Source organism: Scyliorhinus torazame, chromosome 6, assembly GCF_047496885.1.
Source record: "Scyliorhinus torazame isolate Kashiwa2021f chromosome 6, sScyTor2.1, whole genome shotgun sequence".
Classification (NCBI taxonomy): domain Eukaryota; kingdom Metazoa; phylum Chordata; class Chondrichthyes; order Carcharhiniformes; family Scyliorhinidae; genus Scyliorhinus; species Scyliorhinus torazame.
In genome coordinates this window covers 239401102-240438613 of record NC_092712.1, presented here as the reverse complement: position 1 = coordinate 240438613, position 1037512 = coordinate 239401102, and the positions used below count along the sequence as shown (strand labels likewise).

Here is a 1037512-nt window from a genome sequence, read left to right as displayed (position 1 = left end):
TGCTGGCATGTGATTTATTGAGGTTGTGAATGCCAGTTCAGAGCCTGACAAGGTGCAGCTGCATGGAAGTACTCCACTCCCCACACACTGTCATTTCAGCCAAGAAAATGGCACTCGGAGAGTGGCCCTGAGGTTTATGGACGCAGAGCCCGAGATATTGCTGGACGTCGTAGAGGAGAGACACCCTGTTCCCCAGGGTGGGAAGGAGATTGCTACCTGCCAATGTCAACTGGGCCTGGGTGGAGGTGGTGGAGGTCGTTAGCGCCATGGGGCACACCACAGGAACCAACCAGCAGTGCAGAAAGAAGTTTGACAATGTCCTCGGGGCAACCAGGGTGAGTCACCAGCTCCATGCCCCAGGCGCCACCCCCATCCAAAACACCCCACACCCATCATCCAGCCCTCGTAGCCCCGATGTGGCCCCAACAGTGGGAGGCAGTGCTGAGTGAGAATGGGTGTCCTCCCCAGGCCAACCAGTGTGAGGTAACACCACCATGCCCCTGGCACCACCCCGTGCCACACTCCGGTAAAGCCTCCCCCCTCCTCCAGAGCACGGATGAACCTTACCCGCCGGTAGTCTGCAGGCAGCCCATCCTTCACCATGTGCCAACACACATACATTCGCCATGGCCGGGCACCCTGCACACACAGGCCACCTGCTGCGGACCCTCTGCACTGCCGTATCCAGGTGTTTCACACTGTGCATTACCTGTCCCCCCAGAAGAGGGCAGCGCAAAACCACCAGGAGCGGGAGAAGACCGGAGGGGGCAAGCCGGACCTGCAGCCCCTCTCCATCATGGAGCAGAGGGCGATGGACCTGGTCAGTGGGGTGTGACAGCAGGCAGTTGCAGAGGCGGAGGTCGGCATTGGAGATCCAAGTGAGCTCACATTGTGTTGCGAAGTCCTTATGCCATGTAAGTCACCCCTCCATCTCCATACCACTCTTACCAGCGATCGCACCATGCATCTTGTCTTATGTCTTGCAGAATCACTTCCCGACGAGGCCGGACCATCCGAGGTCCCTCACCCCAAGCTGCAACCCCACAAAATCCCGGAGCACCTGTCCGGGGACGACACCGACTTCTCATCACAGCTGTCACCAACACCCTCCACCACCCCAGAGAAACTCACCTCGGTTGGATACTTTAGTGAAGAGGCTCCTGGGCACTATCTTGTATGCACCACACATGTGTAGGGGTACATCAGGTGGAGGTAGGAAACCTCAAAAGATTGTCGGAGGCCAGCCCAACTCCAGGGACTAGCTGCCATCCAGACGGCCTCTTGCTTCTGGAAAGGGCAGTCCCATCAATGTTGGAGATGCAGATGCAGAGTCAGGGGATACAGGAGGAATGTCAACAACCTTCTAGAGCCTGCAGGTGCAGTTGGAGCAAGAGGCGGTGCCGACAATGCATGCCACACAGGCCAACACTGCGAGAATCACGGCCATGAGTCAGGATGTCCAAGGCCTAGGGTACAGTATGCAGGGCAGTGGCTGAGGTGGGACAGGGCAACCATGTAACAGGCAGCCATAGAACATAGACCATACAGTGCAGAAGGAGGCCATTCAGCCCATCGCATCTGCACCGACCCAGTTAAGCCCTCACTTCCACCCTATCCCCGTAACCCAATAACCCCTCCTAACCTTTTTGGACACTAAGGGTAATTTATCATGGCCAATCCACCTAACGTCTTTGGACTGTGGGAGGAAACTGGAGCATCCGAAGGAAACCCACGCAGACACGGGAAGAACGTGCAGACTCTGCACAGACAGTGACCCAGCAAGGAATCAAACCTGGGACCCTGGTGCTGTGAAGCCACAGTGCTAGCCACGTGTGCTACCGTGCTGCCCATGTACCAAGACCACAAAGTCATTGCTGCGGCGGTCCAGAGAGTGGCCCAGTTACAACGGGCCACGGCTTCTTCTCACCTCACAGCTGCCGCTATTGACGGCAACTATCTGAACCTCAGTCCTTTTAGTTTCAGCTGGTGGCCTCCTTAAATCAGTTTTACACCTCACCTGAACCATTTCTGGTCCTCTTTCCACTGACATGGAATACAGCTCCTTATCAATTAGCTGCTCACCCCCATGAATATCCATTTCCTAATGGAGGTGGTTTTCTAACCCAGAAGCAATACGCATGTATGCACGCACGCGCACACACGCACACACAATCCAATGAAGAATCTTTTCACAATGGAGTTTATATTCAGCTGGCTGGAGGCCAGAGTTGTGAAGTTCACTTTGTAGTTGGTGCTGATACTGCCAAATGAGTGAAGCACACAGAAACTGGGTCGATTCTGGGGGCCATGGTGGCAAATCACCTTTGAACAGCAGTCTTCTTTCTGCCTGGAGCTCTGCTTCTTGGAGGATTCACCGGTTGGATATTAAAAGCAGATTGACTAAGAGACCAAAGATGTACTGATAAAACTGACCAAAAGGCATAAGGCGTGCGTCATGTGATATGGCGCTCTAATGGTTAATTGCAGCTCAACAATCTATTTCTGTGCTTCTGGAGAGAGCTGAGGTGGATATTAGCATCTCTTCTGATATGAGTTTTGATCTCTCTTGTGATAATTCTGATTGGGGAGTCAGTTCATCTGCACTTCTGCTTTCAATGATTACAAGTGGTCTGTACAATGAGGTGTAAGATTTCACAGACTGAGCTTTTGTTCTTCTCACTCCTAGTGGCAGCTTCCAGAACAAAGGGCCAACCACGTGGTCATATGCCATGGAGCAACTATCATTTTTGGTTCAGCTGGAAGTCCATTTGTATTGTAAATGGCAAAATAATGAGATTCTGTATTTCTTTTTATGTCACAGGGAGCCCAACAGTACAGACATGCAAAAGAAGGACACATAAATCTACCCAAGTACTATTGCAGAGTCTACACCACTGTGAAGTACATCATTTCTCAAAATGTAAAGTGGACTGAGTGCCAGTTTTAGGAAAGAAGGAACTCTTTCTTGTAATTGGATGAGGTTTATACTTCACTGGAATTGGCATTTTTATTGTTTCTCCTTGAGGGTGATCAAAATTTTTTAAAGATTTGAATATAAAGGTTACACAAATTAAAAGTAACCACATAAACCCCAAAATAGCTGACTATGCACAGCACACAAACTGCTTGTTCAACATATTCAGAGCACAGTTGTGCAGCAGTATTATATTATATTCTAAAGTAGATTTTAAAATTTGTTATGAGATAGCCTTAGTGGCAAGTATACATTACAATGTCTGCTCGGTTAAGGCATTGAATACTGGGTGACAGAGAAATAAGAGTTTGATAACTGGAGGTGAAAATGTACAGTTTTATTGTGGGGACTCCTCATTTATGTGAATACCTTGTGGTAGTTTTCAGGGATAATTACTTTGAGGATCTACATATGTTTTGCTATTATTACATTACCATTGTTACAAAACATTTACAGTTTAGTCTGTGACCTGAGAATTGTTAAGTCAGCTTCTCTTAAGACAAATTTTAAATAACTTGAGCTGAGTTGTGTTATATTTTGCATCAAAAGAAACATGTATGTAAAGGGACATTTGCTATGTCGACAGAACTTTCTAGCTATAAATTTGAGAACATCTGTCATCACTGAGGGAGAAAAAGTTCTTTTAACAGATTTGCTCTTGTAGCTTTGCAGGCGGGCAATAGATTTTCAATTTTCTGCTCTTGTAATATGCGGATCAGCTGCCCCTTATTAGAAGCATATTATTGTTTTTTGTTCTAACTCAGTGAAATCAGGCATTCCTATAACGGGGGTTGATATGCAATGCTGCCTTTATGCCGTGATTTTTTTCCATTCCATTGCTTGATCTCAGAATGATTCTCAGTCCCTTTTCTCGTCAATAGTGTTAGCATCTTGCTGTTACATTCTTGTTGGAAAGGTTGCTCGCGTACTATGTTTTATCAAATGCTCATGTGTGCTTGCAGTTGCAAACTTACATTTTCACCATTATCTATTTAAGTATGCTTGGTTAAAAAAAAGTTCAGACATCATCCTCCATCCATTCCACTAGTCGTGTTGTCAGCATTTTACAGAGGGATGTAGACAGGTTAGGTGAGTGGGCAAAAACCTGGCAGATGGAATATAATGTAGGAAAACGTGAAGTGCACTTTGATAGGAAGAATAAAGAAGCTGAATATTATTTAAATGGAGAGATACTGCAGAAAGGTGCAGCACAGAGGGATTTGGTGGTCCTCGTGCATAAATCACAAAACACAAGCATATACGCTCAGTAGGTAATTGGGAAGGCAAATGGAATGTTGGACTTTATTTTAAAGAGAATGGACTATAAAAATAGGGAAGTGCTGCTAAAACTGTACAAGATACTAGTTAATCCAATCATGGAATACTGTGAACAGTTTGGGTCCCTTTATCTAAGGAAAGATGTACTGATATTGCAGACAGTTAGAAAAGATTCACGAGGTTGTTTCCGGGTATGGAGGGGTTTTCTTAAACGGAGAGAGTTGGTGAGTAGGTTATGCCTGAACTCATTGGAGTTTAGAAGAATGAGAAGCGACCTTATGAGACATATAGGATTCTCAGGGGGATTGACAGGGTAGATGCAAGTTTCCCCTTGTGGGAGAGCCTAGGACCGGAGGACATAAGCTCAGAGCAAGGGGTCGCCTTCAAGAAGAGATGAGGAGGAACCTCTTCTCCCAGAGGGTAGTGAATCTGTGAAATTCTTTACAGCAGAGAGGCTGGCTCATTAAGCATGTTGAAAGTTGAGATAGACAGATTTAAAAAATATTTTTATTAAAGGCATTTTCATATAGCTACAAGCCAGAGAGAGAAAACAGCTACATCAACACACTACATGTAATAACCATATCCGAATTCCCCAGCCCACGCCCCCCCTTTTCTCCTATCAGAACAAACCCCAAACAAATGAAAGGCAACCCCCTCCATACTTCCCCCCCCCCCCCCCCCCCCCCCCCCCCGCCCGCTGAGGTTTCACAACTCCTTAAAGTAATCGATGAAAAGCCTCCACCTCGAGAAGAATCCCTCATCCGTATCCCTAATAGCGAACTTTATTTTCTCTAGGTGCTGAAACTCTGCCAAATCCCTCACCCTCCACAACGCCTCACTCCATACCCCATACCCCAGGGACAAACCTGTGCTTGCCGCAAATCGGCACCCACAGGGACATACCTTCCATTTTGAAGTGGTGCCACACCCTTAGTACTGACACCAACACAGGGCTCGTGGAGTACCTGGACAGTGAGAACGGAAGAGGTGCCAACAATAATGTCCTCAAACTGGTACCCCTACATGAGGCCTCCTCCATCCTCCTCCATCTGCCTCCAAACCGACCTCTACCCCACCGCCCACTTCCTAATCTTTGCGATGTTCACTGCCCGAAGGTAATTCTGCAGATTTGGCAACGCTAGCCCCCTCTCTGCCTATCCCACTCTAAGAAAACCCTCCTAGTCCGAGGAACGTTGTCCTTCCAGATAAACTGTGAGATCCTAATACTGACCCTCCTAAAAAAGGACTTGGGCAAAAAGATTGGAAGGTTCTGGAAGACGAACAAAAACTTTGACAACACTGTCATCTTCTGGACCCTCCCAGCTAATGATAACGGCAAAACACACACCTCTTAAAATCCTCCTTTATTCTCTCAACCAAATTCGCCAAGTTCAACTGTGCAGCTGCATCCAGTTCTGCGCCACTCATATCCCCAGATACCGAAAGCTCGCCCCTACCAGCTGAAACAGCAGCTTCCCCAGACTTCTGCCCTGCCCCCACACTTTTATAGGGAACAGATCGCTCTTCCCCACATTGAACTTCTACCCGAGAACAGACTGAACTCCCTCAAAATCCCCATAAACCTATTGAAACTCTCCACTTGGTTTGAAATATACAACAGGGGATTGTCCGCATACAGAGAGGCTCAGTGTTCCAGCCCCCCCCCCCCCTCACAACACCCATCCACCACCCCGAGGCCCTGAGTGCCATAGCCAATGGCTCACGCGTGAGGGCAGACACTAAAGAGCAGACACCTGTGTCTCGTCTCCTGCTGTAATCTAAAGTACTCCAAACTGGCATTATTTGTCCAGACCTCGCCTTATGAGCCTTATACAGCAGCCTCACCCAATCTACAAACCATTCACCTAACCTAAACCGTCCAAATACCTCAAACAAATACGCCCATTCGACCTGATCAAATGCTGTCTCCGCGCTCATTGACACTACCACCTCCACTTCCTGCACACACACACACACATCCCTCCCCCGGAGGCATCATTACCACATTCAATAACCTCTGGACATTAGCCGACAGCTGCCATGCCGTCATGATCCTGATCTGGTTCTCCACGATAACCCCCGGCAAACAATCCTCTATATGTGTCACCAGCATCTTTGCCAATAGCGTAGCATCCACATTTAACAAGGAAATGGGGCAGCATGATCCACACTGCTCAGCGTCCTTGCCCTTTTTAAAAATAAGCGAGGTAGAACCCTGTGGTGGGGGGACCGCCCTCTCTCCAATGACTCATTGTACATCTCAACCAATAGTGGCCCCAATTTTGAAGCAAACATTTTATAAAACACTGCCGGGACCCCATCCGGGCCTGGGGCCTCCCCCGACTGCATGGACCCCACATAGTCCAGTACCTCCTACAGCCCCATTGGCACTGCCAATCCCTGCATCTTCCCCTCCTTCACCGTAGGGGAAGACCGTCCATAAACCGCCTCATATACTCATCCCACACCGAAGGCTCCAAGCTGTACAGTTTCCAGTAAAATGCCTCAAAAACTCCAGACACTCACCCGACTCTATGACCACCACACCCCCACTATCCCCCATCAGACCAATCTCCCTTGCCACCCCCTGCCTCTTCAGCTGATGCACCAGCATCCTGCTGGCTTTTCCCCCGTACTCATACATCACCTTCTTGGCCCTACGCAATTGCCACTGCCTTCCTTGGAGACATAAGCCCAAACTCCATTTGGAGCCTCTGCCTCTCCTTTAATAGCACCTCCTCCAGTGCTGTCAAGTACTTCCGATCCACAATCTGGATGGCCTCCACCAACCTGTGCCTCTCTAACCTCTCCACCCTCTCCTTGTGCACCCAAATCAAAATAAACTCCCCACTAATCACCGCATTCAGCGCCACATTGGACCCCACAAGTGTAGAAGATTTTAGTTTTGACGGGCAGCATGGTCGGCACAGGCCTGGAGGGCCGAAGGGCCTGTTCCTGTGCTGTACTTTTCTTTGTTCTTTGTTCTTTGTGGAGACGAAGACCTCACCCGTCTTGTTATGCTCCACATAATTCCAGATAGCCACCCCACATTTTCACAGATCTCCTTATCTGCCAGCAACCCCACATCTAATCTCCACTGCAGCTGCTGGGAACCCCCCCTTTCCACCTGCAAGTCCACCCAGTGCGGCGCACGGTCGGACACCACAATCGCGGAATATTCCAACCCAACCACCCCTGCCAACGATGCCTTATCCAATACGAAATATTAATCCGGGAGATTAAACGATCGAAAATTCCTTCGCACTCGGCCTCACAAACTTCCACAGGTCCACACCACTCATCTGCTCCATAAACCCCCGCAACTCGTTCACCATCACCGACACCTTCAGAAACCTGGGACTCGACCGGTCAAGCCTAGGACACCCCCCGCCCCCATAATCAGCCATTGCGTGTACACAGAGGGTGGTGAGTGTCTGGAACGAGCTGCCAGAGGCAGTAGTAGAGGCAGGTACAACTTTGTCTTTTAAAAAGCATTTAGACAGTCATATGGGAAAGCTGGGTATCGAGGGATATGGGCCAAATGCAGGCAATTGGGACTAGCTTAGTGGTAAAAACATGGCGGCATGGACATGTTGGGCTGAAGGGCCTGTTTTCAAGCTGTAAACTTCTATAACTCTATGACTAATAATAATAATCTTTAATAATAATCTTTATTGTCACAAGTAGGCTTACATTAACACTGCAATGAAGTTAGTGTGAATAGCCCCTAATCACCACATTCCAGTGCCTGTTTGGGTACACGGAGGGAGAATTCAGAATGTCCAAATTACCTAACAGCACGTCTTTCGGGACTTGTGGGAGGAAACCAGAGCACCCGGAGGCAACCCACGCAGACACAGGGAGAACGTCTAGACTCTGCACAGACAGTGACTGAAGCCGGGAATCAAACCTGGGACCCCGGCTCTGTGAAGCAACAGTGCTAGCCACTATGCTAACATGCCGCCCATTAAAAGGAATTCCACCTGATCCTGAAGTGGTGTTGAAAGGAATTGTGAAAGTCATGAATTCTATTAAACGCAGTGCACTCAATACCAGACTTTTTGAGGCTCTGTTTTCTGATTTGCGGCTGAGCACACCATTTATTGTTTCACACAGATGTAATTTGGCTGTAGGAGGGCTTGAATGCCTGGCAGAGTTTATGAACTGAGATATAAAACCCACACTTTCCTCCTTGAGAATTCATCTCTGCTCGCTGATTTGTTTGGTGATGAAAGTTAGATGGTAACTCTGTCTTACCGTGCAGACAGCTTTTCAATTCTAAATGAACTGAACCTAATAATAATAATCTTTATTATTGTCACAAGTAGGCCCACACCAACACCGCAACAAAACCACAGCGAAACTCCCCCAGTCGCCACATCCCGGCACCTGCTCAGGTACACAGAGGGACAACCCAGATGTCCAATTCACCTAACAGGGCAGACTCCGCACTGACAGCGACCCAAGCCAGGAACTGAATCCGAGACCCTGGTGCCACGAAGCAACAGTACCAACCACCGTGCTACCCAAAGAGCAAGGAAAGGATGAGGATTACTTTGGCACTTGGAGTAATAGATGCTTTCCAAAAGTCATTGAAAGTTTGGCAAGTGCAATTACAAAACTAAAACTATTACATGTTCCCCACACAGCTACGGCATGTCGAAGAAAACAGCATGTCAGGGCACTGTCATTAGACTGACCAGCCTTATTCAGTCACATCTGGCTGCACTGATCAACTATTTTTGTTGCTACTTTCCAGATACGTTTCAGATTTTGAATGAAAATAGGTGGGTGAAAAATCCCTTTGAGTTTATGACCCCAAAGTTAGTTATTAACTGACAACTGACTCCAAATGAGGAGACTGAGCTGCTGTACCTGACCTTTGACAGCGCATTAGAAACATGCCACACGTCCTTGAGGTGGTCAGCACTCTGGAGTAGCACCTCCCAGGAATGTCCAGTCATGAGTAAACCAAGGGTTTTATTGCTATTGCCCTTCACGACCCCCTAGATGTGTGAGGTTGTAATTTCCATTCTCAAAAAAAATGAAGACTGCACAAAGGAACTGGCTGAACTCTGAACCTGATGCGCATTGCCCTCTCCACCTGTGAACTTGATTGGATGAGATCTGGAACCTTTTTTAAAACCCACTTCATGAATTCCACATTGCCCCAATTTGGGTATATACGTTCGCCAGCACTACCGGCCTCCCGCTTACCATCACAAGACCTACCCCCAGGTTTCGCCACTATATTCCCCGCCGTAAAGGCCATCCTCTTATTCATCAACATTGCCGCCCCCTTGTCTTCATGTCCAACCCCAAGTGAGAAACCTGCCACACGGAACGCTTCCACAGCCTCGTCTGGTGAGTCTTCAAATGAGTCTTCTGCAGAAATGCAATGCCCGCTCTCAAACTCCTCAAATGCGCAAACATGCGTGACCTCTTAACCTATTAAGGGCCATTTAATCCCCAAACATTCCAAGAGATCAACTGGGTTGGGGAGGAGGGGGTGCCAAGCAACCCCCCTCTCCAATTAGTCATATGCCCCTTATAAGAGGCTCCTCCAGGCCCGCATCTCGCTCACCCCTAGGGCCTCACCAAGATGGCCGCTGCCATCTCCCCTTAACCAACTGCACCACGCCAACTCAACTCCGCCCACGTCCCACCAACCCCAAACCACCTGCCCTCCTAACCCTCACCCCATCCACAAATGAAAAAAACCACCTCCACCCAACCACCCCTCCTCATCTCCCTCCACACATCTACCTCCCACATCACTCCTGTTAACTAGCCTACCTGCTAGCATAGTGGCCCCACCCAAAGTAACCGCCTTCCCCTTCCATATTGTCCTTTCGCCCCCTGACACATCTAGCCACCTACCCTCTATGGTTCCTCCATCCCACCCACTCCCTCTCCCCCCATCTGCCCCATCCACCACATGTTCCCCAACAAAAGACCTACTGAACCCAAATCCCAACCGTGGGTGGGTAAACAGAGACACAACATAATCAATATAACACAGTGGATAAAACAGCAATAGCAAACAAACAACCATGCATAAGTGCAACCCCTTCCCTCACAGGTATCTCCCAAGTCCAATGTTCTCACAAATCCTTCAGTCAATGACCTCTCATAAACTTACTGGCCTCTTCCGACGTATCAAAATAAAACTCCTGATTCTGGATTGTGACCCACAAAAGAGCAGGATACAGCACACTGAACTTCATGCTTTTCCTGAAAAGGGACACTTTGACCCAATTAAACCCAACCTGTCGCTTGGCCAACTCCAATCCCAAGTCCAGATAAATAGGCACCGCATGGCCTTCCCAAGTGCACTCTCCCGTCTCCAAAGATTCTGCCTACTCGAGTTATTTTCCAAGTCATCCACCTTGTCTCTTAACTTCGTCAGGCCCTCCGCCACCAGAACGATTTCTGCCTCCAACGAGGCCAACCTCGTGGTCAGCCACAGACTCCTCAACCTTCTGGAACATAGATGCTTCGCCTCCAACCTTTGTTCCACTCTCTCTATGGCTGCCCGGATTGGCCCGGCCACCCTGGCCAGGTCCTCGGAGACCTCCTTTCTCTGCTGCTCAAACTTAGCTGTCAGGAACTCCACCAATTGTTCCATGGACCATTGAACGGGCAACAATGCCACAGAGTTCTCCGCCATCTTTCCCTCTGTCGCAATTTGAGAGATCTCCTGGTCTACTCTTGCTCCTCACTTGCTGCACTGCTCATTTGATAAGCCCAAACATGCCCTACCAAAGGACAATTCTTTGTCATTTATGCTTAAACACTTTCCACCTGCAGAAACCCTCCTGTAACGGGTGAAAAGACAAAACATAAGAACATAAGAACTAGGAGCAGGAGTAGGCCATCTGGCCCCTCGAGCCTGCTCCACCATTCAATGAGATCATGGCTGATCTTTTGTGGACTCAGCTCCACTTTCCGGCCCGAACACCATAACCCTTAATCCCTTTATTCTTCAAAAAAACTATCTATCTTTATCTTAAAAACATTTAATGAAGGAGCCTCTACTGCTTCACTGGGCAAGGAATTCCATAGATTCACAACCCTTTGGGCGAAGAAGTTCCTCCTAAACTCAGTCCTAAATATACTTCCCCTTATTTTGAAGCTATGCCCCCTAGTTCTGCTTTCACCCGCCAGTGGAAACAACCTGCCCGCATCTATCCTATCTATTCCCTTCATAATCTTATATGTTTCTATAAGATCCCCCTCATCCTTCTAAATTCCAACGAGTACAGTCCCAGTCTACTCAGCCTCTCCTCGTAATCCAACCCCTTCAGCTCTGGGATTAACCTAATGAATCTCCTCTGCACACCCTCCAGTGCCAGTACATCCTTTCTCAAGTAAGGAGACCAAAACTGAACACAATACTCCAGGTGTGGCCTCACTAACACCTTATACAATTGCAGCTCAGTCCTAAATCTAGGGCAGCACGGTAGCACAAGTGGCTAGTACTCTGGCTTCACAGCTCCAGGGTCCCAGGTTTGATCCCCCACTGGGTCACTGTCTGTGCGGAGTCGGCACTTTCTTCCCGTGTCTGCGTGGGTTTCCTCCGGGCGCTCCAGTTTCCTCCCACAGTCCAAAGATGTGCAGGTTAGGTGGATTGGCCATGCTAAATTGCCTTTGGTGTCCAAAAAGGGCAGGAGGGGTTACTGGGTTTGGGGACAGGGTGGAAGTGAGGGCTTAACTGGGTTGGTGCAGACTCGATGGGCCAACTGGCCTCCTTTTGCACTGTATGTTCTATGTACTTCCCCTTATTTTGAGGCTATGCCCCCTAGTTCTGCTTTCACCTGCCAGTGGAAACACAACCCGCATCTATCCTATCTATTCCCTTCATAATTTTATGTGTTTCTATAAGACCCCCCCCCCCCCCCACATCCTTCTAAATTCCAACAAGACAGTCCCAGTGTACTCAACCTCTCCTCCTAATCCAACCCCCTCAACTCTGGGATTAACCTAGTGAATCTGCTCTGCACACCCTCCAGCAACTTACCTTTCTCAGGTAAGTTCTCAGTCCTTTCCCAGTGAGTTCTCCCAGTGAGCCAAAGTAGACACAGTCAGAGTGAGACAGCACCAAGAGTGAGTTTGGGAATTTGAATCTAGGTGGGAATTCGAAGCTTGGGGGGGAGGAAGTGCTTTTTATCCCTGGTAAGTGACTGGTAAGTAGTGTTTCTGTTTTCTTTTTCGTTTCATTGGTATATTTATTTATTTTTTTCTTTGTTGTTTATTTATTTATTTATTTATTTAGGGGGGGAGGAATTGTAATTGTTGAAGTTAACCGAAGGTTTAAGACATGGCAGGAGATCTCAGACCCATGTCATGCTCCTCGTGTGCGATGTGGGAGCTCAGGGACACGTCCACTGTCCCTGGCTCCTTCACGTGCAAGAAGTGTGTCCAGTTGCAGCTCCTGTTAGACCGCTTGACGGCTCTGGAGCTGCGGATGGACTCACTTTGGAGCATCCGTGATGCTGAGGACGTTGTGGATAGCACGTTTAGCGAGTTGGTCACACCGCAGGTGAAAGGTACTGAGGGAGATAGAAAATGGGTGACCAAAAGACAGAGCATGAGTAGGAAGGCAGTGCAGGTGTCCTCTGCGGTCATCTCCCTGCAAAACAGATATACCGCTTTGGATACTATTGAGGGAGATGGCTCACCAGGGGAAGGCAGCAGCAGCCAGGTTCATGGCACCGTGGTTGGCTCTGCTGCGCAGCTGGGCAGGAAGAAGAATGGCAGGGCTATAGTGATAGGGGACTCAATTGTAAGGGGAATAGACAGGCGGTTCTGCGGACGCAATCGAGACTCCAGGATGGTATGTTGCCTCCCTGGTGCAAGAGTCAAGGATGTCTTGGAGCGGCTGCAGGACATTCTGGGGGGGAGGGTGAACAGCCAGCTGTCGTGGTGCGCATAGGCACCAACGATATAGGTAAAAAACGGGACGAGGTCCTACAAGCTGAATTCAGGGAGTTAGGAGTTAAACTAAAAAGTAGGACCTCAAAGGTAGTAATCTCAGGATTGCTACCAGTGCCACGAGCTAGTCAGAGTAGGAATGTCAGGATAGATAGGATGAATGCATGGCTCGAGAGATGGTGCAAGAGGGAGGGATTCAAATTCCTGGGTCATTAGAACCGGTTCTGGGGGAGGTGGGACCAGTACAAACCGGACGGTCTGCACCTGGGCAGGACTGGAACCGATGTTTTTGTGTTTGCTAGAGCTGTTGGGGAGAGTTTAAACTAATGTGGCAGGGGGATGGGAACCGATGCAGGAAGTTGGAAGTAAAACAGGGACAGAAACAAAAGGCAGTAAGGAGGAAAGTGTGAGGCAGAGAAGCCATAGTCAAAAATCAAAAAGGGCGACAGTACAAGGTACAGTGACTGAGGGGAGCTCAGTGAATAGGACCAGGAATACTAAAAGGAATAAAACGGGAAGTGAAAACATTAATGGTAAGCGACGCGGCAGGTTGTTACATGAAGATATGGGTTCAATGACAAGGAAAATTAGGAGAAAGGTTAAGAGGAAATATAACTTAGGAGAGGTAACTGATCGAGGTGTTAAGATTCAGAACAGAGGTAAAAAAGTCAACATAAGTGTACTTTATCTGAATGCTCGTAGTATTCGGAATAAGGTAAATGAGTTGATGACGCAAATCGTGAATGACTATGATTTAGTGGCCATTACTGAAATATGGTTAAAGGATGGTCACGACTGGGAGTTAAATATCCGAGGGTATCAAACTATTTGGAAGGACAGAGTGGATGGTAAGGGAGGTGGTGTAGGTCTGTTATTTAAGGATGACATCCGGGCAACAGTAAGGGATGACATCGGTGCTATGGAGGATAAGGTTGAATCCATTTGGGTGGAAATCAGGAATAGTAAGGCGAAAAAGTCACTGATAGGAGTAGTCTATAGGCCACCAAATAGTAACATTATGGTGGGGCAGGCAATAAACAAAGAAATAACCTATGCATGTAGAAATTCTGTACAGCAGTTATCATGGGGGATTTAAATCTACATGGCGATTGGTTTAACCAGGTCGGTCAAGGCAGCCTTGAGGAGGAGTTTATAGAATGTATCCGCGATAGTTTCCTAGAACAGTATGTAATGGAACCTACGAGGGAACAAGCGGTCCTCGATCTGGTCCTGTGTAATGAGACAGGATTGATTCAGGATCTCATAGTTCGGGATCCTCTCGGAAGGAGCGATCACAATATGGTGGAATTTAAAATACAGATGGAGGGTGAGAAGGTAAAATCAAGCACTAGTGTTTTGTGCTTAAACAAAGGAGATTACAATGGGATGAGAGAAGAACTAGCTAAGGTAGACTGGGAGCAAATACTTTGTGGTGAAACAGTTGAGGAACAGTGGAGAACCTTCCAAGCGATTTTTCACAGTGCTCAGCAAAGGTTTATACCAACAAAAAGGAAGGACGATAGAAAGAGGGAAAATCGACCATGGATATCTAAGGAAATAAGGGAGAGTATCAAATTGAAGGAAAAAGCATACAAAGTAGCAAAGATTAGTGGGAGACTAGAGGACTGGGAAATCTTTAGGGGGCAACAGAAAGCTACTAAAAAAGCTATAAAGAAGAGTAAGATAGATTATGAGAGTAAACTTCCTCAGAATATAAAAACAGATCGTAAAAGTTTCTACAAATATGTAAAACAAAAAAGAGAGGCTCAGGTAAATATTGTTCCTTTAGAGGATGAGAAGGGAGACTTAATAATAGGAGATGAGGACCAAGGGCAATGTGTCCAAGTTTGCAGACGACACTAAGATAAGTGGTAAAGCAAAAAGTGCAGAGGATACTGTAAGTCTGCAGAGGGATTTGGATAGGCTAAGTGAATGGGCTAGGTCTGGCAGATGGAATACAATGTTGACAAATGTGAGGTTATCCATTTTGGTAGGAATAACAGCAAAAGGGATTATTATTTAAATGATAAAATATTAAAACATGCTGCTGTGCAGAGAGACCTGGGTGTGCTAGTGCATGAGTCACAAAAAGTTGGGTTACAGGTGCAACAGGTGATTAAGAAGGCAAATGGAATTTTGTCCTTCATTGCTGGAGGGATGGAGTTTAAGACTAGGGAGGTTATGCTGCAATTGTCAAAGGTGTTAGTGAGGCCACACCTGGAGTATGGTAAAACAGGACTGAGTCAGCACGGCTTTGTCAAAGGGAGATCATGTCTGACAAAACTGTTAGAGTTCTTTGAGGACGTAACAAGCAAGTTAGACAAAGGAGAACCAGTGGACGTGATTTATTTAGATTTCCAGAAGGCGTTTGGCAAATTGCCGCATAGGAGACTGTTAAATAGGTTAAGAGCTCTTGGTGTTCAAGGTAAGATCCTGGCATGGATAGAAGATTGGCTGACTGGCAGAAGGCAGAGAGTGGGGATAAAGGGGTCTTTTTCTGGATGGCAGCCGGTGACTAGTGGTGTGCCTCAGGGATCTGTGCTGGGGCCACAACTTTTTACAATATACATTAATGATCTGGAAGAAGGTACTGAAGGCACTGTTGCTAAGTTTGCAGATGATACAAAGATCTGTAGAGGAACAGGTAGTATTGAGGAAGCAAGGGGGCTGCAGAAGGACTTGGACAAGCTAGGAGAGTTGGCAATGAAGTGGCAAATGAAATACAATGTGGAAAAGTGTGAGGTTCTGCACTTTGGAAGGAGGAATTTAGACATAGACTAATTTCTACATGGGGAAATGCTTCGGAAATGCTCACAAAGGGACTTGGGAGTCCTTGTTCACGATTCTTTTAAGGTTAATGTGCAGGTTCAGTTGGCAGTTACGAAGGCAAAGGCAATGTTATCATTCATGTCAAGAGGGAAACAAGACCAAGGATGTACTTCTGAGGCTGTAGAAGGCTCTGGTCAGACCCCATTTGGAGTATTGTGAGCAGTATTGGGCCGCGTATCTAAGGAAGGATGTGCTGGCCTTGGAGAGGGTCCAGAGGAGGTTCACAAGAATGATCCCTGGAATGAAGAACTTGTCGTGTGAGGAACGTTTCAGGACTTTGGGTCTGTATTCGTTGGAGATTAGAAGGATGAGAGTGGATCTTATTGAAACGTACAAGATACTGCGAGGCCTGGATAGAGTGGACGTGGAGAAGATGCTTCCATTTGTAGGAAAAACTAAAAGCAGAGGACACCATCTTAGACTAAAGGGTCGATCCTTTAGAACAGAGATGAGGACTTTCTTCAGCCAGATGGTGGTGAATCTGTGGAACTCTTTGCCGCAGAAGGCTGTGGAGGCCACATCACTGAGTGTCTTTAATACAGATATAGATAGGTTCTTCATTAATAAGGGGATCAGGGGTTATGGGGAGAAGGCAGGAAAATGGGGATGAGAAAATATCAGCCATGATTGAATTGCGGAGCAGACGAGATAGGCCAAGTGGTCTAATTCTGCTCCTATGCCTTATGGTCTGATAACCAATCAGATTCAAGCCATCTGGAATAAATCTCAAATAAAGCTTGATTGCTAATTGTCCGTCACCATCAACTGCTGCATTCTCCACAAATTAAAGTCCACTTGCAGCACTCTCTTCTCAGTAGAAAAATATTAATTTCCCTTAAATTGTATTCTTGTGAATTCCCTGATGAGTGTAAGACAAAAAGCTTCAACAGAAAATTCCTTTTTTCAGCAGTTATCATAATAGGAAACTGGAAAATATCAAGATATTAGTTATAACTATTCTCTTTATTTTCAATAAGAATGAAAACCAAATATTTCATGAGGCATTATAGTACCATTCTGAATATCTCCAAGATGTCACAGGAATTGCAAACGCATTAATTATATTCAACTGAACTCTTCCATTACTGGTAGCTGACTTCGATATGTAGCCCGGGGGAGCTGAAAAATCTACATTCTGTCTCTCTATGTGAGAAACCTTGGATATCTCAGACAGATTGAGGTGTTTTTACATTCTTCCTGCCACAGAGGGAAAGAGAAAACATGGAACCTGTAGGAGCAGTTTCAAGGTCTGTGTATTGAGTCGGCTTCCACGTGGGGTTTTCTCCTGTGGTGCAACTCAGTACAAAAAGCAGTAGACACAGCAACAATCTGAAGACGGTTTAATTTTCTACAAGCTTGCTTTCATGTACATGAGAGATAAGACCTGAAAAGCTGCCACGGTCCTTCTACAGAACAAAGACACAAACTCAGCACATATACAACATTCAGAAATCAATAGCCCTCCCCAGTTGGATGTGATCCAATCCCTGAAGCTGCTATGTTTAAACTCACCCAATAGAATTGCAAGCAATGTTTAAACTTCACCCAATAGAATTGCAAACAATGTTTAAACTTCACCCAATAGAATCGCAAGCAACCCATGATTGATGATAGGTTCCTCATCCTGACAGCTATGTACAATCTCAACATCCTGTGCTGTTTGTTTGTGAGAAACAGAACAACAGAACCAGCACCCTGGATTGTTTCACTATTGATTATTTATTACTGCTGTGTCCTAAAAATACATGTTTAATGGTTAATAATGATTACTCGGTACTCTTCCTATAATTCATCTGAATCCTTAAGAAAGTAACTTATGTAAACTACGCTAGTGGCATGTTATTTAGTTTTAAGAGGCGATTGGAAAATTCAGAGAGTAGGGATAAAGTGTCATCTTCAGGAATGCAGGATGGAGCTCATGGATTGCTGCAAGGATCAGTGGGCGGAATTCTCCCCCGCCCCCACGCCGGGTGGGAGAATCGCCGGGGCGCCGCGCGAGTCCCGCCACGCCGCCATGGCACCCGCACGCGATTCTCCCTCCCCCACCAAACCGGCGCAGCGAGAATCACGGCTGGCCGCTGGGAGAATCGCCGCTTGCCATTTGTAATGGGCGAGCGGCGATTCTCCAGCCGGCCTGGATGGGCCGAGCGGCCTGCCCAACACGACAGGTTCCCGCCGGCGCCGTCCACACCTGGTCACTGCCGACGGGAACAGTGCAGGAACGCTGGTCCTGTGGAGGGGGGGAGGGGGGTTCCTGCACCGGGGGGGCCTCAAAAGGGGTCTGGCCAGCAATTGGTGCCTACCGATCGGCGGGCCGGCCTCTCTGAAGGAGGACCTCCTTTCCTCCGCCGCCCCGCAATATCCATCCGACATCTTCTTGCGTGGCGGCTGCGGGGAGGACGGCAACCGCGCATGCACGGGTGGCGCCAGCCAACCTGCGCATGCGCGGGTGACGTCATTTACGTGACGCCGGCCACGTCCTTTACGCGGCGCCGCTTTTATGCGGTGCCAAGGCCCGCGGCGCACGTAAATGACGCAGCGCCGCTCCTAGCCCCCCGGGGGCGGGAGATTAGGGGGTTGGGAGCGGCCTCCAACGCCGGAGTGAAACACTCCGGTTTTCACTCCGGTGTCGGGACTTAGTGTCCCGATGGGAGAATTGCGGCCAGTGTTTAGGCCTCAGCTATTTATATTCAACATCAATGAATTAGATGAGGGGACTAAGTATAATATTTCCATGTTTGCTGATGATACAGAGCTAGGTGGAAACTAAACTGTGAGAAGGAAATAAAGAGGTTGCAAAGGGAAATCAATCTGCTAAATTATTGGGCAGGAATGTGCCAGATAAAGAAAACAAGGGTCCATGGGGGAGGTGCCGAGAGTTCCGTGGTGGGGGATGGGACGATTTCTGTGGTGAGGGGTTGGGGGGATGGAGGATGGAGTTTCATGGTCAGGGGAGTTCTGGGGGGTGGGGGGTGATTTTCATTTTTTTCACATTGGGGCGCCCTTTAAAAAGATTTTTTTAAAGCCAAAGTTGACATTGTGGGACCAGCCCCATGGGTTTGTTTTCACAGGGCATCTAAAAGAAGGTGGCTGCACAGCCGACAGGCTTCCCACCACCGTTCCCACACATTTTGATACTTAGTCAAAACAAAAATCAGTAAATTCAAACCCATAGTTTCAGAATAAGGGTTTTGACAATTAGGGACTGAGATTAGGCGAATTTCCTTCATGCACAGGGTTGTGAATCTCAGGAATTCTCTAGCCCAGAGGACTCTGTATTCTAACTCATTGACAACAGTCAAGACTGAGATGGATAGATTTTGGATAGGAAGGCAATGAAGGGTTATGGAGATAGGGTGGCAAAGTGGACTTGGTGTAAAAACTCAACCTGGTCTTATTGCATAGCAGAGCGGGCTCCATGGGCACACAACATACTTTTGCTCCTATTTCTTATATCCTTAATTCTATACATGTGCAGTTGGCAGCACCCTTGATTTAATTTTTGATTTTGATCTTGATTTGATTTATTGTCACATGTACCGAAGTACAGTGAAAAGTATTTTCTGCGGCCGAGGGAACGTACACAGTACATACATAGTAGACAAAAGAATAATCGACAGAGTACATTGACAAATGGTACATCGACAAACAGTGATTGGTTACAGTGTGGAACAAGGGGCCAACCGAAGCAAATACATGAGCAAGAGCAGCATAGGGCGACGTGAAAATTGTTCTGACAGGGATCAGATCAGTCCGAGGGGGAGTCATTGAGGAGTCTTGTAGCTGTGAGGAAGAAGCTGTTCCTATGTCTGGATGTACGGGTCTGCAGACTTAGAACATAGAACATAGAACGATACAGCGCAGTACAGGCCCTTCGGCCCACGATGTTGCACCAACATGGGAAGTCAAAAATCAAAAGCCATCTAACCTACACTATGCCATTATCATCCATATGCTTATCCAATAAACTTTTAAATGCCCTCAATGTTGGCGAGTTCACTACTATTGCAGGTAGGGCATTCCACGGCCTCACCACTCTTTGCGTAAAGAACCTACTTCTGACCTCTGTCCTATATCTATTACCCCTCAGTTTAAGGCTATGTCCCCTCGTGCTAGCCATTTCCATCCGCGGGAGAAGGCTCTCACTGTCCACCCTATCTAACCCTCTGATCATTTTGTATGCCTCTATTAAGTCTCCTCTTAGCCTTCTTCTCTCTAACGAAAACAACCTCAAGTCCATCAGCCTTTCCTCATAAGATCTTCCCTCCATACCAGGCAACATCCTGGTAAATCTCCCCTGAACCCGTTCCGAAGCTTCCACGTCCTTCCTATAATAAGGTGACCAGAACTGTACGCAATACTCCAAATGCAGCCGGAACCTGCAACAACCATTCCTGTCCCTGCTCTATCAATGACTCTGAAATGGCCACAACATCGAAGTCCCAGGTACCAACCCATGCTGCCAGTTCCCCTACCTTATTTCGTATACTCCTGGCATTGAAGTAGACACACTTCAAACCACCTACCTGAACACTGGCCCCCTCCTGCGAAGTCAAATCTGTGCTCCTGACCTCTATACTCTCCATCTCCCGTACCCTAAAACTACAATCCAGGTTCCCATGCCCCTGCTGCATTAGTTTAAACCCCCCCAAAGAGCACTAACAAATCTCCCCCCCAGGATATTTGTGCCCGCCAGGTTCAGATGTAGACCATCCTGTCTGTAGAGGTCCCACCTTCCCCAGAAAGAGCCCGTTATCCAGAAATCTGAATCCCTCCCGCCTGCACCATCCCTGTAGCCACATGTTTAATTGCTCGCTCTCCCTATTCCTCATCTCGTTATCACGTGGCACGAGCAACAACCCAGAGATAACAACTCTGTTTGTTCTCATTCTGAGCTTCCATCCTAGCTCCCTGAAAGCCTGCCTGACATCCTTGTCCCCTTTCCTACCTATGTCGGTAGTGCCAATGTGGACCACGACTTGGGGCTGCTCCCCCTCCCCCTTAAGGACCTGGAAAACACGATCCGAGACATCACGTACCTTTGCACCTGGGAGGCAACATACCAAACGTGAGTCTCTCTCGCTCCCACAAAATCTCCTATCTGTGCCCCTGACTATCGAGTCCCCAATTACTAATGCTCTGCTCCTCTCCCCCCTTCCTTTCAGAGCAACAGGGACAGACTCCGTGCCAGAGGCTTACCCCTGGTAAATCGTCCCCCCCACAAGTATCCAAAGCGGTATACTTGTTTCTCAGGGGAACGACGGCAGGGGATCCCTGCACTGACTGCTTCTTCCCAGTCCCTCTTACAGTTACCCATCTATCTCCAATCTTTGGTGTAACTAATTCCCTGAAGCTGCTATCTATGACCCCCTCTGCCTCCCGAATGATCCGAAGTTCATCCAACTCCAGCTCCAGTTCCCTAACTCGGTCTTGGAGGAGCTGGAGATGGCTGCACTTCCTGCAGGTAAAATCAGCAGGGACACTAACGGCATCCCTCACCTCAAACATCCTGCAGGAGGAACATTGCACTCCCTTCCCTGCCATCCCTCTAACTTCCAACCAAGATCTGGTTAATAAATAAATTTTTAAAAAATAATAATATAATATGGCACTTACCTCACACCAATGGGTCTTATTTTTAGGTTAGAGGAGGAGGGCGGGTGGGAGACACTACACGTGTAGTGTCTCGGGTTTCCTCTCCACCAGAATTTATTGGTTGGGGGGGGGAATCTTCTCAGAAGTCCGCGGGTCGAACTTCCGGTTCTGGGTCGAACTTCCGGTCCCCGCCTTATATTTAAAAAATTAATTAAAAAAATAAAACAGAAAAGAACAGAATCGGGACCAGGTAAGTGTTTTTTAAATCAAAAACGTACCTCCCGACAGGCCCCTGCACTCTGCTCCCGCCGAAATTCTAAGGACTGCTCCTGTAAGGCAAGTGCTTTTAAATCACAAACTTACCTCCCGACAGGCCCCTGCACTCTGCTCCCGCCGAAATTCTAAGGACTGCTCCTGTAAGGCAAGTGCTTTTAAATCACAAACTTTCCTCCCGACAGGCCCCTGCACTCTGCTCCCACCAAAATTCTAAGGACCGCTCCTGTAAGGCAAGTGCTTTTAAATCACAAACTTACCTCCCGACAGCCCCCTGCACTCTGCTCCCACCAAAATTCTAAGGACCGCTCCTGTAAGGCAAGTGCTTTTAAATCACAAACTTACCTCCCGACAGCCCCCTGCACTCTGCTCCCACCAAAATTCTAAGGACCGCTCCTGTAAGGCAAGTGCTTTTAAATCACAAACTTACCTCCCGACAGCCCCCTGCACTCTGCTCCCGCCGAAATTCTAAGGACCGCTCCTGTAAGGCAAGTGCTTTTAAATCACAAACTTACCTCCCGACAGGCCCCTGCACTCTGCTCCCGCTGAAATTCTGTACTTCGGTACTTCTGTACCTTCTGCCTGATGAAGGGTCTGGAAGAAGGCAATGTCTGGTTGGGAGGGGTCTCTGATAATGCTGTCTGCCTTCCTGAGGCAGCGGGAGGTGTATACAGAATCAATGTGGGGATGGCAAGCTTGTGTGATGTGTTGGGCTGAGTTCACCACATTCTGCAGTTTCTTGCGATCTTGGACCGAGCAGTTGCCATACCAAGCTGTGATGCAGCCAGATAGGATAATCTCTATCGCACATCTGTAGAAGTTTGTGAGAGTCGATGCAGACATACCGAATTTCTTTAGCTTCTGTAGGAAGTAGAGACGTTGTTGGGCTTTCTTGACTGTTGCATCAACGTGAGTGGACCAGGACAGACTGTTGGTGATGGTGACCCCAGGAACTTAAAGCTATCGACCATTTCCACTTTGGAGCCATTGATGCAGACGGGAGTGTATCGTGCTACGCTTTCTGAAGCCGATGATCAGTTCCTTGGTCTTTCCAACATTTAGAGAGAGTTTTTTTTCGGTACACCATGCAGCCAAGTGATTTATCTCCTTCTTGTAGTCTGATACGTCCATCACAAGATTGTTGGTTCAAATCTGACTCAAGGACTTGAAGACAAAATCTAGGCTGTTACTCCAGTGCAGTACCGAAGGACTGTTCCACTACTGAAGGTGCTGGCTTTTGAGTTAGATCTTAAACTGAGGCCCTGTCTGCTCTCTCTATAAATATCATTCATTCAGCTGTGTTCTGCCCAAAATCTGCCCTTTGGTTCATTGTCTGCTGATTCTTCATACTGATTCCTTGGCAGTTTTTGTCAGTGGTTGTTTGTTATTGCCATCCCCTCCCAGAGGCAGGGTGAAGAGGCAGTCTCAAGTCCACCTCAGCTGGAATGGGAACCATACCTGCTCTATAGCCATTTTCTAAACCATATTGTAGCTATTAACCAACAGAGCTAACATGGGATAAATAATATCCCATGGTATATTTCAAAGAAATGTTATGCACTTATCCCCATTGCCCTGGCCAATAACTTGTCCTTCAGTCAACATGATCTGGTAAGTTATGTGGGATCTCGTGGTCTGCAAATTGGCTGTGATGTTTCCGACAATACAACAGTGTGGTAATACCAGGTATTGCAGTACCTGAGAGGTGGATGACCATTGGCTAGACCTAGGAGTCTACCATTGGCTAATGTACATAGCTCCGCCCTGAGAGGCGGAGAATAAGAACCAATGCCATCCCAGCAGCCTTCACTTTCTGTATCGAAGCTGCTGGGAACAGTTCTAGCTGATTAAAGCCTATTAGTTATGACTCACCTTGTCTCGAGAGTAATTGATTGTGCATCAATTTAATCAGCTATTACTTCAGTTGAAAGGATGGGTCTCTGCATCAAGCCGTAGTGCCTTCAGCTCAGCCCCCACGCAGACAACTCCGCTGCTATCTTCAAGCATTGGCTGGCGTGTTTTAAGGGCTGCCTCGACACGGTCGCCGACACCCCCACAGAAAGGCAGAAAATGCACCTTCTACGCTCGCGGGTCAGCCCTGGGATCTACCCTCTGATCGAGGGGGCGGCGAACTAAGCTGCAGCTATCGAGCTGCTAGAAGGACATTACATCCATCCTGTGAACCAGGTCTACGCCCGTCACCTGCTGGCAACTAGAAGGCAAAGCCCTGAAGAAACACTGGAAGACTTCTTTCGGGCACTGCTAGTGCTGGGCCGAAACTGTGGCTGCCCACCAGTTTCGGGGAACGAGCACAGGGAACCTTTAATTAGGGATGCTTTCGTGGCAGGTATGACTTCCCCCGACATCCGCCGAAGGCTCCTTGAAATGGACACACTGAGGCACGGGCCCTGGCGGGGTCCATGGACGTTGCGTATAAAAACGCGCTGGCTTTTGCTCCCGGACGCGCGTGCCCCCCTGGGCTGCGTGGCACCCCGTCGCGGCAGCCCGCTAACCACGCAAGCCTGCGCGGCGAGACGGCCCGCTATCGCCGCCGGCCAACACTGTTTCTTCTGCGGGCAGGCGACTCATCCCCGCCCACGCTGCCCGGCCCGCACTGCCATCTGCAAAGGGTGTGGCAAGAAAGGCCACTATGTCGGGGTCTGCCAGGCCCGCGCCGTGGCCGCGATCTCCAGCGACTATCGGCAGCCTTTCTTTCAGGTCCCGGCCGTCCAAGGCCCACCACCGCCCTCCTATCCCCAGGCCGCGTGCGATCCACAGCCACGGCCATTTTGCCCCCCGGACACCACGCTGGACGAGTGGGCGCTGTCATTTTGTCCCTCGCCGCCACCATCTTCGGCATCCCCGGACTCCATGTGCGACCCGTGGCTGACACCATCTTGGATGGGGCCTCAGGCCCCCAGCACAGCCGACTACACGCTGCCCAACCAGAACTCTCCTTTACTGCAGCTGGCCTCCGTAACCCTGGACCAGAGTCGGCCCCAGATGCTAGCGAATGCCACTACAACGATCGCCATCAACGGCCACGTGACGTCGTGCCTGATCGACTCTGGGAGCACGGAAAGCTTTGTGCATCCCGACACGGTAAGGCGCTGTTCTTTTGTCACCCATCCCATAAACCAAAGGATCTCCCTGGCCTCCGGGTCACACACGGTGGAGATAAAGGGGTTCTGCTTAGCGAACCTCACTGTCCAAGGCAGGGAATTCCGCAATTTCTGCCTGTACGTTCTGCCGCACCTCTGCGCAGCTACCCTTCTTGGGCTGGATTTCCAGTGCCATCTGCAAAGCCTGACCTTTAAATTTGGCGGCCCTATACCCCCCCTTACTGTCTGCGGCCTCGCGACCCTTAAGGTCGACCCGCCTTCCCTGTTTGCGAACCTCACCGCGGATTGCAAACCCATCGCCACCAGGAGCAGACGGTACAGTGCCCAGGCCCGGACCTTTATCAGGTCAGAGGTCCAAAGACTGCTGAAGGAAGGGGTCATCGAAGCGAGCAACAGCCCCTGGTGAGCTCAAGTAGTGGTGGTAAAGACCGGGGAGAAACATAGGATGGGCATCGACGAGAGCCAGACCATCAACAGGTTTACGCAGCTGGATGCGTACCCTCTCCCCCGTATAGCCGACCTGGTAAACAGGATTGCGCAATACAAGGTTTTCTCCACGGTGGATCTCAAGTCTGCCTACCACCAGCTACCCCTCCGTAATGGTGACCGCCAGTACACTGCCTTTGAAACAGATGGGCGGCTCTATCACTTTTTAAGGGTTCCCTTCGGTGTCACGAACGGGGTCTCGGTCTTCCAACGTGAGATGGACCAAATGGTTGACCAATACGGCTTACGCGCAACGTTCCCGTATCTTGATAACGTCACTATCTGCGACCATGACCAGCAGGACCACGACACCAACCTCCGAAAATTTCTCCAGGCCGCAAATATCCTTAATCTGACCTACAATAAGGATAAATGCGTGTTTAGCACCAACCGTCTAGCCATCCTAGGCTACGTAGTGCGAAGTGGAGTCATAGGCCCTGACCCTGAACGCATGCCCCCCCTCATGGAGTTCCCCCTCCCTCACTGCCCCAAGGCCCTAAAGCGCTGCCTCGGCCTCTTCAGCTATTATGCACAATGGGTCCCCAATTACGCAGACAAGGCTCGACCACTGATCCAGTCCACAACCATCCCTCTGTCGACGGAGGCCCGCCAGGCCTTCTGCCGCATCAAAGCGGGCATCGCAAATGCCACGATGCGCGCCATCGATGAGTCCCTCCCCTTCCAGGTCGAGAGCGATGCGTCTGGCGTAGCTCTGGCGGCCACCCTCAACCAAGCGGGCAGGCCCATGGCTTTCTTCTCCCGGACCCTCCACGCTTCCAAAATCCGCCACTCCTTGGTCGAAAAGGAGGCCCAGGCCAGAGTAGAAGCTGTGCGACACTGGAGGCATTCCCAGCCCCGCAGGAGATTCACTCTCCTCACGGACCAACAGTCGGTTGCCTTCATGTTCGACAACGCACAGCGGGGCAAGATTAAGAACGACAAGATCTTGCGGTGGAGGATAGAACTCTCCACCTACAATTATGAGGTCTTGTACCGTCCCGGGAAGCTGAACGAGCCTCCTGATGCCCTGTCCCGCGATACTTGGGCCACCGCACAAGTGGACCGCCTCCGAGCCCTCCACGAGGACCTCTGCCACCCGGGGGTCACTCGTTTCTTTCATTTCATCAAGACCCGCAACCTGCCCTACTCCATCGAGGAGGTCAGGACAGTCACCAGGGACTGCCAAATCTGCGCGGAGTGCAAGCCGCACTTCTACCGGCCAGAGAGGGCGCACCTAATAAAGGCTTCCTGCCCCTTTGAACGCCTCAACATGGATTTCAAAGGACCCCTCCCCTCCACCGACCGCAACACGTACTTCCTGAACGTGATTGACGAATACTCCCGTTTCCCATTCGCCATCCCCTGCCCAGACATGACCACAACCACCGTCATCAAGGCCCTCCAGGGGATCTTTACACTGTTCGGTTTCCCCGCATACATTCACAGTGATAGGGGGTCCTCCTTTATGAGCGACAAACTGCGTCAATTCCTGCTCAGCAAAGGCATCGCCTCCAGCAGGACGACCAGTTACAACCCCCGGGGAAACGGGCAGGTAGAAAGGGAGAACGGAACTGTCTGGAAGACACCTCACGAACGTCTCCTTGTTTTCCCCAGGAAGTCCTCCTCCGGGACCTCGCTCCCAACCTGGCTAGCGACACCCGTACCCGTCCTGCTTCGGTGACATGTGAGGGCCCACAAGTCGGACCCGTTGGTCGAGAGGCTCCACCTGCTGCCTGCCAACCCCCAGTACGCCTACGTAGCGTTCCCCGACGGCCGCCAAGACACGGTCTCCCTTCGGGAACTGTCGCCCGCCGGAGCCCCACGCGCACCCACACCATTGCCCCCACCCTCCCCGCAGCACCTGACCAGAGGGTCAGTACTGCCGCCGCCCCTACTCAGCGCCAAACAAGCACCAACGCCCCCTACAGGCGCCCCTCCCCCTGCCCACTTTTCACCCCAACAGTGCCGCATAGGGGTGACAAAGCTGCCTGGGAGGAAGACACCACGTTCCCGGAGTCGCAACCGCTGGGGCCTCCACCAGGATCATCGCCGAAGCTCAGACGCTCCAGAAGGATGACCAGGCCACCCAATCGACTGATTGCTGCACCGTGAACACTTTTCTGTTACCCTCGACATCACGGTACCTCCATACCTGGTCCTACCATGCGAAAGGCGACATTAACGCTGGCCACCACCCCGCCGGGTTCTTTTTAACAGGGGGTGAATGTGGTAATACCAGGTATTGCAGTACCTGAGAGGTGGATGGCCATTGGCTAGAACAAACAAAGAACAAAGAAATGTACAGCACAGGAACAGGCTCTTCGGCCCTCCAAGCCCGTCGACCATGCTGCCCGACTAAACTACAATGTTCTACACTTCCTGGGTCCGTATCCCTCTATTCCCATCCTATTCATGTATTTGTCAAGATGCCCCTTCAATGTCACTATTGTCCCTGCTTCCACCACCTCCTCCGGTAGCGTGTTCCAGGCACCCCAACCCTCTGTGTAAAAAACTTGCCTCGTACATCTACTCTAAACCTTGCCCCTCTCACCTTAATCCTATGCCCCCGTGTAATTGACCCCTCTACCCGGGGGAAAAGCCTCTGACTATCCACTCTGTCTATGCCCCTCATAATTTTGTAGACCTCTATCAGGTCGCCCCTCAACCTCCTTCGTTCCAGTGAGAACAAACCGAGTTTATTCAACCGCTCCTCATAGCTAATGCCCTCCATACCAGGCAACATTCTGGTAAATCTCTTCAGCACCCTCTCTAAAGCCTCCACATCCTTCTGGTAGTGTGGCGACCAGAATTGAACACTATACTCCAAGTGTGGCCTAACTAAGGTTCTATACAGCTGCAACATGACTTGCCAATTCTTATACTCAATGCCCCGGCCAATGAAGGCAAGCATGCCGTATGCCTTCTTGACTACCTTCTCCACCTGTGTTGCCCCTTTCAATGACCTGTGGACCTGTACTCCTAGATCTCTTTGACTTTCAATACTCTTGAGGGCTCTACCATTCACTGTATATTCCCTACCTGCATTAGACATTCCAAAATGGATTACCTCACATTTGTCCGGATTAAACACCATCTGCCATCTCTCCGCCCAAGTCGCCAAACAATCTAAATCCTGCTGTATCCTCTGACAGTCCTCATCGCTATCCGCAATTCTACCAACCTTTGTGTCGTCTGCAAACTTACTAATCAGACCAGTTACATTTTCCTCCAAATCATTTATATATACTACAAACAGCAAAGGTCCCAGCACTGATCCCTGTGGAACACCACTGGTCACAGCCCTCCAATTAGAAAAGCATTCTTCCATTGCTACTCTCTGCCTTCTATGACCTAGCCAGTTCTGTATCCACCTTGCCAGCTCACCCCTGATCCCATGTGACTTCACCTTTTGTACCAGTCTACCATGAGGGACCTTGTCAACGGCCTTACTGAAGTCCAGAAGACAACATCCACTGCCCTACCTGCATCAATCATCTTTGTGACCTCCTCGAAAAACTCTATCAAGTTAGTGAGACACGACCTCCCCGTCACAAAACCATGCTGCCTCTCACTAATACGTCCATTTGCTTCCAAATGGGAGTAGATCCTGTCTCGAAGAATTCTCTCCAGTAATTTCCCTACCACTGAAGTACACCGGCCTGTAGTTCCCTGAATTATCCTTGCTACCCTTCTTAAACAGAGGAACAACATTGGCTATTCGCCAGTCCTCCGGGATATCACCTGAAGACAGTGAGGATCCAAAGATTTCTGTCAAGGCCTCAGCAATTTCCTCTCCAGCCTCCTTCAGTATTCTGGGGTAGATCCCATCAGGCCCTGGAGACGTATCTACCGTAATATTTTTTAAGACGCCCAACACCTCGTATTTTTGGATCTCAATGTGACCCAGGCTATCTACACACCCTTCTCGAGACTCATCATCTACCAATTCCTTCTCTTTGGTGAATACTGATGCAAAGTATTCATTTAGTACCTCGCCCATTTCCTCTGGCTCCAGATATAGATTCCCTTGCCTATCCTTCAGTGGGCCAACCCTTTCCCTGGCTACCCTCTTGCTTTTTATGTACGTGTAAAACGCCTTGGGATTTTCCTTAACCTTATTTGCCAATGACTTTTCGTGTCCTCTTCTAGCCCTCCTGACTCCTTGCTTAAGTTCCTTCCTACTTTCCTTATATTCCACACAGGCTTTGTCTGTTCCCAGCCTTTTAGCCGTGACAAATGCCTCCTTTTTCTTTTTGACGAGGCCTACAATATCTCTCGTTATCCAAGGTTCCCGAAAATTGCCGTAATTATCCTTCTTCCTCACAGGAACATGCCGGTCCTGAATTCCTTTCAACTGACACTTGAAAGCCTCCCACATGTCAGATGTTGATTTGCCCTCAAACACCCGCTCCCAATCTAGGTTCTTCAGTTCCCGCCTAATATTGTTATAGAACATAGAACATAAGCCATCTAACCTACACTATGCCATTATCATCCATATGTTTATCCAATAAACTTTTAAATGCCCTCAATGTTGGCGAGTTCACTACTGTTGCAGGTAGGGCATTCCACGGCCTCACCACTCTTTGCGTAAAGAACCTACCTCTGACCTCTGTCCTATATCTATTACCCCTCAGTTTAAAGCTATGTCCCCTCGTGCTAGCCATTTCCATCCGCGGGAGAAGGCTCTCACTGTCCACCCTATCTAACCCCCTGATCATTTTGTATGCCTCTATTAAGTCTCCTCTTAACCTTCTTCTCTCTAATGAAAACAACCTCAAGTCCATCAGCCTTTCCTCATAAGATTTTCCCTGTGTACCCGGCAACATCCTGGGAGTAAATCTCCTCTGCACCCGCTCCAAAGCTTCCACGTCCTTCCCATAATGCGGTGACCAGAACTGTACGCAATACTCCAAATGCGGCCGTACCAGAGTTTTGTACAGCTGCAACATGACCTCCTGACTCCGGAACTCAATCCCTCTACCAATAAAGGCCAACACTCCATAGGCCTTCTTCACAACCCTATCAACCTGGGTGGCAACTTTCAGGGATCTATGTACATGGACACCTAGATCCCTCTGCTCATCCACACTTCCAAGAACTTTACCATTAGCCAAATATTCCACATTCCTGTTATTCCTTCCAAAGTGAATCACCAAACACTTCTCTACATTAAACTCCATTTGCCACCCCTCAGCCCAGCTCTGCAGCTTATCTATATCCCTCTGTAACCTGCTACATCCTTCCGCACTGTCGACACCACCACCGACTTTAATGTCGTCTGCAAATTTACTCACCCACCCTTCTGCGCCCTCCTCTAGGTCATTGATAAAAATGACAAACAGCAACAGCCCCAGAACAGATCCTTGTGGTACGCCACTTTCTGTTGCTCGCTTCGATGACCCCTTCCTTTCAGCTAGCCAATTTCTGATCCATATCTCTAATTAGCCTTATAATTAGCCTTCCCCCAATTTAGCACATTCATCCTAGGACCACTCTTATCCTTGTCCACCAGCACTTTAAAACTTACTGAATTGTGGTCACTGTTCCCGAAATGCTCCCCTACTGAAAATTCTACCACCTGGCTCGGCTCATTCCCCAATACCAGGTCCAGTACCGCCCCTTCCCTAGTTGGACTGTCTACATATTGTTTTAAGAAGCCCTCCTGGATGCTCCTTACAAACTCTGCCCCGTCTAAGCCCCTGGCACTAAGTGAGTTCCAGTCAATATTGAGGAAGTTGAAGTCTCCCATCACCACAACCCTGTTGTTTTTACTCTTTTCCAAAATCTGTCTACCTAGCTGCTCCTCTATCTCCCGCTGGCTGTTGGGAGGCCTGTAGTAAACCCCCAACATTGTGACTGCACCCTTCTTATTCCTGATCTCTACCCATATAGCCTCACTGCCCTCTGAGGTGTCCTCCCGTAGTACAGTTGTGATATTCTCCCTAACCAGTCGTGCAACTCCGCCACCCCTTTTACATCCCCCTCTATCCCGCCTGAAACATCTAAATCCTGGAACGTTTAGCTGCCAATCCTGCCCTTCCCTCAACCAGGTCTCTGTAATGGCAACAACATCATAGTTCCAAGTACTAATCCAAGCTGTAAGTTCATCTGCCTTACCCGTAATACTTCTTGCATTAAAACATATGCACTTCAGGCCACCAGACCCGCTGTGTTCAGCAACGTCTCCCTGTCTGCTCTGCCTCAGAGCCCCACTGTCCCTATTCCCTAGTTCTCCCTCAATGCTCTCACCTTCTGACCTATTGCTCCCGTGCCCACCCCCCTGCCATACTAGTTTAAACCCTCCCGTGTGACACTAGCAAACCTCGCGGCCAGGATATTTATGCCTCTCCAGTTTAGATGCAACCCGTCCTTATGTAGGTCACACCTGCCCCGGAAGAGCTCCCAGTGGTCCAGATAACGGAAACCCTCCCTCCTACACCAGCTGTTTAGCCACTTGTTTAGCTGCTCTATCTTCCTATTTCCAGCCTCACTGGCACGCGGCACAGGGAGTAATCCCAAGATTACAACCCTAGAGGTCCTGTCTTTTAACTTTCTGCCTAGCTCCCTGAACTCCTGCTGCAGGACCTCATGCCCCTTCCTGCCTATGTCGTTAGTACCAATATGTACAACGACCTCTGCCTTTTGCCCTCCCCCTTCAGGATGCCTTCTACCCGTTGGGAGACATCCTGGACCCTGGCACCAGGGAGGCAACTTACCATCCTGGAGTCTCTTGCACGTCCACAGTAGCGCCTATCTGTGCCCCTGACTATAGAGACCCCTATTACTATTGCTCTCCTACGCTTTGACCCTCCCTTCTGAACATCAGAGCCAGCCGTGGTGCCACTGCTCTGGCTGCTGCTGTTTTCCCCTGATAGGCTATCCCCCCCCGATAGTATCCAAAGGGGTATACCTGTTCGAGAGGGGGACAACCACATGGGATTCCTGCACTGACTGCCTGCCCTTTCTGGTGGTCACCCATTTCTCTGCCTGCACCTTGGGTGTGACCACATTTACATAACTGCGATCTATGACGCTTTCCGCCACCTGCATGCTCCTAAGTGCATCCAATTGCTGCTCCAACCGAACCATGCGGTCTGTGAGGAGCTCCAGTTGGGTGCACTTTCTGCAGATCAAGCCATCCGGGACGCTGGAAGCCTCCCGGACCTGCCACATCTCACAGTCAGAGCACTGCACCCCTCTAACTGACATTGCGTCAATTAATTAGTAAATTAAAATTAAAAGTTAAAAAAATATATATTTTTTTTAATTTTCAAAGTTACTGTTAACTATCTGTTTACTAGCACTAGATTTCTACTATAAATGTGAAAGCTAAATATAGTACTCTCCGATCTCTGGCTTTGATACCCCTCTAAATTATAATTCAGTAATTATGCTTAATTAGTTACCGATGCTTAATTTTTTAAATTTAGTGTAGATTCCCAACCAGCCACTCAGGTCACAGCTTTTCTGTGATGTCACTTCAGTTCCCCCCCCCACACAGACACAATTTGAAAAGGTAATAAAAGTAAAAATGAGTAAAAATCACTTACTTACCTTCTGAGGGTCTTTGATGTTCTCAGGTTCTCTCCCTGACAGAGACTGCTCCTCCTCCGAACGACTCCCGAATCTAGGCCGCGATCTTTTTAAATCTCCGCTCCGACTCGCAGCTCCCGCGCTTTTTAAATCTCCGCTCCGACTCGCAGCTCCCGCGCTTTTTAAATCTCCGCTCCGAATCTCAGCTCCCGCGCTTTTTAACTCTCCGCTCCGACTCGCAGCTCCCGCGCTTTTTAAATCTCCGCTCCGACTCGCAGCTCTCGCTCTTTTTAAATCACCGCTCCGACTCGCAGCTCCCGCGCTTTTTAAATCTCCGTTCCGACTCGCAGCTCCCGCTCTTTTTAAATCTCTGCTCCGACTCGCAGCTCCCGCGCTTTTTAAATCTCCGCTCCGACTCGCAGCTCCCGCGCTTTTTAAATCTCCGCTCCGACTCACAGCTCCCGCGCTTTTTAAATCTCCGTTCCGACTCGCCACTCCCGCTCTTTTTAAATCTCCGCTCCGACTCGCAGCTCCCGCGCTTTTTAAATCTCCGCTCCGACTCGCAGCTCCCGTGCTTTTTAAATCTCCCGGGTCTCTCTCCTCTCGCGCTGTTTTCACTGTCCCGGCTCTCTCTCCTCCCACGCTGTTTTCACTGTCCGGGCTCTCTGTCCTCCTTCGCTGTTTTCACTGTCCCGGCTCTCTCTCCTCCCGCGCTGTTTTCAATGTCCCGGCTCTCTCTCCTTCCGCGCTGTTTTCAATGTCCCGGCTCTCTCTCCTCCCGCGCTGTTTTCAATGTCCCGGCTCTCTCTCCTCTCGCGCTGTTTTCAATGTCCCGGCTCTCTCTCCTCTCGTGCTGTTTTCACTGGAGTCTAGGAGTCTACCATTGGCTAATGTACATAGCTCTGCCCTGAGAGGCGGAGTATAAGAACCAATGCCGTCCCAGCAGCCTTCACTTTCTGTATCGAAGCTGCTGGGAACAATTCTAGCTGATTAAAGCCTATTGGTTATGACTCACATTGTCTCGAGAGTAATTGATTGCGCACCAAACAGTGACTATATTTCAAACATGTAATGAATTAACAGCAGATCACTTTGGGATCCTGTGATGATGAAAGGTGCTTTATATCTGTTCCTTGGTGTAATCAAACATCGCAACAAAGTACTTGATGTCTACCCTGCCCAGTGAAACATGATTAAGTGAAGCTGACCAGATAACTCATTAGTGAGCTTGTTGCTTATGAATGATTTATGATTGGCCTCATCAAAGAAGATATTTATCCTCTCCTTGTCCACCTGTGGCCTTCATGTAGTCATTATGACTTGGTTCATTAGCTGTCGGAATTAACTTCTGGTCCCTGTGAGCTGCTCAAGACAGCGTTCAACATATATCACATCCACCAGAAATGCATATTTTACCTCTCAGCACTCACTTACCTCGTCCCAATGCAATACTTTCAATCTCCATTACAACCTCTTTCTGTTGTGGTATCCCACAAGTAGAAATTCATTTCAGTAGGTAGCACAAGATGGTGATATCACATCGGCCTCCTATTTATACACCATGCCAGCAATTCAGTTCCACTGATTTCAACAGAACTAAATTTTGGACACGGTGAATAATGAGCAGCCATAGTGACACTACTAGTTGTACACCACTGACCAAAACTAATTGACTGGACAGAATCTTGTACTGGGCTGGTAACTAAATGTTCTTTCTTTCTGGGGTAAGGATCATAATGATTGCTGATTTCCCTTCTCTTGACTGAACATAAATCGAGGCTCTATGTGTGATGAATTACTGAAAAATAGAACTATCCAGCCAAATCCCCCTTTCCAGTCCTTGGTCCAGAGGTCTACACAATGCAGCATTCCAAGCGCATATCCGGATATTTTTATATGTGTCGAGGGTTTCTGCCTTGACAACTCATACACTGTGTGTTCTCGACATCCACCATTGTCTTGGTAAAAAAATTACTCCTCAAATTCCCTTGAATCATTATAACTATTACTTTACATTTATGCTCCTTTTCTGCTAACTGTAATAGTCCTTTCTAACCACTCTATCTAGGCCCTTCATAATTTTATAGAACTCAATTAAATCTCTTATCAGCCTCCAACCACAGCCTATCCAATCTTTCCTCATAACTTTAAGTTCTCCATTCCTGGTACCATCTTCATAAATCTCCTCCACACAGTCTCTTGTCCAACCACCTCCTTTCTGTAATGTGATGAATACAACCATAATAAAGCATCAAGTGCTGGAAATCCTCAGCTGGTCTGGCGGCATCTGTGGGGAGAGAAACAAAATTAATGTTTCGTTTCGAGTCAATATGACTTCTTTGGAACATAACTGTACACAGTCCTCTGGCTGTGGCCAACTGGTGTTTTACACTTAACCCCCTTGCTCTTATGCTCTGTGTTTAAGCTAATAGAGGAAAGCATCCTATATTCCTTGTTAACCACCTTATCTATCTGTCCTGCTACCTTCGAGATCTGTCAACATGCACTCTGATCCTGTACACTTTCCAGTATATCATGCATTGTGCGTTCCCCAGCCTTGTTAACCTTCTCCAAATACATTACCTTACACTTATTCCGATAGAAATCTTTTTGCCACTTTCCTGCCCACCTGAGCAGTCCATTGGCATCTTCCGACAATGCATTGCTTTCTCTCCACCATAGCCACATGGCCGATTTTTGTATTAATCGTCCCCCTATATTTTGATATACAGCATGTAAAGCAAGGGATCTAGTACTAAGCCCAGTGGAACCCTAATAGAAGCAACCTTTGAGCGAAAAAGAAATCTTGCCATTGAGTCAATTTTGGATCGAATGTACCACTTTCCCTTTTCTGTCCAATGTGCCATGTAGGATCTGCATTACTTCAGTGGCAAATCAGCCTGGACTTTTGTGTACAAGAACAGGAATGGGACTTGGACCTAAAACCTTCTTATTCAGGGGCAAAAGTGTTACCCCACTGAGGCACAGCTGACATTACAAATTAAATGAATATGTTCCTCTTAATTCTGATTCCTGCTTGAGGGCAGTTGATGAAGTTATTTATATTTCCACCAGGTGGCAGAATGATACCAGCAAATGGTAATATTCAACTACTTAAAAGACAATTGATGGAATTTGGCTTATACACTATCACTTCCATTTCTGAAATGATTTATCCCTTCGGATGAAGCAGTTTAGGTTGTCCAAAAGAGTCCACCATCTTCCCAAGTATAATGTTGTATGTTTCCCTCAGTGATCCATAATGAAAGAATGTCCTCCACTGATGCCAACTTTTCATTTGCTACTTCCTACTAAGCACTGTTACCCAATGAGATAGGCAGTCTTGATGGAATTTATTCTCAAAAGTGTTTTTTGGGGCACAGTAACTTTGTTCTTAAGCTACCCAAAAACAATGGGAAGAATTTTATAACATATTGTATTCTGATTGTACAACAGCATTTTTATTTTCAGAATGATTGATTCAGAATGAGAAGTGAGATTGATTGATTGATTGCTTTTAATTGGTTTCTGAACTTGATTCATTATCACAACCAAGTAACTTCTCAAAGCTCTTGTAACCTTGGTCCCTGAAGTGCACCTTAACTTGTTCTAACTGATAGCTTCAAGAATCCCATAAATTCTAATTTAAATAAAAATTATTAACCAGATTTGTTTTCAACGGTAAAACATTTCCCGTTTTCCGAGAGGACATCATTAATGTTGTTCGCTGATCTTTCTGTGGACCTAACCAGATTTGGTCTATATTGCCGTATAGCAATGAATGTATTATTTTTGTACTCTTGTTATGATATGCTTTTGTCTCTCCTTCAACATGTCAGTCTTTCCATAATTTTTCTTCACAATTGTTTCATAGTTTACTGATTGAGGAACAGGGCAACACAGTGGCACAGTGGTTAGCACTGTTGCCTCACAGTGGCCAGGCACCTAGGTTCGATTCCCGCCTTGGGTGACTGTCTGTGTGGAGTTTGTACTTTCTCCCCCTGTATGTGTGGGTTTCCTCCGGGTGCTTCGGTTTCCTCCCACAGTCCAAAGATGTTTAGGTTGGTGGATTGGCCATGATCAACAATTGGCCTTGAACAATTAGGTGGGGTTATAAAGTTACAAGGATATGGCAGGGAAGTAGACCTATGTAGGGTGTTATTCCAGAGGATCGATGCTGCCTTGATGGGTCAAATGGCCTCCTTCTGCTCCTATCAGGCCAAAGCATTACAACTGGATGAGCAAAGTTTTACTTGGTATTCTCCATACAAGTGTGATGTTAGCCATGGAAAAAGACTTTGATAGAAATTGCTAATTTTTCAAGCACTAGACAATTATTTAATCTTTGAGACATGTCATCACGTGATTTCAGTCAATATAATGGCAATTATACCTGCCTCTTTTGCAGCAAAAGAGCTTAAGTTCCAATGCATGGATCTTGTTTGGCTGCCAGTCTTAAATGTCTGAAAATAAATAATAGTAGGTTTTACACCTGCCTTGATACCTAATCGCATTTTACAAACAGACTTCATAATTGGTCCTTCTTGCAGACTGAGAGCAGCAGATGTGCTCTAATTCATTGGACCCACATTTTCAAAATATTGTGGGTGACAAATACTGATTTAGGAAGTAATAACAGTAATTAAGTTTTAAATCTGAAAGGATGTTAAGAGCAAATTACTTCTCAGTATTTATTTACATCTGCAAACAGGGTGGAGGATGTTGAGAGAATGGTGTATGAGTGAGCTCTGCCCAGTTTACCTTTGTTCCAGAAGACACCTGAGTTTCTGGTGTCAAAGCCAAATTAATCTCTGAAACAGTGACCAACATCAAGAATATCTGCAAATTAGAGGTCACACGACAGTGTTCAAAGGATGGTATGTTGCCTCCCTGGTGCCAGGGTCCAGGATGTCTCAGAACGGGTAGCGGGCATCCTGAAGGGGGAGGGTAAACAGGTAGAGGTTGTTGTACATATTGGTACTAATGACAAAGGCAGGAAGGGGCATGAGGTCCTGCAGCAGGAGTTCAGGGAGCTGGGCAGAAAGTTAAAAGACAGGGGGCGGGACTCTCCGACCCCAGCCGGCGATTCCCCGGCCCGCAATGGGACAAAGTCCTGCTGCTGTAATGCCGGTCCCGCTGCTGTAATGCCGGTCCCGCCGGCGTGAATTAAAGCACCTCCTTTACCGGCGGGACCAGGCATTGCGAGCGGGCTCCGGGGTCCTGGGGAGGGGGGGGGGGCGCCGGGCAATCTGGCCCCGGGGGGTGTCCCCATGGTGGCCTGGCCCACCGATCCACGGGCGGGCCTATGCCGTGGGGGCACGCTTTCCCCTCCGCGTCGGCCACAGCCTCCACGATGGCCGATGCGGAGGTGACCCCCCCCCTGCGCATGCGCGGGGATGACATCAGCAGCCGCTGACACTCCCGCGTATGCGCAGACTTCCGCCAGCCGGCGGAGTCCCTTCTGCCCCGGCTGGCGTGGCGCCAAAGGCCTTCCACGCCAGCCGGCGGAACGGCAACCACTCCGGCGCGGGCCTAACCCCTAAAGGTGAGGGCTTGGCCCCTAAAGGTGTGGAGAAATCCGCACCTTTGGGGGGGTCCGACGCCGGAGTGATTCACGCCACTCCATCCCGCCGGGGCCCCCCGACCCGCCGGGAAGGGGAGAATCCCGCCCAGGACCTCTAAGGTTATAATGTCGGGATTACTCCCTGTGCCACATGCCAGTGATGATGTGGAGATGCCGGCGTTGGACTGGGGTGAACATAGCAAGAAGTCTTACAACACCAGGTTAAAGTCCAACAGGATTGTTTCGATGTCACTAGCTTTCGGAGCGCTGCTCCTTCCTCAGGTGAAGGCCAGTGAGGCTAGAAATAGGAAGATAGAGCAGCTAAACATGTGGCTAATCAGCTGGTGTAGGAGGGAGGGTTTCCGTTATCTGGACCACTGGGAGATCTTCCGGGGCAGGTGTGACCTGTATAAGAAGGATTGGATTGGATTTGTTTATTGTCACGTGTACCGAGGTACAGTGAAAAGTATTTTTCTGCGAGCAGCTCAACAGATCAAGTCCATGAGAAGAAAAGGGAATAAAAGAAAATACATAATAGGGCAACACAACATATACAATGTAACTACATAAGCACTGGCATCGGATGAAGCATACAGGGTGTAGTGTGAATGAAATCAGTCCATAAGAGGGTCATTTAGGAGTCTGGTGACCGTGGAGAAGAAGCTGTTTTTGAGTCTGTTCGTGCGTGTTCTCAGACTTCTGTATCTCCTGCCCGATGGAAGAAGTTGGAAGAGTGAGTAAGCCGGGTGGGAGGGATCTTTGATTATACTGCCCGCTTTCCCCAGGCAGCGGGAGGTGTAGATGGAGTCAATGGATGGGAGGCAGGTTTGTGTGATGGGCTGGGCGGTGTTCACGACTCTCTGAAGTTTCTTGCGGTCTTGGGCCGAGCAGTTGCCATACCAGGCTGTGATGCAGCCCGATAGGATGCTTTCTATGGTGCATCTGTAAAAGTTGGTAAGAGTCAATGTGGATGGGTTGCAACTAAACTGGAGAGGCATAAATATCCTGGTCGCGAGGTTTGCTAGTGTCCCTCAGGAGGGTTGAAACTAGTGTGGCAGGGGGGTGGGCACGGGAGCAATAGGTCAGAAGGTGAAAGCATTGAGGGAGAACTAAGGAATAGGGACAGTGTGGCTCTGAGGCAGAGCAGATAGGGAGATGTTGCTAAAAACAGCAGGTCTGGTGGCCTGAAGTGCATATGTTTTAATGCAAGAAGTATTACGGGTAAGGCAGATGATCTTGGATTAGTACTTGGAACTATGACGTTGTTGCCATTACAGAGACCTGGTTGAGGAAAAGACAGGATTTGCAGCGAAACATTCCAGGATTTAGATGTTTCAGGCGGGATAGAGTGGGATGTAAAAGGGGTGACGCTACTGGTTAGGGAGAATATCACAGCTGTACTATGGGAGGACACCTCAGAGGGCAGCGAGGCTATATGGGTAGAGATCAGGATTAAGAAGGGTGCAGTCACAATATTGGGGGTTTACTACAGGCCTCCCAACAGCCAACAGGAGATAGAGGAGCAGATAGGTAGACAGATTTTGGAAAAGAGTAAAAACAACAGGGTTGTTGTGCTGGGAGACTTCAACTTCCCCAATATTGACTGGGACTCACTTAGTGCTCGGGACTTAGACGGGGCAGAGTTTGTAAGGAGCATCCAGGAGGGCTTCTTAAAACAATATGTAGATAATCCAACTAGGGAAGGGGCTGTACTGGACCTCGTATTGGGGAATGAGCCCGGCCAGGTGGTAGAAGATTGAGTAGAGGAGCATTTCGGGAACAGTGACCACAATTCAGTAAGTTTTAAAGTGCAGGTGGACAAGGATAAGAGTGGTCCTAGGGTGAATGTGCTAAACTGGGGGAAGGCTAATTATAACAATATTAGGCGGGAACTGAAGAACCTAGATTGGGAGCGGATGTTTGAGGGTAAATCAACATCTGACATGTGGGAGGCTTTCAAATGTCAGTTGAAAGGAATTCAGGACCGGCATGTTCCTGTGCGGAAGAAGGATAAATACGGCAAATTTCGGGAACCTTGGATAACGTGAAATATTGTAGGCCTCGTCAAAAAGAAAAAGGAGGCATTTGTCAGGGCTAGAAGGCTGGGAACAGACAAAGCCTGTGTGGAATATAAGGAAAGTAGGAAAGAACTTAAGCAAGGAGTATTGCGTACAGTTCTGGTCACCGCATTATAGGAAGGACGTGGAGGCTTTGGAGCGGGTGCAGAGGAGATTTACCAGGATGTTGCCTGGTATGGAGGGAAAATCTTATGAGGAAAGGCTGATGGACTTGAGGTTGTTTTCGTTGGAGAGAAGAAGGTTAAGAGGAGACTTAATAGAGGCATACAAAATGATCAGGGGGTTAGATAGGGTGGACAGTGAGAGCCTTCTCCCGCGGATGGAAATGGCTGGCACGAGGGGACATAGCTTTAAACTGAGGGGTAAAAGATATAGGACAGAGGTCAGAGGTAGGTTCTTTACGCAAAGAGTAGTGAGGCCGTGGAATGCCCTACCTGCTACAGTAGTGAACTCGCCAACATTGAGGGCATTTAAAAGTTTATTGGATAAACATATGGATGATAATGGCATAGTGTAGGTTAGATGGATTTTGTTTCGGTGCAACATCGTGGGCCGAAGGGCCTGTACTGCGCTGTATTGTTCTATGTTCTATGTTATAAGTCAGGAGGGCTAGAAGGGGTCACGAAAGGTCATTCGCAAATAGGGTTAAGGAAAATCCCAAGGCTTTCCACACGTACATAAAAAGCAAGAGAATAGCCAGGGAAAGGGTTGGCCCACTGAAGGATAGGCAAGGGAATCTATGTGTGGAGCCAGAGGAAATGGGCGAGGTACTAAATGAATACTTTGCATCAGTATTCACCAAAGAGAAGGGATTGGTGGTTGTTGAGTCTGGAAAAGGGTGTGTAGATAGCCTGGGTCACATTGAGATCCAAAAAGACGAGGTGTTGGGTGTCTTGAAAAATATTAAGGTAGATAAGTCCCCAGGGCCTGATGGGATCTACCCCAGAATACTGAAGGCTAGAGAAGAAATTGCTGAGGCCTTGATCGAAATCTTTGGATCCTCACTGTCTTCAGGTGATGTCCCGGAGGACTGGAGAATAGCCAATGTTGTTCCTTTGTTTAAGAAGGGTAGCAAGGATAATCCAGGGAACTACAGGCCGGTGAGCTTTACGTCAGTGGTAGGGAAATTACTGGAGAGAATTCTTCGAGACAGGATCTACTCCCATTTGGAAGCAAATGGACATATTAGCGAGAGACAGCATGGTTTTGTGAAGGGGAGGTCGTGTCTCACTAACTTGACAGAGTTTTTCGAAGAGGTCACAAAGATGATTGATGCAGGTAGGGTAGTGGATGTTGTCTATATGGACTTCAGTAAGGCCTTTGACAAGGTCCCTCATGGTAGACTGGTACAAAAGGTGAAGTCACACGGGATCAGGGGTGAGCTGGCAAGATGGATACAGAACTGGCTAGGTCATTGAAGGCAGGGAGTAGCAATGGAAGGGAGCTTTTCTAATTGGAGGGCTGTGACTCATGGTGTTCCGCAGGGATCAGTGCTGGGACCTTTGCTGTTCGTAGTATATATAAATGATTTGGAGGAAAATGTAACTGGTCTGATTAGTAAGTTTGCAGACGACACAAAGGTTGGTGGAATTGTGGATAGCGATGAGGACTGTCAGAGGATACAGCAAGATTTAGATTGTTTGGAGACTTGGGTGGAGAGATGGCAGATGGAGTTTAATCCGGACAAATGTGAGGTCATGCATTTTGGAAGGTCTAATGCAGATAGGGAATATACAGTGAATGGTAGAACCCTCAAGAGTATTGAAAGTCAGAGAGATCTAGGTCACTGAAAGGGGCAACACAGGTGGAGAAGATAGTCAAGAAGGCATATGGCATGCTTGCCTTCATTGGCCGGGGCATTGAGTATAAGAATTGGCAAGTCATGTTGCAGCTGTATAGAACCTTAGTTAGGCCACACTTGGAGTATAGTGTTCAATTCTGGTCGCCACACTACCAGAAGAATGTGGAGGCTTTAGAGAGGGTGCAGAAGAGATTTACCAGGATGTTGCCTGGTATGGAGGGCATTAGGTATGAGGAGCGGTTGAATAAACTCGGTTTGTTCTCACTGGAATGACGGAGGTTGAGGGGCAACCTGATAGAGCTCTACAAAATTATGAGGGGGATAGACAGAGTGGATAGTCAGAGGCTTTTTCCCAGAGTAGAGGGGCCATTTTTATCGGGCCTAGGTTTAAGGTACGAAGGACAAGGTTTAGAGGAGACGTACGAGGCAATTTTTTTACACAGAGGGTAGTGGGTGCCTGGAACTGGCTGCCGGAGGAGGTGGTGGAATCAGGGACGATAGTGACATGTAAGGGGCATCTTGACAAATACATGAATAGGATGGGAATAGAGGGATACGGACCCAGGAAGTGTAGAAGATTTTAGTTTAGAGGGGCAGCATGGTCAGCTCAGGCTTGGAGGGCCGAAGGGCCTGTTCCTGTGCTGTACTTTTCTTTGTTCTTTGTTCTATGACATGATTTCCTGAATTTACTGCCGAGCATACACAATTTCCCATTCCAGCTTGCAAACCTGGTGTCGTACAAGATGCTAAGCGGTGTATTAAAAGGTATTTATCGGAATTCCTGGATGTGCTTTGTGGTCGTGTGGCCCCTTTAAGGGGCGGGCCACATGACACCCGGAGCCTATGGGGACAGAGCACGCGGGTCTCAGCCTATCAAGTGGTTAGGCATGGACCTGACTGTTGGGGTATTATCAGAGTAAGCTTGGGAGTCGAGGAAACTGAAGTAGGAGTTGTACTGTTCTGTATATAAAGTTATTTTTTGTTGAATAAATCACCATTGTGACTGAACACTGCCTCGTTGTTTCGCTCGCACTATAACAGGCTTGTATTTTCATAGGGTTACCTGATCTCCCAGAATAAGTTCAGTGGAAGGTCAGTGCAATTCAGTAGAAATGGCAGAAATGGTCATTTTCATCCATTTTTAGTGTCATTTTCTTGCACTAGCTTGTTGGTAATTTGTCCTCTAGACAGTTGATAAATTATTTTTTGCCACTACCTTGTTCTCAACAGGATGTGGCAAGACTAGAGATTTGATTTCATTGTGGAATCACTTAGTTCTAATTATAGCAAACTGCTTCTGCTGCTTAACATGCAGGTAGTCTTGTAGCTTCACCAGGTCAGCATCGTCTTTGTTAGGTGATGTGCCTCGCATGCTCTTCTAGATTTGTTACTGAACCAGGTTTAATATCCTGGCTTGCTGGTCATGGTAAAATACGGGGTGTACTAGGCCATTGTGGTGGACTACAGTTCCGTTGCTTCTGATGATGTACAGCACCACATAAAACCTAGTTTTCAGCTACCATACCTGTACTCAATCTATTCCTTTAACCACATGTAACAGCACCCTGGACTAATGCATGGTCAGCCCCACTTGACCTAGTGTCACAACACAAGTGAGTAACCAATAATTCTTAGAAAAAATACCCAAGGCCTTTGGCTGGCCAATAATTACAGGCAGCAGGTTTGTAACTTGAATGGATCCCTAGGAATAGTGATGTTTTACTGCAGTTGTATAAGGCATTGGTGAGGCCACAACTGGAGCACTGTGTGCAGTTTTGGTGTCCTTATTTGAGGAAGGACGTTCTTGCTGTGGAGGGAGCGCAGCGCAGGTTTACCAGGCTGATTCCTGGGATGACGGGATTGTCATATGAGGAGACAGTAAGTCAGTTAGGGGACTAGTTTAGCTCAGTTGGCTGGACAGCTGGTTTGTGATGCAGAGCAAGGCCAGCAACTCGGGTTCATTGCCCGTACTGGCTGAGGTTATTCATGAAGGCCCCTTTCAACCTTGCCCTTGAGAGAGGGTGTGTGCTGATGCAGGAGCAATGTCTTCCTGGGAGCTTAACGGGGGTGCTCAGGGCCTCCAGCTGCTCCTGAAGATGGCACATCTGTGGAAGGAGGGGAAAAAATCAGTAAATTCAAACATCATTGTGTCTATGCGTGTTAGGTCGGCTGAGGAGGCAATGGAGACCATTTGCATTGGAGTTTCAATGGGCACTCTGGCTGTGATAGAAGTCTGTAATGTTTCCAATACCCGTGGCATACACATCTTACCTTCATCCGAGAACCCGCCTCACTACAACCAGAGGAGCGAGCTGGCCAGTGGCACTTCAGATCCAGTGCATAATTTTCATGTTTTCCGTCTCCCTGAAGATCCATTCCAGCTCCCCCAACCTGGGCATTAAGCGCCTATTTCATTGTAACACACCTCCCTCCTCCAATGCACTGCGGTCTGGTGTGCTGACAGTTCAGTCTTGGGAGGACAGGATTCAGTGGCAGAGGGCGTACACTCGGACCGCTGAATGCACAGAGAACGGATCCCCTACGACACTTCTCTGCACAGGTTCATGTTCATGCCATCTCTGCACATAACCTTGCTGACTGGAGAAGTACATTGAACTTTTACGGCACTGAACCCATGTGCGGGACACCACGTTGTGCCCAATAACCTGTGTAGCAACCTCTGCCCAGACCTTTCTGGTCAGGTGGGGTAGTCTTCCCTTGCTGTGCCTGGATATGAGAATTTGCCACCTGGCACTGACCTCCAACAGGACTCCAAAACACTCATCAGACAAACGGGGGGCAGAGTGCCCACCCAACCAGCCCTCCTGCCTTCCATGAGCACCAGGGGCTGAGGCCATGACTGCAGAATAGTATTGTTATTGGAATCCTTCCAGGCAGCTCCCTCAATCTTCTCCACAACTCCTTGCAGACTTCCCCAAGCTGTCCCTTCTATTTTTAAACCCTCTCCATCGGCTCCCCATCAGATCCGGAACCAAATGTGATTCTACCCCTCGCAAGGTGCAAACCCAACCGGCAGCCACAGTTCACACACTAGACAGGCCTTAATTGGCCACCCAACACCATATGTCATCACAATATGATCTTGGCTGGGATAGGGTTCCGCATCCACTTTTGGCTGTGCTGACTTGGGGCATATAGAAAGATGAGGAGTTCCTGCTCCTAAATAGTGACACAAAATAAGATGTAGAAATAAATGAATAAAAGCTGAGATAAAGAAGTAGCTTCAAGGGATGATTGAGAGATGGAGAGAGATAGAGAGGCAGAGAAATTATGGGAGAGAATTCCAAAGCTGAGGGCCTAATTGATTGAAGGTACAGTCCTCAATGGTGAAGTGGTCAAAATCAGGGATGTGTAAGATGCCAGTATTGGAGGAGTGCACAGATCTCAGAGGGTTGCAGGCTGGAGGAGGGCTACGGAGAGAGGGAGTGTACCAAGGGGTGGACAAGGATGATGATTTTAAAATCACAACACTGCCAGATCATGAGCCAATGTAAATCAGAGAACATAGGGGCGATGGGTGGACGAGTTAGGATATGGGCAGCAGGGATTTCTATGAGCTTGGGTTTATGTAGGGCGTAAGGTGGGAGGCCAGGCAAGAGAGCATTGGAATGGTCAAGACTCGAGATAAAGAGACATGGATAAGGTTTCCAATAGCAGGTGAGTTAAAAGAATGTAATGTTACTTACATGGAAGTCGGCAATTTTGGTGGAAGAGCAGATATGTGATCAGCAGCTCAGCCCTGAATCAAATACAATTCCAAAGTTTGAATCGTCTGATTCAGTTTGTGGCAGTGGCCAGGCAGATTGATGAGCTGGTGGAGTTTATGGTTGGGATTAAAAACATACTCTCAACACATCATCTACTGATAAAGGTGAGCTATCTGGAGGTGACCAAGATTTAATGCCAGGCAAATGACTGCTGACTTCTGTGCCCTAATTGCTCACACCTTGCAGCACTGGTCACCATACCATGTCAGTAGTCTTCAAAGCCAACATGGTCTTGAACATCTTTGCTTCTGACTCGAAGGATCTGCTGTGAACCTTGGTGGTATCTAGCAAATGGCTGCACACTATTGCAGCTTACTGGTCAATGATGACCTCTTTGAGTGCATTAATTTGACGATGGACATGCCTTGGAAGGACAAAGGGTATTAGGCTCCATTGCCATTTCTAATTCCTCAGGCAAAGGGAACATCAATTGTACCCATGTGGCCATCAAGGCACCCAGTGACTGGCCAATTAGATCCATCAAGAGGAATGGATTCCACTCTCTCAACATTCAACCTGTCTGCAAAAAGAACTAAAGCTTTCACCACTTGTACACTCACTTGCATGGCAGCTGCCAAGACCTCTTCATCCACCCTCTGTCCAGTTTGCCTAGGGTCTTCATTTCAACCCCAACGTGTGTGATTGGATCAGAGAGGACAAAGGATGGCTACTCCCCAATAGAAACACAAAGACAATGCTATCAATGTGTTGACGATGGTTTGTAGCTCGGCCTCTGAATGTGCGTGCACACAGGCATCGTCTGCGTACTGCAGCTCGATGACGAAGGTTGGTTGATCTTGGTTCTGACAGTGAAGCGTCGGAAGTTGAGCAGTTTCCCACTTGTCTAGTAGGTTAGCTCCACTCCAGTGGGGAGCTTCAAGGTGATGTTGCTGCAAGGAATATGGAGAAGAGCGTTGGTGCGATGATGCAGCCCTGTTTGACCCCAGTTGCACACGTTTTGGGTCTGTGCTGGTTCCGTTGGTGAGAATCGCGGCTTGCATACCATTGTGGAGCAGGTGGAGAATGGTGACAAATTTCTGCGGGCAGCCGAATTTGAGGAGGATGCTCCACAATCCCTCACGGTTGACAGAGTCAAAGGTCTTTGCGAGATGTACAGAGGTTGATGCTGCTCCCTGCTCCCTACACCTTTTTCCTGGACTTTATCGTTCAGTTCAACATTGGACACTCTCTTTAATATCTATATCATGGAGGAGGTCTACAGGAGGCTTGATGTCAAGTTTATTTGAACATTTTAACTGAATTAATTAATTTTAAACAATGATTCCAGGACTAATTTCAAATATTTTACAATTAAATTAAGCTATTCTGTGCAGAAATTAGCTCAAAATCCTTCTGCTTCATTCCTGTAGAGGTGAAATCATTCTTGTACAAAACAGAGTACCTTATCTTTTAATAACCCATTTTAACATATATTTCAGCCGTGCTTTTTAGCTTAGAGGCATTAGAAGTAATTTATCCCTTTCAGAACACTTGAATGCCATCAGATGTTGTTGCCTGTGATACATCTGATGTATAAGGATCTCATCCAAGTTCTTAACTATTAATTTGCAAACTTTTGGCAAATAATCATTAGACCGTACACATGATAAATGACAAATTCTTTGATTTATCTTTAAAATTCAGGGATTAAAGAAATGGGCTAAAATATATACTTTTTCAGTTCTGGCATCAGTCACATTAAGGAGGAACAAAGAACGAAAAGGACTAAATGAAATTTTGAATACAATTCCTAAACAATACAATATAAATGGCAAGGTTATCAGGCAATCAATACCATTAAAGGTCAGAACAAAATATTACTTTAAAAAAGCAAACTTCAAAAGACTGAGGGATAAATTACATCTTAATTGGGAAATATTGCTGAAGGATATTTCAGTCAAATAAAACTTGAACATTTATTAAAACAGCAATATTGTGTACAAGTAACCTAAGTGAAATTAATATAATCATGGATATTGTAGCCCAGTGGTTATGTCAGTGGATTAAAAATCTGGAGGCTATGCGTTAAAATTTCATTGTGGTCTTATTGTGAAAGTTTAATAAATCAATCTTTTGATCTAAGAGCATTGTTGTAAAAACTTGATTGGCTCGCTATTTGCCTTCAGGGAGAGGAACCTGCCTTACATATGACTCCAGTTCTATGATATGTGGCTGATTCGAATTCATTGAAATGTTAAGATATCTGAGGACCCATGGCATCAAATAAAATTAGATCACACAAACCTAGTTAACCTTCTTCGCAAACGCCTAAGAGCTGCCCCACAGACTAGTCAAGTGTCTATTTATTGACTACAGCTCTGCCTTCAACACCATAATCCCAGCCAAGCTCATATCAAAGCTCCAAAACCTAGGACTTGGCTCCCCACTCTGCAACTGGATCCTCGATTTTCTGACCAACAGACCACAATCAGTAAGAATGAACAACAACACCTCCTCCACAATAGTCCTCAACACCGGCGCCCCGCAAGGCTGCGTACTTAACCCCCTACTCTACTCCCTGTACACACACGACTGCGTGGCAAAACTTGGTTCCAACTCCATCTACAAGTTTGCTGACGATACGACCATAGTGGGCCGGATCTCGAATAACGATGAGTCCGAATACAGGAGGGAGATAGAGAACCTAGTGGAGTGGTGTAGCGACAACAATCTCTCCCTCAATGCCAGCAAAACTAAAGAGCTGATAATTGACTTCAGGAAGCAAAGTACTGTACACACCCCTGTCAGCATCAACGGGGCCGAGGTGGAGATGGTTAGCAGTTTCAAGTTCCTCGGGGTGCACATCTCCAAAAATCTGTCCTGGTCCACCCACGTCAACGCTACCACCAAGAAAGCACAACAGCGCCTATACTTCCTCAGGAAACTAAGGAAATTCGGCATGTCCACATGAACTCTTACCAACTTTTACAGATGCACCATAGAAAGCATCCTATCAGACGGCATCACAGCCTGGTATGGCAACTGCTCGGCCCAGGACCGCAAGAAACTTCAGAGAGTCGTGAACACCGCCCAGTCCATCACACGAACCTGCCTCCCATCCATTGACTCCATCTACACCTCCCGCTGCCTGGGGAAAGCGGGCAGTATAATCAAAGATCCCTCCCACCCAGCTTACTCACTCTTCCAACTTCTTCCATCGGGCAGGAGATACAGAAGTCTGAGAACACGCACAAACAGACTCAAAAACAGCTTCTTCCCCACTGTCACCAGACTCCTAAATGACCCTCTTATGGACTGATTTCATTAACATGACACCCTGTATGCTTCATCCGATGCCAGTGCTTTTGTAGTTACATTGTATATGTTGTGTTGCCCTATTATGTATTTTCTTTTATTCCCTTTTCTTCTCATGTACTTAATGATCTGTTGAGCTGCTCGCAGAAAAATACTTTTCACTGTACCTCGGTACACGTGACAATAAACAAATCCAATCCAATCCAATCCAATCCAAGTAACGGTCACCATTCCAGTCTCATCAAACTAAAAACAACCTATACAAAGAAAACTGGCCGGTACTATCATAGAACAATTATCACAGACCCAGGATATCACAGCTAGAGATTTTTAGGCTATCAACCTCGGTCCAACAATTTTCAGTTGAAGTCCCAAAATAAGTGGGTCTTTTTCAGGTTGCCAAGATATAACGAGTGTTGTGCCATAGGGATTAGTCCTGGGACCCCAACCGTATGTAATTTATATAAATGACTTGAATCATAGAATCATAGATTTTACAGTGCAGAAGGAGGCCATTCGGCCCATCGAGTCTGCACCGGCTCTTGGAAAGAGCACCCTACCCAAGGCCAACACCGCCACCCTATCCCCATAACCCAGTAACCCCAACCAACACTAAGGGCAATTTTGGACACTAAGGGCAATTTATCATGGCCAATCCACCTAACCTGCACATCTTTGGACTGTGGAAGGAAACCGGAGCACCCGGAGGAAACCCACGCACACGCGGGGAGGATGTGCAGACTCCGCACAGACAGTGACCCAAGCTGGAATCAAACCTGGGACCCTGGAGCTGTGAAGTAATTGTGCTATCCACAAGGCTACCGTGGTTGAAGGGCTAGATGGTATGGTTACCAAATTTGCTAATGACACAAAGATAGTGTGTGGAAACCAGACCAGACCCCAACATTTGATAGGATACTGGACAAGAACCCCAAGCATTTGTTTTTTAATTTGTAAAACTGTGAGGAAAGGATACTTCACCCCAGGAGTGATGACTCTGACCAAAGGGCCTCTTTATGTTAAAACAAGCTTTAATTAAACACAGAATTAACCACATTCACATCAAAGAAAATAGCGTTACAATTATCAGTTAAACAGTTCTTAAACACAAGGAAAAACTTACCATGTAAAGTTAACAAACAGATTACTTTCTTAGTTGTGGAGAGACCTTTGGAGAGAGAGATAGTTTTCGGAACAGAAACATTTCTGTTCAACCGAGCAGCATTTAGCAAAACTGTTTTTTAACCTAAAATTCTTCTGTCTTGACAGACTCAAATCCTATGGAAAACTCCAAAACTACAGACAGACCTGACTCCTCCCATTAATTACATCATCTGTATCTCACGACCTGTTTACCTGGAACTAAATGATCAACTCTCCAGGGAATCTCCAACAATAATAGCAGTATGCCATTCTCCCTTTATCTGCAGCCAAGTAAGTGGTTGGAATGAATCATGACCTCACCTTTTACAACTTCTTAATTACAGCTTTAGCAGACACACAGTCTGGATACCTTTACCAAGATTCTTTAATAATATCACTGCCACAAATTTGAAATATAATATATGACAATTTGTACATTCATCATAATAGGTAGGAAAGTAAATTGTGAAGAGGACATATGGAGGCTACAAAAGGATTATAGATAGGTTAGGTGAGTGGGCTAAGATCTGGTAAATGGAGTATAATGTGGGGAAATGTGAAATTGTCTATTTTGGCAGGAAGACTAACAAAGAAGCTTATTATCTAGGGTGAAAGATCGCAGAGCTCTGAGATATAGAAGGATCTGGGTGCCCTAGTGCATGAATTGCAAAAGACTTGTATGCAGGTACAGCAAGTTATTAAGGAAAGATAATAAAATGTTGTCATTTATTGTGAGAGGATTAGAATACAAAACTAGGTAGGTTATGCATCAATTATACAGAACACAGGTGAGACCACATCTGGAGTATTGTGTAAAATATTCGTCACCTTATTTAAGAAAGGATGTAAATGTTTTGTTAGCAGTTGAGGGAAGATTTACCAGACTAATAGCAGGAATGGACATGTTGTCTTATGAGGAAAGGTTGGACAGACTAGGCCTGTATCTGCTGAAGTTTAAAAGAGTAAGAGGTGAGTTTAAACACATAAGATAAGATCCTGTGGGGTCTTGACAGGGTGAATGTGGAGAGGATGGCTCCTCCTGTGGGAGAATTTAGAACTAAGAGTCATTGTTTAAACTTATGGAGCTGGATTCTCCGGTCGGCGATGCCAAAATCGTATTCGGTGACCAGCCTGAGAATCCAAGTTTCTGCCGAAATCAGGGGCGACCCCGCTTTCGCAATGCTCTGCTCCCTCCAAAGTGCCGTATCAATGGCCTCAGGGCATTGCCTGAGGCCCATCCCTCCGATGCTTCGCCCCCGACCGGCCGAGTTCCCGATGGTGTGGGTCTCTCATGGTCTCACCCGTCGGGAACTCGGCGTGCTGGCTGCGGACTCAGTCCAGCGCTGCCAGTCGGGGGAGGGCTGATCCATGGGCAGGGAGCAAATTATTCGGGGCTGGGGGCACTGTGGGGAGGTGGTCTGGGACGCACGAGCCGGCCGAAGGGGGGGCTATTTCGTGAGCCGAATCCGTGAATGGCTGCTGCCATGTAGCACGGCGCGGCCACTGCAGGCTGCCACCGTGCGCATGCGCGGCCACGAACCTGGCAATTCTCCGGGGCATATCAGCTGCTAGAGCCGAGTGCTCGATGCTGCCGTCCTGCTAGCCCCCAGCAAAACGGGGAATCGGTGGCCGTTTTTCTGGCGTAAAACGCCACCGTTCCCACACCAGCAAGGGAACATAGCCCCAGAAACGGAAAATCCAGCCCATTGGATCACACATTTAAAATGTAGGTAGGGCGAATTTTTCAGAGGGTTGTGAGTCTTTGGAACTCTTCCTGAAAAGGTGGTGGAAATAGAGGTTTTGAATATTTTTAACGCAGAGGTGGATAGATTCTTGATATGTAAGGGGTGATAGGATATTGGAAGTTGATAGGATGTAGATTTGAGGTTACTATTAGATTAATGATGACCTTATTAAATGGCGGAGCAGGCTCAAGGGGCTGACTGGCATTCTCCTGCTCCTTGTTCATATGTTAATATTTTACAAGAAGGATGCACCATCCATGGCTAACTGAGGCTGGTAAAGGTAGTACCAAATTGAAAGAGGATACATACAATGCTGTGTAGATTAGTGTCATACCAAAAGATTGGGTAAAGTTTAGAAACCAGTAAGATATATCTAAAAAAAAGGGAGACATTGGAGCTAGATAAAACTAGGTCTCAGGTGGAGTGGACCCTGGAGCCAGAGAGTGCAGACTTCTTTAGTAACTCTGTGCCTGTGTACAGTTTACCTTTATTGCTACCAATAAACCCTTGTTCCGTTGTACTAGAAGTCTCCCTAATGTTGCCTAGAGTTATGCCCTCATTTCCTGCAAGAAACAGGCATTATGTTCAGTCACTGTGAGTGGATGCACAAATATGCTGGCAACCTGTAGAACAAAGAACAAAGAAATGTACAGCACAGGAACAGGCCCTTCGGCCCTCCAAGCCCGTGCCGGCCATCCTGCCCGACTAAACTACAATCTTCTACACTTCCTGGGTCCGTATCCCTCTATTCATGTATTTGTCAAGATGCCCCTTAAATGTCACTATCGTCCCTGTTTCCACCACCTCCTCCGGTAGCGAGTTCCAGGCACCCACTACCCTCTGCGTAAAAAACTTGCCTCGTACATAAGAACATAAGAACTAGGAACAGGAATAGGCCATCTGGCGCCTCGAGCCTGCTCCGCCATTTAATGAGATCATGGCTGATCTTTGTGGACTCAGCTCCACTCTCCGGCCCGTACACCATATCCCCGAATCCCTTTATTCTTTAGAAAGGCATCTATCTTTTTCTTATAAATGTTTAAAGGAGCCTCAACTGCTTCACTGGGCAAGGAATTCCAGAGATTCACAACCCTTTGGGTGAAGATGTTCCTCCTACACTCCGTCCTAAATCTACCTCCCCTTATTTTGAGGCTATGCCCCCTAGTTCTGCTTTCCCCGACCAGTGGAAACAACCTGCCCGCATCTATCCTATCTATTCCCTTCATAATTTTATATGTCTCAATAAGATTTCCCGCATCCTTCTAAACTCCAATGAGTACAGTCCCAGTCTACTCAACCTCTCATCATAATCTAATCCCCTCAACTCTGGGATCAACCTAGTGAATCGCCTCTGCACTCCCTCCAGTGCCAATATGTCCTTTCTCAGGTAAGGAGACCAAAACTGAACACAATACTCCAGATGCGGCCTCACCAACACCCTATACAATTGCAGCATAACCTCACTAGTCTTGAACTCCATCCCTCTAGCAATGAAAGACAAAACTCGATTAGCCTTCTTAATCACCTGTTGCACCTGCACACCAACCTTTTGCGACTCGTGCACCAGCACACCCAGGTCCCTCTGCACAGCAGCATGTTTTAACATCTTACCGTTTAAATAATAATCCATTCTGCTGTTATTCCTCCCAAAATGGATAGCCTCACACTTGGCAACATTGAATTCCATCTGCCAGACCCTAGCCCATTCACCTAACCTATCCAAATCCTTCTGCAGACTTCCGGTATCCTCTGCACTTTTTGCTTTACCACTCATCTTAGTGTCGTCTGCAAACTTTGACACATTGCACTTGGTCCCCAACTCCAAATCGTCTATGTAAATTGTGAACAACTGCGGGCCCAACACTGATCCTTGAGGGACCCCACTAGTTACAGGTTGCCAACCAGACAAACACCCATTTATGCCCACTCTCTGCTTTCTGTTAGTTAACCAATCCTCTACCACTTTACCCTCAATGCCATGCATCTTTAGTTTATGCAGCAACCTTTTGTGTGGCACCTTGTCAAAAGCTTTCTGGAAATCCACGTACACCACATCCATTGGCTCCCCGTTATCGACTGCACTGGTAACGTCCTCAAAAAATTCTACCAAATTAGTCAGACACGACCTACCCTTTGTGAACCCATGCTGCGTCTGCCCAATGGGGCAATTTCCCTCCAGGTGCCCCGCTATTTCCTCCTTAATGATAGATTCCAGCACTTTCCCGACAACCAAAGTTAAGCTTACTGGCCTATAATTACCCGCTTTCTGCCGACCTCCTTTTTTAAACAGTGGTGTCACGTTTGCTACTTTCCAATCCTCTGGCACCACCCCAGAGTCTAGTGAATTTTGATAAATTATCACTAGTGCGTTTACAATTTCCCTAGCCATATCTTTTAACACTCTGGGATGCATCCCATCAGGGCCAGGAGACTCGTCTACCTTTAGCCCCATTAGCTTGCCCAATACTGCCTCCTTAGTGATTACAATCATCTCAAGGTCCTCACCTATCATATCCTTATTTCCATCAGTCACTGGCATGTTATTTGTGTCCTCCACTGTGAAGACTGACCCAAAAAACCTGTTCAGCTCCTCAGCCATTTCCCCGTCTCCTATTATTAAATCTCCCTTCTCATCTTCCAAAGGACCAATATTTACCTTAGCCACTCTTTTTTGTCTTATATATTTGTAGAAGCTTTTACTATCTGCTTTTATGTTCTGAGCCAGTTACTTTCATAGTCTACCTTACTCTTCTTTATGGCTTTTTTAGTAGCTTTCTGTTGTCCCCTAAAGACTTCCCAGTCCTCTAGTCTCCCACTAATTTTTGCCACTTTGTATGTTTTTTCCTTCAATTTGATACTCTCCCTCACCTACTTAGATATCCACGGTGGATTTTTCCCCTTTCTACCGTCTTTCTTTTTTGTCGGTATGAACCTTTTCTGAACACTGTGAAAGATCGCTCGGAAGGTTCTCCACTGTTCCTCAACTGCTTCACCATGAAGTCTTTGCTCCCAGTTTACCTTAGCTAGTTCTTCTCTCATCCCATTGTAATCACCTTTGTTTAAGCACAAAACACTAGTGTTTGATTTTACCTTGTCATCCTCCAACTGTATTTTAAATTCCACCATATTGTGGTCGCTCCTTCCAAGAGGATCCCGAACTATGAGATCATTAATCAATCCTGCCTCATTACACAGGACCAGATCTAGGACCTCTTGTTCCCTTGTAGGTTCCATTACATACTGTTCCAGGAAATTATCCCGGGCACATTCTATAAACTCCTCCTCAAGGCTGCCTTTACCAACCTGGTTAAACCAATCGATATGCAGATTAAAATCTCCCATGATAACTGCTGTACCATTTCTACATGCATCCGTTATTTCTTTGCTTATTGCCTGCCCTACCATCCTGTTACTATTTGGTGGCCTATAGACTACTCCCATCAGTGACCTTTTCGCCTTACTATTCCTGATTTCCACCCAAATTGATTCAACCTTGTCCTCCATAGCACCAACATCATCCCTTACTATTGCCCGGATGCCATCCTTAAACAACAAAGCTACACCACCGCCCTTACCGTCCATTCTATCCTTTCGTATAGTCTGATACCCTTGGATATTTAACTCCCAGTCGTGACCATCTTTTAACCATGTTTCAGTAATGGCCACTAAATCATAGTCATTCACGATGATTTGCGCCATCAACTCATTTACCTTATTTTGTATACTACGAGCATTCAGGTAAAGTACACTTATGCTGTTTTTTATGTCTTTGTTATGAATCCTAACACCTTGATCAGTAACTTTTCGCGATTTATTTTTCCTCTTACCCTTTCTCCTAATTTTCCTTGTCTTTGAACCCATATCTCCACATAATAACCTGTCACGTAACCTGCTGCCTTGATCTCCATTAACCATTATACTGTCCATAGCTTTACACTTCCCTTCCCCCCCAACTTGCTAGTTTAAATCTACTCCAAACCTTGCCCCTCTCACCTTAAACCTATGCCCCCTAGTAATTGACCCCTCTACCCCGGGGAAAAGCCTCTGACTATCCACTCTGTCTATGCCCCTCATAATTTTGTAGACCTCTATCAGGTCGCCCCTCAACCTCCTTCGTTCCAGTGAGAACAAACCGAGTTTATTCAACCGCTCCTCATAGCTAATGCCCTCCATACCAGGCAACATTCTGGTAAATCTCTTCTGCACCCCCTCTAAAGCCTCCACATTCTTCTGGTAGTGTGGCGACCAGAATTGAACACTATACTCCAAGTGTGGCCTAACTAAGGTTCTATACAGCTGCAACATGACTTGCCAATTCTTATATTCAATGCCCCGGCCAATGAAGGCAAGCATGCCGTATGCCTTCTTGACTACCTTCTCCACCTGTGTTGCCCCTTTCAGTGACCTGTGGACCTGTACTCCTCGATCTCTTTGACTTTCAATACTCTTGAGGGTTCTACCATTCACTGTATATTCCCTACCTGCATTAGACCTTCCAAAATGCATTACCTCACATTTGTCCGGATTAAACTCCATCTGCCATCTCTCCGCCCAAGTCTCCAAACAATCTAAATCCTGCTGTATCCTCTGACAGTCCTCATCGCTATCCGCAATTCCACCAACTTTTGTCGTCTGCAAACTTACTAATCAGACCAGTTACATTTTCCTCCAAATCATTTATATATACTACAAACAGCAAAGGACCCAGCACTGATCCCTGTGGAACACCACCGGTCACAGCCCTCCAATTAGAAAAGCATCCTTCCATTGCTACTCTCTGCCTTCTATGACCTAGCCAGTTCTGTATCCACCTTGCCAGCTCACCCCTGATCCCGTGTGACTTCAACTTTTGTACTAGTCTACCATGAGGGACTTTGTCAAAGGCCTTACTAAAGTCCATATAGATAACATCCACTGCCCTACCTGCATCAATCATCTTAGTGACCATCATCAAGTTAGTGAGACACGACCTCCCCTTCACACTTGGAGTATAGTGTTCAATTCTGGTCGCCACACTACCAGAAGGATGTGGAGGCTTCAGAGAGGGTGCAGAAGAGATTTACCAGAATGTTGCCTGGTATGGAGGGCATTAGCTATGAGGAGCGGTTGAATAAACTCGGTTTGTTCTCACTGGAACGAAGGAGGTTGAGGGGCGACCTGATAGAGGTCTACAAAATTATGAGGGGCATAGACAGAGTGGATAGTCAGAGGCTTTTCCCCAGGGTAGAGGGGTCAATTACTAGGGGGCATAGGTTTAAGGTGAGAGGGGCAAGGTTTAGAGTAGATGTACGAGGCAAGTTTTTTACGCAGAGGGTAGTGGGTGCCTGGAACTCGCTACCGGAGGAGGTGGTGGAAGCAGGGACGATAGTGACATTTAAGGAGCATCTTGACAAATACATGAATCGGATGGGAATAGAGGGATACTGACCCAGGAAGTGTAGAAGATCGTAGTTTAGTCGGGCAGCATGGTCGGCACGGGCTTGGAGGGCTGAAGGGCCTGTTCCTGTGCTGTACATTTCTTTGTTCTTTGTTCACAAAACCATGCTGCCTCTCACTAATACGTCCATTTGCTTCCAAATGGGAGTAGATCCTGTCTCGAAGAATTCTCTTCAGTAATTTCCCTACCACTGAAGTAGGGCTCACCGGCCTGTAGTTCCCTGGATTATCCTTGCTACCCTTCTTAAACAGAGGAACAACATTGGCTATTCTCCAGTCCTCCGGGATATCACCTGAAGACAGTGAGGATCCAAAGATTTCTGTCAAGGCCTCAGCAATTTTCTCTCCAGCCTCCTTCAGTATTCTGGGGTAGATCCCATCAGGCCCTGGGGACTTATCTACCTTAATATTTTTTAAGACACCCAACACCTCGTCTTTTTGGATCTCAATGTGACCCAGGCTATCTACACACCCTTCTCCAGACTCAACATCTACCAATTTCTTCCCTTTGGTGAATACTGATGCAAAGTATTCATTTAGTACCTCGCCCATTTCCTCTAGCTCCACACATAGATTCCCTTGCCTATCCTTCAGTGGGCCAACCCTTTCCCTGGCTACCCTCTTGCTTTTTATGTACGTGTAAAAAGCCTTGGGATTTTCCTAAACCCTATTTGCGAATGACTTTTCGTGACCTCTTCTAGCCCTCCTGACTCCTTGCTTAAGTTCCTTCCTACTTTCCTTATATTCCACACAGGCTTTGTCTGTTCCCAGCCTTTTAGCCCTGACAAATGCCTCCTTTTTCTTTTTGACGTGGCCTACAATATCTCTCGTTATCCAAGGTTCCCGAAAATTGCCGTATTTATCCTTCCTCCTCACAGGAACATGCCGGTCCTGAATTCCTTTCAACTGACACTTGAAAGCCTCCCACATGTCAGATGTTGATTTGCCCTCAAACATCCGCCCCCAATCTATGTTCTTCAGTTCCCGCCTAATATTGTTCTAATTAGCCTTCCCCCAATTTAGCACATTCATCCTAGGACCACTCTTATCCTTATCCACCAGCACTTTAAAACTTACTGAATTGTGGTCACTGTTCCCGAAATGCTCCCCTACTGAAACATCTACCACCTGGCCGGGCTCATTCCCCAATACCAGGTCCAGTACCGCCCCTTCCCTAGTTGGACTGTCCACATATTGTTTTAAGAAGCCCTCCTGGATGCTCCTTACAAACTCCGCCCCGTCTAAGCCCCTGGCACTAAGTGAGTCCCTGTCAATATTGGGGAAGTTGAAGTCTCCCATCACAACAACCCTGTTGTTTTTACTCTTTTCCAAAATCTGTCTACCTATCTGCTCCTCTATCTCCCGCTGGCTGTTGGGAGGCCTGTAGTAAACCCCCAACAGTGTGACTGCACCCTTCGTATTCCTGATCTCTACCCATATAGCCTCACTGCCCTCTGAGGTGTCATCCCGCAGTACAGCTGTGATATTCTCCCTAACCAGTAGCGCAACTCCGCCACCCCTTTTACATCCCCATCTATCCCGCCTGAAACATCTAAATCCTGGAACGTTTAGCTGCCAATCCTGCCCTTCCCTCAACCAGGTCTCTGTGATGGCAACAACATCATAGTTCCAAGTACTAATCTAAGCTCTACGTTCATCTGCCTTACCCGTAATACTTCTTGCATTAAACCATATGCCCTTCAGGCCAGCAGACCCGCTGTGTTCAGCAACTTCTCCCTGTCTGCTCTGCCTCAGAGCCCCACTGTCCCTATTCCCTAGTTCTCCCTCAATGCACTCACCTTCTGACCTATTGCTCCCGTGCCCACCCCCCTGCCATACTAGTTTAAACCCTCCCGTGTGACACTAGCAAACCTCGCGGCCAGGATATTTATGCCTCTCCAGTTGAGATGCAACCCGTCCTTCTTATATAGGTCACACCTGCCCCGGAAGAGCTCCCAGTGGTCCAGATAACGGAAACCCTCCCTCCTACACCAGCTGTTTAGCCACGTGTTTAGCTGCTCTATCTTCCTATTTCTAGCCTCACTGGCACGTGGCACAGGGAGTAATCCCGAGATTACAACCCTAGAGGTCCTGTCTTTTAACTTTCTGCCTAGCTCCCTGAGCTCCTGCTGCAGGACCTCATGCCCCTTCCTGCCTATGTCGTTAGTACCAATATGTACAATGACCTCTGCCTGTTTGCTCTCCCCCTTCAGGATGCCCTCTACCCGTTCGGAGACATCCTGGACCCTGGCACCAGGGAGGCAACATACCATCCTGGAGTCTCTTTCACGTCCACAGAAGCGCCTATCTGTGCCCCTGACTATAGAGTCCCCTATTACTATTGCTCTTCTGCGCTTTGATCCTCCCTTCTGAACATCAGAGCTAGCCGTGGTGCCACTGCTCTGGCTGCTGCTGTTTTCCCCTGATAGGCTATCCCCCCCGACAGTATCCAAAGGGGTATACCTGTTCGAGAGGGGGACAACCACAGGGGATTCCTGCACTGACTGCCTGCCCTTTCTGGTGGTCACCCATTTCTCTGCCTGCACCTTGGGTGTGACCACATTGATATAACTGCGATCTATGACGCTTTCCTCCACCTGCATGCTCCTAAGTGCATCCAATTGCTGCTCCAACCGAACCATGCGGTCTGTGAGGAGCTCCAGTTGGGTGCACCTTCTGCAGATGAAACCATCCGGGACGCTGGAAGCCTCCTGGACCTGCCACATCTCACAGTCAGAGCACTGCACCCCTCTAACTGACATTGCGTCAATTAATTAAAATTAAAAGTTTTTTTTAAAAAAATTTATATATATTTTTTTAATTTTCAAAGTTACTGTTAACGATCTGTTTCCTAGCACTAGATTTCTAATATAAATGCGAAAGCTAAATATAGTACTCTCCGATCTCTGGCTTAGATACCCCTCTAAATTATAATTAAGTAATTATGTTTAATTAGTTACCAATGCTTACTTTTTTAAATTTAGTGTAGATTCTCAACCAGCCACTCGGGTCACAGCTTTTCTGTGATGTCACTTCAGTTTCCCCCCGACACACACAATTTGAAAAAGGTATAAAAGTAAAAATGAGTAAAAATCACTTACTTACCTTCTTACCTTCTGAGTGTCTTAGATGTTCTCAGGTTCTCTCCCTGACAGAGACTGTTCCGCCTCCTCCGAACGGCTCCCGAAACTAGGCCGCGATCTTTATAAATCTCCGCTCTGACTCGCAGCTCCATGTAGGGAGAACATGGAGGAAGATCTGTACTACAGGAAGACACCTCATCAGAATAAGGAGCCATAAAAAAGGCGCAATTAATCAGAGTTTATTTACGGAGGTGAATGATATCTACAAGTGCCTAATACTCATGTCCATGCTGTTCAACTAGATCTTTTTAATCTTTCTAACTCTCGCCTTTAGTAATGATGGTATTATTTCTCCTACCACTGATGTTAAGCTGACTGGTCTATAATTCCCTGGATGTGAGGATGCTTTTGATGCGAGGAAGGCTCAGTTCAGTGTGCTTTTGTGGTTAGTGACCTACCCATGCAGAAGAGAAGCTCACAAAAGTCCCTAACATATGCATGTTATTAAAAACCTTAAATGTGAGTTGTCATTCCTGGTCAACATTACTCAATATATAAATGGTTGGAGTGAATTCTCACAACTATAGCAATACTGAACTCAGAGGAACAATACAGAATGGCACACAGACAATAGCGGCAGCATTTCTTCCCTGCCATTTACGAAATGGATAAAAGGTTCATTAAATGTGAATAAAAATGAAAAAAGATAAATGAAGAGGTGTGGAAACACTGAAGTAGAACACTTCGGGTCAATTGTAGAATAGAATAGAATAGAACATTACAGCACAGTACAGGCCCTTCGGCCCTCGATGTTGCGCCGACCTGTGAAACCAATCTAAAACCCATCTACACTGTTCCATTATCATCCATATGTCTATCCAATGACCATTTAAATGCCCTTAATGTTGGCAAGTTCACTACTGTTGCAGGCAGGGCATTCAATGCCCCTACTACTCTCGGAGTAAAGAACCTACCTCTGACATCTGTCCTATATCTATCTCCCCTCAGTTTAAAGCTATGTCCCCTCGTGCTAGTCTTCACCATCCAAGGAAAAAGGCTCTCACTATCCACCCTATCTAATCCTCTGATCATCTTGTATGCCTCTATTAAGTCACCTCTTAACCTTCTTCTCTCTAACGAAAACTGCCTCAAGTCCATCAGCCTTTCCTCATAAGATCTTCCCTCCATACCAGGAAACATCCTGGTAAATCTCCTCTGCACCCTTTCCAATGATTCCACATCCTTCCTATAATGCGGCGACCAGAACTGCATGCAATACTCCAAATGCGGCCGCACCAGAGTTTTGTGCAGCTGCAACATGACCTCATGGCTCCGAAACTCAATCCCTCTACCAATAAAAGCTAACACACCGTACACCTTCTTAATAACCCTATCAATCTGGGTGGCAACTTTCAGGGGTCTATGTACATGGACACCGAGATCTCTCTGCTCATCCACACTACCACGAATCTTACCATTAGCTCAGTACTCGGTATTCCTGTTACTCCTTCCAAAATGAATCACCTCACACTTTTCTGCATTAAACTTCATTTGCCACTACTCAGGCCAGCTCTGCAGCTTATAAAGAACAAAGAACAAAGAACAAAGAAATGTACAGCACAGGAACAGGCCCTTCGGCCCTCCAAGCCCGTGCCGACCATACTGCCCGACTAAACTACAATCTTCTACACTTCCTGGGTCCGTATCCTTCTATTCCCATCCTATTCATATATTTGTCAAGATGCCCCTTAAATGTCCCTATCGTCCCTGCCTCCACTACCTCCTCCGGTAGTGAGTTCCAGGCACCCACTACCCTCTGCGTAAAAAACTTGCCTCGTACATCTACTCTAAACTTTGCCCCTCTCACCTTAAACCTATGCCCCCTAGTAATTGACCCCTCTACCCTGGGGAAAAGCCTCTGACTATCCACTCTGTCTATGCCCCTCATAATTTTGTAGACCTCTATCAGGTCGCCCCTCAACCTCCTTCGTTCCAGTGAGAACAAACCGAGTTTATTCAATCGCTCCTCATAGCTTATGCCCTCCATACCAGGCAACATTCTGGCAAATCTCCTCTGCACCCTCTCCAAAGCCTCCACATCCCTCTGGTAGTGTGGCGACCAGAATTGAACACTATACTCCAAGTGTGGCCTAACTAAGGTTCTATACAGCTGCAACATGACTTGCCAATTCTTATACTCAATGCCCCGGCCAATGAAGGCAAGCATGCCGTATGCCTTCTTGACTACCTTCTCCACCTGTGTAGCCCCTTTCAGTGATCTGTGGACCTGTACTCCTAGATCTCTTTGACTTTCAATACTCTTGAGGGTTCTACCATTCACTGTATATTCCCTACCTGCATTAGCCCTTCCAAAATGCATTACCTCACATTTGTCCAAGTTAAACTCCATCTGCCATCTCTCCGCCCAAGTCTCCAGACAATCTAAATCCTGCTGTATCCTCAGACAGTCCTCATCGCTATCTGCAATTCCACCAACCTTTGTGTCGTCTGCAAACTTACTAATCAGACCAGTTACATTTTCCTCCAAATCATTTATATATACTACAAAGAGCAAAGGTCCCAGCACTGATCCCTGTGGAACACCACTGGTCACAGCCCTCCAATTAGAAAAGCATCCCTCCATTGCTACCCTCTGCCTTCTATGGCCTAGCCAGTTCTGTATCCACCTTGCCAGTTCACCCCTGATCCCGTGTGACTTCACCTTTTGTACTAGTCTACCATGAGGGACCTTGTCAAAGGCCTTACTGAAGTCCATATAGACAACATCTACTGCCCTACCTGCATCAATCATCTTAGTGACCTCCTCGAAAAACTCTATCAAGTTAGTGAGACACGACCTCCCCTTCACAAAACCGTGCTGCCTCTCACTAATACGTCCATTTGCTTCCAAATGGGAGTAGATCCTGTCTCGAAGAATTCTCTCCAGTAATTTCCCTACCACTGAAGTAAGGCTCACCGGCCTGTAGTTCCCGGGATTATCCCTGCCACCCTTCTTAAACAGAGGAACAACATTGGCTATTCTCCAGTCCTCCGGGACATCCCCTGAAGACAGCGAGGATCCAAAGATTTCTGTCAAGGCCTCAGCAATTTCCTCTCCAGCCTCCTTCAGTATTCTGGGGTAGATCCCATCCGGCCCTGGGGACTTATCTACCTTAATATTTTTTAAGACACCCAACACCTCGTCTTTTTGGATCACAATGTGACCCAGGCTATCTACACCCCCTTCTCCAGACTCAACATCTACCAATTTCTTCTCTTTGGTGAATACTGATGCAAAGTATTCATTTAGTACCTCGCCCATTTCCTCTGGCTCCACACATAGATTCCCTTGCCTATCCTTCAGTGGGCCAACCCTTTCCCTGGCTACCCTCTTGCTTTTTATGTAAGTGTAAAAAGCCTTGGGATTTTCCTTAACCCTATTTGCCAATGACTTTTCATGACCCCTTCTAGCCCTCCTGACTCCCTGCTTAAGTTCCTTCCTACTTTCCTTATATGCCACACAGGCTTCGTCTGTTCCCAGCCTTTTAGCCCTGACAAATGCCTCCTTTTTCTTTTTGACGAGGCCTACAATATCATTCGTCATCCAAGGTTCCCGAAAATTGCCGTATTTATCTTTCTTCCTCACAGGAACATGCCTGTCCTGTATTCCTATCAACTGACACTTGAAAGCCTCCCACATGTCAGATGTTGATTTGCCCTCAAACATCCGCCCCCAATCTATGTTCTTCAGTTCCCGCCTAATATTGTTATAATTAGCCTTCCCCCAATTTAGCACATTCATCCTCGGACCACTCTTATCCTTGTCCACCAGTACTTTAAAACTTACTGAATTGTGGTCACTGTTTCCGAAATGCTCCCCTACTGAAACATCTACCACCTGGCCGGGCTCATTCCCCAATACCAGGTCCAGTACCGCCTCTTCCCTAGTTGGACTGTTTACATATTGTTTTAAGAAGCCCTCCTGGATGCTCCTTACAAACTCTGCCCCGTCTAAGCCCCTGGCACTAAGTGAGTCCCAGTCAATATTGGGGAAGTTGAAGTCTCCCATCACCACAACCCTGTTGTTTTTACTCTTTTCCAAAATCTGTCTACCTATCTGCTCCTCTATCTCCCGCTGGCTGTTGGGAGGCCTGTAGTATACCCCCAACATTGTGACTGCACCCTTCTTGTTCCTGATCTCTACCCATATAGCCTCACTGCCCTCTGAGGTGTCCTCTCGCTGTATAGCTGTGATACTCTCCTGAACAAGTAGCGCAACTCCGCCTCCCCTTTTACATCCCCCTCTATCCCGCCTGAAACATCTAAATCCTGGAACGTTTAGCTGCCAATCCTGCCCTTCCCTCAACCAGGTCTCTGTAATGGCAACAACATCATAGTTCCAAGTAGTAATCCAAGCTCTAAGTTCATCTGCCTTACCCGTAATGCTCCTTGCATTAAAACATATGCACTTCAGGCCACCAGACCCGCTGTGTTCAGCAACTTCTCCCCGTCTGCTCTGCCTCAGAGCCACACTGTCCCTATTCCCTAGTTCTCCCTCAACGCTCTCACCTTCTGACCTATTGCTCCCGTGCCCACCCCCCTGCCATACTAGTTTAAACCCTCCCGTGTGACACTAGCAAATTATCTATGTCCCTCTGTAACCTGCAACATTCTTCTGCACTGTCCACAACTCCACCGACTTTAGTGTCATCCGCAGATTTACTCACCCATCCTTCTACGCCTATTATAAAAATGACAAACAGCAGTGGCCCCAAAACAGATCCTTGTGGTACACCATTAGTAACTGAACTCCAAGCTGAACATTTCCCATCAACCACCACCCTCTGTCTTCTTACAGTTAGCCAATTTCTGATCCAAACCGCTAAATCACCCTGAATCCCATGCCTCCGTATTTGCTGCAATAGCCTACCGTGGGGAACCTTATCAAACACTTTACTGAAATCCATATAGACCACATCAACTGCTTTACCCTCGTCCACCTGTTTGGTCACCTTCTCAAAGAACTCAATCAGGTTTGTGAGGCACGACCTACCCTTCACAAAACCGTGTTGACGATCCCTAATCAAATTATTCCTTTCTAGATGATTATAAATCCTATCTCTTATAATCATTTCCAAGAATTTGCCCACAACAGAAGTAAGGCTCACTGGTCTATAGTTACCGGGGTTGTCTCTACTCCCCTTCTTGAATAAGGCGACAACATTTGCTATCCTACAGTCTTCTGGCACTATTCGTGTAGACAATGACGACATAAAGATCAAAGCCAAAGGCTCTGCAATCTCCTCCCTAGCTTCCCACAGAATCCTAGGATAAATGCCATCCGGCCCAGGGGACTTGTCTATTTTCACACTTTCCAGAATTGCTAACACCTCCTCCTTATGAACCTCAATCCTGTCTAATCTAATAGCCTGAGTCTCAGTATTCTCCTCGACAACATTGTCTTTTTCCTGTGTGAATACTGATGAACAATATTCATTTAGCACCTCTCCTATCTCCTCGGACTCCACGCACAACTTCCCACTACTGTCCTTGACTGGCCCTACTCTTACCCTAGTCATTCTTTTATTCCTGACATACCTATAGAAAGCTTTAGGGTTTTCCTTGATCCTACCTGTCAAGGACTTCTCATTCCCCTCCTGGCTCTTCTTAGCTCTCTCTTTAGGTCCTTCCTGGCTAACTTGTAACTCTCAAGCATCTAACTGAACCTTCACGTCTCATCTTTACATAAGCCTCCTTCTTCCTCTTGACAAGTGATTCAACTACTTTAGTAAACCACGGTTCCCTCGCTCGACCACTTCCTCCCTGCCTAACAAGTACATACTTATCAAGGACACGCAGTAGCTGTTCCTTGAACAAGCTCCACATTTCAATTGTGCCCATCCCCTGCAGTTTCCTTCCCCATCCTATGCATCCTAAGTCTTGCCTAATCGCATCATTATTGCCTTTCCCCAAGCTATAACTCTTGCCCTGCGGTATATGCGGTATTTCCATCGCTAAAGTAAACATAACTGAATTGTGCTCACTATCACCTACCTCCAAATCTAACGCCTGGCCTGGTTCATTACCCAGTACCAAATCTAATGTGGCCTCGCCTCTTGTTGGCCTATCTACATACTGTGTCAGGAAACCCTCCTGCACACATTGGACAAAAACTGACCTATCTAAAGTACTCAAACTATAGCGTTTCCAGTCAATATTTGGAAAGTTAAAGTCCCCCATAACAACTACCTGGTCACTTTCACTCCTATCCAGAATCATCTTTGCAATCTTTTCCTCTACATCACTGGAAATTTTCTGAGGCCGATAAAAGACTCCCAACAGGGTGACCTCTCCTTTCCTGTTTCTAACCTCAGCCCATACTACCTCAGTAGACGAGTCCTCATCGAACGTCCTTTCTGTCACCATAATATTGTCCATGACTAACAATGCCACACCTCCCCCTCTTTTACCTCCTTCCCTGAGCTTACTGAAACATCTCCGAAATGGCCACAACATCGAAGTCCCAGGTACCAACCCATGGTGCAAGTTCACCCACCTTATTCCGGATGCTCCTAGACACACTTCAAACCACCTTCCTGCCTGCTAGTACATCCCTGCGACCTTGAAACCTTACTCATGACCTCACTACTCTCAACGTCCTGTACACTGGAGCTACAATTCAGGTTCCCATCCCCCTGCTGAATTAGTTTAAACCCGCCCGAAGAGCATTAGCAAATTTCCCCCCCAGGATATTGGTACCCCTCTGGTTCAGGTGTAGACCATCCCGTTTGTAGAGGTCCCACCTATCCCAGAATGCGCCCCAATTATCCAGGTATCTGAATCCCTCCTCCTGCACCATCCCTGTAGCCACATGTTCAACTGTTCTCTCGCCCTATTCCGCGTCTCGCCAGCATGTGGCACGGGTCACAACCCAGAGATAATAACTCTGCTTGTTCCAGCTCTAAGATTCCACCCTAGCTCCCTGAATACCTGCCTTACATCCCCATCCCTTTTCCTCCCTATGTCGTTGCTGCCTATGTGGACCTGGACTTGGGGCTGCTCCCCCTCCCCCTTAAGGATCCCGAAAACACGATCCGAGACATCACAGACCCTGGCATCTGGGAGGCAACACACCAACGAGTCTCTCTCGTTCCCACAGAATCTCCTATCTGTCCCCCAACTATGGAGTCCCCAATGACTAATGCTCTACTCCTCTCCCCCTTCCCTTCTGAGCAGCAGGGACAGACTCTGTGCCCGAGACCTGTACCCCATAGCTTACCCCTGGTAAGTCCCCCCCCCCACCACCACCAGTATCCAAAGTATCCACTTTGGTGGAAGTTCTCTCATTTGCCTCTTTTATTTTGGCAAAAGAGCCATAACACCAAAATTGCAATCAGCAGACATTCATCCCTAAAATTCTGATAACACGGGTTCATTAGAATAGAACTATAGAATCCCTACAGTGCAGAAGGAGGCCAATTGGCTCATTGAGGCTGCACCGACCCTCTGAAAGAGCACCCTATCTAGGCCCACTTCCCCACCCTATCCTTGTAACCCCACCTAACCTGCACATCCCTGGGCACTAAGGGACAATTTATAATGGCCCATCCACCTAATCTGTGCATCTTTGTACTGTGGGAGGAAACCGGAGCACCCGGAGAAAACCCATGCAGACACGGGGAAAATGTGAGAACTCCACACAGACTGTGACCCAAGTCTGGAATTGAACCCGGGTCCCTGGCGCTGTGAGGCAGCGGTGCTAACCACTGGGCCACCGTGCTGCCTTTATTTTGAGATGGAAAACCAAAATAAGAAAGAAACAATAAACGCAACATTGAAGCATTCATCCAGTATCATAACATTAAATGAGCAATCAGTGAGAAATTTAGAAATCTAAAAAATGAAAGTGTTAGAAAACTGAAGGCAAATAGTTATGATTGAAAATAATATTTTGAGGACACACTCAACATACAGGATGACATCAATTTCCACTCAGTTTCTATTATATTGCTTATACCATATATAATTTTAAGTGAATGTGTCAGAGGTTCTGAGTATGTTAAAAGGTGAGGCCAACATAACCCTGAGTCAAATACAGAACATATTTTAAGAATTCTCAAAGAAATTAGGGAAGAATGAAAGAGTTATTGGAAACTGATGAAGAGTAAATTTGCAGACGACACTAAAGTCGGTGGTGTTGTCGACAGTGAGGAAGGATGTAGCAGGTTACAGAGGGACATAGATAAGCTGCAGAGCTGGGCTGAGAGGTGGCAAATGGAGTTTAATGTAGAGAAGTGTGAGGTGATTCACTTTGGAAGGAATAACAGGAATGCGGAATATTTGGCTAATGGTAAAATTCTTGGAAGTGTGGATGAGCAGAGGGATCTAGGTGTCCATGTACATAGATCCCTGAAAGTTGCCACCCAGGTTGATAGGGTTGTGAAGAAGGCCTATGGAGGCCTTTATTGGTAGAGGGATTGAGTTCCGGAGTCAGGAGGTCATGTTGCAGCTGTACAAAACTCTGGTACGGCCGCATTTGGAGTATTGCGTACAGTTCTGGTCACCGCATTATAGGAAGGACGTGGAGGCTTTGGAGCGGGTGCAGAGGAGATTTACCAGGATGTTGCCTGGTATGGAGGGAAAATCTTATGAGGAAAGGCTGTTGGACTTGAGGTTGTTTTCGTTGGAGAGAAGAAGGTTAAGAGGATACTTAATAGAGGCATACAAAATGATCAGGGGGTTAGATAGGGTGGACAGTGAGAGCCTTCTCCCGCGGATGGAAATGGCTGGCACGAGGGGACATAGCTTTAAACTGAGGGGTAATAGATATAGGAGAGAGGTCAGAGGTAGGTTCTTTACGCAAAGAGTGGTGAGGCCGTGGAATGCCCTACCGGCAACAGTAGTGAACTCGCCAACATTGAGGGCATTTAAAAGTTTATTGGATAAGCATATGGATGATAATGGCATAGTGTAGGTTAGATGGCTTTTGTTTCGGTGTGATGAATGTGATATAAAATAGTTACTTTAGAGATATTAGTTAATGTAATGTAGAAATAAGCCACTTTGATTCTGGCAAGTAGAGACAAAGGATTTTAGACCGCATGGAAAAAAGCAGGAAGAGGTGTGTCTATGAGAGTGATGCTGAATTGATAGGGGCCGGAGAAAGGGATTGGAAGTGAGCCAATCAGAATAGATCAAACAGGTCAGGAGGGACATAGGATGACCTATGGGTGTCGAGTATGTGAAACTTGATGCCATTTGAATGTATCAGTACTGATCTCTTTGTCTGGGACATTCACTTAGTCCCGGAGCTGCAGAGAGCAACATGTTATCTGTATCACTGTGGACTAAGTTTAGCTTGCAAGCTGAATAAAATAACTAATGTTATACTTGCAAATCCATCTCGACTTTTATTGAGGCCAGACTGACGGATAAAGAAATTTGGGATTCAACAGGTGCAACATCGAGGGCCGAAGGGCCTGTACTGCGCTGTATCATTCTATGTTCTATGTTCTATCCAGAGGACTAGAAGCAAGCAAACATAATACTAATAATTATAAAGAATGGTAAGGAGAACCTAAGTAACTGTAGGCCTGTTAGCTTAAGAAAAAGCACATAAGACAAAATAATGTTAAGTATTCTGAGCGTATGCTGATGGACGACACGTAAAGTAATAATTTAACTTGAAATAGATTATCTGGATTTAGAAGAGGACAAGCTGGTTTGACAAATCTCCTTCGCTTCTTTGAGGATTTTGTAAATCGTGTAATTTAGCGATACATGTTATGATTTAGTTTATTGGACTTTCAGAAAGTTATGGCAAAATTCATCATGAGGGATGTCCAATTAACTAAAAGCTACAAGAGCCTAGGTTAAAATAAAGGAAGTGAATATAAAGTTGGTTAAAAATAGGAAGCAGGGAATACTCAGGAGTGCAATAACAAACCAAAAGGAAAGGCTGCGCAAAGTTTCATAGGCAGCTGTACTTGTTCTTCCTACCTTACATTAACAATCTGAATATCAAAGCTAAATATGAGCTCAAACTTGCTGCTAATATTGAAGTAATAAAAGCAATAGACCATGAAGATGTGACAAATGCTTTGCAGAAGGATTCACATCAGTACTGCAATGGCAAATATAATTTTACACTGCCATATGGAAAAAAATCTACATACAAAGAATACAATGTGTGAAATTACAGCAAGACTTTGGGACAGACCTGGGTGTAAAGATAAACTAATGTTTATTCAAAACTCTAAACACCATGGCAAAATAATTTGAAACAACAATACAGAGTTGGAATAGTCTAAATAGAATGAATGAAAAGGAAGTTAGAACTAATGTGAAGATTCACCTTCGGGCTCTCTTTCATTACTTTTTATAGATCATCTTAATTCGACTTATTTGTTCCGAATATTGCCAACTATTGTGTTAAAGAATGGCTCCACTGCACTTTCATTGAAAGAATCCTGGCAGTGTTAAGATTGATGTTTTTTGAGCCAACCCAAAAAAAAAAATCGAAGTATAAATAAAGAACTGGCTCTCATTTCCCATGACAATACGATGGGAATGGATTTCATTATTTACTATGCTATGTAAAATTTTATATGGCAATGAGTTCTCCAGAAAGCGTAATAACTCCTTTGGTGCTGGAATGTTAAGAATAAGGAATGAATTAACCCTGTAACCCATCCAGTGCAAGGAAATATTGATTTTTAAAAATTAATTTGTGGGTGTCGCTGGCTAGCATTTATTGTCCAACCTTAATTGCCCTTGAGAAGGGGGTGGTGAGCTGCTTTCTTGAACCGCTGAGTCCATGTGGTGCAGGTGCACCCACAATGCAGTTAGGAAGAGAGTTCCAGGATCTTGATTCAGCAACAGTAAAGGAACAGCGATATATTTCCAAGTCTGGATGGTGTGTGGCTTGGAGAGGAACATGGTATTCTCATGTGTCTGCTGCCCTTTTCCTTCTAGACAATATAATTTGTGGGTATGGGAGGTGCAATCGAAGGAGCCCTGGTGAGTTGCTGCAGTACACCCCATTCATACCACTGCCACTGCACTCTGCTGGTGGAGGGAGCGAATGTTGCAAGTGGTGGATGGGGTGCCAATCATGCAAGATGATTGTCCAGGATGCTGAGTTTCTTGAGCGTTGTTGGTGCTGCACTCAACCAAGTTGAGAGTATTCTGTCACACTCCTGACTTGTGCCTTATGGACGTTTTGAGGAGGTAGAGATCAGTTGCTCTCTGCAGAATTCCCAGCTTCTGGCCTGTCTCTGCAAATTCAGATATCTTTCATCGTGGTGACGATATTGAAGAATTTCATTTACTAAGAATTTTTTGCCATTCTAATCGGATTTACTAATCCTTTATTCTACGAAACAACTTGGGTCGTACTCAACTTCCTACTTGGCATTTAAATAATAATAGATTCACAGCCAACTTGGATCTTGTAAAGACCAAAGGCGAGGATTCTCCATCGGCTGTCGCCAGAATCGGGAAATGCGATTGGCCGGAGAATCGGTTTTGACACCAAAATCATGAAACAGGCGGCATGGCAGCTGAGGGGGAGAGAGGGTACGGAAAGTGGCATACATCGCCTTAGTTTGTTGACAGTCATGCTGCAGGCCGGTGGGGGGGCTTCTGCCAGGGCTGGGACAATATTGGGGAGTGGCCAGGAGTTGGGCTGTGGGGTCGGGGTGGTCAGGCATGGAACACCATTGCCGTGGCTTGCAAGGCAGTCATGAAGCTGCGCACGCTGCTGACTGCATACTGTGAACTTAGGGCCACAGGTCTTCGTTGTATCCCCCTCAGGGCACCCCCTCAGTGCCCTCTAGCCCTAAACGACCCATCAGCAAAATGGGCAGGCTCCAGTACAACCAGTGCCATCTTGCTGGCTGGGATGGTGTGTGTGGGGAGTGAAGTGCTAATATGCGGCTGCAGGTTGTCAGCCTCCTGAATGTTAATCACGGACCCAGCGAATCCCGCACTGTTTTTAATTGGAATCTATTGTGTTCCACTTGCCGTTGGTGCTAGCCCCTCAACAGTTGCTGAATCGGTCCAGGTGCTGTGCCAGTTTTGCTGTCATGGAACTCCACGAATCCTGTCAACACTTAGTACTGGGAACGAAGAATCCTGCCGCTGAAGTGAGAAGGTCTTCTTATTGGTCACTCAGTCCAATGTGTCACATGCTTTAGTCACTGTATTCAGTATTTAAACCCTCAATATTGTTTTCAATATGCTGTGAAGCGAGCTTTGGTGGATACAACATCAAGTACAAAGGGCGGTATAGAAAGCAAGGAAGTTGAATACAGTAAAAAAGAAATTCTTGGAAGTGCAGTGGCAGAGAATTAAACACTAATCATAAAGAATTCCGGAGGGAATTCTAAAGCTGAGGGCCTAGGCAACCAAAGGCATGGCTTCCAGTAGTGGAACAGTTAAAATCAGGAATTTAAAAGGAGACTTTTTTTTTCAAAATGAATACTGTGTAAAAGAAAAGAATAAAGTTGTCGTGTTAAGCACACTGACATAACACGGGCTGCAACTGGATGCAGCTTTAACTGAAAGATACTCCAGACCTTGAAGTTAGTTCAATCTGATTTATTGAACCTGACACACAGTTAGCACAGTTCTCTGAGTTCGACTCTCTGCTAACCTAAGTGTGATTACTCTGTCTGACTGAACCAGACTAGCTCTTAGCCACGTGCTGGAGGTGTTATGTGATACACCCTGACTCACTCTGTAGATGTCCCCAGTGGAAAGAGGTGGAGTGTGAGTCCCTCATGCCTGCTGATTGGTTATGTCATAGATTATCATAGAATTTACAGTGCAGAAGGAGGCCATTCGGCCCAGCGAGTCTGCATCGGCTCTTGGAAAGAGCACCCTACCCAAGGTCAACACCTCCACCCTATCCCCATAACCCAGTAACCCCACCCAACACTAAGGACAATTTTGGACACTAAGGGCAATTTATCAAGGCCAATCCACCTAACCTGCACATCTTTGGACTCCTGTTCTCGGTGTTCATTAGCTACCTGTCTGTATCTCATTATGTGCATGTCTGCATATCATGACCTTTTGAAATGTTTTTCTGTAGCATATGTGAAAGTATTTACATGTGTTGGCCGAAAAACTAACTTATTTACATACTATGGCAGATGGGAACATATGTACATGTGAAAACAGAACATAGCAAACAAAACAAATGTTCACAAGTCCAGTCTCTGGGGCTTGCGTCTGATCCTGGTCGACCGCAGGAGAGGTGGTGGTGGGGACGACGGCGTCTTAATAGGCGGGATTGAAGCCTGACTGGTGGCCTCATGGTTCGAGGTATCAGGAGGTGGCATAATAACAGATGGAAATAACGAAGAATGTGGTTGCGGGCAGGCAACTGTGCGCAGTGCCCGTCTGTTTCGCCGCACAACAGAGCCACCAGCCTCATCCGCAACATGCGATCGAGGAGCAGCCTGTCGAACAACAACAGCTGGAGCTGTTCAGATCAAGTAGCTTGATCTGAACAGCATCCGCCGGGGATAGCACAGGCAAATCGGTGGCATGAGCGTCATAGCCCTGCTTTTGCCGGTCCCTGAATTTCTGCACCTTTTGCAGCACCGGGAGGTGATCCAGATCAGGCAAGTGTTTGGCTGGAAGAGTCGTCAGGAGTTGAGCCGATGACATGCCGGTAGACATGCCCTGTATGCAAGCAGCGCAAGGTTGGCGTCAGAAGCAGAATCCGCGGCTTTGCAGATGAGCTGCTTCACTATGTGCACCCCTTTCTCAACCTTCCCGTTGGACTGTGGGTAATGTGGGCTGGAAGTGACGTGGTTAAACTGATATGACTGGGCAAATCTTGACCACTCTTGGCTGCTGAAGCATGGGCCATTGTCACTCATGACAGTGAGTGGAATACCATGCCTGGAGAATGTCTCCTTACAGACCTTGATGACGGTCTTGGATGTGAGGTCCAAGAGCTTCACGACTTCTGGGTAGATGGAAAAATAATCAATGATTAACACATAATCACGACCATTGGCATGAAAGAGGTCGATGCCCACCTTGGACATGGGGAGGTCACGATTTTGTGCTGCTGAAGCGTCTTCTTGCTCTGTGCTGGCTGGAAGCGTTGACAGGTCGGACAATTGAGGACCATATTCGAGATGTCCTGACTAATCCCAGGCCAGTAGACAGCTTGCCTGGCTCTGCGCCTGCACTTCTCGACACCCAGATGTCCCTCGCGGATTTGCCGGAACACCAAGCTCTGGAGACTGAGTGGAATGACAATGCGGTCCAGCTTGAGGAGGATACCATCAACCACCGTCAGGTCGTCCTTCACATTGAAGAATTGAGGGCACTGCCCTTTTTGCCAGCCATTGGCGAGGTGGCGCATGACACGCTGCAGAAGAAGGTCTTTGGCTGTCTCGTCGCGAATGTGTATCACCTTTTCATCCGACGCCGGGAGGATGCTGGCCCACAGCTGCACCTGTGATTCGATCTGTTGGATAAATGCCGGCAGTTCACTAGGCAAGGCTATGGAGCGGGACAAGGCATCCGCAATAATGAGCTCCTTGCCAGGCGTGTACACTAGTTCAAAGTCGTACCTTCTGAGTCTGAGGAGGATGCGCTGCAGCCGGGGCGTCATGTCGTTCAGGTCCTTGTGGATAATGTGGACCCGAGGCCTGTGGTCCGTCTCGACGGTGAACGTCGGCAGGCCGTAGGCATAATCTTGGAACTTGATAATTCCAGTGAGAAGGCTCAGGCATTCCTTTTCAATTTGGGCGTACCGCTGCTCGGCGGGTGTCATCGTCCGTGATGCGTAGGCAATCAGTGCCCAGGATGAGGGGTCATCGCGCTGGAGCAACACCGATGCTGTCCTGGCTCGCATCTGTCGAGATTTTTGTTTCTCTGTTAGGGTCAAAAAATGCCAATACAGGTGCAGTGGTGAGCTTGGCTTTCAGCTCCAATCACTCTGATTGATGAGCTGCCTGCCACTGAAAGACTTTTTCACCAGGTGTCTGAGCGCCGTGGTGTGCGAGGCCAGGTTTGGCATAAACTTGCCCAAAAAGTTTACCATGCCTAGAAAGCGCAGCACCGCCTTCTTGTCTTCAGGGGTCTTCATGGCTTCGATGGCCTTGACCTTGTCTGTGTCCGGGCGCACACCCTGCTGAGAGATCTGGTCACCTAAGAACTTAAGTGTCGACATGCCAAAGCAACACTTGGCCCTGGTCAGCTTCAGGCCATTGGCATGGACACGGCGGAATACCTGCTGGAGAAGAGAGATGTGCTCTTCGGGGGTCATGGACCATATGATAACGTCGTCCACATACACACGAACCCCTTCAATGCCCTCCATCATCTGCTCCATGATTCTATGGAAGATCTCCGAGGCCGAGACGATGCCGAACGGCAGACGATTATAGCAATCCCTGCCAAACGGTGTGTTGAAGGTGCAGAGCCTTCTGCTGGACTCATCCAGCTGGATTTGCCAGAATCCATGTGACACATCTAACTTTGTGAAAAACCGGGCATGTGCCATCTTACTAGTTTGTTTCTCCCACTTCGGGATGGTGTGTTCCCGCATCATATTCTGGTTGAGATCCTTGGGATCAATGCAGATGCGCAGCTCCCCCGAAGACTTTTTTTACATATAACATCGAGCTGACCCAGTCAGTCGGTTCTGTAACTTTGGAAATGATGCTCTGGTCCTGAGGATCCTTGAGCTGTGCCTTCAGGCGCTCCTTCAGTGGAGCCGGGACCCAGCATGGTGCGTGGACCACAGCCGTAGCAGGATCTTGTACCGATATGGCAGAGTGCCCATCCCATCAAACACATCCGGATACTGAGCGAGAAAGTCGTCAATGCCGGCTTGAAGATCCACGTTGGGGGAGGTCATTGTGTAGACCCACTGCACAAGGTTTAGCTGCTTGGATGCATGTGCGCCGAGCAGGGAGGCCCTGTCTGGCTTGACGATTTCAAACCTTAGCCTTGCGTGAATGCTCCTGTTGGAGACGAGCAGATGACAGGATCCCAGTGCTGTGATGCCATTGCCGTTATAGTCCAGGAGCTGGCAGGCTGCTGGAAGGAGCTTGGGTGGCTTCTTGATGCGGTTGAAATCTGCCTGTGAAAGGAGATTGGCAGAAGCACCTGTGTCCAGCTTTAACTGGATAGAGCATTGAGTAACTTGCATCACCGCACGCCATTCGTCCGCAGAATCCAGTGAGGATGGGCAGGCCCCGTGATGATGTCGGTGAGGCATGGTCAAGTGTGGTAATGGTGCCCACACGGTAGGGGGACTCCAGGCAATTGTCCTCTGGATTCGTTGTACTGCCAGGATCAGAATCCTGTAAACCTTGTTGGACACTCCGAACGCGCCTGCGTTGGAATTGGGAGCACTGGCCCTTGACTGGTGGTGCAGACCTGCACAAGCCTGCATAGTGTCCAGGCTTTCCGCAATTTAAACATTGCCTGTCCCTTGCAGGGCAGTGTTTCTTTAAGTAGGCGGTGCCGTAGTTCGGGCACGTCATGACGTTGTTACACTCCGTGCGTCGTCGCACATGCGCAGTGCGGTGGCAGACGTTCGCACCTGCGCAATGTGGTGATCGGCCGCTTAGTTATCCCATTCACATCGCGCATGCGTGGGGCTCCGGGAAGAGTGCACAAAATGGCCACTTTCATCAATGCTGAGGCGCTGCATCCGGGCGATGGCCTGCACACGCTCTGCCCCGTAGGAGGGACGTTTCTCATTTTCAGCCGATTTGTATTGGGAATACCGATTTTTGCCGTGCTCATGCACTGTACATGTTTCAATCGCGACTGACAGGGTCATATGCTTGATTTTTAAAAACAGCTCTCTCAAAGGATCAGAGTGCACTCCAAAAACGATTTTGTCTCTGATCATGGAGTCAGCAATATCACCAAAATTGCAGGATAGCGCTAGTAGACGGAGATTAGTTAAGGAGTTGAAAGTTGCATCTTTACCTTGTAGGCGTAGTTTGAATATATAGCGCTCGAATATTTCATTGGTGTCCACTTCACAATGACTATCAAACTTGTCCAGGATGGTCTGAAACTTTGTCTTGTCCTGGCCTTTGGTGAAATTAAACGAGTTGAAGAGTTGAATGGCTTGATCCCCCGCAGTTGAGAGGAGAAGCGCGATCTTTCTTGTACCAGACGCACCCTCGAGGTCTGATGCTTCAATGTACAGCAGAAACCTTTGCTTGAAAGTCCACCAGTTGGCACTGAATTGCCGGAGGTCCACAGCCGTTGAGGAGCCTGGATCTTCTCCATGGTGCCGGGATACATTTGCTGGTCGGCACGGCAGATTGAGGTAAAGCACCTCGGGATAGCAGTCTCCTGGTATCATGTTGTGTTAAGCACACTGAGATAACACGTGCTGCAACTGGATGCAGCTTTAACTGAAAGATACTCCAGACCTTGAAGTTAGTTCAATCTGATTTATTGAACCTGTCACACAGTTAGCACAGTTCTCTGTGAGTTCGACTCTCTGCTAACCTAAGTGTGATTACTCTGTCTGACTGAACCAGACTAGCTCTTAGTCACGTGCTGGAGGTGTTAGACCATAAGACTATAAGACATAGGAGCGGAAGTAAGGCCATTCGGCCCATCGAGTCGACTCCACCATTCAATCATGGCTGATTTCAACTCCATTTACCCGCTCTCTCTCCATAGCCCTTAATTCCTCGAGAAATCAAGAATTTATCAACTTCTGTCTTAAAGACACTCAACGTCCCGGCCTCCACCGCCCTCTGTGGCAATGAATTCCACAGACCCTCCACTCTCTGGCTGAAGAAATTTCTCCTCATCTCTGTTCTAAAGTGACTCCCTTTTATTCTAAGGCTGTGCCCCCGGGTCCTAGTCTCCCCTGCTAATGGAAACAACTTCCCTACATCCACCCTATCTAAGCCATTCATTATCTTGTAAGTTTCTATTAGATCTCCCCTCAACCTCCTAAACTCCAATGAATATAATCCCAGGATCCTCAGACGTTCATCATATGTTTGGCCTACCATTCCTGGGATCATCCGTGTGAATCTCCGCTGGACCCGCTCCAGTGCCAGTATGTCCTTCCTGAGGTGTGGGGCCCAAAATTGCTCACAGTATTCTAAATGGGGCCTAACTAGTGCTTTATAAAGCTTCAGAAGTACATCCCTGCTTTTATATTCCAAGCCTCTTGAGATAAATGACAACATTGCATTTGCTTTCTTAATTACGGACTCAACCTGCAAGTGTACCTTTAGAGAATCCTGGACGAGGACTCGAAGTCCATTTGCACTTCAGCATTATGAATTTTGTCACCGTTTAGAAAATAGTCCATGCCTCTATTCTTATTTCCAAAGTGTAAGACCTCGCACTTGCCCACTTTGATTTTCATCAGCCATTTCTTGGACCACTCTCCTAAACTGTCTAAATCTTTCTGCAGCCTCCCCACCTCCTCCATACTACCTGCCCCTCCACCTATCTTTGTATCATCGGTAAACTTAGCCAGAATGCCCCCAGTCCCGTCATCTAGATCGTTAATATATAAAGAGAACAGCTGTGGCCCCAACACTGCACCCTGCGGGACACCACTCGTCACCGGTTGCCATTCGAAAAAAGAACCTTTTATCCCAACTCTCTGCCTTCTGCCTGACAGCCAATCGTCAACCCATGTTAGTACCTTGCCTCGAATGCCATGGGCCCTTATTTTACTCAGCAGTCTCCCGTGAGGCACCTTATCAAAGGCCTTTTGGAAGTCAAGATAGATAACATCCATTGGCTCTCCTTGGTCTAACCTATTTGTTATCTCTTCAAAGAACTCTAACAGGTTTGTCAGGCACGACCTCCCCTTACTAAATCCATGCTGACTTGTCCTAATCCGACCCTGCACTTCCAAGAATTTAGAAATCTCATCCTTAACAATGGATTCTAGAATCTTGCCAACAACCGAGGTTAGGCTAATTGGCCTATAATTTTCCATCTTTTTCCTTGTTCCCTTCTTGAACAGGGGGGTTACAACAGTGATTTTCCAATCCTCTGGGACTTTCCCTGACTCCAGTGACTTTTGAAAGATCATAACTAACACTTCCACGATTTCTTCAGCTGTCTCCTTTAGAACTCTAGGATGTAGCCCATCTGGGCCCGGAGATTTATCAATTTTTAGACCTCTTAGTTTCTCTCGCACTTTCTCCTTTGTGATGGCTACCATATTCAACTCTGCCCCCTGACTCTCCTGAATTGTTGGGATATTTCTTAAGCCTTCTATAAGACCATAAGACATAGGAGTGGAAGTAAGGCCATTCGGCCCATTGAGTCCACTCCACCATTCAATCATGGCTGATTTCAACTCCTTTTCCCCGCTCTCTCTCCATAGCCCTTAATTCCTTGAGAAATCAAGAATTTATCAACTTCTGTCTTAAACACACTCAACGTCCCGGCCTCCACCGCCCTCTGTGGCAATGAATTCCAAAGACCCACCACTCTCTGGCTGAAGAGATTTCTCCTCATCTCTGTTCTAAAGTGATTCCCTTTTATTCTAAGGCTGTGCCCCCGGGTCCTAGTCTCTCCTGCTAATGGAAACAACTTCCCTACATCCACCCTATCTAAGCCATTCATTATCTTGTAAGTTTCTATTAGAACTCCCCTCAACCTCCTAAACTCCAATGAATATAAACCCAGGATCCTCAGACGTTCATCGTATGTTAGGCCTACCATTCCTGGGATCATCCGTGAGAATCTCCGCTGGACCCGCTCCAGTGCCAGTATGTCCTTCCTGAGGTGTGGGGCCCAAAATTGCTCACAGTATTCTAAATGGGGCCTAACTAATGCTTTATAAAGCTTCAGAAGTACATCCCTGCTTTTGTATTCCAAGCCTCTTGAGATGAATGACAACATTGCATTTGCTTCCTTAATTACGGACTCAACCTGCAAGTTTACCTTTAGGGAATCCTGGACTAGGACTCCCAAGTCCCTTTGCACTTCAGCATTATGAATTTTGTCACCGTTTAGAAAATAGTCCATGCCTCTATTCTTTTTTAGAAAGTGCAAGACCTCGCACTTGCCCACGTTGAATTTCATCAGCCATTTCTTGGACCACTCTCCTAAACTGCCTAAATCTTTCTGCAGCCTCCCCACCTCCTCCATACTACCTGCCCCTCCACCTATCTTTGTATCATCGGCAAACGTAGCCAGAATGCCCCCAGTCCCGTCATCTAGATCGTTAATATATAAAGAGAACAGCTGTGGCCCCAACACTGAACCCTGCGGGACACCACTCGTCACCGGTTGCCATTCCGAAAAAGAACCTTTTATCCCAACTCTCTGCCTTCTGCCTGACAGCCAATCGTCAATCCATGTTAGTACCTTGCCTCGAATACCATGGGCCCCTATTTTACTCAGCAGTCTCCCGTGAGGCACCTTATCAAAGGCCTTTTGGAAGTCAAGATAGATAACATCCATTGGCTCTCCTTGGTCTAACCTATTTGTTATCTCTTCAAAGAACTCTAACAGGTTTGTCAGGCACGACCTCCCCTTACTAAATCCATGCTGACTTGTCCTAATCCGACCCTGCACTTCCAAGAATTTAGAAATCTCATCCTTAACAATGGATTCTAGAATCTTGCCAACAACCGAGGTTAGGCTAATTGGCCTATAATTTTCCATCTTTTTCCTTGTTCCCTTCTTGAACAGGGGGGTTACAACAGCAATTTTCCAATCCTCTGGGACTTTCCCTGACTCCAGTGACTTTTGAAAGATCATAACTAATGCCTCCACTATTTCTTCAGCTATCTCCTTTAGAACTCTCGGATGAAGCCCATCTGGGCCCGGGGATTTATCAATTTTTAGACCTCTTAGTTTCTCTAGCACTTTCTCCTTTGTGATGGCTACCATATTCAACTCTGCCCCCGGACTCTCCTGAATTGTTGGGATATTACTCATGTCTTCTACTGTGAAGACTGACGCAAAGTACTTATTCAGTTCCTCAGCTATTTCCTTATCTCCCATCACTAGATTACCAGCATCATTTTGGAGCGGCCCAATGTCTACTTTTGCCTCCCGTTTGTTTTTAATGTATTTAAAGAAACTTTTACTATCATTCCTAATGTTACTGGCTAGCCTACCTTCATATTTGATCCTCTCTTTCCTTATTTCTCTCTTTGTTATCCTCTGTTTATTCTTGTAGCCTTCCCAATCTTCTGACTTCCCACTACTCTTTGCCACATTATCGGCTTTCTCTTTTGCTTTTTTTGCATTCCCTAACTTCCTTTGTCAGCCATGGCTGCCTAAACCCCCCTCTGATAACCTTTCTTTTCTTTGGGATGAATCTCTGTACTGTGTCCTCAATTACTCCCAGAAACTCCTGCCATTGTTGTTCTACTGTCTTTCCCACTAGGCTCTGCTCCCAGTCGATTTTCGTCAGTTCCTCCCTCATGCCCCTGTAGCTACCTTTATTTAACTGTGACACCTTTACATCTGATTCTACATTCTTTCTTTCAAATTGCAGATTGAATTCTACCACATTATGATCACTGCCTTCTAAGTGTTCCCTTACTTTAAGATCTTTAATCAAGTCTGGCTCATTACATAACACTAAGTCCAGAATGGCCTGTTCCCTCGTGGGCTCCATCACAAGCTGTTCCAAAAAGCCCTCCTGTAAACATTCAATGAATTCCCTTTCCTTGGGTCCACTGGCAGCATTATTTACCCAGTCCACTGCATATTGAAGTCCCCCATGATCACTGTGACCTTGCCTTTCTGACATGCACTTTCTATTTCGTGGTGCATTTTGTGCCCCTGGTCCTGACCACTGTTAGGAGGCCTGTACATAACTCCCATTATGGTTTCTCAACTCTACCCACACAGACTCCACATCATCTGACCCTATATCGTTTAGTGCTATTGATTTAATTTCATTCCTAATTAACAAGGCAACCCCGCCCCCTCTGCCCACCTCTCTGTCTTTTCGATAGGTTGTGAATCCCTGGATGTTTAAATGCCAGTCCTGAACCCCCTGCAACCACGTCTCTGTGATGCCTACCACATCATACCTGCCAGTCACAATCTGGGCCACAAGCTCATCTAACTTGTTCCGTACACTGCGCGCATTTAAATACAGCACCTTTAATTCTCTATTGACCGTCCCTTTTTGTTTTCTTAGTGTGGTGGAACTTGGTTTACCGAGCCTTTCCACACACTGTGTCATATTTTGTGGGATGGGGACTATCGTAACCTCTCCTGAGTTTTGTCTGTTCGTGCTTTTTTGTATTCCTAAGCAGCTACGCTTCCCACTGATTACTTCACCTCTTGGTTCCCTGACTTTCCCTTCCCACCCAATCTCTAGTTTAAAGACCTATTGACCACCCTATCTACTTTTTTCGCCAGAACACTGGTCCCAGCTCGGTTCAGGTGGAGACCATCCCAACGGTATAGGTCCCCCCTGTCCCAAAACTGATGCCAGTGTCCCATGAAAAGGAACCTCTCTTTCCCACACCACTCTTTCAGCCACGTGTTAACTTCCCTTATTCTTGCCTCCCTATGCCAATTTGCACGTGGCTCGGGCAGTAATCCGGAGATTATGACCCTTGAGGACCTGTTTTTTAATTTGAATCCTAGCTCTTTATAATCTCTAAACAGGTCCTCTTTACTAGACTTGCCTATGTTGTTGGTACCGACATGGACCACAACAACTGGATCCTCCCCCTCCCTCCCCAGTATCCTTTCAAGCCGGTCAGAGATGTCCCGCACCCTAGCACTGGGCAGGCAACATACCATGCAGGACTCTTTATCCTGCTCACAAAGGATACCATCTATCCCCCTGATAATAGAATCCCCTACAACTACAACTTGCCTATTTACTCCCTCCCTTTAAATGGCCTGCTGAACCATGGTGCCTTGGTCAGCTGACTCATCCTTCCCGCAGCTCTGTTCGCCATCCACACAGGGAGCAAGTGCCTCATACCTGTTGGACAGGGTCAAGGGCTGAGGCTCCTGAGTTCCTGACTGCTGGTTCCCTTTACCTGCCTGACTTGCAGTCACACCCTGCTGTCCCTGGCCACTGGCAGGATTTAAACTACTTACTCTGACAGGTGTGACTGCCTCCTGAAACACAGTGTCCAGGTAAGTCTCCCCCTCCCGGATGTGCCTCAGTGTTTGAAGCTCAGACTCCAGCTCATCAACTCTGAGCCGGAGCTCTTCGAGCAGCCAACTGCAATGCGATCTGCCAGCCCCCACATCAAACAGCTCAAGCACATCACCTGACCAGCCATCTCTAATTAATTAATTAGTTTAATTTATGTTTATGAGTTTAGCTGTGTTTTTTTTAAATTTCGGGCAGATTTGCTATCAACCAATCAGATCACAGCTTCCTTCTGACGTCACTTTTGGGAAAAAAACCTGGAAAACAGGAAGTTACCATTAGGTTTTTATACTCACAAAGACTGCTCCTCCTCCTCCGAACGGCTCCCGAAATTAGGCCCGAAGAAAGAGAGAGAACAAAACAGTAGGGAAAAAGCACCTTCTCCCACTCTGTACCGAATTACCTCACTGCACCAAATTACCAAGTTTCAAATTCTCACTCTGTCTGTGTCTCACTCACTCAGGCTGTGTCTCTTTGACCAGTGCAACCGGTTGGATCCCCTAGCTGAAGGGTGGTTCTTGGCACGTCAGACGCATTGATATCGCTTGGGTGTCATTCTTGAGGTGATCTACATGTTTCATTGGACTTTCACTTGGATCTTTACTGGATAGGAGACCAGACCCGTTCTCCAGTGAGCCAGAGTGTCCCATCTCCATAGTTGGCTGTCACCAAGACTTCAGGGATCCCATGGGTACTCAACGAGCACTTCAATTTTTCAATGGTGGTCCTTGACGTCATTGAGGCTATTTTATAAATGTCAAGCAATTTCGAGTGGGCATCCGCGATAATGAGAAACATGGGCCCATGAATGGGCCTGCGAAGTCGGCGTGCAGTCTCACTCACGGACGCCCTGGCCATTCCTAGGAATGAAGCGAGGCCCCGATGGGAGCCTTTGGTGCTCCTGACATGCTGGACAACAGCATACGCTTTGCTCTATGTCCATTGATGCCAGGCTACTAGACATAGCTCCGAGCCAGCATCTTCATCTTTCAGGCCTCCACCGTGGCCACGGTGTAGATCCTTCAGGAGGGATTCCTGACCCTGATGTGGGATGACCACACAAGTTCCCCACAGCACCCTCTATACTTAGTTCTTGAAGTTTCTGGGCATAAGGCTGTAGGGCTATTGGGGGGGGGGGGGGGGGGGGGGGGAGCGGGTAGTCCCCCGCAATCCACCATTTAAAAGCATGTGGCAGAGATTCGCTAGTTATGGATCCCGCTGAGACCATGTTCGAACCTGAACAGCCGTCACCAGCAGAGTATCCATAAAATTGAGGGTTGCTGCCGCTTCATCCACCATTGGTGAGGACGGAGGACTCACGGGTAGCAGGAGACAGGCACCAGCGTGTGTGCCGGGACGGTGTTGGAACGATTACTCATATGCAGTGAGCAGAAAAGCCCAACACTGAATCTGGGCTGAAACAATGGGGGGAATTCCCTTGGCCTCTTTACAGAGTCGCAGTCAGTCACAATGAAGTGCCGTAGACATAATGATGGCATTTCTTGACTCCATATACCGCCAATCTTTCCTTTGGGCATAATGTTGTTCCACGTCTTCCAGAGTCATTCAAACAAATGCAATAGAGCCATCGTCCCATCTGTGGGCCAACACCACCCTGTGGGCCATAGAAGGAGGTATCATATGTAAGGACTCATGGTCGAGCTGGGTCATAATGAGTGAGGAGCTGCGAGGACGATAGACGCTTTATCACCCTGGTGAATGCTTCATCCTGTAAGGCATCCCAAACCCACTTAGAGTCGTAGTCATAGAGCCATACAGCACAGAAAGGCCCTTCAGCCCATCAAGCTGCATTGGTCAAAAATAATCACCTAACTATAAACCCATTTCCCAGCTCTTGACCCATAGCCTTGTGTGCCTTTGAATCGCAAGTACACATCTAAATACTTCTTAAATGTTATGAGGGTCTCTGTCTCCACTAACCTTTCAGGCAGTGAATTCCAAACTCGCACCACCCTCTAGGTAAAACAATTTCCTCACATCCCCTCTAAACCTCCTGCCTCTTACCTTAAATATATGCCCCCTTGTCATTGATCCCTCCACCAATGGGAAATGTTTCTTCATGTCTACTCTATCTAGGCCCCTCATAATTTTATAAATCTCAATCGTGTCCCCCCCTCAGGTTTCTCTGCACCAAGGAAAACAACAACAATCTATCCAATCTCTCTTCATAACTAAAACTCTCCAGCCCAGGCAACATCCTAGTAAATCGCCTCTGCATCCTTTCTAGTGCTATCACATCCCTCCTATAATGTGTATTCCAGAACTGCTCACAATACTCTAGCTATGGTTTAACCAATGTTTTGTACAGTTCCAGCATAATCTCCCTGCTCTTAAGCTCTATGCCTAAGCTAAGGAATTGGAAATTATTGCCAGTGCCCCTGCTATTTTCTCCATTGCCTCACTCAACAGCCTGGGATTCATTTCATCTGGCCCTGGAGGTTTGTCTACTTTTAAGCCTGCCAGGCCACTCAGAACATCCTCTCTGCCTATGTTAATCTCTTTAATTTTATTATAGTCCTGCTCCCTGATTTCTATCCCTCTCACGAGTGAACACTGACGCAAGGGTGCGATTTTGTGGCCACGTTGCACTTGAGCGAAAGCACAACTCGGCTAGTAGATCCAGGGAGAGGTCTCTTGCAGGCTTCTTGGCAGCCTTCTCACCTTGCACCAGGGTGGCAGTATAAGGGTGCCTGGGTGACACTGTGGAACTGCCCATGGGTCAGGGCCCAAGGGGGACCATGCCCATGAAAGGAGGGTGGAGGGCGCATGGCAGGTAAGTAGGGGCTTCTGGGAGGCTGGGAGGGGGGGGGGGGTGACGGATTGGGGCCCTGGAAGGGAGGGACTGTAAGGGTGAATGGGGGCCTGAAGAGGGGGGGACTACCAAGGACCCCATAGCAGGTGTCCTCACTTGGGAACATGTGAGTTAGTGCCCATGTGTGTGGAGGGTGACATTGCCCATGGGTGAGGGGTGTGGGGGACTCACTTAGAGATCGGGGCCCCCTTTAAAAATGGCAGCCTGATCTTTGAGGTCAGCACCACAGTGTGGAAAAAAATTCTAAGTGGGAGAGGAGCTAGAGATTTAAAAGCAGGAGAGGAGCCGGAGCTTTAAAAGCGCGGGAGAGGAGCCAGAGATTTAACAGCGGGAAAGGAGCTGGAGATTTAAAAGCGCGGGAGAGGAGCCACCTCCTCTAACCTAAGGGGTTGAATGAATATCAGGTAAGCTCTTTCTTTCTTTTTCTTGTTTTATCCGCAAGTTATCTAGAGGGGATGGCAGGGAAGGCAGTGCAATGTTCCTCCTGCAGAATGTTTGAGGTGAGGAACACTGTTAGTGTCCCTGCTGATTTCACGGAAGTGCACCCATCTCCAGCTCCTCAAAAACCGCGTTAGGGAACTGGTGCTGGAGCTGGATGAACTTCGGATCATTTGGGAGGCAGAGTTGTTCATAGATAGAAGCTTCAGGGATGTAGTTACTCCGAAGAATAAAGATAGATGGGTGATGGTGAGAGGGGCTGGGAGGAAGCAGTCAGTACAGGGATCCCCTGTGGTCATTCCCCTTAGGAACAAGTATACCGCTTTGGATACTGGTGGGGGGGGGGGGGGACTTACCAGGGGTAATCCATGGGGTACAGGTCTCTGGCACAGAGTCTGTCCCTGTTGCTCAGAAGGGAAGGGGGGAGAGGAGTAGAGCATTAGTCATTGGGGACTCCATAGTTAGGGGGACAGATAGGAGATTCTGTGGGAACGAGAGAAACTCGCGGTTGCTGTGTTGCCTCCCAGGTGCAAGGGTCAGTGATATCTCGGATCGTGTTTTTGGGACCCTTAAGGGGAGGGGGAGCAGCCCCAAGACGTGGTCCACATAGGTACCAACGACATAGGTAGGAAAAGGGATGGGGATGTAAGGCAGGTATTCAGGGAGCAGAAAGGACGTTTGATGAGGACTCGTCTACTGAGGTAGTATGGGCTGAGGTTAGAAACAGGAAAGGAGAGGTCACCCTGTTGGGAGTTTTCTATAGGCCTCCGAAAAGTTCCTGAGGTGTAGAGGAAAGGATTGCAAAGGTGATTCTGGATCGGAGCGAAAGTAACAGGGTAGTTGTTATGGGGGACTTGAACTTTCCAAATATGGACTGGAAACGCTATAGGTCTTTAGATGGGTCAGTTTTTGTTCAATGTGTGCAGGAGGGTTTCCTGACACAGTATGTAGATAGGCCAACAAGAGGCGAGGCCACATTAGATTTGGTACTGGGTAATGAACCAGGACAGGTGTTAGATTTGGAGGTAGGTGAGCACTTTGGTGATAGTGACCACAATTCAGTTATGTTTACTTTAGTGATGGAAAGGGATAGGTATATACCGCAGGGCAAGAGTTATAGCTGGGAGAAAGGCAATTATGATGCGATTAGGCAAGACTTAGGATGCATAGGATGGGGAAGGAAACTGCAGGGGATGGGCACAATTGAAATGTGGAGCTTGTTCAAGGAACAGCTACTGCGTGTCCTTGATAACTATGTACATGTCAGGCAGGGAGGAAGTGGTCGAGCGAGGGAACCGTGGTTTACTAAAGTAGTTGAATCACTTGTCAAGAGGACGAAGGAGGCTTACATAAAGATGAGATGTGAAGATTCAGTTAGGGCGCTTGAGAGTTGCAAGTTAGCCAGGAAGGACCTAAAGAGAGAGCTAAGAAGAGCCAGGAGGGGACATGAGAAGTCCTTGACAGGTATTATCAAGGATAACCCTAAAGCTTTATATAGGTATGTCAGGAATAAAAGAATGACTAGGGTAAGAGTAGGGCCAGTCAAGGACAGTAGTGGGAAGTTGTGCGTGGAGTCCGAGGAGATAGGAGAGACGCTAAATGAATATTTTTCGTCAGTATTCACACAGGAAAAAGACAATTTTGTCGAGGAGAATACTGAGATACAGGCTACTAGACTAGACGGGATTGAGGTTCATCAGGAGGAGGTGTTAGCAATTCTGGAAAGTGTGAAAATAGATAAGTCCCCTGGGCCGGATGGGATTTATCCTAGGATTCTGTGGGAAGCTAGGGAGTAGATTGCAGAGCCTTTGGCTTTGATCTTTATGTCATCATTGTCTACACGAATACTGCCAGAAGACTGGATGTTAGCAAATGTTGTCCCCTTGTTCAAGAAGGGGAGTAGAGACAATCCCGGTAACTATAGTCCAGTGAGCCTTACTTCTGTTGTGGGCAAAGTCTTGGAGAGGATTATAAGAGATAGGATTTATAATCCTTATTGAGTTCTTTGAGAAGGTGACCAAACAGGTGGACAAGGGTAAAGCAGTTGATGTGGTGTATATGGATTTCAGTAAAGCATTTGATAAGGTTCCCCACGGTAGGCAGAAAATATGGAGGCATGGGATTGAGCGGTTTGGATCAGAAATTGGCTAGCTGTAAGAAGACAGAGGGTGGTGGTTGATGGGAAATGTTCATCCTGGAGTTCAGTTACTAGGGTGTACCACAAGGATCTGTTTTGGGGCCACCGCTGTTTGTTACTTTTATAAATGACCTGGAGGAGGGCGTAGAAGGATGGGTGAGTAAATTTGCGGATGATACTAAAGCCGGTGGAGTTGTGGACAGTGCGGAAGGATGTTGCAGGTTACAGAGGGACATAGATAAGCTGCAGAGCCGGGCTGAGAACATAGAACATAGAACGATACAGCGCAGTACAGGCCCTTCGGCCCACGATGTTGCACCGAAACAAAAGCCATCTAACCTACACTATGCCATTATCATCCATATGTTTATCCAATAAACTTTTAAATGCCCTCAATGTTGGCGAGTTCACTACTGTAGCAGGTAGGGCATTCCACGGCCTCACTACTCTTTGCGTAAAGAACCTACCTCTGACCTCTGTCCTATATCTATTACCCCTCAGTTTAAAGTTATGTCCCCTCGTGCCAGCCATATCCATCCGCGGGAGAAGGCTCTCACTGTCCACCCTATCCAACCCCCTGATCATTTTGTATGCCTCTATTAAGTCTCCTCTTAACCTTCTTCTCTCCAACGAAAACAACCTCAAGTCCGTCAGCCTTTCCTCATAAGATTTTCCCTCCATACCAGGCAACATCCTGGTAAATCTCCTCTGCACCCGCTCCAAAGCCTCCATGTCCTTCCTATAATGCGGTTACCAGAACTGTACGCAATACTCCAAATGCGGCCGTACCAGAGTTTTGTACAGCTGCAACATGACCCCCTGACTCCGGAACTCAATCCCTCTACCAATAAAGGCCAACACTCCATCGGCCTTCTTCACAACCCTATCAACCTGGGTGGCAACTTTCAGGGATCTATGTACATGGACACCTAGATCCCTCTGCTCATCCACACTTCCAAGAACTTTACCATTCGCCAAATATTCCGCATTCCTGTTATTCCTTACAAAGTGAATCACCTCACACTTCTCTACATTAAACTCCATTTGCCACCTCTCAGCCCAGCTCTGCGGCTTATCTATATCCCTCTGTAACCTGCTACATCCTTCCACACTGTCGACAACACCACCGACTTTAATATCGTCTGCAAATTTACTCACCCACCCTTCTGCGCCTTCCTCTAGGTCATTGATAAAAATGACAAACAGCAACGGCCCCAGAACAGATCCTTGTGGTACTCCACTTGTAACTGAACTCCATTCTGAACATTTCCCATCAACCACCACCCTCTGTCGTCTTTCAGCTAGCCAATTTCTGATCCACATCTCTAAATCACCCTCAATCCCCAGCCTCCGTATTTTCTGCAATAGCCTACCGTGGGGAACCTTATCAAATGCTTTGCTGAAATCCATATACACCACATCAACTGCTCTACCCTCGTCTACTTGTTCAATCACCTTCTCAAAGAACTCGATAAGGTTTGTGAGGCATGACCTACCCTTCACAAAGCCATGCTGACTATCCCTGGTCATATTATTCCTATCTAGATGATTATAAATCTTGTCTCTTATAATCCCCTCCAAGACTTTACCCACTACAGACGTGAGGCTCACCGGTCTATCTATAGTTGCCGGGGTTGTCTCTGCTCCCCTTTTTGAACAAAGGGACCACATTTGCTATCCTCCAGTCCTCTGGCACTATTCCTGTAGCCAATGATGACATAAAAATCAAAGCCAAAGGTCCAGCAATCTCTTCCCTGGCCTCCCAGAGAATCCTTAGATAAATCCCATCAGGCCCCGGGGACTTATCTATTTTCAGTCTGTCCAGAATTGCCAACACCTCTCCCCTACGTACCTCAATGCCATCTATTCTAATAGCCTGGGTCTCAGCATTCTCCTCCACAACATTATCTTTTTCCTGAATGAATACTGACAAAAAATATTCATTTAGTATCTCGCCTATCTCTTCAGACTCCACACACAACTTCCCATCCCTGTCCTTGACTGGTCCTACTCTTTCCCTAGTCATTCGCTTATTCCTGACATACCTATAGAAAGCTTTTGGGTTTTCCTTGATCCTACCTGCCAAATACTTCTCATGTCCCCTCCTTGCTCGTCTTAGCTCTCTCTTTAGATCCTTCCTCGCTACCGTGTAACTATCCATCGCCCCAACTGAAACTTCACACCTCATCTTCACATAGGCCTCCTTCTTCCTCTTAACAAGAGATTCCACTTCTTTGGTAAACCACGGTTCCCTCGCTCGGCGCCTTCCTCCCTGCCTGACCGGTACATACTTATCAAGAACACGCAGTAGCTGATCCTTGAACAAGCTCCACTTATCCAGTGTGCCCAACACTTGCAGCCTACTTCTCCACCTTATCACCCCCAAGTCACGTCTAATGGCATCATAATTGCCCTTCCCCCAGCTATAACTCTTGCCCTGCGGTGTATACTTATCCCTTTCCATCATTAACGTAAACGTCACCGAATTGTGGTCACTGTCCCCAAAATGCTCTCCTACCTCCAAATCCAACACCTGGCCTGGTTCATTACCCAAAACCAAATCCAACGTGGCCTCGCCTCTTGTTGGCCTGTCAACATATTGTGTCAGGAAACCCTCCTGCACACACTGTACAAAAAATGAACCATCTAATGTACTCAAACTATATCTTTTCCAGTCAATATTTGGAAAGTTAAGGTCTCCCATAATAACTACCCTGTTACTTTCGCTCTTATCCAGGATCATCCTCGCCATCCTTTCCTCTACATCCCTGTGGCAAATGGAGTTTAATTCAGAAAAGTGTGAGGTGATTCATTTACTCAGAGAGCAGTAGGGGCATGGAATGCCCTGCCTACAACAGTAGTGGAGTCGCCAACATTAAGGGCATTTAAATGGTCATTGGATAAATATATGGATGATAACGAAATAGTGTAGATGGGCTTTAGATTGGTTTCACTGGTCGGCGCAACATCGAGGGCCGAAGGACCTGTACTGCGCTGTAATGTTCTAATGTTCTAAGTGTGGGCTAAACCAGTGAGAAACTCCCCAGGATCCAAAAAAGTGACGAAAATGTTGTTTGATAGCAGTGTGAACGCCCCCCTTGAGCCGGCAGAAACCTCCTGAAAAACCCGCCACAAATGAACTTAGAAATCTTTCCATTAAATTCCCCCCAAAGTATTCATTCAGAACCCTACCTATATCCTCTGGCTCCACACACAAATTAGCACTGTGGTCCTTAATAGGCCCTATTCTTTCCCTAGTTATCCTTTTACCCTTAATGTGCTTGTTAAACAACTTAGGATTTTCCTTTATTTTACCTGTCATTGTCCTTTTTGTTCCCTTCATTTTATTTTTAAGTTCCCTCTTCCACATTCTATATGCCTCTCGGGCATCTGCTGTTTCGAGCTCTCGATATCTGCTATAAACCTCCACTTTTCTCCTTATCCAATGCTGTATATCGCTCGATATCCAGGGTCCACTGGACTAGTTGGTCCCACGCTTTTTTGTGACTGGAACATCCTTGTCCTTTTCCATAACAATCTTGAATCTAACGGAGTTATGATCACTGTCTGCATAATTCTCCCCCCCCCCCCCCGCCCCCCCCACCCCCCCGATACTTCACCCACTTGACCAGCTTCCATACTGAAAATTAAGTCCAAGACCCCTTTCTTGTAGATCCTTCTAAGTACTGGCTTACAAAGTTCTCCTGGATGCATTTTAAGAATTTCGCTCCCTCAAAATCTTTCACACTATTGATGTGTAGGGTTCTCTGGATCCGTGGAACACATACAGGCCACCAACACTTAAAATAGTGCAACACTGTTTTATTAAGTTATAAACTGTTGAACATACTTTCACTGTGGGTTAACACTATGTTAGATTAAACTAAAGCCCTATGCCTGTCCGAACCAGTCTATGCACTCAGCACATGGTGAGGACCTGTGCTGTAAGCTGTAAGCTCTGTCCTTGTAGGAGGCTGCATCCCGAATGAAGGAGAACTCTGATGCCCCCTGTCTTTATAGTGAGTGTGCTCTAACTGGTGATTGGCTGCGGTGTTGTGTGTGTTGATTGGTTTCGCTGTGCGTCCATCAGTGTGTGTGTATCTGCACCATGATATACTGGTGTATATCATGACAACTATGGCTACCTCAATAAATATTGGGGAAGTTGAAATACCCCACTTTCACTACCCTATTATTTTTACACTTCTCTGAAGATGTTGTACCTCCTTACTGCTGTAATTGGTTCCCTGATCAAAATAGCGATACCCCCTCCTCTTTTGCCTCCTCCCTATCTCACCTGAACATCCTGTACCCTGGACTATTGAGCTGCCAATCCTGCCCCTCTCTCAACCATGTCTCAGTGACAGCAATGACATCATATCCCCATGTTTTAATTTGTGCCCTCGACTCATCTGCCTTGTTCATCTGACTGCTCCTTCTTTAGCGGTATGTGACTGCTCCTTCTTTAGCAGTATGCGACTGGTCCTTCTTTAGCAGTATGCGACTGGTCCTTCTTTAGCAGTATGCGACTGGTCCTTCTTTAGCAGTATACGACTGGTCCTTCTTTAGCAGTATGTGACTGGTCCTTCTTTCGCAGTATGTGACTGGTCCTTCTTTAGCAGTATGCGACTGGTCCTTCTTTAGCAGTATGCGACTGGTCCTTCTTTAGCAGTATGCGACTGGTCCTTCTTTAGCAGTATGCGACTGGTCCTTCTTTAGCAGTATGTGACTGGTCCTTCTTTAGCAGTATGTGACTGGTCCTTCTTTAGCAGTATGTGACTGGTCCTTCTTTAGCAGTATGTGACTGGTCCTTCTTTAGCAGTATGTGGCTGGTCCTTCTTTAGCAGTATGTGACTGGTCCTTCTTTAGCAGTATGTGACTGGTCCTTCTTTAGCAGTATGTGACTGGTCCTTCTTTAGCAGTATGTGACTGGTCCTTCTTTAGCAGTATGTGGCTGGTCCTTCTTTAGCAGTATGTGACTGGTCCTTCTTTTGCAGTATGTGACTGGTCCTTCTTTAGCAGTATGTGACTGGTCCTTCTTTAGCAGTATGCGACTGGTCCTTCTTTAGCAGTATGTGACTGGTCCTTCTTTAGCAGTATGTGACTGGTCCTTCTTTAGCAGTATGTGACTGGTCCTTCTTTAGCAGTATGTGACTGGTCCTTCTTTAGCAGTATGTGACTGGTCCTTCTTTAGCAGTATGTGACTGGTCCTTCTTTAGCAGTATGTGACTGGTCCTTCTTTAACAGTATGTGACTGGTCCTTCTTTAGCAGTATGTGGCTGGTCCTTCTTTAGCAGTATGTGACTGGTCCTTCTTTAGCAGTATGTTACTGGTCCTTCTTTAGCAGTATGTGACTGGTCCTTCTTTAGCAGTATGTGACTGGTCCTTCTTTAACGGTATGTTACTGGTCCTTCTTTAGCGGCATGTGACTGGTCCTTCTTTAGCAGTATGTGACTGGTCCTTCTTTAGCAGTATGCGACTGGTCCTTCTTTAGCAGTATGTGACTGGTCCTTCTTTAGCAGTATGTGACTGGTCCTTCTTTAGCAGTATGTGACTGGTCCTTCTTTAGCAGTATGTGACTGGTCCTTCTTTAACAGTATGTGACTGGCCCTTCTTCAGCAGTATGTGACTGGTCCTTCTTTAGCAGTGTGTGAAGGGGTGCCAATAGGGTGGTCAGATTTTAGATGAATTTCCCATAATAATTCACCAGGCCTAAAAACGACTGGAGTTCAGTCATGTTCCTCGGCGCTGCCGCCCACTTGGGAGAACCGTCAGAGCACTTTCTGTAGGTTGACCATGTGCTCCTTATTGGTGGCACCCATGATTTTTTTTTTTAATTAAATATTTTATTGAAAATTTTTGGTCAACCAACACAGTACATTGTGCATCCTTTACACAATATTATAACAACACAAATAACAATGACCTATTTTATAAACAAAAAATGAATAAATAATAAATAACAAAAATGAAAACTAGCCCTAATTGGCAACTGCCTTGTCATAAGTAACACTCTCCAAAAATATAATTTAACAGTCCAATATATAATTATCTGTAGCAACGACCTATACATACTATACAGTATATATTAACAACCCTGAGAGTCCTTCTGGTTCCTCCTCACCCCCCCCCCCTCCCCCCCAATCCTGGGCTGCTGCTGCTGCCTTCTTTTTCCCATTCCGTCTATCTTTCTGCGAGGTATTCGACGAACGGTTGCCACCGCCTGGTGAACCCTTGAGCCGACCCCCTTAGGACGAACTTAATCCGCTCTAGCTTTATAAACCCCGCCATGTCATTTATCCAGGTCTCCACCCCCGGGGGCTTGGCTTCTTTCCACATTAGCAATATCCTGCGCCGGGCTACTAGGGACGCAAAGGCCAAAACATCGGCCTCTCTCCCCTCCTGCACTCCCGGCTCTTGTGCAACCCCAAATATAGCCAACCCCCAGCTTGGTTCGACCCGGACTCCTACTACTTTTGAAAGCACCTTTGTCACCCCCATCCAAAACCCCTGTAGTGCCGGGCATGACCAAAACATATGGGTATGATTCGCTGGGCTTCTCGAGCACCTCGCACACCTATCCTCCACCCCAAAAAATTTACTGAGCCGTGCTCCAGTCATATGTGCCCTGTGTAATACCTTAAACTGAATCAGGCTTAGCCTGGCACACAAGGACGACGAGTTTACCCTGCTTAGGGCATCTGCCCACAGCCCCTCCTCGATCTCCTCCCCCAGCTCTTCTTCCCATTTCCCTTTTAGTTCATCTACCATAGTCTCCCCTTCGTCCCTCATTTCCCTATATATATCTGACACCTTACCATCCCCACCCATGTCTTTGAGATCACTCTGTCCTGCACCTCTTGTGTCGGGAGCTGCGGGAATTCCCTCACCTGTTGCCTCGCAAAAGCCCTCAGTTGCATATACCTGAATGCATTCCCTTGGGGCAACCCATATTTCTCGGTCAGCGCTCCCAGACTCGCGAACTTCCCATCCACAAACAGATCTTTCAGTTGAGTTATTCGTGCTCTTTGCCACATTCCATATCCCCCATCCATTCCCCCCGGGGCAAACCTATGGTTGTTTCTTATCGGGGACCCCCCCAAGGCTCCAGTCTTTCCCCTATGCCGTCTCCACTGTCCCCAAATCTTCAGTGTAGCCACCACCACCGGGCTTGTGGTGTAGTTCCTCGGTGAGAACGGCAATGAGGCTGTCACCATAGCCTGTAGGCTAGTCCCCCTACAGGACGCCCTCTCTAATCTCTTCCACGCCGCTCCCTCCTCCTCTCCCATCCACTTACTCACCATTGAAATATTAGCGGCCCAATAATACTCACTTAGGCTCGGTAGTGCCAGCCCCCCCCTTTCCCTGCTCCGCTGTAAGAATCCCTTCCTCACTCTCGGGGTCTTCCCGGCCCACACAAAACCCATGATGCTCTTTTCAATCCTTTTAACAAAAGCCTTCGTGATCACCACCGGGAGGCACTGAAACACAAAGAGGAATCTCGGGAGGACCACCATCTTAACCGCCTGCACCCTCCCTGCCATTGACAGGGATACCATATCCCATCTCTTGAAATCCTCCTCCATCTGTTCCACCAACCACGTTAAATTTAACCGATGCAATGTGCCCCAATTCTTAGCTATCTGGATCCCCAGGTAACGAAAGTCCCTTGTTACCTTCCTCAACGGTAGGTCCTCTATTTCTCTACTCTGCTCCCCTGGATGCACCACAAACAACTCACTTTTCCCCATGTTCAATTTATACCCTGAAAAATCCCCAAACTCCCCAAGTATCCGCATTATTTCTGGCATCCCCTCCGCCGGGTCCGCCACGTATAGTAGCAAATCGTCCGCATACAAAGATACCCGGTGCTCTTCTCCTCCCCTAAGTACTCCCCTCCACTTCTTGGAACCCCTCAACGCTATCGCCAGGGGCTCAATCGCCAGTGCAAACAATAATGGGGACAGAGGGCATCCCTGCCTTGTCCCTCTATGGAGCCGAAAATATGCAGATCCCCGTCCATTCGTGACCACGCTCGCCACTGGGGCCCTATACAACAGCTGCACCCATCTAACATACCCCTCTCCAAAACCAAATCTCCTCAACACCTCCCACAAATAATCCCACTCCACTCTATCAAATGCTTTCTCGGCATCCATCGCCACTACTATCTCCGTTTCTCCCTCTGGTGGGGCCATCATCATTACCCCTAACAACCTCCGTATATTCGTGTTCAGCTGTCTCCCCTTCACAAACCCAGTTTGGTCCTCGTGGACCACCCCCGGGACACATTCCTCTATTCTCATTGCCATTACCTTGGCCAGGACCTTGGCATCTACATTTAGGAGGGAAATAGGTCTATAGGACCTGCATTGTAGCGGGTCCTTTTCCTTCTTTAAGAGAAGCGATATCGTTGCTTCAGACATAGTCGGGGGCAGTTGTCCCCTTTCCTTTGCCTCATTAAAGGTCCTCGTCAGTACCGGGGCGAGCAAGTCCACATATTTTCTATAGAATTCGACTGGGAATCCATCCGGTCCCGGGGCCTTTCCCGCCTGCATGCTCCTAATTCCTTTCACCACTTCTTCTACCTCGATCTGTGCTCCCAGTCCCACCCTTTCCTGCTCTTCCACCTTGGGAAATTCCAGCCGATCCAAGAAGCCCATCATTCTCTCCCTCCCATCCGGGGGTTGAGCTTCATATCATTTTTTATAAAATGTCTTGAACACTCCATTCACTCTCTCCGCTCCCCGCTCCATCTCTCCTTCCTCATCCCTCACTCCCCCTATTTCCCTCGCTGCTCCCCTTTTCCTCAATTGGTGTGCCAGCAACCTGCTCGCCTTCTCCCCATATTCGTACTGTACACCCTGTGCCTTCCTCCATTGTGCCTCTGCAGTGCCTGTAGTCAGCAAGTCAAATTCTACATGTAGCCTTTGCCTTTCCCTGTACAGTCCCTCCTCCGGTGCTTCCGCATATTGTCTGTCCACCCTCAAAAGTTCTTGCAGCAACCGCTCCCGTTCCTTACTCTCCTGCTTCCCTTTATGTGCCCTTATTGATATCAGCTCCCCTCTAACCACCGCCTTCAACGCCTCCCAGACCACTCCCACCTGGACCTCCCCATTATCATTGAGTTCCAAGTACTTTTCAATGCACCCCCTCACCCTTAGACACAACCCCTCATCTGCCATTAGTCCCATGTCCATTCTCCTGGGTGGGCGCCCTCCTGTTTCCTCCCCTATCTCCAAGTCCACCCAGTGTGGAGCGTGATCCGAAATGGCTATAGCCGTATACTCCGTTCCCCTCACCTTCGGGATCAATGCCCTACCCAGCACAAAAAAGTCTATTCGCGAGTAGACTTTATGGACATAGGAGAAAAACGAGAACTCCTTACTCCTAGGTCTGCTAAATCTCCACGGGTCTACACCCCCCATCTGCTCCATAAAATCTTTAAGTACCTTGGCTGCTGCCGGCCTCCTTCCAGTCCTGGACTTCGACCTATCCAGCCCTGGTTCCAACACCGTATTAAAATCTCCCCCCATTATCAGCTTTCCCATCTCTAGGTCCGGAATGCGTCCTAGCATCCGCCTCATAAAATTGGCATCATCCCAGTTCGGGGCATATACGTTTACCAAAACCACCGTCTCCCCCTGTAGTTTGCCACTCACCATCACGTATCTGCCCCCGTTATCCGCCACTATAGTCTTTGCCTCGAACATTACCCGCTTCCCCACTAATATAGCCACCCCCCTGTTTTTCGCATCTAGCCCCGAATGGAACACCTGCCCCACCCATCCTTTGCGTAGCCTAACCTGGTCTATCAGTTTCAGGTGCGTTTCCTGTAACATAACCACATCTGCCTTAAGTTTCTTAAGGTGTGCGAGTACCCGTGCCCTCTTTATCGGCCCGTTCAGCCCTCTCACGTTCCACGTGATCAGCCGAGTTGGGGGGCTTCCTACCCCCCCCCCCTTGTCGATTAGCCATCACCTTTTTCCAGCTCCTCACCCGGTTCCCACGCAGCTGTATCTCCCCCAGGCGGTGCCCCCCCGCCCATCCTCTCCCATACCAGCTCCCCCCTCTCCCCAGCAGCAGCAACCCAGTAATTCCCCCCTCCCACCCCCCCGCTAGATCCCCCGCTAGCGTAATTACTCCCCCCATGTTGCTCCCAGAAGTCAGCAAACTCTGGCTGACCTCGGCTTCCCCCCGTGACCTCGGCTCGCACCGTGCGACGCCCCCTCCTTCCTGCTTCTCTATTCCCGCCATGATTATCATAGCGCGGGAACCAAGCCCGCGCTTCTCCCTTGGCCCCGCCCCCAATGGCCAACGCCCCATCTCCTCCACCTCCCCTCCTCCCCCCATCACCACCTGTGGGAGAGAGAAAAGTTACCACATCGCAGGATTAGTACATAAAACCCCTCTTTGCCCCCCACATTCGCCCCACCACTTTGTTCGAACGTTCTTTTTAATAACCCGCTCATTCCAGTTTTTCTTCCACAATAAAAGTCCACGCTTCATCCGCCGTCTCAAAGTAGTGGTGCCTCCCTCGATATGTGACCCACAGTCTTGCCGGTTGCAGCATTCCAAATTTTATCTTCTTTTTATGAAGCACCGCCTTGGCCCGATTAAAGCTCGCCCTCCTTCTCGCCACCTCCGCACTCCAGTCTTGATAAACGCGGATCACCGCGTTCTCCCATTTACTGCTCCGAGTTTTCTTCGCCCATCTAAGGACCATTTCTCTATCCTTAAAACGGAGGAATCTCACCACTATGGCTCTGGGAATTTCTCCTGCTCTCGGTCCTCGCGCCATCACTCGGTATGCTCCCTCCACCTCCAACGGACCCGCCGGGGCCTCCGCTCCCATTAACGAGTGCAGCATCGTGCTCACATATGCCCCGACGTCCGCTCCCTCCACACCTTCAGGAAGACCAAGAATCCTCAGGTTGTTCCTCCTTGCGTTGTTTTCCAGTGCCTCCAACCTTTCCACACATCGTTTCTGATGTGCCTCCTGTGTCTCCGTCTTCACCACCAGGCCCTGTATATCGTCCTCATTCTCGGCTGCCTTTGCCTTCACGACCCGAAGCTCCCGCTCCTAGGTCTTTTGTTCCTCCTTTAGCCCTTCGATCGCCTGTAGTATCGGGGCCAACAGCTCTTTCTTCATTTCCTTTTTGATCTCTTCCACACAGCATTTCAAGAACTCTTGTTGTTCAGGGCCCCATGTTAAACTGCCACCTTCCGACGCCATCTTGGTTTTTGCTTGCCTTCCTTGCCGCTGTTCTAAAGGATGCACTGCAATCTGGCCACTCTCTCCTCCTTTTTCCATCCGTATCCAGGGGGATTCCCTTCTGGTTTATCGCACAGTGTTTTTAGCCGTCAAAATTGCCGTTGGGGCTCCTATCAAGAGCCCAAAAGTCCGTTTCACAGGGAGCTGCCGAAACGTGCGACTCAGCTGGTCATCGCCGCACCCGGAAGTCGGTGGCACCCATGATGAGCATGCCAATCAAGTGGACCTTCGGCTACCCTGAAGAATACCCTCCATCACTCATTGGAATATTGCTGGAGCAAACCGAACAGGATGTGGGTGTATTCAAATAACCCTCTATGAGTGTTTATAGTTGCATATTTCCTGGATGTAGGGTCCAGCTCCATTTGTAAATAGGCATTGCTCATATCAAACTTCATAAAGAAACACCCGCCAGCCGGCTTTACATATAATTTTTCCACCCTAGTCATCAGGTAACAGTCCTGGTGTGAAGCCATGTTTACCATGGGTTTGCAATTCCTGCAGAGCCGGACAAACTTGTCCAGCTTCATAACCGGTACTACAGATGTGGCCAACTCTGCAAATTGTACTGGGCATTTGATACCCAGATCCTTTAGACATTCTGCATCGACTTTGATGAGTAAGGCTTAGGGAACAGGCCTTGCCATAAAATATCTGGGTGAGCCTCTGGTCCATGTAAATACAAGTCTTGTTCCCTTTTATTCCGCCAGATCTTTCTGTAGCACTTACATAAGAACATAAGAACTAGGAGCAGGAGTAGGCCATCTGGCCCCACGAGCCTGCTCCACCATTCAATGAGATCATGGCTGATCTTTTGTGGACTCAGCTCCACTTTCCGGCCCGAACACCATAACCCTTAATTACTTCAGGGTATTTGCCCAGGACGTCGTATAAGTTTACGGTAACTAGTCTCACCCCAGCAGATTGGGATCCAGTCAAGGAAAGCCTGATCAATTGCTGTCTTTGTATCATTGGAGTCACGGTGGTCCCCATATTACTCAGCAATTTGTCAGTGTAGGTTGCAAACCTTGCCTTGGTGCCTTGCAATGTTAGTGGTAAGATCCCTGTGTGAAGCTGGTGAAAGGTCTGTTGGTCTCCAGTGGAGACATCAGCTCTCGTGTTCATCTCTGAAGTCTGCCCGTTCACTTGCAAAGTGACCCTGATTGGTACTACTATCAAGGCCATGACGCAGTTTAACTGCATCGTACTGTCTCCTTCTGGATGGACCACGTGCAAGGCCCTGGCTCATGGTGGCTTCATCCGGCAGCTCTGACCACCACGTGTTCTCTGTCCGCATGTCTGCCAGTGTGGTCGGCCCTCTCCATCGTCCTCAGGGGAGGTAACTCCCAGCTCTGCAGTGGTTCCTGAATACTGGGGCTGACTGTGGAATTGCGCCTTGGGTTGCCTCTTGGGGGGGTAATCTGGCCAGTTCAGTGATGAACAAAGAACAACACAGCACAGGAACAGGCCCTTCGGCCCTTCAAGCCTGTTCCGATCATTATACCAACCTTTGCCAAAACCCTCAGCACTTCCTTGTGCAGTATCCCTCTATACCCATCTTATCCAAATGTTTGTCAAGATGCCTTTTGAACACCGTTAATGTATCTGCTTCCACAACCTCCCCTGGCAACGCGTTCCAGGCACTCACCACCCTCTGCGTAAAAAACTTGCCTCGCTCATCTCTAAACTTTGCCCCCTGAACCTTAAACCTATGCCGCCTGGTGACTGACACCTCCTACCTGTGAAAGAGTGCCTGCCCATCCACTCTATCCATGCCCCTCATAATCTTATAGACTTCAATCAGGTCACCCCTCAACCTCCGTCTTTCTATTGAAAACAGTCCGAGACTATTCAGCCTCTCCACATAGCTAACACCCTCCAGACCAGGCAACATCCTGGTAAACCTCCTCTGCACCCACTCCAAAACCTCCAAATCCTTCTGGTAGTGTGGTGACCAGAATTGTGCGCAATATTCCAAGTGCGGCCTTACCAAGGTTCTACACAACTGTAGCATGACGTGCCAGTTTTTATACTCGAAGCCCCATCCAATGAAGGCAAGCAATCCATATGCTTTCTTGACTACCTTGTCCACTTGTGTTGCCACCTTCAAAGATCTGTGGACCTGCACGCCCAGATCCCTCTGACTCTCTATATTCCTAAGATTTTTATCATTTACGGTATATTTCCCCTCTATGTTAGACCTACCAAAATGCATTACCGCACATTTGTCCGGATTAAACTCCATTTGCCATTTCGATGCCCAAATCTCCAACCTATCTATGTCCTGCTGTATCTTCTGACAATCCTTAACACAGATCACCCCCACAAGAGATAACACAAGGCGCAATTCCGCAGTCCGCCCCAGTATTCAGGAACCACGGCAGAGTTGGGAGCCACCAACCTTGGTGTCATCCGCAAACTTACTAATCAGACCAGCTACATTTTCCTCCAAATCGTTTATGTACACCATTAGTTACAATCTTCCATTCAGAAAAACACCCTTCTACTACAACCTTTGCCTCCTGTGACCGAGCCAGTTCTGTATCCATCTTACCACCTCACCTCTGATCCCGTGTGACTTCACCTTTTGTACCAGTCTGCCATGAGGCACCTTATCAAAGGCTTTACTGAAGTCCATGTAAACAACATCCACTGCCCTCCCCTCATCAATGATCTTTGTCACATCCTCAAAAAAGTTGATCAAGTTAGTGAGGCACGACCTCCCCTTCACAAAGCCATGCTGTCTATCGCTTATGAGTCCATTTGTTTCCAAATGGGTATAAATCCTGTCCCTGAGAATTCACTCCAATAATTTACCTACTACCAACGTGAGGCTCACCTGCCTATAGTTTCCAGGAATATCAATGCTACCTTTCTTAAACAGCGTTACCACATTAGCTATTCTCCAGTCCTCTGGGATCTCACCTGTAGCCAATGAGGATACAAATATGTCAGTCAAGGCCCCATCAACTTCCTCCCTTGCTTCCCTCAGTATTTGGGGATAAATCCCATCGGGCCCAGGAGACTTATCTACCTTAATATTTTTTAAAAGACCCAATACCTCCTCCTTTTCGATGCTAACATGATCCAGACTGCCCACACATCCGACCCAAGAATCAACTTCCACAAAGTCCCTTTCTTTAGTGAACACTGATGCAAAGTATTCATTTAGTACCTTGTCCATTTCCTCTGGCTCAACACATAGATTACCCCCGCTGTCCATAAGTGGTCCAATCCTTTCCCTGGCCACCCTCTTGCTATTTACATATGAATAAAAAGCTTTGGGATTCACCTTAATCCTACTTGCCAAGGACTTTTCATGACTCCTCCTACCTCTCCTAATTTCCCACTTCAGTACCTTCCTATTTTCTTTATACTCCTTAAGGGTTTTGACTGTTCCCACCCTTCTCCTTTTTCTTTTTGACGAGGTTCACAATATCCCTTGATACCCAAGGCTCCCTAAACTTCCCATACTTATCCTTCGTTCTCTCACGAACGTGAATCTTAATCAACTGTTGCTTGAAAGACTCTCACATGTCCGATGGTGATTTATTATCCAACACCCGCACCCAATCCAAATTCTTCAATTCCTGTCTAATGTTATCGTAATTTGCCTTTCCCCAGTTCAGCACCTTTACGTGAGAGTTACCCTCATCCCTGTCCAAAAGTACCCTAAAACTTACAGAATTGTGGTCACGACTCCCAAAATTCAGGAATATTTAGTGCCTAGTCCCGACCTTTTTTGAGTTATGTCTCCATTATCACAACATAATATTCCCTTTTTCTGTGCTTGATACAAATACTTTGTCATCTGAAAATTGAACTGATTTTGTCATTCCCTCACCCTAACAATCTTCTGTGTCTTCAACCACTTCCTGAAAAACTGTTTCTGCATAGATATTGAATAAGGCTGGAGAAAAATAACACCCTTGACGATCCCCTTTTCCAATTATACATGGTTACATTTCCAACTCTTGCTGTTGCTGTTTGTCCCAGATTTCCTGTGGTTTATCTATCTCCATTCCATTCCAATGTCTTTCAGTACTGTCAAGAGTTTAACCCAGTGAACCCCATTGAATGCATTCGTGACAAGGACAGAAGAAGCATTACAAGAAGTAATTGGTAGTCTAGTTGTATCAGGCATGAACTTTGGAATGATAGTGTATATCGGCTAAAATTATGCAAATCTTAAATCACCAAAAATATTAATGTATTCTTAAAAGAAAAAAATCAGAACAGGTGAAAGAATTAAAATATTTGGGAAAACATAATATCTTCAGCTGGAGTATACACAAAGAAATGAATATAGCAATGGGAAAGGATGATTTTAGTAGAAGAGGCAGTTGTTAACCAGAAAGCTGAATAAACAACTCCGGAAGTGACTTGTAAAGAGTTTGATTTGGAGTGTTGTTTTGTATGGATGTGAGACTTGGACTTTTTGGAAAGAGGGGACCAACTTTCTAAATAGCTTTGAAATGTGGGTTGGAAGAGAATGGAAAGGATCAACTGGTCATAATCAGTAAGACATTCTGAAGAGCTGAGGAGTGTGGACGAACCAAGAGATTTACTGTATAAAATTAGGAAAAGACAGAAATACTGGACAGGGCACATCTTAAGAAGACATTAACTAGTAAGGAACATTATGGAGTGCAGATTTAAAGGAAGAAAAGGGAAGAGGAGAATATCCATGCTGGATAGTTTGAAAATGAAGGAAGTTATGGGAAAATTAAATAGACTGGCACAGGACAGAACATGGAGAATCTGCCTTCTGTCAGATCACATATGATGATCATCATCATTGAATTTCCATGTGGCTATCTGCACCTACAGCTCTCCAACCAGATTTACCCCATATCACATTTTACACATATGCACTGTAAATTTCATTTGGGCCTTATTGCATTTCCTTTTAGCTTGACTCCACCCCACTGTACTATTCCTTATTCTCGTATTATCTACCTTTCCCAGTCCTCTGTGCTCCGGCAATTGAACACCTTGAAAAAGTTTGATCGATCAGGGAAAGCCAGCATGGTTTAGTAAAGGGAAGGTCATGCCTGACTAATCTGGCTGAATTGTTTGAAGAGGTGACTATGGTAGTGGACAGAGGAATGTCTATGGATGTCATGTATATAGACTTCCAGGAAACATTTGGCAAAGTTCCATAAAGAGACTGTCAACTAAAGTGGAAGCCCACGGAGCTGAGGGAAAATTATTGACATGGTTCGGAAATTGGTTGAGGGCAGGTGACAGAGAGAAGGAATAATGGTTAATTACTCAAATTGGCAGGAGGTGACTAGTGGTGTACCACAGGGATCTGTGCTGGGACCTCAATTATTCACACTATTCATCAATGATTTGGATGATGACATAGAAAGACATATATCCAAATTGTCAGATGGTACAAAGTTAGGTGTCATTGTAGGCAGCCGAGAAGATAGCAGAAAACTGCAAGGAGATATTAATGAACTAGGTGAATGGCCAAAATTATGCCAGATTGAATTTAATGTAAGCAAGTATGAGGTTATCCATTTTGAACCAAAAAAATGATAGAGTAGAGTGCTTTCTAAATGGAAAGCAGTTAGGTACAGTGGATGTTCAAAGAGACTTGGAGATTCAGATTCTTAAAATGCCAGGAACAAATGCAAAAAAAAAATCAAAAACGCTAATGGAATGCTAGCCTTTATATCTAGAAGTGTTATGTTCTGTAGCACAGCGCATGATGTCAGTTTGATGGACTTGGCAAGCAGCCCAATCAGTGCATCTGAAATTCTGGAACATCATCTGTTCTCACTTGCAATTGGTGGGCTATTCAGAACCTTCTGGAAGAAAGGAGAATCAGGAGAAGAGCTCAATTTTACCTCCATGCTGGTGAGATATTAAGACAGCCAGTAGTTGATTTAAACAGGCCAAGGGTTTAAATCTCAGATTGAAGGTTAGGGAACTAAAACTGAGCTTCCCCTCTGCAGTCCATTTAACCTGCAGGAGTTCCCCTCGAAGTGAATCTTGATCTGCAAAAACGGCAGACGCAAGGTCGATGTCTGGAGTGGAATTCTAAAATTGTCTCAGTGAGACTGGAAGTCAATCTGGTGGGGACCTGTCAGGACTGAACTGACCTCAGAGAGGGAATTCTCAGTGTGAAGACCCCGATTGTTAAAAGTGAAAGTGACTTGCCAAGAGCATTCTCCAGCCTGCAGGTTTTGGTTGATAACACCATTAGAAGATTGCTGGCTACAAAGACCGCTATCTCGGCAGCAAAGAACCATCTCATACCTCTTAATCCCTTTTATGTTTGAACCTTTCACGCCCCCCCCCCTCCACCATGTGTCTGGCCTAAGTACGTCTGGGTGGAGGGTGGGACGGGGCTGTGGGAATAGTTAGATTAGCAGACCATCATTCCATTCTTCCATGGTATATTCATCTTTTTGCTTGTTATAAATAAACAGTTTTTTTGAATGTTTTACTTATAAATCTGGGGCGAGATTCTCCGACCCCCCGCCGGGTCGGAGAATTGCCGGGGGCTGGCGTGAATCCCGCCCCCGCCGGTTGCTGAATTCTCCGGCACCGGAGATTCGGCGGGGCCGGGAATCGCGGCGCGCCGGTTGGCAGCCCCCCCCCCCCCCCCCCCCCCCCCGCGATTCTCCGGCCTGAATGTGCCGAAGTCCCGCTGCTAGACTGCCTGTCCTGCCGGCGTGGATTAAACCACCTACCTTACCGTCGGGACAAGGCGGCGCGGGTGGGCTCCGGGGTCCTGGGGGGTGCCCCCACTGTGGACTGGCCCGCGATCGGGGCCCACCGATCCGCGGGCGGGCCTGTGCCGTGGGGGCACTCTTTTCCTTCCGCCTTCGCCACGGTCTCCACCATGGCGGAGGTGAAAGAGACTCCCTCCACAGCGCATGCGCGGGGATGCTGTGAGCGGCCGCTGTCGCTCCCGCGCATGCGCCGCCCGGCAATGTCATTTCCACGCCAGCTGGCGGGGCACTTCCGCCAGCTGGCGGGGTGGAAATCAGTCCGGCGCGGGCCTAGCCCCTCAAGGTTAGGGCTCGGCCCCCCAAGATGCAGAGGATTCCGCACCTTTGGGGCGGCGCGATGCCCGACTGATTTGCGCCGTTTTGGCGCCGGTCATCGCGCCGATACCGAAGAATTTCGCCCCTGGTGCCTGCAACTCATTGGAGCAATCAAGAGTTAAAGATCTCAGGAAAATACACAAATTATTGATTCGTTCAATTGTCTTGGGACTCTGGGGCTGGAATTTGACAGCGCACTCACCCAGGCTATCGTAACAATATGTATTGCAACCTATTACTTCTGTTCTATGACATCTATCTATATTATTGCTTCTGTGCAGAATAGCACAAATAACGTCTAGAAGTCGCTTTTGCTTGAATCAACTGTTTAGGACTTCCAACGTTGTGAGAAATATTGTTCAAATCCTAGATGAATGTAAATTATTACTGGCACACTGGACAATAGTTTTAACTACCATATAAAATAATCGCATAACTGCTTAATAGGATCAATACCAGCTCTGAGCTACGTGGGGAAGAGAGTGAAGGATGAGGTTTGAGAGCACAAGATTCACAGTCCATCTTTGGGAACTGTCATGCCAGTCTTAGAAAAAAAACTAGCAATCTTTAATAATGATTTTAGAAAAGGTACTATGATTCAGATTTGAATTGTCATTTTAATCTTGAAGCTGAATTACTGCTCTTAATTCCCAGAGAGGTTTGGTACTTAAAATGTATACAAAGCAGTAAATTTTCTTTACATTATAATTAATATCATGTTGCATTTTCATCCACAAATGCCCCTTCAGTATGAGTGCATGATGTGGTGCCTGCAGGGTTGTTAGGTTTATGACCAAGGACTCAAAGATATTTATATTACGAAACAGAATTTGCAGTATGACCAGGTTACTTGTTGGCAGTCAATCAGTTAGGTCTTAATTGTACATAACAATAGTTTGTTGTCTGCAATTTATGCTGTGGGCTGAACATCTGTACACTCAAAGAGCTGAAGAAAATTAAATATACTTTGGAACTCATCCTCCTACCAACCCTTGTAATATTAGGAAGATTTTTATATTTAGTTAAAACGTGTGATGGAACTGTCTTTGTGGTAATGTGCTGTGGTGTATGCATGCTCCTTTAATATCCAACTGCAGCAATACTGACCCTGAACTGTAAGAAACAGAGATTTGAACATACCTAGCACCTTTCAAGACCACAAGACATCCTAATGCCAGCTGAATTGGGCAGGATTGAACAGGACAAAAATAGAGTCCTATTTCGGGCACGTTTAGTGGGGTGATTCTCAGCGCCCTGTCGAGGCTGCACCTACATCATTTCCTGAACTGGCTAGCGGAATGGGGGCACCATTTTTAAATATCGCCCTGATCTTTCAACCCTCAGCCTCCCCCTACTGCATCAAACGTACCTCTTACGGGGTCCTCATGCCTCCCACCTCACGCTTTATGGGCAAGGCACTTGGCGCCTGGTCCCTGGCATGGGCAACCTGGCACTGGGGCACCTTGGCACTGCCAGCCTGGCACCCTGGCAGTCCCCCTGGCAGTCTGTCAGTGCCAGCCGGGCACCCTGGCAATGCCTGTTACGTGTGCTAAATGGTGCCATGGAAGATCTCCCAGTCACAACTGTTAGTTCCCAGGAGAATCCAACACAGACCTATTTAAATGAGCCTAGTGGCTCACTTAAATATGTTAATCTGGATCCCGCCCACCGAGGGAAAGATCCAGATCGCGATGTTTCATGAGATTCCATTAAATCTCATGAAACGTTTCGAGTGTCGCAAATCTTTGAGGCCTCTCGCGAGATTCCACGGCCTCATTGCATCACCAGGTCGGGCGGGACGAGGTCATTAAACATGGTTAGTTTTGTAATGTAGGAATGACCAGTTATTATCCCTAGATCTTCATGGCTTCACAATTTCCTCTTCATTATGTTGAAATTGATCAGTGTATATGATCAGTTTATTGTAATCAATACATGTTTGATGATCTCCTCAGCTGTTGCTGGTCATTTCTTCAGTTACCCATCAGCTGGTTTAGACAGTCGGAGAGCTGGCTGATATGACTTGCATTTCTGTGATGTTTGACCTGTACTCCTGGCTACGTGCAGAGCTGTCTGCTAAAATACTAACACTTTTTATGATGGCTTTCCAAATTAGTCAAAGTGCTGATTTGTAACCTCATTCAACATTATCTCCTTGCCAATACCATCAGGAGTAATTTAGGGGAAATGTCAGTCGGTTCATTAATTCAACCATTACAGAGTTGAGGGCTTTCTATTTGAAATTAGGAACCATTAGCAAACTTTTCTTCAACCTACTATTTGATTCTATCTGCAGCTTAAATTGAGCTGCTTCCCTCAAACTGTTATGATAGACGCAGTTCTTCTCTGCTTAACTGTAAAGAATATTCTTCAAGGATTACAGGGCACTTAACTATTGAGGAAAATATGAACTCATCATAATTTATGAGCCAACTATTTCATTTTCAGTTAATCAAGGAGTCTATAATAGAATCAGTACTGGGGCTAAATGACCAGATGCCTTGTTTAGCACAGTGGGAGGATATATGAATTATGATATATGACCTATGAATTTGTACTACCAGCGTAGAGCTTGATCTCCTCAAAACATATATGTGGAGGAGATCAGTACCAAGCACTTTTTGTACTAAATTCTTGCTGAACAGCACTTAATGGGCAATGTGAAAATTTGCTCCTGCGTTAGATGATTTGCCCATTGCATTAAGATTACAAATTTTAAACGCAAGGAAAAATTCCAGCCAAAGCTGCCAAATGTTTAAAGATAAACAGAACAGGAGATGGTTTACAGATATTGTCAATGAGAAATACTTGAGTTAAGATTTCACAGAACCACAGAATTCTTACAGCACAGACGGAGGTGGCACAGTGGTTAGCACTGCTGCTTCACAGCGCCAGGGACCCGGGTTCGATTCCCGGCTAGGGTCTGTGCGGAGTTTGCACTGTTTCCCCGTGTCTGTGTTGTTTTCTCTGTGTGCTCGTTTCCTCCCACAGTCCAAAGATGTACAGGTTAGGTGGATTGGCCATGCTAAATTGCCTCTCAGCATCCAGGGATGTGCAGATTAGGGTATGGAGATAGAGTGGGGGGTGGTCCGGGTGCTCTTACGGAGGGTCGGTGCAGACTCAATGTCCTTTAGGGATTCTATTCTATGGAGGCCATTTGGTCCATCATGTCTGCACCGGCCCTCCAAATGAGCAACTCACCGAGTACCATTCGCCGCATTCTCCTCATAACCATGCACATTCTTCCTTCTCAAATAACAGTCTTATTGCCTTTTGAATGCTTCAATTAAATCTGCCACCACCACACTCTCAAGCAGTGCATTCCGAACCCAAACCACTCACTGAAAAATGTTTCTCCTCATATCATTTTTGCTTCTTTTCTAATTACTTTAAATATGTGCCCTCTCATTCTTGATTCTTTCCTGATTGGGAACAGTGTCTCCCTATCTACCTATCTACGTGCAGCACGGTAGCATTGTGGATAGCACAATTGCTTCACAGCTCCAGGGTCCCAGGTTCGATTCCGGCTTGGGGTACTGTCTGTGCGGAGTCTGCACATCCTCCCCGTGTGTGCTTGGGTTTCCTCCGGGTGCTCCGGTTTCCTCCCACAGTCCAAAGATGTGCAGGTTAGGTGGATTGCCCATGATAAATTGCCCTTAGTGTCCAAAATTGCCCTTAGTGTTGGGTGGGGTTACTGGGTTATGGGGATAGGGTGGAGGTGTTGACTTGGGTACGGTGCTCTTTCCAAGAGCCGGTGCAGACTCGATGGGCCGAATGGCCTCCTTCTGCACTGTAAATTCTATGAAATCTATGAAAACCCTGTCCAGATCCCTCAGAATTTTGAATAGCTCTAGCAAATCTCCTCTCATAGAACATAGAACATAGAACATAGAACAATACAGCGCAGTACAGGCCCTTCGGCCCACGATGTTGCACCGAAACAAAAGCCATCCAACCTACACTATGCCATTATCATCCATATGTTTATCCAATAAACTTTTAAATGCCCTCAATGTTGGCGAGTTCACTACTGTAGCAGGTAGGGCATTCCACGGCCTCACTACTCTTTGCGTAAAGAACCTACCTCTGACCTCTGTCCTATATCTATTACCCCTCAATTTAAAGTTATGTCCCCTCGTGCCAGCCATATCCATCCGCGGGAGAAGGCTCTCACTGTCCACCCTATCCAACCCCCTGATCATTTTGTATGCCTCTATTAAGTCTCCTCTTAACCTTCTTCTCTCCAACGAAAACAACCTCAAGTCCATCAGCCTTTCCTCGTAAGATTTTCCCTCCATACCAGGCAACATCCTGGTAAATCTCCTCTGCACCCGCTCCAAAGCCTCCACGTCCTTCCTATAATGCGGTGACCAGAACTGTACGCAATACTCCAAATGCGGCCGTACCAGAGTTCTGTACAGCTGCAACATGACCTCCCGACTCCGGAACTCAATCCCTCTACCAATAAAGGCCAACACTCCATAGGCCTTCTTCACAACCCTATCAACCTGGGTGGCAACTTTCAGGGATCTATGTACATGGACACCTAGATCCCTCTGCTCATCCACACTTTCAAGAACTTTACCATTAGCCAAATATTCCGCATTCCTGTTATTCCTTCCAAAGTGAATCACCTCACACTTCTCTACATTAAACTCCATTTGCCACCTCTCGGCCCAGCTCTGCAGCTTATCTATATCCCTCTGTAATCTGCTACATCCTTCCACACTATCGACAACACCACCGACTTTAGTATCGTCTGCAAATTTACTCACCCACCCTTCTGCGCCTTCCTCTAGGTCATTGATAAAAATGACAAACAGCAACGGCCCCAGAACAGATCCTTGTGGTACTCCACTTGTGACTGTACTCCATTCTGAACATTTCCCATCAACCACCACCCTCTGTCTTCTTTCAGCTAGCCAATTTCTGATCCACATCTCTAAATCACCCTCAATCCCCAGCCTCCGTATTTTTTGCAATAGCCTACCGTGGGGAACCTTATCAAACGCTTTGCTGAAATCCATATACACCACATCAACTGCTCTACCCTCGTCTACCTGTTCAGTCACCTTCTCAAAGAACTCAATAAGGTTTGTGAGGCATGACCTACCCTTCACAAAGCCATGCTGACTATCCCTGATCATATTATTCCTATCTAGATGATTATAAATCTTGTCTCTTATAATCCCCTCCAAGACTTTACCCACTACAGACGTGAGGCTCACCGGCCTATAGTTGCCGGGGTTGTCTCTGCTCCCCTTTTTGAACAATCCTACTTTCTCGAAGGAAAACAGTCTTAACTTTGTTATAGAATCATAGGGTCATATAGTACTTCCGCCCATTGCATTGAGTCTGCACCGACAAAACTACACTAAATCTACACTAATCCCACTTTAAAGCACTCTGTCCATAGCCTTGGATGTTTTGACATTTCGAGTTTTCATCCACATCCCTTTTAAAGATTGTGATGTTTCCCACCCCAACTACTACTCTAAAGAAAACAACCCCAACCTATCCAGCCTCTCTTCATATCTCAAATGCTCCATCCACACAACATCCTGGTGAAACTGGTGGGGGGTTTAAACTAATGCAGCAGGGGCATGGGAACCTGGATTGTAGTTTTAGGGTAAGGGAGAATGAGAGTATAGAGGTCAGGAGCACAGATTTGACGTCGCAGGAGGCGGCCAGTGTTCAGGTAGGTGGTTTGAAGTGTGTCTACTTCAATGCCAGGAGTATACAAAATAAGGTAGGGGAACTGGCAGCATGGGTTGGTACCTGGGACTTCGATGTTGTGGCCATTTCGGAGACATGGATAGAGCAGGGACAGGAATGGATGTTGCAGGTTCCGGGGTTTAGGTGTTTTAGTAAGCTCAGAGAAGGAGGCAAAAGAGGGGGAGGTGTGGCGCTGCTAGTCAAGAGCAGTATTACGGTGGCGGAGAGGATGCTAGATGGGGACTCATCTTCCGAGGTAGTATGGGCTGAGGTTAGAAACATGAAAGTAGAGGTCACCCTGTGGGGAGTCTTCTATAGGCCTCCAAATAGTTCTAGGGATGTAGAGGAAAGGATGGCGAGGATGATCCTGGATAAGAGCGAAAGTAACAGGGTAGTTATTATGGGAGACCTTAACTTTCCAAATATTGACTGGAAAATATATAGTTCGAGTACATTAGATGGGTCGTGTTTTGTACAGTGTGTGCAGGAGGGTTTCCTGACACAATATGTTGACAGGCCAACAAGCGGCGAGGCCACGTTGGATTTGGTTTTGGGTAATGAACCAGGCCAGGTGTTGGATTTGGAGGTAGGAGAGCACTTTGGGGACAGTGACCACAATTCGGTGACGTTTACGTTAATGATGGAAAGGGATAAGTATACACCGCAGGGCAAGAGTTATAGCTGGGGGAAGGGCAATTATGATGCCATTAGACGTGACTTGGGGGGGATAAGGTGGAGAAGTAGGCTGCAAGTGTTGGGCACACTGGATAAGTGGAGCTTGTTCAAGGATCAGCTACTGCGTGTTCTTGATAAGTATGTACCGCGGTGTCAGGCAGGGAGGAAGGCGTCGAGCGAGGGAACCGTGGTTTACCAAAGAAGTGGAATCTCTTGTTAAGAGGAAGAAGGAGGCCTATGTGAAGATGAGGTGTGAAGTTTCAGTTGGGGCGATGGATAGTTACAAGGTAGCGAGGAAGGATCTAAAGAGAGAGCTAAGACGAGCAAGGAGGGGACATGAGAAGTATTTGGCAGGTAGGATCAAGGAAAACCCAAAAGCTTTCTATAGGTATGTCAGGAATAAGCAAATGACTAGGGAAAGAGTAGGACCAGTCAAGGACAGGGATGGGAAGTTGTGTGTGGAGTCTGAAGCGATAGGCGAGATACTAAATGAATATTTTTCGTCAGTATTCACTCAGGAAAAAAGATAATGTTGTGGAGGAGAATGCTGAGACCCAGGCTAATAGAATAGATGGCATTGAGGTACGTAGGGAAGAGGTGTTGGCAATTCTGGACAGGTTGAAAATAGATAAGTCCCCGGGTCCTGATGGGATTTATCCTAGGATTCTCTGGGAGGCCAGGGAAGAGATTGCTGGACCTGTGGCTTTGATTTTTATGTCATCATTGGCTACAGGAATAGTGCCAGAGGACTGGAGGATAGCAAATGTGGTCCCTTTGTTCAAAAAGGGGAGCAGAGACAACCCCGGCAACTATAGACCGGTGAGCCTCACGTCTGTAGTGGGTAAAGTCTTGGAGGGGATTATAAGAGACAAGATTTATAATCATCTAGATAGGAATAATATGATCAGGGATAGTCAGCATGGCTTTGTGAAGGGCTATGGGCTATGCCTCACAAACCTTATCGAGTTCTTTGAGAAGGTGACTGAACAGGTAGACGAGGGTAGAGCAGTTGATGTGGTGTATATGGATTTCAGCAAAGCGTTTGATAAGGTTCCCCACGGTAGGCTATTGCAGAAAATACGGAGGCTGGGGATTGAGGGTGATTTAGAGATGTGGATCAGAAATTGGCTAGCTGAAAGAAGACAGAGGGTGGTGGTTGATGGGAAATGTTCAGAATGGAGTGCAGTCACAAGTGGAGTACCACAAGGATCTGTTCTGGGGCCGTTGCTGTTTGTCATTTTTATCAATGACCTAGAGGAAGGCATAGAAGGGTGGGTGAGTAAATCTGCAGACGATACTAAAGTCGGTGGTGTTGTCGATAGTGTGGAAGGATGTCGCAGGTTCCAGAGGGATATAGATAAGCTGCAGAGCTGGGCTGAGAGGTGGCAAATTAAGTTTAATGTAGAGAAGTGTGAGGTGATTCACTTTGGAAGGAATAACAGGAATGCGGAATATTTGGCTATTGGTAAAGTTCTTGCAAGTGTGGATGAGCAGAGGGATCTAGGTGTCCATGTACATAGATCCCTGAAAGTTGCCACCCAGGTTGATAGGGTTGTGAAGAAGGCCTATGGAGTGTTGGCCTTTATTGGTAGAGGGATTGAGTTCCGTAGTCAGGCGGTCATATTGCAGCTGTACAGAACTCTGGTACGGCCGCATTTGGAGTATTGCGTACAGTTCTGGTCACCGCATTATAGGAAGGACGTGGAGGCTTTGGAGCGGGTGCAGAGGAGATTTACCAGGATGTTGCCTGGTATGGCGGGAAAATCTTATGAGGAAAGGCTGATGGACTTGAGGTTGTTTTCGTTGGAGAGAAGGAGGTTAAGAGGAGACTTAATAGAGGCATACAAAATGATCAGGGGGTTAGATAGGGTGGACAGTGAGAGCCTTCTCCTGTGGATGGAAATGGCTGGCACGAGGGGACATAGCTTTAAACTGAGGGGTAATAGATATAGGACAGGGGTCAGAGGTAGGTTCTTTACGCAAAGAGTAGTGAGGCCGTGGAATGCCCTACCTGCTACAGTAGTGAACTCGCCAACATTGAGGGCATTTAAAAGTTTATTGGATAAACATATGGATGATAATGGTATAGTGTAGGTTAGATGGCTTTTGTTTCGGTGCAACATCGTGGGCCGAAGGACCTGTACTGCGCTGTATTGTTCTATGTTCTATGTTCTATGAAACTACTTCTCCATAACTGAAATCCCTCAGCCCAGAATACTATGTGCTTTATTAACTGCTCTCTCCACCTGTCCTGCCACCTTCAATGTTTCATGTAAATATACACCCAGGTCTCCCTATTCCAGCAACCCCTTTAGAATTTTACCGCTTATTTTACATTATATCTCCATGTTCTCCCTACCAAAATGGCTAAGTATAGGTGCATGTGGGGAGTTAAATCCCTTGATGTATAATTGAGTTGGGATCCAGAAATCATCCCACTGGTTTCACCCAAGTGGGTTTGAAGGTTGGCTTCACCCTTGGAACGCCTCTGGTGTAGACGTTTGGTCGTGCCGAACTTCAGTATTTATGTCTTTCATTCATCAGGACCAGAATAACAATAGTAAAAGGAACAACAACTTATACTGCATTAAAAGAGTTATGATCCTTGGCCAGCCCTCTGGTTGTGGGGGAGATCAGGTTAGGATCATAGAATTTACAATGCAGAAGAAGGCCATTTGGCCCATCGAGTCTGCACCGGCCCTGGGAAAGAGCACCCTACTTAAGATCACGCCTCCACCCTATCCCCGTAACCCCACCAACCTTTTTTGGACACTAAGGGCAATTTATCATGGCCAATCCACCTAACCTGCGCATCTTTGGACTGTGGGAGGAAACCGGAGGAACCGGAGGAAACCCACGTTGACACGGGGAGAACGTGCAGACTCCGCACAGACAGTGACCCAAGCTGGGAATCGAACCTGGGACCCTGGAGCTGTGAAACAACTGTGCTAACCACTGTGCTACTGTGCTGCCCTAGGGACCAAACATTTTGTTTCAAATAGATAAAGTTTGAGATTCAAGACGCTTACTAAGTGAATAAAGCCACAGAATCCATGGGTTTTGAATAAATGAAAATGAACTTTACTATACAAGTTCAGAAAGATAAACAATTTACCATATCTGTCTTCAGGGGAAGAATGAGATACATGCGAATTAACAGGCAAACTGTGGTCAAACACCACACTATATAATAAATGACAGATTCCACCAAAACGAATTCCATGGATTTCACAATCACATACTTGACGTCAGTCACACTGAGTCAACCGATCTCACTGAAACTCTATCTCCCTCAAAACAGTTTCCAATCTTCACCATCGAAGATCTTACCTGGGAATTCTCTCCAAAAGTCACTCAAAACCAGCCGGCTTCAACTGCGGCCCACCTCACAGGATTTCAATGATGCCTTCTGAGATTATGTTGCCCCCAGATTCCCAAGTATCCTCCAAACACTAGCTCAGAAGCACAATTCCAGCATTTCGGCCATACCAAGAAGATCACCACTGCTGCAACGACCCAGAGGATTAAATCACCATGCTGCGTCTACCTTCAAGGATCCTCCAGGCTTCTCTTGGGCTTACTTCACTTAAAGTATGCTAACTGCAGCCTTTTCCATGCTTCCTAACTTAACTGGGGCCCCTTCCTGTCCCTATCTTTGTCCCTTACCTTTCACTCACTTCCTGGCTAACATTTCCTGGCAAGCAATGTGGTTGACTCTTAAATACCCTCTAAAATTACCAAAGTTCAAAGTCATTCAGTTCTCGGGCAATTAGGGCAACAAATGTTGGCCTTGCCAGTGACACCCACATTCCATGAAAGAATAAATGAAATTTAAAAACTGACTGTTTGTGAAGTGCTGTTCCATGATCCTTGAACTGGTTGGATGGCCTATCAAAACATTTCAAGAGAGCTCTGCCCTTGTTTCTAGGCAGAAACAAATGTAACAAGCATCGGAACATCCTGTAATTTTAATGTTACAATTTCCACAGACTGCTAATTTAAATAGCACATTTAGAGAGGTGTTGCCTCTAAAGGAGCATGTCCACCCATTGCCTCTTTTTCAACTCAACAAAATCTTGGGGGACAGCCATTCCCTGGGTCATTCCTCGTGATAATACCGTGACCAATCAGAGTCAAACTGCCTGGTTTGATTTGAACAAATGTTTGGCAGTTAACCGTTCCCTCGTGAATTCTCCATGGCAACACCTCTACCAATCAGAGTCCTCTTGCCACCAATCAATCCTCTCAAAGAACAATAAAGAACAAAGAAATGTACAGCACAGGAACAGGCCCTTCGGCCCTCCAAGCCCATGCCGACCATGCTGCCCGACTAAACTACAATCTTCTACACTTCCTGGGTCCGTATCCCTCTATTCCCATCCTATTCATGTATTTGTCAAGATGCCCCTTAAATGTCACTATCGTCCCTGCTTCCACCACCACCTCTGGTAGCGAGTTCCAAGCACCCACTACCCTCTGCGTAAAAAATTTGCCTCGTACATCTACTCTAAACCTTGCCCCTCTCACCTTAAACCTATGCCCCCTAGTAATTGACCCCTCTACCCCGGGGAAAAGCCTCTGACTATCCACTCTGTCTATGCCCCTCATAATTTTGTAGACCTCTATCAGGTCGCCCCTCAACCTCCTTCGTTCCAGTGAGAACAAACCGAGTTTATTCAACCGCTCCTCATAGCTAATGCCCTCCATACCAGGCAATATTCTGGTAAATCTCTTCTGCACCCTCTCTAAAGCCTCCACATCCTTCTGGTAGTGTGGCGACCAGAATTGAACACTATACTCCAAGTGTGGCCTAACTAAGGTTCTATACAGCTGCAACATGACTTGCCAATTCTTATACTCAATGCCCCGGCCAATGAAGGCAAGCATGCCGTATGCCTTCTTGACTACCTTCTCCACCTGTGTTGCCCCTTTCAGTGACCTGTGGACCTGTACTCCTAGATCTCTTTGACTTTCAATACTCTTGAGGGTTCTACCATTCACTGTATATTCCCTACCTGCATTAGACCTTCCAAAATGCATTAACTCACATTTGTCCAGATTAAACTCCATCTGCCATCTCTCCGCCCAAGTCTCCAAACAATCTAAATCCTGCTGTATCCTCTGACAGTCCTCATCGCTATCCGCAATTCCACCAACCTTTGTGTCGTCTACAAACTTACTAATCAGACCAGTTACATTTTCCTCCAAATCATTCATATATACCTCGAACAGCAAAGGTCCCAGCACTGATCCCTGTGGAACACCACTGGTCACTGCCCTCCAATTAGAAAAGCATCCTTCCATTGCTACTCTCTGCCTTCTATGACCTAGCCAGTTCTGTATCCACCGTGCCAGCTCACCCCTGATCCCGTGTGACTTCACCTTTTGTACTAGTCTACCATGAGGGACCTTGTCAAAGGCATTACTGAAGTCCATAGAGACAACATCCACTGCCCTACCTGCATCAATCATCTCAGTGACCTCCTCAAAAAACTCTATCAAGTTAGTGAGACACGACCTCCCCTTCACAAAACTATGCTGCCCCTCACTTGCTTCCAAATGGGAGTAGATCCTGTCTCGAAGAATTCTCCCCAGTAATTTCCCTACCACTGAAGTAAGGCTCACCGGCCTGTAGTTCCCTGGATTATCCTTGCTACCCTTCTTAAACAGAGGAACAACATTGGCTATTCTCCAGTCCTCCGGGACATCACCTGAAGACAGTGAGGATCCAAAGATTTCTGTCAAGGCCTCAGCAATTTCCTCTCCAGCCTCCTTCAGTATTCTGGGGTAGATCCCATCAGACCCTGGGGACCTATCTACCTTAATATTTTTTAAGACACCCAACACCTCGTCTTTTTGGATCTCAATGTGACCCTGGCTATCTACACACCCTTCTCCAGACTCAACATCTACCAATTTCTTCTCTTTGGTGAATACTGATGCAAAGTATTCATTTAGTACCTCGCCCATTTCCTCTGGCTTCACACATAGATTCCCTTGCCTATCCTTCAGTGGGCCAACCCTTTCCCTGGCTACCCTCTTGCTTTTTATGTACGTGTAAAAAGCCTTGGGATTTTCCTTAACCCTATTTGCCAATGACTTTTCGTGACCCCTTCTCGCCCTCCTGACTCCTTGCTTAAGTTCCTTCCTACTTTCCTTATATTCCACACAGGCTTCGTCTGTTCCCAGCCTTTTAGCCCTGACAAATGCCTCCTTTTTCTTTTTGCCGAGGCCTACAATATCTCTCGTTATCCAAGGTTCCTGAAAATTGCCGTATTCATCCTTCTTCCTCACAGGAACATGCCGGTCCTGAATTCCTTTCAACTGACACTTGAAAGCCTCCCACATGTCAGATGTTGATTTGCCCTCAAACATCCGCCCCCAATCTATGTTCTTCAGTTCCCGCCTAATATTGTTATAATTAGCCTTCCCCCAATTTAGCACATTCATCCTAGGCCCACTCTTATCCTTGTCCACCAGCACTTTAAAACTTACTGAATTGTGGTCACTGTTCCCGAAATGCTCCCCTACTGAAACATCTACCACCTGGCCGGGCTGATTCCCCAATACCAGGTCCAGTACCGCCCCTTCCCGAGTTGGACTGTCCACATATTGTTTTAAGAAGCCCTCCTGGATGCTCCTTACAAACTCTGCCCCGTCTAAGCCCCTGGCACTAAGTGAGTCCAGGTCAATATTGGGGAAGTTGAAGTCTCCCATCACCACAATCCTGTTGTTTTTACTCTTTTCCAAAATCTGTCTACCTATCTGCTCCTCTATCTCCCGCTGGCTGTTGGGAGGCCTGTAGTAAACCCGCAACATTGTGACTGCACCTTTCTTATTCCTGATCTCTACCCATATAGCCTCACTGCCCTCTAAGGTGTCCTCCCGCAGTACAGCTGTGATATTCTCCCTAACCAGTAGCGCAACTCCGCCACCCCTTTTACATCCCCCTCTATCCCGCCTGAAACATCTAAATCCTGGAACGTTTAGCTGCCAATCCTGCCCTTCCCTCAACCAGGTCTCTGTAATGGCAACAACATCATAGTTCCAAGTACTAATCTAAGCTCTAAGTTCATCTGCCTTACCCGTAATACTTCTTGCATTAAAACATATGCACTTCAGGCCACCAGACTCGCTGTGTTCAGCAACTTCTCCTTGTCTGCTCTGCCTCAGAACCCCACTGTCCCTATTCCCTAGTTCTCCCTCAATGCTCTCACCTTCTGACCTATTGCTCCCGTGCCCACCCCCCGCCATACTAGTTTAAACCCTCCCGTGTGACACTAGCAAACCTCGCGGCCAGGATATTTATGCCACTCCGGTTTAGATGCAACCCGTCCTTCTTATATAGGTCACACCTGCCCCGGAAGAGCTCCCAGTGGTCCAGATAACGGAAGCCCTCCCGCCTACACCAGCTGTTTACCCACGTGTTTATCTGCTCTATCTTCCTATTTCTAGCCTCACTGGCACGTGGCACAGGGAGTAATCCCGAGATTACAACCCTAGAGGTCCTGTCTTTTAACTTTCTGCCTAGCTCCCTGAACTCCTGCTGCAGGACCTCATGCCCCTTCCTGCCTATGTCGTTAGTACCAATATGTACAACGACCTCTGCCTGTTTGCCCTCCCCTTTCAGGATGCCCTCTACCCGTTCGGACCCTGGCACCAGGGAGGCAACATACCATCCTGGAGTCTCTTTCACGTCCACAGAAGCGCCTATCTGTGCCCCTGACTATAGTGTCCCCTATTACTATTGCTCTTCTGCGCTTTGACCCTCCCTTCTGAACATCAGAGCCAGCCGTGGTGCCACTGCTCTGGCTGCTGCTGTTTTCCCCTGATAGGCTATCCCCCCCGACAGTATCCAAAAGGGTATACCTGTTCGAGAGGGGGACAACCACAGGGGATTCCTGCACTGACTGCCTGCTTTTTCTGGTGGTCACCCATTTCTCTGCCTGCACCTTGGGTGTGACCACATTTATATAACTGCGATCTATGACACTTTCTGCCACCTGCAAGCTCCTCAGTGCATCCAATTGCTGCTCCAACCGAACCATGAGGTCTGTGAGGAGCTCCAGTTGGGTGCACTTTCTGCAGATGAAGCCATCCGGGACGCTGGAAGCCTCCCGGACCTGCCACATCTCACAGTCAGAGCACTGCACCCCTCTAACTGACATTGCGTCAATTAATTAAAATTAAAAGTTTAAAATTTTTTTTTTATATATATATTTTTTAAAAGTTACTGTTAACTACCTGTTTCCTAGCACTAGATTTCTAATATAAATGTGAAAGCTAAATATAGTACTCTCCGATCTCTGGCTTAGATACCCCTCTAAATTATAATTAAGCGATTTTGTTTAATTAGTTACCAATGCTTAATTTTTTTAATTTAGTGTAGATTCCCAACCAGCCACTCAGGTCACAGCTTTTCTGTGATGTCACTTCAGTTTCCCCCCGACACACACAATTTGAAAAAGGTATAAAAGTAAAAATGAGTAAAAATCACTTACTTACCTTCTTACCCTCTGAGTGTCTTAGATGTTCTCAGGTTCTCTCCCTGACAGAGACTGCTCCGCCTCTTCCGATCCTCCTTTTTGCAAATTGTCTTGATAAATATAAGATGGGATGCTTCAACAGAATGTCTCTTTTTTTCTCAGCAATACCTTTTGGAGTTTTTAGGAAAGTAATTAGATTATACAAACAGACAATTAACTACCTATTTAATCTTGTCTACTGGTTTTTACAACCAAAGGGCTTATTTACTGAGTTGTCAGTAACTTGTGAGGGTCTTGGATGCGAGTGGACAGTGGTGAGTGCTTCTTTAATACAACTTGAAGGTTGAGGAGACTTTGAGCAATGAAAGTGAAGAGTTTCAAACATGACCAGGTGAGAGGCTGCTATTCGTGGAGAGTGCTTGACATGTGATCACCACCTTCTTGAAAATCACTTCACCTTTCTTACACTTCACTCATGTTCAGCTGCAATTCCCTGCTTTTTAACATTTTTTTCTTTGTTCATGGGACGTGGATGCCGCTGCCTGAGTCAGTATTTATTGCCATACCTGAGTATTTGCTGTGGATCTGGAGTCACATGTAGGCCAGACTAGGTAATGATGACAAATTTCCTTCCCTAAAGGACATTAGTGACCAAATGGGGTTTTACGACAATTGGCAATGGTTTCATGGTTACCTTGAGACTTCTAATTCCAGATTTTTCTTTGGAATTCAAATGTCACCATCTGCCATGGTGGGATTTGAACCCGGCTCCCCAGAGCATTACCCTGGGTCTCAGGATTACTAGTCCACCGACAATACCACTACGCCACTGCGGCCCCCCCCCCCCGCCCCCCTACTGCCAGCCAGCACGGGAGCAGCTTCTGCCTATTTTCTGCCTCTGATGAAGAATAAGAGGAGCAGCATCACCAACATAAGTAGCAGAAACCAGCACCAATAGCTTTCTCTTCAGGCATGCGCTGCTCCACAGGGTTGAGGGGATGGTCACAGAGATCAGCCTGAAGGAGACAAAATCCCCAACAAAGAGTACAGAGTCTACAGGTACAGGATCAACTCTCTCAACATGTGTGAGCATCAGTGACCTGGGAGCCCCAGGTTTTCAGTAGACGTGATTGCTGACATCTGTTGCCTTCCGGAACAAGACTCTATTCCCAATCGACCAGTTAGGCCACCATTGCCAGTGGTCATGAAGATACCACACCATTGCACCACTGTTCATCCCCATCTTTCACTGGGTGTCTGCCTCTTACCAGGCATATTTGCTCTCTGCTCCTGCAAGGAGGGAGCAGAGAATTGAGAGTGTTGGAAATGGCTTGTGTGGATCAGAGGAAAGGATGACATTTGTGGGTAGTGACTGCGAGGCACAAAGATAAGGGTGAGTTTAAGTATTGACTGTTCAAATGAGGATGTGAGTGATGTACTATCAATTACGACGAGACGAGAGTAGAATGTAATCGAGGCTTTATTACATAGAGATGTGTGGCCTCCTACAGCAGCTTACGGCTGCTGTTCGGAGAGCACACATATAAAATATTATTTTCCACCTACTGGGCAGAGCCAACAGGCAGGGATCTACCCCCGTACATGTAGTACAGGGGCCTTACCGTAATACCCATATTTACAATATAATACAACAGTGGTGACTACCACATTCACCCCCTGTTAAAATGAGTCCAACGGGGGTGATTGAAAACTATATACATACAGATTGGTTTTAAAATTACAGAGAAGGTTACAAATTTAGATGATCGGGCGCCTTGATCTGTCGTCGAGAGTGCCGCAGTGCTGGTGGTGACTCAGGCGTCGGCTTGGTCTTCGGTGACGCTGGGAACATGTTGAAATCCTCTTCATCCCCGGGTGGGAGCAAGGGGAGGACAGATTGTACTGGAACGGGAGCTGCGGTGGGGTGCACCGGGGAGGGGAGGGTGGCGCCGGGGCAGGGGGGGTGGTGGGGAGCCAGCTGGTGCCAGATCCCTGAGGGAGACTGTGTCTTGGCGTCCGTCGGGGTACTCTACCTAGGCGTACTGTGGGTTCGCATGGAGTAGCTGTATTCTCTCACCAACGGGTTCGCCTTGTGAAGCCGCACGTGCATGCGGAGGAGAACAGGTCCTGGAGCTGCCAGCCACGTTGGGAGCGAAACCCCGGAGGTGGACTTCCTGGGGAAGGCAAAGAGACGTTCGTGGGGGATTTCGTTGGTCGCGGTGCACAGGAGCGACCGAATGGAGTGAAGTGCGTCGGGGAGGCGATCCTGCCAGCGGGAGGCTGGGGGATTTCTGGACCATAGGGCCAGCTGGAAAGCCCTCCAGACCGTCCCAATCTCCCGCTCCACCTGCCCGTTTCCCCATGGGTTGTAGCTGGTCGTTCTGCTCAAGCCAATGCCCCTGTTGAGCAGGTACTGGCGCAGCTCCTCGCTCATAAATGAGGATCCCCGGTCGCTGTGGACGTAGGTGGGGAAACCGAACAGAGCAAAGATGGCGTTGAGGGCTTTGATGATGGTGGCAGATGTCATATCGGGGCATGGGACGGCGAAAGAGAATCAGGAATACCCGTCGACCACATTAAGAAAGTACGTGTTGCGGTCGGTGGAGGGGAGGAGCCCTTTGAAGTCCACGCTGAGGCATTCAAAGGGGCGGGAGGCCTTCACCAGGCGCGCACGGTTTGGCCCGTAGAAGTGCGGTTTACACTCCACGCAGACCTGGCAGTGCAGAGGATACTGGGAGTCTGAAGAGGGATTTGGATAGGCTAAGTGAATGGGCTAGGGTCTGGCAGATGGAATACAATGTTGACAAATGTGAGGTTATCCATTTTGGTAGGAATAACAGCAAAAGGGATTATTATTTAAATGATAAAATATTAAAACATGCTGCTGTGCAGAGAGACCTGGGTGTGCTAGTGCATGAGCCGCAAAAAGTTGGTTTACAGGTGCAACAGGTGATTAAGAAGGCAAATGGAATTTTGTCCTTCATTGCTAGAGGGATGGAGTTTAAGACTAGGGAGGTTCTGCTGCAATTGTATAAGGTGTTAGTGAGGCCACACCTGGAGTATTGTGTTCAGTTTTGGTCTCCTTACTTGAGAAAGGACGTACTGGCACTGGAGGGTGTGCAGAGGAGATTCATTAGGTTAATCCCAGAGCTGAAGGGGTTGGATTACGAGGAGAGATTGAGTAGACTGGGACTGTACTCGTTGGAATTTAGAAGGATGAGGGGGGATCTTATAGAAACATATAAGATTATGAAGGGAATAGATAGGATAGATGCGGGCAGGTTGTTTCCACTGGCGGGTGAAAGCAGAACTAGGGGGCATAGCCTCAAAATAAGGGGATTTAGGACTGAGATTAGGAGGAACTTCTTCACCCAAAGGGTTGTGAATCTATGGAATTCCTTGCCCAGTGAAGCAGTAGAGGCTCCTTCATTTAATGTTTTTCAGATAAAGATAGATAGTTTTTTGAAGAATAAAGAGATTAAGGGTTATGGTGTTCGGGCCGGAAAGTGGAGCTGAGTCCACAAAAGATCAGCCATGATCGCATTGAATGGCGGAGCAGGCTCGAGGGGCCAGATGGCCTACTCCTGCTCCTAGTTCTTATGTTCTTATGTGTCCCGCCTTCTCTCAGAATGCCATCCAGCGAGCCAGTTGTGCTGGCAAATCTTGCTCTGCACACTCATCCCTGCCCACATCAGGAGCCCCTAGACCCAGACCCCAAACCTCTGCTGGGAACATTAGGGAGACCGTGCTCAGGTGCCCTTCGCTCATCCACACACTTACCCTTTGGTCACGAGAGGTTCCCCAATGCTGAAGCCCTGCTTTTTAGTGTTTGATTGTTGCCAGCTGCCTTATGGTGTTGACACTCCCAGAGTTCAGGCACAATGTTCAGGCATCAATATTTGCTTGCCATGCAATGCATTAATCATCCTCTAAGACATTGAAGTGTGCCCTCAAGGAGGCACTAGAGAGTCGAGGAGTGTGAACAACTAACAAGGCTAATTCCTCCCTTGAAAAAGCATCAGCTGTGAAGCTAGAGGCTGGTCACAGTTAAAGGGGGTGAAATTGACTTTCCTGAGATAAGCCACAGCTGGGCTCTGTCCTGGAAGTGTTTGGTAGGACAGACAGGCTGCAGCATGGTTGGCCCTGTTATGGGTCTGCACAATAATTAAAGATTGTTTGAAGGCCTCACAGATGCAAAGCCGCTCACCCCACCCCCCAGCACAGAGGTGACACCCAACCTAGAACGCTTCAGCCTCCTCACCATGCCCAATCCCCCTGAGGGATCCCTCCCACCTGCCCCCTCCAGGCACTGGAGCTCCGGTGCCCTTGAGCTGCATGCTGGAAAATGGAAATTGTTACTCACCTCCTCACTTTCCCATAGCAGCCATTATGGCAGCTTCACGTTTATGTAAAGGAGTTCTTACGACGCCCACATGATTTCTCGCTGGTAAGTCTGGGTAATTCCCGGGAGGCCCCTGCATATTGAAATTAATGCATTTTCTGTTTTTATTTCAGATTTCCAGCAGCCACAGTATTTTGCTTTTATTTTAGTGTAAGTCTTGATGCAGTTTTCTGCCAATGAGTGACGACAACTCCCTCCTTACAGTCTTCCTGTTCAACACAGAGTCATTGGCAGGAAATGTTATAAATTCATATTAATGAGGTTGAAAATTGTGGGAGCAGATATTTGAATGGCCCAGTCTATGTATACAAAGATGGTTGTAACATTCACTGCAATCAAGCCCGGAATTCTCCGGCCGTTGGGATTCACTCTGCCCTCCGGCAGCACATCCCCACGGATTTTCCGGTGCCGTGGGGTGTCTTCAATGAAAATCCCATTGACAGCGGAGAATCGCATCGTCAGCGCAGCCGAGAAACATACGACTGGAGACCAGAGCATCCAGCCCAACAAACACATTCCTGCAACTTGGAATTTCATTCTCTTTCAAGCGAACATATCAAATTGCATCTTCATGTGCAGTTAATTAAAAAATGGCACACGTGTGCCAAATATCTTGAATCCCACAAAACGTAAGAAAAAGGAATTAAAACCAAAAGTATAAGTTTATTCCATCGAAAAAACATTTTCTGCCAACCTAAATATAGTTTGTGCCAAGGAATTGGATGTCATGTGTATGCTTTGAGTTAACAGGCTGAAGCTCTGCACAAGGTCATGTATTTTAATTCTGAACTCAGTAGTTGAATCAGTTTGAATTTTCTAAAATGCTTCACTGGGACCCACAGCTTAAACACCCACTGAAGGCAACTTGGGGTTGATAAACACGAAGGCAGTGCAGTTCCGGCTGAATTAATTTACTCCGACTTTAACTAACAGTCCAGGAGTTTGGCCATTCCAGCACCCAAACCTTGTCTGAACAAACATGGTTTATCAAGTGCAATTTTATAGAAGTGATTCTGCAATATCAATGGGAGTGGGCAGAGATCAGCAGAACCCCTGGAAAAATGATGTACAAAACTGAAAACAGTCATTTACATTCGTTCTCCCCAATTTTCAAAAATCCTCTACCAAGGTTAATGTGGGACATTGGAAGAATCGGGAAAAATTCTCCTCCTGTAGAGTTTGATATTGAAGATAACACTGGTGATATACAGAAATGGCTTTAATCTAATTTCCCTCATACTAACAATTCAATCTAATTTATTAAATTCCAAGTCACCTGTCTTTATTTGGGGGGTTTTCTGCCTCACAAGATAATTACTCAACATAAACAAAAATTGAAAAAGAAAAACTTAATTCACTTTTATCTGCTCACAATAGAATATTGCCCTTGGCATCTCAAGAAGAGAGCTCACAAATAATTATTAAACAAAATAAAAGAATTAGAAGAATGGTTTATCAGTCCTCCTTTGTAAAATTTCTCCCCCTGTTTGTGAGCAGAATCACCACAAACCTGGTAGTAGAATTGGTCTGCTTCTAATTACCTGAGGAAAACATAGATGCAAAAACCCAAAATGGATTGAATTGCCCTGCAACAAAATAAGGTTCTCCTACTTTCTTTACTTTCACTTTTAGTAACAGTTTCAAAGTGATGACTCCTTGTCACTGAATCCTTTATCTTTGCCCATTCACCTCTATCAAAACCTTCATAATTTAAAATAATCTATCTTCTTAGCCTTACCTTTCCCATTGGAAATAATTCCAGACTCCTCACAATTTTAACTGACTGTTGGTAAGTTACGGCCTTCAAAGCTAAGCCCAATCTTGTCTTTATCCTTCAAACATAAATATATATGAGGAAGTTTACAAAAACCAATTGTAACTGGGGACCCCAGGTTTTCTTTTCAATTCCAGCATAGAAATGTTGAGTAAAGTAATAATCTCATCAGATGGCCCTGTGGCACAGTACCTGCCTCTGAGCCAGACGCTCTGGGTCTGAGTCTTACCCCAGGACTTGATGGCCGCCAAAGTGTGTCCGTAATGTGGCCAAACAGGTTGAGTATTAATCTGCAAGTCCTAAAGAGTGGGAGAGTTTCCTGGTCAGTTGTCTACAGAAGACAACAGCAAACAACTGCAGTACCTTGCCAACATGGACCAACACACAACTCCATGATTTCCAATGTTTTTACAGAGCATGGTACCTGAAGAAAGAGAGGGTGACTGATGCTACCTATTCGGTTAACTCAGCAAAGGCCATGGGACAAAGTTGAACATTTCTGCCTGTATGGGAAAGTTACCTTCAAGCTATAACCAAAACTGTTTTTTTTTCTTTTCCCTTTATTGTGTTTAAAATATTGAGTGAAACTGACCAATTGTTTGATTTATTACAGATCTTTATTTTCAAGTATTAGTGTGGGCAATGTCTGAAGTCATGCTCTACTAATGTTTATTGAACTTCAGCTTTGTGGCTACCTAAATATTCTGGAAGCTGCAAATGAAGTGGGGAGAAACTAACTGAAATAGATTGAGAGAGCATTACTGTGTAGAGTATGTTTGAGGACAGCCACCAAATCCTATAGAAATCTATGCCATGTTTTGCATAAGCCGGTTTCAGTCCAGCGTGTGCACATTCCTGGCTGTAAAAATGCTTCGCTTCAGAGGAATTCCAATACTTTATGGTTGATAGCCCCTGCATGTTGTTATTTCATCATCATTATTTCAACATCAAAACCCCTTACACTCAGAGTCTGTTTATTCAGATCCGGCTTAAATTAAATGTCAGGTCAAATTTAACTTCCCTGAGTTAACTCTAACTGAATCCTAATTTTAAGTTCATCCTTTATAATGCTGGTTTAGATCCAGTAATAGTGTGTGTTCCATCTGGGATCTTGCATGTATAATCCTTTCGTAGAAACTGAGGAGTATTTTATAGAATGAATCATAGGCACCTGGAATTTCCACAGGGATCCTTCAAACCCCTGGAGCAACCCTGGTGGAATTCCTGGAGAAATGGTGTAAATGGCTAAAAATAATTCTCTCTTATTTCTGTTACTGCACAGGCATAGGCACAGTGGACGGGATCCTGTTATCCTGAGGCTATATGTTGACGCCATCGGAAACGCCATCGCATTTCTCGACGGCATCAACGTGGCCTCAGGATCGGCAATTCTGGCCCCTACAGCGGGCCAGCACGGCACTGGAGCGATCCACGCCGCTCCAGCTGCTGATCCTGGTGTGAACTGGGTGCCGCGGTGTCTGCGGATGCGCAGTGGGGGCCGGCGCCAACGTGCGCATGCGCAATGGCTCCCTTCGCCGTGCCGGCCACGACGCAACATGGCGCAGGGCTACAGGGGCCAGTGCAGAAGAAAGGAAGCCCCCAGCCAGAGAGGCCGACCCGCCGATCGGTGGGCCACGATTGCGGGCCAGGCCACATCGGAGGCCCCCTCCGGGGTCGGACCCCCCCCCCTCCCCCACAGGCCGCCCCCGGACCCTTCCAGGCCGAGGTCCCACCGGCTGAGGGCAGGTGTGAATGGCGCTGGCGGGTCTCGGGTTTTTTCCGACGGCCGCTCAGCTCATCTCGGGCCGAGAATCGGCAGGGGGGGGCCGCGTAGAGTGGCCCCCGACCAGCGCCACACCAACCACGCTGGCGCCAAATGCGCCGATTCTCCACTCTGCGGGGAATCGCGTGCCGGCATCGGGGCGGCGTGCCGTGATTCGCGCCAGTCCGGCCCCGGGCTGAGAGAATCCCGCCCATTAAATCTGTGCTGGTGTTTTTCTGCATCATAGGCCACCTAGTTTAATTCTGCTCTCCTTATCTCATTCACCTGAGGAACGAGCAGTGCTCCGAAAGCTAGTGATTCAAAACAAGCCTGTTGGACTTTAACCTGGCATTGTAAGACTTCTTACTGTGCCTACCCCAGTCCAATGCCAGCATCTCCACATCATATCTTATTAATGTTCTTACATTTCAAAACATTATCTTGTAGAAATGAAAGAAAGGGAATCACGGAATATGAGCGCGGGAGAGGCTGTGTTTTCATGAGCTCTGACTCTGCTGATCTTTCAACCTTCATGTTTATCCTTGTGGATATCTCCTTTATGTCTTTTTTTGGTTTCCGTGGCTTTAACTATGTCCTGAAATTTGTTTCAGCACATCTGAGTCAAGTCAATCTGCTGTAATCCTCATTGATTTGTGGAGACTGGAGGGAGTTGGACCTTGTCTTTGGTAGCGCCGCTGCCTGAGAGGCTTCCCGCCCTGACGATATGGGGCACACTGACTGATGACTGCTGCTAGCGATGAAAGTGATCCATTTGATAGTCTTGGTGGTGCAGGATATTAAACTCAGTTTCAAGATGTGTGAGGTGTTTTATGGAGGTGGTAATGACACAAGAGAAGATGCTGGTTGAAGGGAGACCACTGTCTCTGGTGGAAGCCCACCTCCAAACAGTTGAGTTCCTGTTGCATCCTGGGGAATTTGGGTGAGGACGAACGGGAGCTGGTGAGGAGTCGGGTGGTGCCTGATGCCTGCGATGAGATGGTGGAGAGGTTCCCAGCCAATTTTGAGAACTGGCTGTGTCGGCACCCTGGGCTAGTATGTGGTCAATTCCAGGTCCACTTGACCCAGAGTTGCAACGCAAGTGAAATTAGATGTTATCTTAAAACACCTGAGGTCCTTGGCTGAGCCCAATAAATTGCAGTCACCAAGTTTGTAAATTTAACACAAATTACTTTTTATTATGTACAGTATTATAATTAAACTGACAGAAACATGTAACTGACTTACTAATACCCCTTTCCCAACCCCCCCACCCCTTCAAGATGGGGAGGGGTGAGGTCCACAGTAGGCATTGGGACATCTACAGTTATGAGTTCATGTGGGAGGTTTGGAAAATCGACCACAATTATTAAGGAATCCAGGATTATTGGGAGGGGCGGGGGGGGGGGAATGGAGCATAATAGAAAGCATAATGGAAACCTGAACACCATGGGGTTCCAGGAAGATTGGTTACAGTAACAGTCACGGTGGGAGTGTCAAAGCTGCTCTTGAAATCAGAAGTCAAAACTGGAAAATAATCTGGACAGGGAGGGGTTAGTCAGTGTGGGAGGGGCTAAAGGCTGCATTAAGGGCCCCATTTCACGGCCTCAACCTGCTTGTACACAAAAAACTGAAATGTAGTCCGAGTCGGGGTAAAGGTCCTTGAAAAGGTTCCATTGGGGCTTTTGCCATTGTTAGCACTGTACCAATAGACTGCAGGAGTCATGGACTTCAAAATACAGTTGCTCCATTTCAGCATTAACACACAGGAATGTGAAAATTGGGAATGCAGGAACTATTAAGGAGGCAGAGCTGCTGCAGATATCCCAAATTCTCAATGAAAGCCTCCTCCCAGCTATCCCTTCAGGCTGCTGACCACCTCTCACATGATGTTGTCTCACAAACAATAATTGTTCCAATATCATTAGACACACCCTTCCAGTAAAGATTCTGACACATCCCCAGGACATCACACAAGGTTCCGATAACTATTTTCAGTGAGGTTAACAGCACATGAATGAGAGGCTTATAAAGGGAGCTGATGATTGAGTGGGGGAATGGCTCACCCTTGCAATAAAAGGGCGCATAAATGTATACACATGAAGTCTTCAAGTGACCAAATCATTTTCAGGGACATCAAATGTATTTACAAAAGCACAAGATACAGCGACTGAGCACATGTGGCCCAGAAATAATGTTAATATTTCTTAATTTTCCTAACTCTAGTACAACGCATTGGTGCAGCCCCGACATCCACAGCAGAGGTGAAGTCAGGCTGCTTGCTGTTACCCTGTTGGCTGTGATGACCTTGGCGGACATCCTCTGGTGGCCGAGGCGTGGAGGGCACTGGTCTGATATGGGTCTCCTGTTCAGGGCTGATGCACTATCATTGGCCTGAGCAGTTGGAGTTGATGTGGTCACAGGCAGAGGTTCTCAGAGTATCTGGACACCCTTAGAGTGTCCTGAGTGGAGGGCCCCCGGGGGGCTGGCTGATTCTTATCCTCCATTGTTCCGGCACCCGGTTCTAGTGCGCGGTCAATTTCAGCCCCACGTGCCCCAGAGTCACAACACAAGTGAAAGAACTACCATGAAATATGCAGTAAATACAACTGGATAACAACAAGCTAATACCTACTACACACTTTAACTGTCCCACCTTCTACCCCCCCGCACAGAGGGGGGAAAAGGGGGAAAATATAATGAGGGTGAAAGTCAAAAGATAAGAGTCATTGCTTTGGATGCTTCAGATGGTGGTTATTCAGTACATTTTCCTCACAGCACACTGGCAGATTAGAGTCTCTGGTTTGCAGCAGGTAATTGTCTTCTGTGTAGAGTCATTCCTTTGGAGTCAATGGGAATCAAGGGGAAAACTCTTCGCTGGTTGGAGTCTTACCTGGCACAACGGAAGATGGTTGGGGTGGTTTGAGGTCAATCATCTCAGATCCAGGACATCACTGCAGAAGTTCCTCAGGGTAGTGTCCGAGGCCCAACAATCTTCAGCTGCTTCATCAATGACCTCCCTTCCATCATAATATCAGCCACGATTGAATGGCGGTGCAGACTCGATGGGCCGAATGGCCTAATTCTGCTCCTATGTCTTATGGTCTTATAAGGTCAGACGTGGGGATACTTGTGGATGACTACACAATGGTCAGCACCATTCGCAACTCCTCAGATAATAAAGCAGCCCAAGTCCAAATGCAGCATGACCTGGACAATATCCAGGCTTGGGCTGACAAGTGGCAAGTTACATTTGTGCCACAAAAGTGTCAGGCAATAACCATCTCCTACAAGAGAGGATCTAACCACCGCCCCTTGACAGTCAATGGCTTTACCATTGCTGAAGCCCCGCAATCAACATCTTGGGGTTACCACTGATCAGAAACTAAACTGGACTAGTTATATTAATGCTACCAGGGCAGGACAAAGGCTAGGAATCCTACCGTGAGTAATTCACCTCCTGACCACCCAAAGCCTGTCTGCCATTTACAAGATACAAGTGTAATGGAATACTCTCCACTTGCCTGGATGAGTGCAGGTCCAACAACACTCAAGAAGCTCAACACTATCCAGGACACTATCCGCTTGATTGCTCCCCCCCACTCCACCACCAACAAACAGTGGCAGCCGTGGTACCATCTGCAAGACTGCAGTAACTCACCAAGATTCCTTCGGGAGCACCTTCCAAACCCACGACCACTACCATTTAGAAGGATAAAAGCAGCAGATACCTAGGAACCCCACCACCTGGAGGTTCCCCTCCAAGTCACTCACCATCCTGACTTGGAACTATATCACCGTTCCTTCACTGTCACTGGGTCAAACTCCTGGAACAAAATCCACGTCCCCTAACAGCACAGTGGGTATACCTACACCTCAAGGACTGCAGCTGTTCAAGAAGGCAACTCACCACCACCTTCTGAAAGGCAACTAGGGATTGGCAATAAATGTTGGCTACCCACGTCCCACAAATGGATTTTTAAAAAAATTCAGACCCCGCAGGTTCAAACAAATTGCAATACGCACGGGCAGCAGGCTTCCGAGAGAGACACTTTATTTCTCACCAAACTGGGCCTTCACCTCAAGGTTCGCATTTAGGGCTTTATCTTTCAGGGCAGAGAGTTGTTCGGTTTTGGACTCTGCCTGTACATAGATTCATCCAAGCTCTCTGTCTTTTCAGAAACACAGCCATTCTGAAGAAAAATGGAGAGCAGAGGATAACAGGTCAAAACGGAAACCAAACACAACCCTTTGAGCTCTGAAAAACATTCCAGTGGGACCAGATCCAATTACTGGGCAGAGCGCAGCCTTTTGAGCCAATTCATTGACCACCAGCTAAATCAATCAAAACAATTCCCAGCAATCTCTGTCGTCGTTGCCAATCAGTCTACAACTTCGGTATGAACCAGCATAGAGATCTCTCCTGATGCTGTGAATTAAAGGCACAGGCCACTTGCCTCAAAGACACATGTCCATTAATCATCCATGAATCAAAAATGTAATGGCAAAAATAAAAGGGGAAATAAGGGAATATACAGGAGTCTATATTCTGTAGGAAGGACCCTAACAGTGTGGGTGCCTGTGAGACTCTCCCTGACTCTTTGAGAAGGGGCATCTTGAGGTAGGTCAAGGTGCCCCCCACACTGGAGTTTACGTTGCCCTCGTGGTCTGTCGGAAAAAGAGAGAAGACAGATTTAGTTCATGAGCAGCAGAATACAAGGTTGCATGTCACTCACTGTGAATGTCAGGATATGATCAACTCAAGGAGGCCTCACCCATACTAAGTTGATGAGAGCAGCCGATCCCACCTTCTACACTGGAGCAATCCCTGTCCTCCACAGCCATTTCACCAGCATCTTCCTCAAATCTGCAGATCTCTATGCTGTTAGCTGTCTCTCCTGATGTCTGGGATCTTTCCCTTCTGTTGTGGGCAAGCTTGGATTGCGTGAAGACAAAAGGAAGAATGTGATGAGAAGGGATGGAGCAGAGGCTGGGAACATGTATACTTCCTGTGTGTAGTGAGCCCTCCTCAGAAAGGGCTGAGGATGGAGCTTATTCAGCGTGATAGATGAGATATGGTGAGTATCCATGAGACAATCAGTGCTGATTTGTGTCCCCTTCTAATGTTGTGTGCGATCCTTGAAAAGTGTAACCCTTTGAACACATAATGCCATGATGGGAATGTGAGTTTGGAGTGAGCTGAAGGTTGACTTACCCTGGCGGAGGGGGTTAGATCATTCATCCTCTTCCTGCACTGGATGTCTTTGTGGGGCCAGCTGCCAGCTGGGTTTTCCTGACTGCTATGGCCTCCCAGGCCAGTGAGGTAGGCTGGTGGGCTCCCTGGAGCCATCCATCAGGTAAAGCACATCCTGGTGTTGGAGTAGTGCTCGTATCGAGGGCTCGAGTCAATCAGGGCTCACCGTCAGGGCAGCCTTCTGCTGCTGTTGTGCAGACATCTCAATACATCTCCTGAAAGGGAGCTGGGCTGGAGAGAGTGTAATGTGTGTGCTCATTGTGACACCTGGGCCTTCAACCTGATTAGCTAATGGTGGGGCAGACAAATCCGTTCCCAACCCACCAAATGATTTGGAGAGGTACCTGCCTACGCATAATTAATTAGCTTCTCACTAGCAGGAAACGCTCTGTGGTACCCACTCAGCAAGCATTTAGTTTCACAAATGGAAAATTCTGCCCATTGTTCCTATTAGAACCATTCCACTCTGATGCCTGGTACTCAACAGTTTGAATGGAGTGCTGGGAGCTCGGTTCGACCAATTCCCAAAAGGCAATTGGAGTTGGCATAGCGGATAGCACCTCTTGCTCTGATCCTGAAGCTCTGGGTTCGGATCCTATCCCAAGATTTGATGGCCAAGGATGGTGCATTGATAGTGTGGCCAAACAGATCGAGCACCAACCTGCAAATCCTTCCAACACAAACCAATGCAGACAGTAAGTGTGGGAGCGATTCCTGCTCACCCATGTGATAGAATGAAAGTTGTAGCTTCAACATCACTGTCACCAGCTCCACATGACAATATGGATGTAAAAGTACATGTTGCCACAGTAATGTGGACCCTTTGAATGAGCTTATGAAAACAGTACAGTTGAGGATAGAGTCACTCACACAAAAGCTTCCAGACTTGATTCCCCAAAGTTACTTCTCAACTTACATTTTCTTGTCTGTTTAAGGTATTCCAGTCAAAATAAATTAAAAGCATGCATCTTTGATTTAACGTTAATAAGCCCATCTTCCATCACTTTTACCTATTTCATGACATATAAGATCTGGACTTTGCAACCTTTAATAGAAATGAACTCTCAACATCCATTAATGTGTTCATGCACCTTGAAAATATTGATTCCTGTGATGGATTATAAACTCTGACATTGCCAAATTTTCATAATAATCTCAAGTTGCACGCCTTAGGACCCATTCATATAATTAGCAGTACCAGCTGCCTGTGATAACCATGCACTGAAAACTTGTTTCATAATTTGATAATTTGATCAAACATTCTTGTCAATTATTCCAAATCAGTTCAAAACCAGAAACAGAAAACAGCAGCAGTTTCTGCTGTAAAAACAGAAAATGCTGGAAATATTCAGCCGGCCTGGTCCATCGGTAGAGAGAGAAACAGAGCGTTGGGGGGGGGGGGGGGGGGGGGTGGATTTTGTTGTCCCGGAGTTATTGCTGATGGTGGAGTCAAAAGTAGGTGGTGCCACTTCCTGCAGTGGGAACAGCTGGCCCACCGCAATTATGTGGTGGTGGTGGTCAAAAAATGCATTGGAGGCATGAGGCCCGGCCAATTGTGAAACTGGGGAAAGCAGGAATTTGCCAAACCAACTATCAGCAGACAGGGTTGGAGGCCTGGGCACAAATTCTAAACAGCACCTGGACATACACCCATTACATAATCCAGCATCAGTGGTGTTAAAGGGGCTGCTAGGAACCAAGATCATCACCCTGACGTCTGGACTTAGCTGATGCATGGCTCAGACAGGATACCTTGGCCCACAGAGGCAGCACACTGGTTGTCGCTGCTGCCTCACAGCTCCAGGGTCCCAGGTTCAATTCCGGTCTCGGGTGACTGTCGAAGTGGAGTTTGCACTTTCTCCCCCTCTCTGTGTGGGATTCCTCCAGGTGCTCCGGTTTACTCCTACAGTCCAAATATGTGCAGGTTAGGAGGATTGGCCATGCTAAATTGCCCCATAGTGTCCAAAAAGGTTAGGTGGATGTTTTGTTACATGTACTACTCAATCCTTGGTTAGTGATGAGGTATTCTGAATCCCGATGAAGAAGATTCAAACTCTTCCAGTAGTAACAAAAGGTTTATTGAGTAACTACAAAACCCCTTTGGATTTCGGCGGCAGCGGTGCGCAGGGGCCCTCTGGGAGGTGAGTAGCGACTTTAAAACCACTTACCTTTACAGGAGCAGCCCTTTGGATTTCGGCGGCAGCGGTGCGCAGGGGCCCTCTGGGAGGTGAGTAGCGACTTTAAAACCACTTACCTTTACAGGAGCAGCCCTTTGGATTTCGACGGCAGCGGTGCGCAGGGGCCTTCTGGGAGGTGAGTACTTACTTTAAAAAGCCTTACCTGGTCCCGTGTCTGTTCTTCTTTTCTGTTTTATTTGTTTTTATATAAGGCGGGAACCGGAAGTTCGACCCGCGGACCTCTGGGAAGTCCCCCCCCCACCCCCAACCAATAGATTCTGGTGGAGAGGAAACCCGAGACACTACACGTGTAGTGTCTCCCACCCGCCCTCCTCCTCTAACCTAATAATAAGACCCATTGGTGTAAGGTAAGTGCCATATTATATTATTATTATATTATTAGCATTGTGCAGGTCAAGGTTCGGAGGTGGAGGAGCAGTCTCTGTCAGCGAGAGAACCTGAGAACATCTAAGACACTCAGAAGGTAAGAAGGTAAGTAAGTGATTTTTACTTATTTTTACTTTTATACCTTTTTTCAAATTGTGTGTGTCGGGGGGAAACTGAAGTGACATCACAGAAAAGCTGTGGCCAGAGTGGCTGGTTGGGATTCTACCCTAAATTTAAAAAAAATTTGAGTATTTGGTAACTAATTAAACATAATAACTTAATTATAATTTAGAGGGATATCTAAACCAGAGATCGGAGAGTACTATAGTTAGCTATCGCATTTCTATTAGAAATCTAGTGCTAGGAAACAGATAGTTGACAGTAACTTTGAAATTTTAAATAAAATATTTTTAAAAAAAGACAAATTTCAATTTTAATTTTAATTAATTGACGCAATGTCAGTTAGAGGGGTGCTGTGCTCTGACTGTGAGATGTGGCAGGTCCGGGAGGCTTCCAGCGTCCCGGATGGCTTCATCTGCAGAAAGTGCACCCAACTGGAGCTCCTCACAGACCGCATGGTTCGGTTGGAGCAGCAATTGGATGCACTTAGGAGCATGCAGGTGGCGGAAAGCGTCATAGATCGCAGTTATGTAAATGTGGTCACACCCAAGGTGCAGGCAGAGAAATGGGTGACCACCAGAAAGGGCAGGCAGTCAGTGCAGGAATCCCCTGTGGTTGTCCCCCTCTCGAACAGATATACCCCTTTGGATACTGTCGGAGAGGATAGCCTATCAGGGGAAAACAGCAGCAGCCAGAGCAGTGGCACCACGGCTGGCTCTGATGTTCAGAAGGGAGGGTCAAAGCGCAGAAGAGTAATAGTAATAGGGGACTCTATAGTCAGGGGCACAGATAGGCGCTTCTGTGGACGTGAAAGAGACTCCAGGATGGTATGTTGCCTCCCTGGTGCCAGGGTCCAGGATGTCTCCGAACGGGTAGAGGGCATCCTGAAGGGGGAGGGCAAACAGGCAGAGGTCGTTGTACATATTGGTACTAACGACATAGGCAGGAAGGGGCATGAGGTCCTGCAGCAGGAGTTCAGGGAGCGAGGCAGAAAGTTAAAAGACAGGACCTCGAGGGTTGTAATCTCGGGATTACTCCCTGTGCCACGTGCCAGTGAGGCTAGAAATAGGAAGATAGAGCAGATAAACACGTGGCTAAACAGCTGGTGTAGGAGGGAGGGTTTCCGTTATCTGGACCACTGGGAGCTCTTCCGGGGCAGGTGTGACCTATATAAGGACGGGTTGCATCTAAACTGGAGAGGCATAAATATCCTGGCCGCGAGGTTTGCTAGTGTCACACGGGAGGGTTTAAACTAGTATGGCAGGGGGGTGGGCACGGGAGCAATAGGTCAGAAGGTGAGAGCATTGAGGGAGAACTAGGGAATAGGGACAGTGTGGCTCTGAGGCAGAGCAGATGGGGAGAAGTTGCTGAACACAGCGGGTCTGGTGGCCTGAAGTGCATATGTTTTAATGCAAGGAGCATTACGGGTAAGGCAGATGAACTTAGAGCTTGGATTAGTACTTGGAACTATGATGTTGTTGCCATTACAGAGACCTGGTTGAGGGAAGGGCAGGATTGGCATCTAAACGTTCCAGGATTTAGATGTTTCAGGCGGGATAGAGGGGGATGTAAAAGGGGAGGTGGAGTTGCGCTACTTGTTCGGGAGAATATCACAGCTGTACTGCGAGAGGACACCTCAGAGGGCAGTGAGGCTATATGGGTAGAGATCAGGAATAAGAAGGATGCAGTCACAATGTTGGGGGTATACTACAGGCCTCCCAACAGCCAGCGGGAGATAGAGGAGCAGATAGGTAGACAGATTTTGGAAAAGAGTAAAAACAACAGGGTTGTGGTGATGGGAGACTTCAACTTCCCCAATATTGACTGGGACTCACTTAGTGCCAGGGGCTTAGACGGGGCGGAGTTTGTAAGGAGCATCCAGGAGGGCTTCTTAAAACAATATGTAGACAGTCCAACTAGGGAAGGGGCGGTACTGGACCTGGTATTGGGGAATGAGCCCGGCCAGGTGGTAGATGTTTCAGTAGGGAAGCATTTCGGTAACAGTGACCACAATTCAGTAAGTTTTAAAGTACTGGTGGACAAGGATAAGAGTGATCCGAGGATGAATGTGCTAAATTGGGGGAAGGCTAATTATAACAATATTAGGCGGGAACTGAAGAGCATAGATTGGGGGCGGATGTTTGAGGGCAAATCAACATCTGACATGTGGGAGGCTTTCAAGTGGCAGTTGAAAGGAATACAGGACCGGCATGTTCCTGTGAGGAAGAAAGATAAATACGGCAATTTTCGGGAACCTTGGATGACGAGTGATATTGTGGACCTCGTCAAAAAGAAAAAGGAGGCATTTGTCAGGGCCAAAAGGCTGGGAACAGACGAAGCCTGCGTGGAATATAAGGAAAGTAGGAAGGAACTTAAGCAAGGAGCCAGGAGGGCTAGAAGGGGTCACGAAAAGTCATTGGCAAATAGGGTTAAGGAAAATCCCAAGGCTTTTTACACGTACATAAAAAGCAAGAGGGTAGCCAGGGAAAGGGTTGGCCCACTGAAGGATAGGCAAGGGCATCTATGTGTGGAGCCAGAGGAAATGGGCGAGGTACTAAATGAATACTTTGCATCAGTATTCACCAAAGGGAAGAAATTGGTAGATGTTGAGTCTAGAGAAGGGGGTGTAGATAGCCTGGGTCACATTGTGATCCAAAAAGACGAGGTGTTGGGTGTCTTAAAAAATATTAAGGTAGATAAGTCCCCAGGGCCTGATGGGATCTACCCCAGAATACTGAAGGAGGCTGGAGAGGAAATTGCTGAGGCCTTGACAGAAATCTTTGGATCCTCGCTGTCTTCAGGGGATGTCCCGGAGGACTGGAGAATAGCCAATGTTGTTCCTCTGTTTAAGAAGGGTAGCAAGGATAATCCCGGGAACTACAGGCCGGTGAGCCTTACTTCAGTGGTAGGGAAATTACTGGAGAGAATTCTTCGAGACAGGATCTACTCCCATTTGGAAGCAAATGGACGTATTAGTGAGTGGCAGCACGGTTTTGTGAAGGGGAGGTCGTGTCTCACTAACTTGATAGAGTTTTTCGAGGAGGTCACTAAGATGATTGATGCAGGTAGGGCAGTAGATGTTGTCTATATGGACTTCAGTAAGGCCTTTGACAAGGTCCCTCATGGTAGACTAGTACAAAAGGTGAAGTCACACGGGATCAGGGGTGAGCTGGCAAGGTGGATACAGAACTGGCTAGGCCATAGAAGGCAGAGAGTAGCAATGGAGGGATGCTTTTCTAATTGGAGGGCTGTGACCAGTGGTGTTCCACAGGGATCAGTGCTGGGACCTTTGCTCTTTGTAGTATATATAAATGATTTGGAGGAAAATGTAACTGGTCTGATTAGTAAGTTTGCAGACGACACAACGGTTGGTGGAATTGCGGATAGCGATGAGGACTGTCGGAGGATACAGCAGGATTTAGATTGTCTGGAGACTTGGGCGGAGAGATGGCAGATGGAGTTTAATCCGGACAAATGTGAGGTAATGCATTTTGGAAGGGCTAATGCAGGTAGGGAATATACAGTGAATGGTAGAACCCTCAAGAGTATTGAAAGTCAAAGAGATCTAGGAGTACAGGTCCACAGGTCATTGAAAGGGGCAACACAGGTGGAGAAGGTAGTCAAGAAGGCATACGGCATGCTTGCCTTCATTGGCCGGGGCATTGAGTATAAGAATTGGCAAGTCATGTTGCAGCTGTATAGAACCTTAGTTAGGCCACACTTGGAGTATAGTGTTCAATTCTGGTCGCCACACTACCAGAAGGATGTGGAGGCTTTAGAGAGGGTGCAGAAGAGATTTACCAGAATGTTGCCTGGTATGGAGGGCATTAGCTATGAGGAGCGATTGAATAAACTCGGTTTGTTCTCACTGGAACGAAGGAGGTTGAGGGGAGACCTGATAGAGGTATACAAAATTATGAGGGGCATAGACAGAGTGGATAGTCAGAGGCTTTTCCCCAGGGTAGAGGGGTCAATTACTAGGGGGCATAGGTTTAAGGTGAGAGGGGCAAGGTTTAGAGTAGATGTATGAGGCAAGTTTTTTACGCAGAGGGTAGTGGGTGCCTGGAACTCGCTACCGGAGGAGGTAGTGGAAGCAGGGACGATCGGGACATTTAAGGGGCATCTTGACAAATATATGAATAGGATGGGAATAGAAGGATACGGACCCAGGAAGTGTAGAAGATTGTAGTTTAGTCGGGCAGCATGGTCGGCACGGGCGTGGAGGGCCGATGGGCCTGTTCCTGTGCTGTACATTTCTTTGTTCTTTGTTCTTTGTACAACAATATTTACATGAGTTCTTTACTTTAACTTTGATACGCGTGATCAGGTTAACAAGATCTAACTATGGTAACTAGACGTAACTCCACTGGTCATCTAAACTAGTCTGCTGTTGCTTTGACCACAGTGCAGCCAAGAGAGAGAGAGGGACCCAATGTGTCTGCCTTTTATACCCCTGTTGGTCTGGCCCTCTAGTGATCATGTGGTGTTACTGATTACACGTTAACCCCTTGAGTACATGTACACATAGAGATCACCACAGTGGGGTTACTGGGTTACGGGGATAGGGTGGAGGCGTGGGATTAAGTAGGGGGCTCTTTCCAAGGGCCGGTGCATGCTCAATGGGCCGAATGGCCTCCTTCTGCACTGTAAATTATATGATTCTATGATTCACAGCACTCTCACAATTTGGTCATCCACCTATGAACATCCTTCTATGTAAGCACCTTTCCAATGAGCCTCCCTCCTACCCCCTCTCACATAGAGGTCAATCGGCCACAAATACCCCTCTAGATTCCACCTGGTCAAAAGGGCTTTGACCCTTCAGAGCCTCAGCAGGCCACATGCACCCCTACTCACCCTAGGGTGCGGACTGAGGGCAGTTGACTGCGCTCAATCGGCCTACATTCCAAACTTATGGGTGAACGAGATGCTGCCACCTGTCATGTCCTGAATGGGGTGACAGATGAGCAGCTCTACTCTCCCCACCTGGCATTAGGGAGAGAGAGAGAGAGAGAGACCTGGCCGGGGGTTCAGCCTGAGGTTGGATTTAACAATTGCCTGTTTCTGCTTCATGTTTGGAAGGCATGTTAATGGCTGGTGTCTTTGTACGGTTGCATATTGTTGTTTAATGTTTGCCTATATGTTTGTTGTATTGGTGCTAGTTTTTTGTCTGGGCTGGTGTCTTCACTGTGTTTCTGCCCATTTTTTGTGTTTTCTTTTGTTGCACACTACTGGTGGGAGTGGGGATATTCCCTCTCCTTCTTCCACTCTACCCCGTGTCAGCGAGACCTTTTCTGGTGACTTGTGCTGCTCGTTTTCATGCACATGTACATGGACAGGCATGCACATGCAGTCATTCACGCATATACTCTTTATGCATGCAAACTCTTACACCGAAATGCATTCACTACTTTCATTGCATACTTTCCCACATGCTGAGCTTCCTTCTACCGAGGTGGGTCTCTGCAGCCGGGGGTGGGGGGGGGGCACTGCCTCGGCAGCTGGTGGCGATGTTCCTTGTCTTTTGATATGCTCTGTACGGTTCGGTTTATGATGTGCCGGGGTTATTCCAGACTGAATTATGCCCCTCTTGAGAGGGGTGGACTGTTCTTTCTCTCTCTCCTCCGCCGTGCTCTACGTTTGAGTGGCTATTCTGGTGTATTGCGCTGGTGTGCCTTTCTGCTGATGTAAGTTGGGGGGGGCGGGTGGTGGTATGTGTGTTCTGGGGTGCCATGTGTTTGGTGTTCTTGTTGTACAGTCTTCTGTATTTTAATAAACTAAAATAAACTCATGGGCTGCAGATTAAACGTGTCTCCCACCTTGAACAGCCAGCCACTCTGACTTTATTCCCTGATGGCCTTGCCTCCATAATAGGTGGCCTTTCCTGTCCAGACAACTCATGCCCTGAGGATGCAGTTTGCAGCCTGTGGGTTGGGAGTTCTTTCGGACTGCACTCATCCTCTCATCTGTGTGAGGCTCTTCTGCCTTCATGTAGGCTCAACATCTCTTGTCAGAATCTCCCACTCTGCCCATGCAGCCTGGTATTTCGGGGGACCCCACCCAGGGACCTCACAATCGCCCCCCCTGAACCGACGCAACGATCACACCCGCTTCCACCCACCTCTAGCAGCCATCCTAGAAAGACAATCCCACAGCGGAGAGATGGCCACAAGCCCAGCAAAGGGGATGCAAGAGGTGAGACCATGCACATGCACACCAGCTATCAGACGCTGTGATACCTGTAGGACCAAAGAAGTGAAGGACTGCTAAAATCTGCAAACAACCCCGCCCCCCAAATGCTGAGACACAACCAGACAGAGGGCAGTTGCCCCTTGCCACACCCGGGTTCCACTTATCTGGGTGCCACTGCATCCTCTCTGGTGCCCTCTCTCCTATTTTACACCCTGGAGGGTGATGGCTACCTGAGCGCTCACCTCCGATATCACCATCGAATTGAGGTCGCCTGTTCTCACTTTTATACAGCTATTGTAAATTGCACCGGTGTCATTGGCGAGGGGCAGTGCCCCAACTCTCACGGTATTTTGCACCCGCGTCACTTCCAACATTCATGTTTTAAACTGAAGCGTTAACTCTGTTTCTCTCCACGGATGCTGCCTGGCCTGCTGAGTATTTACCGCTTTTTCTGTTCGGATCTCAGATTTCCAGCATCTGCAGTACTTAGCATTAGATAAACTAGTACCCACAAAATTAATTTCAAAAATAAATTACCACAGCAACTGAAGAGTATCATTCCAATTCATGGTTCTATGTAATGAAAATATTCCTAGAAATCCTCATGGGGATGGGGGTTGGTGTAGTGCGGCTGTGGTGGGGGAGAGGGTGGCGGCTGAGGAGTGCGATAGCAGTGGAGTCGGCGGGGAGTGGAGTGCAAACTAAATTCTGAGCTTCACTTCACTAGGAGCTTTGCCATCAATCCTGCCAATATTCATGGGGTCAGAAGATTTCCCACTGGCAGGTATCCATGCCCCAGTGTGGGCATATCTCAGGCACATGACTTCGGAAACATGCCGGGAAATCCAGGAAAGTGGCTTCCTTTGTAACATCCCTTTGAGAATGGGAAAGCAGGAACTCCTGACTTCGAGAGTTTGTAGCCTTGTCCCCTACTCCCCCTTGCCACACTAATGACCTTATTTGGAATGATGTGAAGATGCCGGCATTGGACTGGGGACACAGTAAGAAGTCTTACAACACCAGGTTAAAGTCCAACAGGTTTGTTTGGAGTCATTAGCTTTCGGAGTGCAGCTCCTTCATCGGATGAGTGATGGGGTGGGTTCCACAAACTCATATATAGACAAAGTCAATGATGCAAGATGATGTTTGGAATGGACAGAGGTTCCAGGTAATTGTGACAAAGTTCTGAGCTCAGCCACATTCCCATAAGACAAGAGCATGATTTTTGGTCAAATCTTCCTTTAAAACGTTATAATGTTGTATCCAGCAATATATTAACAAAGTTTCTATCATCAGTCAGAATCTTTACACTGAAAATTGCTGAATTTCTGTTAAGAGGAGTGAAAGGATGGTGGTTTTGGCACTGGGCAGGGTGGAGATCGGTTGTGATATTTGGCTATGGATACAGAGAATAGACGGATGTCAGAAAGCACTAGACTGGATTGGTTCATTTTTATTCTAACTTTTAGAGAAACCTTTAGAGAAACCATCATGTACCGTTTACTCCTTAAATTAGAATCATGTCATGTGCCTTCTTTGCAAGCTCTTTGCAAATATTTTATTTAACCAAAATAATACCCTTTAATCAGAAACACATGGTGAAGAAAATGCACCACTTATGATTATTCATGGAAAAATAAACCATTTGTATCATTGACTGAAGCATTCAGTGACTATGTGCTCAGTCAGTTGTTCCTTTTTATTTTTGTCACTGATGCCTGTCATGCGTTCTCCGGGGTGTGGCACCCAAAAATGGTGGAGATCATGATATCTGTTCCATCTGACACAGGCAGCAAAAGTTTGTGCTGTCTGCTCATTGCCACGATTGAATTATGCAGCCAGCCCTAAATGTGTTGTCGAGTGGCTCCACATGCCAGCAGTGTTTAAGCACCACTTAAAACTAGTTGGCAATAGTTAGAGCCAGACTGCATCTCTTGAAGAAAGGTTACAGCAGGTACTAGAAGAGTATCGGAGCATGGCAACACTGAGTAACGACAGAACAGAGAAGAGGCATGTTTCTCTGACACAACATTGGGGAGGCAGTGGCTTAGTGGTATTGTCACTGTCCTAGTTAACCAGGGACCCAGAGTAATGCTACTGCACATGGTGACATTTTAATTCAATAAAACCTGGAATTAAAAGTCTAATGATGACTATGAAATCCTTGTTGATTTGTCCTAAAACCCCATCTGGTTCACAAATGCCCTTTAGGGAAGGAAATTTGTCGTCCTTACCTGGTCTGGCCTGTATGTGACTCCAGACCCACAGTAATGTGGTTGACTTTTAACTGCCTCCTCAGGCGCAATTAGGGATGGGCAGTAAATGCTGGCACAGCCTTCAACACCCCATGAACTAATTTTTAAAAATTGTGGAAATTGGTGCAGGCTCATATGATTCATGTTGCCATGGAAAAGGGTTTTGAGAGTTTCTAAGGTGTCGCTGAAAACTGGATCCAGGAGTGAGGGAGCAGCTAAAGGCTGTGGGCCAAGTGCTGCACTGTGGGTGGGAATTTGTGCTCACATTAAAAAAAAACAAATGAGGATTTGAAGCGAGGCTGGAAGATTCATCTTGCACTGGAGGGAGAACCTTCAGGAAAAGCTCTCATCGTGAAAGACAGTTCTGGGGTTTAAAGGAAAGGAACAGAAATAAATCCTCAGGAGTTAAGAATCACTTTGTGACGGGGTGCGGAGAATCAACTGACTCCTGAAGGGGCAGTTTAAAGTATACCTGTGAAGTAGGTTTTTTGGTTGTGTTAAAAATAAAAGGAGAAAGTTCTATTCTGTAGTCTTTTTTGTTTTTTGGCCCTTTTCGCCCAGTTTGGGGGGACGGTCTCCAGTAACAGGATGTCAAAAGCCCAACGGAAGAATACAGATCGAGAAGGAACAAATGCTAGTCCACCTGAGAGCTCGGGTTCGGTGCAGCGTGCTTTGGGAGGAAAGGTGGCGGGAGCAAGCTCGCCGGGTGGGGCTTCACCCATTACGGTGGGCTCATTGGCCGAGGTGATGGCGGTGGAGTTGGAGTGGCAGTTTGCTCAGTATTTTGAGCGGCATGGGAAGGGAATGGTGGGAATGCTCAAACAATCGGTACACAATATGTTGGCCCCGATAAAAGAGGCTCTTGGAAAGACGTTGATGGGAGCAAGGAGAGGTGTTGAAGGGGGTGGAGGAGGCATTATCATGGCACAGTGATCGTCTCGCCTCAGAATTAGAATCACAGAATATTACAGTGCAGAAGAGGCCCTTCGGCCCATCGAGTCTGCACCGACGCATGACCTGCCCACCTAATCCCACTTGCCAGCATTTGACCCATAGCCTTGAATGTTATAACGTGCCAAGCACTCATCCAGGTACGTTTTGAAGGATGTGAGGCATCCCGCCTCATCCACTCTCCCAGGCACTGCATTCCAGTCACCACTCTGGGTAAAAAAGAGTTTCCTCAAATCCCCCTTAAACCTCCCACCCCTCACTTTGAACTTGTGTCCCCTCGTAACTGACCCTTCAACTAAGGGGAACATCTCCCTATCCGCCCTGTCCATACCTCTCAAAATCTTGTACACCTCGATCAGGTCGCCCCTCCATCTTAACTGCTCCAGAGAAAATACCCCAACCCTATCCAACCTCTCTTTGTAACTTAAATGTCCCATCCCAGGCAACATCCTGATGAATCATCTCTGCACCCCCTCCAGTACAATCACATCCTTCCTACAATGTAGCGACCAGAATTACACACAGTGCTCCAGTTGTGGCCTCAGCAAAGTTCTATACAACTCAACATGAACTCCCAGCTTTTGTAATCTATGCTTCGATTGATAAAAGCAAGTGTTCCATATGCCTTTTTCACCGCCCTAATAACCTGTCCTTCTGCCTTCAGAGATCTATGGACAAAAACGCTAAGGCCCCTTTGTTCTTCGGAACTTCCCAGTGTCAGACCTTTCATAGAATACTTCCTTGTCAAATTACTCCTTCCAAAGGACCAGTGGAGTTACGTCTAGTTACCACAGTAAATTCCATCTGCCACTTATCCACCCATTTGACCACCCTCTCTATATCTTCCTGTAACTCAAGACACCCAACCTCACTGTTAACCACCCAGCTAATCTTTGTGTCATCCACAAACTTACTGATCCTACCCCCACATAGTCATCTGTGTCATTTATATAAATGCTGGGAGAGAAGCTGCGGAGTGTGGAGGAGAGCAACAAAGGCCTGAGGGCCAGGATGGATGACCTGGAGAACAGGTCGCGGTGGCAGAAAATGCAGATCCTGGGACTGCCTGAGGGGCTGAAGGGCCAGAGGCCAATGGAGTACTTCTCGGTGATATTAAATTGTTGCAGGAGGAGGAGAACACCTCCCTCTTTGAGCTGGACAGGGCTCATCAGTCGCTCCGGCAGAAGCCGAAGGTGAATGATCCACCGAGAGCTGTGATAGTCTGTTTTCACAGCTACCAGATGAAGGAGAAGGTGCGGAGATGGGCCTAGTTGAATCAAGAGGTGAGGTGGGAAGGCCATTCATATATACCAGGATGTCAGGGTGGAACTGGCAAGGTGGCCGCCGACCTTTAACAGGGTGACGGCAGCGCTTTACAAGAGTATGTGCGGTTTGGGGTGGTCTACCCGACAAAATCTGAGTTACGTATATCTCCAAGGACTCTTACTTTGAGACGGTGGAGGAGGTGGAGGCATTCATGGCGACTGAAGGATTGTGACTGAGTTGAGTTTGGACTTAGTTTTCTTAGGTTGTGGTTGGGAGGGTACGTTGTGGGGATGTTGGGGTAATGTGCTGGGGTTTTTCATGTGGGGTTGTTTAAAAGGGCTGGGTGTGGGGGGGGCGGTCTCTTGTTTTTTGTACAAGGCAGATGGGGGCCACCTCGCTAGCCAACTTGAGTTGGCTAGTGAACAGGAGCAAGGTGGGGGAGGGGACATGGCCGGCCGAGCCTGTGTGGACAGGTTTCGATGGGCATAGGAGGTGTGAATGGAGGGGGGATGGGGAGTGGGCAGAGAAGTTTTTAGAGGAAGTGGTTGGGGGTTTTCTGGGAAGGGGGAGGGGGTAAGGGTAGCTGGTTGGTGGTGACTAGGGGAAGGGCCTGGTCCCGCTCATGGGGTGGGGTTTGGGGAGGTGGTCCATGGTCATTACTGATAGGAGGGGTAGGAGGTATGAGAGCCCCCCAGTCCAAATGGTAACGTGGAACGTACCGAGGTTGGGTGGACCTGTGAAGCGCGAGTTTTCTTGCATTTGAAGAGCTTGAGAGCCAAGATGGTGCTGCTGCAGGAGACCCATTTGAGGGTGAAGGACCAGGTTAGGCTTTGGAATGATTGGGTGAGTCAGGATTTTCACTTGAGTTTTGATAGCAGGCCCCAGGGAGTAGCGGTGCTAATGGGTAAAAGAGTTAGGTTTCAGATGGGGAAGGTGGTGGCAGATCAGAGGTCAGATACGTTATAGTGAAGCGTGCTTTTGGAGGGGAGGTTGATGGTGTTGGCTAGTGTGTATGCCCCGAATTGGGATGATGTAGAGTTTATGAGGAGGATGTTGGCTGTCATACCAAGTCTAGACACACATCAGTTAATTTTAAATGGAGATTTTGCGGGGAGCAAAGGTGTTGACAGAGTTTATGAAGGAGAATGGGGGGAGCAGACCCATGTCAGTTCTTACATCCAGGGGTAGAGAGCATTCCTTTTTTCCGCCAGTGCAAATGTATATTCGAGGATTGCTTTCTTTATTATGGGGAGGTCATTGTTGTCGGGGGTGAGGAATGCGGAACACTTAACGATTGTCATTTTGGATCATGTCCACATTTGGTGGATGTGGTCCTTGAGCAGGGGCCTGCACAGAGATAGGCGTGGAGGTTGGATGTGGGGATGCTTGTGGCTCTGAGCTTTTGTGAAAGGATGGGGAAGATGATTTATGGTTATGTCGGGTTCAATAAGAATGGTTTGGGAGGCGCTGAAGGTGGTCGTGTGGGGTGAGACCATTTCATTAGAGGTGCAGGCGGATAGGGAAACGAGAGGAGCGGCAGTGGCTGGTGGATGAAATCTTGGAAGTTGATGGGAAGTATGTGGAAGATCCCGCTCTGGAACTTTTGGTCAGTAGAAAGGAACTACGGGCATGGTTTGACCTTTTGTCTGCAGGAAAAGTGGTATGTCAGATAAGGCAGGTGAAGGGCGTTGTATATGTATGCAGGAGAAGGCCAGTGATGAACAACAAAGAACAAAGAACAAAGAACAAAGCAATGTACAGCACAGGAACAGGCCCTTCGGCCCTCCAAGCCCGTGCCGACCATGCTGCCCGACTAAACTACAATCTTCTACACTTCCTGGGTCCGTATCCCTCTATTCCCATCCGATTCATGTATTTGTCAAGATGCCCCTTAAATGTCACTATCGTCCCTGCTTCCACCACCTCCTCCGGTAGCGAGTTCCAGGCACCCACTACCCTCTGCGTAAAAAACTTGCCTCGTACATCTACTATAAACCTTGCCCCTCTCACCTTAAACCTATGCCCCCTAGTAATTGACCCCTCTACCCCGGGGAAAAGCCTCTGACTATCCACTCTGTCTATGCCCCTCATAATTTTGTAGACAAATGCACAATCAATTAAACTCAAAGACGAGGTTGTAACATAACTGAAGACTTTAATAGACCAGATCTGTTCCCCAGCAGCTTCGGTACAGAATGAGGGCTGCTGGGACGGCACCGGTTCTTATACCCCGCCTGTCAGGGCGGAGCTACATACCAAACAGTCAATGGTAAACTCCTAGGTTTACCCAATGGTCTACAGCCTCTCGGGTATTGCAATACCTGATAATACCACATTCACCCCCTGTTAAAAAAGAGTCCGGTGGGGGTGATGGCCAGTGGTTATAATTGCATTTAACATGGTATGATCAGATATGGAGGTACCGTGATACCTCCTTACAGGGTTTTCGAGAATATTTACAAGCGTGGAAGATATATACAGTCAGTGTTCATTTACAGTTACAGTTACGTTGTAGCAATCAGCCGGTCGGGTGGCCTGGTCATCCTCCTGGATCGTCTGAGCCTCGGTGGTGATTCTGGTGGGGGTCCGGGCGTCTGCGACTCCGGGAGCGTGACCTCGGCGTCCATGGCAGCTTTATCACCCCTAGACGCCGCTGGTGGGGCAAACGGTTGACACGAGAGGGGGGAGCCTGTAGGGGGCATCAGTGGGTGGGATGGCCTAGGTAGGAGCGGCGAGAGAACCGACCCTCCAGTAAGGTGCTGTGAGGTGGGGGGGGGGGGGGGGGTGGGGGGGGGGGGAGGGGGTAATGGTTCGGGTGCGCGTGGGGTTCCGGCGGGCGCCAGGTCCTGGAGGGTGATTGTATCTTGCCTGCCGTCAGGGAACGCCACGTCGGCGTACTGGGGGTTAGCGTGCAGCAGGTGGACCCTCGCGACAAACGGGTCCGACTTGTGCGCCCGCACGTGCTTCCGAAGCAGGATGGGTCCGGGTGTCGCTAGCCAGGTTGGGAGCGAGGTCCCGGAGGAGGACTTCCTGGGGAAGACAAGGAGATGTTCATGAGGTGTCTGATTGGTAGTTGTACAGAGCAGCGACCGGATGGCGTGGAGGGCCTCCGGGATGACTTCCTGCCAGCGGGAGACGGGGAGAGTCCTGGACCGTCGGGCCAGTAGAACTGTCTTCCAGACCGTTCCGTTCTCCCTCTCTACCTGCCCGTTTCCCCGGGGGTTGTAACTGGTCGTCCTGCTTGAGGCGATGCCCTTGCTGAGCAGGAATTGATGCAGTTCGTCGCTCATAAAGGAGGACCCCCTATCACTCTGTATGTACGCAGGGAACCTGAACAGTGTAAGGATACCCTGGAGGGCCTTGATGACGGTGGTTGCGGTCATGTCGGGGCAGGGGATAGCGAATGGGAACCGGGAGTACTCGTCAATCACGTTCAGGAAATACATGTTGCGGTCGGTGGAGGGGAGGGGGCCTTTGAAGTCCATGCTGAGGCATTTAAAGGGACTCCTTTATCAGGTGCGCCCTCTCTGGCCGGTAGAAGTGCGGTTTGCACTCCGCGCAGATTTGGCAGTCCCTGGTGACTGTCCTGACCTCCTCGATGGAGTAGGGCAGGTTGCAGTCTTAATGAAGTGGAAACAACGAGTGACCCCCGGGTGGCAGAGGTCCTCGTGGAGGGCTCGGATGCGGTCCACTTGTGCGGTGGCACACGTGCCACGGGACAGGGCATCGGAAGGCTCGTTTAGCTTCCCAGGGCGGTACAAGATCTCGTAGTTGTAGGTGGAGAGTTCTATCCTCCACTGTAAGATCTTGTCGTTCTTTATCTTGCCCCGCTGTGCATTATCAAACATGAACGCCACCGACCGTTGGTCAGTGAGGAGAGTGAATCTCCTGCCGGCCAGGTAATGCCGCCAATGTCGCACAGCTTCTACTATGGCTTGTGCCTCTTTTTCGACCGAGGAATGGCGAATTTCTGAACCATGGAGGGTACGGGAGAAGAAGGCCACGGGTCTGCCTGCTTGGTTGAGGGTGGCGGCCAGAGCTATGTCGGGCGCATCGCTCTCAACCTGGAAGGGGAGGGTCTCGTCGATGGCGCGCATCGTGGCCTTTGCAATGTCTGCTTTGATGCGGCAGAAGGCCTGACGGGTCTTCGTCGACAGGGGGAAGGTTGTGGACTGGATCAGGGGACGGGCTTTGTCTGTGTAGTTGGGGACCCACTGTGCGTAATAACTGAAAAACCCGAGGCAGCGCTTCAGGGCCTTGGGGCAGTGAGGGAGGGGGAACTCCATAAGGGGGCGCATGCGTTCAGGGTCGGGGCCTATAACTCCATTGTGCACTACGTAGCCGAGAATGGCTAGGCGGTCGGTGCCACATACGCATTTATCCTTATTATACGTTAAGTTAAGGATTTTCGCGATCTGGATAAATTTCCGGAGGTTGGTGTCGTGGTCCTGCTGGTCATGGCCGCAGATGGTGACGTTATCAAGATACTGGAACGTTGCACGTAAGCCGTATCGGTCAACCATTCGGTCCATCTCGCGTTGGAAGATCGAGACCCCATTAGTGACACCAAAGGGAACCCTTAAAAATTGGTAGAGCCGCCCATCTGCTTTGAAGGCAGTGTATGTGCGGTCACTCGTGCGGAGGGGTAGCTGATGGTAAGCGGCCTTGAGATCCACCGTGGAGAAGACCTTGTATTGCGCGATCCTGTTCACCAGGTCGGATATGCGGGGGAGAGTGTACGCATCCAGCTGCGTAAACCTGTTGATGGTCTGACTGTAGTCAATGACCATCCTATGTTTCTCCCCGGTCTTCACCACCACTACTTGAGCTCTCCAGGGACTGTTGCTAGCTTCAATGACCCCTTCCCTCAGTAGCCTTTGGATCTCTGACCTGATGAAGGTCCGGGCCTGGGCACTGTACCGCCTGCTCCTGGTGGCGACGGGTTTGCAATCCGGGGTGAAGTTCGCAAACAGGGAAGGCGGGTCGACCTTAAGGGTCGCGAGGCCGCAGACAGTAAGGGGGGGTATCGGGCCGCCGAATTTAAAGGTCAGGCTGTGCAAGTTACATTGGAAGTCCAACCCCAGGAGCGTAGCCGCGCAGAGGTGCGGCAGGACATAAAGGCGGAAATTGCTGAATTTCCTGCCTTGTACAGTGAGGTTCGCTAGGCAGAACCCCTTTATCTCCACTGAGTGTGACCCGGAGGCCAGGGAGATTCTTTGGTTTACAGGGTGGGTAACAAGTGAACTGCGCTTTACTGTGTCGGGGTGCATAAAGCTCTCCGTGCTCCCAGAGTCGATCAGGCAAAACGTCTCGTGGCCGTTGATGAACACCGTCGTCGTTGCAGTCGCGAGTGTCCAAGGTCGATTTTGGTCCAGCGTCACCGAGGCCAGATGGAGCAGTTGCGGGTTGTGATCGAGCAGCGTGTAGTCGATGACCCCCGTGCTGGGGGCCTGGGGCCCCATCCAAGACCTTGTATTGCGCGGGCAGCACGGTAGCATAGTGGTTAGCACAATTGCTTCACAGCTCCAGGGTCCCAGGTTCGATTCCCGGCTTGGGTCGCTGTCTGTGCGGAGTCTGCACGTTCTCCCCGTGTGTGCGTGGGTTTCCTCCGGGTGCTCCGGTTTCCTCCCACAGTCCAAAGATGTGCGGGTTAGGTGGATTGGCCATGCTAAAAGAATTGCCCCTTAGTGTCCAAAATTGCCATTGGGGTGGGGTTACTGGGTTATGGGGATAGGGTGGAGGGTATGGGCTTGGGTAGGGTGTTCTTTCCAAGAGCCGGTGCAGACTCGATGGGCCAAATGGCCTCCTTCTGCACTGTAACTTCTATGATAATTCTATGATAAGATGGCGTCACCCATGGATCGCACATGGTGGTCGGGGATGGACAAAATGGCGGCGGGGATGGACAAAATGGCGGCGCCCATCCGTCCAGCGTGGTGTCCGAGGGGCAAGATGGCCGTGCCCGTGGGTCGGATGTGGCCCTAGGGTAGGGGGGTGGCGGTGAGTGCTGGCCGTCTGGGGCCCGAGGGTAAGAGTACCACAGCGGTCCGGAGTCGCTGGAGACCGCGGCCACAGCTCGTGCTTGGCAGACCCCCACAAAATGGCCCTTCTTGCCGCACCCTTTGCAGGTGGAGGTGCGGGCTGGGCAGCGCGTGCGGGGATGCTTCGCCTGCCCGCAGAAGAAACAGCGGGGCCCAACGGAGTTAGCGGGCCGTCGCACAGCGCAGGCCTGCAGGGACACGGGGAAGGTCAGTGGGGCTGCCGCTGCGGGATGCCACGCAGCCCAAGGGGGCCGCCGCGTGGTCGGGCGCATAGGACTGCGCGTTTCTGGAGGCAACATCCATGGACCCTGCCAGGGCCCGTGCCTCTCTCAGTCCCAGAGTGTCCTTTTCTAAGAGTCTTTGGCGGATCTCTGAGGAGCTCATACCTGCTACGAAGGCAACCCGGATTAGAAGTTCCGTGTGCTCGCTGCCCGAAACTTGCGGGCAGCCACAGATTCTGCCCAGCACCATTAGCGCACGGTAGAAGTCCTCCAGCGATTCCCCGGGGCTTTGCCGACAATTGCAAGCAGGTTACGTGCGTAGACCTGGTTTACAGGGCGTATATAATGTCCCTTTAACAGTTCGATCGCAGCGTCGTAGTCCTCTGCCTCCTCGATGAGGTTGAAGATTCCAGGGCTTAGTCTCGAGTGCAGGAGATGCAGTTTCTGTTCTCCTGAGGGGGTGCCTCCGGCCGTCTCGAGGTAGCCTTTAAAACACGCCAGCCAGTGCTTAAATATCGCCGCCTAGTTCTCCGCGTGGTGGCTGAGTTGTAGACATTCCGGCTTGATTCGGAGATCCATTCTTTCAGCTTAAGTCTAGTCTATTAAATTGATGCACGATCAATTAAACTCAAAGACGAGGTTGTAACATAACTGAAGGCTTTAATAGACTAGGTCTGTTCCCCAGCAGCTTCGGTACAGAATGAGGGCTGCTGGGACGGCACCGGTTCTTATACCCCGCCTGTCAGGGCGGAGCTACAAACAGCCAATGGTAAACTCCTAGGTTTACCCAATGGTCTACAGCCTCTTGGGTACTGCAATACCTGATAATACCACAGCTGGTAGGCGGGAGGTGTACCGGTCCAGGATGGGGCGAAGGGGCAGGTGGTGGCCCGGGAGCAGGTGAACAGGGCACTTCAGGAGTTTTATAAAAGGTTGTTTAGGTCGGAGGATGAGGGGACTCCAGGGGATGAATCGGATATGAGGGACTTTTTTCTGTGATCTGCAGTGTCCTAGAATAGGAGAGGAGGAGCGGGCAGGGTTGGAAGAGCCAATGGGGATTGAGGAGGTTTGGACTGCGATAGGGAAGATGCAAATGGGTAAAGTTCCGGGGCCAGATGTGTTCCCGGTGGAATTCTATAAAAGGTTTTTGGATAGGTTGGTGCTGTTGTTGCTGGAAATGTTTGAGGATACGGTGGCTAAGGGGGTGCTCCCGGAGACGATGGGACAGGTGTCTATTTCACTGTTGCTGGAAAAGGGTAAGGTCCCGGTGAAGTATGGATCGTACCGGCTAATCTCTCTGCTAATGTGGATGTCAAGATTCTTGCCAAGGAGTTGGTGCTTAGGTTGGAAGATTGCCTTCCACAGGTGATTGGGGAGGATCAGACTCCTGTAAAGGGTAGGCAGCTGTCCTTGAATGTGCGGCGTTTATTAAACTTGGTGCTCTCCCCATCTGAAGGGGGGGAGCCGGAGGGGGTGGTGGTGCTAGATGTGGAGAAGGCTTTTGATCGAGTAGAGTGGAGTTACGTGTTTGCCGTGTTGGAGTGTTTTGGGGTTGTGTTCATGTTTATGGTATGGTTAAGATTGTCATATAAGGAGGCAAAGGCGAGTGTGCATATGAATGAGGTAATCTCGGGATATTTTCTGTTGCATAGGGGAACAAGCCCAGACTGTCCCATATCTCCCCTCTTGTTTATCCAACTACACCCCCAGCCAATGCAACTACCCCCCCTGGCTTGGCCTTGACTTGACTATTGCCCCAGACTGGACCTGACTAAATCCCCATAACCTACTACCCGCTGACTCCCCGATACACCCTGGCACAACCTGACAGCCCCCTGACTACCACCCAACTAGGCCCACAGCCTGACCTGACTACACACTCACCCAAATCCCCACTTCACACACCTACCCACCTCACTCACCCACGCACTCACCCATCAACCTACTCACCCACTAATGTACCTCACCCATTCACACATTCATCCACTCACTAACCGACACTCGAATACTAGTCCTTTAAACTTACCTGAATATGGCAGCTGGTGCCGTGAAAAATGTCCTAATTTTCTGCCTCAACTGTGTTCCAGTAAGGTTTTTTGGCAGGCGCTGTGCTGCTCGTTTCTTTGACAGCGGAGATTGGAAGATCCTAGAAGAAATGCACAGAAGTCTCCAGCCTGGAGAATTTCCACAGCATTACCTCTCCTCAGAAGAATCAGGCTGAGGTTTCATTGAGCATCTTGCAACAGTTACCAATGGTGAATTTAAAGGTCAGAGCAGAAAAGTTAGAAATAGATTTAAGAAGGCAGATATAGTTACAGTATTGGCTCAACAATTTGGGTGGGATTCTCCGTTCCCCGCTGCTGGGTTCGGCAGTCCCAATCGGGCGCAGAATCCCGCTTTGGGCCAAAAGCTGGATCGATGTCGGGCAACAGACCCGGCCCCAGGCTCTGCTCGTGCCCTGCCGGCCATAGTGGGCAGGACATGCAAAGAGCTGATTTCTATAGATTAGAACACAATTAACGGCTGGGAACCCAAATCTCCACCCACACCCCGTTTGTTCTGGCTCCTAGAGCGGGAATTCCACCGGGCAGGCATTGGTGTGAGTATTGCCAAGTGCAGTCCTGGCACAATGGCCCCTGAAGGGGTTCAAGAGATCAACCCATTACTCATGTGCCACTCTGCTGCTGCTAGGCTGCAAAGGGATGATCCCCCAAAGGTCCTGGGGATTGGGTGGGCTCGGGCTGTGGATATGAGCTTGACTCCAGGACTCTTCCCCCGGGATGGGGGTCCCGTGTCTGGACCGCTCCTTCCAACCCTGGGCATCCTGAAGATCACTCTTGACACGGTGATCTCAGGCTGCCCTCTGTTCAAAATCATCATCCTTATCTGTGAGCAGCTGATGAGCAGATCAGACAGTTCCATGAAGAATCATGCCAGGAACACTTTCCCTTTCCTCACATCTGCCCCCTCAGCCCCATGTTTTTGAAACTACTGCTTTTTGAAGTGTCAGAGTCTTCCTGGGAAGCCCACAATCCACAATCCCCTGAGATCCTTTGAAATGCTAAGTGTTCCATCAATTTCATAGTGCAGTACTTTAACTTGTTTCTTTATTGACAGCTTAATTGTTTGAACATAGCTGCCAGGAGGTTTGTTTATGTATCTATCCCCTCACTTTTAAATGCATCTGAAGCATTGATCCTAACCACAATGTTTATAAACATTGTTGTTATCACTGACATCTCCTGACCACTTTAAAGCAGCTAAGTGGCTTAATTTCATAGTTTGATTAAAGATGGTCAGCATGGCTTTGTGAGGGGCAGGTCATGCCTCACAAGCCGCATTGAATTATTTGAGGATGTGATGAGACAGATTGATGAAGGTCGGGCAGTGGATGTGGTGTATATGGATTTCAGTAAGGCATTTGATAAGGTTCCCCATGGTAGGCTCATTCAGAAAGTTAGGGGGCATGGGATACAGGGAAATTTGGCTGTCTGGATACAGAATTGGCTGGCTGAAAGAAGATAGCGAGCGGTAGTGAATGGAAAGTATTGACCAGTGGTGTCCCGCAAGGATCTGTTCTGGGACCTCTGCTCTTTGTGGTTTTCATAAATGACTTGGATGAGGAAGTGGAAGGGTAGGTTAGTAAGTTTGCCAATGACACAAAGGTTGGTGGAGTTGTAGATAGTGTGCAGGGCTGTTGCAGGTTACAACAGGACATTGACAGGATGCAGAGCTGGGCTGAGAAGTGGCAGATGGAGTTCAACCAAGATAAATGTGAAGTGATTCATTTTGGAAGGTTGAATTTGAATGCTGAATACAGGGTAAAAGGCAGGATTCTTGGAAGTGTGGAGGAACAGAGGGATCTTGGGGTCCATGTACATAGATCCCTCAAAGTTGCCACCCAGGTTGATAGGGTTGTTAAGAAGGCGTATGGTGTATTGGCTTTCTTTAACAGGTGGATTGAGTTTAAAAGCCGTGAGGTTTTGCTGCAGCTTTCTAAAACCCTGATTAGATCACATTTGGAGTATGGGGCAGGATTCTCCGCCGGGTCGGAGAATTGCCGGGGGCGGCGTGAATCCCGCCCCCGCTGGCTGCCAAATTGTCCAGCGCCGGGGTTTTGGCGGGGGAGGGAATCGCACTGCGCCGGTTGGCGGCCACTGGCAGCTGGCCCCCCCCGGCGATTCTCCAGCCCGTGATGGGCCGAGTGGCCGCCCGTTTTTTGCCGGTTCCGCCAGGCGGCCTCCGGGGTTCTTGCGGGGGCGCGGGGGGATCTGGCCCCAGGAGGTGCCCCAATGGTGGCCTGGCCTGCAATCGAGGCCTAACGATCCGCAGGCGGGCCTGTGCCGTGGGGGCACTCTATTCTTCCGCACCGGCGGCTGTAGCGGTCCACCATGGCCGGTGCGGAGACGAAGCCCTCTGCGCATGCACTGGGATGACGCCAGCACACGCTGGCACTCCCGCGCATGCGCCAACTTGTGCCGGCCGGCGGAGGCCTTTCGGCGCCAGTTGGGTGGCGCCAAGCCCCTTCCCCGCCGGCCGGCGCGGCGCAAACCACTCCGGAGCCGGCCTAGCCCCTGAAGGTGCAGAGGATTCTGCATCTTTGGGGCGGCCCGACACCAGAGTGGGTCACGGCGCTCCTTCACGCTGAAGTTGCCCGTCCCGCCGATTACGGCAGAATCCCGCCCATTGTGTCCAGCTCTGGTCGCCTCATTATAGAGAGGATGTGGATGCTTTGGAGAGGGTGCAGAGGAGATTTACCAGGATGCTGCCTGGACTGGAGGGCATGTCTTATGAAGAAAGGTTGAGGGAGCTTGGGCTTTTCTCACTGGAGCGAAGAAGGAATGGAGGTGACATGATAGTGGTGTACAAGGTGATGAGAGGCAGGGATAGAGTGGATAGTCAGAGTCTTTTCCCCAGGTAGAAATGGCTGTCATGAGGGGACATAATTTTAAGGTGATTGGAGGAAGGTCTAGGGGAGATGCCAGAGGTAGGTTCTTTACACAGAGAGTGGTGGGTGTGTGGAATGCACTGGCAGCAGAGGTGGTGGAGTCAGAGTCATTAGGGACATTTAAGCGACTCTTAGACAGGCACATGGACAGCAGTAAATTGAAGGGGTGTAGGTTAGGTTGATCTTAGATTAGGATAAATGGTCGGCACAACATTGTGGGCCGAAGGGCCTGTACTGTGCTGCACTGTTCTATGTTCTATTTCCTCTTTTCTAACTGCATTGTTGAAGTAGTCAGCAGCTGTCAATCATAACAAGAATTTTGAGGTAAGAATCAATTGGTTGAAGGGGGTTTAGATGGGGGGAGGCTGGTACTTGGTATGGGGAGGGTCAGGTCACCCTCATGCATGCACAGTATGGGGAGAGGTTACCTGTTATTCCTTTGTTGTGGGAGGAGAATGCTGCTCCATGATGGAGTGTTGGGAGTGTTCCCCTTGCCAGTGCGGCATCAACATTTGCATTGTAGGGAGGGAGCGGGGCTTGCTGTTGAACGCTGGGATCGGGCGCTCATTCAGAATGGCTAATCAAGGCCAGAAAGTGAAGAGAAACCAGCACTATGCATTAATCTGCATGGCAAAGGTATGGGAATAGCTCCTATCACCCGCTGGGACAAATCCTGATTCTCCACTGGCGGGAGCAGTTAGACACCGAAACGAAGAATCCCACCCTTTAACTTTAAGGAAGAGAAAGGTAATCCAGATAAGATGCGGCTGGAGTTAGTTACAATTCAGTTGCAAATAAAGCAAGTGGATTTGATGTGGGGCATTAATGGGAATTGTTTACCTGTTCCATTGTGTAGAGTGAACTTAAACTGCGCTTTAATCAATAGTTCTGATATTGTGGGAGTGGTGTCTTAATTGCCTTTAAATTGCAAATGTTATTAATATTATCTTGGGAAATGATCCAGCAAGAGATCATGTGCTGCTTCCAGATGTTTCCATAAGGTCTAATGAAATGATTAAAGATATAGATGTATTCAAAAGTTCAATGTCGGTCTCTGAAACTGTTGGAAAAAGCAATGCTTTGATTCAAAAGGTGTCAAAAGAGTTAACGGCTCAGCCTTCTGAGATTACAGGGCCTCAAACTGACAGCAAAGAGTTAATAAACTAAAAGGAAACAAACTGACTGGCTGAATCAAACTTGTCTGCACATCCTGAACCTCATGAGTCAACTGTTGTGTTGGGTGTTCCGCTATACAAACGAACCAACACGGTTGTAGATGGTACAACTCTGTTTTATTACTCTTGATAACAACATCTGTTAACTCATGGCTGTGGTTCGTACTTTACCCGTTAACCTGTGGACCCAGCCCTAACACTATCTTAGAGAGGCACTCAGCACATAGTGCATGTCTGAGTGGCACGCTGTGAGCTCTGTGCCCTGAGCTATCTCCTGCTGGAATGAGCGGGAACTGTGGTGTTCCCTGTTTTATAGTGCGTGTGCTCTCACTGGTGATTGGCTGTGATGTTGCGTGTGTGGTGATTGGTCCGTTGATCTGTCCATCAGTGTGTGTGTGTGATTGCACCATGATATGTTTATATGAATATCATTGCATCAACGAAAAATCCAACAGCGTTCCAAGTTAATGGATAGACAAAGAGAAACCATGCTTTAAAACAGACGGACTTGGCTCTGGCTAATGCTGTTACTGTGGAACTCGACGTGACAAGGCCGTTAAATCTTGCGAGATTTGTGATGCTGGGAACACCTCGCGAGATCTAACGGGATCCATTAGGCTCATTTAAATATGTCTGCACCGGATTATCCCAGCGTCCAGAAATTAACGGTCTTCCCGGCGACAGACTGAGTGACATTTAGCGCTGGCCCATGCAAATGTGGACCAGGCGGATTGGCATCTGGGGCGGTTCCCAGGCCATCGGAGGCTCCCGGATGGTCAGGCTCTGGGCAGGGTGGTAACCCTGGCACTCCCATTGACATGCAGATACCCTGGCAATGTCAGCCTGACACCTTGGCAGTGCCACCTGGGTACCTTGGCAGTGCCACAAGTCAGTAAGTGCTGATGCAAGGACTGAATCAGTGATGTTGTACGACCATGGAAATGGCACTGGTCCCGGAGCAATTCAGGATCCGTTAATGGGCGAGCGGCGGCACCACGTGGAACTCGAGCGATTCCAATGAAAAACGGTGTCGGATTCACCGGGATTGGGATTGGCACTGAATAGGATGACAAGCTGCAGCGTATATAAGCACTCCACTCCCCACACACACTCATTCCAGCCAACAAGATGGCAACCTGAAGAGCGGCACCGCGGAGGAGAGACAGGGCACCCTGTACCCCGGGGTGGGGAGGAGGCTGCCACCTGCCGTCATACATCGGGCCTGGGCGCAGGTGCCAGAAGCTGTGAGAGTTATGAGCTCCACCGCCAGGACCGGTCAGCAGTGCTTGAAAAAGCTGCACGATCTCCACAGGGTGGTCAGGGTGAGTAGTCAGCATCATACCCCTGGTACCAACCCCCGTCCCACACACCTGTAACCCCGCCTCCCCCCTTCCCCCGAAGGGCGATCGCACCCCACACACCGGCAGTCTGCTCGCACCCCACTCTGCACCACATGCCAGCACCCATACCGCCCACCATGGCTGGGGTGCCTTGCTCACAAAGGCCACCAGCTCCTCACCCCCTTTCCTGTCTGCATCTGACTGCCTAACACTGTGCATTGTCTGTCTCCCCTCCCCCAGGAGAAGGTGGTGCACAACATCGGGGAGAGAGAATTGGAAGGGACACACCAGACCTGCAGCCCCTCACCAGCACCGAGTGGCGAGCACGAGCCCTGATCTGTGGGCCCAGAGAGAGGGCAGTCACTGAGGCGGAGGTCAGTATCAGGGAACCAAGTGAGCCCTCAGTGAGTTGCGGTACTCCTATGGCACGCATAGCACAGCCTCCACACCACCCAAACCCCAGAACCCCCCCCGCCCCCCCCCCCAACCTGGATCACCTGGCAATGAGGCGGGCCCTTCTGATGTCACCAGCCCTCAAATCCCAGGACACGTCCAGTGAGGAGGCGGCACCGGACAGCAATGCGAGCCCCCAAACACCAGCCCCTGATACCCTGGAGCACCAATCTGGGACGACGCTGCCTTTCCGTCACTGCTGTCACCAACACCCTCCACCATCCCAGAGACACTCACCTCGGTTGGGAACGTTGGTGAAGAGGCTGTTGGGGCTCTATCTGGCGTGCACCACACACATGCAGCAGTACATTGGGTGGAGGTAGGAACCACCGAGGGGGCGGTTGGTAGGAGGGCAGCCTGAACCCAGGGACTAGCTGAGTCCAGACAGGTCCAGCGTTTTCTGGAAAGGGCAGTCCCATCAATGCTGGATATGCAGACACAGAGTCAGGGACTACACGAGGGGCAATCAGCAATCATCCAGCGCCTGCAGGTGCACTTGGAGGAATCCAACCTCGTGCAGGGGCAGCAGGCGGTGCCGACCATGTGTGCCACCCAGGCCAACATCGGGTATCATCCACGGTGGAGGCCTTGGGGGCAAGGTTTCAGCCATGGGTCAGGGTGTCCAAGGCCTGGTGGCTAAGGCACAGGACAGGGCTGCCTGCTACAGGCAGCTATATACCAGGGCCATCTGGATATTGCAGCGGCACTCCAGACCTTGGCCCAGTCACAACAGGTCATGGCTCTGGGCGTCAAAGGCATTGCCTGGGTGCTGGCTGACCTAAGCCAGTCACAAAGGAACGTGGCATAGTCCCAGAGGGATGTGGCCCAGTCCCTGTGCTCCCATGGCCATGAGCACTGAGATCCTGGTCAAGGTGAGAGCAGGCCTCCAGGACTGGCAGCGCCAGGTGGTGGGGGAACCTCCATAGCTCGCTCCGGCGGCACCCCCATCCCAAGGAATAGCCCGGGAGCCATTGGTACCTTGAGCGAGGAGGAAGTGATGGAGCCTCAGACTCCCCCACTCCTGTCCCTGGTGCATCCGATGAGCAGTGGGCAGAACAGGGTGGCAACACGTTGGATACCCGAGAGACTGCCGGACCCATCCAGGCCCAGTCGCTCCAGAGGAAGGCCACCAATGGGGACGCATTTCATTGTCAGCAGGGGTACAGGTGGCTGGAGTACCCACGCCAGCGATATGCTCTGCAGCCCCAGTCCAGTGCCCTCCTGTAGGGGCTACCATGGGCATTGCCCTTCGGTGAGCTGCGTGATGCCCCGCCGGTGGGTGGCACTCGGTTGTGTGTAGGTGGGGGGGGGGGTATTGGTGGGGTGGAGGTGGGATGGAAGGAGCTGGGACACCCATATGGCTGGTGTCGCTGTACGTAATACGGGCCACAGTGCGCGGTCAGTGGGGAGCATAGCAGGATGGCTGCCTTGCAGGCTGCAGCAATGTTAGTCCTTGCCTGAACATCCCGGTCCCGGGGGGTGCACCCCAACATCACAACCCATCCCCATGTATCACCTCCTCTGGGAACATGCCTTACCTCCTCTCTCTCCCTCAGTTTCCCGATGTTTAAAATCACTGTTAAAATTCCTGTTCCCGATGTTTAAAATAACAAATTAACCTTGCCGTCTATAATTCCTCCTGGTGGAGGTGAAGCATCGCGCAAGCCCCGGAGGATACTGGGATAGCTGTTTACTGTACATGCGACATAGAAAGCATTCACGCCGCTGTTGTGGCACCAGAGGATTGCATTCCGTTGGGTGCCCAGGCAGGCCTCGAATCACATCTGATGTGCGATTCTCCATCCAATCGTGTTTCCTGATTTGTTATGTTGTAGGTGTAACATAAGCGGCTTCCTTGTGGTGCACTTGACAAAGGAAGGTTCAGACGTGGAGATAACTTCAACACGTTTATTAAACTATTTTCACTTCTATACTCGGGTTCAACACTACTGCAAATCCTACTATAGCTACCCAGACTGACTAACCAGCTGCTGCAATCCACGTGGTGGGTCTAATATTGAATCAACCCTGTGTCCGTTCTCACTGTCTCCACTGGAACGAGACAGATCACGTGTGTGGTGTCCTTTATATATGGGTTGGTGTAATGTCCCCCTCTGGTTGTGTCACCTCCTTGTGTATCGTGAATGTCCATTGGTTGTCTCCTATCTAACTTATTTATTGGTTGAGTGTGTGTGTGTGTGATGTTTCTGGTGCACCCTCTAGTGTCTAATTAGCCTACATGCATTTACATTGATGCACATCACCACATTCCCCCCTTTTTTATATGTTCATATTTTCAGTACACTTTAAGAAAATTGAACAAAGAACAGGTAGATAAGGTAAGGTATATACAAGTCATGGGAACAGTAATTAAACAATAAGTCCAAATCATTCGTGTGAGTCCAAAAACCATCAATCATCATGGTCAAATGTCTCCCTTGGTTATGAACGCCATCAACGTCCCTGTGCCACAGGAACCAAGAAGGGGTCAAATCACTTTGTTGTCTGATTTGGAGTCTTTTTCTTTTTTTCGATGTTTGTGATGGTGCTGTTGTAGCTGATAAGGTGTTGACGTTGAAGAGGTACCATCAACAGGATCATTCGAGGTCATGGATGTGCCATATGGTGAAGTTGGATAAGACTGTACATACTGGTTCTGGCCACGTGCTGTGCTGGAAGTGTGATCCTGCTGAGAACCATTGAAGCTTGTCAACTTGCAAACAGAATTGCTGCTGGCATAAATACCTGGTGATGGTGTGAAACTAGAACCTTGCATCTGATAGGAATATGCCATCTGGCCAGGCTGGGGTATAGCAAATCCTGGGCTGTAACTGAGGCATCCAGTCTGTAGTGCAGATTGCACTTGCGGTAGTCCTCCTTCAGTCTTGATTCCATTAGTGGGCAATCCGTAGTGCTGGCCTGTTTGAGAATATGCTGCATAGACTGCTGGCTGCTGCATGCCTGAATACTGGGTTTGTCCAGCATGAACTGTTATTGGCTGCACTGTTGGTGTGGAAAAAATGTGTGGATATAGCTATGGTGAATATCGGTGTATTCCTCTTGGACTGTAGCCGCTGCTTGTTATTACTGACCCAGTGTAATTGTTAAGTGATCCATCTCATGTCGTTGTGGCATCTGCTGTCACCCTGAGCGTGCCATCACTGAGGTTGCGGCACTCCCTGTCTGGAGTAAAGTCCGGCTTACGTGAATCAGAGTCGGCGTTTGGTTGCTCCCCATCTGGAGTCTGGTCTGTTTTAACTGAGTCAGTGTTGGTTTGTTGATGCTCCCCCGTCCGGAGTCTTAGCAGGTTCACTGGAGTCAGCTGAGATTTCTTGAAGCTGCACGTCTGGAACAAGCAGGAATGCATTGACTTGTGGAGAGGTTCGAATGAATGAGGGTGGAAGTATCATGGTGTCACCAGAGTCACCAGTGGTCTCACAGTGATCGTCGAGTGCCTCTGTACACACTAGCTGAGGTCTGTCACTTTGTACATCTTGCATGGGAAGTGGGATGCTGTCGTCACTCATCTCACATACCGTGGGTAGAGCCTCAGTAGCTGCTTGTTGTTCACTTGTGTTGGGTAAATTGTCAGAGTCTTCATCTGGTGGTGCAAACAATGTGGGTGGACTGTCATTGTCTTGCTGTTGTCCTTCATTTGGGCTTAGACTGTCATCGTCGCTTTGTTCTTCACTGTAGCATGATAGACCGTCATGGTCATCCTGCTGTGCACTGGAGCGTCGTAGACTGTCATAGTCTTCTTGCTGTTTACTTGAGCATGGCAGACTTGAATCATCTGCCACTAGTTGGTCAGAGGAGGTTGCTAGACCCTCATGGTCTTGTTCCTGCAAGGACTGCGCATCGGAGTCTTGCGTTGCTTCTATCGTGGAGGTTGTCCACGAACTCGCTGCGGAGGCTTGTGACACTGGAGTCACGTCTTGTATGTGCAAGGACTGTGCTCTGGAGTCTTGCATTTCTTCTATCGTGGAGTCTGTCCACGAGCTCGCTGTGGAGGCTTGTGATACTGGAGTCACTTCTTGTTCATGCAAGGACTGTGGTGTGGAGTCTTGCGTGTCTTCTTTCATAGAGTCAGGAACCCTGAGCGGTGTATGGAGCACGCTCTGTATGGCAGCAGGCCGCTGTATGTGGGCTTGTACCACTCTCTGTCTCTTGGTGTCAGGCTGCAGCATCATCCTACACTCACGAGTTGGGATGTCATATCTGCTGGGCTGAAGGTCCTCAAATCCGAAGAACGAATCCGCGTCTGGGTCGGATTCAATACAGTGGTCGCCATTTCTAATGAAAAATCCTTCGTCCGAGTCGTAGTCTTCTAGGACCATCTCATCACTGTTTGCGTCGGAGCTGGCATTGGGCTCGCGAGGTCCAGAGAAAATGTATCGAAGTATTCAAGGTCGGAATCATCGGTTTGGGCATAGGTAACTGCTTGTTGCAGGGTTCTTCAGAGGTTAATTTCATTTCCTGGTTCTATTTGAGGCATTGTGCTGTCATTCCAGGTGAAGGAAGGGTGTTTTACGGCTTTAAAAGATTTTTTCTTTGATTTGGGACGTTTCCCCTTTAAATGGGAGTGGTCCAGGGCCTCTGACGTCATGGCGCATGTGACGTAGCGCACAGGAAGCGATTGCGCATGCGCAGATCGCTGTTCTGTTACTTTGGGCCTTTTTCGTGATTGCGCATGCGCGGCTTCTCGCGCCTGCGCAAACAGACATTCCCGTTCTGTGCACTTCTCGCGCAACTGCGCAAGGGCAGTCCCTTTAGAAAGATGGCCGCCGATCAAAATCGTTCTCTGCTCTGGGATTTCGGCCTCGAGGTGAGTACTGGCGCTTCTCTGACCTTTTCATGCTGGTTGGAGTGTGTTTTCCTCACAGTATTTGCCGAATTTGTCCAGGACTGCCTGGAAGTCGCTCCTGTTTTTCCTCTTGGAGAACTTGTATTTTTAAAAGATTTCTTCTGCTCTGGCACCAGTGATGGTGAGCAGAAGCTCTGTTTTTTCAGGATCGGCTGCAACCAGGAAGACTTCAAACTTTTGCCGGAATGCCCACCAGTTTTCACGGAGATCGCTGTGGCACTGGAGCTGTTGCGGAACCCGGACCTCGAACATCTTGCCTGGGTATCGTTGCTGGTTGTCTCTGTACGCTGAGGTATTGCTATGTGGATTGAAACTGTTCACTGCTGGTACCATGATTTGTTGTGTTGTAGGTGTAGCATAAGCGGCTTCCTTGTGGTGCACTTGAAAAAGGAAGGTTCAGACGTGGAGATAACTTCAACATGTTTATTAAACTATTTACACTTCTATTACTCGGGTTCGACACTACTGCTAATCCTACTATAGCTACCCTGACTGACTAACCAGTTGCTGCAATCCACGTGGTGGGTCTAATATTGAATCAACCCTGTGTCTGTACTCACTGACTGTCTCCACTGGAAAGAGGCAGATCATGTGTGTGGTGTCCTTTATATATGGGTTGGTGTAATGCCCCCCTGTGGTCATGTCACCTCCTTGTGTATCGTGAATGTCTATTGGTCGTCTCCTATCTAACTTATCTATTGGTTGAGTGTGTGTGTGTGATGTTTCTGGTGCTCCCTCTAGTGTCTAGTTAGCCTACATGCAGCACAAATGTGGTGACGCACATCACCACATTTCCTAATTCCAGCGTTGGCCGACAGAGAATCCCACCCTTTGTACCTCAAGGTGGTCAAGTTCACAGTGAGGGAGTCGATTGATGGATTCTACCAAACATGGCATCTGTTCATATCGCACTTTAAACAATCGGTCACTATTAGCCATTTGTGGGAGGGGAGCGTGGGCTATATGGGTTGGGTTTTCGTAAAGGGGGGTTTCGTTAGTTGTTGGCTGTTTTTTTCCTGGTGCTGATACATGTAATAATTTTGTTTTACTTCGTAATCTATTTTAGAACATAGAACATAGAAAAATACAGCACAGAACAGGCCCTTCGGCCCACGATGTTGTGCCGAACCTTTGTCCTAGATTAATCATAGATTATCATAGAATTTACAGTGCAGAAGGCCCATCGAGTCCTTATATCTTTTGAAATAAAATGTTAACATTTTAATAGAAATATTTAAAAAAGAGGAATTGTGGAATTTCCTCTGTGGGGGTGATACAGTGGAGAGGACTGCTAAGTATATGTTCATGTATTATAAGGGGTTCCCACCATAGCATGGCGGGAAAGCCGATTTTTCACCGGTTGTGGGCAGGGACAATCGAGTGGGGAAATCCCACCAGCATGGAGACCATTTTGGGACTCTCCCTCAATCCTCTGCCCTGCAGCCACCCCTGTCTGCCGAAAACAGAGGCAGAAAATCCCCCCCTAAAATGTAAAAAAATTCAAGAACTGACTTCAATAAAGAATCAGGATTATTTTTGGAAAACCGACAGAGAGAGCAGTTAGAATCCCCCCGGCGATTCTCCGGCTAGAATGCCTGTCCCGCCGGCGTGGATTAAACCACCTCTCTTACCGGCGGGACAAGGTGCGCGGGGGTGCCCCCATGGTGGCCTGGCCCGCGATCGGGGCCCACCGATCCGCGGGCGGGCCTGTGCCGTTGGGGCACTCTTTTCCTTCCGTCTTCGCCACGGTCTCCACCACGGCGGAGGCGGAAGAGACTCCCTCCACTGCGCATGCGCGGAGATGCCGTGAGCGGCCGCTGATGCTCCCGCGCATGCGCCGTCCGGCAATGTCATTTTGGCGGCAGCTGGCGGGGCACCAAGGGCCTTTCCCGCCAGCTGGCGGGGCGGAAATCAGTCCGGCGCGGGCCTAGCCCCTCAAGGTTAGGACCCGGCCGGTCAAGATGCGGAGGATTCCGCACCTTTGGGGCGGCGCGATGCCGGACTGATTTGCACCGTTTTTGACGCCGGTCGGCGGACATCGCGCCGATTACGGAGAATTTCGCCGATGTGAGACAGGACGATTCTCTTAGCTTGCACTAAGGGACAATTTGAGGGTTACAAGTTACCAAGATGAGAAAGGAAATAATTAAAGTGAACACTCTGGAACTAAGAATCACTTTGGATTAGTTCTGGGAGAACTGAATGGCCACTTAAAAGCCAGTGTAATCTATCCATGTAAAGTGAGTTTTTCAGTTTTTAAAGCAAAAGTAGAAATTTCTGTTCTGTAGTTAACATGGGTAACCCACCTAAGCAGCACATCTTTGGACTGTGGGAGGAAACCGAAGCACCCGGAGGAAACCCACGCAGACCTGGAGAGAAAACACAAACTCCACACATTCACCCAAGGCTGGAATTGAAATCAGGTCCCTGGCACTGTAAAGCAGCAGTGCTAACCACTGTGCACCCGAGTGCTTTTAGTCTGGTTGTTACAGTAAATGTTTTAAAATGTGAACTTTTCACTATATTAGCTGGAAGTTCTAATTGCTTTTTAAAAGTTAACGGTTTTTATGGACATTATAAAAACATTACACTTTCCAAATAAATTGCTCATGGTTTCAATTTATATAAAGCATTCTGTGATTGTACAAAATGTTTAGTTTTTTTTACAAATTTACATTCACAAATGAAATGTACAAAGACATCCAGTTACATTACACTAACGCTATTTACTATGGGCAGTTGGTCAGGCATAAATATAAAAATACTTCTTTTTTGTCTTAAACAACTGATAGTTTCTTGTGCATAAAACCAAAATGGCCTTAAAAGAATACTTTAAATAGTTTCCATTCCATTGTGATTGCAGAAGCTTCTTAAAAACCATACAAAATAGTTAGTGTATGTGACAAACTACATAAAATGCATAGAGTTTTCCAATAGACAACTGAATAAAACGTTACATGGTACTTTAAAGTTTTAAAATGGTCATGAGCACCGAGCAAAGTAAAATAGATGCCCTCATCCAAAGCAACAATTAAAATTACGAACTTTGCAAAAACAGAGGGTAGGATTCTCCGGTCTGCCAGCCGCAGGTTTCTGGGAGGCGTTCACTGGTGGCAGGATTCTATACTCCCGCGCTTGTCAATATGATTTCCCACTGAACCCACCTCACGCCGTTGGGAAACCCGTGGGCGGAGGTGCACTACTGGGGGGAAAAGTGAAGTGCCACAACCGGAGAATTTCTGCCAGTATTTCAACCTCTAAACATGTGTTTTGAATCTATGTGGTTAACAGTTTTGATGGTGAATATAACAATTTTCAGCATGGTTACCAATTTTGCAAGCACTGTTGTAAGAAGTCTTACAACACCCAAGGTTAAAGTCCAACAGGTTTGTTTCAAATCACTAACTTTCAGAGTGCAGTTCCTTCCTCAGGTGAGTGATCATCGATTGATTAAAGTCCTTGCAATTCAAAGTTAGATCATACCAGCGGCTGTGTCATGCGTTATGGGAGGTGTTATTTTTTTAATTCACAAATTATATCTGTCAGTCATCACACTCGTCATGATCCATTTTCTAGTCATGTTAACATTTTGAATGCCAGATTTCAGCCATGACAGAAAACCTACTTCCTGAAGCTTTGTGTTATATTTATGGTGAATTGTATCCTTTTGCTGGTGTGTTTTTCTGCTCCAAATTCTGTAATATTTTCAAACGCCCTATTTTGCACAGTTGCAAGGATGTTGTGCCAGTTTTCGAGGGCAGCAAATTACAGGCACAGCCATTTTTACCGATATTATTTTTCTTGCTGGTGGTGCAAGCCTCTTGCTTGATTTAAAAACATTTAGAACATTAAATTACTTTTTTATTGATCATGTTTAATTTACTAATTACCACTGGTGAAGTTAAAGCTTACAAATTTTTGTTTTAAAGTAGTTCAAAGTTCATAATTAATTCATAAAATTAACTAATAATGACAAATTTATTGATTCCAATGATTGGTTCCAAGCAGAGACTTAACATATTTTTATAACATTTTAGATGGTTCCAAGCAGAGACTTAACATATTTTTATGACATTTTAGATAGGGTAATGGATTGCACATTTAAACTGTAACCCTGTTCGCCTCTTGATGAAGTTAATTAACCATCTCCTCCTGATATTCAATGATATTACTATTACTAGAGAAACTAAACTCGACCAATCATAAATACTGTGGCTACAACAGCAGGTCAGAGGCTGGGAATTCTGCAGTGAGTAACTCACCTCCTGACTCTCCACCTTCTACAATGTGCAAGTTGAGAGTATGATACCGTCAGAATACTGGCCACTTGCCTGGAGAGGTGCAGCTCCAAGAACACTCAAGACGTTCAACAACTTACATGCAAGACAAAGCAGCCCACTTGAATGGCATGTCCTCACCACCTGTGAGCCATGACTACAATACCTACCATCACGCAACTCACCAAGCTCCACCCCCCCCATCATCCATCAGGGTCGCCCCCACATATAAGGGAACCCCCCCCCCCCCCACCCCACCCCCCACAAATGGGGCTACACAGAAGACTTCCCCTGGCAGTTCCAATCTGACACTGAAAACCTGCAATGAGAGGGCGCCGGGGCAGTGCACTGCCATGTCCATCACCACCCTGGGGCTATACTCAACTTCGCACCCCCGGTGTGGTCATCGTGATTGGTTTTTGTTTTTGAAAATCGGTAGTGATTCCCATTGATGTTGAGAACGTCTAATGCTGCCGGAAACAACGTGTTCAGCCATAGAGTGACATTTAAATTAATTCAAATTCATGGAAATCAGAAAAGGGCATCCATCTGATTATATAGTTGGCGGAGGACAGGAAAATCTTAAACCGAGATCTCGCTGCCGCAAATCCCGCTATGGTCCTCTTGTGAGTTTTTACTGTTTTTACTCTTGCTGTGCCCGCTCTGTCACAGTGTTCCAATTAAGCTCAATGAAACGTCACTTCAACTTCGAATTTCTTCGCGGCCATCTGGACTCAAATTGTGTTCAACAATTTCAGACCATGGTCTCCACAATAATTAAAGATGGCTTGATGGCCTCACAGATGCAAAGCCCCTCACCCCCTGGTCGAGGGCAACCCCGAACTAGAACACTTCAGCCCCCTGACCAAGTCCAATCCCAATCCCCTCGAGGTGTCCACCCTCTTCACCCTTGCCCCCCCCAACTGGAGCAGTGGGGAAGCAGCTCCGGTGCCCTTGATCTGCATGCGGGAAAATGGAAAGAGCTACTCACCTCCTCAGTTGCCACTGCGTCAGCTTCACGTTTTCAAATATGAGTTTAAAAAGGGGCGGCACAGTGGTTAACACTGCTGTATGTAACCATATGTATCTATGTTTACATTTATTTGTCAAATATATACACTTTCTGAATGCTTATTCAAGTCTGGTTGTAATTTCTTGCCACCCATCTGAAGTTGATTATTCCCATCCACTTTCAGCGCCGGGGACCCGGACTCAATTCTAGCCCTGAGTGACTGTGTGGAGTTTGCACTTACTCCCTGTGTCTTCGTGTGTTTCCTCTGGGTGCTCTGGTTTCTTCCCACAGTCCAAAGATGTACAGGTTAGGTTGATTGGCCATGCTAAATTGCACCTTCGTGTCCAAAGATGTGCAGGTTTGATGGGGTCATGGGGATAGAGCGGCAGAGTGGGCCTAGGTAGGCTGTTCTTTCAGAGGGTTGGTGTAGATTCGATGAGCTGAATGGCCACTTTCAGCACAGTAGGAATTTTATGGTTCTAGTATTAAATAATGTCCACGTGACTTCCCGCTGGGGAGCCGGATAATTCCCAGGAGGCCACCGCATTTGAATTTAGTCTTGCTTATGAGTTGGAAATAAAGGTTAATGATATGCTCGCCATATTTGGGCATGATCCAGAACTCACCATTGGGAGTGGGCGGGTTAAATTGCAAACTGATGCGAATCTCGATTTTGGCCTTTACCCCGATTTATCCGGCGCACCCAAATTCACGCCCAGCGCAACATTGTGGTTAAATTGCGCCAATAATTTATGTCCCCACTTTGTTTTATTTCTCTTTGCAGTTTTTGGTTTTGTTTCATTTTAGTCTTGTTTTCCTTAGCTTTCTGTTGGCACCTGTTCATTATTCTGCCATTCATATTTCCTCCAGATTCACTTTTCTTTCTTTTCTTGCCCCATTGCCACTCCCTTTGTTCTTGTACCACTCACTCTCTTGTCATTCAAACTCTCCTCTTTTCCATTCCATCACTGATCTTCCCTTTTCTTCTTTGTCCATCCTCCTCCCTTTCACTTGCTTGAAACCTATTACATTTCAAATTGTTTCCCGCTCTGATGAAAAATCATTGACGTAAATATAGGTTGAGGTAAAAGGTGACTGCTCCATATCCTTCCCAACCAAAACACATTCACTTGGGTCATTACATACAGAGTGGACTCTTGGTGGAATTCATGCCATTGTGAAGAAGCGTATCACTGGAAAGTTGAAAGGTCCCAGGTGTGCTGCAGCACAAGAGGTGACGAGGGGTTTCAGAGTTTCACACTGAAGACAAGAGCAGAGGACATCTCTCTCCTTAAGGTCTTGGATGTCATGAAGAACTTCAGTGGGAAAGCCTCTGGGCTGCCTGGAGGGAATAGGTCACTGCAATGTCCTTTACTTTCACTGTGGGAACTCTGGGCCTTTACCTGTACCTCTCGAGAATCTAGGGCCATATTTTAATATGACGACGGTATAGTAGTTGAGGCAGAAATTAAGTATGATTTGCTGGAGACATAACTGCCCACTGGAAGAGGTAAGCAATCCCAATTGAAGCAGTGGGGAGGTGGTGGACCACATCACTCAAATCTTCTGACGTTCTCCATTTGTAATCACACCTCATTTTGAATAGCATCAAGAGGAGAAATCTCCCCATATTTTTATTTGCTAACAGAACCGGCTTTCTTAAATACATGTTACCTTGATTACAAAACGTCTGGCAAATTTTGTAAGCTTTGTGACATGATGATTACTAGTCTTAGGCTATGAAAACATCACTGGAATCTATGGTTGTTCTCCATTCCCATAATAAAGAGTCATTTGCTGAATGTCCAACAGATCCTTCTGAAATGACAGAAAAAGTGATTTGTTCCCTCTTGCACATTTGCACCCTATCCATTTTTTCCTGTAGGTTATTTGCCAAAAGTTAGGCAGCAAGTATTTGGGACTAGAACATAAGAACATAAGAACTAGGAGCAGGAGTAGGCCATCTGGCCCCTCGAGCCTGCTCCACTATTCAATGAGATCATGGCTGATCTTTTGTGGACTCAGCTCCACTTTCCGGCCCGAACAGCATAACCCTTAATCCCTTTATTCTTCAAAAAACTATCTATCTTTATCTTAAATACATTTAATGAAGGAGCCTCTACTGCTTCACTGGGCAAGGAATTCCATAGATTCTCAACCCTTTGGGTGAAGACGTTCCTCCTAAACTCAGTCCTAAATCTACTTCCCCTTATTTTGAGGCTATGCCCCCTAGTTCTGCTTTCACCCGCCAGTGGAAACAACCTGCCCGCATCTATCCTATCTATTCCCTTCATAATCTTATATGTTTCTATAAGATCCCCCCTCATCCTTCTAAATTCCAACGAGTACAGTCCCAGTCTACTCAACCTCTCCTCGTAATCCAACCCCTTCAGCTCTGGGATTAACCTAGTGAATCTCCTCTGCACACCCTCCAGCGCCAGTACGTCCTTTCTCAAGTAAGGAGACCAAAACTGAACACAATATTCCAGGTGTGGCCTCACTAACACCTTATACAATTGCAGCAGAACCTCCCTAGTCTGAAACTCCATCCCTCTAGCAGTGAAGGACAAAATTCCATTTGCCTTCTTAATCACCTGTTGCACCTGTAAACCAACTTTTTGCGACTTATGCACTAGCACACCCAGGTCTCTCTGCACCGCAGCATGTTTTAATATTTTATCATTTAAATAATAATCCCTTTTGCTGCTGTTCCTACCAAAATGGATAACCTCACATTTGTCAACATTGTATTCCATCTGCCAGACCCTAGCCCATTCACTTAGCCTATCAAAATCCCTCTGCAGACTTCCAGTATCCTCTGCACTTTTTGCTTTACCACTTATCTCAGTGTCGTCTGCAAACTTGGACACATTGCCCTTGGTCCCCAACTCCAAATCATCTATGTAAATTGTGAACAGTTGTGGGCCCAACACTGATCCCTGAGGGACACCACTAGCTACTGATTGCCAACCAGAGAAACACCCATTAATCCCCACTCTTTGCTTTCTATTAATTAACCAATCCTCTATCCATGCTACTACTTTCCCCTTAATGCCATGCATCTTTATCTTATGCAGCAACCTTTTGTGTGGCACCTTGTCAAAGGCTTTCCAGAAATCCAGATATACCACATCCATTGGCTCCCAGTTATCTACCGCACTGTTAACGACCTGCCCTTTATGAATCCATGCTGCGTCTGCTCAATGGGACAATTTCCATCCAGATGCCTCGCTATTTCTTCCTTGATGATAGATTCCAGCATCTTCCCTACTACCGAAGTTAAGCTAACTGGCCTATAATTACCCGCTTTCTGCCTACCTCCTTTTTTAAACAGTGGTGTCACATTTGCTAATTTCCAATCCGCCGGGACCACCCCACAGTCTAGTGAATTTTGGTAAATTATCACTAGTGCATTTGCAATTTCCCTAGCCATCTCTTTTAGCACTCTGGGATGCAATCCATCAGGTCCAGGAGACTTGTCTACCTTTAGCCCCATTAGCTTGCCCATCACTACCTCCTTGGTGATAACAATCCTCTCAAGGTCCTCACCTGTCATAGCCTCATTTCCATCAGTCACTGGCATGTTATTTGTGTCTTCCACTGTGAAGACCGACCCAAAAAACCTGTTCAGTTCCTCAGCCATTTCCTCATCTCCCATTATTAAATGTCCCTTCTCATCCTCTAAAGGACCAATATTTACCTTAGCCACTCTTTTTTGTTTTATGTATTTGTAGAAACTTTTACTATCTGTTTTTATATTCTGAGCAAGTTTACTCTCATACTCTATCTTACTCTTCTTTATAGCTTTTTTAGTAGCTTTCTGTTGCCCCCTATAGATTTCCCAGTCCTCTAGCCTCCCACTGATCTTTGCTACTTTGTATGTTTTTTCCTTCAATTTGATACTCTCCCTTATTTCCTTAGATATCCACGGTCGATTTTCCCTCTTTTTACCGTCCTTCCTTTTTGTTGGTATAAACCTTTGCTGAGCACTGTGAAAAATCACTTGGTAGGTTCTCCACTGTTTCTCAACTGTTTCACCATAAAGTCTTTGCTCCCGGTCTACCTTAGCTAGTTCTTCTCTCATCCCATTGTAATCTCCTTTGTTTAAGCACAAAACACTGGTGCTTGATTTTACCTTCTACCCTCCATCTGTATTTTAAATTGCACCATATTGTGATCGCTCCTTCCGAGAGGATCCCTAACTATGAGATCCTGAATCAATCCTGTCTCATTACACAGGACCAGATCTAGGACCGCTTGTTCCCTCGTAGGTTCTATTACATACTGTTCGAGGAAACTATCGCAGATACATTCTCAACTCCTCCTCAAGGCTGCCTTGACCGACCTGGTTAAACCAATCGACATGTAGATTAAAATCCCCCATGATAACTGCTGTACCATTTCTACATGCATCAGTTATTTCTTTGTTTATTGCCTGCCCCACCATAATGTTACTATTTGGTGGCCTATAGATTACTCCTATCAGTGACTTTTTCGCCTTACTATTCCTGATTTCCACCCAAATGGATTCAATCTTATCCTCCATAGCACCGATGTCATCCCTTACTGTTGCCCGGATGTCATCCTTAAATAACAGAGCTACACCACCTCCCTTACCATCCACTCTGTCCTTCCGAAAAGTTTGATACCCTCGGATATTTAACTCCCAGTCATGACCATCCTTGAACCATGTTTCAGTAATGGCCACTAAATCATAGTCATTCACGATGATTTGCGCCATCAACTCATTTACCTTATTCGAATACTACGAGCATTCAGGTAAAGTACACTTATGTTGGCTTTACCTCTGTTCTGAATCTTAACACCTCGGTCAGTAACCTCTCCTAAGTTATATTTCCTCTTAACCTTTCTCCTAATTTTCCTTGTCGTTGAACCCATATCTTAATGTAACAACCTGCCGCTTACCATTAATGGGCGAAATTCTCCGGAAACGGCGCGATGTCTGCCGACTGGCGCCCAAAATGGCGCAAATCAGTCAGGCATAGCACCGCCCCAAATGTGCGGAATGCTCCGCATCTTTGGGGGCCGAGCCCCAGGACCCCGGAGCCCACCCGCGCCGCCTTGTCCCGCCGGTAAGGTAGGTGGTTTAATCTACGCTGGCGGGACAGGCATTTTAGTGGCGGGACTTCGGCCCATCCGGGCCAGAGAATCGCGGGGGAATGCCCGCCAACCGGCGCGGCGTGATTCCCGCCCCCGCCGAATATCCGATGGTGGAGAATTCAGCAACCGGCGGGGGCGGGATTCACACCAGCCCCCGGCGATTCTCCGACCCGGCGGGGGGTCGGAGAATCTCGCCCAATGTTTTCACTTCCCGTTTTATTTCTTTTAGTCGTCCTGGTCCTATTCACTGAGCTCCCCTCAGTCACTGTACCTTGTACTGTCGCCCTTTTTGATTTTTGACTGTGGCTTCTCTGCCTTACGCTTTCCCCCTTACTGCCTTTTATTTCTGTCCCTGTTTTACTACCTTCCAACTTCCTGCATCGGTTCCCACCCCCCTGCCACATTAGTTTAAACTCTCCCCGACAGCTCATCGGTTGTCAACAGGACATCGGTTCCAGTCCTGCCCAGGTGCAGACCTTCCAGTTTGTACTGGTCCCACCTCCCCCAGAACCGGTTCCAATGTCCTAGGAATTTGAATCCCTCCCTCTTGCACCATCTCTCGAGCCACGCATTCATGCTATCTATCCTGACATTCCTACTCTGACTAGCTCGTGGCACTGGTAGCAATCCTGAGACTACTTTTAGATATCTGAAATCAAACCCCTTTTATTAACATCTCGAAATCCTCTAGGTTGGATGCACCATGACTATTGGGGTAGTGACCCTTTCAGCTGTGTGGTAATACCATTGCTTGTAATCCCATTAGAGTGATGATTGAGAATGCTGGTAATTGGACCACTTTCATTGTGAGGTACCTTGGGGTAATCTGCCAACTTTTTGCTTGCAAAGATCGAGGCCCCACCGGGACAAAGGTTGAATGTCAGCGAAAAATACTCCCAGTCCAAATAAAGTACAATCGCCTGCAGAGGAAAGCTGATTTTACTGTATATCAGAGTCATATATCAACCCCAAACACAGAAAAGCGTCTTTGCCAGTAGCATTTCACACACCAGCAACCCTTGCAGCATCTGAGTGAAAATGTAAACTACGGTGCCGAAATAGCTGCATTTTTGGGCCATGGGTCAAGGCCAACTTATTAATGGGGTCATAGAATTTACAGTGCTGAAGGCAGCCATTCGGCCCATCGGGTCTGCACCGGCCCTTGGAAAGAGCACCCTACCTAAACCCACACCCTATCCCCATAACACAGTAACCCCACCTAACTTTTTTGGACACGAACGGCAATTTAGTATGGCCAATCCACCTAACCCGCACATCTTTGGACTGTGGGAGGAAATCGGAGCACCCGAAAGAAACCCATGCAGACACGAGGAGAACGTGCAGACTCCGCACAGTGACCCAAGCCTGGAATTGAACCTGGGACCCTGGAGCTGTGAAGCAACTGTGAAGCAACTGTGAAGCAACTACCCACTGTGCTACCCTGCTGCCCAGGATGGAACCAATGTAAAGGAGAAGGACTTACAATCCTCCACTTAGGCACTATTCAAGCCCAGGTCTGAGGTGAAAGGGCAACTTGCATTAACCTGTTTCCCTCCCTCAACAGCACACCATGTAACAAAGTGGTGAATTATGGTGGATCAGAGTACAATAAGTGTACAGTCAATAAGCTCTTTAGTATTTTCGGATCATTACATTTCCTTTTATTAATTTAAAAAATGAAATAGCATGGAAATGCAATATTATTCAGAATCTTCCATGTTAAAACAAACAGAAAGTGACAGCATCTATCCACATAAGGATCTAATATGATGGGTTATGAAGTAAAACTTCATAAGTTAGTGCTCTATTTTAATAAAATTGAAAAATAGGTGGCAGGTGGTATACTGAATATTTCTGTTTTATATCCTGTGACGGATTCAAGGAATAATATGCAATCTGATCAATTCCTCCAGCAACTTAAAAAGTTTAAATATATTTAGTTTATGTCTCTGGACACTCGTTTTTGTCGGAGATTTGGCATTCAAAAATGTGCACATCATAGAGGAAAAAAGAAAAATATTTTCATTACCATGACTTTCAGTCATAATAGAGTAATAATCTTACAATGTGAAAATCAACTAAATATTTGAATTGAGGAGAAGAAATTAAGCAAATAAAATTTGAGTCTTTACAATCTATGGTCTGTTCTGTTTCACTGTTGAACATCCTGTCAGAAGAAGGCTGGATTGGTGTGTTCTATAATACATCTTTTGCAATGGCGTTTGACAAACCGCAGTGCCTCAACAGAGATGTCACAGTCCTGTACATTCAACATCTGAAGCTCAAAGCAGTTGGCAGCGACAATTTTTAAACCACGGCCAGTGATGCTCTCGCATGACTTAAGACTCAGTCGCTTCAGGTTGTAACAGTTCAATGCTAAAAACTCCATGCCTGCATCGGAAACTAACGGACACTTCCCAATATCGAGAGACTTCAGTTTTGTGCAATTTTTGGCAAGGTACTCAATCCCATGATCGGTTATTCCTTCGCAACCCCGAGCATTCAGATAGCGCAGTTTACTGCAATACTTGGCAATGTAGCGGATACCCACGTCTGTGATCCGGCTACAGTGAGCAATGCTGAGATATTTCAGGTTTGCTTCCAATTTCGCCACCTCCCGCATCCCAAAATCACTCACAGCACGGCAGTCACTAACACTCAGTTCTTTGATTGTTGTGCAATAAAGCATCAGATAGCGGAGGCCCTCATCTGTGACACGTATACACCTGCGTAGGTAGAGGTGGGTCAGCTGGGTGCAGTGAGCTGCTATCGTGTGCAAACCCTCATCTTCAAGTACAAAGCAATCGGTCATGTTCAGGTAGCGTATGGAGATTTGTTTTCCGTGAAGTGGAGAGAGCTTGATGGAAGCTTCCCTTGTCAGACTAATGCAGGTTATCTTGGAACAACCTAGGCAAGAAATTGGAAATGATGTGTTAAACTATTGACATGTAGGATTTATTAAAATGACAGTCCCTACATTGAAACTTAAAATGCAGAAAGAGCCTATTTGGACCATCGTGCCTAACCCAGCTCTTTCAAAGAGTTATCCAATTCTTTCTATCCCACATGCTCTTTTACTCTTTTTCTAGACTATTTAACCACATCATTTTTTAAAGATTAGTACGAAATTAGTTGCAGTACTGTTGCTGATCGGCCATTCTACATATAATTATTTATTACATTAATTAGTTACAGCAAAAAAGCTCAGCTGGTTGGGCAGCTGGTTCGTGATACAAAGGGAGGCCAACAGTACGGGTTCAATTCTCATCCCGTCTGAGGTTATTCATGAAGGCCCTGCCTTCTCAACCTTGCCCCTCGCCTGAGTTGTGGTTGTCCTCGGGTTAAATCACCACCAGTCAACTCTCCCTCTCAAAGGGTGTAGCAGTCTATGATCATCTGGGACTGTGGTGACTTTACTTTTACATACGAATTATTCTAAGTTAATCAAGTGAGTAATTAAATTAAATTACTTAAATAAAATAATTTACAATAGTAGGGCAGGTGTTATGTTAAAGCTGTGGAATGTGTCAGATTTTGGATGCTAAGGTGATCCTTTACAAACACGTTTTCAGAATGTGTAAGCAGCGAGAGGATCTCTGGATCAGGATTGTTGATCCAGGGTCATCATGTTGATCCATGTAGGTACCAATAGTACAGGCAGGACAAGGAAAGACATTCTGCAATGTCAGTATAAGCTAGGTAACAGAACTTCAAAGGTAATACTCTCTGGATAATCAACTGATCCACGTGCAAACTGGCATAGAGCAGATAAGATTAGAGAGATGATGGCTCAAAGACTGGTGTGAGAGAGAATTGTCGAGAGAACTGGTGTGGTTCTGGTTCATGGGTCACTGGCACCAGTATTGGGGGACCTGGGGGCTGTGTTGGGATACTGGACCAGACCCCAACATTTGTTAGGATACCAGACAAGAACCCAAACCAATTTTGTTTTAAATTGTAAAACTGTGAGGAAAGTACACTTCATCCCTGGAATGATGACTGATCAACTGGTGTCTTTTATGTTACAATAAACTTTAATTTAAACACAAAATTAACCACATTAACATTAAAGAAACTAGCTTTACAATTGTCAGTTAAACAGTTCTTAAACACAAGATAACATTTAAACTTACCATATACCTGCTAATAACTCCAATTAAGCAGCCCAATACAGTTCAAATGCCACTTATAAATAAAGTTAACAAACAGATTACTTGCTTAGCTGTGCAGAGACTTTTGGAGAGAGAGAGAGATCCATTCAGGAGCAGAACCTGTACACTTCTGCTCAACCTAACAGCATTTGGCAAAACTGCTGTTCAACTTAAAATCTTTCTGTCTTGTCAGACTCAAATCCAATGTCAAAATGAAAAACTATGACAACCTGGCTCCTCCCATTACTTATACCATCTGTATCCCACTAAGATGTCACACAACCTGCTTAGATTGGACTAAATAAAACCCTTCATAAATTATCTACTCTCCAGGGAATCTCCAGCAATCATAATACCCCATTTGCCCTCTATAATTAAACAAGTAAATGGTTAGAATCAATCATGGCCTCACCTTTTATGGCTTCTTATTTACAGCTTTGGCAGACCTTAAGGATACCTTAACCTAGGTTATTTATTAATATTACTGCAACAAATATATACCTCAATCCAGGCTTTTAATAACATTACTGCCATAAATATAAAATATAATATATAACAATTTCTACATTCATCACAGCTGTACCATTGAGACGGACTATACCTGAATTGTGTTGGGACAAGTTTTATTATGAATGTCATAACTAGCAAAGTAAAAAGGATTTAAAACTAAACAAAGGATCAAGCTTCAGTATATGTAACTAATCAAGGGGTTGATTCAAGGTAGGAGACCACGGGCAGGGTTTTCCATTTGGGAGACTATGTTCTCCCGCTGGAGATGAATCGTCTTTGATTTGCTCTTGCACTGGGAGTGGGACTCCAGAGGCAACTCACTATTGTTTGCCATGCAAATTTATGCATGGCGGGGTTTGCAAGGGATTCAGTCATGAATCCCGCTATTGGGCTGCCATATCGAGTGGGCAGCCCGATAGTGAGGACTGGCAGCTGCTCTCTCCCCACTATCATGTGAGAGTACCTTTAAGAAATAGGTGCTGAAGAACTATACCTTTAAGAAATGGGTGTTTATCAGTGATGTCAGGGTGCGGGTGGAGCTGGGCTGTTTGTCAGCCTTTTACTTTCGTTTTAGGCTGTTTGCGGCAGGGTGTGTTTTAGTTTCGTTTTCAGTGTTGGAGCTGAAGCCAGACCAAGCAGGTGTACTGCTGTTCTCTCTGCCATCAAAAGACTATTCCTTGATCATTTGGTGAATTCAGAATTATAAATGTTTTCAGTAGTGACTTTAACCTGATATGCTTCTGACAAAGGTTTTGTTTTTAAGTCGTATGGATTTTAAAAAGGAAAGCTTAAAGGTTTACTTAGTGTTGTAGTCTTTGGGGGTTGTATTTGAATTGATGGTTGCTAAGTTGTTCACTGTATGTTTCAAAAAGGTTAAGTTAAGTTCATAGAATAAACATTGTTTTGCTTTAAAAGATACTTTTCCATTTCTGCTGTACCACACCTGTAGAGTGGGCCATGTGCTCCCCATACCACAATCTATTAAAAGTTGTGGGTCAGGTGAACTCCATGATACACTTTGGGGTTCTCTAAACCCTGGCCCATAACACCACCACAATGCAAATCCTCCCCCCCCCCACCATCACGGGGTGTGCTGTGTCCCCCTCCCCTCCACAATATGAGGGTGACCCACACCCCCCATCAGAACCCCCCGTAAACGGAGAGATCCACTATAAACACCCTCATTACAGAGATCCCCACCTGAGACCCCCCATTACAGAGACCACTAATAAGAGAGATGCCCCCACCAGATATGCCCAATTTCAGAGACCCCCACCAGAAAACCCCCCATTACAGCGACCATCATCACCTCTCATTCTATATTTCAATTGTTCTACCTTCCCCCTGTCATTTGAGAGTACCTTTGAGAAATGGATGTTTATAAATGGGTGTGTATATAAATATTTGTAGTGAGAGTACGTTTAAGAAATGGGTGTTTACTACTGCAGTGATGTCAGAGAGTGGGTGGAGCTGGGGCTGTCTCAGCATTTTATTTTCGTTTTAGGCTGTTTGCTGCAGGGTGAGTTTTAGTTTCGTTTTCAGTGTTGGAACTGAAGCCAGACCAAGCAGGTGTACTGCTGTTCTCTCTGCCATCAAAAGACTATCTCTTGATCATTTGGTGAATTCAGAATTCTAAATGTTCTCAGTAGTGAATGTAAACCTAATGTGCTTCTAATGTGTTGAAAGGTGTTTCTTCTGTCTTCTGGATGCTGTTTGGGAAGTTATTAAGGATTACTTAGTGTTGTATTCTTTGGGGGTTGTATTTGAATTGATGGTTGCTAAGATGTTCACTGTATGTTTCAAAAAGGTTAACTTGAGTTCATAGAATAAACATTGTTTTGCTTTAAAAAATACTTTTCCATTTCTGCTGTACCACACCTGTAGAGTGGGCCGTGTACTCCCCATACCACAATCTATTAAAACTTGTGGGTCAGGTGAACTCCATGATACACTTTAGGGTTCTCTAAACCCTGGCCCATAACACCCCATAAGACAACACCTGCATCCCATAAATCAGTCAAGTGAACCTTCTCTTCACTGCTTCTAATGCAATTATATCCTTTAATAAATATGGAGTAGAAAACTGCGCACAGTACTCCAGATGTGGTCACATCAATGCCCTGTACACATGTAACAAAGCTTCCCTACTTTTATTTTCTATTTTCCTTGCAAAAAATTCCAAACATCCCACTGGGCTCCCTAATCACTCGCTGTAACTGCTGCTTTGTGATTCATGTACCCGACACCCAGATCCCTCTGCACAGCAGAATTCTGCAGTTTCTCTCTATATAAATAAGATGCAGTTTTTCCATTATTCCTGCTTGGGTGGACAAATTCACAGTTCCCCACAGTATAGACCATATGCCCAATTTTATGCTCCTTCACTGAACTATCCACATCCCTGCTGGCTTCACTGCCGGCTTTTCCTGCCATATTTTTTGACACTTGGTCAAAATAAATTTTGGAAGTGAGCTACATGATGGCACACATGCAGGGCGGGGACTGGCTAAGAATGAAAAAATTAAAATTTAAAAAAAGATCTCCCCCCCCCCCCCCCTCCCACTGACATGGGACCCACCCCTTTCCCACGCATGCCCCCCCCTTCCAGGGAACCTCTCCCGAGGGCCTGGGAATCCCTCCACCACACGCACCCCCTCCCCATCCCCAGGGAATTATTCTCTCCACAGACACGGGAGAACGCCAACCCCATACATTTACCCCTTCCCAAGGATTCCCCATCCATAGACATGGGAAACTGCCCCCCCCTCCCTCTCCGGATGCACATGCATCCACACCCCGCCCCCCACAGTGTTCCTCTTCATGCACACAACCCCTCCCCAGGAATTCCCTGCCTATGGACATGGGGAACCCTCCCCTTCCCATGTACATGTCCCCCCCCCCCCATCTCTCCATGAACACGGGAACCCCCACCCCCCCACATGCGCATGGACTCCCCCCAGGGAATCTCCCCCATGGACAGGGGAACCCCCCACACAGACAGGGAACCTCCTCCCCATCGACACACCTCCCCAGCAGAAACCCCCTCCTCGGCACTGGGGGCAGTGCCAGGGGGTACTCTGCCATGGTACAACCCGGGAATGACCCTCTCCTATCTGGGAGCTGTATCTACCTGTGCACCAGTCTCCATGTGTCAAAAGCTGATTAAAACCTCAATGATGAGGAAATTCTAACATGAGGGGATAATGGAGCTGGGAAACCGGCTAATGATGTTAAAATGCATGGTAATGGAGTTCCCTACCTTTCATGGTGGAAACCCCATTATGTCATTGGTGGGGGGCAGGGTCAATTGAAACAGGGAACTCTGATGGCCTAAAAGCCATTTGGGGACTCCCATTGGATTATTTGACTCGCCGCCATTCCCACTCGTCGTAAACGGTGGCAGAACTCCTTCCCCCTTTATGTCCTCTTCATAATTTAATCTCCTACCTAATTTTATGTCATCAGCAAATTTAGCATCCAAGTCATTGATGTAGATTGTAAATAGTTGAGACCCTAGAATTAATCCCTGTGCACTCCACTTGCCAACCTGAAAAGGGTCCATTTATCCATACCCTATTTCCTGTTAGGAAACTAACAGGAATTAGAATTTTTCTATTCTAATATGTTGCCCCTTCCACCATAACCTCTTATTTTGTGGTACTTGTGAAATGCATTTTCAAAAGTTAATTACATCACATCTACAGGTTCCTCTTTATCTGTGTTGCTTGTTGCTTTCTCAAAGAACTTTCTCTTTCGCAAAACCGTGTTGATTGCCTGATTGCATTAAGATTTTTAAATGTCCCTTCTTTAACCTTCTGAACAATAGGTTCTATCATTTTGCCTGTGACAGATGTTAGGCTAACTGGCTTAGTTTCCTGCCTTCTCTCTCACTCCTTTCTTGAATAGAGAAGTGACATTCGCTATCTTCCATTCTGGTGGGACTTTTCCAGAACCTACGAATTTTTGGCTGATTAAAACCAATGCATCTACTATCTCAGCAATTGTCCTTTTATGAACCTGGGATGAAGTCCATCAGGACCTGGGGACTTCTTCCAATTCTAGTTTCAGCCATTAGTTCTGATTATTTTCTCAGTACCCTTTTCCTGGTGATTGTAGTTGTTTTAAGTTCTTTCCTCCCTTTGACCTCTTGATTTACAATTATAACTGGGATGATATTTGTGTCTTCTACAGTGAAGAGAGGCAGAAACTATGGGCGGGATACTCCACCCCCACGCCGAAGTGGCCGCGCCGTCGTGAACGCCGTCGAGGTTCACGACGGCGCGGAACGGCCCCGGTCCCGACCGATTCAGGCCCTGACAATGGGCCAGTATCGGGGCCGCGTCATCTACCCGCGCCAGGCCTTGTCGCCCGCGTAAAAGCGGCGCCGAATAGATGACGCGGCCGGCGCCGCATAACGGACATCATCCGCGCATGCGTGGCTGCTGTCCTGTCCAAATCCGCCCCGCAAGAAGATGGGGGACAGATCTTGCGGGGCCGCGGAAGGAAGGAGGTCCTCCTTCAGAGAGGATGGCCCGACGATCGGTGGGCACCGATCGCGGGCCACCCCACATTCAAGGTGAAGCCCGATGCAGGATCCCCCCTCGCCCCCCCACAGGCCGCCTCCCCAGCGTTCACGCACCGCCCACGACTGTAGCGACCAGGTGTGGACGGCGCTGGGGAGAACCTGCCGTTTTGGCCTGGCCGCTCGGCCCATCCGGGCCTCAGAATAGTGGGGGTGCCGGAGAATCGCCATTTTGGGTGTCTCCGGCGATTCTCCGGCCTGCGAAACTCGACTGGCCCGTTCCCGCCGCTCGGGAGAATCGCGGGAGGGGGTCGGACCGGCGTCCCCGGAAACTTCGGCGGCCCAGGCGAATCGCGCCCTATGTGTTCAATGCATCAGCCACTTTATTTCCAATTATTATTTTTCCAAATTCACTCCCTAAAAGACCAATGCAAACTTTAGTTATTTTCCTTTTTAAGTACCTGTAGAAAATGTTGCTATCAATTTTTGTATTTCCAGCTAACTTTCTCACATATTCTAATTTCTTCCTCATTATTTTTAAAAAGATTGTTTTCTGGTTTTTATATTTTGGATTGGGTGCGGCTGTTGGAGGGTAAATCAACAGCGGACATGCAAGAGTTGATTAGGATTCAGGAAAGTTCAGTTCCTGAGAGAACGAAAAATAAGTATGGGAAGTTTAGGCAGCCTTGGATAACGAGGGATATTATGAACAAAAGAAAATGGATGCTTTTGTACGGTCTAGAAGGGTGGGGACAATCAAAATCCTTGAGGAGTTGTTATGGGCCAGGGTTTAGAAATCCCCAATGTGTATCATGGAGTTCACCTGACCCACAACTTTTAATAGATTGTGGTATGGGGAGCACCCGGCCCACTCTACAGGTGTGGTACAGCAGAAATGGAAAAAGTAATTTTGAAAGCCAAACAATGTTTATTCTATGAACTCTAGTTAACCTTTTTGAAACATACAGTGAACATCTTAGCAACCATCAATTTAAATACAACCCCCAAAGAATACAACACTAAGTAATCCTTCAAGCTTTCCTTTTTAACATCCATACAACTTAAAAATAAAATCTTTATCAGAAGCACATCAGGTTAAAGTCACTACTGTTATTTGTTTTAAATCACCAGGATCGATTTACAGTCTTTAGATTACAGAGAGAGATTCATTCCCCTTCTGGCTGTGACTGCAGCTATCCAGCTCTGAAAACGAAACTAAAACACGCCCTACAGCAATCAGCCTAAAACAAAAGTAAAAAGCTGACAGACAGCCCAGCTCCACCCACTCTCTTACATCACTGCAGTAGTAAACACCCATTTCTTAAAGGTACTCTCACTACAGATATTTATGTACACACCCATATATACACACCCATTTCTTAAAGGTACTCTTACATGACACCTCCCCTCAAGGAAAAAAACCCCATCAACTTCAAGATGGTTTCATTTTTCACCTTTTCACTATCCTTTGAGAAATGCACACAGCAAATATACTTTTTCATTAAAAAAAAACAACACACGCAAACAGGTATAATAATATAACAGAGAACAAAGAAATGTACAGCACAGGAACAGGCCCTTTGGCCCTCCAAGCCCGTGCCGACCATGCTGCCTGACTAAACTACAATCTTCTATACTTCCTGGGTCCGTATCCTTCTATTCCCATCCTATTCATATATTTGTCAAGATGCCCCTTAAATGTCCCTATCGTCCCTGCTTCCACTACCTCCTCCGGTAGCGAGTTCCAGGCACCCACTACCCTCTGCGTAAAAAACTTGCCTCGTACATCTACTCTAAACCTTGCCCCTCTCACCTTAAACCTATGACCCCTAGTAATTGACCCCTCTACCCTGGGGAAAAGCCTCTGACTATCCACTCTGTCTATGCCCCTCATAATTTTGTATACCTCTATCAGGTCTCCCCTCAACCTCCTTCGTTCCAGTGAGAACAAACCGAGTTTATTCAACCGCTCCTCATAGCTAATGCCCTCCATACCAGGCAACATTCTGGTAAATCTCTTCTGCACCCTCTCTAAAGCCTCCACATCCTTCTGGTAGTGTGGCGACCAGAATTGAACACTATACTCCAAGTGTGGCCTAACTAAGGTTCTATACAGCTGCAACATGACTTGCCAATTCTTATACTCAATGCCCCGGCCAATGAAGGCAAGCATGCCGTATGCCTTCTTGACTACCTTCTCCACCTGTGTTGCCCCTTTCAATGACCTGTGGACCTGTACTCCTAGATCTCTTTGACTTTCAATACTCTTGAGGGTTCTACCATTCACTGTATATTCCCTACCTGCATTAGACCTTCCAAAATGCATTACCTCACATTTGTCCGGATTAAACTCCATCTGCCATCTCTCCGCCCAAGTCTCCAGACAATCTAAATCCTGCTGTATCCTCCGACAGTCCTCATCGCTATCCGCAATTCCACCAACCTTTGTGTCGTCTGCAAACTTACTAATCAGACCAGTTACATTTTCCTCCAAATCATTTATATATACTACAAAGAGCAAAGGTCCCAGCACTGATCCCTGTGGAACACCACTGGTCACAGCCCTCCAATTAGAAAAGCATCCCTCCCTTGCTACTCTCTGCCTTCTATGGCCTAGCCAGTTCTGTATCCACCTTGCCAGCTCACCCCTGATCCCGTGTGACTTCACCTTTTGTACTAGTCTACCATGAGGGACCTTGTCAAAGGCCTTACTGAAGTCCATATAGACAACATCTACTGCCCTACCTGCATCAATCATCTTAGTGACCTCCTCGAAAAACTCTATCAAGTTAGTGAGACACGACCTCCCCTTCACAAAACCGTTGCTTTTCTGTTTTTTTTCCTCCAACTGAAATCTTTCTCGATTGACAATCTCTTTGAACAAGAAGGTCCTTGCACGATCCGTCTATTTCTCTACGCCTCGGCATTTCTCTTTAAAGTCAGATAGTTTAGTTAAATTCGATCGCAGAGTCCTTTGCAATTCTCCAACACAGGAGAATACATGGTTATCACAGCTTTCAGGCAGTCAAATGCCTGTTGAAAATCCGCTGTCCACTGAAATTTTCGACGTTTCTTCAGCAAGTCCATCAGTGGAGCCACCACGCTACAAAGATTTTGCACAAATGTTCGATCAAATCCACTCATGCCAGGAAATCGCATTATTTCCCTGCGTCTCAAGGGTATCGAAAACTCCTCAAGGAAAGTGACTTGGGCTTTTCCAAATTCACTTTTGGCTAGGTTTACCACCAAACCCGCCTCCTGAAGTCGATCAAATAACTCCATCAGATGTTTTATATGTTCTTTCCATATCTGGCTGAAAATTACCAGATCGTCGATGTATACCGCACAATTGGGTAACCCTGAAGCAACTTTGTTAGTTAACTGTTGAGATGTGGCTGGTGCATTTTTCCTGCCAAATGGCATAACTTTGAATTGGTATCTACCATCTGGAGTCAGAAAAGCTGAAATCTCCTTTAACCATTTCGGATAAAGGTACCTGCCAGTAACCTTAACCTTTAAGTAAATCCAGTTTGGAAATAAAAGCTGATTGTCCCACTTTCTCAATGCAATCCTCCAAACGTGGGATAGGATAAGAGTCCATTCTTGTAACTGCATTCTATAGTCCACACACAACCGTTGGGTACCGTCTGGTTTTTGTACCATCACCATGGGTGAGCTCCATTGGCTGCAACCCACTTCAATTATGCCATTTTTAAGCATACTTTCAATCTCTTCGTTAACCTGTGCCAAGTTTAAAGGGTTAAGTCTGTATGGATGTTGTTTGATTGGAAGAGCATTTCCCACATCTACATCGTGTATAGCCATTTTAGTACTTCCTAATTTATCTCCACAAACTTGCCCATGTGATATCAATAACTCTTTCAGGTCAGTCCGTTTTTCCTCTGGAAGGTAACTCAATAATTTATCCCAATTTTTAAGAACATCCTCGTTTTCCAACTTAATTTGAGGTATGTCAAATTCACAGTCATCTGGAGTTGGTTCGTCACTTTTAGTTAGAATCATTAAAACCTCCTCCTTTTTCTCTCCTTCCCTTTCAAAGTACCTTTTAAGCATATTCACATGACATGCTTCTATCTGGTGTTTTTACCACATAATTCACCTCACTTAATTTCCTTTCAATCTGATAAGGTCCACAAAACCTTGCTTTTAAAGGCTCACCTACCACTGGTAACAATACTAAAACTTTATCTCCACTGGCAAAACTACGAACTTTGGATTTCCTGTCCGCAACCCGTTTCATCACATTTTGTGCAACTTTCAAATGGTGTCTGGCCAATTCACCTGCTCTATTTAATCGTTCCCTAAAATTTGACACGTAATCCAATAATGTAATTTCCGATTTCTCACTCACCAATTTTTCCTTAATCAATTTAAGTGGTCCTCTTACCTCATGACCAAAAATTAGTTCAAAAGGACTGAATTTGGTTGACTCATTAGGTGCATCACTAAATCACTAATCACTAAACAGTACGAATGGAATTTCTTTATTCCAATCCTCTGGATAATTTTGACAATAAGCCCTCAACATTGTCTTTAATGTCTAATGCCACCTTTCTAACTCTCCCTGCGATTCTGGATGGTACGCAGTTGATTTAAATTGTTTTATTCCTGAGCTATCCATAACTTCTTTGAATAACCTTGAGGTAAAATTTGATCCGTGATCCGATTGTATTTCTGTGGGTAAATTTAAGTAACGCCTCCACAATCTTTTTAGCTGTAATATTACGTACTGGAATGGCCTCTGGAAACCTAGTAGACACGTCCATTATAGTCAAAAATATTGATTCCCACTTTTCATTTTAGGAAGCGGTCCTACGCAATCAATTAGGACTCCTGTAAAAGGTTCCTCAAATGCTGGAATGGGTATTAAGGGCACTGGTTTTATCTCTGCTTGAGGTTTCCCTATCACTTGACATGTGTGACATGATTGACAAAATTTAACTACATCTTTATGTAGTCCAGGCCAATAAAAATGTTTCTCGATTTTAGCTTGAGATTTCCTTATTCCCAAATGACCTCCCACTGGGATCTCATGTGCAACTCGCAACACCTCCTTTCTATACCCTACTGGCAATATTACTTGATGAACTTCTGCCCACTTTTCATCCGCCTGCATATGTAAAGGTCTCCATTTTCTCATCAAGACATCACTTTTGTGGTAATAACACTCTCTTATCCACTCAAGATTCCTCTTCCGTATATGCTTTCTGATATATCCGTTTTATTTCTATATCTTTCTGTTGTAACTCCGCCAATTTTCCTGAACTAAAAATATCCGCCTCATCCTCCATCTGTTCTTGTTCTTTTTCAACCATCTGATCAAAAATTGTTTCTGATAATTGCACTTCAACTTCACTCTTTGATTTCTCCTCTTGTCTTAACCTGTGACTTTGTGACCTTGTTACTACACAATCCGGAAAAATCCCAGGATATTCGTCCTTCAACACTTCAGTTGTCTGATTTTCCACTGGCTTATCAACCACAGTAGGCATCACTCCCACCTGCGATCCAGTTATATCATTACCCAAGATAAACTGTATTCCTGGACAAGATAGTCTCTCTATTTCTCCTAGTACCACTTCACCACTCTTCACTGGACTTTCCAACCTTACCTTATATAATTGAACACTACTCCTCTCACCCTGAATTCCACATATTACCACCTTTTCTGGCAACATTCTTCTGAAACTACATAACTCCTCATCTCTTACCATTAAAGATTAACTAGCTCCCATATCTCTTAAAATTGTGATTTCTTTACATGCTCCTCCTGATACACATGAGTAAACTTTACCCACACAAGTAAATTCTTTAAAGAGATCTGGCACCTTCTTATCAATCACCTCTTGATCAGGCTGTACAATCTTTTGCACCTCCCTCGCTTCACTTGGGCTTTCCTTTACCACTTTAACAAACCCCACTGTCTTATCTTGTTTTACCACATCAGCCTTCCCAGTGCTTGTCTTCAACCACCAACACTGTGACTTTACATGGCCTTGTTTATTACAGTGAAAACATTTGAAACTTTCCATTTCTTTTCCACCCTCCTGGATTTCGTTTTTAATCTGAGGTACACTCTCCTTATTATTTCCCATCAGATCACCCTTACCTTTACCACTTGAGTAGTTCTCATATCCCCAGTTTCTATCCCTCACAGGTTGAAACTGATGTCGGAAACCAAGCTTTGATTTATGAACTAATTCATAATCATCTGCCATTTCTCGCAGTTTTAACCCTCTGCTCTTCCACATGAGTTCTCACTACATCAGGAATTGAATTTTTAAACCCCTCCAAAAGTATAATTTCTCTGAGAGCTTCATACGTTTGGTCTATTTTCAAAGCCCTTATCCACCTATCAAAATTACTGTTTCATCCTTTCAAACTCCATTTATGTTTGACCAAATTCTTTCCTTAAATTTCTAAACCTATGTCTGTAGGCTTCAGGCACTAGTTCATATGCACCCAAGATGGATTTTTTCACCTCCTCATACGTCCCAGATACCTCCTCCTGTAGTGATGCAAACACTTAACTAGCCCTACCTACCAGCTTTGTTTGAATCAGTAATATCCACATGTCCTGTGGCCATTTCATTTGTTTAGCTACCTTCTTAAATGAAATTAAAAAGGCTTCCACCTCCTTCTCGTTAAACCTTGGCAATGCTTGGACATATTTAAATAGATCCCCATCAAGCCTTCGACTATGACACCCTTTCCCACTGTCCTAATCACTGTCATCCAACTTTACGTTTCCCTTTACGTCTGCCAATTTTAACTGACTGTCATGTTTCATAGTCATTTTCTGAAGTTCAAACTCTCTCTCTTTATCTTTTTCCCTGATCTGTATCTCCCTTTCTCTTTCTTTTTGTTTTCCGAGGGCTATTCTTTCTTTTCTCCTTTCTTCTCTCTCTCTTTTTTTTTCTCTCTCTCTCTTTCTCTTTCCGCTCTATCTCTGTCTCTTTCTTTCTCCGCTCTCTCTCTCTCTTTCTTTTTCCTCTCTTTCATATTCAAGCTGCTTTAATTCTTTCTCATGTTCCATTCGTTTAAGTTGTAATTGAATTTTTGCCATTTCCAATGAGTCAAACTATATCTCAGGCAACTTTTATGCTTAGCCACCGCCATAATGACCTCATCTTTTCACATTTTGTCAGGTAATGTTCACTACAATGTTTTTGCCAAATCGAACTGTCTGCTTTTAGTCTCTGTCCGTAAGGTACTGCGTGTGACCGTCTCCACCCTCAAAAACCTCAGAGCCTCTGAAAGAGGCATTGTCCACAACAGATTCCCTACTTTCACTAAAATACCACACCTGAAAAGCACCCACAATATGCTCAGTCCTCACTGTCTTTAGGTTCACGAAGCCAATCCAATAGATAGATTTTTATCCCGGACGAGCCCCTAATTTGTTATGGGCCAGGGTTTAGAGAACCCCAAAGTGTATCATGGAGTTCATCTGACCCACAACTTTTAATAAATTGTGGTATGGGGAGCACCCGGCCCACTGGTACAGCAGAAATGGAAAAGTAATTTTTAAAGCCAAACAATGTTTATTCTATGAACTCAAGTTAAGCTTTTTGAAACATACAGTGAACATCTTAGCAACCATCAATTCAAATACAACCCCCAAAGAATACAACACTAAGTAATCCTTTAAGCTTTCCTTTTTAACATCCATACAACTTAAAAATAAAACCTTTATCAGAAGCACATCAGGTTAAAGTCACTGCATTAGTTTTAAATCACCAGGATCGATTTAGTCTTTAGATTAGAGAGAGAGATTCATACATCTTCTGGCTGTGACTGCAGCTATCCAGCTCTGAAAACGAAACTAAAACACACCCTGCAGCAAACAGCCTAAAACAAAAGTAAAAAGCTGACAGACAGCCCAGCTCCACCCACTCTCTGACATCACTGCAGTAGTAAACACCCATTTCTGAAAGGTACTCTCACTACAGATATTTATCTACACACTTATTTATAAACATCCATTTCTTAAAGGTACTCTCACATGACAGAGTATAGAGAAAGTAGGAAGATACTTAAGTGGGAAATTCTGAGGGCTAGGAGCGGTCATGTAATGTCCTTGGCAAATAGGATTAAGGTGAATCCCAAAGCTTTTTATTCCTATGTAAAAAGCACGAGTGTGGCCAGGGAAAGGATTGGACCATTTAAGGACAGTGGTGGGAATCTATCTGTTGAGCTAGAGGAAATGGGTGAGATACTAAATGATTACTTTGCATCAGTGTTCACCAATGAAAAGGACTTTGTGGAAGATGCTTCTTGGGTAGGATGTGTGGACAGTCTAGGTCATATTGACATCAAAAAGGAAGAGATATTGGGGCTTTTAAAAAACATTATGGTGCTTACGTCTCCCGGGCCGAATGGGATTTACCCCAGAATACTGAGGGAAGCAAGGGAGGAAATTGCTGGGGTCTTCACTGACATCTTTTTACAAGCTACAGGTGAGAACCCAGAGGACTGCAGGATAGCTAATGTGGTACCGCTGTTTAAGGTAGCAGGGATAATCCAGGAAACTATAGGCTGGTGAGCCTGACATCGGTAGTAGGTACATTATTGGAGAGAATTCTCAGGGACAGGATTTATACCCATTTGGAAATAAATAATAATAATAATACTCTTTATTGTCACAAGTAGGCTTACATTAACACGGCAATGAAGTTATTGTGAAAAGCCCCTAGTTGCCACATTCCAGTGCCTGTTCGGGTACACAGAGGGAGAATTTAGAATGTCCAAATTACCTAACAGCATGTCTTTCAGGACTTGTGGGAGGAAACCAGAGCACCCGCAGGAAACTCACGCAGACACGGGCAGAACATGCAGACTCCGCGCAGACAGTGACCCAAGCCGCGAATCGTACCTGGGACCCTGGTGCTGTGAAGCCACATTGCCAATCAGTGTGCTATAAATGGCCTCATTAGCGATAGACAGCATGGTTTTGTGAAGGGGAGGTCGTACCTCACTAACTTGATTGCGTTTTTTGAAGAGGTGACAAAGATGTTTGATGAGTGGATGTTGTTTACATGGACTTCAGCGAAGGCTTTGACAAGGTGCATCATGGCAGACTGGTACAAATGGTGAAGTCACACGGGATCAGAGGTGAGGTAAGAGGTAAGATCAGAGGTAAGATGGATACAGAACTGGCGCGGTCACAGAAGGCAAAGGGTAGCAGTAGAAGGGTGTTTTTCTGGATGGAAGGTTGTAACTAGTGGTGTTCCACAGGGATCTGTGCTGGGGCCTCTGTTGTTTGTAGTGTACATAAATGATTTGGAGGAAAATGTAGCCTGTCTGATTAGTAAGTTCGCAGATGACACCAAGGTTGGTGGAGTGGCAGGTAGTGTTGAGGATTGTCAGAAGACACAGCAGGATATAGATAGGTTGGAGACTTGGGCAGAGAAATGGCAAATGGAGTAATCCAGACAAATGCGAGGTAATGCATTTTGATAGGTCTACCATAGAGGGAAATATACCGTTAATGGAAAAACTCTTAGGAATATCGAAGGTCAGAGAGATTTAGGCGCACAGGACCACAGATCTTTGAAAGTGGTAATACAAGGAGTCAAGAAAACATACGGAATGCTTGCATTTATTGGACAGGGCATCGAGTATAAAAACTGGCAAGTCATGTCACAGTTGTAAAGAACCTTGGTAAGGCCGCACTTGGAATATTGCGCACAATTCAGGTCGCCAGACTACCAGAAGGATGAGGAGGCTTTGGCGAGGGTGCAGAGGAGGTTTACCAGGATGTTGCCTGGGTCTGGAGGGTGTTGGCTAGGTGGAGAGGCTGAACAGACTAGGACGGTTTTCATTAGAAAGACGGAGGTTGAGGGGTGACCTGATGGAGGTCTAAAAAATTATGAGGGGCATGGATAGGGATGGGCAGGCACTCTTTCCCAGGGTGGAGGGGTCAGTCACCAGGGGGCATAGGTTTAAGGTCCCTGGGGCAAAGTTTAGAGGAGATGTGTGAGGCAGGTTTTTTTTACACAGAGGTGAGTGCTTGGAATGCATTGCCAGCGGAGATTACGGAAGCAGATACATTAACAGCATTCAAAAGGCATCTCGACAAATACATGGATAAGGTGGCTATAGAGGAATGCGGCACAAGGAAGTGCTGAGGGTTTTGGCCAAGGGTGATATTGTGACCAGTACAGGCTTGGCGGGCCGACATTCTGTGCTGTATTGGTTTTTGTTCTTTGTTCTTTGTACATGTAGCCTGGAAGATGAGTCTGTAAAATATTTTCATGACAGTTTCCTGAAACAATACCTTTTGGAACCAACTAAGAATAAAATATTTTAGATTTTTGTGTAATGAGGCAAACACACAGTACAAGACCCTCTGGGAAAAGGTGATCATAATCCCTATTGAATTCCATTTTAAATTTGAGAGCAACATACCAAACATGAACCTTAATGTCAAACAAATCCAATCATATAGGTATGAGAGAAGAGCTGGCTGGCTAAGGTTGATTGGGTAAAAGGACTTACAGGAATAGTGGTAAATAAACAGTGGAAAACATTTAAAGAAACAATTCAAAATGGTCAGCAAAATTGCACTCTGTTAAAAAACAAAATCCAGCAAGAAAGAGCCATCTGTGACTTGCTAAGGAAGTCAAGGATAATATTGGATTGAAAGAAGAGGCTAATAATTTCATAAAGAATAGTAGTAAGCCAGACGATTGGGAGTTTTACAAACTAGTAAAGGAATGTACAATTAGATTTCCTGATATACAGCTCAGTTCGGGAAGTGCCCATGTGACTTCAGGCTGCCATGGGCGAGAAATACAAATAGAAACTCATTGAGCTCTTGGATGCCGTTTTAGCACCTTCCACAGTATATTGCAAAAGAAATGACAACTGCTGCAGGGATTCAGACAGAAGAAGAATTGGAACTCTCCCAGAAACAGGTCTTTGCTGTTGTGTGAGAAATGATGGGAAGCAGAAGTAAAGTTCTCTCGGGAGAAAACAGAGTCAATAGAACATTGCAGAGGGGTCAGACAACAAAAGGTTTTGAAATTCTGGGCTATCAGGGTTGTTGTGTCCTGAGGAAGAGGGGTTTTCATCAAGCTCTTATCTGTTGGTGATAATCGTATCCGGGGAAACCAGGTGGAGTAGAAAGGTTTTTGAAGGACACTGGGAGTTTCGACCTGCCATAGTGGAGAGAGGTGAACATCATCTGGAAAGCTGTGAGGGGCTTTGTGACTGTCTCTTTAATACTGTCTCCCGGCCTGCCCCACTGGCCATAACAGGTTTCCTGACATCTCCAGTGAGCTTCCCCCCTGACTTGGCGGGAACATTAAAATAGGCTCAGTAAAGCTGTTTATTATCTAATTGATGGATAGGGTGCCTGAGTCATTGCCAGCTGGGGTGCCCCCAAATGAGAATCCTGATGGCATGAATTGGTGCAAGTCCTGAGGAACATGGACCTTATAGTCTGTGGGACGGCAAGGGGATAAGCATCCTCCCAAAAATTGCCTCCGGGGTGTTGAGGGGGAGGATCCTTCATGGGCAGTGATGGTCAGGGGGTTTGTGCTGGGCTGGTGGGGCTCAGGGCAGAGGTCTTCCTTCGGATGGGGGTCGTTTGGCTGCTCTCCCCATCTGCAGCCTTTAAACCCATTAGAAAGTCACTCAGTATGTAAAAGTTGGTTTTTCCATAATAATGTGAAAGAGATCCCGCCTGCACCCCTAAACCCATTGAAGTCACTCATTACCTCAGAAATATACATCTCTCATAATAAAGTGAAAGTGACACACCTGCACCCTTAAATCCTTCAAAAGGGCTGTCAGGGTGCCCAAGTTTAAAGGTCTGTGAGAGGAAGGTAAAAGTAATTCCTTTAAAGTTGTAGAAACCTTTGAAGTGGTTTTCTCACATTTAATTTCAATGCCCTTTAAAGTATAGAAATTTGTGTAAAGGTGCACTTAGATCTGCATGGTTTACATTCAGTTTCACACACCATTGCCTGCTAAAAGCTTTTTGACAGGTCAAAGCAATTTCAAAGGGGAGATTTAGATTGTTTATTTTTATAGTTCTGCACGGATCCATTAACTCAGGGGAGCAGGTGGTTTTCTAACCATAGTTTTCGCTATGAGGCTGTCTTTTTGTTCTCAAGTGCTTCCGAGAAAGAGCAGAGGCTTCCCCCACAGCTGAAGGGGGTTCTGGGGCGGGGGGGGGGGGGGGAGCAGGGGGAGCTTGCCAATGATTAGGTTGGGGAGGTGACCTGCCAGTGATCCGAGGGGGGCTACAGCTGCTTTTTGAGATCGGGGCACCTTTGAGAAATGGCTCTCCGATCACAGAGACGCAGAATCTGTTAGAGAGATTGGGTCCCGCCCCTCTCAGTTCCAGCAAGAACCGGGGGTGTGCCATGGACTGGTACAGAAAACCCAATTGAGCTGGCAATGTAAAGTCCAAAAGCTGAATGACAATGAGATTTCCTTTTTCAAATCTAAAGCTGCAACCTGCCCACCCGGAGTATTGTGTCCAGTTTTAGTCTCCTTATTTGATGAAAAATGTGGTGGCATTGGAGGAGGTTCACCAGATTGATTCCGAGGATGAAAGGGTTGATGTAGGAGGAAAGATTAAATAATTTGCGCTTATACTCGCTGAAGTTTAGAAGGATGGGAGGGGATCTGATCAAGGTATATAAAATACTAAAAGGGATTGAAAGAGTAAACGTGGACCAAATGTTCCCCCTTGTGGGGCAGGCTAGAATGATAGGTCACGGATATAGGTTGAGAGGCAGTAGATTTAGAACTGAGATAAGGAGGAACTACTTCTCGCAGAGGGTGGTGAATTTGTAGAACTCACTGCCCCCATAGTGCGGTGGAACTGAGTCATTAAATTGTTTCAAGAAGGAGATAGATATAGTTCTGCTTTTAAAAATGGGTTAGAGGGATATGGGGAACAGGTGGGGAGGTGGATTTGAGACCAGGAAGAGATCAGCCATGATCTGATTGAATGGAGGAGCAGGCTCGAAGGGCTGAATTGCCTACCTCTGCTCCTAATTCCTAAGTTCCACCTCAGCCTCGGTTAAGCTGGAAATGGGAAGATTGCAGGCAAGTTTGAATTGGGAAGTAAACTTTTCTAACTTTAAACCCCAAACCAAACCCCACCCATCTTCTGCACTAAAACTGCACCCCCCCGGCCGCACCAAATGTTTATATTTATTCCAGTTTGGCTAATTGGCACTACCTATTGGAAATTAGGACTGTGACAATATTTATTGGTGATGCCTGTCCAAACAGTGTCTATGATTTCAAAAGAGAAAATGCTGGAAAATCTCAGCAGGTCTGGCAGCGTCTGTAGGGAGAGAAAACAGCTCACGTTTCGAGTCCAGATGACCCTTTGTCAAAGCTCTTTTGTCTCCCTATAGATGCTGCCAGACTTGCTGAAATTTTCCAGCATTTTCTCTTTTGGTTTCAGATGCCAGCATCCGCAGTAATTTGCTTTTATCCAGTGTCTATGATTTACCAGCTGGAACATTTTTTGAGGGTAATTTTGTCATCAATGTATACTTATCCAACCCCTCCGAGCACATGCCCAACCCAAAATGGAATGCAGCACTGTTGTAATATTGCTCAGCTGAGCAAAATTTGGATGATATTCATCCAACTGATGTACAGACTTTGACAGACATTTCAATTTCTGCCTTATAGCTAAGAGCCAAATATTCAGGGACTTGGATTATTGCCAACTCTGGTCGATGGTACTGCATTTACTGTATAGTTACCTGAAACATCCAGGTACTCCAGGTTAGGACAGCGGGAAACAACATCATAGAGTGCTTCATTGGAGATATTGTAACAGCCTGGCACTTCTAGCTGTCGTAGCTCTGTACAGCATTGAGCAATGGTGTAGAGGCCCCTATCTGTAAGCCGCCTGCAGCTTTGAACGATGACTGTTTCCAACATGAGGCATACATTAGGTGTATCCTGACACAATCTTCGAGTGAGTACCCGCAGAGCTCTGTCCACATTCATTGTTTCACCTATCAGACGAATAGTTCTCCACAATCGTGGGTCCCAGCACAGGTTGTACCAGCGCCGGCAGACCCGTGCACAACGGCATAGCTGATTGGTAGGGAGGTGTGAAAACATCTGGATCAAGGTTTGGTCTGGTAGCCTGTCAATGGGAGCCTGTTCTTTCTGCTGCCTCGACGCTGGCCTGATGGCACATTGCGGTATAAGAAACAATGGTTGGGAGTGTATCATAGCAATGGTCTCTCCTGTGGCTGAAGAAGATGAAGTGGAGGATCCTTGGCCATTTTGAAAAGATTGCACATTCTGAGGACAGATCAATGCAGGGCTTGGTGTGCTCAATGTCCGCATACTCAAGTCTGAATCTGGAATACAGAGAGAAAATCTGCATTAGTGAACAATTAAGATTGGAATTATAACTAATATACAGTATCAAAACAAGACATTTTGCCCAGCACGCCCATGCTGGTGTTTCTGTTGCATACAAGCCTCCTCCCTTGCTATTTCATCTAACCCTATCAGCATAGCCTCCTGGAAAACATTGTCCTTTCACTCTAATGTAGAGGCATAGAGTTTTACAGCACAGATAGAGGTCCTATCAAGCACCTATCTATTTCTAATCCCATTTTCCAGCATTTGGTCCGTAGCCTTGTATGCTATGGTGTTTCAAGTACTCATCTAAATGCATCTTAAATGTTGTGAGGGTTCCCACCTCTACCACCCTTTCAGGCAGGGAGTTCCAGATTCCTACCACCTTCTGAATGAAAACATATTTCCTCAAATCCTCTCCAAATCTCCCACTTCTTACCTTAAATCTATGCCCCTTGATTCCTGATCTCCCTACTAAGGAGAAAAGTCTCTTCCTATCTACCCTATCAATGTCCCTTATAATGATGTACACCTCAATCAGGTCCCCCATCAGCCTTCTGTGCTTTAAGGAGAACAATCCCAGCCTAATGAGCCACTCTTCATAGCTGAAATGTTCCAGCCCAGGCAACATCCTGGTGAACCTTCTCGGCTCACTTTCTAGTGCAATCACATCCTTCCGAATTACGCTTTAGAACATAGTATTCTAGTTGTGGCTTAATAAGTGTTTTATACAGCTCCATCATAACCACCCTTTTCTTATATTCTATGCCTCAGTTAATAAAGGCAAGTATCCCATATGCCTTCTTTTAAAAAAAATGTTTTAATAAGCATTTTATTGAGGTATTTTTGGTATAGTAACAACAACAAAATAAACAATATACATGAAACCATAAACATGGTGCAAAAGCCATTTACCTCTCGTACAGGTCCCATCCTTATTGACCCCCTACTCCAATCTAAACTATTCTTTCCCCCCCCGCCCGCTGACGATCCCATATGCCTTCTTAACCACCTCATTTACCTGTCCTGCAGACTTCAGGGATCTTTGGACTTCCACCCCAAGATCCCGGGCTCACAGGTCCTTGAGGCAGAAGCTGAGAATGGGGGAGCCTCCGCAGACGGTGATCATGCGGTTGCACAAGTATGTGAAGAAGGAGAAGATTCTAAGGTAGGCCAGAGAGAAGCAAGACTGTGAATGGGAGGGGAATTGTGTCCGTATATAACAGGATATTGCGTGGAGTTGGCAAAAAGGCGTGCTGGATTCAGCAAGGCCAAGGCTGTGCTGTACCGAAGGAAGATTCGGTTTGGGGTGCTGTACCTGGCAAAACTTTGGGTTCCGTTCGATGGCCGGATGTACTACTTTGAGACGCCAGAAGAGGCTGATGACTTTATAAGGGACCATAAACTGGGAGAGAACAGAGAGTTGGTGTGAGATGGAGGAGCTAAATTCGCAAAGGTTGAATGTTATGGCTGTTTTGTGTTGCTGGAGGCTTTTCGGGGAGTTGTAAAGGGGTCCTGGGTTCTTGCACCTGAGGAGTTTGAAAGCGGAGGTGATTTTTCTACAGGAGATGCATCTCTGAGTGAAAGATCAGGTTAGTTTGAGGAAGGGATGGGTGGGGCAAGTATTTCACTCGGTTTTGATTCGAGTCGTGGGGGGTGGCCATTTTGTTGAACAAAAGGGCGGGTTTTGTGGGGGCCAGGGAAGTGTGGAACCTGGGGTAGCTATGTGATAGTGAGTGGGGTGCTGGAGGGGATGCCGGTGGTACTAGTCAATGTATATATGCCCAACTTGGACGACATGGGTTTGTAAAGGGGCTAGTGGGAGCGATCCTGGGCGTGGATATGCACCGACTGATTATGAGTGGAGATTTCAATTCTGTGATGGAGGCGAAGGTGGACAGGTCGAGCTCCAAGTCATGATGTGGAGATGCCAGCGTTGGACTGGGGTGAGCACAGTAAGAAGTCTTACAACACCAAGTCATGGCAAAGGAGTTGGGAGGGTTTATGGAAAATATGGCAATGGTTGATCCGTAGAGGTTCAGGAACCTGGTTGGCGGAGAGTTCTCGCACGTAGATAAGGTGTACTCTAGAATTGATTTCTTTGTGGTGAGAGGAGCGATGCTGATGGGGGTGGTGGGGTCGATTTTGCGGGAATTGCGATTTCGGATCATTTGCCACATTGGCTGGAGGTAAGCCTTTGCACAGGGCAGAGGCCAGGATGGAGGCTAGATTTGGGACTCTTGGCAGATAAGGGGTTTTGCGAAAAGGTGAGGCTGGCGATTGGGGATTACGTGGAGATTAATCAGAAAGGGGAGGTGTAGGTGGCCACATTCTGGGAGGCTTTAATGGCAGCGATTCGAGGGGAGATTATCTTGTTCAAAGCACACAGGGGTAGGAGGAGGTAGGAGGAGTATGGATGGTTGCTGGATGAGATAGTCGAGGTGGACAGGAGATACTCGGGGGGCTCCCACTAAGGAGTTGTTGGTGGAGAGGAAGAGGTTGCAGGGGCAGTTTGATAGGTTGACGATAGGAAAGGCAGTGGGGCAGTTATGAAGGACGAGGGAGATGCAGTACAAGTACGGAGAGAAAGCAAGCCGTATGCTGGTCCACCAGCTGCGGAGGGAAATACCATGGGTGCGGATAAAGAGGGGAAGGTGGTGTCAGAGCTGGGGAGAATAAACAAGGTGTTCATGGGGTATTATGAGAAGCTGTATAGGGCCGAGCTGGGTGGAGAGGAAGAGGATATGAAGCGGTTTTTCGGCGGGCTGGAATTTCCAAGGTTAGAGGGAGTGAAGAGGCAAGTGGTGGAGCAGCTGCTGGGGCTGAGGGAGGTGATTAATAATATTGGGGAATACAGTCGGGGAAGGCCCTTGGACCAGGCGGCTTCCCGGCGGAGTTTTATAAGGGCATTGTAGCAGAGCTGGCACCTCACTTGTTGGGGATGTTTAATGAGGCATTGGAGCAGAGACATTGACACAGGTGTTGATTCTGAAGAAGGGCGAGAATTGGTTGGAGTGTGGGTCATACAGACACATTTCATGGTTGAATATGGACATGAAAGTACTGGTTAAGTTGTTGGTGGGAGGATGGACGGATGTTGTGCCAGGAGTGATCTCTGAGGATCAAACGGGTTTCGTAAAAGGCTGGCAGCTCTCTAGCAACATCAGGAGGCTGTTAAATGTGGTTATGACTCCATGAGGTGTGGGCACCAGAGGTTATTGTTTCTATGGATGTGGAGAAGGCCTTCAATCGGGTGGAGTGGAGGTACTTATTTGAAATTTTGGGTAGGTTTAGGTTTGGCCTGAAAATTGTGGCGTGGATGCGTCTTTTGTATGTAGTCCTGGTGGCAATAGTACGTACGAATTAGATGACTTCACCAAGTTTTGGACTGCATAGGGAGATGAGACAGGGATGTCCATTGTCGCTGCTGTTGTTTGCGCTGGTGATTGAGCCCTTGGCGATGGCCTTCAGGGGTCAGTGGAGTGGCAGGGGATTGTGAGGGGGAGCACGGAGCACCGGGTGTCATTATACGTGGACGACCTGTTGCTGTTTGTGTCGGACCTGCTGGAGAGTATGTGTAGGATCATGGGGCTATTGGAGAGGTTAGGGGCCTTCTCCGGGTAGAAGTTAAATGTCGGGAATAGTGAGGTGTTTCTGGTCAATATGGTGGGGTGGGTGGCCAATTTGGAGGTGTTGCCGTTCAAGATAGCTAGGGAAAGGTACTTGGGGATTCAGATGACGAGGGGATGGGCTATGATGCACAGGTGGAATTTGACAACGTTGGTGGAGGAGATTAGGACAATTTTAAGAGGTGGGATATATTGCACCTGACACCAGCGGGGTGGGTGCAGGTGGTAAAGTTGAATGTGCTGCCACGGTTTCTGTTTGTTTTCCAGACCCTCTTGATTTTTTTCTATAGTAATAATAATTGCTTATTATCACAAATAGGCTTCAATGAAGGCCTTCTTCCAGAGGTTGGAGACAGTGATCTCAGAGTTCATATAGGCATGGAGGATGCCGAGGGTAAAGAGGGCTCGGAGATAGAAGGGGGGTTGGCGCTACCGAACCTGCTGCGCTGGTGGCGACATATGTGGAAAATGTGAGGCGATGGGGGTGGGGGGGGGGGGGGGTGGGTGCAGGAGTGGTTCAAGATGGAGGAGGAGTCCTGAAGGGGATTGGGTCTGAAGGCTATGGTGACACTCTGCTGCCTTTAGCTCCAGGGAAGTATATGGGGAGCCTGGTGGTGCAGTCAACAGTCAATGTGTGGAATCAGTTGAGGAGACATTTTAAGTTGGAGGGGATATCGGTGTTGATGCCACTGTGTGGGAACCACAGGTTCAAGCTGGGAACATGGATGGGATGAATGGGAAATGGAGGGAGGTGGGGCTGGAAAGGGTTAGGGACTTGTACTTGGAAGGGATGTTTGCGGGTCTGGATAAGTTACGGGAGAGATTTGAGTTACCGAGAGGTAATGAATTTAGAAAGATGCAGGTGCAGGACTTTGCGCGAAAAGGATGGAGGGCGTTTTCCAGATTACTCTTTATAGGAGCAACTGATGCTATTCCCAGAGGAGTTGGGGGAGGATAGGATTCGAAGCGGGGGGTGGGGGGGGGGGGGGGGGGCGGTGCAGGTGGTGAGTATGAAGAACAAATGTGAGGAGGAGTGGGGGGGGAGAATAGGCTGGGAACTGTAGTGCGAAGCGATGCGGAGGGTGAACTCAACCTCCCCCTGTGCGTGGATGAGCTTGATTCAGTTCAAGGTGGTGCATTGAGTACATATGACTCGGGCGAGGATGAGTGGGCTATTCCTTGGGGTTGTCTATGAGTGCGAGAAATGTGCTGGGGCCTGCGAATCATGCGCACATGTTCGGGGATTGCGAGAGGTTGGAGGAATATTGGGAAGCGGTGCTTGGGTCACAATCTAAGATAGTGGGGGTGGAGGTTAGGAGTCCCCAATGATGCCGATTTTTGGTGTATCAGAAGTGGCAGAACTTCTGGAAGGGAAGGGGACCGATGTTATGGCCTTCGTCTCTCTAATTGCCTGCTGAAGGATCTTGCTAAATTGGAGGTCGGATACGCCGTCGGGGGGGCGGCCTGGTTGGGGGTCTTGTACGACTTTCTCCGGTTGGAGAAGATTAATTTTGAGTTGAGGGTGTTAGTGGAGGGCTTTGAGATGTGTGAGAGTTCTGCATGATGCTCTTTGAGGAATTTTCCAATCGGAGGGTAGAGGGGGAAGGGGAGAGGATAAAAGGAGAAAATTGTACAAACTGTGCACTGTGATTTTGCAGAGCATGTATTTTACTTGTTGCTGTTTTACACATGTTTGGAATAAAGTACTTTTTTTAAAAAGTTGCATTTGCCACTGTTCTGCCTACCTGATAAGCCCATCTAGATGATCCTGTAATCTAAAGCTTTCAAAGAACAAAGAAAAGTACAGCACAGGAACAGGCCTGATCTCCACATTATTTACCCCACCACCAATTTTGGTGTTTTCTGCAAACTTACTGATCATATCAATCATTCACGTCTAGATCATTAATGTACACTACAAACAACAAGGGACCCAGCACCAATCCCTGCGGTAAACCACCCGACACAGGCTACCAGTCACAAAAACAATCTTCAAACATTACCCTCTACCTCCTGCCACTAAGCCAATTTTGGATCCAATTTGCCAAATTGCCCTCGATCTCATGGACTCTTACCGTCTCCAGTCTCATACATGAGACCTTGTCAAAAGCCTTACTGAAGTCCATGTAGGCCGCATCAACTGCACTTCCCTCAGCTACACACCTAGTTACTCCTCAAAAAATTAGATCAAATTTGTTGGACATGATCACCCCCCTCTACAAAGCCATGCTGACTATCCTTGATTAATCCTTGCCTCTCCAAGTGGAGATTAATTATGTCCCTCAGAATTTATTCCAGTAATTTCCCTACCACTCACGTTAAGACTCACTGGCCTGTAGTTTCCTGTTTTTTCCCTACTTCCCTTCTTTAATAGTGGTACCACGTTACCTGTCCTCCATTCCTCTGGCACCTCTCCTGTGGTTGGAGAGGATTTGATAATTAGCATCAGAGCCCCTGCAATCTCCTCCTTTGCCTCCCACAGCAGCCTACTTACCTAATTTCCCTTATGGATTAAATAATCGTATACTATATATGTAAATAATACATTTCATTCAACTATATCTGCAATAGTACTTTGTCCAAATAAATAGTGGCAGGTTTATCATAGTGAAAGGTGAAGTAAGTGTTGTTATTATTTCCTGTGCTGCTCATTCATGCTCCCCACCGAAACAATCATGCACCAGACCTACCAAGGACGGAACATGATATTATAATGACAACAGGTCTCAGGAAGGTAAAGTCATCTACCATGACATGGATGTGAACAACTTCAAATCACAACTGCTACATAAAATGGAAATGTGGTTGGTAGATTAATATTATTATAAATCGCAATCCAGGTCCCAACCTGATCATAGAGTCAGACAGTGCAGAAGAGGCCCTTCAGACCATCAGATCTACGCCAACAAAACTACGCTAAATCTATACTAACCCCACTTACCAGCACTTGGCCCATAGCCTAGGATGTTACGACATTTCAAGCTTGCATCTATGTACCTATTAAAGGTTTTGAGCTTTCCTGCCTATACTACCCTCCCAGGCAGTGCATTTCAGACTCCCACCAGCCTTTGGGTGAAAATATCTTTCCTCAAGTCCCCTCTAAACCTCCTCACCTTAAACTTATGTTCCCTCATTATGGATCCTTCAAGAGGATCAGCTGCTTCCTATCCACCCTGTCCATACCCCTCATAACCTTATCCAATCATGTCCTCCCCAGCCATTTCTGCTTTAAAGAAAACAACACAAACCTACCTAGCTAGCCTCTCTTCATAGTGCAAGGCTCCTTCCTGTTTATTTGCTTATGAGGAATTCAGAAGTAGTTTCTGCTAGTTTGAACAGGAGTTTCAGACTTATTGGCACCAGAGAGAGAGATGGGCTGGTACTCGGTTTGATTGATTGACTGGGGGCCAATGAATTGGCCAAAAAGGCCATACTCTACCCGGTAGCAGGTGGTGACTCGATCCTGCCCCAGTCCCAAGAAGTTTAATTTTGAATCCTGCACACAGAAAGATAAGGACCTGCTTTTTCTCCCTCCCGCGGGCCTGTGCCGTGGGGGCACTCTTTCCCTTCCGCCTCCGCCACGGTCTCCACCATGGCGGAGGCGGAAGAGACTCCCTCCACTGCGCATGCGCGGGAAACTTTCAGCGGCCGCTGACGTTCCCGCGCATGCGCCGCCCCGACATGTCATTTCCGCGCCAGCTGGCGGGGCAACAAAGGCCGTTTCCGCCAGCTGGCGGGGCGGAAATCCCTCCGGCGTCGGCCTAGCCCCTCAATGTTGGGGCTCGGCCCCCAAAGATGCGGAGCATTCCGCACCTTTGGAGCGGCGCGATGCCCGTCTGATTGGCGCCGTTTTGGGCGCCAGTCGGCGGACATCGCGCCGTTTCGGGAGAATTTCGCCCCAGGACTGGAACCAGTCCAAATTCCTGTTACCCGCCCTCAAAGTGAAAATTGAGCCTCTTCTGCTTGATCACTCCACAGATGCTACCAGACTTTTAAGTACGTGCAGCATTTTCAGTTTTTTCCCCCACTTCCAGCATCTGCAGTATTTGGCTTTCAGGATTGAAGATGGGAACCACTCCTATATACAAAAGGTGGTCAAAGTTTAGAACTCTTTTCTGCAAAGTTGGTCAGTTATTAACTTTAAATCTGACATTGCTAGGTTTTTTTTGTTGTCTAAAGGTATGAAGAGAGATAAGGGGCAGGATTCTCCTGCACTTGGCACAATGACCCAACGCCAGCGCCAAGAATGCCGCGAATCACTCCGGCGTCGGGCCACTCGGAAATTGTGGAATCCTCTGCACTTCCGGGGGCTAGGCCGGCGCCGGAGGGGTTGGCGCCGCACCAACCGGCGGCGAAGGGCCGCTGGCGTGTTCTGGCGCATGCACAGGGGGTTTCTTCTCCGCGCTGGCCATGGCGGAGCCTTCCAGAGGCCGGCGGCGATCGAATGAGTGCCCCCACGACACAGGCCCGCCCACAGATCGGTGGGCTCCGATCGCGGGCAAGGCCACCGTGGGGGTCCCCCCCGCTGCCGGATCCCCTAGCACCCCCCCCCAGAACTGCACTAGATGGCCTCCCAGCCAGGTCCCGCCGTGATGGACCATGTCCATTTCACGACGGCGGGACTGGCAGAACATGGGCGGCCGCTCGGCCCACCGGGGCCCGGAGAATTGCCGGGGGGGGGGCACTGCCAATGGCCCCCCCACCGGCGCGGCGTGATCCCCGCCCGAAAACCAGCGCCGGAGAATTCGGCAGCCAGCGTCAGAGCGTGATTCACGCCTCCCCCCAGCGATTCTCCGACCCGGCGGGGGGGTCGGAGAATCCCGCCCAAGAAGAAAGGTGGGCATGAAGTTAGACAGACCAGCCATGGTCTTATTAGCCGAACAGATTAGAGGGGTTAAATAGCCTGTTTGCATGTCCTGTAGGAAGAGGAATGGCAATTGCTACTCTGGGCGATTATTTCATTCACTGGCTCTCTGAATAAATACAAAAAGATACTACTTTCTTTCTTAGTATACATGTGCCCTGCAAGGCACTGCTTCAGACTGGAAAATTACCAGAACAAATAATAAATAAATTTAAAGAGTATATCATGAATTCTTTGCGCATATCATAGCTATTGCTTGTGGAGACAAGAAATTATGTGGAGTACATTTCGTAATTTTACTGGAGATTTTGAATAGGTTATGCATTTTCAATGCTTTAGGTATGTTTCTTGTTACTGTGTATAACGCTGTTGTGTACTCCTCCACCCTTCACTATTTTCTCAAAGTCCCCCGTCAGGAAGGGGAAAATGAGGTATGCCTGGTCTTATGATAAATAGGTAAAGTGAGTCATGTAATGAGGCTGGAATGAACTCCTGAACTGACAGCTGTCAAAATGCTCAACTACAATATGATATTATAGGGCCAAAGTGAGGTCTGCTGCTGCATTTACCTATGGCCCGACAATTATTTTTACATATGAGAGGAAATGTGCCAATGGTTGTGAGGAAGCCCTGCTTTACTACTGTAAACAGTATGAAACATGATACCAGTACTGCACATACTGCTGAGAAGAATCTGTCTTTCCTTCAGGGTGAGCAGCATGCTTTGTTGCAAAGGTTCAGATTGTTCCAATGTCATGCTATGTGTAGCTTTCAAAAATATGAACACATTGAATCCTTTTAGATACAATGACTGGAGCTTCTTACTTTGGATTGCGTCATCTACTGCGGTTTTCATAGAATCCCTACAGTGCACAAGGAGACCATTCGGCACATCGAGTCTGTACCGACCATCTGAGAGGCCCAGCCCCACTCTATCTCCATACCCAGTAAGCCCACCAAATCTTTTAGCACTAAGGGGGAATTTAGCATGGCCAATCCACCTAATCTTCACGTCTTTGGACTGTGGGAGGAAACCAGAGCACCCGGAGGAAACCCACGCACACATGGGGAGAAACTGCAAACTCCACACAGACAGTGACCTAAAGCTGAAATTGAGCCCAGGTCCCTGGTGCTCTGAGGCATCAATTGCTAACCACTGTGCCACCCTGCCACAGTTTTCAACTGTATATTCACTGGGCAATGAAGCTCAATATGGTTTTGTTATTCCATCTCTCCCTTAAAGACCGATAATAGTCTTTAGAGCATCTCCATGGGATATATATTAGATATAAGTACATAAGTATAGCTGTACATTCATTTAAAAGGGCATCAGCAGTATCTTTAATACTACTAATTAGAAAGCCATTCCAACTTATTGTCTGCAATGTCATTGCAACAGCAAGCAGCAGATATTAAGGGGTGGATTTACCTCTTCATTATACTGGAGATAGCTGCCTGTTATGCCAGGTCTCCAAAGCTTTCATGGAATTTCTGAAGCTGAATTTCTGAGTTAACTGGCCACTTAATCTGTTTCTCATTGTGTTGGTTGCATTGTTGAGCAGAACTCCCACGCTTTTCTTCAAAGAGTGTCCATTGACATGACTGCGTAAATGAGCAGACAGGGCACATACAGACCATGGTGAATGCTCACCCTCAGTCAGCAGTTTTGGGTCATTGATGAAAACCCAGCTCTGCGTGAGTACATCATACTAAATGGGACCAACATTTCAGTGCAGCAGAAGAATTAGTATTGTATTTCGATGCACCATAGCCAACATGTTTCTGCTTTATGTAATTTTTGTACTTATGCACTTTCACCGAGGTCACTGAATGGCAATCAGGATTTCATTTTATTTTAGCCTTCCGACTGTCTTACTGTCGTCAGACTCAAGACACAGCTCAGACATTTACCTGGTGTACTCCTGTGCTGGTATCACATTGGGTTAGTGTCACTATTCACAATTCAGCAATTGAAGCCTTTATCTTTGTTATATATTTACATGCATTACACAATACACAGTGTTACAATCACCTTGGGGGGAAGTGTAATAACCTGCACGGGAACACACGGCGCAGGGTCGTCTGTTTACCCCGTGTGGCTCGAGGAGTAGGAGCACCCCCCCCTAACTGTGGCTGATAATCACCTTGTACGAAAAGTCGGGCAGACAAGAACCGACAGACACAGAGAGAAGACCCGGTGACGGCACCCAGGTACATATGTTGTTCTTATAAATAAACGTCTTCTTTTGCTCACGCGCGGACTCCACTCGCCTTTATTAAAGGAACCATGAATCGAAATAACCAAATCCACCAAATGGTCCCCAAGTGAAGAAATTGGCAACAAGAGTCCACTTTGTGTAGATTTTACTTTAAAACGAATCCGAATCCATGTAAATTAAACATGAATTATTGGGAAAGTTAAGGTTGGTACAAATTATAAATTACATACAGAATACCACATATGACAAAGACTATCTCACAAGATTACATATCATTCCCTGTACAATGTGTCACAATGAGCAGTTTCAGTGAGAACAGCTTGTATTAATTACTTAGGTGGCAATAAAAGAGAGAACTCAATTAAAGAAAGAAATTAAAGGGGGTTTGTTTAATTACGGAAAAGAACAAGTGGCTGGATTGAAAAATATATATAACAGGTGCCAGACTTTGGGGGGATTAAAAACTCAAACCGATTGACGTATAAAAGCAGCCATTTCTTAGGCTTTGCTCCTGTACTGAGTTTTTCCTCTCATGAACGTAAGATCTGAGACAACATTCAGACTCTTAAAACATTATAAAAGCCACTGGTGAAAATACTTATGGTCAAGACCACTGAACAACTATGTGGAAATGGTCAGCAGTGATTTGAATGTGCAAATGTCTCTCCCATATATAGGGTGAGATCTTGCGCTGTTCATAAAACTTTCATAGAATCTACAGTGCGGAAGGAGGCCATTTGGCCCATCGAGTCTGTACCGGCCCTTGGAAAGAGCCTCCACCCTATCCCACTAATCCCACCTAACCTTTTTGGACACTAAGGGCAATTTAGCATTGCCAATCCACTTAACCTGCATATCTTTGGACTGTGGGAGGAAACCGGAGCACCCGGAGGAAACCCACGCAGACATAAGGAGAACGTGCAGACTCCGCACAGACAGTGACACAAGCCGGGAATCGAACTGGGGACCCTGGCGTTGTGAAGCAACTGTGATAACCACTATGCTACGCTGCTGCCCGGTGGGATTCCTGGCGGCACGGGGTGGATTTCAGCAGGAAATCCCATTGAGAGCGGCGGGACCAGACAACCCCTCCACCAGCCAACGGCAGGCTCCCTCCTACCGGCGAGAAACACGCCGCGGTGAGGCAGGAGAATCAGATAATGACCAATAAAAGCAGGCATATGTTAAAAGCAAGTTTCAAAGGGATGAAAACTAATTCATATCATCTCTCTTTAAAAGTAGGTTTGAGGGGATGGGAAGGTTTGAGTTTGAATATGAAAAACAATTAATATAGCTTTGCTGAGGATATTTCTGGTGACTGGAGGAGATCATCAAGGGAAATATAGCAGAAAGTACATCTCCTTTAGCACACCTCCAAAGTCATGGCCGGGATTCTCCGCGCCGAAATCGCGCTCGGCACCGAGGGGAGAATGGGGGGCGTGATTCTCCACTCCCGCGCCGGTTGGGAGAATCACCTGGGCCGCCATATTTTCCCGCGATGCCGGTCCGACACACTCGCGCAATTCTCCCAAGCGGCGAGAACGGACCCGTCGAGTTCCGCGCTGCGCAGGCCGGAGAATTGCCCGAGACACCCAAAGGGCCAAAATTCTCCGGAAATGGCGCGATGTCCGCCGACTGGCGCCCAAAATGGCGCAAATCAGTCGGGCATCGTGCCGCCCCAAAGGTGCGGAATGCTCCGCATCTTTGGGGGCCGAGCCTCAACCTTATGGGGCTCGGCCGGCGCTGGACGAATTTCCGCCCCGCCAGCTGGCGGAAAAGGCCTTTGGTGCCCCGCCAGCTGGCGCGGAAATGACATCTCCGGGCGGCGCGTGCGCGGGAGCGATAGCGGCCGCTGACGGCATTCCCGCGCATGGCATTGGAGGGAGTCTCTTCTGCCTCCGTCATGGTTCATAAAACCATGGAGACCGTGGCGGAGGCGGAAGGGAAAGAGTGTCCCCACGGCACAGGGCCGCCCGCGGATCGGTGGGCTCCGATCGCGGGCAAGGCCACAGTGGGGGCACCCCCCGGGGACAGATCACCCCACGCCCTCCCCAGGACCCCGGAGCCCGCCCGCGCCACCTTGTTCCGCCGGTAAGGTAGGTGGTGTAATCTACGCCAGCGGAACAGGCATTTTAGCGGCGGGACTTCGGCCCATTCGGGCCGGAAAATCGCGGGGGGGGGGGGGGGCGCCAACCGGCGCGGCACGATTCCCGCCCCCGCCGAATATCCGGTGCCGGAGAATTCGGCAACCGGCGGGGGCGGGATTCACGCCAGCCCCCGGCGATTCTCCGACCCGGCGGGGGGTCGGAGAATCTCGCCCAAAATGGCGTTTCTCCGGCACCCCTGCTATTCTCAGGCCCGGATGGGCTCAAGTCCCGACGGCGTGACCCCAGTTCACGCCGTTGCCGTTCACACCTGCTTTTTAATGTCGTCAGCCAGTCGTGCCGACTGACGCTGAGCAGGGAGGAGGTGAGCGGACTGTTCCGCAGCTCCTGGAGACCGGGTCGGCTTTCCCGAGAAGGCAGCGGCCAAAGGGACTGTGTGGGAGAGTGTGCAGGTGGGAGGGGGGGTGAGGGAGAGTGTGCAGGTGGGAGGGGGGGGGGATGAGGGAGAGTGTGCAGGTGGGAGGGGGGGATGAGGGAGAGTGTGCAGGTGGGAGGGGGGGGGGATGAGGGAGAGTGTGCAGGTGGGAGGGGGGGATGAGGGAGCGGCGTGCAGGTGGGAGGGGGGTGAGGGAGAGTGTGGATGGTATCGTGTGGATGCCACATGTCAGCCGCCCTGATATGGCAGGACGGTGACGAGGACACGGCCGCAGGTTGCTTGTGGCTCATGGGCACAGGCGAGTGGCGCACTGGTGAGCAGTACGGTGTGAACTGACCGTTGGGCGCAGACAGTGACCAGGTGTTAGGCTGGCTGCGTGTCTGCAGCGCGACCAGGCCACCGGGACACACAGGGATCCCATGCAACCCGGCTGGCGAGGTGTGGAAGAACCTTGGTGTAACATGTCATTTTTCTGTCCCCCACCACCCTCCTGCAGGTCATCATGTATGCCAACCAGACAGCGATGTTTACTGCCGTGGTTGGAGCCGCCACTCTGGGTTTGCCATCCGGCAGCGTAGAGTCAGACGGCCCACAGTGGCTGCAGATGCAGCGGTTGCCGGTGCAGCAGAGGGGATGGCCGCGGAGTGGCCCGTCGTCGACGCGCAGGCCACAGGTGCTCAGGACCCGAATGTACAGGGGGATGCCGAGGGGAACATTGACCGCCAGATGGCGAGGAATGCAGAGGAAGAGCTTGGGGGGGAGCAGGAGGAGGAGGAGCAGGAGGATCCACTGATGGTGGTGCCAGGGCGCCACAGGCGTCCAGCAAGGCCGAGGGTGTACCGTGACAGAATGTCGTTCGAGGCCCTACCGGACATCACATGCAGGAGGAGACTACGGTTCAGCAGGGAGACGGTCGCACATATATGCCAGCTCGTGGCGCACCTCGCACCATGTGAAATGGGAGGAGGACACGCGATACCAGTCTCCGTCAAGGTGACGGTGGCCCTAAACCTTTATGCGACCGATTCCTTCCAGGCGCCGAGCGGGGACCTCTCCGGGATATCACAGGCATCGGTCCACAGGTGCATCAGGGCCGTCACCGACGCCCTGTACGCCATCGCGGACAGGTACATTCAATTCCCCGAGGATTGAGCACAGCAGGAAGCACGGGCACGTGGATTCGCCAAGGTGGCCGGGATACCGATGGTCCAGGGTGTCATCGATGGTGTGCACGTCCCCATGCGCCCGCCTGCAGACAACAGGGAAGTGTTCATGAACAGAAAGGGCGCATACTCCATGAACATTCAGGTGGTGTGCGACCCCCACATGAAGATCATGCACATGTGTGCAAAGTACCCCGGCAGTGTGCTTGACGCCTACATTCTGGCACAGTCGTTCATCCCCGCAATGTTCGATGGATGCCCCCCCCCGGCTGAGGGGCTGGTTGCTGGGCGACAAGGGCTATCCATTGAGGTCATGGCTGCTGACGCCAAGACGGAGGCCTCACACCAACGCGGAGAGCCTATACAACGAGGCACATGCAGCAACCAGGGGTGTGGTGGAGCGGTGCTTCGGGCTGCTGAAGATGCGCTTCAGATGCCTGGACCGATCAGGAGGGGCCCTGCAGTACCAACCTGACAGGGTCAGTCGCATGGTTGTGGTCTGCTGTGCGCTGCACAACATTGCCATGCAGAGGGGAGATGCCCTGGTGGAGGAGTCGGAGGGAGGATCCGACGGCACCGGAGCCAACGCAAACGAGGGGGATGGGGAAGAGGAGGATGCGGAGAATGAGGATGATGGCGCGCATCAGGGTGGCGGGAGGGGCGCAGGACACAGACACTGCCCGGCTGCTCGTTGCGTCCAGGAGGCTGTGTGACGGCACCGCCGCGGACAGCAGGCACACAATACGTTGGTGGCCGCATAGTTCACGCACTGTGGGGGTGGGATTCGCTGAACACTGCCACTTGCACCGTCACTCCTGTACACGGGCACCACACAGCAGCCCCCCCCACCCCCCGCACCGCGTTCACGGCAACAATTCCACATCACCTTACCACTGCGGCACTACGGGATTGCTACATTGATGATTGGGTAAGCGGATGTGAACAGTGCCATGTTGAATGATGACAGCTCGCTCTGCGATGAGCTGTGTGCTCAGATTCACCAGCCGAGGTCTGACTCATGGCTATAGCTGAACCATGCACTCCGGTGGTCACAGCCTTCGTGACGGATATTTCACCACATGCCCGTGTGGGGTGGCTGGCGTCGGTGTACCGAGGACAACGGTGTCCGATTATGGGAGGCAGGGGGGAAAGGGTCAGCACATCCGGAACAGACCTTGAACCGCTCGTATACCACTACGCCACTCGGTCACCCTCACGAGCCCCCTGGCACCGGACATAGCACACAGTTTTACAAGTCAAATTCAATAGTGAGTTTATTCGTGTGGTTAACATAGAATTACCCACTACAACTAGACTGTGCCCTGCACCCGTGCCAATTTCTTACGTGCCTAACGTCTTTGCCTTACGAGCCCTACCACTACGTCTAGGTGTGTTCCCAGATGGTACAGCAGGAGTGGAGGTGGACTGCTGAGAATCACGCCCTTCGACATTGCTCCCCGTCGGCACACGTTTCCTGGGGCGGCTCGGCTTCGATGGGCCAGGCTGCTCGGCAGGCGTGCTGGATGGCATAGTGCCACCCTGACCTGCCCGCTCCCCACCAGATGCGCCAGGGACGGAACGGGGGGGAGGCCGAGTGTACCGGGACGTCCCTTGATGGAGCTACCGGGACGGGCCCCAGAACCTCCTCCTCCCTCGGGGAGCCCGGTGGCCCCCGGGCCTCACTGTGGGACGGAGATGCGCTTGGAGACATGCCCCGTCGCACCACCGACACCTGGCGCTGCCAGTCCTGGAGGCCTGCAGCGGTATCGACCACGGTCCGAATGTTCGCCGAGACGGAGCCCAGGGAGTGCCACATTCCTGCCAAGGACTGTCCGATCTCGACCTGTGAGTGCGCGACGCCATCCATCACGTGCGCCCGGTGGTCAATGCTCTCCGTGACCGACTGCTAGGACCGGGCCATGGCATGGTGAGACTGAGCCAGGGCCCCGAGAACAGCGGCAATGTCCTGTTGGCTCTGTGAGATGGCTGCCTGTGAGAGGGCAGCCCTCTCCTGGGCCATGGATGACGCGTGCACGTTAAGCCCAACGCCTTGCAGAACCTGACCCATGGCCGAAACCCTTTCACCCATTGCCTCCACCGCGGACGCCACCCGTGCGGTGTCGGCCTGGGTGGCTGCGATGAGCGGCACCACTCCCTGCTCCTGGACGCGGATAGACTCCTCCAACTGCATGTGCAGGTCCTGGAAGATGGTCCTCATCCCGTTATTCAGTCCCTGGGTGTCCACATGCATCGGTTGTCCGGGTGGGTCAATTAATCCAGGAACCGTCTGGGTGGCAGCTGGTTGCTGGGCCTGGGCTGCCCTCCGACCGTCCAGCCCCTCAGCTGCTCCAAACTCCACCTGCTGTACCGGCTCGACTGTGGGGTGCGCACCAGACAGTGACCCGGGAGCCTCATCACTTATATGCCCAACTGAGGTGCGTGTCTCTGTGATGGTGAATGGTGTGGGAGACAGCAGTGCCGCAAGCTCGAGGTCATCATCGTCAGGAAGTCTGGTGTGTACTGGTCCCTCTCATGGCCCGGTGCAAGCTCCATGCGGGCCATGTCGTCTTGCCCTCCAGGTGGATCCAGCAGGTGTGTGGCCGTGATGTGTGCTTCGACATGACTGTCCACCCTGTGCCCCTCACTAATGTCTGTCTCGGTGGTCTGAGCATCCTGGTCCTGCGTCCGAGACTGAGATGTCTGCCCTCCTGTCCGACTGACTGCCAACCTCTGGAGTGCGTCCTTGGGCGCAGTTGCGGTTGGCGATGTTGCGCTGTGGCCTGGGCGAGATGTCCCTGAAAGTTCGGTGGGTGGCCCAGGGGAACTGGAGAGCTGGGGAACCCTGGGGTTCGTTAGACACGGTGGCCCGGGTGTATGGTGGTGGTGGGTGCACAGTGTGAGGGGGGAGGGGATCGGGGGTGCAGTGGCCAGAGTGTGTGGGGGGCGATGACGGGTTGGGGGTGGGGAGGACATGCAGGGTTCTCTCACTTGCTTCCGCCATGGCTTCGCTCCAGGGGGGTCCTGGGGCTCATGTGGGTCGAGTAGATAGTTGGGCACCGTGACCCCCCCCAACCCCCCACCACCACCGCCCCTGATGCCCCAATCCCCCCCAACACTCCCAACCCACCCTGACCCCCCCCACCACCGCCCGATTCCCCAATCCCCCCCCAACACTCCCAACCCCCCGACCTCCCCCCATCACTGCCCCTGATGCCCCAATCCCCCCAACACTCCCAACCCCCCCTGACCCCCCCCACCACCGCCCGATTCCCCAATCCCCCCCAACACTCCCAACCCCCCGACCTCCCCCCATCACTGCCCCTGATGCCCCAATCCCCCCCAACACACCCAACCCCCCCTGACCCCCCCACCACCGCCCGATTCCCTAATCCCCCCCCAACACTCCCAACCCCCCGACCTCCCCCCATCACCGCCCCTGATTCCCCAATCCCCCCAACACTCCCAACCCCCCCTGACCCCCCACCACCACCGCCCCGATGCCTCAATCCCCCCCAACACTCCCAACCCCCCCTGACCCCCAACAGCGCCCCTGAGGCCCCAATCCCCCCCAACACTCCCACCCCCCCTGACCCCCCCACCACCGCCACTGATACCCCAATCCCCCCCAACATTCCGAACCCCCCTGACCTCCCCACCACTGCCCCTGATGCCCCCCCCAACACCGCCCCTGATGCCCCAATCCCCCCCAACATTCCCAACCCCCCCTGACCTTCCCCACCACTGCCCCTGGTGCCCCCCCAACACCGTCCCTGATGCCCCAATCCCCCCCAACACTCCCAACCCTCCTGACCCCCCCCACCACCGCCACTGATACCCCAATCCCCCCCAACATTCCGAACCCCCCCTGACCTCCCCCACCACTGCCCCTGATGCCCCCCCCAACACCGCCCCTGATGCCCCAATCCCCCCCAACATTCCCAACCCCCCCTGACCTTCCCCACCACTGCCCCTGGTGCCCCCCCAACACCGTCCCTGATGCCCCAATCGCCCCCAACACTCCCAACCCTCCTGACCCCCCACCACGGCCCCTGATGCCCCAACCCCCCTGACCCCCCCCAACACCGCCCCTGATGCCCCAATTTCCCCCCAACACTCCCAACCCCCCCTGACCCCCCCACCACCCTTGATGCCCCAATCCCCCCCAACAATTCCAGCCCCCCCTGACCCGCCCCAACACTGCCCCTGATGCCCCAATCCCCCCAACCCCCCTGACCCCCCAACACCGCCCCTGATGCCCCAATTTCCCCCAACACACCCAACCCCCCCTAACCCGCCCCACCACCGCCCGATTCCCCAATCCCCCCCAACACTCCCAACCCCCCGACCTCCCCCCATCACTGCCCGATGCCCCAATCCCCCCCAACACTCCCAACCCCCCGACCTCCCCCCATCACTGCCCCTGATGCCCCAATCCCCCCCAACACTCCCAACCCCCCCTGACCCCCCACCACCACCGCCCGATTCCCTAATCCCCCCCCAACACTCCCAACCCCCCGACCTCCCCCCCATCACCGCCCCTGATTCCTCAATCCCCCCAACACTCCCAACCCCCCCTGACCCCCCACCACCACCGCCCCGATGCCCCAATCCCCCCCAACACTCCCAACCCCCCCTGACCCCCAACAGCGCCCCTGAGGCCCCAATCCCCCCCAACACTCCCAACCCCTCGACCTCCCCCATCACTGCCCCCGATTCCCCAATCCCCCCCCAACACTCCCAACCCCTCGACCTCCCCCATCACTGCCCCTGATGCCCCAATCCCCCCCAACACTCCCAACTCCCCCTGACCCCCCCACCACCGCCCGATTCCCCAATTCCCCCCAACACTCCCAACCCCCCGACCTCCCCCCATCACTGCCCCTGATGCCCCAATCCCCCCCAACACTCCCAACCCCCCCTGACCCCCCACCACCACCGCCCGATTCCCTAATCCCCCCCCAACACTCCCAACCCCCCGACCTCCCCCCCATCACCGCCCCTGATTCCCCAATCCCCCCAACACTCCCAACCCCCCCTGACCCCCCACCACCACCGCCCCGATGCCCCAATCCCCCCCAACACTCCCAACCCCCCCTGACCCCCAACAGCGCCCCTGAGGCCCCAATCCCCCCCAACACTCCCAACCCCCCCTGACCCCCCCAACACCGCCCCTGATGCCCCAATCCCCCCCAACATTCCGAACCCCCCCTGACCTCCCCCACCACTGCCCCTGATGCCCCCCCCAACACCGCTCCTGATGCCCCAATCCCCCCAACACTCCCACCCCCCCTGATCCCCCCACCACCGCCCCTGATGCCCCAATCCCCCCCAACATTCCCAACCCCCCCTGACCTCCCCCACCACTGCCCCTGATGCCCCCCCCAACACCGCCCCTGATGCCCCAATCCCCCCCAACATTCCCAACCCCCCCTGACCTTCCCCACCACTGCCCCTGGTGCCCCCCCAACACCGTCCCTGATGCCCCAATCCCCCCCAACACTCCCAACCCTCCTGACCCCCCCACCACGGCCCCTGATGCCCCAACCCCCCCAACCCCCCCCAACACCGCCCCTGATGCCCCAATCCCCCCAACACTCCCAACACCCCCACCACCGCCACTGATACCCCAATTGCCCCCAACACTCCTAACCCCCCCTGACCCCCCCCACCACCGCCCCTGATGCCCCAATCCCCCCCAACACTCCCAACCCCCCCGACCCCCCCACCACACTTGATGCCCCAATCCCCCCCAACACTCCCAACCCCCCATAACCCCCAACATCACCCCTGATGACCCAATCCCCCCAACCGCCCTAACCCTCCCCCACCACCGCCCCTGATACCCCAATCGCCCCCAACATTCCCAAACCCCCCTGACCTCCCCCACCACTGCTCCTGATGCCCCAATCCCCCCAACACTCCCACCCCCCCCGAACCCCCACCACCGCCCCTGATGCCCCAACCCCCCCCAACACTCCCAACCCCCATGACCCCCCAACACCGGCCCTGATGCCCCAATTTCCCCCAACACTCCCAACCCCCCGACCCCCCCACCACCCTTGATGCCCCAATCCCCCCCAACACTCCCAACCCCCCATGACCCCCCCAACACCGCCCCTGATGCCCCAATCCCCCCCAGCATTCCCAACCCCCCCTGACCTCCCCACCACTGCCCCTGATGCCCCCCCAACACCGCCCCTGATGCCCCAATCCCCACCAACAGTCCCAACCCCCCCTGACCTCCCCCACCACTGCCCCTGGTGCCCCCCCAACACCGTCCCTGATGCCCCAATCCGCCCCAACACCCCCAACCCACCTGACCCCCCCCCACCACCGCCCCTGATGCCCCAACCCCCCCAACCCCCCTGACCCCCCCAACACCGCCCCTGATGCCCCAATTTCCCCCCAACCCCCCCTGACCCCCCCACCACCCTTGATGCCCCAATCCCCCCCAACACTCCCAGCCCCCCCGACCCGCCCCAACACCGCCCCAGATGCCCCAATCCCCCCAACACTCCCAACCCCCCCTGATCCCCCCCACCATCGCTCGATACCCCAATCCCCCCCCAACACTCCCAACCATCCCTGACCCCCCCACCACCGCCCCTGATGCCCCAATCCCCCCCATCACTCCCAACCCCCCCTGACCCCCCAACACCGCCTCTGATGCCCGAATCCCCCAAACACTCCCAACCCCCCCTGATCCCCCCAACACCGCCCCTGATGCCCCAATCGCCTCCAACACTCCCAACCCCCCCGAACCCCACCACCGCTCCTGATGCCCCAATCCCCCCCCAACACTCCCAACCCCCCCTGACCCCCAACACCGCCCCTGAGGCCCCAATCCCCCCCAGCATTCCCAACCTCCCCTGACCTCCCCCACCACTGCCCCGATGCCCCCCGAACACCGCCCCTGATGCCCCAATTCCCCCCAACAGTCCCAACCCCCCCTGACCTCCCCCACCACTGCCCCTGGTGCCCCCCCAACACCGCCCCTGATGCCCCAATCCGCCCCAACACCCCCAACCCACCTGACCCACCCACCACCGCCCCTGATGCCCCAACCCCCCCAACACTCCCAACCCCCCTGACCCCCCAACACCGCCCCTGATGCCCCAATTTCCCCCAACCCCCCCTGACCCCCCCACCACCCTTGATGCCCCAATCCCCCCAACACTCCCAGCCCCCCCGACCCGCCCCAACACCGCCCCTGATGCCCCAATCCCCCCAACACTCCCAAAACCCCCTGATCCCCCCCACCATCGCCCGATACCCCAATCCCCCCCCAACACTCCCAACCACCCCTGACCCCCCCACCACCGCCCCTGATGCCCCAATCCCCCCAACACTGCCAACCCCCCTGACCCCCCCACCACCACCGCCCCTGATGCCCCAATCCCCCCCAACGCTCCCAGCTCCTGACCCCCAACAGAGCCCCTGATGCCCCAATCCCCCCAACCCTCCCAACCCACCCTGACCCCCAACAGAGCCCCTGATGCCCCAATCCCCCCCATCACTCCCAACCCCCCTGACCCCCCCAACACTGCCTCTGATGCCCCAATCCCCCCAACACTCCCAACCCCCCCTGATCCCCCCAACATCGCCCCTGATGCCCCAATCGCCCCCAACACTCCCAACCCCCCCGACCCCCCACCACCGCCCCTGATGCCCCAATCCCCCCCCAACACTCCCAACCCCCCCTGACCCCCAACACCGCCCCTGAGGCCCCAATCCCCCCCAACACTCCCAACCCCCCCTGACCCCCAACATCGCCCCTGATGTCCCAATCCCCCCCAACACTCCCAACTCCCACACCACACTTTCTGCCCCAATCCCCCCCAACACTCCCAACCCCCCCTGAACCCCAACACCGCCGCTGATGCCCCAATCCCCCCCAACACTCCCAACCCCCCCTGACCCCCCCCCCACCACCGCCCCTGATGCCCCAATCCCCCCAACACTCCCAACCCCCAACAGCGCCCTTGATGCCCCAATCCCCAACACTCCAAACCCCCCTGACCCCCCCCAACACCGCCCCTGATGCCCCAATCCCCCCCAACACTCCCAACCCCCCTGAACCCCCTCCAACAGCGCCCCTGATGCCTCAATCCCCCCCAACACTCCCAACCCCCCTTGAGCCCCCCCCCAACACCGCCCCTGATGCCCCAATCCCCCCCAACACTCCCAAACCCCCCAACACTCCCAACACCCCCTCACCCCCACCAACACCGCCCCTGATGCCCCAATCCCCCCCCAACACTCCCAACCCCCCCTGATCCCCCCCCAACACCGCCCCTGATGCTCCAATCCCCCCCAACACTCCCAGCACCCCCTGACCCGCTCCAACACCGCCCCTGATGCCTCAATCCCCCCCAAAACTCCCAACCCCCCCTGACCCGGACGGGGGAGTAGTGTCGCAAGAAGCTGCACGACCTCACCCGGGCTGCCAGGGTAAGTGCCAAGAGGGTGCCCCCAGGCGCCCCCCCCCCCCCCGGCACGGGGGAGGGGAAGTGGGGTGGGAGGCCTGGGGGCCCCCTCATGGCACTTACCCTGGCAGCCCGGGTGAGGTCGTGCAGCTTCTTGCGACACTGCTCCCCGTCCGTGGCGTCTGCCCTACAGCACTGACTACGGTGCCAACCTCACGCCAACCGCGCCTCACCGCACTGGATGGCTGGCGATGCCCACGTGCTCGACCTCATCCACCAGGGTGTCCAGGTCCGTGTCCCGGAACCTCGGTGCGGCTCTTCGGTGCTCAGCCATCTCCTCTCTTCTCCTCCGGGTCCTCTGTGCGCGGATCGCGCCATTTATGACGCAGCGCCGCGTCATTCGGGCATCGTGCGGTGGCGACGCGGCCTTCGCGACACGCCCCCCCCGAGTTTCTCGCGGTCCTGATCCTAGCCCATTTTCGGGCCCTGAATCGGTCGGGATCGGGGCCGTTTCGCGCCGGTGTGAACCTCGACGGCGTTCACGACGGCGTGGGCACTTCGGCGCGGGAGTGGAGAATCGCGCCCGGGGTCTCAGACCCGCGGTCGGCTCCGACGCCGGGACACAATTCTCCGCACACCGGAAAATCACCGCCAGCCGCACGTGCACGGTCGATGCGATGCCGGTCGGGGGCCGTTGAAAGAGGCCCTCGCGGCAATTCTCTCCGATCGATAGGCCGAGTTCCGCCGGCGTGGTTCCCATATGGTTCCACCCACCGGGAGCCCGGCCTCACTGGTGTGAGGATCAGACTCCGGGGGGGGTGGGCCTCGGGGGGACTGCTCTTCTTCCGCGCCAGCCCGCTGTGTGGCTCCGTCATGCCAGCGCCACATGTGCGGACCCGCAGCCGGAAGTGCAGGGCCCCGTATCGGCAGCAGGAGCTGCGAGGCGCGCACCTGGTCCCTGCTATCCCTCTTAAAAATAGGAGAATCACTCCGGACTTTTTGAAAAAAGTCTGGAGTGATTCACGCCCGTTTTCCGGCAGGCATGGGGACATAGCCCCATTTTCGGAAAATCCCGGCCCATGTTGTAGCAAATTCTGGGACTCGTAGGTATACTTTTAATTCAAAGGTGATGATTATGCCATTATATTTGGCAGTCCCCTTGAAAAGCTGGGGCCGGATGGGCACAGATCACTTGATGAGCATCCCTGCTCTATAACATGTTACATGTTTGTGTAATCAGATAATAATTTAATGCAACCATTTTGTTCCAGAATGCTGACTGATACCACTGAGCAAAGCTGACTCAAGTTAGAAAATTACACTTTCTACCTCCTGCGCTCAGCTCTCTTTCTTACAGATGCAAAGGAATCAAAAAATATGAGTGAATGTAAGATCTGAGGGGCCTTGACAGTGTGGATGTGGAGAGGATGTTTCCCCTTGTGGGAGAACCTACAACTAGGGGTCACTGGTTAAAAATAAAGGGTCACTCATTGAAGACAGAGATGAGGGCTTGCATTTCGCACCCGTTGTGCGTGTGCAGTCAGTGGCCCAGAGGTGGGCGTGAAATACGCTTCCAGCCACAATTGGCCCTAGAATGTGATTCCAAACTGGCTGGCCAGTTAACAGACAGTCAGCATGAAACACACACTGAGAAAAGCTCAGCGCTGCTGGGGAGGGCGTGAAGAGGGCAAGTGTGGCTGGTGCTTCTAATGGACACCCTCGAGGGGACAGCCACCACAAGGCTGTCTCAGGGAGCTGCAGAACTGTACAAAATAAACCCTGATGGAAAAACGCAGCAAACAATGTCTAGGCAGCATAATCAAACATAAACCTCAGTTTCCAGACATCTTTTTAAAGTTTATTTCAGCCCTGACATTTTATCCTGCCTTGGATTGAGGTTACAGCTAAAACCAATCTGCCCACCCACCAACCGTAAAGGTAGACAGGACACCTAGAATTGCATTCAACTTGCCCCTTAATGGGCTAAATTGACTGCTGATTGTTGGAAAGCACACTTCCCACTTTCGCTCATGCCTGCCAACCGAAATACCGCAAGTGCAAGATTACACCGGGACATGTGCCCAGCATCTTTTTGCACAATTTCACATGCTTCCGGCCTGGGTGCCCGCCCACCCAAGCAACGTAAAAGTCTGGCCCAGAATAATTGTTTTCTCTCAGAGGGTTGTGTGTCTTTGGAACTCTCTTCCTCAAAAGGCAGTGGAAGCAGAGACTATGAATATTTTTAATGCAGTCCTAGATAAACTCTTGATAAACATGGGGGTTAAAAGTTATCCGGGGTAGACGGGAGGTTCCAACCAGCTCAGCCATGATCTTGTTGAATGGCGGAGCAGGCTCGATGGGCCGAGTGGCCGACTGCTGCTCCAAGTTCATATGTTTGTCTGAGTTTTCTTTCTCCAGGAACAGTCCGATTCCAAAACATTTCTAACTTCTTAACAGTGAATATAAATGCAAGTTATTATTTTGGTTTGGGGGAGGTGGGACCAGTACTAACCGGACGGTCTGCACCTGGGCAGGACTGGAACCGATGTCCTAGGGCGGGTGTTTGCTAGAGCTGTTGGGGAGAGTTTAAACTAATGTGGCAGGGGGATGGGAACCGATGCAGGAAGTTGGAAGGTAGTAAAACGGGGACAGAAATAAAAGGTAGTAAGGGGGAAAGTGTAAGGCAGAGAAGCCATAGTCAAAAATCAAAAAGGGCGACAGTACAAGGTACAGTGACTGAGGGGAGCTCAGTGAATAGGACCAGAAATACTAAAAGAAATAAAATGGGAAGTGAAAACATTAATGGTAAGCGACGCGGCAGGTTGTTACATGAAGATATGGGTTCAACGACAAGGAAAATTAGGAGAAAGGTTAAGAGGAAATATAACTTAAGAGAGGTTACTGATCGAGGTGTTAAGATTCAGAACAGAGGTAAGAAAGCCAACATAAGTCTACTTTACCTGAATGCTCGTAGTATTCGGAATAAGGTAAATGAGTTGATGGTGCAAATCATCGTGAATGACTATGATTTAGTGGCCATTACTGAAACATGGTTCAAGGATGATCACGACTGGGAGTTAAATATCCGAGGGTATCAAACTTTTCGGAAGGACAGAGTGGATGGTAAGGGAGGTGGTGTAGCTCTGTTATTTAAGGATTACATCCGGGCAACAGTAAGGGATGACATCGGTGCTATGGAGGATAAGGTTGAATCCATTTGGGTGGAAATCAGGAATAGTAAGGCAAAAAAAATCACTGATAGGAGTAATCTACAGGCCACCAAATAGTAACATTATGGTGGGGCAGGCAATAAACAAAGAAATATCAGATGCATGTAGAAATGGTACAGCAATTATCATGGGGGATTTTAATCTACATGTTGATTGGTTTAACCAGGTCGGTCAAGGCAGCCTTGAGGAGGAGTTTATAGAATGTATCCGTGATAGTTTCCTAGAACAGTATGTAATGGAACCTACGAGGGAACAAACGATCCTAGATCTGGTCCTGTGTAATGAGACAGGATTGATTCAGGATCTCATAGTTAGTGATCCTCTCGGAAGGAGCGATCACAATATGGTGCAATTTAAAATACAGATGGAGGGTGAGAAGGTAAAATCAAGCACCAGTGTTTTGTGCTTAAACAAAGGAGATTACAATGAGATGAGAGAAGAACCAGCTAAGGTAGACTGGGAGCAAAGACTTTATAGTGAAACAGTTGAGGAACAGTGGAGAACCTTCCAAGTGATTTTTCACAGTGCTCAGCAAAGGTTTATACCAACAAAAAGGAAGAACGGTAAAAAGAGGGAAAATCGACCGTGGATATCTAAGGAAATAAGGGAGAGTATCAAATTGAAGGAAAAAACATACAAAGTAGCAAAGATCAGTGGGAGACTAGAGGACTTGGAAATCTTTAGGGGGCAACAGAAAGCTACTAAAAAAAGCTATAAAGAAGAGTAAGATGGATTATGAGAGTAAACTTGCTCAGAATATAAAAACAGATAGAACATAGAACATAGAAAATACAGCACAGAACAGGCCCTTCGGCCCACGATGTTGTGCCGAACCTTTGTCCTAGATTAATCATAGATTATCATTGAATTTACAGTGCAGAAGGAGGCCATTCGGCCCTTTGAGTCTGCACCGGCTCTTAGAAAGAGCACCCTACCCAAACTCAACACCTCCACCCAACACCAAGGGCAATTTGGACATTAAGGGCAATTTATCATTGGTCAATTCACCTAACCCGCACATCTTTGGACTGTGGGAGGGAACCGGAGCACCCGGAGGAAACCCACGCAGACACGGGGAGGACGTGCAGACTCCGCACAGACAGTGACCCAAGCCGGAATTGAACCTGGGACCCTGGAGCTGTGAAGCAATTGTGCTATCCACAATGCTACCGTGCTGCCCTTAAGAACAAATAAATCTACACTATATCATTTTACCGTAATCCATGTACCTATCCAATAGCTGCTTGAAGGTCCCTAATGTTTCCGACTCAACTACTTCCACAGGCAGTGCATTCCATGCCCCCACTACTCTCTGGGTAAAGAACCGACCTCTGATATCCCTCCTATATCTTCCACCTTTCACCTTAAATTTATGTCCCCTTGTAATGGTTTGTTCCACCCGGGGAGAAAGTCTCTGACTGTCTACTCTATCTATTCCCCTGATCATCTTATAAACCTCTATCAAGTCGCCCCTCATCCTTCTCCGTTCTAATGAGAAAAGGCCTAGCACCCTCAACCTTTCCTCGTAAGACCTACTCTCCATTCCAGGTAACATCCTGGTAAATCTTCTTTGCACCTTTTCCAAAGCTTCCACATCCTTCCTAAAATGAGGTGACCAGAACTGTACACAGTACTCCAAATGTGGCCTTACCAAAGTTTTGTACAGCTGCATCATCACCTCACGGCTCTTAAATTCAATCCCTCTGTTAATGAACGCGAGCACACCATAGGCCTTCTTCACAGCTCTATCCACTTGAGTGGCAACTTTCAAAGATGTATGAACATAGACCCCAAGATCTCTCTGCTCCTCCACATTGCCAAGAACTCTACCGTTAACCCTGTATTCCGCATTCATATTTGTCCTTCCAAAATGGACAACCTCACACTTTTCAGGGTTAAACTCCATCTGCCACTTCTCAGCCCAGCTCTGCATCCTATCTATGTCTCTTTGCAGCCGACAACAGCCCTCCTTACTATCCACAACTCCACCAATCTTCGTATCGTCTGCAAATTTACTGACCCACCCTTCAACTCCCTCATCCAAGTCATTAATGAAAATCACAAACAGCAGAGGACCCAGAACTGATCCCTGCGGTACACCACTGGTAACTGGGATCCAGGCTGAATATTTGCCATCCACCACCACTCTCTGACTTCTATCGGTTAGCCAGTTCGCTATCCAACTGGCCAAATTTCCCACTATCCCATGCCTCCTTACTTTCTGCATAAGCCTACCATGGGGAACTTTATCAAATGCCTTACTAAAATCCATGTACACTACATCCACTGCTTTACCTTCATCCACATGCTTGGTCACCTCCTCAAAGAATTCAATAAGACTTGTAAGGCAAGACCTACCCCTCACAAATCCGTGCTGACTATCCCGAATCAAGCAGTGTCTTTCCAGATGCTCAGAAATCCTATCCTTCAGTACCCTTTCCATTACTTTGCCTACCACCGAAGTAAGACTAACTGGCCTATAATTCCCAGGGTTATCCCTAGTTCCTTTTTTGAATAGGGGCACGACATTCGCCACTCTACAATCCCCTGGTACCACCCCCGTTGACAGTGAGGACGAAAAGATCATTGCCAACGGCTCTGCAATTTCATCTCTTGCTTCCCATAGAATCCTTGGATATATCCCGTCAGGCCCGGGGGACTTGTCTATCCTCAAGTTTTTCAAAATGCCCAACACATCTTCCTTCCTAACAAGTATTTCCTCGAGCTTACCAATCTGTTTCACACTGTCCTCTCCAACAATATCGCCCCTCTCATTTGTAAATACAGAAGAAAAGTACTCGTTCAAGACCTCTCCTATCTCTTCAGACTCAAAACACAATCTCCCGCTACTGTCCTTGATCGGACCTACCCTCGCTCTAGTCATTCTCATATTTCTCACATATGTGTAAAAGGCCTTGGGGTTTTCCTTGATCCTACCCGCCAAAGATTGTTCATGCTCTCTCTTAGCTCTCCTAATCCCTTTCTTCAGTTCCCTCCTGGCTCTCTTGTATCCCTCCAATGCCCTGTCTGAACCTTGTTTCCTCAGCCTTACATAAGTCACCTTTTTCCTCTTAACAAGACATTCAACCTCTCTTGTCAACCATGGTTCCCTCACTTGACCATCTCTTCCCTGCCTGACAGGGACATACATATCAAGGACACGTAGCACCTGTTCCTTGAACAAGTTCCACATTTCACTTGTGTCCTTCCCTGCCAGCCTATGTTCCCAACTTATGCACTTCAATTATTGTCTGACAACATCGTATTTACCCTTCCCCCAATTGTAAACCTTGCCCTGTTGCACGTACCTATCCCTCTCCATTACTAAAGTGAAAGTCACAGAATTGTGGTCACACAATAAATAAAAGTTTCTACAAATACATAAAACAAAAAAGAGTGGCTAAGGTAAATATTGGTCCTTTAGAGGATGAGAAGGGAGATTTAATAATGGGAGATGAGGAAATGGCAGAGGAACTGAACAGGTTTTTTGTGTCGGTCTTCACAGTGGAAGACACAAATAACATGCCAGTGACTGATGGAAATGAGGCTATGACAGGTGAGGACCTTGAGAGGATTGTTATCACCAAGGAGGTAGTGATGGGCAAGCTAATGGGGCTAAAGGTAGACAAGTCTCCTGGACCTGATGGAATGCATCCCAGAGTGCTAAAAGAGATGTCTAGGGAAATTGCAAATGCACTAGTGATAATTTACCAAAATTGACTAGACTGTGGGGTGGTCCCGGCGGATTGGAAATTTGCAAACGTGACACCACTGTTTAAAAAAGGAGATAGGCAGAAAGCGGGTAATTATAGGCCAGTGAGCTTAACTTCAGTAGTAGGGAAGATGCTGGAATCTATCATCAAGGAAGAAATAGCGAGGCATCTGGATGGAAATTGTCCCATTGGGCAGACGCAGCATGGGTTCATAAAGGGCAGGTCGTGCCTAACTAATTTAGTGGAATTTTTTGAGGACATTAACAGTGCGGTAGATAACGGGGAGCCAATGGATGTGGTATATCTGGATTTCCAGAAAGCCTTTGACAAGGTGCCACACAAAAGGTTGTTGCATAAGATAAAGATGCATGGTATTAAGGGGAAAGTAGTAGCATGGATAGAGGATTGGTTAATTAATAGAAAGCAAAGAGTGGGGATTAATGGGTGATTCTCTGGTTGGCAATCAGTAGCTAGTGGTGTCCCTCAGTGATCAGTGTTGGGCCCACAACTGTTCACAATTTACATAGATGATTTGGAGTTGGGGACCAAGGGCAATGTGTCCAAGTTTGCAGATGACACTAAGATAAGTGGTAAAGCAAAAAGTGCAGAGGATACTGGAAGTCTGCAGAGGGATTTGGATAGTTTAAGTGAATGGGCTAGGGTCTGGCAGATGGAATACAATGTTGACAAATGTGAGGTTATCCATTTTGGTAGGAATAACAGCAAAAGGGATTATTATTTAAATGATAAAATATTAAAACATGCTGCTGTGCAGAGAGACCTGGGTGTGCTAGTACATGAGTCGCAATAAGTTAGTTTACAGGTGCAACAGGTGATTAAGAAGGCAAATGGAATCTTGTCCTTCATTGCTAGAGGGATGGAGTTTAAGACTAGGGAGGTTCTGCTGCAATTGTATAAGGTGTTAGTGAGGCCACACCTGGAGTATTGTGTTCAGCTTTGGTCTCCTTACTTGAGAAAGGACGTACTGGCACTGGAGGGCGTGCAGAGGAGATTCACTAGGTTAATCCCAGAGCTGAAGGGGTTGGATTACGAGGAGAGGTTGAGTAGACTGGGACTGTACTCGTTGGAATTTAGAAGGATGAGGGGGGATCTTATAGAAACATATAAGATTATGAAGGGAATAGATAGGATAGATGCGGGCAGGTTGTTTCCACTGGCGGGTGAAAGCAGAACTAAGGGGCATAGCCTCAAAATAAGGGGAAGTAGATTTAGGACTGAGTTCAGGAGGAACTTCTTCAGCCAAAGGGTTGTGAATCTATGGAATTCCTTGCCCAGTGAAGCAGTAGAGGCTCCTTCATTAAATATTTTTGAGATAAAGATAGATATTTTTTTGAAGAATAAAGGGATTAAGGGTTATGGTGTTCGGGCCGGAAAGTGGAGCTGAGTCCACAAAAGATCAGCCATGATCTAATTGAATGGTGGAGCAGGCTCGAGGGGCCAGATGGCCTACTCCTGCTCCTAGTTCTTATGTTCTTAATGGACCAAAATCAAACAGTAACATGACTCCAAGCGAACTCATGAGCTGGGATTTTCCAGCCCCACTGTGGCAGGACAGGCTGCAGGAAATGTGGCCAGCCAGCCAAACCTCCATTGACCTTCGGCTGGACTGGAACATCCCGGTGGTGGGAAGGGCTCCAAATTCCTGGCCATGATTTATTTCGAGAATATAATGCAATTACATCTTTTGTTCTCAAAAGGACATTCACCTCTCCTTTATTTTGTACAATGTGCCATATTCTTAAAAAAAGAGTTGCAAACATGCATTGAAGTGTATTTAAACAAATATATTTATTGTAAAGAACATGCCTGCCATTCTATATAAGTGCCACAATTTATGACATTAATCAGGCCTGGAAGGGTCCTAGCCAACCAGTCCTCTACACACCCACCTGCTCCACCCCAACACCATAGGGTGACACATCACACGCTAACTGTCGGGGGTGTCGTGTTATTCACCCTGGGGTAACATGGACTGCAACTGGATGCAGTTGTACTGGAAAGTAGACACCAAACTTAGACGTTAGTTCAATACGTTTTATTGAACTTCTGGAGCATTGCACACAGCTTGCTGTGGGTTGACACTCTACTAATCTAAGTGTGCTAACTATAACTAACTAGACCAGACTAGCTCTGAGCCACGTGTAGAAGGTACTAACTGATATATACACCCTGACTGTCACTACAGTTGTCACCAGTGGAAAGAGGCGGAGTGCTGATGCCTCGTGTGTTTTATAGTGGGAAACCTCCCTCTAGTGTTCTGCCTGGTGATTGGTTGTGTTCTGTCATGTGTGTTGATTGGCTGTACTGGGTGTCTGTCACTGCCCGTCTGTATCTTATTATGTGCATGAGTACATATCATGACAGGGGGTAGCTTTGAATCAAAATGTGTCAGGACTTCTGATTTAAGCAGTGCCTCCTTGGCTTGCACGAATGCTTTCTCACATTGATCCACCCTCTGACACCTTTTATTTTGACACAGTAGATTTTGCAAGGGTTTCAAAAGGGCAAAATTGGGGACAAACCTTCCGTAATAATTTGGTACGCCTAAGAAGGATTGAAGCTCATTAACATGAGGTGTGGATGCTTCAGTAATAGCTTTGACCTTCAAATGAGACTCATGAAGTCCTTTGGTGTCGGTGACATGTCCCAAATATTAGGGGCGCAATTTAATGGAAATGAAAGCGTGTTTGCAGCACCGAGAACAACCCCGCTATTAAACGAGACTCTGCTTAGTTTTTGAGCCTCGGCGAGGAAAGTCCCACCGAGGCTGCACTTAGGTTAATTTGTTACACTAATGAGTTGAGCTCGCCAGTGCAGGAAGAGATCGGGGCATCATTTAAAAATGGAGGAGTGAGATGGGTGTCTCAGCTATTGGGAATTGGGAATCGTAGTTAAGTGAGGGTAGGCGTGACATGTAGCATCTGGGAATTATTGCCGAGCATCCCAGTCAGACCATGATGCCAGTACACGGCACCTGAAAACTGAGGCAGGCAACACCACAGATGCAGCGGCCAACATCTGAGCACCCAGGGGCTGGGCCCCATCACTGGGAAAGGGACCATCGCTGTTTCAGGGAACGTTATGTGCAGGTGTCTGGGGTACATGGTGCGGAGTCCAGTGAGCAGGGGCCCCTATTGTGGCTGAGAATGCTTGGGCTGGACATGTCAGATGGCAGGAGATGGGGGGGGGGGGGGCTGAGACACCCATCTCACCCCTTTCAGCCGAGGCCACCCCCCTGCTCCGCATCCACCTCACCCGAAAGCGGTCCGCCCCGACCAAGGCTGGCCCCACGGTGGTCCTCCACCCCCCCCCCCAAACACCGGGTTAAGCAACCCCAGTGCCCCCGGGTTCATTGGCTGGAAGCAGACTTGGCTGCTCTCCTCCTCGGGTCCCAGCCATACTGAATGTACTGTACTGTAATATGTACTGTAATTATTTAATGACTTATATGTAGTAAATTATATTAATAACAGCATAAAATGCTCAGGATTACAAAAGACCTTTAGACATAATAATGTATTCCTTTTTCTATAGAATAAGTAGGGATTATAGTTTACAGGGATTTTCTGGGAAAGTTGAAGTTGATGTCTTTTGAACAGAGAAGGTTAAGATGGGATTTGATAGAACTTTTAAAATTAAGAAGGAATAAATAATAGTGTAAATAAAGCAAAACTGTTTCCAATGGCTGAAGGGTTGATAACCAATTTAAAACAATTGGCAAATGAACTAGAGGTGTGTCATGATATACATCAGCATATCATGGTGCAATCACACACACACTGACGGACATACAGTAGGACCAACCAGCATACACAACATTGCAGCCAATCACCAGTGAGAGCACACGAACTATAAAGACAGGGGACACCAGAGTTCCCGCTCATTCTAGCAGCAGCCAGCTCAGAGCACAGAGCTCACAGCCTGCATCACAGACATTCACCATGTGCTGAGTGCCTCACCTAGATAGTGATAGGACAGGGTCCACAGATAAGCTGGTAATGCACGTACCCAAAGTTACAGTATGTTATTACAGTTGAGTTGTTAATAAAATAAAGTTACACCATCTCCAGCCGTGTTGACCTGTTTGTAGACCAGAACACCCAACACGACAAGGTGACAGAAGAATTTATTTGTAGGTAACAAGTGGTGAGGATTTGGAATGCTGTGACCAATATGGTGGTGGAAACAGATTCATTAGGAGTCTTCCAAAGAAAATTGAACAAATAGTTGTAGGAACAAATGTTGCAGAGTTATGAGGAAACAGTGAGAGTGGAATTAACTGGATTGTTCTTTGAAAGAGCCAGCACAGACTCGATGGGCTGAATGGCCTCCTTTTGCACTGCACTATTCTATGATTCCCAATTCAGTACTTCCAAATTATTGGCAGGGGACAATATAGGTAGATGTTGTGAGGATCTCCAATTCCATCTAATTGCTGCCTGTTTAACCAGAGTTAGAACCCTGAATATTCTACAATTTAGTGCTTCACAACAAAATATTTCAAAGGAAATATTTATTTTATAATTTTCTTTGCCAGTTAACTTCTAACATGGCAGTCTTCCAGAATTAACTTAGCTTACATTAATGAGCTTGATGCCGCACTACTTTTCATCTCACATTTTCTTCTTAAAATAAAACGTATTCTTGATAAAACAATGGAACTGACACTGGAGCCAGAAGTGGAGACTGTGGGTGGTCTATGCATGGGAAAGCTCACACTGTAAGTGAAATCACCCACCAGGTCACCTCTGTGTCATGAGCAATCTTAACAGAAAGCCTGAGATTGGACATTTAAATGGTGATACGGTCCAACAAAAATACGATGTTTAACACTAACTTTCCTTGTATTATGATATAATCTGTAAAATTTATGGTATGGCAAGTCTGGTATGCAGCTCAGGGAGAGGCCCCTGCTATCTTTAGGTTATTGACTGGGACAATATTTAAAGGATAATGCATATAGCCTGTAGTGCATTTTATCTCTGTCGGTTTATTTAATAACTACTCAGAACTATCTGCTCAGAGGACTTCATTAAAAAATCAGGGGCGTCATTCTCCAACCCCCCGCCGGGTCGGAGAATGGCCGTTGGCCGCCGTGAATCCCGCCCCCGCCCCCGCCGAAGTCTCCGAAGGGAGAAAAGTCGGCGGGGCGTTAATGGCGCCGCTGCCGCGGAGAATGTCACGGGTCTGCGCAAGGCAGCCGATTTTCGGCCTGCCGATATTCTCCCTTCCGGATGGGCCGAAGTCCCGTCGACGTGATGACCGTTCACGTGATGACCGTGGACGGTTGGGGGGGGGGGGGTCCGTGCTGGGGTGGAGGTTGGGGGTTGGGGAGGGGGTCCGTGCCGGGGTGGAGGTTGGGGGGTGGGGTCCGTGCCGGGGTGGAGGTTGGGGGGGGGGGTCCATGCTGGGGTGGAGGTTGGGGGGGGGGTCCGTGCTGGGGTGGAGGTTGGGGGTTGGGGGGGGTCCATGCTGGGGTGGAGGTTGGGGGGGGGTCCGTGCTGGGGTGGAGGTTGGGGGGGGTGTCCGTGCTGGGGTGGAGGTTGGGGGTGGGGTCCGTGCCGGGGTGGAGGTTGGGGGGGGGGTCCGTGCTGGGGTGGAGGTTGGGGGGGGTCCGTGCTGGGGTGGAGGTTGGGGGTTGGGGGGGTCCGTGCTGGGGTGGAGGTTGGGGGTTGGGGAGGGGGTCCGTGCCGGGGTGGAGGTTGGGGGGTGGGGTCCGTGCCGGGGTGGAGGCTGGGGGGGGGGGTCCGTGCTGGGGTGGAGGTTGGGGGGGGGGTCCGTGCTGGGGTGGAGGTTGGGGGTTGGGGGGGCTCTGTGCTGGGGTGGAGGTTGGGGAGGGGGTCCGTGCCGGGGTGGAGGTTGGGGGATGGAGGTTGGGGGGTGGGGTCCGTGCCGGGGTGGAGGTTGGGGGGGTCCGTGCCGGGGTGGAGGTTGGGGGGGGGGCCGTGCTGGAGTGGAGGTTGGGGGTGGGGTCCGTGCCGGGGTGGAGGTTGGGGGGGGGTCCGTGCTGGGGTGGAGGTTGGGGGGGGGGTCCGTGCTGGGGTGGAGGTTGGGGGTTGGGGGGGGGTCCGTGCTGGGGTGGAGGTTGGGGGTTGGGGAGGGGGTCCGTGCCGGGGTGGAGGTTGGGGGGTGGAGGTTGGGGGGTGGGGTCCGTGCCGGGGTGGAGGTTGGGGGGGGGGGTCCGTGCTGGGGTGGAGGTTGGGGGTTGGGGAGGGGGTCCGTGCCGGGGTGGAGGTTGGGGGGTGGAGGTTGGGGGGTGGGGTCCGTGCCGGGGTGGAGGTTGGGGGGGGGTCCGTGCTGGGGTGGAGGTTGGGGGGGGGTCCGTGCCGGGGTGGAGGTTGGGGGGGGGTCTGTGCTGGGGTGGAGGTTGTGGGTTGGGGAGGGGGTCCGTGCCGGGGTGGAGGGTGGGGGGGGGGTCCGTGCTGGGGTTGCGGTTGGGGGTTGGGGAGGGGGTCCGTGCTGGGGTGGAGGTTGGGGGTTGGGGGGGTCTGTGCTGGGGTGGAGGTTGGGGGTTGGGGAGGGGGTCCATGCCGGGGTGGAGGTTGGGGGGGGGGTCCGTGCTGGGGTTGCGGTTGGGGGTTGGGGAGGGGGTCCGTGCTGGGGTGGAGGTTGGGGGTTGGGGGGGTCTGTGCTGGGGTGGAGGTTGGGGGTTGGGGAGGGGGTCCGTGCCGGGTTGGAGGTTGGGGGGGGTCCGTGCTGGGGTGGAGGTTGGGGGGGGGTCCGTGCCGGGGTGGGTGATGGGAGGGCAAATGAGTTGGTCCACCTGGCCAGGTGCCAGCCTCCAACAGTTGGACCCATGCGGTCCATGCCACCTGGCTGGGGGGAGGAGGGGATATGGGCAATGATGACATGTCGTCGTTCCCCTTCCCCCCACCAGGCCGTCATGCTTTCAGACCATCCTGCGATGTTGGCCGCCGTGGTGGCAGCCGCTCATGTCTATGTTGCCCTGGATGAGGAGGAGGAGGAGGAGGAGGAGCGTGCCAGAGAGGCGGCGCAGGCTGCCGCAGAGGGGCAGGCGGCAGCCGCCCAGGCTGGAGGGACACCTGACCGACAGGACGAGGAGGGGGAGGAGGACGTCGCGGCCCCACGGCAACGGAGGCACCCGAGGGCGCCCCGTGTGTACCGGCCCCGGCAGTCATACCAGGACCTCACGGGCCGGGAATGCAGGAGGAGACTCCGGATGAGCCGGGAAACCGTGGCACACATCTGCCACCTGCTGGCACACCTGTCACCGTGTGGCACTGGCGGGGGACACCCTCTCCCCGTGTCCGTCAAGGTTACGGTGGCCCTGAACTTTTATGCAACGGGGTCATTCCAGGCACCGAGTGGGGACCTGTCCGGCATATCGCAGACATCGGTGCATCGGTGCATCCGGGCAGTGACAGATGCCCTTTATGCCATGGCGCACCGCTACATCCGCTTCCCCGTGGACCGGGCCAGCCAAGATGCCCGGGCCGTGGGCTTCTCTGCCGTTGCCGGGTTCCCCATGTTCCAGGGCGCGATCGATGGGATGCACGTCGCGGTGCGGCCACCTGCAGAGAACAGGGCCGTGTTCACTAATAGGAAGGGGACCTATTCGATGAACGTACAGGTGGTCTGCGACCACCGCATGATGATCCTGCACGTCTGCGCCCGTCACCCAGGCAGTGTACACGACTCATTCGTGTTGTCGCGGTCATCCATCCCCGGCATGTACGAGGGGCGCCATCCCCGGCTGAGGGGCTGGTTGCTGGGCGACAGGGGCTACCCATTGCGATCGTGGCTGATGACGCCTATACGGAGGCCACGCAATGAGGCGGAGAACCGCTACAATGATGCCCATGTAGCGACAAGGGGAGTGATCGAGAGGTGCTTTGGCGTGCTGAAGATGCGTTTCAGGTGCCTGGACCTCTCTGGGGGCGCCCTCCAGTATCGGTCAGATAGGGTCGGCCGCATCATTGTGGTGTGCTGCGTCCTGCACAACATAGCCCAGCAGCGGGGCGATGTGCCGCAGGCAGAGGAGGGCGGAGTGGAGGAGCAGCAGGAAGAGGCGCAGTCCTCCCCAGATGAGGGGGATGGGGGCAATGGTCAGGGCAGACGGGGTAGACACAGGCAGGTGGCTGTCCACCGTTACCGGCTGGCCCAGCGGGCACGGGACAGACTGATAGACGCCCGCTTCACTGACTAGATGGGCGTGGGAATCGGGTAGTATGGCCACAGACCGCACACCATGGCAACAGCCGACCACCCACACCCCCCACCCATCCACCCACCCAGCACCCTCACCCCCCTCCCCAACCCCACACACCCCACCCGCATGCACACCACCCCCCCCCCCCAATTGCCGATCCACCGGCGGCACAACGGGCCGGGCTCACCCAGTTGCGGGTGGACGCGTGTCTATCGCAGGCCATGGAGGATGATGACAACCCGCCTCCGATGAGCTCCTGGCTCTACATCGTTGGACTATGTCTGACCCATGGCCACAGTACCACCATCCACCCGGACCATCCCTGCATGCGGCTGTGACACTGCAGCGCACGGTCCTGTCCTCTGCCCGGGGGATGTTGATGGCGGCCCAGGGGGAAGGGGGCAGACTCACCTGGGGCTGAGGTAAGACCACCCGTCACACACACACTTGCGCTCAACGTACATGACACGCCCGCACACTTTGGACAGAGCACAAAGGCAGCTTCGGTAGGTGTAACATTGATTTTAATAACCAAAGGAGTTCATGCACGTGCCCTAGCCCCTAAAACTCATCTGTGCCCTGCACCCGTGCCAACTTACTCAGTGTCTAATTGTTTGGCCTTACGGGCCCTTTGACTACGTCTACGTGGTTCCCCAGACGGTACAGCAGAACTGGAGGTGGACTCCTGTGATTCCTGCCCTCTGACGCTGGATCCCTTTGGCGGCCGTTTCCTGGGGCGTCCTGGCCTAGATGGGCCAGGCTGCGGCCCGGGCGACTGGGATGGCGAGCTGCCAGCCTGTCCTGCCCGTTGCCCACCCGATGCACCTGGGACGGAAGGGGGGGAGTCCGAGGTGTCGCGGTGTACCGGGACCTCCCCTACAGAGGGAGCCGGGACGGACCACACCACCTCCTCCTCCCTCGGGGTGCCCGATGGCCCCCAGGCCTCTACATGGGTGGAGGATGCGAACGGACTGGCCATCCGACGCGCCCCCGACATCTGGCGCTGCCAGTCCTGGAGGCCCGTGCTGGTATCGACAGGGGTCTGCAGGTTTGCAGCCATGGAGCCCAGGGGGTTGTCAAACCCTGTCTGTGACAGTGCGACGCCGGCTCGCACATGGCCACTGGCGCCGATGCCCTCAGCGATGGCCTGCTGAGACTGGGCCATGGCCTGCTGAGACTGGGCCATGGCCTGCAGAGGCTGGGCTATGGCCTGCTGAGACTGGGCCATGGCCTGCTGAGACTGGGCTATGGCGTTGAGCGCCTCTGCCATCTGGCGCTGGCACTGGCTCATGGCCTCCTGTGAGAGGGCAGCCATTTCCTGGGCCACAGACGCCGCCTGCACGGAAGGCCCCAGGCCTCGCAAACCGTTCCCCATGTCTGACACCGTCGCACCCATTGCCTCCACCGCGGACGCCACCCGTGCGGTGTCAGCCTGGGTGGCACGCATGACCGGGACCACTCCCAGCTCCTGCAGGTTTGCAGCCATGGAGCAAGCCACCCGTCACCCTATTCGCTCGTCTCCGTGTCGGTGGTTGCATCGGATCTATGTGTGGGTGTGGTAACTGCAGGAACCTGGGATCCATCTGGGCGGCAGATGTTCGCTTGGCCTGGGCTGCCCTCCGACCACCCGGTCCCTCTGCTGCTCCTACCTCCACCTGCTGTACCGGGACGGCTGTGTTGTGCGCACCAGTGAGTGTACCAGACGCCTCATCACTAAAGTGCCCAACCGTGATGAGTGTTCCTGCGATGGTGGAGGGTGTTGGTGACAGCAGCGGCGTTGTGTCGTGCTCTTCGTCCCACTCTGACTCCATGGCACTTTGGGGTGGGGGTTCGTCTCCACCCATCCACTCTGAGTCACTGTCCGGTATTTCGTCTTCCCGGGTAGGGGTGTCCTGGGTAGTGCTGTCCCGGGTAGGGGTGTCCTGGGTAGTGGTGTTCCGGGTAGGGGTGTCCTGGGTAGTGGTGTCCCGGGTAGGGGTGTCCTGGATAGTGGTGTCCTGGGTAGTGGTGTCCTGGCTCGGATGTGACGGGGGCCTGTGGCTGCCCCCCTCATCGCTGGGTGGTCGCTCCCGCACGTGACGGGGGTGACGTCTCCCTGTTGCTCCAGGTCTCTCCGTCTCCCGTGGTGTGCGAGGGGCATCCTGCGGGCGTCGCATGCTGGAGGGTGCGGGTCTCTCCGTCTCCTGTGGTCTCCGAGGGGCATCCTGCGGGCGTCGCATGCTGGAGGGTCCGGGTCTCTCCGTCTCCCGTGGTGTGCGAGGGGCATCCTGCGGGCGTCGCATGCTGGAGGGTGCGGGTCTCTCCATCTCCTGTGGTCTCCGAGGGGCATCCTGCGGGCGTCGCATGCTGGAGGGTCCGGGTCTCTCCGTCTCCCGTGGTGTGCGAGGGGCATCCTGCGGGCGTCGCATGCTGGAGGGTCCGGGTCTCTCCGTCTCCCGTGGTGTGCGAGGGGCATCCTGCGGGCGTCGCATGCTGGAGGGTGCGGGTCTCTCCGTCTCCTGTGGTCTCCGAGGGGCATCCTGCGGGCGTCGCATGCTGGAGGGTGCGGGTCTCTCCGTCTCCTGTGGTCTCCGAGGGGCATCCTGCGGGCGTCGCATGCTGGAGGGTCCGGGTCTCTCCGTCTCCCGTGGTCTCCGAGGGGCATCCTGCGGGCGTCGCATGCTGGAGGGTGCGGGTCTCTCCGTCTCCTGTGGTCTCCGAGGGGCATCCTGCGGGCGGTGTGCATCTGCGGGGATGGGTGCCTGGACGTTTGGTCTTGCGATACACAATGAAGCATGCATGGTTAGACATCAGGCAGTGATCAGGTGATACGGGGGAGGGGGATATAGGGGAGGGGGGATATGGGGACGGGCTGTTGATGGCTCACTTGCTCGTGGGCCCCCGACCTCTGCATCAGCAACCTCCCGGTCCTCAGGTCCGCCAGCCAGTTCCAGGGCCCTTTCCTCGTGTACGGTCAGTGGCCTCTCATCAGCGGGGCCTCCTCCAGTCCTCACATGCTCCCTATTGTTGTGTGCGCGCTTCTCCTGTGGGGGGGGGGGGGGTGGTGGCAGGGGTAAAAGGCAACAGTGTTAGGCAGGTATATGAATGCACGCCATCGGTTGCGCGTGCATTGCAGAGGTTAAGGTTAGGGCTGGATTCACTTGGGGATATGGGGGAGGGGGGGATATGGGGAAGGGGGGATATGGGGGAGGGGGATATGGGGGAGGGGGATATGGGGGAGGGGGGATATGGGGAAGGGGGGATATGGGGGAGGGGGGGATATGGGGGAGGGGGGATATGGGGGAGGGGGGATATGGGGGAGGGGGGATATGGGGGAGGGGGGATATGGGGGGGAAATGGGGGGGATATGGGGAGGGGGGATATGGGGGAGGGGGAGGGGGGGGATATGGGGGCTGGGGGGATATGGGGGAGGGGGGGATATGGGGAGGGGAGATATGGGGGAGGGGGGATATGGGGGAGGGGGGATATGGGGAGGGGGGATATGGGGGAGGGGGGATATGGGGGAGGGGGGATATGGGGGAGGGGGGGATATGGGGGAGGGGGGATATGGGGGAGGGGGGATTTGGGGGAGGGGGGATTTGGGGGAGGGGGGGATATGGGGAGGCTCACCCTGCCTGCTCTGACGAGGTCGTTCACCTTCTTGTGGCACTGGGTGCCTGTCCGTGGTGTCAGGGCCACAGCGGTGACGGCCTCTGCCACTTCCCTCCACAGACGCCGGCTGTGGCGTGGGGCAACTCTGCGGCAGTGCCCGGGATACAGGGCGTCCCTCCTCTGCTCCACCGCGTCCAGGAATGCCTCCACATCGCGTGACTCGAACCTCGGGGCTGAGCGACGGCCAGCCATCAAGTCGGGTGTTGCGGTCGGCTGTTCCGGTCGGGTGGGGGGGAGCTGCGCGGCCTTATGAGCCGTCACGCCGTGCAGCGCGTATGACGCTGCACGGCGTGAACCACTGCGCAAGCGCGGATCCCGTTACGTCGCTGCTAGCCCATTTCGGGCTGCAGACTATCGGCCCATTTTTATGACGTGATGCAAGTGGGATTTGCGCCGATCGGCGGACTTTCCGCCGATAATGGAGAATTTCGCCCCAGATTTCTTCTTCCGTACGCATTATTTATGATCAGAAACAACAAAATACTGGAATACTGCCTTATGGGGGTCAATGTCCCATATGTAGCTGGGCACTAAAGATTTTGTCATATGGACAGTCCAAAGATGTGCAGCTTAGGTGGATTGGCAGTGCTAAATTGCCCCTTAGTGCCCAGGCATAGAAACATAAAAAATAGGAGCAGGAGGAGGTCATTCAGCCTTTGAAGCCTGCTACGCTATTCATTATGATCATGGCTAATTATCTAACTCAATAGCCTAATCCCCTTTCCCCCCCATATCCTTTGATCCCTTTCACCCTAAGTGCTATATCTAACTGCTTCTTGAAAACATACAGGGGACGATTCTCCGATATGGAAGCCAAATGTTCACGCCGTTGTGAACACGACGGCGCGAACAGGGCCCGGGCACGACCTATTCTGCATGGCGCTGGAGCGGTTCACGCTGCTCCAGCGTCCTTACGCCGTGCCAACCTGCGCATGCGCAGTTGGGACAGCCCAATCCTGCGCATGCGCAGTTGGACCGTGCCATCCTGCGCATGCGCGGGGAACGTCTTACGCACGCCAGCCCCTCACCAGCATGTTCTGGGGCCGCGCGTGGAAGGAGGCCGGCCCGCCGATCGGTGGGCACCAATCGCGGGCCAGACCCCATCGGAGGCCACCCCGGTGAAGGAGCCCCCCTCCCGCCCACACAGGCCGCCCCCCCAGCTTTCCCGCAGAGTTCCCGCCGGCAGCGACCAGGGGTGGACGGCGCCGGCGGGAACCTGTCATGTTGTAGCGGCCACTCGGCCCATCTGGGCCGGAGAATCACCGCTCGCCGGTGCTCCGAGTGGCCCGGTGCGAATCGCGCGCCGCTGGTTTCTGGGGGGTGGGAGAATCGCATGCGGGGGTCGGGGCGGTGTGGCGTGATTCGCGCGGCGCCCCGGCGATTCTCCCACCCGGCGTGGGGGGGGGGGGAGAATAGCGCCCACAATGTTTCGGCCTCAACTACTTCCTGTGGTAATGAATTCCACAGCTCACATTCTCTTGGTGAAGAATATTTCTCCTCATCTCTATCCGAAGTGGTCTACCCCATATCCTCAAACTGTGACCTCTGGTTCTGGAACACCCACCATCGGGAACATCTTACTGCATCTACCCTGTCTAGTCCTGTTAGAATCTTATAGGTTTCTATGAGATCCCCCCCTCATTCTTCTGAAATCCAGTGAATACACTCTCTCCTCAAACCTCAGTCCCGCCATCCGAAGAATTAGTCTGGTAAACCTTCGCTGCATTCCCTCTAGAACAAGAACATCCTTCCTCAGATAAGGAGAATAAAACTGCACACACTGTCCGTGTGGCCTTCCCAATGCCCTGTATAATTGCAGTAAGACATCCTGCTCCTGTATTTGAATCCTCTTGCAATGAAGGCCAGCATACCATTTGCCTTCTTTATCGCATGCTGTACCTGCATGCTTACCTTCAGTGACTGGTTTCCGAGGACACCTAGATCTCGTTGCACAATCTCCTCTCCTAATTTATGGCCATTCAGATAATAATCTTCCTGCTCGTTTTTGATAGCAAAGTGGATAACCTCACATTTCTCCAAATTCTACTTCATCTGCCATTCATGTGCCCACTCACTCAACTTGTCCAAATCACACTGAAGGATCTCTGCATCCTCCTCACATCTCATCCTCCCACCCAACTTGGTGCCATCTGCAAATTTGGGGATATTGGGCTGGATTCTCTGATTGGCGATGCCAAAATCGTGTTTGGCAATTGGCCAGAGAATCCCCAATTACGCCGGAATCAGGGACGGCGCCATTTTTGTGATGTTCCGCCCCTCAAAAACGGCATGCTCGGAGAGTACGGCGCACGCCGAATGGACGGCCTCAGGACGTCACCTGAGCCCTCCTCAGATGCTCCGCCCCCAATGGGCTGAGTCCCTGACGGCGTGAGACACGTGTGTTCACACCGTTCGGGGATCTTGCGTGACGGCTGCGGACTGAGTCCAGCGCTGCCACAGTCGGGGGGGGGGGGAGTTGTTTCGCTGGCCGGGGGGAGGGGGCTTCAGCGTGGGCAGGGGTGAATAGTGGGGGGTGGTCCGGGGGTGGCGAGGCTAGTTATAGAGGGCAGTTTTTGGCAGGCCGGGTCCACGTGCAGTCAGCGCCACGTTGCACGGTGCGGCCGCCGCAGGCCGCCGCCATGTGCATGCGCAGCCACGGACCTGGCCATTCTCTGGCCATATCCGCAGGTAAAGCCGGGAGCTTTACACTGCGCGGCTGCTAGCCCTCCACTGGACAGAGGATCGGTGCGGGGGTGGAGGCGACTTTCTGGCCGCAGGATCGGAGAATCCAGCCCATTACATTTTGTTCCCTCATCTAAATTTTTATTATATACTGTGAAGAGCTGGGGTCCGAGCACCGATCCCTGCGGTACCCACTAGTCACTGCCTACCTATTTGAAAAAGACCTGTTAAATCCTATTCTTTGTTTCCTGTCTGCCAACAAGTTTTCTATCCATCTCAATACACTACCCCTAATCCCATGCACTTTAATATTACACACGAATATCTTAAGCAGGACTTTGTCAAAAGCCTTCTGAAAGTCCAAAAATATCACACCCACTGGCTCCCCCTCATCAACTTTACTCGTTACATCCTCGAGGAATTCCAGTAGATTTTTAAAGCATTGATTTCCCCTTCATAAATCCATTCTGACTCTGTCCAGTCCTGCCACTGCTTTCTAAGTGCTCTGCTATAAAATCTTTGATAATGAATTCTAGACTTTTTCCCACTACCAACGTCAGGCTTACTGGTCTATAATTCCCTACGTTCCCACTACCTCCCTTTTTAAATAGTGGAGTTCCATTAGCTACCCTCCAATCTGCAGTATTACTGTTTCATTCGCGACCCTACAATCTTTCAGAGTCTACAGAATCCGGGAAGATGACCAGAAGATACAGCTACTATTTCTTGAGCCACTTCCTAAAGTACTCTGGGATGTAGTTTATTAGGCCCTGGGAATTTATCAGCCTTCAATCCCATCAATTTCCCCAACACCATTTCTCTACTAATATTGATATCCTTCAGTTCCTCCCTCTCACTAAACCTGCATTCCCAAACATTTCTGGTGTTTGATTTGTGTCCTCATTTGTGAAGACAGAACCAAAGTATGTGTTTAGTTGCTCAGCGTTGTTCAATGCACAGGTTAGGTTATGGGGTTAGGACGGAGTGGGCAGAGGAGTTGACCTCGGTAGACTGCTCTTTCGGAGGGTCAATGCAGACTAGATGGGCCGAATTGTCTCCTCCTGCACTGTTGGATTTTGCCAGCCCAAATATTATCCCCATAGAGTATAAAAAAGTAAAATACAGGTTTCAACCAGATGTCAACCAGCCATGCCAAGTAAATATTGGCAGATGATCGCCTACGGAATGCGTCAAGGGACCAGTACCCTGGCATTGTGGAGGTGTTAGTTCAGCCATTCACATACCTGTTACCGCTATATGGTGAGTTACTGGAACAGGTTCTAAAACACAGTGCAGAAGCAACATGCATGTAAGTTTAAATAAATTACGTCAAATGATAAGCTATTGCCTGACCAGATAATCTGAAAACACAAAAGATCAATCTTATTTACATAAATGTGCTTTATCCATAATGGATTGATGCTAAATGTTCATTTGAACCCATTAAGAACCAATTTTCTCATGCTAAAGCTCAAGCAGCAAGAGCAAGGTTAATTTGAATAGTTTACACTAGAAACATTTTTTGAGCACAATTTTCTTGTGACACCGTAAATCCCAAAGTAATTTGTCTGCTCCAAAAATTCCAACATTATCATAGTGGCTACCAGTGGACTTGCATCCAGTTCCTAGAAATTGAAAGGTCCATATTCCTTATGAAAGAGTTAACTACAGGTCAATTCAGTCACTTTGTTTGTCCACTTGGTATGTACACTTTTGTTACGATGCCCTGGGTAAGTGTGCAGCCAATTCTTACACCACTCGTCCCGCAGTCACAACACAAGTGAATTGACCATTAATTCTCATAAAAATACCCAAAGTCTTTGGCCCTTGGCTACCCAATAATTACAATCACAAGGTTTGTAAGTTTAAATACAATTACTGTTTATTTATAATAAGGACTATCATGAAATTTGCAGTAAATGTAACTGGTTAATGACAAGATAATACCTACTATACCCTTTAACTGTCCCCCCTCTACCTACACACACAAGAGAAACAAACAGAGAGGTGGAAAAGGGGAAGAAACGTTAGTGAAAGAGAAAAGCATCTTTGCTTCAGATGATGTTCCTCACAGGCTTTCTTCACAGTAAACTTGTAAATCAGTCTTTCTTTTACAGCTCTTACTGACTTTCCTACAGTTTTTAAAAGCACCATACTTGTTATAACCTGCACAAGACCTATAGGGAGACTGATTGTTCCAATCCCGTCGGTCTTGTGCAGGTACTAACATCACGAGACCTATGGGGTTGAGCAAACTGTCTCCCAGTAGGTGTTGTGAGGGTATAACAGTACTCACACCTTTCCTGGAAAGACATAAGGGCGGAATTCTTCCCCCCACGCCGGGTGTGAGAATCGCCTGGGCGCCGCGCGGGTCCCGCCATGCCGCCCCGACGCCCGCACGCGATTCTCCCACCCTCCCCAAACCGACGCGGCGCGAATCACGGCTGGCCGCTGGGAAAATCGGCGCTTGCCGTTGGCAATGGGTGAGCGGCGATTCTCCGGCCCGGATGGGCCGAGCAGCCTGCCCAACACGACAGGTTCCCACCAGTGCCATCCACACTTGGTCGCTGCCGGCGGGAACAGCGCAGGAATGCTGTGGGGGGCGGCCTGTGGGGGGGCTCCTGCACCGGGAGGGGGGCTCAAAAGGGGTCTGGCCCGCGATCGGTGACCACCGATCGGCGGGCCGGCCTCTCTGAAGGAGGACTTCCTTTCCTCCGCTGCCCCGCAAGATCCATCCGACATTTTCTTACGGGGCAGCCGCGGGGAGGACGGCAACCACGCATGCACGGGTTGGCGCCGGCCAACCCACGCATGTGCAGGTGACGTCATTTACGCGGTGCCGGTCGCGTCATTTATGCGACGATGCTTTTACGCGGCGCCAAGGCCCGGCGCGCGTAAATGACACGGCGCTGCTCCTAGTCCCCCGGGGGCGGGAGAATAGGGGGCTGAAAACGGCCTCCGACGCTGGAGTGAAACACTCCGGTTTTCACTCTGGTGTCGGAACTTAGTTTCCCGATGGGAGAATTGCCCCCTGACTTTGTTTCCTCAAACCTTGCTTTCAGTTTGTGGTTCATCTTCAGTCCTCTGTAGTGTAGAAAAGGTAATAATCAGAGGCAGCAGGCCTTCTGGAGAGAGATACACACCAGCTTTTCTGGGGAGAGTTAATAGATTTGTGTCTTTGCCTGCACAGCCTGTAATGGTTTTCCTGTGACTAGATTGATCCAAGCTTTCTGCCAGTTCAGAAACACAGCCTTTCTGGAGAAATACAGAGGAGAGAGTGGGTCTTCTTTCTAAGTGGTCAGGAGTCAAACTGAAACCAAACTCAAGCCTTGGGACTCTGACAAACATTCCAGTGGCATCAGATCCAATCACCACCTGTTGCCGAGCATTGCAGTCTTTTGGGCCAATTCATTGGCCACCAGCCAAATCAATCAAACCGAGACCCAGCCAATCTCTGTCATTGGTATCGGTCAGTCCACAATTCCAGTCCAAACCAGCACAGGCTTCTGCTACTTGGATTATTGACACAGGCCACTGCTTCCTTCTGCTTGAATTAAAGATACAGGCTGCCTTAAAGATACATGTCTATGAATCATCCATGGATCAAAAATGTAACAGCAAAAATAAAAGAAAGGTGAAATAAGGGAATAAAAATGAAGGACCCTTACATCATGTACATGTCAAACCCTCCTGACAGCCTACAGTTCAGTATTTCTATTGGGGCAGGTGTTTGTCTTATATTAAGATGCTTTCATAGGACTACAAGGAACTGTCAGTCACTGTCATTTTCAACCACATAAATTTAATCTTCTACATCGATATAAAAAAAGAATTAAGAACTGATTTAAACCATCTGCAGCAGTTAAACAAAAACATAAATTCTCCCTTTAGCAATGTCGTCTTTCAAATCTTTGCACATTAGATCCACAGATCCAGTTATATCTGCAGGACAATGGAAATAGAATTTGCAATACCAATAGATTTATGCAGGTGGTAAGTTCTGGAGGATTCTCCCTCACGGCTTAATTGTAGCTCTTTGAAAGGAAGCAAAACACTTTTCATTTTCTGGCTGTTTTGTTTTATTCCTTACATCCTGGTCTAAAGTGCAGTGGATTATTTTCAGCTTGTTAAGCAGTAAGCTGGGAGTAATGATAATAATATTGCTTGTATGTCAAGGCTATTCATTTATTTTGTTACTATACAATGGAAATGAGTATTAAATAAAATTAATAAAGCAGATACTGTGGAATACTGGAAACATTCCAATTGGGATGTTGGAAATGTTATGACACCATTTAATAAAATAGTTCCACGAATGGGGGTAAGGTTGCCAACCCTCCTGGGACAGCTGGGAGTGTACCGGAATTGGCATCAATCTCCCGCCAGCCAAAGCAAGCATTGCTGGAGATGAAGTGGCTGCGTCCTTGTTTGCCAGTATACAGCCAGTCACAAGTAGGTGATACCGCCATGTATTGGACCTGCACTGTCAGCGTTCTGACCGGTGCCAGGAGGATAAAGCTTCAGACTGTCTCCAGACTCATTCATTGAGGCAACGGGGATTGTTTTTTGAAAGTAATCCCATTTTCCACTGCTCTGCCCACCTGACTGGTCCATTAATATCCTCCTGCAGACTCAGGCTATGCTCCTCACTACCACCTGACCAATTTTTTTTGTCGTCTGCAAACTTCTTGATCATATCCCCTACATTCAAGTCCAAATCATAAATGTTTTCCAGAAATAACAAGGGCCCCAGCACTGAGCTCTGCGGAACCCCACTGGAAACTTACCTAATAAAAACTTTTCAACTGTCACTAAAATGAATCAACTGAAAGTGGTTTTGTGAAGGATCATTACATGCAAACAAGAAATTTTATAAAGCCAGACACAAATATGGAACAAAAACACATTTAGATCACAGAGCTGTGGTGAACATGTTGGGAAGATCTAAACAATGATCAGCCACTCACATGATTTGGCCATTCCACAGCCATGACCGACTGCATGCTCAATATGGATTTACCCAAACGGTAAAAAAATCGAAGAGGAAGAAATCTTTTTCATAGAATTAATGAATCAGAGAATGGTTATCGCACAGAAGGCAGCCATTTGACACATCATGTCCATGCTGTCTCCCTGCAAGTGCAATCTAGAACCACCAACCACCCACCCCGCCTTTTCCCCAGAGCACTGCTGAATTTCCTTTTCAGATAATGATCTAATTCTCTTTTGAATGTCATGATTAAATCTCTTATGCATTCCGGACTCTAACAACTCATGTAAAACAGCTTTTCCTCATGTTGCCGTTATTTATTTTGCCAATCATCATAAATTTATGTCCTCTGGTCCTTTGTTCTTCTACCAATGGAAATTGTTTCTCCCTGTTTTCTCTGTCCAAACCCTTTATGATTTTGAATAACTCAATCAAATCCCTTCTCAACGTTCTCTGTCCCAGTATATCAGACCCGGCTTTTCCAATCTATCTACGCAACTCAAGTTCCTCATCCCCAGAACCATTCTCGTGAATCTTTTCTGCATCATTTCCAATGCTTTTGCATCCTTCCTGAAGTGTAGTGTCCAGAACTGGATGCAATAATTTAGTTGAGGAAGAACAAATGACTGTACAGGTTTATCATAATTTATTGTTTACAGTGGCTTGGAAAAACTGTGGGGAGTATGATCCCAACCGGAATTACTTGCAGAAGGGAACTCCTACTGATCCCATCGAATTTCACAGGGAACAAAGATTGTAGGGCTTTTAGCAGTGTGGTGTTGAGTGCTGGCCTCCTTTTTTCCTGGAGGATAGTATATTTTGAGAGGCTTGCAAAGGGGCTGCTTGAACTCTGCTCTCCATCTTCCATTTACAGATCCATTTGTGTAAAATAATTCCACCAAAATATTTTGTTTAGGAGGTTCCCTGGTGTGTAGATAATTGATGAGGGATTGTATTTAGTCCTAGCTAAGCAGGTCATGGAACATCTTAGTGGGAGGAGTCTGGAGAATGCCTCATGCTTGGGATTCAGATAATGTAATTAATGGGAGGAGCCAGGTATGTTTGTAGTTTTAGAATTTGCCAGAGAATTTTAGTCTGACAAGACAAGGATTTTCATGTTGTTCATGGAATGGTCTCTCTTCAAAGGGCTGCACAGGGATTGTTCACTTTATTTCTAAGTGACATCTGAACCATATTGGGTTGCTGAATTGGAATGCATAGTCACAGATGTAGATAGGGAGTTAAAGGTGCTTTTTTCCCCTTTATGTAAGAGCTGTTTTTACTGTTAACTGGAAAGCTATTATTGTGTTGCTAATGTGATTGATTCTGTTTTTAAATTAAAGTTTAACATAAAAGACACCTACTGGCCAGCATTATCACCCCTGTGGTTTTGCAGTCTTCTCTCACAGTCTTACAAATTGTTGGGATTCTCATATGGGAGTCCGAACACACTGACTATGCCAGAGGAGGACCAGGGCACCTTCACCTCCCCCCAAGTGCTCCTTATCCTCAAGGAGCCAGGGAGGGGCCCTCGGGCACCCAAAGATAGAGCATCGCCAGATGGACACCACGGGTTACCCATCCATGATTCTCCAAGAGCTTCCAAGCGTTCCCAATCCCCCCAACCTGTGACCAGCTCCAGCTGCTCAGGGCGAGGAGGGTGCACATGACCCTGGGCAGGAGACCTAAAGCTGGTCGGGCCCTCCAGGCCTCTGCCCTCCAGAGGATGCTCGCCAAAGTCACCACATACAACAGAGTCTAACAGTCTGCAGGCTGTCTCCAGCTCTGCTGTGGATGTTATGGAGCACTTAGAAGTAGTAGCAGTGTACATAAAGTTAAGAAGTATTGAATGAGCTTTAATACTACCTGTATGTTGTGTCTGTTATGTTGCACTACTTGGAAGCCTGCTGGATTCATTCCTGCTGCTAGTAGCTTCATTGGTTGCCGCACGTTACCTTGCAGACCAAGAATGGGTCTTCCTCCACCATTACATGGCTGCAAATGGAGCTATTGCAATTTGAATAGTACAATTAGAGCCATGTGCAAAAGGCCTCCCACTCAAATGATTGCGTTTGCACTCACTGCCTTCAAGGCTCTATGGAGAAACCTTGTCACAATGGAAAGGATAACCACATGAGCACTTGTTCAGTTGGTTCATACCCCCAAGAGGATGCAGGCCACAGTCACCACTTGGCTGCCATTCAGCTGCATGACCCTTGTAAGCATTCCGCCCCATTCCATCCCCCCATCTTTCTGGGGTTAATGTCCGATGACAGCTCTCCACGTTGCTGGGATCTTGCTGTTGTGATAACCCTCTGGACTAGACATGCTGCCATGTGGCCTTCACCAAATAGCAAATTAGAACGTTCTCATTATTTCTCCACATGTTTATTAGGGTTTCCCTTTAGTTGTCCAGTACACTTATCTTGAACTCCACCATCCTGAGATGACCCTCCTGCCAGCAATGTATTACAGTTCAACTGAAGCTGACTCTGTCTCAGGATGGTGCATGTTTCATTTCAAACTGTCTCCACTAATTTTACCCTCCCTCCGTCACCTACCAACTTCCCCTCCATCATCGCCGCCCTTCACACACCCCATCCCCCCCACCGCCGATATCACCTTCACTCTCCCTTCGCTTATCCTTGAGCCTCCTCCCATCACCCATCACTATGAATTTGCACATGCAATATCTTCCAAATGAGCCCACTCCAGTCATTGTTCCTATGTCCACCCTGACTCTCCCCACTCCAGTGATTGATGTTACCATTCTTATCCCCCTCAATGACATCCAGAATAAAAACTATATCCACCATAGCCATGCCCTGACCCTCCCACCCTTCTGTGCCCACCAACCCTCACAGTTGCCATTCCCTCCCATAACCAGTACCCCAGTTCTCTGCTCAGGATCCCAACATTGACTCAATTGGCCTTTCCTTCCCACCCCACCTCCCTTCTCTACCCATTCATACCCTACTTCCCTCCTCACTCGATCCAGACCCACTCCTTATACTCATCTAGACCACTTCACCTTTCTTCTCCTCTGACCCCACTTCATGTCTTGAACCCACCACACCCCCTTCTCTGTGTCTGCCCGTGCACAGTGCTTCAGCCAGCTTCGACGTCAGGTAAAAGCTTTAAAATTCTCCCTTGCTGGTTGCATGCGATGAATGTCAGAAGATTTGAAGCGGACACATGATTTTGGTCTATTGTGGTATAAATGAGTATACATGAGATGTAAATTGGGTACTCGCTGAGCTTCAGTGGGAGATGCAACCTGCTATAAACCTGCCATGAACATCAGGAGGGGAAAATCCTGTCTGGTTTCCTGAAGTTGGGAAACAGATTTTTCACTCCCCCACATATTTTATGCTCCCACTGGCCCGTAATACTGCAAATGTTAGGATAGTGAAGATTCCCAGAATGCCTAGATCCACTGCAATTTGCATACCAGTGCAACCTGTCCACAGAAGATGCCATCTTCCTGGTCCTACACTCATCCCTCGAGTATCTCGACAACAAGGACTCCTACATCAGACTCCTACTTATTGTCTACAGATTGTGGTATTGTCTTCAATACCACAATCCCAGCCAAAACCTAGGACTTGGCTCCTCACTCTTCAACTGGATCCTCAACTTTCTGACCCATAGACCACAATCAGTAGAAATAAACAACAACACCTCCTCCACGATTGTCTTCAATACCGGGCCCCGTAAAGCTGTGTACATAGCCCCCTACTTTTCTCGCTATACACACACGACTACGTAGCAACATTTGGCTCCAACTCCATCTACAAGTTTGCTGACGACACGACCGTAGTGGGTCAGATTTCGAACAATGATGAGTCAGAATACAGGAGGGCGATAGAGGACCTAGTGGAGTGGTGTAACAACCACAATCTCTCCCTCAATGTCAGCAAAACTAAAGAGCTGGTCATTGACGTCAGGAAGCAAAGTATCGTACACATCCCTCTCTGCATTAACGAGGCCGAGATGGAGATGGTTAACATCTTCAAATTCCTAGATGTGCATATCACCAACAATCTGTCCTGGTCCACCCATGCCGATGCTACCACCAAGTAAGCACAACAACGCCTATACTTTCTCAGGAAAGTAAGGAAATTTGGCATGTCCACATTGACTCTTACCATCTTTTACAGATGCACCATTGAAAGCATCCTATCTGGCTGCATCACAGCCTGGTATGGCAACTGCTCGGCCCAAGACAGTAAGAAACTACAGAGTCGTGAACACCGCCCAGTCCATCACACAAAGACCCCTCCCACCCGGCTTATTCACTCTTCCAACTTCTTCCATTGGGCAGGAGATACAAAAGTCTGAGAACACGCACTAACAGATTCAAAAACAGCTTCTTCCCCACTGTTACCAGATTCCTAAACGACGCTCTTATAGACTGAACTGATCTCTTCACATTTCTTCTCTACTTAGTACTACAGTCCTGTATGCTTCACCCTGTGTCGATGTACTTATATTGTGTATTTTATGTTTGCCCTATGTATTTTTTTTCATGTATGGAATGATCTGTCTGAACTGTACGCAGAACAATACTTTTCACTGTAGCCCGATGCACGTGGCAATAAACCAATCCAATTCAATTCCACCCAAAATCTGTAAGAACGACACACTTTCTCACTCATTATTGGCTGACTATTACATTGCGGATCCTAAAGCAACAAAACTTTAACCTTCTTGCTATTTTTAAACTGGACGTTTTGTGCTGAACAAAGAAAATTAAGATGGCTGCTACAAGTCACCTGACCCAGAGTTGATTCTCTGTCTGGGAGCTGTCCCCAGGAGTTTCAAGGACAAAATAATTGTTTTCTCAGTTTCTGAAATATCACATGTCGTGACACCTAGAAAAGCTACCAACAGGCTCACATTATAGCTGGGACTGTTCAGACCAATTACAAAGAGATCTACAGAGGTCCTTGTAGCGGAGTCAATGGGTCTGCTGAGACAGTGGCTTCCCAAACACCTCTTCAACATAAATGGCACCCCTTTCAACAACTAATGTCTGAGACATTATCACTTCTAAAACCAAAGCCAATTCCAGGTGTTGAAACATGCCTTTTAAAGTCAATGTGGAGAAGTAAAATCACATAACCCAAGCCTCTGGCCTTCTGACAGTTTAATAGTACATCTTTGGTTTTCACAGCCAGTCTGCATTTTAACATTCCACTGGTAAGAGGCAAAGAGGCAAGCTTCTGCAGGCAGAACAACCAACCTATCTAACCTGACTCTGCTAGAAGATTTCAGACTAATGCCTCGAGAACCACCTCAATTGCTGCATGCCAACCTCATCCTGCGACATCAGTCCGTACGGTCTCCAGCCAGCCTAACTCAAATGTTTAAATGAAAGGATTTCTCATTGGACTCTGACTTTGGAACTCATGTGAACCAATATTCATTTTTCTGTGGTTATAGTACTGTAAACCTCCTTTACTCCATCTCTCCCTTTACTGTGTGGACTGTGATATTTTGAAGACTCCATTCACGGGTATTGCATGTGTGAAATAAACTAACCTTCTGAGTTAATCCTAATTCGAGTTTGCTGTGGAACACAAAACGTGAGGGGTTGGGAAAACACACCACCACACATTCTTTAAAGATTATTTCAAACAGCTTCTGCTTATGGACTTAATGGTTTCTCTGACTCGATGAATCATGTCAGGTGGCCGTATCGCCCTATGGTATCTGCAAATAAAGCTTATCAGCAAAGTTTTCAGCGCCCGTTCATAGTGGGTGCAAATCCCGTTATGGCCGCTAACTCTCACCAGAAGGTCATGACAGAGATCTTCCTTACCCCCCACCAGAGATGTGGTCAGCTTCACGCTCAGGGAAGGTGTGAACCTGATTACCTTGAATTTGAATGCATTTTAATATTCAAAACAGGCTTAATGCAATTGCTTCTGGAGCCATCAGATAGCGCCCCCCCCCCCTCCCCCACTGGCGTGATGCAACTCTGGTGGTAATCACTCCTGCTCTCTCAAAACCGAAACCAGTCATGGTAACCATGCCGGGTGCATATCCCGCACGGGAGCTACGGGGTGGGAATGCTTGTCTTTCTCATGCTCCTTGCGGAGGATGAGCTCCCCTGCTAGGGGTGGAGTATCTCAAGTCCCAGTGTATATAAGGTTAGCCAGCAAGTCACCGAACAGGAACTTGGTAGGGGTCTACCGGGAGATGTACATATAGTTTGTGAATAAAACTTTGTTGTTATTTTTACTCAGTCTGGACTTCCAGTGTCCTTATTTAACCGGGGACATGGAGGTGAGCATACCCGGGTGGTGAGGGACATTGCCAGGCAATGCCCCGGCACAGCTCCCTGGCATGTTCCCCTGGCAGATTGACATTATCAGGCAGCAGGGGCACGGTTCTAGGAACCCCATTGGGAGGGTTCCCAATATTTAGGCGGGGTGATAGTGGAAGGGGGCAATGTAGACTTAGAATGGGAGGTGGTGCCCCGATGCCAGCTAGGATGGGGGTTTGATCCAACCATTGAGTGGTGGGGAGAAGGTTGGTCCTCTGTGTTGGAAGATGGGAGTGTTCCACTTGTCTTCCGGGAATCCCGATGTCTGGGATGAGGGTGGAAGGGGGCCTTTACCTTTAAAAAGGGCCCCGATCTCGGAATCGCAGCTTTGCCGGTAAGTCTAGATACCTGCATCCCTAGATGGCTGTGTAATCCATGCCAGCACTTTAAAACTGCACAGAATCTGCCAAAAAGCGGCACCTGTGAATCCAGCAAGTTTCACACAGCTTATCTCGCCTGAGCCAGCACTCTGTGAATTTTTGGGAAAATTCTGCCCTTTGTTTATCTAAAAGCTAGATGTACAAATGCATATCATGAATTTTTGCCACTTCTTTTAAGTAAATGGACTGGATTTTCCTGGTTCTGAGCGAAATGGAGGAGGAATTGGGAATAAAATGGCTGCGGGAATAAAAGAAGTCCTGCCTCCATTTCCGCCCTGAGCTATTTTCCCGAGGGCAGGAATGGAGCTGGCCCGAGAACAGGCTCTTTCCAGTTAAAAAACAAATTAAATGCTACGTTGTATCATAACAGCCTGTCCAAGGTAGGTTTTTTTCATTTTCAGGGAAGCGGACATAGGTAGCCATCATCTGGCTTCAGACTTACTGCATGGAGGTTAGTGGCGGGTAGAATTTAAAAGGTAAGTAAAAATGGTTGTTAAAGTTCAAACAGCTTATCTCTTTGTAATTAAATTTCCATTACAGATCAGTGGAGGAGGAAGAATTTAGAAAATTCTTAGTTCTGAAGGTCCCTACCATCCTGGCATTGCCTGGCACCATGTGAGTATCAGAGCAGGGGCACAGCTTTGGACTCCACCTAATAACGAGGAAGGATGAAGAGGCATATCGGTGCTACACTCTCAGATATCAAGGTCATTGTAGATGAGGAACAGTGACCAGTACGGGAAAAGCGGAGGGCCATGTACTGGGAAGCCAGAGAGGGATGAGGGGCATAAAGAAGAAGGAGACACTACCCTGAGAAAGGATCTACAAGCAGAGACAAAGATACATTTAGATGATCAAAAACCAGCGCCAAAGAGACAAGGGGTGCAATTCAGTGGCCTTGTCATGCCCGACTTCATTTTGGGACGAGGCCATTGAATCTTGCGAGAGGCCTGCATCGAGATTCGCAATGCTCAAAACGTCTTGTGAGATTCAATGAAATTTTGTGGTGTGTCGCAATCTGGATCTCACTCTCACTGGGCGAGATCCAGGCATGCATATTTAAATGGGCCATTAGACACATTTAAATACGTGCTCCCTCCATTCATTAGGTTCCCGTATTTCACCGGCCGTGTCAGCGAAGCTTCAACTGGGCACCGTTTGGTACCGGTTCACAAAGTCATGAACCAGTCCTGATGGCACCTCAGGGGGTCTCGCTGGGCAGTTGAGGCTCCCGGGTCATCGGGGACAGGGCAGATGGTAACCTGGCTCTCCACCTGGTACCTGAACACCTTGGCATGGCCATCCTGATACCTTGGCAGTGGCCATCCATGCACTCTGACAGTACCACCTAGATGGTAGTGTGTAATACTGCAAGTGGCTGGCATTAATTAAAGGCAACTGGCACCTATTAGGGGGCAAATACATTTTGGTTGCAGGGAAATAGGGGAATCGAGTGTGTGGATACTTAAAATTGCACTCAAAATAATGTTGGAAGGCATGAGGAGAAAGAGGAACGCCTTTTATCCACCAAGAGACAGACAGCCCTCCAGACATGTGCTCAGAAAGTACAGTAGTGGGAAGAAAGTGTGGCGAAGATCAATTCAAGAGTGCTGTTCCAAAAACATGGAAGTAGTGCAGAAATTAGTTATCAAGGTGAATGAGCAAATCTTCCAATGGTCCATCTTATCAACAATCCCCAGTCAATGCTCAATCCACTACACTCCATCACCCATCTATCAACAATCTCTTTATCTGACCCTCACATATTTAGTACTGTTGCAAGGCCTTCCATCACAACTCACAGACATTAGGGCGGCACGGTAGCACAGTGGTTAGCGCTGTTGCTTCACAGCACCAGGGACCCGGCTTGGGTCTCTGTCTGTGCAGAGTCTGCACGTTCTCCCAGTGTCTGCATGGGTTTCCTCCCGGTGCTCTGGTTTCCTCCCACAGTCCAAAGATGTGCGGATTAGATGGATTGGTCACGCTAAATTGCCCCGTAGCGTCCAAAAGTTAGGTGGGGTTGCTGGGTTATGGGGATAGGGTGCTCTTTCTGGGCTGGTATATACCCGATGGGCTGAATGGTCTCCTTCTGCATTGTACATTCTATGATTAAACATTAAGAGCTCTTCAAGCATGACAGCCAGAACACTTACTGACATGCACGCTTATCCTGTTCTTGCAGGTGTGCCAATAGGAGGCAGCAGTTGCAACAAAGAGGAAGAAGTCACATATGCCTGCATTTTTTAAACTCCATGGAGGAAACAGTGCTGACTATCATGGCAAGGGTCATCACCAAGGCTGTGTGGTCACTGCGAGGCTGAAGCGATAAATGATGAGGCCATCTGCATACCTAATTCTCTTCTCCCAAGCTATTTCGCCTGCATCCCTCAATCTTCTCTGACTTGAAAGCTGCAGAGGGATGGAAGCATAGATTTTTTAATTTTTCCTCTCCCTCACCACAGTCGACCATTTGTCCATTTCTCCTTCCAGATACCCGAGAACTGTAACCTCCCAAGCCAGTGAATAAAGTGACAGAAGAAAGTGAAGACAATGAGACAGTTTCATTCAATCTTACAACCACAAATAATGGCAAATAATTTAAGGCTAGGATAGAGGTGGATTTGCATGTGGTGAGATACCAGGGCAAGTGCACAAGAACAGGGCAGGGCGGAGAGGATCCTGCAGCTGCCAGCTCTCTGGAGGACATGGTCACTGCAGACTCAGATGAGGACTTCAGTGGGCCAGGCTACAAAAGAAAGGTGATGGGTGTACATAAACAACCACATGGTGCACTGGGAAGCCTGGCAGAAAGCCTACACTTAATCAAGGAGTTTTCATTGGAAAGGTGGAGGCTGAGGGGAGACCTGATTGAGGTCTACAAAATTGAGAGAGATATAGACATAGTGAATAATCAAAAGCTTTTCCCAGTGTGGAAGACTCGATTACAAGGGGGCACAGGTTCAAGATGAGAGGGGGAAGGTTTAGGGGAGATGTGCGGGAAGATTTTTCACGCAGAGGGTGATGGGTGCCTGGAGGGCATTGTCAGTGGAGGTGGTGAAGGCAGGCCTGTTAGCAACATTTAAATGTATCTTGATCATCACATGAATGGATGGGGAATGGAAGGATACAGAATCTGAATCGGCGCAGGCTTGGTGGAACGAAGGGCCTGTTCCTGTGCTGTAATATTCTTTGTTCTAAAGGTGTCTATTGCCAACTTGACACGGGTTTCCACAGTCCTTGGAGCCCATCTTACCAATATGAAAGTGATCACCATCAACAGCTCTGTGCAATCTTCTTAAGGGTGGCACAATGGCACAATGGCACATTGGTTAGTACTGCTGCCTCGCAGAGCCAGGGACCCGGTTTGATTCTGACCTTGGGCGACTGTCGATGTGGAGTTCTCCCCGTGTCTGCGTGTGTTTCCTCCGGGTGATCCGGTATCCTCCCACAGTCCAACCATGTGCAGATTAGGAGGATTGGCCAAAGGTTAGGTGGGGTTAGGGCATAGGAGAGGGGGACGGATTGGGCCTATGCACGGTGCTCCATCGGAGCAAGAGCCGGTGCAGACTCGATGAGCCAAATGGCCTCCTTCTGCACTGCAGGGGTTCTATGATTCTATGATTATGCAGTATCTTTTGGTGGATGACATTTCCACTGCAGCACATCCAGCTTCCAACAGTCCCAATGTTGTAGCAGAAGATCAGCCTGCTGCCATCTTAACTTCCCTGTTTTGCTGACAGCTCAACCACTGTACACCCCCCCCCCACCCCAGCACTGTCTCCAAGCCCATCAGCCAGGGCCAGTAAAAGTTTGCCTATCATGCTCCTACACTACACAATGCTATAGCTTGATTTGATATTGCAATTGTTCATGTTCTATATTTACAAAACAATAACTATCTGCGTGACTTCCTGCACTGAAATTCCCACAGCCCATTCTTTAGTGCTTTGACAAAGTGTGTATGAAACGCCCCAATTACAATGTAAACTTGGCCCACATGTCTGAAATACATACAATTCATATTGTGCTGTCATTAACAAACTACTTATAAATGGACTTTGTTTTCTTTCAAAGTTATTTTCAAAATGCCCTGATAAAATAGAAGTGCCTACTCTTTTTGCTCTTTACTTAATTTACTCCATATTTTTGGAATCAGTACAACTGGCAACGAGTTTATTATTTACACAATGAAGCATATTCATCTTGCTTTGTAGATTTCTCCTTGGAACATGCCAACCCACAACCAAGATCACCATTGTCAGTCTGCTCCATGGACTCTTCCAATGTTGATCTATAAAGGGTGTACCCAGCCTTTCATTTTCTCTAACAACATGATTTTCCCTATACTCTGCTTCTATACTCAGCAATTCCCCTCTGTTCAACATCTCTTTTCATAAGTTAAGTTAAGATGTGAAAAATGTTGAGTGGAAAACTGCAAATTATAACAGTTTCCACACTTCCAAAACACTGAGACTTTTCAACATGACAAGTACAATGAACTGCAGCTTTTAAAAATTATATGTTCATGCCCATCTTTCCCACACGAGACAATCTAAATCAAAGTTCGGAATGCTTCTCTGTGACCATGACCTCCTCAGCAACCCTGCAGCCTTTGGCACAGTCAATTGCATGATTCTCCTCCAAAAGTTTTTTTCTCTTCGTCATTGTCGAGAAATGAAGGAGTACGGGGTGTGATTCTCCCACAAAATTCCTAAGTTAATTTGTGGCGGGTTTTTCAGGGGGTTTCCCGCCGGCTCTGCCGGCGAGTTCCCCACCGCTATTCAATTACACTTAGTCATCTTTTTGGGCCTTGGGAAGATTCTTACCGGTTCAACTCACACTTCAAATTTTTTTTAGCACCGGGAGCTGAACTCAGAGATGGGCCGCCATTTTTAAAGGATGCCCCGACCTCTAAGTGAGTGTGTGGGTCACCCCCCACACACATGGACACTATCCCACAGCCCCCTAGTGGGGACAACCCGCTATGGGGTCCTTGAGAGTCCCCCTCTACAGGACCCCCCCAAATCCCCTTACAGCACCCTTCCAGTACTCCCACCCATCACCCCTCCAACCTATGGAGGCCGCTACTTGCCTGCCCTGCACTCCCCCACCCTTGAACCCCCCCACCACCCTCATTTCATGGGCATGCCCCCTTCCTTGCCCCCGACCCATAACAGTGCTACCGTGGCACTTGGGCACTCTTGCACTGCCACTCTGGCACCAGGCAGTGCTCCTTATGGCTTGGCAGTGCCATCCAGGCACATTGGCAATGCCAAGATGTCTGCTGGGCAGTGCCAAGGTGCCCGCAGGAGCAGAGGGACCTGGGTATACCTGTGCATAAATCATTGTAGGCAGCAGGACAGGTGGAGAGTGCAGTTAGTAAAGCATACGGTATCCTGGGCTTTATTATTAGGAGCATAGATCACAAGAGCAAGGAAGTTATACTGAACTTACTGACTATACCTCAACTGGAGTATTGTGTACAGTTCTGGGCGCCAGACTACAGGATGTGAATGCATTGGGGAGAGTGCAGAAGAGGTTTACGAGAATGGTTCCAGGGATGAGAAACGTCAGTTATGAGGATAGAATTGACAGGTTAGGACTGTTCTCCTTGGAGAGAAGAAGGCTAAGGGGATTTGATGGAGGAGATCAAAATCATGAGGGTGCTGACAGAGTGGGTAGGGAGAAACTATTCCTGCTCACGAAAGGACCGAGAAAGAGAAGGCAGTGATTTAAAGTGAGTTGCAAAAGAAGCAAATGTGATGTGAGAAAAATTATTTTTTGCACAATGAGTGGTTGCCATGGGCTGCCTGGAAGTGTGGTGGAGACAGGATCAGTCAAGGCATTCAAGAGAGCATTAGATGATTATTTGAATAGAAACAATGTGAAATGGTACGGGGAAAAGGCAGGTGAACGGCACTGCTCATTTGGGGAGCATTTGCAGCCATGATGGTCCGAATGGCCTCCTACTGCAATTCGGTGAATTTGTGATGTTGCCTCCCAATACTCACTCACTTTTCAAGTTTAATGAAAAATACTACATGGGAGGCAGTAACTTTGTGGCAATACCAGCGGACCTGTAATCAACAAGCCAGGCTAATGATTGGGGGGAACAAGGATTCAAATCCCACCATTACAGCTGATGGAATTTGAATTCAATTAATCAATAACCTGATCTGGTCTAGATGCATCTCCAGACCCACATAAATGTGGTTGACTCTGAAATGCCCTCTGAAATTGCTAACAAGTCCCTCAGTTGTACAAAACCATTACAACATCAAAAGGGAATGAAACTGGATGCATAATCCAGCATCATCCTTGGAACCAGAAATGATAAGGACACACCCAGCCTATCGAACCTGCAAAGCCCTCCTAGCTAACATTTGGGGGTTTGTGCCAAAATTAGCAGAGCTGTCTCACAGGCTAGCCAAACAACCCCCTGACATAGTCATACTCACTGAATCATACATTATAGAGAATGGGCGGAATTCTCCAGGCCCCACCCTGTGCGGATTTTCCCATGATTGAGGCAGCACGGCATCAACTGCCTGTGGGATCTTCCAGTCCCGCTAAAGTCAATAACGATTTACATTCCTCACCCCTGCTCCCATCGGGCAACCCAAGGTGGGGTCGACTTCGGTGTGACCGGAAGACTCACTGGTGGAAAGGACAAGAGAGTTTTGCCCAATATCTCCGACATCACCATCCTTGGTATGTCCTTTCCCACCAGCAGGACAGACCCACTAGAGGTGGTTGCACATAAAATCCCAACAGTGCAGAAAGAGGCCATTCAGCTGTTTGAGTCTGCATCGACATTCCAAAAGAGGACTCTATCTAGGCCCACTCCCCTGCCCTATCCCTGTTACCCCTCGCGTTGATCATGCAAATCCACCCAACCTGCACATCTTTGGACTGTGGGAGGAAACTGGAGCACCTGGAGAAAGAGTGAAGATGAAGTTGAAGTGCAATTATCAGAAACGATTTTTGATCAGATGGGTGAAAAAGAACAAGAACAGGTGGAGGATGAGGCAAATATATTTAGTTCAGGAAAATTGGCGGAGTTACAATGCAAAGATGTAGAAATAAAACGGATGTATCAGAAAGCGTACACGGAAGAGGAATCTGAGTGTATACCAGAGTGTTATTACCATAAAAGTGATGTCTTGATGAGAAAATGGAGACCTTTATATATGATTGAATTTAAGAGCCGTGAGGTGATGATGCAGCTGTACAAAACTTTGGTAAGGCCACATTTGGAGTACTGTGTACAGTTCTGGTCGCCTCATTTTAGGAAGGATGTGGAAGCTCTGGAAAAGGTGCAAAGAAGATTTACCAGGATGTTGCCTGGAATGGAGAGTAGGTCTTACGAGGAAAGGTTGATGGTGCTAGGCCTTTTCTCATTAGAACGGAGAAGGATGAGGGGCGACTTGATAGAGGTTTATAAGATGATCAGGGGAATAGATAGAGTAGACAGTCTATCTTTTTCCCCGGGTGGAACAAACCATTACAAGGGGACATAAATTTAAGGTGAAAGGTGGAAGATATAGGAGGGATATCAGCGGTAGGTTCTTTACCCAGAGAGTAGTGGGGGCATGGAATGCACTGCCTGTGGAAGTAGTTGAGTCGGAAACATTAGGGACCTTCAAGCAGCTATTGGATAGGTACATGGATTACGGTAAAATGATATAGTGTAGATTTATTTGTTCTTAAGGGCAGCACGGTAGCATTGTGCATAGCACAATTGCTTCACAGCTCCATGGTCCCAGGTTCGATTCCGGATTGGGTCATTGTCTGTGCGGAGTCTGCACGTCCTCCCCGTGTCTGCGTGGGTTTCCTCCGGGTGCTCCGGTTTCCTCCCACAGTCCAAAGATGTGCGGGTTAGGTGAATTGGCCAATGATAAATTGCCCTTAATGTCCAAATTGCCCTTGGTGTTGGGTGGAGGTGTTGAGTTTGGGTAGGGTGCTCTTTCCAAGACCCGGTGCAGACTCAAGGGGCCGAATGGCCTCCTTCTGCACTGTAAATTCAATGATAATCTATGATTAATCTAGGACAAAGGTTCGGCACAACATCGTGGGCCGAAGGGCCTGTTCTGTGCTGTATTTTCTATGTTCTATGTTCTATGTTCTATGCAGGCGGATGAAAAGTGGGTAGAAGTTCATCAAGTAGTATTGCCGGTAGGGTATAGAAAGAAGGTGTTGCGAGTTGCACATGAGGCACCAGTAGGAGGTCATTTGGGAATAAGGAAAACTCAAGCTAAAATCCAAAAACATTTTTATTGGCCTGGACTACATAAAGATGTAGTTAAATTTTGTCAATCATGTCACACATGTCAAGTGATAGAGAAACCTCAAGCAGTGATAAAACCAGCGCCCTTAAAACCCATTCCAGCATTTGAGGAACCTTTCACAAGGGTCCTAATTGATTGCGTAGGACCGCTTCCGAAAACAAAAAGTGGGAATCAATATCTTTTGACTATAATGGATGTGTCTGCTAGGTTTCCAGAGGCCATTTCAGTATGTAATATTACAGCTAAAAAGATTGTGGAGGAATTACTTAACTTCTTTACGAGATATGGACTACTCACAGAAATAGAATCGGATCAAGGAACAAATTTTACCTCAACATTATTCGAAGAAGTTATGGATGGCTTAGGAATAAAACAATTTCAATCAATTGCATACCATCCAGAATCGCAGGGAGCGTTAAAAAGGTGGCATCATACTTTAAAGACAATGTTGAGGGCTTATTGTCAAGATTATCCAGAGGATTGGGATAAAGGAATTCTATTTATCTAGTCGATTTCGGCGTGAGAACAGCTGGTGAGTCAGTTTCAGCGGGAGCATTGCGGAAGGAGGTTGCTGGGAGGTAAGTCAACCTTTAAAAGCACTTGTCTTTGCAAGGGCAGGCCAGTCGATTTGGGCGTGAGAACAGCTGGTGAGTCAGTTTCAGCGGGAGCATTGCGGAAGGAGGTTGCTGGGAGGTAAGTCAACCTTTAAAAGCACTTGTCTTTGCAGGGGCAGGCCAGTCGATTTCGGCGTGAGAACAGCTGGTGAGTCAGTTTCAGCGGGAGCATTGCGGAAGGAGGTTGCTGGGAGGTAAGTCAACCTTTAAAAGCACTTGTCTTTGCAGGGGCAGGCCAGTCGATTTCGGCGGGAGTGGAGCTGGCTGGTTAGTCAATTTCAGCAGGAGCTGAGAATTTTTCTTTTTTAAAAAAATTAATTTTTTAGGCGGGAACAGGAAGTCGACCCGCGGACGTCTGGGAAGACCCTCACCAATAAATTCTGGTGGAGAGGAAACCCGAGACACTACACGTGTAGTGTCTCCCACCCACCCTCCTCCTCTAACCTAATAATAAAACCCATTGGTCTGAGGTAAGTACCATATATTATTATATTATTATTATTTTTTATAAAAATTTAAGTTAGTTGTTAGCCAGATCTTGGTAGAAGGTTAGAGGAATGGCAGGGAAGGGAGTGCAATGTTCCTCCTGCAGGATGTTTGAGGTGAGGGATGCAGTTAGTGTCCCTGCTGATTTTACCTGCAGGAAGTGCTGCCATCTCCAGCTCCTCCAAGACCGAGTTAGGGAACTGGAGCTGGAGTTGGAAGAACTTCGGATCATTCGGGAGGCAGAAGGGGTCATAGATAGCAGCTTCAGGGAATTAGTTACACCAAAGATTGGAGATAGATGGGTAACTGTAAGAGGGACTGGGAAAAAGCAGTCAGTGCAGGGATCCCCTGCGGTCGTTCCCCTGAGAAACAAGTATACCGCTTTGGATACTTGTGGGGGGGACGACTTACCAGGGGTAAGCCATGGGGTACAGGCCTCTGGCACGGAGTCTGTCCCTGTTGCACAGAAGGGAAGGGGGGAGAGGAGCAGAGCATTAGTAATTGGGGACTCTATAGTCAGGGGCACAGATAGGAGATTTTGTGGGAGCGTGAGAGACTCGCGTTTGGTATGTTGCCTCCCAGGTGCAAGGGTACGTGATGTCTTGGATCGTGTTTTCCGGGTCCTTAGGGGGGAGGGGGGGCAGCCCCAAGTCGTGGTCCACATTGGCACTAACGACATAGGTAGGAAAGGGGACAAGGATGTCAGGCAGGCTTTCAAGGAGCTAGGATGGAAGCTCAGAACTAGAACAACTAGATAGAGTTGTTATCTCTGGGTTGTTGCCCGTGCCACGTGATAGTGAGATGAGGAATAGGGAGAGAGAGCATTTAAACACGTGGCTACAGGGATGGTGCAGGCGGGAGGGATTCAGATTTTTGAATAACTGGGGCTCTTTCTGGGGAAGGTGGGACCTCTACAGACAGGATGGTCTACATCTGAACCTGAGGGGCACAAATATCCTGGGGGGGGAGATTTGTTAGTGCTCTTTGGGGGGGTTTAAACTAATGCAGCAGGGGCATGGGAACCTGGATTGTAGTTTTAGGGTAAGGGAGAATGAGAGTATAGAGGTCAGGAGCTCAGATTTGACGTCGCAGGAGGGGGCCAGTGTTCAGGTAGGTGGTTTGAAGTGTGTCTACTTCAATGCCAGGAGTATACGAAACAAGGCAGGGGAACTGGCAGCATGGGTTGGTACTTGGGACTTCGATGTTGTGGCCATTTCGGAGACATGGATAGAGCAGGGACAGGAATGGATGTTGCAGGTTCTGGGGTTTAGGTGTTTTAGTAAGCTCAGAGAAGGAGGCAAAAGAAGGGGCGGTGTGGCGCTGCTAGTCAAGAGCAGTATTACGGTGGCGGAGAGGATGCTAGATGGGGACTCTTCTTCCGAGGTAGTATGGGCTGAAGTTAGAAACAGGAAAGGAGAGGTCACCCTGTTGGGAGTTTTTTATAGGCCTCCTAATAGTTCTAGGGATGTAGAGGAAAGGATGGCGAAGATGATTCTGGATATGAGCGAAAGTAACAGGGTAGTTATTATGGGAGACTTTAACTTTCCAAATATTGACTGGAAAAGATATAGTTCGAGTACAATAGATGGGTCGTTTTTTGTACAGTGTGTGCAGGAGGGTTTCCTGAAACAATATGTTGACAGGCCAACAAGAGGCGAGGCCACGTTGGATTTGGTTTTGGGTAATGAACCAGGCCAGGTGTTGGATTTGGAGGTAGGAGAGCACTTTGGGGACAGTGACCACAATTCGGTGATGTTTACGTTAATGATGGAAAGGGATGAGTATACACCGCAGGGCAAGAGTTATAGCTGGGGGAAGGGCAATTATGATGCCATTAGACGTGACTTGGGGGGGATAAGGTGGAGAAGTAGGCTGCAAGTGTTGGGCACACTGGATAAGTGGGGCTTGTTCAAGGATCAGCTACTGCGTGTTCTTGATAAGTATGTACCGGTCAGACAGGGAGGAAGGCGTCGAGCGAGGGAACCGTGGTTTACCAAGGAAGTGGAATCTCTTGTTAAGAGGAAGAAGGAGGCCTATGTGAAGATGAGGTGTGAAGATTCGGTTGGGGCGATGGATAGTTACAAGTTGGCGAGGAAGGATCTAAAGAGAGAGCTAAGACGAGCAAGGAGGGGACATGAGAAGTATTTGGCAGGAAGGATCAAGGAAAACCCAAAAGCTTTCTATAGGTATGTCAGGAATAAGCGAATGACTAGGGAAAGAGTAGGACCAGTCAAGGACAGGGATGGGAAATTGTGTGTGGAGTCTGAAGAGATAGGCGAGATACTAAATGAATATTTTTCGTCAGTATTCACTCAGGAAAAAGATAATGTTGTGGAGGAGAATGCTGAGCCCCAGGCTAATAGAATAGATGGCATTGAGGTACGTAGGGAAGAGGTGTTGGCAATTCTGGACAGGCTGAAAATAGATAAGTCCCCGGGACCTGATGGGATTTATCCTAGGATTCTCTGGGAGGCCAGGGAAGAGATTGCTGGGCCTTTGGCTTTGATTTATATGTCATCATTGGCTACAGGAATAGTGCCAGAGGACTGGAGGACAGCAAATGTGGTCTCTTTGTTCAAAAAGGGGAGCAGAGACAACCCCGGCAACTATAGACCGGTGAGCCTCACGTCTGTAGTGGGTAAAGTCTTGGAGGGGACTTTAAGAGACAAGATTTATAATCATCTAGATAGGAATAATATGATCAGGGATAGTCAGCATGGCTTTGTGAAGGGTAGGTCATGCCTCACAAACCTTATCGAGTTCTTTGAGAAGGTAACTGAACAGGTAGACGAGGGTAGAGCAGTTGATGTGGTGTATATGGATTTCAGCAAAGCGTTTGATAAGGTTCCCCACGGTAGGCTATTGCAAAAAATACGGAGGCTGGGGATTGAGGGTGATTTAGAGATGTGGATCAGAAATTGGCTAGCTGAAAGAAGACAGAGGGTGGTGGTTGATGGGAAATGTTCAGAATGGAGTACAGTCAAAGTGGAGTACCACAAGTATCTGTTCTGGGGCCGTTGCTGTTTGTCATTTTTATCAATGACCTAGAGGAAGGCGCAGAAGGGTGGGTGAGTAAATTTGCAGACGATACTAAAGTCGGTGGTGTTGTCGATAGTGTGGAAGGATGTAGCAGGTTACAGAGGGATATAGATAAGCTGCAGAGCTGGGCTGAGAGGTGGCAAATGGAGTTTAATGTAGAGAAGTGTGAGGTGATTCACTTTGGAAGGAATAACAGGAATGCGGAATATTTGGCTAATGGTAAAGTCCTTGAAAGTGTGGATGAGCAGAGGGATCGAGGTGTCCATGTACATAGATCCCTGTAAGTTGCCACCCAGGTTGATAGGGTTGTGAAGAAGGCCTATGGAGTGTTGGCCTTTATTGGTAGAGGGATTGAGTTCCGGAGTCGGGAGGTCATGTTGCAGCTGTACAGAACTCTGGTACGGCCGCATTTGGAGTATTTTTGTTTTTTTATTAAATATTTTATTGAAAATTTTTGGTCAACCAACACAGTACATTGTGCATCCTTTACACAATATTATAACAACACAAATAACAATGACCTATTTTATCAACAAAAAATGAATAAATAATAAATAACAAAAATGAAAACTAGCCCTAATTGGCAACTGCCTTGTCACAAGTAACACTCTCCAAAAATATAATTTAACAGTCCAATATATAATTATCTGTAGCAACGACCTATACATACTATACAGTATATATTAACAACCCTGAGAGTCCTTCTGGTTCCTCCTCCCCCACCCCCCCCCCCCCCCCCGATCCTGGGCTGCTGCTGCTGCCTTCTTTTTCCCATTCCGTCTATCTTTCTGCGAGGTATTCGACGAATGGTTGCCACCGCCTGGTGAACCCTTGAGCCGACCCCCTTAGGACGAACTTAATCCGCTCTAGCTTTATAAACCCCGCCATGTCATTTATCCAGGTCTCCACCCCCGGGGGCTTGGCTTCTTTCCACATTAGCAATATCCTGCGCCGGGCTACTAGGGACGCAAAGGCCAAAACATCGGCCTCTCTCGCCTCCTGCACTCCCGGCTCTTGTGCAACCCCAAATATAGCCAACCCCCAGCTTGGTTCGACCCGGACTCCTACTACTTTTGAAAGCACCTTTGTCACCCCCATCCAAAACCTCTGTAGTGCCGGGCATGACCAAAACATATGGGTATGATTCGCTGGGCTTCTCGAGCACCTCGCACACCTATCCTCCACCCCAAAAAATTTACTGAGCCGTGCTCCAGTCATATGTGCCCTGTGTAATACCTTAAACTGAATCAGGCTTAGCCTGGCACACGAGGACGACGAGTTTACCCTGCTTAGGGCATCTGCCCACAGCCCCTCCTCGATCTCCTCCCCCAGCTCTTCTTCCCATTTCCCTTTTAGTTCATCTACCATAGTCTCCCCTTCGTCCCTCATTTCCCTATATATATCTGACACCTTACCATCCCCCACCCATGTCTTTGAGATCACTCTGTCCTGCACCTCTTGTGTCGGGAGCTGCAGGAAATTCCCTCACCTGTTGCCTCGCAAAAGCCCTCAGTTGCATATACCTGAATGCATTCCCTTGGGGCAACCCATATTTCTCGGTCAGCGCTCCCAGACCAATCCACAAACTTCCCATCCACAAACAGATCTTTCAGTTGCGTTATTCCTGCTCTTTGCCACATTCCATATCCCCCATCCATTCCCCCCGGGGCAAACCTATGGTTGTTTCTTATCGGGGACCCCCCCAAGGCTCCAGTCTTTCCCCGATGCCGTCTCCACTGTCCCCAAATCTTCAGTGTAGCCACCACCACCGGGCTTGTGGTGTAGTTCCTCGGTGAGAACGGCAATGGGGCTGTCACCATAGCCTGTAGGCTAGTCCCCCTACAGGACGCCCTCTCTAATCTCTTCCACGCCGCTCCCTCCTCCTCTCCCATCCACTTACTCACCATTGAAATATTAGCGGCCCAATAATACTCACTTAGGCTCGGTAGTGCCAGCCCCCCCCCTATCCCTGCTACGCTGTAAGAATCCCTTCCTCACTCTCGGGGTCTTCCCGGCCCACACAAAACCCATGATGCTCTTTTCAATCCTTTTAAAAAAAGCCTTCGTGATCACCACCGGGAGGCACTGAAACACAAAGAGGAATCTCGGGAGGACCACCATCTTAACCGCCTGCACCCTCCCTGCCATTGACAGGGATACCATATCCCATCTCTTGAAATCCTCCTCCATCTGTTCCACCAACCGCGTTAAATTTAACCTGTGCAATGTGCCCCAATTCTTAGCTATCTGGATCCCCAGGTAACGAAAGTCCCTTGTTACCTTCTTCAGCGGTAGGTCCTCTATTTCTCTACTCTGCTCCCCTGGATGCACCACAAACAACTCACTTTTCCCCATGTTCAATTTATACCCTGAAAAATCCCCAAACTCCCCAAATATCCGCATTATTTCTGGCATCCCCTCCGCCGGGTCCGCCACGTATAGTAGCAAATCGTCCGCATACAAAGATACCCGGTGCTCTTCTCCTCCACTAAGTGCTCCCCTCCACTTCTTGGAACCCCTCAACGCTATCGCCAGGGGCTCAATCGCCAGTGCAAACAATAATGGGGACAGAGGGCATCCCTGCCTTGTCCCTCTATGGAGCCGAAAATATGCAGATCCCCGTCCATTCGTGACCACGCTCGCCACTGGGGCCCTATACAACAGCTGCACCCATCTAACATACCCCTCTCCAAAACCAAATCTCCTCAACACCTCCCACAAATAATCCCACTCCACTCTATCAAATGCTTTCTCGGCATCCATCGCCACTACTATCTCCGTTTCTCCCTCTGGTGGGGCCACCATCATTACCCCTAACAACCTCCGTATATTCGTGTTCAGCTGTCTCCCCTTCACAAACCCAGTTTGGTCCTCGTGGACCACCCCCGGGACACATTCCTCTATTCTCATTGCCATTACCTTGGCCAGGACCTTGGCATCTACATTTAGGAGGGAAATAGGTCTATAGGACCCGCATTGTAGCGGGTCCTTTTCCTTCTTTAAGAGAAGCGATATCGTTGCTTCAGACATAGTCGGGGGCAGTTGTCCCCTTCCCTTTGCCTCATTAAAGGTCCTCGTCAGTACCGGGGCGAGCAAGTCCACATATTTTCTATAGAATTTGACTGGGAATCCATCCGGTCCCGGGGCCTTTCCCGCCTGCATGCTCCTAATTCCTTTCACCACTTCTTCTACCTCGATCTGTGCTCCCAGTCCCACCTTTTCCTGCTCTTCCACCTTGGGAAATTTCAGCCGATCCAAGAAGCCCATCATTCTCTCCCCCCCATCCGGGGGTTGAGCTTCATATAATTTTTTATAAAATGTCTTGAACACTCCATTCACTCTCTCCGCTCCCCGCTCCATCTCTCCTTCCTCATCCCTCACTCCCCCTATTTCCCTCGCTGCTCCCCTTTTCCTCAATTGGTGTGCCAGCAACCTGCTCGCCTTCTCCCCATATTCGTACTGTACACCCTGTGCCTTCCTCCATTGTGCCTCTGCAGTGCCTGTAGTCAGCAAGTCAAATTCTACATGTAGCCTTTGCCTTTCCCTGTACAGTCCCTCCTCCGGTGCTTCCGCATATTGTCTGTCCACCCTCAAAAGTTCTTGCAGCAACCGCTCCCGTTCCTTACTCTCCTGCTTCCCTTTATGTGCCCTTATTGATATCAGCTCCCCTCTAACCACCGCCTTCAACGCCTCCCAGACCATTCCCACCTGGACCTCCCCATTATCATTGAGTTCCAAGTACTTTTCAATGCACCCCCTCAGCCTTAGACACACCCCCTCATCTGCCATTAATCCCATGTCCATTCTCCAGGGTGGGCGCCCTCCTGTTTCCTCCCCTATCTCCAAGTCCACCCAGTGTGGAGCGTGATCCGAAATGGCTATAGCCGTATACTCCGTTCCCCTCACCTTCGGGATCAATGCCCTACCCAGCACAAAAAAGTCTATTCGCGAGTAGACTTTATGGACATAGGAGAAAAACGAGAACTCCTTACTCCTAGGTCTGCTAAATCTCCACGGGTCTACACCTCCCATCTGCTCCATAAAATCTTTAAGCACCTTGGCTGCTGCCGGCCTCCTTCCAGTCCTGGACTTCGACCTATCCAGCCCTGGTTCCAACACCGTATTAAAATCTCCCCCCATTATCAGCTTTCCCATCTCTAGGTCCGGAATGCGTCCTAGCATCCGCCTCATAAAATTGGCATCATCCCAGTTCGGGGCATATACGTTTACCAAAACCACCGTCTCCCCCTGTAGTTTGCCACTCACCATCACGTATCTGCCCCCGTTATCCGCCACTATAGTCTTTGCCTCGAACATTACCCGCTTCCCCACTAATATAGCCACCCCCCTGTTTTTCGCATCTAGCCCCGAATGGAACACCTGCCCCACCCATCCTTTGCGTAGCCTAACCTGGTCTATCAGTTTCAGGTGCGTTTCCTGTAACATAACCACATCTGCCTTAAGTTTCTGAAGGTGTGCGAGTACCCATGCCCTCTTTATCGGCCCGTTCAGCCCTCTCACGTTCGACGTGATCAGCCGAGTTGGGGGGCTTCCTACCCCCCCCCCTTGTCGATTAGCCATCACCTTTTTCCAGCTCCTCACCCAGTTCCCACGCAGCTGTATCTCCCCCAGGCGGTGCCCCCCCGCCCATCCTCTCCCATACCAGCTCCCCCCTCTCCCCAGCAGCAGCAACCCAGTAATTCCCCCCTCCCACCCCCCCCCGCTAGATCCCCCGCTAGCGTAATTACTCCCCCCATGTTGCTCCCAGAAGTCAGCAAACTCTGGCTGACCTCGGCTTCCCCCCGTGACCTCGGCTCGCACCGTGCGACGCCCCCTCCTTCCTGCTTCTCTATTCCCGCCATGATTATCATTGCGCGGGAACCAAGCCCGCGCTTCTCCCTTGGCCCCGCCCCCAATGGCCAATGCCCCATCTCCTCCACCTCCCCTCCTCCCCCCATCACCACCTGTGGGAGAGAGAAAAGTTACCACATCGCAGGATTAGTACATAAAACCCCTCTTTGCCCCCCACATTCGCCCCACCACTTTGTTCGAACGTTCTTTTTAATAACCCGCTCATTCCAGTTTTTCTTCCACAATAAAAGTCCACGCTTCATCCGCCGTCTCAAAGTAGTGGTGCCTCCCTCGATATGTGACCCACAGTCTTGCCGGTTGCAGCGTTCCAAATTTTATCTTCTTTTTATGAAGCACCGCCTTGGCCCGATTATGGCTCGCCCTCCTTCTCGCCACCTCCGCACTCCAGTCTTGATAAACGCGGATCACCGCGTTCTCCCATTTACTGCTCCGAGTTTTCTTCGCCCATCTAAGGACCATTTCTCTATCCTTAAAACGGAGGAATCTCACCACTATGGCTCTGGGAATTTCTCCTGCTCTCGGTCCTCGCGCCATCACTCGGTATGCTCCCTCATCCTCCAACGGACCCGCCGGGGCCTCCGCTCCCATTAACGAGTGCAGCATCGTGCTCACATATGCCCCGACGTCCGCTCCCTCCACACCTTCAGGAAGACCAAGAATCCTCAGGTTGTTCCTCCTTGCGTTGTTTTCCAGTGCCTCCAACCTTTCCACACATCGTTTCTGATGTGCCTCCTGCGTCTCCGTCTTCACCACCAGGCCCTGTATATCGTCCTCATTCTCGGCTGCCTTTGCCTTCACGACCCGAAGCTCCCGCTCCTGGGTCTTTTGTTCCTCCTTTAGCCCTTCGATCGCCTGTAGTATCGGGGCCAACAGCTCTTTCTTCATTTCCTTTTTGATCTCTTCCACACAGCATTTCAAGAACTCTTGTTGTTCAGGGCCCCATGTTAAACTGCCACCTTCCGACGCCATCTTGGTTTTTGCTTGCCTTCCTTGCCGCTGTTCTAAAGGATCCACTGCAATCTGGCCACTCTCTCCTCCTTTTTCCATCCGTATCCAGGGGGGATTCCCTTCTGGTTTATCGCACAGTGTTTTTAGCCGTCAAAATTGCCGTTGGGGCTCCTATCAAGAGCCCAAAAGTCCGTTTCACAGGGAGCTGCCGAAACGTGCGACTCAGCTGGTCATCGCCGCACCCGGAAGTCCCGCATTTGGAGTATTGCGTACAGTTCTGGTCACCGCATTATAGGAAGGACGTGGAGGCTTTGGAGCGGGTGCAGAGGAGATTTACCAGGATGTTGCCTGGTATGGAGGGAAAATCTTATGAGGAAAGGCTGATGGACTTGAGGTTGTTTTCGTTGGAGAGAAGAAGGTTCTGAGGAGACTTAATAGAGGCATACAAAATGATCAGGGGGTTGGATAGGGTGGACAGTGAGAGCCTTCTCCCGCGGATGGATATGGCTGGCACGAGGGGACATAACTTTAAACTGAGGGGTAATAGATATAGGACAGAGGTCAGAGGTAGGTTCTTTACGCAAAGAGTAGTGAGGCCGTGGAATGCCCTACCTGCTACAGTAGTGAACTCGCCAACATTGAGGGCATTTAAAAGTTTATTGGATAAACATATGGATGATAATGGCATAGTGTAGGTTAGATGGCTTTTGTTTCGGTGCAACATCGTGGGCCGAAGGGCCTGTACTGCGCTGTATTGTTCTATGTTCTATGTTCTATTTGTTCTGTTTGAAATTAGGGATGCTCCTAATGAGTCAACCAAATTTAGTCCTTTTGATCTAATTTTGGTCATGAGGTAAGAGGACCACTTAAATTGATTAAGGAAAAATTGGTGAGTGAGAAATCGGAAATTACATTATTGGATTACGTGTCAAATTTTAGGGAACGATTAAATAGAGCAGGTGAATTGAACATTTAAAAGTTACATAAAATGTGATGAAACGGGTAGCGGACAAGAAATCCAAAGTTCGTAGTTTTACCAGTGGAGATAAAGTTTTAGTATTGTTACCAATGGTAGGTGAGCCTTTAAAATCTAGGTTTTGTGGACCTTATCTGATTGAAAGGAAATTAAGTGAGGTGAATTATGTGGTAAAAACACCAGATCGAAGGAAGACTCACCGAGTGTGTCATGTGAATATGCTTAAAGGTACTTTGAAAGGGAAGGAGAGAAAAAGGAGGAGGTTTTAATGATTCTAACTCAAAGTGCTGAACCAAATCCAGATGACTGTGAATTTGACATACCTCAAATTAAATTGGAAAATGAGGATGTTCTTAAAAATTGGGATAAATTATTGAGTTACCTTCCAGAGGCAAAACGGACTGACCTGAAAGAGTTATTGATATCACATGGGCAAGTTTGTGAAGATAAATTAGAAAGTACTAAAATGGTTATACCTGATGTAGATGTGGGAAATGCTCTTCCAATCAAACAACATCCATACAGACTTAACCCTTTAAAATTGGCACAGGTTAACAAAGAGATTGAGAGTATGCTTAACAATGACATAATTGAAGTGGGTTGCAGCCAATGGAGCTTACCCATAGTGATGGGACCTAAACTAGATGGTACCCAACGGTTGTGTGTGGACTATAGAAAGGTTAATGCAGTTACAAGAACGGACTCTTATCCGATCCCACGTTTGGAGAAAGTGGGACAGTCCGCTTTTATTTCCAAGTTGGACTTACTTAAAGGTTACAGGGAGGTACCTTTATCCGAAAGGGCGAAGGAGATTTCAGCTTTTGTGACTCCAGATGGTATATACCAATTCAAAGTTATGCCTTTTGGCATGAAAAATGCTCCAGCCACATTTCAATGGTTAACTAACAAAGTCGTTTCAGGATTACCCAATTGTGCGGTATACATCGACGATCTGCTAATTTTCAACCAGACATGGAAGGACCTCTTAAAACATCTGATGGAGTTATTCGATCATCTTCCGGAGGCGGGTTTGGTGATAAACCTAGCCAAAGTGAATTTGGAAAAGCCCGAATCACTTTCCTTGAGGAGTATTCGATACCCTCGAGACAAAGGGAAATAATGCAATTTCTTGGCATAAATGGATTTGATCGAACATTTGTGCAAACGTTTTGTAGCGTGATTGCTCCACTGATGGACTTGCTTAAGAAACATTGAAAATTTCAATGGACAGCGGACTTTCAACAGGCATTTGACTGCCTGAAAGCTGTGATAACCAATGCTCCTGTGTTGGAGAATTACAATGGACTCTGTGATCAAATTGAACTAATGTATCTGACTTTAAAGGGTCATGCCGAGGCGTAAAGAAATGGACGGATCGTGCAGAGACCTTCTTGTTCATAGAGACTGTTAATTGAACAGGATTTCAATTGGAGGAAGAACAAAAATAGACTATATTATTACACCTGTTTGCGTGTGTTGTCTTTTGGAACGATAAAGTACATGTACTGTGTGCATTTCTTAAAGGTGTCGATGGTAGCCATGATGTGGAGATGCCGGCGTTGGACTGGAGTGAGCACAGTAAGAAGTCTTACAACACCAGGTTAAAGTCCAACAGGTTTGTTTTGATGTCACTAGCTTTCGGAGCGCTGCTCCTTCCTCAGGTGAATGAACAGGTATGTTCCAGAAGCATATATATAGACAGATTCAAAGATGCCAGACAATGCTTGGAATGCAAGCATTAGCAGGTGATTAAATCTTTACAGATCCAGAGATGGGGTAACCCCAGGTTAAAGAGGTGTGAATTGTGTCAAGCCAGGACAGTTGGTAGGATTTCGCAGGCCAGATGGTGGGGGATGAATGTAATGCGACATGAATCCCAGGTCCCGGTTGAGGCCGCACTCATGTGTGCGGAACTTAGCTATAAGCTTCTGCTCGGCAATTCTGTGTTGTCGCGCATCCTGAAGGCCGCCTTGGAGAACGCTTACCCGGAGATCAGAGGCTGAATGCCCGTGACTGCTGAAGTGTTCCCCGACTGGAAGGGAACATTCTTGCCTGGTGATTGTCGCGCGATGCCTGTTCATTCGTTGTCGCAGCTTCTGCATGGTCTCGCCAATGTACCATGCTTCGGGACATCCTTTCCTGCAGTGTATGAGGTAGACAACGTTGGCCGAGTCGCACAAGTATGTACCGCGTACCTGGTGGGTGGTGTTCTCACGTGTAATGGTGGTATCCATGTTGATGAACTGGCACGTCTTGCAGAGATTGCCATGGCAGGGTTGTGTGGTGTTGTGGTCACTGTTCTGAAGACCAGTGACCACAACCTGGGTGGCAACTTTCAGGGACATGTACATGGACACCGAGATCTCTCTGTTCATCCACACTGCCAAGAATCTTACCATTAGCCCAGTACTCAGTCTTCCTGTTATTCCTTCCAAAATGAATCATCTCACACTTTTCTGCATTAAACTGCATTTGCCACCTCTCAGCCCAGTTCTGCAGCTTATCTATGTCCCTCTGTAACTTGTAACATCCTTCCGCACTGTTCACAACTCCACCGACTTTAGTGTCATCTGCAAATTTACTCACCCATCCTTCTACGCCCTCCTCCAGGTCATTTATAAAAATGACAAACAGCAGTGGCCCCAAAACAGATCCTTGTGGTACACCACTAGTAACTGGACTCCAGTCTGAACATTTCCCATCAACCACCACCCTTTGTCTTCTTCCAGCTAGCCAATTTCTGATCCAAACTGCTAAACCACCCTGAATCCCATGCCTCCGTATTTTCTGCAATAGCCTACCGTGGGGAACCTTATCAAACACAAAGATATTCACTGTTTGTTTTAAAAAGGTTAACTTGAGTTCATAGAATAAAAATTGTTTTGTTTTAAAAAACACTGGTCCATTTTCTGCTGTACCATATCTGTAGAGTGGGCTGTGTGCTCCCCGTACCACAATCAAGTAAATATTGTGGGTCAGGTGAACTCCATGATACTCTTTGGGATTCTTCAAACTCTGGCCCATAACAATTGGGGGCTCGGCCGGGATAAAAGTCTATCTTTTGGATTGGCTTAGTGAACTTAAAGACAGTGAGGGGTGAGCATATTGTAGTTGCTTTTCAGGTGTGGTATTTTAGTTTAAGTGGGGAGTGTGTAGGGCAGTACGGTGGTGCAGTGGGTTAGCCCTGCTGCCTCACGGCGCCGAGGTCCCAGGTTCGATCCTGGCTCTGGGTCACTGTCCTTGTGGAGTTTGCACATTCTCCCTGTGTTTGCGTGGGTTTCACCCCCACAACCCAAAGATGTGCAAGATAGGTGGATTGGTCACGCTAAATTGCCCATTAATTGGAAAAAATGAATTGGGTACTCTAAAATTTAAAAGGAAAAGTGGGGAGTGTGTTGTGGACAATGGCACTTTCAGAGGCTCAGAAGTTTTTGGGGGTGGAGACGGTCACATGCAGTACCTTACGGACAGAGACTAAAAGCAGACTGTTAGATTTGGCAAAACGTTGCAGTTAACATTACCGGACAAAATGCGGAAAGATGAGGTAATTATGGCGGTGGCTAAGCATTTAAGGTTGCCTAAGATACAGTTTGACACATTGGAAATGGCAAAAATTCAGTTGCAAATTAAACAAATGGAACATGAGAAAGAATTAAAGCAGCTTGAATATGAAAGAGCGGAAAAGAAAGAGAGAGAGAGGAAAAAGAAAAGGAGAGAGAAGAAAGGAGAAAAGAAAGAATAGCCCTAGCAGAACAAAAAGAAAGAGAAAGGGAGATACAGATCAGGGAAAAAGATAAAGAGAGAGAGTTTAATCTTCAGAAAATGGCCATGAAACATGACAGTCAGTTAAAATTGGCAGACGTAAAGGGAAACGTACAGTTGGATGATAGTGATGAGGAAGTGAGAAAGAGCGTCAAAGTCGAAGGTGGTGGGAATATATTTAAATATGCCCAAGCATTGCCACGGTTTGACAAGAAGGAGGTAGAAGCCTTTTTCATTTCATTTGAGAAGGTAGCTAAACAAATGAAATGGCCACAGGACATGTGGGTATTACTGATTCAAACAAAGCTGGTAGGTAGAGCTAGTGAAGTGTTTGCATCACTACCGGAGGAGGTATCTGGGACGTATGAGGAGGTAAAAAAATCCATCTTAGGTGCATATGAACTAGTGCCTGAAGCCTACAGACAAAGGTTTAGAAATTTAAGGAAAGAATTTGGTCAAATATGCATGGTTTTTGAAAGGCACAGCAGAGTAATTTCGATAGGTGGATAAGGGATTTGAAAATAGACCAAACGTATGAAGCTCTCAGAGAAATTATACTTTTGGAGGAGTTTGAAAATTCAATTCCTGATGTAATTTGTTAAAGTGGTAAAGGAAAGCCCAAGTGAAGCGAAGGAGGTACAAAAGATTGTACAGCCTGATCAAGAGGTGATTGACAAGAAGGTGCCAGATCTCTTTGAAGAATTTACTTGTGTGGGTAAAGTTTACTCATGTGTATCAGGAGGAGCAGGTAAAGAAGTCACAATTTTAAGAGATACGGGAGCTAGTCAATCTTTAATGGTAAGAGATGAGGAGTTATGTAGTTTGGGAAGAATGTTGCCAGAAAAGGTGGTGATATGTGGAATGCAGGGTGGGAGGAGTAACGTTCCATTATATAAGGTAAGGTTGGAAAGACCAGTGAAGAGTGGTGAAGTGGTAGGAGGAGTAATAGAGCAACTATCTTGCCAGGAATACAGTTTATCTTGGGTAATGATATAGCTGGATTGCAGGTGGGAGTGATGCCTACTGTGGTTGATAAACCAGTGGAAAATCAGACAACTGAAGTGTTGAAGGACAAATATCCTGGGATTTTTCCGGATTCTGTGGTAACAAGGTCGCAAAGTCACAGGTTAAGACAAGAGGAGAAATCATAGAGTGAAGATGAAGTTGAAGTGTAATTATCAGAAACGATTTTTGATCAGATAGTTGAAAAAGAACAAGAACAGGTGGAGGATGAGGCGAATATTTTTAGTTCAGGAAAATTGGCGGAGTTAAAGCACAAAGATGTAGAAATAAAACGGATGTATCAGAAAGCGTACACGGAGTGTATACAAGAGTGTTATTACCGTAAAAGTGATGTCTTGGATGATAAAATGGAGACCTTTATATATGCAGGCGGATGAAAAGTGGGCAGAAGTTCATCAAGTAGTATTGCCGGTAGGGTATAGAAAGGAGGTGTTGCGAGTTGCACATGAGGTACCAATGGGAGGTCATTTGGGAAGAAGGAAAACTCAAGCTAAAATACCAAAACATTTTTATTTGCCTGGACTACATAAAGATGTAGTTAAATTTTGTCAATCATGTCACACATGTCAAGTGATAGGGAAACCTCAAGCAGTGATACAACCAGTGCCCTTAATACGCATTCCAGCATTTGAGGAACCTTGTACAAGGATCCTAATTGATTGCGTAGGACCGCTTCCGAAAACAAAACGTAGGAATCAATATCTTTTGACTATAATGGATGTGTCTACTAGGTTTCCAGAGGCCATTTCAGTAAGTAATATTACAGCTAAAAAGATTGTGGAGGAATTACTCAACTTCTTTACGAGATATGGACTACCCCCAGAAATACAATCGGATCAAGGAACAAATTTTACCTCAACATTATTCAAAGAAGTTATGGATAGCTTAGGAATAAAACAATTTCAATCAATTGCATACCATCCAGAATCGCAGGGAGCGTTAGAAAGGTGCCATCAGATATTAAAGACAATGTTGAGGGCTTATTGTCAAGATTATCCAGAGGATTGGGATAAAGGAATTCCATTTGTTCTGTTTGCAATTAGGGATGCTCCTAATGAGTCAACCAAATTTAGTCCTTTTGAACTAATTTTTGGTCATGAGGTAAGAGGACCACTTAAATTGATTAAGGAAAATTTGGTGAGTGAGAAATCGGAACTTACATTATTGGATTACGTGTCAAATTTTAGGGAACGATTAAATAGAGCAGGTGAATTGGCCAGACACCATTTAAAAGTTGCACAAAATGTGATGAACCGGGTATCGGACAAGAAATCCAAAGTTCGTAAGTTTTGCCAGTGGAGATAAAGTTATAATATTGTTACCAGTGGTAGGTGAGCCTTTAAAAGCTAGGTTTTGTGGACCTTATCTGATTGAAAGAAAATTAAGTGAGGTGAATTATGTGGTTAAAAACACCAGATAGAAGGAAGACTTAACGAGTGTGTCATGTGAATATGCTTAAAAGGTACTTTGAAAGGGAAGGAGAGAAAAAGGAGGTTTTAATGATGCTAACTCAAAGTGCCGAACCAAATCCAGATGACTGTGAATTTGACATACATCAAATTAAATTGGAAAATGAGGATGTTCTTACAAATTGGGATAAATTTTTGAATTACCTTCCAGAGGAAAAACTAACTGACCTGAAAGAGTTATTGATATCACATGGGCAAGTTTGTGGAGATAAATTGGGAAGTACTAAAATGGCTAGACATGATGTAGATGTGGGAAATGTTGTTCCAATCAAACAACATCCCTTTAGACTTAACCCTTTAAAACTGGCACAGGTTAACAAAGAGATTGAGAGTATGCTTAACAATGGCATAATTGAAGTGGGTTGCAGCCAATGGAGCTCACCCATAGTGATGGTACCTAAACTAGACGGTACCCAACAGTTGTGTGTGGACTATAGAAAGGTTAATGCAGTTACAAGAACGGACTCTTATCCTATCCCACGTTTGGAGGATTGCATTGAGAAAGGGGGACCATCCGCTTTTATTTCCAAATTGGACTAACTTAAAGGTTACAGGCAGGTACCTTTATCCGAAAGGGCGAAGGAGATTTCAGCTTTTATGACTCCAGATGGTATATACCAATTCAAAGTTATGCCATTTGGCATGAAAAACACCTCAGCCACATTTCAACGGTTAACTAACAAAGTCGTTTCAGGATTACCCAATTGTGCGGTATACATCGACGATCTGCTAATTTTCAGCCAGACATGGAAAGGCCATTTTAAACATCTGATGGAGTTATTCGATCATCTTCCGGAGGCGGGTTTGGTGATAAACCTAGCCAAAGTGAATTTGGAAAAGCCCAAATCACTTTCCTTGAGGAGTTTTCGATACCCTCGAGACGAAAGGAAATCATGCGATTTCTTGGCATAAGTGGATTTGATCGAACATTTGTGCAAATGTTTTATAGTGTGGTTGCTCCACTGATGGACTTGCTTAAGAAACGTCGAAAATTTCAATGGACAGCGGACTTTCAACAGGCATTTGACTGCCTGAAAGCTGTGATAGCCAATGCTCCTGTGTTGGAGAATTACAAGGGATTCTGTGATCAAATTGAACTAATGTATCTGACTTTAAAGAGTCATGCCGAGGCGTAAAGAAATGGACGGATTGTGCAGAGACTTTCTTGTTCAAAGAGACTGTTAATTGAGCAGGATTTCAATTGGAGGAAGAACAAAAATGGACTATATTATTACACCTGTTTGCGTGTGTTGTCTTTTGAAACGATAAAGTACATGTACTGTGTGCATTTCTTAAAGGATGGTGAAAGTGTGAAAAACGAAACCATCTTGAAGTTGATGGGTTTTTTTTTCTTGGGGAGAGCTGTCATGTGAGAGTACCCTTTAAGAAATGGGTGTTTAAGAAATGTACCTTTAAGAAATAGAGCTGCTCATGTTACTGCAGTGGTGTCAGAGTGTGGGCGGAGCTGAGCTCCACTTCTGCTTTTTAGATTCAGTTTGAGAAAGCTTGGGTGTGTCTATTTTTTCAGTGAGCTGAATCTGAAGTTAAAAGTGAGCTGCACTGCTGTTGATCTCTGCCATCAAAAGACTATCTATGGATCATTTGGGTGAACTCAGAATTGTAAAAAGGTCTCAGTATTGAATATAAATCTAATGTGCTCCTGTTTGAAGGTTTGTTAAGTCTTTTGGATGTTAAAAGGACAACATACAAAGAACTAGAACAAAGAACATTACAGCACACCCACTCAGCCTGCGCCGATCCAGATCCTTTATCTAAACCTGTCGCCTATTTTCCAAGGATCTACTTTCCTCTGTTCCCCGCCCGTTCATATATCTGTCTAGATGCATCTTGAATGATGCTATCATGCCCGCCTCTACCAGCTCCGCTGGCAAAGCATTCCAGGCACCCACCACCCTCTGCGTAAAAAACTTTCCACGCACATCTTCCTTAAACGTTCCCCCTCTCACCTTGAAATCGTGACCCCTTGTAATTGACACCCGCACTCTTGGAAAAAGCTTGTTGCTATCCACCCTGTCCATACCTCTCAGAATTTTGTAGACTTCAATCAGGTCCCCCCTCAACCTCTGTCTTTCCAATGAAAACAATCCTAATCTACTCAACCTTTCTTCACAGCCTGCACCCTCCATACCAGGCAACATCCTGGTGAACTTCCTCTGCACCCTCTCTAAAGCATCCACATCCTTCTGGTAATGTGGCGACCAGAACTGCACGCAGTATTCCAAATGTGGCCTAACCAAAGTCCCATACAACTGTAACATGACCAGCCGACTCTTGTACTCAATACCCTGTGCGATGAAGGCAAGGATGCTGTATGCCTTCTTGAGCACTCTATCGAGCTGCGTTGCCACCTTCAGGGTACAATGGACCTGAACTCCCAGATCTCTTTGTACATCAATTTTCCCCAGGACTCTTCCATTGACCGTATAGTCCGCTCTTGAATTAGATCTTCCAAAATGCATCGCCTCGCATTTGCCTGGATTGAACTCCATCTGCCATTTCTCTGCCCAACTCTCCAATCTATCTATACTTTGCTGTATTCACTGACAGTCCTCCTTGCTATCTGCAACTCCACCAATCTTAGTATCATCTGCAAACTTGCTAATCAGACCACCTATACCTTTGTCCAGATCATTTATGTATATCACAAACAACAGTGGTCTGAGCATGGATCCCTGTGGAACACCACTAATCTCCTTTCTCCATTTTGAGACACTCCCTTCCACCACTACTCTCTGTCTCCTGTTGCCCAGCCAGTTATTTATCCATCTAGCTAGTACACCCTGAACCCCACGTGACTTCACTTTTTCCATCAACCTGCCATGGGAAATTTTATCAAAGGCCTTACTGAAGTCCATGTATATGACATCTACAGCCCTTCCCTCATCAATTAACTTTGTCACTTCCTCAAAGAATTCTATTTGGTTTGTAAGACATGACATTCCCTGCACAAAACCATACTGCCTATCACTGATAAGTCTATTTTCTTCCAAATGTGAATAGCTCCTATCCCTCAGTATCCTCTCCAACAGTTTGCCTACCACTGACGTCAAGTTCACAGGTCTATAAGTCCCTGGATTATCCCTGCTACCCTTCTTAAACAAAGGGACAACATTAGCAATTCTCCAGTCCTCCGGGACCTCACCCGTGCTCAAGGATGCTGCAAAGATATTTGTTAAGGCCCCAGTTATTTCGTCCCTCGCTTCCCTGCCAGTTATTTCGTCCCTCGCTTCCCTCAGTAACCTGGGATAGATTCCATCCAGACCTGGGGACTTGTCCACCTTAATGCCTTTTAGAATACCCAAAACTTCCCCCTTCCTTATGCCGACTTGACCTTTCTCTAGTTACCCTTTTGCTCCTTATATACGAATAAAAGGCTTTGGGATTTTCCTTAACCCTATTAGCCAAAAATATTTCATGACCCCTTTTTGCCTCTTTATTGCGCATTTGAGATTTGTCCTACTTTCCCGATATTCCTCCAAAGCTTCATCAGTTTTAAGTCGCCTAGATCTTATATATGCTTCCTTTTTCATCTTACCTAGTCTCACAATTCCATCCGTCATCCATGGTTCTCTAATCTTGCCATTTCTATCCCTCATTTTCACAGGGACTTGTCTGTCCTGCACTCCAATCAACCTTTCCTTAAAAGACTCCCACATTTCAAATGTGGATTTACCCTTAAACAGCTGCTCCCAATCCAGATTCCCTAGCTCCTGCCAAATTTTTTAATACTTGGCTTTTCCCCAATTTAGCACTCTTCCTTTAGGACCACTCTCGTCTTTGTCCATGAGTATTCTAAAACGTACGGAATTGTGATCGCTATTCCCAAAGTAATCACCGACTGAAACTTCAACCACCTGGCCGGGATCATTCGCCAATACCAGGTCCAGTATGGCCCCTTCCCGAGTTGGACTATTTACATACTGCCCTAAAAAACTCTCCTGGATGCTCCTTACAAATTCTGCTTCATCTACGCCTCCAATACTACATGAGTCCCATTCAATGTTGGGGAAGTTAAAATGTCCCATCACGACCACCCTATTGCTCCTACATTTTTCTATAATCTGTCTACATATTTGTACCTCTACTTCACGCTCGCTTTTGGGAGGCCTGTAGTAAAGTCCCAACAATGTTACTGCACCCTTCCTATTTCTTAGCTCTACCCATATTGCCTCAGTGCTCGAATCCTCCATCGTGCCCTCCTTAATCACAGATGTGATATCATCTCTGACCAGTAGTGCAACTCCTCCACCCCTTTTGCCTCCCTCTCTATCCCTCCTGAAGCGTTATAGAATACAGATTACTTAGTGTTGTATTCTTTGGAAGGTGCATTTGATTTACTGGTTGCTAAGATATTCACAGTTTGTTTTAAAACGGTTAACTTGAGTTCATAGAATAGACATTGTTTTGTTTTAAAAAACCATTGGTCCATTTTCTGCTGTACCATACCTGTAGAGTGAGCCGTGTGCTCCCCATACCACAATCTATTAAACGTTATGGGTCAGGTGAACATGACACACTTTGGGATTCCCTAAACTCTCGCCCATAACAAGGCATTGAAGTGTCAAGTGATTAATTCATCTTGACGTCCTCCTGAGGTTCCCAGCATCACAGATGCCAATCTTCAGCCAGTTCAATTCTCTGCACATGATATCAAGAAACAGGTTAATGCATTGCAAACATTCCTGAAAACATTCCAGCAGTACTCCTGGAAAAATGGCACATGCATGCCCTGCCACCCAAAGCAGGACAAATCCAATCTGGCCAATTACTGCCCCATCAGTCTACCCTCTGTTATCAGAAAATTAATGGAAGATGTCATCGACAGTGCTATCAAGTGGTACTTACACAGCAATCGCCTGCTCACTGACGCTCAGTTTGAGTTCTGCCAAAGTCACTCAGCTCCTGACCTCTTTGCAGCTTTTGTCCAAATATGGCCAAAAGGGCTGAACTTCAGAGGTGAAGTAAGAGCAACTACCCTTGACAGCAACACACATTTGACCCAGTATGGCATCAAGATGCTTGAGTAAAACTGAAGTTAATGGGAAAGAGAGGGGAAACTCCAGGGTGGTTGGAGTCATACCTGGCAGAAAGGAGGATAGTTGTATTTGTTGGAGGTCAATCATCTCAGTCCCAGAACATAATTGCAGGAGTTCGTCAGGGTAGGGATCTAGGCCCAAGCATCTTCAGCTGCTTCATCAATGACCTTGCCTCCATCCTAGGCAGAAGTGGGGATGTTGCTGATGGCTGCATAGTGCTCAGTACCTTTTGCAACTCCTCAGGTACTGAAGCAGTTTGTGACACATGCAGCAAGACCTGGACAATATTCAAATGAGTGGCAAATAACATTCACATAAGAACATAAGAACTTGCAGCAGGAGTAGGCCATCTGGCCCCTCGAACCTGCTCCGCCATTCAATAAGATCATGGCTAATCTTTTTGTGGACTCAGCTCCACTTACCCGCCCGCTCACCATAACCCTTAATTCCTTTACTGTTCAAAAATCTATCTATCTTTGCTATAAAAATATTCAACAAGGTAGCATCAACTGCTTCACTGGGCAGAGAATTCCACAGATTCGCAACTCTCTGGGTGAAGAAGCTCCTCCTTATCTCAGTCCTAAATCTGCTTCCCTTATTTTGAGTCGATGCCACATAAGTACCAGGCAGTGACTATCTCTTGATATTCCATGGCATTACCATCATTGAATCTCCCACTATCAACATCATTGTGCTTACCATTGAACAGAATCTCAACAAGTATTGTGTCTACAAGAACAGCCTGGGAATTCTGTGCAGAGTAACTCACCTCCCAACTCCAAAATAACATATTCACCATCTACAAGGCACAAGTCAGGAGTGTGATGGAATACTCTCCACTTGCCTGGGTGAGTGCAGCTCCAACAACACTCAAGAAACTCAACACCACCCAGGACAAAGCAGTCTGTTTGACTGATACTTCATCGACCACCTTCAACATTCACTCCCTCTACCACCAATGCAAAGTGGCTGCAGTATATACCATCTACAAGATGCAGTGCAGCAACTCACCATGGTCTTCGGCAGCCTCTTCCAAATTAATGACCTCTGCACCTAAAAGGAGGCTAGCAGATGCATGGGAACACCATCACCTGCAAGTTCCACTCCCATCATCCTGACTTGAAAATAAATCACCGTTTCTTCACTGTCACTGGGTCAAAATCCTGGAACTTCCTCTCTAACAGCACTATGGGTGTACTTACACCAGGTGAACTACAGCGGTTCAAGAAGGCAACTCACCAACAGCTTCTCAAGGGAATGTAGGGATGGGCAACAAATGCTGAATCCCACATCCCATATATTTGTTTAAAAGCTCAGTTAAGACTTTGTTATTTTTCTTTTGGTTGGTAGGCAACTTCAATATGGCCCTCCAAAGTAAAACCAGGAGAGCGAATGAAAACAGATGAAATGGCAGCCAAGCATTTCATGAACATCAAATCATTGGTGAATATTTACAAAGCATAATTCTTCAGCTCAAATACAGCCATTTATTTCCTTGGAAATAATTCAATTCAGTGTAACAAAGTAATTAAATCTAATACACATTAACATATTCATTTAATTACAAAGGAACTATTTTGTTTTAAAATTCGATTTATATGCAAGTTTAATTTGCTAAAACACCTTCATTCATTACTATACCTAAGTTAGTGAATGTACAGGTACCAGATTCTCGAAGCTCAGGACCAAATGTGTGCCAAAGATGGGGATTTTCTGGATTCTGGGTCCTCGGAGCAATGGTGGGGTGAATAGACTGGAGCCAAAGAGCAGGGGATCAACGCACCACAACCTCGATATGGAGCATGGCATGCTGATCTTTGTCCAACTTTCTCACCATTTAAGCCATTCAATTAAGTCCCATCATATTTTTGTTATAAATAATATATTTTTTTCCAGGTGGAAGTAGACTGCAAGTTTGGAGCTAGCAGTGGACATAATTTCCCGATGACATTCTGCTTTACATTGTATAAATGTCCTTATAAAATAACGAATACTCTGCCCATCACCAAGCTAAAAGAACTAGCTAATGTGGGGGTGGGAGGGGGGAAGAATAATTGTACTTGGGGTCATCACTGGAATTCTGTAAATCAATCATTCGTTAAATATTATGACGGAGAGCAATGCCTGACCCAGTTTTAGGGTTCTTTTGGATTTTGGGATGCCAGTAAGAAGTCCGGTACCTGTATTTGTTGGGATTGTAATGCTTTTTCTTACCAGGGTGTCGTCTACAATAATAGCTTGATGGCATAACCTCAACAACGCATTTCAATTATCAGGTGTGTCCTATTTCTCCTAAACTGCAGGAGCGACAATACATTTTGGCAATACGATCACCATAATTTCCACACATTCAAAATTATTTTTAATGGATTATTCAAATCTCTCTTCAGCTTTTTTTCCTGTATGTGCTTCTTTTGCCGACCTCTTCTGCTCTGTCGCATTTTGTTTCTTGTTTCTTTTATTTTGGTCTGCCTCTTGAAGTGAGGCCAAAACTGTATTGTACCGTGTTACAGATGTATCTAACATTGGAGATGTAGGGATTGTTAACTTAAGGCAGATACGAAAACTTGGGTAATTTGATCAGTTTAGGTTCTTCGGAGGAGGAAAGAACACACCCCATAAAGCTGCCGATTGGCATATGATTCCCAACAGAGCTGCTTAGTATGGAGGCCTTTGTACCAGAGAAAATAATTGAAAGGTCTAATATAATAGCAAGGGTTAAATAAAACCTTATGCCAATTGATACTATCAAACATGCAGCCATTTTGGAGACAAAAAGGAAACAACTCTCAGAGGCAAGCAGCCATTTCCTATTATTTAGCCTAATCACTGCGTTTTTTTCATTCAAAAGTAAACAGTGATTAAGACAATGCTTTGACAAAGGGTCATCTGGAATCTAAACATTAGGGGTGGGATTCTCCAGCCCCCCGCCGGGTAAGAGAATCGCTGGGGGGTGGCGTGAATCCCGCCCCTGCCGGCTGCTGAATTCTCCGGCGCCGGGGTTTGGCGGGGGCGGGAATCGCACCGTGCCGTTGGCAGCCGCTGGCAGCGGCCCCCCTGGCGATTCTCTGGCCCGCGATGGGCCGAGTGGCCACCCGTTTTCGGCGGGTCCTGGCCGTGGGGAGCTCTATTCCTCCGCGTCGGCTGCTGTCAGCCTCCGCGATGGCCGACGTGGAGATGAACTCCCTGCGCATGCGCTGGGATGATGCCAGCACAAGCTGGCGCTCCCGCGCATGGGGCAACTCGCGCTGGCCGGCAGAGGCCCTTTGGCGCCGGTTGGCATGGCACCAAGCCCCTTCCCTGCCGGCCGGCGCGGCACAAACGACTCTGGCGCTGGCCTAGCCCCTGAAGGTGCGGAGGATTCCACACCTTCGGGGCGGCCCGATGCCGGAGTGGTTCACGCCACTCCTTCGCGCTGGAGTGGCCCGCCCCGCCGATTCCCGCAGAATCCCGCCCTAGCTCCTTTCTCTCCCTACAGATGCTGCCAGACCTGCTGAGATTTTCCAGCATTTTCTCTTTGGTTTCAGATTCCAGCATCCGCAGTAATTTGCTTTTATTAAGACAATGTTATTCAGTCAAAAATTCAAATATAAATACATTTTGAATGTTTAATTATTACTTCGTGCTTTTGTATCAGCCCTGTCAAAGCCTTGTCATTGCCATTAACAGAAAATAAATTAATTAATATATTTCTGACTTTCCAACATGTTAACATTTGAGGTCACATTGTTTAAGATCTCCACAAATAGCTGAGAGTTTATTTATATTTTTCTCTTTGTTTCTCTAAATTGTTCTGGCAGATTATCTTTGAAACTCTTTTATATACAGATGAAAAATGTTTTGGTCTTTTCCATAAACAAATGTTAGAATAAAGATTAGGGACAGAGAGACGCCAGGACTTTTAAAAAGAGAGCGAATGCTCGAACAAATCAACATGGAAAGAGAATGTTGACAGAATATTGATTTAAGATTTAACACCAATCTTACTTTTTTTTTTAAACAAGATATGCATAGGATGCAAATTTTAACAAACAAAACCCTGGGTGCAGGGTTAAAAATCTTACAAATCAGATTCCAAAATTAAATCCATGTTCAAACCATCCACGTCTGTCTTTAAGTGAGGCTGCAAGCCTCATTGTCAATCAGCATTTCAACTTCATCTGCTGTCAGCTAGATTCCCCGGGCCTCGAGAAACCCGGCAGCTTTATCCAGGTGAAGGCTCGGTGGATCCAGGAGGTGAATGGACATTGAGGCTGCTGTCCCAGTGCTTGGGGCAGGTGGGGTAGCCCCCGGAAGCGACAGACCCAGTTGGGGAGGGGGGAGGCGTCGGCCACCATCAGTAGGAGGTTGCCGTTGGGCTGGAGGGTTGAGGGGCTAAGCACGTGCGGGTCCGACATGCCACCCCCCACCCCCTGTATACTCATACCAGGGGCACACTCCAGCACAATCAATGCCATCTTTTTGGCTTCAATACGTGTGTGTGTGGGGAGTGTGTGGCTGCAGCTTGTCAGCCTCCCAAGTGCCAATCACGGACCTGGCCAATCCCGTTTTTCATGGGAATCGACTGTGTTCCACACGGCGCCGGTGCAAGCCGCTTAATGGTAGCGGAATTGGTCCAGGTGTGGAGCTGACTTTTCTGTTGTAAAAGTCCACGGATTATCCGTTGGCATCACTTAGTCTCAGAAACAGAGAATTCCGCCTGTGATGTATCCGCAGGGCGACAACACTTTGGATCAGTCTGGCAACGATGAGAATTTACCGAAGGGAAATTTACTATGAGAGACAATGGTGAATCAAGGGAATAAGTAAACCCATGCTTGCTAAAGGATGAAACAGGGTATAAAAGGGGCCATTTTATTCTCTGAATGTTAATGCAGGGCCAGAATGCTTATATCAATTGTACCCTATCTGTTAACTCTGCTTAACTTGTAAATAAATGGCTTTGATGGCTTTGAGGATGAAATAAAGTTATTAAACATCACTGCATCGACTCAACTACTCATCTTCTTAACAATATTGGGGGAAAACTCATGTGGGACATCCATACTGGAGGCCCACAGTGTACAGACTTGCCAACTTAGCAGCACTTGCTTTGAAAAAAATTGTGAGACTTGAGCAGATGTTGGTGAGTGACAAGGAGAATATATGGAAGTCTGAGGGCCATCAATCAAGTTTTTGCTTCTTTAGTTAAAAAGGTCAACAATTCACATCAGATGCTCCTTCAATTCCATTTGAGTTCTCCAAGTCTCCCGCTATACCTTCAATGGGGAAAAGCAGATACGCCAGAAAGCAGGTGGCCCCTTTTAACTTATTTTGACATACGTGACTCTATACAAATAAGCCCAGCTCCATATAGTTCAATAGATTTTTGCAATGGCTTAGTCATGGAGCGTCATAGAGGTTTACAGCATGGAAACAGGCCCTTCGGCCCAACTTTTCCATGCCGCCCAGATATTACCACTGAGCTAGTCCCAATTTCCCACATTTGGCCCATATCCCTCTATACCCATCTTACCCATATAACTGTCTAAATGCTTTTTAAAAGACAAAATTGTACCCGCTCGTTCCAGACACTCACCCTCCTGCGTGTGAAAAAATTGCCTCTCTGGTCCCTTTTGTATCTCTCCCTTCTCACCTTAAACCTATGCCCTCTATTTTTAGACTCGCCTTTGGGAAAAGATGTTGACCATTGACCTTATCTATGCCCCTCATTATTTTAAAGACCTCTATAAGACCATCCCTAAGCCTCCTACCTCCAGGCAAAAAAGTCCCAGTCTATCCAGCTCTCCTTATAACTCAAACCATCATTGTCGTAAATCTCACTTCAAAATGTCTCTGATGTTCACACTCTGTGGGAGTTGGAAGTCAGTACAAATGACTTCATGGCTTGTAAGGTATGGAACCAATAATATTTATGTTCAAAAATATTAAGATATGAAGCATAACAGACCTGGACCAAAAATAATCCATTACATCCATCAAAGGGCATCACGGCAGCATTGTGGATAGCACAATTGCTTCACAGCTCCAGGGTCCCAGGTTCGATTCAGGCTTGGGTCACTGTCTGTGTGGAGTCTGCACATCCTCCCTGTGTGTGGGTGGGTTTCCTCCGGGTGCTCCGGTTTCCTCCCACAGTCTAAAGATGTGCGGGTTAGGTGGATTGGCCATGATAAATTGCCCTTAGTGTCCAAATTTGCCCTTAGTGTTGGGTGGGATTACTTGGTTATGGGGATAGGGTGGAGGTGTTGACCTTGGGTAGGGTGCTCTTTCCAAGGGCCGGTGCAGACTCGATGGGCCCAATGGCCTCCTTCTGCACTGTAAATTCTATGATAATCTATGAAAGTCAAAATATCATGTGCAATCTGCCTGATCATTGCTTCTATATCAAATACTTAATCGCAATGGGAAAAGTTTAATAATGTTCTGACTGCCAAAATACCTATATGTCTGAATGCATCTACTTCAAACAGATTAAAAAGTAGTTTCTAAACACAATTAACCACAAACAAACCTACAATTGATTGATATTTATTGTCACATGTACCGAAGTACAGTGAAAAGTATTTTTCTGCGGCCACGGGAATGTACACAGTACGTACATAGTAGACAAAAGAATAAGAAAAATCGACAGAGTACATTGACAATGGTACATAAAAAAGTTTTAATAGGTCAGAACAGTGATAAGAAATATAAGAAAGGGGTCTGGTTGAGAGAACTGGCAGAGAGTCGCCATGCTCCGGCACCACCTTGAGTATCTTTTGCGAGTGAAGACCTGGGGCGAGATTCTCCGACCCCCCGCCGGGTCGGAGAATCGCCGGGGGCTGGCGTGAATCCCGCCCCCGCCGGTTGCCGAAGTCTCCGGCACCGGATATTCGGCGGGGGCGGGAATCGCGGAGCGCCGGTTGGCGGGCCCCCCCGTTCGATTCTCCGGCCCGGATGGGCCGAAGTCCCGTCGCTAAAATGCCTGTCCCGCCGGCGTAAATTAAACCACCTACCTTACCGGCGGGACAAGGCGGCGCGGGCGGGCTCCGGGGTCCTGGGGGGGGGCACGGGGCGATCTGGCCCTGGGGGGTGCCCCCACGGTAGCCTGGCCCGCGATCAGGGCCCACCGATCCACGGGCGGGCCTGTGCTGTGGGGGCACTCTTTCCCTTCCACCTCCGCCACGGTCTCCACCATGGCGGAGGCCGAAGAGACTCCCTCCAATGCGGCTGCTGATGCTCCCGCGCATGCGCCGCCCGGAGATGTAATTTCCGCGTCAGCTGGCGGGGCACCAAAGGCCTTTTCCGCCAGCTGGCGAGGTGGAAATTCGTCCGGCGCCGACCTAGCCCCTCAAGGTTGGGGCTCGGCCCCCAAAGATGCGGAGCATTCCGCACCTGTGGGGCGGCGCAATGCCCGTCTGATTTGCGCCAGTCGGCGGACATCGCGCCGTTTCCTGAGAATTTTGCCCCTTAAATAAATATATTATATTGAATTTGAAAGTTCAAGATTAGGGTCAATTGTTTGGCTCACAAGCTTTATTCGTGTCTGTTGTACCCTCAATAACGATGTTAGAGAGTAAAACGGTAAAGAAGGCTTTAATAAGCTGAGAACTAGCCTGGTGCCGAGTCGCGTGCTTACTGGGTGCTGCCTGCTAGGCGGCCCCTTATATACAACTCCCAGGTGGGTGGAGCCGGAGGCGGAGTCCCCCAGGTTTCCAAGGCCGGTCTTAAAGGGGACATCACCTTACATGATGATAAGGGTACAGTAATGCAATAACCGTTCATCACAGTGTCTGATGGTATTAATATTAGTATCTGAAGGCACTTGAACTTGTGCAATACACCAGTCAACACTCTCAAGAAGAGTTCATTCTGACTGCTTTAAACCAGGCATTTTAAGTAATAGTTGGAATTCTAAACAGCCACATTTGGTAAAACAACCACATGAAGACATTTTTAATTCTACTGCAGAAAGGTGATGCTCAAATATCATTTGAACTGCATCCCACTGTTGTTGAATGACTTTCCGTTGGAAGGTTTCTCTTGGGCCCCGACGGCACACATTTCCCGAAGGAGCCTGTCCACTGATGACTGATCGCTGCCATTTCTTATGGTATGATTCATGCCTAGGTCAGCCTCAGCAGTTACTGTTTAACAGGTGGCTAACCAGACATCTGTAAACAAATCAGCTCCACATATCAAGTAGCAGCGAATAGTAAATCCAGGACATGGGGATGCCACAGCCCAGTGCCAGGAGTGAGCATTATAATTCACTTATGTTTTCCCTTGGCTGTCTCACAGAATCTTTCAACCAAGTGCTATTCTCAATTGCCAGTTCGGTTTACAAAATACTCGGCGGACAATATGAAATCATATTAAAAGATTGCATTTCTGGCACGGATCCTAGCCTGCTGAAAACATATACTGGGGATTCCCTCCCCCATTCCCCCGGCCCACTCCCATTCATTGTATTGGTCAGAAGATTTTGCGATGAACTCCAGTTATATATTCCTGGTGAATGATGCAATGTGAAGTGAAGACTGTCTGTATTTTCTATCTGGGACACACTAGAGTAAAACACGCATCCCAAACTGTGGGTGGAATTTTCTATTTATGAGACTAAGTGTGGTGTGGGCGGTTTCTGCTGGCCGGAATTGCAGAAACACGCGCCAAATTCTGCACTGGTGAGTATCGGCCGAATCACCTGGTGGGCTGGGAGCAGGTTCCTCCGCCCACTGTCAGTTTGCAGAGATGAAGGTCTGGGAGTCATATTTAAACACTAGTCCAACACATACTCTCTGCAGCCCACCTGTCTTCAGGATATGTGCAGAGATGTCTTCCAGTCACAAGAAGAAGGCTGAAAACCTCAAGAAGAAGGCAACAACACCCCGTTTCACCCTCTAGGCCCTAAAAGCCTTGATCAGGGGAGTGTAAGCATACAGGATTGTCCTGAATTCCAGGGATGGCTCCAGGAAGCACACAAGCCTCGCACACAAGCCTCACACCTCTGGCCTGCCGCAGCGCAGGTCAATACTGCTGGCAATCAAGCCCACAATGCCATCCAGTGCAGGAAAAAGATGAATGGTCTCATCCGCTCCACCTGGGTAAGTCATCCCTCAACTCCCTCCAGTATCAAACTTCATCCCGACATCTTACAGTCAAATGCTTACTCTTCAGGGATCGCATGTAACCATTAGTGAGGGACATATATTAACCCTCATTCTCTCGCAGATTTCTCACACTCCATCCTTTAGCCCTTACGTGGGGGGCTCACCCCACATGAGCCATGCATATACCCAGTCTCTACTCCATCCCTTCTCATCACATACCTTTGCTGCGTCTTCATATAGGGCAGTGTTTTTCAAACTTTTTTCCAGGTACCCATTTTTACCAACCGGCCAAACTTCGGGACCCACCCGGCCAATCTTCGCGACCCACGCCGGTCGACCTTCGTGCCCATGCCGGCTGACCTTCGCGACCCACCATTTTCTCTTATCTTCTTTGCTGCTGACAAAATGGAGGAATCGCAATCGTGCCCAAAGCACGTGATGTCGATGTTCGGGGGGCGTAACCTGCTCTCTGTCTCCCTTCACACAGGAAGATTACATAGAATTTTAAAAAAAATCTTCTGAGTCTCCGATTGCGCAAATCCACAGGCAACATCCGCAGCAGCCGGATTTTTTTTTACAAGTTCAGGGGAGGGAGGTTTATTTGATAAAGCTTAACAGGAAAAAAATGCAGAAACTGAAAATGTTTTCATCCTCTAGAAATTGGAGGTTCACCACATTTCACCTAAACATTACAATTAAAAATGTAAAAAAATAAAAGACACTTAAAAATCAATTAATTGATAAAGCTTCCAAATACGACCTGCAGGCACTTTGTTTTGGAATGTTTAAAAATCAAGATTAAAAAAGTTGACATCTTTTGATTGAAGTTACAGCTGCGGTGAAACAGCTGTTTCAGGTCTACAGAGGGCATTAGCTCTGAGGAGCGGTTGAATAAACTTGGTTTGTTCTCACTGGAATGACGGAGGTTGAGGGGCGACCTGATAGAGGTATACAAAATTATGAGGGGCATAGACAGAGTGGATAGTCAGAGGCTTATCCCCAGGATAGAGGGGTCAATTACAAGGGGGCATAGGTTTAAGGTGCGAGAGGCAAGGTTTAGAGTCGATGTACGAGGCAAGTATTTTACAAAGAGGGTAGTGGGTGCCTGGAACTCGCTGCCGGAGGAAGTGGTGGAAGCAGGGACGATATTTAAGAGGCATCTTGACAAATACATGAATAGGATGGGAATAGAGGGATACAGACCCAGGAAGTGTAGAAGATTGTAGTTTAGTCGGGCAGCATGGTCGGCACGAGCTTGGAGGGCCTGTTCCTGTGCTGTACATTTCTTTGTTCTTTGTTTGTTCTTTGAAACCATCGTTGGATCACTCACCATTCTTGGAGTAAGAGACTTCATCAGCATCAAAGTTCAGCATTATTAAAAGCCGGCTGCTGCAGCTGTTGCACGCAGATTTGCGCGATCAGGAGCACCGCAACGGACGGCTCCGCGACCCTCCCGACACCCGCCCCTGACCCACCCGTGGGTCGCTCCCTCGACTTTGACAATGCCTGATATAGGGCATGCTGGTACACAGCAGGTGCAAAACATCTCAGATGGTGGAGGGACAGCAGAGATCATTGGCCTCACTGAATTTGAGGAAGCTGCAGCGAAGCTGGATGTGGAGGACAGGAGTTGCTCTCGTAGGGAAGGGGAGATCGCCTCTCCCAGCAACCTAGAACGGATCACTGCTTCATAAAAAACCTGACAATCACAGTAAGTCACATGCAATCTTAAATGGCTCATGCTCATCAACTGAAACTCTATTCTCTATTTTCTAAGTACCAGCAGATCAAGGCATGCTGAGCACTAGTAGAAGGTCCCTGTCCATGTCTGAAGAGGAAGTTGTGAATGAAACCCTATAGCATTCACCCACACTCTCCACTGATGCAGAGACACACACCTTGGTAGATTAAACTCAGGTTCACTTTCTGGAGAACACCTTACTGACACATCCCCACAGCAGTGATAGCCCAGGTTTCCGGCACTTGGAGGGCTGCTGGAGACCAGCCACCTACTCAGTTCCAGTCAGATGATGAGCCTCTAGAAGTGGCTGCCCGCTCAATAGTGGAGGCAGTGGAACGTCAGGCTGAGATTCAACAGTCACTCAGCAGGTTTGCGCATATGACAAAGGGGTCTATCTGCTCTCTGGCATGGCTCTGACATGCGAGCACCTCGAGGCCACCATGGGAAGGTTGCCGACCACCATGGAGACCTTGGTCCAGCAAGTCCTGCTGGATTTGCACTCAGCACACACCCTGGTGGGCTTCATGTGGGTAATATGGGGATAAAGCACCTTGACCTCCTCGCTGGTGTTCCATCTCCTGCAGGAGTCAGGGCGCGGCTCTTGGAAACCCACAGGGAGGATGACCATTCATAGTCCCCTCAGCCTGCGACTCCACTCACTCCAGCTGCTCTTGTTGCCAAGAGCACTTTAGCCCCTGAGGGTGTCTGCCAAGGTCATTACGGACATGAGGATGTAGCAGTTCGCAGACAGCCTCCTCCTCTATGGTGGATGGCGACGCTGCACCCAGGCATAGTGGTAGGGTTAGGAAGTCAGAAATGTTTAATGTCTCTTTTGCGTCACGGGTGTGCTAGCACTGTAAAGAAGTAGCACTTTTGTGAATGTATTTGATTGTTACGTGAATGTTTTGGTCAAGTGAAGGTGTTGTGAATTTGTACATTGGAATCTTCTTATGGCAAGGTTTAGCCATCCTCCAGCAGGTGATAGTGTCCCATTGTGATTTAACACTCATGTGATGTTAATGAATGCAAACGGCATTCACGTCCTAGTCAGCAGGTTAGCAAACCCAACATTAACCTGCCATCAGGAGAATTACAAACTTTTCATGCTGAATTGTGACCTGCTGCCCACCATGAAACCCATCACAGGGGTAGGAAAATTCCAATTTATAATGCTTTCCATTCAGCAGTCTCCACTGCGAACGAAATCAAATATCTAGCTTTGCTATTTGTAAAAGTCTGCATATGTGAGTTATACACCACAATTTACTTGGCAGGCGGGATCCAGATTTGCATATGTAACTGAACAGTTAGGCTCACTTAAATATGTCAGCGCCAAATTCTCCCGGTGCCTGGGACCTAACAACCACACCTGGGAGATCTTGCCATGGCGCTGTTTAGCACTGGTCCACACAAATATGGACCAGCGTAATGGCATCTGGGGAGACGGGGGTCTCCCACCTGCCAGGCCACCGGAAGACCCTGCGTGGTCGGACTCTGGCACTGCCAGGCTGGCAGGGGCACTGCCAGGGTGCCAAGCTGGCAGTGCCCGGGTACCAGGTTGACACCGCCAGGGATCGGGCCCGGGGATGCCCTGCCTTTATGCGGTGGGGTGAGGGGGGGGGTTCATGGACCCCCTAACAGGTAAGTTGGGTCTTTGATGGGGTCCGGAGGCCCATGTGAGGGCCGTGAGATCGGGGAGATTGGGGCGGTGTTTAAAAATGGCGCCCTGATCTCATCCTGCACTGAGGAGCTGAGTACATCAGTGCAGGAAATGAAGACAAGTGTGGCTTCGATGGGCTTTCCTCACAGAGGTCAAAATAAACAGAGTCTCAATTGATAGCAGGGTCATTCTCGGCGACCCACTAAATGCGCCCAAAACGGGATTCTCCTCTTTTTTCCCCGTTCAATCGCACCCTACAAGTTCCTCACGGTTATTAGCTTTTCATCATCCTCCATTCCTGGCATGTAATTTGTTTCTTCTATTATGAAGACAGACACATAGGGCGCGATCTAACGGAAAAGTTTCTGGGCGCGATCTAACAGAAATGTTTTGAAGTGTGGTAGCGAGCAGGAAATGTCGGGTTTTTCCGCCAGCCAATCCGGCGAGGCTGTCACCAATATCTAATGTTAATTAGGGCACTTAATTATGCCCCACAGGCTTCATGCCGCAAATGGCTCTCCTGTCGGCTGATTCGGTGGGACTGTATAAAGGGCGCTCTCATTCAGGTGCGATGAGGCCGATAGATTGGGCGGCAGAGTAGCACAGTCGGTAGCACTGTTGCTTCACAGCGCCTGGCCCCAGGTTCGATTCCCGACTTGGGTCACACTCTGTGCGGAGTCTGCACATTCTCCCCATGTCTGCGTGGATTTCCTCTGGGTGCTCCCACAAGTCCCGAAAGACGTGCTGTTAGGTAATTTGGAAATTCTTAATTCTCCCTCTGTGTTACCCGAACAGGTCCGGAATGTGGCGACTGGGGGCTTTCACAGTAACTTAATTGCAGTGTTAATGTAAGCCAACTTGTGACAATAATAAAGATTATTGTATTTATAAAGATTGCGTCCATAATATTTGTTCAACATCTCTACCATTTCTTCATATCCAATGACAATTTCTCTTGTGTCTGCCTCTAAGACCAATGTTTATGTTAGCTACGTTCGTCCTTTGCACCTTTCCATATACTTGTAAAACCTCTTATAATCTTGATTTGATATGCCTGATTAGTTTACTCTCATATTCTATTTTCTGCCTCTTATCAACTTTTCAGTCATCCTTTGCTGATCTCTAAAATGCTTCTGACCATCAGGCTTACTATTCTTCACAAAATTATAAGCCACTTTTAATCGAATGCCAGCCTTAACTTCCTTGGTAAGCCAAGGATGGATCCTCTCAGTGAGTTTTGTTTTCTTATTGGAATGCATTTGTGTTGTACATTTTGAATTATTTATTTCAATGTTATCTTCTGCCATAACTTTTAGTCTATTTATCCAATCAACCTTATGCAGTTCTCTACTCGTATCTAAGTTATTGGTATTGTTCAAGTTTAAGATTCTTGTCTTGGATGCAGATATGTCACTCTCAAACTTAATATGGAATTCCCTAGAGGATCTTTTCCTATGAGATTAATAAAACCCTTCGTCATTACACAATGATTTAAAATTGCTTTGCCCCGAGTTGGTTCCATAAATTATTGTTCCATGTCCATATGTACATTCAGCCTCCATACAAGCATTTGTCAAGCAATTTGCCAAACCCCATCATTCTTTTTACATTTGTCCATTTATACAATCTACTCTTGAAAGTTGACCTGTTTCTGCCTCAGCCATTAAATCTGGAAGTGAATTCTGCACTCTCAAAAATCTCTAATATTTCTTGTTTTCTCTTCTAAGTCTCTCACATTTAATCTTGTCCTGGACCCCTCAGAAAGAACACAATGAATAATTTTAGAGATCAGCCTGCAGGCCTTCCCAAAGGTCAATCAAAGTGTTCCAAGGGAGGTATAACTATCCAAAGCTCCCAAACTAGTTCCAGAAGTGCAGAATTATATGTCGCTCAAAGCTGTGAATTTACCAGCAGTGCAAATTGTGACTATAAAAGTATTGTTACAGAAGTCAAGACATTGAAGGATCATAGAATTTCATAGAATTTACAGTGCAGAAGGAGGCCATTCGGCCCATCAAGTCTGCACCGGCTCTTGGAAAGAGCACCCTACCCAAGGACCACACCTCCACCCTATCCCCATAACCCAGTAACCCCACCCAACACTAAGGGCAATTTTGGACACTAAGGGCAATTTATCACGGCCAATCCACCTAACCTGCACATCTTTGGACTGTGGGAGGAAACCGGAGCACCCGGAGGAAACCCACGCACACACGGGGAGGATGTGCAGACTCCGCACTGACAGTGACCCAAGCCGGAATTGAACCTGGGACCCTGGAGCTGTGAAGCAATTGTGCTATCCACAATGCTACCGTGCTGCTTAAACTGTCATAGTTTAAGTCTGCAATGACCTTCTCTGCAAAACACTAACAAGCAACTACAAATGCAACAAAATTTGCTCCTGGGAAAGCAGTCAGTTGGCACATGTGATACCAGCAATGTCTTTGTTGGACTGTCCTGGCCCGGAAATTACGTAAATATGTATAATCACAAATCATTATTAGTACATTAAAAAAGCAGCAATTTTTGGAAAGGAACAGATATACTGTTAGATGCAAATCAACATAAATTGCTGCATTCTGTGCATTGCTCCACTGGTAGTCTTGCAAAAACAGAAGCTCACTGCTCTGAGCCCCCATGAATGCTAAAATATTGTTGGGTTTACACTGTAAATATGAATTATTGTTGCCGCAAATATTTAGACTTGGAGTTTCATTTGGTAAGGACCTTGTGCCTGACATGAATCATAGTTCTGTAGTAAAACTTAACCTTAATTCTTCTAACTCGCTTTCGAGTTGTACATTCTTTTATTAGCTCTCCATGTTTTCCTATCAAAATGAATCACTTCTGGGTGGCGTAGTGGGTAGCACGGCTGCCTCTTGGCGCCGAGGACCCGGGTTTGATCCCGGCCCCGGGTCACTGTCCATGTGGAGTTTGCACATTCCCCGTGTCTGCAGGGTCTCGCCCCCACAAACAAAGATGTGCAGGGTAGGTGGATTGGACTTGCTAAATTGCCCTTGATTGGGGAAAAAAAAAAATTGGGGACTCTAAATTTATTGAAAAAAAAATGAATTACTTCATACGCCTCCAAATTGAACTTCATCTGCCACTTTTCTGCCCATTCAAAGAACAAAGAACAAAGAAATGTACAGCACAGGAACAGGCCCTTTGGCCCTCCAAGCCCGTGCCGACCATGCTGCCCGACTAAACTACAATCTTCTACACTTCCTGGGTCCGTATCCCTCTATTCCCATCCTATTCATGTATTTGTCAAGATGCCCCTTAAATGTCACTATCGTCCCTGCTTCCACCACCTCCTCCGGTAGCGAGTTCCAGGCACCCACTACCCTCTGCGTAAAAAACTTGCCTCGTACATCTACTCTAAACCTTGCCCCTCTCACCTTAAACCTATGCCCCCTAGTAATTGACCCCTCTACCCTGGGGAAAAGCCTCTGACTATCCACTCTGTCTATGCCCCTCATAATTTTGTATACCTCTATCAGGTCTCCCCTCAACCTCCTTCGTTCCAGTGAGAACAAACCGAGTTTATTCAACCGCTCCTCATAGCTAATGCCCTCCATACCAGGCAACATTCTGGTAAATCTCTTCTGCACCCTCTCTAAAGCCTCCACATCCTTCTGGTAGTGTGGCGACCAGAATTGAACACTATACTCCAAGTGTGGCCTAACTAAGGTTCTATACAGCTGCAACATGACTTGCCAATTCTTATACTCAATGCCCCGGCCAATGAAGGCAAGCATGCCGTATGCCTTCTTGACTACCTTCTCCACCTGTGTTGCTCCTTTCAATGACCTGTGGACCTGTACTCCTAGATCTCTTTGACTTTCAATACTCTTGAGGGTTCTACCATTCACTGTATATTCCCTACCTGCATTAGACCTTCCAAAATGCATTACCTCACATTTGTCCGGATTAAACTCCATCTGCCATCTCTCCGCCCAAGTCTCCAAACAATCTAAATCCTGCTGTATCCTCCGACAGTCCTCATCGCTATCCGCAATTCCACCAACCTTTGTGTCGTCTGCAAACTTACTAAACAGACCAGTTACATTTTCCTCCAAATCATTTATATATACTACAAAGAGCAAAGGTCCCAGCACTGATCCCTGTGGAACACCACGGGTCACAGCCCTCCAATTAGAAAAGCATCCTTCCATTGCTACTCTCTGCCTTCTATGGCCTAGCCAGTTCTGTATCCACCTTGCCAGCTCACCCCTGATCCCGTGTGACTTCACCTTTTGTACTAGTCTACCATGAGGGACCTTGTCAAAGGCCTTACTGAAGTCCATATAGACAACATCCACTGCCCTACCTGCATCAATCATCTTAGTGACCTCCTCGAAAAATTCTATCAAGTTAGTGAGACACGACCTTCCCTTCACAACACCGTGCTGCCTCTCACTAATACGTCCATTTGCTTCCAAATGGGAGTAGATCCTGTCTCGAAGAATTCTCTCCAGTAATTTCCCTACCAATGAAGTAAGGCTCACCGGCCTGTAGTTCCCGGGATTATCCTTGCTACCCTTCTTAAACAGAGGAACAACATTGGCTATTCTCCAGTCCTCCGGGACATCCCCTGAAGACAGCGAGGATCCAAAGATTTCTGTCAAGGCCTCAGCAATTTCCTCTCCAGCCTCCTTCAGTATTCTGGGGTAGATCCCATCAGGCCCTGGGGACTTATCTACCTTAATATTTTTTAAGACACCCAACACCTCGTCTTTTTGGATCTCAATGTGACCCAGGCTATCTACACACCCTTCTCCAGACTCAACATCTACCAATTTCTTCTCTTTGGTGAATACTGATGCAAAGTATTCATTTAGTACCTCGCCCATTTCCCCTGGCTCCACACATAGATTCCCTTGCCTATCCTTCAGTGGGCCAACCCTTTCCCTGGCTACCCTTTTGCTTTTTATGTACGTGTAAAAAGCCTTGGGATTTTCCTTAACCCTATTTGCCAATGACTTTTCGTGACCCCTTCTAGCCCTCCTGACTCCTTGCTTAAGTTCCTTCCTACTTTCCTTATATTCCACGCGGGCTTCGTCTGTTCCCAGCCTTTTAGCCCTGACAAATGCCTCCTTTTTCTTTTTGACGAGGCCTACAATATCTCTCGTCATCCAAGGTTCCCGAAAATTGCCGTATTTATCCTTATTCCTCACAGGAACATGCCGGTCCTGAATTCCTTTCAACTGCCACTTGAAAGCCTCCCACATGTCAGATGTTGATTTGCCCTCAAACATCCGCCCCCAATCTATGTTCTTCAGTTCCCGCCTAATATTGTTATAATTAGCCTTCCCCCAATTTAGCACATTCATCCTAGGACCACTCTTATCCTTGTCCACCAGTACTTTAAAACTTACTGAATTGTGGTCACTGTTACCGAAATGCTCCCCTACTGAAACATCTACCACCTGGCTGGGCTCATTCCCCAATACCAGGTCCAGTACCGCCCCTTCCCTAGTTGGACTGTCTACATATTGTTTTAAGAAGCCTTCCTGGATGCTCCTAACAAACTCCGCCCCGTCTAATCCCCTGGCACTAAGTGAGTCCCTGTCAATATTGGGGAAGTTGAAGTCTCCCATCACCATAACCCTGTTGTTTTTACTCTTTTCCAAAATCTGTCTACCTATCTGCTCCTCTAGCTCCCGCTGGCTGTTGGGAGGCATGTAGTAAACCCCCAACATTGTGACTGCACCCTTCTTATTCCTGATCTCTACCCATATAGCCTCACTGCCCTCGGAGGTGTCCTCCCGCAGTACAGCTGTGATAGTCTCCCGAACCAGTAGCGCAGCTCCGCCTCCCCTTTTACATCCCCCTCTATCCCGCCTGAAACATCTAAATCCTGGAACGTTTAGCTGCCAATCCTGCCCTTCCCTCAACCAGGTCTCTGTAATGGCAACAACATCATAGTTCCAAGTACTAATCCAAGCTCTAAGTTCATCTGCCTTACCCGTAATACTTCTTGCATTAAAACATATGCACTTCAGGCCACCAGACCCGCTGTGTTCAGCAACTTCACCCAGTCTGCTCTGCCTCAGAGCCACACTGTCCCTATTCCCTAGTTCTCCCTCAATGCTCTCACCTTCTGACCTATTGCTCCCGTGCCCATCCCCCTGCCATACTAGTTTAAACCCTCCCGTATGACACTAGCAAACCTCGCGGCCAGGATATTTATGCCTCTCCGGTTTAGATGCAACCCGTCCTTCTTATACAGGTCACACCTGCCCCGGAAGAGCTCCCAGTGGTCCAGATAATGGAAACCCTCCCTCCTACACCAGCTGTTTAGCCACGTGTTTAGCTGCTCTATCTTCCTATTTCTAGCCTCACTGGCACGTGGCACAGGGAGTAATCCCGAGATTACAACCCTAGAGGGCCTGTCTTTTAACTTTCTGCCTAGCTCCCTGAACTCCTGCTGCAGGACCTCATGCCCCTTCCTGCCTATGTCGTTAGTACCAATATGTACAACGACCTCTGCCTGTTTGCCCTCCCCCTTCAGGATGCCCTCTACCCGTTCGGAGACATCCTGGACCCTGGCACCAGGGAGGCAACATACCAACCTGGAGTCTCTTTCACGTCCACAGAAGTGCCTATCTGTGCCCCTGACTATAGAGTCCCCTATTACTATTACTCTTCTGCGCTTTGACCCTCCCTTCTGAACATCAGAGCCAGCCGTGGTGCCACTGCTCTGGCTGCTGCTGTTTTCCCCTGATAGGCTATTCCCCCCGACAGTATCCAAAGGGGTATACCTGTTCGAGAGGGGGACAACCACAGGGGATTCCTGCACTGACTGCCTGCCCGTTCTGGTGGTCACCCATTTCTCTGCCTGCACCTTGGGTGTGACCACATTTACATAACTGCGATCTATGACGCTTTCTGCCACCTGCCTGCTCCTAAGTGCATCCAATTGCTGCTCCAACCGAACCATGCGGTCTGTGAGGAGCTCCAGTTGGGTGCACTTTCTGCAGATGAAGCCATCCGGGATGCTGGAAGCCTCCCGGACCTGCCACATCTCACAGTCAGAGCACTGCACCCCTCTAACTGACATTGCGTCAATTAATTAAAATTAAAATTAAAATTTTAAAAAAAAAATATATTTTTTTTAATTTCAAAGTTACTGTTAACTATCTGTTTCCTAGCACTAGATTTCTAATAGAAATGCGAAAGCTAAATATAGTACTCTCTGGCTTAGATAATCCTCTAAATTATAATTAAGTAATTATGTTTAATTAGTTACCAATGCTTAATTTTTTTAATTTAGTGTAGATTCCCAACCAGCCACTCAGGCCACAGCTTTTCTGTGATGTCACTTCAGTTTCCTCCCGACACACACAATTTGAAAAAGGTATAACAGTAAAAATGAGTAAAAATCACTTACTTACCTTCTTACCCTCTGAGTGTCTTAGATGTTCTCAGGTTCTCTCCCTGACAGAGACTGCTCCTCCTCCTCCGAACGGCTCCCGAAACTAGGCCGCGATCTTTTAAAATCTCCGCTCCGACTCGCAGCTCCCGCGCTTTTTAAATCTCCCGCGCTGTTTTCACTGTTCCGGCTCACTCAGCTCCCGCGCTGTTTTCACTCTCCCGGCTCTCTCTCCTCCCGCGCTGTTTTCACTGTCCCGGCTCACTCAGCTCCTGCGCTGTTTTCACCGTCCCGGCTCACTCACATCTCGCGCTGTTTTCACTGTCCCGGCTCACTCACCTCTCGCGCTGTTTTCACTGTCCCGGCTCACTCAGCTCCCGCGCTGTTTTCACTGTCCCGGCTCACTCAGCTCCCGCGCTTTTTTCACTGTCCCGGCTCACTTAGCTCCCGCTCTGTTTTCACTGTCCCGGCTCACTCTCCTCCCGCGCTGTTTTCACTGTCCCGGCTCACTCACCTCTCGCGCTTTTCACTGTCCCGGCTCTCTCTCCTCTCGCGCTGTTTTCACTGTCCCTTGTCTACATAATTCTGAAATTCAATCCTCTTGCAGTATGAGAGAGGTGAAAGGAATGGGATAGGAGTGGCGTGAGCTGGATTACGTGGGAAGGATGGATTAGGATGAGGATTAAATGATGTACTGTGCATTTTAAGATACTAGTTTCACTTTTGTGGTCTTTGTTAATTTGTCAATAAAAAGAGGACCATTATTTTGCACCCCTCATATAGACAACAAGTAAAGGAATAAAACTCCTAAACAAAGATTCTTTTTGCCCATGAGAGAAAATGCTGGAAAATCTCAGCAGGTCTGGCAGCATCTGTAGGGAGAGAAAAGAGCTGACGTTTCGAGTCCAAATGACCCTTTGTCAAAGCTTTGACAATGGGTCATTTGTAAGGGTCATCTGGACTCGAAACGTTAGCTCTTTTCACTCCCTACAGATGCTGCCAGACCTGCTGAGATTTTCCAGCATTTTCTCTTTGGTTTCAGATTCCAGCATCCGCAGTAATTTGCTTTTATACCTTTTGCCCATCCTTGCGTCACTGTGAATTTCAAACCTTAACTGAGTGAATTTTGAACGAGGTGGAGGACTAGACCCCTGGGGTGCACCTACACCATTCTTCATAAGCTGTTTTAAAAAAAAAGATGCACTAGAATGGTACCAGGGTTGTAGGATTACAGCTTTACAGAGAAACTGGAGAAGCTGTGGTGGTTGTTCTTCGAACTGAGATGTTTATGGGGAGATTTACGAGAGGTGTTGGAAATAATGAATGATTTTGATAGACCAAATAAGGGGAAACGGTTTCCGGAGCAGGAGGTCAGATGGCGAGTTTAAAGGAACTAGCGAAAGAACCAGGGGCAAAATGAGAATATATTTTCAATGCAGCAAGTTGTTGTGATCTGGATTGCTCTGGCAGAAAGGGTGGTGGGAGCAGAGTCAATAATTTCAATAATAGCAGAGAATTTCGATGTATACTTGAAAAGGTGACATTTGGGCTGTGGGGAAAGTGAGGGTCAGTGAGATTAATTTATGTCTCTATCAAAGAGCCAACACAAGAGTGATAGGCTGAATGGTGCTGTATCATTCTTCGTGTCTGCCTTTAGTAGCGACAAATTTGTGATATGCTTCCCCCAGCAATCAGAACAGCCAGCGGGAGCTAGAGGAGCAGATAGGTAGACAGATTTTGGAAAAGAGTAAAAACAACAGGGTTGTGGTGATGGGAGACTTCAACTTCCCCAATATTGACTGGGACTCACTTAGTGCCAGGGGCTTAGACGGGGCGGAGTTTGTAAGGAGCATCCAGGAGGGCTTCTTAAAACAATATGTAAACAATCCAACTAGGGAAGTGGCGGTACTGGACCTGGTATTGGGGAATGAGCCCGGCCAGGTGGTAGATGTTTCAGTAGGGGAGCATTTCGGTAACAGTGACCACAATTCAGTAAGTTTTAAAGTACTGGTGGACAAGGATAAGAGTGGTCCGAGGATGAATGTGCTAAATTGGGGGAAGGCTAATTATAACAATATTAGGCGGGAACTGAAGAACATAGATTGGGGGCGGATGTTTGAGGGCAAATCAACATCTGACATGTGGGAGGCTTTCAAGTGTCAGTTGAAAGGAATACAGGACCGGCATGTTCCTGTGAGGAAGAAAGATAAATACGGCAATTTTCGGGAACCTTGGATGACGAGAGATATTGTAGGCCTCGTCAAAAAGAAAAAGGAGGCATTTGTCAGGGCTAAAAGGCTGGGAACAGACGAAGCCTGTGTGGCATATAAGGAAAGTAGGAAGGAACTTAAGCAAGGAGTCAGGAGGGCTAGAAGGGGTCACGAAAAGTCATTAGCAAATAGGGTTAAGGAAAATCCCAAGGCTTTTTACACGTACATAAAAAGCAAGAGGGTAGCCAGGGAAAGGGTTGGCCCACTGAAGGATAGGCAAGGGAATCTATGTGTGGAGCCAGAGGAAATGGGCGAGGTACTAAATGAATACTTTGCATCAGTATTCACCAAAGAGAAGGAATTGGAAGATGTTGAGTCTGGAGAAGGGGGTGTAGATAGCCTGGGTCACATTGTGATCCAAAAAGACGAGGTGTTGGGTGTCTTAAAAAATATTAAGGTAGATAAGTCCCCAGGGCCTGATGGGATCTACCCCAGAATACTGAAGGAGGCTGGAGAGGAAATTGCTGAGGCCTTGACAGAAATCTTTGGATCCTCGCTGTCTTCAGGGGATGTCCCGGAGGACTGGAGAATAGCCAATGTTGTTCCTCTGTTTAAGAAGGGTAGCAAGGATAATCCCGGGAACTACAGGCCGGTGAGCCTTACGTCAGTGGTAGGGAAATTACTGGAGAGAATTCTTAGAGACAGGATCTACTCCCATTTGGAAGCAAATGGACGTATTAGTGAGAGGCAGCACGGTTTTGTGAAGGGGAGGTCGTGTCTCACTAACTTGATAGAGTTTTTCGAGGAGGTCACTAAGATGATTGATGCAGGTGGGGCAGTAGATGTTGTCTATATGGACTTCAGTAAGTCCTTTGACAAGGTCCCTCATGGTAGACTAGTACAAAAGGTGAAGTCACACGGGATCAGGGGTGAACTGGCAAGGTGGATACAGAACTGGCTAGGCCATAGAAGGCAGAGGGTAGCAATGGAGGGATGCTTTTCTAATTGGAGGGCTGTGACCAGTGGTGTTGCACAGGGATCAGTGCTGGGACCTTTGCTCTTTGTAGTATATATAAATTATTTGGAGGAAAATGTAACTGGTCTGATTAGTAAGTTTGCAGACGACACAAAGGTTGGTGGAATTGCGGATAGCGATGAGGACTGTCTGAGGATACAGCAGGATTTAGATTGTCTGGAGACTTGGGCAGAGAGATGGCAGATGGAGTTTAATCCGGACAAATGTGAGGTAATGCATTTTGGAAGGTCTAATGCAGATAGGGAATATACAGTGAATGGTAGAACCCTCAAGAGTATTGAAAGTCAAAGAGATCTAGGAGTACAGGTCCACAGGTCATTGAAAGGGGCAACACAGGTGGAGAAGGTAGTCAAGAAGGCATACGGCATGCTGGCCTTCATTGGCCGGGGCATTGAGTATAAGAATTGGCAAGTCATGTTGCAGCTGTATAGAACCTTAGTTAGGCCACACTTGGAGTATAGTGTTCAATTCTGGTCGCCACACTACCAGAAGGATGTGGAGGCTTTAGAGAGGGTGCAGAAGAGAGTTACCAGAATGTTGCCTGGTATGGAGGGCATAAGCTATGAGGAGCGGTTGAATAAACTCGGTTTGTTCTCACTGGAACGAAGGAGGTTGAGGGGCGACCTGATAGAGGTATACAAAATTATGAGGGGCATAGACAGAGTGGATAGTCAGAGGCTTTTCCCCAGGGTAGAGGGGTCAATTACTAGGGGGCATAGGTTTAAGGTGAGAGGGGCAAGGTTTAGAGTAGATGTACGAGGCAAGTTTTTTTACGCAGAGGGTAGTGGGTACCTGGAACTCGCTACCGGAGGAGGTAGTGGAAGCAGGGACGATAGGGACATTTAAGGGGCATCTTGACAAATATATGAATAGGATGGGAATAGAAGGATACGGACCCAGGAAGTGTAGAAGATTGTAGTTTAGTCGGGCAGTATGGTCGGCACGGGCTTGGAGAGCCGAAGGGCCTGTTCCTGTGCTGTACATTTCTTTGTTCTTTGTTCGTTTTTTGACTTGGAGCAGGGCAAATACTCTGCTGAGACAAGAAGTCATTAAAGCATTAACCATGAATTGAGTTCCAATGTCACTTTTTCCCAGGGTGGAAGAGTCAATTACTAGGCATAGGTTTGAGGTGTGAGGGCAAAGTTTAGAGGAGATGTGCGAGGGAGTTTTTTTTTAACACAGAGGGTAGTGGGTGCCTGGAACTCGCTGCCGGAGGAGGTGGTGAAAGCAGGGACGATAGTGATGTTTAAGGGGCGTCTTGACAAATATATGAATAGGATGGGAATAGAGGGATACGGATCCCGGAAGTGTAGAAGGTTTTAGTTTAGATGGGCAGCATGGTCGGCGGAGGCTTGGTAGGCCGAATGGCCTGTCCCTGTGCTTTACGTTTCTTTGTTCTTTGTTCTTGGAGGCCAGAAAGGAAGTAACTGAAACAACAGCTTCTCGTCCATGCAGCTAGGACGCTGTTTCTATCGGTCTTTAATTTGTTTCGTCTTACTTTTGTCTTTTTCTCTCTCTATTAATTTACTCTATTTCCCTCTCATTATTTATCTTCCTGTACCTAAATTGATCCTAATTTACCTTATATCCTTCTTCAACATTACTGTTTCTTTCATGGTCCTTTCACTGTCCTGTTGTTTCCTTGGTTGAGGAGATAAACTACTGGGGTCGATACTTTATAAGGACTCATAGATATAGAAGACATAGACATAGAACATACAGTGCAGAAGGAGGCCATTCGGCCCATCGAGTCTGCACCGACCCACTTAAGCCGTCACTTCCACCCTATCCCCCAAACCCAATTACCCCTCCTAACCTTTTTGGTCACTAAGGGCAATTTATCATGGCCAGTCCACCTAACCTGCACATCTTTGGACTGTGGGAGGAAACCGGAGCACCCGGACGAAACGCACGCAGACACGGGGAGAACATGCAGACTCCGCACAGACAGTGACCCAGCAGGCAATCGAACCTGGGACCCTGACCCTGACCCTGCTACCGTGCTGCACCCAAACATCTCATACATCTGTATGATACAACGGGTAGCACGGTAACAAAGTGGTTAGCACAGTTGCTTCACAGCTCTAGGGTCTCAGGGTCGATTCCCTGCTGGGTCACTGTCTGTGCGGAGTCTGCGCATTCTCCACGTGGCTGTGTGGGTTTCCTACGGGTGCTCCGGTTTCCTCCCACACTCCACAAAGATGTGCATGTTAGGTGGATTGGCCATGATAAATTGCCCTTAGGTGGGGTTACTGGGGATAGGGTGGAGATGTAGGGTTAGGTAAGGTGCCCTTTCCAAGGTCCGGTGCAGACTCGATGGGCCGAAGGGCCTCCTTCTGCACTGTAGATTCTATGATTCTTTGATGTTGCGACGCTATTGTCAATGACGCTATTGTCAACTCGCACTTCCAGCAATGGGCAATACAAAAATAATATGGTCTGAAAGGTAAGGTAATAAAAAATCCCCAAAACACATTACTCATGCAATTTCTGTTGAATATTGAATTGATTTATGTTAAAATTAGCGTAGTTCCTTCAGTTTGACCCTATTCTTCAAGATGAAAGCTTTCCACCATACTGAAGCTGTGTTTTCAAACAGCCTCATTGTTATGAACATTGGAATAGTATAATTCACTTATGGAAGGGGACAGGTCACAAGGCATACCATCAACCTTCGTAACAGAATAACACAGAGACCAATAGACATACAACTTGCAAGTGAACATTTCAGTCTTAAATTGAATCCGATGGAATTGGAAACTGAGATCAACAACAGTAGTTCATCAGATATAAATTTGATCACATACACTGATACGCATTGAAGTCAGCTAACTCCTGATATTTAGCTAGGCACGATACCAAAATCTTTTGTCACAGTTGTTTTATTAGACAGGACCTTTCTTCCTTAAACCCATATATTTATTTTCAATTCTGTCTGAGAGCCGCTTGCAAATGTGCCAATAACTGTGGGAGGCTTGGGAGCCTGGTGGATACAGTCAATAACGAGATTCTAATGGACTTCCACCATGGAGGGCGTTGGCAGCAACAAAATATTCTTCAAGTGCTGGATGCATGAGTTGAGAAACAATTTCAACCAATAACCTCAATAAAATAATTTGTGGGTTGAAATTAGTCTGGCAGTACGGTGGCGCAGTGGTTAGCATTGCTGCCTCACGGCACCGAGCTCCCAGGTTCGATCCCGGCTCTGGGTCACAGTCCGTGTGGAGTTTGCACATTCTCCCCGTGTTTGCTTGGGTTTTGCCCCCAGCCCAAAAGATGTGCAGGGTAGGTGGATTGGCCATGCTAATTTGCCCCTTAATTGGAAAAAATGAATTGGATACTCAAAATTATTTTTTTTAAATTAGTCTTCGGTGATTTCACAAAACTGGCAGTAGTGATTTGGCAGCTTGTTTAACATATCCCTCGATTTCCTTTTCCCCTAAAATCAATGATATTGAACATCATGACGCAGGTAATTTGGTACCCATTGTCTACCAACCATTTTTCACCACTGTCAAAGATTAATTTCAGCATTGTTATCTCTGAAAGTTTTCCCATGAATGTGCCAATGTGAAAATCTCACGAAAATATACACTCTGTTTTTGCAAAAGTTGCAATGTTGGGAAATTTTACTAAATTAATCACATTTTATTAAGGTAAAATCTATAAAATTAGGTAAATAATTAATGATTTCTGACAAGCTATCTGTTCTCATCTTTGCAAATAATCATTAATCAGATTTTCTTTCATCCAGTTGTCCCTCAATTTCAATTTTACTACATAGGAATGCTTTGACTTGCCCAAAATGTTCACAGGCCATCAGGTTTATCTCTGCTGTACAGCATGTGTAAATGTAGCAGAAGGCCTGGATCCTTTACACCAGAGGGATCCCAAGATTCACCCAGGCCTCACCCCAAAGGTCATCCATATCAAAGGGTCTAAGACCAGGCAAGTAATTTCCTCACCTCTAGCCTGGGTTCCACTGGATAGCCAGAATGGCAAGAGTAAAAGGCCGGCTAGGCATGCCCATGATGGAAGCGAGACCATCTTGAGTTGCATGTCTAGGGTTTGGTCATAGCAATCAATCTCTATCAATTAGTCTAAAGATCCTGATATGACACCAGGAAATCACAAGTGGTAGAAAGGTTTGAGTACCATAGGTCCGAAATTACCAGTACATCCCAAATATGCTATATTCATCATTTTTAAAGTCTTAAGTTATACACTGGGCGGGATTTTCCACCCCAACCCATGTTTTGCAGCAGCGGAGACAGCCCGGCATTGCCCGGTGGTGGGAATCTTCCGGTCCCGCTGCTCTCAATGGCCGTTCCCATGGTCTGTACCCTCTGCCATCGGGGAACCCACAGCAGGGGGTTGACGATGGCTGGTCTGGAAGATCCCGTTGGTGGGAAGGGCTGGAGCATTTTGGCCACCGTATTGCAAAGATTGCTGGATTTTATGGTGGAAGTTATGATGAAATATTCAACGTGCTCTCCATCACAATTGACCTCATCTTCTCAAATCCACACTTGCGCAGCCTAATGTGGAAATCCAGAAGTTTCTGTGAGTGATTCTGCACTCCTCTCCATTTGCTGGCACAGACATGATGGGCTAAATGGACATTTTCTGTATCATAACCTTTTTATGGTTCTAGAGTATACTGTTTAGATGTACAGATTAACTTACTTACCTTGCAGGTCAGCTGTTGAGTTCGGGAGTGAGAGCTGGGACCTTAGAATCAGCGCGGGAATTTGAAAAAGCGCGGGGGCTGCGAGGCAGAGGGGACCGTTTAAAAGGTCGCTGCCTGTGGTGAGGTAAGTACAGATTAACTTACTTACCTTGCAGGTCAGCTGTTGAGTTCGGGAGTGAGAGCTGGGACCTTAGAATCAGCGTGGGAATTTGAAAAAGCGCGGGGGCTGCGAGGCAGAGGGGACCATTTAAAAGGTCGCTGCCTATGGTGAGGTAAGTACAGATTAACAACTTACTTACCTTGCAGGCCAAGTCGATTTCAGCAGGAGCGGAGCAGGCTAGTCTATTTCAGCGGGGGCAGTGCGTAAGTGATTTCTGGGAGGTAAGTTTCTCCTTTAAATTTTTTTTAAAAATTCTAGTGTTTAAGGTGGGAACAGGAAGTCGGCCCGCGGACTTCTGGGAAGACCCTCACCAATAAATTCTGGTGGAAAGGAAACCCGAGACACTACACGTGTAGAATCAGCGCGGGAATTTGAAAAAGCGCGGGAGCTGCGAGGCAGAGGGGACCATTTAAAAGGTCGCTGCCTGTGGTGAGGTAAGTACAGATTAACTTACTTACCTTGCAGGCCAAGTCGATTTCAGCAGGAGCGGAGCAGGCTAGTCCATTTCAGCGGGGGCAGTGCGTAAGTGATTTCTGGGAGGTAAGTTTCTCCTTTAAATTTTTTTTAAAAATTCTAGTGTTTAAGGTGGGAACAGGAAGTCGACCCGCGGACTTCTGGGAAGACCCTCACCAATAAATTCTGGTGGCGAGGAAACCCGAGACACTACACATGTAGTGTCTCCCACCCGCCCTCCTCCTCTAACCTAATAATAAAACCCTTTGGTGTGAGGTAAGTACCATATTTTATTATTGTTATTAATATTTTTTTTTTATATAAAAAAATTTAATTTAGTTGTTAGCCAGATCTTGGTAGAAAGTTAGAGGAATGGCAGGGAAGGGAGTGCAATGTTCCTCCTGCAGGATGTTTGAGGTGAGGGATGCCGTTAGTGTCCCTGCTGATTTTACCTGCAGGAAGTGCTGCCATCTCCAGCTCCTCCAAGACCGAGTTAGGGAACTGGAGCTGGAGTTGGAAGAACTTCGGATCATTCGGGAGGCAGAGGGGGTCATAGATAGCAGCTTCAGGGAATTAGTTACACCAAAGATTGGAGATAGATGGGTAACTGTAAGAGGGACTGGGAAAAAACAGTCAGTGCAGGGATCCCCTGCGGTCGTTCCCCTGAGAAACAAGTATACCGCTTTGGATACTTGTGGGGGGGGGGACTTACCAGGGGTAAGCCATGGGGTACGGGCCTCTGGCACGGAGTCTGTCCCTGTTGCTCAGAAGGGAAGGGGGGAGAGGAGCAGAGCATTAGTAATTGGGGACTCTATAGTCAGGGGCACAGATAGGAGATTTTGTGGGAGCGTGAGAGACTCACGTTTGGTATGTTGCCTCCCAGGTGCAAGGGTACGTGATGTCTCGGATCGTGTTTTCCGGGTCCTTAAGGGGGAGGGGGAGCAGCCCCAAGTCGTGGTCCACATTGGCACTAACAACATAGGTAGGAAAGGGGATAAGGATGTCAGGCAGGCTTTCAGGGAGCTAGGATGGAAGCTCAGAACTAGAACAAACAGAGTTGTTATCTCTGGGTTGTTGCCCGTGCCACGTGATAGTGAGATGAGGAATAGGGAGAGAGAGCAATTAAACACGTGGCTACAGGGATGGTGCAGGCGGGAGGGATTCAGATTTCTAGATAACTGGGGTTCTTTCTGGGGAAGGTGGGACCTCTACAGACAGGATGGTCTACATCTGAACCTGCGGGGCACAAATATCCTGGGGGGGAGATTTGTTAGTGCTCTTTGGGGGGGTTTAAACTAATGCAGCAGGGGCATGGGAACCTGGATTGTAGTTTTAGGGTAAGGGAGAATGAGAGTATAGAGGTCAGGAGCTCAGATTTGACGTCGCAGGAGGGGGCCAGTGTTCAGGTAGGTGGTTTGAAGTGTGTCTACTTCAATGCCAGGAGTATACGAAATAAGGTAGGGGAACTGGCAGCATGGGTTGGTACCTGGGACTTCGATGTTGTGGCCATTTCGGAGACATGGATAGAGCAGGGACAGGAATGGATGTTGCAGGTTCCGGGGTTTAGGTGTTTTAGTAAACTCAGAGAAGGAGGCAAAAGAGGGGGAGGTGTGGCGCTGCTAGTCAAGAGCAGTATTACGGTGGCGGAGAGGATGCTAGATGGGGACTCATCTTCCGAGGTAGTACGGGCTGAGGTTAGAAACATGAAAGGAGAGGTCACACTGTTGGGAGTCTTCTATAGGCCTCCAAATAGTTCTAGGGATGTAGAGGAAAGGATGGCGAGGATGATCCTGGATAAGAGCGAAAGTAACAGGGTAGTTATTATGGGAGACTTTAACTTTCCAAATATTGACTGGAAAAGATATAGTTCGAGTACATTAGATGGGTCGTTTTTTGTACAGTGTGTGCAGGAGGGTTTCCTGACACAGTTTGTTGACAGGCCAACAAGAGGCGAGGCCACATTGGATTTGGTTTTGGGTAATGAACCAGGCCAGGTGTTGGATTTGGAGGTAGGTGAACACTTTGGGGACAGTGACCACAATTCGGTGACGTTTACGTTAAGGATGGAAAGGGATAAGTATGCACCGCAGGGCAAGAGTTATAGCTGGGGGAAGGGAAATTATGATGCCATTAGACGTGACTTGGGGGGGATAAGGTGGAGAAGTAGGCTGCAAGTGTTGGACACACTGGATAAGTGGAGCTTGTTCAAGGATCAGCTACTGCGTGTTCTTGATAAGTATGTACCGGTCAGGCAGGGAGGAAGGTGCCGAGCGAGGGAACCGTGGTTTACCAAAGAAGTGGAATCTCTTGTTAAGAGGAAGAAGGAGGCCTATGTGAAGATGAGGTGTGAAGTTTCAGTTGGGGCGATGGATAGTTACAAGGTAGCGAGGAAGGATCTAAAGAGAGAGCTAAGACGAGCAAGGAGGGGACATGAGAAGTATTTGGCAGGAAGGATCAAGGAAAACCCAAAAGCTTTCTACAGGTATGTCAGGAATAAGCGAATGACTAGGGAAAGAGTAGGACCAGTCAAGGACAGGGATGGGAAGTTGTGTGTAGAGTCTGAAGAGATAGGCGAGATACTAAATGAATATTTTTCGTCAGTATTCACTCAGGAAAAAGATAATGTTGTGGAGGAGAATGCTGAGCTCCAGGTAAATAGATTAGATGGCATTGAGGTACGTAGGGAAGAGGTGTTGGCAATTCTGGACAGGCTGAAAATAGATAAGTCCCCGGGACCTGATGGGATTTATCCTAGGATTCTCTGGGAGGCCAAGGAAGAGATTGCTGGACCATTGGCTTTGATTTTTATGTCATCATTGGCTACAGGAATAGTGCCAGAGGACTGGAGGATAGCAAATGTGGTCCCTTTGTTCAAAAAGGGGAGCAGAGACAACCCCGGCAACTATAGACCGGTGAGCCTCACGTCTGTAGTGGGTAAAGTCTTGGAGGGGATTATAAGAGACAAGATTTATAATCATCTAGATAGGAATAATATGATCAGGGATAGTCAGCATGGCTTTGTGAAGGGTAGGTCATGCCTCACAAACCTTATCGAGTTCTTTGAGAAGGTGACTGAACAGGTAGATGAGGGTAGAGCAGTTGATGTGGTGTATATGGATTTCAGCAAAGCGTTTGATAAGGTTCCCCACGGTAGGCTATTGCAGAAAATACGGAGGCTGGGGATTGAGGGTGATTTAGAGATGTGGATCAGAAATTGGCTAGCTGAAAGAAGACAGAGGGTGGTGGTTGATGGGAAATGTTCATAATGGAGTTCTGTCACAAGTGGAGTACCACAAGGATCTGTTCTGGGGCCGTTGCTGTTTGTCATTTTTATCAATGACCTAGAGGAAGGCGCAGAAGGGTGGGTGAGTAAATTTGCAGACGATACTAAAGTCGGTGGTGTTGTCGATAGTGTGGAAGGAAGTAGCAGGTTACAGAGGGATATAGAAAAGCTGCAGTGCTGGGCTGAGAGGTGGCAAATGGAGTTTAATGTAGAGAAGTGTGAGGTGATTCACTTTGGAAGGAATAACAGGAATGTGGAATATTTGGCTCATGGAAAAGTTCTTGAAAGTGTGGATGAGCAGAGGGATCTAGGTGTCCATGTACATAGATCCCTGAAAGTTGCCACCCAGGTTGATAGGGTGGTGAAGAAGGCCTGTGGAGTGTTGGCCTTTATTGGTAGAGGGATTGAGTTCCGGAGTCAGGAGGTCATGTTGCAGCTGTACAAAACTCTGGTACGGCCGCATTTGGAGTATTGCGTACAGTTCTGGTCACCGCATTATAGGAAGGACGTGGAGGCTTTGGAACGGGTGCAGAGTAGATTTACCAGGATGTTGCCTGGTATGGAGGGAAAATCTTATGAGGAAAGGCTGATGGACTGGAGGTTGTTTTCGTTAGAGAGAAGAAGGTTAAGAGGAGACTTAATAGAGGCATACAAAATGATCAGAGGGTTAGATAGGGTGGACAGTGAGAGCCTTCTCCCGCGGATGGAAATGGCTAGCACGAGGGGACATAGCCTTAAACTGAGGGGTAATAGATATAGGACAGAGGTCAGAGGTAGGTTCTTTACGCAAAAAGTAGTGAGGCCGTGGAATGCCCTACCTGCTACAGTAGTGAACTCGCCAACATTGGGGGCATTTAAAAGTTTATTGGATAAACATATGGATGATAATGGTTTAGTGTAGGTTAGATGGCTTTTGTTTCGGTGCAACATCGTGGGCCGAAGGGCCTGTACTGCGCTGTATTGTTCTATGTTCTATGTTCTATATTTAGGTATTCCTAGACTGCCATCAATAGAAGTCAATTGAACTGACAAAGACTTCCACTCTCACATCGCTGTAAAATCCCTTGAAAAAGCTACGTCTTGCCAAATGAGCTGTAGCTCAATTTGTAACAGTGTACTTTTAACCACCGTCACTAGCCCTGAAAATTTAACTTTATTCCTGAAAGGCTAGGTTTTCCACAATGATCAACATTTCTAATTTTATTTTTTAATAAATGAAATTTCCTTAACATGTTGTTCCATTTTTATTTTAGCTCTTTCTTAATCTAATCTTATTCATTTATTTTTGCTGAAAGGACAGGCACCGGAGATCCAGGATCACAGAGGGGATTTCACAGGATGATGGTCACGGAGTGAAAGGGGATTAGCAGCAAGAGCAGAGGGTTGGCTCGCAGCCATTTCCCCCCTTCTTGATGTTGAGTCACTCGATGGGTGCCTTTGATTGAGTGACTCCCTGCCCCAGGAAGTGACAAGCTGGCTGCAAGGTTTTAGCTGCCATGCACACCGCATGGTTAATATTAGCAGCAGTGGGGTGAGGCCTTTAAGTTGCCACTTAGGGACCACAAGTGATGTTGGGGTACCAGGGTTGGCCATAGGTCTACCCGCACATAGCTTAATTCTAGCGGAGGGAGGAAGGTGGCATGGTCCAGGTTCGACTCCACCCTGTCTAATTTACTGCCTTCCTTCAAGCTCACCACCAAAGAGAGCAAAGGATTTTGCCCATTGGCCTCTCCTGTAGCACTGCTGATTTCAAAAGATCCTAGCCTCTGACTGCCTGGTAGCTGGCGATAGGCGAGATCTCTGCCCCAGGGTTACTGATTCCAGGGGAAGGCCTTCTCGCAACCTCTGATTGGCACATGGTTGGCAGGCCTTTCCGAAAAGGGGCAGCCATGTTCTCACCAGCTCTCCAATCGGCAGGCAAGACTCCGGATGCCTCAACAAGATTCTGCTCACTGTTTCTGCCGATTAATTATAAATTTATCCCACTTCAAATTATCTGGTATTCTTCACAGGATTGAATAGCTTGTCTTGTTTTTATTTTTTTCATAGGATTTGATGGTAATGCCAGAGTTTTCTGCACGTCCCTATCTTGGCTGTTCTCTTTATAATCCTTTTAATAGCAACCACATAACCTCTTGACCTTCACTTTTCCAGTGAGAATATGCCCATTTTACATCATCATTCTTCATTATCCAATCTCTCCATCTTCTCAATCATTCCAGTTGTTGTCTGCAGTGTCCTTTAACTACCTGCAGTGTTCTTTTGTACTGTGGCAAGAGCACACAATATTTTCAGTGCAGCGGTACTGGTGATATACAAAAAAGTCAGAATTGCCTCATTATTTTGTCTGAACATTGACCTTTTAATAGATCATAACATCTGAATTGCATTAGTCATTGCCTCTGAGCATTGTTGTGATTTGGAAAATAGGACGTGATCTAACCATAAAGAATCAGAGTCCGTTCTGGGCGAGATTAGCGGCATCTGGAACGATCCCTCTATCTAATGGCACTCTGTTGATATTTCGGACTCTGGCAGGGAACGACAAAGAGTGGAGCTCCTCAGTGCAGTAAGAGATCAAGACATCATTTTTAAATGGCTCCCCAACATCTCGACCCCCTGACGCAACCCCCGGATCCCTCAACGCCCCAGCTCATCTGTTGGGGGGTCTTCGAGCCCACCGCACCACACCACATACTGGCAGGGCATCCCTGGGCCCATCCAAATGCCATCTTGGCTCTGCCAGCCTATTACACTGGCAGTGCCCCTGCCAGCCTAGCAGTGCCACCTGTGTACCCTGGCAGTGCACTCAGGTGGCACTGCCAGGATACCAAGGTGGCAGTGCCAAGGTGTATGGGTGGCATCAGCAGTGCCAGGATGCCAGCCTGGCCAGAGGGCAAACACCTGGGGGCTTCTGATGCCTGGGAGACCCCTCCCAAGTACCAGTGCACCTGATAACCGTTTGGGGGGACCAGTGCCAAACGGCACTCAGCTGGCGCCTCCTTAACAAGGACGATAGATGCCAGGTGGCTGTTCGATCCAGCTGTAGCACGGCTAAGTGGGCTTTTAAACTCACTCATCCATGCGAAACTGGAAAATGAATCCTGGTTGACTAATAAAACTGAACAAACTACGGTTCTGTTCTGGTATTTTGAAGATTTAGGGGTAATTTTATTTCCACAATAGGAGAAACAGATCGCGAGATCTGATTAGATATCACGAGGCACAATGGCCATCAGGAATCCTCTACCAGGACCTACCGGTCGCAGCCTGCTCCAATTCTGGTGGGAGGCGGACGGTAAATCACGCCCATAGAATCACAGGAACAGAAGTATGCCATTTAGCCTGATAGCATGGCTGATCTGCAACCAAACTCCATGTACCATCACAACCTCTCTTGCTCCAGACTTTCCAAATGAACTGTACCAATAATGGCATGGCTAAAAGCCCAAGTACAACACAAATCAGGCAAAATTCTCCGACTCACGGCGCTGCAAACTTGAATCGTGATCGGGCGGAAAATCAGGTGTCTGGCCAAAATCGAGGTCCACGCCTGGCACCGATTCAGACACCATGCTCTGGTCCATTGCTAGTGGCGATGCCGAGGTTTCCGCCCGTGCTGGCGGAGGCAAGCAAAACTTGCATTTGCATGCATTTAAATGTGATTAGGGTTGGACACAGTATGCTCCGCCCTTCTGCAATGCTCTGCTCCTCTCAGGCGGATGTCTCAAGGGCGTGAATTATTACAACTATTTACAAACATGGAATGGGCACCATGGGGGAGCGGGAGGCTAAACAAACACTGTAAAAATGTTGAGTTTTCTGGGGAATGGCTGCCCGGGCTGGGGGCAGTAGCAGGTAGTGACTAGTGGCCAACTCCCTGGACTTGGGATGTCCCCTTGGGATCAGGGTGGCTTTGCTAATTGGTAGAGTTGTTGCCATGTAGAATGCAGCATGCAGCAGTTATCTGCCCAGCTTCTGTTCAAATTGGATGCATTGTATTAAGAATCATCAAAGGAAGCCACAGTTCCTCCACACTCTCAAACCTTGCAGGACTACTTCAACAAGACTTTGGTCCACACTTTGGTCTGAATGATGAACTTCATTGCATGTATCTAACTACGTACATTTCTAAAGGTCTTGAATCCAGCATGTGTCATTATGTCAAGCCTTTCAAAGGTGTCATGCTGGAAAGACAGACATAAGGCCAACAACATAAACATTTTGTCAAACCTTAAAAGTATCGCAAACAGATTGAGCTGAGGAGTAGTTTCTTCACTCAAAGGGTTCTGAATCACTCCCTCAAAGCAGTGGAAGCTCGGTGAGGTCAGAGTGACTGTTTGCCAAGGTAGCATTTGATCGAGTGTGCATCAAGGAGCCCCAGCAAAACTGGAGTCAATAGAATCTGGGGGAAACTCTCCAGTGTTGGAGTCATACCTGGCACAAAGGAAGATGGATGTGATTGTTGGAGGTCAATCATTTCAGTCCTGGGACATCACTGCAGGAGCTCCTCAGGATTGCGTCCTAGGACGAACCATCTTCAGCTGCTGCATCAATGACCTTCCCTCCATCATAAGATCAGAAATAGGGATATTCACTGAAGATTGCACAATGCTCAGTACCATTCTCAAAGTCCCAAATATTGAAGCAATCCATCCCCATGGGCTGACAAGCGGCAAGTAACATTCACACCACACAAGTATCAGGCAATGACCATGCCCAACAAGAGAGAATCTAGCCATCGCCCCTTGACATTCAATGACTTTACCAATGATGAATCCCCCACTATCAATATCTTGAAGATTACCATTGACCAGAAACTGAATTGGACTAGCCATATAAATACTGTGATCATAAGAGCAGGTCAAAAGCTTGGACTTTTTGGGCGAGTAACTCACATCCTGACTCCCCAAAGCCTGTCCACCATCTAAAAGGCACAAGTCAGGAGTGTGATGAAATATTCTCCACTTGCCTGGATGAGTGCAGCTCCAACAACACTCAAGGAGCTCGACACCATCCAGGACAAAGCAGCCCGCTTGATTGGCATCCCTTCCACAAACACCACTGACCAACAGTGACAGCAGTGCGTAGTCTACAAGGTGCTCTGCAGGAATTCACCAATTATCCGGAGCACCTTCCAACCCCACAACCACTCCCATCTAGAATGACAAGAGCAGCTGATAGGAATTCTGAGAGGACATTGACGACTGGCAAAGGATAGAGAAATAGTGGAAGGCACTACTGTGAAGGGGCTTAGACCAGAGGATGAGAATTTTAAATTTGAATGTTTTTAAAAATAAATTTTGAGTTCCCAATTCATTTTTTCCAATTAAGGGACAATTTGGTGTGGCCAATCCACCTACCAATCCACATCTTTGGATTGTGGGGGGGCGAGGCCCACGCAGGCGCGGGGGGAGTGTGCGGGCTCCGCACGGACGGAGACCCGGGGCCGGGATCGAACCCGGGACCCTCGGTGCCGTGAGGCAGCAGGGCTAACCCACTGTGCCACCGTGCTGCCCTTTAATTTGAATGTTTAGGGAGCTGGGTTCAGGATGAGGTGGACGAATGGAGCTTTGGTGCGGGATAGCATGCAGATTTTGAGTGTTTAAATGGCTTTAGAGTGGTTTCACAGGTCGGCGCAACATGGAGGGCCGAAGGGCCTGTACTGCGCTGTAATGTTCTATGTTCTATACACTAGAACATCATCACCTGGAATTTCTCCTCCAAGTCACTCACCATCCTGACTTGGAAATATATCACCATTCCTTCACTGGCACTGGGTTCAAACTGGAACTCCCTCCCTAACAGCATTGTGGGTGTACCTACACCACAGAGTCTTTAGAGGTTCAGGAAGGTAGCTCACCACCACCTTCTCAAGGGCAATACATTCTAGCCTAGCCAGCCATGACCAAACCCGGTAAATGAATTTTTTAAAATGTAGCAAAACCTGGACAACATTCAGTCAGTAACAAGTAGCAGGGACATTCATGCTACAAAAGTGCCAAGCAATGACCACTGACCATCTCCAACAAGTGAGGAACTTATCTTCGATCCGAGATATTCAATGCCATTACCATTGCTGAATGCTCCACGATCAACATCCTGAGGGTTATCATTGGCCAGAACTAGCCACACCCTGAGCCATATAAATAATGTGACTGCAAAAGCAGGTAAGAGGTAGGCAATTCTGCAGCGAGTAATTCACCTCTTAGAATCATACAATTACTACTGTGCAGAAGGATGCTATTCGGCCAATTGAGTCTGCACTGACCCTCCAAAAGAGCGTCCCACCTAGGCACACTTTCCCATAAAGCCACCTAACCTACACATCCTTTGGACACTAAGGGGCAATTGATCATGGCCAATCCACCTGACCTGCACACCTTCGGACTGTGGGAGGAAATCGGAGCACCCGGAAGAAACCCACGCAGACACGGGGAGAACGTGTAAACTCCAGATAGACAGTCACCCAAGGTCGGAATTCAACCCAGGCCCTGGTACTGTGAGGCAGCAGTGCTAACCATATGCTGCCAACTGACTCCTAAAGCCTATCCAACATCCACAAGGCACAAGTCAGGAGTGTGATGGAATACTTCCCATTTGCCAGGATGAGTGCAACTCGAACACTCAAGAAGATCAACACCATCCAGGACAAAACAGCCCGCTTGATTGGCACCCCATCCACCACCTAAAGAATTAATTCCCTGAGGGGTGGGCTTGAAGAGAGTACATAGAACATAGAACATAGAAAAATACAGCACAGAACAGGCCCTTCGGCCCACGATGTTGTGCCGAACCTTTGTCCTAGATTAATCATAGATTATCATTGAATTTAAAGTGCAGAAGAAGGCCATTCGGCCCTTTGTGTCTGCACCGGCTCTTGGAAAGAGCACCCTACCCAAACTCAACACCTCCACCCAACACCAAGGGCAATTTTGGACACTAAGGGCAATTTATCATGGCCAATCCACCTAACCTGCACATCTTTGGACTGTGGGAGGTAACCGGAGCACCCGGAGGAAACCCACGCAGACACGGGGAGGATGTGCAGACTCCGCACAGACAGTGATCCAAGTCGGAATCTAACCTGGGACCCTGGAGCTGTGAAGCAATTGTGCTATCCACAATGCTACCGTGCTGCCCTTAAGAACAAATAAATCTACACTATATCATTTTACCGTAATCCATGTACCTATCCAATAGCTGCTTGAAGGTCCCTAATGTTTCCAACTCAACTACTTCCACAGGCAGTGCATTCCATGCCCCCTCTACTCTCTGGGTAAAGAACCTACCTCTGTTATCCCTCCTATATCTTCCACCTTTCACCTTGAATTTATGTCCCCTTGTAATGGTTTGTTCCACCCGGGGAAAAAGTCTCTGACTGTCTACTCTGTCTATTCCCCTGATCATCTTATAAACCTCTATCAAGTCGCCCCTCATCCTCCTCCGTTCTAATGAGAAAAGGCCTAGCACCCTCAACCTTTCCTCGTAAGACCTACTCTCCATTCCAGGCAACATCCTGGTAAATCTCCTTTGCACCTTTTCCAAAACTTCCACATCCTTCCTACAATGAGGCAACCAGAACTGTACACAGTACTCCAAATGTGGCCTGATCAAAGTTTTGTACAGCTGCATCATTACCTCACGGCTCTTAAATTCAATCCCTCTGTTAATGAACGCGAGCACACCAGAGGCCTTCTTCACAGCTCTATCCACTTGAGTGGCAACTTTCAAAGATGTATGAACATAGACCCCAAGATCTCTCTGCTCCTCCACATTGCCAAGAACTCTACCGTTAACCCTGTATTCCGCATTCATATTTGTCCTTCCAAAATGGACAACCTCACACTTTTCAGGGTTAAACTCCATCTGCCACTTCTCAGCCTAGCTCTGCATCCTATCTATGTCTCTTTGCAGCCGACAACAGCCCTCCTTACTATCCACAACTCCACCAATCTTCGTATCGTCTGCAAATTTACTGACCCACCCTTCAACTCCCTCATCCAAGTCATTAATGAAAATCACAAACAGCTGAGGACCCAGAACTGATCCCTATGGTACGCCACTGGTAACTGGGATCCAGGCTGAATATTTGCCATCCACCACCACTCTCTGACTTCTATCGGTTAGCCAGTTTGTTATCCAACTGGCCAAATTTCCCACTATCCCATGCCTCCTTACTTTCTGCAGAAGCCTACCATGGGGAACCTTATCAAATGCCTTACTAAAATCCATGTACACTACATCCACTGCTTTACCTTCATCCATGTGCTTGGTCACCTCCTCAAAGAATTCAATAAGACTTGTAAGGCAAGACCTACCCCTCACAAATCCGTGCTGACTATCCCTAATCAAGCAGTGTCTTTCCAGATGCTCAGAAATCCTATCCTTCAGTACCCTTTCCATTACTTTGCCTACCACCGAAGTAAGACTAACTGGCCTGTAATTCTCAGGGTTATCCCTAGTCCTTTTTTTGAATAGGGGCACGACATTCGCCACTCTCCAATCCCCTGGTACCATCCCTGTTGACAGTGAGGACGAAACGATCATTGCCAACGGCTCTGCAATTTCATCTCTTGCTTCCCATAGAATCCTTGGATATATCCCGTCAGGCCCGGGGGACTTGTCTGTCCTCAAGTTTTTCAAAATGCCCAACACATCTTCCTTCCTAACAAGTATTTCCTCGAGCTTACCAATCTGTTTCACACTGTCCTCTCCAACAATATCGCCCCTCTCATTTGTAAATACAGAAGAAAAGTACTCGTTCAAGACCTCTCCTATCTCTTCAGACTCAATGCACAATCTCCCGCTACTGTCCTTGATCGGACCTACCCTCGCTCTAGTCATTCTCATATTTCTCACATATGTGTAACAGGCCTTGGGGTTTTCCTTGATCCTACCCGCCAAAGATTGTTCATACCCTCTCTTAGCTCTCCTAATCCCTTTCTTCAGTTCCCTCCTGGCTATCCTGTATCCCTCCAATGCCCTGTCTGAACCTAGTTTCCTCAGCCTTACATAAGTCTCCTTTTTCCTCTTAACAAGACATTCAACCTCTCTTGTCAACCATGGTTCCCTCACTCGACCATCTCTTCCCTGCCTGACAGGGACATACATATCAAGGACACGTAGTACCTGTTCCTTGAACAAGTTCCACATTTCACTTGTGTCCTTCCCTGACAGCCTATGTTCCCAACTTATGCACTTCAATTCTTGCCTGACAACATCGTATTTACCCTTCCCCCAATTGTAAACCTTGCCCTGTTGCACGCACCTATCCCTCTCCATTAGTAAAGTGAAAGTCACAGAATTGTGGTCACTATCTCCAAAATGCTCCCCCACTAACAAATCTATCACTTGCCCTGGTTCATTACCAAGTACTAAATCCAATATTGCCCCTCCTCTGGTCGGACAATCTACATACTGTGTTAGAAAAGCTTCCTGGACACACTGCACAAACACCACCCCATCCAAACTATTTGATCTAAAGAGTTTCCACTCAATATTTGGGAAGTTAAAGTCACCCATGACTACTACCCTGTGACTTCTGCACCTTTCCAAAATCTGTTTCCCAATCTGTTCCTCCACATCTCTGCTACTATTGGGGGGCCTATAGAAAACTTCCAACAAGGTGACTGCTCCTTTTCTATTTCTGACTTCAACCCATACTACCTCAGTAGGGTGATACTCCTCGAACTGCCTTTCTGCAGCTGTTATACTATCTCTAATTAACAATGCCACCCCGCCCCCCCCACCTCTTTTACCACCCTCCCTAATCTTATTGAAACATCTATAACCAGGGACCTCCAACAACCATTTCTGCCCCTCTTCGATCCAAGTTTCCGTGATGGCCACCACGTCGTAGTCCCAAGTACCGATCCATGCCTTAAGTTCACCCACCTTATTCCTGATGCTTCTTGCGTTGAAGTATACACCCTTCAACCCATCTCCGTGCCTGCAAGTACTCTCCTTTGCCAGTGTTCCCTTCCCCACTGCCTCATTGCACGCTTTGGCATCCTGAATATCGTAATCTGGCTTCCAGCTGACTTTCCTTACTTTGGCAGTGTGGTGTGGATCCATCAGTGCATTAGTAAAACGCATCTCACTCACTAACTAACCACAGGAAGACCGGCTGCAGGGATGCAGAACTTTAGGGTGACAATTGACTTTCCACAGCAGCAGTGTCCCCACCATCACGGGTGACCAGAAGATCTGGGCCAATATGTATTTCTCATAGTATTACAATGTGGGACCTGACAATGTGGGCAGCACGGTAGCACAAGTGATTAGCACTGTGGCTTCACAGCGCCAGGGTCCCAGGTTCGATTCCCCGCTGGGTCACTGTCTGTGCGGAGTTTGCACGTTCTCCCCGTGTCTGCGTGGGTTTCCTCCGGGTGCTCTGGTTTCCTCCCACAGTCCAAAGACGTGCAGGTTAGGTGGATTGGCCATGCTAAATTACCCGTAGTGTCCATAAGGGTTGGGAGGGGTTATTGGGTGGAAGTGAGGGATTAATGTGGGTCGGTGCAGACTCGATGGGTCGAATGGCCTCCTTCTGCACTGTATGTACTATGTAATCTATGTAATCAGTAACATAGAACATGGAACTGTACAGCACAGTACAGGCCCTTCGGCCCACGATGTTGTGCCGAACTAGTCTGAAACTAAGATCAAATCAACCTACTCCCAATCATTCTAGTGCACTCCATATGCCTATCCAATAACCACTTGAAAGTTCCTAAAGTGTCCGACTCCACTACCATAGCTGGGAGTGCGTTCCACGCCCCAACCACTCTCTGAGTAAAGAACCTACCTCTGACATCCCTCCTATATCTTCCATCATGAACCTTATAGTTACGCCTCCTTGTAACAGCTAAATCCACCCGAGGAAAAAGTCGCTGAACGTCCACTCTATCTATCCCTCTCATCATCTTATTCACCTCAATTACGTCACCTCTCATCCTCCTTCGCTCCAATGAGAAAAGCCCTAGCTCCCTCAACCTTTCCTCATAAGACCCACCCACCAATCCAGCAAGCATCCTGGTAAATCTCCTTTGCACCCTTTCCAATGCTTCCACATCCTTCCTATAATGAGGTGACCAGAACTGCACACAATACTCCGAATGCGGTCTAACCAAGGTCCTGTACAGTTGCAGCATAACCTCACGGCTCTTAAACTCAATCACCTGTTAATAAATGCTAACACACTATAGGCTTTCCTCACGGCTCTATCCACTTGGGTGGCAACTTTCAGAGATCTATGGACATTAACTCCAAGATCTCTCTGCTCCTACACATTTTTCAGAACCCTGCCGTTGACCCTGTAATCCGCATTCAAATTTGTCCTACCAAAATGAATCACCTCACACTTATCACGGTTAAACTCCATCTGCCACTTTTCAGCCCAGCTCTGCATCCTATCAATGTCTCTTTGCAGCTTACAACAGCCCTCCACATTATCCAATACTCCACCAATCTTGGTGTCACCAGCAAATTTACTAACCCAACTTTCAACTCCAACATCCATGTCATTGATAAAAATCACAAATAGCAGAGGGCACAGCACTGATCCCTGTGGTACACCGCTGTGGTACACCGCTGGTGACTGGGCTCCAGGTTGAAAATTTACCATCTACCACCACTTCTATGTGATAGCCAGTTACTGATCCAACCGGCCAAATTTCCCTCTATGCCATGCCTCCTTACGTTCTGCATGAGCCAACCATGGGGCACCTTATCAAACGCCTTACTAAAATCCATGTATATGACATCAGCTGCTCTACCTTCATCTATGTACTTAGTTACCTCCTCAAAGAATACAATCAAACTTGTGAGGCAAGATTTACCCCTCATAAATCCGTGCTGACTATCCTGGATTAAGCTGTATCTTTCCAAATGATCAAAATCCTATCCCTCAGGACCCTTTCCAATAGTTTACTGATGACTGAAGTGAGACTAATCGGCCTATAATTCCCAGGGTTATATCTATTCCCTTTCTTGAACAAGGGGACAACATTCGCATCTCTCCAGTCTTCTGGCACGATTCCTGTAGACAGTGAGGACATAAAGATCAAAGCCAAAGGCTCTGCAATCTCATCCCTCACCTCCCAAAGAATCCTAGGATATATCCCATTAGGTCTAGGGGACTTATCTATCCTCAGGCTTCTCAAAATTTCTAACACATCTTCCTTTCGAATATCTACCTCCTCCAGCCTACCAGCCTGTATCGCACTATCCTCCTCAACAACATGGCCCCTCTCCGTTGTGAACACTGAAGAAAAGTATTCATTTAGGGCCTCGCCTATATCTTCAGAATCCATGCACACGTTCCCACTACTGTCCTTGACCGGCCCTAACTTCACCTTGGTCATCCTTTTATTCCTCGCATAAGTGTAAAAAGCCTTAGGGTTTTCCTGGATCCTACCCGCCAAGGACTTCTCATGTCCCCTCCGAGCTCTCTTAAGCCCTTTCTTGAGCTCCTTCCTAGCTATCTTGTATCCATCAAGTGCCCTAACTGAACCTTGTTTTCTCATCCTTACATAAGCGCCTTCTTCCTCTTGACAAGACATTCAACCTCTTTTGTAAACCATGGTTCCCTCACTCGACCATTTCCTCCCCGCCTGACAGGGACATACATATCAAGGACACGCAGTATTTGCTCCTTGAACAAGCTCAATTGTGTCTATCCCTGACAGTTCCTGTTTTCATCTTATGCTCCCCAATTCTTGCCTAATCGCATCGTAATTACCCTTCCCCAGTTATAAACCTTGCCCTGCCGTATGTTCCTATCCCTCTCCATTGCTATAGTGATGTCACCAAATTGTGGTCACTGTCTCCAAAGTGCTCACCAACAACCAAATCTAACACTTGGCCCGGTTCATTACCCAGTACCAAATCCAATGTGGCCCCGCCTCTTGTCGGTCTATCCACATATTGTGTGAGGAAACCCTCCTGCACACACTGGATAAAAACAGCCCCATCCAAACTATTCGAATTATAGTGATTCCAATCAATATTTGGAAAGTTAAAGTCACCCATGACAACTACCCTGTGACTACCGCACCTATCCAAAATCTGCATTGCAATCTTTTCCTCCACATCTCTGTTGCTGTTTGGGGGCCTATAGAAAACTCCTAACAATGTGACCGCTCTTTTCCTATTTCTAACTTCAGCTCACACTACCTCGGTAGACAGATCCTCCTCAAACTGCCTTTCTGCAGCCATTATACTATCCTTGATTAACAATGCCACTCCTCCACCTCTTTTACCACCTTCCCTAATCTTACTGAAACATCTAAACCCCGGAACCTCCAACAACCATTCCGGCCCCTGTTCTATCCACGTTTCCATATTGGCCACAACATCGTAGTCCCAGGTACCAATCCATGCTTCAAGCTCACCAACCTTATTCCTGATGCTCCTTGCATTGAAGTAGACACACTTCAAACCACCTTCATCACTGCAGGTCCACTCTTGTGACCTTGGTATCTTCCTCAGTACTGCTCTATCCTCAACTTCGTGAACTCCAGCAACGCTATCTCCTGGACTACAAATCAGTTTCCCATCCCCCTGCCAAATTAGTTTAAACCCCCCCGAAGAGCTGTAGCAAATTTCCCTCCCAGGATATTGGTGCCCCTCGGGTTCAGGTGTAACCCATCCTGTCTGTACAGGTCCTACCTTCCCCAGAATGTGCTCCAATTATCCAAGTAACTGAAACCCTCCATCCTACACCATCCCTGTAGCCACGTGTTTAACTGCACGCTTTCCCTGTTCCTCACCTCACCAGCACGTGGCACTGGCAGCAAACTAGAGATGACAACAAGGCCTGACCTGGCTGTCAGCTCCCACCTAGCTCCCTGAATTTCTATTTTACATCCCCGTCCCTTTTCCTACCTATGTCGTTGGTACCAATGTGCACCACGACTTGTGGCTGCACCCCCTCCCCCTGAAGGATCCTGAAAACACAATCAGAGACGTCACGGACCTTGTCACCCGGGAGGCAACACACAAACCGTGAGCCTCTATCGTTGCCACAGAACCGCCTATCTGTACCTCTAACGTTAGAGTCTCCAATAACTAATGCTCTCCTGCTCTCCCCCCTTCCCTTCTGAGCCACAGGGAGAGCCTCAGTGCCAGAGACCTGGTCACCGTGGCTTAGCTCTGGTAGGTCGTCCCACCCAACAGTATCCAAAATGGTACACCTGTTATTGAGGGGAACAACCGCAGGGGATCCCTGCACTGACTGCTTCTTCCCCCTCCTTTTAAACATCACCCAGCTACCTTCATTCTCAGGGGTAACTACATCCCTGTAGCTTCTATCTATAACCGACTCTGCCTCCTGAATGATCCTCAGTTCATCCAGCTCCAGCTCCAGTTCCCTAACACGGTCTTTGAGGAGCTGTAGATGGGTGCACTTCCCGCAGGTGAACTCAGCAGGGCCACTGATGGTGTCCCTCACCTCGAACATCCTGCAGGAGGAACATTGCACTGCCCTCTCTGCCATCCCTTCCATTTATCCACTTGACAATTACAGAGAGAAAAAAAAACTTACCTGATTTTCACACTCCCCGACAGTAGCTTTCAACTTGTCCCCGCAGTCTATCCTCACTGAGAGCTCCTTCTAGTCGCAGTGACTGCACCCGAGGCAAGTCACTTCCCGCAACAGCCAATCAGCGTTGTCGCTCTGCCGCCCTTGCAGTAACGACCCAGGCCAGAGGAGGGTTAGGGGGGGCGGGAGGGACGGATGTCGGCTCATTCCGCAGTCACAACATATTGTGAGTGGACTAAGCAGGAGCAGTGTGGGACCTCCGCCCCTCTGTGGGGGTGAAGTCCTGCCATTGGGAGTTGCTGGACAATCAGTCTTAGCAACGCCAAGAGTGCATTAGTGGGCACTGCCAGCACCGCAACCAGGATAAGGAAGAAGCCCCAGTGGATCCTGGGGATAGGCAAGTCTGTGGTCTTGAGCAGGGAGTGGGTTTGGGCAGCTGGGGCAGCATGGTAGCACAGTGGTTAGCACAGTTGCTTCACAGCGCCAAGGGCCCGGGTTCGATTCATACTTGGGTTACTGTCTGTGAGGAGTCTGCACGTTCTCCCCATGTCTGCGTGGGTATCCTCTGGCTGCTCCGGTTTCCTCTCACAAGTCCCGAAAAAGTGCTGTTAGGTAATTTGGACATTCTGAATTCTCCCTCAGTGTACCCGAACAGGCGCCGGAATGTGGCGACTAGGGGCTTTTCACAGTAACTTCATTGTAGTGTTAATGTATGCCTACTTGTGACAATAAAGATTATTATTATTCAGCAGATGGTTAGGAAGGTGGGGAGTTCTACTTTAGGAGCACCTCCCCCGCACCTGCAAAACCCTGCCCCAGAGATAGAAACCCCCTCTTCCTTTGAACAATTAATATCAGAAATTGGGCAGCTCACTCCCCTTCAAAACAACTGTTTTGTGGCATCGGCAGTGTATTATCGGGGTCTTGATTATCTATTTCTGTATGGCGGGTGGGCTGTCTAATAAATGTGCACGCCTACCACCCGTGTTATGCAGTTGAACTCGGGGGATGGTAAGGAAGGTGGTAGGGTGAGCACCTGACCTATTTACCCACCTGGAAGGGGCACGAGAAATGCAGCCACCAAATTCTTGACTTCTTCTCTAAGCAGTTTGCGACTGGAAGTTTTTAATAACAGGAGGAATTGGAGCAGGAATAATTTGTATCACCTCGTAAACGTTCTCTACCATTTAGTAGAGTAACTTGGTTAATCTTTGACCTCAATCCACTTTCTTGCCTAATCCTTATATCCCTTACATACCCTTTGGACAATAGACTCCAAATATCTATTGATCTCAGTCTTGATTGTTTTTTCATGGAATGTGGGCATCCGTGGCTTCCCCCGCATCTATTGCACATCACTAATTGCCCTTGAGAAGATGGTAGTGAGCCACCTTCTTGAATTGTATGCCATGCGGTGTAGGTACTCCCACAATGCTGTTATGGGTGGAGTTCCAGCAACAGTGAAGGGATGGTGATACAGTTCCAAATCGGGATGTTGTGTGGTTTTGGAGGGAAACGTGCAGGCAATGGTGTTCCCAAGCATAAGAACATAAGAACTAGGAGCAGGAGTAGGCCATCTGGCCCCTCGAACCTGCTCCGCCATTCAATGAAATCATGGCTGATCTGTTTTGGACTCAGCTCCACTTTCCAGCCCGAACATCATAACCCTTAATCCCTTTATTCTTCAAAAAACTATCTATCTTTATCTTTAAAATATTTAATGAAGGAGCCTCAACTGCTTCACTGGGCAAGGAATTCCATAGATTCACAACCCTTTGGGTGAAGAAGTTCCTCCTGAGCTCAGTCCTAAATCTACTTTCCCTTATTTTGAGGCTATGCCCCCTAGTTGTGCTTTCACACGCCAGTGGAAACAACCTGCCCGCATCTATCCTATCTATTCCCTTCATAATTTTATACGTTTCTATAAGACAAACCACCCCCCCCCCCCCCCCCCCCCCGGCCCCCGCATCCTTCTAAATTCCAATGTCCAATGAGTACAGTCCCAGTCTACTCAACCTCTCCTCGTAATCCTACCCCTTCAGCTCTGGGATTAACCTAGTGAATCTCCTCTGCAAACCCTCCTGCACCAGTACGTCCTTTCTCAGGTAAGGAGACCAAAACTGAACACAATACTCCAGGGTGTGGCCTCACTAACACCTTATACAATTGCAGCAAACCTCCCTAATCTTAAACTCCATCCCTCTAGCAATGAAGGACAAAACTCCATTTGCCTTCTTAATCACCTGTTGCACCTGTTTTTGCGACTCATGCACTAGCACACCCAGGTCTCTCTGCACAGCGGCATGTTTTAATATTTTATCATTTAAATAATAATCCCTTTTGCTATTATTCCTACCAAAATGGACAATCTCACATTTGTCAACATTGTATTCCATCTGCCAGACTCTAGCCCATTCACTTAACCTATCCAAATCCCTCTGCAGACTTCCGGTATCCTCTGCACTTTATGCTTTACCATTCATCTTAGTGTCGTCTGCAAACTTGGACACATTGCATTTGGTCCCCAACTCCAAATCATCTGTGTAAATTGTGAACAATTGTGGGCCCAACACTGAACCCTGAGGGGCACCACTAGCTACTGATTGCCAACCAGAGAAACATCCATTAATCCCCACTCTTTGTTTTCTATTAATTAACCAATCCTCTACCCATGCTACTACTTTCCCCTTAATGCCATGTGTCTTTATCTTATGCAGCAATCTTTTCTGTGGCACCTTGGCAAAAGCTTTCTGGAAATCCAGATATACCACATCCATTGGCTCCCCGTTATCTACCGCACTGGTAATGCCCTCAAAAAGTTCCACTAAATTAGTTAGGCACGACCTGCCCTTTATGAATCCATGCTGCGTCTGCTCAATGGGACAATTTCCATCCAGATGCCTCGCTATTTCTTCCTTGATGATAGATTCCAGCATCTTCCCTACTACCGAAGTTAAGCTAACTGGCCTATAATTACCCGCTTTCTGCCTACCTCCTTTTTTAAACAGTGGTGTCGCGTTTGCTAATTTCCAATTCGCCGGGACCACCCCAGAGTCTAGTGAATTTTGGTAAATTATCACTAGTGCATTTGCAATTTCCCTAGCCATCTCTTTTGGCACTCTTTAGCCCCATTAGTTTGCCCATCACTACCTCCTTAGTGATAACAATCATCTCAAGGTCCTCACCTGTCATAGCCTCATTTCCATCAGTCACTGGCGTGTTATTTGTGTCTTCCACTGTGAAGACCAACCCAAAAAACCTGTCCAGTTCCTCAGCCATTTCCTCATCTCCCATTATTAAATCTTCCTTCTCATCCTCTAAAGGACCAATATTTACCTTCGCCACTCTTTTTTGTTTTATGTATTTGTAGAATCCTTTACGATCTGTTTTTATATTCTGAGCAAGTATACTCTCATAATCTATCTTACTCTTCTTTATAGCTTTTTTAGTAGCTTTCTGTTGCCCCCCCCTAAAGATTTCCCAGTCCTCTAGTCTCCCACTAATCTTTACCACTTTGTATGCTTTTTCCTTCAATTTGATACTCTCCCTTATTTCCTTAGATATCCACAGTCGATTTTCCCTCTTTCTACCGTCCTTCCTTTTTGTTGGAATAAACCTTTGCTGAGCACTATGAAAAATCGCTTGGAAGGTTCTCCACTGTTCCTCAACTGTTTCACCATAAAGTCTTTGCTCCCAGTCAAAGAACAAGAACAAAGAAAAGTACAGCACAGGAACAGGCCCTTCGGCCCTCCAAGCCCGTGTCGACCATGCTGCCTGACTAAACTATAATCTTCTACACTTCCTGGGTCCGTATCCCTCTATTCCCATCCTATTCATGTATTTGTCAAGATGCCCCTTAAATGTCACTATCGTCCCTGCTTCCACCACCTCTCCGGCAGCGAGTTCCAGGCACCCACTACCCTCTGTGTAAAAAATTTGCCTCGTTCATCTACTCTAAACCTTGCCCCTCGCACCTTAAACCTATGCCCCCTAGTAATTGACCCCTCTACCCTGGGGAAAAGCCTCTGACTATCCACTCTGTCTATACCCCTCATAATTTTGTAGACCTCTATCAGGTCGCCCCTCAACCTCCGTTGTTCCAGTGAGAACAAACCGAGTTTATTCAACTGCTCCTCATAGCTAATGCCCTCCATACCAGGCAACATTCTGGTAAATCTCTTCTGCACCCTCTCTAAAGCCTCCACATCCTTCTGGTAGTGTGGCGACCAGAATTGAACACAATACTCCAAGTGTGGCCTCCAGTCTACCTTAGCTAACTCTTCTCTCATCCCATTGTAATTTCCTTTGTTTAAGCACAAAATGCTAGTGTTTGATTTTACCTTCTCACCCTCCATCTGTATTTTAAATTCCACCATATTATGATCGCTCCTTCCAAGAGGATCCCTAACTATGAGATCATTAATCAATCCTGTCTCATTACACAGGACCAGATCTAGGACCGCTTGTTCCCTCGTAGATGCCATTAAATATCGTTCTAGGAAACTATCGCGGATACATTCTATAAACTCCTCCTCAAGGCTGCCTTGACCGACCTGGTTAAACCAATCGACCTGTAGATTAAAATCCCCCATGATAATTGCTGTACCATTTTTACATGCATCAGTTATTTCTTTGCTTATTGCCTGCCCCACCATAATGTTACTATTTGGTGGCCTATAGACTACTCCTTCAGTGACTTTTTCGCCTTACTATTCCTGATTTCCACCCAAATGGATTCAACTTTATCCTCCATAGCACCGATGTCATCCCTCACTACTGCCCGGATGTCATCCTTAAATAACAGAGCTACACCACCTCCCTTACCGTCCACTCTGTCCTTTCGAATAGTTTGATACCCTTGGATATTTAACTCCCAGTCGTGACCATCCTTTAACCATGTTTCAGTAATGGCCACTAAATCATAGTCATTCACGATGATTTGCGCCATCAACTCATTTACCTTATTCCGAATACTCCGAGCATTCAGGTAAAGTACACTTATGTTGGCTTTTATACCTCTGTTTTGAATCTTAACACCTTGATCATTAACCTCTCCTAAGTTATTTTTCCTCTTAAAGTTTCTCCTAATTTTCCTTGTCGTTGAACCCATATCTTCATGTAGCAACCTGCCGCATCCATTTATGTTTTTACTTCCTGTTTTATTCCTTTTGGTATTACTAGGCCTATTCACTGAGCTCCCCTCAGTCACTGTACCTTGTACAATCTCCCTTTTCGATTTTTGACTATGGCTTCTCTGCCTTACACTTTCCCTTTTACTGCCTTTTGTTTCTGCCCTTGTTTTACTACCTTCCGACTTCCTGCATCTTTCCCATCCCCCTCCCAGATTAGTTTAAACACTCCCGATCTGCTCTAGCAAATAGCCCTCCTAGGACATCAGTTCCAGTACAGTTTGTACAGGTCCCACCTCCCCCAGAACTGGTCCCAATGCCCCAGGAATCTGAAACCCCCCACTGACACCATCCCTTCAGCCACGTATTCATCCTATATATCCTGTCATTTCTACTCTGACTAGCAAGTGGCACCGGTAGTATTCCTGAGATCACTACCTTCAAGGTCCGATTTCTTAACTTCCTTCCTAGCTCCCTGTATTCTGCTTTTAGGACCTCATCCCTTTTTTTACCTATGTTGTTTGTACCAATGTGTACCATGACCATTGGCTGTTCACCCTCCCCCTCCAGAATGTCCTGTACCCGCTCCGAGACATCCTTGACCCTAGCACCAGGGAGGCAACATACCATCCTGGAGTCTTGTTTGCGGCCACAGAAACGCCTGTCTATTCCCCTTACAATCGAATCCCCTATAACTATTGCACTGGCACACTTTCTACTCCTCCCGTCTGCAGCAGAACCAACCGTGGTGCCACGAGTTTGGCTGTTGCTTTTTTCTCCTGAGAGGCCATTCCCCTCAACAGTGTCCAAAGTGGTATATCTGTTCTGCAGGGGAATGGCCACAGGAGACTCCTGCACTACCTGCCTCGCTCTCTTGCTCTGTCTGGTGGTCACCCATTTCCTGCGGAGCCTGAGCCTGCGGTGTGACCACCTCTCGATACGGGTTATCCACGATGCATCTGTTGCCCTTCCCCTTCCAGGTGAGAGAGATCACGGGGTTGAAGGTACTGCTGAAGGAGCCTTGGTGAGTTGCTGCAGTGCACCTTGTAAATGGTACACACTGTTGCTGCTCTGCACCAGTGGAGGAGGAAGTGACTGTTGAAGGTGGTGGATGGAGCCAATCGAGCAGGCTGCTTTGTCCTGGATGGGGTTGAACCTCTTGAGTGCTGTCGGAACTGGGGAGTGGGGAGTATTCATCACAATCCTGACTGGTGCTTTGATGTTGGACAGGATTTGAGAAGTCAGAAGGTGAGTTACACACCGCAGAATTCCCAGCCTCTGACTTGCTCTTGTAATCACAGTATTTATATAGCTGGTTCTTTTCAGTTTCTGGTCAATGTTGATGACCAGGATGTTGATAGTGGGAAATTCACCAGTGGTAATACCATTGAGTGTCAAGAGGAGATAGTTAGGTTCTCTCTTGTTGGAGATGGTCATTGCCTTATGTGGTTGTAAGGGTCCTTCTTGTTGATTCCCTTTTTTCCCCTTTTTTTTGCCTTTATCATTTTGATCCATGGAATGCTAAATGGACATGTGTCTTTCAGTCAAGCATCAGACAGAATGGGGAATTCAAAAGTTACAACATAGTACACTCTGCTAGCTTTGGACAGCAGAATTTGACTCCCTAGATATGGGGTGGGTCTCGGCTCGATTGGTTGGGCAATGGTGGCCAATGAATTGACCAAAATGCAGTTTTCTGTCCGGTAGCATTGGTTATTGGATCCTGCCTGAGTGGGATGATTTCCAGAGACCTAAGGAAATCACAGTTTGAATCCTGGATGCTCAAGAAAGGGACCTGATCTCTCTCTCTCTCTCTCTCTCATGTTTTCTCTAGAAAAGCTGCTGTATTTCTGAAACGACAGAGACCTGAATGAATCTACAATGAAAACCATGACAGACTGAAAAGAAGAAATCTCGACCCGAAAAACTGGTTTGAAGGACAGTGTACTAGCAACAACCATCTGAAACAAAGACTCTTATATTTTACTTTTACTTATTATGTAACCTCTCTCTGTCCCTCTTGTGTTGATTTGTCTCTAGTGTGTGTGTAAAGGTGGGAGGCAAGTTAAAGTGAAGGATTGAGAATTAGTTTATAGTTAAATTTAAAGTACCCAATTATTTTTTTCCAATTAAGAGGCAATTTAGAGGGTATCTGGTCTCTCCAGCGCAAAGTTTAGTGCTTGCACCGTTTGTTTTTGTAGAAACGTGTTGTGAACTGTTTTAATAATCAGAGTATCCACCCCCCCTCCCCGTACATTGGTACTGAGGGGAGGGTACCCTGTTTCTCCAACACAAAATGAGTCTTTGTACCGTTTGGCCTCGTATATATTTTTTACTGTTTTAATAAAAAGATATGGCCAATGCACCTATCCTGCACATCTTTGGGTTGTGGGGGTGAAACCCTTGCAGACATGGGGACAATGTGCAAACTCCACACAGACAGTGACCCGGGGCCAGGATTAAACTCGGGTCCTCAGCGAGTTAACCAGTTGTATTTGCCGCAGATCTCATCATAGTCCTTGTTAAAAAGTTTTTGTGTTTAAATTTACAAACCTGGTGGCCTTAATTATTGGACAACTAAGGGCCAAAGATGTATTTTTCGAAGAATTATTTGTGAATTGTGTTGTGACTTCTGGTCAAGGGGGGGCTGGAATTGACCATGCCCTAGCCCAGGGTGTCGTCACATGGTGCAAATGTTACCTGCCGTTTATCAGCCCAAGCCTGAATGTTTTCCAGGTCTTGTTGCATTTGGATATGGACAGTCTTCATATACAAGTTGCAAATGGTGTTGAACATTATGCAATCATCAATGAAGATCTTCACTTCTGACCTTATGATGAATGAAGGTCATTGATGAAACAGCCAAAGGTGGTTGGGCTTGGGACACTACCCTGAAGATCCTGAGGGATATCTCAGAACCGAGATGATTGACCTCCACTAACCACAACCATCTTCCTTTAACATGCCTGGCACATTTCCCCCCATATTCTATTGACTCCAGTTTTGTTCAGGCCCCTTGATGCCATACTAGATCAAATGCTGCCTTGATGGTCAAGAGTAGTAACTCTCACTTCATCTCTGGTGTTCAGCTGTTTTGTCTACATTGGAAGGCTGTCATGAGGTCAGGACCTAAGTGGCATTGGCAGAAGCCAAACTGAGAGTCAGTGAACAGTTTATTGCTGAGTTAGTGCTCCTTGATAACATTATCGTGGCATCTTCCATCACCTTGCTGATGATCGAGGGTAGACTGATGGGGCACTAATTGACTGACTTGGATTTTCCTGCTTTTTGTGCACAGGACATACCTGGACAATTTTCCACATTGCCTGATAGGTGCCAGTGCTGTAGCTGTACTGGAACAGCTTTGCTACGTGGCTAGTTTTGGAGCACAAGTCTTCAGTATTATTGCTGGAATATTGCTCGGCCCCATAGCCTTTGCAGTATCCAGTGCCTTTAGCCAGTTCTTGATATCAGGAAAAGTGAATAAGGATTGGCATCTGTGAAGCCAGTGGCCTCCAGAGGAGGCTGATATGGATCATCCACTTAACATCTCTGGCTGAAGATGGCTGCAAATGCTTCAAACCTGTCCTTTGCACTGGACTCTGTCACCATTGAGGATGGGGATATTTGTGGAGCCTTCTCCTCCAGTGAGTTGTTTATTTGTCCACCACCATTCACGGTTGGATGTGGCAGGACTGCAGAGTTTAGATCTGATCAATTCATTGTAGGATCACTTAACTCTGTCTATCCTACGCTGCCTCGTTGTATGGCATACAAGTAATTATTTTTTTGTAGTGTCTCCAGGTTGACATCTCATTTTTAGGTATGTCTGATGCTACAATGGTATGCCCTCCTTGACCAGGGTTGAACCCCTAGTCTGATGGTAATCGTTGAGTGGATATGCCAGGCCATGAGGTTACAGATCGAGTACAATTCTACTGTTGCTGATGGACCAAACTTATGCCATCTTGAATTGTTAAATCTGTTCAAAGTCTACCTCATTTAGCACAGTGGTAGTACCACACAACATGATGGAGAGTATCCTCAATGTGAAAGTGGTGCTGTATCTCACTAAGACTGTCCGGTGGTCACTCCTACCAATACCGTCATGGACAGAAACATCTGCAATGGTAGGTTGGTGAGGATAAGGTCAAGTAGGTTTTTCCCTCTTGTTGGTTCTCTCACCACCTGCAACAGGCTTACTCTAGCCTTTTGGACTCAGTCAGAGGTGATTCTACTGAGCCAGTCTTGATGATGAGCATTGAAGGTCCCAAGCCAGAGTACATTGCCACGCTAAGTGCTTCTCCCAAATAGTGCTTAATGTGGAAGAGTACTGATTCACCAGTTGAATGGGGTGGGGCAGTAGGTGGGAATTACAGATTTCCTTGCCAATGTTTGAGTTGATCTCATGGGACTTCATTGGGTCTGGAGTCAATATTGAAAACTCCCCAGGCAACTCCTTCTTAACTGTATACCACTGTGCTGCCACCTCTGGTGAGCCTATTCTGTCCGTGGTACGGGACATACCAGGGATGGTGATGGCGGTTTCTGGGCACAGTCATACTCACCGAATCATACATTACAGACAATGTAAGGCTGTTGCTTTACTAGTGTCCTTCTTTGCAGGACACATTTATGTATCCTAGCGTTCTTCTTTCCCCCACCCCAACACAAACACATGATTAGTTTGTCTACTTTGGTGCAGAACACCTTGAAGATGAAGGTCGGGAGAGATCTGAATAGGAAGAGGAATTTTGGCAGCACATTTATTTTGATTGTCTGCACTCTCCCCACCAGGGAGAGCGGAACCCACCTACGCAGGTCCCTCTTAACCTCTTCCATTAGACTCGATAAGTTCCACTTGTCGATCCTTGTCCAATAGCAGCTCTCCTAGCTCTGATTCTCCCCGCCCCATGGGTTCATAAGGGAGATTTCCCTCTTGCTCAGGTTGAGTTTGTAACCTGAGAAGGCTCTGAATTCCCTTGGGAGTTCCATTATTCCTCCCATGCTGGCTAGGTGGTTTGATATGTAGAGGGCTGAGTAGTCCCACGCAGAGCGAGACTCTATGCTCCCCATCTCCCCTTTTGATGCCTCTTCACTGCTCTGAGGACAATAGCAAAATAATTCCTAGCTATTTACATGAGTTTTGTGGGATTTTTTTTAATGTTACATTCTTTTTAGAATGAGTTGAAGTGACAGATAAGGTACTTAAACTTTTAACAGTAGCCTGGCTTTAGGCCATCCTAACATGAAGATACCTTTCGGAAGTACTTCAGATCGTGCTCCAGACATTTTTGGGGTATAAATTACTTTTGATGCAATGTAATAATACTTGATTTTTGCCAAAGTCAACTGGTTTAATTATATTTGAATGCAGCAATTTGAGTTCAAAGCACGGAGTGTCTGAACTATTGCCAGGAATTCATCTTAATGATAACAAGGAACCATTCACCTCAGCACAGTAAGTAACGGATGGTTTATTACTCAATGTTACATTGCCATAAAATTATGGGAAAATTTTGTCAAGTCACAAAGATAAAACATAATACATTGTATCCATACTGATTAAAACCAATTTAAATGTAATATGACAAATACTGCTGGTACAAAGTAGAATTTATGTTCAATATACTTCAGAAAGTAGAAGACTATGACTCTATAAGATGCCAGGAGAGCCTAGTTTGTGCCTGACTGCAAATGTAGTTTGAAACAGATTTAGTTAAAAATGTGGTTGGGGGGAGGGGGGAGATTGTAATGTATGACCTGCCTACACCTTTTTGCGTTGAGGCAGGAAGCATTAAGACTTCATTTGAATGGTTTCAATATGCAGTCCAACACGAACCACGCTGCTGACTAGCTGCAGACTCAAAACAGGGCCAAACAGCATGTGAAACCTTCCTGTGTTTTAGCTACTCACCAACTCATAAAGATGGTATATCGCAGTGAGGCAGGAGGCTCTCAAGGAAAGGACCATCCTCCAAAGCAATAGCTGTTGGTAGGTAGGGAAGTAATCTCCCAGAATCTGGCCCTGGTGACTTGGCAATAGTACAAGATGATGTCTCAAGAGCGATCACTGCCTGGAAGGCCCCCCCCCCCCACCCTCCCCAATTACAGAGACTCCTCCCTCGAAGCCCCTCATTACATACACCCCAGTCTGGAAGCTAGAGAGCAGTCCAGACAGAGACAATGGCCATGATTTAATGCGTAAAAAAGAGTTCCATTTTGGGTGCATATAGTGGGGTCTTTCTCAAGTGGGATTCTGTCGTTTCTGGCCTCAGTGAGGAACGCCCTGACAAGGCTGCATTTACTTAATTTCCTGCAATGACGAGCTCAGTTCGTCAGTACAGGAAGAGATTGGTGTGCCATTTATCAATGCTGCTCTGATCTCTCGGTCTCCCCTTGAACCTCCCACTGCCCCAACTTACCTCTGAGGGGGTCCTCGAGCTCTCCCTTAACCCATCTGTTAAGGGAAGGACACCCCAGGGCTCGATCCCTGGCACAGACAACCTGGCACCCGGGAACCTTGGCACTGTCAGGGTGCCTGGATAGCACGGCCAAGATGCCCAAGTGCCAGTGGGAGTATCACCTACTACCCTTCCCAGGACCTGACCACCCTGGGGCCTCTCATGGCCTGGGAGAACTCCCTAGATGCCGTTATGCCTGGTCTATGTTTGTATGGACCAGTGCTAAATGGTGCCATTGCAAGGTCTCCCAGGTGTGGGGGTTAGTTCCTGGGTCTCAGGAGAATTGGGCACAGACATATTCAAATAAGCCTAATGACTCATTTAAATATGCTAATCTGGATCTTGCCCAGCAATTGCGAGATCCAGATTGTGATGTCTCGCGAGATCGAGAGGCCTCTCGTGAGATTTAATGCCACCCGCACGTCACTGAGTGAGGTGCAACAAGGCAATCAACTGCATCCAGTGAAAAAAATCACTGCTTTAAAACTCACCTGTGCAATACACCTGCTGGCTCAAGCAGAGAAAGCAGCACCTGTAAATTCCTATAAATGGAATACCACATCAGCTGGGTTTAAACCCCCTCAAATCTTTCATCGGCAATGCTTCATTTATATCAATGTGAAATTGATTTTACTAGGCTGTGATTGACAGCTTACACACAGCCAGCTATCTGGATTGCTTAATCTCATTTCCCTTCAGGCATGAGTGGATTTCAAGTCAACTGCTGTGAAACTAATCGCAATGTTTATGAACATCGAGCTATGATTGACAGCTTGAAAGGCAGTTGCTTTCACTTTCTCTTTTTCACTGCAGAAAGTACTTATCAGGCTTTCGGGGTCTCTGTAATGGGGGCTGGGCGGGGGGGGGGGGGGGGGGGGGGAGAGGGTTGGACCACCCTTATACTGTGATTTACCAACACGTTTGTGTCAAAAATCTTTGTCATTTGAGTGATTGCTTGTGGCACAAATGCCTTCCAGTCCTACAGCTCCTCTTTCCTTGGGCACTCTGGAGTCATTTCAAGAATGTGAACTTCACACTTGTGATGTCGCTGTTTTCCATGACTTGTTTTTGTGGTGTGCTGCACTGGGCTGCGTTTTTCTGTGTTGTGTTATATAGGCTGTGATTTGAGACTGTGTTCGCTGTGAACACTAACGCGATGTGGGCGCAAACAAATCTGAGGCTAGATAAACGAGAACTTCCCCAGCGAAGGTTAGGAACCTCATTCAATAAATCTGAATTTAATTAGCAGGCTTCCCTGCTGTACCAACCCCCACATTTGGAATTTTTACCAGATTTACAACTGTTTTTAAAAAATGTGAATCAGGTGAAGGAAAACAGCCAAGGGCGGACAGGTAAGTACAGCCCCCTGGAGCGAGGTGGGGGGCGAAAGAGGACGGGCGGGATTCTCCAATCCCGCGGCAGAGTGTCCACGCCATCGTAAACGCTGTCACGTTTTACGAAGGCGTGAACGGGCCACTCCCACGACTAATTCTGGCCCCTACAGGGGGCCAGCACGGCGCTGGAGCGGTTCGCGTGCTCCAGCTGCATATCCAAAGATGTGCAGGTTAGGTGGATTGGCCATGATAAATTGCCCTTAATGTCCAAAATTGCCCTTAGTGTTGGGTGGAGATCTTGACCTTGGGTAGGGTGCAATTTCCAAGAGCTGGTGCAGACTCAATGGGCCGAATGGCCTCCTTCTGCACTGTAAATTCTATGATAATCTATGATTAATCTAGGAAAAAGGTTCGGCACAACATCGTGGGCCGAAGGGCCTGTTCTGTGCTGTATTTTTCTATGTTCTATGTTCTATCCCGGCGCGAACTATGCGCTGTGGGATCCGCGCATGCGCAGTTGCGCTGGCGCCAACGAGGACATGCGCAGTGGCCTCCTTTAAGGCGCAAGCCCCGATGCAACATGGCGCAGGACTACAGGGGCCGGTGCGTAGGAAAGGAGGCCCCCAGCCACAGAGGCTGGCCCGCCGATCAGTGGGCCCCGATCGCGTGCCAGGCCACATCAGAGGCCCCCCCTGGGGTTGGACCCTCCCTACCCCCCAAAGGCCGCCACCCGACCCTTACTCGCCAAGGTCCCGCCGGCCCAGTGCAGGTTAGAACGGCGCCGACGGTACTCGGCTCTTTTCTTACGGCCGCCCGGCCCATCTGGGACGGAGAATCATGGGGGGGCCGCGTAGAGCAGCCCGCGACCGGCGCCGTGCCAACCACGCCGCCGCCAATTCTACGCTCTGCGGAGAATCACGTGCTGGCGTCGGGGCGGCGTGGCGCAATTCGTGCGACCCGCCGGCGATTCTCTAACCTGGCGCGGGGTCGAAGAATCCCGCCCAGAATGTCCAGACAGTACCCTAACTCTGCCTCCTTGCACCGAGCACTGCCCACTGGCACTTCCATCAGCACCCTGGCACTGCCCCCGACACCCTGGCACTGTCCCCTGATTTATATCATCAGTATGACAAAGCTATGTTGTTCAACTTTTTTCAAGTTCTTCTTTTCCTTTTATTTTTATCATTTGTAGATTAATGGGAAAGTAAAAATGAACTACTTTTGGTTGAAATGGAATGGGTTGATGTGACTGCTGAAGAATTAGACATTCTTGATTATATTTATAGCTTTATTTATAGGTCATCCATCATGGATAAAATGAAAACTTTAAATAAATGTTAATTGTTTTCTGTAGCCTATAGAAGATATAGATCAATGTGTAAAAAATGTTGAATATTTTCCACACTTTACATTCAACGATTATTATGGAAAGATTTCAGCCCCACAGATGGAGTTGTTTTTGAAAGATTCCCATTGCAAAGCTCATTAATGTGAGAGATTTTAAGTACTGTTACTAAAGCCTTGTTGTTTGTGCAAGATGTAAATTCTTCACAGCCATCAAAGGCTTCTCGTTCAGCCTGCAGCCATATTAGGAACATACAGAAACAGATTTTCATAGTTGCTGCTGAAGGAAAAAATCCATTCAGTATGAGAGTAGTCTTGCTGTCCGACCTACAGGAGCGTGGATGAACTTTATGCACCCCTTTGTAATCTGGTGCTTGTCACGAAGCTTGCAAATAGCTTTAATTGTGGAGTACAAGGCACAACTACTCAGCAAATAATCAAACTCGCTATGCTGCAGCTTTCAGTTATTTTAGCTCTTGACATTTTAATAAGCCAGTTGATATTGTGCAATATGAACAATGTGAACAGTGTAGACAATTTTGTTCAATACTATTTGAAGAGGAACTATTCAACCGTGTTCGTCATTAGTTGTTTTATATCAAAAAGATACAGTTGAAGCTAATCGTAGACTGGGTTACACTCCATCTTTGCATTTGACTGATGAAAAATGCAATGTCATTGGCATTTTGAGCATAATGAGGCTGATTTTTGTCTGTCACTACCTGAGTTCTTTGAGAAGGTGATCAAACAGGTGGATGCGGGTAAAGCAGTTGATGTGGTGTATATGGATTTCAGTAAAGCGTTTGATAAGGTTCCCCACGGTAGGCTACTGCAGAAAATACAGAGGCATGGGATTCAGAGTGATTTAGCAGTTTGGATCAGAAATTGGCTAGCTGGAAGAAGACAAAGGGTGGTGGTTGATGGGAAATGTTCAGACTGGAGTCCAGTGACTAGTGGTGTACCACAAGGATCTGTTTTGGGGCCACTGCTATTTGTCATTTTTATAAATGACCTGGAGGAGGGCGTAGAAGGATGGGTGAGTAAATTTGCAAATGACACTAAAGTCGGTGGAGTTGTGGACAGTGCGGAGGGATGTTACAAGTTACAGAGGGACATAGATAAGCTGCAGCGCTGGGCTGAGAGGTGGCAAATGGAGTTTAATGCAGAAAAGTGTGAGGTGATTCATTTTGGAAGGAATAACGGGAAGACAGAGTAATGGGCTAATGGTAAGTTTCTTGGCAGTGTGGATGAGCAGAGAGATCACGGTGTCCATGTACATAGATCCCTGAAAGTTGCCACCCAGGTTGAGAGGGTTGTTAAGAAGGCGTACGGTGTGTTAGCTTTTATTGGTAGAGGGATTGAGTTTCAGAGCCATGGGGTCATGTTGCAGCTGTACAAAACTCTGGTGCGGCCGCATTTGGAGTATTGCGTGCAATTCTGGTCGCCGCATTGGAGGAAGGATGTGGAAGCATTGGAAAGGGTACAGAGAAGATTTACCAGAATGTTGCCTGGTATGGAGGGAAGATCTTATGAGGAAAGGCTGAGGGACTTGAGGCTGTTTTCGTTAGAGAGAAGAAGGTTAAGAGGTGACTTAATTCAGGCATACAAGATTATCAGAGGATTGGATAGGGTGGACAGTGAGAGCCTTTTTCCTCAGATGGTGATGTCTAGCACGAGGGGACATAGCTTTAAATTGAGGGGAGATAGATATAGGACAGATGTCAGAGGTAGGTTCTTTACTCAGAGAGTAGTAAGGGCGTGGAATGCCCTGCCTGCAACAGTAGTGGACTCGCCAACACTAAGGGCATTCAAATGGTCATTGGATAGACATATGGACGATAAGGGAATAGTGTAGACGGGCTTTAGAGTGGTTTCACAGGTCGGCGCAACATCAAGGGCCAAAGGGCCTGTACTGCGCTGTAATGTTCTATGTTCTATGTTCACACTGTAAAACCAGGGGCGGGATTCTCCCCTACCCGGCGGCGCGTGGAGGTCCCGGCTGGATTGAGTGGCATGAACCACTCCGGGTCGGGCCGCCCCAAAGGTGCGGATTTCTCCGCAAGGGGCAAAGCCCTCACCTTTAGGGGCTAGGCCTGTGCCGGAGAGGTTACCGTCCCGCTGGCTGGCGTGGAAGGCCTTTGGCACCACGCCGGCCGGGGCCGAAGGGACTCCACCGGCCGGCGGAAATCCACGCATGTGCGGGAGCGTCAGCGGCTGATGACGCCATCCCCGCACATGCGCAGTGGAGGGTCACTTCCGCGTTGGCCATCGCGGAGGCTATGGCCGACGCGGAGGGGAAAGAGTGCCCCCACAGTACAGTCTCGCCCGCGGATCGGTGGGCCCCAATCACGGGCCAGGCCACCGTGGGGGCACGCCCGAGGCCAGATCGACCCCCCTTGGACCCTGGAGCCCGCTCGCGCCGCTTGGTCCCACCAATAAAGTAGGTGGTTTAATTCACACCGGTGGGACCAGCATTACAGCAGCGGGACTTCAGCCCATCGCGGGCTGGAGAATCGTCGGGGGGGGGGGCGGGGGGCCGACCGGCGCGATTCCCGGTGTAAGAGAATACGGCGGCCGGCGGGGGCAGGATTCATGGCGTCCCCCGACAATTCTCAGATCCAGCAATGGGTCGGAAAATCCCACCCCAGGTCAGTAAGTAGGCAACATTTTATTTTCAAACCTGCTGTCCACTGAGCCACCCTTGAGCAGGCAATAAAATGGGTAGCCACAGGTCCTGCACAAAACTGGCTCATTAATATAGATAATTTGGGTTCTCCATGTCATTTGCCGGACTCCAAAGTAAAATGCATGTGTTTCCCATTGGGACTGAGTGCTAAGTACCTAAGCAATGAAGTAAAATGTCCACTGCAGGACACTCTAAATTGCCCAGAAAGAAATCCTGTAGCGTTAAGGTTTGTGGGGCACGGATGCTACTCCTGATTTCACACAAATCTTCTCAACTGCTGTGGGTTGCAAAGGGCACCTTTAGGATTCAATGTTTAGATACTTACTCTCAGCTTTACTTTGTGGATGAGGACTTTTTTGCCACCCACTGTGATACCAACCAATCAGTGAGCTTCCTGACAGATTTGCCGGTTTAATCTTCCTGGGAGGGTTCCTTGCTTTTTTAAAAAAACTGGCAGTTGTTGGGGACTTTATTCTCCTTGCTGCATTTTGATAATTGAAGGCTAGAAATAATATAGAAGCAGAAAAAATCTTCTTCTCCAAGCAGAACAAGATGAGAGATACAAGTACTTCATTAATGTATTTTCACAACACAGCACAGATATTAAAAGTTACAAGTGTACAGAAGGTTGTGGAGTCCAAGTCACTGAATGTCTTTAAGACAGAGATAGATAGGTTCTTGATTAATAAGGGGAGAAGGCAGGAGAATGGGGATGAGAAACATATCAACCGTGATTGAATGGCGGAGCAGACCCGATGGGCTGAATGGCCTAATTCTGCTCCTATGTCTTATGGTCTTATAAAGAAAGCACTACTGAAGAATACATTTTAACCATTTGCAGATAAATTGTTGAAGTTGTACAAGACATCAGTAAGGCCACACTAGGAATACTGTGTACAGTTCTGGTCACCCAATTATAGAAAGGATATTATTAAACTAGAAAGAGTGCAGAAAAGATTTACTAGGATGCTACCGGGACTTGATGGTTTGAGTTGTAAGGAGAGATTGGATAGACTGAGACTTTTTTCCCTGGAGCGTAGGAGGTTTAGGAGTGATCTCATAGAGGTCTTTAAAATAATGAGGGGCATAGATCAGGTATACGTCAACATATTTTCCCAAAGGTAGGGGAGTCTAAAACTAGAGGGCATAGGTATAAGGTGAGAGGGGAAAGATACAAAAGGGTCCAGAGGGGCAATTTTTTTACACAGAGGGGTGAGTGTCTGGAACGAGCTGTCAGAGGCAGTAGTAGAGGTGCGTACAATTGTGTCTTTTGAAAAGCATTTTGACAGCTGTCTGGGTAAGATGGGTATGGAGGGATATGGGCCAAATGTGGGCAACTGGGACTAGCTTAGTGGTAAAAGGTGGGCGGCATAGAGACCTCTATGACACTATTGACATGTATGAAAAGGTTTTAAATTGGCTTAAAATTTCCAATTGACTTCATGGATCCATGAGCAAATTTGTTCATCTATCTACAGGCCCTTTCTCTTTTAAAAAGTAAACCGTACATAGTATTTCATAGAATATACAACACAGAAACAGGTCGCTGTGCCTAACCACTCCATGCTCCACTTAATATTTCCTTCCCCTTCATATGCTTATCCAACTTCTCCTTAAATGCATCTGAGCTGTTCGCTTCAATCAATCCAGAGGAGAGCAAGTTAATATCTTAGAACTCTTGGTATTTCCACTGAAATACCTTCTGGATTTCTTGGTGACTATCTAATTTTGCTCTTACTTACGCATAGGAAAATGGGATGGAATTTAATGTTGAGGCAATAACCCTGTCCCTTACTTTAAAAGCCTGGGACGAGTCCACCTCCACTTGGCTAGAAAGTTCCAATTTGATATTACAGCCTACCGACTATTAATTGTCTCTTGTGAGATTTCCGTAGCATCTGGGAGGATACCCCACCTCCAAGCTATTTTTCTCTGAAATTTGTGAGGTGTTCCTCTCCATTCATGTTGCCCAATCCACTATTTCCAGCACTTACTGCTTTTATTTGCTACTTCCAGTGACTTGTGTATTCATTCCTCAAAATTCCATCACTCCTTTACTCCACTTAAATTTTCAATTGTCCCAATTTGATGTCATCAGCAAATTGGACAATTGTCTTTCTGATTGTAGAATTTAAATCAGGAATATAAATTGTGAAAGAGAGGGGTCCCGACACAGATTCTTGTGTGACCCCATTTTCCATCGTCTATCACTTAGAACAGCCAACCATTACCTCTACTCTCTGGGTGCGATTCTCCCAAAAGGGACCAAAGACGCAAGTGCGTTTAGCCGCATGTTTCCCAGCACTCAGCCGAGGCCACACAAAGCCTGTTTTGTACAGTCGGGAGTTCCACTCTCCAGACCTCCCCACTCCGAGGCCCCAAAACAATCCCCGACCTTTCCCAAGCCTGAATGAAATATGAGAAGGTCCCCGCCTCCCCCCTCATCCCCTCGCACCCACACCAGGCAACCCCAGCCGGATTACTTGCGCGCAGAAAATGCCAGCTTGGCACCGCCACCCTCGCAGTGCCACATGGGTGCCTTGGCAGTTCCAGGCTGGCACCCAGGTGGCACTGCCAAGGTGCTGGGCTGGCACTAGCAGTGCCAGGGCACCACCGTGCCCAATCCCCTTGGAGACCCCCACAAGTGCCGTTCTGTCTGGTCCCGTTTGTGCACCAGTATAAAACAGCACTTCCCCGAAGTCTCTGAGGCAAAGGGGTTGAATCCCAAAGCCTCAGGTACCTCGGGAATCTCTACGTGAAAGCGAGGTTAGCTGCATCGCACGAATGTGCAGATTTGCTAAAAAGTAAAAATAGATTGTGCTGAATCTCGCGAGTCATTGTGAGCAGAGTAGATCCGGGGAATGAGGTCTCCTGTCTTTCAAAGGCCACATTGTGCCGTGGTGAGCTGCTTTTCCAGCGCAGCAGGGCCATAGGATCGTGCCCTCTGCCTTGCAACCAACTAGCTATCAATTCTGCCACATCTCCTGACTCTGCATGCTCTAACCTTATTCATTACTGTATTATATGGCTCTTCATGGAAGCCTTTTGGAAATCTAGGTAATTACATCCGCATTATCCTTTTATATTTTCTCAATTATCTCTTCAAATAATTTATTGAGGTTGGTCAAGCAAGGCTTTTCCTTTTGAAATCCATGCTGACTATTTATTATCATATTTAGATTTTTTGATGTTTTTCTATGTTCTCCTTTCGTAGAGATTCCTTACTTTTCCTACCACCAACGTTAAGCTGACTGGTTCATAATTTCCTTCTTAAATAGGCATAATATTAGCGGTCCATCATTCTCTGGTACTACACCTTTTTTGTAATAAATTATTAAATATGTGCCTCCCCACCTCTTCTCTAGATTCTTCGAAAATGTGTGGATGAAATTAGATTAGGGATTTTTTTCTTTGCTTGTTTAATTTGATTTGTTTAGTTAATATTTTACTTTGAATCTAGTTATATAATTTTAAATCTCAACTTCTGATGCGATACTCAATTGATCTGCCTCCCTGGTAAATGTTGAAGCAAAGTAATTATCAAAGTTTCTGTCATTTTGATATCGCCCATCTGTGTTTCTATCCTGTCCATCCCTTAGTAGTCCTAGTTCCATTCCTGTTTGTGTCATGAGTATTTTAGTTGGCAGAAGAGTCATGTTGGACTTGAACCATTGGCAAGGGTTTTCCACTCCACAGGCATCATGGCAGGCAGGAGCAGAAAATATTGGAGAGAGGCCAAAAAGCGGTTTTACATCATTGTAAAACCAAGTTGTGAATGTGCGCTCCAGTTGTCAATGGCGGGCCATGTTTTTTGCCGTTGCACGTCATGAACGCCATTTTAATTCATCGGCATCTCATTATAGCACCTGCTCGTTGGAATCATCTCCCCATGCTGGGTCATTGGGTGCATCGCCATGCAATTAGAACAACACGTTTCATAACGGTATATATGCAATGTGCATCTGGTGACCTGTACTTTGCCTGTGACTTAGAGGTCAGTTCACCTACCTTGCATTGCTCAGGATGGAGGCAGAGTATGTGACAGAAAGACATGTCACTTGGGAACAGAATGGGAGGAGCGCTGAGTGAAGAAGCGCTTCGGTTTACATTATTGAGCTTGCAAAGACTGTCCTTGTCCAGGGAGGGGAGGGGGTTGGCATGTCAGTCCAGTCTCAATCATGTCCAACTTGATCTGAACAGGGCATGGTTGTAACATCATGCACCAGTGCTCCTAGGGTTCCTGCAGCATAACGGTCACAGCTGTCGAACTCAATCATGGGAGGCATCTGCAGCCTAGAGATGGGGAAATGCATTGTGGAGGTATCCCAGTGTGTGGTGGGGGAATATATAACTGTATAAGTGGACTCAAGATGGTGAGAGGTGAGATCCAAACAGGTAATCGGCACATACACCTCAAGATGTTCAGTGACTAACAAATGGATATGCAGCACAAATACAATGAGATCAAGGAATACAGGAAAAGGATGGAGAGGTCTGTGAGGGAGGGAAACCTGAACATGAAGCTCCTCTGGGATGAGGGGAGGGGTTTCCATGCTCACACAGGGAGGGTCAAAGCTGGTCTAGCAGTGAGAGTACTGCACTACCATCTTCCAACCTGCAGCAGTGGCGCAATACAAAAATAAATGAGGAGAAGCTTTGCTGGTGAGACCTCTGCAGGAAGATTGGAGGGCAGCTGCACGAGTTCGGGGGTCCGATTAAAGGGGCACCAAAGTGAACTGTGCATCCCCAAATGTGGAGTGAGGCACTACTGAGCCATGTTATCAGACTTTCAATGGCAATGCAAGGCAGCACAGTGGGCAGCACTGCTGCCGATGGCGCTGAGGACCAGGTTTAAGCCCGGCGCCGGGTCAGTGTCTTCGTGGAGTTTGCACATTCTCCCCATGTCTGGGTGGGTTTCACCCCCACAACCCAAAGATATGTAGGGTAGGTGGATTGGCCACACTAAATTTCCCCTTAATTGTAACAAATTATTGGGTACTCTAAATTATTTTTTAAAATGACAATGCATGGGATCAGGAAAGCGAAGCAATGATGTGCATTCATGTGAAACTAATCCCACAAAGTATCCCTGATTGATCTCTTTGTTTTAACCCCTTGTTCGCACATTAATAATGAACTCAAGAGCACTGGGCAATAGGACAAGGGTGACCGCGCTGAATTGCGAGGCAGAGCCGGCAGGCAAGCTGCTACTCTGCGGGATCTGCGGGATCTGCGGGATCTGCGGGATCTGCGGGATCTGTGGGTCTGTGAGTCTGAGGGTCGGGCCTGCAATTTTGAGGGTTTGGACCTGGCCAGGCAAACCTCAGCAAAATGTCCTTTTTTTCCGCAGTCGCTGCAGTTCGCGTTCCGGGCCGGGCAGCGCTGCCTGGGGTGCTGATGCTGGCCACAGAAATAGCAGGGTAGCTCCCCGTGTTGGGCAGGCAGCCGTGCGGCACAGGCCTGGGGTACTCTTTGGTCAGGAGTCCACGAGGTGGTCGTGTGATCAGACGGGAACACGTTGAAGCTTTGGAACGCTACTTCTAGGGAGGGGGAGACGAGCTTTACCATCTCTTCCAGGTCTAGGGCACCGTTCTCGAGTAGGCGCTGTCTCACGTAGTTGGACCGGACTCCAGCCACGTAGGCGTCCCGGACTGTGAGGTCCATATATTGAGTAGCACTAACGGCCTGGTAGTTGCAACTTCACACAAGGATTTTGAGGTCGCGTAGGTACTCCTCCAGCGATTCCCCGGGGCGTTGGCAGCGCGTAGTGAGGAGATGCCGCGCGTACACCTTGTTCACTGGCCTTATATATAGGCGCTTTAACATCGCAAGTGCGTCTGCGTAGGTGGAAGCTTCCTTGAGTTGAACAGAGATTCGATGGCTCACCCGGGTGTGGAGGAGGCTCAGCTTCTGATCGTCGGAGACAGAAAGCGAGGAGGAGGCTGTGAGGTAGGCCTCGAAACAGCGAAGCTAGTGCGAAGAAATCCCTTTAGCTTCCGCGGCTTGCGGGTCGATTTGCAATCGGTCAGGTTTGAGGGCCGATTCCATTGTGGTGTTGTAGTCGATTAAATTGATGCGACCATCAATTCACACGAAACAAGGAGTAGATATAAACTGTGGCTTTAATCGACTAGAATAGTGCCTGCCTGTGACTGCTCTGCTACTGGGAGCCGCATACAGGGCTACTGCTCTTTATACCTCCCCTCAAGGGGAGGAGCCAGGGACGGAGCTCACAAAGGCACCAACATGATACATCACAGGTAATACCTTACAATGGTCCATGGGTGGAGCCCACATGGGCAACAGCGTGATACAGTTACATACATGGTGAATGGCTAATGCAATACCTTCACCACAATTCACAACAGAAAGCATTTGTCGGTGTGGTGGGAGAAGGATTTGAGTTGTGGAGGGGGAGGAAAACAGGGGCTTCGGATTAACTTTGGGGGGTCACCTCAGTTCTGCACTGTCCCCCTTGATCCACTTCGGGGTCCATCGTGTCAGGGCCACGCTTGGGCAAACTTGCACTAAAGCCTGCCCGGTGAATTTCCGGTGAATCCCGATCGCGGTGATGGGCAATGGAGAATTCACCCCATAGTGTTAGTGGTTGGTTCCGTTGTAGATGGAGGAAAAGGCTCCACGAGAGGCCAGGCTGATAGGGTACAACTCACTTTATTCCACCTAGTCACAATAATCACTTCACTCCCAGCAGGGTCTCCTTCCCCGAAATGCTTCCAGGTCGGGGTTTATATTCTGTGGAGAGCTCCTCCAATTTGGAGGAAGCTCCACCCCCTAGTCACCTGAGTAGTTCATTCTCAGGTGTGTAGGAGAGGAAGTGGATGCTGCACAGCTCTGTCCCTGTAGGTGGTCATAACAATTTCAGTCTCTGTGTGCTTGTTGCACAAGTAGCAAAACTGTGCGGTTCAAACCAAGTCTGACAATCAAAGAATTTAAAAACTGGGTTCTGGATCATCCTTGCTCATAGGACATGGGTATTTTGTGCACATCCCTGATTGTCCTCGAGAAGGATGTGGTGAGGCAATGGTAATATTGTTCCCAAGTCAGCCAATGACTTCAACCATATGCTCATCACTGGGAGTACTCAATAACGGAATCAACCAAAAATGTATCACATCTGACAATAAAGCTTGGGATTTGTTTTCTTCATTCAAAAGAAGTGGACAGGGAAGTAATTATCTGTTTGCTATAGGAAAGAGCGAATGCAGGGAAAGATTACTGTTTTAAATTAAAATTGGAAGTCATGTATTTTTCCTCTGTCATTCCATCAGTCGAATACAAATTCAAGTTTCACTTTGGCACTGTTTATTGTTAAAATAAAGACACATTTGGCCTAAAACAATGCCAAATATATCATTCATTGTAATAAGGAAAAAAATTGGTTGTGATATTTCCTGCGGTGGAAAGTAATGGAATTACCACCAATGGTGCTGTTGGAAACACTGCTGCTACCCAGATAGTACTCCCCTCCTCACATCTTTAAATCATCATCTTAATCATTTAAAAAATTCAGACATTTTCTGTAACATCTTCAGGTTTTCATACCTCTAGTCCAGCATTTGGGCACATTATGAAAACATTGGGCTGAATTCTCCGATTTGAAGACTAAGTGCTGACGCCGGCATGGGATCAGTGGCATTTTACACCAGAAAAAATGGCGCAAAAGCTGCACCGATCCTCCGTCTGATGGGGGGGCTAGCAGCCACGCAGCGTAAAGCCCCCGGCTTTACCTACAGATACGGTCGGAGAATTACCAGGTCCGAGGCCGAGCATGCAACATGGTGCCTGCAGCGCACGGACCTGGCCGGCCACATACTGTCCCCAGCAACCCCCCTTCACCACACCCAGACCACCCCCCAGCCCCCGTGAAAGCCCCCTAGAATGGCTTCCCCTCCCTCCCCACTCCGCGACTGTGGCGGCACTGGACTCAGTCCGCAGCCGCCACACCGGGTTCACGAAAAAAAAAGTTTCCACGCCGTTGGGAACTCAGCCCATCGAGGGCAGAGCATCAGGTGACGCAGTTTTTGAGGGGGCGGAGCATCACAAAAGCGGTGCCGCCCCTGATTTCGGCGCAAACGTGGATTCTCCGGCCGATTCCCGAACGCAATTTCGGGGTCAGTGAGGGAGAATCCATCCCAGCTTGTTTGAATGGTGAAACAGGAATTCAAGCCCAAAGTTCATCTGATAATTGTGATTGAGAAATCCTTAAACTGACCTCTGAACTCGGAATCCCAATCTAGCCAAGCCTCCATATTAGGAGCACAGATCTGTAAAGCTTACTGCAACATAGAAACTGGAAATAGAGGCTTGTGTTCCATTCTATTGAGACAAAGACCAACTATTCAATCAAGAAATTAGCAGAAGTGTGTTGAAAATGTATGCTGAGCAAATAAAGGAAAGATTCAGAGCAGCAGTCAAAAGCATGGTCGAAGAGGTAAGAGTTAATGGGTCTGAAAGGATCAGAGGGAGAAAAAGAGGAAGAGTGATTGAAGAATCACTTTGTCTCCTGCCCTGACAGGAATGATTGTTTATGTGTGCTTGATCTGCACAAGAGCTGCCCTTTTATGGGCAACTGGTCCTGATGCCTTTCTGCTCGTTTGGTCGCTTGTACTTTAAGATTAACTCATCAAACACTTTGATATGTCCAACTAAGATCCTTTTATGGTGTCTCACGTAGTAGGATGGCAATCTGATACAGAGCGCATTATCACGGAATCTTGCTACTCCTCTGGAACTTACGACTTCTGCTAACTCGTTACATGTACATCTTATTACACTCTACCTAGTGTTCTTCTGGAGATGGACGGATGAGCCTCTCTTTATATACAGGTCCCCAGGTCACATGACCGTGGTCTTGAGACCACATGTTGTGTCTGTACCGCCACCTGCTGGTTGGAGGTCTCACACCATCCAAATGTGATATGGCCCCGAGGCATATCATCACATTCGGCATCAGAGGAATTAGAGGTGTGGTGCTGAAGAACATAGAAATAGCATTGACAAATATTCTCCAGTTTGGTCTTTGGCCATCTCAATTTTCAAACTGTTCAGCTAATTTATCCATAATTATAGACTCCAGCAATTTCTCAGCAGTAGATTTCAGGCTGTCTGGTCTATAATTTATTTGTTTGCTTCTTTTATCTTCCTTAATTCACAGAGAGCAGTGTCTGAATCAAGGAACATTGGGATGATAGTTAGGCCACCTGCAAAATTCCCATCTAATTCCTTTAGTTCCCCAAGATGGAAACCATTTATCCTGAGGATCTGTCACATGTTAGTGCCATTATTCTATTCATTAAAATTGCTTTGCTTACATTAAGTTTGGTGAGCTCCTGTTCCTGATTTAATATGCTTCCTTTGAATGTTGTTCATGTTTCCCTCTTTGTTTATTGTAAATAGAGGTATTCATTGTAAATAAAGTAATTATTCAACATGCTCACCATTTCCATATTTTCTTTGACAGCATCACTAGTGTCAGTGTTGCGGGTGGTAGTCGGGGATGGGGGAGGAGTGGGGGTTTGGGGGGTGGGAATGTGGGGGAGTCAGGTAATCGGGGGGGGGGGGGGGGGGAAGTCAGGTGTCCAGTGTGGGATGAGTGGGGGGGGGGGGGGGGGGGAATGATAGTCAATAGCATTTTTACCAAGAAGTGAGAGGTGGTTTTAATCCCTCTAACCTGCCCCTCTAGCTATTCTGCTAAGAGAGATGGAACCATCTGGAGTCTCCGATTTAAATCACAGTTTTGGATGGTTCCAAGTGCAGGATAGTTGCCCAACAGAAGTTGAAACTTCCTGGCAATTCCCGTTCAGTCCTGCTGAGGGGATTCTGCAAATCCCCAACGTCTCTTAAAGGAGAACAGAACATCTGGGCCAACGTTGAACATGATCATATTATTATTGTTATATGGATCAATTTTAACTCAACATTAGGCTGTTAACTGAATCTGGTTCTTGTTTGTTCTAGGACATAGTTTGCAGAAATGTATCCCACATATACTCAAGAAATTGATTACTAACATGAGCTATTCTGCTTATCTTTTTTTTAAAAAATATTTTATTGAAAATTTTTGGTCAACCATCACAGTACATTGTGTATCCTTTACACAATAATAACAGTATAAGTAACAATGACCTGTTTTATAAACAAAGAATAAATAATATATAATATTCTGCTTATCTTAATGTACACGGAAGTTAATATCCTCGATTAAAATCACTGTGTCTCTTTTATATAATGTTCTGTCTGATGGCTTGATTTATATTACAAGTACACTTGTAGCTAAAGCTATAAACAACTTATTAACAGTAACTGCGGGTCAATTATATACAAAACAACAGATGAATAACAGTATGAACGTGCACACGCACCCTCTCTCCCAGTCTGAGGTCACCTGACTCTTACATTTACTTATATACAAATGAGACTCCTAGTGATCAGTCAGCGAATTACAACACAACCATGACATCACTACATCCCCTTTCCTTTGAAGTAATAAATCAATACATTATCATCAGTATATTTACATAGAACATACAGTGCAGAAGGAGGCCATTCGGCCCATCGAGTCTGCACCGACCCACTTAAGCCCTCACTTCCACCCTATCCCTGTAACCCAATAACCCTCCTAGACTTTTTGGTCACCAAGGGCAATTTAGCATGGCCAATCCACCTAATCTGCACGTCTTTGGATTGTGGGAGGAAACCGGAGCACACAGAGGAAACCCAAGCAGACACAGGGAGAACATGCAGACTCCACACAGACAGTGACCCAGCGGGGAATCAAACCTGGGACCCTGGCGCTGTGAAGCAACAGCGCTAACCACTTGTGCTACCATGCTGCCCATGTGATATCATTAGCATGTGGGTCTTACAGTATTAATTTTTTTCTTTAATATATGTATATATATATATATATATATATATACACACACACAAGAACAGCAAGCATAGTTTGTACAAATAGTCCAAATCTGCAAATTGAGTCAATCAGGTTTTCTTCTGACTCTGGTTGATCGTCTCAAAGTTTGACCTTGCTGCTCAGAACTTGTAGATTCAATGTTCTCCATGACATTCTCATGCTCAGGAATTGCTGAACCATCAGACATTGCAGCTGACATTGATTCTGATGTAGATTCATCATCCATCACCTTGTTGTGAAAGTCTTCTCTGGTTTTCAAGAGTGTGCATGACAATTTCTTCTTAAAACCAACCCTTCCTCTGTCTGTACATTGTAGGAATGAGGTGCTACTTCTTTGCTGGGCACTGCCTTAATCTGATTGATCTCCTAAACTTACTGCAGTAAGAAACAGAATAAACTTCTGTTTAAACATTCACCAGTTGCTGTCCACATTACCATGAAATCTGAGAGTCACTGGTGGCTGCAATGACTCCACGGTGTTAATTCTTGCAGTCTACAAAATCTTCAAATCTCAGTGGACCTCGTGGCAGGCTTACGTTTTCTGAGTGTTTAATACCATCCAACCCTGGTATCATGTAATGTTCTTGTTGGATGGCCTGATTTATATTACAAGAACACTTGTAGCTAAAGCTATAAACAAGTTATTAACATTAACTGTGGATCAACTATATACAAAACAACAGATGAATAACAGTATGAACATGCACAAGCAACCACTCTCTCAGCTCCCTAGTCAGACTGAGGTCACTTGACTCTAACATTCACTTATATACGAATGAGACTCCTTGTGGTCAGTCGATGAATTACAACTCAATCATGCTGTCACTATATTTTAGAGAAGGAATTCCAGAGGTCAGGGTGTTGGCAGCTGAAGTCATAGCCATCCGTGTTGGAGTGATTCAAAAAAGGATTCCTCAGAGGGTTGAATGAGGGCAGATAGCTGGATGTTTGTCTGGAGAGATTACAGAGAAAGGGAGAGGGAGATCGGTCACTGAGGGGTTTGAAAAACAATGAGAATTCTGAGGCCTGGTTTAATTGGGAGAAAATGCAGCCCAGCACACAAAGGTCAAGTCTTCTGTCTTTGTTCGCGGCTGATTTTCCGGCCGCTGAAAGTGAATGGAGTTTTGGCTGGAACACCAAATTTTCCGCTCTTGCTCGCAACAGAAGGAGACTGGAGGATCCGCCCAAAGCCGGTTTTGAATCTTGTTACAGCTTGTGGTAATACTGGACAAAGATTATCTGCGGCAGAGCAGAGTTTTTATTATATCCTCACTGAAGCGTGATACAACGGATACCGTACCAGGCGGCATTCACATGAGCTGCACTTGGGGGAAACTCTCCCTTGAACCTCTGCCAGAGTGTGGAAACAATCCAGTAAATGCAGTCTGTTCTTGCACTCAGAAAGACAAAACAACAGTGCAGCTGTATTAGCTCTTAACTACAGCACACTTATTATATTTGGGTGCTAGTGGAGTCTCCCCAGGTTTCGCAGCTGTAATCATAGGCAATCGCATCCTCAAATCCTGGATTCAACAATGAAACATTGTATACAGTGTGGAAGAAAAAAGGTGTATACTTTCATTGCAAAATTTCAGTTTTGAATTAAAATCTCCATATCATCCCATGTTGGTAACACCTCTAATAATGACTCGTTTAATTTGGACGTTGAACCTTTGGCATGTACCAAATACTCCAATGAGAAATGCTTTAATTCCAGCATTTCGTATCATATGTTTCAGGCCCAAGAATAAAGGTTTGTTGTGGGGGTGGGGGATTCTCCACAGCGGGTTTTCCAGCGGCAGAGGTGGCTTGCCATTGGTCGCCGGTGAGATCATCTGGTCCTGCGGAAGTTGATGCCGATTTACATTCCTCACCCGTGCCGCAGTGGGGGTCGATTTGGGTTGGACCGGTGGGAAGGGTTGGAGAATTCGGCATTTTGTCTCCCAAAAAAGTATTAAATTAAACATTTTTGTAATAATCACGGGTGGAATTCAACCAAAAGAATTCTAAGAGCATGATTCAACGAATAAGTTCAAAGTTTGGTTTTGGGCGCCTTAGGTAGGCTGTTTCTCTTTTTTTTTTGTTTGTGATTCACACCGCTATTCAACCACATTGAGTCACTTTTTTGGAGCCTTGGGGAGTTTCTCCCTGCTCAAGCCCACACTTGGGCATTTTTGGCAGTGGGGAGCGAAACTCGCTTGCAAGATGCCCCGGTCTCTGAGTGAGCTTGTAGGTCCACCCCCCCCGCGCACACGTGGGCATTACACCCCCCCCCCCCGCCGAAGTGAGGACACCCTGATATGGAGTCGCTGAGGGCCCACCTTTCAGGCCACCCTTATCAGGACCCTCACGCTTTATGAGGCTCTTCATAACCACTCTTCACCCACCCACCCTTCAAATTCCCTGACCCTAGGCAGTGCCAACCTGGCACCTGGGCACACTGGCACTGTTATCTGGCACCACCCATCAGCTTGGCAGTGCCAAGGTGCCAGAGGGAGAGCAAGGGTTCCATCCTACCCTGTCTCCAACCACCCAGGGTATCCAAAGGCCTGGGAGACCACCCAGGTGTCATTATGTCCATCCATGTTTGCCCAGCGAGGGCGAGATCCAGATTGCAACGTTTTGTGAGGTTCGGTTGAATCTCGCGAGACGTTTCGAATCTCGCAGGAGGCCTCTCGTGAGATTCAATGGCCTCGGCCCAATATTAGGTCAGACTCGACGAGGTCGTTAAATCGAATTCCACATCAGTTTTCTTCCCCACCATATTTATTTGAAACCTGTTACATCTTTCATTTTTTCCAATTGTGACAGAAGATCATTGACCTGTAAAATTATTATTTCTCTCTGCACAGATTACTGCTGAACCTGCGAAGCACGTCCAGCAGCTTTGTTTTTAATTACCATGAATCTGTATCTTCTTGTTAATAGCCCTTCAGCAACTGAAACAATTGCTCTATGGGCACGATTTACCGGCTTCATCGCGCCCGACTTGGTGTTGTGATGAGGCCGTTGAATTCACGAGATTTGCAACGCTCAAGACGTCTCACGAGATTCAACCGAATATCGTGAGACGTCACAATCTGGATGTCACGCTTATTGGGCGAGATCCAGATATGTGTATTAAAATAAGCAGTTCAGCTCATTTAAATATGTACGCGCCAGATTCCTCAACCAGGCACCATTTAGACCTGGTCCACACAAGCGTGGACCAGGTGTCAAGGCACCTGAGGGGACTCCCAGGCTATTGGAGACCCCTGGGTGGTCAGGACAGGGCAGTGTGGCAACCTGGCTCTCCCTCTGGCATCCGGGCACCTCGGCACTGACAGGCTCGGAGAGCCCAGGGTCTAGGGTGGCAATACCATGGTACCCAGGTGGCTGGGTGGCACTGCCAAAGGTTGGGACCTGAGGGGGGCATGACCATGAATGCAGGGATGAAGGGAGATATGAAGGGTGGGAGGTGGGGAGGGGGTGAAGGCAGGTATGAAGGAGCCTCATAAAGGTTGGCAGGGTGAAGGGTGGGAGGCCCAAATGGAGAGGTGCATAGGCCTCAAAAGGGGGCCTCCAGCAACCCCATAGTGGGGTGTCCTCTCTTATGGGTGTGTGTGGTAATGCCCGTGTGTGCAGGTGGTGGCATTGCCCATGGGTGGGGGTGTGGAGGACCTACAAGCTCACTTAACGATCGGGGCACATTTTCAAAATGGCGGCCCAATCTGAGGAGCAAGGCTAGCCAGAGATTTCAGCGCTCCAGTGATGAAAACATTTCTAAGTTTGGGGTAGACCGAGGAGAAACCCTCCAAGGCCCAAAATAATGACTAAGTTTGTGATTTAACTAAATGAGAACAAGGTCCCATAGCGAGTGCGTTTAGCCACCTGTTTCCCAGCGCTCATAGTGCAGAGAAACACAGCGCTATCCAACGGCACTTGGGTTAGATAGGCGACCTCAGCGGAGAACACGCGGCCGAGGCTGCATATAGCCCCGTTGTCAAGTCTGAGGAGCTCCACTTGCCGGCATACATCCAGAGACCTCCAATCCCCTGGGAGACCTGCGTCTGTGCCATTCTGTTTGGTCCCCGTTTGTGGAGACCAGTACTGAACGGCACTTGCCCAAGGTCTCCGAGGCGAAAGGGATAGATCTCAATGCCTCGGGAAACTTAATGTGAGACTAGCTGTCTCACTCTAATATACAAATTTGCCTAAAAGTATTCCGCCCACAATGAGCATTGCGATGTTAATCCCGCTCATTGTGGGTGGAATAATCGTTCAATCGTGCTCTTAGTGTGTATCTCATCCCAAAAGCTGGTGGGAAATACCATGCCAAACTCGCCCAAAATGACACTTTGAAATGTTTTGGTTGAATTCCGCCCTATGTATATTCTATTCCGCCCTATCTATACTCTATCTAAAGTAGTAATCATTTTAAGCACCTCTATTATTTCTCTTGCACATTCACTAACGACAGCTCCGCCTTCAACACCATGATCACAGCCAAGCTCATATCCAAACTCCAAAACCTAGGACATGGCTCCTCCCTCTGCAACTGGACCTCGACTTCCTGACTCACAGACCGCAATCGGTAAGGATGAACAACATCTCTCCATGATAGTCCTTGATACCAGGGCTCCGCAAGGATGCATACATAACCCCCTACTATACTCCCTATACACACATGACTGTGTGGCAGAATTCAGCTCCAACTCTATCTACAAGTTTGCTGATGACACGACCATAGTAGGTCAGATCTCAAACAGAATCTCAAAGTACAGGAGGGAGATAGAGAACTTAATGGCATGGTGCAATGACAACAAACTCTCTCAATGTCAGCAAAACTAAGGAGCTGGTCATCAGCTTCAGGAAGTAAAGTGTTGTACACACCCCTGTCTGTATCAATGGTGCCGAGGTGGGGATGGTGGCTTCCAATTCCTAGATGTAAAGATCACCAACAATCTGTCCTGGTCCACCTACGTCAACGCTATGACCAAGAAAGCATAACATCGCCTATACTTCCTCAGGAAATTAAGAAAATTCGGCATGTCCACAACGATTCTTACTCATTTCTATAGGTGTACCATGGAATGCATCCTATCTGGCTGCATCACAGCCTGGTACGGCAACTGCTCGGCCCAAGACCGTAAGAAACTACAGAGAGTGGAGAACACAGCCCAGTCTATCATGCAAGCCTGCCTCCCATCCATTGACCCTAGCTACACCTGCTGCTGCCTTGGGAAATCGGGCAGCATAATCAAAGACCCCTCCCATGGGTTATTCTCTCTTCCATCGGGCAGAAGATACAAACGTTTGAGAAGACGCAAAGAAATAGATTCTTCCCTGCTGTTACCAGATTCCTGAATGGCCCTTTTATGGACTGACTGATCCCATGGACTGAACTGACCTTTCTACGCATCTTCTATACAGTTGCAGCTACTGTCCATGTTTATGTATTTTCATTATGTATCCTCATGCATTTATCGTATGTTCCATATTTTCATTTCTGGAGTGATCTGCCTGGACTGTACACAGAACAATATTTTTCACTGTACCTCGGTACACCTGACAATAAATCTAAACCCTCTTAGCCTTCTATGTTCCAAGGAAAGAAAGTTTAACTTCTCTAGTCAATCTACATAACTGAAGTCCATCCTCCCCGGAACCTACAGCCTCCTCCAAAGACTTCACGTGTGATGCACAGAATTGGCCACAATACTCCAGCTTAAGATGAATTAGTATTTTGTAGAGGTTTAGTTTAACTTCCTGGCTTTCATATTCTATGCCTGTCTGTATAAAGCTCAGCTCCACATATGCTTTATTTAACTGTTTAGTTAACCTGTCCTGGCGGCTTCAAAGATTTGTGCAGAAAAGAACTCCAGGTCTCTCCGTTCCTGTATCCCATTTTCAAATCTACCATTGAGCTTGTGCTGTCTCTCTTCATTCTTCTGACCTAAAACCATCACCCCATACATCATATTGTATGGGGGGTGTTTGGTGACTGTGTGGAGTTTGCACATTCTCCCCTTGTTTGCGTGGGTTTCCTCCGGGTGTTCCGGTTTCCTCCCAAAGTCCGAAGAGGTGCAGGTCAGATGGATTGGCCATGCTAAATTGCCCCTTAGGGTGGGCTTGAGGAATAGGGCAGGGGATTGAGCCTAGGTAAGGTGGTTTTTTGAAGGGTTGGTGCAGACTCATAGACTCGATGGGTCGAATGACCTACTTCTGCACTGTAGCGATTTTATGATTCTATGATATTTTCTGCATTGAATTTTACCTGCCAAGTGTCCACTCGTTATCTATGTCTCACTATGTCCCAGTGTATTACCACCTTCTCATTGTTTACTACACCTCCAAGCTTTGTGTTATCTACAAATTTTCAAATTGTGCCTTGTATCCCAAATCCAAACCATTAATGTATATCAAAAATAACAATGGTCGTAATGCTATTGCAGAAAATATGGAGGCTGGGGATTGAGGGTGATTTAGAGATGTGGATCAGAAATTGGCTAGCTGAAAGACAGAGGGTGGTGGTTGATGGGAAATGTTCAGAATGGAGTTCAGTTACAAGTGGAGTACCACAAGGATCTGTTCTGGGGCCGTTGCTGTTTGTCATTTTTATCAATGACCTAGAGGAAGGCGCAGAAGGGTGGGTGAATAAATTTGCAGACGACACTAAAGTCGGTGGTGTTGCCGACAGTGTGGAAGGATGTAGCAGGTTACAGAGGGATATAGCTAAGTTGCAGAGCTGGGCTGAGAGGTGGCAAATGGAGTTTAATGTAGAGAAGTGTGAGGTGATTCACTTTGGAAGGAATAACTGGAATGCGGAATATTTGGCTAATGGTAAAGTTCTTGGAAGTGTGGATGAACAGAGGGATCTAGGTGTCCATGTACATAGATCCCTGAAAGTTGCCACCCAGGTTGATAGGGTTGTGAAGAAGGCCTATGGAGTGTTGGCCTTTATTGGTAGAGGGATTGAGTTCCGGAGTCAGGAGGTCATGTTGCAGCTGTACAAAACTCTGGTTCGGCCGCATTTGGAGTATTGCGTACAGTTCTGGTCACCGCATTATAGGAAGGACGTGGAGGCTTTGGAGCGGGTGCAGAGGAGATTTACCAGGATGTTGCCTGGTATGGAGGGAAAATCTTATGAGGAAAGGCTGATGGACTTGAGGTTGTTTTCGTTGGAGAGAAGAAGGTTAAGAGGAGACGTAATAGAGGCATACAAAATGATCAGGGGGTTAGATAGGGTGGACAGTGAGAGCCTTCTCCCGCGGATGGAAATGGCTGGCACGAGGCGACATAGCTTTAAACTGAGGGGTAATAGATATAGGACAGAGGTCAGAGATAGGTTCTTTACGCAAAGAGTAGTGAGGCCGTGGAATGCCCTACCTGCAACAGTAGTGAATTTGCCAACATTGAGGGCATTTAAAAGTTTATTGGATAAACATATGGATGATAATGGCATAGTGTAGGTTAGATGGCTTTTGTTTCGGTGCAACATCGTGGGCCGAAGGGCCTGTACTGCGCTGTATCGTTCTATGTCTATGTTCTAATGCTGAACCTTGGGAGACTCCACTATATACCTTTCTCCAACCTTAAAAACAGCCATTCACCACAACTCTGTTTTCTACCCATTAACTAATTTTATGTCTATGCTCCTACTGCCCTAATTCAATTTTCATCACACTGGAAACTTTGAGCCAGCAGTTACTTCCATCGTATCCATCTGAGTTTGATTTAAATTCAAAACTTTCATCCTATCAGCCTGGGATTGATATGAACTTGAGTCCTATCCATGATGGGTCTTATACACTCCACCACCCAGTCTCCTATTTGTATATTTTAAAAAACAAACATAGTAGTTTCCACAATAAATATGAACACAGAGTTATGTTTCGGACTGTTGCCAAATTGTTTGAATATCCATTCTTGTGCCTGACAAACTCATTGATGGAGGAATGTTCCTTTAGAGTTTACAATGCAATTTGAAAGTTCTCATGGATAATATTTTCATGAAGTACATTCTTTCTGCCAAAAAAGCATATTTAAATACACTACAGAATCTACTTTAAATTGAAAACGCAACTTCACTTACTGGAAACTGTCTGTAAACACAGACCCGCTGTCTGAGACTTCTGGCTAAATGAAGTGTGAGTATATTCAAATTGCATTGTCACATTGTAAGGCACTACAGCTTTCAAAATATCAAAGATCAATTTCCTAACCAGGCCAAGTATCATTCAACACTGTGGAACAAAGCTTCACTTTGGCAACACGTTACAAACAAATTAAGACTCTTGGCACCTATGGAAGTGGAGGTTTTCAAGTTACTTACCTACTGTGCTTTAGCTACATAACAAATGCTGGAGTAACTAAATTACATGTTAAGGATTGAAGTGAAATCTCTTTCAAACAAAAGTGCTTTATTGTTAATCCGCAATTGTACTTTCAAATTGCACGTTTGACCAGGCGACTATCTAAACTCTCGGCTTAGTGATATGATAAGTTGATAATCTATTAAATTGTGGGGAAACAATTTAATAGATCATCTGGCTATTAAAACAAATATGTTTCTAATAGGCTTATGTGCATGTGACTTAGAGGATCCTTAATGACCCAACCCAGAAGTCTATTTTACATCATTGATCTCTCTTCTTGTGAAGGAGGAAATCTGGATACCAATCCTAAATTTATCTTTTAACAGTTTTAACCTGTATCTCGCTGTATAACGAAAACAGCACACGGTCGATTTTCATGTCCAGCATAAATTGAAGGGTAGTAAATGGGGCCACAATGCAGTCTTCAGTAATAGAGAGTGGTAGGTGTGACAGTTCAATCAATCTTTGCGGCAGATCAAATTTAAATAGAGTTGACCAGTTGTCAATGTTATTTATGTTCCCTGTAGACAGTTCAATGGTAGGGTGGTGTGGCGCACAAAGACTCCGTGAGACGAATAGAGTGAAGTCGATGAGGCTTTATTAAGCGTGTCTGTTCCCCAGCAGCCCGATAGTAAACTGGCCTGCGGGGGAAGGCACCGGCTTCTTATACTTCGCCTTCAGGGCGGAGTATGAGGTCAACGGCCAACCAGGACCCGGGATCTGTCAGCCAATGACATTAGGGCTTCCAGTCCCACATGACCCCCAATACATACTACCACATTCACCCCTTGTCAAAAATGAACCCGGCGGGGTGATGCTTCGTATGGTGGTAAGGGTTTACAGGGCTGGTCCTGGGAGGATAGAACAGTTACATGGTAGTACAGTATTGGACAGTATCGTCCTGTTACAACTATTTACAGAGGGTATAGGAAAAACAAAATGTTCATTGGACAGTCCATCTTTGTTTTACATCGACGCCACGAGTCAGTCGGGCGGTCTGGTCGTCCGTGTCGATCGCCTCGGCCCCGGCGGTGGTGGTGGTGCTTGTACCAGCGTTGTCGCCTCCGGGAGCCGCACGGTTTCAGCTGTCGGTGCAAAGGGGAGGGGGACTGATCCTCCTGGGAAGAAGGCGGTCGCGGGGTGCGGCGGTGGCAGGAAGGGGGGCGGTTGGGTTGATGGTGTCGGGGGGGTGTGCGTGGTGCCGGCGGGCGCCAGATCCCGCAGGGAGACCGTGTCCTGTCGGCCGTCGGGGTACTCCACGTAGGCGTACTGGGGGTTTGCGTGGAGGAGGTGAACCCTTTCGACCAACGGGTCTGCCTTATGTGCCCGCACGTGCTTTCGGAGCAGGATGGGTCCTGGGGCCGCCAGCCAGGTCGGCAGCAACGTTCCAGAGGAGGACCTCCTAGGGAAGACAAGGAGACGCTCGTGAGGTGTTTGATTAGTGCTTGTACATAATAACGACCGGATGGAATGGAGAGTGTCCGGGAGGACCTCCTGCCACCGTGAAACTGGGAGATCCCTGGACCGTAGGGCCAGTAGGACGGCCTTCCAGACCGTGCCGTTCTCCCTTTCTACTTGCCCGTTCCCCCGGGGGTTGTAGCTGGTCGTCCTGCTTGAAGCTATGCCCTTGCTGAGCAGGAACTGGCGCAGCTCGTCACTCATGAAAGAGGACCCCCTGTCGCTGTGGACGTATGCGGGGTAACCGAACAGTGTGAAGATGCTGTTCAGGGCTTTAATGACTGTGGCCGCGGTCATGTCGGAGCAGGGAATGGCAAAAGGGAAGCGGGAGTATTCGTCCACTACATTAAGGAAATACGTGTTGCGGTCGGTGGAGGGGAGGGGCCCTTTGAAATCGAGACTGAGGCGTTCAAAGGGGCGGGAAGCCTTAATCAGGTGCGCTCCATCTGGCCTGAAAAAATGCGGTTTGCATTCTGCGCAGATGTGGCAGTCCCTTGTGACTGTACGGACCTCCTCTAAGGAGTATGGGAGATTGCGGGACTTGATGAAGTGGTAAAACCGAGTGACCCCCGGGTGGCAGAGGTCCTCGTGGAGGGCTTGGAGGCGGTCAATGTGTGCGTTGGCACATGTGCCGCGGGATAGGGCATCGGACGGCTCGTTCAGCTTTCCGGGCCGGTACAAGATCTCATAGTTGAAGGTGGAGAGTTCGATCCTCCACCGCAAGATCTTGTCGTTCTTGATCTTGCCCCGCTGTGCATTATCGAACATGAAGGCTACCGACCGTTGGTCAGTGAGGAGAGTGAATCTCCTGCCGGCTAGGTAATGCCTCCAATGTCGCACAGCTTCCACTATGGCTTGGGCTTCCTTTTCCACTGAGGAGTGGCGGATTTCTGAGGCGTGGAGGGTTCGGGAGAAGAAGGCCACGGGTCTGCCCGCTTGGGTAAGGGTAGCCGCTAGAGCTACGTCAGAGGCGTCGCTCTCGACCTGGAAGGGGAGGGACTCGTCGATGGCGCGCATCGTGGCCTTTGCGATGTCCGCTTTGATGCGGCTGAAAGCCTGGCAAGCCTCTGTCGACAGCGGGAAAGTCGTGGTCTGTATTAGGGGGCGGGCCTTGTCTGCGTACTGGGGGACCCACTGGGCGTAGTATGAAAAGAACCCCAGGCAGCGTTTCAGGGCTTTTGGGCAGTGCGGGAGGGGAAATTCCATGAGTGCGCGCATACGTTCGGGGTCGGGGCCTATTATCCCATTGCGCACTATGTAGCCCAGAATGGCTAGCCGATCGGTGCTAAAAACGCACTTGTCCTCGTTGTACGTGAGGTTCAAGGCTTTGGCAGTCTGGAGGAATTTTTGGAGGTTGGCGTCGTGGTCCTGCTGATCGTGGCCGCAGATGGTTACATTGTCGAGGTACGGGAACGTGGCCCGTAACCCATGTTGATCAACCATTCGGTCCATCTCCCGTTGGAAGACCGAGACCCCGTTTGTGACGCCAAAAGGGACCCGTAGGAAATGGTATAATCGCCCGTCTGCCTCGAAGGCTGTGTACTTGCGGTCACTTGGGCGGATGGGGAGCTGATGGTAGGCGGACTTGAGGTCCACGGTGGAGAAGACTTTATACTGGGCAATCCGATTGACCATGTCGGATATGCGGGGGAGAGGGTACGCGTCTAGTTGTGTGTACCTGTTGATGGTCTGGCTATAGTCAATGACCATCCTTTGTTTCTCCCCTGTCTTCACTACTACCACCTGCGCTCTCCAGGGACTATTGCTGGCCTGGATTATACCCTCCTTTAGTAGCCGCTGGACTTCGGAGCGAATGAAGGTCCAGTCCTGGGCGCTGTACCGTCTGCTCCTAGTGGCGCCGGGTTTGCAATCCGGGGTGAGGTTCGCAAACAAGGACGGGGGGTTGCACCTTGAGGGTGGCGAGGCCGCAGATAATGAGTGGGGGTATGGGGCCGCCGAATTTAAACGTAAGGCTCTGTAGGTTACATTGAAAATCTAAGCCCAGCAAGGTGGGGGCACAGAGTTGGGGAAGGACGTTAAGTTTGTAGTTTTTGAATTCTCTCCCCTGTACCGTTAGGGTAACTATGCAGAATCCCTGGATCTGTACGGAGTGGGATCCTGCAGCTAGGCAAATCTTTTGTGCGCTGGGGAAGGTAGTTAAGGAACAGCGTCTTACCGTGTCGGGATGTATAAAACTTTCCGTGCTCCCGGAGTCGACTAGGCATGGCGTCTCGTGGCCGTTAATTAGGACCATTGTCGTCGTCGTCTGGAGTGTCCGGGGCCGAGCCTGATCGAGTGTAACCGAAGCGAGCCGTGGTTGTAGTAGTGGGGTGGGGTCCGTTGTTGCCGTCCAAGATGGCGTCGGGGATGGACAAAATGGCCACCCCCATACATCGCACGTGGCTGAGGGGTCACAAGATGGCGTCGGGGTGGACAAAATGGCCGTCCCCATGCGTCGTACATGCGTCGCCCCTCCTCCCCTCGTGGTGGTTGGGACCCAAAATGGCGGCGTCTGCGGGTCGCACATGATGTGCTGGGGGGTCTGGGGAGCGCTAGGATCGCGCGGAGTTCCTTGATTGCGAGCGCCAGGGCCGCGGGCGCTAGGACCACGCGGAGCTCCCTCGACGGGGACAGCGGTGGTCGGGGCCCAGGCCGGCGGGTCAGTACCGCGAGCGCTGGGACCGTGCGGAGCTCCCTCGCCGGGGACAGCGGTGGTCGGGGTCCAGGTAGGTTGCGCCGGCGGGTCAGGCGTGGGGCGCGGGACGGGGGTGAGGGCCCAGGTCGGCGGCGCCGGCGGGTCAGTCGTGGGGCCGCGAGCGCTGGGACCGTGCGGAGCTCCCTCGCCGGGGACAGCGGTGGTCGGGGTCCAAGTAGGTGGCGCCGGCGGGTCAGGCGTGGGGCACGGGACGGGGGTGAGGGTGGCGTTCGGGACGCGAAAGACTCCTTCCTCTCCGTGGAGAGTGTTGGCCGGCACCCAAATCGGGAGCGCCGGCGGCGGGTCGTACGTGGACTGCGGGGAGGGGGGTTGGGGAGCGTAGGCGGCGTGCAGGGCTCCCAGTTCTCCCGGGACCGCGGTGGTCGGGACCCAAAATGGCGGCGCCTGCGGGTCGCACATGGCGTGCTGGGGGGGGGGGTGGGACGCATAGGCTGCCTGTAGGGCTCCCTGTGGCCCCGGGACAGCGGCGACCACGCGGGATCGGCACACCACCGCATAGTGGCCCTTTTTCCCGCAGCTTTTGCAGATGGCTGCGCGGGCCGGACAGCGTTGTCGGGGGTGCTTCGCCTGGCCGCAGAAATAACAGCGGGCGCCCCCGCTGCGACTTGGCGTTTGGACTGCGCAAGCCTGTGGGGTGTCCGGGGGGGGGGGTAGGGGGTTTGCCGCGGCGGGTACGTACGGGGCCCAATGGCCTGCCGCGCGGTCGGGGCCGTAGGCGCGGGTATTACGCGCGGCTACGTCCAGCGAGGCTGCCAGGGCCCGTGCCTCTGAGAGTCCTAGCGACTCTTTTTCTAGAAGTCTTTGGCGGATTTGGGAGGATTGCATACCTGCCACAAAAGCATCACGCATTAACATGTCCGTATGTTCGTTTGCATTCACCGACGGGCAGTTGCAGGCTTTTCCCAAAATCAGCAGCGCGGCGTAGAACTCGTCCATCGATTCTCCGGGAGCTTGCCGTCTTGTCGCGAGCTGGTAGCGAGCGTAGATTTGGTTAACTGGGCGAACGTAGAGACTTCTCAGTGCTGTGAACGCCGTCTGGAAATCGTGGGTGTCTTCAATGAGGGTGAAAATCTCCGTGCTCACCCTCGAGTGCAGGACCTGCAGTTTTTGTTCGTCTGAGACTCGGCCTGTGGTCGATCTGATGTAGGCCTCGAAGCAAGTCTGCCAGTGTTTGAAGGCTGCTGCCGTATTCACTGCGGGGGGCTGATCCTCAGGCATTCTGGAATGATCCTGAGCTCCATAGTCCTTTTTAGGCATGCTTAATAAATTGTGGCGCACAAAGACTCCGTGAGAAGAATAGAGTGAAGTCGATGAGGCTTTATTAAGCGTGTCTGTTCCCCAGCAGCCCGATAGTAAACTGGCCTGCGGGGGAAGGCACCGGCTTCTTATACTTCGCCTTCAGGGCGGAGTATGAGGTCAACGGCCAACCAGGACCCGGGATCTGTCAGCCAATGACATTAGGGCTTCCAGTCCCACATGACCCCCAATACATACTACCACAGGTGGGAACACTGATAAGGAGGCAAAAAGGTGCCATTTTCACTCATGCTGGAGGAGTAGGCAGCAAATATTCAAATATGGCCGTCAGACATTCTGATGGTGGAGATATTCAGAAAATAACAGCAGGAATAAGTCATATCCCCAGCAATGATCAGTGGGAGCCACAACTTATTTCTCAGCATGAAAATGAGTGGCAGAGCAATAAACACTACAATCAGTGTTGCTAGGAGTTGCCTGCAGTGCAGAAAGAAATGTAATGATCTCACCAGGATTATCAAGATATGATTCATATTTCTCATACTTAACTCAGGGTTTTGGAAACAATTCTGGTCAAAGGTCATCAACCTGAAACATTAGATGGAATAACCTGACCCCACAGGAGGCTTGGAAGGAGGTGGGAGAGCCTTAAAATTAGGTTCATAAGTTCCTAAGATATCGGAGCAGAATTAGGCCATTTGGCCCATCGAGTCTGCTCCACCATTCTATTATGGCTGATATGTTCCTTACCTGCTACCTACAATGTTACAGGCTAAGAGCTGGATTGCAAAATCAGCCTGAGCATCTCCTCCCCAGAACACATGGCCTAGGAGCGGGAGTAGGCAATTTAGCCTACCGAGCCTAACACCCTCATTGCTGATCCCATCCTGGCCTCAACTCCTCTGTCCTGCCTGTTCTCTATAACCCTTCAACCCATTACCAATTAAAAATCTGTCCAACTCATCTTTAAATTTACTCACTGTCCCAGCATCCACTGCAATCTGGGGTAGCGAATTCCACAGATTCACAACCCTTAAGGAGAAGTAGTTTTTCCTCAAATCGGTTTTAAATTTGCTACCTCTTATTCTAAGAATGCCCCACAAGAGGAAGCATCCGCTCCACGTCTACTTTATCCATACCTTTTAGCATCTTGTATACCTCAATTTGATGTCCCTTCATTCTTCTAAACTCTAGAGAGTATAGGCCTAAACTGTTCAATCTCTCTTCATACGACAAACCCCTCATCTCTGGAATCAGGTTTGTTGGCATTGGGGTAGATGCCTTCCCACTTAAGGTCATAGAAGTTTACAGCATGAAAACAGGCCCTTCGGCCCAAATTGTCCATGCCGCCCAGTTTTATCAGTAAGTTAGGTCCCAATTGCTGACATTAGGCCCATATCCCTCTATACCCGTCTTATCCATATAACTGTCTAAATGCTTTTTAAAAGTCAAAATTGTACCCGCCTAGCTTGTTCCAACCACTCACCACCCTCTGTGTGAAAAAACTGCCCCTCTGGACCCTTTTGTATCTCTCCCCTTAAACCTATGCCCTCTAGTTTGAGATACCCCTACCTTTGGGAAAAGATGTTGACTATCTACCTTATCTATGGCCCTCATTATTTTAAAGACCTCTCTAAGACCACCCCTAAGTCTCCTACGCTCCAGAGAAAAAAGTCCCAGTCTATCCAGCCTCTCCTTATAACTCAAACCATCAAGTCCCGGTAGCATCCTAGTAAATCTTTTCTGCACTTTTTCTAGTTTAATAATATCCTTTCTATATAGGGGCTGGTTTAGCACAGTGGGCTAAACAGCTGGTTTGTAATGCAGAACAATGCCAGCAGCGTGGGTTCAATTCCCTTACCGGCCTCCATGAACAGGCGCCGGAATGTGGCGACTAGGGGCTTTTCACAGTAACTTCATTGAAGCCTACTTGTGACAATAAGTGATTATTATTATTATAATAGGGTGACCAGAACTGTACACAGTATTCCAAATGTGGCCTTACTAATGTCTTGTACAACTTCAGCAAGATGTCCCAACTCCTGCATTCAATGTTCTGACCAATGAAATCAAGCATGCCAAATACTTTCTTCACCACCCTGTCCACTTGTGCCTCCACTTTCAGGGAGCTATGAGCCTGTCCCCCAAGATCTTTTTGTTCTATAACTCTCCCCAACTCCCTACCATTAACTGAGTAGGTCCTGCCCCGATGCGATCTACCAAAATGCATCACCTCACATTTATCTAAATTAAACTTCATCGGCCCACTGGCCCAATTGATCAAGATCCTGTTGCAATCCTAGATAACCTTCGTCACTATTCCTATGCCACCAATCTTGGTGATATCTACAAACTTACTAACCATGTGTCCTAAATGCTCATCCAAATCATTAATATAAATAGCAAATAACAGTGGACCCAGCACTGACCCTGAGGCACACCGCTGGTAACAGGCCTGCAGTTTGAAAACTACCCTTTCCAACCACTCTTCGTCTTCTGTTGTCAAGCCAATTTTGTATCCAATTGGCTACCTCACCCTGGACCCCGTGAAATTTAATCTTGTGCAACAACCTACCATGGGGTACCTTGTCAAAGGCCTTGCTAAAGTCCATGTAGACACGTCGGCTGCACTGCCCTCACCTGCATTCCTCGTTACTTCAACTAGTAAAAATTCTGGGCGGGAACACAGAACATAGAACATTACAGCGCAATACAGGCCCTTCGGCCCTCGATGTTGCGCCGACCTGTGAAACCACTCTAAAGCCCATCTACACTATTCCCTTATCGTCCATATGTTTATCCAATGACCATTTGAATGCCCTTAGTGTTGGCGAGTCCACTACTGTTGCAGGCAGGGCATTCCACACCCTTACTACTCTCTGAGTAAAGAACCTACCTCTGACATCTGTCTCATATCTATCTCCCCTCAATTTAAAGCTATGTTCCCTCGTGCTATACATCACCATCCGAGGAAAAATGCTCTCACTGTCCACCCTATCCAATCCTTTGATCATCTTGTATGCCTCAATTAAGTCACCTGTTAACCTTCTTCTCCCTAACGAAAACAGCCTCAAGCCCCTCAGCCTTTCCTCATAAGATCTTCCCTCCATGCCAGGCAACATTCTGGTAAATCTCCTCTGCACCCTTTCCAATGCTTCCACATCCTTCCTATAATGCGGCGACCAGAATTGCACGCAATACTCCAAATGCGGCCGCACAGAATTTTGTACAGCTGCAACATGACCTCATGGCTCCGAAACACAATCCCTCTACCAATAAACGCTAACACACCGTACGCCTTCTTAACAACCCTCTCAACCTGAGTGGCAACTTTCAGGGATCTATGCACATGGACACCGAGATCTCTCTGCTCATCCACACTGCCAAGAATCTTACCATTAGCCCAGTACTCTGTCTTCCTGTTATTCCTTCCAAAATGAATTACCTCACACTTTTCTGCATTAAACTCCATTTGCCACCTCTCAGCCCAGCGCTGCAGCTTATCTATATCCCTCTGTAACTTGTAACATTCTTCCGCACTGTCCACAACTCCACCGACTTTAGTGTCATCTGCAAATTTACTCACCCATCCTTCTACGCTCACCTCCAGGTCATTTATAAAAATGACAAACAGCAGTGGCCCCAAAACAGATCCTTGTGGTGCACCACTAGTAACTAGAGTCCAGTCTGAACATTTACCATCAACCACCACCCTTTGCCTTCTTCCAGCTTGCCAATTTCTGATCCAAACTGCTAAAATCACCCTCAATCCCATGCCTCCGTATTTTCTGTAGTAGCCTACCGCGGGGAACCTTGTCAAATGCTTTACTGAAATCCATATACACCACATCAACTGCTTTACCCTCATCCACCTGTTTGGTCACCTTCTCAAAGAACTCAATAAGGTTTGTGAGGCACGACCTACCCTTCACAAAACCGTGTTGGCTATCTCTAATCAAATTATTCCTTTCCAGATGATTATACATCCTATCTCCTATAAACCTTCCCAAGATTTTGCCCACAACAGAAGTAAGGCTCACGGGTCTATAGTTACCGGGGTTGTCTCTACTTCCCTTCTTGAACAAGGGGACAACATTTGCTATCCTCCAGTCTTCTGGCACTATTCCTATAGACAAAGATGACTTAAAGATCAAAGCTAAAGGCTCAGCAATCTCCTCCCTAGCTTCCCAGAGAATCCTAGTAAAAATCCCATCCGGCCCTGGGGACTTATCTATTTTCACCCTTTCCAGAATTGTTAACACCTCCTCCTTATGAACCTCAAGCCCTTCTAGTCTAGTAGCCTGAATCTCAGTATTCTCCTCGACAAAATTGTCTTTTTCCTGTGTGAATACTGACGAAAAATATTCATTTTGCACCTCTCCTATCTCCTCGGACTCCAAGCACAACTTCCCATGATTGACCTTGCCACCCCGCCTTCACTTGAGACCCTCAGTGGCCAGTGACCACTGAAGGATATCTTGCCACCTTTTGTGCAATTTTTGCCACTCCAGGTATGCCTGCAGGCCTATTTAAACTCTGTGGGCTGTCTGTCAGCTGGAGGGCAAGTTGGGGGGATCCTTGATCTGTACTAATCTGTGCATGACCAAGGACATGGGGCAGGGGTGTGTTCGTTGACAACCACCCAACTGTCCTTACTGCCGAACCCCTTGGACCCCCTGTCACTGCGACACCTGCACTGCGAGACCCCGCCCCCTCTCCCCCAACAACTGGGTTGCTCCATAATCTGGGATTGTACGGGGTGTTGTTCGAGCAGCAGACATGGCTTTTTCCATGGTGCTGCCGAGTGAAAAACCTGCTAGCCTCTGATTGACCAGCAGACCTAGGTGGGTCGGACATCATATATACGATTCTGAGTCGGGAAGAAGGTCCACTTCTGGCCTCTGAAGTGCCTGATGGGTGTGGTGATATGCATCACTGTAAATACACAAGGGGTTAATGTAGATACACTAAGTCTAAATAAACACTAGAGGGAGCACCAGAGACATCATGACACACAGACATTCAACCAATAGGTCAGTAAGATGGGACACGACCAATGGACAGTCAAGACACCCAGAGGTGACACTACCACAAGGGGGCTACCCATATAAAAGGACAGGGAACACATGCTCTTCCTCTTTCCACAGGCGACACTCAGAGAGACAGGAGCAGATCAGGAAGCATCGCATCCACACGTGGCTTAGAGCAGACTGGTTAGTTAGATTGAGTTACTATAGTAAGATCAGCAGGAGAGTCGAACTCAAGTAGGAGAATTGCCAACTGTTCGATAAATGGGTTAAACCTATCTCCAAGTCTGAACCTTTCTTTGTCAGAGTACACATCAAGGAAGCAGCTTATGCTACATGAAGAAGCATAACACAACATGGTACCAGTGAATGCTTGTTGAATCTCTATAGTTCAACTCAACAAATCCGTGACTACCAGCAACAGCACCTAGGCAAGATGTTCAAGATTCCAGTTCCGCAGCAGCTCAGGTACCACGGCAATCTCAGTGCAAACTGGCGTGCGTTCAGGCAGAGATTCGAGATCTACCTGGTAGCATCCGACCTAGATGGCGTGGCAGATGCAGAGAAAATAAAGATTCTGCTCACCATTGCGGGTGCAAAAGCAGCAGAAATCTTCAAGACCTTCAAGTACTCCAAAGGACAAGACAAGAGAGACTCCCAGACAGTCTTGGACAGGTTACAAACATACTGCGAGGAAAACACAAGAGAGAACGGTAAAAGAGGCGCCAGTACTCACCACGAGGGGAAGGTAGGCCTGCAAATGCAGAAAACGGCAGTTTTGATTGGCAGCCATCTTGACAAAGGAGCCGCACATGTGCAGTTCCCCAAAAGAAGAGAACCGGCAAAACAGTGTTTTGCGCATGCGCGAGAAGCCGCGCATGCGCAGTTGCGCAAACGGAGCAAAGTAAAGGGACAGCGATCTGCGCATGCGCAATCCATTCCTACGCTCTACGTCACAAGCGTCAGGATGTCAGATGGTGTCATGACTGTCATGATGACAGACTCCACAGCGAGACCACTGCACGACTCCGTTGAGAGCGCACAGATCGACTCCACAGCGCGACCACTGCATGACTCCAAAGGGAACGATGCCAGACTCCACAGAGAGAGCGATACAAGCCTCCACAGCAAGCTCGTTGACAAGACTCCACGATGGAAGCAACGCAAGACTCCAGAGCGCAGTCCTTGCATGAACAAGACCATGAAGGTCTGGCGCCCTTATCTGAGCAAACAGCAGCAGACGATGCAAGTCTGCCACGCTCAAGTGCACAGCAAGACGGCTATGACAGTCTACCATGCTCACGTGAACAAGAAAAAGACTATGACAGTCTACCCAGATCATTTGAGCCACCAGAAGAACACTGACAGTCTACCCAGCTCATCTAACCAACAAGACACTGAAGGTCTACCCACTGTATGTGCGACAAGTGACAAAGGCATCGCAATTTCCATACAGGATGTTCAACATGACAGCGAGACTGACTGTTCTCCGCTAGTATGTACAGAGGCACTCGACAATCAAAGTGAGGTTACTAGTGACTCCAGTGACACCACGTTAATTCAAACCTCATCCACTCGAGCCTCTCCACAAGAAAATGCATTCCTGAACATTTTGACTCCGGACGGGGAGCATCAAGGCACCTCAGATGATTCAAGTGACACCTCAGCTGATTCAAGTGAACCTGAAATGACTCCGGACGGGGAGCATCAAGGCACCTCAGATGATTCAAGTGACACCTCAGCTGATTCAAGTGAACCTGAAATGACTCCGGACGGGGAATGTCAGGAAACCGAAGCTGATTCAGGTGAACCAGAAAGGGCTCCAGACGGGGAGCATCGATAAGCCAAACATGATTCAAGTGAACCGGACACGACTCCAGACGAGGAGCGCCGAGGAATCAGAGACGGCACGCTCAATGAACCAGCAGATGCCACAAAGGACACTGACACAAGTAACTTTGTGAAGGACTTGAATTCTCCACTCGGTGTGGTCATTGAGCGCAACAAGCACAACAACAAAACCTACAAAATCAACAACACTGACAACACCAAGAAGCGTACCAAAGGCACCAACGTCAACAACAAGCATACCGAAACCAACAACGTTGGAACAACGAGTGGTATGACACGGTACAACTCTGCAAATGCAGGACAATGTAACAGCACAGCTCCTAACACTGGCAAGAGTACAGCCATACCATGGCATGACAGCAAATCCCACCGATCCAAGTTTGCTCCACTGCAACCCAGCTTTCAAAGCAGATGAGTTTGCTCCACTACGAACAAGCAAACCAGCTTTCAAGGCAGATGGCATACTGCATCAATATCGTAATCACAAGAAACAGTCCAGGTCAGACGACACAGATGACATATTGCATCGCTACCACAAGCATAGAAAAAAAAAAAAAAGAGTCCAAATCAGACAACAAAGTAATTTGACCACTTCTTGGTTCCATCTTGACAAATACATGAATAGGATGGGAATAGAAGGATACGGACCCAGGAAGTGTAGAAGATTGTAGTTTAGTCGGGCAGTATGGTCGGCACGGGCTTGGAGGGCCGAAGGGCCTGTTCCTGTGCTGTACATTTCTTTGTTCTTTGTTTGTTCTTTAAGCACGGGGACACTGATGGCGGTCACAAAGCAATGACGACATCAACATCGCCACTTCATCAACAAAAGAAGAAAGCCACTCGACCGTACCAATTCATAAACTTTGGACTCATACATATTATTTGGTATTGTACAATCATCACTGTCATCATGATTTATACATGTCAGCACGGTAGCAATGTGGATAGCACAATTGCTTCACAGCTCCAGGGTCCCAGGTTCGATTCCGGCTTGGGTCACTGTCTGTGCGGAGTCTGCACATCCTCCCCGTGTGTGCGTGGGTTTCCTCCGGGTGCTCCGGTTTCCTCCCACAGTCCAAAGATGTGCAGGTTAGGTGGATTGGCCATGATAAATTGCCCTTAGTGTCCAAAATTGTCCTTAGTGTTGGGTGGGGTTACTGGGTCATGGGGATAGGGTGGAGGGTGGAGGTATGGACCTTGGGTAGGGTGCTCTTTCCAAGAGCTGGTGCAAACTCGATGGGTCGAATGGCCTCCTTCTGCACTGTAAATTCTATGATAATCTACCTATTTTGTTCAATTTTCTTTAACACAAGACAGAAAATATGTAACACGAAAAAAGGGGGGATGTGGTGATATGCATCACTGTAAATACACAAGAGGTTATAATGTAGACACAAGGGGTTAACTAGAACTAAATAAACACTAGAGGGAGCACCAGAGACATCATGACACCAGCCATTCAACCAATAGGTCAGTAAGATAGGACACGACCAATGGGCAGTCAGGACACCCAGAGGTGACACTACCACAAGGGGCTACCCATATAAAAGGACAGGGCACACATGCTCTTCCACTTTCCACAGGCGACACTCAGACTGGGGCAGATCAGGAAGCATCACACCCACACGTGGCTTAGAGCAGACTGGTTAGTTAGATTGAGTTACTATAGTAAGATCAGCAGGAGAGTCGAACTCAAGTAGGAAAATTGTTAACTGTTTAAGCAATCCAGAACTAGGGGTCACAGCCTAAGAATAAGAGGTAAGCCATTCAGGACGAGATGAGGAAGAACTTCTTCTGTCAGAGAAATGTGAACTTGTGGAATTCTCTGCCACTGAAAGCTGTTGGGGCCAGTTTGTTAGGTATATTCAAGAGGGATCTGGAAATGGCACATGCAACGAAAGGGATCAATGGGAATGGAGAGAAAGCAGGAGTGGGATACTGAATTTGCATGATCAGCCATGATCAAATTGAAAGGCAGAATGGCCTATTCCTTCACCTATTTTCTATGTTTCTCTGCCCTCTTTCCTATGCCTCTCTTCCAACCATTGTTAAACTTTTAATTTTGCTGGGTGGCACAGTGGCTAACATAAGACCATAAGAACTAGGAACAGGAGTAGGCCATCTGGCCCCTCGAGCCTGCTCCGCCATTTAATGAGATCATGGCTGATCTTTGTGGACTCAGCTCCACTTTGCGGCCCGTACACCATATCCCCGAATCCCTTTATTCTTTAGAAAGGCATCTATCTTTTTCTTAAAAATGTTTAAAGAAGGAGCCTCAACTGCTTCACTGGGCAAGGAATTCCAGAGATTCACAACCCTTTGGGTGAAGAAATTCCTCCTACACTCCGTCCTAAATCTACCTCCCCTTATTTTGAGGCTATGCCCCCTAGTTCTGCTTTCCCCGACCAGTGGAAACAACCTGCCCGCATCTATCCTATCTATTTCCTTCATAATTTTATATGTCTCAATAAGATTCCCCCGCATCCTTCTAAACCCGATCCTTCTAACATTGATGCCTCACATTGCCAGGGACCTGGGTTCAATTCCAGCCTTGGGTCACTATCTATGTGGAGTTTGCACATTCTCCCAGTGTCTGCGTGGGTTTCTTCCAGGTGCTTCGGTTTCCTCTCACAGTCAAAAGATGTGCATGTTCGGTGAACTGGACATCTAAATTGGCCCTTAATGTCCAAAAGACTAGGCAGGGTTACTGCATTACGGAAATAGGATGGGGGTCTGGGCCTAGGTAGGGTGCTCTTTCAGAGGATTGGTGCAGACTCGATGGGCCAAATGGCCTTCTTCTGTACTGTAGTGATTCTATGATTGTGATTCTATGATTCACCTGCCTTTAGCTTGCATTCACCTCATCAAAACTTCTACTTCGTTCTTAACTACTATGTCCTCTTGGTTACACGTGATATTTCTTCCTTTCATCGTGCTGCTATGCTAAGCTGCCTCAGACATTTTCGAAATCCTTCAGCAGGCAATAGACTAACCACACTTCCACCATTCCTGCAGGATCAGCAGAAATATATCAGAAGGAGGAATACAGTAATTATGTGCAGCACGGTAGCACAGTGGTTAGCACTGTTGCTTCACAGCTCCAGCGTCCCAGGTTCGATTCCTGGTTTGGGTCACTGTCTGTGCGGAGTCTGCACATTCTCCCCGTATCTGCGTGGGTTTCCTCCCACAGTCCAAAGATGTGCAGGTTAGGTGGATTGGCCATGATAAATTGTCCTTAGTGTCCAAAAAGGTTACAGGGATAGGGTGGAGGTGTGGGGCTCAATTGGGGTGCTCTTTCCAAGGGCAGACTTGATGGGCCAAATGGCCTCCTTCGGTACTGTAAATTCTATCTTTTGTGTCATGTAAATCATTTGAGAGAGTGTTATCAAACAAAATTTGATATAGGGCCACACATGGACGTATTCAGACAAATGATCATAGTTTCATCAAACAGATGAAAGGAGGAAGAGAGCAGAGATGTTTATGGAGAGAATTCCAGTGTTGGGCCCTGCCACATCCACAAATGATAAGAGTGAGTAAAATCAGGGAAGTTCAAAATGCAAAATTGGAGGAGCAGAAATGTATTGGAGACTTCTGTAACTGGACGAGATTACAGAGATAAAGAGAGAGGGGCATGGCCATGGAGATATTTGAAAACAAAAATGAGAATTTTAAGGATAATGGGGTAGTATAACACAGCTGCAGGGACCTGGGTTCAATACCAGCCTTGTCTGTTTGGAGTTTGCACATTCGCCCTGAGTCTGCGTGGGTTTCCTCCGGTTGCTCCAATTTTCTCCCACAGTCCAAAAATGTATAGATTATGTGAATTGGCCTTGTGGACATGCTAAATTGTCCTTTAGTGTCCAAGGATGTGTGGATTAATGTGGTTACAGGATTGCAGGCAGAGAATGGGAGCCTGGTTAGAGTGCCCTTTCAGAGGATCAGTGCATACCCGATGGGCCGAATGGCCTCTGTAATAAGTCCATGTAGTCAGAAGTCCCTTCACTAGAATTCCTTTTATTAACAAAACCAACAGCCAATCAGGGACTTGCACTCTTTCTCATCAAACTTTGGCAGTGCTTGAATATATTTAGACATATCCCACTAGGCTTGGACACGAAAGGACAATTTAGCATATCCACAAGGCCAATTCACATAAGGGTTGCTCCTTCCTCTAGACTTTCCTCAACATCTGCATTGAACTGTAATCTTTTAAATTGATAATCCCCTTGCAGTTCAATTTTCGGAAGTTCAAACTCTCCTTGTCTTTTTCCTTCGCCATTGTTGCTCCGTCCTTTTCCGTTCTTCTGCCTTTGCCTTTTTCCTTTTCGTCGGCCATTGCCGCATTTTCCTTTTTGTCCCTTGCTAATCTTCCCATTTCCACATCAAGTTTCCTCATTTCAATTTCTTTTTGAGAAGCTCGTTCAGATATCACTTTAATAATCTCTACCTTCCTCACCCCTTCAAGTAAAGTTAACTGCAGTCCAAAACCAAAGGTTTTGTTTTAACCACACTCTGTAAACTACCCAGAGTGACCTCTTAAACACCCAGGAAAGTACTAGCCATTGAAAGAACCATTTCATCAGTTACTCCCTATTTAAACTGACAAGAGTATATCAACACCTGAAAGGAAGTGCCAGTTCCTCACACATGCTGTTTTTAAGTTCATGAATCCCACATCAAACAAGGAATTATGCTTTTATTCCTGGTAAGTACCCCCAATTTCATTAGGATGCCGGACCAGACCCCAAATTTTGGTAGGATACTGAACCAGACTCCAACTATTTTTTCATAAAACTGTGAGGAAAGGATACTTCACCCCAGAAGTGACGACTCTGACCAATCGGTATCTTTTATTTTAAAACAAATTTTAATTCAGACACAGAATTAACCACATTAACATCAAAAATTAGCTTTGTGATTAATAGTTAAACAGTTCTTCAGTAAAAGGAAAAACTTTAACTTACTATCTACACCTGCCACTAACTCCAATTAAGCAACCCAATTCAGTTCAAATGCCATTTAACAATAAAGTTAATAAAACATGTTACTTGCTTATCTGTGCAGACCTTTGGAGAGAGACCCTTTTCAGAACAACCTAAAAAGCCTTCGGTCTTGTCAGACTCTTCTGCTTAACTTAACAGCATTTGTCAAAATTGCAAGCTACAAATAGACCTAGCTCCTCCCATTAAGCACATCATCTGCATCCTACTAAGGTGTCTCATCATCTGCTTAGCTAGGACTAATTGAATCCCATATAAATTATCTACTCTCTAGGGATTCTCCAGCAATCAAGACAACTTCCCATTAGCCATTTCTCTGTAAACATGTAAATGGTTTAAATCAATCATCAACTCAACTTTTATGACTCCTTAATTACAGCTTTAGTGGAAACACTGCCTGTATGTATTTTAAACCAGGATTTTTAATAACATTACTGCTACAAATAAGAAATAAAATATATAACAATTTTGACATTTATCACAAGATTCACCAGCATATAAGCTGAGGTGGGGTGGCATTGGGCAGTATCATAGAGTTGGAAATAAAAGGCTTCAGCGATGATCTGGACATGTGGTTAGGTGCTCTTCTTTATCAAATATCTCACAAAGTCTGTGACCAGTCTGGATTGGCTTCAGGCAGTTTCTAGGGAGGGGGAAGGAATCGGAAATGAGACACCATAATTTGTGTCGGGCACCATCCTTGGAAAAGACATCAGGAGAAAAATGAGAGAGCATGGAAAAAATACAAGTTCAGGGCTAGGGCAGGGTTAGGGTTAGGGAGTGAGGCATAGCAGCAATTCATCAGATGATCTCAATCGTAGTGACAAAAGTCCATGAACTCCTCGCAATTTTTGTTGGAGGTGAAAGTGAAGGATACAGGAGAGTTGTTTAAAAGGATGGTTTGCATTAGAGAAAAGAAGCCTCATTACCTTTGCAATCCAGAATGCTCCTGAAATAGTGAACTGTTTTGGCAGGCAAGGGTAGCACCTGAAAACACTTTATGTCATACAGCCAGATGTGGCAGTGACTCACTAAACCAGTTGTATGACAGTTCATCATAACTTATTTGCATCCCTGCGGGAATAGAAAATCCCAGTGCTGGCGGGGGCATCATGGGAGGAGCTACGGTTTCAGGCATTTTTCAGAAAAGCAGTTTAGTCGAGTTTTAGATTGGGATGTGAGTAGACGTCAAGCATCTGGTCTCACTGCTGTTCAGTTAAAGATATGCCTGTAGACAGATTAGCAGTTTCTTTCTAAGCAGTTCGGAATTGTGTGATTGTAAGGTGATCTGAAACACGCTGAGAAGCAGTGTTCGAAGAAATACAGCCAGAGTTTCTGCATGGTTCTGACAGGATTAAGGTCTTTTCTTCAAACCAGTGTCAAAAAATCATTCTTTCTCAAAGTAGATGTATCTAATGAAAACCCAGCCCTAGATTTTCATATCCTATCAACAGCCAGAGGGGTATGACCTCTTGCTGGAATGATGTGCTTTTTCACTGGAACAGCTTTTAAAATGAAAACAGGGAATAACAGGGAAACATTTCTTTCTCCTTCTGCAGTCCAAAGCAGCAAAACCGAAACTGAAACCCAAACACTAAACCCCTCTCCTGATGTATTTTCCGAGGTTGGTGCCCGACACAAATTTTGGTCTCTCATTTCCAATTCCTTCCCCCTCCCCAGAAAATGCCTGACGCCAAACCAGACTGTTCACAGACTTTGTGAGATATTTGATAAAGAGTATCTAACCGCATGTCCAGATCATTACTAAAGCCATGTATTTACAACTCTATGATACTGTCCAATGCCACCCCACCTGACAGCCACAGCCCAGCTCCACCCACAAATGACACCACTGAAGCCATTCTGCAAGTCACATGATAAGAGACCAAACCTTTCTTAAAGGGACATTCCCATGACACATTCCATTAGTGTTTTTGATTATTTTCTGCACTTGTTCGTGGCAGTTTAAAGATCTGTGCACTGAACTCCTCAGTCACTTTAGACATCCACAAACTTTTTTCCATTTGGAAAGTACTCTGCTCTATTGTTTTTTGCTCCAAAGTGATCACCTCACACCTGCTTACATTGAATTCCATTTGTCACAATTTTGCCCATTCACCTGGTCTGTCAATATTTCCTTGCTGTCATCGATTTTATGCTGTCATCTAGACTGTTTACAATACCACCTACCTTTGTACCATCAGCAAATTTGGATATATGACTTTCCACACCATAATTAATGAATAATGTGAATAACTGAGACCCCAACACAGATCCCTGTGGTACATCACTAGTCACCTCCTGACAATTAGAGTAAGTACCCATTATCCCCACTCTCCGTCGCCTGGCTCTCAACCAATTTCCTAACCATGTCAATAACTTGCCTTGAACTCCATGGGCTTCCACCTTAGTTAACAGTTTCTTATGTGGGACTTTATGTGGGACCTTCAGGAAGTCCAAGTAAATAACATCCATAATCATTCCCTGTCCACTACCTTAGTCACCTCGTGAAGAAATTAAATGGATTTGTCAAGCATGACCTTCCATTCACTAATCCATGCTGGCTCTTCCTGATCGACCAAAATTTTTTGAGGTGTTCAGTTACCATATTCTTGATTATAGACTCCAGCAATTTCCCCACCACAGATTTTAGGCTAACCCGTCTGTAATTCCCTGGTTTCCCCCTTTCAATCTCCACTTAAGTGGAGTGACAAGTACAATTTTGCAATCCAGAAGGACTACTTCTGAACCAGGGAACTCTGAAAGATTCTAGTTAGGGCATCTACAGTGTGCTCCCCTACTTCTTCTAACACCCTTGGATGGAAACCGTCAGGTCCTGGGGACTTGTCACTCTTTAGTTCCATTAATTTCCTAGTTACTGATGCTAAACTCATTATAAATCCCTGTCCTCTATCAGCTATTTTTTGGGGACTTGCGGAATGTTATCCTCTTTTTCAACTGCAAATGGTGAGGCTAAGTTATTGTTCAACATGTCTACCATTTATCCCCATTTTCAGCTTTTAGTGGGCCTACATTGCTTTTGACTACCCACTTTTCCTTTATATGACGATAACATTTTGTCCCTTGAAATCTTCCTTTCATAATCCCGTTCAGTAGCTCTTGGAAGCTGCTTTGTGACACTTTCCTGGTCTTTGTATCGATTTAGAATCATAGAATTTGCAGTACAGAAGTAGGCCATTCGGCCCATTGAGTCTGCTCTGGCTCCTGGAAAGAGCACCCCATTTAAGCCCACACTTCCAACCTATCCCCGTAAACCTACCTTACCTTTTTTGGACACCAAGGGCAATTTAGTATGGCCAATCCACCTAACCTGCACATCTTTGGACCTGTGCTGTGTTTTGTATTTTTGTAAGCCCTTTCTTTTAGTTTTACGTTGTCCCTAACCTAACCTCTTTAGTTGTCCATGGCTGTTTTCGTGAAGTGGATCCTTATCCTCTCAGGGGTACATACTCACTCTGAATTTGGTTGAAAGTTTCATTAAATAGTCTCCACTATTCTTCAGTCATTTGACCCATTAACATATCTTGCCAGTTTACTGTGGACAGTCTGCACCTCATCCCGTTAAAGTCAGCCCTACCCAAGTCTAAAATTCTAGTAGCTGATTCATATTTTTCACTTTCAAATGCTACATTGAATTTAATCATGTTGTGTGTCGTGATCACTATTTTATAAGTGTTCACACACAGTTGGGCTACTAATTAAATTTGGCTCATTGCTCATAACTAAATTTAATGCCTGTCCCCTTCTTGCATCTAGAACATACTGCTGCAGGAAACTGTCCCGGACACAAATTAGCTACCTTTCTGAAAGGTGCTTGTCTGCCTCTCCCAATCTATGCCTAAGCTAAAATCCCCTATTAATACTACTCTGCCTTTGTTACACACACGTATCCAATTTCTGCATTTATACAATCAATCTCAGGGGGTCGATACACACCCATTACAGTTTTAGATCCTTTTTTCCCTCAGTTCCACCCATACGGTCTCCACTGGGTGTGTTCCCCTCTTTATACCCTCCCTCACCATCGCCAGAGGCAGCTCCATGTTACGAAGGGTAATTGAACTGCAGCATGATAATCGCTAACAATCAGCGGAATCTGGCTGGACTATAAAATTAATGTTACTGGAAAAATTTCATAAACTATTACAAAAGCAATTTCTGCCAAAAATTTCCCAATGATATACAAGGTGGAGGAGTGTGATAAGAAAGAAAACTTGTTGGTGTGGAGTCGAGGTTGGTGACAGGGATGGAGAGCAAAACAGAGCGCCGTTTGGGAATGTGCTGTTTCTAATCAGGGTGCCCTGCACTCTGTCACAAAGAAACAAATGACATTTTGTTCCCCCAAATTCACAAAAGAACACCCATGAATCGTCATGATATATCTGTTAGTAAGCTATGTAACATTTAAAATATTGAAATGATGCTGCAGTTCTCACAACTGTTTTAATTTCCTTTGCATTTACAAACCGGCTGTGACTAATGCTTCTAGTTGCCTTACAACAGAGGCGTGCTTCATGTTGTGCCAGCCAACCGATCATGATGCTCAGCAAACAATTCTCATGACCACACTCGATCCTGAGAAAAGTACAGCCTCCGACTCTATTACCCACCCATTCCTTTTTCCATTACCAGTTCTAGTCATTGGGTTTAAATTAGTGACTATTTGCAGAGCTCCAATGCAATTAGGTTTCCCCCTCAGGCTCCACAAAGCATTCTTTGGCTTTTGGCTGTTTGCACTGCACAGTCTCTCTGGAACAGATTTTCCAATAAAACTGGTGATGATTGTGGTTTATCTACAGTGCATGCTTTTCCAAAAAAAATTGTCTTTTTGTCTGCCATCATGAATTAAGTTATATTAATTCAATCCTCATTGCTCTCTGGCCAGGCATGAGTAAGCAGTCCACACATCTGGGCATATCATTACATTTTATGTCACAGCATTTTCATGCTTTTGCCTAAATAAAATTGTGCTGCTCACCTGTGTTGTGTACAGTAGTTTCATAGCCACTTTTGATTAGTTCAACAGTTGAGTTAACCCAGATTCAGGATACGTAATTGGGTCATCAGACATATGTCTTGGAATCCATCCAGGCATTACATTTATCCCATGGACAAATCACATGTCCACTATGCCTGTGGGATAAATGTAATACATGGAAGGAGCCGTTTCTAACCAATGTTCGAATAACATAAAAATCCCGCCCTATGCTTCTGTTGCAGTGTGAAGAATGGTTGCAAGAGCTGAAACATTGCTAGACCAACATTTTAATATCTGAATCTGTTTATTTCAACCAATACGGAAAATCTCTACACATTATTTGTAATAACCTGCCCCATTCAACAATCTCAAATGCATGCTTACCACTCTTGAGACCCAAGGACTCCCTCCCCTTCATACTGCTGTAGCCCAACACCCTTCAACCTTTTTAGCAGTCAGTTCCTGCACAAAAATGGGAATGAATTCAGCTCCCAATTAGTGCAGAAGACATCACTGCATCAGTGATGTGAAGCCATTGATTTAATCGGGTGAATTTTAATGTTTAGAACAAAGAACAATACAGAACAGGAACAGGCCCTTCAGCTCTCCAAGCCTGCCCCGGCCATGGTATCTGCCTAAACTAAAACCATATGCACTTACAGAGTCCAGATCCTTCCATTCCCACCCTATTCATATATTTGTCTAGATGCCCCTTAAATATCGCTATCGTACCTGCTCCCACCACCTCCCCAGGCAGCACGTTCCATATATTTAATGCCCTCTGTGTAAAAAATTTGCCTCGCACATCTGTTCTAAACTTTCCCCACACATTTTAAATCTACATCCCCCAGTACTTGACTCTGCGACCCTAGGAAAGAGCATTGTAGTGATCTGTACATCTGTACATACATCTGCACATACACCAGGGACTGCAGCACAGATGTGACAGCCACAGCATCACTAGAGGGAGCATCAGAGACGGGTATAAAGGGTTGAGCCCAAGGCAGGATCCGCCTCTTTTTAGAAGCACAGAGCTAGTGAGCAGTAGCACACAGGGATAGCTTAGCATAGGCAGTTTACCTTAGTTTCACTGGTGATACCTCTTGACTGTTTTACATCTAGTTGAGCTCTGGAAGCAGAACGAACCCTTTGAATAAAGTGTTTGTGTTAACTGTAAGTCTACAGTAGATATTCAGAATTAGAGAATAACATATAGTACCAGGAGTGGGTTCAGCAAGTCAGCTAGACACCAGCAAGAGAAGAGAACATAAACCAGACATTCGACCAAGGAAGGCCTCACAGCATTCGGACCCTTCAGATACCAATCGGCACGATGGACCCAATCCAACCTCCACGTCTGTTCAAGACCACTGGTAATATGCATTCCAATTGGAAACTTTTCATACAATAGTTCAAATATATCTAGAATCTAAGGATCTAACCTCAGCATCTGATGTCAGGAAGATAGCCTTGCTCTTATCCCTGGCAGGTCCACAGGCATTAGAAATATATAATTCCTTTACTTACCTGGAAGGGGAGGACAAGGGCAAGCTGGAAATAATCATCAAAAAATTTGAACCCCACTGTCAATCTGAAGTCAATGAGGTATTTGAAAGATTCAAGTTCACCAGGTGTTTGTAAAAACCGGGAGAATCTTTCAGCAGTTTTGTAACTGATTAAAATTACTAGCTCAATCCTGCAACTTTGAAAACCTCCGTGACTCCCTCATCAGAGACCAGAGAGTCAATGGTATATCTGATGAGGGACTTAGAAAATCCTTATTAAAACGAAAAGACCTAACCCTAGAAACAGCCACGCAAAGATGCTCTACTTCTGAAAAAAGTAAAGAAGAATATCAGGATTTACTTACCGGGACCAAGGCCTTCACCACGAGTTCGAGCCCATCAAAATAGTGAACCTGGATGCAGGCCACATGCATGCGCAGTTCTCCCGAAGATTTGACACGGAAGAAAGGCCTACTGCGCATGCGCGAGCGTGGGGGGACAGCGTCATGATGTGTCCCTGCTGCGGACACGCCCACTTAAAAGGGCAATGTCCAGCTTCTAGAAAACAATGTTTAAAGTGTGGCAAATATAACCACTTTGCCTCACAGTACAGAGCTGCACTGCAAATGAAGACAAGAAGACAGAAACGCATGAACTTCAACGTAAAAAGCATAGACCCAACGGAGCACAAAAAAACCAATGATGAGTATTCCTCGGATGAGGACAACCTCGCTTGCGACAACTCATTTGTCGTGGACACGATCGAAACAATTGAGGAACATGACGCAACAATCGCCACGCCTCACCCGGTCAACAGCATTGCTTCCAGCAGTGAGTGGACTGCGACTGTGCAAGTCAATGACTTTCCATTAGTCTTCAAGCTTGAAACTGGATCTTCAGCTAACCTCCTCACTAATAAGGATCTCCATTCGATTCCAGGAGTCCATAAAATAATACCCGCTGCATGTCAGCTGAAGGACTACAACGGCAATCAGTTCGCCTCAAAGGGATCGTGCCATCTCCGGGTGGACAACAAGACGATACGCAAGAAGCTACGATTCGAGATTGTAGACGACAATAAATCATCACTGTTAGGCGCTCAGGCCTGCAAAGACTTGCGGCTGGTGCAACTTATTTACATGCACACCCAGGATCCATCAAGCCTGGAAATTAAAATCCACAGCATGCTACAAGAATACCCCGACGTATTCAAAGGCATGGGCACCCTACCCTGCCAATACAAAATAAAGCTGAAGACAGACACCAAACCCATCAGTCAGCCGCCCAGGAGGGTTCCAACTCCACTGCGGGAGAAGTTGAAAGCGGAACTCAACAGACTGCAGTCACAAGGCGTAATATCGCGAGTCACACAGCCGACTGACTGGGTTAGCTCCATGGTCTGTGTTAAGAAACCTTCTGGAGATCGTCGCATTTGTATAGACCCGAAGGACCTGAACCAGAACATTCGCCGGGAACATTACCCCATCCCCAAGCGTGAAGATGTCACATCGGAGATGGCGAATGCTCGTATCTTCACCAAACTCAACGCCTCGCAGGGATTTTGGCAGATACAGCTCGATGACTCGAGCAGATTACTGTGTACGTTCAACACGCCATTCGGATGTTTCTGCTTCAATCGCATGCCCTTGGCATTATCTCTGCGTCAGAGATCTTCCACAGGATAATGGAGCAAATGACCGAGGGCATCGAGGGTGTCAGAGCCTATGTGGATGACATCATCGTATGGTCCACCACTGAAGAAGAACACCTCTGTCGTCTGAAGAAGGTGTTTCAGAGGATTCATAAATACGGTTTGAAACTGAACCAGGCAAAATGCACATTTGTGAAGGAGTCTGTAACCTTTTTGGGTGACACCATATCATGTCAGGGTGTCAGCCCTGATGAGGCGAAAATCGCTGCAATATGGACGATGAAGACGCCACACGACAAGAAGGCGGTGCTACGATTTCTGGGCTTCGTCAACTTCCTCGGCAGGTTCATCCCAAACATGTCCGCACGGACGGTAGCCTTACGCCATCTCCTACGAAAGAACACTGCGTTTGAGTGGACACAACGTCACCAAAATGAATGGGTGGATCTCAAACAGCAACCAACGAGGGCACCGACACTGGCTTTCTTTGACGCAACCAGACCAACCAAGATCTCCACTGACGCCAGCCAGGACGGGATTGGCGCCGTTCTCCTCCAACAGGTCGACCAGTCTGACTGGGTCCCGATGGCATACGCGTCCAGGGCCATGACAGCAACTGAGTGCAAATATGCACAAATCGAAAAAGAATGTCTCGGACTCCTCACTGGGATTCTGAAGTTCCATGACTATGTGTACGGCCTGCCCACGTTCATAGTGGAAACCGACCACAGACCGTTGGTCCATATCATAGGCAAGATCTAAATGACATGACTCCTCGTGTGCAGCGCATCATGATGAAGCTGCGAAGGTATGATTTCACCCTAGTATACACTCCGGGAAGAGATCTTTCCATTGCCGACGCACTGTCCCGATCAATTGGCACTAACAGCGCACCATCAGCCCCTATCAGCGAAATCGAGGCCCAAACACAGTTATACATGGAGAATTTGCCTGAATCGGATGAGAAGCTTTGCCTAATCCGACAGGAGACGCAGAAAGACGCAACCTTACGGAGGGTGCTGCACCTACTCCACCATGGTTGGACGAGGGGACAATGTCCACAATTTCAGAATGGTAAGCCAGAACTGATTGAAGTTGATGGCCTGCTGCTACGCAATGCTCAGATTGTGATTCCGGCCACACTCCGCGCTGAGATGCTACGTAAGATTCATGAAGGCCACCTAGGAATTGAGAAATGCAAAAGGCGAGCACGACAGGCTGTGTACTGGCCCGGCATGAATCAAGACATAACGGACATGGTCATTGCATGTGACACCTGTCAAAGACATCAACTCGCACAGTGTAAAGAACCACCGCAGCAACATGAACTCACAATGGCACCGTGGACAAAAGTGGGCATTGACCTATTTCATGCCACAGGGCGTGATTACATCTTGATCATGGACTATTACTCAAACTATCCGGAGGTACTGAAACTCCATGATCTCACGTCTTCATCTGTCATCAAGGCGTGCCAGGAGACATTCGCGCGACATGGAATCCCGCGTGTGGTGATGTCAGATAATGGTCGCTGCTTCGCGAGCTGGGAATGGAAAGAGTTCTCGGACCGCTACAGCTTTCGGCATGTCCGCGCTACCCAAAGTCAAATGGGAAAGTGGAAAAGGGTGTCCACGTTGTTAAACAACTTATTAGCAAGGCGACAGATTCACGCTCGGACATCAACCGAGCACTGTTGTCCTACCGAGCAACCCCATTGAGCTCAGGACTGTCTCCAGCACAGATGCTCTTCGGCAGGGACATCCGGATAACCCACCCGGCGATTCAATTCCGAGACCCCGATAACGCTTAGGTACTCGACAAAATGCGGTTACTACGGTCCAAACAAAAACAATACTACGATCAACATGTGATCCCACTCAAGCCACTGAACATGGGCGACATCGTCAGGATCAGGGACCCAGAAGGCGGATGGTCTGAACCAGCCACGGTGATCAGGCAGGAGGCACCGGTCCTACATTGTCAAGTCGTCAGCGGGAGTACTCTTTCGCCGTAAGCGCCGGGATCTGTCAATGCTTTGGCCTACAATGCCGGTGTTTCCCACACTGGACTTGACTAATTCCATTAGTCCACAGGACGTTCCTCGCCACACAACGCCAGACAGTACTCTTGATAACATCAAACCATCATCCCCACCACCACCGTTAAGACGCTCCAGCAGCACCCGTCCAGCTAGATTTGTAACGACACTTCAACACACCCACAAGACAAATATGAACGTTTCTCACGATGGACTCATAACACTGTTAATTGTTTCTGTATTACTTTATCATTTTCGCAGTGTGCAGATTTGCTTATTCTCAACACTTGTTATGGACAGTTTTCTTGAGGCCAGTCTGAAAACATATCAAGTCAAAAGGGGAGGATGTAGTGATCTGTACATACATCTGCACATACACCAGGGACTGCAGCACAGATGTGACAGCCACAGCATCACTAGAGGGAGCATCAGAGACGGGTATAAAGGATCGAGCCCAAGGCAGGATCCGCCTTTTTTAGAAGCACAGAGCTAGTGAGCAGCAGCACACAGGGATAGCTTAGCATAGGCAGTTTAGTTTCACTGGTGATACCTCTTGACTGTTTTACATCTAGTTGAGCTCTGGAAGCAGAACGAACCCTTTGAATAAAGTGTTTGTGTTAACTGTAAGTCTACAGTCGTTATTCAGAATTAGAGAATAACATAAGCATCTGACTATCCACTCTGTCCATGCCACTCATAATCTTGTAGACTTTTATCAGGTTGCCTCTCAACCTCCGTTGTTCCAGTGGGAACAGACCATGTTTATCTAACCTCTCCTCATAGCTAATGCCCTCCATACCAGGCAACATCCTAGTACACCATTTCTGTACCCTCTCCAAAGCATCCACATCTTCTGGTAGTGTGGTGACCAGAATTGTACACAATATTCCCAAAGAAGCCTAACTAAGGTCCTGTACAGGTGCAACATGACTTGCCAATTTTTATATTCAATGCCCCGACTGTGTGCCTTATTCACTACCTTATCCACATGTGTTGCCACTTTCAGTAATCGGTGGATCGCTCTGCCTGTCATCACTCGCAAGAGTTCTACCATTTATTGTGTAATTCCTACATGCATTGGACCTTCCAAAGTGTATTCCCTCACACTTGTCCTGATTAAACTCCATCTGCCAGTTCTTCGCCCAAGACCCGAACCAGTTTATATCCTGCTGTATCCTCTGACAATCCTCTTCAGTATTCGCAACTCCACCAATTTTTGTGTCGTCTGCGAACTTACTAATCAGACCAGCTACATTTTCTTCCAAATCATTTATATACACCACAAACAAGGAAGGCCCCAGAACTGATCCCTGTGGAACGCCACTAGTCACCGCCTTTCATTCAGAAAAGCACCCATCTACTGCTACCCTCTGTCTTCTGTGCCCAAGCCAGTTCTGAATCCAACTTGCCAGCTCTCCTCTGATCCCATGTGACTTCACCTTTTGTACTAGTCTACCATGAGGTACCTTGTAAAAGGCTTTACTGAAGTCCATGTATACAACATCTACTGCCTTTCCCTCATCTATCATCTTTGTCACTGCCTCGAAAAACTCGATCAAATTAGTGAGGCACAACCTCCTCTTCGCAAAACCATGCTGTCCATCACAAATAAGTCCATTTGTTTCCAAATGTGAGTAAATCCTATCTCTAAGAATCTTTTCCAATAATTTCCCACCACTGATGTAAGGCTCACCAGCCTATAATTTCCTGGATTATCCCTGCTGCCCTTCTTAAACAATGGAACATTGGCTACTCTCCAGTCCTCTGGAACTTCACCTGTAGCCAATGAGAATACAAAGATTACTGTCAAGGCCCCAGCAATTTCCTCCCTTGCCTCCCTCAGTATTCTGGGGTAGATCCTATCAGGCCCTGGGGACTTATCTAGTTTAATCCTTTTTATGATGCTTTTTAAGATGCCCAACACCTCCACTTTATTTATATCAACATGATATTGATCAGCTTACAGCAGGAGAGGTCAACTGCGTGATTGAAACCCATCGGCCGGAATTCCACCACCACCTCAGTCAGTGATGGGACGCATTTCCCAACATTGAATGTTGGGAACATTATACTAAATTAACATAATTAGCGACCTCTATGCTGGAATCCTCCATTCCATCAAAAAGTCCATCCATGGCGGCGTAACGGCAGAATGGAATTAATCACGGCAGAGAGGTCATGCCCGGGTACTGCTCTGGTATTGCCCAGGCATCCACTGACCTGGCCCGGGCACCTCTTGGCACTCTCCCCAGGTACCTCCAGGCATGAGCCAGGCAGCGCCTGAGCAGTGTCAGGGAGTGCCTAAGGGGGTTGCTAGTGGAATGTTCCAGGGTTAATTGGTTTGTTGCTGTGCATTAAGGTGGCCTTAAAAATTGGCGCTCCCATCCTTGTGTTTCTAAGTTGCTGATGGGCCGAGCGAATCAGAGGCCACTCTGCCGGCGATACATCGTGGGACCCAATCCTTTAAATTGTTTTTCCCACCGTGCTGCACTCTATGGTGGAGAAAGCTGCCATTGCCGCCAGCGGCTTCAATTACACTTTTCCCGTCCACCATCTGCCTTTGTAAATGTCCAGGAAAATCTCGCCAAATGGCTTCCCAACATTTAATTGGAAGAAATTTCTGTTTATCCAGTACAAGTTGTCAGATGAGCAGTGTAACAACTTAGCGAGTTTGCCAAAATATTATGTTCCCTTTTTTGAATAATGCCATATTAAATTTAATGATTTGTACCACTTCCATATTGTTTCCATTATTGCATCCGAATGGCTAGCTCGTCCTTTCACTTGCTTCACGATGATTCAAGCTGAAGTTAATAAGTCAGTATGTTCAGGGTAAATCAGAGCTTAGAGAACTGTAAAGAGTGGATGTTGATAGTTGGTGCTACAGATGATATTTTATTTACTATGTTTCACACAAGTGAACCTTTGCAATATTCGGTGTCTCGTGCAGCAATGCAAGTGATTGGTTGGCAATAGGGCCCCATATTCACGCTTATGCTCCTCCTATATATCATCCTGCGCTGATAAACATTCCTCCTGTGCATGTGCTGATCACATGTTATTGCTTTAATTGATGGTGATGGTCTTCTCTTCTGGTGTGCTGTCAAACACATCCAAAACACCTCCCCTCCCAATCATACCAATTTGAAAAACATTAAGGGTACGATTTTAAGGATGGCGAGCGATTGACGTTCATCATCCTGAGAGTCAGTGCCTAACACGCACCCGTTGACTCTTGCCAGCCACTGACTCGTGGACTCGGACTACGATCTAATGTTCGCTTGAGAGTTAATTGGCAGTGGGCAGGACCACTGTCCACCGGTGGAAGTAAATCCTGCTCATGAGCGATTAGATGACACTCTGCAACCAGGACAGGCTCAGTAATGTGGTTCTGTCTGGGACAAAGTCCTGGGAATTTTGAAAAGGTAAGTCCTGGGGGTGGATGGGTAGGAGACGCCAGGAGGGGTGGGGGGATGATTGTGGAATCGAGGGGTAAGCCAGGGGAGAGGGCGGCCCCGAGCTACAACGTCCTTGGGGGTGGGGAGCAACTCTGAGGGAATAGAACATAAGAATGTAACAACCAGGAGCAGGAGCAGACCATCTGGCCCCGCAAGACTGCTCCGCCATTCAATAAGATCATGGCTGATCGTTTTGTGGACTCAGCTCCACCTACCCACCTGCTCACCATAACCCTTAATTCCTTTACTGTTCAAAGGTCTATCTATCTTTATCTTAAAAACATCCAGTGAGGTAATCTCAAATGCTTCACCAGGCAGGGAATTCCAGAGATTTACAACCCTTTGGGTGAAGAAGTTCCTCCTTAATTCAGTCCTAAATCTGCACCCCTTATTTTGAGACTATGCCCCCTAGTTCTAGTTTCACCCGCCAGTGGAAACAACGTCCCTGCTTCTATCTTAACTAATCCCTTCATAATTTTATATGTGTCTATAAGATCCCCACACATTCTTCTAAATTCCAATAAGTATAGTCCCAGTCTACATAGTCTTGCCTCATAAGCCAATCCTCTCAACACTGGAATCAACCTAATGAATCTCCTTTCCACCCCTCCAGTGCCAGTACATCCTTTCTCAAGTAAGGAAATCAAAGTGAGGTGCCCTCCATCTCTTCCCACCTAGAATCATAGAATTGAATCCCTACAGTGCAGAAGAAGGCCGATCCAACCATAGAGTCTGCACCGACCATCTGAAAGAGCACCCTATCTATGTCCATTCCCCCACCAGAGCACTCGGAGGAAACCCACGCAGACAGGAAGAATGTGCAAACTCCACACAGACAATCACCCAAGGTCAGAATCGAACCTGGGTACCTGGCACTGTGGGGCAGCAGTCCTAACCACTGTGCCACCGTACAGCACTACCTGAGATCGGAGATGGGATAAAGTGTAAATGTCACTTTCCCACCCCGCCAGCCTAGTAATTGAGGCTGAGTGAGATAAGGCCCTTAAGTGCCACTTAAGAGCTTTAATAGGTGAATGAGTGGGTTTCTTGCCTGAAGTCCTCCATGCCCAAGCGTCTGGGTTTGGGTGGACAGGTTGGGCGGGTAATCCTTTCCAATAAATTTAATGTTCACCTTCCTCCGTCTTGGGGAGAGTACAAAGCTTTGATCTGGAAAAAAGGCTATATTCAGACAAGCACGTTTTGACAGATATTTGCCAAAAGGAACAGAAACAAGAGCTGCAATAAGCGAGCTTTTATTCAGATGATCAATAAGTTTAACTTGAACTGCACTCAGGCTCACTTCTGCTGCTTTGTTAGGTTCTCAAGTCAAATTTGGAGCCAAGTTAAAAACAATTAAAAAATACCTCACTAACATTTCCTAATTGCATCAACCATTACCAGCGTACTTCCAATTAGGAAATTCATAACTTCAGTGAGTTGGATTCTCGCTGGTCTCCAAATGCACCTCTGTTAAAACCAGAAGTAGATGCATTGCATTGTGCACCCACTTGAAAAATCAATAGTTTTAACTCACCACCTGCTCCCATCCCCACCTTTTCTTTGGGGTTTAAGTTTCCTCCAGCACTCAATGCTAGGATCCCAGATGAGAACCCAACTATTTTCAATTTATAAAACTGTGAGGAAATCTCACTGCACACAGGAGTGATAACACTGACCAACAGGTATATTTTATGTTAAAATAAACTTTATTTCAAACATGGAATTAACCACATTAACAATATAAAGCTAACAGTTTCAACAGTTCTTAAGTACAAGAGGAACTTTAGTTACTTTCTAAACCTGCCATTATATTCCAATTAAGCAAGCCAATACAACTCATGATTAAAGTTAACAACCAGGCTTCTACTTGCTTTTGTTTGTGCAGAATCTTTGGAGAGAACCTTTCAAGACTATACATAGATACATAGAAGATAGGAGCAAGAGGAGGCCTTTTGGCCCTTTGAGCCTGCTCCACCATTTATCTCGATCATGGCTGATCATCCAACTCAATAGCCTAATCCTGCTTTCTCCCCATAGCCTTTGATCCCATTCTCCCCAAGTGCAATATCTAGCCGCCTCTTGAATATATTCAAAGTTTTAGCATCAACTACTTCCTGTGGTAATGAATTCCACAGGCTCACCACTCTTTGTGTGAAGAAGTGTCTCCCCATCTCTGTCCAAAATGGTTTACCCTGAATCCTCAGGCTGTGGCCCCTGGTTCTGGACACACACATCATTGGTAGCATCTTCCCTGCATCTACCCGGTCTAGTCCGGTTAGAATTTTATAAGTCTCATGAGATACCCCCTCATTCTTCTGAACTCCAGCAAGAACAATCCCAACCTAGTCAATCTCTCCCACCATCCCTGGAATCAGTCTGGTAAACCTTCGCTGCACTCCCTCGAGAGCAAGAACATCCTTCCTCAGAGAAGTCATTGGCAAATAGGGTTAAGGAAAATCCCAAGGCTTTTTACACGTACATAAAAAGCAAGAGGGTAGCCAGGGAAAGGGTTGGCCCACTGAAGGATAAGCAAGGGAACCTATGTGTGGAGCCAGAGGAAATGGGCGAGGTACTAAATGAATACTTTGCATCAGTATTCACCAAAGAGAAGGAATTGGTAGATGTTGAGTCTGGAGAAGGGGGTGTAGATAGCCTGGGTCACATTGTGATCCAAAAAGACGAGGTGTTGGGTGCCTTAAAAAATATTAAGGTAGATAAGTCCCCAGGGCCTGATGGGATCTACCCCAGAATACTGAAGGAGGCTGGAGAGGAAATTGCTGAGGCCTTGACAGAAATCTTTGGATCCTCGCTGTCTTCAGGGGATGTCCCGGAGGACTGGAGAATAGCCAATGTTGTTCCTCTGTTTAAGAAGGGTAGCAAGGATAATCCCGGGAACTACAGGCCGGTGAGCCTTACTTCAGTGGTAGGGAAATTACTGGAGAGAATTCTTCGAGACAGGATCTACTCCCATTTGGAAGCAAATGGACGTATTAGTGAGAGGCAGCACGGTTTTGTGAAGGGAAGGTCGTGTCTCACTAACTTGATAGAGTTTTTCGAGGAGGTCACTAAGATGATTGATGCAGGTAGGGCAGTGGATGTTGTCTATATGGACTTCAGTAAGGCCTTTGACAAGGTCCCTCATGGTAGACTAGTACAAAAGGTGAAGTCACACGGGATCAGGGGTGAGCTGGCAAGATGGATACAGAACTGGCAAGATGGATATAGAAGGCAGAGAGTAGCAATGGAGGGATGCTTTTCTAATTGGAGGGCTGTGACCAGTGGTGTTCCACAGGGATCAGTGCTGGGACCTTTGCTCTTTGTAGTATATATAAATGATTTGGAGGAAAATGTAACTGGTCTGATTAGTAAGTTTGCAGACGACACAAAGGTTGGTGGAATTGCGGATAGCGATGAGGACTGTCGGAGGATACAGCAGGATTTAGATTGTCTGGCGACTTGGGCGGAGAGATGGCAGATGGAGTTTAATCCGGACAAATGTGAGGTAATGCATTTTGGAAGGTCTAATGCAGGTAGGGAATATACAGTGAATGGTAGAACCCTCAAGAGTATTGAAAGTCAAAGAGATCTAGGAGTACAGGTCCACAGGTCATTGAAAGGGGCAACACAGGTGGAGAAGGTAGTCAAGAAGGCATACGGCATGCTTGCCTTCATTGGCCGGGGCATTGAGTATAAGAATTGGCAAGTCATGTTGCAGCTGTATAGAACCTTAGTTAGGCCACACTTGGAGTATAGTGTTCAATTCTGGTCGCCACACTACCAGAAGGATGTGGAGGCTTTAGAGAGGGTGCAGAAGAGATTTACCAGAATGTTGCCTGGTATGGAGGGCATTAGCTATGAGGAGCGATTGAATAAACTCGGTTTGTTCTCACTGGAACGAAGGAGGTTGAGGGGAGACCTGATAGAGGTATACAAAATTATGAGGGGCATAGACAGAGTGGATAGTCAGAGGCTTTTCCCCAGGGTAGAGGGGTCAATTACTAGGGGGCATAGGTTTAAGGTGAGAGGGGCAAGGTTTAGAGTAGATGTACGAGGCAAGTTTTTTACGCATAGGGTAGTGGGTGCCTGGAACTCGCTACCGGAGGAGGTAGTGGAAGCAGGGACGATAGGGACATTTAAGGGGCATCTTGACAAATATATGAATAGGATGGGAATAGAAGGATACGGACCCAGGAAGTGTAGAAGATTGTAGTTTAGTCGGGCAGCATGGTCGGCACGGGCTTGGAGGGCCAAAGGGCCTGTTCGTGTGCTGTACATTTCTTTGTTCTTTGTTCTTTGAGAAAGAGACCAAAACTGCACACAATACTCCAAGTGTGGCCTCACCAAGGCATTGTACAATTGCAGCAAGATATTCCTGCTTCTATACTCGAAATCTCTCGCAATGAAGGTTAACATACCATTAGCCTTCTTTACTGCCTGCTGCACCTGCATGCTTACCTTCAGCGAATGGTGCACAAGGACACCCAGGTCCCGCTGCACACTCACCTCTCCCAATTTACAACCATTCAGGTAGTAATCTGCCTTGCTGTTTTTGCTTCCAAAATGAATAACCTCACACTTATCCAAATTATACTGCATCTGCCATTGGTTTGCCCACTCGCCCATCCTTTCCAGATCTTGCTGCATGATCTCTGCATCTCGTCACAATTCACCCTCCCACCTAATTTGGTATCATCTGCAAACTTTGAGATGTTACATTTTGTTCCCTCATCCAAATCATTAATATATATTGTGAATAGCTGGGGTCCCAGCACCGATCCCTGTGGTATTCCACTGGTTACTGCCTGCCAATTTGAAAAGGACCCATTAATCCCTACTCTTTGTTTCCTCTCTGCCAACCAGTTTTCTATCCACCTCAATACACTTCCCCGAATCCCATGTGCTTTAATTTTGCACAATAATCTCTTATGCGGGACTTTGTCAAACGCCTTCTGAAAGTCCAAATATACCACATCGACTGGCTCCCCCTTGTCCACTGTACTGGTTACCTCTTCAAAGAATTCCAACAGATTTGTCAAGCATGATTTTCCCTTCATAAATCCATGCTGACTCTGACTGATCCTGCCTCTGCTTTCTAAATGTTCCGCTATAAAATTCTTGATAATGGATTCAAGCATTTTACCCACTACCGATGTTAGGCTTACTGGTCTATAATTTCCTGCTTTCTCCCTACCTCCCTTTTTGAATATCGGAGTGACGTGAACAACCGTCCAATCTACAGGGACAGTTCCAGAGTCTATAGAATCCCGGAAGATGACCACCAATGCATCCTCTATTTCCAGAGCCACCTCCTTAAGCACTCTGGGATGCAGATTCTCAGGCCCTGGGGATTTATCCGCCTTCAATCCCATCAGTTTTCCCAGCACTATTTCTCTATTAATGTTGATCTCCCTCAGTTCTTCCCTCTCACTAAACCTTTCATTCTCCAACATTTCTGGGACCTGATTTGTGTCCTCATTTGTGAAGACAGAACCAAAGTATGTATTTAATTGCTCAGCCATTTCTTTGTCCCTTATTATGCATTCCCCTGTTTCTGTCTGCAGTGGGCCTACATTTCTCTTTCCCAATCTCTTTCTCTTCACATATCTGAAGAAACTCTTAGTGTCAGTCTTTATGTTCCCTGCAAGCTTATTTTTGTACTGTACTTTCCCCTTCTTAATCATCCCTTCGTCCTCCTTTGCTGAATTCTAAACTGCTCCCAATCCTCAGACCTATTATTTTTCTTGGCAAAATCTGTATGCTTCTTCCTTGGATCGGATACTATTTCTAATTTCCTTTGTAAGCCATTGATTGGCCCTCTTACCCCCTTTGCTTTTGTGCCAGACAGGAATGAACAGTTGCTGTAGTTCCTCCATGCTTTCCTTGAATGTTTGTCATTGTCTATCCACTATCATCCCTTTAAGTAACTTTCCCCAATCTATCAAGGCCAACTCACGCCTCATATCCTCATAGTTCCCTTTATTAAGATTCAGCACCCTAGTCTCTGAATCAACTACTTCACTCTCCATCTTGATAAAAAATTCTATCATGTTATGGTCACTCATCCCCAAGGGGTCTCGTACAGCCAGATTGGCAATAATTCCCTTCTCATTACACAGTACCCAGTCTAAGATGGCCTGCTCTCTAGTTGGTTCCTCCACATATTGGTCAAGAAAACCATCCCGTATACACTCCAGGAATTCCTCCTCTACGGCATTGTGGCGAATTTGATTTGCCCAATCTATGTGAAGATTAAAATCCCCCATGATCACCGATATTCCCTTATTACATGCATCACTAATTTCTTGTTTAATGCCATTCCCAACCTCACCACTGCAGTTTGGGGGTCTATATATGACACCCACTAATGTTTTTGGTCCCTTGGTATTTCTCAACTCTACCCATAACGATTCCACATTGTCAGAGTTAATTTCCTTTCTCACTATTGTGTTAATTTCCTCTTTAACCAGCAGTGCCACACCACCACCTTTTCTTTTATGCCTGTCCTTTCTAAATACTGAGAACCCTGGGACATTCAGTTCCCATCCCTGTTCACCCTGCAGCCTTGTCTCCGTAATCCCAATTATATCATACCCATTTATATCTATCTGCGCGATTAGTTCATCCACTTTATTGCAAATGTTCCGTGCATTAAGGCACAGGGCCTTTAAGTTTGTCTTTTTCACAATGCTTGTCTTGCTCCCAATATTTTTCTCTACTGCCCTGCTTGAATTTTGTCCTTGGTTACTCCACCTATCACTTTTCTTATTCACTTTTCCACCTTTTACTTTTGTCCTTTCTCTGACTCCTTGCGTAGGTTCCCAACCCCTGGCATATTAGTTTAAACCCTCCCCAACCGATCTAGCAAATAGTTCCAGTTTTGCCCAGGTGTAACCCGTCCAGTTTGTACAGGTCCCACCTCCCCCAGAACTGGTCCCAATGCCCCAGGAATCTGAAATAGAGGTCAGGAGCACAGATTTGACATCGCAGGAGGGGGCCAGTGTGCAGGGAGGTGGTTTGAAGTGTGTCTACTTCAATACCAGGAGTATACGAAATAAGGTAGGGGAACTGGCAGCATGGGTTGGTACCTGGGACTTCGATGTTGTGGCCATTTCGGAGACATGGATAGAGCAGGGACAGGAATGGATGTTGCAGGTTCCGGGGTTTAGGTGTTTTAGTAAGCTCAGAGAAGGAGGCAAAAGAGGGGGAGGTGTGGCGCTGCTAGTCAAGAGCAGTATTACGGTGGCGGAGAGGATGCTAGATGGGGGACTCATCTTCCGAGGTAGTATGGGCTGAGGTTAGAAACAGGAAAGGAGAGGTCACCCTGTTGGGAGTTTTCTATAGGCCTCCAAATAGTTCTAGGGATGTAGAGGAAAGGATGGCGAGGATGATCCTGGATAAGAGTGAAAGTAACAGGGTAGTTATTATGGGAGTCTTTAACTTTCCAAATATTGACTGGAAAAGATATAGTTTGAGTACATTAGATGGGTCATTTTTTGTACAGTGTGTGCAGGAGGGTTTCCTGACACAATATGTTGACAGGCCAACAAGAGGCGAGGCCACGTTGGATTTGGTTTTGGGTAATGAACCTGGCCAGGTGTTGGATTTGGAGGTAGGAGAGCACTTTGGGGACAGTGACCACAATTGGTGACGTTTACGCTAGTGATGGAAAGGGATAAGTATACACCGCAGGGCAAGAGTTATAGCTGGGGGAAGGGCAATTATGATGCCATTAGACGTGACTTGGGGGGATAGGTTGGAGAAGTAGACTGCAAGTGTTGGGCACACTGGATAAGTGGAGCTTGTTCAAGGATCAGCTACTGCGTGTTCTTGATAAGTACGTACCGGTCAGGCAGGGAGAAAGGCTTAGAGCGAGGGAACCGTGGTTTACCAAAGAAGTGGAATCTCTTGTTAAGAGGAAGAAGGAGGCCTATGTGAAGATGAGGTGTGAAGTTTCAGTTGGGGCGATGGATAGTTACAAGGCAGCTAGGAAGGATCTTAAAGAGAGAGCTAAGACGAGCAAGGAGGGGACATGAGAAGTATTTGGCAGGTAGGATCAAGGAAAACCCAAAAGCTTTCTATAGGTATGTCAGGAATAAGCGAATGACTAGGGTAAGAGTAGGACCAGTCAAGGACAGGGATGGGAAGTTGTGTGTGGAGTCTGAAGAGATAGGCGAGATACTAAATGAATATTTTTCGTCAGTATTCACTCAGGAAAAAGATAATGTTGTGGAGGAGAATGCGGAGACCCAGGCTATTAGAATAGATGGCATTGAGGTACGTAGGGAAGAGGTGTTGGCAATTCTGGACAGGCTGAAAATAGATAAGTCCCCGGGTCCTGATGGGATTTATCCTCGGATTCTCTGGGAGGCCAGGGAAGAGATTGCTGTACCTTTGCCTTTGATTTTTATGTCATCATTGGCTACAGGAATAGTGCCAGAGGACTGGAGGATAGCAAATGTGGTCCCGTTGTTCAAAAAGGGGAGCAGAGACAACCCCGGCAACTACAGACCAGTGAGCCTCACGTCTGTAGTGGGTAAAGTCTTGGAGGGGTTATAAGAGACAAGATTTATAATTATCTAGATAGGAATAATATGATCAGGGATAGTCAGCATGGCTTTGTAAAGGGTAGGGCATGCCTCACAAACCTTATCGAGTTCTTTGAGAAGGTGACTGAACAGGTAGACGAGGGTAGAGCAGTTGATGTGGTGTATATGGATTTCAGTAAAGCGTTTGATAAGGTTCCCCACGGTAGGCTATTGCAGAAAATACGGAGGCTGGGGATTGAGGGTGATTTAGAGATATGGATAAGAAATTGGCTAGCTGAAAGAAGACAGAGGGTGGTGGTTGATGGGAAATGTTCAGAATGGAGTTCAGTTACAAGTGGCGTACCACAAGGATCTGTTCTGGGGCCTTTGCTGTTTGTCATTTTTATCAATGACCTAGAGGAAGGCGCAGAAGGGTGGGTGAGTAAATTTGCAGACGACACTAAAGTCGGTGCTGTTGTCGACAGTGAGGAAGGTTACAGAGGGACATAGATAAGCTGCAGAGCTGGGCTGAGAGGTGGCAAATGGAGTTTAATGTAGAGAAGTGTGAGGTGATTCACTTTGGAAGGAATAACAGGAATGCGGAATATTTGGCGAATGGTAAAGTTCTTGGAAGTGTGGATGAGCAGAGGGATCTAGGTGTCCATGTACATAGATCCCTGAAAGTTGCCACCCAGGTTGATAGGGTTGTGAAGAAGGCCTCTGGAGTGTTGGCCTTTATTGGTAGAGGGATTGAATTCCGGAGTCAGGAGGTCATGTTGCAGCTGTACAAAACTCTGGTACGGCCGCATTTGGAGTATTGCGTACAGTTCTGGTCACCGCATTATAGGAAGGACGTGGAGGCTTTGGAGCGGGTGCAGAGGAGATTTACCAGGATGTTGCCTGGTATGGAGGGAAAATTTTATGAGGAAAGGCTGATGGACTTGAGGCTGTTTTCGTTGGAGAGAAGGAGGTTAAGAGGAGACTTAATAGAGGCATACAAAATGATCAGGGGGTTAGATAGGGTGGACAGTGAGAGCCTTCTCCTGCGGATGGAAATGGCTGGCACGAGGGGACATAGCTTTAAACTGAGGGGCAATAGATATAGGACAGAGGTAGGTTCTTTACGCAAAGAGTGGTGAGGCCATGGAATGCCCTACCGGCAACAGTCGTGAACTCGCCAACATTGAGGGCATTTAAAAGTTTATTGGATAAGCATATGGATGATAATGGCATAGTGTAGGTTAGATGGCTTTTGTTTCGGTACAACATCGTGGGCCGAAGGGCCTGTACTGCGCTGTATCGTTCTATGTTCTATGTTCTATGAAACCCTCCCCCTGACACCATCTCTTCAGCCACGTATTCATCCTATATATCCTGTCATTTCTCCTCTGACTAGCACATGGCACCGGTAGTAATCCTGAGATCACTACCTTTAAGGTCCAATTTCTTAACTTCTTTCATAGCTCCCTGTATTCTGCCTTTAGGATCTCATCCCTTTTTTCTACCGTTACCAAACTGAAACACCTCTTTCAGATCAGAGTTCTAGGTTGAACTGCCTTTTCAGACAGATCTGTATCCAAAGCTTAAGGCATTATTTTGTCTCTTCTTACAAAATGTCCCTTGACGTGTTTAGCCAGGAACAAACACAATAACCCGCATAAATTATCTACACCCAGTGGGTCCTTCAAATGTAGTTGTGCTACTTCATGGGCGGGTTTGAATACAAAACTTTCTAAGGGTGTGATTCTCCGTCCTCGTTACACTCTTGCTCAAGCGAAACAAGGCTGGTGAATAGTGGGAAAGGCCGAAAACGAGAGCCGCTCCAGGTGCCAAACAGTTTGTGATGCAACCGGCCCATTACCATGTGCAAAATCGGGATCTCGCCGTAGCGTGGCGAGAAACCAATTATCACCACTTCACTCCTTTGTCCATAAAATTAATGAGAGCCACCCCATATCCAATGGCCTCCCGTCATTCAGTGGCCTCCCCAACAAGTGTCAAGCTGGCGCCGATTAGTACTCCTTTTGATAAACGTGAACCTTGCGGAAGGACTTCTGTGGGGAGCCGAGGAGGTGAGTAGCCATCTTTGCTCACAGGCAATAAGCCCGGGGCGCTGGACTTGCCACCCCAGTGCTCGGTGGGGGGTTGGGAGAACCCCGGTTGGGAGAGGGGCCGCCATGGGAGGGTGGGGAGGAGGCACCGCGGGGGGGGTTACTGGGACAACCACATACGGCACCACCATGCTAACACCTGGATCGTGTGCAACCGTTCCTGGGACAACCCTTGTCCCTGCCAGTCTGCCCCACCGACAACCCATAACCCCCACCGACTGGCCGTGCAGCTGAAGCCCATTGCTAATAGGGAATTGGCAATCGTGATTAAGTGAGCACTTCACACACCCCAGTGGATTCCTGTGGGTGGGCGGGCCATTTGCATGTGGGAGACATGCCTCGCATCCCAATCACACCTTGATGCCTTGACCCTGTGCTTGGACACTGTGGGAGGCAACACCACACACGCAGCAGCCAACATCCGAACACCCTGGGGAAGGGACACAGCTCCAGGGACATGTCCACAGCCGGAGAGTGGGTGAGTGCCACTGGGAGGCGGGGACGCATGGAGAGATGTGCCAAGGGTTCGGAGGTCAGCCCGCATTGCAGGACAAAGGTATCATACTAGCTGTGCACAAAGGTGTTTATTATGTTTTACAATTCCCCACCCTCCCGATGGTGCTGCCCCCTCCACCACCCCAGCCCCTCAGCGATGCTCTTCAGTGATTGGGTCTTTATCAGACCTCTTCATCCTGGGTGGCGAGGACAGGGCAGTAACCCGCGCAGAGGTTGGCAGACATCGCAGAGGTGAGGAACCACCGGTCTCCACCCAGAGGACCTGCCGAATGTGAGTTGTTATTGCCTTACTGACTGATCACATGTCCATTCTCCCGCAGGTCCTCCAGCCGACAGCACCGGCCCAACCCGGGTGGCCCCCTATATAGCCTCCCAGGAGACCACCTCGGAGGAGAGCTCAGAGGAAGGCATGACTCGGGTGTCACAGCTGTCATCCCGATCCTCCACCAATGCAGATACACGCAGATGGGAATGGCTAAAGCTTGTCCCAGTCATTGGTGGGCTTGGCTGACGCGTTGCAGAGCATGTCCCAGTCACTGAAGAGCATCGCTGAGGGCGTCGACACAATGGTGCAGTCCATGGGGAACCGCCAAGGCTGACAGAGCCAGATGATGCAGCGGCAGCTGGGGCTCGAACCAACTGCCCTTCCCTCCCAAGGTGAATCCCAGGTACCTATGGGCACCATCCGAAAAGAGGGGTTCTGAGAGCAACCCGGACCCATCCCATGGAGTGGTGACGGTGGCCACCAGTTCCCCCAAGTTTCACCTGCCTGATGAGACCTTGTCTCATAGTCAGCTCACGGGACAGAGCGACACGGCTGTGCATGTGCCACCGACAAGTGCACCGGGGTCCACTGACCCCAGAGCCCCAGAGGAAGCTTGCCAGGGGCATCAAAGGCAATGGGACAAAGTAAGCAACTGGCTGCCTCCACCCCTCTGATGTCCATCCTCACCTATACGTAGTAGTAGAGCTAGGAAGGCAAGGCACATTGACGATCACTGAGGGCAGCGGCGTAGGGGGCATCATCGGGAGAGCGAGGAATTGTAAAACGCAATAAATACCCTTGACCATAAACAGTACGATGCTTCTGTCACTTCCTTCCGCAATGCGGCACGCCCTCTGAACCCTTGGCCAATCTCTCCAGGCATCCCCCCTCCCCATGGCACTCACCCATCCTCCGGCCGTTGACATTTCCCCGGAGCTGTGTCCTATCCCCTGGGTGTTCAGATGTTGGCTTCTGCGTGTGTGGTGCTGCCTCCCGCAGTGTTCAGGCACAGTGTCCATGCATCAAGGTGTTATTGGGATGCTAGGCAATGATCCCCACATGCAAATGGCCCGCCCACCCACGGGAATCCACTTGGGTTGTGTGAAATGCTCACGTAACCACGATTGCCAATTCCCTATTAGCTGTAGCCTTCAGCCGCATGGCCACAAGCCTCGGCTGTCTGGAGGTTATGGATGGTCGGTGAGATAGATGGGTTACCCCCGGAATGGATACACATGATCCAGGGGATGGCATATTGGTACCACACGTGATTGCGCCCCCCCCCCCACCCCCAGCACCTCTTCCTCACTTTCCCATGGCGGCCCACCCCTGCGGAGAATCCCCCACCTCCAGTCGGGGTTCCCCCCTCCAGCTGAGCACTGGGGTGGCAAGCCGAGCGTCCCGGGCCCTTTAGCTGTCAGCTAAGATGGCTATTCACCTCCTCGGCTCCCTGCAGAAGCTCTTCCGCCAGGTTCAGGTTTTTCAAAAGGAGTACTAATATCGATGCCGGCGTGACCACTTGCTGGGACTCCGATTCTTGTTTTCGGCCTGACATTAGACCCCGATCAGCAAACTAGGGCGATGTTGGACACTTTCTCTCCGTCAACAGCCACGGTGCCGGTATAACAATTTTTAAAAGCACAAGTGAAATCGCCATCAGGAATTCGGCCTATTGGAGGTGGAGAATCGAGTGGGCCCTGGAGAATGCCAGGTCAGGCCCGCTAATGATATGCCAACGGCGTTTAGTGTACGTGCGTTCTGGAACGCATTGACGCTGTTTTTGAGGCAACGGAGAATTCCAATTTGGTGTGGAACCGGGTCGGCCATGATTTCGCCGTTGGAACCAGTTCTCCACCCAATCACATTTCCTGATTCCAGGGTCAGCCAATGGAGAATCCCGCCCGTGATTTATCATGTTTACCTTTGCATTTAGGCAATTTTATCAAAGTTAACATGAAATATACTGAATGTTTTACCAATGGCCCACTTTATAGCACATATGATATAAACGCATGTGACAATTTGCTCCACCTCTCAAAAAAACTTGAAAAGTAAATATATACCAGTCCATGGTAGAATCATTCAGCATTTTGTAAACATCACAAAATCCTCCAACACAGTTGTGATACTGTACTTAACAAAGGAACATCAAGAATGAGAATTAAATTAAGTGCCTAATTTCCTTGATATCAATAAATAGATTTCAAGGAAATAGTCTGTGATACATTCCCAATCTTGGAATGCAATTAACATTATTAAACTTGGTGGTGAGTGTAGAATGAGCTTGCAACATCCCATAAAAGTTCCATACAGAATGGGTGAAAATGTAGGGCTGAATTTACCGGCTGCGTCCTTCCGGAATTGGTTGGGATGTGGCCAATAGATCCCGGAGAGGTCTCGCCCGGGATTCCTGTAGGAACCTAGCAAGGCATAGATTTAGGCCCGATTAAAATTGGGTATTTTAAATTAAAGAATTCGTCTGATTAAATTGGATATCCTAAATTAAAGAATTGAGCATTTTAAAATCATACTGCAGTCAAACCTCAGGCAGGCTATTGGAATTCAGACTTGACCAATGTCAAATACACACAACCAACACACAAACTGCCAGAATGTGTCTGGACCTGCCCCATCAATCAGACCATTGCACTCTATTAATATGCACAGGTCTATTGTCAGTAGCCCAGATCGAGCCAGACTTTCCATCACCCAGAATTTCTACTGTTACCTTATATGGGAACCGGTTATGTGCAGCCCACACCACCAGAGATGGGACACCTAGGGGTGGCCTATTAAACGGTCATCAACCAGACCTTTGGCTGCTGAGACCATCTGCTGAGGCATCATGACCCCCTGCTGAGGCATCATTGGCAGAAAGCCAGAGGAAATGGCAAAAGGGTGTGAAGGAAGGGGGATAAAAACAGGAACTCCAAACCCCTCGGAAGCAAAGACCCGGAGCATGAGGTGACCTTGTCCAGATCGGAGAAGTGAAGACCAGATCAGAACAGATCAAACCAGAAGGAAGGAAGGAAGCAAGGTGTGATGAACGGTTACTGCCTTATCATCATGTAAGGTGATGTCCCCTTTAAGACCGGGCTTGGAACCCTGGGGACTCTGCCTCTGGCTCCGCCCATCTGGGAGCCATACATAAAGGCCTGCCTCATGGTCTGTATAGCAGGCAGCTCTCGTCCATAGCTGTAGCATAGTTATTAGTCTAATAAAGCCTTCTTTACAGTTTAATCTCTAAGCATCATTATTGAGGGTACCTCAATTTATTAGACTAAACTGGTTTTAGGCCTGCGTCCATCCTGAATCTAGAGAAGCTCAATCTGGAAGCACGAACGCCGGAGGCAAAGGAAATTTTTTAATACTAGCTGCGGTGCTTCGAGGCCTACCTGGACTCCGCAGAGACTCCCATCCTAGGGCCACGCAAGCTGCGTCTACTCCACGCCCGGGTGAGTCACAGAATCTCCGCCACGCTCGAAAAAGCGACGACTTATGATGCGGCGATTGTGTTGCTCCGCAAGCGGTTTGTCAAACCCGTCAATGAGGTGCACGCCCGGCATCTGCTCTCTACCTGCCGGCAGCGCTCGGGGGAATCGCTCGACGAGTTTGTTGAAAAACTCACCGCGCTTGCCAGGGACTGTGACGATCAGGATGTGACAGGGGAAGTCCATATGAACCTGCACATCAGGGATGCTTTCGTGTCCAGAATCCGCTCGACCTACATCCGGCAGCGGCTGCTCGAAAACGGGGCAAAAGACCTCCAGGAGACGCTGACGCTCGCCTCCTCACTGGAGGTGGCCCGACATAACTTGGGTGCGTACCCCGCGGACTCTGCCAGCCCCCCACGGACTTCCTCAGACTCACCTGTATTACAGGCCGGCGCCACGCGGCGACCCGCTCACCATGGGGGCACACCTTGCTACTTCTGCGGGCAGGGCCAGCACCCACGCCCACGCTGCCCAGCCCGCTCCGCGATCTGCAGCGACTGTGGGAAGAAAGGGCACTTTGCGAGGGTCTGCCTGGCCAGACCCAGGGGCCAGAAAAACAAAGAACAGCCAGCCCGAAAATCAGGCTCTCAGGCCCGCAGGCCTCGCAATGCTGCTGCGCACCGACCCGACACGCCCTCTTCTGACGCGTCATCAGCCTCGTGCGAATCATGGGAGCGGCCATCTGGTCGGCGGCCATTTCTCGACCCGACACGTGCGACCAACGGACGCGGCTGATGACTCCGACTACCCGCAACTGGGTGCGATCACCCTCGATCAAACTCGGGCAAAACACCTGCAGAACTCCATGGTGCAGGTCCAGGTCAACGGGCACGACACTGCATGCCTCTTCGACTCCGGGAGCATGGAGAGCTTTATCCACCCTGGTACAAATCACTCGGTACAAATCACGGGGTACTGTATTGCGGATCTCTCGATCCAGGGTGCCAAATACACCCGTTTCAAATTTTATATCCTCCCTCACCTCTGTGCCCCTCTGCTGCTCGGACTGGATTTCCAGTGCAGCCACCGAAGCCTGACACTGAAGTTCGGCGGACCCTTGCCCCCCCTCACGGTGTGCTGCCTTGCGACACTGAAAGTTGCACCCCCCTCGCTATTCGCTAACCTCACTCCTGACTGTAAGCCCGTCGCCACCAGGAGCCGGCGCTACAGTGCCCAAAGATATGGCTTTTATCAAGTCAGAGGTCCAGCGTTTACTGGGAGAGGGGGTCATCGAGGCTAGCAACAGCCCTTGGAGAGCGCAAGTGGTGGTAGTCCGGTCCGGGGAGAAGAAACGGATGGTCGTGGATTATAGCCAGACCATAAACCGATTCACGCAGCTTGATGCGTACCCCCTTCCTCGCATCGCGGAAATGGTAAATCGGATCGCCCAATACCGTCTTTTCCACGGTCGACCTCATATCTGCCTACCACCAGCTCCCCATCCGACCAGAAGACCGCCCCTACACTGCCTTTGAAGCAGCCGGCCGGCTCTTCCACTTCCTCAGGGTCCCCTTTGGTGTCACAAATGGGGTCTCCGTCTTTCAAAGGGCGATGGACCAAATGGTGGACCAGTACGGATTGCGGGCTACATACCCGTACTTGGACAATGTCACCATCTGCGGCCATGATCAGCAGGACCATAACGCTAACCTCAAAAAGTTCCTCCAGACCGCCCGAGCCCTTAACCTGACCTATAACGAGGGCAAATGCGTTTTCCACACCACCCGGCTGGCCATCCTCGGCTATGTCGTGGAAGACGGGGTCCTAGGTCCCGACCCCGACCGCATGCGCCCCCTTAAGGAACTCCCTCTCCCCCGCAGCCTCAAGGCCCTCAAACGGTGCTTGGGGCTTTTCTCCTATTACGCCCAGTGGGTCCCCAAGTATGCGGACAAAGCCCGCCCACTCCTAAAGACCACCACTTTTCCCCTCTCGGCTGAGGCTCAAGTGGCCTTCAACCGCATCAAGGCCGACATCATCAAGGCCGCCATGCACGCGGTGGACGAAACCATCCCTTTCCAGGTAGAGAGCGATGCATCAGACATCGCCCTGGCTGCTACCCTCAATCAAGGAGGCAGACCAGTCGCGTTCTTCTCCCGAACCCTCACCGCCTCCGAGATTCGACACTCTGCAGTCGAAAAGGAGGCACAAGCCATTGTGGAGGCTGTGCGGTGCTGGAGACACTACCTAGCCGGTAGGAGGTTTACCCTCGTCACCGACCAACGGTCGATCACCTATATGTTCGATAACACGCAACGGGGCAAAATAAAAAACGATAAAATTTTGAGGAGGAGGATTGAACTCTCCACCTACTCGTACGATATCAAGTATCGTCCAGGGGAGCTCAACGAGCCCCCAGATGCCCTGTCCCGCGGCACATGCGCCAACGCGCAGGAGGACCGCCTGCAAGCCATCCACAATGACCTCTGCCACCCAGGGGTTACCCGGCTCGTCCATTTCATCAAGTCCCGCAACCTACCTTACTCAACCAAGGAGGTCAAGGCCATGGTCAGGGCCTGCCAGGTCTGTGCGGAGTGCAAACCGCACTTCTATCGGCCAGACAAGGTTCGGCTCGTGAAGGCCTCGGGCCCCTTTGAGCGACTGAGCGTGGACTTCAAGGGGCCCCTCCCGTCCACCAACCGTTATGCCTATTTCCTCACCGTGATCGATGAGTTCTCCAGTGAATGGTAGAACCCTCAAGAGTATTGAAAGTCAAAGAGATCTAGGAGTACAGGTCCACAGATCACTGAAAGCGGCTACACAGGTGGAGAAGGTAGTCAAGAAGGCATACGGCATGCTTGCCTTCATTGGCCGGGGCATTGAGTATAAGAATTGGCAAGTCATGTTGCAGCTGTATAGAACCTTAGTTAGGCCACACTTGGAGTATAGTGTTCAATTCTGGTCGCCACACTACCAGAAGGATGTGGAGGCTTTAGAGAGGGTGCAGAAGAGATTTACCAGAATATTGCCTGGTATGGAGGGCATAAGCTATGAGGAGCGATTGAATAAACTCGGTTTGTTCTCACTGGAACGGAGGAGGTTGAGGGGCGACCTGATAGAGGTATACAAAATTATGAGGGGCATAGACAGAGTGGATAGTCAGAGGCTTTTCCCCAGGGTAGAGGGGTCAATTACTAGGGGGCATAGGTTTAAGGTGAGAGGGGCAAAGTTTAGAGTAGATGTACGAGGCACGTTTTTTACGCAGAGGGTAGTGGGTGCCTGGAACTCACTACCGGAGGAGGTAGTGGAGGCAGGGACGATAGGGACATTTAAGGGGCATCTTGACAAATATATGAATAGGATGGGAATAGAAGGATACGGACCCAGGAAGTGTAGAAGATTGTAGTTTAGTCGGGCAGTATGGTCGGCACGGGCTTGGAGGGCCGAAGGGCCTGTTCCTGTGCTGTACATTTCTTTGTTCTTTGTTCTTTGTTTCCCATTCACCATTCCCTGCACCGACATGACCTCAGCCACGGTGATTAAGGCACTGCACAGCATCTTCACCCTGTTCGGTTTCCCTGCTTATATCCACAGCGACCGGGGTACATCGTTCATGAGCGATGAACTGCATCAGTATCTGCTCAGCAAAGGCATCGCCTCGAGCAGAACGACCAGTTATAACCCACGGGGAAACGGGCAGGTGGAGAGGGAGAACGCGACCGTGTGGAAGGCTGTCCTTCTGGCCCTGCGGTCGAGAAATCTCCCAACCACCCGCTGGCAGGAGGTCCTACCCGATGCCCTACAATCCATTAGGTCACTCCTCTGCACGGCCACGAATGAGACCCCTCACGACCGATTGTTTCTCTTCCCCAGGAAGTCTACCTCCGGGGTCTCGCTTCCACCTTGGTTGATGGCTCTGGGACCAGTTCTTCTCCGGAAGCACGCGAGGAGCCATAAAACGGACCCCCTAGTTGAAAAGGTCTGACTGCTCCACGCCAACCCCAGTTACGCCTACTTGGAGTACTCCGACGGCAGGCAAGATACGGTTTCCCTCTGGGATCTGGCGCCCGCTGGATCCTCCACCACAGGCGCCCCTTCCCGCGCCGCTCCCCTGCAGGACCCGTCGCCCCCTACAACACACCCCCTTCTGGCCCTACCACCCGTTGGTGAGCTCCTACCATGCGCCCCCCCCTTGCGCCCCTCCTTTATACACCCCGCCGGCGCCGGCTCCGCTACCCCTGGCCCTGCCTAGTTCCTCTTCCCCGACCCGGACCGAAGCTCCGACCGCTGTGCTCCCGGATGTGCCCTCAACCGGGATGTCCATGCCCGCCGCACCACCGCCCGAATTGAGGAGGTCGAGGAGGATGATCCGGCCACCGAGACGGATGGACCTATGATGGCACTTCACCCCCACCGGACTCCTTTTTAAACAGGGGGTGAATGTGATGAACGGTTACTGCCTTATCATAATGTAAGGTGATGTCCCTTTTAAGACCGGGCTTGGAAACCTGGGGACTCCGCCTCTGGCTCTGCCCATCTGGGAGCCATACATAAAGGCCTGCCTCATGGTCTGTATAGCAGTCAGCTCTCATCAATAGCTGTAGCATAGTTATTAGTCTAATAAAGCCTTCTTTACAGTTTAACCTCTAAGCATCATTATTGAGGGTACCTCACAAGGAAGAGACCGCCAGCGAGAACCATCTTTGTGAAGACGGCCCAGAGGAATTCCAGCGATGAGATCCACCCCCCACCCCACATTGTCAGAAGGGCAATAAAGCTTGCTGTATTTTTGGAAAATTCTAAAAGTCAAGGAGTTTTAAACTTATGCCCACATTCTCAGACATACCCCGAAAAATGCCACATGTTCCGCACTTTTATTGTGCTTTTCCCATTTCCTCAGGCTGCTATTGTCGACATTGCATTGACACGTGTTTTATGCTGTCTTTTATCTTCTGGAGTAGACAAATGTGCTCCACATGAAAATTGGAAATGAACTTTTGTCGGCAAGTTTGGTGTGAAATCCGTGTAAATCTTGGGTAATTTCGACGTGGAGATGCCGGCGTTGGACTGGGGTGAGCACAGTAAGAAGTCTTACAACACCAGGTTAAAGTCCAACAGGTTTGTTTCAAATTACTAGCATCCGGAGCACTGCTCCTTGCCCTTGTGCCCTTGCTCCTTGTAACAAACACAGGACACAACCGACAGAGTACCCTTCGCCATCCAGTACTTCCCCAGAGCAGAGAAGCTACGTCATCTTCTTCGCAGCCTTCAACACGTCATCGATGAAGACGAGCATCTTGGCAAGGTCATCCCCACACCCCCACTACTTGCCTTCAAACAACCGCGCAACCTCAAACAAACCATTGTTAGCAGCAAACTACCCAGCCTTCAGAACAGCGATCACGACACCTCACAACCTTGCTATGGCAATCTCTGCAAGACCTGCCAGATCATCGACATGGGTACCACCATTACACGTGAGAACACCCCCCACCAGGTACGCGGTACATACTTGTGCGACTCGGCCAACGTTGTCTATCCCATACGCTGCACGAAAGGATGTCCCGAAGCGTGGTACATTGGCGAGACCAAGCAGACACTGCGACAACGGATGAACGGATATCGCGCGACAATCGGCAGGCAGCAATGTTCCTTTCCAGTCGGTGAACACTTCAGCAGTTAAGGGCATTCAGCCTCTGATCTTCGGGTAAGCAGCCTTCAGGACGCGCGACAACGCAGAATCGCCAAGCAGAAACATATAGCCAAGTTCCGCACACATGAGTACGGCCTCAACCCGAACCTTGGATTCATGTCGCATTACATTCACCCCCCACCATCTGGCCTGTGCTTGCGAAATCCTACCAACTGTCCTGGCTTGAGACAATTCATACCTCTTTAACCTGGCGTTACCCCTATCTCTGGCTCTGTAAAAACCTAATTAGCTGCAAATGCTCGCATTCTCAGCATTACCTTTGACTTTGTCTATATATATGTTTCTGGAACCTACCTCTTCATTCACCTGAGGAAGGAGCAGTTCTCTGAAAGCTAGTGATTTGAAACAAACCTGTTGGACTTTAACCTGGTGTTGTAAGACTTCGTATTGGGTAATTTCAGCATTGATGGAGATGGAGAAAATTCCAAGCCAAATTATGTTTTGCCTACTGGGCTTTCTCTATTTTTCATGTTCAAATCGAATAAGAAAATACTTATTCTTTAATCTTGGCAGTCAGCCTGGGAAAAATAAAGGGAGATCTTCCAGGTATACAGCTTACAATAAGTGTTTGTCCTTGGATTGTAAGTTAAATGACTGAACCTTTTCATTTCAGTCTTTGTGTCAGTCAGACAATTGTGTGATATTTGGCGACTGTAAACTCTGAACCTTCAGAAATCGAAGTATGAATAAAAAAATGAATGGAACATGTTTCCCATATCAGGGAGGCAAGAGATATGGTGACTGGAAAGAAAATGCCAGCACGATAAAATACAATGAACCACAATTCAAATATTTCCATGGTGCTTGCCAAATTGCTCCTGAATTAAAGCTTTTCCCTTTGCTAGCACATTAAAGGTTGAAGTAGTAATTTGTGATCGAGTCTGTTCATTTCCTTGTCTACTACCCTATTCCAGTGTGGCTTTGCTGAAAGTGTGTAATTTAATGCAATGGTAATCTCCACCTTCCAAGAAAGACACTCTTATTTGTTGAGTGAAGAACTTGTTTATAGAGGTGCCAAAAGAGAAACAGGTAGGGGGGGGGGGGGGGGGAGGAGTATAGAGAAACTGTTACCACGGGTTGCAAATATGGGATTAGGGGAATAGTATAAAAATTAGAGCCAGGAGTGTGAAATCAGGAAACATTTTATGCACAAAGTGTTGTAGAAGTTTGCAACTCTCTTGCAGAGATGGTAATTGGTGTTAGATGTCAATTGTAAATTTGAGATTGGTATATTTTTGTTATCCAAAGCTCTTAAAGAACAACATAGGATAATGTGAATCGATGTAGTTAGACCGCAGATGGGCAATGATCTCACTGAATGGCGGACCAGCTCGATGGGCTAAATGGCTTATTCCTGTTTCTATGTATGGCACTCCTGTTCCTTCATAATCCACAGAAGGGGAAGTTAAGAAAAACATCTCCCTGCCATTTCATTAGTGACCCCCAGTGGATTCATGGAATCCCTACAGTACAGAAGCAGGCCATTCAGCGCATCGTGTCTGCACCGACTCTCTGAAAGATTACTCCACCCAAGCTCAGTTTCCAGCCTTATGATGGGCAGCACGGTAGCACAGTGGTCAGCACAGTTGCTTCACAGCGCCAGGGACCTGGGTTCGATTCCCAACTTGGGTCACTGTCCATGCGGAGGCTGACGTTCTCCCCGTGTCTGTGTGGGTTACTTCCGGGTGCTCTAGTTTCCTCCCCCAACTCCCGAAGGACTGAAGTTATCCCAATAACCCTTAACCTAACTTACACATCTCTTTTGGACACTAAGGAGCAATATTATCGTGGACAATCCATCTAACCTGCGCATCTTTGAACCGGAGGAAACCCACGCAGACATGGGGAGAACATGCAAACTCCACACAGACAGTGACCCAAGGCTGGAATTGAACCCAGGACCCTGGCACTGTGAGGCAGCAATGCTAACCACTGTGCGACTGTGTCACCCATTCCTACGTATTTTCCATGATATATACTCAGAGAAAAAACAGCATAATGCAGATATTGAGCTACTTCTCTCCATTTTCTGAATGCAATCACATATTTATATACCAATGTTCAAAACTAAAATTTTTAGTCAGTTAGCTACTTGATGTTGTAACAAAGTAGTATAACAGGGTGGCAGGATGTTATTTATACTTACAAATTCCCATGCATTAATGATTTTAAACCTCAGACAGCTCATAGCAAAGGGATGGGTGAGTGAAACTACTTCACTGCTGGGGGACAGGGAGATCTAGTGGGTGAATCACTCTAAACTAATCTAAAAATCATTGTCTTATATGTTACATATACTGGCTAAGGCTGAAATGGGGAAGAGAGAAACAGGAGCAAAGGTGACTCAGAGGCAAGGAGAAAATTATTTCAAACTAATTTTCTTTTACTGTTCATGGACATTAATAAAACAACTTAATTTATATTAGTTCCCACAAATCATGATGTAGTAACAACGGTAATATAAACTAAATACAATATGGAGAACATCCAAAATAGTTAGGTATTGGCTTCCAATTATCTGGTTTTGAAAATATTAATTTTTTCAGGACAATAAGGTACATCAGAACTTACATATTAAGAGTGATATTTTCAAAACTAGACAATTGGAATCCAATACTTTTAGTGAATATTCTCCATATTGGTAGCATCAACCTAAAGATGAGCCAGAGGATTTACCTACCATTCCATTCTGAGGCTGCTCTTACTCAATGGAAGTGGGCCGGGGTAGGGTGCTCTTTCAGAGGATTGGTGCAAACTTGATGGGCCGAATGGCACTGTCGGGATTCTATGTAAATTCTATAAGCAGTCCCAGGAGCACATCTATCCAAAAGTTCTTTCTCTGGTGAAATACTTGTCCTTAGAACATAGTTCTAATGGCATCCATCCAGACGGAGTGCTCTTTGTTGGTTTTTGGATTCTAACTTTCCTAAAACTGATTACAAATGCACAAGCAGCTAAACACAACCTCTACACAATGCAACACAGAACTGATTCTAAATGGTTGCAAACAATTACTCCAAATAGCTAAACTATGTTGGTACTGCAAAGTACAGAACCATCCCAGAACAGTGATTTTTGCATTATACAATTATACCAATGTAGTTGGCACGTACAGTCAGCACATATATTAACAGAGCACACAAGGCAGAAGAAGAATGAGATATCTAACTTGCTGCTTAGAATTTTACACTTCATACAATACCATAAGCCACATAAATAGGGTAACAATTAAAATTCTGATGAAGTGTCTCTGGACTCAAAACGTTTACTGTTTCTCTCCTGATAGATGTTGGCAGACCTGCTCAGATTTTCCAGGACCCTCTGTTCTTGTTTCAGATTCCAGCAACCGCGGTATTTAGCTTATTTTAGCAATTAAGATGCTGCATACATGCATTTCACATCACTTTTGTATTTGTTTAAGTTCCAGGAGGCAAACGAACTGCTTCCCTGTGTCATACAACCAAATCTAGTTCTCTTATCTCAGTAGCAAAATTAAACAAACAAAAAAACTAGGTATTTAATTGGAACAAGGGAGCTCGATAAGTGCAATTGACAGCTCATTATATTGGTCTCTAAGAATTCCAACTGAATGAACATCAGTGTGAAACGAGAAAATGTTAGCATTGGCTGACTAGAAGAGCTTCCACCTCTTGAGTCAGAAGATCACGGGTAAAAGCTCCATTCCAGGGCAAGCACGCGACCTTAATTGACGCGCTAGTTTTATATTGAGCTGTGGAGTTCCTGATCAAAGGCATTGGCCAGAATGTTCCAGCCACCCCTCTGCCGCAACGGGTTTTCTGGTGGCAAAGGTGGCTTGCCGTTGGTCACCAGCGGGGCCGTCGTGTCCTGCCAAAATCAATCGGCATTTGTGTTGCTTGCCAGCCAATCGGGATGGGGAACCCACTGGAGGAAAGGGCTGGACCTATTGTGACTAAAACTCTGGGGTGGATTCTCCGCTGCACGCCGCCGCTAGCGGAGTTCCTGGTGAGGTGGAAAACCCTGGGCGCGATTCTCCGCTCCCGCGCCGGTTCGGACAATCGCCTGGGTCGCCAAATTTTCCCGCGGCACCGGTCCAACGCCCTCCCGCAATTCACGGAAGCGGCCAGATCGGCACAATCACATTTTGCATGGCGCGGTACAGTCAATCGCCCGAGAGAGCCAAAATGGCGATTCACCGGTACCCCCGCGATTCTCCGGCCCGGATGGGCCGAGTGGTCTGCCCAAAATGGCGAGTTCCCCCCGGCACCGTCCACACCTGGTCGCTGCCGGCGGGAACAGCGCGGGGAATGCTGGGGGGGGGGGGGGAGAGAAGGGGGATCCTGCACCGGGGGGGTCCTCAAATGGGGTTTGGCCCCGCGATCGGTGCCCACCGATCGTCGGGCCGGCCTCTCTGAAGGAGGACCTCCTTTCGTCCGCAGCCCCGCAAGATCCGTCAGACATCTTCTTGCGGTGCGGACTCGGAGAGGACGGCAACCACGCATGCGCGGGTGACGCCAGTTATGCAGCGCCGGCCGCGTCATGTATGCGACGCCTTTACGCGGCGCCAAGGCCTGGCGCGTGTAAATGACACGGCGCCGCTCCTAGCCCATTATCGGGCCCTGAATTGGTTGGGATAGGGGCTGTTTCGCGCCGTCGTGAATCTCAACGACGTTCACGACGGCGCGAACAATCTGCCTCCATTTCGGAGAATCCCGCCCCCCATGTTGAACAAAAAACGGGATCGGAGTCCGACGCCGATTTGGTTTCAATGTTCTGGTCTTGGCTGTGAGCTTTCTGCACCACGCCTGCGGCAGGATGCAAAAATGGTCATTTCAACTAAATTGCATACTATTAATGGGCTGGACACTGGGATCTCCACGCCTCCATGATGTTCCAGCACTCTTGGGTGGGATTCCTATGACCGTGGATTGATTAAAATGTTTTCCAGCGTTACCCTGACGCGGTGGACCTTGCAGTGGGTTATCAAAAATAACCCTCATATCAGAGATCTCCTATATCAGAGACATCCCCATATCTGAGATCTTTTCCCATATCTGAGACCTCCTCCCATATAAGAGACGCCACATATCTGAGACTTTCTCCAGATCTGAGACCTCCCCCATATCAAAGACCCCCTCCCCCCCCCCCCCCCCCCCCCCCTCCATCAGTCACCCCTACTTGGGAGCTATGGAGCAATCCCAGTCGATACTGAAACATCTGGTGGCCCGATAATGGGTTTTGGAGTGGCACCCTGGGTGCTCCCCTCCATGCATTAATTTGCATGGGAAGAGAGAGTGAATCGCTCCTGAGCATCACTCCTTGGATTAGATTTGTTTATTGCCACGTGTACCGAGGTACAGTGAAAAGTATTTTTCGGCGAGCAGCTCAATAGATCATTAAGTACATGGGAAGAAAAGGAAATGAAAGAAAATACATAATAGGTCAACACAAGGTATACAATGTAACTACATAACACCGGCATCGGATGAAGCATACAGGGGTGTAGTGTTAATGAGGTCGGTCCATAAGAGGGTCGTTTAGGAGTCTGGTAACAGCGGGGAAGAAGCTGTTTTTGAGTCTGTTCGTGCGTGTTCTCAGACTTTTGTATCTCCTGCCCAATGGAAGAAGTTGGAAGAGTGAGTAAGCCGGGTGGGAAGGGTCTTTGATTATGCTGCCTGCTTTCCCCAGGCAGCGGGAGGTGTAGATGGAGTCAATGGATGGGAGGCAGGTTCGTGTGATGGACTGGGCTGTGTTCACGATTCTCTGAAGTTTCTTGTGGTCTTGGGCCGAGCAGTTGCCATACCAGGCTGTGATGCAGCCCGATAGGATACGTTCTATGGTGCATCTGTAAAAGTTGGTAAGAGTTAATGTGGACATGCCGAATTTCCTTCGTTTCCTGAGGAAGTATAGGCGTTGTTCTGCTTTCTTGGTGGTAGCATCGACATGGGTGGACCAGGACAGATTTCTGGTGATGTGCACCCCTAGGATTTGAAACTGCTAACCATCTCCACCTCGGCCCCGTTGATGCTGACAGGGGTGTGTACAGTACTTTGCTTTCTGAAGTCAATGACCAGCTGTTTAGTTTTGCTGGCATTGAGGGATGGATTGTTGTCGCTGCACCACTCCACTAGGTTCCCTATCTCCCTCCTGTATTCTGACCCGCGTTATTCAAGATCCGGCCCACTATGGTCGTATTGTCGGCAAACTTGTAGATGGAGTTGGAACCAAATTTTGCCACGCAGTCATGTGTGTACAGGGAGTATAGTAGGGGGCTAAGCACGCAGACTTGCAGGGCCCTGGTATTGAGGACTATCGTGGAGGAGGTGTTGTTGTTTATTCTTACTGATTGTGGTCTGTGGGTTAGAAAGTCGAGGATCCAGTTGCAGAATGAGGAGCCAGGTCCTAGGTTTTGGAGCTTTGATATAAGCTTGGCTGGGATTATGGTGTTGAAAGCGGAGTTGTAGTCAATAAATAGGAATCTGGGGCGAAATCCTCCGGTATCGGCGCGATGTCCACCGACTGGCGCCCAAAACGGTGCAAATCAGTCGGACATCGCGCCGCCCCAAAGGTGCGGAATGCTCCGCACCTTGGGGGGCTGAGCCCCAACCTTAAGGGGCTAGGCCCGCGCCGGACAAATTTCCGCCCCGCCAGCTGGCGGAAAAGGCCTTTGGTGCCCCGCCAGCTGGTGCGGAAATGACATCTCCGGGCGGCGCATGCGCGGGAGCGTTAGCGGCCGCTGACGGCATTTCCAAGCATGCGCAGTGGAGGAAGTCTCTTCCGCCTCCGCGATGGTGGAGACCGTGGCGAAGGCAGAAGGAAAAGAGTGCCCCCACGGCACAGGCCCGCCCACGGATCGGTGGGCCCCGATCGCGGGCCAGGCCACCGTGGGGGCACCCCCCCAGGACCCCGGAGCCCGCCCGCGCCGTCTTGTCCCGCCGGTAAGGTAGGTGGTTTAATCTACGCCGGCGGGACAGGCATTCTAGCAGCGGGACTTCGGCCCATCCGGGCCGGAGAATTGCGGGGGGGGGGCCTGCCAACCGGCGAGGCTCGATTCCCGCCCCCGCCGAATATCCGGTGCCGGAGAATTCGGCAACCAGCGGGGGCTGGATTCACGCCAGCCCCCGGCGATTCTCTGACCCGGCGGGGGGTCAGAGAATCCCGCCCCTGATGTAGGAGTCCTTGTTGTCGAGATTATCTAAGGATGAGTGTAGGGCCAGGGAGATGGCGTCTGCTGTGGACCGGTTACGGCAGTATGCGTATTACAGTGGATCAAGGCCATCTAGGAGCATCGAGGTGATGCGCTTTATGACCAACCTCTTGAAGCGCTTCATTACGACTGAAGTCAGGGCCACCGGACGGTACTCATTGAGGCATGTTGCCTGGTTCTTCTTTGGCACCGGTATGATGGGGTCTTCTTGAAGCAAGTGGGGACCTCAGAGCAGAGAAGGGACAGGTTAACGATGTCCACGAACATATTTGCCAGCTGGTCCGCTCAGGCTCGGAGTGCACGACCAGGAATCCCGTCCGGATCCGTTGCCTTCCAAGGGTTCACTTTCAGGAAAGCCAATCTGACTTTGGAAGCTGTGATGGTGGGTATGGGTGTGTTATGGGCTGCTGAGGCACAGCGGATCATTGGTTTCCTTCTTGAACCGAGCATAGATTGCATTGAGTTCATCGGGGAGGGGTGCGCTGTTGCCGGAGATACTGCTCGGCTTCACTTTGTAGCCCGTTACATTGTTTAAGCCTTGCCACAACCGGCGAGAGTCTGTACGCTAGTCTGTGACTATTGCTTGGTCTGATATTCCCTCTTGGCATCTCAGATGGCTTTGCATAGATCGTACCTGGATTTCTTGTATAGGTCAGGGTCGCCTGACTTGAACGCCTCAGACCTGTCCTTCAGTAGGGAGTCAATGTCGCGATTGTGCCAGGGTTTCCGGTTGGGGAACGTATGCACTGCTTTCTTTGGCACGCAGTCGTCCACACATTTGCTGATGAAGTCTGTGACGGTGGTGGCATACTCATTTAAATTGGTTGCTGAGTTCTTAAATATGGACCAGTCCACAATCTCAAAGCAATCACGTAGGAGCTCTTCTGTTTCCTCGGACCAGCACTGCACGACCTTCTAAGCTGGATTCTCCCGCTTGAGTTTCTACTTGAATGTCGGGAGAAGGAGCACCGTTTTATGGTCTGATTTCCCAAAGTGCGGTCGGGGAATGGAACAGTAGGTGCTCTTGATTTTTGAGTAGCAGTGGTCAAGAGTGTTGTCACCCCTGGTGGGACAGGAGATGTGCTGGTGGAATTTTGGCAGTACACTCTTGAGGTTGGCCTTGTTTAAGTCCCCAGTCACGATGAACAAGGTCTCCGGCCTTCTGTTTCATAGTTGTTTATAACTGTGTACACTCCCACTAGGGTGGGATGTAGACCGCTGCGATAATGGCTGAAGTGAACTCACATGGAAGACAGTATGGGTGCCAGGGTCGCCACATCCAAGCACCAGGAGGAATTGATGAGGAGGCAAACCCCTCCACCCTTCACTTTGCCCGATGACGTGGTGCAGTCCGCCCGATGAATTGAGAAGCCTTCAGGTTGTATGGCACAGTCTGGTGAGGCGGGGGTGAGCCACGTCTCTGTGAAACAGAGCACACAGCAATCTCTCACTTCCCTCTGAGAGGTAAGTCTACTGTTAAGTTCATCCCGCCTGGTGGCAGCGCAGACCAGGAGCGATTCTCCTCTGAATGGAGAGCAGAAGTCTCCCAAACAGAAAACACAGTCTTCTGTTCCTCCCCACAGACAGTACTTTATTTGAATTACTAAGTGTTTCACCATCAATAACAGTTCTTTTTTTATTTCGTTTTTTGCTTCACTGTCATTTCTATTCCAGGAATTCACTCCTTGAAAAAGTTGTGCTCTACTCTTCCACCTTAATTCAAATAGTCTTTTATACTGGTCACCTTCGTAATGTGTCCCTCCCTTTCACTGGTTGATTGTGTATGTGCTTTTGTTTACTTTGACTTCAGAACATGACGCAAGTCTAGGTGTGAGCAATTGGGCCGATTATTGCCCGTGTGTCCTCATTATTGGAGAGGTTCATTTAAGTTCCACCAGTGTACCATCTGACACAACACAAAGCAGTCCTGCAAACAACCAAGGTATTAATTCTTGTCTTATCATTCATTGCAAGTGAAAAGTTCACTTGTTCAGTAACAATCAAAAAGATGGGCAATGTGGGAAAGTGGAGGAAATAAATAATATTTACCTGCCGCAAAAATTAAACAGAAAATGTATAATTTAACATTGTCTAACATTGCGTGTGTGACTACAAACCCTTGCTCTTCCTCTTTATATTAGTTCAATGTGATGCAACGCCTGTGACTTTAGCAGAGGCAGAAGGCAAGCTGCTCTAACCCGTGCTCTGACTGCTGACATGCTATCCTCTGAGTTTTGGATCGAGTGAAAGTACTGCCAAAGAAGTTGATTGGCGCCTCTGGAGACAAATTCAGGCATTGGGACACAAGGCCGCATGTGGAGTACTGACAGCAAAAGGTGTGAAGTGAGTCCCACTTCGATGTTCTTTTTGACTACGCTCCTTCGCATAGGTCCAACTTCACTTTTCTGCCGGCAATGAAATGCACAGCAAATTGCTGCCAATTACTGGGGGAATGAACATCCAAGACTACAGATGCAATTCTCTACAATCTTTGGGGGCCGAGCCCCAACCTTAAGGGGCTAGGCCCGCGCCGGACGAATTTCCGCCCCGCCAGCTGGCGGAAAAGGCCTTTGGTGCCCCGCCAGCTGGCGCGGAAATGACATCTCTGGGCGGCGCATGCACGGGAGCGTCAGCGACCGCTGACGGCATTCCCGCGCATGCGCAGTGGAGGTAGTCTCTTCCGCCTCAGCCATGGTGGAGACCGTGGCGAAGGCGGAAGGGAAAGAGTGCCCCCACGGCACAGGCCCGCCCGCGGATCGGTGGGCCCCGATCGCGGGCCAGGCCACCATGGGGGCACCCCCCGGGGCCAGATCGCCCCGCGCACCCTCCAGGACCCCGGAGCCCGCCCGCGCCGCCCTGTCCCACCGGTAAGGTAGGTGGTTTAATCTACGCCGGCGGGACAGGCATTTTAATGGCGGGACTTCGGCCCATCCAGCTGGAGAATCGCGGGGGGGGGGGGGGGGGGGGGGGGGGAGGGGCCTGCCAACCGGCGTGGCGCAATTCCCGCCCCCGCCGAATCTCCGGTGGTGGAGAATTCGGCAACCGGCGGGGCCGGGATTCACGCCAGCCCGGCGATTCTAAAACCCGGCGGGGGGTCGGAGAATCTCGTCCCCTATTCATGTATTTGTCAAGATGCCTCTTAAACGTCACTATTGTCCCTGCTTCCACCACCTCCTCCCGCAGCGAGTTCCAGGCACCCACTACCCTCTGTGTAAAAAACTTGCCTCGCACATCTCCTCTAAGCCTTGCGCCTTGCACCTTAAACCTATGCCCCCTAGTAATTGACCCCTCTACCCTGGGGAAAAGCCTCTGACTATCCACTCTGTCTATGCCCCATATAATTTTGTAGACCTCCATCAGGTCGCCCCTCAACCTTCTTCGTTCCAGTGAGAACAAACCAAGTTTATTCAACCTCTCCTCTTAACTAATGCCCTCCATACCAGGCAACATTCTGATAAATCTCTTCTGCACCCTCTCTAAAGCCTCCACATCCTTCTGGTAGTGTGGCGACTAGAATTGAACACTATACTCCAAGTGTGGCCTAACTAAGGGTCTATACAGCTGCAACATGACTTGCCAATTCTTATACTCAATGCCCCGGCCAATGAAGGCAAGCATGCCATATGCCTTCTTGACTACCTTCTCCACCTGTGTTGCCCCTTTCAGTGACCTGTGGACCGGTAAACCAAGATCTCTCTGACTGTCAATACTCTTGAGGGTTCTACCATTCACTGTATATTCCCTACTATATTAGACCTTCCAAAATGCATCACCTCACATTTGTCCGAATAAACTCCATCTGCCATCTCGCCGCCCAAGTCTCCAAACAATCTAAATCCGGTTGTATCCTCTGACAGTCCTCATCGCTATCCGCAATCCGCAAGTATGCCTGATCCCTGTGGTACACCACTCATTACATTTTGCCAACCAGAAAAAGATCCCTTTGTGCATACTTATTGTGTTCTATTAGCTGGTAATCTTCAATCAATGTCAATATGTTATGCCTTACATTAGGAGCTTTTATTTTCTGTAATAATCTTTGATGTGGCACCTTCTGCCTTCTGGAAATCAAAGTACATTACATCCACTGGTTCACCTTTATCCACAGCACATGAGACTCCTTCAAAGAACTCCAATAAATTGGTTAATTATGATTTCCCTTTCACAAAACCATGTTGACTCTGCCTGATTGCCTTCAATGTTTCCAAGTGCCCGGCTGTAACATCTTCAGTAGTAGTTTCTAATATTTTCCCTGTGACAGATGTTAAACTAACTGGCCTGTAATTTCATGCTTTGTCTCCCTCCCATTTTGAATAAAGGAGTTACATTTACTATTTTCCAATCTAATATTTTGATGGAGTTTTGAAGATATATGTTTGGACTTGTTAGGCTGAATGGCTGTGAATGCCCTGTACAATTATGTAAAATATATTGTGTAAAATAGATAGCCGCATTTCCCCTGTTCAGGTCATCTCATTGAGCACCTTTTGTGGGGAATTTTATGGAGACAAGGGGTCTCAGCCACGAGCTGCATAGCCAGAGAGAAGTCGATATTGCCCTCTTTGGGGAAGGCCTGTCAAATTACAAGTCCATCAGGCAAATAACAGGCCATCTTGGGCCTAGCACAGGATCAGGACCCATGGTGGGGAGGTCTTCCCCACCGAGCATTGCTGGCCAATCAAGCTGCAGCTCTTTTGCTTAGCAGCCCCACCAGGGAAATGGTGACTGCTGCTTGAAAAACACTTACCGGAGGCCCTAGGTTGTGCAGTGGCAAAAGCCAGAAGTAACTGATGGCAGGAGAAGTTTTGTGGAGTGGGGGTTCATTGGGAAGGAGGTGTGGGGTGGGGGGGGGGGGGGGGGGTGGTGGTTAGCAACAAGGGTAGGAGGAGGTTCTCAGCAGGCCACCAACTCTCCCTTTCCAATGTCAGGTCCCTCAATGAGGCAATGAGTGTCTTTGAATGAGGGACTCCCATGGGGCATCCCAAGTATAAGACTGTTTTTTGCTTTGCTTGCTCCCCACATGGTGACTTGGTCCCCACTTAAGGGCTGAACTGGCAGCGGGTTGGGAAGGCTGTCCATGGACCTTCCGGCCGAGGAATTTATCAAAGTGGAGATGGGAAAGTGGAGAGGATCCAGCTGTCACCCTCCCGCCAGATTAAATAGCCTCTCCACCTTCAAACTCATCATGCGGCAGGGCATAAAATACCACCCCATGGGCGGGAGAATCGGCAGAGGGCGGCGTGAATCCCGCCCCCGCCGGCTGCCGAATTCTCCGGCACTGAAAATTCGGCGGGGGTGGGAATCGCGCCGCGTCGGTCGGCGGGCCCTCCCCTGCGATTCTCCTGCCCGCGATGGGCTGAAGTCCCGCTGCTGTTATGCCAGTCTCGCCTGCACGAATCAAACCACCTGGCAGAGCCAGCAGGCAGGGATTTGCCGTTGTACCTGTAATATACGGGCAGTGCCGTAATACATACAATATACCACTAGTGGTGCTTACATTCACCCCCTGTTAAAGAAAGAGTCCGGCGGGGGTGACGGAAACATTACAAATTAAGTCTGTCGGGGGCTTTGACCCTCCGCCTTGATCGCCTCAGTCCTGGTGGTGATGTGGGCGCCGGCGTGGTCACCTGTGACTCCGGGAGCGTGTTGTCCTCGTCTTCGTCACCCCTGAGTGGATCCAGTGGGAGGACGGATCCTGCTGGGGTGGGGGCTGCGGTGAGGTTCGCTGGAGGGAGGGTGAGTGGTGCAGGGGTGAATGAGGCAACCAGGGGGGGGGGAAGGTCGGGGGCCCAGCGGGTGCCAGGTCCCGGAGGGAGACGGTGTCTTGGCGCCCGTCGGGGGTGCCACGTAGGCGTACTGCGGGTTAGCATGCAGGATGTGGACTTTCTCGAACAGGGGAGGACGGGTCTAGGAGCTGTCAGCCATGTTTGGAGCGAGACCCCGGAGGTGGACTTCCTGGGGAAGGCAAACACACGTTCATGAAGGGTCTCATTAGTGGCAGTGCAGAGGAGCGACCGGATGGAGTGGAGCGCGTCTGCCAGCGGGAGGACGGGAGATTTTTAGACCGCAGAACCAGCAGGACGGCGTTCTCCCTCTCCACCTGCCTGTTTCCCCAGGGGTTGTAGCTGGTCGGCCTGCTCGAGGCGATGCCCTTGCTAAGCAGGAACTGATGCAGCTCATCGCTCATGAAAGAGGATCCCCGATCTCTGTGGATGTACGTGGGGAAACCGAACAGAGTGAAGATGCTGTGCAGGGCTTTAATTACCGTGGCAGAAGTCATGTCGGGGCATGGGATGGCGAAGGGGAACTGGAAGTACTCACCAATAATATTGAAGAAGTACACGTTGTGGTGGGTGGAGGGGAGGGGCCCTTTGAAGTCCATGCTGAGGCATACAAAGGGGCGGGAGGTTTTCACCAGGTCCGCATAATTAGGGACCTACTGGGTGTAATATGAGAAAACCCCCAAGCAACGTTTCAGGGCCTTGGGGCAGTGGGGGAGAGGGAGTTCCAGGAGGGGGCGCATGCGGTCGGGGTCGGGCCCGAGGACTCCATTTTCCACTACATGGCTAAGCGGTTGGTGCGGAACATGCATTTCTCCTTATTGTAGGTGAGGTTAAGGGGTTTGGCGGTATGGAGGGATTTTTGGAGATTTGCGTCGTGGTCCTGCTGATCGTGGCCGCAGGTGGTGATGTTATCTAGGTACGAGAAGGTGTCCTGCAGCCCATACTGGGCAACCATTCGGTCCATCTCTCGTTGGAAGACCGAGACCCCATTGGTGATGCCGAAGGGAACCCTAAAGAAGTGATAGAGGCGGCCATCTGCTTCGAACGCAGTGTATTGGCGTTCCTCAGGGCGGATGGGGAGCTGGTGGTAGACTTCAAGCCGACTGTGGAAAAGACTCGATACTGCGCAATCTGGTTGACCATGTCAGATATGCGTGGGAGGGGGTACGTGTTGAGCTGCATGTACCGATTGATGGTCTGACTGTAGTCAATGACCATCCTGTGCTACTCCCCAGTTTTCACTACCACTACTTGAGCTCTCTAGGGGCTGTTGCTGGCCTCGATGATCCCCTCCCGCAGAAGCCGTTGGACCTCCAACCTGATGAAGGTCCTGTCCTGGGCACTGTACCGTCTGCTCCTAGTGGCGACGGGTTTGCAGTCCGGGGTGAGGTTCACAAACAGGGAAGGTGGATTGACCTTAAGAGTCGTGAGGCCGCAGACCATGTAGTGGGGGCAGGGGAGCGCCGAATTTCAAAGTCAGGCTTTGGAGATGGCACTGAAAATCCAGGCCGAGCAACAGGGCAGCGCAGAGGTGGGGGGAGGACGTAGAGCCGGAAGTTGCTGAACTCTACGCCCTGGACGATGAGAGCCGCGATACAGTAACCCCGGATTTCAACGGAATGGGATCCGGAGGCCAGGGAGATTTTCTGGGTGACGGGATGTACCGGGTGGGAGCAGCGCCTTACTATAGTGGGGTGGATGAAACTCTCGGTGCTCCCGGAGTCTAAGAGGCAGGTCGTCTCGTGCCCGTTGATCTTCACCGTCGTTGTAGCGGTCGCCAGGCCGAGGCTGGTCCAGGTGATGGAGGCGAGCTGCGGAAGATGCTGGGAGGTCCCAGGCTGATCAGCGGTGGCGGAGGTAGCAGTAGGCGGCGAACGACCAGACGAGAAGGAGTCCTGAGGCGCGGCGCGGTTCAAATGCCGGCGAAGATGGCGGCGCCCACGGGGCGCACATGGCGGGCAGCATCAAAGATGGCGGCACCCACAGGCCGCACGTGGCTTGCGGTGGGGAAGATGGCGGCACCCATGGGCCGCACGTGGCTTGCGGAGGGGAAGATGGCGGCGCCCTTGGGTCGCACGTGGGGGTGTAGAAATGCCGGACGTGGAAATAGCGGCGACCAACAGGGCCTGGCAAACGGAAACAAAGTGCCCTTTCTTCCCACACCCATTGCAGGTCGCACTCCGCGCCGGGCAGCGCTGCCTGGGGAGTTTGCTTTGTCCACAAAAATAACACTTGGGGCCCCCCAGAGTTGGCTGGCTGCCGCGCGGCGCAGGCTTGCGGTGAGCTGGAGTCGGCAGCTGGTTGGGTCCACGATGCCCACGAGGGTGCCACGCGGTCGGGGGTGTGGAACTCCAGGTTACGGGAGGCCACTTCGAATGAATTAGCAAGCTGCCTAGTCCCCGCGAGATCGAGCGTACCCCCTTCCAATAGTCGCTGGCGGATGTACGTAGACTTCATGCCCGTGACATAAGTGTCTCTAATTAAAAGTTTGGTGTGTTGGACTGCTGAAACTGCCTGGCAGTCACAGTTCCTACCGAGGATCTGTAGGGCCCGCAGGAAATCGTCCAGAGTCTCCCCGGGGAGTTGCCGTCTCGTGGCCAGGAGGTGCCTGGCGTACACTTGATTCACCGGTTTAACGTGTTAAGCAATGGGTTAAGAGACATTGCAATTAGTTGTCTCATTTATGTTAAGTATCCATTAATTGACACTGATATGTAAAGGGGCTTCAGGTGGCCTCTGTCGGGTGGTGTGTTGTTAAGAGTTTTGTGCAGAGGCTGTGGAAGTGAAATAAATGGTGTTTGGTGAAAAGGAACAAGAACTTTAGACTCTTCATTTCACAGCAACTAAAACGTCTAACAATGGTAGCAGAGAATGGTTGCTGTGCAAATGTGAAGGTTTGAAAGATACAACTTTTCCTGATCAAACCAAGGAGTGAGTGAGAAGGAAAAAAAAAGATACATGGCTGAACCCAGGATAAAGATGGCTGGATATGACTATCCTCCTTTATTTTACGACCAATGGAGAAGTGCAGTAGTTATGTGGGCTAAAGTAACTGCTTTGGGAAAGAGAAAACAAGGTATGGCATTGGCTCTTTCTCTACCATATGGCAGTAAAATCCGAAACAAAGTGCTTTCTGAGCTGGAATTGGACGAGTTAGACTCAGAAGAAGGTCTGGAGACTTTATTACATTATATGGATAAGGTTTATAAGAAAGATGACTTGTTAAGTGCGTATGAAGCATGGTCGGATTTTGATAAGTTCCGGAAAATGGAGGATATCTCCATATCTATATAATGGAATTTGGCAGACTATATAAAAGGCTGCAGAAACACAATCTGGAATTTCCACAGTCTGTGTTGACCTTTAAATTACTTGACTGTGCTAGAGTGAGCAACATGGATAGGCTCCTGGTTTTGACAGGAGTTCAGTTTACTGATAAGGATACCTTATTCGAATAGATGACAAAAGCTTTACAAAAGTTTCTGGGGAAACATTCAATTCGATGGCTCTGACGACCCAAATAGGTCAGCCTGCAATAAGGCAGAATATGGAAGATACACTAGTAACAGGATGGCAAAATCGTGTGGCTACGAACAGGGCTCAAGACTATAGACGGAGACCGAGACAAGGAAATTATGAAGACAGAGACCCAGTTAGAACCTGCAATAGGAAGATGAACCCCAGAAATGCATGGGGCATGATAAATCGATGTTTTCGATGTGACTCTCAATACCATTATGCTTTCAACTGTCCAACTCGTTATGATAGAGTGTTTGAAGCGACACATGACACGGAAGAGTCAGAAGAGGAAAAAGATAGTGACCAGAAAGAAGGCATTGTCCTGTTGACAAGCAGTTTTATGCTGGTAATGAGGGTGTTGGTTGCAGAATCCTTCAACTGTTGCTGTATTGGACAGTGGCTGCACATCTACTGTGTGTGGAATTGACTGGTTAAAATGTTACCTGGATTCTTTGAATGCTAAGGAATTTGAAAGTTCCACAAGTTTCAGGTTTGGGGATGATAATACTCTGAAGTCGCTGAAAGGAGTGGTGATCCCTTGCAATATTGCCAGAGTGAATCATTTCATTAGCACGGATGTCCTCTCAAGTGAGATACCTTTGCTTCTGAGCAGACCATCGATGAAGAAAGCACACATGAAACTGGATATGGAACAGGATAAGGCAACAGTTTTTGGAAAGACGGTGGACTTACAATTTACACAGTCGGGACACTATTGTATTCCATTACTGACAAATAATTTTTCAAGTAGAGTGGTTAAGGATGTGTTAATGGCAGTTGAAAATGGGACTTTAGCTAATAAAAAGCTTGTGGTATTAAAACTGCATAGGCCATTTGCACATCCGTCTCCTCGGAGGCTGAAAAATTTATTAAAGGATGCAGGGGTAAGGGATGACGACTATACTAAACTGATAGAACAGGTTAGTGACCGCTGTGAAGTTTGTAGGAAGTACAGAAGGACCGATAGTAACCCTACCTTTGGCCAGGGATATTAACGACATTGTGGCCATGGACCTTAAGATCTGGGATAAAGCAAATAATATATTTATTTTGCATTTTGTAGATTTAGCAACCAGATTTAGTCAATCAACGATTGTACGAAGTAAAGAAAAGAGAGTAATTCTGGATCAAATCGTGGAAAAATGGATAGGGACAGGAATGGATCCACCGGCAAAATTCCTTACGGACAATGGGGGAGAATTTGCTAATGATGAGTTTAGGTATATGTGTGAAAACATGAATATCAGAGTTATGAATACGGCTGCAGAAAGCCCATTTAGTAATGGTGTCTGTGAAAGAAATCATGCTGTCATCGATGACATGCTTCGGAAAATTTTGGCAGATCGACCAAATTGTAAGCTAAATTCAGCTTTAGCATGGTCAGTACCTGCAAAGAATTTATTGCAGATGGTTGGGGGCTATAGTCCTTATCAATTTGTGTTTGGTAGAAATCCTAAAATTCTGTCCATTTTGGATGACCAGCCTCCAGCTTGGGAGGGGACTACAATTAGCTCTGGTTTTGCTGAACATTTAAATGCATTACATAGCAGTAGAAAAGCTTTTTTGGAAGCAGAAGTCTCTGGAAGAATTCGCAGAGCTTTAAGCCATAACGTACGGCCATCAGATGTCGTTTTTCAGCAAGGAGACATGGTATACTCTAAGAGAGACAATTCTAATGAATGGAAAGGCCCAGGGAAGATCATAGGCATAGATGGCAAAACAATTATTTTGCAACATGGTAATCAAACTGTCAGGGTCCATTCATCAAGGATAATGGGTACAGATTACAAATTTTCAAATTTAGACAGAGCAGACAGACATGACGAGGAACCAGAGTCATCTGGTACGCATGTGTTACAGAACTATGAGGACCAATTCACTGATATAGACAGGGTTTCTGTAGAGGAACACAACACTTCTGGTGAATTAAAACAGGCCATTTTTCCGAAAGGGCAGCTGCCAAAAGTTGGTACAAAAGTGACATACTTGCCTGAAGGGTCTAGTCAATGGAGTCAATGTTAGTAGTCAATATTAGGAGTCAATATTAGTAGAGCAGGGAAGGCCACTGGAAAGTATAAACATTGGTTGAATGTACAGCATTCAGGGGAAGGAGTCAAGACAATGGATTGGGAAAACGAAGTTCCAGTCATCTGGGACCCTTCCTGCCTCCAGTGATTCCTGAAAGATCATCACTAATGCCTCCACAATTTCCTCAGCTATCTCTTTTAGGACCCTGGAGTGTAGTCCATCCGGTCCAGGTGACGTATCCACCTTCAGACCTTTCAGTTTCCCCAGAACCTTCCCCTTAGTAATGGTCACTGCACTCAGCTCTGCCCCCTGGTTGTCCTGGAGGTCTGGCAGCCAACTGGTATCTTCCACCGTGAAGACTGATGCAAAGTAACTAGTCAGTTCATCTGCCATTTCTTTATTTCCTATTATTACTTCTCCAGCCACATTTTCTCGTGGTCCAATGTCTATTTTTGCCTCTATCTTACCTTCTATATATTGAAAAAATCTCTTCCTATCTTCCTTTATATTACTAGCTAGCATACTTCATCTCCTCCCCCCTTATTGCTTTTTTAGTTGTCCTCACTTTTAAAGGCTTCCCAATCCTCTGGTTTCCCACTAATTCTCGCCACTTTGTATGCTTTTTCTTTAGCCTTTATGCTGTCCTTGACATCCCTCGTCAGCCATGGATGCCTTGTCCTCCCCTGAGCATGTTTCCTCCTCCTTGGGATGAATTTCTGTAGTGCCTCCCTAATAACCCCCAAAAACTCCTGCCATTGCTATTTATTTAACCAAGGAAGGTAATAACAAATACGAGCCAATATCAAAGCTGTGCTTTAGGATGACATTTGCAAAGCTGAAATGGATGAATGCCAAGGAACAAGCTATACCCAGGGTGCACAGAGGGATGAGAGAAGAGATTTCATCAGTATTGTCAGGCATATCAGGGAAAGGAAAGACATGGGCAGACTTCAAAATACAGAAAATAACATGGGCGGGATTCTCCATTGTGCCAGTTGCGTTTTCCTATGCGGCGAGCCCCCGTCGGTAGTGGGATTCTCTGTTCTCGCAGCCGGCCAATGGGGTTTCCCATTTTGGCCACCCCACGCCTTCGGGAAAACTGTGGATGTGGGTGCGCTGCCAGCAGGCCAGAGGATCCCGCCGACGGAGAATTCCGTTGCATATTTTTATGTAGTACCTTTAAGACAATAAAATGACCCAAGGCACTTCACAGGTACATTTACAGCAAATTTGACACAGAATCACCAAGAGATATGAGGGCAGGTGACCCAAAGTTTGTTCAACATAGTGGATTTTAGGACATGTCTTAAATAAGAAAAAAAGAGGCATGCAGGTCCAGGGAAAGAACTGTTAATTTGCAAAATAAGAGTGCTTGGAGTTAGGATAATATAATAGCAAGGAAAGAGGATTGGTTAACAGACAGGAAGCAAAGACTAGGGATAAAAAGACTATTCTCAAGTTGGCAGGCTGTGACTATATGAGTACCATAAGGATCAGTACTGAGGCGGGAAATAGAGGAGTGCCATCATCTTGAAGAGTCGTAAGAATTAAAAAGATTACCAAAATGAGCAGGGATGAGGTCATGAAAGCGATATGAAATCAAGGAATTTTGAAATCCATGTGTTATTTAACTTAGATCGCGCCCAATTTCCAGATCCTTTGGTGGTTGGGGGGTGGGGGGGAGGTTTGCAGCTGTTCCTCCAGCTGTATGCTGAGGAGGCAGTGGGAACAAGTCTAGAGGAGATATGCGAGGTAGGTTTTTTACAAAGATGGTGAGTGCCTAGTACGCATTGCCAGGGGAGGCTGTGGAAGCAGATACAATAACGGTGTTCAAAAGGCATCTCGACAAATTCATGGATAGGATGGGTGTAGGGGGGTACAGCACTAGGAAGTGCTGGGGGTGGTATGTATCATGACCGGTACAGGCTTGGAGTGCCGAAGAGTTTGTTCCTGTGCTGTATTGTTCTTTGTTCTTTAAGTAATGGTGGGGGTCAAAGCTTGTTCCATGAACAAGAAGGAAGTGTGAGAAGAGGTTCAATGACCTGACACAAGTTATCAAGGTGATTGGGTTCACCTTCAAGTAGCATATCTGACCAATTGCATCACTTACTTCATCCCCTGCTCAATTAACTGCAGTCATTTCACTTATGGGCCAACAATCCCAATCAAGTACTCCACTTTTAAATTCATTTGGTTTAGCCCATCATCATACATCTAGCACTGTTGCATGCATTGCTCCCCAAGCTCCAAACAGGACAGCCATATCAGCAAAACATATTGCAGGAAAATCAATGACGCACTCTCCTCTTTCTTACAGAAGGTGAAACAAATAAGCAGGCAGCAGGAAGGAACTGAAGGAGACCAATGGGTTATAATCCTGCTGGAAGAGCAGAGAGCATCATGGGAAGGGCCATCTCTTCTGCAAGGAAAACAATCCCAACTTCTCCAATCTAAGTAGGCATAGTTCGTCAACCCTAGAACATTTATCATACATCTTTTCACTACGGCCTTCACATCTTTCCTAAGTCGCATGCCCATAAGTTGATGCAATGCTCCAGTTGAGGACAAAACGGTGTTTTATACAATGTTTTACATAACCGTGTGGCTCTTGTATTCCAAGACCCTTTTGATAAAGTCTAAGATACTGTATGTTTAATTGACTGCTCACTCCCTGTCCTGCCACTATCAATGATTTCGGTCCCTCCGCACAGTTTTAGATTTGTACCCTTTGTCTTATATTATCTCCCATGTTCTTCCTACCAAACATAATCACTTCATATTTCTATACCTTGAACTTCATCTGCCACTTGTCTATGCCGACCAACCTTTTCATGTCCTTTTGAAGTTCTAATACAATCCTCCTCACAGTTCACGATGCTTCCAGTTTTGTATCATGTGCAAATTTTGAAACTGTGCCCTGTACACTAAGCTCTAGGATATATATCAGGAAGAGCAAGGGTCCAAACACTGACCCCTGGGGAACACCACTACAAACCTTCCTCTAGACCAAAATGCATCTAGTAACCACTACACTCTGTTTCCAGTCATTCAACTAATCCAGGTTGCTACAGTTCCTGTTCTATGTACTGTAACTTTGCTCACAGCCAGGGTGCAGTGCCGGTCTCCCTCTCCCCCTGGGGGTTATACTTACTTTTGCGTCTCCAGCGCAAGGGTTCCCCCTGAACGCTGCAAGTTTTTAAAAACCTGTCACGTTGGCAAAGTATGAATATTCAGTGAAAGGGGAATATATTGTGGGGAAGCCAATGGCTCCCCAACAAGACCCTCAATGTGGATGGTAACTCTTTCACAGTTAATGGCTCAGTGTGGTGTTGTCCAGATTGTGCCAAGACATGGAGATGGAGATAGCTCAATGCCTGTACCCTTTACTGGACATATATATCATCACAAGTAGTTAATAAAGGCTTGCTGTTAACATTCGGAAGACCAGCAAGATTTCTTTATCAGAGGTGACTTATGTAAGGCTGAGGAAACAAGGTTCAGACAGGGCATTGGAGGGATACAAGATAGCCAGGAGGGAACTGAAGAAAGGGATTAGGAGAGCTAAGAGAGGGCATGAACAATCTTTGGCGGGTAGGATCAAGGAAAACCCCAAGGCCTTTTACACATATGTGAGAAATATGAGAATGACTAGAGCGAGGGTAGGTCCGATCAAGGACAGTAGCGGGAGATTGTGTATTGAGTCTGAAGAGATAGGAGAGGTCTTGAATGAGTACTTTTCTTCTGTATTTACAAATGAGAGGGGCGATATTGTTGGAGAGGACAGTGTGAAACAGATTGGTAAGCTCGAGGAAATACTTGTTAGGAAGGAAGATGTGTTGGGAATTTTGAAAAACTTGAGGATAGACAAGTCCCCCGGGCCTGACGGGATATATCCAAGGATTCTATGGGAAGCAAGAGATGAAATTGCAGAGCCGTTGGCAATTATCTTTTCGTCCTCACTGTCAACAGGGGTGGTACCAGGGGATTGGAGAGTGGCGAATGTCGTGCCCCTGTTCAAAAAAGGAACTAGGGATAACCCTGGGAATTACAGGCCAGTTAGTCTTACTTCGGTGGTAGGCAAAGTAATGGAAAGGGTACTGAAGGATAGGATTTCTGAGCATCTGGAAAGACACTGCTTGATTAGGGATAGTCAGCACGGATTTGTGAGGGGTAGGTCTTGCCTTACAAATCTTATTGAATTCTTTGAGGAGGTGACCAAGCATGTGGATGAAGGTAAAGCAGTGGATGTAGTGTACATGGATTTTAGTAAGGCATTTGATAAAGTTCCCCATGGTAGGCTTCTGCACAAAGTAAGGAGGCATGGGATAGTGGGAAATTTGGCCAGTTGGATAACAAACTGGCTAACCGATAGAAGTCAGAGAGTGGTGGTGGATGGCAAATATTCAGCCTGGATCCCAGTTACCAGTGGTGTACCGCAGGGATCAGTTCTGGGTCCTCTGCTGTTTGTGATTTTCATTAATGACTTGGATGAGGATGTTGAAGGGTGGGTCAGTAAATTTGCAGACGATACGAAGATTGGTGGAGTTGTGGATAGTAAGGAGGGCTGTTGTCGGCTGCAAAGAGACATAGATAGGATGCAGAGCTGGGCTGAGAAGTGGCAGATGGAGTTTAACCCTGAAAAGTGTGAGGTTGCCCATTTTGGAAGGACAAATATGAATGCGGAATACAGGGTTAACGGTAGAGTTCTTGGCATTGTGGAGGAGCAGAGAGACCTTGGGGTCTATGTTCATACATCTTTGAAAGTTGCCACTCAAGTGGATAGAGCTGTGAAGAAGGCCTATGGTGTGCTCGCGTTCATTAACAGAGGGATTGAATTTAAGAGCCGTGAGGTGATGATGCAGCTGTACAAAACTTTGGTAAGGCCACATTTGGAGTACTGTGTACAGTTCTGGTCGCCTCATTTTAGGAAGGATGAGGAAGCTCTGGAAAAGGTGCAAAGAAGATTTACCAGGATGTTGCCTGGAATGGAGAGTAGGTCTTACGAGGAAAGGTTGAGGGTGCTAGGCCTTTTCTCATTAGAGTGGAGAAGGATGAGGGGCGACTTGATAGAGGTTTATAAGATGATCAGGGGAATAGATAGAGTAGACAGTCAGAGACTTTTTCCCCAGGTGGAACACACCATTACAAGGGGACATAAATTTAAGGTGAAAGGTGGAAGATATAGGAGGGATATCAGAGGTAGGTTCTTTACCCAGAGAGTAGTGGGGGCATGGAATGCACTGCCTGTGGAAGTAGTTGAGTCGGAAACATTAGGGACCTTCAAGCAGCTGTTGGATAGGTACATGGATTACGGGAAAATGATATAGTGTAGATTTATTTGTTCTTAAGGGCAGCACGGTAGCATTGTGGATAGCACAATTGCTTCACAGATCCATGGTCCCAGGTTCGATTCCGGCTTGGGTCATTGTCTGTGCGGAGTCTGCACGTCCTCCCCGTGTCTGCGTGGGTTTCCTCCGGGTGCTCCGGTTTCCTCCCACAGTCCAAAGATGTGCGGGTTAGGTGAATTGGCCAATGATAAATTGCCCTTAATGTCCAAATTGCCCTTGGGGTTGGGTGGAGGTGTTGAGTTTGGGTAGGGTGCTCTTTCCAAGAGCTGGTGCAGACTCGGGGGGCCGAATGGCCTCCTTCTGCACTGTAAATTCAATGATAATCTATGATTAATCTAGGACAAAGGCTCGGCACAACATCGTGGGCCGAAGGGCCTGTTCTGTGCTGTATTTTCTATGTTCTCTGTTCTATGTTTTGTAACTAACACCATCCCAACATGTTGGCAGCTCTGGATCAAAAACCCCCATCTGCACTGAAATACTGAAAGACTAAGAAAAAGGACATCTTCAATGGGTTCTGAACTGAATCCCAACTGACGTCACAGATACTGAGAAAATTGACCAAAAGAAGTTCCAGAGAGATAAGCCTGGAAGCTAGAGGCAGTTGTTTCACTGCAGAAAGAGACTCCACAGAATATCACTTGGAAGTCCAGCTTCAGCATGCAGAGCTCATAGCCTGCAAGAGTGAGCTAAATCCTTTTCACTTCCAGGCTGCGCCCAATCAGGAGAAGTTCCTTTTATTAATTCAGTCAAAAGCGCAGCTTGAACGAAACCGATCGCTAATCCTCGATTCCCTGATTCCGAGGCTTAACACACGAGCTCCAAGTTGAATGGAAAAGACAAAAAAAAAATGAGCGGGATTCTCCATTGGCCAACGCCGGAATCGGGAAACACGACTGGGCAGCGAATCGGCTTTGACACTGAAATCGTGACAGACGCCGGTTTCACATTAAATCGCAATTCTCCGATGCCCCGACAGCGGCATTAATGCATTCCACTCCACATGTACAGTAAATGGCGTTTGCATATCATTAGGGGCCTGACCCGATATTTTCTGGGGCCTCCAAGATTCTCAGCCTCCACTGTGGCGAATCCCTCATGGCGAGTTCACTTGTGCGTTCAAAAATCATGAAACAGGAGCCATGGCTGCTGAGGGAGAGAGAGAAGGTGCGGAACGTCTCCAACATTGCCATAGTGTGCTGACAGTTGTGTCGCTGGCTGGGGGTGGGGGGGGGGGGGGGGTGGACACAGAACACCATTGCCACAGCCTGCAAGGCAGCCAAGCAGCTACGCATGCCGCTGACTGACCACTGTGAACTTAGTGCTACGGATCGTATGGGTACCCCCCCTCCCCCTCCCCCCGAGGCCACCCCACCCCATCCCTCCATCGCCCAGGGGCCCTCAGGCCCCAGTCGACCCATCAATGGGATGGCCGCTCTCCAGCTCAACCAGTGCCATCTTGCTGGCTGGGATGGAGTGTATGGAGAACGAAGTGTGTCTATGTGGCTGCAGCTTGTCAGCCTCCTGAGTGACAATTGTGAATCCGGCACCGATTGTGTTCTACATGGCGCCGGTGCTACCCCCTCAATGGTCACGGAATCGGTCCAGGTACAGCAGTTTTGCTGTTGTGGAAGTCCACGAATCCTGTCCCGGTGTCAGGAATGGAGAATCCCGCTGTATTAATTTACTCAACTCTTGGGAACCTCATGACTGCCCAAATCCTTGAACAGCAATTCTGCAGTTCATTAAAATGTCTCACTACTTGCAACTGTGTCAGACAAGGACCATGGCTAAAAGACATCTAACTTCAAACAGCAAACACTTTCCATGTGTAGCAGGAGGACCCCACCTTCCTATTAAGGGCACCCTGCAAACAACTTTGAGTTACAAGGACAAAAAAGATCCCAGCAACCCTCTCCGTTGTCCACAACCGTGACTACTCTATATTTGTTTATTTGTTTATTGCCACGTGTACCAAGGCACAGTGAAAAGTATTTTTCTGTGAGCAGCTCAACAGATCATTAAGTATATGAAAAGAAAAGGAAATAAAAGAAAATACATAATAGGGCAACAAAAGGTACACAATGTAACTAGATAACACCGGCATCGGGTGAAGCATACAGGGTGTAGTGTTAATCAGATCAGTTCATAAGAGGGTCGTTTAGGAGTCTGGTAACAGTGGGGAAGAAGCTGCTTTTGAGTCTGTTCATGCGCGTTCTCAGACTTTTGTATCTCCTGCCCAATGGGAGAAGTTGGAAGAGTGAGTAGGCCGGGTGGGAGGGGTCTTTGATTATGCTGCCAACTTTCCCCAGGCAGGAGAGGTGTAGATGGAGTCAATAGATGGGAGGCAGGTTCGTGTGATGGACTGGGCTGTGTTCACAAGTCTCTGAAGTTTCTTGCGGTCTTGGACGAGCAGTTGCCATACCAGGCTGTGATGCAGCCAGATAGGATGCTTTCTATAGTGCAACTGTAAAAGTTGGTAAGAGTTAATTGGGACATGCCGAATTTCCTTCGTTTCCTGAGGAAGTATAGGTGCTGTTATGCTTTCTTGGTGGTAGCATCGACGTGGGTGGACCAGGACAGATTTTTGGAGATGTGTACCCTAGGAATTTGAAACTGCTAACCATCTCCACCTCGGCCCCATTGATACTGACAGGGGTGTGTACAGTACTTTGCTTTCTGAAATCAATGACCAGCTCTTTAGTTTTGCTGGCATTGAGGGATAGATTGTTGTCGCTGCACCACTCCACTAGGTTCTCTATCTCCCTCCTGTATTCTGACTCACCGTTATTCGAGATCCGGCCCACTATGGTCGTATCGTCAGCAAACCTGTAGATGGAGTTGGAACTCCAAATTTTGCCACGCAGTCGTGTGTGTACAGGGAGTAATGTAGGGTGCTAAGTACGCAGCCTTGCTGGGCCCCGGTATTGAGGACTATTGTGGAGGAGGTGTTTATTCTTACTGATTGAGGTCTGTGGGTTAGAAAGTCGAAGATCCAGTTGCAGAGTGAGGAGCCAAGTCCTAGGTTTTGGAGCTTTGATGTGAGCTTGGCTGGGATTATGGTGTTGAAGGCGGAGCTGTAGTCAATAGATAGGAGTCTGATGTAGGAGTCCTTGTTGTCGAGATGCTCTAGGGATGAGTGTAGGGCCAGGGAGATGGCGTCTGCTGTGGACCGGTTGCGGCGGTATGCGAATTGCAGTGGATCAAGGCATTCTGGGAGTATCGAGGTGATATGCTTCATGACCAATCTCTCGAAGCACTTCATTACGACTGAAGTCAGAATCACCAGGCGGTAGTCATTGAGGCACGTTGCCTGGTTTTTCTTTGGCACCGGTATGATGGTGGTTTTCTTGAAGCAGGTGGGGACCTCGGAGCGGAGTAGGGACAGGTTAAAGATGTCCGCGAACACATCAGCCAGCTGGTCCACGCAGGCTCTTAGCGCACGACCAGGGATCCTGTCTGGACCCTTCACCTTTCGAGGGTTCACTTTCAGGAAAGCCGATCTGACTTCGGAAGCTGTGATGGTGGGTATGGATGTGTTATGGGCTCCTGGGGCACTTGATAGCGGATCATTAGTTTCCTGTTCGAGCTGAGCATAGAATGCATTGAGTTCATCGGGGAGGGGTGCGCTGCTGCCGGAGATACTGCTCGGCTTCACTTTGTAGCCCGTTATGTTGTTTAGGCCTTGCCACAACCGCTGAGAGTCTGTAACGCTAGTCTGTGACTCCAGCTTGGTCTGATATTCTCTTTTGGCATCTCGGATGGCTTTGCGGAGGTCGTACCTGGATTTCTTGTATTGGTCAGGGTCTCCTGACTTGAACGCCTCAGACTTGTCTGCAGCACCTCTAAAACACCTGTATCGAGCTTAATACAGACAAGAGTTCCCAAAGCTCTCTCGGGATCTGGGCCACCTGAAAAATGCCTACAGGATCACGCTCAGGAGTGACACAAGTCGGTGAGTCTTTTCACACAACGAGAGGTCCCCACACCTTCATGAAGGAAGTACAATGACAGATTGACAAGGTGGTGATCATAGGAGTCATTTCCCCGACAAACAACTGACTGCATGGTGCTCCGGGATGGATGCAGCCTGAACTGAATATGTCTCTCCACATCAGCATAGATGTCACACTGCTTAACAAGGTCAGGGAGGCCAATGCCACTTCTTCAACGACTGGAGCCTGACCAAGCTTTCAAGGAGCACAGCATTTTTCAAACTAGATATGAACAGGAGTTTCTCGCAGCTTCCCTCGCCGAGGACCTCTGGCTCCTAACTCCATTATTACCACTCTGGCAGAGTTTGTTTCAGCTGTGTGCCCTTTGGGATTATGTAAGTGTCAAAGATATTCCAATACACAAAGTCAGATACCCTGCAGGGCCTTCAGGGAGATTATTTGCCATATGGGTGATATCTTGGGTTACAGGGTCTTGGTAGAAGTGCATGATGAAAGGCTCAGGACAAATCCGGATTGATTGCAAGAGGCGGGGCTGTCGCTGAACAATGAACGCAAGTTTACCAAGACCTCTATTTGGTTCCTGGGAAACAGTGTCAGCAATGAAGGCATCGCAGCAGACATATACAAAACCAAGGTTTTCATCGTCCTTCTTAGCCCTTTCTCAATCCCTGACCACCAACATTGGCTCGGGATGGTGAACAGGCTAGTGAAGATTTTACCACACTTGGCACAAATCACGGAACCATTGAGATACCTGCTCAAGAAAGACCAAGTGTAGTACTCGGATTTCCAGAAAGAGCACACATTTACTTGCATCGAGGAGCACCCATGCAGTCAGCTGTTTGCATCAGGCAGCACAGTAGCACAATGGTTAGCACAGTTGCTTCACAGCTCCAGGGTCCCAAGTTCGATTATCGGCTTGGGTCACTGTCTATGTGGAGTTTGCACGTTCTCCCCGTGTCTGCGTGGGTTTCCTCCGGGTGCTCCGGTTTCCTTTCACAGTCCAAGGATGTGCAGGTTAGGTGGTTTGGGCATGCTAAACTTCCCTTAGTGTCCAAAAAGGTTAGGTGGGGTTACTTGGTTACGGGGATGGGGTGGAGGTGTGGGGTTAAGTAAGGTGCTCTTTCCAAGGGCTGGTGCAGACTCGATGGGTCGAATGGCCTCCTTCTGCACTGTAAATTCTATGATTCTATGATATTGCTCTCCAGCAATATTCTGGCCAAATATGACCTGGCCCTACCACCACTGATGCTTTGTTCAAAGGCCATGGGGCGGTTCTCCTTCAGGAGCAATTAGATGGCAGTCGGAAACCCATTTATTCTGCTTCTAGAGGACTATTAAACATGGAAACCAGGTAAGCTTTCATCAAGAAGGAAAGGAAACTCTTACGATCAGGTGGGCCCGTAGAAAATTTTCCATCTACATCATCGGCCTAAAGATCATACTCAAGATGGACCATAAACCAACGGTCTCCTTGTTAAATGAAAAGGAGATCACAGAACTGCCTCCTGTGATCCGGAGGCTTTGCCTAAACCTCATAAGATTCCTGTACAAGATCTTCCATCTCCAGGGGAAAAATCAGGCAATGACCTATACACTTTTAAAGGCCACTGTGGGCCATCCAACCAAACAGGACATTGACTCTCTTGCTGAGTTGGAGGCCTAATCCCAAACCATTACCAGACACCTGCCGGCAACCATGACCAGGCTTAAACAGATCTGCCAAGGGCAGCTCTGCGGTGAAGAGTGTGACTACAGACCAGAGTATCCTCATCAGAGACTAAGTGGTGATGCAACCAAGACATGATTCGAACAGCAGAGCCATTTTACAGTTAAAGATGACCTACTAGTTTATGATAAATGGCTGGTCATTCTAGCCTCTCTGTGGCCAGTCGTCCTTCAGAAGATACACCAGAGTCATCTGCATATTGTTAAGTGCAGGGCACAGGCCCAATCCGCTATCTTGTGGCTGGCTACCTCCAAAGCAATAGAGGAGACCATCATGAATTGTTGTACTGCTTGGAATGAGAAATTCCCAGCAATTTCCCATCAGGTCATGGGAAAGACTTGCTGAAGATCTGTTTGGCTAAAGTGGCAAATCTTCCGAGTCACCTTGACTACTTCTCCAGATGTGTGGAGGTAAAACAACTTCATATGACCACCACGGAGATGGTTATCAAAGCACTCAAATGGATGTTTGTAAGTCATAGCATCCCAGCCCATATCGGATAATAGCCCAATTCTCCAATGAATGCTTCTTATAATTGGTAGTCATAGCCGGCTTCCACCAACATACCAGCTCTCCGAGTTACCCACACACAAATGGTCAAGTGGAATGAGGGATCCATACAGTGAAATCCCTCCTGAAGAAAAATAAGGACTCCTTCACTGAACTGCTCAGTTACAGGTCCACCCATTTACAGTGTGGCTTGTCCCCATCTGACCTTTATGTACATTGAACATTGTTCACAACTTCTGATCCCGCCAAAGAAACTCTTGCCAGAGATGGTAGCCAATGACTACTAAGACATACGAGCAAGCATCTGCCTACACACCAGACACTTGTCACAGTTGCAGCACGGTGACCATGCCTGGATCCCTGACCTCGGGAGACAAGGAATGATCCTCTGCTGGAAAGAGTAGCAACCTGGTCCGGCCGAATTGGCACACTAGAGGGCACAGTCAGATGCAACAGGAGGAGTCTCCACCCTCTCTCCAGACGGGCTCCCTCTATTGCAATTTGAAGGACAATTGATGTGGATTAACATATACCAATCCAACCTCCAAGCCAACCCAACAAAACCAGAACCACCAGACCCAATCACTTTGCCGACAGAATGACAAATGTGACGTGGAAAGATTATAAAGCGTCCAGACTGCCTGAACCTCCAATTTCAAGCACTTAAAGGGGGGAGATGGGGTGTTGAGAATGTTGTTAATGCTAATACTGTAACACCAATAATGTTGGATAGGATTAAGGTTGTAAAATTAGGGTAAATGCAAGAAGAGGAAACACCAATGGGAGAGGGGAGGGGTATCATTCCTGAAACGTCTGGGTCACAAGGAGCGCTCAAAGGAACAGATCTTGAATTTAAAAAAAAAAATTAAAGTACATTATTATTTTTTTTCCAATGAAGGGGCAATTTAGCGTGGCCTGTTCACCTATCCTGCACATCCTTGGGTTGTGGGGGGTGAGACCCACGCAGACACGGGGAGAATGTGCAAACTCCAAACGTACAGTGGTGACCCAGGGCCGGGCTCGAACCCGCTCCTCGGCGCCATGAGGCATCAGGGCTTACCGCTCTCCACCGTGCCGCCTAACATGTCTTGAATTTAACCAACGCAGCCAGCATCTAGTAACTTGGATATACTGTTGGGCATCCAACAGTATGAGGCTTGCTTTGACATGCAGTTACGTTTAAATTGTGCTGCTGATGTTGTCATTAGAACGTGATTCATTAAAGCTAATTATTAGGCCACCATCTGCACTTTGCGGGAGCTTTGTTGATGGGTGTGATTTGGGTTTTAAATATTTAAACAATCAGGTATGGGCTTGAGTTGCTTTATCCTGATTTTTTAAACACTCCAACCACACTTTCACGGGATGGATGGGGTGGTGGCTGGGAAAGTGCAAGTAGAATGGGTAAAATCAATGCCACTCTGTATAATCTTGTTTTCTTCAAATATTATTTCAAAACATCAAAAATAGGTACAGTAAAATAATGGTGTTCCATGTAAATGGAAGAAGAGTTTAATTTAGAGGTTAGATTTAGGTCACATCTTTGTTACTGATAAAACAGTACAGTTTTAGTAAATATGGCCAGAGGAACAATATATTCAGTGAGTTGCACAACGTTCTATACAATCTGTCTGTTAATAAAAATGGTAAAAGGATTGAAAACTCTCAGGTGCTGAAAACTACCTGTTAAACTGTCTATCCCATTACCACAGGAAGTAGTTGACGCTAAAACATTGAATATATTCAAGAGATGGCTAGATATAGTACTTGGGTAGAATGGGATCAAAGGCTATGGGGAGAAAGCAGGATTAGGCATTTGAGTTGGATGATCAGCCATGATCGTGATGAATGGCGGAGCAGCCTCGAGGGGCCAAAAGACCTCCTCCTGCTCCTATTTACAATTTGTCCCATCAGGAAAACAGACAATCTCCTATAAAATCTGTGTCAGATTGGAACCACTGAACCCATGTATTCAATAACAATAGGGAAAGTTAGTTCTTCTTGGAGTTACCATTTCAGCTCTGCAAAATTAAATTCAGACAAAATCTAGAAAAACTGTTCCGCCGAACCAGATAAGTTTGAATCGGCTCAAGTCTACAGGTTAGTTATGTGCTTATCCTCACTAGTATCACGTATATTTTACAGCAGTACAAGTCGATTCAGTAATGATTACCTACGGTAGATTAACAAGCTAGTGCCGAGTAACTGCTTTTAGAGTACTGTGGGGTTCAATTAGAGGCAGCTTGATTTGAAATTTAGGGGCAGCACATGGGAAATTTTACATTAATGCAAGAGTTCAGTTAGAAATGAGTCAATAGTAACCGGCAAAGTAATTAATTTTTACAGTGCCTTCCTTGTCCCTTGGAAAATATATCAACCCTTTAGATTGTGACAGCCCACAGACCTCTCTCTTTGAGATACAAGATTTCAGCACAAGTAAGCTAATGCAAATGGGATGAACGGACCACTAAAATGATGTGTGGAGTTGGAAAGAGTAGTCAAATTAAGGAAAGGAGCAAAATCTGACAAACTGTTTTTAAAAATTGTCTGCTTATGCGATTCCCAACTGAAGAATTTTAGAGTAAGTGTACTCTTGGCTGTTAACTAATAGTTTGCAGAACAAAACATTAAATCTCTGTTGCTTTAACAGCCCTGCCACCCAAATGCAAAATGTTTCCTTTTAATTAGAGGCTTGAAGGTGATCATCAATCTGTGAAAAAAGTAACGTGACATGAAAGCAGTGAATGTAACAAACAATTGGGCCTTGACATCCTGAGTATAATTTTGGCATCATGCAGAAAAAAAAGGAATTGAATAAAGGAATGCAATAATGGCATTCCTTTATTACCCAAGTACTATATCTGGCAGCATGGGTTGGTACCTGGGACTTCGATGTTGTGGCCATTTCGGAGACATGGATAGAGCAGGGACAGGAATGGATGTTGCAGGTTCCGGGGTTTAGGTGTTTTAGTAAGCTCAGAGAAGGAGGCAAAAGAGGGGGAGGTGTGGCACTGCTAGTCAAGAGCAGTATTACGGTGGCGGAGAGGATGCTAGATGGGGACTCTTCTTCCGAGGTAGTATGGGCTGAAGTTAGAAACAGGAAAGGAGAGGTCACCCTGTTGGGAGTTTTTTATAGGCCTCCTAATAGTTCTAGGGATGTAGAGGAAAGGGGGGAGAAGATGATTCTGGATATGAGCGAAAGTAACAGGGTAGTTATTATGGGAGACTTTAACTTTCCAAATATTGACTGGAAAAGATATAGTTCGAGTACAATAGATGGGTTGTTTTTTGTACAGTGTGTGCAGGAGGGTTTCCTGAAACAATATGTTGACAGGCCAACAAGAGGCGAGGCCACGTTGGATTTGGTTTTGGGTAATGAACCAGGCCAGGATTTGGAGGTAGGAGAGCACTTTGGGGACAGTGACCACAATTCGGTGACGTTTACGTTAATGATGGAAAGGGATAAGTATACACCGCAGGGCAAGAGTTATAGCTGGGGGAAGGGCAATTATGATGCCATTAGACGTGACTTGGGGGGGATAAGGTGGAGAAGTAGGCTGCAAGTGTTGGGCACACTGGATAAATGGGGCTTGTTCAAGGATCAGCTACTGCGTGTTCTTGATAAGTATGTACCGGTCAGACAGGGAGGAAGGCGTCGAGCGAGGGAACCGTGGTTTACCAAGGAAGTGGAATCTCTTGTTAAGAGGAAGAAGGAGGCCTATGTGAAGATGAAGTGTGAAGTTTCGGTTGGGGCGATGGATAGTTACAAGGTAGCGAGGAAGGATCTAAAGAGAGAGCTAAGACGAGCAAGGAGGGGACATGAGAAGTATTTGGCAGGAAGGATCAAGGAAAACCCAAAAGCTTTCTATAGGTATGTCAGGAATAAGCGAATGACGAGGGAAAGAGTAGGACCAGTCAAGGACAGGGATGGGAAATTGTGTGTGGAATCTGAAGAGATAGGCGAGATACTAAATGAATATTTTTCGTCAGTATTCACTCAGGAAAAAGATAATGTTGTGGAGGAGAATGCTGAGCCCCAGGCTAATAGAATAGATGGCATTGAGGTACGTAGGGAAGAGGTGTTGGCAATTCTGGACAGGCTGAAAATAGATAAGTCCCCGGGACCTGATGGGATTTATCCTAGGATTCTCTGGGAGGCCAGGGAAGAGATTGCTGGACCTTTGGCTTTGATTTTTATGTCATCATTGGCTACAGGAATAGTGCCAGAGGACTGGAGGACAGCAAATGTGGTCCCTTTGTTCAAAAAGGGGAGCAGAGACAACCCCGGCAACTATAGACCGGTGAGCCTCACGTCTGTAGTGGGTAAAGTCTTGGAGGGGATTATAAGAGACAAGATTTATAATCATCTAGATAGGAATAATATGATCAGGGGTAGTCAGCATGGCTTTGTGAAGGGTAGGTCATGCCTCACAAACCTTATTGAGTTCTTTGAGAAGGTGACTGAAAAGGTAGATGAGGGTAGAGCAGTTGATGTGGTGTATATGGATTTCAGCAAAGCGTTTGATAAGGTTCCCCACGGTAGGCTATTGCAAAAAATACGGAGGCTGGGGATTGAGGGTGATTTAGAGATGTGGATCAGAAATTGGCTAGCTGAAAGAAGACAGAGGGTGGTGGTTGATGGGAAATGTTCAGAATGGAGTACAGTCACAAGTGGAGTACCACAAGGATCTGTTCTGGGGCCGTTGCTGTTTGTCATTTTTATCAATGACCTAGAGGAAGGCGCAGAAGGGTGGGTGAGTAAATTTGCAGACGATACTAAAGTCGGTGGTGTTGTCGATAGTGTGGAAGGATGTAGCAGGTTACAGAGGGATATAGATAAGCTGCAGAGCTGGGCTGAGAGGTGGCAAATGGAGTTTAATGTAGAGAAGTGTGAGGTGATTCACTTTGGAAGGAATAACAGGAATGCGGAATATTTGGCTAATGGTAAAGTTCTTGAAAGTGTGGATGAGCAGAGGGATCTAGGTGTCCATGTACATAGATCCCTGAAAGTTGCCACCCAGGTTGATAGGGTTGTGAAGAAGGCCTATGGAGTGTTGGCCTTTATTGGTAGAGGGATTGAGTTCCGGAGTCGGGAGGTCATGTTGCAGCTGTACAGAACTCTGGTACGGCCGCATTTGGAGTATTGCGTACAGTTCTGGTCACCGCATTATAGGAAGGACGTGGAGGCTTTGGAGCGGGTGCAGAGGAGATTTACCAGGATGTTGCCTGGTATGGAGGGAAAATCTTATGAGGAAAGGCTGATGGACTTGAGGTTGTTTTCGTTGGAGAGAAGAAGGTTAAGAGGAGACTTAATAGAGGCATACAAAATGATCAGGGGGTTGGATAGGGTGGACAGTGAGAGCCTTCTCCCGCGGATGGATATGGCTGGCACGAGGGGACATAACTTTAAACTGAGGGGTAATAGATATAGGACAGAGGTCAGAGGTAGGTTCTTTACGCAAAGAGTAGTGAGGCCGTGGAATGCCCTACCTGCTACAGTAGTGAACTCGCCAACATTGAGGGCATTTAAAAGTTTATTGGATAAACATATGGATGATAATGGCATAGTGTAGGTTAGATGGCTTTTGTTTCGGTGCAACATCGTGGGCCGAAGGGCCTGTACTGCGCTGTATTGTTCTATGTTCTATGTTCTAATGACATATCATTTGGACTCTACTCAATTGGCAATTTGGCTCTGAACATTTTAAACTTTATTTGGCTAAACCAAGATTGCATTTGTAGCCACCTAAATTGGCCAACTCCCGATTTAAAACGGCGAATGGCAAAGGCTGAAGGGAAATTCAGCCAACACAGGCAGAAACCAGCAAGTGCAGGTTTGCTGTGTATTTAACTCTGCAAAAGCCCAGACAGCATCGATACCAGCGACCATTGGCATAATAATGTAGCAGCCATCTACATACTAATGAGCAATCCCCGGGAACAATAGCAACATTTGGGACACCCAAAACTAAGCCAGACTCCCCGGCGCCAGCAGGAGCCAATACAAAAGAGGTTACCAGACACCTCAAGACCGCCCATCGATCAGGGAACCGCTCCAGTATTGGAGAAATCGAACCAAGTGATTGGAACGAAGTCCAATCACCTAAAACCAGGTACAGGGTCCGCCCCGAAAAGCGGGAAGCCCCTGGGGACTATAAAGTTAAGCCACGTTCAACTCGCTCTCTTCTTCCTCCCCGGGTCACCCAGCAACGCGAACCAACCTTGACCGTGACCGGTGCAGTGACCACCGAAAAACCGTAAGTCTTAATTCAACGCTCGCTACGAGATAGGCGCTCCTAGCTACCAATCCGTACCAACTTTGAATCCCGCAGACTCAGAACCCAAACAAAAGGCCATTTGTTCCCCTGACCTGGTGGGCCAGTCCGAAGTTAAGTATAGGCCTGTTAGTTGTAGAAGTAGCTTAGACGTAGAATTTGTGCATGAGTAGTGATTACTGTGTATAATAAATGTGCTTTGATTTGAATCTTACTAATCAGTACATTGAGTTGTTGATCATTACTTGGACTTGAACCTCGTGGCGGTATCATAAAGATACCTGGTGACTCGAGAGCAAAGGTAATAAAACAGAGCAATTGAACCAACCGAAAAGTTAGCAACACATTGGGCTACATCTGTTCATATTGTTCCAATTCCCATATATAGTTGCCAAGCAAAATATATTGAAGTTAAAGAACTTAGCTAATGTTTTTGATCGTCTCTATAAATAGTGTTGATTAGTAAAATATCTTATTGATACTGATGAATATTTGTTACCGTAACATTTTTAGCATTGAAAAAGAATTCAAAGATTTTGAATACATCCGGCAAATAATATTTATTTAGCTGGGTTAAACTCATTATAATTAATTTCCGACACATAATTACTGGGAATGGTGTTCTTAACAATAATGTCCTAATATTTCAGCTGCAGTAAGGGCTTTCAGTATGATAGAACCTTCAAAAACCCACAACCCTTGGCCTCACCTTGTAAGTGATGGATATTGTAGATATTATGTTCAAAGCAGGGTAGACAATGCCTGATCCATCTCAAAATCCAAATCAGTATTACTACTGGGAAGGAGAAATATGCCAGTTTAAATATAGGAAGAGGTTGGAAAACGATTGACTTGAGTCACAGGACTGGTGGAGAAAAAATGTTGACTTTGTGAGGGTCCTTCCTGTTTATTCCCTTATTTCCCCTTTCTTTTATTTTGCTGTTATTATTTTGATCCATGGATGATTAATAGGCATGCATCTTTACAGCAAGCAACCTGTATCTTTAATTCAAGCAGAAGAATCCAGACTCTGTGCTGGTTTAAACTGGGTCTGCAGACGTTTGGGCACCAGTAAGAGAGTTGGGTTGGGACCTGGTTTGATTGATTGGCTGGTGGCTAATGAATTGGCCCAAAAGGCTATAGTCTGTCTGGTAACAGGTGGTGATTGGATCCTATCCCGTTGGAATGTTTTTCAGAGTCCCAAGGTTTCAGTTTGATCCTGCCAGCCCCATAGAAGGTAATGCTATCCTTTTCCTTCCATTTCTTCTCTGGAAAGCTTGTGGGTGCTGTACTCCTGAACCATAGAGGCCTGAATGCAAATCATAAACTCTAAGTAAAGTCTGAACAGAAGGTGCTTCTCCAGAAGTCAGCTGTGAATACTGCATTTCTAAACTACAGAGAATCTCAATGAATACATTTACAGAGAAGTCCATTATAGGTTGTAATCTGTGAAGAAAAATGTGCTAGAAACCATCATCTGAAACAAAGACATTTTCTTCCTTTTGCTTATGATTTTTCCCCCTTTCCACCTCTTTTGTGTTTGTCTGTCTATATAGGTGGGGACAAGGAATTAGCTTATTGTTAACCAATTGTTTTTGCTGCATGTTTCATTATATGTCTTTTTATAAATAAACAGTATTGTGTTTTCATTTACAAACCTGGTGACTGTGAGTATTGGGCAGCCAAGGGCCAAAGATTTTGGGTATTTTTCTAAGAATGATTGGTTAATTCACTGATTGTGACTCCGGAGCATGTGGGGCTGGAATTGACCGTACACTGGCCCAGGGTGTTGTCACAACTTTCTGAAGGAGGGGGGGATAAGGAGTGTACCAAAATGGGTGATGGAAGAAGATTGCCAGCTTTAGCTGCAATTGGGGCAGGAAAGAACACTTGTCAGGTTGAAGAGGGAGTGGTTCGTTTATGGATACAGGAGAACGACTGGGGCAGTAACTATTGTCCTGAAAGAAATCTAAGTGTCACTGTGCTTTTCCTTTTCCTTTCAAAAATCTCTTAATTATGAAATATAAAAATGTGTCTAAAATTATCCAGAATTCTGCATGTTTTTTAAATTTTATTTTTTTGTAATTGATCATGCTGCTGACCCCTCCAGGAATACACTAGAAATGATGTGCCTTCAACATCTGGATTTTCTGTTTATGCCTCATGTCCACATCCTTTGTGTTCCTCCAATACATGCTGTTTATACTGAACACTTTATTACATGCCTGTATATTAAGCACAATTTTAATTCTGCATTACACCCCCAAGTTGCACACTGACATTGGGTTGGACAGGAGGGGATTTAGAGCAAGTTGTTGTAGGGACCTATTCACCCAATCCTCACAGGCCTCATAGCACACACATTTTAACAAGTACACTTCAGCAAGCCAGCCAGTCAGGCTTTTGCACTAACTATGTAATGGGGTCACTGAAATTCAAAAGTCGGAGTCTGATCATGTTATCATTCAGCTTCTGGAACTGACCTCACAAGAACCACTGGGAGCAAAAGAGCAGCATTAATTTCAACATTATTATTAACTCAGGTTACTTGTATTTTTAGATCAAGTATTTTCTTTGCACATCTGCTATACATATAGGACACATTAAACAATGCACACTGTCTGAAACCTGGAGGAAGGATGTTTGGGGCTTCCCTTTAATGTTCCATTGGAAATATCACAGCTGGAACTTTTCAGGATGACCTTGGAACTGGTCATCTCACAGACTGCTGCTGTTTATTCTTTTGGATTTAGTTTGCAGCTCCCGATTTAAATATTGCAGAGCAAATAGTTTTACAGAAGGAAAGATTTGAACTAAAATCTCATCACTCACATAGTTCTTCACACCTTCAGAGCCCAGGACAGAAAGCCAATATTCGTGGTATATGTTTTGTACTCAGTGGCGTGAGGAATGTCCATGCTGGCTAATTGAAACCTTCAAAACTTGGCTTTGTGCTCTGTGTGTTAGGAGGCTAAATTGGATAGCCCCAATGATATGCAATTATCCACATCCATTCAAAGTGATGGAGGCAGCACACATACTTTGTTCTACCTGCTAATTATAATAATTGTAGCATGCAGCCAAGCACTGAACATGCTGCTGAGTGGCTGCACGCCTCAGCAGGGGCCCCAAGTATGTTTGAAAAGTAGTCGGCACAACTTAAAGCCAGACTGCATCTCTTAAAGGCGAGGTCCATTCTGGCTGCAGCTGGAGTAGAAACTGGTGAAAGAAGGGACAAAAAACTTTCAAAAGGTTGTCAAAATCCACACAAAAATAGTTACAGTTCAAAAAACAAAAGGGTGGTTCGAGCCTTTAAAAACTGATAATGCTGATCGTGGAAATGGAAATGGCAGGTGCCTCAGTCACTTTGCATCAGCATTTATAGAACAGTTCAGTATGCCAGATATCCCAAGGAAACTAGCATGGATTCTGGGTCAGAGATTCACCAAAATTAACAAATGCAATATAACACTTAAGAAAATAATAACACTGAATCATGTAAAATCACAGAACCTGGTATTTTACCATGTGTTAAAGGAAGTAGAGGAGAACATTGCACATGGGCAAACTGGGGGCGATTCTCCGAGCCATGCCCCAGGCCGCAGAATCGGCGCAACCGCGCCCCGACGCTGGCGCGCGATTCTCCGAGGTGCGATTCTCTGGCCCGGATGGGTAGAGCGCCCGTCCCAATACGACAGAGTCCCACCGGCGCCGTTCACCCCTGGTCGCTGCCGGTGGGAACTCTGCGGGAACGCTCGAGGGGCGGCCTGTGTGGTGGGGGGGGGGGGGGAAGGGGGGCTCCTTCGCCGGGGGGTCCTCCGATAGGGTCTGGCCCGCGAACGGGGCCCACCGATCGGCGGGCTGGCCTCTCCCCCCCCCCCACCGGGCCTACTTTCTGGCGCGGCCGGCCCCTGAACACCGACCCCATGTTGGGTCGGGGCCGGCACGCGTAAGAAGTTCCTCGCGCATGCGCAGGATGGCGCGGCCCAACTGCGCATGCGCAGGATGGCGCGGCCCAACTGCGCATGCGCAGGATTGAGCTGGTCCAACTGCGCATGCACGGGTTGGCGCGGCGCCCATTTGGCGCCGCATAAGGAGGCTGGAGCGGCGTGAACCACTTCAGCGACGTGTTGGCCTCCTGTGGGTGCCAGAATAGGTCGTGCTCGGGCCCTGTTCGCGCCGTAGTGAAACGCGACGGCGTTCACGACGGTGCGAACACTTGGCCTCAATATCGGAGAATCGGCCGCAGTATATTGCTCCAAAGCTCTCTAGATTCAATATACTTTTTATCCGTCAGTTATGTACTTACTGCTTTCATTCATATAGCAATAACTTTACTCATGATTAAAGTCCTCTGCAATGACCAAAGATTTTTCATATGCAAATTCAATTTACATAATACTTAAGCATTCATTATTTAGCAGTCTTTTTTCAAAATAATCTCATTCCTTGTACATATGGTATAATATATCTATAATACTAAAATAAAAAATAGAAATATTTTTTAAATATCATGCAAAATACAACCATAATTCTAAAAGGTTTCATGGAAAAGTTCTATTCCTGAAGCAACAGGGACAATCTGGTGCAAAAATTCAATATTTGGTGCTGTCGTAAGAGATTTATTAGATGCCCTAGACATTTTTTAGTTGCTATAAGTTCTGTTCCAAAATTTGAGAGATAAATTTCTGCTCTGCCGTACATACCTCTGGACATCTCGTGATCAGTCAACTTTCTTATCATGAGGCAACTACATAATTCACAAGGTATACTATTGCGGCACGACTTGTCTTTCCAGGGACTTTTAATGCAACATTTCTTGTAAATGACACAAATGATTGTAGTTAAAATAGTTCCAAACCTGAAAGGAAAAGGCTATCACTTTTCAGAAAGATTGACAAGACTCATTGCCATGAATCTTTTCTGAGCATTTACTAGTTCATTCAATAAAAAAAGAGATACCTATTACCCATGTTTGCCATCAGACAGTTAAAGAAATTAAACAATCTCTTTCCTGACAACAGCATTTAATTTTATGTCATCAGAGAGCACAGTGCTACAGTCTAGAGAGTATAAATGAAGGATTTAGCATTGCAACACAATTTTCAAATATTGCAGTCTACAAACGATTGCATGCATTTTCTGCTAGTTATAATTATTCAGCTAATTTGGGTAGTCATTTCTACACATAACATGTTATGGAGCATGCCTGTACTGAAAAGTTCCCAACTGTGACACAGCATAACACAATAATAATAATAATAATCTTTATTGTCACAAGTAGGCTAACATTAACACTGCAATGGCCCCGAGTCGCCACATTCCGGCCCCTGTTCGGGTACACAGAGGGAGAATTCAGAATGTCCAAATGACCTAACATCATGGGCTGGATTCTCCGTCGGCGGGATGCTCCCTTTTGCCGGCAGCCTGGGGGTTTCCCGACGGCGTGGGGCTGCCTCACAATGGGAAATCCCATCGACCAGCCGGCGTAACAGAACATCCTGACGGCATGCTGAACCAGAAATGTGGCATGGCAGGTCAGAGAATCTAGCCCCATGTCTTTCGCGACTTGTGGGGGGAACCGGTGCACCCGGAGGAAACCCACACAGACATGGGGAGAGCGTGCAGACTCCACACAGACAGTGACCCAACCCGGGAATCCAACCTGGGACCTGGAGCTGTGAAGCAACAGTGCTAACCACTGTGCTACCGACAAAGACCTAATAATAGTACCTCGTCATGATCTGAACAAGATATTTGTGTCTTCCACATACATGCCTCTCAAATCATTTCAAAGAGCAAGGATCCTTCCTGTTTATTCCCTTATTTCCCCTTTATTTTATTTTTCCGTTGTTATATTTGATATATGGGTGATTAGTGGACAAGTATCTTTAAGGCAGGCAGCAGAATTCAGAACAAAGAACAAAGAAAAGCACAGCTCATGAACAGGCCCTTCGGCCCTCCAAGCCTGCACCCACCATGCTGCCCGTCTGAACTAAAGCCCTTCCGGGGACCATACCCCTCTATTCCCATTCCATTCATGTATTTGTCAAGACACCTCTTAAAAGTCACTGTCGTATTTCTTCCACTACCTCCCGCAGCAGCGAGTTCCAGGCTCCCACCACCCTCTGTGTAAAAGATTTGCTTGTGCATCTCGTTTAAACCTTGCCCTTCATTCTCATCTTAAACCTATGCCCCCTAATTGGGCAGCACGGTAGCATTCTGGATAGCACAATTGCTTCACAGCTCCAGGATCCCAAGTTCGATTCCGGCTTGGGTCTCCGGTTTCCTCCCACAGTCCAAAGATGTGTAGGTTAGGTGGATTGGCCATGATAAATTGCCCTTAGTGTCCAAAATTGCCCTTAGTGTTGGGTGGGGTTACTGGGTTATGGGGATCGGGTGGAGGTGTTGACCTTGGGTAGGGTGCTCTTTCCAAGAGCCGGTGCAGTCTCGATGGGCCGAATGGCCTCCTTCTGCACTGTAAATTATATGTTAATTGACTCTTCCACCCTGGGAAAAAGCTTCTGACTATCCACTCTGTTCATGCCCCTCAAAATCTTGTAGACCTCTATCAGGTCGCCCCTCAACCTTCATCGTTCCAGTGAGAACAAACCGAGTTTATCCAACCTCTCCTCATAGCTAATACCCTCCATACCAGGTAACATCCTGGTAAATCTCTTCTGCACCCTCTCCAAAGCTCCACATCCTTCTGGTAGTGTGGCAACCAGAATTGAACACTATATTCCAAGTGCAGCCTAACTAAGGTTCTATACAGCTGCAACATGACGTGCCAATTTTTAAACTCAATGCCCCGGCCGATGAAGGCACACATGCCGTATGCCTTCTTGACTACCTTCTCCACCTGCGTTGCTACTTTCCTGTGTACCTGTACATCCAGATCACTCTGCCTATCGATACTCTCAGGTTTTCTGCCACTTACTGTATATTTCCCATCTGTATTAGACCTTCCAAAATGCATTGCTTCATATTTGTCCAGATTCAACTCAATCTGCCATCTCTCTGCCCAAGTCTTCAACCGATCTATGTCCTGCTGTTCCTCTAATGGTCCTCATCGCAATCCATAATTCGACTCACCGTTGTGTCGTCCGCAAACTTACTAATCAAACCAGTTATAGTTTGCTCCAAATTATTTCTATATATTACAAACAGCAAAGGTCCCAGCACTGATCCCTGAGGAATGCTACGAGTCACAGCCCTCCATTCAGAAACGCACCCTTCCACTGCCACCCTTTGTCTTCTATGACCGACCCAGTTCTGTATCCAAATTGCCAGCTCACCTCTGATCCTGTGCAACATCCACTGGCCTACCCACTTCAATTATCTTCATCACTTCCTCGAAAAATTTGATCATGGGCGTCATTCTCCGACCCCCCGCCGGGTTGGAGAATCGCCGGGGGCTGCCGTGAATCCCGCCCACGCCGGTTGCCGAAGTCTCCGGTACCGGATATTCGGCAGGGGCGGGAATCGGGCCGCGCCAGTTGGCGGGCCCCCCCGCTCGATTTTCCGGCCCGGATGGGCCGAAGTCCCGCCGATAAATTACCTGTCCCGCCGGCGTGGATTAAACCACCTTTTGAACGGCGGGACAAGGCGGCGTGGGCGGGCTCCGGGGTCCTGGGGGGGACGCGGGGCGATCTGGCCCCGGGGGGTGCCCCCACGGTGGCCTGGCCCGCGATCGGGGCCCACCGATCCGTGGGCGGGCCTGTGCCGTGGGGGCACTCTTCCCTTCCGCCTCCGCCACGGTCTCCACCATGGCGGAGGCGGAAGAGACTCCCTCCACTGTGCATGCATGGGAAACTGTCAGCGGTCGCTGACGCTCCCGCGCATGCGCCGCCCCGAGATGTAATTTCCGCGCCAGCTGGCGGGGCAACAAAGGCCGTTTCCGCCAGCTGGCAGGGCGGAAATTCCTCCGGCGTCGGCCTAGCCCCTCAATGTTGGGGCTCGGCCCCCAAAGATGCGGAGCATTCCGCACCTTTGGGGCGGCGCGATGCCCGTCTGATTGGTGCCGTTTTGGGCGCCAGTCGGCGGACATCGCGCCGTTTCGGGAGAATCTCGCCCCATGTTAGTGAGACACGACCTCTCCTTCACAAAACCATTTTGCCTCGCGCATATTTGTCCACTTATTTCCAAGTGGGAGTAAATCTTGACTCGAAGAATCCTCTCCAATAATTTCCCTACCACTGACGTTAAGTCTCACCGGCCAGTAATTACCTGGATTATCTTTGCTACCCTTCTTAAACAAAGGAACAACATTGGCTATTCTCCAATCCTCTGGGACCTCCCCTGTAGCCAGTGAGGATACAAAGATTTCTCTCCAGGCCCCAGCAATTTCCTCTCTTGCCTCTCTCAGTATTCTGGGGTATATCCCAGCAGGCCCTGGGGACTTGTCTGCCTTAATGTTTTTCAAGACCCCCAATATCTCCTCCTTTTTGATCTCAACATGACCCAAACTATCTACACAGCCTTCCCCAGACTCATCATCCACCAAGTCCTTTTCTTTGGTGAATACTGACGCAAAGTACTCATTTAATACCTTGCCCATTTCCTTTGGCTCCACGCATAGATTCCCTCCCCTGTCCTTGAGTGAGCTAACCCTCTTCCTGGCTACCCTCTTGCTCTTTATATATGTATAAAAACCCTTGATCCTGCTGGCCAGTGACTTTTCTTGATGCCTTTTGGCCCTCCTGACTCCTTGCTTAAGTTTTTTCTACTTTCCTTGTATTCCACACTTGCTTTGTGTTCCCAGCCTCCAAGCCTTGACAAATGCTTCCTTTTTCTTTTTGACTAGGCTCACAATATCTCTCGCTATCCAAGGTTCCCGAAACGTGCCACACTTATCCTTCATTGTTACAGAAGCTTGCCAGTCCTGAATTCCTATCAACTTACACTTGAAAGCCTCTCATATGCCAGAAGTTGATTTGCCCTCAAACATCTGCCCCCAGTCTACACTCTTCAGCTCCTGCCGAATATTGTTGTAATTAGCCTTCCCCAATTTAGCACCTTCACCTGAGGGCTGCACTTATCTTTATCCATCAGTACCTTAAAGCTTACTGAATTGTGGTCACTGTTCCCGATCTGCTTCCCTACTGAAACATTGACACCTGGTCGGGCTCAATCCCCAATACCAGGTCCAGTATGGCTCCTTCCCTAGTTGGACTATCTACATACTGTTTCAAGAAGCCCTCCTGGATGCTCCTTTCAAACACTGTCCCATCCAAGCCCCTAACACTAAGTGAGTCCCAGTCAATATAGGGGAAGTTAAAATCACACATCACAACAACCCTGTTGCTTTTACATCTTTCCAAAATCTGTCTAAATATCTGCTTCTATCTCTTGCTGGCTGTTGGCGGGCCTGCAATAAACCCCCAACATTGTGACTGCACCCTTCCTATTCCTGATCTCTTCCCACATTGCCTCGCTCCATGAGCCCTCCGAGGTGTCCTCCCGCAGTGCAGCTGTGATATTCTCTTTAGCCAGTAACGCAACTCCCCCACCCCCTTTTACATCCACCTCTACCCTGCCTGAAGCATCAAAATCCTGGAGCATTTAGCTGTCCTTTCCTCAACCAAGTCTCCGTAATAGCAACAACATCATAGTTCTAAGTATTAATCCACGCTCTTAGTTCATCTGCTTTACCTGTTACACTTCTCGTATTGAAACAAATGCACTTCAGACCATCTGTCCCACTGTGCTCAGCAACCTCTACCTGCCTGCTCTTCCTCAGAGTCTTACTGGTCTTATTCTTTAGTTTCCCCTCAGTTATTTCACCTGCTGACCTACTGCTCTGAAACCCCCCCCCCCCCCACCGCCCCGGCCACGCAAGTTTAAACCCTCCCAAGTGACGCTGACAAGCCTCTTGGTCAGGATCTTTGTGCCTCTCGAGTTTAGATGCAACCCGTTTCTTGTACAGATCCCACCTGCCCTAGAAGGGATCCCAATGTTCCAGATATCGGAAACTCTCTTTCCTACACCAGGGGTGGGATTCTCCGACCCTGCGCCGAGTCAGAGAATCAGCGGCGGGCCGTGCAAATCATGCCACGCCGCCGGAACGCGATTCTCTGCAGAGCGGAGAATCACTGCCATTGGCGCCAGCGTGGTTGGCGCAGCACCGGTCGGGGCCGCTCTACGCAGCCGGTCCGCCGATTCTCCAGCCCGGATGGGCCGAGCGGCCGTAAGAAAAGAGCCGGTCCCACCGGCGCCGTTCTAAACTGCTCTGAGCCGGCGGGACCTCGATGTTGAAGGTTTGGGTGGCGGCCTGTGGGGAGGGAGGGGGGGTCCGACTCCGGGGGGGGGGCCTCCGCCTGCGATCAGGGCCCACCGATTGGCGGGCCGGCCTCTGTGGCTTGGGGCCTCCTTTCCTACGCGACGGCCCCTGTAGTCCTGCGACATGTTGCATCGGGGCCGGCGCGTTGAAGGAGGCCACTGCACGCACGCGTTGGCGCCGGCGCCACTGCGCATTTCCTCGTTGGCGCCGGCGCAACTGCGCATGCGCGGATCCCGTGGCGCACAGTTCACGCCGGCATCGGCAGCTGGAGCGGCGCGAACCGCTCCAGCACCGTGCTGGACCCCTGTAGAGGCCAGAATTACTCCTGGGAGTGGCCCGTTCATGCCGTCGTAAATCGCAATGGCGTTTCCGACGGCGTGGACACTCTGCTGCGGGATTGGAGAATCCCGCCCCAGCTGTTTAGTCACCTGTTTAGCTGTACTATCTCCCTATTTCTAGCCTCACTGGCACGTGGCATTGGGAGTAATCCTGAGATTACAATCCTAATTGTTTTTTTAATTTACTACCCAACTCCCAGAACTCTCCCTGTAGGACCTCATCGCTCTTCCTGCATATGTGACAGTTATGTCCATATTGGCTCTCTCTATCCCTTCTTCCAAAAAGCATCATGTCATACTCTATTGAATTCCATCTGCCACTTGTCTGCCCATTTTGCTACCCTATCTATGTCCTGTGGTAGTGATTGGTATTGTCCTCGCCTCCAAGTTTGCTATCATCAGCAAATTTTGGAATATTACTCTACATTCCACTTCACTTCACTGGGGAGATGGTGGTGTAATGGTAATGTCACATCGGGACCCGTGTTAATGCTTTGGGCGTGGGTAGGGGCGGGGGGGATGTTCAAATGCTGCCATGGCAGATGGTAGAACTTGAAATCAATTAATAAATCTGGAAATTAAAACTAGTCTCAGTGATTGTCACAACTAACATCAATTGTAAAAAAACATTTAGTTCACTCATGCCCATGAGGGAAGGAAATCTTCCATCCTTACTCAGTCTGGCCTATATGTGACTCTAGACCATCCACAGCAATGTGGTTGATTCTTAAATACTCTCAAATGGCCTAGCAAGCCACTCAGTTCAAAGACAATTAAGGATGGGCAACAGTTCCTGGCCTTGCCAGTGACGCCCACATCCCATTAAAGAATAAATGAACAACTTCAGCTTGTGTTTCAGAGGTGCAGGATTCTGGTGTCATTCATTTTATGTTATCAGGTCATGGATGGTGCAAGAAAGAAAGTAGATGGGAGAAAGAAAATGTTGCAATGCCATAGGACCTAGGTCAGTATTACTGATTCGGGCATCACGGCAGGTTTTAACTTTCTTGTCTGATTGTCATGCACCCAAATCAGTACAATGCTCATTCATTTGTTCCTGAAAAAAGTCAACCAATTGTTTTTTTTTGGAAAGTTAGCATATTTTCCTGCTCTGTTAGATCTTTCACTTACTGTGATGCACGAGATGGAAAAGCAGTTCCACTGTTTAGGTTGCAATATTTTTTTCTAAATTTAGTTTAGATTAAAATTCCTGCCAATAACAATAATAGGATATTCTCACCTTGTTGATGCCCAGAAGATAGGTGAAAAAATGAAATGAAAATTGCTTATTGTCACAAGTAGGCTTCAAATGAAGTTACTATGAAAAGCTCCTAGTCATCACATTCCGCCGCCTGTTCGGGGAGGCTGGTATGGGAATTGAACCCCTGCTGCTGGCCTGCCTTGGTCTGCTTTAAAAGCAAGCTATTTAGCCCTGTGCTAAACCAGCCCCTAGGTGTAGGTGAATGAATGACCAAATCTAGACCCTCTGACTGATTCACTATTTTGCAAGCAATGCTAAATGCAGAGGAAAACACGAAGCTTCAAAGTACCTTCACCAAAGAAGGGACATGGATCCTTTTCAAAAGTGTATAAATTGTTAAAAAGAATGTTAAACTCAAAGTTCCAAAACTAACAAACTATTGAGACTAGTAAACATTTGGAAATTGAAAGCAATAATTCTTTGCAGGGAAGTAGGGAGTTTTAGGAATATCAAACACACATACGTCTACACATACAGCTTATACAACAGTGCAACATACTGAGCCAATAAACTGTAGGTCATCACCAAGTTTTAGAACAAAGTAAAAGTTCATGTATAGCAAAGTGTCAATAAACTTGTCCCACTGAAGTTCAGCACGTGTTTCCGTCCCATAGGTATACCAATGTAAAATAATTACATTAAAAATATCCTCACTGAGCATCCAGTCCAGTCTCACATTTTGAATTTGTCAAAGAAAATGTATCAGAACTACACACACTCATCAAAGTCAGTATACATGCTCGATATATTTAAAAGTTTTTTAAAAAGCATCCTCTAAAAGTAAAGGTACTATTTAACTATCACAAACTCTAACTAAAGTCTACAGTTTTACATTACATGCATATTTTCTGGAGCAATCATTACTTAAAAGATTTTTTAAAACAACAGTGGTTAAATCGAACCTAAAGGTTCAGCAATAATATTCCAGTCATTAGCCTCAATCCTGGGCCCTCTCTTCCACTGTGACTGCAGGTTGAGAATAAGTTACACATCTTTGAAGCCGGAGCTTGTTCCTGAAGCTCAGCTGAAGTAAACCTGCTCTGTAAATAAGTGATTATACCATTTTATCTATTTATGTGCCCGTTATCAGCATGTACATTTTCGCCAGCATTTCCCATCACCGAGTAATAGTGGAAACCTGTTATATATATTTTAAAAAGTGATTTCCAGTACACAGAGGTAGAAATGGTGGAAAACATAATAATGTATGACATCACTAAGTTATTACTGCCTCACTCAAGTATAAGGGTCTTTATTTTGGTAAACAATTCCTAGGCACATCATGGCACCCAAGCAAATGAGCAGGTTCCCCATTTTCAATCCTGCCCTATGAAACTGTCTAAAAACAGGTGAAAAGACAGAAGAGATTTATGCAAATTCTGTCTATCAAATACATTCGATATGAGGGATAAATTGTGGAGCTCAAAATCAGGTGCAGGGATCAGAATGTGCATTTTACTAGTTACCATTCAATGGAATGCAGGCAGCACAGCAACTTCAAGCTGCCTGTTAATTATAGACAACTTCTCTATGCAGCCAGCACTCCTGCACAGTTCATTAACTGCACTTATCAGCAGAGGGACCAAAATCGTCCCTAACTTGCATTACTGAAAGCTTGTCTGCACTTTTTAAATAGGAGGTATGTTGTGATTGCAGCTTGTGTTGGGAGTCATTCTGCAAGTTAATCTGATTTGGGAAAGTGTGAAAAATGACTGATCGTGGGAAAGTGTGGGCATTCAGGTTACTAGATGCAGTACTGGAAGTCTTAATGGAGGAGATGGAAAGGAGATGCAGGTGGCCCTACATTCAAAGGATGTGGGAACAGATAGCTGCAGAGGTCAGACCAGGAGTATAACTCCACTGACAAGCTAACATTCACAATGCTTCCACTCACCCCTACACCTTTTGTCACAGCTATTCAACCATGATAGCCGTATCACCCAAACACTCACTGACACAGTTCCCTCTCTCTTGAAGGAGAAGCTGGTGCACAACCAGAACAAATTATCCTGGGAGAGGTGGTGCTGCCGATAATGGGAAGGACAACCCTGATGCCAAAGACAAAAAGCAAGGATGAATCCATTGAAAGTTTTATTATTCTCCCACCTAATCCTCCTCACAACCTATTTCACCCTCATTCCGAACTCTCTTCTCACTTACAAGCTCTCCCCCCAAAACAACCAAACCCTTTTTATTTTAGGTAGCTAAGAACTTCAACCTTCACAGGCAGTGATGGAAAAGCAGTAAGACAATAAAGATGAAGGCACACCATCACTCAATTGTTCACTGGCAGCCACCAGCTCAGATTAGGGGCGTCATTCTCCGACCCCCCAGAGGGTCGGAGAATGGCCGTTCGCCGCCGTGAATCCCGCCCCCGCCGGTTGCCGAAGTCTCCGAAGGAAGAAAAGTCGGCGGGGCGTTAATGTCGCCGCTGCCGCGGAGAATGTCACGGGTCTGCGCAAGGCAGCCGATTTTCGGCCTGCCGATATTCTCCCTTCCGGATGGGCCGAAGTCCCGTCGACGTGATGACCGTTCACGTCGACGTAAATTAAACCTCCTTTTCATCGGCGTGCCCCGGTGCTCCAGGCTCACGCCGACCAGCGTGGAGGTGAGTGATGGCCTGGGGGGTTGGCTCTGGGCAAGCAATGGCGTGGCCGCAGTCTGAATGCGTGAGGAGAGATGTGTCTCGGGTTGTGTGTGTGTGTGTGCGGCGGGGGGGGGTTAGAGTAGGCTGGGCTCCGGGGGAGTGCCGGGAGGGGGTCCGTGCCGGGGAGGTGGATGGGGGGGGTCCGTGCCGTGCCAGGGTGGAGGTTGGGGGGGGTCCGTGCCGGGGTGGAGGCTGGGGGGAGGGGGTCCGTGCCGGAGTGGAGGTTGGGGGGGGTCCGTGCTGGGGTGGAGGTTGGGGGGGGGGGTCCGTGCCGGGGTGAGGTTGGGGGGGGGTCCGTGCCGGGGTGGAGGTTGGGGGGGGTCCGTGCCGTTGCGGGGTGGAGGTTGGGGGTGGTCCGTGCTGGGGTGGAGGTTGGGGGGGGGGGGTCCGTGCCGGGGTGAGGTTGGGGAGGGGGGTCAGTGCCGGGGTGGAGGTTGGGGGGGGGTCCGTGCCGGGGTGGAGGTTGGGGGGGGGGGTCCGTGCCGGGTGGAGGTTGGGGGGGGGGTCCGTGCCGTGCCGGGGTGGAGGTTGGGGGGGGGGGTCCGTGCTGGGGTGGAGGTTGAGGGGGGGTCCGTGCCGGGGTGAGGTTGGGGGGGGGTCCGTGCCGGCGTGGAGGTTGGGGGGGGGTCCGTGCCGTGGTGGAGGTTGGGGGGGGGTCCCGTGCTGGGGTGGAGGTTGGGGGGGGGGGGTCCGTGCCGGGGTGAGGTTGGGGGGGGGGGGGTCCGTGCCGGTGTGGAGGTTGGGGGGGGTCCGTGCCGTGCCGGGGTGGAGGTTGGGGGGGGGGGTCCGTGCCGGGGTGGAGGTTGGGGGGGGGGGGTCCGTGCCGGGGTGAGGTTGGGAGGGGGGTCCGTGCCGGGGTGGAGGTTGGGGGGGGTCCGTGCCGTGCCGGGGTGGAGGTTGGGGGGGGGGTCCGTGTCGGGGTGGAGGTTGGGGGGGTTCCGTGCTGGGGTGGAGGTTGGGGGGGGGGTCCGTGCCGGGGTGAGGTTGGGGGGGGTCCGTGCCGGGGTGGAGGTTGGGGGGGGGTCCGTGCCAGGGTGAAGGTTGGGGGGGGGTCCGTGCTGGGGTGGAGGTTGGGGGGGGGTCCGTGCCGAGGAGGGGGATGGGAGGGCAAGTGAGTTGGTCCACCTGGCCAGGTGCCAGCCTCCAACAGTTGGACCCATACGGTCCATGCCACTTGGCTGGGGGGGAGGAGGGGATATGGGCAATGGTGACATGTCGTCGTTCCCCTCCCCCCCACCAGGCCGTCATGTTTTCAGATCATCCAGCGATGTTGGCCGCCGTGGTGGCAGCCGCTCATGTCTTTGTTGCCCTGGATGAGGAGGAGGAGGAGCGTGCCAGAGAGGCGGCGCAGGCTGCCGCAGACGGGCAGGCGGCAGCCGCCCAGGCTGGAGGGACACCTGACCGACAGGACGAGGAGGGGGAGGAGGACGTCGCGGCCCCACGGCAACGGAGGCACCCGAGGGCGCCCCGTGTGTACCGGCCCCGGCAGTCATACCAGGACCTCACGGACCGGGAATGCAGGAGGAGACTCCGGATGAGCCGGGAAACCGTGGCACACATCTGCCACCTGCTGGCACACCTGTCACCGCGTGGCACTGGCGGGGGACACCCTCTCCCCGTGTCCGTCAAGGTTACGGTGGCCCTGAACCTTTATGCAACAGGGTCATTCCAGGCACCGAGTGGGGACCTGTCCGGCATATCGCAGACATCGGTGCACCGGTGCATCCGGGCAGTGACAGATGCTCTATATGCCATGGCGCACCGCTACATCCGCTTCCCCGTGGACCGGGCCAGCCAAGATGCCCGGGCCGTGGGCTTCTCTGCCGTGGCCGAGTTCCCCATGGTCCAGGGCGCGATCGATGTGATGCACGTCGCCGTGCGGCCATCTGCAGATAACAGGGCCGTGTTCACTAATAGGAAGGGGACTTATTCGATGAACGTACAGGTGGTCTGCGACCACCGCATGATGATCCTGCACGTCTGCGCCCGTCACCCAGGCAGTGTACACCACTCATTCGTGTTGTCACGGTCATCCATCCCCGGCATGTACGAGGGACGCCATCCCTGGCTGAGGTGCTGGTTGCTGGGCGACAGGGGCTACCCATTGCGATCGTGGCTGATGACGCCTATACGGAGGCCACGCAATGAGGCGGAGAACCGCTACAATGATGCCCATGTAGCAACAAGGGGAGTGAGCGAGAGGTGCTTTGGCGTGCTGAAGATGCGTTTCAGGTGCCTGGACCTCTCTGGGGGCGCCCTCCAGTATCGGTCAGATAGGGTCGGCCGCATCATTGTGGTGTGCTGCGTCCTGCACACATAGCCCAGCAGAGGGGCGATGTGCCGCAGGCAGAGGAGGGCGGAGTGGAGGAGCAGCAGGAAGAGGCCCAGTCCTCCCCAGGTGAGGGGGATGGGGGCAATGGTCAGGGCAGACGGGGTAGACACAGGCGGGTGGCTGTCCACCGTTACCGGCTGGCCCAGCGGGCACGGGACAGACTGATAGACGCCCGCTTCACTGTCTAGATGGGCGTGGGAATCGGGTAGTATGGCCACAGACCGCACACCATGGCAACAGCCGACCACCCACACCCCCCACCCATCCACCCACCCAGCACCCTCACCCCCCTCCCCAACCCCCCCCCCCCCATTGCCGATCCACCTGCGGCACAACGGGCCGGGCTCACACAGTTGCGGGTGGATGCGTGTCTATCGCAGGCCATGGAGGATGATGACAACCCGCCCTGCGATGAGCTCCTGGCTCTACATCGTTGGACTATGTCTGACCCATGGCCACAGTACCACCATCCACCCGGACCGTCCCTGCATGCGGCTGTGACACTGCAGCGCACGGTCCCGTCCTCTGCCCGGGGGATGTTGATGGCGGCCCAGGGGGAAGGGGGCAGACTCACCTGGGGCTGAGGTAAGACCACCCCTCACACACACACTTGCGCTCAACGTACATGACACCCCCGCACACTTTGGACAGAGCACAAAGGCAGCTTCGGTAGGTGTAACATTGACTTGAATAACCAAAGGAGTTCATGCACATGCCCTAGCCCCTAAAACTCATCTGTGCCCTGCACCCGTGCCAACTTACTCAGTGTCTAATTGTTTGGCCTTACGGGCCCTTTGACTACGTCTACGTGGTTCCCCAGACGGTACAGCAGAACTGGAGGTGGACTCCTGTGATTCCTGCCCTCTGACACTGGATCCCTTTGGCGGCCGTTTCCTGGGGCGTCCTGGCCTAGATGGGCCAGGCTGCGGCCCGGGCGACTGGGATGGCGAGTTGCCAGCCTGTCCTGCCCACCCAATGCACCTGGGACGGAAGGGGGGGGGGGAGTCCGAGGTGTCACGGTGTACCGGGACCTCCCCTACAGAGGGAGCCGGGACGGACCACACCACCTCCTCCTCCCTCGGGGTGCCCGATGGCCCCCAGGCCTCTACATGGGTGGGGGATGTGAACGGACTGGCCATCCGAGGCCCCCCCGACATCTGGCGCTGCCAGTCCTGGAGGCCCGTGCTGGTATCGACAGGGGTCTGCAGGTTTGCAGCCATGGAGCCCAGGGGGTTGGCAAACCCTGTCTGTGACAGTGCGATGCCGGCTCGCACATGGCCACTGGCGCCGATGCCCTCAGCGATGGCCTGCAGAGACTGGGCCATGGCCTGCTGAGACTGGGCCATGGCCTGCAGAGACTGGGCTATGGCGTTGAGCGCCTCTGCCATCTGGCGCTGGCACTGGCTCATGGCCTGCTGTGAGAGGGCAGCCATTTCCTGGGCCACAGACGCCGCCTGCACGGAAGGCCCCAGGCCTCGCAAACCGTTCCCCATGCCTGACACCGTCGCACCCATTGCCTCCACCGCGGACGCCACCCGTGCGGTGTCGGCCTGGGTGGCACGCATGACCGGCACCACTCCCAGCTCCTGGACGCGGGTGGACTCCTCCACCTGCGACCGCAGCCGCCGCAAGCCGCCCGTCACCCTCTTCGCTCGTCTCCGGGTCGGTGGTTGCATCGGATCAGTGTGTGGGTGTGGTAACTGCAGGAACCCGGATCCATCTGGGCGGCAGATGTTCGCTTGGGCTGGGCTGCCCTCCGACCGCCCGGTCCCTCTGCTGCTCCTACCTCCACCTGCTGTACCGGGACGGCGGTGTTGTGCGCACCAGTGAGTGTACCAGACGCCTCATCACTAAAGTGCCCAACCGTGGTGAGTGTTTCTGCGATGGTGGAGGGTGTTGGTGACAGCAGTGGCGTTGTGTCGTGCTCTTCGTCCCACTCTGAGTCCATGGCACTTTGGGGTGGGGGTTCGTCTCCACCCATCCACTCTGAGTCACTGTCCGGTATTTCGTCTTCCTGGGTAGTGCTGTCCCAGGTAGTGGTGTCCTGGGTAGTGGTGTCCTAGGTAGTGGTGTCCTGGGTAGTGGTGTCCTGGGTAGTGGTGTCCTGGGTAGTGGTGTCCTGGGTAGTGGTGTCCTGGCTCGGATGTGACGGGGGCCTGTGGCTGCCCCCCTCGTCGCTGGGTGGTCGCTCCCGCACGTGACGGGGGTGTCGTCTCCCTGTTGCTCCAGGTCTCTCCTTCTCCCGTGGTGTGCGAGGGGCATCCTGCGGGCGTCGCATGCTGGAGGGTCCGGGTCTCTCCATCTCCCGTGGTCTCCGAGGGGCATCCTGCGGGCGTCGCATGCTGGAGGGTCCGGGTCTCTCCGTCTCCCGTGGTCTCCGAGGGGCATCCTGCGGGCGTCGCATGCTAGAGGGTGCGGGTCTCTCCGTCTCCTGTGGTCTCCAAGGGGCATCCTGCGGGCGGTCTGCATCTGCGGGGATGGGTGCCTGGACGTTTGGTCCTGCGATACACAATGAAGCATGCATGGTTAGACATCAGGCAGTGATCAGGTGATACGGGGAGGGGGATATAGGGGAGGGGGGATATGGGGACGGGCTGTCGGTGGCTCACTCGCTAGTACGCCCCCGACCTCTACATCAGCAACCTCCCGGTCCTCAGGTCCGCCAGCCAGTTCCAGGGCCCTTTCCTCGTGTACGGTCAGTGGCCTCTCATCAGCGGGCCCTCCTCCAGTCCTCACATGCTCCCTATTGTTGTGTGCGCGCTTCTCCTGTGGGGGGGGGGGCAGGGGTAAAAGGCAACAGTGTTAGGCAGGTATATGAATGCACGCCATCGGTTGCGCGTGCATTGCAGAGGTTAAGGTTAGGGCTGGATTCACTTGGGGATATGGGGGAGGTGGGATATGGGGGAGGGGGGATATGGGGGAGGGGGATATGGGGGAGGGGGGATATGGGGGAGGGGGGATATGGTGGAGGGGGGATATGGGGGAGGGTGGATATGGGGGAGGGGGGATATGAGGGAGGGGGATATGGGGGAGGGGGGATATGGGGTATATGGGGGAGGGGGGATATGGGGGAGGGGGGATATGGGGGAGGGGGGATATGGGGGATATGGGGAGGGGGATATGGGGGATATGGGGAGGGGGGATATGGGGGAGGGGGATATGGGGGAGGGGGGATATGGGGGAGGGGGGATATGGGGGAGGGGGGATATGGGGGGGGATATGGGGGGAGGGGGATATGGGGGAGGGGGGATATGGGGAGGGGGGATATGGGGGAGGGGGATATGGGGGAGGGGGATATGGGGAGGGGGATATGGGGGAGGGGGGATATGGGGAGGGGGGATATGGGGGAGGGGGGATATGGGGGAGGGGGGATATGGGGGAGGGGGGATATGGGGGAGGGGGGATATGGGGAGGGGGGATATGGGGGAGGGGGGATAGGGGGGATATGGGGGATATGGGGAGGGGGGATATGGGGGAGGGGGTATACGGGGGAGGGGGTATACGGGGGAGGGGGGATATGGGGGAGGGGGGGATATGGTGGAGGGGGGATATGGGGGAGGGGGGGATATCGGGAGGGGGGGATATGGGGAGGCTCACCCTGCCTGCTCTGACGAGGTCGTTCACCTTCTTGTGGCACTGGGTGCCTGTCCGTGGTGTCAGGGCCACAGCGGTGACGGCCTCTGCCACTTCCCTCCACAGACGCCGGCTGTGGCGTGGGGCAACTCTGCGGCCGTGCCCGGGATACAGGGCGTCCCTCCTCTGCTCCACCGCGTCCAGGAGTGCCTCCACATCGCGTGACTCGAACCTCGGGGCTGAGCGACGGCCAGCCATCCAGTCGGGTGTTCCGGTCGGGTGGGGGGGAGCTGCGCGGCCTTATGAGCCGTCACGCCGTGCAGCGCGTATGATGCTGCACGGCGTGAACCACTGCGCAAGCGCGGATCCCGTTACGTCGCTGCTAGCCCATTTCGGGCCGGAGACTATCGACCCATTTTTCCGACGTGACGTAAGTCGGATTTGCGCCGTTTTTTGCGCCGATCGGCGGACTTTCCGCCGATAACGGAGAATTTCGCCCCAGGTCACTGCATGTAATTTGGAGGAGAGGCTAGCAATAAGATATACACCTGCTTGGCTGAATTTATTCCTGGTAGTGGTGGCCCTGTGGTAGGCCAGATATCTGGGGGCAATAAGACTATAGTCCCTTCTGGGAGCCTTGGTACGATTCTGAGTCCAGCACGCATCGGAGCTCCTGTTACTTTAAGTGTGGGATGGAGTAAGCCTCAGATTTATGAAGGGAAAATTATGCTTGACAGATCTGTTGGAATTCTTTGAAGATGTAACCAGTACAATTGACCAGGGGGAGCCAGTCGATGTGGTATATTTGGACTTTCAGAAGGCGTTTGACAAAGTCTCACATAAGAGATTATTGTGCAAAATTAAAGTGCATATGACTGGGGGAAATATATTGAGGGGGCTAGAAATCTGGTTGGCAAAGAGGAAACAAAGAGTAGGGATTAATGGGTCCTTTTCAAATTGGCAGGCAGTAACTAGTGGGGTACCACGGGGATCGGTGCTGGGACCCCAGCTATTAACAATATATATTAATGATTTGGATGAGGAAACAAAATGTAACATCTCAAAGTTTGCAGATGATACCAAGTTAGGTGGGAGGGTGAATTGTCACGAGGATGCAGGGATCCTACAGCATGATCTGGACAGATTGGGCAAATAAATGGCAGATGCAGTATAATTTGGATAAGTGTGAGGTTATTCACTTTGGAAACAAAAACAGGAAGGCAGATTACTACCTGAATGGTTGTAAATTTGGAGAGGGGAGTGTGCAGCGGGACCTGGGTGTCCTTGTGCACCATTCGCTGAAGGTAAGCATGCAGGTGCAGCAGGCGGTAAAGAAGGCTAATGGTATGTTGGCCTTCATTGCGAGAGATGTTGAGTATAGAAGCAGGGATGTGTTGCTGCAATTGTACAGGGCCTTGGTGAGGCCACACCTGGAGTATTGTGTGCAGTTTTGGTCTCCTTCCCTGAGGAAAGATGTTCTTGCTCTCGAGGGAGTGCAGCGAAGGTTTACCAGACTGATTCCTGGGATGGCGGGACTGTCATATGAGGAGAGATTGACTAGGTTGGGATTGTTCTCGCTGGAGGTCAGAAGAATGAGGGAGGATTCTAACACGACGAGACAGGGTAGGTGCAGGGAAGATGTTACCAATGATGGGTGTGTCCAGAACCAGGGGTCACAGCCTGAGGATTCAGGGTAAACCATTTCGGACAGAGATAAGGAGCCATTTCTTCACACAAAGAGTGGTGAGCCTGTGGAATTCATTACCACAGGAAGTAGTTGATGCTAAAACTTTGAATATATTCAAGAGGTGGCTGGATGTAGCACTTGGGGAGAATGGGATCAAAGGCTATTGGGGAGACAGCAGGATTAGGCTATTGAGTTGGATGATCAGCCATTATCGTGATGAATGGCAGAGCAGGAACAAAGGGCCAAAAGGCCTCCTCCTGCTCCTTTCTTATATGTATCTATGTAACCCATTTGAGCAGTAACAGCGTCACCAGGGGCAGTCAGGCAGACCCTGGTGGGGGAGGGGATGCTTCTATGTGACCCTTACCAAGGGACCCTCCATGGGCCACAGGATGTCTGATCAGGAGACCAGCCTGATCCTTTACTGCTAGCCAGAGCAGGAAAAGCCCTTAGTGACCCTCAATTGGCTTCTGGATGGCAAGGCTATCTTGGTCTTCTTGACCTGAGTAAACTGGACTCCACCCCACCCCCACCTCACTTCTACTTCTAAACACACCTCCTTGCCCACCCCACTGCTTTGGCAATGCACCATTGCACACTGATGACATCATGGTCTGCCATGTCCAAACCCAGACCCTTGCATATGTATGGAAAACTTTGCATTGGAAATTTACGAGCAGTGCAGATGCTATCCTCAAGCCTTCAGGGTTCCGCTGAGTCCAATTATGCCCCTTTACTTCTTGGGTCACAGAATAATAATATTAGATCGCTGGTATACTTACACTCAATATGACAGTAAAACTGTTGCTAACTTTTGGTTGGCTCTTAATTTGTAATTTGCTCTGTTTGTTTAACCTTTGCTCTATAGTCGCCAGGTATCTTTATGATGCCGCCACGAGGTTCAAGTTCAAGTAATGATCAATAACTCAACACACCAATGAGTAAGATTCAAATCAAAACACATTTATTATACACAGTAAATCACTACTCATGCATAAACTCTACTTTCTAGGCTATTCCTATCACTAAAAGGCCTATACTTAGCTTCGGACTGGCCCACCAGGTCAGGGGAACAAATGGCCTTTCGTTCAGGTCCTGAGTCTGCAGGATTCAAAAGCTGGTATGGACTGGTAGCTAGGAGCGCCTATCTCGTAGCGAGCATTGACTTGAGACTTACTTGGTTGGCGGCAGCTGAGACAGGTCACTCTCACGGGTTGATTCAAGTTGCTGAGTGACCCTGCCAAAGAAGAACGATTTGAACTTGGGGGCTTTACTTTATAGTCCACAGGGGCGTCCCGCCCTTCTGAACGGACCCCGTACCTGGTTCCAAGTGATTGGACTACTTTCCGATCACTTGGATCAATTTCTCCAATGCTGGAGCGGTTCCCCGATCGCTATGCGGTCCCTAAATGTTCGTTGCCCTTCCTTTGTCTTGGCTCCTGCTGGCGCCGAGGAGTCTGGCTTGGCTTTATTTACCTTAACTGTTGCCATTGTGCCTGGGAATCGCACATTACTATGTAGATGGCTGCTGGTTTCAGTGCTGTCTGGTTCCTTACAGGTTTCAACACACATGATTTCAGTATTTGCTAGTCTTTGCCTGTGTTGGCTGAATTTCCCTTCAGCCTTTGCGGTTACATAGAACATAGAACATAGAACAATACAGCGCAGTACAGGCCCTTCGGCCCACGATGTTGCACCGAAACAAAAGCCATCCAACCTACACTATGCCATTATCATCCATATGTTTATCCAATAAACTTTTAAATGCCCTCAATGTTGGCGAGTTCACCACTGTAGCAGGTAGGGCATTCCACGGCCTCACTACTCTTTGCGTAAAGAACCTACCTCTGACCTCTGTCCTATATCTATTACCCCTCAGTTTAAAGTTATGTCCCCTCGTGCCAGCTATATCCATCCGCGGGAGAAGGCTCTCACTGTCCACCCTATCCAACCCCCTGATCATTTTGTATGCCTCTATTAAGTCTCCTCTTAACCTTCTTCTCTCCAACGAAAACAACCTCAAGTCCATCAGCCTTTCCTCATAAGATTTTCCCTCCATACCAGGCAACACCCGGTAAATCTCCTCTGCACCCGCTCCAAAGCCTCCACGTCCTTCCTATAATGCGGTGACCAGAACTGTACGCAATACTCCAAATGCGGCCAGACCAGAGTTCTGTACAGCTGCAACATGACCTCCCGACTCCGGAACTCAATCCCTCTACCAATAAAGGCCAACACTCCATAGGCCTTCTTCACAACCCTATCAACCTGGGTGGCAACTTTCAGGGATCTATGTACATGGACACCTAGATCCCTCTGCTCATCCACACTTTCAAGAACTTTACCATTAGCCAAATATTCCGCATTCCTGTTATTCCTTCCAAAGTGAATCACCTCACACTTCTCTACATTAAACTCCATTTGCCACCTCTCGGCCCAGCTCTGCAGCTTATCTATATCCCTCTGTAACCTGCTACATCCTTCCACACTATCGACAACACCACCGACTTTAGTATCGTCTGCAAATTTACTCACCCACCCTTCTGCGCCTTCCTCTAGGTCATTGATAAAAATGACAAACAGCAACGGCCCCAGAACAGATCCTTGTGGTACTCCACTTGTGACTGTACTCCATTCTGAACATTTCCCATCAACCACCACCCTCTGTCTTCTTTCAGCTAGCCAATTTCTGATCCACATCTCTAAATCACCCTCAATCCCCAGCCTCCGTATTTTTTGCAATAGCCTACCGTGGGGAACCTTATCAAACGCTTTGCTGAAATCCATATACACCACATCAACTGCTCTACCCTCGTCTACCTGTTCAGTCACCTTCTCAAAGAACTCAATAAGGTTTGTGAGGCATGACCTACCCTTCAAAAAGCCATGCTGACTATCCCTGATCATATTATTCCTATCTAGATGATTATAAATCTTGTCTCTTATAATCCCCTCCAAGACTTTACCCACTACAGACGTGAGGCTCACCGGCCTATAGTTGCCGGGGTTGTCTCTGCTCCCCTTTTTGAACAAAGGGACCACATTTGCTGTCCTCCAGTCCTCTGGCACTATTCCTGTAGCCAATGATGACATAAAAATCAAAGCCAAAGGTCCAGCAATCTCTTCCCTGGCCTCCCATAGAATCCTAGGATAAATCCCATCAGGTCCCGGGGACTTATCTATTTTCAGCCTGTCCAGAATTGCCAACACCTCTTCCCTACGTACCTCAATGCCATCTATTCTATTAGCCTGGGGCTCAGCATTCTCCTCCACAACATTATCTTTTTCCTGAGTGAATACTGACGAAAAATATTCATTTAGTATCTCGCCTATCTCTTCAGACTCCACACACAATTTCCCATCCCTGTCCTTGACTGGTCCTACTCTTTCCCTCGTCATTCGCTTATTCCTGACATACCTATAGAAAGCTTTTGGGTTTTCCTTGATCCTTCCTGCCAAATACTTCTCATGTCCCCTCCTTGCTCGTCTTAGCTCTCTCTTTAGATCCTTCCTCGCTACCTTGTAACTATCCATCGCCCCAACCGAAACTTCACACTTCATCTTCACATAGGCCTCCTTCTTCCTCTTAACAAGAGATTCCACTTCCTTGGTAAACCACGGTTCCCTCGCTCGACGCCTTCCTCCCTGTCTGACCGGTACATACTTATCAAGAACACGCAGTAGCTGATCCTTGAACAAGCCCCACTTATCCAGTGTGCCCAACACTTGCAGCCTACTTCTCCACCTTATCCCCCCCAAGTCACGTCTAATGGCATCATAATTGCCCTTCCCCCAGCTATAACTCTTGCCCTGCGCTGTATACTTATCCCTTTCCATCATTAACGTAAACGTCATGGTTCTCCATTTTAAGTCAGAAAGTGGCCAACTCAGGTGGCTACAAAACTAAGCATTAACAGATTCTCATTCAACAGCATTGGCAATGCGACAAAACTGGGATTAAGTAACCATTTGTATTCAACAGGACAAAGAGAGAAACGTCTTCATACAATATCGGCATTACAGTTCTGTGGATTTGATTGTAATTCCTCTGAGTTGTATGCTGTCCTGTCATCCCTTAATTGCTTTCTTCATATAAACTCTCCTACTCATCATCTTTCTCTCAACCTTGCTTTCTCATGTGGCCTCTCCATTTTCAGTGTCTATCACAGACAAGGCCATTTCTGATTACTTCCTTATATCCTTCCCCACTCACATACCCTCTTTTTCTTTCTATGGCCATCTGTTCACCTCAATACTTTTCCAGCTGTTGAAATATTCAAACACTACTTCATCTTTGATACCCTTGTCTCCAGTAAAATGCTTTCTCTCTTCCAGCCTGGCTATTCCCTTGGTGGGTTCCCATCTTTGTTCCTTTAAGTCTATAAGGCACAGATTTCAATGCATATAGATTCATAGATGTTTACAGGACAGAAGGAGTCCATTATGCCCATTGTGTTGATGCTGATCAACAAAGATCTGACTACACTAATCCCATTTTTCAGCGTTTGGCCCACAGCCCTGGAGGTTATAGAAGTGCAAATGAATATCTAAATACTTATTTCAAATTGAGTTTCTGACTCAACAACCCTTTACAGACTCCCACGACCCTCTTGATGAAAATGTTTCTCCTCAACTCCCTCTTAGCCTTCTAAGCGTTGCGCAAGTCAAAGAGACACAGCCTGAGTGAGACACATCCAGAGTGGGAATTTGGAACTTGGTAATTTGGTGCAGTAAGGTAATCAGGAAAGGTAAGTGTCTGATTGGCTGTAGCTGTAGCTGCCCCCACTCTAATTGCTGAGAGGCAGTTATCTGGCAGTCTCCTGAGGCCTGTTTAGGGGCACAAAGGTACACATTGTATTATTCTCTTTGAAGTTTAAGTAGTGTGAGTCATCCTGGTCAGCTAAAGTCTGTATAAAAGACAGACAGAAAGCGCACTCAGTAAGCGTTGCGTAGGTCAAAGAGGCACAGCCTTAGTGAGTGAGACACATCCAGAGTGGGAATTTGGAACTTGGTAATTTGGTGCAGTAAGGTAATTCGATGCAGAGTGGGAGAAGGTGCTTTTTCCCTACTGTTTTGTTCTCTCTCTTTCTTCTGGCCTGTAACTTTTAATCAGCAGGGAGAGAACCAGAGAGCATCTGGGACCCTCGGAAGGTAAGTAAGTGCTTTTTACTCATTTTTACTTTTATTACCTTTTCAAATTGTGTGTGTGGGGGGGGGGGGGGGGGGAACTGAAGTGACATCACAGAAAAGCTGTGACCTGAGTGGCTGGTTGGGAATCTACACTAAATTAAAAAAATTAAGCATTGGTAAACTAATTAAACATAATTACTTAATTATAATTTAGAGGGGTATCAAAGCCAGACATCGGAGAGTACTGTATTTAGCTTTCACATTTATAGTAGAAATCTAGTGCTAGGAAACATATAGTAAACAGTAACTTTTTAAAAAAAACTTTTAAATTTAATTTACTAATTAATTGACGCAATGTCAAGTAGAGGGGTACACTGCTCTGACTGTGAGGTGTGGAGGGACTGGGAGGCTTCCAGCGTCCCGGATGGCTTAATCTGCAGAAAGTGCACCCAACTGGAGCTCCTCACAGACTGCATGGTTCGGTTGGAGCGGCAGTTGGATGCACTTAGGAGCATGCAGGTGGCGGAAAGCATCATAGATAGCAGTTATATAAATGTGGTCACACCTAAGGTGCAGGCAGAGAAATGGGTGACCACCAGAAAGGGCAGGCAGTCAGTGCAGGAATCCCCTGTGGTTGTCCCCCTCTCGAACAGGTATACCCCTTTGGATACTGTCGGGGGGGGGGGGGGGATACCCTATCAGGGGAAAATAGCAGCAGCCAGAGCAGTGATGTTCAGAAGGGAGGGTCAAAGCTCAGAAGAGCAATAGTCATAGGGGACTCGATAGTCAGGGGCACAGATAAGCGCTTCTGTGGACGTGAAAGAGACTCCAGGATGGTATGTTGCCTCCCTGGTGCCAGGGTCCAGGATGTCTGCGAACGGGTAGAGGGCATCCTGAAGGGGGAGGGCAAACAGGCAGAGGTTGTTGTACATATTGGTACTAACGACATAGGCATGAAGGGGCATGAGGCCCTGCAGCAGGAGTTCAGGGAGCTAGGCAGTAAGTTAAAAGACAGGACCTCTAGGGTTGTAATCTCGGGATTACTCCCTGGGCCACGTGCCAGTGAGGCTAGAAATAGGAAGATAGAGCAGCTAAACACGTGGCTAAACAGCTGGTGTAGGAGGGACGGTTTCCGTTCTCTGGACCACTGGGAGCTCTTCCGGGGCAGGTGTGACCTATATAAGGACGGGTTGCATCTAAACTGGAGAGGCATAAATATCCTGGCCGCGAGGTTTGCACGGGAGGGTTTAAACTAGTATGGCAGGGGGGTGGGCACGGGAGCAATAGGTCAGAAGGTGAGAGCATTGAGGGAGAACTAGGGAATAGGGCCAGTATGGCTCTGAGGCAGAGCAGACTGGGTGAAGTTGCTGAACACAGCGGGTCTGGTGGCCTGAAGTGCATATGTTTTAATGCAAGAAGTATTACGGGTAAGGCAGATTAACTTAGAGCTTGGATTAGTACTTGCAACTATGATGTTGATGCCATTACACAGACCTGGTTGAGGGAAGGGCAGGATTGGCAGCTAAACGTTCCAGGATTTAGATGTTTCAGGCGGGATAGAGGGGGAGTTAAATGGGGTGGCGGAGTTGCGCTACTGGTTAGGGAGAATGTCACAGCAGTACTACGGGAGGACACCTCAGAGGGCAGTGAGGCTATATGGGTAGAGATCAGGAATAAGAAGGGTGCAGTCACAATGTTGGGGGTTTACCACAGGCCTCCCAACAGCCAGCGGGAGATAGAGGAGCAGATAGGTAGACAGATTTTTGAAAAGAGTAAAAACAACAGGGTTGTTGTGATGGGAGACTTCAACCTCCCCAATATTGACTGGGACTCACTTAGTGCCAGGGGCTTAGACGGGGCAGAGTTTGTAAGGAGCATCCAGGAGGGCTTCTTAAAACAATATGTAGGCAGTCCAACTAGGGAAGGGGCTGTACTGGACCTGGTATTGGGGAATGAGCCCGGCCATGTGGTAGAAGTTTCAGTAGGGGAGCATTTCGGGAACAGTGACCACAATTCAGTGAGTTTTAAAGTGCAGGTGGACAAGGATAAGAGTGGTCCTAGGGTGAATGTGCTAAATTGGGGGAAGGCTAATTATAACAATATTAGGCTGGAACTGAAGAACCTAGATTGGGCGCTGATGTTTGAGGGTAAATCAACATCTGACATGTGGGAGGCTTTGAAGTGTCAGTTGAAAGGAATTCAGGACCGGCATGTTCCCGTGAGGAAGAAGGATAAATACTGCAATTTTCGGGAACCTTGGATAATGAGAGATATTGTAGGCCTCGTCAAAAAGAAAAAGGAGGTATTTGTCAGGGCTAGAAGGCTGGGAACAGACGAAGCATGTGTGGAATATAAGGAAAGTAGGAAGGAACTTAAGCAAGGAGTCAGGAGGGCTAGAAGGGGTCACAAAAAGTCATTGGCAAATAGGGTTAAGGAAAGTCCCAAGGCTTTTTACATGTACATAAAAAGCAGGAGGGTAGCCAGGGAAAGGGTTGGCCCACTGAAGGGTAGGCAAGGGAATCTATGTGTGGAGCCAGAGGAAATGGGCGAGGTACTAAATGAATACTTTGCATCAGTATTCACCAAAGAGAAGGAATTGGTACATGTTGAGTCTGGAGAAGGGTGTGTTGATAGCCTGGGTCACATTAAGATCCAAAAAGACGAGGTGTTGGGCGTCTTCAAAAATAGATAAGTCTCCAGGGCCTGATGGGATCTACCCCAGAATACTGAAGGAGGCTAGAGAGGAAATTGCTGAGGCTTTGACAGAAACCTTTGGATCCTCACTGTCTTCAGGTGATGTCCCGGAGGACTGGAGAATAGCCAATGTTGTTCCTCTGTTTATGAAGGGTAGCAAGGATAATCCAGGGAATTACAGGCCGATGAGCCTTACGTCAGTGGTAGGGAAATTACTGGAGAGAATTCTTCGAGACAGGATCTACTCCCATTTGGAAGCAAATGGACGTGAGAAGCAGCATGGTTTTGTGAAGGGGAGGTTGTGTCTCACTAACTTGATAAGAGTTTTTCGAAGAGGTCACAAAGATGAGTGATGCAGGTAGGGCAGTGGATGTTGTCTATATGGACTTCAGTAAGGCCTTTGACAAGGTCCCTCATGGTAGACTAGTACAAAAGGTGAAGTCACACAGGATCAGGGGTGAGCTGTCAAGGTGGATACAGAACTGGCTAGGTCATAGAAGGCAGAGAGTAGCAATGGAAGGATGCTTTTCTAATTGGAGGGCTGTGACTAGTGGTGTTCCGCAGGGATCAGTGGTGGGACCTTTGCTGTTTGTAGTATATATAAATGACTTGGAGGAACATGCAACTGGTCTGATTAGTAAGTTTGCAGATGACACAAAGGTTGGTGGAATTGCAGATAGCGATGAGGACTGTCAGAGGATACAGCAGGATTTAGATTGTCTGGAGACTTGTGTGGAGAGATGGCAGATGGAGTTTAATCCGGACAAATGTGAGGTAAAGCATTTTGGAAGGTCTAATGCAGGTAGGGAATATACAGTGAATGGTAGAACCCTCAAGAGTATTGAAAGTCAGAGAGATCAAGGTGTACAGGTCCACAGGTCACTGAAAGGGGCAACACAGATGCAGAAGATAGTCAAGAAGGCATACGGCATGCTTGCCTTCATTGGCCGGGGCACTGAGTATAAGAATTGGCAAGTCATGTTGCAGCTGTATAGAACATTAGTTACGCCACACTTGGAGTATAGTGTTCAATTCTGGTCGCCACACTACCAGAAGGATGTGGAAGCTTTCGAGAGGGTGCAGAAGAGATTTACCAGAATGTTGCCTGGTATGGAGGGCATTAGGTATGAGGAGCGGTTGAGTAAACTCGGTTTGTTCTCACTGGAACGACGGAGGTTGAGGGGTGAACTGATAGAGGTCTACAAAATTATGAGGGGCATAGACAGAGTGGATAGTCAGAGGCTTTTCCCCAGGGTAGAGGGGTCAATTACTAGGGGGCATAGGTTTAAGGTGCGAGGGGCAAGGTTTAGAGGAGATGTACGAGTCAGGTTTTTTACACAGAGGGTAGTGGGTGCCTGGAACTCGCTACCGGAGGAGGTGGTGGAAGCAGGGACGATAGTGACATTTAAGGGGCATCTTGGCAAATACATGAATAGGATGGGAATAGAGGGATATGGACCCAGGAAGTGTGGAAGATTGTAGTTTAGTCAGGCAGCATGGTCGACGCAGGCTTGGAGGGCCGAAGGGCCTGTTCCTGTGCTGTACTTTTCTTTGTTCTTTGTTCTATCTCTTACCTTAAATCTATGCCGCCAGGTTATTGACCACTCCACTGACGGAAAAAGTGCCTTCCTATCCAGCCTATCCGTGCCTCCCATAATTTTATGCACCTCTATTAGGTCCCTCCTTAACCTTTGCTGCTCCAGCCTATCCAAACTTTCCTCATAGCTCAGACTCTCTAGCCCAGGCAGTAAATCTCCTCTGCACCATCTCAGTGCACTCATATTCTTCCGATAACTGGATGAGCAGAAATGCACGCACTACTCCAGTTGTAGCCTAACCAGCATTGTATACCGTTCCAACATGACCTCCCTGAGGCTAATAAAGGCAGGTATACCGGATGCCTTCTTAACCATCTTATTTACCTGCCCTGCACCTTCAGGGATCTGTGGATTTGCATTCCAAGGTCCCTCTGATCTTCAGTCATTTCCAGGATCCTACCATTCATAGTGTAATCCTTTGCCTTGCTAGTTATCCCTCCGCAAGTACATTACCTTGCACCTTTCTGGGTTGAATTCCATTTACCACTGCCCTGCCCTCCATACCAGTCCATTGATATCCTCCTGCAGTCTACAGCTATCCTCCTTACGATATACCATCCTATCAATTTTCATGTTATCCGCAAACTTCTTGATCATATCCCTTATATTGAAGTCTAAATCATTACCACAAATAGCAAGGACCCCAGGACCAAGCCCTGCAGATCCCCACAAGAAACAGACTTTCAGTCACAAAAGCAAAATATGGTGCACAATTTTCGGAAAGATTATAAAAAATTTGTTTCTATTCTTTCAGTGGATGTGGGCGTCGCTGGCTGGGCCAACATTTATTGCCCATCCCTAATTGCCCCTGTACTGAGTAGCTTGCAAGGCCATTTCAGAGGGCATGTAAGAGTCAGCCACATTGCTGTGGATTTAGCATGTATGCCAGATCAGGTAAGAAGAGCAGATTCCCTTACTTAAAGAACATTAATGAACCAAATCATCCACATCAAGTACTATTAGACTCTGTTCGCCTCTGTTAAATCATTATGAAATGCAAAGATTGCTCCTGGTTTCTGTACTCCACTACCACTGCCTACTTAAAGGCCTCCCCTTGAAAAAAAATATTTTTGACTTCTCTCCAATCACCGTTTCATCTTACTGGGTCTTTGGCAAGTGAAAATGTTTCATAGTACGAAATCTCAATTAAATTGCTAGAGAAACAAAGGATACATGCTTTATAACATAAATAAAACTCCTCGACATAAACATCTTTGTCTACAAAATCCACATGTGCTTTTGGAAACAAATGAATATTTTTTGTTTTATTAAAGAGGAATTGTGGGACTTCTGTCAAAAACAACACTTCATCATCACTGGCAAATGTAAATGTTAACTTTTTTATAGATGCTTTTGTGGTGTCCTGTAAATCTTTCCCTTGCTATTACAACAACAATGATACATCTCCCTATGCACTTGTAAACAAAATTCTGTGTTTTTCTGGAAATTCATTCAGAGTCATAAATTGTTTTTTTGGCCTACCTTTTCCAGTAATTCAGCAAAGTACATGCAGATGGATGAAAAATATTAAGATTTCACATACTTTTCAAATCACTGTATGTGACCATACATGCGAGAAAAATAAATCAAAGCAATAACATTCTCCCAAAGCACATAACAAGAAATCACCAGAACCAATGCATGCTTAACTCTGAAGGTAATGCTCTGTAGGCCAAGCTAGCACCAGCATTAATTTTGTGCATTGCCATGAATTTTCCTAGCAACAGCAGTAAAATGAATTTAACAAACCACAAACAGTTTACCTAGACAATTAGGAAAATTAATGATAATGTCTAGAAACAAGAGATTTGATAGGGGCAGACGCAGAAGTCAGAATCGATGTGAAACCAAGGCTCAGAAGCAAGACAGGCCAGTTAACACCTAGCAGGCTCAGATGCAGACAAGCCAGTTTACAGTTAGCAGTCTGAAGTTTTACATCTAACAGCCTCAATTTCTTAGAGCCAAGGCAGCGCAGAGAGCTTTCATAAAGCCAGTTTAAATATCTTCGCTGGACCGTTACTGGGACGTTTCCTAGACTTGATTATCATCCCTGTATTATGTGCTAACTCTAAGCTGGTTATAGAGCTATTTAATTTGGATCTTGTTTGGGGAAATGGGAAAGTAGTAAGGAGTTCAGGGATTGTAGATATATTTTGGAACAAGGGATATGTTCTACATAAAGTGTGTGTGTGTTCAGTAATTCAAATACCTTAATTGTCGTACAGTAGTCCTGTTCATGATTATGTGTCTTCTCTACTTTAATAAATCGTCTTTGATAATTGTTCCACGATGACTGGGCTACTTATTCTCACTGGGGTTTCATTTGTCTCCTCACACTAAAACAATATAAAACTATACATCACCACAAACTGGTGTTCCAAGTTGGGATGCCCTCACAGATTACATCAGCGTGCTTTGTGACAGAATTCATATGTAATATATAACTTAGCACAAGAATATACAACGGCAAAAATCAGTGCCACGTTGTCACTGCCAGGGTGCCTGGGAAAGTGCAAGGCTACTACCCTACCCTCTCCACAACCACCAGGGGGAAGGGGGAGGGGACCAAAAGAGATGCCCTGAGCTGCCATTAGGTCTAGTCCACGCTTGTGCAAACCAGTACTAATCACGCCTGGTTGAGGCTTTGCTGGTGCAGCCGTTGACTCCCAGGTGCCGGGAGATTGCGGTGTTGGGATATTTAAATAAACTAAACTATCATTATCTGGATCATGCCCAGAGAAGGCGTGATCCAGGTCGCATCGGGCATCGCGATCAGATGACTTGAGATTGACCCAGTGTGAAGCCTGATTTGGGGCTCGCGCGGGAATCACCCGATACGTCCAGTTCTGTGCTCAGGGCAACACGGTGGATAAATTGCGCCCTTAGAAATATTATCAGCCGTGGAAAGCTGAACTCATCAGCAAAACTAGCCCCTCAGAGATAGGGGTACCATTTTGAGAGTATGCCCCGATCTCTAAGTCAGCTCGAGAGTCTCCACACACTCATGGGCAATCCCACCCCACCATACAGGCATGAGCATTACCCTTGCCCCCACAAGTGAGGACACCCTGATATGGGGTTGCCGGGAGCCCCTCTTTCCAGGCCACTCCACCCCATTTTTCGTATGCTCCCGTTCCCCCCCCCCAACCTTTGTGAGGCCCCTTCATATCCCCCTTCAATCTTCCCACCCTTCATACCCCCACCCCCCTTTCATTGGCACGGCCCCCCCTCAGGCCCCAATCCTTAGCAGTGCCACCCTAGTGCTGCCAACCAGACGTCCTGACAGTGCTAGATTAGCATTGCTAGTGTGCCCAGGTGCCAGGGGGTATCAAGGTACAACCCTGCCCCCAACCACTCAGGGAGGGCACCAATGGCCTCAGAGGCCTCCGAGTGACCATAACGACTGGTCTCTGCTTGTAGAGACAAGTACAAATCGGTGCCCGGTTGAGACCTCGGCGGTGTAGCCAGTGACTCTGGGCACCAAGAAAATGTCTGTGCATATTTAAATTAGCCTAATGGCTAATCCAGCATCTCCGGCAATTCACTGCTTCATGCAGCGGTAGAATTGCGGCCTCTATTTTAAAGGTCTTCACTTCTAAGGTTATATTTTAGAAATTTCTAGACATCCTCCAAAAAGAGAAAGCCGAGCCCAAAACCAGAGATGACAGTCCCGAATTCTACAACAACAATAATTTGTGCGTATATCGCACCTTTAATATAATAAAGTGACCCAAGATGTTTTATAGGAGCATTATAAAACAAAATTTGGCACCAAATCACATTAGGTCAGATGACCAAAAGTTTGGTCATAGATGTGGGTTTTAAGAAGCATCATAAAAGAACAGAAATGAGGAGGGGAGGTGGCAAGGTTTAGGGAGAGAATGCAAGAGTTTAGAACCTTGGAAACGGAAGGCATGGCCACCAGGAGAGGAGCAATAACACTTGGGGATGCTCAAGTTATCAAAATTACAGTGGGCAGATATCCCAACAGCCACGGAATTAGAGGAAATAGGGAGGGATGAGGCCATGGAATGATTTGGAAACAAGGATGAGAACTTTAAAATCAAAGCAATGGGGAGCATTAATGTTGTGGTATTGTCGCTGGACTAGTAATTCAGAGGCCCAGGGTAATTCTCTGGGGACCTGGATTAGAATCCCACCATGGCAGATGGTGGAACTGCAATTCAATAAAAATCAGGAATTGAAAGTAGGAGAAAGGCTCCTCAATCAGATTGAAAATTCCTCACTGCAAAACACAAAATCTAACCCAGGAAGTAAAATTGTGAGAGGGAAAGAAAAATTAGAAGAGAGATAAAAGAGACAAAGGGGAAGTTAAAATCTTAATATTTATTTAATCTTCAACAAAATTTAAATTCTTAAAGAATGAGAATTCATACATTTAAAATTAAACTTTCAGGGAAGAGAGATTATTTGGCAGTAATTAAAACCTATGATATTAAAAATACATTGAAGCCTCAATGCACCGTTAAAATTTCCAACTTGCTTAGTGGGTCACTACCGTAGTTTCAAGTTCTTCCAAGTATTTTAACACTGATTATATTGGCGAGGTACTGATATGGTGAAGTCTGTGGAGAAGCAGGGAAAAATCAGACAGCAGCTTCCAGATTTCCATGTTTACCCTTGCATATTTGCATGTCAGAAGTTGCGACCTGATTTATCTCATAACTGTGAGAGTTCTGATAACCTTACCATTATTCCCATTGCAAAATCTGGGCCATTGCAATCGTGGGATGACGTTAGCAAATGAATTACGTATAAATTAATGCAATCTTTCTAAGAATGCAGTGTCACCATCACAAATTGGTAGTATTTACATATAGTGGAGAATACATTATAATAGAGTTTACTTAATGACTGCAGTAATCTGTAATCTCCTGTTTTAATTTAGAATTGGTTCTCCGCAGGAATGGAAACAATTTAAGAACAATGCATTTTCATATTGCAATATTATAAAAACACATGCACACCTGGCAATAGTTTCTTGACTTTTCTCCATAAAATAAAGGTGATACAAGTAGAAAAAGGAAAAAGGCAAGTAAAAATATCAGTCAAAATGGGAATTTAAGTTCTGTTTTTGCCGTGAGCCAAATGTCTTTTTGTTGTAGTTGCCATGTCACCTCATATAGTTGAAATCGTTTCACTTGGGTTATATTACAATCTGTTGGTGCTAATATTATTATTTTATGTTATGTTAAAATGAAATCTCCTTGATTCCATCACCCCTCCTTGCTCCTTGGCAATATAAGTGGGTTAGGTCTTTTTCCTACTGTTATGTGAATGTGGAAGGTGGTGGTAGGCCTTTAGAATAATTGGACCACTGTTTTGTTACAACTGAGTGGGCTGCTAAGCAACTTCACAATATATAACACAGAATTGATGGACAGGAAAAGATGATCTGGTTCCTCAAGCCAGCCAACACTCTTGATGGCTGGAGTAAACTGGGCACTTTCTTCCTCACCTCCCCACCCACTGGTCACTGAGCCATGTAACCACTTGGGAGGAAAAAGAACAAAAAAAACCCAGGGGTCAATGAAGAAAAAAAGTACAATGGAAAACATCTCTGTGATACCCTCAGAAGATCGGATCCAGTCCAGGACTTAAGAGAAGGCAGCTATGAATCAACCCTGTTGGCGTGGGACTAGATTGCCTATGTTTTATGTCAGTTTCAAAGCTAATTGAACTTTGTAACCAACTGAAACAATGCAACAATAAACATTATAAAAAAGGAAAATTGTTACAATCAGGTGAGGAGTGATCAAATAGATTTCGTCTTTTCATTTGACAACAGGTTTTCCTTTGCTTTTGAAAACATGAATAACATAAGAACTAGGAGCAGGAGTAGACCATCTGGCCCTTCGAGCCTGCTCCGCCATTCAATGAGACCATGGCTGATCTTTTGTGGACTCAGCTCCACTTTCCCGCCCGAACACGATAACCCTTTATTCTTCAAAAAACTACCTTGTCTTTACCTTGAAAACTTTTAATGAAGGAGCCTCAACTACTTCACTGGAGAGGGAATTCCATAGATTCACAACCCTTTGGGTGAAGAAGTTCCTCCTAAACTCAGTCCTAAATCTACTTCCCCTTATTCGGCTTATTCCCGGATCCGATCTTCTGAGGGTATCACAGAGATGTTTTCCATTGTACTTTTTTTCTTCATCGACCCCTGGTTTATTTTTGTTCTTTTTCCTCCCAAGAGGTTACATGGCTCAGTGACCAGTGGGTGGGGAGGTAAGCTCATATCAAAGCTCCAAAACTGAGGACTTGGCTCCCCACTCTGCAACTGGATCCTCGATTTTCTGACCAACAGACCACAATCAGTAAGAATGAACAACAACACCTCATCCACAATAGTCCTCAACACCGGCGCCCCGCAAGGCTGCGTACTTAGCCCCCTACTCTACTCCCTGTACACACACGACTGCGTGGCAAAACTTGGTTCCAACTCCATCTACAAGTTTGCTGACGATACGACCATAGTGGGCCGGATTTCAAATAATGATGAGTCACAATACAGGAGGGAGATAGAGAACCTAGTGGAGTGGTGTAGCGACAACAATCTCTCCCTCAATGCCAGCAAAACTAAAGAGCTGGTAATTGACATCAGGAAGCAAAGTACTGTACACACTCCTGTCAGCATCAACGAGGCCGAGGTGGAGATGGTGAGCGGTTTCAAATTCCTAGGGGTGCACATCTCCAAAGATCTGTCCTGGTCCACCCACGTCGACGCTACCACCAAGAAAGCACAACAGCGCCTATACTTCCTCAGGAAACGAAGGAAATTCGGCATGTCCACATTGACTCTTACCAACTTTTACAGAAGGCATCCTATCGGGCTGCATCACAGCCTGGTATGGCAACTGCTCGGCCCAGGACCGCAAGAAACTTCAGAGAGTCGTGAACACCGCCCAGTCCATCACACAAACCTGCCTCCCATCCATTGACTCCATCTACAACTCCCGCTGCCTGGGGAAAGCGGGCAGCATAATCAAAGATTCCTCCCACCCGGCTTACTCACTCTTCCAACTTCTTCCATCGGGCAGGAGATACAGAAGTCTGAGAACACGCACAAACAGACTCCAAAACAGCTTCTTCCCCACTGTCACCAGACTCCTAAATGACCCTCTTATGGACTGACTTCATTAACCCTACACCCTGTATGCTTCATCTGATGCCAGTGCTTATGTAGTTACATTGTATATGTTGTGTTGCCCTATTATGTATTTTCTTTTATTCCCTTTTCTTCTCATGTACTTAATGATCTGTTGAGCTGCTCGCAGAAAAATACTTTTCACTGTACCTCGGTACATGTGACAATAATCCAATCCAATCCAATCCTTATTTTGAGGCTATGCCCCCAGGTTCTGCTTTCACCCGCCAGTGGAAACAACTTCCCATCATCTATCCCATCTATTCCCTTCATAATTTTATATGTTTCCATAAGATCCCCCTGCATCCTTCTAAATTCCAACGAGTACAGTCCCAGTCTACGCAACCTCTCCTCGTAATCCAACCCCCTCAACTCTGGGATTACCTAGTGAATCTCCTCTGCACACCCTCCAGCACCAGTACGTCCTTTCTCAGGTAAGGAGATCAAAATTGAACACAATACTCCAGGTGTGGCCTCATTATCACCTTATACAGTTGCAGCATAACCTCCCTAGTCTTAAACTCCATCCCTCTAGCAATCCCTCTAGCAATGAAGGACAAAACTCCATTTGCCTTCTTAATCACCTGTTGCAGCTGTAAACCAACTTTTTGTGACTCATGCATTAGCACACCCAGGTCCCTCTGCACAGCATCATGTTTCAATATTTTATCATTTAGATAACAATCCCTTTTGCTGTTATTTCTACAAAAATGGATAACCTCACATTTGTCAACATTGTATTCCATCTGCCAGGCCCCAGCCCATTCACTTAAACTATCCAGATCCCTCTGCAGATTTCCAGTATCCTCTGCACTTTTTGCTTTACCATTCATCTTAGTGTCATCTGCAAACTTGGACACATTGCACTTAGTCCCCAACTCCAAATCATCCATGTGAATTGTGAACAATTGTGGGCCCCACACTGCTGATTGCCAGCCAGAGAAACACCCATTAATCCCCACTCTTTGCTTTCTATTAATTAACCAATCCTCTATCCATGCTACTACTTTACCCTTAACACCATGCATCTTTATCTTATGCAGCAACCTTTTGTATGGCACCTTGTCAAAAGCTTTCTGGAAATCCATATATACCACATCAATTGGCTCCCCATCGACTACTGCACTGGTAATGTCCTCAAAAAATTCCACTAAATTAGTTAGGCACGACCTGCCCTTTATGAACCCATGCTGCATCTGTCCAATGGGACAATTTTGATCCAGATGCCTCGCTATTTCTTCCATGATGATAGATTCCAGCATCTTTCCTTCTATTGAACTTAAGCTAACTGGCCTATAATTATCCGATTAACTGGCCTATAATTATCCGATTTCTACCTACCTCCTTTTTTAAAAAGTGGTGTCACGTTTGCTAATTCCCAATCTGCCGGGACCACCCCAGAGTCTGGTGAATTTTGGTAAATCATCACGAGTGCATTTGCAATTTCCCTAGCCATCTCTTTTAGTACCCTGGAATGTATTCCATCAGGGCCAGGAGACTTGTCTACCTTTAGACCCATTAGCTTGCCCATCACTACCTCCTTAGTGATAACAATCATCTCAAGGACCGCACCTGTCATAGCCTCATTTCCATCAATCGCTAGCATGCTATTTGTGTCTTCCACTGTGAAGACCGACCCAAAAAACGTATTCAGTTCCTCAGCCATTTCCTCATCTCCCATTATTAAATCTCCCTTCTCATCCTCTAAAGGACCAATATTTACCTTTGCCACTCTTTTTTGTTTTACATTTTTGTAGAAAGTTTTACTATCTGATTTTATATTCTGAGCAAATTTATCTCACTCTTCTTTATAGCTTTTTTAGTAGCTTTGTGCTGCCCCCTAAAGATTTCCCAAGCCTCTAGGGGGCGATTCTCCGATATTGAGGCCAAGTGTTCTCGCCGTCGTGAACACAGGCGCAAACAGGGCCCAGACACAACCTATTCGGGAGCGGTTCATGGCGCTCCAGTGTCCTTACATGGTGCCAAATGGGCGCCGCGCCAACCTGCACATGCGCAGGTGAGGCAGCCCAATCCTGCACATGCGCAGTTGGGCCACGTCATCCTGCGCATGAGCGGGGAACGTCTTACGCACGCCGGCCCCTCAACAACATGGAGCCCGTGTTCAGGGACCGCGCGCGGAAGGAGGTAGGCCCGGGGGGGAGGGGGGAAGAGGCCGGCCTGCCAGACCCCATCGGAGGACACCCCGGTGAAGGAGCCCCCTCCCCCCCCCCCACAGGCCGCCGCCCCAGTGTTCCCGCAGAGTTCCCGGCGGCAGCAACCAGGGGTGGACGGCGCTGGCGGCAACTTGTCGTGTCGTGGTGGCAACTTGTCGTGTCGTAGCGGTCGCTCGTCCCATCCAGACTGGAGAATCGCCGCTCGCCGGTTCTCCGAGCGGCCCGGTGCGAATCGCGCGCCGCTGGTTTCCGGGGGTGGGAGAATCGCGTGCGGGGCTCGGGGCATCGTGGCGCGATTCACGCGGCACCCCGGCGATTCTCCCACCCGGTGTGGGGGGGGGGGAGAATAGCGCCCCTAGTCTCCCACTAATCTTTGCCACTTTTTCCTTCAATTTGATACTCTCCCTTATTTCATTAGATATCCACGGTCGATTTTCCCTCTTTCTACCGTCCTTTCTTTTGTTGGTATAAACTTTTGCTGAGCCCTGTGAAAAATCGCTTGGAAGGTTTTGCACTGTTCCTCAACTGTTTCACCATAAAGTCTTTGCTCCAAGTCTACCTTAGCCAGTTCTTCTCTCATACCATTGTAATCTCCTTTATTTAAGCACAAAACAATCGTGTTTGACTTTATCTTCTCACCCTCCATCTGTATTTAAAATTCCACCATATTGTGATCACTCCTTCCGAGAGGATCCCTGACTAGGAGATCATTAATCAATCCTGTTTCATTACACAGGGCCAGATCTAGGATCGCTTGTTCCCTCGTAGGTTCCATTACATACTGTTCTCGGATACATTCTATAAACTCCTCCTCAAGGCTGCCTTGACCAACCTGGTTAAACCAATCAACATGTAGATTAAAATCCCCTGTTGTGCCATTTCTACATGCATCAGTTATTTCTGTTTATTGCCCGCCCCATTCGTAATGTTACTATTTGGTGACCTATTTGGTGGACTATAGACTAAAACGGTGGTACTCGGCTCTGATGGTCCATGAGGTGTCGAGAAAATACACTTGTCAATTTAGTGAATATGTAACGGTTTACGTGCTGTGATCATTAAAAAAACATGTGTTTTCTTAAGTTTGATAAAGAACAAGGTTAGCTCCAATATAGTTAAACCCATCTGATAGATTATTATTCATTGATTTATTCATGGTTTTAGGTTCTAATTGAATGCATAGCTAAAGAGTGAAATTATTAAAAAATACCTTGACTGTGAGTCATTGTTTTAGATCATGAATCTACTATTGAAAGTATCTTGTCTGTGGAAATTTAAGCTGTTTGTGATTGTTTCATATAATGAATTGACTACTGTATTTCAGTATATTTACCAATAAGAACGTATCAACTAATTAGTTACAGCAAGGTCATCGCCAGCAGTGGCAGGTGGACGTTGAACTAACTTTGATGGACACCAGTCAATCTTAAGTAATGGCCAATGTTTGATTAATAAATCATCATCTAAGTAACAGACTTCCATTTAAACAAATCAGGAGTTCTCAGATGAGAATTAGAAACCAATGAGAGTAAATGAGGGATTAGACCATAGATAAGGATTCCCTTAAAGGTAAGACCTCGTGGTCGAGATCTCGTTCCTGAATTCCTACCTTCCTGAATTCTTGAATCAACTATCCGTTTGTTTGTGTTTAAAGTGATTTCTTTATGCTTTTATGTTTGATGCTTTTTTTCAGGTTTCTAACCCGTTTATGTATTGTTTGATATTTAATTTCTAAGTTTTGATTCAGTTTTATGACAGTGTATTAAAGTGAATAATTAGCAATAAACTTGTATTTTCGACACCTCCAATCAACCAATCGACTATTATTAGAAGGTGAAACAAGTCTCACAACGCCTTCCAAGTAACATAATAAAACACACATTGAATACACACTCTCAACTCCCGTTTATAGACGTGAGGGGTCCGTCTTTCATCTGGACCTGACCAAAGTCTGGAGCGCGGCCACCTTGCACGCTTATATGGGCTGTTGTCAGATAGTCACTGTTCAAGAATCCGTACCTCTACCCCTCTAACTTCAGGTGGCTGGTGGAGAGGAAGGATGGGGTTGCTGGGGTGACCAGAGTCGGGTACTTACTGGATGGCGGAGTGGTGCTCTGTATGACCCCATTGTAACTGGCAAAATAGACAACACAGGGCATCCAGCTCTGGCCAACACCATCCAATGCCTTTAAACGGTGGTGTCATGATATTCAAACATACACATCATGATAGACACACCAACAGACAAATCAGAACACACAACACCACAACCAATGACAGAAAGATATAAAAGCACAGACACTACCCCCGGTGGTCAGTATTAGCTGCAGAGCAGGACCAGGACACATCTGCCACCAAACACACTCAGGGAGACAGCACGTGCAGAGTATCCAGAACGAACTGTATTATAAGAGTTAAAATAAAATAGAGTTGTACCACATACAACTGTGTTGGCTCATCTGTGCACCAGAGCACCCAACACCACATGGTACAGGAGTGGATCGATACCTGCCGGCATACCTCAGTGTACACAGACAACCAGCAGTGCCCAGGCAAAATGATAGAGCTCCCGGTTCCGCAGCCGCTCCAGTGCCACGGCGACCTCCGCGAAAACTGGCGGCGATTCCGGCAAATGTTCGAATTGTTCCTGGTGGCAGCTGCACTCCAAGACCTGGATGATAGCGAAAAAATTGAATTTCTCCTCACCATCGCCGGTGCAAGGGCAAGAGAAATATTCACAAGGTTCAGGTTCTTCAGGAGGCAGCAAAGGTACGATTACCAGGCAGTCCTGGACAAATTCTCCAAGTACTGTGAAGAAAACGCAATCCAATCGGCAAATAAAGGTAAGAAAAGCTGCAGTACTCACCTCGTGGCTGGGATCCCGGAGCCCGAATTCCCAGAGGCCGAAATCCCGGTCCTGAGAGAGGGCTGGGTCGAGGTCGGCGGCCATCTTGCTAAAGGTATCACGCTAGCACAGTTGCGCGAGCAGTGCGCAGAACCGGAAGTATCGTTTGCGCATGCGCGAGATGCTGCGCATGCGCAGTCAAGAAAACGGCCATCAGTAAAGGAACAGCGATCTGAGCATGCGCAGTCGCTTCCTACGTGCTACATACCGAGCGTCAGGATGTTAGAGGCCCCAGACTGCACCAATTTAAAGGGGAAACGTCCCAAATCCAATTTAAAAGGGAAACGTCCCAAATCAAAAAAACAAAAATCTGTTAAAGCTGTAAAACAACCTTCCCTCACATGGAATGACAGCACAGTGCCGCAAATTGACCCAGGAGATGAATTTGACCTCCGAAGAACCCTCCGACAAGCAGTTACCTACGCACAAGCCGATGATTCCGACCTCGAATACTTCGATGACGATCTTTACAGTGTTTCCGGACCTCGCGAGCCCAATGATAGCTCCGTGGTCCTATACGACTATGACTCGGACGAACCTTTCGTGTTGCACATTGGCGGCCCCCACATTGAATCCGACGCAGATGCGGATTCATTTTTCGGATTTGAGGATCTTCAATCCAGCAGATATGACGTTCCAACTTATCAGTACCGGATGATGCTGCAGCCTGACATTAACAGACAGGGAGCGGTGCAAGCACACGGAGAGCGCCCTGCTGCCACACAGAGCGTGGTCCACGTCCCGCTCAACGTTCCCGATTCTATGAAAGAAGACATGCAAGACTCCAGAGCGCAGTCCTCGCATGAACCAGAAGTGACTCCAGTGTCACAAGCCTCCACAGCAAGCTCAAAGAACAAAGAAATGTACAGCACAGGAACAGGCCCTTCGGCCCTCCAAGCCCGCGCCGACCATACTGCCCGACTAAACTACAATCTTCTACACTTCCTGGGTCCGTATCCTTCTATTCCCATCCTATTCATATATTTGTCAAGATGCCCCTTAAATGTCCCTATCGTCCCTGCTTCCACTACCTCCTCCGGTAGCGAGTTCCAGGCACCCACTACCCTCTGCGTAAAAAACTTGCCTCGTACATCTACTCTAAACCTTGCCCCTCTCACCTTAAACCTATGCCCCCTAGTAATTGACCCCTCTACCCTGGGGAAAAGCCTCTGACTATCCACTCTGTCTATGCCCCTCATAATTTTGTATACCTCTATCAGGTCGCCCCTCAACCTCCTTCGTTCCAGAGAGAACAAACCGAGTTTATTCAATCGCTCCTCATAGCTTATGCCCTCCATACCAGGCAACATTCTGGTAAATCTCTTCTGCACCCTCTCTAAAGCCTCCACATCCTTCTGGTAGTGTGGCGACCAGAATTGAACACTATACTCCAAGTGTGGCCTAACTAAGGTTCTATACAGCTGCAACATGACTTGCCAATTCTTATACTCAATGCCCCGGCCAATGAAGGCAAGCATGCCGTATGCCTTCTTGACTACCTTCTCCACCTGTGTTGCCCCTTTCAATGACCTGTGGACCTGTACTCCTAGATCTCTTTGACTTTCAATACTCTTGAGGGTTCTACCATTCACTGTATATTCCCTACCTGCATTAGCCCTTCCAAAATGCATTACCTCACATTTGTCCGGATTAAACTCCATCTGCCATCTCTCCGCCCAAGTCTCCAGACAATCTAAATCCTGCTGTATCCTCAGACAGTCCTCATCGCTATCCGCAATTCCACCAACCTTTGTGTCGTCTGCAAACTTACTAATCAGACCAGTTACATTTTCCTCCAAATCATTTATATATACTACAAAGAGCAAAGGTCCCAGCACTGATCCCTGTGGAACACCACTGGTCACAGCCCTCCAATTAGAAAAGCATCCCTCCATTGCTACCCTCTGCCTTCTATGGCCTAGCCAGTTCTGTATCCACCTTGCCAGTTCACCCCTGATCCCGTGTGACTTCACCTTTTGTACTAGTCTACCATGAGGGACCTTGTCAAAGGCCTTACTGAAGTCCATATAGACAACATCTACTGCCCTACCTGCATCAATCATCTTAGTGACCTCCTCGAAAAACTCTATCAAGTTAGTGAGACACGACCTCCCCTTCACAAAACCGTGCTGCCTCTCACTAATACGTCCATTTGCTTCCAAATGGGAGTAGATCCTGTCTCGAAGAATTCTCTCCAGTAATTTCCCTACCACTGAAGTAAGGCTCACCGGCCTGTAGTTCCCGGGATTATCCTTGCTACCCTTCTTAAACAGAGGAACAACATTGGCTATTCTCCAGTCCTCCGGGACATCCCCTGAAGACAGCGAGGATCCAAAGATTTCTGTCAAGGCCTCAGCAATTTCCTCTCCAGCCTCCTTCAGTATTCTGGGGTAGATCCCATCAGGCCCTGGGGACTTATCTACCTTAATATTTTTTAAGACACCCAACACCTCGTCTTTTTGGATCACAATGTGACCCAGGCTATCTACACCCCCTTCTCCAGACTCAACATCTACCAATTCCTTCTCTTTGGTGAATACTGATGCAAAGTATTCATTTAGTACCTCGCCCATTTCCTCTGGCTCCACACATAGATTCCCTTGCCTATCCTTCAGTGGGCCAACCCTTTCCCTGGCTACCCTCTTGCTTTTTATGTACGTGTAAAAAGCCTTGGGATTTTCCTTAACCCTATTTGCCAATGACTTTTCATGACCCCTTCTAGCCCTCCTGACTCCTTGCTTAAGTTCCTTCCTACTTTCCTTATATGCCACACAGGCTTCGTCTGTTCCCAGCCTTTTAGCCCTGACAAATGCCTCCTTTTTCTTTTTGACGAGGCCTACAATATCACTCGTCATCCAAGGTTTCCGAAAATTGCCGTATTTATCTTTCTTCCTCACAGGAACATGCCTGTCCTGTATTCCCTTCAACTGACACTTGAAAGCCTCCCACATGTCAGATGTTGATTTGCCCTCAAACATCTGCCCCCAATCTATGTTCTTCAGTTCCCGCCTAATATTGTCATAATTAGCCTTCCCCCAATTTAGCACATTCATCCACGGACCCCTCTTATCCTTGTCCACCAGTACTTTAAAACTTACTGAATTGTGGTCACTGTTACCGAAATGCTCCCCTACTGAAACATCTACCACCTGGCCGGGCTCATTCCCCAATACCAGGTCCAGTACTGCCCCTTCCCTAGTTGGACAGACTCCACAATTGCAGAAATGCAAGACTCCAGAGCGCAGTCCTTGCACGGACAAGAAGTGACTCCAGTGTCACAAGCCTCCACAGAGAGCTCGTGGACAGCCTCCACGATAGAAGCAACGCAAGACTCCAGAGCGCAGTCCTTGCACGAACAAGAAGTGACTCCAGTGTCACAAGCCTCCACAGAGAGCTCGTGGACAGCCTCCACGATAGAAGCAACGCAAGACTCCAATGTGCAGTCCTTGCAGGAACAAGACCATGAGGGTCTAGCAACCTCTCCTGACCAACCAGCGGTAGATGATGCAAGTCTGCCATGCTCACGTGAACAGCAAGAAGGCTATAACAGCCTACCATGCTCCACTACACAGCAGCATGACCATGAAGGTCTCTCATGCTACAATGAAGGGCACAGCGCTGATGACTGTTCAAGCCCAACTGAAGACAAGCCAAAGGAATCGCCTCGTCCAAGCCCGAAGAAAAAAGGTTTATGCGCTGACCTTCAGGATCATTATAGCCGAACAGAGATTAATAATGCTGCATGGCCACAGAAGGATGCTGAGGATTTGCTAAAGAAATTAATTGAATGTTTAACTTGCAAGGAGCAGACTGAGAATTGCCAGTGTTTTAGTACGGATCGAAAAAATGGACAAGACATTGATCCTCAGGTAATGGAAATAACACAACCTGAATCATATCTACAGCAGGGACAAATGTCTCCCTTCAACACAACGCCGCAAAATCCCAACTTCGGAGACCAGCAGTTAGTCAGTAATGACTCTTCAAACCTTGAGGGGAACATTAATTGCATTGAACCTATACACACTCCACTGATAAATGAGCAGAACATTGGAGCAAGAATCCTGAGGACACCGACATCGAGTAGCCAGATAACGAATTTAAAACCCACAGCAGTTTCAAGTGAACCAAGTGTGCTTTCCACTAATGGTGAAGATGCAGATAAGGTCGACCCGATTATCCATTGTACCACACTAACCCCAGTGATTAAGCAGTTATGTATGGGGAGTATAATGTGGGCAATTGAGAACAGTAAAAGAGAGACTGTGACCATGCCAGTCCCAGCAAAATCAGACCCAGAGACCATGAAGGCATGTACATTAGACAAAGATACATATGAGGTACCTGAGAAGAAAAGTGAAACGGAATGTTCTTTGGAAAATAGTACAATGTCGATAGAAACATTGGATCCTATATTCGAGACCATACCTATGGGAGAATTTGGGGGTAATAAACAAGGTTCTGCAATGTCTGGGGGAAGATTTAAAATTCCAAAGAAGAAAAGCCCAAATGAAGGACAACGGCAAGACAATGACAGTCCACCGACATGGTGTGCACCACCAGATGAAAACTCTGACAATTTATCCAACCCTAGTGAACAGCAAGCTGCTAATGAGGATCTATCCACGGGATGTGAGACGAGTGACGACAGCATCCCACTTCCCATGCAAAAGGTGCAAGGTGACAGACCTCGCCTAGTGCGTACCGAGGCACTCGACGATCACGGTGGGACCACTGACGACTGCGGTGGCGGCGCACCGCTTCCACCCTCGATGGCTCGAGCCTCTCCACTGGTTGGTGCATTCCTGCATGTTCCGACTCCAGAAGTGCAGCTTCAGGGAATCTCGGCTGCCTCCAGTGAACCTGTTGGGACTCCGGACGGGGGGCATCGACGGAAGGCAGACCGGACTCCAGATGGGGAGCAGCCAAGCGCCGACTCTGATTTGCGCACGCCAGACCTTGCTCCGGACGGGCGGTGTCGCGGCCTCGGTGATGGCACGCTCAGGGTGGCGGCGGATGCCACGGCGACAGGGAATGGATCGCGTGGCAGTCCCACTGGGTCGGCAGTGGCAACCAGCACCGGCGGTCCAAGATGGACACACCAATTCGCGCCATCGCCAGACGTTGATGCGAGCAACAATTCTCTCTCCAAGGCGACATGCTTCGACGTTTCTCTGCGGAGTCGCCCTTCCGGCACAGCAGGTGGCCGGAACCAGCGTGCACGGTCTCGGCCAACTTCCACATCTGGCACAGTCATCGCCTTGCATGATATTAGTGATGGTGCTTCTTCGATGGCAACGACCCATCGGCTACAAGATGCCGTCCACCACAAACATAAAAAGAAAAAAGACTCCACCTTGTTCCTGGCATGCAGGGCGGATGGATTGGTGCGTAGGCGCAATCAGCGAGCTTTGCGCCGCCTTCCACGCTCGCAACTGAACCGTACGCACACGCCGGATCCTCCACTGGTTCCCAAGGATGACTTCGTGGAGATGCCACGGATCATGCCCCTTCCATCGCCACCAGAACCAAACCACAGCCAAGGCACCACTAACAAAGATGTTGAATGTTATATTTGCACGAATGAAAAAACCAAGCACTGCACGAAGTACAACAAATGGTAAAGTAGAGACTTCGGCAACAGCATCACCTCCCAACAGTCCAAGGTGAACCAGTGTGACCACAAATCTCCACAGCTGAACCGGCTTGAGGACCAGCCCATTCTTGAGGCGGTCACCCATTAGACTGGACTTATAACGCTGTTCATACGTTCAAAAAGTCAAACACTTCTGTATTATAACCTGTTGTTGTTTATTGTTCCAGATATCGTCTGACCAGACCAATGTTCACGTTTTTTTTTTTCTCTCGTATCCAAGTTTTGTTATGGTACAACCTTGTTAGTGTGACGCACCCGACATCGCCCCATGTAAATAGTTACGTCATATACACACGCTGTACACAACACACACACACACTCTTAGATGCACTCACGACACACTTATATTTATAACCACGTAGGCACATATCTTTGTAAAAAGGGGGGATGTCATGATATTCAAACATACACATCATGATAGACACACCAACAGACAAATCAGAACACACAACACCACAACCAATGACAGAAAGATATAAAAGCACAGACACGACCCCCGGTGGTCAGTATTAGCTGCAGAGCAGGACCAGGACACATCTGCCACCAAACACACTCAGGGAGACAGCACGTGCAGAGTATCCAGAACGAACTGTATTATAAGAGTTAAAATAAAATAGAGTTGTACCACATACAACTGTGTTGGCTCATCTGTGCACCAGAGCACCCAACACCACAGGTGGTACTCAGCCCTGATGTCACAAGGTCTCGAGGATATTCAGATGTGCAGCGAAGTCCTGTCTGATCGTACGCCTGCTCAAATGGAATTTCACATTGGCCCCAAGCCCTCAGTTGAGTGCTGGTGCCCCACAATCTGAGTCGCCTCACAGAAATGCCTTCTTTGCCCGTTAGCATGATTGGAAAGGTTTCCTGTATGGGCTGCTGCTGCACACCTTTCATCATCTCGACTTCACCCGCTGTCTGGATATGCCCTGCTGTGCCTTGTTGCCATCCAGCGGGGGAGGTCCCTGGTGGAGGAATCTCTACATGGGAGTTCTCCCCCTTACCATCGGGCACTTAGGTGGACAGTGTTGCACACAGCAGCCCCATACACGGTAAGATGCATTGATTCATGGACTCCCAAAATGCATTGATTCATGGACTCCCAAGATGCATGCATCGTTTGCGGCCTTGTTGAATCTGTAGGCCATGCATTTGTAAGTTGTCTGTGATTTTCTTTTTGGTTGTAGCCCAGCTCCATTCTCTTGACCTTTGGGCACCCATGCGGAGGAAGGTGGGGTTGGGGGGATCTTGTGGGCCTAGACAAACTGACTATTTATAGATCCAGGCAGCAGGTGGTCGAGGGGGTCGGTCATCCTGACTGTAGCCTCTCTTAAATGACTATGTCCATTGCTAGATGTACTGGAAAGGGAACACGTGGTTTCTGCCAGCAGCATCCAGGCTATTCATGCCCAGTGAGCTCTGCGGGGACTGGGTTGCTCTATCGGCCTCTTCAATCACATTTTGTTTTGATGTTTTAAGTTTCCTTTGAGATTCTGTTGACTTTGATGCAATATCCCTTTAAGGAACTGCCTTTTTAATTGATCCACCGTCTGTTAAATGCTTTCTGCATTGAAAAGGAAGAAGTGATAGCACTTTTGGTGTGGTGCAAGACCTGTCAATCATAGCTAGATGTATATAAATATTGCGGTTAGCTTCACAGCTGGGCACATGAGATCCAAGAAATCAAACAATCCAGACAGCTGGGTGTGTACAAGCTGTCAATCACAGCCGAGTAAAACCAATTCACCATTCATGTGAATGAAAGGCTTGCAGATGAAAGATCTGAGGGGTCTTAAACCCAGCTGATATGGTTTTTGTTTCTAGGAACGTACAACTGTTGCATTCTCTACCTGAGTCAGCAGGCGTATTGCATAGGTGAGTTTTAAAACAGTGATTTTTTTTTACTGCCTTCGTCTGGAGTGCTGTCTAGCCTCCAGTCAGAGTCTCTGTAAAGGATGGGTCTTTGGTGTCAGCCTCTGTAATGGAGGGCTTCCAGTGGGAATCTCTGTAATGGAGTGGCGTCTCTGGTCAGGGGCTCTCTTATTGGGGGGTCCCTGATGGGGTGCTCTGTAATGGGGGGGCTCTGATGGAGGACTCTATAATGTGGGGGGGGGGGAGGAGAGTCTCTGGTGGGGGTCAGGTCACCCTCATACAGTCATTGCAGGGAGTTTGGGGGGAGGGCACCTCTCTATAGGGTCCGATAGCAGGATTTTCATTCACAGAATCATGCAAGGAAATACCTCGCAATCCCCGCCATGCATAAATTTTCAAGGCAAGAGATAGCGAATCATCGCTGGATTTCCACACCCACAAATCGAGGAGATTCATCTCTGCAGGAGAACATAGCCTCAGAAATGGAGAATCCAGTCCATGGAGTTTGTTTTACAGTGTGTTACCTTCCGTTTTCCTTTTATCTCGGGAATGAGTTTTCCCTTAATCTGTCCCACGTCCGCTGGGAAATTACTACCTTTCGGTGGCTGTCCAGTTCCTGCTGTACTCCAACTCGGTGAGCCATCTCTTTCAGTTTCTGTCTATCTGCTTGGGAACGTTTCTAGTTCCTATTTAAATCTGGGAAGAAAGTTTCTGCAAACTACAGCTCAAGTGAATTCCCTTTAACCTCCACTGCCTCTGATCCAGCATTTTTGCTTTCTCCTGGCCCGGTCTTGGTCACGTTAAATTCAACTGGCTCTATGCTGGCCTTTTCAAATTCTGCGGGCTCTAACCTGACCCCATTTAATTCTACTGGCTTTTCTATAGCCTCTTCTATCCTTATGGGCTTTATCACCTCCTGCAGGACCTTTGAACCTTCTGCACCTGTGCAGAATGTTATGGTTTCTCCCAGCCTTCAAGGACTATCTTGGAATCTTGTGGGGAGGCACTACCTTCCAACCAGCTAAGTAATTTCCTAATGAAAGATTCACACCCTGCATGGGTACGCCTGGGATCACACACAGCGTTACTGGTCCTGTAGCTAGCTCACTCTGAATTCACATTTTCACTAAAGGAACCTCTACACACTCTCCAGTGAGTTCCTATATTTTTTCGTTCATGGGATGTGGCCATCGCTGGCCAGGTGAGCATTTCTTTCCCGTCCCGGAGGGCATTCAAGAGTCAACCACATTGCTGTGGGTCTGGAGTCACATGTAGGCCAGACCAGGTAAGGATGACAAATTCTCTTCCTTAAAGGACATTAGTGAACAAGGTGGGTTTTCACGACAATCGGCAATGATTTCATGATCATCTTTAAATTTTCAATTCCAGATTTTTTTATTGAATTCAAATTTCACCATCTGTCATGGCGGGATTCGAACCCAGGTCCCCCGAGCATGACTCCAGTCTCTGGATGACTACAATGCCATTACGCCACTGCCTCCCCTTAACCAGCACACTGGTATTTACTCTGCTTTCGGGCAGAAATTCATCATTGCCTGCCATAAGCAGAGTCTGCAAACAGCTAGTATCTCAAAGAATGCTGACCTTTCTCGCTGGCTTTATTTGAAAATTTGGGGGTAATATTCCCCATAAATATAAAATTGTTGTCTTTTGCTACATTTGAACACCATCTCACCACCTTCATGGCCATAGGCACAGTGCTCCAGTGGGTCTTTTGGCATGCCAACAATTCTCTCTCTGGTGGCCAGACCTACCGCACAAAACACATTGGGCGGGTTCCTACTGGATTTACTACCTTAGTTCCTCTTTTTTAAAGTTGGGGATTGATGATTTTTTTCCTTCATTAGTCATTTTCTCTCAAGTCTGCTTCGCCTTTATCTGCCTCTCTCCTATCTCTCCCTAGGCTGTAAAAGTTTCCAGGTCCCAGATTACTTTCAGCATATTACTCTCCTGTTTGGGGCTTGTATGTGCCAATCGAGGATGATACGAGACAGAGAAGGAGACGCCAACCAGTCGCTGGCGGCGGGCACCAGCATCAGTTGCATAACGATGCATGGCGACATCAGAAGACTGAAGGAAGCCAAACTCATGCTGAGAAGGCCGATGACAGGCCCTGGTGTCAGCAACATGGAATCTGTGAGAGATAAGGGAACATCTGGTAGAGTTAGCAGCGGCTATGTGAAGCCATGCACGGACGATGAAGGGATCAACCTGGGCCATGCGTGCTGCCATGTCTCCGGTGTGAGTGCATGGCTTCCTCCGTCAAAACATTGATAGTTCTCATGAAGAGCGAGATCGAGCAAATTACTCAGTGAATGCTGGGAATACCTGCATTTCATTGTATTGTCCATGCGTTCTTAACAGGAGAGGCAAGGATGGGGTAGGGGATGCACAAGGTGCCTCGAGTCTCCATCAGGTGCTCGTCCTTCTCAGCGCAGCAGGAAGATACAAGTGTGTTTTTTAGCGGAGGAGAAGTGACTGCGGTTTCATTTTGTTTCTGGTTTAAAAAAATACTTAGAATCTGAGATAAATATTTTGTATGTATTGCCAACCTCTTCAATGTGTGCTATAAAAGCTGAGAGTTACTGGTAAGAAGGTCATTCAAAGACTGCAGGAGTTAACAGTAACAAATCAAAAGTCAAGGCTGCAGGGCAGATGAGTTTAATTATGTTCTTCCCATCACATCAAAGAGGCTCAGTTGATAAATACAAAGAACAAAATACAAAGTGGGTGGAATGGTGGCACAGTGGTTAGCACTGATGCCTCGCAGCTCCAGGGACCCGGGTTCTATTCCAGCCTCGGGTGACTGTGTGGAATTTATACTTTCTCCCCGTGTCTGCGTAGGTCTCCTCCGGGTGCTCCGGTTTCCTCCCTCAGTCCAAAGATGTGCAGGTTAGGTGGATTGACCGTGCTAAATTGCCCTTTAGTGACCAAAAGGTTGAGTGGGGTTACTGGGATAGGGTGGTGGCGTGGGCTTAAGTTGGGTGCTCTTTCCAAGGGCCGGTCCAGACTTGATGGGCCAAAATGGCCTCCTTCTGCACTGTAAATTATATGATTCTATATGAACAATACAGCGCAAGAACAGGCCCTTCGGCTCTCCAATTCTGCGCCGATCGTGATGCCTGCCTAAAACCTTCTGCACTTCCGGGGTCCATATCCCTTTATTCCCATCCTACTCATGAAATAGTTAGGTAATAATTTTTAGTGATCAATTGAAAGATATTTAAGGGTGTAAATGTTTACAGGCTGAAATAAGCCACAGGCCAAAGGCCAAACAGGGCCAGTTATCTCTCCAGAAGCAACTTTCAGGTGTCACTTGGAGTAAAGGAGGAGGAAGAGAAGGTCGGAATAGAGGAGAGCAGTTAGTGGAATGATAGGGAGGAGAGAAGGATGATTGGGAAGGGTGCCGGCGAGTTAAGTCGGGGCCAGCAGCATTCTTTGGAATTGCTGAGGAGCCAGGTGCAGCAGTATTGCGGCTGTGAAGTCACACAGGGCAAGGTGGTGTTATTAGTCAGCCAGGTTTCGGTCAGGACTATAATGTTGATTGAGTCATCCATCAAAAGGTCAGGATGCAAGGGTCAAGTTTGCAAAAGTAGCCAGGGCAAGTAGCCAGGGCGAGAACCCTGGAAAATCAGTGTAATTCACCCTTATCTTGCATTCTTATAACCATCAAAGGAGTATCGCATTAGTCAAATGCCAGTTTGCTTTCTTTTAAAACTGAACAGAATAAATGACTCGGAGTCAGCAAATATGTTGAACATGCAAACATCTTATCTATCAAAGTGCCAGAAATAACTAATGTTCTGATTGCCTGGCTAATGATAAATAATCCATCTGATTTTCCTAGTCCCACTTCAAAGAACTGCAGGAACAGGGGCTCCAGTCCAAAACTGTTCCATTTCTGTTTGCCTCCGTTTCTAAATTTTGCTGCCGTTGAACACTGTTTGCCACATTTTATTGAATTTTACATTGAGGAGCTCAGGTTGCCCAGGGGAAGGAGGGCTATGCCCAGGCAGTACCTATACTGTGCCAGGGGGCAGTGCTGGGGGACAGTGTTCTATTTTTGATTTTTATGTACGGAGGTGGCCTTTAAAGACTGGTACCACCGATCTTTGAAATCTAAGTTGCTGTATTGTCCCACTAAAATTGTGGCTGCTAATCAGAAGAGTGATTAATTGAAACATGGAAAATTGAAGAGTCCACTATACATCATGGTGCAATTTTGCAAGAGGCAACATGGATCGGTGGGATAGCCATACAGCTTTGTTAGTGCTGTTTCATACGTTGATGTTTAGTGTTTTTTTTGTAAAATACTTTTATTCTCCATTTTCACATTTTCTTCACAATTTACACCCCACCAACAAGCAGTAAACGGTAACAAATACAAAGTCAATTCCCTTATCAACAACAACGATCCCATCCTCCCACCACCCCAAACAACGACTCACCTGACAATACAAGCATCAAATAGAACAAACCCTCCCAAGGTGGGACAAACAAAGGAAAAAAAAAACTAAAAAGGAATCAGGAATCACCTATGGTCACTGTTGACCTATAGAGTGTGCCCCCCCCCCCCCCCCCCCCAGCGAACATTCAATGCCATCTACTCCCAAAGGAGTACCGTAAATGACACCCATGCATTGCAAACCCTCCCCCCCTCCTCAACTCCTCCCCTCCACTTCCTCTTACAAAACCCAACCTCTGTTCCTTTCCCCCAACTTTCCACCCCGGCTAGACCACTCGGATCCTGTTCCGCCGTGCACCGATGACCGCAGCCCCTCCCCCCACCTCACTCCCATTCACTGGCCGGCTTAAACCGGCCAGCGTGGAGGCCCCCGCCTGGGTCTCTTTCCCCCTTGCCTGGCCCTAGGAAAACCAAGAAATCCCCTTTAGCACACAAACCCCGCATACACACCCAAGCCTCAAAGAACCATCATTGCAAGTGAAAGTCCCATCTCTTCCCTTGTCCAAGTATATACAACGTTAGCTCATTTAGCACATACACCAGCTGCAGTGAAAAAATACAGTTACATGAGGCTACATCGGTACATGATCACTTCTCAATTCAGCAACAGTCCTTCTGCCTTCGCAAACTCCTTTGCTGCTTCCGCCATCCCGAAATAAAAGTCCTTGGATTTGTAGGTCACCCTCAACTTAGCTGGGTATACTATGCCGCACTGCACCTTACTGATGTACAGTGCCTTCTTCACCCGGCTGAAGGCAGCCCACCTCCTCGCCAGCTCCACCATATAGTCCTGATATATGCGTATACCAGCTCCAGCCCATTGCACCACCCGTTTCTGCTTTGCCCAGCACAGGACCTTCTCCTTCACACTGTACCTACGAAAACACAAAGTTACTACTCTTGGCGGCTCATTCTCCTTTGATGCAGGCCTCCACGACCAATGAGCCCGATCCAGTTCATATCGGGAGGGATCATCCCCCACCCCCAATAGCTTCGCCAACATCGTGGCAAAATACTCAGTCAGCCTCGGGCCTTCCACTCCTTCGAGAAGACCCACAATCCTCAGATTCTGTCGCCTGAATCGGTATTCCAAGTCGTCCATTTTGGCTCGCAGATCCTTGTTGATCTCTATCACCTTCCGCATCTCCTTCCCCATCGAGGTAATTTCATCACTGTGCTGCAATAATGTCTCTTCCACTTCCTTCAGCACCTCACCTTGCTCCCGCACCTCCACCACTGCGCTCAATACCGCCGCCCTCACCGGGGCAATCGCCTCCTCCACCAGCACTTTCAATACCGCCCCCAACTCCTTCCCCATCGCCACCATGTGTTTTGTAAACTGCCTTTCGAGTTCCGCGGCCATCATCTTAGTCATTTCTTCAGCCGTGGGCAATGCGGCCTCCCCTGGTGCCCCAGCCTCCACTTTTCTTGCCGTCCCCGCGGTGACCTTTACACTCCTCGACGGAGTGCTTTTTTCATGGCCCTTTTTTTAACTTGTTTTCGACATTTCCCTTCACTGTGCCTTCTCCCTGCTTTTGCCGCCTCTGTTGCCCCTGGGACTGGGCGTTAAACCCCGAAAATGCCGTTCCCGAACGGGAGCCCTCCAATGTGCGGTTGCCTCCCGCCCGCCATCACCGGAAGTCCGTTAATGTTTAGTGTTGACATTAGAATGTAAATGTATGTCACATTCACTTAATTAATGAAACCAGAAGCCCACTCGCAATGGGTTTCACCTCTTGCCCCATTTCCTACCCTGCTAAGAGTAGAAGGAAGTAATTTGTAATCGTGTAGCTTTGGAGCTCAGTAGGCCATTAACAAAGTATGCACACTCTTTAGCTGCCCTAATTGACTCCAGCATACAAATGATTTCCAACGATAGAAGGAACCTTTGCACAATTAGCAATTGCATTTTACTGATTCTTTTCTGCTCTCATGCCATTGGATTTGGACAGCATTTATCTGATTTTTGTGAAATATTCTTCATTGGGATGTAGAAATTAGCAAGGCCAGCATTTGTTGCCCCTCTGTAACTGGTGACCCACTTTCTTGATCTGCTGTAGTCCAGCTTCTGCAATGTTGTGGAGAAAGGAGTTCCAGGATTTTGATCCGACAATAGTGAAGGAACGGCAATACAGTTCCAAGTCAGGATGGTGTGCGTCTTCAAGGGGAACTTTCAGGTGTTGATGGCCCCATGCATCAGCTGCCTTTGTCCTTCAAGGTGGTAGAAGTGGCAGGTTTGGAAGCTGCCTTGGCGAGTTGCTGCAATGCATCTCGTATATATAGAACATAGAGCAGTACAACACAATACAGGCCCTTCGGCCCACGATGTTGTGCCGACCATTTATCCTAATCTAAGATCAACTTAACCTACACCCCTTCAATTTACTGCTGTCCATGTGCCTGTCCAAGAGTCGCTTAAATGTCCCTAATGACTCTGACTCCACCTCCTCCACGGGCAGTGCATTCCACCCACCCACCACTCTCTGTGTAAAGAACCTACCTCTGACATCTCCCCTATACCTTCCTCCAATCACCTTAAAATTATGACCCCTCGATATAGCCATTTCTGCCCTGGGGAAAAGTGTCTATCCACTCCAACCATGCCTCTCATCACCTTGTACACCTCTATCAAGTCACCTCTCTTCCTTCTTCGCTCCAGTGAGAAAAGCCCTAGCTCCCTCAACCTTTCTTCATAAGACATGCCCTCCAGTCCAGGCAGCATCCTGGTAATCTCCTCTGCACCCTCTCCAAAGCATCCATATCCTTCCTATAATGAGGCGACCAGAACTGGACACAATATTCCAAGTATGGTCTAACTAGAGTTTTATAAAGCTGCAGCAAAACCTCGTGGCTCTTAAACTCAATCCCCATGTTAATGAAAGCTAACACACCATACGCTTTCTTAACAACCCTATCAACCTGGGTGGCAACTTTGAGGGATCTATGTACGTGGACCCCAAGATCCCTCTGTTCCTCCACACTTCCAAGAATCCTGCCTTTAACCGTGTATTCAGCATTCAAATTCAACTTCCAAAATGAATCACTTCACATTTATCTAGGTTGAACTCCATCTGCTCAGCCCAGCTCTGCATCCTGTCAATGTCCTGTTGTAACCTGCAACAACCCTCGACACTATCTACAACTCCACCAATCTTCATGTCATCAGCAAACTTACTAACCCACCCTTCCATTCCTCATCCAAGACATTTATAAAAACCACAAAGAGCAGAGGTCCCAGAACAGATCCTTCCGGGACACCACTGGTCACCGACCTCCAGGCGGAATACTTTCCATCCACTACCACTTGCTGTCTTCTTTTGGCCAGCCAATTCTGTATCTAGACAGCCAAATTTCCCTGTATCCCATGCCTCCTAACTTTCTGAATGAGCCTACCATGGGGAACCTTATCAAATGCCTTACTGAAATCCATGTACACCACATCCACTGCCCAAACTTCACTATGTGTCTCGTCACATCCTCAAAGAATTCAATGAGGCTTGTGAGGCATGACCTACCCCTCACAAAGCCATGCTGACTATCTTTAATCAAATTATGTTTTTCTAAATAATCATAAATCCTATCTCTCAGAATTCTTTCCAATATTTTGCTCACCACAGACGCAAGACTGACTGGTCTGTAATTCCCAGGAATTTCCCTATTCCCTTTCTTGAACAGGGGAACAATATTCGCCTCCCTCCAATCATACAGTACTACTCCAGTGGAGTAAGGACACAAAGATCATCGCCAATGGCGCAGTAATCTCCTCGCTCGCTTTCCATAGTAACCTTGGGTACATCCCATCAAGCCCAGGGGACTTATCTATCCCGATGCTTTTCAAAATTTCCAGCAAATCCTCCTTCTTAATATCAACCTGTTTGAGTTTATTAACCTGGGACACACTGTATGAAGTACTTTCAACATTTCCAAGATGGCTTGCCTAGCACCTTGTGCTAGTGGGGGCACCAGCATGGGCATTCTGTGCCTGTGCTGGGAACTATCAAAGTTGCCAAATTGTGATGTCAACCATTTCTTAACTGATATGTTGGACACTATTGGAACTTGGATTATGCAGCTCAACTGAATGTCTGTGCTAATCACTTTTATCTGAACGTTTGCATGAAACCCCGCATCCCCTCCCCCCTCGAGGATTATAATCTCTGGATTATTACCTGAGCCAGGTGCAAATTGGCACAGGAACGAGAAAATTAGTGAAGTAAACATGCGGCTAAAGGAGTGGGGCAAGAAAGAGGGGTTCCATTTTATGAGGCACTGGCACCAGTATTGGGACAGGAGGGATCTGTACCGTTGGAACAGCCTCCATCTGAACCAATCTGGGACCAGGGTCCATCATTGCAATTGGGAAATGAGAATTAAGTTCATGGTTTTCTCTCGTAGCAGTCAGAAGCAGGATGAGTGGGCAGCACGGTAGCATAGTGATTAGCACAGTTGCTTCACAGCTCCAGGGTCCCAGGTTCGATTCCCGGCTGGGTCACTGTCTGTGCGGAGTCTGCACGTTCTCCCCGTGTCTGCGTGGGTTTCCTCCGGGTGCTCCGGTTTCCTCCCACAGTCCAAAGATGTGCGGGTTAGGTGGATTGGCCATGCTAAATTGCCCTTAATGTCCAAAAAGGGTAAGTGGGGGTTACTGGGTTACGGGGATAGGCTAGATACCTGGGCTTGAGTAGGGTGCTCTTTGTAAAGGCCGGTGCAGACTCGATGGGCCGAATGGCCTCCTTCTGCACTATAAATTCTATGATAAATTCTATGAGTGGACAACCTCTCCTGAGGCAAACAACGAACAAAGAAAAGTACAGCACAGGAACAGGCCCTTCGGCCCTCCAGGCCTGCGCGGACCATGCTGCCCGACTAAACTAAAATCTTCTACACATCCTGGGTCCGTATCCCTCTATTCCCATCCTATTCATTTGTCAAGATGCCCCCTAAAAGTCACTATCGTTCCTGCTTCCACCACCTCCTCCTGCAGCGAGTTCCAGACACCCACTACCCTCTGTGTAAAAAACCTGCCTCGTACATCTCCTCTAAACATTGCCCCTCGCACCTTAAACCTATGCCCCTAGTAATTGACCCCTCTACCCTGGGAAAAAAATCTCTGACTATCCACTCTATTTATCCCCTCATAATTTTGTAGACCTCTATTAGGTCACCCCTCAACCTCCGTCGTTCCAGTGAGAACAAACCGAGTTTATTCAACCTCTCCTCATATCTAATGCTCTCCATACCAGGCAACATACTGGTAAATCTCTTCTGCACCCTCTCTAAAGCGTCCACATCCTTCTGGTAGTGTGGCGACCATAATTGAACACTATACTCCAAGTGTGGCCTAACTAACGTTCTATACAGCTGCAACGTGACTTGCCAATTCTTATACTCAGTGCCCCGGCCAATGAAGGCAAGCATGCCGTATACCTTCTTGACTATCTTCTCGTGATCCCACCTTCTTGGGCCACCATTCAGAACCAGAGGATGGCTGCTCAGAGACAAGGCTACACAAGGCTGATGACCTATCTTATGTCAGCTGACTGTGCGAGGCCAATTGTTGTACAGTGAGAGCAATGCTGCCACAAGAAAAATTGTGGAGCAGACCACTGGCATCCTTAAGCACAGTGGGCTTATTATTATTATTAAGCATTGGTTTTCCTGTCTAGCCTGCTTGAGAGAGACTTGCATTACTCTTCGGAACATATCTCCAAGTTCAAAGTGGTCTGCAGCATCCTCCATAACAGTTCAATTATGAGGGTGAAGCACTGTGCCCAGGCATCCAGAGGCCACCATGGAGAAGAGAAGATGAAGGCAGAGGAGATAGGGAGGTGGCATCCAGGTCAGCCTTCCTCTGGATCGGCTGTCAGTGAGTATCAGATTCCCTTTGGAAATCATTCCTTCGCTGCCATGACACCACTATTCCCCGCCAGGACTCCACTATTCCCCGCCAGCACTCCACTATTCCCCGCCACGACTGCACTATTCCCCGCCACGACTGCACTATTCCCCGCCACGACTCCACTATTCCCCGCCACGACTCCACTATTCCCCGCCACGACTCCACTATTCCCCGCCACGACTCCACGATTCCCCGCCACGACTCCACGATTCCCCGCCACGACTCCACGATTCCCCGCCACGACTCCACGATTCCCCGCCACGACTCCACGATTCCCCGCCACGACTCCACGATTCCCCGCCACGACTCCACGATTCCCCGCCACGACTCCACTATTCCCCGCCACGACTCCACTATTCCCCGCCACGACTCCACTATTCCCCGCCACGACTCCACTATTCCCCGCCACGACTCCACTATTCCCCGCCACGACTCCACTATTCCCCGCCACGACTCCACTATTCCCCGCCACGACTCCACTATTCCCCGCCACGACTCCACTATTCCCCGCCACGACTCCACTATTCCCCGCCACGACTCCACTATTCCCCGCCACGACTCCACTATTCCCCGCCACGACTCCACTATTCCCCGCCACGACTCCACTATTCCCCGCCACGACTCCACTATTCCCCGCCACGACTCCACTATTCCCCGCCACGACTCCACTATTCCCCGCCACGACTCCACTATTCCCCGCCACGACTCCACTATTCCCCGCCATGACTCCACTATTCCCCGCCACGACTCCACTATTCCCCGCCACGACTCCACTATTCCCCGCCATGACTTGGCCACGATTCTGAAATAAAATACACTTATGGTACCGGACCAGACCCCAATTTATATCAGGAAACTGGATGAGAACTCCAACAATCTTCCAGTTTGTAAAGCTGTGAGGAAAGGGTACTTTCCTGCAGGATTAATTCCACTGACAAAGAGGGATATGATGTATTACAATAAACACAGGATTAAACACATTAACATCACAGAAAATAGCTTTTCAATTAACAATTGAACAATTGTGAAAATAAAAGGAAACCCTTTAACTACCAACTTATACCTTCTACCTCCAATTAAGAAAAGCCCATTATAGATCAAAAGCCACTGGAAAATAAAGTTAACAAACACAGTGATACTTGCTGAACTTTTGTATGGAGATTTCCTACAAAGGCTGCTTGGAGAGAGAGATACCCTTTCAGCAACAGCTGCCAAATCCTTCTGTCTCGGTCAGACTTATGCTCAACTTGACAGCATTTGGCAAAACTGCTTCTCAACTTAAAAACTCTTAGCAGACTGCCAAACCTATATCAAACTGCAAAACTACAGACAGACCTGGCCCCTATTAATTACATAATCTCTATCCCATTCCGATGTCCCATGACACAGCCTAATGTCTCAACTTATTTACTCTCCAGGGTATCTCCAGCAATCATAAGAATTCCATTAAGCATCTCTTTGTGAACAAATACATGGTTGGAATGAATGATTATCCCACTTTTACAATGGCTTAATTGCACCTTTTGCAGACACACCGCCTCCATCTATCCTGCACATCTTTGGGTTGTGGGGGCGAAACCCACGCAAACACGGACAAAGTCCTTTTCATAATGGCCTTATCCAATGACAAATATAAACATAAAATGTACTGAACACGCTTTGTACTCCCTTTGCCTGTCCTGGTGCGGCTTTGCAGTGCTATTTCAGTGTCTGCAGCATGGCTAGTGGGATGCTGCTGTGTTTCACTGGGAATGATTGTAGATGGCCTCGCAGGATGCCCTTGAGCAGCTCTGGACCTTGAGGGCCCAGCTTCAGACTGCACCACCATAGCCAGCAGCAATCTGGAATAACTGGCTGACAGATCGGCAAAGAATCAAAGTGGTGGGACCACAAATTTGGTTATCCTGAGAGAAAGTAGTGTGTCGTGCCCCACAGAGCCACTGGCATGCCTCAGGGGCAGCATGTCAGCAACTCTAGTAATTTGTTGGCGGACACATTGTTGGACTGCTGTGAGAGTCTGCATATCCCTTTGTGATTTACAGCCGCAACAGCAGCAGCCTGAGCTGCATGGCAGCAATCCGAGATCTCTTGACACCAATCTGAGCTTCCACTGAGGCACTGAGATATTGGGTGGATTAAATATATTGCAATTACAACCAGCAGGATAGGCTCAGGAAGTAACATGCTGAATTTAGCAGCTCTAAATATGTAATGGGAACTTTTCTGTCATGATATGCAAGCATGCAACCAATGAACACTCAGAATAGGACACAACCAATGGGCAGTCAGGACACTCAGAGGTGACATCACCACAAGACGGCATGACATAAACACTATAAAGGCACTCACACCCTGCCTCTTTCCACAGTCAGACATCTAGAGAGTTCGACAGGGTTGATCAGCAACATCACAACCCAGCACATGGCATGGAGCAAGCTGGTACAGTTAGACTGAGTTACTACAGTTAGATTAGCAGAGAGTCGAACTCATTTGAGAACTGTGTTAATAGTTCAATAAACACGTTGAACTCATTTCAGAGTCTGGAGCATCCTTTAGTAAAGACTGCATCAAGTAGCAGCCTGTGTTATCCGAAGCAGCATAACACAACATGATACCAGGAGTGACTGTTCAATCTACTTAGTTCAACTCAGCAAGATCAGTGACAACCAGCTACTGAATACAGGCACAATGGACAAGATTCAGGCTCATCAGCTCAGGACCACCAGAAATCTTAGTGCCAACTGGCGATCATTCAAGCAGAAATTTCAACTATACGTGGAAGCATCCGGCCTCAATGGCATGACCGATGAGTGGAAGATAGCTTTTCTCCTCACCACTGCAGGTGACCATGCGATAGAGATCTTCAACTCCTTTCACTTTTCCGAAGGGCAGGACAAAACGAAGTACCAAACCATCCTGGACAAATTCGACAGCCACTGCGAGGTGGACACCAACAAAATCTTCGAGCGCTACATCTTCAAGCAGAGGATGCAAGGTAAAGATGAATCCTTCAACTCTTATTTAACTAACCTTCGACAGCTAGCGCAATCCTGCAACTTCGGTGATATCACTGACTCCATGATCAGAGACCAAATCGATTTTGGAGTCCACTCTGATCCTCTGCGAGAGCAATTGTCGAAAATCAAGCACAATACCCTGCCAGTCGCGATTGAAACGTGTACTGTGCATGAGCACTCTAAAAATCGCTATTCACAGTACTAAAAGGCACAAAGTGAAAAACAATCCTCCCAGGAGGTGGTGAGTGTTCAGGCCATCTCCCGGGTGCAGCGCCTCCACATTGACGAAAGCGGCCATTTTGCGCGCTCTTCCCGGGATCCTGTTGCATGCGCAATGCGATCGGGAACACAAAGCGGCCGAAAACTGCACTGCGCAAGTGCAGACGTCCGAGATCCGCACCGCGCATGCGCAACGACGCACTGAGCATCATGACGCCGACGTCATGACGTGTGCGAACTGCGCCACCGGTAATTTTTTTTAAAAATTGCCCTGCAAGAGGCAAACGCTGTTTAAACTGTGGGAAACCAAACCACTATGCAGCCCTGTGCAGGTCAGCACCACCAGTCAGGAGCCAGCGCTCCCAATTCCGACAGCGGCGCATCAGAAGTGTGCAACACCAAATACATGACTATGATCCAAGCAGTGCGACGAATCCAGATGATGAATATCTGGACAACACTTACCAAGTGGGCATTATTACGAAGTGCGAATACGCCACACCGGTCCTGCCATCTGCAGGCGTCCAGCCGACACACACAAGCAAGCTTAAGCTTCGAGATTGTAAAACCAGACAGGGTGTTCCTGCTAGGTGCGCACGCCTGCAAGCAACTGAACCTCATTCAAAGGGTCTACACCACGATGCTTTCCCATTCGGATCTTCAGGCCAGCATCGACGTCATCCTAACCCAGTACCCAGATGTATTTAGCGGGATGGGCACGCTGCCGCACGAGTACAAGATTCTACTGCGGCCTGATGCCAAGCCAATGGTCCACACATCACGACATGTCCCTGCTCCACTGAGAGAGCGCCTGGAGGCAGAGCTCACAAGTCTACAACAAAAAGGCATCATCTCCAAGGTCACTGAACCAACCGACTGGGTCAGCTCAATGGTGTGCGTAAAGAAGCCTTCGGGGGACCTACGCATCTGCATTGACCCCAAGGATCTAAACAAAAACATTATGCGGGAACATTACCCCATCCCGAAGAGGGAAGAAATCACGAGTGAGATGGCACGTGCGCTTCTTAACAAAACTGGACGCATCCCAAGGATTTTGGCAAATCCAGCAGAAGGCTTCATCACGCCTTTTGGCAGATTCTGCTACAACCGAATGCCATTTGGCATCATCTTGGCATCAGAGATTTTCCATCACATCATGGAACAGATGATGGAGGGAATAGAAGGGGTTCGTGTCTACATTGACAATACCATAATCTGGTCCACAACCCCAGTGGAACTTGTGTCGTGACTCAAGAAAGTATTCCGACGCATACATGAACATGGCCTCAAGCTAAACAGGTCCAAGTGCTGTTTTGGCAAGTGAATAATTAGCAATAAAGTTGTATTTTTGACATCTCCAATCAACCGGACAATCGACTTTGATTAGAAGAAGGTAAAACAAGAGTCCCAACACCCAGGCCGCCCCTCTAGACATCCTCAACTCCAGCTGTATCATCAAGGCCAAGCTCAATCACGAGCCCATCAGGTATTGGCACTCCTCAGAACCAGTGCCACAATGCAGAGGAAGCAGGGGGTCAGCAGAGCTCATCCCAACCAGATGACACGTGCACCACGGCCTACGGAACATTCCCTGGTTCTCTGCTCCTCTCAAGGCAGAGGCCTCACCAGTGACCCCCACCCCCCACCCTTTCGGATCACCAGCTGTCTCCTCCTGGCGAGACTGGCAACATTGACTGCCTCTGTCACCATCTCCCAGGCTGTGTTCAGGAGGGCAGGCTTGAGTTTGCGGGTCATCCTGGAGAAGAGGGTGTCCCTACGTTCCTCACTGGTATGGAATTATGGTCCACCTCGGACTCCTGACCTCAGGGGGCAGGTCTTCTCTGAGCCATCTTGGTGGCTACTGTGAGTGCGTGGTAAGTGGAGTGCTTATAAACAGCTCCAGCTGCCAAGCTCTTTGGGCTAACTCCGGCTCTTTTATTACACTCCTGTATTATTTTTGATTACACTTCGTGTGTTTTGATATACTACGGAGTGTAATATGTGTTACTCAAACCTTGGTTACTGATGAGGTCTTCTGAATCTCGATGAAGACTCAAACTCATCCAGTAGTAACAAAAGGTTTATTGAGTAACTATAGCAATAATTGTGTGAGTTCTTTACTTTAACATTGATAGTAGTGATAAGGTTAACAAGATCTAACTACAGTAACTACATTAACCATCTGAGCTAATCTGATACTCTTGCCCTTGTCACAGTCCATCCAAAAGAGAGAGAGAGAGACACACAATGTGGTTTCTTTTAAACCCCTGTTGGTCCGGCCCTCTAGTGATCATGTGGTGCTACTGATTACACGTTAACCCCTTGTGTACATTGACATACAGAGATCACTACACCGGCCTCAACAGTTAAATCATATTATTCAAATGAACCTTTCCAGTAGGAATTCGGACAAAGTTATCAGAGTTAAAGTTCCACACTTCTGGTCATATAAAGTTATGTAAGATTTCACATTCTAGATTCTCGAACTAGCGTAACAAAAATAAACTGTGTATTTCAATTTTTCTGTAGTTAAGAAATGAAGTTGTACCAGAACACTGGCCTGATCACAATAGTGGAAAGAACTGGACACAAATACACTACCATAATTGTCTGGCTTCAGGCTGATATATCTTATCTAAATCAATTGAATGATTAGAAATGTAATCAACTGATTACCCTCTGTCATTGAGCCAAATAGTATGAGCATAATACAGTTGTGCATGTATTCGATTCCAGCATTCACATCCTGTCCCATATAAAACTGCTGACAGTCTGAAATGTAAAACTCTGGAAAATTAACCATCTCGTTGATATGCTTTATGTAAAGTCAAGGACCATGACTTGAAAACATTCTGAACAAGATACTAAATACACAACTAACCTGGAACCAGTACTTTTTTTTCAGGAAGATTGACAATGTGTGTGCATTCAAGCTTGCATTTCAGCAAAGATCAAATTCCTGGATTTCATTGCAAACCAGTAAGCATTTATCAGAACCCTACAATTGTATTAGCAATGTCCTAAGGAGGCCCTCGCCTGGTGTTGAGCCCAACAAATAACACGGCTTCATTTTTAAAATATTATCACAGCTGCAAGTCATATGTCTGAACTCTCAGATGGTAATTGCTGATATCATTCATTTGCTGCTACTATTTGATTTTTGAAGAAGCAGTGGCCCTTTTGATAATATTGCATTGGTTTAATATCAAAACTATCCTAAATTAAATCTTGTGATTCCTTTCACTGGGTTTTCTCATTGCATGGTTATTTTGTGCTGCCTGCAGCTGTTCCTATAGGACTGTTTCTTGCAAATTGTTGTAAAAGCACTAGCTTGTGCTGTGGGTTCCTCGAATGAGCCAATATCACAATCAGATTCCAAATGCCATGTTTGAAACTTCGCCTTCAAGTACTATGAAGACATTTATTAGTCAGTACACTTTTGGACCACATGACAACAGTCCTTATTCGTTTTGATGCTGAAACACAACTGGCCATCTTCAGGACCTTGCCATGTTACCACCGCACAAGCCGAAAACAAAAAAAAATAGTTGGCACAGTCAAAACCAGATTTTCCCTGAACTCACCAACAGTGTAAAGGCTATAGGTTAATGCTCAATAGCATTTTGATATTATTCTAATCAGAAATCCTTGATATGCCCAAACATTTTTGACAATTATCAATTACCTTAACGTGGGGTTTAAAAAGAAATTTACTTTAAAAGATTCCGTAGAAAAGCTACAATCCCAACTAATTCATGAGATTTTGCCACGTGACTCTCCAGGGGAGGAGTTAAATTATGTTTTAAAAAATTTATATATCCAATCACAATGTCACATTTGTCGCGGTCTTACATCCCCCGGCATGCACGAGGGACGCTACCCCCGGCTGAGGGGCTGGTTGCTGGGCGACAGGGGTTACCTGTTGCGGTCGTGGCTGATGACGCCTATACGGAGGCCACAGAATGACGTGGAGAACAGCTACAATGATGCCCATGCAGCGACAAGGGGTGTGATAGAGAGGTGCTTTGGCGTGCTCAAAATTACTGGAGAGAATTCTTCGAGACAGGATCTACTCCCATTTGGAAGCAAATGGACGTATTAGTGAGAGGCAGCATGGTTTTGTGAAGGGGGAGGTCGTGTCTCACTAACTTGATAGAGTTTTTCGAGGAGGTCACTAAGATGATTGATGCAGGTAGGGCAGTGGATGTTGTCTATATGGACTTCAGTAAGGCCTTTGACAAGGTCCCTCATGGTAGTCTAGTACAAAAGGTGAAGTCACACGGGATCAGGGGTGAGCTGGCAAGGTGGATACAGAACTGGCTAGGTCATAGAAGGCAGAGAGTAGCAATGGAAGGATGCTTTTCTAATTGGAGGGCTGTGACCAATGGTGTTCCACAGGGATCAGTGCTGGGACCTTTGGTCTTTGTAGTATATATAAATGATTTGGAGGAAAATGTAACTGGCCTGATTAGTAAGTTTGCAGACGACACAAAGGTTGGTGGAATTGCGGATAGCGATGAGGACTGTCAGAGGATACAGCAGGATTTAGATTGTTTGGAGACTTGGGCGGAGAGATGGCAGATGGAGTTTAATCCGGACAAATGTGAGGTAATGCATTTTGGAAGGTCTAATGCAGGTAGGGAATATACAGTGAATGGTAGAACCCTCAAGAGTATTGAAAGTCAAAGAGATCTAGGAGTACAGGTCCACAGGTCACTGAAAGGGACAACACAGGTGGAGAAGGTAGTCAAGAAGGCATACGGCATGCTTGCCTTCATTGGCCGGGGCACTGAGTATAAGAATTGGCAAGTCATGTTGCAGCTGTATAGGACCTTAGTTAGGCCACACTTGGAGTATAGTGTTCAATTCTGGTCGCCACACTACCAGAAGGATGTGGAGGCTTTAGAGAGGGTGCAGAAGAGAATGTTGCCTGGTATGGAGGGCATTAGCTATGAGGAGCGGTTGAATAAACTCGGTTTGTTCTCACTGGAACGAAGGAGGTTGAGGGGCGGCCTGATAGAGGTCTACAAAATTATGAGTGGCATAGACAGAGTGGATAGTCAGAGGCTTTTCCCCGGTGTAGAGGGGTCAATTACTAGGGGGCATAGGTTTAAGGTGAGAGGGGCAAGGTTTAGAGTAGATGTACGAGGCAAATTTTTTACGCAGAGGGTAGTGGGTGCCTGGAACTCGCTACCGGAGGAGGTGGTGGAAGCAGAGACGATAGTGACATTTAAGGGGCATCTTGACAAATACATGAATAGGCTGGGAATAGAGGGATACAGACCCAGGAAGTGTAGAAGATTGTAGTTTAGTCGGGCAGCATGGTCGGCACGGGCTTGGAGGGCCGAAGGGCCTGTTCCTGTGCTGTACATTTCTTTGTTCACCCCACCTGCATGCACACCACCCCTCCATTGCAGATCCACCTGCAGCACGACGACCGGGCTCTCACGGGCGCCGGTGGAAGCGTGTCTATTGCAGGCCATGGAGGATGATGACAACCGGCTCTGCAATGAGCACATCGTTGGACTATGTCTGACCCATGGCCACAGTACCACCATCCACGCGGACCATCCCTGCATGCGGCTGTGACACTGCAGCGCGCGGTCCCGTCCTCTGCCCGGGGGGATGGTGAGGGCGGCCCAGGGGAAGGGGGCAGACTCACCCGAGGCCGATGTAAGACCACCCCTCACACACACACACACTGGTGCTCAACGTACATGACATCCCCGCACGCTTCGGACAGAGCACAAAGGCAGCTTCTGTAGGTGATAAAGTGATTTTAATAACAAACAGTGCATAAACGTGCCCTAGCCCCTAAAACTCGTCTGTGCCCTGCACCCGTGCCAACTTACTCAGTGTCTAATTGTTTGGCCTTACGGGCCCTTGGACTATGCCTAGGTGGTTCCCCAGACGGTGCAGCAGAACTGGAGGTGGTCTCCTGGGATTCCTGCCCTCTGACTCGGGATCCCTTTGGCGGCCGTTTCCTGCGGTGTCCTGGCCTAGATGAGCCAGGCTACGGCCCGGGCGACTGGGGTGGCGAGCTGCCAGCCTGTCCTGCCCGTTGCCTACCCGATGCTGCAGTGTTCCTGGACCTCCCCTACAGGGGGACCAGGGATGGGCGCCAGCAACTCCTCCTCCCTCGGCATGCCCAATGGTCCCCAGGCCTCTACATGGGTCGGGGGTGCGAACGAACCGGCCATCCGACGCTCCTCCGACACCTGGCGCTGCCAGTCCTGGAGGCCCGTGCTGGTATCGACAAGGGTCTGCAGGTTTGCAGCCATGGAGCTCAGGGAATTGGCCATCCCTGTCTGAGACTGTGCAACGCCGGCTAGCACATGGGCAATGGCGCCGATGCCCTCAGCGATGGCCTGCTGAGACTGGGCCATGGCCTGCAGGGATTGGGCCATTGCCTGCTGAGACTGGGCTATGGCCTGTTGAGACTGGGCCATGGTGTTGAGCGCCTCTGCCATCCGGCTCTGGCTGTGAGAGGACAGCCATGTCCTGGGCCACAGACGCCGCCTGCACAGAAAGCCCCAGGCCTCGCATACTGCTCCCATGTCTGACATCGTCGCACCCATTGCCTCCACCACGGACGCCACCCGTGCGGTGTCGGCCTGGGGGTCACGCATGACTGGCACCACTCCCAGCTCCTGGACGCAGGCGCACTCCTCCACCTGCAACTGCAGCCGCTGCAAGCCGGCCGTCACCCTCTTCGCTCGTCTCAGGTTTGGTGGTTGCATCGGGCCTATGGATGGGTGTGGTAACTCCAGGAACCCGGGATCCATCTGGGCGGCAGATGTTCGCTTGCGCCAGGATGCCCTCCGACCCCCCGGCCCCTCTGCTGCTCCTACCTCCACCTGCTGTACCTGTACGGCTGTGTTGTGCGCACCAGTGAGTGTACCAGACGCCTCATCACTAAAGTGCCCAACCGAGGTGAGTGTCTCTGTGATAGTGGAGGGTGTTGGACACAGCAGTGGCGTTGTGTCGTGCGCATCGTCCGACTCTGAGTCCATGGTACTTTGGGGTGGCGGTTCCTGTCCACCCGTCCACTCTGTGTCACTGTCCTGTATTTCGGTGTCCTGGGTAGGGGTGTCCTGGGTAGGGGTGTCCTGGGTTGTGGTGCGTTGCTCGGCTGTGACGGGGGCCTGTGGCTGCCCCCCTCGTCGCTGGGTTGCACACGCCTGCGTCGCCACACCTGCACGAGACGGGGGCGTCGTCTCCCTATTGCTCCAGGTCTCTCCGGCTCCCGTGGTCGCCCTGGGGCATCCTGTGGGCATCGCGTGCAGAGGGTCCGGGTCTCTCCGTATCCCGTGGTCGCCCTGGGGCATCCTGCGGGCGTCGCATGCCAGAGGGACCGGGTCTCTCCGTATCCCGTGGTCGCCCTGGGGCATCCTGCGGGCGGTCAGCATCTGCAGGGATGGATGCCTCGACGTTTGCTCCTGCGATACACAATGAAGCATGCATGGTTAGACACGCAGGCAGTGATCAGGTGATATGGGGGAGGGGGGATATGGGGGAGGGGGGATATGGGGGAGGGGGGATATGGGGGAGGGGGGATATGGGGGAGGGGGGATATGGGGGAGGGGGATATGGGGGAGAGGGTATATGGGGAGAGGAGATATGGGGGAGAGGGGATATTGGGGAGAGGGGATATGGGGAGAGGGGATATGGGGACGGGCTGTCGGCGGCTCACTTGCTGGTGGGCCCCTGACCTCTGCATCGGCAACCTCCCGATATCAGGTCCGCCAGCCAGTTCCAGGGCCCTTTCCTCATGTACGGTGAGTGGCCTCTCATCAGCGGGGCCTCCTCCAGTCCTCACATGCTCCCTATTGTTGTGCGTGCGCTTCTCCTGTGGGGGGCGGGTGGGTGGCAGGGGTAAAAGGCAACAGTGTTAGACAGGTATATGAATGCATGCCATCGGTTGTGCGTATAGTGCAGAGGTTAGGGTTAGGGTTGTTTTCACCTGGGGGTGTGCCGCACATCGGGCAGGGAGAGGGGGAGGGACTCACCCTGGCTGCCCTGACGAGGTCGTTCACCTTCTTGTGGCACTGGGTGCCTGTCCGTGGTGTCAGAGCCACAGCGCTGACGTACCGCTGACGGCTGACATACCGCGAATGGCGTCACGCCGCTGCTAGCCCATTCGGGGCCGGAGAATTTGCGTTGTTTGGGGGGGCCCGACGCCGGAGTGATCCGCGCTGTTTTTGGCACCGGGTCCCGGACAGTGCGCCAGTTTTCAGAGAATCCTGCTCATGGTTTCTTCCCCACTTTTATGTGCAGATTTGTACCAGTATGCATTTTCATCCACATGACGAATTAACCCTTGGCTATTATGAGGAGTCCACATCAAGTGACTGCACAACACAAAGAACAAAAGAACAAAGAAAAGTACAGCACCGGATCAGGCCCTTCGGCCCTCCAAGCCCGTGCCGACCATGCTGCCCGTCTAAACTAAAATCTTCCACACATCCTGGGTCCGTACCCCTCTATTCCCATCCTATTCATTTGTCAAGATGCCCCCTAAAAGTCACTATCGTTCCTGCTTCCACCACCTCCTCCTGCAGCGAGTTCCAGACACCCACTACCCTCTGTGTAAAAAACCTGCCTCGTACATCTCCTCTAAACCTTGCCCCTAGCACCTTAAACCTATGCCCCCTAGTAATCGACCCCTCTACCCTGGGAAAAAGTCTCTGACTATATACTCTGTCTATGCCCCTCATAATTTTGTAGACCTCTATCAGGTCGCCGCTCAACATCCCTTGTTTCAGTGAGAACAAACCAAGTTTATTCAACCGCTCCTCATAGCTAATGCCCTCCAAACCAGGCAACATCCTGGTAAATCTCTTCTCAACCCTCTCTAAAGCCTCCACATCCTTCTGGTAGCGTGGCGACCAGAATTGAACACTATACTCCAAGTGTGGCCTAACTAAGGGTCAGTACAGCTGCAACATGACTTGCCAATTTTTATACTCAATGCCCCGGCCAATGAAGGCAAACATGCCGTATGCCTTCTTGACTACCTTCTCCACCTGTGTTGCCCCTTTCAGTGACCTGTGGACCTGTACACCGCAATCTCTCTGACTGTCAATACTCTTGAGGGTTCTACCATTCACTGTATATTCCCTACCTGCATTAGGCCTTCCAAAATGCATTATCTCACATTTGTCCGGATCAAACTCCATCTCTCCGCCCAAGTCTCCAAACCATCTAAATCCTGCTCTATCCTCTGACAGTCCTGATCGCTATCCGCAATTCCACCAACCTTTGTGTCGTCCGCAAACTTAGGAATCAGACCAGTTACATTTTCCTCCAAATCATTTATATATACTATGAATAGCAAGATCCCAGCACTGAACCCTGTGGAACACCACTAGTCACAGCCCTCCAATCAGAAAATCACCCTTCCATTGCTACTCTCTGCTTTCTATGACCTTGCAAGTTCAGTATCCATCTTGCCTGCTCACCTCTGATCTCGTGTGACTTCACCTTTTGTACTAGTCTGCCTTGTCAAAGGCCTTACTGAAGTCCATATAGACAACATCCACTGCCCTACCTGCATCAATCATCTTGGTTTCAAGTTAGTGATACACGACCTCCCCTTCACAAAACCGTGCTGACTCTCGCTAATACGTCCACTTGCTTCCAAATGGGAGTAGATCCTGTCTCGAAGAATTCTCTCCGGTAATTTCCCTACCATTGACGTAAGGCTCATCGGCCTGTAGGTCCCTGGATTATCCTTGCTACCCTTCTTAAACAAAGGAACAACATTGGCTCTTCTCCAGTACTCCGGGGCATCACCTGAAGATAGTGAGGATCTAAAGATTTCTGTCAAGGCTTCAGCAATTTCCTCTCTTGCCTCCTTCAGTATTCTGGGGTAGATCAGGCCCTGGGGACTTATCTACCTTAATATTTTTCAAGACGCCCAACACCTCGTCTTTTTGGATCTCAAAATGACCCAGGCTATCGACACACCCTTCTCCAGACTCAACATCCACCAATTCCCTCTCTTTGGTGGATACTGATGCAAAGTATTCATTTAGTACCTCGCCCATTTCCTCTGGCTCCACACATAGATTCCTTCCCCTGTCCTCCAGTGGGCCAACCCTTTCCCTGGCTACCCTCTTGCTTTTTATGTACGTGTAAAAAGCCTTGGGATTTTCCTTAACCCTATTTGCCAATGCCTTTTCATGACCCCATCTAACCCTCCTGACTCCTTGCTTAAATTCCTTCCTACTTTCCTGATATTCCACACAGGCTTCGTCTGTTCCCAGCCTGCTAGCCCTGACAAATGCCTCCTTTTTCTTTTTGACGAGGCCTACAATATCTCATTATCCAAGGTTCCCGAAAATTGCCGTATTTATCCTTCTTCCTCACAGGAACATGCCGGTCCTGAATTCCTTTCAACTGACATTTGAAAGCCTCCTCCATGTCAGATGTTGATTTACCCTCAAACATCCGCCCCCAATCTAGGTTCTTCAGTTCCCGCCTAATATTGTTATAATTAGCCTTCCCCCAATTTAGCACATTCACCCTAGGACCACTCTTATCCTTGTCCACAAGCACTTTAAAACTTACTGAATTGTGGTCACTGTTCCCGAAATGCTCCCCGACTGAAACTTCTACCACCTGGCTGGGCTCATTCCCCAATACCAGGTCCAGTACAGTCCCTTCTCTAGTTCGACCATCTACATATTGTTTTAAGAATCCATCTTGGATGCTCCAAGCCCTTAGCACTGAGTGAGTCCCAGTCAATATTGGGGAAGTTAAAGTCTCCCATCACAACAACCCTGTTGCTTTTACTCCTTTCCAAAATCTGTCTACCTATCTGTTCCTCCATCTCCCGCTGACTGTTGGGAGGCCTGTAGTAAATCCCCAACATTGTGACTGCACCCTTCTTATTCCTGATCTCAACCCACTTAGCCTCGCTGCCCTCTGAGGTGTCCTCCCACAGTACAGCTGTGATATTCTCCCTAACCAGTAGCGCAACTCCTCCACCCCTTTTACATCCCCCTCTTTCCCACCTGAAACATCTAAATCCTGTCCTTCCCTCAACCAGGTCTCTGTGATGGCAACAACATCATCGTTCCCACACCAGGAATATCCCTTTAAAGTTTAATAGCCCTTTAAATGAGGAGGATAGCTGTAGACTGCAGGAAGATATAAATGGACCGGTCAGGTGGGCAGAAAAATGGCAATTGGAATTCAACCCAGAGAAGCGTGAGGTGTTGCATTTAGGGAGGTCAAATAAGGTGAAGGATTACACAATAAATTGGAGGATACTGAGATGTGCAAAGGAAATGAAGGACCTTGGAGTGAATGTCCAGATATCCCTGAAGGGAGCAGGAGAGGTTGATAAGGTGGTTAAGCGGCATATGGAATCCTTCCATTTATTAACTGAGGCATAAAATATAAGGGGCTGGATTCTCCGCCCCACCGCGCCACATTTCTGCTCTGACCCGCCAGCGGGATTCTCCGTTCTGCCAGCCGGTCAATGGGGTTTCCCATTGTGGGGCATCCCCACGCCGTTGGGAAACCGCTGGGCGCCGGCAAATGGGAGAATCCCGCCGGTGGAGAATCCCGCCCAAGAGCAGAGGGGTTATGCTGGAACTATACAAAGTTAGCATAAATCGTGATTTTACTTATACTTCTATTCGTCCATGGTAACGGAGTGTTGCTGGCAAAACCAGTATTTATTGCAGTTCAAAAGGTGTTGGTGAGTTGTCATCTTGAACTGCTGCAGCCCAAGTCTCTTGTTACAAAAGCCATTGCCTGGTATTTGTGTGGTAGCAATGTTGCTTGCCACTTATCAGCAGAAACCTGAATATTGACCAGGTTTTGCTGCATGCAGACACAAACTGCTTCCATATCTGAAGAGTTGAGATTGGTACTAATACTGTGCGAACATCTCCACTTCTGATCTTATTCTGAAGCATTAGTGTAGCAGCTGAAGATAGTGAGCCTCGGAAACTATCCTCTTTCCATTTACAAGAGTACAAGATGGGCAAAGACATTTTGATGTAGTTTAATTGAACACTACATAGTTATACACAAATTCATAGTTTACTTAATAATTTTCACGCTTACCTGATAGCCAGTGTTAAAGGTACCAACCAATCGTGTATTAATTATTGCACAGAAGATCGCAGCTTTCATTTTCAATCTAACTGATCTCAATCCGAGCTGTGATTGGGCTGCAGAAACTGACCTCAGCACCTCTGGCTAAGACAGTCAAGTTTTTAGTCACTATCTGGTAATCATTTCCAGAAAATGTTAATGGCAGGTGAGTAACAAACTGGATCTGACTGCGGTGAACTTCTTGCTGAAACTCTCCGCTTGGGCTCACATATGAAGAATTGACACTTGGTTGAGATACTGGAGGAACTAGTACTTGCTACCTTTTGTAGAAACATATCCTAACGTAGGTTAGTGACCTGAAGATCTGATGGGAGTAGATTGGCAACAAAAACACCATTCTTCATGCACCTTTATAAAACACATTAAATCTCTTATGAACCTTTAGTATATTGTGGTTGTGGAAGTCAGACCACGGTAATATTGACATGAATTGGCTAAAATGGTTTTACAATGTTCACTCTGAAATGCGCTGTCACATTTCTTGACAGATTTCTTGAATTCTCCATGCCGAGATTAGCATTCTGGGATTGTGTGATGAATGTCCTCGGCATTTCAGATATATTGTATTACATGTAGTTGGTTCAGGAAGGGTTAGCCTGGGTTCGTGTGTGATAGCTGCAATAATGTTTGCAAAAAGTCTTGGTTTAAAAGACAGCCAGGCGTTCTCTGGCTACGAAAGGGATAATTAAAACATCATAAAAATGAAATCATAATTCATTCCATCCATGTATGTTGCTTAGCTGAAGTTGGGTTAATGGACTTTTGTTTATATAAAGAAGGTTCCCTGGGAAGTAGATAATTAGGCACCAATTAGTCTGATAAGATGATGCAGTTAATGTGAGGAGCCAGGAGTTGAAGCAGTCTGGTGTTGAGTTTCAGTTTGGAGTTCAGTTAAAAAGATCTGGGGCGAAATTCTCCGGTATCGGCACGATGTCCGCCGACCGGCGCCCAAAACGGCGCAAATCAGTCGGGCATCGCGCCGCCCCAAAGGTGCGGAATCCTCCGCATCTTGGGGGGCCAAACCCCAACCTTAAGGGGCTAGGCCCGCGCCAGACTAATTTCCGCCCCGCCAGCTGGCGGAAAAGTCCTTTGGTGCCCCGCCAGCTGGCGCGGAAATGACACATCTCCGGGCGGCGCATGCACGGGAGCGCTAGCGGGCGCTCACGGCATCCCCGCGCATGCGCTGTGGAGGGAGTCTCTTCTGCTTCCGCCATGGGGGAGACCATGGCGAAGGCGGAAGGAAAAGAGTGCCCCCACGGCACAAGCCCGCCCGCGGATCGGTGGGCCCCGATCGCGGGCCAGGCCACCGTGGGGGCACCCCCCAGATCCAGATCACCCCGTGCCCCCCCCAGGACCCCGGAGCTGGCCCGCACCGCCTTGTCCCGCCGGTAAGGTAGGTGGTTTAATCTACGCCGGCGGGACAGGCATTCTAGCAGCGGGACTTCGGCCCATACGGGTCGGAGAATCGCGGGGGGGAGGCCGCCAACCGGCGCGGCGCGATTCCCGCCCCCGCCGAATATCCGGTGCCGGAGAATTCGGCAACCGGCGTGGGCGGGATTCACGCCAGCCCCTGGCGATTCTCTGACCCGGTGGGGGTCGGAGAATCTCGCCCCTGTTTCTGGATAGACCAGCAATTTCTCTCAAAACAGTTTAATTAAAAAGATTTTGCCTGTGAACAGAACAGCAGTTTATGAAAAGGCTGGCAAGTTAAACAGTAGTTTGACACAGAAAAACAATTGCAAGCTGTTTTCTGAAGGAACTCTCTCTCTCACACACACAAAGTGGTTTATCCAAGACATCTCTTTGCAGCAAGTATTCCTGAGTTGGCGAACTGTATTTAAAACTGGATTTTGATGTGAGTTGGGTTTTGCTTGAATGGAGATAAAAGATAGCAGTTAGAAGTTAGTGTTTCATTTTCATTGTGTCGTGATAGGGAGGTATTAGGAACTCAGGTCCATAAATGGGATCCAAGATCTTGGGGGTGTTAGGAACTTGCGTCCAGAAATGGGGTCCAAGATGTAGCAGGGACATTTAGAGGTGAAACAGACGGAAAAGGAAAATGCAGTTAGCTCGGAGTCAAAGGAATATACCAGCTGAGTCACATGGTCAGAGAGAGAGCGAGAGAGAACGAGAGAGAATATGAATTGATTTGGAACAGACAAAGAGAGAAGGATGTGAGAAGCCATGGAACAAATCATGCAATCTGCTGCAGAGAAAAGAATGTAAGCCACGATGGAAGAGATCATGAAAAAAGCCACAGAGAGAAGGCTTTGGAAAAGGGTTCTGAATGAATGTGCTAACAGAAGAAAGATTACTTTCTAAATGTAAGTGGTACCTTTACCTGTATGTGTAAGTGGAACATATGCTGTATTTTCATGCAAAGTATTTTTTGATGGGAACTAGTATTAAGGTTTAGAATCTGCATGTAATCTGTTAGTGGTAGAACTGTAAAGTATAAGTTTAAATATTGTTTTTTTCTTTTGTTTTAATAAAGTTTGTTTATAAAATAACCAAGCCCTATTTCTTATATTGTCACTCCTGGAACAAATTAATTTTTCTGCATCGTCTTAAAAGTTTAAAAAAGTTATGCATCTGGTTCAATCGCTTAGCCGCGGTGGAGGGCTGAGCAGGCGTTCATAACAAATTGGGAGCTCGTGGCTGGGATCATTTTACATATAATTCCTTGTTTGGCTTGGGGTTATCGAGCTTAAAGACAATGAATGTGTGTGTGTGGATCGATTGCATTCTTGCCGGTTTGAAATATTGAATTGAGAGTGACTGAAAATGACCCTTACAGTTACAAAAGATGTCCTGTGGGTGGAAGAAATCAATCAGGAGGATCAAAAAAGAGAAATCTAAAGAAAAGCTTTGGCAGAGAAACTGCAATTAGCCCTGCCAAAAGGTGTAAAGAAAGCAAAGATAATACAAACCATAGCTCAATATTTAAACTTACCAGTAACACAGTCAATCCATTAGAATTAGCTCAAATCCAATTAAGATTGGAAACGCAGCAAAGACTGAGAGAAAGGGAGACGGCAAATGAAGCCAAAGGAAAAAAATAAGGATTTTTAAAGGGAAATGGAAAGGGAAATATTAGCAAAGGAAGAGAGAAATAGATTGGCCATGGTAGAAGCAGAGAAAAGAGAGAGAGAATTTGGACTTCGGAAAGCAGCACTGCAAGGTAGAGCTAGTGATGTGTATGCCTCAATATCAGAGGAGGTATCTGGGGATTATGATGTGGTGAAGAAAGTCATATTAAGTGTCTACGAGCTCATGCCAGAAGTTTACCGACAGAAGTTTAGAAATCTAAGAAAAGATCAGGTCAGGCCTATATAGAATTCAAAAGAATTAAACAAGCTAACTTTAATAGGTTGACCAGACTGCTAAAAATAAACCAAACATACGAGGCGCTTTGGGAGGTAATCATTTTAGAAGAATTTAAAGATTCACTTCCCGCAGGAGTGAGAACTCACGTGGAAGAACAAAGAGCTAAAATGCCTAGATAGATCACAGAAATAGCTGACGATTTTGAGTTGGTTCATAAAGCAAAGTTTAGTGTCCGACACCAATTTCAATCTGCGAAGGATAGAAACTGGGGACGTGACGCAGGGGGTAAATTTGAGGAGGCGTTGTGAGTGATGTTAAGGAAAATGTGCCTCAGAATAAAAAGACAACCAATGTTGTGGCAGAGACACAAGAGACTGAATGTTTTAGAACATAGAACATAGAACATAGAACAATACAGCGCAGTACAGGCCCTTCGGCCCACGATGTTGCACCGAAACAAAAGCCATCTAACCTACACTATACCATTATCATCCATATGTTTATCCAATAAACTTTTAAATGCCCTTAATGTTGGCGAGTTCACTACTGTAGCAGGTAGGGCATTCCACGGCCTCACTACTCTTTGCGTAAAGAACCTACCCCTGACCTCTGTCCTATATCTATTACCCCTCAGTTTAAGGCTATGTCCCCTCGTGCTAGCCATTTCCATCCGCGGGAGAAGGCTCTCACTGTCCACCCTATCTAACCCTCTGATCATTTTGTATGCCTCTATTAAGTCTCCTCTTAACCTTCTTCTCTCTAACGAAAACAACCTCAAGTCCATCAGCCTTTCCTCATAAGATTTTCCCTCCATACCAGGCAACATCCTGGTAAATCTCCTCTGCACCCGTTCCAAAGCCTCCACGTCCTTCCTATAATGCGGTGACCAGAACTGTACGCAATACTCCAAATGCGGCCGTACCAGAGTTCTGTACAGCTGCAACATGACCTCCTGACTCCGGAACTCAATCCCTCTACCAATAAAGGCCAACACTCCATAGGCCTTCTTCACCACCCTATCAACCTGGGTGGCAACTTTCAGGGATCTATGTACATGGACACCTAGATCCCTCTGCTCATCCACACTTTCAAGAACTTTTCCATTAGCCACATATTCCACATTCCTGTTTTTCCTTCCAAAGTGAATCACCTCACACTTCTCTACATTAAACTCCATTTGCCACCTCTCAGCCCAGCACTGCAGCTTATCTATATCCCTCTGTAACCTGCTACTTCCTTCCTCACTATCGACAACACCACCGACTTTAGTATCGTCTGCAAATTTACTCACCCACCCTTCTGCGCCTTCCTCTAGGTCATTGATAAAAATGACAAACAGCAACGGCCCCAGAACAGATCCTTGTGGTACTCCACTTGTGACAGAACTCCATTCTGAACATTTCCCATCAACCACCACCCTCTGTCTTCTTTCAGCTAGCCAATTTCTGATCCACATCTCTAAATCACCCTCAATCCCCAGCCTCCGTATTTTCTGCAATAGCCTACCGTGGGGAACCTTATCAAACGCTTTGCTGAAATCCATATACACCACATCAACTGCTCTACCCTCGTCTACCTGTTCAGTCACCTTCTCAAAGAACTCGATAAGGTTTGTGAGGCATGACCTACCCTTCACAAAGCCATGCTGACTATCCCTGATCATATTATTCCTATCTAGATGATTATAAATCTTGTCTCTTATAATGCCCTCCAAGACTTTACCCACTACAGACGTGAGGCTCACCGGTCTATAGTTGCCGGGGTTGTCTCTGCTCCCCTTTTTGAACAAAGGGACCACATTTGCTATCCTCCAGTCCTCTGGCACTATTCCTGTATCCAATGATGACATAAAAATCAAAGCCAATGGTCCAGCAATCTCTTCCCTGGCCTCCCAGAGAATCCTAGGATAAATCCCATCAGGATTGTAATAAAGTTGGACATGTGAAGTCGCAGTGCTGGTGGCTTACAAAAAGCACTGGGAAGATAGACTTAGTAAAACAGGATAAGCCAGTCGCATTATTAAAGTAGGAAGAAAAACCAATGTCACAGAGTTACCGCTCCTTGATGTGGTTGATGTTAGTAAACATTGGGTTTAAGCACTTACAGTCACTCATCTATGAGGAGAGATGAATGAATCAAGGTTGTAGCATGTTTTGTGGAAGCTGTCAATCACAGCCTGTGGTACTCACCACTAGTTGTATTGCATGAATTTCGGCACTGCCCGTATAGTAGAGGTACGGGGGTAAATCCCTGCCTGCTGGCTCCGCCCAGTAGGCGGCGTATAAATGTGTGTGCTCACCGGTGCTGCAGCCATTCTGGTTCCAGCTACAGGAGGCACAACATCTTTGCTCAATAAAGCCTCGATTATTCCACTACTCTCGTCTTTGTGGTAATTGATAGTGCATCAATTTATTGAGCAAAGATTTTTTTAAAACAATTGATCTCCGCATCAAGCCTGATCGCCTGCAGCTGAGCCCTCAAGCAGCCAACGCTACGTCCGCCTTTGAGCACTGGCTAGCCTGCTTCGAAAGCTACCTCCGAACATCCGCTGAGGAACCCTCGGACTCGCAGAAGCTCCAAGTCCTCTATTTAAGGGTGAGCCCTGACATTTTCCTCTCATCCGGGATGCGCCCACTTACTCCGAAGCGATGGAGCGAGTGAAGGGACATTACATTCAACCAGTCAATCCAGTAGACGCCAGGCACCTCCTGGCCATGAGACGGCAACTCCCCGGGGAGTCTCTGGACGATTTCTGGCATGCCAGCACATCCTACATAGGAACTGTGACTGCCAGGCAGTTTCGGCAGTCCAGCACACCTAACTTTTAATTCGAGATGCTTACGTTACGGGCATGAAGTCTGCGTACGTCCGCCAGCGGCTACTTGAAGGGGGTATGTTTGATCTTGCGGGAACTAGGCAGCTTGCTAATTAGTTAGAAGTGGCATCCCGTAACGTCCAGTCCGACGCCCCCGATCGTGCGGCACCCACGTGGGCCCCACCAGCTGCCGACTCCAGCTCACCGCAAGCCTGCGCCATGCGGCAGCCAGCCAGCTCTGGGGGCCCCAAGTGCTATTTTTGAGGGCAAAACAAACACCCGAGGCAGCGCTGCCTGGCGCGGAGCGTGACCTGCAACGGGTGTGAGAAGAAGGGACCCTTTGTTTCCATTTGCCAGGCCCGGTCAATCGCCGCTGTTTCCAGGCCCGGCGTTCCTACACCCTCCACGTGCGACCCACGGGCGCCGCAATTTTCACCTTCGCAAACCACGTGCGGCCCGTGAGCGCCGCCATTTTCTTTACCGCAAGCCACGTGCAGCCCTTGGGGGCTGCCATCTTTGATGTCGCCCACCATGTGCGCCGTCTTCTTCAGCGCCATTTTGGACGGCATCTCAGGACCCCTGCTCGTCTGGCCATTCATCGTCTTCCTACCTCCACCACCGCTGACCAGCCCGGGACCTCCCAGCATCTGCCGCAGCTCGCCTCTATCACTCTGGATCAGTCCCGGCCCTGCAACCTCACGACCGCGACGACGACGGTGAAGATTGATGGGCACTAGACGACCTGCCTTTTTGACTCCAGGAGCACAGAGAGCTTCATCCACCCTACTACGGTAAGGCGCTGCTCCCTCCCGGCACACCCAGTCACCCAGAAAATCTCCCTGGCCTCCGGATCAAATTCCGTGGAAATCCGGGGGTACTGCATCGCGACCCTGACCGTCCAGGGCGGAGTTCAGCAACTTCCGGCTCTACGTCCTCCCCCACCTCTGTGCTGCTCTGTTACTCGGCCTGGACTTTCAGTGCCATCTCCAAAGCTTAACTTTAACATTCGGTGGACCCCTACCCTACCATATGCGGCCTCATGACCCTTAAGGTCGATCCACCTTCCCTGTTTGCGAACCTCACCCTGGATTGCAAACCCATCGCCACTAGGAGCAGACGGTACAGTGCCCAGGACAGGACCTTCTTCAGGACGGAGGTCCAACTGCTTCTGCGGGAAGGGGTCATTGAGGCCAGCAACAGCTCTGGAGAGCTCAAGTGGTACTACTGAAGACTGGGGAGAAGCACAGGATGGTCATCAACTACAGTCAGCCCATCAATCGGTATACGCAGCTCGACGCGTACCCCCTCCCACGCATATCTGACATGGTCAATCAGATTGCGCAGTATCGAGTCTTTTCCACAGTGGACCTGAAGTCCGCCTACCACCAGCTCCACATCCGCCCGGAGGACCGCCAATACACTGCGGTCGAAGCAGATGGCCGCCTCTATCACTTCCTTAAGGTTCCCTTCGGCATCACTAATGGGGTCTCGGTCTTCCAGCGAGAGATGGACTGAATGGTTGACCGGTACGGACTGCGGTCCACCTTCCCGTCACCATCTGCGGCCACGACCAGCAGGACCACGACGCAAACCTTCAAAAATTCCTCCAGACCGCCAAACTCCTTAATCTCACATGCAATAAGGAGAAATGCGTGTTCCGCACCAACCGCTGAGCCATCCTTGGCTATGTCGTGGAAGCTGGAGTCCTGGGGCCCGACCCCGACCGCATGCGCCCCCTCATGGAACTCCCTCTCCCCCACTGCCCCAAGGCCCTGAAACAATGTCTGGGGTTTTTCTCCTACGATGCCCAGTGGGTCCCTAATTATGCGGACAAGGCCCGCCCACTCATTCAGTCCACAGTATTTCCCCTGACGGCTGAGGCCCGCCAGGCCTTCAACCGTATCAAGGCAGACATCGCCAAAGCCACGATGCACGCGGTCGACGAGTTCCTCCCCTTGCAGGTGGAGAGCGATGCATCGGACGTAGCTCTGGCCGCTACCCTCAACCAGGTGGGTGGGCCCGTGGCCTTCTTTTCCCGCACCCTCCATGCCTCCGAAATTCGGCACTCCTCTGTCGAAAAGGAGGCCCAAGCCATTGTGGAAACTGTGCGACATTGGAGGCATTACCTGGCCAGCAGGAGATTCACTCTCCTCACTGACCAACGGTCAGTTGCCTTTATGTTTAATAATACACAGCGGGTTAAGATCAAAAATGACAAGATCTTGAGGTGGAGGATCGAGCTCTCCACCTATAACTATGAAATCTTGTATCGCCTGGGAAGCTCAATGATGCCCTATGATGGGCGACATCAAAGATGTACATGTGCCAGCGCACAAGTGGACCGACTCCAGGCTCTCCACTATGACCTCTGCGTTCCGGGGCTCACCTGATTCTTCCATTTCATCAAGGCCCGCATCCTGCCCTCCTCCATTGAGGAGGTCAGGACCGGCACCAGAGACTGCCAGGACTGCGCAGACTGCAAGCCGCACTTCTACCGGCCAGATCGAGCGCACCTGGTGAAGGCCTCCACCCCTTTGAGTGCCTCAGCATGGACTTCAAAGGGCCCTTCCCCTCCACTGACCACAACACGTACTTTCTGAACGTGATTGATGAGTACTCCCGGTTCCCTTACACTATCCCCCGCCCCGATATGACTTCTGCCACGGTCATTAAAGCCCTCCACAGCATCTTCACTCTGTTCGGTTTCCCCACCTACATCCACAGCGATCGGGGATGCTCCTTTATGAGCGATGAGCTGCGTCAGTTCCTGCTCAGCAAGGGCAGGGCCAGCAGGACGACCAGCTTAACCCCCGGGGAAATGGGCAGGTGGAGAGGGAGAACGGGACGGTCTGGAAGGTCGTCCTGCTGGCCCTGTGGTCTAAAAGTCTCCCGGTCTCCCGCTGGCAGGAGGTCCTCTCCGACTCGCTCCTCTCCATCCGGTCGCTCCTCTGCACAGCGACTAACGAGACCCCTCACGAACGGGTGTTTGCCTTCCCCAGGAAGTCGACCTCCGGGGTCTCGCTCCCAACATGGCTGACAGTTCCTGGGCCCGTCCTCCTTCGGAAGCATGTGCGGACATATAAGTCGGACCCCTTGGTCGAAAAAGTCCATCTCCTACAGGCAAACCTGCAGTACGCCCAGCTGGCACACCCCGACGGGCGCTAGGACACAGCCTCCCTCCTGGACCTGGCACCCGCTGGATCCCCACCCACGATCCCCGACCTGACACGGCCCCCCCCCGGTTGCCTCATTCACCCCTGCACCACCCACCCTCCCTCCAGCGAACCTCACTGCAGCCCCAGCCCAAGTAGGATCTGTCCTCCCACTGGTTCCACTCAGGGGTGACGAAGACGAGGACAACAGGCTCCCGGAGTCACAGGTGACCAAGTCGGCACCCACATCACCACCAGGACTGAGGTGATCCACGGAGGAGGGTCAAGGCCCCCGATAGACTTAACTTGTAATGTTTTCCGCCACCCCCGCTGGACTCTTTTTTTAACAGGGGGTGAATGTGGTAGTCACCACAAGTTGTATTACATGTATTACGGCACTGCCCGTACAGTAGAGGTACATGGGTAACTCCCTGCCTGCTGGCTCCGCCCAGTAGTCGGCGTATAAATGTGTGTGCTCGCCTGTGCTGCAGCCATTCTGGTTCCAGCTACAGGAGGCACAACACCTTTGCTCAACAAAGCCTCGATTATTCCACTACTCTCGTCTTTGTGGTAATTGATAGTGCATCACAGCCCACTACTAGAAATGAATGAATGGTTCACAGTTAATGAATCGGAGGGATTGAAACGCAGGTCACAGCTGTTCTCCTTCCAAGAATGGTGTGTTAGACGTTTTAGTTGCTGTGATATGAAGAGTCTAAAGTTCTGCTCCTTTTTCACCAACACACATTTATTTCAGTCCAACAGACTGTGCTCAAACCTCTAACTACACATCACCTCACAGAGGCCACCTGACGCTCCTTTACATATCAGTATCAATTATTGGATACTTAACATAAATGAGACAACTAATTGCAATGTCTCTTAACCCATTACTTAACAGTCTTCCCTTCCTTGGAGAAAATAAATAATTAGGTGAAAACAAAATTTCAAGAAACTCAAAAACACACACATGATTCCCCCCCCGCCCCCCCCCCCCCGCCCCCCCCCCGCACCCCCCGCTTTTTTCAGGTTTTTTTTGGACGAGAAAGAAAAAAAAAGTCACAGAAACAAGCGCCCTTCATTAACAATATCCAAAAGTTTCTGTGAACTCGCCTCTCTTTTCGTAAAACAGTCTGACAGTTGATAGCTACTGTCGACACTTTTTTATAGAGTGCACATTTTCCCACAGGGATTTATTGCCAATGTGACAGTCAATAGGTATATTACCCAAATTCCCTAATCCCAAAATTTCTGTCAATATCTGACTTATATAAAAGGCCATATCCACCGCCTCCACAAGGCTTAACGTCTCAGTAGCCAAAGTGCTTTTTACCATTCTCCTTATTTTCTTTGTTTCCCACACAAGCGGGCAACATTTACCATTGTTCCCCAAAAGGAAAATTATAAAGCCTCCTGCGTTTCAAACCCCATCACATAAATTTGCGTAGGACGCATCACTATAAACTATGAGTTTCAAGTGCCTAAGGTCACTTAAAACCGGGAACTTCAAAACACACTCCTGCATTTTTAGTTTGGCCAACACTTTATTTGTTCTTATTATGTCTTCCACTTTGGGATCATTCATTTTTGTACTCAACTCTAAGACATCAAAACTCACGTGCATGTGGGCCTCTACTCCTATTAGTATTCGTAGTCTTACTCATGTTCCGAGATCTTGATAAACTACATCCCCTCTCCCGCCTGGTGTCTCGTTCTGTACATCTACTGCTTGATCTTTCCCTTCTGCTGTGGGATGTCTTTTCAATAGTTCTCAACCTTTTCCTGCGGAACTGTTCACTATCCGATGTACTATCTGAACTGGCACTGCGTTTCTGTGCCCTCCATTTTTGAACTTCGTTTTCCCAATCCATTGTCTTGACTCCTTCCCCTGAATGCTGTACATTCAACCAATGTTTGTACTTTCCAGTGGCCTTCCCTGCTCTACTAATAACAGTTGCATCCTTCCATTGACTAGACCCTTCAGGCAAGTATGTCACTTTTGTACCAACTTTTGGCAGTTGTCCTTTCGGAAAAATGGCCTGTTTTAATTCATCAGAAGTGTTTTGTTCCTCTACAGAAACCCTGTCTATATCAGTTAACTGGTCCTCATAGTTCTGTAACACGTGCGTACCAGATGACTCTGGTTCTTCATCATGTCTGTCTGCTCTGTCTAAATTTGAAAATTTGTAATCTGTACCCATTATCCTTGATGAATGTACCCGAATAGTTTAATTACCATGTTGCAAAATAATTGTTTTGCCATCTATGCCTATGATCTTCCCTGGGCCTTTCCATTCATTAGAATTGTATCTCTTATAGTATACCATGTCTCCTTGCTGAAAAACGGCATCTGATTGCCGTACGTTATGGCTTAAAGCTCTGCGAATTCTTTCAGAGACTTCTGCTTCGAAAAAAGCTTTTCTACTGCTATGTAATGCATTTAAATGTTCAGCAAAACCAGAGCTCATTGTAGTCCCCTCCCAAGCTGGAATTTTAGGATTTCTATCAAACACTAATTGATAAGGACTATAGCCCCCAACCATCTGCAATGAATTCTTTGCATGTACCGCCCATGCTAAAGCTGAATTTAGCCTGCAATTTGGTCGATCTGCCAAAATTTTCCAAAGCATGTCATCGATGACAGCATGATTTCTTTCACAGACACCATTATTAAATGGGCTTTCTGCAGCCGTATTCATAACTCTGATATTCACATTTTCACACATATCCCTAAACTCATCATTAGCAAATTCTCCCCCATTGTCCGTAAGGAATTTTGCCGGTGGATCCATTCCTGTCCCTATCCATTTTTCCACGATTTGATCCAGAATTACTCTCTTTTCGTTACTTTGTACAATCGTTGATTGACTAAATCTGGTTGCTAAATCTACAAAATACAAAATAAATATATTATTTGCTTTATCCCAGATCTTAAGGTCCATGGCCACAATGTCGTTAAAATCCCTGGCCAAAGGAGGGTTACTATCGGTCGTGCTGGTGTCCTTCTGTTCTTCCTACAAACTTCACAGCGGTCACTAACCTGTTCTATCAGTTTTGTATAGTCATCATCCCTTACCCCTGCATCCTTTAATAAATTTTTCAGCCTCCGAGGAGACGGATGTGCAAATTGCCGATGCAGTTTTAATACCACAAGCTTTTTATCAGCTAAAGTCCCATTTTCAACTGCCATTAACACATCCTTGACCACTCTACTTGAAATATTATTTGTCAGTAATGGAATGCAATAGTGTCCCGACTGTGTAAATTGCAAGTCCACCATCTTTCCAAAAACTGTTGCCTTATCCTGTTCCATATCCAGTTTCATGTGTGCTTTCTTCATCGATGGTCTGCTCAGAAGCAAAGGTATCTCACTTGATACAACATCCGTGCTAATGAAATGATTCACTCCGGCAATATTGCAAGGGATCACCACTCTTTTCAGCGACTTCAGAGTATTATCATCCCGAAACCTGAAACCTTGTTATGATTTTCGGATTCAAGGAGTCTAGATAACATTTTAACCAGTCAATTCCACACACAGTAGATGTGCAGCCATTGTGCAATACAGCACAGTTGAAGGATTCTGCAACCAACACCCTCATTACCGGCGTAAAACTGCTTGTCAATAGGACAATGCCTTCTTTCTGGTCACTATCTTTTTCCTCTTCTGACTCTTCCGTGTCATGTGTCGCTTCAAACACTCTATCATAACAAGTTGGACAGTTGAAAGCATAATGGTATTGAGAGTCACATCGAAAACATCGATTTATCATGCCCCTGCATTTCTAGGGTTCATCTTCCTATTGTAGGTTTTAACTGGGTTTCTGTCTTCATAATTTCCTTGTCTCAGTCTCCTTCTATAGTCTTGAGCTCTGTTCGTAACCATACGATTTCACCATCCTGTTAGTAGTGTATCTTCCATATTCTGCCTTATTGCAGGCTGACCTATTTGGGTCATCAGAGCCATCGGAATTGAATGTTTCCCCAGAAACTTTTGTAAAGCTTTTGTCATCTTTTTGAATAAGGTATCCTTATCAGTGAACTGAACTCCTGTCAAAACCAGGAGCCTATCCATGTTGCTCACTCTAGCACAGTCAAGTAATTTAAAGGCCAACAGAGACTGTGGAAATTCCAGGTTGCGTTTCTGCAGCCTTTTATATAGTCTGCCAAATTCCATTATATATCTTCCATGGAGATATCCTCCATTTTCCAGAACTTATCAAAATCCGACCATGCTTCATATGCACTTAACAAGTTATCTTTCTTATAAATCTCATCCATATAATGTAATAAAGTCTCCAGACCTTCTTCTGAGTCTAACTCTTCCAATTCCAGCTGAGAAAGCACTTTGTTTCGGATTTTACTGCCATATGGTAGAGAAAGAGCCAATGCCATACCTTGTTTTCTCTTTCCCAAAGCAGTTACCTTATTCCACATAACTACTGCACTTGTCCATTGTTCGTACGATTCCCTTTCAGAAAATAAGGGAGGATAGTCATATCCAGCCATCTTTTTCCTCGGTTCAGCCATATATCCCTTCTTTTTTTTCTCACTCACTCCTTGGTTTGATCTGGAAAAGTTGTATCTTTCAACCCTTCACGTTTACACAGCGACCATCCTCTGCTACCAATTGTTAGACGTTTTAGTTGCTGTGATATTAAGAGTCTAAAGTTCTGCTCCTTTTTCACCAACACACATTTATTTCAATCCAACAGACTTTGCTCAAACCTCTAACTACACATCACCTCACAGAGGCCACCTGAAGCCCCTTTACATATCAGTCTCAATTAATGGATACTTAACATAAATGAGACAACTAATTGCAATGTTTCTTAACCCATTACTTAACAGGAGGTTCCAGGTAGGTGTAACAGTTGTGATTTGTTTTCACTGCCCCCGTCTGGACTGCTCTCTAGCTTCCAGACAGGTATCCGTCCCATCAGGAAATGTGCTTCGGCCTTCCCGAGCCAGAGGATTCACCCCTAAATATGTATCCATTTCATCTTCTCATGGTTGTTCCAGTCCTCCATTCCCCACCTCTATGCCTCCATTCACCAACAGAATGCTCTGACAGCTCTCTGCATTTTCCTAGAGAAACGACTCATCCGGTTTCTATCCACCTCCATCCTTCGCTGCCTGGTTACACCTACTTTCAGAGTAAATAAATTTGTCTTCATCTTCCTCAACCGTGATTTCACACCTACAGTTGTTGACAGGGCTCTCAAAATGTGCGGTCAATCTCCCGCACACTATCCTCGCTCCTTCCCGTCCCTCCAGGAATAATGATAGAGTCCCCCTCGTTTTCACATTTCACCCCACCAGCCTCCGTATGCAAAGAATAATCCTCCGCCATTTTCGGCAACTCCAGCGTAATGCCACCACAAAACATATCTTCCCTTCACTCCCTCTGTCAGCATTCCGCAGGGACTGTTCCCTCAGAGATAATCTAGTCCATTCTTCCACCATACCCAACACCTCTCCCATCACCCACGCACCTTCCCATGAAATCGCAGAAGGTATAACACCCGCCCCTTTACCTCTTCCATGCTTAACATCCCAGGCCCAAAACACTCATTCCAGGTTAAGTAGCTTTTCACTTGTAACTCTTTCAATTTGATCTGTTGCATTCGCTGCTCCCAATGTGGTCTCCTCTATATCGGAGAGACCAAATACAGACTGGGCGATCGCTTTGCTGAGCACCTTCGGTCTGTGCGCATTCAGGACCCTGACCTTCCTGTTGCTTGCCATTTCAACACAAGACCCTGCTCCCATGCCCACATGTCTGTCCTTGGCCTGCTGCAATGTTCCAGTGAAACCCAACGCAAACTGGAGGAACTGTTAGGCACGCTTCAGCCTTCCGGCCTCAACATTGAATTCAACAACTTCAGATGATTAGCTGTACCCCACTTCAACTCCTTTGTTTTCATCCCATTTCATTTTAACTGTCTTTTACCATTTCTTTCTTTCTTGTCTTTTTTTATATATATTTAACCGCCCCCCCCCCCATCTCTGCAAGACGTGCCAGGTCATCGACATGGATACCACCATTACATGTGAGAACACCACCCACCAGGTACACGGTACATACTCGTGCGACTCGGCCAACGTTGTCTACCTCATACGCTGCAGGAAAGGATGTCCCGAAGCATGGTACATTGGCGAGACCATGCAGACGCTGCGACAACGAATGAACGGACATCGCGCGACAATCACCAGGCAGGAATGTTCCCTTCCAGTCGGGGAACACGTCAGCAGTCAAGGGCATTCAGCCTCTGATCTCCGGGTAAGCGTTCTCCAAGGCGGCCTTCAGGACTCGCGACAATGCAGAATCGCCGAGCAGAAACTTATAGCCAAGCTCTGTACACATGAGTGCGGCCTCAACCGAGACCTGGGATTCATGTTGCATTACATTCATCCCCCACCATCTGGCCTGCGAAATCCTACCAACTGTCCTGGCTTGACACAATTCACACCTCTTTAACCTGGGGTTACCCCATCTCTGGATCTGTAAAGATTTAATCACCTGCTAATGCTCGTGTTGCAAGCATTGTCTGGCATCTTTGAATCTGTCTATATATATGTTTCTGGAACATACCTCTTCATTCACCTGAGGAAGGAGCAGCGCTCCGAAAGCTAGTGACATCGAAACAAACCTGTTGGGCTTTAACCTGGTGTTGTAAGACTTCGTACTGTGCTCACCCCAGTTCAACGCTGGCATCTCCACATCGTTATTTACTATGATACCGCTGATTCCCACACTTTACACTTATCTACACTTCTTGTAAAGACTCTGTTCCATTCTCTCATCATCTCTGCGCATCTGTTCAGAAGATGCCACCTTACATACAAATGCATCCAATGCCTTCCATTTTCCTCACCCGAGGATTCCATCTCCACATCCCCTCTTGTGCACACAGAATGTCTGATCTATTCCACACACTTCTGCTCTTACCCTTTCCTCTCCCTCATGATGGGGTCCACTTCACCATCCACCCCACCACCCTCTGTATTCGACAAATCATCCTTTACCATTTCCACCAACTTCAGTATGATGCCACCTCCAAACACCCAGCCAATCCTCTGGTACTTCTCCAGAATCCAAGGGGTTTGGGAAAATTACAACCAATTCATCCACTATCTCTGTAGCTACTTCATTAGGATCCTAGAATACAAGCCATCAGGGTCAGGGGACTTATTTGCCATTAGCCCATGAGTTTGTCTAATACTACTTCTCTTGCAAAGGTGATAGTATTTAATTTTTAGTATTAATGGGATGCTCAAAGTATCTTCCACCATAAAGACTGATGCAAACTATCTGCTTAACCCTTCTACCATTTCCTTGTTCCTCATTACTATCTCTTCAGATTCATTCTAAGGGGTCTAGGTTCACTTTGACCTCTCTCTTCTTTTTGATACAGTTAAAGAAGTGATGTAGGGTGCTGGAAGCAACACAAATACAGGTAGGGAGAGACCGGACAAGGAAAAAAAAACAGTTGAGATAGAAAGGAAGAAGCTCAGGTAAAACGGCTGAAATGATGTTTGACCAGGGCAGTTTCTGGATTTTGGAAAAGAGGTAACTTGCTATTCAGGATTGGAAGACTACAAGGTTGGTGGCTGTAGATGGAAGATCGCTAGAGTAGATGAGGTCAGTGACAGTCCTGGATACAATAGCTTGTTGTGCAGTAATAGAATCATGGTTCAGGGGGAGGTAGGAATTGTCAGGAGAGAGTGCTGGAGAATTGACATTCAGCATTGGCTAGGTATAGGTCAGCATGCCACAGACGTCAGCAGGTTTAATAGCGATGTTAGAGTTGGATCTGTTGTTTAGCAACTCAGGGTCTCCACACTATTAGTCCAGGCCTGTTCTCTGGAGAGGGGAGTCGAGTTTCCTGGTTTGATTTGGAACAACACCGGAAGAAACAGATACCAGTTATAAGTAATCACTAAATTGGCAGAAAGCACAATTACTCCCAACAGTGGAAAAGATCATCACATCTCATTGGATAGCTACTACCTGCCTCAGGCTGGGCATCCTCCATTTAGTTAGATGCTGTCCGCCATGGCCTTTTGATTCAATGGAGCTTAAAGAATCATGGGCGTCATTCTCCGACCCCCCAGCGGGTCGGAGAATGGCCGTTGCCCGCCGTGAATCCCGCCCCCGCCGGTTGCCGAAGTCTCCGGTACCGGATATTCGGCGGGGGTGGGAATCGGGCCGCGCCGGTTGGCGGGCCCCCCCGCTGGATTCTCCGGCCCGGATGGGCCGAAGTCCCGCCGGTAAATTGCCTGTCCCGCTTGCGTAAATTAGAGTACCTATTTACCGGCGGGACAAGGCGGCGTGGGCAGGCTCCGGGGTCCTGGGGGGGCGCGGGTCGATCTGGCCGCGGGGGTGCCTCCACGGTGGCCTGGCCCGCGATCGGGGCCCACCGCGGGCGGGCCTGTGCCGTGGGGGCACTCTATCCCTTACGCCTCCGCAACGGTCTCCACCATGGCGGAGGCGGAAGAGACTCTCCCCACTGCGCATGCGCGGGAAACTCTCAGCAGCCGCTGACGCTCCCGCGCATGCGCTGCCCGGAGATGTCATTTCCGCGCCAGCTGGCGGGGCAACAAAGGCCATTTCCGCCAGCTGGCGGGGCGGAAATCCCTCCAGCGTCAGCCTAGCCCCTCCATGTTGGGGCTCAGCCCCCAAAGATGCGGAGCATTCCGCACCTTTGGGGCGGCGCGATGCCCGTCTGATTGGCGGCGTTTTGGGCGCCAGTCGGCGGACATCGCGCCGTTGGGGGAGAATTTCGCCCCATATCTTTTTAAAAAACTTTTTAAATAAATTTAGAGTACCAATTTATTTTCCAATTAAGAGTCAATTTAGCATTGCCAATCCTATCCTGCACATCTTTGGGTGTGGGGGTGAGACCCATGCAGACACGAGGAGAATGTGCAAACTCCACACAGACAGTAACCTGGAGCCAGGACCGAACCTGGAGCCAGGACCGAACCTGGAGCCGGGACCGAACCCGGGTCCTCGGCGCTGAGCATCATCTCTTGACAAGTAGGCGGCTAAGCAAAACAAACTCAACAAAGAAGATAGCAGTCCTTCACAAAGCAAGTTGAAATGTAATTGATGGACCATCAACAATAGACAAAGCGAGTTATAGAACTAAATTGTGGCTTTAATACACTGAGATGTGTGCCTGCCTGCTGCTGATCCCTCACTGGGGGCAGGGCCACAGATCAGCCAACTATATACAAAGCCCGAGGGGTGGGGCCAACAGAAGCAACAACAACAACAACAGTAAGTAACAATGGAACGAACAATAACAGTGAATATATATATATATATATACACAGCAGTGAGTAACAGTGGAACATGGTTCACCACATTCACCCCCTGTTAAAAAAAAGTCCAGCGGGGCTGAAGTGGACTCACAGATTGAGTTTGACAGGAGCTTTAACCTTCCGCAGTGATCGCCTCAGTCCCGGCTGTGGTGTGGGCACGGGTGTCGAGACCTTCGTCTCCGGGAGCGTGCTGTCTTCTTCTCCATCCCGATGAGCCGACGGTGAGGGAGACGGTGTAGGGGCAGGGGTGGTGGTAATGGTCACTGGAAAGGCTGCCAGTGCCAAGTCCCGAGGCAGCCGAGTGATGGTGTTGGTGGTAGACGGTGTAGGGGTGGGCGTGTTGCTGATAGTCGCTGGGGAACCTGCGGGTGCCAAGTCCCTGAGGGAGACTGTGTCCTGCCGCCTGTCATGGTATGCCACGTAGGCATACTGTGGGTTTGCATGGAGGAGCAGAACCCTCTCGACCAGGGGATCTGACTTATGGCTCCTCGCATGCCTCCGGAGGAGGAGGACGGGCCCTGGGACTGTCTGCCAAGACGGGAGCGAGACCCCTGAAGTGGACTTCCTAGGGAAGCCAAACAAACGTTCGTGAGGGGTCTCGCTGGTGGCAGTACACAGAAGCAACCGGATGGAGTGGAGTGCATCGGGAAGGACCTCCTGCCAGTGAGAGACTAGGAGACGTCTAGATCGTAGGGCAAGAAGGATGGCCTTCGAGACAGTCGTGTTCTCCCTCTCCACCTGTCAGTTTCCCCGGGGGCTGTAGCTGGGCGTCCTGCTTGAGGCGATGCCCTTGCTAAGCTGGAACTGACGCAGCTCATTACTCATAAAAGAGGAGCCCCGATCACTATGGACATAGGTGGGGAAACCGAACAAGATGAAGAGACTGTGCAGGGCCGTGATGACGGTGGCAGAGGTCATGTCAGGGCATGGGATGGTAAAGGGTAAACGTGAGTACTCGTCAACGATGTTGAGAAAGTACACGTTACGGTCAGTGGAGGGGAGGGGCACTTATAATCGATACTGAGGCTTTCAAAGGGGCGGGAGGCCTTCACCAGGTGTGCTCTGTCTGGCCGATAGAAGTCGATAGAAGCCGATAGAAGATAGAAGTGTATCGTTCTATGTTCTAAGTGTGGTTTGCACTCCGCGCAGACTTGGCAGTGCCTGGTCATGGTCCTGACCTCCTCGGTGGAGTAGGGCAGGTTGCGGGCCTTGATGAAATGGAGGGGCCGGGTGACCCCGGGGTGACAGAGGTCATTGTGGAGGGCCCGAAGTCGGTCTACTTGTGCACTGGCACATGTACCGCGGGATAGGGCACCTGGAGGTTCATTGAATTTCCTAGGCCGATAAAAGATGTCGTAGTTATAGGTGGAGAGCTCGATCCTCCACCTCAATATCTTGTCGTTCTTGATCTTGCCCCGCTGTGTGTTATTGAACATGAAGGCAACAGACCGTTGGTCAGTGAGGAGAGTGAATCGCCTGCCGGCCAGGTAATGCCTCCAATGTCGCAAAGCTTCCACAATGGCATGTGCTTCGTTTTCGACAGAGGAGTGCCGAATTTTGGAGGCACGGAGGGTACGGGAGAAGAAAGCCACGGGCCTGCCCGCCTGGTTGAGGGTAGCGACCAGGGCAAAGTCAGATGCATCGCTCTCCACCTGGAACGGGATGGACTCGTCTACTGCGTGCATCGTGGCCTTGACAATATCTGCCTTGATACGGTTGAAGGCCATGCGGGCCTCAGCCGTCAGGGGGGAAATGGTGGATTTGATAAGTGGGCAGGCCTTGTCTGCATAATTGGGGACCCACTGGGCATAATAGGAGAAAAACCCCAGGCATCTCTTAAGGGCCTTGGGGCAGTGGGGGAGTGGAAGTTGCAGACATGCGGTCGGGGTCGGGCCCTAGGACTCCGTTTTCCACGATATAGCCAAGGATGGCTAGGTGAGTTGTACGGAAAACATATTTCTCCTTATTATAGGTTAAAGTAAGGACTGGGCGGTGTGGAGGAATTTCTGGAGGTTAGCGTTGTGGTCCTGCTGGTCATGGCCTCAGATGGTGACATTATCCAGATACGGGAACGTGGCCCGTAGCCCGTACTGGTCAACCATTCAGTCCATCACTCGCTGGAAGACCGAGGCCCCATTAGTGACGCCGAAAGGGACCCGGAGAAAGTGGTAGAGGCGGCCATCTGCCTCAAAGACAGTGTATTGGCGGTCCTCCGGGAGGATAGGAAGCTGGTGGCACGCAAACTTCAAGTCTACTGTGGAGAAGACCCGGTACTGCGCAATCTGGTTGACCATGTCAGATATGCGGGGAAGAGGATACGCATCGAGCTGCGTGTACCGGTTTATCGTCTGACTGTAGTCGACGACCATCCGGTGTTTCTCCCCAGTCCTGACGCCCACCACTTGGGCTCTCCAGGGGCTGTTACTAGCCTCAATGATCCCTTCCCGCAGGAGTCGCTGGACCTCCGACCTGATAAAGGCCTTGTCCCGGGCACAATATTGTCTGCTCTTGGTGGCGACAGGCTTTAAGGGTCGCGAGGCTACAGACGGTGAGAGGGGCCAGGGGTCCACTGAACTTCAAAGTCAGGCTTCGGAGGTTATACTAGAAGTCCAGTCCTAGGAACGGGGCAGTGCAGAGATGGGGAGGACGTAGAGTTTGAAGTTAGCGTACTCTATGTCCTGTACCGCAAGGTTTGCGACACAGTAGCCCCAGACCTGAACGGAGTGTGATCCGGAAGCTAGGGAGATAGTCTGGGATGCGGGAAAAATCCAAAGGGAGCAGCGCCTTACCGTATCCGGATGAATGAAGCAATCCGTGCTCCCGGAGTCGAACAGACAGGTCGTCTCGTGCCCATTGACCCGGACGGCCATCATGGAGTTCTTGAGGTGATGGGGCCGGGACTGGTCGAGCGTGACGGAGCTGAGCTGCGGAGGATGGCTGGTCTGGTCAGTGGTAGAGGGGTGGTCCCAAGGTGGCAACCTCCATGAGTCGCACGTGGCGGGCGGCGTCGAAGATGGCGGCCAAAATGGCGGCCCCCCCAGCCGCACGAGGCGGATGACGCGTCAGAGGGGGGCGGTCCCGGCAGGCAAGATGCCACATCGCGGGACCTGTGAGCTTCAGGTCGGGCCTGGCAGACTTTGGCAAAGTGCCCCTTCTTACCGCACTCATTGCAGGCTGCGTTCCGAGCAGGACAATGCTGTCTGGGGTGCTGGCCCTGGCTGCAGAAGTAGCAGTATGCCCCCCCCCCCCCGGGAGTTGGCGGGCTGCCGCGCGGCACAGGCTTGTGACGCGCCCGGGCCGGGTGATGGCAGCGCCTCCAACGTCCACGAGGGTGCCGCATGGTCGGACGTGAAGGCATCCAAGTTCTGGAACGCTACTTCCAAAGAGCTAGAGAGCTGCACAGTGTCCTTGAGGTCGAGGGTACCCCTTTCGAGCAAGCGTTGGCTGACACCTCGTGATGAGGAGATGTCGAGCGAACACCTCATTCACTGCCCTCATGAACTATCCTTTTAGCAGTGCGATTGCCTCTGCGTATGAGGCCGCGTCTCTGTTCAGCAGAAACATTTTGGGGCTCACCTGGGCATTGAGGAGACGCAGCTTGTGCACCTCGGTGACGGCGTCGGTCGATGAGTCAAGGTAAGCCTCGAAACAGCTTAGCCAGTGCTCGAAGATTGCAGTGGCGTCGGCTGCCTGCGGGTCAAGTTCAAGTCGGTCAGGCTTAAGAGCAGCATCCATTTTAATATCTCAAGTGTTATAAATTGATGGACCATCAATAATAGACGAAGCGAGTTATAGAACTAAATTGTGACTTTAATACACTGAGATGTGTGCTTGCCTGCTGCTGATCCCTCACTGGGGGCAGCGCCACAGATCAGCCAACTATATACAAAGCCCGAGGGGCGGAGCTACAGGCGGAGCCAACAGAAGCAACAACAATAACGACAGGAAGTAACAATGGAACAAACAATAACAGTGAATATATATACACAGCAGTGCGTAACAGTGGAACGTGGTTCACCACAGTAAGGACCATGCATCCTGGCCTACTGATGACCGTCTGCAGGTTGATGTTGCACACAAGACAGCTGTGATTGTCAAGAACTCACAAGGCTCAATGTAGACATTGCTGAATGTAGCAAGAAGCTCAGCTCACTCAGGGGAAAGTCAAGAAGCAACACATGAGTATTAATAATATTGTATCAGTGTACTTTCAATAAGGATACACAGAAGGAAGCAGGCCACCTTTAAAGAAGCACTGAGAGAATTTTTTGTCACTTAAAGGACTTTTCATGAGCCCTATGTATCCGAAATTCATACATTCATCACAATATGGGTCTTGCAAGAAACAATTGGTGATGATTGTACTCTGACAAAGCTCAGGTAGACTACTTGCACTTTGCCTTTGAACAAGGATAGGCCTAGTTAACTTCATTTGCATCTATGCCCTGGCAATCACCTGAACCCTAGATGTCAAAGGATCAATTCTTTGAGGCACTTAATGCAACCATCAGCAGAATTCCCAGCACTGAGGGACTGAACCTACTTGAGGACTTCAACAAAAGGTTGGGTACTGGCTGCACAGCTTGGCCAATGTGCATAGGGCACCAGGAAAATAGCAAGATGAATGAACCTCATTCTGGAGATTGTTGTCAGCTTTATAAACATTGGATCAACAATTACCAGTAACCTGTCCCTTGATGCTGAAATCAGCATCAGGGCTGCCAAGGCCACAGCTGTCACGTCAAAGTTGAGAAGTCGAGCATGGAACAATCACAAAATAGCCAAAAATACAAAGCTCCATGTGTACCAGGCTTGTGTCCTCAGCACCCTTTACATCAGGGTTTTTCAAAGCATGGGTTACGACCCATGGGAGTCGGGAGGGTCCCAGAGCGATCCGTCATGGTGTTGCCGATCCCGAAAGAAGCCAAACGGCCGCTACTTGCATTTAAAGTGAGAACGTCTGCATTATTAGCCATGCAATCTTCCGACCATGGAACATAGAACTGTACAGCACAGTACAGGCCCTTCGGCCCACGATGTTCTGCCGAACTAGTCTGAAACTAAGATCAAATCAACCTGTGGTGGTATATATTGGGGGTAATACGGTACACCACGTGTTCACAGGCTATTGGTGGAGGGATGCCAGGTCCTGATAGGATCTGCCACCTACTGGACTCCACCCAGAAATGCCGGTATAAGAACCCAGTTTTTCCCTCCATTTCCCTCAGCAGCTGCATTCTGTAACCACGCTGCTGGGGATAAAGTTCTGCTTAATAAAGCCTTCAATTGACATTACCTCAACCTGCCTCGCGTCATATTGACGGTGCTACAATTTATTAAGCAGAATTTTAATTGAAGAAAACGACGTGGGAACATGGAGCTCCGAATCACCCCGGAGTGCCTGCGCATCGCACCCCAAGCAGCTAACTCGGCCTCTATCTTCAAACACTGGATGGCATGCTTTGAGGGCTACCTCCGAACGGCCCCTGGCACACCGACTGACGAACAAAAGATGCAGGTCCTCTATTCCAGGGTGAGTCCTGAAGTCTACTCCCTTATCGAGGACGAGGGCGGTTTCACTGGTGCCATCGCCGCGCTGAAGGATATCTACATCCGGCCCGCCAACCAGGTTTTTGCTCGCTACCAGCTCACCACACGACGGCAATTTCCGGGGGAATCGCTGGACGAGTTTTATAACGCCCTGCAGATCCTGGGTCGAAACTGCAACTGCCCGGCGGTAACAGCGAGTGAACACACAGAGCTCCTGGTCCGCGATGCGTATGTGGCAGGTTTGGCCTCTTCCCAGATCCGCCAGAGGCTTCTGGAGAAAGAATCTCTGGGACTTACAGAAGCTCGGGCCCTGGCGGCATCCCTCAATGTGGCCTCGCGTAACGCCCGTGCCTACGCCCCCGACCGCACTACAGCCCCTTGGGCTCCGTGGACCCCCGCTGCGGTCGACTCTCCGACACCCCCCCACCACCCCCGCAAACCTGCGCGGCCAAAACACCAGACCAACCGGGGGGGCCCCGCTGCTATTTTTGCGGCCAGCCGAAACACCCTCGGCAGTGATGCCCGGCCTGCGCGGCTACTTGCAAAAGCTGCAGGAAAAAGGGCCACTACGTGACGGTGTGCAAGTCCCGCGGGGTCGCCGCTATCTCCGGGGAAGAAACGGGACCACAGACCCAGCCCCCCCAGCGATCCACATGTGACCAACTGACGCCGCCATTTTGGACCCCGGACACCACGAGGGAGAGATGGGCGCCGCCATTTTGTCCACCCCCGACCGCGCTCGATCCGTGGACGCCGCCATCTTGGCTGAAGGACCCCGACACAGACGGCCACATACTGCCTGATTACGATGCTCAACTTCAACAACCACGTCTGGCTTCGACGACCCTCGACCAGTCGCGACCCCGGACGCTCCAGACTGCAACCACTACAGTCCTAGTGAATGGCTACGAGACGCCGTGTCTTATCGACTCTGGGAGCACGGAGAGCTTTATTCATCCGGACACGGTAAGGCGCTGTTCCCTCGTAATTCGGCCAAGCACCCAGAAAATTGTCCTGGCAGCGGGATCCCACTCCGTTCAGATCACGGGGTACTGCACCGCTAACCGAACGGTGCAGGGGAGGGAGTTCCGAAATTACCGGCTGTATGTCCTCCCCCATCTCTGTGCACCCACACTCCTAGGGTTGGACTTCCAATGCAACCTCCAGAGTTTAACATTTAAATTTGGCGGCCCTATACCCCCACTGACTGTCTGCGGCCTCGCGACCCTCAAGGTTGAACCGCCTTCCTTGTTTACGAACCTCACCCCAGATTGCAAACCCGTCACCACAAGGAGCAGACGGTACAGCGCCCAGGACAGAGCATTTATCCGGTCTGAAGTCCAGAGGCTGCTGAAGGAAGGCATCATCCAGGCTAGCAACAGTCCCTGGAGAGCCCAGGTGGTAGTTGTTAAGACCGGGGAGAAACAGAGGATGGTCATCGACTATAGTCAGACCATCAACAGGTACACTCAGCTAGATGCGTACCCTCTCCCCCGCATATCCGACTTGTCAATCGGATTGCACAGTACAAGGTCTTTTCCACCTGTAGCCACGTAAAATGGCTGCGTTCCGATCAATCTGGCCAAAACCCAGTTTAAAACGGCTAACCCGAAAGACTGCTGGGAAAAGCAGCTAACAAGACACAAGCAGGCAGCTGCAGACAGTATTGCATATTCGGCTCTGGGAAGTTAGCCCAGATCGATACTTAGGGCTATCAACAGCCCATCAACCCAGGTATTTGCAGTTGCATTCAGGACTGTTTGCAGCCCATCTATTCAGACATCCACAGTTAAATTGGCTATCCCTGGGAACAATTGCAACATATTAGCAATTGAATACCGGGCCAGACCTGTCGGCGCCTGCAGTGGCCGAAACAAAGACAGGTGAGCGACCACCCCCCGATCGAGGAATCGCCTCACCATTGGACACATCGACCCCAGAGATTGGGGACAGATCCAATCACTTGGGACTCAGGGTCAAGGGCCGCCCCGGGAGGCGGGAAGCCCCTGGGCCCCATAAAAGTGAGGGGCCAAGTTCAGATTTCTCCCTCTCTCCTCTTCGCCTGCTCGAGACCTTCGCAAGAACAGCAACCGGCAACTGTAAGTTTGAATCCAGCGATCGCTATCCGGTAGAGACACCTAGCCACCGACCTGTAGCAGCCTTTTGAATCCCGCGGGCCAGATCTGATTGGACAAGCCATTCATTTCCCTGACCTGGTGGGCTCTTCCTAAGTTACGTATTGGCCAGTAGTGATAGGTTTATTATATAGAAAGTAGTATTAGGGTATTAATATTGCTTGTTGTATATAATAAATGACCGTTGTTTTAATCCTTACTAAGCGGTGTGCTGTATTATTAATCATAACCTGAACTTGAACCATGTGGCGGTATCATAAAGATACCTGGCGACTCATGGGCAAAGGTGACGTAATCAGAGCAAATAGACTAAGGTTAAAAAGAGCAACACACCGTGGACCTCAAGTCCACCTACCACCAGCTCCCCATCCGTCCCGGTGACCGCAACTATACTGCCTTCGAAGCAGATGGGTAGTTATACCACTTTTTAAGGGTTCCATTCGGCGTCACGAACGGAGTCTCGGTCTTCCAACGAGAGATGGACCGAATGGTTGACCAGCACGGTTTACGGGCCACGTTCCCGTATCTCGACAACGTCACCATCTGCGGCCACGACCAGCAGGACCACGACGCCAATCTCCAAAAATTCCTCCAGACCGCTCACGCCCTGAACCTCACTTACAACAAAGAAAAATGCGTGTTCCGCACCGATCGTCTCGCCATCCTGGGCGTAATGGAGTGCTAGGAGTTCCCTCTCCCCCACTGTGCCAAAGCCCTGAAACGTTGCCTGGGCTTCTTTTCTTATTACGCCCAGTGGATCCCCCAGTACGCAGACAAGGCCCGTGCACTAATCCAGTCCATTACTTTTCCCCTGACGACAGAGGCATGCCAGGCCTTTAGCCGCATCAAAACGGATATCGCAAAGGCCACGATGCGCGCCATCGATTAGTCCCTCCCCTTCCAGGTCGAGAGCGACGCATCAGATGTAGCTCTGGCGGCCACCCTCAACCAAGCAGGCAGACCCGTGGCCTTCTTCTCGCGAACCCTCCACGCTTCAGAAATCCGCCACTCCTCAGTGGAAAAGGAGGCACAAGCAATAGTGGAAGCTGTGCGACACTGGAGGCATTACCTGGCCGGGAGGAGATTTAGTCTCCTCATAGACCAACGGTCGGTTGCCTTCATGTTCGATAATGCACAGCGGGGCAAGATCAAGAACGACAAGATCTTGCGGTGGAGGATCGAACTCTCCACCTTCAATTATGAGATCTTGTATCGTCCCGGAAAGCTGAACGAGCCATCCGATGCCCTATCTCGCGGCACATGTGCCAATGTACAAGTGGATCGTCTACAAGCCCTCCACGAGGACCTCTGCCACCCGGGGGTCACTCGTTTCTATCACTTCCTCAAGGCCCGCAACCTCCCTTACTCCGTCGAGGATGTCCGAACAGTCACCAGAAACTGCCAGATCTGCGCAAACCGCACTTTTTCAGGCCAGCTAGAGCGCACCTGGTTAAGGCCTCTCGACCCTTTGAACGCCTCAGTTTGGATTTCAAAGGCCCCCTCCACTCCACCGATCGCAACGCGTACTTCCTGAACGTCGTTGACGAATACTCCAGTTTCCCTTTCGCCATCCCTGGCCCTGACATGACAGCGTCCACGGTCATTAAAGCCCTCGGTACCATTTTTACACTGTTCGGTTTCCCCGACTATATCCATAGCGACAGGGGGTCCTCCTTTATGAGTGACGAACTGCGAACATAAATTTATGAGTGAAAAACTTTACATTTCTTCTGTATTTACAAATGAGAGGGGCGATATTGTTGGAGAGGACAGTGTGAAACAGATTGGTAAGCTTGAGGAAATACTTGTCAGGAAGGAAGATGTGTTGGGCATTTTGAAAAACTTGAGGATAGACAAGTCCCCCGGGCATGACGGTATATATTCAAGGATTCTATGGGAAGCAAGAGATGAAATTGCAGAGCCGTTGGCAATGATCTTTTCGTCCTCACTGTCAACAGGGGTGGTACCAGGGGATTGGAGAGTGGCGAATGTCGTGCCCCTGTTCAAAAAAGGGACGAGGGATAACCCTGGGAATTACAGGCCAGTTAGTCTTACTTCGGTGGTAGGCAAAGTAATGGAAAGGGTACTGAAGGATAGGATTTCTGAGCATCTGGAAAGACACTGCTTGATTAGGGATAGTCAGCACGGATTTGTGAGGGGTAGGTCTTGCCTTACAAGTCTTATTGAACTCTTTGAGGAGGTGACCAAGCATGTGGATGAAGGTAAAGCAGTGGATGTAGTGTACATGGATTTTAGTAAGGCATTTGATAAGGTTCCCCATGGTAGGCTTATGCAGAAAGTAAGGAGGCATGGGATAGTGGGAAATTTGGCCAGTTGGATAACGAACTGGCTAACCGATAGAAGTCAGAGAGTGGTGGTGGATGGCAAATATTCAGCCTGGATCCCAGTTACCAGTGGGGTACCGCAGGGATCAGTTCTGGGTCCTCTGCTGTTTGTAATTTTCATTAATGACTTGGATGAGGGAGTTGAAGGGTGGGTCAGTAAATTTGCAGACGATACGAAGATTGGTGGAGTTGTGGATAGTAAGGAGGGCTGTTGTCGGCTGCAAAGAGACATAGATAGGATGCAGAGCTGGGCTGAGAAGCGGCAGATGGAGTTTAACCCTGAAAAGTGTGAGGTTGTCCATTTTGGAAGGACAAATATGAATGCAGAATACAGGGTTAACGGTAGAGTTCTTGGCAATGTGGAGGAGCAGAGAGATCTTGGGGTCTATGTTCATACATCTTTGAAAGTTGCCACTCAAGTGGATAGAGCTGTGAAGAAGGCCTATGGTGTGCTCGCATTCATTAACAGAGGGATTGAATTTAAGAGCCGTGAGGTGATGATGCAGCTGTACAAAACTTTGGTAAGGCCACATTTGGAATACTGTGTACAGTTCTGGTCGCCTCATTTTAGGAAGGATGTGGAAGCTTTGGAAAAGGTGCAAAGAAGATTTACCAGGATGTTGCCTGGAATGGAGAGTAGGTCTTACGAGGAAAGGTTGAGGGTGCTAGGCCTTTTCTCATTAGAACGGAGAAGGATGAGGGGCGACTTGATAGAGGTTTATAAGATGATCAGGGGAATAGATAGAGTAGACAGTCAGAGACTTTTTCCCCGGGTGGAACAAACCATTACAAGGGGACATAAATTTAAGGTGAAAGGTGGAAGATATAGGAGGGATATCAGAGGTAGGTTCTTTACCCAGAGAGTAGTGGGGGCATGGAATGCACTGCCTGTGGAAGTAGTTGAGCCGGAAAAATTAGGGACCTTCAGGCAGCTATTGGATAGGTACATGGATTACGGTAAAATGATATAGTGTAGATTTATTTGTTCTTAAGGGCAGCACGGTAGCATTGTGGATAGCACAATTGCTTCACAGCTCCAGGGTCCAAGGTTCGATTCCGGCTTGGATCACTGTCTGTGCGGAGTCTGCACGTCCTCCCCGTGTCCGCGTGGGTTTCCTCCGGGTGCTCCGGTTTCCTCCCACAGTCCAAAGATGTGCATTTTAGGTGAATTGGCCAATGATAAATTGCCCTTAATGTCCAAAATTGCCCTTGGGGTTGGGTGGAGGTGTTGAGTTTGGGTAGGGTGCTCTTTCCAAGAGCCGGTGCAGACTCAAAGGGCCAAATGGCCTCCTTCTGCACTGTAAATTCAATGATAATCTATGATTAATCTAGGACAAAGGTTCGGCACAACATCGTGGGCCGAAGGGCCTGTTCTGTGCTGTGTTTTCTATGTTTTTCTATGTTCAATTCCTGCTCAGCAGGGGAATAGCCTCGAGCAGTACGACCAGTTACAACCCCCGGGGCAACGAGCAGGTAGAAAGGGAGAATGGAACAGTCTGGAAGGCCGTCCTGCTGGCCCTCCGGTCTAGGAGCCTCCCAATTTCCCGCTGGCAGGATGTCCTCCCGGATGCCCGTCACTCTATCCGGTCCCCGTCTGTGCACCACCACGAATCAAACGCCTCACGAGCGCCTCCTCCTCTTTCCTAGGAAGTCCTCCTCTGGAACGCCACTTCCGACCTGGCTAGCAGCTCCGGGACCCATTCTGCTCCGGAAACATGTGCGGGCGCACAAGTCAGATCCGTTGGTGGAACGGGTGCATCTCCTTCACGCCAACCCGCAATACGCCTATGTGGAGTACCCCGATGGCCGACAGGACACGGTCTCCCTGCGAGATCTGGCGCCCGCCGGAGCTACCCACACCCCCCCCAACGCCAATCACCACCTCCTCACTCCCGCCGGTTCATCCCGCAGCCACCCCCTTCCCGGGGGGTTCGGTTCTCCTCCCAGACCCGCCCAAGAGTAAGGACACAGGGGACAGTGCTACGTTCCCAGAGTCGACGGGACTCGAGCCAGCTCCATCACCACCACGCCCGAGACGATCGGAAAGGACGACCAGGGCGCCCATCCGGCTCATCGAATCACTTTAACTCTCAACGTTTTCAGTTATTGTGTCTTGTTATAGTTATGGCATCATACCGACCCTGTTTGGTCCATTGGCCCAGTTTTCAGTTATTGTGTCTTGTTATAGTTAAGGCATCATGCCGACCCTGTTTGGCCCGTTGGCCCAGTTGAAGCGAACCACCATCCCGCCGGGTTTTTTTTCAACAAGGGGTGAATGTGGTGGTATGTATTAGGGGTAATACGGTACACCACGTGTCGACAGGCTATTGGTGGAGGGATGCCAGGTCCTGATAGGATCTGCCACCTACTGGACTCCACCCAGAAATGCCGGTATAAGAACCCAGTTTTTCCCTCCATTTCCCTCAGCAGCTGCATTCTGTAACCACGCTGCTGGGGATAAAGTTCTGCTTAATAAAGCCTTCAATTGACATTACCTCACCCTGCCTCGCGTCATATTGATGGTGCTACACAACCTACTCCCAATCATTCTAGTGCACTCCATATGCCTATCCAATAACCGCTTGAAAGTTCCTAAAGTGTCCGACTCCACTACCATAGCTGGGAGTGTGTTCTACACTCTAACCTACCTCTGACATCCCTCCTATATCTTCCACCATGAACCTTATAGTTATGCCCCTTTGTAACAGTTATATCCACCCGAGGAAAAAGTCGCGGAACGTCCACTCTATCTATCCCTATCATCATCTTATACACCTCAATTAAGTCACCTTTCATCCTCCTTCGCTCCAATGAGAAAAGCCCTAGCTCCCTCAACCTTTCTTCATAAAACCTACCCTTCAATCCAGGCAGCATCCTGGTAAATCTCCTTTGCACCCTTTCCAATGCTTCCACATCTTTCCTATAATGAGGTGACCAGAACTGCACACAATACTCCAAATGTGGCCTAACCAAGGTCTTGTACAGTTGCAGCATAACCTCACGGCTCTTAAACTCAATCATCCTGTTAATAAATGCTAACACACTATAGGCTTTCTTCAAGGCTCTATCCACTTGGGTGGCAACTTTCAGAGATCTATGGACATGAACTCCGAGATCTCTCTGCTCCTCCACATTCTTCAGAAACCTGACGTTAACCCTGTAATCCGCATTCAAATTTGTCCTACCAAAATGAATCACCTCACAGTTATCAGGGTTAAACTCCATCTGCCACTTTTCAGCCCAGCTCTGCATCCTATCAATGTCTCTTTGCAGCCCACAACAGCCTTCCACATTATCCACAACTCCACCAATCTTGGTGTCATCAGCAAATTTACTAACCCAACCTTCAACTCCATCATCCAAGTCATTGATAAAAATCACAAACAGCTGAGGACCCAGCACTGATCGCTGTGGTACACCGCTGGTGACTGGGCTCCAGGATGAAAATTTACCATCTACCACCACCCTCTATGTGATAGCCAGTTACTGATCCAATCGGCCAAATTTCCCTCTATGCCATGCCTCCTTACTTTCTGCATGAGCCGACCATGGGGCACCTTATCAAATGCCTTACTAAAATCCATAGACAGTGAGGACATAAAGATCAAAGCCAATGGCTCTGCAATCTCATCCCTCACCTCCCAAAGAATCCTAGGATATATCCCATCAGGCCCAGGGAACTTATCTATCCTCAGGCTTCTCAAAATTTCTAATACATCTTCCTTCTGAATATCTACCTCCTCCAGTCTACAAGCCTGTATCGCACTATCGTCCTCAACAACATGGCCCCTCTCCTTTGTGAACACTGAAGAAATGTATTCATTTAGGGCCTCTCCTATATCTTCAGACTCCACTGAAAGAAGACAGAGGGTGGTGGTTGATGGGAAATGTTCAGAATGGAGTAGTCACAAGTGGAGTACCACAAGGATCTGTTCTGGGGCCGTTGCTGTTTGTCATTTTTATCAATGACCTAGAGGAAGGCGCAGAAGGGTGGGTGAGTAAATTTGCAGACGATACTAAAGTCGGTGGTGTTGTCGATAGTGTGGAAGGATGTAGCAGGTTACCGAGGGATATAGATAAGCTGCAGAGCTGGGCTGAGAGGTGGCAAATGGAGTTTAATGTAGAGAAGTGTGAGGTGATTCACTTTGGAAGGAATAACAGGAATGCGGAATATTTGGCTAATGGTAAAGTTCTTGAAAGTGTGGATGAGCAGAGGGATCTAGGTGTCCATCTACATAGATCCCTGAAAGTTGCCACCCAGGTTGATAGGGTTGTGAAGAAGGCCTATGGAGTGTTGGCCTTTATTGGTAGAGGGATTGAGTTCCGGAGTCGGGAGGTCATGTTGCAGCTGTACAGAACTCTGGTACGGCCGCATTTGGAGTATTGCGTACAGTTCTGGTCACCGCATTATAGGAAGGACGTGGAGGCTTTGGAGCGGGTGCAGAGGAGATTTACCAGGATGTTGCCTGGTATGGAGGGAAAATCTTATGAGGAAAGGCTGATGGACTTGAGGTTGTTTTCGTTGGAGAGAAGAAGGTTAAGAGGAGACTTAATAGAGGCATACAAAATGATCAGGGGGTTGGATAGGGTGGACAGTGAGAGCCTTCTCCCGCGGATGGATATGGCTGGCACGAGGGGACATAACTTTAAACTGAGGGGTAATAGATATAGGACAGAGGTCAGAGGTAGGTTCTTTACGCAAAGAGTAGTGAGGCCGTGGAATGCCCTACCTGCTACAGTAGTGAACTCGCCAACATTGAGGGCATTTAAAAGTTTATTGGATAAACATATGGATGATAATGGCATAGTGTAGGTTAGATGGCTTTTGTTTCGGTGCAACATCGTGGGCCGAAGGGCCTGTACTGCGCTGTATTGTTCTATGTTCTATGTTCTATGCTCACGTTCCCACTACTGTCCTTGACCGGCTCTAACTTCACTTGGTCATTCTTTTATTCCTCACATAAGTGTAAAAAGCCTTGGGGTTTTCCTTGATCCTACCCGCCAAGGACTTCTCATGCCCCTTCCTAGCACTCCTAAGCCCTTTCTTGAGCTCCTTCCCAGCTATCTTGTATCCCTCAAGTGCCCTAACTGAACCTTGTTTTCTCATCCTTACATAAGCGCCTTCTTCCTCTTGACAAGACATTCAACCTCTTTTGTAAACCATGGTTCCCTCACTCGACCATTTCCTCCCTGCCTGACAGGGACATACATAGGGGCAGCACTGTAGCATTGTGGATAGCACAATTGCTTCACAGCTCCAGGGTCCCAGGTTCGATTCCAGCTTGGGTCCCTGTCTGTGTGGAGTCTGTACATCCTCCCAGTGTGTGCGTGGGTTTCCTCCGGGTGCTCCGGTGTCCTCCCACAGTCCAAAGATGTGCAGGTTAGGTGGATTGGCCATGATAAATTGCCCTTAGTGTCCAAAATTGCCCTTAGTGTTGGGTGGGGTTACTGGGTTATGGGGATAGGGTGGAGGTGTTGACCTTGGGTAGGGTGCTCTTTCCAAGAGCCGGTGCAGACTTGATGGGCCGAATGGCCTCCTTCTGCACTGTAAATTCTATGATAATCAAGCTCCACATCTTAATTGTGCCTATCCCTGACAGTTCCTGTTTTCATCTTATGCTCCCCAATTCTTGCCTAATCGCATCGTAATTACCCTTCCCCCAGTTATAAACCTTGCCCTGCCGTATGTTCCTATCCCTCTCCATTGCTATAGTGAAAGTCACCGAATTGTTGGTCACTATCGCCAAAGTGTCTCCCACAACCAAATCTAACACTTGGCCCGGTTCATTACCCAGTATCAAATCCAATGTGGCCCCACCTCTTGTCGGTCTATCCACATATTGTGTGAGGAAACCCTCCTGCACACACTGGATAAAAACAGCCCCATCCAAACTATTCGGATTATAGTGGTTCCAATCAATATTTGGAAAGTTAAAGTCACCCATGACAACTACCCTGTGACTACCACACCTATCCAAAATCTGCATTGCAATCTTTACCACCTTTCCTAATCTTACTGAAGCATCTAAACACCGGAACCTCCAACAACCATTCCGGCCCCTGTTCTTGATGAATGTGATATAAAATAGTTACTTTAGAGATATTAGTTAATGTAATGTAGAAATAAGCCACTTTGATTCTGGCAGGTAGAGACAAAGGGATTTGAGACCGCATGGAAAAAGCAGTTAGAGGTGTGTCTATGAGAGTGATGCTGCATTGATAGGGGCCGGAGAAAGGGATTGGAAGTGAGCCAATCAGAATAGATCAAACAAGTCAGGAGGGACATAGGATGACCTATGGGTGTCGAGTATGTGAAACCTGATGCCATTTGAATGTATGAGTACTGATCTCTTTGTCTGGGACCTTCACTTAGTTCCCGGGACTGCAGACAGCAACATGTTGTCTGTATCACTGTGGACTAGGTAGCTTGCAAGCTGAATAAAATAACTTCTTTTTACTTGCAAATCCATCTCGACTTTTATTGAGGCCAGACTGACGGAGAAAGAAATTTGGAAATCAACATTTGGTGCCGAAAACCGGGATTTCTCAGGGCGATCCTGATCCAACTGCGAAATCAGAATTAGACTGATTATGAACAGGAGGATGGGGAACAAAGGGCCCTCAATGTAGAACTGGAAAACGACCGCGCATTGATTGTTCCCCTCTTCTTATCGTCTGATTAGTCTGGTCACTCGCGGTTGGCACAGAAAGACCGCCTCGACGAAATCACAGGTCAGTCTGGGGATTAGCAATTTAATTGATGGGATTTCATATTGTTGTTTCGGCTTGGGTTAGGGTTTTGGGTTGATGTGACATCTCAAATGATGATTCAATTCCAAGTATATGGGTTCAGGGGCTGATGGGACTTCAGTAATGAAGGTTCAGTCTATTATATGGGTTCAGGGGCTGATGGGACTTCAGTAATGAAGGTTCAATCTATTATATGGGTTCAGGGGCTGATGGGACTTCAGTACTGAAGGTTCAGTCCAGTATAACTGTTTTTAAATCTGAAGATGGTTCAACTCTATGTGTGAGTGTTTTAAATATATAGTTGATTAAGCTAAAATTGTCTCCTTGGACTGTATTGGCGAAAAACGCAGTTCCGAGGACTAGTTGAGATTGTGGGGAATGCTGCATATTGGTTGAAGCAGAAGTCTCTCAAAGGGTTAACAGCAGCAGGCAAAGTTAAAGACAGACAGTGCTTCTCACTCAGGCCTTGAGATAACAGCACCAGTCGCTAGTGTAATCGGATACCTTTCCTTTGAGTCAGTGAACACCAGCAAAGTTACGTTTTGAATTAATTAAAGGAAACCAGTGGGTTTCTCCACCTCTTTGATAAAAGTTATTATTTTCGAAAGCAATTGATTGAAATTGCCAGAATCTTAAATTTTACTTACTTGAAATAAGGTTTATCTCATTTTATCTGGAGATTAATAGAAACTTAAAGAAGATCATGGACACCATTTTAAAAAGTGTCAATCTGGAGATGATGGTTGATTTTGCTAATACTTATGTGTATGTAAAAAAAAAACTTGATAAAAGAAAAATTGTTAAGATAAAGAAATAATTAAGTTGTAAATGTTATACAAGTTTGTGTTAAGCAAATTGTAAATTTAGTTCTGAGTTGAGATCAGAGCTAAGCTTGCAAGTTGCAGTAATTCAATTTGAATTTTCAAACATTTTTAAGTTTTTTTTAAAAAGCGCAAGTAGAGGAAAGGCGCGGGTCAAACAAGAGAGGAGCTACGTAGTTCAATGGCTGGCCTTGAATTGACAGAAAAAGGAAAATTCAACAATTTGGAAAAGTAAGCATATCACCTAAGTCTCTCCAAACTAAGCAGAAACCACAAGGTTCGGGAACAAAGGAAGCTGAAACAACTTCTTTTGAAAAGAAAGAACTCCCCCTAGTGACAGGGAGAGACGTTGAAGTCTTGGAACAACCAGGGGAAATAGCTAGAGTGCCCCCTGGTGACATTCGGAGACAGTTACCGATTAGGAAGATGCGAAACCCCGACCCAGTGACTGCGGGAGCGAACCCACGATAGACGTTTACTTCCCATGGACACCCAGTGAGATGATGGCTATTATGTCTACAATCCCAGATAGAAAAAATCTCCTGCTGCCTTCATGGATTCCTTGAGAACTACCATCTCAATTTATCAAGCTGATTCAAGGGACCTCTGGGCCCTAGTCCAGCAGATTTTAACCCCAGCAGAGTACCGCAATTATCTTAACCACCTGAATTATGCTAGTCATGCCGCACTCCAGCAGGCCTATGCGTTAGACGACGATAGAAGGACACAGATCTTGAATGCGTTGAATAGCACATTTCAAAGGCCCATAAATCTTTCTGTTATCTTAGACCTAAAACCTAAGAAGACTGAAGAGCCAGAGGAATTTCTGGAGCGTTTTAATGAAATCTACCGGGGACAGTCAGGCGATTTGCTGTATCAAAATGGTCAGAATTCCCCTCAATACTGTGCTATGTTAATGCATTGCCTATCACCTTCTGTGGTTACTGCTGTGAAATGTAATAACATGAATTGGACAGAGAACGACCCTTCCCAGATGGCAAGGGCAGTCAGATTTTACTGGAAGGAGGGTGTAGGCCAAGAAGGAGGCTCAGTTACAAAGGTTAAGACTGAGTATGTAATGAAAAAGGATGATCTGCGACCCCAACAAGCGGCAGAAATGGTAGTTTACCAGCAGGAGCCCCAATATAGTGACTTTGGGTGGGTGGATCAGCGAAGAGGAGGATACCAAACCCACCCAAAGGGACCCTCACCCCCTTTTTATGGCCCACAGAACGAATCAATAGCTCTACAACCGCAGCCCCCTCTGAGGGGCCATTGGTCTACTGGAAGAAGAGGACGGGGCAGCCATGTCTTCTGTGCAATCAGCACTTAAATTACCATTATCCGACCACACGCAGCAATTGTCAGGGTTCCAAGGACAGGTGTGTGAGTATCCTATTTCTGAACCTGTGACAGTCACTTACGAGAATAAGTCTGCAGATCATCAGTTTGTAGTGACTACTGGATTGGACTGTAACTTGTTGGCCCGAGATTTACTGTGTATCTTCCAGCTACAGCTAGAATGCGGAGATGAGGGGGTAACGGTTACATCATGGAGGATGAGACAACAGTGCTATATTTCTATCACCCCCCAGTGGTGGACGTTAGACGTTGAACAGTCACTGCATCACGTTACCCTGGCCTATGACAGAACTGGACGAAACAGGGAGTTGGAGGACAAATACCGGCGATTACTTGAGACCGAATGGCCAGTCAAGGTTACAGCCACAGTCACGGGAAAAGAAGGTACAGCCGATTTTGTTACAATATCACCACATTTATGGCCACAGTCAGCTTCGGTAAGCCCTCATATTACACGTCAGGTCCATGACCAGTACCATGCCAGGGATATGGGGCGAATGGTCAGGAGGGCAGTGGATCATTCGGATCCAACAGACTACGCACTTCAAGTCATGCCGGACGGCACTACCATAAAATATTTTGAGGTCCCTGAAACGATTAACACTCGACTGCAGCATCACAGGGGACATGATGTGTTGGAATATGTCAATCCACAGGTCTGGGCGGAATACCCATCACAAGTGGGAAAGACAAATGTTACACCTATTAAGGTGATGATTAAGGATCATGTAAAGCTACCTTCCATTCGACAATACCCCCTGAGATCTCAAGCTGCTCCATCAATAGATAAATTAATTCAAGAGCTGTTGCAACAGGGTATTTTGGTCCCTTGCCAATCAGAATGTAATACCCCCATACTTGCTGTGCCTAAACCAGCCAAACCAGACCAGTACCGATTAGTACAGGATTTACGTTCATTCAATGCCATCGCATAGCCGTTACATGCTCTCACTCTCCAACAGGATATTACGGTGTATAGCTCCCACTCGGTAATCGCACTATTGGGGCAACTGCAGACTCAGCATCTTACCGCAGCTCGTCAGAATAGGTATGAGATATACCTTTTGAACAATCCACGTCTGACATTTAAACACTGCACCACTCTCAATCCAGCCTGTTTTCTTAGTGGTCCCCCTGTCCATGAAGACGCACCTGGCCACGACTGTTTAGCCTTGATTCAGGAAACTACCACAATAAGGGGCGATTTGAGTGACATTTCGTCAGAACAACCTGACATGATTATGTGTGGTCAAATATCCCACCGGGGTTTAGTTAATGACCTACTGCAGGCCCTCCTTATGCCCGCGCAGATTTCCGTTATTAAATGCGCTGCCCACACGAATGGTACAACCCCAGTTGACGTTGGTAATGAACGAGCAGATTGTGCAGCGCGAACAGCCGCGTAAATTCAGCAAGTGATGGTGCCCAAGATGTTAAGTCAGACTAAACGATCTACTATAAATATGTCTGCTTCTGACAAGTCAATGCCAACCATCCAAGACGTCATAAGGTTACAGGAGGTCGCTCCTGAGAGTGATAAACAAATGTGGAAACGGTTAGGTTGTACATATGATTCTGTTTCCTCTTTATGGACCACGCCTGCACATCAGACTTGTATGTCTGATGTGCTGGCTTTATGGGTCATTGAGTGTGTACACTTTGCAACTCATTGTGGGGCTCGAGGGACTAGTGATTTGTTGCTGGACACTTGGTGGCACCCTAAAATGCAGGGGTTGGCCCAAAGTATCAGTAATCGGTGTTTGATTTGTCAGCAATATAACACCGGAAAAGGTATCCCTTGTGGGAAGGGGCAAACCCCGTTGCCCAGTGGTCCCTTTGAGACGCTCCAAATGGATTACATTGAGTTGGAAAGGTGTCAATGTTATAAATATGTTTTGGTAATTGTGGATGTGTTCAGCAGATGGGTTGAGGCGTATCCGACTATCGATAATAAAGCTGCTACTGTGGTTAAAGTCTTGATGAGGGAAGTCATTCCCCGGTACGGTATACCAGCTCAGTTAAGTTCTGATAATGGGCCTCATTTTATTGGACAAATTAACAAGGAGTTTTGCTCCCAGTTGGGCATACGCCAGCAGTTACACTGTGCTTACAGACCGCAGGCGGCAGGGTTGGTTGAGAGACACAATCAGACCCTCAAAACTAAATTGGCTAAATTAAGAGCAGACACGGGACTGACATGGCTTAAGTTGCTCCCCGTTGCCTTCTTCCACCTGCGGGTTACACCTGCGGGACCGGACCGGCTCTCTCCTGCCGAGATTCTTTATGGCAGGCCTCTTAGAACTCCCTGGAGCCTGCAGGTCACCAGACTGGTTCAGTTTCATCAGATGACTGAAGAAATGACCACCTATGTTCTAGCCCTCACGCAAGTGCTCAAGGAACTCCATGGCCAGGTCCGCGCGGCTCACCAGCCATTGCCCCCAGTACCTAGCTCACTTTCAGTCCAGCCCGGTAGTTATGTCATGGTCAAAAATTGGACTAGGAAGGGGTCGGAGCCGCGATGGGACGGGCCCTTCCAAGTTCTCCTTACCACCCCCACAGCAGTTAAAGTGGAGGGGCGAAGTGCTTGGGTCCACCTACATCACTGTAAATTGAGTCCATCTCCACTACTGTAAAAGGTCGGATACTAACCTGCCTCCCTTCTCCAGTGCTATTTTACAGGTGTGGAGCATGATGGAGTGGCTACGCATCGTCTGTCTGATATTTGGCCTCACTTCGCTTGGCGTGTTATTGGCGATGGACATGGAAAAGGGGAATATTATGTATCTGTGTAGCCCCAACCAATCTACAAGGTTACATCACCTCTGCAAAGGTGATGTTCTTCGCTGCCCCCATATACGAGGACATGGTATCGACTCATGGAAGGTCATCAAAGTTAAGGAGAATGCAGGAGTCATGAAGCAGTTGCACCGGTCCCGGCGATGGGAAGGGAACATTATATGGACATTGTCTTGTTTTCGGAATACATGTAAATTCGATTTTGGATGTGTTAAGAGTGGTACAATAAAGGTAAAATCAGGCTGTCAGAAGAGTGTAGGAAGAGGCTATGAGAAAGAGAAAGGGACTAGAGAGAGGACGGGGCGTATGAGAAGGGAAGTACAGCTAGAACGTAGGTTACCGGGAGATACACTTAAGTTAATTAAAGGCCAAACTGAGGAAAACCCGGGTAGTATGAATCTCTTCTACCAGATTTACCACCGCTTGTATGGCCAGGGACGGGTTGTCTGCTACCCAAACCCCGCAGCGGTGTCTAGGTTATTTTCTATTTCACCGCTTTGGGGCACTCCCCAAACGGTGGTTCATTGTCAGCATTCCGAACCACTGCCCGATCAGGTCACTCTTCCTTATGATCCGGGTTCAGCACCACTGGCTATTTGCCTTCCCCTTCCTAGGGATAATTCCCATTCACAGTACGATAGGCTGCGACGGTGGAGGGCGTACATACCTAGCCACTTCACTCCCAATAGGGATTCCCGGTCGTACGAGAATTGCTTCAGCAGTGAAGGATATGGCTCTTTGCTGGTAGAGGTGGACACAAATATAACATGTCTGTTTCCCACCTGTACGGACAGGAGGTGCCATATCACCCAGGCCTCTGGCCAATGCGTTTGTTACAACACCACTTGCGTTCCATTGAACGCCGGCCTCCAGCTCCTCTGTGGCTGGGCGAATGTCTCTCATATCACTGTTGGGAATATGGCTTTCCGCATTGCTGGGTGGCCCGAATGGGCATTTCAAAGTTGGATAAACTGGGCTACTGGGGGGTCCTTACGCAACCGATATGCTGATTGTGATGCTAGCCTGCTCACGGAGCAAGGATACTACTTTTTATTTAATGGCACAGCGACCAACGTTTTGTCACCCCCATTTCCCCGCCGAATTGCTATAGGGACTCTAGTCCCTACCACAGTCCCCTGCCCTTCGGCGTGGAACCTGCATAATCAGTTAGCACGCCGGGCAGTCTCGGCTGAATTTTGCGAGAACTGGAAAAAACCTCAGGTTCTCGCACCCAACCGGGGCCACTCAGCCGGGTGGGGGATTCTGATCGTCTTGACACTGGGAGGTATGGGGGGGTTCCTTGGCTGTCAGCGATAGGAATTATTTTATTTGCGGCCTTACCATCTTGGGAAATGAAACCTTGGGAGCCCTTGGGGCAATAACCAAGGAGTTGTCTCAGCTGCGGTTGTTTGCAATGCAGAACCGGTATGCTCTTGACTATCTTCTGGCCCGTGAGGGTGGGGTATGCGCCATAGTGCAGGGCAAGTGTATCATGGGAGTTCAGGACTTGACCGCTCACATCACTAAATTTATGGATCGCATACGGGATCACTTGGATGGGATGCAGGATCCTGGCTCTTGGGGTAACTGGGGATTTGGAGGATGGAAGGACTGGTTGATAAATATGGCCATGTATCTAGTGGTAGCTATCGGCTGCATCTTTGTGGGCCTGGCCATCCTTAAATGTCTGATGGGTAGAATGCGGGGTGCACTGGATCAGATCACCGCCCCAATCACCGCCCAAAAAAATTTAACTGTTAAAATCCATGAGGGTGAAGCAGATGAAGGGGGGCTAAGACAGGAATTGGAAATGCAGCGACGGATCTTTTTAGATGAGGAACCGTAGCTATGGATTGGATAGTGCGGTTATCATGGAATGATAAAAGGAGGGAATGACGAATGTGATATAAAATAGTTACTTTAGAGATATTAGTTAATGTAATGTAGAAATAAGCCACTTTGATTCTGGCAGGTAGAGACAAAGGGATTTGAGACCGCATGGAAAAAGCAGGAAGAGGTGTGTCTATGAGAGTGATGCTGCATTGATAGAGGCCGGAGAAAGGGATTGGAAGTGAGCCAATCAGAATAGATCAAACAAGTCAGGAGGGACATAGGATGACCTATGGGTGTCGAGTATGTGAAACATGATGCCATTTGAATGTATGAGTACTGATCTCTTTGTCTGGGACCTTCACTTAGTTCCCGGGACTGCAGACAGCAACATGTTGTCTGTATCACTGTGGACTAGGTAGCTTGCAAGCTGAATAAAATAACTTTTTTTACTTGCAAATCCATCTCGACTTTTATTGAGGCCAGACTGACGGAGAAAGAAATTTGGAAATCAACATTCTATCCTCATCTCCGTAATGGCCACAACATCGTAGTCCCAGATACCAATCCATGCTTCAAGCTCACCAACCTTATTCCTGATGCTCCTCGCATTGAAGTAGCACTAAACCACCTTCATGCCTGTAGGTCCACCTTCATGCCTGTAGGACCTTGGTACCTTCCTCAGTACTGCACTACCCTCAACTTCCTGAACACCAGCAATGCTAGCTCCTGGATTACAAATCAGTTTCCCATCCCTCTGCCAAATTAGTTTAAACCCTCCCGAAGAGCTGTAGCAAATTTCCCTCCCAGGATATTGGTGCCCCTCTGGTTCAGGTGTAACCCGTCCTGTTTGTACAGGTCCCACCTTCCCCAGAATATAAAAGGCAACAGTGAGCAGGTCACGTGCCCTGTACTTACACTGGATGCCAAGCACCCTGTACGTACCTGCTTTTGGCACGAAATCATGGTGGCAAGCTTCTTCCATTTTTTAGCTGCTAGCAAGCAAAGCAAGAGGACTGTGAAGATGGATCATTTTGTTACAAGAAAGAGACGACCAGAGACACAAATAGGCAATGTACCTTACTGGCCAGGATCTCACGGCTGAATCTGTTGGAGAGAGCTGCACAGGAGAGTCCATGACAGGACAGAGCATAAGAACATAACAACTAGGAGCAGGAGTAGGCCATCTGGCCCCTCGAGCGTGCTCCACCATTCAATGAGATCATGGCTGATCTTTTGTGGACTCAGCTCCACTTTCCGGCCCGAATTCTTCAAAAAACTATCTATCTTTATCTTAAAATCTTAGTGCTAGGTGAGAGTGTACAGAGCTCCAGGGCCTCCTGTGAACAGCCTGGAGATTGGAGGGAGATCGTGAGGAGCAAGCAGGCTCACCTGTCGCATTAAAGGTAAGCAAACGTGACGGGCGTCGCAAGGGTTGACCAGCGTGGATCCTGAAGGTCGGACAGTTGGCAAAAGTGGGTCCCAGGAACAAAAGTTTGAAAAACACTTCTTCACATGAAGTGAGTCATGGACACCTAATGCAAACCAAGAAAAACGGCTGAACAGCTTCCACTCCGCTGCCTCATACAAAACCTCCTGACAAGACAGAGTGCCAAATATCCAAGTACACCAGCGTACAGAGATACCCAATATGTTTGGCCTCTTGATTCACCGGCAACTCCGTTGGCGAGGTCATGTGAGCTGAATGGATGATCCCCAAAGGCATGCTCATTGGTTAGCTTGTTATTGGTACAGGTGACCCACATCTGCGATACAAGGATGTCTGCAAATGAGACCACTAGCTGATCAGGATCAGAGATAACACATGGGAAGTCCTCGCTGCTGAACAGAGTGCCTGAGTAAGGGCATGGAAAAAGCAGGGGGCAAAAGAATTGACCAGGTGGTGAAAATCAAAGTCCACCGGAAGGCAAAAACATTTGTCAACCTTAGGCCATCGCTGTTCATCTGTGCCAGCTGCAGGAAGGATTGACACTCATGAATCAACCTCTGCAGCCACAACAGACTATGTTCAATCCAGAAGTGACGCACACCCTGGGCACATTTCATTCTCTTCTCAGTCAGAAGGATGTCACCTTGAGTACCGTTGTTTTGCTTATATAACAGGAGATCATTTAATATTTTACAGAAATTAACTGGCATACAAATAATGCTGAATAAAGCACGGTCTTCTCAGAAATGTTAAATTATGCAGCCAATGATGTGAGCTGATAGAAACAACTCCCTGGCTCCAATAATCTGCAAGGTCTCGTCTGAACAATTCCTTCTGGCTATGCAGCAATTTGGCTTCGAAATTGCAGGGCGAGATTAAGGCTTGCCAAAGTGGGCTGAACAATCATGTTAAATGCTCAAACTGGAAATGAACACACATGTGAAATGTCAAGGAGTCAGAGGAATTTAAAGTAACACCGCAGTCTGAATACAGTCTTTCGCCAGTCAGAAAATCTTCCCTATACAATAGGTAAGGTATTTTAGATCAGTTACACCATACAAATCTCCAGAAGATTTTGAAGTGCATTTCCAATAATAGGTAAACATCGAGAGATATTTAGAAGTTGTAGTGAGAAAACAATATGAGACGTTGGTAAGAATCTCTGGCTCTCTGGAATGTTGTAACAAACCAACACCAACACTCAAAGGTCATAAATCAACGATGTGTTCATCACCAATCAAGTCAAATACCAGAGGAAAAATAAATAACTTTTACATCCTGGCCTTGTTGAAAAAACAGGAATTCCAAATAATTAGTAGTAACCACAACTAATGTTGTCACCAGAGAGTTTAGTAATAATGTGTTATCTAGCTGTAATTCTTTTTAGATCCATGTTTCATCACAAAGATGACAAAAATAAATACAGATGAAGGAGTCCATTTGGTTCATCGGTCTTAAGCTTTTATAGCATTTCAGAATACCATCTGACTAGCATCTGACTGCCTCTTGAATGACTCTACTCTCCTATCTAGAATACTGAGTGAAGAGCTTTCTGACAACAGCCCTAAACCTATGCTCTGCTATCTTACAATCATGCTTTCACTTGAAATGGTACTTCAGGCTAACTTTTCCTATTCCACCAAAGTCCATAGTCATAAGATGTAGGTGCAAAAGTAGGCCGCTTGGCCCATCGAAGCTGGTCCACCATTCGATGAGATGAAATGAAAATGAAAATCGCCTATTGTCACAAGTAGGCTTCAATGAAGTTACTGTGAAAAGCCCCTAGTCGCCACATTCCGGTGCCTGTACGGGGAGGCTGGTACGGGAATTGAACCGTGCTGCTGGCCTGTCTTGGTCTGTTTTAAAAGCCAGTGATTTAGCCCAGTGTGCTAAACCAGGCCTTTCTTCTTCCTGTAAAAGTGCAAAAGCTCATATTTTCATAAGAACATAAGAACTAGGAACAGGAGTAGGCCATCTGGCCCCTCGAGCCTGCTCCGCCATTTAATGAGATCATGGCTGATCTTTGCGGACTCAGCTCCACTCTCCGGCCCGTACACCATATCCCCAAATCCCTTTATTCTTTAGAAAGGCATCTATCTTTTTCTTAAAAACGTTTAAAGAAGGAGCCTCAACTGCTTCACTGGGCAAAGAATTCCAGAGATTCACAACCCTTTGGGTGAAGAAGTTCCTCTACACTCCGTCCTAAATCTACCTCCCCTTATTTTGAGGCTATGCCCCCTAGTTCTGCTTTCACCGACCAGTGGAAACAACCTGCCCGCATCTAGCCTATCCCCTTCATAATTTTATATGTCTCAATAAGATCCCCCCACATCCTTCTAAACTCCAATGAGTACAGTCCCAGTCTACTCAACCTCTCGTCATAATCTAATCCCCTCAACTCTGGGATCAACCTAGTGGATCTCCTCTGCACTCCCTCCAGTGCCAATATGTCCTTTCTCAGGTAAGGAGACCAAAACTGAACACAATACTCCAGATGTGGCCTCACCAAAACCCTATACAAGTTCACTAGTCTGGAACTCCATCCCTCTACCAATGAAAGATAAAACTCGATTAGCCTTCTTAATCACCTGTTGCACCTGCACACCAACTTTTTGCGACTCGTGCACCAGCACACCCAGGTCCCTCTGCACAGCAGCATGTTTTAACATCTTACCGTTTAAATAATAATCCATTCTGCTGTTATTCCTCCCAAAATGGATAGCCTCACACTTGGCAACATTGAATTCCATCTGCCAGACCCTAGCCCATTCACCTAACCTATCCAAATCCTTCTGCAGACTTCCGGTATCCTCTGCACTTTTTGCTTTCCCACTCATCTTAGTGTCGTCTGCAAACTTTGACACATTGCACTTGGTCCCCAACTCCAAATCGTCTATGTAAATTGTGAACAACTGCGGGCCCAACACTGATCCTTGAGGGACTCCACTAGTTACAGGTTGCCAACCAGAGAAACACCCATTTATCCCCACTATCTGCTTTCTGTTAGTTAACCAATCCTCTACCCATGCTACCACTTTACCCTCAATGCCATGCATCTTTAGTTTATGCAGCAACCTTTTGTGTGGCACCTTGTCAAAGGCTTTCTGGAAATCCAGATATACCACATCCATTGGCTCCCCGTTATCTACTGCACTGGTAACGTCCTCAAAAAATTCTACCAAATTAGTCAGACACGACCTACCCTTTGTGAACCCGTGCTGCGTCTGCCCAATGGGACAATTTCCCTCCAGGTGCCCTGCTATTTCCTCCTTAATGATAGATTCCAGCATTTTCCCTACAACCGAAGTTAAGCTTACCGGCCTATAATTACCCGCTTTCTGCCGACCTCCTTTTTTAAACAGTGGTGTCACGTTTGCTACTTTCCAATCCTCTGGGACCACCCCAGAGTCTAGTGAATTTTGATAAATTATCACTAGTGCGTTTACAATTTCCTTAGCCATCTCTTTTAACACTCTGGGATGCATCCCATCAGGGCCAGAAGACTAGTCTACCTTTAGCCCCATTAGCTTGCCCAATACTGCCTCTTTAGTGCTTACAATCATCTCAAGGTCGGGGGGGGCGATCTGCCCCCAAGGTGGCCTGGCCCGCGATCGGGGCCCACCGATCCGCGGGCAGGCCTGTGCTTTGGGGGCACTCTTTCCCTTCCACCTCCGCCACGGTCTCCACCATGGCGGAGGCGGAAGAGACTCCCTCCACTGCGCATGCGCGGGAATGCCGTCAGCGGCCGTTGACGCTCCTGCGCATGCGCCGCCCGGAGATGTCATCTCCGCGCCAGCTGGCGGGGCACCAAAGGCCTTTTCCGCCAGCTGGCGGGGCGGAAATTCATCCGCCGCCGACCTAGCCCCTCAATGTTGGGGCTCGGCCCCGAAAGATGCGGAGACTTCCGCACCTTTGGGGCGGCGCGATGCCCGTCTGATTTGTGCCGTTTTGGGCGCCAGTCGGTGGACATCGCGCCGTTTCCGGAGAATTTCGCCCCAGATCTTTATTTCCATCAGTCACTGGCATGTTATTTGTGTCCTCCACTGTGAAGACTGACCCAAAAAACCTGTTCAGCTCCTCAGCCATTTCCCCGTCTCCTATTATTAAATCTCCCTTCTCATCTTCCAAAGGACCAATATTTACCTTAGCCACTCTTTTTTATCTTATATATTTGTAGAAGCTTTTACTATCTGCTTTTATGTTCTGAGCCAGTTTACTTTCATAGTCTACCTTACTCTTCTTTATGGCTTTTTTAGTAGCTTTCTGTTGTCCCCTAAAGACTTCCCAGTCCTCTAGTCTCCCACTAATTTTTGCCACTTTGTATGTTTTTTCCTTCAATTTGATACTCTCCCTCACCTCCTTAGATATCCACGGTCGATTTTTCCCCTTTCTACCGTCTTTCTTTTTTGTCGGTATGAACCTTTTCTGAACACTGTGAAAGATCGCTCGGAAAGTTCTCCACTGTTCTTCAACTGCTTCACCATGAAGTCTTTGCTCCCAGTCTACCTTAGCTAGCTATTCTCTCATCCCATTGTAATCGTCTTTGTTTAAGCACAAAACACTAGTGTTTGATTTTACCTTGTCATCCTCCAACTGTATTTTAAATTCCACCATATTGTGGTCGCTCCTTTCAAGAGGATCCCGAACTATGAGATCACTAATCAATCCTGCCTCATTACACCTGCCTCATTTTCCAGCATTATACTCCATCTGCCAACTTTTTGCCCACTCACTTAACCTGTCTGTATCCCTCTCTGGACTCTTTGTCATCCTCACCACTTGCCTTCCCACCTATTTTGTGTCATCCATAAACTTGTCAATAGTCATTCATTTCCATTGTCCAAGGCACAAATATATATTGTGAATAATTGTGGTCCCAGCATGGGTCCCTGTGCATTCCACTAGTTCGTGGTTGCCATCCTGAAAATGCTTCTCTCATCCCAATTCTCTGTCTTCTATCCTTTTTCCATGCTGATATACTTCCCCCAACACCATGAGCTCTTATCTTGTGCGGTATCTTACCAAATGCATTTTCAAACTCCAAGTATATTACATCTATTGGTTCCCCTTCATCTACCCTGCTTGTTTCCACCTCAAAGAATTCTAATAAATTTGCCAGGCATGATTTCCCCTTCATGAAACTATGCTGACTCTACTTGGTTATATTATGCATATCCTTTCTTCTGGACTCTAGATGACAGAAGTTAAGCTAACTGGCCTACAATTACTCGCTTTTGTCTCCCTCCTTTTTTGAATAAAAGTGCTACATTGGTCCAAACATCTATATCCTTTATTGGATTGGATTGGATTTGTTTATTGTCACGTGTACCGAGGTACAGTGAAAAGTATTTTTCTGCCAGCAGCTCAACAGATCATTGAGTACATGAGAAGAAAAGGGAATAAAAGAAAATACATAATAAGACCATAAGACATAGGAGCGGAAGTAAGGCCATTCGGCCCATCGAGTCCACTCCGCCATTCAATCATGGCTGTTTTCAACTCCATTTACCCGCTCTCTCTCCATAGCCCTTAATTCCTTGAGAAATCAAGAATTTATCAACTTCTGTCTTAAAGACACTCAACGTCCCGGCCTCCACCGCCCTCTGTGGCAATGAATTCCACAGACCCACCACTCTCTGGCTGAAGAAATTTCTCCTCATCTCTGTTCTAAAGTGACTCCCTTTTATTCTAAGGCTGTGCCCCCGGGTCCTAGTCTCCCCTGCTAATGGAAACAACTTCCCTACATCCACCCTATCTAAGCCATTCATTATCTTGTAAGTTTCTATTAGATCTCCCCTCAACCTCCTAAACTCCAATGAATATAATCCCAGGATCCTCAGACGTTCATCGTATGTTAGGCCTACCATTCCTGGGATCATCCGTGTGAATCTCCGCTGGACCCGCTCCAGTGCCAGTATGTCCTTCCTGAGGTGTGGGGCCCAAAATTGCTCACAGTATTCTAAATGGGGCCTAACTAATGCTTTATAAAGCTTCAGAAGTACATCCCTGCTTTTATATTCCAAGCCTCTTGAGATAAATGACAACATTGCATTTGCTTTCTTAATTACGGACTCAACCTGCAAGTTTACCTTTAGAGAATCCTGGACTAGGACTCCCAAGTCCCTTTGCACTTCAGCGTTAAGAATTTTGTCGCCGTTTAGAAAATAGTCCATGCCTCTATTCTTTTTTCCAAAGTGCACGACCTCGCACTTGCCCACATTGAATTTCATCAGCCATTTCTTGGTCCCCTCTCCTAAACTGTCTAAATCTTTCTGCAGCCTCCCCACCTCCTCCATACTACCTGCCCCTCCACCTATCTTTGTATCATCGGCAAACTTAGCCAGAATGCCCCCAGTCCCATCATCTAGATCGTTAATATATAAAGAGAACAGCTGTGGCCCCAACACTGAACCCTGCGGGACACCACTCGTCACCGGTTGCCATTCCGAAAAAGAACCTTTTATCCCAACTCTCTGCCTTCTGCCTGACAGCCAATCGTCAATCCATGTTAGTACCTTACCTCGAATACCTTAGGCCCTTATTTTACTCAGCAGTCTCCCGTGAGGCACCTGATCAAAGGCCTTTTGGAAGTCAAGATAGATAACATCCATTGGCTCTCCTTGGTCTAACCTATTTGTTATCTCTTCAAAGAACTCTAACAGGTTTGTCAGGCACGACCTCCCCTTACTAAATCCATGCTGACTTGTCCTAATCTGACCCTGCACTTCCAAGAATTTAGAAATCTCATCCTTAACAATGGATTCTAGAATCTTGCCAACAACCGAGGTTAGGCTAATTGGCCTATAATTTTCCATCTCTTTCCTTGTTCCCTTCTTGAACAGGGGGGTTACAACAGCGATTTTCCAATCCTCTGGGACTTTCCCTGACTCCAGTGACTTTTGAAAGATCATAACTAACGCCTCCGCTATTTCTTCAGCTATCTCCTTTAGAACTCTACGATGTAGTCCATCTGGGCCCGGAGATTTATCAATTTTTAGACCTCTTAGTTTCTCTCGCACTTTCTCCTTTGTGATAGCTACCATATTCAACTCTGCCCCCTGACTCTCCGGAATTGGTGGGATATTACTCATGTCTTCTACTGTGAAGACTGACGCAAAGTACTTATTTAGTTCCTCAGCTATTTCCTTGTCTCCCATCACAAAATTACCAGCGTCATTTTGGAGCGGCCCAATGTCAACTTTTGCCTCCCGTTTGTTTTTAATGTATTTAAAGAAACTTTTACTATCATTCCTAATGTTACTGGCTAGCCTACCTTCATATTTGATCCTCTCTTTCCTTATTTCTCTCTTTGTTATCTTCTGTTTGTTTTTGTAGCCTTCCCAATCTTCTGACTTCCCACTACTCTTTGCCACATTATAGGCTTTCTCTTTTGCTTTGATGCATTCCCTAACTTCCTTTGTCAGCCATGGCTGCCTAATCCCCCCTCTGATAACCTTTCTTTTCTTTGGGATCAACCTCTGCACTGTGTCCTCAATTACTCCCAGAAACTCCTGCCATTGCTGTTCTACTGTCTTTCCCACTAGGCTCTGCTCCCAGTCGATTTTCGTCAGTTCCTCCCTCATGCCCCTGTAGTTACCTTTATTTAACTGTAACACCTTTACATCTGATCCTACCTTCTTTCTTTCAAATTGGAGATTGAATTCTACCATATTATGATCACTGCCTCCTAAGTGCTCCCTTACTTTAAGATCTTTAATCAAGTCTGGCTCATTACATAACACTAAGTCCAGAATGGCCTGTTCCCTCGTGGGCTCCATCACAAGCTGTTCCAAAAAGCCCTCCTGTAAACATTCAATGAATTCCCTTTCCTTGGGTCCACTGGCAGCATTATTTACCCAGTCCACCTGCATATTGAAGTCCCCCATGATCACTGTGACCTTGCCTTTCTGACATGCACTTTCTATTTCGTGGTGCATTTTGTGCCCCCGTTCCTGACCACTGTTAGGAGGCCTTTACATAACTCCCATTATGGTTTTTTTGCCTTTGTGGTTCCTCAACTCTACCCACACAGACTCCACATCATCTGACCCTATGTCATTTAGTGCTATTGATTTAATTTCATTCCTAATTAACAAGGCAACCCCGCCCCCTCTGCCCACCTCCCGGTCTTTTCGATAGGTTGTGAATCCCTGGATGTTTAAATGCCAGTCCTGAACCCCCTGCAACCATGTCTCTGTGATGCCTACCACATCATACCTGCCAGTCACAATCTGGGCCACAAGCTCATCTACCTTGTTCCGTACACTGCGCGCATTTAAATATAGCACCTTTAATTCTCTATTGACCGTCCCTTTTTGTTTTCTTAGTGTGGTGGACCTTGGTTTACCGAGCCTTTCCATACACTGTGTCATATTTTGTGGGATGGGGACTATCGTAACCTCTCCTGAGTTTTGTCTTTTCGTGCTTTTTTGTATTCCTAAGCAGCTACGCTTCCCACTGATTACTTCACCTCTTGGTTCCCTGACTTTCCCTTCCCCCCCAATCTTTAGTTTAAAGTCCTATTGACCACCCAATTTATTCTTTTCGCCAGAACACTGGTCCCAGCTCGGTTCAGGTGGAGACCATCCCAACGGTATAGGTCCCCCCTGTCCCAAAACTGATGCCAGTGTCCCATGAAAAGGAACCCCTCTTTCCCACACCACTCTTTCAGCCACGTGTTAACTTCCCTTATTCTTGCCTCCCTATGCCAATTTGCATGTGGCTCGGGCAGTAATCCGGAGATTATGACCCTTGAGGACCTGTTTTTTAATTTGAATCCTAGCTCTTTATAATCTCTAAACAGGTCCTCTTTCCTAGACTTGCCTATGTTGTTGGTACCGACATGGACCACAACAACTGGATCCTCCCACTCCCTCTCCAGTATCCTTTCAAGCCGGTCAGAGATGTCCCGCACCCTAGCACCGGGCAGGCAACATACCATGCGGTACTCTTTATCCTGCTCACAAAGGATACTATCTATCCCCCTGATAATAGAATCCCCTACAACTACAACTTCCCTATTTACTCCCTCCCCTTGAATGGCCTGCTGAACCATGGTGCCTTGGTCAGCTGACTCATCCTTCCTGCAGCCCTGTTCGCCATCCACACAGGGAGCAAGTGCCTCATACCTGTTGGACAGAGTCAAGGGCTGAGGCTCCTGAGTTCCTGGCTGCTGGTTCCCTTTACCTGCCTGACTTGCAGTCACACCCTGCTGTCCCTGGCCACTGGCAGGATTTAAACTACTTACTCTGACAGGTGTGACTGCCTCCTGAAACACAGTGTCCAGGTAAGTCTCCCCCTCCCGGATGTGCCTCAGTGTTTGAAGCTCAGACTCCAGCTCATCAACTCTGAGCCGGAGCTCTTCGAGCAGCCAACACTTACTGCAGATGTGGTCGCTGCAGCTCGCAATGGGATCTGCCAGCTCCCACATCAAGCAGCTCAAGCACATCACCTGACCAGCCATCACTAATTAATTAATTAGTTTAATTTAAGTTTATGAGTTTAGCTGTGTTTTTTTTTTAAATTTGGGGCAGATTTGCTATCAACCACTCAGATCACAGCTTCCCTCTGACGTCACTTTTGGGGGAAAAAAAACTGGAAACAGGAAGTTTCCGTTAGGTTTTTATACTCACAGAGACTGCTCCTCCTCCTCCGAACGGCTCCCGAACTTAGGCCCGAAGAAAGAGAGAGAACAAAACAGTAGGGAAAAAGCACCTTCTCCCACCCTTCACTGAATTACCTCACTGCACCAAATTACCAAATTCTCACTCGGTCTGTATCTCTCTCACTCAGGCTGTGTGTCCTTGACCTGCGCAATGCTTACTAATGTGCGCTTTCTGTCTGTCTTTTATACAGACTTTAGGATGACTCACACTAAAACTTCAAAGAGAAGAAAACAATGTGTACCTTTGTGCCCCTTAACAGGCCTCAGGTGACTGCCAGATAACTGCCTCTCAGCAATTAGGGTGGGGGCAGCTTCAGCCAATCAGACACTAATCTACACTGCACTTTTAACTGAAAAACAGCAAAATTAGATGAACCACTTACCTTTCCTGGTTACCTCACTGCACCAAATTACCAAATTCTCACTCGGTCTGTATCTCTCTCACTCAGGCTGTGTGTCCTTGACCTGCGCAATGCTTGGGCAGGTCAAGGACACACATAATAGGGCAACACAACATATACAATGTAACTACAAAAGCACTGGCATCGGATGAAGCATACAGGGTGTAGTGTTAATGAAATCAGTCCATAAGAGGGTCATTTAGGAGTCTGGTGACAGTGGGGAAGAAGCTGTTTTTGAGTATGTTCGTGCGTGTTCTCAGACTTCTGTATCTCCTGCCCGATGGAAGAAGTTGGAAGAGTGAGTATGCCGGGTGGGAGGGATCTTTGATTATACTGCCCGCTTTCCCCAGGCAGCGGGAGGTGTAGATGGAGTCAATGGATGGGAGGCAGGTTTGTCTGATGGACTGGGCGGTGTTTACGACTCTCTGATGTTTCTTGCGGTCCTGGGCCGAGCAGTTGCCATACCAGGCTGTGATGCAGCCTGATAGGATGCTTTCAATGGTGCATCTGTAAAAGTTGGTAAGAGTCAATGTGGACATGCCGAATTTCCTTCGTTTCCTGAGGAAGTATAGGCGCTGTTGTGCTTTCTTGGTGGTAGCGTCGACGTGGGTGGACCAGGACAGATTTTTGGAGATGTGCACCCCTAGGAATTTGAAACTGCTAACCATCTCCACCTCGGCCCCGTTGATGCTGACAGGGGTGTGTACAGTACTTTGCTTCTCCTGAAGTGAATTACCAGCTCTTTAGTTTTGCTGGCATTGAGGGAGAGATTGTTGTCGCTACACCACTCCACTAGATTCTCTATCTCCCTCCTGTATTCGGACTCATCGTTATTCGAGATCCGGCCCACTATGGTCGTATCGTCAGCAAACTTGTAGATGGAGTTGGAACCAAATGTTGCCACGCAGTCGTGTGTGTACAGGGAGTAGAGTAGGGGGCTAAGTACGCAGCCTTGCGGGTCGCCGGTGTTGAGGACTATTGTGGAGGAGGTGTTGTTGTTCATTCTTACTGATTGTTTGTTTGTTGGTCAGAAAATCGAGGATCCAGTTGCAGAGTGGGGAGCCAAGTCCTAGGTTTTGGAGCTTTGATATGAGCTTGGCTGGGATTATGGTGTTGAAGGCGGAGCTGTAGTCAACAAATAGGAGTCTAATGTAGGAGTCCTTGTTTTCGAGAAGCTCTAGGGATGAGTGTAGGGCCAGGGAAATGGTGTCTGATGTGGACCAGTTGCAGCGGTATGCGAATTGCAGTGGATCAAGGCGTTCTGGGAGCATGGAGGTGATGTGCTTCATGATCAACCTCTCGAAGCACTTCATTACGACTGAAGTCAGGGCCACTGGTCGGTAGTCATTGAGGCATGTTGCTTGATTCTTCTTTGGTACCGGTATGATGGTGGTCTTCTTGAAGCAGGTGGGGACCTCGGAGTGGAGTAGGGACAGGTTAAAGATGTCCATGAATACCTCTGCCAGCTGGTCCGCGCAGGCTCTGAGTGCACGACCAGGGATCCCTTTCAGGAAGGACAATCTGACTTCGGAAGCTGTGATGGTGGGTATGGGTGAATTATGGGCTGCTGGGGCACTCGCCAGCGGATTGTTGGTTACCTGCTCGAACCGAGCATAGAATGCATTGAGTTCATCGGGGAGTGGTGCGCTGCTGCCAGAGATACTGTTCGGCTTCGCTTTGTAGCCCGTTATGTTGTTTAGTCCTTGCCACAACCGCCGAGAGTCTGTCTGTGACTCTAGCTTGGTTTGGTATTCTCTCTTGGCATTCCGGATGGCTTTGCGGAGGTCGTACCTGGATTTCTTGTATAGGTCAGGGTCGTCTGCCTTGAACGCCTCAGATCTGTCCTTCAGTAGGGAGTCAATCTAGCGATTGAGCCATGGTTTCCGGTTGGGGAACGCACGTACTGCTTTCTTTGGCACGCAGTCATCCACACATTTGCTGATGAAGTTTGTGACGGTGGTGGCATACTCATTTAAGTTGGTCGCTGAGTTCTTAAATAGGGACCAGTCCACTGTCTCTAAGCAGTCACGCAAGAGCTCTTCTGTCTCCTCGGACCAGCACTGCACAACCTTCTTAGCTGGATTCTCCCGCTTGAGTTTCTGCTTGTATGCCGGGAGAAGGAGCATCGTCTTATGGTCTGATTTCCCAAAGTGCGGTCGGGGGATGGAACGATAGGCGCCCTTGATTTTTGAGTAGCAGTGGTCAAGAGTGTTGTCGCCCCTGGTGGGACAGGAGATGTGCTGGTGGAATTTTGGCAGTACACTCTTGAGGTTGGCCTTGTTGAAGTCTCCGGCCACGATGAACAAGGCCTCCGGGTGTTCTGTTTCGTAGTTGTTTATTACTGTGTATAGTTCGTCCAGCGCCTTCCTCACTACTGCCTGGGGTGGGATGTAGACCGCTGTGATAATGGCTGAAGTAAACTCACGTGGACGATAATATGGGCGGCACTTCGCGGTCAGGTATTCCAGGTCTGGGAGCAGTAGGTCGCCAGGGTCGCCACATCCAAGCACCAGGAGGAGTTGATGAGGAGGCAAACCCCTCCACCCTTCGCTTTGCTCGATGATACCGTGCGGTCCGCCCGGTGAATTGAGAAGCCTTCAGGTTGTATGGCACAGTCCGGTGAGGCAGGGGTGAGCCATGTCTCTGTGAAACAGAGCACACAGCAGTCTCTTACTTCCCTCTGAGAGGTAAGTCTGGCGTTAAATTCATCCAGCTTATTTTCGATCGCTTGGACGTTTGCCAGGAGTGTGCTGGGGAGAGGGGTCTTGAAACCGCGTTGCTTCAGTCTAACCTGCAGACCGCCGCGTTTCCCTCGCTTCCTCGGTCGGCAGCTGCGGTTGGATGATCCTGGGATCCGATGGCCGATGTCAGCTCTTGTGGAAGGTCGGTGGTTGCGTCTGGCGGGGTCCAGGGCGCTAGCAGGGACCAGGGCTGATTACGTATCTGGGGTCGCGTCTGGCAGGGTCCCGTCATTGGTTGAGGTAGAGGGGTTGCTAGGGGGGCATGTTTGCGATCTGGATGGGTCCCGGCGTTCTGCGGGCGCGAGAATACCTTGCAGCGCGTTTGGGTCCTCGTGCGCGGTCTCGCTGAAGCGGCTGAGCTTTTCAAATCTACTCAGTAAAATTATGCACCTTCGGGATCATCTGAGGTGACATCAAACAGGGGCAGGGCAACAATCATTTGTTTATCTCAGTTTTCCAGTCTTAGAACCAGGTATAATTAAAAGTTGTCTTTAACGCTGTTCCTGCCAGTCATTTTTTAAAAAATTCTGCTAATGGGAAAAACTCCAGCAATGTGGATTCCATGCAGGAAAATAGACTTGTATTTACATACTGTCTTTGACAACCACCTGCCAAAGTGCTTGACAGCAAATTAAGTACTTTTGAAGTGTAGTCACTGCAGAAATGTGGCAATTAATTGATGTATAGTAAACTGCCCTTAACAGCGCTGTGATAATCACTAGATAATCTGTCTTTTCTGTTTTGTTTATTAAGGGATAGCAATTGACCTGGACTCACTGCCGAGCTCTTCTTCAAAATAGTGCCTTGGTTTCATTTACAATACATCCACCCTGAGGGGGCCTCAATTTTAAAGACAACACCTCTAACTAAGACTGCAATGGAGTACTCAGCCAAGATTTTTATGCTCAAGTCACAGAGTCAAATTTGAGCCCACAGCCTTGTGGGTCAGGGGCAAGAGTGTTGCCAATTGATCCATAGTGGCAGGTTACTTATCTACTTGAACAGCACCAAACCTGCTGCGCCGATGACTTTCGGGGCGATTCTCCGATCGCGCGACTAAGTGCCCGTGCCGTCGTGAACGCCGTCACGTTTCACGACGGCACGAACGGACCCCCGCCGTGACCGATTCACAGCCAGAAAAGGGGCCAGCAGCGGCTGCCGCGAGAAACGCGGTGGGCTGTGCACAGAAACGGCGGCGTCATCGCGCGACGCCACGATGATGCCGCGCTACGTATAAGGAAGTGCACGGATCGGCGCACACACACACCAGGGCCCGACATGGATGAGCCCCATTGCACCGCTCCCCGCTTCCGGGACAGCGACCTGGAGGGACTTCTGGAGGCAGTGGAGGAGCGCCGGGCCATCCTCTTCCCCAGACGCGGACACCGGCAGCCAAGCAGCACCGTGAGGCGTGGATGGGGAGAGGTGGGAGCAGGAGTCAGCGCTGGGGGGCACATCCACCGCATGGGAGACCAGTGCAGGAAGAAACTGCACGACCTCACGAGGGCAGCGAGGGTAAGTACCTTAACACTCCCCCGGGCAACGCACCCCCTGCCCACGCTGGGACCCCCATCCCCCCTCACACCCCACCGCCTGACACTGCACCAGTCCCACAGTCCATACCCTCACACCCCACCGCCTGACACTGCACCAGTCCCACAGTCCATACCCTCACACCCCACCGCCTGACACTGCACCAGTCCCACAGTCCACACCATCACACCCCACCGTCTTTCACTGCACCACCCCCCAGTCCACTCTCACACCCACCGCCTGACACTGCACCAGCCCCACAGTCCACACCCTCCCACCCCACCGCCTGACACTGCACCAGCCCCACAGTCCACACCCTCACACCCCACCGCCTGACACTGCACCACCCCCACAGTCCAAACCCTCACATCGCCCCCACCACCCCCTCACATACGACCCCGCGAGTCTAACGAAATGTGCCTTACTGTGTTCTCCAGGGCCACACGAGCACCGCCGTGGAATAGCCCGTCCACCCCGTCGCCGTACAGCTCCAACCTCTTCTGGCCACAGGGATGCACAGGACAGAGGGGAACGATCACGGGCAGGAGGGCCATCCTCTGAGGCCGGTCCATCGAGGCGTGACGAACAGAGGACAGACAGAGACGTCATGATGGGCAGTAATGACTCTTATGACAGTGAGACGGACGAGGAGGGGACAGCGAGCCCGGACAGTGACGCACAGAGGACGTTGTGACATTCGAGGCACAGGGGTACGGCACCTGGCATCGGCCGTGGTCTTAGTGCACCGAGCCAAGTTTCCAAACAGGAGACACCAGAGCTGGGGACAGACGAGGACCTGGCGGCCGCGGCACTGCTGTCACTCACACCCTCCATCATCGCAGATACATTCACCTCGGTTGGGCAAGTAAGTGACGAGGCTTCTGGTTCACAGACTGGCGCGCACCACACAGCCGAACCGGTACAGCAGGTGGAGGTAGGAGCAGCCGAGGGGCTGGACGGTCGGAGGGCAGGCCAGGCCCAGCACCCAGCTGCTGCCCAGACGGCTCCCGGATTCCTGGGCATTCCAGGCCCACGCAGAGACCCGATGCATTTGCAACCCCAGGGACCAGACGACGGGATGATGGCTGTCTTCTGGCAACTGCAGATGCAGCTGGAGGAGTCCCCCGCACCCACGAGCAGGGAGTGGTGCCGGTCGTGGCTGCAACCCAGGCCAACACCGCACGGGTGGCGTCCGCGATGGAGGCAATGGGGGAAACGGCTTTGGCCATGGGTCAGGTTCTTCAGGGCGTGGGGCTTAGTGTGTACGCGTCATCCGTGGCCCATGACGGGGCTGCCCTCTCACAGGCAGTCATGCCCCAGAGCCACATGGACATTGCCGCCGCGCTGTGGGGTCTGGCCCAGTCTCAGCAGGCCCTGGCCCTGTCCCAGCAGGCCATGGCCCTGTCCCAGCAGGCCATCGCTGAGAGCATCGGCGGCCTTGCCCATGTGATGGATGGCGTTGCCCAGACCCAGCGGGAGGTAGCGCTGTCCCTGACAGGGATGTCGCACTCCCTCAGCTCCATCGCCGGGAACGTTCAGACCCTGGTCGATTCTACAGCGGGCCTCCAGGACTGGCAACGCCAGGTGTTGGTGGGGCAACGGGGCATGCCTCCGCGCGCACCACCGTCCCTTAGAGAGGCCCAGGGGCCACCGGGTTCCCCGAGGGAGGAGGAGGTCCCGGTGCCTGTCCCAGTAACCACAGCAAGGGAGGGACCGGAACACTCACACTCCCCCCGTCCAGTCCCTGGTGCATCTGGTGGGCAGCGGGCAGAGCAGGGTGTCATCACGCCATCCAGCACGCCCGCCGAGCAGCCTGGCCCATCCTGGCCTGGCCGCCCCAGGAAGTGCGCGCCGACGGGGAGCCACGTAGAAGGGCAGGATTCTCAGCAGTCCGCCTCCACTCCTGCTGCACCGTCTGGGGAGACACCTAGACGTACTGGCAGGGCCCGTAAGGCCAAAAAGTTAGACACGTAGTAAGTTGGCAGGGGTGCAGGGCACAGATTAGTTATAGGGACTAGGGCACGTGTCTTTCAATGTCACAATTAAAGTTGTTACACCAAACCTTCATGCATCTGTCCTATTTCCTGTGCCTTGGGGGGGGGCGACACGTGAGGGTGCACGGTGACGGTGGTATTCGACGATCATTGCAGGGTGAGGCCGGGATTCCCCCCCCGCCCGACACCAAACACGCCGTCATCCTCAGTGCTCCGACGCCCGCTGCCCCACATGGACATGTGATGGAGTGTCCGTGACTCATAAGGGGGACACCGAGGTGGGGGATGTTCAAATATGGCCATGAGTCAGACATTCAGTAGCGATTTGTAGCTCACAGCTCATCGCAGAGCGGGTTGTCAACATCCAACATGGCACTGTTCAACCCGCTTTCAGAAGTTGAGGTCTACTGACAGTAACGAGGTGCCGCAGGTGTTATGTTGCTTGACGGTGGTGCCGTGTGTGGTAGGGTTGTGCGATGGTGCGGGAGGTGGGTGAGGGGGGTGCTGGGTGGTGCCAGTGCGCGCGGTCAATGGTGTGAGTGCCCTTAACAACAATGCCCTCCCCCTCGTGTGCGAATCGTGCGGCGATCAACGCATCGCGTGCCCGCTGTCCCAAAAGGTGGTGTTGTGCGGCCTCCCGGCCATATTCCGCGCCCCGATGGTGTCTGTGCCCCGCCGCGCTCCCATCCTCCCCCACCTCAAGTTCAGAGTCGCTGCCCTCTTCGGGCTCACCTGATTGTTCCTCCTCCATCACATCGACCCTCTGTTGGGCGATGTTGTGCAAGACGCAACAGGCAACGACGATCTTTCCGACCCTGTCGGGGTCGTACTGCAGAGCGCCCCCTGAGCGGTCCAGGCACCGGAGCCTCATTTTCAGGAGGCCGAAGCACCTCTCCACTACAGCCCTGGTTGCCGCATGGGCCTCATTGTACCGGCTCTCCGCTTGGTCTGTGGCCTCCGTATGGGCGTCATCAGCCATGGCCGCAACGGATAACCCCTGTCGCCCAGCAACCAGCCCCTCATCCAGGGTGGTGACCCTCGAAAATTACAGGGATGTAGGACTCGCCAATATAAAGGTGTCATGCACGCTTCCCGGGTACTGGATGCACACGTACATTTTTCTCATTCCCTCGTCGCACACCACCTGGACGTTCATGGAATATGTCCCCTTCCTCTTTCGGAAGACATCCCTGTCCCGCGTTGGTGCACGCAGGTTGATGTGCACACCATCCACGACGCCCTGTACCATCGGGATGCCGGCCACTGCGGCGGATTGCGATGTCCTGGCAGCCTGGTGCGCGTGGTCCTCCGGGAAATTGATGTATCTTGCTGCGACTGCATAAAGGCCATCGATGACTGCACCGAGGCCTGACTGATGCCGCAAAGATCCCCGCTCGGCGACTGGAAGGAGCCGGTCGCGAAGAAATTCAGGGCGACCGTCACCTTCAGCCTCACTGGGATGGCACAGGGCAACCGTCACCTTCACCCTCACTGGGATGGCACAGGGCGACCGTCACCTTCACCCTCACTGGGATGGCACAGGGCAACCGTCACCTTCACCCTCACTGGGATGGCACAGGGCGACCGTCACCTTCACCCTCACTGGGATGGCACAGGGCGACCGTCACCTTCACCCTCACTGGGATGGCACAGGGCGACCGTCACCTTCACCCTCACAGGGATGGCACAGGGCGACCGTCACCTTCACCCTCACTGGGATGGCACAGGGCGACCGTCACCTTCACCCTCACAGGGATGGCACAGGGCGACCGTCACCTTCACCCTCACTGGGATGGCACAGGGCGACCGTCACCTTCACCCTCACTGGGATGGCACAGGGCGACCGTCACCTTCACCCTCACAGGGATGGCACAGGGCGACCGTCACCTTCACCCTCACTGGGATGGCACAAGGCGACGGTCACCTTCACCCTCACTGGATGGCACAGGGCGACCGTCACCTTCACCCTCACTGGGATAGCACAGGGCGACGGTCACCTTAACCCTCACTGGGGTGGCATATCCTCCCCCAGTTACACGTGGTTCCAGGTGCGCCATCAGGTGGCATATATGGCCGACCGTCTCACGGCTCAGTCGGAGTCTCCTCCTGCATGCCACCTCCGTTAGGTCCTCGAAGGAAACGCAGTCCCTGTACACACGGGGACACATGAGACGCCTCCGCCGCCTCGGCACGACCACCTGCTTGTGCTCATCCCATGGTGACCCATCAGGATGGGTTTCGTCGCCCTCTTCCTGGCCGACGACGTGGAGGTGATCCGCACCCTCCGCCTCCTCTTGGACTTGTCGGGCGTGATGGCCTGCAGCAGCAGTGGCTGGCACAGGGCCCTCCGCAGCCACTCCCTCTGCTGCACCCGCCTCTGCAGCACCCTCCCTGAGCCGTCCTGCTCACCCGCGATGGATGCCCATCTGCATGGCTGCCGCTGTCGCCACGGCGGCGACATCGATGGCTGCTGCGAATAAATCATCAACTTGAAGCGGGGGGTGGGGGTTGGTTTGGGAGGGAGAGGCAACGACATTTGTTAGGAGGGCACTTTGGCAGGTTGGCAGCCAGGGCCCTTTCGATGAATGGGTGCCCCGGCTGCCTGGTCAATGTTCATTCGGGCACCCACCGTGCCACCTGCCACAGTATCCGTCTCCCGCCCAGTTCACCCCGTCCCTCCTCATCACAGCGCCAGCGGCCACAGCCCTTCACCATGGATTTGGAGGGGTGTCCTCGTCACCTTCCTGCCACTGCATTCCAGCTGGGGGTCACAGTCCCATGGGCAACCATGGAGGTCCACCCCCCCCCCCAACCTGGCAGGATGGTGGCATTTTTGCCCCACCCCCTCCTCCTTCCCCCTTCCCAATCCTTCACCCCCGCCCCCTTCTCCTACCCCATCCACCCTTCCCTGTACCCCTTTACACTACCCTTCCTCCTTAGCCCTCGCGTCGCCCATCCCAAACACCCCTCCCCCCAATCACGTCCACCCTTCCCCCCTCTCCCCTCCCTCCCCCCAAACACGTCCACCCTACCCCCCTCACCCCAACCACATCCACCCTTCCCCACTCCCCCCCCAACCACGTCCACCCTTCCCCACTCCCCCCCCCCAACCATGTCCACCCTTCCCCACTGCCCCCCCAATCACGTCCACACTTCCCCATCTCCCCCCCAAACACGTCCACCCTTCCTCACTCCCCCCGCAATGCCACCCCCAACTGCCCCCCCCAGCCCATTCCCCCCCCCCTCACCCATGGGGGATCGCGACCCCGATGAAGCTGTTCTCGCCGGTTGGGGGAGAATGGCGGAACGGCGTCGGACCGGCATCACGCGTAAAACTGGCGTGAGCAGCGATTCTCCGAGATGGCGCGGCATGGGAGAATCGCCCCTTTATGTCAGTTACAAAAATTGAAAAATATTACTGGCAGTGAATTTTAATGGTTAGTTTGCACTGCTGAAAAATAGGAGTAAATTTTGGGCACGATTCGGGAGTTTGAAAGAGCGAGCGGAGCCGGGAGTTTGAAAGAGGAGCCGGAGTTTGACAGAGCAAGAGGAGCCGAGAGTTTGAAAGAGCGAGAGGAGCCGGAGTTTGACAGAGCAAGAGGAGCCGAGAGTTTGAAAGAGCGAGAGGAGCCGGGAGTTTGAAAGAGGAGCCGAGAGTTTGAAAGAGCGAGAGGAGCCGGGAGTTTGAAACAGCGAGAGGAGCCGGGAGTTTGAAAGAGCGAGAGGAGCCGGGAGTTTGAAAGAGCGAGAGGAGCCGGGAGTTTGAAAGAGGAGCCGGAGTTTGACAGAGCGAGAGGAGCCGAGAGTTTGAAACAGCGAGAGGAACCGTCAGTTTGAAAGAGCGAGAGGAGCCGAGAGTTTGAAAAAGCGAGAGGAGCCGAGAGTTTGAAAAAGCGAGAGGAGCTGAGAGTTTGAAAGAGCGAGAGGAGCTGGGAGTTTGAAAGAGAAGCCGTGAGTTTGAAAGAGCGAGAGGAGTTGGGAGTTTGAAAGAGCGAGAGGAGCCGGGAGTTTGAAAGAGCGAGAGGAGCAGGGAGTTTGAAAGAGTGAGAGGAGTCGGAAATTTGAAAGGGGAGTCGGGAGTTTGCAAGAACGAGAGGAGCTGGGAGTTTGAAAGAGGAGTCGGGAGTTTGCACGAGCAAGAGGAGCCGGGGGTTTGAAAGAGGGAGAGGAGCCGGGAGTCAGAAAGAGTGAGAGGAGCCGGGAGTTTGAAAGAGCGAGAGGAGCCGGGAGTTTGAAAGAGGAGTCGGGAGTTTGCACGAGCAAGAGGAGCCGGGGGTTTGAAAGAGGGAGAGGAGCCGGGAGTCAGAAAGAGTGAGAGGAGCCGGGAGTTTGAAAGAGGAGTCGGGAGTTTGCAAGAGCGAGAGGAGCTGGGAGTTTGAAAGAGGAGTCGGGAGTTTGCACGAGCAAGAGGAGGCGGGAGTTTGAAAGAGGGAGAGGAGCCGGGAGTCAGAAAGAGTGAGAGGAGCCGGGAGTTTGAAACAGCGAGAGGAACCGGCAGTTTGAAAGAGGAGTCGGGAGTTTGCAAGAGCGAGAGGAGCCGGGAGTCAGAAAGAGTGAGAGGAGCCGGGAGTTTGAAAGAGGAGTCGGGAGTTTGCAAGAGCGAGAGGAGCCGGGAGTTTGAAAGAGGAGACGGGAGTTTGAAAGAGGAGCCGGCTGTTTGAAAGAGGAGGCGGGGGTTTGAAAGAGCGAGAGAAGCCCCAGAAGTTGAAAGAGCGAGCAGAGTCGCAAGTTTGAAAGAGCAAGAGGAGCCAGGAGTTTGAAGGATGAGAGGATCCGGGGGTTTGAAGGAGCAAGAGGAGTCGGGAGTTTGAAAGGTGCCGGGGACTTGGCAGTTTGAAAGAGTGAGAGGAGCTGGGAGTTTGTAAGAGGAGCCGGGAGTTTGTAAGAGGAGCCGGGAGTTTGTAAGAGGAGCCGGGAGTTTGTAAGAGGAGCCGGGAGTTTGAAAGAGGAGCCGGGTGTTTGAAAGAGGAGCCGGGTGTTTGAAAGAGGAGCCGGGAGTTTGTAAGAGGAGCCGGGTGTTTGTAAGAGGAGCCGGGTGTTTGTAAGAGGAGCCGGGTGTTTGTAAGAGGAGCCGGGTGTTTGAAAGAGGAGCCGGGTGTTTGAAAGAGGAGCCGGGTGTTTGAAAGAGGAGCCGGGTGTTTGAAAGAGGAGCCGGGTGTTTGAAAGAGGAGCCGGGTGTTTGAAAGAGGAGCCGGGAGTTTGAAAGAGCGAGAGGAACCGGGAGTTTGAAAGAGTGAGAGGAGCCGGAGGTTTGAAAGAGTGAGAGGAGCCTGGAGTTTGAAAGAGCCAGAGAAGCTGGAGGTTTGAAAGAGCGAGAGGAGCCTGGAGTTGGAAAGAGTCAGAGGAGCCGGGAGTTTGATAGAGATTGAGGAGCTGGTAATTTGAAAGAGCGAGAGAAGCCGGGAGTTTGAAAGAGATTGAGGAGCTGGTAATTTGAAAGAGCGAGAGGAGCCGGGAGTTTGAAAGAGCGAGAGGAGCCGGGAGTTTGAAAGAGATTGAGGAGCTGGTAATTTGAAAGAGCGAGAGGAGCCGGGCGTTTGAAAGAGCGAGAGGAGCCGGGAGTTTGAAAGAGCGAGAGGAGCCTGGAGTTGGAAAGAGGGAGAGGAGCCGGGAGTTTGCAAGAGCCAGAGGAGCCGGAGGTTTGAAAGAGCCAGAGGAGCCGGGAGTTTGTAAGAGCGAGAGGAGCCGGGAGTTGGAAAGAGTGTGAGGAGCCGGGAGTTTGAAAGAGTCTGAGGAGCCGGGAGTTTGAAAGAGTGAGAGGAGCCGGGAGTTTGTAAGAGCGAGAGGAGCCGGAGTTTTGAAAGAGTGAGAGGAGCCGGAGGTTTGAAAGAGTGAGAGGAGCCGGGAGTTTGAAAGAGCGAGAGAAGCTGGGAGTTTGAAAGAGCCAGAGGAGCTTGGAGTTTGAAAGAGGAGCCGGGAGTTTGAAAGAGCGAGAGGAGTCGGGAGTTTGAAAGAGTGGGAGGAGCTTGGAGTTTGAAAGAGCGAGAGGAATCGGGAGTTTGAAAGAGCGAGAGAAGCTGGGAGTTTGAAAGAGCTAGAGCAGTCGAGAGTTTGAAAGAGCGAGAGGAGCCGGATGTTTGAAAGAGCGAGAGGAGCCGGGAGTTTGAAAGAGTGAGAGGAGTCGGGAGTTTGAAAGATTGGGAGGAGCCGGGAGTTTGAAAGAGTGACAGGAGTCGGGAGTTTGCAAGAGCCAGAGGAGCTTGGAGTTTGAAAGAGCAAGAGGAGCCTGGAGTTTGAAAGAGGAGCCGGGAGTTTGAAAGAGTGAGAGGAGTCGGGAGTTTGCAAGAGCCAGAGGAGCTTGGAGTTTGAAAGAGCAAGAGGAGTCGGGAGTTTGAAAGAGTGAGAGGAGCTTGGAGTTTGAAAGAGCGAGAGGAGCCGGGAGTTTGAAAAAGCGAGAGGAGCCGAGAGTTTGAAAAAGCGAGAGGAGCTGAGAGTTTGAAAGAGCGAGAGGAGCTGGGAGTTTGAAAGAGAAGCCGTGAGTTTGAAAGAGCGAGAGGAGTTGGGAGTTTGAAAGAGCGAGAGGAGCCGGGAGTTTGTAAGAGGAGCCGGGAGTTTGTAAGAGGAGCCGGGAGTTTGTAAGAGGAGCCGGGAGTTTGTAAGAGGAGCCGGGTGTTTGTAAGAGGAGCCGGGTGTTTGTAAGAGGAGCCGGGTGTTTGTAAGAGGAGCCGGGTGTTTGAAAGAGGAGCCGGGTGTTTGAAAGAGGAGCCGGGAGTTTGAAAGAGCGAGAGGAGCCGGGAGTTTGAAAGAGCGAGAGGAGCAGGGAGTTTGAAAGAGTGAGAGGAGTCGGAAATTTGAAAGAGGAGTCGGGAGTTTGCAAGAGCGAGAGGAGCTGGGAGTTTGAAAGAGGAGTCGGGAGTTTGCACGAGCAAGAGGAGGCGGGAGTTTGAAAGAGGGAGAGGAGCCGGGAGTCAGAAAGAGTGAGAGGAGCCGGGAGTTTGAAACAGCGAGAGGAACCGGCAGTTTGAAAGAGGAGTCGGGAGTTTGCAAGAGCGAGAGGAGCCGGGAGTCAGAAAGAGTGAGAGGAGCCGGGAGTTTGAAAGAGGAGTCGGGAGTTTGCAAGAGCGAGAGGAGCCGGGAGTTTGAAAGAGGAGACGGGAGTTTGAAAGAGGAGCCGGCTGTTTGAAAGAGGAGGCGGGGGTTTGAAAGAGCGAGAGAAGCCCCAGAAGTTGAAAGAGCGAGCAGAGTCGCAAGTTTGAAAGAGCAAGAGGAGCCAGGAGTTTGAAGGATGAGAGGATCCGGGGGTTTGAAGGAGCAAGAGGAGTCGGGAGTTTGAAAGGTGCCGGGGACTTGGCAGTTTGAAAGAGTGAGAGGAGCTGGGAGTTTGTAAGAGGAGCTGGGAGTTTGTAAGAGGAGCTGGGAGTTTGTAAGAGGAGCTGGGAGTTTGTAAGAGGAGCCGGGAGTTTGTAAGAGGAGCCGGGTGTTTGTAAGAGGAGCCGGGTGTTTGTAAGAGGAGCCGGGTGTTTGTAAGAGGAGCCGGGTGTTTGTAAGAGGAGCCGGGTGTTTGTAAGAGGAGCCGGGTGTTTGTAAGAGGAGCCGGGTGTTTGAAAGAGGAGCCGGGTGTTTGAAAGAGGAGCCGGGTGTTTGAAAGAGGAGCCGGGTGTTTGAAAGAGGAGCCGGGTGTTTGAAAGAGGAGCCGGGTGTTTGAAAGAGGAGCCGGGTGTTTGAAAGAGGAGCCGGGTGTTTGAAAGAGGAGCCGGGTGTTTGAAAGAGGAGCCGGGTGTTTGAAAGAGGAGCCGGGTGTTTGAAAGAGGAGCCGGGTGTTTGAAAGAGGAGCCGGGTGTTTGAAAGAGGAGCCGGGTGTTTGAAAGAGGAGCCGGGTGTTTGAAAGAGGAGCCGGGTGTTTGAAAGAGGAGCCGGGTGTTTGAAAGAGGAGCCGGGTGTTTGAAAGAGGAGCCGGGTGTTTGAAAGAGGAGCCGGGTGTTTGAAAGAGGAGCCGGGTGTTTGAAAGAGGAGCCGGGTGTTTGAAAGAGGAGCCGGGTGTTTGAAAGAGGAGCCGGGTGTTTGAAAGAGGAGCCGGGTGTTTGAAAGAGGAGCCGGGTGTTTGAAAGAGGAGCCGGGTGTTTGAAAGAGGAGCCGGGAGTTTGAAAGAGCGAGAGGAGCCGGGAGTTTGAACGAGTGAGAGGAGCCGGGAGTTTGAAAGAGCGAGAGGAGCCTGGAGTTTGAAAGAGCGAGAGGAGCCGGGCGTTTCAAAGGGCGAGAGGAGCCTGGAGTCGGAAAGAGTGAGAGGAGCCGGGAGTTTGAAAGAGATTGAGGAGCTGGTAATTTGAAAGAGCGAGAGAAGTCGGGAGTTTGAAAGAGCGAGAGGAGCCGGGAGTTTGAAAGAGCGAGAGAAGCCGGGAGTTTGAAAGAGGAACCTGGAGTTGGAAAGAGCGAGAGGAGCCGGGAGTTTGAAAGAGATTGAGGAGCTGGTAATTTGAAAGAGCGAGAGGAGCCGGGAGTTTGAAAGAGCGAGAGGAGCCGGGAGTTTGAAAGAGATTGAGGAGCTGGTAATTTGAAAGAGCGAGAGGAGCCGGGCGTTTGAAAGAGCGAGAGGAGCCGGGAGTTTGAAAGAGCGAGAGGAGCCTGGAGTTGGAAAGAGGGAGAGGAGCCGGGAGTTTGCAAGAGCCAGAGGAGCCGGAGGTTTGAAAGAGCCAGAGGAGCCGGGAGTTTGTAAGAGCGAGAGGAGCCTGGAGTTGGAAAGAGTGTGAGGAGCCGGGAGTTTGAAAGAGTCTGAGGAGCCGGGAGTTTGAAAGAGTGAGAGGAGCCGGGAGTTTGAAAGAGTGAGAGGAGCCGGGAGTTTGTAAGAGCGAGAGGAGCCGGAGTTTTGAAAGAGTGAGAGGAGCCGGAGGTTTGAAAGAGTGAGAGGAGCCGGGAGTTTGAAAGAGCGAGAGAAGCTGGGAGTTTGAAAGAGCCAGAGGAGCTTGGAGTTTGAAAGAGGAGCCGGGAGTTTGAAAGAGCGAGAGGAGTCGGGAGTTTGAAAGAGTGGGAGGAGCTTGGAGTTTGAAAGAGCGAGAGGAATCGGGAGTTTGAAAGAGCGAGAGAAGCTGGGAGTTTGAAAGAGCTAGAGCAGTCGAGAGTTTGAAAGAGCGAGAGGAGCCGGATGTTTGAAAGAGCGAGAGGAGCCGGGAGTTTGAAAGAGTGAGAGGAGTCGGGAGTTTGAAAGATTGGGAGGAGCCGGGAGTTTGAAAGAGTGAGAGGAGTCGGGAGTTTGCAAGAGCCAGAGGAGCTTGGAGTTTGAAAGAGCAAGAGGAGCCTGGAGTTTGAAAGAGGAGCCGGGAGTTTGAAAGAGTGAGAGGAGTCGGGAGTTTGCAAGAGCCAGAGGAGCTTGGAGTTTGAAAGAGCAAGAGGAGTCGGGAGTTTGAAAGAGTGAGAGGAGCTTGGAGTTTGAAAGAGCGAGAGGAGCCGGGAGTTTGAAAAAGCGAGAGGAGCCGAGAGTTTGAAAAAGCGAGAGGAGCTGAGAGTTTGAAAGAGCGAGAGGAGCTGGGAGTTTGAAAGAGAAGCCGTGAGTTTGAAAGAGCGAGAGGAGTTGGGAGTTTGAAAGAGCGAGAGGAGCCGGGAGTTTGAAAGAGCGAGAGGAGCAGGGAGTTTGAAAGAGCAAGAGGAGTCGGGAGTTTGAAAGAGTGAGAGGAGCTTGGAGTTTGAAAGAGCGAGAGGAGCTGGGGGTTTGAAAGAGTGGGAGGAGCCGGGAGTTTGAAAGAGCCAGAGGAGCCGGGAGTTTGATAGAGATTGAGGAGCTGGTAATTTGAAAGAGCGAGAGAAGCCGGGAGTTTGAAAGAGGAACCTGGAGTTGGAAAGAGCGAGAGGAGCCGGGAGTTTGAAAGAGATTGAGGAGCTGGTAATTTGAAAGAGCGAGAGGAGCCGGGAGTTTGAAAGAGCGAGAGGAGCCGGGAGTTTGAAAGAGATTGAGGAGCTGGTAATTTGAAAGAGCGAGAGGAGCCGGGCGTTTGAAAGAGCGAGAGGAGCCGGGAGTTTGAAAGAGCGAGAGGAGCCTGGAGTTGGAAAGAGGGAGAGGAGCCGGGAGTTTGCAAGAGCCAGAGGAGCCGGAGGTTTGAAAGAGCCAGAGGAGCCGGGAGTTTGTAAGAGCGAGAGGAGCCTGGAGTTGGAAAGAGTGTGAGGAGCCGGGAGTTTGAAAGAGTCTGAGGAGCCGGGAGTTTGAAAGAGTGAGAGGAGCCGGGAGTTTGAAAGAGTGAGAGGAGCCGGGAGTTTGTAAGAGCGAGAGGAGCCGGAGTTTTGAAAGAGTGAGAGGAGCCGGAGGTTTGAAAGAGTGAGAGGAGCCGGGAGTTTGAAAGAGCGAGAGAAGCTGGGAGTTTGAAAGAGCCAGAGGAGCTTGGAGTTTGAAAGAGGAGCCGGGAGTTTGAAAGAGCGAGAGGAGTCGGGAGTTTGAAAGAGTGGGAGGAGCTTGGAGTTTGAAAGAGCGAGAGGAATCGGGAGTTTGAAAGAGCGAGAGAAGCTGGGAGTTTGAAAGAGCCAGAGGAGCTTGGAGTTTGAAAGAGGAGCCGGGAGTTTGAAAGAGCGAGAGGAGTCGGGAGTTTGAAAGAGTGGGAGGAGCTTGGAGTTTGAAAGAGCGAGAGGAATCGGGAGTTTGAAAGAGCGAGAGAAGCTGGGAGTTTGAAAGACCTAGAGCAGTCGAGAGTTTGAAAGAGCGAGAGGAGCCGGATGTTTGAAAGAGCGAGAGGAGCCGGATGTTTGAAAGAGCGAGAGGAGCCGGGAGTTTGAAAGAGTGAGAGGAGTCGGGAGTTTGAAAGATTGGGAGGAGCCGGGAGTTTGAAAGAGTGAGAGGAGTCGGGAGTTTGCAAGAGCCAGAGGAGCTTGGAGTTTGAAAGAGCAAGAGGAGCCTGGAGTTTGAAAGAGGAGCCGGGAGTTTGAAAGAGTGAGAGGAGTCGGGAGTTTGCAAGAGCCAGAGGAGCTTGGAGTTTGAAAGAGCAAGAGGAGTCGGGAGTTTGAAAGAGTGAGAGGAGCTTGGAGTTTGAAAGAGCGAGAGGAGCCGGGAGTTTGAAAAAGCGAGAGGAGCCGAGAGTTTGAAAAAGCGAGAGGAGCTGAGAGTTTGAAAGAGCGAGAGGAGCTGGGAGTTTGAAAGAGCGAGAGGAGTTGGGAGTTTGAAAGAGCGAGAGGAGCCGGGAGTTTGAAAGAGCGAGAGGAGCAGGGAGTTTGAAAGAGCAAGAGGAGTCGGGAGTTTGAAAGAGTGAGAGGAGCTTGGAGTTTGAAAGAGCGAGAGGAGCTGGGGGTTTGAAAGAGTGGGAGGAGCCGGGAGTTTGAAAGAGCTAGAGCAGTCGAGAGTTTGAAAGAGCGAGAGAAGCTGGGAGTTTGGAAGAGTGAGAGGAGCCGGGAGTTTGAAAGAGCGAGAGGAGTAGGGAGTTTGAAAGACCTAGAGGAGCCGTGAGTTTGAAAGAGTGAATAAGTCTGGAGTTTGAAAGAGTGAGAAGAGTCGGGAGTTTGAAAGAGCAAGAGGAGCCTGGAGTTTGAAAGAGCGAGAGAAGCTGGGAGTTTGAAAGAGTGAGAGGAGCCAGGAGTTTGAAAGAGCGAGAGGAGTAGGGAGTTTGAAAGACCTAGAGGAGCCGTGAGTTTGAAAGAGTGAATAAGTCTGGAGTTTGAAAGAGTGAGAAGAGTCGGTAGTTTGAAAGAGCAAGAGGAGCCTGGAGTTTGAAAGAGCGAGAGAAGCTGGGAGTTTGAAAGAGTGAGAGGAGCCAGGAGTTTGAAAGAGCGAGAGGAGTAGGGAGTTTGAAAGACCTAGAGGAGCCGTGAGTTTGAAAGAGTGAATAAGTCTGGAGTTTGAAAGAGTGAGAAGAGTCGGTAGTTTGAAAGAGCAAGAGGAGCCTGGAGTTTGAAAGAGCGAGAGAAGCTGGGAGTTTGAAAGAGTGAGAGGAGCCAGGAGTTTGAAAGAGCGAGAGGAGTAGGGAGTTTGAAAGACCTAGAGGAGCTGTGAGTTTGAAAGAGTGAATGAAGTATGGAGTTTGAAAGAGTGAGTGGAGTCGGGAGTTTGAAAGAGCAAGAGGAGCCTGGAGTTTGAAAGAGGAGCCGGGAATTTGAAAGAGCGAGAGGAGTCGGGAGTTTGAAAGAGTGAGAGGAGCCGGCAGTTTGAAAGAGTGAGAGCAGTCTTGAGTTTGCAAAGAGCGAGAGGAGCCAGGAGTTTGAAAGAGGTAGAGGAGTCGGGTGTTTGAAAGAGTGAGAGGAGCCGGGAATTTGAAGGAGTGAGAGGAGTCGGGAATTTGAAAGAGGAGCCGGGAGTTTGAAAGAGGGAGAGGATCCGGGAGTTTGAAAGAGTGAGATGATCCGGGAGTTTGAAAGAGTGAGATGATCCGGGAGTTTGAAAGAGCGAGAGGAACCAGGAGTTTGAAAGAGTGAGAGGAGCCGGGAATTTGAAGGAGTGAGAGGAGTCGGGAATTTGAAAGAGGAGCCGGGAGTTTGAAAGAGCGAGATGATCCGGGAGTTTGAAAGAGTGAGATGATCCGGGAGTTTGAAAGAGCGAGAGGAACCAGGAGTTTGAAAGAGTGAGAGGAGCCGGGAATTTGAAAGAGTGATAGGAGTCGGGAATTTGAAAGAGGAGCCGGGAGTTTGAAAGAGCTAGAGGAGTCGAGAGTTTGAAAGAGCGAGAGAAGCTGGGAGTTTGAAAGAGTGAGAGGAGCTGGGAGTTTGAAAGAGCGAGAGGAGTGGGGAGTTTGAAAGACCTAGAGGAGATGTGAGTTTGAAAGAGTGAATAAGTCTGGAGTTTGAAAGAGTGAGAAGCGAGAGGAGCCGGGAGTTTGAAAGAGCGAGGGGAGTCAGGAGTTTGAAAGAGGAGCGGGGTTTTTGAAAGTGCGAGAGGAGTCGGGAGTTTGAAAGAGGAGTCGGAAGTTTGAAAGAGGAGTCGGGAGTTTGAAAGAGGAGTCGGGAGTTTGAAAAAGGAGTCGGGAGTTTGAAAAAGGAGTCGGGAGTTTGAAAGAGGAGACGGGAGTTTGCAAGAGCGAGAGAAAGCACGAGTTTGAAAGAGGGGGCGGGAGTTTCAAAGAACGAGAGGAGTCGGGAGTTTGAAAGGAGGAGGGGAGACAGCAGTTTGAAAGAGCAAGAGGAGCCGGGAGTTTGAAAGAGCGAGAGGAGTAGGGAGTTTGAAAGAGGAGTCGGGAGTTTGAAAGAGGAGTCAGGAGTTTGAAAGAGGAGTCGGGAGTTTGAAAAAGGAGTCGGGAGTTTAAAAGAGGAGACGGGTGTTTGCAAGAGCGAGAGAAAGCACGAGTTTGAAAGAGGGGGCGAGAGTTTCAAAGAGCGAGAGGAGTCGGGAGTTTGAAAGGAGGAGGGGAGACAGCAGTTTGAAAGAGCAAGAGGAGCCGGGAGTTTGAAAGAGCGAGAGGAGTAGGGAGTTTGAAAGACCTAGAGGAGCTGTGAGTTTGAAAGAGTGAATGAAGTATGGAGTTTGAAAGAGTGAGAGGAGTCGGGAGTTTGAAAGAGCAAGAGGAGCCTGGAGTTTGAAAGAGGAGCCGGGAGTTTGAAAGAGCGAGAGGAGTCGGGAGTTTGAAAGAGTGAGAGAAGCCGGCAGTTTGAAAGAGTGAGAGCAGTCTTGAGTTTGCAAAGAGCGAGAGGAGCCAGGAGTTTGAAAGAGGTAGAGGAGTCGGGTGTTTGAAAGAGCAAAAGGAACCAGGAGTTTGAAAGAGTGAGAGGAGCCGGGAATTTGAAGGAGTGAGAGGAGTCGGGAATTTGAAAGAGGAGCCGGGAGTTTGAAAGAGGAGTTGGGAGTTTGCAAGAGCGAGAGGAGCCGGGAGTTTGAAAGAGCGAGGGGAGTCAGGAATTTGAAAGAGGAGCCGGGATTTTGAAAGAGCGAGAGGAGTCGGGAGTTTGAAAGAGGAGTTGGGAGTTTGCAAGAGCGAGAGGAGCCGGGAGTTTGAAAGAGCGAGGGGAGTCAGGAGTTTGAAAGAGGAGCGGGGTTTTTGAAAGTGCGAGAGGAGTCGGGAGTTTGAAAGAGGAGTCGGGAGTTTGAAAGAGGAGTCAGGAGTTTGAAAGAGGAGTCGGGAGTTTGAAAAAGGAGTCGGGAGTTTGAAAGAGGAGACGGGAGTTTGCAAGAGCGAGAGAAAGCACGAGTTTGAAAGAGGGGGCGGGAGTTTCAAAGAGCGAGAGGAGTCGGGAGTTTGAAAGGAGGAGGGGAGACAGCAGTTTGAAAGAGCGAGAGGAGCCGGGAGTTTGAAAGAGGAACCGGGAGTTTGAAAGAGGAGCCGGGTGTTTGAAAGAGGAGACGGGAGTTTGAAAGAGCGAGTGGAACCGGGAGTTTGAAAGAGGAGACGGGTGTTTGTAAGAGGAGCCGGGTGTTTGAAAGAGGAGGCGGGGGTTTGAAAGAGCGAAAGAAGCCCAGAGGTTGAAAGAGCGAGCAGAGTCGCAAGTTTGAAAGAGCACGAGGAGCCAGGAGTTTGAAGGATGAGAGGATCTGGGAGTTTGAAGGAGCAAGAGGAGTCGGGAGTTTGAAAGGTACCGGGGAGTTGGCAGTTTGTAAGAGTGAGAGGAGTAAGAGTGAGAGTTTGAATGAGCGAGAGGAACCGGGTGTTTGCAAGAGGAGCCGGGTGTTTGTAAGAGGAGCCGGGTGTTTGTAAGAGGAGCCGGGTGTTTGAAAGAGGAGACGGGAGTTTGAAAGAGCGAGAGGAACCAGGAGTTTGAAAGAGTGAGAGGAGCCGGAGGTTGAAAGAGCGAGGGGAGCTGGGAGTTTGAAAGAGTGCGAGGAGCTGGGTGTTTGAAAGAGTGAAAGGAGCCGGAGGTTGATAGAGCGAGAGGAGTCGGGAGTTTGAAAGAGTGAGAGGAGTCGGGAGTTTGAAAGAGTGAGAGGAACCAGGTGTTTGAAAGAGCGAGAGGAATGTAGCCATGTAAAATGGCCACCTGCAAAGGACCATGGGAATTATGGTCTATTTGGGACACATCTGTGCATTGCGCAAAGAAATCAGACTTGGCTGAAACTTGTATCCATTAAGAGTCGATCACCATTTCCCCCAGGACAATCGAGTTTGAATCAAGGAGTTACAACAGTAGCAGACTAACCGGTACCATCCCCCCCCACCCCCTTATTTAGAAAGGCCTACGTGCCTGGGACGATGATAGCTATGACCCGCCCACCTATCGAGGTATCCACCCCCTAATTGACTGAGATCGATTACGGTGATCGAGAATCCTATCAATCCATTGGACCTGGAGTAAGAACCGCCCAAAAGGGTGCGAAAGAGCTCATTTGAGGGGACATGGGGCGGTGGATCCATTTCGGATGCCCAAACGCAGGAGGCAGGTCTTCTCTGAGCCATCTTCGTGGCTGCAGTGGGTGTGTGGTAAGTGGGGCTCAGCACTACTTCCGGCCCCAGCAGCTACAACGCCTTCTGGTCTGGGAATTGTTCTCAATTCCGCTGGCAGAGTGCTGGCCCATTTGCATGTCCTGACGCAATTACCGACAAGCGCTGCCAATGGAAGTTCGAATCGAATCAAAGGGCGAATCGAAGGCCAATCAGTCCCAGTGGGATCACTTAGGGCACATCCCCACCCGTGGGTTTCATAGCAGCATGGGGTGTCTGCAATTGGAAATCCCATTGGCCAGCGGCAGAAATGGAAAATCCCGCTGACAGTGATGGCACGCCGCCCAGAAACACGCAGCTGGGGAGGCAGAGAATTCACCTCTAGGACTGATGAATCAAGAGGGCCTGAAGAATATGGTGCTCAACCCAATAATAAGATGCAAATGTGTCATCCTCCTACAAGGATGGGGCACGAACCTCGAACCCAATGCCAGCAGGGGGATAGCACCGATCCTGTTATCACCCTGAGGCTGGATTCTCCGCTGCATCAGGAACTCGGCTACCAATGGCGCGAGGTGGAGAATTCAGTCCTTAGTCTCCCAAATTGTGAATTCCAGCCCTGATCAAACCTCCTGTGCTGGATTCTCCATTTTGCGATACAAGCCCCCCCTCCCCATAAGGCAAATCCTGGCCAGGGACTTTGAAGTGAAACAATGTGAAACTAGCCACATTGTTTATGAACTCTAGCTATGATTGACAGCTCCTGGCCCACATCAAGGACAGATTTCTGCAGGGAATGATTGACAGCTCCTGGCCCACATCAAAGACAGATTTCTGCAGGGAAAAAGAGGAAGTGAAAGCATTTAAACCACTTAACTGTTAGTTTTACAGCTGGGCACTTCAAAGCGTGAAGTGGGATGAATGAAACAATGCAGACAACTGTGTGTGTGGAAACTGTCAATCACAGCCTAGTGAAAGCAATTTCACAGCGATAGGAAAGAAAGGCTTGCAGACTGGTTTTCTCTTGATACGAATTTACAGATGCTGCTTCCTCTGCCTGAGCAAGCAGGTTGTATTGCACAGGTGAGTTTTAAAGCAGTGATTTCTTTTACTGCCTCTGTCTGGACTTCCAGGCCGGGGTAGAACATAGGACATAGAACAGCACAGAACAGGCCCTTCGGCCCTCGATGTTGTGCCGAGCATTGTCCGAAACCAAGATCAAGCTGTCCCACTCACTGTCATTCTGGTGTGCTCCATGTGCCTGTCCAATAACCGCTTGAAAGTTCCTAAAGTGTCCGACTCCACTATCACAGCAGGCAGTCCATTCCACATCCTAGGGGCAGCACGGTAGCCTTGTGGATAGCACAATTGCTTCACAGCTCCAGGGTCCCAGGTTCGATTCCAGCTTGGGTCACTGTCTGTGCGGAGTCTGCACATCCTCCCAGTGTGTGCGTGGGTTTCCTCCGGGTGCTCCGGTTTCCTCCCACAGTCCAAAGATGTGCAGGTTAGGTGGATTGGCCATGATAAATTGCCCCTTAGTGTCCAAAATTGCCCTTAGTGTTGGGTGGGGTTACTGGGTTATGGGGATAGGGTGGCGGTGTTGACCTTGGGTAGGGTGCTCTTTCCAAGAGCCGGTGCAGACTCGATGGGCCGAATGGCCTCCTTCTGCATTGTAAATTCTATGATATCTCTAACCACTCTCTGAGTAAAGAACCTACCTCGGACATCCCTCCTATATCTCCCAGCCTGAACCTTATAGTTATGCCCCCTTGTAACAGCTACATCCACCCGAGGAAATAGTCTCTGAACGTCCACTCTATCTTATAAACCTCTATTACGTTGCCTCTCATCCTCCTCCGCTCCAAAGAGAAAAGTCCTAACTCCCTCAACCTTTCCTCATAAGACCTATCCTGCAAACCAGGCAGCATCCTGGTAAATCTCCTCTGCACCCTTTCCAATGCTTCCACATCCTTCCTATAGTGAGGTGACCAGAACTGCACACAATACTCCAAATGTGGTCTCACCAGGATCATGTACAGTTGCAGCATAACCCTGCAGCTCTTAAACTCAAGCCCCCTGTTAATAAACGCTAACACACTATAGGCATTCTTCACGGCTCTATCCACTTGAGTGGCAACCTTCAGAGATCTGTGGACATGAACCCCAAGATCTCTCTGTTTCATAGAATTTACAGTGCCGAAGGAGGCCATTCAGCCCATCGAGTCTGCACCGGCTCTTGGAAAGAGCACCCTACCCAAATCCATACCTCTACCTATCCTCATAACCCAGTAACCCCACCCAACACTAAGGGCAATTTTGGACACTAAGGACAATTTAGCATGGCCAATCCACCTAACCTGCACATCTTTGGACTGTGGGAGGAAACCGGAGCACCCGGAGGAAACCCACGCACACACGGGGAGGATGTTCCTCCACATTCCTCAGAACCCTGCCGTTGACCCTGTAATCCGCAGTCAAATATTTTCTACCAAAATAAATCACCTCGCGCTTATCAGGGTTAAACTCCATCTGCCATTTTTCGGCCCAGCTCTGCATCCTATCAATGTCTCGTTGCAGCCTACAACAGCCCTCCACCTCATCCACTACTCCACCAATCTTGGTGTCATCAGCAAATTTACTGACCCACCCTTCAGCCCCCTCCTCCAAGTCATTGATAAAAATCACAAATAGCAGAGGACCCAGCACTGATCCCTGTAGTCTGGTAACTGGTCTCCAGTCTGAAAATTTTCCATCCACCACCACCCTCTGTCTTCTATGTGATAGCTAGTTACTTATCCAATTGGCCAAATTTCCCTCTATCCCACACCGCCTTACTTTCTTTATAAGCCGACCATGGGGAACCTTACCAAACGCCTTACTGAAATCCATGTATACGACATCAACTGCTCCACCTTCATCTACACACTTAGTTACCTCCTCAAAGAATTCAATCAAATTTGTGAGGCAAGACTTGCCCTTCACGAATCTGTGTTGACTATCCCGGATTAAACTACATTTTTCCAAATGGTCATAAATCCTATTCTTCAGGACCTTTTCCATTAACTTACCGACCACCGAAGTAAGACTAACCGGCCTATAATTACCAGGGTCATTCCTATTCCCTTTCTTGAACAGAGGAACAACATTCGCCACTCTCTAGTCCTCTGGCACTATCCCCGTGGACAGTGAGGACCCAAAGATCAAAGCCAAAGGCTCTGTAATTTCATCCCTTGCCTCCCAAAGAATCCTTGGATATATCCCATCTGGCCCAGGGGACTTGTCGACCCTAAGGTTTTTCAAAATTGCTACTACATCCTTCCTCAGAACATCTACCTCCTCCAGCCTACCTGCCTGTATCACACACTCATCCTCAAAAACATGGCCCCTCTCCTTGGTGAACACTGAAGAAAAGTATTCATTCAACGCCTCTCCTATTTCTTCTGACTCCATGCACAAGTTCCCACTACTGTCCTTGACCGGCCCTAACCTCACCCTGGTCATTCTTTAATTTCTCACATAAGTGTAAAAAGCCTTGGGGTTTTCCTTGATCCGACCCGCCAAGGACTTCCCATGTCCCCTCCTTGCTCTCCTAAGTCCTTTTTGTTAGCTCATTCCTTGCTACCTTGGAACCCTCAAGTGACCCAACTGAACCTTGTTTTCTCATCCTTACATACGCTTCCTTTTTCCTCTTGACAAGACATTCAACCTCTTTTGTGAACCATGGTTCCCTCACACGGCCATTTCCTCCTTGCCTGACAGGGAAATACCTATCAAGGACCCGCAGTATTTGTTCCTTGAACAAGTTCCACTTTTCATTCGCTCCTTTCCTATTTCTAACTTCGGCCCATCTTACCTCTGTTGGCAGATCCCCTTCGAACTGCCTTTCTGCAGCCGTTAAACTATCCTTGATTAACAATGCAACTCCTCCACCTCTTTTACCACCTTCCCTACTCTTACTGAAACATCTATACCCCGGAACTTCCAACAACCATTCCTGTCCCTGTTCTAACCATGTCTCCGTAATGGCCACAACATCGTAGTCCCAAATACCAATCCACGCCCCAGGTTCACCTACCTTATTCCGGATGCTCCTTGCATTGAAGTAGACACACTTCAACCCACCTTTCTGTCTGCCGGTACACTCCTGCGACCTTGATACCCTCCTCAGTACCTCACTACTCTCAACACCGTCTCTCTAATGGGGGGCTTCCAGGCAAGGATCTCTTTTAAGGCGGGGTCTCTTTAATTGAGGGGTCTTTGGTGGGGGTCTCTGTAATTGGGGGAACTATGGTGGGGGTCTCTGAGGGAAGGTTGGGTAACCCGCTTACTGTGAGGAGAGGTAACCCAGAAAATCCTAGGAAGGGGAGCTGAATTGCGTTGTGAGGGGCCAGTCCTCGCTATCGGGCCGCCCACACAAACTGGCGGCCCGATAGTAGAATTCAATAGAAATCCTATGCAATCCATGCCATTCAAAATTTGCATGGCTAAGGATTGTGAATTGCTTCCGGATTTGCGCTCCCAGCGTGAGCGCGAATCAGGTGTGGGAGAACATAGGATTGGAATATCCAATTCTGCGACCAAAAAGTTGGCGGTGCCCCCGCACCAATGCTCCGCCCGACGGGGCGCTAGCAGCCGCGCCATGTAAAGCCCGGCTTTACCTGGTGATACGGACACAGAATGGTTGGGTCCGTGGATGCGCATGCGCACGGCGGTGACCTGCGGCGGCCATGCCGTACATGGCGCTGGCCACGCGCGCCCCCTGTAACTCCCTTGCTACCCCCACCAGTCCCCCCAGCCCCCGCCGAAGCCCCCCCGCCACCGGAAACGCTCCCCCCCCTGACGGTGGCAGCGCTGCACATAGTTCACAGCTGCCACACGAGGTCCCCGACGATTGAGAGGACACGCGCCCCACGCCTTCGGGGACTCGGTCCATCGGGGGCTGAGTATCGGGGGACACTGTCCGAATGGCGTGCGGCTGACTCCTCGAGTATGTCCTTTTTGAGAGGGCACAGCATTAGAAAAATGGCGCCGTCCACGATTCCGGCGTAAAATGAATTCTCCGGCGATTGCGAAATGCAATTTCAGTGTCGGCGATCAGAGAATCCAGCCCATTTCCCAGACAGAGGATTCTGGCCCATGCACTTGTAGAGACAGGGCCAAGTAAATTCTTCTGGTTAAGCAGATGGAGGCTGGGGACAGCTGGTGCCACATAGTCACAATTCAGCCTCCATTTTGAAATCATTCATTTTCTCCTAATTTTATATGCTTTGTATATTCCCATGTTCACATTTGCAACATACTATCCATGGAAACTTATCATTCTGTAATTACACGCACTGAAACACCTTGCAGCAAAGAAGTAAGAACACTAGCAGAAATATACAACCCTCGCAACTGCTAAAGACAGATTCAAAGACACCATCTATACCAATGCCCCAGGGACCAAGTTATGTCTCATTTATCTCATTTAATAAAGCCTTTATGTATTCAGTTTTAGTTTCAAAGATTGTTTCATTAGCAGTGAAGGAATACATTGTTCCAGAGGGAAATTTCAGTGAGACTGCACTTTAAGACAGTAGCCTTGACAGACAGAAGAGTGGGTCAGAACAGTGTTTTTTAAAAGCTTTCCCGAGGCCCACTTTTGCCAACCGGCCACCCCTTGTGACACACACCACATTCGCTTACCTTTAATGTGAGTCTGTTTGGTCCTCATGATTTCACTCCAGTCAAGTTCACAGGAGGAGAGTGCAATGCACACATCAGGTGCAGAGTTCAGCCGGTTCCTTTGTGCCACCTTCATCTTTATGAGATCGGAAAATTCAACCTCGCACATGTTGGTCATCGTGAAGGACAATAGCGACAAAATGCTCATTTTACTCAGCACTGGGTACTCTTGGGAGTTGCTGCTCCAGAATGCTGACAACCTCATGGAGTTGTGGCATGTCACAGGTCAGGTGAAACAGCTGTTTTTCTTTGATGTGCCATAGAAATGTGGGGAACATGTAGTAGTTTTGGTTTTGTACTCGCACTTGCCAAACTTCTTTGTCGGCTGTTCACAGTTCAGTCACAGAGCTAATACTAGCACTGCTCTGTCCTGTTGTGGACTCCTGTACAGCTCTCTCCAGCAGATCCCAATCTGATATCCTGGCCAATTGGTACACTGCCTATTTGCGTATCTGGCTATCACTTTCTTGTAACAAAACAATCCATCTTCACTCCTCTTGTCTTGTGAGCAGCTAGAAAATGGAAGAAGCTCACCTCTGTAATTTTGCGCCAAAAGCACATACGTGCAGGGCGCTTGGTATCAACAGTCCATGCAGGGTGCAGGACATGCTCACTGTTGTCTCTTACGGTCGGAAGACTGCATGGCTGATAACATTAAGTGCCAGTAGCGCTGTTGGGTGCTTCTTTCGGGATCAAGAATACCACGACTGATTGCTCCATGACCCTTCCGACACCCATCCGTGTCCCACCCACGGGCCACGTCTCGCATTTTGAAAAACCTGGGTCAGACAACCAGAGCTACTATTTTACGAGTGAGGCCGGGAACTTGCGAGCAGTGAAGCAAGCACACTCACTGCTGACTTAGTCTTGCTGAGAAATGACATGCTCTCTCTGGTGAAAATTTCACATCTTCTTGTAACTGATTGCTGCATTCTATACTGCAGCATTCACAACATGGAGCTGCTGAGATATTATTGGCTGTCCAAGCAGCCATTCACAATGAATTTTCATAGACACCCAACCAGCAAATAAAAATGCAGCAAAATAAAATCCTGAAAAATCTTTTACACAAAACAAATTAAAGAGCAGGGAAGCGAAAATGGTCCGGAAAAAAAAAACTTCATAGATTTCCACACTAAACTGCACGTGTCCAACACCCTTGAATGGCAGTCAGTTTTGAAGGAGTAATGATGGAAAACATTGATGGCTCACTGTCAACATCTCCCAAAAGATTCAGGCCCCCGTCTTCAAATGCTACTTTAACCTCCCAGAAATGCTGACTCATTGAATTTATCTAAATTTCATCAGTTCCCTAATTCCAATAAAAACAGGCGAGGAATGCTACTGAAAATGCGACTTGCTCTTTTGCTTTCACTCCCTCATCTTTCCTCTTCCAAAATTTATCGCTTGTTTTCTATACTTCTAATGTTTAGCAATGAAGTAGCAGCAATTACTGTTATTCGGTAATTAATCGTGATGAAATCTGAAAAACGTACCAGTTTACTTGGCCTAACCTCTTTCCTTGGGGCCAACACGCTCCACCTGGAAATATCTCTTGGTTTGCGATGGTTTATACACTAATATCCCATTTTTGGAAGTCAACGACTATTTCTGGGATATGGCCACACAGGTGCCAAGCTCTAGATTATTCACCATGTGTATACCATGTGCATCAGCAGATTGGGGCTGGAGTGTGTGGCTCACTATCACACGGTGAACTGGAATTACCAAATATTTTATGGGAAGAACTATAAGAGATTTATTTGCAGACAAGCTGAGCTGATACTGGGAATTCAGGGGAGCCTAACAAAGTAAAATTCAGCGTATTGCCATTCAACAATGTGATACACATGTAATTAATGTTGGCAAGCAATCCACCCAAATATAAAACCAAAAAATGCATCAATTCAACTCTGAAACTTTATTTCTCATGTTTCATGAAAATTAAATATTAGTACATGACATATTCACCAAACTATATAAAAGGTGAACTTGTTTCCACAGAACTGGAATTTATCAATGGAATATAAAATAATAGGGGAAACAATTCCACTAGTGATTATTCAGCAATAATTCTGTTAGCTATTAATTTAAAAATATTTAATTCTTAAGCATAAAACTCAAAAATGACTTCATGAACTAATTTCCAGCAGATAGCTAAGGGTGAGATTTTCTGGTCCGTCTTGCCGACGGGATAGAATCATGGAAATCCGACTGTGCAGAAGGAGGCCATTCTGCCCATCAAATCTGCACCGATCCTCTGAAAAAGCACACTACCTATGCCCAGCCACCTCTCCTATCCTCGTAATCCCACCTAACCTGCACATCTTGTGAAAACTAAGGTTCAATTTCAGCATGGCAAATGCACCCAACCTACACATCTTTGGACTGTGGGAGGAAACAGAGCACCTGAAGGAAACCCACGCTGTAGCAGTGCGGGCGAGCCATATGAAACGCCTTAGACTTTGACAGGGCTGGAAGATCCCATCAATGGCCAATGACAAGCCAGAAATGCTGGAAATCCACTGCTGGAAAACCTGTTGCTGGGTTGGGGCCAGATGATCCAGGACTAAGATTTGGAGAACAGCTTTACGGCACTTCAGCTTTATTTCCTGTTAAGCCCTTATTTTAACCATTCTCAGTTCTGCAGCTATTTTGTTTTATATGTAAAATTGTATCATAATGCCCAATTCAGTTAAATGTTGTGAACAGGGAATTTAACGATCTCGCCCTGTCCTCCCACCATACAATGGGTGTGTGGTGTCAACCTGTGAAATTTCACCCAATAAATTTAAATCAAAGATAAATTACATGTCAAGAGTGTGACATTTTGCATTATCTGCTGGTAGTGTAGAAGTAGAACGTTGATTTAATGCTGTTTTCCACGGAATAGCATTACATGTAGCAAAGTGTCTCATGTATAAAGCATATTGAAAATACAAAGTTCTCAGTGTGCTAACTGTTTCTATTACTAGCATCAAAGTATCAAAAATTTGTTAGCACATTGAATTGTTAACAATATTTAGGTAGGCAGCACAAGGCCCGGTAGATTCCATTGCAGCTGATTAATCATGAGGAAGAAATAGTAAAGTTACTACAAGATATATTTCAGAGAACTGTCTGCATAAAACAAGCCATGTGGGAATTCCTTGCCGGTCTGTAAAAACAACCTCAAAATCCTGCCCGAGATGTCAAAGCAACATGTAAACTGAGCTGCATGCCATGTGTTGCTGGTTTGCTTTACTGGTACTAATGTTACGTTGTAGGTTGGTGTCAGTGTGGCCCAATAGTCCACTGGATAGATACAAAATACTCGTAATACTGGGTGATAGTCACAGGTATTAGCAGGCTGGTGTTCAGCAGTGAGACTTTCTAAATGAAGTGGCCCGTTTCCTCCAACAGTGCATGCATCAGAAAATTGGAGCTGGTGTACAACAAATTTCAAAAAATGGAATAGTCTTTAAATACTGATGATAGGAGAACACAGCCAGCATTCTTTAGATGTTTCACTCAGAGTCAGAGTGAAATGCATCATTTTCAGCAGGACTAAAGAGTAGTTAGGGTGTAGTAGCATAGTGATTACAGTTATAGGGAAATCACTAAACTAGTAATTCAGAGCAGTAGAAAAATAACCTGGAAGATGTGAGTTGAAATTTTGACACAACATTTTAAGAATTTAAATTTTTTTTTAAAAATTTGGAAATAAAAAGCTAACAGTAAAAATCAGCATGAAGCTATCAACTGGTCGTAAAAACAAAACTGGTTCACAAATGTTCTTCCCTCTGTTCTCACTTAGTCAGGGCTACATATGAGAATGTGACTGACTTTTAACTGCCCTCCAACATGACCTAGTAGCTAGCCAATCACTATTATTCTGGCAACCAAGGATGCAAAATAAGTGCCAGCTTCGAATACATTTACAATTTGTAAATGTGTGTGTGTAGTCAATATATTCTGAAATCATTGCTTCTTTTTTGAGCTGCCCCCCATGTGGCACAGATGGAACGGCCATGATGCAGCATAGAAGGAGGCCATTTGGCCCACTGTGCCTGTGTCAGTTCTTTCGTAATCAGTGCCACTCCCTTGCCTTTCCCCACAGCCCGGAAAATTATCTTACTTCAAGCATTTATCCAATTCTCTGTTACAATTCAATTAGATTCCACTTCTTTGGGCACAACAACCCTTTGTATAAAAAAATGCTCCCTCATGTCACCTCCAGCTCTTTCACCAATAATATTTAGGCTGAAAAAAGGGACATACAGTTGAAGCTTTTTGTCTTGCACTCATCAGGGCAAATTCACAAGAATATTAAATCACAAAATTTATACTGCATGAAAGAGCATGATGATTAGTTGGCAATCGACTCTGATTGGTAGAGGCGCTGCCATGGAGATTGCACCAGGGAACAGTTAATTGCCAATTTTTTTGTTTAAAGTTAAATAAAGCAGTTCGATTATAATTAGTCAAAGCATTGCCATGGGAAAAGAACAAGGAAATGGCTGTCCCCCAAGAATTGACCTAAAGCTTCCTTTTTCAGACCTGAAAAGAGCCCTGTCTAGCTGAGATTACCCTGGACGGGTCAGGTGTCTCAAAATTACAGCAACAGGTGAAGCTAGTCGTTTCCCGCTGCTACCATATAGAAGCAGCACAAGTGGTATTCACCACTAATAGGATGCTGCCATCAAGCCAAAAAGACATTTTGTATACCACACAAATGGGTAGTGTGGTATATGAATTTCAGTGTTGGTGTAATGCCAGGTACATAAGCTGTACATCCCAATCACTGGTGGATCATATCAAAAAGCACATCGCTTCAACTGTTCACAACTGGCAAAGCTGACCTTACTGTCCAGAAAAGGACTGTGGCAACGTGCCTGGAACTTAGTGCAGGGTACTGGGGTGAAGGTAAGTGGTCATGAGGAGGCTGTTTGTGGTCCAGTTGGGGGAGGGGGAGGGAGATTTAGTGGTCTCCGGGCCTTGAGGGGAGGGTACCCCCAGTCAGAAGGGGTTTTTAGATGGAAACACCTCCCACCCTTCCCACTAGACATGTAGCTTTGGTCAATTTTCTGAATCAGTGCCAATCTGCCATTGAACAGCAATTAAGTGGCCAAATTGGGGCAAAGGCAAGGGAAAGGCAGGCAGACAGGCTCCCCTCACCGAGGCCCTGCCCACCCCACTTTACTATTTCTAGGTCAGAGCAGGCAGGATGAAATGAAAAAAATGAAAATCGCTTATTGTCACAAGTAGGCTTCAATGAAGTTACTGCGAAAAGCCCCTAGTCGCCACATTCCGGCACCTGTTCGGGGAGGCTGGTACGGGAATTGAACCGTGCTGCTGGCCTGCTTGGTCTGCTTTAAAAGCCAGTGATTTAGCCCAGTGTGCTAAACCAGCCCCTGACAAGAGGGAATCCTGACCATGCAATATCACATGCACCCCCGAACCCCCCCTCCCCAAATTATGCTGCCAATAAAAAATGTATTAAGAAATTTGGTGTAGAGCGCTGCAAAATATGAAGAATTTCCATTCAATAATTTTAATGTATCTGTGCATATAAATTTCAAACATTCAAATATACGAAAGTTCAAAGTCAATGAGGGTAACCTCAAAAGTTTTTAATGTAATCTCACAAAGTCCTGAAAGTAATTCCATAGATCTGACCAAGATAAATATTCATTACTATATGCCAAACCATTTACCATTCCGTGGCTTGCATTGGTACAGTCATTATAAGGGAGAGGAAAATAATTTAATTTCTTTTGAGTGCACACAACATTTTCAACTCCTGAGAAAAGAATGAAGTTCACTACATTGGAACTACTTCAATTTTCAGATCCAGAAATTCTACAATCAGGCCTGGAATCTCTTCCTGGTCTGGAGTTAAGACACTCAAATGCAAAGGATTCACTTCAATGGAAAAGAACAGGGTGCAGAATGCAAAACAGGCTGGCAATTTGCTGTTTCCTTTCTGTGCTGCCATTCAATAAAGGTTTCACATTACTACAATGTCTGTGCTGCAAGCATTGGGCAATCTGCAACACTGCATGTAATCTTTATCAATATGACACAATACATAAATTCTTTGTACAAAGCAGCAACGAAAACCTGGGGAGAAAAAGGATCTGAGTTACAAGTTGCTCATTCAAAGCAGAGATGTATCCAGCTGGAGCCGTGTCAATTCTTCTCCTGATGTGTATACGCATAGTCATGCCACAATGACATAACCAAAAGCAGAAGTGTTTCTGATATATCTAATGAAATTAATCCTGTAGTTTACTTCGATTTAAAGGAGCATTTATGATGGGATAAGATTTTAACACCTGTTCTACACTGCTGTTGTCTACTACTCAACTTAAACTGATGTTACAATGGTGTGCACTCAATACTGCTTTTAGACCAGTGCAACTTAAAAGCAGGCCTCTAAAGATTATTCCATAAAATGCTTTATTTGTGTTCTCTTATCCTTTGACCAAATGTACCTGAATTAACAATTTACTGCAATTTCCCCAAAGAAAAAAACCCATTAAGTACTGTTCCACTGCAGGAAACTGAGGACACAGATTTACGGTAGTTTTCAAAAGAACCAGGTTTTGGCACAGTGGTTAGCACTGCTGCCTCACAGCACCAGGGACTCGGGCTCAATTCTTGCCTTGGGTTACTGTCTGTGGGGAGTTTCCACGTTCTGCCCGTGTCTGCGCAGGTTTCCCCCAGGTGCTATGGTGTCCAAAGATGTGGTTAGGTTGGGTTATGGGTAGTGGGCTGGGGAGTAGGCCCAAGTAGGGTGCTCATTCAGAGGATCTGTGCAGGCTCGATGAGCCGAATGGTCTCCTTCTGCACAGTAGGGATCTATGGCCAGAAATGAAAAATAACCAGCGCAGTGAGCTTCTGTCATCTGAAGCCATTGTCTGAAAGAGTCATGGAAACAGATTCAAGAATAATTTTCAAAGGGAATTGGGTAAAGACTTAAAGGAAAACATATGCTGATCAATGGGGGGAGGGCAGGGAAATGGGACTAAATAGATAGCTCTTTCAAAAAGTATGCACAGACATGATGAGCTGAATCACCTCCTGCTCTTTATCATTCTCTGATGGCATGAATTCTCAGATTCATCAACAAATTGATTTGGTGATTCAGTTACCCATTTTGCACACCAAGTTTAATTTTAAACCCCATTTAGCCTGTTTCAATAATCGCTGTCACATGATAAAGACAGTTAATAGCTGGTACAATACTACCCAGTAGTATGGAAGATGTGTGTTGTACATAACTTCATAAACTAAGTTGGCCCAATCATATGTCAAGTTCCACAACACTGAATGTATAATACTAAAAGAATTTGCCAGTTATAAAACAAATGGAAATCTTTACACATTAAGCACTAAAAAAGCTGTATGGACAGCTTGGAGCAACCTGGAATATATTAATTATCTAATCCTTAAATGGCTTAAAAGGTTACTGTGTCACGTTTCCAATAAAAAATGTGGATCTTCATGAAGTTGAAGGGTGCAGACAGAAATGTACTGGCACATGAACATGGAGGTACCTTTTTTTAAATACTATCTAAATAAAACAAGCCAGCCTGAGGGAGTGTGGCTTTAGCTATAGTTAAGCTGTTGTACAACTGACAGACACCCTGGAATGCCAATTGCAACAGCTTGTTCCATCGCTACAGTCTGATCTGCATTTAACCTGCTGAGTAAAATGGAGAAATTGTAAGTTTCAAAGTAGATAGCACTGGTGCCACCCTGCAGAACTTAGATGATGTTATCAACATTACAGATTGAGCTTTCTGAGTAAGCAGAGGCCAAGCAGCAGTTTAATTCAAAGCATATGGCCTTGTTTAGTACCTCAAAGGAGGCCCTGCCAAACAGATCCACTGCATTGGGAAACAAAAGGTATACAACATTCTTCCAAAGCTTTTATCCTGGCCAGCAATTTTTACATACTTACTTGAAATGTAAGTCTCAACAGGACACGCTATGATGGTCTGTTAGAATGCTGACTGTTTTTCAAACTTCACCACAAATATCTCTTGTAACGAAACTCTAAATGGGTATTTTGGACTATGGAGTATTTTTCCAGATGTGTTTCTCCTGACAGTAACAAGGCATAGCTCACATTATTAGGTATTAGATTGCAATGCAGACATGAGGAATCCTGTGGTTGCCCGTCACAAGAAAATGATTCAGGTTTAGGAAGGTTACAAGATGCTTTTTAAATGATTCTATAATTTATTTATTGAGCATTTATTTCTGAAGTGTGGTGCCACATTAAAATGTGAGGTGCGGGACTTTCCCACCAGTCACAGAGCACAGATCAAATTAGTTATCCTTCCCAGCAGGTTGGGTACTACCAAGCAGTAATCTGTAATTGGATGCCACAATTCAGATTAGATATCTAGGAGGGTCATGGGGTCAGAGGAGAATACAGAGATAGGGTGGAGCAAGACCATGGAAGATGTTGAAAACAAGGATGAGAACTTTTAAATCACGATACTGCTTGACCAGAAGGCAAAGTAGGTCAGAAAGCATGTGATTGGCTTCCGGTGACAGAGACGTGCTGAGCAGTTGCATAAAAGATGGCTCTCCTCCTGGAATTTAGGCACTTTCAACCCAAAATAGCCGGCTAAATCCGGGAAAGCAAACTCCTCACCCTCCTCCAACACCAACCAACGCATACCTCAAAGCAGTAACCCTAGGGGCCGAAGAGAGCTAAAAGCTACAAGGGCTGTTGAAGAGGACCGAGGTGATGGCAAACACACGGGGCAACAAGGTCCCAGCCACACCCGAGCCGGAAGGACCGCGGCCATCCCCGACGAACGAAAGGAGGGAGTTCCGAATGCAGGAATTCCAACAGCTTAAGGATGCCATCAAGATGGAAATGATGGCAACTGATGAAGGTAGCAGAGGTGCTGAGCACCATGCAAGCGGCATTGGAGAAGACGGGAATGCGCCCGGAGATGCAGGAAGCGACGATCAAGGAGCCGGAGAAGGCCATGACCGACCAGAGCAGTCGTATCACCTCACTAGAGACAGAAATGGCAAGGCTGGTGGCGACGCCAAGGGGAAAGGTTGAGGACCACAAAAATCGATCGCCAGCCAGAACCACCACATCGTGGGCCCACCGGAGGGAACCAAGGGCACAAACTCCATGGAGTACATGGCCCAGAAGCTCGGCAAACTGATTGGAAGGGAAAACTTCCCAAAACCTCTCGAAGTAGACAGAGCCCATCAGTCACTCCAGCCAAAGCCCAAGGCTGGGGAACAGCCGCAGACCATCATTGTGAAGCTGCACCGGTACCAAGACCCGGAAAGGATCTTAAACTGGGTGAGACACACAAGGTCCTGCAACTGGGAGGATCACTCGATCCATTGGAACAGACCTGGCCAAGCGGCGGGAGTGAATTTAACAAAGCCAAGGTGCTGTTCGGAATGTTGTACTCCGCCAAGCTCTGGGTGAATTTCCAGGGCAGGGAATACTATTTCACCACACGGGCGGATACGGATGAGTTTGTTCACCAGCATGGGCTGGGGAGGCAATGGAACCAGATACTATAACGTGTCGAACTGCGAAGCATGGAGAGACTATTTGTGCGGGACAGAACTGCCTGATTTTAAATTGAGTCTCAGAAAGGACGAGGTGAGAACAGCAGGTTGCAGGGAAGGTGAGGAGGAGAAAGGGGAAACAGACACAAGTCAGTTGGGGGGAGATAGAGATTGACTCCAGGGGGGTGAGTTAGCACTAGGAAGTATGAGTGAGGGGGAGGGCCACGGCACATCTCCCGTCGGGGAAAGGGTGCCTGGCGACAGGAGGAGAGAATACTACAGATGGTTGGGGGGGAGGGGGGGGGGGGGGTAAAGGGGGAAATAAACAGGCAGGGACACTCACAAGGACAAAGGGGAGGAAAAGGAGGGGGGAGACAGACCAAGGAGAAAGCCAAGAGACAAGGGGGAGAAGGGCGCTAGGCTGGCTACAACAGATCACACATGGCAGCAAGGAACACAAAGGGAACGTCAACAAGATGAGGGATATCGTGCATGGCCACTAGACAAAGGGAAATCCTGAAGTGCAGAGGCTCACCCACATGGCCGACACATAGATGAGGGATATCTTGCATACCACTAGACAAACGGAAATCCCGGAGCACAGGGGCCCAGCCTCATGGTGAGTACAGTGACCACGGCCATTGTGGATGACCCCCTAACAAAGAGAAACCCCAAAGAACAGGGCACATCCACAAGGTAAGAAAAACTGATCCTACAGGAAGTGGGGACAGAAACCCCCATCAGAATAGTCATCTGGAACGTCAGGAAGCTGAACAGTCCACATCTAAAAAGTATGAAAGCCGACATAGTCTTCCTCCAGGAGACACACCTGATGGAGAAGCACCGACTGTGGGTAAGAGCTCGGTGGGACAGTCTTATCAATCTTGCAATGGGACAAGGGCTAAGCGTGTGGCCACACTGCTCAATAAGAGGGCAGCACGGTAGCATTGTGGATAACACAATTGCTTCACAGCTCCAGGGTCCCAGGTTCGATTCTGGCTTGGGTCACTGTCTGTGCGGAGTCTGCACATCCTCCCCGTGTGTGCGTGGGTTTCCTCCGGGTGCTCCGGTTTCCTCCCACAGTCAAAGATGTGCAGGTTAGGTGGATTGGCCATGCTAAAATTGCCCTTAGTGTCCAAAATTGCCCTTAGTGTTGGGTGGGGTTACTGGGTTATGGGGATAGGGTGGAGGTGTTGACCTTGGGTAGGGTGCTCTTTCCAAGAGCCGGTGCAGACTCGATGGGCCGAATGGCCTCCTTCTGCACTGTAAATTATATGATAAATTCTATGATAACCTCCTCCACTGGAAAACCTGCCAAGAGGTGGGGGTGCAGAAAATGCTGGCAAATGTCAATAATTACAGTGAATCCAATATTACAATATACAGATTACAAATCACAGTTCTGTATCATCCACAGTCCTAATTCAAAGTACAGAAGGAGGAAGATGGCCAATGAGATTCAAGCCCCAATTTTACTTACGGTACAAATGCAGAAAATTCCCATGATATATGGTAATGTAAACAAGAGCTCACAAATTGGCACCCATTTCACACGCCACCTTTTTCTCTTCTGCATTCAAAGCAATTAGCTGTCGTTTGTTCTGTGCTAAATCTCAAGACCAATTTAACTATAATTAACATCTCCATGCTCAATTTTGTACAAATTGCAGTGTGTGGAAGATGGAGGTCAAGAGATCAGCAAAGAAGGCAATCCGGCAATCTCTCTCTGGCTTGCCCCTCCTCCTGTGCTGCCTTCACTAGCCTTACGTCCCTTCCCATAGTCTTCTGTCATTTCATTCTGCTGTTCTGTGTATTCTCAATTCCCAGCCATTCCAGCATAAACAACAGATCATTCAGCCATTTCAGTATTACATCCCTGAAACTCCCTCCCCTATGTTCCTCCATTCTCTACCTCCATTTAGTTTGTCTATTATTTCTGCCCCACTGGAACAGATGAGTTGTTATTCTATGTTACAAGTCCTCAGCAAATTCAAACTGTTGTTGTTAGCAGCCGTAACATTTTGGTTCATCCCTACATTCCATTTTACTATGTGACGCAGGTTCGGACGTCTTATGAGCATAAACTTAACTTCATGTGAATGGACCACAGGGCTAACAGTCTAACCTTTTGCCACTGGATTATATTTTTTTTATGCTTGCTTTCTTCGCGTTTTCAGCTTACACCACAGTCTAGCAGCAATTTGAAAAGGAAAGTCAAATGTGTAAGTCTCTCCCAGCCAGCACACAACCTCTCCATCGACAAGTTCTCTGCTATGCCCCCTCATGGCATCACACAGAAAATGGATTCCTCACCACCTCAGGTTAAAGCTTCAAGGGAACTCCGAGGAGATCTGGCCCCAAGACGTGCAGTATGCAGGCCTGTCAGCATGTGGACATATCCTGGTACTCATGAACCAAACTCTCAGTTATGGGCTCAGCTCCACTGCCTTGTGGATGCCGTGGCAGAGATGAAGGCCAAGAGAAAAACCCTGACAAAAAATCTGGAATAAAGCCCAAATGCAGAATAATGCCTCAATATTGCATAAGAACAAGCCATGCCTCAAGGAAACTTCCTAGATCATGGCACAGGCACCAGCTGGATCGTCTCATCATCAGACATGACTCACTGAACAACAACCAAGTCCATGCCAAACATAGTGCTTTACATCCTTTCGACCTAACCACAAGGTGAAGAGTATTGGGCAGCCCAAGGGTCTCCGTAAACCTTTCCCAGGATTACACCTGGAGAGGACACTTTAGTTCCACTGCAGAGCATTAACATAACACAGGAGACAGCAGTTATGTCGGATAAGCCCAGATTGATAGACTGAGTGTTAGGGATTCCCTCTGATGGGAGAAGGGTACACTATTTCCTATGTGCCAGTTAGTGCCCACCTCAAGTTCAACAGCACACAATTAGTAAGATGCTGATCCATCATGGTTCACCTGCTTCAATTAGTGCTTGGAGCTTGGAGTCTCTGCTCAATAAATGGATGTAATCCATTTCACCAGGCAAACAAAACAAAAAGTCGCCATCTCTTCGATTTGAAAAGGGAGATATCAGGGCCAGTGTAAGGTTTGACAGATGACTTGCAGCTAGTCAATAACTTTCACAAGACACTTGCGATTGACATGAAACTTGATGGGATTCTATATATAACATCCCAACAAAAGCTGAGGCTCTTCAAGAGTGGATCGCTGAAAGACGAGCAGTATACGTTCATATGGCAGTGGAGGAGCTCAAAGGAAATGTGCGAGCAGGTTGTAGGCTTTGCTGTAAGGCACTCACTGCTCTCTATGATAGAACTCTCTACAAATGGCTCAGCGCATGTTCGTTCTATCCACCTGTCAACTCAAACAGGACCAGTTAACATCAGGAGTATCCATGTTCCAAAGCTGTGCTCCACTACAGAGACGAAAGGTCAGTTCTACAAGGAGCTTGATGCTGCCATCAGTATAATTGCTAAGTCATAACCACTAAGCCAGGACATCTTTACTTTACTTACTTACTGGAGGGTTTCAACACAAGTGCAGGTGTAGATCATGAGGCATGTCCCTCCTGGCTTAAGAAAGATATATGAGAACTGACACAGACTACTTTGGCTTTGCTGCTACCATACACTTTGTGTAACTGTTACCAGAATAAACCATGCCAACAAGGTGTCCTGGAGACATCCAAGATCAGGGCATTGGCATCAGCTGGACCTGATCATCATCAGATGAAACTCTCTCAACAGCATTTTCAACACTCACTGCTGCTACAGCTCTAACTGTGATACAGACCAGTTCCTATCAAGTTCTAAGTCAATCACAGTTGTCTGTAAGTCATTGTCATTTCTGTGCACGTGGTACTGATGTTCCAGTTTGCCAATCGAAGAGTTTTCTCTTTGTTTTTTTTCGTTGTTTTCTTGGTGTAATGGACTCAGTCAACTTGTTGAGCAGATCACTCCCTGGTAAGCACCAAGGTTAGGGTGCAACTCTTGATGCTTTTTAATTCAAAGCAGAAATGCGATCCAATATCAACATCAGCTATTCTGCGTTCCCAGATAGGAACCCATAGCTCCAGAATTCAATGGAATAGGCGCTCTTTGGCTTTCCCACAGAGAGTGTAGAAACAGAATGTAATATGCTTCAAGACACGATCTATAATAGCCCACTCTCAACATATGGGAGGCAAGACAGGAAAAATACTGACTGGTTTGAGGCTAACATCGTTGCGATGGAACCTGTCATTGGAGCCGGTGATCCACCCTCAGTAATTACAACAGGGAGCAGAGTGATAAAACTCTAAATGCACAAAGAGCTGCTCAAAATAAACTCCCAACAGGCTGACAGGTGGTATGCCATGGCTACTGGTTACAACTTTGCCAGAGTATCCAGATGTCCTTCAACACAGGGGATACTAGGGGCATGTATGATGAGACCAAAAGTTCCATCAGCAAAAAACAAATAGCACTGAAAACAAAGCCACGGGAAGTCATCACCGACTGCAGTAAACAGCTAGGGAGTTGGGAGGAACACTAACTTGAGTTGTGTTCTAGGGAGAACAGGGTCCCTGCAGAAATTCTGGTCACCATCAAAAACCTGCCTCTGATGGAAGAACTGGATATTGAACCCACTGTGGAGGACCTGAGCAAAGCTATTGACTCATTTGCCATGGCACGGAAAACCAGCACTCTTGCAGTATCTGCACAAACATCTGTCTCCGTGGAGGGATGGGCAGTACCCCAGGAAATATGTGCTGCGAAGGTTGTGACCCTGTATAGGAACAAGGGTGATCTCAGTGATTGCAACAACCATCGATGCATTTCCTTACTGAGCATCATGGGAAATATATGAGCTCATGTTACCTTTCTCAGATTGCAGAACTCTGCTGAATGCATTTATCCCGATACTCAGTGTGTGAGACGTTTAGCTGCTCTTGTATAAATAGTCAAAGGTTCTACTCCTTTTCACAAACACGTTTATTTTACTTCAACAGACTCTGCACAAAACTCTATCATCACATCACCTGCCACAAAGGCTACCTGAAGCCCCTTTACATATCAGCGTCAATTATTGGATACTTAACATAAATGAGACAACTAATTGGAATGTCTCTTAACCCATTACTTAACAGTCTCCCCTTCCTTGGAGAAAAAAAATAATTAGGTGAAAACAAAATTACAATAAACTCAAAAACACACGCAATTTCCCCCCTTCTTTTTTTTCATTTTTAGAAGAAAAAAAAGTCACAGAAACAAGCGCCCTTCATTAACAATATCCAAAAGTTTCTGTGAGCTAGCCCCCCTTTTTGTCAAACAGTCTGACAATTGATAGCTACTGTCCAACATCTGCTTCAAACTTGCGATGTCTTTCCTCAACCTTTTCCCATTGATAATTTTTGTAGAGTGCACATTTTCCCACAGGGATTTGTCAATGTGACATTCAATAGGTCTATTACCCAAATCCCCGAATTTCTATCAATATCTGAGATATATAAAAGGCTATAGCCACCACCTCTACAAGGCTTAACGTCTCAGCAGCCAAAGTGCTTTTGACCACTCTCCTTATTTTCTTTGTTTCCCACACAAGAGGGCAACATTTACCATTATTCCCCAAAAAGAAAAAAACCTATCACATAAATTTGCATAGGAAGCATCACTATAAACTATGAGTTTCAAGTGTCTAAGGTCACCTAAAACCGGATACCTCAAAACACACTCCTGCATTTTTAGTTTGAACAACGCTTTATTTGCTCTTATTATGTCTTCCACTTTGGGATCTTTCATTTTTGTACTCAACTCCAAGACATCAAAACTCATGTCCGGTCTAGTCTATCTACCTAACCAATTCAGTTGCCCAATTAAACTTTGCAGTTGCTCTGTTTCCATCTTTGAAACCATTGCATCTTCTTGTGAAACCCGGCCACGACTAATTGCTATTGGGCTGATGCTTTCCAAATAGGATTGCTGACGTAAAGTTACCCCTAACTTAGTCTGTCCGATTTCCAGCCCAATATATTTAAATGCAGGGGCTGGTTTAGCAAGGGGCTGGTTTAGCACACTAGGCTAAATCGCTGGCTTTTAAAGCAGACCAAGGCAGGCCAGCAGCATGGTTCAATTCCCGTACCAGCCTTCCCGAACAGGCGCGGAATGTGGCGACTAGGGGCTTTTCACAGTAACTTCATTGAAGCCTACTCGTGACAGTAAGCGATTTTCATTTCATTTTCAATGCACTGGAAACCTGACTTCCAACCCTGAATTCTTTCCCAAACCAGAGATGACAATAGCTTGCAATTACTAGTTCCACCTTACAAAAAATTAGCCTTTGTGGCTAATAGAGCCAAAAAGATCTTTAAAATAACCTTTCCTGCCGTAGGTGAATCTACCCATAAATCCTGATCTTCTAAGTTTTCTTCAAATCCCCTTGCCACAAGCCTGGCCTTTGCCTTATACTGGCTTCCACTTTGGGATCTTTCATTTTTGTACTCAACTCTAAGACATCAAAACTCATGTCCGGTCTAGTCTATCTACCTAACCAATTCAGTTGCCCAATTAAACTTTGCAGTTGCTCTTTTTCCATCTTTGAAACCATTGCATCTTTTTGTGAAACCCGGCCACGACTAATTGCTATTGGGCTGTGCTTTCCAAATAGGATTGCTGACGTAAAGTTGCCTTATAAGTTCTATCCGGAAGAATCTGTTCTGTGCAGATCCATCTGTGGGATAAGGCTCTTTGTCCCCTACCCGGTACTTCCGTGTATACCCCAAATTCACTCCAACTATGCAGTTCTTGCTGTTTGGCATCTTTGATAACTTTTTCATCTAACTTATTGGAAGCCACCAAAATCTCATGTGCATGTGGGCTTCTACTCCTATTTATATTCATAGTCCTACTCATGTTCCGAGACATTGATAAACTACGTCCCCTCTCCCGCCTGGTATCTCTTCTGTACTGCTACTGCTTGATCTTTCCCTTCTGCTGTGGGATGTCCTTTCAATAGTTCTTGACCTTTTCCTGCGGACCTGTTCACGGTCCGATGTACTATCTGAACTGGCACTGCATTTCTGTGCCCTCCATTTTTGAACTTCGTGTTCCCAATCCATTGTCTTAACTCCCTCCCCTGAATGCTGTACATTCAACCAATGTTAATACTTTCCAGTAGTCTTCCCTGCTCTACTAATAACAGGCGCATCCTTCCATTGACTAGACCCTTCAGGCAAGTATGTCACTTTTGTACCAACTTTTGGCAGTTGTCCTTTCGGAAAAATGGCCTGTTCTAATTCAATAGAAGTGTTGTGTTCCTCTACAGAAACTCTGCCTATATCAGTTAACTGGTCCTCATAGTTCTGTAACACATGCATACCAGATGACCTTGGTTCTTCGTCATGCTCTGTCTAAATTTGAAAATTTGTAGTCTGTACCCATTATCCTTGATGAATGTACCCTGACAGTTTGATTGCCATGTTGCAAAATAATTGTTTTGCCATCTATGCCTATGATCTTCCCTGGGTCTTTCCATTCATTAGCATTGTCTCTCTTATAGCACACTATGTCTTCTTGATGAAAAACATACGATGTCTCCTTGATGTAAAATGATATTTGATGGCCGTACATTATGCCTTAAAGCTCTGCGACTTCTTTCAGAGACTTCTGCTTCCAAAAAAGCTTTTCTACTGCTATGTAATGCATGTAAATGCTCAGCAAAGGCAGAGCTAATTGTAGTCCCTTCCCAAGCTGGAGGCTGGTCATCCAAAATGGAAGGAATTTTTGGATTTCTACCAAACGCTAATTGATAGGGGCTATAGCCCCCAACCATCTGCAATGAATTCTTTGCATGTACCGCCCATGTTAAAGCTGAATTTAGCTTGCAATTCGGTCTATCTGCCAACATTTACTGGAGCATGTCATCGATGACAGCATGGTTTCTTTCACAGACACCATTTAAAATGGGCTTTCCGCAGCTGTATTCATGACGGTGAAATTCACATTTTTACACATATCCCTAAACTCACCATTAGCAAATTCTCCCCCATTGTCCGTAAGGAATTTTGCCGGTGGGCCCATAACTGTCCCTATCCATTTTCCATGATTTGATCCAGAATTACTCTCTTTTCTTTCCTTCGTACAATCGTTGATTGACTAAATCTGGTTGCTAAATCTACAAAATGCAAAATAAATATATTGGCTTTATCCCAGATCTTAAGGTCCATGGCTACAATGTCGTTAAAATCCCTGGCCAAAGGTATGGTTACTAACGGTCGTGCTGATGTCCTTCTGTACTTCCTACAAACTTCACAGCGATCACTAACCTGTTCTATCAGTTTTGTATAGTCTTCATCCCTCACCCCTGCATCCTTTAATAAATTTTTCAGCCTCCGAGGAGACGGATGCGCAAATTGCCGATGCAGTTTTAATACAACAAGCTTTTTATCAGCTAAAGTCCCATTTTCAACTGCCATTAACACATCCTTAACAACTCTACTTGAAATATTATTTGCCAGTAATGGAATACAACAGTGTCCCGACTGTGTAAATTGCAAGTCCACCGTCTTTCCAAAAACTGTTGCCTTATCCTGTTCCATATCGAGTTTCATGTGTGCTTTCTTCATCGACGGTCTGCTCAGAAACAAAGGTATCTCACTTGATGCAACATCAGTGCTAATGAAATTATTCACTCTGGCAAAATTGCAAGGGATCACCACTCTTTTCAGCGACTTCAGAGTAAACACAGTGAAAACAGCGCGGGAGGAGAGACAGCCGGCACATTGAAAACAGCGCGGGAGGAGAGACAGCCGGGACAGTGAAAACAGCGCGAGAGGAGAGACAGCCGGCACATTGAAAACAGCGCGGGTGGAGAGACAGCCGGGACAGTGAAAACAGCACGGGAGGAGAGACAGCCGGCACAGTGAATACAGCGCGGGAGGAGAGACAGCCGGCACATTGAAAACAGCGCAGGAGGAGAGACAGCCGGGACAGTGAAAACAGCGGGGGAGGAGAGACAGCCGGCACATTGAAAACAGCGCGGGAGGAGAGGCAGCCGGGACAGTGAATACAGCGTGGGAGGAGAGACAGCCGGCACATTGAAAACAGCGCGGGAGGAGAGACAGCCGGGACAGGGAAAACAGCGCGAGAGGAGAGAAAGCCGGGAGATTTAAAATGCGCGGAAGATTTTTAAAAGCGCGGGAGGAAAGAGAGCCGGGACATTGAAAACAGCGCGAGAGGAGAGAGGGCCGGGAGATTTTAAAAGCGCGGGAGCTGCTAGTCGGAGCGGAGATTTAAAAAGCGCAGGAGCTGCGAGTCAGAGCGAAGATTTTAAAAGATCACGGCCTAGTTTCGGGAGCCGTTCGGAGGAGGAGGAGCAGTCTCTGTCAGGGAGAGAACCTGAGAACATCTAAGACACTCAGAAGGTAAGAAGGTAAGTAAGTGATTTTTACTCATTTTTCAAATTGTGTGTGTCGAGAACATCTAAGACACTCAGAAGCTAAGAAGGTAAGTAAGTGATTTTTACTCATTTTTCAAATTGTGTGTGTCGGGGGAAACTGAAGTGACATCACAGAAAAGCTGTGACCTGAGTGGCTGGTTGGGAATCTACACTAAATTTAAAAAATTAAGCATTGGTAACTAATTAAACATAATTACTTAATTATAATTTAGAGGGGTATCTGAGCCAGAGATCGGAGAGTACTATATTTAGCTTTCGCATTTATATTAGAAATCTCGTGCTAGGAAACAGATAGTTTTTTAAAAAAGATATTTTATTAAAGTTTTTCGATCAAACAGAAATTTCCCATTTTACAACTTTGTAATAATATATACATTGATCGTTTTTTTAAACAAATAATATGCTAACTAACGGCAACTGCCAACAACAAAATAAGAAACAACAGAAATAATAACTAAAATAGTGGGCGCCATTCTCCGACCCCCCGCCGGGTCGGAGAATGGCCGTTGGCTGCCGTGAATCCCGCCCCCGCTGAAGTCTCCGGTACCGGAGATTGGGCGGGGGCGGGAATCGGGCCGCGCCGGTTGGCGGGACCCCCCGCTCAATTCTCCGGCCTGGATGAGCCGAAGTCCCGCCCAGAAATTGCCTGTCCCACCGGCGTAAATTAAACCTGGTATTTACCGGCGGGACCAGGCGGCGTGGGCGGGCTCCGGGGTCCTGGGGGGGGCGCGGGACGATCTGACCCCGGGGGGTGCCCCCACAGTGGCCTGGCCCGCGATCGGGGCCCACCGATCCGCGGGCGGGCCTGTGCCGTGGGGGCACTCTTTCCCATCCGCCTCCGCCACGGCCTCCACCATGGCGGAGGCGGAAGTGACTCTCCCCACTGCGCATGCGCGGGAAACTGTCAGCGGCCGCTGACGCTCCAGCGCATGTGCCGCATTTCCGCGCCAGCTGGCGGGGCAACAAACGCCATTTCCGCCAGCTGGCGGGGCGGAAATCCCTCCGGCGTCGGCCTAGCCCCTCAATGTTGGGGCTCGGCCCCCAAAGATGCGGAGCGTTCCGCAACTTTGGGCAGGCGCGATGCCCGTCTGATTGGCGCCGATTTGGGCGCCAGTCAGCGGACATCGCGCCGTTGGGGGAGAATTTCGCCCAGTAACTTTGTGAAATCAAATATAAATAACTAATATATAAACACACATAAAACCCCTGAAGACCCAAATGAGCCCCCCCCGCCCCCCCTGGGCTGCTGCTGCTGCCTTCCTATTTTCCCTTATCGCTCTGCGAGATAGTCGAGGAACGTTGCTCAGGTGAACCCCTGAGCCGAACCTCTTAATGCATATTTTATCCGCTCCAGTTTTATCATGTCGTTGATCCAGGCCTCCACACCCGGGGGCTTAGCTTCTTTCCACATAAGTAGAATCCTTCGCCGGGCTACTAGGGACGCAAAGGCCAACACGTCAGCCTCTCTCGCCTCCTGCACTCCCGGCTCATCTGCAACCCCAAATATAGCCAACCCCCAGCTTGGTTTGACCCGGACCCCCACCACCTTCGAGATCACTTTTGCCACACCCACCCAGAACCCATGCAATATGGGACATGACCAAAACATGTGGTGTGGTTCGCCGGGCTTCCCGCGCATCTCCCGCACCTATCCTCCACTCCAAAAAATCTACTCAGCCTTGCTCCCGTCATATGCGCCCTGTGGAGAACTTTGAATTGTATCAGGCTGACCCTGCCACACGAGGACGAAGAGTTTACCCTGCTTAGGGCATCTGCCCACAGGCCCTCCTCAATCTCTTCCCCCAGCTCCTCCTCCCCTTTTCCCTTCAGCTCCTCTACCATCGTCTCCCCCTCGTCTCTCATTTCCCTATATATATCTGACACCCTACCATCACCCACCCATGCCCCCGAAATCATTCTGTCCTGAATCTCTTGTGCCGGGATAATATACACCAGTATATCATGGTGCAGACACACGCTGATGGACACACAGTGGGACCAATCAACACCGCAGCCAATCACCAGTGAGAGCACACGCACTATAAAGACAGGGAGCATCAGAGTTCCCGCTCATTCGAGTTGCAGCTAGCTAGGAGGACAGAGCTCACAGCCTGCAACACAGACATTCACCATGTGCTGAGTGCATCGACTGGTTAGGACAAGGCAGAGGTCCATCTAAACGGGAGAGGCATAAATATCCTGGCCGCGAGGTTTGCTAGTGTCACACAGGAGGGTTTAAACTAGTATGGCAGGGGGGTGGGCACGGGAGCAATAGGTCAGAAGGTGAGAGCATTGAGGGAGAACTAGGGAATAGGGACAGTGGGGCTCTGAGGCAGAGCAGACAGGGAGAAGTTGCTGAACACTGCGGGTCTGGTGGCCTGAAGTGCATATGTTTTAATGCAAGAAGTATTATGGGTAGGGCAGATGAACTTAGAGCTTGGATTAGTACTTGCAACTATGATGTTGTTGCCATTACAGAGACCTGGTTGAGGGAAGGGCAGGATTGGCAGCTAAACGTTCCAGGATTTAGATGTTTCAGGCGGGATAGAGGGGGATGTAAAAGGGGTGGTGGAGTTGCACTACTGGTTAGGGAGAATATCACAGCTGTACTGCGGGAGGACACCTCAGAGGGCAGTGAGGCTATATGGTAGAGATCAGGAATAAGAAGGGTGCAGTCACAATGTTGGGGGTTTACTACAGGCCTCCCAACAGCCAGCAGGAGATAGAGGAGCAGATAGGTAGACAGATTTTGGAAAAGAGTAAAAACAACAGGGTTGTGGTGATGGGAGACTTCAACCTCCCCAATATTGGCTGGGACTCACTTAGTGCCAGGGGCTTAGGCGGGGCGGAGTTTGTAAGGAGTATCCAGGAGGGCTTCTTAAAACAATATGTGGACAGTCCAACTAGGGAAGGGGCGGTACTGGACCTGGTATTGGGGAATGCGCCCGGCCAGGCGGTAGATGTTTCAGTAGGGGAGCATTTCGGGAACAGTGACCACAATTCAGTAAGTTTTAAAGTGCTGGTGGACAAGGATAAGAGTGGTCCTAGGATGAATGTGCTAAATTGGGGAAGGCTAATTATAACAATATCAGGCGGGAACTGAAGAACATAGATTGGGGGCGGATGTTTGAGGGCAAGTCAACATCTGACATGTGGGAGGCTTTCAAGTGTCAGTTGAAAGGAATTCAGGACCAGCATGTTCCTGTCAGGAAGAAGGATAAATACGGCAATTTTCGGGAACCTTGGATAACGAGAGATATTGTAGGCCTCGTCAAAAAGAAAAAGGAGGCACTTGTCAGGGCTAAAAGGTTGGGAGCAGACGAAGCTGTGTGGAATATAAGGAAAGTAGGAAGGAACTTAAGCAAGGAGTCAGGCGGGCTAGAAGGGGTCACGAAACGTCATTGGCAAATAGGGTTAAGGAAAATCCCAAGGCTTTTTACACGTACATAATAAGCAAGAGGGTAGGCAGGGAAAGGGTTGGCCCACTGAAGGATAGGCAAGGGAATCTATGTGTGGAGCCAGAGGAAATGGGTGAGGTACTAAATGAATACTTTGCATCAGTATTCACCAAAGAGAAGAAATTGGTCGATGTTGAGTCTGGAGAAGGGTGTGTAGATAGCCTGGGTCACATCGAGATCCAAAAAGACGAGGTGTTGGGTGTCTTAAAAAATATTAAGGTAGATAAGTCCCCAGGGCCTGATGGGATCTACCCCAGAATACTGAAGGAGGCTAGAGAGGAAATTGCTGAGGCCTTGACAGAAATCTTTGGATCCTCACTGTCTTCAGGTGATGTCCCGGAGGACTGGAGAATAGCCAATGTTGTTCCTCTGTTTAAGAAGGGTAGCAAGGATAATCCAGGGAACTACAGACCGGTGAGCCTTACTTCAGTGGTAGGGAAATTACTGGAGAGAATTCTTCGAGACAGGATCTACTCCCATTTGGAAGTAAATGGATGTATTAGTGAGAGGCAGCATGGTTTTGTGAAGGGGAGGTCTTGCCTCGCTAACTTGATAGAGGTTTTCGAGGAGGTCACTAAGATGATTGATGCAGGTAGGGCAGTGGATGTTGTCTATATGGACTTCAGTAAGGCCTTTGACAAGGTCCCTCATGGTAGACTAGTACAAAAGGTGAAGTCACACGGGATCAGGGGTGAGCTGGCAAGGTGGATACAGAACTGGTTAGGTCATAGAAGGCAGAGGGTAGCAATGGAAGGATGCTTTTCTAATTGGAGGGCTGTGACCAGCGGTGTTCCGCAGGGATCAGTGCTGGGACCTTTGCTCTTTGTAGTATATATAAATGATTTGGAGGAAAATGTAACTGGTCTGATTAGTAAGTTTGCAGACAACACAAAGGTTAGTGGAATTGCGGATAGCGATGAGGACTGTCAGAGGATACAACCGGATTTAGATTGTTTGGAGACTTGGGTGGAGAGATGGCAGATGGTGTTTAATCCGGACAAATGTGAGGTAATGCATTTTGGAAGGTCTAATGCAGGTAGGGAATATACAGTGAATGGTAGAACCCTCGAAGAGTATTGAAAGTCAAAGAGATCTAGGAGTACAGGTCCACAGGTCACTGAAAGGGGCAACACAGGTGGAGAAGGTAGTCAAGAAGGCATACGGCATGCTTGCCTTCATTGGTCGGGGCATTGAGTATAAGAATTGGCAAGTCATGTTGCAGCTGTATAGAACCTTAGTTAGGCCACACTTGGAGTATAGTGTTCAATTCTGGTCGCCACACTACCAGAAGGATGTGGAGGCTTTAGAGAGGGTGCAGAAGAGATTTACCAGAATGTTGCCTGGTATGGAGGGCATTAGCTATGAGGAGCGGTTGAATAAACTCGGTTTGTTCTCACTGGAACGAAGGAGGTTGAGGGGCGACCTGATAGAGGTCTACAAAATTGAGGGGCATAGACAGAGTGGATAGTCAGAGGCTTTTCCCCGGGGTAGAGGAGTCAATTACTAGGGGGCATAGGTTTAAGGTGAGAGGGGCAAGGTTTAGAGTAGATGTATGAGGCAAATTTTTTACGCAGAGGGTAGTGGGTGCCTGGAACTTGCTACCGGAGGAGATGGTGGAAGCAGGGACGATAGTGACATTTAAGGGGCATCTTGACAAATACATGAATAGGATGGGAATAGAGGGATACGGACCCAGGAAGTGTAGAAGATTGTAGTTTAGTCGGGCAGCATGGTCGGCACGGGCTTGGAGGGCCGAAGGGCCTGTTCCTGTGCTGTACATTTCTTTGTTTGTTCGATTATCATACCCAAACCTGAAACTTGTGGAACGTTCAAATTCCTTAACCTTGTTACGATTTTCAGCATTCAAAGATTCCAGCTAACATTTTAACCAGTCAATTCCACACACAGTAGATGTGCAGCCATTGTGCAATACAGCACAATTGAAGGATTCTGAAACCAACACCCTCATTACCAGCGTAAAACTGCTTGTTAATAGGACAATGCCTTCTTTCTGGTCACTATCTTTTTCCACTTCTGACTCTTCCATGTCATGTGTCGCTTCAAACACTCTATCATAACGTGTTGGACAGTTGAAATCAGAATGGTATTGAGCGTCACATCGAAAACATCGATTTATCATGCCCCGTGCATTTCTGGGGTTCATCTTCTTATTGTAGGTTCTAACTGGTTTCTGTCTTCATAATTTCCGGGTCCCTATCTCCTTCTATAGTCTTGGAACTTGTTCGTAGCCGTACGATTTCGCCATCCTGTTAGTAGTGTATCTTCCATATTCTGTTTTATTGCAGGGTGACCAATTGGGTCATCAGAGCCATCGGAATCAAATGTTTCCCCAGAAACTTTTTTTTTCAGAAACAATTTTAATGAGGTATTTCTGGCATTACAAACAACCACAGTAAAAAAAATAGAGTACAAAGAACAAAAGTCATAGGTGCAACCACCGACATCCGTCCCTCCAAGGCCCGCCTATTTAACCCCCTACTCTATGCTAGCCTAACCCCCCCTCCCACCCCACCCCTCCCGCCCCACCCCTGCTGACGATTAATTCTCCACAAAGTCAATGAATGGTTGCCACCTCCGGGCGAACCCTGACACCGACCCTCTCAAGGCGAACTTGATCTTTTCCAGGCCGAGAAAGCTCGCCATGTCAGTTAACCAGGCCTCCGGCTTCGGAGGCCTAGAATCCCTCCAAGCCAATAATATCTGTCGCCGGGCTACCAAGGAGGCAAAGGCCAGAACATCTGCCACTTTCTCCTCCTGGACACCCGGGTCTTACAATACCCCAAAAATCGCTACCCCTGAACTAATTTCCACCCTTGTCTTCAATACTCTGGACATGACATCTGCAAACCCCTGCCAATATCCCCTAACTTTTGGCATGCCCACAACATGTGGTTCGCTGGTCCATCCGTACATCTGACACACTTGTCTTCCACCCCAAAAAATCTGCTCATCTGGGCCACTGTCACGTGCGCCCGGTGCACCACCTTAAATTGGATCAAGCTGAGCTTTGCGCATGTAGCGATCGCGTTGACCCTGCGCAACGCCTCCGCCCATAGGCCGTCCTACATCCCACCCCGCAATTCCTCCTCCTACTTATGCTTCAGCTCCTCTAAATGCATCTCCTCCGCCCCCATTAATTCTTTGTAGATGTCCGAGACCCTCCCCTCCCCCACCAAGCCCCTAGACACTACCCTATCTTGAATCCCTCTTAGTGGCAGGAGTGGGAAGGATGATACCTGCCTGCGCTGAAAGTCCCGCACCTGAAGATATCTAAAATCATTCCCTGCTGCCAACCCGAACTTCTCCTCCAGCGCCCTCAAGCTGGGAAACTCCCTTCCAGAAACAGGTCCCCCATCTTCTCAATCCCCGCTCTTTGCCATACCCAAAACCCCCCATCTAGGCTCCCAGGAGCGAACCGATGGGTGTCACATATTGGGGACCAAACCGATGCACCCATTGCACCAACGTACCTCCCTCCACTGACCCCAGATCCTCAGGGCTGCCGCCACCACGGGATTGGTGGAATATCTCGCCGGGGAGAACGGCAAAGATGTCGTTATTAGCGCCCCCAAGCTGTTGCCCCTGCATGAAGCAGCCTCCATTCACTCCCAAACCGCCCCCGTCTCCACCACCCACTTCCTTATCATTGCAATATTGGCCGCCCAGTAATAATTACTAAAATTTGACAGGGCCAGCCCCCCTCTCCCCGATTCCTCTCGAGCATCACCTTTTTCACCCGTGGGGACTTACCCGCCCAAAATGATTTTGTTGATCCTCTTAAAAAAGAACCGCGGAACGAAAATTGGGAGGCATTGGAACACAAATAAAAATCTTGGCAATACTGTCATCTTAACCGTCTGCACCCTCCCCGCCAGTGACTGCGGAAGCGCATCTCATCTCCGAAACTCGCCCCTCATCTGCTCAACCAACCGGGACAAGTTCAACTTGTGTAACCAGCCCCCCCGTCGCGCGCCACTTGTATCCCTAGATATCTAAAATTGTCCCCCACTGAACTGAACGGCAACTCCCCCAGCCCGCCCTCCTGACCCCTCCTGACCTCTTGTCTGGTCGACAAACATCTCACTCTTCGTCATATTCAATTTGTATCCCGAAAACCGGCCAAATTCCCCCAGAATCGCCATAATCTCCCCCATCCCTGCCCCTGGATCTGCTACTTATAGGAGTAGATCACCCACGTACAGCAAAACCCTATGCTCCACCCACCCCCCCAACAAGCCCTTTCCAACCCCTTGAAGCTCTCAGAGCAATTGCCAGCGGCTCTATGGCTAATGCAAACAGCAGTGGGGAGAGGGGACATCCCTGTCTTATCCCCCGGTGCAGCCTAAAATAGTCCGGGATCGTCCATTTCGTCTTTACACTAGCCTCCGGGGCCTGATACAACAACCTGACCCAGTCGATAAAGCCCCTACCAAACCCAAACCGTCCCAGCACCTCCCATAGATAGTCCCACTCTACCCGGTCGAACGCCTTCTCCGCATCCATGGCCACAACTACCTCAACTTCCCTTCTCTCCGGGGGCATTATAATCACATTAAGCAGCCTTCTTATATTGGCCACCAACTGCCTACCCTTGACAAATCCGGTTTGGTCCTCCATAATCACCTTCGGCACACAATCTTCAATCCTGGAGGCCAACACTTTGGCCAGCAGCTTAGCGTCCACATTAAGCAACGAGATCGGCCTATAAGACCCACACAGCTCCGGGTTCTTGTCCCACTTCAATATTAACAAAATGGTGGCCTGTGACATCGTCGGGGGCAGCACCCCTCTATCCCTCGCCTCATTAAGAACCTTGATCAGCAACGGCCCTAATATCCCCAGACTGGATTTCCGTCACCCCCGGGCTTTACCCGACTGCATTGCCTTCAAGTCCTCAAATATTTCTTCGGTCCTAATCGGAGTCCCCAACCCATCCACCAGCTCCCTGCCCACCCTTGGGAAAGTCAGCCTGTTCAGAAAGCGTCTCATCTCCTCAGGCCCCGTGGGGGGTTCCAAGCGATAGAGTCTGCCGTAAAGGTCCCTGACCCAGAAACGTTTGTAAAGCTTCTGTCATCTGATCGAATAAGGTACCCTTATCCACAAACTGAACTCCTGTCAAAACCAGGAGCCTATCCATGTTGCTCACTCTAGCACAGTCAAGTAATTTAAAGGCCAACACAGACTGTGGAAATTCCAGGCTGTGTTTCTGCAGCCTTTTATATAGTCTGCCAAATTCCATTCTATAGTCTTCAATGGAGAAATCCTCTATTTTCCGGAACCTATCAAAATCCGACCATGCTTCATAAGCACTTAACAAGTCATCCTTTTTATAAATCTTATCCATATAACATAATAGAGTCTCCAGACCTTCTTCTGTGTCTAACTCCTCCAATTCCAGCTCAGAAAACACTTTGCTCCGGATTTTACTGTCATAAGGTAGAGAAAGAGCCAATGCCATACCTTGTTTTCTCTTTCCCAAGGCAGTTACCTTAGTCTGCATAACTACTGCACTTCTCCATTGGTCGTATGATGCCCTTTCAGAAAATAAGGGGGGTAGTCATATCCGCCCATCTTTATCCTAGGTTCAGCTTTTTTTTTCTTCTCACTCACTCCTTGGTTTGGTCTGGAAAAGTTGTCTCTTTCAACCCTTCACATTTGCACAGCGACCATCCTCTGCTACCACTTGTTAGACGTGGTATAAAGAGTCAAAGGTTCTGCTCCTTTTCACAAACACCTTTATTTTACTTTAACAGACTCTGCATAAATCTCTATCATCACATCACCTGTCACAAAGGCCACCTGAAGCCCCTTTACATATGTGTCAATTATTGGATACTTAACATAAATGAGACAACTAATTGGAATGTCTCTTAACCCATTACTTAACACAGTGCACTTTCAAACTGAAAGATTGACATTTGGCATGATCGTCTCAGTCTGGCAACAGCAAAAGAGATGCTGTAAACAAAAGGTGACCACTATATATTGCTTTCATCGATCTTACCAAGTTATTCGACCAGATGAATTTAAACTTCTGGAGAAAATTGCTGCTCTCTGAAGCTGCTGAATGTTGTCATGGAAACAGGAAATCACATGATTGGTAAGGTCAGCAACAGGGCAACGTCAGAACCTTTGAAATCTGCAGTGTGATCAAATAGGGTTACATTTTGGCACCAACAACCGTTGCCATGTTCTTCTCTTTGCTGCAGTCATATGCCTTCAGTTCATTTACAGAGTGTGTCTACTTACATGCCAAAATTAATGGAAAGCAGTTCAACTTTGCCCACAAAGGTACGGCAAGTCCTTGATGCGATCATCAATTCACACGAGATGGAGAGTTGAAGTGAACAGTGGTTTTAATCAGCTAGAACTGTGCCTGCCTGTGACTGCTCTGTACTGAGTGCCGCCTACAGGCTGCAGATCTATATACCTCCCCCAAGGGGGCGGAACCATAGGCGGAGCCCACAAGGGCACCAACATAATACAACGTAATGTAATGTAATATAATGGTGAATGGTATCAGTAATACATTCACCACAGTCCTCATCAGAAAGTTGCTGGTGATGCCACACTAAAATTCCATACAAAGGAACATCTTCAGCAGCAAATGGACAGACTCGCTATTGCCTATAAAGAGCTTACTTTGACCATCAGCATCAGGAAAATAAATGGTCCAGGACATGGCTATACCACCAGCTATCAGCACCGACAATAGGACATTGGAGCAGACTTTTGATAGTTTCACATTTGAATGGTTCTACAATCATCAGCAATCTTCCACTTGATATTAAACTCAACACATGTGAAAGCTTCAGCTGTTACATCCAAGCTGAGTAAGAGACTGTGGAACAGCAGTATTGTGATTGAGGACACCAATCTGCGAGTCTCCCATGTCTGCATCCTCAGCGCACTCCTTTACAGTAGTGAGACCTGGACAACATATCCCAGACAGGAGACAAGGCTGAACAGTTTCCACTTTCACGGTCTCAGAAGCATCTTCTCATATCTTAACAGGTAAGGTTACTAACTCATAGGCCCTGGTACATGCTAATTCCATCAGCATACATGGCATTGATAAGCCAATGATGTCTGCGCTGGCTCAACCACCTTCATGTGTGGATGATGGCCATATACCCAAAATTCTTCTGTATGGTGAACTATCCACTGCATTGCAACCTGCTGGACTTTCACATCTCCACTACAAGGACACCTGCAAGCAAGATATGATGATGGCAGACATTGTCACTGACAACAGGAGGCAGTTGCCGATGGCCGTTACCTTTGAAGGATTACTGATTGGAGGGCAGTGGAGGGGCTGAGGAGGAACAGAAAGTCTGAGAAGAGGGCCCAGAGAAAACAGAGGCCAGCGAATCGTGTACTTTCCCAACCAACTGTCTTCCTATGCAGCAAATGCAGCACAGACTGCCATGCAAGAGTGGGACGCCTGAACCACACCAGGTGATGTTTAACAGAGAGCTAACCACCAGGGTGCAAACCATTGACTCACAAGATGGAAGAGACACCAGACACCCCTACATTGGAGGTTTTTGATAGTTTCACCCTACACTCCTGATCTTCCAGACAGGCAGAAAGAAATAGCAAGCTGACATCAAACATTTCAGTCTAAATTACAGATTGTTGGAGAAAAATATTCACGGTTCAATGAGCTGGTAGTATGAGTACTTAAATCTCAGATACCTTTGACCATTGTCAAAACTGAAATAAATTAGTGTTTTGAGATGTTTGTCATCCTTTTTCCAGAGTCCTATACCACATTTTAAGTGAGCCCAAATCATGGCATTTAAGTTATCCTACCTCACCACAACCTGGATGTAGGATTGATCCGAGAGAACTGAAAATGACCTGTAATTTTCAGACTTTAGAGCATAATAAGCCTTTCCTGTCAACTTGAGACAACAATAGCTTTGCGAACAGAATTCTTTGAAAAGACCAATGTAGATAATGACTGTATTTCCTGCAGTCGCAACTTTGCACACATTATCGTAATATAAACGAAGATGTGCCATTCTTCAAAGCTGTACTTCAGATAAGAGGTGGGATTCTCCATCCCACCGCACGCGTTTTCGGGCGCCCCTACTGGCAGTGGGATTCTCCATCCCAACAGTCGGCCAATGGGGGTTTCCCATTGTGAAAAACCCCCACGCCGTTGGGAAAGAATATAATACACAATTTTATAACTAATTGGTCAGATACCCATTTCAGCAATAGTGACAATTTGCACAAACTCTGGCAATGACGATTTTTCCACTTGTCTATCATAATTTCAATCACTGAGCTGCAAAACTCCAGAAAAATTTGGAATCTCTGCAGAAATTCACCTTCAACTTTCAAACCTTAACCAGAAGACCATCACGGGCATGATGGAGCAACCCCATTGTGCCCGGCTTGGATATGGGCGCAACAGGTGAATCGCACATGAGCCCTAAATCGGGGTACACACCAGGCCAATTGCAAGGTATCCGTCTCGCTTCACCCTCACTGGGCAAGATCCAGATCGGAATATTTAAATTAGCCTAATTGCTCATTTAAAAACAGGACGCCGGTTTCACCCGGGACTCACCACAAACATGGAGCAGTCGAATGGCACCTCGGGTTGGAGACCCCCAGGTAGTCGGGGACAGGGCATGGTGGCACTCTGGCACTCCCCCTGGCACATGGGAACCTTAGCACTGCCAGCCTGGCACCCCGGTAATGTCACCTGGGCACCCTGGCATGCCATCCTGGCAGGATGCCAGGTTGGCACTGTCAGGGGTCGGGCCCGGGAGGGGGGGGGCCTTGCCAACTAGATGGGGGGGGTTCCCCAGGGCCTCCCCAAGGTTGGGATGTGTATCAAAAAAAGCAGGGTGTCCTGAAAGTGGGGGGGGGGGCAAAAGATCAGGACTGCCAGACAAAATGGCGCCCCGATTTGCAAAGAGCCTTTCCTGCTGGCGAGCTAAAAACCAGCAAAGTGATGTTGGATAGCTGCAACCATCAAGAAACACCGCCCCCCCCAAACGCGCCGTTCAGCGGACTTATACTTCTGTCCATTGAATCGCGGCCCACATCTTATTTCTTTCAATTGCAATTGTGAATATTAGTTTAAACCAGCCTCACATTTGAGTACCATGGGTGGCGAGTGTTTTGTTTGTTGTCAGCTGAGATCTGAGTGGAATCACATCAAAGACAGGATCAACAGGAATTGGCTGAAAATATTACCGCAGTCAATAAGCCTCTTGTAGTCTGGTCGCACTGACGGAGGCCTGGAAAGTATCTACAATGAGGATCATCCTGTTTTCCTGACTGAAATTCAATTAGTGGATGCAAGAAGGGGAACATGATCTACAAATGGTAATAAGTGAGAGAAAGTAATAATTATCCTTTCCATAAATGTTTATTCAATGTTGCAGGATGAGCGTGATGCAGAAACTACCAAGTTGCCAACTTTGGTTGAATTTTGGCCTTCGGGATGGAAACAAACTGTGGGTCCTAAACCCACAAACACTCCACCACCACCCTCGGGGAAGCAATCACTTGGAATTTTGATGGAGACAGGTTCCCAGTCCAATTAAGCATTGTAGGCAGGCTCACAGGGCTGAAGGACCAACCGGAGATTCTCCAACTGCAGTGGAACACCAGGTTCCGGTCTGGAGAGCGTGCTTCAAAAACAAGGTACTCTCTCAGCCACACTTCTCAATCTTTTATTAGAAAATACAAAGAAATCAGCTAGGCCACCACTATTGGGGTGGGGGGAGCCTCTCTACAAGTTGGCCTTTGGCTGTACCCCACCTATGAAGGCAGGGAGGGCTTGTAGGTTTGCCAGGAGCACTGGCACCCTATCTAGCTGTTGGGTGCCTGCATCCAGGCGGTTAACTTGCCCTAAATCAGAAAACTGGAGAATCTGCTTAAGTCATGGTTAACAAGGCTCTAAGGAGCTGCTGCCTGCTTCGCGTGGGCAGGCGATCATCCCAGGCCCCAAATCCCAGTGCCAGGAACCATGTTGGAAAACTGACAGACCAGGTGTCCTCATAATTTTCTGGTTTCCTCCACCTACATTCCTGACATATGACTGGGCTGAACATTCAGTTCCTTGTTTCTGGTGACCAATAAAAAAAAACAGGTGCTAAACAGCTATCACAAATCCACACGAATATTTTGGATTTTAAAATTAATCGTTCGGTTATTTTCCTTTTAACAGGCATATTTTTCTGGTTCGGTTTCTAATAAAATATAAATTAAAAAGGTTATCAGAAGAGACATTTCTTATATCTCCAGTGTACTAGAATATCCTGAACTGGGGTTTCCTCCATTCAATATTATCTTCCCCATCCATCGCTGAAAAGCTTCCCTATTGCCAACAGATTTTGGCTGGGTTCTTAACATTAAATTTCTGAACTCTCAGTGGGAAAAGCCAGAGGCCAACATCCGTGCATGTTTGGCACCAGCAACTGGTAACTTTGGTCAGAACACAAAATGCTTGAGGTTTTCTTTATGCTATAGTTTCATGTTCATGTTCCTCACCCCTCCATAGTTCCATCACCCCCTTCACTCCTGATGAGCATCATAGGTTTTCAGCTCCTTCCAATCGGCAGTGGCAGCAAATTAGAACGCTGTCGTCACTGCAACGTGTAACATAATAAATATGCTTCGCTGACAAAAGGCATCCTCTCAGCCAGAGGAACGACAGCATTACAAAAGGGGGAAAACATGTCTCATAGAATCATACAGCACAAAAGGAGGCCATTCACCCCTTCATTCCTGTGCCAGCTCTCTGAAAACTATCTAATTAGTTCCACATCCCTGCCCTTTTCCCATTGCTCAACATTCCTTTTTCCTTTTCAAGTATTAATCCAATTTGCTTTTGAATGTTACTATTGAATCTGTTCAACCATCCTCTTTTGGCAATGTGTTCCAGATCACAACAACTCGCTGCATAAACAATTTTTCCCACTTGTCATCTCAGTTCTTTTGCCAATAACCTTCAATCTGGCTACTGATTCTTCAGCCACTCCTTATTTACTTCAACAAAATCCTTCAAGGTTAAGTCCTTCCTTAACCTTCTCTGCTTTAAAGAGAGAAATCCCAGTTTCTCTTATCTCTCCACCTAGCTGAACTCTTGCAACCTGACAAACATCCTTCACATGCTCTCTATTGCTTTGACACGCTTCCTAAAGTGCAGTGCTCAGTTGATAGATTCAGCCTAAAACAAAATGCAAAATCAAATCAAAATTGTTCAACTGGATTTTTTTTCTTTTTTGCCTTTTTATTTCTAATTCTGAAACACTTCCCAAAATAGTCACAACTTGAGAAAGAATAATTTAATCTTGAAAGTTTATTTTTGTGATATTAAGTTACCTCCAGAATTATTAGTCAAACAAGCAACAACAGCACAATCCAATAGCGACAGTGGTGCTTGATGCCTGTTACTTTATTGTCTACTCACATGATAAGCACCACAATGTAAATAAACATAACCAATATTAAATTACTAAAGCTCAGTGCTTGACCTGAATTTGGAATTTTTGGAAAGTAATACTAGTAATTACATTGAACTTACAGCACTGAAATAGGCTATTCAACCTGACAGGTCTACGCCAGTGTTTATGCCTCACAGCAACCTCCTCCTGAATACTTCACCTCATCCTATTTGCATATTCTTCTGTTCCTTTCCCCTTTTTATTCATCAGATTCTATTTTCTTTCTCTTTTTAAAACTCTCTCCCCCCCCTATCCATCCTATCCTCACCACCACCTAGAAGTACAAGGTGCTCATGGACTTCTTCATCACTAAAATTTAAACAAACCTCTTTTAATGCTATCCCTACCCCAGCCCTAATCTCACATCTTTCTCCAGTTTCTTTCTCATCTCCCCATATGCCCTCTCTGAGGTCACTGACCTCCTGCTCCCTCAACCCTATTCCCACTAAACAGCTGCCATCACCCAACTTTCCCATGCTAGCCGATATTGGTAAGAATTATTTCCCTTCAAGTGTTGTCCTCTCTCCATCACCACCTGTCTCCTTAAAAATCAACCCCTCATCCCACTGTCCTTGCAAACCTTTGTCCCATCTGCAACTTCCCTTTTCCCTACAAAATTCTTGAAAACGTTGTCACCTCCCAAGTCTGTTCCCAACTTTCCCGGAACTCCAAGTTTGAATTCCTCCAGTTAGACTCTTGTTAAAGTCACAAATTACATCCTATGTGACTGTAACAAAGATAACACTTTCCCTCCTCATCCAGTCTGTGGCCTTTCACACAGAAAAGCGCATCATTCTCTTCCAACACATCTCCAGTGTAGACCAACTGGGCCACTCTGCTCTCCAGGTGCTTCCATTTTTATCTATCTAATCTTAGCAGATAATCAGTACAATGGCTTCCTTCCTTACTCCCACATGGTTACCTCAAGGTTCAATTTTCAACCCACTCCTATTTTTCACCTACATGCTGCTCGTTGACATTACCTGAAGGCACCATGTTAGTTTTCACTTGTATGCTGACCACACCCAACTTTACCTCACCATCACCTCTAGCAATTCCTCACTGTTGCTAAATTATCAGGTAATGTCTCTGACATCCAGCATTGGAGAAGCAGAAATTGTAGATTTCCAACCACAATATACACTTCATGAGATTATGTTGCTTTTTTTAAACTTCACAATACATTTTGTCAGAGGAAAACAAAGTGCTGCACTCCAGCAAAAGTCGAGTTGGTTTTAATTAAAAAGTATTTTCCAAAAAAGTTAAGTCGAGCACAAAAGGACTCTAGCTGTAATGAGGACCAGATGCCTACCTTCACTGGTAGCTGCATTCCTTCTGGCTTTGGTCGGCGTGTGATCCGTACTTGAACTCACGTCGGATGAGATGCTTGAGCTGCCTTTGCCTAAACAAGGGAGATCAGTTCAGAAAATAGCATCATGATAAGCAGAGGAGAAAATAAAGCACCACATTTCATTGTGGCTTACTACCGGACAAAATTATAGGAAGAAGTAAAAAATCTGCCATTGGATACTGCATTTTACATCAACTCAAATAACTCAAACTTCTTTGAAATCTCGGACTTGCCGCATGGGAAGCAAGTACGTTCTTCACAAGTTTGGCTTAACATCCATGGGGCAACACAACATCTTTAAACTGTTGGAATTTTGACGCAAACATTTTCAGTTTGGTTGGCAGCCTTCAAACCTTACTTGTAATGCACCATAAATTACACATCAAGACTCTCACATCAGGTTGCATGGATTTATACCACTAGTTTTGCAAAATAAAATCACATTGTTAACAGTGGCAGATCTGAAACAGCTATATCCTCATTGTTGATGGAAGTAACAGAGATTATTCCACATAAGTGCAACATAACTTTATTTGGATGTGTGATTTGAGTATTGACAGTAAAAATGTGACAGCAGTCAGTTTGTCCACAATTACATCTGTTCTAAGTATGAATGCAGTGAAGAGGTTTCCACCCTCAGCTCTGTTTAAGGTTTGCAAGAACCATTAGCCATCAATACCATTTGTATTTGCAACAACAGATCTGCCTCTTCAGACGTCACAAAGAAGCTTTACTGCATGGGGATGTGTAATGTGAGGAAAGCTCAGGCCTTGGCCTTTGCCGCTGTTGCCATGTGCAAGTTAAATCAAGGCTTCTTTTGTCTCATGTCCCAGTTGATCACGTCTTCCACCACCCCCCCCCCGCAAGAGACTCCTGGCGCAGTCCACTCCATGGGAGCTTGTCTGCATTCCCACAGTTCTCCACATGCATCAGGCCACAAAGTACAAGCAGCTTTAAGGCAATTAATTTGTGGTTACTTCGCCTAATTCATTTGGAAGACAAGTTTTCGTAATTTTACTCAGAGCAACCTCCCCTGCTGATTTCATTATGTCTGGATTCTAATTCTATGTAGAAGTTCCACCTTTATTACACATTTGCCATTTCCATAAAAGTCTTAGCAGTAATGCTGCAATTTTACATCTATATATTTAAAGAATGTCAAGATCTGAACAAATGTACAACTTATAAACCAAGTTTTATTCATGATCACGTGCAAGACAATTGCTGCACTTTAATCCAACATTTTAAAAAAACTGAACAATGAGATTGCATTATGACTATTCTGGTGTCAGTCACGGATTATTGGGTAACACCGTCACCACTGAGTCGGGATGACACAGTGGTTAGCACTGCTGCCTCACAGCTCCACGGTCCCAGGTTCAATTCCGGCCTCAGGTGACTGTGTGGAGTTTGCACTGTCTCCCCATGTCTGCGGGGGTTTTCTCCGGGTGCTCCAATTTCCTCCCACAGTCCAAAGATGTACAGATTAGGTGGATTGGCCATGCTAAATTGCCCCTTAGTTTCAAAAAGGTGAGGCGGGTTATGGGGATAGGGTGGAAGCGTGGGCTTATGTAGGGTGCTCCATCCCAAGGCTGATGCAGACCTGATGGGCCAAATGGACACCTTCTGCACTGTAAATTCTCTGATTATATGATAAGGTCTGGGTTAAAGTCCAACTTCAAAGACTTGGGGAAAGAATGTGCGTTTTGGGACAGGACCCCAACATCAGAGTCAAATGGGGGACCCAAACATGCGCTGTTCTTGGAACGGTTGCCCAGCAGTGATTTTCCTTGAATTACCTAATTATTGGTCGGAGTGCACTCAGTGTCAAATTAAGAATGACAGGCAGGTCTAGAAGCTGGAGGATAAATAGGAGCATGGTAGGAGTTGCAGTCTATCATTGCAAGGAAGGGAGTGAGTGCCTCTGTCTTAAGGTATCCTCTCAGTAATTTATAACATTTTTGAAGTAAAAATATTGCCCAAGCTACCAGGCCACCTCTTCAGGCGGTTCATGGCTACAGCTGCGGACAAGTAAGCAGGAAAGGCCTCAAACGCAGCCTGGAGTGCGAGGGATGGAGAGGGGCGGCAAGGGATGCCTTACCACAGGATGACTGGAAAATTCCAGATTAACTTTGATAGGCCTGTTACTTACCTTCATCACCTTCCTCTAGGTTTCTGCAGATGTCTGATAACACCAGACATGACAGGACAGGCACAGTGGCATGGGTTAGCACTGCTACCTCACAGTTCCAGGGACCCGGATTCGATTCCGGCCTTGGGTAACTATGTTTGGAGTTTGCACATTCTCCCCATATCTGTGTGGGTTTCCTCTGGATGCTCTGGTTTCTTCCCACGGTTCAAAGTTATGCAGGGTAGGTGGATTGGCCATGCAAAATTGCCCCTCAAGTGTCCAAAGATGTACAGGTTAGGTGGATTGGCTATGATCAATGTGCAGGGTTACAAGGATAGGGCAGGGGAGTGGGCCTAGGTAGAGTGCTCTTTTGGAAGGTCAGCTCAGGCTGAATGGCCTTCTTCTACACGATAGGGATTCTATGGATCCTGAGCATCCTGCGCCACCGGTGTTCAGACATACCAGGGAAACGTATTCTCTGCCTGGAGACCTGGTTTTGGGGGTAGTACCTCCTTCCTGTGAGCTCCACCCACTGTTTGTCATACTGTTTGCAGGGTGGTAGCCTTTCCACCGTGATCCTATCTCCAGGAAACTAGCCCTGGCACTGGCAAATAGGCATGCCAGTTAGAAGAGGAAAATTACAAGCCACCTGGCTCCGTACTCAATCCCATGTTCAGATGGAAATTCAGCCCTAAAGCACAAAAATCTAGGCTGCTATTCCAGGGCACGACTGAAAGAATGGTGATGTGATAAATGGAGGCCCCGTCTGCCTGTCTACTGGACATAAAGTATCCCATGCAATTAGTTCAAAGAAGAGCAATGGAATTATCCCCCACTGTCCTGGCCAATAAATAACTGGTAATCAACACAACTTAAAACAGGCTATCTGGTCAATTTCATATTGTTGGTTGAGGGAGCTTTTCTACATTATAACAACAGCTACATGTCAAACGTACTTCATTAGCTGTAAATTACTCTGGGAAATCCTGAGGTCACAAAAAGTGCAAATCTTTCTTTTTCATATCAAGTTACATTACTTTTAAGATCTCAGGCCTAATTTGATAAGTACAGCTACATCCCTATCAATATGATGTCTGTTTAATCTCTTATGCTGAAGGACACAAGTTGGGTTTTAAATTACCTTGCGGCACACTGTCATGTATCAGTGCTTCATTCAATTCAAAGCATGAAGAAGCCTGTTGAGATTTTTTTATGTGATAAAGCAATATTTAATCACAAACAGTAACACATAAATATTTACATTGTTGTTTAAAGCAGCTCCTTAATGGCCAATGTACTTGAGTGATTGCATTATACCTGGCAGGTACACATCAGTATTTGAGAGCTATTCTTTCTGGTACATTCTTAGGTAAGGTAAAGTTGCCATAGTCCCTGGTGGCCATAGGCTACTTTTCTCTTTGAGGGGGAGAGCTGACTGGTGGTGATATAACCTGAGAATCACTACACCTCAGGCGAGGGGCAAGGTTGAGAAAGGGGCAAGGTCATAAATTACCTCAGCTGGTATGGGAATTGAACACATGCTGCTAGACTCTCTCTGCATCACAGACCAGTTGTGCAGCAAACTGAGCTAAACCTGCCCCCTTTCTAGATTTATTACCATTAACATAAAATGCAAATGAACGACAGTGCAAACCAGGGACTAAACGTCCTTGGTCTGGCCTGTATTTCATCAGGCAATGCATTTACAAATGGACAAAGATTGAGGGGACCTTACTGACATACTCGAGAGTCAGGACATACTCGAGAGTTCAGGGTACCGACCCCATTGGAGTCAGACAGTCACATAATCATAGGGAAGCTTACTCCGCATTTGCTGTCCAATTAAGGGCAATGGGCAGGATCGTGGCATGCAAGGCCCAATAAGAAGACGTGCAGCATGGGCAGCTGACAACCCCACCAGGAGAGGCGGGCGCTTCTGAGGCAGGTACGGGAGCACTAGGGCACTCTCATTAGGCTGCTGAACATGCTTAAAAAAGGAATGCCGAGAGCCATTAGGGCTTTCAGTGTGAAACATTTTCATGGGAATGATTGTAGCTGCAGCCATAGCCATTTCATCCCTGCAGCATCATTTCTGGCTTTTTGAAAGAAGGCTGCGATGGCTGCCTTCAGTTAGTTGCAGGATTCTGGATTCGGGCTGGCAGCCCGATCAACATGACTTTGGGATAATGGCCCTTGTTTGGGCCTTAACTGGAGCAACTGGCTCTCAGTTCCATGGAGCTGGCTGCCAATAAACTTGCCCAGAGATGGTCAGCAATAGGGCACCAGCACGACTGGCTTTTGTGATATTTTCCCGCCCTGCCAAAGTTGCCTTCAACGCACCTGGAGGATTTTGCCCATTGAAAGCAGACATGGGCTTTAAATTTCCTCCAATATTGGGTGTGGAGTCGTCTTCCAGCATATCATGGCTGAAACATGTTCGGAATTCTCACCCCTCTACCCACAACTCCCCGTTCCCATCCCTTGACCTCTCCACCACACTTGAATGATGATGGCAAGTTAAAACACAGAAACAGGCCATTCAACACAACCAGTCCGTGGTACTGCATACCCTCCACCTGAGCAAGCAATTCTGATCACATTTACGCCTTCAGTCCCCATATCCCTGAATCTCCTTTTCCTACATCGTTAGGTCCAAGGAAAATGGCAGATGTGTGAATATCATCAATGGAACTGAAGGAAAGAGAAGACCTACTGTTGATCACCTCTTTCCGTCACGTGTTCCTCATTCCAAGATCCTCCACCTCTGCTCATCTGTAGCCGCTTGTCAGTGGCTTTTGTCATGTGAGCTCGAGACCTTCCCCTTAAACGTAGTTCCTCTCCTTTCTGCTGCGCAAAATGAATTTCCTGTTGCAGCACGTCTTATATTTCTTATTGGCACTGATTGGTTCCCTCCGTGGAGCCCAGAGAGCTTCGGAAGCTGGAGCGCAATGAGGCCTAATCCAGGACAATGCATCAGGATTCAGTGGGGCTATGGTGTTGAGCAAATGTCCCACTCCAATCCACTTTCAGTGGTAAAAGTGTCACAGTGAAAACTCTAGCCCAAAACATCCTCATTGTTCCTTGAAATTTACAACATAACGTAAACTGTTACATACGCAGGGCACAAATCTGCTCAGAGCCACAGCTAATCTGTAGTTCTAATTCTGTCAGTGGCAGAAATACACATTACCTTTCTGAACTTTGATTTCCTTCTTTTCCAATTTATTACATGGGTTGGCACATTGGAAAATCCCCCGCCACCTTTTCAACTCCCCATATCTTTGGCATTGCCTGTCTTCTTCTGGACATCTGGCCCTGAATCGAACATATATTGACCAATGCAGTCACTGGGAATTTACTAAAGTGGGGTTGGGGTTTTAGCTCTTTGCCACAACATTTGTAGAGGATTGGTAGAATCTTCTGACATAATGGCGTTTCTGCAACAATTGTAGGGCAGGATCTTTGACTTTTCCGGCAACTTTTCCGCCCCGTCCGCAAAAATCTTTGTGCCGTGCTGGGCTGGAAAACTTCGCCCATAGCGGCCTATTGGGAATTGGTGAGCAAATTTCCGTCATTCGTGTTCCATGGTTGGATATAGTAATAATAATATTAACAATAATATTAATAATAATAATGGCTTATCGTCACAAGTCGGCTTCAATTAAGTTACTGTGAAAAGCCCCTCATCGCCACATTCCGGTGCTTGTTCGGGGAGGCCGGTACAGGAATTGAACCTGCGCTGCTGACCTTGTTCTGCATTATAAGCCAGCTGTTTAGCCCACTGTGCTAAACCAGCCCCTCCACTGTGCTAAACCAGCCCCTCCTTTAAAACGATGAACACAAAACAAAGAGTGGCTAATTTTTAATTCACCCTCCAATCCACATTAAGGACCTTGGTTTATATAGGCAGCATAAAGTTAGGTTACCCTATACATAAACAAATTAGTGCCCCTTTTTGAACTTATAATCATGATGGGGAAATAGATACAATTAAATTCTTCAAATACATTCAACAACATTTAAACTTCTTTTGATTCCCTAGTAAGACAATTCTAGGGAGGGAGGGGGACATCTATTCAGTTCATAGTCTGCCTCTCTGCAAGTACATTTGTAATTTAGTTCCTGAAATCAAGGGCTGAATTCTCTAACACTGCGGCCATGTCTGGAGGCTGCGCCTGGTCTTACGACCAAATAGTCGGCGCCACCTCCGCACCGATGCTCTGTCCGGTGGGGCGGGGCTAGCAGCCATGCCTGGTAATGCTCCTGGCTTTACCTGCCTATACAGACGCAGAACTGCCGGGTCCGTGGCCACGCATGCGCAAGGCAGCGGCCGGACCATAAAACATAGCACCGGCCATGTGCGGACCCGGCCTGCCAAAAACTGTTCCCCCTGTAACAACCTCTGCCACCACTCACCAGACACCCAGGCCCCGCCGAAGCCCCCCTACCAGCGAAACAGCTCCCTGCCCCCCCAACCCGACTGTGACTGTGGCAGCGCTGGACACAGTCTGCAGCCGCCACACCAGGTTTACGAAAATTGAGGGGACACACGACCGACGCCGTCGAGTCAGCCCATCGGGGGCAGAGCATCGGGAGAGTGCCTCAGGTGACATCCTGTGACTGTCCCAATGGCGTGCGGTGTACTCGAAAAGTATGCCATTTTTGAGGGTGTGGAGCATCGGACAAACGGCGCCACCCCTGATTTCGGCGTAAAAATGGATTCTCCGGCCAATCTCCGAACGCGATTTTGGCGTAGGCAATCGGAGGATCCCGCCCCAGGGATCTGAGAGTGATGAGATAAGGGAAAAGCAATACTTTCTTCCCCATTCCTTCACAGCTTCAACTCAGAAACACAAATGTCAAAATGCTTTAAAATCTGGCTTCATTTTAAATTGGGCAGATTCCATATAGGGCAAACTTCTCTCAAGAGGGAAAGGGGAAATTCACACAGGTAGTATCTGAAAGTTTAAGTCGTGTCCACAGTTCCCTCATTTTAACTGACAGGAATTCAGAATCTCTGCCAGGCAGTCAGACTCAAAATACTTGGCCATGACTTCTGACAAAGGGAATGAAATGCCACCAGGTGTGCACGCAGGCTGCCTTTTACCTTCAGAAGAGAAATCCTCCCAAATTTGACCTATCCAGATTTAGAAAAGAAAGAATTTGCATATATAAAGCAAAATTTGCATCCTCCTGATCCCGAAGTTTTTACAACCTACCAGGTACATTCCAGTACAACTCCAAAAATATTTCAACAAATGCAAAATACTGAAATGTAGTCACTCCTGTATCGTATGAATTGTGGCAGCCAATTGGCACACGGGACGCTCCCACAAACAACACTGAGATCAAAGACTAGCGGCGGGATTCTCCGTTCCTGAGACGAAGGCCGGGATTCTCCGACCCCCCGCCAGGTCGGAGACTCCCCGGGGGGCGGCGCGAATCCCGTCCCTTCTCCGGCGCCGGTTTTCGGTCGGGGGCGGGGTTCATGTCACGCTGGTCGGGAGCCGTTGGCAGCAGCCCCCCCAGCAATTCTCCGGGCCCCGATGAGACGAGCGGCCGTCGTTTTTTGGCCAGTCCCACCGGCGTGGATTAGACATGGTCCCACACGGCGGGACCTGGCAGGTGTAGCCACCTGGCATGACCACTTCCAACTAGGTACAGAGAAACTCGCAAAGCCTAGCAGGTAAAATGGACAAGCCAAGACTCAGGCAGGCTCAGAGCCTGAAATGCATATTTGTAAGCAAGAAGTCCAGACGGTATCAAAACTCTGTCCAATTAGCATTTTAATGGGGCCGATTAGCATTTGATGGCCCATCTTCACCGAGACAAAAGACTGGTACTCGAGCAACCGGGACAGTCCCAGACATTTCGGCGCCACTCCCTGTTCAAGGGAAACGCAAACAAGGGGTCAGTGACCGTTTGGGACACACCCAGATCCCTGCCCACTTATTGGTTAGGAATCGAACGGAGTGATCAGGGATCACCCAATTAGTTGGGCCCAAACCGGAGGACTGCCCCAAAGAGCGCGAAAACCCCTAATTATAAGAAGAAGAGTCCGCCACATGTTCGTCCTCTTTTGGTGCCGGTACCCCAGTCATTGCCATCTCCAAGTGCAGCAACACCAGAAGCAAGTACAAGTTCAACGCTCGCTACCAGATAGATGAGCCCAGCTGAGCAGCAGTTACTCCTTCGGACACGATAGATCCAGAATCGAACATCGGCCACTGTTTCTCTGGTGACCGAAGTTAAGGACAGGTTGTCTTAGTCGATAGGTGTAGTTAACTAGTAGTGTTTATGTTGCATGACTAATTATGTGTAAATAAAGTACCCTTGACCTTGAACTAACTAACTGGTGTTTGGCTATTTGATCGATAGCCGGTTAAACTTGTGGTGGTATCATTTGATACCTGGCGACTCTAAGCATGAGGACATAGATAACATAGAAAGAACGGCAAATTCACTGATTGCCATAATTGGAACAGAGCCACAGAAAGGACAGAGAAAAGAGTATAGGAAAGGACTCACAACAGTTATTGGCGACTCTGATGGGATTCGACCCAGAAGTGACCGTGTCACTCCGAGAGAACCCACAAAAGCATTTGAATTAGAATCCAAATTGGCAAAGTAAAAGAAACCACAAGCGAAACCAGTATCGATCAAACCTCCAGAATTCGGAAGTGTGTAATTTGCATGCGTACTAACAAAGGGATAGAAGGTAAACTCCATAGATTTTTGTTGCGTGAAACTTTCAGGAGTTGCGTAAACCGGAAAATAGCTTGAGCCATACCCATATTTGCACCACCGCTTTATTCCCCCTTGTTCCAAATTTCCGGGAGGCAGAAGTAATTGTAGGGATGGCAATGAAGGCAATGGAACACCTTATGCATCCACAAGGGCCCGAGGTCGCAGCGACCAATAGTTCAGAACAGTGTCAAAACAAAAGAACAAAGAAATGTACAGCACAGGAACAGGCCCTTCGGCCCTCCAAGCCCGTGCCGACCATGCTGCCCGACGAAACTACAATCTTCTACACTTCCTGGGTCCGTATCCTTCTATTCCCATCCTATTCATATATTTGTCAAGATGCCCCTTAAATGTCCCTATCGTCCCTGCTTCCACTACCTCCTCCGGTAGCGAGTTCCAGGCACCCACTACCCTCTGCGTAAAAAACTTGCCTCGTACATCTACTCTAAACCTTGCCCCTCTCACCTTAAACCTATGCCCCCCTAGTAATTGACCCCTCTACCCTGGGGAAAAGCCTCTGACAATCCACTCTGTCTATGCCCTCATAATTTTATATACCTCTATCAGGTCTCCCCTCAACCTCCTTCGTTCCAGTGAGAACAAACTGAGTTTATTCAATCGCTCCTCATAGCTAATGCCCTCCATACCAGGCAACATTGGAGGGCATGGAGCCCTCCATGTGTGGGAAGAAGAGATTAGGAGATACCTAAAGGGGAAAGGATGGCCCCTATGGTCGAAATTTTGAGCCAATGAAGAGACAGGTCCTGGCAGCATAGGACAGACTTGGTGGGACAGCCTGACTGAGATTCACAAGAAAGGTTTAAACAAGGTTCGTAAGCCGATGGCAATCGTGTCCTGTCTGGCACAATTGCGAGGCACAGAGGAGGTTGTGAGGACGCTCTGTACGCAGCTTGAGGAGAAGGAGAGAAATAGAGTGGGAGATATCAGTGAAAGCGAGAGGTTAAATGGACAGCTCCGGGAGCAGTTAGCGGCGAAGGACAAGGAAATGGTTGATGTCAAGAGGGCACATCAATCCTGTCTTGCCCACCTTAGCAGCTTCCAAATTCAGTATGATAAGGTCTACCAGGACACACAACGCGCTGTAATGGTAAGAGAAGAAACAGAGAACCAGGTACAACAGTTAAGGAAATAATGCGATGATCTAAAAGCAGCCCTCCGCGCACTCTACCACGGAACAGAGGCAGAGTTTGGTGGATCATGCTAAATGCAGGCAGCAAATTGCAAAGCTGCGATCCCCGCTATCTATTCAAAATGGGTTTAGAGACGCCTTCGGCCCACAGCTAGATCAGGAAGATGGCCCCGATTGGCAGGAACTCAGTGAAACGTCCCAACGGTACGTAAGTGAGACCGAGACTCAAAATAGAGCCCCACAGGCCCCGAAAAGAAAAGCACCCGCACCATCGACTGCACAGGCAGCACCCCACCCAATGAACCCCATTACCACGCAGCGCAGGGTTACCACGGAAGGCCAACCCGATTTTGTGTAAACCACCCCATTAACTATCACCCAGTTGAGAGGTGACCACGAGAAGATAGAGACTTTCCACCCCACTTCAGACCCACATCACTTTTTCGAGTTAGTGAAACACCAGACCGTCATGTACGGTCTGGACGAGCTGGAAGAGGTAAAGCTCATAGTGATAAGCCTAGACCCCTCAGTTAGTTCATATAGAACATAGAACAATACAGCGCAGTACAGGCCCTTCGGCCCACGATGTTGCACCGAAACAAAAGCCATCTAACCTACACTATGCCATTATCATCCATATGTTTATCCAATAAACTTTTAAATGCCCTCAATGTTGGCGAGTTCACTACTGTAGCAGGTAGGGCATTCCACGGCCTCACTACTCTTTGCGTAAAGAACCTACCTCTGACCTCTGTCCTATATCTATTACCCCTCAGTTTAAAGTCATGTCCCCTCGTGCCGGCCATATCCATCCGCGGGAGAAGGCTCTCACTGTCCACCCTATCCAACCCCCTGATCATTTTGTATGCCTCTATTAAGTCTCCTCTTAACCTTCTTCTCTCCAACGAAAACAACCTCAAGTCCATCAGCCTTTCCTCATAAGATTTTTCCTCCATACCAGGCAACATCCTGGTAAATCTCCTCTGCACCCGCTCCAAAGCCTCCACGTCCTTCCTATAATGCGGTGACCAGAACTGTACGCAATACTCCAAATGCGGCCGTACCAGAGTTCTGTACAGCTGCAACATGACTTCCCGACTCCGGAACTCAATCCCTCTACCAATAAAGGCCAACAATCCATAGGCCTGCTTCACAACCCTATCAACCTGGGTGGCAACTTTCAGGGATCTATGTACAGGGACACCTAGATCCCTCTGCTCATCCACACTTCCAAGAACTTTACCATTAGCCAAATATTCCGCATTCCTGTTATTCCTTCCAAAGTGAATCACTTCACACTTCTCTACATTAAACTCCATTTGCCACCTCTCAGCCCAGCTCTGCAGCTTATCTATATCCCTCTGTAACCTGCTACATCCTTCCACACTGTCGACAACACCACCGACTTTAGTGTCGTCTGCAAATTTACTCACCCACCCTTCTGCGCCTTCCTCTAGGTCATTGATAAAAATGACAAACAGCAACGGCCCCAGAACAGATCCTTGTGGTACTCCACTTGTGACTGTACTCCATTCTGAACATTTCCCATCAACCACCACCCTCTGTCTTCTTTCAGCTAGCCAATTTCTGATCCACATCTCTAAATCACCCGCAATCCCCAGCCTCCGTATTTTTTGCAATAGCCTACCGTGGGGAACCTTATCAAACGCTTTGCTGAAATCCATATACACCACATCAACTGCTCTACCCTCGTCTACCTGTTCAGTCACCTTCTCAAAGAACTCAATAAGGTTTGTGAGGCATGACCTACCCTTCACAAAGCCATGCTGACTATCCCTGATCATATTATTCCTATCTAGATGATTATAAATCTTGTCTCTTATAATCCCCTCCAAGACTTTACCCACTACAGACGTGAGGCTCACCGGTCTATAGTTGCCGGGGTTGTCTCTGCTCCCCTTTTTGAACAAAGGGACCACATTTGCTGTCCTCCAGTCCTCTGGCACTATTCCTGTAGCCAATGATGACATAAAAATCAAAGCCAAAGGTCCAGCAAACTCTTCCCTGGCCTCCCAGAGAATCCTAGGATAAATCCCATCAGGTCCCGGGGACTTATCTATTTTCAGCCTGTCCAGAATTGCCAACACCTCTTCCCTACGTACCTCAATGCCATCTATTCTATTAGCCTGGGGCTCAGCATTCTCCTCCACAACATTCTCTTTTTCCTGAGTGAATACTGATGAAAAATATTCATTTAGTATCTCGCTTATCTCTTCAGACTCCACACACAATTTCCCATTCCCGTCCTTGACTGGTCCTACTCTTTCCCTAGTCATTCGCTTATTCCTGACATACCTATAGAAAGCTTTTGGGTTTTCCTTGATCCTACCTGCCAAATACTTCTCATGTCCCCTCCTTGCTCGTCTTAGCTCTCTCTTTAGATCCTTCCTCGCTACCTTGTAACTATCCATCGCCCCAACCGAAACTTCACACCTCATCTTCACATAGGCCTCCTTCTTCCTCTTAACAAGAGATTCCACTTCCTTGGTAAACCACGGTTCCCTCGCTCGGCACCTTCCTCCCTGTCTGACCGGTACATACTTATCAAGAACACGCAGTAGCTGATCCTTGAAAAAGCCCCACTTATCCAGTGTGCCCAACACTTGCAGCCTACTTCTCCACCTTATCCCCCCCCAAGTCACGTCTAATGGCATCATAATTGCCCTTCCCCCAGCTATAACTCTTGCCCTGCGGTGTATACTTATCCCTTTCCATCATTAACGTAAACGTCACCGAATTGTGGTCACTGTCCCCAAAGTGCTCTCCTACCTCCAAATCCAACACCTGGCCTGGTTCATTACCCTGGTTCATCAGCCCTTCCCGACCCACAAAATGTAGGAGGAGGCAGCCTCCAAGAAATGAAAATGGCCATTTAGACACCATAGGATATAATAGAGGAGATCCGGTAGAAGGACTCAACCTGTGCAGGCAGAAAAAGGGAGAGCATCCAACAGCGTTTGCTGGACGCCTCTGGATCCACTTTACTACTGTATTTGGTGAGTTAGCCTGCGCCCGTTCATCAGCAGACGATACGGCCAAATGGACCCATATTCTAGTATCCTACGCCACAGAGGCAGGACAGAAGGCATGTGCCAGTTACGACCCCTCAGACCTGGCACACAATGAAGTGTGGATACTGAAACGCCTATCGAGAGCTTGGGAACAGTCCGTACTGAGAAAGACAGAGCAGGAGAGAGTAGATGCCACAATGAATCCAATAAGGGCACACAAGACCCCGCATGGGTAAATGAAGGCCTGAGCACAGCACCCCAAGACACAAGAATGTTCTAATTGCGGGCAGAAAGGACATCATGCCCGAGAATGTCAAGCCCCCCTGAAGCAGCAAAGGAATCAGCACACAAATGCCCCCCCCAGAAACAATGCCAGACCCATCCGCAGTGTTAGCGCCCGACCGGATAATTCGGCCATGAATGGCACCGATTGACAGTGTTTGGGCTCCCCAACTTGGGTCTGAGATACCCTTTGGGATAAGTCCGGAAGACCGGTCATTGCAGGAACAGTCCGGGGGCACCGCGTAGAGTTCCTTTGAGACACAGGAGGGTCCTGAACCACGTTAAACTCCTCCATCATGAACCAGAAAGAGATATGGCCCACCACGGACACCATTACCCTTAGTGGCTTTACAGGTCACCTCCAGCAGGGACACATCACAGCCCCTGTGGACGTACAGCTCGGTAATATTAAAATGAAATGAAATGAATGAAATGAAAATCGCTTATTGTCACGAGTAGGCTTCAATGAAGTTACTGTGAAAAGCCCCTAGTCGCCACATTCCGGCACCTGTTCGGGGAGGCTGGTACGGGAATTGAACCGTGCCGCTGGCCTGCCTTCGTCTGCTTTAAAAGCCAGCATTTACACTCGGTCATTTTAGTAGATTTATCCCAAGCAGCAGAACACATCCTGGGCATAGATGTCATGAGTGCAAACAATCTTTCATTCGACCCAGTCAACCGATGCATATGGAAAATGGCTAGAGCAGCGCGAGCCCCCGCCACGATCACAGTAGGAGGTTATGCCCATAGAATCAGCTCAGTAGGAGAGTACTGGTTTGATCCACAAACCATAACCACAGACAAAGCGGTTAGAGAAGTCTTCAAAAGACATAAAGCAGCATTTGCCCAGCACAAACACGACTGCGGCAAAATCCCAGGAGTAGTAAACATTACAGGTCCCGATCCAAAACCCCAGAAACAGTACGGCTTCCCCCAGCAAGTCGGGGGAGGGATAGCCAAGGTAATTCAAAGTTTATTGAATCAAGGAGTGATTCAACCCGTCGCATCAACTAATAATTCCTCGACTTGGCTAGTAAGAAAACCTGATGGTTCATGGCGACTGACCATCGACTACAGAAAGTTGAACCAAGTGACTCCGCTAGCAGCCCCCACCGTTGCCACGAGTCCCGAGACCATGTTGAGACAGGGACTCCTTAACATTTTTTTACGGCACTGGACATCAGCAATGGTTTTTGGTCCATACCACTGGACAAAGCATGCCAGTATAAATTTGCGTTCACTTTCCAGGGACAGCAGTGCACGTAGACGTGCCTTCCACAAGGCTTCCACAACTCCCCCACAGACAATTGGCAAACAGATTATCTAAATTTTCCTGCCCTGAATGCCTTGTTCAGTATGTGGACGACTTACTCCTACAGATTGACACCAAGATAGAACACATTTCGCATCTTTCAGAATTATTAGAACTGCTCACAACGATTGGATGCAACATTAACCCCAAGAAAGCCCAAATCCTTTAGGAAAAAGTCACATATTTAGGTATGGTCAACACGCATGGGAAGCGTGAGATAGAACACAAACGCATATATTCCATTGTAAAATTGTCCTTGCTCCAAAACGTCACAGCACTCCAGTCATTTTTAGGGCTGGTTGGATATTGTAGAAACCACATAGACGGATTCGCCACAAAAGTAGCCCCACTTTCCGAGCTACTAAATAAACAGGCCCCATGGAAATGGCTTCCACAGCACACGGATGCTGTGGATGCATTGAAACGCGCCTGAGCACAGCCCCTGCTTTGCAAGCCCCAGATCCATACTCCCCATACGCGATAGAGGTAGCGTTCACCGATCGAACCCTTTCGGCCGTACTCCTGCAGGAAAGGCACGATCGTCTAGGACCCGTAGCTTATGCCTCATGAGTCTTAGATCCGATGGAACAAGGATTTTTAGCCGTTTTCTGAGCGGTACAGTACTTCTGGTACATAACCGGACTCAACCCAGTAACCATTTTGACCGAGCACACCCCGACACAGCTTTTATTGGGCGGCAGACTAAAGGACGGCACAGTAAGCCAAATTTGAGCACCGCGATGGACCCTATTCCTACAGGGACGCGACATCACTGTAAAACGGACAGAAACGCACACGTTTCTGGCCGATAATTTGCACTATGCAGGAACCCCACATGAGTGCGAGATCATAGCCCCCAAGCACAGCACAGGCCCCTTTGATCCCAAGTCGGTACCAAGAAAGACAGGTATCGGACAACAGACGACCCAGCCCACAGACAAAGCACTGAGAATTTACGTAGATGGCTCCTCCACAGTCCTTGAGGGAAAAAGGATAACAGGATGTGGGATTTATGTAGAGGACGCGCAGGGACGCACTTTGGAAGAGATAGCTTTAAAATTGCCTGGACACTTAGATTTGCAGGCAGCCGAGTTAGCAGCCATTGCTTACATTGTCCAGCACCCCGATTCATTCCGAACCCCTGCAGACATATATTCAGACAGTTTGTACGTCTGCAACAGCTTGACAGGATTCCTACCCCTGTGGGAATCTAGAGGATTTATTTCTGCCGACGGAAAAACCTCTACTCTCAGCCCCACTGCTCAAACATATCCTTCAGACAGCTAAAGGCAGGAAATATGGCATCGTTAAAGTAAGAAGTCACCATCATTCCTCCCCACCCAGTAACGTGAAAGCTGATGCCCTAGCGAAGGCAGGCTGACGACATGGCCACTTTTGGCAACCCCCCCCCGAGAGTGCCCCAGTACACGCAGTTCAGGTCTCACAGACCAACATCCAAGACTTAGCCCAGGCACAAAAGGAAGACGAGGCATTAAAGGAAATTTTAAAAGGAAACTTCCCAGCTCCCTACGAAAAGTTTAGGAATTCTTTGACGGTCCATGAGGGAATCGTTTTAAAAGATGGAATTTATGTAGTCCCCATCCAGGACAGGAATGAGATAATTTGTAAGTTCCATGATGGACATGGACACCAAGGATTGAATCCACCCTTGCCCACCTCAAACCCCTCTGCTGGTGGCCTGATTTGAAAACCGACGTATCTCATTACATCGGAAACTGCTTGATTTGTGCAAAAAACAACCCAGATAGGTACGCGAAAAAAGCCCAGCTACAACACACCGGCCCTGTAAATGGCCCGTGGACAAACCTTCAGTTAGACTATATTGGTCCCCTCCCCCCCCCCCCCCGCAGAAATGGATACAAATATGTGTTAGTGGTAATCGACACATTTACGAAATGGGTCGAAGCTTTCCCCTCAAGGACAAATACAGCCACAGCCACGGCAAAGATGTTAACAGAGCAAATTTTTATGAGATGGGGACTCGCCGCAGTATTGAGTCGGACCAAGGTTCGCACTTTACGAGCAGGGTCATGAAAAATGTGATGACGATATTTGGCATTAAGCAAAAGTTCCACACTGCCCATCACCCGCAGTCCAGCGACATTGTGGAGTGCTTGAATCAGACACTCAAGGCCACACTTAGGAAAATGGTGCAGCAGCACAACACAATATGGGACATAGTGCTCCCATTCGCACTGATGTTTATTAGGAACACAGTGTCGAGCTCAACAGGATATACCCCCCATATCCTCATGACCGGACGACCCATGAAGGGTACCGAATACTTATTCGGACTTGATTTGGCCAGCCCTGCAGTCACTGTCCTGACCCATGAGAAAGTGGTCCAGCATATGGTAGAAAATATTAAAGCAGCACAGCTCGCTGCAGCTGTTTGACTAGGCTCTAAACGAAAGCAGAGTAAGGCCTGCTTTGATAAAACAGTACACCCGACAGAATATACATTTGGACAGCAAGTAATGATCACCTTATACAACCCCAGCTCATTCCTCGCCCCTAAATTTGCAGGACCCTATTCAATCTCGGACAAAGTAAGCCCCTCACTTTATAAAATCACGTATCCGAACGGAAAATCAGGATGGTTCCATGTAAATCAGCTTAAGGTTTATGGAACGCAGTGCAGCCACTCGCACCACCTCTCATTGGTGATGGCAGACAATGAGGACCCGCCCACTGACAGCCCAATTTCCCCCTCCCCAGCAGCAAGTCCACAGACATGACCTTGACCACGTCCCCAGAATCAAATTTCACCCTGACGCTTGATTCGGCTGCTAGCGACAGCAACAGCACAACTGAAGTCCCTGAGAGACCCGAACAAAGCTCCCACGAACCAGGCCCCAGTCACTACAGGCCCAGAGACCCGAACACGATACGCTCAGCCTCTTTGAGACAATTTATTTGCCCACACCGGAACCTGACCCGCCACCCGACGATAGCGACAGCCCCCTTGCAACCTCCCTACGGAACATGAAACACTGGCACTGTGATAATTCCTGTCGTCTGACAAGGAATGATGAAATGGACCCCACATCGGCACACGCCGCATTAGCACGCAAACTCCATGAGCGAGTTTGGCACCCGGGAAATGGTGACAACTCAGAGTCTGACTCCCACCATGGTAACCCCTTTGAAAATCTTTTTGGAATGGAACCTTGAGGTGTCCAGATGATGAGAGTCAGGAACCGATTGAGATTTATGGTGTCCTGTACTCTGATGGAACCTGCCCGCTTTGATGTATAGTTTGTTTTTTAAATGTTGTTCGTTCTCTATTGTACGATTATGTGTGTCGTCCTCACGGACGCTTTCTTGATGCAGTCATAACTACTCTTCTGACGCCACATGGCAGTTAAAGAACCAAGTTTGTTGGAACCCATATATTTACAAATTCTTACTGCTCTTGGAAGGTCACTCAGGCAGTGGAGTAACGGCACTTATCCCCACCCTGCCTGAGGACCCCCTATACATTTGGTCAGCCAAGCTCGGGTAGTGGAGCAACGGCACTGATCACCGCCCTACCCGGGGACCCCACCCATTCTTGCCCTGTCACGGATCATACGCACTACCCCATTCGGATGATTGGTTTTGAAACTCTTTTGCTGTTCTTTTTCAGTCCTGTGGTTTAAAGAATGCATTTTGCCACAACTTTTGCCCTCTCCGGCAACCCTTCGGTTGCTATCCCCCACATGTCAGAAACGCTTGGTTGGAAAAACACGTTTGCAGAGGACGGAGAAATTGTCCGCCCACTCAGCCCGTCGACCACAGGCTGCGAGAGTGCTTGCACTGTGATACAGAATTTTTTTCGGATGTCTTGTCTCCGCAAATGGTTGTTTTAAAAAGAAAATGAGGGAGTCACATATGGTGACGATTCTAATGGGACATTGACATTAAGGAGAAGCAGACAGACATACAAGATATTAAACAACAAGATTATAACAGACACTATGCTTGTACCCCTAGGACGATATGAAGATACTCAATGGCAAAGGAAAGCCTGAACAAGATGAAGACGACCCTGATGATCGGCTTCATGATCGTCGCTGGAACAGTAGTTGTGCGCGTTGCCTACCCCCACCTCCCTCACCACACAGGCCCCGAATACGACTACCCAACACAACAACCCCAGCCCGGACACTACACCACACATAGACCCAGCCACTGATACCCCCACATGGTGTGAGAATCTCGTTAAGTGGTATTTCCCTGTCATACACAATGGAAGCCTCACTAGTGATAGCCATAATGTGCAGCGCCAGCCAGACAATCAGATTGCGAAAATGGAGAAGAGCCTCCCGCCTCCAGTATACACGTTTAGAGCCCATTTCCTCGGACTCCAGCAAACCCCACGCTCTTTCTGAACCTTCCTCTTGAAAAATTCCGCGGTTGTTGTTTTTGTAAAGAAAGCTTATTTTTCTGTGTATGAATGTTAGTAATAAGAAGAAATGTGATGCTGCTATTGGATTTTTGTTTTTTAAGATAAGTTCTTTGATTGTTAAATAGCAGCATGAGTGTAGTCTAGTTAAAGACAGTTAGAGGTTCCCTTTTTTATTGAATGTTAAATGGCCCCTTAGGAGTTTTTAGATATGTGTTGTTTAGGGAAATTTAGGTAAATGTTTTTTGACCCATAGGACAAAGTAGAGTAGAACCTGCCCTTGGTACCCGGCATTTCAGAGAACAAAGACCCAGTATTTTGATCCTTCATGCTTCGCGTTGAGGATCAAGAGGACGGAGTGTAGCCATCTGGTATGACCACTTCCACACTAGGTACTGAGAAACTCGCAAAGCCTAGCGGGTAAAATGGACAAGCCAAGACTCAGGCAGGCTCAGAGCCTGAAATGCAGATTTGTAAGCAAGAAGTCCAGACGGTATCAAAACTCCGTCCAATTAGCATTTTAATGGGGCCGATTAGCATTTGATGGCCCATCTTCACCGAGACAAAAGACTGGTACTCGAGCAACCGGGACAGTCCCAGACATTTCGGTGCCACTCCCTGTTCAAGGGAAACGCAAACAACGGGGTCAGTGACCGTTTGGGACACGCCCAGATCCCTGCCCACTTATTGGTTAGGAATCGAACGGAGTGATCAGGGATCACCCAATTAGTGGGGCCCAAACCAGAGGACCACCCAAAAGAGCGCAAAACCCCCTAATTATAAGAATAAGAGTCCGTCACATGTTAGTCCTCTCTTGGTGCTGGTACCCCGGTCACGGCCATCTCCAAGTGCAGCAACACCAGAAGCAAGTACAAGTTCAACGCTCGCTACCAGACGGATGAGCCTAGCTGAGCAGCAGTTACTCCTTCGGACTCGATAGATCCAGAATCGAACAGCGGCCACTGTTTCTCTGACCTAAGCCGGGTGCCCGAAGTTAAGGACAGGTTGTCTTAGTCGATAGGTGTAGTTTAACTAGTAGTGTTTATGTTGCACGATTAATTGTGTGTAAATAAAGTACCCTTGACCTTGAACTAACTAACTGGTGTTTGGCTCTTTGATCGATAGCCGGTTGAAACTTGTGGTTGTATCATTTGATACCTGGCGACTCCAAGCATTAGGACATAGATGGCAGAGAAAGAAGGGCAAATTCACTGATTGCCGTAATTGGAACAGAGCCACAGAAAGGACAGAGAAAAGAGTATAGGAAAGAACTCACAACACAGGTAAGTCGGCTGGGGTGGTCCTCGGGAGGGGTGCGGGGGGATCCGACCCCAGGGGGGCCCCCACGGTGGCTTGGCCCGCGATCGGGGCCCACCAATCTGCAGACGAGCTGTGCCATGGGGGCACACTTTCCTTCCCCGCCGGCCCCTGTAGGACTCAGCCATGGCCGGCGCAGAGGCGACACACTCCTGCGCATGCACCACAATACGCCGGCGGTTCCACGCATGCGCGGGATCACGCTAGCCCTTTGGCGTATGCACAGACTCGCGCAGTCCTGTCGGCGCCGTCTGGCGCAGCACCAACCCTTGCAGCATCCACTTAGCCCCTGGAAGTGCGGAGGATTCCGCTACATCAGGTTGGCCCGACGCCGGAGTGATTTGCGCCATTTTTGACGCTGGCGCGGGCCATCGTGCCGATTCCGGAGAATCCCGCCTGTGACGCCAAGGCAAGATTCGCCAAGTCTATGACAGCTAAACTGGCACCACACCTAGGCCAATTCAACAACCGTTAAGGGGCTAGCACCGACGCCACATGGAACACAATCGATTCCAATGAGAAGCAGTGCGGGATTCGCCAGATTCACAATCGACACTCAGGAGTCTGACAAGCTGCAACCGCATATACACACTGCACTCCCAAAACACCATCCCAGCCAATAAGGTGGCAGCGAGGAGAGCGGCACCCCGTTTTACAGACGCTGAGCTTGAGACCCTGCTAGACCCCGTGGAGTAGAGGCAGGCAACCCGGTGCAAAGAACAATACAGCACAGAATCAGGCCCTTCGGCTCTCCAAGCCTGCGCCTATCACGTGTCCTATCTAGACCAAACACCTGTATCCTTCTATACCGCGTCTGTTCATGTGCCCCCTTGTAATTGTCATTTCCTTGGCTGGAAGGAGACTGCCAGCCGCCGCCGTTTGCCGTGCCTGGGTGCAGATGGCAGAGACTGTAAGTGCCATCAGTAACACAGTCCGGACCGGCCAGTAATGCCGGAAGAAACTGCACGACCTCCTCAAGGAGGCCAGGGTGAGTAAGCATCGGACTGTCTAACACTGTGCGTTGTCGGTTTCCACCCCCCAACCCAGGAGAAGCCCATCCATAACTACCGGGAGCGGGAAAAGACTGGAGGGGGACAGTCGGCCTCTCCCGCGACAGAGCAGCCTGCATGCTCGGTGGGCCAGAGAAAAGGCAGTCGCCGGGGTGGAGGTCCGCGTCCGGTGAGGAAGTGAGACCCTGCTGAGTTGCAGTTCCCTGTGACATGTCTGTCAGCCCCCTGCAACACCACCTCCACACCTACACTCCACCACCACTCCCTCCCAAACACACCCCTCACCCCCACAAACTCTCACTACTCCCCCCGCCCTGCAGTTTATCATGTGTCTTCTCGTGTCTTGCAGGACCTGCTGGTGATAGGGCGGGTCCTTCTGGTGTTCCCCACCCCCAGCCACAGCCAGAATCCCAGGCGCCGACTAGCGATGAGGACAGCGACATGGACGTGAGCCATAGACCCACAGATCAAGTCCGGGGATGACACAGATGTCTCCAACACCCTCCACCATCCCAGAGACACTCACCTTGGTTGGATAATTTAGTGAAGAGGCTCCTGGAACACTATTTGGTGCGCACCACATACATGCTCTGGTACAGCAGGTGGAGGTGGGAGCTCCAGGAATACTATACTCCACACTAGCAGGAACCGTCGAGCGTGCCAGGATGAAGGCGTTGTGCACATTGCCCGGGTACCGGGTGCAGACATGCATGATGCTCATCTGATGGTCACACACCAGCGACACGTTCAACAAGTGGAACCCCTTTTGGTTTGTGTAAAGCGGTCTGCCATCTGCAGGTGCCCGTAGGGCAATATGCATCCCGTCGATCACCCCCTGGACCCAGGGTATCTCGGCAATGATGGTGAACACTGCCGCCTAAGCATCATGGTAGTCTCGGTACACATTGAAACGGATGCATTGTGCCGTCTGAGCATATAGGGCCTCCTTGACGGCGTGGATGCACCTGTGTACCAAGTTCGGTGAGATCCCAGTTTGTCCTCACTCGATGCCTGGAAGGTTCCTGTGGCGTGGACGTTCAGGGCATGTAAAGCCATGTTTTACGATAAATAAGGGAATCAGGGGTTATGGGGAGAAGGCAGGAGAATGGGGATGAGAAAATATCAGCCATGATTGAATGGCGGAGCAGACTCGATGGGCCGAGTGGCCTAATTCTGCTCCTATGTCTTATGGTCTTATGGCCTCGGGCCCTGGAGCCCCATCCCTGCTGCCAGGGGTACCCTTGACTGGCGCTGCCCATGCCAGCAGTTGGCTCCGTGCCCGTCTGGTGCCATCCCTGTAGGGGCTACTGTGGATGTTGCCCTTGGGCAGGCCTCGTGATGCACCACCAGGGGTGGCAGCCGGTTGGGAGCGGGGGGTGGGTGTGATGTGGCGGAGGATGGAGTACGAGGGTGGTGGGGTGGGGTCACCCATGTGGCTGGTGTCATTCTGCCGAACCAAGGCCAAGGTAGGCAGTTAGTGGAGTGTGCAGCAAGATGGCTGCCTTGAATGCCACGGCAATGCCAGTCTGTGCCTGGACACTGCCCCATTCTCGTGGGCGGTCATCCCGCCCCACGATCCTCTGCCAGCCCTGCCAGTGTCAGGACCAGCAGCCCACGTTAGTACCTCTGCATGTTCTACCTCCTCTCTCTCCCTCATCAGCCACGCCACCTGTTTCACGATTTTGAAAACCACAAGTGAAACCTGCCGTCCGTAATTCCTCCTGGCGAGGCATCACTGGAACCCCGGAGAATATCGGGGGGGCACGGTAGCACAGTGGTTAGAACAGTTGCTTCACGGTCCCAGGGTCGATTCCTGGCTTGGGTCACTGTCTGTGCGGAGTCTGCACGTTCTCCCCATGTCTGCGTGGGTTTCCTCCGGGTGCTCCGGTTTCCTCCCACAGTCCAAAGATGTGCAGGTTAGGTGGATCAACCATGATAAATTGCACTTGGGTGTCCAAAAAAAGGTTAGGTGGGGTTACTGGGTTATGGGGATAGGGTGGATCTGTGGGCTTAGGTAGGGTGCTCTTTCCAAGGGCTGGTGCAGACCCCATGAGCCGAATGGCTTTCTTCTGCACTGTAAATTCTATGATTAATGAAATGCCAAGGGAGTTTCCTGTACATGAGGAGTGGAATGCATTGACATCGCTGTCGGGACACTGGAGAATAGCGATTTGGCGGGAAACTGCGCCCGCCACGATTTTGGCTCAAAACTGATTTGCCGCCCAATCAAGTCCCCCGATTCCGGCGTCACGCTCTAAATTTTTGTTTCTTATTCGTTCATGGGATGTGGCCATCGCTGGCTGGGCTAGCATTTATTGCCCATCCCTAAGGGCATTTAGAGTCAACCACATTGCTGTGGGTCTGGAGTCACATGGAGGCCAAGCCAGGTAAGGACAACATATTTTCTTCCCTAAAGGACATTAGTGAACTAGATGGGTCTTTAAACATTCGACAATGGCCGCATGATCATCATTAAGACTTTTAATTCCAGATAAAGAACAAAGAACAAAGAAATGTACAGCACAGGAACAGGCCCTTCGGCCCTCCAAGCCCGTGCCGACCATACTGCCCGACTAAACTACAATCTTCTACACTTCCTGGGTCCGTATCCCTCTATTCCCATCCTATTCATATATTTGTCAAGATGCCCCTTAAATGTCCCTATCGTCCCTGCTTCCACTACCTCCTCCGGTAGCGAGTTCCAGGTACCCACTACCCTCTGCGTAAAAAACTTGCCTCGTACATCTACTCTAAACCTTGCCCCTCTCACCTTAAACCTATGCCCCCTAGTAATTGACCCCTCTACCCTGGGGAAAAGCCTCTGACTATCCACTCTGTCTATGCCCCTCATAATTTTGTATACCTCTATCAGATCGCCCCTCAACCTCCTTCGTTCCAGTGAGAACAAACCGAGTTTATTCAATCGCTCCTCATAGCTTATGCCCTCCATACCAGGCAACATTCTGGTAAATCTCTTCTGCACCCTCTCTAAAGCCTCCACATCCTTCTGGTAGTGTGGCGACCAGAATTGAACACTATACTCCAAGTGTGGCCTAACTAAGGTTCTATACAGCTGCAACATGACTTGCCAATTCTTATACTCAATGCCCCGGCCAATGAAGGCAAGCATGCCGTATGCCTTCTTGACTACCTTCTCCACCTGTGTTGCCCCTTTCAATGACCTGTGGACCTGTACTCCTAGATCTCTTTGACTTTCAATACTCTTGAGGGTTCTACCATTCACTGTATATTCCCTACCTGCATTAGACCTTCCAAAATGCATTACCTCACATTTGTCCGGATTAAATTCCATCTGCCATCTCTCCGCCCAAGTCTCCAGACAATCTAAATCCTGCTGTATCCTCAGACAGTCCTCATCGCTATCCGCAATTCCACCAACCTTTGTGTCGTCTGCAAACTTACTAATCAGACCAGTTACATTTTCCTCCAAATCATTTATATATACTACAAAGAGCAAAGGTCCCAGCACTGATCCCTGTGGAACACCACTGGTCACAGCCCTCCAATTAGAAAAGCATCCCTCCATTGCTACCCTCTGCCTTCTATGGCCTAGCCAGTTCTGTATCCACCTTGCCAGTTCACCCCTGATCCCGTGTGACTTCACCTTTTGTACTAGTCTACCATGAGGGACCTTGTCAAAGGCCTTACTGAAGTCCATATAGACAACATCTACTGCCCTACCTGCATCAATCATCTTAGTGACCTCCTCGAAAAACTCTACCAAGTTAGTGAGACACGACCTCCCCTTCACAAAACCGCATGGTTTTCGTTGATGTTAAATTGAATGTTCGTTGAATTCAAATTTCACCATCTGCCATGGTGGGATTCAAACCTCAGTCCCCACAACATTACCCTGGGTCTCTGGATTACTAGTCCAGTGACAATACCACTATGCCATTGCCTCCCCTGTGGCATGACAAACCAAAACACTTTTTAATTGATCCCAGTAACATTGTTTACTCTAAAGATACATTCCGCATCCAGTCTTAACAAAGGAAGTGTTTTTTTACACAGAGGGTGGTGGGAGCCTGAAGCTCACTTCCGGCGGAAGGTAGTGGAAGCAGATACAATAGAGACCCTGAAAAGGGTGGGAATAGAGGGAAACGGTCCCCGTAAGGGTAGGCTTTAGTTCAGATGGGCAGCGTGGTCGGTGCAGGCACGATGGGCCTGTTCCGGCGCTGTAATTTTCTTTGTTCTTTGTACTTTGTTCTTTAACAACACAGGTGAAATCCATCTCTCCAGACCACCTCTGTATTTCTTGCATAATGGAAGTTTCGTACTTGGTGTTGGGAGAAGTATTTAATATAAGTTTAAATGACTTTTTCACCTCAGTGGTGCACACACAATGTAGAATAGACTTGCACTTTCTCGAAGAATACATGTTCTTAACAATAAGTGGAGATATAACAGAGCAGCTAGTCCTATCCCCATGCCCTGAAACTGTACATCCATGACATCTGCTGGCTAGCTGGGAGCCAGTGGTGCTCAACTATACAGATGAGAAAGAATTTCGATTAAAATTAGGAATCAATACTATATGTAATCAATAAACCAAAGGCTTTTAAAGATTCTGTATGATTTTCAATTTACTACAACAACTTATTTTTCTGCATCCTCGTTTATGTGTTTATTTTCATGACTTATTAGAGTATTACAAGCAAGGTAGATGAATTTAAGGGCATAGGTAGACACATGGCAGCAGGATGTTGTTGCTATAATGGAAATCTGACTAAAGGAGGGGCAATTTTGGCAGCTCAATATCCCTGGATACTGAGTTTTCAGGAAGGATAGAATGGGAGATGAAAAAAAAGGGCGATGAGCACTGTTACGACACCCTGGGTGAGTGCGTGGTCAATTCTAGCCCCACAGACCCCGGAGTACCAACACAAAATGAATAAACCAATACTATGTGATTTTCGTCAGATCTTTAACTCTTGACTGTTCCAATGTGTTACAGGCACCAGATTTATAAGTAAAACATTTTAAAACTGTTTATTTATAACAAGGGAAAAGATGAATATATAATGATAAGAATGGATCAATGATCTGCTAATCTATTGCCCAAACCACGTCTCACCCTCCACCCAGACACACACAAGACTCATGTATGGTAGGGGTAGGGAAAGAGTTGAAAATAACAGGGATTAAAAGGCATGAGATGTTTTTTTGTTGCCGAGGTTACAGTCTTTGTAGCCAGCGATCTTCAAATGGTGATCTTCAACCTGGACCTGTATGCTGTAGAATGCTTTATGGTAAATCACTTTTACTTTTAACAATCAGGGTCTTCACACAGAATTCCCCCTCCAAGGTCAGCTCAGTCCTGACAGACCCCCACCAGATTGATTTCCAGTCTCATGGAGAGAATTTTAGAATTCTCTACCTTAGAATTTAAACAAAGGTTGTCTGTCCGCTCCAGCCTTTGACCACTTGTCTGCCATTTCAAATCAAGTTTCACTTCCAGGGGAACACCCAGAGGGTAAATGGACTGCAGAGAGAATGGTCAGTTTCAGCTCCCGAGCCTTCAATCTGAGATGTAAACCTTCACAGGCCTGATAGGGAGAGAGTGCCTAAACCAGACCCTGGTTGTACCTGGTTGAACAGGACTGAGGCCAAATAGAGACTCTTCTCCTTACCCACGCTTCTTCCAGAAGGCTCTGAATGGCTCCACCAATCAGAAGCGAAAACAGGAGACATCCCAGAATTTAAGACACACTGATTGGCTGCTTGCCAAGTCTATCAAAATGACATCACAGGCTGTGCCACAGAATATCAAGGGGAGATCTGGGCCAGTACATTAGACCAAGGGTTTGACCAAAGTCTGCAAGTTTTAAAGCAAAATCTGTAATGTTGCAGGGACAGGGATTAAAAGAAAAACATGAAACAGACAAGGATTTAGTTAGTTCCTTACTTGACTAATGGTTAAAGAATCAATTTCAGTTGTGAGGAGGGATGATTTACTAAACAAGTCAACAAACGAGGCATCATGGGGTGAGCTTAGAAATAAAAAAAGGGGCAGTGACACTATTCAGAGTATACTACAGACCCCCAAATTCTGAAAGGGAAATAGAAGATTAAATATGTAGGCACATTTCTGCCTGTAAGATCAAGAGGGCAATAATAGTAGGAATCTTTATCCCAATATCAACTGGAATTCAAACAATATAAGGGGAACTGTGGGAGAAAAATTTGTGCAGAGTGACCAGGAAATTTGTTTCAACCAATTAGTGACAAATCCAACAAGAGGAGCATATTCTAGACTCAGGGAGCGAAAAAGCGCAAGTGTGTGAAGTGACAGTTGGCAACGATATCAGGGATAGTGTTCACAATTCAGTTAAATTCAGTAATTCCATGGAAAAGGACAGAGACAAAGCAGGAGGAAACATTTTGAAATAGGGGAAGGCAAATTTGGCAGAAATTAGAAGGAATTTGGCTGAGGTGGACTGGCCAGCATTGCTAAAGGGTAAATCAGCGGAAAACCAGTGGGAAGCAGTAAAAAGCGAGATCCTAAATGTACAAAGTAGACATGGCCCATCTAAGAATAAGGATAGAACTGCCAAATCTAGACCCCCCTGGTTGTCTAGAGGAATACAGGGGAAGATCAAACAGAAAAAGAAAGTGTACGATGGTCACAAAGGACTAAGCACTACAGATAGCCTTGACGAGTATAGAGAGTGCAGGGGCGAAATCAAAAAGCAAATAAGAAAATCAAAGAGGGCATGAAGAAAGATTAGCAAGTAAAGTTAAATAAAACCCAATGATGTTTTACCAATATATTAATGGTAAAAGATAGTTCAGAAAAAAGTGGGAACTATCAGAGATGAAGAAGGGAACTTGTGTGTAGATGCAGAGGCTGTGGGAAGGGTTTTAAATTAATATTTTGTCTCCCGTGTTTACAAAGGGAATGGATGATGCAGATATAGTAGTCCAGGAGGAACACTACGAGATATTGGATAGGATAATCATAAAGAGCGAGAAAGTACAACAAAGGTTGAAATCCTTGAAAGTTGATAAGTTGCCAGTACCAGATGGAGTGTTTCCAAGACTGCTGAAGGAGGCCAGGGAGGAGATTAGCCTCGAAGGATGATTTTCCAATCCTTACTCAATACAGGGGAGGCACCGGAGGACTGGAGAAATGCAAATGTGGTTCTATTGTTTAAAAAGGGTTTGAAGGAAATGCCAAACAATTATAGGCCAGTTAGTTTTACGTTGGTGGTGAGTAAATTAGCAGAATCAGTCCCGAGAGATAGGATTAACTGTCACACAGAAGGGCATGGACGAGTCAGTAATATTCAACATGGATTTGTTAAAGGAAGGTCTTGCCTCACAAATTTGATTGAATTCTTTGAGAAAGTGACAAGAAGGGTCGATGAAGGTAGTGTAGTGGATGTTGTGTACTTAGATTTTAGCAAGGCATTTGACAAAGTACCACATGGCAGGTTGATCAAGAAAGTGAAAGCCAATGGGATACAGGGCAAACTGGATAAAAAGTTGGCTTTGTAACAGGAAGCAATTATAGGTCATTGTAGGTAATGGTTGATGACTACACTTGCATTGGAAAGTTGTTTCAAGTGGTGTTCCACAGGGCTCGGTGTTGGGACCCTGACTTTTTGTGTTCCATATTAACAATTTTGACGTGAACTTTGGTTGGGGGGGGGGGGGGGGGGGCACGATTGGGAATTTGCATATGACACAAAGATTGACCGAGTGGCGGAAAATGTAGAGGATAGCTACAATCTCCAAAATAATATAGATGGATTGGTGGAGTGGGTGGTAAAGTGGCAGATGGAATTTAACTCAGAGAATTTAGGGGGGTCAAGCAGTTAACAGGAGTACACAATAAGTGGGAATATACTAGGAGGAGTAGATGAAGTGAGAAACATTGGCGTACGAGTACATAGGTCTCTAAAGGCAGCTTCTCAAGTAGACACGGTTGTAAAGAAAGCATATGGACTGCTGTCCATCATTGGCAAAGGTATAGAATACAAAAGTAAGGATATAATGTTAAAAGTGTATAAAACACTGGTGATGCCACAACTGGAGTATTATGTGTAGTTCTGGTCACCACATTACAGGAAGGATGTAATTGCTCAGGAGAGAGTGCAGAGAAGCTTTACAAGAATGTTGCCAGGGCTAGAAAAGTGTGGCTATGAGGAGAGATTGGATAATATGGGGTAATTTTCCTTGCAACAAAGAAGGCTGAGGGGTGACTTAATTGAGGTGTACAAAATTATGAGGGGAAGAGATAGGCAGGATGAAATTGTTTCCCTTGGTGGAGACTTCCAGAACCAGGGGACATAGATTCAAGATAAGTGGCAGAAAGTGTAGAGGCCACATGAGGAAGAACCTCTTTACGTAGAGGGTAGTGGTAGTGTGGAATTCGCTTCCAAAGTTGGTGGTGGAAGCAGAGACCTTAAACTCTTTTAATAAGATGTGGAGATGCCGGCGTTGGACTGGGGTGAGCACAGTAATAAGCCTTACAACACCAGGTTAAAGTCCAACAGGTTTGTTTCGATGTCACTAGCTTTCGGAGCACAGCTCCTTCCTCAGGTGAATGAAGAGGTATGTTCCAGAAACATATATATAGACAGATTCAAAAATGCCAGACAATGCTTGGAATGCGAGCATTAGCAGGTGATTAAATCTTTACAGATCCAGAGATGGGGTAACCCCAGGTTAAAGAGGTGTGAATTGTATCAAGCCAGGACAGTTGGTAGGATTTGGCAGGCCAGATGGTGGGGGATGAATGTAATGATAGCTACAATAAAGAAATAGAACGGGAAGTGAAAACATTAATGGTAAGCGACGCGGCAGGTTGTTACATGAAGATATGGGTTCAACGACAAGGAAAATTAGGAGAAAGGTTAAGAGGAAATATAACTTAGGAGAGGTTACTGATCGAGGTGTTAAGATTAAGAACAGAGGTAAAAAAGCCAACATAAGTGTACTTTACCTGAATGCTCGTAGTATTCGGAATAAGGTAAATGAGTTGATGGCGCAAATCATCGTGAATGACGATGATTTAGTGGCCATTACTGAAACATGGTTAAAGGATGGTCACGACTGGGAGTTAAATATCCGAGGGTATCAAACTTTTCGGAAGGACAGAGTGGATGGTAAAGGAGGTGGTGTAGCTCTGTTATTTAAGGATGACATCCGGGCAACAGTAAGGGATGACATCGGTGCTTTGGAGGATAAGGTTGAATCCATTTGGGTGGAAATCAGGAATAGTAAGGCGAAAAAGTCACTGATAGGAGTAATCTATAGGCCACCAAATAGTAACATTATGGTGGGGCAGGCAATAAACAAAGAAATAACAGATGCATGTAGAAATGGTACAGCAGTTATCATGGGGGATTTTAATCTACATAGAACATAGAACAATACAGCGCAGTACAGGCCCTTCGGCCCACGATGTTGCACCGAAACAAAAGCCATCTAACCTACACTATGCCATTATCATCCATATGTTTATCCAATAAACCTTTAAATGCCCTCAATGTTGGCGAGTTCACTACTGTAGCAGGTAGGGCATTCCACGGCCTCACTACTCTTTGCGTAAAGAACCTACCTCTGACCGCTGTCCTATATCTATTACCCCTCAGTTTAAAGTTATGTCCCCTCGTGCCAGTCATATCCATCCGCGGGAGAAGGCTCTCACTGTCCACCCTATCCAACCCCGGATCATTTTGTATGCCTCTATTAAGTCTCCTCTTAACCTTCTTCTCTCCAACGAAAACAACCTCAAGTCCATCAGCCTTTCCTCCATACCAGGCAACATCCTGGTAAATCTCCTCTGCACCCACTCCAAAGCCTCCACGTCCTTCCTATAATGCGGTGACCAGAACTGTACGCAATACTCCAAATGCGGCCGTACCAGAGTTCTGTACAGCTGCAACATGACCTCCCGACTCCGGAACTCAATCCCTCTACCAATAAAGGCCAACACTCCATAGGCCTTCTTCACAACCCTATCAACCTGGGTGGCAACTTTCAGGGATCTATGTACATGGACACCTAGATCCCTCTGCTCATCCACACTTTCAAGAACTTTACCATTAGCCAAATATTCCGCATTCCCGTTATTCCTTCCAAAGTGAATCACCTCACACTTCTCTACATTAAACTCCATTTACCACCTCTCAGCCCAGCTCTGCAGCTTATCTATATCCCTCTGTAACCTGCTACATCCTTCCACACTATCGACAACACCACCGACTTTAGTATCGTCTGCAAATTTACTCACCCACCCTTCTGCGCCTTCCTTTAGGTCATTGATAAAAATGACAAACAGCAACGGCCCCAGAACAGATCCTTGTGGTACTCCACTTGTGACTGTACTCCATTCTGAACATTTCCCATCAACCACCACCCTCTGTCTTCTTTCAGCTCGCCAATTACTGATCCACATCTCTAAATCACCCTCAATCCCCAGCCTCCGTATTTTTTGCAATAGCCTACCGTGGGGAACCTTATCAAACGCTTTGCTGAAATCCATATACACCACATCAACTGCTCTACCCTCGTCTACCTGTTTAGTCACCTTCTCAAAGAACTCAATAAGGTTTGTGAGGCATGACCTACCCTTCACAAAGCCATGCTGACTATCCCTGATCATATTATTCCTATCTAGATGATTATAAATCTTGTCTCTTATAATCCCCTCCAAGACTTTACCCACTACAGACGTGAGGCTCACCGGTCTATCGTTGCCGGGGTTGTCTCTGCTCCCCTTTTTGAACAAAGGGACCACATTTGCTGTCCTCCAGTCCTCTGGCACTATTCCTGTAGCCAATGATGACATAAAAATCAAAGCCAGGGTAAATTCCTCTTCCTCATGCGCCAGGCTTAGCCTGATTCAATTTAAGGTGCTACACAGAGCACACATAACGGGGGCAAGATTGAGCAGGTTCTTTGGAGTGGAGGACAAATGTGGGAGGTGTGGCGGGAGCCCGGCAAACCACGCACATATGTTTTGGGCGTGCCCGGCACTGGAAGGGTATTGGAAGGGAGTGACGGGAGTGATTTCGCAGGTGGTGAAGGCCCGGGTCAAACCAGGCTGGGGGTAGCTCTATTTGGAGTTGCGGAAGAGCCGGGAGTGCAGGAGGCGAAAGAGGCCGATGTCGTGGCCTTTGCGTCCCTAGTAGCCCGGCGCAGGATCCTACTGATGTGGAAGGAGGCGAAACCCCCCGGACTGGAGGCCTGGGTAAATGATATGGCGGGGTTCATTAAACTGGAGCAGATAAAGTTTGCCCTGAGAGGGTCGGCTCAAGGGTTCACCAGGCGGTGGCAGCCATTTCTCGACTACCTAGGGGAACGTTAGAGGGAAGACAGATGACTAGCAGCAGCAACCCAGGGGGACGGGGGGGGGGGGGGGGGGGGAGGGCATTTAGTTTAGTTTAGGTCAATAGACAATGGGGTTTTGTTACCTGTGTATTGTTAAAAATTTCTGTTTTGTTATTGTTTCGTTTGCTTTGTAAGAGGGAAAAATTGTTGTTTGGAAAAAAATTTCAATTAAAATATATATATTTTTTAAAAAATGTAGAAGGGTTATCAAGAGAGCATTTGATGGAAACCTGTGGCAGCACGCGGAATGCTACTTCACTGATAGATGAAGGCTGATTGAAGATGTGTTTGAAGTGCTCTGGCCATCTTTCTAGAAATTGGACTTCTCCTTTGCGCAGAGTTTGTTTTAAATTTAGTGTACCCAATTCATTTTTTCCAATTAAGGGGCAATTTAGTGTGGCCAATCCACCTAGCCTGCACATCTTTGTGTTGTGGGAGCGAAACCCACGCAAACACGGGGAGAACGTGCAAACTCCACGCAGACAGTGACCCAGAGCCGGGACCAAACCTGGGACCTCGGTGCCGTGAGGCAGCAGTGCTAACCACTACACCACCGTGCTGCCCTTCCTTTGAGCAGAGTTAACCTGTCAGCACCGAGGAGTGGTGACGAACCAGCAGGCAGATTTCAGAGAATCACAGAAGCTCTTCTAGTCTTTGTCATCTGTAAATGACTGAAGGTAGTCCATTTTCTGATTCAGTCAGTATCTTGTATCTCTCGGACAGTCCTGCAGATATTTCAGTAGGCATTGTGCTTGGATAGTGATGACTTGGCATTGGAGTAAAGCCAGCAGAGGCAATGTTTCTCCTCCAATCATTTCTAGATTACCTCACTGTTTTCATCAATTCTTACAAGAGATAGAGCCATGGGTATATCCCTAAATGTTGCCCAGTTATCCTCAATGCAGTGAGTATGGCTGCAGCATGTACCATCCACAAAATTCACTGCAGCAACCCACCAAGATTCTTTCAACAGCCTCTTCCAAGCCTTTAATTCATACATTCTAAAGTAAAAGTAAAGTCACCATAGTCCTAGATGTCCATTGGCTGCTTTCCCCTTTGAGGTGACCGATTTAACCTGAAGATCATCACACCTCAGGCGGAGGGCATGGTTGAGAAGGTGGGCCTTCATGAATAACCTCAGCCAGTATGGGAATTGAACTGTTGGCCTCGCTCTGCATCACAAATCAGCTGTCCAGCCAGCTGATCTAATCTGGCCCCCAGGACAACGGGGGCAGATGGGTGAGAACAGAGGCTGCAGAGTGGCAATAGGCTATCTAAAAGACCCAGCAATAACAGTAGAAACAGTGTACATACAAATATAAATATAGAGCAAAAGCCGTCTTCTTCCCTCACAGGTCCCATCTTTTCTAACTCCCTACTCTAAACTAAACTAAACCCCAACCTCCCCCCCCACTTCTGCTGACGGTTAATCTTCCCCAAAGAAGTCGACGAACGGCTGCCATTCCGGACGAACCCTACCATTGACCTTCTCAGGGCGAACTTAACTTTTTCCAGACAGAGAAAGCTAGCCATGTCAATTAGCCAGGTCTCCGACTTCGGGGGCTTTGAGTCCCTCCAAGCTAATAATATCTGCCTCTGGGCTACCAGGGAGGCAAAGGACAGAAACGTCTGCCTCTTTCTCCTCCTAGATTCCCGGATCTTCCGACACTCCGACAATCGCCACCTCTGGACTCGGCGTCACCCTTGTTTTTAACACCTTGGACATGACGTCCGCAAACCCCTGCCAGAATCCCCTAAGCTTCGGGCATGCCCAGAACATATGGACATGGTTCGCTGGTCCTCCCGCACACCTTTTTTATCTTCTACCCCAAAGAACCTGCTCACCCAGGCCACTGTCATGTGAGCCCGGTGAACGACCTTAAACTATATCAGGCTGAGCCTGGCACATGTTGTGGACGCGTTGACTCTGCTCAACGCGTCCGCCCAGAGACCACCTTCTATCTCTGCTCCTAACTCCTCTTCCCTTTTGTTTCAGCTCCCCAGTCTGCGTTTCCTCAGACCCCATGAATTCCTTGTAAATGTCCGAAACCCTCCCTTCTCCCACCCACATTCTGGAAACTACTCTGTCCTGTATCCCCCTTGGTGGTAGGAGCGGGAAGGCTGAGACCTGCCTACGTAGGAAGTCCCGTGCCTGCAAGTACCTAAACTCATTTCCACCCATCAATTCAAATTTCTCTTCCAACTCCCTCAGGCTGGGAAAGCTCCCCTCGATAAACAGAACTCCCATCCTCCCGATCACTGATCTCTGCCACCTCCGGTACCCATCGAGCCTCCCCGGGGCAAACCGGTGATTATGGCAGATTGGAGACCACACCGATGATACCTCTGCTCCCACATGTTTCCTCTATTGCCCCCAGACTCTCAGGGCCGCCACTGCCATGGGGCTGATGGAGTACCATGCCGGCGGGAACGGCAGAACCAATGCCCCCAAACTAGTGTCCTTGCATGATACCGCCTCTACTCGCTCCCACACCGACCCCCACCCTCCACCCCCCGCTCCTCCCCGCCACCACCCCCCTCCCCTCCACCCCCTTCTACCCCCCTCCACACACCCCCTTCTACCCTCCCCTCCACCCCCCCACCCCCCACCCCCTCCACACACCCCCCTCCACCCCCCCACCATCCACCCCCCCTCTCCACCCCCCCACCACCTTCCCCCCCCTCTCCACCCCCCCACCCCTCCCCTCTCCAACCCCCCCTCCCCCATCCACCCCCCCCCCTCCCACTTCCTAATCATGGCTATATTTGCAGCCCAATAATAATTACTAAAGTTCGGCAACGCCAGCCCGCCCTCCCCTCGGCTGTGCTCCAGCATTCCCTTTTTTAATCGCGGGGTCTTACCCGCCCCCATACAAAGCCAGAGATCACCTTATTGACCCATTTAAAGAAGGACCGTGGAATAAAGATGTGGAGATACTGAAACACAAACAGGATTCTCGGGAGGACCGTCATTGTCACTGTCTGTACCCTCCCAGCCAGTGGCAATGGGAACGCGTCCCACCTTCGGGAATCTTCCTTCCATTGGTCTACTAGACGGGCCAGATTTAGCTTGTGCCGCCTTTCCCATTCCTGCGCCACCTGGATGCCTAAGTACCGAAAGCGTCCCCCTACCACTCTAAACGGCAGCTCCCCCAATCGCCTCTCCTGCCCCCTTACCTGGATCGCAAACATCTCACTTTTTCCCATGTTCAATTTATAACCCGAAAACCGGCCAAGCTCCCCCAGAATCCTCAGAATTTCTTCCATCCCTTCCAGTGGGTCCAAAACATATAGGAGCAGGTCCTCTGCGTATAGCGAGACTCTGTGTTCCACCCCTCCTCGGACCAGCCCCATGAGGCTCTCAACACAATTGCCAGAGGTTCTATGGCCAATGCAAACAGCAGTGGGGAGAGGGGACATCCCTGTCTTGTCCCCCGGTGCAGCCTGAAATATCCTGATGTCAACCTTTTCATCCGTACACTCGCCACAGGAGCCTGAGACAGCAGTCTAACCCAGTCGATGAAGTCCCGTCCAAATCCAAACCACCCAAGTACCTCCCACAGATAAGCCCATTCCACCCGATCAAATGCCTTCTCTGCGTCCATTGCGCCCATTACCTCTACGTACCTACCCTTTGGGGGCATCATAATCACATTCAGCAACCTTCTTACGTTGGCCGCCAACTGCCTACCCTTAATGAATCCTGTCTGGTCCTCCGCAATCACGTCCGGAACGTAGTCTTCAATCCTAAAGGACAAGATTTTGGCCAACAGTTTGGCATCTATATTTAGTAGGGAGATCGGTCTGTCGGACCCGCATAACTCCGGGTCCTTAACCTGCTTCAGGATCAATGAGATAGTGGCCTGTGACATTGTCTGGGGGCAGTCCCCCTCTCTCCCTTGCCTCATTAAATGGCCCCAGTATCCCAGAGAACTTTTTATAAAACTCCACTGGGTACCCATCCGGCCCCGGGGCTTTACCCGACTGCATGGCCTTCAGCCCTTCTGCTATTTCTTCCAACCCGATCAGGGGCCCAGCCCTTCTGCCAACCCCCTTTGGGAACCCAAGTCCACCTTTGGGAACCTCAGCCCCCCTAAAAATTGCCTCATCCCCTCCGGCCCAGCTGGGGGATCGGACTCATACAGCCTGCTCTAAAACTCCTTAAACACCTTATTAACCCCTGCTGAATCTCCGACCAGGTTCCCATCCCTGTTCCTTACTTATCCGATTTCCCTGGCTGCCTCCTGCTTTCTGAGCTGCTGCGCAAGCATTCTGTTGGCCTTCTCTCTATATTCATAAATTGCCCCCCTCGCCCTCCTCAGCTGCTCCACTGCCTTCCCTGTAGTTAACAAACCAAACTCTGCCTGTAGCCTCCGTCGCTCCCTTAGAAGCCCTGCCCCTGGGGTCTCCGCATAACTCCTGTCGATTTATAGCATTTCCCTTAGCAGTCGGTCCGTCTCTGCCCTGTCTGCCATCTCCTGTGGGCCTGTATCAAAATCAGCTCCCCTCTGACCACTGCCTTCAGCGCCTCCCAGACCATTGCAGACTTCCCCTGTGTCATTAACTTCCAGATAGTTCTGGATACATTTCCTCACCCGCCCACATACCTCCTCATCCGCTAAAAATCCGACATCCAATCTCCAGTGTGGATGTTGACCACCCTCCTTGCTCACCTGTAAGTCAACCCAGTGCGGGGCATGATCCGAGATCGTGATCGCTGAGTACTCAGTGTCCACTAGCCCCGTCAGTATAGCCCTGTTCAAGATTTTAAAAAGTCAATCCGGGAGTACACTTTATGCACGTGTGAGTAGAAGGAGAACTCCTTCACTCTCGGCTGCACAAATACCCGAGTGAAAAACCTGTCCGACCCATCCCTTCCTTAATCTGATCTGATCAGTTACTCTAAGGTGCGTCTCTTGCAACATTGCCACGTCCACCTTCAGTCCCCTCAAATGAGCGAACACCGGTCCATTTAGCCCTCTTACGTTCCATGTGATCAGCCTGGTTGGGGGGCTTCTTGCCCCGCCCCCTGCAGATCAGCCATCACCTTTCTTGGCACAGTCTCCAGCTTGCGCCCCACGCATCCGCAGGCCCGCCCCCAGGCAGCCTCCGTCCCCGACCTCCCTACCTCCCTCTTGTCCCCCAGCAAAAGACCCTCCCCCGTCAGCAGAACAGTCCCCCGCCCCCCCCCCCCCCCCCCCCAGTAACATCACTATGCAAACCACCCCTTTCAACAAGCATAACCCCTGCTCGCCACTGACTGCGCTTCCATGAGCCAGCCTGCCCAGCTAGCTTGGTGGCCCCCGCCCATGGCGGCAGACATTTTCCCACCTAATGTTCTCTCTCCCTCTCCCCCTCCCCCCGCTCGGGCACACATAAGCAAAAGCAAGCAATTCCAACCCAATTGCCCGTAAGAAACAAAAAGAAAATCAAAAAGAAAGCCCAACAGCTAAGATGCACACCTCCCTCCCCCATCAGTGCAAATACAAACTTTAACTCACACAGCTCTGCGGTAGGCCCCAAATCAATACAGAAGGCATTACAGATAACGTCCAAAAACAAAATCTTTCTTAACATGCACACTGCAGCAAAGTTCAAACACCTCAGTCCGCTACCACCCCTTCCCTTCTAGCGAAGTCCATCACTTCCTCGGGCGACTCAAAGTAGAAATGTTGCTCCTCATAACTGACCCAAAGAGGGGTTGGATACAGCAGTCCAAACTTCACCTTCTTCTTGTAAAGGGTCGACTTTATCTGGTTGAACCCTGCTCTTCTCCTGGCCACGTCCGCGCTCAGAACCTGATATATACGCAGGATACTGTTCTCCCACTTACAGCTCCATGTCTGCCTGGCCCACCGTAAAATACACTCCTTGTCCAGGTACCTGTGAAATCTCACCACCATCCCCCTCGGGGGGTTCCCCACACGCGGCTTCCTCGCGAGCGCTCTGTGAGCCCTGTCCACCTCCAAGGGTCGGGAGACCCGGTAGTATTCTGATCAGAGACCAGACTCCAAACAGTGGCTAGGATACTGGCCAAAACCCCAACAATTTATTTTATTTTGTAAGACTATGCGGAAAGAATACTTTGCTCCAGGAGTGATTGCATGAAGAAAATAGGGATTTGGTATTGTAAAAAAACACTTTATTATTCACACAGTATTAAAATCTTTAACCTCACACCTAAAAATAGCTTACAATTACCCCTTAAACAATACTACTCGATACAGTAAATACCATACCCTTAAGTACTATCTCTGTTCCCAATTAAACAACAAGAAAGGGAAAAAATGCAGGTGACAATCCAACCCACATCACAATGGCACAGAGTAATATTTGCTTTCCAGAACAGATTTGGTTCCTGTTGGAACTCCTGCAGACTCTGACTGGATATCTTCAAAAAGTTGTTTCAACTGATTTGTTTCAGCTTCCCACTTGTCCTCAGACAAGTCAGCACCTGCTTGAAATAGTATTCATGTTTTTCTTAACTATCCCACTGTGAGAGCGAAAGACCTTTCTTGTGGACTCAGTGTTAGTCAGGTCAGAACTCAATTCAAAAGCTTTCTCAAGATGTCTGAACTCCACCCAGCAATGACTTTATCTCCCCAAGCTGAAAATAAATTAATTCCCCTGGCTGAAAACACATTGGGGGCGATTTCTCGGAACTCTGGGCAAATTTCTAAATGTTATAGCAAGCAGGAATTGATGCGAGCTTCCCGCACGCAGACAACGCTATTCAACGTTAATTGGTCCACTTAATTAGGCCCCATGGACTTCGTGCCGCGAATGAAGGCTCGCCAGCCGATTCGCCGGCACCGCAATCACCAGCCCCCCCCCCCCGCTAACAAGGTTGAGCAGCACTTAAGCACCACTTGCTCAGCCAACGCCAGCCAGCTCGCAACAATGGCACCCAGGAGACTGGCCCCAAGATGCGGGGTTGCAAGATTCTGGGGAGGCTCCTAGACGCAGTGGAGGCCAGGAAGGATGTCCCGTTTCCCCGGGGGTCCCGGAGGGTCAGTCATAGGACAGCCAATGCTACCTGGGATGAGACGGTGGCAGCAGCGAGTTCCAGGAGTGTGACCAGAAGGACTGGCCTCCAGTGAAGGAAAAAGGTCAATGACCTACAGTGGGCAGCATGAGTGATTAGACAGCCGCGCCCCCCATCCTCTGAGACCTTTCCGCCCCCACATGAACATCCACCCCCAACTCTCCGGGCGACCTACAATCCTCCCTCCACCCCTCCCCCCCTTCAACCCCCCAACCCTTCAGTCACTGCCCCACCCCCCACCCCCGCCCACCACCACCACTTTGAACTACACGTGCAGCTCATGATGCCCATTCTGTGTCGCCTCAGGAAAAGCTCCCCCACAATCACCGGGAGAGGTCCCAGACTGACAGTGGTGTATTGGACACAAGAATTCTCACCTCCTTTGAGGAGCATGTCCTGAAGGTGACTGGTGTGGTCGAGGACAAAGTGGTCACCAATGCGGCGCCTGGCGGACGTCACAGAGCTAAGGAACCCACTGGGTTCCACCCGGAGGACCTGTTAAATGTGAGTTGATATTGCCATACTGACTGACCCATCCCTCCCACTGACCATATGTCCATTCTCCCACAAGTCCTCCAGCTGACGGCGCCGGCTCATCCCCGGTGGGCGCCCTCTCCATCCTCTCACGAGAGGAGATGCCACCATAATAGTTGTGTCACAGCTGTCAGCCCCAGCCTCCACCAGTGCAGCTGCTCACACCTCGGTGGGAAATGTTAGTGGTCAGGCTTTTGGGGCACAATCTGGTGAGCACCACACAGCTGATGATGCACATCAGGTGGAGGCAGAACCCCCAGGTGAGACAGCAGTCGGAGGGGCTGCTGGTTCCCAGGACTAGCTGGTTCCCAGCCTGATGCAGAGCCCGTGGGAGAGGTCATCCTGGAGCAGATGGAGATATTTGCGTGTGGCCAGGACATTCAGAGGGAGATGTCAGTGTCACTCCAGCCGGTGCAAAGAAGCTTGGAGGAGTCCCAGAGGCTACGAGCGGAGAAGATGTCGGCAGCAATGCGTGGCACTGAGTCCAACACTGCTAGGGTGGCGACCGGAGCGGAGAACCTGGTGCATGACATCGGCTCCATTAGTGGAGGTGTCCAAGGGGTTGTACAGTCGGTGACGGCCATAGCCGAGGGTCTTGGCAGAACATAGAACATAGAACAATACAGCGCAGTACAGGCCCTTCGGCCCACGATGTTGCACCGAAACAAAAGCCATCTAACCTACACTATACCATTATCATCCATATGTTTATCCAATAAACTTTTAAATGCCCTCAATGTTGGCGAGTTCACTGCTGTAGCAGGTAGGGCATTCCATGGCCTCACTACTCTTTGCGTAAAGAACCTACCTTTGACCTCTGTCCTATATCTATTACCCCTCAGTTTAAAGTTATGTCCCCTCGTGCCAGCCATTTCCATCCGCGGGAGAAGGCTCTCACTGTCCACCCCTATCCAACCCCCCCTAATCATTTTGTATGCCTCTTAACCTTCTTCTCTCCAACGAAAACAACCTCAAGTCCATCAGCCTTTCCTCATAAGATTTTCCCTCCATACCAGGCAACATCCTGGTAAATCTCCTCTGCACCCGCTCCAAAGCCTCCACGTCCTTCCTATAATGCGGTGACCAGAACTGTACGCAATACTCCAAATGCGGCCGTACCAGAGTTCTGTACAGCTGCAACATGACCTCCTGACTCCGGAACTCAATCCCTCTGCCAATAAAGGCCAACACTCCATAGGCCTTCTTCACCACCCTATCAACCTGGGTGGCAACTTTCAGGGATCTATGTACATGGACACCTAGATCCCTCTGCTCATCCACACTTTCAAGAACTTTACCATTAGCCAAATATTCCGCATTCCTGTTATTCCTTCCAAAGTGAATCACCTCACACTTCTCTACATTAAACTCCATTTGCCACCTCTCAGCCCAGCTCTGCAGCTTATCTATATCCCTCTGTAACCTGCTACTTCCTTCCACACTATCGACAACACCACCGACTTTAGTATTGTCTGCAAATTTACTCACCCACCCTTCTGCGCCTTCCTCTAGGTCATTGATAAAAATGACAAACAGCAACGGCCCCAGAACAGATCCTTGTGGTACTCCACTTGTGACTGAACTCCATTCTGAACATTTCCCATCAACCACCACCCTCTGTCTTCTTTCAGCTAGCCAATTTCTGATCCACATCTCTAAATCACCCTCAATCCCCAGCCTCCGTATTTTCTGCAATAGCCTACCGTGGGGAACCTTATCAAACGCTTTGCTGAAATCCATATACACCACATCAACTGCTCTACCCTCGTCTACCTGTTCAGTCACCTTCTCAAAGAACTCGATAAGGTTTGTGAGGCATGACCTACCCTTCACAAAGCCATGCTGACTATCCCTGATCATATTATTCCTATCTAGATGATTATAAATCTTGTCTCTTATAACCCCCTCCAAGACTTTACCCACTACAGACGTGAGGCTCACCGGTCTATAGTTGCCGGGGTTGTCTCTGCTCCCCTTTGTGAACAAAGGGACCACATTTGCTATCCTCCAGTCCTCTGGCACTATTCCTGTAGCCAATGATGACATAAAAATCAAAGCCAATGGTCCAGCAATCTCTTCCCTGGCCTCCCAGAGAATCCTAGGATAAATCCCATCAGGTCCCGGGGACTTATCTATTTTCAGCCTGTCCAGAATTGCCAACACCTCTTCCCTACGTACCTCAATGCCACCTAATCTATTTACCTGGAGCTCAGCATTCTCCTCCACAACATTATCTTTTTCCTGAGTGAATACTGACGAAAAATATTCATTTAGTATCTCGCCTATCTCTTCAGACTCTACACACAACTTCCCATCCTTGTCCTACCCTTTCCCTAGTCATTCGCTTATTCCTGACATACCTATAGAAAGCTTTTGGGTTTTCCTAGATCCTTCCTGCCAAATGCTTCTCATGTCCCCTCCTTGCTCGTCTTAGCACTGTCTTTAGATCCTTCCTCGCTACCTTGTAACTATCCATCGCCCCAACTGAAACTTCACACCTCATCTTCACATAGGCCTCCTTCTTCCTCTTAACAAGAGATTCCACTTCTTTGGTAAACCACGGTTCCCTCGCTCGGCACCTTCCTCCCTGCCTGACCGGTACATACTTATCAAGAACACGCAGTAGCTTGAACAAGCTCCACTTATCCAGTGTGTCCAACACTTGCAGCCTACTTCTCCACCTTATCCCCCCCAAGTCACGTCTAATGGCATCATAATTTCCCTTCCCCCAGCTATAACTCTTGCCCTGCGGTGTATACTTATCCCTTTCCATCCTTAACGTAAACGTCACCGAATTGTGGTCACTGTCCCCAAAGTGCTCACCTACCTCTAAATCCAACACCTGGCCTGGTTCATTACCCAAAACCAAATCCAATGTGGCCTCGCCTCTTGTTGGCCTGTCAACAAACTGTGTCAGGAAACCCTCCTGCACACACTGTACAAAAAACGACCCATCTAATGTACTCGAACTATATCTTTTCCAGTCAATATTTGGAAAGTTAAAGTCTCCCATAATAACTACCCTGTTACTTTCGCTCTTATCCAGGATCATCCTCGCCATCCTTTCCTCTACATCCCTAGAACTATTTGGAGGCCTATAGAAGACTCCCAACAGTGTGACCTCTCCTTTCATGTTTCTAACCTCAGCCCATACTACCTCGGAAGATGGGTCCCCATCTAGCATCCTCTCCGCCACCGTAATACTGCTCTTGACTAGCAGCGCCACACCTCCCCCTCTTTTGCCTCCTTCTCTGAGCTTACTAAAACACCTAAACCCCGGAACCTGCAACATCCATTCCTGTCCCTGCTCTATCCATGTCTCCGAAATGGCCACACCATCGAAGTCCTAGGTACCAACCCATGCTGCCAGTTCCCCTACCTTATTTTGTATACTCCTGGCATTGAAGTAGACACACTTCAAACCACCTACCTGAACACTGGCCCCCTCCTGCGACGTCAAATCTGAGCTCCTGACCTCTATACTCTCATTCTCCCTTACCCTAAAACTACAATCCAGGTTCCCATGCCCCTGCTGCATTAGTTTAAACACCCCCAGAATATCCGACTCCCTGGGGATTGTCACCCAATACCAGGCTGACCTTGATGAAGTCCTGCAGGGCATGTCCCGCTCTCAGAGAGGAATGGCCGAGGTGCTGCGGAGTTTATCCCAGTCGCAGGGGGGCATTGCCAAGTTGCTGCAGAGCATGTCCCAGTCATGGGAGGCACATCACCGAGAATGTTGACACGATGGTGCAGACGATGGGGAACTGCCAAGGATGGCAGACCAAGATAATGCAGGGCAGCCGGGGCTCGAACCAGCTGTCCCTCCATCCTAAGGTGAACCCCAGGACCCTATGGACGCAGAGTGGGAGGAGAGGGCACTGGGTCCCAGCCCCTTGGCCATGGGTCCCATGGAGTGGCGACAGTGGTCAGCAGCTCCCCCGAGTTCTACCCCTCTGATGAGGTCTCATAGCCAGCACGGGACAGGATGAAACGGCTGTGCATGTGCCACCGACAAGTGAACCAGGACCCCAGAGCCCCCAGAGGACGCCCGCTAGGGGCATCGATGGCCACGAGACATGGTACGCAGCGGGTTGCCTCCACTGCAGATGTGTATCCTGGGGACACACTTAGATGTAGTGGTAGAGCTAGGAAGGTGAATCGCATCAAGAATTACTGAGGGCACCTCGGGGGAGTGGGGAATTGTAAAACCCAATAAACACCCTTGTGCACAACCAGTATGATGCCGCTGTCACTTTCTTCCACAATGCGGGCCGATCTCTGAACCTTTGGCCTATCTCTCCAGGTGTCCCACCCTTCCCCAGCACACCGTGTCCAGGTGATGTGTGTGAGTGAGCACTCAGCAGACAGGCAGCAGTCAGACTATGGTATAGATTGAGGAGCACTGGCGCTCAGCTCTCTGCAGGTTATCACCCCCCTGCCCTCCACAGTGACCCGCTGATGGTGCCGCCACATTCCCAGCACCCTAGAGTGATTTAACACACACCCTGGGGAGGGTGGGAAATAGGACCAGGCCACGTCCGATGTGAAGCGGGTGAGTACGAGAGCCTCCCTGGCCCTCCGTGCTTGCCGGATGCTCACCGCTGCAGCCTGTACTGCAGCCTCCGGCTGGTCCTCTGGTTCCTCCCTGGCCTCGTCCTCCAGCCCCTGCTGGTCTAGCGTCACCTCATCATCCTCCTCCTCGGAGATGGCCACATGTTCCTCATCAATAGGTTAGTGACTGTTAATGTTTGAAGAAATTTGAACAACCAGCAATTAACCGACAGGACGTGCTAGGTACTTAACGTGTTTAAAGTTTTTCCACAGTTCCCGTTTTCAAACAGAAACAAACTTTTGTGTATCAAAAGGAATTAATCAAATTAAGCACTAATAACACCATACCTTATAAAGACTCCGTGCCACTTTTTTTATCCTCTTAAGGAACCTTTCAGACTCATCCACCTTTCCGGTTGAGGTACCCTCAATAATGAAGCTTAGAGATTAAACTGTAAAGAAGGCTTTATTAGACTAAGAACTATGTTAGAGCTGAGACAAGTGCTGACTGCTACACAGCCCATGAGGCAGCCCTTTATATATGGCTCACAGATGGGCGGAGCCAGAGGCGTAGTCCCCAGGGTTCCAAGCCCGGTCTTAAAGGGGACTTCGCCTTCCATGATGATAAGGCAGTATCCGTTCATCACACCAGTTATATCATTGCTTTCCGGAATTCACTTCGATTTCTTTTTAGTGTTGGAGTTACTCACCAAGGTATAAGATTTCATGTGGATCCTTCCATTGGCTTTTGGCTAAGTGACACTACAATTTCTTTACTGATCTCACAATTCTGGATTCCACAGATCCAGCATGGGTCTTCCTGCAACTCCAGCACAATTGCTTAAAACATCAGAAAACACCCTTGGTTTCCAACAGCTTGCTGCTTTGGTTTCAGACTGTAACCAAGCTGATTACTTCCAGAACTCCAATTGCAAACACGGTTAACAGCCTTTAATTGAGAGGTTTACTGTAGATTGCCTCCTTCAGCTTCCGGCTAAACAGACCTATCAGTCGTTTTTATCCCCTTTGCAAATTTGTCTAATATTGAATATGAGCTTCCAATCGCAGGCTGCATCATGGATGATAGATCTCAGCATTTACTCCACATCAGGTGTAGGTCTGGCATCATAAGTCAACTTCCAAGGAGCTACAAACTATACAAGACCCAAAATTGACAGTCTCTCAGCCGTTTCTCTCAGCCAGCCTTACTGAATTCACAGAGGGAACTGAAAACAAAGAATTTCCCAGGAAATGAAAATGAACTACCTTCAATTCCAAAGCTTACCTTCATTCTGGGAAACCACATAAATAACTTAACCTTTTACTGGAATAACTGTAGAAGTCATGTTTCCAGTTCTTTAGCTCAATATGTCCACCTGTTGTTTATGGTCTTACCTTTTTAGCTATTAACCTCTGAAGTCAACATGGCCTAAACCTTTTAAGTTTAATCCAAGTTTGTTTGAACTGCACTTATTTCAGGGTTGCTTTTACCGGGGGGTGGGGGGAGGGGGGGTCACCCGTCCACCCCAACTCTACAGTCCACCTCCTGGCCACTCCCCACTATTCCCACGGGTCCTGGCAGAAGCCCCCCGACCAGTGGCACAGCTGTCGGTGAAGTATGGTAGTGCTGGACACTATCTGTATGCCCTCTCTCTCTCAGCAGCCACCACGCCAGGTTCACGATTTGGAAGAGCACACATGGGCTATGACGTCGGGAACTCGGCCCATCGGAGGCAGAGAATCGCGGGTGGACCCGCTAATGATATGCCAACGGTGTTGCAACTCTGCGCGGCGTGCATCACATTGACGCTGTTTTCGAGGCGGCGGAGCATCGCGATTCAGCCTCAAACTGGCGCCTACTGCGATCTCGGCATCGGAACCTATTCTTCGCCCGATCGCAAGCCCTGATTTCGTCGTCAGCTTACGGAGAAACCCGCCCATGAATTATTAACTAGATATTCACAATTAATATACACTTAATTATTGCCCTGTCAAACAGCCAGAATCTTGTTAAATGCCTGTTATACCAGCAAAGTAATCAGATTTACCCTTATCATTAAACTGTAAATTATTCCTTTCCACTGGAACTACACTTGAAACAAAAGTGCCCTTTAAAAAAAAAAATTCCAGTCGAGTTCCAGAGGAGAAAATGCTCTGCTTCCAACAAAATAAATGTTGAAGCTATCACAATTTCATTTTATTAACATATGAAACCTGAAAACTCAGCAATGGTGATCATGAGGGCTTAAAGTAATCACAATTTCAAAATGGTCTAGTGGTGAAGTCATAAAGTAGTGGATTCGTGGTTTACAGACCTCACGCCATCACTGGCTCAAATTTCAGCAAAGGCCAGTTTTCCAATCTGTCTAACATCTGTGTATTAAACTTCACCAGTTCTCGGGCTGGTTCCTGATCAGGCAATCCTACTCACAACATTGCCATCTGCAGCAGTTGGCAAGTTCAGTACATTTATTTATTTCATCATCCCCGCACCCCCAACCCCCCATCCCTTTCTGTTGAAGGCACTTACATGTTGATACAGTCACAAGGAATTCCTCTATGACTTTGCTCATGGAGACATATTTCATTTGTGCATCCACACTTTGATCATTTATGAAGGCAACAGCGCCTGATCCTGAAAGTATCGGAAATACAACGTGGTAAATTTATCGCAAGTGTTGCAATTTTGAAATAAAATTAAACGTCACTTGCGATCTCATGATAGGGGAGGCAGTGGCATAATGGTATTGTCACTGGACTAGTATACCAAAGACCCAGAGTAATGTTCTGGGGACTTAGTTTCTATTCACGCTATTGCCGGTTTGTTGTCTCCCCCCCCCCACTGTCCTCCCCTACCCTCCTCCCCCTACCGTCTCCCCATCTTCCCCCCCCCCCCCCCCCCCCCCGACCCCCCTACCTGCTTTCTCTTCTTCCGTTGTCCATTCTGGTTCTAGTTTCCACCTCCACCCCCCTTAAAACTAGTCTTGGAACAGGCTGGTGAATTGTTTTCACGTATGGTGAAAGCCTTCCTCTGATCCCCGAATAGAACATTTTATCCTTCCCAATGTAAGGAATTCTGCCAGGTTGGCCAGCCAGTCTGGCCAGCCAGTCAGCAGCCTTGGGTGGCGCTGCTGATCTCCAGCTGAGCAGGAGTCTGGTGGGCGATCAGGGAGGCAAAGGCTAAGGTGTCTGCCCCTCTACCCGTAAAATATTCTGGCAGATACGATACACCAAAGACCGCCACTACGCCAAAGACCGCCACTACCCCAAAGACCGCCACGGAGAAGACGGTCTAATACCCAAACATGTGTGTGTTTGGCCAGGCCTCCCTGAAACCTTTCACATTTGACCTCCACCTCCGGGAAGAACCCTCTCATGCGTGCTCTTGTCAAGTGCACACTGTGAACTACTTTCTGCTGCGTTAAGCTCAGCCCTGCGCATGAGGAAGTGGATTTCACCTCATGCCGTGCTTCACTCCAGAGTTCTCCCCCATCTCTATGCCTAACTCTTCCTCCCATTTCTCCCATGTCCCGTCCAGTGGTGACCATATCTCCTCCAGTAGACGTCCGCACATATCAGCACAGTTACCGTTCCCCAATTAACCCGCGGTCAGAAGGCTGTCCATTCGTGAGCGTCCAGGTAGCTGGGGGAATGCTACAGTATCCTTGCGGAGGAAGTCTCTTAGTTGCATGTATCGCAACTTTGCCTTTTGGGAGCTGAAGCTTGTCCGTCAGTTCCCCACAAGATCGCTATCCTGCCAGCTTTTTCCCCTACCATCAGTGTCTCCTCGTCCTGTCTCCACCTTTTAAAGGAGGTATCTAATGCTGCCAGGGGGAATTTACGGTTCTTGCAGATTTGGCATTGCTACCAGTCCGTACTGGTGCCTGAGCTGGCTCCACGTTCTCAGCGTGGCCACCATCACTAGTTTTTTGAGTAAAGGCCTTGGGGTAATGGGAGTGGGGATGTGGGCATGGCCCGGAGGACGTCGCTGTACATGAGCTCTCCTCTGTTTTTACTCATTCCATTCCCAGGTCCTTCACCCAACCCCGCACTCTCTGTGGTGGCTGTCCAGTAATAGAGTTGGAGGTTCGCAAGGGCCAGCACCCCCATGTTCCTCCTTCTTTGGAGGACGTTCTTGCGGATCCTCAGGTTCTTCCCCCACCCAAACGCCATGATTGATTTGTCTAACTTAGTGAAGAATGCCTAGGAGATGAAATTTGGGAGGGACCTGAATAGGAAGAGTACCCTGGGTAGCATGTTCATGTTGATCATCTGCACTCTCCTGTCAGGAAGGGTGGGTGAGAGTCCCACCTCTGTAGGTCCCGCTTTACCTCTTCCATTAGCTCAACAGGTTCCATTAGTGGATCCTTGTCCAGTCGTGGGCTTTTTGGTTCCACAAGTATCAGAATTTGATTTGGGCTAGCTGAAACAGCAGGTTTTCCAGCTCTGATTCCTCCTCCCCGCTCCCACTCCCACCCCACCGGTTAATGGGGAATATTTCACACTTGCTCAGGTTGAGTTGGGCATGGTAACACAGTGGTTATCACTACTGCTTCACAGCATCAGGGTCCCAGGTTCGTTTCCCGGCTTGGGTCACTGTCTGTGTGGAATCTGTACGTTCTCCCTGTGTCTGCATGGGTTTCCTCTGGGTGCTCCGGCTTCCTCCCACGAGTCCCGAAAGATGTGCTGTTATGTGAAGTGGACATTCTGAATTCTCTCAGTGTACCCGAACAGGCGCCGGAATGTGGCGACCGGGGGCTTTTCACACTAACTTCATTGCAGTTTTAATGCAAGCCTACTTATGACAATAAAAAAAAAAGATTATTCACAGCTGGATGTGGCAGGTCTGCGGAGCTTAGATCTGATGTGTCCGTTGTGGAATCGCTTAGCACTGTCTATTACTTGCTGCTTATGCTGTTTGGCACACAAGTAATCCCATGTTGTCGCTTCACCAGATTAACACCTCATTTTTGTTTTTCTAAGATATGCCTGGTGTTGCTTCTGGCATGCTCTCCTGCACTCTTCCTTTAACCAGAGTTGATCCCCTGGCATGGTGATAATGGTAGAGTGGGAGATATGCTTGGCCATGAGTTACAGATTGCGGTTGAGTACAATTCTGTGCTCATGGTCCACAGCGCCTCATGGATGCCCTGTCTTGAGTTGTTAGATCTGTTCGAAGTCTATCCCATTTAGCACGGTCATAGTGCCACACAGCACGATGAAGGGTATCCTCATTGTGAAGATGGGACTTTGTCTGCACAAGGACTGTGCAGTGGTCACTTTTACCGATACTTTCATGGACAGATGTATTTGCAACTGGTACTACCAAGCAACTCTTGGTGCTGGACATTGAAATCTCCCAGCCAGAATATATTCTGTGCCCTTGCCACCCTCAGTGGTGTCCAACAGGGAGGAGTACTGATTCATCAGCTGATGGTGGACGGTACATGGTAATCTGCAGGAGGTTTTCTTGCCCATGTTCAACATGAGACCATGAGTCGATGTTGAGGACTCCCAGGGCAACTCCCTACTGACTGTATACCACTGTGCCACCACCTTTGCTGGGTCTGTCCCGCCGGTGAGACAGCACGGTGGTGCAGTGGTTAGCATTGCTGCCTCACGGCACCGAGTTTGCATATTCTCCCCGTGTTTGCTTGAGTTTCGCCCCACAACCCAAAGATGTGCAGTAGGTGGATTGGCCACACTAAATTGCCCCTTAATTGGAAAAAATGAATTGGATACTCTAAAGTTATATAAAATACAATAAAAATCTGTATAAAGCTATATCAGGTCACTCCATCAAAAAAAATAAACACGTGATATCTCCCTTCGCAGTTTCCTCAACAAAAACGGAGGATAAGCCCGAGAATGTTTTATCATGTCCAGAACTTTGTCGTAGAAATGATCTGTCCGTCAATGCCTTACTTTTTGTTTGCTCCACGTTTCAGTGCCATTCTTCATCCATGAGCCTCAGCTGCGATGAGCCTCCCACACAGCCCAATCTTATCTGAACCAAATGCTGGCATCCACATATTCCACTGACGCTCAAGATGCAGTTCAACATTCTCCATTTCCAACATCTGTGACCCGCGGTGACACGCCAGTTACATGCAGCACTCACCACACCCTTCAACAAAATCATCAGCAATCTGCAAAAGCATTTCTTCAACATCTTCATCAGGTTGCTCATTTGGTTCAATGTCACGCACCAGGTCCTGCAGCTTCTTCGTGCTGAAAACCTGATTTCCTTCTGGACTCATACGTCCCCCCTGAGCCTGGTATTCCAGGTATTTTTTATTTTTTTTAAATTGTCCTTCTTTCAGACTACAGAAAATGAAGGAGAAGCAGCAGCAGCCTCCAGGGATTTGCAGCAGCAAGCACCAAACACAACCTGTAGCACCACTTGAGAATATTTTGTTTATTAAATGGTCAACAGTACCCTTCATACAAAAAGTTGAAAACAAACTACTTAACAGTCCATATATCATACTAACCAGTAACCAACAAGGAAAAGGCTCCGTGCCATACATACACAAGTATCTCTTCACTACAGAATATCGGTACAAACACATAGTTACAACAATTTATTTGTATAAAGAAAACCAAACACATTGCATCACCCCTTACAGGTCCTCAACAGAGGAGAATCCTTGCTGTTTGGTCATTTTACCTATCAATCTCTCTCCATGAGTCTCTGTTGTATAGGCCTTCTTATACTGCCTAATTTCATTGAAACCAAAGCTCGGTATCAACATGGTCCACAGGTGTTCAAGGTGCAGTAAAACAACCTCAACGTCCAATGTGTTAGACTCACGCCGACGTGCTAGTTGACATCCAGTACTCACCACACACAATAAAATCATGGACAATTTGCAAAAGCTCAGATTTTTCCTTCATTGAGTTGCTCACTCAGATCAATTCACCTCTCCACTCTCCCTTCTGCAGCTTCCTGGTGAAGATTGCACCGACCCAGAGCACGCCATAAGAGAGAAAGAGCTCCCCTTTCTCTTCTCTAGACCAGGCAGCAGGTCATCTTACCATCCTCCCTTTCCTTTCTCCAGGCCACAAAAGGAAAGAGGCAGCAGCAAACAAACACACAGCTTCCAGGCAGCTGAAGCTGCAAGCAGCAAGTAGTAGCAAAGACTGCTCATTCGGATCAATCTGCATTTCTCTCTCCCCCTCATGCAGCTGCTCACAGGAGACTCCGCAGAAGTGCAAAGTCACACTGACCCAGAGCACGCCAAAAGAGAGAAAGGACTTCCCTTACCCTTCTTCAGCCCAGGCAGGGGTCATCTTCTCATCCTCCCTTTCATTACTCCAGGCGACAGAAAAAGAAGGAAACAGCAGCAGCAGCCCCAGGCATTTGTAGCCACAAGCAGCAGCAAGTAGCAAATACAACCTGCAGCACCACTTGAGAATATTTTGTTTATTTAACGGTCAACAGTAATAAAGATTTGAAAATCAACTACGTAATATTCCATATATCAGAATAACCATTAAACAACAAAGAAACACCATTATTCCATATTTGTACCCATAGAAAGCTACATCGGCTCATTTTTACAACAAAAGCAAACACATGGTATCAACCCTCACAGCTTCCTCAATTGAAAGGAGTATAAGCCTGAGAATGTGTTATCATGTCCAGAACTTTGTCGTAGGAATGATCTGTCCATCAATGTGTAACTTATTCCACGTATCAGTTGCATTCTCTGTCCAGAATCCGCAACTGTACAGACCCTCCCAGATGGCCCAGTCTCACTGGAACCAAATCCCGGAATGCACATATTCCATTGTTTGCCAAGGTGCAGTTGAACACCCTTGACTTTCAGCATGTTCGAACCATGGTGACGTACCAGTTACATGCAGCAATCGCTACAGCAGCAATCAAAGCACCAGCAAACCGTGAAAGCATTTCTTAAACTCAATGGCCTTAACAGGTGGCTCATTTGGAACAACTTCACACACCTGGTCCCGCAGCATCTGCTTGCTTTAAACCGGATTTCCTTCTGGACTCACATTTTCCCCTAAGTGCAGCATTCCAGGACCCAGGTATCTTGGTTGTCCTTCTTTCCGGCTACAGAAATGGAAGGAAACAGCAACAGCAGCTACTAGGCATCTGTAGCCACCAGCAGGAGCAAGCAGCAAACACAATCTGCAGCTGTGAAGTGCTCTCACAACTAACAAGGCCAATTCCTCATTCGCAATAGCCTTCAGCTATGAAGCTTGAGGCTGCTCACAGTCAAAGGGAGTTAAAGGGGCCTTCAGTATAGACCCAAGAGCAGGACTTGTCCTGGAAATGTTTGGTAGGACAGGTTTGGCAGCAGCTGTAGTTGTCCCTGTTGTGGGTATCCACAATATTTAAACATGGCTTACGGCCTCACATGAAAAGCCCCTCATCTGCCTGCCCACATACCATACATGCATACATGGGCATTACACCTCACTCCCCTAAGTGAGGACACTCCACTCCCTTTTCAGGGCTCCCCATCCCTTCTTTAGGACCCCAGCCCTTTAATTACCACCACCCTTCACCCCCCCCCAACCTTTATTAGGCGCCGTCATACTTGCCCTTAACACTCCACGTTCATATCCTCCCTCAGCCCCCTTTTATGGACATTACCCCCCTCAGGTCCAGGTCCTTGACAGTGCCACCCTGTCCCCTGGGCACCTTGGCACTGCCACCTGAGCACCCTGACTGTACCTCTGCCATCCTGGCATGTCACCCAGGCACTTTGGGAGTGCCAAGGTGCCCAGGTGACAGAGGGATAGCCAGGGGGCCACCTTGTCCTGTCCCCAACCACCCGGGGATCTCAAAAGGCCTGAGAAAGTCCCAAGGCCGTATTGTATTTGGTAATGAACCAGGACAGGAGTTAGATTTGGAGGTAGGTGAGCACTTTTGTGATAGTGACCACAATTCGATTACATTTACTTTAGTGATGGAAAGGGATAGGTATATACCGCAGGGCAAGAGTTATATCTGGGGGAAAGGCAATTATGATGCGATGAGGCAAGACTTAGGATGCATCAGATGGAGAGGAAAACTGGAGGGGATGGGCACAATGGAAATGTGGAGCGTTTTCAAGGAACAGCTACTGCGTGTCTTTGATAAGTATGTACCTGTCAGGCAGGGAGGAAGTGGTCGAGCAAGGGAACCGTGGTTTACTAAGGCAGTCGAAACACTTGTCAAGGGGAAGAAGGAGGCTTATGTAAAGGTGAGACATGAAAGTTCAGTAAGGGCGCTCGAGAGTTACAAGTTAGCTAGGAAGGACCTAAAGAGAGAGCTAAGAAGAGCCAAGAGGGGACATGAGAAGTCTTTGGCAGGTAGGATCAAGGATAACCCTAAAGCTTTCTATAGATATGTCAGGAATAAAAGAATGACTAGGGTAAGAGTAGGGCCAGTCAAGGACAGTAGTGGGAAGTTGTGCTTGGAGTCCGATGAGATAGGAGAGGTGCTAAATGAATATTTTTCGTCAGTATTCACACAGGAAAAAGACAATGTTGTCGAGGAGAATACTGAGATTCAGGCTACTAGACTAGAAGGGCTTGAGGTTCATAAGGAGGAGGTGTTAACAATTCTGGAAAGTGTGAAAATAGATAAGTTCCCTGGGCCGGATGGGATTTATCCTAGGATTCTCTGGGAAGCTAGGGAGGAGATTGCTGAGCCTTTGGCTTTGATCTTTCAGTCATCTTTGTCAACAGGAATAGTGCCAGAAGACTGTAGGATAGCAAATGTTGTCCCCTTGTTCAAGAAGGGGAGTAGAGACAACCCCGGTAACTACAGACCAGTGAGCCTTACTTCTGTTGTGGGCAAAATCTTGGAAAGGTTTATAAGAGATGGGGTGTATAATCATCTGGAAAGGAATAGTCAACACGGTTTTGCGAAGGGTAGGTTGTGCCTCACAAACCTTATTGAGTTCTTTGAGAAGGTGACCAAACAGGTGGATGAGGGTAAAGCAGTTGATGTGGTGTATATGGATTTCAGTAAAGCGTTTGATAAGTTTCCCCATGGTAGGCTACGGCAGAAAATACGGATGCATGGGATTCAGGGAAATTTAGCAGTTTGGATCAGAAATTGGCTAGCTGGAAGAAGACAAAGGTTGGTGGTTGATGGGAAGTGTTCAGACTGGAGTCCAGTTACTAGTGGTGTACCACAAGGATCTGTTTTGGGGCCACTGCTGTTTGTCATTTTTATAAATGACCTGGAGGAGGGCGTAGAAGGATGGGTGAGTAAATTTGCAGATGACACTAAAGTCGGTGGAGTTGTGGACAGTGCGGAAGGATGTTACAAGTTACAGAGGGACATAGATAAGCTGCAGCGCTGGGCTGAAAGGTGGCAAATGGAGTTTAATGTAGAAAAAAGTGTGAGGTGATTCATTTTGGAAGGAATAACAGGAAGACAGAGTACTGGGCTAATGGTAAGATTCTTGGCAGTGTGGATGAGCAGAGAGATCTCGGTGTCCATGTACATAGATCCCTGAAAGTTGCCACTCAGGTTGAGAGGGCTGATAAGAAGGCGTACGGTGTGTTAGCTTTTATTGGTAGAGGGATTGAGTTTCGGAGCCATGAGGTCATGTTGCAGCTGTACAAAACTCTGGTGCGGCCGCATTTGGAGTATTGCGTGCAATTCTGGTCGCCGCATTATAGGAAGGATATGGAAGCATTGGAAAGGGTGAAGAGGAGATTTACCAGAATGTTGCCTGGTATGGAGGGAAGATCTTATGAGGAAAGGCTGAGGGACTTGAGGCTGTTTTCGTTAGAGAGAAGGTTAAGAGGTGACTTAATTGAGGCATACAAGATGATCAGAGGATTGGATAGGGTGGACAGTGAGAGCCTTTTTCCTCGGATGGTGATGTCTAGCACGAGGGGACATAGCTCTAAATTGAGGGGAGATATATATAGGACAGATGTCAGAGGTAGGTTCTTTACTCAGAGAGTAGTAAGGGTGTGGAATGCCCTGCCTGCAACAGTAGTGGACTCGCCAACACTAAGGGTATTCAAATGGTCATTGGATAGACATATGGACGATAAGCGAGTAGTGTAGGTGGGCTTTAGAGTGGTTTCACAGGTCGGCGCAACATCGAGGGCCGAGGGGCCTGTACTGCGCTGTAATGTTCTATGTTTTATGTTCTAAGTGCCCTTAGGCCTGGTCCACGTTTGTGTGGAGCAGTATGAAATGGCACCTGGTCCAGTCCTGCTGGCGAGCTATTAGTTCCCAGGCCCCGGAGAATCACTTTAGCTTATTTAAATATGCTGATCTAGAACCAGTGAGGGCGAGAGCCAGATTGCGACATCTTGCAATGTTTGGATGAATCTCGTCGAGGTGTCACGAGCAGCAAGAATCTCACGAGAAGCCTCTCACGAGATTCATCGGCTCCATCGTGCCACCAGGTTGGGCACAACAAAGGCCATTAAATGGCGCCAATGTTTAAAAGTGATGATTCACAGAGATCATGATGGTGGTTTTGTGGGTAGGGAGTAAATATATGCTGGTATGACCAGAGAATCCCGCCGCCAGTGAACGGCCAAAGAATTCCGGCCATTATTTAGTCAAGATCATGCAATTGTATGACAGCCTGGATGGACCAAAACATACAGACATACGAACATATGAAATTGGAGCTAACATAAAACATTTGACCCCCTCAAGCTGGCTCCGCCATTCATTAAAATCATGGCTGATCTGTTATGGGTTCCACATTCCCATCTACCCCGATAACCTTTGATTCCCATAGTGCGTTCAGGGAGGTCAGGGATTGTTTGGAGGGCCTCAGACATCAGGACGCCTCTTGCACTACAATGGGGAATTCCGGTGAGTGGAGCTCCCCACTGTACAAAACGAGGCTATATGCGGCCTCGGCCATCTGTTCCCTGTTCAGGCCCCTTATTCAATGCGAGTCGCGATGAATAGTCATATGTTTTTCGGCACTGCGAGCGCCGGGAAACATGTGGCTAAACGTGCTTGCGAGGGACTTTTCTGCCTTTTGGGAAAATCGGGCCCATAGCCTCCCAAATGGAGAATCCAGCCCTTGGAGTCAATACCTCCTTCAAACTACTCCACCAATTAGACTGCAAGCTTGCATCCTTCACTTCTCAAATACTAATTTAAAAGAACAAAAATTCGAAGGTGAATGCATTAATAAATGTCAAGGTTAATCTTAGAAGGGCCCAGGAATGACAATTGGTCATCACATTCTCCTCTCACCACTGAAAACATTGGTCAAAATTTGCCCAAAATATTCCTAGGTGTGGTCTCCAGCAGGAAATAAGGTGCAATTCCCACTGGGTGGTTCAGAGCGATTCAGATCACAATCCACACTTAGAAATGTTTTTGGAGGGGGGAGAGAGTTTTACACCTGCACGGAGAGGGTTGGGCCTAAATAGGCCCCTATCCGGTCCCACGCCTTGGCAGTGCCAGGAGGCAGTGCCTGCCCTGCCATGTCCGTAACCATCTCCGGATTCCAATGGCCTCCAAGCCCCTTGGTGTGACCATCACATCTGGTCTCTGGTGGTGGAGGCCAGTGATGATTCCCGCTAGCCTCAGCTGTGCCGGTGAGGGCGGGGTAATCCCGGAAGCCGGGAGAATCTGGCTTTAAACCGACAAAGCATATTTAAATGCTTACTTAAATATGCTAATATGGTTCATGCCCAGCAAGGGCGAAAATTGGATTGTCAGCTGCAGTGGGCCGTGAGCACCTCGCTCTGTTTGGTGCCTGGCGTGAACACCATTTAGGGGCCCTCTCGCTATTCTCCTGGCACAGCGGGACGGGATTTATACCGGGCACAATGCTGGTAGAAAATCACCCCCATCAGCTCTGCTATCCTAGATGTAGGAAAATTAAAGGCATAGATTTTGCTCCAAGTGAATTGGCACAAAAAGTGAGTCAGGATGGTCCTCCTGTTCCATTATCTTAGATTGGGGCTGTTGGCCTGGATTCCAAGGAAAATTCCTGACAGATTAAAAGGAACCTGTTGCTGCTGTAGAGGAGGCTGTAGTATTCCAGCAGAAGTGCACTCACAAACATCAGGTAGGGGATTAAAAACAACAGGGTTGTGGTGATGGGAGACTTCAACTTCCCCAATATTGACTGGGACTCACTTAGTGCCAGCGGCTTAGACGGGGCGGGGTTTGTAAGGAGCATCCAGGAGGGCTTCTTGAAACAATATGTAGACAGTCCAACTAGGGAAGGGGCGGTACTGGACCTGGTATTGGGGAATGAGCCCGGCCAGGTGGTAGATGTTTCAGTAGGGGAGCATTTCGGTAACAGTGACCACAATTCAGTAAGTTTTAAAGTACTGGTGGACAAGGATAAGAGTGGTCCTAGGATGAATGTGCTAAATTGGGGGAAGGCTAATTATAACAATATTAGGTGGGAACTGAAGAACATAGATTGGGGGCGGATGTTTGAGGGCAAGTCAACATCTGACATGTGGGAGGCTTTCAAGTGGCAGTTGAAAGGAATACAGGACCGGCATGTTCCTGTGAGGAAGAAGGATAAATACGGCAATTTTCGAGAACCTTGGATGACGAGTGATATTGTAGGCCTCGTCAAAAAGAAAAAGGAGGCATTTGTCAGGACTAAAAGGCTGGGAACAGACGAAGCCTGCGTGGAATATAAGGAAAGCAGGAAGGAACTTAAGCAAGGAGTCAGGAGGGCTAGAAGGGGTCACGAAAAGTCATTGGCAAATAGGGTTAAGGAAAATCCCAAGGCTTTTTACACATACATAAAAAGCAAGAGGGTAGCCAGGGAAAGGGTTGGCCCACTGAAGGATAGGCAAGGGAATCTATGTGTGGAGCCAGAGGAAATGGGCGAGGTACTAAATGAATACTTTGCATCAGTATTCACCAAAGAGAAGGAATTGGTAGATGTTGAGTCTGGAGAAGGGGGTGTAGATAGCCTGGGTCACATTGTGATTCAAAAAGACGAGGTGTTGGGTGTCTTAAAAAATATTAAGGTAGATAAGTCCCCAGGGCCTGATGGAATCTACTCCAGAATATTGAAGGAGGCTGGAGAGGAAATTGCTGAGGCCTTGACAGAAATCTTTGGATCCTCGCTGTCTTGAGGGGATGTCCCGGAGGTCTGGAGAATAGCCAATGTTGTTCCTCTGTTTAAGAAGGGTAGCAAGGAATATCCAGGGAACTACAGGCCGGTGAGCCTTACTTCAGTGGTAGGGAAATTACTGGAGAGAATTCTTCGAGACAGGATCTACTCCCATTTGGAAGCAAATGGACGTATTAGTGAGAGGCAGCACGGTTTTGTGAAGGGGAGGTCGTGTCTCACTAACTTGATAGAGTTTTTCGAGGAGGTCACTAAGATGATTGATGCAGGTAGAGCAGTGGATGTTGTCTATATGGACTTCAGTAGGGCCTTTGACAAGGTCCCTCATGGTAGACTAGTACAAAAGGTGAAGTCACACGGGATCAGGGGTGAGCTGGCAAGGTGGATACAGAACTGGCTAGGCCATAGAAGGCAGAGAGTAGCAATGGAAGGATGCTTTTCTCATTGGAGGGCTGTGACCAGTGGTGTTCCACAGGGATCAGTGCTGGGACCTTTGCTCTTTGTAGTATATATAAATGATTTGGAGGAAAATGTAACTGGTCTGATTAGTAAGTTTGCAGACGACACAAAGGTTGGTGGAATTGCGGATAGCGATGAGGACTGTCGGAGGATACAGCAGGATTTAGATTGTTTGGAGACTTGGGCGGAGAGATGGCAGATGGAGTTTAATCCGGACAAATGTGAGGTAATGCATTTTGGAAGGTTTAATGCAGGTAGGGAATATACAGTGAATGGTAGAACCCTCAAGAGTATTGAAAGTCAAAGAGATCTAGGAGTACAGGTCCACAGGTCATTGAAAGGGGCAACACAGGTGGAGAAGGTAGTCAAGAAGGCATACGGCATGCTTGCCTTCATTGGCCGGGGCATTGAGTATAAGAATTGGCAAGTCATGTTGCAGCAGTATAGGACCTTAGTTAGGCCACACTTGGAGTATAGTGCTCAATTCTGGTCGCCACACTACCAGAAGGATGTGGAGGCTTTAGAGAGGGTGCAGAAGAGAATGTTGCCTGGTATGGAGGGCATTAGCTATGAGGAGCGGTTGAATAAACTGGGCTTGGAGGGCCGAAGGGCCTGTTCCTGTGCTGTACATTTCTTTGTTCGGGCTTACGCCCTTAAGGGGTAAAGATCTGGGACCAAACCAGAGGAAGAGCCATCCACCCTTGCCCTCTCCCTCCAAAACTATCCTGTGAGGAATTGCCACTGCTGCCATATGATCTATTTATTGCCCCATACCTACTCTGGCAGTTTCTGAGGTCAGCAGGAGGTAGCGAAATCGGTCAGACCCTGGGCACCATCTCCCCAAAATCCTTCTACACAGAAGCTGTAAGGGAGAAAGATTTTTGATGCTGCTGACAGGGGCAGGGATGTTTCAGTATGCCTTCTTTTTAGCCTGTCTCCTTTCAATTCCCACAACTATGCTGTGCAATGTTGTGTGTTACAGAGAAGGAAAATCCAGCTCTTCGGATAGAAAAACAAATGAATGATGGACAGATCAAAGAGAGTGCTGCACTTTTCTTTCTGGTGAGCAGTTTGGCGTCTCTTCTGAAAAGAAACAGTGGCATTACTTGTTATAATCCAGTGTTTTATAAAAAAATCCTCAAGAGCTTTAAACAGTTATGAAATTAAATTTTAAAGATGCAGTGGAATTTTTATGAGCCATTACATAAAAATAATAGCCAAGGGCTCCCCTAATGGATCCATTAGTATATGCATTATGTGGTGTGGCACTGAGCCACATAGACTAAGCAAGGTCCAAGGTTCCATCTCTGGTCTATGCTGAGTTAGCTGATCGGAGCCAAAGAGAACGTCATTATCCCGCAAATAGGTAGACAGAAAATCAGTGGCAGTTCACGTTTCCCTACACCCGATAATACACATACCTATGTCAAATGAGTACCAGAAAGAAAATGGCTGTGATGTGAGATGTGGCTGAATGGGCCAAGACACTCATTGGATGTAGACAGAATGGCTAATTGGATGCCAATCAGCAGTGTGAAAATCACCCTTGATTAAGTGACTCATTTTCAGAAGTGCTGAAAATTAAAGTAGGACGATGAATGTGGTGGGGAGGAGAAAAAACAGATACCAGAAATTGGATACCTAATAGAGGTCTACAAGATTATGAGATGCATGGATGAAGTGACATGGTTAGAATGGATGGGCAGGCACTCTTTCCCAGGGTGGAGGGGGGGTCAGTCACCAGGAGGCATAGGTTTAAGATCCATGCGGCAAAGTTTAGAGGAGATGTGCGAGGCAGGTTTTTTTTTTTTTTTTTTTTTTTACACAGAGGGTGGTGAGTTCCTAGAACACGTTGCCAGGGGAGGTTGTGGAAGCAGATACATTAGCGGCGTTCAAAAGGCATCTTGACAAATACATAGATAGGATGGATATAGAGGGATACGGCACAAGGAAGTGCTGAGGGTTTTGGCCAAGGGTGGTACCATGACCGTTACAGGCTTGGAGGGCCGAATGGCCTGTTCCTGTGCTGTATTGTTCTTTGTTGCTGATGCAACAAATTCCATCCTTCACTAATTTTTTTAATTAGTTAGTAACAAGAGCCAAGACCCAAATGTAAAAGCAGCAATTTGGTGTCAGCAGGAATCAATGAGAACAAGACAAAGAACAACGAACAAAGAAAAGTACAGCACATGAACAGGCCCTTCGGCCCTCCAAGCCCGTGCCGACCATGCTGCCCGACTAAACTACAATCTTCCACACTTCCTGGGTCCGTATCCCTTTATTCCCATCCTATTCATGTATTTGTCAAGGTGCCCCTTAAATGTCACTATCGTCCCTGCTTCGACCACCTCCTCCAATAGCGAGTTCCAGGCACCCACTACCCTCTGTGTAAAAAAACTTGCCTCGTACATCTACTCTAAACCTTGCCCCTCGCACCTTAAACCTATGCCCCCTAGTAATTGACCCCTCTACCATGGGGAAAAGCCTCTGACTATCCACTCTGCCTATGCCCCTCATAATTTTGTAGACCTCTATGAGGTCGCCCCTCAACCTCCGTCGTTCCAGTGAGAACAAACCGAGTTTATTCAACCGCTCCTCATAGCTAATGCCCTCCAGACCAGGCAACATTCTGGTAAATCTCTTCTGCACCCTCTCTAAAGCCTCCACATCCTTCTGGTAGTGTGGCGACCAGAATTGAACTCTATAAGACTGAGAGAAAACAATGCTAGAGATCCACAGAAAAAAGCCAGGAGCCAGTAAGTGACTGGATGAATAAGTCTGAGAGGAAATGGTGTTCTTTTCCACTTTTCTGTCGGAGCTTGATACAACTGAGTGGCTTACTAGGTCATTTCAGAGGGCAATTAAGAGTCAACCACATTGCCACATTTATTAATTAATCCCACTAACTGCCATGGTGGCACGGACCCGTGTCTCCACAGCATTAACATGGGACACTGGATTATTAATCCAATTACACTAGACTATTCATTGTGGAGTGCAAGATTGTTGACCTACAGGCACAATTAGCCATGTGGGAATATGATGTACCAGCAATAACAAACATGGCTAAAAAATGGTGAGAGCTGGGTGCCTTATACTCAAGGATAAAAATAGTTTAGAAAAGATAAGGAAGGAAAGATGTTAGGAAAGATATATTAGTGGACAGCACGGTGGCGCAGTGGTTAACACTGCAGCCTCACAGTGCCAGGTTCCCAGGTTCGATCCCGGCTCTGGGTCACTGTCTGTGTGGAGTTCACACATCCTCCCCGTGTTTGCGTGGGTTTCGCCCCCACAACCCAAAGATGTGTAGGATAGGTGGATTGGCCACGCTAAATTGCCCCTTAATTGGAAAAAATGAATTGGGTACTCTAAAAAAAATTTTAAAAGAAAGACATATTAGTGTTGGAAAAAGTGGGGATACTTGAAGGGGCAAGGAAAGAATTGATTTATGTGAGATCATGCTACTGTGCACCTCCAAATAGTGAGAGAAAGAGCGAGAGAGAGCAGAAAATCTGCAGGAAGATGTGCAGTAGCTTCAGAGTTATGATATTGGGAGATGTTAATTCCTCAAATATTAGAGTAATACAGCACAGAAACAGGCCTTTCACCCACCATGTCTATGCCGACCATAAAATACCAATCTATACTAATCCTATTTACTAGAACTTGGTCCGTTGCCTGCTATTCAAGTGCTCGTCCAGATGCTTCTGACATGTTTTGCATATACCTGCCTCCACCACCTTCTCAGGCAGTATGTTCCATATTTCCACCACTCTCTAAATGAAATGTTTGCTCAGGTCCCGTCGAAACACTTACTCCGCATCTTAAAGCTATGCCCTCTGGCCTTAGACACCTCTGCCATGAGGAAAAGATTCTTACAACCTACCCTATCTATGTCTCATAATTTTGTATACCTCTATCAGGTATCCCCTCAACCTCCTCTGCTCCAGGGAAAACAAACGCAGCCTATCCAGTCTCTCCTCATAGCTGAAACCTTTCATCCCAGGCAATATCCTGATGAATCTCCTCTGTTATATACATTAACGACTTGGATGCGAGTGTAGTAGATATAATTAGTAAGTTTGCAACACTGTCCCCAAAATGCTCACCTACTGACTCTTCGACCACTTGCCTGCCCACATTTCCAAGTGTTAAGTGTAGTACTGCCCCGTCCCTGGTAGGACTCTCTATATTCTGGCACAAAAAGCTCTCCTGGAGGTTTGCTCACTGCCAGCCACAGGGGGTGGAGTCGGCGAACTGGCATACCGCTGGCAGGCTCAGAAAGTGCAGGAAGTCATGGTGCAGCCCATCAATCTTATTTTCAGATACCTTCAAAATCGATCCAGGATCCAAGTATGGTTATATGAACAAGTCAACATGAGGATAGAAGGTTGTATAATTGGCTTTGATGAATACATGAACCTTGTTTTGGGTGATGCAGAGGAAATTCACATGAAATCAAAATCAAGAAAACCATTGGGCCGTGTTATGCTGAAAGGGGACAACATCACCTTACAACAGAGCGTCCACAGTTAAGAATGGATTCACTGGAACTTGATTGTCTATGCACTATAGCAAACTGTTGTCTTAATAGCATTTTGGATATCGGCTTTTGGAAAACAGATTAAGTTGTGATGTGTTTTCGTACCTAGCCACAGTAATAATTTTCTGAAATAAAAATCTTATAACCAGCGAAACAAAAGTTCTCCTGGATGCACTTTAAAAATTCCATCCCGTCTAATCCTTTCACACTGGACGATTCCAGTCAATACTGCAGAAGTTAAAGGAGAGATTGAAAAGGTTGGGGTTATTTTCCTTGGAAAAAAGAAGGTTGAGGGGTGACATAATTGAGGTGGACAAAATTATGAGGGGAAGAGATAGAGTGGACAGGATGAAATTGTTTCCCTTGGTGGAGAATTATAGAACCAGGGGCCATAGATTCAAGATAAGTGGCAGAAGGTACAGAGGTAACATGAGGAAGAACCTTTTTTACGCAGAGTGTCTGAAATTCGTTGCCCGAGTTGGTGGTGGAGGCAGAGACCCTAAACCTTAAATGTTGTAAGATACAGGGCTATGGACCGGGTGCAGGATGGTTGGATTAGAATGGGTAGCTGGTTGTCTTCAGGCAGACATGGACAAGATGGACTGAATTTGCCAACTTCTGTGCTCTAACTTTTCTATGATTCTGACATTTCTGTGTGATTTGCCTACATATCTGCTGCTCAATCTCCCTCTGACTGTTGGGAAGCCTGTAGTATAATCCCAGTAAGTGATCACCCTTTTTTTATTTCTAAGATCCACCCATATGGCCTCATTTGAAGAGCCTTCTAAGACATCCTCCCACATTACTGCAGTGATGATCTCTTTTATCAATAATGGGATGACCCCTCCTCCCATGCATCCCCCCTATCCTGCCTGAAATTTCTATACCCTGGAATGCTGAGTTGCCAGTCTTGCCCTTCTTTCAACCTAGTCTCAATGATTGCAACAATACCATAATTCTATGGGCTGTTCAATGCACAAAGTTCATCTGCCCCTTACCAGACAGGCTCCTTACATTAAAATAGACACAATTTGGCGATCCAATTCTCCCATGTGCCTTTTCATGTCCATGACTTCGCGCCCTGTTGGATTGACCTGGTTTTCCTTTCGTATTTATATAAACAATATAACAGGCTACAAAGCAAAGCCGAGTAAAATCTCTGGCAACAAAGCACCCATTCCCAATGAACTGAATGCATTCAACGCTCGTTTTGAGCCGGAAGCCAACGAACCACTGTCAACTGTCCCAACAGCCTAGGACACCCCATACCTACTGTCATAATATACACATCAGTATATGATGGTGCAGAGACACACACTGACTGACACACTGCAAGACCAATCAACACACACAACACAGCAGCTAATCACCAGTTAGGGCACGGTCACTATAAAGACAGAGGGCACTAGTTTTCCCGCTCATTCGGAATGCAGCCTCTGAGACAGACAGAGCCCGCAGTCAGTAGCACAAACATCCACCATGTGCTAGCAGTATAGGCTGGTCAGGTTAGGCATAGGTCTTCAGACAATTTAACAATCAACCCACAGTGCAAGTATGTTTAACAGCTCTTAGTTAAATAAAATAGAGTTGTACTATTACAAGTGTTGGTAGCCTGTCTATGTTACTGCTAAGGTAAACGCAGTCTCCACAGATCCAGAGTACCCAACACATCATGGTACCAGGATGTGATGTTAGAGTTTAATAGACCAACCTTCAAGTGATCTGCCTTTAACCAGCAATCAGCCATCTGGTAGTATGGACTGCGTCCGCCCTCCCCTGCCGCTCCGCATCACCGACAACCTCGGTGCAAACTGGAAAATCTTTAAACAACGATTCCAGCTATACCTTGAAGCTACAGACCTGGAATCTGCCTCAGACGCCAGGAAGATTGCTCTCTTCCTTTCCACAGCCAGGGACCATACCATCCATATCTTCAACTCTCTCACTTTCATTGAAGGTGAAGACAAGTCCAAGTTCAAGACAGTCCTGCTCAAATGCGACAGTCACTGTGACATCGAGTTAAATGAAAGTTGAGCGCTAAGTCTTTCAACAGCGTCTGCAGGGTAAGGATGAACCTTATCAATCTTTCCTCACCCACCTTCGCATCCTCGCGCAGTCCTGTAATTACGGGTCCACCTCCGACTCGATGATCCGTGACCAGATTGTTCTCGGTGTGCAAACGGACCCCCTACGCCAGCAGCTCCTCAAGGTTAAACAGCTCACCCTTGCGATAGCCATCGAGACCTGCGTTGTGCATGAACATGCCACTAACCGATACTCGCACATTCAAGCGGCTGAAACGGCGCGTCAAGGTCCCCACGAGGCAGAGCCATTAAACAACTCCAGGGCCTAAGCCTGGATGAGGGCGGCCATTTCACGTGCTCCCGCGCACTGACCGAGGGGACGGCAAGGCCGAAGACCGCACGGCGCAGGCACGCACTACATACGACCGCACCATGCATGCGCGGTGGCGTACCGAACGTTCTGAAGTCACGACGTGTGGCAACTGTGGCTCCGCCCACTTAAAGCGGCAATGTCCTGCAAAATCCCGATGCTGTCTCCAATGTGGCAAGCTTGGCCACTATGAAGGTCTGCTCAACCTACTACCTCTAGTCGCTCCAACCAGCCACGCAAGGGCAGCACGGTAGCATTGTGGATAGCACAAATGCTTCACAGCTCCAGGGTCCCAGGTTCAATTCCGGCTTGGGTCACTGTCTGTGCGGAGTCTGCACATCCTCCCCGTGTGTGCGTGGGTTTCCTCCGGGTGCTCCGGTTTTCTCCCACAGTCCAAAGATGTGCGGCTTAGGTGGAATGGCATGCTAAATTGCCCATAGTGTCCAAAATTGCCCTTAGTGTTGGGTGGGGTTACTGGGTTATGGGTTATGGGGATAGGGTGGAGGCGTGGACCTTGGGTAGGGTGCTCTTTCCAAGAGCCGGTGCAGACTCAATGGGCCGAATGGTCTCCTTCTGCACTGTAGATTCTATGATGTCCGAACCATCCAGCCACTGGTCACCGATTCCGACTCTGACTTGATTCCGGACCTTGATACCGAGGACCCTAAAGCACCATTTCGGGTGGGCATCATCACCAAACACAAGATGCTCCAGAAGACAAAAGCCAAGTCTCTCCCAATATTCAGCATTGATCCGGACGACGAGTGGTGTGCCACCCTCACGGTCAACCGATCCCGCATCCGATTCCGCCTGGACACCGGCGGTTCAGCCAACCTCTGACCTTGAAAGCCTCCATGTCAAGCCTACCATCCTGCCATCCGCCTGCCAGCTTCTGGACTATAATGGTAATGCCATTGCTGCCAGTGGCTCTTGTCAGCTTGAAGTGTCGCACCGGTCATTAAAGGCTAACCTGCCATTCGAAATACTGGTATCCAAAAAACAGAGGGGTGGCTATATTAGTGGGGAAGCGGGTAATCCACCATGTGCTAGCAGTATAGGCTGGTCAGGTTAGGCATAGGTCTTCAGTCAATCTAACATAGTGTCGACCCACAGTGCAAGTATGTTTAACAGCTCTTAGTTAAATAAATAGAGTTGTACTATTACAAGTGTTGATAGCCTGTCTCTGTTACTGCTAAGGTAAACACAGTCTCCACAGATCCAGAGTACCCAACACATCACCTACCATCACAGCCTCAGAATTTAGATCGGCCTTCTTGAAGGTGTACCCACGGAAAGCAACGGTCACTGACAGAGTCCCCTGTCGTTCACTCAGATCCTGCGCAGACTAATTGACGGATGTGACTGCAGACATCTTAAACCTCTCCCTACACCGTTCCAAGGTTCCCATCTGCTTCAAGAGTACCAATATCATACCAGTGCCAAAGAAGAACCAGGCAAAGTGCCTCAACGACTACCGACCTGTGGCCCTGGCATCTATTATTATGAAGGGCTTCAAGAGGTTAGTCATGAGACACATCAGGTCCAAGTTGCAAGATTGCCTTGATCCACTGCAATTTCCCTACCACCACAACTGGTCCACAGCAGATGCTATATCCCTGGCCCTACACTCAACCCTGGAACATCTCGACAACAAGGACTCTTACATCAGACTCCCTATTCATTGACTACAGCTCCGCCTTCAACATCATAATCCCAACCAAGCTCATATCCAAATTTCAAAAGTTAGGACTTGGCTCTTCCTTCTGCAACTGGGTTCTCGACGTCCTGACCCATAGACCATAGTCAGTAAGGATAAACAATGACACCTCCTCCACAATAGTCCTCAATACCGGGATCCCACAAGGCTGCATGCTTAGCCCCCTACTATACGCCTTATACACACACAAATGTGTGGCAAAATTCAGCTCCAACTCCATTTACAAGATTGCTAATGACACAACAACCATAGCGGGTCGGATCACAAGCATTGATGAGTCAGAGTACAGGAGGGAGATAGAGTACCTAGTGGCATTTTGCAATGACAACAACCTCTCCCTTAATGTCAGCAAAACTAAGCTGGCCTTCAGCTTCAGGAAGTGAAGTTTTGTACACGTCTCTGTCTGCATTAATGGTGCCGAGGAGGAGATGGGTAACAACTTCAAATTCCCAGGTGTAAACATCACCAACAATCTGTCTTGGTCTTCCCATTTTGACACTACGACCAAGAAAGCACAACAGCACCTATACTTCCTCAAGAAAATAAGGAAATTTCACATGTCCACATTGACTCTTACCAATTTTCATATATGCACTATAGAACGCATCCTATCTGGCTGCATCGCAGCCTGGTATGGCAACTGCTCAGCCCAAGACGGTAAGAAACTAGAGAGAGGCATGAACACAGCTCAGTCCATCATGCAAACTTGCCTCCCATCCACTGACTCGGTCTATACCCACTGACTCTGTCTACACCTCCCGCTGCCCTGGGAAAGGCAGCATATTCAAAGACCCCTCCCACCTGGGCTATTCTCTCTTCCATTGGGCAGAAGATACAAAAGCCCGAGAACATGCACCAACAAATTTAAAAACAGCTTCTTCCCCGTGTTACCAGACTCCTGAATGGACCTCTTAGAGGCTGAACAGGTCGCTCTATGCATCTTCTCTACAGTTGTAGCACTATATTCCGTATGCTTCACCCAATGTCTATGCCTATGTATTTACATTGTATATTTATTGTATGTCCAAGTTTTTCAATAATGGAGCGATCTGCCTGGATTGCACGCAGAATACTTTTCACTGTAACTCAATACACGTGACAATATATCTAAATATTTGATTGAACCTCACTCTCAACTATACATCACACTATGTCCCATAGCCCTGCCAAATTAGTTTAAAACCTCCAACAGCATGAGCAAACGCCCCAGCAAGGATATTGGACCTTTTTCTGTTAAGGTGCAACCCATCCAGCTTGTACTGGTTCCACCTACTCCAGAAACTGTCCCAATGATCCGAATTGACAAGGGACAAAGAGGGCGATATACGCTTAGAGACACAGGAGAAGGCTAGAAAGTTCAATTAATATTTTGATTCAGAGTTTACTAAGGTTGGGGACACTGACAAAATATTGGTAGAAATGGAGATACTGGAGTTAATGGATGTAGTGAAAATTGATAGGAAAGAGGCACCCGAATGGCTGGCTATACAGAGGATGGATAATTCAACTGGATACTATAAAAACTCCATTCAATCTCCCTTGCTCCAAGCGGAACAAACCCAGCTTCCCCAGCGTAACCCTGTCACTGAAATCTGTAAACTTTGGAATTATACTGGCCAAAGTTCCTCTCAAGGACCCTCGCAAACTTATTCAAATGTGGTGACCAGAACTAGATGGAATATTCTAGTTGTAGAGTCTGGTTTTAAATCCCAGGTTACGAAAAGTAGGTGGGGTGGAGCAGGTGGCAGGGTCTACCGTTACCATCCAATATTCTCTATATACAAGTGAAATGTCAAAAGATTGGAAAGCGGTATATGCGGCACCTTTATTCAAGAAAGGATATAAAGACAGTCCTCGCAACCCCAGATCAGATAGTTTAACAAAGGGAGGTAACAGTTTTAAAAACAATCAGCAGAAAGAAATCAACACACACTTGGAGAGGTACAAGTTAATTAAGGAGAACCTGCAAAGATTTGTAAAAGCCAGATCATGCTTGACATATTTAATTGAGTTTTTTTAATGAACAGAGAAAGCTGATGAAGGGAATGCAATGGATGTTGCTACATATATTTTCAGAAAGTGTTTGACAAAGTACCACACAAAAGTCTAGTTGAGAAAACTGCGGGTCATGGAATAAAGGGTTAAGTTCCAGCCTGGATAAAAAACATTTGCTTAAGAACAGAAAAGTTCTGGTAAATGGTAATTTTCAGACTTGGGGGCAATAGACACTGCTATTCCCCAAGCATCAGTGCTAGGATGGCTGTGTGACTTGAATCTTGGAATATAGACATTTAAAAATTTGGCAATTACACTAAATTTGAAGGTGTGGCAGTGAGGATGATACCAATTGAATGTCACAGACCTAGGCCAACAGAATGGGCAGGCAAGTGACAGATGAAATTGAATACAGAGACATGTAAAGGCAATCATTTTGGCAGAATGGATAGGGAGAAGCAATATAGACTAAATGGCACAGTTCAAAAGAGAGTACAGGGACAGAGTGGTTCATGTGCACAAATCTTTGAAAGTGACATGACATACTGGGAGACTAATTAAAAAAGCATATGTAGCTTCATATATAGAACCATTGAGTAAAAAAAGCAGGGAAGGCATGTTAAACCTTTATAAAGCTCTAGTTAGGTCACCTCACTTAAGACGTCTGTGATGGTCCTGAAGAGGAGATCTGCCTGATTGACAGATTTGCCGGTTGACAGATTTTAGTTACAAGGTTATGTTGGAAAAGTTCAGTTTCTTCTCCCTGGATCAAAGAAGATTGATTGGAGATTTGATAGAGATGTACCAGATTGTGGCAGTTTTAGGTGGGGTAGACAAAGAAAAGCTGTTCCCATTAACTAGGGTACAAGTACTCAGGGACACAGATTTATGGTTTTGGGCAGGAAATTCAAGTGAGAAATAATGACCTGGAACACACAACCTACAAGGGCAATGCAAGCAGAGACGATCAATACTTTCAAAAGGAAATGAAATGGGCACTTGAGGGAAATAAACTTGCAGAGCTACAGGGGTGGAGCAAGGACTGACTGGATTGATCTGCAGAGTCTGCATAGATTCAATTGTCCAAATGATCTCCTTCTGTGCCCTAAAAGCTCTATGACATCATCAATGGAAATCACTACGAAAACAGATTGGAATTCTATAATCATTTTCAGCTTCTCCCAATGTTACAGTAAAATAGACACTTTTAAACAATGTTTTCCATAAATTGTAATAGAGGCAACTATAACATGTTAAATAAAATTATGCCACTTATAATTCTTTATAATACCCTCACTGTAGTTCAAATTTATGATATTCAACATCTATGATATTATTTTTTTTTAAGTATCAATGCAAAATACAACTTGTAAGTTCTTGAAAGCAAAGCAATTGAAAGTCCTCACATAATTAGAGGATTATAGTACCAAGCGTTGAACTGTAATTATAAACTGCCTGTAGTTCTCCTGTAGGATCACAGTTGTGTTAAACAAATTCTTGTCAAAAAATCAGAAACACATTGACATCACCCACTTACGTTTTAAAAAGGAGAATTTCCCAAATTCTCCCCTTCCTGGATGATTCACCTTATTATAGAATCATAGAGTGACATTTTACAGGCGGCCATTTAGTCCATCATTCCTCTGCCTGTGTCTTTGGTAGAGTTATCTAGTTAATCCCATCCTCCTGCTCTTTTGCCATAGCCCTGTGTTCATCTGTTACAATTGAATCTGCTTCCACTCCACTTTCAGGAACAACGCAGTGTATATAAAAAACAAATTCTCACCTTACTTTTAGCAATCATTCTATTCCTTAATCTATTTTCTTCTTTTTAAATAAGTTTAGAGTATCCAGTTTTGTTTTTCCAATTAAGAGGCAATTTTGCATGGCCAATCCACCTGCCCTGCACATCTTTTGGGTTGTGGGGGTGAGACCCAAGCAAACACGGGGAGAATGTGCAAACGCCACACGGACTACTTAATTTATTTTTATTTCGCTTATCAAGGTTAGGTGGATTGGCCATGATAAATTGCCCTTAGTGTCCAAAATTGCCCTTAGTGGTGGGTGGGGTTACTGGGTTATGGGAATAGGGTGGAGGTGTTGACCTTGGGCGGGGTGCTCTTTCCAAGAGCCGGTGCAGACTCGATGGGCTGAATGGCCTCCTTCTGCACTGTAAATTCTATGATGATCTATGAAAAACCATTCATAATTTTGAACACCTCTATCATATCCTGTTAACCTTCTTTGCTCTAAGAAGAACACAAGCAGCTCATTGTCCCCTCATAAGCTGAAGTCCCTCATCCCAGATATCAATATAGTGGGAAGGGAGGTAGGAGGATGCAAATGGATCATGACCCATTTGTATCCCATTAACGGGCTAGACACCGGATTCTTCACGCCTCCATCATGCACCAGCCCTCTTGGCCAGAGTTCACATAGGCGTGGATTGTTCAAGAATTTGCCAGCGCAGCCCTGATGCAATGAACCTCGCGGTGGGCGAAGGGGATAAGTATTTAAGGCAGGTGCCCCAAAGTCCATCGGAGGACCCCCCTCTCCCCCACAATGCAAATCATGCCCATCTTACCCCCATCGCATCCCGCCACCAGACCGTCCCCTTCAGAGACCCCCAGTTACCTGCAATGTTTATAAACACCTGGGAGTTAAGTACTTTCACTTCCTCTTTTTCTCAGCAGAAAGCACTTAAATGCTTTTGATGTGGTTAGGAGTGGTCAATCACAGCTAGATGTTTATAAACATTGCAGTTTGGTTCACTGCAGGCTACTTGAGATCCATTCAAGCATGAAGGGAAATGAAAATAATTAATCCAGACATCTGGCTGTCTGGAAGTTGTCAATGATAGGTGACTAATAGCTGTTTCTCTTTGAAGTGAATAGAGGCCTTGCAGATCAAAGGATTAGAGGGGTTTTAAAGCATTGTGCTGTAGTTTCGGCTTTCTATGAAGCAGCAGCTGCTCCTTTCTAGACATTTGTCTGAGGCAGCAGGTGTAAGGGACATGCCAGTGATAGTTCAGTGATTTTCTTTACTGTTTCTGCCTGGATTTGCTCTTTAGCTTCCAGGCAGGGATGACATATTGGGGAGGGGGGGGGGGGGAGGAGAAAGGGTGGAGAATGACCCTACATGTGGGGCAGGGGGGGAGAGCAAGATTTGAGTTGTAGGGAGGAGGGGGAAGGGGGGGTCTCAGCAGTCAGACATAGTTGTAGGGCCGCCATTGTGAGCAGGCCACCCAAAAGCGGGATTCATGACGGTACCTTTGCAATCCGCTCCATGCATAAAGTTTGTGTTGTTGGGGAGAGTAAATCGCTTGTGGGTGTCGCTCCTCCCGCCAGCGAGAACCACAGTGATTCAGCTCCGGCAGCAGAACATAGTCTCCCAAACGGGGAATTCAGCCAGTATCCTTTCTACACCCTCTCCAAGGATTTCACATCCATTCTGAAGTGTGTCGTCCACAACTGAACACAATATGTCAACCAGGGCCTAAAAATGATTTATAAAGATTTAGCCTAACTTTGTTAATTAAACAATAGAATATAAAGGCAAGAAAGTCGAGGGTCCTCTATGATTTTTAATAACCTTCTCAGCTAATGTTCTTTACAGAAGGAAGTCTGCCGTCCTACCTAGTCCAGCCTACATATGACTCCAGATCGTCACCAACGTCGTTAACTCTTAACTGCTCTCTGAAATGGCTTAGTAAGCCATTAAGTTTAAAGACAAATAGGGTTGGCAAACAAATGCAAGTGATGCCTGCAACCCATGAAAAAAATGTTAAAGGCTTGCAGTCACCTTCAAAGATTTGTGAACATACACCTTGGTGTCTCAGTTCCTGCAGCACCATTAAAATTATATCAATTAGATCATATTGCCTCCCTTCATTCCTCCTATTAAAATACATCATTTCACACTTCTCTATATTAAATTTAATCTGCCACTTTGCAAGTCTATATCCTCCTGAACACTGCTGCTAACTGAGTTTTATATCATACGCAAACTTGAAGATTGTATTGCCAGTTCAAATCATTCACGTCAAAAATGGCAGTGGTCCCAACAAAGGACTACTTTCATGCCAAAGAGCATAAGCAGCATGAAACAGATGGTTAAGCAATCACACAAAAGGATCAGATTTAAGTTCTGCAATCCTGACACATCCAGTCATGAACAGCGGTGGACAATTAAACTCACTGGAAAAGGAGGCTCCACACATATTTCTATCCTCAAATGATAGGTATTCCAGAACAGCAGTGCTAAAGACAAGGCTGATGTATTTGCAGCCATCTTTATCCAGAAGTGCCGAGTGGATGATCTAACTCAGTCTCCTCCAGAGGACCCCAGCATCATAGATATCAGTCTTCAGCTAATTCAATCCAATTCATGTAATATTATGAAATGGCTGAAGACACTTGATACTGCAAAGGCCACGGTTCCTGACAATATTCCAGCATTAGGGCTGAAGAATTGTGCTCCAGAACTAGCCGTGTCCCAAGCTAACTTGTTTCAGTACAGCTACAACACTGGCATCTGCCCGGGAATGTAGAAAATTGCACAGGTGTCTCCTATACATAAAGAGCAGGACAAATCCGAACTAACCAATTAACACCATCAGTCTATCCTTGATCATTAGCAAAGTGATGGAAGGTGTCATTGAGGGTGCTATCAAGTAACACTTACTCAGGTATGACCTGCTCATTGACGCTCAGTTTGCATTCTGCCAAGGTCACTCAGCACCACACCACATTACAGCCTTAGTCCAAACATGGACAAAAGAGCTGAACTTAAAGATGAGGTGAGAATGACTTCCCTTAATATCAAGGCAATATTTGACCAAGTGTGACATCAAGGAACCTGAACAAAACTGAAGTCAATGGGAATTAGGGGGATAACTCTCCACTGCTGGGTCATTCCTAACACAAAGGACGATGGTTATGGTGGTTGGAGGTTAATCATCTCAGACCCAAGATATCACTGCAGGAGTTCCTCAGGGTGGTATGCTATGTCTAACTATCTTCAGCTGCTTCATTAATGACATTCCCTCCATCATAAGGTCAGAAGTGGAGATGTTCACTGATGACTGCACAATGTTCAGCACCACTGATGATTCCTCAGATGCTGAAGCAGTTCATGTCCAAAGGCAGTGAGACATGGACAACATTCAGGCATGGGCTGGTAAGTGACCAGCATCATTCATGCCATACAAGTGCCAGGCTATGACTATCTCCAACAAGAGAGAATTTAATCATCTCCACTTGACATTTAATGGCATTACCGTCCCTGAATTCCCCCCGCTATCAACATCCCGGGGCTTACCATTGACCAGAAACTGAACTGAACTTGCCATATAAATACTGTGGCAACAAGAGAGGGTCAGAGACTAAGAATTCTGCAGAGAGTAACACAGTTCCTGACACCCTAAAGCCTGTCCACCAGCTACAAGGCACAATGCAGGAATGTGTTAGCACATTTCCCACTTGCCTGGATGGATGCAGCTCCAACAACACTCAAGACATTTGACACCATCCAAAACCAAACAGCCCACTTGATTGGCATCCCATCCAGCACCTTCAGCATTTATTCCCCCTCCACCAATGCACAGTGGCAGCAGTGGCAGCAGTGTGTACAATCTGTAAGATGCACTGCAGGAAATCATCATTGCTCCCTCGACAGTATCTTCCAAACCCACGACTTCTATCAGCTGGAAGGACAAGGGCAGCAGATGCCTGGGAACATTATCACCTACAAGATACCCCTCCAAGCCACATGCTCATTTGGAACTATATTGTCGTTCCTTCACTTTGACTGGGTCAAATTCTGAAATTCCCTTCCTAGCAGTACGGTGGATGTATCTACAATATATGGACTCCAATGGTTCAAAAAGGTAGCTCACCATCAATTTCTGAAGGACAATTATCGAAGGTCAATAAATGCTGGCCTAGTCATGACGCACACATTGTGAAAATAAAATTTAAACCCTAGAGAAGACCACTTTAGTCTGAAAAAAAAATGACCTTTCACCAGAAATTGCTGATTTCTATGCCGTAGTCAAATTTGTATCCATCGCTTTAATTTTGCTGAGAAGATTATTATGTGGTACTTTGTCAAACACCTTTTGAAAATCCATGGGCTGAGACTTTCTTTGAGTCCTGACCCCACACTGCCTTAGAAAGAGCCACGGACTTTTGTGCATTTTCCTGTAAATTAGCAGGAAGACTTGTTTGTTGTCGAATTAGGGGAGGTGGACACCTGGAAGAGATGTGGCTGGGCCATAGTATGTGTTTTCCCATTGTCCCCACAGATGCTCCTGGATGACTTGACAATTTACATACAATAGTGTTCCAGTGTTACTCACTTGCATCTCCTTGTGACAGAATGGGTTTCTCCTCATACCATTTCATGGAATTACATTTTTACAGCCAAGAAGTCTGCAAGCCCATTGTGCACTAGGCTTCAGCAGTTATTGGACAACGTAGAATCCCTACACTGCAGAAAGAGGCCATTCGGCCCATCAAGTCTGCATCGACCGTATGAAAGAGCACCCCATCTAGGCACATGCCCCACCCTATCCCGTCAACCAGGAACCCCACATAACCTTTTGGACAATTTAGCATGGCCAGTCCACCTAACCTGTAAATATTTGGACTGTGGGGGGAAACCGGAGCACCTGGAGGAAACCCACGCGGACATCAGGAGAATGGACAAACTCCACACAGACAGTCACCCAAGGCTGGAATTGAATCCGGGTCCCTGACGCTGTGAGGCAGCAGTGCTAATCATTGTGCTACCATGCCGCCCCGTAAGAAATATCTCTGCATTTTAATGTCTTCTCAATGAAATGTTCTGAATGGTCCTTCATATCTTAATATCCTGAGCAGTCAAGTAGGGTAACTTCCAGCCTTGTGTAGTTCCACATATTGGCATAAATGAAGAGGTCACCTGACCTCTCTACTTCATTTTGTCTCAACAGAGATTGCCCATTGAGTTTTTAATGATGTCCATTTTCCATAGAACCATGAATATAGCTTTGTGGGCATGACACAGTAGACAAGTGCCTCTCTGAGCCTTCCAAGTGTTTATGGGCCCACATCAAGACTGGCTGGAGTCCCTCCTGCATTGCAATAAAGAAGCACATTGCCAGCGAGGAAAACCTTTTGCCTGAATGTTGTCGAGGAGAATACGGAGACTCAGGCTACTAGACTAGAAGGGCTTGAGGTTCATAAGGAGGAGGTGTTAGCAATTCTGGAAAGTGTGAAAATAGATAAGTCTGCTGGGCCGGATGGGATTTATCCTAGGATTCTCTGGGAAGCTAGGGAGGAGATTGCTGAGCCTTTGGCTTTGCTCTATAAGTCATCTTTGTCCACAGGAATAGTGCCAGAAGGCTGGAGGATAGAAAATGTTGTCCCCTTGTTCAAGAAGGGAAGTAGAGACAACCCCGGTAACTATAGACCAGTGAGCCTTACTTCTGTTGTGGGCAAAATCTTGGAAAGGTTTATAAGAGATAGGATGTATAATCATCTGGAAAAGAATAATTTGATTAGAGATAATCAACACGGTTTTGTGAAGGGTAGGTCGTGCCTCACAAACCTTATTGAGTTCTTTGAGAAGGTGACCAAGCAGGTGGATGAGGGTAAAGCAGTTGATGTGGTGTATATGGATTTCAGTAAAGCGTGTAATAAGGTTCCCCGTGGTAGGCTACTGCAGAAAATAGGGAGGCATGGAATTCAGGCTGATTTAGCAGTTTGGATCAGAGATTGGCTAGCTGGAAGAAGACAAAGGGTGGTGGTTGATGGGAAATGTTCAGACTGGAGTCCAGTTACTAGTGGTGTACCACAAGGATCTGTTTTGGGGCCACTGCTGTTTGTCATTTTTATAAATGACCTGGAGGAGGGCGTAGAAGGATGGGTGAGTAAATTTGCAGATGACACTAAAGTCGGTGGAATTGTGGACAGTGCGGAAGGATGTTACAAGTTACAGAAGGACATAGATAAGCTGCAGCGCTTGGCTGAAATGTGGCAAATGGAGTTTAATGTAGAAAAGTGTGAGGTGATTCATTTTGGAAGGAATAACAGGAAGACAGAGTACTGGGCTAATGGTAAGATTCTTGGCAGTGTGGATGAGCAGAGAGATCTCGGTGTCCATGTACATAGATCCCTGAAAGTTGCCACCCAGGTTGGGAGGGTTGTTAAGAAGGCATACGGTGTGTTAGCTTTCATTGGTAGAGGGATTGAGTTTCGGAGCCATGAGGTCATGTTGCAGCTGTACAAAACTCTGGTGCGGCCACATTTGGAGTATTGCGTGCAATTCTGGTCGCCGCATTATTGGAAGGATGTGGAAGCATTGGAAAGGGTGAAGAGGAGATTTACCAGAATGTTGCCTGGTATGGAGGGAAGATCTTATGAGGAAAGGCTGAGGGACTTGGGGCTGTTTTTGTTAGAGAGAAGAAGGTTAAGAGGTGACTTAATTGAGGCATACAAGATGATCAGAGGATTGGATAGGGTGGACAGTGAGAGCCTTTTTCCTAGGATGGTGATGTCTAGCATGAGGGGACATTGCTTTAAATTGAGGGGCGATAGATATAAGACAGATGTCAGAGGTAGGTTCTTTATTCAGAGAGTAGTAAGGGCGTGGAATGCCCTACCTGCAACAGTAGTGGACTCGGCAACACTAAGGGCATTCAAATGGTCATTGGATAGACATATGGACGATAAGGGAATAGTGTAGATGGGCTTTAGAGTGGTTTCACAGGTCGGCGCAACATCATTACTGCTCTGTAATGTTCTATGTTCTATGAATGAAACCGAGTGACTGTATTTGGGAATTTGGTCCAAAGTGGGAATTTGGTACACAGGGGGAAAGCGGTTCTTTCGGTAAGGTTTACTGCAAGTAGTAATGTGTGCTGAGTGGGGGGTTCAGTGAAGGGTTGAGAGAAGATGCTTTTTTTTCTCTAAAACTAGTATTATTAGAACTAAGTTTTAGCATTATTTTACACACTCAATTGTTTTATCAACATTGTAAAGTTTGCTGGCAGTGCCAAAACCTATTGGGTGGTGCAGGCTTTATTAATTATGAATTAATTATCATTTATTAATTGCACATGGAGATGACAAGGCAGCTGATGTGCTGTGATTACAGGATGTGGGAGCTTCTGGATACCAGTGTGATCCAGGGCGAACACATCTGCAGTAAGTGCTTGCAGCTGCAGGAACTTCGTCTCCGAGCTATTGAGCTGGAGGTCATGTTGGCGACATTGCGGCACAACAGGAAAGGGGAAAGTTACCGAGACATTTTATTCCAGGAGGCAGTCCCACCCTTGGGTTAGGGTCTTCTGACTTGGTGAGTGGTCAGGTACTGGAGGGTGTGACCGCTAGTGAGGCAGGTAAGGGGAACCAGAGAGCAGGATTGCGGGAGCCTTAACCTTTGCCATTGGCCAAGTGTTTGAGGTTTTTCAGCTTATCTGAATGAGAGTAGAGGCTGCCGGGTATATGAGCAAGCTGACCCACGGCACCGTGGCAAGAGAAACCATTCAAGTTGGGGTGATGGGTCAGGGGGCGAAGAAAGTGTTATAAGGAATGTAGAGGTAGTAGGAGATTGCATAGTCAGAGGAATTGACACCAGCAGCAAAGAGAGTGAGCCTAGACAGTTGTAATATCTGGACAGTGACAGGGTTCGGGACATCTTCACGGAGCTGAAGAGGAACTTAGTGGATGGGGAAGGACTTAGTCGTCGTGGTCCATGTAGGTGCCAATGACTTAGGTAGGACAAAGGACATTCTGCATTGTCAGAATGAGGATCTTGGCACCAAATGAAGAAATAGAACGTCAAAAGACATAATCTCTAGATTACTACCTGAGCCGTCAGTGTGGTGGTATGTATTAGGGGTAGTACGGTACCTGTGAAGCCGAGAGGCTATTGGCTGACAGGTCCCGGGTCCTGGTTGGATCTGCCGCCTGCTGGCTCCGCCCTGAAGGCGGAGTATAAGAGCTTGAGTTCTCCCAGCAGCCGCATTCTGTAACTGAGCTGCTGGGGAACAAGTCTTGCTTAATAAAGCCTCCATTGATTTCATCACTTCTCGACTTGAGTGAGTAATTGTTATGCTACAATTTATTAAGCAAGCTTAAAAGCTATGGAGCTCCGGATCGCCCCGGGAGTGTCTGCGAATCAGCCCCCGTGGAGAAAACTCGGCGGACATGTTTAAACACTGGCTAGTATGCTTCGAAGGTTACCTTCGAACGGCCCCCGGCCGGACCACGGAAGATCAGAAAATGCATGTCTTGCATTCCAGGGTGAGCCTGGAGATCTACACGCTCATCGAAGACGCGGAGGATTTCCCGACAGCACTCGCCATGCTGAAAGCAGTCTACATTCGGCCCATAAACCATTTCTACGCACGCCATCAACTCGCGACGAGACAGCAAATCCCCGGAGAATCGCTCGACGAGTTCTACAGCGCACTCTTGATTTTGGGAAGGAACTGCAACTGCCCGTCGGTGAGCGCAAACGAGCACACGGAGCTCCTAATCAGGGATGCTTTTGTGGCAGGTATGACTTCTTCTCAAATTCGCCAAAGACTGTTAGAAAGAGACTCATTAGGACTCACAGAGGCACGGGCCCTTGCGGCCTCCCTCGACGTGGCCTCACAAAATGCCCGCGCCTACGACCCCGACCGCGCGGCAGCCCCTTGGGCTCTGTGGACCCCCGTTGCGACAGACTCCCCGGCACCCCCCACATCCCCCGCAAGCCTGCGCGGCTAGAGCACCAGACCATCCCGTTGGGCCCCGCTGCTATTTTTGCGGGCAGGCGAAACACCCCCGGCAATGCTGCCCGGCCCGCTCAGCTATTTGTAAAAGCTGCGGCAAAAAGGGGCATTACGCAGTGGTGTGCCAGTCCCGGGGGGTCGCCGCAATCTCCGGGGGAAAACGGGGACAGCAGACCCAACTCCCCCCAGCGCTCCATGTGTGGCCCGCGGGCGCCGCCATTTTGGGCCCCGGACACCACGCGGGGAGGATGGACGCTGCCATCTTGTGACCCCCCGGGCCACGTGCGATCCATGGACGCCACCATCTTGGCTGATAGCCAAGGACCCCAGCATAGACGGCTCCACGGGGTCGGAAGAAAGCGCCACGGTGCAGCAACCAAGACTGGCTTTGGTGACCCTGGACCAATCGCGGCCCCGGACGCTCCAAACGGCAACGACAACGGTACTGGTCAACGGGTACGCGACGCCATGCCTAATCGACTCTGGGAACACGGAAAGTTTTATCCACCCGGACACGGTAAGACGCTGTTTTCTCTCTATTCGTCCGAGTACCCAAAAGATTTTTCTGGCAGCGGGATCCCATTCCGTAGAGATCAAAGGGTTCTGCATCGCGAACCTAATGGTGCAAGGGAGGGAGTTTAAGAATTATAGGCTTTATGTCCTTCCCCAACTCTGCGTTTCCAGTCTCTTGGGGTTAGATTTCCAGTGTAACCTCCAGAGCCTTACATTCCAATTCGGCGGCCCAATACCCCCACTCACTATCTGCAGCCTTGCGACCATCAAGGTTGAACCGCCTTCCTTGTTTGTGAACCTCACCCCGGATTGCAAACCCATCGCCACTAGGAGCAGACGGTACAGCGCCCAGGACTGAACATTTATCCGGTCTGAAGTCCAGCGGCTGCTGAAGGAAGGCATAATACAGGCCAGCAATAGTCCCTGGAGAGCCCAGGTGGTAGTTGTGAAGACCGGGGAGAAGCAGAGGATGGTCGTAGACTATAGTCAGACCATCAATAGGTACACGCAGCTCGATGCGTACCCTCTTCCCTGCATATCCGACATGGTCAATCGGATTGCACAGTACAAGGTCTTTTCCACCGTGGACCTCAAGTCCGCATACCACCAGCTCCCCATCCGCCCGAGTGACCGCAAGTACATGGCCTTCGAGGCAGACGGGCGGCTCTACCACTTCCTAAGGGTTCCATTCAGCGTCACGAACGGAGTCTCGGTCTTCCAACGGGAGATGGCCCGAATGGTTGACCAGCACGGGTTGCGGGCCATGTTCCCATACCTCGACAATGTAACCATCTGCAGCCATGACCAGCAGGACCACGACGCCAACCTCCGCAAATTCCTCCAGACCGCTAATGCCCTGAACCTCACCTATAACGAGGGAAAATGCGTTTTTAGCACCAACCGTCTGGCCATCCTGGGATACGCAGTGCGCAATGGAGTGATAGGCCCCGACCCCGAACGCATGTGCCCCCTTATGGAATTTCCCCTCCCCTACTGCTCCAAAGCACTGAAACGCTGCCTGGGCTTCTTTTCGTATTACGCCCAGTGAGTTCCCCAGTACGCAGACATGGCCCGCCCGTTAATACAGTCCACTACCTTCCCCCTGTCGACAGAGGCCCGCTAGGCCTTCGGCCGCATCAAAGCGGATATCGCAAAGGCCACAATGCACGCAATCGACGAGTCCCTCCCCTTCCAGGTCGAGAGCGATGTAGCTCTGGCGGCCACTCTCAAACAAGCGGGCAGACCCGTGGCCTTTTTCTCCCGGACCCTCCACACCTCAGAAATCCGCCACTCCTCAGTGGAAAAGGAAGCCCAAGCCATAGTGGAAACTGTGCGACATTGGAGGCATTACCTGCCCGGCAGGAGATTCACTCTCCTCACTGACCAACGGTCGGCAGCCTTTATGTTCGATAATGCACAGCGGGGCAAAATCAAGAATGACAAGATCTTGAGGTGGAGGATTGAGCTCTCCACCTATAACTATGAGATCTTGTATCGTCCCGGAAAGCTGAACGAGCCGTCCGATGCCCTATCCCGCGGCACATGTGTCAACGCAAAAGTAGACCGCCTCCAAGCCCTCCACGAGGACCTCTGCCATCTGGGGGTCACTCGATTCTACCATATCGTGAAGTCCCGCAACCTCCCCTACTCGGTTGAGGACCGTACAGCCACCAGGAACTGCCAAATCTGCACAGAGTGCAAACCGCATTTTTCAGGCCAGATAGAACGCAACTGATAAAGGCTTCCCGTCCCTTTGAACGCCTCTGTTTGGATTTCAAAGGCCCCCTCCCCTCCACCGACCGCAACGTATACTTCCTGAACGTGGTGGACGAGTACTCCTGTTTCCCCTTCGCCATCCCCTGCCCCGACATGATAGCGGCCACAGTCATTAAAGCCCTCGGCACCATCTTTACACTGTTCGGTTTCCCCGCGTACATCCATAGCGACAGGGGGTCCTCCTTCATGAGTGACGAGCTGCGTCAGTTCCTGCTCAGCAAGGGCATTGCCTCGAGCAGGACGACCAGCTACAACCCCGGGGGAACGGTCAGGTAGAGAGGGGGAACAGTACGGTCTGGAAGACTGTCCTACTGGCCCTACGGTCCAGAAACTCCCAGTTTCCCGGTGGCAGGAAGTCCTCCCGGAAGCCCTCCACTCCATCCGGTCGCTGCTGTGTACCACCACTAACCAAACGCCTCACAAGCGCCTCCTTGTCTTCCCTAGGAAGTCCTCCTCCGGAATGTCGCTGCCGACCTGGCTGGCAGCCCCAGGACCCATCTTGCTCCGAAATCATGTGCTGGCGCACAAATCGGACCCGTTGGTCGAGAAGGTTCACCTTCTCCACGCAAACCCTCAGTACGCCTACGTGGCGTACCCCGACGGCCGACAGGACATGGTCTCCCTACGGGACCTGGCGCCCGCTGGAAACACACACACACTCCCAACACCGATCACCCCCTCCCTGCCACCGGCGCACCCCACGACCGCTCGTTTCCCGGGTGGATCGGTCCTCCTCCCGTGCCCGCCCAGGAGTAAAGAAACAGGGACGAACAGCGCAACGCTCCCAGAGACGACAGTGCCCGAACCAGCACCTGCACCACCACTGGGGCTGAGGTGATCGACAAGGACGACCAGGGCACCCGCTCAACTCGTGGAATCCGCGTGATACAACAAGAAAGGAAGAACAAACTTGTAAATAATTCTGACAACCTGTACATAGTTGACTGTTGGGCTAAATGCATAGCCACTGTACGAAATCAGTTCCAGGACCAGCCTTGTAAACCCCTACCACCATGCGAACCACCACCCCGCCGGTTTTTTTTTAACAAAGGGTGAATGTGGTGGTATGTATTAGGGGTAGTACGGTACCTGTGAAGCCGAGAGGCTGTTGGCTGACAGGTCCCGGGTCCTGGTTGGATCTGCCGCCTGCTGGCTCCACCCTGAAGGCGGAGTATAAGAGCTCGAGTTCTCCCAGCAGCCGCATTCTGTAACTGAGCTGCTGAGGAACATGTCTTGCTTAATAAAGCCTCGATTGATTTCATCTCTTCTCGACTTACCATAAAACCATAAGACATAGGAGTGGAAGTAAGGCCATTCGGCCCATCGAGTCCACTCCACCATTCAATCATGGTTGATTTCAACTCCATTTACCCGCTCTCTCTCCATAGCCCTTAATTCCTCGAGAAATCAAGAATTTATCAACTTCTGTCTTAAAGACACTCAACGTCCCGACTTGAGTGAGTAATTGTTGCGCTACAGTCAGCAAAACAGCATCAGGCAAATTAGATGAGGAAGAGGAATGCATGGCTCAAACTGGTGTGGGAGAGGTGGGTACCGGCATCAGTACTGGGGAAAGTGGATCTGTAACTTTGGGACAGTCCATGTCTGAACCGTACTGGGACCAGTGTTCTTGTGAGCTGAAAACTAGGGTAATAGAGAGGGTTTTAAACTACGTAATGGGGGCAAGGAATCAAATTTGGGAAGATGTTGTAAATTAAAGAGTGGATACAAGGCAAAAAGAGAAAGGTAATATTACAGGAAATGAAAACCAGACTATGACAGGAAGGGATAGAGAGTACAAATCTAACAGTAAATCAACAGATGAGACTAGAGATTATAAAAAGAATAAAAGGATAAAACTAAAGGCTCTGGGTGGGATTCTCCGTCCCGCTGCACCCGTTTTCCAATGCAGCACTCCCCCATCGGCAGTGGGATTCTCCGTCTCAGCAGCCGGCCAATGGTGTTTCCCATTGTGGGCACTCCACGCCATCGGGAAATCCGTGGGCACGAGTGCACTGCCGGTGAAACGGAGGATCCTGCCGATGGAGGATCCAGCCTTCTATATCTGAATGTACGAAGCCTGCAAAATAAAACATGAACTGAGACCACATATAGAAAGAAAGAAATATGATTTGATAGCCATTCCAGAGACATAAATGCAAGAGGACATGGGTTGGGGCGTGAACATTAAAGGGTACAGGACCTTTTGGAACGACACAAAGAATGAAAATGATGGAGGGATGACTGTTTGTTAATGATGGTATTAGCACAATAGAGAGGGATTACATAATTTCAGAAAACCAGGATGTGGAAATGGTTTGGGTAGAGATGAGAAATGTTAGAGGCAAGATGTCACTTGTGGGAGTCATGTACAGGCCACCTAACAGTGACCACATGGTAAGGTGAAGCATAAAGGAAAAAATAATGGGAGCTCTTCAGAAACGTGATAATTGTAGGAGATTTTAAATGATCTCAGAGAGTTAAATAAGGGCAATTAGGAAGGCAAGAAAGCAGTGCTGGTTAAAGTGAATTGGAAAATTAGGTTAAAAACTAAGTCAACAGAGATGTGGTTGCAAACATAGAAGGGATTATTTTAGAATACATAAAATAGATGAATTCCAACAAGAAAGAAGAAGTCCATGAGAAGGACACCCCATCTATAGTTAAATAGAAAGGTTAAAGATAGTATGAAATTAAAAGGGCGGCACGGTGGTGCAGTGGTTAGCATTGCTGCCTCACGGCGCCGAGGTTCCAGGTTCGATCCCGGTTCTGGGTCACTGTCTGTGTGGAGTTTGCACATTCTCCCAGTGTTTGCGTGGGTTTCTCCCCCACAACCCAAAGATGTACAGGGTAGGTGGATTGGCTAAACTAAATTGTCCCTTAATTGGAAAAAAAAAATTTAATTTAAAAAAGAAAGTGAGTCTGGAGGATATTGGAAAACAAGGAAATAGCTGATGAATTAAACAGGTATTTTGCATATATTCACTACATAGGATGTAGAGGATTCTGGATAACCCAGAAGCAGCTATAAATCATGAAATGGAAGGGAGGGAGGAACTCCGGAAAATTACAATCACCAGAGTAGTAATACTGAGTAAATTGTTTGAGCTGTCGGATGACAAGTGCCAAGGTCCTGATGTGCTTCACCCTAGGCTCTTAAAAGAAACGACCGATGAGATGGTTGATGCATTGGTTTTAATTTTCTGAAACTCCCTGGATTCAGGGAAGGTCCCATTAGATTCGAAGATAGCAAATGTAACTTATTATTCAAAAAGGGAGGGAGACAGAAAACATCTGTCATAGGAAAAATGTTAGCAGCTATAACTAAAGAAGCTATAGCAGTGCGCTTCAAGGTAATCAGCCAGGGCAACATTTTCCTAGAACATTTCTAAATGTTGTTCCCGGCGGGAAAAACAGTGTGATTCCTGCCGGGTGTGTCAGCGCATTCCAGATCGCAATTCACCCACATTTAAACATTTGTTTGCAGCTTGCTGTGATTCCCGCCGAGAAAGATACATGCTGGATCGAAAGAGAGATTTAAAAATCACCAGATAACCCTACACACTACCCCCTCCAGCATTCACTGGCATCAGTGCCCCCTTCGCCCCCAATCATTACTCCCAGTACCATCCCCTCCAAATGAGCAAAACCCCGCTATGGTGTCGCTAAAGGCCTCTTCCCCCCCTTTTAGGCCCTGCTCACTTCATACAAAGTACAAAGAACAATGCAGCACAGGTACAGGCCTTTCGGCCCTCCAAGTCTGTACCGGCCATGCCACCACTCATGCTCCCCTTCATCAGGTGCCCGCCTCCCACTTCAACCCCTGCCCATCTGGCAGTGCCCATTAGGCATTCCATATTATATGTCACAGTGCCCACCATGCTACCAACTTGGCACTACCAGCTTGGTGCTGGCCAGCCATGTCCCTGACTCCCCGGGGGCTCCAATGGCCTCAGAGACCCCAACGTGGTCACACTCGCACAAGAATCTCCAGCCATATAAGGTTTGCGTCTGCTCAAACAGGGCCGGAGAATCGTCCCCACAGCGTTAACATGTTTTTGTGAAATGGAAATCATGTTTAGCCAACTTATTGGAGTTCTTTAAGGAAGTAATCTGTGTTGTGGATAAAGGGGAACTAGTGGATGGACTGTAAATAGATTTCCAGACATTTGTTAAGTTCCACACCAAATGTTATTGCAAAAATTACAAGTTAAAGGTATGGGGGTATCATATTTGCATGGAAAGAAAATTAGCTGGCTAAGAGAAAGCAGAGAGTAGGAACAAATGACTTATTTCAGGTTGGCAAGATGTAACAAGTGGTATGCCACAGGCATTAGTGCCGTGGTCTCAATGGTTTTACAATTCATATAAATTACTTGGATGAAGGGACTGAAGGTATGGTTGCCAAATTTGCTAACAATAGATCGGAAAATAAATTGTGAGGAGGACATAACGAGGCTACAAAGGGACATGGATAGGTTAAGGGGGTGGGCAAAGGAAGATTGTAAATGTGTTGGAAGCAGTTCAGAAAAGGTTTATTAGACTAATATCTGGACTGGACAGGTTGTCTTATGAGGAAAGGTGAACAGGCTAGGATTGTATACACTGGAGTTTAGAAGAGTAAGAGGGGTCCTGATAGGGTGGATGTGGAGAGGATGGTTCCTTCTCTGGGAGAATCTAGAATGAGGGGTCACTGTTTAAAAATAAGAGGTCACTCATTTAAAACAGAGATCAGGCAAAATTCCTTTGAGGGTTGTGTGAGTCTTTGAAACTTTCATCTTGAAAAGGTGGTGGAAGCAGAGTCTAAGGCAGAGGAGGATAAAATCTTGGTAAGAAAGGGAGTAATAAGTTATTGAGGATGGGCAAAATACAATTTTCAGATTATTATTAGATTAGGCAGGATCTTATTAAATGGCAGAGAGGTCTCAAGGGGCTGAATGGTCTACTCATGAACAAAGAACAAAGAAATGTACAGCACAGGAACAGACCCTTCGGCCCTCCAAGCCCGTGCCGACCATGCTGCCCGACTAAACTACAATCTTCTACACTTCCTGGGTCCGTATCCCTCTATTCCCATCCTATTCATGTATTTGTCAAGATGCCCCTTAAATGCCACTATCGTCCCTGCTTCCACCACCTCCTCCGGCAGCGAGTTCCAGGCACCCACTACCCTCTGCGTAAAAAACTTGCCTCGTACATCTACTCTAAACCTTGCCCCTCTCACCTTAAACCTATGCCCCCTAGTAATTGACCCCCCTACCCTGGGGAAAAGCCTCTGACTATCCACTCTGTCTATGCCCCTCATAATGTTGTAGACCTCTATCAGGTCTCCCCTCAACCTCTGTCGTTCCAGTGAGATCAAACCGAGTTTATTCAACCGCTCCTCATAGCTAATGCCCTCCATACCAGGCAACATTCTGGTAAATCTCTTCTGCACCCTCTCTAAAGCCTCCACATCCTTCTGGTAGTGTGGCGACCAGAATTGAACACTATACTCCAAGTGTGGCCTAACTAAGGTTCTATACAGCGGCAACATGACTTGCCAATTCTTACACTCAATGCACCGGCCAATGAAGGCAAGCATGCCGTATGCCTTCTTGACTACCTTCTCCACCTGTGTTGCCCCTTTCAATGACCTGTGGACCTGTACTCCTAGATCTCTTTGACTTTCAATACTCTTGAGGGTTCTACCATTCACTGTATATTCCCTACCTGCATTCGACCTTCCAAAATGCATTACCTCACATTTGTCCGGATTAAACTCCATCTGCCATCTCTCCGCCCAAGTCTCCAAACAATCTAAATCCTGCTGTATCCTCCGACAGTCCTCATCGCTATCCGCAATTCCACCAACCTTTGTGTCGTCTGCAAAGTTACTAATCAGACCAGTTACATTTTCCTCAAATCATTTATATATACTACAAAGAGCAAAGGTCCCAGCACTGATCCCTGTGGAACACCACTGGTCACAGCCCTCCAATTAGAAAAGCATCCTTCCATTGCTACTCTCTGCCTTCTATGGCCTAGCCAGTTCTGTATCCACCTTGCCAGCTCACCCCTGATCCCGTGTGACTTCACCTTTTGTACTAGTCTACCATGAGGGACCTTGTCAAAGGCCTTACTGAAGTCCATATAGACAACATCCACTGCCCTACCTACATCAATCATCTTAGTGACCTCCTCGAAAAACTCTATCAAGTTAGTGAGACACGACCTTCCCTTCACAAAACCGTGCTGCCTCTCACTAATACGTCTATTTGCTTCCAAATGGGAGTAGATCCTGTCTTGAAGAATTCTCTCCAGTAATTTACCTACCACTGAAGTAAGGCTCACCGGCCTGTAGTTCCCGGGATTATCCTTGCTACCCTTCTTAAACAGAGGAACAACATTGGCTATTCTCCAGTCCTCCGGGACATCCCCTGAAGACAGCGAGGATCCAAAGATTTCTGTCAAGGCCTCAGCAATTTCCTCTCCAGCCTCCTTCAGTATTCTGGGGTAGATCCCATCAGCCCCTGGGGACTTAGCTACCTTAATATTTTTTAAGACACCCAACACCTCGTCTTTTTGGATCTCAATGTGACCCAGGCTATCTACACACCCTTCTCCAGACTCAACATCTACCAATTTCTTCTCTTTGGTGAATACTGATGCAAAGTATTCATTTAGTACCTCGCCCATTTCCTCTGGCTCCACACATAGATTCCCTTGCCTATCCTTCAGTGGGCCAACCCTTTCCCTGGCTACCCTCTTGCTTTTTATGTACGTGTAAAAAGCCTTGGGATTTTCCTTAACCCTATTTGCCAATGACTTTTCGTGACCCCTTCTAGCCCTCCTGACTCCTTGCTTAAGTTCCTTCCTACTTTCCTTATATTCCACGCAGGCTTCGTCTGTTCCCAGCCTTTTAGCCCTGACAAATGCCTCCTTTTTCTTTTTGACGAGGCCTACAATATCTCTCGTCATCCAAGGTTCCCGAAAATTGCCGTATTTATCCTTCTTCCTCACAGGAACATGCCGGTCCTGAATTCCTTTCAACTGCCACTTGAAAGCCTCCCACATGTCAGATGTTGATTTGCCCTCAAACATCCGCCCCCAATCTATGTTCTTCAGTTCCCGCCTAATATTGTTATAATTAGCCTTCCCCCAATTTAGCACATTCATCCTAGGACCACTCTTATCCTTGTCCACCAGTACTTTAAAACTTACTGAATTGTGGTCACTGTTACCGAAATGCTCCCCTACTGAAACATCTACCACCTGGCCGGGCTCATTCCCCAATACCAGGTCCAGTACCGCCCCTTCCCTAGTTGGACTGTCTACATATTGTTTTAAGAAGCCCTCCTGGATGCTCCTTACAAACTCCGCCCCGTCTAAGCCCCTGGCACTAAGTGAGTCCCAGCCAATATTGGGGAAGTTGAAGTCTCCCATCACCACAACCCTGTTGTTTTTACTCTTTTCCAAAATCTGTCTACCTATCTGCTCCTCTATCTCCCGCTGGCTGTTGGGAGGCCTGTAGTAAACCCCCAACATTGTGACTGCACCCTTCTTATTCCTGATCTCTACCCATATAGCCTCACTGCCCTCTGAGGTGTCCTCCCGCAGTACAGCTGTGATATTCTCCCGAACCAGTAGCGCAACTCCGCCTCCCCTTTTACATCCCCCTCTATCCCGCCTGAAACATCTAAATCCTGGAACGTTTAGCTGCCAATCTTGCCCTTCCCTCACCAGGTCTCTGTAATGGCAACAACATCATAGTTCCAAGTACTAATCCAAGCTCTATGTTCATCTGCCTTACCCGTAATACTTCTTGCATTAAAACGTATGCACTTCAGGCCACCAGACCCGCTGTGTTCAGCAACTTCTCCCTGTCTGCTCTGCCTCAGAGCCCCACTGTCCCTATTCCCTAGTTCTCCCTCAATGCTCTCACCTTCTGACCTATTGCTCCCATGCCCACCCCCCTGCCATACTAGTTTAAACCCTCCCGTGTGACACTAGCGAACCTCGCGGCCAGGATATTTATGCCTCTCCGGTTTAGATGCAACCCGTCCTTCTTATACAGGTCACACCTGCCCCGGAAGAGCTCCCAGTGGTCCAGATAACGGAAACCCTCCCTCCTACACCAGCTGTTTAGCCACGTGTTAGCCACGTACTCCTGCTCCTTGTTTGGATGTTTGTATTGCATGTTTCATAGATTATCATAAAATTTACAGTGCCGAAGGAAGCCATTCGGCCCATCGAGTCTGTACCGGCTCTTGGAAAGAGCACCCTACCCAAGGTCAACACCTCCACCCTATCCCCATAACCCAGTAACCCCACCCAACACTAAGGGCAATTTGGGACACTAAGGGCAATTTATCATGGCCAATCCACCTAACCTGCACATCTTTGGACTGTGGGAGGAAACCGGAGCACCCGGAGGAAACCCACGCACACAGGAGGAGGATGTGCAGACTCCGCACAGACAGTGACCCAAGCCGGAATCGAACCTGGGACCCTGGAGCTGTGAAGCAATTGTGCTATTCACAATGCTACCGTGCTGCCCTATATCCTTGTAGATATGGATCAGATGTAGCATGGTTTATGTATCTCGCTTCAAAAATTACAGTCCAACCTGTTAGGTCATTAACACTGAATACTGAGTTTTACTGGTTGTCAGCTCCCACATCCCAACCTTAGCTCCAAAATTTCTGTATGCTGAAACTGCGTCCGTAAGCCACCAGAACACTGGATGATGCAAAGCTGCAGCCCAGTCCACCTCTATTCCCAGGAGTGGTACTATTTACCTCAACTTTTCTCCAGCACTAGGACAAAGAGGCCCAGGAAAATCATTTTCAAATTCCAGAACAGGTGCCTGCCAGTTTCCCTATTAATTTGCTCCAAATAGAAGTTCCATTGCAAAATATTTGTGTATTCTTATAATCCAAGGTCAAATAGTTGTCTCACCTTCTGGCCAAATAAATGTCTTTAGCCAGTTTGCATCATGAATTCTGCATTGTACAATATCAGTTACCAACTTGCTTGCTGCCATTTCAAGTTATTTAAGTGTTTTAGGAGATTGCCTCAATTCATACCATGTCCCATTAAAGGGAAGAAATGTTTTCCACCAAAATATTTTAAACTTCTACACATTCACAGGAAAGCAGGTCGCATTTAACAATTGTCTTTCAACATGCCTGAGGAGAGAAAGATGAAATAGCAGAACATGAAATAAATCAGGTAGGAGCAGAGATTCCTACTGCGCGGCTACCCTGAGAACATATTAATAACTTAAAAGTGTTTCCAGTCTTCTCACTGCCATCCAATGGATAACTGTGACACTTACTTGTTCTGCAGCTAGATTGTCAGAAAGGCATCTGGGAATGTTTGCTGGATAGTTTGTGTGAGAGAATCTGGGAATCATGATTTGATGATTCGGCAACAACTTAATTATTGTTCTATCATACAACTACCAGGATAATAGAAGGCAAATTAGATGGATCACAGTCTTTTGATAACTAGCAATTCCTAGTAGCTCCAGTTCTTCTGATCATTCACGCTTTTGCCTGACACTTCTTTCATTTACTGCCAAAGTGTAGTTTCCATAATCAAACTGTGCTACCTATGATCTGAACCTTACATTATTATGTAGCTAGTGGTGTCCCTCAGGGATCAGTGTTGGGCCCACAACTGTTCACAATTTACATAGATGATTTGGAGTTGGGGACCAAGGGCAATGTGTCCAAGTTTGCAGACGACACTAAGATAAGTGGTAAAGCAAAAAGTGCAGAGGACACTGGAAGTCTGCAGAGGGATTTGGATAGGCTAAGTGAATGGGCTAGGGGCTGGCAGATGGAATACAATGTTGACAAATGTGAGGTTATCCATCTTGGTAGGAATAACAGCAAAAGGGATTATTATTTAAATGATCAAATATTAAAACATGCTGCTGTGCAGAGAGACCTGGGTGTGCTAGTGCATGAGTCGCAGAAAGTTGGTTTTCAGGTGCAACAGGTGATTAAGAAGGCAAATGGAATTTTGTCCTTCATTGCTAGAGGGATGGAGTTTAAGACTAGGGAGGTTATGCTGCAATTGTATAAGGTGTTAGTGAGGCCACACCTGGAGTATTGTGTTCAGTTTTGGTCTCCTTACTTGAGAAAGGACGTACTGGCACTGGAGGGTGTGCAGAGGAGATTCACTAGGTTAATCCCAGAGCTGAAGGGGTTGGATTGCGAGGAGAGGTTGAGTAGACTGGGACTCTACTCGTTGGAATTTAGAAGGATGAGGGGGGATCTTATAGAAACATATAAGATTATGAAGGGAATAGATAGGATAGATGCGGGCAGGTTGTTTCCACTGGCGGGTGAAAGCAGAACTAGGGGGCATAGCCTCAAAATAAGGGGAAGTAGATTTAGGACTGAGTTTAGGAGGAACTTCTTCACCCAAAGGGTTGTGAATCTATGGAATTCCTTGCCCAGTGAAGCAGTAGAGGCTCCTTCATTAAATGTTTTTAAGATAAAGATAGATAGTTTCTTGAAGAATAAAGGGATTAAGGGTTATGGTGTTCGGGCCGGAAAGTGGAGCTGAGTCCACAAAAGATCAGCCATGATCTCATTGAATGGTGGAGCAGGCTCGAGCGGCCAGATGGCCTACTGCTGCTCCTAGTTCTTATGTTCTTATGTATGCAAGAATGGGATAACTGGCGTCAAGACTAATATGTACCCTCTTTTTGTGATAGCATACATCAGAGATAATATGGAACGCTTAAAAGACTCACTATCTTTTGGAGTGGGAAAGCAACTATCATGTTATCATATTATTCCATTATGGCTGAAACTGAGAGTTAAATTTAGTTACAAGCAAAACAATTGCACCAAAACAAACCAAAAACACCCATGGTGCGAACACAATCAGGCGAGAGGCCTTTTCAGAGAAACCAATGCTTCATAGATTCCTGAATACTTGGGGATGATATGTCCTTTGAGATGACCCAAGTGATGTATATGGCATTTTAATACAAGTTCATTCCTCTCTTTCGATTTCTGCACAACACAGCATCTAATGCGAAGAAACCGGAATGGATTTGAAAGTGGAATGCAAACACTAAATTATAGATGGCATTGCAGTATAGATACTCTCTTTGTCAAAAGAAGCTTTTGTGTTACAGCTGATAAAAGCTTGACAAATCAAATGGCAAATTTGTGCTCCCAGCATGGGTCTTACATGCTATGCATACTGGGAATTCAGACACGGAAGTGTGCAGGCCATGCAAGATTGCTCCTGTGTTAACTTAACCTAAAGCTGAATTACACTTGAAATCCTGATATCTGACAAGCTAAATTGCTGTTTCCATCACATTGCTTCCCTTTCTGTCACATTCTTTGCATTTTGTTACGTGTTAAGGTATGGTATAGGCAAATAATACGTTTCCCTCCAGGAGCTACCACATCTCTGCATTAGTTTTCCTTGTTGGTCCATCACATTCATGTTGTAAGTCAGTTTCACAAAGGATTATGCACTCAGCTTTGACTCCACTTTTTATCCTTGAGTTTTAAATTTAGAATCCGAAGAGGTGGAGAGGACAATGCCACTAAAGAGACTGAGTGTCACTCAAGCAAACAGGCCTTTCCTGGTGAAAATATGACTTGCTCCATTGTGAATGGTGGTGGGTGACAACTTCACCTCTTATTCTATAGCCATCTTTAGATACTATTCAATTCTCAACCAAAATAATGTTGTGATTAATTTGGGGGAGTGTAAGCTCTAAAGTTAAAGGCCAAGTCTTAAACGCCTTGAATATTCTGTACATGACTTGGTACCATAGCCCAAACTGGAGCCTCAAAATCTGGAATAAACAACAAATGTTCATCTTACAAAGATTTAGCAATGACGTGAAGTATTTCGAAATCTAGAATTAAAATGAAATTCGAGAAACCGAATGGCCGGACAAAAATTTAAAGGCACGCAACTAAGTTCTGAAAATCAACCGTGACATTCAATCAGAGCTTTAAATCTCAGGAACTGTGATTTACTTCGCTCTTCTACTTCCAGGAAATGATTCGTTTTTTAAAAGATTGAAGTAACAACATTTAGATACACGTCTCCGTTGTTAAATTGTAAGGGATTACACTAAACATTGGACCTGTATATTTGATTAAATCCAGGTAAATATCAGCTAAGCAAATTGTCAGTCCCCATCAACGGCGCTTTAAACCCATGGGTGCAAAGACTGGGAGGCGCTTCATTCCAGTCCCCGGCTTCAAAACCCAGTTTTTATATTCAGCTGGTTTATATTCAGCTTAGTTTTGGTTACGTTGTCGCCAATTCAGTCACATTTCCTTCCCGTTTCACTCAGGCAACCCACTTTTGGAATCACAGGAAGGCAAATAGCCAAAATTCGTCTGAATGAACACTACCGCAGACAGAGAAGTAACATAATAAGTCATTTTAAAAAGAATACGCGACACTGGATGCCTGGAGTCCTGACAAACGTTCAAGGGGAAAAAAAATACTGGGTTAGTCACGTCCTTCTCCAACTTGTATTTACTGAGTCGTAGCTGCATGGAACTCACCCTCACTGCCACACTGTTTCCCATTATTCGCTCCCATCCTCCAGACTTCATACTATATCATCACAGCCCACCGCACCATCCCAAATTCCAGAGAGGGAAAAGGAAACAAGCAGAGCAGGAATCTCGCTGCAAACGGATTCCAGACTCCAGAAAAGGAGGCGGGGGAAACCCTCAACTCAAATTATAATCCACCGGCGCTCGGCGTTTCCTTCTCCTTCCCGACCGATTATGAAATAAATCCTCCTCATTCGTCCACCCGCTTTATAAGACCAAACTCGAGAGAGAGATCCTGCGCTGGGATTGAAAGGTCCGCCGTCCTCCCCAAGTGTCAGCAGCGTCCGAGAGGCTGGAGCGGAGCGTGCCCGTCACTCAGCAACCCAGAGGGGAGAGCTCGAGCCCCGCCCAGCTGTCAATCCCCCTCCCCAGGCCCAAGCAAAACAGCCCCCACCCACACGCAGAGAGCTCCTCCCGCCCCTTAAAGGAAGCCTCGTACACAGTCCGCACGGCACAGGCGGCAAAGTTATATTTAAAAGTCTTACTTTTTCTCAGTTTCCCTCGGAAAAATGTAAAAGTAGAGATTTCTTCAAGGATCAGTGCACAGAAAATGCATCCCCAATTATAATCCAGGGATGGAAATTTAACATCGCCCTGACTAGAGGTTAAGACGGGGTGCGAGGTCAGTGCTGCATCTAACAGCAAATGCAACTTTCACAGGTCATATCACAACTTCTCATGTTATCGAGTACATATAGAACATACAGTGCAGAAGGAGGCCATTCAGCCCATCGAGTCTGCATGGACCCACTTAAGCCCTCACTTGCCCCTACCCCGTAACCCAATAACCCCTCCTAATCTTTTTGGTCACTAAGGGCAATTTATCATTGCCAATCCACCTAACTTGCACGTCTTTGGACTGTAGGAGGAAACCAGAGCACCCGGAGGAAACCCACGCAGACACGGGGAGAACGTGCAGACTCCGCACAGACGGGGAATCGAACCTGGGACCCTGGCGCTGTGAAGCCACAGTGATATCCACTTGTGCTACCGTGCTGCCCACTAAATGTCTTCAATAGAGTGATTACAAAACTGCCAAAGGGAAACGTTTTTTTATGGATGTAGAGTAAAAGTGCTGATAACATGAATATACGGCACAGAAATATTCGGCCTGACCAGTTCTTGATCTCTTGCCCCATTGGAGCCTTTCTCATCTCATTACCACCATTGTAACTAATTCCCTCAAATGCTTATCCAGGTTCCCCTTAATTGGATTTGTTTATTATCACGTGTACCGAGGTATAGTGAAAAGTACTTCTCTGCAAGCCGCTCAAACAGATCATTAAGTACATGAAAATAAAAGAAAAGAAAAAGAAAATACATAATAGGGCAACACAAGGTACACAAAATGCATAGATATTCGCTTCAACTACTCCCAATGGTAGGAAGTTACCAATCATTGGCTGAAGAAGTTGCTTTAGTTCCCTACTGGATTTTGTGGTGCCTGTCTCACATTGATGGTCTGTAGTTAGGCTCTTCGTCACAAGAGAAAATATTCTCTCTGTATCCACTCTCAAAACGTTTCATTATTTTAAAAATATCTATCAAATTATCCCTCGACATCTCTTTCAAGAGAGAAGAGACCCAGCCTGTCAATGTTTACTTGAATTTTTCACTGCAATTCTGGGGTCATCCTTCACAGAATCTACAGAGCAGAAGGAGGCCATTCGGCCCATCGAGTCTGCACCAGCTCTTGGAAAGAGCACCCCACCCAAGCCCACACCTCCCACCCTATTTTAAAAATATCTATCAAATTATCCCTCAACATCTCTATCAAGAGAGAAGAGACCCAGCCTGTCAATGTTTACTTGAATTTTTCACTGCAATTCTGGGGTCATCCTTCACAGAATCTACAGAGCAGAAGGAGGCCATTCGGCCCATCGAGTCTGCACCAGCTCTTGGAAAGAGCACCCCACCCAAGCCGACACCTCCCACCCTATTTTAAAAATATCTATCAAATTATCCCTCAACATCTCTTTCAAGAGAGAAGAGACCCAGCCTGTCAATGTTTACTTGAATTTTTCACTGCAATTCTGGGGACATCCTTCGCAGAATCTACAGAGCAGAAGGAGGCCATTCGGCCCATCGAGTCTGCACCAGCTCTTGGAAAGAGCACCCCACCCAAGCCCACACCTCCCACCCTATTTTAAAAATATCTATCAAATTATCCCTCAACATCTCTATCAAGAGAGAAGAGACCCAGCCTGTCAATGTTTACTTGAATTTTTCACTGCAATTCTGGGGTCATCCTTCACAGAATCTACAGAGCAGAAGGAGGCCATTCAGCCCATCGAGTCTGCACCAGCTCTTGGAAAGAGCACCCCACCCAAGCCCACACCTCCCACCCTATTTTAAAAATATCTATCAAATTATCCCTCAACATCTCTTTCAAGAGAGAAGAGACCCAGCCTGTCAATGTTTACTTGAATTTTTCACTGCAATTCTGGGGACATCCTTCGCAGAATCTACAGAGCAGAAGGAGGCCATTCGGCCCATCGGGTCTGCACCAGCTCTTGGAAAGAGCACCCCACCCAAGCCCACACCATCCCCAAACACCCTCCCCCCATCAACTTTTAAGGGCAATTTTGGACACTAAGGGCAATTTAACATGGCCAATCCACCTAACCTGCACATCTTTGGACTGTGGGAGGAAACCGGAGCACCTGGAGGAAACCCACGCAGACACAGGGAGAACGTGCAGACTCCGTACAGACAGTGACCCAAGTCGGGAATCGAACCTGGGACCCTGGAGCTGTGTAGCAATTATGCTAACCACTATGCTACCGTGCTGATCTTTGTCAATCTTCTTTGCACCCACTCCCTATTGGATCCTTAATCTGATATCCAGAAGTGCAGGTGATACTCTAGAAAGTATACGTGATGTAGAGATGACAGCGTTGGACTGGGGTGGGCACAGTAAGAAATCTTACAACACCAGATTAAAGTCCAATAGGTTTGTTTTGAATCACTAGCTTTCAGAGCCCAGCTCCTTCCTCAGGTGAATCCGACCCCATGGGGGGCCGTCCTGGTTTGGGGGGGGGGGGGGGGGGGCGGGGGGGGGGGGAGGATCCGACTCCGGGGTGGGCCTCCACGGTGGCCTGGCCCGCGATCGGGGCCTACCAATCGGCGGGCGGGCTGGTTCCATGGGGCCCTATGTTCCTCCGCGCCAGACCCCTGTAGGGCTCCGTCATATTTCCCGGGGGCCAGCGCGGAGACTGGAACCCACGCACTTTCGCGAACTCGCGCCGGCCGTGGCGTGCATGCACCAACCCGCGCCAGTTGTGGCGCGCATGTGCAAACTCGTGGCGGTTTTCGGGCGCCGGTGCTGCGGAGACCACTCCGGCGCCGTACTAGCCCCCTGGGAAGGGGTGGATAGCTGCCAGGTGAGGCCCGTTGATGCCGGAGTTGCTTGCGCCACTTTTCACGCCAGCGTCAGAACTTGGCCACAGGATTGGAGAATCCCGGCCCACCTCTTCACTTCTCACAGCACCTGCACTTTTCGACTTTGACTTAATTTCTTCCATATTTAATTCAGGGATCATGACCATGCCATGTTCTTTAAAATATTTACCATTTTAGTAGGTCCATAGTTCTTAGTTTCCTGTTGGTCTTGACTCATGGAAAGATAGTAGAGACTAGGAATTCAGTACACAGGCTGCATTAGTAACATGTGACCTGTACAATTGCACGGAGGTGGAAACCAGCCAGGGACTCTGATCCAGTGAAAAGACACCTACATAAGGTAATATATGTTTCCTGATCATTCTGCCATTTTTTTTATAACATTATTATAAGGCAATCATTCACCTCTCTGCTTTCTGGACCTCAGCCAATGTTGTATGTGTACTGCCATGATCCCTTTAATGCCATGGGTTTTAATTTTGCCAACAAATCTATTATGTGGTATTTTGTCAAACGCCTTTTGAAAGTCCATACACACAGAAATCACACAACTCTCATTAATGTTTTCTGGTACTCCCATCAAAGAACCTGATCAAGTTAGCCTGATTTATCCCTCTTTAAACAGGGATTTACCTTACTCCAGTTCTTTGACACCAAGCAAGGTCAGGGATGCCAAGGCGCAAAAAATATTTGGATAAACAGTGCTAAATTAGCAAACAGGAAGTTAGTTTTAACAAAAAAGGGAAAGTAAAAAAAGCCTAAATTAAGATTGGGGTGCAGGTATGTGAATGCACAGAATTAGGAAATAAGATTGGTGAGTTAAGGATACAGATAGCCACATGGCAATATGATGTTGTGGTCCTAACATAGACTTGAGGGCGGCATGGTGGCACAGTGGTGAGCATTGCTGCCTCACAGCACCGAGTCCCCAGGTTCGATCCCAGTACTGGGTCACTGTCCATATGGAGTTTGCACATTCTCCCCGTGTTTGTGTGGGTTTCGCCCCCACAGCCCAAAGAGGCGCAGGATAGGTGGATTGGCTACGCTAAATTGCTCCTTAATTGGAAAAAATGAATTGGGTACTCTAAAATTTAAAAAACATAACAGAGACTTGATTCAAAGAAGGGCAGGAATGGGTATTAAATATTCCTGGAGATGTGTTTAGGGAAAATGGAAAATGAAAGAATGTAGCAGCATTGATTAAGGCAAACATTGCAGTACTGGAGAGAAAGGATATCCCAAAGAGACAAGTCAGCATCTATCTGGCTAGAGCTAAGGGACACAATATGTGCAATTTCAATGCTCATTGTAGTCTATAGGTCATCAATTAGTGGGAAAGATGTAGAGGAACATATTTGCAAGGAAATTACAGAGAAGTGCAAAAATTGTAGAGTTGTTAAAATGGAGGGCTTTAACTTTCAAAAATCTAGACTGGGATAGCAGTAGTATAATGAGCAGAGAGGGGCAAGAGTTTCTCGAGTGTGTTCAGGAGGATTTTGTACAGCGGTGTGTTTCTAGTGAATGGAAAAGGAAGAACTGCTACCCTTGCTGGGAATGAGGTGGGCCAAGTGGATCAGGTTCAAGTAAGGGAACATTTATAAGACTGTGATCATTGTATTATAATGTTTAGCACATGTTTAGGGGCTGTTTAGCACAGGGCTAAATCGCTGGCTTTGAAAGCAGACCAAGGCAGGCCAGCAGCACGGTTCAATTCCCGTAACAGCCTACCTGAACAGGCGCCGGAATGTGGCGACTAGGGGCTTTTCACAGTAACTTCATTTGAAGCCTACTTGTGACAATAAGCAATTTTCATTTCATTTCATTTTTCATTTAGGTCGACAAGGAGAATCAAGAGTATGAATAATGAACTGGGGGAAAGCCAACTTCAATGGGGCAAGATTGGACCTGGTTCAAATAAATTGGAATCAAAGATTAGCAGGCAAAACTGTAACTGAACAATTGCCTGCCTTCAGAGAAGAGATAGTTCAAATACAGCCAATTAATGTCCCCCACGAAGGGTAAAGATGGCGTAAACAAATCCAGAGATTCCTGGATGCTGAAAGAGATAGAGATTAAGATTTAACAGAAGTCAGTATATAACAGTTATCAGGTGGATAACACAATTAATGTAGGAGGTTCTGAGGGGAATTGAAAAAGCAAATATGAGAAGCAAAGAGAAAATATGAGAAGACAGTGGCAGCTAACTTAAAGTTTTCTGTAGGCATATAAATAGTAAAAGGCTGATAAGAGGAGTGGGACCCGGTATGGGCCAAATGGAGGCAAGGAACGAGACTGAGGTATTGTGGTAGTCACCACTGTTGTATTGTATATACTGCATACGAGGGTATGGGGGTAGATCCCTGCCTGCTGGCTCCGCCCAGTAGGCGGAGTATAAATGTGTGTGCTCTCCGAGCTGCAGCCATTTCGGTAGCAGCTACAGGAGGCTCCACATCTCTGCGTAATAAAGCCTCGATTACTCTCTACTCTCGTCTCGTCGTAATTGATAGTGCATCAATTTATTCCGCAGAGATTTTACAACGATGGATCTCCACATCAAGCCTGATCGCCTGCAGCTGCACCCTCAAGCAGACAACGCCAAGTCGGCCTTCGCACATTGGCTAGCTTGCTTTGAAGCATACATTGGATCTGCAACAGACCCACCCTCAGAGCCACGGAAGTTCCAGATCCTTTACACGCGGCTGAGCTCCGATATCTTTCCCCTCATCCGGCACGCACCGACCTACGCTGAGGCCACGGCACTACTGAAGGAGAACTACACTCAGCAGACTAACAAAATCTACGGCAGGCACCTCCTGTCCACGCGGCATCAACTCCCCGGTGAGTCTGTGGAAGATTTCTGGCATGCCCTGCACGTCCTGGTGAGAGGCTGTGATTGCCAGGCCTTTTCGGCCGCTGAACATTCTGACCTGCTACTTAGAGACGTGTTTGTTACGGGCATAGGGTCGGCCTACATCCGGCAGCGCCTCTTAGAAGGGGCTACCCTCGACCTCGCGGCGACCACTAAACTAGCGCTCTCGCTCACAGTCACCTCACGGAATATACAGGCGTATGCCCCCGACCGCACGGCCCACCCCTCCTGGGCATCGTGGACCCCACCAGCGAGCACCCCATCGTGAACCCCATCAGCAACCACCCCCAGTCAACCCCAGAACTGCGCCACGCGGCAGCCAACCAACCCCGGGGGACCCAAGTGCTACTTCTGCGGACATTCAAAACAACAGCACTGCCCGGCACGTAGTGCGCTCTGCAAGGCCTGCGGGAAGAAAGGACATTTCGCCGCTATTGTCCCGGCACCCCCCATGTGCGACCCGTGGGCGCCGCCATCTTCCTCGCCTCAGACCACATGTGGCCCGTGGGCGCTGCCATCTTGCTCCACTCACAACACGTGCGGCCCGTGGGCGCTGCCATCTTGCTCCACTCACAACACGTGCGGCCCGTGGGTGCCGCCATCTTGCTCGCCTTACAACACGCGCGGCCCGTGGGCGCCACCATCTTGCCTGCCTCAGGACACGTGCGGCCCGTAGGCACCGCCATCTTCCCCACCTCTGGACCCCTGCTCATCGGGCACCTCATCGGGCTGCTCATTGCCTGCAACCGCCGCCGACCAGCCACCTCTGGCCTCCATCACGATCGACCAGTCCCGATCGCACAACCTCGCAACCGCGTCGACGACAGTGAAGGTCGACAGGCACAAGATATCCTGCCTTCTGGACTCCGGGAGCACTGAGAGCTTCATCCACCCCGATACGGTAAGGCGCTGTTCCCTCACAGTATACCCCATCAACCAGAGAATCTCCCTAGCCTCCAGATCCCAGCACGGTAGCCTTGTGGATAGCACAATTGCTTCATATCTCCAGGGTCCCAGGTTCGATTCCGGCTTGGGTCACTGTCTGTGCGGAGTCTGCACATCCTCCCCGTGTGTGCGTGGGTTTCCTCCGGGTGCTCCGGTTTCCTCCCACAGTCCAAAAATGTGCAGGTTAGGTGGATTGGCCATGATAAATTGCCCTTAGTGTCCAAAATTGCCCTTAGTGTTGGGTGGGGTTACTGGGTTATGGGGATAGGGTGGCGGTGTTGACCTTGGGTAGGGTGCTCTTTCCAAGAGCTGGTGCAGACTCGATGGGCCGAATGGCCTCCTTCTGCACTGTAAATTCTATGATAATCCCACTCAGTGGCGATCCGGGGGTACTGCACCGCTACCTTCACTATCCAGGGCGTAGAGTTCAGCGGCTTCCGGCTCTACGTCCTTCTCAAACTCTGCGCTGCCTTGCTACTCGGCCTGGACTTCCAGTGCAACCTCCAGAGCCAAACCCTGAAATTTGGCGGGCCCCTACCACCCCTTACTGTATGCGGCCTCACGACCCTTAAGGTCGACCCACCTTCCCTGTTTGCGAACCTCACCCCGGATTGCAAACCCATCGCCACCAGGAGCAGAAGGTACAGCGTCCAGGACAGGACCTCCATCAGGTCTGAGGTCCAGCGGCTGCTGCGGGAAGGTATTATCGAGGCCAGCAACAGCCTCTGGAGAGCCCAAGTGGTAGTGGTGAAAACTGGGGAGAAAAAGAGGATGGTCGTTGACTACAGTCAGACCATCAATCGGTACACGCAGCTCGACGTGTACCCCCTCCCACGCATATCTGATATGGTCAATCAGATTGCACAGTACTGGGTCTTCTCGAAAGTGGACCTGAAATCTGCCTACCACCAGCTCCCCATTCTCAAGGCGGACCGCCCGTACACCGCATTTGAAGCGGACGGCCGCCTTTACCACTTCCTTAGGGTTCCCTTCGGGGTCACTAACGGGGTCTCGGTCTTCAAACGGGAGATGGACCGAATGGTTGACTGGTACGGACTGCGGACCACTTTCCCGTACCTGGATAACGTCACCACCTGTGGCCACGACCAGCAGGACCACGATGCTAACCTTTCTAAATTCCTCCACACCGCCAAACTCCTCAACCGAACCTACAACAAGGAGAAATGCGTGAACAGCACAAACCGATTAGCCATCCTCGGCTATGTGGTTCAGAACGGAGTTCTAGGGACCGACCCCGATCGCATGCGCCCCGTCATGGAACTCCCCCTTTCCCACTGCCCCAAGGCCCTCAAACGGTGTCTGGGGTTCGTCTCGTACTACGCCCAGTGGGTCCCTAATTATGCGGAGAAGGCCCGCCCACTCATCCACTCCACAGTTTTTCCCCTGATGGCCGAGGCTCACCAGGCCTTCAACCGTATCAAGGCCGACATCGCCAAGGCCGTGATGCACGCGGTCGACGAGATGCTCCCCTTCTAAGTCGAGAGCGATGCATCAGACGTTGCTCTGGCCGCCACCCTCAACCAGGCAGGCAGGCCCGTGACATTCTTTTCCCGCACCCTCCCTGCCTCCGAAATGCGACACTCTTCTGTTGAAAAGGAGGCCCAAGCTATCATTGAAGCTGTGCGGCATTGGAGGCATTACCTGGCCGGCAGGAGATTCACTCTCCTCACTGACCAACGGTCGGTTGCCTTCATGTTTAACAACACACTGCGGGGTAAGATCAAAAATGATAAGATCGATTGTGGACTTCCGGGTGCGGCGATGACCAGCTGAGTCGCACGTTTCGGCAGTTCCCGGTGGAACGGACTTTTGGGCTCTTAATAAGAGCCCCAACGGCAATTTTAACGGCTAAAAGTACTGTGCGGTGAACCAGAAGGGAATCCCCCCTGGATACGGATGAAAAAAGGAGAGGAAGGTGGCCGGATTGCGGTGGATCCTTTAGAGCAGCGGCAAGGAAGGCAAGCAAAAACCAAGATGGCGTTGGAAGGTGGCAGTTTAATATGGGGCCCTGAACAACACAAGTTTTTGAAACGCTGCGTGGAAGAACTCAAAAAGGAAATGAAGAAGGAGCTGTTGGCCCCGATATTACAGGCGATCGAAGGGCTAAAGGAGGAGCAAAAGACCCAGGAGCGGGAGCTTCGGGTTGTGAAGGCAAAGGCTGCCGAGAATGAGGACGACATACAGGGCCTGGTGGTGAAGACGGAGATGCACGAGGCACACCATAAACGATGTGTGGAAAGGCTGGAGGCGCTGGAGAACAACGCGAGGAGGAACAACCTCAGGATTCTTGGTCTTCCTGAAGGTGCGGAGGGATCGGACGTCGGGGCATATGTGAGCACGATGCTGCACTCGTTAATGGGAGCGGAGGCCCCGGCGGGTCCGCTGGAGGTGGAGGGAGCATACCGAGTGATGGCGCGAGGACCGAGAGCAGGAGAAATTCCTAGAGCCATAGTGGTGAGATTCCTCCGTTTTAAGGATAGAGAGATGGTCCTTAGATGGGCAAAGAAAACTCGGAGCAGTAAGTGGGAGAACGCGGTGATCCGCGTATACCAAGACTGGAGTGCGGAGATGGCGAGAAGGAGGGCGAGCTTTAATCGGGCCAAGGCGGTGCTTCACAAAAAGAAGATAAAATTCGGAATGCTGCAACCGGCAAGACTGTGGGTCACATATCAAGGGAGGCACCACTACTTTGAGATGGCGGATGAGGCGTGGACTTTTATCGTGGAAGAAAAATTGGAATGAGCGGGTTATTAAAAAAAAAGAACGTTTGAAACAAAGTGGTGGGGCGAGTATGGGGGGCGAAGAGGGGGGTAAAAAGGGGGGAAAGAGGAGTTTTATGTTATTAATCCTGCGATGTGGTAACTTTTCTCTCTTCCACAGGAGGTGGTGGGGGGAGGAAAGGAGGTGGAAGAGATGGGGCATTGGCCATTGGGGGTGGGGCCAAGGGGGAAGCGCGGGCTCGGTTCCCGCGCTATGATAATCATGGCGGGAATAGGGAAGCAGGAAGGAGGGTGCGTCGCACGGTGCGAGCCGAGGTCACGGGGGGAAGCCGAGGTCGGCCAGAGTTTGCTGACTTCTGGGAGCAACATGGGGGGTGCAACTACGCTAGTGGGGGATCTAGCGGGGGGGGGGGGGGGGGTGGGAGGAGGGAATTATTGGGCTGCTGCTGCTGGGGAGAGGGGGGAGCTGGTATGGGGTGGGATGGGCGGGGGGGGCACCGCCTGGGGGGGACACAGCTGCGTGGGAACCGGGTGAGGAGCTGGAAAAAGGGGATGGCTAATCGACAAGGGGGGGGGGGGGTAAAAAGCCCCGCAACCCGGCTGATCACGTGGAACGTGAGAGGGCTGAACGGGCCAATAAAGAGGGCACGGGTACTCGCACACCTTAAGAAACTTAAGGCAGACGTGGTTATGTTACAGGAAACGCACTTGAAACTGATAGACCAGGTGAGACTACGCAAAAGTTGGGTGGGGCAGGGCCGAATGGGGCTAGATGCAAAAAGGATAGAGAGATGCAAAAAACAGGGGGGTGGCTATATTAGTGGGGAAGCGGGTAATGTTTGAGGCAAAGACTATAGTGGCGGATAGCGGGGGCAGATACGTGATGGTGAGTGGCAAACTACAGGGGGAGACGGTGGTTTTGGTAAACGTATATGCCCCGAACTGGGATGATGCCAATTTTATGAGGCGTATGCTAGGACGCATCCCGGACCTAGAGGTGGGAAAGTTGGTAATGGGGGGAGATTTCAATACGGTGTTGGAACCAGGGCTGGACAGGTCGATATCCAGGACTGGAAGGAGGCCGGCAGCAGCCAAGGTGCTTAAAGATTTTATGGAGCAGATGGGAGGAGTAGACCCGTGGAGATTTAGCAGACCTAGGAGTAAGGAGTTTTCGTTTTTCTCCTATGTCCACAAAGTCTATTCGCGAATAGACTTTTTTGTTTTGGGAAGGGCGTTGATCCCGAAGGTGAGGGGAACGGAGTATACGGCTATAGCCATTTCGGATCACGCTCCACATTGGGTGGACTTGGAGATAGGGGAGGAAACAGAAGGGCGCCCACCCTGGAGAATGGACATGGGACTAATGGCAGATGAGGGTGTGTGTCTAAGGGTGAGGGGGTGCATTGAAAAGTACTTGGAACTCAATGATAATGGGGAGGTCCAGGTGGGAGTGGTCTGGGAGGCGCTGAAGGCAGTGGTTAGAGGGGAGCTGATATCAATAAGGGCACATAAAGGAAAGCAGGAGAGTAGGGAACGGGAGCGGTTGCTGCAAGAACTTCTGAGGGTGGACAGGCAATATGCGGAGGCACCAGAGGAGGGACTGTACAGGGAAAGGCAAAGGCTACACGTAGAATTTGACTTGCTGACAACGGGTACTGCAGAGGCACAGTGGAGGAAGGCACAGGGTGTACAGTACGAATATGGGGAGAAGGCGAGCAGGTTGCTGGCACACCAATTGAGGAAAAGGGGAGCAGCGAGGGAAATAGGGGGAGTGAGGGATGAGGAAGGAGAGATGGAGCGGGGAGCGGAGAGAGTGAATGGAGTGTTCAAGGCATTTTATAAAAAATTATACGAAGCTCAACCCCCGGATGGGAGGGAGAGAATGATGGGCTTTCTGGACCGGCTGGAATTTCCCAAGGTGGAGGAGCAGGAAAGGGTGGGACTGGGAGCACAGATTGAAATAGAGGAAGTAGTGAAAGGAATTAGGAGCATGCAGGCGGGGAAGGCTCCGGGACCGGATGGATTCCCAGTTGAATTTTACAGGAAATATGTGGACTTGCTCGCCCCGCTACTGATGAGGACCTTTAATGAGGCAAAGGAAAGGGGACAGCTGCCCCCGACTATGTCTGAGGCAACGATATCGCTTCACCTAAAGAAGGAAAAGGACCCGCTGCAATGCGGGTCCTATAGACCTATTTCCCTCCTAAATGTAGACGCTAAGATTCTGGCCAAGGTAATGGCAATGAGGATAGAGGATTGTATCCCGAGGGTGGTCCATGAGGACCAAACTGGGTTTGTGAAGGGGAGACAGCTGAATATGAATATACGGAGGCTGCTAGGGGTAATGATGATGCCCCCACCAGAGGGGGAAGCAGAGATAGTGGTGGCGATGGATGCCGAGAAAGCATTTGATAGAGTGGAGTGGGATTATTTGTGGGAGGTGCTGAGGAGATTTGGTTTTGGAGATGAGTATGTTGGATGGGTGCAGCTGTTGTATAGGGCCCCAGTGGCGAGTGTGGTCACAAATGGACGGGGATCTGCATACTTTCGGCTCCATAGAGGGGCGAGGCAGGGATGTCCTCTATCCCCATTATTGTTTGCACTGGCGATTGAGCCCCTGGCAATAGCATTGAGGGGTTCCAAGAAGTGGAGGGGAGTACTTAGAGGAGGAGAAGAACACCGGGTATCTCTGTATGCGGATGATTTGTTGTTATATGTAGCGGACCCGGCGGAGGGGATGCCAGAGATAATGCGGACACTTCGGGAGTTTGGAGAATTCTCAGGATATAAACTGAACATGGGGAAAAGTGAGTTGTTTGTGGTGCATCCAGGGGAGCAGAGCAGAGAAATAGAGGACTTTCCGCAGAGGAAGGTAACAAGGGACTTTCATTACTTGGGGATCCAGATAGCCAAGAATTGGGGTACATTGCATAGGTTAAATTTAACGCGATTGGTGGAACAAATGGAGGAGGACTTCAAGAGATGGGACATGGTATCCCTGTCACTGGCAGGGAGGGTGCAGGCGGTTAAAATGGTAGTCCTCCCGAGATTCCGCTTTGTGTTTCAGTGCCTCCCGGTGGTGATCACGAAGGCTTTTTTCAAAAGGATCGAAAAGAGTATCATGAGTTTTGTGTGGGCCGGGAAGACCCCGAGAGTGAGGAAGGGATTCTTACAGCGTAGTAGGGATAGGGGGGGGCTGGCACTACCGAGCCTAAGTGAGTACTACTGGGCCGCCAATATTTCAATGGTGAGTAAGTGGATGGGAGAAGAGGAGGGAGTGGTGTGGAAGAGATTGGAGAGGGCGTCCTGTAGGGGGACTAGCCTACAAGCTATGGTAACATTGCCGTTCTCACCGAAGAAATACACCACAAGCCCGGTGGTGGTGGCGACTTTGAAAATTTGGGGACAGTGGAGACGGCATAGGGGAAAGACGGGAGCCTTGGTGGGGTCCCCGATAAGAAATAACCATAGGTTTGCCCCGGGGAGAATGGATGGGGGATTTGGAATATGGCAAAGAGCAGGAGTAACGCAACTGAAAGATCTGTTTGTGGATGGGAAGTTCGCAAGTCTGGGAGCGCTGACCGAGAAATATGGGTTGCCCCAAGGGAATGCATTCCGGTATATGCAACTGAGGGCTTTTGCGAGGCAACAGGTGAGGGAATTCCCGCAGCTCCCGACGCATGAGGTGCAGGACAGAGTGATCTCAAAGACATGGGTGGGGGACGATAAGGTGTCAGATATATATAGGGAAATGAGGGACGAGGGGGAGATTATGGTAGATGAGCTGAAAGGGAAATGGGAAGAAGAGCTGGGGGAGGAGATTGAGGAGGGGCTGTGGGCGGATGCCCTAAGTAGGGTAAACTCATCGTCCTCGTGTGCCAGGCTAAGCCTGATTCAATTTAAGGTGTTACACAGGGCCCATATGACTGGAGCACGGCTCAGTAAATTTTTTGGGGTAGAGGATAGGTGTGCGAGATGCTCGAGAAGCCCAGCGAATCACACCCACATGTTCTGGTCATGTCCGGCACTACAGGGGTTCTGGGTGGGGGTGACAAAGGTGCTTTCGAAAGTAGTGGGGGTCCAGGTCGAACCAAGCTGGGGGTTGGCTATATTTGGGGTTGCACAAGAGCCGGGAGTGCAGGAGGCGAGAGAGGCCGATGTTTTGGCCTTTGCGTCCCCAGTGGCTGTTGATGTGGAAGGAAGCCAAGCCCCCGGGGGTGGAGACCTGGATAAATGACATGGCAGGGTTTATAAAGCTGGGACGGATTAAGTTCGTCCTAAGGGGATCGGCTCAAGGGTTCACCAGGCGGTGGCAACCGTTCGTCGAATACCTCACAGAAAGATAGAGGGAATGGAAAAGAAGAAGAAGGCAGCAGCAGCCCGGGGGGGGGGGGGGGGGGGGGTGGAGAGGGGGGGGGGGAGGAACCAGAAGGACTCTCAGGGTTGTTAATATATATGTATAATATGTATAGGTCGTTGCTATAAATAATTGCATATTGGACTGTTAAATCATATTTTTGGAGAGTGTTTATCTGAGACAAGGCAGTTGCCATTTAGTTTTAGTTTTAGTTTTTGTTATATATTATTTATTCTTTGTTTATAAAACAGGTCATTGTTATTTATACTGTTATATTATTGTGTAAAGGATACACAATGTACTGTGATGGTTGACCAAAAAGTTTCAATAAAATATTTTTAAAAAACGATAAGATCTTGAGGTGGAGGATCGAGCTCTCTACCTGCAATTACGAGATTTTGTATCGCCCCGGTAAGCTCAACGAGCCCCCCGATGCCCTATCCCGGGGTACTTGTGCCAGCGCACAAGTGGACCGACTCCGGACCCTGCACGACGATCTCTGTCACCCAGGGGTCTCCCGCTTTTATCACTTCCTAAAGGCCCGCAATCTGCCCTACTCCATCGAGGAATTCAGGGCTATCACCAGAGACTTCCAGGTCTGCACGGAGTGTAAACCGCACTTCTACCGGCCACACCGTGAGCGTCTGGTGAAGGCCTCCCGCCCCTTTGAATGCCTTAGCGTGCACTTCAAAGGGCCACTCCCCTCCACCGACCGCAACACATACTTTCTTAATGTGGTCGACGAATATTCAAGATTCCCCTTCACCATCCCATGCCCTGATATGATGTCCGCCACTGTCATCCAAGCCCTCAACACCATCTTCGCTCTGTTCGGTTTCCCCGCCTACGTCCACAGCGACCGGGGATCCTCATTTATGAGCGATGAGCTGCGTCAGTACCTGCTCAACAGGGGCATTGCCTCGTGCAGGACGACCAGCTACAACCCCCGGGGAAACGGGCAGGTGGAGTGGGAGAATGGGACGGTCTGGAAGGCCGTCCAGCTGGCCCTGCGATCCAGAAATCTCTCGGCCTCCCGCTGGCAGGAGATTCTCCCCGATGCCATTCACTCCATTCGGTCGATCCTGTGCACTGCGACTAACAAAACTCCCATGAACCTCTCTTTGCCTTCCCCAGTAGGTCCACATCCGGGGTTTCGCTCCCAACATGGCTGGCAGCTCCAGGACCCGTTCTCCTCTGCAAGCATGTGCGGCTCCACAAGGCGGACCCATGGTTGAGAGGGTACAGCTACTCCACGCGAACCCGCAGTACGCCTATGTAGCGTACCCCGATGGCCGCAAGACACAGTCTCCCTCAGGGACCTGATGCCAGCTGGATCCCCACACACCCCCCCTCTGCCCCGGCGCCACCTTCCCTCCCTCCGGCGCACCCCACCACAGTCCCCGCTCCAGGACGATCCGTCCTCCCCTTGGTCCCACCCGGGGATGAAGATGAGGTCGACACGCTCCCGGAGTCACCGACGACCGAACCGACGCCTGAATCGCCATCAGAACTGCGGCGCTCGCAACGACAGATCAAGGCGCCCGATCGTCTAAATTTGTAACCTCTTTCGTAAATTTTAAATAACCTGTATGTAAATAGTTTTCCACCACCCACTCTGGACTCCTTTATAACAGGGGGGTGAATGTGGTAGTCACCACTGTTTTATTGTATATACTGCACACGAGGGTATTACGGTAAGGCCCCTGTCCTACAGGTACGGGGGTAGATCCCTGCCTGCTGGCTCCGCCAGTAGGCGGAGTATAAATTTTTGTGGGCTCTCCGAGCTGCAGCCATTTCGGCAGCAGCTGTAGGAGGACCCACATCTCTGCGTAATAAAGCCTCGATTACTCTCTACTCTCGTCTCGTCGTAATTGATAATGCATCAGGTATTAAATTAATTTTTTACATCTGTCCTTGCCAAGGAAGATGCTGCTGCCCAGATCATGGGGAAAAAGGAGATAGTTGAGATACTTGAAGGGTTTAAAATTGATAAGGAGGCAACATTAGGATGGACTGTCTGTACTTAAAGTTGATAAGGCACTAGGACTTTATTATAGGCATCCAATAATACGGAAGCAAATGAGAATAAAAATTGCAGAGGCACTGGCCATAATTTTCCAGTTTTTCTTAAATTCAGGGTGTTGCCAAAGGACTGGAGAATTGTAAATGTTACATGTTATACCTTTGTTCAAAAAAGGATGTAAAGATAGGCCAAATAAATACAATCCAGTCAGTTTAATCTCGGTGGTGTGGAAGCTTTTAGAAACAATAATTAGAGACAAAATTAATTGTCACTTGGGCAAATGCGGATTAATTAAGGAAAGCCAGCACAGATTTGTTAAGGGCAAATCATGTTTAACTAACTTGCTTGAGTTTTTTGATGCGGTTACACAGATAGTGAGGATAAAGTGGTTGACATAATGCATATAGACTTCCAAAAGGCATTAGATAAAAGTGCCACACAACAGACGTCTGTACAAAGTTAGAGCTCTTGGAATAAAAGGGACAGTAGCAATATAGACATGTCATTGAGTTGAAGGAAACAAAGAGTAGTGGTGAATAGTTGTTCTTTGGACTGGAAGAAGGTTTATAATGAAGTTCACAAGGGATCAGAATGAGGATCCCTGCTCTTTCTGATAGACATTTATGACCTCGATCATGGTGTACAGAACACAATGTAAAAATCTGCAGGTGGCACAAACCTGGAAGTATTGTGAATTGTAAGGCAGATAGTGTTAAGATTCCAAAGGATAGACAGGTTGGTGGAATGGGCAGGAAAATTTGAGGTTTTGAGAAGTTCGAAATGTGTGAGCGTGCAATAAGGAAATGAATGTTGGCTCTGAATCCTGCTTGATAGAACCTGTTAGAAGGTGTGATTCAACAGGATGAGTGGCCTACTCCGAACATTTCTGTGCGATAAATAGAGCAGTGTGAGGGGATAGTAGTTCACTTGTAAGACTATAGAACGTGAAAATATATTCACTGACCTTGATCAATCATAGAATCGCTACAGTGCAAAAGGAGGCCATTCGGCCCATCGAGTCTGTCCCGACCCTCTGAAAGAGCACTCCACCTAGGCACATGCCCCACCCCATCCCCATAACCAAGTAACGCCGCATTACCTTTTGGACATTAAGGGGCAATTTATCATGGCTAATCCACCTAACCTTTACATTTTGGGACTTCAGGAGGAAACCGGAGAACCCGGAGGAAACCCATGCAGACACGGGGAGAATATGCAAACTACACAGAGACAGTCACCCAAGGTCGAAATTGAACTTGGGTCCCTGGCGCTGTGAGGCAACAGTGCCACCCTAATCACCTCATATGAGGTGATTGAACATTTTGCAATACTTCATCCAGGTCCTCAGAGTCAGACTACTGGTATTGGCCACAATGACTTTCTGGTCCTACTGTGGTCATAATGTTTGGTTGGAGGAGCTCCTCGGCACCTGTGGGAAGAGACATCTCCACCTGCACCAAGGTCTCCAGTGTTACATCAGAGAACCTATGGACTGCTGTCTGCTGTTGCAGCATTTCCAGTCCCAGTTCAACAATTTCAGACAGTCATTTCTGCTACTAATTTGCTTCCTTCTCTTTGCATGTTTTGGTCTTACTCTGGTTTTTCACATGTTTTTGCAGGTGTTCATCATTCTGCTATCCAAACCTCAGCTATGTACATGTTTTGCTCCTTTACTTGTTGTATTTCTGCCACCTTTGGTCTTGCAACATCAATTATTTTGTCATTCAATCTCTCCTATTTTCCACCCTATCCTCCCTTCTTTTTATTTTCACCCTCTCCCATTCAATTTTCGACTTTCTTCAGTTCTGATGAAAGATCATCAATCTAATATATTAACTCTGCTTCTCTGTCACAAATGCTGCCCAACCTGATGAATATTTCCAGCACTTTCTGCTTTTATACATAAAGCAGACTATATGGTCAATATCATTGCTGCTTGTGGGACCTTTCTGTGTACAAACAGGCTGCCAAATTTCCTACATTTCAGGTGTCACGTTAGATCCCCAGTTAGTCCTCTTTTAGCTGCTTTCAACCAAGTTAACAGGAGATATGATGCAATTGACCTCAATGCGTCAGAGGGAAAAGCAACTAGGTTCTACTCACTTTTTCATTAATTCTTGCTAAAAATGCATCCATCTGTTTATCAGGTAATGACACAATTGACCCTAATTGTAGTACCTCCCACTGTCACTGACCCCCACCTTACCTGCCATCTGATAAAAAGAGCATGTAGTATCCGATAATGTAGGCAGAGTAACAGAGCACAAATCTCAGTCAGTGATCACGTTTGTATGTAATGCTGGTTTGGCATTGCCTGTAATATTGTGGGCAGTTCTGCACACATATCTATATCTCTAGATACTGAAGATAATACCATGGAGGGTAATTAAATCTGTAATTGGGATTAGGTACCCAAGTTATAAGGAGATGCTGCAGAAACTGGACAGATTAATGCTGGATTAGGCTGAGGTAATATTATGCAAAAGACAAGATAAATGTTAGAATATTTAAAATGGTCACAAAATTCTGCAACAAGAGGGCCTGGCCTAAAACTTATACAATTTAGATTTAGCTGCTTTACAGAAGGTGACTTATGTATGAAATAGACTTCCATAGAACAAAGAGCACTGACTGTATCAACAAATACAAGAGTTGGATAAGTAACATCAATAAGAGGTAGACGAAGTATGTGGGATATGATATTTGTGAAATATTGGGACTGACCAGGATTACTCTGATTTCCTGGCACTTGGTTGGGGTAAATAGTTGGATCTTGCCTCTACTGCCTTCCCAAACATTAAAATGACCCATTAGATTTGGAATGGGGGTCAGTAGCCTTTAGAAATATCAGGTAGAAGTCCTATATTCCACACATCCAGCAGATAAAATGGCAACCTAGCAATTTGAGGCCTCACTGTTTAAGTTCAGACATGAATTGTGGCTAACTGGGTGGTGTTTTTGATGGTGACTGATACATACACATGCCCAGCTTCTGCAGACTGTGGTGTCTAAACCCAACTACAAATGTAATTGCCCCCCAGGGCATAATTTCCAGTGTCTCAATATCCTTCTCATATTATGGTATCCCAATAAGAACTCTTTAGAAGTGGAGGTGGGGGAAACTGGGGAGGAGAAAAAACAGAAAAGAAACAAAGTATTTGGGCATGGTGTGATCAAATATGTCTACAGATCTTTGAAAACCTGTCTGTCCACACTGATCATCGTCAAGAATGGGAATTATTTTACTCATGTTGAGCATCCTGAAGTAACAAAGACACAGAGAAAACAAAGGAAAAATGTTGGGGGGAGAAATTGTGTGGAAGAGGAAGGGGATCACCACTTCCTATCTCAACCTCAGAAGGATTTCAAGATGGATAATTATATACAGACAGATGTAAATCCCCACAGAGAAGAGACAGAGCACAGAATCCTTGAATTTATCCTAATTCCTTTCTGCTACAACACTCACCAGATGTGATGAAGGTTCCCTGGTCAATTGAAGTCACATATAAAATGTTAACAATGAAACTGGAGAAGTCCATATTTGAAGTAATGTATCCTGCTGTAACTGGCGTTTAAACATAAGTTTGCCTGTATCTTTAGCTTCAAATGTTTGCCCAATCTTTCTTTAAGAAATACAATGGTCGCTATCAACTATTATGGCAAAGTATTCAACGGTCTAATAATTCTCTATGAGAAGAAATTGTCCCTTAGTTCTTTTTCCATTCCCTTCGTGACAATTTTGAATTACTCTCAGTCACTCTGCAACCCGTTGATAACTATCAAAATCTTACAAAATATATTTTTAAAATGCCAATTAAATGTTCTCTTACGCGTCCCTGTCCCAATATAAATAAGCATAGTACCTCCTCATAATTATAGTTTTGATCATCCAACATGATAATGTTGCATCAGCTTTGATCTCTCGAAGGACCACTGACCGGGTTCAGTAAGTTTCGAGAGAAGTTAGCCATAGATTTATACACTTTGGCCTGGATATTAACAGCTGCATATTACGGAGCAGTTTCAGCCACGAAACCCAGAAGTCAAGTTTCCCATGTGCTGTGGAGTTTAACTCCTGACAGGATCTTCTGCTCTCTTTGGTGGCAAGCTTGGAAGCAGGAAGGGCATTTAATTAGAAAGTGGCACATCTGAATGCCGCTGTTTTCTTGCCTCCGCCAGAACTATGTTATGGGCAGGAAGGCTCATGGTCAACCTTCCTGCTCCACAGTGATTTGAGGCCCTTAAGGGTCTCATCCCACCTGCTACAGGTGGAGCTTTCGCCATGCAGTGTGCGCCCAGCTTGTCACTCCCTGTGAGGCGTCTTTCGATCAAAGACTTGACAGAAGGACTTCAGAAGACCATAAAATGTACGAGCAGAAGTAGGCCATTTGGCCCGTCAAATCTGCTCTGACATTCCATGAGATCATGGCTAAACTGATATGACAATCCTCAACTCCACTTTTCCACTTTATCCCCATAATCCTTTATTCCATTACGGATTAAAAATCTGTCTATTCTCAACCTTGAACATACTTAATGACCCAGTCTCTACAGCTCTCTGCAAAGAATTTCACAGATTCACTGCCCTCTGAGAGAAGAAATTCCTCCTCATTTCTGTCTTAAATGGGTGACCCCTTACCCTGAGATTATGTCACTGGATAAAAGCAAATTACTGCGGATGCTGGAATCTGAAACCAAAGAGAAAATGCTGGAAAATCTCAGCAGGTCTGGCAGCATCTGTAGGGAGCGAAAAGAGCTAACGTTTCGAGTCCAGATTACCCTTTGTCAAATCTTCGACAAAGGGTCATCTGGACTCCAAACAATATCTCTTTTTTCTCCCTACAGATGCGGCCAGATCTAAGGTATTCATTCTTGAATCTGTGCTCTTGCTCAGAAATGCTGAGATTTTGGCAGAGGCAGATGAGGGGCAGCACGGTGGCACTGTGGTTTGCACAACTGCTTCACAGCGCCAGGAACCCTAGTTCAAATCCAGCCTCGGGTGACTGTCTCTGGAGTTTGCACTTTCTCCCCATGTCTGTGTAGTTTCCTCCGGGTGCTCCGGTTTCCTCTTGCAGTCCAAAGATGTGCAGGATATGTGGATTGGCCATGCTGAACTGCCCCTTAGTAACCCTACTTAATGTTTTGGGCACTGAATTATGGGGACAGGGTGGGAGAAGGGGCCAGTTTTCGTGCTCTCTCTAAGGGGTTGTGCAGACTTGTTGGGCCAAATGGCCTCCTTCTGCACTGTAGGGCTTCTATGATTTTCTATGGACACATCAGGGAAGCTCCCATTGTACCATGCACATTCCGGCATAATTAGGAGATGATGGTCATGCACCAGCCACACATTGTGTCTGTAGATTGCATGGTTGCCATCTTTGTAGGTGGCAGTGTGCAGCAGGGTGCATGCACAGTCACCACTGGCCCTGGAATTAGAAATATCACGGTTGTCAGTTGTTACGACACTCTCGGCGTGGTGAATTCCAGCACCACTTGACCCAGAGTTGCAACACAAGTGAATTAACCAATAATTCTGAGAAAAATAGGTTTTTGGCCCTTGGCTACCCAATAATTACAGTCACCAGGTTTGTAAATGTAAACACAATTACTGTTTGTTAATAACAAGAACTGTAATGAAATATGCAGCAAATACAACTAGTTAACTATTATCTCATTCCGGGACTTTCGGCCATGGAGTGAGAGGTCGCACATAAGGTGGCTCCTGCATGAGGACTTGATTCTTCACCCTTTCTGCCAGTTTTGCAGGTGCTGTGACAGTGGAAAAGTGGTACAGTAGAAGAATTAGGATTGCTCCTCCAGTGTGTAATGTCCAAAAGTTATCAAGTGAGGAGTGCGTCAGGGCAGCACGGTGACACAGTGGGTTAGCCCTGCAGCCTCACGGTGTCGAGGTCCCAGGTTCGATCCCGGCTCTGGGTCATTGTATGTGTGGAGTTTGCACATGCTCCCCGGGTTTCGTCCCCACACCCAAAGATGTGCAAGCTAGGTGGATTGGCCACGCTAAATTACCCCTTAATTGGAAAAAATGAATTGGGTACTCTGGGCGCGATTCACCGATCGCGGGACTATGTGTCTGCGCCGTCATGAACGCCGTCGCGTTTCACGACGGCGCGAAACGGGCGCGGGCAGTACCGATTCTGGCCCCCACAGGCAGCCAGCATGGTGCTGGAGCAGTTCACGCTGCTCCAGCCTTACATCCTGGCGTGGACTGGGGGCGGCGCCAACCCGCGCATGCGCAGTGGCGAAGCGCCATCTGACGCATGCGCGGTAGACTCACGGAACGCTCCGGCCCCGACGCAACATGGCGCGGGGCTTCTGGGGCCAGAAGTGCAACAAAGTAGGCCCGGGGGGGGGGGGGAGAGGCCTGCCCGCCGATCGCTGAGCCCCGATCGCGGGCCAGACCCCATCGGAGGCCCCCCGGCGAAGGAGCGCTTTTCCCCGCCCCACAGGCCGCCCCCCCGACCCTACGCACAGAGTTCCCGCCGGCTGTGAGCAGGGGTGAACGGCGGCGGCGTGACTCTGCCGTTTCCGTGCAGCCGCTCGGCCCATCAAGGCCGGAGAATCGGCGGCCCGGCCCCGGACAGCGACCGGCGCCGGGCCAAACGCATATGGCGCCGGTTCTCCGTTCCTCAGAGAATCGCTGCCGTCGGACCAGCGCCGTGGGAAAAAATGGTGCGAACGGCGATTCTCACACAGGGAGAATCGCGCCCTCTAAATTTACAAAAACAAAAGTCGAGTAAAGGGCTCTCTTCGGATTCAGAGGACGCAAGTGGCGCAGGAGAGGAACACGTGATGGAGGGACCTGTGTCGTCATTGCCCGCTCAGTGTATGACTGAGAAGTTGGTGCAGTTCCTGTCGACAGAATTTAGAACGCAAAGCCAGGCGCCAACAGACGATCTGGCAAAAGTGACTGAACTAAATTGGGCATCTCTGGAAAGGGTGGAACAGTTGGAGGTGCAGAATTTGTTGATCCAGAAGGTGGTCGAGACAGTCTCAGAGCATGAGGATCAGATTGCCACCTTGGCGGCAGAGGTAATGATGGCAGAGGGGGAAACAATGCTGAAGGCCAAGATCGACGACTTGGAGAACCGCTCCTGACGACAAAATCTGAGGATCATTAGGTTGCCCGAGGTCATGGAAGGAGCGAAGGCCACAGATTATGTGGCAAAGATGTTCGGGCAGCTGGTGGGGGAGGGGTCTTTGCATGCCCTCCCTAAGTGGACCGGGCCCATCAGTTGCAGAGGAAGAGCCCAGAGCCATGGAGCCGCCACGGGTGATCATGGTCCAGCTTCAGAGGTACATAGACAAAGAATAGATCCTGAGGTGGGTGAAGGAAACACGAGAGTGCAGTTGGGTAGGCCACATCATTAGAATCTACCAAGACCTGGGAACAGAACTAGCAAAATGGAGTGCCGGGTTTAATAAGGCAAAGTCTGCCCTTTTTAGGAAAAAGGTGAAGTTTGGAATGGTGTACACGGCTGGCCTGTGGGTCATGCATGGGGGCAGAGACCATTACTTTGACACGCTGGAGGAGGCAAACAACTTTATCAAGGAACATGGATTAGGGGACATTTGAATATTTTGGGTGGGTCCACATTGGCACAGGCTTCCATCTCTCTAATCTTGAAAAAGAATACGTATCCAGTGGAGTGTGGGTCTTATCTGCCCATATCTGTATTGAATGCCGATGCAAAGATATTGGCCAAGGTGCTGGCAACTCGCTTGGAAGAACGTCTGCGGAGGACCAGATGGGGTTTGTGAAGGGCCGACAATTGTGACCAATAGGAGGTTTTTGAATGTGGTGATATTGCCCCTGTCGGGTTCGGAGCTGGAGGCAATAATTTCCATGGACGCGGAGGAAGTGTTCGACGGGTAGAATGGGAGTAAGATACTGGGAGAATTAGGGTTTGGATCCAGGTTCATTTCTTGGATCCGGCTCTTGCATAAGGTCCCCACTGTAAGCGTTCGTACTAACGTATTGAGCTCAGGGCACTTTCGACTGTATAGGAGAACAAGGCAGCGGTGTTCACTCCCTGTTACTTTCAATATTGTCAATTAAACTGTTGGCTATAGTACTGAGGCCATCGACGGAGTGGAAAGATATAGAGAGGGGAGGTATGGACCATCAAGTGTCCCTGTATGTGGATGGCTTGCTGTTGTACATAACAGACCCTCTCTCCACCGTGTTGAGTATGGAGATGTTGAGTATGCTTGTCTCCTTTTCGGAGTATAGACTCAATGTGGGGAAGAGTGAGGTGCTTCCGGTGAGCCCTCGGGTACAAAGAGGGGGTCTGGAGAAGTGTCGTTCTGGCTTGCTTGGTTGAGCTTCAGATAATTGGGAGTAGAGGTGGCTCATAGCTGGGCATTGTTGGAGATGCTGAATTTGGCCGGCCTAGTTAAAATTGTGAAGGGTATTTTAAAAAGGTGGTTTGCTCTTCCGCTATTATTCGAAGGGCGGGTTCAAACGGTGAAAATTATGCTCCTTCCAAAATTCTTATTTATATTCCAGAGTCTCCCAAACTTTCTGCCCGAATCTTTTTATGGTAGATTATTAAGCTGGTTTTGGCCTTTGTTTGGGCGGGCAAGGTACTTCAGGTTCAGAGAGCGTTTTTGCAGAGGGATAGGCAGTCAAGGGGGTTGGTGTTGCCGAATTTAATGAACTAGTTCTCGGCGGTAAATATCGAGAAAGTTCGGAAAAAAGTAATGGAGGAAGGGTCGGTTTGGGGGCAGATGGAGGAAGGTTCTTGTACAGGATCGAGTTTGAGGACATTGGTGACAAAGAACAAAGAACATAGAACAAAGAAAAGTACAGCACAGGAACAGGCCCTTCGGCCCTCCAAGCCTGCGCCGACCATTCTGCCCGACTAAACTACAATCTTCGACAGTTCCGGGGTCCGTTTCCCTCTATTCCCATCCTATTCATGTATTTGTCAAGATGCCCCTTAAACATCACTATCATCCCTGCTTCCACCACCTCCTCCGGCAGCGAGTTCCAGGCACCCACTGCCCTCTGTGTAAAAGACTTGCCTCGTACATCTCCTCTAAACCTTGCCCCTCGCACCTTAAACCTATGCCCCCTAGTAATTGACCCCTCTACCCTGGGAAAAAGTCTCTACTAGCCACCATGTCTATGCCCCTCATAATTTTGTAGACCTCTATCAGGTTGCCCCTCAACCTCTGTCGTTCCAGTGAGAACAAACCAAATTTATTCAACCTCTCCTCATAGCTAATGCCCTCCATACCAGGCAACATCCTGGTAAATCTCTTCTGCACCCTTTCTAAAGCCTCCATATCCTTCTGGTAGTGTGGCGACCATAATTGAACAATATACTCCAAGTGTGGCCTAACTAAGGTTCTATACAGCTGCAACATGACTTGCCAATTTTTATACTCAATGGCCCAGCCAATGAAGGCAAGCATGCCGTATGCCTCCTTGACTACCTTCTCCACCTGTGCTGCCCCTTTCAGTGACCTGTGCGTGATGAGATGCATCACTGTATATACACAAGGGGTTAATATAAATACACTACAACTAAGTAACCACTAGAGGGAGCACCAGAGATGCCATGACATGCAGACATACAGCCAATGGGTCATTACAACAGGACACAAGCAATGGATAATCAGGACACCCAGAGGTGGCATTACCACAAGGGGCACTTCACAACCCATATAAAAGGACAGGGCACACATGCTCTGCCTCTTTCCACAGACAGACATCTAGAGAGTACATCGGGGTTGATCAACAGCATCACACCCAGCACATGGCTTAGAGCAGGCTGGTAAAGATAGACTGAGTTACTACAGGTAGATTAACAGAGAGTCAAACTCATTTAAGAACCATGTTAATAGTTCAATAAATACGTTGAACTCATTTCATAGTCTGGAGCTTCCTTTGTCAAAGCATACATCAAGGAAGCAGCTTATGCTACATGAAGCAGCATAACACAACACTGTGGACCTGTACACCTAGATTTCTCTGACTGTCAATACTGTTGAGGGTTCTACCATTCACTGTATATTCCCTACCTGTATTAGACATTCCAAAATGCATTACCTCACATTTGACCAGATTAAACTCCATCTGCCATCTCTGCGCCCACGTCTCCAGACGATCTAAATCCTGCTGTATCCTTTGGCAGTCCTCATCGCTATCCGCAATTCCACCAACCTTTGTGTCGTCCGCAAACTTACTAATCAGACCAGTTACATTTTCCTCCAAATCATTTATATATACTATGAACAGCAAAGGTCCCAACTCTGATCCCTGTGGAACACCACTAGTCACAGCCCTCCAAACAGAAAAGCACCCTTCCATTGCGACTCTCTGCCTTCTATGACCTAGCCAGTTCTGTATCCATCTTGCCAGCTCACCGCTGATCCCGTGTGACTTCACCTTTTGTACCAGCCTGCCATGAGGGACCATGTCAAAGGCCTTACTGAAGTCCATATAGATAACATCCACTACCCTACCTGTATCAATAATTTTTGTGACCTCCTCGAAAAACTCTATCAAGTTAGTGAGACACAACCTCCCCTTCACAAAACTGTGCTGCCTCTTGCTAATACGTCCACTTGCTTCCAAATGGGAGTAGATCCTGTCTCGAAGAATTCTCTCCAGTAATTTCCCTACCACTGACGTAAGGCTCACCAGTCTGTAGTTCGCTGGATTATCCTTGCTACCCTTCTTAAACAAAAGAACAACATTAGCTATCCTCCAGTCCTCCGGGACATCACCTGAAGACAGTGAGGATTCAAAGATTTCTGTCAAGGCTTCAGCAATTTCCTCTCTAGCCTCCTTCAGTATTCTGGGGTAGATCCCATCAGGTCTTGGGGACTTATCCACCTTAATATTTTTCAAGACGTCCAACACCTCGGGCGGGATTCTCCGACGGCCTGCCGGGTGGGAGAATCACCGGGGGTCGGCATGAATCCCGCCCCCGCCGACCTCCCAATTCCCCCGCCCCCCCAAAAACCGCCACCCGCATCGGAGAATGGCATGGTCCGGCAGACTCAATGGGCCCCGGGGCTGTGCGGATTTTTCCACTCCCTTAGGGGCCAAGCCCTCCTTGCTTAAGTTCCTTCCTACTTTCCTTATATTCCACACAGGCTTCGTCTGTTCCCAGCCTTTTAGCCCTGACAAATGCCTCCTTTTTCTTTTTGACGAGGCCTACAATATCTCTCGTTATCCAAGGTTCCCGAAATTTGCCATATTTATCCTTCTTCCTCACAGGAACATGCCGGTCCTGAATTCCTTTCAACTGACACTTGAAAGCCTCCCACATGTCAGATGTTGATTTACCCTCAAACATCCACCCCCAATCTAGATTCTTCAGTTCCCGCCTAATATTGTTATAATTAGCCTTCCCCCAATTTAGCACATTCACCCTAGGACCACTATTATCCTTGTCCACCAGCACTTTAAAACTTAACGAATTGTGGTCACTGTTCCCGAAATGCTCCCCTACTGAAACTTCTGCCGCCTGGCCGTGCTCATTCCCCAATACCAGGTCCAGTACAGCCCCTTCCCTAGTTGGACTAGCTACAGATTGTTTTAAGAAGCCCTCCTGGATGCTCCTTACACACTCTGCCCCGTCCAAGCCCCTAGCCCCAGTCAATATTGGGGAAGTTAAAGTCTCCCACCACAACAACCTGGTTGTTTTTACTCTTTTCCTAAATCTGTCTACCTATCTACTCCTCTATCTCTCGCTGGCTGTTGGGTGGCCTGTAGTAAACCCCCAACATAGTGACTGCACCCTTCTTATTCCTGATCTCTACCCATCTAGCCTCGCTGCCCTCTGAGGTGTTGTAACCATCTGGGCTGGCCACTTACAAAGTAAACATGGATACTTGCAAAGACTCAAGGGAAATATGTCCAATGCAGGATTCAGGCAAACCCAGAGCCTAAATGTATATTTGCTAACAGATAACCAGACAGTATCGAAACCCCTCGCCAATTTGCATTCTAATGACCCATTTCCCCAGGACAAAGGACTGGTACTCAGGTATCAGATACAATTCCAGACACATTGGCGCCACTCCTTTCACCCAGGAAGCCCAAACAGCCAAAGTCAATGACCGCTCAGGACACGCCCAGCCATCAAGGCACCCGCCCCTTTATTGGCTCAAATCGAAGGCAATGATTGAAGCCTGCCGAATTATTGGGTCCAAAGTGAAGGACCACCCAAAAGAGCGCGAAACCCCAAAGGATAAAGAGAGACACTGCCATGTGTTTGATCTCTTTTGGCCCTGGCACACCGGCACTCTTCGGCCCGGCTTGTACCTGAAGCCAACTGCAGCACCATGACCAGAAGCAAATTCAAGATCAACGATCGCTACCAGACGGAAGAGTCCAGCAGAACCGAAGTAACTTCTCCAGACCCAGCCAGTCCAGATCCGATCAAAGGCCTTGTTCCTCTGTCAAAGCCGGGTGCCTGAAAGTTAAGTACAAGTTGTTGTAGTGTTAGGTGTAGTTTAGCTTGTAGTGTTGTTATGTTGCATGTGTGAGTTAATCTTGTGTGTAAATAAACTATTATTGAACTTGAACTAACTGACTGGTTGTTGGGTCTTTGATCAATATCCGGTTGAACCTTGTGGTGGTATCATCTGATACCTGGCGACTCTGAAAAGCAATATTACTCAATATTAAGAAGGGCAACATTATTGATGTCTTCGGTGCAGAATTGGCAACAGTTATTAGAGGTGCTCGTGGGATAGTATTCCACTCATCAAAATTGGCAACAGTTATTGGCGACCTCGAATGGGACTCGACCTAGAAGTGATTTTGTCACTCCGAGAGAACCCACAAAACGTTGAATTAGAAACCCAATTGGAAAAGTGAAAGAAACCACAAGTGTAAGACCCATATTGATCAAACCTCCAAGATTCGGAAGTGTGTAATAATTTGCATGCGTACTAACAGGGATAAAAGGTAAACTCGTCAGATTTTGTTGCATAAAACTATCGGGAGTTTTGTGAACCGGAAAATAGCTTAGGCGACACCTGCTGTTTGCATCACCGCCCTATTCCCCCCTGTTCCAAATTTAGGATACAGAAAACGATACCAGTAGAAATGGCAGCAAAGGCACTGGAGCGCTTTATGAACCCACAGGAACCCGAGGTCTCAGCGACCAACAGAGCAGAGCAGTGTCCCATATGGGGAGAAGAGTTGAGGAAATACTTAAAGGGGAAAAGATGGCCCCTTTGGTCTGAGTGTTGTGCGAATGAAGAGCCAGCTCCTGGTAGTATAGGACAAACTTGGTGGGACAACCTAACCGAGATACACAAGAAGAATTTAGGGAAAGTTCGTAAGCCGATGGCAATCATGTCCTGTCTGGCACAATTGCGAGGCACAGAGGAGGTCGTGAGGATGCTCCGCAGACAGCCTGTAGAGAAAGAGGAGAAGAGTGAGGGAAAGGTTAGCAAGTGTGAAAAAGTTAATGAGCAATTCCGAGAGCAGCTAGCAGCAAAAGACAAGGAGATGGCTGATGTCAAACAGGCACAGCAATCTTGTCTAGTTCATCTCCACACATTAGCGCCGCCCAGACAATTCTGCCATAAATAGCACAGATTGACGGTGTTCGGACTCCCTAACTTGGGTCTGTGACACACTCTGGGACAAGTTAGGTAGACCAGTAGTCACAGGCACAGTCCGGGGACACCCCGTAGAGTTCCTTTGGGATACAGGAGGGTCCCATACCACTTTAAACTCCTCCACAATGTTTCACCAAGATAAATGGCCCACTACAGACACTATCACTCTTAGCGGATTTATAGGACATATCCAGCAGGGACATATTACGGCCCCCGTGGATATCCAAATCGGAAACGTTAATGCCAAGCACCCCGTTGTTTTAGTAGATTTGCCCCGAACAGCAGAATCTGCCGTTAGGGATCGACTTCATGAGTTTACATAACCTTTCCTTTGACCCCATGAATAAATGTGTTTGGAAAATGGCTAGAACAGCGAGAGTCCCCGCCACGCTCACAGTAGGAGACTACGAACACAGAATCTGCTCAGTAGGCGACTATTAGTTTGATCCGCAAGTCATTAGTACAGATAGGACAATTAGAGAGGTCCTAAGGAAACACAAAGCATCCTTCGCCCAGCACAAGCACGACTGTGGAAAAATTCCGGGAACAGTCGCCATTACAGGTCCCGATCCCAAGCCCCAGAAACAATACGGCTTCCCACAGCAAGCCAAGGGAGAAATTGCAAAGGTAATTCAAAGTTTGCTAGACCAAGGCGTCATTCGGCCCATAGCCTCAACAAACAATGCCGCAATTTGGCCCGTAAGTAAACCAGACGGTTCATGGAGACTGACCATCGAGTACAGAGAACTCAATAAAGTACCTCCATTAGCAGCCCCTATCGTTGTCATGAGTCCCGAGACAATGCTAAACAGGGACTACAGTCAAGACATTTTACGGTACTGGACATTAGCAATGACTTCTGGTCCATTCCATTAGAAAAGAATTGCCAATATAAATTCGGCTTCACGTTCCAAGGACAGCAATATACGTGGACATGCCTTCCGCAAGGTTTCCACAACTCCCCCTCCATTTTCCACCGACAATTGGCAAATGGATTATCCAAATTTTCCCGACCCGAATGCCTCATTCAGTATGTGGATGACTTGCTCCTACAAACTGATACCAAGGAAGAGCACATTTCACTTTGTTCTGAACTATTAGGTCTCCTACACTCAATTGGATGTAAAGTCAACCCGAAAAAGGCAAAAATCCTAAAAGAAAAGGTCTTTTATTTCGACACAGTCATCACGCACGGAAAGAGAGAGATAGAGCAAAAATGGATTGATTCGATTGTTAAATTGCCCTTGCCCATAATGTCACTGCACTCCGGTCATTTTTCGGACTGGTTGGTTATTGCAGGAACCATATAGACGGTTTCGCCACCAAGGCAGCCCCACTTTCCGAGCTCCTAAAACAGAACGCCCCTTGGGAATGGCTTCCACAGCATACGGATATCATTGATGCATTAAAATGCGCCCTAGGTACAGCCCCCGCTTTGCAGGTACCAGACCCACACTCCCCATACGCCATAAAAGTAGCGACCACCGACCGAACCCTATCGGCCGTACTACTCCAAGAAAGGCACGATCGTTTTGGACCCGTAGCCTATGCCTCATGAGTTTTGGACCCAGTGGAGCAAGGATTTTCAGCCTGCGAAAGGCACTTGCTTGCAGTTTTTTGGGCTGTTCAGTACTTCGCATACATCAGAGGCCTCAGCCCGTAACGATTTTAACCAAACACACCCCAACGCAGCTACGGTTAGATGGTAGGTTAAAGGACGGTTCAGTCAGCCAGATTAGAGCAGCGAGCTGGACCTTACTCTTTCAAGAAAGGGGCATCACAGTAAAAAGGACAAAGACACACACATTTTTAGCAGATAATTTGCTGTATGCAGGAGCCCCACATGAGTGTGAAATCATCGCAGCCAGGCACAACACAGGACCCTTTATTCCTAATCGCTACCCACAAAAGCAGGCATCGGACCGCAGAGCACCCAGCCCACGGATAAATCTTAAAAAATTTATGTAGAAGACTCCTCCACCGTGGATAATGGAAAAAGGATTACAGGATGTGGTAAATATGCGGAAGACGTGCAGGGACGCGCATTAGAGGAGATATCACAAAAATTACCAGGACATTAGCAAAAATTAGCAGCCATCGCATACATAGTACAGCACCCAGATTCTTTCCCGACCCCCGCAGATATATATTCGGACAGTTTATAAGTCTGTAACAGTTTAACGGAATTCCTGCCCCTGTGGGAATCTAGGGGAATCATATCCGCCGACGGTAAACCCCTACCCTCAGCACCATTACTGAAACACATCCTGGAAACAGCTAAGACCGCAAATATGGCATAATAAAGGTTAGAAGCCATCATCGTTTGTCCCCACCCGGTAACGTAAAAGCAAATGCCCTAGCAAAGGCAGGATCACGACACGGTCACTTTTGGCAACCCTCCGAGAATGCCCCAGTACACGCAGTCCAGGGCTCACAGACGAATATCCAAGATTTAGCACAGGCCCAAAAGGCAGATGACACTCTTCAGCAAATTTTAAACGGTAACTTCCCAGCCCCCTGTGACAAATCCAAGGACACACTGACGGTACAGGACGGAATTGTATTAAAGAATGGAATTTATGTGGTCCCCACCCAGGACAGGAACCAGATTATTTGTCAATTTCATGACGGACACAGACATCAGGGGATAGAAACCACAATTGCCCACTTAAGACCATTGTGCTGGTGGCCCGATTTAAAAGCAAACGTCACGCATTATATTGAAAATTGTTTAATTTGCGCTCAAAATAATCCAGAAAAATACTCCAGGAAAGGTCAGTTAAGACACACCCGCCCTGTCAATGGCCCATGGACGAATTTACAGCTGGATTATATTGGTCCCCTCCCCCCTGCAGAAATGGTTTTAAATATGTGTTGGTGGTGATCGACATCTTCACAAAATGGGTGGAAGCATTTCCCTCCAGGACAAACTCGGCTAAGGCAACAGCCAAGAGTTTAACACAGCAAATAGTTATACGCTGGGGACTCCCCTGCAGCATTGAATCGGACCAAGGTTCGCATTTTACAGAAAGAGAGAGGCAAAACGTTTTGACGATTTTTGGGATAAAACAAAAATTCTATATTGCCTATCATTTACCATCAATTACCACGAGACGAGAATGGTGAAACAATCAAGGCTTTATTGCACAAGATGTTGTGCCTCCCGCAGCTGGAACCAGAATGGAAGTAGCGCAGGAGAGCATACACTTTTATTCACCCAGGCAGGGCTTTACCATCGTACCTGTAATATACGGGCAGTGTCATAATACATACAATATATCACTAGTGGTGTTTACCACATTCACCCCCTGTTAAAAAAAGTCCAGCGGGGGTGACAAAAAGATTACAAATTAAGTCTGTCGGGGGCTTTGACCGTCCGCCGCGATCGCCTCAGTCCTGGCGGTGATGTGGGCGCCAACGTGGTCCATAAGACCATAAGACATAGGAGCGGAAGGACCATAAAACATAGGATTCGGCCCATCGAGTCCACTCCACCATTCAATCATGGCTGATTTCAACTCAATTTACCCGCTCTCTCTCCATAGCCCTTAATTCCTCGAGAAATCAAGAATTTATCAACTTCTGTCTTAAAGACACTCAACATCCCGGCCTCCACCGCCCTCTGTGGCAATGAATTCCACAGACCCACCACTCTCTGGCTGAAGAAATTTCTCCTCATCTCTGTTCTAAAGTGACTCCCTTTTATTCTAAGGCTGTGCCCCCGGGTCCTAGTCTCCCCTGCTAATGGAAACAACTTCCCTACGTCCACCCTATCTAAGCCATTAATTATCTTGTAAGTTTCTATTAGATCTCCCCTCAACCTCCTAAACTCCAATGAATATAATCCCAGGATCCTCAGACATTCATCGTATGTTAGGGATCATCCGTGTGAATCTCCGCTGGACCCGCTCCAGTGCCAGTATGTCCTTCCTGAGGTGTGGGGCCCAAAATTGCTCACAGTATTCTAAATGGGGCCTAACTAATGCTTTATAAAGCTTCAGAAGTACATCCCTGCTTTTATATTCCAAGCCTCTTGAGATAAATGACAACATTGCATTTGCTTTCTTAATTACGGACTCAACCTGAAAGTTTACCTTTAGAGAATCCTGGACTAGGACTCCCAAGTCCCTTTGCACTTCAGCATTATGAATTTTGTCACCGTTTAGAAAATAGTCCATGCCTCTATTCTTTTTTGCAAAGTGCAAGACCTCGCACTTGCCCACGTTGAATTTCATCAGCCATTTCTTGGAGCACTCTCCTAAACTGTCTAAATCTTTCTGCAGCCTCCCCACCTCCTTCATACTACCTGCCCCTCCACCTATCTTTGTATCATCGGCAAACTTAGCCAGAATGCCCCCAGTCCCATCATCTAGATCATTAATATATAAAGAGAACAGCTGTGGCCCCAACACTGAACCCTGCGGGACACCACTCGTCACCGGTTGCCATTCCGAAAAAATAATCTTTTATCCCAACTCTCTGCCTTCTGCCTGACAGCCAATCGTCAATCCATGTTAGTACCTTGCCTCGAATACCATGGGCCCTTATTTTACTCAGCAGTCTCCCGTGAGGCACCTTATCAAAGGCCTTTTGGAAGTCAAGATAGATAACATCCATTGGCTCTCCTTGGTCTAACCTATTTGTTATCTCTTCAAAGAACTCTAACAGGTTTGTCAGGCACGACCTCCCCTTACTAAATCCATGCTGACTTGTCCTAATCCGACCCTGCACTTCCAAGAATTTAGAAATCTCATCCTTAACAATGGATTCTAGAATCTTGCCAACAACCGAGGTTAGGCTAATTGACCTATAATTTTCCATCTTTTTCCTTGTTCCCTTCTTGAACAGGGGGGTTACAACAGCGATTTTCCAATCCTCTGGGACTTTCCCTGACTCCAGTGACTTTTGAAAGATCATAACTAACGCCTCCACTATTTCTTCAGCTATCTCCTTAAGAATTCTAGGATGTAGCCCATCTGGGCCCGGAAATTTATCAATTTTTAGACCTCTTAGTTTGTCTAGCACTTTCTCCTTTGTGATGGCTACCATATTCAACTCTACCCCTGACTCTCCTGAATTGTTGGGATATTACTCATGTCTTCTACTGTGAAGACTGACGCAAAGTACTTATTTAGTTCCTCAGCTATTTCCTTGTCTCCCATCACAAAATTACCAGCGTCATTTTGGAGCGGCCCAATGTCTACTTTTGCCTCCCGTTTGTTTTTAATGTATTTAAAGAAACTTTTACTATCATTCCTAATGTTACTGGCTAGCCTACCTTCTTTATTGATCCTCTCTTTCCTTATTTCTCTCTTTGTTATCCTCTGTTTGTTTTTGTAGCCTTCCCAATCTTCTGACTTCCCACTACTCTTTGCCACATGATAGGCTTTCTCTTTTGCTTTGATGCATTCCCTAACTTCCTTTGTCAGCCATGGCTGCCTAATCCCCCCTCTGATTACCTTTCTTTTCTTTGGGATGAACCTCTGTACTGTGTCCTCAATTACTCCCAGAAACTCCTGCCATTGCTGTTCTACGGTCTTTCCCACTAGGCTCTGCTCCCAGTCGATTTTCGTCAGTACCTCCCTCATGCCCCTGTAGTTACCTTTATTTAACTGTAACACCTTTACATCTGATTCTACCTTCTTTCTTTCAAATTGGAGATTGAATTCTACCATATTATGATCACTGCCTCCTAAGTGTTCCCTTACTTTAAGATCTTTAATCAAGTCTGGCTCATTACATAACACTAAGTCCAGAATGGCCTGTTCCCTCGTGGGCTCCATCACAAGCTGTTCCAAAAAGCCCTCCTGTAAACATTCAATGAATTCCCTTTCCTTGGGTCCACTGGCAGCATTATTTACCCTGTCCACCTGCATATTGAAGTCCCCCATGATCACTGTGACCTTGCCTTTCCGACATGCCCTTTCTATTTCGTGGTGCATTTTGTGCCCCTGGCCCTGACCACTGTTAGGAGGCCTGTACATAACTCCCATTGTGGGTTTTTTGCCTTTGTGGTTCCTCAACTCTACCCACACAGACTCCACATCATCTGACCCTATGTCGTTTAGTGCTATTGATTTAATTTCATTCCTAATTAACAAGGCAACCCCGCCCCCTCTGCCCACCTCTCTGTCTTTTCGATAGGTTGTGAATCCCTGGATGTTTAAATGCCAGTCCTGAACACCCTGCAACCATGTCTCGGTGATGCCTACCACATCATACCTGCCAGTCACAATCTGGGCCACAAGCTCATCTACCTTGTGCCGTACACTGCGCGCATTTAAATATAGCACCTTTAATTCTCTATTGACCGTCCCTTTTTGTTTTCTTAGTGTGGTGGACCTTGGTTTACTGAGCCTTTCCATACACTGTGTCATATTTTGTGGGATGGGGACTATCGTAACCTCTCCTGAGTTCTGTCTTTTCGTGCTTTTTTGTATTCCTAAGCAGCTACGCTTCCCACTGATTACTTCACCTCTTGGTTCCCTGACTTTCCCTTCCCCCCCATTCTCTAGTTTAAAGTCCTATTGATCACCCTATTTACTCTTTTCGCCAGAACACTGGTCCCAGCTCGGTTCAGGTGGAGACCATCCCAACGGTATAGTTCCCCTCTGTCCCAAAACTGATGCCAGTGTCCCATGAAAAGGAACCCCTCTTTCACACACCACTCTTTCAGCCACGTGTTAACTTCCCTTATTCTTGCCTCCCTATGCCAATTTGCACGTGGCTCGGGCAGTAATCCGGACATTAGGACCCTTGAGGACCTGTTTTTTAATTTGAATCCTAGCTCTTTATAATCTCTAAACAGGTCCTCTTTTCTAGACTTGCCTATGTTGTTGGTACCGACATGGACCACAACAACTGGATCCTCCCCCTCCCTCTCCAGTATCCTTTCAAGCCGGTCAGAGATGTCCCGCACCCTAGCACCGGGCAGGCAACATACCATGCGGGACATCACAGAAAATCTGTGACCTGAGTGACTGGTTGGGAATCTACACTAAATTTAAAAAATTAAGCATTGGTAACTAATTAAATATTAAATACTAACTAATTATTGGTACTAACGACATAGGCAGGAAGGGGCATGAGGTCCTGCAGCAGGAGTTCAGGGAGCTAGGCAGAAAGTTAAAAGACAGGACCTCTAGGGTTGTAATCTCGGGATTACTCCCTGTGCCACGTGCCAGTGAGGCGATCAATAGGAAGATAGAGCAGCTAAACACGTGGCTAAACAGCTGGTGTAGGAGGGAGGGTTTCCGTTATCTGGACCACTGGGAGCTCTTCCGGGGCAGGTGTGACCTATATAAGAAGGACGGGTTGCATCTAAACCGGAGAGGCATAAATCTCCTGGCCGCGAGGTTTGCTAGTGTCACACGGGAGGGTTTAAACTAGTATGGCAGGGGGGTGGGCACGGGAGCAATAGGTCAGAAGGTGAGAGCATTGAGGGAGAACTAGGGAATAGGGACAGTGGGGCTCTGAGGCAGAGCAGACAGGGAGAAGTTGCTGAACACAGCGGGTCTGGTGGCCTGAAGTGCATATGTTTTAATGCAAGAAGTATTACGGGCAGGGTGGATGAACTTGGATTAGTACTTGGAACTATGATGTTGTTGCCATACAGAGACCTGGTTGAGGGAAGGGCAGGATTGGCAGCTAAACGTTCCAGGATTTAGATGTTTCATGCGGGATAGAGGGGGATGTAAAAGGGTGGCGGAGTTGTGCTACTGGTTAGGGAGAATATCACAGCTGTACTGCGGGAGGACACCTCAGAGGGCAGTGAGGCTATATGGGTAGAGATCAGGAATAAGAAGGGTGCAGTCACAATGTTGGGGATTTACTACAGGCCTCCCAACAGCCAGCGGGAGATAGAGGAGCAGATAGGTAGACAGATTTTGGAAAAGAGTAAAAACAACAGGGTTGTGGTGATGGGAGACTTCAACTTCCCCAATATTGACTGGGACTCACTTAGTGCCAGGGGCTTAGATGGGGCGGAGTTTGTAAGGAGCATCCAGGAGGGCTTCTTAAAACAATATGTGGACAGTCCAACTAGGGAAGGGGCAGTACTGGACCTGGTATTGGGGAATGAGCCCAGCCAGGTGGTAGATGTTTCAATAGGGGAGCATTTCGGGAACAGTGACCACAATTCAGTAAGTTTTAAAGTGCTGGTGGACAAGGATAAGAGTGGTCCTAGGATGAATGTGCTAAATTGGGGGAAGGCTTATTATAACAATATTAGGCGGGAACTGAAGAACATAGATTGGGGGCGGATGTTTGAGGGCAACTCAACATCTGACATGTGGGAGGCTTTCAAGTGTCAGTTGAAAGAAATTCAGGACCGGCATGTTCCTGTCAGGAAGAAGGATAAATACGGCAATTTTCGGGAACCTTGGATATCAAGAGAGTAGGCCTCATCAAAAAGAAAAAGGAGGCATTTGTCAGGGCTAAAAGGCTGGGAACAGACGAAGCCTGTGTGGAATATAAGGAAAGTAGGAAGGAACTTAAGCAAGGAGTCAGGAGGGCTAGAAGGGGTCACGAAAAGTCATTGGCAAATAGGGCTAAAGAAAATCCCAAGGCTTTTTACACGTACATAAAAAGCAAGAGGGTAGCCAGGGAAAGGGTTGGCCCACTGAAGGATAGGCAAGGGAATCTATGTGTGGAGCCAGAGGAAATGGGCGAGGTACTAAATGAATACTTTGCATCAGTATTCACCAAAGAGAAGAAATTGGTAGATGTTGAGTCTGGAAAAGGATGTGTAGATAGCCTGGGTCACATTGAGATCCATAAAGACGAGGTGTTGGGTGTCTTAAAAAATATTAAGGTAGCTAAGTCCCCAGGGCCTGATGGGATCTACCCCAGAATACTGAAGGAGGCTGGAGAGGAAATTGCTGAGGCCTTGACAGAAATCTTTGGATCCTCACTGTCTTCAGGTGATGTCCCGGAGGACTGGAGAATAGCCAATGTTGTTCCTCTGTTTAAGAAGGGTAGCAAGGATAATCCCAGGAACTACAGGCCGGTGAGCCTTACTTCAGTGGTAGGGAAATTACTGGAGAGAATTCTTCGAGATAGGATCTACTCCCATTTGGAAGCAAATGGACGTATTAGTGAGAGGCAGCATGGTTTTGTGAAGGGGTGGTCGTGTCTCACTAACTTGATAGAGTTTTTCGAGGAGGTCACTACGATGATTGATGCAGGTAGGGCAGTAGATGTTGTCTATATGGACTTCAGTAGGCCTTTGACAAGGTCCCTCATGGTAGACTAGTGCAAAAGATGAAGTCACACGGGATCAGGGGTGAGCTGGCAAGGTGGATACAGAACTGGCTAGGTCATAGAAGGCAGAGAGTAGCAATGGAAGGATGCTTTTCTAATTGGAGGGCTGTGACCAGTGGTGTTCCACAGGGATCAGTGCTGGGACCTTTGCTGTTTGTAGTATATATAAATGATTTGGAGGAAAATGTAACTGGTCTGATTAGTGAGTTTGCAGACGGCACAAAGGTTGGATGGAATTGCGGATAGCGATGAGGACTGTCAGAGGATACAGCAGGATTTAGATTGTTTGGAGATTTGGGCGGAGAGATGGCAGATGGAGTTTAATCCGGACAATTGTGAGGTAATGCATTTTGGAAGGTCTCATGCAGGTAGGGAATATACAGTGAATGGTAGAACCCTCAAGAGTATTGAAAGTCAAAGAGATCTAGGAGTACAGGTCCACAGGTGACTGAAAGGGGCAACACAGGTAGAGAAGGTAGTCAAGAAGGCATACGGCATGCTTGCCTTCATTGGCCGGGGCATTGAATATAAGAATTGGCAAGTCATGTTGCAGCTGTATAGAACCTTAGTTAGGCCACACTTGGAGTATAGTGTTCAATTCTGGTCGCCACACTACCAGAAGGATGTGGAGGCTTTAGAGAGGGTGCAGAAGAGATTTACCAGAATGTTGCCTGGTATGGAGGGCATTAGCTATGAGGAGCGGTTGAATAAACTCGGTTTGTTCTCACTGGAACGAAGGAGGTTGAGGGGCGACCTGATAGAGGTCTACAAAATTATGAGGGGCATAGACAGAGTGGATAGTCAGAGGCTTTTCCCTGGGGTAGAGGAGTCAATTACTCGGGGGCATAGGTTTAAGGTGAGAGGGGCAAGGTTTAGAGTAGATGTACGAGGCAAGTTTTTTACGCAGAGGGTAGTGGGTGCCTGGAACTCGCTACCGGAGGAGGTGGTGGAAGCAGGGACGATAGTGACATTTAAGGGGCATCTTGACAAATACATGAATAGGATGGGAATAGAGGGATACGGACTCAGGAAGTGTAGAAGATTGTAGTTTAGTCGGGCAGCATGGTCGGCACGGGCTTGGAGGGCTGAAGGGCCTGTTCCTGTGCTGTACATTTCTTTGTTCTTTGTTCTTTATCCTGCTCACAAAGAATACTATCTATCCCCCTGATAATAGAATCCCCTACAACTACAACTTGCCTATTTACTCCCTCCCCTTGAATGGCCTGCTGAACTATGGTGCCTTGGTCAGCTGACTCATCCTTCCTGCAACCCTGTTCGCCATCCACACAGGGAGCAAGTGCCTCATATCTGTTGGACAGGGTCAAGGGCTGAGGCTCCAGAGTTCCTGACTGCTGGTTCCCTTTACCTACCTGTCTTGCAGTCACACCCTGCTGTCCCTGGCCACTGGCAGGATTTAAACTACTTACTCTGACAGGTGTGACTGCCTCCTGAAACACAGTGTCCAGGTACGTCTCCCCCTCCCGGATGTGCCTCAGTGTTTGAAGCTCAGGCTCCAGCTCATCAACTCTGAGCCGGAGCTCTTCGAGCAGCCAACACTTACTGCAGATGTGGTCGCTGCAGCTCGCAATGCGATCTGCCAGCTCCCACATCAAGCAGCTCAAGCACATCACCTGACCAGCCATCACTAATTAATTAATTAGTTTAATTTAAGTTTACGAGTTTAACTGTGTTTTTTTTTAATTTGGGGCAGATTTGCTATCAACCAATCAGATCACAGCTGCCCTCTGACGTCACTTTTGGGGGGAAAACTGTAAAACAGGAAGTTACCGTTAGGTTTTTATACTCACAGAGACTGCTCCTCCTCCTCCGAACGGCTCCCAAAATTAGGCCCGAAGAAAGAGAGAGAACAAAACAGTCGGGAAAAATCACCATCTCCCACTCTTCACCGAATTACCTCACTGCACCAAATTACCAAATTCTCACTCTGTCTGTGTCTCACTCACTCAGGCTGTGTCTCCATGACCAGCGCAATGCTGGTCACCGGCGACTCTTGGAGCGTGTTGTCCTCGTCTTCGTCACCCCTGAGTGGATCAAGTGGGAGGATGGATCCCGCTGGGGTGGGGGCTGCGGTGAGGTTCGCTGGAGGGAGGGTGAGTGGCGCAGGGGTAAATGAGGCAACCGGTGGGGGGTGGGGGGGGGTGGTGTCAGGTCGGGGGTCATGGGTGGGGACCCAGTGGGTGCCAGGTCCCGGAGGGAGACTGTGTCTTGCCGCCCGTCGGGGTGTGCCACGTAGGCGTGCTGCGGGTTTTCATGTAGGAGGTGGACTTTCTCGACCAAGGGGTCCGTTTTATGGTTCCACACATGCTTTCGGAGGAGGACGGGTCCAGGAACTGTCAGCCATGCTGGGAGCGAGACCCCGGAGGTGGACTTCCTGGGGAAGGCAAACGCACGTTCGTGAGGGGTCTCATTAGTGGTGGTGCAGAGGAGCGACCGGATGGAGTGGAGTGCGTCGGGGAGGACCTCCTGCCAGCAGGGGACAGGGAGATTTTTAGACCGCAGGGCCAGCAGGATGGTCTTCCAGACCGTCCCGTTCTCCCTCTCCACCTACCCGTTTCCCCAGGGGTTGTAGCTGGTCGTCCTGCTCGAGGCGATGCCCTTGCTGAGCAGGAACTGACGCAGCTCATCGCTCATGAAAGAGGATCCCCAATTGCTGTGGATGTAGGTGGGGAAACCGAACAGAGTGAAGATGCTGTGCAGGGCTTTGCATACCGTGGCAGAAGTCATGTCGGGGCACGGGATGACGAAAGAGAACCGGGAGTACTCGTCAATTACGTTGAGGAAGTACACGTTGCAGTCGGTGGAGGGGAGGGGCCCTTTGAAGTCCACGCTGAGGGGTTCAAAGGAGCGGGAGGCCTTCACCAGGTGTGCTCTATCTGGCCGGTAGAAGTGCGGCTTGCACTCTGTGCAGACTTGGCAGTCTCTGGTGACGGTCCTGACCTCCTCAATGGAGTAGGGCAGGTTGCTGGCCTTGACAAAATGGAAGAACCGGGTGACCCCCGGGTGGCAGAGGTCATAGGGAGAGCCCGGAGTCAGTCCACTTGTGCGCTGGCACATGTACCGCGGGATAAGGCATCAGGGGGCTCGTTGAGCTACCCAGGGCGATACAAGATCTCATAGTTATAGGTGGGGAGCTCGATCCTCAACCTCAATATCTTGTCATTCTTGATCTTGCCCCGCTGCGTATTATTAAACAAGAAGGCAACCGGCCGTTGGTCAGTGAGGAGAGTGAATCTTCTGTCGGCCAGGTAATGCCTCCAATGTCGCAAAGCTTCCACAATGGCTTGGGCCTCCTTCTCGACAGAGGAGTGCCGAATTTCGGAGGCATGGAGGGTGCGGGGAAAGAAGGCCACGGGTCTGCCTGCCTGGTTGAGGGTGGTGGCCAGAGTCACGTCCGATGCATCGCTCTCCACCTGAAAGGGGAGGGACTCATCGACTGCGTGCATCGTGGTCTTGGCGATGTTCGCCTTGATGTGGTTGAAGGCCCGGCGGGTCTCAGCTGTCAGGGGAAAAACTGTGGACTTGATAAGTGGGCGGGCCTTATCCGCCTAATTAGGGACCCACTGGGCGTAATTCGAGAAAACCCCAGGCATAGTTTCAGGGCCTTGGGACAGTGGGGGAGGGGGAGTTCCAGGAGGGCGTCGGGCCCGAGGACTCCATTTTCCACTACGTAGCCAAGGATGGCTAAGCGGTTGGTGCGGAACACGCATTTCTCCTTATTGTATGTGAGATTAAGGAGTTTGGCGGTATGGAGGGATTTTTGGCAGTATGGAGGAATTTTTGGAGGTTTGCGTCGTGGTCCTGCTGATCGTGGCCGCAGATGGTGACGTTATCTAGGTATGGGAAGGTGGCCCGCAGCCCGTACTGGTCAACCATTCAGTCCATCTCTCCCTGGAAGACCGAGACCCCATTGGTGACGCCAAAGGGAACTCTGAGGAAGTGATAGAGGCGGCCATCTGCTTCGAACGCAGTGTATTGGCGTTCCTCCGGGCAGATGGGGAGCTGGTGGTAGGCGGACTTCAAGTCAACTGCAGAGAAGACTCGATACTGCGCAATCTGGTTGACCATGTCAGATATGCGTGGGAGGGGGTACGCGTCAAGCTGCATGTACCGGTTGATGGTCTGGCTGTAGTCAATGACCATCCTGTGCTTCTCCCCAGTCTTCACTACCACTACTTGAGCTCTGCAGGGGCTGTTGCTGGCCTCAATGATCCCCTCCCGCAGAAGCCGTTGGACCTCCGACCTGATGAAGGTCCTGTCGTGGGCACTGTACCGTCTGCTCCTAGTGGCGACTGGGGTGAGGTTTGCAAACAGTGTAGGTGGATCGACCTTAAGGGTCGTGGGGTCGCAGACGGTGAGGGGGGACAGGGGTCCGCCGAATTTCAAAGTAAGGCTTTGGAGATGGCATTGAAAATCCAGGCCGAGCAACAGGGCAGCGCAGAGGTGGGGGAGGACGTAGAGCCTGAAGTTGCTGAACTCTACGCCCTGGACGGTGAGGGTCGCAATACAGTACCCCCGGATTTCAACGGAATGGGATCCGGAGGCCAGGGAGCTTTTCTGGGTGACGGGGTGTACCGAGAGGATGCAGCGCCTTACCGTAGTGGGGTGGATGAAGCTCTCTGTGCTCCCGGAGTCAAAGCGGCAGGTTGTCTCGTGCCCATTGATCTTCACCGTTGTCGTAGCGGTCGTGAGGTTGCGGGACTGAGACTGATCCAGGGTGATGGAGGCGAACTGCGGAAGATGCTGGGAGGTCCCAGGCTGGTCAGCGGTGGCGGAGGTAGCAGTAGGCAGCGAACGGCCAGATGAGCAGTGGACCTGAGGCGCGGTCCAAAATGGCACCAAAGATGGCGGCGCCCACGGGCGCACATGGCGGGCAGCATCAAAGATGGCGGCGCCCACAGGCCACACGTGGCTTGCCGCGGGGAAGATGGCGGCGCCCTCGGGCCGCACATGGCTTGCAGAGGAGAAGATGGCGGCACCCCTGGGTCGCACATGGGGGCGTAGAAATGCCGTGCCTGGAAACAGGGCGACTGACCGGGCCTGGCAAACAGAAACAAAGTGTCCTTTCTTCCCACATCCGTTGCAGGTCGCGCTCCGCGCCGGGCAGCGCTGCCTTGGGTGTTTGCTTTGTCCGCAAAAATAACAATTGGGCCCCCCAGAGTTGGGAGGCTGCCACACGGCGCAGGCTTGGGGTGAACTGGAATCGGCAGCTGGTGGCGCCCACGATGCCCACGAAGGGGGGTGTAGGACTCCAGGTTTCGGGAGGCCACTTCTAGTGAATTAGCAAGCTGCCTAGTCTCCGCAAGATCGAGAGTACCCCCTTCCAATAGTCACTGGCGGACGTACGTAGACTTCATGCCTGTGACATAAGCTTCTCTAATTTATCGTTCGGTGTGTTGGACTGCCGAAACTTCCTGGCAGTCACAGTCCATACAGAGGATCTGCAGGGCCCGCAGGAAATCATCCAGAGTCTCCCCGGGGAGTTGCTGTCTCGTGGCCAGGAGGTGCCTGGCGTACACTTAATTCACCGGTTTAACGTAATGTCCCTTTAGGAGCGTCATCGCTTCGGAGTAGGTGGTCGCATCCCGGATGAGGGGGAAAATTTCAGGGCTCACCCATGAGTAGAGGACTTGGAGCTTCTGTGGGTCCGAGGGTTCTTCAGTGGCTGCTCTGAGGTAGCCTTCGAAGCAGGCTAGCCAGTGGTCAAAGGTGGACGTGGCGTTGGCTGCGCGAGGGCTCAGCTCCAGGCGAACAGGCTTGATTAGGAGATCCATCTTTCAAAATCTTATGCAATAAATTGATGCACCGTCAATTACCATGAGACGAGAATAATGAAACAATCGAGGCTTTATTGAACAAGATGTTGTGCCTCCCGCAGCTGGAACCAGAATGGTTGCAGCGCAGGAGAGCATACACTTTTATACGCTGCCTGCTGGGTGGAGCCAACAGGCAGGGATTTACCGTCGTACCTGTAATTTATGGGCAGTGTCGTAATACATACAATTTGTCACTAGTGGTGTTTACCACATTCACCCCCTGTTAAAAAATGTCCGGCGGGGGTGACTAAATCATTACACATTAAGTCTGTTGGGGGCTTTGACCCGCCGCCGCAATATGAAATTTTTGTTTTATCCCAAAAATCGTCAAAACGTTCTGCATCACTCTTCCTGTAAAATGCCTATCACCCACAATCCAGCGGCATTGTGGAATGTATGAACAGAACCCGAAAAACGACTGTCAGGAAAATGGTGCAACAGCACAACACTACATGGGACACAGTTCTCCCATTTGCACTTATGTTTATTAGGAACACGGTATCAAATTCCACAGGTTTCACACCCCACACCCTTATGACCGGACGACCCATGAAAGGAACTGAATATTTATTAGGACTTGATTTGGCCAGCCCCACAGTCACCACCCTCACCCACGAAAAAGCAGTCCAACAGGTAATGGAAAATGTTAAGGCAGCCACGCTCGCTGCAGCTGTCCGACTAGGCGTGAGGAAAAAGCAGAGTAAGGCCTGCTTTGATAGAACAGTACACCCAGTAGAGTATACAGTCGATCAGCAGGTGATGGTTTCCCTATATAATCCCAGTTCATTCCTCTCCCCTAAATTTGCAGGACCCTACTCGATTTCAGATAAAGTAAGCCCTTCAGTATATAAAATAACGTATGCTATTGGGAAATCAGGATGCTTTCATATCAACCAGCTTAAGGTTTATGGAACCCAGTGCAGCCACTCACACCATGTCTCCCTGGCAATAGCAGATGATTACTGACAACCTAGTCCGACCCTCTCCCACCCAGGACAGCACGTCCACAGACTCGACCTTGTCCCCGCCCCCAGGAACGACTTTCCACCTTAAACTTGATTCAGACGCTAGCGACAACGCTCCAGACCTGTTTGAAATCAATGACCAATGGCACAACCACCCGGGCCCCAGTCGCTCCAGCCTCAGGTACCCCGACCAAGATATGTTTGGCCCCTCATACCCCCTTTCATTGCCACATCCGGAGCCACCGCCACTGCCCGACGAAAGAAATTTGCCCTTTGCAGCTACCGCCCCACAGGACAAGAAACATTGGCACCGCAATAACTCTTGTCGGTTGACAAGGAATGATGATTTGGAACCCACGGCGGCCCATGCTGCCACGGCACGAAAACGCCAGAGACGTGTTTGGCAACTGGGAGATAGTGATGACTCAGAGTCTGACTCCCATTATGGTAACCTCTTTACGACACTTTTTGAGGTGTCCAGATGATGAGAAAAAGGAATCGATTGAGATTTACTGTGTCCTATTTTCTGATGGAGCCTGCCCGCCTTTATTTCTTGATACAGTTTATTCTTCCGGTCTCGGATGTTTCATTGTCACGATGAGCCGTTTAATGATGTGGACACCTTTTTCCCCTGTTCCATTTGATGCGGGTAGCGATTCTGTGTCACACCGTTGTCTGACCTCGACTTTTTCTTATGTTTGTGGTATTGATTCTGTTTGTCATCGTTCGTGAAAGCTGTTTTGCTTGTTTGTTCTGGAGCAGATGTGAATTCGTGAGATTCTTTATCATGCCATGGCATGTTTGTAGTCTTGTCATTGTTTCGCAGTGTGCTGTGGCATTGTCCTTCACGTGCACAGTTGTACCATGTTGTACAGGTCGTTGTTTCATTGTTGTTGTTTCTGTCGTTTCTGTCTTTGTTGTTTTCATTGTCATTCTTGTTGTTGTTTTTATCATTTCTGTCTTGGTTGTTTTCGTTGGCGTTCTTGTTGTTCTTTTTGTCGCGCTTGTTTTCGCTTTTATTCTTGTTCTTTTTCTTGTCGTGCTTGTTGTTTCTGGGATGCTTCTTGTTGCTTTCGTCATTCTTGTTGCGCTGCATGTTGTATTTGCTCTTGCAGTTGTTCTTGTTTCTGCTGTGCTTCTTGTGGTTTTTGTTGCTCTTGTTGCGCTCAATGAGTGTGCCTTGTGGATGATTTTATAGAATCATAGAATTTACAGTGCAGAAGGAGGCCATTCGGCCAATTGAGTCTGCATCGGCTCTTGGAAAGAGCACCCTACCCAAGCCCACACCTCCACCCTATCCCCATTACCAGTAACCCCACCCAATACTAAGGGAAATTTTGGACACTAAGGACAGTTTAGCATGGCCAATCCACCTAACCTGCACATCTTTGGACTGTGGGAGGAAATCGGAGCACCCGGAGGAAACCCACGCACACTTGGGGAGAACGTGCAGACTCCGCACAGACAATGACCCAAGCCGGGAATCTGGGACCCTGGAGCTGTGAAGCAATTGTGTTAACCACTATGCTACCGTGCTGATCCTTGTCAATCTTCTTTGTCATTGTCACAGTTATTGGTGTCAGTGTCCTTTGTGGCGTCTGCTACATTGAGCGTTTCTTCTTGAGAATTGTGAGAATGATCTGATGTTGCATTGATATTGGTGACATCAGTCATTTGTGGTGGATTCGATTCCTCTTCTTTGCTTACTTGGTACTCCTCTTCTCGAGTCATTTCTGGGTCACTTGAATCATCATTGATTTCTAGGTGCTCCTCTTTTGGAGTCATTTCAGATTCATTTGAATCATCTGTGATCTCTTTGTGCTCCTTTTCTAGAGTCAAAATCTTCACAATTTCATTTTGTTGTGGGTTGTGGTGCTCCTTTTCTGGAGTGAAAATCTTCAAGATTTCTATTGGCGTGGTCTCTCTGGACTCTTGGGTGGCCATCCTCTGATTATTGAGTGCTTCTGTGCAGACGAGCTAGATATGTCAGTCTCGCTGTGATCCTGCACATTGTTTTTGAAAAATCACCACTATTCTTCGAAGTCCCCCTATACCAAAAAGGGCCGACATTCTAAATAGTGATCAGGGATTCTCACTCCCCGACTCCGATGCAAGCTTCAGTGGGTGCTTTTCAGGTCAAACTATATTTTCAAGTTATCCCCCGGTATAACCAATACCTTCACCGAAGATTTCATCTACTTACCACTTAGTAGCATCGATCCCGGGTCCCGCATTGCTAAGTAAGTAAAGTAGACTTTGGAATAACCACTGTTTCAGGTTAAAACTTTTAAGTTATTTTATTATTCTATATTTTTTCCTTTTTTTAAAAGATGCAATCACTGTCTTTACAGAAAAGTAAAAAGATCTTGCTTCTGGATCCTTCTGGTTGGTTGAAGGGACCTTCAGGCCCAACTTGACAATCAATCTTCTTTAAAGTCTGGTCTTCTTTAGATGTATTCGCTGATGAGCTCAGTTGCTGTGTCCTATCTTTCCCATGTACCGAGATATGAGAGCTGGCTCTGAGCTGAATCTGCCTACTCTTTAAATTCTAGTCTTCCTTAGATGTATTAGCTATTTTAGCTCGGCTGCTATGCCCTGTCCATTTCCCATGGCCGAGCTGACTATAATCTGTCTCTGCTTCTCCCCTCTCTCTCTCTCTCTGAGTTCTGCTTGTTGTTCTGGTAGTTCCTGCTCTTGTCTCTCAGTTTATATTTGCTTTCTAACAATTAAGTTTTTACAATGTTATTGTAAAGTAACTCTTATTTTCTTTGATTGTAAAAAGTATCTTTTGATCTAAACCTTTTAATCCAACTAAGTATTCATTTTGACATGACTTCATCTCATAGATCTGATTACATTGTGTCCTTTGTGATGTTCAAAATGCTTTGGTTTCAAGAGGTGTTACTTTTAATCCCTGTCATTTCTATAGTTTTATTTTCATTGTGTCCTCAGCTCAATTTTGACTTTGAATTATGTTTCTCGTAGACTGATGAGAGCCTCCAGTTTTCTTTAATTTACCTGGTATTAACAAATTTTCACACCGAGAACCTCATCCTTTCTTTCCCAGATCCTTACTAAGTTAGTTACTTTCAATGAAGGTGTGAGCCATTGTTTTTGGCTTCATTCAAAATCCTGTTTGTCTTGTTTGCTAAGCCTGCTTGACTAAGGCTATCTGCATTTTACAATCCTTCCCTGGCAGCTGCTGTTAACCCTTTGTGGGATCTTTCCCTGTATCCTCTCATGTTTCTCTCAGACCAGATATTGCCAGACTTCCATGTTTCAAATGACACATCTTTCCATATTTTCAATAACAACATCCTGTATGGAAATTGTGATTTCTTCGTCACTTGTCTCACATACAGTGGGTAGACATTCAGTGTCTTCTTATGGTGGCTCAAATAAGCTTGATAGATCTTCATGGTCTTGTACATGCATGGCGTTCGCTATGGAGTGTTTGCTTGCTTCCATTTTTGAGTCTGTCACCGAGCTGTCTGTGGAGGCTTGCATCACTCTCTTTGTGGAGGCTTGCGTTGCTCTCTCTGTGGAGGCTTGTGTCACTCTCTCTGTGGAGTCCTTCATCGCTCTCTCCGTGGAGTTTGTCATCGCTCTCTCTGTGGAGTTTGTCATCGCTCTCTCTGTGGAGTCTGTCATCGCTTTTTTTGTGGAGTTGTGCAGTGTTCTCGCTGTAGAGTCGATCTGTGCTCTCTCAACGGAGTCGTTCTGTGCTCTCTGTGTGGCATCGTCTTCGTCTTGGGTATTGCTGTCATCCCATGTGTCTACGATCTGCCATGGCACCACGGTATTGGATTCATCTACCATGAGAAGAGTCGTATTGAGCTTTTCAACCGTGTTGCTGATGCTGTGATCAGGATCTCCGAATAACTCAGCCATGTCTGAGCAGTATTGTGCGTATTGTTCATTGCACAAATCATCGCTTTTTGTTTTGGAGTTGTGATCGTTCTCTTCATGTTCAATGAAGAAATCATCTTCTTGTGTGGAGGCTGGGACCCTTCGTGGTGCGTGGACCACTCTCTGTTTCTTGGCGTCAGGCCACAGCATAATCCTGCACTCACGAGTCGGGATGTCATATATGCTGGGCTGAAGATTCCCCAATCCGAAGAACTCATCGTCGGGGTCTTCACGATACTACACCTCTAGTTGCGGTTCGGATTTGGTACTGGGGTAGCCATCTCCCAAGATGAAATCTTCGTCTGAGTAGTAGTCTATAAGGACCATATCATCGTCTAGGGCGGTGCTAACTGCTTGTTCCAGGGTGTTGTGAAAGTTATTTTCAACTGCTGGTGTAAGTTCGGGCATTGTTCTGTCTTTTGAGGCAAGAAAATTGGGTTTTGCAGCTTTCAATTTATTTTTGTTCATTTTCGTGCATTTCCCTTTTAAGTGGGCGTGGTCCTGGTCCTCTGACATCATGACGCTCGTGACGTCATGCGTAGGACTCGATTGCCCATGCGCACTCTGGGTTTCCTGTACTGTGCGCTCTTTTCGCAACTGCGCATGTGGGGCTCCTTTCTCAAAATGGCTGCCAATCACAAAGTGCTGTTGCATCAATGGAGATCCTGTTACTGCCTCATGGTGAGTGTTCGAGCCATTTTTACCGATTTTCTTTTCTAAATAATGATTCTGTGTTTGTAGAGACTCAAAGTATTGATTTTGTTTTTGTTCATAAGCAAGGCATTTTTGTATAGCGATTTCTAGAGTTAGATACTTATTTTGTGAAAGTTCTTCCCTCAATTTGTTATCAGATAGTCCAGAAATTAATTGATGCATTATCACAGTGTCTCTGAAATCAGCATAATCACAGCCTTGTGGTATTAACTTGAGATTTGTAATAAAATCAGAGACAATCTCTGACAAGAGTTAAATCTTTCCAGCATCTCACCAGACGGACTGTTACAGCGTTCATCACATTTTTTGAGTATAACTTCTACTTTGGATTTGTCCTCACTTTCTAAGTAATTAAAGCAATTATAGATTTCTCTAGCTTCATGCCCTCCTGTTGAGAGTAGTAGGGCTATTTTCATTGCGTCAGAGGCAGTGCTTAAATCATTAGCTGTGATAAATATTTGGAACAGCTGTTCCAGTTATAACTTAAATTACCGATTGTTTCCAGCTGCCATGCAGTTCCAACAAGTTCCATCGAATCAGTTAGTCGTCGAGGATCCATTTGCTGCGAAGTCTTCCACAGTCGAATATCCGGTTTAAGGTTTTCTTCTCTTGCTGGTGTCTAGCTATCTTTCTGAAATCACTCATGGTACCATATGTTATCCTCTGAGCCTGAATAAAGATTGTAGACTTCCAGTTAACACAAATACTTTATTCAATGGGTTTGTTCTGTTTCCAGAGCTTAACTGGATATAATACAGTCAAGAGGTATGACCAGTGAAGCTAAGGTAAACTGCCTATGCTGAGCTGTCTCTGTCTGCTGCTGCTCACTAGCCCTGTGCTTCTGAAAGAGGCGGATCCTACCTTGGGCTGGACCTTTTATACCCGTCTCTGATGCCCTCTAGTGATGCTGTGGCTGTTACATCTGTCTGCAGTCCCTGGTGTATGTGCAGATGTATGTACAGATCACTACACCCACATACTGCCTTCGAGGCAGATGGCCACCTTTACCACTTTCGCAGGGTTCCTTTCGGCGTCACCAACGGGTTCTCGGTTTTCCAACGGGAAATGGACCGAATGGTCGACCATTACGTGGCTGTGGGCCACGTTCCCGTACCTTGACAATGTCACCATCTGCGGCCACGATCAACAGGACCTTGACGCCAACCTTGCCAAATTTCGCCGTACCGCCTCTCTCCTCAACTTCACTTACAACAAGGAGAAGTGCGTGTTCAGCACGAACCGCTTAGCCATCCTCGGCTATGTGGTCCAGAACGGAGTTCTGGGGCCCAATCCCGACTGCATGTGCCCCCTCATCAAACTCCCCCTCCACCATTGCCCCAAAGCCCTCAAATGCTGCCTGGGGTTCTTTTCTTACTACGCCCAGTGGGTCCCAAATCATGCGGACAAGGCCCGCCCACTCATCCAATCCACTCTTTTTCCCTTAACGGCCGAGGCTCACCAGGCCTTCAACCGTATTAAGGCCGACATCGCCAAGGCCGCGATGCACGCAGTCGACGAGACGCTCCCCTTCCAAGTCGAGAGCGATGCATCAGACGTCGCTCTGACCGCCACCCTCAACCAGGCAGGCAGGCCCGTGGCTTTCTTTTCACAAACCCTTCATGCCTCCGATATTCGGCACTCCTCCGTCGAAAAAGAGGCCTAAGCCATCATTGAAGCTGTGCGGCATTGGAGGCATTACCTAGCCGGCAGGAGATTCACTCTCCTCACTGAACAATGGTGGGTAGCTTTCATGTTTAACAACACACAGCGGGGCAAGATCAAAAACGATAAAATCTTGAGGTGGAGGATCGAGGTCTCCACCTACAACTACGAGATTTTGTATCACCCCGGTAAGCTCAACGAGCTCCCCGAAGCCCTATCCCGAGGTACATGTGCCAGCGCACAGGTGGACCGACTCTGGACTCTGCACGGGAGTCACACGTTTGTACCACTTCATCAAGGCCCACAATCTGCCCTACTCCGTCGAGAAAGTGAGGGCAATCACCAGAAACTGCCAGGTCTGTGCGGAGTGCAAACCGCACTTCTACCAGCCAGACCCTACGCGCCTGGTGAAGACCTCCTGCCCCTTTGAACGCCTCAGCGTGGACTTCAAAGGGCCCCTCCCCTCCAGCGACCGTAACACGTGCTTCCTCAGTGTGGTCGATGAGTACTCCAGATTCCCCTTCGCCATCCCATGCCCTGATATGACGTCTGCCACCGTCATCAAAGCCCTCAACACCATCTTCGCTCTGTTCGGCTTCCCCGCCTACGTCCACAGCGACAGGGGATCCTCATTCATGAGCGATGAGCTGCGTCAGTTCCTGCTCAACAAGGGTATCGCCTCGAGCAGGATGACCAGCTATAACCCCTGGGGAAAGGGCAGGTGGAGAGGGAGAATGGGACTGTCTGGAGGGCCGTCCAGCTGGCCGTATGGTCCAGAAATCTCCCGGCCTCCTGCTGGCAGGAGGTCCTCCCCGACGCACTGCACTCCATTCGGTCACTCCTATGCGACACACCCCATGAACGTCTCTTTGCCTTCCCCAGGAAATCCACCTCCGGGGTGTCGCTCCCGACTTGGCTTGCAGCTCCAGGACCCGTACTCCTCCGTAAGCACGTACGACTGCATAAGGCGGACCCGTTGGTTGAAAGGGTACAGCTACTCCATGCCAACCCACAGTACGCCTATGTAGTGTACCCCGACGGCCGCCAAGTTGCTGTCTCCCTCAGGGACCTGGCACCAGCTGGTTCCACTGTTGCTAACTTTTGGTTGGTTCAATTGGCTCTGTTTTATAACCTTTGCTCTCGAGTCGCCAGGTATCTTTATGATACCGCCACGAGGTTCAAGTTCAAGTAATGATCAATAACTCAACACACCAATTAGTAAGATTCAAATCAAAGCACATTTATATACACAGTAATCGCTACTCATGCACAAATTCTACGTCTAAGCTACTTCTACAGCTAACAGGCCTATACTTAACTTCGGACTGACCCACCAGGTCAGGGGAACAAATAGCCTTTCATTCGGAATCTGAAACTGCGGGATTCAAAGCCGGTATGGACTGGTAGCTAGGAGCGCCTATCTCATAGCGAGCGTTGACTTGAGACTTACTTAAGGACGCGGCAGCTTGGACCGTTCACTCTCAGGGGTTGCTTCGCGTTGCTGAGTGACCCAGTCAAGGAGAACGATTTGAACTTGGGACTTAACTCTTATAGTCCCCAGGGGCTTCCCGCCTTTCGGGGCGGACCCTGTACCTGGTTCTAGGTGATTGGACTTTGTTCCAATCGCTTGGTTCGATTTCTCCAATACTGAAGCAGTTCCCTGATCGATGGACGGTCTTGAGGTGTCTGTTAACCTCTTTTATGTTGGCTCCTGCTGGCGCCGGGGAGTCTGGCTTAGCTTTGTTTGTCCCAAATGTTTCGATTGTACCTGGGGATCGCTCAATAGTATGTAGATGGCTGCTACATTATTATACTGATGGTCGCTGGTATCGATGCTGTCTAGGCTTTTGCAGAGTTGATTACACAGTAAACCTGCACCTGCTGGTTTCTGCCTGTGTTGGCTGAATTTCCCTTCAGCCTTTGCTGTTCTCCATTTTACATCGGGAGTTGGCTAACTTAGGTGGCTACACCACACACACACACCCCTCCGACCCAGCGCCACCCTCCCCTTCCCCGGTGCACCCCACCGCAGCCCCCGCCCCAGGACAATCCGTCCTCCCCCTGCCCAGTGTAGCCACCTGGGTTGGCCACTTCCCGACTTAAAATGGAGATCCGCTAAGAATGCTGGGAAATTCAGTCAAGCGCAGGATAAACAGCAGGTGAAAAGTTTCCTGTATATCAGAACTTGCAGGAACCCAGACAGCACTGAAACTAACAACCATCTACATATTAATGAGCGATCCCCGGGAACAATTGGAAACAGTTTAAGGTAAACAAGGCCAAGCCAGACTCCTGGGCGCCAGCAGGAGCCAAGACAAAGGAAGGCCAACGGACACTTAGGAACCGCCCAGCGATCAGGGAACAGCTCCAGTATTGGAGAAATCGATCCAAGTGATCAGAACTTAGTCCAATCCTTAGAACCAGGTACGGGGTCCGCCCCGAATGGCGCGAAGCCCCTGGGGACTATAAAATAGAGTCTCCAAGTTCAATTTGTCTTTTTTGGCAGGGTCTCTCAGCAGCTCGAAACAACCCTTGACAGCGCCCTGCCTAGTAGCTGCACCAGCCAAGTAAGTCTCCAGTCAATGCACGCTACGAGATAGGCGCTCCTCACTACCAGTGTATACCAGCTTTGAAGCCTGCAGTCTCAGAATCAAATGAAAGGCCATTTGTTCCCCTGACCTGGTGGGCCAGTTCCAAAGCTAAGTATAGGCCTTTTAGTGTTAGAGATAGTCTAGTAAGTAGAGTTTTATGCATGAGTAGTGATTGACTGTGTATAATAAATGTGTTTTGATTTGAAGCTTACTAACTGGTGTATTGAGTTATTGATCTGCACTTGAACTTGAATCTCGTGGTGGTATCATAAAGATATCTGGCGACTCTCGAGCAAAGGTTATAGAAACATAGCAAATTAAGTAAAGACACAACGAGCAACATTTAAGAACCAACCAAAAGTTAGCAACACCACGCCCGAGGATGACGAGGGTCACGGCATGCTCCCGGAGTCACCGAGGATCAGAACGACACCGGAATCACTGCCACCACTGAGGCGCTCCCAACGGCAGATCAAGGCTCCGGACCGACTGAACCTGTAACTTGATGAGGCCTCCATTTTTCTCTGTAGTTAAAACATGTACTTGTATATAGTTCTCCACCACCCCTGCCGGACTCAATTCTAACAGGGGTTGAATGTGGTAGTCACCACTGATGTATATATTAGGTGATTTATGGTAAGGCCCTATACTACAGGTATGGGGATAGTTCCCTGCCTGCTGGCTCCACCCAGTAGGCAGAGTATAAATATGTGTGCTCCCCATACAGCAGCCATTTCGCCAGCTGCTGAAGGAGGCCACACATCTTAGTGCAATAAAGCCTCAGTTGCATTCAACTCTCGTCTTTGTGTAATTGATCGTGCATCAGCCCCTGTTCAGACTAGCAGAGTGTTCTCTCCTGTATCTTTTGAATTCATCATTCCCTCTGCTGCTTGTCTTAAAGATACATGTCCACCAATTATCCACGGATCAATAATTACAATGGCAAAATAAAATAAAGGAGAACTAAGGGAATATTGAGTGGCATGGTGGCACAGTGGTTAGCACTGCTGTCTCACGGCGCCGAAGACCCGGGTTTGATCCCGGCCCCGGGTCACTGACCTGTGGAGTTTGCACATTCTCCCCGTGTCTGCTAGGTCTCACGCCTGCAACTCAAAGATGTGCAGTGTAAATGGATTAGCCATACTAAATTTTGCCTGAATTGGAAAAAGAAGAATTGGGTACTTTAAATTTATTTTAAAAAAGAAATAAGTTAATAAACAGGAAGGACGCTTACACAGTGCCAGCAGCATCCAGTTACTGGTGCTTGTAAAACAATTTACAGATAATAGAAAATGCAAAACCAGCAGATGATCAAATAACTGAAACATCTGAAGATCAGAATGCATATCATTGGTTTACATTACTCCATTATTTGAATTGTCGTTTAACTTGGAAAAACATTTTTTACATGATTCCAATAAGGAACCAATAGTTCAGTGAAAATGAACTGACTCAAAAAAATTAAGTCAGAGCTTCTGCTGGGAATTTCTCTAGCATGATTATCATCAAAGGAAAAGCGTAAACCTGTTAAATAGAAATGCAGAATGGATAGACACCGATTTAGTATCACTAGTCAAAATGTAATGGATCAATTCAGTCCTAAAAATCTTGGCAAAAAAATGCGCATTTGGCACCCTCATTGATGAGCTTGTGAGAGATCACATTGTGTGTGGGGTCCATAGTGCTGTTCTCCGGAAACAGCTTCTTTATGAGAAAGATCTTGCATTGCAATCAGGCATCAGCATCTGTATGCTGAATGTGCAGTCAGAAAGTAGCAGTAAAGAGTTACGGTGGGAAGCAGAAGTTTTTGTGATACAGGCCAAGCCCTGCCCCAACTGCAGCAGCCATCACCCACAGAACGAAACTGCATGTTTGGCGTTTGCCAAATATAGCAAATGGAACCATTTTGCAAAATGCTGCAAATCTAAACCACAGCAATATGCCAATCCCACCAGCCACATTGCAGCTGGTAACTCCAAGGTTTAGAGCATGAAAAATGTAAACAAATTTGAGCTCAATCAGAGCAATCAAGCGACTGAGCCTCCAACAACACTTAACTGTGAGAACGTCGACAGCATCACAGAGAAGGGTGAGATTTTCACCACCTTAAACATTGCCTGCAGCAAAGCAAACCTAAAAGTAAAGATTGACACTGAAGCAAAGTGCAGCGTACTGCCCAGACCATTGCTGTGGGAAGTAAACCTATATGCTGCACCATATCTTAACACCCAGGTAGACTCATGTATATGGCAGGCAAACCATCCAAATGGAAGGTGTGGCCACTCTTCATTGCACGCAGGGTAGTTTCCAGCTTCATATTGTTAACCAAAATGTAAAACGTCATTTGAGCAGGGTCACACTAGGGCTAATCCACCTTGGCCCAGATGTACACAAGACATTCTGCAGCACCAGGCCCCAAGAATGATAGAATATAAAGACCCATTCAACCTTGATGTCATTGGGAAGCTACCTGTTATATACCATATGAGGCTAGAAGACTCAATACCATCAGCAGTCTGTGCTCCGAGAAGAGTACCTCTAGTTATGAAGCAGAAGGTAGTCGATGAGCTTGACCGCATGACAACACAGGGTGTCATAGCCCCCATAGACAAGGCCACAGAGTGGATTTCAGTAATTGTGGCTGCAGTAAATAAAGATGGCAAGGTCAGCATTTACATCATTCCAGACCACCTAAACAAGGCGCTGCTCAGACCTCATCACCCTATGAAGACAGTTGAACAGGTCATAGATAACATGCCCAATGCCAAGGTTTTCAGCATCCGGGATGCGAAATGCGGGTTCTGACAAAACCCGCTGGATGACAAATCCTCAAAACTTACTATATTCATGTCCCCAGTAGGCAGATACTGCTTTCTCCACTGACCCGAGATGATCCCCATTGCCAGTAAGGTCTTCCAATGGTGCAGGAAGCATCTCTTTGCAGCACAAACCTGCAGCATCATTTTTGATGACATCCTGGTCTCAGATCGTACAATGCCAAGAACATGCACTTTTTTGTTTAGTCCTCAAAACAATCAGGATCATACAGTTAGAGCTTAAGCCTGCAAAATACAGATTCAGGGTCAACCAGGTTCCCTACGTGAGTCACTTACTCACAGCTGATGGTGTGAAGCCAGAGCCAGTCAAGACAACAGCTATACGGCAGATGTCCATTCCTGTGGACAAGCACGCTTTGCAGCGCTTCCTTAGTATGACTAATTATCTTTCCACGGTCATTCCTTGCTACAGTGAGGTCACCCTCCGTCAGCTCCTCCACCAAGATGTCGAATGGTATTGGCAGGAGCATCATACTGCTGCGTTCAACAAAGTCAAGTCGGCACTCTCAGCCCCTCCAGTGCTACAATACTTTGATGTTCAAGCACCCGTATTCATTTCAGCAGATGTCTCCCAGCATGGTCTTGCGTAGTCTGCACCCAGAATGGCAGATCTTTGCTTCAAAAGCCCTTCCTTACTGACACAGACTCATTATGCCCAGATCGGGAATGAGCTCCTTGCCCCAGTTTGCGATTGTCAGAAATTCCATGACTCCATACATGGTCGTCCTGTATGTGTTGAAATCGATCATCAGCCACTCATAACTATTCTTAAAAATCCTCTTCACACTGTGTCTGCATGGCTGCAGTGCATGATGCTCAGCTACAGCACTACAACCTCGGTGTTGTCGAGAAATGTGCATGGAGATGTACCTTGCTGATGCTCTTTTCAGAGCCTTCCTCGCTACCATCGACCAGGCAGATTGTGAGGAGAGATGAACGAACTGTACAAGATGGACTAATACTGCGTGCCCAGCGATTCGTCATCTCCTCCTCTCTGCAGAGATCCTATACCCAGCTACTCCACCAAGTGTACCCAAGGCTGGAAGCAACCAGATACTGGGCAAAGGAATCCCTATATTGGCCCTTGATGTATGCAGACATGGAGAGGGAAATATCCAGATGCATACCATGCAACGCATCAAGCCACATCAAGCCAAAGAGCACTATGTAGCGCACAAAGACTCCGTGAGACGAATAGAGTGAAGTCGATGAGGCTTTATTAAGCGTGTCTGTTCCCCCGCAGCTCAATAGTAGACTGGCCTGCGGGGGAGGACTCCGGCTTCTTATACTCCACCTTCAGGGCGGAGCCAGAGGTCAACGGCCAACCAGGACCCGGGATCTGTCAGCCAATGACATTAGGGCTTCCAGTCCCACATGACCCCCAATACATACTACCACATTCGCCCCTTGTCAAAAATGAACCCGGCAGGGTGATGCTTCGTATGGTGGTAAGGGTTTACAGGGCTGGTCCTGGGAGGAAAAAAAAACATTCACATGGCAATACAGTATTGTACAATTTTGTCCTGTTTCAACTATTTACAGAGGGTATAGGGAGAAAAGCAAAATGTTCTTGTGAAAAAGTCCATATTTTGATTTAGATCGACGCCACGAGTCGGTCGGGCGGTCTGGTCGTCCGTGTCGATCGCCTCGGCCCCGGTGGTGGTGGTGGTGCTTGTACCGGTGTTGTTGTCTCCGGGAGCTTTACGGTTTCAGCTTGGGCTTTATTCTTGGTCGGGACTGAGGGGAGGGGAACCGATCCTCCTGGGAAGGGGGCGGTCGCGGGGTGCGGCAGTGGCAGGAAGGGGGGGGGGTTGGGTGAATGGTGTCGGGGGGTGTGTGTGTTGCCGGCGGGCGCCAGATCCCGCAGGGAGACCGTGTCCTGTCGGCCGTCTGGGTACTCCACGTAAGCGTACTGCGGGTTCGCGTGGAGGAGGTGAACCCTTTCGACCAACGGGTCCGCCTTATGTGCCCGCACATGCTTTCGGAGCAAGATGGGTCCTGGGGCCGCCAGCCAGGTCGGCAGCGACGTTCCAGAGGAGGACCTCCTAGGGAAGACAAGGAGACGCTCATGAGGCGTTTGATTAGTGCTCGTACATAATAACGACCGGATGGAGTGGAGAGCGTCCGGGAGGACCTCCTGCCACCGTGAAACTGGGAGGTCCCTGGACCGTAGGGCCAGTAGGGCGGCCTTCCAGACCGTGCCGTTCTCCCTCTCTACTTGCCCGTTCCCCCGGGGGTTGTAGCTGGTCGTCCTGCTTGAGGCTATGCCCTTACTGAGCAGGAACTGGCGCAGCTCGTCACTCATGAAAGAGGACCCCCTGTCGCTGTGGACGTATGCGGGGTAACCGAACAGTGTGAAGATGCTGTTCAGGGCTTTAATGACTGTGGCCGCGGTCATGTGAGAGCAGGGAATGGCAAAAGGGAAGCGGGAGTATTCGTCCACCACATTAAGAAAATATGCGTTGCGGTCGGTGGAGGGGAGGGGCCCTTTGAAATCGAGACTGAGGCGTTCAAAGGGGCGGGAAGCCTTAATCAGGTGCGCTCCATCCGGCCTGAAAAAACGCAGATGTGGCAGTCCCTTGTGACTGTACGGACCTCCTCTAAAGAGTATGGGAGATTGCAGGACTTGATGAAGTGGAAAAACCGAGTGACCCCCGGGTGGCAGAGGTCCTTGTGGAGGGTTTGGAGGCGGTTAATTTGTGCGTTGGCACATGTGCCGCGGGATAGGGCATCGGACGGCTCGTTCAGCTTTCCGGGACGATACAAGATCTCATAGTTGAAGGTGGAGAGCTCGATCCTCCACCTTGTCGTTTTTGATTTTGCCCCGCTGTGCATTATCGAACATGAAGGCTACCGACCGTTGGTCCGTGAGGAGAGTGAATCTCCTGCCGGCCAGGTAATGCCTCCAATGTCGCACAGCTTCCACTATGGCTTGGGCTTCCTTTTCCACTGAGGAGTGGCGGATTTCTGAGGAGTGGAGGGTCCGGGAGAAAAAGGCCACGGGTCTGCCCGCTTGGTTAAGGGTGGCCGCTAGAGCTACGTCGGAGGCGTCGCTCTCGACCTGGAAGGGGAGGGACTCGTCGATGGCGCGCATCGTGGCCTTTGCGATATCCGCTTTGATGCGGCTGAAGGCCTGGCAAGCCTCTGTCGACAGAGGGAAGGTCGTGGTCTGTATTAGGGGGCGGGCCATGTCTGCGTACTGGGGGACCCACTGGGCGTAGTGTGAAAAGAACCCCAGGCAGCGTTTCAGGGCTTTTGGGCAGTGCGGGAGGGGAAATTCCATGAGGGCGCGCATACGTTCGGGGTCGGGGCCTATTATCCCATTGCGCACTACGTAGCCCAGAATGGCTAGCCGATCGGTGCTAAAAACGCACTTGTCCTCGTTGTACGTGAGGTTCAAGGCTTCGGCGGTCTGGAGGAATTTTTGGAGGTTGGCGTCGTGGTCCTGCTGGTCGTGGCCGCAGATGGTTACATTGTCGAGATACGGGAACGTGGCCCGCAACCCATGTTGATCAACCATTCGGTCCATCTCCCGTTGGAAGACCGAGACCTCGTTTGTGACGCCAAAAGGGACCCTTAGGAAATGGTATAATCGCCCGTCTGCCTCGAAGGCTGTGTACTTGCGGTCACTTGGGCGGATGGGGAGCTGATGGTAGGCGGACTTGAGGTCCACGGTGGAGAAGACTTTATATTGGGCAATCCGATTGACCATGTCGGACCAGGCTCTGTAGATTGCATTGGAAATCTAATCCCAGCAAGGTGGGGGCACAGAGTTGGGGAAGGACGTTTAGTTTGTAGTTTTTGAACTCCCTCCCCTGCACCGTTAGGGTAACTATGCAGAATCCTTGGATCTGTACGGAGTGGGATCCTGCAGCTAGGGAAATCTTTTGTGCGCTGGGATAGGTGATCAAGGAACAGCGTCTTACCGTGTCGGGGTGGATAAAGCTCTCCGTGCTCCCGGAGTCGACTAGGCATGGCGTCTCGTGGCCGTTTATTAGCACCGTTGTCGTCGTCGTCTGGAGTGTCCGGGGCCGAGCTTGATCGAGCGTAATTGAAGCGAGACGTGGTTGTAGTAGTGGAGTGGGGTCCGTTGTTGCCATCCAAGATGGCGTCGGGGATGGACAAAATGGCCGCCCCCATACATCGCACGTGGCTGGGGGGTCACAAGATGGCGGCGGGGGTGGACAAAATGGCCGCCCCCACGCGTCGTACAGGTCTGGGGCGGTCCAAGATGGCGGCGCCCTTCCTCCCCTCGTGGTGGCCGGGACCCAAAATGGCGGCGTCTGCGGGTCGCACATGGGGCGCTGGGGGGGCTGGGGAGCGCTAGGACCGCGCGGAGCTCCCTCACCGGGGACAGCGGTGGTCGGGACCCAAGTTGGTGGCGCCGGCGGGTCAGACATGGGGCGCGGGGTGGGGGTTAGGGGGGCGTTAGGGACGCGCAAAACTCCCTCTTCTCCGTGGAGAGTGGCGGCCGGGACCCAAAGCGGTAGCGCCGGCGGGTCATACATGGGGTACGGGGAGGGGGGTTGGGGAGCGTAAGCGGCGTGCAGGGCTCCCTGTTCTCCCGGGACCGCGGTGGTCGGGACCCAGAGCGGCTGCGCCTGCGGGTCGTACATGGCGTGCTGGGGGGGTTGGGGCGCGTAAACGGCTTGCAGGGCTCCCTGTTCTCCCGGGACAGCGGCGACCTCGCGGGACCAGCACACAACCGCGTAATGGCCCTTTTTCCCGCACTCTTGCAGATCGCTGCGCGGGCCAGGCAGCGCTGCCGGGGGTGTTTCGCCTGGCCGCAGAAATAACAGTGGGCGCCCCCGGTGCGACTCGGCGTTTGGACCGCGCAAGCCTGTGGGGTGTCCGGGGGGGTGGGTTTGTCGCGACGGGTACGTACGGAGCCCAATGGGCTGCCGCGCGGTCGGGGCCATAGGCGCGGGTATTACGCGCGGCCACGTCTAGGGAGGCTGCTAGGGCCCGGGCCTCTGAGAGTCCTAGCGACTCTCTTTCTAGAAGTGTTTGGCGGATTTGGGAGGAATTCATACCTGCCACAAAAGCATCGCGCATTAACATGTCCGTGTGTTCATTTGCGTTCAACGAAGGGCAGCTGCAGGCTCGTCCCAAAATCAGCAGCGCGGCGTAGAATTCGTCCATCGATTCTCCGGGACCTTGCCGTCTCGTCGCGAGCTGGTAGCGAGCGTAGATTTGGTTAACTGGGCGGACATAGAGACTTTTCTGTGCTGCGAACGCCGTCTGGAAATCGTCCGAGTCTTCGATGAGGGAGAAGATTTCCGTGCTCACCCTCGAGTGCAGGACCTGTAGTTTTTGGTCTTCTGTGACCCGGCCGGTGGTCGTTCTGAGGTAGGCCTTGAAGCAAGTCTGCCAGTGCTTGAAGGCTGCTGCCGCGTTCACTGCGTGGGGGCTGATCCTCAGGCATTCCGGAATGATCCTGAGCTCCATAGTCCTTTTTAGGCACGCTTAATAAATTGTAGCGCACAAAGACTCCGTGAGACGAATAGAGTGAAGTCGATGAGGCTTTATTAAGCGTGTCTGTTCCCCCGCAGCTCAATAGTAGACTGGCCTGCGGGGGAGGCCTCCGGCTTCTTATACTCCGCCTTCAGGGCGGAGCTAGAGGTCAACGGCCAACCAGGACCCGGGATCTGTCAACCAATGACATTAGGGCTTCCAGTCCCACATGACCCCCAATACATACTCCCACACACTACACCTGCATCAGGTCCTAGACCTCCCATGGTCACTCACAGCAGCTGACATCTTCGAATGGAATGGGAAACAGCACTTGGTCCAAGTCGACTTGCACGCCAGGTGGCTCGAAATCGACCACCTGCCAGACATGAAGAGCAACACAGTCATAATCAAGCTCATGAGACACTTTACCACACATGGCATCCATCAAAGGATAATAATGGACAAGGCTTGCCAGCTCGTCGGTAGTGAATTCAGAAAGATTGCATACACATGGGACTTTGAGCACATCATGAGTAGCCCCTATGCCCACAATTCAGTGGCCCGGCGGAATGGGCGGTGTGCTTAGCCAAGCACCTACTTGTGAAATGTGACCGAGACCACACAGATTACTGTGCTTCACTTCTCAGCCTGAGAAATGGGCCAAGACAGGGTCTGCCCCCATCAGCACAGTGGCTGTTCTCCGGGTGCATCAGGATTACAATCATCATTGCCACAGCCCATTTTCAGACCAATGTGAGTGGCACCCTCACGGAGTGCTGACATCGGAGAAAGAGCCCCTATGATTGAAATGCTTGCAACTCTGCCCTTTAGCACCAGTCATGATTCAGACCACACCTGGCCGCAGACAAAGCCATGTCTTGCTACGGAAAAACTTTGTGGTTGCCTCTGATGATGCCCAATACATACAAGACCAGCGTCACATGCTGCAGGTATCTGAACCATCAACCACCACAATACCCCAGGCATCCAGCCTGCAATCCAGGCTCCCTATAACAATGAAAATGGAAATGCCTCTAGAGGCCAAGGCAGCAGGTCCTGCAGCCACGAGGTACATGCAAGGATGCCTGAAGCCATCCACATTAAGGACACCACCTCAGCACAACCAACTGGCACACTCACATGCTCAGGGTGTATGAGTAAACCAAATACAAATGGTTCCAGAACTTGCCTTCATTTCGTAAAAAAATAAGGGGTAGGGGAGTGGGGACGGGATAGGTTATACATCAGCTGCAGCAGCTCAATCAGTGTTTCACACAATGTAAGTAGGTCCATGTTGTTAGCCTGTTCAATTTGTATGCTATAAATAGCTTGTATCAAGCGGTGCGGGAGTTCTCCAGGGAAGGCGTACAGACAGATCATGTAAGAGCGGTTCCAAAATCCTTGGTCGCCAGTTATTGCCAGGCCAAGGATGGACATAAATGTTTTTAAGATAAAGATAGATAGTTTTTTGAAGAATAAAGGGATTAAGGGTTATGGTGTTCGGGCCGGAAAGTGGAGCTGAGTCCACAAAAGATCAGCCATGATCTCATTGAATGGTGGAGCAGGCTCGAGGGGCCAGATGGCCTACTCCTGCTCCTAGTTCTTATGTGAGCAAATGGCCATCCCTGGCCTGCTGCCATGCTCCAGTGAAGCCTAGCACAAGCTGGAGGAGCAGCATCTCATAGAACATAGAACATAGAACGATACAGCGCAGTACAGGCCCTTCGGCCCACGATGTTGCACCGAAACAAAAGCCATCTAACCTACACTATGCCATTATCATCCATATGCTTATCCAATAAACTTTTAAATGCCCTCAATGTTGGCGAGTTCACGACTGTTGCAGGTAGGGCATTCCACGGCCTCACCACTCTTTGCGTAAAGAACCTCTGACCTCTGTCCTATATCTATTACCCCTCAGTTTAAAGCTATGTCCTCTCGTGCCAGCCATTTCCATCCGCGGGAGAAGGCTCTTACTGTCCACCCTATCTAACCCCCTGATCATTTTGTATGCCTCTATTAAGTCTCCTCTTAACCTTCTTCTCTCCAACGAAAACAACCTCAAGTCCATCAGCCTTTCCTCATAAGATTTTCCCTCCATACCAGGCAACATCCTGGTAAATCTCCTCTGCACCCGCTCCAAAGCCTCCACATCCTTCCTATAATGCGGTGACCAGAACTGTACGCAATACTCCAAATGCGGCCGTACCAGAGTTTTGTACAGCTGCAACATGACCTCCTGACTCCGGAACTCAATCCCTCTACCAATAAAGGCCAACACTCTATAGGCCTTCTTCACAACCCTATCAACCTGGGTGGCAACTTTCAGGGATCTATGTACATGGACGCCTAGATCCCTCTGCTCATCCACACTTCCAAGAACTTTACCATTAGCCAAATATTCCGCATTCCTGTTATTCCTTCCAAAGTGAATCACCTCACACTTCTCTACATTAAACTCCATTTGCCACCTCTCAGCTCAGCTCTGCAGCTTATCTATGTCCCTCTGTAACCTGCTACATCCTTCCACACTGTCGACAACACCACCGACTTTAGTGTCGTCTGCAAATTTACTCACCCACCCTTCTGCGCCTTCCTCTAGGTCATTGACAAAAATGACAAACAGCAACGGCCCCAGAACAGATCCTTGTGGTACGCACTTGTAACTGAACTCCATTCTGAACATTTCCCATCAACCACCACCCTCTGTCTTCTTTCAGCTAGCCAATTTCTGATCCACATCCCTAAATCAGCCTCAATCCCCAGCCTCCGTATTTTCTGCAATAGCCTACCGTGGGGAACCTTATCAAACGCTTTACTGAAATCCATATACACCACATCAACTGCTCTACCCTCGTCTACCTGTTCAATCACCTTCTCAAAGAACTCGATAAGGTTTGTGAGGCATGACCTACCCTTCACAAAGCCATGCTGACTATCCCTGATCATATTATTCCTATCTAGATGATTATAAATCTTGTCTCTTATAATCCCCTCCAAGACTTTACCCACTACAGACGTGAGGCTCACCGGTCTATAGTTGCCGGGGTTGTCTCTGCTCCCCTTTTTGAACAAAGGGACCACATTTGCTATCCTCCAGTCCTCTGGCACTATTCCTGTAGCCAATGATGACATAAAAATCAAAGCCAAAGGTCCAGCAATCTCTTCCCTGGCCTCCCAGAGAATCCTAGGATAAATCCCATCAGGCCCCGGGGACTTATCTATTTTCAGCCTGCCCAGAATTGCCAACACCTCTTCCTTCATCTTATGTTTGGGAATGTTGCAGCTCCCGGGACTCAATGTTGACTTTGGTGACTTTAGATTTTGACTTTATTCCCCTCCACCTTAAACCCCCCCCTTTCTCTTTAATATTCCGCACATGTATTGCCACAATGCAACCCCCCCCCCAAAATCACACACATACCCCTCTCACACCGGGCCGTCTGTCCCTTTTTAAAGTTGCTAATTTTTGTTGCAATTTTTACAGTTAGAACACATTCCCTCTCCCTTCAGTTCTGACATAGAGTTTAAGGACTTGGAGAAATTAACTCTGTTTCTCTCCTGATAGATGCTGGCAGAACTGCTGTGTTTTCCCAACACCCTCTGTTCTTTCAGATTCCAGCATCCATAGTTTGCTTATTTTAGGTTTAACACTGCCTCCTTTTGTGCAAGCAGTTCATTTTTCTGATAACAAAAATGCTGTCGCTGCCTTAATAACTTCATTGAGGTTATGGCAAGGTTCAGCAAAGAAAACTTGATCACTCTTTTTATTCAGCTCATGAATTTTCTTCATTTCGTGTTGCTTTTTTTCATTCCACTGAATTCAATCTTTATCTCTCTGTTCTGGCAAAACACACTGCATCTTTATTTTGAAGTTTTAATTCACATTCCACAACACGCATCCTTCCTCACAGCTCTGTGGTGCCGACACTGGATTCAGCTTTTCCATTCTCTTTCAAAGCATGTTTTTCCACTGTTTCATCATTAGCTTTGAATACTGTTGCCATTTGCCTTGCCTCATCTTTCTCATACTTCTTTCTGCATTTTTAATTCAACTATTTTAAATCTTTTTCAACTTCCATCAACTTTTCCTTTTCAGCCTGATCATCTGCTGTCCTTCTTAACTAAGCTGGATAGTGTCTGACTGTTTGGACGCATCTTTTGTCAAATTCTCAGAGCAAGTTAACAAAACATAGTTGGGTCTTTCATGTCGCCCTGTTTTTCCGGTACAATTTCAGCTTCAACAGCTTTAACACACTTTCCCAAAATCACTGGAGATGAGAATCCCTTATTGTTATAACCCCCACGAGACCTATGCAGATGGCCTGATTGATCTCCCTGTGGGGCTCGTGGAGTACGAGCCCCCCATTGAAGGGCAGAGGCCCAACAGCAGGCTCATTAATTCCCTGAGATAAAAGCCAGCCCAGGAAGGAGTCGGCATCTCCAGATGGTCCCGGCTGAGACTTGGACTGTGCTACGAGACCACTTTTTATGTGGCGCAAACAACATGGTGACCCAGCAGAAATTGCTGGCCGAACCGTCATTGGACCTAAGAAGGGCCATCGAGATCTTCCTCTAATGGGGGTGCGCAGACAAGGGAGTCCAGAAGCATCAGAGGATGGAGGTGTATTGCGTAGGATGCCCCCCACCCATGCAGAAGAGAGGCGCCGCCTAAGATCGAGACCTCTCAGGCCCCGCGCTTGCGCGAACACTGTCGGAGCCAGGCCTTCTGCTTGAGGGCCACTGTAGCCAGGCAAGACACTCCTGAGAACCACTGGAGGAGGATTCACAGAGGCCTCTATGAATATACAAAGTTGCCATTCGGAGTGTCATCAGCTTGCGCTATTTTCCAGAGAGTCATGGAGATCTTTCCAGATGAGTGGCGGCATACTTGAATGACGTCCTGATCACCGTAGCCATCGAAAAGGAGCACCTAAGCAATGTGGAGGAAGTCATTCATATGTTTTCCAAGACAGACGTCCACCTTAAGAGAGGAAAATGTTTTTCTATTTTTCTAAAGAGGTCATGTACTTCAGGTATCTTGCCGACCGAGATGGTCTGCACCCGGTAGAAGAGCAGGTACAAGCAATCAAACAAGACCCCACGCCAGAGAATGTGACCCAATTGCAGCCATTCTTAGGACTCGTGAATTATTGCAGGAAGTTTATCCCTAACCAGGCTGCCATCCTCGCAACACCTGCACACACTATTGAAGAAACATCACGAATGAGCCTGGAGAGCACCGCAAGAAGAAGCCTTCACCAGGGTGAAGCGGCGGCTGTCATCATCGGGGTCATTGACACATTACAACCCCTCAAAGCCCCTTTTTGTCACTTGTAAGGCCTCTCCATATGGAACCTGGGCAGTGTTAGTGTTGTTCCACTGTATGGACGACGGACAAGAGATACATATAGCCTATGTATCACAGACTTTGGCCACTGAGGAGCGCAACTACGTCCAGGTTAAGAAAGGGCTGGCTGTCATCTTTGCAGAGAAGAAATGTTAACAGTATGTGTAAGGATTCTTCTGTCTAAACCCTGTTTTCTCCTTGTTTTCCCCCCTATTTTTTGAAATTACAATTTTTATCCATGGATGATTAATGGACCTGTGACTTTAATGCACTCTTTGACTTGAATTCAAGCAGGAGAGATCAGTGATGACTCACTTTCCCTGACTTGGCTGGTGGCCAATGAATTGGCTTGAAATGCTGTTCTTTGCCGATAACATAGAAACATAGAAGATAGGAGCAGTAGAAGGCCACTCAGTCCTTTGAGCTTGCTCCGCCATTCATTATGACCATGGCTGATCATCCAGCTCAATAGCCTAATCCCGCTTTCACTCCATATCCTTTGATCTCCTTCGTGCTATATCTAACTGCTTCTTGAAAACATACAATGTTTTGGCCTCAACTACTTCCTGTGGTAACAAATTCCTGAAGCTCACCACTCTCAGAGTAAAGAAATTTCTCCTAATTTCTGTCCTAAATGGTCCCGTATCCTCAGGTGACCCCTGGTTCTCAACACCCTCAGCATAGGGAACATCCTTCTTGCATCTACCCTGTCCCTCCTGTTAGAATTTTCTAGGTTTCATTCTTCTGAACTCCAGCGCATACAATCCTAACCGACTCAATCTTTCGTCATACGTCAGTCCCGCCATCCCCGGAATCAGTCTGGTAAACCTTCGCTGCACTTCCTCTGTAGCAAGAACATCCTTCCTCAGATAAGAAGACCAAAACTGCACACAATATTCCAGGTGTGGCCTCACCAAGGTCCTGTATAATTGCAGTAAGACACCCCTGCTCCTGTACTCAAATCTCTCGCAATAAAGGGCAGCATTCTGTTTGCCTTCTTTACCGCCTGCTGTACCTCCATGCTTACCTTCAGTGACTGGTGTACGAGGGCACCCAGGTCTCGTTGCATATTCCCCTCCTAATTTATGGCCATTCAGATAATAGTCTGCCTTCTCAGTTTTGCTACCAAAGTGGATAACCTCGGGCATTTATCCAAATTATACTGCATCTGCCATTCATCTGTTAAAGTATCAGCTGAGACAAAGGATGATATGAAACTGTGGATCGAATCAACTTTGCAAGAGTGAAATTTGAAGAGAGAGTGAAATTTGAAGAGAGAGTGAAATTTGAAGAGAGAGTGAAATTTGAAGAGATAGTTTGAGAGTGTGTATGTGACAGTGCATGCACTGAGTGTGGATCTCAGAATGCAGCAAGAGTGAATATCTTAGAGATATTAATGCAAACTAAAGGGTGAAATTTGAGTTGGAATCTATGTGCAATGGATTAGAGCTAAATACAATTGCTAAGAATGGAGCTGGGGCTGTGAAAGTGAGATTTCATTCATACCTGATCAAACACAAGAAAGGGAACAAAAGCAATGAAGATGAACAAGGTAGAAGAGTAAGAAGTCTTACAACAGCAAGTTAAAGTCCAACAAGTTTGTTTCGAATCACTAACTTTGGGAGCACTGCTCCTTCATCACTCACCCAGTCCAACGCCGGCATCTCCACATCAAAGGTAGAAGAGATCATAGGAAATTGTGTCGGAGAGAAGAGGGGAGCTTCTTCAAGGTGAGCATTCTTGGAAGAGAACTGGTTGTGTATCAAACACGAATACGAAAAGAGAATACTGGAAATCAGAAGTGAAAATGCTGGAAATGCTCACCAGGTCTGACTGCATCTGATCAGGGGGAGATGATTAATTCTATTAACATGTAGGGTGGGCTTTTCAGGACCTTCCTGCCAGAGGGATCTTCTGGTCATGGCTTCCACGGTGGGTTTGCTGTTGGCAGGATGGGCGAGCCACACAAAACGCCGGAGGCATTGGCACGACCAGAAGATCCTGCCAGCAGCTAATGGCAAGTCGCCACTATCTGTGGAAAACATGCTGTGGGTTGACTAGAAAATCCCACCCATCATGTTTATGTTGTATAAATTTCAGCATTCCCAACAGGATCAGCATCACCTGGGAACTATTTCAGCCACTAAATAGGTGCACAGAACAGGATCAACTTCTGTTCTTTTCATTTCCAATACTAGTTTAAAATGAAACAACTGGTGTTATCCAAAATGTGGCCTCCTGAGTGGGGTACTCTACAGGTATGTAAATCTGAACTAATTAGGAACAACTCTGAAGAATGTGTTTTGTGTCTGATCTCTTTGGAACTGCTTAAAATAACATTTGTATGGACGTATTAGTGAGAGGCAGCATGGTTTTGTGAAGGGGAGGTCGTGTCTCACTGACTTGATAGAGTTTTTCGAGGGGGTCACAAAGATGATTGATGCAGGTAGGGCAGTGGATGTTGTCTATATGGACTTCAGTAAGGCCTTTGACAAAGTCCCTCATGGTAGACTAGTACAAAAGGTGAAGTCACACGGGATCAGGGGTGAGCTGGCAAGGTGGATACAGAACTGGCTAGGTCATAGAAGGCAGAGAGTAGCAATGGAAAGATGCTTTTCTAATTGGAGGGCTGTGACTAGTGGTGTTCCGCAGGGATCAGTGCTGGGACCTTTGCTGTTTGTAGTATATATAAATGATTTGGAGGAAAATGTAACTGGTCTGATTAGTAAGTTTGCAGACGACACAAAGTTTGGTGGAATTGCGGATAGCAATGAGGACTGTCAGAGGATACAGCAGGATTTAGATTGTTTGGAGACTTGGGCGGAGAGATGGCAGATGGAGCTTAATCCGGACAAATGTGAGGTAATGCATTTTGGAAGGTCTAATGCAGGTAGGGAATATACAGTGAATGGTAGAACCCTCAAGAGTATTGAAAGTCAGAGAGATCTAGGTGTACAGGTCCACAGGTCACTGAAAGTGGCAACACAGGTGGAGAAGGTAGTCAAGAAGGCATACGGCATGCTTGCCTTCATTGGCCGGGACATTGAGTATAAGAATTGGCAAGTCATGTTGCAGCTGTATAGAACCTTAGTTAGGCCACACTTGGAGTATAGTGTTCAATTCTGGTCGCCACACTACCAGAAGGATGTGGAGGCTTTAGAGACGGTGCAGAAGAGATTTACCAGAATGTTGCCTGGTATGGAGGGCATTAGCTATGAGGAGCGGTTGAATAAATTCGGTTTGTTCTCACTGAAACGACGGAGGTTGAGGGGCGACCTGATTGAGGTCTACAAAATTATGAGGGGCATAAACAGAGTGGATAGTCAGAGGTTTTTCCCCAGGGTAGAGGGGTCAATTACTTGGGGGCATAGGTTTAAGGTGCGAGGGGCAAGGTTTAGAGTAGATGTACGAGGCAAGTTTTTTTACACAGAGGGTAGTGGGTGCCTGGAACTCGCGACCGGAGGAGGTGGTGGAAGCAGGGACGATAGTGACATTTAAGGGGCATCTTGACAAATACATGAATAGGATGGGAATAGAGGGATACGGACCCAGAAAGTGTAGAAGATTGTAGTTTAGTCGGGCAGCATGGTGGGCTCGGGCTTGGAGGGCCGAAGGGCCTGTTCCTGTGCTGTACTTTTCTTTGTTCTTTTGCATCTGTAATTTTCCATCACATACAGATGATTTATAAAACAACCGTCAATTATGATGGATTTATCACCTTGTGAAACATTCCGGAATGTAGTCAAAACATATCCAAAGTGTCATTATGGACGAAGGTATAGAAATAAAAAAGGGAATGGAAGCATTCCTTATAAAACAATTAAGCATTGTGGAGGCATGGGGGATAAAAATTGAATTTCGACTTTCGTCTCTGATTTGCACAAGTCCTATCCCGACCCCAGTAAAATAATGTTTCCATTGTTTTTCTATTTCAAATCTTGACCACTTCTCTTACAGTTTGAGCCCTTTTTGAAACTCACTTGCATCCATCAGAATGGGTTGGAGTGTGGGTTGAGGTTAAAGTGGAGCAGTACATACCCATGGATCTACATCCACTTCGCAACACTCTCAATATCTACCAGTGACATTTTTTTTGACAAACAATTTTTAATGAGGTATTTTTGGCATAACAAACAACCACAGTACAAAAAATAATAGAGTACAAAGAACAGTAATCAAAATGCAACCGCCGACATCCGTCCCTCCAAGGCCCGCCTATTTAACCCCCTACTCTATACTACCCTAACCCCACCCCTGCTGACGATTTAATTCTCCGCAAAGAAGTCAATGAATGGTTGCCACCTCCGGGCGAACCCTGACACCGACCCTCTCAAGGCGAATTTGATCTTTTCCAGGCCGAGAAAGCTCGCCATGTCAGTTAACCAGGCCTCCGGCTTCGGAGGCCTAGAATCCCTCCAAGCCAATAATATCCGTCGCCGGGCTACCAAGGAGGAAAAGGCCAGAACATCCGCCTCGCTCTCCTCCTGGACACCCGGGTCTTCCGACACCCCAAAGATCGCTACCCCTGGACTCATTTCCACCCTCGTCTTCAATACCCTGGACATGACATCCGCGAACCCTTGCCAATATCCCCTAATTTTTGGACATGCCCAGAACATGTGGACATGGTTCGCTGGTCCACCCGCACACCTGACACACTTGTCTTCCACCCAAAAAAATCTACTCATCCGGGCCGCTGTCATGTGTGCCCGGTGCACCACCTTAAATTGGATCAAGCTGAGCTTTGCGCATGTAGCGGTCGCGTTGACCCTGCTCAGCGCCTCCGCCCATAGGCCGTCTTCCATCTCACCCCCCAGTTCCTCCTCCAACTTACGCTTCAGCTCTTCTATATGCATCTCCTCCGCCCCCATTAATTCTTTGTAGATGTCCGAGACGCTCCCCTCCCCCACCCAGCCCCTAGACACTACCCTATCTTGAATCCCTCTTAGTGGCAGGAGTGGGAAGGATGATACCTGCCTGCGCAGAATGTCCCGCACCTGAAGATATCTAAAATCATTCCCTGCTGCCAACCCAAACTTCTCCTCTAGCGCCCTCAAGCTGGGAAACTCCCTTCCAGAAACAGGTCCCCCATCTTCTCAATTCCCGCCCTTTGCCATACCCGAAACCCCCAATCTAAGCTCCCCGGAGTAAACCGATGGTTGTCACATATTGGGGACCAAACCGATGCACCCATTGCACCAACGTACCTCCTCCACTGACCTCAGATCTTCAGGGCCGCCACCACCACGGGACTGGTAGAATATCTCGCCGGCGGGAACGGCAACAGTGCCGTTATCAGCGCCCCCAGGCTGGTACCAGTGACTTTTGAGCAATGTGCAAAGTCATCGACCCAGGAAAGGAAGTCCTCAGTGAAAGACTAAAATTGGAATTTGATGATGTATTTCAAATCTTCATGCCATTTGAGATTCCTGTCATGTGAATAGCATTCGATGCCAGTCTTGTCAGGAACTCAAGAGTGCCAAAAATAAGAGGGCCAGGAAGATACTTTTTTTTGAGGATCTTGAGGAGTAGAAGTACTTCTCAATCAAACCTAGGCCCACCTTTTCCCCAATCTTACCATCTCCCCTGACCACATTGCTTTTGGAGCCAAACTGCCAAAAACTGATTAATTAATTCCAAACCATCATTCTCCTGTTGTGTTCTTTGAACTCCTACGTTCCTTAGCAAAATTACGTTCGAGTCGAGATCAGGACCACGTCAATGAGGCTGGGGAATTAAATTGGCCTCATATTAGCATGTTGGGGTGGGCTTACCACATGGACAGTCCCAGAGTGACAATTCACCACAAGTTCAAATTGAGGTGGCAGATTCAGATCAGAAATAGGAATGTCGGCTGGTGATTCTTCTTTCATTCTTTTGCAGAATGAGGACGTCACTGGCTAGGCCAGCATTTGTTGCCCATCTATAGTTACCCTCTAGTAGATGGTGGCGAGCTGCCTTCCTGATGTGGCATAGGGCACACACGTTAACAAAGAAGCTCCAGAATTTTGACCAGAGACAATGAAGGAGTGGCAATATAGTTTCAAGTCTGCATGATGCATGGCTTGGAAGGGAACTTTCAGATTCCCATGCAACTTCTGCCCTTGTTCTTCTAGCTGGTAGAGATCACAGGTTTGGAAGGTGCCATTGAAGGACTCTTGATGAGTTGCTGCAGTGTATAATACATACTGTTGCCACTGTGTGTTGGAGTCAGTGAATGGTTATAAGGGGATGGATAGGATGCCAATCAAGCATGTTGCTTTGTCTTGGATGGTGTTGAGTTCCTTGAGTTGCACTCCTCCAGGCAAGTGGAGTATGTTCCATTTTATTTATGACTTGTCCCTTGTAGATGGTGGACAGAGTTTGGGGACTGAGGAGAGGAGTGCGCTCTGCAGAATTCGCAACTTCTGACCTACTCTTGCAGCCGCAGTATTTATATAGCAGATCCAGTTCAGTTTCTGTTCAATGGCAACTTCTAGCATGTTGATGCAGCTCAGTAGCATAGCGTAGTTGCTTCACAGCTCCAGTGTCCCAGGTTCGATTCCCCACTGGGTCACTGTCTCTGCGGAGTCTGCACGTTCTCCCCGTGTCTGCGTGGGTTTCCGCCGGGTGCTCCGGTTTTCTTCCACAGTCCAAAGATATGCAGGTTAGGTGGATTGGCTATGATAAATTGCCCTTAGTGTCCAAAAACGTTAAGTGGGGTTTACTGGGTTATGGGGATTGGGTAGATACGTGGACTTGTGTAGAGTGCTCTTTATAAGGGCCGGTGCAGACTTGATGGGCCTAATGGCCTCCTTCTGCACTGTAAACTCTCTGATTCTGTGATTCTATAATATCGGTGGATTCAGTGAAGGTAATGCCATTGAAGTTCAAGGAGAGGTGGTTAGATTTTCTCAAGTTGGAGATGGAACATAGGAACAGGAGGAGGCCATTCAGTCCATCGATCCTGCTCCACTATTCAATATGATCATGGCTGATCAGACACTTCAATGTCTTTGACCTACAATATCCCCATAATCCTTAATGTTATTGTTACTCATAAATCTATCAATCCTGCTTTAAACATACTCAATGTCTGAGTTTCCAAAGCCCTCTGGGGTAGAGGTTTCCAAAGATTTATAACCCTCTGTGTAAAGAAATTTCTCCTCTGCTCAGTCCTAAGGGGCATCCCCCTTATTTTGAAATTATTGCCCCTGGTTCTAGACGCCCCAACCAAGGGAAACATCTTAACTGCATCTACCCTGTCTATTCCTTTAAGAATTTTATAGGTTTCAAAGAGATCACCTCTCATTCTTCAAAGTTCAAGAGAATACAGGCCCAGTTTTCCCAATCTCTCTTCATCAGACTGTCTTACCATCCCTGGAGCAAGTCTGGCGAACCATCGTTGTTCTCCCCCTATGGCAATAATATCTTTCCTAAGGCGGCACGGTTGAACAGTGGTTAGAACTGCGGGCTCACAGTACCAGGGACCCTGGTTCAATTCCGGCCTTGGGTGACTGTGAGTTTACACGTTCGCCCCATATCTGTGTGGTTTCCTCTGGGTGTTTCAGTTTCCTCACACAGTCCAAAGATGTGCAGGTGAGGTGGATTGGCCATGGTAAATTGTCCCTTAGGCCCAAAAGATTAAGTGGCGTTGCTGGGTCATTGGGATAGGGTGGGGGCATGGGCCCATGTAGGGTGCTCTTTCCAAGGGTCGGTGTAGATTCAATGGGCCAAATGGTCTCCTTCATCACTGTAGGGATCCTATGAAATATAATCCGTGTTGTAAGGGGACCAAAACTGCACACAATTCTCCAGGTAAGTTCTAACTGAGCTTCTGTACAATTGAAGCAGGGCCTCACTATTCCAGTACTTAAATCCTCTTGCAACAAAGGCTCACATTTCATCAGCCTTCCTTGCAGCTTGCTGCACGTGCATGCTAGCCTTCAGTGACTTATGGACAAGGACACCCTGGTCCCTTTGTATTCTACACTTTCTACTTTCTTACCATTTAGGAAATACTTTTCAAAGTGAATTACCTCACATTTTTCCACATTATATTCCATCTGCCACATTCTTGCCCAGTCACTAAATGTGTCCAAATCTCCTGAAGCTGCTTTACATCTTCCTCACAACACACATTCCCACCTAGCTTAGTATCATCCGTGAACTTGGAACTATTTGGTCCCCACATCCAAATCATTGATTTATTGTGAACAGCTGGGGCCCAAGTACTGATCCTTGCGGAACCCACTATCCACAGCCTGTCAACATGAGAATGACCCATTTATTCCTATTCTCTGTTCAGCAATTCTCAATCCATGTCAGTATATTGACTCCTATACCATATGCTTTTATTTTGCTAATCTAACTCCTGTGGGGGACTTTATCAAAAGCCTTCTGAAAATCAAAATATACCATGTCCATTGACTGTCCGTTACCAATTTTGTTCGTGACAATATTTTTTAAAAAAACAATAAATTCATCAAACATGATTTCCCATTTGTAAATCCATGCTATGCCCAATCAGATCATGATTATCCAACTATCAATTTATCATATTATTTATTTTCCCCTACTACTGATATAAGGCTGACAGGTCTGTACTTCCCAGTTTTCTTTCTCGCCCTCTTAAATATTGGGGTGACATTTACTGCCTTCCAATCTTCAAGAACCATTTCTGAATCTATAGAATTTTGGAAGATCATCACCAATACATCCACTATAGCAATCTTTTTCACCACTTGGGATGCCGAACATCAGGTCCTGGGGACTTCTAAACTTTCAGTCCCATTAGTTTCTCCAATACAACCTTCTTATACTAGCACTGATATCCGCATTCTCCTGACTCCCATGGATCTCTACATACGGGAGATTTCTTGTATCTTCGTCAGTGAAAACAGACATAAAGTAATCATTTAGCTTCTCTTCCAATGCTCTATTCCCCATTATGAATTCTCCTGATTCTTCCTGTAATGGGCCCACATTTCTCTCAGCCAATCGTCTCCTTTTTACATACCTATAGAAGCTTGCAAATTTTCTCCCTTTCTTTATCAGTTTCTTGACCTTCCTTTGTTGTATTCTAAAGAATGTCCTGATCCTCAGGGTTACTACTGTTTCTGACAACTTTATAAAACTTTTCTTTTAATGTTATACAATCTTTAACTTCCTTTGTCAGCCACTGTTGACCGGCCTTTTTGGGGTTTTTGTACCTTCAAGGAATGTAGAGGTGCTGCATGCCATGTAATGGTTCTGCGAAGACTATTCATTGCCTATGCATAGTCATACATTCTAATGTGTTTCCCCAATCCACCTCAACCAAATTGTCCCTCATACCTTTATAATTTACTTTATCAACTTTCATATCCTGAGACTTCCGGTTGCGGCTATGCCTGGGTAGGTCGCACGTTCGGCAGCTCCCGCCGTGAACGGACTTTTGGGCCCTCTTGAGGAGCCCCAGCGGCACCTGGACGATGATTCCCGGTGTGGGAAGGCAGCAGTAAGGTTCCCCCAGCATTGCATGGAGTGGACCAGGAGTGGAGCGGTCAAAAAAATGATCTTGGAGAAGAGAGAAGAACGGGCGCATAAAAGTAAGATGGCGGTGGGCGGAGACCAGGCAGCGTGGGTGCAATGGTCGCGGGAGCAGCAGGAGTTCCTGAAAAGCTGCTTTGTGGAGCTGAAAGCAGAGATGCTGGTCCCAATGAAAGCGTTGATTGAGAGGCTGGTGGAGACCCAGAAGGCTCAAGGGACGGCGATTAGAGAGGTGCAGCAGAAAGCCTCTGAGGACGAGATCCTGGGCCTGGCGGTGAAAGTGGAGGCACACGAGGCGCTGCATAAAAAGTGGCAGGAAAAGTTTGAGGACCTGGAGAACAGGTCGAGGAGGAAGAATCTCCGGATTCTGGGTCTCCCTGAAGGTGTGGAGGGGTCCGACACCGGGGCATATGTAGCCTCAATGCTGAATACGCTAATGGGCGCGGGAGTCTTCCCGAGGCCCCTGGAGCTGGTTGGGGCACACAGAGTCCTGGCAAGGAGGCCGAAGGCAAATGAGTCGCCAAGGGCCGTAGTGGTGAGGTTTCACCGCTTCAAGGACAGAGAGTGCGTCCTGAGATGGGCGAAGAAAGAACAGAGCAGCAGGTAGGAGAATACGGAGATCCGCATCTACCAAGACTGGAGTGCAGAGCTGGCCAAGAAGAGGGCAGGATTCAACCGGGCTAAGGCGGTTCTCCACCGAAAGGAGGTGAAGTTCGGGCTGTTGCAGCCAGCGCGATTGTGGGTCACTTTTCAGGACCGCCACCATTATTTCGATACGCCGGAGGAGGCGTGGACCTTTATTCAGAAAGCTATTTTGGGAAAGCTGGGGAGTGGGAAGGGGGGATTGGATGTGATGTGTGTTTTAATGGGCATGGGTATTGTTTTGGAGGGGCCGCTCCTCGTGTTCGAAGGAGGGAGGGGGGGCAGTAGGCCCTGGGCCGTTGTGAATTGGGGAGAGGCTGCTGGAGAAAGGAGCTGCGCCACGGGGAGCGGGGTCGGCCCAGGTAGAAAATCATGGGCTTTTTCCCCGCGCTAAAGAAGGGGGGCGTGGCCCGACGGGAGGGGCGGTGCCGGTGGGGTGTCCGTATCGACTTGAAGGGGAGGGGGGGGGACTTTGATGGGGAATCTAAACGGGGGATCGGTGGCAGAGGCGGGAGCGGCTGGGGTCAGCAGGAGGTCAGCTGACTTACGGGAGTGCAATGGGGGGAGCAAGGGGGCTAGGCAGTTTTCTAGCCGGCGGGGGGTGGGGGGGACATGCGGGGGGGGGGGGGGGGGGGGGGGGGGGGAAACTGGGTTGCTGCTGCATTGACCGCAGGGGAGCTGGAGGTAAGAGGGAGAGTCGGGGCGGGGGTCCTCCGGCTGGAGAGTGCGGGAGGCGTGGGCACGTAGCTGGCCTAAGAAAGGAGATCTGGAGATATGGCTAGTTGGCGGGGGGGGGGGGGGGGGGCAGTCCCCCAATCCGGCTGATCACGTGGAATGTGAGGGGCCTGAACGGGTTGGTCAATAGGGCCCGGGAGTTCACGTACTTAAAGGGACTGAAGGCAGACGTTGCTATGTTGCAGGAGACACACTTGAAAGTGGTGGATCAGATCAGGCTGAGAAAGGGATGGGTGGGGCAGGTCTTTCGGGGCTGGATGCGAAGAATAGAGGGGTTGCAATCCTGGTGAGTAAGCGGGTGTCGTTCGAGGCGCTGAACATTGTGGCTGATAATGGGGGTCGATATGTGATGGTGAGTGGTAGGCTGCAGGGGACCCGGGTGGTGCTGGTGAATGTGTATGCCCCAAATTGGGAAGATGCAGGGTTCATGAAGCGCATGCTGAGTCGGATCCCGGATCTGGAAGCGGAGAGCCTGGTAATCGGGGGGGGGGGGGGGACTTTAATACGGTACTGGACCGATCCAGGTCGAGGTCGGGCAAGAGGCCAGCTGCGTCCAAGGTTCTCAGGGGGTTTATGGATCAGATGGGGGGAGTGGATCCATGGAGGTTTGCTAGGCTGGCGGCCAGAGAGTTCTCTTTTTTCTCCCACGTGCATAAGGCCTATTCACGGATAGACTTCTTTGTGGTGAGCAGGGCACTGATTCCAAGAGTGGAGGGAATGGAATATTCGGCCATAGCGATTTCGGACCACGCCCCGCACTGGGTGGAGTTGCAGTTGGGGGAGGAAAGGGACCAGCGCCCGCTGTGGCCCTTGGACGTGGGACTGTTGGCAGATGAGGAGGTTTGTGGGCCGGTCCGGGGGTGCATTCAGAGATACATAGAGGCCAATGATAATGGGGAAATACCGGTTGGTGTGGTTTGGGAGGCTCTGAAAGCGGTGGTTAGGGGAGAGTTAATCTCAATTAGGGCTCACAGGGAGAAGAGAGAGAGGACGGAGAGGGAGAGGTTGGTGGGGCGATATTAAGGGTGGATAGGAGGTACGCGGTTTCCCCTGAAGAGGGGCTGCTGAAGGAGCGACGGAGCCTCCAAACGGAATTTGATTTGTTGACCACGGGGAAAGCTGAGACCCAGTGGAGGAAGGTGCAGGGGGCAGTGTACGAATATGGGGAGAAGGCGAGCCGGATGCTGGCGCATCAGCTACGCAAGAGGGAGGCGGCGAGGGAAATTGGAGGAATCAGGGACAGAGGTGGGAACACGTTGCGTAGCTCGGCTAAAATAAATGAGGTATTCAGGGATTTCTATGGGAACCTGTATAAGTCAGAACCCCCGGAGAGGGGGCGGGGGGGGGGGGGGGGGGGGGGGATGCGGCGGTTCCTGGACCAATTGAGGTTCCCGAGAGTGGAGGAGAGGCAAGTGGATGGCCTGGAGGCCCCGATTGGGATAGAGGAGCTGGTTACGGGGTTGGGGAGCATGCAGGCGGGCAAGGCCCTGGGGCCTGATGGGTTCCCGGTCGAATTTTACAGGAAGTTTGTGGATCTGCTGGGTCCGCTGCTGGTGAGAACCTTCAACGAGGCGAGGGAGGAAGGGATTCTCCCCCCCGACAATGATCAGATGGAGGAAGACTTTAGGAGATGGGACGTGTTGCCACCCTCCCTAGTGGGCAGGGTGCAGTCCGTTAAGATGACAGTTCTCCCTAGGTTCCTGTTTGTGTTCCAGTGCCTGCCCATCCTCATTCCCAAGGTCATTTGTAAGCGAGTAAGCAGGAGCATTATGGGGTTTGTATGGGCAAGTAAGACCCCGAGGGTCAAGAGGCTGTTTCTGGAGCGTACAGGGGTGGGCTGGCGCTACCGAACCTGTGTAGTTATTACTGGGCAGTCAATGTGGCAATGATTCGGAAATGGGTAATGGAGGGAGAGGGGATGGCGTGGAAAAGATTAGAGGCAGCGTCATGCGTGGGCACTAGCTTGGGAGCGCTGGTGACAGCATCTTTTCCGCTACCGCCGACGAGGTACACCATGAGCCCGGTAGTGGCGGCGACACTGAGGATCTGGGGGCAGTGGAGACGGCACAGGGGTGAGTTGGAGGCCTCAATTTGGTCCCCAATACGGAATAATCATAGGTTTGCACCGGGCAGGATAGATGGTGGATTCCTAAGTTGGCATCGGGCCGGGGTTAAAAGAATGGGGGACCTATTTATCGACGGGGCTTTTGCTAGTCTGGGGGTGCTGACGGAGAAATTTGGGTTACCCCCCGGAAACGCTTTTAAGGACATGCAGGTGAGGGCATTTGTGAGAAGGCAGGTAAGGGAATTTCTACTGCTTCCCGCACGGAGGATTCAGGACAGGATGACCTCGGGTGTATGGGTGGGAGAGGGCAAGGTCTCGGCGATCTATCAGAAGTTGCAGGAGGCGGAGGAAGCCTCGGTGGAGGAGCTGAATGGCAAGTGGGAGGAGGAGCTGGGCGAGGAACTGGATGAGGGCTTGTTGGTGGAGGCCCTGGGCAAGGTTAACTCCTCCTTGTCTTGCGCCAGACTTAGCCTGATCCAGTTCAAAGTGGTTCACAGGGCACATATGACAGGGGCGAGGATGTGCAAGTTTTTTGGGGTGGAGGACAGATGAGTGAGGTGCTCGGGAGCCCAGCAAATCACACCCATATGTTCTGGGCGTGCCCAGCGCTAGAGGGGTTCTGGAGGGGGTTCGCAAAGGCTATGTCCAAAGTCTTGGACACTTAGAACATAGAACATAGAACATTACAGCGCAGTACAGGCCCTTCGGCCCTCGATGTTGCGCCGACCTGTGAAACCACTCTAAAGCCCATCTACACTATTCCCTTATCATCCGTATGTCTATCCAATGACCATTTGAGTGCCCTTAGTGTTGGCGAGTCCACTACTGTTGCAGGCAGGGCATTCCACGCCCTTACTACTCTCTGAGTAAAGAACCTTCCTCTGACATCTGTCTTATATCTATCTCCCCTCAATTTAAAGCTGTGTCCCCTCGTGCTAGACATCATCATCCGAGGAAAAAGGCCTGACTGTCCACCCTATCCAATCCTCTGATCATCTTGTATGCCTCAATTAAGTCACCTCTTAACCTTCTCTCTAATGAAAACAGCCTCAAGTCCCTCAGCCTTTACTCATAACATCTTCCCTCCAGACCAGGCAACATTCTGGTAAATCTCCTCTGCCCCCTTTCCAATGCTTCCACATTCTTCCTATAATGCGGCGACCAGAATTGCACGCAATACTCCAAATGCGGCCGCACCAGAGTTTTGTACAGCTGCAACATGACCTCATGGCTCCGAAACTCAATCCCTCTCCCAATAAAAGCTAACACACCGTACGCCGTTCTTAACAACCCTCTCAAACTGGGTGGCAACTTTCAGGGATCTATGTACATGGACACCGAGATCTCTCTGCTCGTCCACACTGCCAAGAATCTTACCATTAGCCCAGTACTCTGTCTTCCTGTTATTCCTTCCAAAATGAATCACCTCACACTTTTCTGCATTAAACTCCATTTGCCACCTCTCAGCCCAGCACTGCAGCTTATCTATATCCCTCTGGAACTTGTAACATCCTTCCGCAATGTCCACAACTCCACCGACTTTAGTGTCATCTGCAAATTTACTCACCCATCCTTCTACGCCCTCCTCCAGGTCATTTATAAAAATGACAAACAGCAGTGGCCCCAAAACAGATCCTTGTGGTACACCACTAGGAACTGGACTCCAGTCTGAACATTTCCTATCAACCACCACACCCTTTGTCTTCTTCCAGCTAGCCAATTTCTGAACCAAACGGCTAAATCACCCTGAATCCCATGCCTCCGTATTTTCTGCAGTAGCCTACCGTGGGGAACCTTATCAAACGCTTTACTGAAATCCATATACACCACATCAACTGCTTTACGCTCATCCACCTGTTTGGTCACCTTCTCAAAGAACTCAATAAGGTTTGTGAGGCACGATCTACCCTTCACAAAACCGTGTTGACTATCTCTAATCAAATTATTCCTTTCCATATGATTATACATCCTATCTCTTATAAACCTTTCCAAGATTTTGCCCACAACAGAAGTAAGGCTCACTGGTCTATAGTTACCGGGGTTGTCTCTACTCCCCTTCTTGAACAATGGGACAACATTTGCTATCCTCCAGTCTTCTGGCACTATTCCTGTAGACAAAGATGACTTAAAGATCAAGGCCAAAGGCTCAGCAATCTCCTCCCTAGCTTCACAGAGAATCCTAGGATAAATCCCATCAGGCCCAGGGGACTTATCTATTTTCACACTTTCCAGAATTGCTAACACCTCCTCCTTATGAACCTCAAGCCCTTCTAGTCTAGTAGCCTGAATATCAGTATTCCCCTCGACAACATTATCTTTTTCCTCTGTGAATACTGATGAAAAATATTCATTTAGCACCTCTCCTATGTCCTTGGACTCCACTCACAACTTCCCGCTACTGTCCTTTACTGGTCCTACTCTTACCCTAGTCATTCTTTATTCCTGACATATCTATAGAAAGCTTTAGGGTTATCCTTGATCCTACCTGCCAAAGACTTCTCATGTCCCCTCCTGGCTCTTCTTAGCTCTCTCTTTAGGTCCTTCCTAGCGAACTTGTAACTCTCGAGCGCCCTAACTGAACCTTCATGTCTCATCTTTACATAAGCCTCCTTCTTCCTCTTGACAAGTGTTTTGACATGCTTTAGTAAACCACGGTTCCCTTGCTCGACCACTTCCTCCCTGCCTGACAGGTACATACTTATTAAGGACACGCAGTAGTTGTTCCTTGAACAAGCTCCACATTTCCATTGTGCCCATCCCCTGCAGTTTTCCTCTCCATCCGATGCATCCTAAGTCTTTCCTCATCGCATCATAATTGCCTTTCCCCCAGATATACCTCTTGCCCTGCGGTATATACCTATCCCTTTCCATCACTAAAGTAAACATAATCGAATTGTGGTCACTATCACCAAAGTGCTCACCTACCTCCAAATCTAACACCTGTCCTGGTTCATTACCCAGTACCAAATCCAAAATGCATCTCGTTGGCCTATCTACATACTGTGTCAGGAAACCCTCCTGCACACATTGGACAAAAACGGATCCATCTAAAGTACTCGAACTATAGCGTTTCCAGTCAATATTTGGAAAGTTAAAGTCCCCCATAACAACTACCCTGTTGCTTTCACTCCTATCCAGGAGCATCTTTGCAATCCTTTCCTCTACATCTCTTGAACTTTTCAGAGGCCTATAGAAAACACCTAACAGGGTGACCTCTCCTTTCCTGTTTCTAACCTCAGCCCATACTCCCTCAGTAGACGAGTCCTCATCAAACGTCCTTTCTGCCACCGTAATACTGTCCTCGACTAACAATGCCACCCCTCCCCCTCTTTTACCACCTTCCCTGAGCTTACTGAAATATCTAAACCCCGGCACCTGCAACAACCATTCCTGTCCCTGCTCTACCCATGTCTCCAAAATGGCCACAACATCGAAGTCCCATGTACCAACCCATGCCGCAAGTTCACCCACCTTATTCCGGATGCTCCTGGCATTGAAGAAGACACACTTTAAACCACCTTCCTGCCTGCCGGTACACTCCTGCATCTTTGAAACCTTACTCAAGACCTCACTACTCTCAACCTCCTTAATACTGGAGCTACAATTCAGGTTCCCAAGCCCCTGCTGAACTAGTTTAAACACTCCCGAAGATCATTAGCCAATTTCCCCCCCAGGATATTGGTACCCCTCTGGTCCAGGTGTAGACCATCCCGTTTGTAGAGGTCCCACCGACCCCAGAATGAGCCCCAATTATCCAGAAATCTGAAATCCTCCCTCCTGCACCATCCCTGTAGCCACGTGTTCAACTCCTCTCTCTCCCTATTCCTCGTCTCGCTATCACGTGGCACGGGTAACAACCCAGAGATAATAACTCTGTTTGTCCTAGATCTAAGTTTCCACCCTAGCTCCCTGAATTCCTGCCTTACATCCCCATCCCTTTTCTTACCTATGTTGTTGGTACCTATGTGGACCATGACTTGGGGCTGTTCCCCCGCCCACTTAAGGATCCCGAAAACACGATCCGACACATCACGGACCCTGGCACCTGGGAGACAACACACCAACCGCGAGTCTCTCTCGTTCCCACAGAACCTCCGATCTATCCCCCTAACTATGGAGTCTCCAATGACTAATGCTCTGCTCCTCTACCCCCTGCCCTTCTGAGCAACAGGGACAGACTCTGTGCCAGAAACCTGCACCCCATGGCTTACCCCTGGTAAGTCCCCTCCCCCAACAATAGCCAAAGCAGTATACTTGTTACTAAGGGGAACGACCACAAGGGATCCCTGTACTGACTGCTTCCTCCCAGCCCCTCTCACCATCACCCATCTATCTTTATTCTTCGGAGTAACTACATCCCTGAAGCTTCTATCTATGCCTCCTTGGGTAAAACCAAGCTGAGGGATGGCAATATTCAGGGTATCAGATGAGCCGGGAGTACAGGAGCCAAAAGAGGCCGGAGTTCTGGCCTTTGCGTCCTTGGTAGCCCGGAGGAGGATCCTACTAATATGGAGGGACGCGAAACCCCCAAGCGTGGAGGCTTGGATTAATGATATGACAGGGTTCATCAAGTTGGAGAGGATAAAGTTTGCCTTGCGAGGATCTTTGCAGGGGTTCTCCAGGCGGTGGCAACCGTTCCTAGACTTTCTCATGGAACATTAGATGGAGGTCAAGAGCAGCAGCAACCCAGGGGGGAGAAGGGGGGGGGGGGTTGGCTTGTTTTTATTAATGTTAATATTAAGGGGCATTTGCCCCATTCTTGTTCTTATTTTGTTAGATAGTTCAATGTTTAGTGGTTTAAGTTGTTGGAGGGGGTGGCGTAAGGCCCCCACTTTTTATTTTTCTTAAGTTTTTTTTTCCTTTTTGGAGTGTTTTGTAAAAATTTATTGAAAACCTTGAATAAACATATTTTTTAAAAGAACATTCACATCCTGTCTTCAGATTGAAGTTCCTCACTTTCAAATATAATGTAAAATTCTATCAAGTTGCGGTCACTCATCCTTAAAGGGTCTTTTACAACAAGCTTATCAATTAGCTCTTTTTCATGACATAATAATTGATCTATAATAGCCTGCCCTCGAGCTGGCTCCTCAACATATTGCTCTAGAAATCTATCCCTAACACACTCCAGAAACCCGTCTTCCTCAGCATTAGTGCTCATTTGGTTTAACCAGTCTATGTGCAGATTGAAGTCACCCATGATCACAGCTTTGCCCATACTATATTCTTCTCTCATCTCCTGATTTGTACCGTGCGCCACATTACCGTTACTGTTTGGTGGCCTATAAACATCCCCAACCAATGTTTGCTGCCCTTTGCTGTTTCTTAGCTCCATCAAACAGATTCCAAACATTGTTCTCCTGATCTGAGATCCTCCCTTACTACTGCACTGATATCATCCCTTATTATCAGTGAAACTTCACATCCTTTCGTTCCTTAACGTCGAATATCCTTGAATATTCAGTTCCCAGTCTTGGTCACTATGCAGCCATGTTTCTGTAATGGCAATTATGTCATACACATTTACCTCTTATTTGTGCCTTTAGATCATCTGCATTATTCCGAATGCTGCGAGTATTCAGATAGAGCACCCTTAACTTGTCTTTTTGATACAATTTTGCAATAGACACATTCTCGATGCTTTGCTTTGTTTCTCCTGCCTTCTAGTCTCATTACTAGTTCCTGTTACCAACATTACTTCCTTCTAATTTGGGTCACCCTTCAGATTCCCATCCCCTGACAAGCTTGTTTAAACTCACCCCAATAGCACCAGCAAATTTCCCGGGAGTATATCATGAGTGAACATCCCAATTTATGATGGAGGGAATATCATTAATAAAGCAGCCGAAGATGGTTGAGGCTCGGAAGATACCCTAAGGATACTCCCACAGCAATGTCCTAGGACTGAGATGATTGACCTCCAACAACAACCATCCACCTTTGTGTTAGGTAGGATTCCAACCAGGAGAGAGTTTTCCCTTGAATTCACATTGAATTCAATTTTGCAGGGTGGCACATGGCGCAGTGGTTAGCATTGCTGCCTCATAGCACCGAGATCCCAGGTTCGATCCCAGCCCCGGGTCACTGTCCATGAGGTGTTTGCACATTCTCCCCGTGTCTGCATGGGTCTCATCCCCACAACCCAAAAGATGTGAAGGGTAGGTGGATTGGCCATGCTAAATTGCCCCTTAATTGGAAACAAAAATGATTGGGTACTCTAAATTTATTTTAAAAATATTTTTAAAATAAATAATTAGTCGCGGGTCAATTGATGCCACATTCTGTCTTGATGTAAAGGGCAGTCACCCTCACTAGACCTCTTGCGTTCAGCTCTTTTGTCTATTTTTGAATAAAGGATGCAATGAAGTCAGGGGCCGAGTGGCCCTGGCAGAACCCAAGCTGAGCGCCAGTGAGCAGGTTATTACTAAGTAAGCGTTGCTTAATAACACTGTTGATGCCACCTTCCATCACTTTGCTGATGATCAAGCGTGACCTGATGGGGCAGTAATTGGTCAGATTAGATTTGTCCTGCTTTTTGTGAACTGGACATATCTGGGCAATTTTCCACATTGTCGGGTAGATGCTATTGTAGCTGTACTGGAATAGCTTGGCTAGGGGTGCAACTAGTTCTGGAGCATATGTCTTCAGTGGCACTAATACAATGGTATTAGGGAAGCACGGTAGCATAGTGGTTAGCACAATTGCTTCACAGCTCCAGGGTCCCAGGTTCGATTCCCAGCTTGGGTCACTGTCTGTGCGGTGTCTTCACATTCCCCCCGTGTCTGTGTGGGTTTCCTCCGGGTGCTCCGGTTTCCTCCCACAGTCCAAAGATGTGCAGGTTAGGTGGATTGGCCATGCTAAATTGCCCTTAGTGTCCAAAATTGCCCTTAGTGTTGGGTGGGGTTGCTGGGTTCTGGGGATAGGATGGAGGTGTGGACCTTGGGTAGGGTGCTCTTTCCAAGAGCTGGTGCAGACTCGATGGGCCGAATGGCCTCCTTCTGCACTGTAAATTCTATGAAAAATTCTATGAATGGTTTCTGGCCCACAGCTTTTGCAGTCTCTAGTGCCTTCAGCCGTACTTTGATGTTACATGGAGTGAATTATCCTGGCTGAAGACTGGATTCTGAGATGCTGGGGGCTGCAGGAAGAGGCCGAGATGAATCATCAGCTTGTCACGTCTGGCTGAAGATGATTGTGAATGCTTCAGCCTTGTGTTTTGCACTGATGTGCTGGGGTCGCCCATCATTGAGGATGGGAATGTTTGTGGAGCCACCTCCTCTGGTTCATTTCTTTCGCATGTTGCTTCCGCTGTTTGGCATGCAAATACGCCGGTGTTGTAACTTCACCAGCTTGACACCTCATTTTTAGGTATGTCTGGTGTTGTTCCTGGCATGCCCTCCTGAACTCTTCATTGAACCAGCGTTATCCCCTGGCTTCGTCGTAATGGAGGTTATGCCAGGCCATGAAGTTGCAGATTGTTGTTGAATATTGCTGATGTCCACAGCACCTCATGGATGAGTTTTAATTTACTGGATCTGTTCTGGATCTATCCATTTAGCATGGAGGTAGTGCCACACAGCATGAGGATATCCTCAATGTGAAGATGGGACTTATCTCGACAAGTACTGTACAATGGCCAGATGCAATTGTGACAGGTAGATTGGTGCGATCAAGATCAAGTAGGTTTTTCCCTCTATTTGGTTCCCTTACACCTGATGCTGGCTCAGTCCGGCAGCTATATCCTTCATGATTTTGCCAGGTTGGTCAGCAGTGATATTACAGAGCCACTGTTGGTGATGGACATTTAAGTCCCTTGCTACCCTCATTGCTGCTTACAATTGGTGTTCAATATAGAGGAGTACTGATTCATCAACTGAGGGGGGTGGGGGAGTGGTAATTGGTAACCAGCAGGTGGTTTCCTTACCCAAGTTTTACCTAATGCTGTGAGAGTTCATGAGGTCCAGAGATGACGTTGAGGAGCCCCTCCCAACTGTATGGTATTGTGCTGCCACCTTTGCTGGGTATGTTCCACCGGCAGGACAAACGCGCAGATGCTGGGACATTGTAAAGTACGATTTGCTGAGTTGGACTATGGCAGGCTGTTGATTTTGGCACAAGCCTCCAGATGTTAGTATGCAGTGTAAAAAAAAACCTGGGTGTTTCATTGTTGTTTCCGGTGCCGAGGTCAATGCCAGGTAGTTTGTCCATTTTCACTTTGTCTTTGTAGAGGTTTGATGCAAACAAGTGGCTTGCTAGACCATTTTAGAGGACAATTAAGAGTCAACCACAGCACTGTGGGTCTGTAGTCACATGATTTCCTTCCCTAAATGGCATTAGTGAACCAGATGGGCTTTAAACAATTGGCGATGGTCTCATGATTGCTATGGCTAGATTTTAATTCCAGATTAACTAATCAAATTTAAATTTCACCTTCTAACATGGTTGGATTTGAACCCTCATCTCCAGAGCATTATTCCAGGAATCTGGATTACTATCTCAGTGACATCAGCTCTAAGCCAGTCTCCCTAGTGTTTCATTCATAAGACAGAAATGCTGGAAAGAACAGTCTTGTGACCATATGAACCAGGACCTGCATAATATTCAGGCTTAGGTTGTTAAATGACAAGTAACATTCACATCACACAAGTGTCAGACAATAACTATCAAAAAAGAGTGCATCTAACTACCTTACCTTGACTTTCAATGCCATTATTATCAGAAAATTATCCCAACATCAACATCCCATTGACCATAAGTTTAACTGAACCAACCACAGAAATACTATGGCTACAAGAGGTCAGAAAATGGATATTGGGTGATGAGTGACTCACACCCGGTCTACCCAAAGTCTGCTCACCATCTACAAGGCACAAATTAGCAGTGTGATAGGATGTTCTCCACTTGTCTTGATGAGTGCAGCTGCAGCATCACACTAGGAGCTCAACAGTATTCAGGGCAAAGCAGCCACCTGGACTGACAATTCATCCAGCATTGCTGCAGTGTGCACCATCTACAAGATGTACTGCATCAGCTCACCAAGGCTTCCGTGACAGCACTTCTGAAACCTGCAATCTCTACCACCCAGGGCACTAAAAGGCTATAGGTACATTGAAGCACAACTATTCCCAAGTTCCCGCCTCCTATTCTGACTTGGGAATATATTGCTGTTCCTTCATCATTGCTGAGTCATAATCCTGGAGTGGCTATCTAAGAGTACTGTGGAGGAGTTTTTATCATGTCCAATGTAGTTATAACCACAAATTAATGAAAAATGGGCAGCACGGTGGCGCAGTGTTTAGCACTGCTGCCTCACAGCGCCGAGGTCCCAGGTTCGATCCCGGCTCTGGGTCACTGTCCGTGTGGAGTTTGCACATTCTCCATGTGTTTGCGTGGGTTTCGCCCCCACAACCCAAAGATGTGCATGCTAGGTGGATTGGCCATGCTAAATTGCCCCTTAATTGGAAAAAGTGAATTGGATACGCTAAATTTATATTTTTTAAAAATTATTTAAAATGGACACTGCTTTTGAAACAAGATGGAGTTAAGGAGGTCAGGTGACCGCCTTCCTCCTGAAAATATACCTGAAATTGCCCAAGGCTGATAGTAGCTTGCTTCTATGGACAAGACATGAAAATGTTAACACTTTTTCAATTTTTCTTTTCTGAAGGCATGAAAAGTGCCACAGATTTCTCCTGCATGCTTAACCGCAATTATTGTCTAATTGCCTACCAACATTTATGTACAATGGCAATCCAGAATTACTGGTTACAGATGGAAATTCCAAAAAATGTGTGAGGAAAACTGCTCGAACACAAGAAGGTGCAAATGGCAAAGATTCAAACCCCCTTTGTGTGTCAATGCTAATGCCATTAGGGACCATTTGTGAGGGCAATAGGAACACTGATACAATAGGTTAGAAACCAGTTTATGGTAAGAAATGCCTTGTCAACTCACATCTTGAGCAGCAGCCCAGGTAAGTCAGTCTGAGAGACAAAGAGACCACAAAGGGGAGAGATGCCACCGAGCAAAGGAGAGAAGTGCAGTAAACCTTTACTTGGAGACTTGCAGAACCAACCCGTATCTTTGCTGCAGGAACTTGGCCATAACTTCGACTAGAACAAAGCCAGAAACCTGCCGTTGCAAAGAGTAAGCTACTGTAAATTAATCGCTGAAAACATCCGACTTCCATTTTCTTCAGTGAACCAAAAGGAAATTATCAAACCTGCCATGTATCCAGTTTCTATCTCATAAAACTAGAATAATAAGGACTTTTTGAGATCTTTAAATATCTAATTGCATGCTACCTCTTTTGTAATCACCTTTTCTTGTCAGTGTCATGAATGATTGAGTGAGTGGGTTATGTTGGGAATGTCTGCCTTGTGTCTGTTTTGAGAATCGAAGAATTCAAGAGGTTAAGACACTTCTTCATTAAAGCATGTCTTGTGGTTAGTCAAGAAGTGGAAAAAGGGAGAACCGTTCTATCAGCTCTCCCCTGTCCTTAACACCTTCCCCACGTGACTCGTCACAACCTTCTTAAGAGTGATCAGGGATGGGTGATGAATGCTGGCCTTGCCAGCAATGCTCACATCCTTTGAATGAATGAAGAAACAGAAATCTGCCACTTGAGTTTAGAGAGAAGTGTGATGTAAGGGTCCTTCCTGTTTGTTCCTGTTTATTCCCTTATTTCCCCTTTCATTTTTGCTGTTACATTATTGATCCATAGATGTTTAATGGACCTGCTACTTAAAGCAAAGTGGCCTGTGCCTTTAATTCATGCATGGGAATTCAGTAGAAGGAGAGTTCATATGGCTCATATGGCTGATGATCAATGAATTGGCATAAAATGGGGTCTCTACACATAACAGGTAGTGATTGGATCTGAACCCACTGAGATGTTTGTCAGAGTCACAAGGCTAGTTTTGCTTTCAGTTCTGGCAGCACAGGGACAAGAGGCAAATATAATATAACCCTCTCCAGAATATAACCCTCTCCAGAATTTAACCCTCTCCAGAATATAACCCTCTCCAGAAAGATGCTAAAATTGGTGAATATTGTATTCCTGAAACCACAGAAAATCTGACTGAATCAATCTCCAAGAAAGTCACCAGAGAGACTGTGAGTGTTTATCTCTGAAACCACAGGTACCTGAATGAATCCACAGCACAGGCCATGAACTGAAGGCTGGGACTGAAGCAAAGCTACTGAAGAACTTCCCATCTGAAATAAAGACACTTGGGCTGGATTCTCCATTTATGAGACTAGGTGTTGACACGGCTCAGGATTCGTGGAGTTCCACGACAGCAAAACTGGCACTGCACCTGGACCAATTCAGCTGCTTGTTAATAGTATAGCAATCACACCACCTGGAACACAAGCGATTCCAATGAGAAATGTTGCGGATTCACCGGTTTTGTGATTGACAGGAGGCTGACAAGCTGCAGCTGCATATACACACTGCACTCCCCACACACACCATCCCAGCCAACAAGATGGCAGCAAGGAGAGTGGCACCCTGTTTCACAAATGCCGAGCTCGAGGCCCTCCTGGAGGAGAGGCGGTTGACCCTGTACCCAGGCCCAGGAAGGAGGCTGCCAGCTGCTGCCGTTCACCGTGCCTGGGTACCGGTGACAGAGGTGGTCAGCAGCACGAGCAACATCGTCCGGACTGGCCAGCAGTGCAGAAGAAACTGCAAGACATCCTCAGTGCGGTCAGGGTGAGTAGGCGGCACTGTGCCCCTGGCACTAACCCAATCCCACACACCCATAACCATACCCACCCCCACAATCCAGAGAGTGGCCGAACCCCCATCCTGCACCACACGCCGGTATCCATACCGGCCGCCATGGCCGGATGCCCTGGCCATTGGGCTGCATGTGGACTGTCTAACCGTGTTGTTTTCCGTTTGCCACCCCGCCCGGAGAAGGCCGCCATAACCCTGGGAGCATGGGAAAACTGGAGCGAGACCCCTGGACCTGTGGCGCCTTCCTGTGGCAGAGCAGATGGCCCTGGAGGAAGGGAGGTTGCTGGGATGGAGTTTGGCCACGGGCGAGGAAGGGAGTTGCGGTTCCTCGTGACACGTGTGTCAACACCCCCGCCCCAAACACCACCCCCACACCACGCTCACCCTCACCCTCCACCCTCACCTTCACCCCCACACCATCGAACCACCCGCACCCCCAACGGCCTGCGGTCATGCATCTTGTCCTGTGTCTTGAAGGACCTACTGAAGTTGGGGCGGGTCCATACGGTGTCTCCGCCCTCAGCCAGTGCCACAACCAGAGCCCCCCCCCATGAGCCGAGTACTGACAATGAGAGCAACTCGGACGGCAGTTATTGACCTGAGACTCAGGACAATCCGGGGCTCGAGTCTGAGAATGACACTGATTTACCATCAGAGCTGTCTCCAACACCCTCCACCATCCCTGAGACACTCACCTCGGTTGGGTACTTTAGTGAAGACGCTCCTGGGGTACTCTCTGGTGCACACCACACAGGTGATCCAGTACATCAGGTGGAGGTAAGAATACCCGAGGGGGCAGACTGTCGGAGGATGGGCCGACCCCAGGGACGAGCTGCCGTCCAGACGGGTTTCAGGCTTCTGGAACTGACCGTTCCATCGATTGTGGAGATGCAGTCGCACAACCAGGGACTACATGAGGAGGTTGTCGGCGAGCATCCTGCAGGTGCAGTTGGAGGAGTCCAACCGCGTGCAGGAGGTGGTGCCGACCATGCGGGCCACCCAGACCAACACTGCACGGGTGGCGTCCGCTCGCCTGCAACCGACACCCGGGCAGTGTGCACGACGTGTTCATCCTGGTAAACCCAACGATTCCTGACATGTCCCGGCTGGGGGACACATACCTGCCGCACTACAGGTGTGGGCCTTGGGCAGGCAGTAATACCGGTTCTGTTCCATGGGATGCAGGATGACAACAATCCGCTCTGCGATGAGCTCCGTTACTCTGCATTGTTTGACAACATCTGACGTCCGGCGGGTGGTGGCCAAGTTGGGGGTATGACAGAGGATGGGGTGTGGGGGCACCCGTAAGGCCGGTGTCACTCTGCAGAACCGGGGGCCAAGGTGGGTGGTCAGTGGGGTGCGCAGCATTGCAGTTTTACGGGGTGCGCGATGTCGGTTTCACGATTTTTAAAAGCAAAAGTGAACCGCGCCGCTGGGAACTCGACCTATCAGAGACGGCGAATCGTGGAGAATACCGGGTCAGGCCCTCGATTGATTTGCAAATGGTGTTTAATGTACGTGCATTTCGGACCACATTAACTCTGCCGTCGAGGTAACTGGGAATTGCGATTTGGCGTCAAATCGGCACCCGCCACGATTTTGGCGTGAGACTTAATGTTCACCCAATCGCGTTTCCCAATTTCGGCGTCAGCCAGCGGAGAATCCTGCCCCTTATCTTTGACTTTTATCCTTATTATTTTTCAGCCTTTTCCTTTCCCCTCTGTATTTGTCTGTCTTGTGTGTGTGGGTAGAATGCGGGGCAGTTAAGGGAAGGTCAGGTGTTAAAGGACATTTAACCAACTGTATTCACTGCATATTTCATATTTGTTCTAGTTATAAATAAACAGTAATTGTGTTTAATTTCACTTACTATGATTGAATGTTTTCCAGGACTTGTTGCTCATAACCACAGACTGCTTCATTAACCAGGAATTGTAAATTGAACTGAACACTGTTCAGTGCTGACTGCACAGTCTCTTTCCTGGCCTGGTGATGAAAGGAGCGTCTTTGAAGACACAGCTGAAGATTGTTAAGACTAAGATTCTGCTTTGAGAAACTCCTGCTGTGATATCCTGGGACTGAGATAATTGACCTCCAACAACAAAGATTCATCATTCAAATGTTTAAAAACCCAAACTAGGAAGATTTATTCCTTGATTATAATTTACACTTTTCCCCCTCTGGACCTTGTCCTCCCCAGTTTATTCACCATGAGTTCTTGATCCACATCATCCACAAAGCATGAGTCACTGAAACAGTAAAATCTATCCCACTTGGATGTGTTCAGCTGTAAGTACACCCTCCCCTTGCAGAGTGAAGCCCATTAGTGAAAGCATTGATGTGAATTCAATATTTAAAACACTCATTTAAATGACACATGTACAGCCAAATGTCTGATGATTTATTTTTCTCACTAATTTATTCAGCTCCCCGTCCTCAATTAACCTCTCTGAAGCCACAGGGGAGAAATTGGATCTCACCACTCCCATTTTTGAGGTGAAAATGAACATTGGTATTGGTGTACGGCTCTCATTGATTATGTCCAATGTCCTCAGTAGTGCAGCTGCCAAATTGGAAGTCAGCACTTCCAGGTATTCAATTGTCTTGAAATGAAGGTGTTAAAATCTGGGGCGCGATTCTCTGGAAAAATTTCTAAATGTGGTAATGAGTGGGAATTGCCACAAGCTTCCCAGCGCTCGGCCCAGTGAGGCCGGCAACGCTATTCAATGTTAATTGGTCCACTTAACGCGACCGCACGGGCTTCTCGTCGCAAATGAAGGCTCGCCAGCTGATTCGCCGGGCCCACACTCGTCAGCACCCAACGAACAAGGTCGAGCAGCACTTAAGCAGCACTTGCTCAGCCAACCCCAGCCAGCTCACAACAATGGCGCCCAGGAGACTGACCCCAAGATGCTGACGTGGGGAGGCTCCAAGATGTAGTGGAGGCCAGAAGGGATGTCCTGTCCCCCCGAGGGTCCCATAGAGTCAGCCACAAGGCAGCCACTGCTACCTGGGATGATGTGTTGGCAGCTGTCAGGTCGGAGAGTGTGACCAGGAGGACTGTCCTCCAGTGCGGGGAGAAGGTCAACGATCTACACCGAGTGATTCAACGCCAACCCCCCCCCCCCACCCCCCCCTCCCCAAGGGAGCATCCACGCCCAAACTCCACATCCAACTCCCAGCCCTTCCTCCACCCCCCTCTGCCTCAACCCCCCCCAACCCCTCCCTCACACCTCCCCCCCTCCCTCGTCACACCCCCTCGCCCACGACTGTGAACCACACATGTGCCAAATGATGCCCTCTCTTTGTCTCCTCAGAAAAAGCTCTCCGATAATCAATGGGAAAGGGCCCATAGTGGCAGAGGGGAGCCAGATATCAGGGGCTGGATTCTCCGGGGAATCCAGCCCCAGATTCCTCACCTCCTTCAAGGAGTGGGCCCTGGAGGTGACTGGTGTGGCCAAGGACAGATTGGTCTGCCACACAGAGACTGGCGGATGTCACAAAGTTGAGGAACCACTGACCTCCTCCAGGAGGACCTGTCAAAAATGAGTTGTTACTGCCTGACTGACTGACCCATCCCTCCCACTGACCACATATCCATTCTCCCGCAGGTCCTCCAGCCGATGGCGCGGCCAATCCTGGGCGACATCCTCTCCTGACTCATGTGGTACAGAGTTACTCAGAGCTGATGGAGACGATGGGGATCAACCTGGGAGATGTCAGCATCACTCCAGCAGATCCATAGCCGCTTGAAGGAGTCCCAGAGGCTAGGTGCGCAGGAGATGGTGCCGGCAATAAATGGCACCGAGGCCAACGCTTCCAGAGTGGCGACCGCAGTGGAGAGCCTGGTGGACGATGTCGGCACCATGAGTGAAGAACATAAGAACTAGGAGCGGGAGGAGGCCATCTGGCCCTTCGAGCCTGCTCTGCCATTCAGTGAGATCATGGCTGATCTTTTGAGAACTCAGCTCCACTTTCCCGCCCGAACATCATAACCCTTTATTCCTTTATTCTTCAAAAAACTATCTATCTTTATCTTAAAAACATTTCATGAAGGAGCCTCAACTGCTTCACTGGGCAGGGAATTCCATAGATTCACAACCCTTTGGGTGAAGAAGTTCCTCCTAAACTCAGTCCTAAATCTACTTCCCCTTATTTTGAGGCTATGCCCCCTAGTTCTGCTTTCACCCGCCAGTGGAAACAACCTGCCCGCATCTATCCTATCTATTCCCTTCATAATCTTATATGTTCCTATAAAATCCTTCTAAATTCTAACGAGTACAGTCCCAGTCTACTCAACCTCTCCTCGTAATCCAACCCCTTCAGCTCTGGGATTAACCGAGTGAATCTCCTCTGCACACCCTCCAGTGCCAGTACGTCCTTTCTCAAGTAAGGAGTCCAAAACTGAACACAATACTCCAGGTGTGGCCTCACTAACACCTTATCCAGTTGCAGCATAACCTCCCTAGTCTTAAAATCCATCCCTCTAGCAATGAAGGACAAAACTCCATTCGCCTTCTTAATCTCCTATTGCACCTGTAAACCAACTTTTTGCGACTCATGCACTAGCACACCCAGGTCTCTCTGAACAGCATCATGTTTTAATATTTTATCATTTAAATAATAATCCCTTTTGTTGTTATTCTTACCAAAATGGCAACCTCACATTTGTCAACATTGTATTCCATTTGCCAGACCCTAGCCCATTCACTTCAACTATCCAAATCCCTCTGCAGACTTCCAGTATCCTCAGCACGGTAGCACTGTGGATAGCACAATTGCTTCACAGCTCCAGGGTCTCAGGTTTGATTCCGGCTTGGGTCACTGTCTGTGCAGAGTCTGCACATCCTCCCCGTGTGCGTGGGTTTCCTCCGGGTGCTCCGGTTTCCTCCCACAGTCCAAAGATGTGTAGGTTAGGTGGATTGGCCATGATAAATTGCTCTTAGTGTCCAAAATTGCCCTTGGTGTTGGGTGGGGTTTCTGGGTTATGGGGATAGGGTGGAGGTGTTGACCAAGGGTCCCCGATGGCCTGGGTGACCTCTTGGATGCCGTTCTGCCTGGTTCAAGTTTGTGTGGATCAGTGGTGAAGTCAGGGGACTCCCTGGGGATGCCGATAGATGAGAGGAGCCTGGTAGATTCCGGGTGAGCATGCCTAATCAAGTTTTAAACCTACTTAGGTGTACGAGGCTTGGCCCACCCATTGTGGGTGTCATCCTGATCGTGATGCCACGCGAGACCTGGGTACATCTCGAGGCACACTGACTGATGGGAAACCCATGGGAGGCCTCTCCAAGTATCTACCGGCTGTGTCACACTCCCGTTTGGGTGCAACATGGCTGGTAGTTCCTGCCCACTGTTCAAAGGGTTTAGGAGTACAGGTAAGAACATTTTCACCTTATTATGATGGATGTGTATTTATGAGATAATGAGTGACTGTCTAAATGGTGCAGGAGTGCAGAGGAGAACATTTTCACTTTATTACGAGAAAACTTTAACTTTACATACTGAGTGACTATGTAATGGGTTTTTAAAAAATATATATATTTTATTCAAGATTTTTTGGCCAAACATAACAATACGTAGTGTTTCTTTTACACAACAATAAAGCAATATAAATAACAGTGGCCAGTTTTAAACAAATAAATAAATAATATATAAACAGAAACAAAAACAAAAACAAAACTAAATGGCAACTGCCTTGTCAAAAATAAATACTCTCCAAAGATACAATCCAACAGTCCAATATACAATTACCTATAACAAATGCTTATACATATACAATAACATCCCTGAGAGTCCGTCCGATTCCTCCCCCCCCCCCCCTCCCCCCTGGGTTGCTGCTGTTGTCTTCTTCTTTTCCATTCCCTCTATCTTTCTGCGAGGTAGTCGACGAACGGTTGCCACCGCCTGGTGAACCCTTGAGCCGATCCCCTTAATACGAACTTGATCCGTTCTAACTTTATAAACCCTGCCATGTCGTTTATCCAGGTCTCAACCCCCGGGGGTTTGGCTTCCTTCCACATAAGCAATATCCTGCGCCGGGCTACTAGGGACGCAAAGGCCAAAACATCAGCCTCTCTCGCCTCCTGCACTCCCGGCTCTTCTGCAACCCCAAATATAGCCAATCCCCAGCTTGGTTCGACCTGGACCCCCACCACCTTCGAAAGCACCTTTGCCACCCCCACCCAGAACCCCTGTAGTGCCGGGCATGACCAGAACATGTGGGTGTGATTCGCTGGGCTTCTCGAGCATCTCGCACACCTATCCTCTACCCCAAAAAATTTACTAAGCCGTGCTCCAGTCATATGCGCCCTGTGTAACACCTTAAATTGTATCAGGCTTAGCCTGGCACACGAGGACGATGAGTTCACCCTACGTAGGGCATCAGCCCACAGCCCCTCCTCAATCTCCTCCCCCAGCTCTTCTTCCCATTTCCCTTTCAGCTCATCCACCATGATCTCCCCCTCGTCCCTCATTTCCCTATATATGTTCGACACCTTACCATCCCCCACCCATGTCTCTGAGATCACTCTATCCTGCACCTCCTGCGTCGGGAGCTGCGGGAATTCCCTCACCTGTTGCCTCGCAAAAGCCCTCAGTTGCATATACCTAAATGCATTCCCTTGGGGCAACCCATATTTTTCGGTCAGCGCTCCCAGACTCGCAAACGTCCCATCTACGAACAGATCTTTCAATTGTACTACCCCAGCTCTTTGCCATGCTCCAAATCCCCCATCCATTCTCCCCGGAACAAACCTATGGTTATTTCTTTCCCGGGACCGCACCGAGGCTCCCGTCCTTCCTCTATGCCGTCTCCACTGCCCCCAAATTTTTAATGTAGCCGCCACCATCGGGCTTGTGTTGTATTTCTTCGGTGAGAACGGCAACGGTGCCGTCACCATTGCTTGTAGGCTAGTCCCCCTGCAGGACGCCCTCTCCAATCTCTTCCACACCGCTCCCTCCCCTTCTCCCATCCACTTACACACCATTGAAATATTGGCGGCCCAGTAGTACTCACTTAGGCTCGGTAGTGCCAGCCCCCCCCCCCCCCCCTGTCCCTACTACGCTGCAAGAATCCCCTCCTCACTCTCGGGGTCTTCCCGGCCATCACAAAACTCATAATACTCTTCTCGATTCTTTTGAAAAAAGCCTTCGTGACCACCTCCGGGAGGCACTGAAACACAAAAAGGAATCTCGGGAGGACCACCATTTTAACCGCCTGCACCCTACCTGCCAGTGACAGGGACACCATGTCCCATCTCTTAAAGTCCTCCTCCATCTGTTCCACCAACCGCATTAAATTAAGCCTATGTAATGTACCCCAATTCTTGGCTATCTGGATCCCCAAGTACCGGAAGTCCCTTGTTACCTTCCTCAACGGTAAATCCTCTATTTCTCTGCTCTGCTCCCCTGGATGCACCACAAACAGCTCACTTTTCCCCATGTTCAGTTTATACCCTGAAAAATCCCCAAATTCCCCAAGTATCCGCATTATCTCTGGCATCCCCTCCGCCGGGTCCGCCACATATAGCAACAAATCATCCGCATACAGAGATACCCGGTGATCTTCTCCTCCCTTGAGTACTCCCCTCCGCTTCCTGGAACCCCTCAATGCTATGGCCAGGGGTTCAATCGCCAGTGCAAACAATAACGGGGACAGAGGACATCCCTGCCTTGTCCCTCTATGGAGCCGAAAATAATCAGACCCCCGTCCATTCGTGACCACGCTCGCCATCGGGGCCCTATACAGCAACTGTACCCATCTGATATACCCATCTCCAAAGCCAAATCTCCTCAGAACCTCCCACAAATAATCCCACTCCACTCTATCAAATGCTTTCTCGGCATCCATCGCCACCACTATCTCCGCTTCCCCCTCTGGTGGGGGCACCATCATTACCCCGAGCAGCCTCCGTATATTTGTATTCAGCTGTCTCCCCTTCACAAACCTAGTTTGGTCCTCATGAACCACCCCCGGGACACACTCCTCTATCCTCGTTGCCATTACCTTGGCCAGAATCTTAGCGTCCACATTCAGGAGGGAAATGGGCCTATAGGACCCGCATTGCAGCGGGTCTTTTTCCTTCTTTAGGAGGAGCGATATCGTTGCCTCTGACATAGTCGGGGGCAGCTGCCCCCTTTCCCTCGCCTCATTGAAGGTTCTCATCAGTAGCGGGGCCAGCAAATCCATATATTTCCTATAGAATTCAACTGGGAATCCGTCTGGTCCCGGGGCCTTCCCCGCCTGCATGCTCCCATTCCCTTTCACTACTTCCTCCGTCTCAATCTGTGCTCCCAGTCCCACCCTCTCCTGCTCCTCCACCTTAGGAAATTCCAGCTGATCCAGAAAGCACATCATTCTCTCCTTCCCATCCGGTGGCTGAGCTTCATATAATCTTTCGTAAAATGCCTTGAACACTCCATTCACTCTCTCCACTCCCCGCTCCATCTCTCCCTCCTCATCTCTCACCCCCCCTATCTCCCTCGCTGCTCCCCTTTTCCTCAGTTGGTGGGCCAGCAACCTGCTCGCCTTCTCCCCGTATTCGTACTGTACACCCTGTGCCTTCCTCCATTGTGCCTCTGCATTACCCGTAGTCAACAAGTCAAATTCTACATGTAGCCTTTGCCTTTCCCTGTACAGTCCCTCCTCCGGTGCCTCCGCATATTGTCTGTCCACCCTCAGAAGTTCTTTCAACAACCGCTCCCTTTCCCTACCCTCCTGCTTTCCTTTATGTGCCCTAATAGATATCAGCTCCCCTCTAACCACTGCCTTCAGTGCCTCCCAGACCACTCCCACCTGTACCTCCCCATTATCATTAAGTTCCAAGTACCTTTCAATACACCCCCTCACCCTTAAACACATCCCCTCATCTGCTAATAATCCCATGTCCATTCTCCAGGGTGGATGCTGTTGTTTTTCCTCCCCTATCTCCAGGTCCACCCAATGTGGAGCGTGATCCGAAATAGCTATAGCCATGTACTCCGTCCCCGTCACCTTCGGGATCAGTGCCCTTCCCAAAACAAAAAAAGTCTATTCGTGAATAAACTTTGTGGACATAGCAGAAAAACGAAAACTCCTTACTCCTAGGTCTACTAAATCTCCAGGGGTCTACTCCTCCCATCTGCTCCATAAAGTCCTTAAGCACCCTAGCTGCAGCCGGCCTCCTTCCGGTCCTGGACCTCGATCTGTCCAGCCCTGGGTCCAGCACTGTATTAAAATCTCCACCCATTACCAACTTCCCCATCTCTAGGTCCGGGATACGTCCTAACATACGCCTCATAAAGTTGGCATCATCCCAGTTCGTTCGAGGTATATACGTTCACTAAGACCACCGCCTCCCCTTGCAATTTGCCACTCACCATCACGTATCTGCCCTCACTATACGCCACTATGGTCTTTGCCTCAAACATTACCCGCTTCCCCACTAGTATAGCCACCCCCCTGTTTTTTGCGTCTAGCCCCGAATGAAACACCTGCCCCACCCATCCTTTGCGTAGTCTGACCTGGTCTATCAGTTTCAGATGTGTCTCCTGGAGCATAACTACATCTGCCTTAAGTTTCTTTAGGTGTGCGAGTACCTGTGCCCTCTTAATCGGCCCGTTCAGCCCTCTCACATTCCACGTGATCAGCCGGGTTGGGGGGCTCTTTACCACCCCCCTTGTCGACTAGCCGTCTCCTTTATCAATCCAGCTCCTCACCCGGTTCCCACGTAGCCGTATCTCCCCCCAACGGCGCCCTACCGCCCCGACCACCCCACCACATACCAGCTCCCCCTTCTCCCCAGCAGCAGCAACCCAGTTAACCCCCCCCCGCTAGATCTCTGACTAGCGTAATTGCACCCCCCATGTTGCTCCCAGAAGTCAGCAAACTCTGGCCGACCTCGGCTTCCCCCCGTGACCTCGGCTCACACTGTGCGAGGCCCCCTCCCTCCTGCTTCCCTGTTCCCGCCATGATTACCATAGCGCGGGAACAAAGCCCACGCTTCCCATTTGGCCCCTCCCCCAATGGCCGGCGCCCCCAGCTCCTCATCCTCCCTCCCCCCTCCCCCACGACATGGGGAAGAGAGAAAAGTTACAGGGTCGCAGGATTAACAACTTGGGATGTCATCTCTTCCCCCTTTTCCCCCCCTTCACCCCACATATTCACCCCACCACTTTGTCCCAAACGTTCTTTTTATAGACCGCTTATTCCAGTTTCTCCTCGACAATAAATGTCCACGCCTCTTCTGCCGTTTCAAAGTAGTGGTGTTTCCCTTGATGTGTGACCCACAGTCTTGCCGGCTGCAACATTCCAAATTTAACCTTCCTTTTGTGCAGCACCGCCTTGGCCCGATTAAAGCTTGCCCTCCTTCTCGCCACCTCCGCACTCCAGTCTTGATATACGCGGATCACCGCATTCTCCCACCTACTGCTCCGAGTTTTCTTTGCCCATCTGAGGACCATCTCTCTGTCCTTATATCGGAGAAATCTCACCACTATGGCTCGAGGAATTTCTCCAGCCGTCGGTCTTCGCGCCATAACTCGATAGGCTCCCTCCACCTCCAGCGGACCCGTCGGGGCCTCCGATCCCATTAACGAGTGCAGCATCGTGCTCACATATGCCCCGACGTCCGCCCCTTCTGCACCTTCGGGAAGACCAAGAATCCTTAAATTCTTCCTCCTCGCATTATTCTCCAGCACCTCCAGCCTTTCCACACACCTTTTGTGTTGTGCCTCGTGCATCTCTGTTTTCACCACCAGGCCCTGTATGTCATCCTCATTCTCAGCAGCCTTTGTCTTCACGACCCAAAGCTCCTGTTCCTGGGTCTTTTGCTCCTCCTTTAGCCCCTCAATCGCCTGTAATATCGGGGCCAACAGCTCCTTCTTCATCTCCTTTTTAAGTTCTTCCACGCAACGCCGCAGGAACTCTTGTTGGTCAGGGCCCCATATTAAACTGCCTCCTTCCGACGCCATCTTGCTTTGTGCCTGCCTTCCTGGTCGCTGCTCTAGAGGATCCACCGCAATCCGGCCACTTTCCTCTCCTTTTTCCATCCGTGTCCAGGGGGGATTCCCTTCTGGTTTACCGCACAGTGTTTTTAGCCGTTAAAATTGCCGTTGGGGCTCCTATTAAGAGCCCAAAAGTCCGTACCACCGGAGGCTGCCGAAACGTGCGACTTAGTTGGTCATCGCCGCACCTGGAAGTCCTATGTAATGGGTTTAATGACAACAGATGGGGAGAGCAGCCAAAAGGACCACAGCCCAGGGAAAGCCTCTGACCTGATCCCCACCATCCCAGCACAAGCCCCCTGACCCCCACCTCCCAGGTAGGATGTCCCTTGGGACCCCAGCAGAAATTGTTGGGCGGGTACTTACCACTTTACCACCCTCTGACTGCAAGCCGTCAGGTCCTCAATACTTGCACCAATTCGGGCCAGCGTGACACTCGACTGGCCGGGGGGGGCGGGGGGGGGGGGAAGAGTATCCCACCTGGAAGAGTATCCCATCTGGCTTGTGAATAGTGTGTCCTGCCTGCCAAAAATCTAACTCAGCCTTGAATAAATTCAATTACCCAGCCTCAACTGCTTTCAGGGGAAGAGAATTTCAGATTCTCACAAACTCTGAGAAAGAACATTTTCCTCATCTCTGTCTTAAAAGGGAGAACAGCTTTTATTCTTAAACTGGGCCCAACAGTTCTAGTCTCGCCCAGAAGAGTAAACATCCTCCCAGTATCTATCTATCACGGATCAGGATCTTATATATGTTTCAATGAGATCACTACTCATTCTTCTAAACTCTGCTGGGTATAAGCCCAATCTGTTCAACCTTTCTTCATAAGATATACTCTTTATTCCAGGAATGAGTCAATTGAAGCTTCTCTGAACTGATTCTAATGCAATTATATCGGTTTTCAAATAAGGAGACCAAAACTAGACACAGTGCTCCAGATGTGAGCTCACCAAGACCTTGTACAGCAGCAGTAAAACCTCCCCACTTTTAAATTCCATTCCCCTTTCAATAAATGCCATCATTCCATTTGTCTCCCTAATCACTTGCTGTACTTGCTGTAGCGCACAAAAGACTCACGAGAGACAAATAGAGATGAAGTCGATGAGGCTTTATTAAGCGTGACTTGTTCCCCGCAGTTCAGTAGCAGACTGGCCTGCAGGGGAGAACTCCTGGTACTTATACTCCGCCTTCAGGGCGGAGCTAGAGGTCAACAGCCAACCAGGACCCGGGATCTGTCAGCCAATGACATCACGGCTTCACAGTCCCACATGACCCCTAATGCATACTACCACATTCACCCCTTGTTAAAAATGAACCCCGCGGGGTGGTGCTTCGCATGGTGGTAAGGGTTTACAAGGCTGGTCCTGGGAGGAAAACTTTTGCATGTCATCACAGTATGTACAGAGGTTGTTTTTTTTGTTTTGAACTATTTACAGTAAAAAGGGGGAAAAAGAAAGAGTTCTCGTTAAAGTCCACAACATCGTAGTGTTACATCGATGCCACGAGTTGGTCAGGCGGTCTGGTCGTCCTCGTCGATCGCCTCGGCCCCGGTGGTGGTGCTTGTTCCAGTGTTGTCGTCTCCGGGAGCCTTACGGTTTCTGCTTCAGCTTCACTTCTGGTCGGACCAGGGAGGAGGACCGATCCTCCCGGGAAGGGGGCGCTCGCGGGGTGCGCCGGTGCAGGGAGGGGGTGATTGGTGTCGGGGGGGGGTGCGTGTTGCCGGCGGGCGCCAGATCTCGCAGGGAGACCGTGTCCTGTCGGCCGTCGGGGTACTCCACGTAAGCGTAATGCGGGTTCGCGTGGAGGAGGCGAACCCTCTCGACCAACGGGTCCGACTTGTGCGCCCGCACATGTTTTCAGAGCAAGATGGGTCCTGGGACCGCCAGCCAGGTCGGCAGCGACGTTCCAGAGGAGGACTTCCTGGGGAAGACAAGGAGGCGCTCATGAGGCGTTTGGTTAGTGCTAGTACACAGTAGCGACCGGATGGAGTGGAGAGCGTCCGGGAGGACCTCCTGCCACCGTGAAACTGGGAGGTCCCTGGACCGTAGGGCCAGTAGGATGGTCTTCCAGACCGTGCCGTTCTCCCTCTCTACTTGCCCGTTCCCCCGGGGGTTGTAGCTGGTCGTCCTGCTCGAGGCTATACCATTGCTGAGCAGGAACTGGCAGGGGATGGCGAAGGGGAAACAGGAGTACTCGTCCACCACATTCAGGAAGTATGTGTTGCGGTCGGTGGAGGGGAGGGGCCATTTGAAATCCAGACTAAGGCGTTAAAAGGGACGGGAAGCCTTGATCAGGTGCGCACCATCCGGCCTGAAAAAGTGCGGTTTGCACTCTGCGCAGATGTGGCAGTTCCTTGTGACTGTACGGACCTCCTCCACAGAGTAGGGGAGGTTGCGGGACTTTATAAAGTGGTAGAACCGAGTGACCCCCGGGTGGCAGAGGTCCTCGTGGAGGGTTTGGAGGCGGTTAATTTGTGCGTTGGCACATGTGCCGCGGGATAGGGCATCGGACGGCTCGTTCAGCTTTCCGGGACGGTACAGGATCTCATAGTTGAAGGTGGAGAGCTCGATCCTCCACCTTAAGATCTTGTCGTTTTTAATTTTGCCCCGCTGTGCATTATCGAACATGAAGGCTACCGACCGTTGGTCCGTGAGGTGAGTGAATTTCCTGCCGGCCAGGTAATGCCTCCAACGTCGCACAGCTTCCACTATGGCTTGGGCTTCCTTTTCCACTGAGGAGTGGCGGATTTCTGAAGCGCGGAAAGTTCGGGAGAAAAAGGCCACGGGCCTGCCCGCTTGGTTAAGGGTGGCCGCTAGAGCTACATCGGAGGCGTCGCTCTCGACCTGTTGCCGTCCAAGATGGCGGCGGGGGTGAACAAGATGGCGGCGTGGGTGAACAAAATGGCCACCCCCATGCATCGCACACGGCTGGGGGGTCACAAGGTGGCGGCGGGGGTGGACAAAATGGCCGTCCCCATGCGTCGCACAGGTCTGGGGGGTCCCAAGATGGCGGCGCCCCTCCTCCTCTAGTGGTGGCCGGGACCCAAAATGGCGGCACCTGCGGGTCGCACATGGGGCGCTGGGGGGGTTGGGGAGCGTTAGAAACGCGCAGGTCACCTTGTTCTCCGGGGACAGCGGTGGCCGGGACCCAAACTGGTTGCGCCTGCGGGTCGTACATGGGGCGCTGGACAGCGGTGGCCGGGACCCAAACTGGTTGCGCCTGCGGGTCGTACATGGGGCGCTGGGGGGGTTGGGGAGCGTTAGAAGCGCGCAGGACTCCTTGTTCTCCGGGGACAGCGGCGACCTCCCGGGACCGGCATACAGCCGCAAAATGGCCCTTTTTCCCGCAGCTCTTACAAATTGCTGCGCGGGCCGGGCAGCGCTGCCGGGGGTGTTTCGCCTGGCCGCAGAAATAGCAGCGGGCTCCCCCGGGTCTGAACCGTGCTAGCCTGTGGGGTGGGGGGGAGGGGGGGGGGGGTTTGTCGCGACGGGGGTCCACGGAGCTCAAGGGGCTGCCGTGCGGTCGGGGCCGTAGGCGCGGGCGTTTTGCGCGGCCACATCCAGGGAGGCTGCAAGGGCCTGTGCCTCTGAGAGTCCTAGCGACTCTTTTTCTAAAAGTCTTTGGCGGATTTGGGAAGAGTTCATACCAGCCACAAAAGCATCACGCATTAACATGTCCGTGTGTTCCATCGCGTTTACCGGCGGGCAGCTGCAGGCCCGTCCCAAAATTAGTAGCGCGGCGTAGAATTCATCTATCGATTCTCCGGGACTTTGCTGTCTCGTTGCGAGTTGGTAGCGTGCGTAGATCTGGTTCACTGAGCGAACATAGATGCTCTTTAGTGCTGCGAACGCCGTCTGGAAATCCTCTGCGTCTTCGATGAGAGGGAAAATTTCCGGGCTTACCCTCGAGTGCAGGACCTGTAGTTTCTGGTCTTCTGTGACCCGGCTGGGGGCCGTTCTGAGGTAGGCATGACAAGTCTGCCAGTGTTTGAAAACTGCTGCTGAGTTCACTGCGTGGGGGCTGATCGTCAGGCATTCCAGGATGATCCTGAGCTCCATAGTCCTTTAAGCACGCTTAATAAATTGTAGCGCACAAAGACTCACGAGAGACGAATAGAGATGAAGTCGATGAGGCTTTATTAAGCGTGACTTGTTCCCCGCAGTTCAGTAGCAGACTGGCCTGCGGGGGAGAACTCCTGGTTCTTATACTCCGCCTTCAGGGCGGAGCTAGAGGTCAACAGCCAACCAGGACCCGGGATCTGTCAGCCAATGACATCACGGCTTCACAGTCCCACATGACCCCTAATGCATACTACCACACTTGCATACCAACTTTTTGTGATTCATGTACCAGGACACCCAGACCCCTCTGTACCTCAGAGTTCTGCAATCTCTCTCCTTTTAAATGCTATGCTGTTTTTGTACTTCTTCCTGCCAAAATGAACAGGTTCACATTTTCTCACATTATACTCCACCTTCCAAATTTTTTCCACTCACATAATAATAACCTTTATTGGCACATGTAGGCTTACATTAACACTGCAATGAAGTTACTGTGAAAATCCCATAGTCTAACCTATCTATAGCTTTTTTCAACTTCTCTTGCCAATTTACTTTCCTACCGATCTTGGTGTGATTGTCAGATTTAGCTACCATACATTTGGTCCATTCGTCCAATTCATTGACATGGATTGTAAATAATTAAGGCACTGATCCCTGTGACACTCCTCGAGTTACATCTTACCAACCCCCCAAAAAACACTCAGAGAACACCCTGCTCTCTACTTCCTGGTGGCTAAATAATCCTTTACCTATGCTAATATGTTACCCCACACACCATGTGCTTTTGCCTTGTGCAGTAACCTTTGATGTTGTACCTTACTAAATGCCTACCACCCTGCCCACCTGCCCCCCTACCCATCTATCACCTCACCTACCTGCCACCCTACTTCCTATACCCTTACCTCACCCACTCATCAAAATACAGCCCTAAAGAAGGCCATTGCTTGCCTTCCACTGGAAGGAGCAGTTGGATTTGAAAGTATGCTCCATAATTCTGAAGAAGCTGGGATCATAAGTCCTGACCTGAAATATAGAGCTCTAATGTAGCGTAGAAAAGTCGGAACAGAGTGGTAACCCCTTGATGATTGTTGTTCCTCAGAATATTTGAGCCATTTTTGATTCCTAATTTTTTTAAAATTCACTCATGGGATGGCATTGCTGGCTAGGCAGGCATTCATTTCCCATCCCTAATTGCTCTAGAACCGAGTGGCTTGCTAAGCCATTTCAGTCAACCACATTGCTGTGGACCTGGAGTAACATGTATGTCAGACCAGGCAGCTCAGCATGGCAGATTTCCTTCCCTAAAGGACATGAAGAACCAGGTGGGCTTTTATGTCAATCAAGAATGGTATCATGGTCATCATTAGAACATAGAACATACAGTGCAGAAGGAGGCCATTCGGTCCATCGAGTCTGCACCGACCCAGTTAAGCCCTCACTTCCACCCTATCCCCGTAACCCAATCACCCCTCCGAACATTTTTGGTCACTAAGGGCAATTTATCATGGCCAATCCACCTAACCTGCATGTCGTTGGACTGTGGGAGGAAACCGGAGCACCCGGAGTAAACCCACGCAGACACGGGGAGAACATGCAGATTCCTCACAGACAGCGATCCAACCTGGGACCCTGGCACTGTGAAGCCACAGTGCTATCCACTTGTGCTACCGTGCCGCCCAATTAGACAGTTAATTCCAGAATTGTTATTGGTTTCAAATTTCACCATCTACGATGGTGAGATCCAAACTCGGGTTCCCAGGACATTACTCTGGCTGTCTGTATTACTAGTCCAGTAACAGTACCACAACGTAACCATAGTGGAATACACAGGATTATGTTTAGTCAACAATGAGTGTCGTGTACAATGACTGTGGTCCACAGCTCAGATTCTGGATAATCAGATGGAACTCACAAGATCCAGTTTGAAAGTCCCAATGCACTAACCCCCAGGAATTGCCCGGAAAGTTTGAACTTCTGATGCAATCCAGCACTATAGTCAAATGCTAGTGATATTTCTTCCTGCTTTTGATCAGGGATGCTTTCGTGGCAGGTATGATCTCCCCCGATAGCCACTGAAGGCTCCTAGAAATGGACACTCTGGGACTTACAGAGGCATGGGCCCTGGCAGGGTCCATGGACGTTGCCTCTAAAAACGCGCTGTCCTTTGCACCCGATCGCACGGCGGCCCCCTGGGCTGCGTGGCACCCCATAGCGGCAGCCCCTCAGACCTTTCCCCTGACCCCACAAGCCTGCGCGGCGAGATAGAATCATAGAATAGAATCATAGAAGTTTACAGCATGGAAACAGGCCCTTCGGCCCAACCAGTCCATGCCGCCCAGTTTTTACCATTAAGCTAGTCCCAGTTGCCCGCACTTGGCCCATAACCCTCTATACCCATCTTACCCATGTAACTATCTAAATGCTTTTTAAAAGACACAATTGTACCCGCCTCTACTACTACCTCTGGCAGCCCATTCCAGACACACACTACCCTTTGAGTGAAGAAATTGCCCCTCTGGGCCCTTCTGAATCTCTCCCCTCTCACCTTAAACCTATGCCCTCTAGTTTTAGACTCCCCGACCTTTGGGAAAAGATGTTGACTATCTACCTTATCTATGCCCCTCATTATTTTATAGACCTCTATAAGATCACTCCTAAGCCTCCTACTCTCCAGGGAAAAACGTCCCAGTCTATCCAGCCTCTCCTTATAACTCGAACCATCAAGTCCCGGTAACATCCTAGTAAATCTTTTCTGCACTCTTTCTAGTTTAATAATATCCTTTCTATAATTGGGTGACCAGAACTGCACACAGTATTCCAAGTGTGGCCGTACCAATGTCTTGTACAACTTCAACAAGACGTCCCAACTCCTGTATTCAATGTTCTGACCAATGAAACCAAGCATGCCGAATGCCTTCTTCACCACCCTGTCCACCTGCGACTCCACCTTCAAGGAGCTATGAACCTGTACTCCTAGATCTCTTTGTTCTATAACTCTCCCCAACACCATACCACTAACTGAGTAGGTCCTGGCCTGATTCGATCTGCCAAAATGCATCACCTCACATTTATCTAAATTAAACTCCATCTGCCATTCGTCGGCCCACTGGCCTAATTGATCAAGATCCCGTTGCAATCCTAGATAACCTTCTTCACTATCCACTGTGCCACCAATCTTGGTGTCATCTGCAAACTTACTAACCATGCCTCCTAAATTCTCATCCAAATCATTAATATAAATCACAAATAACAGTGGACCCAGCACCGATCCCTGAGGCACACCACTGGTCACAGACCTCCAGTTTGAAAAACAACCCTCTACAACCACCCTCTGTCTTCTGTCGTCCAGCCAATTTTGAATCCAATTGGCAACCTCACCCTGGATCCCGTGAGCTTTAACCTTCTGCAACAACCTACCATGCGGTACCTTGTCAAAGGCTTTGCTAAAGTCCATGTAGACAACGTCTACTGCACTACCCTCATCTACCTTCTTGGTAGAAGAAGAGATGGCCCGCTAACGCCGCCGGACTTCTGCAGTCAGGCGAATCATCCCCGCCCACGCTGCCCGGCCCGCACCGCCACCTGCAAAGAGTGCGGCAAGAAGGGCCACTATTTGGGGGTCTGCCAGGCCCACGCCGTGGCCGCGGTCTCCAGCGACTATCGGCAACCCCCATTTCAGGCCCCGACCGCCCAGCGCTCACCGCCACCCCCCTGTCCTAAGGCCACGTGCGACCCGCGGGCACGGCCATTTTGCCCCCCGGACACCACGCTGGCCATCTTGTCCCTCGCCACCGTCATCTTCTTCATCCCCGGACACCATGTGTGACCCATGGGTAACGCCATCATGGATGGGGCGCGAGGCCCCCAGCACAGCCGACTACATGCTGCCCGACCAGAACTCTCAATTACTTCAGCTGGCCTCGGTGACTCTAGACCAGAGTCGGCCCCGGACGCTTGCAACAGCTACAACGACGATCTCCATCAACGGCCACGAGACGTCGCGCTTGATTGACTCTGGGAGCACGGAAAGCTTTGTTCACCCCGACACGGTAAGGCGCTGTTCCCTTGACACCTATCCCGTAAATCAAAGAATCTCCCTGGCCTCCGGGTCACACTCGGTGGAGATAAAGGGGTTCTGCCTAGCGAACCTCACTGTCCAAGGCAGTGAATTCCACAATTTCCACCTGTACGTCCTGCCGCACCTCTGCGCAGCCACCCTCCTTGGGCTGGATTTCCAGTGCCATTTGCAAACCCTGACTTTTAAATTTGCTGGCCCTATACCCCCCCCCCCTTTACTGTCTGCGGCCTCGTGACCCTTAAGGTCGACCCGCCTTCCCTGTTTGCGAACCTCACCCCGGATTGCAAACCCGTCGCCACCAGGAGCAGACGGTACAGTGCCCAGGACCGGACATTTATCAGGTCGGAAGTCCAAAGGCTGCTGAGGGAAGGGGTCATCGAAGCTAGAAACAGTCCCTGGAGAGCTCAGTTAGTGGTGGTAAAGACCGGGGAGAAACATAGGATGGTCGTTGACTACAGTCAGCCCATCAACAGGTTTACGCAGCTGGATGCGTACCCTCTCCCCTGTATAGCCGACCTGGTGAACAGGATCGCGCAATACAAGGTTTTCTCCATGGTGGATCTCAAGTCCGCCTACCACCAGCTACCCCTCCGTAATGGTGATCGCCAGTACACTGCCTTTGAAGCAGATGGGTGGCTCTATCACTTTTTAAGGGTTCCCTTCGGTGTCACGAATGGGGTCTCGGTCTTCCAGCGAGAGATGGACCGAATGGTTGACCGGTACAGCTTACGCGCAACGTTACCGTATCTGGATAACGTCACCGTCTGCGGCCATGATCAGCAGGACCATGACACCAGCATCCGCAAATTTCTCCAGACCGCGGAAATCCTTAACCTGACATACAATAAGGATAAATGCGTGTTTAGCACCGACCGTCTAGCCATTCTAGGCTACGTGGTGCGAAGTGGAGTCATAGGTCCCGACCCTGAACGCATGCGCCCCCTCATGGAGTTCCCCCTCCCTCACTGCCCCAAGGCCCTAAAGCGCTGCCTCGGGTTCTTCAGCTATTACGCACAGTGGGTCCCCAACTATGCAGCCAAAGCCCGACCCCTGATCCAGTCCACAACCTTCCCCCTGTCGGCGGAGGCCCGCCAGGCCTTCAGCCGCATCAAAGCAGACATTGCAAAAGCCACGATGCGCGCCATCGACGAGTTCCTCCCCTTCCAGGTCGAGAGCGACGCGTCCGACGTAGCTCTGGCGGCCACCCTCAACCAAGCGGGCAGGCCTGTGGCTTTCTTCTCCCGGACCCGCCATGCTTCCGAAATTCGCCACTCCTCGGTCGAAAATGAGGCCCAGGCCAGAGTAGAAGCTGTGCGACACTGGAGGCATTACCTGGCCGGCAGGAGATTCACTCTCCTCACGGACCAACGGTCGGTTGCCTTCATATTCGATAATGCGCAGCGGGGCAAGATTAAGAACGACATCTTGCGGTGGAGGAGAGAACTCTCCAACTACAAGTACGAGATCTTGTACCGTCCGGGTAAGCTAAACTAGCCTCCTTCTGCCCTGTCCCGCGGCACATGTGCCACCGCACAAGTGGACCGCCTCCGATCCCTCCACGAGGACCTCTGCCACCCGGGGGTCACTCGTTTTTTTTTCATTTTATCAAGACCCGCAACCTGCCCTACTCCATCGAGGATGTCAGGACCGTCACCAGGGACTGCCAAATCTGGGCGGAGTGCAAACCGCACTTCTACCGGCCAGAGAGGGCGCATCTGATAAAGGCTTCCCGTCCCTTTGAACGCCTCAGCATGGATTTCAAAGGCCCCCTCCCCTCCACCGACTGCAACATGTATTTCCTGAACGTGATTGACGAGTACTCCCGGTTCCCATTCGCCAGCCCGTGCCCAGACGTGACCACAACCACCGTCATCAAGGCCCTCCAGGGTATCTTTACACTGTTCGGTTTCCCCGCATACATTCACAGTGATAGGGGGTCCTCCTTTATGAGCGACGAACTGCGTCAATTCCTGCTCAGCAAGGGCATCGCCTCGCGCAGGACGACAAGTTACAACCCCCGGGGAAACAGGCAGGCTGAGAGGGAGATCGGAACGGTCTGGAAGACCGTCCTGCTGGCCCTACGGTCCAGGAATCTCCCAGTCTCCCGCTGGCAGGAAGTCCTCCCGGTGGCCCTCCACTCCATCCAGTCACTGCTTTGTACAACCACGAATCAGACACCTCATGAACGTCTCCTTGTTTTCCCCAGGATGTCCTCCTCCGGGACCTCTCTCCCGACTTGGCTAGCGACACCCGGACCCATCCTGCTTTGGAAACATGTGAGGGCGCACAAGTCGGACCCGTTGGTCGAGAGGGTCCACCTGCTGCACGCCAACCCCCAGTACGCCTACGTAGCATTCCCTGACGGCCAAGACACGGTCTCCCTTCGGGACCTGGCGCCCGCCGGAACCCCATGCGCACCTGAACCATTGCCCCCACCCCCACCCTCCCCACAGCACCTAACTGGAGGGTCAGTACTCCCACCGCTCCTGCCTAGGCCCGAACACACACCAACGCCCCTACAGGCGCTTTCCCCCCTGTCCACCTTTTGCCCCAACAGCGCCGCCTAGGGGTGACGAAGCTGCGTGGGAGGACGAGATCACGCTCCCGGGACACTCATCAGAATCACCACCGAAGCCCAGACGCTCCAGAAGGACGACCAGGCCACCCGATCGACTGATTGCTGCACTATGAACACTTTGTTAATACCCTCGACATCACGGTACCTCCATACCTGGTCATACCATGCGAAAGGCGACTATTAACCCTGGCCATCATCCCGCCGGGCTCTTTTTTAACAGGGGGTGAATGTGGTAATATCAGGTATTGCGGTACCTGAGAGGTGGATGACCATTGGTTAGACCCAGGAGTCTACCATTGGCTGATGTACGTAGCTCCGCTCTGAGAGGCGGAGTATAAGAACCGATGCCGTCCCAGCAGCCTTCACTTTCTGTATCGAAGCTGCTGGGGAAGAGTTCTAGTAGGTTAAAGTCTTCAGTTATGAATCACTTCGTCTTGAGAGTAATTGATTGCGCATCATGCTGTTTATTCATAATAATAACTATCATGAAATATGCACAAAATGCAACTGTTTGACAAGCTAATACCTACTACCCACTTTAACTGTCCCACCTTCTACCCACACATACAAGTCAGACAAGCCCAGTGGGGGGGAAACAAGTGAAAATTCAGAAGGATGGAAGTCAAAAGTTAAGAATCTTTGTCTCAGATGTTAGTTATTTGAGCACACTTTCAGCCTATCATGGTCTTTTTTTTCATTCAGGGTTCCTGTAGTTTAGAAAACATAGTACTCACAGGCAACACACTTTCTGGAGAGACACCGTGGGCTGGATTCCCCGATCGCCGAAATCGCTTTCGGCGATTTGCCGGAGAATGTGTTTTTACGCTGGAATCGGGGGCGGTGCCGCTTTTCCAATGCATTGTTCTGTTTTGGAAGACTCTGATGTTGGAAGGTCTTCTCTCCTTTGCCGTCTTCCTGCAGCCTCTGTATGCCTTATTCCCAGAAACTTCCCCTTGTTCAACAATTCTGCTGAAGTCAATACAGTGAAAGAGTTCAGCATCTCCAAAAACTTACTCTCCTAAAGTATTTAGCAGCTAAACACTGACCAAAACACATTGGCCTAATCATTGACTTAAGCAGCTTAAAATGATTTACCTCACTGAAAGTATGAATCTCTTTAAATAACTTCTGCCACCTGCTTCCTGACTGTTTTCTGTATTTCCATGAAATGCTGGGTGGTTGTAGGAAGGGATAAATCAGGTACAGCTAGAATAAAATTTCTCAGAAGGGTCTGATTCAGGTCTAGGAACTTGATTAACATATTTTAATGATGTCTGCATTTTTTCAGGTGGCTGCCAAGGATCGACTCGAGAGGTAATTCGATATGCTTAAGGTGCAGAGTGTGAGACAAACTCGCATGTCAATTTAAACAGAAAATGCTGGAAATATTCAGCAGGCCTGGCAGCAACTTGTATGTCAGTATCACCAGCATTTTCTGTTGTTAATACAGATCTCCAGATTCCGCAGCTCATGTACTGCATATCAATTTATTGCTTTAAAACATGTTTTAAGCCTGGGAGATGGTTCAAACATAATTGAAGTTCTGCTCCCAATATGTTTAAATTCCTTGTTTCTATCAGTCCTTAAACAGCAGTGTTACCTTTCTTCACCTCCTGTTGGTTACAAAAGAGGAAGCCACAAATCGCACCCTGAAAAAATACCTCATCCAATCTCATTCAGGTATTCTAAGCTATGTAATTTTAACCAACATGACTTACTTTAATGTATCACAGGCATTCACTGCTTTTCACAAAGAAAATCTGAGAAGTAGATTTCTGAAATTTCTAAAGCCTTTTTATGCAGTTGAAGCGAAAAAGAAATTGGAACTTTGTGATCTGTTTTTGATCTTCATAACTGAGCCATTAGGATCAACAAAGTGGATAATATACCTTCAAACAAAAATGAATTAATAAAACCCTGGGGTGCAGTGTTTTTATTTTTCAGCATAATGTTGCTGATAGCTTTAGTCTGTAATTTTGCAAAGGGGACGCACAACTCCCTCAGAGGGCTACAATAACACTGGACCGCTGGATATAGTCCAACAAAACTTGGACTCAGACCAATTCAAACTGACATCAGCCTTGTAAATTGTCAGCAACGAAGGCTAGCAATTTTCTTGCTGACCTTTTTCATTTTGAATTCTATCTCTATCCTGAATAACAGCCAACATTTTATTTTGAAATATTTGATTCGGAATGTACAAGATGGAAGATACAAAATGGTTCTGACTTTAATTGAACTTGCAGAAGTCTGAATTTTTGGAGGTCACAGACCACGCTGAGAGTGACATCAAACCACTCCATGATCAGCTAATTGAAAGGAGCTTGCAGCGGAACAAGTTAACTGTGTTGGACATAACATTGCCAAAAACAGCCAGTGGCTCATGTGTCATTTGATTATGAGGGATGTATGGCTCTGTTGATGCTGCCAGGGAGTGTATAACCATGGTGTCTGCAGTTAATTCTATAGCTACGAACAGGAAGGTGCCTAATTTGATCTCAATCTTGGCTGTTGGCTAATTCCAACCAGCAAATGCACTTCAACGGGGTTGCTTTAAAAATGGGCTTCTTGTTTCGTGCTGAAATTTAATGCCCTCTGCTGGAAAGCATGAATGTGTGGACATTGGTTCATGGCAGCAATGAACTCATTCCTGAACCTTAAACAGACTGCCAAATCTCAGCTCTATCCACGAAGAAGCTTGGCAAGGTACTCCTGGTTCTCTCATCTGCTACAATGATTGTTTTTGTTGTTTGAAAATTTCATTGGCGTAAAACTACTATCATTGCAAGTGTTGAGTTTATAAGATTTTGACAACATAATTAGGCTTGCCACAAATTAAAAGGAAGAGTAAACAAAAGGAAATATTTGAAAAGTGACGTTTCTCCCTAACTCATTTTTATTTGAAAAGGATTTTTTTTTCAACTTAGGAGAATAATCACTTGCCTTACAAGGCACTCCATCCCAATGTACTTCATCACTGTTGGATAGTACAGAATTGATCACTGGAAATTCCATTAAATTTGTACATAATCATCATTAATGCATCAAAATTCTAACTGAATATTATTTTTAATGGTTGTGCTTGGGACCTGCCGCAACATGAAAGCATCATGATCTGAAAATCTTATGCACAACAGCATCGTTTAGTCATTGCACACCAATGGCACATCAATGGAGTAGAGGAATACAGGGGAAGATCAAACAGAAAAAAAAAGCATTTATTGGAACAAAGAAATAAGCACTGCAGATAGCCTCGATGAGTACAGGAACTGCAGGAACGAAGGCAAAAAGGAAATAAGGAAATCAGAGAGAACATGAAAAAAGATTAACAAGTAAAGCTAAAGAAAACCGAAAGATGTTTTACCAATATATTAATTGTCATAATCACCAGTTAGAGCACACGCACTATAAAGACAGGGGGCATCAGAGTTCCCGCTCATTCAAGTTGCAGCTAGCTAGGAGGACAGAGCTCATAGCCTATAACACAGACATTCACCATGTGCTGAGTGCATCGACTGGTTAGGACAAGGCAAAGGTCTTTAGTTAAAGCTAGTATCGTACTAACCCACAGTCAGAGTGTGTTAAACAGTTAATGATTCAATAAAATAGTGTTGCACTATTTCGAGTGTTGGTTACCTGTATGTGTTCCTCGGATCCAGAACACCCAACACATCATAATGGTAAAAGGTTTTCTTTGTTTTTTAGAGGGTTTTCTTTGTTCTTTTGAGGGGTACAGACCATGGAAGGGCAGAAGGCTTTTTTTTTTTTAGTTAGGGCATCATGATCGGCACAGGCTTGGCGGGCTAAAGGGCCCTTTTCTGTGCTGTACTTTTCATTGTTCTTTGTTCTCTTTAATAAAAAATTGGGACCTATTAGAGGTAAAGAAGGGAACTTGTGCGTAGATGCAGAGGCTGTGGGAAGGTTTTTAAATGAATATTTTGTCTCCGTGTTTACAAAGGAAAGTAATGATGCAAATATAGTAGCCCAGGAGGAAAACTGTGAGATATTGGACAGGATAATCATAAAGAGAGAGGAAGTACTAGAAAGATTGGAATCCTTAAAAGTTGATTGGTGCCAGGGCCAGAGGCTGCTGAAGGAGGTCAGGGAGGAGATAGCAGATGCTCTGAGGATGATTTTCCAATCCTCACCAGACACAGAGGAGGTACTGGCGGACTGGAGAAATGCAAACATAGTTCCATTGTTTAAAAACGGATTGAAGGAAATACAAAACAATTATAGGCCAGTTAGTCTTATGTTGGTGGTGGGTAAACTAGCAGAATCAATCCTGAGAGATAGGATTAATTGTCACACAGAAGGGCATAGACTAGTCAGGGATGGTCAGCATTGATTTGTTAAAGGAAGGCTTACCTCACAAATTTGATTGAGTTCTGTGAGGAAGTGACAAGAAGGGATGATGAAAGTAGTGCAGTGGATCTTGTGTACATTGGTTTTGGCAAAGCATTTGACAAGGTTTCACATGGCAGATTGGTCAAAAAAGCAAAAGCCCATCAGATACAGGGTAATGTGGCAAACTGGATAAAAAGTTGCCTAAGTAACAGGAAACAAAGAGTAATGATCGATGGATGCCGTGCGAATGGAAAGTTGTTTCAAGTAGTATTCCACAGGGTGCGGTGTTGGGACCCTTACTGTTTGTGTTATATATTAACAATTTGGACGTGAACGTGAGGGGCACGATTGGGAAATTTGCAGATGACAGAATGATTGACTGAGTAGTGGATAGTGTCGAAGTTAACAATAATCTCCAAAATGATATAGATCAGTTGATGGAGTAGGTGATAAAGTGGCAGATGGATCTTCACACAGAGAAGTTTAAGGTCATGCATTTAGGGAGGTCAAGCAGTTGAAGGGAGTACCCAATAAGTGGGAATATATGAAAAAGGGTAGATGAAGTGAGCGATCTTGGTGAACAAGTACACAGGTCCCTAAAGGCAGCAGTTCAAGTAGACAAGGTTGTAAAGGAAGCATATGGAATGCTCTCCTCCTATGGCAGAGGTATAGAATATAAAATTAAGGATATAATGTTGGAATTGTATAAAATAATGGTGAAGCCACAACTGGAGTATAGTGTGCAGTTCTGCTCACCACATTACAGGAAGTACAAATTTATTCTGGAGAGAATGCAGAGGATGTTTACAAGAATGTTGCCAGGGCTAGAAAAGTGGGGATATGAGGAGAGTTTGGATAGGTTGGGGTTATTTTAATTGGAACAAAAAAGGCTGAGGGGCGACTTAATTGAGGTGGTCAAAATTATGAGGGGAAGAGATAGAGTGGACAGGATGAAATTGTTTCACATGGCAAAGAATTTGAGAACCAGGGGCCATAGATTCAAGATAAGTGGCAGAAGATGTAGAGGTGACATGAGGAAGAACTTTTTTATGCAGAGGGTAATGGGAATCTGGAATTTACTGACCGAGGTGGTGGTGGAGGCAGCCACCCTAAACTCTTTAAAAAGTATCTGGATCTGCACCTTAAATGCTGTAAGATACAGGGCTATGGACCGGGTGCAGGAAGGTGGGATTAGAAAGAGCACCTGGGTGACATTGGGCTGGCATGGACAAGATGGGCCCAATGGCCTCCTGTGCTGTAATTTTCTATGATTCTATGGCTCTTTGTAATTTTTGCATTCTTGTGTTTTTAAAAGAATATGCAGCGGGATTCTCCATTGGCAGAATAGTTGCACCCATGCCCGCGGGTTTCCCGACAGGGTAGACATGGCCGCATTGGGAAACCCCATTGGCTGGCTGCAGAAAGGGAGAATCCCACTGCCGGCAGGTTCGCAGCGTGCCGGAAACCGGGGCTGGCGGATGGAGAATCCCGCCCATCTTTTATTCCTAACACGATCAACAAGTCACATAGTTTACAAAAGCTACAACCAAATTGTAAACAGTTTGTAATTTTTCTCCGTTTCTTTCACCTTAACAAACACAACTCACCTAAACCTCCCCCCTCACCCCCCCCCCCCCCCCCCCCCCCCCCGCCATCCCCTCCCTACCCACTTGCGATAAATACATTTTTGAACAGAGACAAAAACAGCCTCCAGCTTACATAAAATCCCTCCTCTGGCCCTCTAAGAGCTAACTTGATTTTCTCCAATTGGAAGAACTCCGCCATATCCCCCAACCACGGCAACACCTTAGGATGGGTCACCGACAACCACCCCAATAGGATTCACCGTCGGGTGATTAGAATGACGAAGGCCAAGACATCGGCCCCTCTCCCTTCCAGTAGCCCCAGCAGCTCCCTAACTCAGAATATCACCACCAGGAGACACTGTCCTCACCCCCTGATCTCTGACAGTGTCTCGAAGCTCGAGGTCCAGAATCCCCTTAGCTTTGGGCAAAACCAAAACATATGGAGCTGCTTCGCAAGCCCCCTTGCGTACCTCTGGCATTTGTCCTCTAGGTCCTAGGTCAGGGAAGAACCCACTCATAAGAGCCCGAGGCATGCGGGCCCATTGCATCACCTTAAATTATATCAGGCTCATCCTGGCACAGAATGATGTTGAATTCACCTGGTGCATAATTTCACCTCAGCGCACCCCCCCCCCCCCCTTCCCACCTCCCCCCCGGCATATTCTAGCCCCAGCTCCTCCACCCATTTCCGTCTCATCTCCTCCACTGGCACCTTCTCCATTTCCAACAACCATCCAGAAATATCTGCAAACTTCCCTTCCACCAGCTCCTCCTGAGTTGTCAATCTATCCAGCGGGCTACACCTTGGTAGCTGAGGGAAAGAGGGGAGCTCCTTGCACACAAAGTCTCGCATCTGTGTATATCTGGATTCCCTCCCCTTCGGCAGCTGAAACTCTTCCAGCCTCGGGAACTTCCCTTCCATGAACAGGTTCCTAACCCGCTCTGCCCCTTCCATATGCCAACTCCTGAAAGTCACATCTATCCCTGCTGGTACAAACCTAAGGTTCCAGCATATTGGGGCCAGTAAAGACTTTGGGCCCCTACTCCAAAGTGCCACCTCAGCTGATTCCACATCTTGAGGGACGACACCACGACTGGGCTAATGGTATAACTAACCAGGAAGATCGGGAGTGGTGCTATCATCAGGGGTTTTAAACCAATCCCCAGACAGGAGGCCTCCTCCACCAGTATCCATTCTGAACCCCCCTCCCCCCATCACCGTCTCCACATTTTCTGTTCAATAATAATATAGCAGGTTTGGGAGCACCAGCTCCCCAACCCGCCAATCCCTCTGCAGAAAAACTCTCCAAATTCTGGACATTTTGCCTGCCCATACAAATTCCGAGATTAAAGTAGCTAGCCTCGGAAAGAACACCTTTGGAAGGAATATTGGAAAAGACTGGAAACCAAATAAAATCCTCGGGAGGTATTCCAACTTTATTTATTTATTTTTATTTGTTCATGGGACGTGAGTGTCGTAGGTTATGCAGCATTTATTGCCCATTCCTAATTGCCCTTGAAGGGCATTTCAGGGTCAACCACATTGCATGTAGGCCAGAGCAGGTATGGACGGCAGATTTCCTTCCTATAAGGGCATTAATGAAACAAATGGGTTTTTACGACAATTGTTTTCTGGCCATCATTAGATTTTTAATTCCAGATTTTATTGAATTCAAATTTCACCATCTGCAGTAGCAGGATTTGAACCTGGACCTCCAGAGCATTACTCTGGGTTTCTGGTTTACTAGTTTAGTGACAATGCCACTACACCACTGCCTCTGCTAAGGACAGCGGTAGGGCATCCCACCTCTTCAGATCCCCTTTTACCCCCTCTACCAACCTAGCCAAGTTCCACTTATGCATCGTGGGCCACCTGAATTACTAAATACCGAAACCTTGTTTTGGCGAGCTTGAATGGCTGGGCTCCCAAATTAGCACTCATCCCCTGGGTATTCACTGAGAATCCCTCACTCTTTGCCACATTAAACTTTTACCCAGAAAAGGCACCAAACTTCCCTAATATGTCCATTATTTTCTCCATACATTCCAGCGGGTTTGAGACACATAATAGCAGATCATCTGTGTATAATGACAGCCCATGCTCTCTACCTCCCCTTTGAATGCCTTTCCACTCTCTTGACACCCAGAGCACAATCGCCAAATTCTCAAGAGCCAATGCAAACAGCAGCAGGAACAGCGGGCATCCCTGTCCCGTGCCCCTATGTCGCCAAAAATATCCCATGCTCATTGTATTCGTCCTCATGCTTGCCGTGGGAACGACAACAGCAATTGCAAACACAAAAAAAACATTGGCCCAAACCCAAACCACCCCAGGATCTCAAACAAGTACCTCCATTCTACCCAGCCAAAAGCCTTTTCTGTGTCCATTGTATTGATAACTTCGGCTCCCTTCCCCTGGACGGCGGCATCACCACATTCAACAGTCATCTAATGTTGCTCAACAACTGCTGGCTCTTAACAAAACCTGTCTGATTCAGAGACCACCTCTGGCACACACCCCTCCATCTGTCTCGCCAACACCATAGCTAATAACTTCACATCAGTGTTTAACAGGGAGATGGGCCTGTATGACCCACACTCCACTCAGCCCTTATCCTTCTTTGGGATTAAAGAGATTGATACCTGCGCCAGTGTGGCTAGCAGCTCCCCCGCACCTGCCCTAATGAATCATTAAATATTCCCAGGAGATGGGGTGCCAACACTGCCAAAACTTGTTTCTCAAATTCTACTGGAAAGCCATCCGGCCTTGGTGTCTTCCCCAAGTGCATCAACCCAATGGACTCCATTACCTCCTGCAGTCCCAATGGTGCCTCAAATCTCTGTCCCTTCCCCCTCTCCACCTCTGGGATTACCAGCCCATTTAAAAAGTGCCCCATCTTTGCACTCTCCCCTCGGGACTTGGACCGTTACAGCCCCCGGTTAAAGGCCTTGAATATCTCGTCAATCTTCTCTAGCATCATCACAAACCATCCTCCCCATCCCTCACCTGTGCTATCTTCCATGTGGCCACCTATTGCCTCAATTGATTAGCTAGCAGGTGGCTGGCCTTCTCCCCATACTCATAAAATGCTCCCCTTGAGTGATGGAGCTGGCCCACCGCCTTCCCTGTCATCATTGGATCAAACTCCTCTCGCAACTTCTTCCTCTCTGCAACAACTCCTTGTTTGGGGCCGCAGAGTACCGACAGCCGCAGAGTACCGTCAGTCCACTTCCACAATGGATCATCAACCTCTGTCTCGCTACCTTCTCAACCTTGCCCCTGTGGGCCTTATGGGATATAACCTATCCCCGGACCACTGTCTTCAATGCCTCCCAAAACATGGATGGTGAGACCTCCCCGTTTTGGTTCAACTCCACATAGTCCTCTATCGCCGACGTCACCTTCTCGCAGAACATCTTGTCCACCAGGGCCACCGAATCGGACCTCCATGTGGGTCTCTGGGTTCAGATCCATATAATGTGACTGAAATCACAATCGTTCCATATTCTGTGCCCACAATCCCCGGAATATTGATTTCCCCACCACAAAAAACCTAAACGAGAGTATACCCAATACACATGGGAGAAGAAGGAAAACTCCCTCTCTCCCGGATGCCTAAACTTCCACAGACCCACCCCCCCCCCCAAAATCACGAACCACCTTGACTTAGATTTGAACTCACAGTAGAACGTCTGCCCCACCCATCCCTTTCTTAACCTCGCCTGGTCCTTTACCTGCAGATGTGTCTCCTGCAGGAAAATCACATCAGCCTTTAAGCTTTTCAAGTGTCCAAACATCCAAGACTGGTTAGCCGTGCCGTTTAGCCACCGAACGTTCCACGTCACTATCCTCACCAGAGGTTTCTGAACGCCCCCCCTCTATTAAGGTCCACCATCCCAACCTGACACAAAACTCGCCCTAATTCCAGGCCCCCCTCTTGTCCGGGCCCACCATAATGACCCCATTCCATTCTCACCTGCAGCTAGCCACAGAGTCACTACATCACTCGCACATATACCTCCCCCTTCCCTAACCCATCCCCTCCTTCCTCTCCCCTTCATACCACCCCTCCAACCAAACCCTTGCCTACCTCCCCCATGCTACCTAATCGCTACCCCCCACTCTCTGGCTAGACGCCACAGTCCCCTTCCCCATGCTGCTTCCATTTCCTAGAATCCATTCTAGCTTGGCAACTTCCCCTGGAGATCTACACAAAGAACCCCACCTATAACGCCCAAACCATCACTCCCTGTTCTGCCTCCCCCACTTTGCCTTCCAGAAAGCCCTTGCTTTCCCCCCCCACCTGAGCCCCCTCCCTGCACCTCTACAGCAGGAGTAAGAAATCTAGGACTCGGAACCATCACCCCATCAACCATAACAAATGAAAGATCAACATGTGCAAAAACAAAACACATGCAAATCTTAAACGTACATATCAAAACCAAAAATTCCTATCATTAGCCCTCCCCCAACCCATGTTCCTTGACAAAGTCGTTCGTCTCCTCCAGCATCGTGAAATAGTGGCCGGGATTCTCCCTTCTGGGGACTAAATCCCCAAGCCGGCGGGAAAACCGGCGCCAACCACTCCAGCGTCAACAGCCCCCGAAAGTGTGGAATTCTCCGCATTTTCGGGGGCTAGGTGGACGCCAGAGGAGTTGCCGCTGCTCCAGCTGGCGGCGAAGGGATGGCGCGAGTTCGCGCATGCGCTGAAGGGCTGGTGTGAGCTTGTGCATGCGCGGAACAGCAGTCGTGATTCCGCGCATACGCAGACTGGCCGTGTATTTTGGTTCTCTTCTCCGCGCTGGCCATGCGGAGCCCTACAGGGGCCAGCGCAGAAGAAAGGAGTGCCCCCACGGAACAAGACCACCCACAGATCGGTGGGGCCCGATTGTAGGCCAGGCCACCGTGGGGATCCCCCCCCGGGGTCGGATCCCCCCCCCAGGGACCGCCCACGCATACTCATCTGCCAGGTCCCTCCGGTACGTTAGTTGAGTGATTCACGCCGGCAGGACTGGCCAAAAATGGACGGCCGCTCGGCCCATCAGGGCCCGGAGAATCGCCAGGGGGTCTGCTGCCAACGGCCCCCGACCGGCGTGGCGGGAATCCCGTCCCCGCCCGATAACCGGCGCCGGATAATTTGGCAGCTCGCTTTCGGCCGGCGGGGCGGGATTCGGGCCGCCCCCGGGGTTTCTCCGACCCGGCGGGGGGTCGGAGAATCCCACCTAGTGTTCTTTGCCCTTGAAAGGCACCCAAAGTTTGGCCGGGTACAACACCCTGAACCGGACCTTTCTCCGAAAGAGTGTTGCCTTGGTCCTGTTAAAACCCTCTCGCACTTGGCCAGTTCAGTCCCGATGCCGAGTAGATCCGAATCTGCTGACCCTCCCAACTCCAGTCTCGCATCAACTTCGCCCACCTCAAAATCCTTTCCTTTTCTTGAAACTTATACATCTGGACGATCACCGTCCCCGGCTGCTCCCCAGCTCTCAGCTTCTGTCGCAGCGACTGATGGGCCCAATCCACTTCCGGGGGTTTCTCGAAGACCTGATCCTTGACCAGCTTCATGAACATCCTTGACCTGTAGTCCGTGGCACTCGTTCCCTCCACCCCCTCCGGCAGTCCCATGATTCTTAAGTTCTGTCGCCTGGACCAATCCTTCTGATCATCCATCTTCTCCTTCAACACCTAATGACGTCTAATAACGACCATGAAATCATTGTCGATTGTTGTATAAACCCATCTGGTTCACTAATGTCTTTAGGGAAGGAAATCTGACCCTCCTTACCTGGTCTGGCCGACATGAGACTCCAGACCCACAGCAGTGTGGTTGACTCTTAAATGCCCTCAGGGATGGGCAATAAATGCTGGATGCCCACATCCCATGAACGAATAAAAGAAGCCTTACAGGCCTCTCCCGGCATCGCCACCTTTGCCTCCAATGACTCTATCCAGTCACTCTGGTCAGATACCAGCCTTTCCACCTCACGGATTATCACATATTGTGACTCCAAATGCTTCTACACCCATTCCAATGTCCCGCGAAGAAGGGCTACTGCTCCCTCAATCGCCTTGGACCAGTCCTCTTGCATCTCTTGCTGCTGGTGCCTAAACTCCGCTTGATGAACTCCATCAACTGCTCCACAGGCAGTAGGGTAGGCGATGACGATGGTCCCGACTCCGCCATGCGCTCAGTTACTGAGCCACACGGGCCCTCCACTTCTTGAGCCAGGTGTTGTAACCCGCTGACATTCTCCTTTGGAGGAGAAACCAACTCCCTTAAATTACTTTGCACTTTTTACAAACAAAATCGCCAATTAACTGGGTGGAAAGGGCCAAAACCAAAGTCTCCAAGCAGGAGCAACCTTGTGTGCGACCAATCTGTTCATGGCTGCTACCGGAAGACACATTCTTGTGTTTTAGTTGGTTGTTTGTTATTATGTGAAACTTTAATAAACAGATTTTAAAAATAAAATGTAACGCAGAGATTCCGATAGCAAGTGAGTCGCCCCCCCTCCTACAGACCAGTCCTTCCAAGATCTCACCCCATGTGTTTTGTCTTGCAGGATCACTTACAGATGAGGCTGGGCCGTCCGGGTTTCTGCCTCCATCCAGAACCTCAGAACAGCCCAAAGCACAACTCCGAGGAATGTACCGATATCTCAGCACTGCTTTCACCTGCACCATCCACCATCACAGAGACTATCACCTCGGTGAGTAATGTTAGTCACCCTCTGGTGAGCACCACACACATGCTGCAGCGCATCAGGTGGAGGCAGTGACTCACAGGGGAGCGGATGGTCAGAGGGCTGCCAAATCTCAGGGAACAGCTGTCGCCCTGAGAGATAGAACATGGAACTGTACAGCACAGTACAGGCCCTTCGGCCCACGATGTTGTGCCGAACTAGTCTGAAACTAAGATCAAATCAACCTACTCCGAATCATCTAGTGCACTCCATATGCCTATCCAATAACTGCTTGAAAGTTCCTAAAGTGTCCGACTCCACTACCATAGCTGGGAGTGCATTCCACTCCCCAACGACTCTCTGAGTAAAGAACCTACCTCTGACATCCCTCCTATATCTTCCACCATGAACCTTATAGTTACGCCCCCTTGTAACAGCTAAATCCACCCGAGGAAAAAGTCGCTGAACGTCCACTCTATCTATCCCTCTCATCATCTTATACACCTCAATTAAGTCACCTCTCATCCTCCTTCGCTCCAATGAGAAAAGCCCTAGCTCCCTCAATCTTTCCTCATAAGACCTACCCTCCAATCCAGGCAGCATCCTGGTAAATCTCCTTTGCACCCTTTCCAATGCTTCCTCATCCTTTCTAGAATGAGATGACCAGAACTGCACACTTCTGCGCTTCTGGAAAAGTTGATCCCATCACTGTTGCAGATACAGAAGCAGAGGCAGAATCTATAGGAGGGGGTGTCAGTAACTTTCCAGCACCTGCAAGTACTGCTGGAGGAGTCCAGCCACCTTCAGGTGCAGGTATTTCGCTGAGGCCAATGGCGGGGTAATGGAGCATTGCAACGGATCTGCACCAAGCGCAGATCCTGGCGAGATTCTCTGATCGCCAACGCCGAAATTGCGTTCGCCGATCGGCCGGAGAATCCATTTTTACGCCAGAACCATTTTTCCGATGCTCCAGCCCCTCATAAACAGCATACTCGAGGAGTACGGCGCACACCATCGGGACGGCCTCAGGGTGCACCCCCGATGGACCGACTTCCCGACGGTGTCGACGCGTGTCCTCTCACTTTCCGAGGACCAAGCGTGCCAGCTGCGGACTGTGTCCAGCGCCGCCACAGTCGAGGGGTAGCCGTTCCGCTGGCAGGGTGGTGTTTCGGCAGGGGCTGGGGCGGCCTGGTGGGGGGGTGGACAGGGAGTGGCGAGGGGGGTTACAGGGGGCACTATCTGGCCACGGGCGTACGCATGTGCGGCCACGGACTTGGCAATCCTGCGTCCATATCGGCAGGTAAAGCCCCCACCGGGCGGAGCATCAATGCAGGGGCAGCGCCAACCTTTTGGCCGTAAGACCAGACATATCCTGCGGACATAGCCGCAGAATGGGAGAATCTGTTTCTTGTGTGACCTGCCATGCTCCACCTGGTCAGGAATCCTGATTCTGGGATCGGGCAGTGGGGAATCCACCCTCTGGTTTCTTAGATACCTAAAGAAGTGTTAGAGAGTTAGGCAGTTTTAGAAAGTGTTGAATAAAAACAAATTAAAACAAGAAAATACCTTCAGAAAATGCTGAATTAGCGGAGATAAATAATAACATTTAATCGCTACATCTCGGTCCAAATTCTCTTTTCTCTGCAGCTGATAAATAATTGTGTAAGCCCTTGTCTTTTGGCAGAAAGAAAATGTGGCAGATTTTCTAGTCGAGAGCCTGGAGCTACTGGATCATCTGGATCTAATAAATATAGAAAAATAAGATGGTTATGAGCGCACAACCCTTCTACAGCCTGCGGGATTCCCATCCATTAATTTAAATCCACATAACAGCATTGTTTGCAAAATTGAATCCCATGCATTTAAAGGAGCAGTGGCAGTGTGGGTAAAAACATTGACTAAGATAGAAAGTAGAGTAGTGCTGAATGGTTATTTTTAAGATTGGGGAGAGAGGTGTACAGTGATGATCCTCAGCTCTCGTTATTAGGACCACTGCCCTTTTTGATATATGTTAATAACCTGTATTTGAACATAATTTCAAACTCTAATACACAAAATTTAATAAACACTGAAGAGGATAGTAACAGCCTTCAAGATGATGGGTGTCATGATATGCACTCATGTACATAATGAGATACAGACAGGCAGTGACAGACACCCAGTACAGCCAATCAACACACAGGACAGAAGACAACCAATCACCAGGCAGAACACTAGAGGGTGGTCTCCCACTATAAAACACACTAGGCATCAGCACTCTGCCTCTTTCCACTGGTGACAACTGTACTGACAGTCAGGGTGTATATATAAGTTAGCACCTTCTACACGTGGCTCAGAGCTAGTCTGGTCTAGTTAGTTATAGCAAGCACGCTTAGATTAGTAGAGTGTTAAACCCACAGCGAACTGTGTGCACTGCTTAACAAGTTCAATAAAGCGTATTGAACCAACATCACAGTTTGGAGTCTACTTTCAAGTACAACTGATTCCAGTTGCAGTCCGTGTTACCCCAGGGTGAATAACACGACAATGGGCTGATAGGGAGGTATGGTGGTGCAGTGGTTAGCACTGCTGTCTCACGGCGCCGAGGACCCAGGTTTGATCCTGGCCCCGGGTCACTGTCTGTGTGGAGTTTGCACATTCTTCCCGCGACAACCTAAAGATGTACAGGGTAGGTGGATTGGCCATGCTAAATTGCCCCTTAATTGGAAACATTTTTAAAAAGATGATGGTCTGATAAAATGAGCAGATGCAATTAACCACATTACCAAAACAATGAGAGGTGATATGAAGATTGTTTTTGAACACTGAGTTGTTATGATCTGGAAAGCACTGTCTGAAAAGATGATGGAAACAGATTCAGTCGTAACTTTCAAATGAGAATTGGATAACTACTGGAAGGGGGAACATTTAGAAGGTCTTATGGAAAGGGAAACACAGTGTGACAAATTGGATAATACTCTCAAAAAACCAGAACAGACTTGGCAGGATGCACCAGACAGGGAGTTGCCAATGTCTGTAGTCCAACGACTCAACTGTGAAGCACACGGACTCTCAAGGTGAACTTAGAAGCTGAGGGTAAAAGGAGAGAAATACCCAGGAACAAAATGAAGGCAGTTCTCCAGGGTTGCACTGGCCAATAATCCAATGATTGGTGTGCTATCACCCACTGATAATGAAGCTGACTCTGCACTGCAGCAATCCCATCGTGTTTTTGTCTGAATTCCATTTCTGACCAATGGATAGTTCTCATTAACATATTTTTTATACTATTACTTTGATCTTTCTTTCAGGAAGCTTAAGAGTTTTCAATAATGTGCTGAATAAACATATTATCGTCAATTGATGACCATGTAGCATTTTTCCATACAAGATGGAATGAAATTGGGAGAAAGTCTGCGGAAAAGTCCCCCACAATCATCTTATTTTAGGGAGAATTTAGAATGTCCAAATTACCTAACAAGCACGTCTTTCAGGACTTCAGCACGCAGAGGAAACCCACGCAGACACGTGGAGAACATTCAGACTCCGCACAGACAGTAACCCAAGCCGGGAATCGAACCTAGGATCCTGGCACTGTGAAGGAACAGTGCTAACCACTATGCTGAGTGCCTTTGACCTCACCATCAGCATATTCTCACTGGACGCCTGAATGGCTCCCTCCTCAAAGTCTGTGAGAACCTTGAGTTCGGGCATCAGTCCAACAGTCTGGGAACTCTTCCTTTTGTTGTGAGCCAGCTTGTCCTGCGGAAGATAGGTAGAGAGTGTATAAGTAGGACAAGTGCCAGGTCAGATAATAAGGATGACTGGCATTGTAGCCACCTGGATTGGCCACTTCCCGACTTAAAATGTAGATCCGCAAAGACTACAGGGAAATTTAGCCAACACAGTCAAAAACTAGCAGGTGCAAAGTTTCCTGTGTATTAGACTTTGCAGAAACCCAGACAGCACTGAAACTAGCAACCATCCATATATTAATGAGCGATCCCCGGGAACAATTGAAACATTTAAGGTGAATAAGGCCAAGCCAGACTCCTCAGCGCCAGCAGGAGCCAAGACAAAGGAAGGCCAACGGACACTTAGGGACCGCCCAGCGATCAGGGAACAGCTCCAGTATTGGAGAAATCGATCCAAGTGATCAGAACTTAGTCCAATCACTTGGAACCAGGTACGGGGTCTGCCCAAAGGGGCGGGAAGCCCCTGGGGACTATAAAATAGAGTCCCCAAGTTCAATTTGTCCTTCTTGGCAGGGTCACTCAGCAGCGAACCAACCCTTGACAGTGACCTGCCTAGCTGCCACATCAACCAAGTAAGTCTCCAGTCAACGTACGCTACGAGATAGGCGCTCCTAGCTACCAGTCCATTCCAGCTTTTGAATCCTGCAGGCTCAGAATCGAACAAAAGGCCATTTGTTCCCCTGACCTGGTGGGCCAGTTCCAAGCTAAGTATAGGCCTTTTAGAGATAGAGATAGTCTAGTAAGTAGAGTTTTATGCATGAGTAGTGATTGACTGTGCATAATAAATGTGTTTTGATTTGAATCTTACTAATTGGTGTGTTGAGTTATTGATCAGTACTTGAACTTGAACCTCGTGGCGGTATCATGAAGATACCTGGCGACTCTAGAGCAAAGGTTACAGAAACAGAGAACATTAAGTAAAGACACAAAGAGCAACAAATTAAGAGCCAACCAAAGTTAGCAACATTTACTGGCGACATCCTGACGGGACCCGACTTAGAAGTGGCCTAACCACTCCGGCAGAACCCAAAATTTGAATTAGAATCCAATTGGGAACAGAAACATTCACAAGTGTTCAAGCAGTTCTGATCAATCCTCATAATTCGGATGCGTGTTAATGTATGCGTAACTAACAGGGCTATAAGGTAAAACTGATAGATTTTTGTTGCGAAAAACTGTCGGGAGTTTGTATTCCGGAAAATAGCGAACGCCATACCCATGTTTACAGCACCGCCTTAGTACCCCTCATTCCAAATTTGAAAGAGAGCATTCAGATAGGAAAAATAGCGATGCAGGCAATGGAACGCCTTCTGAACCCCCAGGAATTCGAGGTCGCAGCGACCAGCAGCAGTAGAGTAGGACAGTGTCCCGTTTGGGAAGAAGAGATCAGGAAATATCTCAAAGGGAAAGGATGGCCCCTTTGGAGTGAATTCTGTGATAATGAGGAAACAGGACCCGGGAGTACAGGACATACTTGGTGGGAGAACCTGTCAGAGATCCATAAGAAAAGCTTAGGGAAAGCTCGCAAGCCGATGGCAATCATGTCCTGAATGGCACAATTGCGAGGCACAGAGGAGGTCGTTCGGACGCTCCGCAAAGAGGTAGAAGAGAGACATCAAATGAGCAAGGTCGATGTTAGCGAGATCGAGAGAGAGAATATAGAATTAAGAAGGAAGTTGGCAGCAAAGGACGGAGGGGTGGATTATGCCAAGAGTCTTGTCTAGCGCATCTGAGCAGCTTCCAAACTCAATACGTAAGGCCTATCAGGACACGCAACGTGCAGTCCTGGTAAGAGAAGAGACAGAGAAACAGGTAGAGGCATTGCAAAGGCAGTGCAGCGATCTAAACGCAGCGTTAAAGTACTCCATGCTGCCACCACGGAGCACAGACAAAGCTCAGGGGATCATTCAAAATGCAGGAAGCAGATTGCGGAACTGCTGTCTTTGCTTTCAGTACAAAATGGGTTTCAGAGCACCTTTGGATCCCAATTAGATGAGGAAGACGGCCCTGATTGGCAAGAATTAAATGAAACTGCGCATAGGTATGTTCAGGGAACATGTGCGCAAGGAAAGCCCCAAAAGAGAAAAGCATCCCAACCCCCCACAGAGCAGATAGATCAGGCACCCATGAATCCAGTAACCACCCACCGCACAGTCACATCGGAAGGAGACGCGGAATTTCTTTACACTACCCCCTTAACCGTGACCCAATTACGGGACACGTGCGAAAAGATCACACCGTTCCTCCCCACCTCAGACCCCCACCACTTCTTTGCTAGAGCAAAGCAGCAGGCAACCATGTACGGCCTGGATGAGCATGAGCAAGTGAAGCTCACAGTTTTGAGTTTAGACCCTTCAGTTGTAGCAGCCCTTCCTGACCCACAGAATGTAGGAGGAAGCACCCTTGCAGAGATGCACGCAGCAAAGGACGGAGAGGTGGATTATGCCAAGCGGGCACACCAGTCTTGTCTAGCGCATCTGAGCAGCTTCCAAACTCAATACGATAAGGCCTATCAGGACACGCAATGTGCAGATTGGCTATAACAGAAGTGACCCAGTAGAAGGCCTGAATAAGTGCAGGCAGAAGAAGACAGAACACCCCACAGCATTTGCTGGACACCTGTGGATCAATTTTACAGCCGTTTTTGGCAATTTAGACCGTGCCCGTTTGTCCCCAGACAACATGGCCAAATGGAGCCGCACCCTTATCTCCCATGCCACAGAGGCAGGACAAAAAGTCTGTACCAATTATGACCCCTCGGAAGAAGCGCACAACGAAAAGTGGGTTTTACAAAGATTGTCCCGCACTTGGGAGCAATCAATTGCAGGCAAAACCACATTTATAGCACCCGATGAAGAGCAGGTAGAAATGAACCCAGTTAAAGCACACCAGAACCCCGCATGGGTAAACGAGGGCAGGAACAGCCAACCCCAGCCCAAAGCTCAAGAATGTTACAATTGTTGACAATTAGGACATTACGCACGAGAATGTCAAGCCCCCCCTGAAACAGCAATGGAATCAGCCCACAAATGCCCCCCAAACCAGCAAAGACACCAACAGCCCCGACCCCCCACCCAGGGAACCATACCCAAGGGAACAATGCACCAGAGAGCCTGCTCCACCTTATGTGCCCCAGGGGTCATGAATGAAAAATGAAAATCGCTTATTGTCACAAGTAGGCTTCAAATTAAGTTACTGTGAAAAGCCCCTCATCGCCACATTGCGGCGCCTGTTCGGAGAGGCTGTTATGGGAATTGAACCGTGCTGCTGGCCTGCCTTGGGCTGCTTTCAAAGCCAGCGATTTAGCCCTGTGTCATGTTACAACTGTGGGCAGTGAGGGCACGTCGCCTGAGATTGCAGGAGACCCCCACCAGCTAGACTAGCCCCCAGATATGAAAGAGAACACCACCCACAGCAGCTGCAAAGGTCCCAGCTGCCCCATGCAAACTGTGAGCGTTTACCCACCACTTCTCATGGCAGCGTTACCTCAGCAAGGCCATTTTTGTTTCACTCCTCCTTCCTTTCTTCTTCGGCCACACTACACTGCCTCCATATGCTAGTTACACCCCAGTCCAAATGTGATTTACGATGTCCTTTCTGATGAAACCTGCAGCATGTTTGTTCAATATTTGTTCGTTAATGTTATCGTTAAGTGTTGTGTGTAAACCCGAACGTTTTTCACGGTCCCACGCCACCACCCCCTTTGGCGCCCAATGATTGTTAAAGGAACAAGTTTGTCCCAGACAATAGTTCAGAGGAACTAGTCTGTCGACAGAACCTGACTCATAGTTGCTCTCCTAATTCGAGAGGCAGCCCCCCACGACGACCACATTCTTACCCGTTCTTGCCGGTTGCTCAGGCAGTGGAGAACGGCATTGGTCTCCGCCCTGCCTGAGGACCCCTCTCTGGTCAGCTACACTCGGGTAGAGCACATACGGCATTGATCACCGCTCTACCCGGGGATTCCATCCAAATCTTACCCGCCGCGGCCCATACGCACCCCATTTTTGGCTCATTATGTTCAAAATTCTTTTGTTTGGTTTCGGCACCCTATGGTTGCTTCCCTCTGCTACTTACATACTCAAACACTAGGGTGGTAAATCACACAGGCTGCGAGACAGCTCGCAGTATGGCAGAATTTTCTCAGATGTCTAGTCCAAATTTTCGGTTTTTAAAAAAAATGAGGGAGTCACACATGGTGACGAATTATAAAGGGAAATTGGCACTAAAAGACAGACATGCTAACATTCAAGATATTACACAAGATAGTAACAGATATTATGCTTGTGTCCATTGAACTCCGGAACCCCAGGAACACCAGAGGAAGAAAAAGAAGAAGAAAAAGAAGACGACAACAATGAAGACGTCATACGTGTTTTTCGTCGTTATTGTAATTTGTATCCGGTTCCACGCGAATGCGAACCCCCTGACCCCAACCCCCCCCCGGCTGCCAATGATTCACTTCCCCATAGCACCCAGAGCCCAGTGACAAGTAACAACACACCATCATGGTGTGATACGTTTATGACCTGGTATTCACTATCATACGTAATTGAATCCCTTTTAGTATTAGCGATATTCTGCAGCATCGTACAGACTATCCGCATGAGAAAATGGCAAAGGAGAGCCTACCGCTCTCGCACCCCGGTATATAGGATGAGATCCCCTATTTTTGGTTTTCACCAGGCCCCCGAACCCCTGGATCTAGAATAAAGAACATTTGTTTACGTGATTTGTAAATAAAGAAAGATTGTACAACTCTGTGTTTGACCTCCAAGCCAGAGGAAAATGTGAATGCTGCTATTATTTTTCTATTGTTAGGAAGTTAGTATGATTGGATGTTTAAGTGTGTGTAGTTTATGAAAGATAGTTAGAGGTAACTTTTTTTACGTTGTAATACATGCCCCTGTTGTGACATAGCGCCACTTAGAATTGGCGGTTCAAAATTTTCATATATAGTTATGGTCAGTGTCGAGGCCATGGAAGAGTGCTCGCTGGGTCAGGAAGTGAAGACAACGCAGTTATCTGATCCTACACGCTTTGCGTTAGGGATCACAAGGAGGGAGTGTAACCACCTGGGTTGGCCACCTCCCGACTTAAAATGGAGATCCGCAAAGACGACAGGGAAATTCAGCCAACACAGGCAAAAACTAGCAGGTGCAAGGTTTCCTGTGTATTAGACTTTGCAGAAACCCAGACAGCACTGAAACTAGCAACCATCCGTATATTAATGAGCGATCCCCGGGAACAATTGAAACATTTAAGGTGAATAAGGCCAAGCCAGACTCCTCGGCGCCAGCAGGAGCCAAGACAAAGGAAGGCCAACGGACACTTAGGGACCGTCCAGCGATCAGGGAACAGCTCCAGTATTGGAGAAATCGATCCAAGTGATCAAAACGTAGTCCAATCACTTGGAACCAGGTACGGGGTCTGCCCAAAGGGGCGGGAAGCCTCAGAGGACTATAAAATAGAGTCCCCAAGTTCAATTTGTCCTTCTTGGCAGGGTCAATCAGCAGCGAACCAACCCTTGACAGTGAACTGCCTAAGCTGCCGCATCAACCAAGTAAGTTTCAAGTCAACGCACGCTACGAGATAGGCGCTCCTAGCTACCAGTCCATACCAGCTTTTGAATCCTGCAGACTCAGAATCGAACAAAAAACAAAAAGCCATTTGTTCCCCTGACCTGGTGGGCCAGTTCCAAGCTAAGTATAGGCCTTTTAGTGATAGAGATAGCCTAGTATGTAGAGTTTTATACATGAGTAGTGATTGACTGTGTATAATAAATGTGTTTTGATTTGAATCTTGCTAATTGGTGTGTTGAGTTATTGATCAGTGCTTGAACTTGAACCTCGTGGCGGTATCATAAACATACCTGGCGACTCTAGAGCAAAGGTTATAGAAACAGAGCAAATTAAGTAAAGACACAACAAGCAACAAATTAAGAGCCAACCAAAGTTAGCAACAGCATGTGTGGGCGGTGAGTGGGCCATGGTTGGGATGAAGGCACAACCCACAGTGGAGATGAAGGTGCATGTGGGGAAATGAGTCGTGTTGCCCTGGAGCTGGCACTGAGTTAGGTCACTGTGGATGTGTGATAGATGTGTGAAAGTGTGAGTTGAGAGTGATGAGAAGAGAGACTTACCCTCGCAGAACAGAAGAGATCATTCATCATCTTGCAGTACTGGATGGCTATCCTCTCCTGGAGAGCATTGGTGCTGACCACCGCTGCCACCACCTCCCATGCTGGACTGGTGTCCTTGCTAAGTGGCCTTCACCAGAATGTGGGAAGAGGACATCTCGGCAGGCCTCCATAGTGCCCAACAGGTGCTAAAGGGAGGTGTCATTGGATTTAGGCAGTTATCAGTTCACAGCAACTTCCTGTTCCTTGAATAGTGGCTGCTCTGTGCAGGGGTGGATTTTAAATATGGCAGTCGGACGACTGAAGCTTTCAGGTCCTGGGAGGGCAGGTGAAACAGAGGCCATCCCACCAACAATACGACATGAAGCCCGTACTTGCTTATTTTTTGCTCTATTTGCCGCACAATACGGTGGAAAAACGGACCATTGGAGTCAACGGTACCAATCCCCCTTTTCCCACCTGACATTGGACATTGCCGATTTCTGGGATAATTCAGCCCAAGGAAAATCGTGGGAAACTCTCCACAGCCTGGAGTCACAGCTACTCTAAAGGAAAAAGGTTATGGTTGTTGGAGGCCAAACATTTTAGCCCCAGGGCATGGCTGCAGGAGTTCCACAGGGCGGTGATCTAATCCCGAGTATCTTCAGCTGATCCATCAATGACCTTTCTTTCAGAAGAAAGTCCAAAGTGTGGATGTTAGCTGATGATTGCGCAGTGTTCAGTACCATTCGCAACTCCTCAGATATCAGAGTGGAGATGGAGGTTACCATTGACTGGAAACTTAACTGGACCAGCTATGTAAATACTGATAGTACACTTCTCCCACGGTGGGTTTGTGGCATTGGGGGCTGAGTGATCAGGCAGGATGGTATGAGCTAGAAATTCTGCCACTTTCCTGCATCACTTTAGTCCAGGCAGGAAGGCTCGAGGACAGACTTCCTGTCCATAGACCAATTGAGACCCTTAAGTTGCCAGGTCTCATCTTGGCCAACAGTGTCCACACCATGCCTGCCCACCACCAGGAATGTTCTGGCAGATAGGCTTGGGTCTAGTAGGGATTATTCCTCCTCACCAGGGATCCCTTGCCCAATGGAGGCACCTGCCAGTGGGAATGGACGACACAGAGTAAGGCCTTCCCTATGACCTTCAATTCCAACCCCTCCCCCACTGTCAGGGGCTACCTGTCTGGCCACAGCTAACCTGCTCCATCTACCGTATACCTGGTGCTCCATGGTTGATTCTCTGCCTAAGCTACACTACAATGCTGACAGTGGCTACTGCTGGTGCTGCTGCTGGTGAAGACGAGACCTTAATTGACAGGCAGGACTCAGTGGTGAACTATCCATCCTCTATGAGGACTTCCAGTGGGAAATTCCTCTCAAAGAATTGCTTCCCTGGATAATCTATCTCTAGCACAAGCTAGGGAAATCTTCCAACCTCCTTTCAAATCGGCATGAATTTGATCTTTTCAAACTGAGCATTAGCTCTCACCTGTGTTCCTGCATTTTGAACCATAGAGATTTTTGGCGACTGAGTGTGAGTTTCAGGGCTATCTTAAGAAACACTGAGCATCTCCATGGCAACGTGAATAGCATGGTCCCTGTATCCAGATAGAAATGCTGATTAATTATCCTGGTGACCTTAACTCACTTGTATCTTGAAAGTAAATGGGCAGTTTAAAGCAGTTCCAGTTCAGTGTGAAGGAGCGCCTGTCAGTCCTGCGTCAGTTGTGTCCAGCATGGTGTGCAAAGCATGATTAATCCCTCACACACATTGGTCCTAGGAGTTGACAGTCTGGGAGGCCTGTAGATGGGGAATAGGTAATATAGAGAGGGTGGGGAGGGGGCATGGGAACTCACTTGTTTCATGGAGGAGGGGGTGATCTCTGTAAGTCACAGTACTTCAAGATGGTCCACCTGGAGCAGGGGAGCATCAACATCAAACTGCGGTGGGGGAGGACAGGGATATCAACCACTCTAACAATGGGATCAAAGATTAGAGGGGAAGAAGGATTGGAGGGAGGGAAACCTGCGCACGATGTTCATCCAGCATGATAGGTCATGACGGTCACAGTGGGAGCTTAGAGCTGATGTGGTAGCAAAACCTCAGCACCACCATTTTTCAAGTTGATCCAATGATGCAGCTGAAAAACAAGAATTGCCATGGGAGAGCTGTCAGGGCTTGTGGGAGGAGTCGACTAATGCACTAGCGAGCTGAATGAATGGGTACCCTGCTAATTTCTGAATTCCCAAATGGAGTGGAAGGCACAGCAGAGACAGGTTAGAAACAGTCAAATGTCAATTTAGGAAACGTGATGCCTGAACTCATGTTGCGCATTCTTGTGAGAATCTAAATCTGATTGTGGCCATTGCAGGATTGGCTTTCAAAGATCCTTTGTCCCTCTCATAGGAAATCCTTGGGCGGGGTCGGGGCCCTACTGGTGATACATTCTGTGATAACGTTCCAAGGGTCTAAGTGGGGATGTAATGGCTGGGATAAAAGTAACCTATTGGCTCCAGAATAACTAATTAGCAACTGGAAGGTGACCATTGTAGGCTTATGTTCATTCATGTTTCTGTGCAATGCTTCCGCACACACGGGCACGAGTACCTCATGACTGGAACACTCAATATTGCATTCATCCTGGCACTGAGGTAACTAAGAAGAAGGGTCCATCACCACCAGGCTGGACTAATTCAAGAACCTCACCCTGGTGAACAAGGACCAGCGAGGCTTCAACATCCAGAACAACTCTTCAACACCCTGAGGCCAACAAAACCACTAAGCAGAGGTGTGTTGCAAGACCAAGGGTATACTGAAGACGTAGCATGGGGCAGAATAAGGGGCAGCACGGTGGCGCAGTGGGTAGCACTGTTGCCTCACAGCGCCGAGGTCCCAGGTTCGATCCTGGCTCTGGGTCACTGTCCGTGTGGAGTTTGCACATTCTCCCCGTGTTTGCGTGGGTTTCGCCCCCTCAACCCAAAGATGTGCAGGGTAGGAGATTGGCCACACTAAATTGTCCCTTAATTGGAAAAAATGAATTGAGTACTCTAAATTTATTTTAAAAAATTAAAAATAAAAATAAAATTAAATTTAAAAAAAAGGGGCAACACGGTAGCATTGTGGGTAGCACAATTGCTTCACAGCTCCAGGGTCCCAGGTTCGATTCCGGCTTGGGTCACTGTCTGTGTGGAGTTTGCACATCCTCCCCGTGTGTGCATGGGTTTCCTCCGGGTGCTCCGGTTTCCTCCCACAGTCCAAAGATGTGCAGGTTAGGTGGATTGGCCATGATAAATTGCCCTTTGCGTTCAAAATTACCCTTAGTGTTGGGTGGGGTTACTGGGTTATGGGGTTCGGGTGGAGGTGTTGACCTTGGATAGGGTGCTCTTTCCAAGAGCTGGTGCAGTCTCGATGGGCCGAATGGCCTCCTTCTGTTATTCTATGTTAATCTATGTATCTTATACCTCACGTTGAGTGAGAGACCATGCCATAGACCCCTTCTCATGTTTAGGGAAGTGGTGTCTCACATCTGCCACAATCTCCAGCAGGAGTTGATGCCATTGGTACTGGGAAGCCATCCATTGCCAATGGCTCTCACAGTCAACGCCGTTGTGAACTTCTTTGTGAGTGTCTTGTTCCAGGGATTTCTCAAGCATCCACTCCCAAATGAATTTGAGAGGTTACAGGTGCCCTATTTTTCAAAGCGGATAATTAGGTCAAGTTCCCCCTGGAGCAGTGGGATTTGCAGCGATCTCCGCATTCCAGTAGGTGAAGAATGCCGCCGACTGCACACATGGGGGTTTATGCTCCCTGGTAGCAGCTACATTTCATCAACAGGAAAGTGTTCCACTCTTGCAATGTGCAGCTCGTCTGCGACCACCAGAAGCCAGATAATGCAGGTACGCACGAGATACCATGGAAACCCCTACGATTCATATTCCTGGGGCCCCCACAGGTGTCACAGATCGTGAAGGGCCCTCAGTACACCATTGTTGTCTCCTCAGTGACAAAGCCCTCATTCAACGGCCACAAAATGCCTCGGAGGAAAGATACAATGCACATCATTCTGCAACACGCTCATTGATTGAAGATGCTTTTTTGATGTACTGACAGGTCAGGCGGTGCTCTCCAGTACTCTCCCTAGAGGGTCTCCTCATCATTGTGGCTTGCTGTACTCTACATAACCTGACACTCCAAAAGCGGTTGTCTTGTCAGAACTAAATCTGGAGGAGCTGTACGTCATCTCTGATAATGAGGACGTTGAGTGGGCTGAGCTTAATGAAGGCAAGGAAGCTGAGGCTCCAGAGGAAGAGCCCATAACACCGGCTAAATGAGGCAGGCGTGCACATGAAATACTTATAGTCACCAGATTCCAGGAGGATGAGGACAATTGCTCGTACAAGCCTCTTTGACCAGTGTCCTCCAGGCTGCATCCTCCTTATCATCTCGGTTGTGATCCTAATCATCTCAACGCAGCACATCAATCTCTGAATGAGGAGTTACATTCCTTTGTCACAATATACTCATCCTTGGAAAGCAAGCCAGTCTTTGGAGCATGTGACCTTTCTATTGTGAGATGATCAGTGCAACAGTGCATTGGTGAGCAGAGTTGAGATGGTCGAACGTCTCACCAACATCCACTGTCTATGGCAACCTTCAGGAGGCAGAAGCAGCATTGTAGTCCTCAGTGCTCTCATGGCAGTCTGCCTGCAGTCTGGTGAGGCGCTTCAAGAAGACAATCATCACTCAGTGGTGCTCACCTTCATATGTGAAGCCAATTCTGAATCTGCATTGTGGTGTGTCCACACAGGCAATCGTTCCTGCAAGACAAGTGTTCAGGCCCCATCATCATACTCAGTCCCCAGCATCAGGATGGTCTACATCTGAACCTGAGGGGCACAAATATCCTGGGGGGGAGATTTTTAGTGCTCTTTGTGGGGGTTTAAACTAATGCAGCAGGGGCATGGGAACCTGGATTGTAGTTTTAGGGTACGGGAGAATGAGAGTATAGAGGTCAGGAGCACAGATTTGACTTCGCAGGAGGGGGCCAGTGTTCAGGTAGGTGGTTTGAAGTGTGTCTACTTCAATGCCAGGAGTATACGAAATAAGGTAGGGGAACTGGCAGCATGGGTTGGTACCTGGGACTTCGATGTTGTGGCCATTTCGGAGACATGGATAGAGCAGGGACAGGAATGGATGTTGCAGGTTCCGGGGTTTAGGTGTTTTAGTAAGCTCAGAGAAGGAGGCAAAAGAGGGGGAGGTGTGGCGCTGCTAGTCAAGAGCAGTATTACGGTGGCGGAGCGGATGCTAGATGGGGACTCATCTTCTGAGGTAGTATGGGCTGAGGTTAGAAACATGAAAGGAGAGGTCACCCTGTTGGGAGTTTTCTATAGGCCTCCAAATAGTTCTAGGGATGTAGAGGAAAGGATGGCGAGGATGATCCTGGATAAGAGCGAAAGTAACAGGGTAGTTATTATGGGAGACTTAACTTTCCAAATATTGACTGGAAAAGATATAGTTTGAGTACATTAGATGGGTCGTTTTTTGTACAGTGTGTGCAGGAGGGTTTCCTGACACAATATGTTGACAGGCCAACAAGAGGCGAGGCCACGTTGGATTTGGTTTTGGGTAATGAACCAGGCCAGGTTTTGGATTTGGAGGTAGGAGAGCACTTTGGGGACAGTGACCACAATTCGGTGACGTTTACGTTAATGGTGGAAAGGGATAAGTATACACCGCAGGGCAAGAGTTATAGCTGGGGGAAGGGCAATTATGATGCCATTAGACGTGACTTGGGGGGGATAAGGTGGAGAAGTAGGCTGCAAGTGTTGGGCACACTGGATAGGTGGCGCTTGTTCAAGGATCAGCTACTGCGTGTTCTTGATAAGTATGTACCGGTCAGGCAGGGAGGAAGGCGTTGAGCGAGGGAACCGTGGTTTACCAAAGAAGTGGAATCTCTTGTTAAGAGGAAGAAGGGGGCCTATGTGAAGATGAGGTGTGAAGTTTCAGTTGGGGCGATGGATAGTTACAAGGTAGCGAGGAAGGATCTAAAGAGAGAGCTAAGACGAGCAAGGAGGGGACATGAGAAGTATTTGGCAGGTAGGATCAAGGAAAACCGAAAAGCTTTCTATAGGTATGTCAGGAATAAGCGAATGACTAGGGAAAGAGTAGGACCAGTCAAGGACAGGGATGGGAAGTTGTGTGTGGAGTCTGAAGAGATAGGCGAGATACTAAATGAATATTTTTCGTCAGTATTCACTCAGGAAAAAGATAATGTTGTGGAGGAGAATGCTGAGACCCAGGCTAATAGAATAGATGGCATTGAGGTACGTAGGGAAGAGGTGTTGGCAATTCTGGACAGGCTGAAAATAGATAAGTCCCCGGGTCCTGATGGGATTTATCTAAGGATTCTCTGGGAGGCCAGGGAAGAGATTGCTGGACCTTTGGCTTTGATTTATATGTCATCATTGGCTACAGGAATAGTGCCAGAAGACTGGAGGATAGCAAATGTGGTCCCTTTGTTCAAAAAGGGGAGCAGAGACAACCCCGGCAACTATAGACCGGTGAGCCTCACGTCTGTAGTGGGTAAAGTCTTGGAGGGGATTATAAGAGACAAGATTTATAATCATCTAGATAGGAATAATATGATCAGGGATAGTCAGCATGGCTTTGTGAAGGGTAGGTCATGCCTCACAAACCTTATCGAGTTTTTTGAGAAGGTGACTGAACAGGTAGACGAGGGTAGAGCAGTTGATGTGGTGTATATGGATTTCAGCAAAGCGTTTGATAAGGTTCCCCACGGTAGGCTATTGCAGAAAATACGGAGGCTGGGGGTTGAGGGTGATTTAGAGATGTGGATCAGAAATTGGCTAGCTGAAAGAAGACAGAGGGTGGTGGTTGATGGGAAATGTTCAGAATGGAGTTCAGTCACAAGTGGAGTACCACAAGGATCTGTTCTGGGGCCGTTGCTGTTTGTCATTTTTATCAATGACCTAGAGGAAGGCGCAGAATGGTGGGTGAGTCAATTTGCAGACGATACTAAAGTCGGTGGTGTTGTCGATAGTGTGGAAGGATGTAGCAGGTTACAGAGGGATATAGATAAGCTGAAGAGCTGGGCTGAGAGGTGGCAAATGGAGTTTAATGTAGAGAAGTGTGAGGTGATTCACTTTGGAAGGAATAACAGGAATGCGGAATATTTGGCTAATGGTAAAGCTCTTGGAAGTGTGGATGAGCAGAGGGATCTCGGTGTCCATGTACATAGATCCCTGAAAGTTGCCACCCAGGTTGATAGGATTGTGAAGAAGGCCTAAGGAGTGTTGGCCTTTATTGGTAGAGGGATTGAGTTCCGGAGTCAGGAGGTCATGTTGCAGCTGTACAGAACTCTGGCACGGCCGCATTTGGAGTATTGCGTACAGTTCTGGTCACCGCATTATAGGAAGGACGTGGAGGCTTTGGAGCGGGTGCAGAGGAGATTTACCAGGATGTTGCCTGGTATGGAGGGAAAATCTTATGAGGAAAGGCTGATGGACTTGAGGTTGTTTTCGTTGGAGAGAAGAAGGTTAAGAGGAGAGTTAATAGAGGCATACAAAATGATCAGGAGGTTAGATAGGGTGTACAGTGAGAGCCTTCTCCTGCGGATGGAAATGGCTGGCACGAGGGGACTTAGCTTTAAACTGAGGGTTAATAGATATAGGACAGAGGTCAGAGGTAGGTTCTTTACGCAAAGAGTAGTGAGGCCGTGGAATGCCCTACCTGCAACAGTAGTGAACTCACCAACATTGAGGGCATTTAAACGTTTATTGGATAAACATATGGATGATAATGGCATAGTGTAGGTTAGATGGCTTTTGTTTCGGTGCAACATCGTGGGCCGAAGGGCCTGTACTGCGCTGTATCGTTCTATGTTCTATGTTCTATTAGATATCTTCAGGACATAGTCACCTGTAATTTCCAGGAATGGATGTGAGGCAGCACTTCAGCCCAACTTCCCGTGGCTGTGAAAGCTTCAGGGGTAACCCTAGCCTGATTTCTGTCAAGCACTCCTGACCATGCTTCTGTTTGGAGTCTCCCAATTTCCCCTGCTGACTGACCGTGTCATTTGTGGGCCTGCAAATGCCGACACCCCATGTAACCCTTAAAGACCCAACTTATTGATAGTGAAGGCACATCAGTACTATCACTGAGTGTCTTTAAGACAGAGATAGATAGGTCTTGATCAATAAGGGGATCAGGGGTTATGGGGAGAAGGCAGAAGAATGCGGATGAGAAAAACATCAGCCATAGAATCATAGAATTTACAGTGTAGAAGGAGGCCATTCAGCCCATCGAGTCTGCACCGGTCCTTGGAAAGAGCACCCTACCCAAGCCCACACCTTGGGTAGAACTGTGGAAGACTTTGCAGCAAATGGATCCTCGACGACTAACTGATTCGATGGAACTTTTTAAAAAATATATATCTTTATTCAAAGTTTTTCCAACAAAAATTTTCAACCAATTAAACCCCCCCCCCCCGTAACAGAAAAGAAAAAGAGAAGGGACAGAACAAAACATAGACCTATCAATCCAACATAATACAGAACTTGTACAATGGGTTCCTCCCGCACATATTAACTCTCCCATATGTTTATGTTCTTCCTTTTTCAAGTGCCCCTAGGTAAACCCTCTTCCCGCCCACCCCTATACCCCCCCCCAAAAGAGACACCCCCCTCCCCTCCCCCCTCCCTCCCTGGGTTGCTGCTGCTGACCAACCTCCTTCTAACACTCCGCGAGATAGTCTAGGAACGGTTGCCACCGCCTGAAGAGCCTCTGCGCAGACCCTCTCAAGGCAAACTTTATCCTCTCCAGCTTAATGAACCCTGCCATGTCATTTATCCAGTTTTCCACACTGGGGGGCTTCGCATCCCTCCATAATAGCAAGATCCTCCGCCGGGCTACCAGGGACGCAAAGGCCAGAATACCGGCCTCTTTCGCCTCCTGCACTCCCGGCTCGTCCGCCACCCCAAATAATGCCACCCCCAACTTGGTTTGACCTGGACTTTCACCACCTTGGACATAGTCCTCGCGAAACCCCTCCAGAACCCATCCAGTGCCGGGCACGACCAAAACATGTGGACGTGGTTCGCCGGCCTTCCCGAGCACCTCCCACATCTGTCCTCCACCCCAAAGAACCTACTCAGCCTCGCCCCTGTCATATGCGCTCTGTGAATAACCTTAAACTGTATCAGGCTAAACCTGGCACACGAGGAAGAGGAATTAACCCTATTCAGGGCATCCGCCCAAAGACCCTCTTCAAGATTCAATGGAACTTGTTGGAACTCCATGGCAGCTGGAAACAACCGGTAATTTAAGTTATAATTGGAAAATGTTTGAACAGCTGTTCCAAATATTTATCACAGCTAATGATTTAAGCACTGCCTCTGACGCAACGAAAATAGGAGGGCATGAAGCTAGAGAAATCTATAATTGCTTTAATTACTTAGAAGGTGAGCACAACACCAAAGTAGAAGTAATACTCAAAAAATTTGATGAACGCTGTAACAGTCAGTCTGGTGAGATGCTGGAAAGATTTAACTCTGGTCAGCGAAACGGCGGGTCCATCTCTGATTTTATTACAAATCTCAAGTTAATACCACAAGGTATTATGCTGATTATGCTGATTTCAGAGACACTGTGATAATGCATCAATTAATTTCTGGACTATCTGATAAAAATTTGAGGGAAGAACTTTCACAAAATAAGTATCTAACTCTAGAAATTGCTATACAAAAATGCCTTGCTGATGAACAAAAACAAAATCAATACTTTGAGTCTCTACAAACACAGAATCATCATTTAGAAAACAAAATTGGTAAAAATGGCGCGATAACTCACCACGAGGCAGAGGCAGGGTTGAATCGGTGGAAGAGGAGGTTCTGAGCGACAGCCATCTTGAGAAAGGAGCTGCACATGCGCAGTTGCGAAAAGAGGGCACAGTACAGGAAACTCGGAATGCGCATGGGCAATCTTGTCCTATGCGTGACGTCACGAGCGTCATGACATCAGAGGGCCAGGACCACGCCCACTTAAAAGGGAACTGCAAGAAAATTTACAAAAAGAAATTGAAAGCTGCAATACCCAATTTTCTTGCCTCAAAAGACAGAACAATGCCCAAACTTACACCAGCAGTTGAAAATAACTTTCATAACACACTGGACTTGACCGAGTCAATGTGTCCATAGGACGTTCCTCGCCACACAACGCCAGACAGTACTCTTGATGACATCATCCCTACTACCACCGTTAAGACGCTCCAGCAGAAGCCGTAAGGCACCCGACCGGCTAGATTTGTAACGGCACTTCAACACACGCACAAGACGAATATGGACATTTCTCATAATTGTTTCTGTATTACTTTTATCATTTTCACAGTGTGCAGATTTGCATATTCTCACCACTTGCCACTTGTTATGTACAGTTCTCTTGAGGCCAGTCTAGAAAACATGTCAAATAAAAGGAGGAGGATGTAGTGGTCTGTACATCTGCACATACACCAGGGACTACAGCACAGATGTAACGGCCACAGCATCACTAGAGGGCATCAGAGATGGGTATAAAGGGTCCAGCCCAAGGGAGGATCCGCCTCTTTCAGAAGCACAGGGCGAGTGAGCAGCAACAGACAGAGACAGCTCAGCATAGGCAGTTTACCTTAGCTTCACTGGTCATACCTCTTGACTGTATTATATCTAGTTGAGCTCTGGAAACAGAACGAACCCCCTGAATAAAGTATTTGTGTTAACTGGAAGTCTATAATCATTATTCAGACTTAGAGAATAACATAGGGGCCGCCACCCCAGATGGGCCAACACCGTTGGCTGCAAGTCGTTAATAACTCACATTTGTCGTTGCCGTTAACAACTCATATTTGACAGGCTATCTGGGTGGGGGCAGTGGATCCTCACCTCTGCACTGTGTGCCGCTCTCTATGGTGGTCACTGCTCTGTCCTTGGCCAACTCCACGACATCCGGGGCCTGTTCCTCATTGGGGGGTTAGGACTCTGACCCCACCACCCATCTGGGCCCTCTTCTGTCGGTTGTGGGCCAACGTCTCCTACAGGGACACATGGGGGGGGGGGGGGCGGATTGTTACCCACACATGTGGTTCATCACGAGGGGGGAGTTGCTCAGGGGTTGGGGATGGGGGCTTGCAGAGATGGGCCGTATGGAGGGGGATTGGGGAGCATGGGGGGGTGGGGAGTATTGGGGAGAGTATTGGGGGGGAATGGGGTAGCATGAATGGCACTGCTGGACATGAGTGGCCAGGGTAGAGTAAAGGTGCTGGGTGGGGGTGATGCCAGGCGCTTCTCTTGGGTGGTGAGTGGGGGCCTTGGGGGGGTCTGGTGCAAACTCATCCCAGTGGCCCAATGCAGATCGTTGACCTTCTTGCGTCATTGGGTACCGGTTATCCTGGTTACGCTCCCCAAGCTGACTGCTACTGCCACTTCCTCCCAGGCAGCACTGGCTGCCCTCTGGCTGACTCTCCGAGACCCTTGGGGAAACAGGGCAGCCTGTCTGCCCTCCAGTAGTCCTCCCAGGTACGCATCCCTGAATTGTGTGGCTGGACGTCTCGGAGGCATGGCTTTGAGCTGAGTGGGGTTGGCTGTGCAGGAGCGGTTTAAGTGCTGTTCAACTTATCAGCGAGGGGCTGGCGAGCACGGTCCTGGCGAATCAGACAGCGGGACCATAATTTGCGGCAAGAAGCCCGTGGGGCCTGACTAACTGAACCAATTAACGTTTTATCGCGGTGATGGCCTTGCCGGGCCAAGCGTCAGGAAGCTCACGGCAGTTCCCGCTCACTACCCCACTTGTTTTGTTGTTGCACTTTCTTTCCACTCTTACAGAGTGAATTTCCTGCCAGTACTTTCACTTTTTCATCTTCCTCCCTGTCTGCAAAACCCTTATCGTGGCTCTTTCCTTTTGCCCCGATCCCTCTTTTTTGTCCTCTAACTCCCACTATGCTTCATTCACTTCCCTGCAGAGCTCTTTGAGATTGTACAAGGAAAAGTTCTCATTTATGATTTACCCTCGAGTCAATAAGGTTCTTGAACATTGAAATCGGGTGTCATAACTTTATTAAACATTAATGCAATAGTACTTAAACATACCCTTAAAGGATGGTACTTATTGCAGAATCTGACAGCTTAATCAGGGAACACAAATGAATCACTAGGTTCCCTGTACAGATTAATGAGGCATCAAAAAAATCTAGATTTCTCTATGAATTGTTATATTTTGCAACATTTTCTTTCCCCCACAACGTGACAACCGGTGTGTTTGATATAAGTCACCCACTTTGTTATCTTACCAATAGTTTCCCTTTTGGCACACATATTGCAGTTCAATCAAGTAAAACCATTAATTGTAAGTCTGCCTTTGATTCTTTACCAATCAACCTCGTGTTTCTATGTATAACCCAATTTAAAAAGATAATGCTTACCCAGAGGTTTTTGGTTGTGAAACCAACTGATTTTCCAGCAGTAGTTAGCAACTGTTTAATTGCTGAAATGGTTAAATTGACTTTTTTTTTAAAGGTCATCCTTAGTTCAATAGTTCAGCGGTCAAATGCTTTTAAATTGACTTGTACTTTCCTGTTTAACAGGCAAAGGTTAAAGGTTAATGCTATTACAATATAAGGACAAATTGATAGCAATATAGCTTTAGTACACTTCGGGGTAATTTGTTCAATCTTTTCCTTCCAAGATTTTCCATGCATTTGAGAGGCAATATAGAAATTGTTGTTCTTGTTGTAATAGTACTAATAATCCTGGTCTAAATGTACTGCAGCACCAGACAGAAGACTCCTCAGTACATCATACACATTAGGATGGTATTATTTGTTATGGGCCAGGATCTAGAGAACCCCAAAGTGTATCATGGAGTTCACCCGATCCACAACTTTTAATAGATTGTGGCATGGGGAGCACCCGGCCCACTCTACTGGTATGGTATTGCAGAAATGGCAAAGTATTTTTTAAAGCAAAACAATGTTTATTCTATGAACTCAAGTTAACCTTTTTAAAACATACAGTGAACATCTTAGCAACCATCAATTCAAATACAACCCCCAAAGAATACAACACGAAGTAAACCTTTAAGCTTTCCTTTTAACATCCATACGACTTAAAACACCTTTTACCAGAAGCATATCAGGTTAAAGTCACTACTGTTATTAATTTTAAATCACCAGGATCGATTTACAGTCTTTAGATTACAGCGAGAGATTCATACGCTTTCTGGCTGTGACTGCAGCTATCCAGCTCTGAAAACGAAACTAAAACACACCCTGCAGCCTTCTCAAAAATGAAAGTAAAAAGCTGACAGACAGCCCAGCTCCACCCACTCTCTGACATCACTGCAGTAGTAAACACCCATTTCTTAAAGGTACTGTCACATGACATAATGCATAAGCATTATATAAAATAAAAATATAAATGGAGCAGGACTGTGGCTGTATCAAACTAGCACATGTTTTCTCTCTAAAGACACACCAGCACATTTGTCAAAACAATACTAGCAAATCATTTAGAAATGGCACAAAAATGGCAACACAAACTTGTTAAAGGTGCCCCCATTGGGAACTTTTCTGTGATAACAAATATGTTAGCTGACTGAACTTTTACATTTCCTCTAGTGAGGCCTAAACTTAATCATGCTGAAGTAAAGCAGAAATGAAGCAAGATGGCTTTATAAAGAATTCTTTAACTCAGCAAAGTTTGTTGGTAATAGCTTCAGGACTTTTTCTCCCATGTGATTCTCTCGGCAAGCTTTATTTCTTGATTTTCATATTGCAAGTTGCAATGTATTTTCTTGCATTATTTAACTGGCAAGCCTACCTGCTGTGTACAATTACTATTGCAATGAGTTGTCAAAAAGACTACAGGATTATATATCTGTTTATTAGCATCTGTAAAAAAGCTAGTATCCAACATTAAAAAGGAAATAATTTAGTTGGACATTTTATAAACTGAAGTAAATTTGAACTGATGGCTCCACTTCCTGAACCCTGAGGTTAGGTCAAATAACTGGATGTTGGGAAGCCAATTTGTGCTAATCCTTTAATCGTTCAAAGCCAACCTGTCACACGAATAATATTCAAATGAATTGATCTGACATAATTAAATATCGGTTAAAGACAGAAGAGAAAGACTGGGAAGAGGCAGATAGCAAGAAAGAAAAAAAACAATTAAGAGGTGGATAAATACGACATTTAATAAAAGAAAAAATGAGAATATATACCACGAGACGAGAATGGTGGAACAATCAAGGCTTTATTGAACAAGATGTTGTGCCTCCTGTAGCTGGAACCAGAATGGCTGCAGCTCAGGAGAGCACACCCTTTTATACGCCGCCTGTAATATATGGGGAGTGCCAGCAGGCAGGGATATACCGTCATACCTGTAATATATGGGCAGTGCCATAATACATACAATATACCACTCGTGGTGTTTACCACATTCACCCCCTGTTAAAAAAAGAGTCCAGCGGGGGTGACGGAAACATTACAAATTAAGTCTGTCGGGGGCTTTGACCCTCCGCTACGATTGCCTCAGTCCTGGTGGTGATGTGACGCCGACATGGTCACCTGCGACTCCGGTAGCGTGTTGTCCTCATCTTCGTCACCCCTGAGTGGGTCCAGTGGGAGGACGGATGCTGCTGGGGTGGGGGCTGCGGCGAGGTTTGCTGCTGGGAGGGTGGGTGGCGCAGGGGTGAATGAGGCAACCAGGGGGGGAGGAGCGGTATCAGGCCGGGGGTCGTGGGTGGGGACCCAGCGGGTGCCAAGACCCGGAGGGAAACAGTGTCTTGGCGCCTGTCTTGGTGTGCCACGTAGGCTTACTGTGGGTTTGCATGTAGGAGGTGGACTTTCTCGACCAGGGGGTCCGAATTATGGCTCCGTACATGCTTCCGGAGGAGGACGGGTCCAGGAACTGTCAGCCATGTTGGGAGCGAGAACTCGGAGGTGGACTTCCTGGGGAAGGCAAACACGCGTTCGTGAGGGGTCTCGTTAGTCGTGGTGCAGAGGAGCGATCGGATGGAGTGGAGCGCGTCGGGGAGGACCTCCTGCCAGCGGGAGACCGGGAGAGTTTTAGACCGCAGGGCCAGCAGGACGGCCTTCCAGACCGTCCCGTTCTCCCTCTCCACCTGCCCGTTTCCCCAGGGGTTGGAGCTGGTCGTCCTACTCGAGGTGAGGCCCTTGCTGAGCAGTAACTGACGCAGTTCATCGCTCATGAAAGAGGATCTCCGATCGCTGTGCATGTAGGTGGGGAAACCGAACAGAGTGAAGATGCTGTGCGGGGCTTTAATTACGTGGCAGAAGTCATGTCGGGGCATGGGATGGCAAAGGGGAACCGGGAGTACTCATCAATTATGTTGAGGAAGTACACGTTGCGGTCGATGGAGGGGAGGGGCCCTTTGAAGTCCATCAGTATGTATGTGTTATGATGTTTACCTGAATATCATGACAGTAGTGAAGACTGGGGAGAAGCACTGAGTGCTGAATTTGGTGCATTTGAGTGCGATAGTGAGAGTTTGGTGACCGAGGGAGTTAGGTGAGGAGGGAGTAAGGTGCTCCTTTCATTTTGTTTCCGACATTTCCGCAAAGAGTGCGAAGAGAGCCAGGAGTTTACAGAAAGTGTAGCTGACTGGGAGCAGGGTCGGAGGGCGGAGATCTAGTTAGTCCACAGGGCAGCTATATTCTGTCAGGTAAGAGGGGATGGAGGCTAGGCCAGTTACATGCTCCTCCTGTAGGATGTGGGTGGTGAGGGATACCACCGGTGTCCCCACTGACTATACCTGCGGGAAGTGCACCCAACTTCAGCTCCTCAAAGACCGTGTTAGGGAAATGGAGCTGAAGCTGGATGAACTTCGGATCATCCGGGAGGCAGAGGGGGTGATTGAGAAGAGTTACAAGGAGGTAACCACACCCAAGGTACAGGACAAGAATAGCTGGGTTACAGTCAGGGGGAAAAAAACAAACAGGCAGACAGTGCAGGGATCCCTCGTGGCCGTTCCCCTTCAAAACAAGTATACCGTTTTGGATGCTGTTGGGGGGGATGACCTACCGGGGGAAGGCCCTAGCGGCCAGGTCTCTGGCACTGAGTCTGGCTCTGGGGCTCAGAAGGGAAGGGGGAGAATAGAAAAGCAATAGTTGTAGGAGATTCAATGGTTAGGGGAATAGATAGGAGATTCTGTGGTCGCGAGCGAGATTCCCGGAAGGTATGTTGCCTCCCGGGTGCCAGGGTCAGGGATGTCTCGGATCGTGTCTTCAGGATCCTTAAGGGGGAGGGGGAGCAGCCAGAAGTCGTGGTGCACATTGGTACCGACGACATAGGTATGAAAAGGTAATAAACAAGTTTAGGGAGTTAGGCTGGAAGTTAAAAGCCAGGACAGACAGAGTTGTCATCTCTGGTTTGTTGCCGGTGCCACGTGATAGCGAGGCTAGGAATAGGGAGAGAGTGCAGTTGAACACGTGGCTGCAGGAATGGTGTAGGAGGGAGGACTTCAGGTATTTGGATAATTGGAGCGCATTCTGGGGAAGGTGGGACCTGTACAAGCAGGACGGGTTGCATCTGAACCAGAGGGGCACCAATATCCTGGGAGGGAGGTTTTCTAGTACTCTTCGGGAGGGTTTAAAATAATTTGGCAGGGGAATGGGAACTGGATTTGTAGTCCAGCAACTAAGGTAGCCGATATTCAGGACGCCAAAGCGTGTAATGAGGCAGTGGGGAAGGGAACACTGACAAAGGAGAGTACTTGCAGGCACGGAGATGGGTTGAAGTGTGTATACTTCAACGCAAGAAGCATCAGGAATAAGGTGGGTGAACTTAAGGCATGGATCGGTACTTGGGACTACGATGTGGTGGCCATCACGGAAACTTGGATAGAAGAGGGGCAGAAATGGTTGTTGGAGGTCCCTGGTTATAGATGTTTCAATAAGATTAGGGAGGGTGGTAAAAGAGGTGGGGGGGTGGCATTATTAATTAGAGATAGTATAACAGCTGCAGAAAGGCAGTTCGAGGAATATCACCCTATTGAGGTAGTATGGGTTGAAGTCAGAAATAGGAAAGGAGCAGTCACCTTGTTAGGAGTTTTCTATAGGCCCCTCAATAGTAGCAGAGATGTGGAGGAACAGATTGGGAAACAGATTTTGGAAAGGTGCAGAAGTCATAGGGTAGTAGTCATGAGCGACTTTAACTTCCCAAATATTGAGTGGAAACTCTTTAGATCAAATAGTTTGGATGGGGTGGTGTTTGTGCAGTGTGTCCAGGAAGCTTTTCTAACACAGTATGTAGATTGTCCAACCAGAGGAGGGGCAATATTGGATTTAGTACTGGGTAATGAACCAGGGCAAGTGATAGATTTGTTAGTGGGGGAGTATTTTGGAGATAGTGACCACAATTCTGTGACTTTCACTTTAGTAACGGAGAGGGATAGGTACGTGCAACAGGGCAAGGTTTACAATTGGGGGAAGGGTAAATACGATGTTGTCAGACAAGAATTGAAGTGCATAAGTTGGGAACATAGGCTGTCAGGGAAGGACACAAGTGAAATGTGGAACTTGTTCAAGGAACAGGTGCTACGTGTCCTTGATATGTATGTCCCTGTCAGGCAGGGAAGAGATGGTCGAGTGAGGGAACCATGGTTGACAAGAGAGGTTGAATGTCTTGTTAAGAGGAAAAAGGTGACTTATGTAAGGCTGAGGAAACAAGGTTCAGACAGGGCATTGGAGGGATACAAGATAGCCAGGAGGGAACTGAAGAAAGGGATTAGGAGAGCTAAGAGAGGGCATGAACAATCTTTGGCAGGTAGGATCAAGGAAAACCCCAAGGCCTTTTACACATATGTGAGAAATATGAGAATGACTAGAGCGAGGGTAGGTCCGATCAAGGACAGTAGCGGGAGATTGTGTATTGAGTCTGAAGAGATAGGAGAGGTCTTGAACGAGTACTTTTCTTCTGTATTTACAAATGAGAGGGGCGATATTGTTGGAGAGGACAGTGTGAAACAGATTGGTAAGCTCGAGGAAATACTTGTTAGGAAGGAAGATGTGTTGGGCATTTTGAAAAACTTGAGGACAGACAAGTCCCCCGGGCCTGACGGGATATATCCAAGGATTCTATGGGAAGCAAGAGATGAAATTGCAGAGCCGTTGGCAATGATCTTTTCGTCCTCACTGTCAACAGGGGTGGTACCAGGGGATTGGAGAGTGGCGAATGTCGTGCCCCTGTTCAAAAAAGGGACGAGGGATAACCCTGGGAATTACAGGCCAGTTAATCTTACTTCGGTGGGAGGCAAAGTAATGGAAGGATAGGATTTCTGAGCATCTGGAAAGACACTGCTTGATTAGGGATAGTCAGCACGGATGTGTGAGGGGTAGGTCTTGCCTTACAAGTCTTATTGAATTCTTTGAGGAGGTGACCAAGCATGTGGATGAAGGTAAAGCAGTGGATGTAGTGTACATGGATTTTAGTAAGGCATTTGAAAAAGTTCCCCATGGTAGGCTTATGCAGAAAGTAAGGAGGCATGGGATAGTGGGAAATTTGGCCAGTTGGATAACGAACTGGCTAACCGATAGAAGTCAGAGAGTAGTGGAGGATGGCAAATATTCAGCCTGGGTCCCAGTTACCAGTGGCGTACCGCAGGGATCAGTTCGGGGTCCTCTGCGGTTTGTGATTTTCATTAATGACTTGGATGAGGGAGTTGAAGGGTGGGTCAGTAAATTTGCAGACGATACGAAGATTGGTGGAGTTGTGGATAGTAAGGAGGGCTGTTGTCGGCTGCAAAGAGACATAGATAGGATGCAGAGCTGGGCTGAGAAGTGGCAGATGGAGTTTAACCCTGAAAAGTGTGAGGTTGTCCATTTTGGAAGGACAAATATGAATGCGGAATACAGGGTTAACGGTAGAGTTCTTGGCAATGTGGAGGAGCAGAGAGATCTTGGGGTCTATGTTCATACATCTTTGAAAGTTGCCACTCAAGTGGATAGAGCTGTGAAGAAGGCCTATGGTGTGCTCGCGTTCATTAACAGAGGGATTGAATTTAAGAGCCGTGAGGTGATGATGCAGCTGTACAAAACTTTGGTAAGGCCACATTTGGAGTACTGTGTACAGTTTTGGCCGCCTCATTTTAGGAAGGATGTGGAAGCTTTGGAAAAGGTGCAAAGAAGATTTACCACGATGTTGCCTGGAATGGAGAGTAGGTCTTACGAGGAAAGGTTGAGGGTGCTAGGCCTTTTCTCATTAAAACGGAGAAGGATGAGGGGCGACTTGATAGAGGTTTATAAGATGATCAGGGGAATAGATAGAGTAGACAGTCAGAGACTTTTTCCCCGGGTGGAACAAACCATTACAAGGGGACATCAATTTAAGGTGAAAGGTGGAAGATATAGGAGGGATATCAGAGGTAGGTTCTTTACCCAGAGAGTAGCATTGTGGATAGCACAATTGCTTCACAGCTCCAGGGTCCCAGGTTCGATTCCGGCTTGGGTCACGGTCTGTGTGGAGTCTGCACGTCCTCCCCGTGTCTGCGTGGGTTTCCTCCGGGTGCTCCGGTTTCCTCCCACAGTCCAAAGATGTGCGGGTTAGGTGAATTGGCCAATGATAAATTGCCCTTAATGTCCAAATTGCCCTTGGTGTTGGGTGGAGGTGTTGAGTTTGGGTAGGGTGCTCTTTCCAAGAGCCGGTGCAGACTCAAAGGGCCGAATGGCCTCCTTCTGCACTGTAAATTCAATGATAATCTATGATTAATCTAGGACAAAGGTTCGGCACAACATTGTGGGCTGAAGGGCCTGTTCTGTGCCGTATTTTCTATGTTCTATGTTCTATGTTAAGCTCAGGATGGTCAATGACTACAGTCAGACCATCATTCGGTACATGCAGCTCGACGCGTATCCTATCCCACCCAATCAACACACACACGTTCAAAGGGGCGGGAGGCCTTCACCAGGTGCGCTCTATCTGGCGGTAGAAGTGTGGCTTGCACTCTGCGCAGACTTGGCAGTCTCTGGTGACGGTCCTGACCCCTCAATGGAGTAGGGCAGGTTCCGGGCCTTGAGGAAATGGAAGAACCAGGTGACCCCCAGGTGACAGAGGTCATAGTGGAGAGCCCGGAGACGGTCCACCTGTGCGCTGGCACATGTACCACGGGATAGGGCATCAGGGGGCTCATTGAGCTTCCCCGGGCGATACAAGATCTCATAGTTATAGGTGGAGAGCCCAATCCGCCACCTCAAGATCTTGTCATTTTTTATCTTGTCTTGCCCCGCTGTGTATTATTAAACATGAAGGCAACCGACCATTGGTCAGTGAGGAGAGTGAATCTCCTGCCGGCCAGGTAATGCCTCCAACGCCGCACAGCTTCCACAATGGCTTGGGCCTCCTTCTCGATAGCCGAGTGCTGAATTTTGGAGGCATGGAAGGTGCGGGAAAAGAAAGCCACTGGCCTGCCCGCCTGGTTGAGGGTGGCGGCCAGAGCCATATCCGATGCATCGCTCTCCACTTGGAAGGGGAGGGACTTGTCGACCGCGTGCATCGTGGCCTTGGCGACGTCCGCCTTGATGTGGTTGAAGGCCTGGCGGGCCTCAGTCGTCAGGGGAAAAGCTGTGGACGTGACGCGGGCCTTGTCTGCATAATTAGGGACCCACTGGGTGTAATATGAGAAAAACCCCAGGCATCGTTTCAGGGCCTTGGGGCAGTGGGGGAGAGGGAGTTCCAGGAGGGGGCACATGTGGTTGGGGTCAGGCTCTAGGACTCCATGTTCCACTACGTAGCCAAGGATGGCTAAGCGGTTGGTGCGGAACACGCATTTCTCCTTATTTTAGGTGAGGTTAAGGAGTTTGGCAGTATGGAGGAATTTTTGGAAGATTGCGTCGTGATCCTGCTGATCGTGGCCGCAGATGGTGACGTTATCTAGGTACAGGAAGATGGGTCGCAGCCCGTACTGGTCAACCATTCGGTCCATCTCTCGCTGGAAGACCGAGACCCCATTGGTGACGCCAAAGGGAACTCTGAGGAAGTGATAGAGGCGGCCATCTGCTTCGAACGCAGTGTATTGGCGGTCCTCCGGGCGGATGGGGAGCTGGTGGTAGGCGGACTTCAAGTAAACTGTGGAGAAGACCCGATACTGCGCAATCTGATTGACCATGTCAGATATGCGTGGGAGGGGGTACGCGTCAAGCTGCATGTACTGATTGATGGTCTGACTGTAGTCAATGACCATCCTGTGCTTCTCCCCAGTCTTCACTACTGTCATGATATTCAGGTAAACATCATAGCACATACATACTGATGGACAATCAACGGACCAATCAACACACACACAACACCACAGCCAATCACAGGCAAGAGCATACACAGTACAAAACAGGGAACACGACACTTCCTGAGCATTTCAGCAGGAGACAGCTCAGGGCACAGAGCTCATAGCAAGCCACTCAGACATCCACCATGTGCTGAGTCCCACTACAAGATAGTATTAGGAATAGGTCCACAGATTCTAGGGTTATGATCAAACCTCAGTAACCAGTTTACCACTGTAAATAAATGTTAGCAATAAAACTGAGTTGTACCATTCGCAACCGTGTTGGTTCGTCTGTCTAGCAGAGTACCCAACACATCATAGTACCAGGAGTAACTGTGGGGCCTACCTACGGATCCTCCGGAATCTGCCATCCTGCACCATGGACACCGTCAGCACACCGCAGCTGCTACAAGTCACTAGAAACCTCGGCGTTAATTGGAAGCTGTTCAAACAGCGCTTCCAGCTCTTCCTGGAAGCCAACGAAAAGGAGAGCGCTTTGGACACCAGAAAGATCGCTATCCTCCTCTCCATGGCAGGTCGACACGCCATCCATGTCTACAACTCCCTGGTGTTCGCGGAAGGTGAGGACAAGACCAAGTACAAGACGGTCCTTCTCAAACTCGACCAACACTTCAACGTCGAGGTCAACGAGAGTTTCGAGAGGTATCTCTTCCAGCAGCGCCTGCAGGGTAAGGATGAGCCCTTTCAATCCTTCCTTACGCATCTCTGTATCCTCGCGCAGTATTGCGGTTACGACATCACCTCCGATTCCATGATTCAGGACCAGATCGTTTTTGGGGTCACCTTGGGCACCCTACGGCAGCAGCTCTTAAAAATAAAAGGCCTCATCCTAGCCTCCGCAATCGAAGCCTGTGTCCTGCATGAAAACGCGACTAGCCGCTACTCCCAATTTCAGGCGGCCGAATCGGCTCAGCACGGGTCCTACGCGGCCGGATCGGCGAGGCAGGCGTCCTACGAGGCCGAACGGGTCCAGGCGATCGAGTTCCTCCCGGCCCGCGGCCCGGACGAGGGCAGCCATTTTGCGCGCTTTCGAGGCCTCCCACGTTTGTGCGCGCCAAAAACGACGTCAACACAGAGGGACGTGATGCGCAGGCGCGCTCAACGCAAGACCGAACTGCGCATGGGCGATGGCGCAACGAACGCCATGACGTCACGACGTGCGGCAACTGCGGAGCCGCACATTTAAAGCGGCAATGTCCCGCAAGAAACCGACAATGTACTTCCGGTTGCGGCGATGGCCAGCTAAGCCGCACGTTTTGGCGGCTCCAGCTCGAATGGACCTTCGGGCTCTTTTAAGAGCCCCAACGGGGAATTTTTTTGGGACGAAACCCGGTGTGGGGTGAGACAACAGGGAGTCCCCCCCAGCTAAAAAGAAAAATATCGGCGGCGGCGGCCAGATCGCGAAGAATCCTCGAGGACAGGGGCAGAAGAAAAAAAAGGAGCAAGGTGGCGGCGGAGGGAGCCCAGGACGAATTTTTAAGACGGTGTGTGGAGCTGCTTAAAAAGGAGGTGCTGGCCCCGATGCTACAAGCAATTAAGGGGCTTAAGGAGACACAAAAGACCCAGGAGATGGAGCTCCGTGTGGTGGAGCAGAAGGTGACGGACAACGAGGACGAGATCCTGGGCCTGGCGGTCAAAATGCAGACGCACGAGGCGCTCCACAAAAAGTGCATTGAAAGGATTGAAGTCCTAGAAAACAGATCACGGAGAAAGAACCTCCGGATCCTGGGTCTCCCCGAGGGAGTGGAAGGAGCGGACGGCGGGGCTTACGTGAGCACGATGCTGTGCTCGCTAATGGGAGCTGAGGCCCCTTCGGGCCCCTTGGAAGTGGAAGGGGCCCATCGGGTCCCTGCGAGGAGACCAAAGGCGGGAGAACCACCTAGGGCGATGATTGTGCGATTTCACCGCTTCAATGACAGAGAGGTGGTTCTGAGATGGGCCAAAAAGGTACGAAGTAGTAGATGGGAGAATGCGGTGGTATGAGTGTGCCAGGATTGGAGTGCGGAGGTGGCGAAGGTCAGTTGAAGTCAGCTGACTTTCGGAAGCAATATGGGGGGAGTAACCATGCTAGATGGGGATCTAGCGGGGTGGGGGGGGGGGGGTGGAGGGGGTGGAGGGGGGGAGGGGGGGATAACTGGGTTGCTGCTGCAGAGATCGAGAAGGAGGGCGAGTTTTAATCGAGCCAAGGAGGTGCTACACAAGAAGGTGAAGTTCGGGATGTTGCAGCAGGCACGACTGTGGGTCACGCACCAGGAGAGGCATCACTACTTCGAAACGGCGGAAGAAGCATGGACCTTCATTAAATACGAGAAACTGGATCAGAACTGAGGGACTGATGTTGGAGGGGAAACGACAATGCTGATGTATATAGAGATGTAAATTGGGGAGGGGGGGACACTGAGAAATGTGGGCGCCGGTGGGGGGGAAGAAGAGACATAGGCGGGGGATGGGGAATGGGAGTGGGCGGCAGAGGGAGCTGTGCCTAGAGAACACGGGGTTTATTTTTCTTGTTCCCGCGCCAGAAAGATGATGGCGGGAAGATAGGCGCAAGGTGGATGGGAGTTCCCCACACGGGGGGGGGGGGGGGGTCAAGGAGAGAGCGGGAGAAGCCGGGGACAGTTGAAGTCAGCTGACTTTCGGAAGCAATATGGGGGGGGGGGGGGGGGTAACCATGCTAGATGGGGATCTAGCGGCGTGGGGGGTGGGGGGTGGTGGGTGGGGGTGGGGGGGGTGGGGATAACTGGGTTGCTGCTGCAGAGATCGAAAAGGAACTGGTAAAAGAAAAGGTGGTCGGGGCGGGAATGCGCCGCCTGGGGAACGGGTGGGTGCGCGGAACCGGGACGTGGGGCTGGCCCAGAGAGGGTGATGGCTAGTCGACAGGGGAGTGGGGCAGGCAGCCCCCCAGGTCGGCTGATCACGTGGAACGTGAGAGGCCTAAATGGGCCGATTAAGAGGGCCCGAGTCTTCGCGCACTTGAAAGGACTGAGGGCAGATGTGGCCATGCTTCAGGAGACGCACCTGAAGGTGGCGGACCAGGTTAGGTTAAGGAAAGGGTGGGTGGGACAGGTGTTCCACTCAGGGCTGGTGCAAAGAATAGAGGGGTGGCCATACTGGTGGGGAAACGGGTGTCATTCGAGGCTAGGAACATTGTAGCAGACAGCGGTGGCAGATATGTGATGGTGAGTGGCAGACTGCAGGGAATGGAGGTCGTGTTGGTTAATGTATATGCCCCGAATTGGGATGATGCGGGATTTATGAAGCGGATGCTGGGACGTATCCCGGACCTGGTGGTAGGAAACCTGATAATGGGGGGGGACTTCAACACCGTGCTGGACCCAGGGTTAGATAGATCGAGATCTAGGACCGGAAGAAGGCCGGCAGCGGCCAAGGTGCTTAGGGGGTTTATGGACCAAATGGGGGGAGTGGATCCATGGCGATTTGTTAGGCCACTGGCCAAAGAGTTCTCCTTCTTCTCCCATGTCCGCAAGGTGTACTCCCGGATGGATTTCTTTGTTTTGGGAAGGTCACTGATTTTGAGGGTGGAAGGAACTGAGTACTCAGCTATAGCTGTTTCAGACCATGCCCCACACTGGGTGGACCTGGAATTAGGAGAGGAGTGGGAGCAGCGTCCACTCTGGCGACTGGATGTGGGATTATTGGCGGATGAGGGAGTCTGCGAAAGGGTGCGGGGATGTATCGAAAGGTACCTGGAGGCCAATGACGACAGGGAGGTCCGAGTCGGAGTAGTATGGGAAGCACTAAAGGCGGTGGTCAGAGGAGAGCTGATCTCCATCAGGGCCCACAAGGGGAAAACAGAGGCCAAGGAAAGGGAAAGACTACTGGGGGAGATTTTGAGGGTAGATAAAAAATATGCGGAGGCCCCGGATGAAGGACTATACAGGGAGAGGCGACGACTCCAGACAGAGTTCGACCTGTTGACCACAAGGAGGGCAGAGGCACAGTGGAGGAAGGCACAGGGGATGAGATATGAATATGGGGAAAAGGCGAGTCGCCTGTTAGCCCACCAGCTGCGAAAGAGGACAGCGGCGAGGGAGATAGGGGGAATTAGGGATGAAATGGGAGCCACGGTGCGGAGAGCAGGGAAGATAAACGAGGTGTTTAAGACCTTTTACGAGAGACTATATAGGTCCCAACCCCCGGAGGGAAAAGAGGGGATGCAGCAGTTTTTGGACCAATTAAGGTTCCCGAGGGTGGAGGAGCAGGAGGTGGAAGGCCTGGGGGTGCCAATTGGGGTGGACGAGGTTACCAAAGGGCTGGGGAACATGCAGGCAGGGAAGGCCCCGGGACCAGATGGGTTCCCGGTGGCATTCTATAGAGAATATGTGGACTTGTTGGCCCCGCTGCTGGTAAGGACCTTTAACGAGGCCAGAGAAGGGGGGACCCTACTCCCGACAATGTTGGAGGCGACGATATCGCTAATCTTGTAGCGAGATAAAGATCCGCTGCAGTGTGGGTCCTATAGGCCTATCTCACTGCTAAATGTGGACGCCAAGGTGCTGGCAAAGGTGCTGGCAACGAGGATAGAGGATTGTGTCCCGGGGGTGGTGCACGAAGACCAGACAGGGTTCGTAAAGGGGAGACAATTAAATGTCAACGTGCGACGGCTATTAGGGGTGATAATGATGCCCCCAGCAGAGGGGGAGGCAGAGATAGTGGTGGCAATGGATGCAGAGAAGGCATTTGATAGGATGGAGTGGGAGTATCTATGGGAGGTGCTGAGGAGGTTCGGGGAGGGGAGGGGTTTGTCAGCTGGGTTAAACTCCTATATGGGGCCCCAACGGCAAGTATGGTCACAAATCGGCAAAGGTCGGAGTATTTTCGACTACACAGGGGAACAAGACAGGGATGCCCGTTGTCCCCATTACTGTTCGCGCTGGCAATTGAACCACTGGCCATAGCGCTGAGAGACTCCAGAAAATGGAGAGGGGTGATTGGAGGGGGAGAGGAACACCGAGTGTCACTCTACGCGGATGACCTACTGCTGTATGTGACGGACCCAGTGGGGGGGATGACAGAGGTCATGCAGATATTGAGGGAGTTTGGAGATTTCTCGGGATGTAGGCTTAACATGGGAAAGAGTGAGCTTTTCGTGATACACCCTGGGGACCAGAGTAGAGGGATAGATGGCCTACCGCTAAGGAGAGTGGAAAGAAACTTCCGATACCTGGGGATTCAGATAGCCAGGAGTTGGGGAACCTTACACAGACTCAATCTGACTCGACTGGTGGAACAAATGGAAGAGGATTTCAAAAGGTGGGACATGCAGCCGCTGTCACTGGCGGGCAGAGTGCAGGCGATTAAGGTGATGGTCCTCCCGAAGTTCCTATTTGTGTTCCAATGTCGCCCTATACTGATCACTAAGGCCTTTTTCAAAAAAAAGATAGAAACATCACGAGCTTCGTGTGGGCAGGGAAGGCCCCGAGGGTAAGGAGGGGGTTCCTACAATGTAGCAGAGTCAGAGGGGGACTGGCGTTGCCGAATTTGGGCGATTACTATTGGGCCGCCAACGCGGCGATGATTCGTAGGTGGATGATGGAGGGAGAGGGAGCAGCGTGGAAAAGGCTGGAGATGGCGTCCTGCAAAGGAACGAGCTTAAAAGCGCTGGTGACGGCGCCACTACCGCTCTCCCCAAAAAGATTTACCACAAACCCAGTGGTGGCGGCAACATTAAGTATCTGGGGGCAATGGAGGCGACAGAGGGGTGTGCTGGGAGCCTCGGTGTGGTCCCCGATCAGGAACAACCATAGGTTTACCCCAGGGAGGTTGGACGGAGGGTTCCAGAGCAGGCACCGGGCAGGAATCAGGAGAGTGGGAGATTTATTTATAGATGGGACGTTTGCGAGCTTGGGAGAGCTTGAGGAAAAGTATGAGCTGCCCCTGGGAAATTTCTTTAGATATATGCAGGTGAGAGCGTACACGAGACAACTGATGAGGGAATTTCCGCTAGTACCGACACAAGGGATCCAGGACAGGGTGCTTTCGGGGGGGGGGGGGTAGGGGAGGACAAAGTGTCAGAGATATACCGGGAGATGAGAGAAGAGGGGGAGGAGCTGGTGGGCGAACTGAAGGGAAAATGGGAAGAAGAGCTCGGGGAGGAGATTGAGGAGGGTTTGTGGGCTGATGCCCTAAGCAGGGTAAATTCCTCTTCCTTGTGTGCCAGGCTTAGCCTGATCCAATTTAAGGTGCTGCATAGAGCACACATAACGGGAGCAAGGTTGAGCAGGTTCTTCGGAGTGGAGGACAAGTGTGGGAGGTGCGGGGGAAGCCCGGCGAACCACACACATGTTTTGGTTGCATCCGGCACTGGAGGGGAGTGACGGGAGTGATCTCGAAGGTGGTGAAGGTCCGGGTCAAGCCAGGCTGGGGGTTAGCTATATTTGGAGTAGCGGATGAGCCGGGAGTGCAGGAGGCGAAAGAGGCCGATGTCGTGGCCTTTGCGTCCCGAGTAGCCCGGCGTAGGATTTTACTCATGTGGAAGGAAGCAAAACCCCCCGGACTGGGGGCCTGGATAAACGATATGGCAGGGTTCATAAAACTAGAGCGGATGAAGTTTGCGCTGGATCGGCTCAAGGGTTCACCAGGCGGTGGCAACCGTTCCTCGACTACCTAGCGGAACGTGAGGGGGAAGATAGATGGCCAGCAGCAGCAACCGCTGGGGGGGGGGGAGGGGGAGGGGGAGGGTAAATTGTTTGTGTTTTTGGAGGGGAGAGGGGATGGGGGGAGCATTACTTTGTGTTATTTGGTTAGTTTACTATGTTAGTTAAACAATGTTATATAGCAGTTATCATGTTACCATTTTTGTTGATTTGTAAGGGAAAAATTGTGTTTTTTAATTCACAAACTTTAATAAAATATTTTTTTTTTAAAAAGAAACCGACAATTCCTCCACTGTGGCAAGATGGGCCACTACGCTGCCTGCTGTCGAGCAGCTCAACCTGCCAATGTTTCCCAATTCCGACAAACTCGCAGGGACGTGCGGACCATTCAGCCTCCTTACTATGAGTCGTACCCAGACGATATCCAGACCAGTGACACAGACGACCGGGACGCCTTCCGTGTTGCGGTCATTGATGGGAACCGGATGTCTCCAGCCGTTGCAAGTGAACACTGTGAATCCGGGTGATGAATGGTGTGCCACCCTAACGGTCAACCGATCACCGATAACATTCCATCTGGACACTGGCGCCTCCGCCAACCTCATAGCATGGTCAGCCTTCTACGCCATGAAGGTCAGACCACCAATTCGGCCATCCCGTTGCAAGATGGTCGACTACAATGGGAACGTTATCCCGGCTATGGGATCCTGCCAGCTCCAGGTGACACACAACACACACACGGCCACACTCTCATTCGAGATAGTTGGATCATCAAAGGACTCCCTGCTAGGCGCACAGGCATGCAAGGTTCTCCACCTCGTGCAACAAGTCCAAACTCTGTCTCCAGAAGGCACATTTGACTTTCCGGATGCAGAATTCAGGGCACAGCTCCAATCGCTACTCGCCCACAACCAGGAGGCATTCAAGGGCATGGGAACACTGCCCTACACCTACAGAATTCAGATCAAACCGGACGCCACCCCGGTCATTCACGCACCTCGCAGGGTCCCAGCACCACTCAAAGACTGCCTCAAGCAGCAGCTGCAAGATCTCCAGGACCAAGGGGTGCTATCCCTGGTCACGGAGCCCACGCCATGGGCCAGCTCCCTGGTATGTGTTAAGAAACCCTCCGGCGAGCTCCGGATCTGCATTGATCCAAAAGACCTCAACAGCAACATAATGAGGGAACACTACCCCATACCCAAATGGGAAGAGACCACGAGCGAAATGGCCCAGGCTAAAATCTTCACAAAACTGAATGCCTCGAAGGGTTTTTGGCAGATCCAACTGGATCAGTCCAGCCGAAAGCTATGCACCTTCAACACCCCTTTCGGCAGGTTCTGCTATAACAGAATGCCATTTGGCATCATCTCGGCATCCGAGGTCTTTCACAGGATCATGGAGCAGATGATGGAGGGCATCGAAGGGGTGCACGTCTACGTGGACGACGTCATCATCTGGTCCACCACACCACAGGAGCACATCAGTCGTCTCCAGCGCGTCTTTGCGTGCATACGGGAAAACGGCCTGCGCCTCAACCGAGCCAAATGTTCTTTCAGCCAAACCGAGCTGAAGTTCCTGGGGGACCACATTTCCCGGTCAGGGGTCCATCCGGATGCAGACAAGGTGAGCGCCATTACAGCCATGCCGCAGCCGGCAGTCAAGAAAGCAGTGCTACGCTTCCTAGGCATGGTCAACTTCCTGGGGAAGTTCATTCCCAACCTTGCCTCCCAAACGACAGCACTGCACCACCTAGTCAAGAAGTCCTCGGAGTTCCAGTGGCTGCCCACACACCAGAAGGAATGGGAGGAGCTCAAAATTAAGCTCACCACAGCCCCGGTATTGGCGTTTTTCGACACATCTCGTGACACTAAAATTTCGACTGATGCCAGCCAGTCCAGCATTGGGGCGGTACTCCTACAGCGGGATGACACTGCGTCATGGGCCCCGGTTGCCAATGCCTCGCGGGCCATGACCCCCACAGAACAGCGCTATGCGCAGATCGAAACGGAGTGCCTGGGTTTGCTGACCGGAATAGACAAGTTTCATGACTACATGTATGGTCTCCCCCAGTTTACCGTTGAGACTGACCATTGCCCCCTGGTCAGGATCATACATAAGGACCTGAACGAGATCACCCCTCGCCTCCAGCGCATCCTACTTAAACTCAGGAGGTATGACGTCCAACTGGTCTACACCCCATTAAAGGGCCTTATCATTGCGGATGTCCTATCCAGACCAGTGAGCGCACCGCCAGATTCGGAGGGGTTCGTCTGTCAGGTCGAAGCGCAGGTGGCCTTCACATGGGCAAATCTGCCAGCTGACGACTCCAGTCTGGCCCGTATTCGCCGGGAAACTGCGGCTGACCCACCATGACCGGTGGGTGGCTCAAAGGACAGTGCCGGCAGTTCTACAATGTCCGTGACGACTTGGCCATCATTGATGGTGTCCTTCTAAAGCTGGACCGGATTGTGATTCCGCACAGCATGCAGAAGCTGGTCCTCGACCAACTACACAAAGGCCATCTGGGGGTCGAGAAGTGCAGACGGGGAGCCCGAGAGGCGGTATACTGGCCGGGCATCAGTGATGACTGTGGTGTTGGGTGCTCTGACGTACAGATGAACCAACACGGTTGCGATTGGTACAACGCAGTTTTATTCCAACTTGTTATTTACAGATCTGTCTTGGTACTCAGCACGTGGTGATGTGTGAGTGTCTTGTTAATCAGGTCCTGTCCTTGTCCTTGTCTCCAGATGTACTGGCCACCAGGTGTCGTGTTTCTTGTCTTATACTGTGTCTGCTCTTGTCTGTGATTGGCTGTCGTGTTATGTGTGCTAATTGGTCTGTTGGTCTATCTATCATGATATGTGTGTTTGAATATCATGACAATGACATTGCCAATATGGTGCTCAACTGCCCCACCTGCCAAAGGTTTCAACCGACGCAGCCTCCTGAGACGTTTCAGCCCCATGAGCTGGTGACGTCCCCCTGGGCGAAGGTGGGTGTGGACCTTTTTCACGCGTTGGCAGGGACTATGTAATCATCATTGATTACTTTTCCAACTATCCAGAGGTCATACGCCTGAACGATTTAACATCGTCCGCTGTCATAAGGGCCTGCAAAGACACCTTCGCTCGCCACGGCATTCCGATTACTGTCATGTCGGACAATGGGCCCTGTTTTGCCAGCCAGGAATGGGCATCCTTTGCTGCTTCGTATGGCTTCACACACATGACGTCCAGCCCTCTGCATCCCCAGTCCAATGGAAAGGCGGAGAAGGGCGTTGTCATCGTCAAGCGGCTCCTCTGCAAGGCAGCTGCTGCCGGATCGGATTTCTGCCTAGCCCTGCTGGCCTATCGCTCGGCCCCACTAGCCACTGGCCTCTCACCAGCCCAGCTGTTAATGGGTCGCGCCCTCAGGACCACTGTGCCATCCATTCGGGCACCCACAACCAACCATGCTCCGGTACTACACAGAATGCAAGAGCAGCGCGTTCCCCAGAAGATGGCATATGACACACGGGCAACTGATCTTCCCGCCCTGGCGCCTGGAGATGACGCCCGCATCCACCTACCAGAAGGTGGCTGGTCAGCACCTGCCGAAGTTCTCCGACGCGTGGCTCCCCGCTCGTTCCTGGTACGCATGCCTGATGGCTCCATTCGTAGGCGCAACGGCCGGGCTCTTCGCCTACTTCCACGCTTGCTACAGGAATTCACACCGACACCGCGCCCTCCTGTTGTTCCTGATATCGACTTCGTGGAGCTTCCTGCCACCATGCCCCTTCCGTCGTCGCCCGTGGCCAGGCCCATTCCTCAGCCAGTGGATCCAGACCCACCCTTGAGGCGGTCAACCCAAATTCGCCGCCCACCTACTAGACTGGACTTATGAGCCTGTTTGTACATTGAACTCATAATACCACTGTGTTAATATGTTTCTGTTCTTCCTTGGCGTTACAGGAGTTCGTTTTTGTCGTTCAACATTTCCCCGTTCTTTGTTTATGGTACAACCTCGTTGTTACGTCGCACCCGACATCGCCCCTTGTATATAGTTTAGCCCCATGTACATGCTGTAGATATTGCACACACACACATTTAGCTGCACTCAGTACACATCTCTATTTATAACCACATAGGCACATAGAACATAGAACATAGAACGATACAGCGCAGTACAGGCCCTTCGGCCCACGATGTTGCACCGACATGGGAAGTCAAAAAACAGAAGCCATCTAACCTACACTATGCCATTATTATCCATATGCTTATCCAATAAACTTTTAAATGCCCTCAATGTTGGCGAGTTCACTACTGTTGCAGGTAGGGCATTCCACGCCCTTATTACTCTCTGAGTAAAGAACCTACCTCTGACCTCTGTCCTATATCTATTACCCCTCAATTTAAAGCTTTGTCCCCTCGTGCTAGCCATTTCCATCCGCGGGAGAAGGCTCTCACTGTCCACCCTATCTAACCCCCTGATCATTTTGTATACCTCTATTAAGTCTCCTCTTAACCTTCTTCTCTCTAACGAAAACAACCTCAAATCCATCAGTCTTTCCTCATAAGATTTTCCTTCCATACCAGGCAACATCCTGGTAAATCTCCTCTGCACCCGCTCCAAAGCTTCCACGTCCTTCCTATAATGCGGCGACCAGAACTGTACGCAATACTCCAAATGCGGCCGCACCAGAGTTTTGTACAGCTGCAACATGACCTCATGGCTCCGAAACTCAATCGCTCTACCAATAAAAGCTAACACACCGTATGCCTTCTTAACAACCCTATCAACCTGGGTGGCAACTTTCAGTGATCTATGTACATGGACACCGAGATCTCTCTGCTCATCCACACTACCAAGAATTGTACCTTTAGCCCAGTACTCTGTAATCCTGTTACTCCTTCCAAAATGAATCTCCTCACACTTTTCTGCATTAAACTCCATTTGCCACCTCTCAGCCCAGCGCTGCAGCTTATCTATGTCCCTCTGTAACCTGCAACATCCTTCCGCACTGTCCACAACTCCACCGACTTTAGTGTCATCTGCAAATTTACTCACCCATCCTTCTACGCCCTCCTCCAGGTCATTTATAAAAATGACAAACAACACTTAATTTTGCCCTTGGTGTTGTTACCTCCTGGATGCAGTAATCCATTGAAACCTGACACGATGATGCCATTTCTGTGGTGGTAGAGAATCGAAAACCGGTGCTGCCCCCGATTTGGCCGTTGGAAGGGTTTCTCCGCCCAATCGCCGATTACAATATTGCCAACGGGCAATGGAGAATATCGTCCATGGTCTTGGTGTCTGTGAACAACGCTTCCATGTTACAGTCACATGACCCAAGATACTGGACCACTTTGATTTAAAATTATTCCTGGTAACTACCTCTGGTTACAGCAAGGTTCCTAATGTACACCTGATCATTCGGTTTTGATCTGCCTCTCATGATTGTTATGTCCCTCCTTCTGCTTCTCTTCTCTCCTGCTCACTTTTGCTCTGAGAACTGGATGAAGCAAATTCAGATGAGATTTCATACGGAATAGGCTCCATGATTTCAAGTCTTTGCAGCCGTCCCAACTCCTCCTCCACTTTCCTTCTCATGTCATCGGGCACTGTCAGGGCTTGAAAAGTGAGGAATAACATTAGGATCTACACACAACTTCACAGTAGTACCATTCAATGTACACAGTTCCTACTTGAACACGTATGGATACCTTTTGATAACATCCTCGGACACCCTCGTGAGCTTGATCTCACCCACCTCGTTTCAATAGAATTTTGCTGAGCCAGTCACTGCTGAGTGAACTCGGGCCCTTCCCTTTGACCACATGGAGGCATGCCTTTGCTTTTTCACAATTATACAGAATATGGACTTTGAAAGCCCATACAAAGGTATGGACTTTCCGGTGTACGTTCGAAGATTAATTGCTGCCAGAGTAAGGGTAGCACTCGGTTAGAGTCCCACGTCAACTTGTCACTAATTATGGATGTGGAGGTTCCTGTGTCCACCTCCATCTTGATTTGCTTACTATCAGTAAAAATCGACTCTGCTCATGCCTAATTCACATGAACCATGTTGCATGAATGCACCTCTGCCTGCTCCGAGTTTTCCATGTGGTGGTAGCTGCTTGAGGCTTCCTCAAATTTAAATTTTCTTGCTCAGTTTTCGACTTGCCTTTCATTTCTTCGCTATATTCCCCTTCTTGTTGCATCGTGACAAACACCATCAGGAAACTTGCACTGATTCACATAGTGTGGCCCTCCACATCTAAAACACTCCACTGCTTCCATCTTTCTGCTTGCAGCTTCTTCCTGTACTTGGTGCAGTGCCCCTGCCTGGGCACCACATTAGCCTGTTGAACGTGTCGAACATTGCTGGCCGCCATTTCCAAGACACGAGAAATTTCCAAAGCTTTCTTAAAAGTCAGTGTGGTTTCACCCTGCAAACGCTGCTGATTGCTATCCTTGTCAACCAACCTATCTCTATGCATTTCTTCTAAAACTGCTCCGAAATCACAATGTTCTGAAAGCTGGCGTATTTCTGCCGTGAAGTTCACAACCGATTGACCTGCTTTTCGGAAATCGTTGTGGAATTTGAATCTTTGAACAAACACCAAGGGCTTCGGGTTGTGATGATCCAGGACCAAAGCAACTAAAACTGCAAATGAACTCCGCCCTGGCTCCCATGATGTCGCCAGATTGCTCATCAACTTATTAGTTTTTGCCCTACATACACCCAGGAGAATCAGTGCTGTTTTGCCTCATTTTCTATCCCATTTGCTAAAAATAAATGCAGCAACCTCTCCACGTATTCAGCCAAGTCTTCGCTTCTCTCATCGAACTCATTAATCACCCCAAACACTGTAGCGGCACAGTGGCACGGTGGTTAGCATTGCCGTCTCACAGCGCCAGGAACCTGAGTTCGATTCTGACCTTGGGTGATTTTCTCTGTGAAGTTTGTACTTTCTCCCCATGTCTGCCTTTCCTCGGAACTTCCTCCCACAATCCAAAGATGTGTGGGTTAGGTGGATTGGCTACGCTAAATTGTCGCTTAGTGTCCAAAGGTTAGGTAGAGTTATGAGGATAGGGAGGGTGCTCTTTCAGAGGGTTGGTGCAGACACAAACAGATGGCAGTAAAATAATTACATAGGAGAAAGGCGTACAGAACACGCTACTCAATATGATACTCTACAACGGAAAGCCGAAGAAATTAGATGTCCATTCACCAAAGATATTGTATAAAGCTTCCAAACAAGTTTATGCACATTACATTGCACGATTATTTTGCTGCATTTATCAGCATCGACAAAAAGGAAATGCTAAGGAGGAACATGGTGCTGATGAAATTTGTTGTGTTAACCTGGAGGGAACATCTTGATGCGACCATCAATTCACTCAAAGACACGTGGAGAAGTAAACCGTGGTTTTAATCAGCTAAGAATTGAGCCTGCCTGTGACCGGTACAACACTGAAGGCGGCCCCGCAGGTCGGCAGTTCACTTCCTGTAAAGGGGGTGGAGCCATTGGCGGAGCCCGTACATGCCCCAACATATCCCCTGTGGGTGAAGCCACACAATGGCCCATAGGTAGAGCCCACAGGGTTAATAACATAACACAGTGCACTGGTGAATTATCAGTAATTATACATTCACCACACATCTCATTGTAAGTTTCTGTTCTAAAGGATGAGGTGTCACATTTCTTGCTAGGAAAACAATAATCCTGTGACTGACAAAATCAAAATGGTTTAATAACACCTGTGGAGTTCAGCAGCAGCAACCATGACAGTGCATCAATATCATTTTCTAGAGGGGTGTCAATGATCTGGACACTATTTAATAACACAGAACAAAATTGTCTCCATCTGTTAGCAACAGTTTAATAACATGTTACAAATTGTGCTTGCACTAATATCTGAACCTCAGCCTCAATTTCTGTCCCAAACTCCAATACGCCAACCGATAGGAAGATTAATTATAGCGATGTGCTGCTGTGCACGAAAACTCATCAGATGATTCTTAAATTCCACCATCCTGTCTTCATTGGGACAAGGACTGCCATAGGTCACCATCCAATGATGCTTAATTTCCTGTGGCATGTGAAATACAAATAAAATGCAGGAATGGATTTACAGTAATTCATAAACAAATATAATTTCAGCAGACTAGCCCACTATCAGAACCATTGTGCCATAATTTCAGTTTGCCAATTAAAACAATGCCAGAAGTGTGTGAAATTTGATTCCAGCCATCACAGTCTTGAATGAACGCTATTGAATTAAACACTGTTTTGCATCACAGCCTCAAATTTGTATGTTGTGCCAATATAAATGTACCAAATAAAAATGTAGCCCACTCAGCATTTATGTTTGTGCTGAACATGATCCAAAATTAAGAATTGAAAGTCAATTCTGTCAAATTTGCATCCAAGTGACAGTAAGTTCATATATTTTTGTAAATTCTTCACTGAAGGAGAGATTTTCGGAATTTGTTCCCCTCACATGGAGTTTCGCACATTGAAGGTTTATTTGTTGATCAGCAGGATCCTCTGATCTGAGCCTGAGTTCTGAATTTTCCCTCCCAACATGCAAAGCACTGCCCTCCTCCCACTAGCTTAATTTTGAAATGTTAACCTTATATCAACATAATCAATGTTATTTTAAAAAACAATAAAGAGTTTTAAATCAGAATCAGAGAATAGAAAATCAGATTCTCATTATATCAAAAGCTCTCTCAAATTGGCAGATATTGCTGCTGTTATTTAGGTCGTTCGAGTACAGTGAGCATGACCACACAATAATGGGAGATATGCTAGTTACAGCTCCCAGTGTATGAATTCTTTCCCCCAATTTGCAATTTTGGCCAGTGGAATGCACTTACGAATGAGGTGTTGATCCCTGCTTTATGTTTACATCTGCTTTTATGACTAAAAGTAATAAGTGGAAGAAGATATACTCAAGGAACATGGTCAGTCTGTCACACTGTTTGATCATTTACAATTATTGCCATTATCAGAGATAATGGGCACAAATTAGTGGGCCCATTATCTGCAGGCACAAATCCCGTAACAGCTGCTAATTCTCACGAGAGGCCAAAAGCTGGATTTGGGCCAGTGAGATTTTAGATCGCAATCTTCCCAGGCCCCCTCCGATGACATGACTCAGCTAAGTCCCAGTCCTTCAGCCTTCACAAACACCTCCATCACCTCCACCATTTCAAAGAAATGGTCCTTGGAGTTATGCGTAACCCTCAGTTTCACCGGGTAGGCCATCCACGCACTACTCTTGTAAAGTGCTTCCAGCGCCCCGTTAAAGACCGCACGCCTTCTCGCCAGCTCCATTTTGACGTCCTGGCATATTCGAATACCACTGCCTTCCCACCTCACCTCCCGATTCTGCTTGACCCATCTCAAGATCTTCTCCTTCGTCTGAAAGCTGTGAAAAGACTATCACAGCTCTTGGTGGATCATTTGCCTTAGGCCAGAGCAACCAGTGAGTCCTATCTTGCTCAAAAGGATGGTATTATCCTCCCCACCCCCCCCCCAGCAGTTTTGCGAACATCCCCGAAAAGTACTCCATTGGCCTCAGGCTCTCCAGCCCCTCAGGCAGCCCCACGATCCACTGATTCTGCCCCCGTAGCCTGTTCTCCAGGTTCTCCACTTTGGCTCTCAGGCCTTTATTACTGTCCTCCACCTTCAGCAGCTCATCTTCCAGCGAGGCAAGCTTGTCACTGTGCCGCGACAGTGCCTCCTCCATTCCCTTCGACAACTCACAATGCTCCCCCACCGTCTCCGACGTCATTCCAAGAGCCTCCTTTATGTCCAAGAGCACATTGTCCACCGATTGTTTGAGAGTTCCCATCATCTCCTTCCCACGCCGCTCAAAATACTTAGCAAACTGCTGCTCAAACTCCACCGCCAACACTTCAGCCAGCGTATCCACCGTAATGGGCAAAGCCCCACTCGGCGAGCTGGCTCCCGCCGTCTTTCCTCCCACTGAACTCTGCACCATGCCTGGGCCCGCTGGCCTTTCCAGATAATGGGCCCACTAATTTGCTCTATTCTTTTGTTGGGATTTTGACATTGTCTATTACCCACAACTTTATTAGAAACAGTTCACATGAAAGTTCCTCCCAAAAATTGGTGAGCAGGGCCAAAAAGCGAGAGCTCTGGCAGGAGCCAGCCAATGTGCGACCTGCACCGACATGTCGCCATTGGAAGTCATCTAGTTTCCATTTTTAAAAAGCTGTCGTGATTCGTGTTGGTTTGACGTCATGCTTGGTGGGTGGGAAGATTCGATGAGGGCGAAATACGCGATGTTAAGACCGCTTAGTAAATGACAATGTATTCTGGTGACGTCCCCCTGGGCGAAGGTGGGTGTGGACCTTTTTCACGCGCTCGGCAGGGACTATGTGCGGATTGTGATTCCGCACAGCATGCAGAAGCTGGTCCTCGACCAACTACACGAAGGCCATCTGGGGGTCGAGAAGTGCAGACGGGGGGCCCGAGAGGCGGTATACTGGCCGGGCATCAGTGATGACTGTGGTGTTGGGTGCTCTGAGGTACAGATGAACCAACACGGTTGCGATTGGTACAACGCAGTTTTATTCCAACTTGTTATTTACAGATCTGTCTTGGTACTCAGCACATGGTGATGTGTGAGTGTCTTGTTAATCAGGTCCTGTCCTTGTCCTTGTCTCCAGATGTACTGGCCACCAGGTGTCGTGTTTCTTGTCTTATACTGTGTCTGCTCTTGTCTGTGATTGGCTGTCGTGTTATGTGTGCTAATTGGTCTGTTGGTCTATCTATCATGATGTGTGTGTTTGAATATCATGACAATGACATTGCCAATATGGTGCTCAACTGCCCCACCTGCCAAAGGTTTCAACCGACGCAGCCTCCTGAGACGTTTCAGCCCCATGAGCTGGTGACGTCCCCCTTGGCGAAGGTGGGTGTGGACCTTTTTCACACGCTTGGCAGGGACTATGTAATCATCATTGATTACTTTTCCAACGATCCAGAGGTCATACGCCTGAACGATTTAACATGGTCCGCTGTCATAAGGGCCTGCAAAGACACCTTCGCTCGCCACGGCATTCCGATTACTATCATGTCGGACAATGGGCCCTGTTCTGCCAGCCAGGAATGGTCTTCCTTTGCTGCTTCCTATGGCTTCACACACGTGACGTCCAGCCCTCTGCATCCCCAGTCCAATGGAAAGGCGGAGAAGGGCGTTGTCATCGTCAAGCGGCTCCTCTGCAAGGCTGCTGCTGCCGGATCGGATTTCTGCCTAGCCCTGCTGGCCTATCGCTCGGCCCCACTAGCTACTGGCCTCTCACCAGCCCAGCTGTTAATGGGTCGCGCCCTCAGGACCACTGTGCCATCCATTCTGGTACCCACAACCAACCATGCTCCGGTACTACACAGAATGCAAGAGCAGCGCGTTCCCCAGAAGATGGCATATGACACACGGGCAACTGATCTTCCTGCCCTGGCGCCTGGAGATGACGTCCGCATCCACCTACCAGAAGGTGGCTGGTCCGCACCAGCCGAAGTTCTCCGATGCGTGGCTCCCCGCTCGTTCCTGGTTCGCATGCCTGATGGCTCCATTCGTAGGCGCAATGGCCGGGCTCTTCGCCTACTTCCACGCTCGCTACAGGAACTCACACCGACACCGCGCCCTCCTGTTGTTCCTGATATCGACTTCGTGGAGCTTCCTGCCACCATGCCCCTTCCGTCGTCGCCCGTGGCCAGGCCCATTCCTCAGCCAGTGGATCCAGACCCACCCTTGAGGCGGTCAACCCGAATTTGTCGCCCACCTGCTAGACTGGACTTATGAGCCTGTTTGTACATTGAACTCATAATACCACTGTGTTAATATGTTTCTGTTCTTCCTTGGCGTTACAGGAGTTCGTTTTTGTCGTTCAACATTTCCCCGTTCTTTGTTTATGGTACAACCTCGTTGTTATGTCGCACCCGACATCGCCACTTGTATATAGTTTAGCCCCATGTACATGCTGTAGATATTGCACACACACACATTTAGCTGCACTCAGTACACATCTCTATTTATAACCACATAGGCACATAGAACATAGAACATAGAACGCTACAGCGCAGTACAGGCCCTTCGGCCCACGATGTTGCACCGACATGGGAAGTCAAAAAACAAAAGCCATCCAACCTACACTATGCCATTATCATCCATATGCTTATCCAATAAACTTTTAAATGCCCTCAATGTTGGCGAGTTCACTACTGTTGCAGGTAGGGCATTCCACGCCCTTACTACTCTCTGAGTAAAGAACCTACCTGCTTCCTATGGCTTCACACACGTGACGTCCAGCCCTCTGCATCCCCAGTCCAATGGAAAGGCGGAGAAGGGCGTTCACATCGTCAAGCGGCTCCTCTGCAAAGCTTCTGCTGCCGGTTCGGACTTCTGCTTAGCCCTGCTCGCCTATCGCTCAGCCCCACTAGCCACTGGCCGCTCACCAGCCCAGCTGTTGATGGGTCGCGCCCTCAGGACCACTGTGCCGTCCATTCTGGTCCCCACAACCAACCATGCTCCAGTACTGCACAGGATGCGACAACAGCGCGTTCGCCAGAAGGTGGCACATGACACACGGGCAGCTGATCTTTCCGCCCTGGCACCTGGGGACGATGTCTGCATCCACCTACCAGAAGGTGGCTGGTCAGCACCTGCCGAAGTTCTCCGACGCGTGGCTCCCCGCTCGTTCCTGGTTCGCATGCCTGATGGCTCCATTCGCAGGCGCAATCGCCGGGCTCTTCGCCTGCTTCCACGCTCGCAACGGGAACTTACACCGGTGCCACGCCCTCCTGTTGTTGCTGATGTCAACTTTGTGGAGCTTCCTGCCACCATGCCCATTCCGTCGTCGCCCGTGGCCAGGCCCATTCCTCAGCCGGTGAATCCTGACCCACCCTTGAGGCGGTCAACCCAAATTCGTCACCCACCTACTAGGCTGGACTTATGAGCCTGTTTGAACATTGAACTCACTGATGTTTCAAACCATAGTATTAATATGTTTCTCTTTTTCCTTGTCGTTACAGGAGTTTGTTTTGACGTTTAACAATTCCACGTGTTTTGTTTATGGTACAACCTCGTTGCTATGTCGCACCCGACATCGCCCCTTGTATATAGTTTCGCCTCATGTACATGCTGTAGATATTGCACACACACACATTCAGCTGCACTCAGTACACATCTCTATTTATAACCACATAGGCACATGTTCTTGTACAAAAGGGGGATGTCATGGTATTCAGGTAAACATCATGGTGCAAACATACATACATACTGATAGACAGATCAACGGACCAATCAATACACACACAACACCACAGCTCATCACAGGCAAGAGCATACACACTATAAAACGGGGAACACGACACTTCCCGCTCATTCCAGCAGGAGACAGCTCAGGGCACAGAGCTCACAGCAAGCCACTCAGACATCCACCATGTGCTGAGTGCCACTCCAAGATAGTGTTAGGGATAGGTCCACAGATTCAAGGGTAATGAACGAACCACAGCAACCAGTTTACCATTGTAAATATTGTTAGCAATAAAACTGAGTTGTACCATCCGCAACCGTGTTGGTTCGTCTGTGTAGCAGAGCACCCAACACGACAGACACTATACTGCAGCTTTACAATATGAAGGATAACCAATATGAATATGCATGAGCATGCAACCTGATGACCAGATGCTTAGGGTAAAGGCAACTGCCAACTCTCACACTCCGACTACCATTTAATGCTCACTTGAGCGGGATGGTAGGGTACACCCAGGGGGATCAGGAGGGGGCGATCGTAGCGCTGGCGGTGGGGAGGGGTGGGGGAAACTGGTCCCAGAGCTCCAATGTCCAGGTGGAGGATGCCTCAAATCTGAAGAAGCTTCAGATTGGGGTGCACCACCACCCCCCACTTTCCTGCCTGAGGTGGGGAAAAGTTTGAATGTCACTTTCCCACCCTACCTGCCAGCCTAAAATGAAGGCTGGGTGGGATAAAGCCCTTAAGTGGCCAGTTAAGGGCCTTAATAGATGAATGAATGGGTTTCCTGTCTGAGGCACTGCCCACCCAAGCATGGAATTACATCTGGGTTTGGGTGGGCGGGTTCTAGGGGGGGAGTCCGATCCATTCAATTTTACACTGACCCCCCCCCCCCCCCCGCCTCAGAAACCATGGGGGGTGGGGGGGAGAGCATAAATTGCTGCTCTAGGTGTCCATTCTATGCCAGATGCGAGGCCCATTTGTTTTATATGCTTGGTGTGATTATTTAAAAGACGGGCATGATGTGGAAGAATTTTGAGGCCTCACTGAGGGTTTTTTTTAGAAGAAATTGACATTGTTCATGTCAATACAACTAGCTGCTAATGCAAAGTACACAACACATAATTTACAGAACTCCTTATTTTCCAATCATTATTAATTCTGAGAAGTTGCCTGTGTAACCACAGAAACAGTCTGTGACCCAGAGAGATTAAAAATGAAGGAGTTTGAACTTTTTATCCCCCAGGTCGAGTCACTGTCAGTCTCCAGTGGAATAATTTGTTGCAATTTCCATAGCATTTTGATGAAAATAAAACTCATTATAAATACTGTAATTCTTATCAGCCAATAATCATTCCTCCGAAGCGAGCTACAGACTCCTAATCCGCATGCTCAAACCTTCATAATTAGATAGACATAGAACATTGAATTGAAGCAGATTTTTACTTAGCGTTGATCCAATATCTGAGGTGAATTTGATCACATTCTGTGAGGGTTTTAAAAGGGGCTTTTAAAAAAATGTGAACGCTGTAAACCTAAAGACAGAAAATGCTAGAAATATGTAACACATCTGTCAACACCAGGCCTCATTAACATTCCAACAGCTCCTGCCTGCCCCAAACAGGCATCAAGAGGCAGCTTCCTGGCTTCGGGCCTACAAAGATTGGACTGCGCGGAAACTTCGAAAGCTGGCAAGCAGGAAAATCATAGGGTTTGGAGACAATTAGAAAGGGAGGGAGGCAATGCAGCAGCTGCACAAACTTTTGTTTTGAGGCCAGAGAACTATTCCCACTCATCCTGCATAAACCACCACAAAAATAAGTTTAGAACTTATCTGCAGGGCCTTACTGGGTGGGGCCAGGTTTTACTGAACAGACTGTGCGGCACACACAGGACTCAGTATGCAGCTAAAATTGCATTGTGGTCGACTAATATCATTGGACCTAATTTATTCCACTCATGGCAGGAGTCTGGACTATTTAAGCAAACAACAGCATTGAAAGGCCAGAGGGAAGGATTTTGATCCTACTTTGGCACAGGCAAAATCCCAACAGGAAGAAGGAGGCCAGTCGGCTCATCGAGTCTTCACCGGCCCTTGGAAAGAGCATCCCACCTAGGCCCAATCCCCCACCCTATCCCCATAACCCCACCAACCTAAGGACACTAAGAGGCAATTTAGCATGGCCAATTTACCGAACCTGCATATCTTTGGATTATGGGAGGAAACCGGAGCACCCAGAGGAAACCCACGCAGACACGGCGAGAATGCACAAACTCCACACATGCAGTCACTCGAGGCTGGAATTGAACCGGGGTCCCTGTCGCTGTGAGGCAGCAGAGCTAACCACTGTGCTACCGTGCCACAGCAATAGTTACAGATTTTCCTAAAAATCGCCATCGTCAAACTGTTGCTCGGGAGAAACTGAGAATCACAGCTAAATTATCAGCTTCATTTCAACAGAGACTCCCACATCAGGCATTCATTTGACAACCACAAGATCAGAGAAAAGCTGGAGACTCAGAATTTCATTATGAAATGTCAGATAGTAATGAAAATATCCACAGAAGCTAATACCATCTGGTGATGAGACAACAGTTCGCTATCTGGAAGTTGATTTCAGGAGGAATGGAACAGTGAGGAGACTGAAACATATAGGCCCTAAATTTTGTCTGTTCAGCTGCTTAATTTTCAGCACAACAGGTGCCCTTTCAGATTAAAAATGGTTGGCCACGCCAAGTGCCATTTTGGGATGGTGGTAGCATGGGCACAGGAAGTGTGCTCCGTAAGTATAAAGTACTGGCAGATCGCTGAATTAATGCCAGAGATGCAATTTGTGACCTGAACAGTCCAAAAATGCTCTTTGCGTAGCTGAACATGTGTTCAGCAGCAAGAAATTACCCCACCCCTCCAACAGAACTATTCACTTTCACATTGCTTGTTGACTGGTTTACCCTGGCTTTGCTGAGTTAGGCGAAGAGTTTGGTGGTTTGCATATCTGAAGTTGCTGAAGTCTACAGGGAATAGTGCGGTATGTGATGAAGGCCTCAGTACTCACTTCAAAGGTTCCGTTCACACCATTTGCTCTCAGTGATGGTTTCAGTCATTTCCATCGCGTTTAGCTTGCAGCATGACAAGGGGCCTGGGCAGAGGAGGATAATTTGCTTGAAGAAACATACCAAGAAGGAGTCAAATGTTTTCAGCGGGAGTCGGTAACCTCCGTATATCTTAAGGAACAATTCTCCTCCCTGAGCCTCAGTGAAGAACAGGGCATCCATACATCTCTGCTTCATCAAGGAGTTACTCACTGAAATCTCCCACGCTTGCAGCCTGAGCTGCAGTATCAGAGCAGGCCAAGTCACTGCGAAGGTTTCCATGGCCAGGTACTAGGGGCTGGATTCTCCGATCCCCGACTCCGAAATCGTGTTCGGCGAAGGGGCGGAGAATCCCCGATGACAATGAAATTGGCGGCAGCGCCGCTTTCACGATGCTCCACCCCCTAAAAAGCGACGTTCTCTAGGAGTATGGCGCACGCCGTATCCACGGCCTCAGATCATTGCCTGAGGCCCGCCCTGCGATGCTTTGTCCCCGACCGGCCGAGTTCCCGACGGTGTGGCACACAGGTGGTCTCATCCGTTGGGAACTGAGCGTGGCGACTGCGCACGCAGTCCAGTGCCGCCACAGCAGGGGGGCATTATTTGGGGTTGGGGGCACTGTGTGGGGGGGGGGGGGGGATCTGAGATACGTGAGCCGGCCGAAGGGGGGGGAACTATTTTTGCAGGCCGGGTCCATGGGCTGCATCCGCCATGATGCACGGCGCAGCCGCTGCAGGCTGCCACCGTGTGCAGGTGCGGCCACTGACCCGGCAATGCTTCGGGCCGTATCGGCAGCAGAGTTGGCAGCTGTACGCTGCCTGACTGATAGCCCCTCCCCCCCTCCCCAGAGCAGGGTTTCGGTGGCTGTTTTGCGACAGTTTTCATGGCATGAAACACTACCGTTTCACACCGGTGTGGAGACGGGCGCGATGCTCCGCTCCCGCGACTAAGTGCCCATGCCGACGAGGGTCACGACGGCGCGAAACGGCCCCGATCTCGACCGATTCAGGGCCCGAAAATGGGCTAGGATCGGGGCCGCGAGAAACTCGGGGGGCGTGTCGTGAAAGCAGAATCGTCAGTGCGCGCTGGGCATTGGCGCCGTGTAAAAGCGGCGCCGTGTAAATGACGCGGCCGGCGCCGCGTAACTGGCATAACTGGCATCACCCAGGCATGCGTGGTTGCCGTCCTCCCCGGGGCTGCCCCGCAAGAAGATGTCGGATGGATCTTGCGGGGCACGGAGGAAAGGAGGTCCTCCTTCAGAGAGGCCGGCCCGTCGATCGGTGGGCACCGATCACGGGCCAGACCCCATTTGAGGCCCCCCCCCCCCGCTGCAGGAACCCCCCTCCCCCCCCCACATAGGTTGTCCCCCCAGCATTCCCGTGCTATTCCCGCCGACAGCGACCAGGTGTGGACGGCGCCGATGGGAACCCGTCGTATTGGGCAGGCCGCTCGGCCCATCCAGGCCGGAGAACAGCGGGGATAGCGGAGAATCACCATTTTTGGTGTCTCGGGTGATTCACCGGACTGTGCCGCGCAGAACTCGATAGTGGCGATCTCGCCGCTTGGGTGAATTGTGGGAGTGCGTCGGACCGGCGTCGCGTGAAAAATTGGCGATTCTCCCAAACGACTCGGCATCGGAGAATCGCGCCCCAGTCTCCCAAACGGAGAATCTAGCCCTTTATCTTTTAGGCTCTTGTTGGAGCAGACTATACTTGTGATATTTTTGAGTTTTCCATCTACTGTTGCCATAAGAAAAGTCACTGAGTCTCTGTATTGCTAGACAGCTGAATATATTTCATTCTTTTGCCAGGGCCAAGTAGGTAGAGAGAGCTCCACCAGGACAGTATAAGTAAACTCACCATAGGCTGCTTTCCCCTTTGAGGGGAGAGCTGACTGGTGGCGATTTAACCAGAGGATCACTACATCTGCAAGAGGCAAGGTTGAGAAGGCGGGGCTTTATGAATAACCTCAGCTAGTACAGGGATTGACCCCACGCTGTTGGCCTCGCTCTGCATCACCAACTAGCTGTCCAGCCAACTGAGCTGAATCGACTCACTTACTTTACACAGTGCTCTGCATATGCCACATCGAAGATGGACTGCAAACAGAATGGAATTATATTCCCTTAATATCCAGGATACTCAATGCATCATGCCAGTCAATTCTTGGTATCCTGGAGGAAATCGTGGTGCTTTCAATTTGCAACAGTTGGTGGGACAATTTATATTTCAGTCACCATGAGAGTGGCTGCTGTGCAACAAGGTTTTTGCACTGACTTCATGGTTCATGACTTCAATGTGTAAACCAGTCACACAAGGACAGCACATGTATGATGAAATCCTTGGGCGGGATTCTCCGACCCCCCTCCGGCCTCAGGCAATCGCCGGGGGGCGGCGTGAATCCCGCTCCGCCGCTCCGATGCCAGCTCTGAATTCTCTGGCCCCAGTTTTCGGGCGGGGGCGGGGTTCACGCCGCACCGGTCGGGGACCATTGGCGTCGGCCCCCCGGCAATTCTCCGGGCCCCGATGCGCCGAGTGGCCGCCCATTTTCGGCCAGTCCCACCGGCGTGAAATGGACATGGTCCATCACGGCGGGACCTGGCTGGTAGGCCGTCTACTGGAGTCCGGGCCCACCAATCTGCGGGCGTGCCTGTGCCGTGGGGGCACTCTTTCTCCCCGCGTCAGCCTCTGTAGAGCTCCGCCATGGCCAGCACAGAGAAGAGACCCCCTGCGCATGTGCAATAACAGGCCGGCGGTTCTGCGCATGTGCCAACTCGCGCCAGCCCTTTGGCGCCAGTTGGCGCAGTGCCAACCCCTCCGGCGGCGGCCTAGCCCCTGGCGGTGTGGAGGATTCCGCAACTTCCGGGCAGCCCTACGCCGGAGTGGATCATGCCTCTCTTGGCGCCGCCGTCGGGCCATCCGGCCAGTTGAGGGAGAATCCCGCCCCACGTTTATAGAGTCCCTACAGTGCAGAAGGAGGTCATTCGGCCCATCAAGTCTGCACCGACCCTCTGAAAGAACACCATATCTGGGCTCACGCCCTTACACAATCCATGCATCCCAGCAATCCCAGCTAACCTTTGGACACAAAGGGCAATTTAGAATGGTGAATCCACCTAACCTGCACATCTTTGGGCTATAGGAGGAAACTCGAGCGCCTGGAGGAAACACAGACAGGGAGAATGTGGAAGCTCCACACAGACAGTCACCCAAGGTCGGAATCGAACCCGGATCCCTGAGCTGTGACCTGCTGCATGCTCCATAACTTCGTCATCGTGAAGCCACAAATGTTTCCACCATTTAACAGTGAGCAGTTGATCAAGAAGAGGGAAGGAGGAACTGGAAGAGTTACCGGAGGAGGAGGCAGAAAAAGAAGAGAGGGGAGACATCCAAAAACATTCCCTTTCTGCTTCTGTTGTCTGTGGTCGGTCCATCTGACTGCAGTACCAGTGATCACAACCCCAAATCCCCATTCACCAACAGTTTCACACTTTGCCTTTTCTGTTAGTGACCATCACTGCATCCTCTTGTCTACAATGCCTGAATAAGGACTTCCGGTGGCGGCCATGGAGTGAGTGGTTGCTTATTTGGTAGCTCCTGCTCGTGGTGGACATTTTGGATCTTTTTCCTCGATGTTCGGTGGATTTGATCAACAAAACAGGAGACTGGTGAGGTAGAGAGAAGGATTCCCCGCCAGTGTGTGGGTTCATGGACCAGAAGTGGTCTGAAAAGGAGAGAACGTTGGTCGAAGAAGGGAGTGGAGTCTGCAGCACAGGAGAATTTGGCGGAAGGTCAGGGACCGAAACTGCCAGCCCAGTGGTCAATGGAGCAGCTGGTAGTCTTTCTCCAGGAGAACTTTGCTCAGAAAGAATGGAAGACCTGGATCCGGTTAAGACAGGGATTGACTGGGTGGAGCAGATATTGGAAGCCCTGGGCCAGGCGATCCAGAAGGTGAAAGAGGCGGTTGCTGAGCACAATGACCAGCTAACGGTGATGGCAGCGGAAAATGGGGCTGATGAGGGACCACCAGATCAGGCTGCAAGAGAAAGTGGAGGATCTAGAGAACAGATCCTCAAGATCTGAGGATCGTTGGCCTCCCGGAGTACAGCAGGGCATCGGACCTGGTTTAGCACACTGGGCTAAATTGCTGGCGTTTAAAGCAGACCAAGGCAGGCCAGCAGCACGGTTCGATTCCCGTACCAGCCTCCCCGAACAGGTGCCGGAATGTGGCGACTAGGGACTTTTCACAGTAAGTCTACTCGTGACAATAAGCGATTTTCATTTCATTTCATATGTTGCACATATGTTCAAGAAGCTGCTGGGGGAAGGTGCATTTGCTCAGCCCATGGAGGTGGACAGGGCGCACAGAGCGCTAATGACGAAGCCGCTGAGGAGTGACCCGCCGAGGGTGATGGTGGTACGAATGCACTGGTTCCTGGACAAGGAACAGATCTTGAGGTGGGCCAGGCAGACCAGGAGCTGCAAATGGGAAGGCAACGAGCTGTGCATTTACCAGGACGTGGGTGCGGAACTGATTGGATTGGATTTGTTTATTGTCACGTGTACCGAGGTACAGTGAAAAGTATTTTTCTGCGAGCAGTTCAACAGATCATTAAGTACATGAGAAGAAAAGGGAATAAAAGAAAATACATAATAGGGCAACACAACATATACAATGTAACTACATAAGCACTGGTATCGGATGAAGCATACAGGGTGTAGTGTTAATGAAATCAGTCCATAAGAGGGTCATTTAGGAGTCTGGCGACAGTGGGGAAGAAGCTGTTTTTGAGTCTGTTCGTGCCTGTTCTCAGACTTCTGTATCTCCTGCACGATGGAAGAAGTTGGAAGAGTGAGTAAGCCGGGTGGGAGGGATCTTTGATTATACTGCCCACTTTCCCCAGGCAGCGGGAGGTGTAGATGGAGTCAATGGATGGGAGGCAGGTTCGTGTGATGGACCAAAATTAGGGCGAGTTTCAATGAAATCGGCCCTCTTTAAGAAGGAGTGAAGTTCGGCATGCTGTACCCAGCTCGTTTGTGGGTCATTTATGAGGGCCAGGAACTTTATTTTGGATCGCTAGATGAGGTGATGAACTTTGTTAAGGACAGGGAAGGGGCAGGTGATGGAGGACATTGAACTTGGGGGCAAGTAGTTGTGTTCTTGATATGCTGCTAAATTTCTTTTCTCATTGTTTCAAATGTATTGTTTTGCACTAGGTTTGGAGCCGTTGCTCCATTTTGTTTGCGGGTGAACTTTGTTCTTGTGGACTTCCGGTGGCAGCTATGAGGGAGTAAGTCGCACATTTGGTGGCTCTCGATCCGGTCGGACTTTTGGACCTTTTTCCCCGACTTTTTTGTACTTTTGAGCGCTGGATCTGAAGGCATAGGCACTCAGGCACCGACTCCAGATATAGGTGTATGGAATTAAGAAGCAGAAAGAATCGCAAACAGTTGAAGAAGTGGGCAAACAAGGGCAGCGTAGAAGCTGCTGCTGAGGACAATCTGGCCGATGTCCGGACCCCGGTGCAGACAGCCCAGCCAACAACGGAGCATTTGCTGAAAGCCATCCAAGAGGGCTTCACCGCGCTGAAACGGGACAGTTTAGACCCGATTCAGAAATCAATCGAGTGCCTGGAGCACAGGCTGGATGCCCAGGATCGGACGATCCAGAAGTTGGAAAAGGTGCTGGAAGAGCAGGAGGATCACCAAATGGTGGCGGAGGTGGAGATGGAGAGGCTGAAAGATCAACAAAAAAGGCTTCTGGAGAAGGTGGAGGAACTGGAAAATAGATCCTGTCGGCAGAATTTGAGAATCGTTGGTCTCCCGGAAACGGCAAAGGGAGAGGGTGCCGCGGCGTATGTGGCAGACATGTTCCAGAAGCTGTTGGGGAATGATGTCTTCCCTCACCCGTTGGAGGTGGACAGGGCACACGGAGCGCTGGCGAGGCAGCCGCAAGCGGGGCACCTCCCCCTGAGCGATGGTGGTCAGGTTCCACAGGTTCCTGGACAAGGAGCGCGTGCTACAGTAGGCCAAGCGCACGCGGAACTGCCATTGGAACAATAGTGTCTTGCGCACCTACCAGGACCTGAGCGTAGAGGGGGCCAGAAGGAGGGCAGGCTACAGGAAAGTCAAAGAGATTCTGTTTCAGAAGCAGGTGAAGTTTGGGCTGGTATACCCGGCGCACCTTTGGGTCACGCACGAGGGACAGCACCATTACTTTGAGGAGCCCGAGGACGCCATGGACTTCGCCAAGAGAGAAGGGCTGGTGCCGAACTGAGGACTTTTTGGACTTAAGTTAAAAAGTTACTAAGCGATGTTACATGTTTTTCTTGTGTTGTGTTGACTTTGGGTAGGGTGCTCTTTCCAAGAGCCGGTGCAGACTCGATGGGCCGAATGGCGTCCTTCTGCACTGTAAATTCTATGATTCTATGAACATTTGTCCTAGATTAATCATAGACTATCATTGAACTTACAGTGCAGAAGGAGGCCATTCGGCCCATTGAGTCTGCACCGGCTCTTGGAAAGAGCGCCCTACCCAAGGTCAACACCTCCACCCAACACTAAGGGCAATTTTGGACACTAAGGGCAATTTATCATGGCCAATCCACCTAACCTGCACATCTTTGGACTCTGGGAGGTAACCGGAGCACCCGGAGGAAACCCACGTACACACGGGGGAGGATGTGCAGACTCCGCACAGACAGTGGCCCAAGCCGGAATCGAACCTGGGACCCTGGAGCTGTGAAGCAATTGTGCTATCCACGATGCTACCGTGCTGCCCTTAAGAACAAATTAATCTACACTATATCATTCTACCGTAATCCATGTAGCTATCCAATAGCTGCTTGAAGGTCCCTAATGTTTCCGACTCAACTACTTCCACAGGCAGTGCATTCCATGCCCCCATTACTCTCTGGGTAAAGAAGCTACCTCTGACATCCCCCCTATATCTTCCACCATTCACCTTAAATTTATATCCCCTTGTAATGCTTTGTTCCACCCGGGGAAAAAGTCTGACTGTCTACTCTATCTATTCCCCTGATCATCTTATAAACCTCTATCAAGTCGCCCCTCATCCTTCTCCGTTCTAATGAGAGAAGGCCTAGCACCCTCAACCTTTCCTCGTAAGACCTACTCTCCATTCCAGGTAACATCCTGGTAAATCTCCTTTGCACCTTTTCCAAAGCTTCCACATCCTTCCTAAAATGAGGCGACCAGAACTGTACACAGTACTCCAAATGTGGCCTTACCAAAGTTTTGTACAGCTGCATCATCACCTCACGGCTCTTAAATTCAATCCCTCTGTTAATGAACGTGAGCACACCATAGGCCTTCTTCACAGCTCTATCCACTTGAGTGGCAACTTTCAAAGATGTATGAACATAGACCCCAAGATCTCTCTGCTCCTCCACATTGCCAAGAACTCTACCGTTAACCCTCTATTCCGCATTCATATTTGTCCTTCCAAAATAGACAACCTCACACTTTTCAGGGTTAAACTCCATCTGCCACTTCTCAGCCCAGCTCTGCATCCTATCTATGTCTCTTTGCAGCCGACAACAGCCCTCCTCACTATCCACAACTCCACCAATCTTCGTATCGTCTGCAAATTTACTGACCCATCCTTCAACTCCCTCATCCAAGTCATTAATGAAAATCACAAACAGCAGAGGACCCAGAACTGATCCCTGCGGTACGCTACTGGTAACTGGGATCCACGCTGAATATTTGCCATCCACCACCACTCTCTGACTTCTATCGGTTAGCCAGTTCGTTATCCAACTGGCCAAATTTCCCACTATCCCATGCTTCCTTACTTCCTGCATAAGCCTACCATGGGGAACCTTATCAAATGCCTTACTAAAATCCATGTACACTACATCCACTGCTTTATCTTCATCCACATGCTTGGTCACCTCCTCAAAGAATTCAATAAGACTTGTAAGGCAAGACCTACCCCTCACAAATCCGTGCTGACTATCCCCAATCAAGCAGTATCTTTCCATATGCTCAGAAATCCTATCCTTCAGTACTCTTTCCATTACTTTGCCTACCACTGAAGTAAGACTAACTGGCCTGTAATTCCCAGGGTTATCCCTAGTCCCTTTTTTGAACAGGGGCACGACATTCGCCACTCTCCAATCCCTTGGTACCACCTCTGTTGACAGTGAGGACGAAAAGATCATTGCCAACGGCTCTGCAATTTCATCTCTTGCTTCCCATAGAATCCTTGGATATATCCCGTCAGGCCGAGGGACTTGGCTATCCTCAAGTTTTTCAAAATGCCCAACACATCTTCCTTCCTAACAAATATTTCCTCGAGCTTACCAGTCTGTTTCACACTGTCCTCTCCAACAATATGGCCCCTCTCATTTGTAAATACAGAAGAAATGTACTCGTTCAAGACCTCTCCTATCTCTTCAGACTCAATACACAATCTCCCGCAACCCTCCTTGACCGGACCTACACTCGCTCTAGTCATTCTCATATTTCTCACATATGTGTAAAAGGCCGTGGGATTTTCCTTGATCCTACCCTCCAAAGATTGTTCATGCCCTCTCTTAGCTCTCCTAATCCTCCTGTTCCCTCCTTCAGGAGGGAACCTTCAGTTCCCTCCTGGCTATCTTGTATCCCTCCAGCACCCTATCTGAACCTTGTTTCCTCAGCCTTACATAAGTCTCCTTTTTCCTCTTAACAAGACATTCAACCTCTCTTGTCAACCATGGTTCCCTCACTCGACCATCCCTTCTCTGCCTGACATGGACATACATATCAAGGACACGTAGTACCTGTTCCTTGAACAAGTTCCACATTTCACTTGTGTCCTTCCCTGACAGCCTATGTTCCCAACTTATGCACTTCAATTCTTGTATGCCAACATCGTATTTACCCTTCCCCCATTTGTAAACTTGCCCTGTTGCACGCATCTATCCCTCTCCATTACTAAAGTGAAAGTCACAGAATTGTGGTCACTATTTCCAAAATGCTCCCCCACTAACAAATCTATCACTTGCCCTGGTTCATTACCAAGTACCAAATCCAATATTGCCTCCCCCCTTTTGTGTTTGGATTGGGGTGGTTGGAAGTGCCTATTATTTATTTTGTTTTATTTGATTTGCACTAGCATCGGGGTTTTCTTTGTTCCTTGGGTTTTTTTTTCTTCAGAGTATTTGCTCGAGGATGGCTGGTTTGGGGAAGTGGTGTTAATGGGCGGGGGGGGAATGGGTCAGAGGGAACAATAGGTGGGAGACTTGTTGGCGCCGGAGTCGAGAGTCACCAGGCTAGCTGGGTGAGCTGGTCTAAGGAAGCCAGGTGTGTGGGGGGGTGTATATAGCTAGTTTATGGCAGGGGTTAGGTTACAGGGTGTTGTTGCTAGGGAGGGGAAGGGGGGTAGTTGATCTGCTGATGAGGGAGGGATTTGGGTTTGGTAACATGGAGAAGGTCGGAGGTGGGGGCTGCCAGGAGGCGGGCCAGTGGAAGCGCGACACAGGGGCTAGGGGCAGCCCCAAGAAAGGAGATGGCTGATCGGTGAGCGAGGGGGCACGGTGCCCTTCAACCAGGCTGATCACCTGGAACGTGGAAAGGGTTAAGCTGGCCAGTAAAATGGGCACGTGTGTTCGTGCATTTGAGGGCGCTGAAGGCGGACGTAATAATGCTTCAGGAGACTCATCTGAAGGGAGCGGACCAGGTCAGATTAAGGAAGGGCTGGGTTAGCCAGGTCTTCCATTCGGGGCTGGACACTAAAGCCAGGGGGGTCACGATTTTGGTTAACAAACGGGTGCAATTCGAGGTGGGTAGCACAATTTCGGATGGGGGAGGCAGATTTGTCATGGTGAGCGGCAAGCTCACCATGACAACAAAATGTTATCTGAGATAGTGGGACCGGTGCTGGTTAGGGTTTTCAATGAGGCAAGAGACAGAGGGGTGTTACCCCCGACGATGTCACAGGCCACCATCTCCCTGATACTGAAACGGGACAAAGACCCGGAGGCATGTGGGTCCCGTAGGCCGATCTCTCTGCTCAATGTAGATGCAAAATTACTGGCCAAGCTCTTGCCGGCTAGGATTGAGGACTGTGTGCCGGACGTTATTATGGAAGATCAAACCGGGTTCGTCAAGGGCCAACCTAAGATGTGATCATGATGCCCTCGGAAAGTAGGGAGGCAGAGGTAGTTGTGGCAATGGATGCCGAGAAGGCTTTCGACCGGGTTGAGTGGGACTATATATGGGAGGTGCTGGGACGATTTGGGTTCAGGGAGAGCTTTATCGACTGGGTTAGGCTGCTGTACCACTCTCCGGAGGCTAGTGTTAGGACGAATAGGCCAACATCTGACTATTTTAGACTGTACCAAGGGATGAGGCAGGGGTGCCCCTCTCCCCACTGCTGTTTGCGCTAGCAATAGAGCCGCTGGCAATTGCCCTGAGAGCTTCAAGGGGTTGGAAGGGGCTGGTACGGGGAGGTGGAACACAGAGTTTCGTGGTACGCCGACGACCTGCTCTTATACATCACGGATCCAGTGGCTGGGATGGATGAAATCATGGGAATCCTGAGGGAATTTGGCCGGTTCTCTGGTATAAACTGAACATGGCAAAAAGTGAGTTGTTTGTAGTCCAGGTGAAGGGCCAGGACGGTCAGCTGAGCAGGCTGCCATTTAGGTTAGTAGGGGGACAGTTTCAGATACTTAGGGATACAGGTCGCGTGGGACTGGGGTTGGTTGCACAAGTTGAACTTATCTCGGTTGGTGGAGCAAATGAGAGTCGAGTTCCAGAGGTGGGATGCGCTCCCACTGACACTAGCGGGGAGAGTGCAGGCGGTTAAAATGACGATCCTCCCGAGATTCTTGTTCGTATTCCAGTGTCTCCCCATTTTCATTCCACGTTCTTTTTTCAAGAAGGTCAATAAAATGATTATTGGATTTGTGTGGGCGGGAAAGTCTCCGCGGGTGAGGAGATTGATGCTCGAGAGGAACCGAGGGGAAGGGGGACTGGCGCTGCCAAACTTTAGTAATTACTACTGGGCGGCCAACATCGCTATGATAAGGAAGTGGATGGTGGGTGCGGGGTCGGTTTGGAGGCGGATGGAGGCTGTTTCGTGCAGGGGCACCAGTTTGGCAGCCCTGGTCACAGCGCCCCTGCCGCTCCCGCCGGCCAGGTACTCCACCAGCCCTATAGTGGTGGCAACCCATGGATCTGGGGCCAATGGAGGAGGCATATGGGGGAAATGAGAGCATCAGTTTGGTCCCCAATTTGCGATAATCACCAGTTTGCCCCGGGGAATATGGACAGTGGGTTCCGAGCATGGCGGAGGGCTGGGATTGAGAGGATGAGGTATCTGTTCTTAGATGGGAGCTACCTGAGCATTAGGGCGTTGAGGAGAAATTTGGGCTGGCGAGAGGGAATGATTTCAGGTACTTGCAGGTGCGGGACCTTCTACGCAGACAGATTCCATCCTTCCCACGCCTGCCACTTAGGGGGATCCAGGACAGGGTAGTGTCCAGTGGATGGGTGGGGGAGGGGAGGGTCTCGGATATATATAAAGAACTTATGGGAGCAGAGGAGTCGCAGACCAAGGAGCTGAAGCTTAAGTGGGAAGAGGAGCTTGGAGGTGAGATAAAAGAGGGCATATGGGCGGAGGCGTTGAGTAGGGTAAATGTGACCACAACCTGCGCTAGGCTCAGCCTGATCCAATTCAAGGTCATCCACCAGGCCCACATGACAGTGGCCCGGATGAGTAAATTCTTTGGATTAGAGGACAGGTGCACCAGATGTTCGGGAGGACCAGCGAACCATGTCCACATGTTCTGGGATGTCCAAAACACAGGCAGGGGGATCGTGGATGTTATGTCCCGGGTACTGAAAACAAGGGTGGTGATGAGTCCAGAGGTGGCAATTTTTGGGGTTTCAGAGGACCCGGGAGTCCTGGGGGAGACAGAAGTCGTTTTGGTCTTTGCTTCCCTGGTAGCCCGGCGACAAATTCTGCTGGCATGGAGGGACTCAAAGCCCCCGAAGTCAGAGGCCTGGCTATCGGATATGGCAAGCTTTCTCGGTCTGGGGAAAATTAAGTTCGCTCTGAGAGGGTTACTGTCAGGGTTCGCCTGGAGCTGGCAACCATTTATCGACTTCTTCGCGGAAAATTAATCGCCAGCGGGGGGAGGGGTTAGGGCAACGTAGATTAGGGGGGTACTTAGGTGGGTCCTTGTAGGAGGCGAGCTGGTTTTTGCACTATGTTAATTGTTCTTAGCACACTGTTTTGTATTGCTGTTGTTTACTAGCCAAAATGCATCAATTAAATTGTTTATCAATAAAAAAACTTTGTTCTTAATGGGGGGTGTTGCATGGAATTTTCTTCTTTGTGTTTGTTGGGGGTTGTGATGTTTTGCATATGGATGTTCGAGCGGGGGGAGGGGGATCAGTGGGGGGCAGGATGCTTGGCACCATGGGTGGGGGCTACCAGGCTAGCTGGGCGGGATAGCTCACGGATAGCTCACAGAGTCCTCAACCGTTCCTCAGGCGACAAGCTCTTCATTTCAGGGATCATTCTTGTGAACGTCCTCTGGACCCTTTCCAAGGCCAGCACATCTTTCCATAGATACGGGGCCCAAAACTGCTCACAACTGTAAGGGCACAAGTTTTGGATAGTCAGAGGCTTTTCCCCAGGGTAGAGGGGTCAATTACTAGGGGGCATAGGTTTAAGGTGAGAGGGGCAAGGTTTAGAGTAGATGTACGAGGCAAGTTTTTTACGCAGAGGGTAGTGGGTGCCTGGAACTCACTACCGGAGGAGGTAGTGGAAGCAGGGACAATAGGGACATTTAAGGGGCATCTTGACAAATATATGAATAGGATGGGAATAGAAGGATACGGACCCAGGAAGTGTAGAAGATTGTAGTTTAGTCGGGCAGTATGGTCGGCACGGGCTTGGAGGGCCGAAGGGCCTGTTCCTGTGCTGTACATTTCTTTGTTCTTTGTTTTGTTCTTTAGGAGCACAGGTAACGGCACTTCTGCCGTTCTCTACAAGCCTGATGGTGGTGGCGGCTCTGAGAGTTTGGGGACAGTGGCGGAAGCACATGGGAGTGGAGGGAGTGGGGGTGTGGGCTCCAATTTGTGGCAATCACCGGTTTGTCCTGGGGAGGCTGGATGGGGGGTTTCGGAGGTGGCAGAGAGCAGGTATTGAGAGATTGGGAGATCTGTTTATTGATGGGAGCTTTCCCGGTTTGGAGGATTTTTAGAAGTTTGAAATGCCGGGTGGGAATCCCTTCCGTTATCTGCAGGTGAGGAACTTTGTGCGAAGGCAGGTTTCCGCTTCTACAGCCACAGGGGATACAGGACAAGATAGTTTCTAAAATGGGGGTGGGGGAGGGGGAGATCTCAGAAATTTATAAAGAGCTAATTGAGTGGGAGGGAACCCAGATAGGGGAGGTAAAGCGCAAGTGGGAAGATATGCTGGGTAAGGAGCTTAAGGCAGGTCTGTGGGAGGATGCCCTGAGCAGAATCAACACATCCTCATCATGTGCCAGGCTCAGCCTGATACAATTTACGGTGGTTCACCGGGCACGCATGACAGTGGCCCGGATGAGCAGGTTTTTTTGGGGTAGAGGACAAGTGTGTGAGGTGTGCCGGAAGGCCCGCAAATCATGTCCACATGTTTTGGGCATGTCTGAAGCTTAGGGGTTCTGGCAGGGATTTGCCGATGTCATGTCCACGGTGCTAAAAACAAGGGTGGAGCCGAGTCCGGAGGTGGCGATTTTTGGACTGTCGGAAGACCCGGCAGTCCAGGGGACGAGAGAGGCTGACGTTTTGGCCTTTGCCTCCTCAGTTGCCCGGAGACGGGTCTTATTAGCGTGGAGACACTCGGAGCTCCCGAAATCGGGGGTGTGGATTAGCGACATGGCTGGGTTTCGCAGTCTTGAGAAAATTAAGTTCGCCCTTAGAAGATCAATGTTAGGGTTCGCCCGGAGGTGGCAGCCTTTAGTTTAGGCGGGATCAGCGAGAGGCAGCCGCTTATCGACTTCTTTGGGAAAAACTAAACTGTTAGCAGATACAATAAAGGGGGGTAGGGGGGTGGTGGGGCAGGTTAGGGAATGAGGGGGGTAGGGGGAGTTAGTTTACTTTAGTTTAGGCGGGATCAGCGAGAGGAGATGGAGGGACTTGGGGATTGTGTGTATAAGCTATGTTGGCAGGGTATGGTTGTTGGTTGGGAGCATCTTACGTACTGAATTATGTTTACATTTGTATTTATATCATTTGTTGTTATAAAACCATAAATGCCTTAATAAAATGTTTGTTACAATGCCTGAATAAAAATCATTACAAAACAAAGGGACTGACTTTGAACCCACGTTAGCCTTCAGTGAGATCGGCGACCTGAGTGCAAAATCTGGAATGAATCGGAAAACCTGATTCTCTCTGGCGAGATCATGATTTCCAATTTGGCAGTGTTGGGCTTAGTGCCACGCATTGCCGGTGACACCTCCAGTCGGCTATGGACCTGTTGGAGTGTCGCTGATATTTCCCTCATGGCCGCAACCTAACATCTCCATCAGCTCCGGGATAGCCTCTTCCACAAGCTTAGGATCAGGCTGGGACCCACCGAGGTGCGTGTCTCTGCGCTGGTGGAGGGTGGGGATGGTCGCTGTGACACGTCAATCGTGGCATAGTCGGAGCTCTCCTCCGAGATGTTCTCCTAGGAGGCAGGGGAGGGAGCCACCCAGGATGGGCTGGTGCTGTGGGCTGGTGGACCTGCAGGGGAATGGGCATGTTGTCAGTGTGAGGGATGGGACAGTCAGTAAGGCAATAACAACTCACGTTTGACAGGTCCTCCGGGTGGAGCCCAGTGGATCCTCACCTCTGCAGCATCCGCCTGCCTCTGCGTGGCTGACCGATCTGTCCTCGGCCACCCTGGTCACCTCAAGGGCCCGCTCCTCAAAGGTTGTGAGGATCCGTAAGTCTGGCACTCCTCCTTTAGAGGGGCCCTCTCCCAGTGATTGTGGGAGAGCTTCTCTTGCGGAGACACAGAGAGGGCATTGTTAGTTGCACCTGTGATTCACAGTGGTTGTGGGGGTGGGGGTGTAAAGGAAGGGCTGGGGGGGTTGAAGGGAGAGGGGGGTTGGTGGATGTTCGCGTGGGGGTGAAAAGATCTCGGTGAAGGGGTGGAGGGCATTGGTGTCAACTCGCCCGTGCTACCCGGTGCAGGTCATTGACCTTCTTGTGACACTGAAGGCCAGTCCTCCTGGTCACACTCCCCGAGCTCACAGTTGCCACAGCCTCGTCCCAGGTGACACTGGCTGCCCTGTGGCTCACCCTCCAGGACCTTCAGGGGAATAGGACATTCCTCCTGGCCTCCACATCGAGGAACTTCTCTAGGTCTGAATTCCCAAATCTTTGGGCCGGTCTTCTTGGCGCCATGGCTGCGAGCTGAGTGGGGTTGGCTGTGTAAGTGCTGTTTAAGTGCTGCTCAACATTGTTAGTGGGGGACTGGCGAATGCACATCCGGCAAATCGGCTGGCAAGCCTTCATTTGCGGCGTGAAGCCCATGGGTCCTCGTTATATAGACCAATTAATGTTGAATAGCGTTGCCGGCCTCCTTATACACCTGTGACTGTGTGGCTAAATTCCCCTCCAACTCGATTTTCAAATTTGCTGATGACACCACCGTAGTGGGTCGGATTTCAAACAATGACGAGACAGAGTACAGGAATGAGATAGAGAATCTGGTGAACTGGTGCGATGACAATAATCTCTCCCTCAATGTCAACAAAACGAAGGAGATTGTCATCGTCTTCAGGAGGTGTAGTGGAGAACATGCCCCTGTCTACATCAATAGGAACGAAGTAGAAAGGGTCGAGAGCTTCAGGTTTTTAGGTGTCCAGATCACCAACAACCTGTCCTGGTCCCCCCCATGCCGACACTATAGTTAAGAAAGCCCACCAACGACTCTACTTTCTCAGAAGACTAAGGAAATTTGGCATATCAGCTACGACTCTCACCAACTTCCACAGATGCACCATAGAAGCATTCTTTCTGGTTGTATCACAGCTTGGTATGGATCCTGCTCTGCCCAAGGCGGCAGGAAACTACAAAAGGTCGTGAATGTATCCCAGTCCAACACGCAAACCAGCCTCCCATCCATTGACTCTGTCTAAAGTTCCCGCTGCCTCAAAAAGACAGCCAGCATAAGTAAGGACCCCACGCACCCCGGACATACTCTCTTTCACCTTCTTCCGTCAGGAAAAAGATGCCAAAGTTTGAGGTCACGTACCAACTGACTCAAGAACCGCTTCTTCCCTGCTGCCATCAGACTTTTGAATGGACCTACCTCGTATTAAGGTGATCTTCTCTCTACATCCCAGTTATGACTGTAACATTATAATCTGCAGTCTCTCCTTCCTTCCCTATGTACGGTATGCATTGTTTGTACAGCATGCAAGAAACAATACTTTTCACTGTGTACTGATACATGTGACAATAATAAATCAAATCAAATCAAATCATCAAAATAGTTGAAAAAATATCCCCAAGCATTAAATTCCAAGGCTCATACTAACAATTACATAGCCAGATTACACTAATGTGAACCCCTATGCAAGGCATGATGGCAAAGTCTCTCATCACCCACCCCATTCAAGATCATGACGTGGGTGTCATGATATCCACATCAACATATCATGGTGCAATCACATACACACACTGATGGACAGGTAGTGGGACTAACCAACACACACACAACATCGCAGCCAATCACCAGTGAGAGCACACGAACTATAAAACAAGGAACACCACAGTTCCCGCTCATTCTACCAGGAGATAGCTCAGAGCACAGAGCTCACAGCGTGCCACTCAGACATACACCATGTGCTGAGTGCCTCACTAAGATAGTGCTAGGGCTTGGTCCACAGGTTAACTGGTGAAGTACGAACCACAGCCAGAAGTTAATAGTTATTATTGTACAGAATAATAAAACAGAGTTGTACCATCTACAACCGTGTTGGTTCGTTTGTGTATCGGAACACCCAACACGACATGATACCAGGACTGGAAACTCGCCAGCGATTGTGGGGCCTACCTGCACCTCTTCAGAAACCCATCATCCTGCGCCATGGAAGCCATCAGCCCGCCGCAGCCGCTCCGGATCGCTGGAAATCTTGGCGTCAACTGGAAGCTGTTTAAACAGCTTCCAACTCTTCCTAGAAGCCACAGACAGGGAGAATGCATCGGACACCAGTAAGATCGCCCTCCTCCTCTCCACGGCGGGGCAACATGCCATCCACATCTACAACTCCCTGGCATTCGCGGAAGGCGAGGACAAGACAAAGTACAAGATGGTCCTTCTAAAATTTGAGGAACACTTCAGCGTGGAAGTTAATGAGAGCTTCGAGAGGTACCTCTTCCAGCAGCGCCTACAGGGAAAGGATGAGCCTTTTCAATCTTATTTGACACACCTCCGTATCCTCGCGCAGTCCTACGGCTATGAGGCCATCTCCGACTCCATGATTCAGGATCAGATAGTTTTTGGGGTCACCTCGGACACCCTACGCCAGCAGCTCCTCAAAATAAAACGCCTCACCCTAGCCACCGCCATCGAGACCTGCGTCCTCCACGAAAACGCGACCAGCTGGTACTCCCAATTCCAGGTGGCCGAATCAGCACGGCAGGGGTCCTACGAGGCCGAGCGGGTCCAGTCGATCGAGTTCCTCCCGGGCCGCGGCCCGGACGAGGGCGGCCATTTTGCGTGCTTTCCGAGGCCTCCCGCGCTTGTACGCGCCAAAAGAGGGGACGTCTGCGCAAAGGGGTGGGATGCGCAGGCGCGCTCCACGCAGGACTGCACCGTGCATACGCGGTGGTGCAACGAACGGCATGACGTCACGACGTGCGGCAACTGTGGATCCGCACACTTAAAGCGGCAATGTCCTGCCAAAGCGTGACAATGCCTCCGCTGTGGCAGGATGGGCCACTACGCTGCCTGCTGTCGAGCAGCTCAACCTGCCAACTCTCCGCAATTCCGCCAGCCTCGCAGGGACATGCGGGCCATTCAGCCCCCATACACCGAGTCATACCCTGACGACGTGCAGACCGGTGATACCGACGACCGGGAACCCTTCCGCGTTGTGGTAATAAACAAGAACCGGATGTCCCCAAGTCGGACCCACCAGCCGATGCCAGTGCACAGCATTAATCCGGGCGATGAATGGTGTGCCACCCTAACGGTCAACCGATCACCAATCACATTCCGCCTGGACACTGGTGCCTCCGCCAATCTCCTCGCATGGTCAGCCTTCCACACCTTGAAGGTTAAACCACCGATTCTGCCATCCCACTGTCAGCTGGTTGATTATAACGGAAACATTATCCCGGCCATGGGGTCCTGCCAGCTCGAGGTTGCACACATTTCACATACAGCCACACTGTCTTTTGAGATAGTTGGATCCTCGAAGGACTCTCTGTTAGGCGCACAGGCGTGCAAGATCCTCCACCTCGTTCAGCGGGTATACACTTTGTCTCCAGAAGGCACGTCCGATTTCCCGGATGCAGACTTTAGGGCGCAGCTCCACTCGCTCCTCGCCCACAACCAGGAGGTTTTCGAGGGCATGGGCACACTGCCCTACACTTACAGAATACAGCTCAAACCGGACGTCACCCCGGTCATTCACGCACATCGTAGAGTCCCAGCACCACTCAGGGACCGCCTCAAGCAGCAGCTGCAGGACCTGCAGGACCAAGGAGTGCTTTCCCGGGTCACAGAGCCAACGCCATGGGTCAGCTCCATAGTGTGCATCAAAAAGCCCTCCAGCGAGCTCCGGATCCTACTGTAGCATTATCTGCCAAAGTGAGTGTTGAAAGTGCACAGCTTCCTGCTGGACTGATCCAGTTGAATCTGCCAAAAACCCTTTGAGGCATCAAGCTTGGTGAAAATTTTAGCCCGGGCCATTTCGCTCGTGATTTCTTCCCGTTTGGGTATGGGGTAGTGTTCCCTCATGATGTTGTTGTTCAGGTCTTTCGGGTCGATGCAGATCCGGAGCTCACTATTTATAGGGTGGGTCATTCTGCTGTATCAGGCCCCTGTAGCGAGTGTGTCCACAAACTGGAAAAGATCGGAATATTTTAGGCTGCACCGGGGGACGAGACAGGGGTGTCCCCTATCCCCGCTGCTGTTTGCCCTGGCAATTGAGCCGTTGGCCATTGCGCTCAGGACTTCGGGGGATTGGAGGGGACTGGTGCGCGGAGGGGAGGAGCACCGGGTCTCCCTCTACGCGGATGACCTGCTGTTGTATATTTCGGACCCGTTAGAGGGGATGGGGGAGGTCATGCGGATCCTGGGGGACTTCGGGAGGTTCTCGGGGTATAAATTGAACGTGGGGAAGAGTGAGCTGTTCGTGGCCCACAGTAGGGGCCAGGAGGAGAAACAGAAGACAGAAGAGTCCACAGATCATTTCATCACTGATTTAAAGTTAAAAGCTAAAACCTGTACGTTTTTCTGTGTTGGAATCTTCCATGATTCAGGACCAGGTTGTGTTTGGTGTGAATGAAAATAAGCTGAGGGAACGGTTGCTGAGGGAATCTGAGCTGTCTTTGGAACAAACAGTTAAGATTTTTCAGGCTCACGAGCTAGCAGCACAGCATTCCAAAATGTTTCACAGTAATGGCGGCGTCTTCTTGGAGGAAAGCACTCCGGTTGTCGCCCTTTTTTAAAAAGACGGAAAACTTTTTTTAAAAGGCGGGAAAGTTCCTGCAGTTCCTCGCACACCAACAAACAGGTTAAAGATCAGGACAAAGTATTTCTGTGTAAAATATGTGGTCAAAGGCACAATTTTAGGTAAGCGTTTAAGTTCAGCGTTTGGCGTTCAAATTAAGTTCAGCGTTTGGCAGGTTCTGTTCCAGGTGCAAAGAAAAAATCACTTTGCTCAGAATTGTTACTCTAAGTTCAACCCCAGATCAGTCAGCACAGAGGAAGACACAGTCTCCAGTGATGAAGATCATTGTTTATTGGAGTAATAACAGAGAAGAAGAATTTTTTGGAGACATCAAAAAATTCTCCAGCATTTAAAAAAATGCAAACTGATGCTCCATTTAAAATAAATGTGGTTGATGAGAACAAATGGCTGCTATCACCTGAAGTGAATAGTACAGTGGTCCAATTGAAGTTAGACACTGGTTCCAAAGCCAATTTAATCAGCATGACTGATTTAAAAACTCTAAAAATTAAGCCGATTAGATCAAATCACAAAATATCTCTGAGAGATTATAATAGTTCAAGCATTAAATTATGGTGCGTATGACTGAGTGTGGTGGTGAAAAACACAGTTTATTCCGTCCCATTCTGTATTGTACCCGAGGGTTTGGATTAATTACTAGGTGATCAGTCCTGTGAAGAACTGGTCTAGTTGGTAAGTAGCACCCACAAAGGATGTTTGAGGTGAGGGATGCCGTTAGTGTCCCTGCTGATTTTACCTGCAGGAAGTGCAGCCATCTCCAGCTCCTCCAAGACCGAGTTAGGGAACTGGAGCTGGAGTTGGATGAACTTCGGATCATTCGGGAAGCAGAGGGGGTCATAGATAGCAGCTTCAGGGAATTAGTTACACCAAAGATTGGAGATAGATGGGTAACTGTAAGAGGGACTGGGAAGAAGCAGTCAGTGCAGAGATCCCCTGCGGTCGTTCCCCTGAGTAACAAGTATACCGCTTTGGATACTTGTGGGGGGGGGGAACTTACCAGGGGTAAGCCATGGGGTACGGGCCTCTGGCACGGAGTCTGTCCCTGTTGCTCAGAAGGGAAGGGGGGAGAGGAGCAGAGCATTAGTAATTGGAGACTCGACAGTCAGGGACACAGATAGGAGATTTTGTGGGAGCGAGAGAGACTCATGTTTGGTATGTTGCCTCCCAGGTGCAAGTGTACGTGATGTCTCGGATCGTGTTTTCCGGGTCCTTAAGGGGGAGGTCGTGGTCCACATTGGCACTAATGACATAGGTAGGAAAGGGGACAAGGATGTCAGGCAGGCTTTCAGGGAGCTAGGATGGAAGCTCAGAACGAGAACAAACAGAGTTGTTATCTCTGGGTTGTTGCCAGTGCCACGTGATAATGAGATGAGGAATAGGGAGAGAGAGCAATTAAACACGTGGCTACAGGGATGGTGCAGGCGGGAGGAATTCAGATTTCTGGATAACTAGGGCTCTTTCTGGGGAAGGTGGGACCTCTACAGACAGAATGGTCTACATCTGGACCTGAGGGGCACAAATATCCTGGGGGGGAGATTTGTTAGTGCTCTTTGGGGGGGTTTAAACTAATACAGCAGGGGCATGGGAACCTGGATTGTAGTTTTAGGGTAAGGGAGAATGAGAGTATAGAGGTCAGGAGCACAGATTTGACGTCGCAGGAGGGGGCCAGTGTTCAGGTAGGTGGTTTGAAGTGTGTCTACTTCAATGCCAGGAGTATACGAAATAAGGTAGGGGAACTGGCAGCATGGGTTGGTACCTGGGACTTCGATGTTGTGGCCATTTCGGAGACAGGTTTAGGTGTTTTAGTAAGCTCAGAGAAGGTGGCAAAAGAGGGGGAGGTGTGGCGCTGCTAGTCAAAAACAGTATTACGGTGGCGGAGAGGATGCTAGATGGGGACTCTTCTTCCGAGGTAGTATGGGCTGAGGTTAGAAACAGGAAAGGAGAGGTCACCCTGTTGGGAGTTTTCTATCGGCCTCCAAATAGTTCGAAGGATGTTGAGGAAAGGATGGCGAAGATGATTCTGGATAAGAGCGAAAGTAACAGGGTAGTTATTATGGGAGACTTTAACTTTCCAAATATTGACTGGAAAATATATAGTTCGAGTACATTAGATGGGTCGTTTTTTTGTACAATGTGTGCAGGAGGGTTTCCTGACACAATATGTTGACAGGCCAACAAGAGGCGAGGCCACATTGGATTTGGTTTTGGGTAATGAACCAGGCCACGTGTTAGATTTGGAGGTAGGTGAGCACTTTGGGGACAGTGACCACAATTCGGTGACGTTTACGTTAGTGATGGAAAGGGATAGGTATACCCCGCAGGGCAAGAGTTATAGCTGGGGGAAGGGCAATTATGATGCCATTAGACATGACTTGGGGGGGATAGGTTGGAGAAGTAGGCTGCAAGTGTTGGGCACACTGGATACGTGGAGCTTGTTTAAGGAACAGCTACTGCATGTTCTTGATAAGTATGTACCGGTCAGGCAGGGAGGAAGGCGTAGAGCAAGGGAACCGTGGTTTACCAAAGAAGTGGAATCTCTTGTTAAGAGGAAGAAGGAGGCTTCTTGTTAAGAGGAAGAAGTGTGAAGATGAGGAGTGGAGTTTCAGTTGGGGCGCTTGATAGTTACAAGGTAGCGAGGAAGGATCTAAAGAGAGAGCTAAGATGAGCAAGGAGGGGACATGAGAAGTATTTGGCAGGTAGGATCAAGGAAAACCCAAAAGCTTTCTATAGGTATGTCAGGAATAAAAGAATGACTAGGTTAAGAGTAGGGCCAGTCAAGGACAGGGATGGGAAGTTGTGTGTGGAGTCTGAAGAGGTGGGCGAGATACTAAATGAATATTTTTCGTCAGTATTCACTCAGGATAAAGAGAATGTTGTGGAGGAGAATGCTGAGACCCAGGCTATTAGAATAGATGGCATTGAGGTACGTACGGAAGAGGTGTTGGCAATTCTGGACAGGCTGAAAATAGATAAGTCCCCGGGGCCTGATGGGATTTATCCTAGGATTCTCTGGGAAGCCAGGGAAGAGATTGCTGGGACTTTGGCTTTGATTTTTATGTCATCATTGGCTACAGGAATAGTGCCAGAGGACTGGAGGATAGCAAATGTGGTCCCTTTGTTCAAGAAGGGGAGTAGAGACAACCCCGGCAACTATAGACCGGTGAGCCTCACGTCTGTTGTGGGTAAAGTCTTGGAGGGGATTATAAGAGACAAGATTTATAATCATCTAGATAGGAATAATATGATTAGGGATAGTCAGCTTGGCTTTGTGAAGGGTAAGTCATGCCTCACAAACCTTATCGAGTTCTTCGAGAAGGTGACTGAACAGGTAGACGAGGGTAGAGCAGTTGATGTGGTGTATATGGATTTCAGTAAAGCGTTTGATAATGTTCCCCATGGTAGGCTATTGCAGAAAATACGGAGGCTGGGGATTGAGGGTGATTTAGAGATGTGGATTAGAAATTGGCTCGCTGAAAGAAGACAGAGTGTGGTGGTTGATGGGAAATGTTCAGAATGGAGTTCAGTTACAAGTGGCGTACCACAAGGATCTGTTCTGGGGCCGTTGCTGTTTGTTATTTTTACCAACGACCTAGAGGAGGGCGCAGAAGGGTGGGTGAGTAAATTTGCAGACGACACTAAAGTCGGTGGTGTTGTCGACAGTGCGGAAGGATGTAACAGGTTACAGAGGGACATAGATAAGCTGCAGAGCTGGGCTGAGAGGTGGCAAATGGAGTTTAATGTAGAGAAGTGTGAGGTGATTCACTTTGGAAGGAATAACAGGAAGCGGAATATTTGGCTAATGGTAAAATTCTTGGAAGTGTGGATGAGCAGAGGGATCTCGGTGTCCATGTACATAGATCCCTGAAAGTTGCCACCCAGGTTGATAGGGTTGTGAAGAAGGCCTATGGAGTGTTGGCCTTTATTGGTAGAGGGATTGAGTTCCGGAGTCATGAGGTCATGTTGCAGCTGTACAAAACTCTGGTACGGCCGCATTTGGAGTATTGCGTACAGTTCAGGTCACCTCATTATAGGAAGGACGTGGAAGCTTTGGAATGGGTGCAGAGGAGATTTACCAGGATGTTGCCTGGTATGGAGGGAAAATCTTATGAGGAAAGGCTGATGGACTTGAGGTTGTTTTCGTTAGGGAGAAGAAGGTTAAGAGGAGACTTAATAGAAGCGTACAAAATGATCAGGGGGTTAGATAGGGTGGACAGTGAGAGCCTTCTCCCGTAGATGGAAATGGCTAGCACGAGGGGACATAGCCTTAAACTGAGGGGTAATAGATATAGGACAGAGGTCAAAGGTAGGTTCTTTACGCAAAGAGTGGTGAGGCCGTGGAATGCCCTACCTGCAACAGTCGTGAACTCGCCAACATTGAGGGCATTTAAAAGTTTAGTGGATAAGCATATGGATGATAATGGCATAGTGTAGGTTAGATGGCTTTTGCTTTTTGACTTCCCATGTCGGTGCAACATCGTGGGCCGAAGGGCCTGTACTGCGCTGTATTGTTCTATGTTCTATGTTCTATGATTGGATCAGCACTTCGACGATTCTGAGAACATTATCGGCAAATTCAGTGATGTGTTCACAGGTTTTGGTACAGTACCATTCACCTACAAGATACAACTCAAAGAGGATGCAAAACCTATGATATAGGCACAAAGAAGAGTACCTGCGCCTCTTCTGGATTACCTCAAAAGGAGCTAGACAGAATGACAAAATTAAAAGTAATCAGGAAGATAGAAGAACCTACCGATTGGGTAAACTCCATCGTTGCAAGCAAACAAGAGAACCTATGCAAATATCTGATTTAGCGACGGCACCATGGCAGAAAGTAGCTATGGATCTCTTTCACCTATGAGGGAAAGATTATTTAATGATCATAGACTATTTTTCAAACTATCCCGAACTATTCTACTGTCAAGCATAATGGCAAGCAGTGTAATACTGTATACCAAGTCAATTTTTGCTAGACACGGAATTCCTCAAGCCGTTTTGAGTCCTTGTTTTAGCGGTAAAGAGTGGCAACACTTTGGAGTCACGTGTGATTTCAATCACATCACGTCAAGTCACAGTGCTCAGCAAAGGTTTATACCAACAAAAAGGAAGGACAGTAGAAAGAGGGAAAATCGACCGTGGATATCTAAGGAAATAAGGGAGAGTATCAAATTGAAGGAAAAAGCATACAAAGTGGCAAATATTAGTGGGAGGACTGGGAAATCTTTAGGGAGCAACAGAAAGCTACTAAAAAAGCTATAAAGAAGAGTAAGATAGATAATGAGAGTAAACTTGCTCAGAATATAAAAACAGACAGTAAAAGTTTCTACAAATATATAAAACAAAAAAGAGTGGCTAAGTTAAATATTGGTCCTTTCGAGGATGAGAAGGGAGATTTAATAATGGGAGATGAGGAAATGGCTGAGGAACTGAACAGGTTTTTTCGGTCGGTCTTCACAGTGGAAGATACAAATAACATGCCAGTGACTGATGGAAATGAGGCTGTGACAGGTGAGGACCTTGAGAGGATTGTTATCACCAAGGAGGTAGTGATGGGCAAGCTAATGGGGCTAAAGGTAGACAAGTCTCCTGGACCTGATGGAATGCATCCCAGAGTGCTAAAAGAGATGGCTAGGGAAATTGCAAATGCACTAGTGATAATTGACCAAAATTCACTAGACTCTGGGGTGATCCCTGCGGATTGGAAATTAGCAAACGTGACACCACTGTTTAAAAAAGGAGGTAGGCAGAAAGCGGGTAATTATAGGCCAGTGAGCTTAACTTCGGTAGTAGGGAAGATGCTGGAATCTATCATCAAGGAAGAAATAGCGAGGCATCTGGATGGAAATTGTCCCATTGGGCAGGCGCAGCATGGATTCATAAAGGGCAGGTCGTGCCTAACTAATTTAGTGGAACTTTTTGAGGACATTAACAGTGCGGTAGATAACGGGGAGCCAATGGATGTGGTATATCTGGATTTCCAGAAAGCCTTTGACAAGGTGCCACACAAAAGGTTACTGCATAAGATAAAGATGCATGGCTTTAAGGGGAAAGTAGTAGCATGGATAGAGGATTGGTTAATTAATAGAAAGCAAAGAGTGGGGATTAATGGGTGTTTCTCTGATTGGCAATCAGTAGCTAGTGGTGTCCCTCAGGGATCAGTGTTGGGCCCACAACTGTTCACAATTTACAGAGATTATTTGGAGTTGGGGACCAAGGGCAATGTGTCCAAGTTTGCAGATGACACTAAGATAAGTGGTAAAGCAAAAAGTGCAGAGGATACTGGAAGTCTGCAGAGGGATTTGGATAGTTTAAGTGAATGGGCTAGGGTCTGGCAGATGGAATACAATGTTGACAAATGTGAGGTTATCCATTTTGGTAGGAATAACAGCAAAAGGGATTATTATTTAAATGATAAAATATTAAAACATGCTGCTGTGCAGAGAGACCTGGGTGTGCTAGTGCATGAGTCGCAAAAAGTTGGTTTTCAGGTGCAACAGGTGATTAAGAAGGCAAATGGAATTTTGTCCTTCATTGCTAGAGGGATGGAGTTTAAGACTAGGGAGGTTCTGCTGCAATTGTATAAGGTGTTAGTGAGGCCACACCTGGAGTATTGTGTTCAGTTTTGGTCTCCTTACTTGAGAAAGGACGTACTGGCACTGGAGGGTGTGCAGAGGAGATTCATTAGGTCAATCCCAGAGCTGAAGGGGTTGGATTACGAGGAGAGGTTGAGTAGACTGGGACTGTGCTCGTTGGAATTTAGAAGGATGAGGGGGGATCTTATAGAAACGTATAAGATTATGAAGGGAATAGATAGGATAGATGCGGGCAGGTTGTTTCCACTGGCGGGTGAAAGTAGAACTAGGGGGCATAGCCTCAAAATAAGGGGAAGTAGATTTAGGACTGAGTTTAGGAGGAACTTCTTCACCCAAAGGGTTGTGAATCTATGGAATGTCTTGCCCAGTGAAGCAGTAGAGGCTCCTTCATTAAATGTTTTTAAGATAAAGATAGATAGTTTTTTGAAGAATAAAGGAATTAAGGGTTATGGTGTTCGGGCCGGAAAGTGGAGCTGAGTCCACAAAAGATCAGCCATGATCTCATTGAATGGTGGAGCCGGCTCGAGGGGCCAGATGGCCTACTCCTGCTCCTAGTTCTTATGTTCTTATCTCTGGAGATTTCTGACAGCTAGGGTGCAGAGAATAATTTGTGTGTTCAGGGGCATTCAAATATAGCGCCAGGAGCTTCTACCTCATGGGCTGATTCATGCCCCGCTGCGTAATACAGCAAGTGTTGCTCTTTTATCTTTACTAATATTAACCACAAGATGCGAGTACATAGAACATAGAACATAGAACAATACAGCGGGAATTTCTAACAATTGTTGGGTGGTATCCTGACTGGTGGCGGTCTCGGTTTCTATCGATTGTCAGGTGGTGGTGTTTGGGGCTGGCTTAGGTCCTATCCTGATTTTGTACAAGGCCAAGTTACCCTTAGTGAGTGTTCCGGGGTATTTTTGTCCAATTCCCAATCCTTTTTCTGGGATTTTTCCCAAACATCCAATTTCGGGACACCCTTCATTAATAAGTTCCCACCAATCCCCTTTTCCGGTTGTACTGATGTAACATTCTGATGTGGTCCCGTTGGGCCTTTTGTACATTGCCCTTTGATTGTTACACCCAAATAGGATGCTTCTGTTGGGGTTTATCCATAAAGTACCGTCCTCACATTCCCCTGCAGTAGGTGGTGCAAACCATAGGTACCCTGAGTGTAAAGGTAACAGTTTTGGACAAATGACAACACAACCAGTATATTAGTTCAATTATTGTTTATTATTAAACATAGGCTTGGTTCTATGCTTAATAATCTACACAGTACTACACATTAAACTATACCTAACAGCTTAAATGACCCTTACTTTTAATTTTCAAGTGACCGGCTCTGTGCAGATTTGATAAGGCCTTTATCTGATTCCCCACGTATGGCGGCTGGAAGTTGTCAGGTTTGTCTCGGCTGCGGATCGTCCTTCTGGTAGCGATCGTGGTTCCTTGAACTTGGCTGGTCGATGTGCTTCAGTTGATGGGGCAGAGGCCGATCCCAAAAGAGACAGACATCATGGCTGCATTGTCTTTTAATTGGTTTGAGTTTTCCCCGCCCCTTTTGTGGGTGGTTTCTGGGTCACTGTCAATCAATTCCTCAGGGCTCCACCCTCTGATTGGTCACATCCAATCAGGGGCTGCCACATCATTTTTGAGGTGGGCACTCAGTGGCCAATCCTGGGAGGGCTCCGAGCAGGACTCGGTGCCACCTAGTCTGGAAGATGATGAGATGGACCTGATGGTCCCATTGCTACTTTAATCGCCTTGAATGGCCCAATTACAGGTATGAGTTCCTGCAGACTTCTGGGCTGCCGTTTGCAAAGATACAAGCTGCAGTTTGTCTGTGTCCCAAACCTGACCACAATTCCCATCATTCTTTGCGGGTGGACAGTTTAGATGGCCACATATCCACCCTCTTGACCCTGAACGCGAAGCGTGGTGGATCACAGACTCGAACCAATACCTGCCCTGTCTTCCCCAGTCACTTGTTGGTCAATTCAGGTCCTACTCTACTCTATCCTAAATGTATTGCACAATTTTTTACCTAACTAATTCATTATTACATACAGAGTTTATAAAATTAATTCATTTCACTTCTAAATTACATTCATTTTAAAGACAGTTCATTTCTAAGCTGACCTAATCTCATGCTGCTTGCTCATACACTAAAGAAATTATTTACAACACAAAATTTAAAACAGCATCATCATATTTCATTCTACTTATCCTTAACATTAATACAAAGGCACAAATGGCTAATTTCAGCAGCGGTTGTTACATTCGATGATAAGTTGTGCATTCTCAGGATACCTTCTTATTGAATTCCAAAAAGGGGGGCTCGGACCGTGTATATCTGGGGGTGGGATGCTTTTGCCTTACATTTACCGAGTTGGAAGGTGAGGATGACAATGTATATTACCGCAATCAGGAGGAGGACTTCGGCTAGGTGGAAGAGGGGGTTCCAATTTGCAATGTCCGCCCACCAGGTGGGGGTTTTGGTCTCAATTTCTAACAATTGTTGGGTGGTATCCTGACTGGTGGCGGTCTCGGTTTCTATCGATTGTCAGGTGGTGGTGTTTGGGGCTGGCTTAGGTCCTATCCTGATTTTGTACAAGGCCAAGTTACCCTTAGTGAGTGTTCCGGGGTATTTTTGTCCAATTCCCAATCCTTTTTCTGGGCTTTTTCCCAAACATCCAATTTCGGGACACCCTTCATTAATAAGTTCCCACCAATCCCCTTTTCCGGTTGTACTGATGTAACATTCTGATGTGGTCCCGTTGGGCCTTTTGTACATTGCCCTTTGATTGTCACACCCAAATAGGATGCTTCTGTTGGGGTTTATCCATAAAGTACCGTCCTCACATTCCCCTGCAGTAGGTGGTGCAAACCATAGGTACCCTGAGTGTAAAGGTAACAGTTTTATATTGTCCTGTAAATTTAAATTATCCTGTAGGTTGAGCCTGGTGGCTCCGATCATACTGCTGATGAGGAGGATGGTTCCTGGATTCATCCTGTAGTTTTGTCTGTCGTCTGTGTATTCCTAGGGAATCAAGCATAGTATCGTGTTATTACCTTTTGTTTAACATCTGTCTTTATTTCTCTCTTTCTCTTATTCCAATTACCCATTATAATTGATTATCATCATGCGTGACTCCCCCATTTTTGTTGTAAATAAGTTTAGGCGAGAGACAAGAAATGCAAGGTAAAGTGCTGGAAATCAAGTATGTGTGTTTCTCACAGCCAGTCTGGCCGAGGCTTAGAGTGGTCGGACACGTTCCTCGACCAGTCTCCATCTTAATCACAACCATGGCTTGAGGCTTTGCTTAACCAGACGGATTTCAGGGCAGCCAGTTTTATAAAGTTTTGTCCCAGCAGCACAGAGGAATTCAGTGTGGCACAGAAGTTCCAACCATGTAAGGGCTGAGTTTAGGGGAAGAAGTAGGAGGGCAGGCTCCATCAGAAATTGGACCCTTAATTCTTCGTAGGCGTCCGCTTATCATCATCTGGACACCTCAGATATTTGATTAGAACAGTGCATGCCACAGCTGTCCTGTTAAATTCCCCAGAAGAGGCTCATTCCCTGAATCATCTACCTCTCCTGGCCGCCAGACTCGCGTCTGCAGGTTCATGACATTACTCGGGCTGTTTGCTGCGTGAGCCTGTGAATTGTCTGATCCGTAAGTTCTTGTCAATCTGCGAGCAGGGTCACGGTACCATAGTGGAGGGTTGGAGTTTTGGCGTAGCGGAGGGTAGTCATGGTCTGGGGTTCATGCACGATCAATTGCACAAAGACTAAAGATGGGTACAACTGTGGCTTTATTACAGTCAGATGCGTGGCCTCCTGCTGCAGCTGGCGAAATGGCAGGGCACTGGAGGTCATGCATATTTATACAGGTCTCAGTGGGTGGAGCCAGCCGGCAGGAGCTACCGGCGAACCTGTAGTACAGGTCCTACCTTACATCTCCTATTACAGTGGTTCACCACATTCACCCCCTGTTAAAAATGAGTCTGGCGGGGGTGACGTGAAACTATATACAATTAGTGCAATTATGTACAGTGGTAGGGAAAGAAAAGTCCATGTTGATGGTCCGGAGTCCGTCAAAGGTTCAGCCGATCCGGTGCTTCGGTGCTTCATTGGGAGCGGCGTAATGGTGGCGGCGAAGTCGGTGCTGGCGGTGGTGGAGGTGGCACCGATGGTGGTGGTGGTGGTGCTGATGCTGGGCAGTCATCGGGGGACTCCAGGAGCGTGCGGAAGTCCTCTTCGTTCTCTTGTGCGGAAAAGGGGAGGGGGGGGTCTGGTGGGGTCAATATTGGCGGCGCGGTGGGAGGTGGGGGGGGTGCATTGGTGGGGGGGGGGGTGTTGCGGTGAACCTGATGGTGTCAGGTCCCTGAGTGAGACAATATCTTGGCGGCCGTCGGGGAACACAACGTAGGCATATTGAGGGTTGGCGTGGAGAAGGTGAACCCTGTCCGCCTTGTGGAGTCGGACGTGCCTACGGAGAAGGACCGGTCCTGGAGCAGCGAGCCAAGTCGGGAGCGACATCCCAGATGTGGACTTCCTGGGGAAGGTAAAAACACGTTCATGGGGTGTGTTATTAGTGGTGGTGCACAATAGTGACCAGATGGAGTGCAGAGCGTCAGGGAGGACCTCCTACCAGCGAGAGGCTGGGAGGTTCCTGGACCGTAGGGCCAGCTGGACGGCCCTCCAAACCGTCCCATTCTCCCGTTCTCCTTGCCCGTTTCCCCAGGGATTGTAGCTGATCGTCCTGCTGGAGGCTATACCCCTGCTGAGCAGGAACTGACGCAGCTCATCGCTCATGAATGAGGATCCCCTGTCACTGTGGATGTAGGCGGGGAAACCGAACAGAGCGAAGGTGGTGCTGAGGGCCTTGATGACGGTGGCAGACGTCATATCGAGGCACGGGATGGCGAAGGGGAACCTGGAGTACTCATCAACCACACTGAGAATGTACGTGTTATGGTCAGTGGAGGGGAGGGGCCCTTTGAAATCCACGCTGAGGCGTTCAAAGGGGCGGGAAGCCTTCACCAGGCGCGCATGGTCTGGCCGGTAGAAGTGCAGCTTGCACTCTGCACAGACCTGGCGTCCCTGGTGACTGTCCTTACTTCCTTGACGGAGTAGGGCAGATTGTGTGCTTTGACCAGATGGTACAATCGAGTGACCCCTGGGTGACAAAGGCTGTCGTGTAGGGCTCGGAATTGGCCCATTTGTGCGCTGGCACATGTACCTCGGGAGAGGGCATCTGGGGGCTCGTTGAGTTTACCGGGGCGATACAAGATCTCGTAATTATAGGTGGAGAGCTTGATTCTCCACCGCAAGATTTTATCATTTGTGATCTTGCCCCGCTGTGTGTTATTGAACATGAAGGCTACCGAGTGAATCTCTTACCAGCCAGCTAATGCCTCCAATGCCGCACAGCTTCAACGACAGCTTGGGCCTAATTTCGACGGATGAGTGTCGAATTTCCGAGGCATGAAGGGTGCAGGAAAAGAATGCCATGGGTCTGCCTGCCTGGTTTTGAGTGGCGGCAAGGGCGACGTCTGAAGCGTCGCTTTTTACTTGGAAAGGCAGTGACTCATCCACTGCGCGCATCCCGGCCTTGGCGATGTCTGCTCTGATACGGGCGAAAGCATATTGTGCCTCGGCCGCGAGGGGGAATAGGGTGGACTGAGTGAGTGGGCGGGCCTTGTCCGCATAGTTTGGGACCCACTAATCGTAGTAGGAAAAGAACCCCAGGCAGCGTTTGAGGGCCTTGGGGCAGTGGGGGAGGGGAAGTTCCATGAGGGGGCGCATGCGGTCGGGGTTGGGCCCGAGATGTCCGTTTTGGACTATATAGCCGAGAATGGCGAACCGGGTCATGTTGAACACACACTTCACTTTGTTGTAGGTCAGGTTGAGTAGAGTGGCAGTGGGGAGGAATTAATCGAGGTTGGCATCGTGGTCCTGCTGGTCATGGCCGCAGATGGTGACATTATCTAAGTACGGAAAGGTGGCCCGCAAACCGTACTGGTCGACCATTCGGTCCATCTCTCTTTGGAAGACCGAGACCCCATTTGTGACACCGAAAGGGACCCTAAGGAAGTGGTAGAGGCGACTGTCCGCCTCGAAGGCAGTGTATGGCCGGTCCGACTACCGGATGGGGAGTTGGTGGTAGGCGGATTTCAGGTCAATTGTTGAGAAGACCCGGTACTGTGCAATCTGATTGACCATATCAGATATGCGTGGGAGCGGGTACGCGTCGGGATGCGTGTACCGATTGATGCAGAAACATTCCTCCCACAGTCCAAAGATGTGCGGGTTAGGTGAATTGGCCAATGATAAATTGCCCTTAATGTCCAAATTGCCCTTGGTGTTGGGTGGAGGTGTTGAGTTTGGGTAGGGTGTTCTTTCCAAGAGCCGGTGCAGACTCAATGAGCCGAATGGCCTCCTTCTGCACTGTAAATTCAATGATAATCTATGATTAATCTAGGACAAAGGTTCGGCACAACATCGTGGGCCGAAGGGCCTGTTCTGTGCTGTATTTTCTATGTTCTATGTTCTATGTTTCTCCCCAGTTTTAACCACTACCACTTGGGCTCTCCAGGGGCTGTTGCTGGCCTCGATAATATCCTCCTTAAGCAACCGCTGGACTTCGGACCTGATGAATGTCTTGTCCTGGGTGCTGTACCGTCTGCTCCTAGTGGCAATGAGCTTGCAATCCGCAGTTAGATTGGCAAAACGGGAGGGGGGGATCGACCTTGAGGGTCGCGAGGCCGCATACAGTAAGGGGGGTAAGGGCCCACCGAATTTGAGGGTGAGGCTCTGGAGGTTGCTCTGGAAGTCCAGGCCCAACAGGAGTGCAGCGCAGAGATTAGGAAGGACATAGAGGCGGAGGTTACTAAATTCTACGCCCTGGACCGTGAGGGTGACTGTACAAAAGCCTCGGTTCAGAACGGAGTGGGATCCAGAGGCTAGGGAGATCCTTTGATTGGCAGGGTGGGCCGTGAGGGAGCAGCGCCTTACCGTATCTGGGTGTACGAAGCCTTCGGTGCTCCCGGAGTCCAGCAGGCACGAGGTCGCGTGGCCGTTGATTTTAACCGTCGTCGACGCGGTGGCCAGGTTGTGCGGGCGAGATTGGTCCAGCGTCATCGAAGCGAGCTGCGGGTAGCCATCGGATGCTTCGGGTGGCGAGCGTGTGCGGTTCCGGTTTCGGGATGTCCGGAGATCCAGTGGGGGACAAGATGGCGGCACCCATGGGGCGCACGTGGCCCAAGGGGGACAAGATGGCAGCTCCCATTGTGCGTCTGGCATGGGGGAGGGGGCAATTGCGGGCGCGATCGCAGTGACTGCGCGGGCCTGGCACACTGCCGTGAAGTGGCCCTTTTTACTGCAGGCTTTACAAACTGCAGTGCAGGCCGGGCAGTGTTGGCAGGGGTGCTTCTGCTGACCGCAGAAGTAGCAGCGGGGACCCCCGGGGTCCGCGGATCGGCATGCGGCGCAAGTGTATTGGGAAGGCAGGGCCTCGGCTGAGGAGGCCGTCAGCGGGGTCCAGGAGGGGTAGGAAGGAGTAGAAGAGTGGGCAGCACGGCGGGAGGGGTCCCCGCTCGGCAATCGTAATTATACGTTACAGGATGCGACCGTCATGGAGAGCGCCAAGGTTTTCGTCTCCGCCAGTTCGAGCGTGGCCCCTTCCAGTAATCGTTCTCGGATGCGATCCAACGCAATCCCCGTCCCGAAGGCATCGCGCATGAGGAGATTCGCGTGTTCGGCGCCCGTTATGGTCTGACAGTCACAGTCCCGGACGAGTGGAATTAGGGCTCGCCAGAAGTCTTCGATGGGCTCACCAGGTAGTTGCGAGCGGGTGGCGAGTACAACCTGGCGAAGACGTGTTCGCCTTATGCACGTGGTGTTCCTTGAGGAGTTCCATTGCTTTTGTGTAATTCGTGGCGTCTTGGTTCAAGGGAACACGCTGGAGCTCAGTCTGGAGTACAGGACGTTTATCTTCTGAGCCTCAGTTGGCGCGGGGTCCGCCGCGTTGATGTAGGCCTCAAAACATGATAGCTAGTGAGCAAAGTCATTCCTGGCGTCGGGCAAGTGCGGATCCAGCTGCAGGCGATTGGGTTTAATTCTGATATCCATTCTGTGGAAAATCTGACTGTAATAAATTGATGCACGATCAATTGCACAAAGACTAAAGTTGGGTACAACTGTGGCTTTATTACAGTCAGATGCGTGGCCTCCTGCTGCAGCTGGCAAAATGGCAGGGCACTGGAGGTCATGCATATTTATACAGGTCTCCGTGGGCAGAGCCAGCCGGCAGGAGCTACCGGCGAACCTGTAGTGTAGGTCCGACCTTACATCTCTTATTACAGTGGTTCACCACAGGGGTCATGGAGGTGGAAGCGATGCTGCTCGGGGAATGCGGTGGTGGGCGCCAGGCAGTCATGGGGCCTCAGTGAACCAAGTCATTGCTCTGGGGAGGGTCAAGCCAATCATTTGTCTCAAGTGGGTCAGGTGGATCAGTGTCCTCTATGGGGTCAAGAACGTTGCGAGGGTCGCTATCATCTGAGTCAAGTTCAAGTGTGAAGCCAGCCTGTGTGGGCGGGGCTACGGGAAGAGTGTCATCATGAGGGGGTGTGGTTGGTCAGTGGGTGGGCTGTCGTCCTCTCCCATTGCCAAGGTGATGTGGTGGGCGTGATTACATTGGGTTCCGTATGTTTTGAGTTGATTGGTGTGGAACCAACCCACTCTTGCCGTTAGGGTATGCTATCTTGTAAACGGAGGGGCTTACTTTGTCTGAAATGACCTAGAGGCCAGCGAATTTAGGGGATAGGAAGGAGCTTGAGTTGTACAGCGAGATCATAACTTGCTGGCCGACCGTATATTCTATGGGGTGGACCTCTTTGTCAAAGTAGGCTTTACTCTGCTTTTTCCTAGCGCGTAGTCGGACAGCAGCAGCCAGTTGTGCCGCTTTAATGTTCTCTGTGACCTGTTGCACTTCTTTTTCGTGGATGAGGGCGGTTACTGCGGGGTTGGCCAAATCAAGTCCAAACAAATACTCAATTCCTTTCGTGGACCTGCCAGTCATAAGTGTGTGAGAGGTAAAGCCTGTGGAGCTGGAAATCGTCTTCCTAATGAACATGAGGGTGAAGGGAAGTACTGTGTCCCAAGTGGTGTTGTTTTGCTGCACCAATTTTCTGATAATTGATTTTTAAGTGCGGTTCATGCGCTCGACGATACCACTGGACTGGGGGTGGTATGCTATGTGCAAATTCTGTTTGATCCCAAAGAAAACCATTACATTTTGCATTACCCTCCCGGTGAAGTGTGTGTCTTAGTCTGACTCAATGCTGCGTGGAAGACCCCAGTGCGTGAATATTTGATGGGTCAGGATTTTAGCTGTAGCTTTTGCTGTGTTGGAGCGGGTGGGAAAGGCTTTGACCCATTTAGTAAACGTATCAATAACGACCAGAACATATTTGAAACCATTTTTGCAGGGTGGGAGGGGAACAATGTAATCGATTTGAAGGTTTGTCCAGGTGCCCTCTACACGACGGGTGTGTCTTACTTGTCCCTTCTTTGCATAATAATTGGGATTGTTATGAGCACAAATGAGGCAGTTCTCAACATAATGGGTGACGTCGCTTTTCAATTCAGGCCACCAACACAGAGGCTTTAAATGGGCAATGGTAATGTCTATTCCCTGATGTCCGTGTCCGTCATGGAACTGATATATTAGCTGGTTTCTGTCCTGGGTGGGGAACCACATAAATTCCTTCCTTTAAAACTATGCCATCCTGTATAGTGAGGGTGTCCTTCCATTTATCATAATGGCCTGGGTAGGTGCCATTTAAAACTTGTTTGAGGGACTCGTCTGTATTTTGGGCTTGGGACAGATGTGCGATGTTTGTTTGGGACACCTGGATTGCATGCATTTGCTCACCTTCTTGTGGCTGCCAGAAGTGACCAGTACGGGCTCCAGCTTTAGATAAGGCGCCTGCCTTGCAGTTGCCGGGTGGGGAGGTGCGGTCATGACCTTTAACTTTATTTATGCCGTATGTGTGGCCAGTGGCTTCCTTAAGGATGTGTTTCAGTACAGGGGCGGAGGGTAGGGGTTTCCCGTCAGCGGACACAAAACCACGAGCTTCCCATAGGGGGAGGAATTCGGTCAAACTATTGCAGATATACATACTGTCTGAGTGTATGCCCGCAGGCATTGGGAAAGACTCCAGGTGGGCGATTACATAAGCTATGGCTGCAAGTTCTGCGAGTTGGGCTCTTAGATGTCCTGGCAATTTTAAAGCTACGTCTTCCAGTGAACGTCCCTGTGAATCCTCCATATATATACCGCATCCAATTATCCTAACACCATCCTCAATAATGGAGGAGCCATCAACATAGATTTTAAATGTGTCCCTTGATTGTTGGGGATCTGGTTTAGTGCTGCCTGCTCGTGGCTGTAGTGACTTGGGAATAAAGGGTCCTGTGTGGTGTTTGGCTGTAATGATCTGGCACTCATGTGGAGTTCCTGCATATTGTAAGTTGTCTGCTAAAAATGTGGGGACCTTGGTGCGCTTTACGGAGATGTCCCTGCCTTGCAGTAGTAGTGTCCAGCGCGCTGCTCTAACCTGGCTAACTGAATTGTCCTTAAGTCTGCCATCTGACAGAAGTTGAGTCGGGGTGTGCTCAGTGAGGATTGTGACCGGGTTGAATCTGTAAAGAATGCAAAGTTGAACTGCCCAAAAGACTGCAAGCAGGTGCCGTTCGCAACCAGAAAATCCTTGTTCCACAGGGTTTAAAACTCTGGACGCATATGCTACTGGTCCTAATCTGTCATGTTGTTCTTGTAGGAGCACTGCTGAAAGGGTTTGCTCACTGGCTGCTACCTCTCTGGCATATGGCAAGTCACGGTCAGGAACTTGTAAAGCAGGGGCTGTTGCTAAGGTGCGCTTTAAATCGTTTACTGCGTCTGTGTGCTGTGGAAGCCAATTCCAGGGGGCGTTCTTTTTTAGAAGTTCTGAGAGTGGGGCAGCTTTAGTGGCAAAATCCATCAATGTGATTCCTGCAATATTCTACCAAACCGAGGAATGAACGGAGTGCACTTACATTACGGGGCAGGGGCAACTTTACTATGGTGTCAATACTCTTCTGCTCAATCTCCCTTTTTCCGTGGGTGATGATTGTCCCTAAACAAAGTACTTTATCTTTCATCACTTGAGCTTTCTTGGGGTTTACCTTACATCTGATGGACTGGAGCAGGGCTAGCAGTTCGGCCAACAGAGCCACGTGCTCGTCCTTGGTGTCGGTTTGCAAGAGCAGGTCGTCTACATATTGTAATAGGCATTCTGGGAGGGAGAATTTGGAGAGACCAGCAGCTAACTGTCTGTGTAAAATGGACGGGGAGTTGTGAAAACCTTGTGGAGACACGTCCACGTGTACTGCTGACCTTGGAACGTAAAAGCAAATTTATATTGGCAAGCTCGGTCTAAAGGAATGGACCAGAAACCATTGCTGATATCCAGCACGGTGAAATATTTTGCTTCCACTCCCTGTTTAAGCATGGTCGTGGGACTCGTGGCAACAGTGGGGTCTGTTAAAGGGGTTACTTTATTCAATTCGCATAATCAATTGTGAGGCGCATGAGCCTTCGGGTTTCTTAACTGGCCAAATCAGAGCATTGTTGGTGGACACAACGGGTGGAATTACACCTTGCTTTGATAGGCAGTCGATCACCTTTGAGATTTTGTTCTAAGCTTACTGGGGAAAGATGTATTGTTTCTGAGGTTTGGGGTCTGGACCTGTGACCATGACTTCCCTGATATCTGCCCACAATCGTGTCTGTGCGCAGCAAAGACACTTTTGTGTTTGGCGAGCACCTCCCTGATGGTCGCGTCAGGGCTAATCATTAGAGGATTAAACTAAATTGAACAGATCCTATTTACATATTCACCTACTGATAGCATTACAGGAGCCCTTGTTATTGTAGACACCTGCCATACACACCTATTTACGGGGTCGAAAGGGAGGTTATTAGAGTTCATGAAATACATTCCTAAAATGTGCTCTGCGGTTGGGGGTAGTTCAACCAGAATGACAGGGTGATTAGTGGCTATAGTTCCAACATGGACAGATATAGGGGCTGTAATCTATCCTTCCTGCATATGCCCAGTAAATCTGCTTAGTGTGATGGTCATGGGGTTTGGAGGAACAGGTTGGACGAATTTAGCGTGGTCCGGGAGCCTCCTGTGTCCCAGAGAAAATTAACCGACTGACCCCGGACTTTCCTGTGACTGCCGGCCTTCCAACATTATCCTAGCATGTGTCAGAGGCCCACGTTGGAGAGGCCGGACACCGTCAATCCAGGCAGTTATATGCACGATCAGCTACGCGGGCATTTGAAATGAAAATGAAATGAAAATCGCTTATTGTCACAAGTAGGCTTCAAATGAAGTTACTGTGAAAAGCCCCTAGTCGCCACATTCCGGCGCCTGTTCGGGGAGGCTGTTACGGGAACATTTACGATACGCATGGGGGGAGCGTTGCCTTCTAGCTGGCGTGGTGAGCGATTGTGGTAGAGCCTATTGTCTCTTCGCAGGGGATTAGTGTGTCCCTGTGGTCTTTGGTATCGGTTATAAGGTGGCGGATTTTGTCTACATTTGCAGACAAAGTGTCCCGATTGCCCACAATTATAACATGACCCTCGTGGCACGTAAGGTGTATCTGGTGCTCTGGTGTATTGCTCTCTGGAGTATTGTTCGCTTAGGTATTGTTCCCTTGGATATTGTACCTCTCCTCTGCCCTCATTTATCCATGCGGTCCCTGACTAGTCTTAATTGGGTGCATGGCATCTTCTCAGCCATTCTGTTGCATTTGTTCCTGCAGCGACTGTTCCCATGCTCCAGATAGACGTCTGAGTACTCATGCTTCGTTATGTGTCTGCTCTGCTGGGTCGTAGTTTGCGCAAGCCTTCCTACCTGCTTCTGTGGCATGTGAAACTAAAGTGCGGGACCATTTAGTAGTGTCTTCAGTATCTAAGTTAGCATGGTTTAAATCTCCAAATACTGCCTTGAAATGTATCCAGAGGCGACCGGCAAAGGCAGTTGGATGTTCCCCTTTCCTCTGTCTACATTTATTCAAACCGTCTACTGGATCCCCTTTATTGTAACCGATAGCGGCTAGTATGGTGTCCTTCATTTTGTCTAGGGTTCCCCCTCCTACATTTTAGGGCTCAGGTAGAGCTGATCTTACGGAGTGGCCAAGGCTCATGACTATTAATTTCACCTCTTCTCTTTCGTCTAGACCATACATAACTTTCTGTTGGCGCACCCCTTCAAAGAAGCTTTGTGGGTCCGCAGTGGGCTCAAAGCTTGTGATTTTGTTACATGTGTCCCTTAACTGGGTTACTGTGAGTGGGGTGCTGTAGGCAATAGCAGGACCTGGAGTATTACCTATTCTTCTTTCCGTAGTGACCGGATTCATGGGTGCCGGGACAGTTTCACTACTCACTGGGGTTGAGTACTGGATTCACTCAGACCTATGCAATTGTTTTTTTTAAAGTTCAGGATATCATAGAATTTACCTTGCAGAAGGAGGCCATTTGGCCCATCAAGTCTGCACCAGCCCTTGGAAAAAGCACACTACTTAGGCCCACGCCTCCACCATTTCCCCCACCTAACCTTTTGGACACTAAGGGCAATTTAGCATGACCAATCCACCTAACCTGCACATCTTTGGACTGTGGGAGGGAACCGGAGCACCCAGAAGAAACCCACGCAGATACGGGGAGAAAGTACAAACTCCACACAGAGTCTGGAAACTCCACAGGGAACCCCCTTAATCCAAACACAACTTCTTTAGCCCAAGCTTTTACAATGTCTTAATTGCATCAATGGCTCCCAAACCTTTCAAACCAGGATTCTTTAAAAAAAAGTACTGCAGCCGTCATACACATTGTATAGCGGTAAGTGAATTGGAGATAATTTTTTCAAGCGGTGGATACAGAAGGAGGTTGCATTAAAGCGTGGAAGGATGATGTGGGTGGAGAGTTTTAGTATAAGGGTATCTGGCATAGCCAGGGTTACCGTGGGACTGGGAAACAGTGTCACCCACAATGTGATGAAAGAAGACATGTGACCTGGGACTAGAGTCAGTTGTGTTAGCTAGACCTGTGTAGAAGCAAGCATGTAGTTAGCTCATAGCTTGAACTATACCCTGTATATATGTACAAAGTTACATGTTATCAATAACTACTTAGGGTGGGATTCTCCAGCCTCCCAGCTGCATGTTCTTCTGTTTTGGGAGACGGCGTGCTGTTACTGGTGGAGGGATTCTCTGCTCCCGTCGCTATCAATGAGAATTCCCATTGACGCCACCCTGTGGCGCCGGAAAAACCATATAAGACTCAGAACCTCTTTGTGGGACCTACTGAACAGACAACAAGAGTGACACAAGGAAGTGATCAAAGATTACCTGTGATTCATTTGATGGTGTTAGCAAGACCTCATGCGGTTGTAAGGGATGACCGTGAATTTGGGTTGGGAGTTTACATGAAGAGAAACATTAAGGGAGGATAAGAGGCGGTGAGCGTATTGGAGAGAGCATATGATGAGTTGAGACAGAGGTTAAAATCATCGTGGTCGAGATGTTGTTCAATGCAGAAAACAGTGAAGATATCTTGCTGGGACCATTTCTATTGTACTTGGGAGGCCGGTAGAGAAAGAGCATTTTGAATGAGAGGTGAGAGAGGTGGAACAAGATGAGATATTTGAAGGAGGGGAAAGTAGCAGAGGAGTAGAGGGTCAGGACAAGGTGGGATATGGTGTGCCGCACTGCCACAGCCAGTTTGTGTAATAAACTCTACATTTCCTTGTCCAATTATTGTCTTAGCATGAATATGTTCTGGAAATAAACTATTAACTCCACTATGTACTACATGAAAATCTACTTGTTTCACTGGGAATTACCTCACTTAAATGTGTTCACAATTGCATCATCTGGTTTGGAGCTTCATTTCTACATTTCCAGCCACCTCTTACAATCTATGATGTTCACTTTGCATACCACTTTTTGTAACTTCTATACTAGAAGAAATTAAAAATATTAATACCAAAAATCAGCTTAAAGCAAATAAAAATGTACATGTCTGCGTGGAGCTTGTACATTCACCCCGTGTCTCCAGGTTCCTCCCACAGTCCAAAGATGTGCAGGTTAGGTGGATTGGCCATGCTAAATTGCCCCTTAGGGTGGAGTTGCAGGAATAGCGTGGGGGAGTGGGCCTAGGTAGGGTGGTTTTCGAAGGATCTGTGCAAACTTGATGGGCGGATGGCCTCCTTCTGCACTGTAGGAATTCTATGTTTCTATGATTTACCCAGTTGTTTAGAAAGTTCCATGAATCATTCCCTATCCAAAGGTCTTCTACAGACACTTCTGCTAAAGTTTATTTTTAAACTTTTTAAACTTTTGTCACACAATTCTCAGATTAGGTTTCAAGCACAAGTTGTTTGATCTGATATTTCTACATTGAATTTCAGTATTCAACTATCTGCACTGAAATATCCACAGCTAGCTTCTGCTATAGATTATTGATAAATTATTGTTTCTCATGGATTGCATTTTTTAACCTGAAAATGATCCAATGTAGACATCAATAGCGCAGGAATCTGCCAAAACATACAGAAAACTTTGATGTAGACCGCCAGATTCCAATCTGACAGAGTTTTAGGGACCCCTACAGTAAAGTAGAAAACCTACAAGCTGCCTGTAAGTTATGTTGTACGGTATAAACAGTCTTATAACTCACCAATTCTCTGCTCCATGTAATAATAATCTTTATTAATGTCACAAGTAGGCTTACACTGCAATGAAGTTACTGTGAAAAGCCCCTAGTCGCCACATTCCGGCACCTGTTTGGGTACACAGAGGGAGAATTCAGAATGTCCAAATTACATAACAGCACGTCTTTCGGGGCTTGTGGGAGGAAACTGGAGCACCCGGAGGAAACCCACGCGGTCGCAGGGAGAATGTGCAGACTCCACGCAGACAGTGACCCAAGCATGAATCGAACCCAGGACGCTGGCGCTGTGAAGCAACAGTGCTAACCACTGTACTAATGTGCCACCGGCACATGCATAGTGTTGTATTTACCTACAGCCTAATGATGTTTAAATTGTTATATTCTATGTGCTGAGATTGTTGTAACCTGTACTATTTGAACTGTAGTGAAATTAGAACTGTAATATAGGTTAGATATCTATAATTGACCTCCTGGAAATCAGTGCTACACCACATGACACTCAGATTAAACTTCCATTTTAATATGTATATCTTCAACATTTAATTTTCAAGGAATTTAAAGTGTTGGCAAAACGATGACTTGTCCACGATTGACATGAATTTTCAAATTAAATGCTGCAGGTCCTCAATATCTTGTCAATATCAATGTCTTCTATCACAACGTCTGACATACTATATATCATTTATGGTCTTCTCATCTCCTGAGAACCTTATTGGTGTGAAATACAAAATTTACTAGCATAATGAATCAACACTATGCATTTGTATTCAGTGTTCTGAATGAAATCCAAATTTTTAACAAGAATGGTTCCAGGTACGACTTCAGTTATGGAGATAGATTGGTGGGATTGGGACCGTTCTCCTTGGAGAGGGGAAGATTAAGTGGCGATTTGATAGAAATGTTCAAAATCATAAGGGGGTTGGACAGAGTAGATGGGAAGAAACCGTTCCCCTTCATAAAAGGATCAAGAACGAGAGGGCACAGATTTAGAGTCATTTGCAAAAGAAGCAAATGTGATGTGAGAAAAAACGTTTTCACACATCGAGTGGTTTGACTCTGGAATGACTGCCTGGAAGTTTGGTGGAGGCAGTTTTAATCGAGATATTTAAATGGGCATTAGATGATTAGTTGAATAGAAACAATGTGCAGAGGGTGCAGGGAAAAAGCAGAGGACTGGCACTAAGTCATGATGCTCATTTGGAGAACCGGAGCAGGCACCATGGGCCACTGTAACAATTCTGTGATCCTGTGAACTTTAAATCCAAATGTATTTGGAATAGCAGAAGTCACCTTATATAATGTGATTAGAAATCATATAACATGATTTTTGTATCAATCTAAAGAAAACAATAATATGCTTGAAGTCTTCAGTGATTATTCAAACTTCGAAAATAGACAGCACGTTCCCCTGAAGAATCCAACCAATTTTCCTTTGTCTTCAAGCATTATCTGCTATTGTGTGGCTGGCCACCAGAGGGTGCTCTGTGCATGCCTGCCACCCCCATTTGCGGTGGAAACAGATATTGAGTTTCTGATAAATCTGAGCGAGCACAACTATGTTATAATCCGTACAATTATGTGTGTTTCTAAAAATCTTCTAAAATCCTGGCAAATAACTGCAACTCTGGATGTTTTAGTGTCGACCCCATTCCTCGGAATGGGGTCATTAATATTAAAGGGCTCACCACCACCTTCTCAAGAGAATTCAGGGATGGGCAATAAATGCTGGTTTCGCCAGTGACGTCCACATACCATAAAATTAATTTTTAAAAGATCTAGTGCAGAGTGGGTCTTTGATTATGCTGAGCTTGAGCACCCTCTGGTGGCCAGTCACACGACTAGCAGATAATGCTTGAAGACAAAGGAAAATTGGTTGGATTCTTCAGGGGAAAGTGCTGTCTATTTTCTACGTTTGAATAATCACTGAAGACTTCACGCATATTATTTCTTTAGATTTCTTTAGTGGGGTCTTTGATTATGCCTGCTTTCCCCAGGCAGGAGGAGGTGTGGAAGAGTCAATGGATGAGAAGCAGGCTCAAGTGATGGCCTGGACTGTGTTCAGGACTCTGTAGTTTTTTACGGTCTTGGGACGAGCAGTTGCCATACCAGGCTGGGATGCAGCTAGATAGGATGCTTTCTCTGGTGCATCTGTAAAAATTGGTAATGTGGACATGCCGAATTCCCATAGTTTCCTGAGGAAGAATATGCGCTGTTGTGGTTTCTTGGTCGTAGCGCGACGTGGGTGGAGCAGGACAGATGGTTGGTGATGAGCATACCTAGGAGTTTGAAGCAGTCAACCATCTCCACTTCGGCACCATTGATGCAGACAGGGGTGTGTACGATACTTTGCTTTTTTTTTATTCGTTCATGGGACATGGGTATCGCAGGCTGTGCCAGCATTTATTGCCATCCCGAATTGCCCTGGAGGGGCTGTTAAGAGACAACCATATTGCAGTGGGTCTGGAGTCACATATACGCCAGACCAGGTAAGCATAGCAGATTTCCTTCCCTAAAGGACATTAGTGAACCAGATGGATTTTTACAACAATTGGCAATGGTTTCATGGTCATCACTGTTTTTCTTTTATTGAATTCAAATTTCACATTCTGCAGTGGCGGGATTTGAACCTGGGAACCCAGAGCGGTACTCTGGGTATCTGGATTACTCGTACAACACCACTAGGCCACCGCCTCCCCTACACCTCAAGTCAATGACCAGCTCGTAATTTTTGCTGACGGTGAGGGAGAGATTGTTGTTGTTACACCATGCCACTAGGTTCTCTATCTCCCTCCTGTACTCTGATTCATCGTTGTTTGAGATCCGACCATCTACGGTCGTGTCATCAGCAAACTTGGAGATGGAGTTGGAGCCAAATCTTGCCACACAGTCGTGTGTGTACAAGGAGTATGGTAAGGAGCTAAGTACGCAGCCTTGCGGGGCCCCGGTATTGAGGACTATTGTGGAGGAGGGGTTGTTGTTTATCCTTATTGCTTGTGGTCTGTGGGACAGAAAGTCGATGATCCAGTTGCAAAGGGAGGAGCCAAGTCCTAGGTTTTGGAGTATTGATGGGAGCTTGGCTGGAATTATGGTGTTGAAGACGGAGCTGTAGTCAATGGGCACGATTCTCCGGAAAAAATTCTAAGTGTGGTAGTGAGCGGGAACTGCCACAAGCATCCCGGCGCTCAGCTCAGCGAGGCCGGTAACGTAAATCAACGCTAATTGGTCTACTTAACGAGGCCTCACAGGCTTCTCGCCGCAAATGAAGACTCACCAGCTGATTCGCTGGCACCGCCCTAGTCAGCCCCCCGCTAACAAGGTCGAGCATCACTTAAGTTGTACTTGCTCAGCCAACCCCAGCCAGCTCGCAACAATGGCGGCGAGAAGACCGGCCCCATGATTTAACGATGCGGACCTGGGGAGGCTCTTAGACATGGCGGATGCCAGGAGGGCTGTCCTGTTGCCCAGAGGGTCCTGGAGGGTGAGCCAAAGGGCAGCCAGTGCTGGCTGGGATGAGGTGGCAGCAGCTGTAAGCTCCGGGAGAGTGAGACCAGGAGGAATGGCCTCCAGTGCCGAAGAAATTGTCTATGACCTACACCGGGCAGCATAAGTGAGGAGACACCAACGCCTCTCATCCCCCCCCTCCCAAGGGACCATCCACCCCACAACTCCCTATTTGATAACCAACCCTCTCTCCGCCTCAATGCCCCTTCAACCCCCAACCCTCCCTTCACACCCCCTCCCACCACAGTGAACCATGCATGCAGCTAACAATGTCCTCCCAGTGCCTCCTCAGGAAAAGCTCTCCCATAATCGTCAGGAGAGTGCCCAAACCTGGGAGCGTGCCCAGATTGGCGGTGGGGAGCCAGACTTAAGAACCCTCACCTCCTTCAAGAAGCGTGCCTAGAGGTGGCTGGGGTGGCCGATACGGTTGCTCCCATGTCGACTTCCATTAATGTCGGATGTCCGCACAGCCTTAAGGTTAATTTAATGGGTTTTGATTTCACCACCATTACACAATTTAGTTGTTCCTCGTCAGAGATAGGTGGGGCTTCCAGGGTGGGCCTACGTGTCCTTCTCCAAAATGTTTGTTTTGGTCTTCTATTTCTCCTCTCTGGCTCCGAACTCTGGCAACAACTACAATATCTTGCTGGGCAAAAGGCTGGGGGTACAGTCTGTCTGGTCCTAATTTTCCCTTGCTTGGGAGCAGTTCTGCAACCTGGGTTCCTTAGACTCCGAGTCGTTCCTGATGGTGGCTATGTAGTTGCCTATCCCCCAGTGATAGTCCCTTAACTAATTTGGACTGGTGTGGGCGTCTACCTCCATCGGAATATCCTGTAACTCATGTGCTCCACTCGCTGCTTTTTCCAAGGACAAAGCCAGCTGCAATGCTTGTTGGCAATCTAGCTCGGCCTCTGCTAACAGACATTTTTGTTTTGCTAAATTATTTCTTCCGCACACCAGCCGGTCTCGGAGTATCTCATTTAGAGTCAGGCCAAATGTGCAAGCCTCTGCTAATCGCCTTAATCTAGTTTAAAAATTAGTGACTGACTCGGCATGCTGAGTAAAACTGGTACCTTCGCAGGATCAGAGGTGTCTTAGGGTCATAGTACTCTTTTACTAAATCCATCAATTCCTGGAAAGTTTATGTGTCCGGTGCCTCTAGAAAAGTGAGACTGCGCATAATGGCAAAAGCTGCCGGCCCACACGCGGTCAGCAGAATGACCCGTTGCTTTTCATCCAGAACTATATCGTTCGCTCTGAAAAAGTACTTCATCTGCTCTACATATTGGGCTCAGCCTGATGCTGAGCCTGTGGTACAGAGGTACCCGGAGCTGATGAGGTGCAGCCAGGACATTCAGAGGGAGCTGTCAATGTCACTCCAGCAAATCCGCTTGGAGGATTCCCAGAGGCTACGGATGCAGGAGATGTTGCCGGCAATGCGTGAAGCCCACGCTGCTCGGGTGGCGATAGCAGAGGAAAACCTGGTGCACGATGTCGGCACCATTAGTGAAGGTGTCCAAGGCATCGTGCAGTTGGTGACGGTCATAGCTGAGGGTCTCGGCAGAATGTCCGCCTTGCTGGGGGATGTCGCCCAGTACCAGGCTGACCTTGATGAGATTCTACGGCATTATCGGGAGAGTGGGGAATTGTATTACACATTAAACATCCTTGTGCACAACCATTATGAAGCGGGCCAACCTCCGAACCCTTAGCCCATCTCTCCAGGCATCAACCCCCCCCCCCCCCCATCTGAGGAACCCACCCATCCGTGGCACCCACCCACCCTCCGGCCATGGACATGTCCCCGGAGCTGTATCCCATCCCCTGGGTGGGATGTTGGATGCTCCATGTGTGGTGTGAAGTGCTCGCTGAACCACGATTGCCAATTCCCTATTGGCAATAGGCTTCAGCCGCATGACCAGAGGCCTTGGCAGTCAACAAGGGTTATAGGTGGTCATTGGGGTTGACAGGCAAGGACAAGGGTTGCCCTGGAATGGGTAAATGATCCAGGAGTTGGCATGGTGATGCCATAAGCGGTATCCCCCTGGTTGCAACCCCCCCAGTGCCTCCCCCCCATTCTCCTATGGCAATCCACCCATGCAGAGGGCCTCCCGCTGAGCACTGGGGTGGCATTCCCAGCAGCCCCGGGCTCTTTGCCTGTGAACAACGATGGTGACTCATCTCCTCGGCTCCCCACAGAAGCCCTTCCGCCAGGTTCACGTTTTTCAAAAGGAGTACTAATCGGTGCCGGCGTGACCACTTGCTGGGGAGGCCACTGAATGACGGGAGGCCGTTGGATATGGGGTGGCTCTCGTTAATTGTATGGAACTTGGGCTTAAGTGGTGATAATTGGTTTCTTGCCACGCTATGGCGAGATCCTGATTTCGCCTAACAGGAGCAGACCGAATACATTGCAAACTATTTGCCGCCTGGCGCAGTTCTCGTTTATAGCTTCTCCCGCTATTCACAGGCCTCGTTTCGCTTGAGCGAGAGTGTAACAATGCCAGAAAATCACGCCCATGGAATAGGAGTATGACATAGGAGTCCTTGTTGTCTAGATGCTCCAGGGATGAGGATAGGGCCAGGGAGATGGCATCTCTGAGGTTGTGCTGGTATGCGAATTGCAATGGATCATCGCATTCTGGGAGTATGGAGTTAATGGGCGGGATTCTCCGAGCCCGCGCCGGGTTGGAGAATCCCCGGGGGACCGCACGAATCCCGCCATGCCGCTCCGACGCCGGGACATGATTCTCCGGAGAGCGGAGAACCGGTGCCATTGGCGCCGGCGCGGTCGGCAGGGTGCCGGTTGGGGGCTGCTCTACGTGGCCCCCCGCCCCGGCGTTTCCCGGCCCGGGACGGGCCGAGCGGCCGTACAAAGAAAAACGAGTCCCGCCGGAGCCGTTCTAACCTGGTCTTACCCGGCGGGACCTCGGCGTGAATCGATCCGGGGGCGGTGTGGTGGTGGGGGAGGGGGGTCTGACCCCGGGGTGGGGGGGACCTCCGCTGTTGCCTGGCCCGCGATTGGGGCCTACCGGTCAGCAGGCAGGCCTCTCGGGCTGGGGGTCTCTTTTGTTCCACGCCGGCCCCTGTAGCCCTACGCCATGCGCGCGTTGGAGCCAGTCCCACGGCACCCATCTGATGCCAGGATCGGCAGCTGGACAGCGTGGGTCGCTCCAGTGCCGGGCTGGCCCCCTGTAGGGACCAGAATCGTTGCTCCTGAGGCCATGTTGACGCCGGCGAGAAACGTGACGGCGTTTCCGACGGCGTCAACACTTGGCCTCAGGATCAGAGAATCCCGCCCCATGTGTCTCATGACCAACCTCTCGAAGCACTTCATAATGATAGATCTCAAGGTCACCAGACGGCAGTCGCTGAGGCACATTGCTTGTTTCTTCTTTCACACCGGTATGATAGTGGTCTTCTTGAAGTTCAGGTTTTTCATTTTGTTTAAGAACTTTTTAACTGATAATTGTCATAGATCATCATAGAAGTTACCATAGAATTTACAGTGCAGAAGGAGGCCATTCGGCCCATCGAGTCTGCACCGGCTCTTGGAAAGAGCACCCTACCCAAGGTCAACACCTCCACCCTATCCCCATAATCCTGTAACCCCACCCAACACTAAGGGCAATTTTGGACACTAAGAGCAATTTATCATGGCCAATCCACCTAACCTGCACATCTTTGGACTGTGGGAGGAAACCGGAGCACCCGGACGAAACCCACGCAGACACGGGGAGGACGTGCAGACTCCGCACAGACAGTGACCCAAGCCGGAATCGAACCTGGGACCCTGGAGCTGTGAAGCAATTGTGCTATCCACAATGCTACCGTGCTGCCCAAAATTGTAAAGCGGCTCTGATATTAATGTGGTTAATTCTGTCTTTAAATTAAAGTTTGTTTTAACATAACAGATACCTATTGGTCAGAGTCATCACTCCTGGGGTGAAGTATCCTTTTCTCATAGTTTTACAAATTTAAAAAAGTTGTTTGGGGTTCTCGTCAGTATATTAACAAATGTTGGGGTTTGGTCCAATCCCCGAACAGAGACCGTCCTGGAGCTCAGGCCAGGCTGTCAGGAGCATATTGAAGAGGCTATTCTGGACTGGGGCATGTTGTCGGGGACATATTGAACAGACCATCCTGGAACTGAGGCTATGCTGTTGGGGTCATATTGTATAGACTGTCCTGGGGCTGAAGCCTAATTGCCAGGGGCATTTTGAACAGACTGTCCTGCAGCTGAGGCCACACTGTTTGATGCATATTGAGTATATCACCTGGGGCTGAGGCCACACTGTTTGATGCATATTGAGTATATCACCTGGGGCTGAGGCCACGCTGTTGGGGGAATATTGAACGGATTGTCCTGAGGTTGAGGCCACGCTGTCGGGGCATATTGAACAGACCATCCTGGGGCTGGTTCATGCTGTCCGGGGCACATTGAAGAGACAGGCCTGGTGCTGAGGCACACTGTTGGGGGCATATTGAACTGTTGGCCAGGTCCCCCATCCCTCCAGTTGACTGATAGATGCAACACCTTTAACTTTCAATCAAATCACTTCTTTATTAAACACAATGTAAAAATCCCAATGCTTATCATTCCTACAAGAGAGATTCAATCATGCACTGCATCAAGACTCCATTGCACCAAGTATCAAAAGCTCTGTCACACACAGTATCAAAACTCTGTTCTACAAAGGTATCAAAACGCACGTCTTGGACCTAAATAGCACCCATTAAGGGGCGGGGTGTTGAGACTGCCTCTTAGTGTATCCCGATGTCCTCTCTGGATCCTCAATCCAGGACGTGGCTTCTTACGATGGTTACTCCTGCAGGTTATCACTTTAGAAGTTTTTTTGTCTTTCCTTTTTATACAGATCTCGCTTATGTGTCCAGTCACATGGTCACAGGACAGCACTAATCAATCAATGCCTTTTCTGGTTATGAATGCTCAAAGAGTTGTGACTCACTCAGGGATTGTGTTTCTTCTCAGGGACCTGACATACAGGGGTCTGTGTTCAATCGCTGTCTTCCTATCGCATAGCAACAGCCATTGTTGCTCACTCCCTAGCTGCACATCCTGTTCTTCACCGCACACCAGAGGCAGACTATACTTTGAGGGCCCCGAGCCATCCCTTTGTGGGGCCACACGTCACTCCTGTCCTCTGGTGAAATGGTGGCCAGCTCCAAATGACATGAAGGGGCCCCCTCCCACCCCGGATTACATCAAACCTCGCCCCCAATGGCTTCCCTCCCATGGTCCCTGATGCGTACTGCCAATCTCTCATGCAGTGCTGCCCCTGAATTTTAGTGCCGTAAAAGAATGTTAGTGCCTTTTTTTTTCATTCAGCTCAAAACTGGCACTCTGAGCAGATTGCCATTGAACTGGCACTGGCGTTTCAGAGAGTTGTGTGGGAATGCTTTTGCGTTGCATTCCTGAATGGTATTAATAAAGGTACCATCAAAATTGGTGTTGTAGAGGGTGTCCTCTTTGGCTGGTCCTAGGCACATTACTGAGCATGGTACAGTCAGTTTTATTTTACACTGAGTTATAAGATGCCTGAAATGCAAACATCCAGCATTAAAATTCCTCACCTCAATCAGCACAAACTTAACAAAAAAAATGATTTAAGTAGCACTGTACCCTGAGCACTAGATTGTGTGAGAGAGTGCCAATGATTTGAGTATTGTCAGAAAGCCAGCGTTACTGAGATGGCAAAGGCTACATCAGAGGTACAAAACGTTAATAAGAATGGGTTTTGCCAAATCTAATTTTAAACATATTGCATTTATAATAAAAAGAAACAGGAAATGCTTGGAGCAAAGAGAAACAGCGATAACGTTGCAGGTTAGTGACCTTTCATCAGAGCTGTTCTGGCGAAGGGTCACCGACCTGAAACATTAGACAACATTTTCCCAAGCTTTTGGAAGTGGGTTCCAGTGCAACAGGAGTGGAAAAGGACATTGCAGAGTGATCTTGATGTGATCCTGTAGCCATCTGGGATGGCCATTTCCAACTAGGTACAGAAAAACCCGCTCAGCCTGGCGGGTAAAATGGACAAGCCAAGACTCAGGCAGGCTCAGAGCCTGAAATGCATATTTGCAAGCAAGATGTCCAGACAGTATCGAAACTCCAACCACTTAGCATTTCGATGGGGCCGATTAGCATTGATGGCCCATCTTCACCGAGACAAAGGACTGGTACTCAAGCAACCGGGACCGTCCCAGACATTTCGGCGCCACTCCCTGTTCAAGGGAAACGCAAACAACGGGGTCAGTGACCGCTTGGGAAACGCTCAGCCATCCAGATCCTCGCCCACTTATTGGCTAAGGAATCGAACGGAGTGATCAGGGATCACCCAATTAGTCAGGCCCAAATCGAAGGACCGCCCAAAAGAGCGCCACTCCCCCCCCCCCCCCCTCCTTGAGTATAAGAAGAAGAATTCGCCATATGTTCGCTCTCTCTTGGCCTTGGTACCCCGGTCATGGCTGTCATAATATACACCAGTATATCATGGTGCAGACACACACTGATGGACACACAGTGGGACCAATGAACATACATAATACCGCAGTCAATCACCAGTGAGAGCACATGCACTATAAAGACAGGGAGCATCAGAGTTCCCGCTCATTCGAGTTGCAGCTAGCTAGGAGGACAGAGCTCACAGCCGGCAACACAGACATTCACCATGTGCTGAGTGCATCGACTGGTTAGGGCAAGGCAGAGGTCTTTAGTTAAAGCTAGTATCATATTAACCCACAGTCTAAGTATGTTTAAACAGTTAATGATTCAATAAAATAGTGTTGCACTATTTCAAGTGTTGGTGACCTGTATGTGATCCAGAACACCCAACACATCATGATACCAGGAGTGGTTGCATACTAGCACTTCTTAGACCTACCTGCAAGTGATCTGCCTTCCGCCAGCACTCCGTCATCCTGCAGCATGGACAACATCAGCCCACCGCCGCCGCTCCGCATCGCCGGCAACTTCGGGGCCAACTGGAAGATTTTCAAACAGCGCTTCCAGCTCTTCCTCAAAGCCACGGACAGTGAGGGCGCCTCGGACACCAGAAAGATTGCTCTTCTCCTCTCCACGGCCGGGGACCATGCCATCCACATTTTCAACTCTCTCACCTTCGCAGATGATGAAGATAAGACGAAGTTCAAGACGGTCCTCCTCAAGGTTGACACTCACTGCAGCGTAGAGGTGAATGAAAGTTTTGAACGCTACGAGTTCTTGCAGCGTTTGCAGGGTAAGGATGAACCTTTCCAATCCTTTCTCATGCACCTCTGCATCTTTGCGCAATCTTGCAGCTACGGGCCCACCTCCGACTCCATGATACGCGACCAGATCATTTTTGGTGTTCAGTCGGACCCCCTATGTCAGCAGCTCCTCAAAGTAAAGCAACTCACCCTAGCAACCGCCATCGAGACCTGTGTCTTACATGAAAACGCCACGAGTAGGTATTCCCATATACAAGCGGCTGAAACGGCCCGGCAAGGTCCCCATGAAGCGGAACGGGTCCAAGTGATTGAGCACCTTCAGGGCCTCAGCCTGGATGAGGGCGGCCATTTTGCGTGCTTTTCACGGACACCCGCGCTTGTACGCACCAAACGAGGGGACGGCGACGTTGAGGAACGTAATGCGCAAGTGCACACCACGGACGGCCGCACCGTGCATGCGAGGTGGCGCAGCGAACATGCTGATGTCACGACGTGCGGCAATTGTGGCTCCGCCCATTTAAAGCGGCAATGCCCCGCAAAATCTCGACAATGTCTACGATGTGGAAGACTTGGCCACTATGCTGCCTGCTGTCGAGCAGCTCAGCCTGCCAACTCCCATCACTTCAGCCAGCCTCGCAGGAATGTTTGGGCAATTCAACCCACGGTCACCGAGTCCGATGCGGACCTCCCACACAGCAGTGACATCGAGGATCCGAAGGCGCCTTTTCGAGTCGGTGTCATAACGAAAAACAGGCTGTCCCCGAAGCAAAGACACCAGCCGCTGTCGGTATACAGCATCGATCCAGACGATGAGTGGTGTGCCACCCTGACGGTCAACCAGTCCCAAATACGATTCCGCCTGGACACTGGTGCCTCTGCCAATCTCATGGCGTGGTCTGCTTTCCAAAGCCTTCGTGTAAAACCAGCCATCCTGCCATCAGCCTGCCAGCTATTGGACTACAATGGCAACATCATTCCTGCTACCGGCTCATGCAAACTTAAAGTGACGCACAAGTCACGGAAAGCCAACCTTCCTTTCGAGATTGTGGGCTCCTCTAAGGACTCCCTGCTTGGCGCACAGGCGGCAAGCTGTTGAACCTCGTTCAAAGAGTTCACTCTCTCTCTCCTGATGACATGCCTGCCTTCCAGGACGCTGACTTCAGGGCGCAACCCGACGCCATCAACGGCCAGCACCGCGACGTCTTTGAAGGCATGGACACGCTCCCATATACTTACAAGATCCTACTCAAACAGGCCTGTGGTGCATGCACCTCGCAGAGTCCCAGCAACCCTCAAGGACCTCCTCAAACAGCAGCTGCAGGACCTCCAAGACCAAGGAGTGATCTCAAGAGTTACGGAACCAACTGACTGGGTCAGTTCCATAGTGTGCGTAAAAAAGCCTTCCAGTGAGCTGAGAATTTGCATTGATCCCAAGGATCTGAATCGCAATATCATGAGGGAGCATTATCCAATTCCCAAGCGCGAAGAGATCACATGCGAGATGGGTCGCGCCAAGCTCTTCACCAAACTTGACGCCTCGAAAGGATTCTGGCAAATCCAGCTCGACAAATCCAGCAGGAAACGGTGTACCTTTAACACCCCCTTTGGCAGATATTGTGACAACAGGATGCCGTTTGGGATCATATCGGCTTCAGAAGTGTTCCACAGGATCATGGAACAAATGATGGAAGGCATTGAAGGTGTTCGCGTCTATGTCGACGACATAATCATTTGCAGGAGCATGTCAGTCGCCTTCAGCGCGTGTTCAAACGCATACGGGAGCAGGGCCTATGCCTCAACAGAGCCAAATGCTCCTTTGGTCAGACGGAACTCAAGTTCCTAGGAGACCACATCTCCCAGTTGGGAGTGCGGCCGGATGTGGACAAGGTGGCTGCTATCACAGCCATGAAAACACCAGAGGACAAGAAGGCGGTCCTCCGATTTCTGGGCATGGTCAACTTTCTAGGGAAGTTCATCCCTAACCTCGCCTCTCATACCACGGCTCTCAGGAACCTGGTCAGGAAGATGACAGACTTCCAATGGCTTCCTGCCCACGAGCGCGAATGGAGAGAACTCAAAACCAAACTCACCACGGCCCCGGTCTTAGCCTTTTTTGATACAGCGAAAGAGACAAAAACTTTGACCTATGCCAGCCAATCTGGCATTGGGGCAGTGCTCCTGCAACGTGATGAGGCCTCATCATGGGCCTTCGTTGCATATGCGTCACAAGCAATGACCCCCACGGAACAGCGCTATGCGCAGATAGAAAAGGAGTGCCTGGGCCTGTTGACCGGTGTCGTCAAGTTTCATGATTGTGTGTACGGCCTTCCCCAATTCACCGTCCAGACGACCATCGCCCGCTGGTCAATATAATACAGAAAGACTTGAACGACATGACGCCTCGCCTCCAGCGCATTCTGCTCAAGCTCCGGCGATACGACTTCCAGCTGGTATATACCCCGGGCAAAGACCTAATCATTGCCGACGCTCTCTCCAGGGCAGTCAATACTCCATGTGACCCAGCGGGATTCGTCTGCCAGGCTATCGCCCATGTGGCCTTCGTGGCCTCCAATCTACCTGCCACGGATGAACGCCTCGTCCAAATTCGCCGCGAGACAGCAGCTGACCCTTTGCTACAGCGTGCCATGCGCCACCTAACAGACGGGTGGCTCAAGGGCCAATGCCCACAGTTCTACAACACCAGAGATGATCTGGCGGTAGTCGATGGTGTTCTCCTGAAACTGGACCACATTGTCATCCCGCACAGCATGCGCCAGCTCGTCTTGGAACAACTACACGAGGGCCATCTTGGCGTGGAGAAGTGCCACCGATGGGCCCGAGAAGCAGTGTACTGGCCCGGCATCAATGACGACATCGCCAACACAGTGCTCAACTGCCCCACTTGTCAGCGCTTCCAGCCGGCCCAACCACGTGAGACCCTACAGCCCCATGAGTTGGTCACGTCCCCTTGGTACAAGGTCGGCATTGACCTGTTCCACGCGCTGGGCAGGGACTATGTCCTGATTGTAGACTACTTTTCAAACTACCCGGAGGTGGTACGTTTACACGACATCACATCGTCTGCAATCATCTGTGCCTGTAAGGACACCTTTGCTCGACACGGCATCCCACTCACTGTGATGTCGGACAATGGCCCCTGCTTCGCAAGCCAGGAATGGTCCAACTTTGCCAGGAGGTACAACTTTGTGCATGTGACATCCAGTCCCCTGTACCCCCAATCCAACGGCAAAGCGGAGAAGGGCATCCACATACTCAAACGGCTCCTCTGCAAGGTTGCCGATGCTGGGTCCAATTTCTACCTCGTCCTGCTGTCCTATCGCTCAGCCCCACTGTCCACTGACCTGTCGCCAGCCCAGCTGCTCATGGGTCGCACCCTGAGGATGACGGTGCCGTCCATTCATGTCCCAGACCTCGACCACGTTCTGGTCCTTCAACGAATGCAACTGTCTCGTGCACAGCACAAGGCGGCTCATGACTCCCGTGCAGCTGATCTCCCTGCTCTGGCTCCAGATGACAACGTCCGCATCCATCTTCCGGATGGTGGCTGGTCTGCAACCGCTGTGGTCCTTTGGCAGGTGGCCCCCCCGCTCGTTCCTGGTTCGTCTACCAGATGACTCCATTCTGCACCGCAATCGACGTGCCCTTCATCTCTTTCCGCGCTCGCTACGTGATCCTCCACCATTGCCACGCCCTCCTGTGACCTTGACCTGGACTATGCAGAGATTCCGGTCACTCTGCATCCTCCTCACTCTGACACAGTCCAGCCCGCTCGTCAGCCGGCGGCTCCCGACCCACCCTTGAGGCGGTCAACCAGAATTTGTCGCCCACCTCAGAGACTTAATTTGTGAACTTTGTGGACTTATGGACTTTCTGATTCGTTCTGTTATTCCGTTTAATCGTTCAAGTGGTTTGTATATAGTGTTCATCTCGTTATTCTTGTGACACAGTGGTTTTTTTCTGCACCAGGCACCTTCCCATGTAAATAGCTTAGTTTTTATGTACATAGTCCTGTAAATATTTTGCACACACATAGTCAGGAACATTCACCACACACTATTTATCGCCACGCAGGTACATTTTTTATAAAAGGGGGGATGTCATAATATACACCAGTATATCATGGTGCAGACACACATTGATGGACACACAGTGTGACCAATGAACATACATAATACCGCAGCCAATCACCAGTGAGAGCACACGCACTATAAAGACAGGGAGCATCAGAGTTCCCGCTCATTCGAGTTGCAGCAAGGTAGGAGGACACAGCTCACAGCCTGCAACACAGACATTCACCATGTGCTGAGTGCATCGACTAGTTAGGATAAAGCAGAGGTCTTTAGTTAAAGCTAGTATCATATTAACCCACAGTCTAAGTATGTTTAAACAGTTAATGATTCAATAAAATAGTGTTGCACTATTTCAAGTGTTGGTGACCTGTATATGATCCAGAACACCCAACACATCAACGGCCATCGCCAAGTGCAGCAACACCAGAAGCAAGTCCAAGTTTAACGCCCGCGACCAGACGGATGAGCCCAGCTGAGCAACAGTTACTCCTTCGAACCTGAGAGATCCAGAATTGAACAGCGGCCACTGTTTTCTGACCTAAGCCGGGTGCCCGAATTTAAGCCCATGTTGTCTTAGTTGATAGGTGTAGTTAACTAGCAGTGTTTATGTTGCATGACTAATTGTGTGTAAATAAAGTACCCTTGACCTTGAACTAGCTAACTGGTGTTTGACTCTTTGATCAATAGCTGGTTGAAACTTGTGGTGGTATCATTCGATACCTGGCGACTCTAAGCATTCGGACATAGATGATATAAAAGGAAGGGCAAACTCACTGATTGCCATAATTGGAACAGAGCCACAGAAAAGACAGAGTAAAAGAAACTCACAATAATCCCACTCTAATGTGGCTTTTCCAGGGACAACATACGAGCCCCAAAGGTAGGTCTATCTAAACATTCTTGAATCAGTTCCTCTAGTAAGTATGTGTCAATGCTTTGATAATCTAAAAAAATCCTGTTACAGGCGTTGCCATCTTAACCATATTGTGCTGTTGTCCAGAAGCGAAATCCAGTTATTCTACACGTTCGTGAAGCACACTTATCCAACCACAACTGCATTGGTATCTCAACATCATGCCATCCTTTCTCGACACCACGTGATCTTATTAAAAGAACAGTGTACATACGTATTTAGGTATGTGTATGGGGGTCTCTATGGCAGAGTCTTTGCTTACCTCCCACTTCTTGATCCCAAAACCTTGGATGAAGGCAACATTTTCAAATTCAAATCTCTTAAAAACTCACAGGCAATAGCACAAACATAACCAAGAGAAACCTATTAAATTACTAATTTAACCTACACTTTCCTGATTTTCGCTAAAACTCACACTGAAATCAGAATAAAGCCACAATTAATCCCAATTTGTTATTGTGAAATCTCCCTTTACTCTACTTTACTCTCAATCACTTCTCCTTCATACAATTTATACAGTTACACCTCCATTGGTTATCTTCCTATCATGGCTACCATTGGAAAAACTATACTGTTGAATACAATATTTGTTTTTTCCTTTCAACAATTCTAAGCTTTAATATGCTTTGTCTCCAAATTCCCAGTAGTTGTAGCTCAAAATGTTTGTATCTTCTATTAGCATACACAAGCTATGTCCCCTTAAGGTTAAATAACTCAGTACAGGTATGCCTCAGTTCAGCGATTTGTATGCCACCGTAACAAATTGTAGAAAAAACTCCTCCATTGTTCTTGACCATTTCTTAGTTCATGAATAGTGTGATCTGCACAAATTCTAAATTTTATTCCTCTTCCGAGGTTCTGCCTTGCATTTCACAACTACTAAAGATTGGAAAACCCTATTAACTGTTGTAACTTCATTGACTCTCTCCAGATTTAACACCATCTCTCCACCTTACTCATGAACACATCCTTTCACAGAAAATCATTAAATCCAATTCTATATTAGCAGTTAAGTACATAGAATTAAAGCAACAGATTTTACATATGCATTACGTTAGATACTGTGATGAACGGTTACTGCCTTATCATCATGCCAGGTGATGTCACCTTTAAGACCGGGCTTGGAACCCTGGGGACTCCGCCTCTGGCTCCGCCCATCTGTGAGCCATATATAAAGGGCTGCCTCATGGGCTGTGTAGCAGTCAGCACTTGTCTCAGCTCTAACATAGTTCTTAGTCTAATAAAGCCTTCTTTACAGTTTAATCTCTAAGCTTCGTTATTGAGGGTACCTCAATTTATTAGACTAAACTAGATTCAGGATGGATGCAGGCCTAAAACCAGAGAAGCTCAATCTGGAAGCACGAACACCGGAGGCAAAGGAAATTTTCAAATACTGGCTGCGGTGCTTCGAGGCCTACCTGGACTCCGCAGAGACTCCCATCCTGGGGCCACGCAAGCTGCACCTACTCCACGCCCGGGTGAATCACAGAATCTCCGCCACGCTCGAAAAGGCGACAACTTATGATGAGGCGATCGAGTTACTCCGCAAGCGGTTTGTCAAATCCATCAATGAGGTGCACGCCCGGCATCTGCTCTCTACCTGCCGACAGCGCTCGGGGGAATCGCTAGACGAGTTTGTTGAGAAACTCACTGCGCTTGCCAGGGACTGTGACCATCAGGATGTGACAGGGGAAGTCCATATGAACCTGCACATCAGAGACGCTTTCGTGTCCGGCATCTGCTTGACCTACATCCGGCAGCGGCTGCTCGAAAATGGGGCAAATGACCTGCAGGACACGCTAACGCTCGCCTCCTCGCTGGAGGTGGCCCGACATAACTTGGGTACGTACCCCGTGGACTCTGCGAGCCCCCCCCCGGACTTCGTCCGACTCAGCCGTATTACAGGCCTGCGCCACTCGGCGACCCGCTCACCATGCTGCTTCTGCGGACAGGGCCAGCACCCACGCCCACGCTGTCCAGCCCGCTCCGCGATCTGCAGTGACTGCGGGAAGAAAGGGCATTTTGCGAGGGTCTGGCCGGCCAGAAAAACAAAGAACAGCCGGCCCGAAAATCAGGCTCTCAGGCCTGCAGGCCTCGCAATGCGACTGCGCACCGACCCGACACGCCCCCTTCTGACGCATCATCAGCCTCGTGCGAATCATGGGAGCGGCCATCTTCTCGACCCGACACGCGCAGTCGGACATTTTAAGAGTCCGACTCGGCTGAGGACTCCGACTATCCGCGAGTGGGTGCGATCACCCTCGACCAAACCCGGCCAAAATACCTGCAGAACTCCATGATGCAGGTCCAAGTCTCTCGATCCAGTGTGCTAAATACACCCGTTTCAAATTTTATATCCTCCCTCACCTCTGTGCCCCCCTGCTGCTCGGACTGGATTTCCAGTGCAGCCACCGAAGCCTGACACTGAAGTTCAGCGGACCCTTGCCCCCCCTCACGGTATGCTGCCTTGCGACACTGAAAGTCGCACCCCCCTCGCTATTCGCGAACCTCACTCCCAACTGTAAGCCCGTCGCCACCAGGAGCCGACGCTACAGTGCCCAAGATATGGCTTTTATCAAGTCAGAGGTCCAACGTTTACTGGGAGAGGGGGTCATCGAGGCTAGCAACAGCCCTTGGAGAGCGCAAGTGGTGGTAGTCCGGTCCGGGGAGAAGAAACGGATGGTCGTGGATTATAGCCAGACCATAAACCGATTCACGCAGCTTGATGCGTACCCTCTTCCTCGCATCGCGGAAATGGTACATCGGAACACCCAATACCGAGTCTTTTCCACGGTCGACCTCAAATCCGCCTACCACCAGCTCCCCATCCGACCAAAAGACTGCCCCTATACTGCCTTCTAAGCAGGCGGCCAGCTCTTCCACTTCCTCAGGATCCCCTTCGGTGTCACAAATGGGGTCTCCATCTTTCAAAGGGCGATGGACCAAATGGTGGACCAGTACGGTTTGCGGGCTACATACCCGTACTTGGACAATGTCACCATCTGGCCATGACCAGCAGGACCATGACACTAACCTCAAAAAGCTCCTCCAGACCGCCCAAGCCCTTAACGTGGCCTATAACGAGGGCAAATGCGTTTTCCACACCACCCGGCTGGCCATCCTCGGCTATGTCGTGGAAGACGGGGTCCTAGGTACCGACCCCGACCGCATAAGGAACTCCCTCTCCCCCGCAGCCTCAAGGCCCTCAAACGGTGCTTGGGGCTTTTCTCCTATTACGCCCAGTGGGTCCCCAAGTATGTGGACAAAGCCCGCCCACTCCTAAAGACCACCATTTTTCCCCTCTCAGCTGAGGCTCAATTGGCCTTCAACCGCATCAAGGCCGACATCATCAAGGCCGCTATGCATGCGGTGGACAAAACCATCCCTTTCCAGGTAGAGAGCGATGCATCAGACATCGCCCTTGCTGCTACCCTCAATCAGGAAGGCAGACCAGTAGCGTTCTTCTCCCGAACCCTCACCGCCTCCGAGGTTCGACACTCTGCAGTCGAAAAGGAGGCACAAGCCATTGTGGAGGCTGTGCGGCGCTGGAGACACTACCTCGCCGGTAGGAGGTTTACCCTCGTCACCGACCAACGGTCAGTCGCCTATATGTTCGATAACACGCAACGGGGCAAAATAAAAAACGATAAAATTTTGAGGTGGAGGATCGAACTCTCCACCTACTCGTACGATATCAAGTATCGTCCAGGGGAGCTCAACGAGCCCCCAGATGCCCTGTCCCGCGGCACATGCGCCAACACGGAGGACCGCCTGCAAGCCATCCACAATGACCTCTGCCACCCGGGGGTTACCCGGCTCGTCCATTTTATCAAGTCCCGCAACCTACCTTACTCAACCAAGGAGGTCAAGGCCATGGTCAGGGCCTGCCAAGTCTGTGCGGAGTGCAAACCGCACTTCTATCGGCCAGACAAGGTTCGGCTCGTGAAGGCCTCGAGTCCCTTTGGGCGACTGAGTGTGGACTTCAAGGGGCCTCTCCCATCCACCAATCGTTATGCCTATTTCCTCACCGTGATCGATGAGTTCTCCCGTTTCCCATTCGCCATTCCCTGCCCCGACATGACCTCAGCCACTGTGATTAAGGCACTGCACGGCATCTTCACCCTGTTCGGTTTCCCCGCTTATATCCACAGCGTCCGGGGTACATCGTTCATGAGTGATAAACTGCGTCAGTATCTGCTCAGCAAAGGCATCGCCTCGAGCAGAACGACCAGCTATAACCCACGGGGAAACGGGTAGGTGGAGAGGGAGAACGCGACAGTATGAAAGGCTGTCCTTCTGGCCCTGCGGTCGAGAAGTCTCCCAACCACCCGTTGGCAGGAGGTCCTACCCAATGCCCTACACTCCATTATGTCACTTCTCTGCACGGCCACGAATGAGACCCCTCACAACCGATTGTTTGTCTTCCCCAGGAAGTCTACCACCGGGGTCTCGCTTCCACATTGGCTGATGGCTCCGGGACCTGGTCTTCTCCGGAGTCACGCGAGGAGCCATAAAACGGACCCCCTGGTCGAAAGGGTCCGGCTGCTCCACGCCAACCCCAGTTACGCCTACGTTGAGTACCCCGACGGGAGGCAAGATACGGTTTCCCTCCGGGATATGGCACCTGCTGGATCCCCCACCACAGACGCCTCTTCCCGCACCGCTCCCCTGCAGGACCCGGCGCCCCCTTCAACACACCCCTTTCCGGCCCTGCCCCCCCGCTGGTGAGCAGCTACCATGCCCTTGCACCCCCCCCCCCCACTTTACACACCCCGCCGGCGCCGGCACCGCTACCCCCAGCCCTGCCTAGTCCCCCTGCCCCGACCTGGACCAAAGCTCCGACCGCTGTGCTCACGGATGTGCCCTCAACCGGGACGTCCGTGCCCGCCTCACCACCGCCCGAATTGAGAAGGTCGCTGAGGACAATCCAGCCACTGAGACGGATGGACCTATGATGGCACTTCACCCCCGCCAGACTCTTTTTAAACAGGGGGTGAATGTGATGAATGGTTACTGCCTTATCATCATGTAAGGTAATGTCCCCTTTAAGACCGGGCTTGGAACCCTGGGGACTCCGCCTCTGGCTCCGCCCATCTATGAGCCATGTATAAAGGGCTGCCTCATGGGCTGTGTAGCAGTCAGCACTTGTCTCAGCTCTAACATAGTTGTTCGTCTAATAAAGCCTTCTTTACAGTTTAATCTCTAAGCTTCGTGATTGAGGGTACCTCAGATACCATTTACTCATTATAGGTAACGTTAAAAACAGAACAAATATTGCCTTTATAAAATTATCCCAGATTCAAATACTGACATCATAAGCTGAGAATCTGTGTAATTTATCCCCGTTCCAACACCAACAATGTTATTTTTCCTTGACACTTGAAACCCATACAGACTATCTTTCCATCACCCTTTATTTATCAAAGATTTTAAAAAGTTGTTTAACTTTAGCTAACTTTCCCTTTATATGAGTTGTTAATCCATGCATTCAATTTATTAAATAAATTAAATTTCAAGAGAACTTATATCCAGAAGAACAGCCAAATTGTCAGACCTACAATTGGTATGGAAGTTAAGTGTAACTAATCACAAACACTTTAATGCAAAGGGCAACAGCTACGTCTGAATGAGTTAACCTTTTTCACAAAAGGCAAAGACTTTTAGGTCCCCAATTATCACCATGTTGTGATAAACAACTTAAATTCCTGACGACTGAAAATCGTGGCTGGAAAAGTAATAATAGGAAACAAAGAAATGGTAGACAAACTGAATAGTTACTTTGCATCAGTCTTCAGGGTAGAAGACACCAGTGGGATGCCAGAGCTCCAGGAGAATCGGGGGCAGAGGTGAGTGCAGTGACTATCACTAAGGAGAAGTTTCTGGGGAAACTGAAAGGTCTAAAGGTGGATAAATCACCTGGACCGGATGGACTACACCCCAGGTTTCTAAATGAGAGAGCTGAGGAGATTGTGGAGGCATTGGTGGTGATCTTTCAGGAATCACTGGAGGCAAGGCGGGTCCCAGAGGGCTGTGTTATGGGCGAGGCGTTTTCAGAACCCCAAAAATGTATCATGAAGTTCAGCCAACCTCTCCCTTTAATGGATTTGTTGCTTTTCCGGGCATGCGGCTTCTTCCCTAGGTGTGGGATTACAATTATGGACACGTGGGTTTTTAAACACAAAACAATGTTTATTCCATGAACTCAACTTAACATCTTAAATAAACATTGGATCTCTTAACACCCCTTACTTCAAAGATAACTCAGAAAATATTGCAACAGAAAATAATTCCTTAAAATGTTCCTTCAAACTTCCAAGAGACTTAACACCTTTAAACAAAATCACATCAGGTTAAAGGCTTTACTTTAAATCACCCAAATCTGCCATCTTTCATGGCAGAGATCCAGCTCACTGCAAAACACAGACACACACCCAGCTCTTTTCAAAACTTGCAGCTCTCTGGAAACACATAGACACACACACACTGCTTTTTAAACTGAAACTAAAAACCTGCAAAATGGCTGACCTGAGCTCAGCCCCACCCACTTTCTGACATCACTGTTTTATTAAAGGTACATTGCTTAAACATCCATGTCTTAAAGGTACTCTCGCATGACACCTCCCCCCAAGAAAAAAAAACCCATCAACTTCAAGATGGTTTCATTCTTCACTTTTGCACCATCGACCCAGAAATGCACACAGTAACAATACATTTTTGTTTCACAAAAAAAAAACACGCGAACAGGCATAATAATATAGTCCATTTTTCTTTGCTCTTCTTCCTCCAACCAAAATCCTTCTTGATTGACAGTCTCTTTGAACAAAGTCTCTGCACGATCCATCCATTCCTCTACTCCTCGGCATTTCTCTTTAGAGTTAGATACTTTAGTTCTGGATACTGATTAACCACTTCCTTACCTTGCAGGTCAGCTGTTTGGGAGAGAGAGGGAGCCGGGACCTTGGAAACAGCGCGGGAGTTTGAAAAAGCGCGGGAGCTGCGAGGCAGAGGGGACAGAATAAAAGGTCGCTGCCTGGGTGAGGTAAGTACTGATTAACCACTTCCTTACCTTGCAGGTCAGCTGTTCGGGAGAGAGAGGGAGCCGGGACCTTGGAAACAGCGCGGGAGTTTGAAAAAGCGCGGGAGCTGCGAGGCAGAGGGGACAGAATAAAAGGTCGCTGCCTGGGTGAGGTAAGTACTGATTAACCACTTCCTTACCTTGCAGGTCAGCTGTTAGTTTCGGGAGATCAGTTTTGGGAGCAGGCCTATTGGCTGACTGTAAATCAGGAAGGATACAAAAGGTGTGGCTGAAGTGCCTTTAGAAAAGGAGTGCTGGAAGCAAACAGAGTTTATCTAAGTTTGGGTATGGCTGAGTTCGGGTAAGAGGTGAGTGAGGGCTGTGTTTGTTTTTTGGAGTTTGGTGTTTGGGGTTGAGTTTCCCGCCCCCCCCCCCAAAAAAAAAAATCCAATTAATTAAGTAAATTAATTAACTAGTTAAGGGAATTTGGTGCTCATCTTAAGGAGGTGCAGAGAAGCAGACCTGTGAGGGAGTCTCGGGAGCAATTACATCACAGCCAGCAGGTGAGTGATTGGCTTGTAACTGGTAAGTGATTTCTCTCTCTTTGACTTTCTCTTAGCTGTGTAGTGTAGTTCAAATTTAACTTCAGGTTTAAGTTATGGCAGGAGAGCTCAGACCCGTGTCATGCTCCTCTTGTGAGATGTGGCAAGTCAGGGACCCTTCTGGTGTCCCTGACTCCTTCATCTGCAAGAGGTGTGTCCAAGTGCAGCTCCTGTTAGACCGCTTGACAGCTCTGGAGCTGCGGATGGACTCACTTTGGAGCATCCCCGATGCTGAGGAAGTTGTGGATAGCACATTCAGTGAGTTGGTCACACCGCAGATTAAAATTACTGAGGCAGATAGGGAATGGGTGACCAACAGACAGAGGAAGAGTAGGAAGGCAGTGCAGGGATCCCCTGCGGTCATCTCCCTCCAAAACAGATTTACCGTTTTGGAAACTGTTGGGGGAGATGGCTCACCAGGGGAAGGTGGCAGCAGCCAGGTTCATGGCACCGTGGCTGGCTCTGCTGCACAGAAGGGCGGGAAAAAGAGTGGCAGAGCTATAGTGATAGGGGATTCAATTGTAAGGGGAATAGACAGGCGTTTCTGTGGACGCAAACGAGAATCCAGGTTGGTATGTTGCCTCCCTGATGCAAGGGTCAAGGATGTCTCGGAGCGGCTGCAGGGCATTCTGGAGGGGGAGGGTGAACAGCCAGCTGTCGTGGTGCAAAAAGGCACCAACGAGAGAGGTAAAAAACGGGATGAGGTCCTACAAGCTGAATTTAGGGAGTTAGGAGTTAAACTAAAAAGTAGGACCTCAAAGGTAGTAATCTCAGGATTGCTACCAGTGCCACGTGATAGTCAGAGTAGGAATGACAGGATAGCTAGGATGAATACGTGGCTTGAGAGATGGTGCAAGAGGGCGGGTTTCAAATTCCTGGGACATTGGGACCGGTTCTGCGGGAGGTGGGACCTGTACAAATCGGACGGTCTGCATCTGGGTGGGACCGGAACCAATGTTCTCGGGGGTGTGTTTGCTAGTGCAGTTGGGGAGGGTTTAAACTAATGTGGCAGGGGGATGGGAACCGATGGAGGAAGTCAGTGGGGACAGAAACAAAAGGCAGGAAGGGAGAGTGTGTAAAGCATGACCTGAGAAAGCAGGGCAGAGAGCAAGGAAGGTCTACGTTAAACTGCATTTATTTCAATGCAAGGGGCCTGACGGGCAAAGCGGATGAACTCAGGGCATGGACGGGCACATGGGACTGGGATATTATGGCTATGACTGAAACATGGCTAAGGGAGGGGCAGGACTGGCAGCTGAATGTTCCGGGGTACAGATGCGAAAGAAAGGATAGAACAGGAGGTAAGATAGGCGCTTTTGATTAGGGAGAACATCACGGCAGTACTTAGAGGGGATATATCCGAGGGTTCGCCCACTGAGTCTATATGGGTGGAACTGAAAAATAAGAAGGGAGAGATCACCTTGGTAGGACTGTACTACAGGCCCCCAAATAGTCAGCGTGAAATTGAGGAGCAAATATGTAAGGAGATTACAGATAGCTGCAAGAATAATAGGGTGGTAGTAGTCGGGGACTTTAACTTTCCCAACATTGACTGGGACAGCCATAGCATTAGGGGCTTGGATGGAGGGAAATTTGTTGAGTGTATTCAGGAGGAATTTCTCATTCAGTATGTGGATGGACCGACTAGAGAGGGGGCAAAACTTGACCTCGTCTTGGGAAATAAGGAAGGGCAAGTGACAGAAGTGCTAGTGAGAGATCACTTTGGGACAAGTGACCATAACTCCATTAGTTTTAAGATAGCTATGGAGAATGATAGGTCTGGCCCAAGAGTTAAAATTCTTAATTGGGGCAAGGCCAATTTTGATGGTATCAGACAGGAACTTGCAGAGGTAGATTGGGGGAGACTGTTGGCAGGCAAAGGGACGGCTGGTAAATGGGAGGCTTTTAAAAATGTGTTAACCAGGGTGCAGGGTAAGCACATTCCCTTTAGAGTGAAGGGTAAGGCTGGTAGAAGTAGAGAACCCTGGATGACTCGAGATATTGAGACTCTGGTCAAAAAGAAGAAGGAGGCATATGACGTACATAAGCAACTGGGATCAAGTGGATCCCTTGAAGAGTATAGAGATTGTCGAAATAGAGTTAAGAGGGAAATCAGGAGGGCAAAAAGGGGACATGAAATTGCTTTGGCAAATAATGCAAGGGAGAATCCAAAGAGATTCTACAAATACATAAAGGGGAAAAGAGTAACTAGGGACAGAGTAGGGCCTCTTAAGGATCAACAAGGGCATCTATGTGCAGAGCCACAAGAGTTGGGTGAGATCCTGAATGAATATTTCTCATCGGTATTCACGGTGGAGAAAGGCATGGATGTTAGGAAACTAAGGGAAATAAATAGTGATGTCTTGAGAAGTGTGCATATTACAGAGGAGGAGGTGCTGGAAGGCTTAAAGCGCATCAAGGTAGATAAATCCCCGGGACCTGATGAAATGTATCCCAGGGTGTTGTGGGAGGCTAGGGAGGCAATTGCGGGTCCCCTAACAGAGATATTTGAATCATCGGCAGCCACAGGTGAGGTGCCTGAAGATTGGAGAGTGGCGAATGTTGTGCCCTTGTTTAAGAAGGGCAGCAGGGAAAAGCCTGGGAACTACAGACCGGTGAGCCTAACGTCTGTAGTAGGTAAGTTGCTAGAAGGTATTCTGAGAGACAGGATCTACAAGCATTTAGAGAGGCAAGGACTGATTCGGGGCAGTCAGCATGGCTTTGTGCGTGGAAAATCATGTCTCACAAATTTGATTGAGTTTTTTGAGGGGGTGACCAAGAAGGTAGATGAGGGCAGTGCAGTAGACGTTGTCTACATGGACTTTAGCAAAGCCTTTGACAAGGTACCGCATGGTAGGTTGTTGCAGAAGGTTAAAGCTCACGGGATCCAGGGTGAGGTTGCCAATTGGATTCAAAATTGGCTGGACGACAGAAGGCAAAGGGTGGTTGTAGAGGGTTGTTTTTCAAACTGGAGGCCTGTGACCAGTGGTGTGCCTCAGGGATCGGTGCTGGGTCCACTGTTATTTGTGATTTATATTAATGATTTGGATGAGAATTTAGTTAGTTTGCAGATGACACCAAGATTGGTGGCACAGTGGATAGTGAAGAAGGTTATCTAGGATTGCAACGGGATCTTGATCAATTAGGCCAGTGGGCCGACGAATGGCAGATGGAGTTTAATTTAGATAAATGTGAGGTGATGCATTTTGGCAGATCGAATCAGGCCAGGACCTACTCAGTTAATGGTATGGCGTTGGGGAGAGTTATAGAACAAAGAGATCTAGGAGTACAGGTTCATAGCTCCTTGAAGGTGGAGTCACAGGTGGACAGGGTGGTGAAGAAGGCATTCGACATGCTTGGTTTCATTGGTCAGAACATTGAATACAGGAGTTGGGACGTCTTGTTGAAGTTGTACAAGACATTGGTACGGCCACACTTGGAATACTGTGTGCAGTTCTGGTCACCCTATTATAGGAAGGATATTATTAAACTGGAAAGAGTGCAGAAAAGATTTACTAGGATGTTGCCGGGACTTGATGGTTTGAGTTATAAGGAGAGGCTGGATAGACTGGGACTTTTTTCCTTGGAGCGTAGGAGGCTTAGGGGTGATCTTATAGAGGTCTATAAAATAATGAGGGGCATAGATAAGGTAGATAGTCAACATCTTTTCCCAAAGGTAGGGGAGTCTAAAACTAGAGGGCATAGGTTTAAGGTGAGAGGGGAGAGATTCAGAAGGGCCCAGAGGGGCAATTTCTTCACTCAGAGGGTAGTGAGTGTCTGGAATGGGCTGCCAGAGGTAGTAGTAGAGGCGGGTACAATTGTGTCTTTTAAAAAACATTTAGATAGTTACATGGGTAAGATGGGTATAGAGGGTTATGGGCCAAGTGCGGGCAACTGGGACTAGCTTAATGGTAAAAACTGGGCGGCATGGACTGGTTGGGCCGAAGGGCCTGTTTCCATGCTGTAAACTTCTATGATTCTATGATTCAATCTGACCACAGAGTCCCTTGCAATTCTCCAATACAGGAGCATTGGTGATCACAACTTTCAGGTAGTCAAATGCTTGTTGAAAGTCCGCTGTCCCTTGAAATTTTTTACGTTTCTTCAGCAATTCTATCAATGGAGTAATCACGCCACAAAACTTTTGCACAACTGTTCGATCAAATTCATTCATGCTAGGAGATCGCATTATTTCCCTTCGTCTTGAGGGTATCGGAAACTCTGCAAGGAAAGTGATTCGGGCTTCTCCAAATTCACTTTCGGCGAGGTTCATCACCAAACCCGCCTCCTGAACAAAGAACAAAGAAATGTACAGCACAGGAACAGGCCCTTCGGCCCTCCAAGCCCGTGCCCGACTAAACTACAATCTTCTACACTTCCTGGGTCCGTATCCTTCTATTCCCATCCTATTCATATATTTGTCAAGATGCCCCTTAAATGTCCCTATCGTCCCTGCTTCCACTACCTCCTCCGGTAGCGAGTTCCAGGCACCCACTACCCTCTGCGTAAAAAACTTGCCTCGTACATCTACTCTAAACCTTACCCCTCTCACCTTAAACCTATGCCCCCTAGTAATTGACCCCTCTACCCTGGGGAAAAGCCTCTGACTATCCACTCTGTCTATGCCCCTCATAATTTTGTATACCTCTATCAGGTCTTCCCTCAACCTCCTTCGTTCCAGTGAGAACAAACCGAGTTTATTCAACCGCTCCTCATAGCTAATGCCCTCCATACCAGGCAACATTCTGGTAAATCTCTTCTGCACCCTCTCTAAAGCCTCCACATCCTTCTGGTAGTGTGGCGACCAGAATTGAACACTATACTCCAAGTGTGGCCTAACTAAGGTTCTATACAGCTGCAACATGACTTGCCAATTCTTATACTCAATGCCCCGGCCAATGAAGGCAAGCATGCCGTATGCCTTCTTGACTACCTTCTCCACCTGTGTTGCCCCTTTCAATGACCTGTGGACCTGTACTCCTAGATCTCTTTGACTTTCAATACTCTTGAGGGTTCTACCATTCACTGTATATTCCCTACCTGCATTAGACCTTCCAAAATGCATTACCTCACATTTGTCCGGATTAAACTCCATCTGCCATCTCTCCGCCCAAGTCTCCAGACAATCTAAATCCTGCTGTATCCTCCGACAGTCCTCATCGCTATCCGCAATTCCACCAACCTTTGTGTCGTCTGCAAACTTACTAATCAGACCAGTTACATTTTCCTCCTGAAGTTGGCCAAAGAACTCCATACGATGTTTTAAATGTTCTTTCCATGTCTGGAAGTTGGAAATAAAAGCAGATTGTCCCAATTTCTCAATGCAATCCTCCAAACGTGGGATAGGATAAGAGTCCATTCTTGTAACTGCATTCACCTTTCTGTAGTCCACACACAACCGTTGGGTACCATCTGGTTTAGGTACCATCACTATGGGTGAGCTCCATTGGCTGCAACCCACTTCAATTATGCCATTCTTCAGCATACTCTCAATCTCTCTGTTAACCTATGCCAATTTTAAAGGATTAAGTCTATATGGATGTTGTTTGACAGGAACAGCATTTCCCACATCTACATCAGATATAGCCATTTTAGTACTTCCCAATTTATCTCTACAAACCTGCCCATGTGATATCAATAACTCTTTCAGGTTAGTTTGTTTTTCCTCTGGAAGGTAACTTAACAATTCATCCCTATTTTTAAGAACATCCTCATTTTTCAATTTAATTTGAGGTATGTCAAATTCACAGTCATCTGGATTTGGTTCGTCACTTTGAGTTAGAATCATTAAAACCTCCTTTTTCTCTCCTTCCCTTTCAAAGTGCCTTTTAAGCATATTCACATGACACACTTGGTGAGTCTTCCTTCTATCTGGTGTTTTTACCACATAATTCACCTCACTTAATTTCCTTTCAATCTGATACGGTCCACAAAACCTAGCTTTTAAAGGCTCCCCTACCACTGGTAACAACACTAAAACTTTATCCCCACTGACAAAACTACGAACTTTGGATTTCTTGTCCGCTACCCGTTTCATCGCATTTTGTGCAACTTTCAAATGTTGTCTAGCTAATTCACCTGCTCTATTTAATCATTCCCTAAAATTTGACACATAATCCAATTGTGTAATTTCCGATTTCTCACCCACCAATTTTTCCTTAATCAATTTAAGTGGCCCTCTTACCTCATGACCAAAAATTAGTTCAAAAGGACTAAATTTGGTAGACTCATTCGGTGCATCCCTAATTGCAAACAATACAAATGGAATTCCTTTATCCCAATCCTCTGGATAATCTTGACAATACGCCCTCAACATTGTCTTTAATGTCTGATGCCACCTTTCTAATGCTCCCTGCGATTCTGGATGGTACGCAGTTGATTTAAATTGTTTTAATCCTAAGCTATCCATAACTTCTTTGAATAACTTTGAAGTAAAATTCGATCCTTGATCCGATTGAATTTCTGTGGGTAGTCCATATCGAGTAAAGAATTTAAGTAACTCCTCCACAATCCGTTTAGCTGTAATATTACGTAATGGAAAGGTCTCTGAAAACCTAGTAGACACATCCATTACAGTCAAAAGATATTGATTCCCACTTTTTGTTTTAGGAAGCGGTCCTACACAATTGATTAGGACCCTTGTGAAAGGTTCCTCAAATGCTGGAATGGGTATTAAGGGCGCTGGTTTTATCACTGCGTGAGGTTTCCCTATCACTTGACATGTGTGACATGATTGACAAAATTTAACTACATCTTTATGTAGTCCAGGCCAATAAAAATGTTTCTGGATTTTAGCTTGAGTTTTCCTTATTCCCAAATGACCTCCCACTGGTACCTCATGTGCAACTCGCAACACCTCCTTTCTATACCCTACCGGCAATACTACTTGATGAACTTCTGCCCATTTTTCATCCACCTGCATATGTACAGGTCTCCATTTTCTCATCAAGACATCATTTTTATGGTAATAACACTCTGGTATACTCTCCGATTCCTCTTCCGGATATGCTTTCTGATATATCCGTTATATTTCTACATCTTTCTGTTGTAACTCCGCCAATTTTTCTGAACTAAAAATATCCGCCTCATCCTCCACCTGTTCTTGTTCTTTTTCAACCATCTGATCAAAAATCGTTTCTGATAATTGCACTTCAACTTCATCTTCACTCTTTAATTTCTCCTCTTGTCTTAACCTGTGACTTTGCGACCTTGTTACTACACAATCCGGAAAAATCCCAGGATATTCGTCCTTCAACACTTCAGTTGACTGGTTTTCCACTGGCTTATCAACCACAGTAGGCATCACTCCCACCTGCGATCCAGCTATATCATTACCCAAGATAAACTGTATTCCTGGACAAGATAGTTTATCTATTACTCCTACTACTACTTCACCACTCTTCACTGGACTTTCCAACCTGACCTTATATAATGGAACGCTACTCCTCTCACCCTGAATTCCACATATCACCACCTTTTCTGGCAACATTCTTCCCAAACTACATAATTCCTCATCTCTTACCATTAAAGATTGACTAGCCCCTGTATCTCTTAAAATTGTGATTTCTTTACCTGCTCCACCTGATACACATGAGTAAACTTTACCCACACAAGTAAATTCTTTAAATACATCTGGCACCTTCTTGACAATTACTTCTTGAAGAGGCTGTACAATCGTTTGCAGCTCCATTGCTTCCCTTGGGCCTTCCTTCACCACTCTAACAAACCCCACCGTCTTATCCTGTTTTACCACATCAGCCTTCCCAGTGCTTTTCTTCAACCACCAACACTGTGACTTTACATGGCCTAGTTTATTACAGTGAAAACATTTGAAACTTTCCATTTCTTTTATTGTGAGGCAGCTTGTCCTGCATGAAAACAGATATAGAGTGCAAGCAAGCTGCTAGCCAGGGCAGATGGCTGGATTGCTGGCATGTGTGGATGGTGAATGGGAGGAGGGAGGTGATGAGGAGAAGAGGACATGTGTGGGAGTGTGAATGGTGGTTTCCCATGAGCTGGCAGTGATTGATCTCCCTGTGGATGTGTAATGCGTTTGTGAGTGTGTGAGTTGAGATTGCTGAGAAGAGTGAATCTCCCTGGCAGAACAGAGGAGATGTATTCATCCTTTTCCGGCACTGGCAGTCCGTTCTCCTCTGCAAGCAAATGGTGTTTACCAGTGTGGTGATATGCATGTACTCATTAAAGTATATAATTGTCTATCAGTGCACATAGTTATCAGTACCACCTCCGGCCAGCAGGTGGCATCAGAGATCTATTGAGTAACTTGGGACACTCGCAGGTTGGTAGGAAGTCATGCAAAAAGATAGTCACACTTAGAATAGGTCCAGAAGAAGTCAATGAATTCATTTAGTAACTATTGTCTGTATTATAATTCATCAGTTATCTTGTTATCACGTGCTTGTTAATAAGTCATCTTTATTATCTGGGGGTGCAGGTGGCACAGGATTTGGGGGGGGGGGGGGCGCCGTACATATAATATTACTAGTTTGGTGGGAGGGTGAAAGCGGATTTGGCTAGGTGGGATGTTCTTCCTCTGTTGCTGTCAGGTTGGGTACAGACAATTAAGATGTATGTGTTGCCGCGGTTTTGTTTATTTTTCAGTGCCTGCCGATCTTTCTGCCAAAGGCTTTTTTCAAGGAGATCGAAAAGATGATTACCTCGGTTATTTGCGGGGGGGGGGGGGGGGGGGGGGGAGCTGGCCAGGATTAGGAAGGTGCTGTTGCAGAGAGTATTATTACTGGGCAGCGAATGCTGAGAAGGTGAGGAGCTGAGTTAGAGGGGAGGACTCCCAATGGGTGAGAATGGGGGAGAGTTTGTGCAGAGGGTCGGGACTGAGCGAGTTGGCAACAGCACCGCTCCCAATGGCCCCGGGGAAATATTTGGGTAGTTCGGTGGTGGTGGCGACGTTGACGATCTGGAGGCAGTTGCACCAGCACTTTAGGCTGGGGGCAGGGTCAAGAGAAATGTCGATTCGGGGGAACCATAGTTTTGAGCCAGGGAAGTGGGATGGGAGTTTTCGGAGGTGGGAGAAGACGGGAGTTAGGGTACTAAAGGATTTGTTTCTGGGGGGCCGGTTTGCGAGGCTGGAGGATCTGGGGGAGAAATATGGGTTGGGGCAGGGGGAGATGTTTAGGTACATGCAGGTGCGAGGTTTCGCTAGGAAGGAGATACAAAGCTTTCCGATGGCACCGGCCTCCACACTGTCGGAAGAGGTGCTGACGGCAGGGGGAATGGAGCATGGGGTGGTGTCGGCGATTTATGGGGTTATTCTGTGAGAAGAAAAGGTATCGCCGGAGGGGATTAAGGTGAAGTGGGAGAAAGAGTTGGGAGAGGGCATGGAGGAGGGGTTGTGGTGTGAGGTGCTCCAGAGGGTGAATGATTCAATTTTATTGCGTGAGGTTGGAGCTGATACAGCTGAAGGTGGTGTATAGGGCGCACCTCACAAAGGCGAGGATGAGCAGACTCTTTGAGGGGGTGAATGATGTTTGTGAGTGCTGTGGGGGGGTGGGGGGGGAGGGGGGGGGCACAAACCACGTTCATATGTTTTGGCCCAAAACTGGAGGGGTATTGGGTCTTCAGGGTAATCTCAAAGGTGGTGCACGTGAGACTCGAACCAGGTCGCCTAGAAGCCATATTCGGGGTATCGGAACAGCTGGGGTTGGAACTGGTTGTGGTGGCAGCTGTTTTACCCTTCGCCTCGCTGATCCCCCAAAGGCAAGTCCTGTTGGGGTGGAGGTCAGTTTCTCCACTCTGTGCCGGGGGCGTGGCGGGGGATCTGCTGGAGCTCTTAACACTGAAGAAAGCGAAGTTCAAGTTGAGGGGAAGGATGGAAGGGTTCCACTATTCATGGGCTTTGTTAATCATGCATTTTCAAGAATTGGATGACATCGAACATGATGGGGGTTTGGGCTGTGTATGTTGTTGGTGACTGTGTATGGGTTGATGGTGGATTCCTGATGCTTTTTCTTTGATGTTTGTATTTAAAATGTTGGGGCACGTTGGGGGTGGGTGGGATAAAGGGATTGTTGGCCAGGGGATTGACATTGTGTTTGTTACTGTTGATTATTTGTTGGTGGGTGTAAATTTGATGAAAATGTGAAAAATGAGGATATTTTTAAATCATAGTTAATAGTTTAATAGTTAAACAACTATATGTTCTGTGTACATCATTACAGCGGTTATATCACAGACCCAACAGCCAGCGCTGCTACCGTCTCACATGCGGGGTTGGTGACCTTGCTTGCGCGTCTCCTCCCTGTGCGTGGGTCCAGGACGTCACTGTTTTGCTGCACGGCATCCAACGGTTTGGTAAGGGAGGCCTCTGTAAATTGAGGAGCCGATGTCTTCACAGCTATTCTCTGCATTGGGCTTTGCCGGGGAGCATTGGGCTTTTAAATGGAGCACTCCACTGATTGAAGCGTTCCGCTGTTGGCGGGGTGGGCGAATCAGAGGCCGCCCTCCATGAAGGTGGCGTGAAACCTGTGGAGAATTTCTTTTCAAAGTCCCTCAAAATATGGTAGAAAAACCCACCATTGTCACCGGCTGGCTGAACACCACCTCCGTCAGCGGGATCCTCCCCTCCGCCGGCAGCGAACCCACACCCGCGGGTTTCCTGATGGCATGGGGTGGCCACAATGGAAAACCCCATTGGCCGGCTGCAGGAGCGACGAATCCCACTGATGGCAAGGGCGCGCCACGTAGGAAAACGGGGCTGGTGGGATGGAGAATCCCACCCTACTTTCCCCACCCTCGACAGCACAATATGGGAAAATTCCACCCAAAGTCTATTACAATGTATAGAAGGGAGGGTCAGCTGGGGCTGCAAGTTCAGCAATGTCCCAGATTGGTGATCACCACTCTGGACACTAACATGAACAGTCATTAAAGAGTCGACAAACTAAATGTTCTGGTCCCACTAGCAGCTGGAATCGTGATGGGTGGGGCCACAAATGTTGTGTGATGGCAAAAATCAGTAGTCTGCCGGCAGGAAAGTAAGTTGGAATTTACCCCTTCCAACTTTCTTGGCGAGTCACGTTTCCCGCTGCTCCATGTTGGGAAGCATATTTACATCCCTTTGCATCCCATAAATGCTCTTTAAAAACCCAGCTCAACAGAATCACATTCACACTCCAAATCTAATTGCCTCACCAGCAGATAATTAGACCAATCTGATTCATGATCAGACTTAAATGGCTTGCGCCTGGCGCCATGCACGTCACACGTGACTTTGAAGTTTGTAAATGCAGTATTCACCGACCGTTCACTACATTGCTGCCATACCTCGACAGTAGACGCATAGCTGGGGGGGAGGAGTGGACAGAGACCCTTGCCGGTAGCGGGATTCTCAGTTCCCGCAGTCGGCCAATGGGGTTTTCCATTGTGGCCATGATTGAGGAAGGGGTAACTGGAGGACACAGAAAAGGAGTGGAAAGACACAGGTGTCTGTGAGTGACTGGAGGATGGGGATGAAGGGGTGGTCAGAGACAAATGATGGGGAGGAGGTTTAAAGGAAGAGGAGGGAAAAGTGTGAGTTAGTCCGGGCAGTACGAATTACATTGTCAGGACCAGAATGTAAAGGCAGTCCTGGAGCTGTGCAGACCATGCTACAGGACTATGTCTTGGCCTGGGTCCTGGGAGGGGGAAGACCTATCTGTGCAGTATCATTCATAACAACATGGTGTGCAGTGCATGGTAAGACCTTCATACATTTGGGTCCTTGGGGTCAGTGGGTCGGTACTGCATAGAAGATGGCAATGTCATGGTCAAGGGAGGCATTTGGAACCTGTAAATGGGGAACTGGTAAGTAAGGTGGGATCCTCGATTTTCTAACGAACAGACCACAATCAGTAAGAATGAACAACAACACCTCCACAATAGTCCACAACACCGGCGCCTCGCAAGGCTGCGTACGTAGCCCCCTACTCTACTCCCTGTACACACACGACTGCGTGGCAAAACTTGGTTCCAACTCCATCTACAAGTTTGCTGACGATACGACCATAGTGGGCCGGATCTCGAATAACAATGAGTCCGAATACAGGAGGGAGATAGAGAACCTAGTGGAGTGGTGTAGCGACAACAATCTCTCCCTCAATGCCAGCAAAACTAAAGAGCTGGTAATTGACTTCAGGAAGCAAAGTACTGTACACACCCCTGTCAGCATCAACGGGGCCGAGGTGGAGATGGTTAGCAGTTTCAAATTCCTAGGGGTGCACATCTCCAAAAATCTGTCCTGGTCCACCCACGTCGACGCTACCACCAAGAAAGCACAACAGCGCCTATACTTCCTCAGGAAACTAAGGGAATTCGGCATGTCCACATTGACTCTTACCAACTTTTACAGCTTTAGCTCACTGGTTACTTCACAGCATCAACTTTTACAGATGCACCATAGAAAGCATCCTATCAGGCTGCATCACAGCCTGGTATGGCAACTGCTCGGCCCAGGACCGCAAGAAACTTCAGAGAGTCGTGAACCCCGCCCAGTCCATCACACAAACCTGCCTCCCATCCATTGACTCCATCTACACCTCCCGCTGCCTGGGGAAAGCGGGCAGTATAATCAAAGATCCCTCCCACCCGGCTTACTCACTCTTCCAACTTCTTCCATCGGGCAGGAGATACAGAAGTCTGAGAACACGCACGAACAGACTCAAAAACAGCTTCTTCCCCACTGTCACCAGACTCCTAAATGACCCTCTTATGGACTGATTTCATTAACACTACATCCTGTATGCTTCATCCGATGCCAGTGCTTATGTAGTTACATTGTATATGTTGTGTTGCCCTATTATGTATTTTCTTTTATTCCCTTTCCTTCTCATGTACTTAATGATCTGTTGAACTACTCGCAGAAAAATAGTTTTCACTGTACCTCAGTACACGTGACAATAAACAAATCCAATCCAATCCAAATCAATGGTCTTATGGGTTTGTGAGTGTGTGAGTTGAGGGTGATGGGTAGCGTGACTTACTCCGGATAAATGGCGATGATTTATTCATCCTTTTCCGGCACTGGATGCCCATCCTCCTCTGCTAGGAACTGATGCTTGCCAGTGCAGCCACAGCCTCACATGTAGGGTTAGTGATCTTGCTTGCATATCTCCCCCCTGTGTATGGGTGCAGGATATCACAGCGTCACTGCAGGTGTCTTTGTGGCTGGGAAAGGGCGGTGGTGACAGCCATTTTGGGTGGGCCCAAAACTGAAGTGGGCTTGGATCTGGCTGGATCCCCTCACAAAGTAGGGATGGTGGATCCTAATAGAGGTGGGGGGGGGGGGGGTCTGAGACCCACTGCTACGATGATTACATGGAACGTGAGGGGGCTAAATGGCCCAGTCAAAACATCCCGGGTGTTTGTGCATTTGAAGACGTTGAAAGCAGATTTTATCTAATTGCAGGAGATAATTTTGAGGGGGAGGGTTCAGGTGGGGCTAAGGAAGGGATGGGTGGGACAGGATTCCACTCAAATTTTGATTTGAAGTCGAGAGGGGTTGCGATCCTGTTTAATAAGAGGATGGCCTTTATGGCAGCCAGTAAGGTGCTGGATCTGGGGGGATGGTAGGTGATGGTGAGTGGGGTCTTGGCAGGGATGCCGATAGTATTAGTCAACATTTATGTTCCAAACTGGGATGACACAGATTTTATTAAGAAGGTGTTGCCGGCCATTCCGGATCTTGATTCTTATCAACTGATCATGGAGGGTGATTACAACTGCGTGTTGGACCCGAGGACTTCAGATCGAGCCCCAAGTCTTCAGGAACGTCTGGGATGGCAAAATAATTGGTAGTGTTTATGGAACATTTGGGGGGTGCGGGTGGACCATTGGAGGTTTAGGCATCCAGGAGAGATGGGAGTTTACCTTCTTCTCCCACGTGCATTGGGTGTACTCCCAAATAGACATTTTCGTTGTGGTGAAATCGGTACACTCAAAGGTTGTGGGCACGGAGTACACTGTGATAGTGATATCGGATCACACACCACATTATGTGGATGTGAGACGAGAGACGGGTTGAGTCCAGCGCCCCCCCCCCCCCCCCCCCCCCCCCCCCCCCCCCCCGTGGAGGTTATATACAATGCTCCTGGCAGACAAGAGGTTTTGTGAAAAGGTAGCCTCAGCCATAGGAAGCTATGTAGAGTTCAACCAGAATGGGGAGGTCACGCCCTCCACGTTTTGGGAGGCGCTGAAGGCGGTGGTCAGAGGGGAGGTAATTTCCTATAAGGCCCACAGGTACAAGGTTGGGAGAAATACTCTATTCTAGAACTGGATTGGGAGTATTCCACGCCCCGACAAAAGAGCTGTTCGCGGAGAGAAATAGGGTGCAGCTGGAGTTCGCTTTGGCATCACCAGGGAAGCGGTGAACTAACTATGCCGCTCACGGGGAGCATTCTATGAGTATGGGGTGAAGGCCAGCCATCTATTAGCTCACCAGCTGAGACGACAGGTAAGTGAACAAGAGATAGCCCAGGTTAGGAATGAAGGAGGGGGGGGTTAGGAATGAAGGGGGGGGGGAGGGGGTTAGTGATGACTCCAGATGAAATTAATGCTGAATTTAAGGCGTTTCATTGGGGGCTGTATTGGCCCAGGCCCCTGGCAGAGAGCTCAGAGATGGAACAATTTTTCGATGGGCTGGTCTTCCCGGTGGTGGATAGAAGGAGGGAACAGGCGTTGGAGGAGCCATTGGGAATGGAGTAGATAATGGAGTGCACAGTTCTATGCAATCTTGGAAGGCACTGGGGCCAATTAGGATTCTGGTGGAATTTTATCAGCAATTCGCAATTTTGAGATCCTGGGAAAATTTGTTTTTGGGCCAAAGTTTATCTCCTGGGTGAGATTGTTACATACTGCCCCATGGCGAGTGTTAGGACGAATGCAGTGAGCTCAGGATATTTCCGGCTGTACAGGGGCACAAGGCAGGGATGTCCGTTTTCCCTGTTGTTGTTATTGAACTCGCTATTGAATCCCTGGCCAAAGCACTTAGTTTGCCGAATGAATGGAAAGGTATTAAGAGGGGGTGTAAGGAGCATAGGGTGTCTCTTCATGCAGACAACCATTTGCCAAACGTCTCGGACCCTCTATCATGTATGGGGAAGATGATGCGGCTGTTAAGGAAGTTTGGATCCTTCTCAGCGTACAAACGTAACATGCCCAAGAGCAAAGTATTTCCGGTAAACTCCCTGGGTACGAGTGCAGACTTGGGAACCCTACCTTTCATGCTGGCCATGAAATTTGATGCACAAATTGAACTTGGCCAGTCTGGTGGAGGTGGTGAAAGGGGACTTGAAGAGGTGGGATGCACTCCCACTTTCCTTGGCGGGATGAGTGCAGACGATCAAAATGAACAATCTACCAAGGTTCCTATTTGTGTTCCTGTCTCTCCCGAACTTCCTCCTCAAATCTTTTTTTGTTAGGGCGGATGAGCTAATTTCAGCTTTCATGTAGGCAGGTAAGACACCCAGGGCTCAGAGAGCCTTTCTACACAGGGGACAGCGTTTGGAGGGGGCTGGTGTTACCAAATTGAATGTTATGCTACTGAGCGGCGAATGTAGAGAAGGTGCGGCGGTGGTGGGGGGAGCAAAGGTCGGGGTGGGGGTAAATGGAGGAGGCTTCCTGTGTTGGATCATGTTTAAAAGCATTGGTCACTGCCCCTCTCCCATTTTCCCCGGCAGGTATACAATGAGCCCGGTAGTGGTGGTAGCCCTTAAAATTTGGAATCGGCTTAGACGGCATTTCAGGCTGGGGGGCATGTCTGTTTTGTTGGCAATCTGCGGAAACCACCATCGGGAATACACGCAACTTATAGGATTTGGAAGAGGGAGGGGGTTGAGAAGATTATGGATCTGTTTGTGGAGAGTAGGTTCGTGGGATTGGAGGGATTGAAGGAAAATTGCCAACTCCCGAGGGGGAGTGAGTTTAGGTTTATGCATGAGGCCATGTCTGTGATTGTGGGGGTGAGGCTGGAGCCATGCCCATTGGTGGCGATTTTTGGGGTGTTGGATTTGCAGGAGCTTCGAGAGGAGAAGGGGGACAACATCTTGGCCTTCGCCTCTTGGATTGCCTGTAGGCGAATCCTATCTGGATGGAGGTCAGCGGTGCCACCCAGGGCTCGGCATGGTTGGGGGGCGGGGGGGGCAGAGTTCCTGTAACTAGATCAGATCAAGTATGACATTAGGGAGTGGGAGGTAGGGTTTCACTCAAGGTGGAGGCCTTCATCGCTGTCTTTAAAGATCTGTTTGTCGCCAGCAATTAAGAGGGGGGGGAGGGGATGGGAGGGTCATGGGGGGGACTGGGGGGTTTCTTTGCAGTTATAATTAGTTAGTTTATAAAAACAAGAATGACAACTAATATATCTGAGTGTGTTTTATATGTTTGTGGAATTTTCTGTATTGTTTGGAATAAAATATATATATTTTTTTATAAATTTAGAGTACCCAATTCTTTTTTTCAAATTAAGGGGCAATTTAGCGTGGCCAATCCAGCTACTCTGCACATCTTTGGACTGTGAGGGTGAAACTAGAGGCCAAGACTGATTGGCACAGATGCTTCCACAAAACAAGATGACAGTGATTGACTTACCAGCAAAGAAACAAAGGACAGTTTGCTAACATATTTCTGACCTTTCAACTTTAGAGCAAGTACATAGTACAAAGTCTAGATTGATATATGAATATTATTTATGAAGGAGCCGTGTGCTATTTGTAGCAATGCTATATCTGGACAAATCAAAATCCTGGCTCCTGCATAATCAACATTGCTTATCATGTTCTTGAGTGTTGCCTTGAATAGATGTCCTCAATTGTTGCCAAATTCATGAACAAGCCGTACGTAGGCTATAGAATATCCATTGTAAACAAATTGGAAGTGAATTACCAGCCATTGCTCAGCCAGTACTGTACAATCCCTTTGTTGCCTTATCAATAATACCTCTTTATACATTAGAGATGGAAAGCAAGTAGTTTATTTGATTGATGTTACTACACCCCTGGTCAATTCCAGCCCCAGAGACCCCAGAGTCCCAACACAAGTGAATTAACCAATAATTTGTACACAGTACCCCAAATCATTGGCCCTTGGCTGCCCAATAATTGACAGTCACCAGGTTTGTAGGTTGAAGCATAATTAATGTTCATTTATAACTGAAATAAAAATGAAATATGCAGTAATTATAATGGAACGACAGCAAGCTAACCTACTATCCCCTCCTTTAACTGTCCCACCCTCTACCCCCAAACACACAAGACAGGCAAACACGTAGAGGTGGGAAGGAGTGAAAATAATAAGGGTTAGGGAAAAAGATAAAGGTCCTTGCTTCAGTCGATGAGTTCTTCAGTGCACCTTCTTCCCAGTATGAATGACGTTTAAAGTCTTTAATTTTCAGCCCGTACTGGTGTTCCTGCAATTTTTAAAACACTGAACTCACACTTTCCTGGAGTGACAGAGACCAGGGGCGGGATTCTCTCAGCCTGGGGCCGAGCCGAAGAATCGGCGTGGTCGGCTCGAATCGCGCCACGCCGTCCCGGCGCGATTCTCCGCAGAGCGATTCTCCGGCGCGGTCTGCGCAGCACCGGCTGGGGGCTGCTCTTCAGGGGCCCCCCGAAGATTCCCCGCCTAGGTTGGGCCGTACCGAAAAACCCGAGTCCTGCCGGCGCCGTTCTAACCAGTTCATAGCCGGCGGGATCATGGCGTGGAAAGGTCCGGGGGTGGCCTGTGCGGGGGGGAGGGGGAGTCGGACCGCAGGGGGGCCTCCACTGTGGCCTCCTTTCTTCCGCGCCGGCCCCTGTAGCCCTGCGCCATGTTGCGTCGGGGCCGGCGCGGGGAAGGGAGCCACTGTGCATGCGCGCATTGGCCACTGTGCATGCATTGGCGCTAGTGCCACTGCATGCGTGCATTGGCGCTAGTGCCACTGTGCATGCGTGCGTTGGCGCCGGTGCCACTGTGCATGCATTGGCGCCGGTGCCACTGTGCATGCGTGCGTTGGCGCTAGTGCCACTGTGCATGCGTGCGTTGGCGCCGGTGCCACTGTGCATGCGTGCGTTGGTGCCGGTGCCACTGTGCATGCGTGCGTTGGCGCCGGTGCCACTGTGCATGCGTGCGTTGGCGCCGGTGCCACTGTGCATGCATGTGTTGGCGCCGGTGCCACTGCGCATGCGCGGACCCCGTGGCACCCAGTTGACGCCGGGATCAGCAGCTGGAGCGGCGTGGGTCGCTCCAGTGCCGTGCATTGCTGATCCTGAGGCCACGTTGACGCCGTCGGGAAACATGACGGCGTTTACAACGGCGTCAACACTTAGCCTCAGGATCAGTGAATCCCGCCCTTTGTTTCTTCAGACTTTGATCTCAGCTCATGGATTCTCCAGGCCCTGTTTTCAGGAATCAAACAGCCACAGACTTATTGGAGATAAATAGTTGTCTGGATTTATTAGTAGTCGTTATTTCTCAACAGGATTCCACTGGGTCTTTCACCTCCGCTGTCAGAATTTAAACCAGGGACCCGGTTCAATTCAGGCTTCGGGTGACAGTGTGGAGTTTGCACTTTCTCCCCATGTCTGCGTGGATTTCCTCCGGGTGCTCTGGTTTCCCCCCAGTCCAAAAAAGTGCAGGTTAGGTGGATTGGCCACGCTAAATTTCCCCTTAGTGTCCAAAAGGTTAGGTGAGGTTACTGGGTTACGGGGATAAGGTGGGCTTAAGTAGGGACGCTCGTTCAGTGGGTCAGTGCAGACCCAATGGGCCTCCTTCTGCACTGTAAATTCTATGATCTAATTTCAATGAAAGTAAAATAGACACTCGCAGCTCTAAGGAATATTCCAGAGCCAATATCCAATCACCACCAACGACTGGGCAGAATACACCCTCTTCAGCTCATTCATTTGCCACCAGTCAGGTCAATTAACCTGAGTCATCACTGATGTCAGTCAAATCACTCTGGAATCTGTTTGTTTGAAACAAAACCAGCACAACCCTCTGGAATCTGCTAGTTGGAATTACAGACAGCTTCATGCAAACTGTTTTGCCTGAGGGTCACAGGTCAGTCTTCAGTTCAAACCAATCAGCCTTCTGCTCGAATGAAAGGCACAGTCCCATTGAGTCTCCATGGATCAAAAGGTAAGATGTTAATAAGAAAAAAAAATACAAGAAAGGAGGAAACAAGGAACATGGTTTAAACAGGAAGATCCTTACACTGAAATCAAATGACTCCAATGCTCATTATTACAATTCCAGTCATGCGCCCTCCTTCTCAACACTGGCAGAGCGCTCAAGACACAATCTTGTAATGGAACATTTGGACGCGCAGAGGGATCCAAATTGATAGGAATGGCACTTGAGACATCAATGGTTCACGTGGGCAGGAGGAGATATGTCATTATCCTGGGAGGTGGCCCAAAGAGCCTCCAGGACCACCCTCAGAAGGGAGCAGGGAGAGGTGACTCAGAGACTGGAGATTTCCAGTGGTAGCCATGAGATGACCTATCACACGCAAGGTGCTCTCTCCTTGGAACCTCTGATGAGACCTTCTAACCCGTCAACCAGGCACCAAATGTTCCCCAGCTTAATCCATCCATCCACCGTTTAATCATCCAGGATGCCAATGAGTCAGCAATCAGGCCGCAAAAACAGTAAGAGCAGGGAGAGGAAAACCTCAACCTCACAGGGAGACCACGTGGCAGCCCAGAACTGAGCATGGTGGTCCCAATGGGATGGCCAACGCTGACCCAGGCGATGCTGAAGAAACTGATGGAGTTCATCACAACGGAACTCCAGTAACACAGAGAGGCAATGAAAGAGAACCTCGTGGCGGTGGTGGGGTCAGCAATAGAGACCATGTTGGCCCCCATAAATGCGGCAATGGGCAGAATGGAGCGGAGACTGGGGGCCCAAGAAGCAACGACGTGGCACCTAGAAAAGGCAGCCACGGACTAGAGGGTGCGGATCGCCTCGCTCAAAGCCGAGGTGGCAAGGTTGGTCATGACCCAGAAGGCACTGAAGGGGAAGGTTGATGACCAAGAAAACAGGTTCCACCGAACCTGTGGATTGTCGGGCTATCGGGGAGCACAGAGGGAGGAACCCAACAAAGCTTATGGCATTGATGCTCGTAAGGGTGGTCAGGGAGGAAAGCTTTGTCAGCCCCTGGAGGTAGACTGAGCACACAGGTCAGTCCGACAGAGACTCAAGTCAGGGGAACATATCCATCGACAATGACAGCGAGGCTCCACAGATTCCAGGATAAAGAGTGGACCCTGAGGTGGGCGAAGAACACAAGGTCATGGAAGTGGGAAAGACACACTGTCTGTAGTGATCGGTACATCCATCTGCACATACACCAGGGACTGCAGACAGATGTAACAACCACAGCATCACTAGAGAGCAGCCACAGCATCACTAGAGAGCATCAGAGACGGGTATTAAGGGTCCAGTCCAAGGTAGGATCCGCCTCTTTCAGAAGCACAGGGCCAGTGAGCAGCAACAGACAGAGACAGCTCAGCATAGGCAGCTTACCTTAGCTTCACTGGTCATACCTCTTGACTATTATATCTAGTTGAGCTCTGGAAACAGAACGAACCTACTGAATAAAGTATTTGTGTTAACTGGAAGTCTACAATCTTTATTCAGACTTAGAGAATAACACACTTGTACAGGACATTGGAGCAGACCAGGCCAAGAGCTGGGCAGAATTTAACAAGGCCAAAAGTACGCTGTTTAAGAACAAGGTGCGGTTCAGTATGCAGTGAGAGACGATGAACTCAATGTGGCCCTTGACGATCCCGGTTGGGGGGGGGGGGGGGGAACGACTGTTCATGGGGACATGGGGGGGGGGGGGATGAGGCGGGGGGGTTACAATAGAACCACGTTCTAGGGATGAGGTGCAACACTAGCGAGCAAGCTGGCGCACAGGAGTAAGAAAGGGGGGGGGCGCAATGCACCTCCCGAGAGGGAGCACTTGGCAGGAGGGTGGGGGGGCAAAGCGTTTGATAAGGTTCCCCACGGTAGGCTATTGCAGAAAATACAGAGGCTGGGGATTGAGGGTGATTTAGAGATGTGGATCAGAAATTGGCGAGCTGAAAGAAGACAGAGGGTGGTGGTTGATGGGAAATGTTCAGAATGGAGTTCAGTCACAAGTGGAGTACCACAAGGATCTGTTCTGGGGCCATTTATCATTTTGCTGTTGTTGCTGTTTGTCATTTTTATCAATGACCTAGAGGAAGGCGCAGAAGGATGGGTGAGTAAATTTGCAGACGATACTAAAGTCGGTGGTGTTGTCGATAGTGTGGAAGGTTGTAGCAGGTTACAGAGGGATATAGATAAGCTGCAGAGCTGGGCTGAGAGGTGGCAAATGGAGTTTAATGTAGAGAAGTGTGAGGTGATTCACTTTGGAAGGAATAACAGGAATGCGGAATATGTGGCTAATGGTAAAGTTCTTGAAAGTGTGGATGAGCAGAGGGATCTAGGTGTCCATGTACATAGATCCCTGAAAGTTGCCACCCAGGTTGATAGGGTTGTGAAGAAGGCCTATGGAGTGTTGGCCTTTATTGGTAGAGGGATTGAGTTCCGGAGTCAGGAGGTCATGTTGCAGCTGTACAGAACTCTGGTACGGCCGCATTTGGAGTATTGCGTACAGTTCTGGTCACCGCATTATAGGAAGGACGTGGAGGCTTTGGAGCGGGTGCAGAGGAGATTTACCAGGATGTTGCCTGGTATGGAGGGAAAATCTTATGAGGAAAGCTAATGGACTTGAGGTTGTTTTCGTTGGAGAGAAGAAGGTTAAGAGGAGACTTAATAGAGGCATACAAAATGATCAGGGGGTTGGATAGGGTGGACAGTGAGAGCCTTCTCCCGCGGATGGAAATGGCTGGCACGAGGGGACATAGCTTTAAACTGAGGGGTAATAGACATAGGACAGATGTCAGAGGTAGGTTCTTTGGAGTCGATTTCGGCGTGAGAACAGCTGGTGAGTCAGTTTCAGCTGGAGCAGTGCGGAAGTGGCTGCTGGGAGGTAAGTCTGTCCTTTAAAAGCACTTGTCTTTGCAGGGGCAGGCCTGAAAGTTGCCACCCAGGTTGATAGGGTTGTGAAGAAGGCCTATGGAGTGTTGGCCTTTATTGGTAGCGGGATTGAGTTCCGGAGTCAGGAGGTCATGTTGCAGCTGTACAGAACTCTGGTACGGCCGCATTTGGAGTATTGCGTACAGTTCTGGTCACCGCATTATAGGAAGGACGTGGAGGCTTTGGAGCAGGTGCCAGGCGGGAGAGCAGCTGGTGAGTCAGTTTCAGCGGGAGCAGTGCGGAAGTGGCTGCTGGGAGGTAAGTCTGTCCTTTAAAAGCACTTGTCTTTGCAGGGGCAGGCCAGTCGATTTCAGCGGGAGTGGAGCTGGCTGGTTAGTCAATTTCAGCAGGAGCTGAGAACTTTAAAAAAAAAATTTTTTTTTAATTAGTGTTTTAGGCGGGAACAGGAAATCAACCCGCGGACGTCTGGGAAGACCCTCACCAATAAATTCTGGTGGAGAGGAAACCCGAGACACTACACGTGTAGTGTCTCCCACCCGCCGTCCTCCTCTAACCTAATAATAAAACCCATTGGTCTGAGGTAAGTACCATATTTTATTATATTATTATTATTTTTTATAAAAAATTTAATTTAGTTGTTAGCCAGATCTTGGTAGAAAGTTAGAGGAATGGCAGGGAAGGGAGTGCAATGTTCCTCCTGCAAGATGTTTGAGGTGAGGGATGCAGTTAGTGTCCCTGCTGATTTTACCTGCAGGAAGTGCTGCCATCTCCAGCTCCTCCAAGACCGAGTTAGGGAACTGGAGCTGGAGTTGGAAGAACTTCGGATCATTCGGGAGGCAGAAGGGGTCATAGATAGCAGCTTCAGGGAATTAGTTACACCAAAGATTGGAGATAGGTGGGTAACTGTAAGAGGGACTGGGAAAAAGCAGTCAGTGCAGGGATCCCCTGCGGTCGTTCCCCTGAGAAACAAGTATACCGCTTTGGATACTTGTGGGGGGGGGGACTTACCAGGGGTAAGCCATGGGGTACGGGCCTCTGGCACGGAGTCTGTCCCTGTTGTTCAGAAGGGAAGGGGGGAGAGGAGCAGAGCATTAGTAATTGGGGACTCTATAGTCAGGGGCACAGATAGGAGATTTTGTGGGAGCGTGAGAGACTCACGTTTGGTATGTTGCCTCCCAGGTGCAAGGGTACGTGATGTCTCGGATCGTGTTTTCCGGGTCCTTAGGGGGGAGGGGGAGCAGCCCCAAGTCGTGGTCCACATTGGCACTAACGACATAGGTAGGAAAGGGGACAAGGATGTCAGGCAGGCTTTCAGGGAGCTAGGATGGAAGCTCAGAACTAGAACAAACAGAGATGTTATCTCTGGGTTGTTGCCCGTGCCACGTGATAGTGAGATGAGGAATAGGGAGAGAGAGCATTTAAACACGTGGCTACAGGGATGGTGCAGGCGGGAGGGATTCAGATTTCTGGATAACTGGGGCTCTTTCTGGGGAAGGTGGGACCTCTACAGACAGGATGGTCTACATCTGAACCTGAGGGGCACAAATATCCTGGGGGGGAGATTTGTTAGTGCTCTTTGGGGGGGGTTTAAACTAATGCAGCAGGGGCATGGGAACCTGGATTGTAGTTTTAGGGTAAGGGAGAATGAGAGTATAGAGGTCAGGAGCACAGATTTGACGTCGCAGGAGGGGGCCAGTGTTCAGGTAGGTGGTTTGAAGTGTGTCTACTTCAATGCCAGGAGTATACGAAACAAGGTAGGGGAACTGGCAGCATGGGTTTGTACCTGGGACTTCGATGTTGTGGCCATTTCGGAGACATGGATAGAGCAGGGACAGGAATGGATGTTGCAGGTTCCGGGGTTTAGGTGTTTTAGTAAGCTCAGAGAAGGAGACAAAAGAGGGGAAGGTGTGGCGCTGCTAGTCAAGAGCAGTATTACGGTGGCGGAGAGGATGCTAGATGGGGACTCTTCTTCCGAGGTAGTATGGGCTGAAGTTAGAAACAGGAAAGGAGAGGTCACCCTGTTGGGAGTTTTTTTATAGGCCTCCTAATAGTTCTAGGGATGTAGAGGAAAGGATGGCGAAGTTGATTCTGGATAAGAGCGAAAGTAACAGGGTAGTTATTATGGGAGACTTGAACTTTCCAAATATTGACTGGAAAAGAAATAGTTCGAGTACAATAGATGGGTCGTTTTTTGTACAGTGTGTGCAGGAGGGTTTCCTGAAACAATATGTTGACAGGCCAAAAAGAGGCGAGGCCACGTTGGATTTGGTTTTGGGTAATGAACCAGGCCAGGTGTTGGATTTGGAGGTAGGAGAGCACTTTGGGGACAGTGACCACAATTCGGTGACGTTTACGTTAATGATGGAAAGGGATAAGTATACACGGCAGGGCAAGAGTTATAGCTGGGGGAAGGGCAATTATGATGCCATTAGACGTGACTTGGGGGGGATAAGGTGGAGAAGTAGGCTGCAAGTGTTGGGCACACTGGATAAGTGGGGCTTGTTCAAGGATCAGCTACTGCGTATTCTTGATAAGTATGTACCGGTCAGGCAGGGAGGATGGCGTCAAGCGAGGGAACCGTGGTTTACCAAGGAAGTGGAATCTCTTGTTAAGAGGAAGAAGGAGGCCTATGTGAAGATGAGGTGTGAAGTTTCAGTTGGGGCGATGGATAGTCACAAGGTAGCGAGGAAGGATCTAAAGAGAGAGCTAAGACGAACAAGGAGGGGACATGAGAAGTATTTGGCAGGAAGGATCAAGGAAAACCCAAAAGCTTTCTATAGGTATGTCAGGAATAAGCGAATGACTAGGGAAAGAGTAGGACCAGTCAAGGACCGGGATGGGAAATTGTGTGTGGAGTCTGAAGAGATAGGCGAGATACTAATGAATATTTTTCGTCAGTATTCACTCAGGAAAAAGATAATGTTGTGGAGGAGAATGCTGAGCCCCAGGCTAATAGAATAGATGGCATTGAGGTACGTAGGGAAGAGGTGTTGGCAATTCTGGACGGGCCAAAAATAGATAAGTCCCCGGGACCCGATGGGATTTATCCTTGGATTCTCTGGGAGGCCAGGGAAGTGATTGCTGGACCTTTGGCTTTGATTTTTATGTCATCATTGGCTACAGGAATAGTGCCAGAGGACTGGAGGACAGCAAATGTGGTCCCTTTGTTCAAAAAGGGGAGCAGAGACAACCCCGGCAACTATAGACTGGTGAGCCTCACGTCTGTAGTGGGTAAAGTCTTGGAGGGGATTATAAGAGACAAGATTTATAATCATCTAGATAGGAATAATATGATCAGGGCTGGTCAGCTTGGCTTTGTGAAGGGTAGGTCATGCCTCACAAACCTTATTGAGTTCTTTGAGAAGGTGACTGAACAGGTAGATGAGGGTAGTGCAGTTGATGTATATATGGATTTCAGAAAAGCGTTTGATAAGGTTCCCCACGGTAGGCTATTGCAGAAAATACGGAGGCTGGGGATTGAGGGCGATTTAGAGATGTGGATCAGAAATTGGCTAGCTGAAAGAAGACAGAGGGTGATGGTTGATGGGAAATGTTCAGAATGGAGTACAGTCACAAGTGGAGTACCACAAGGATCTGTTCTGGGGCCGTTGCTGTTTGTCATTTTTATCAATGACCTAGAGGAAGGCGCATAAGGGTGGGTGAGTAAATTTGCTGACGATACTAAAGTCGGTGGTGTTGTCGATAGTGTGGAAGGATGTAGCAGGTTACAGATGGATATAGATAAGCTGCAGAGCTGGGCTGAGAAGTGGCAAATGGAGTTTAATGTCGAGAAGTGTGAGGTGATTCACTTTGGAAGGAATAACAGGAATGCGGAATATTTGGCTAATGGTAAAGTTCTTGAAAGTGTGGATGAGCAGAGGGATCTAGGTGTCCATGTACATAGATCCCTGAAAGTTGCCACCCAGGTTGATAGGGTTGTGAAGAAGGCCTATGGAGTGTTGGCCTTTATTGGTAGAGGGATTGAGTTCCGGAGTCGGGAGGTCATGTTGCAGCTGTACAGAACTCTGGTATGGCCGCATTTGGAGTATTGCGTACAGTTCTGGTCACCGCATTATAGGAAGGACGTGGAGGCTTTGGAGCGGGTGCAGAGGAGATTTACCAGGATGTTGCCTGGTATGGAGGGAAAATCTTATGAGGAAAGGCTGATGGACTTGAGGTTGTTTTCGTTGGAGAGAAGAAGGTTAAGAGGAGACTTAATAGAGGCATACAAAATGATCAGGGGGTTGGATAGGGTGGACAGTGAGAGCCTTCTCCCGCGGATGGAAATGGCTGGCACGAGGGGACATAACTTTAAACTGAGGGGTAATAGATATAGGACAGAGGTCAGAGGTAGGTTCTTTACACAAAGAGTAGTGAGGCCGTGGAATGCCCTACCTGCTACAGTAGTGAACTCGCCAACATTGAGGGCATTTAAAAGTTTATTGGATAAGCATATGGATGATAATGGCATAGTGTAGGTTAGATGGCTTTTGTTTCGGTGCAACATCGTGGGCCGAAGGGCCTGTACTGCGCTGTATTGTTCAATGTTCTATGTTTACGCAAAGAGTAGTGAGGCCATGGAATGCCCTACCTGCTACAGTAGTGAACTCGCCAACATTGAGGGCATTTAAAAGTTTATTGGATAAACATATGGATGATAATGGCATAGTGTAGGTTAGATGGCTTTTGTTTCGGTGCAACATCGTGGGCCGAAGGGCCTGTACTGCGCTGTATTGTTCTATGTTCTATGTAAATGCGTAAGGTGATGGCAGCCATCCTGGATGGCCCATGAACAAAGGGAAACTGCGGTGTGCAGGGGCAAGCCCACGAGGTAAGTATGGCTGACCCCACAGGATGGGGAGGAGGACAGAAACTCCCTATCAGAATAGTTACCTCGAACGTGAGGGGACTCAATGGGCTGGCGAAAAGATCCAGAGTCTTTGCACACCTTAAAAGCCTGATAGTAGTCTTCCTACAAGAGGCACATTTGGGAGGGAAGGACAGTCTGAGGGTAAGGAAAAGTTGGATGGCTGTTTAGCACAGGGCTAAATCGCTGGCTTTGAAAGCAGACCAAGGTAGGCCAGCAGCACGGTTCAATTCCCATACCAGCCTCCCCGAACAGGCGCCGGAATGTGGCAACTCGGGGCTTTTCACAGTAACTTCATTTGAAGCCTACTTGTGACAATAAGCGATTTTCATTTATGAGGCATGATTCGACACACGGGCAAAGGGGTTGTCCATACTATTTAAAAGTAGTGTTTTCAGCAATGAACACGGGGATGGACCCAGGGGGAAGATACGTAATGGTTAGCGGGACACTGGAAGGGGCACCGGTGGTTCTTATAAATATATACTTCAACTCTGTGCAGGACACAAAAACGGACAGGTCCAACCCTCGAATGGGAATAAAATCTGGAATGCACAAGAATTAAACACCTTTATGGAGCAAATGGGGAAGGAGCGGTAGACCCGTAGAGATTCAACTACCAGAGGGAGGAGTTCTATTCACGCATTGACTTCTTCGCAGTGGGGTCGTCGGTGTTTCCAGGAGTAGTAGGTGTAGAATACCCAGCATAGTAATCTCCGACCACGCTCCACATGGACGTGAGGTTGGAGATGGGCCAGGCCATGGAGGCTGGACACAACCTTCAACTCCGACAGGGCATTTTGTGAAAGAATGTCACAAGCCATTGATGGGTATGTATCCTGCAACCAAAACGGAAGGTCTCACCCTCCACGTTCTGCGAGGCGCTGAAGGTGGTGATCAGGGGAGAAATAATAGCGTATAGGATTCTTAGAGATAGGAAAGAAAGGGCGACTAGGCAACAGCTGATCAACTCTATGTTGAAAGTGGATCTGCAGTACTCCACGGCTCCGACCATAGAGCTGCTGGCGGAAGGGAAGAAGCTATAGATGGAATGTGACCTGCTCTCCACTGGGGAAGCTGTGAACCAGCTCTGTCAGACACGGGGGACCTTCTGTGAGCATGGAGACAAGGCCAGCCACCTGTTGGCACACCAGCTGAGGAAGCAGGTTGCCTCAAAAGAGATAGCACAGGTAAGGGAGTGAGTGGTAGGATAGTCATGGCTCAAGAAGAGATCAATGTCATCTTTGCAAACGTTTACCGTTTTCTGTTCACCTCCAAGCCCCCGGAGAGGGACTCTAAGATGAAACAATTCCTCGACGGACTGAACATGCCAGTCGTGGGGCAGGATAGAATGCAGGGACTGTAAACATCACTAGGATTAGAGATCATGGAATGCATTAGTTCCATGCAGTCAGGGAAGGCACCAGAACCAGACAGGTTCTCGGTGGATTTCTATAAGAAGTCCACAGCAGCACTGGCCGGGGACCTGTGAGAGAATTTCAACGTCTCACTGTTGAGGGGTTCCTCCCACCCACGCTGGCACAGACCTCGATCTTACTGATCCCCAAGAAAGACAAAGACCCGACGGAGTGCAAGTCAAACAGACCCATCTCGCTCCTGAACACTGGCGCCAAATTCCTGTCGAAAGCTCTGTCGAGGTGGCTGGAGAGCTATTTTCCAGAAGTAATCGCGGAAATCAGACCTGGTTTGTCAAGGGTAGACAGCTAACAGCAAACATCAAGTGCCTACTGAACGTGATTATGACCCTACCCGGGATGAGGAAGTGATCGTGTTCATGGACCCTGAGAAAGCCTGCGATCGAGTAGAAGGGAGGTACCTTGAACGGTTTGGGTTTGGACCAGGATTCACCTCCTGTGTGAAACTGCTGCACAGCGTTCCCATGGCGAGCGTACGGATGAACATCACCAGCTCTAAATATTTCTGGCTGCGCAGAGGCACGAGGCAGGGATGTCCATTGCCCCACTGCTGTTTGCGCTGGCAATTGAGCCACTGGCCATCATTTATAGATCAGTGAAGGGGTGGGCAGGCATCCGGAGAAGTGGCGGGAGCACAGAGTTTCACTAAGCGGATGACCTGCTGCTCTACATGTCGACCCCCCTGGCCAGCAAGGGCAAGATAACGGAACCCCTGAGGGTATTCGGGCCTCCTCGGGATACAAATTGAACCTGAGCAGGAGCAATATCTTCTTGGTGAACCCCGAGGAGGAAGACCACAGCTCGGGACGCTGCCATTCAAACTGGCCCAAACCAAGTTCAGGTACATGGGGATCCCAATGGCCCATAACTGGACTCCATAAGTGGAACCAGTCCAGGCGGGTGGAGAAGGTGAGCAGTTACCTACGGAGATGGGACTTGCTCCCACTGTCCTGGGAAGAGTGCAGGCGACAAAAATGAACGTGCTGGCAAGGTTCTTCTTCCTATTCATATCACTCCCGCTCATCATCCCCAAATCCAACTTCACCAGGGTTGGCAAACTGACCATGGCCTTCGTCTGGGCAGGAAAGAACCTTAGGATACGGAAAACCATCTTTCAAGGAGGGTGACACATGGGAGGCTTGGCTCCTATGCTACCACTGGGCGATGGACACGGAGAGGGTGGTTGGGAGAGCCTGAGGCGGAATGGGTAATGATGGTGGAGGCCTCCTATACGGGGACGTCCCTCCAGGCACTGGCCACCATCTCACTCCCTGCTCCCCCCAATCAAATCCCCGAGGAGCTCGGTGGCGGTAGCCACATTGAGGACCTGGAACCAGCTTAGACACCATTTCAAACTCAATGGTATGTCTGTTGTGGCCCCCATCTGCTGGAACTATAAATTTATTCCGGCAAAAATAGACACCATCTTCAAAACGTGGAGAGAGGACGGAGGGGTACTGATGGTGAGGGACATGTACGTGGATGGTAGATTAGTGACCCTGAGGGAACTAACAGAGAAACTTATACTTCTGAAAGGGAACAAGCTTCGTTACTCGCAGTTGCGAGACTTCCTCCACAAGAAGACCATAATGTTCCCCCAGATACCCAGACACACCCTACTGGATAGACTACTCGTACCAGACCTGTTAGGAAGAGGTAAATGTGGCGACATATACGGACGAGTGATAGAAGAGCAAAGGGCCCCATTGGACATAATGCAAGAAAAATGGGAGCGGGAGCTGGGCATGGAGATAGGGGGCACAGGATCGACTCCACCTTCTCATGCTCAGGGCTGAGCTTAACGCAGCTAAAAGTGGTGAACAGGGCACCACTAACCAGAACATGGATCAACGGGTTCTTCCAGAAATTGGAGGATAGGTGCGAGCAATGTCGGGGAGTCCGGCCGACCTCAGCTACATGTCCTGGTCCTGCCCCAACTCAGCCGGTTCTGAACCGCCTTTTTCATGGCCATATCCAGAGTGGTTGGGGTGAAGATGGAGCCCTGCCCTTCAGTGGAGCTCTTCAGGGTACCAGAGCATCCAGAGCTCTTAATGGGAGAGGGGCCGACGCCCTGGCCTTCGCCTCCCTGATTGCCAATTGGAGATTTCTGCTTTGGAGGAGGTCGGGTACACCACCCAGAGACTGGCTCTCCGACCTAGCGAAGTTCCTAAAGCTAGAGAAAATAAGATTTCGAATGAGGAGATCAGATGAAGAATTCCACCATATGTGGAACCAACCTCTTCGAAGACCTGTTCGTGACCAGCAAATAGTTTGGCGAGGGGAGCATGGGAAGGGGGAAGGTAGTGGGTGGGGGGGGAAGGGGAGAACAACCAGAGAAAGGCACAGGCAAGATGGGAGGGGGCAAGGGGGCAGGAGGCAGCACCCAGGCCATGTGAGGAAAAGGGGAAATCTGCCCTCTGCACCGAGGTGCGCAGCTTCCCGCACACAGATGTGCCAAATAAAATGCAAACTGTATGTAGACTCAGGAAATGGATAGAGGTAAAAGGGCTCTGAAAATGAAGCCACACGTTTATATTTATACAAACGCCAGTTCATGCAATGTAAATAGACCACCTGTTATTTTTGCTGTAGTATTCTAGTTTTATCTCGTTGGTTTATTCCGTGTGTTTTTGTTTTTCATTGCTTTTCCAAAGATCTCCGTATATGCTTAATAACTAATTTACTAATTAGGGTCATAATTTACTAAGGATAACCATAAAGCTTTCTATAGATATGTCAGGAATAAAAGAATGACTAGGGTAAGAGTAGGGCCAGTCAAGGACAGTAGTGGGAAGTTGTGCGTGGAGTCCGAGGAGATAGGAGAGGTGCTAAATGAATATTTTTCGTCAGTATTCACACAGGAAAAAGACAATGTTGTCGAGGAGAATACTGAGATTCAGGCTACTAGACTAGAAGGGCTTGAGGTTCATAAGGAGGAGGTGTTAACAATTCTGGAAAGGGTGAAAATAGATAAGTCCCCTGGGCCGGATGGGATTTATCCTAGGATTCTCTGGGAAGCTAGGGAGGAGATTGCTGAGCCTTTGGCTTTGATCTTTCAGTCATCTTTGTCAACAGGAATAGTGCCAGAAGACTGGAGGATAGCAAATGTTGTCCCCTTGTTCAGGAAGGGGAGTAGAGACAGCTCCGGTAACTATAGACCTGTGAGCCTTATTTCTGTTGTGGGCAAAATCTTGGAAAGGTTTATAAGAGATAGGGTGTATGATCATCTGGAAAGGAATAATTTGATTAGACATAGTCAACACGGTTTCGTGAAGGGTAGGTCGTGTCTCACAAACCTTATTGAGTTCTTTGAGAAGGTGACCAAACAGGTGGATGGGGGTAAAGCAGTTGATGTGGTGTATATGGATTTCAGTAAAGCGTTCGATAAGGTTCCCCATAGTAGGCTACTGCAGAATATACGGAAGCATGGGATTCAGGGAGATTTAGCAGTTTGGAGCAGAAATTGGCTAGCTGGAAGAAGACAAAGGGTGGTGGTTGATGGGAAGTGTTCAGACTGGAGTCCAGTTACTAGTGGTGTACCACAAGGATCTGTTTTGGGGCCACTGCTGTTTGTCATTTTTATAAATGACCTGGAGGAGGGCGTAGAAGGATGAGTGAGTAAATTTGCAGATGACACTAAAGTCGGTGGAGTTGTGGACAGTGCGGAAGGATGTTACAAGTTACAGAGGGGCATAGATAAGCTGCAGCGCTGGGCTGAGAGGTGGCAAATGGAGTTTAATACAGAAAAGTGTGAGGTGATTCATTTTGGAAGGAATAATAGGAAGACAGAGTACTGGGCTAATGGTAAGATTCTTGATGTGGAGATGCCGGCGTTGGACTGGGGTGAGCACAGTAAGAAGTCTTACAACACCAGGTTACAGTCCAACAGGTTTGTTTCACTGTCACTAGCTTTCGGAGCGCTGCTCCTTCCTCAGGTGAATGAAGATGTATGCTCCAGAAACATATATATAGACACATTCAAAGATGCCAGACAATGCTTGGAATGCGAGAATTAGCAGGTGATTAAATCTTTACAGATCCAGAGATGGGGTAACCCCAGGTTAAAGAGGTGTGAATTGTGTCAAGCCAGGACAGTTGGTAGGATTTCGCAGGCCAGATGGTGGGGAATGAATGTAAGATTCTTGGCAGTGTGGATGAGCAGAGAGATCTCGGTGTCCATGTACATAGATCTCTGAAAGTTGCCACTCGGGTTGAGAGGGTTGTTAAGAAGGCGTACGGTGCCCCTGGGGAATATCTTTAGGTATATGCAGGTGAGAGCGTTCACGAGACAACAGGTGAGGGAATTTCCGCTGCTCCCGTCACAAGGGATCCAGGACAGGGTGCTTTCGGGGGGGTGGGTCGGGGAGGGCAAAGTGTCCGAAATATACCGGGAGATGAGAGAAGGGGGAGGAGCTGGTAGAAGAACTGAAGAGAAAATGGGAAGAAGAGCTCGGGGAGGAGATTGAGGAGGGTTTGTGGGCTGATGCCCTAAGTAGGGTAAATTCCTCTTCCTCGTGTGCCAGGCTTAGCCTGGTCCAATTTAAGGTGCTACATAGAGCACACATAACGGGAGCGAGGTTGACCAGGTTCTTCGGAGTGGAGGACAAATGCGGGAGATGCGGGGGAAGCCCGACGAACCACACACATATGTTTTGGTCGTGTCCGGCACTGGAGGGGTATTGGAGGGGAGTGGCGGGAGTGATCTCGAAGGTGGTGAAGGTCCGGGTCAAGCCAAGCTGGGGGTTAGCTATATTTGGGGTAGCGGATGAGCCGGGAGTGCAGGAGGCGAAAGAGGCCGATATTGTGGCCTTTGCGTCCCTAGTAGCCCGGCGTAGGATTTTACTCATGTGGAAGCAAGCGAAACCCCCCAGCGTGGAGGCCTGGATAAACGATATGGCGGGGTTCATAAAACTGGAGCGGATGAAGTTTGCGCTGAGAGGATCGGCTCAAGGGTTCACCAGGCGGTGGCAACTGTTCCTCGACTATCTAGCGGAACGTTAGGGGGAAAATAGATAGCCAGCAGCAACAGCCCGGGGGGGGGGGGGGGGGAGGGAATTGTTTGTGTCCTAAATAGGGTGAGGGGGCGGGGGGAGCATTATTTTGTGTTATTTGGTTAGTTTACTATATTATTTAAACAATGTTATATATCAATTATCATGTTACCGTTTATGTTGATTTGTAAGGGGGAAAAATTGTGTTTGAAAACTTTAATAAAATATATATTTTTTTAAATGAAGGCGTACGGTGTGTTAGCTTTTCTTGGTAGAGGGATTGAGTTTCGGAGCCATGAGGTCATGTTGCAGCTGTACAAAACTCTGGTGCGGCCGCATTTGGAGTATTGCGTGCAATTCTGGTCGCTGCATTATAGGAAGGATGTGGAAGCATTGGAACGGGTGCAGAGGAGATTTACCAGAATGTTGCCTGGTATGGAGGGAAGATCTTATGAGGAAAGGCTGATGGACTTGAGGTTGTTTTCGTTAGAGAGAAGAAGGTTAAGAGGAGACTTAATTGAGGCATACAAGATGACAGAGGATTGGATAGGGTGGACAGTGAGAGCCTTTTTCCACGGATGGTGATGTCTAGCACGAGGGGACATAGCTTTAAATTGAGGGGAGATAGATATAAGACAGATAGATGTCAGAGGTAGGTTCTTTACTCAGAGAGTAATAAGGGTGTGGAATGCCCTGCCTGCAACAGTAGTGGACTCGCCAACACTAAGGGTATTCAAATGGTCATTGGATAGACATATGGACGATAAGGGAATAGTGTAGATGGGCTTTAGATTGGTTTCACAGGTCGGCGCAACATCGAGGGCCGAAGGGCCTGTACTGCGCTGTAATGTTCTATATTCTATGTTCTATGTTCTGATGTAAATTTTGACCACTTTTATAGAAAAGAGATGTAAATTTTTTATACCCTCGGTTAGGAGGAATGCAAATGTAAGATGGAACGATATGAAGCAAAGACTCACCTGCCTTAAATGAAAAATTCCAATAAAACACTTTAAATAATTCTCAGAGACTGAACTGGAGGACCTGGCAGCGCAGTGCCTCAAGTAGTCTGAGGACATGGTCAATGTCAGTGAATGTCATGTGCTAGCTCCAATCCACTCAGCCAGCATCTCACATGATTCAATGCACAACACCCCTATCACTCACCCAGCAGCACTCTCTGGTACTCAGGACTCACACCTAATATTCAGATACTCCACGTCACCCTCACACACCCACCGCGATTAGCCTCATCCATCTCTCGATATTTCCATATATCTCCAGCAGGCACATCACCCCAAAGCAATGTAACATAATCACTGACACTCTGCCCTCTCACATGCAAAGTAGAAGCAAGCATACAAGAACAAGTGGGGAAGAAGAACATTCATATCTCCTGAGCCCTACCAGGAGATGGCTCTCAGTATCATTGAGTTGGCTGAAATGAGACAGCACTCAGCTGGCAGGATGAGCAAGCTGCTCTGCAGTGATCATGGACCACTTGCTTCCCAGCGACACCCTCTCTCCCACCATCACCCCATCCTTTGCTCACAACAATTTTCCCTTTCTGAGTTCCAGCTTTCAGACACCCAAGGACTGCTGCTAGTCCACAGCCTCAGAGGCCCCAAGAGGAGAATAGAGAGCAGCAGCACAGCAGTAATGGAGTGACCCTGTTTATCTGACACTTGCAGGATCCAGCTCAGATATTGGCATTGTACTGACCTTGGAGGCCAGTATAGAGATAGGGATTAGCACATTATGAGTCACGAGCAGGTTGCAACAGAAATGTTGAACAGCTCACTGGAGGGTGAAGTGGTAGATAAGTGCTGCAGCGGACTCGGAGGAGGACCAAATCGGACGCCTCATGGTGTGGGGATATCGGAAGTCTGATAGTGAGGACGGATTATATCAGGGACCTCATGTTGGGGGTTCAGAGGTCTGATAGTGTGGGGGTCAGAGGTCTGGTGATGGGGGAACAGAGCATTGCATTAGGGGGAATCGGAGGCCTGGGGGTAGTGGGATCAGGGGCCTAAATTGCCCAATGTAGGGGAATTTAAGGACCTTGTGGTGTGGGAATCAGAGGGCTGGTGGAGTGGCATTTCAGAGGCCAAGGGGAGGTCTGAGGCCTTGTGGTCGGATCAGTGAACACAGAATGATGATCAATGAAAGTCATCATAAATTCTTAACCTTTGTGATTGCGCTCAGAATTTCTATTAATACTTTGCTCCTTTTCCAGATTTTATCAGCGGGATTCTCTGAACCCCCCGCTGGCTCGGAGAATCCCCGGAGGGGCGACGCGAATCCCGCCCCGACGCCGGCTGCCGTATTCTCTGGCACCGGTTTTTGGGCGGGGTTCACACCACGCCAGTTGGGGGCCATTGGCAGCAGCCCCCCGGGCAATTCTCCGGGCCCCAATGGGCCGAGCAGCCGTCGGTTTCTGTCCAGAACCGCCGGCGTGGATTAGACATGGTCCGACATGGCGGGACCTGGCAGGTAAGTCAGCTGGTGCAGTCCTTGGGGGGACGCGGGGGGATCTGACCCCCATGGCGGCCTGGTCCGTGATCGGGGCCCATCAATCTGTGGGCAGGCCTGTGTCGTGGGGACACTCCTTCCTTCCGCGCCGGCCCCTGTAGCGCTCCGCCATGGCCGGAGTGGAGAAGCCAACCCCCTGCGCATGCGCCAGAATATGCCGGCCGGTCTGCGCATGCGCGAGATCACGCCTGCCCTTCGGCGCATGCGCTAACTTGCGCAGTCCCTTCGGCGGCGGCTGGCATGGCGCCAACCCCTCCAGCGTTCACCTAGCCCACGGAAGTGTGGAGAATTCTGCACTTTCAGGGGCTGTTGACGCCGGAGTAGTTCGCGCCGGTTTTCCCGCCGGTATGGGCACTTAGTCCCGCGAAAGGAGAATCCCGCCCTATATCTTGGACAATCACTGTGTTAGGGTTTTTTAGTCTCAATTAGTTTCTTACTTCAGTTTTAAAAATTAGCTACACAATCAGCAATGAAGTCTGACAGAAATGGGGAGTAAAATTTGCCTTGGGTGATAGGAAAAACTGCCGATAGGGAGTCACTCAACCGCTTTACATAGAACATAGAAAATACAGCACAGAACAGGCCCTTCGGCCCACAATGTTGTGCCGAACCTTTGTCCTAGATTAATCATAGATTATCATTGAATTTACAGTGCAGAAGGAGGCCATTCGGCCCTTTGAGTCTGCACCGGCTCTTGGAAAGAGCACCCTACCCAAACTCAACACCTCCACCCAACACCAAGGGCAATTTGGACATTAAGGGCAATTTATCATTGGCCAATCCACCTAACCTGCACATCTTTGGACTGTGGGAGGAAACCGGAGCACCCGGAGGAAACCCACGCAGACACGGGGAGGATGTGCAGACTCCGCACAGATAGTGACCCAAGCCGGAATCGAACCTGGGACCCTGGAGCTCTGAAGCAATTGTGCTATCCACAATGCTACCGTGCTGCCCTTAAGAACAAATAAATCTACACTATATCATTTTACCGTAATCCATGTACCTATCCAATAGCTGCTTGAAGGTCCCTAATGTTTCCGACTCAACTACTTCCACAGGCAGTGCATTTCATGCCCCCACTACTCTCTGGGTAAAGAACCTCCCTCTGATATCCCTCCTATATCTTCCACCTTTCACCTTAAATTTATGTCCCCTTGTAATGGTTTGTTCCACCCGGGGAAAAAGTCTCTGACTGTCTACTCTATCTATTCCCCTGATCATCTTATAAACCTCTATCAAGTCGCCCCTCATCCTTCTCCGTTCTAATGAAAAAAGGCCTAGCACCCTCAACCATTCCTCGTAAGACCTACTCTCCATACCAGGCAACATCCTGGTAAATCTTCTTTGCACCTTTTCCAAAGCTTCCACATCCTTCCTAAAATGAGGCGACCTGAACTGTACACAGTACTCCAAATGTGGCCTTACCAAAGTTTTGTACAGCTGCATCATCACCTCACGGCTCTTAAATTCAATCCCTCTGTTAATGAACGCGAGCACACCATAGGCCTTCATCACAGCTCTATCCACATGAGTGGCAACTTTCAAAGATGTATGAACATAGACCCCAAGATCTCTCTGCTCCTCCACATTGCGAAGAACTCTACCGTTAACCCTGTATTCCGCATTCATATTTGTTCTTCCAAAATGGACAACCTCACACTTTTCAGGGTTAAACTCCATCTGCCACTTCTCAGCCCAGCTCTGCATCCTATCTATGTCTCTTTGCAGCCGACAACAGCCCTCCTTACTATCCACAACTCCACCAATCTTCGTATCGTCTGCAAATTTACTGACCCACCCTTCAACTCCCTCATCCAAGTCATTAATGAAAATCACAAACAGCAGAGGACCCAGAACTGATCCCTGCGGTACGCCACTGGTAACTGGGATCCAGGCTGAATATTTGCCATCCACCACCACTCTCTGACTTCTATCGGTTAGCCAGTTCGTTATCCAACTGGCCAAATTTCCCACTATCCCATGCCTCCTTACTTTCTGCAGAAGCCTACCAAGGGGAACCTTATCAAATGCCTTACTAAAATCCATGTACACTACATCCACTGCTTTACCTTCATCCACATGCTTGGTCACCTCCTCAAAAATTCAATAAGACTTGTAAGGCAAGACCTACCCCTCACAAATCCGTGCTGACTATCCCTAATCAAGCAGTGTCTTTCCAGATGCTCAGAAATCCTATCCTTCAGTACCCTTTCCATTACTTTGCCTACCACCGAAGTAAGACTAACATTCACCTTCGCTCTTTTCTATTCTGCGATAAATTTCTTATCCAATGTTTACCCTCAGTCCCCACAGCTCTGAGTTTCCGAATCTATGTTGATTACTGTTTATGAGTTATTGTTTACAGACAGTCCTGATTCTCCTGATGTTTACTCTTGATGATAGATTCCATTATTTATGATACTGAGGCAAATAAGTCAAAGCTTACAACCTCAACTTTATCTTTTGTTTTGAAGTCAAATATCACCTTAACCTGATTCCAAATTTACTGGTCTCTCCCCAGTGTCCAATGAGTCCCTCATAATAACTATCAGCCATAAATCTCCTCTCTGGTCTCTTTCTGTACATTGGAAGAAATGTCATCTAGCTCTGGTGAACTGATTAGATCCCTTTTAGCCTAAGAATTTTATTGTATTTATATTAAGGCCAATTGTGCGTACATTTTTATCATTAACTCCAGAGCAGCAACTTGGCAGAGAAGATCGCCCATCCACTCACATTTCATTCCAACCCTTGGCATTTTACCAAACAGTACTGCTGAACACTTGTTATGTCGTAAGATTGATAAGAGAATTCTGCTGCGTATGCGTTGAGTAAGGCTCCATAGTTTGCAGCAAAGCAGACAGGACATTCAGAGAATCCCTACAGTGCAGAAGGAGGACATTCGGCTCATCGAGTCTGCCCAGACCCTCCAAAACAGGACCCTACCTAGGCCCAATCCCCTGCCCTATCCCCTATAACCCAACCTAATCTATAGACACAAAGGGACAATTTAGCATGGCCAATCCACCTAACCTGCACATTTTTGGACTGTGGGAGGAAACCAGAGCAACCCGGAGGAAACCCATACAGACACAGGGAGAAAGTATAAACTCCACACAGTCACCCGAGGTCGGAATTGAACCTGGGTCCCTGGCACTGTGAGGCAGCAGTGCTAATCACTGTGCCGCCCAGGTATTAAAATGTCAAGTGGTTCAAATCCCACCATGCTAATGAAACTGAGTTTCATAAATCTGGTAATTAGTAAGCATAAGACACAATCTGAAAGCGGATAACTTGTCCTAACCATTCAACTTGGAGTCCTTTAAAGAAGGGCTTGCCACTGTTACTTGGTGTTGCCTATATATGACTTCAATTGCACAAATGTCTTTTAATTCCCTCTAACGACTAGCAATTCAATTGTAAAGCCAACAATGTGAATTTTCATAATGCTTTTAACAATGAAAAACATTATAAGGCACTTGACAGAAGCATAAGCAGATGAAAAGTGAGCAGCTAACCAAAGAAAGATATTAGGAAAGCTGTCCAAAAGATTTATCAAAGAGATGTGTTTCAAGGATCTCTTAAGGGAAGATAAGGATGAGGAGACACTTCAGGAAGGATTTCCAGAAGTTAGGGCCTGTAATGGAAGACAAGGCTGGCAATGTTGAGGTGAAGGGAAGAGAAGTACACAAAAGGCAAGAGTCAGAGAGTGAGCTTTGTATGAAATGACATTTACAGCTTGGAGGATTGGAGGGCGGCCAAGAGTGCACTTCAATAATCGAGCCTGAAGGGTTTTTTCCATTTAGAATTGATATGGTGTGTCACTAGCAAGGCCAGCATTTATTACTTATCCTTAATTATCCTTGGGAAGATGGGGGTAAGCCACCTTCTTTAATAACTGTAGTCCATCTGGTCCATCGGCATACCCACACTGCTGTTAAGGAAAAAGATTCAGGATTTTCCCTCAGCAACAGCTAAAGAATTATGATATATTTACCAATCAGGGTAGTGTGTGGGTTGGAGGGGAATGGGTTGGAGGGAACTGGAGGAACAGCATCTCATCTTCCTGTTCGGCACATTACAGCCTTCCGGTCTCAACACAAAATCAACAACTTCAGATGATTAGCTCTACCCCACCTCAACCCGTTTGTTTTCATTCCATTTATTTTAACTGTCTTTTACCTTTTATTTCTTTTTTGTCTTTCTTTATCCATTTATTTCTCCATCCCCCTATCTTATTCACCCTCTCCTTCCGTTTTCTCCCCTTTGCTTCCCCCTTCCCCCTATATCTGCCACAGCTTACCCTCTGATTTTAGTTTCTCTGCAGTTTGGCCTTTCACACCTTTTATTCTTTCTGGGGACTGCCATTGGGACTCTTTTCCCTTGGTTTCTGTGGCTATGACTCATCTTTCATTCCCTCACCCCACAGTACAAATATCTCCCACTTCCTATTCCTTTTACTTTGACAAAGAGTCATCTGGACTCAAAACTACAGATGCTGCCAGACCTGCTGAGATTTCCAGCATTTTCTCTGTTGGTTTGTGGGCAACACTGCTATTTGATCGTGGAGAAGATTCTACGCTGGGTAACGGAGACGAGAGGGCATACCTGGGAAAGTCATGCAGTGCACATTTACCAAGACTTGGGAGCAGCACTGGAAAACAACGGGCTGGGTTCAATAGGGTCAAGCAGCCCTATTCAGGAATAAAGTGTGGTTCGGGGTGTTGTATCCTGCTTGTTTGTGGGTCACACATGAGGGACAGGAACATTATTTTGATACGCTGGAGGAGGCAAGTAAGTTCCTAAGGGATCATGGGTTAGGGGACTCATGAGATCAATGGAACCTGGGTGGATACACCTGTTAAATGGATGGTGCTGTACTCAGTGGGAAGGGAAACTGTTTATACCGGGTTATTTTGCTTAGTGTTGTTTATAAGTACCTACTGGGGTTGATTAGTTGTTTGGGTTAAAGTAGAACTGTTGTAACATCTTATCCCCCCCTAGTGTTGGGAGCAATGTTTGCTGTATATTACCATGTAGAGCTCTTATTCAGCAGCGTTGGTGGGTGTAGGGAGGGGATGTGGGGTGAAGGAGTACAGAAGGGCACAGAGGTTGGGTGGGGGCGAGTGGGTGGACAGGGGTCTTAGGAGGGAAGAAGCATTTACCTCAGGTGGAGGTCACCCTGCTGGTAGGTAGGCTAGTTAACGGAAGCAAAGTACGGGAGGAGTGGCGGAGAGAGGGAGAGGAGGTGGGGTGCGTTGGAAGGGAATAGTTTTCTTTGTTTGTAACTGGAGGGTTTGGTGGGCTGGGAGGTGGGTTGTTTGGTGTTTGGGTTGGGGAAGGGTGGGGGGGGGGGAGGGATGGGTTGCTGACGTGGAAGGTGTTGGCATGGCGTAGTTGGTTAGGGTGAGTTGGCTTCATTCATCTTGAGGAGGCCCAGGAGTTAGGCGGGGCGTAGGCCTGGAGGACCTCATTAAACAGTAGGGTATGGTTGATCATATTGGGGGGGGGGGGGGGGGGGAGGGGCTGGAGCTCTCCAACCAGGCTGATTACCTGAAACATTAGGGGACTGAATGGGCCAATCAAGAGGTGCCGCGTCTTTGAACACTTTAAGAGCTTGAAGGCAAGAGAGTCATTTAAAAGTTGCAGATCAAATGAAGTTGAGAAAGGGACGGGTGGGGCAAGTGTTTCATTCAGGGCTGGACATGAAGACGAGGATGTAGCGGTGCTGGTGAATAAGAGGGTCTAATTTTCGGTTGGTAGTATTGTGGCGGATCCTGGGGTAGATTTGTGATGGTGAGCGCGAGGTTGGAGGGGGCACTCGTGGTACTGGTGAATATATATGTCCCCAACTGGAGTGATGTGGAGTTTGTGAAGAAGGTGTTGCCGAAAGTCTGGACCTGTCCAAAGATGTGCAGGTTAGGTGGATTGGCCATGCTAAAATTGCCCTTGGGCTGTAATTTATTGCCTGATCAAAAGGGTTGGGTGGGGTTATTGGGTTACGGGGATAGATTGGAAGTGTGGGCTTAAGTGGGGTGCTCTTTCCAAGGGCCGGTGCAGAATTGATGGGCCGAATGGCTTCCTTCTGCACTGTAAATTCTATGATTCTACGATTGGACACACACTGGTTGATTATGGGGCGATTTCAATATGGTTTTGGATCCAAGGGTGGATTGGTCGTGTCCCAAGCCTCTGAAGGTATTGGCAATGGCAAGGCAATTTTGGGGATATATGGAGCAAATGGGATGGGTGGACCTGTGGCGGTTTGGGAGACCGAGGGCAAAGCAATTCTTGTTCTTTTCGTTTGTTCACGGGGTGTGTTCCTGGATCGATTTTTTCATGCTGGATAAGAGGTTGCTGGCAGGGGTGTTGGGACAGAAT

The 1037512-nt window shown here is 48.4% G+C and overlaps 1 protein-coding gene and 1 pseudogene across 2 annotated transcripts; one reads left to right on the top strand and one right to left on the bottom strand.

Annotated features, from left to right (window-relative positions):
- Nucleotides 1-180293: 180293 nt before the first annotated feature.
- Nucleotides 180294-863930, bottom strand: fbxl7 (F-box and leucine-rich repeat protein 7). Of its 2 annotated transcripts, none has more exons than XM_072509530.1 (4): nucleotides 863749-863930; nucleotides 652346-652435; nucleotides 201606-202217; nucleotides 180294-181569 (listed from the first exon to the last, which is right to left on the bottom strand). In XM_072509530.1, the coding sequence occupies exons 3-4, from the start codon at nucleotides 202201-202203 to the stop codon at nucleotides 180833-180835; spliced, it is 1335 nt and encodes a 444-aa protein (XP_072365631.1). In that variant the 5' UTR covers nucleotides 202204-202217; nucleotides 652346-652435; nucleotides 863749-863930; the 3' UTR covers nucleotides 180294-180832. The 2 variants fall into 2 exon arrangements, with proteins under 2 accessions (XP_072365631.1, XP_072365630.1); XM_072509529.1 differs by lacking the exon at nucleotides 863749-863930 and adding an exon at nucleotides 748035-748407.
- On the top strand, nucleotides 716086-716356 carry LOC140425790 (small nuclear ribonucleoprotein E pseudogene; annotated as a pseudogene).
- Nucleotides 863931-1037512: the final 173582 nt, after the last annotated feature.

Excerpts from the sequence above, each read along its gene's own strand:
- fbxl7 (XM_072509529.1), bottom strand. The coding sequence starts at position 748,071 with ATGGGAGCGAATAATGGGAAACAGTGTGGCAGTGAGG. Across the intron at positions 652,436-748,034 it reads GAAACAGTGTGGCAGTGAGG|GCAAAGGCAGCTCAAGCATC; the intron begins GTGAGTTCCATG and ends TCCCTTGTTTAG. Across the intron at positions 181,570-201,605 it reads GGAGTACCTGGATGTTTCAG|GTTGTTCCAAGATAACCTGC; the intron begins GTAACTATACAG and ends TTTCTTGCCTAG.